This window comes from Columba livia, chromosome 24 (assembly GCF_036013475.1).
Source record: "Columba livia isolate bColLiv1 breed racing homer chromosome 24, bColLiv1.pat.W.v2, whole genome shotgun sequence".
NCBI classification, from domain to species: Eukaryota; Metazoa; Chordata; class Aves; order Columbiformes; family Columbidae; genus Columba; species Columba livia.
Window position 1 is genome coordinate 3,452,612 of NC_088625.1, and position 1,145,522 is coordinate 4,598,133.

At 48.9% G+C, this 1,145,522-nt stretch overlaps 13 protein-coding genes and 4 long non-coding RNA genes across 107 annotated transcripts; 7 read left to right on the forward strand and 10 right to left on the reverse strand.

Annotated features, from left to right (window-relative positions):
• Window positions 1-226: 226 nt before the first annotated feature.
• SNX19 (sorting nexin 19) lies at window positions 227-112,896 on the reverse strand. 28 transcript variants are annotated; one of them, XM_065040461.1, is made up of 21 exons: window positions 110,949-112,896; window positions 110,440-110,578; window positions 109,681-109,781; window positions 109,401-109,520; window positions 109,015-109,145; window positions 107,787-107,883; window positions 107,333-107,510; window positions 105,233-105,362; window positions 94,721-94,905; window positions 93,910-93,997; window positions 80,838-80,930; window positions 77,924-78,023; window positions 53,028-57,094; window positions 27,663-27,776; window positions 26,509-26,534; window positions 23,765-26,461; window positions 17,820-18,011; window positions 14,763-14,924; window positions 13,881-14,018; window positions 9,639-9,777; window positions 227-5,144 (listed from the first exon to the last, which is right to left on the reverse strand). In XM_065040461.1, the coding sequence occupies exons 1-12, from the start codon at window positions 112,467-112,469 to the stop codon at window positions 78,011-78,013; spliced, it is 2,796 nt and encodes a 931-aa protein (XP_064896533.1). In that variant the 5' UTR covers window positions 112,470-112,896; the 3' UTR covers window positions 227-5,144; window positions 9,639-9,777; window positions 13,881-14,018; window positions 14,763-14,924; window positions 17,820-18,011; window positions 23,765-26,461; window positions 26,509-26,534; window positions 27,663-27,776; window positions 53,028-57,094; window positions 77,924-78,010. The 28 variants fall into 28 exon arrangements, with proteins under 28 accessions (XP_064896533.1, XP_064896536.1, XP_064896526.1 ...); XM_065040464.1 differs by lacking the exons at window positions 26,509-26,534; window positions 53,028-57,094 and adding an exon at window positions 6,419-7,808 and having other exon boundaries at window positions 23,765-23,831; XM_065040454.1 differs by lacking the exon at window positions 53,028-57,094.
• An 82,739-nt stretch (window positions 112,897-195,635) lies between these two features.
• On the forward strand, window positions 195,636-477,636 carry LOC102087654 (protein CEPU-1). Of its 5 annotated transcripts, none has more exons than XM_065040473.1 (9): window positions 195,636-195,867; window positions 365,394-365,478; window positions 436,100-436,332; window positions 455,863-455,988; window positions 471,635-471,769; window positions 472,388-472,508; window positions 472,841-472,992; window positions 474,683-474,715; window positions 476,032-477,636. In XM_065040473.1, exons 1-9 carry the CDS (start codon window positions 195,792-195,794, stop codon window positions 476,130-476,132), a joined length of 1,062 nt encoding a protein of 353 aa, XP_064896545.1. In that variant the 5' UTR covers window positions 195,636-195,791; the 3' UTR covers window positions 476,133-477,636. The 5 variants fall into 5 exon arrangements, with proteins under 5 accessions (XP_064896545.1, XP_064896546.1, XP_064896549.1 ...); XM_065040477.1 differs by lacking the exon at window positions 195,636-195,867 and adding an exon at window positions 364,354-364,391; XM_065040478.1 differs by lacking the exon at window positions 195,636-195,867 and adding an exon at window positions 364,914-365,198.
• Window positions 477,637-479,974: 2,338 nt separating this feature from the next.
• On the reverse strand, window positions 479,975-771,742 carry OPCML (opioid binding protein/cell adhesion molecule like). Of its 7 annotated transcripts, none has more exons than XM_065040482.1 (9): window positions 771,682-771,742; window positions 724,817-725,007; window positions 561,347-561,431; window positions 493,223-493,455; window positions 491,502-491,627; window positions 491,126-491,260; window positions 490,924-491,044; window positions 490,323-490,474; window positions 479,975-482,724 (listed from the first exon to the last, which is right to left on the reverse strand). In XM_065040482.1, the coding sequence occupies exons 2-9, from the start codon at window positions 724,875-724,877 to the stop codon at window positions 482,624-482,626; spliced, it is 1,014 nt and encodes a 337-aa protein (XP_064896554.1). In that variant the 5' UTR covers window positions 724,878-725,007; window positions 771,682-771,742; the 3' UTR covers window positions 479,975-482,623. The 7 variants fall into 7 exon arrangements, with proteins under 7 accessions (XP_064896554.1, XP_064896553.1, XP_064896552.1 ...); XM_065040481.1 differs by lacking the exon at window positions 771,682-771,742 and adding an exon at window positions 725,268-725,410; XM_065040480.1 differs by lacking the exon at window positions 771,682-771,742 and having other exon boundaries at window positions 724,817-725,102.
• A 21,269-nt stretch (window positions 771,743-793,011) lies between these two features.
• On the reverse strand, window positions 793,012-837,181 carry IGSF9B (immunoglobulin superfamily member 9B). Of its 9 annotated transcripts, none has more exons than XR_010467910.1 (22): window positions 834,761-834,995; window positions 829,460-829,657; window positions 828,582-828,728; window positions 827,118-827,269; window positions 825,951-826,068; window positions 825,041-825,182; window positions 824,796-824,941; window positions 822,438-822,580; window positions 821,497-821,637; window positions 820,594-820,710; window positions 819,028-819,120; window positions 818,778-818,928; window positions 818,364-818,487; window positions 816,071-816,246; window positions 815,571-815,797; window positions 815,326-815,410; window positions 813,826-813,987; window positions 813,091-813,136; window positions 810,404-812,029; window positions 808,836-808,881; window positions 802,470-802,591; window positions 802,060-802,136 (listed from the first exon to the last, which is right to left on the reverse strand). XR_010467910.1 is itself a non-coding variant. In XM_065040490.1 (21 exons), the coding sequence occupies exons 1-21, from the start codon at window positions 836,980-836,982 to the stop codon at window positions 801,913-801,915; spliced, it is 4,404 nt and encodes a 1,467-aa protein (XP_064896562.1). In that variant the 5' UTR covers window positions 836,983-837,181; the 3' UTR covers window positions 793,012-801,912. The 9 variants fall into 9 exon arrangements, 7 of the variants coding, with proteins under 7 accessions (XP_064896562.1, XP_064896559.1, XP_064896558.1 ...); XR_010467911.1 differs by lacking the exon at window positions 802,060-802,136 and adding an exon at window positions 809,692-810,014 and having other exon boundaries at window positions 802,498-802,591; XM_065040490.1 differs by lacking the exons at window positions 808,836-808,881; window positions 834,761-834,995 and adding an exon at window positions 836,919-837,181 and having other exon boundaries at window positions 793,012-802,136.
• Window positions 837,182-858,144: 20,963 nt separating this feature from the next.
• On the reverse strand, window positions 858,145-864,107 carry LOC135576291 (uncharacterized). The gene is made up of 2 exons (XR_010467912.1): window positions 862,113-864,107; window positions 858,145-861,298 (listed from the first exon to the last, which is right to left on the reverse strand). It is a non-coding gene; the product is annotated as an uncharacterized LOC135576291 (long non-coding RNA).
• Window positions 864,108-867,652: 3,545 nt separating this feature from the next.
• JAM3 (junctional adhesion molecule 3) lies at window positions 867,653-896,346 on the forward strand. The gene is made up of 9 exons (XM_065040521.1): window positions 867,653-867,802; window positions 889,433-889,498; window positions 890,331-890,444; window positions 890,849-891,001; window positions 891,214-891,416; window positions 891,665-891,764; window positions 892,092-892,221; window positions 893,249-893,303; window positions 893,826-896,346. The coding sequence occupies exons 1-9, from the start codon at window positions 867,751-867,753 to the stop codon at window positions 893,859-893,861; spliced, it is 909 nt and encodes a 302-aa protein (XP_064896593.1). The 5' UTR covers window positions 867,653-867,750; the 3' UTR covers window positions 893,862-896,346.
• LOC110363752 (uncharacterized) lies at window positions 868,619-885,564 on the reverse strand. Of its 15 annotated transcripts, XR_010467925.1 has the most exons (6): window positions 884,104-885,564; window positions 883,631-883,765; window positions 879,777-881,122; window positions 879,572-879,688; window positions 873,819-873,877; window positions 868,619-873,663 (listed from the first exon to the last, which is right to left on the reverse strand). It is a non-coding gene; the product is annotated as an uncharacterized LOC110363752 (long non-coding RNA). The 15 variants fall into 15 exon arrangements; XR_010467919.1 differs by having other exon boundaries at window positions 868,619-873,877; XR_010467924.1 differs by having other exon boundaries at window positions 874,380-881,122.
• A 1,022-nt stretch (window positions 896,347-897,368) lies between the features above and the next one.
• Window positions 897,369-922,581, reverse strand: NCAPD3 (non-SMC condensin II complex subunit D3). 4 transcript variants are annotated; one of them, XM_065040497.1, is made up of 35 exons: window positions 922,436-922,581; window positions 922,101-922,255; window positions 921,058-921,220; window positions 920,427-920,605; window positions 919,782-919,961; window positions 919,569-919,630; window positions 919,211-919,298; window positions 918,095-918,228; window positions 917,713-917,785; window positions 917,004-917,129; window positions 916,568-916,820; window positions 915,991-916,053; window positions 915,732-915,815; window positions 913,727-913,800; window positions 912,754-912,888; window positions 911,756-911,976; window positions 910,421-910,612; window positions 909,986-910,083; window positions 909,753-909,868; window positions 908,246-908,353; window positions 907,613-907,724; window positions 907,410-907,517; window positions 906,157-906,395; window positions 905,348-905,427; window positions 904,078-904,215; window positions 903,617-903,750; window positions 903,261-903,466; window positions 902,549-902,659; window positions 901,977-902,135; window positions 901,233-901,405; window positions 900,928-901,049; window positions 900,724-900,801; window positions 898,348-898,422; window positions 898,188-898,248; window positions 897,369-898,095 (listed from the first exon to the last, which is right to left on the reverse strand). In XM_065040497.1, the coding sequence occupies exons 1-35, from the start codon at window positions 922,491-922,493 to the stop codon at window positions 897,972-897,974; spliced, it is 4,482 nt and encodes a 1,493-aa protein (XP_064896569.1). In that variant the 5' UTR covers window positions 922,494-922,581; the 3' UTR covers window positions 897,369-897,971. The 4 variants fall into 4 exon arrangements, with proteins under 4 accessions (XP_064896569.1, XP_064896567.1, XP_021152575.2 ...); XM_065040495.1 differs by having other exon boundaries at window positions 915,970-916,053; XM_021296900.2 differs by having other exon boundaries at window positions 915,970-916,053; window positions 922,368-922,477.
• Window positions 922,582-922,610: 29 nt separating this feature from the next.
• VPS26B (VPS26 retromer complex component B) lies at window positions 922,611-932,093 on the forward strand. Its single transcript, XM_005509169.3, has 6 exons — window positions 922,611-923,081; window positions 925,774-925,930; window positions 926,751-926,915; window positions 927,447-927,622; window positions 928,298-928,440; window positions 928,995-932,093. Exons 1-6 carry the CDS (start codon window positions 922,859-922,861, stop codon window positions 929,139-929,141), a joined length of 1,011 nt encoding a protein of 336 aa, XP_005509226.1. The 5' UTR covers window positions 922,611-922,858; the 3' UTR covers window positions 929,142-932,093.
• A 261-nt stretch (window positions 932,094-932,354) lies between these two features.
• On the reverse strand, window positions 932,355-960,410 carry THYN1 (thymocyte nuclear protein 1). Of its 4 annotated transcripts, XM_065040524.1 has the most exons (10): window positions 960,168-960,410; window positions 952,648-952,761; window positions 942,510-942,672; window positions 936,715-936,798; window positions 935,549-935,778; window positions 935,025-935,093; window positions 934,241-934,333; window positions 933,475-933,570; window positions 932,689-932,839; window positions 932,355-932,587 (listed from the first exon to the last, which is right to left on the reverse strand). In XM_065040524.1, the coding sequence occupies exons 4-10, from the start codon at window positions 936,755-936,757 to the stop codon at window positions 932,541-932,543; spliced, it is 729 nt and encodes a 242-aa protein (XP_064896596.1). In that variant the 5' UTR covers window positions 936,758-936,798; window positions 942,510-942,672; window positions 952,648-952,761; window positions 960,168-960,410; the 3' UTR covers window positions 932,355-932,540. The 4 variants fall into 4 exon arrangements, with proteins under 4 accessions (XP_064896596.1, XP_064896595.1, XP_005509225.1 ...); XM_065040523.1 differs by lacking the exons at window positions 952,648-952,761; window positions 960,168-960,410 and adding an exon at window positions 943,926-944,126; XM_005509168.3 differs by lacking the exons at window positions 942,510-942,672; window positions 952,648-952,761; window positions 960,168-960,410 and adding an exon at window positions 937,365-937,537.
• Window positions 937,465-943,930, forward strand: ACAD8 (acyl-CoA dehydrogenase family member 8). The gene is made up of 11 exons (XM_065040501.1): window positions 937,465-937,671; window positions 938,755-938,855; window positions 939,213-939,382; window positions 939,808-939,917; window positions 940,114-940,190; window positions 940,448-940,585; window positions 940,956-941,091; window positions 941,194-941,291; window positions 941,489-941,641; window positions 942,577-942,679; window positions 943,129-943,930. Exons 1-11 carry the CDS (start codon window positions 937,596-937,598, stop codon window positions 943,179-943,181), a joined length of 1,215 nt encoding a protein of 404 aa, XP_064896573.1. The 5' UTR covers window positions 937,465-937,595; the 3' UTR covers window positions 943,182-943,930.
• GLB1L2 (galactosidase beta 1 like 2) lies at window positions 944,275-965,185 on the forward strand. 3 transcript variants are annotated; one of them, XM_065040498.1, is made up of 20 exons: window positions 944,294-944,434; window positions 947,297-947,356; window positions 948,455-948,652; window positions 949,213-949,281; window positions 949,590-949,685; window positions 950,941-951,049; window positions 951,183-951,275; window positions 953,080-953,161; window positions 955,945-956,009; window positions 957,780-957,864; window positions 958,565-958,702; window positions 959,356-959,436; window positions 959,922-960,028; window positions 960,397-960,543; window positions 960,673-960,744; window positions 961,445-961,523; window positions 962,510-962,597; window positions 962,846-962,960; window positions 963,875-963,991; window positions 964,477-965,185. In XM_065040498.1, exons 1-20 carry the CDS (start codon window positions 944,352-944,354, stop codon window positions 964,561-964,563), a joined length of 1,971 nt encoding a protein of 656 aa, XP_064896570.1. In that variant the 5' UTR covers window positions 944,294-944,351; the 3' UTR covers window positions 964,564-965,185. The 3 variants fall into 3 exon arrangements, with proteins under 3 accessions (XP_064896571.1, XP_064896570.1, XP_064896572.1); XM_065040499.1 differs by lacking the exon at window positions 947,297-947,356 and having other exon boundaries at window positions 944,275-944,434; XM_065040500.1 differs by lacking the exons at window positions 944,294-944,434; window positions 947,297-947,356 and adding an exon at window positions 947,408-947,874.
• Window positions 965,186-966,174: 989 nt separating this feature from the next.
• On the reverse strand, window positions 966,175-1,062,405 carry B3GAT1 (beta-1,3-glucuronyltransferase 1). 23 transcript variants are annotated; one of them, XM_065040507.1, is made up of 15 exons: window positions 1,062,183-1,062,405; window positions 1,053,624-1,053,766; window positions 1,050,777-1,050,838; window positions 1,027,110-1,027,163; window positions 1,025,865-1,026,003; window positions 1,019,740-1,019,841; window positions 1,012,228-1,012,306; window positions 1,007,728-1,007,878; window positions 1,006,348-1,006,541; window positions 978,602-978,720; window positions 978,302-978,448; window positions 975,223-975,731; window positions 973,336-973,632; window positions 969,001-969,118; window positions 966,175-968,024 (listed from the first exon to the last, which is right to left on the reverse strand). In XM_065040507.1, exons 10-14 carry the CDS (start codon window positions 978,603-978,605, stop codon window positions 969,032-969,034), a joined length of 1,044 nt encoding a protein of 347 aa, XP_064896579.1. In that variant the 5' UTR covers window positions 978,606-978,720; window positions 1,006,348-1,006,541; window positions 1,007,728-1,007,878; window positions 1,012,228-1,012,306; window positions 1,019,740-1,019,841; window positions 1,025,865-1,026,003; window positions 1,027,110-1,027,163; window positions 1,050,777-1,050,838; window positions 1,053,624-1,053,766; window positions 1,062,183-1,062,405; the 3' UTR covers window positions 966,175-968,024; window positions 969,001-969,031. The 23 variants fall into 23 exon arrangements, with proteins under 23 accessions (XP_064896579.1, XP_064896576.1, XP_064896582.1 ...); XM_065040504.1 differs by lacking the exon at window positions 1,050,777-1,050,838 and having other exon boundaries at window positions 1,006,348-1,006,489; XM_065040510.1 differs by lacking the exon at window positions 1,050,777-1,050,838 and having other exon boundaries at window positions 975,223-975,695.
• On the forward strand, window positions 1,043,349-1,053,032 carry LOC135576292 (uncharacterized). 2 transcript variants are annotated; one of them, XR_010467929.1, is made up of 3 exons: window positions 1,043,349-1,043,511; window positions 1,050,769-1,050,911; window positions 1,051,443-1,053,032. It is a non-coding gene; the product is annotated as an uncharacterized LOC135576292 (long non-coding RNA). The 2 variants fall into 2 exon arrangements; XR_010467928.1 differs by lacking the exon at window positions 1,043,349-1,043,511 and adding an exon at window positions 1,047,476-1,048,033.
• A 39,056-nt stretch (window positions 1,062,406-1,101,461) lies between the features above and the next one.
• On the reverse strand, window positions 1,101,462-1,103,767 carry LOC106145860 (uncharacterized). The gene is made up of 2 exons (XM_021296877.2): window positions 1,103,735-1,103,767; window positions 1,101,462-1,103,016 (listed from the first exon to the last, which is right to left on the reverse strand). The coding sequence occupies exon 2, from the start codon at window positions 1,102,886-1,102,888 to the stop codon at window positions 1,101,929-1,101,931; it is 960 nt and encodes a 319-aa protein (XP_021152552.2). The 5' UTR covers window positions 1,102,889-1,103,016; window positions 1,103,735-1,103,767; the 3' UTR covers window positions 1,101,462-1,101,928.
• Window positions 1,103,768-1,106,157: 2,390 nt separating this feature from the next.
• Window positions 1,106,158-1,110,060, reverse strand: LOC110363766 (uncharacterized). The gene is made up of 2 exons (XM_021296879.2): window positions 1,109,895-1,110,060; window positions 1,106,158-1,108,629 (listed from the first exon to the last, which is right to left on the reverse strand). Exon 2 carries the CDS (start codon window positions 1,108,614-1,108,616, stop codon window positions 1,107,270-1,107,272), a length of 1,347 nt encoding a protein of 448 aa, XP_021152554.2. The 5' UTR covers window positions 1,108,617-1,108,629; window positions 1,109,895-1,110,060; the 3' UTR covers window positions 1,106,158-1,107,269.
• Window positions 1,110,061-1,129,249: 19,189 nt separating this feature from the next.
• Window positions 1,129,250-1,133,993, forward strand: LOC135576261 (uncharacterized). Its single transcript, XR_010467844.1, has 3 exons — window positions 1,129,250-1,129,378; window positions 1,131,304-1,131,343; window positions 1,132,733-1,133,993. It is a non-coding gene; the product is annotated as an uncharacterized LOC135576261 (long non-coding RNA).
• The last annotated feature ends 11,529 nt before the right edge of the window (window positions 1,133,994-1,145,522 follow it).

Here is a 1,145,522-nt window from a genome sequence, read left to right on the forward strand (position 1 = left end):
GAGACTAAAGGCCACATCTTCATCCATCTTTAGGTACGTCTGGTATTTAAGGGGAGGCAAAAATCTGGGCTTAGGGGTCGTACAGGATCAGCGCTGCCTTGATCACAGGATTCCCCAGGTGCCCATTGACCCCCTGGCTCCAGCACTTACTTTGGAGATGAGGAGATATTGGGCGGAAAAACAAACAGGGAGGAAAATGGGCACTGAAAGACAAGGAGAACCTGGCCTGCCTTTTATTTTTATTCGATTTTTTTTCAATCCCAAAGGCAGCAGAAAAAGGAGCGAGCGGAGAGAGAAGGAAACAAGGAGAAAGAAGCAAAACAAGGGAAACCTCAAGAGATATTTGTTAATGCAAAGCAGCTGTTACCCCACCTGAATCCTGGGTTTTCTGGCTTTTCCGCCACAGGTTTTTTTTTTGTGTAAAACCGTTTGAAATGTGTGTCTTTTTGAAAGAGAAAATCTTTGGCTCCTTCGCTTTTAAACTTATTTTTTCTTGCATTTAGGGAGGAGAATGGGAAGCAAAAAGACAACACGGATCCTCCTTACAGTCCTTAGGCCCAACAACATCTCGTGTTGCAGAGCGTAGGGGCTGAAAATGTCAATAAAGCAAAGGACACGGTGGGACAGATGGGGGATGCAATTCAAGCCCTGGGAAAAGGCCCTAAATTCTCCTTACAAATCCACATTTTGGAAGGATAAATCCTTTCCACAGTAGCCATGAGATGTTTCAGTGCCGCTGTTTGCTGGTGTTAAGGTGAAGCTCCTCTCTTGAGCCTTTAGCCTGTTGTTTTACCTCTTTTCCCGAGATTATCTTCAATTTCTGTGGGTGCCTCCTAAAAACAAAGTAAGTCCTGATGTACAAAAAAATATCATTCTCTTTTTCCTAAATGGAAAAATAAATCCAGTTTTGGTGCATCCCGAGACGCTGTGAAACTCTCACAGTCCTGCGGCGCCACATCTTCCCAACCAGGTCCTGGTTGTGCCTATGGAAACACTGCTGCTTTATGTTATATATACAAAGATATTGTGCTTCTCCAAGGAGAAATATTTGTGGTTGGCTCAAAATATTGTGAAAAACAAGGCAAAGAATGTGGCAAAATGAGGGAAAGGGAGGAGCGGGGCTGTCACAGGTGGGGAGATGCTCCTTTCTCTGCCTTCTGCTGGATTTTCTTTGCTAAAGCAACACGGGCAGCTGCTCACAGCCCACATCTGTCGCGAGTTTGGGCTCCCTGAGCCCACATCTGGATGCAGCACTTATTTCTAAGGCATTTACACATCTCGCCGATGAGATATCCCGTATTTTTGCTTCCCGGAGCAGTGGATTTGTGTGCTTTTCCCCCCTAATCTCTCATCTCTGAACTCTCGGGAGCCGATAATTAAAAACTTCCCTCTCTTTTCCAGATTAAGAAGCGCTCCTCGAGGAAGCCGACAGCCGCAACGAAACCATTCACTAAGATAACATTATTTCAGGGTTGTGGCTTCTTTCCTACACGCTCCTTCCTCAGGGATGCTCCAGGCTGCAGCGCTGCCTCCTGCATCCTTCGCCTTTCCTTCCTCGCCTGCTGCGGATTGAAACCTCTTCCTTTTCACCCTCTTGGCACATCCCTGCCGGCTAAACACGAACATCTGCTGGGATTAAACGGGTTAGCCGGGAGTGTTTGCGATCTGCGCTTCCATGTTTACTCATATCGGGCTTGTTTAAAGCCCATTTGACAGGAAAATGGATGCGCGCGGTTTGGTGATGACTCAGGGCGATCTGGCTTCTCCTCTCCCCCGTTGTCCTGTTTCAGGACAGCAAACCTGTCCATAAATCCTCCTGGATGCCACTGTTCCCCTAAAAAGGTGAAAACGAGGGTGTGGGAGAGAAGCAGGAGGGAAAGAAATACTCACAGAGACCCGCTGGATGTGCAACCACAAATTGGGACACTTTGAGCTTTCAGCAACTGCTAAAGGATTAGGGGAGCACAATAGATGCGCCTTATCCCAAATTGTGCAAATCACATCCCAACAAGCCCTACAAATGCCAAGGAAACACGACCTGCTTTCTTCGGAAATCCAAATATAACAAACAGCCTGAGAAAGGGGCCACTCGGCAGATGGGATTTGGACCTTTTTGGGAAGCTTTCTGTTTCAGCCACTGGGAATCCAGGCTGGGAAGCTGATCCCTGCGGCTGCAAAGCTGCAAACCCAGGAGGTTTGGGTAGCTTGGGAAACACAGAGTTACGCCTTGCCCGGGACCTTGGACGTGAGCCCAGCTCTCATCTCCCTTCATTTAAGCCGTGCCACTAAGTGCCTTCCCCAGCTTGTGCCTTTAGACCTTGCCCTGCTAAGCCCAGCTCTGCGAGGCCAACCCAAGTCACACAGATGGGAGCTGGACAGATTAAACAGCCCCAGCCATACAGAAAAAGGCACTTTCTGTCCCAAAGCCACGTCCTTTGGGCCTTTGCTCCTCCAAAGGACTCTTGCATCCAAGCCATTGTCATATCTTCTCTCATCAAAAGCTTTTCCTGGCACTCGGTGGCTTCCTCCGGCCTTTTCTGGATGTCCCCGCTCCTGGGGACATCTTGCACTCATCAGCACAACCCCCGCCCTCCCATCGTTGCACAACGTGGGTCGAACGGCAGGACCTGGGAACGGGACGGCATTTTGGGCCGATCTGTTCCGAATAATCCTCCCGGGCAACGTGTTTATCTCCTTTATGGTCCCTTGTGTAATTTCTATAAAACCAGGGCAGCAAAGTGCAGAGAAATGCTGTGGCTGCTCGGATTTCCCCAAATGTCAACATCTTGACTAGGGGCAAAAAGAAAAGGGTGAGACTTCCACCAATTTTAGGGAAATTTGGTGAAGACGGCAGAGATCTGCGATCAAAACTGGGTGGGATGGATTTTGGGCGGTGACAGCAGGAAGGCTGATGGGGAGGGGTGATGCTGAATCAAAGATCTCTGCTGGGGCTTCAAACCACAGAATTTATACGTCTTTATTTATTTTCCCCCTTCTGCTGTCTAAACCGACAGACCAGGTTGAAGGAGGGAAGCAGGGGTTGCATTGAGCGTCTAGTGGGTCCCAAACTCCCGCTGCGGGGTTGGATTGAGGTGCTAAAATAAAGGTGTAATTTTTGGTTGTGCTTTAAGCGTCTCTGGATGAGAGGAACGCGGGTCGCCCCTGTGGCAGTACCTTCCCAGGGCTTTGCTTTTCACTCTCGAGCACTTAATGGCTTGTGTTTATGAGAGCTAAAAATATTTACTCGGGGAAGAAGGGGCAGGGGAGAGGGGACATCGCTAGAAGACTCTCCAGGCCCTGTTTGGAAAGAGGCTTCTTTAAAAATAATGTGGTATTAATGATCAAAATAAAGCGCAACCAAACAACGACCCAGCGCTGAGCGGAACGAAATCTCTGCACAACCCTGAGCTGGGTGATGGAGACCAGGTCCTTGGAGTCCTTGCCCATGTTTCATGGTCTATGTTGTTATTTGAGCTTTCCACAGTGGTTCACCCAGCCTTTTACAAGCTCTGGTTTGGGTTTTTTTTACAAGCTTGCAGGTTTTACCCAGAGCATCTTCTGGGTGGAGGGAGATTTGGGGTGATCCCAGTGCAGCCAATGCTGGTAACTCTCCAGAGAAAAGGGCTCGGACCAAACCCAACTGGGGCTGCTGGAGAATAGCAGGAGGGATTTCGGCACGGTCTGGCTGCCGGCTGGCTGGGTTCTTGCTCCCGACTTGCACATTAGAAATATGAAGTGCTAATTCTCCTCTCCTTGGGGTTATCTGCATGGGCAGGGCACCCTACAGAAAAGGGGGGAGACCGAAAGCATGGCCAGTTCAGCTCTTATTGCTTTATTTTTAAAGGGCATTTTGTTTCCAGCAAGAAAAGGGACCAAACCAATGACGTCCATCGCCCTGTGAAAGGAACGCCTGTACCCCACTACCATAAGACCCTTTTTGTGTGTCTGAGCATCAGCGACATTGTATGGGTGCCACAATGTGCTGACGTACACAATCTGTGCATTGTGCGAGGCATTTCCAAGGGCGGGTCGGGGCCCGGTGGCAGCGCGACCCTCTCCGTTGGCATCAGCTCCTCGGCGTGATCAATGGGGTATTGTCTGCCGGGAGCACCAGGCAACATATAGCAGCTCGGAGAGACGACGGAGAGGTCAAGAATGTAAAGATGACCTACAAGTCATTCACTTGTGCTTTTTTACATTGTGTGTTTTGCTTCAAGTCCAGTACACCTCGCATTTAGGAGCTGCTAAGCAGCAATATTCAACACCAAAACCTGACAGGATGTAATGAAGGAGCTCAGCGTGCAAGAGATGGCAACAAGGACAGAGAGATGCCCCATTTTTTACAGCCAGAACCAGGAGAAATCGCTCCTGAAGTCCCACCTGAAAGCCAAACCTGTGACATGCCAAATGACTCCCTAAATGCCAGTGTTCATTCCCCAGTGATGCTGGGATTTGCTGTCGCGTGTTCACAGGCGAACAGATGTAAGAAGAGGTCCTTGCACAGGGTACAGTGGTGTTCGGGGGTGACAGGCTCCCTGGTGCCAGCAGGTTTCAGGGTAAGCGGTGACAGCAGCTGCATTTGTTGAATCTGGAGGTGTTTTGCAAGCCAGGAGCACTGCACACTCACCGGGAACCTCCCGCGAGGTTTAACGGGGACGGGGTTGGGTCCGGAAGGAATCTAAACGCCCACAGACCCTGTGAACATCTGGATGCAGACCTGAACTCCTCCCTGGTCCTCGGCCATGGCTGTGATCACATATTCTGGGAGAAATAAGCCTCAGATATCCTCGTGGCAGCTGAGGAACGGGCAGCTGGCACCTCCCATTGCATCTGGTCATGTGGGGAGGTAACGGCACCACCGAAGAGTACAACTTGATGCTTTTCTTGGCCTCCAAAAGAAGAAAACCTGGGTTGCTGAGGTTGATGAGATCCCCAGGACACTTACCATTGAGTCTGGGGGGAGTCTGATCAAAGGACGGGGTTTTCAGTAGATAACCAGGAGAAGAAGGAGGCAGCGTGGGTGCGGAGCGGCTCTCTGCTCCAATTCCTGCTTCGTCCACCCGGTGTGGTTTTCCCCCGCTTGAATTCCTCACATCTATTCGAGCCACATCTGACTTCTATCCCCGGCACATCTGGACGACTGGCTAGAGAAAACAAAAGTTGGGAGGACGGAGATAAGGTTTGTGATGTTGGAAATCTGCTTATCCCCTCAGTCCTGGGGGCTACCTGCAGCACAGAAGAAAACATCCATGAAAAATCACCGATTTCTCCAATATGCCCAGGAAAACCCTGCTTTCCTGCCTATCTCACAGCACACCGATGTTTGCAGACAAAATTTCCCTCCGTGCCCAGCACGGCCGATTGTTTTTGTGCGTCTCGGGCGGTGAAACCCTGCCATAAACAATGAGTCAGCTAATCCAAACCACACGGCCGTAAAACGCCCGAGGTCAACCCAGTGCACGGTCCCGATCTTGAAAAGCAGGATTGCATCTCGAGCAAAACCAAGAATAATCAGACACGAGCGGTCTCCGCTCCTTTGCCACTCTATCCTTCTTCCTTTGGGGGTTATTTCTCTCGTCATTTCACCAGGCTCCCATTTCTTTTGTTTCCCTATTCCTCACCTTTCTCCCTTCGAAAGATCTGGCTGGGATGTGCTTGCACGGATTAAAAACCCAAGCTCAGCCCGCTGCCAGCTCTGCCTTTGGCCTTATTGCTCTGGTTTCATGTTTGACTCGAATCCCACAATTTATCCGGCCAAACCGAATGGCTCAGCAACCTGCCAGAAACCTCAGCTTTTCCTAAGCCCTATTAAAGCGTTTCCTGCCTCCATCCCTGCACCTGCTGCCCATGGGGATGCTGGTCCCTCCAGGGGGGGACGGGATGTCCCCGGGGTGTCCCATGCCACCCTATCCCCAGGTTTAAGTTTAAAGGAGAAGGACTTATTATTAACAGTCTCTTCCTGCAACACCTGAGAGTTGTGAGATGCTCGCTCGAGGTTTAGTGATTCCAGTGGAACACCCAAGGCAGAAAAAGCAAATTATATGATGAGTTTTATCTTCCTGGGGTACTGAGAAATGTTATTTCCCCCACCCTGTATATTTTCTGAATAAACAAAACCCCAGGGATGCAAACAAGCAGCAAGATCAGGGTCTGAGGTGCTTGTGCCTCACTGCAATAAAAAGCTGCTTTCTTCATTAATGCCGCGATGTGTTTGAAATGAAGTTACCACGACGCAATAAACTGTGCCTCAGCTTGCTCTACTTGCAGTAGTACTTTTATTATTATTATTATTTAAAAATCCTCTTTCTGAAGAGCCTTTTGCAGGGGATGGACCACTTCATCCCTGCGAGGATGCTGCAAATTATTGAGCACCATCTGCTGGCACCTTATTTATTAACTCACTCATTTATTAACTCACCAATTCCGTGTATGCGACACGGGATGTCCTTTTCCTAATCAACTCAGCTCTACTTTGGGGAATTCAGAGCCTAAATTCATTAAATCGGTGGTGTCCTTCCCGAGCACAAGATGAAAACCAAGAGAGATTCTGCAGGATTCAGGACCCCAGTGGAAAAGGACATGAAGCCATTTCCTCCTGTATAAATCACGTCAATATTTTAGCTCGCTCTGAGGCCTAAACCGATGATTTCAGACTCAGATCTGCTGCTTGGTAATTCCTCCTGGCAACTGGCTCCATCAATCTCCGGCACAGGCACGTAACTCAAGCCTCTGACAAGTGCTGATTTACGGCTCGGGGTAGTAAATCAGCAGAAAATCATCACAGTATTTGCTTATTTTTTTCCAAGCGGAGCCTGGAAAGGTCCTGGGAGCCAGCGCAACAGTGTTCATGCTTATTTTGGGAGACAAAACGTGGAACGGGTATAAGGGAGGTGATGGGAGCACAGAGTGGACATATACAGTAATACTATAGGGATTTACGCATGGGGTCTGTGGTCATGGCTCCCTCAAATCCGGGAGCTGGTTCTCCAGAGGACGTGTAAACCCACGTGAGATCCAGCTCTTATTGCAGAGGAAGCGGAGGGCAACGATGCCCTTCAGATGAATTAATTGTATAATGTCTAATGATGATGCTGGAGCAGCGTCAATGAGCCAGGGTCTGCGTTTCCCAGCATGTATGTCTGTCCCGCGCACTGTTCTGCTGGCAGGAAGGGAATGTGACATTTTCATGACATCAAAGCCCCTCTTCCCAGCCTGGGCTGTGTGATCTGAGCCGAAGCGCAGCCTTAATCCATCATCCAAAAAAAGGGATGTTTGTATATTTGTGTAAAATGACAGACTGGAGAGACCCGAGGCTGGAAACCAGATGCTTTCCCAAGAAATTCAAAGGTCTAAAGGTTTAGAAACACAGGAACGCAAGAAAGACCCTGTGAAGAAAACATCATTGCGGCCACTGTCTTTAAAAACATTGCTCCTTGGCTTTCTGTGGGGCTGCTGGGCTGCGAATGGCAGCGTCTCCCTGAGCACCTTTGCGGAGGAGACATGGGGAGATGAGATGACATGACCAAGGTCACACAGTAAGTCAGTGTCGGAGTGGGAAGCAGCAGCTTGTGGCCCCTCTGGACTAAAGGACGTTCTTCCTTTTCAGTTCCCAACTGTTTCACTGTAAATAAGTCCTTAACGCAGCCAGTTAAAGCAGCGAGTCCAAAGAAAGTGCAGAAATCAACATCCGCCACCACTGAGAGCCCATTTGCTTTCCAAACAAAGATCCGTCAGGAAGGGGAGACATCGGAGGAAAAGGTTTGTTCCTGTAAACAGCCTCTTCATCGCACTGTCCCACCGGTTCCTCCCTGGGTGAAAGTAAAAGGCAAAGGCTCAAGGGCTGAAACCCATCCCAAAGCCCTATCAAGCTACAAAAGCACACGGTGATTTCGTTCCTGGCTTGGATTTGTGTATTTTTTAAAATTTAATTGTTTAGATTTGCTTATAAGCAGGAAAAGCTGATCTCACTATAGCTGAAAATTCCCCCGGGAGACCCGGAGCCATGAATCTGATGTCCAAAAAGATGGGCAGAGTCTGCGGTCCTCCCGCATGCCGCGGGCACGAGCCAAAGGCCTTCGCACCCTCTGCTAAAAATCACCCGAGGTGGATTAAAATCCATCTGTGTGTTCCTGCAGGGCCTTAAGAGACCTCAAAGAGCCCCTGGGAGGAGAGGGGTGTCCCCATTTCCATCCCCGATTTCCATCCAAAGCCCACGCAAAGAATCCTGTTTCATTGATTACACCGTGATTAGCCACGTGTACAACGGGGTTGACCACTGGTATGTGTGGCAGTGCCAGAAGTAAATGAAACTCTTCCCTTAGTGGGGGAAAAAAGGGTCAGTTGCTTTTGGCTGCAAAATTTGCCAATTTTTCATGATTTTTTTGCTTTTTTCCTTGGAAAACGCCCCCGCGTTTTGATTCAAAGAAAAATTAAGCCCACGCTTTTTGATTGTGCAAGGAGAAAAGAATACATTAAAAAATCATTTATATTTTTGAAAGCCGCATAATTTTAGCCAAAGATGGGGAACGGAATTTGAACAGGATCCACGGCCATTGGAAAGCCTTGAGAGGATTTCGAAGAGTCTGCTGACAAGGGAGTATTCGGCTGTTGACACCTTGGAGATGCAACAAGTTGAGCTCACAGCTCCAACATGAATAAGCAGCGGGGAGGACGACAGGCAGCGATAGGTGCTGGAAAAGCACAGATCCAGAACATAATCCTGGTGTGCTGGGATCTGGGGGGTTTCTGCCTTATCCTGAGCTTGCAGGCTGCTGAAAATAAAGGTTGGAAGGGGTGGTGGCGGAAAAAGAGCATAGAAGATAAAAGGATAGAAAGAAACACTGTTTTTTACAATTTAATTTCCTTCTTTGAGTAGGAGCTGCTCTAATAATATGCACAAGGAGTGAATAATACTTTCAAATATTCCCAGAGAATGAATAATATGTAATAATATTCACAGAGCATTTATTTGACTAATTTCCCCCAGTGTTTTTGGACCAAGATCTAACAGCCTTGGGTCTTGAAGGGGAGATTTTCCTTTGACTTCCTTGGGTTTGGATCAGGCCCCAAAACCCAATGAACCCGTGTTCAAGGCGGCATCACCAAAGGGTCACCCAATATACCTCCTGTAAACGCTTGGGTCGCTTTTCCCTGCCGATCCGCAAATCAATTATCTGCCAATAAACTCAAACAGAAGCGGTTTGGCCAGATGTTCCACAAGGGCCTCAGGGAGTTGTGGCGCAAAAAGGGTAAATGGGGGGGGGGAAGGGAAAAAATAAAGTATATTAACATCCCAACCTTGTTTGCCTATGTCAGGCTCCACTCAGTGGCCACAGCAGCTGTGCCCGTGTTACAGAGCGAGGTGCAACGCCAGAAGCGGGATATGGGAAAAGACTGTTTGCAAACACAGCTGGATTAAACCTTTATTCCTTTTAAAATTACATTTTAATGCGTTGGCTGCTCTGGAAATATCAGCAGGATGCGCTGGGGCTGAACAGGTTTGGGGTGAGTGTCCCCAGGGCACCTTGTCAACCCTGTCCAGAGTGGCCAGGATGACCTTGGGATATCTCTGTCCTCCCCAGCCCACCCGTCCCCATCCCCCTGTTATTTCCAAGCCACTTTTGGCAGCACCCAGTTACCTCTGACTGCTGCAGCTCCCCATTCCGGTGCTGTTGGGGGTCACCAAAGGGTTTGCTCCTCTTCCAAAAACATGCAGCCACCTCTCGGAGCGTTTGGTGTCCTCGGGGCTTCCCCAGTTGAAGAATCGCCGTGGATTAACTATAAATTAAAAGATTTGGTTACTTTGACAGCATAAATTAGGGTGAAATGCGTGCGATTCACGCTGCCACCACAGAGTCAGGAGGTGACACATTGGTCCAAGATGCCACCCAGACCCACAAACCTCAGCGTGTGTCTCAGAGGGGACACAGGTAAACCCGGAGAAAGTGGAGATTTACAGATAAAGCAGAAGGACCTTTTGTTTAGTTTTGTTTTCTCAGCTGGAAAGAGAAAGAGAAGAGAACGTTCCTGCAGAGGAAACACCGTATTTACTTCTTTTCTGTTGTTTTTCCTTTTTTATTGTGGTTGAGCTGAACTGCACCGAGTCACTTGGGCTCTCTCGAACGCAGGATTTTCTCACTTTCCGGTAAACTGCGGTTACCATGGAGAGCGCTGGGACAAGCCAAATGCAAAACATTGGAAACTACACCCAAACTCACCGCAGCCATATCAAACAGTTAATTAGAAAGACCGTCCATGTGTTTCCCATTCCCTGGAATGGTTTGAATCAATCGCCCCATGATTTATCACCTGTTTTCTGTGCGAATGGTTCAGCTCTGCTCTCGTGCATGTGTTGGGAAGGGGATTTGTGCTGTGCGGTGAAGGAGGGATGGGAGATATTAAGGACTTTTGTTTAAAAAAAACCCAACGTAATCATCAAATAACCAATTCTGCCCCTTCCCCCAGTATAAATCTCCCACTGGAATGATATGCTTTGGATCTTAAGATTTCTCGCCCTTGGCAAGCGGGGGAAAAGGAGAGATGGCTTTTGCCTTGCTTTGAGTTTGGAGAGTGGCGGATCACAGCGTGCCTGGCCCTTCCCGGGCCGTGTCCGATGGAAACTCAGCCCAGTGCGTTTCCCCATGGCTTTGTCCTTTCCCATGTGAAGTCGGGAGGGTCGGTGGGAAACAAGGAAAGGAGGAGAGAGGGAGAAGAAGAAGAAATCCAAACTGCCCACGAGCTTTCCTCTTGCTGTGTGAGGTTGTCCCTCCCCTAAGTGATAACACAGCGTCGGTGACACATTTTGTGGCTGGAAAGTCGCTTGGAGCTGGTCCTGGCTTCTAGGTGAGGGGCAAAGTCTGTTTGTCTGTCCAGAGACACGGCTCTTCTCCAGCTGATGGCTTTGAATCCTCCTCCACAGGTTTGCATCTCCTCTGAGTGATGCCCCTTTGCTGGCTGGGTGTCCCATCGCCACCATGGCAAGTGGGTGAGAGCAACAGGTTGATGGGAAAACACCTGGAAAATTCATTCCTGAGCTTGCTGCTTTCGCTAAAATACATCACACCTCACTCTCGGTGCTGCAAAGCTGGGCTGGTTCCATCCAAAAACCGCCCAAGATGTCTTTTGGAGGCGATCTTTCTGTGTTCTTGCTCTTTCCTAAGCAAACCGAGCTGGTTTTATCTCTGCCATCTCCTGAGCTGCCAAGAGGCGCCTTCGCGGTGGATCCGCGAGCCGGGATCATCCCAGATGGACACGGCATTATCAGAGTCGACTCTTCTCCCGCACCCGCGCTCCGGTGGAGCCTCCTGGCCAGGGTGTGTGGGGCCGATTGGAAATCCTGCACATTTATCTAACCCATCCCCCGAAGCAGCTGTTGGCCTGAAAGGTGGCTGCTCCTCGCACGAGCCGCATTCCACCTTTCCTGCCAAGACCAGGGAGGGGAAAAGAAAAAGGGAATAAAAAGTTGCTTTCCTATCATTAGCAGATGATTGAAAAACCTTGCGGCTCCCTCAGCCAAGTGGGAGAGAGACCAGCACCTTCTTGAGAGACCCAAAAGGGTTTGCCTGGGGGGCTCGGGTCGCACCTAATGGGGCTGGGATTGATTTGTGGGGGATTTTACAGAGGAGAATGAGAGAAAGAAAATCTCCATTCGAGGGGAAACTGAGGCAGTGACAAGCAAACAGAAAGAGAGCAGAAGTGCATCAAAATTGTTGTTTATCCACACCGTTCCCACACTGAACATATAATGCGTGTACTGGCTCAGCCTGAACTAAATTTACCTCCTAATTGCTCCTGTTGCAGCCAAGTCTCACTTCTGCCCTGACCTTGGCCATGTAAATGCTGCGAAATCCCTGTCTGGCACACAGGGGTGTTTGCCCCATCTCTTCAGATCCTGCAGAATTCTTGAGGTTGTCTTCTTTGAAACAAAAGGGCAGGTCTGTGCCTCAGTTTCCCCACAAAGGAAATAGCTGGTGGCAGGGGATGCGCGGAAGGTGTGAAGCAACGACCCCCGTACCATGAAAAGGCTGAAAGACCTGGAGGGACAGTTGCTGGCAAGTTGCTGTTTTTATCGCAATCTGCAGGAAGGAAACTGGCGTCAAGCTGTAGGAAAATAAGACAAATTTCCCAGGGATTTCCCCAGCGTGACAGCCCCGCATCGGGGCTGAGATCCTGCTTGCAGACGGGATGGTTTTGGTACAAACCTGCTGGATTTCGCTAATACTTCTTGAGCTGGAGGTACTTCTTGACGCCCCGCTCCCGGCTTTGCTCTCCCTGGGAAGCTTTTTGTGCTGGATTTTGTCTCAGCTTTGAAGCAGCGACCCTGCGAAACCGCAAAGAAACCACCGACGCCTCATTTTGGGGCTGTGGGATGCTCCCCCCAGCCTCAGGCTGTCAGCAAGAGCCAGCTCCACTCTCCTTACAATGAAAATGTACCTGGTTTTTACAGCTGCTCGTGGGAAGTTTCTCAGCAAAGCTGAGCAAAGAGCAGGTGGTTCCATCGGGGAAAAGGAGGAGAGGGGCTCTGCTGAAGGGCCCAAAACCTCCCAGCAGGAGGGAAGAAAAGGTTTGCAAGGCGAGAAGGGAACGAAGCTTAAAAAGTGGAGTGACCTCTGCAAAGCGCCCCGAGGAGAAGCAGCTTGGAAAGGAGGATCCGCAGCTACAGATGTGTGAGTGGCGGCTCCAGGAGAACTCAGCTGGGATCCGGAGCAAATGGGCGGCTTTTCATCGGCGCATATGCTCCCCTTCCACGACAGCTCCTCTTCAAACGCTCTGCTCGGACAGATTAAAAACCATCCCTCCTCTCTTTTGTTTTCCAAACCCAGAATCACCGTTTGGGTCGTTTTCCCTTCAAAAACGTGGCCGCGAAGCACTTCAACATTTAGAGGACTCTTTCCCCAAACTGGGGAGGGATGAAATTTTGCATCAGGCTGCATTAAATTCCTTTGGTCTTACCCATTTCAGTGAGCAGGTCTCGTAGGACTCTGCCAGCGCCACATAAATCAAAGACAAATTGGAGCTGCCAAAACGAGAAGCCTACACACATCCCAGGGGCTTGCAGGGGTTGGGAACGGGGTGTTTGTCACCCCTGCAACCTGCATGAAATAATGAATATAGAGGAGTAGAGCCAGAATTTGCTTTGCATTATACAAGGGCAAAAAATCCCCTTGTTTAGAAACCTTCTGGCCTAAACCAGCTTGATGTGCAGGTCCCGGTGTGACACACGGATGCTCTGCACAGATATGAGGGATGGCAGTGGGTGTTACTGCCCAAAATGTGTGTGCTGGGAGATCCTTGTGGTCTCAGGCTCTGAAATAAGGATAACAATCTGAAACAAGGATAATCAGCCAGGTAAGTGCAGGGCAGACGACATCCCTGCACAATCTGGCCCTTGGCGAAAAGCAGGATGCAAATTTCTGTGTCCAGAGTCTCGCTTAAACTGCCTTTTCATTTATCAGGGAGACACTGTGGTTTTTGCATTTTATTATATTTAATGGGGTATTATTTTTTGCCTCGCTGGCTGTTTGTTTGAGAAATTTCTCCCTGGGGAGTTTCTTTTGATCGCTCGGTTGCCAGACAGAATGACATCAGACAGACGCTCCGAGGAATGATAAAAAGGCAGAGCCTTATTTCTTCATAACAGTCTCTGGCAAAACACAGAGCGAAGTTAAACACGCTGGAGAGCACCAGGCCCTGATTTTACTGATTTTACAGCAGCCACTGGGACCGACCCTCCCAAAATGGTACCGGTTTAAGAAGATCTGAGCCGCTATTTACAGAGGGGAAATCCTGTGCCTTGAGCATCCTTCAGCCTCATTTTTCCAGCCTGGTTCACGCCAGCGTATGAGTCTGTATTGAGGTATAACACACAAGACACTGCTTACCTGTTTATTTTGAATACTTCTTTTCTCTGGAGACGTGCCCGCAGGTCTCTGCGCTGCTTGGGGTGTCTCGTACCTCCCGAGTCCAGGATTTCACAGCATTTCTGTCAATTCCTGCCATTCTCTTCCTCATACCAGCATCTGAAAACAAGAGTTTAATGAAATGGTCAGATACTCCCTTTTGGAGATGGGCAGAAGACCAGGAAATAAGTGATTAAAAGTTCACTGTTGTCTGAATACCCAATTACAGACGTTGCAAAAATCTTGAGGTTCCCAGTTAGAGCCCCTGCAAAATTTGAAACTAAACTAAAAGCCATCTAAAGCTGTAGTTACATCTGGCTTTCAGTTTCTTCTCACTGCTTTCTCTTTTCAAGTTGCTCATAAATTCTTTGGATAAAATTCCTTTTGGGCTAAAGTTTCTATGTTTGGACATTCCTCAAAAGTACATTGCAAAAAAAAAAAGAAAAAGAGAGAAAAAGGGGTCTGGCAATTCACATATTTTGTCATGCACAAATCCTGTCCTCCTAATTTTCCCAAATCCCACTGCGCTGGCCTGGGGATGTGGATGAGAACTCGAATCTCCTCCATCCCAGCCCCTTCCCCCTGGCACTTTTGCAGAGAAACAGGCCAGATTATTTTCTTTGCAGCTCCTCTCCCACGGTCGTTCCCCGCTCTGCTGCTCCTCGGGCTGCACCGCAGGGCCAGGCAGACACGGGGCTGCAGGGGCCAGAGCCTGCAACAGTTTTGTGAGAGCAACAGCTGGGAAAAAACCTCAACCTGAACTCCCGTAATCATACATAGTCCCTAACAAACATGTATTCCCCAATTAATACCCCGCTTATTGACAACATGCAAAAGATGGCACGTGAAAATGCTAAAACTCACTGTCCGCTATGCGTTGAGGAGGGATTTGTGCTCTCACCACGTAAGACGAGGCTGAGATGGTTTCAGGTAAAGATGAGTCTTGTGCGAGCATCACCTGGGTACATCACAGATCTTCCCCACCTCTTTGCTTCCTTGCTGTGCTCTTATCGACATGGGGGACTCCTGAAAATAACCAGAAAATAATTAACTCAGATATACACAGTGGGGTTCGTGGGACTCTTCTGTTTTCTGCTTTTATTTGTGTTGATGCGTTTCTCCAGGCTGAATTCCCACTTTTCTAGTCAAGCCTGCAGAACATGGACACCCCAGCTTTATGTCTAACACACAAATACAGAACTTGAATAAGAAAATCTACCAAAAACTTAGTCCTTGTGGATTTATTTGATCAAATTGATCTTGCAGTTTCTTCGAGGGCACCTGTTAGAACTCAAGACCAGTGATATGAATCAGGATTTCTGCAGCTGACAGCAAGTTTGGGAAGGGTTTTGCTTCACTTCAATGGCTTTTCCTCACCTGCAGACGCCTTAAAGAAGCTTAAAAATTGCGGGTTTGTCTCCAAGCTTTGGAGACAGGGCAGGAACCGCTTTAACCCTCCAAAGATGCTCTCAGAGGAGGGACCCACATCCAGAACTGTCCTTAATACAGCACTTGTCTGGCTTGGCCCCTTCCAAGCCTTTCAAATTGAACACAAACACAGTTTTAACGCCACCCACGAGCACATGAAGATGTCTTGACCCTGCAGGGTTAATAAATCTGACCAAAAACACACAAAGGGGAGAAAAAAACCACAAGGGCACCTCAGTCCCAATGCCCAGTATCACATCCCCTGCTGCTCAAAACCATCCGGCTCCAGCAGAGATGGACCCTGATCTAGAGGCAACTGTGAAACAGATGATCTGGAGAGATCCTGGAAAAGCTGGTGGGGTTGGAGATGTCCCTGGAAGAAGTGGTTTGGGGTGGGGAAGGGCAGAGGGAGGGTGGGATGGCAAAGGCTCCTTCCAGGGAAGAGCCAGATGAGATTATGACATGTAGCTCGTTGTAATTTCCGAAGAAAAGGGGCCTGTGGAGGCCGGGTGAGAAACGGACCTTGCTGGATGGCTGTAATCCAGACAACACATGGACACTCTCCTTGCCTGTGCGAACACCCTCTGCTTTCTCCCCTCCTGCTCCTGGTTTTCCAAAAAGGTGGAAAATACCCAGCTCTGCCTGCTCTGGTGCTCGACACCTCGTGAGAATGGAGTCACTGGCCATCAGCTGGAAGAAACAGCCTCCCGAGAGCCGACCTTGCATCCCCCAGCCCCAAAGAGCCGGGCGAGCAAACACGTGCCCCTGAAATCCTCGATTCCTGGAGCCGGCGTTGCCCGGAAACATTGCCCAAGAGTTTGGCTATTAATAACTGCAGCAATAATGCTTAACACATGGACGGTGCCTTTTGCCGTCCAGCTGCCTTTCCTGCATTAACCACCTAATCAACTGATAAGGGAAGAAAGCGGGGAACAGCTTTTCCAGTCGAAGCCACAAAGCCAGACAAAGGACGCAGGATCCGTTTCCCCAAAACTTCACACTGGCTCTTTTTCCTCTTGCCAAAACAAGCAAACAAACAAAAAACATTTGAAAGTTCAGCGTGGCTTTTTTGTGGGACTAGAAGCCATGGGGATGATGCTAATTTTACAAGCCAACTGTGGGATCGCTTTGCTGGAGCGTTGGCTCTGACAGAGAACCACTGGGGACAACACGGGTGACAGGACACAGAACAATGGCCCGGGACGGAGCTCCAGGGTTTTGATAGCGGCTGAAATCGGGAATCAGCAACGCTCTTTCCCCCAGAGGTTACTGTGGCACAAATTAAAGGAGGACTAAAGTTCGCAGAAAATAATGAGCCAGCATTGCACAATGCTGGCAAAAGGTCTCCTTTCGTGGAGAACGCTTTGAGGACGTGTTTTAAGTTATATTTTCCTCCTGCTGTGCCACCCTGATGGCCTCCAGCAGGCCCAGGTGGATCTGCTGACCGTCCCAACAGCAGCCCTGCGGTTTGTAACTGCGAAGGGACAAGGCTTTGCTTCTCCAACAGCTCTCGCTGTCATAACCTGCCCTGGGAACATGCACTCATGGACCTAATGACCCATGAGCGCTTGGCACTGAGTCCCCATCCTGGACTCATGCCACTTCTCCAAAGACCATGGTACCTATTTGTTGAGCCAAAACCATCTCAAATCCATCCTGTTGCTGCTAAGGAGGATTTAGGCTTCAGCTACCAGAGAGACCACTGAGCATCCTCTGAGCTGCTGGTGCCTTCCAGCCCCTTGCGGGGGGATGTAGAGCCGGTGTTTCCACACTGAGAACCTCCTGATTTGTGGTGGGTCACTAGACCGTGCAAAACAAAGCCCTGAGAGAGCACTGGGCCCTGGGTGGCTTCGAAGAAGAAGGACCTGGGCTTTACAGTTTTTTCTCCTTTACAGTTTCTTCTCTATCCTGCCCTCAAATCTGTGCAGGCCCCCAAAACCATCCCACACCGCCACATGTGCAGCTGGGAGCTGCTGGCTCCACGTGAGATGTGCAACCACGACTGGACGGAGTGGCAGATGCTTGTGTCTGGGCATTGCACGCGATCCAAGCTGCAATGCTGAAGCGCTCGGCATAGCTGGAATTAAGAAATCTCCTTTTTTTCCCCACAGACACAAGCCTCTGACATGCCAGACCGCTTGCTTGTGCCTGCAGTTTCACCACGGCCAGATGAAATCTAGGAGATAGGGGAGGAAAGCGGAGGCCTGGCTTTGATGTGCAACCACCGCCCGTCTCTGTTATTCCTCCTCCCTCATGCCAAGCCGCTATAATAGATGCTTCCCCTCTGCCCCCATGATTCGGGGGTCCCTGTGCGGATGAATTCATCACTCAGATAGCTCTCCAGCAGCCACGAGGTGGGGAAAGCCAAGGTAAACAGGCATCCATCCATCAGCAGATGTGTGACGAAGCTCTCCCCCTCGTCCAGGGATTCACCCTGGGAGTTCAATCGTGAAGCGATGGCTGTAGAGAGGTGGAGTGGAAGCCAAAACTCACCCATTGGATCAGCCCTGCAAATCCCGCTGAGCCACAGAAAATGCTGGAGCGTTCAGGATTCATCGGGGAGGAGCACAACCCACCTCTGAGGTGGTTCTGGCCAAACCGATTTTCTGCCAAAGCCGAGGGGAAGGTGTTGGTGCATGTGCTGGTACCTTTGGTAAGGAGGCAGCAAGGACACGGCCATCAGCTCTGTAGAAAAACATAAATGTGATTTAAAATATCCCTCCAAAAGGAAAATGAGACAAATTCCCACGAAGACAGCAAAGCCCGGAGCGTGCCTTCACCGTGTCTTCCCGTCTCGCCTTCCCACGGCGGCACGGATGGACCTTGGCTCATCTCCAGAGCCCAGCTGGGCAAAATTTCCAAGGGAACAAAGTGGCCGATCTGTGTGACACGGGGAGCTGCCCCGAGCAGAGGGGCATGGAGCAACATGTTCCCTCCCTGCTGCGAAGGACCAGGAATTCGTGGCCTGCTGGGCCAAAGCCAGATAAAAGATGTGCCGGGACCATCCGGCACCAAGGGGCTTCTCCAGGGGATGCTGAGATGGAAGGGGTGGGGGTTTTCTTTGGCTAAAGCTGGGAGGATGAGTCAGATTGGGGTGGAGGAAGCTGGGCTGCCCAGTACCAGGTGTTAACTGAGGGGGAGCGGGGCTGGTAACCACAACCTCATGCCTGTGTCTCCCCACTGCTCACATCAGGACTACATTTAATCTTGATAAATCCATTTGTCAGCGCATGACGTGCCTCAGGGAGGGCTCCCCCGCCTCCCAGCTCACACCAGTAAAACCCCCAGAGAGCTGCTCTACCTAGAGCTGGGTTGGTCACTCTTCTGGTGACCAACACCAAGCGCTTCGTTGGTCTTCGGTGGGTTAATTCTACGGGGACACAACTTTGAGACTTTTGTCTCTGTAAGATGTGATGGGAGCTGGTCTGGGCTCTGAGGAGGAGGAGGAAGGTTGAGCAGACACAGCCATGGGAGCAGTTGGCCAAAGTCAACAGCGATACTGGGAGAATGAGGATCAGACCGTGATGGATCTGAAAGCGTCATTGTGTTTGCCTGGAGCCGTCAAGGAAAAGTAATTTATGTGCTGACAGGGTGGGGGTAAAGAAGAACAAGAGAAAGAAACAACAAGAGGGTGTAGCAGGTTCTCTCCATGCTTTGGTCCACCCTTGGGTGGATTTGGGTCTCTTTGGACGGAACAAGAGTAGAAATTTGGAGTGAAGTCAGGATCAAAGCCTTAAGAAGTTGTTTGCACTGATACAGCATAAGAAATAGGCGCCTACTACAACATTTTCCTGCCACTGGAGTCCGTTTTCCCCTTACCCTGTGCACGTAACTGAGAACTCTGCCCTGTGATCCTGTTGAGTTGGCTCCGATAATAAACCTAATTTATATCTGGTGGGAGCCCTGACTCTTCCCTCCCAGCAACTCTGTGAAATAGCCTGTAAATGCTGATATAAGGGAAACGCGCTGCTCACAGGGAGCACTCGATGCTGCTCCTATTGGCATGTGATATATCATGATTAACAGTCTCTCCTTCACTATATTACCAGCCCCAACTCGTGATCCTGGGAAGAATTCAAAGTCCGGCTTATCAGCAAAAAAATAAGCTAGTTAAACTTAAAACAGCAAGACTCAGCTCAGGCTAGAGGATGATTTATTAAGAATCATGGACTTTGGAGACGGAGAGAGGGAAAGGAAGCCACAAACCCCACATACAGCCTGTAAAAGTTCCAGTTTATAATCTAACACGAGTGACTGTGCAGCCCAGGCTGAGGAATCATCTGGGATCCATCACAAGGGAGAGACAAGCAGCTGCAATGGGTTCACGGATGGGAATGTTGCTCCTGTGGGCATGATGCAGAATCCAGATCCCTCCTGCCCAGATATGGGGATCCAAGGGGGACATGTCGAACACCCAAGGGTGCTCACCCAGTTCGGCTCTAATAGAAGTTCACAGAATCATCCGTTTTGGTTACAAGCAGCTGCAGTGCCCTGTTTGGGCAGCATCCTATCGTTCCCCCTTACCTTGCAGAAGCATTTCCTTTCAGGATCTAATAATTTGTTAAAAGTAGGAATCTCTACTATAAATACGCATCTAAAACTAAAATCTCACCTAAACCAAGGCAAACGACCTGCAACAATACTCTACACCAGCAGGAGTTTTACAAAAGCAAAACAAAGTGAAAGGAAGGTATGAGAAACAAGGTGTCACTTTTGCAAAGCCTTTTGATTTCCACTGGGAAGCTGTTGCATCCCAAACCTTTGGCAATGATCACTAAAAATCTTGAGGACCAAAGCATCCAAGCTGACACCTTTTCTGCAAAAGGATTACATTCATTCATAAAACAGGAAAAGAATTGGCAATCTGATATCATCAGCTGGGATAAAAGTCATTCCGGAAACAGAGCAGCGAGGCTGGATTTCTTAGCTTCAGCTGTATTGTTCTCATTAAGGCCTTACATTTTAATGTAGTCCCTGAAAAGAGGTAAAAACCTGAGGTTCTCTCAAGGTCAAAATCCCAGCTTGGCTTTCCGATGGGTCCCGGTGAGAAGGGGACAGGTTAAAACGTATTAATCACGCCACAAATTATTACGGGAGCATTGATCAGGGGGAAATTTTCCCTTCCAACTGCCTGAAAGGCGTTTCGCTGTAAAGCAGGTCACAGGGATACGTGAGCAGTTATGTGCGGATGGGAATGTGCTCGGTGGGGTTGTTAAAGGCAGGGTTTTAATTCCTACCGGGGCCAAAAGCCGGGGAGAACAGCTGAGCACGGCTGCTGGCATTTAACCCCCATCATCTGTGTCCTTACCGCACGGGGCCCACTGCTGTGGGACGGAGGCGGATGCGGGTGGCAGCGGGTCCCACCAAAAAACCTCCCGCGTGTTGCTCTTGGAGGAGGCAGCTGCTTTTTGCATGGGGCTCCCGGGACTTGTTGCACTACTTTTTGGCAGCCGAGCGCCGATCTGGGGGGGGTTCTTCTGTGCTCTGCAACCCAAAGCTTGGAAAGCAGATATTGTAGATGTTCTACCTGTGGGATAACCCAAACCTGAGCTTAACAGGGATAGGGAGCACATTGCACATTTGGAGGAAGGGGTCAAGATGGGGGGCTGTTGCCCAGGAAGGGAACAGGGACATTTAGACAAATTCCTCTCTCCTCCTCCTTAGGGGACAGTGACAGCATCTCGTGTCCGCCTTGTGCCTCAGTTTCCCCATCTCTGAAGTAGCGATGGAGCAAACCCTCCTGCCAAAGGGCTGCTGAGGTTTGACCTCAAAAACCTGCAAGGGTTGCTCCCCTCCACCCCCCCCAACCTTCACACAAGCCTGTGTTTGGGCATTCTTGTTTTATAGGGAGGTAAAACCCCAGTAAATATAAACTGAGCGAGTAGGGGAGGTACTGAGCTGCTCCCAGGCATTGCTGCCCGTAAAAACGGAGCTGGGAAAGGCAGAGTTAGCCCAGGGCAAAGGAATTCACCACCCAGGGCCACTGCACTGAGCTCAAGGGATGCCAGACCCAGAGTCTGGTCCCTGAAGGTCTAAGGTCTAAGGTGAGCCCTAGGCAGCTGCCAGCCCCACCGAGAGTTTCATTTCCAAATTATCCCCCACGGTTTGTGTAATTTCACTTCGTGTGAAGTGGATCTGCTTCCTTCGCCCCCAAGGAAGAGAAAAACAGCGAGGACTAGGCAGCCGCTGAGCAGCACACGGCCAAACCCAGCTTAAACCCAGCCTAAGTCCCCAGGAACTTGTCCTAAACCCCACGACCTCTTTGGACATTTAGGACAGCCCTAGGTTTTAGTCCAAGTCCTCATCTACCTTCAAGAAACACGTTTGCATGGCTCTGATCCAGCCGCGCTCCGGTGTAGACAAGTAAATAACTGACCAAAGCTAAGTAAACCTGCTGAACAGGAGTTCAGCAAACAGAGACCAAAACCAAATTCTTTTTTTGCCTTCTACTGTTTTAAAACTGGTCAGAGGACGTTGGCAAATGCTCTCACCGTGGCCTAAGAGCCGGATGACGTTTCTCTGGGACTTTCCTAAGAGGAAGCAGAGAACAGGCTCCACTCCCTGTCACCGGGTACTTTAACTCAAGTGGTTTGCACGAGAAATCACTTACACCCAAGAGAAAATATTCCAACATCAGCCTTGACAGATCCTGAGCCGCAACCTGACCTGAGGACGTTAGTCCCCGCTCTTGGAATGACTCAGATCTGAAAGAGATCAGCATGGTAATGAGAAATGGAAAAAAAATGTATTGATTCCCACTAATCCCAGCTGATGTTGCTCTTCTTGTTCTTATCAGGTCAGGAAATCCAAGCTGAGCTTGATAAAATTCTAGATAAATAAGAAAGAGCATCCCTGGGTTTTTACCTTATGACTCAGCGACAAGCAAAATATGCTCCCTCCTTAGAGCTGGGCCTCTTCCATCCCAAAACAGTGATCTGGGATCCCTCCTCACCCCCTTCAATACTATTTTTTGGTTTTTTTGGTGATTATTCATCTCATGTTCATAAAACACGCGCCTGGGCTCACGCAGGATTTGCATTTGTCGGGGAGGGATTCAGGTCAGCTGAAAGCACTGAGAAACAGAACAAAAAAGGCCACCCAGCCCCAAAATGTCTTGCTTTTTCCTTCCCAAATCCAGGAGACCACCAAGGCCAGGGGCTCAGGAGAGGGCAGAGCCCCTGGTCCCCACGTCCCGCACGGAGCTGACATCAGTTCCTCTCGGTTTTATTGACATGGTCCCAACTCTGCCCTGATTTGTTTTAATTGCCTCGTAATTCCTGCAGCACTTAAAGTCTTTACAAGCCTCCTGCTCTCCCCGAGCTCAAGAACGAGTGCCCCCAGCTCCCCCATTTTCTTAATCACCAAAATAGCGAGCGAGCAGTAAAAGAGGAACGTGGATGCCATTTCCGTGCTCCGATGGGGTACGCGTGCTGTGCGGGGCTCTGAGGTTTAAAGAGGAAAAATTACTCATAATTTAAGTAGCTTTGTGGCCTTTCTTGCCCCCTCCATCTCCTGCTGCCAGGAGGTACCCAGAAAGGTGGAGAAGATGCTAGAAAATGACAGGCATCCTACATGCTCAAGTTTCCCACTTTGGGGAGGTTTTTAAGCATTATTGTATCAGACGCTTTGGAAATGTCTTACAGGAGAAAGCAACAATAAGAGGTGAGTTTAAACCTGCACAGTTCCCCGGGAGAAGGGGCCTGGTGGGTGGTAGGACACAGGTGGGCTTTTGGCTTGCTGTAGGGCAATTAGGAGCGGATCGAAGCTATACGAGACTCTCTTAAGCGCGGTCTAAGGGCTGGTTTGAGTCGCAGCCAGGCGGAGTTTTCTAGGGGAAGGTTTTTCATTAAAACAGCCACCATATAACAGACCTGAGAACGGCCAGTATTGATGGAAACAATCCCATCTCACGCTGGTGATGTTCACATCACACATGAAGCAGCAAAAGTCTCTACTCTGTTATCTGGCCAAAACATAAGATATTTTCCTCCCCAAACAACCAGGAGAATCCTCGGGGGCTGGAGCCACCCCCTGCTCAGGGCACAGAAATTCCTCTCCAGCAGGCAGCAGCCCCAGGGCGCGCATTTGTGAACAGCAGAGATGATATAAAATATGTGAGCGGGTCACCGGGTCCTGTTTGGGTTGGCTGGGCGATGCGGAGCTCGCACACATACCAGGATCGCCCGGCTCGGCCACGCTCCACAGCCCCTGGAAAAGCCGCGTCCTCCCTCCAGAGCCACAGGTTTATCTGCTGCAAGCAGCAAGAAGCTATTTTGTCTATTTTGCAACGCAAAGATGACACATACCACATTGCATCCCCCACCTGAGGCTGTACAGAACAGCTCCCATAGGCAGGATGCGAGCTGGTTTTTGGTGGCACATAGAAAAGAGCTAAAAGTGGCAGTGTTTGGAGAGAAGAATACATCAGAGGTTCTTACCTGGTGGGAGCTCGGTGGGGTGTAGCTGGCTCTGCAAGACACCGTCCATCAGCAGTCAAAACATGAGCTTGAAAAGAGATAGACATGGATTAATCCGACATGAAGCCAACATAGCAAACCGCTGCAAATGGGTGTAAAAAGCAAAGAAAGCTTGTGCTGGTTGCAGCATTTTCACTCCAGCCCTGATGTGTCACCTCCTCCTGCTTTGAGCTCCTGTTCTCCCACCATCTGGGTAAATATAACCCCTCTTGAAGATACCTGCCCTGTCTCAGAGGCAAGAAGGGCAATGCTCGAGGGTGCCTGGAGGGAGGACGAGCATCCTCAGCCTTGAAAATGCGCAGTGTGGAATCTCACAGCCTTCAGCGCACCGCTGGACCCCCCTCTAATGATCCCCCTATTCTCACCCATCACCGTGGTACCCGAGGCCATGAGGAGTTGGACTCGATGCTCCTTGCGGGTCCCTTGCGACTCGGGAGGTTCTCCGAGATCGCACATGCACAAACAGGCACGGGCAGGGGGTAGTTTGGAGGTCCGAGCCTGTTTGGAGCCTGTTGAAGTCTGCTCTTCCCGTGAGAAAGTCAGTCTGGAGCTTCCAAGGCGCCCAGTTCTGTTCCGAAATACCTCTTCATCCCTTGGCGAGCTGTCTGGTGACACTGGAAAGGGACAGGGCTTTCTCCTGACCCCTGCTTTCCCTGGCTACCAGGATGAACAGAAATAGCACAGGAGACAGGGACAGGAGCAGAAAGGTCCCAAATGACAACCCCTTTGTCCCCAGACAGGAGGCAGGGAGCTGATTCCCTGCATGTGACTATCTCCATCCTTTTACATCCCCATCACAGAGCTGATAAATTCAAATATATGCTTGATTTCATATGCTAGGGCTGAATAATTCCATTAGCCTCTTAAGAGTCAAACAGAAAGAAAACACGTTTCCAGCTCTGAGACTCACTGAGCAGCTCAGACATACCCAAGAGTGAATCAAGCTGCAGAAGGAACAAAAATGGAATTAAAAAGAAAGTCCTTTATGGTTTTTTCAGCCAGTCCCTGATGCTAGAGAGGCAAATCATGATTTGTGGACGCCTAGAGATGGAGAAGTAGAGACCATCTGAAATGGGAGTGAATAAATAAAGACTTTGTATGAGGTCTAGAGAGATAACTTGAAGGGAGAGTGAGCTAGACAGTGTTTTTCCAGCTGAATAGAATTTTGCCAGACAGCATTTTGCAGGCATGTTTCAATTTGATGAAAACACCTATTCAGGAGTATGAAAGCGTCGCGTTTCGGGAGGTTTAGTGCCTTGTGTTGCACCCTAATTCCTCTCTCATATTCAGAATTATTTGTAGAGACAAAGGGAAATATTCTTGCGACTATTTCTTTTTAGGTGAAATTCCAAACTTCTAAATTTAAAGATGAGAGAGACCGACGGTGGGAAATTTTTGGATTTCTGACAGGATGGAAATTCCTTCTTTCATTAAAACCCTTCTGCTGTCGGGCAGCCCTTGAGGAAGCCGAAAGGGTCACGGCGCATGGGCTCTGGGACCGTCCTGCCTCAGTTTCCCCACACACAAAGCAAGGATGATGCTACACGTTGGGAAGGGGAAAACTCATCTCTGGCACATGTGTTGCATTGGGGCTGCTGAGACGGGGATCCAGACGGAGCCTCGGGCTGCTCGCTCCTGGCCGCGCGATACTGGCCAGAGGCTCAACGGAGCAGAGAGGGTCGGTGGAGAGATTCTTCCTCCCCTCGGCGCCCGCAGACGGGCTCTTCCTTCCCACCAGACGTCTTGGCTGACGCCTTGACGCTTCGCTGGTGGGAGAAGCGCCAGCTTTGTCTCCTGGCACATGCCGGAGACGGTGATGGAGGCCGAGAGACACAGCAATGGGAGAAGGGAAGCTCAGCCTCCCTTAAGTGCGTCTCCAGCACGTGGCCGCCTGTGCCGACAGCTTTATAGCCGCTGCGGGCTGGGAGAGGTCCGGGGGGTGAACCTGCGCCGTCCCTGCTCCAACAGGGAGAAGAGTTTTGGAGAAATAGGGAAGAAATCCCCTGGAAAGCAGCTGTGGAACATGGGCTGCCCTCCGGGAAGTTTTTGCTCAGCCTTCCTGTAGAGCAGAGGAAGGCTGGCAGGAAAAACGGCCCAGATGAGCTTTTTGCAACAGGAAAGAAGGAAAAAGAATAAAGGCAGAGGTTACCCAGGACCTCCCACAGAAGGGAGCCTGCCCCCTCCCCCACAGCAGAGCCCAGCACTAGCCCAAAGGCAGCTTTTGGTAGCCCCAGGGAACTGGAGGGCCATTAACCCCCCAGCCTGGAGCTACCAGCACAGCCCTGCTCAGCTCCCCTCTTCCCCCAGACCTTGCTCCTTCTAGGATTTCAGCCAAGCAAAATGCACATTTTCATTTATTTTTTTAAAAGCAAAGATAACATGTCACAAGGGAAAAGGTCCACGCAATCCCTCACTGGCCTTAGCCAAAGCTCTGAGTTTTTTCCCCTCTTTTCTTTCCATGTTGCCCATAGCACCTCTTGAGCATCCTCACTCCTTCCTGCATCCTCCCCAAGCTCCTGGTACCCACCGTACTCTGTGGAGCATTTCAGAGCCCATCACCTTGCAGCAAATACATAAAACAACGCAGGGAAAGACCTCAACGAAACGGAGAGTTGAAGTGATGGCATCGCAGGAAGATGGGATGGAGGTGGCAGATCTCTCCAGCCCCACGAGCATCCCACCCACACACCAACATCTGCCATCACGGGGAGCTCAGACACCAAAACAGCACCTGGAGATGAAAATATTTGGCCGTGCTGGCAGCGCAGGTAGCTGCTGGGTGCGATGGGAGCCGGGGCTGGGGAAGTTTACAAGGTGGGCTGCGGAAAACTCGCCGTCGGCTCTGCAGACAAAGCCCGTCTGCTTCCAAAACAAACAGCGAGCGCTCCAAGCACCAGCACACGGGGCCGGGGAGCTCCCGGCTTCCGCAGGCTGTGAGGAGGACACTGCAAACAGAGCTGGAAACAGCCCTGTCCTTAACCCCGGCTGCTTCTGGGCTTGCTGTGCTGCTGGAGAAGGGGACAGTGGGATGTTTCATTCGCCCTGTCCCCCTGTAGAAACATGGAAATGAACCACGTTTAGGAAAATGTGTTAAAATCTTCATATCAGATGCGGGTTGTGCTCAAGCGCGGAGCCCAGGACCCTCTGCAGACCTGGGGCCACCTCCCTGAGCGCTGACCCCATCTCTCTATCCTCCCCCTGTTCACAATTTGCTCATGGTGCCCAATGCACCCCGTCCCAGTAAATGCCAGCGCCCAGACGTGACCGAGGTGTGGAGGACGGTGGTGGCCAAGGGCCATCGTTATGAGATCCCCCGCTGTTCTCTGCAAAGAAAAGCCCCTTGTCCAATGGGGCTGGGGGCAGCGGGGCAGCGTGGTGACGGGGACAAAAAGCGTTAGTTTGGAGACACAAAAAGCCACAAAAGGGGGTCATGGAGCAGCCTGGATGGGAGCGAGTCCTCCCGCTCCACAGCAGCATCTCCTGTGAAGCAGGGGAGGCAGCAGGGTTTATTTTTCCAGCTAAAATAATGCAATTTAGTGGAAACTTTTCCCCTTCTCAACCTGTCTTCTCCTGGGGAACAGCTGGTCAGCTGGATGGCACGTCAAGTCAGAAAGCACCTGAAATGCCAGCCCAAGTTATATCATTTATTTTCCGAGTGAGGGGAGCTGGGGGGTGCTTGTTTTCTTCTCGCTGCCAGAGAGGCCCAAAATGTCATTGCTGATGGCATTTACTGTTCCTGATGTCATAGGGACACAGAGGAGGAGTGTGAGCTGTGCTACGAGCTATGAAAGATGCACCAAATAACACTAAAAATAAGGAGGTAATAGGTCTATGGCCAGAGGAAAAAACCCAAACTCACCTGTCAGGGTGTCAGCAAACCCCTCTCCTGGTGAAGGTCCTCGTACAATATCTCATGTTGAACCATTCACTTGTGGTGTTGGTAATATCTCCTCAGCACCAGAAGTTAATGAGCCTATAGGAAAAAAAACCATATATAGTTTGCAATTCTTTATACAAAGGTTGCTAGCTATACATTACATTTAATAGGACAGTTATCATATGTTAAATACTGGTATGATTAAAAACATATTTATAAAAGATTAACAGCTCTGTAATGGCTACATGTCTGCTCCGAGGCTGTGAAATCTCCCAGAATATGTTTCTAATCATCTTACAATAACCATCTTAATAAATCAGAATTAAAGGCATATTTGAGCGAGCAGGGATTCCAGACTGCACCTGGTGGCTTTTCGCAGAGGGGAAGCAGGGAAAAAAACCCCCCGGCAGGCATAAGAGGTTTGAAGAAAAAACAAGTGCTGTTTGTGGAAACGCAGCAGTGTGTGAACATGGAGAGCACTGATGGATTAAACTGAACCTGCAAGTGCCATGTCCCTGGATCACCACTGACCGCAGGTTCGTGGGACAAGGCGAGGAGAAGCATCTGCCTGCAAACCCATCCATGCTGCCCAATTACCCACTAAACAACCAAGAAACCCTTGAGGTTGGAGCTGACGCATAAAAGCACCCAGGGCAGACTCCGACATTTTTGGGGGGTTGGATTTGGGGTGAGCACATCCCCCCGCCAGCAGAATGCCCAGGCACTGCGAAGGCATTTAGCAAAAATAAACGCCATGGCAGAGCTTGAAATGTTTATTTTCCAAGTCCAGGCCATTCATCCAGCGACACCGCTCTGTTCCAGCAAGTCTCCCTCTGTTTATATCGGATGATTAATGAGACACAGATTGTCTTCAGCACTGACGGATGCTGCAGTCACCAGGGGTAAGTACGAATTTGGGCTTGATCTCCCCTCTTCTCCTCCCACCACGCCATCCTGATTGGCCTGGATAACAGATTTGCTTCCCTTTTCATGCAATTAAACCCAAGATTTTATGACTTTGGGTTTTTCTTATGGCACCTCCATCTACCCCTCTGCTATCAGCTCTCTCAACCAACATCTTTCCTATGCAGCACCCATTAATGCATCTCCCATTTTCCTACAGAGGAAAGATTTATAAAACAGCTCAACTTTTCCCCTGTCACGAAACTCCCGTAAAACATCCCCAAGAGTTTATTTCTAATGGGGGAGACTGGTGACCTATGGCTGAAGCCAGGGGTGCGGTGGCTAATTAGCCCCACTAATCAAACATCACAGGGGAATAGAGACAGAGAAGCCGTATAAAAGCCCAGAACAGAAATTAATGAGCCCAATTAATAACAATAATAGGAAATACATCTTTGCAAGGGCTAAATGGATTGAAACCAGCTTGGACGTGTCACTGCAACAATGCTTTCGCATCCCCCCAGAATATGGCCCGGGGCAGGAGCACTTGACACATTTCGCCAGCACTCGAAGCTCAAATTGAAAAGCTGCCATTAACATTAAAAGGAAAAAATAGCTTTTTAAAAACTCCATACGCTTCTATTTCTTTTCCCCGCCTTCCTTTCCTTCTTTCTGATTCACCCTTCTGATATTTTACTTGGACTCCAATCCTAATGCATTTGTCCTTCTTAGCACATTTTTGGGCTGCTTCCACCATTGTTCTTGGAAATAATGTTCTTTTTTTTAAGGACATATATTTAGATATACAACCTGGTCTCCCATGTTAGAGAAAAAACTCCTACCTCGAGTTGGAAAGGGAAGAGCATCTAGAGAAAGGGAATCAGGCCCCAGGCTGGTGCATGCGGCAGGAGGATGGTGATGCAGGGCTGGGCGAGATGTGCACACAGAGGGACACGAGCACATCCTTAAATCGTGCAAAACACTCAAATGAACAGGCAGCAAGCTTTTGGGGAATGGTTAAGGGCTGCAGATGCCCCACACTGGTCCCCGGTTGCTGCCATTGTCACCCTTTGCCAATGGAGCTGGAAGGGTGGGTTTGGACAGGCTGGTTTTAATAAGCCCGCACCCAAACATCCCATTTTGAAAAAGGCAGGTTGGAGTCCAAGAAGCACTCGTAGGCTTTTCATAAACACACTTTAATAATCTTCATCAAGAATTTTAATACAGAGCGAGCTGCGTGCCAGGAAATGCATTTACACTGTCAGCTGCCGAGAGAAATGGGCCCGCACCGCTGCTCAGTACCAGAAACACCCTCCATCCCTCCCTCCCAGCCTTTCCTCTCTTCCCCTTCATATGAAATGTGGTCCTTAAGAAAGTAAAGGGGCTAAAAACCCTGGTGAGGAGCCGGGCAGCTCCAGGGAGCGTCCCCCGAATCGGGGTGCAGCCCCTTGGCTCTGATCCCCGTGTGCCCCAAGTCATCCCGCTCCCGTCTCTTGCCAGGCTGGACCTCACACTTCACCCCATTTTTTATTTTTGGGGGGGTTTAAAGGCTGCAGAGAGCATCTTCCCTTCTGCCCCATTAACCTATTGCAGGCTCTGTACACGGCCATGGCTAGAGAAAGGCTGCATATTTATTTATGGGAAAAAAACAGGGGAATTTGCTCGCTATGGATACAGTTACAGAAGTTTTTCTTTCACTGCGAAGATTAACGGGATCAGAAGACATTTCCTTGCTGGCTGTGGTATTAAACAATTACAGGGATTAGTTCAGGGCTTTACCATCCTCCGGCGCATCAGGTTTTGGTTTCTGCCAGCGGCAAAATACCCAATTTGATGTACTCCGAACCCAACGGCTGCTTATGGTGGGAATCGCGTTTTACAGCCTTTTTCCCAACAGCTGAAAACGCTCCGGCTGTAACCGCCCTCCATATGCTGCTCCGAGACACACACACACCCAGCTGAGCTGGGGTATGGGGATGTCACCCCCTGTGTCCCCACAAAAACCACCCCAAAGCAAAGTGTCACCTGCGTGGAGGAGCTCAGAGACTGGAGGGGGGACAGGGAGGAGTTGGAGAGATACCCTGGGGTGACTACAGCATCAGCAACTCCTTGCACACGCTTCTTATCTAACGTTATATTTCTTGCGGGGAGGGTTTTCAAACACCAATTATTGTTCCCAAGTGACCGGCAAAAAGAAAGAATAAAAAAACCCCACCCGATGCAGTGAAATAAAACGATGAGATCAGAAATACACGTACCAGATGGCCCCTCTGAACCTCATTTAGCAGAGGTGAGGAATGCCAGCTTTCCAACAGGAACAGCACCGCCACCTCCGCCACTTTTCCTTGTCCTTGTGAAGTTCTTGCCTTATTTATTTGCTTGAGATCAGACAATCTGAGGGCAGCCGCTCGGCACAAATACCAACCTTCTGCCAAGCGTTTGGAAGTTTCGGCACAAATCGCCTTTTACAGGCAAGGGCATGGGAGGGAAAAAGTACAGAGAAGGTAATTTGGCCTTGAGGAAATGCCCAAAAATTCTTTGGAGAGCTGAAGGGGCCTTTTCATGGCACGCTGGATGGGTTTGGGGAAGCGGCGTTGGGAAGGATGGGTGGGAGGAAAGTGCCTGTGTGATTATGGTTCTGTTAGTGCCAGGGCAATACAGCCAGTAAGACACCTTAGTAATAAATAAACCTTAAAAATCAGTAAGAAGTTAAAAGACGCTGTGGCCAAAAACCTCTCCAGAGCAGATAGGAATGCCCTGTTGACTTGCCGAGCCTGCAACCAGGGCAGTGTTTGTTTGCCGAGCGCATCCTTGCAGTGATTTCTCCCATCCTAAAAAACCAAGCCCTGGAGCAAAGCACAAGCCACAACAATGCACTGAGTGGCCACAGAGAAAATCCAGGTATCCCGGTGCCTCCCATGGAGCTGGAAGCAGTGGCTGCACGGCCACGGAGCCGCTGCTCCCCGGGGAATCCGCTTTCCACCGGCCGGGAGAGCAAGATGTTGTACCTTGTTTGTGTTTCTATGGTACTACCCGGCCTGCTGGCTCCCATCCTGCAGCCCCCACTGGCTACGTCGCCGCGAGGTTAATTTCTAACATGAAAAACGGCCTCCCAAGAGCAACTGCGGTCGATTTAAAATAATAAAAATGGAAATCTCAGATTTGATGACTAATCCCAGGAGAGCGGCTTAAATTAGTGCTCACCAGTCGGTCGCACAAGACCAGAGGAAAATTCCTGCTGGACTCCTCTCCTCGGTCCACTCCCTGGCTTCATTTTCCATCCCCAGATCCTTCCAGGCTGCAAACATATACAGTGTTGCCCCGGCAACTCGCAGACGAGATATATGTACATGAAAAAATGAGACAATCTCTTTCCTCGGTGATTGCCTGGAAGGTGGAAAATGTAAACCTGTTCTAGTCTTATAGCAATGTCAGCTTGTGCCAGACACACACCCCAAATGTGTGAACAGACATAACCATCCCCACACGGGCACCCGTTCCCAAACCCACCTGCTCTCTCATCCCAAGGGAGGATGCTCAGGACACGCAGACTCACCAAAACACTTTGCCAAAGGCCTTTTCACTCTTGCACACACACAAACCAGCTTATTCCTTCATCTTCCGTGACATTGTGAGCTCCAATTTAAGAAGTAAACCTTGGTCTTTGAAAAGTTCCTGTGCCTCAGGGCTTGTGTGTGTGTGTGAAAAATAATCAGGCAACTGCACTGTCACAGGTTATTCCCCCTTCGCCTTGTGCCAAATGAATCCCGATACTGGAATTTTCATCTGCATTATCAGCATTTTTTCCTCTCCAGCCCCATACCCTAAGGGACCTGCCTGACCTGCAAGCAATTAAAACACCGCGTCTCGTGAACTCCCCGCGATGTCTTGGCTGCAAAAGGACACGATGAAAAGACCAATTCCCCCCGCTCCGCCTCGGCCTCCGCTTCCCCCTGAGTTTTGCTGTGAACGATCGGAACGTTCCTGACTCAGACGTTTCCCATCTGGAGTCAATCGCTCCATGGGTCCCCTCAGCCAGACAGAATCCTGGGGCATGTGCCTGATTGATTAAAACATGAAAAACTGATTACAAATAACAGGAGGGCTCCAAACCCAAGGGAAATAGCTGGGCAAAGAGGGATGCTTGAGCATGTCATGGGCACAAGCGCCTGCCCACCATTTACAGCATCCTTCCCCAGGTCTGGGTCCATGCAGAGCTATTTATTTTCTGCACAGCCATCCAGCACTTGTACCGGTGTAATTCAGCAACAGTGGTAGTTTTGGTGATGCTCCAGCTGCAAAATAGTTCATGAGTTGGTACCCAGGAGAAATCCTTCCACAGGGGTATGAGGAGGATGGGAAACACCTTTATCTTGCAAGTGAGAAGCAAGAGGAATATGAATTCAGGAGCTGCCATCATGATGGGGCAATAAAGATAAAATGCCCTTCAGTACCCTACGTGAGCATGAGTTGAGCTGGAGGCTTTTATGGAACCATTGCTTCGGCTCAGACACTAAGTCCTATGCCCACAGTGCTGGGAAAAGCTTTAAAATGAAATTCTGGCTTTCTCAAAAGCAGCACAGGCTTTGCCAGAGGTCTCAGCAGAGCCCAGAACTCACCCCTTGCTTCCAGACCCACCACCTTTTCCAATCAAGTTCCTCTTCTGACATTTGCCCCATCAAACAAAGGTTAAAACCCACCAAGCCCTGTGTCAGGGACAAAACCAGATCCCCAGCTGCTCCATCATGGCACAACCTGATATCAAATAATCTCATCTCACATGGAGATTGCCATTTGCAAAGCTGGGGCGGCAGCATCACCACCCGCTGCTCGAGTTTCCTTTGGGGGTGACTTTGAAATGCAAAACAGGGATAGCGGAGGATGGCACATCGTTACTCATAGAGACAAGGCAACATATGCTTTGCCAAAGTGTGAAAGTATTTATATCCAAACAAAGTGTCTCTCAAACCCGCAGTTCCCCGCACGCCCAGGAACCCGAGCTGGGTTTGTGGACTGGGCTGCGAGGGGAAGCTGATCTCTGCCGTTCAAATGGGGCAGTGCTGGGGTGCAGAGAAGATGAAGTGGGAAAAAAAAGGGTGGGAAAATGTGATTTGATCTGCTTTTTAAAGCACTAACAGCTTCACTGAAAAGCCTCACAAACTGTAATGTGTAGGGTGGAGTGGGATTAAGATCATAAATAACTCCCAAAGAAGAAAAATGATGTCTTTTCACATGCTGGTAATGTGTTATCTTTAAAGCCGAGGAAAGATAAAATAACTGTCTTCAAATATCACCACCTTTCATCCAGAAGGACTGTTTTTAACTTTGTTTTACAGGGATTGCACTTTTTCTATGGCAGCAGCATGGTCACCTCTAGGTGGGAACACAGCAGCGGCTTCGGCACCCAGGAGCGGATGGATATTCACCCCATTAAAATGATGAGCTGGCGTTGCAGCAAAATTTGATAACTAAATGTCCTGGGTTTCCACCGCAGGACCGAATCAGCCACATCGCTAAAGCCCGAGCTGTTTTCTCACCCGAAGCACTGATGAAGGGCGGAGGTTTTGTTCAGGCCTGGTTGGGAAGCCAGACCTAGCACCGATTCAAAATGCAGGTGGAATTTTAGGTAGTTGGGATGCGTTTCCTTAAATTGGAATTTAGGCAGGAGTCCAAGACTAACACCCCCTCCACCTCCCTTCTTGCAAACAGTGCTGAGGGCTCTTTAACAACCACAAGTGGTCTAGGCCCGGGTTAATGTCTTATCCATAAGTTATTCAGTATTTCCTTTTAAAGACAAAAATACTTGGAATACCTCTCTTTCCCTCTTCAAATTGCAGTGGTGGCGGCTGCAAAAACGCAGCCTCTGCACTATTTCCAGATGCGGCAGCGACACTGGGAAGCGGCCGGTCCATGGGAGTCCCACCTCTTGAATTTTTATGGGAACTCCAGCGTTATTGAGTTCATAGCGGCACTAATACCCGCAGAGATAAAAGCAGCCTCCTTGTCAGCATCAGAGCTTGGCAGGGCTGGGAAACGAGGCTCCCCGGACCGATGGTCACGTTTTGGTGTATTCCGGGGTGGTTTTCAGGGTACATGCGTCTCCTGGTCCTTCCACCGAGGTGACATCAATGGGATGATGTCCAGGGACTAGATCCTGGTCCTGAACACCTTGGAGAACCGGGTAAGAGTAACCAGAAGTCTGGATCCATCCAGCATATCCAGCCTGCACAGGAAATTATGACCAAGTTTGATTAACGCTTTTTCCCCTCCCTTCAAGTTTTTCAGACCTTTGGTGAAAAAAACCAAAAACACGACACAGGAAAGCCAAAAACATTTGTTTTCTGGCACCAGAACTCCTCTTGGGGGCTAATTTCTATATAACGGATCCCATTGTGGGGAAATGCAGCTTTAGGTACAGACAAATGGAACAGGCAATGCCCTGTGCTGCTCAGAGCAGTCGGGGTTTGGCCGGGATGATGATGATGATGATGAAGGGAATCCTTTGCTAAAGTTGAGGACGAAGCCTCAAGTCATGGCTCTTTTTGGCTCCCAAAGGGTAACATTCTCCCAAATACCAAAGAGCCTTTAATCCTTATGGGATTTAGGGCTTAAGTTTCTTAAGCAATTTGGAAGCGCGTGCCGGGAATGATTCCCACATCACTGCAAGGCTTCGTACACAGACCCCTGTGGGTTTATTGAACACCACTGACCGTTTCCTTCTCTCTTGCAAGAGTTATTTCACAGGTAATGGGGCTTGGATCTTGATTTAGATGGTCCCAGTGCTCCAGGGTCCCCCTCTTTGATACGAGCTGCTAACAGCTACTGTAATGTTACAGCAGCTACTGAGGAGCTGGAAAGGCCATTGACAGGAGAAGCTTTCCATCCATCCCGAGCACAGACACCAGCCACATTTTTGGAATAGCTCGAGCAATTGGGACTCCAGAGATATATCATTAGGAGGGGGAATAAATGACATGGGGTTTGATGTCCTGCGCTGCACTCAATGCTATAAAACTTATATATATCCATACATGTGCGTACACATATATATATACATATACATGTCAAATGCTTAAGATTCCATACTCCTGGAAAAAGTGCCCAGTAAGCTCAGTTCCCCTTTAAGCACTTGGTAAAAACATTAGGGACAAGGGCAGGGAAATCAAATGAGACTTCACAGAAATTCCTGACAGCGGCTTTTCCCCACAGCGCCCAAAAAGGACCCATTTTCTGGTCTTTCTGAGGAAAAAGGCATCTAAAAGCAACAATGCTCAAGTCACTGCAAAAATCTTCACCACCACAAGCCCTGTCGTTTTAGCTGGCAAATACACTCAGGATGGGGGATGCCAAATAGCTCTTTGAAAGCACCAGCATTAAAAACATGCACAAGAAGGTATTTTCCCTGCCCTGTTTTCACATTTCTGGACAGGAACAGCAGCAGCTGCGGTGAAATTGGAAAGGAAAGGCCTGGCCTAGAGCTCTTTGATATGTTGGGAAGTTCTCCTAAGCGCCCGTTGGCATTTGGATCGAGGATCTGGGGCACTTCAGTGCCTGTCAAGAAATATATTTTGGTTTTGTGAAAAAAATGTTTCCTTTGATATTTCTCTTTAAAAGGTTTCCGGTTTCCTTTGAAAAGAATATGCCAGAACCTTGCAAGAGGAGAAATACCCAGTTTGGACATGTCTAACAGGAAGCTTGTATTTGAAAATAATATTTCCCCCCACCCCCTAACCTTATTTTAGCAAGTACAATGAATAATAATTGCTGTTATTGGTACCTAACAACAACATATCAGTGTATAATAACTTCTGTAACTATCACGATGCCTCTAGAGCTTGGATCACAGAATCCCAGAATGTCAGGGGTTGGAAGGGCCCTGGAAAGCTCATCCAGTGCAATCCCCCCATGGAGCAGGAACACCCAGATGAGGTTACACAGGAAGGTGTCCAGGCGGGTTGGAATGTCTGCACAGAAGGAGACTCCACAACCCCCCTGGGCAGCCTGGGCCAGGCTCTGCCACCCTCACCCCAACAAGTTGCTTCTCAAATTTAAGTGGAACCTTTTGTGTTCCAGTTTGAACCCATTGCCCCTTGTCCTACCATTGGTTGTCACCAGAAGAGCCTGGCTCCATCCTCCTGACACTCCCCCTTTCCATATTGATCCCCAGGAATGAGTCCCCCCTCAGTCTCCTCTTGTCCAGCTCCAGAGCCCCAGCTCCCTCAGCCTTTCCTCCCACGGGAGATGCTCCACTCCCTTCAGCATCTTGGTGGCTGCGCTGGACTCTCTCCAGCAGTTCCCTGTCCTGCTGGAACTGATGGGATGCTTAAAACCAAAGCAAGATGTGGCCCAATTTACCCACATCCCAGCTGCTCCAGCAGTCGAGTGGAGAGGATGGAGGTAAAGGAGAGGATGGAGACAAAGGAGAAGGACCAGGGGACAGGGGCTGCTTCCCAACTGTGTCACCTCTCCTTGTCCCCAGGTGAATGGGACCATTGAGACGCCCGTTACTAAATACTTCTCAGGCTCCAAATCGCTCCACAAATGATTTTTTTTGGATGCCTCGAGCAGCCAGTAAAAGTTTCCCTTGTTTTCATCGTCCCAGCCACAGCAGAACGCTCCTCTCCTGCCAGGCTGGCCAGAAAAACAGGAAAGGGCAGAAAAGTGGCCCAAAACATAAGCGTCGCGTTGCACACACCCAGCACCCACTGGTTATCCTGCAGGCAAATTGCTGATATTTGGCGACTGAAAAAGAGAAATAAAGGCAGGGGAAAGGCTGGAATTACCATTTTAGGGACACCTGTATGTCCTTTTTTTCCCTGAAATCTTTTCAGAGATCTGCAAATAGCACGGCGCACCATGAGTTCACGCTGGTTTTGCAAAGCGTTCCGAAAGGAAACAATTTTGGGAGTAAAAATAGTCCCCCTGGGCTTTTTCAGACAACCCAGGCGCGGGTTTGGTTCCTCTCACGCCTGTGATTTTCTGATTCAAAGGAGGCTGCGGCTTCTAAATTTTCACCTTTTAAATTTAGTTGGAAGCATCATAGTGGAAATCAAAAATTCCCTACAGAGCAAAGCAAGTGTTGGTTCGATAAGAGACACTTCAGGGTTTTTAATAGCTGAGAAAAATCAACAGAATTATTTGGGCTGAGCCACAAGCATTTTCTTAATTATTAAGCTTTTAGGAACTGCTCGTAAACCACAAAACCCATTATTCACACAGGTCAAGCTTTGTATACCTGACCCGGGAAACCTCGCAGGAGGAAGAATTTAAGACTTCCTGAAAATTATGTCAAGTTGAGCTTTTCGGATGAGTCTTCGCGGTCACCAGGCACTTGGGAAAAAGCTTTAACCTCGGCTTAAAATGCTGCAGCCGCCACGAGGGGGTTTGGTCTGGGATTTGGTTGATGTTTAATGAGATGCCAGCATTAGCTCAAGTTCATAAGGCAGTTTTTTCAGCTGTTTTCACGTCAAGTTTGCAAATTCGGAAAGAACTGGGCTGGGGACAGGGGTTGGGTCATCCTTGCAATGAGTGTTTGGATGCGGGCGATGAGATCCAAGCCCCAGGGGGTGGGAATTTGGCAGCTCCCGAGGTCGAGAGGGGAAATGTGGGCTGACATCAGCCCCGCTTAGGTGGGTTGGGGATGACTGAAAGCAGGCGTGGGCCTGGGTGCTGAGCCGGTGGGCTGCTGCCTAGAAAAACCCACCCGAAACTACACTCGGGGGGCTCGGCACCGAAATATCACAGCAGCCTCCAAAACAGCCAAAAAAGGCTCTTCCCCAAATACTCAAGGAAAAATCTGCCACTCCAATAACTTAAAGTAGAGCCCGTAAGTAGAAGTTATTCTTCATAATAATAATGATATTTTTTAAGGGTTAATGCCCTCAACGTGGGTTTGCCCGACCAGAAAAGAAGCAAAACCACGTGGGTGTGAGCAAACTGGCTTCTCATGGAGAAATACAAGAGCAAACGCAGAGCCTATCATTCCAAGGCGGCTTTTTTGCTGAACATAATGGGTTTGTGGCCTCGGTGGTTAAAATAAGGGAAGGATTAAAAAGATATAAAGCAGGAGAAACATGTAGTTTGGGTCAACAGTATCTGATTCTTCAGAGAGTTTTCAGAAAAAAAGCCAAATAAAAAGCAAATAAATGCTTTGGGTCAACGTGGTATTTTTCTGATTTAAAACAGTACTTAGTTTCATGTTGCTTCCTTCTTTTAATTTAATGGTTTATTCTTTGAGTTGAGTCAAACATTTTATTCTCTTAGTTTGGTGAATTCTTTAACATCCCCTATGCAGAAAAAAGGGGCAAAAGGGTTTATTGAGAAAAATGTCAAAGCAAAACATTTCTACATCAAAAAAAATGAGCCCTTTCTGGCCAAAACGCCCTTGCTAAATGAGACTGGTATTTGTGAGTCATTTCTCCGCCACATTTTTTAGTGAATTTACTATTTATCACAAATAGTTAACCTTAAGTCTAATGAGAGCACATATACATTGGGTTCACATAAACATCCTCGGGGAAGAAAACATATTGGAAAGATCTCCCGCTTACTTTGCAGTTGTTTGGGCATCTGTCCCTGCACAAATTGGGTGTAAAATAGACGCTCGGAGATAAAATAAGACACAAACACCCCCCTGCCTCCCTTCCCGGACATAGTTATCCAGCAAAGAGCAGGGAACCACACACCAGCCCCATGGAACAAAGAACACGGGTGAAATAGTGCAGCAAAGATGCTTTTTAGGGTTATTTAAACTTCTATAGTGGGGTACGGTGAATGGGATTTTGTTCAGGAGGAAAAACCACGGGTGGAGAAACTGAAGGTCAAAGCAACAATAGGGGTCCACTTAACGGCACTAAAAATCATTACAAATCAAAGCATCTCAAGCTTCCAGACTTAATAAACAGCAACTTTGCACACTTGTCATCTCCAAATGAGGGTGAGCTCACCAAAGTGACACCCAGGGAAGGTGTTAAATGCAAAAGTTGTAATTACAGCCTCTGATAACGTCCCACTGTCCTGAAGTCCCCAAGATCCTTGTTTCTTCTATGGAGTTTCCTCTCTTCAGGATAAACTACAGAAATGCCTGCTTGAAAAATGGCCATTGAATCATTTTTCACCCCAAGGGAGGATTGTGCTTTCGTTTAGATAGAGAAAAGCTCACAGAAAGCATCTGATTTCCTTGAAAGCGTTTGACTTGTTTTATGGAAAGAAAATCCAGAAATGCCATAGAAAATTAGCAAGCTTTGGTCACTGATATATTATACCTTTAAATTCAGCTATTCTGAGAACAAATTTCCATCTCCCCCACCCCTGAAGCTCCCTCAGCACTTTGGTCCCCCCTGAATAATTAATGTCGTATCCTAAGGTGGTTGTTTTTCTTCTTTCCACCAAGGCAGCCCATGAATACACCTGCTTGCTCTTCATTTTGTTCATGAATAATCCTGAATTACCCACAAAATGCTAAATGGCACCGTGACCTCATCGGGCATTAACCACACACGAGACGAGCTTAGCAACCAAACACAGCGCCCAAGCTGGAGACCACGTCACGTAAAGACGGACTTGGTGAGGATTTAGCCAGGCAGGAAAGAAAAATGTCTTTGTTGGTGATAAGGACATCAGCACCAGCATGTGTAGCACATGGGGATTTCCCTCCCACCCTGAGAACCTTCAGAATTGGTTAAATCCCATTCTTCCCTTCCCTTCCCTTCCCTTCCCTTCCCTTCCCTTCCCTTCCCTTCCCTTCCCTTTTCTCCTCTCCTCTCCCCTTCCCTTCTTCTCCTCTCTCTTCCTCTCCCTTACTCTCCTCTATCTCCTTCTCCTTTCCTTCCCATCTTCCCCATTTCTGGCCTGTCTACTGCAGGAAAAGCATCTGCAGGGCAAAACTAACATACTCAGTCAAATCTTTTCCATGCAACGTGCTCGTTGCCACAATTTCATGTACATTTCAAACTACTCTTTGCACTGATGCACCGCAGCAGCGGGGAAACTGAGGCACCGATGAGCCGAGTCTCACCCAAGGCCAGAAGCAAGCCCTGCAGCAGGGTCAGGCGCTTCAGCCTCAATAATCTGAGGCTTCGTTTAATCACAAAACCATTTCTCCCCTCGGCCCCAGGAGCCTGCTGCGCTTCGTTCCCATTCCCATCAAAGCCCGCGCGAGCTGTAAAATAAGGATGGGTTTACAGTTATCTAATCATCAGCTTCTCAGTCCCTAGACACGCTGGAGCCAAAGGTTTCAGTCCCACCAGGCTGCACAACACTGTTTTTCCTTCTGGTGAGAGCTTTAAACTCCAGCTCTGTACCAGGGAGATGTTTCAGAGGGAAAAGACGAGCAGGTAATTGCAACCCAGCCCCAAACTGTGTCTTTTTCTGCTCTGTTTTAAGCTCTGTGATCTCCATCCTCTGCCCAGACATCTCTACGCGCCAGGTCCAGACTCTGCGAAGCACTTTGGCACGTTGACACGGGAAGAGGCCGCTAATTTCATATTTAAACAGGCCACAATACCCCGATATCCCATGCCCCGCGTGCTGACCCAAGGGCTTGCACAACACTCCTTCATCTGGAGGAAACGGTGATTAATGCAAAGCAAAACACTTCTGCGAGCTGCCATGAGAAAGCGATTGTGTGAAGGGCTCAGCTAGGAACTTATAAAGCTCAGCCTTACTCAAATTAACCCCGCTCTACCAGTAAATCTGGGAACACAAGCTGCTCTTGCTAGGCTAGGCTAGCAAAGCTCAAGCACAAAGCTGGAGCGGCTCGTCCTACAAGCATGCACGTGGGTGCACAAAAAGACATATTGGCAACCCAAATATCATCCTCTTTACATTATTTGGGTGCCTGAGCTTATTGAGATACCTAAAGATGGGCTCTGGGAGTGTTTTGAGACCCCAGGACTGTGTCACAAGGCATCTCTGGTGACATCCTCCCCAGCCCCTGCAACTCTCTGCACAGACCCAAGACTAAAACAGGATTTCCAGACTTGGGATGGAATGAGAAAGTGATTGTAAAAGACTCTTTTTCTCTTACTTTCCCTCTCTTCAGTGCAGGGAGAAGGGTTTTATTGTATTTGCACAGGCGGCTTTGATCTCTTTGAAGCCTCCAGCTGATATTTTAGAGCCTCATTGATCAAGAAAACAATCGGAAGGAAGAAAAAAAAACCCAAACCACAAACCACCCCAGCTCTCAGGATGTTGTTTTACAAAATATTTTGTTATCCCGTTGCTTTTCTGTTGAACTCAGAAGAGCAGGAGCGAGATCAGAGCCTAATGCCAGGTCTACTTAGCAAAGCCGTCCTGCTTGCTATTTCGAGATGCCATTCCACGCTTCGGCTTTTCTGCCGGAGCCAAATATTTATCGTGTCTGGAATAATTACCTTGTAAAATACAGAGGGGGGGAGTTTGTTTTGCTTGTGGAATAGGCTTTGAAGCAAAGGGCATTCGCCTGCGTTGCGTGCAGGGGTCTAGAAGTCGGTGAGAGGTGTCGGTGCGTACAGCAGGATCTAAAAACATCCACATTTTAGCCGGTGCTGAGGAGGGAAATGTACAGCCCCAACGCTTCTGAGACTACAGCAAAGCTTAGGCTCAGGTTCAAGCACAGGAACTCGTGCAAATAAACTCTAACTCGTTATAACTCTACGAATATCCTCAAAGTCCAGCCCAAAGGAGCAATAGAAATCGCGTCAGCCAAAAATCATGTTTTCTTTGTTGTTGTTTTCAGCCCCCTCCCAAATCAAAAAACCCCACAGCTGATTGTTTTTTCCGTTGAACACTGAAATGATCTGCAGAAACATCTCACATTTTCCAGCCAATTCAGAGCACCACTTGGTGCTAAAACATACACAACCCATTTCACCATAAAGCGGAATATTCAGGGAGCCAATTCTGCAAAGCGCTTATTGCTGGATCCTCTTCGTCCCTGGCAAGAAGCCGATGAATTCTGGGAGGAATCTGGTTCATCTTGTCCAGTTCAATACAGACGTCAGCAGGCACAGCCACTTCCAGCCCAATTCTCATCTCACAGCATCATCTCACTGATTTCAAAGTGTCCTCTGAGATCGCAGAGAAACGGGAATTAGATCTGTGCTTGTACATGTTTGTGTGCCACACGTTGGGATGACTTAGCTCAAGACATTACTTGAAAATTACATTTTTAATTGTATTTTTAAGTACAATCTGTATTTAAAACACCGCAAGGACAATAGGTACAATCCAGATACCTACTTATGGGCTGGGTATTCCCAGGAAGGACTGGAGCTGATCCTTAGAGGCTGGAAAGCCAGTTTGCAAGAGCAAACTGTGTCAGGAGCACAACGTAAAGTGGAAAATAAACTATTTAAGAAAGTGAATTGCAGAGCTGGGAAACCAGGAGGATGCAAGGGTGGTAAGCCAGCAGTGGGACAGGTTATATTAGTATATAGTTATATTAGTAATTAGGATTTTGTTGTAGGTTGTCCTGAGATTCTTCCAGCCCAAGCTATGTGTTTAATGTACTCTGGATAATTGTGCCCATTTGTTATTGTTATTTTACCATGGTTTTATCATTGTTTAATAAAGAGTGGGGTTCCTTTTTGGCATCCTTTGGCCTGCTCGCCTGAGTCCCAAAGCGACGTGTCCCCAACTCGCTCTATTCTGCTTACTGAAAACAAGGATAACCGAGAGGAACTTGACACCACAGCCTCTCCCTTCTCCCAAATTACTATCGCAAGCAAGTTTTGGACAATACTGCAGCCACCTCAGCCAGTTTTCTTCCTTACCCCACACCAGCTATCCTCACCGTGAAACAGTGGCTGCGCTCCCACTGTATCCCTCCTCCCAAGGATGCTCGAGCACTCCAGCCCTGAAATCGGCTTCAAACACAAGCAGACCCCAGGTAGGATCAGACCTTCAGCGAATGCATCTTTACCCCCACACAGCTTGCAAACATTGGCTTGCAAGAAGTCTTAAAAAATAAATAAAGCTGAATTCCAGTATATTCCATTACACCATACACTCTCAGATTAAGGTTCCCACGCATGCCTTTAATTTACGCTCTATAAAGCTGTTATTGTCCACTCATTAATGACTGCTTATTAAAAACATATTTATTGCGTAGGGTGCTGAGAGATCTCACAGAGAGAGCCCGAGGCAACGATCCTTACCTCCACCCCACAGCATTTAATGAGAGATACATGTGTATGGGGCCATTAATTCACGGCAACATGGTTCTAATAAGCACAGGTACCTGTATGTGCACCAACACAAGATGCAAACAAAATGTAGCTTTAGGAACCGCGTTTTGACAGCATTAGTTGCTTTGGGATGGGATGGAAACACGTTACAGTGCCACACCTCGCAAAAGTCAGGGTTTGCCCCAAGTTAATAACGCTGCCTCCTCCCTGCTGCCCAGCATTGTCCCCTAATTAGACACCGGGATCACACGCCTGATAATGAATTTTATCCCAAGACTCTCTGAGATCCAGAGATAGTATCAATATCAGGAAAAGGCCCTGTGCAAACACCAGGCCTTTTGCTTTGTGTTGACCAAGGATACGAAATAATCTGATATCAACGTAAGGCAAGCTGGCATCGCTGGATTTCATGGATAGGACTTGCAGAAAACAAAAGCCTTCTGCATCCCAGAAATTGCATTTTCAATTCCACATCTATCAAGACACAGAGACTGCTGATTTTGGTACAATAATCTCAATTATTCAAATATCAAGATCCGTAGCCACACAGCAGATAAAAGGACATGAAGATAGGGGTGAGGTCACAAGCAATGTGCTGGGAATGGCACCTCAACTCAGCACCCACCCCCTGCTCCGTGTGCCCAAAATACCACAGAAAACACAGAGGGAAACCAGTCCACAGGGAGAACTGCTTGGGATGGGGGTTTACAGGGAATTTCTGGGTGCTCTGTGCCCCAGGGGCTGCTGAACACCTTGGGATCTGCCACCCAGGCTGACCACCAGCTTATTTTGCAAGGGGAATATTTATGCACCTTTGGGACCATGTGCATACCAAATAATGATGTATCAGATGCAGAGACATCGACCCGCATCTGCCCCACTTCACCCACCTCCCCAGAGCCACCCAGCCCACTTGCCCGGGTTTATTTGCTCAGCAAAATGAGCCCTGCTCTGTCTGTCAATGGTGTTTTCTTTTTTCCTTGAGGGCTGATTTTCTGAGCATTCAAAACCACTCTCCCCCCTCTTTTTCCCCCTCTGTTTTCCCTCGAAGCAGCTCAGCCAGAGGTTGGGGGTAGGAGGGGAAACGCTGCCAGAAAAGCTCCTAACAACCCTCTTTGGAGACGGGGTTTATACACTCAGCTGTCCCTTGTAAACTAAGCCCTGGATGAGATTTTTTTTCCCCTCAAACCTTTCAAATCCCAGCCCCCCTTCCCTGCCCTCACCCATCCTGCTTTGCTCACGCTGCAAATATGCAGAAAAAAATAGTTTGGTACAAGAATGTCCTTTTGTGCTGCAGGAGAGAGGGGGCAAGAGGAAAAATAAAACAACTGGGGTTGCAAAGAGGTGGGGGGAACATCAATATTGCCTCAGCCAAAACCCTAGAGGCTTTTGCTGGACAGAAAAAGGTCCCTCTTCCAGACTCAGGTCCTTCAGACCACAACGTGGCCGAAAACACTGTTGGTCACCACCGCAGCAACGTCACCACCATGGGCTGTAAGTGGAAGTGACAGCACTGGTGGGTTCTGCTGGGATCGTTTTCTTGCAGCCTGTGCACTGGGGGGGTCAAATAACACCCGAGCATGGCCAAGGTCAAGGTCTACAAAAGGAGCAGTGCTTGGGGGGCAACACTCATCCTGAGATGGAGCAGGAAAGGGAATTTGGGGAAGAATGGGGAGATGTTGCTTCCCCCTGGAAGCAGGGATGCTTCGTTAGCGTTAATTGGCGGGGTCTCACTTATTTTAGCTACAGAGGAGATCTGTCCCACTTGTATCCCTCTCCAAGGCTCTTGGTGCACATGAAGACAAGTCAGTCACCATCCCCACAGGACTCGACGTGGCCCAAATCCCTTGGGGAAAACAAAAAAGAGAAACACTAGGCATTTTCTGGCTTGGAGCGGGATAAAGAAACAGCAGAATTTGCTCTGTTGTGGCCAGAGCGGATGTGTCAGCACAGCAAGTCTCCAGGGCGAAGGATTTCTGGCTCCGTCTGGGACAGACTCACGGCGCAGAGAAAGAGGGTCCCGGAAACATGTGTCCCTGCTGAGCAGATGTGTGCTGTCCGCACGCCTGGGGGAAGAAATTCCAGCTGACTCGGCTGAGCTGGGGAGCTGCTGTCACCTCCCAGCCCTGGGGACAAAAGCCCAGGGGACCACAGGGCTGTGCCGGGATGCTGGCAGCACCGACCATCACCCAGAGCATCCTTAGCACGACCCATGTCCCTCTGCCCCACCATGAGCTCAGGAAAAGCTCAGGACCAGGTGATGCTGTCCCAGGAGCCGTCACATCACGCCAAGGCCACTACCAAAGCAGGTGCGAGTCTCCACGCTGGGGTCACGCTGACATGCGGGTGATAGACGAGCTGAATTACTCCAGCTCCGCTGTTGCTCCAGCATGGCCTGGGCCCCGAGCCTGAGAGTTTCACTCCCTGAGTTAATGGAAATATTATACACATGGAGCTGGCCCCTGCCCAAAGACACTCCTGCCTCGCAGAGGGCTCTCTGCTCCGCAGATGGAGGCATCAGAGGGAAGAAGGAGCCACGAGCCATTTGAAAAGCAGCAGGACAAGGTGAGGAGCACTTTTCCATCCTCCTCAGTGCAGGTTGTGCCTGGAAAACAGGGCAGGAAAACAACCGGCCACATCCTGCATCCCAGGAAGGGTTTTCCCAACTCCCAGGGCTCACCCATCACTTCAGGTGTGAGGTGCAAAAGGAGCAGGACTCATCCCTTCCAAGCTGTCCTGTGCCAACCGAGGGAGGTAAATCCACTGAACATCCCACTAGTCCGAGCTTTATGTGGTACATGAGAGGTCAGAAAGAGATTTCTGCCATCAGAGCATCCCCGACAGCTCCGGGATGCCCTGTGGCTGTTGTTTAAACACGTGTGATGCACCAGCCATCCATCCCAGCTACGAAGGCCAAACCTGAGGAGGGTCTTGTTTTTATTAATATGTTTTACATCTCTTGCAACCTCCCTGCCAGCTGGACAGCCGCACTCTCCAGGCAATTATCCGCATCATCTAAAATGAAAGGGCTTCGTTTAATTAGGTTATTCAGATGACACATTCGATGGAAAAAGCCAAGCAGACTTAATAGGATATTTAACACTCACGTTAGTTCGCATGCACACGGAATATTGTCTGAAAGCCTCGGAAATGAACGGCAAAACCTCTGTTGGCTTTGGAGGCTGGGGACCAGATGTTGGCAAAGAAACTATCAGAGGGGTGACACAGGGAGCTGCCACCACATGGGAGGTGACCAAAGGGGAATCTTCACTTTGGTCAGAAGTCTGCGGTTTTCCTCCCATACAGAAATAGCGCCGCCACTGTTTTTTCCTCCTGCTTTTCTCTCCATTTCCTCTATGCGGAAAAGAAATCCGAAAGATGTTTTAAAGAGGGAAAGTTCCTTCCCCCCAGCGCGCCTGTTGTTGAAAAATCCGGTATTTGTACCAAAACAAACAGAGGTGTAGGTCCAATTCTTTCAGCTCCTTACTCCCAAATTTGAAACGCCTAAACCAAAGTGCAGATTTCGAGCTTATTTTAGAAGCGTGACAGAAAACACTCCCAATTTCATTGCCCTCTAGAAACGCAGGTGCAAAACGACGAAGACGTGCAGGGCATCCACAGATGGGAAGGTACAATCTCAGGCATCACATCAACAAGCAAAGCTTTAAAAAACAAAACAAAACCCACTTTGCACAGATAAGCCGCGTTTAACCTTTTTGGATGGTATTATATCCATCCTGCTGGAATACAGCTTGCCAAAACAGCTTCTTTCTGCATATGCAAATGTAATCAGTGCTAAAAGCCAATTCCTATGTGCCATCTTCAATATTTTCCCCACTAAAACACAGAACAGCAACTGCAACAGAGAAACAAAGAGTACAAACATAAAATTGCCCTCGAGAAACAGATAGGAAAGACACATCTGTAATGCTTAAATGGGAAATTCCTGGGAAATTTTCAGATTTCACTAACTGCACAAAGTGTTTTGAAACATCCTTTTTTTTTATATTAATCTTTTTCCCTAGTGGATACTGTTTCTAACCATTCCCAGGTTCTCATAGAGGATGAGAAATGAATCTGTCATCTTTTTCCTAGACACAACCTGAAGTTGTCACCATCGGGAAAGCAGCACCTAGAAGTTGTAGAACTGGACCAAGACCAGGCAGGGCATCCCCCGTGATGTGATGCTCCTGCATCCCCTCGGACCAGGGCATTGACCTCCACACTATGAGCAGCTCCTTTGCTTTTCCCTCGGCCCCTTCCAGCCCAGGAGGGCAGCCAAAAAGCATCAGCAAGTGAGTCACCGGCAATGGAAAGACTTGTGCCGCTAAGCCCAGCTCCTGGCCCTGCTTCTTGCAAGTGACACCATCATTCTGGCGCCTGGCCCTTGCTCTCTCTTTAATCTATAGATCTATAGCCCCCGTTGCTTTGCTCCGGAGGTCTCATAATGTCATATACACAGACAGACACTCCTTGGTTCCCTCCTCTCCCCAGCGTTGTAGGATAAAATCACCTATGGGGCAAAAGGAAGAAAAACAGAGGTGCCTCTTGAAGCTGCAGGAGCTGGTCTTAAATCTTGACGCTTTTTGGACATGAAAAGGTTTGTGGGGAAGAAGCGAGCTAAGGAAAGCACTAAAAGCTCGTCGGGAAGGTGATGCCAGCCTAGAGCTGTGGGACTGCCCTTTAAAATAGGGACAGAAAGCAGTTTGCTGGAGGCAGCCGAGAGCAAGTGAAATGGGAAATATTTCCCACTCGTCGTTAGCAAGTGATCTGTGCAGACACGTTTTCCTGCAGTTTATAACCCCTCCCCGTTGGGACAACTATTCCCAAACTCTGGTTGTGCTGGCTTTAGCTTCCAGAACTTGCTCTTCCTAGTCTATCTGGTCAAAGCTCAGCCTAATCTGTAAGGCTGAGGTTTAAGCAAGGGGAAAGCATTTCCAGCAGATTCGGGGGAGTTCAACGCGCCATTTTTAAACCCAGCAGAATCCCAGGAAAAAAATCTGCCTGTGGCATTTCAGGAGCTCTGTGGGGAGGAAAACAGCCCTGGAAAAAAGAAAAGGCTGAGAAATTTACTGAGCTTGGCTTGGTACACGGTTCTGCATCAGAGCCGGGTAAATGAAGATCTCAGGAAAAAGGTCGATTTGGCTCAAGCCAAACCAAACTTTTTCCAAAACTGAATAAAGAAACTGAAAGCCAGATACACGAATGGCCTCAGTCCCTCCCCTGCTGCTTCCAAAACTCCACTTCTTTTGGTGAATTAGCTTCTTGGACCTCCTACAAGGAAAGAGCCACTGCCCAATCCGAACAGAACACATTCAAACAAACACTCTCCTTATGTGTATTTGAATCTTTCATCATGTACTAAGTTTCTGGGTAGGACTTTTATTTGTATTTGTAAACTTTGAGATAAAGGCACTCAGAGTTTACTTCTTTGGAACAAAACACATCTAAATAACCAGGGAGCACAAATCCCATACAGACCTGTTTACCTATTCCCCATATTTCTCTTCCTTCACGTCCTCCAGCCCAAAACCAACGACAACGCATCAAATTAAGGAAATGAACACAACCAACCTTGTTAGCGTGAGGCTGGTCCAGCCACAAACACCAGAAATTACTGTGGGATTTGCAGCAACAAGAGATTTATCATTTTTAATGATACTGTATTCCCCCCGCAAATTAATTTAGGTCCTCACAAACCATTTGATTTCAAAATGGGTGAAGAAAACTGGCAGCAAGTTCCACCACAAAAATGGGGTTGCTGGGTTCAATGTAAGCCCATGTCCTCGAGTGTTAAATCACCGTTTCCTCCCATGGTACAAAACACACTGGCAGCCTAACGGGACGTGGTTTTGGGAGAGAAGAAACCCCAAATAATCACCAAATAGAGAAGAGATAAGGGAAAGTGTCTGTCTGTCTTTGGTCTGTAAAATGCAGACTCAGAGGAGACAATCTGGAGATGCACTAAGAAGAAAGCACATCAATGGTTCCCAGTTTTTCAGTCCAGTATCCCCTGAAAATGCAGATTTCACCAAAAGCATCCCAAGAATTGTACCCAGTTATAATTTCACCTGTCAGCCGCAAAACAGAGCACTTGTATTTATTGTCTTGACAAACACTTAGTGTAGGGAAAGCCTGACAACTGGCCCAAAATGCAGGATATGTGCGGACAAAAGCGTTTCTCACCAGGGCAAAGTGATTTCGACTATTTACACCTCACCCACGCTCCTATCAGGTTTTATTTAGGGGTAACCTATGGGGTGCAGGCAATGTGCAGCCACCCGGAGCAAAGGGAATGCCGAAGCTCCTCCTGCGATCGGCTCCTCCTCTGTTTAATAATAGAACAAGCAAAAAGAACACAGGAAAAAATAATAACTGCATTCCTTCAAAAAACTCCTCAAAGAGTTTCCTTGGGAATTATACGCACAGAAAATCATTTGTGTGGGCTCTCGTTTTATCAAAACCATCCCACTTCCTATGTCAATAAAGGGCCATTACCGGTTACATGATATTTCTGGCTTGTAACTTGATGTCTTGCCCATATTTCTTTGCGCTGGAATCAAAAATGTCTTGTCTGTAAAGCACAGGTCAAATAATCTGGGTTTCACAGTTGCTGGCAGCTCAGGGTTTGTCTTTTTTTCTTTCCCTTCACAGTTGCTCACTTTCTTAAACCAGTCAACATCTCTGCCCTCAGTTGTCTCTTCTCTCCAGCAAAATGAACCCCCTTTATAAAACCCCAACATTACACATCACTCACCCAGGACAAGTGTCCATTGAATGCAGCAGGAGCCCCATGCATGGAAACCCAGCCAGCCCTAAGAACTTGAAGGTATTTGGGGGATTGTCACCAAGGAATATAATCAGGGATGTAGCAGGTTCCAAGTGGTTTGCAAACACCTCCTATTGGGTCGAATCCAGGGTCTGATCCTTCCTGGATACACAAATTGAGAGCAATTTCCCCCAAACTGATGGTGTTACACTAGTGTGGGACCAAAGGAGAAGGGGATGTGATGCCCTGGCTGCATCCCTGGCTCTGGGATTAATCTTCGGACCCCTTCAGCTTTGCGATAACTTCATCTCCTGGATGGCAGCTCTGCAACAGCCGTCACGTTTTATTAATTGCACTATAACCACCTCCGCATTGATGTTTCTCTTTCCAGTGATTGCTTGGTCTCTAGGAGCTGCTGATATCACGTCCCTCCTCTCGGGCTATTTGATATCATAATATATCTGATTTTGCTCAGCGCCTTCCCTGCTGATTGCCGTCCCTCCCATCGCCTCTATAATTCTTTATCTCCGTGCATCAGCAGCACAGAAGCGTCCTCTGGCTTTCAACTCCAGCCAGAATTGTCCTTGTCCAGCTGGGTCTGCCATTAGTTTTATTTCAGTTTCACGTCCGTCTCGATGAGGGGGACAAGGCAGATGCTTTGCCTTGGGGCAGCAGGCAGGCTCCTCTCCTTACCTTAAGAAGAGAGAGTAGCTGGGATCCCAGCTTTGCTGCATCAGTCTGCAGTTTAAGGGAGAAATAAGGGCCCTTGGTTTGATTTCACAGCTCCCCAGGGCTCTTCCAACGCTACATTAAATGAAAACAGATGAGCTGAGTACACCAACATTTGTCTCTCTTGGGGACACTGTCTCCAAACCTCTTGGAAGTCAACGTCCTTGAAGGAGCATCCTATTCCCCGAGAGATGAGGTTATTCCTAAGGAACCTCTCCAGGCAAGCAAGAAAACAGAGGTGGAATTCTTGCACATGCAACTGAAACAAATCCTGGAGATGACTTTTGGCTGAGCTGCCCTAATAAATAAGGTCTAATTTCTGAGAGCATAACTCATGCTGGTGGGAGATAAGGAAGGAATGCAGGATCCCTCCAAGATCGGCCTAGGAGAGTTATCCTCTGAGATCAGAGCAGAAATCATCGAGGCAGCAGCCGAGGTCAGTCACCAAGAATAAATACAACCTCGGCGGCGCACACCCCGAATCAGCCGAGCGAGGCACCAGTGAAGCAGGACAGATGCCAAACTCTTGTCCCGGAGCAAGAATTTGGTGTTTGCAACACAAGCTCCATTTAAACAGCAAGCTGTTTATCTTGGTCACGATGCTGATGTACAATCTGTGCTCCCCCCATCACTCTGTTGTTCAGAAACCCTGGATAATGTGAATTAATCTTCTTGCCCTTCCCTTCATGCTCTGGTTGCCTAAATCTTCCCCTCCAACCTTCACCAGAAGGTTTTCACTACTACTTGTCTTAAATGATACCACAGTTGTGGCCTGCATGGCTAGTTTGTCTTATGGTATATATTTATAACAAGGTGATTTTCAAATATTTGGGCTAAAACATGTCCTGACTTTCTTGCTCCACACAAAGTATTTTTCTCAATTAAGATCCTAATAAGGGCTCGTTGACACAGGACGCTAATGAACGGTCATCTGAAATATTTGTTTGCTGCACCTGCTCTGTATTTATAATCACTCCAGTAGGAAAAATAAGAAAAATCAAGGCAATGGGACTGTGGAGAAAACAGGGTGGGAAAATCAGATGTCAGCTACACAGCACTGCATTTTTCTATGGGAATATTAACTAATACCTTCTATATTAAACCAAAGGCACATTGTTGGAATCCTAAGGGGCTAACACAGCTTCCTACCCAATCCTGCATCTCTCCAGTGCATCTCAGACATGTGCTCTAATAAACAGAAGAAAAACAACAACAAAAATCACAGCAATTCTTTAGCTCACATGGCTTAAAAACTATAAAAGAAAGCTTCCTTGACAGGGAGATATTTGGGGTTTGCTATGGCCTTTTACACACCCAAACCCATGCTGTTGTAAGACAGTTACCTAGCACATTGTCAAATTGGTGAAGACAAGCGATTCTGCCATGGTGGACACTGTGAATTCTGTTTCTGGAATAGGGATGCACATATTGATTCAAGTCACAGCACCTACGAGGCTAACAAACTGAGTTTCAGCATTGGTTTCCCTGTTTACTAGCAACCACGTACCCTCTGCTCAACACACAGTGATTGCTATTGGTTCCATAATGATACATCTCAGTACAATTTCCAATTTCAGAGCAGTTGGGTCTTCTGGGGAGCTCAGCTCCCACAGTGACTCTGTCCAGACCTCACCAGGCAGCAGCCAGCACATCCCAAATGACAGGAAAACCACCTGCATCTTGTACTGAGACAGACGAGTCTCTCAATAAGACAAAATAAGAACAATAACTCCATGCCGGAAGGGAAGGAGGACTTTTTGGGGTACACATCAAGCATACCTTGGGCTGAATGAACTGTCTTCCCAGTTTCAAATCCACCTTCTTAATTCCAGGGGGACCGTGCCAATGCGACTGAGGACACAACTCGGGCCGTTACCTGGACTCCAATGCCTCCAAAGTCACTTTTTCCAAAGCCCGTTTTCCCCATTCACCACCCTGCCATAAAAAAACCTCCAAACCTGCAAACACCCAACATTAACAACCTGCTGGGAACGCACTGGGATTTACAGCAGCAAACACCGGCCAATGTGACAGAGACATCACCAAATAACTATGCAAAGAGCTCTATTTTTAAACCTTCGCCTTGGCTACCAATTAACTCCTTTTCACCGGGGACGAGGCGCAGAGATTCCTTTAAGTTTGCAGAACGCAACAGCCTCAATTCCTGCCTTTTAACCTTTATGATTTGTTTGCATCTCCAGGAGGGAGAACTGCACCCCCAGGACTCGGTTTGGAGACCCGGCTGTGTTAGTTTTGGACGGGCCCCGAGCCGTTTCATACTTTGCACTGGCACAAATTTGTTATGCCAGCTGCTTAATAACAACACACCTGTACGCAAGCTGGGGCTGGGGGCTGCAGAGGAACCAGGCGGCTGTCTTAATTATCGTGGGGTGACACGGTGATGTCGGCATGACCTCATGGTTTACTTTAGCCGGATGATCTGACGCGATGAAGAGCACGTGTTTTCTCAGCTGTCCATGGGCTCACCAAGAGACTGGGCTGACCTGGGGGCTGAACCTCTGGTCTGGAGGTGGGCACCTGTACGGAGGCAATTCACCCATCCCTAATGAAGTTCTATCTCTTCCCTGTTGATGTACCATCAATTTTCCTCTTAGAAAGATTTATTGGAAGTGGTTTTGGGTTTGGTTTGGCTTTCCGAACTGATGAAAAGACTCTAATTCTCTCTTTTGGAAATCTGTGCCTTGCTACGGCCGCCTACAACAGGCCAGGAAGCTACAAACCCAATGGCATCCACATAAAGACTGGGAAAACATCTCTGCGGCGAGCTGAAGGCTTGTGCAGGAAAATATGAGACACATTGACGTAATAATTATAACTCACACTTGCACAGAACCTTTCAGCAGGGGATTAAAAAGCACTTTGCAAACATTATCGACCACAACTCTTCTATGAGGTAGGTACGACTCCCCTCTTCTCTGCAGGAGAAGCCAAGGCAGAGAGAGGTGTTTTTCCAGCCCATATTTTCAGAAAGCTGCCTGCACGTTTGGAGGCTCAAAAATGAAATCACAGGAGGCTCGACCTCCCCCCTGGATTCAGTGCCTGCGCTTCATAGAAGTGGCAGCTCAGGTTGTGATGATGAACCAGCTCAGAGACGTTTTGAGATGGCAACGAAGCGGGGGTTATTGCACCAAAAAGCAGTGGTCGCTTTTACAAATAAGAACCTTTAAAATTAATGCTAGAGTCCTGGAGTTGTAATTACTAAAGCTCGGGTATAAACGCATTATTACAGCATCGTTATTGTGCTAGCTAGGAGAAAAACTTCTCAAAAGGTCCAATAGGGCTATTTGCAGACTGCTCATGGAAACCATGAATGGCCATGGGAAGTCTGACATCTGGATGTGTCACAAGCAAGAGGAAAGGTGGCCAAGAGCTGGCTGCAAGGGTTAATCCACCAGCCCTGCTCCTAATACAAACACATACAGACCTCAATTATACTACCCACGTTTTAAGAGGGCTGTAAAATGTATATTGCATTGGCGAGATGGTCAAAAGCACCCCTGGGACTTGTGCTCTGAACTCCTTAAAGAGGTTTGGCTTGATTTCATTTTTTATTTTTAGCTTGGTTTGCGGTTTTGGTTTGTTGTTTTGGTTTGTTTTTACACTTCTCCAATACATCTGCAACATTGCGAGGTATGTGCATAAGAACTCCTATCTGTAAGTCCTCTGCCTATATAAATAGATCACACTGGACCAGAGATATCATTTTTAAAATAGCCCGGTATCTATCATCTACCGCCCACCGAGTGCCAGCACAGCATGTGCTGCCCCAAATCCCCAAAGCCGAGCTTAAATCTAAGTGTGGGCTCCCAATTCACCCGGTGCTTTTCAAACTTTGCTCTAGACCACTCCGGCCTCCGAGTTTTCCCCCAATTTCAGCACAAGCACTCCTCAGGCATGCAAAGTAGCCTGAAAACGCGGCCGCGTTCAGAAAAGTAACTGCATAAAAATGACACCTCGTTACCGCAAACATCTGCCCCGCGTGTTTCTGGTGAGTCAGATCTGCTCCGTTTACAGAGCAGAAACACAAACACATGGTTTTGCTCCTCGGACCGAGCCGGTGCCAGCGCAAGGCGGGAAAAGCCCACGAGGGTCCTCGCTGCGTTGTCATCACAAACCAGCCGGGTCCACGGTCCACATGGTAACAAAACAGCCTCTTTCCCCACACAACAGCCCTCGCTCTAACAAAGGCTCTTATTTCTTTGACAGGGAGGGGGACAGAGGCACTTGGGGTCCAAAAGGATTTTCTGAAGATTATGCAAGAGCTTTTTGTAATATTCAAATGGCCACATCTGCAGCAATAGGGGTTGCAAAACACCAGGTACATGTAACCATCCCTTCGTTAATTTGCAACCTCAAGGCAGCGCTGCTCTAGGCTTAAGAGTGTGTAATTGCATTAGGCAAAGCATGAAAAATACACAATGAGATCTGCTGATTAGCTTGGGGAGCAGCTATTAGTATTGGCATCTACTGAGTGGGGAAACTGAGGCACACTGATGAGCATAGGCTTACAAGTTCAGAGCTCAGTGCATAGAAGTGTTAAGTCATGTTAAAGTACAGAATTAAACATGTACACAGGTTTTTCTGCTTGAGCAGAACATTTGACCTTTTCTATTGAGGTGAAATAGAAATGCAAGGAGTTTTATAATCCAAGCTGCCTGACTAAACCATGTTTTCCTGCACTGTGACACCATCAAACAAGTTCTGACGCTTTCCCAAACTGTTAATCTGTTAATAGAACATTAAAAAATCCCCCCCAATCCCCCCAAACACTCCAGTGCAAGTCCAGCCTTCCAGCCGCAATCACAGCTTCACCAAAGGGCCAGTCAGAGCCAGGAAAAAGCAAATTTCAAGCTGAAAAGGACTCTAGTTGAAACCTCAGAGGTTCTTCAGACCTGCACTTCATCACACAGGTCTCATTTTGACCCTTCCTGATTTTGTACCCTCCCTGCTCTGGCTGTGGAGGGTGGTAACACAGCCTCTGAGCTTTGATGGTGTCCAGAGCCCATGCAAAATCACCATTTGGCATCTACGTACAGGCGATTCCAGCCAAAAATGGCACATGGGGCACAAGCTCTGATGGGGAAAAGCTGTTTCACAATGAAATGCTATTGCAGGACAACTGGTGGGTTTTGCCAGGAAGAGTTTCCTTTTTTTTTTTATTCCTTCAACAAAACTAAAGCAGAAAAAAATGTGTGATTTTTATTGTTGGTGAAAGGTGCTGGATTTGGACTCACAAAGGAAGCACGGGATGGTGAAATGAGCTGGGGAGAGCTGATTTCCCTATCTGATCAAGTTCTGCAGCATCCTGAATTTCTTCACTTCCACATCACAGGGACAAAAACCTCAATTACCTCTGTTTTGTTAAGGATTTTACATTAGCTTTGGCACCAAAGTTATCAGCTTCTGACTGTAAATCACAATATCCAACTTAAGAATTGTGAAAATAAAAGAATAAGGAAGGCAACTTCTGCTTATAAGAAGTAAAAGAAAGACATTTCTGCACAGATAGTGCTGGTGAGGACTTAAAGATGTGGTAAAGAACCCAACTCCCCTTTAGCATCACTGACTTCAGCCTCAGAATCTGCAAGAGCAGCTTCAGGCGACAGCTCTAAAATCATAGTACACACAGATTTTAACCTGCTCATCCATTAATGGGGCAAAAGAGCATAAAAGCAAATTCTGTTCTATGGGAAAGAACACAAGAAATGCTCTGCTGGGCTTCCAACACAAGCTCTGCAAGTCAGGGAAGTGTCTCCATCGCAGGTTCTCCGACACCCATTGTGCGGGTCAACACGTGAGCACAGAGCGAGCGCTGGGATCTGCAGCTGCAAAGCAAACACACAAAGCTGGAGTTGCTTTACACCATCAAACAATGTTCTCTCCATCGTTTGTCTTGGCCGGTGAAGAACTTGCACTCTCGACTGATTTTGTTTAGGGGAGCAGCAGTGAGTTCCAGGCCAGGCGGATGGGAACCATCCTTGCTGAGCACGCAAGCGCTGCTAAAAACTCTTCTTCGGAGTCCCCCCGAACTGCTGAACCTTCCCAGGGCACAGCAGGTTCCACCAGAGCTCCAGCATCACCCAACAATCCCGTGCTGCAAAGAATAGGGCTGGGAAAGAGTTTAGGTGGTGCCAGGATCCCATAGTTCCAAAGAACTCAGAAACCACAACATAACTTCTCCAGTCATGTAGAAAAACAATCATTTTGGAAGAGCCTCCTGTGAGTACATATACTCATTTACACTCTGTTGTTATTATTATACATGTTATTCTCCATTGGTGATGAAATCCATATGTCTGCTTGTCCCCTCGTTCTTTCTACATTACTATCTGAGGCTTTGATTTATTTCCTGGCCTTCTAAATTGATTATTCAGAGCCATATAGGAGGGAAAACATGATACTAGAGACAAAGTCATAAGCAAAAACAAAGGGAAAGAGAAAAAAGCCCCAGTGCCAAGTAACACACATTTGTAGTGACAGAGGTGGGGGAAAAACATCGAGCCGGTCTCTGAAATGCAACAGACAGGGATTTATTGCAAAAATGACGGTAAACTAAACTTACTGGGCAAGGGTTAAGAAACTACAGACCCGATCTTATTAACACTAAAGCACATACTTAACTTGATTTTGACATCAAAGGCCACTCACGTGAGTGAAGTTATTGAGCATGTGTTTGCAGGGCAGGAGGGGTTAGCGTCACAGTCATAAAAGCCTGAAAAGGCTGGGATAGAGAGCGCAAATAAGCAAGGATTAAAAATAACCAAAATAGAGAAAGCTGGCAAGGAAGTCTTGGCAGCTAAAATAATAATAGTAAAAACCCCACATAAATTAAAACATTGCTAACATTGTATATGCAAGGGATCCTCAATCCATTTGTTTGCCAGACTGAGCAATGAGACGGCCTTGCCGTTGGGACTTTTGTTCTTTATCATCCCTCTTCCTGCACGTCTAATATTGGAGCCTTGTACATGAGAAAACAGCTTTATTTGCTTAAAACTTCTCACCCAAAGACGACGGCCTGCAGAGCAGGAGCAGCACTCATGGTTCAATCTTCCCAGTACGACCTTCTCTTCCTTGACGTTTTGTTTCTGTCTGATGACAGTATGTAGATGGAGCGAAAGCTAAAGAAAATAGCTAAAGATGACTTATCTACATGGCAAAAACCAAGCTGACCACCGATTTTGCTGATTTTGCATTGCTGGTAGAGCACCGGCAAGTTCTCATTGTAGATGAGGACCACACATCAGCCCAGTAACATCAGCCTCACTGTAATAATAACTGTACTGATGTAACTGAGCAAGCTGAGAACGTCCCTGCAGGTACAACAACAGCCACCTTACCCTTTGAGAGACAGATTCTCCTCTTAGGGAAAACCTCAGAAAAAGGGTACGTTGCAGAAAGTGTATTAGGGTTCTAAAAAAATGCACTTTCAAATGGTGGATTCCTGCCTCTCTCCATCCACCGCTGCCCTTGTCCAGCTCCTGCCAGCTCAGAATAAGAGTAACGCTTCAAAACGCCGAGCGTGAGCTGGAAAAAGAGACAGCAACAAAGTGAGGAAAAACCCACTTACCCACATCTTGCAAGTTTCCTGTGGGAAAATGAGCATTTCTTTTGTGGAAGGCTGTCAAAAAAGGGATTTTTCCCATAACTTACTTTCTTTCAGGGGAAATGCTGGACTTGCAGCCAGCTCTATTCTAAAGCTCTTCGGTTTCCAGTATTAGGCTGGGAATATAATAAAAATAAGCTTCTTTGGAAGAGTGCTGGTATTTCCAGCTCCTAACAGAGCTGATTTTAGGACCAGCATGAAGAGTGATTAGTTTTTAGAAAACTGTCAATAGAGCAGCACAGATGAAAAATGTCACGAGGTGCTTTGGAGGACAATTTAGCTCCCGTTCCTTTCTCCAAGCTGCTTCCTCTACTGTATTTCTCAGCCGTGCAGAGACAAGTTATTATGCTCAAAGAGATGAGAAAGCTTGTGTAGGTGTCTGTCTGCTGTATAACGTCAGCTTAAAGCATGGTCTATCCAAATTGGGCCAAGGAGCTTGATCCATTTGCTTCTTCAGCCACCTATTCCTCCTCATTGCTGCCTTTGCTTGGCTATAAACACCTACCCCAAAACACTCAGCAGCCAGATGTCCAAAAAGACAATCCCAACATACAAGGCTCCCACCAAAGACAAGCAGCACACCGGAATAGGGGTTAAGAGATCCCCGTTTCTTATATTTTAAGGAAAGTCACATCACTGTTCTAGGAATTTAATAGAGGAACTTGTTTAGAGGTTCTTTCCCACATTGATTCACTGAAAAAAGATAACGAAAAATAAGTGGAAGAAAGCAAAGCTGGCCACAAAAAGAAATTAGGGTTTGTTCAAGGCAAAACCTTGCATTCCACAATAGCTGAGATGACAATTCCATAGCTACACACTCCAAGGCACGTTTGCTAGCGCGGTCCATCTCCGACAGCCCGTATCTAGTGACTAGATCAGCACAAACTACATGCAACAAGGAACGTGGTGCATTTTTATCCCCTGCTTCTTCCAGAAACCATTAACTTCCTTCCTCTGCTCTTGAACCGTCTGAGTTTTCAGCATTTGGTACCATATCCCATAGCCAGAATTGGCAGGGAGATTAAAGAAGTCTGCAGCTCTTGTCTTCACAAAGCATTGCAAAGGGATCGTGTCATGGCTAATCCCTCCCCCACCACCTATCACTTATTATTACAAGAAAACTAAATTGCCTTGGAACCAGGAAAAGTCCTTGTTTTTCATCTTAAGATTGTCTCCACTTACAATCTACGGTGTAACGTTAAACCTCTCTCCGGTAACTTTAACCTCGCTGGGCGTCTGATCTCACCAGTCAAGAACCATCCCACCCGAACCACGGAAACGCCAGCAGACAGAAATCCAGGATCCGTGGGACACGGAGACTACCTTGTGCTCTGATAAGACACAGCAGAAGGAAGAAAGAGCCTCTGGGGACTTTGCAGGAGTCGGTGAAGCCTCACAGCTGGATGAGAGCGAGCACAAGGCTCGGTAGAAGAGATATTGCAAAAGAATACATCCCTTTGCCTCAGAGATACCATCTGGGCCAATAACCAGTAACCCGAGAGGGGCTGTGGTTGCTGGACTATGGTAGATAACACCCTGTACTGTCACCAAGGCCCAGACCCACCCTTCTCCAGTCACTTTCCCGGAAGTCTAACCTTTTTCTGAGCATTATTTTAATTGCAGCACTTGCCATTGCCCTGCAGGCATTTTGTTGCAGTACACTTTGGTACCCACACCGGTGAGGGCATCCTCTCTGCTCCTTAATTAGCCACAGTCATTTGCAGACATCCTTAATGCCCTGTAGCATCCCCAGGCTTCTTCTCCCAAGTAGCAAGTGCTAGGACAAGAGGAAACGGCCTCAAGATGTGCCGGGGGAGGTTTAGATTGGATATTAGGAAAAAAACTCTTAATGGAAAGGGTTGTCAGGCATTGGAACAGGTTGCCCAGGTCAGTGGTGGAGTCACCAGCCCTGGAGGGGTTTAAAAGGCATTTAGATGATGTTCTTAGGGACATGGTTTAGTGCTAGAGTTCGGTTTGGTTATAGCTGGACTCTATGTTCCTGAGGGTCTCTTCCAACTGGAATGATTCTATGATTCTCTAGCTACTATGGGTATAAAGCAGATGGTACTAGCAGCGTTCAAGTTCAACACTTCCCAAAGGAAGAATCGTGATTAGATACAAGTTTGGGATAAAGAGTGAAGATATTCCCCTCCCCGACCCCACTTCAACGCAGACACCAGAGGACCCAACAACTGGGAACACCGGTAATTTTGCCTGTTTCATGGCTTCTTGCCACAAATAAAAAGCAATCATGCTTCAGGGGCTGCGCTCTCCTCTTCCCATCGTCGAGCTGCCTCTGCACATTCCCAAACAAAGCATTACGCTATGTGAAAAGCAGGCGCGAGCCCTGCAAAGCCCATCCCGCTGGCTATGGCAGGAAATATCTCCCATCATCTTGGCTAATCCTCCACCGATACAATGAGAAACGACGTCCAATGGCCGCCAAAAGATTATTAAGAACAAAAAAAAAATATACTGCACCGCCCATTGCGACGGAGCCAAAGGCAATAAAAGGGGGAATACAAAGTGCAGGCAATGGCTGGAAGGAGGAGGGGGGGTGAGGAGGAGCAGCAAAGAGCAGGCGATGCCTTCAGCAAAGCCCTTGTGTTGGATACAGGTGGTTCAAGGACAGAACAGCTCAACCCCAGCTCCCCAGGAGGCCACATCATCCTTTTCGCTGGAAATGCAGGAAAACAGGCTTATATTCCTGAGATCTTGACAAATAGATGGGAGAGGGCAAGAAGACCAGTGCACTGATGTTAAAACGGGAGCAGACTCGAGCATGCTGAGCTGCCTGATACAAGCCCGGTAAGCAGAAAGGCCTCTCTGGCCACATGAGCTCAGGTAACACCACATTCCACAGCTTGTCCTTGCATTTTCTGTACACCCAACAGCTTTTTCCCCCATAGGTTTGGCTATAAAGAAAGGACACAGGGCATGGCTTGAGTCTACGGTACATCCCAAGACGTGTCTCCAGCTAACACAGAGCTTCTAGCAACAGGAGAGACCTCCAGCAGGGTCCTGCCACAGAAACACCATTTCCCCCCTTTTTCTCAGCACATTCAACCCATACCATTACCTTTAGCTGCAAAGATGCAACTAGAAGAGCCATTTGCAAGTACTTTGCTACCTGCATTCAGCAAGGTGATGCTGCTCATGTATTTCAGCACCAGGATATTAAGAGCTCAGGCTAGCCGGGCTGATGATGCTCAGCATTACACCACCAGCTGCTTTTGGGGGCATAGCATTTGGATGCTCAGGGCAAAATTCTTGCAATGTCTCCCTCCTCCTCTTCCTGGTGATCCAGAAAGCCTGTGAAATTAAACACAGCATTTGGACAGACGGCACCGAGGGAAACTTGGCGTCTGCTTCAATACCAGCCTCCAAAAAGCATCTCCCAGTTTGAATAACTTGTTTTTAAAGGCAGCATGCCTCCAGATCTTTGTTTGTTTTCTAACAAGTGCATTTAGGGCTAACAGGTTTAACTCTTGCAGAAGCAGCGTAGAGAAGCCCCCTTCCTTTTGCTCCCTCTTGGGGAAAATCTTCCACTTGTAGCGTTTTCACAGAGTTCACACAGGCAGTCTCATCACAGGCAATCTTACTTTGGGGAATTTACCAGGAAAAAGTTATTCCAAAGAACTTCAGACTTGATTTTTTTTTTTTCCATGTGACAAGGAAAATAAACATCTAAGTTTATGCTTTAATTAACATCTGCACTGAAAAGCAGTGTTTTGAAGTTTCATGTTTTATCTTGGTAAAACACACATATATTGTAAAGCTCACGCTGACCATTCACATCTTCCATTTGACCTTCTCAACATACCCAAACCCTCCTCCCACCCCAAACCCTCCCCAGCACCCACTGCTGTGCCATCCCCACACCACAGACACTCATTGTGGGACAATGCCAAGAAACGCCGGATCACAAGGCTGCTAAGATCTAAGTGACAGAGCATAGCAAAACCCCTTTTTTTCCCCACCTACAGCTTGCAGACACCCTTGCACACCTAATACTGCATTAGCTCTTCTGTATCTATGCTGGTTGACACTTCTGTCCCTTCAGCTGGCAATTCCTCCACCGCCACGGAGCAGAGTTGGGCTGCTGAGCTGAGCTCTGCAGTGATTTGTGGTGACAGAGCAGTGCCTTTGCCAGCCCCCAACAGCTGAAGCCAGACTTAATCCCCCGTATAGACAAAGGCCTGGGAAACAAACATCAACGCTTTTAATTTGTTGTTTGCTTACATTTTTGATAATGAACACTGAGATCTTGGCACCCTGCAGTGCACAAGCTCTCCTCGGTGAGGTTTTCATTGCTGTCTCTCATTTCCATGCAGCGATATTCACTGATCCCCTCGCTTCAGGGAAACATTGCTTTCCTGTGCTTTAGAGCACGCTGCACAACACCACCAAGCACTCCTGTTCCTCCAAAACATTCGGAAACACCTATGGATAAGTTGGGACTCAGATGCAGCACAAGATAGCATTGAGATATCAAGACTGATGGAGTTGTCATAAACCCCCCACACCAGCCCTAAAGTAACACTGAGATCTCAACTGACTCCCCAGGCAACTTTAACCCGTTCAGATTTGAAGGCAAACAAGCCCACGACATTCAGTTTCGCAGTCAGATGCTTGCAGAAGAATTTGGGGAGACCCAGGGAGCAACTGGCTTGGAGCACCATGAACACCTGGGTCTCATTTTCAGCAAGGCTGAGCTCCCACTGCTTCTGCTGAGAGATCCACATTTACTGAAAATTAGGCTGTTTCATTGCAGTTCAGCAAAATACATTAAAATGTGATAAAGTCTGCGACCAGGCCCCCCCGGTGGCACCACAATTATGCTAATAATGATAATAAAAAGAAGGATGTTCCCTCCCAGAAAGTTTTTAGTCTGAAGACAGCGCCAGACAAGACCGGAGCGAAGAATTATCATTATCACTGGTTGCTGTGACTCAGAGGGGCTTACCCAGAAGTCACACACAGAGGACAACAGTGCTGGGAAGGAGCTTAGGATCCTAATTCCCACATGCCATGGTCAGCAGCCCTTCTCCCTCCACCTTCCCCACCAGTGGGACCATCCAGGTTTGGAGCCTAAAACTCTAATAGAGAGGAAAAAGTCCTGCTGCTACCCAAGTTATTATAAAATCCTCCAGTTTAATAAGTACCTTAGACACTGACATCAAAATCTGATTTATGACAACTCCCATCACCAGCATCTTAATTTTTGCACACAGGATGCTGCAAATTGTTCACTAACACATCATTAAAATCCTATGGGAAACATTAAAGTGATTACACAACAACTGAAACACCCAACACCTTCCAGGAAATCTTAAAAGGTGTTTTCCTTAAACATACTCAACAAATCCTTTGCAACAGAGAATGATCTATTCCAGTGTTTGGGTATTCTATTCCCACTGTGGACCCATGGCCAAATTTTCCACATGAGTAATACTGAGTAGGTGGCACGGAAGGAAGGCACATCCTCACTTCTCATCAGGCTCAAGATCTGCTCCAAACTGGCATCCTTGAAGTTATGTGCTCTCCAACAAGGTGCTGAGCAGACTGTGTGCTGGTCCTCATGCTTTGGGTGCTACTGGGTGACTCCACTGCTTGGGATGGGTCTGAATTCAAACCCTACATAACTCCATCCTCACCCAAAAACTGCTGTTACTGTTAAGCAGGATCATTTTCTCCTGGCGGTCTTAAAAAGAGGGTGGTTTCCAGCTGTGGTTGCTCCTATTAAACTGTCAGAGTGGTTCCAGGGCTCGCAGCAGTGAAACTGAGTTTGTTACATGGGGATGGCTTCTATTCAAAAGCCTGATGACTGGACTCCTCGTGCAGAAGCTTCACCAGCTCAAAGCTCCCAGAGTCAATGGAGAAAGGTAAGGTGCCACCAGTGTCACCTTCGATATTCTCCATTGGTCCAGAAGGTGCTTTCAAGTCTAGAGAGAGCCCAAGATGCACATATTCCTGACTTCAACACCTAAAAGTGTGTTTACATGTGGCACACAAAGATAACCCCCCCACCACTGGCAGCTCCTCCAAGTGAGAGTTGACAGCACACTAACACATAAGGCTTGCAAGAGCCCTGCTTATCCATCCCAGCACAATACTTGTTTTATTTGCAATACAAAACCACAAGTGACCCAAGTCCAAGTCCACTCCAAACCCTCCCAGGCAGAGCTGTTTGCTGGCCGGTCTTTCTTCCTCCTCTATTTATGCACCTGGTAATTTACGTGCAAACCTCGTCCATGACAAATTATATCCAGGCCTTGTTCCCCACCCAGAAGGGAGGGTGTTTCTCTCCTCAAATGCTAATCTCATCCTGGGGCAGGCTTGCAGCACCTCCCTGACTGGCAGCACTGACACACGTATTCCCTCTTCCATCATCCAGAACCTTGGGGATTATGAAACACTTTGGGTTTGAGTGATATTTTTTTTTTGTTTAGGTTTTTTTTCAGGCCTGGCAAAGTCTCACTTAATAAAGCTTGCTGTTTTGGCAGCGAACCATTAACAACTGTTCCGTGTCTGGTTTTCTCCTGCTTACATCTACCTTTTCGCAGCAGCCTCCAGCCCATGTTTCCCAAGGTACAGAAAGGTCCACGACGTAGTGCCAACAGCCTTCAAGTTGAAGATATAGGAGTTTACTCTTCCCTGTCCTCATATCTGGTTACCCACCAGGAAAAGCAATTAAATCACCTGGTTGAGAATAAATCACCATTATATAGGCATTATTGCTTGACATTTACTTGTTTTCTTCTATGTGACAGCAAGTACTTCAATAAGTATCAGGCAAACAACTACATAACTCGAGTGTTTGATTTCAAAAGAGTTTCTGGAGGCATCATGAATAACACAGGTCACAGGGGTAGAGTTTCAGTGCATTGATCCTGCCACACGTTGAGTTGAAATCTGCTCTGTGACCACGTTGATGTGAAATGGGCATTATGTTGTACTTGCCCCAGATTTCTAACTCTGGATCTAACAAAGGGGTTAAACCTTGAGGCAGCAGGTATTCAATTAATGTGCAATCAGAAAAGCCAACAGAAGCATGCACAGAAGCTCTGGGTGTTGTTCTTTATTCCCAAAGCCAAGCAGCTCACCTGTTGCTTTATAAAGCTGGTTCTCTCTGCAGGAACATGCAAGTGATTGGCACACAAGCAACTTTTCATTATGGGAACTTAGAATCCACCTCTGCTTATTACCGAGCAGTTATCGAGCTCCCATTCTGCACAGAGTTGCTTTTCACCTACCAAGACTGGCAAAAATGATCTCCCACATAGGACAGAGTAATCTACTTCAAGAGTTTCAGAAAATAACTGTGATAAAGCATAAGAAGCAGTAACAGAAGTGATCCAGCTGATATTTCTTTATTATGCTCTTCTAAAACAATGTTTGTCCTTGAAACAACCACCTAACACTAAGCACAGAGTCACCCTTCTCACCAGTTTGGCCGCACAGACAGCATTGCACACCAGTTAATATCCTACTTCCCATCTCATGCAAGAATCACTGAAGTTTTCCATGACTAAAGACCTAAACACCCACATCTCAGAGGCTTCCTGAGCCTGGAAATTAAATGCATCCTCCCACTATGCACCATTCTTCACTGCAGATCAGCTTTCTTGTCCCTCTTGCTTTTCCCCTCTGCTCCTGGCTGGATGCTCTGGGATACACACAGTGGCTCAACTCGTGGTGATGATTTCCCTGCCTGGAAACAAGGAAAATTTCTGCATCATTCTCTTTGAGACAGATACATTGAGTAACTCAAAAGGAACAAACCTCCCTAACAACAGCATTGACCCAAAGCAATAAGTACAACCACAATTAGCCAAGCAGGAAAAGAGGCGTATCCACAGCTCCAAGGTATTGTAACTGTGTGAGCAACCATCCTGTATTTGACAGAAAGCCACAGGAATTATTTGTATCATGCAATGATGAAATAGCTTCTAATCCAACAGTAACTAAGGAGGATGTTAAGCCACAGCTAGTAAATGAGGTATTTTGAAATCGGCAAGCCCAGAGAACTTGTATTAGAGATTTAAGAGGGACCTGGTCAAAGAGTGCTGGGGATCATTAATGTTGACTTTTAATAAGGCTTTGGAACAGCGAGGGCTGGAAGAAAGATTATGTTGTGCCAGAGTTTTAAGAGGATAGAAACAGGATGACCCACGGAATTATCCACCTGTGACCCTGACTCCTGCCCCAGGTGAAATAATGGAACAGCTGTAAAAGAACTTCATTAATAAAGCATTAAAGGAGGGTAACAGCAAATGCCAACAGCTTGGGTTTATAGGAAGCAGATTTGTCACTAAGTTGAGAAATTTTTTTGGAGTTGAATATGTTCCTTAAACTTGCAGGCTGGATGTAAAATGAGTACAAAGTTCATACAGTTTAAAGCCAACTGAGGCCTTACAAAAACCTCAGCCTTCCTATCCCCATAGAAGGGCTACCAAAACAGCCACAGAAACCCCAATGCAAGCCAGGAAATTGTGGGGCAAGATGGGCAAGCGATCCTTGAGTCACCATTGCATGAGCAAAGGGAAAGGAGCTGCCACCACAGGGATTTCCCCAGTTGAAACCAAACCTATAAAATGAAGCACAAGTATGAATACCAGAGATGCTTCCCGGTATGCACCAAAAGATGTGAATCCGATGCTCCAAAACTGCAGAGAGAGCCAGAAAAGAACAACATCCTGCTGGTAAGGGACCAGTAAAGTCATGACACATCATAATGGCTTTGGGTCCTTGCCCGAGGGTAAGAAATGTGAGGGGGGCAGAGAAAATAAAAATTAAAATGAAATTAAAAATTGCTGTTCATGTCATCTTCCTGTATGAAGCAACAGGTGATGAGCAGCCAAAGCACCTAGCGCTTTTGCACCTGATGTTACACAAAGGATGCGCTTCAGCTCCAACATCCCTGCCCGTCCTCCCTTCCTGGGAGCTCAGCTACAGAGGCACCTTAGCAAAAAAGCCAGTTTTCCAACCCCGAGTCCAAAAAAAAACCAAAACCCCACCAGAATTCAAAAAAATCTTGAGCCACAACTCTGTCATCTTCCCCTTGATTTATTGTGCATGGGAGTCCCTGCCAGTTCCAGGTGGAGCAGCGGTAAGTTGGGTAGAAAAGTCATTTTTTTGCTCTAAAATCATTAGCACACAACTATTTACATTGGGTATCACCCCTGCTGGGCTGCTCTGGGCATCTCAGGGATAGACACGGGGTCTGCGAACAATTTCCAAATCCCCCTGATGGTCATTGCTGAGCCCACATGACTTCATCACTGTTACCGTTACGGTTTTTGAGAGTCAAGAACAACATCAATTTTCCATATTTTGTGGTTTTTGGAGGGTGTGAACAAATTCTCTTGTTGTGAGTTATTTAGGTATCAGTAAACCCAGCCCAGCCGTGGTGAAGCCATTGAGCAACACAGACGGCCCACGGTGGAGATGTGGCAGGCAAAGACTCGGAGTGACACATCATGAGGTCCTAAATGTCAAGTCAGAACCTTCAGGAATTGCAGATACTCCCTACGGTCGTGATAGGTCTACTCTGAATGGTTACCTACCTTCAAAACTTGTGCAAAATGAATTTATCTTCCTTTTTATGGCTGGTTTCATACCTTACACACATGCACGAAGACACAATGCCAAAAGAGAGACCCACATCACTTCAGATCACCAGCAATCAAGTTAAACCCCAAAATCCTTCAGTAAAACCAGCTTGTTGGCACATCAAGAAGCGAAGCTAAAGGCCAGTACTACCTGTTGAGGTTGTGTCAGAGGACACAAAACATCCCCTGGAGAGCCAAAATAATCAAAGCTGGTTTGGGTCTCAGGTTTCATTCAGCTCAGATCCATGGTGGTCAGCACTATTTCCATCTCCACCTCCGAGTTCTCCTTCCTTCAAAACCATCTATTTTTTGAAGCGTGCTACACAGCACACAAAAACACACCAAAAGCTTTCATTTTACTTAATAGGGATTGGAAGGGACCTCAAAATCTAACATTCTGTGATCGTGTGAATGCAGCTCAAGAGGAACAAGCCTCCTACACGAACAAGTGCAGGAAGAACAGGAGGAGGAGGAGAGACCTCATTTAAAACCATACAACGGGATATTGCAAAAAATTACCTAAACCTTTAGGAACATATTTATATTTTGATTTCATGTAATATTACTTCCTGGTTTCCAGCACGTATTCCCTGGGCGTCCCCTATCAAATATCAGGCAGTATTAAATCACTGATCCCTGATCCCCGTAGCTCTCAGAAAAACATCTGTACTAATTTGTTGGTTTTCCTTAACACGCGGGCCAGATGAACTCCTCCAGGGCTCAGCCAAGCGAGATCGCTGACAGATGCAGAATAGAAGTGCAAAGATTTTATTTTTCCCCTTTATTAAAAATAAGGCTCCGCACTCCAAGCCCTGAGCTCGCCGTTGGCCGGAGTGATGAAATGACACGCGGCAACCTTGATCCAACACTGTTGTGGATACAAAAACAGCCTTCTTTTTAACCTAACACCGCTCCACTGGTGAATGATTTCTGACAGCTCATCCAAATTGGCACAGGCCAACAAGGTGAGGGGTCTGGCAACTGGATACAGCCTTCTTTTTACTAGGGGTCTCTGAAATGTCTCAAAGGCTTACAGTTATTTCTGCTCACTGACTGCAAATGCAGCAAATCTGGCACCTCGCTCACCACTTTCAGGGCTGCATCTCCATTTCTGATCAACTTTGCTGCAGCGGTTCAACGTTTGCTCCTGTTGCATTCACCGTGTTGTTTTGCATCAGCCTCATACACCCCAGCGAGGTGTTTGCACAGGCTTTATTAATTACCACGCAGATGTTCATCGCAGCTCCTTCAGTTTTAAACCATCACAATAAGCACATCTAACCACACTATTTTGCAGATGAAGCTGCGATCCTCTTCTACTCTTGCCCTGGCTTGAGGAAGGCACTGAACTCCTAAAAAAATGCAACTCATCTTTCCCTTGAAATGAACAGTAATTTTCATAGAAAACCTCCCAAGTTCAGAAAAGTCCCAAAGGAAGGTGCTGTCTGCACACAACAGAATGAGACCTTAGTTTTCTCCCTATCTGGGGGGCTTTGTGATACAGATGATGCTCTTTTTATACTTGCAGAATTTACACTCTTCATACAGGTTGTTGAAGGGGTATCAGGCTGGCTTTGCACTAACAGAAGTATTAATTTAAGCCTTAACTAGCTGCCAGAGAAAGACCCACATGTACATATAATCTCAGGCCTGTGTTCAGCCCCGAACTCACCACAAAACTCGTCGGCACCAAGAATCTCCGCACAGGAATGATGGACAGCCCTGTGCCAACCTGGTTCAGGGTGGGCACTCCCCCGCAGGAAATCCTCCCTGGCGATGGATGGATGACCCAGTGAAAACACAGGAAAACCCCACAAAAAACACATCTCTCCACCAGAAGCCCGAGGCCGCATCCCAGCCAGGGGCATTGGTCAGCCCACTGACAGGCTGGATCTGGTTTCAATAAACTTTTATAGCCTGTCAATGCGCTGAATCCTACGCAATAAAATCTGTGCCATAAAAAAAAAAAAGAAAGGTCTCGCAGTGCCAGTGTGTCTTTTTTTCCTCTTTTTGATTCGAGGACAGCTAGGAGGGACTGATTCAGGGGCCAAGTTCATGAGATGTTTTTCTGAAAAAATAAAAATCACTTAAAATTACAATGGGAATTTTCAGAGCCTCCTTCTGGGGAGAGCAGCCATTTTCAAAAGTGACTTCATTTCCAGAGCTGGCTTACCTCCCAGTATTTGAACAAGCAAGGAAAGAAGTTCAGAAAGTAGATAGGTTTCAACTTTGGCTTGGTTGGTTTCAAGTTTAACAGTAATAAACCAGCCTTTATAGTTCCAGGTGAATTCTAGGATGGTTCTGCTTATCAGGCCGCACAGCTTTGCCCTCTCCATGTACAAACCTGGCACAAACAAGGAACCCGAAAACCCTCCGCTGGCCAATCTGTAGGTTTAACCCTGCCCGGCTTTTGCATGGACTTGCACAAGGGGCCAAGGGCTGAAACCCTCGGTTTGCATCCCTGCCCTTGGATGTGCTTTGGTGCCAGTTGTTAAGGGCCATATTTAACCAGCTTAAATCCCTTCCAAGTCCCTACACCCAATGAAACAGGGAGAAAGGGATATTTAAGAGCAATTCAGAGACTCCGTTAAAGCACCAACTGGAGACAGGGGGACCAAGGAGACTTTAGGGCAGCTAACAGTCATTTTAATCCCTACCTTTAAGATGCAGATAACATTGTTTTCTTAACAAGCATGTTAAGAAGATAAATATGCTGCCAGTGGGAACAGGCTCCATGGCTCTCAGCTCAATTCCCAGTCCCGTTGATGGCTGTTTGGGGCAGTTTTCACTCCAGCTGATGGTTGTTTGCAATGCCTGGTTATCAGGCAGAGCTTTCCCTGGGAGGAGCAGTGCTTTGATAAAGCTGTGAGTAAGCAGGAGGAATTTTCCCTGCGCTCATTGTTTGGGCTGTCAGTCACCCCTGGCTTTGCGAAGGGTAATCCATGAGTCTGGGAGCTGGAAATACTGTGTCCCAGCATGTGGCTGAGGGAGGGGGACTCACCATGTAGGGTGCAAACAGCTGGAGCTACAGACAGATGTTCTCCACTGCCGCACGGTGACTGATGGGGTCTCTCGCCGAGACGTCAGCTTTCACTAGTGTTTTAGGGAAGATAAGTCACTAATGACAGCTGTTTAAATGATTCTTGGCAGGAAAAAAAACACAGAGGTCCTTTATGAAGAGCTGCTCTTTATCTGTCAGAATAACAGCACCACTTTTTTGTTTCCATGCTATATGTTGTCTCTGGGGGATGCACACGGGGGAAGAATTGCTTTCCAAGTCTTCTAGACTAGATGTTAATGTCTAAGACATGACGGACTGCCTGCTGGAGTCCCACAGCTCTATCTCTTAATATCACCTCCTCAATTTTTAGGCCCTTTTGTTTCTGGTGAAAGGTGGGGGATTGACAGGAATCAGTTTGAACAGCCACAGGAGAGGCGAGGAAAGCTGCTCTGCTCTGCCCCGACACGGAGGGACCAGCTCGGGCTGACAACACTTGGCCATCCACCCCAGAAGGGTGATTTATACTGGTGGGTCAGACTGGTTTCCCACAGCAGCTCTTTGGAGAGTTCTGCTCAGTCCTGGGCTGGCCAGAAAGCAAATTAAGTAACATCATCAACGCCTGTCTTCCAGGTGGCATCGCACAAAGCAGCCGCCAAGACAACAAGCCGTACCCTGATGACAAATCTTACTCCAAACGACTTCAGAAGTCACTCTGTTTTGCTTTCTTATTTACGCTGTAGGTCTCCTACCTCTTTGGACTCCAGCCTCCACAGAGCATGAGCTTTTGCATGGCAGCAAACCCCAGTTGTGTGCCTCTTGATCCAAAATAAGCATATGTAAAACAGCATTTGCCAGCATAAAGAGCAGGGGAGGTTCCTATGAGGCCAGTGGCATAGTAGTCACAAAAAGGGCACCATGTAACTGCAACAGGGAGAAGCTGGGTCTAATCCCCTCCTGTGTAACCTCAAGGGGGTCATGCTTCTCCTTCTCAGTCTTCCCAACTGCATGGGGATAGACAGCCAGACTGTCCTACCAAGCGGTGAGAATTCACTAGTGCCTGCAAAGCACGTTGAGAGACTCAGATGACAGGTACTATACAACCACAAACTCTCTTCTATCATCCCACCCGCCCTTCTGCCAAAAATCTGCCTTTGCGGAAAAGATCCAGACACCAAATACATTATTAAGTGAAGATGTCTGACAGTAGTTCAGCTACATGGGGATGTTAAATAGTAATAATAATGAAACAATACTCGGCGTTTGAGGATGCTGTACATCTTCAAAGCACTTCACCAAAACATTAACTGATTATTCCCAAAATAAATCGCTCGCAGCTGTTAGAGATCCATAAGGCATTTGAAAGAAATGGATGGAACATCATCCATCCTGGATTATACAGGGGATGCATGTGCTGTAGCGTAATCAAGAGCTCAAAGGAAACAACTTAAGGGGAGTTCAAATTTTAGTGCTCGTCTGCTGTGCACCTCAAAGCGTGGTTTATTATTAGAAAAAGCAGCACAGAGGCCGAAGCTACCTCCTCTCGACCACAGAAGAAAGTTGTGACAGAGCCAAAGCCTTATTCAAAGTTCAATGTCATACCATTAAAACTCTTATTTTAACTTAATCTTTGCAGAAATAGCTGCATGCCAGACAGCTTAAGGCATCTGCAGTGTTTATAGCCACAACCTGGAGAAAATAGATCTGGTCCTCTTGTAGTAAACACAGCAAGCTCATCCAACAACCCCTTTTGCATTCATCTGTCTTAATTTAAGCGTGGATCTCACTACCGCAGTTCCACATTATGTTGAAGAATTAAGACCAGCCAGTTCACATCCATGGCTTATAAAAGCATCAGGTCCCTCTCTCCTACCTCCAAATCAAGCAGCTGGGAAAAACCAGTGTCAGGTACATAACAAAAAATCTTGTTGCTGTAACTGCGTGGGAGCACACATGCACTCAAAAGAGCACCGGGGCACTCTCACGTAAATAAACCCAGGAGAAGTATTTCCACATACAATTATTGGCCGGCTTTCCAAGGCCGGAGCTGGTTCCTGGCCTCTCCCTTGCCAGAGCACAGCATCTGCCCCACAAGACATGAGCGGGGACCTGGCATCCGCAATAACCATTAAGGTATAAAAGGCTGTTTGCGTGCAGAGTTGCAGAATTGCTCATTTACAGCACCATGGCCCCATGTTTGCCACTGCCCCGCTCTGTGGTTTGACAACATCCACTCATGGTCCTGAAGGACTGAGCTCAGTAGAAAACGAGCCCTGAGAAGCCCCAAACCAACCACCAATTTAACATCACTTTAACACGGCATTAAGCTTGGCTTGTTTAAGTCCATCCCTTCCAAAAGCACAGACACCTGATCTCATCTCACATCAGGGCAGATGTGCTGGAGCACAGGGGTAGGGTGGAGGTCCAAAGGCTGGAGCGCATAGAGAACATGACCCCTGGTAAAACTGCACCAACCAGCACAAAACAACACAGAGGTCCAAAGCAGCTCTGTTTTGGGGGATGAGGCTAGCAAAGGACAGAAGAGAAATGTTACTATGGAAAGAACAGGTAAAATGCAAGTTGGGATTAACAAACCCCACAGAGGTCCAAGGCAGGAGCTTTCCAGATGCCAATGGCTCAGATGAGGGCAGAGCAGCCAATCTTGCAACTACACAGGATTGCAGCACAATAAAAGGAGCTTGAATCAAAAATCAGAGATATCAAAGCCTGCTAGAAAAGGGGAACACCAAGACCCAGGGACACAGCCCACATCTAGAGGAAAGAAGAGCAAACCCCCATTTTCTTGAGCATTAAATCTCATGCAGTCTCACAGGAGTTTTTGTTACAGCCTTGTCTACTGTTTGCATGCCCTGTACTGGAGATTGTCCTGACACACATCATCAACATTTCCAACGAATCCCAAGGTGACTGCATTGAAAATGAAACTTCCAGTGCCCTTCGGGAAAACCAACATGCCCTCGATAGTGGAGACAGTCATCTATTTAAAGACGAGCTATTCAAAACAGCAGCCTGGGGTACTCTGCCAAACTCTTTGCACTTTAGGACAAAGCCATAACACAATTCTCCACTGTGTTCACAACTCTGAAGCAGCAGGGGGGTTTGTTTTGTAAACAACATTCTAGTGGGGGTCACAAAGTCTATTGGGTGCTTTAGGTCCTCCAAGACACAAGTCACATCCTTACACTGAAGTCTATATAGATTATTTTAAGAAAACTGTTTTAATGCACGCCATATGCTACATCAGCTTGCGATACACACTTGAGGACACAAGCATGGAATAGGGGCTGAAAAGCTCTCCTCTAAGCTGTACACAGTAGAAAATTATCCTCATAAGATCACACATCACACCAGCTCAAGATATCAGCTATGGTCTGATATCAAGGTGCAGCGCTGTGCTGGACAGAAGGATGCTGCAAGAGGGGCTGCGGATCTCAGACAACAGAAACATCTTTAGATGCAGCTCTGTCTTTTAGGTAGCATAAAACATAAGGCAGGCTGCCAGCAGGTGGCATTGCTAAGTCTGAAAGAGATAATTATATATATATCAGTGCAAGGCATCAGAGCAGAAAGAGCCAAGACCTGCTGCAAATCAGCCCTGGAGATGGAGCTGTGCCCAGAGCCAAATACTGCAGCAACGGGTCAGATTGAGACATGTCTTGTGACCGTCCCTCACCTCGAATGCTGCAGGAGGTCAAGGGCGAAGAAATACAAAAGGGCAAAGCACACACAGCACCTGCTCGGGCTGTGCCTGGATCCAGTCAGTGCTGTCAGCCTCTCACTTGAGGAAAAAAACCCATTGCAAATACAGTTTCTCCCATCCAAGCCTCTCTCCTTCCCGCTCTGAGCTCATTCGTGGCTCAGGCTCTGGGACAGCTGCCGGGTTGCCAAGTCCCCTCAGCTCACTGAGCAACACGATCGGGATGATAGCTGGGCCAGCTGTTAGAAATCACTGCAGGACTCAAAACAACGGCAGAAAAGACCAAGCGGGGGGAAAAGAAAAAAATAAACCAACTGAAAGCCCTTCACTCCTTTCCCTCCGCCTGGACATCGTGGTCTCATCATTACCACCATCCTTAAATCACCATGTGAGCCCCGGCCAACATGACAGCTCATTAAGGATATTTAAAATGTACACTAGGTGGGGACTAAGTAGCCCAGGGACCAGGCAGTGGATTTTTCACACCTAAGTGATTGGTTTTGAATGCAGGTCAATATAAGCGACCTTGATCTTGACTGGGACCAGCGCCAGTGGACTCGGGTGTGAAAACTGCACCGGCAGTCACACTGAAGTTCTGTGGGAAGACGAGCTGTGTGCTGCAGGAACCGCTGCTACCCGGGGGCTCCTATACATTCTATAGAGGCTCTGCTTGTAGGACTCACCCAGCTCAGCAACCTGCAAGCCCAAATTAAAGCCAAAATCCCCTCTCTACAAAAAAAACCACAACAAACACACCACCCATACCCCTTTCTAACTACAGGGAGTTAGTGTTTCCTGCAGGAAAATAATTCAAAAACACCATTTTGTTTAAATTAGAGGACATTAGAACAGACAAAAATGCCCTTGTCTATGTTTGTGGGAAGCAGATTGTCTTCCCATGGTGACTTGCACAGTAGTGCAAACATCCTCAACTGACACTAAACATCAGCAAAGGGACATAGAGGATGGAGAAGAGCAGGATGTCTTCTCCTGAAGGAGACCACCATCACAAGGTACATCCTGAGCACCAGGATTATCAGGGAATGTCTCCAGACCTCCTGCATGCTGTGCTAGCTCAGTAGAAACAGCAGAGCCCCAATCTGTCAGCTCTGTTTAGCTTTGCTGAAAGCACATCTGATGAAGCAAAGCCAGAGGTTACGCTCCCCATTAGAAAGCTGGAAATAAGGTTGCAAGGAAAAAAAAAACACACACAAAACACAGAGCAGACACAGTTCTAGGCTGTGCCTGTCATCAAGACGCCTTCTGAGCTGTTCCCACCATCACCTCCCTAATGCAGAGCAGTGTTTTAATACAAAGCATTTCTCCTGCAGTGAAGCCTCCTCATCTTTACCCTCCTCTTCAGATCAGCACCTCGACCCTGGTGTGTGGTCACCCAAAACCCCAGGGCTGTAAGTTCAGTACCATGTTTCACAGGGGAGAGGAAAGGGACTTCACCTCCGCTGTTGAAGAGACTCTTGGCTCTTCAGAAGGCGCAATCACTGCACGCGTACATCACAGCAAACCCATGGGCTCCCACGTCCTCTCAGCACGTTAAGAAACAGCTGACTCGTTAGTTATTAGAGACTCTGGTCCAGATGAACTCCTCCCTTCCTGTGCTCTGCCTTCCAGAAAGCTGGGGAGAATTCTCTCACCTACAGCAAAGGCTCTGGTTAGAGAGCCTGAGGGTTTGTCCTTTTTGGTGAGAACAGGAGCAACAACAACCCCTCTCCTGCAGTTGCTTTTCTTCAGCAAGCCTCCAGCAGAAGCATCCGACAGCTTGTTTCAGCCCCAGCTCCCTGCACTGCTTCTTCCCATCCCACAAGCTCGACACCACTGTTTCCAGGTGCACAAAACAAGCATTTTTATGTCTAAATGCTACTCCTGGACAACTGGCTTCTTCCTCGTCCATTCCTTTATCCTCCGAGGCTTTGCTACGTGCACAGAAGACAGGGCAGATGTATGCACTGCTGCAGGCCGGGGTGCCCTGTGGGACAGTAATTGCAGGATGAGGTAAGGCAGAAGGAAGTGGGTGCTCCAAGGCTGAAGGGGAGGACAGCTGTGGCTGTTCCCAGGATCTGGAGGGAGTTAATTAACAAATACCAGAGTTGGACCTGCAGGAAAGCTGGGCACGCACAGCCAAGAAAGCCGAACTGCTCTGGAACAAGCCCGGGCCTTTGTTGCACAATCTCTATGCGAGGCACTCGCTGTACTCTGAGAGCAAGAGGCAAGCTAGGGATAAGCAAATTAGGGATAAGCAAATGCACACCCCCCCACTCAGTCTTGCCCAGCCCAAAACACAGCTCTGCACAAGCCTCCAGCTTCCCATCTACCAAAAAGCACAGCCTCCAAAAGCCGGTGCTGCAGCTTATCCTGGGCAGCTGCCCCTAGGGAATCCTGCAAGACTTCAGCCACCCTCAGGGCTCAGAAAAGTCAAAGGCACACACCAACCTGTACAGCCAGTTTCTGTAACTCTCAGTGCTTTATAGACTTTGAAACCCCAGATAAGAGTCAACAACAAGAACCTCAGGTACCATTTCCAAAACAACATTAAATATACAACAAATTGCTAGGTAAATAAAAAATGCAAACCCTTTTGTTTGAAGCTTCACAAGATTCAGCAACACATCCTTCTGCTTCTCTGGACACTTGCAGTTGACAATTCATTAAAAACACCCTCTGGTTGGTCCCCACCATCCCTTAAGTTCACCCAAGTCCTACCTTATCATACAAGCAAAGACTCAGATCCAGACACGACTTTCTCTGCTGCGCTGAACTGCCACATGGTAGCTCAGGATGATCCGACTGTTACAGTAAAGACCTGGAAATAAGAAGAAGAGTGTAAGTCTCAGAAAAATCTGGGCATAACACACATCTTCCTTGCTGCTCCTGAAATCTTTCATCTTATAGGTCACTGCAAACTTCTTACCACAAAAAAAGACATCAAACATACCAGGAAAGCTGCTGCTTCTATCTCTTCCCTGAGAAGCTCCACCTCAGCTGAGCTTGATTTATATGAACTCCTTGCCCTCACCCCCTGCAGGGACAGGTTAATTGGAGCCACAAGGTTGATCTCTTTCTTTTCTGCAGGTGGGACAGTTTACTTTGCAAGCTCTCTGCCTCCTTGTTTCCCAAACACTTGTATTATAGATGCCCCAGAGAACTGCTTTTTAGATGCACTTTAAAGCTTCTGTGAGTAACTGATACTGGGAGACTTGGGAAGCCCTGTATTTTTCTGTTTTATGTAAAAAGCACATAGATTGCTGTGCAAGAGATCTTATCTGAGTCACAGTCATGCACCTGCAAGCACACACCAAAAACACCTGTACAACACATGGGCATGAGCTTTCCCATCTTGTGTGTGCCAACACATCCACAAAATGACACATGAATTTCAAACAAAAATCACTGCTGTGCACTTCCAGCCGTAGCAGCGGGACATAAACAAAGCCTGCGTGTATATGCACACACATATGTACGCACACACGCACAAAATACACGTGCACACCCCATTATGTGCAAATTATCTGTCTTCCGCTTTTATTTGGCTTGGCTGCACAGCCTGCTCTCCATGGGCTCGGCCAGGAGATATCCAGGCTCAGATAAACACCAGACAGCTGCTGGGAGCCAGAGATATTTTGGTGATTAACAGCTGTACAACAGAGACCCCCCCGACCCCCACCATCCCTCCAGAACACGCTGTTTCATTTCAGATTTCTGTTTGTCAGGCGGAGGCTGGAAGAGATCAGAGGAGATTCTCTGCAAAAGGCGCAGGTGGGAAACCCGGCGAGGAGGAACCGTTGCCCAAAATCCCATCCCTTCAGCAGCACTTGCACCCACAACTGCAAAAATGCGATTGTTTGGTTCGAGGTTTCTTGAATCCATGAAGAAACAGTAAAAACCTGACAGTGAAGCCTGTTCTCATGGTATTTATGTTTTAGCACAGCTGAATACTTCAGGAAAAGGTCTTGCAAGTGTCTCTTTGATGGGCTCTTCTCGTCTAGTATGCACCAAGTGGTGGTCTTGTATTGGAGAATTTGGAAAAGGAGACAGACCTTTGCAATAAGAATGGGGCCAATACACATGGAAGACAAAAGAAATATTATTACCGCTTCTTATAAAGAGGGAATGGGATGCAGAATGACTATAGCTGATCCTTTCCAAAGAGCAGAAGGAAATTCCCGGTCCGACTTTCCCAGTTAGAAAGGGGAGCGGGAATGCCGAGTGGAAATCCATCCCGAGCAGCAGCAGCCGAGGATGTCTCACAAATGTCTCACAAACTGCGGAGCCAGAGGCGTTTTGATGGAGGAAAGGGGCGAAAAGTGGGAAGTTGCTCACAACGCGACTATAAAAACAAAGTCTGGGGATTAGTTAATAATGTGTGGTCTGAGAAAACAAACACATCTCCCCATAAAGACCCTAGTTCAAATAAACTGGTGCTGTTGTCATTAAACCCCACCATCTGCGTGTCTGTTCTCCACTGGGTCTAGTGTGAAATTTAAAGGGACCACTGCGTGCAGAAATAGTCCCCCAACGTCATCCTTTGGGGCACTTCAAAATCCAGATGTGGCTCAAAGACACCATGACTTGGACTCATCCCTGCAGAGCATGTGCATTGAAACTTAATGGATAGAGCCGCAAGCCCTTAAGCTTTCACACAGGAAGCCTCAGTTGAAGGCAATGGCTTCTTGTCTTGAAAATGATGAAGCCTGCAAACCCTAAAAAGGCGGAAAACGCAGGTATGTGGAAGGATGGCTGTGTTTAAGGTGATTGCATGCCCCGTAGAGCTCTCCTCCTCCTCCTGTCCCTCTCTGCTCCCAGTTCCCTCCCTGCAGTGCAATAAGTAAAGCCTATTGGTAAAACCAGGTCTAGTCCTAAAGTCCCCCAAGCTCGGCATGGGAGCAGAGACCTCCCTGGCTCTGCTCAGGTCACACTTTCATGCCTGATTGCAGCTCATCAAGGCCCAAAGTCTAATAATGAAACAACCAAGGCTGAGAGCTCCCTCTGACAGCTTAACTGATGGTTGTAATTAGGGACTGGCCCACACAGCTTTTCATTAGTGTGCCGTGCAGCACAAGACTTATTATGAGTGTTGCAGAGAAACGGTGCTTGATGGCCGGGAAAAAGGCATCGACCTTCAGGAGAAAGGGGAGCAGAAGGGCTGGGTGCAAAGAGGGAGCTCTCTGTGCCCTTACGGATTCCTAAGTGGCCATCAGAGACGTGAGGCAGGCACATCATCACCGTTACGGTGATACATGAGCTCTTGCGGGGGACATACAGAGTGTGTAGATGGATGTATACACACCCAGGATGCAGTATTCTGTGCATTCAGATAGGGAGGGCTACATGCGCCTCATAGGCCAACCCGCGTGTGCTTTTCAGCATGCATTTTCAGCGCAGAACTTGGAGTTTGCATTCTGGGTACACCCAGGTACATTTTCATTTCATTGCACATGGCATATTCACAATTTTTTAAACTTCTGTGGCACCCTGATTATCCCCCAGGTGTTGGTGACTGCAGGCAGCCCCTGAGTTTCTCCTTCGTTCTCTCCAGACAATCCACGTATCCCTGGATGAGCCTGACCACCTCTTTCCTCAGTCCACGGGTCACTGGTTTTGGCTGTGATCCACTTACCAGCCTTGTCGGAGTGCTGTCCCAGATCTCCCGCTGCACTTGTGGTGACGCTGGGTAGCTCGGGTGTCTAAATCACTTCCTCTGTTTTGCTCCCTGAAAAATATTTTCTTACATAGCAAAAGACCAACCTTACTAAGAAACACGCTAATTTTCTAAGTGACAGGTAGAAGAGAGTCCTCTGGCGTCCCTACTTTCTTCTGCCTTTCCAAGTAGAACCCGCTTTTCTCTTCTACACGGCAAACAAGATTTGGGTGGGTTTTTTTTTCAGTTTGATTTTGCAGCTTCGAGTTTTCTTGTTCCTGGGCAATGTCTGCTCTTCTCATAGCTGTTTTATAGAAGAACTTGTGATGGTAAACGGCAAAGTGAAGGAAAAGGAAGTAAACTGGCTATTATGCCAGAATCACTCCTGGCACTCCTCCTATTTCTATTTTCTCTTACATTATAAAGCTGGAATAAATCAGAAGTGAGCAGTACACTGGCGAACTGATGAAAGGGGAGCAGAATCAGCACTCGGGTCTCTCGCACTGGTATAAAAGGGTGTAGTCCCGTGCAGGCAACAGTTATCATGAATTACAAGTGGTGGGGAAGGAGAATAGACTCAGAGTGTTTATTAGCAGTCATAACCTTAATCAAATAACACTCAAGGATACGTAAAGAAATCTGTTCCACTGCAGCCTCCCAAGCCAAATAAAGGAGTAAATGGGACTTCTATCAAAAAATCCCTTTTAAAACTCATGCATGTTGGGTTCTAAAAAAATATAAAATCTCAGTTAACTGGGGAACAGCCAAAGCTCTAGAAGAGCTGCCCCAGATTAAACCTCCTGCTAGAACCAGCTCCAGGGCCCCAGGCTGAACCTGGCAGCTGGGGACACCGTGTCCATGAGTGGAGGGATGAGGATGCTCTGCCCAAAGCATCATCCCTCCAGGCAGCTCCCAGCTCAGAAATCTCCATCTACCCATTTCAATTTGCACAGCAGGAGCCTCACTCGCTCCCTCTTCCCCCATCCGTGGGACTGCTTTAGTCAACTTTTACATATTATGTAGAATTTCATGGGGAAAAAAGAAAAAAAGAAAAGAAACAGGCTCTGTGTAATAGAGGTGCATGTAAATAATCACCGGCCTAATCCCCTTTGACAATAAAAGATATGCAACCAAAAAATGTTCACGACTGTAACTCAACCTGAAATTTAAGCACGAGGAAGTAGTGTCAAAAGGGGACTCGGGTTCCCATAAAAGCCTCTCTACTTCCAGACCCTGGGCCCCCTCGCCAGAAAAACAGAGCAAACTTCCAGACATAACATCTGAGAAGCTCAGGCCTCACAAAGGGACTTGCTAACCCCTGCCAGAGAGACAACCACCAGGAAAACATGCAGAGCGAGGGAAGCCTGCGAGCCCAGATGAAGAACCTGCCATGGAGGAGAAGCACGTTGTCCATCAGAGGCACCATCCCATGAGGGCTGGTGTCAGGAGTCCTTTGAAACCAGGCCGGACAAAGCCCTGAAGATTTGTGGCTGGTCTGTTCTCAGCTCTTGTGCAACAACCCTGAAGCTGATGCAGGACAGAAGAATCCAGCTCGGTGTATGATGAGGAGCCCCTGGGCAGAAAGAGGCAAATTAAATTACCTAATTGTGCTTTGAAGTCTTATGCTTGATCACTTCTACCCCACTAAAGATACACAAGGTGTGAGACCCACCAGCATCGCATGGACAGGACTGAATATCTTCCTGAAAGCATCACACACATTGGCAGGTCTGAAGGAGCGGGTCCTCACCTCCATGCCAGGATGACTGAGGTTAACGCCACCTTTGCAGGCAGCGAGGATATTAAAGAAGAAAAGCAGTAAAAGCCACATTTTGGGCTACTTTTAAGAATAGAAGACCTGGCTTCTGTTTTTTCACCAAGGAAGAGAACCCCTAAGATGGCACCGTCTTTTCTAGGGGTAGCAGCTTGTCTCCTTTAGCTCAAGACCCCCACCACAGGCAGGGTGAACGACTGGAGCATCAGTTTGTGCTCCCACACCCCTAAAAAGTTCATCTTTTGGTCTGCAACACTTGCACACTGCACCCTCTGCCTGCACAGAGAGCACTGACACCCTGATGAAAGAGAAATATTAGAAGCGTTGGGAAAATGGGCAGCGAAGCTGCTCGACTGCAGGACTTCACGGTTTCCCCCCTTGCCATGAGCGGTGCTGGCTGCATTTTATTTCTCTTTACCCAGACACAAGACTCCACTGGTATTAAATTCCCCGTGTGTGTGACGGTATTCCTCCCGATACACTGGGGAGTTTCTCTTTGCTGGTTGGGAATTTTCCGACGACATGGTTTCTCATCGGAAAATGCCGATACACTGAAATCAAAGCCCTTTGTGGGAACGTACCAGTTTCAGGGAATCTTGCATGGGAAAATTTTCTCCAAAGCCCAGGATGGAGCTTTCCGCTCAAGAGGTGTGAGCAAGGGCATCCAACATCCCCATCACCCGGCAGAGCTGGTGTCCCCTCGGGATGGGGACACCAACACCCATCTCTGTATTTTCTTATCCACATTTTCTTATCCTGGGACCTTGCACCATGAGATTCCTGTCTCTGCAGATTATTTTACCCCTTATCAATGCTGTAACCCTCAGAGATGCAGACCCTTCAGCCAGGGGGACAGGTATCTCAGCCCACAAGGCTGATGTGCTTCTGGATCTGGATGTGGATGTGCTTCTTCTTGTCCACCAGCTTTTCCTGAGAAAAAACAGGTAGAGCTTTGGAATCATCCTAAAGCAGGGCTGGAAATGGGCTGAAATCTGGGAAAAACTGCCATCTGAAAGCTGGGCCGTGTCCTGTAGAGAGCTCCAGCTTGTGGGGCAGGGTGGTGCCTTGGTGGGGTTCACCAGTGTCCCCCTGCCCAGGGTGGCTTTGCTGTGTCCTTCACAGGCTCTGCGATGGCTGAGACAACAGCACCATCTTCTGCCTCAGCTTGGCCTGGGGAAAAAATTAAGAGACAGCCCCGAAGCTCCCTCTCGCGGCTCCTGCACCGAGCAGGTCACTCCAGCCAGGAGAAGACAGAACCATAGAATCACAGAACCCAGCCTGGAAGGGACCACAAGGATCATCTGGTCCAACTGCTGCTGCAGTGCTGGGGCCCCTAAGCACTAAATTTACAGGCAGTATAGCTTAAACTGTCAACTTCTTTGGCAATTCAAGGTTATTTCAGGAGGGTGCTCGCCGCAAACACGCTGTCGCAACATTGACGGTGGCTGCAAGGCTTTCAACACCTGCGGTTTCAAAGCTGGCACTTTTAAGCGATTCGGGGCAGAGCTGGGGGGGATTTGCTCAGATGAAATTGTCCCTGTTCTTTACCAAGTGATTCCTTTCCCCTGCTGCAACCACCTTCTAATTTCGCACCGTGATGAAATTGGGTCCCTCTGAAGTTTTCCCCTGGAATGATCCAGAGGGCTGAGAGATTGCAAAACCTCTTAGCGCCGTCTTATCTGCCAGTGCTTGTGCCGCACTCCAGGCTAAATACAGCTGCTGCCAAGCAGAAAAGATCAACTTTTTCTTAAGGACAACACAATCTACAGACCAAGCTTTTAAAAGGGTATTAGTAGCTTTAGATGCAGCTTTAGGTCCCTCTTTGCCACCTGAGAAAAGTAATGACAGTTGTACCATTCCCTCATGCTAATCTCATACCTGGATGGTTCGGGGTACCTGACCTGCATTCCTCTCTCTAGCCCACACAATTTTCCTCTCAAGCCATAGAGAAAAGCAGTTCTCAGTCCCATTCCCCTTCTCTCCTCCACGCAATCTCACTTTTTCATTCCTAACCATCGCACTGCCGAACCATCCTCAGCGCTTCTGCATCCTCTGATTCCCACAAGCATGGGGATGCTCCTCCGACTCGACGGAGATGCTTGGCCGGGGCGGCCAGCCAGGATCTTACCACGCTCGACTAGCGCGAGCTTAGCATTGCCAGTTAAGCCTGCCTTCCCCTGTCCCTCGCCACGCACGCTCAACTTTCCAGGGAATATCGCGCCTGACGGCGTGCCAGCCTTGTTGTTCACTATCGATGAGATAACGTCTCTTAAATCTGGATCGCTGACACGAGTGCGTCCAAACCTCCTTTTCCCTGCGGCTTCGTTCCAATTTCAGGACAGAAATGACCAGGAGAAATATGAGAGGTTAGTGACATTCTTGGCTTGGAAATCGTCAGCCTGTCGTGGAAAGGAATGTGATCAAAAGAGACATTGCTGGTGTTTACTTTCAAGCCCTTGATGTGCGGTGCACTTTAATACACGCTGTCCTAATGCAGCTTTTGGGCTTCAGGTGAACCTTGCCGAACGGGGTGGAACAGGTTATTTTTGTTGGTGGATCACATTGGGTCAAGAACAGCCCATAAAAAGGATTGCGGTGCATCCTGCCTATTTATACCCTGGATGCTGTTTTCCTCAAGAGAGGAGAGCCAAGGGAAGGAGCCCTGCATCCCGCTTTGCCATGCAGGTGGTGGCAGGAATGTCGCCAAATGCCATTTTGAGCACCTGCCTTGAGGGATGGAGGGATTTTTCAGACGGTCCATAAACACTGCAAGGATGTGTTTGTGCTGGAAATGACAGCCACTAGCCAGTTTATTAGAATTTGCTTGCACGGACAAAAGCAAAAGCTTAATAGAGCTTGATGGAGCCCAGAGCAGACTCATTCAATAAAAGCACACTGCTTTTTGAGATCGTGATGAAGCACAGTGCTGGGAAGGCTCTTTACCAGTCGGTCGCACTGGGAAAGCTCCAGTCGCTTTGTCTTCATCACTTTGTCACAAAAGGAGCAACAAGAAGCAATCAGAGTCATTCAATTGTGCCAGCAACCCTTTTCCTAGAGGGGCAACTTCCTCTCCCAAGGGGCGCGGGAGGTAACCCGGGTGAGAAATGAAGCGCTATGTTGGTGTGCCGGTGTGTGCAGCACCTGTGTGATGGAGGTGAGGGAGGAATTAAAGGATTTTTATTACCTTAATGAGACAAAAATGTTGACGAGATCTGTACTGGTGCAGGAGCAGGCTCCTGTCGTACAAATGAATTCCTCCCGTGGCCCCGACTGTACAGGCAGCAGATAGTATCAGAGTGTTTATCGAGGAGATTACGGAGTGTTAATGCTTTAAAAGGCCTCGGTTCCTGCTGCAAACATGAGCAAACTCGAGAATATGTTGCAGATGAACCCTCCAGCAGCATTTTTGCAATAAACAAGTCACAAGCGCTTTCGGATGGAGGGAAAGGATGAGCCGCCAACCTGATTTTAAGTAACACGAGCTCAGCTCACATGGCTCTTGGTCACCATCCTAGATTGCGATAGCTCCCGAGGCACCCAGAAATGGCATCATTTCTCCGAGGGACACGGCTCATAGCTGCCCTTACAGTGCTGGGCACATTGCTGCCTCGCAGCCATCAAGTGGAGCTATTAAATATCAAGTACTTCCCATGAAGTTGACATTTCTAATCCCTGCGCTGCCTTCCCTTTTCACACACTGGTGACTGGGGCTTTTTCCCCCCTCCTGAACCATTTCTCCAGCCCTTATTGCTCCCTCCCACTCACAGCTGAGAATTAAAAGACATAATAAAAAGCCCTTGAACTGGAGGGGGAGGGAAAAAAATAGAAAGCAGGTTGCTTGTTTGAGCCCAAGATTCATCTGCTTCTCCCCGCGGAGATAAAGAGGCCCTTTCACCCCAGCAACCAGAAGGTTGAAGCTGGATATGTGCTCACCAGCGCGGCCGAGGCTGGGAGCTGCCAGCCTGGGGTCTGACGCCGGCGACATTTCTCCCTCAGATTAGACGGCACGGCGCAAAAAAAGAACGCATTAAGAGTTGCTGGGGGATACTGTCCCTTCATAAGGCCGCACGCTTGGGAGCGAGCTGCTTGTAGCTATGAGACGGGTCCCGGCGTGGCTTCGGCCCTTTGCTGCAGATTAAGGTCAATCAGAGCCTCCCCAGCCCGCCGTGCCCACCGCCGGGTCCCAGCGGAGAGCAGACCGGCCGGAGCTGGGAGCCCAGCGCCTCTAATATCCCCACCCGGGAGCGCGCTGTGCCCTGCTTTTGTTCTGCGCTTCTGCCCGGTGATTTTCATTACAAATATCCTCTTATCATGCGTGCACGGGGGGAGAGAAGCAGTGGGACTGGGCCCACACAAAGAGAAAGAAAAGGCTGCTTGCTAGAAAACCAGTAATTACCAGGCTTGGGCTTTCCTCGGCGAGGATTCATATGGATTCGACATGGCAGAGTTTCACACGTACGGCCCCTCTGGGGGTGAGCTCCTGTTTCCATTTCATTATGGGCAAGCTGGGCTGCCAGGGGGAACTTTTGCCCCCAAACGAGTTCGCAAAAGGGGACAGTTGCACTTCTTTTATTATTTGCTTCGAAAGCAATTTCGCCGCTGCCCCCCAGAAGCCTCCGTGTTCGCTCGGTCGCGCGATGGGAAAGCGCAAATGCCGTGGGTTATGGCCAGTAAGTATGGGAAATCTTCCTCTATATGGTTACCACCTATTTTAGCGAAATCTGAAGGCATCGAACCAAACATCTCCCAACCCCACACATGACTTGTGGACGTTGGGGTCTCTTGGTGCTTATAAAGCTAAGGAAATTCTCTGTTCGTCCTTTCACAAGGGAGGTAAAACATAACCTATGTCTAAACAGATGCAAGTAAAGCCTTGTGGGTTAAAACCTCAGCCTTCTGTGCTCATTTTCCATCAGTATCGCATGATTTTCTTTAGTTCAAGCTGGATGGGACAGCACAAGATGCAGTTAGGATGTTTGCACAGCTCTAGGTCAGGATATCTACCTGATTTTACACCTGGGTGAAACGATGGCTCAGAACAATCTGGCCACGTCCAAGTAAGCCAAACTGCATCCTCCCTGCTGAAAAAGCATGTCAGCAACAGACACCTCTCCTACTTGCTAATGCATGCTTGTATTTTGTACACAAACCTGAAACGGTGTCTGTTTTGGGGTAATTTTACACCATTCTCTAGGGAATGTTTCTTGGGGCCGGTTTTTCACCTTCCTTGGTGCTTTGCCAGAAACTCCGGGACGTTTGTAGGACACCTCGCAGTGGCAGGACTGATGACGAGAGCCAGAAAACTCTGCAGGAAAGATGTTTCTGCCATTAACGTGTGCGCTTTTAGGCAAGCGACCCTGATTCTTTGTGTTTTTATGATGTGTACAAGACAAGGAGCAGCACGTCGACCCGCTGTGCAATCTCAGAGGTGAGGTACAATCATTGGATGGCAAACACTAAGAAATCCCCTGTTGTGGACAGAGTCCTGTAGAACTACAAGTCACTCCTGTCTCCGAAAGCTCACAAACTCAACATCTACTTGTGTGCTTCTGGGTGCCTGGATCCGTTGTTCTTGGGCCAAATGCGAAGTGCAGACTTGGACTGGAGCTTAGGTTTCAGGTAACCCCGATCTGCTACTAAAACCAGCCCCAGGCTTTTGTGCTCCTCATAAAAACAGGAGCATTGGCAAAACTCAGACCCGACCCCTGCGTTCGGTTTCCAAACAGGCTGAATTTTGCTTCAGTTGTGGCTCTTAATTCCCACCGTCTTTTCTTTGTCTCCTTATTTACTTGTTCATTTCCATGGGGCTTAATTTCCTGCACCCCGAGCCCCGCTGAGCTCCGGCTCTGCCGACATGGGATTGCGGGCTGCAGCCCTTCGCTCTCGAGGGAAAGGTCAGGAGCGGAGGTTTAGTGCACCGAGAAGAAAGGCAGCAGCAGCAGACAGACAGAGAGCACTCATAAAGATCTGGCTGTGAGCCTCTCTGAGAAAATGTCAGGTTGGGGAGGCTATAATAGCTTTAATCTGCAGTACAAGGGGATTAAAAGACTCGTTTCTCACAGGACAAAAAAGAAAGGAGTGGAGCGGAAGGAGCGGAACAAGGGGAGAATGAAGGCTGCGAGGGGAGGAAGGGAGAAAGTTAAAGAGCTCAACTATAAAGAGCATCGGGATTTAAAGAGCTCCGTCTTCCAGCGTAATAAATGTGAAGTGGCCTGCAAGGAAAAGGGGCTTTAGCCAGTGGCTTTGCTTTTGCTTTTTCACACTAAGCACACCCACTTCAGCCTTCTTCAATCAAGGCAACTTGTTATGTTTGGCTTTGTTGATTTTCAAGGGCAAAGGAGTAGGAGGGGGAAACAGAAGGTTAATGAGGCTCTGCCAGATGTGGTACTCCAGAGAAGCGGTGGGCATTATATTTTCTAAACAGTGGTTTACAGCCTTTGATCCTCACCCCTGCTGTCCCTCCTCCAGCACGTCCCTCACCCCCCTCCTTGTCCTCAAGGGCGGTGGAGGAGCGGAGGGGCCTGGGAACAGGAAGGATGTGCGCCGAATTGCGGGACATTCTGCTCAAGTACCGCTTGGGCAACCTTTTCAGGCGCTCAGCGAGGCCAGGAGATGAAGAGAGCGTAACTGAAAGGGGAAGGAAAGAAGGCGACTTTAAATACCTTTCAAAAGGAAAAAGAAAAACCAACAACCCAATGCATCAATTGCAGGAGATGTAAAGGCCAACGAGCCACCAAAACACGGACAAGCAAAAGGGAAACCGGGTACTCAAAGCCAGCTTTTAGCATTGCTCAGGTACTGCAGGAAAGAGGGTTTAACCCTCTGAGAAAAGAAAAACAGGTTTCTAGCAGGCCACCGTGTTCAAGAGGATTGCCACAGTCGTTCTGATCTTGTTTGTCATCCACCTTCCCAGCTCCGCAGGGCAGGAGATGCTCCAGGACACCAGCCGGCACAGCCGAATGTCTAAGGCAGGATCTCTCGAGTATTTGGCAGCTCGGCACAGTGCTGGGGCTGGTTAGTGCTCTGGGCGCCAGTCGTACTCAGAGGGAAAAAAAATTACAAAAAAAAAAGACTTTGTAACATAATAAGCAAGTTCCAGACAGGAATTAGAGTATAGCATATCCAGTGGAGACAGGGGGCTGGAGTGGCATTAAGGTAGGAAGAATATAATTACCTGAGCTGGACTGCAGCCAGGATAATGGTATTAATTTATTTCAAGCAAGCCAGAAGTGCCAAAACCTGGATTTTACATTTAAATCCAGAAGATGGCAAATTGCAGCATCCCCATTCCATTCTTGCAGCGCTTGGCTGGAAGGAAAGGTCTCCCAATGGGTTCACACCCCTAATACCTACTGTGGCTGCGACGGGAGAGCCCGATGCCATCCCAGCGCAAAGTTCCGCAGCTACCGATGCTCTGCTACGAGCAACGTATCGCCAAGGCAATGACTGAACCGTGTGGCACAGATAAAACCTCAACCCGCAGGCAATAAAGCCACACTCGGTCACAAACACAGTCACTAGTTCGATCTGGTATTAATTATCCCCTGTTCTGCAGAGATAAATGCTTAATCCTCCGGCTGTTGACACTGGAAAGGGACCAATCTACCCTAGGGTGGATATTAGACGGGGGAACTTGGCTTGGGCTGTGAGCCCCACATCATGTGCTGTACAAATGTTCACTGGCTTGGAGGTAATGGATTTCATAGGGTGGACGGGATCTTTCCGTGGCAGAACTAATCCAGAATAATACATGACCCAAGCAGTCATTGTATCAGGTTTTTCTTCCTCCCTCTATTTTTTTTTTTTTTACTTCGATGTAATATTTCATATTTCATGTGGAATTTTGCATTTTCAGACATTCTATTTCCTTACAGCTTACCAGCTTTCCTCCTCCAGGCCTGATACTCAGGTGAACTTCCTAAGCAGCAGTGCCCGAGGGACATGGAGATGGGTCTGCACAACCTGCATCTCCGGGTGTCTTTCCACTTGCTCCTCTGGTCTCACACCCACTGGAAAGCCTAAATCATGAAGTTTGCTTGTCAGGAAGAAAGAAGCAATGCTGATGCTACTGGAGATGGGAAAACTGCCTATTTCCAACCAAAGAAGTTGCACTGATGCCACTGTGTGCCAGGAGGACAAACCACTGTCCCAGCCCCATTGTCACCAGCCCCCAGGTGTGTTGGGACGCTTGGGGAGACGCTGTTGTACACACAGTTTCTTGGTAAAGGCGAATTTTAAAAGCAAACGCAGAAACAAGTTTAAAACAGAGTATTATTGCACACAGAGCCCGAACATAAGTCACAGGTACTTGGGAGCAGCGGTTTGCTCCCCATTTACCAACAGAACAGGTTCTCAGGACAGTGCTTTTCTACACAGACTTAACGGCTGCAGCCACCAAAAGCTGATACAAAGGTTTGAATACAGGAAATAAAACAGAGAGGTCAGCACATGGTGGCACTCCTTTTTTCCCCAAAACACATTCAAAAAAGAAACTCTAGCTCAACACAACAACTACCATTTAGCTTATGGTGGCTCCATGAAGCTCTGGAGCTTTTTCTGAAGATGCAATCTGGCTGCTCTCACCACTTTTTATTTAGTAAGAGGTGGCTGAAGCCTTCCCCACAGATTCCTGCAGAAAAAGGGAGCTTTTGCTGGGAGTATCCCATACACAGAACGAGTTTAAAGGCTTTTTTGTTAGCTTTAGTTGTTTTACCAAAGCAGAACTTCTATCCTAGTCCAATGGAAATAGACTTTCAGTCCACCTGAATGCAAAAGTTGGCCTTTGCCACCGTCATGCTCAATTTAATGTGAAAATTAATAGTGAGGCAAAGAATCGGCATTCGAAAAAAACAAAAGACTTTTTAATTAGATTTTGCATTCCCTAACAAGAAGATAGAGAGAGGGGCTACTCGTTCCTATGCTGCTCCTGGGCAGCTTCACCTCGGCTTTGAGAACAGACTAAGATCTCTGAAGGAGAGAAGAGGAGTCTGAAGTTCAGCCAGCAAGAACATGAGACAGGGCTCAGCAACCCTGGTTTCTGTTTTCCTCGCTCTAAGAAAGTGGGTTCTGGAGATGAAAACAAAGATTCTTGCAATCCAGACTCATGGGGTCTGCTCCCGACTCTGCTGCCGATTCAAGAGTGCATCAAATAAACCTACTTCAGATCGTCCCTGGCTGATGGCTCCTCCTTCTACTCCTCAAGACAGGCGATGTTGTAAATGGAAGTCGTAGGAAATGGAAGGGAAATAGAGCCTGGCAGCGAAGGAGAGAGTGAAATGGTTGCTCCAAGCAGATATTGTGCTTAAGGATATACAGGAGTCCTGCTGCTTGGCCATTTGGGATTATCCCACATGGAGTGTTCTCCAACACTCGGCCTCATCTAAAAATACACTTGCTGGCAGCAAGTTAATCCCTCCCTGTATTTTCACACAACACACACACACACACACACACACACATATAACACGAACATGAAGCGGACATTGTCCTGTGCCCGTTATTGACCAGCTGGCTCTGGAAAGAGCGGAATTTGCTTCCAGTAGTACGCACATCAGAGTTACATCACCTTCTTCTCTCCAAACACATCACAGAGCATCCAGCTCCAAGAAACAGCTTTCTCAGATGAGCTGGAAACGCGGCTGTCAGAGGGACATGTCATTCTGTGCTTTTGGGACTGAAATGTGACTCAGCAGGCAAAATACAAGGTAATCCTAAAGTCCAGCTAAGCCACCATTCCTCTTTAGCCTGGTGACAGTTGTCTTTGCTGGGATCACAGTCTAACCTACTTGCATTGTACTGCTCAGGCAGCAAAAGACACCAGAACAAGAGCACGTCAGAGCAGGGGCAGCAGGAGGCAGCTTATCTTTGTCCCTAAGGCAGGACAGCAGCTTTGATTTCTCAGTTATCTGGGGAGTGGGGATGTGTCCCTGATGATGACTTCACAGCTGTCACCACATCTCCGTGCTCCATTCTCTCCCCATTTTCCTTCTGGTAAAATGGATGGTACTTAGAGATCAGGGAAAGCATTTGGTCCTCCCTTCACCTGTCCTGGAGAAACATCTATCGATCAGATACCATCACATCAAGTCTCTGCATGCCAGTGCCAGCTGGAGCCTCAGGTCACAAAAACCTTTAGATGTTAGAGATGTTCAGAAATGTGGGGCAAGACAACAGGGTTTGTGGCCATCCTGCATTTCCTTCTCAGACCGTCCAGCTCAGCAGAGGTCAGGCACCTTTATTCCAGGCTCTCCATCAGGTCAGCAATGGAAGAGACGCTACACGACAGAAAAGCATCTTCAGCCCCTGGCGCTGGGTTCAATCCATCACCCAGCTGAAAAAGAGAAGCCTGGAGGCAGCCTTGTTCAGCACTGGCTGGAAAAACTCTTTACAAGAAGCTCCCAGACATGTTCAGTAAACACTGAAAATCAAATCATGCCATGCCTGTGGCTGCTTCTCCACTGCCGGCTACTCCAGCCTTGGTTAATGTGCTGAAACGCCTGTTCTGTCCAGGCCACGAGAGGCAGATGGCACCACAGCTGCGGTCTCGAGCTCAGGGCTGGAGCCCTTCAGCACCAAGAACTCCAGCAGAATGTCCAAGAGGCAGAAAACCAGGTGCCTGAAACGGAGAGAAGACAAAGCTTAGGCTGGTCAGGGCACAGCGGAGCCGGGAGATCAGCTCCAGACACACAGAAGCCAAAGCTCGTGCAAGGAAGAAGTGTTCTGACTGCCATCAGGGGAAAGACAAGAGATCTTGCATCCTAGAAGAAATGTTCTAAGGGATGATTTAGGGTTTTTTTTCCACCCCCTAAAAGCCAGCGGGTGTTTGAAGCTGCTGAGTGGCACAGAAAACACAAACGCATCTCGCAGAGTGAGGTGGCACATGCATTTCTCTGCAGTTAATCACAAAAACATTGCTTTCCAAATGCACAGTGACGGGTATATGAAAAACACTGTCTACACAGAGATGTAGCTCCCTACATTGTTCTAAAAACAGCAAACTAAACCACAATTTGGTTTTAATTCATCTGACATTCACAAACTAAGCAGGCCCAACAACATAATTAACAAGACTGGCTCAATCATCTCCAGCCAGACCAAGCTCCTAGACATGCGCCTTCCTAATAAACAAGCCAGATGCCTTTTGATAGTGTAACACTAGGAAAATTAGCCATATATGTTCTGTGCCAACAAGGCGGCAGCGTGAATCTCCTGGCAAAGCCCTGAGCTACAGGCCCCATGGCAATGGTTATCAGGGCAAAGAGATGATAATCCAGGTACCTGTTTATCGCTGGATGGCCCAGGGACTCCAGCACCAGGTTCCAGCTCATCTGACACTGGCTGGTTCCCAGGATTTCTTGGATCACATCTGTCAACAGCAGAGACAAAGCATTAGGAACTGCAGTAAAACAGTCAGTCTTCTGCTGGTGGGTACTAAATCAAAGTTTGTGATGGTGCTCTGAGCCTGAGGCATGTCACACCCAAAATTACCACGACAGAAAACAACCAGGGACTGGACCAAACATCAGAAAAGCGTTCCAGCTTGGGAGGGCATATACTGGTAGCACTTTTTTATCCCCAGGGGACAATAAGGGCCCCTTACACTGCAGCAAGGAGTTAAAAGTTCAGACTGGACTCACAGGGATTAGGCAGCAGCTGCTTTAATGCCAAAGGTCCCCACATCAGACTTCAAGAGAGGGAAATCCAGTGCAGCTGGGCTCAGGAGTCCAGCCCAGGGGAAAAGCCATTCTTTAGGCTTCAGCTTATGACTCTTCTCAGCAACGGTACCTTTTGGCAGCAGGTGGGAGCACAGAGTGGCACTGGCACTAAGCACAAATATGTGGCCAGTCTGCATCTGGGAATCACCAAGACACGTGTCCTTTCTCTCTGAGCTGTGCTGCTCATGCAAACTCATCTAGAAGTGGGAAACTGTGGGGTTTGCTTGCAGGAAACCATTGAAACTTCAAAGTTCATGAATGTTTCCCACTGCCCTGGCACGAACAGGCTGCACCGCTGTTTGCAACCGCGTTTTGAGAGATGCCAATGCACTGCAAAGTTCTTCAATCTCCCCACGTTCACGGGGCACACTTACTAGGCAAGATCCCCATCAGGCTCTGCAGGGCCTGCTCTGCTGTTGCTTTCTTCTGTTCCTCTGTCCTGGCTGGTTTAGGCGCTGCTGGTAAAACTCCTCCTGGCCAGATGGATTCCTGCAGCAACTGGAGGTACTGGACCCAGCGCTGGGTGCAGGTCAGGTTAACCACCTGGACTTCCAGCCACCTGGGAGAGAGAGAAAGGTCAGGAGAAGTCAGGCTGGGTACCAACTCAGGAGCTTTCTGCCAATCAGAGGCCCTGGAGGGGAAGATCAGCTTGCTGGGTAAATCATTACACAGTTTCCAAGTCCATAGCTTAAATATTTTCAATTAGCTGACTTTCCCCATGCAGCAGAAATATGTATATGTTCCCTATCTTATAGACTAAAACATACGTGTAAAGCCACAGGGGAAAAGCAAAAGTCATGAAAAGTCCCATTGCCCTGCTGCGCGCAGGAAACCAAAGGAGTTCAGGACCCTAAAAGGAGTGCAGCTAAGGGATAACATCAGCCTCAACTTCCTAAGTTATGTCCACGCACAAGCTGAAATAGAGCTGGAAGAATTACCAAAACTGATGTTTTAAAACAACCCCCAAGACTGACTGGAAGGACAAGAGCATGTCCTGGCAATCCCTGCTCCTCTCATCAGTCCCTCTGCTGTCAAGAGAGGCAAAGGTATCTTGCCTGGAGACCAAAAAACACACTTCAAGGATGGAAAGGCATGAAAATCCTGCTTCTATGCGCTCCTATCGCTCCCCCTGCTTCCCAGCCCCGCTCCGTCCACCGGTGACGGGCAGTGATATCATCGCCGCTCCCATCCAAAACCCCGCGCTGCACGTCTATTAAAAGGAAAGTTAGGTACCTGCCAACAAAACTGCTGGTCAGCCCTCCCACTGGGTCACGGCTGTGCCCTTTATACGGTAACAACCTGCAAATCCCGAGGCCGCAGGAATGCTGCTCCTGCACGGGGGAGATGTGTCCGCACCACCCCAGCGCTGGCCGGGGAAAGTTTCTACATCAATCATGCAGACCTGCTTTCCCAGACGTGAAATCACTTGCCCGTGTAACAGCAAAGCCGCGGCTGTCAGTCAAAACTCGTCTAAAATCTCTCCCTTCCTCAGAATAAGGAGAAGCCAGCGGATGAATTCCTGATGCCACAGGGGCCAACAGGAGGGTCCCCGTTGATTTGGGAAGTGCGGGACTCGGTGCAGCAGGACAGCGATGGCCTGATGCCGCCGTCCTCATCAGCGGGAGGCTCCGGAGGAGCTCGGGGCAGGGAGAAAGCTTGTGATTTTGCCAGTACTTCAAGAGTCCCCGAGGAGAAGAGACCGCAAGCAGGGCCATGAGACCCGTTCCTCTTGGCAGCCGGTGCTCGTGCTTGCAATTCCGTCACCACTACGCCCCGGCAGCTCACAGTACATCCAAGAGCACGGGCCCTGCCAAGGCAAACTTTATTTAACCTGCGCTCTGCCAGACTGTCTGCATTCTTCTCAGGCGAGGCATTCGCGCCAAGGGCGTCTTTCCCTGCACAACCAGGACAAGGCGAGCAGAGAATCAGGAACAGCAACACCTAAAGGTAACCAGGGGCAGAGGAATGGCAGGAAACCATCATCGGGGCCAGGACTGCGTGATGCTCCCTTCTTCAGCACAAAACGAGGTGCCTTGAAGGTTGCGCACCTAGGAAATGCCAACTGCAAAAGCAAAGGCCATTGAAAAACTGGAAATGAGCTGCGGTGCAGTGGTAAGGCCTGCGATATCGCAGAGACAGGTCTTACTGGAGCAGGGGGAATGCTCCCAGTGATCCCAGTAACAGCACTGGAAGTGGGCAGACACGGCCTTCACGCTCAGCCTCACCAGGGACTCCGAGTACTGATGTTGCTACAAAACAGTTCCAGAAATCTAAAGTGTAGTTTCTACCTAACTTAGAGGACAAAATGTCACAGCACAGCCTTGCCTGGGAAAAGGCCTGTTTGAAATCCATTTGCTTAAAAGGGTTTTTATCTCCAGTCATCAGCAGAGATTAACACCCTGGATCATGTTGAACCCTCCAGCCATCCCCAACCAAATTAAAGCGTTAAGCTGTGGCTGCTCTAGGGGCAGGAGCTTTCATTAACATGGTTTTTCATTAACATGTTTTCTTATTACAACCTGCTTTCCTAACAGTGAAAACATTTGATGAACAACAGAAGTTCAGAGGCTTGGGGACAGAGCTGCCAGCAGCACAGCCCTGCACCCAGGGAGATCAGATTGAACGTCAACTTGAAACTCATCTCAGCAATAGTCGCTTACCATCCTTTTAAAGGTTGTAGAAAGCAAAGAACAAGCTTTCTTTTTCTTATGAATGTTCCTAAAACAACAACAACAATGAAGCAAATAGTGGGCAGAGTGAAAGCTCAACTGGGAGAACACAGCACATGTTTCCTGACAGCTCAAGAGCAGCCCGAGAACTGACAAATGCTGGAAGGCCCGGAACAAACAACCTCTCATTTCTAGCTCATTTATTTCCAGAAAGCCACCAGAACTAGGTAACGAGGCCCAGAAGCAACACCTATAAATCTGATTGCATGTGCACGCACTGCGATTATTCAAGTGCTTACCGGTCTTGATTCCCACAGTTGCTAAACACAGTTGAGGGATTTTTCTTTTTACTTAATCTGGCCGCTCACCGCGTTCTGCTTTGGGAAGCAAAGGGCAGGATCTGAGAAGGGTTTTGCTCCACCTGCGCTGGTGTTTCCTACAGCTCCATGAGAAAAGCCAACGTGCTTCATCGCATGGTGCTCAGACATGAGGAAAGGGGGAAAAGGCACGCAAAGCCACAGAGCATAAAAAAAACAGAAGAAACTAAACAAGAAAGAAGAAAGAACCCAAAGCTGGGTGCAAATGGAAGGAAGACTAATCCCATGGTGCTCTGGGTTGCATTTTGCTGGTCTATCAGCATGTGGAGCCATCACAAAAGCACTGGGGAGAGAGGAACTGTCAAGACCGGTCCATCTGCCCCAGCATCCTCCCTGGGTGAGCAGCTGATGCTCTCAGACGCTTCAAAAGAGATCTCAAAACAGAATAACCTGCCATGAAGACTAAGAGCTCACACTTCTCACACAGGAACTCCAGATATGTGCTGGTCCAAAGCTGACCTTTGCCAGCAGATCACAGATGATTTTTTGTACTATTAAAGGACGAAGCATTTGAGATCCGTGCACCACATCAAAAGCACACACGCGCCTTCTTCCAGGTAGAAATAAATCCAGCAAGAAACACAAATAGACCTATATTTTTTTTTGAATGGCTGATGAGTTACTATTTCCATTCTGCTATTTCATGAAGAAATAGCCTTAATAAGAAAGAAAAACAAACCCATCACTGAACCATCTCCTTACACTTTCAGCTGAGACCAGAAATAGAGAGCAAGTGACCTCCTGGGCTCAGACGTTCAAATGCTTCGATAATGCCCAATGCAAAGAGACAGACCGCAAGGGCCTGGATGTTAGTCTGGAGGTGCATAACTTGCCCATGCTGTAAGGGTCCTCTGTTCGAAATAGCTGCTGATGGAGGAATGAAATGGCTGCTAAAAAAGAGCCCATTTAATGCCATGGCTTAAGCTGGAACTCCAAGGTCAGCTGAAGGGCCCCATTAAGATGGGAACGGCAGAAATGCCCTAGAAATGAGAAACAAGGCCTGGGGGGTACATACCTTGGCTCTGCTCCTGCACCTAGAAGCAAGAAGGGCTGCAAAGACAGAGCAGCCTATGGTAAAGACAGGTTGAGAGTCAGGAACAGGCAAAACATGGTGTATGGACTTGGTTTTACCTGTGTATGGACTCGGTTTTACTTGGTCCTATGAGCTTGATGTGATCACTTCAGGAGACTACCCAGAGAGTTCATTTGTAGACAAAAACAGCTCAGCGAGAAAAGGCTGCATGGGTTGGATTTGCTTAGTCTGGAAAATAAAGATGGCCCAGGAATGGACAAAAAGGTGTGGAACTACCCTTAAATTTACAAAAGGCTCCTAGAAGCTGGTAAATCTCTGCTTTTCTCGTCCATCAAAGTTAGAACTGCTGAGTTCACTTGAGCTGAGGAATGGTTGAGATTAGTATGCTGACTGCCATTAGAATCTGAGGCCACAGCAATGGTGATTCCCTCAAAACGGGGGATTTTAAAGATTGAGACAAACACAAACTGGAGGCCGTGTTAGGAAGAAGAGACAAGAAAGTCTCTCCTGGTCTGCTTTAGCTTTATAAATACAAATAGCTCCATAAATATACATGAACTGTACATAACAGTAGCAAGTTCAGCTCAACATCTACTTTCAACCCCAGAACACGGCCTCTATTTCCCCGAGGTCAGTTAATACAGCGTGGCTAACCAGAAGCTCAAAAAAGGCCCGTGAGACCGAGGTAGTCAAAAAGATTTAAGAAAAAGGCAACATCTGGAAACACACAAGGCATTCGAGCATCTGATTCTTATGAAATCAAGAAAGGCTGGTACTTAAATCACCAGCCCATCCCTCCCTCTACAGTACTTGTCCCCCAAATTGTGCCTCAAACCACAAGAATCTCCTCGACTCAAGGGCTCAGAAAGAGCAACATTTCAAGGCTTTGACTGTAAAACATTTTTGAGCAAAGCTTGTAAAACCAAAGAAACAGCTGCAGCGGGCACTGTTAGAAGAATGGAAAAAACACAAGTGGAGAGTTTGTGCCCCCAGGCTGGGCTTTTAGCACCTGCTACTTGAGCCCACGTCCACTTTGCAGCAGAAACATGTGCACCCTCAGCTCAAACGCCTTCCGAGCAAACCCACACTTGTCCAGGCCATCAGTAAACCCTCTGCACAGGAAGGAAACAGGAAAGAAAGGAAAAAAAACCCACAAACCCTCCATAAATCAAAGAATATAAAGCATCCTGAGTCCTTTTAAACTTCTGGCCAAAGACACACACGCAAAAAGTAAACTATCCTTCTTGCCTTACTGGAAATGTTCCTCTCCTGCTGCCCTATAAAACATTTACAATTGTATACGCCGTGAACAATACGTCCTGTGCCCCGGCCTCAGCACACGGTAATGAAGTGTTTGAGCAGTGAGGCAGCGGCCCCGTGGCCGAGTGCCCCCCCCTCAAACATCGCATCTTGCCAGGCTTGCACCTCCCGATCACATCAAGGGCACCCGCACCAAAGGGAGACAGAAAAGAGATCAAGCTGCAAGTTCCTGTTGGTTGGATTTGCATCCGCTGGGCTTTGATTAGACTTACTCCAAAACGAAATATTGTAAACCACAAAGCTCGAACCTTTTCCCACCCCGGGGAATTAATCGAGCTGCTCTGCTGTGGTTTCTGCTTTTCTCAAGTTATATCTCCCTGCGATGCCACGGGGTTTAGAAAAGTGGGAGAAAGCTATGGGATTAAAAGAAACTAACCCCAAGCCCCCTTGATTTTTAACAAAGCGTCCCGGCTTTCGATAACGTCTTCATCAAGTATTTATTGAGCCAATTAAGCTCTCAGTGGTGCCCCAGGGAGACGCTAGGCTGGCTCAGCCAGGCCCTGCTCACAGCACATTGCTTCATTAGCCCACTTTGGAATCAAAATACATAAATACACCATTAACCCTTCACAAGCCAGAAAAAGCTAAAACCAACAAGGAGACATTATCCTCTCTGAATACTTCTCGTCTTTGTCTCCTCTATTTGAAATAGGAAGTTGTTGTGGGTTTTTTTTTAAATCTAGTAAAAAAGTTGGCATGTATCTAATTGCTGAAATGGAGTCAAAAGAGGAAAAAAAAAGAGATGCAGTTAAAATAATGTTGCAATTGTTATCAAAGCACAGAGTGCTTGCTTCGTTCTAGCGGCTGTTTTTGGAAGAATGCTGCTTCTAGAAGAGGAAAAAAAAATTGTTTGGGACAGAGATTCAAAGCCAGATCCAAAATTTCCAGGTGCTTGGAGACAACTGAATCGAGGCCCATTTCCAAGCTGATTTTTATTTACTTTACATACACACACAAAGACACACACAGTCCTGCAGATCGCTTTGCTGACATACCACAGGCTTGCGATTTCTCCTGCTCTGTGCAGCTACAATACAAACAGCCAAACCTCGAGATGAGGAGGAAGATGCCATAAGGTTGGCTCCCCTGCATACATACTCAGCGCTGGTTTTTAGGCTGGGGTTCACATTTCCATCACCACGGAGAGACAAAACCTTTGCTGCCGCATACCTGGGTCTGCCAGCGCAGCCCCTCGACGCATGGTTGCAAAGTCCTTACTAAACGTGCCCTAATCAACTCCTGAGGTAACGAGCCAGAAAAGTAAATGGATTTAGTTGCTCCAGCTGCACTGAGATTGCAGTTTTGGCAGCTCATTTCTGCCAGAACTCAGAGGTGCTGCCCAAGCCCGGAGCGTTAAGCTACCTGCCAGCTATGAAGCCAAAGGAACGTGGGACCAGTCGTGCTGGGAACAGCATAAACCTTCTTGGCTTCTCCTGGTGCCTGAAGAGCATGAGCCGACCCTTGGTTTTAATATATTTTTCAAGAGATAATGCAGAGGTGGAACAGGGAGCCTCTGCAGTGAACAGCCACGTCCCACCCCAGGATACCTCCGACGCCAGGTGATACAGGGACAGCACAGCTTTGTGCCAAGCCCTGGTGCAAGCTGGGCTCTGGCTCAGCCTCTCGGCTCTCAGACACAGCCAGGGCTGGGCAGAACCGCTCACCCACGGGCAGAACATTCTCAGCACCGCTTCCAGCAGGCAGGTTTGCTCAGGGACATTGAAGAGGGTCAGGCGACACCACGTGCTGATGGCACTTTCAAGTCAAGAGGAACAAGGAGGCTGCCAAGGGTTTTTGTTTTCATAACTTCTGTTGGCACGGAGATCAAGGAAGAAAGAAGAGAAAAAACAGAAAAAATAATACCCAGCAAGCAACTCCCTGAAGCTCCTTGACTCACACCAGCGCTTGCACAAGTGACACCTGGGCTGACATTGTCAATTCGGCCACCCTTTAGAGCGGCATAGATGTCGGACTGCTAAGGGACCCCAAAAACTGCAGGAACCCTTTGCGGCCCCATCAATTGACAACCCAGGAGCTTTGTCAATCACAGGCCATGGATATCAGCCTGAAGTTTTCACTTGGTGGGGCTGACCCCCACCGACTGAACCCCTGGCCAAAATTTAGGCTGAGACAAGAATTTGGATGCTCCAGGCCTACTGCTGATAGGATGAAGGCTACGATGTCACCGTGGCCTTGCCCAGCTCTTCACCCCCAGCAATGCTTGGCGCAATCTAGCACCTCAAATCAAAGACAACCCCCTGCTGCTACAGCTTTCCTAGGACCATTCAGTCCTATTTTAGTGCACATATCCAAAACCTGTTCCGTGTACTGTCCAAGCTCAGGCAGACTTTCCTTTCCCATGGTAATTCAGCAATGGCTGAAACCTTGGGAGAATCAGCTCAAGAGAGGAAACCCTACAAGTAAAATAAGTCCAAGCTAGCCAGACTCGAAAGGAACCAGAGCTAGAAGAATTTGCAAGAAACTGCCCTCCAAAAAGCCCAATGGTCAGCTGTGATCAGTCTCAAGACATCTCTAGCTCTCCCTCTACATTTCAGATGAAAATATCACTTCCCCAAACCCACCTGCTTTGCTGCGGAATGACAGGACAGGGGACAAAGGCTGGAGGAACACCCGAGTGATCCAAAGCAAACAGCAAGCAAAGCCATGCTGAGCTCTTGGGTGAGGCAGAGATGCTTTGTATTTTTTTTAACTTGTGCTTGGTGGAACAGGACACCATCAAAGCTGCCTGCATAGGACCACACGCTCCCTTATTCACACAGAGCTGCTTCTGAGCCCTGTGCTTGGGTTATAGGGTGCAGAGAGCCAGCATGTGCCGAGACATCTTCCCTCTGCTCTGTGGTTTGCATCGCCACAGCTTTCTGTTGGGGTGCAGGGGAAGGAGCTGGGAGAAGCATACAGACTTAGATTTGCATCTAAAATCCTCCCAGGTCCGCTCTGCTGGGGCTCCTCTGCGGAACAGGACGTAGATGTGGTCCTGGTAGTGCCCCGGTACGAGGAGCTGGTACCGGCGGCTGCCCCTGGCTCATCGCAGCACTGGCAGAGCCCTGACCTAGTGACCACCGTGCCGTCGAGGACAGAGCGAGGGCAGGCGACGGGGTCACAGCCAAGGCGTGCTTCGCGTGCTTGACGTGTATTTTTAACTCCACTTTGACTCACACGGCTCTAAAAAGCGCACGGATTCTCCAAATGCTTTTTAGCTCTTCCACCAAATGCCTCCAGGGCTCAGAATAGCCCCAGCTACTCCCCTTTGCAAACAGGTTGCAGCCTCCCCACCAAAGAGAGGAGAAAACTGAACTGTAATTCTGTACATTTCCAGCCCGTGGGAGGGAAGCAGGAGCCGGACAGAGGAGGGTGTGGAGCCGGAGCGGGGCCGTGGGTTTGTTTACAGGCACAGACCCAGCTCGCAGAGGCTGCTGGAAGCTCTACGCAGCCCCCGGGGTCGTCCCCACTTCCCAACGAGCCTCCCGGCGCCTCCGCCTCTCCTTTCGGCTCCAAAAAAGGATCACTTCCCTGTTACATAATGGCATGAGTGCTGCAGGGATGCGGGTTTGCGCACCCTTTTACTTAACAATACCTTTTTCGGTCATACAGCCTTCCTCTCCTCGGTTGCCATCAAACTGACAGGCAGGGGAGACGCAGAGCACCCGACTCCAGCTATTCCAGCTATGGACAAGAGGGGAAAGGGGAGCATGGTGGGATGCTCCACACAGAGAATGGGAACAGAGCAGGGTAGGGAGGTCCCGTAATCAGCAGAGTGGTCACTCCTCACCAAATCCAAGCTGGCAGGGGAAAATTCAGCAGTAACCCCCTTCCTAACACCTAAAACACTGCTAGGATATCTCCTTTCCACTACCCACCATCTAACCCAGCTGCTGACAGGAACAGAAGAATCTCATTCTGTGGAGGGATGATTCCTACTTGTACTGTGTGAGCAGTAACAGAGATAGGATACGTGCCCACATGCTGCCCAGTGTTTGAACAATGATGCTTTGAACACCACATGCCCCCAGAAACAGCTTCTGATATGTTCTCCACCTGTAAAGGGCAGTCAGACACAATGGCAACTCCTTTTCTGTCCCCTCCACACCAGACTCCAGGACTCCCAAAAGTCCCAGAACAAGAGCAGAGCCAGGGTCAACGCGGGGATTTCAGCACAGACACATGCAGGAATGCAGGGTTAATTCACAAGGCTGTATTTACACTCTGTCGTGGTCATGACACCAAGGAAACACGGGATTTCCCACCATCACACGTGGGTTCACCCAGACCTGTTGAAGCTACAGGCATTTTTCACGCTCACGCTGCTCCGCTCGCACAATTTGTGGAGCTCCTCCGCCTTCCCGGGCCAGACGTGCTGTGTGTGTGACAGCTTCTCTAGTGGAAAATACCAAGGCCACGTGTCGGTGCCGCAGGCTCCTCGGGTGACCTGGACGCAGCATATTAGGAGGTGATGACGTGCCTATTCAAGCTCTCATACCTCCAGCTTACACACGAGGATTAGGTTCCAGCTCATTCCCCAAGAGACCAGAGCCCATTTTGGAGAAATGGGAGCAACACCCACCTCTTCCCACCCAAGGAAGCAGACTCAGGAGCGATGGCGAGCAGCCCCTGACCTCAAAACACTTCAGCAACCTCTGCTCAGGGCAGCTTAAATTACCAGCTCGGTTATAACATGCTGCCCTGCACACTGTGACACCAGCTTTGAATGCCTGTGGGAGAAGAAACGGCACAGGAGTGGGATAAGCACTGCTCCGAGGCTCCCCCTAGCCAAAGTCCTTCTGGGAAGGCTTTTCTTTTGCTCTAAAGGACCATCTCCTCAGCTGGCGATAGTCACCGACCCATACAAGCAAACAGAAATGCTCTCTGTTTGTGTGTCTTGGCCTAGTGCCTCGCTAACGCAGAGGCACTGGCCCTAGCAAAGCTTGGCAAGTACATACCAGCTGGAAAGGAAGTTTTTCCTCGTACATCTCGGGGTCATTGCCCAAAACACAGGCACTCCTGGCCCACCACAGAGCAGAGAGGGGTCCCTCAGCGACAGCCGTGCTCTGAGCTGTTACTGTACAAGTCGCTGTTCCCTCTGCCTGTTCTCCTTTTTGTAGAAAGAACAAGCTGAGCCCTTGGGCAGTGAGAGAACAGGAGGCCAGCAGCAGCCAGTCTCTCACGGGAGGTCCAAGGAGCATTTTTGCCCCTTCAGGAGGCGAGAAGCCTCCTGTTCCCATGGCTGGATCCTTCCTTTCCCGTGTTGATCAAGGACAGGAGGCTGCCTGCTGGAGTAACATTGCTGCACACAGGGAAAACAAGCCCTAGGGCAAATCTCCAAGATGTTGACTCTATACACACGACATATTTACAGAACCTTGTTGTATGATGCGACAGAAACCATTTACAAACAAGAGCTGTTTTAGACTCTAACTCCAAAGGCAATGGCACCTCACAGAGCTGCGAGGTTGGTCGCTGAGGTCTTACCTTTGAATGAGGGTCCCAAAGAGCAGGTGAAAGATCTTCTGGATGTTCTCCGTGCACAGCCAGCCCCAGTGGTCCATCAGCAACAGGCGAAGCACGTCCAGGGCCAAGTCAGCCAAGGCTGTCTCGGAGTCTGCAGGAGGAAGAGGATGGTCAGATGAAGAAGCCAGCTCAGTGCCTAGGTAAACCTGGTACAAAGCACCAGCTGAAACTCACTCTTCTTCCCCACAGCCTGCTTGATGCTCTTCTCCCAGCTTAGCACCTTGTGCCACACTCAGATGACCTGCCTGTCCCCCCAGGCTCCTGCCCCCATCACTCTCTGTCATTTCTACTTTCATCTGCGTGGCTCCAACCTCTCTACCAAAGAGTCCACCAGACCAGAACGCGGCTGCTCCGAGTGCTCAGTTCCTTCTCAGCTAAACTGAGGGATTATCAAATCCCAGTCCACACACGGGGATGGCAAAAAGCTCAAAGCAGGTGAGAAAGAAGGCAGGGACTGTAGCCAGGAGAAAGGTGCATTGCTGAAGATTATTTTCCTAGTTTTCACCAACACTTTCCCCTCTTTCAACGTGCAGTTTTCCAGGCGCAAGACTCCAATCAGTGTCTTCAGGCTGCCATCGTGTGGCAGGTCCAAGTTTCAGCAGGAAGATGGATGAACCACATCTGGATAAATCAGATGGATCAGTTAAAACAAAAACCCACACACATGCCCACATCTCCCTGGTGACATAGACTTGGGAGAGCACAACCTCTCTGTGATGCTCAGGAGGATCTTAAGGCCTACAGCATAAACACATTCCACTTGCTAGGGAATTACTTTTATGCTTATTAATGTACCACAAACCTGCCCGACACAACCACTCCTAAGCCAGTGCCCCAACCTGGAGCTACTCGTGGGATCTGTGGGCAGAGTGAGCTCCCGTACAGCAGCTTCTGATCTTTCAACCACTCTCTGCCCACAGAGAGACAACCAGTCTGTTCACACACTATTTAGATAAAGGGGAATGGGATCCTGGACCCCAGTAGGTCTCCTTTCCTCCTCTTCCTCTCTCTGCTGCTGAGTTGGGCTAATTAACTCCAGGCCGTGTCACTTGGCCAAGACAGGGCATTTGTGTGTTTGACACCTTGTGCTCTGGGCCATGCCCAAGTTACTCCTCGCTCGCTTTGCCCTTTGGAACTTGACTTCTCTGTGCAAAAACTGGAACAGGCAGTTCAGCTTCACCATAACCCCGTACAAAAAGCATCAGCAGCAAGCTCTGTTTATTCCTGTAGCATCCAGATCCCCTTCGTCTGTGAGATACCGGCCAACCTCTTCTGAGAAGTCACCCAGTGAGCAGATGCGGACACTGGTTGGCTTTGTAGCCAGCTGCTCCCCAGACATCCATTCCCCTCGCCCTGCCAGACCAGCCCGCCCTGTCTCGGCGCTGAAGCATCACAGACCTGCAGGCATTTGACATCATTTATATTAAATTTCCTTCAGAGTTCAGCTAACTTGGCCTGCCTGTATCTCTCGTGTTCTGCGCAGAGCACTGGCCTCAAATTCCTGTCCTGCTCCCTGGCAGCCCCAAAACAACTGCGGGCGCGTGTTCAATGATAGGCAAAGCTGGTAGCACAGGCGAAGCTTTAGAAAACCAGACCTATCCTGTCACAAGCACATGCTTTCAGTCAGAGCTTGCCAAACTTGAACCACTGGAGTGAAATTTTTGGAAAGTTCCAGCTTGATACAGCTCAGCTTTTCCAAGAAAAAGATTAGAGAACATATTTTTGCTCATGTTCAGGATAATCTTGTAGCCACTATGAGAGGCTGTAGCAGCCCTGTGCTTCAGAGAGATTGATAACCAGAAAGGGAACATCATTCCTTGAACTGGGATTACGTGTTTTGTACTCCTATCAAATCTATCCAAACTTAACTGAAGCTCAAAGGGTCCTTTTATAGTGCATGGACATATCAAGGCTAACTTCAGACTACCAAGAAACCATAATTTGGCCATTTTTCAGTTTCTAAGAGCTTGATTTTACAATCATTGGCAGTTTAAGCAGTGTGTCCTTAAGAAACTTACTTGTGCAGTAACTGTACTGCACTAACAGAGAGGCTGAGCTCACCAGAGTCTGTGTCCGGATGCATTTCCTGCTCCGACGTGTCCAGCCCGTCCATATCCTCCTGCATGGAGCTGTCTCTGCTTCCCCCACCCTCGGGAGCTTTGCTGGTGAGCGATTCCAGCAGCTTCTCCTGTTTCTGGATGAAGGACTCCATAGCGGCCAGTGACAGGGTGCCAGACACCTGGAAAAGCACCAGTGAGTTAGTGCCACAGCAGAGAGCTGCAAACAGCTAGAACTGAACAAAAATACAAGGTCTCCACTGCCCAGACAGCCTGCCACCACCTAGTTTGCACCTTCGTCTACCCAACAGCACAACTTGTGCTGCTTATTTCCTTTCTGCAAAAACCTGGCATGTGGGAACAAGCCAAGACCCTCGTGTACACGGATTATTCCAAGCCAGCACACAAACAGGGCAATGACGAGGATTGTGAAAAGATTGTGATGGATCTGAACTTACGGCGCTGCTCTCTCTGATGGAGTAGACGATCTTGTCATGCGCTTCGCTCACACTCAGCACTGGAGCGATTTTGCTGGATGAGAACCTCAGCCTGGACCTGAAGAGCAGAGACACATCACAGTCAGGGTTTTCTCTGTGAGCTGTAAGCGATGAGTTTGTCAGCCTCAGCCAAGAACCTGGACCTTTGTCCAGCATCACACCCAAGCTAAGTCATCTGATTAAACCTAAAGTGGTTCAATAAAGCATCTGTCCCAAGAGATAACTGAGCAGTGGCAGTGAAACCATGCAACAAAAGCATTAAAGCGTTTTTCCCCAACTCCATGTGGGCCTAGCCAAGGCTTTCCAACACCCATCGTACATGTACACCTTGCTCGACAGGTACGTTAGATAAAAGCTCACATGTATTTCTGTTCAGAAAGGTGTGAGCATTGCAGCGTACACAGGAGAGTGTTCAGAAAAGCTTCCGAGATGGAACATATTCAGCAGGATTGTGAAATCCGATTATAAACACACACACACAGAAGGCAGGATAGGAAAGGGCATTTGAGATTGGGGGATAAACTGTAAAATAGCCTGTTTATCATTAAGGAATGTACTTTTCAGCCAAGATGCTTCAAAACTTGTACTTTTTTGGTTTGCCTTTTTGTCCAAAGCAGCTTTTTCTAACAAAACTTCTCTTTTCCAGGAAAAAAAGGCCATACTTGCGCAGAAACCTTCCCTTCTTCTGTACGGGAAGACTCACTGATGAGCACAACGGGGCTCATGACTGCCAGCAACACCAAATAAACACTTAGTGAGCAACTTACAACCTTGAACACTGCTCCTAAATAAATATTTGCTGGGCAAGGTGCCATGCCACTGTGTGAAACCTTCAGGTAGACAACTTACAGCTGTATTTTGCAGTGACTCACTACACATATAGGCTGTGCACATGTTTAAGGGTAAAAAGCGGTTCTCCAGGAGCATCAATATCTTTGCTGGCAAATGCCACCACCTGAGGAGGAAATGCATCTTCAGTGAAAACCTGAGCACTCCTGGAAAATCCTTGATCCAAAGAGAACTCAAATACCTGCACTCAGCGTGTGAAAAGCAATTCAGCTACAATATGATAGCCCGTATTATCCACAACAGGTAAAGAACCAAGTCAGTATTTTCCCACAAGGGAGTTTGTTTCTGTATGAAATCTGCGTTCTGCATAAAGCACAGGGGAAGCTTAAAGAGCCCTTACTTGTTGGACCTCTTCCCATCTGTCTGAGGTTTCCCATCCACTTCAGACTCGCTGAGATCCTCCGTGGGGCTCTGGGGCTCTGATCTGGGAAATGCCGTCTTCAGGGTGTCCACGATAGCATTGACAACGATCTGCAAAAGCCAAAAGTGCTGTCAGTTATTGAATATATTCCTTGAAAATGCATTAAGAGCTTTCACATTTGTGCTCTGTCTTCTATTAAAAACCCCAAGTTCTTTGAGACAGGTTCTGACTCGTCCTCGCTTAATGAATGGCTTTTTGGGCAAGGTGAGCCCAGCTACGCAGAGAGCGAATGAGTTTTTTGGCTGCTACGACACGTTTAGGTGCAGTTGTCACTGGTTCAGATAAATAGATTCCCACTTGTCTACCTTGTCTATCCTGGACACAATGAAGGGCTTCTTGACGAACGCGATCCTGGCGTCAGTGTTCAGGGCGAGGAACTCCTGCATCTCCTCACTGTTTGCAATCTCGGGGACCGCACACAATTGCTACAAGGGAAGATGGAGCTTTAGGTCTTTTTTTGAGTGAAATTCCCAACTCCATGATGCAAAGTGCAGGTGGAACAGATGTGATGTGTTCCACCGTGGGTACAGAGCTGCCCTGAGTGCTGTTTTCTATCTCACAGGGACATCCATGCGAGTATCTCACCTTCAAGAAAGATTCCAGCAGACTTTTTCTGGCTTCCACTTTATCGCTGTCCATGTTTCCAAACGGGAGGTCAGGGAACAGTTTCTTTGGGCCTTTGATATCTACAAAGGAAACGTTTAGCAAGCTTGAGAAAATCGCAACAGTTGTATTAAAATCTTCATGCTTTCATGCATCTCCATACACACTGCCCAGCATCAGCCCAAGACGATAACACCCCTCAAACCAGGGTGGCCGAATTGGACCTTAAATCCACACAGAACTTGCGGTCAGCTGGATTTCCTATCATCCCTGCATTTAATGTTAAAGAAGCAAGAATACCAGTTTTGCACAGGAGCTCTAAACCACTCCAAGAGCCCACAAATTCTCACAACCAAAGAATTATGGACGAACATGATAAATTCAATGAAGTTTTACACATAAGTAGCATTAAAATAAATAGTGTTTTCTTCATTAAAAAAGCTTAAGTACAAGACATATTACTCTACTTTTTTGCATGCAAGCAAGATGCTTGCAGATACCAGTGTTTCTTTTCACTGTTAAGGTGCAAAACTACAAAAATCAAGCTTTGTGATCTGAAAAAGAACAAGTATGTTTTGAAACACTGGAATCCGCTGCCAAAATAAAACAACTTCTCCTCTAGGCAGCTCTGCACAGAACAAGGACATGGGCGTCACAAAAAGCCCAGCATCCAGAGCAGAGGAACGGAGACCAGGGTAAGGGGGAGAAGCGTTTTCTCAGAAAACTAACGCAGACACTGACTTTTCAGGAACTTGCGGAGCTCCGGTTTCTCCTCCAGCCTGGTCTGGAGGTTGAGGAACTCCCGGTAGCGGCGGTTCACAGTGTGGTAAGCCATTTGCTGAAGGCTGCCCGCGCTCTCACTCTCCAGGGCCGTCTCGTACTGGGGACAAAAACAATAGTTGATAATCCTTCCAGACCTCAAAACAACCCCCAGCGCCTCCAGACATTCCTCAGATTGTCCTTTCCCTCAAGAACAGCAGCTACACAGCACGTGAACCCCTCACAATGAAGGGAATGGTGAAAACAGGATACAAAAGCCTCAAAACAGCCCCACAAGATGCTTGGTCAAGAGTGGGAACCCCATCCTGCACCCAAACAGCCACTGGAAAAGCCAGTGTGCCCGATGTTCTCCTACCACCAGGCAAAATTTGTTGTCCAACCACACACAGCACAAATTCTCATTTCCAAACACCACGCGTGCTCCCCTGGCAGGATCTTAGAAAAGGGATGAGTGCCGGGGAAGCCTTTACCTTGACGGTGTATAGAGTGTAGGGGTGGAAGCCGGTCCCGCTGTGCTCTCGAGCAGTGATGGTCCCAGTTATCCGCAGGTTCTGGATGACGACTGGCCCGTCAGGGCTGCTGAGGGGCTCAAAGCTGAAGGTACTGATGGAAGCCGTCGGGGAAGATGAGAGCAGAGTCTGCCCCTGGTCTGGGGGGCTTTGTGGGGGACCCTCTGCTGTCCCCAGATCTTTCCCCAAACTGGAGGGCCTCTGCGAAGAGGATTTTTTGGGGAGAGTCGGGCTTTCCTCTTCCTTCTCCACTGCTGGGTCGATCTGGATGTCAGGGCAGGAGCTCAGCACCGATGTGGGAAGCAGGCCAGTGTCCGAGCTGGCGGCAGTGTCCTCCTCCAGGTCTCCTGCACCGTCCTCCGAGGCAGCTGGTCTCTCCAGCGCAGCAGAGGTGTCCTGGAGGGGTTCATCAAGGAACTCCCCTGCAGGCGATGGTGCCAGCAGATCCGTGTCCTGGCCCACATCAGGCATGGGGGACTCCAGCTCCAAACCTTCACAGGGGAATAGGGAGCCCAGGGCTTGTGGGTGGATAACGGGCTCCTCTATGCGGCATGGTCCGCTTGCTAGCTCCTTTCCTCCCTCACCAGAAGATGCTGCCTCTCGCCCAGACACGTCCGCAGCCCTCGGGGAGAGGGGCAGCCCAGCAGGGCTGGCATCTGTTTGCACCAAGGGCAAGAAATCAGGCACTGGGCTCACAGAGGGTGGCTCCTCCTCCCAGGGCTTTTTGGAGAAAGCCCCAATGAGCAAGAGATTGATCCAGTCAGGATCGGCCATCTTCCTGATGGCTGGCAGCAACACGTTGCAGGTGACCAGCTCTACCACCACGAAACGGCCCGTCCGCGTCTCCAGGTGGGGCCAGGGCACCAGCGCCTGCAGCAGCTCCTCCACAGCGGCCCGGGCATAGCTCACCTCTGCTGTGGGGCTGTGCAGCGCAGGGTGCGGCCCCGTCAGCCGGCTGTACTCCTGCCACAGAGTCTGGCTGCCGTTCGGGTCGGTCCCCAGGGCCTCACGGGCCTGCAGGTAGCTCTGCAAATGATGGCCGCAGAGGAGGAGGAGGCGACGGGCCAGAGCTTGGCGGTCCACCTGCCCCATACGCCGCCTCAGCTCGGTGGCCAGGCCCATCATCGCCTTCTCCACCTCGGCCTCGAACGCCGGCTCGCTGCTGACCGTGCGGTACCAAGAGGCGACGAAGTCCCGCACCACTTTGCGGACAGTGCTGGTGATCTCCCTCTCCAGCCGCCCCTCAGCCCCTGGGCAGGGAGGCGGGGGGTGCAGGGAGCTGACAAAATGCTCCAGCCTCAGCCGCCGGCCGTGGGGGCTGAGAGCCCGGGGGCCCAGCCAGCCCCCCAGCACCGCCAGCGTCCCAAAGAGCAGCCCCAGCGCCCGCAGATCAAGCAGCAGCTGCAGGGCCAGCAGCCAGGCCAGCGCGGCCACCAGCGCCAGCAGAGCCCGGCGGAGCCCTGAGGGCCCCTGGGCGGGCATGGCGGGGCTGGGCAGGGGGCTACCCTGGGGAAGGGTGTCAAGGCTCAACCGAACAAGCTCCTCCTCACCGGACACCGAGGCTTGTCAGGGCTCAACCGACCAGGGGCACCAGAGCGCAACACACCGGGCTCCTCAGCAGGCGCTGGGGCTCGTCAGGGCCCAACAAACCGGGCCCCTTCACCGGGGCCCAACCGACCAGGCCCCTCACTGGGCACTGACGCTCGTCAAGGTCCAACCAACCACGGTCCCGCACCGGGGCCAGCCCGACCGCAGCAGGGCGCCTCTACAGCCCCCAAACCTCACGCTGCCGCGGGACACCGGGGCCATAAGCAGCCGGTACCGTTACAACGAGACCCGCCCGAGCGGACTCACCGCTGCGGCCGAGCCGCCATACCACCGGCCATCATTTCCGGCACCACTTCCTGTCCTCCCCCTCCCCTCCCCCGCCCGGGCAGAGCGCCCGTCCCTCCCCACAGCGCCCCCTCGCGGTCGGGAGGGCTCGCGCCGCGCGCGCGGAGTTGCCGTTGGGGATTCAAAGATCCGGAGAGTTCGGAGCCGCGCAATTCCCGCTCCCGCCTTTTTTGCTACTTGCGTTCATTACCCCATAAGCGCAGGGCGACGCACAATTTCATTATTTTTTTTACATGCATTAGAAAGTAAAAAGCGGTGGCTTAATTTTGCACGCGTTAAAAGTGATAAAAAGTTTTGCAGCTCTGCACAATTCCCAATAAAAAGCGCCGGGCGGTGCTGCAAACGGGTTGCCCTGCTGCGTTCCAGGTGCCCTGGAAAACAGCTGAGCTAAATTAGACGAAAAAGAAAAGAAAACTAAGGAAAAAAAAGTGCCCTGGGGTTAAATGAGTGTTGATTGCCCAACGCTGGTAGTTAATTAGGCGAGGTGATGCTGCTTGGCTGCAGTGGAGCTGAAGGTGCTGGGGGAGCAGCGTCTTTGTGGTGTCTCCTTATGGTTCTGAGGGTTCTTCTCACAGGAGGATTTTTGGACTGAAATCTTTTGTGGATCAAATGACAAAGCACACCTGGATTTCCCCCTGGTGCGATTGAGGAGGTGCAGAACCCTCAGGACCCTGGTTTATTTGGACGAGGACCTTCGTGGATCCACTCGCATGTGAGACGTGAGGTGACGGTAGGAGCGAGCCCACGCCGCGCTAAGAAGCTCAGGTTTTACAATTTTAAAGTTAATTTTAAAAGTTCTTTGGAAGCCGTGTTGGGATGGGGGTGCAGGGGCTTGGGGGGGGGGTGGGGGGGGTGGGGTGTCCCTGCTTTGTTGTTTTGGAGCCTCCTCAGGGGGTTTTGTTGCGAGATTTGTTTGTGGTGATGCTTGCGTTATAAATTGCATAACTAAAGTAAATTTACTAATCAAACCAGGAATATGTTAGTGGTTAACGATTTACTGAGTTATGTAGATGTTAAACCGCCATAGTTTGTCACATTCTATTGTTGCGAGTTTTGGCGGGAAAACGTTGCAAGTTTTGGCGGGAAAGGTGTTGTGTGCTCATGGGGAGGGGGATGTGCTTTGCTGTGTGAGGACAGCATAGCAACCCAGCTAACCGATCAGGAAGAAGATCGGGGGTGTGTACTTACAGGCGGTATAAAACCACTTTTTCTTCTGTAACCAATTTGCGTGCCTTGGGTGGAACAGTGACTCCCCGGCGGCCCAGCGCTCTTCTGCTCATTTATCTGTAATAAAAGTTATTCTAAATTTCCTGAGTCATATTTGACTATAACACTTGTGTGCTGTGGTTAAACACTTGGGGGTGTTTGGGGAGACTCCCCGTCTACAATTTACAAAACCGGTTGGGGTTTTGCTGCTTTTCCTTTGTTTGCGGTTCTTGGGCTCTTGTGAAGAGCAAAAATGTAGCCAGGAGGCAGAGGATGCGTTTTGGGACTTGGAGCTGGGTGGGATTTGGGTGCTGAGGATCGGTTGAATGGGTGAAATCCATTGTTTGTGGATGGAGGATCTTCTAATATTGTATTTTTAAAAGTTTTGAGAAGATTTTTTGGCTATTTCTCGTGTAAATATCCCAAAACCGTGAGCTTTTTTGCTAGGAATGGTACCTCTGATGTGCGTGGTTGATTTAGCAGGGAGAAAAAGGGGGTGAAAGACACATGAATCCTGTGTTGGGGAGCTGGGAAGGGACAGGATGAAGGGTGCTTGTGTATGATCCAGCCTTTAAAGGGTTTCTGATTGAGGTTTGGTTTGATGAGAATGGGTCACCATCGTACCCAAGTGTGTCTGCTGGACCACGGCTTGGAAGGACCAAAATCTACGTTATTTATCCCTTAAACCCTCCATCCCAATTGAACCCCGTGCTCGTGTTCATGAACATACTCCCGGCTCATAAATCTAAGAAAGTGGATTTGGGGAAGAACTTCACTCCCTCTGGTAAAACTTGCCTTTAAATTATTTAACAAGCTTCTTAAGCATCTCAGCTGTTATTTTGCATGGAATTTGTCAAGGCTCCATCAGCTCCACACTGCGCAATGTGACAGCCATACTTTTATTACGAGCGGCGTATTAATCTTGGAATAGTGCTATTTGTTTTCCTCTCTTGCTTTTATGGTGCTTAAAAGCATGTATCTTCTCCTGAAAATCAATAACTAAAGCTATGAATAATAAAAAACACTGCAGCGAATGGCTCATAGCGATCCTATGGCTGTAAGTTGGCAGCGGTAATGACTCTGTTTGCTATCCATTAAGTATGTGAACTCAGAAGAATTATGCAGATTATAATAGCTGTATCAACATAAGTATGTTTTGCTGATAGACTTTCCTGATTGGATCTGCGGGATATAAAGCCTGCTAATCCCCTGTGCAGAGGACCTGATTATATTAGAGTGCTCTGCAGATAGAAAGTTAAGAAACAATTAAAAAAAGAGCCAAAAACACTGGCCAGTTTGTGGGGTTTCTCAAAAGCGTTTGGATTGTGGCTGTATTTGCAATCTTCTTGATGCAGATGTGCGTTTTCTCTTTATCTTTGGTGGATGGCAAGAGCCCAACAACTCCAAGCCCTTGATGAAAATGCAGACGTGGACGGTTTATGTAGAATAAGTGAAATTTGCCCCGCGCTGAGCCTTAAATGTCAGAGCAGCTTCGTGCGCAGCCTGAGGCCTGAGCAGCGATTTGGTGCTGGGAGGGAACCTCAATCAGTGTATATGAGCTGGAGCTTTGGTAATTGCTCATCTAAGGGGCCTACTACTGCTAATTGCACACGGGTATTCCCTGCGTGCCCGTGGACCCTTTTTCACCCCCCTCCTCACCTGCACTTTCCAGTGATTTGTTGGCTGAAGCCAATGATGGAGCTGCAACAGAAACCAAAAAAGAACCCCGACTACCATGTAATTAAAATCAGCTCGCTGTGCACTTGACGCAAGGTTGAACGTCATGCAATTTTGTATGTAAAATTTTGTGCGTAAGAAATGCTTATTAATGCCACCGTGTGTGTCACCTCAGTAGATGACACTGTGCTCTACAAATTCTGCTATGCTTTTTAATTCTTTATAATGCTTCAACTTTCTTAGAGTTGGGGAAACTGAGGCTGTGCCGCAGGGAAACGATGTGTCCTGCTCATCCTTCTCAGCTATGATGCTTCCCCGGTGCTATATAATTATCTAAACCAACAAATATTTCCGTGGTGTAACAGATATAATATATAACGTGTCTAAATCCCCCGTCCACGCGTCCCTGAAGTCTCTGTGGTCCTGTCATTTGTGCTGTTGTGGGTTGTTTGCTTGCAAGCTCCTGGTGCTTGATAAGCACATTGGTTCCCCTCTGCATTTTGCAGCGATGTTTGGAGAGACCCTGGAAGCTGCTGAAAGGAGGTTGCTATGTATAAAGAATCAGCAGAAGAAGATCCCCCCAGCCAGTAGTGGCGCATACGAAATTTGAAGCATGCTTTGTAATGTTTTTTGTTGGTTTTTTTGAGGAAAGATGAAAGCGTGTTTCCAGCAAAATATCTCCCAAGGTCTCCACGCTGAGCTTTCTGTGGGAGATCGTGGAGAGCAGCATCACGGGCTGGTTTGCTTTGTGAACTGAATGTTTGCGGTCCAACTCCTTTGGTTTTTGGGTGAAATCAGACCTGGGATGGACAGTTTCAGCCATCCCTTAGTGTGGGTGATGCTTGCAGATAGCACAAGTAATAACTGGAGGGAGATTTTTGTCCTTGCCACTGTCTCCTGGCCAGCACTTGGCTTGAAATTGTTCCTAAAATATGGCCAGAAAAGGAGGTTTAGGGCTCGACGGTGTCTCAGAATCCATAGGACAAACATTTATAGCTTGAAATCCCATCTGGGATGCGAATGCGCTTCATTTTGGTTTGCAGGCTGTTGGAGGAACTGCAGTAAAGATATTGCATCTATATTATAATATCAGCCATAGTGTTGGCCTCAGCTTCCCCATCTAGAGGAACTGGAAGGGCTAGGCAATGGTTTGGGTTAGCATGAGGAATTTATCATTAATGCTGGTTATTCTGGGCTGGGGAACCCATGTCCAGACCACAAAACCGTCGCCTTGTGCAGCCCCTGCCTACCCTATACCCAGTAGCATCCCATTAGCAAATAAAATTGTTATTTTCGGGATAATGCTGCTGGTTAATGTGATGTGTGCATCACGAAACTCCAAATGTGCCGCACGCGGAATGGGGCGAGTTGCAGTGATGAATGTCATGCAAAACTCCAAGGCACTAATTGAAGGTGGTTTCAACAGAATATTCAATTAATGCTCTCTGCGTCGCAGACAGTCTGGAAAAGGCGCTGTTTTCTCCCGAGGATCTGTGTTACTGTGCAACAAACAGATGAAAATGAACCATTTTACGGCCTTCTAATTGAAAGTCGATGCACTGGTTTTATTAAAATTTTCATGGTGGGGGGAACCGAATGCCTCAAGGGCCCAGTAATGGGATGAATAAGCTCCCTCTTCTCCGCTTCCTCACATCCAGCCCCAGGCAGGAACGCCTGAAAAGAAAAGCCTGAGCCATCCCTGGTGGGATCTGTGTCCTTGGCATCGCCACTTGTGTGCACAAATCCATTTTATCTGCGTCCACGGCGCCTTCAGCACACCCTCGAGGAGCGAGCGTCCCCGGGAAGAATTGCTTTTATGGAACCGAGTGGGGGTCTGTTGGGTGGGGAGAGTAGAAATGGTTTTTCCCCATCCCTTTTTGTGGGCAGAAGGTTAGATTTCTTCTGGCTTTGAGGGTTTGTTGACCTCTTTCTTGGTGCCATCATGCCATGCACTGGAAAGCTAAAGCTTATTAATAGGATAGAGCCGACGGAGCTTCTCTGTTTTGCCTCGTCACCTCTCCAGGGCAGGTTGTCCCTTAGAAATAATTAAATGAATTTTTTTTATCATTATTTTTTTCCCTTGTCTGGCCTCCTGTCATCCTGCAGCAAACGCTGCTTCTCTGCTTTTTCCAGCCAAGGTATCTGCATCTCTTCCCCATTGTGACTGGCAGTGATTTGTTTCCTCCCTCCATCCTTTCACCAGCTCCTCTGGTGCCTGATCTATCAATTCCCAAAGGTTATTGGCATTACGTTTATATATTATATATGTAAAGCAGAATGCCCAGACTGACGCAGTGGTTGTTTCTAGTGCTGTCTGGGTGCCAGGAAGCAGCCAACGGAAGATGCTTTCCATGGAAAAATCTGTATATTTTCTGGCTGATGCACCGAAGCTGTTAGTTGAAGCTTTCCGTGGCGTTGCACATGGGTACTAATTTATGCTCTTGCATCCAGTGATGATTTAGCTATTTTAAAGCATTATTTATGATGAGTTCCCATCCCCACTCTGCCATGGCGATAGTGTTGCGATGATGAGGATTTACAGTTCTTTCCGACAAGAGACCGTAAACCAACCGGCTGGATATTTTTTTGTATTCCTCCAGGCCTAATTTGTAACATAAAGCACTTAATAATTGTTATTAATGAACCTGCTGTGGTCGGTCTATAGACCCAGCTGGAAATCACATCTGCTATCGGGTTTGCAGCAAACTCGTGCGAGTGGAGTGAGCTTCAGCTGCCCCAAAGAAATGCCCGTGGATCAATGGGAGTGGTGCACTTTTTGGGGAGGATCATGGAAATCTTCAGTTCTGAACGGCTGCTGATAGAGGCAGGAGCATCTTAATAAAGAGGGGAAAAAGAAGAAACTGCTGGTTTCTTAGGGACAGGGTATTTGGGCCAATTAAATGCATGTTGATAAACAATTGCCAGGGACTTTAGTAAACATCCTTAGGGATTTTCAGTCACATTCCTCATTTTAAAGGGCAAGCAGCCAAGGTTTTTACAGCCAGTGAGTGAGTTCTGACGGGTTCCAGTTTCGGATATCCAGCCTGGGATGGAAAGATAACAAATGCTTCTCATTTTTCCCCACCTCTCCCACCGGGTTGTGTGTGACCTTGAGGAAGGTGTTTAATCTTCCCGTGCTTCGGTTCTGGGCTGAAATAATCTTGTAGTCCTCTGGGTTGCAGCCAAAATGGTGTAAAAAAATAAGTACAGGCGGCGCAAGCCTTATTGGCAATATCTTTTATTAAACCTTGCAAATCTTGCTCTAGGTAGTCCCTCCTGTTTATTTAGTTTTCGGGATATTCACCGACTCGGGTGACAGGGCTTGGATCTGGGTGGAGGTGTCTTCATTACCAGCCTAGACGCGACAAATTAGAATATGTTATTTTTTTGGAAGGTGTACAGATGCTTTCAAGCCATGATGCCAGTAATTAGATGACTTCAGAGGGTTTAATCATGCGAGCATCCCCCAGCTGAAGGCCTCATCTCCCGATTCCCAGCCCAGTACATCGTCCAGGGCTGGCTGAAATGAGGTAATGCTTTCAACTATCAGCAGCGCATCTTTGCAAGGAGGATATTTTGCATAATTGGTTTCTGACAAGGCCTAAAATACTATTTAGAGTTACACGGCTGAGCGTTAATTTATGCCCGTACTCCTAAGCGTAACTTCGTTACATGAAAGCGTTATTTATGATGCGAGCTCGGATCTATTGTGTGTTGGTGATAGTGCTGTGATAATGGAGATATATGGCTCGTTGTGGCAAGAAGCTATAAAAGAAATGGGGAGATGTTTCTCTGCAGTTATGGACTTAATTTTTTAATGTGAGATATGGTAGCGATTGTAAGTGATGTGATCTGATAGTCAATAAGAAGCAGGATGGTAAAGGGTTGTTTGTTTTGGGGTTTTTTTTGAGAAATAACTTTCTTATGGAAGATGCTTTTTAGCTCCTGCTGAGTCTGGTCGCTCCTACCAGCATTTAAAGTGGCTTGAAATCAAAATAGTGGGTAGCGACTTGTCTCTTCCCTTTGTTTCTCTTAAATATAATTCTCACATTTAATTAAAACTTAAATCATATAAAAGATTAATCCTGCATATTTAATATGCTAAAACGTAGCCTGGGAGAGGTGAAAAAAAACCTGTGTTTTGCTGTAGTTGTTTTGATGCTTGATGCTATTTTTGAGCATTTCGAGTCATTTTGAAGCTATTTCAGGCTTTTCCACTTGGTATAAAGGGTGACTCTCTATCCTCAGCCAAGGTGTGAATTTTGAAATACACAGATATTTTTAATGTCCTTGTGCCAACAAAATTCTGTCTTCAGCTGTGAATTTTGGTGGCGGTGGGTTTGTTTTGAAGGGGAGCGCAATGCCACGTTTCCAAACTCCTTCAGAACATTACAGGCAGAAACAGATCTTGTTTTTGCCTGAGCTTATCTGTGTCTTACTTGACAAAGCACAACAGGGAAACAATTGAGGGAAAACAACTCTCAGGTTAAAGTTGTTTCACAACAAAGAATGCAAATACCAGATTTTGAAGAGTATCAAAGCCGTATGATTCAAAGTCGTCAGATGTTATTTCCCCCTTCTTCCATGAAATGAATTTTCTGCAGAAAAAGACCTGACTCCGCAGAGTTACTTCACTTCCAACAAATCTCATTTCTCTTGATGGAAAGCTGTTCCATCCCAGCTCTTTTTCCAGCCAGACCTGCAACTTACCCTTTCCTAGGCTGGGTTTATTCCTTCACTCGACATGTTTCCTTGTCATCGAGACGGCCCCAAAGCTCAGGGAAAGGAATCAAAACAGCACCGGGCGCTTCAAAGGGCGGAAGCCGTTCTGGCGCATCGCGTTAGATGTCTGGTGACAACTAATCCAGCATGTGATGTGACCCCTTTCCAGGTGTCCCTGCCTCTCTCAAAGACCTTGAAAAGAGCCCCTGATAGACTGAAACTCGACTTCGGCTTAAATCACCCGTCTGCGAGGCTTTCCCTGTGAAAATGCAGGGGACCGGGGAATATTAAAGACACGCGAGATGAAATGAGGAGCGAGGGGAAAGCGAGCAACACGCACGGGCAGGCAAGGTGTTAGCGAGATGGAAAGAGTAAAAGGCTTTACTGCAAAACAGTAAAAGCCAATATGGAGCTATCAGGCTGGACATAAAGCTCACGATTTACCAACAGCCCCGCGGCCGTAAATCACGGTTGAGCTCCGTATGAATATAAGGAGCGCTGATCTGTGGGCTGCATAGGGGATGGAGGAGGAAGGTGTTTGCATGAGCACAAAGGTCTGTGTGCTGTGAGAGGTGGGAATACAGGCTAAAAATATTCAAAATTGAGGCTCCTCTCGGCTGGGTCTGTAAAAGGCTTCATGGGACAGCTTGGCGAATGCAGCGGAACTGCTGCTTCTTGGCTTCCCCACAGGCTTTCCTGCAAATTCATAATTTCTTGGGAGTTACTCATGGGAGTCAAACTACCTCTGAGCCTCGGTGTGTTGAGGATTGGAGTAATGCCCATAAGAAATGGAAGAAATCTATTGTTTAGTCTTGAGATCTTATCCCCAAGTGATGCAGAGGATGCTCGTTAATAGTCTCTCTGAAGGCCGTTCGTGATGATTCTTCACTTTGTCGCATTTGAAAAAAGTCTTTAAACTGCTATCACTTAAAATCTTCTTAGCAATTATGGTTGTTTTAAAAAAAAACTTAAAGAAAATCCCCAAGGTCAAAGCAGTCTCATCTTTATATGGATAGCAATAAATTACTTCGAGCCTATTCATAGCATAGGGAAGACCTTTTTATGTAGAAAGGATCATTATAGAGTTGCCAGGTCGTTAATTACATTGGGTTCTTCCACTTGCTACGTGAGTCATTTCCATGGAGCAGCCAAGATCATGGTGAGAGATAATGCAGTAAAAAGTGCATTAAAACGCTTCAGATGTCCTTTTGCTCATATCTGTGCATCGGTCTGAGCGACAACTGATTCAGAAAGGGCACTGCCAATTTAAATCAATAAATTTTTACCGGTGTGGCTGTAGCCTCGATGGATATTTCGAGGTGAGGCAGGGGGCTGGTGGTTGATGCTCAGAAGTATTAAAGTTTAATAGACTCTCTGGTCCCATTCTGGCTGGCTGTCACGTTGGTGCAAATCCAGAGTCACTCCATCACAATCGATGGAGGAATGCAGGTGTGGGAGCAGAATCCGGCCCTTTCTGCCTTATTTACCGCTCCAGCCACCTGCTTTCGGAGATAAAGCAGCTGCTATCTTCCTGGCTTCAAATGTGACATTCAGCCAGTTATACGCCTGGTCCCCTCATCACTTTAGATGCTTGTTGATTTTTTTCTTAAATGTCAGAAGAGTTTTTAAACTGCATTTGAATTCGGCTGCCAAGCTCCAGTGGCAGAGCTGTCACCTCCCGTGCAGCTCTCCAACGAGGTTTGTCTGCCGGACGCTTGTCTATTAAATAAATATTGAGGTGTGGGGGGAAATTACCTTCAGGGGGAGATTTTTTGCTGCAATTTATCTCCTGTAACGCTATTGCTTTTTGTAAGCGTTGGTGTGGGGCTGGGGATGGGCAGTTTTCACTCCTTTTGTTCCAGAGAGGGGACCAGTAGACAAGTGCATCTTGGCTTTTTCTTAAATTGATTGCAAAAGACTATTTAATTCTGGTTGGTATGAGAGAGAACCAGCAGCCTGTCCCAGCAGATCCAAAGGGCAGCGTTGGACCATGGGGGTTGCAAGATGAGTCCGTTCTGGGTTTGGCCCCCATGGGAAGGGTTTGTGAGGTGGATTCACCCCAAGCCAGGCAGATCTTCTGCCCCCAGCAACCCTCAGTGAGGTGCGTTGTGGCTGGAAAGGCAACTTGTCCCAAGGTCTCTAAACCCCATTGTCTTGCCCAGTGCTCATTAGTGGCCCAGTGAACCTAGAGGAGAAGTCTCCTCTGCATGGAAAGGACCATCATCATCATCATCAACGTGGTGCTCTAGAATTACCCGAGATTATTGAGATCTTCAAAACATGGAGCTGAACAGCAGCTCTGATCATTGCTTTGTGGGCTTAAGGCTTTCTGTCAGCTGGAGATCACCTCAGAGCTGGAAAATGGTGTTTTTTTTAGGGCTGTGATGACATACGTGTGGCTTGTGAGTAAAGGGAGGAGGAAGAGGAGCAGCATGTGGCCACAGCGTGCTGCGCTTGTGCAGGTCGAGCAGCATTTGCAGCAGCACCCAAGTGCCTGAGTCGAGCTTTACTGAGCCCCACTTGCTGTTCTGCAAAGGGGCAGGGTGGCCGTGGGGCAGGCACAAACGTGCCATGTCTCATCACGAGCTCAAAGCCTTCGCTGCCAAACCTTCAGCTCTTCACAGTCTAATTACGACTTGCCTGCTGCATTGGTTACGATGAGCAATGAAGATATAATCACTGCTGTTATTTGTCCTTCCTGGCTCCAGCTGTTAAAACAATTCCTCCTTCATAGCCCAGCCAATTTCATGGCTTTAATGTGTCCCCACCACTCCCGAATCCCGTGAGCAAGGAGCAATGCACCAGAATCTCCATGAAAAGCAGCCTATTTCCTGCGTGAAGCCCGTGAAATTGGGGAAGATAATATTTTCAGAGCTGCTGGTACCCTGATTGCATGTTTGTTTGAAATGACAGTTTATGTTGTCTCTCTCTTTCATTAGGGAGGTTCAGCGATCGCGATGTTATTAACTAACAACAGCACTCGCTGCATATAAACATGATTCCGCAGAGACACTCCAAGGAGCACTTGAAGGCAGAGGGGAGGGAGATGGAGAAGGAAGAGCGATGCAATGTTTCTTGCCTCTTTTTAATTCTTGTTTCCAGAAGAGGGAAGGTTTGCAAGAGATTTTTAACTAGATTAGAAGCTCAGAAGAGTGTCGTGTTGCACCGAATCCCCTGAGAGCAAACAGGAAGCCATGTTCTGTAGGATGTCTTTAGGATGGGTCTGGCATAAAACCTGACCTTGAATGCTGAGTTGCTGGAGTTTTCTTGGCCAGAGGCTTCTACATCTGAAGTACCCCACTCACAATATTAATACCAGCGAAGTCTGGGAGCTGTGGCTTTTTGGTGTGCCTGAAAGGCTCCTTTCCCCCCAGCTCTTGCTGTCCAACCTAGAGGCAATTGTGCTGCAAGAAGAGCATCTTTGCAGGGTCTGCTGGCACTGTGGGTTCTGTGCTAATAAATATCAGTGTTCTGGGACTGGATAGTGAGGATGAAATAAAGGTATTCAGCTCTGGCAATCACCTTGGCAAATACCCAAAAGGCAGCCCTAACAGTGGTGGCAGCGTGTGCTACATCCCTTGCTGGGGTTGTTGAGAAAATCAAGGAGGTGCCTCTGCTGTCAGGACTGGGGCTTGTTGGAGGGTTCTGCCCTTCTACCGCTCCTGTCTGAGTGATGGAGGAATCAGATGAATCGGGTTGGCGTGTGTGTCAGCACCCAACCTGCGTTGCAGATGTGCTGCTGATTTCCCGTGCTGCTGATTTCCTGTGCAGCCTCTTATTAAACACAAATAGCTGTGAAATGGGCTGCAGGGAGGGTTATCTATCTCGAAATGTGGAGCTTGCTTTAAATGGAGTCAGCAAAGTTGCTTATAGCCAAGACTGCCCATTATAAGATCCTGTTTGCAGCAAGTTAACTCACTGCCAAGCGATAATTGTTCAGGCTAAAAATTTCTGTGCTGTAAGTTTGCCTCGGGCTATATGAGATTGGGGGAGAGGGGGTGGGTTTTTTTTGATCTGGTTTAAAAAAAAATAAAAGTAAATTCACAACGGAGCTGAAGAGATCCAGTCTCTCCATGAGATGGAGGCAGAGACTTGGAGTTTGGCAGGGGGATGCGCAGGCTGTGCAGAAGCTGAGATTCGGCAGTGGCAGCAGCAGGGAGAGGAGCGATGGGTCTAACGAGAGATAACTGTCTATTTTCATTACTACCAGCTCGTAAACACGAGACTCTGCTGTGGCTCTAATAGCTACCGCCTTGTTCATCCCCGTTTGGGCCGGTTGGTTAATGTGGTTCTCTTGGCTAGATGGAGAAAATGTGCACGATAGAGATTGTTAAAGGAGCTTGATTAAAGGTATAGCAATTTAGGAAATAGCAGAAGGCTTCTCGTTCAGCCTTAATTTGGCCATTTGCATGGGTTTGTTCACCGTGATTGTTTTGAATGATGTAATTGGGTGTTATTTTCTCTGTGGGAGCACTTTATCTGTTGCGAGGAAGTGCTAGCTATAGCGCAAACATCCCTCCCTGGGTTCTGGTTTGTCTCCGTCCTGCCTGCAGGAACAACCATCGACAACAAAAAGACAAGAGAGGCTGGAGACATCCTCAGATGCTGGTTTCCAGCAATCTGCAGGTTAGAGACTCCCTGAGCTAGATGTGAGATTCAGCTCCTGTTCCAAACCCATTTCCTCCCTGTATTTGATCTCTTACTGACCTTGCCCACACTTGTGCCTTTCCCAGCACCTTGTTAGATCAAGTTTGACGAGCTAATTGTGTCCGTGTGTGCAGAGAGAACTCTCGCTTCAGTTTTGCACTGAAGCCTGCAAAAAACGGTGTCTGAACTTCAGACCTGAAGAGATGGTGGGAGAGCCAGTGAGCTGCATCCCTTCCCCGCTCCCCCGCAGGGATGCTGGGCCGCGGTGGTATTCGAGACCCCCTCCCCAAAGAGAGGCGATGGGCTGGAACCGCTGCAGCGGTGTGAATGCCTCCCTGCATGTGCCAGCTGATTAGAAAGCAGAAGAATGGCGAGAGAAAATGAAAATGGGAAGGAGCTTGACAGCCCATGGAGAGGTATTTCAGCTGCAACACAAAACATTTGGTGGTAATTATAGAATAACCTTCATTTAAATGCAAATAAGCCTGTAATTAAGATAAGGGCTCTGTCATTTGCCAGTATTCCTCCTTCCCTCCCTTGCCAGCCATGGTTTTTGAGATGCTCCCCATCTCACCGTGGTGCTGCCTGTTGGTCTGAGGGCTCCTACAACCAGGGACTGTGAGATGAGCAATAAAGAAAACAACTTTTGCTGCACTTTGAGCCCATCCCATCCAAACAGCAGAGTCTGAGATGGGACCGCATGTCCTGCTTGGACCCTGTGGCTGACAGCTTCAGCTTAAACCTTTCCTCCAAGGCTTAAAAGCTGGATTTGGGCTGTGCTTGGGTGTTGCTGAGATGCAGATCTTCTCCCCGGGCCATGCTGGAGGCTGCACTGGCGCTGTGATGCTCGGCTGTGGGAGCAGAGCTCCTCTGCCATGTCCTGTGTTCAGGAAGAGCTTGGGGGATGAGCTTGGAGCCTGGTTTAAATCAAGGCCAGGATGGTCCAACAGTTCCCATAGCAAAGTTGCAGATGATGGCTTGTAATGCTTAGGAAGATCAGTATAGAGAGGCAGCATTGTGCGATTGCTTGTTGGAAGCATTTTCGTGGGCAGCAGCTGGGTTTACACCCAGTTTTCTTGCTGGGGAGGGAAACAGGAGTGCTGGAAACAGCCGTTGCTGGAAAGGTTAGCTAGCAACCTTTGCTTAAACTGTCTCAATCTGTATGAAATGTTATCTCTCTGCCTGACTAAAGATATGTGAGCCGAGGGAGCGAAGATGCTCCCAGATTGTATTTATCTAGCCCTTTGAAAGGGCATTTGAGGAATTAACTCGGCAGCTTAGGAGAACTTTAATGTTCCGATAAGTGGCTGGTGCCACGGCGTGACATCTGCGATGGAGCATCTCGGTAGCAGATGTGGCCTGGTTAAGAGGAGGCAAACTCCTTATCCCAGTTGTGCAAAAGCTGAACTGGTGCCACTGGTGCTCCGGGATCTCCCCAACCCATCCGTCAGAGCTGGGAGCGGGTGGTGCTTTGGCCAAACCAGCTTCCCCGAGCCCCTCTGCATTGCAGATTCCCAGAAAAGTGATGTTTGCTATATCTATGTATTTCCTTTCTTCTTCTCCAGAGGCTTCTGTAGGTGTCGGGGGAGGAGGAAAAGCAGGTTTGACCCCATTGTGGTGGAAGTGGAGGTGACTCCAGGCTGCTCCAGGATATGGGGCTTTCTGATGGGATGATGCTGGGTTCTGGGCATTACGGAGCGGAGATCTTGCAGCAGCAGCGAGGTCCTGTTCAGAGGCAGAAAGGGAGGCAACCAGAAGCATTTGGAATAGATGGTGGTGTAGATGTTTTCCTCTGCACTTCTCCAGTAACATATATGTATATACATAGGGGAGAGCAGAGGACCTTGTAATCTCTAAGATGCAATGCTAAAAAGGCCACGTTTCTCTTAAATCCTGTGGGATTTGCTCCTGAGGCTGCTGAGGTGAGCAAGGGAGGCAGGAGAGGCTGGAGCATGCGTTTTAATGGCTGGAGAGGACCAGAAATGTAGAGTCTTCTGGCCTGGATCATTTCTGTGCTCCCAGCAAGGTCCAACCAGCTTCCATCCAGCAAGAGAGTGTGGAGGAGTGTAAAGGTGCAATTAAACAGTAAGACTTTATCAGCAGGCCCTCGGGCTGCTCAGGAAACCGTCCAAAGGAGAGAAAAGCAAAGAGCAATTTACCAGTGAAAGTGTTCTTGAATATACAAAGAATATGTCAGTATAACTCTGCTTTTAATATTTGATACCGTCCTATGAATAGTTCACCTAAATGTACAGCTGACGTGGTGACTCTGGAGTGATGCTGCGTGCGCTGGGGGAGCAGAGAGCACGTGGACTTGGGATTAAATGCTTTGTCATGGGGAAAGGGGACAGCGAAGCCCTGGGGGTGGTGGTGCTGACACCTCACCTTGGTCCAAGATGCCTGACCTGCAAAAAACTCAGCACTCGGGCTCTTTTAGCACACCCCAAGTCTTGTGTTGCTGTCACATCTCAAAAGGTGTGAGACTCTGGAGAAGTTCAACGCTTTGGTCCCTTGTAGATGGGAGGGAAGGGATGGGATTTCTTCTAGACATGCTGCTTGTCGAGGCTTGGGGTTCTTGCAGAGACAGAAAGGACCCTCCACTGGTATATTTTCTGGAAGATGGAGCTAATGCTCACTGTAGGCTGACAAATGGACCTGCTCACGGGTGCTAACGGGGAGCCTTTACATGGTGATGGACATGGGAGGGGAGCCCTGTTCCCCTGGGGATGTCCTGCCAGTGATGCCAGGGGTTTTCCCATCATTAGCCATCTAATTGCACTCCCAGGCTGGGCAGAGGTCTCGCTGTCGGGCTCCTGATGCTTTATTGATTAACACCACTTGTAACGCTTCATTTTCTCCATTTCCCCCAAATCCCGGCAGCTGCTGACAGATTTCTTCTTCCCCCCTTCTCCTGTCCCCTCTGGAATCACTCTGAAGGTTTATTTGTGATTTTCTATGCGTTAAATCTGTATTGAAGTTGGAAGAGAGAGCCACGGAAGGACTCAACCTGGTACCTGCCTGCAGAGGGGGGTTTCGCAGCTGCCTCCCTGGGGGTGGGTTAGTGCTTCCTGTTACTGCATCAGGGATGCAACCCCATCCCCACCTCTGTTATCCATCCCAAAATTAGCAGAGGAGGCCACTGTCTGCAGCACAGCAGATGGCAGCAATCCCCTGCTAAGCCAGCTCATCCCTGTGTGCCCCCCCCACATTGCCCCTATTGCTACGATGGTTCATGAGCTACGAACAGTCCCAATTACGGTATTGATCTCCTGCACGCTGGGAGCTGATGGTTGGTCCCTCCCCAGCCGGCTGGGTAAACAGAGCTCTCCATCAACAGGCACTTCATGAATGTCACAGAGCAACTTTCTCATCATCCCCCCGCGGCCGTGCAGGCTGAGTGTTGTAAGGAGGAGTAAAACCATGTTGTGAGGAGCAGGAAGAAACTGGGCCACCTTTTCCCCACCTGCCAGGCATTTTCTGTCACCCTAAAACTGGATTTGTTTGCTAGAAGAATGCTACAGGCAGCAGGTGGATGAACATGTCCCATTGGTGACTTGGTGGTGGTACTTTGTGGGGCTTCCTGTTTTCCATGGGTTACTTAAATGTGTTGCTAAGAAAAGTAAGTGCTGCCTGCCAGATAAACCCTTCCCAGAGAGGTAGGACAGCTCATCATTGCTCTGGTTTAGGGGGAAACATGCTCAGGTTGTCCTGTAATGTGGTCAGCATAGGTTGCTGAGGGTGGTCCATGGTCCAAGTTGGGAGATCCAGCTTCTTTTTGCCTCAGATCACGCACCCAAAAATGAAAGTACTTGTTCTGGCCTGAAAGGGTTTAGTTGCCATGAAACTCATGTTTGGTTTTGTTTTGGTGAGGAAGGGGAGATGCTGAAAGTTGGTTTGGTGTATGCAGCCTTTATTGCTTTAATAGCTGAGCCAAAATAATCCATGACTTGGGAAGCCCTGGCTGCAGGCAGGTCTTTGAGGATGGGGAGTTGAATTATCCCTTCTGGAGTGCTCCAAGTTGGGAGTAGATGTGACAAGTGTGATGGATAATGATGGGTCATGAGTGGATGAGACCTGCAATCTTTTTTTTTTCCTAGCTGGTAATGCAATGAACTGCATAGAACACCTTTACTATGCAGAATCCCTGCAGTGTATGGAGCATATTAATTTGCCAAGCCTCTAACTGTTCATGTCTGATGGGTAATGAGCTCCTGCTTGAGCTGCTTTGGGGCACGAGGGTGCTGGCAGTTTTACTTAAAACATGTAATTTGCCACCTACCATGGGGTGCAGAAGACTGCTCTGGCTTTGTAGGCTTCTTGAGTAACAATAATAAGAGCTAGCCAATGGGCCATTGCTTTGTGGGCAAATTTGCCAGGAAGGCTAGTGAGCAAGATGGATTTAAACCACAATTTGTATTCGTCCAGCGTTGCAATTCGCAGCCAAATCGTGAGAGTTGGGTGCCGAGAGAAATCCGTAGTTGCCATAACAACCAACAAACTATAATTAGTCAAAGAGTTGAGGAGAAGGGGCCCAAAGAACAAATGGAAAAAGGAGCTGCTCTTTGAGGGGTGCCGATAGGGATCAGAAATCCTGGGCGCAAGCGTATTACGGGAGAACTAATCTCTCCAGAAGCTGCTCAGTCTTCAGGCCCCCAGTGGAGTTGTTTGAAGCTGTATAAACTCTGGATTTTCTGATATTTCTCACTTCTCAAGGACAGAAGGATTAGAAACATCCCATGCGTTGAGGCTGTTGCTTTTGAGGTGTGATTGGGTTGTGCTGGCGGAGCCATGGACGCTGATAAAGGGATTGCTGAGGTTTTTCTTGACCTGGAGAGCTGGGGTGTAGGATTTGAGAGAGAACAGAGCTTGAGGAACGGGGCTGAGCTGCAGAAAGGACTCCTTTGGCTTGGCAGACAGATGAAGAGCGAAGGTTTGACCCTGCTTGGCGCTCAGCTTTGGTGTTACCTGCTCGGAGACTCCATTTGGTCCTCCTGCTGTGATCGGGTTTATCTGAGGATGCAACTGGGGTCTGGCAGGGCTGGCACTACAGCCTCCCAGAGCCTAAAATAGGTGCTTTTTTCCCCTAAAAACTGCTGCTTCTCTTCAGCCGTGCTCATTTCAGACTTTGCTGTTGTGAAGTCTGAAAATTGTTACCAAAGTTACGCGGAGAAGCAGCAGAAATTGCTCTTAGCAGCAGAAAACAATCCCGTGGCAATTTAGGTCAGGATTAGCAGAAAAGTCCTTTCACGGGCCCTCGGACAGAAATCCCTGGTTGCTTTTATTTATTTTAAATTTGTTATATTATAGGTCTTTTTGCAGCCTGGCCTGGTACAAGCCACTGTGCTGTTTGGTGTCCCAGTTCTGCAAAGGGAGAGCTGGCAATAAAGTCACGAATAGTGTGGGGAAAGGTGATTAGTTCAGTGAGGGCCCCGAGCAGGTCCCTGCCCTCTTACCCCTTCGCTTGCTGGCTTGAGGAGCCGGTTCACATGCACACAGGGGCAAGAGCAAGGCAGACAGCATCCACGTGGAAAAAGTCATGCTAGCATGAAAAAATACCCCTGGAACACCTGACAGACAATATAGAACAAAAAAAAAGAAAAAGAAAAAAATTATAATATGTCTAGAATACAATAGAAGCAAAATCTCCTGGCAGCAAACATTCATGCACTTGACTGCCAAGAAAAAAGGACCTTACAGAAGATGAGACATGAAAGGGATCCCTGCACAAAAACTAAAAGTCGGAACACAATAGTATATATTTCAGGCATATGAAGAGGAAGTGCGACAGTAATACTAAGGAGACAAGATACTCTAACAGAACCAGGAGCTGAGGAGAGGAGAAACTCAATCAGCAGTGACACAGGAGGCTTGGAGAAGGCAGCTCTTTGAATAGATCCAAGTCCTTTTCTTATTTTTATTTAAAAAAATAAAAGGCAATCCTACTTATTTATTTTTTTCTTTTCCCTGGGAATTAATCTTTCTCCATTTTTCTCAGCTTGTACAGGAAAAGGGGAGCACATGAATAATACATTGCCAAGACCAAAGAGATACATGTGGCTGCGTGCATGGGGACTCACGGCATCCATCACAATATTGCAGTGTACGAGGATGGTGCTGCTGGCGTTGGGCCCTGGCAAGGGCTGTGCAGGAGGATTTTTTGTTGCTGTGCATATATTTAACAAAAGAAATTATTTCGGTCCTGCTAGATCGACTTGAGCTGGTGCTTCAAGGGGAAGGACCTACCACTGAGCTAAAGCTGCAGGAGTTGTCAATGCTTTGACTCTCCAAGTCAAACGAGTTGGTACAAGAGCTGATTTTATAAAAATTTAAATATTCTAATATGGTGGAAGGGCTTAAGCCTGGCATTTTTCTGTCCTTGAAAGGTACAAGAGTCTGGAGGCAGAGAGCGGGGCTTTCCAGTGGTTTGATGGCTCTATATGAGAAGCTAGATTCCTCTTTAATAGGTTGTTCTCTCTATCCAAGATCAGAGAGCTCGCCTCTCCCCTCGCTTGTCCCCAGCAAGGCCCTGCTGACTGTGGTTCGAGCATGCACATTATTTTTAATGATGTCCTGTAACAAGAAGCCTCCTGCAATCATCCCATTTAGATCTGGAGCCTCGCTAAACAATGGCTCGGAAAACCTAAAGTGCCAAAGCGCCTTGGGAAGAAACAAAAACCTCTGTCAAGCATTTCCACGCTATGGTAGGGCCCTGGGATCGCAGCCCTGATGCCACAGCTGAAGGCTGGATGGGGGCATCAATTCAATTACCCCTGATTGCCCAGTCATGCATCACTTTGAAGCCTGTAGGGTGGCAAGGGAAACTTTTGGTCTGGCCCAGCACGTCTCTGCTGATGCCGCTTGCCCTAAAGCAGGCATTTGGCTGCGGTCTTGTAGGCTGACTGGCCTTCAGAAACAAAATACTCACTTTAGGGTAGCCTTTGATTATTTTTTGCTTGCTTTGCAAGGAGCGAGTTTTCAAAAAGAAAACCCAGGTGTCATTTTAATCAAATTTACCCCACAGGGCAGGAGGGGAGGATAGGTTAAACATGAAAGGATCCCATTCCTGGGCCAGAAATTCCCGATATCTAGAGCTGAATTCAGCTTGTCTGTCCAGCGAGGGGCTGACTGAGGTATAATCTTACGCGGCTCATGCTGAAGATGAGTCTGCAGAAATGTGAGAGGCCGGTGGAGGCGAGCGCAGCTTTGTACGAGCATCCCGAGCATCCCCGTGTGCCAGCTGGTACCCAGCTCTTCCCAGCCGGAGGGGCCGGGACCTTGCAGATTTCCCTGCCTTGTTATTTTGTTTACCTGTCCTTATGCTTTTTATGGGGCTGCCATAAAAAAAACCTACACACGCTGCTCATTAGACAGTGTTGATTTTCATTAATGTTGATTCACCAAAAGCTTAATCAATCTTCTGTGACCAACGACCCCGTTCCCGAGGGAGAACAAAGCTGTTGAACAAATTAGCCTCACAGATTGGAGGCAGAGCTTGCAGATGCGACAACCTGGGTACCAAAGCGGGCGGTGTGTGGATTCGTGTAACATGCCCAGGAACAATGGCACTTGGCTGCCTTATTTTTGTTGTTTTTCCTCTCTCTTTTTTTTTTTTTATTCCTTTTTTCCTATTTACACCTTGACTGAAGCGTGCTGGCACAGTGGCTCTTCCCTTCTCTTGTTTCACCTTCCCAGCCATATGCAGGCATAAGAGGACGGAGCAAGGAGGAGAGTTGTTAATGGACTTGGCTGAAATGCAGATGTTCTCTGTTTGCTACTCAGCTCTGCCACGAAGTCCCTGGTCCCTCGGTGTCTTGCCCTTAATGATGAGTGAGATGCTTTTTCCACCTCCCTGGGGATTGTGAGGTTCTAACATCAGTCAGAGGGGTTGGTTTTGCAGCGAGAGGCTGTTAAAAACAGGCGGCATCTAAATGCGCTCTTATTCTCTGCTAGACCAAACTCATGGGGAGAGGAGCATAAATGCTTTGGGTGTTTTCTGCAAACAGGAGGGGAAGTTGACAAGCTGTATCCAGGGATGCTGCTAAGGAGGAGGACTGATCTGGACCCCATGCTCGGGAACTGAGGGTCTGCAGCATCCCTCTTGGCACAAGGTGATGGGACTTGGTAGTGGAGAGCTGGAGATGCTCTGTCTCTCTCCCTTTGACTTGGTGACACCAAAGTGGTGCTGTTTGTAGCCTCTGTGACCTGTTCCTCGTGTTCCTCGGGGCTTGCAGACCCACCGACTCATTTCATACTGGCTGCTGCCTGGCTGTCAGGCTGGTAATGACTTTCCTTCTCCCTCCTGGGCTGGGATTTGAATGGCTGGTCCAGAGGTGAAAGGCCCCCGTTCCCATTACCGATCCAATTTCCTGGACTTTTACCGGGTAGATAGGAATTGCCAGAGCGGAACAGCCTGATGGCCCATCGAGCCCGCTGTCTCCTCTCTGACAGTAGCTTGTGTTTGGTGTGTAATTAAAAGCCTTTGTACTATTTGACTTGTAATTTAATATTATGGTGCTGTGTACGTATCTCATTCAAGAAAGAATAGGCTCTGATGTTTGCAAAGATGGAGACAAGCCCTTTTCCTTGTGTGCTGCATCCGCGGGGTCAGCTCCGCATCCATGTGCATCACTTGATGTGCAGGAGCAAGGACTCTGCCCTGAGCGGGTGTTTCAGGTGTGGTTCAGCACTCTAGTGGGGATGGAGGAAAAATGTGGGAAGAGTGGAGTTTGCAGGGAGCAGAGTCGTGGCTGCTGATGGGGAAGTTGCTCTGTGATTTATGGGGTTCTGCTGCAAATGCCGAGATTAAGGGAAGCGCATTAAATGGTCCTTAAAAGCTGGCTTTGGTAGGAGAGATGAGCCCATATGATTACACCCTGTCTGCCTCGGCACGGGCTCTCTTGGGTCCTTCTGGGCTGGCATTGCTGCCTGCCTTTGCGCTGGAGCAGATAAGGAGGGTGCAGAGCCCTGTCCATCAGCTCAGAGGGTTTGCAGGCACGTGAATCCTTGAGCGTTAACAAAGGGCTTGGGGTTCTCTGCCCTGCAGTGATAACCATGTGGGAGGTTGCAATCTGCTACTCCCGTGGTTGCTTCTCCCTGTCCTGGGTAATACAAAGCAATGATGCTCCATATGCATGTGCTTTGCATAGTGTTTGTCCTCCCTGGAGGTGCACATACAGAAATACACAGGGTTATGGGCAGAGGAGGGACCACTTGAGTCAGAATGAGACAACTTGGGTGCAGAGGGATGGATGCAAAAGCCTTGCAGGTCTTGAATCACTCTGCTTATGATCAGAAGCAGCAAGAACTTCTGAAACTCAGTTGCAGTGCGACTGAGACGATGCTGCCGATGTTACGCTGGCCTTTTTTTTGCAAGGGTAAAGCTCAGCTCAGTGGGGTTGGGAACAGCACCAGGGCTTTCCAAGCCCCTCTCTGTAGGGGGCTCTACTTAAGACTGATTAATTTGCCCACCTGAGTGCTCTTCCCTCTAATTGACTGAAGCTACAAGAAAACAAAACCTGGGCTGATCAATAGAGAAATAATTTTGCAAATTGTGAGCATAAATCATTCCCGATTGGCGTGTGCTCACATTTGTTAATGAACGCACCAAACTAAATCAATTTTCTTTATTAAAACGCAATTGTTTCATCTATTATTACTTTAAGCAGTATGTGAGAAGAAGGGAACGGTGGCTGCCCACATCCCTTCTTGGCCTGTGAGTTTTGGTGGTGATAGAGCTCTGTCCTTGGGCTTTTCCCATCATCATACAGTAGTGATTTCCCCCATAAAGCACTTTCAAGTCCATAGGGGCTCTGATCTGCATCTGGGCACCCAAACCACTGCCCTATTCAGAGGTGAAAAGCAATTTTCTATTCCCTCAAGGGCAGGAGAAGGATCAGGGCTGCTTTGTGTCCTGATTTACAGCCTTTCTGGCCAGGAGAGTTGCTCCAGGTCGTTTGCCTCCTTCTATACCTGATAACTGCCTTGGAGAGACGTGAGTGCCCTAAGTTTAGGGAGCCCCATCTTTTCATTGGTTTTTGAGTAGTACAAATGAACAAATAACAGTGCAAACAGTAAAAATGAGGATAAATAATCTAGTATTTGGCATGCTCAGCTGAACGGGGCTGAGCGAAATGCAGCGCAGGCACACGCTCAGAGAAGGTCAAGTTTTTAAATCTAAACTGGAGCTAAGTAAAATATTGGCTAACTAGCTGGATTCCAAAGCTCATAAAATGTTGATAGTGCTGAATGTCGGCTGGAATAAATCTTCTCATCTTTTTGACATGGAGATGGTGCTTTCCTTGATCTTCCCTCCCCAGGGAAATGTTCCTTGGGAGCAGAAAGGAGCCTGTCAAGTGGCTTGTTTTCCTCTGTGTTGGCAGGGCAGAGCTGGAAAGGTCACTCAGGTTAAGAGCAGCAGCGAAAGCTAAGCTCCAAGTGATGCTTCAAGCTGCCGTGCTTTGTTTTCTTAAGCCAAGCCCTGGGCTGGGATGGTTGTGGAGGATGCTTGGGAGAGGAGCTCTGGACTCAGGATCTGGCTGATGCAGGACAGCATCTTTGTAGTTCACGTCTCAGACTTTGTCTGGCTTGGACTTAACCTGAGGATGGATGTTGTTCCAGATCAGATCTTCACTATATCACTTATAATAGCTTAATAAATCTGAGGGTTCAGGTTGATGAAGAAATTACTTGTGCGGCCCCTTTACTACCCTGACAGAGCCCACCAGCTCCTGGGCCAGGACAGGTTGGTACCCAGGGAGCTGCTGAAGCAGCATTGGATGCGGAAGCTTCATACCTCAGAGCCTGCAAAGCTTCAGGCCGGGACCTGAACCGCACTGCTCCTGCGGCACAGAAAATAATAGTCTCTACCACAAAGAGGTGTTGGGAAGACAAGTCAGTTAATGTTCGTGCAATGCTTTGAAAAGGGGAGGCTTTTGAAGTCGGGATTCGGTTCTTTGCTTTTCTTTCTTCCTTTGTTCCCTTCAGTGCTCTGGAAGGAGTGTGGCTCAGTGTGTGCCGGCATCGAGGTTTGATGGCCTCTTGCTCCCCGGGAGAATTACGTTCTCCCTCGATGGCTTCACTTCAAGGTGGCGTGTTCAATTGGTATTCTCTGTATGGTATTTGCTCTTGCACATAGTGCATTTTTATTCAAATAACTGTATCGATTGTTGAAAATGTAATGGAGAAAATAAATGAAAACAAATAAACACAGAAGATTTGTACTAAACTTTTTCAAGGTCTGGTTCTGAAAGTCAAGGAACCCGTCTGTGTCCTCCATAGGAGCAGAGACTGATGTGGTTGGTATCTCCATCATTAGTATGTGGTTCCAGGATGCCTATGGCAGCAAAAGGGATATAAATATGACAATGGTTGCACCTACTTGTAAATACTGATCACAGCCACATGTGGTCTACCCCCTTATGGAAATCTCCTGGCAAAAATATCTGGATAATAGTGTATTGCACCAGCTTAGCCTTTGGGAGAGGAGATGGAACGCTGCATCTCCTTGCCAGGGTACTTGGCTGGGCCAGGCTTTTAGCTTGCAAGAGCCTTGAAAGATCTAGGCTTATGTTCTGGGTCATGGTCTATCTTCTGTCATTTATTGACAGCATAACAGCCTTGCTTTTACTTGTGATGCCAGAAATATCATCAATAGTTGGAAGCATCATACCCATCTCGTACCACTCGAATAAGATGACTTGAGCATAGAGCAAAACTACAGCTTCAAAAATTACTCTTTCCTCTCTAGAACAAACATTTCACTGATATTTCTTGCTCCTTTGAGTGTTTTGTGGCGGGGAGAGGCTCTCGTTTTTTGTTAGAAATACTTCCAGGCCTTGTGGTTGATATGAAGGCAAAAGGCATTGTCTGAAACAGTTGGCAGGACTGTAATTTAAAACTTGCTTGTGGTTTTGGTGTGTTTTGTGTCGGGTTTGTTTTTTTTGTTTGTTTTTCAGAGTAGCTCATGGTAGGGAGGGTTTTTACAGGTGCGTTGCTTCAGCAATACTATATTTTTGCACCCAAATAATAGGGCTTCCATTTTCATTTGTATCGGACTAAATATTTCTAGATAAAAATGCAACCAAAAAAATAAAAGCACCGTCTCAAAAGAACCAGCTGGGCTTAGGGATGGTCTTTTTTAACTTGGTGCAGAGATGGGACAGCACGGCCAGCGAGGAGCAAATGCCCCAAAACTGTGCTCCAGCCCTTCCTCTGACCTGTTCCCCAGCCACAGGGGTCTGTCCTCTCCCAGGTCAAACGTGTCCTTCGTGTGGGTATTTTTTACCTGGGTTTTGTGCGTGGGTTTGCATGGCAGCATCAAGTGATGGAGCGTGCCAGGGAAGCTGCCCGGCTCCAGCTGACAAGATAATGGACTGCCAAATCACAGGAGAAAGGGAAATCCATGATAAATCCAGCTCTTGGGAACTGCAGAGGAGACGGATAAACTCCCCTTCTCCTCCTGACAGCGGGATTTTTCTTTCCCATGCCGCGGCGAGGATGCTGCTCTTGTGCTTGACCAGTGACAATTAATTTTGAGGCCATCGGACTGTTGTTTCTCTTTTTTGGGGTGAGAGGGTCCTTTTCCCATTCCCTCTCTATGTGGTGGCTGAAGCTGCTTCTCCAGTCACATGCAAATCTAATCCCAGCTCCTGAATCCAGACTCTGCTGCTCCTCCTTCTTCTGTCACTCTCTTCATGGGGATGTGATGTACTCTTAAATTCGCTCCTGGCTCTCCTTGGCTTTGCCTAGCAGCTCGGCAGAGGGTCAGCCTCTTTATTTCCAGCATACTTGCTCTCCCAAGTCCATTTTCCATGTCTGATTAATAAATCATGAAGCTTGCCCAAGACTCCCTCTGTCTCCACCCAAATACAAACATTCCCCATCACCGCCACCTTGCAACTAGCAAAGCTGCTCCCTCTGACAATCAATTACCCTCCGGAGATGAAATTATTGTTTAATGGCTTTTGGAACAGGCTCCTGCTCTGACATTCATCACAATCAATAATGCATCAGCGGGGACAAAAGAAATTACCTGCCTCCTGCTAAGTGAACGGGTCTATTTGTATTCTGCGTGGCCCCTTTGCGCCCACTGAGCCGGCAGCCGCGGAGGGATCGTGCCAGCAGCACCCAGGGCGGCTGGTTCCCGGCTCAGCTCCAGAAAAACTTCACTAAAACTTCATTATCAGTGCTTATATTAGCAGAGCCAGGTGTGAGAGCCAGGATTTAGGTGACAGAGGATGCGTTAGGGATTTGGGTGGAGGTGAGGGGATGGTTTGGGAGAGGCTTTCCTTTAGGATGAGATGAAGATTTAGGCTGTGGCTTGCTGAGAATACAGCAGGGATGAAAAGCTTCATGAGAGCATTCATGGTGCAGAGTTAATGGGTGCTGGGACCATGGTAGGGAGCTGAGGAAGCAGCAGGTATCCCTGAGCACATCTGAAGCAATCTTAAGCCTGGCTTAGTTTGCTTTGCAAGGCTCACTGCTCTCCCTGGATCCGGCCTGGTCCTTATCTCCAATAAGTCTGGGAGCTGCTTTGGCTTTTGCTCAAATCCGAGAGGGCGAAGCGTCCTCCGAGGGTGAGCTCTGATGTGTCTCACTCACCTCCCGAGATGTGGTATGATATCAGCGTGTCCCTGCGAAAGGGATCGGCGTGATCGATGCATCTGCAATGTGAGCAGCTTGGCTCTTAATGTGTCTGCAACACGGTGTGTCTGCAACACAGTGTGTCTGCAGCCGGGTTATTCAAGGTCCTCGGCGGGGGAACCGCCGGGTCCAGCGTGTGTTGCTGCGGCATCAGGGAGCAGCGCTGCATCCCAATAATCCCAAAGAAACTGGTTGTTAACAGCAGGCTGGGTGTCTGCAGGGAGAATTTTAGCTTTTCTACCTTTAAATCCTGAGATAAAAAGCCAAAACACTCAATAGAGGGTGATCTAGGTGCTGCTTCCTTTAATGTGACTTTTAAGGTACCAGGTCTCCGGCAGCACCACTTTTGGCGTATGCCACAGTCCCTGGCCCGTGCCTTGGAGGGTCTCATGGTGATTAAGTAACATTATTTTATTTTAAGCAGCCGCCCCAATTAGTGATCAAGTGGGGAGCCTCAAACACCCCCTGCATTACAGACGCTTGTTTACTGGTCTGTTTTCCCACCTTGGCTGTGTTACCCTGATATTAACTGAGGAAACCCGGATCAAGGTGGTGATGGATCAGGTGGGACCAAGTGCTCCCCATTTTTGTGGTGCTCTGAGCAAGGCGAGTCCCTGCTGTTGGAGTCTGGAGGGGGGAAAAGCCTCAAATTCCCTAATTCTTTCTTTTATTGCTTGAAAAAGGACAAAAGAGTTTGGGAATTTGGCAGCTTGTAGCATGCAATCTGGCTCCCGTTGGGAAACGGTGTATGACCAAAAGCACTTAAATTCTCCGTTTCCCCACCCTGGCACTTGTGTTGGATCATTGTGGGGCTCTTTACTGCTGGTTTCAGCATCTTTTCTTGTAGTAAGCCCTGAAAATCCCCCTGTGCAGCATCAGTGCTGCATGGTCCTCAGTAACACCACACCTCTGCAAAGGGAGCATCGCACAGCAAATTGGGCTAAAGAGAAGCCTTTGTTGGTTGTGGTTTTTTTTTTTTGGCACCTAGAAGTGTTTTCTTGCTAGGGGTGGGTTGATCAAAGCGGTTTCCTTCCCTATTCAGCTCCAAATGTGTTGCTTTGGGGGATTGGACTAGCTGATCTTCTGAGGTCCCTTCCAATCCCAAACACATTGTGATACTGTATCTCATGGTTTTGGTGCTTGCTGGTGAACAGTGATTGCACTGAGCTTCCCGGGTAGCAGCAAAATGATGTCAAGAGAGGCAAACAGCATTCGCACTGGCGCCGTGTTTAGCTGTAATCTAACATGACTTTCCCCTCTGTCGGCGAAGGGGCGCACATGATGTTAACATTCATTATCATGTCATATTCGATTGACTGCCAGAACGCATTACGCTCGCTCCCGTGACGCACCGAACCGCTGACAAACCCCCGTTCGCTCGCCACGCAAAGGTTTGCGTGCTGGGGAGGCAAAGGCCATCAGTACGGACATAATGAGGGTTGTACCCGGGTGCAAGGCTCTTCCGTGCTGCTGCAGCTGCACGGGATGGCTCTTTTGCAAAAAGAAATTCATAATAATAAAAATAATATCATTTTTTGCCACTATTAATTAATATGATTATAATAATATATATATTATTAATAATACTACTAATGATAATAAAATATAATAGATAAGCAGGGTGCAGCAGGAGAGATAAAGCTTTGGGGATGCGCATGCGTGAGTGTGGAGTGAAGCAGGAGGGTGATGCAGCGGTTTGGATCCCCAAGCTCAGGAATGGGGGATGTCAAGGCTGTAAGATGCTGCCTGCGATCCCAGAGGAGACCCTGCATTTCAGAGCACTGTGCTCCTGTGTTGTTGCTTCTCTGTCCAGAGGGGACAACAGGCGCACGCAAAGGGAGGAAGAAATCCCGTTTGCTCCCTGTGCAACTGGCAGTGAAAGCCCTTTTCTTCCCCCAAGTCAAATTCAAACCCAGCAAAGGGGAGCATGTCCCCGGAGTTTACAGCAGAAATGTTATCACCAGCTTTTTAATGTGGATATACACATTTGTGTGTGACTTGTTCCACAGCCTGATGCTTTTCCCACCGCTTCTTCCTTCAACCCGTGGCACCTCCAGACTTGGGTTTGGTCTCCAGATGGTCCATGCAGTGGATATTCAGAAAGCTAAAACCTCCAAAATCCTCTCTGCTGTCCCCCCAGGTGCATCCCTGTGAAATAAAACACCTTCGCCCTGTTTCCCGCCGGGCTGGGCTTTCTGCGACTCCACAAGCTTTGCCCAAACTCCTATTGATTGAGTGGGTGATGAAGCTGTTGAAGCAGCGCTGCCATATTTGTAGTGTCGACCTGTCATTTTTCTCCCAAGATCTTAAAAGGATTTTTAACTGTCAGCTATATCCTGCATATTTGCTCATAATAATCAATATTGATTTTCGCGTAATGCCGTCCATCTAGATGCCATGCCTTATTTGTTGGAAGATTAGAATCTCGATGAGCTTATAAAATAAAGCACATATTTTCCTCATGCATCTGCATGCGTGCGTATGCAGAAATACCCTATAAAGATAATTATTTTGCTTGTGCTGAAAAAAAACATTGAGTCATGATATGCAGCTGCAAAAAAATATCCAGCTTTGGCCACTTGGACATTGAATCCTGCTGGGAATTAGTGTCTCTAAGTGTGGGTTTTTTGACATTGTTTTGGGTTCTTTTTTGCAATGGGCACTGGTATGTCGTTGTTAGAAATCACAAAATTGGGTTTACTGGTTGTGTTTAATCCCCCAGATCCTGGGGACTGGCCAAGAATCCAACTGTTCTGCTGAGCAACGAATACAAGACATAAAGGCTGTCCTAAATATGCGACTAATATGTTCCGCATGGCATTACCTGCCTAAGCAATACATTGTATTCTTATGTTGGGTGGGTGTTTTGTTCAGGAATTTTAAAGCCTATTAGTGGTTTTGGTCAGAATATGGTAGGATTTGGCTGGAAACAAACTCCCCTTTCCTAAGCAGGAAAAGATGTTTCTATAAAGAAATAACACTTAGAACAAAAGGTGATTGAATGTGACTAAATATGTGCCTAAGAAAATACAGGGGTTTACTCAAACTGTTGGAAGAAAAAGTCGATTTTTCCCAATTTTTTTACAGAGGACAGCCAGATAAGATGCTTCAAATCGGCTTATTGAATTATAAAACGCCGACATTTCGAAGCAGAACTCTCTGCTTTGAAGTGAAATGCTGAGATTTTTCATTCTGACATTTCCCGATTGATATTTTTTCCGTAACTTTCTGCACACCTGGTAAAAGTGAGACTAAGGGGAAGAAATGTAAGGCATTAAAATAACCGAACTGCTGAGCGGGTAAAAAATGCCATTTTCTAGATAATTCTCATTAAAACCAAGCTGTTCGGTTTTTGCTTCCTCTCTCCATCACTGTTCATAATCATGGTCCAAAGTTCCTGTCGGCCTGATATATGTATATGTATATTTTTAACCAAGTGTGGCAAGGAGTTTTGCATCTCTGAACCATTGGAGGGACTTTCTTGAATATGAAGATTTTATTTTCTTTTTCTACTTAAAAATTTCTGATGATCAAACTTCTGGGGGCAGGTGGGGAATCTCTTCTGCTTTGCACTGGTTTCATATTCCAGTTTTTCAGTTGGTATAAAAATATTTGCCTCCCTTTGGCTTTGCTGTAAGGGGGATTTCTTGGCAAATACTCGAGAAATTATTCTCTATTCTGCACAATTTAGTGTTAAGCAGGATAATAAAGTTGCTGCTCTTGCCAGAAATAGCTGCTGCAGATGGGACGGGGTTGAATTGCTTTGGTTCAGTTTGGGTTTTTCCAGTTCTCTGATGTTCATCCAGGATGGAGGGAGCACAAAATGGGGGTCACCACAGAGCCTGGGGAGTATTTTGGGGAGGAGAACAGATTGGAGATCTCTGATTCCACCAAACAGTCCATTTGTGTGTGGTGGTTTCAAAATCTCTTTTGGGAGAGGTTGTGCAGCTGTTTCCCATCGGGCATGGTTGGACTTGGGCTTTCCCTGATGTTTGCTCATCATCATCATCCTCCTCTCTATGGGCTCTCGGCCATGGGATGGGCTTGTCTCCTCCCTTTCTGAAACAGGGATGGTTTTTGTAGCAACTTAGAGGATAATGTTCATAGAGAGAAGGCTGAAGGGTTGTAAAATGCACCAAAAAGTGTCTTTTAAGAGGGAAGAAAAAGAGATAGGGATGCTGAACATCTCCCAAGCCCGGTGCCTGCAGGGAGAGGACGCGTGTTTGGGTTAGTTTTGGGTAAAGCTTCAGCTTAGCGGCGTGTGCTCAATAAAGCTTTTAGTTCAATACCTCTTAACACTAAGCCTGAGTGTATTAACTCCAGACTTCCCCACGGTCGGGGCATAAACATACATGAGCTCTTATTGCAAAGAAAACATTAGCTGCTTCTCTCACTATAAGGAGATATCTTCTCCTCTCCTGTATGTTGTCATATAGTTGAAGCTGCCCATTAGCTCTGACTCATCTGGACCATCTTTTGGTCCCCATAGGACCAGCATCATCCTGGGTGATAAGGAGGGGGATATCCCCGTGTCCTCGGGGTCTGTTGGCAGATGCTGAGCCAGGCGCTCGGATCCGCGTGACAAATATCTCAGGCAAGTGTTGCTCTCGCCTCGTGTACATTTGCAAAGGAGCAATTTATCAGAGCGATTTTTATCCTCATTAAGGCAAATTAAGCCCACAAAGCTGGCAACGGACGGGGAGAGGAAAAGAACGAAAAAAAATCGGTGTTCATGAAATATTTATTAAAAACAGCCATTGTAATAAATATTTGAAACCCGGTTATTAACGTTAAATCATATCGATGTCAAGTGCGTGTTTCACATGGTCTCTCCTGCTAATTGGGTGCAGGGGTCGGCAGCCCCGTTGTGCCGCGGGGTCGGCTGGCTCTGGGTGCCTGGTGTCGATGGCGATGCTTTGCTTTTGGAGGGTGAAACCTAAAACGCAGTAAATTATGGAAATAAGTGGAAGGAGAGCGAGCCCGAGGGCTTGCCGCAAGCAGCGGGCTCTTCTGCGTCCGCGTCCCCATGTACGCGCCCCGATCGTAACCCAAACGCCTCCACGAAGAGCTGATAATTATTTTCTGATATGGCATAAGCACCGCAACTCGTCAGTGGGGTGAGATGATTATCCCTAGGAGGCGTAAAAAAAAGGGTTTGTGCCGCAAACCACCCGTCTGCACGCGATGCGAAATGAGAGAGTAAATCTCCAAACTGGGATAATAACCCAGGCAGTGAAATCAATATTGATTATTATTAGAAGGGGGCAGGAGGCAGTGGAACAAGGTGAGGTGATGAGCTGTGTAGGGCATGAGGGACTTTCCTGGGGGACATGTGTGAGGTTTGGCTCTTTATTGGGGCCCTTGTCTTGATGCAGGAGCCTGTGAAGGATGCTGGGCTGGGAGAAGGGGCTTGTGTGTGTCCCAGGAGCCCCACGGGGGGCTTTGGGGTGTTCCCCCCCTCAGATGGGCCTGGCAGGAACCTGGGGAGACTGGTCAGAGGGAGCCCTGCAGAGGGGAAACCCCAAATATTAGTCCATTCTGCATGTTTTTCCCCAAGCTTTCCCTGTCTAGGAAAAAGTAATTTAAAAAACCGCATAGAAGTGTCAATTACTAACAGAAGCAGTCAACTGATCTTTCATTTGAAACATCCTTTATATTTATTAGCAAACCCAAAAGCAGTAAAAGCAAAACACTTGGTTAAATCCCAAACCTGATTCCTGTTTTTCATGGTTTTTTCCCCTTTCTTCCAATAGCTGCTGGAGATTGAGGTGCCCCTAACGGATAGGGCAGAGCCAAGGGCATCCTTTGGTATTCTTGCAAACTTGCCTTTGGCAAGTAACGCCTCTCCGTGCCTCAGTTTCCCTGCCTTGGACGTAGCTATTTAATGCCTAATAATTCAGAGACTGGTGGTAGTGATTTAATTCATGATTATTCAGTGATTAGTGAGAGCATAAAGCATTCTAGGCAGCTTGGTGAGCACCCAGGAGCTGCGGGTGTGAGGTTCCCGACTCCACATCAGCTCATTTCTGCACGTCCCTCTTGGGTACCAGCTCAAGGAATAAAGATTCTGCTGCTGTATCATCTCCCTCAGGCTCTTCCCAGCGCAGATGGACCCGTGGTTGCTCTGCTCCATCCAGGCCCCTTTGCAAAACACATTTTTAGCGATGCCAGCCCTCCAATCTTGAGCAGTAGTGGGTATTTTTAAAAAATATTTGAAGCGAGCAAATAAATAAATGGTAATTTAGTCGTGGACCCAACCCAGCTTCCCATAAAAGCTGATGTAGACCAGATTTACAGCGCCGTGCTGAGATGCTTTTATGTGAAACAGAGCTTCAGAGGGGAAGCCATCTATCAGAAGAGGAGCCGGAGTGGATGAGATTTAAAAGGCAGCCTCCTTTTGTTCCCTAATAGGTTGGATGCTTTGGTGTGAAAGTAGGGGTGGCGGGAAGGGGGAAATCAGAAGGTGTTAGGGATGACATTTATAACGGCAACACCGCGCACCTGTTTTGGTAATAGGCTTTAAACATTTAAGAAGGTGAATCCTCTTATTTCCTGTGTTTGTTTTCTCCGTCGCTGTAAATTTATCCATCGGGGTCGACTCTGCTGTGAGCTGTGAGGAGCCTGATGCAAAACCAGAGACCTTGAGTCCTCGGTAGTGTGGGGAAGCCTGTAATTTCCCAGGCTGTGAATCTCCCGTGTTAATCTGAGTTTGCGTTTTTAAACTTAAGTGCTGGGTGCTGGTGGCCGTGGGCGGCTTGTCACCTCTGCATCGTCCCTGCTGTCCCCTCGGGATTTGCCAGGGGTTGGGGGATGCAGTCCCTTGGCACCTTGCAGCACCGCTGATGCTCTCGCTGTCTCTATATCTGGCTGGTGGCCACCTCCCTTGCCTCTCTGGTAGCCAACCTTGAGCTGAAAGCCCTGTACTGGTGAGCTGAGGCTGGGCTGGACGTTCCCCAACCCCCAGATTTACCAGTAAAGCTCCTTCTCTTGCCTTTACCTGGAAATTAGGGACTTATAGCCTCGTTTACCCAAAAACCTAACTTTCCCTGGGAAAAAACAGGCTGTTGCCCTGTTTTGTTTTGGACTGAGGTCTGGACAATGCTTAGTTTTAATCTTTGTCAAGGGAATAGCTGGTGGGGGAACAAAGAAATGGGGAAAGCAGAAAATCAAGGGCAAGGCCATGAGGAAGAGGATGGAGGGCTGAGGGGTGCGGGAGCCCCCCAGGAGCTCTCTTCTTGGGGAGCTCAATGCCACGTCCTCACCGAGTCCAACTCTGGCTCCTTCTCCCCTGTCTGCCCACATGTGTCCCCTCCTGGGTGGCTCGGTGATGAGGACAGCATCCCACTCCTCTTCCTTGCCCATGGGCAGCCCTTGCTCCACGTCCCCCCTGGCTCCTTCCCAGCACCGACAGGATCCAAATCCGGCGGTCACGGGCATCACCGGTGACTCAGACCTGTTATAAAGCTGTCCGTGGGCTGTAATTCTCTAAAAAGCCTGGGCTTAAGCTGAGGCTATTTATCTTTCATCCCGTGGTAGAGCCAGAGGTTGGGGAGTTAAAAAAGGAGCAGGAGTTGCGGGAAACTGGGATCCTGCAGAAATGGGAGGTTGCAGCTGTTGCTGATGGGGTTTTGTGTGTTTTCCCAGCAGTGATACGCTGCAAATGGAGCATTTTGCTTTGCTGTTGGCTCTTGGGATGTCTTAACAGAGCCAGGTTCCTCCAGTCCTTCCATCCATAGATGCTTAAGCACGAGCATCATCTCTTTGTGCTTCTCTCCAGGGAAGGGATGGGAAAACTCACATTTCTATGGGCGGTTGTTCAACGTCTCGGGCACGGCCGGAAGGTGCTCAGTGCTTCAGGGGTAAGGATGTTACATGGGACTCGATCGAGGGGAAAGGTGTACAAGATCTGCTGGGAAAATAAGTTGTCCCCACAGTGCGATATCCAGGTGATTCAGATTGACACAAATCAGCCCCCTGAATGAGAAAACACTTTCTAAAAAAAAAGAGACAAAATGCATTGGCTTTTTAATTTAGGTTTGAAACGGCTCGGCGGCGCAGGTGGCTGGTTCTTCCGTGCTGGTGAATGGATAAAACAAAAAGGAGGTGGAAATGCAGTGTTTTGGAGCAATGAGAGGCTGGTCCCTGCTGCCCTTTGCTTTCCTCTTTCTCCCTGCTTGAACACAGGCCAGAACATGTTATTTTTGCAGGAGTTGTTTGGTTTGGGACATCTCTGCCCTGGGATCAGGGTTTCTGGGGAAGCAATTCCCCATTCAGCTCAGACGTACAGGCCGGAGCAATGTCTGGAACCAGCACTGGCTGAACATTTATAGGATATGATTTCAACTATTATTATAACTATCCTGTATTGCATCGTCTAATAAAGACATCAATTTAAACCCCTTACAAGTGGCAATTACCTAATAAAATGCAGTAAGGATCTTCCAACTTGGCAGTAAAATTAGCATTACCGGGTTTTAATTAATAGCCCAAGCCTGAATGGCTCTTCTATGTCCTGCGCAAGAGGAGCGGCTGCATGATTGTGCATGCAGAAGGGACAAGATTAGGCAAAAGGAGTCAATTAGCCCCGAAACGGCTCCGTGCCTGGCAGACAGATGGGGGCTGAGGTTGTGGGCCGGGCAGCAGCATCCGCGGCATCGCATGAGGAACCCATGTGAGAACCCCAAAATTCCGTACAGCTGAGCCAGGGGCTCAGGGCTCTTTGCAAAACGCTTGTTTGAAGAGCCACAGGACTTTGCCATCACACTCTAAGACCGGTGATGTGCTTTTCCCAGTTATTTTCCCCAGATGTGCCCGCTATTGTGCAGTTGTGTGCCGGCTGCCAGCAGGGTCCCTTCCCTGAGCGACGCCATCCCCGGGGAGCCGGGCGAGCTCTCCCTTGCCGTTACAGCAGCGACAACATCTGATCCAGCGCAAAACGGGGCTGCTACAAAGTCAACCTGTCAAGAAACCGCTGAACAGATTTGAAATGGCAGGGTGACTTTATACCTCGCCGGTGCTTTGCATCGTATAACCGCAGCATTTTTTTCTTTTTTGATGTGCTACAAGAAGCCCTAGAGCTAGTCTGACTTATGCTGTCAAACCACCATCCTCCCCATTCTTTTTCCTCCCTCCCTGTCCTGTTTTCCTCTACAAATCGGTAGCCGGTGGCTAAGCTGGCGAGCTGCCCGGGGGAATAAATGGTGTGGGACGCCGTGCTGATGGAGGGAAGGACCCCCCGTGCGTTTTGCAGGAGGGTGGCTCCATCAGACGGAGAAATCGCGATGCTCCGGCAAGATTGCTTTTGTGGGGTGTGGGGAGAGGGAACGTGCGATCTGCCTGCAAATGTGCACGTTGGAAAAGGGGAAGAAAAATCAAAGTGCTGTGTTTTAACAAAGCAAATTTCCTCTCGGACTGGGAGGCAGCGGGGCGAGGGAAGCAGTAGCTTGGGTTGGTGCTTCCTGAGCTAATTATATTGACAAAATAATGGAAGTATTTGTATGCACTTATTCTTGTTTGTATATAAACTGTAGCAAATAGGAATCCACAGGATTGTGGTTTTTTTGGTATTGCTATTCTCAGGCAATTTAGAACCGGGAAATGATGGGGATTCACTGCACTGGGGGTCAGCAAGAGCGTTTATCTCCCACCCCTGTGCCCAGGGATGAGGTTTAGTCCCGGCTGTGCCACCGACGCTCCTTGTGGCCCTGCAAAAATCACACACCATCTGTTATCTCCCCCGATGCTCCTTAATTTCAAGGGTGGCCTTTGATTAAGGAGCAGGAGTTGGGTTGATGCGTTGGCTTCCGAGCCCTCTGGATCTCTGCGAGTGTAGGGCTGGTTTTTAGCAGACCTGAACCAAATGCCATCCCAAAACACAAGGTTCTTGTGCCCACAGCAGCTGTGAATTGATTCTTTTTTGGGGCAAATCTGCTCCTTTAGCCTGTTTCTAGTACCATGTGGGAATCCCTTTGGCTTTCCCTGTTTTATGGGGTGGTTTGTCACATGCTTGTGCATGAGTGTGATGTGTTACTGGAGTTGCAGGCTTGGTGTCTTCTGCTTACTTAGGGCTGTGGACCTCAGACCTGACACTTTTTGGGGTGCTGTTGTGAGATAGAGGAGGGATCTGCTCCTGGAAAGCCTTGGAGCTGCTTGAACAAAGGGGTCACTGTGAGCACCTCTGCTTTGCATATATAGGGATGCAGAATAGGAGCTAAATGACCTGTGCTGCTCCTCTCCAGGTACCTTTATGGTCTTTTTTTTGCAAGTTTTCAGCTCCCTCGTCCTCTGCCAGCGCTGTGCAGGAGGGATCTGTGCTGCTCAACAGCCCTTGGGGCACTCCCAGCCGCCCTCCCTGCCTGGCTTATCCAGGGCAGTGCTGGCACAGGAGGGACCCATAACTTTGGAGCCCTTCATAAAGTGTCACTGATGTGGAAATACAGGATCAAATGAGTAGCAATTCGTGTGTCACCGCATGACAGAACAAAACCCCTCTGCCGAGGAATTAAAGCCATAAATATCCTACTGGGCCCCTTCCTGCTAACATGTTCCTGACATCTGGAGTGGCAGCCCACTGGAACCTATCTGCTGTCAAAGAGCTCTTGCAATTAAGCCGTGAATGCAGAGGGGAGAAGGGGGGAAAACAATTTTTTAAATGACTTGGCAGGTGATGGAAAACCAAAATACCCTTTTCCATTAACGTGAGCAAATTTACCTTAAAAGGAACTGGCTTAGAGACTAAGGAAGTTAATTGCCGGAGTCATTCAGTCAGTTGTCGGGCTCCTTGGGGCCGGTGCGGGAGCGATGGAGGGTCCATGATTGGGTTCCCACCTGGGTCTGCGCTGCCGCAATATTTAACGCTTGCCACCCCGCAGAGCATCACAAATGCAATCTACTGCCAGGCTGTCCAGCCTGTCCGTCTGTCCTCGCTGCAGCAATGGTGTCTGCAAAGCCTCATTGGAATTCCGTGCGGCTGCCGGGTGCCATCCGCTCCCTCGCCGTTCGGTGGGACTGCGCTCGATGCCATTTGCATTTCTGGAGTTTACAGGAGGTGTCAGGGAGCAGATATACTGGCAAGCTGTGTCTCGCAGAGAATTTATTTCCTTGGGGTTTCGCTCCCTCCTTTCCAATCTGGCAGGCTTGGTTTCGATTAAAGCATGTCGGTGCTCAGCTAGATTGTAAGACACCAAACCCAACAACAGGCTTTGTGTCAGGTTCCTTTATTCCCCCTTTAGTTCGTCCCACCATTTGGCTCATCTCCAAAGGGCCAGCCGTTGTGAGACTGCCTGATGTGTCTGCAGCAGAAATTCTTCTCGCTGGCCATCTAAATATCAGGCAGCAGAAGTTGGATGACCAGGCTGAACTCAGAAATAACGAATCGCAGTTAATCAGAAGCTCAAAAGTGGCTTTTCCCTCTTCATCTTATTTAAGGTACCTGTGAATGGACCCAGTTTTCAGAAGGCACGTGCCCAGCCCTGTCTGAACGTTGGTCCTTTTAAGGTACCGAAAAAGCTGTTTGAAAATTGCCGATTGCTTTTGTCTGCCATTTGCTAAACGTGGAATCTTTCCACCCACAGCTCCGTCTCGATCAAACTGTTTTCTGTTATATTTTCCTCCCATAATTTGCATGAGTAGAGGCGGAGAAAGAAAACCTAAGCTGAATAACCTGCGGCAAACTGTCCAAGCTATTCTTCACCACATGCACCTGACTGCAGGGTCCGATTTTTAGCTCAAAACACCCACCAAAATCAGGCAGGTCGCTGCTTCTCCTTCCATCCTCACCTTGCAGAGCCTGGGCTGGAGCATCACCCAGATTGCCCAGGCTGCACGGCCATCCTCTTGTATTATTTCAGGTAAATAATATGTATTTTCCCCCACTCCGAGTCCATGTGGTGATTTCGGGCCAGCTCGCGGTGTCTGCGAGTGAGAAGTCTCCAATTTGGCCTGCGGCAGCGCTGGGCAAATTGCAGCAACTAGTTTATTCACCCCCAAATGTGGTTTTTCTGCTGACCCAAGCGGTCTACTCAGCACATGTTTGCAGCCAGGAGAAAAGAAATTAAACAAAAAAAAAAGAGGCAAATTGTTTCCAAATGCTGTTTTCTGTCAAGCCAGCTATACAGCATTTTTTTAAAGGGGTGGTGAAGGAAAGAAGCCATCTGAAAGTAGTGTATTTCAGCTGGTTCAACTGTTCCGGTCATGTTTTCAGCCCTAGAAACACATGTACATGTTTTTAATTGACCGGTTATGTATGTGACTTGTTCTTTTGAGTTTTATCAGGAGGCCAAACATCCTGTGTGGGGAAAATCGGGGGGAAAGTGCTAATGGGAACCATCTCATTTTGCACGTGCTATCAGAGATTTATAGAGATTTCACATGTAGACCAGGATGACACAGGGTCCCTAAGCATCACCGTGATGCTTTTTATTTCCAAGTGAAGAACCACTGGATTTTAAGGAACGGTTCAACCTTTTCCTTCAGCCCCAAAGACTGGGATCTGTCCTATGCCAAGGCATCCAAAATACATACTGAAAGCATACTGGGCATTGTTTTCCATCCTAGGGCTGTGATTTGGCTTTAAACACTGTGAATTTATCTATGGGAGCCTGAGCCTCGGGGCTGCCTGAGCACCATTTGCATCTGCTCCCAAAATTTTATGGGTGTCTTATAGCAAATGGGCTCCCCGGGGAGAGGCGGCTGCACAAATGAGGCAATTAGTTTGAAATGAGTGACAGCAACAACAGTTCTGATTAAAAAAAGGAGAGCGTTGTTGATGGTTTTGTCTTATTTAATGCTGACATCCCGAGGTCAACCCGTTCCTCTCCGAGGAAAGCGCAGCAACATTAGTCAAACACAGAAATCTCTTGCTCTGTAGTTTTGCTGCATGATTTATAAGCCACGGGGGTAAGAAGTTTTTGCTCTGAAAATACAAGGGAGTGTTTCAATCCTTTAGTTTTCTGGTTGCGTTCCCTTCCTCATTTCAACTTGAGTTTTACGACGTGGAAGCGCCGGAGTTCAGCTCTCCCGGTACCCGTTTGCAGGATGCGGTATCCGGCTGCCAATCGTACAACAGAAATACACACACGGGCACCATCCTGCATCCCCCTAGGTTTCTTTAAATGAGCACCTCCTGTTCAAAATAGATGGTAAAATACTACTGATGTATATAATGTGTTGTGTCGTCTGGCACAGGAGCACGAAATCCATCTTTGAGCCACTCGGTAATGAGTGGCATGAGCTTTTCGGTGCTCAGAGCGTGAGTAGCTGAAATCCAGCATCAGGACAGAGGATTAATTTTCCAGTCCTGAACCCCTCCGTGTTATTAAGGTAATGCCAGGTTTCCCTTGCCCTCAATATGATGTTTAAGGGACTGGGTGGTTATTGCCGCTCTCAATTAGCCCTTGTGTTTTGGCTCGGAGTTCCAGGCGGCACCGCGTGAACTGCTGCTCAGGTCAAAAAGTAAAACTCCCTTTTAGTGAAGGTTTCAAAATGCTGAAGGGCTTTGTTTCACTTCGCATTTGCAACTCTAATGTATTCTTCCCCTGCGCTCCCACCCACTCCTCACACTCAACCCCAGACTTTCTACTCACATGGCTATCAGTGTCACTTCTGAAACATGTCTTTCCTTGAAAACCCAGCTTTTCATCAATTAAACATTTTTTTTGACAGCTTTTCTGAAACAAATTCTCTTTTTAAAGAAGTACTCTTTGCTTTCCTACAAATTTTTAGTGGTTTTACCTTGAAAGACTCCGGACTATTGCAAAGGGGGCTGGGTGATCCCCACTTGGACAGCAAGATTTTGGGGCAGGTTTGGGCTGCTCCCATGGGTTCCCTGACTGCTTTTTGCAGTGATTTCCAAGCACAGACAGATAAAACACGATAATATCATTTATAGAGGGGCACATTTCTGGACCCGTGCTCCCAAGGCACGAGCCCTGTGCAGTGTGAGGTTTGCACGACGTGTTCCCTGCCTTGGCTCTCGGCAGCCGCTGAGCTGTTTTTCTTGGAAGAGTAGCTAAACCTCTTGCTTACTTCATCACTTTTATCCTCTTCTGCTGCCTGACTGGAGTCCTTCAATGTGACAAAGGAGTTTATGATGGGAAATCAGTCTCTCTTAAGTACATCCCCTCCGCTGGTTCCCCTTCTCGCTAATATTTGCAGCATCCTCTATAATATTTAGGGATCAGGGGGAGAATATTGCAACCTAAACATGCCAAGTGCCTTATAAACCTTATACAACAATTGCATCCTTTTGGTAAAAAGCAGAAAAGCCAGCAAGAGATTTGCAAATCTAACCCCTGCGGCCAGCTTTACCCAGATCTTGCCCTTTTTGCCTCAGAATAGGTCCCGTAGGTTATATCTGCTCTAAATGCAGTCTACTCCCTTTCCTGAAAACACTTGTATTTTTCATACATCCATCTCCTTTCTGAATCAGATTTAATTTTCTTGCCTAGTGGCACTTTGAAGCCCCTAATGAACAGAAGGTCCCATCCCTTAGTGCCAGTCATACAAAATTGGTTTTGTGAGCACATAAATGCTTAAATGATAAGACTAAACTGGCAGGACATGATGGCTTCGCAATGACTTGCAGACTCCTTTAATTAAGGTAAACATGTTTAGCTGGAAAAAAAAGCAGAGTCCATGAACGTATGCTAAGCATGTTGATTTAATTGGCAATTACTGAATTTAAAGCGAGCACTCAAGTGTAGCCAAACCCTTCGGAAGACAAAGTCTCAGCCCAGAGTCCTCTGAGGTGAGCGCCAAGAGAAGGGGGCAGAGAAGGATGAAACGTCTTGTCCAAGGTGATGGAAAGAGGTGGGAACCGAGCTGGTTTTTGTGGAGCAGTCCTCTGTCTGTCCATCCTCTGCAGCATCGCTTGTGTCTGGGAATATTCCTCCTCCCCCCATCAAACCCTACGGCATCATACAGCCAAGGAGGCTTTGTTAACATAATCTTCTAAGTTGGCTTAAGTGACTTGGTGTTATTCCCTTCCCCTTTTTCTGGTGGCATTGGGAACACCATTGAGCAGCTGGTGTGAGGCTTGTGGTCAGTCTGAATCTTTTTTTTGTGATACTGGCCCAAAATGATAATCCTGGCCCTCTTAACCTTAGAGGAGCTTGGAGATAGATATTTTTTGTTTTTCTATCGTCAGCATGTGTGCAGAATTCTAATTACGCTCACTAGGGATGTTGATGCTCCCCTCTATTTTTGAGCGTCCTTCTGCATCAGCCATCCCTCACAAAGCGGGCTTGGGGAGCTGGCCATCACTTCCATTCCCTGTAACATAATAATCTGCCGTAGATGCGATGTCATGCAAAGGCAGAAACTCCCTCCTGCAACAGGTGCCCTTTATTCCTAACCACAGCGATGCTTTCTGGGGATGCCTTAATGCTTTTGCTAAAGTAGATGCAAAGCTTTGCCAAGGTACTGAGGTGCGGATCCTCGTGCATTTTTGCACTTCTGACCTTCCCCACCGAACTTCCATTGAGAAAACACAGAAAAATCAATTAAATCCAGCACTGGACCTATCCAAACAGCAATAAGTCACAGCACAGCTGGGGAAAGCTTTTTGCATTTTATTTTTTAAGCTTTGCATCCTGTATCTGGACAGAGTTAGAGTTGCAGATAGTAGAAAGCAATGTGTGTATGTATATATTTATATGTGTGTTGCAGAGGTGGACCAGGCTTATGCAGGGGCAGAGATGATGGAAAAGGCTGTTACTTCTGCAGCTGGGTACTCGGGACCTAAAGGAGTGGGGGATTTCTGTACAAAGTTCTAACCTATATCTGGCTGGAAACCGGGCGGGCGTGCGAGGAGGGACAAGGGCTTTGGGCAGAGACGGGGGCACTTCCAGCCTGGCCAAGGAGCTGTGCCAGGGAACGGGGCCAGCAATCCAGGGAACGGGGCCAGCGCAGGGTTATTATAATTCCTCGGAGGATGGATTTGCCAGCTACTAAAGCAGAAAGAAAGCAGCGCCCTGAAATGGAGACGAGCTATTTTGCAGCAATTAGCTGTCGCTGCCGGCTGCTGCTTTTGGAGGGGAGCCGAGGGGCGGGGGGGGGGGTGGGGGGAGTGCCTGTGATATTTTGGGGTGGGCTGCACATACCCCTTGCCGACACCTTGGCATCCATCAGACGTAGATGTGTATATCATTTGGAGGAAAGGGAGTTGTTGCTGTCCTCTGAAGAGCGTCGTGGCCGGGAGCTGCCCTGGGGATGCTGGATGACATGATGTTTAGGTCTACAGAGGTACAATAGTTATGGGGGTTCTGAAATTAATAACTCAGGCCCTGGGCATCATGATGCGGGAAGGGATGCTGCTCCCTGCAAGGTCTCAGCCCTCTCCAAAGCCCCTAAAAAGAGAAGCTCCAGCAAGCGAGGGGTTAAATGGACACAAGCATTGCTATAAGCACCTGTACCACTACATGCCGTATTTATATATGTGCCTTTTATGTTTTTACGTGACGTCTGTGCGTGCATCGTATGCAGGAAGGTGTATGCGCTGTGCAAGTACCTGCCGGGATGCTGCGGGAGAGGGAGCTGATGGGGGCAGGAGGATGATGGCAGGAGCCTCTTCTTTTTACAGAAAGTGAAAAATCAATCCTTGACCTTTAAAGGAGTTTATGAATTCCTGGCTTAGGGATCGATGCGCATCGATTTTTGCGCGTCTGCGTGGGCTCGCCGTGTGCGCTCGCAGGTGATGGAAGCTGAGTTTTGCTGAGTCTGGAGTGGGCAGATGCAGGTGCTGTCTCCTCCGAGCTGCCAGGAGTGAAAACATTATTTCTCCTCTTTCCTCCCTGCCTTTTCTCCATGGCAGCTATGAGTCCTGGGGTCGGGTCACTTTGGAGAATACTGCATTTGGTATTTCGGTGACGTAACGTGGAGCCTCGCCATCACCCTGCAGAGCACCCAAGAAGATGCTCCTGCCACCTCCTGTGTCCCAAGGATGTTGCAGGTTGTTTCACCTCATTATTTAAAGGATCTGCAAAAGGAGAAGCTGCTGGCTTATCTTGGGGGGCAGCACCACTGATCCCCCCACATCATTCAGGATGGGGCTGTGTCTTCTCGCTCAGGGGGTGGGGATTTTTGGCAGCATGTGGGCAAAATGTATTGTGGTGGAGGAGTGGAGAGGAAGCTGGTCCTGTGGGTGCATCAACATTGCAGACACCTAGTGGCGTTTCAGGTCATCACCTTGAATCAAGCCCTGCTGGTGGGAACCCAAATTCTGGTACTGACCACCTGGGCGTAGCAGCGAGCGAGGCTTTCCCGTTCCTACCCCATAAAATAGCAGTTTTCTCCCAGACTGCAGACTCAGCCAAGCACTGAAGTTAGCTTAATGAATTAAATCTCGGCTTGGCTCAACCTCGGAGGTGTGACGTTCCTCCTTGTGAATGAGGATTTAAGGGAGGAGATGTGCTGGCAACCCGCTTCTCGACCTGCTCCCACGAGACGTGCGAGCAGAAGCAAAGCCCTCCTGTGCACGTTTCTATATATATTTAGTGTATATTCACGTCCGCCCACTGATCTCCCGAGATGAAGCCCTGCGAGCTGACAGCTGCAAGAGGAGCCGAGAGGTGCTGGGGGTGGGATGGGAACAGACGGCTCCGAAGCCTGTTCAGCTGCTCCGGGCTGGGGAAAGGAGCAAGGAAAACAGCAAGGCTGACGTGTCTCAACTCACAAATGTTGAAGAAACTGCGTGGCATGAAATATTGGCACCCAACAGCACGGGCTTGAGTCGAGTCTCCGGCGTAGTGTAAGGATAATCGCTGTTTTCTGTAGCAAGTCCCTGTTCTTTATGGGCTGAAAGCACCGGGTGATATTTGAAGGGACTGTAGTTGGGCACAGATGGGTTTGAAGAGCTGTTTCTCCATCCCGTAAAGTGTGGGAAAACACGGTAATGAGGAATGTACTGGGGAAACTGAGGCATGCAGACAGATGTAACCCAGGGAGTCTGCAGCAGAGCCAGGAAGCAAATCCAGGCCCAGCTCAAGGCATTTTTCAGAATATTCATCTTTTCCCCTTACATCATCTCCCTCAGGGTATTTTCCAAATCTTAGATCCACAGTGATATTTGGTAGGAAGTGTCCTCACCTCTGCCGTTGTAAAATCTACTTCTATTAATTAGTAGCATAAGAGGGTGCCAGAAATGTCCGGAAATGTTGCGGCGTTGCTCATTTTTAGCCATCTTTGATACCTGTGGTGGATCCGCGGTGAAATGCAGAGGTTCCCCAGCCTCATCTCGGACCATTGTGTGTGTAACAAGAGCATCCCGTGTTCTGGTGGTTTTTCTCACCGCATCCGCTGATCCTGGCTAATTCAAGCTCTGGGACTTGTTAGGCAGGGTTTTGGGGTCTGCAGGGTGGGAGCTGCGAGGAGAAAATAACCCGCCTGGGTCGGTGGAGATTCTACCGCTGCTTTTATTTAATCCGACAATTTCTCCAGCCTCTCCTACTGTCTCTTCTAATGTATTCGTATTTGTTTGATCTCCTACAAACTTCCCCTCTCTGATCTTCTGATGAAATAATAAATCCGGGGCCCTTGAAGACACTTCGCGGCAGGAGAGTCTAAACGAAAACCCTTTTTAAGCATTTAGAGGTTTTTAATGTGACAATCCCCTCCTGCAAGGGTGCTGTGTACACTGGATTGCTCGTGGCTGCTCCTGGCGAAATACAGGGCCATAAAACCTTATTTCCAAGGCTGGATCGTCTTCCCTGTTGGTGGAATCACCACAATGCGGAATATCCTTCTGCCACATGGCGTAAGAGCTGATGAGCAGATGCAGAGGATACTTGTACTTTTGGAAAGATGCTCGTTTGTATCCAGGGTGTGACAGGTACAAGGCAGACTCACTGTACATACATGATGTGCAGGAAAGAGGAGTTTGAGGGAAGGTATTGCTTATGTTTTGTTCTTTCAACTGCTTTAAAAGATTTTTAAAAAATGGATAAGAATAGCTTTTCTGATACCTGGCTGGCAAATGAAAGGAATAGGGTTAATTATGGGGAGCTCTACTCATTATAAATAGTGATAACCTTTGTACAAGCCGTGGTCTGACCTGTTTGCAATCCTTGTGACTCCCGTTATAAGGCAGGAATTGATTAAAACCAAAGGCCTGGGAACTGCAGACAACTTGGATTCGGGTCCTGAGTTTTACTGAGACTTCTTAATGATGTAAAAGCTCTCGAAGTACCCAAAGGTGACACCAAAGCCTCCTTTTATTTGAGTTGGGAGATAAGAAAATTGCAAAGCCTGCAGTGATTTTGGGGTCTCTGCCACTTTCCTGCAAAACCTGAGCTTTTCCTTCCAGCTTTTAGAGGCACAGCCTTGGAACAGCTGCCTTTTGGTTCAGTATTAGTTTTTTGGGAGCGTTGTGCTTTGTTGCCCTTGTGGTTTCCTCCTCATAGAGAAGCCAAGCAGCTATTGCGAAGGTAAATGCCGTGTTGGGTCTTGCAGGGAAGAACGCAGTGCCATCCTGTGGCTTCGCTCCCGTGGCAGAGGCTTTGTGTCCCCACACAGCTCTGCAGAGCTGGCCCCGGGATGTTATTGTGGTCTTAGTCCTTTACGGTGTGTAATAACGTTTTGGCCGGTTAGCGGTGTCGGCTGCTGCTTTTCATTGCGTTGAATCCCTCAGTCTGCAGCGTCTGATCACATCAGCGTCCAGGAGCCCCCTAATCGCGTTTGCTGGCTTGTGTGGAGGAGGAGGGCAGGTTTGGGGAAACCAATCCGAAAAAGAAACCATCATCTAGAGCTGGGAAATGAAGCAGCTCTGATCTGGGTTGTGGGTTTTTTGGGTAGAGCCACACTTAGGGAGTCTCTGGAGTAGGAAACTGCGTGCAATGGGAGGTCCTGGATCTGTGATGCTCCAGGGTTTTGAGCTGCTGGTAGACTTTCAGAGCACATCCTAGCTCTGAAATAGTAATTTTGCCATGTATGGAGCGGGTAATGTTGGGTAACTGACCCGCCAGCTCTGCACCTAGAAGCCATGCCTCAAATCATCTTCAGTGAAATAAAACCGGTGTGATGACTTGTGGGGTGATAACGTGATGCAAAAGCATCCCTAAAGCTGCAGGGAGGTGTTCTGCTCTCCTCTCTGCTGTGAAGGGAGGGGAGCAGCTCTGTCTGTCCCAGTGACGTGGTCATGCAGAAGCCAAATGCAAAGCCACCAAATGGCTTTGGGAAATCTGTCGTGTGCCAGCTCCAAACCGTGAGCCACGCTGGGCCCATGCGAACCTCTCCAAGCCCCTGTGAGGGGCCATCCTCTTGCTGGAAGGTGGTACAGACCACATCCATCATTTCTAGCCAAGGGGAGGTACCTTTTTCTCCTCCTGCCTTGGGACGGAGATGATAATTCCCTTTCCCCTGCGCTAATGGATGCCACTAAGTGCTCTGCGAAAGCACGCGTGGCTGCGGAAGCGCTGAGCGCTGTCATTATTCGCGTCCCAGTGGCATTGCAAAACTTGGGTCAAGAGCAAGACCAGCGCTTTGTGCCACGTTTGGCACATGGGCTGGGCTGCAGCTCTGCATAGAGAAAAAGGGGGAGGCAACAGAGATGGAGAAAATTCCTCATCCAAGGTCACTAAAGGAGAGAACAGTCCAGGTATTTTATTTTCAGAACCAATAGCCTTTCCTCGTGCTTCTTTTTATCATCGTGGTTCTCCTTTTTCTTCCTTTTCCAGTGCTGGCACCTGCTGTTTCGATCCCATCCGTTGTGTTTGTGCAGTCAGACACCTCGACTGGCTAAACATCCTTAAGTGATTTTTAAAACGAGGGGAAAAAACACGAGCTAGGAAGAAAATAATGAAGTCGGTGGCTCTGAATCTTAAGTAGTAGCTTTGGTCGGGGCTGCGCGGTGCACACGGATGAACTCACCCCTTTGCAAAGCTCACCAGCCAATTGGCGGTTCCCTCAAGCCAAGCTGCTTTATAATTAAGTGATAATTGTTTTTGCTGGGGAAGCACACAAGAAAGATAAACAGCTTGAGGAATCAATAAGCATCAAGGTCATAGGCTGAGTTATTTACTGAATCATCTGCAATTTATCTCCCAACTTTTCTGTACAAAAGAAAGCGGTGACTGTTCCACAGAGGGTTTAGAAGTGCTTTGGTGAGTGCTGTTACTTTAAAACAAAAGAAAAAATTTGCAAATGTGGTGGCTTTATTTGAAATACCTTCAGAATTAACCAGGGAAGGTTTGGGAACAAACTGCCGAGGCGCAATAGAGTTATCAGTGCACATGCATACACACGTCCACATGTGCACTTGCTCTCTTGCGTTGGTTTAACCAAATCGATGTAAATCCCTGCCTCGACACTTACTTCTCATTAGCTTAAATTTCTCCTTAATTGACACAGACCGAACCGCGTTGAGCTCAGTTTAAGCCGAGCTGTGAGCAGCCCCTCAATTATGGAGCACTTTCCACTGATGGACCTCAAACCTGGTTTACTTAGGAGCAAGCAGGGAGGACCCAACAGGGGATTTAAGCTGCTCGGGGTTATTTACTGAGCCAGGAGTAGGGCGGGGATGCCAGGTCCCAGCCTGGAACGTTATCCATGGGGTACCATCCCCTTGCACTGTGGTTTAAAAGGGTTGTTCCATTTATACAGCCTCAAGTGAAGCACAGGGAAGACTTTTCCCTGGGTAGCAACATGCATTATCCTCATTACCTTACATGAAATCCAAATAACAGCGAGCCACAGGACTGATAAATGAATAAATAGCCCAGGTGCAGGACCCGCATTTCCACCTCTCCAGTGCCTGGAGTGGTCGGGGTGGGAGAACATCTCTATTTAAAATATTTCCCTTTTGTTGAGGGTTCGGAGGAAGGTGTCGCATGCTGCTTCACCTGCAGCATCACTGCGCTGCCAGCTGACCCCAGAACAGATTAATTAGATCAAAATCAACCTGGCAGCTCGCTTGCTGGCGCGGGAGGGCTTTTGCCAGTGCCGTGGCTGTGAGCATCCCTCCTGCCGCGGTAATCTCTTCGTGCCGGGTTCCACCTCCCTGTATTGATTAAGTAATGTCAGTACTGGCCTTGTTTTAGATAAAGTAGCTTTGTGGACAGCAAAGGATGCAGGTGCATAAAAACATCCCTCCCCTTTACTGCTCTCCTGCTTTGTAACGCCCTGATGATCTCCGTCGCTTTGCTCTCCCTCCAACCTGCCGAAGCATCCTCCTGTTTTTCTGTCCTGTTTTTCTGTGAGGAAAAGCACCGGAGCAGGTACTCTCAGCCTGCCGTGCTTGTGGCACTGGAGCTGAATTTTAACCAGGGCTGGGCGAGCTACCCCATCCCCGGCGCTCACAGATGGAAGTGGCAGGAGCTGGCACGTCACCAGGGGTGACACAGCCCGTAGCCGTGTCACTGCTCACTGTCCGGTCCCCCGCATCAAACCCGGGCAGCGCAGCAGACTTCTGGCATCAATTTTTGATGTCTCTACTAGCTGCCTCGTGTAGCGGCGTTTCTGACAACTCCTGCTGTCCCCTTGGATTTAAGGGAATGATATTTCATTTTTCCCATGGTCGGTGTTTCAAGATGCTCCCCGTGTTACGGAGTTCACGGGTTCAAGTAGCCATCAGAATTATGTTATGCGGCTATCTCTGATGGGAAAAAGTCAGGCTGCTTGACCCAGAGGTCCCTTCCACTCCCCCATACAACTCCCTTTTGTTCAGCTCTTTAACGCAAACCCAGCGAGCCCCAGCCCCCTTTCCTGTGCATCTGCACCTTGTGCCACCAGATGCTTCCTAAATGCCACTCCCGTTATCTCGGGTCCCTTCATCTAATGAATTTATCACATCGAAGAAGCAATTTGCACATCTCCTTTGCTCCCAGCAAAGACGGCAGTGCATTACCGGTCATGCTAGCATCCAAAATTACAACTTGGCGTAGATCAATCCCGGCTTTTGAAACCCATTTAAATGGATGTAGCGATCTCCAGCGAGTGTGGCTGGAGAGAAGAGATGCTGTGTTAATCTGTAATGAAACAAGAACTAACCCTGGAGGGAAAGACAAGCGAGGGTGAATGGGGCTCTTGTTGGAATGCGCATTTCCCGTGATGTTCTCATTCTCTTTCCATTTTTGCTATATACCCTCTATTTTCTCCATCCTTTCTCTCTATGCGTTGCTTTTTTCCTTTGGAGATGCTCTATATAATGATCCCATCACTCGAGTTTTCCCGAACAGAAACGAGCTCTTTCTTTTATTTCATTTGCTCACGACCCTAAGAAATTTTAAATGGAGATGGTGTTAGCGAAATATAAGCTGTAAGCGTTGAGATGACAACCTTATATTATATTTATAAAGTCTGCCTTTAGATGAGTTTGAATATACTTTCTGTACTTCGGGAAAGAAACTTTTGAAATTACTCTCCCACATGATGATTAATTTAATTCCTTAAAGTTTAAGTGTTTGCAAAGTCAAAAAGTGCTTCCATTTGCTGTATCTCTGTCATAAACTTCTCTGCTTTACAACAGAAATTGAGTTGTTTTGAAGCTCGAGACTGAAATTTTCAAAAATGCCTAAAGCGCTTTGATTAGAGCTGGTTGAAAAAATTTCCTAATGAATCGGTTTTCAAAATGAAAATGTGGATTCACCGAAATCAAATCATTTTGTGAGGCCATCACCTTTTTCTCATTTGAAATTTCATCAAAATGTTTTAATTTCAATGAAGCCAAATCCCCTTGGTTCAGCGGGTTGTTTCGCACCTGGGCTATATTGCAGTTTGTAGTAGGAAATGGCATTATAAGAGGAAAACAAGCCTTTGAGTTTGTGATATTGCTGAGGTCAACTGTTTCTTTTAAAAATAATTGTTTTGGGGAAGTGGAGAAACTTGTTTTTTCTGGTTAATGAAGAAAACAAGGTGGGAGTTTCCCAGGGACAAAAACGTGGTGGTCCGGGCGCTGATTCCTGTTGAGGTTTCTCCCAATAGCAGTTCCATCCACCCAGTGCTTTCCCACCTCCCGTGTCAGAGGAGCTCAGCTGCCGCCACAACTCATCAATCAAAGTTTTGTCTGCTGTGTGATTGCTTTGAGAATTAATTCCTTTTGAAAGATTAGGGCTGAGGGCAAGACGGGGACCTTTCTCACCCCTTGAAATGGCAGCGGTGATGTGAAATGTCTCGAGGTCTGAAGGAAATGGCAGGGCTGGGGGTTGCGGACATGGTTGTGGTTGGAGGGGGCCTGGAGTGATGGGGTGGTAGGTCACCATAGCCGTGTATGTGCATCTCCAGCATCCTGGGCTCCATTTGCTCTTGGGGACCATGTTTCCACTGGAAATTTGGGAAGTGCATCCTGGAGGCCGTGGTTCTCCAAATCCTATCCCAGTACTGAGCCATGGGGTCTTGCTCTTCTCAACCTGGTCATGCACATCCCGGTGGTGCTTCTCCAAGTCTTCATCATGCCGTGGTTGAAGTCCATAAATGTGGTGCCATTGTGCACCACAGTCTCTCCACATGCAGTGCCAATCTCTGATTCTTTTTAAACAGGGAATATTATCTCTTGGGGTATGGTCTGTATGATAGAACTCCATCTGAGGCCAAGCCCTCCTGTACTAGTTGTTGAAAAAATGAAGGAATCCTCCACGTCTTGAGGAGTTTCTTGTCTAAAAGGGAAAATGGAAAGCGTTGCAATCCCATATCATACAGCACAAAACTTCAGAGCTCAGCCTTGCTGCCAAGCTCCCAGTTCTCATACATCCCTTATGCCTGTGCAGTGGATATTTACTAGTTTTCCCCATTTTTTTGCATGATACAGAGGTAGAAGAGTTGAGGTGAAAGCCCCATCACTAAGGTCCTTTTCTGGTACTGCTTCCAGTGCATTTTTCCACCGCTGTGCTGCAAAATCCCCTGAGCATGCCGGGCTTTTCCATTTCCCGGTGCTGGCAGGTGTAGCACAAGGGTTGCGATTTAGGGCTTGGCCCGACCATTTCTCCTGCCTGCTCACCAATTAATACCCTGCCAAATAAATACGTTCCCTGTGCTTTGTCATCCCGCAAAGTCTCTTAAAGACAAACAGAAAAGCAAGAAGGAAACAAAAAAAGCCACCCGCCAATAAATTAAATGCACCAAGGAAAACACAGAAAAGACCAAGCAGCCCCTTCCTCTGAGTTAATTAATTGGAGCCCTGTTTGAGGACAAGCACCCTCTTAAATCCCCCAGTGCTGAATGCAATTTTCTCAGCACAATCGCTCAGTGTCCCTGATGGACAGGAGCCCAATCGCTTCTCAACAGAAGGTGAACACTGCTGCGGCGCCCCAGGGAAAATAATAGATTTTTAACATGACTGCGAGGCTTGTAAAGGCCAAAGGAGAAGCAATTCCCCCACTGATCACCTCTGAGGAGGCCACCACTGCCAGGAGATGTTGCTGGGCTTCAGCTGGTTTTTCCTACAACAGGAGACAAGGTGGTAGTTGACTTCTCCCACCGGTGTTAGCGATGGGTGTGGGAACCTGCAAACATGTAGATTTAGAAGGAGAAAGCCTGGACGGGAGCGGTGGATGTGCAAGTAGATGGCTGGGGTAAAACTCAGGCTGCATTTTGCATTGTTCCGAGCAGCTTTTAGCTGTTAAATTGCCAGTTGCGTCCTTGACGATGAACCGGCCGTGAAGACGCTGGTGGCTGGATGTGTGGCCAGCGTGGGTTGCGGAGGTCAGTGCTATTGAAGGCCTAATTCTTGGGCACAAGGCTAACGACTTAACTATGTTGATAATATCAGTGAGAACCCATGTCAAATCCATTGTTGCGTGATGTGACCAATTCCATTACTGCTCACATGGAAATCAATTACTGCACATTAGGGAACATTTAACACTTGAGCTTTTGCCGCCGTGTTGTTTGCACGGCGTGGACCGGAGGAATCGTTATCTGCAACTCTGGAAATGGATTTTCTTTTGTTTTTTTAAACGTCTGTGACATGCGTACAGGTATGAAGCAAAAGATAAGTGCAGAAGTGCTTGGGTAATGGTGAGGGACTAAATCAGAGCTGATGCGGAATGGGGGCGATGGGTGATGCACAAGCCAATGGCTTTTACCCCAACTGAGTAGGAATAAATGTTTTCCTCTCCCATGTTCACACATATCTGATGTTTCTGTCTCTCCCACGTAGCCAGCAGACGTCCCCACATTCCTTGGCCCACGCTTCACAAACCTGCAGATGAAACAAGAAGAGGGTGTGCTGCGGTGTGTTTTGGTGGCAGTAGGAGCTGCTGCAAGGGGACAGTGTGAGGATGGCTGGACCAGCAAGGGCTTGTCCCCGTGGCCACACTGGTGCTCAGGGAGCTTTGGCTTAACCCCCCTCCTTAAACCCCCTCACTTCCTGATGTTTGCAAGGGCTGAGGAGGGATTTGAGGACAAGGATAGGCAAAAGCAACGCACTATAGTGGGAAAGGGCAATCCCCGTCCTGCGTAACGCGATAGACCGGAGCTCCTTCCCACACTAGAGCATCCCTTCCCATCTCAGGGGGACCTGATGCATCTCTCCTTTTGCAACACCCGTCTCCTTGCGTCCTCTCCCAAATCCTCAGCCCCAAATCAGGTTTCTCCCTCCTCTACCCGCTGGCACATCCCACCTTTCCCCCGGCGCTAATGCGCTCACTTAGCGGCCGCTCACCACCTTCCTTCTCCCTCGCACAGCGATGAAGGAAATGGATGAAGGTTAATTTTTTTGATCCCTCTCATAATGACTCATCCATAACGGTTTCTATTGGTTATATTTCCTTGTGTGACAGAAACAATTTACTGCATTCCTGCAAAGCCTATTTTCTCTGCATGATCTGCTTGTGTGGAGGCTTGGGGAAGTAATTTACAGATATTTTGCCTCAAAATAGCTTACAAAGACAAAAGGGTCCTGTTGACACCAAGGTGCGCTCCTCGTGAGCTAGGAAAAGGGAATAAAACAGCTTAAAAATAAAAACACTTTATTATAGTCACTCAAAGTCAAATCCTACATTGCATACCACTGTCAAAAGCTCCTTTTGCCGGTGGGGACTCGGGGGGATGTGGAGCTTCTCTGAGGATCGTTTGGGCTTGGGTTGTAGGAGGGTTCTCAGTGACATAAATCAGCAGGAGCATCAGGGTGCTCCCTATGGATCTAGCCCTATATGTTCTGCTATAGGGGATGGCTGCCCAAGCTCGTGTGAGCAGCGCAGTTTTGCTGGGTACAATTTTGGTGTAGGATCAGGAGGCAGGGAGGACGCAGGGGGTTGTGAAACGGTGCGTTTTGGCAGACCCCAGGATTTCCTTGCTGTGTTTGTGCCTCCCAGCCCTGCCGTAGCCTGCCTGGCCAGGCTGCTGCCGCTCTCTCCTCGCTCCACGAGCAGCGAGCTCGGAGATAATGACTATTCAAGGTAATTTGCTCAGGCAAACGCTTCTGCTAATGCGCTCGATGCTTTGTGATGGATAACTCCCTTATTTCTTGGGTGTCCACTACTCCAGGACCAAATCCCCCCTCCCTGCTTGTTTCCATCACCCCATCAGCTCAGCATCACTTGTGGCCGATTGAAACAGAAGCAGCAGGAGGGAATTTCACGTTTCCTTCTCCATCTGCTCCTGCTCCTGGCCTCGAATTTAGTGAGTGGGCACGGTGGCAGAGAGGTGAGCGTTGCCATCAGCTCGAAAAGCAGCCAGGGTTGTGCCTTCTCCCAATGTGGATAACGACCCCCAAAGGCTGGGAGCAAAGGCCACTGTCACACCAGAAGCTGCACAGAGGTGGATGTGCCAGGATAAATTAGAGAGGGGAAAAGGTTTGTGTGCCGCAGAGCTGGGACGCGCTGACAGTCGCGGCTGCAATCAAAAGGATGTGGTGGCGCACAAGATGCGTTTGGAACCTGGGAACAGGAGTGAGAGCATTTGGTGTGAGCCTGTGCTGGTTTAGCTGGAGACAGGAGAACAAAAAGGTACCAACTAACCTAAAAAAACGTGCCTTGCACCCCAGACTGAATCCGATGCGGGTGCCGCAGTGATACCTGCCTCCTAATTGTTAGGGATTTACTGGCAACTCTTCACTGCCTTTTTGCTTTCCCTTATTTCCATGCTCTGTTGGTTTTCTGGGGAAAGAAAAGGCTCCTTTTGTGACTTGGTGCTATGAAACCTAAACAGACTGGAAATTTCTTAGCGCACGCTGCTTTAACACATGATGCTCTTAGGAGAACTGCAAGCTAATTGCAGGTGTCAGGGTCAGGATGGAGCACTGGCCGTGTCTCTACATGCCGCTTTAAAATGATCTGCCACTCTGCAGCCTAACCTAAGGGTGAATTTTGGAGGCAGAAGGATGAAGGGGCTGGGTGTCAGCAAGGCGGTGGGGGCTGGCACAGCATCCCACTGAACCCCGCAGGGCTTCCCCATCAAATACTGCGTTTGGATGTGGATGAAAATAAAAGTTTGGCTCCTGCTTGGACCTGCCCTGTGTTTTTGCATGAGCTGTTAGTGTTGTACTCCAAAAATAAGGGATGAAAGTGAGTGGGCAGAGCTGTGATGCTGCAGGGAAGCGCTTGTGCTGCTGCTGCACCCCCTGCACCCCCGTGAGCCTGAGTTGGGGGCTTGTGCACGGTGCAGGCGCCCGAGTGTCCCTCGCTGTCTCCTCGCAGGGGGTCAGGACAGTCTCGGATCCCTGCGTGGGGGAGAGGCAGGCACTCGGTGACAGGCTGGGGTCAGGCGGTGACGCCGGCAGCAGCAAACACAGGCTCTTTATCCGCCTCCCACCCTGCAAACACAAGCCCCGTTGTTGCTGCGCGTTGCGCCCGAGGAGCGGGCTGGAGAGCGGCTGCGGGCTCGGGCCAAAGGCTATTGCTTGCCGAGCCGTCAACAGGCCCTTTGTGCGGGGGAGCAGAGCCAGATGCCCGCGGTGCAAAGCCCCTTTGCATGCTGTGGGTGACCAGATATGATATGGCTTGGTCACATCGGTCCCTGGCTCAGTGCGAGGTCTGCAGGGACTTGGTGCCTGCAGCCCTGTTTGTGTTCGGTGCTGAGCAGAGCCAGGAAAAGCAAGCAGCAGCATCCTTATTCTCCATCTCTCCCCAACCCCACGTTTCTTCTCCTTTTCTTGCTTGCACGGTCGCGGGAAGGTACTTGGAGTGCTCTGCTGCTCAGGAGCACCCGTGGCTGTTGTTCTGCCTGCCTGAGGGCTGCAGAGCTGGGTTTGAGCATCTCCAAGATCCTTCTGGAGGTGGGGAAAGGTGGTGCTGCTCCTCCTGAGCGCTATGGAGGAGACTGCATCAAGGTTCTGATCCCTCCTTGGCGAAAGGCATGTTAATGGACAAACACCAGTCCATGCAAGTGGCAACAGGAGAGGGTGCCTGATGCAGCCTTCCTCCCCTAAAATGTCACAAATTCTAGAAAGTCATTTATCAGAGCTATTTAGACCCAAATTTCCTTGTGAAATATCAGGAGGTGATTGCCCACAACTTCACAGATTGAGAGTATTTGGACCACCCGTCCAGCACCAATGCAGAATTCTTACCTGAGATTTTAAGCTGTGGAAAATTCCCCTTTTGAAAATGCGAAGCAAGTTCCCTGGGTGCAAATGAGGTTCAAGCACATTTTTATTCAGGGCCCTTTTAAAAAAAAACCCAAACAAACACACATGAATCTGGAGGATCTCTTCCTCAATCCGTCCTGACCCAATGTGAATATTCAGTTTAGTCCCAAATGACACGAGACTTGCAGCAGGTATAAACTTCACCTCTGCACGTAGATTTTCTCTTGTGCTCATTCTCTTGAAGCCTTTGGGGAAGGATTTAAGGGATCTACGCACCTTTTGCGGGTTTGTTGGCAAAAGGCTGAATTTCTCCCCAATTTCGGCAGCTTTAACGGTGTTCAAGGAGCTGCATTAATCTCCTTCTTTACCCTGTGCCCGTTTCACCAGGGCAAAGCCTCCACCCACCGGTGTGCAGAGCAGGTAGCGGGATCTTGCATAACTGAGCCCCAAAAGAGCATCCTCGGCTGGCGAGGCTTCTTTCTGTGCTAATTTGAAATGAGGTGAGCGATGGCAAATTGAGTTTCAAGGGCAGCAGAGACAACTTGTCAATTTAGCCTCGGCTCCTCTCTGCCGGTGCGATCCTTAGGAGCTGGATCTGAAGCTTGTTTACGGCACTGGATGTAATAGCTGCAATCCCCCAGGTAGATTAAGCAATTTCTTCATTTAGGACTCTCAAAACTCTATGACATTTTGAGGGATTTTTCTTGACCTTGCGAAGGGCGAGCGCTGCTTTCCCCCACCGCCCTCCTGGCTTTTTCTAATGATTCCAGGGGGAGAAATAGAGCTTGTGAGGGTGGAAATTGCCATGGGATTGTGTTTATTGGGGTCGTGTGGGTCTGAGCTGTGATGGGAAGCGTTCCCATCACCATCTCTGTTGGGTTTTAGTTGTTGTAACTCCATGTGGGGATGAATGTTGTTTTTTGGGTGAGCAAGCCCTGTCCTCTGTGTGTACCTCAGTTTCCCTGTCTGAAACCACCCTTTGTTTAAAAACAAAACGGAAATAAAACCATGTAGAGATTTACTGGCAACATATGTTGGGCAAAAGAAAGGAAAGATTATTTATTCCCACAGTAGCATCTGAAATCAAACATGTGCTTTGTGAATACAAGAGTAGCCCCCGTCTTAGCGGCGAAGCACTTAAAATAAAACATCAGACGATGAAGCACCAGGGGAGGAATCGAGGCAGCGGTGGGAAGAAAAGGCGTGAGCTGCAAAAGAACATTTTCCCCAGGTGCGTTTTGGAAAGCACTCAACCTGTGACTTGAGTCTAAAGCCTGAGCTTGTACTTGTTGAGCGAGGTCTTACCTGGCCCCCCGGTGCTAAAGCCTGGTCCATAGGGGTGGATAAGCAGCTAAAGCTGGACGCATCTGCTCATAGACTTATTTCTTACAAGGTCTACGTGCTGTCGAGGGCTGGAGCATGGTTGCAATGTGAACCGTGAATGGTGCTGTCTGGGCGAAGAGGCAGCTGAGAGCTGCGGTGGGGTTTTGCAATACAGAAATCTCAGCAATGTTTGAACGGGAGGGATCATTGGGGAACAGGCACCTCTGGTTTGTGCCGCGCAAGAATCCCACCAATCTGCAGATCTGGAGCTCAGGGTAAGGGGTGAATCACCATGGGCATTAGTGGGGTAAACAGGCAATGACGAGTCTCTGCTTGGATGCTGAAACTCCTCGAGCAGAAAAAAAGCAAATAGAACTTACAAACTGCAAGAAAAACAATGAAAAAATAGCAACCTGAAAGGTTTGAAGGCAGGGGAGCGGTTGTGACATCCCTGCTTACCTCCCCGCTCCACTTGCGGCTGATCCGCTGTCTGATTAAGTCTGGCTGGCGTGAATGTTCACAGCTGCATGTAGGACATGGGAAGTAGCTAATGACTGCTGGAGCTGGCGTAATTCCTAAGCAGGGATGGCATGTGGCTGCTCTGTAAAGGATTTCGGGACTGACAGTCTGTGAAAAGTGATAGAGAAGAGAAACGCCAGCGCGGGGAATTAAACACATGCACAGATTAAATGAACTCGGTACTGACAAAGCGAGGCTGCTCTGGGATTGCCTGAGCCAGGCTTAGGCCTGGGTAGCTGTGAGTGTTTAGGGGTGAAAGCAGGTGAGGGAGGGGGTGTGCAGAGTGACTTCTGGGTCCACCTAATCTTCATTTTTTCATGGTCCTTCCTGAGGTTTCTTGGATGCTCTGAACATTTTAACATGGAACAGGGACCCACCACTTGGCTTTCTCCAGCTTTCTGAGCCCATATTTAGGGCAGAAGGGTTCAGGATCCATCCCTCAGGGCTGTCTTGCTGTACAAACTCTTCTTTCATGGGAATTGTGCCTTATAAATCCCCTTCCCAGCCCATCTTCGCCTCTGCCGTCGCACCAGCCCTGCCTCCCTTCCACACGCACATCCTCTCCCCGGCTTTTCGTTATGATAATTAGGGAATTAAAAGAATTTTCAATATTTTCAGACCAAATGATGAACTTACGGGCTGCTTTCACTACTGCCGTATTGCTAAGTGTCTTAATAGGCCTATTTCCTATTTAAATACGCTAAATATGTCAGTGCTCAGATGGTCAATGTGCAACAGCCCCTATAACCGTTCCTAGTTATACAGTGAGAGTAAGTGACCACTTTGTGGAAGCCTAATAAAAGAAATCATCAGCATTTTGGAAGAGAAATAAATACCTGGCAAGGGCCACGTAGCTTAGGAGGACAGTATACAGATGTGGTGTTATTTTAACACTAGGATCAATAGTCCAGGGAAGAAAAAAAGACCCAAAAAGAAGTCAAAGTATCACAATAAAGTGTAAAGTGTTGGAATAAATATTATTAGAGCATCTTCGGCAGCAATAAAAAGATTAATTTGCTATTGCAGGAGAGAGAAAAAAACCCACAATGTGTTTATGCTAGAAATTACTGCCAAGAATTGCTTTTCATCTAGTGCATTCTGTTTTATTGGGCTTTTGCCTTTGTGCCCTCCCCTCTTTCCCCCTTCTCTCCGAGTTATCTGTGTTGCTGTCAGTGATTGCGAAGGGCTGATCTATTGGTAGGATATCCCTCAAACGTCTCGCACTCATCTCCCCAGGGCTCTGCGACTCGGGATTTTACCGTTTGCCTTTTTTTCCCCCCCTTTTTTTTCTCTTTCCCTCGATCCTGAAGAAACTGATTTGCCGCCGGCTGCTCGAAGAGGGTTATGCAGACCAGACTGGCAACATCTGATGTATGGCCACATTTGGAGCCACAAGACTACACCAGCCTTAATAACATTCTTCTTTACAAAGTGCTTACTGTTAAATATTTATGAGGCGATGCAAGAACAGCCGCTGCCATCGTCCACGAGCATCCCTCCTCCCTGCGCTTTGATGGGCCCGTGTTTTGGAAGACGAGTGCGCAGCCTGCCCTTTGTTATTCCTCTATAGCCTTGACCTGCCCTTACTTAATCAGGTTTTTGGTTGAAGTGAGATGAGGTCTTGTCACAAGATGCCTTTTCCTCCTCCCCTTTTTAATATATATTCTCAACTTAGTGTCAAACTCTTACCTTAGCCCCCACCAGCCCCGGGAGGTCTTTTTATCCTTTTACACCTCAAATTTGGCTCTTGTCCCACTCATAAAGCTCTGAGTACCAGTTAGGTGCTGCCAAAGAGTGGCTGAAGGGACAGAGGTGGCTCTTTTCCACCCACGGGGAGGATAAAAGCTCCTCTGCCGCTGGCTCCTTTCCTTTGGTTTAGGAGGGTTTATTTTGACAGTCGCAGCTCCCAGCTTTGTTCTCTGCGGTGGGAATGTATCACTGCTGGCAATTCTAGCGTTACTTACACACGGCATCATTAAAGAATGTATTCTATCCCAAGGGAAGGTGATCTAAACTCAACATTTCCAATTGTTTTAAAGTTATCTGATTTTATCCGAGCGATAACGATCTACAAATTGCACTAGTCATCTCCAAAAGCGGGCTTTCCTGTAATGTCCTCTTTGCCTCGGCTGCTGGGGAATTGCTTTAATAAGCATAACTGGCTCTTATTAGCATTTCCACCCGGAGGTTTGGAGTTGTTTCTTTAACGGAGGAGGTGGCATCACCCATGGCCTTGCAAAGAGGGAAGGGAGGTAGAGCTGGGGCAGCCCATGGTCCAGGATGTTCTTGGAGCATTGGGATGCCCTGGGTGCATCGGGATGCTATTGGAGCATCAGGATGCTTACTGGAGCATCGGGATGCCTCCAGGCGCTTTGGCACTTCTGCTGGAGGTGCTAGCCGAGCTCCCGAAAACCCACACCAGCCGGTGAAAATGCACAGAGAGCGGCTTTAACTCCTTCAAACGTCGCCTGTTTAATTTTGTAGCCTCGGGAAGGGGGTTTTGCTTCAGCGCCAGGCTGGGTTTCCAGTTGGCGCTGCTGGCTTTTGTATTTATTTATTTTATTTATTATCTGAATGCTGAGGGGATAGCAAACATGTTTGTAGCCTCCAATTCAGCATAAAGCGATAACGCAGAAATGCTCTTGACTCCAGTAACTTCCACTTGACGATAGGAAGGAGCTCTAAACCTGGTCACGGCGGCAGAGCGGTGTTTCTGTGCAGCCTGGCACTGCAAGCAGGGGCGCCTTTATTAATAAATGAGTTTACGGGAAGGAGGCTTTTAGGGCAGACAAATTGGGGCAATTCTCGAGCTTGCTGCTCGCTGTGTGTTTATTCAGGCAATGGGCTGGGTCATAACAATTCGCAGGGATGCTGGATGTGCGTATCTCTCCCTGGTGGCGAGCAGAAGTGGTCCCTTAGGATTGCCCTGTGCTCGGAGAAAGTGCACAAATACAGTCAGGGCTGTGCAGTCCCAGCTCCTGGACTATTTAATGTGAAATCATGGCTTTAATCTTCCCAGAGGAAGTTTTTTTTTAACCCTTATAAGAGAGAATAAGGCAGCTGCTGTCACAGAAGTACCGTGTGTTTATGTACAGTCATGATTTTTATGGTACCTGAAGACATTTGGGATGTGAAAGACCTAATGCATATATATTTATTTCTTTCCTTGGTGTATCTGTCTGGGTGGCACATACACATGTACATGATATGTAGAAAACTCAGTGTCACGGGGTTTATTGTGCTAGAAGCCTCCTTCGCCTTCCAATATTTATATCACTGTACCGGGGCACAGTGAGAGACAACCAGGGGACATCTGGGTGGGTGAAGAGGGGGAAAGGGATGAAGGCCAAGCCCTGAGCTTGAATGGTTTGGCAGGACACTGGTGCTGGAAATGTCATCTGGTTTGAAGCCATCCCAGCCATTAGATTGCTTGTTGCTGCCGGGTGAGCCCCCAGGACGTGTGCGTTGAGCTGCAAATGGGACACATAATATTACTAATAATTTCACAGACAGCTCTGTTCATTTCTGAAGTGAGAGGAGACACTTGTGTTATTCCGCCTGGCTCTCTTTATGGTATAATCTCCCATTGAGATTCAAGGCACAGCTCCGCTAATTAAAATGATGAATGCCGGAGGAAGGCTTTGGGTTTGGGTCTGGATTATTTTTTAGTTCTATTTCTTTTTTCCTTCATCTGGTAGGTCTAGCTGGTATCTGCACACACAGAGACCGCTTCAGGCAGAGGATATTTGCTTGCTGGCTGAGTACCCAGGACAGATAGAAACGCTCCTGTACCCACACACAAATACCGGCTGCGAGACGCCGAAGCCCCGCGGAAAGCTCGGGCGAGCTCGTGTTTTGTGTCGGTGCACACGGCATCTTTCCGAGCCAGCCTTGTGTGACCTGATTGCTGCCATCCTGCAGCCACAACCTGCCAGGAAAGTGCTGAGATTTGGGGCTTTGTGGGTTGGAGCATCCTTCCCGGGGCGGGATGCAGCTCTTTTGGGGACACTGGCGGGGTTTGGGGACATTGCTGAGCTGTAGGGCTGCTGGCAGAGATGGGGACACCTGCTCCCTACTGGTAGCCACATATTTATTATATGACTTTTCTTTTTTGTTGTTGTCATTGCAAATAAAACTAGAGCTATAACTTGCCTCATCCCAACCTCTGGGGCGGAAATCAAGGAACATGAGCAGCAGTTGCTTGTGCACCACTTAACTTCCCAAAGTGCCACTGGGGGCTTCACTTTCAGTTGCCCACCAGCACTTTTCTACTTTAAATGTCTTGTGTTTTAATTAATAAAACGACAAGCTAAATTAAGTGATCTGATCGGCTCTCTTATGCTGTAATTAACGTGTTTTTTTGAAGTACAGGCATGGAGGCACTCAAGAACGGATTTTCCACGTGGTGGGAAGGTCTGGGAGCAGATGTGTTCTCCGGCGGCTTGTGAGCGAAGGGAATGAATGAGCAGGAAAGCATTGGGATGGGGGAATGAAATATCTGTGTCACGTGCTGTCACTAAAGAAGAGCTTTAAATAGGAGCTTTCTCTAAGGTGCTTGCGTAACCGGTGTGCTCACATAGCTCCTGCGCGGGGCAGGGAGGCTATATGGGGGAGAGGTGCTAATCCAGAGAAAGCAGGATTATTTTTCTTGGGGTGGGGGGGATATTCATTCCCTTCTTACATCCTCCTTTCCCTCCCTGCATTTGTGAACCAGAGGATGGAAGTGATGTGCTGGTTCTGAGCCGGAGCATCCTGTATCCCAGCCCTGAAGGATGGACCGAGGTTTGCATTCAGCTCCTCGCTTCCCCAGGGCTCTAAGTGTTTACTGGTTTAAGAGTAAAGAGCAAAAAAAGAACCCCAAAAAACAACCCACACCTGAGCCAAGATCCTAAGTGACTTGAGCAATGCATCCGAGCAGGTACGAACTCTGCATATGCTTTTCTGCTTGGCTCCTCTTTAAATTCTGCAAAACCCTGGAAACAGCGAACGGTGGGTCCTCGGTGTGCTGTCCCCTCGGGGCGCAGCTCAGCGGGGTGAGATCTCATCCCTGCGCGCTTGGGAAGGTGCAAGCAGATAGTTCTCCAGCTCATGTCTCATTTCCATCAATCTTTGGCTGGCAGTTTTGCAGCTAGCTCCTGCAGCTCCGATCCAAACAGCTGTGCTCGTGGGGACATGGGAAGGCAGGAAAATCTTCAGGCAGATGCTCTAACTCCAACTGCTCTTTAATTCGGATGATTTAAATGGAAATCATGAGTGCTTACTGCAGGACGAGTCCAGCCGCTCCGCAGCAGTTGAGCGTCGTGCGTTTTACGATCTGAGCTTTCGCAGGGACCGGATTAGTTTGTTTTCATTTCTCCTCTTGCCTGCTGATCGTCCAACTGTCTCAGCGCTTGGGTGAGATGCAAAGATGCTTAGAAATACCAATAATAATTAAAAATAACAGGCGGCGGAACCAAAACTGCAGCCTGCAGTTTGGCTGGTGGCTGTTGGGAACAACTCGGTCCTGAGGCACGTGAAAACCCATGTCCTGGAGGCTCTGGGGGATAGCACGGGGGGGTTTGATGGAAAGCAGCCCCCAACCCCTTCTCTAACTCTTCTCAGTGTGTTTTAAGACGTGCAAGATGTATTTTCTATCTACGTCGAGTCGCTCAACTTGAGTGTCCCACCCTCCGAATCCATCTGGCTTTCTGCCCACAAGATTATGTTTTATAAACCAGCCCTAAATGCAGTGTCTGGGAAAAGTGCCTTTATGTTTTAATTTCCAAATAGGCAGGCAAAATTGAGTGCTCTGATTGGCATCTGCAATCAGAGCCCCATTCAGTGGGAGCTGTGAAAGGAGCTGATTGCAACGAGGGCTGCAATGACCTTCTGGGGCCTCGGCTGCTGCCTGTGCTTCATTAACAGGATAAATATTTTTCCAGAAACAACATTTCCGAGCTGCCAGAAGTCATGACTGGGATGGGGACTATGCTGTGGCACGGTCTGCATGGAGGCAGCACTCTCGTGTATTCTACGGCTTAAGATTTGGGGGATAAACAGGTGTTTTTAGCAGGCTGGTGATGCTGCCGGGGACATGGCTGGGGACACCTGGGCTCTATTCTCGCAGTGCCACCGAGTGGCACAGCGTGGTGATCCTCCCTCCTTCCACATTTTCCTTTCCTCAGCAGCTTTCCTTTTTATTTTTCCACTGATCTTATGAGCGATGCAGAGCAAGGACCCTGTTTTGGGATGTTTTGTCTAATGGAGCCCCTGTGCCTTGGGATAATGTCAATTAGCAGCAATTACAGTAATGGGAGAGTAAAGAGCAACTGGAGATGAGTGTCCCAGGAGCACATTGGGGGTGTGGATGGTGACCCTTAACCCTGTGTTGTGCCCGTGCTGCAGTGCCCACGTGTCGCTACAGCATCCAACACCCGAGCCGGGTACCGGGATAACCGCATCTGCGGCATCAGCTGAGCCCCTCCAGTGAGTTACAGCCCGCTCTCCGCTCCAGGGGCCTCTTAGCATCCTGCAGCCGGTAATAGATGTTTTTAATTCTCAGGGAATTATCGAACAAACATCAGGGAAATATGTTTTACAGCCCAGAGTTGGCTCTGAGCATCGTTAACATTGTTATTGGAGACGAGGCGGATGATTTAAGCGGGGGACCTTCTGACAAAGACACACACCTGTCCATGAATAAAAGGCTGCAATTCAATACCCGCGCTGTTAATTAAGTAGAGAATGAGGGTCAAGCGTAGGGCCTGTTTCAAAGGTCTCTCGAGCCTGGCAAGCAAGGTGATGGGGCTAATGCCTCCTCCACCGCTTCTTGATATCGGCTGTGATGGGAGGTCTCGTAAGGGCACGCGAGTGTCAGGCACCTTGTGTTGGCTGTGATCTGCTCCTACATAATCTCAGTGCCGAGCCAGGCGTCGTGGCGATGGAAACGAGCAGATGCTGCCAGTTTAAAGAGCTGGGAGCGTGTCCGTCTCTAATCAGAGCAGAGCACACTGTGCTCCCGGCCGGGCGCTGACAGCCGGCAGCATTGCAGCTGCAGCGGCCCCTGCATCCCTTCATTGCATGCCAGCGGCCGTAAGAGTACAGAGATTTGCTCCCCCGTGGTCAGGATTCATCGATGAATCCCGTCTGGTTTTTGTTTTCAAGGTTGACCATCAGGAAACCTATGTATTTTGTTTAAAATTGGTACAGTTGAGGCTTGAGACAAAAAAATAACAGATCCCTTGTTAGTGTCATTTGAAGGTTCTTAGGGACATGGTTTAGTGGTGGGCTTGGCAGTGTTGGGTTAGCAGTTGGACTTGTTGATCTTAAAGGTCTTTTCCACCCAAAACAATTCTATTAATTCAAGTGCAAATGCATCCAGCTCTGACTCAGGCACTCATGTCTCCATGCAGAGATCCTAAACCTCAGTGGCTGCATCTCTATAGGCAATGCAGCATGATGCACCAGTGCTCAGGCTTGCTGCATCTTCGGGCTGTTAAGATGATGCTATTTATTTTAATGGTGGCACTGCATGGTTGCGCATCACTGCTCCTTGCTCTGGAGCTGGTCAGGGCTTTGCTAGATATGGTCCCACTTGTCCCTAGACCTCCCGAGTTAGCATCTCTGCTGGCAACTGGAAATGTTGATTAAAAAGCCCGTGCTAGAAACACGATAATCCTAGGAGGGAAATCTTGTGTTTTGGCTGTCAGGGAGCTCCAGAACTGCTGGTAAACACTGATTTGCTTCATTGGGATGCAGAGATGAGCCTATGGGAGGTTTTGGGGAAGCAGAGCTTGTTTGCATGCGTGTTTGGGCGCGCAGGCGGTGGCGTACACGTGTTGGCATACAGTCGGGTTCACTTCACTTGCATCCCGCGTAGGCAGCCATGCAAGGAAATTACTTCTGCATCAGTTGTGTTCCTCTGTTCTAATAAAGGACCGGCAGCTGGTGAGCTCCTACCGCTCCTTGTCTGCCTCCCCTCGGACCAAACAACGTCTTTTCTCCGGTGTAACTCATCTCTTCTCCACCTACACATCTCGAATCATTTGCTGTGTCCTACTCCACAGCTTTCCCACTGCCTGTGGCTCTCAGGAGAGAAGGAGGGTGATGCAAAGGCTTTGTCCACCGTGGTGGAATGCTGGTTTTTGATTAGGAGGTCTCTGTCCTGCTGCCTGCAACATCTGCCTTCCCTTTTCTGCGATCGGCATGAGTGCCCATCTTGCAGATAGCAGTGCAGGTTGGGAAGTCTCTGGCAAGCTCTTTACAGCTGGATTTCTGGGGAAGCAGCTCCCGTGGGGCTCTGCATGAGGCTTGTGATATTTCGGAGCCTTTTCCAACCAAATTGCACCCAAAGGCGGTGGGTTTGGTGTAGGCGGCTCGGTGGGGAGGGGAGAAACCGCCCGGTGGAAGCTGCCAAGGGAGGAGAGGCAGCAGCATGAGCTCATCCTTTCTTGGAGGATCCCCACATGAGTGCATTGTTATTAATTCCCCGGTGGTGGGGAAAAAACTTTGATCAGAGCTTGCACCTCATTAGACATCAGAGAATTGAGCCGTGAGACACCGATCCATAGGCAGCCAGGCCTCATTAGTTGTGCCGCTCATGGGACTGGCTGTTTAAGGAACACGTAGATGCTACAAAATTGACTTTTGTTTTTAATTATTTTTATGAGCGCTTGGTCCCCCCCATGTTATTTTGCTCAGGGGGACTCTAGCGAGATGTTTGCAGCAGGCTTTGGGCAGCTGAAATGGGTATGTTCTGTTTAATCAAAGCAAGCCTAAAGTTTTCTTTTAGTTGAATATCAGTGTGTGTATCCATCTGCCCTGCCCAAGGGATCATATTTGGGATCATGGGCCCCACGGGCCAGGTTTCCAGCTCAGGTTCCTCATCCCCTTCCACACGTCCATGCTTCTTTTGATGCTGCACTGCAGAAGCTGAATCCTGACCTGATCGAGCCCAAAAAGCCCAAGTTAAACATCACAGTTCAAGAACACCAGGCAGCAAAAGCATCAAAAAAGAAACATTTTGACATTTCCCAACCGAACCTTTTCAGAAATAAAAGAGATGAAGGCAGAGGGACTTGTCAGCTATTGTTTGGTGGCAAGCAGGGAGATTTCAGAGCATGGAAATCTGGGCTGGCTTTAGCCATAAGGCTCCAGTTTAGGGCTGGGTTTGGAGAGCTTCGTGTGCTGGTGTTGCACAAACTGAGCTGTCGGTTTTCCAGGCGCAGATCTATCTGTGAATTTGGGGGAGCATCCGCCTGAGCATCCCTTCCCGCAACACATCCGTAAGCGTAATTCCTGTAAAACTCCTCGGCTGAAAGATGCAGAGAGCAATAAATGGGGCTCTGAAAAGCCCGATTTGAGCCATTCTCCTTCTCAGCTGTGCTCCGAGAAGAGAAGCAGCAAAACACAGAAGCCCCACGTGCTACAGACGGACCCCACAGCTGAAGGAAAGGAATTACTCACTCATGGACCGCGTTCCAGTCGAGATCACAGCTCGACGAGAAAATAGAAGCAGACAAGGTAGTCCTGCTATTGCCTCCAACCTACTTGGTACAGAAATGGAGAAGAAAAGCCGAGTGCAGAGCAGATGAGAGAGACATTTGCCTCCTCGTGTGCAGGCTGACAAGAACCGGGGATGGACGAATTCATCGCAGGTTCTCTGCAGAGTGGATGGGGGGGAATAGGAAGCCATCCAAGCTGATTAGTGAGAGGTCTCTCAAAGAGACAGCCTGGCTGGATTTAATTCCCTAGTCAGCATTCCCGGTACATTGATCTCCTCCTAAGTAGGAGAGAGGGGGAGCGGAGAGAGAGGGATGGTGGGGAGGGGGAGAGGAGAGAAAAATAGGTTAGGAGGTGGTGAGAGAAAGAAGGCAGAGGGAGAAAAATGGAGAGGAAGAGGGAGACAAGCGGGGATGCGGAGGTGGCAGGATGCAGGAGCAGCTGTCGTGATGCTCTGGCTGCGCCATCAGCCAGCACCAGTTCTGCCACGTGTGGTGGAGGCTTTAATGGTGTAAAACGAGGGAATCCAGCGTGGTTGTCCTCTGCTAGGTCCTCTGTGCCCGTGGCAGGGATGGAGCAGCCCTCCATCACACTGCCAGCTGGGACCGTGGAGAAAACACAGGTATCTTCATCATCTGATACCTCCTGCAACACCAGGGCTGGAGATGGGAGACATTAAGCCTTTGCAAGACAGGATCCCCCACTTGCAATGAGGACGAAGCTTTAATTTCTAGCCCCAGCTGGTTGTGAGATATTGGGCATTAAAAGCACATTATTCTGATTACTGTCTTACTTCTTTTTCCACTTTTATTCCTCACTTGGATTCCAGCTTGATTTTAGTGCGTACTCCCTCCAGATCCACCAGTGCCAGAAGTCGGTGCCGTATACCATTGGAAAGCTCAGCCTCCCAGCTTTCAGCTGGTATAATTAAAGCATTAATCTCTTACTCCAGCAGTCTGTAAGACAGCAGCTGTTAAAATAGCGTGGTAGAACTGCTACAAAAAGATGCTTTGCTTCCCAGATCACTGCAACAACTTTTGGGGTTAGCAAAGATCCTCTTGGACTTGGGAGGGTCCAGGGGCAAGAACAGTTCTGGCCTTTGAAACTAGAGGCTGCTGTTGAGTCTCTAATCTGCTCCTCCCTAAGCATTTGCAACCTGGAATAGGGGAAAATGTATTTGAATCTCTTCGTGCTTTGAGCTTGGGTTTGGCTGGTGGCTTCTCGAGTCCCAACCTGCTTTGTTGTACTTGAAAGAACTTTGGGAAATGCGAATTTGGGCTTGGTGCTGCTGGGAGAGAGCACGATGTGCAAGGTGATGATCCGTGGCGATGCTGTTGGGTGCAGTCTCAAAAGTTGTTGGGCTTTTTCTTGATGAGAGAACATTGATTATTATACCTGTAAGGCTAGGGGAGTTTGCTGCCACTTGACAGAAGGGTGATAGTGAGTGTTTAGCCTTGATTAAACACAGCATATTGGCTTCAGAACTTCCTCACTCCCACAAGATCCCCAAGGGAGCCTGAATCCCTTCTCTCATGTCCCTTCGGCATCCAGTTGTACAGGATAAAACATCTGCAGGGTTCAGGGCGAGGTTTGGAATCTCAACTCACATTTGCGAAGGTCCAAGTGGGGTTTCTCTTCATGAAGGCATGAGCTGCCAGTCGTTTTCATAGCTTGATTAACGCTCTTCAAGCTGAGCAGAAGATGATGGATGTTTTCCATTACTTGATGGAACGACTGCAGCAGCCTAATGAAACCTTTACAACCAAAGGTTGCAGAGAGCCCACAAACACTGATCAATAGCCAAGCTGAACCGCAGATTAGTGGGGTCATACTGCAGGAGACCCGTGGGGAGACATGGCAGATGGAGTTGGGAGCACTGGAGCAGGGAAGGGATGGGGAAGGAGTGATGCTTTGAGAATGAGATGGGATATGCAAGGAGGGGAGGTGGAACTTAGCGTTTTTTGTTGCTCCCACAACTCTAGCCCCGACTCAGGCTGCTCCATGGCTTGGATGAGCTATTTCACCGGTCTCCTCTATGTACTGATACTGCCAAGTGAAAAATCATCGCAGCGCAGCCGGTTTTAATTGTCTGGCCTGCTGGTAGATGGACAACAGCCCTGGGAAAGTGATCTAAGGGTACGCTTAGGGCCATCTCTGCATGCATGGCTGCAACGCGATGCTGGAAACCTGCTTTATAGACCTGGACTTGATTACACGGAGAGCAGGGCAGTGTGTTTCCAGCCGAAGAGAGGTTAGTGTGTAATTTTCAGGTGAGCGAGCAGGGCGGGCAGGGTGTCAGCAAGAGAGCATCTGTGTTAAGCAGGAGATGGCCCCGGCTTTTGCTTGTTGCAGAAAACAACTTGTTTGGGCTCCCACCTCCTCCCACCTGCAGAAGTATTGGGAGTATGGGGATGTGGTACCTCTAGCATCGCCCAGTGCAGGCAGGGATGGGATCCACCTGCCAGCACGTAGCACTGGAGAAATAAAAAATGCTCCATTGTGCCTCTGCAATAGCTGTAATTCACAAAAACTGAGCTGGATTCATCTCACAGAAGCCGTGGGAGGCAGCTCGGGATGTACCCACATGCAGACCATGGGCATTGTTGCTTAACACCAGCCAAGGCTGTGGATGCAGATGTGGCACAGCTGGAGCCAGGCAGGGCCTTTTCCTCCTGGGCAGCGGTGCTGATGTCAGGCAGAGCCCCTGGGGCTGTTCCCAGGAACGCTGCAGGATATATATGTATTTCGTAGGGACACAGCAGTAGATTATGGCTCCGGACCTGTGTTTTATTCATGACTCAGCCGTTTCCCTGTCTAGAAAATGAGGATAATGATACATTCTTCCTTTAGAAAGAGCTTGTCGTCTCCAAGTGTGTTAAAAACTCTGGCAACAATGCACGTTAATTGAACATTTTAACTTTTTCGAGTTCCGAGAGAAAGTTTTCGGAGAGGATAATTCTTATTTTTATCTGTATTTAATACTGTGAGGTGTGTGGCAGAGCAAAGACAGCCACGTCCAAGGCAGGAGGAGAAGGGAAGAGGAGAAAGGACTCTGTGGGTCCACTCTCCATTGTGCATTGGGGCTCTATTTGCTGAGCAAGCACTTGTAAATCAAGCCAGCACCAATTAAAGGCCTCAGTAATGGGTTAGATTAATCTGCTCTGACTCCCATGTCTAAAAATTAGATGTCAACTTTGGGGTTGGTCGCCTCGGGCTCTCTCCTAGTCAGTGGAGAGAAATGGGCATCTCCAGAGGCCGTTTATCTCCTTCCGGACAGGCTGGTGGGATGAATCGTCCTCTGGAGGTGCTGGTCTCTCTCCGTTGACAAAGGGAGCTCTGGGTATGTCTGAGATATTCATATTAAAAATATATAGGGTTGGGATGAAGGTGAATCCCACCTGTTGGGATTAAAAGAGACAGGAGCACGGGGGGTTGGGTGCGGAGCTGCAGGGATGCTCTCAGGAGCTGCTGCAAGGCTGTACCTAAAGCCAGGGATAACCAGATTCTTAGGAATTCCTCCCTTCTGTGCCTTTTGCATCCCAAGGAGAGTTTCCCCACTGAGTCTCCCAACCGAAGATGGAGTTTCCTTTGGCATAACAGTCCCACAAACTTCATGGTTTGGTTTAAAAACCAAGCAGATGACCTGCAAACATTTGCTGTGTAGCCGGACCCTTAAACTACTGACCTTCATGAATACCAGCAAGCAAATAACACAGACGCAACTGGCAAAGACTTGCATGGAGACACCAGAGCGATAGACAACACTATAAAATCATAAAATTGAGGAAATGGAAATACTGGGTTCCTAACTACTAAACCCTGTGGTAGCTCCATGCATTTTTCTGTCTTCCTAAAAACTATTCCAGAGATGTCAGAAACAAACTGTGTGCTTCCACAGCCCCTCGTGTCCTCCTTCTGGGTTTCAAATGAATAATAGATAAAGGAATCGTTTTATTTAAATAGAATGAGTTGAATGGAGTTTGCTTTAAAAAAAAAAATCCACAGAAAAAAGCGCCGTGGCACTTGTCCCTGATTGCTGTTAGGAAAGAAAACTTCCCTTTTTTCTTTTATTATTGAAGTAAATTAGGTTGATTGTCAGAAACTTGCGTGTCGGGTAAAAACGTTGCCAACGTGAGTTGCGGTGAGATGAATGCATTTAATTTACCCCTTTACGGTGCGTTCAGCAGGCGGCCGGCGAGCGGCTCCCCTGCCAGCTCTGACTTTCCTCGGGGGTTTTGGTGGGGGGATTTTTGTTCCTTTGCAGGGGCATCTCATCCCCTGCCCTACGGCTGGGAAGGGAAAAAGAGGATGAGAACATGTATTGGGTTTTTTGCTTTCTGACTTTGCGTTTCCCTCTGACTATGCTGGAGAAGCCAAGTCCTCCCCTGTTTGTTTGGGTTTTTGTTGTTTTGGAGCCAGAAAATTGCCTGAAAGCCGCTCAAAACAGGCAGGAGTCAGGTGTTGCTTCCAGATTGCCTTGGCCTGCGGTTTGCTCCATCGGAGCTGCTGCTGGTGGGGAACCAAGGCTGCATCCCTGGGCAAAGGACAAGTCGGCAGCCCAAGGAGGATGCTGGTTTTGGAGGCTTGCTGAGGCTTTACCGGGTACTGCGGGTGCATAACAGTGTCACATCCAAAAAAGACAAGTATTTTGGTGCCACTGCGGGCAGCCTGTGACTTCGTTGGGAGTCCAAAAGCACTGTTTCTGATCGCGCTCCGATCAGAGGGGATGCTGCTGACTTCAGGCCCGCATCCAGCTCTGCCGCGGGTAAACGCAGCCCCCTCCGAGCTCGCCATGGAGAAGACATCACTCCCTTTGTCCTCCGGTGCTGCCAAGAACAAGCAGAGGGAGTATTTGCTTCTTGGAATTGAGAGCGGTGGGATCCTATTAAATGTGCTGCCCGAGCACAGGGGGTGTGAGCGGAGCTTTGGGCAGGGGCAGCGCGAGGAGAAATGCACCCAAGGCAGGGAAAGGTGTTCGTCAGGGCTAATAGGACTGGTGGAAAGATGCTGCTGTTGAGATTTCAGCCCCGGTGCGTGGTGAAGGAGCTGTTGAATTACAGGTTATTGCTCGTTTGCTGCTCACACGGTGCAGACCAGCCAGGCAAAGGCTCTATCTCCGCGTTTCCACTCGCTGGGAAATCCTTTGCTGGAAAACAAATGAACCCAGAGCAAATGAAGGGCAACATCTTGGAGCTGAAAGGGAGAGAGCTGGGGGGGTTTGCAACCAGGTCCGCACTAGAAATACTGATATAAAAGAGCAGCAATGAGAAATATTAAAAGGAGAGTGATGCAGTCACTTAATGTGCAGGTAAGAACCACACACCATTCCTGCACATTTGTGCTTAATTTGAGGGTTTGAAACCCGCATCTCCCAGTGCAATGTGTCCTGGGCACCATCTTCCACCCCATAGTCATGTTTATAGCTGGTGCAAGAGCCCTGGGTGTTTCTTCAGACGGTGCACAGCAACCACGAGGTGAAATGCTCAAAGCTCCAGTGCCTTTTGGTAATCACAGAGTGTGATTGCTCAGGGCAAGAGCAAGTGAAGGACATCATCTTGGAGAGGAAAAGGCAGAGAGAAGGAGCCACAGCAGCCCTAGGCACTCAAAATGTTTGCCGCTACGATATTGCTGGCTGGGAGCATGATTTCTCCCTCTATGTACACAAAACTTCCACCGCGGTTGCAATTATGCCGCTCTAAAGTGTTTTTGTCGTTGCCTGTGCTGCCCAAGGAGCAGGACAACCTGTCCTGGTGACCCATCCACACTGTAGAGCGCAGATCTGCTCGTGTACAAACAGAATTTGGGTGCTTGGCAAAGCCAGAACAGCCGCTTGGGTCGATTTGTTTCTTGGCTGGAACTGCAAAATTGGAGCCAGAAGCGACTTGTTGAGAACAATCTCTCCAACTGCCTGTTTTGTGCTTTATTCTCACCAAAAGTTGACTGCAAACAGGCAGGAGAAGGGAGAAAGGGAGATGGTTTGGTTGAAACTTGCCCCCATTTCGTCGTGTTTGGTTTAGCTTGAATTTTGGGCAGGAGATCGCGATAGCAGAAACACAGCGAGCAGCTTCGATGACAGACTTTGGGGTTTGATTCAGGGTTGGCTGTGCAGGATTGTGCTTCCCAAGATCAATTGAGGATCAGCTGCAGCAGCGCAATGAATTTAGGGCCAGAAGGGACTTTTAGATCATGTAAACAGGCCCCAGAAAGTCATTAGATACCTCTTCTCTGAGCCCAGGATTTTGTGTTTGTCAAACATAAATCTTCCAAAAAGGTGTTCAGGGTTGATTTAAGGATCTCGGGAGATGCTGAATCCAAGGACTGCCATTGGTAGTGGATTTTAAAGGTTAATCACCTTTGCTGCTAAACATTTAGGCTGTATTTAATTTGTCTGTCTTTAACTTTTGGCGGTTGGTTATTGCTGTGTCTTTCCCCTGTTAGGAGAAATCACCTGGCATTTTCTCCTTTGATCAAACTTCACTTTACTCCAAGACTAAAGAGTTTCTCAGTGTCCCTTGGCTGAGCTGGTTTTTATCACTCAATCCATCCTTGTGACTTTTCCCTTCCCGTTTTCTCCAACTACCCTTTTTAAAAGTTACTTTTTAACATGAGTATTAGAATAAAAATTTAAAAGACCTCAGCAAAACTGAGATAATTAAAAAGCCAACAGGACTAAGGGGATGGGGAAAGGAAGGGTCTGTGGTGAGCTTTTCCACAGCAGAAATAGCCCCACTAAGCACAGGGAGAGCCTGGCTACTGCTGGGCTTGGGCCAGAAATGGGGCGGTGGGAAAGCTTTGTGTGTTAAAAACTATAATAGATTTTAAATTGCGTTTCCTTTAATGAATGAGTCACCCAATTACCACGGCCCAAACACCTGTGCCCGCAATCTGAGGTCCCCAGGGAGACTTTCACTTTTCACAATATTTATTACGATGAGCGTTATCGCATTAGAGGGAACCGGCGGAGGAGGCGGCTGCGGTCCTGGGCAGCGGTGGGTTTTCCTCCCCACAGATGCTCCTACATGATGCCATCGCCACGTGTGACATGAATTTCCAAGTGTGCATCCCCCGCGATGTCCCCAAAGTGCTTGTCCATCTCTTAAAGGAGGAGAGGAGCACGATTTGCCCAAAACTCTGCATTTTGTGGGTGGGCTGATTCCCCAGGTGGGAAGAATTTGCAGTAAGCTTCTACCTGGAGACACAAAGGTCTCTTTTTATTATTATTACTATTATTATTTTCTGTCTTAACAAGTGGGGATAACTTAAGGAGCAGCCGCCACGCAGCTCCAGCTGGTGTAATGCCTGCAAAGTTGTGCAGTCACCAGGGAAAGAAGCTGAAGGCACCTGTATCTGCAGCAGAAACGCAGAGAAAACAGGGGCTTGTCTGCTTGGCAGCCGGAGCTGCTGCTCCCTCCTTGCTGGAAAAGAAAGCCTGTGGAGTTTATCAATAACCACAAACCACCTGAGCGCGACGTGGCTCCTTGTGCCGGGAGCTGCGATGCCCGGGATGCTGCTCAGAGGCTTGGCTGTGCCATTTGGGGGGAAAATGGCATAAATCTGGCACACGGGAAGAAAAACTGCATTCCTGATGTGTTTGCTACTGTTGTTTGCAATCTGCACACCGTGCAGGCGAACCTTCCCCGGAGAAAATTAATATTGCATCCCTTAAGAGAGCAGGAAAGGGGTTACGATGGTGCCGTACCACCCTCTCCCCTGTGATCCCCCCCAACCTTAGACAGCAAAATGAATCAAAGACCAGTCCCAGCTGGAAATATTGGCTGTTTTCTTGCTTAGATATAAAACTTCTGGGGGTGCCGGTAGGCAAAGATGTGTTTTTGCAGCAGCCGGGTTAGAAAACCCACACCTGGGAGGTTTGACCCCTCTTGCCAGCCAGCGGATAATTGGAGAAGGGAATTAGATTGCGTGTTGCCCGGTAGTTTTGCGTCCACCGGGTCGGGGCCAAAAGCCCATTGCGTGGGGCCGGGCGAGCTGCAGCAGAACATAACCCGGCCGTGGGCTGTGGTTTACCAGAGGTATAATTATCCCCGCTCCTGTCGCTTTTTTGTGCGCTGCCAACGCTTCCGCAGGCCAGAGGGGCCGAGCTGATGTATTTATGCACCTTCTCCTGTCTGTGTTTAAACAGCACCTTGGAAAACGCAGTAAAAGAAGCCACAGCTCATCTCAGTGTCCTCTAGGGGTTTTAATTTATTTTTATTGTGCTGGATGCTTGCTTCATTGTGGGGTTTTTCTTTTTAGTTCTTTTTTTTTCAATGCTGGAAGTTGGCTTTGCTGCAGAGCAGAGGTGGTACAAAGAAAGAGGCCGCTGAATAGCAGAGTGTTAATAGGGATAAGTCAATTTAGCATGGAGGGTTGTAGCAGAGCTGTCAAGAAACTGCGTGTGACTTCAGCTCCATGTTTAATAGCGAGTCTGTGTTTTCCCCCATAGCTTTTATGGGTTTGTGTCCCTGTTTTCAGTGGGGCAGAGCCTGAATTCCCTGCTCTGTTAGTTTGCACAGCCCAGCACATCTCCTGCATCCTTGCCCACAGATCCCGGTGCGGGCTGAGGATGCTCGGTGTTCGAAGACCGTGTTTTCCCCAGAAATAATCGACCCAAAACATCGCTGTGTTCTTCTTTGCATTTTCCAGCCTGGGTTGTGCGATGGGGAAGGTTTCTGTGCATCTCCTTAGGCCGTTTCATTATGCTCATAAAACATTGCTAGAAATTGCTGGATTTTCTACCCCCAGTAACTAAACCAGCAAGAAACAGTTGAATTCTCTGCGTCTGGACTGAGTGAGCATCCTCTTCTCATTGCAGGACTGGCTTGCGGATGCATTGATTCACTGATGGCTGCATCATCTCGAGGAGAAGACATCTCTGAGGTAGGGTAGACTCTTTTTGTTGTTCGGTTGATTTTTTCCTTCTGATTACAAGATTATTTGTGTCTGAACGTTGTACATCTGTTTCCAAAGCACTGAAGGTGGTTTATTCTGTGTCTGAGACACAAAGTTGCCTGCACGGTTTTTGGGAGCGTGCTTTCATCCGTCTGGCCTTAGGTAACGCGGCTCAATCTGGAACTGGAAGCTTTTTGAAAGCGATTTTGCAAACTTGGAGATGTTTCAAGCTTACGAGGCTCCTGACCTGTCTCATTTGTGCTCACCTCTTGCGTCGTGAAGGGAGAAGCTTAGAAACGTGAATTATGTGAAATACAGTCTGGAAATCTTTTGAGATATCTAAATCGTGTGCATATACACATCTCCTTAAAACTTCATCTCTCCTTCCTCTGGTTACATTATGTTCCGGCACAGCGGGTCGGAGCAGGTGAAGAATACGGGGATTTACATTCACCATCCTGTATTCTGCCCCCTTTTTCCACTTTTTTCTCCACATTCCACCATGATCCAAATCCAAATCTTCCAGACCCTGACTCAAATATGAGGACGTTGGGAACAATCTCTGGCTGTACATTTCTGAGGATTATAGGGGTTTTTTGCTCATTTTTTTTTAATGTCCTATTTTGCAAAGCTGAGAACCGTGTCAGAAAATGTCTATTAGGCTGAGAGATTAATACTTATTCCGAAACACAATCTACCTGTTTTTCAAATATGGTTTGTGTGCTCTTCCAGACTTCAAAACTTTGGCAAGTCGCAGCTGATAGAGGGTGACCCCCTAGTCACTGGCTCTCCAAGTCCCAGCCCAAATCAGGGTCTATAATCCCAACTGGCATCCCCAGGGTCAGTGGTGTGGTGGTGAGATCTGAGGGCTGACACCGTTTTTCTTCCTCCTGTGGCATCAGAATTACGTGAGAGCCCCTTCCCGAGGCTGCCACAGCTGGAAGGGAATGGATGGAGGAAGAAAACAGCCAGGAAAAGCAGAAAAAAGGGGAAAAAAAATGGGGGGAATGAGCAAGGCGGCTTGAACAACCGCAGTGATACCAGGCTTTTCCAATCGCGTTGTGTATTTGCCACCTAATTTCATCCCAAACACCCTAAACTGAAAATAAAGCGCTGTTTAATAAACAGCAGTAGGCATTTCATTTCCTTGAATGTTCTGGTAGCAACTGCTAATTATTCCAATGATTCCTCCCCACTGTAATTATTCGGAACTGACTATTCAGAGATTCCTCCATTGACTTATGTATCTGTACATGCGCGTGCTGAAACACGTATATATTTTGGTGTCCTATTGAAAATTCAATAGGATCCAATTTCAATCGCTATTGCCTTCCCCCCCCGCGCCTCCCCTCTCCAATCTACCGATGCTACAGCTGCACGATGGAGAAGAAAGGACTCAGCGTCTAGCGCGGACATAAACACCAACGTCCAACTGAAACGGGGAGAGAAAAATTACTTCCTTGTACTACCACACTCCTGACAAGAGCTGGCTCCTTTTCTTTCTTTTTCTACTATGTTCAATTTTCTGACTTGGCTGGGCAGGTTACAGAACTAATCTTAAATGTGCTTTGAGCCTACTGTATAACACCACGAGCTTTAACAGGCTGGGGTGGGGGGAGAAGGAAAAGGAGCATGCGGGGAATGCAATGAGGTTGGGGCAGGAGGATGAGCAGGAGAGGCTAAAATTGCAAATTTGGGTTAAAATAAATCTTGTTCCTCTCAGGGCTGGCTTACCTGGGCTTCTTTTTTGGAGAGTGGGAGACATGAGTTAGATGGAAAATATCCTTAGACAGTCTGCAGGGTCTCAAATGGCACTTCCATCACAGAGGGTGTTTTGTAACATGCAAAACTCCAGAGTATAAAGGCTCTCGTGTTTGATCCTGCCAAGGATCGACTGGTATTAATAATTAGAGGTTGGGCTGGATTCGGAGGTGTCACAAGGGCTCTTGAAAGTCAAATAGTTTGACCACTGCAGAAAAGGCATTACCTCTGCTGCAATGAGGATGGTTCTTCCAGAATTAAGAATATTGGTCAATAAAGAGCATCTGGTGGCTTCCCATGTGTTCCCAGCTCCTGGTGAGTTTGCTCGAGGTGGGCAGGTGTTTTAATACTGGTGTGTCTTGCAACACCATCCACACCAGACCCGGGCAGCTGGCTGAGGCTTTGTCTTCACTCTCCAAGTCCCGGAGAGGGTGGGAGGAGAGAGCTTGATGAGTTAAACAAAATGAAAATAAACATGGGGATGTGCCAGGGCTGTGTCACCCTCAAGCCCAGAAGCACGCACAAGGTGGTAAACATCCTCTATCTCCTCGAGCCATCTGTTTGCTGAGTCTTTGCCCGTGCAATGGTGCCTCTTCCCTGGGGGGACTTGTTGCCTCCTTGTAATCCGTAGGCAAATAGACATTTAATCAACTGTAGTGCAGGGGAGCGGAGGCGGCGAGCCGCGATAAGAGCCCGGTTGGGACAGGGACGCACCGCAGCGTGTGGGTGCTGGAAAACATCCCTGCAAAGTCTTCGGAATAAGGAGGAATCTGTTTTATTTGGGTAAATGTATAAATTAAGGGGGATAGTGAGATGAAGCAGATTGTGGTCATTGAGCATCTCTCCAGAGGCTCTTACCACCTTGCCTGGTCAAACCCTGCTGTTTCACCTGTGTTGCAACGTGCTTGAAATGAGGAATATTTTGTTTTCTAGGCAATGCAGATGGATGGGTCCTTGTGCGCTGGGCGAGGACGTGGTTTCCAAGCACGGCACTGTGTGAATCCCATCCCCGCCGGGATGCTGGTCACCGTGCAGCTTTGGGGAGGAGTTCAGGGAATTTGGGGCTCACGGGATGCCTCTTACTTGGGCAGGGGTTTTGCGAGCCTGAGACAGCCCTTTCTTTATCCACCATTTTTTTAGTGCTGCTTCTACTATGAAGATCACATTCCCTTTTTGGGAGTGGGTGTTACGGGGTGTTCGGAGCCAGGGTGGTGATCCAGCGCCCTTTAGTTCGCGGCATTACCCTGTTTAATGTACTCGGCGCTAATCTTTCTCTAAACAGAAGCGATCTTGCTGAGTTCAGCACTGGAGGAGCAATAACCAATGAAGGAGATGAGATTAAGAAAACTCACAAGAATCAAATGTGCTAGGAAGGGCTGGGGAAGTGCCAGGGGCACTGCGGTAAATGACCTCCCTGGGAATCGAGGACAAATAAAATCCGCGCCCTGTCTCCCTCCTCCCGGGCGCCTCACGCCGATGCCTTCGCCCTCCCCTCCCTGGTGTGACCGTAGATGTTGCTTTCGGGGTTATTTTTGCACTGGAGTACAACAAATCCTCTGTGCCGTGGGGCCGAGACGAAGATCCGTGTCGTTGCATTCAGCAAAACTAACCTCTCGAGCTCAAGGAGAGCCGCTTCAGTTGGCAGTAGCATTAGGTGCTTTATTCTGTCTGGAACAGCCTTGAGAGGGCAAACAAAACCTCTGTGCTGTGGCTCTTGTTTCCAAAGGCTCTCTGCAGGCAGGGCTGCTGGCGATTGTGGCTTTTCTTATTTTTCTGCAAGCCAGAAACAGGGCCCAAAATTTGCCCCCAAATGCCATGGGGTTGGGGTGAAAACGGGGTGCAGTGACCCAAGGGAATGGGCAGTCCTGGTCTGGGCTCAGTGGGGATGTAGGCAAGGCTTGTGCTAAAAAGGGATGGGGGCTTTCATCCAAAATGATGTGGAGGTGACGTGGTAAGGTTTGATTTTTGTCACCTGGAAGCGTGGGGTGTGAGTGACTCGGTGATGCAGGATGGAGGCTCTTCCCCCAGCGCCTCTGCATCCCCAGGGCAGCGTGAGGATTGTCCTTCACGGAGCCTGGGCACCCCCAAACGTCTGGGGAGCGGCCGCTGCCTCGCATCCCTACCCCAGCGCCGTGCGCCATGACTTGGCAGTGATGTATTTACTACAATTACCATCTCTCTTCCCAGAGGAGGAGAAAATAGATGAATAATATGTTTTGAAGGTGTCATGGAGTGAAAGCAAGAGAGGAGCTTGAGCCTGAACTTATGAATAACTTATAGGCTTCCTCCCTTCATGAAGTCACTGCACTTGGGCTTATCTTTCTCGCCCGTAGGAGGTGTAATTAAAGGAGCAAAGCCTGTGGGCACTCGTCTGTCTGGCTCCGTGTGTCCTGTGCACGCAAGGGCACGGGAGTTCTGAGATGCTTTTGTGCGCAGACGTGGGCTGGGGCATCGAGCTCAAGCTTGGCAAATTCCCCCTTCCCTCATTAAGAAAAAGGGTATTTTGCACAGAAATGATTTTTGATAATTCGATAAAGCTGGTAGAAGCGTTCACTTAACTCTTCCCTCGCACTGGTGGAACTCGGAGCAGAAGTAACATAGGAGGGGGAAACACTGCGAGAGGGAGCAGGCAGGTCCTGCAGCCCTTCAGATTTGGGACGTTTTTGTGCAGAAATTCCCTCCCTGACCTCATGCAATGACTGAACCTTTCTAAGTCTTATTTTTTTCCTAGCCATAAAATGAGAAGTAATTTGCTCTTGTCTCAACACCTTCTTTTTTTTTCTCTGTTTTGACTTCAAGAGCTCAAGGGAGGGACTGTTTTGTACCGGGTGTACATACAGAGTCTAACAGAATGGCACCAGGATCTTATCAAAGGCTCATGAATCCTATTGTAATGCATTTAGTAATTATAGGGGTGTGTGTATATATAGGGATGATGAAAAAAAATCCAATGAAACATGGCATTTCCCTCTGGAAAAATGTTAGTGGAATAAAACCACGCCTGGGAGTATGTCAGTTCCAGCAGAAAGCGTCTATTAAAAATTATGCAGTGCTGTTCAGCAAGGTCACAACGCTTCCTTTAGAGCCAGTTAGAGGTTTCGTTTCAAAGCATCATGTCACCTTTTTTTTTTAGTTTCCCCCGCAGACTTCTAGCTAAGGTGTTGTATTATGTTCTATTCAGATATGGGGCGGGGGGAACATATATTTTAAGTTTTTTGCAGAAATTTCTGCCAAAAATGGCCTTCCGCAACTCGACGTGCATTGAGACATGGTGTCCCTGTTTCACACCGTAGATATGTGCGATTTCCAATGAATAACTTCTTCCCCCCGTCCCCTATCTCGGGAGCACAGCCCTGCTATCTGCGTGTTCACATCAGCCCGGCACACAGATATGTACGAGCGTAATGGATATTAGGCATTTATTGCAAAGTATTTTGTTGAACATCACCTGCTGTTCAACATGAAAAGTTGATGTTCCACAAAGCCACGAGCCAAAGGCTCCTTAAGAGCTGTTCTGGTGCATCGGGTAAATATACGTGCTCAGAACAAGCGCTGTGTGAATTAATAATGCATAGAGCAAATCCGTAGGAAAAGCAGCTACTGCATAAGGCCTCCTTGCAAACTGTTCTCTCTGCTTAGGCAAATAGACAGGGAAGTTGTGTTTTTTGAAGCATAATGGGTGGGCAATAAACCAAACTAACCTAATCAACCACTTGCAGCTGCTCCAAGGGCGGTAGCCAGCTCAGCAGCCGGGGTCAAACTCAGAAGTGTTGTGGAAGGTGGGAAAAATCGCTACGTGGCATCTCACGCCGTCCTGAGCCCCTTGTGTTGATGGGGATGCAGCGGAGAGGATGAGGTGATGCGATGCTGGTAGGAATCCAGACCCTTTTCCAAGGGTTCCTCCATCCAAAATGCATCAGCTGGAGGTCGCTGGGGCAGTGATGTGTTTGAGCATCACCAGGCCCATCAGTGGGACTTTGGGTGGGGGACGGGTGCGTGTGGTTTGTCAGCTCTCCTCAGCAGAACGGGTGGCCCGGATCTGAGAGTCTCTCTGGGCGGCAGCGACAGAGAGAGAAACGCAGCTGGATTTTCCGAGGGTTTGCAGCCAAATCTTCCTCTGAATTACAAAGTGAACAGCACAGATTTTGGAAGCCTCTGAGGAGGAATATATACAAAAAGCCAAGATATCTTTTTTTATTTTGCTTTGTCATTTTTCTGCCTATAATGTTGTTTTAAAGGGCTGTGAGTCACCTCAAGTAACATAATGAGATATACTCACCACTAATGAAAATAATGAATATTTAACAAGATATTATTTATTTAGGTTGTGTCAAATAGGAGTCTCGGGGTTCAGTGCCTCTAATATTCTCTGTGTCGGACAAAGGCTGAAAAAAATGTTAAGGTTTTATTCTAGAGGACCTTTTCTGTGTGGGCATGTTGGTGTCATGCTCTTGATGTTGGTTTGCGCTATGGACAGATGTGGTGGTTTTAGGTATCCTGGGTTGGAAGAAAGCTCTGTCTTGCTTTGGTTGTTGTGAAATAGCACCAGAAATTGGCACGTGGGAAGAAGTTTAATTAATGGGAGAATGTACATATCTAAGCAGGGTGCAAAGGTTTCTGCTACAAATTGAAGAATTATTTGCTATTAAATCTACTTTTAGAATAATTCCCATATGGGAATTAGCCCAGTAGGAGGATGATATTTGTTTGGACAGCACTGGGGTGCTCTCCCCACAGACACCAGCCCCCCCAAAAGCAGGGGATAGGGGTGCACCCCTTCATTTCAGTGGGCGATACGGGGAGGGGGAGTGTCCCTCCCATCATCGCGCAGGTGGTGAAACTGAGTCATGGCACTGCTGCGGTCACCCCGGGGAGGGCGGGGGTCACCTCGGGGAGCAGTGTCACCCCATTTCCCTGGTGAGGAAGGGCAGTGCTGAGGGGATGCCGGGGGGGGGTTGATTAGGATCCTAGGGGTTTTGTGATGCTGAGAGGGTGTTGGGATGCTGGGGGTGTTGGGATGCCAAGGGTGTCAGGATGCCGGGGGGGTGTTGGGGTGGTGAAGGGGGGTCGGTATGCCGGGGAGGGTCGGGATGCTGGGGGTGTTGGGTAGCGGGTCGGGATGCCGAGTAGGGCTCGGGATGCTGAGTAGCGGCCGGGATGCCGAGTAGGGCTCGGGATGGCGGGGGTGTCGGGCTGCCGGGGGGGGGGGGGTGATGCCGGGGGGGACACCCCCGCAGCCAATGAGCGGTTGCGGGGGAGGGCTGCGCTGCCTGCGCGGCCGGCGGCGTGTTGCAGCCGGGCGGCGTGTGCGGGCCGGAGCGGCGGGCACGGCAGCGCCTGTCCCTCGCACCTTGCAACCCCTTCCGACCCCCCTTTCCCCCCCTTCCCCCCTTTTTTTTTTTATTTTTGGGTTTTTTTTCCCCTCCCCCACCCTGCGGTACATTTTTTTTTTTTTTCCTTCCTTTTCCTCCCCCCCCCTCTCCCTTCTTCCTGCGCTTTGCTCCGGGAAACGCTGGATTTTAAAGCTCTCCCCGCCAGGCAGTGAGCGGGGAAGGAGGGGGAGAGAGAGAAACGCAGCCCGCGGTAGAAACATGGCCCAGGCGAAAATGCAGCACCCCGTCTCTTGGGCGATCTTCGCCGGGATGGCCGCTCTCCTCCTCTTCCAAGGTAGGGGATGCTGCGGGGGATGCAACCGGGGCGTGCGGGGGGTGCTCGGCCCCACGGCATCACCCTCCAGGGGGTGGTTCAGGGGATGCGGAGCACCCCCAGAACGGGAGCAGCGCTGGGAGAGGGTCCCCAGCCCATTGCGAAGTTGCGGGGGTGCGGGTGTGGGTACCAGACGGCGGCATCTCCCGATTCGTGCTCCCTCCCCCGGGGCACCGCGTTGGGGAGGGGAACTTCTCCCGTGGCGCAGCACCCATTGTGGTGATTGTTTTTTTGGGGAGGGGAACCGGTGCCGAACGACTCTGTCATGTCAACTTAGTTCCCGCAGGAGCGATGCATCCAACAGGCTGGGGGGTTGAGGTCCCTTTTTGCATTTGCCGGACCCGTCTGCAAGGTCGTCCCAAAAACTCGGTGCATCCCCGGCTCCTGCCCGCCCCCGCCGGGCTGGGGAGTTGGGAAGTCCTTGTCCCGGGCGAGCATGGGGGGTGGTGCTTCTGGAGGGGGGGAGTTGTACAAGAAAATTAGAAAAATAGAGCAAAAAGCAAGGGGAAAAAGGGGAGGAAAGGAGGAGGCAGGAGCCAGCCCCATCTGGCCGGGAGCGCTGAGCCTGTCAGGTCGCGTTAGTCTCCTCGCAGCCATCTGGAGGGGCTGTGGGAGCGGGGTTACCTCTTGGGAGGGGGACATGGGGCCGCATCCTGCGCCGGGCTGGGCAGGGAAGATGCGCCCGGGGGCTGCATTGCGCCGTTCCCGGGATGCGCCCAGTGCCGGTGGTACCCGGGGCTTGGCGGGGAATGCAGGCACCCCTGGGGGGGTGGATGCACCCCCGTTCTGGTGAATGGGAGAGCAGCCAGCAGCTGCAGCCAGCTACCTCTGCACTGCCCCGGTGCCCACCGAGGGTTGGGGACAGCGTTTGGGGGACGCAAACCAGCCCTGCCTGGTCCCCTCTCCAGCTGAGATGCTCTGCAGCAGGGCTCGGGGGGGTGCGGGACCCCTGTTTGTGTGGGGCAGGGGTCTGCTGAGCCAGGTGAGGGGGGTGCTGTGCACCGATGGAGTGGGGCGAGATGTCCCGGCCGCCGTTGCCCCTCAAACTTCGTTCTCCTGAGCAGACTGGGCCCCCGCTTTTGCAGAGAGCCACCCTTGCCATATCGACCGGCGCGGGCTGCTTAGCATGCACATCACACGCCAAGGCATCGCTCCTCTTCGCCTTCCTCCCGCCCGCCTTCTCCCTGGGTCGCTGCTTCCCGCTCACGCTGCTCGGGATGGAGCATCCCTGCATCCCTGCATCCCGCGGGGTGTCCTGGGGGTGGGAGCCCCAGCCCCCTTGGCTGCTGCCTCTGTGGGGTGTTGGAGGGCTGGGGATCCCCAGGAGGGGGGCACAGCTGCCCTTGCTTTTCTCATTTCTCCCGCCTAGAATTTGTGCTTTATTAAAAATTATTAATTGTTTTATTTAACGCTTGCTTTTGGCTCCTGACTTGGCTTCCTTGCAGTCTTATTCCCTGCCTCTGGTCTTCTGTCATACTTCCTCTCCCTGCTCCCATCAAAGCTTACACATCAGAAAACAGTTTTTTTATTGTTATTTTAGTATATTTTAAATTCTCCTTGGTAGCAGAGCGGTGGGGAAGGATGTGCTGCTTCCCCAAGCCAGAATCCCCTCACCCCAATGCCTTTTTAAAGACCGATGTGGGTGTCAGAAGTCCCTGAGTCACCGCTTGGGGAGGGGGGAGCAGGGAGCTACATTGCACCCTCATCTGGGGCACCAGGGCAGAGCCATGGGCTGCTGGGCAAAGTATTGCACAGGGCAGCATTCAGCACCAGAAACTTTGGGCTTTTTGGGGGGGCTGGGAGATATTTACTATACTGGGTTTTTGGAGGGAACAATTCCCCCCGGGAGGGTTTTTTTGCATAATTGTATTTAAAAGAGTCATTAAAAATACATTGAAAAAAAACCCAAACCACACAGCAAAAATAATCTTGCTTTTCAGCAAAAACTTTCTAAGAGGGTTTTGAGAAATTTGGGGTCATTCAGCCCCAAAGGTAATATATAGGTTTTCATGCATTGCAAATACGAAGCAGTAGCACCACACTGCTGATAAACCCTTTTGATACTCACAGTATTTTTCTGTAATTTTGAACTTTTCTCCCTCACTTGATGTACAAATGTGGAGCTGGCTCGTGTTTGAAAACGCGAGAATTATTGTCATGCAGGAAAACTGTGTTTTGCACAAATCTACTACAAATGGCTCAAGAGATCTGTGCTGCCCTCTGCAGCAGTTTATCAATACTCCAGGTCATTTACCTATTTACAGCCAAACAAACAATAAGAAAAAGTGGTTTGTGAGGATGCTCGAGAGTAAAGTGGAGCGTGAAGTGGGATAATTCGTAAGTGCTTGACCATCTGCATTTGTGCAAACATCCATAGGTCCTCCACGTCCTGCGGATTCGCTGTTGGGTTTTTTGGGAATGTGGCCCCGAAATGGGAGCTGTTGGGTGTCGTGTCCATGGGGAAGGAGCCCTCTGAGCCCCGAAATGTCCATCGTGGTTTTGTGCACGGTGATGCTGCCGTTCCCCAGGCTCCTGGGTGTTGGTACTAGAGAGCAAGGTCGGGGCATTTGCTTGGATGCTTGTGTTTGCTCTATCTCTTCTGTATGATATTTTTTATAAATAGCAGCATATTTAAGCACCCAGCAATATTTTCTCTTCCCTCTCTCCATGTTTCAAAGTCTTGGCGTGTGCTTGGTCTCATTGACTCGCACCCCCCTGGATTTATGGAGGAAGAGGAGGAACTTGGGCAAAAATCCCACCCCAGCACTTGGGAGTGGGAGAGAGAAGAAGACACTTCACTCAGCCATGTGTGAAGGGATTAACCAGGCTAAAAGGTCATAGAAGATTTAGCTGGGCCTTTAGCATCAGTAAGCCAAGAATTATGGGAATTTGATTTACAAATTAGCATAAAGACCTTATTCTAATAAGCACACAAGCTGAAATAGGTATGTAAAATAATAGCATGTGTCAACATCATACGCGGGAGCGTTCCTCATCGGAATTATTCACTCAGTCGATGTGGCTGGCTTGAAAATAAATCCTAAACATGGGCTATGTGCTCGTGTGTGATGAAAAGGCTGGATCTGGCCTCGGAGACACATCGATAGGGAGGAGCGACCGGCTCCTTCCCATCAGGAAAGGCAGAATTTGGGAACAGGGGTCGGGGTTGTGCATCCCAGGAGGACTTTTCCTCAGCCGAGGTGGGAGGGAAACCTTCTGGCAGTTCCTGCAAGAAGGTAATTGCGCTAATGAATGTGTATAAGTAAAATTATGTGTATCGACGTCTTTCTGTGAATACCCAGATTTATTGTTCCCTGGGGGAAATATTAGACGTGGCTTCGTGGTGGTTAATAGTTACTGTGCAGGTCAATAAAATGTGATATTCACCCCAACAGCAGAAAATAGCTATTTAATAGGTAATAACAGTAATAATCAATACCTACATGATTAGATAACCCAGTTATATGTAGTACATAAAAGGAGGGGAATGCGCTCTGGTTACTCAATGGCCTGATTTGCAGCGTTGCTGAACATCTGTCATTCTTGTTGATTTTAAGCGAAGCTGTAAGCAGGTACCCAGCACCTCTGGAGAAATCAGGCCACCGCCTGGGATTAATTGGCACATTTTTAAGACTCAGCAGAGCAAACAGGAGCCCGAGTGGACCTTTGCCACCAGCAAGATGCTTTTGGAAGCATTGTGCAAAACTGTGGGCCGGCACCTGAAATGCTGGGTTGGGATGGTGGTTTGGTGGGTGGCTTTGCTGCAGGTGCTCTGTGCAGCATTGCACGTGGGGTTCTTTGTGCGTGGGGTGTTGCTGCTTCATCGGGAGTGTGTTTTAAGGCATGCATCTGCTTACTGTCCTTAAAATGCAGGAATTAAGCAGGTGGCTGTGGTTATCTGCAGTGGGATGCTTGAGGAGGCAGCAGAGCCGACCTGGGCTGCATGGCCAAGGGCTCATCCCTGCATTTGGGATGGGACTCGTTGGTTGGCCAAGAGGAGACAAACGTGAGTGTGACAAGTAGAGCTCAGGTGGCAGCTGTGAGCTTGGCAAAATACTATTCTGGTTCAACTAGATTTCTGAAGCATCATAGGGACCATCTCTGTTTATATGACTTGGTGGTGCTGGGTGCTCTGGAGGCTGCAGTCAGTTTGGGGATGTCCTAGTGCTCAGCAAAAACTAGTTTTTCCTTACCCATGTAGGCATTTTGGCCATCATAGTAACCCTGGTTTATGGTTTTTCTGTCTTCCTCTTGTGCCAGCCCCAACTTGTGCTTTGAGACAATATTGGAAATGTCTGCTTGATGTATTTTTCTTGCTGCTTTTGCTTAAAAATATCCATATTTGTGATTCCCTACCCCATTTTATTTTACCTCTATGGGGAAAAGAATTGATCAGTTGACAGATCTGGGTTAAGTTAACAAGCAGGGCTTGCTGTTTGCTGTGATAAACCATGGTGGAGGTGGAGGGGAGAGCTCCCCAGGCAATCGCAGTCAGACAGTGGAGGTGGGCGCCAAGCGCCACGTGGGGAATATCTTTCTGGACACGGGGATGAGAAAAAACCCCTCTTTTGCATCTGTCTTTCCTTCCCCAACTTCAGTAGTGGCAGGAAAAGACAACATTTTCTTAGCTTGTTCCCTACTCGAAGGGATGCCTTATTAAAGCAAAGCTTTAAAGGGGTCCATGTGATGTTTTTGTCAGTGTTGCTGGTTGTGCTCCTTTGATGCGCGGTGGCAAATCTCCCATTAGACTCAGCGGGACCCAAACATGACCAATCTCAGATGTTCACAGCAAAGGCTTGGAGCTGCAGCTTGGACATGGACTGGAGCTCTTGGTTCCGAACAGGAGCCAAAATGCGCAAAGCGCCAGGTTTTTGGGATTCTGTAGTGGAAATCCAAGCCGTACTGCTGCCTCCCATCTTCAGCCAGCATCCCACACCTCTGCACGTGGGTCTTTCCATGCCTTTAGTAGCTTTTGTAGGCAGAATGAAAAATTTGCAGAGGATGAGCTCTCTGTCACTGCATCCCCTGGGCTCTGGAGCCCTTTTGTAGGTGCTGCCGCACCTCCCAGTGCGTTTGGAGGCACCAAACACCTTCCTCCTTCCCTAAGCACATACCTTGCTCTCGGTTAATAATAAATCAGAGGTGCCACCTTCGCCGTGCTCCTTTATCTCCCGCCAAGGAGGATATCATGGATTTTTTATGCTCTCACAGTTAATATGTCCAATGCTGCAAGCGGTTGTAAATTAATTGGCCCTTTGACCCCCTTGTCCCGTTGACTGTTCCAACTAAAGGCAACGTTGGGTTCTTGGCATCCTCTCCTCTGCCTTTTTTTCCTTCCTCCTCCTCCCGCGTGCTTCGCTTACTGATCAGGGGCAGCAAAAAGAGATCCCAGGAACCCAACCTGTGTATATTGCTGGTGGTTGGATTTACTCCCTGAGCTCACGTCCTTTGCTCATCCTCCAGCCTCGTTGTGTGGTCCTTGCCATTCCTGGCTTGGCCACACGCTCCGTAAGGACACCGGCCGTGTTTCTTCTTGTGTCTGGTCTATCTAACCTGGGTTTGCCTTGGAAATGGGGTCTTGCTATGGAATTGTACATCGCCGAGCGTGGGGAAACCCTGATGTTAGGAGCTGGTAACACTACAAATGCTCAGCCCACGTGGCCGCTTCGCTTCCTCCCCTGACTCGCGGTGGGAGACAACAGCTGCTCAGAAATAAGAAATGCCACAGGAAATTGTGTAATATTAGAAATGAAGCAGAGTGGGGTTTTTATTTTTTCATTTATTCCGAAGTGGAATAGAACAGAACAGTCTCAAATTCCCAGGGAAAGTAAATTCTGAGAAAAACAGGGATTGATTTTTTGGAAACATTTTCGTTGCGATTCTGAGCTTGCAGAAGCTTTATGTACAAAGTTGTGAAGCGATTTCAAACAAAAAGAAAGAAATCCGAAGGCTGCATTCCAGCGGTATCAAAAGAGCCTGGAGTCTCGAGCCTTGTTACATTTTTTACTGTTATTTCTTCAAACCAGATCCTCTGCTAATGTTTTGATTTTGCCAGAAACAGCATTCTTGATTTAAAGAACTGGTTTGAAAGCCAAATCTGACCCGCCTCGTTGGAAGCGTGACAAGCACTTGAAGCGAAGCAAGGTTCATTAATACTGTAATATTCTCTCGCCATTTAGGTTTTTTCTTTTCCATTGTCTGGTAGGAGTTCTGTGGTGAATAGCACTAAGTTCCTGGGTTGGTTCGGTTGTTTTATAGCTTTATTCCATTTTTGCAGGACAGATGGTATTTATAGATCAGAGAGTGCCTGCATTAGGCTTTTTTGTGTTGTAAAGTCAATTCCTAAAGGCAGCACCGGGGTTTTTGATAGCGGGCCAAGGCTCGGGAGAGCGGCCGGGCTGGTTGGCAAGAGGTGAGTTTGGATTTAGCGTGAGTGACATCTCTCTTAATGAAGCCCTTTCTGGACCAAGGCTGGCGAGGAGCAAGATCCATTGGAGAGCGGGGTGGTGGCGAAGCCAAAACCGCCTTGTCATTGAAGACAAACATTTAAACATTTGTATTATTTATTGTTTACCTTCCATACTGCTTTTCTGCACATCAACATTTGCTATTGTGCATTTGGGGCTTCAAAACCTGACATCACATTAGCGACCGGCTCCAAAGCTCCCAAATAATGCATAAACTATGATTATTCCTTCTGATCCACTTGTGTTTATGTAAATGGCTAGAAAAGCGGTTTTCAGCTTATTTCAGAAGCTTAAGGGATTCATACCAAGCCTATTATTGAAAAAATCAGAAAGTGCAAAGCAACTTCTGAGACAAGGAATTAGCAACTCAATGGCAGCGCGCGTTGCCATACGGGATCCGGCTGTTTTACAGACGGGAATTCCCTCAGGATTTAAAATATATATATATAAAACACATGGCAACAGGTTGTCGGGCTCTGTGGGGAAGGATGGGGTGACTCAAGGGAGGTTTGTAATGAATCTGGAGGGCCGAGGGTCTGGGCTGGGAGGGTTTTGGCTGGTGATGCTCAGGAGCACCCACATGTCCCCAGCGCCACCGTCCCCACCACGTGCAAGTGTTTGCCTGGGAGAGACGGGGATGCGAGTGGCCTCGGGACACCCCAGCCAGCCCTGCAGCCTCTCAGCCCTCTACTCCTGCTGCAATTCTATTTCTTTTTGGTTTTTTTCCCCTCAATTCGGTCCCTTTTTCCCCCCTTCCTTATGTTAATTTCCCACCTGAGCACCAAGTACTTTATAAATAGCAAATCTGAAATGAATTTCCTAGCAGCAATCATTATCTCCCTCGACAGCCATTAAACATTCACACAAGCAGAGCAAAATGACAAAGGGGATTGATTTTTACAGTATGTTGGGGGGATGTAGGAGAAAGGAAATATGTTGACAAGGCGCTTTTTTCTTATTATTCTTCCCCCCATCTCCACGCTCCCCTCCCTTCCAGATCCTGTCTCGAGGAATTTAAAATCACCCGACGACTCCTATTTGAGATCAGGTTGGGAGAGCCAAGTTAGAGATAAATACAAATACCTTTTAAATAATAAAAGAAGCCCCATTCCCTCCTCCCTCAGCCCCTGCAAGCCGCTCTCCCATTGCGTGCGCCTGCTGAACATGAAGTTACTTCTGCGGCCGTTGAGATGAATATGTCAGAGTTAATGCCTCCGAAGATGGAGGGGTGGGCTGGAGGGGGTGGGGGGGCCCAATCTCCGCAGCCTTCTCAGCACAATAAATGTGTTGATGCAATAGTTGGGAGCCGGCGAGCTGCTGCCGTATGAGGCACTGTAGCTGAAAATTTAACTTTGATTTCAATTTTCATATTTGTCAGCAATAATTAGATTCAAGAAATGTTTTCGCCGCTGTTCTAAAATACTAATAAGTAGGAGCCTTTGTACTATGCCTAATGGAGTCTTTTTTTTCCTAGTGGGCTAGAAAAATTCCATTAAAGGGAGAAGTCATACTGTATTACCGTGCTTCGATATGCATTGACTTTGCTGCCACAGGAATATCGGTGCTGGGAGACGGCGGTTCTTGCTTTGAACTGTGGGGACGATGGCCGGGAATGGGGCTGGTGTCCCAGAGTTGTCACCTCACGAGGCTTCCCGGGGACAGGGGGGGCTGGAAGGGACCCCCCTGTGCTTGGTTTGGGGGGCAATTAAGCTTTTTGGGGAGTCTGGAGGCTTTCAAAGCACTCGTGAGATGATATTGCAGTGCAGCCTGGCTCTCGTCCAGCCTGCTGCTTTGGCGCTTGGTTTTTTTGATATTGCATGTTCACCGGGGGTTTAAAGCCTCAAATTAATCCAGAGCCCCCCCTTGCTGGCCCTGCCGAAGGCAAAAAGCCCCTTTTCCCCCTCCCCACCCCGTTGCGTGGATTTCCCCGATGGCTTGCGCCAGGTTTGATCCCGGAGCAGTGCCAGAAAGGAAAGTGCTGTTAAATCCGCTGTCGATGTGCACAGCAAATCGGGGAAGCTCTAAGTTGTGTCATTCTCAAGTTACTTCAGCCTATTAAGCAAACAAAAGCACTTGTGGAGTGAGAAATGGAAATGGCCAACGTGGCCCGATTAATCCTGGATGTACAATTCCATTAATAAGCCAGCTTTTAATAGGTGGCTTTTTCCAGGAGCTGCTGGGAGTAAGAATTGATGTATTCACTGTAATTGTATTGCAGCTAATAGGATATGAAGAAAATTGCGTGGAGAACCTGTTCCTTCTCCACCTTTTTCCAATCAGTTGAAATAATGCTTCCCCCTGGAAGAGCCCAGCGAGGTCATGTAAATAGAAACAGGAATACTTTTAATTTGGGCGGAGGTGATTTTAGCCCGTGCTTTTGCTTCCCCATCGAGCGGGCAGAAGCCGAACCAGCAGTTTGCAGAAGCACCGGAGGAAATTTGGATCCCGATCGCAATGGAAATGCACTGTAGCTGGATACTGGGACTTTGTGGCTGCAGCTCTGGGTCCCTGTGCTTTTCAGAGCAAGATTTGGGCTTTTATCCACTAGTACATCCCCAAGGGCTCTTACGGGAGCAGCACTTGGATGCTGCAAAGCCCAGGCTGGCTGGCTGGATCAGCACATCTGAGGTAATGCAGAGCAGCGCCCCGGGATGCAGATCTCCATCATATCAACGCAAATGTGGAATAATGCACATTAAAGCAAGGAAAACATTAGCGCTAAGAGCTGACTGATTCAAAATCCAGGCGGCCCCTGATTATTGCAGCTATTTCTTTGCTAAGGGGCTGGGGAATTCGCAGAAGTTTGCAGCCACTTCTTTTCTGTTCGTCACCGCTGGCCACTGGTTCGGGGTTGTTTGTTTTTCAGTCCTTCTCCCTATTTGTATGCATGCTCTGACCCTTCTTTGGTAGCAGGCGAGAGAGTAAATATAAAGGGAAGGGAAAAAAAAGGGAAAAGAAAAAAAAAGCCAAGGCACAGTTCAGCTCAAATCCCCAAGGAAACAGATGTGATTGCCTTACAGAAATGGCCCCAATAAGGCAAGAAAGGAATATTGCTTTTATAGCTTTTGGGATATAAAACATTTAGAAAATGTGATTGACTGGCAGGGCCTAATTCATCATTTACCCATTTCTTGCTCTTTCTCCATCCTTCTATCCACCCAAACGCAGAAGCGTGCTCAGACAAGGCTCATTTGCACTTTTTTCTTTGCGTTCTGTCTCTTTTCTGCACGTAACACCCGTGCAAAGCCGTATTTCCTTGCAAGCTGAGCCGTGTGCGTGCACACGCAGGCACGTGTTCCCCTCTGCTCCTGACTCCTTGTCCCCCCGCCTGTGTCATGGATTTATCATCATTCTGCTAAGCACTCGAACTCCTGTGGCTATTTATAATTAATGCTCAGAAACCTGCCAATCCATTTAATGACACTAGGAGGTCATGGCCTCCCTTATAGCTTCCCATTAATCATCATTAGAACAGTTCTGGGTTTTTTACATTCTTTTAAAATGTTAATTCACCTTTATAATGCTCCTTTCAGCTCCGACTGTAAAGGGAGACTCTGTAGTGACTCCAGACTGTCTTGCAAGTGTGTGCAGGTGAAAGGCGCAGTGGGACAATTGCGCTCGATAAAGTCTCTTGGATGTCTCCCGCTGGAATGAATTAGGCTCACAAAGTCTCTGAGATGGGATTTCTTCACTGCCCTCTGCTGCCTGCTCCTCGCAGTGATGCCGGCACAATTCCCTCCCTCCCGGCTCCATCTCTTGGGTAGGAACCGCGCAGCAACAGTTCCCGGAGGCGAATAAGCCCATGGATGCTGGTGCGGAGCTCAAGAGGGCCGTGCGTGCTCTGCCAGGTTGTGTTTGGCGTGTCCGTGTTGGGCACATTTGCTTTGGCTCATGCGTAGCTCAGTTTTATGGGGTTGTGGTTGTGGCATCCCCTCAGCATCTTGCTTTGGATGGAGCATCAGACTCATCCCTGGTGAATGTTAACAAAAATCTCCGTTCCCAGAGAGTGGGGCTGCTCATGGGGTGAGTCCATCTCTTTCTCCTTCCTGCTGCAGCCTCTGCCCTGTGTCCCAAACCTCCAACCTTTTCCCTGTGTCCCAAAGCATCCGTTGTCACTGTCACAGCCCCAGACCCTCGGGGGCCTATGCAATGGTAGAGGGGACTTAGCAGAGATGTCGGGTGGCAGCTTGGGGGAAGGAAAGCTCTGGGTGCCATCTGGTAGCTTTTGGCAACCAACAGCTCTTCTTAAATAGCCTTTTGGCTTTTGTCGGGAGCAGTTGTCCCCTTTCTCAAGTCAATCTGTGCTTGCCATTAATAGTAACATGTCCAAAGTGATGTGTATCCCATGCAGATTCTGATTTTTTGATCATTTTCGGAGGGGTGCGCAGCTTTGCAGAAGTTTGCTGCAGTGCACGGAGCTTCTGGAGACTTTCCACAGCCCTGGGGAATAAACCTGTAGAACATCCCGTGATTCTTGCCTCATGGTCATGAATTGCTCAGCAAGACGGGGTGAGGCAGCCCCAGCATCCGATGCCTTCCATTGGAGACACCCGCAGCCCCCATGGGTTTGGGGTGGGCGCAGGTTCATGCCGATCTCTCTGGTTTTGCATGAAACAGGTTCACTTCTGCTCCTTTGGGGAGTTCTGGCCTTGGTGAGAGCCGAGCCCAGCCCCGTTTTTCTGAGTAAATACGCCAGCAGCATTTGGCTTAATGAACTGTGGCTTTTAATAAATGGCTCTTATCTTGCTGAAGTGCTGCTAAATTGTCAGGATTTAAAATTAGCCTAATAGATTTGCGGGCGATGTTTTATTCACTGGTTAGTTGGAAAGAGACAGAGAGGGGGAGAGATGGCTCCACCCAGTTCTCCCTAAATTATACAAGAGTTATTTATTTGTTTGGGCCGAAGGGGAAATGCTCTGGATTAATGTGCGATGCCTCAGCACCTGACTTAATGAGAATTTAGAGACCTATCCCAAACTGATAGTCTCCAATTAATCACTCAGTGGCCCCTTTGCTTTGCTGTCCCTGGAATATATTTTTCAAAGTGCTGGTTGGGTTGTGGGAGCAGGGGGGTCAGGGATGGACTGAGGAAGTTTTTGGGTGCTGTGGTGGCTTATAGGACCACTCCTTGAGGCTTTGGTCTACATTGGTGTTGAAGCAGAACCCATATATCTCTACTTATACCATATACATACCTGTGCAACTTGTATTCTTGAGCACAAAGTCGAGCAGGTCCTTGCTCAGCTTCTGATACATCCCCTGAATCTTGCATGAGCCACTTGTGCCTTTATTCCTTTTGGCAGCACGGAGCCAGTTATGATCCTGTTGACAGTTTGGAGACATATGGAGAATCAAGGCAGAACAGTGTTTTATAATAGAGTAATACGGGACCTGGTTGGGATGGAAGATGCCAGAGAAGTGTCAATCACTGTCATTACCCTAACAAACTGCTGTACCTGCAGAGATAATAATAATATTTAGCACTTATGTAGCACCTAACAAGCTCAAACAGCACAGACGGTAGCTAATTAAACCTCCCAAGACCTCCTTTGGGTGGGTGTTTTCCTAAAAGCAAGGACCAACTTCTGCCCGGGGTGTTTTGTGGGAAGTTAAATGTGTTTGTCCCCCATTTCCCAGGTAAGGAAAGGTAGCGATCCTGCTGAAAATCCTCCCTGAGGGTGAGCCTGAGCTCAGGATCAGGCTTACAGTGAGCGTGGTGGGCAGTCTTGGTGTTGCCTTGTGCTGTTGGCTCCGTTTGTGAGTGTCGTGTGGCCTTGACTCGGTGACGCAGATGCCCAGAGGTGCTTGGATGCTCCATGCATCGGTGTGCTTGCTGCTTGTCCTTTCTGAAGTTGGAGAGTTTGGGTGCTGAGCACCCAAATGAGGACCCTGCCGGCACCCCTCAGTGAGGCAGAGATGGTGATACAGATGGTTTGCATGGCTGGATGAGCAGTAGTGTGGTTTTCTCCCTTGTCTTTCTGGTTGGCTTTGCTGCTGCTGTTTTCCCCGCTTGGTTCATCCTTCCCCTGCCGAGCCTGCATCCCTCTTGACTGAGCAGCATCCTGAAGAAGTGAGGCTGATACTACTCAAGCAACATCCCAGGCTTGGCCAGGGCATCCAAGATCACAGCGATTGAAAGCCAGGCTTTCAACTTGTCCCCATTTGGCTTCTTCTCACCTTGCCCTTTCTGGAAAGCAGCAGGGGACACAATATGTGGGATCCAGCCATGATCTTCTACCCCTGCCCAGCGGTGTCACCGCTCCAGCCTGTGACTTTGTGAAGGTTAGTGTTTGCGTCGGGGAGTAGCAATGCATGATGCACAGTGTCAGCCATAAAGGAAATATTGTATATAAAAGATAAGTTTTTTTCCCTTTCTTGTGGCAGGGGAACAAGGCACCGGGTTCATTTAGCATTCATAAAGTCTTGCTTTGGAAACGCCTTTAAGTACTGCTGAGGGAGACTTGAAGGAGCGTGTTTGAGAGTCAAATGCACATCTCCTTGGGCTCTCCTTTCATCTGCTTTAAAAAAACACAATCTTTTTTTCTTAATCTTTTTTTCCCCCTCTGTAAAAATACTAATCTTCTCCAACAGCAGCAGACACCCAGGGTGCAGGCGCTCAGCAATTAGTTCAGTGAACAGAATAAGTGAGGAGCAGAGGGAAGGGGAGACTCAGCCAAATACTGGGAGGATGGCAAAATGCATGTTGCTAATTAGGAGGCAGCTCAGCACAGTGCGGGGGGACGGCACCTGGTTAATTCGGGTGCAAAGTCACAATACGTGTCGTCTGCCCGGCTGGCAATGCTCTTTTTGGGATGCCCGAGTCCTTGGGGATGCTTGACATGAGGAGCACCCAGCAGGGAATTTGGGTCTTGGTCTGGATCTGAAAGCAAGTGCTGAAAGAGCCGAGGGAGGATGGGGTGGGGATGAAGCACGAGGTTTGGCGAGATGTACAACCAAGCACACGTATTCGCGACTTGAAGCTGGCTGCGGGTCTCTTTTGGGAGAACACCGTGGAGATTTTGGCTTGAGTCCTCTCTGGACTCTTGGCCGATGTGGGGAAGGAGTGGCCATCCTCCAGGGGCTGGGCTTTCCTGGCAGGGACTCACTTTGGACTCCGCATTGGTGTGGAAATTCAACGCGTGATTCCAATTACCATCACAGGAGCCGAGGCAGAGGGAGCAAAGTGTGGAGAGAGAGAAGAAAGCAACAAGTGTGGTCGTCATCCAACCTTCTTCAGATTGTCAAGAGCCAACTTCTTGGAGTGTCAGATGGGCAGGAGTTCAGCTCAGCCCCTTCTTTTGGCTGAAACTTTTCTTGTCCTTGAAATCTCTCTCCTCCACTCTTCACTTGAGGGAAGGGAATTTATTGCAATGAAGTATGTTTGTCTTGTGGCTTTTTATGAAAACAGCACATGTCACTGCCCCGATTTCCTGGAGCCAAAGGATGTGGCTGGATTTCAAAAAGAAAAAAGACTGGATGATTTCATTATTGCTAACAACTGTTCCCACCAAGATAAGGACAGTCTAATCACATTCCCCGTGCAGAAGTACCAAGGGATCCAAAAGGGAACGTTTCCTTTTGATTTTTCTGCATTGTCTTCTGTGTTTTGGTCGTGTTCGGTGCTGTGCAGTGCCAGAAGCAGGCTGTGAGGCTGAATGGGCTTGGGGGGAATGTCATGGTTATCAGGGCACTGGTGTCCCAGGTTGGAGATGCTCTGCCAGCAGCAGCCTCCATCCAACCTGATGCGTGGATTTATTTCCATTGACCGCCTGCAGTCAGGACTTGAGCTCCGCTGTCCCAGACTCCTTCAGCCTGAACCAATGAGCCCATTCAGCTCATAACACCCTGCCCAAGAGGAGGTGAGGACTGGGGGACAGTGGAGCCAAGGGCTGGACAACTTTTTGGCTGTGCCCTCTAACATGCTCTTCTTCTGGCTCTATGGAGTCAAACTGCCGCGCGTCCCCGTTAAAAAGCTTCATGTCACAAGGAAGGAACTCTCTAGACTTTGATTTGCCTTGTAGCAAGAGATAACATTATCATCTCGTCCTTTAATGATTTGAGGACGGAATATTTTTTTCACATCAATTTATCTATGTGGGTAGCCCCGATTCTGCTCTCACGCTGCTGGCGGGTGGATGGTGTAAAAGTTGGTGCAAGCAAAGGGGATGAAGTAACTCAGCCTTCCTCCTCGCCCTCTCCCTGTTTGCATGCCCTTGGCACTTAGGAGCTCCGTAAAGGCACTAATTGATCGGTCTCGTTAGCACAGAGTTGTCATTTGGCAAGCAAAGTGAGGTGCTCTCTTCTGGAGCACAGGGTCACCGATTCAGGTCCCAGCAGCGACCACCCAAAGAGAAAAGATGACTTATAATTACATTCATAATTGAAAGTGATTAATGGTAGTAAAAGAACTTGGAGCGATTTCTTGTAATTAAATACTAATTTTAATTCCTTTGCAGTGCCGAGCACCATATTTGCTTTACTGGTGATATTTATGGCTGCGCCTTAGCACAGTTTAATATCTTAAAAATACATACTAAGTGATTAACATTTTTTTTGTAAATGGGTAAACAAGTAAATATCAATTCATTTGTTTACTTTGCCTCTGTAATGAGCCATTATTATTTCATATTTGTGAGGATCTGTGGCTTTGAATGGAAGCAGAGGGAACCTTGATTGCTCCCAAGCCGGGGGAGTCCTGGTTTCTTCTCCAGGCTGCCCTAGCTGCAGGAAAACGTTAAAAAATAACTTTAAAAAGCCAGGAGAAGGAGGCAGGGATCACATCTGCAATGGTTTAGACTCAGAGGACATGGTGGGCGAGTTTTGAGGCTGCTGACAGCAGCGAAGCCTCTTGCGAGGGCTTGGTGCAAGAGAACGGGAGTCATCTGCGCGCGGCAGATGCTCGCTGGCTGCTGCTCGGTCTTGGAGAACAGAAGTGTCACGAAATGAGCCGCTTCTGCCAGGTTTTGGCTGTCTGGAAGTGACACCTTTCAAACCCAGCTGCCGCTCGCCATGCTGCGCGTCGGGGGCTGCTCGGGGCGCCCCTCCCCGCGGTCCAGCACCAGCGTCATCCCCTCCCCACCGCTCCTTGGAGAAGGCATCACCCCTGCCTTCACCCTTGGGCTTTTGGGGATGTATTTCCAGAATTTAATACTTCATCCTTCATACTATCATCATATTGATTTGGTTTTTTAATCTTGACATATCATGCCAGCGTGGTTTGGGTTGTGGCTGTGGACAGCTTGCTGATGGATATAGCACTGTAGGATGAGTGTTGTGTGCCTGGATGTGCTCGTGTCCTTCCTGTGCCTTGACAAAGTTGTTTTCGGATTAGCCAGGCTGGGAATCTGTTTCCTGAAAACTTGGTCCCGCTCACATAGCAACACACCGGGCCAGAAAGCACTTGATGGAAATCATGTCTCTTCCTCACCAGTTCCTTGATTCCTTGCTAATGCTTTTCATTCCCTCTTGCTGCTTGAGAGAGCTGATCGTCTGATTAAATTAAGACAGACACAAAAGCAGCTGGCCTGCCAAAGCCTGGGATTTTATTAAAAATAATATTGTTTACAGAGTTCTCTCCTTTTATGGCACATATAAAACAGTGTGTTCCACCCGAGCAGCCGGCAGGCTCGCTGCAATTTACCCGGGAAGAGGGAAGAGATGGGAAGACATTAAACCTTGTCTTGATGGGGAGTAGGGAGGGCATGGAGGAGAGGGAGGTTGGGGATAAGAGACAGAGCGTGGCTGTGAGAGCGAATGAGAGAGAAGGAAACGCGAGGAATAAAACGGAAAAAAAGGAAGGATAGTTCCCTGTTCCCCACCTCCCCTTCTCCCCTCGCATACCTGTGCTGAAATGAAGCGTTGAAAAAGGAGAGACATGGTGGAAAAGAGATAAATTAGGCCAAAGAGCTTCAGCTGGGGACCCAGAGCTGCTTGCCCTCCTTGCAATATTCAGGAGCCTTTCCCGGGCTGTCCGTGCACTGGAAAGGCTCCTCCGCTCTGTTCTTGGCTGAGATCTTGCAGTTGCTTTTTGTGGGGCAAGTCAGTGCTGGGAGCTCTGCCTCCTGTCCACCCAAATGCCCCCAGCCTACCAAGACCTCACCCAAGAGCCCTCACAGTTGGTAACTGATTCATATGGAGTTCATTCGAGCTTCAGGGGTCAGCTGGGAGCAAAGGGAGGATGCGCTGGGCACGGTGCGTGGCCATGGGTCGTGGCGTGAGGGGCTGGCAGTGAAGCGAGGAGGGACAAAGAGGTTTCGCCAAGGTCACAGAAGCAGCTTGAGATAATATCCAAGCTTAAACCAGGGCCCCCACCTCCAGCACACCCCTGTGCTGGCTTAAATGGGTTCGTGGCTTGTTTTGGGAGGCACAGAGGAGCTTTGCTAATGCCCTCCCTCTGCTTTGCTTTCTCTCTTCTTTCTGTGTCGTCTTCTGTTTGTTTGTTTGATTTGGTTCCAAATAATTAATTGTAAAAACCCATGCCTAATGGTTTGAATGAAGGACGGATGGGTACTTTAATTAACTTGTGAAAGGATTATACACTTATGTTTTCAGTCTCCCTGACCCCAGCTGAAGTAACAAGGCTTGAGCATCCTTGTGTTCTGAGGGAGCCAAGTGATGCCTGAACATGAAAGAGCGATGGGGAGGCGGGGGATCAGCTGGAGATCCCCCAGGAAAAACCATTCAGTCTGAGCTGGAAAAACGCAATTGGGATCCTGGCTGTTGTTAGCACGGGGGGGTCATTCTTCTCCCCTTTGTAGATGGGACCCTGGGGGAAACACCTCCCACCCATCTCCTTGGACCGCCGAGCCCCGGTGTGCTGGTCATGGTGAGAGCCTCATGGATGTTCACACGCTGGTTTTGACACCTTAAAGGGGTTTGGTGATGGATGCATCCCATGAGTTGTACAGAGACTTGAGGGACTGCATGGTGCTGAGCCATACTTTGACCTTATACATATGAAATTTGGACCGAACATAAGCCATCTACCCTTTCTTTATAAGATGGTTATCATGCAAGCTTCCAAGGTCTAGCACGAGAAGAGATGCTATCTTACTTTCTACCTTAAACCAGGCGAAATTCAGTCGTAGTTCAGAGAGTTTGGGGACCAGGCTGGGTCAAATAATTTTCTGAATGAGTCAAAAGCACTTTGAATATCTGTGAGGGATGGGGCTGTCGCTCCCATCGTGCTACTGAGTCACCGGGCAATTTCCCGTCCTTCCCTGTGCAAAACACTACAGGTGGGAGCTTCAGCATTTCTGCTTAAAACAAGGCTGATTGGGCTTGTTCTCTCATGGAAAATGCATGAGGAAAAAAAAATGCATTTCCATGCTGTATTTTGGATCAGAAGTCGTTTTTTACACCAAACAAGGCCTTTCTGGCCTTCTTTCAGTAGTGGTATCCGTCCCTGGAATCCTCTGCACTTATCTGGCCCCCGGCAAGCCGTTCTGTTTGATTGCTAATCTGCCTTATTATGTTTTTTAAATGCACTTTAATATTTTAGTTTTAGTGATTTATTTTTTTTCTTCTTTTTTATTTTTGGAGGCCGAATCGCAGCTTCTGAAGCGCGTACCTCTCTTTTACTTCAATGCCAACCTTTCACGTTTGTCCCAAGGCATAACATGATCCTTACACCGTTTGAAATTAGATACACTGATTAGAGCATCTCTCAGCCCCTGCTGCTGTTCTGCACCTCAAAGGACGGCTCAGAGAAGAGGCTGGAGGTTGGAGCTGGGAGTATTTATGCACTCAGCATGTGATTTCTTGGGACTTTACGCTTGTTTTAACTCTCTTTTCAAGTGACCTGAAAATCAAGTGTCTACTTGTAGGTCACGAAATGCCTTGGTGGTGGTGTTGATGTGTTTGGTAGGTGTTCTGTGATGTGCATGGGTCGTGTCTGTGAGGATGCGTGTGGTTAAGCCAGAGAGGCGAAATAGACACGCAGGGTCAATTGCACTTGGTGCTTTTGCCTTATTTATTTTTAAGAACAATGCTGAAATACTGAAGAAGCCGCTAAAAACTGTTGCATCTGGTGTTTTATACTGAGAGTGCTTCTGGCTTGGGTGTTTAGTATTCTCAGTTCTTATTGAAGAGAGCAGCAACCTAAAATCTGCCGTGTGTGCTCGGAGGTGCCCAGCACCCCTTGCAATAGGGTGCAAACCTCACAGAGTGCGGTCTGACAGCCCAAAATGTGCACCTGGAGTGCTGTCTGGAGCCTGGTTAGGTTGCTGCTCTGCTTGTAATCGCTCCCTGGAGACCCCTCCCTTTGCCTAACAAGAGTTAAAGCATTTCTTTAAGGGAATTCGTTTGTTTTGAGAGGTTTTTTTACCTTTCTTTTCCCCTTTCACCTTGGTGTGGTCTTGGGGAAATTGCATATTCCGTAGGGAGGAGGTGTGATGGAGAGGACAGATGTTGCAGATGTGGGTTTGAGCTGATGATGATGGAACCTGGAGGTGCCAGATCCTCGCGGGGCTTGGCAGAGGAGCAAGAGCAACTTCTGGCAATGACGTGTTTTGCTCTTAGAAAAGCTTTTCCTTCTCTGAACGCTTTCTTGAATATGTCAGTGCTTCTAATAGGGAGGCTGAGCTCCCCAGGGGAAGGAGAATGTGTTTCATGGATCTGGTTGGCTTCAGGAACAATTTATCCTGTTCGTCTTGGGTGATGGGGGCTTGTCTGGGAGGTGGGACTGTGTCCAGAGCTCTGACCCGGGGTCTCGCTCACCTTGGGGCAAATGGTGTGATCTAAGTCAGCTTGGAGACAGGTACTTACCCACCACAATAACCTTTCGGCCTTCAAATCTTTGCAAAACAGATAAAAGTCCATCTGCGCTCCAAGGCGCAGCCTTGGAAATGAGGTTGGTTGAAACACCGTGGTGCTGGGAGGTATGGAAATATTAATATGTTGGATTTCTCTGTTGAATTCAAGCCAGCAGCCACCCTGCTCTTAATGACTGGCCGTTGCTGTCTCTCCAGGTAGGAGTGATGTTTGTCTGAATTGGTTTAGCTTCAGTTTCTAAAGATGGCCAGAAAACCTGGTCTAATTGAGTTGCCTCGGGAAATTCTCAGTGCTTCTGTCAGTCGGTGTGAGACTGAGCTGTCATTTTTGGCTGAGCCTTTTCAGTCCTCCCCTTGTTAAAACCCTTGAGTGGTGCGAGAGAGGGGACAAACCAGTAGCAGGATGGTCACTGTTGATGGGCTGAGATGGATGGGATGCCTTTCCAATCAAAGCCATGACTTTTTTTTTACATGAGCTGCGGTAGTACCGTGTCCAAATACCATGTAAAGGGGAACAGGAGCTGGGGGTGAGCAGAGAGGAGAGACTGTGATAACTCTATCCAGCGAAGCGAGTTGTCCCTGGAAATAGAACATGAATAAGTAATCTGGATAAATAATGGAGCTGTCTGAACTGCGACAATAAAGAATAAAAGTGCTGAGTGTGGTTTGCTGTGATTTGTGGGGTCACACCGTCTCGGACAGTGGAGCCCTTGTTCCCACTGGTGAGCAGGTGCTCGCAGACGGATCTCATTGACGTTGCAGAGATTACTTGTACAGAGGTCATTTAACAGCGATTTTGTGGTCTGGGCTGTTGTTACGCTGCTGCGACATGTTTGTGAAACCTGAAAGCTCACTGTGTCTTAGTCTGCTGCTGAATAACCTCGGCAGGATTACGAAACAGCAGAAATGGGTGGGATCCCGACTCATGTAGCCTTGGAATGGAGTTGGGCACACATGGGGCATCCTTCATGGGTAGCCGAGCTGCTCAGTGGTGGTGGACGTGGCATAGTGACCTTCTGCGAGGGTTTAATGAGCCTGAGTGGAGCTTATTCCAAGTACCAAGAAAGGGTGGACCAGATGACCCTTGTGGTCTCATCCAACTTGGTATTCTGTGATACCAAACCAAAATTTTCCCTGCAGCTAATTAGGCTGTTTTCTTCTCCCTCTTGGAAGGGATGTGACAAATAATTATTCACCACTTCCTTCATATGGTATTTATGTATGGGAAGAGTGCTGTCATGTCTTTTCTTTTAGTGACAAAGTAAACCCCAGCATCTTTCATCTTTCTCTAGAGTTGTCTGCATCTCTCACCAATTTCATTGCTCTTCCATGGACTCACCTGCCCTTGTCCATGGCTTGGATGTGCAATTAATTGCATCGCATCAGTTAGGGAGGTGTGTCCCACACTGTGGCAAGTGCCATTCAGATTGATCTGAAAAGAAAGGGAACCTCCAGCTGCAGGTTGGCTGGAGCCAGATGTGCTGTGGAGGAAAGTGATGGGGTTAGCACAGGTCAGCGGGTCAGTCCTAACATGTTAAGCAACAGTGATTTAAGCAACAACGACTTAAGCTTTACCTTTCTGAAAGCGTGATGCCCAGATTAGGATGAAGTACTGCAGCTGAGACCTTGAATTAAACCAAGTGGAGCAAAATAATTCTCCTTTTTCCTTCTTAAAATGCTCATGTTAACTCACGTTTTGTAGCCTGGTAGGTTCCTTCGTAGTTTGTGGTCTACTCTAACACCCAGTCCTCTTCCGAGTGCGGTTCCCTAATTGTTTTTCCTCCTTTTTATACATGCATTTGATTTTTTTTTGCCTCTCTAAGTGTATCACATCATGCTTGTTCATATTGGATTTCCTATGGCTGGGTTCCAGAGGCCATTTGAGATTCTGGTCCTACCCTCGGAACCCGTCCAGCCCCTCTCCTCCTAGCTGGCCATCTTCTCCAAATTCTAATAAGCGTCCTGCTGGATCCATCGTGCAAGCTGTGAAATGTAAATGTTGGAGAGAGCGTGGCTGGGGACAGGCCCCGGAGGAATCCCGCCGTAGGCTGCCCTCCTAGCCCAGTCCTAAATAATAGATGAGTGCTCTTTGAGAGCGCTTTGTCAACAGGCTGTTATCCCTCCTCCCCTCTGCCCCAGCGATTACAGCCAGACCCTGTTTCCGCAACTTTCCTCGGAGGTGCCGCGTGGGACCCGCATCAGAAAGCCTTATTAAAGTCAAGGTATATCATGTCTACAGCTTTCCTCTTATCCACCGAGCCTAGTTATCCTGTCAAGGCGGAAATTAGGTTGGTTTGACATGATCTGTTCTTGACAAACTCATGTTGGTGGTGGTTGTGGGGTGGGTGTTTTTTTTTTCCTCACTTTATTAAATTCCCGGGACTTACAAGCTGTGATAGTTTCATCGTTTGTTTTAGTATCTTCCCGGTGATTGAAGTTGAACTGATTGCCTACAGCTCCTGGCTGTTTTTTTCTTAAAGATATGAAGATTTCTTGCCCTATCTGCTGGCCTCCACGAGCTCCCGAGGAGCAGCGCTGGTGGCTCAGGGATGATTCTGCTCGGATTTTCAGCACTCTCAGGAGACCTTTCTTCAGTCTCTGCCAGTTTATATATTTTTTTTAACCCTCTTTCCTCCCATCTCCACGTTAACATGTATTTTGGAGCTGTCTGCTCGCCATATACCTGCCTTTATACAGATACAATCAAGATTTCTGCCACACGCTTTCCTCTCGTGCTTGGTGATGGACATAACCTTCCTTTTCCCCTTCCCTTGAATGTATCCAAGAGCCTTTTTGTCCTCTTTTCATGTCCCTCGCTAATTGAAACTTGTTTTGCATGTTAGTGCTGCTGACTTTATCCCTGTATGCTATTGCCATTCTGTTAAACCCATCCCTAATTATGAGCCCTTGCTTCCCTATTTTTTTCTCTATGGTTCCATCTTTATTTCTAGGTCATTGAATGGCTCCTGATTCAGCCATAGCAGCCTCTTACTACACTTCCTATCTTCCCTTTGCAGGGGATAGCCCGCTATTATGCATGTAATTCAGTCTCTTTCAGTAACTGCCAGCTCTCCCCTTCTTTGTACCTTCCATTATTTTCCCCGGAGACCCCATCTACCAGCTCCCTGAATTTGTTCAAATCTGGCTATTGAAGTCCGTTATCCTTATTCCGCGGCTTTCTTACCATCAGATTGTGAATTCTATCATTTCATCGTCACTCTCGCCCAAATTACCTTCCCCCTTAAAGCCTGCAGTCTATCTTTACTAGGCAGATCCCAGTCTCGGGCTTTTTCCTGCACCTTCCCAAGCTCTGAACTTTAAGGCAGCAGACTTGGGAGAAGAGAAACCCATCCTCCGTAATAAAGATATGTGGGGCTGGGTTGGCCAAGACCTTTAAATGTCAATAAAGCAAATCTGCACAGCCCACAGATTTTGGTGGGGAGCTGACAGGGACCAAAGTGACTTTGGAACAATGGGTCTGTCTTGGAGCAGCTTCGGGCAGAGATGAGACCTGCAAAACAGACGTGATTTCAAACCAAGGGGTTGCATCAGGGTGTGCTGGTGGTTGCTGGAGCAGATCCGTCTGCTCCAGTGGTTTCAGTGGAGATAGCGGGATGGAGCCCTCTTCCCCTTGGGTTTTGTGGTAGCTTCTTTAAAGCAGGCAGCGCCAGGCTGTGGCAGCTCAAGCGTGGTTCGTGCGGGGCTTGGGTGCACACAGGGAGACGGTGCAGGGTGGCTGTAAGGTGTCAAGAGACACACAGCAAACTGTGGCATTCAGATCCTGGTCTGGAATATTTTAGGAAAACAGCTCTACTGCCTTCAAGTCTAGGGTGAGAGCTAGGGTGGGATTTGCCCTGCCGGCAGTGCCTGAGAAATCACAACCACGGATGTTTTGCTTGTGCAAAATGCTGACACCAACCAGGCAGAGTTAAACCCTGCAGCAACCTCCAGCTGGCTCGTGCCTTGGGTTGGTGTTAAAAATGGGGATTTGGGGGCTGAGCCTCCCCCCAGCTGCTCCGTGTCCAGGTGGAGCCCGGGAGGCGAACACCCGCGTGCCCACACACAAAAGATGCGATTTGGCACCTCTGGAGGCGGCGGCGGGGCCGTGCGTGCCGCAGCGGTGTGCCGACACGGTGCCTGAGGTCTCCTTGACAGACGTCTTCCCAAAACAGGCTGTTGTGTCCTCGGGGACGTGTCACCGGCGCCCGGCTGCTGTCAGCTGGATGTGCCACTGCAGAGGAGGCGCAAACAGAGAGACCTGGAGCTGCGCTGTGGTGCAAAATGCATCTCCTGCGTGCACAAAAGCTCGGACAGATGTGCCGCGGGGTGGGTTGGTGGTGCTGGGACCTCCTTCCTCCATGCACAGGGTTGAGAGATGTGGTCCTTCTCAGCAGCCCACAAGGATATTGAATTTAATGTGTTGATGTCCAGAGATTATCATATTTGGGAAACACTCATTAATCTCTGTCTGCCTCCCTGGGTTTTATTGTCTTCCCTTCTTCCAACCCCTCCTCTGCCGCGACTCTTGCTCTCAATTCATGTCATATTCTTTCCACCCGAGCTTTGTCTCCCACCCCTTCTCCAGCTCTGTACCCAGGAAAGCTTTTTGCAAACTCTGTGTCCCAGAGCACATCAACTGCAAACTGAGAGGCAGCAGGAGACCTTTTTAAATACATCTCGATTTTATTTGTGGTGCCTTTATTGCATTGTCAGGTTGCAAAAGCAGGAGAGATGGTTGATAGCTTGCTGGTTCTGGTGATGGACATGGAGCTGCTGAGCACCTCTACCCTGATCCCCAGCATTACCTGCTATTTTTTGGTGTGGGGATGCTCTTCCACACCACTGTGCACCACTAATGGCACCTTGTCCCCAATCTAAATGACAGGGACGTGTCCCTCCTTGATGCTGCTGCTCAGTTGCTAAACCTGCAGCCCTTCACTGCAACGGCGCTGGCCGCATCCCTTCCCTGGAAGTTTCCTGGCTGCTAAGCGCTCTGATTTGTAGAAGTCAAGCGAAATAGGCTTCTTAACTTAATGAGTAAACTAATTTGTCAGGCGGGCGCTGTTCGGTTTCCCTCCGCAGTGCAGGTCCTCTCTGCCAGCACCGCACATCTTGACGCGCCGGTTACGGTCAGGTTGGGAATAGCTTGGCCCCAGCAGCAGGGCTGTGGTTTGGCACCGAGGCTCTTTCCACATGAAGATTTTGTTGTTGTTGTTGTTTAATAAAGCATAAGACTGAACAGTTTGCTCTTACTCGTAGGTTCTGAAATATGCATTTAATTTAGGCTTAATGAGGAAATTATCGTATATAAAATGAAATGCCTTTGCGATGGCTCTGCAGGACGGAGCTGAGAGCTGTTCAGCTTGGAAGATCTTGGGGATGCTGAGGGCTAAACCTGGAGTGATGGGGCTGGACATGCAAGGCAGGAGGGAAAGATGCTTGTGATGAAACCCTGGGATGGGAGCGACTGCAGCAAAGGGGACCAAAGAGCTGTGTAGACAAATTACTTGAATTTTCCAAGTGCTTTGGCACCCAGACAAGTGAATGAGCCTCATCATCAGTGGAGCTATTGCACGAGCATGGGTCTCCCTAGAATGGATGGTCTGTGGGTTGCAGAGGTGAAGGTCTGAACTGAGCTACATTGGAGAAGCTCTGATGGTGTTTAGATATGCAGAACTGGGATAGAGAGTCCACGCAGGGCTGTGTGGTGCGGGACGGAAACGTCTGTTTTCAGGTGTGCACGGGACAAATAGCAGGCAAAGAATTAGGAGATGTTCAGCTGACGGTGAGCGTGGTGTTCTGTACCTCAACTTTATACCTTTGGAAAGGCACACGAGATCTCACGGCTGCTTGTGATTCTAAACAGGACCAGATTATTTCAACTATTTTAAGTATTACTTTAGATAATTCAGCAAATACGGCAAAACGTGCAGGGTTGCAATGGTCTGCATGGAAAGGCTCTGCCTAGTTGAGGAATAGCTTTCAATGAAAGGGCCTAAAGATGCCAGCTCCATCCATCCCCTCCCGTGACACATTTGGAGCAGTGGGGACGAGTTCAAAGCCACTGCACAAATAAACTCTAATAGCTTTCCTCTTGCATTTATGTTATTAGGGGGTTCGTTTGACTGGCATTATGATGATAAATGAAAAATGCTTTGCACCATTACGTTGGGCGCTAATGCGTAGTGGGAAGAATTTCTGCTCGTTTAAAAAAAAAAAGGTGGTGGCGGCAGAGGGGAATGTGATGGGTTTGTACAGCGGCACCGAGCTGTTTGCTGGTGGAAAGAACCTTGTGTGTGTGTGTCCCTTGCTCTTGCCTGCGTTGGGGCAAGCAGGGGCTGCAATCCTCTGAAGGGTTGCTACCAGCTTGTAGTGATTAAATAGATATATCCACACCCCAGGGCTCCTCTTGGGTAGGTTGAACCCCCTTTTGCACCACATCCCACCTCACCTCATCCGTGCTGGGTTTGGGATGCCACCTCCATCCCCAGGCCTGACCCCATAGCAAGAGGGCGCCGGGCGCCCCAAAAGCTCGTGCTGGAGGTTGCAGCCGCCCTCAGAAGCCAAAGGAGGAGTTTGACAGTCCAAAGGCTTCCCTTGGTTTTAAAGCTGTGGAGCAAATTGAGTTCAGAGGGTCACTGTTACTCCCAGCTGCCGCGACAGAAATCCCTAATGCACCGTATGCCAGCTTTCTCCAAAGCTGCGGCTGCTTTTTTATGAGGCACTGTCACTCTATTATCTGTCTCTGAGTTGGTCTTTAGCTCTTTAACCTCATGAGAAGGGAGGGAAAAGGAACCTTGAAAAGCGGAAGAAAAAAAAGAAAGAGAGAGAGAGAAAACAGGGATGCTCTTGAGAGCGGCTTTTCATCCTTGGCCACGGAGCCGTAATTGGGTGTTTGGCGAGAGACTGGCTTGAAATGGTCCCAATGTGGGGGATGCAGGGGCTCAATGTGCCCTTTTTGGGAGTGGGAGGTGGATGCAGGGGGCTGAGCTGATCAGAGGCACCCGCATCGAATGGGGACCGGCTGCTCTTGGTGGCAACACATTGGTGTCCCCCCCATTGTGGCCTTGGAGGGACAAGGTGGGGACCCTGGGGGCAGGTGAGGCTGGGAGGGGATGAGCCCCAGTTTGGGGAGAGCTCAAGGCTGGACTGGGGGCTGTGGCAGGGCCAGGATGTGTCACCCATGGGTGCTGTTGCTGTCGTTAGGGGTTGTGGGTCCTGTACACAAGCCAGCAGAAGCTGCTAACAGGCAGGAAAGGATGGAGCAAAGAGATGGGCACCCTGATGCTCCTGCTTGGAGTTTTGGGGTTGTGGCAAATGAGACGGTGGGATCCCAGCATCGCGCTGCCGCTTTGCAGAGGGAAACTGAGGCAGAGAGCTTAGGCGCCAAAGCAAAGCCCGGCTTTGCAGAAGGAGGGAAGAACAGGGGGAGCAGCAACAGGGCTACAAATCCACCCGCCCTCCTGCTCCTTCCAGCAGTGTTTTGCTGCTCCTGGCCATGCACCGTGGCACGAGACGGGGCTTTTGCTCGGCGCTCTCTCCTGCATGCTAAACACGCTGGCTCCCTGCAGGATCCTGCAGCCTTCTGCACCGCGCTGCTGCAGAGGGGGTGGGGAACCGGCTTTTCGGCTCCCAGACCGCGGCGGGGAGGCGGGAAAGCAGCGGGATGGAGCCTTGCTCCTTCGGACACGTTACCGGGGCTCTGTTCTCCCCCGAAAACAACCCCAGCTCGTGCACAGCGAGAGTTGCTGCGTGCACGTGAGCTGCTGCAGTGTGTTAGCAGCAGCTGCTTTGCCTCTTGTAGGGATGTGCAAGCCCAGGCATCATTTTCTGCCCACCCCATGGCTTTCTGTCTGCCTTTATTTCTCCTCCCTGTCTGTGAGCGATGTTGTCCTGGGTTGGGGTTTACAGATGCCGGTTCCTTGCTTGACCTAGAGCAGCAAATTCTGGGCAATGAGGTGGTGCTGCTGTTGCATCCTGGGCAAGGTGCTGAGGCCACTGGTGGCATCTCACCATGGGTCTGTGGGGTCTTCTCTGCACCCCCAATATGCAAGTTGGTCCTACATCCATACAGAGACTTTGCAGATGTTTGGAACGACACAAAGTCGCTCCTGCATTCCTTCAGGGGCACGTTTTTATTAATTAAGTTGGGTGAGATCTTCTGCTGAGCTTGTTGGGAATCCATTGAGTTTGGCATCATGTCTGGAGGTCTGTGGGCACCCTTGGGCCATGGGGCAGGCTGGTGTCCCCTCGGGAGGATCTGTGCATCCCCAGATAAACTCCCACAGCACAGCCATTGCCTCCGTGTAGGTTATCAGCAAAGGCAGCATCGCACAGGGGTTTGCAGGGCAGAGCACACGAGGCACCTTGGGGTCTTCAGAATAGTCCCAGCTATTTCCAAAATGCTCCATCTTTTTAAGCAAGATCCAGAAAATGTGTAATTGTACCTTTTTTTCCCCTCATTTCTAATAATTCCTCCTTTTCAGAGCTAAAATAAAGCGCTGAAAGAGAGGGTGAGAACACCAAAAATGGAATTTTTTTTTGGAAAAGTTTTTATTCGTGCCTAACAAAGAAACCACAAAACCACAAAAATATGTGTCTTTATTTTTTTGGGAAAAAAAGACATTTTGAATGGGGTGAGGGTAGAGAAGGAAAGAGAGATCACATTGAAAACTTCTACCAGCTCCAGTGATGAGATTAAGGGAGCTGCCAGATGAAACCATCTGCCTAATCTTTTACCCAGAGCCGCTCTGTTCCCAGTTTCCATCCAGGGATGGGACCAGAGCCACCGTCTGCCATGGACTGGCCTGGCGGAGGATGCTGTGGTAGCGGGGAGGAGCTGCTGTCCCTGGACACACAGCTCGTCGCTGGGCATCCCCGGAGCGGGGAAAGAAGAGGGGGAAAAAAAAGGAGGGGAAAAAAAAAAAAGGCACTCATAAAAAAGACAGTTTGACATTTTCTTGACTGTTTTGAAATTTTCCTAGCACAACAAGCTGTTTATCCGCCACTCCAGCTCTTATTGAATTAAAGTGTGGAGGGGGTGTTAGGAAGAAATCAATTCGTGCTCCATATGCTGCTCTGCCGAGGAACGCGGCTCTCTGCACACTATGGAATATGTAGGGAAGGGTGGGGGAAGGAGAGATAAATCCATCAGCTAACAAGATAAGTGCCTTGTTCCTCCATCTGTTACTGCTGTGTCCTTATCTGGGATTGCAGCGTGGCAGCAGCGATACATCTTGTGTCAGGTATTATATTCCAAATTCATATGAATGAATTTTCATGCTCACAACAATCCATGATCCAGCCTCGAGCCCTGGTGGCGACGGGTTTGCTGCCGAGCGCCCGTGTCCTGCAGGCTCGTCCTCGTTTGCCGGTGTCATTTGTGACTTGAGAAGGGATCAAAGAGGCTCAACATGGGCTCAGTGGGGGGATGGAGCAGCCGGAGGCAGGACCTGGAGGTGGTCCAGTTTTGGGATGCTGACAGCATAGCCATGCGCTCTACAGACGGGAAAATCAACCTGGGGATCAAGTGCATGGGTAGTGGTGGCAGGAGGAATGAGAACTTTGCAGGTCTTTGCTTTCCAAGTCTCTTCATTTAGGTGGAGTATCATAATTAGCTGCAGGAGCTCTGGGGCATGGAGGCTGCGGTCCAGCCCGGGGTGGTTAGCAGTGCCAAAATTTAGTTTATATCATCCTTAAATAGGTGGTTTTTGTTTTTTTAGAAGCATCAACCTTTGCTCCTGCTGGAGGAGCCACATTTCTGCGCTGTGCCAGACAGCCGAATTTTTGGGAGCTGGATGAGATGAATCCTCATCTTGCTGAGCAACCTTGGGGAGCTCATTTGTCTGCACACGCTGAACTCCTGATGGAAGAAAACAACCAAACCAGCTCCAAATGCAGCTGGCTGTGAAAGCACCCAGTTTCTAGATGGTGCCTGTGTTTAAAATCAATTTAGGTCTGGACTGGCCTCAAGACCTGCACTGGATTCAGTGGCTCAATACGCGATGAGCCAGGCTCTTCAGAGCTGCTCTCAAAGCCTGGTCTTAAGGCTAATCCAAAGCTGTCCTTGCCGGATCGCTGGCGCACTCGTAATTGAGTGTACAAACGAAAGCTACGGCGGAATTTTATGGGCGGTCTTCAAAACTCTGGTCTCCGTATAACCAGATCACCGCCTGAAATCTTGGTGGTTACAACCGTCGAGTCAGCTCGGTGTCTGCAAAGCTTTCTGCAGCTTGAGGGGATAAATCAAAGTCTGGCCGGGATGCAGGGAGGCTTGTAAAACCCACAGCATCACCGCGCAGCGATGCAGCCGGGGCGAACAGCGGTGTCGGTGTTTGCTGCTTTGTCTTTCTAAATGCACTTGTGTTTGCTGCTGTGCCAGCTTTTCCCGGAGACGGCACTGTGGAGGTGCCGAAAATTTAGGCGAGGAATAGGAATATGTCTAAGTCATCTCTAACCGGCCATACTCCGCTGAGTCTCTCTTGACCTGCAGCCCCTTGGGTTGCCCTGCAGGACCTGCCGCTGCCGAGCAGATGAATTAAGTCTGCACAGGCTTGCAGAGGGTTTTCCCTTTGCCTCTCAGCTCTGGAAATGTGATTTGATTTCCTGGCTGGGCTTTTTGCACAGCTTGGCCATGGACAGAGGAGGCTGGCGGTGGGGGAAGCTTGGTGAGATTGGCAAAGGTCAGAGCCAAATCCCAACCATGACTTGGGACCAGGAGTGTTTGGAGCTGTCTGGTTGATTTTTAGGCTGTTTTTAGTCTAGGTTCATATTTGCTAACGGAAGGCACAGATTGTGGTACTGTTCCAAAGCCAAGAATTAAGAAACCTGTTTTTAGAAGCAAAGTCTAATTTGGAATTAAAGCACAGCAATTGCTAATAGGCTCATGGGACTAAACTGTGGCTGGATCCCGTTTTCTGCTTCTTGTGTGTGTGAGACTCCCTTGAGTAACATCCATGGAAAGGGACCACTCGAGGTGACGCTTAGAGCTGGGAGAGAGAAGGTAAGAGGAGTCAGTTCATCACCGAGACCTTTGGAAAGAGAGAAAGTTGAGATGCTGCCATTAAGTCCTTGGCTCCAAAGCATCTCTTGTGCCTGGGACCGCGATTTAGGAAGAATTCAGCCCTTCTGAGGCCATTTCTCAAATACGCTGAGCTCCAGGGTTGCTGGTTGGGGGCAACCTGAAGATGAAGTTGTGTTTCTGCCGCTTAGGATGTCGGTCCCAGGGCGCAGGGGGGTTGAAACAGCAATAAAAGCAGGAGTTGTGCCTTTTTTCTGGTGCTCAGTCCCTCACCTTCTGTGCCCACATGCCTCGGCTGTCGAATAAAAGGAATAAAAGCAAAGGCACTTATCTTTGCTGGTGTGAGCATCAGGGTAAAGAGCACGTTTCACTTGTGGAGCGGTAAAAACTCTGAGGAAAGGGACCAGGACCCCGAGCTCAGCTCACCCCGGGTTTCATCGGGGCACGGTTTGATCTCGAAATATCCTTTTCGAACCCGCACCGGAGCTCAAAGGCGGAGAGATGCCTGCATGAGGAGCGGGCGCCGGGACAAAACCCAGCCTCAAAAATAAAAGAGAGAGAAAACCAGGTGTGCCAAAGCCAGAGAGGATCTTTTTTTTTCCTCATTGCTCACCTTCTTGTTCCCGAATAAAGATGCTATTTTTATTTTCCCTTTTGTTTAGCCCCGATGGGCTTAACCCGTCTCTGCAGAGGCGCAGAAATCCCAGCTCTAATTTCAATTAAGAGCGCTCCTTTTGATTGCAGCCCAGGCTGGGGTTTGGGATCTATTCCTAATCCCTATATTAGCACTGATTCATCTCTTCCATGAGTATTATCATCAGCGGCCCTTAGGGAAGGGAGGGGAGGGATCTTTCGGGAGGATAAATACCATTTGTTTGTGTTTGTATTAGCTTCCACGCCGCATCCTGATTACATCCCGCATTTTGACACAACAATTATTATTAATTTCCCAGCGTCTGCGTTTGGATTCTCACCGACACAAAGGGAAGATGACGGATAATGTCAGGCTTGGTAATTGGGTGGGGGAGGGATGGAGAAGGGGGGGTGCACATGGGATATTATTAGGTTGCAGTTCTCAGTGTGGAGCAAGGGAAAGGTATTTCTCAACACTTGTCGGCACTGGCTATTTATCCGCACATTCGTGTTGTCGGAGCGATCGTCTGGAACACACTCGGCTCTCTCACCCCTGCCCCTTTCTGCCTCTTTCCACATTGAAATCCCATCAGCTTTTTATGGTTGGAATTGGCTTTTCTGGAGAGCCCCGCTCAGGCGCTGCCGTCTTTGCAAAATTAACTTTGCAGGGGTGAGCCCTGGCAGGGGAATAAGTGGGTTGTGATGCTGCAGGAGGGTTTTCTTGGCAGTTTTGGGGAAGGTCCTACGTGGTCTGTGTCCCTTTGATGCACAGGAGCTCCTGTGACTTGCCCAAAGTCACTGCGGGCAGAGCCAGGACGGGAACCTCTCAAAGATGTGGTCCTTGACCCGAAGCGTCGGATGCTTGGCTGGGGCAAAGGCAGCAGTTTAATGCATGGAAAGGTTGATGGAGAGACATCTCCGGTGAAGAAATCAGAGCAGGACACGTGCCCCGGTGCCCCTCTGTCCTTGCTGCCGGGGATTTTTTGATAACCGCCTGCTTTTTTCCTTTAACCTGTCATCACAGGAGACGTACAGCAGTGCCGGTGCATCGGGCGCAGCCCGAGAGGTGCACAAACTGGAAAAAATAGCCAAGAAATACCCTGTTCAACAGAGGCCCCCTTCTCCCATATCTCGTATCCATCGCCTGATTGCTCACCCAAAGCAACATGTCAAGGTCTCCTGTCCTTGACATGTCCTGACGTTGTCCCACCCTCCCTGCAGGTGTTTTGCCTGTGAAACGCTGGGTGGTTCTTCCCCCGCTCTCCCTGGGTGGAAGGAGGTTTGGAGTTCAAGCTGGGAAAATAATAAATAAACCAAAGGAACTAACTGTGATTCAGCGAGCATTGATTTCTGAGGTTGCTCGTGAAACACGGAGAGATGCTCACGGTGGAGGAGAGGAGGAACGGACGGGTCTTTGAACCTTCAGGGGCCCTTCCTCCTCTTCATTATAAATCTGTGCAGGGTGTGTGATGAGCTGGAATATCTTTTCCTCCTCAGCGCAGGTACCGAAGGTGGTGATGCTCTGGTGGCTCGTGCGTGGGGTTGGGAGGGCGGAGGGCAGGAGTGATGCTCTTCTTTTTGGATTTGTGGTCCTTTTGCTAACTCCTTGGAGAGAGATTGCAGAGGGAGACCCTGGTCCTGGCTCCGAGTTGGAGTCCTGTCCATAGAAAGGCACTTTTGAAAGCTCTTTATTGAAATGGAGCAGTTTTCCCCTCCACGTGGCAGCTGCTCTGGCCGACGCACAAAGCTGGGCTTGCCAGAGCCGCCGGCGTTGTCTCCACCAGCGATGCAGAAGGTGCTTTGTGATGAGCCGAGCAGCTGGGCTTGGCTTGCAGAGGCAGGACAAAGCTGTGCCTGGAAAAAGAGGTAGGAGATTTTGGTTGGGTTTTGCCCCCTCTGGCAGCTTGTGAAAGGGGCTGGAAGCATCTCTTGGGAGCATTACTAAGTCATCTTCTGGGGGTTGGAATGGGCTTGGTGTGACATTGCCAGAGAAAGTGATCAGTTTGATGCTTTGCTTTGAAACTGGGCCAAATATCAATATCTAGAACTAGCTGTTGAAATTAAAGAACACGTATACGTAATTATATTTAGTCTTTTTGGAAGCTTGGTAAGCTGGAAGGGCAAGAAACCCATTCTTGTTTTCCCTCTCTAACTTTTGATCTTTTTTCTTCAGCCTTAAAGCGCTTCCAGCTGTGGATTTGTATGTTCAATACCCAGTACAACTCCTGTGGTGTTGCGAGAGGGTAGCATAATGGCAATAGTAACGGGGGGAATTATCAGAGACGTTATCAGCGCAGTCAAACCCTAAACTTTGCAGCTTTTTCCATTCACCCCTAAAGGAAAACCAACTTTCTGTGCGGTGTAACCTGTAGGTGCAGGAGCCAGGCCATCGGGTCACCTCACCTAATAGCAAATCCTTTGTCCTTAGAACAATCAATCCTGGTGTTTCATTCCCCCTCTTGCATCTTTTTATGTCCATTTGCACATTGAAATCTCTTCAGCTGACTCCTGCCAGTCTTTACAAAAAGCTTTTGCTGCTTCAGATGTTTCAAAGATTGAAAGGTTGCCCATCAACCGGAGAGCTTTCCTTGTAAGCAGCAATGGCTCTGCACAAGGCAGTGGGAGGGAGCTGAACGTATTTGGAAGAAATGGGGAATGGAGGCAAAAAGAGAAGGGGTTTTGTAGCCTGTTCTCTTGGGAGAAGCATTTTTTTATCTCTAAATCTGTGTAATTGATGCCTAGATACTCTGGTGATGAGTGCCTTAGAAATGCATCTGCAGTAATAATCTAATATCCGTTTGTTAGGGCTCCAAGGAAATCTAATAATACTGATGCTTTGCCTAATAGAGCTCCTTTCATCCCAGGATAAAATGCACAAAGTTTGAGATGGAAAAGACCAATTTTAGGTCATGCGGTTCATCTCCCTTCCAATGCAGAGTCTCGAGGTATTTTAGAGACATCAAATAATTAAAGAGCAGTTGTGGTCAGGGAAGCAACACGGAGAAGAAAGCAGCAGCTGGTGAGCTGGGAGCTCACGGGGATGGCACATTCAGTCCTGCTCCCACAGCGAGGTGGGAGCACTGGGTTATACTGGGACAGCTTGGTGGGTATAGAAGCGACATCTAATTGCCCATGTGAACGCGTGGGATGTGGTCCATGGGGCTCCCCTTGTCCTGGGGGGACAATCTGGAGGAGACGGGGGCTGTGGGGACTCCTGTGGGGCTGTGGCTGCTGTCAAGTTTAGCACATTTGTTTCCATCTTCCCCAGGACAAGGGGTGGCAGGAGGGTGGGATTTGGGGATTTGCAGAATTAATGATATCTGCAGCGAGGTATCCGGCTCCTGCGCTCCGTGCCGGCAGCGAGGGGAAATCGCCTGTGACCGGTTCCTCGGATCTGCCCTCCTGTAAATAACCGTAGATTGCAAATGTCAAACCCAGAGCTCCTAAAGGAGGGGATAAGCAGAGGGAAATGTGCGTGTCGGCGTGGGAGGGCGAGAGAGTTATGGAAGGAGACGGTCTGTGCGTGATGGAGATGCAAACCCTGGGTAGGGAGGGCTGGAGATGACCTCATCTGCTGGCATCGGGCTGGGAGAGATCAGAGAAAGATGCCAGTGGTCCCAGGGAAAGATGCTGGTGGTCCCAGGGAAAGATGCGGTTGGTCCCAGGAAGATGCTTGTGCGGTACCTCTTCCTGAGGATGCTCTCCCTGGGGCTGTGGTCCCAGCCTCAGACCAGCTCCTGCTCCCAAAAATTGGTCTCAGGGAGGGGATTTTCAGAATTAAACGTGCAGATGTTCCCTTTAACCCACGCAAAAACACACAGTGTGGAGGGACGGCTGCTCTTCCTCCCCCGACCATGGCTTTGCTGCCTCCTCTGAAAAGATAGCCTCCTCCTGGTCCTTTCCTTCTCTGCCGAGAGTGCTAATTAGAGGGCCAATTAGTGTTCAAGGTCAATTTGATTTGCACACCGGCTCCGGTAGGAATTGGAGGGAGCCTGTTCTCCTCATTTTGCGGAGCAGACGCTGGGGTGACTGGGGGTCACTGGAGCAGGGGAGCTGGAGGCGAGAGAAAGGCTGCTCCCTCTCCCTCGCCAGCTGCGCACATCTGGGCTGCTGCTGCGCACATCTGTGTGGCGCTGGGGTGGCTGATGGGAAGCGGCAGGTAATGAAGTGCTGCGAGGGGCAAGGGGAGAACCTCAGCCGGGTTCATCGTCCTTGTCCTCGGTTCCCCATGCTAATCCTCCTCCAGCTCTCCGGACAGGAGCGCTTTGCGTTGTCCGGGTTTGTGGTGGCACTCGGGAGGGATGCAGCGGCCCCCCCAGCAATTCCTGTGTGTAGAAATAGACCGTGTAGCACAGCTGGGTGTTGGGTCCTTTGCACTGTCCTAGCTGGCTTGGAAATTTGGTAAATTTGGCTTGCCCGGGTATGGGATGATAGAGATGCTTTCTGTGGCTGCCCCAAGTGCAAGGGCATAGCAAAGGCATCACAAAACAGCTCAATGGGGTTTTTTAATTTCCCTGGACTCGAGTTTTCTGACTGGGTTCAATAGCAGATAAGGTGCGTTAGACACCGATCTCAGTGCATGGATGGGGTTTGGTGTCCCCCTGCACAGCCTGTGTGCCCTGGCCCTGCCGTCAGCATTTCTGGGCACAGAACAAGGAGCAGACGGAGCAGGAACCTGCACAGCAGCCGCTGGCAGCACCCAGCCTGCCCAGCTGCCCCATCACACCCCCAAAACCTCCTGGGTGCAGAAATACCCGTCCGGGGTTCAGAAATACCCATCTGGGGTGCAGGTAGGCCTGGGGACGTGGCCCAAAAGCTGCAGGCACGTCTGCCGTCCCCTCCAGCAGCTCCTGCCTTCCCCGCAGCCCAGGCTGGTGGCGTGAAATCTGCGCTGGGGGCATCCGCTTGATGCCAGCTCCAGTCCAAAGCCGATGAGAAATGCAGAGACTGGCGGTGCCGGACTGCATACTAATGGCGTGAGAGCTCGCAGGGAGCAGGGAAGAGAAAGGGAAGGAGCCAGACTGCAGCTCCTGGCTACCCGCGATTGATTTATTACCAGGTTCGCTGATGAATGTGTGAGAAACGCTATTGGTGATAAAGCAGAAAGACCGTAATTAAAGTAACAGCTTTCAGTTTTTAAGCACCGCTTGTGTGTTTTCTCTCCTCTCTGGAAAATTTTGTGTCTCGGTGCCGCTCATTAACATCATCCCCCCTCCCCACCACCATCCTGTGCTGAGGCTGCTGGTTGGGAAGAGGCAGGTTATGGCATTAAGAAGGGTTTCGGTGGCTGCTTTGGGGAGAGAATGTGGGATTTTGGAGATTTGACACAGCCCTGCAAAGAGGTGGGCAGGATGCTCAGGTGGCACTGATGCTCTTCCCCTGCATGAGGATCAGGATTTGACTTGAAATCCTTGCTGCGCACTGGCAGAAGATGCTCAGCACCTCGGTTACAAGTGGTTGTCTGTGTTTTACATGGATTGCTTTTGCCCAGATCAGGTGCTTTTTCCTTTCTCCAGCCTGTGCGTGTCCCCTCCAGAGCTACCAGGGCACGGGAGAAGGGGACCCATTGCTCGATAGGGTACGGATCTGGTGCTCCACGGCAAAATATCTGGTGTCTTCAGGCAGTAAATGGAGCAGAGAGGCAAACCCCAGCCCCTGCGAGCGAGCGGCTGTGATGGATGGGCCGGCAGATAGAAGGATACGAGCGGTGAGGGATAAGGGTTTGGAAGGGGAGAGGAGGTGTGAACACTCTGCTGATGACGGATAGACAGACGGGGAGATGTGTCTGTAGATATATATGTGTATATATATGAAGGTAGGTAGGGAAAGGGTCTCTCTGATGAGAGATAGATTGGGAGAGATGGATGGATGGGATATTTATAGTGATGGCTGGGTAGATAGAGCTGGATGTGTGTTGATGAATAGGTGGATGATGGATAGAGGGCAGGGATTGTGAGAGCTGGCAAGCTAAAGGGTATATACGGTGCTAGATAGATAAGATAGAAGGATATATGTGATGATAGTGAGATAGTATAAGCAGCAGCCTCTGCATCCCCAGCAATGCTGCTGCTCTTAGCTACTCCGTGCTCCGGTGTAATCACATTTTGCCCCAGTAAATTCCTTATCAACGCAGCTTTTTTTAATTTAAAATTAAATCCACTTAAAAGAAATGAAGAAAAAACAAAAAGGAAAAGAATGAACAGATCACAGCCAGCAGTGCTCCCCGACTCCCCCGCCAACAGCCGCTGACCCGGGCTGCCCGTTTCCATGATGACAAATTAACTGATGCTCCAAGTTTCTCCCGGGTGCCGGCAGGGACACGCGGTCCCTCGGCTGTCACCTCCCTCCCCGCTCTCAGGGAAGCCCTTTCTGTCCTCGAGCAACCTCACCGCGTGTCCCCACGCTGTCATAGGCACCTAAGGCACCGGTGTGTGATGGCTTCGGCGCCGGCTTGTGCAGAATGTGGGTTCCTCCACGGCACTCGCATATTTTGGCAAGCGGCGGCGCGATTCCCAGTATTGGCTCCGTTCCCTCTCCCTGTCTCCTCCTGCAAAAACAGCTGAGGAGCCCCGGGGACAGATTGTGCACAGAGGAGACCGAACTTCCAGCCTGCAGGATTTGGGGCTGCATGCCGGTGGTTTTTCCTCCTCCCCGAGCAGGCAGACACACTCGGCAGACGCGCAAGAAGTCTGTCGTTCCCCCGCGCCGACAGCAATTAAGATGTGCTGACGGGTTCAGACGAGCCCCTGAAAAATATGGATGTTGTGCTCAAGCCTTCTGGAAGCTTTCGCTCATCTGCAAACATTCCTGCTGGTGGGAAACGAAGGGTTTCTGTGGCAAGTCCTAGCACAAATCACGCCTTTTGCGGCGGCATCTGGAGTGACCTTCATCCCATGGCAGGTCAGGGAGCCCTTGAGATGTTTTCTGAGCATCCACATGCAGTTTTGACCTCTCCTCGTCTCTGAGGGCTGTTGGATGCTGTTTTACCCGTCACTCTGTGTCTGTGTTGGGTTTTCTGCTGGACAAGGACACGGGAGAGAGACAGGAGTCCTTCTATTCCTCTCTGTGAGAGTTCAGTGTTATTGATGGGCAGCTGGGCTGTGTAGCATCACCCGCAGCCCCTTGCTGGGCTGTTACTGGTTTTGGGTGCTCCGTGCAGGGGTTTTGGGCTGGAATGGAGGTTTCTGCACAAAGACTTGCTGGTAGCCAAAGAAATTAATCCAAACTCACTGTGCCTTGATTGAAATGGTTTTGGGGGTGCTGGCCCAAGTCCAGCCCCTCTCCCAGTGGAGCGGGTGAGGCTCATCCATGTGCCTTCATCCTCACATATGGTGATGATGCTCGAAAGGCAATGCCAAGGAGGTGGGATTGGGTGGGAATATGGATCCAACCAGCCCAGAGCTCCATTGATTGACCACGGCAGGCTTGAAGAACTCGATGGGAGGCAAGTCTCAGGTGGAAAGAGGCAGGATTGTTGGGGAGGAGAGACTTTCTGCGCTGGCGGGTGGGTGCCATGACGTCCTTTGTGCTAAGTTTTCAGCCCCTGGCAGTAAACACTTAGCTAACCTTATTATTATTTTTACATGCCTATAGTTTGCTTCAGTGATCTGAAACAAAGCTGTGGTTTTCTACTTGATGGGATCTGTTTGAATTTCTTTGAATTTTTTTCCCCCTTCTGCTTTGCAAAATGTTAATGCTCCTTATTGAGGTGTGGGCTCTGCTCCAGGCAGCCCCCTCCATGGATGCTGTCTGCATCCCTGCATCCTTGCCGGCATCTCTGCATCCCTGCCCGCATCCCAGCATCCCTGCCCGCATCCCTGCTTGCATCTCTACATCCCTGACCGCATCCCTGCATCCCAGCCTGCATCCCTGCCCTCATCCTAGCATCCCTACCTGCATCCCAGCCCGCATCCCTGCCTGCATCTCTACATCCCTGCCTGCATCCCCTGCCTGCATCCCCTGCCTGCATCCCTGCCTGCATCCCTGCATCCCTGCCCACATCTCAGCATCCCAGCATCCCTGCCCGCCACAGCATGTCCCTTTCCGACCAGCTCCTTCCTTCCTTTTGATTGATTGATCGGCGTGGCAGCCTAATAAGCGATAACAGCACATATGACAAACTAAACAACCGTCTAATGAATTGATTGACATCCGAAGGATTTGACTTGATGCACAACCCCAGTCACAGATAAGGTTAATGAGGGAGAAATTAAAATGTAGCTCAATGGGTAATGAATACAGCATGTGCCTTGTTGTAACACATGCCAGATCCATCACTCTGAATCAAGCGATGGTAGCAATTTCTAAATTATTTATTGCACCCCTCATCCTCCTGTCTCAAGGGAAGAGGCACTCGGACTGGCTTTTGTATTTTTTTCTATATATATATAGCTGTATCTATCTCTCTGTGCATTGTGAGGATCCATAGCCAAAGAAAATTGCTTTGAATTTTGCAATTTTCATGTTGCCTTTTTTGTAAATTCAATAGCAAAAAATACAACAATCCAGAACCTGTCATGCCATTTGAATCATAATAGCTACAAATTCACTCCCCTGAATAAATGGAGAGGCTTATTTATCAAATATATACAAGATGTCTGTCTAGTTGTTAACACACAGAGGTATGAGTAGGCAGAGGAAATCGAGAAAGTTTACATATTCACTGCTATCTCCAGGGACCTTTCCTTTCCTCCTACTTCTTATTCCCTCTCCCCTCCCCAGTCTCATCTCCAACTTGCTTTGCCTTGCTCCGCTTTTCTTATTTTATTTTATTTTTTTTCCTTTAAATGCGTCTGGCTGACAAAACTTGGGCTGTCAGAAATGATCAAGAGATGAAGTTGCCAAGGAAGGGGAGAGAGATTTGCACGGCGCTGGCGTCTCGCTGCCTGCATGGGGAGGGTGTCTCCGCCAGCCAGGACGGGCACGGGGACCGTCATTCTGCTCCCGATTATCGCCTGCGTTTGTTTCCACTTTAGGAAGGAGGAAGCCAGATTCACCAGAAATGGCTCTGTATGGTCTTCAAGGGTCGTCCTCAGGGCCAGATGGAGAGAGGAGAAGCCAACGAGCATCCTATGGGCTCCCTATATTATATTGTTTGGAGCCAGGACTAGGTGATGTGCTGCCCCCAAGGGGGTTGAGGAGTAGACAGGGGCTGGGCAAATGCTTGTTTGGGTTTGTGCTCTCTTGAGAAGCTGCTGTCGGTGGTCGCAGGTTTGCTGCCCAAGTTGGCGGCGTTGGGAAATGATCCCCGCTGTGCCGTGATCCGGGTGAGATGCAAAATCCTTGGCACTAAGCTGAGCCTGGCAAAGCCTGACCTGCTCCAGGAGGACAAAGCCACTTCTCCTCCTGCTTTGTGCCCCGGCAGCAGCTAATGAGTTCATTTTCAACCTCATAATCCTTTCCCTAACAGCGAGGCAGGGGCAGAAAGAACTGGGGTGGCCTGACTCCATCACAGATGGAGCGAGAGGGGCGGAAAAAATAATATTGATCTCTGCTTGTAGAGTGTAGCTGGGTCTGAAACCATTCAGAGAGTACAGCCGTGGATCCCCATCATGCTGTTCTTCAAAACTAGAGCCATTCTCCTCCAAGCACTCATCCAGGATTCATTTGAAACCCCCCATTGTGCCCCAGTGTCTGTTTGGTTTGGAGCACAGGAGTCAGTGGTTATTCACAGGTCTGCTCCTCCCACTGGTGGCATTTGGGGACAGTGACACTGTGACGATGCAGCAGGTAGACGACACCACCCGGTGTCGGGGATGCCAGGAGATGCAATCTTAGCACCGGTGTTTCAATTAACCAGCCAACATTTCAGCATGTGGACATCTCTCTCCCTAGCAGGATGTATTGTATTATAAATAACAATAAGCAGGCCCAGTCAAAGGCTGTAATTGAATCTCTTCATTTTGCTGACTTGAGTGAAAAAGCCCCTTTGAGTGAATTACAGTGTGTGCGTGTATAATTTGGACGATGCATAAAGGTAACGCGCTGGCTGTAATTAAATCGAGCATCCCTCCCGGTCCGTCTCGCTGCCCTCGGGGTGCCCAGGGGCTGCTTTGATGGGGAGAACCCGCTGCAGGAGTGGGGAGCATCACTTTCCTTTCCCCTGGTCATTGAGCTTTAGATACCTGTTGAAGAGGAAAAGCACATTCCTCCTCCTTTTTGCAGCCTGGTGCCCATCACATGCACCCCAGCTGCAAGCACGGCGTTAAGTGAGGTTTATGGATTTAGGCGGATACTAGAGTCCTTTTGCAGCTGAAATCAAGTCGTGTAGATGATGTTGCTGTACAGGAATGAGCAGTTCAGTCATCCTTCGCTTTGAGTAGCAGCCAAGGATGTCTTTGGGCTAATAAAGGGAGCCAGAAGTTGATACCTTCCAGATTTTTTCAGTTCCCTTCTATCTCTTGAGCCCAAATGCAACTCAGCCTCCTCCTCTCGGCCCTCCAATCCAGACATCCCCTGAAGGACAGCACATTTTTCAGCCCAAATTTTGCACTGACACAATATATTACAGCTGCATTCAGGCAGAATATCAAGCGAAGAGGAGCTGGGAGGGGGTGCAGGAAAATCAGGTTTGCTCTGCGACAAGAAAGGGTTAAACCGGCAGCTGTAGCCTGTGGTTGTTGATCCCAGCTCGCTCCCTCTGTGCTGTTTTAGATTTTCTTGGAGGTTCATGTTGAGAACATACTCCACGTCCCCCCCACCCGGCCCCTGGAATCCACTTTGTATGTCACTTTCTTTTTTTTTTTTTTTTTTTTTTTTTATTATTATTATCTTAAACATCCATTATTTAGAAACTGCTGGAGCCTGGAAAGCAATTTCCGTGCTTATTTCAAAGAGTTTGCAGCATTTAGGCGGTTATGTACAGGCTATTACATGAACTGACCATGGGCAAACAGCGCCTGGCAGTGGCGGGTGCCCCGTGGGGAGGGGGTGACAGAGCCCAGTGTGCAGACGTGGGGGTAAATACGGGATAGTTCCTGCCTGATGGACACCAGTACCTTGGGCTAACTGGAGGGTGAAAATCAATATTGCCTTTAGTAGAGGGTCCTGTGCCTCGGGGAAGGATGTGAGCCCTAAAAATGGGGTTTATGATGGGCAGCGATGCCTCTGGGCATCTTCACTCATGGGGTGTGGGTGCAGCGAGTGTCCTTGGCTGTTCTTGGCTTTGCAGGGCTCAGCGTGTAAAGCAGAGGATCCCTGAGGATGCTTTAAGCTACTCAAGGGATTAGGCAGGGCTTTGAGCAAGCCCAGGACGCAGGAAATGTCGAGGCGGCTTGTAGCCAACCTCCCCGTCTTCCCTGGCCAAATGCAGGAGTGGAGGGATCTTTTCCTCTTGGTTTTGCCATTTGTGGGTGGGTGGATGGGTGGCTGAGGAAGTTCTGGGTGCACAAGGACTCTGTCTTCCCACCAAACCAAAGCTTCGTCATATTTTAGGGCCAGGGGAGGTGGTGGGAGGGAAATCCAGGATTGAGGGATTGAGTTCATCCCTCTTGTAAGCCCGTCAAAGTCAGCGCAGTCGAGGCAAGAGCAGGGCTGGCCCGAGAGCAATCCCTAAATGCTCTTGACTTGGTGTAACCCTCTGCCGAGCTGGCTGGCGGTCACTCCGAGTCACAAACACCTGCACGGGCCTGGGACCCCTTGGGTGACTTTGGTACCCTGGTTGGGACATCCCCATGGGATGCCAGGTGGGCATCCCCACCCCAAATTTGATGAGCGGCTCGATGTGAGAGTGTGGGGTCGGTTTGGCTTTGCAGGGCATGTGCTGCAGCCCCAAACCTTGGAGGCTCTTGGAGCTGCTGCCATCCTCATCCTCACAAAATTAAGTAGAAGCTGTAATCTGAACCTTGCTATCAATGGGTGCTGCTGGTGAGAGGCAGGCGGCAGCGGCATTGGAATTTTCCCTGTGTCGCGGCGAGTTAATTCATTCCAGTAAATCATCCAAAATAATTTACAGCGAATATCAATTTTCTGTGTGAACTTCTCGCTGGCTGCACAGAAGTATCTTCTGCCGAGGCAGCTCCCTAATTCTGCTGATCTGAGACAACAAAGCAGCTGGGGAATAAACAGGAGTCAAGCTGAAGTCCCCGGGGCTGCTGGCATGATAGAGGAGCCGGGGCTGAAACGCGCTCGCAGATAAAACCCGCCGAACTCGGGCGATGATTAAAGGCTAATTTGCTGTCTGTGTAGTGTTAAGTGCCCCCCTTTCCTAATGAGCAGAAGGCACGGCCAGGCTCATTCTCGTTTGCCGCCTCACTTTTATTTACTTTTTAAATTATTTTAATGTTTTTCCGGTCTTCGATAACGAGTGCATCTCATGCGCTGGGGCTGCCGAGCTCACCTCTGTGCCGGGCCGGTGGCAGAGGATATGTTTTCTGTGCTAGGAAGGACTTTTAACGGGCAGCAAATGTCTCAAAAAGAAAAAAGCCCAGCCTGCTCCACCTGTCGGGCGATGGATTTGAGCCGGCGCTGGCTGTCGCCTGCTCGACCTTGTCTCCCCACCAGCTGGTGGAGCAGAGCTGTCCCCGAGCCAAAGGCATGGCGGAGCGGGAGCCGTGTCACCCCGGGGGGACGGCTGTGGGGCGAGGGAGACCACCCGCCAGCATCCGAACCACCATCTGCCCCTCTGAAAAATCTTAGAGAAGAGTTTTGCGTTGGTTTGGTTGTTTTTAAGGATGATATTTCATGGGGCATGCTGAAACAGAGGGGTTTGTTGTCATTGAATTGGGAGCGGGCTTGCGGAGAGCTGGGGTGCAGGAGCCCCTTCTCCCATCTGTTATCACAGAGAGGATTTGCCAGGTGGGGCTTTACCAAGAGGAGCTGGAAAGGTGAGAAAGGAGGAGTCGTTTCCCCATTCTAGCAGGGTCTAATGCAACTTATCTCCATGATACATATTGCAAATGTCTTCGGCATCACTCTCCAGCCCGGGTTTATCTGCTTGAGGACACATGTGCCTTCACCTGCAGAAACCAGCAGAATTGCAGTTTCCATCCCAGGGGGAAGGAAAATCGCTCCATGTTGATGCTCCTCCTGGATCAGGCTGCTGGAGCATCCTCTCCCACCCCAACCCAGGGACCATGTGCTGCAGTGATGGGGACCTGCCCTCCAGGGAGCTCTTCCCCCCAGCACAGCCCTAAAATAGATCTGGGACACCCATTTGCAACCAGTGTGAGGATTGCACATGGGCTCCCGCTGGGGGAAGCGGCCCTGATTAAAAGAACTATTTATAAAGAACCTGGATGTGGGAGAGGAAGAGGTGATAATTAGCTGCAAACTGGGGCTGGGGATGGATACCTGCACACAGGCAGAGCCGAATTCCCGGGATGGGGAGAGGAATAACTCCCTTCTCCTTCGCCTCTCTCCGAGAAGCTCTTCTGATTAATGCTCTTACTTTATTATCGCTGGTTTATTTTAATAGTTGTATTATCCGCTCTTCATTCCCAGCAGTGGGGGCAGTGAGGGCTGGTGGAAATGGTGTCTGTGTGGTGAGGAGGATTCATCAGCAATGGTGATGTTTTCCACCAAGAAAAGGTTTATTTGTTTGCTTATTTTCTCTTCAGATGGCTGTGAGACAGAATGAATTTTTCATGCAGAAAAAATTCAGCAGTGTTTTATTGCTTGAAAAATTGGCTTTAAGTACATATGTGCATATAGAGGGGAAAAAAAAGTGGAGCTCCTCAGTCATCTCCACTTACTTATTTGTTTGATGCATTGTGCAGATTTATTTAATTGATGGCAGCCCCTAGAGTGTGTGAAGCACTTCCTAAGCTCTCCCAAAGGCCGGGCTTTGGGTTTGCTTCAGCGATGCGCGGCCTAAGGACAGACAGACGCGGTGGTAGAGGTCAGCAGATGGGGAAGAGCCGCAGACAGTTTATATACAAGCTAAATCTCTTCCCTCTGAGCCACCAAGAGCCAATACCTGCAGCCTCTCGGGGGGCTGGATTAGCTCCCCGTCACCTCCCCAGAGTGGATTTGGTTGATATGTATGTGTGTTGTATATTTCATTTGGCTGGGATAAAAATTGCTGAGTCAAAGATTCATTTTCTTACCGAGCCCCTTGGAAGGCAGATAAAGGGGGAACAGCGGCGCTAGGCAGGGCCATAAATAATGCATAGAGCACAGGAGCAGCCCTCTGCTTACAAATAGAGGATTTCTCAATAACATATCACCCTGTCCTCATCCCCAGTACCGACACTTCTTCGCTCACCTGAGGCTAACACCTACAGCTTATCAAAATAAATTAATAAATGAGTCTAATGAAGCCTATAGTTAACACTGGTCCTGCCCGATCCTGTCGTTGCAGCCCTCGTAACGCCCTGCTTGGCAGAGCATCCCGGGTTGAATGCTTGTGAAAGTCACTGTGCTCAAGGTGATGTGAGGATGGGGGGAACACAGGCCTGGTTATCCTTCTGTCTGCCCTCCAAGGCTCGAAACGATGCCTTCCCACCATCTCCCTTTGCGTTAAGTCCATCTAAATACAAAATATTCCCCTGTGCATGTGCAAATGGCCAAGCGGGATTGCCAAATCTTGGGTAATTGAGGACATGGAGGAGGTTAAGATAGAGCTGAAGTTGGGTCTTCACCCACAAGAGTTGTGAATGCACAGAAATGCATCTTAGGATTCACTCTTGCTCTGTGTCATTAATCAAATTCCTTCCAACCGCTCATTTCAGGGTCCAGCTGCTGGTGCCCCGAGCTGCTCTGATGTTGGAGATGGAGTTGGACTTGATCCTTGTGGGTCCTTTCCAACATTTCTAAGATGACTTTGAAAGGCTGGTTGGTGGGGAGACTGGAAGCCCAAGGCTTCTCGGTGGCTCAGCATAGCTCAGTCTTGGCTGCTCTACATGAAGCACTCACTTGCTCGGGGTTGTAACTGGCTCCAGCAACCCCATGGAGCAGCAAGGTTGTGTAGGTTGAGTCCCGTACTCTCGGCGATGCTCCACAGAGGTGCGAGCGAGCCCCGGCACAAAGGGAATGAGGGTGTTCTCAACCTGCTGAGGGCTCACGGGGGCTTTTTGATGCAGTCCCAAGCTGCAGGGGGGGCTTCAAAGGGCCTTTCCCTTCCCTTTGAGCCGCTCGTTCAAACGAGCCACGGCTCTCAAAGTGAAACGCCGAGCAAAACTGTCGCGTTTCATCCGATTCCCATCGAGTCCCAGTGCAGAAACATAAATCGGTCCCAGCTTGGCACAGGGAGAAAACACAGGGCCGCTGGTCCCCCCATCTCCTGGTGATGATGCTTCCAAGCAAAACCAAAAAGCAGCAAATGTCAAACCAATGAAAGAAAAGGTTTTTTTCCCCTTTTTTCTGCCCTCTCACAAAATGTGCTGTTACTCCTTTTTGCTTTTTCCTTTTTTTTCCTTGGTCTTTGGCCTCAAATCCATTGTCGTGAGCCAAGCATAGAGGGGATGACATACTTCATGGCCAACCTGGGCAACCTTGGAGGATCTCGGAATCCTCCTGACTTGGGGTGCTGGGCAGCGTCTGGTCAGGGAGGGTCAGGGAGGGAGGTTGGCTTGGGAAGGGCAGCCCATGAGTGCCATCTTCAGGACTGTCCTTTCCTTCTTGCTGAAGTTACGATTAGCCGGTTGGGTGCTGCTACCGCAGGCCAAATTCTCTGTGTTTTACCCCAGCTCTTGCTGTGGCCGCGTGTCCTCTGGGCGACATCTCTTCGGTGACTTTTCTTTGGGTGGCTTTGCCCCGGATTGCCTGATTCGACGTTTTCAAGGGTATTTGGAGGAAATGTGGATGGTTCATTGACTGGTGTTTGAAGGAAGCGGAGGATTTAATTAAAAAACATGAGGGAAAATTAGTAGTATAGGAGGCTGATTGCAGAGCTTGAGCTAGGGAGGATTTGGGTACAGTAATCCGGCTGGTGCAGGCAGAGGGATGGGGAAGTGCTGGTTCCCTGCTCCATCCCGCTCCTCTGCCCTTGGGGAAAGGAATAACAAGGGGAAGCAGAGATGAAAAAAAGAAAAGATAGCTGTTTTTTATTGTTGTTTGCGATTTTTACATAAATTTTGCAGATTGCACAGCCTGTTATTCTTTTTTTTCCCCCTTCCTTCCCTTGTCTGCTCTGTTTAATGCAAACGGCACCTTCCTGCTGATTGCAATCACACACTGATTGAGAGAGGCTCTGCCTGGGCTGGGGAGGGAAGGAAGGAGCCTTAACCCTTCTTGCTTCACCTCCCCTCCTCCCTTTTCGCTCTGCGACTCCAAACCCCGCTCCCAAAAGGCCGCCTGCTTATATATGTGCAAGGCAGCCCGCAGCTCCAATAGTGAATTTATTTTAATAAGCAGAGGCTTTGAAATAGATACAAACCCGCTCCAGGGCATGGGCCCGGCGCTTGCTAATGTGATTAGGAGGAAACTTTACTTGCCGAGGAATTGTCGCGTATCTGGCTGCTGCAGCCGGGCACACGGAGCAGCGGTCACCGCGGGACGTGGATGCGGCTGCTCGGTGCATCGTTGTCTATTCTGCCCCGGTTCTTGTAGCCTCCTCATCAGCTCGGCACGGTGGTTCTGTCCTGTGGTGCATTAAACAACACACACACTGTGCGGTTTCCTCGCTCCTACGCTCGCGGGTGAATTAGTGGGCGCTGCGGGATGGTGCCTTGTAACTAATGCAAGTGCAACCTTAATGCTTGGGGACCAGGACTGGATCCAGAAACTGGGGTTATACATATAAAGAGCATCATGGAGAGCAGCTGTTGTGGCGGTGGCTTTGCACAGCTGCTGCTGGAACCATCCTGGCTTGTCACAAAGTACAAGAATTTGTAAAGGCTCTTAAACCTCCTTAATCCTTAATGCAGAATTTAATGCAGGACACACGGGGTTTGATGAGTACAGTTGCTGCTTGCTTGGATTTATGCTCATCAACTGTGTGGTTTCAGGTCTAGATCCCACGTGTTGCTTTTGGGGCTTGCAATGCAACACATTGAGATCTGAAAGGCACCCAGTGCTATGAATCTCCTCCAAAAAACCCCCAAACACCACTCCCCTGGAGAACAGGGACGTGGTGATTGCTGGTTTTGCTGCAGATTGCTTGTGCTTTTGGGTGGGAGAGCTGGGTAGCTGTGAGGACACATCGCGTGGGCCTGATGACTGCACTTCTTAAGGGTTAACAGCTTCACACCAAGCAATGTTGCCTGGTTTCCATGCATCATGCAAAAATATAAGCCAAAGCGGTCCTGGTCCCCCGTGCAGGCAGCTGGGGCTGTGATGCCGCTCGGCAGCAGCTCAGCGAGGCCAAGCACGTGCATCCCAAAATTCAGCTGTGCCAGTTCCCCCCACCTCTTTCTCGGTGATAAAGGTGCTGGAGGAGATAGGGAGACGAGCGCTTTGCAGGCGCAGCGATGTCTGCACCGAGGTCGTGAGCAAATGTGGTCCAGGGGCTGATAAGTTACCTGGGAAGGCAATGACTTTCGGGGATTGGATTGCGTTGCCCAACTCGGTTACGTCTAGATAACATCGTGGTTTAAGACATCGATCATTTCAAAGGAACCTGCAGAGGGATTTTAATGCCTCGCAAATTGCTTTTTCCTTCTATTCAATTTACATTCACAATTGCACAGAGCATATTTAGGAGCTTTCCAAACTGCCACAAACAATGACAAATCTCCCCTGAAACATTCTCCTGTTGCAGTAAATTTGACCTGACAAAAGAAAGGGAGAAACTTGAGCCTTTTTTTGCGGTGTAAGGGTCTCTTCACCCCGCAGCGAGCTGGCGTTCGGGCTCACCGGCTCCATAACGAGCACAGGGAAATGCTTTGCGATGCTCCAGCATCCCCAGACTGTGTTAGGATGCACGTGAGAAAAATCGCTGATTCCTGAAACCCCACTGCCTGGATGGGATTCTGTTTAATTGAAATGTAATCAATACAGCGGTGATTGGTTTATTGTCGTTTGGTTCTTATCTACTGGTTACCAGGGGCTTTGCGAGCCGGTGCAGAGATGTGATGGGTTTGCTCCCAAACTCTCATTGGGTTTTTCCGGGAGTATTTGTTACTCCAAGGGACATCTGCAACCCACGTGGCTCCTGCTTGCTCAGATGCACCTGGGTGACCCCACAAAGCACCCCGAAGCTTCTGCAATTAGTTTCCCAAATGGAAATCAAAGGATTGCAGAGTGGCCATCTGAGCTCCTTGTTTGTCATGGCCAAGACACCCGAGCGAAGCTTCTCGCTGTGTCACAGTGTCCTCCAATTTGCTATCTGGCAGAGCCAGAGCATCGCCTGCTCTGATAGAGCCAGAGGTGTCAACGGGGAAATGTCAGCTGGCCTCGGATGGATTAAGCCCAAGAGTTTTGGCGTCGTTCCTGGCACCTTTTTATCTCCTTCCTCCATGAGGCTGTGATCCTGGGAATGACCATGCTCGAGGGGAAAGAAGCAATCAAATGCAGTAGGGGACTGTTCTTGATTTAATCCTGGCTTTTGTGTTGCAGTCTGAAAATCCTCATGGCTGTTAGGACACGTCACGTTATGGATCTAGAGACACGTGTTCAAACCTTGCTCTGGGCTCGTGCTGACGGAAAACCATGGATCTCTGAAGCTCCCCTTTCCCAAATGATTGGGATATCTAGGGAAAATGAAGAGGTTTTGTTCTCGCATCCTCTCCCAAGTGCTGCACTTAGGCCAGGAGGTAAATTTGAGGCTCTAGAGGAACATGACCCATGGGCATGGGAGCACCAGGCTCCGCACATCTTTGATCTGCTCCTCATGCTTCCAGCTTTTCAGAGGCTCAATCCCTTTCCCTTGGGTAGCCCTAAAGGGCGCACAGGAATTCTGATTTTTCAGTCTCTGCTGCCCTGTTTTACTGCTTCAAACATCCAAATCCAAGTTGGCACCGTGGAAAATATCACAATTATATTCCCTTCCCCTGCCTTGCCCTTTCAGAGCCAGCCCTCTCATTGAATTAGCGGATGCACCGCGACTGATCATTAATCTTCTGTGGTTCTTTAGCGCTGCTGGTAAATCTGCTGGGGCGAAGCTGTGGAGTCACCTCTGCAAAGGGCTCCAGAGGGTCCCCGCGGTGTCACCGGGCTGGTGGTGGCAGTGTCACAGCGTGGCTGTGCTGGCTGGCAGGAACAGCAGGCTCTCTCCATCCCTCCCCTCTCTTCTTGCCAGTTCACGTCGCATAGGAGCAAACGGGGAAAGTCGTAAATCAATCTGGAGTGTTTCTCTTCTCTTTAGGGGAAAAATAATAACCCCAAACAAAACAAGCTTGCAGTCGGGAGAAAGGAATTCCTAATGACAAACTTACTTTCAGCCAGGACACCAGGGGCTTCAGCAATATGAGATTAAACCTGCTGTGCTGAGACTCTATTACTCCATATATTACTGTGTGCTGCTGGACTGATGGTTCTCACAGGCGGAAATATAACCCTTTGAAATGTCAAGGCACATAATAAAGAGACCTAGCAGGGGAGGCTGGATGGCTCCGGGGATTGATAAAGCCTTTGCAGAGCTGGCTCTGCTGCCGGGAGGGGTGGGTGCTCACACGCTTTGCTGGCCCGTCTGTTGGATGGCTGGAAGGGGGACGTGGCACGGGTGAAATGCTCCTGGAACAACCAAGTTTGCTTTGGAAAATAAAGCAGGCATCTCAAAATGAAAGCTTGGATGGGTAGTCAACTCCTTCCAGCTGCGTTTGTCCCTGGGGTGGCTGTCATCCTTATATCTCTTAATTAACTCTTAATACCTCCCATGTCCTCTTCGTGTTGCAAACCTCTTGTGGCTGGACCGTTTCCCTGGGAGCTGGGTCTCCTGAGTTTGTATAAGATGATACTGTAAATCTCCTGAGAAGGGTCTTCCTAAGGGCCTGGTGGATAAAGCCATTTCAAGGTGAAGGCAGGCAGCAAATGGGATCGGGGTCAAGGACCTCTTTGCAAATCCTTAAGGGTTAGGAAAAGCATTTGCTCGTGGGCTGGTGGATCTATAATTCCTGCTGGGTGAGCCGCATGGTCTGTGTCCCGCTCTCCCCTGCTGTGCGTCCCCCTCGAAAAACCCCTCTCGGTGGCTGTAAACTACGAACCTTCCCGTCTCTCCATGGCTGCTGTGGGCTCGTTAAGGCGAGAAGAGGGGAATAAATCTCCTGGAACTCATGAACTATTTACAGCGGTGCTGAGCAAGCAGTCTGCGATTATTTATTTATTCTCCCCAGCCGAGACGAGCTGGGAATGCTGCCCGGGCTGCCCATGGCCAGCCCCACGCTGTCCCCGTGGCCTTGGGGACTCACAGGGGCAGGGACATCCCCAGAGACCCCAAAGTGTGCCCTAGGAGCATCCGTGTTGTGTTAGCTCCTGTTTGTGTATTGGGAAGGAAAATAAACAACCCTTCCTTGTGCTGAGTGCTTGTTCAGCCTTGCTCTGGCTGGGCTTCCTTGTGCCCAAGGCCACAAGAAATAGCAAGAATGATTTGGCAGAAGCAGGAGAGGGGGTTTTTTTGCATGGTGAGATGTGTTGGAGGAGCCTGTTGCATGTGAAGTGTGTGCGCAGCTGGTTTGGGGTACAAGGGAGGGTGCTGGTGTGAGCGAACACAAGCACGCTCAAGGCGTTCTGTTCAGGCGCATGGATAAGGGCTGGAAATCAAATTATTTCAGCTTGCAGGGTAGTTCTTTCCCCCTCTTTGTGCTCCGCATCCCTGTCTGTAAAACAGGCACATGAGCATTTTACAGGAGAATGTGTGGTGAGTGAAGGCAATGAAGGTTTGTGGGATGCCCTCTCCGTGAGCTCCTGCTTGCTCCTGCAGATGATGGAGACGTGAAGTGTCTCTAGGGTACGGACTCACTTCTTTAGCTTGAAAATCAACGTTTGATGTTCAATCCCTGCTCTGAGCCTTTTGGGTGGGGATTGCACATCAGTGCTGCTCTCTCTCCTTATTTTTATTAAATATATAAATGCAGCATCCCCAGACAATCAATAGGTATTTATGAGTGATCATTCTAATAACTATGTCTCTTTTCCTGATCTGTGAAAACTGGTCTTTGTGCTACATCAGCCCTTCATCTTCACCCCTAAAATTTGGGCTGAAGGAGAGGATGCGGCGAGGAAGCAGAAATGGCCCCTGGCAGTGCTGGTGCCTGTTTACCGGCACTCGTTTCGCTTCAAAGGTGTTTTTTTTGTCGTTTTGTTTTAAATTGTGGGGCTTATGGGCCAAGGACACTTCTCGCCTGCAGCTTTATATCTGTCAGTTTGATCAGCAAATGGGGGAGAGGGCCATAAAACTGCAGAGGCTGAGTCCTGGTCCTTTTAATCCCGCCAGGAGGGCCGGCGTTATTTCTCCACCGGGAGCGCTAATAGGATTCTAATACGCTGGCAAATGGAATTTTTTACAACTGTCATTCCGTGGTTACTGAGACGCTGTGTCACCGGGACAGCCCGATAAATTCTTCTGGTGGCCTGGGGAGGGGACACTGTGCCCACCACCACCCGCGGGCAATACGTTGCTGGTGGTTGGGTCGATGGGACACAGGGGTGGTTTGGCTGTTTCTAGGAGGGTTGTGGGGTTGGGATTTGGCACCATGGACTTGTCCTCCTTGATCCCTCTGTGCTCTCCTTGCAGATGTGTCTGCCCTGACCGAGCATCTCTGGGATGCTCCCAGCAAGCCAAGCAATCGGTTGGGTGCCTGATGGGCTCCATATGGCCTTCAAAGAATTAATAAGCCCTGATAAACATTGGGGAGGCTTTGGCAGGACCCTTTTGTCCCTCCCGTCCATCACTAGCCCCTGGATGTGTCTTCTCTGTCACTGTGCATTGCAGGGTGACAGGGCACAGAGCACCCGTCCTGGGCAGGGAAATTCAGTGTATAGCAAGGGGCCTATTCCTTCCCTTGCTTTCATGCATATGGAAATACCAATGAAGTTATAGGACTCGTTACATTTATGGTGATGCATTTATGGCCTTGCTATAAATCCCCCAGCTCACACAGAGACGGCAAAGCGGGTGGTACCCAGGGGCGCAAATGAATCCGACTCCGTTTGAGCATCACCTGGGTACCCACGGGACACGCAAGCAACTGCTCTTCATCCCCTCCTCAGCGCCTGGCTGGAGTGCCCAAGCCATAAATATTGTATTACTGTATCCAATCTCAGCTCCGGATTGATTTTTCTCTAGCCCTGATGGTGGAAAGCTGGGAAGATGGGATTATTTTCCAGGGCAATCACAGGTTGATGGGTCCTTGCAGCTGCTTCCACACTTTTTGACATGAGTAAATAAGCAGCTCCCCACACTCTTCTCCAAATAACACCTATTTCCCTGGGACGTCTGCTGGGGTTTTGTCCCACTTAGCTGCAAATTGGTACAGGAGACTGGCCCAACCCTTCTTGTCTTATAGCAGTAGAGGCATGTAGGCTTTATCTTATCTATTATCACCTCTGCCCGATAGCTAACAAGGTCCCATCTACCTCTCCTGCAAATCTTATTTGTCATCGCGTTTCTACATGCACCCAAAAGCCCCAGCCTGACATCGGGCATCCTTTGCTGGGTGCTGTACGAGCAGATTGCGAGAGACAGACCTGCCCCACAGATAATAAAGCATCTATCGTTATTCCCGTTCTACAGACAGCTGAGCTGAGGGGAAATGAGTGGTCCAAGTTAATAAAAGCTCGTGGAATAATCCCCCATGATTTATCCAAGGGTATAAAGGAAGTCTGAGGTTTGAAAGGAGATCTCAGGAGCGCTAAACAGGAATTTGCCGATCTGTAAACAGCTCGCTCCAGGTTTTTAAATTGCTGCTTTAGGAATGCTACCGAAGTAACAGAGTTTCTTCTCCAATTAAAACAAACCAAATTGAAGAGGAGTTCTGCGTGTGAGTCGGCACCAGAGAAACGAGATCATGTTGTGCAATAAATAGGTGAAGGCAGGAAAATGTCACATTTTATTGAGGCAAAATTTGTGACAAGAGAGAATATCTTATCTCAGACTAACTGATCTGTTTTCGGAAAAATAAAATAAGAGCGAAGCAGCTTTTGCACAGAGCCGCAGCTGCAAGAGGAGGTGGGGAGGGAGGAGGTGGGCGTCCAAGTTCTCCCCAGTTCTGGAAATCCCAAGCTCTTCTCTGCTTGGACCAGCGGCTCCCAAAGCACTGGAGCTGGGCTTGGATTGATGCAAAATATCACAGATGTTGATGGGGACGGGTGGGATGTCCCCTCCTGGACCAACGGGCTCTTCAGAGCCGCTTCCCTGGCTGCATCTCCCCCTGCTCCCTCCTTCCCAGCCAAGCCAGTGCAGATATTGTCCTATGGGCAAATTAATCCCATCCTGTCACTGGTTTTTATTTTTAGTCTTCGGGGTGAGGCTTTCTAGGAAATCACCTGGTATTGTGGCTCTTGGCTTCCTGATTCTCATCAGCGCAACGCCACCCTTTCCCGAGGCGCCGAATTAAAGCAAAAATAAATAAATTAAACCCAGAAATCAATGCTTGCGCTACACCGGCAGCTCGGTGTAAACAACTTGGCACCTACTGAATTAATAGCGCGGAGGAAAAGAGATGCTGGGGGCTTCGTGCAGCCGCCCCGTGAGCCCCTCGCTGGTTTTTGGACCACCCGCCCTGGTGAGTGCGAGATGTTGGGATGCTCAGGTTGGATTTTGGGTCACAGGGTCCTGCTTGGGGAGAGATGTGGCTTCTGTCATCATAAAAATTAAATTGTAATATCATACGGGAGGAGAAGAAGCAAGGAGGAAAGGGAAAACATAGACCTGCCTATGCTCTCTTAGAGCCCCAACATGTTTTTCATTAAATAATTTTATATTCAATAATTTTTTATTAATTTTTAATATATTTTTTTAATGCATGATAGTTGAGCTCGGAAGAGTCTGAAGCTTTGTACCCCGTACCAAGGATATGATGGGTATGAAAGCCATGCAAGGCTGAACCTTGTTAGGAGCTGAACGCCGTCTATTTGACGGGAAACAGAGAATAAGATGAATAGGTCGATTTTCATTGCAGCAAAGGCATAACAGCAGAGGGCTTCAAATTTCCTCTGGGGTCTAATGTTGTTTAACTTATTTCTTAATGGTCTGAAACACGGGGTGACGGGGGCTGTGGCCTTTGACTGCAAGAGAAATATGAAGTTGCCCTAATAATGGAGCGCTGGGAGTTATGAGAAGGAACTGGATAAATTAAATTGCGGTCTTGTGTGTGGCAATGGCCGTGTCCTCCTGGAGAGGTAAATATCATTATTAAATAAGGGAAAGGGAAAAAAACCAAACCCAACGACAAACACCAGGGCAATTTTGCTCTGCATGGAGAATTTATTCTAGGGAGAGAAATGGTGGGATGGGCGATGCTCGGTCCGTGTGTTCACACTGGAGCGGAATGGTGGCATTTCAGGGTGGGCTGTAGAGGGGCAGCTCCGAAATGCATCACTGGCACAAACCAGGCAGGTGTCTGGGCTCAGCAGAGATGTGAGGAAATTAAAAGGCCGAGGAGACGGGTTCTGTGTGTGATTTTATGGCAAGGAAAAGCTCTCGCTTAGGGACCGGCAGGAAATAGCGAATATCTGCCTTGCTAACAAATGGTGCTGATGTCCTTAGTCACGCTGGCTGGAAGTGACCTGGTGCGAAATTAACTTTATTTATTATAGATTTCTTGTGCTGCTGGACATATGGCTAGACTGGTATTTAACGCTTTTATAGTCTGTGGGCTGCAGCTGTAAATGGAAGGCAATGATAATATAAAGATGTTTCTGAAGATTGCCCACCATTTCCAAGAAAATAAACATGTTAAAAAAAAAAGAATAAAGACTTTTGCAATGCAACATTATATAAAAGAACCCAAACAGAATTCAGGTGCTTAACAGGGATAACTTTTTGGACTTAAAGGTGACTTTTTTCTCCATACAATTGTTCAATGAAGCCAGGAGAGGCTCAACCAGACCCATTGGGGCATTTCTTGGTGCCCAGCCCTGCTTCACCCTGCCCAAGGCTTGCAAAATAAATGTGTTGCTGCTCTGAATTCTCACCTTGCTCCATGGGTTGACTCTGCCGAAAGGAGCAGTAGTTGGGGAACGTGATTTATGATCCCTGCAGCAAGTGCTGGGGACAGCATCCTCCTTGATCTGGGTGATTTGTGACATTTCACCCATCACTTAAGCTGCTGAAGTTGTTGCACTTGAGCAGAGCAAACGTGAATGAGTGGTGAAGAGGGTAGAAATGAATTAAATCCAGTAGGTTCATGTTTTTCTTTGCCCGTCTACAGCTTGTTGAATATTCCCCTTCCTGGTTGGGAAGTGGGAATAGAGTTCACGGCGTCAGGAGCATAATCGAGCAAACGGCCTTTGCACTTATCAAGTGCCTCTGTTCTGCTTGGGCATTTAATCACCCGCAAAAGCCATTTATTGCCTCGTATACTCCTCTTCTATGAACATTAGCCCTTAAATACCTGGCATAATTAAAGGTGAAGCTGCGGCGCCGCGCTCCGTCTCCTGCCCGGGGAAGGGTAACAGATGAGGTGGGAGTTCTGGCGGAGTTCAAGGTGAGAGCCGTAAAGCCCATTTTCTGCATGTGTCAGGGACATTATTTTCGGAATGTCTAATTCTGCTGGTGAAAATTGAGGCTGGCTCGAATAATAATTCACGCTTAATGAACTTAGAGTTATAGCCCCGGCTCTGCGATTCCCTCCGTGCCTGGCGCAGTCGATTGGCCTTGTCAGATGTTTAAAAGATGGAGAAGAAATGACAAAAAGGGATTTGATGGAATTAGGCAGAATTCCCCCCAAAAAACCAATTTCTTTGTGTTCAGATCCCAGTCTGGGAAGAAAGAGAGGAATTGGCCCCAGCTTTGGCTGTAATCCAGTCGGCTCCTTGATCGGGACTTTCCAGGGCTTTAACCTTGTGCGTTCTTCCCGCGGCTCAGCTCTTCAAAAGGCTCGTGCCCTTTCTTTATGCGAGAGGAAAACAAACGTAAAGTATTGATGAAGGGTTAATTCCCAGCGCCGTGTTTAGGTAGCACATTCAAGGGCCTGTCCGTCACGTTCCTTGACACATCCTTGGCTACCCAACAATCAGATGTTCAAAGGCTTGATCATTAATGCAGTTATCCTCGGAACACCCCTTTGATAGTGAATTAATGGGCTGTGGTATGTAGAACATCAGACTATCGCTGCTGCTGGGTTTATACATGAACAAGCTATATCACAGGGAAATATTCACCCTCTGAGGTTGGGGAATGGATCGACCCCAAGCCACACAGCAGATTATTGCAGGGAGGGAGCTAAATGTGAGTCTACCCCATGCTCAAACTATTAATGGTTCCTGGTTAAATACCGACCAGCTGACCTTCTTGCTTCATGCACAAGAGGTTGAGGCATCATCTGCTGGTGGCAGAGTTGTGTCCACACGTGTTGTCCCATGGTGGGTGAAACTTTGGCACTAAGATAACCAAACATCTCCTTGGCAAAGTGCTAACGCAGATAATGTGGTATTTCACGCAAAGTAAAGAAAACATGGGGTTTTTTTGTGGTGTGTGTGGGGTTTTTTTTGCTTTCTTCAGAGTTTGGGTGAAGTAGGGGTTCATATAAGGCTGGGCGAGTGGGGGTCATCAAAACCCCCTAATTCACAACCCTATTATCCACCCTTCTGCTTCCCAAACACGCCTCTAGCTCAGGATTGCTGAGCCCCGCGTCGCTTCCTAGAAGAACAGGGATTTTTCTTGCTGTTGGAAACACTAGACATCTGTATAAACAATTGTATTAAGCTGCTGTTGTAGTAATTGTGTTTGTACAGTGAAGCAAAAAGGCTCAGTTTACCCCTCTGCTGTCTGGAAATGATTCCTCCAGGTTATGTGCGAAGCGTTTTTGCAGTGTACTGATTTCATTCAGGGGGAATAAGAAAAAAAAAGACACTATTACAATGACATATTCTTCCCCGATGGTAACTTTATCCCTTCTTCCGGCTCAGCGCAGATTCATAACTCATTTTGTCAGAAGGATAGCAAATAAATAATAAGAATAAATTGAGCAGATTATCTCATCTTTAAGCCATGCCCAGCATTCATCAAATCCATGCCAAGAAGCAAGACTTATCTGCAGTCCAATTGATCCTACCAGAACACCCACCTGAAGCTCCATTAGTGCACCTGGAGCCGCTCGCCCATCTCCCCGCTCCTCCGGCGCTTAAAACCACGAGTCATTAAAACGACACACGTTCCCAAAGCGTCTTTTATAGAAAAGGTCTGGTAAAAACGTATACGTTGCTATTTCTCGCCATTGATTTTTACTGAAAGGACCAAAACGCACAAAGGCTGGATTCGACTGGGTAGAACTTTGCTACTTGCGCTGCAGATGCAAAACCATCCATTTCTTTTCTCACTTCAATGAAGTTTTAATAACAGATGCTGCGGGGAGTTTCTGCAGGACGAAGGTCTCATTACTCTTAGAGGAGATGCTACTGTACATTTACCAGGGTGCTGCAAAGCGTTATAAATAATTAACGTGGAACTACAATGAATAAACCTACTGCAGTCCTACTAATTGGTAAACAGGCATGTATTTCCCTGGGAGTGTATGAGAAGTATTAGCGCTTTCGGTGGGATGATTCACTTGTATAAATTTAAGCTTATGAATAATGGTTTAAAGGGTTGAGGCTTGCTTTTATTTATTTCACAGAGCTCAAAAAATGGTAGGTGCATCATATGAACAAAGGTGAGGTTTGTTGCCCCAGAAAATATTGACTCTAAAGGCTCATCTAAGCTAAAACTGGAATGGAAGGAGCTAACTTCGTTAGCGAGCAACAATTATTTCACTGGAAGCCTGAAATAATGTTCACTGAACCTGCTCTAAGCCCCCTCCCAAGTTATCACAAAGCAGCACATACTGAAATGCAAAAGAAGGTTGTTAATTTGCAGTCGGGCTCTCAAGGTGTGCGTAACGAAGGTCTTGCCGGCAGCACGAGTCTTGTCTCCTCGTACGGTTTTAATATGGATTTGACCTGATATATTTAAGCTGCAAAACATGCAAGGGTTGAATGGCTCCACTTCGGCTCGACTTGATTTGGAACGTATTTAAGATTAAGCTGGAACAAGCCCTTATGAACTGAAATAGGTTCATGCTCACAAGTGTTTGCCCCCGTTTAGGTGTGTTAGTTTAATAACTGGCTTTTATGGAAAGGCGCAGGCTCTTGCTGAGCTCTGCACCCTCTGTTATTCCCTTGGGGTGGATGCCAGGAGCAATTTTCCGCAGGTTTGGAGTTACCCTTGCGCAAAGGTGAGCGCAAAGTGGACTTGAAACCATTACTGGGTTGGGGGTAAACGTGCTGGCGTGGGTTCTATGAGACAGAAGGGACGAGGTGAAAGAGAACGTGGCAGCGATGCCAAAGTGGGAAACGTTATCTAGATGGACTTTGCAGCGCGTACAGCCCAAAGTTACGCCGTGACTCAAAGAGGCAAGCTGCCAGCATGGTGGCACGCAACATTTCAAGACTATATATAAATATCTGACCTATTTCTTATGGATAGCACAATAAGGACTCGATCAAAACCCCATTGAATTCTGCAGGAGCCTTTCCATTGACTTCAATGGCTTTTGGATTGGCCCCTATAAATGGCTCTTGAGGAGAGGATAGTGGTGCATTTGCCTGCCTATTTTTATAATGTGTTTGATCACTCACTCGGTGATTTTTCAAACTTCAGCCGTTCGCAATGGGGAGCTAGTGCAAATTACAATGCTGGATGTCCAAAGAAATGTCTCTTAAAATTGAACTGAGACTCATAAAACAGATAAATGTGTTGGCATCCCATGGCCGCTGCAATGAAAGGAGAGCATTAACACTCATTAAAAGGGACAAGTCGGTGCCACGCTTCCAGTGACCCTGGCACGGAACCAGGAGGGTTTTGTCACTTTATTTTTCAGTTCTCCCAGCTTTCGGATTAGCGTAGGGCTTCTAGGATCAGTGGGGCCAGCTTGTCCACGTCTTCTTTCTCAAAAAAGGGAGTTTGGGGAAGGTCCAGGCTTCCCAGAGTGTGGCTGCAGAGTAACATGGAGAGTTTAATTCCTACCCTGAAGCACAAGGGCTTGTTTTATTCTGCCACGGAGCTACCCAAGTTCTCACTGCTCGCCTAAGTCCTCCAGCCTTTCGGGTTCCCTTTTGAGCTCTTCTTTTTAACGCTACCGGTGCCAAGGAGGTTAATTGTGCCTTGTAGAAAAAGAGACTCATCTCACACCTTTGCGCGGTGTTACCTGTTGGATTTCGGGGGGGCTCCTCTGTTTCTCCTCTTTGACAACTGGGAAGTACTCAGCAGGTTTGTGGCTTTTCCATCACCAGTTACAGCGAAATCAAAAGATCTTGGGGAAGTCACTTTTGCGGCGCGTTGCCAATGGGTATCGTTGTCACAGGCTGGAGCATTATGTTGCAGACTTATCTTTTTGTCTTACTTTATATAATAAAAAAACCGTCGGAATCAAAATGAAAGTGTTCAGTGAGGTCAAAAGACCGTTCCTGGGAATATTCTGTGATGTGTGGGGAATTCAGTGTTTCAGAGTTTTGCCCCAGGTATCGCCCCAGATTTCAAAGCCTCAGAATTCCTTATAAAAGAGAATTTACATGTTTTGACTTTGGTTTCTTTTTTTTTCTCCCCGGGGAATGAAGATGTCTGGTTTTACTCCTATTGTATCACGCTCATCTAGACAGTAATGTTCAATCTTTGTCAGACCTAGAAATTTTCAACTGGAGGCACAGAGCATTTGAGAAATATTATGTGCATAGATTGCTTTATATGATAATAATGGAGTCTTTTTATTTTTTTAAAGCCTTTTGTGCCCGTCTTTAGGAGCAGGCAGTGGATTAGGTGTGGAAAGCTGGCTTGAGGGTTCCTCATCACGTCTCAATCGACTTGCTGGGTTTTGCAAGGACGCCTGCTTGGTCGGTTGTATCTCAACATTTGGTCCAGCAGTCGGTTTCAAGGAATAGACGATAAGTTTTTGTTGGAATAAGGGGATCTGAGGCTCCTCCACAACCTGCAGCGGGATGTCACCTTCTCAATGTCACCACCCATCCCAGGGCTCATCATTTACTATCTGCCAGAGTTAATCCCCCTTTGATATGCAGGAGGGGTGAGTCCGGGACAGCCGTGTCCCCCGTGCCCGCTGCGCTGGAGGTGACCAAGGAATGTATTTAATATCTCCTCCGTGTCCTTCCGCTCTAATTGCTCCCCAGCAGACCAGCTCCGTCACAAAGTTTCCTGCCGTCGGTATTCAGGGATGTTCAGTTCAGGAGCTGGTTTGGGGAGGCTGTGGTGGGATGGGACAATTCCCTTCCAAATACACTGTTTTTCCCAGGTCACGTTGTCCTTCTCTGCTATTTAACCTGATTTTTCTCAACAAATCCAGCCTTTCTGTTGCTTAAGCCAAGCAGGGAAAACTTCTCCATCAGACCTATGTGAGTTTGTGTCTATATTTGCCTCCTACAAAGAAAAACCCCATTGATGGACCCAAAAAGCAGTGCCTGGCCCAAGGAGCAGGTCTGGTTAAAACTCTCCTATCTTTTTTGCATCCCAGTGGTGTTTCTAGATCTCGTGAAAGGCTGAGATTATTTTGACCATGAGGAATTTTAGCAGCTGTGCTTATGTATTTAATGCAGAGGATGCTCTTTGGAACGCTTTTCTCCTTTCAGGCATTCAATATTGCTGGGTCGATGCTGGAATGGGCAGTTAGACTAACCAAAGACTTTAAAAATATATATATATAATAACTAAGTGATTAAGAATGATATACTTAACTCAGTTTGGACAGACGGCAATTTCTCAAAGATCTGCTCAATAGAGCTGAATGGGGAATCAAACTGTTTTTATACCCTTTTTAAAACAGTTGAGAGAATTATGTCCTGCGCTTAACTTTTAAGTCCCTCCGACCTGCTCACGTGCGGGATCTCGTATTTCTGTGTGATGGGCTTGTCTGTCGGTGCTGGCTTGGGGACCATAAAGTGCTGCTGAGCCTGGTCCTTGTGTCCCCATCTGTCCCCATCTGTCCCCCGGTCCCTCTGCACCAGGTCTCAGGGTCCGCTCTGCTGCGGCTCCTCCTCCATTAGCCACAGCGGGACTCTTGTCATGATTGAAACGCGCTGTTTTTCGCCTAAAGGAGAGCTGAAAATTAAGCGAACTGATCTGTTTAAACCTTTATAAATACGTGTTTAATATCTGCTTAATGTGAGAGGGAATTTATGAGCCGTTAAGTGATGCTAGATCGTTTTTATAAGAATAGAGAAGTCTAGTGGGAAAACTTCCTCCTGGGACATAATCTCATGTTATTATTTTTTTAAGAGACAGACAGAGATTTAATATGTTATAGTTGACGTTTTCGGTGACATTGGAGTATTTCCTATGCGGGAGCTTTCACAAGTGCTTTTTAAATCTTTAATGGTTTAAGTTAATGAAATCCTTATGCCAGCGGTAAGGATTCCACCTCCTGTGCAGATGGGTAAACTGAGGCACAGATACAGAGACAGGCATGGCCAGGAGCAGGACCCACGAGTCCTGCTCTTGGTTTATGGTCATCCAGCCACTTCATGGCTTTCCTCCAAAATGATGAGACAACTCCATGCTTTGCATCTCATCGGCAGCCTCCTGCTCCCGCTTTATTCCCATCAGGTTTTTTCCTCCTTATTTTCTCTTACTTATTTTCCCCTTTCCCCCCTCTTTTCTTCTTTACCTTCGGTGTGAACACCACCAGTGAAATCCCTGTTGCTCTTACAGTTTGCTTCTAACGTTTTGAGTATTTCCGAAAGAGACCCAAATGTCTTTGATCCGAAACGTCATTATTTTCTCTTCTTTCCTAAACCTGCATTTTGAGGAGAATACAGATTGATGGGTGGGGGATGGATGGGCAGTTTCCATCTGGTCAGCTCCTTCCCATCAGAAGAACTAACTGGATGCTGAGTTATTTTTCCAGCTCCGTCCCCATTTTCCCCCATTCCCAGGACCTGGGGGTACCAGGGGGTCGCAGCATCCCAGTGGGATGCTTGTGCCAACACCCGTCCCATGTGGAGCAGCAAAATACTGAAACTCCATGGCAGAGCAGGGCTATCTCGGACTATCGGCAGCCGATTGTTGGGTTTCTTATGAATAATTAAAAAGAAAAAGGGAGGAAATAGGCAGAGAGAGCTGAAGAAATAATCTTTTTACATTTTAATCTGAGCAGTTTTCAAGCGGTTTGATAAGGCGGGTTGTAGAAATGTCAGCTTCCCCTTATCTCTAATTGACTTAAAGTAGAAGCAGCCTTTAATCCTTGCATGCAGAGGAGCTTCTGATGGGGAGATGAGGGCAATTGATTTCTGCCTTTTTAATTAACAGTCTGGCTGCTTTTAAAAACAATAGGGAGGAGGGAAGGGGCAAGGCACATGGTGACATTTGGAGCTGGTGGCGTGGGCCGGGTGATGGCCATTGAGAGAGCTTGAGATCCTGTCCAGTTTCCAGAGAGTTAGGCTGGACTGGTCCGAGTTTAGGAAGGGAATCTGGGGATTCCCGCAGGGCTGTGGCATTAAGCAGGCGGTGAGGATTAAGGTTATTGGCCCGGCTGTGCCACGCTTCCCTGAGCTGGGGATTAGGCTGGGCTTAGGCTGCGGGGAGAGGATGGAGAGTGCCAGGCTGTCGTGGGTCACATCCCTCCCCACTGCATGGGGACAAACCTGGGGTGGGGGTTTGGAGAAGGGTCTGTGCTACCCCCATCATCTGCATCCTTGCAGAGAAACCCCTTGTGCAAATAAACCTCCTCCTGGAGCTGCTGGGATGAGCAGGAGCCTGGTTTTGGTAAGGATGGGGCAAAACGGACCCCTTGGATGTCTTTGCTTTGCAAAGCTTTCCTCTTGCCTCCTGACCTTGCCGTAGCACCTCCAATGCATGCACATACGTGTGGGATACACTCTTAACTAGGGTGCAGGAATATATGCCAAATGCTTTGTGCACGAGCAGCCAAGGAAACAAGAGGTTTGCTTGACATCCCGGATCCCCAGCATCACATCAGCGAGCTCCACGGAGTCAACAGCCTCCTGCAAACCCCAGATTTTGCTTGACAGGACGCGGGCAGCGCCGGAGGGTGGGAGATTTCTGCTGATGCGGCTCTTCCAGCTGGTTTCTGGGTGGGCGAGCAGCACAGATGTGCCGCCGACAATGGCTTTGGCAGCGGGGGGAGCTGGGCTGCTGTGACTTTTATGGCTCCATTTGCTGTCCTGCTGCAAATACACTCACTCTTGTCCGCTTAAGTGTCAGCCACGCAGCAGAAAGGGTTGTTTATGCAGCACTTAGTAACATCTACGGGGTAATGGGCTGTGCAGAAGACCCTGAGATAATTGGTAAAATGTCTGGAAGTGGATTAGCTGCATGTCTGGGCGGCGGATATTTGGAAATACATACATACGTTCAATCTTTAAATACATATTAGGCTGAACTCCCATTTCTCCCAGGGATTGCGGAGGTGGGGTTAATGTTGTATGAATGAAATGGGTTAAAATCTCATATCGGCTTTGCTCAGGCTCTTTGTAGAGTAGGTCAGGCCATTATCTGCAGTGCCCCAGCTCCCTTGGGCTTCATCCTGCTCTCTTGTATCCCTTGGCCTTCTTTTTACTATTATTTTCTTCCAAGCAACCTGCTCTGCACCAGCGGGAGGAAAAGCAATGAGTAAACGTGCCTGCCCAGGGCTGCGAGCTGCTCTGTACCACCCAGAACAGGAGATGGAAGCTTCCACATGTGGGTTTTGGGGCCATATCGAGCACCCCAGCTCTGCACAGACCCCCAGGGATGTACAACCAAACCCTCCCGCTGCTCATTATATTCCAGGAGCTTTCAGTAAATTGTTTAATGAGCTTCCTGGGAGGCTGAGCGGAGTTTGGAGAGGAGCTGTAGAAATGGGGAAAGCTTTTGATTTCTGAAGAACCGTCATGAGCAGAAGGTGATTCGGGGCCAGAGCATCACTCTTGATGCTTTGCCGTGGAAACTGGGCTTAAAAATTGAGACCGGCCCCGCTCTCAATGGGGATTTAGCCCAGGACGCAGCTTTGCAGGACCTGCATTGTAGCACTGTGCAAAGGCGTCGCGAATCGCAAAGCGTTGGCCGTCTAGTCCTAGCAATGTGTTTTCCCAGTGGTTTACAGGTATCAATTTTTCCACTTTTAAAGCTCCCTAATAATTTGTCATTTCTTAATACCGTGTGCTGTGTCTCTCCTTCTGACAAATCAATTTGTTACGGGTTATATCTGCTGCTGAACCGTGATGGGGAGGAGAGGAAGAGCTTTTCACATTCCCTTTCATAACCTAAGGGTTATCGAGTCAGCCACCAAAATGCCACAACCTACCGTGACGGGTATTTGGAGAAAAAAAAACCCCAACAACAGAGTAATTGAGTAGCAGAAACTCTAAAACACATCTGAAATGATGAAGTGAAGTGCAAGTCCTGCTTCCCCACGTAACAGAAAAGCTTTATCCTTGTGTGAGCCGCTAACGTGTCCTGGTGGCAAGAGCCCACAAATTGATATATATTGTGCAGTTCTAAGTAAATATTAAAATGCTGCCAAATCTGCCCAGAGAAATCTTCACCAGCTTCATCCTCATCACCTGCCAGGAGAAATGAAAGGGGGAACAAGCATAAGGGTGGGAATTGCACAGAAAAATGGGAATTAGACTTCCAAAATCATCTAGATCCTTTGGGAAGTGTTCTCGTGATGCTGTAGATGGGCACGGGGTTCCCATGCCCAAATCTCAGTGTGGGTGTAAATTGATGGAGCTTCAGTGGCTTCATTGATTTCACGTCAGGATCCGGCCCGAGGGGCTTTTTTCTTCAGCCAGCCTGAGATTTTCTTGCAGCTTTGTGGTTCGGTATAATTAACATCGGGGAGGAATTAAAGGGGTCTTGGGGGAGAAAAAGCGAGATCTGAAGTTTAAATAACAATTTAGTTTCAGCACAATTAAAAATAAGCTGCTTTGTGATTACTGGGGGTGGCTGCTTACATGGAGAGGAGGTTCGGGGTGTGTTTAATGGTGTAAATGGGAGCTCTGGGAGGAGGAGATGAAGGTAGAGATGAGCAAGGAAAGGGCAGGAGGCTGAGTGAGGACTAAACCTGACCCTGGGCTTCAGGGAATAAATCCGGGTTGGATGAATAAGACAAGTAGTTTCACGTAGAACTCAGCAATTCAGGTGCTTGCTGGCTCCGAGCATCCTTGTCATCCTTTGTATGCAAATTGGGACACATCCAGGCTCCAACTCCTTAAAAATAAAACCCCCAAACCACTCCAGAAAATCAAATATTGTGCAGGTTGGGTGCTGAGACCCTCTTGAAGCTGATTGGTATCAATGGCCGTCTGTGAATCCCCCGCGATTTCTTTAATTGCTTTATTTTCACTGCTCTGATTGCATCTCGCAATATAGCGTTTGAAGGCAGGGAAAACTGAAGCAAACAGAGATTGTTCTGCACAAAGTAAATGCTCCAGTTGCCCAGCAGCGAAGCATTTGGGGGAACCTCAAACCGCTTCAGGTCTCATTTTGAAGTACAGCCAAATTTTTACAAATTTGCGGCAAATCAAGGGGGTTTTTCCTGTCTTTGGATGGGGTGAGTCTTCATATGCACCAAAAATAGCCCTGAAATAGCTTTTTTGGGGGGTTTCGCCCATCTCCGCTCTGGCAGAAAGGAGTGATAGAGTTCTTAGGGAAATGGCAAAGTGAGAAATGTATGAGTGATGAAAGGAAAGCTCATTGTAACCAGGGTTTAGCTGAACTGTGGAAGTTCACTGGTGGAAAATATCATCGGCAACAGTTGAATGAGGGAGTGAATGAAGCTCATTGCTTAGAAACTCGTGACAGGGTGGGTTTGGGGGGGTGAAGATGCTTTGCCGCATCCCTCCCGAGCACCCCCTGACACCTCCTCCCCGCCAGTGAGGGACCAGCAATAACACGAAACCGCAATGAATTCATCAAAGCTCAGCCAAGGAATAAAACCTGCTTATTTCCCTGCGCTTTGGTGGTGGGAGCAGCGGAGTCCCCGTTTTCACTGGCTTTATGGATTTCCATATTTATTACTTGTTTTGTGCCGCAGGGGGGGAGAACGTTTTGCAATTGGGAGGATGCGAGAGGTTTGGAGCTGCTGCTCCCGCATCTTTAGGGTGGTAGCAGCGTTTGTCACTGGGTAATGAGATAGAATCTGTTCAGGTGTTGTTTCAGGTTTTGATGTGTGTGATTGCGTGTTCTCTGTGGTTTTACGTGATGCTTTTATTTAGGTCCCTGCTTGGGGATAAAACCCTGAAGCACAAATGCAGCTTCTGCTTTGTTTTGGGGGGCTGCACACATGGGAATAGGGTGGTTTGGGAATTTTTAGGTTCCGAATGGTGAGTGGTAAGCAGACATCGAGAGAAGTTGAGTGCAAAGTGACCCTAGACTTCCTTTCTTCAATTCCCAAGGGTTCTCATAAATATCATTAAATGCTGTGAGCTCTGTGCAGGTCTGTGCAAACTCCTGCTGCTGCTTCCATTCCTGAGTTGATGGGGACCTTTGCATGAAAATAAACATGTGAGGGTCATGGGAAGCTTGAAAATCTTAGTTTTAGAGACCAGAAGGCAAGCGGAGAATGAAGCAGGAGAGATCTCTAGGCTGTAGGCTCTCCAGACTTATATGAGAACTGGAACTCCCTTTCTCTCCTAATATTTTTCCCTATTTAAGGAGAATTTGATCCAAATAATCTCCACATGAGTAGTTAGTTTGTACAGTTTGCGTCTTCAACGCACACTCAGTAGAAATGTTTCCAGCTTCTATTTATCACCAACTTGTGTTTCATAGGGGAATGAGTAGCTCAGTTGTCTTTTGATTTCTCAGAGCTCACTTAGGGGTTGATTTTGGACCCGGAGTTATTGCAGTGGTCGTTTCCACCGCCGTTTTTACACGATATAGTTGGTGGTCCATCTGGCAAGGAATTTGGCAATGGTGGTAATTCTGTTCCTTGCACAGAGTTTTGCATCCAAAGCTGAGATTGAGCCTTCTGGGCATTGCAGTTGCCCAAATAATGAATAATCTTAGCAAAAGTCAAGAGTACCCGATAATTAGGCAGTGACATACTTTGCGTTGGAAATTCTGGTGCTGCCCAATAGACTTGTTCCTTTCCTTTATTGACCCTTGATTAAATTTTTGTAACAATTACGAACCGATAATAGGCAGCTATTGATTTCTGTGGAGGGTGAGTATCAAGATTTAGTGATGTGAGAGTGGAAGTTATTGACTCCGAGGAGAATAATAGCGGGGATTGAGTGGGGGGTTGCCCACCGAGGCGTGATGATTTGCATGCCCGATTGGGCTGATTTGATGTCTCTCCAGCCCTCGGGATGGACAGAATATAGAAATACAGCGCCTTGGTGCGTGGACCCGCCTGGCGACAGCTATTTCCTCCTGCTGTGTCATCGAATGTGTTTCAAGACTAGAAATCGAATGTATATCTAAATTAGAACTGCTTTTGTAGGAATCGAACCTTTTATTGGCAAAATCCTGTTTTGGTGAGTTGCCAAATTGGTGGAGAAGTTGAGACCAGCCAAAACAAAATCCCTGAAAATGGTTCCTTTTGGAGTTTTTGCAATTAAACTCTTGTGTTGAATTCAGCTTTTCCGTTTTGGAAAGTGGTTTGTGCTTTTCTTCAAGGTCTTTCCCTTTCTGTTTCTTTTGGGGAGGAAAAAGTGTTTGTGAAGTCGCTTTTCATCTCAAAAACTCGTCTAAGATCCCACTCTCGTGCCTGTTGCCTTTTCAATTTGAGGCTGCGTGTGTCGTCCTGGGCGCTTGAAATTAAAAGGTGCTTTGAAATAGCACCTGTAACGCCATCGGAGGGATAATAGAGGACTGGAAATAGGCTGCTGCTTCTCCAAAGTGACAAGAACTTGCAGATGTGGATGGATCTGCAGGTGATTTGTCTCCTCCATCGCCCGGGTGGACGTGCCAATAGGTGGCAATCTCTCCACGCACATATATTCCTTTATTTGCAGGGGCTGATGTGGGAATTTTACCTGCATTGATGTGGTGGGACTCAAAGGCAAGGAAAAAGGGATTTAATCCTTTATTCATTGTTACTTTAGGACTTCTTGTCAAGTTTGGTGGCTTTGCAGGGAGGGTGCGATGGAGAAGGGGGGGACAAACCAACTTCCCTGTCCCTTTAAGAGCCTTCATTGGCGTAATGGGATCCTTGATCTTGCGGCTGCATAAATCACAGGCAGCCAGTTCAAGTCAATTCATATTTTTGCAGTTCGTTAGCAGCTCGGGAGGAAATTGCATTTATTATAATTGCCTCTAATTGCACCAGATTAGTGATTACAATTATTGATGGTGGCTGATTATTCATTAGGCTTCAAATCAATTCCCCTGCTTCATCATGTCCCAAAACTGTAACTCTGATGAAAAGAGAGAGAGGTCTGGAGGAGTCCACATCCCCACTCCTGCCTCCACAAGTCGTGTGAAATCAGCCCTCGGAGCTAATTAGTGCCTTGACGAGATGGAAAAGGTCACTAGCCAGGACTTTGGGATGCTTTTGGTGGCCAGGAGCTGATTCAAGTCCGCATGGTTGGGGCTTTGTCCTATCTCGGGTGGTTTCGACTCTTTTGCACCGTGTCTGAGGTTCCTAGAAAACAGTTGCAGTAAGTCGTGCAGGATTTGTGGTCCTGACACCACCCCCCGAGGCAGGAGGGCAGTTGGAACAGTGAAGCGAGGGGAGCGGCTCCCCCAGCGCAGCCCCCGGTTTCCCACGCTGGCAGCCCCAGGTGCAGGCAGCCACCTGCCTCACCTCCCTGAGATGCTTAATTGTCACCGATGCTGCCTGACTCGCATAACAACCGGCGCTTCGGGTCGAAAACGTCCCCGAGCAGCAACGCGCCAGCCTGCTCGGATATTCAGCTGAGACGCTGCGTGATGCGCAAGTCCGGGTTTGCGAGATTATTGCTGCCTCCTTCCTTCTGCCCATCCTTCAAGAAGGTGCCCAGGGTGGAGGTTCCTTCAAAACCCCAATCTGTCCCAGTGCCAACTGGCTCCTCTGCAAATCTTAATTATATTTATATTGCACTGATGGGGTGATGACACTAGAGATGGTGTTGAAGAGCTTGAACTTGTTCCCAGGAGCGATGGGTGGGTCGGGAGCCACCCTGGGGCTAATGTGTCGAATGTGTGCGATACCCTTACGCAGCACTTTGCGATTGTCTGTAGCATTTTGGTAATGCTGTGGAGAGGTCTCCTCTTCCACCAAGGTGAGATATAGCTCAAAACCATTGACCTGAAGTCATTTTTAAGGCCGGAAGGGTGTTAGCAAAGGGAAAAGACACCCTGATATTTACAAGTCTTCTAATTTTTGAGGACTAGACCTGCTGAAGGTGTCAACAATACGGTGAGTTCCTTCTACAGGTTTGCATGGGATTGGTTGCCGATAACACAGATTTGCAGAAAGTGAGTTTTGAGCACGTCTCTTTGAAAACTTGAACTTGCAAAAGTTAAAGAAAAAAATAAGGTACCGGTAGGGAATAAAAATGGCATCATCAGAACCTTTCTAGTAAAGTAACACAGCTTGAACTTCACTAATGAGCCCGAGAGTTTAAATATAGATATAGATAGATATATATAACCTTTGTAACTTCGAAGTGTTGGCAGCTGGATGTCTTTGGGTTTTGGATGGTCTACAAACGCACACCATTTGGTGCGATGTTTGATGTCCACTATTTACTCCAAATTTTCTCCATCTCGCTACTTACAGCTTCATTGTCAGAAGCTCCTGTTCACCTTCCGACACTGTCCCGTGCTCAGAAGTGACGTGGAGTAGGTGCCCAGTTTACAGAGCCAGCTGACCCTCATCTCTTCCAATTTTCCCCGGTTTTTCCCCAATATCCCCACTCCCAACCACCCCAGGGCCACTGTTGGTTTTCTGATGGTCTTTGTGTTGCTTGAATTCATAGCAGGTGATTCCCCCACCCCAAATGTGGAAGTATCCATTTTAAATTGTATGTGAGGTAGAAATGCTCTGCAGGAGGAAAATTGAAACGAAACACTTAGAGTTTATTGAAGAGATGGGAATTGACAATTCTTTTGTTTTATTTTTTGTGCCATCGCTTGGGTTTGGAAAGCAGTGCTGTTTAATCGCATGAGCCGTTTCGGTGCATGTGATTGCGTTGAGTTTTGGGCTGTGTTTTCCAGTTTGGGAGGAGCGAAGGGGGTTTTGAGGATGCTTCTGCACTGGCTTTGCGTGGGGTAAAAAGGGAGGATCTGCTGATGCTTATTCCTGGCTGTGCCGCTGATCTCATGGGAGCGTCAGGGAAGTGCTCCGTGCCTCAGTTTCCCCTTTCAACACAGTTTCTCCTTAGCATTAACACCGCCCGAGCGTGCGGGATGTGACTGGGGCACAGCCCAAGAGGGGAAGGAGCAATTTGGAGGAGGGAAGAGTCTGGAAATAACTTTTGCTCAGTGCCCAAATCTCTGATAACAACCACAAGCGCTTCGGAAAGGTCCCAGATGCTCAGGGGCTGCCCAGCCGAGCGGGACGGAGAGACGCGTGATACAGCGATGCGGTGCTGGGGAACGACAGCCTTGTCACGCTGACTTATGATGGATGAGGATAAAACCTATTTCTCATCGGCGGTGGGAGGATGTGAAGTGTAAAGAAGGATGCACCGGGAGTCTCCGGGCGATTCGTCTTGTGTCGGGCACATTTCTGGAGCTGGTGGAGTTGGCACCAGCGAAACCAAAAGGCACAAAAAAAAAAGGAGGAGGGGATGGGGAGAAAATTCATTATGTGAAGGATAATCTCGCTGGGACATATCAAAATGTCAGCCGCACCCCAGATAGGGTTAGAGGAAGGAAATTAAGTGGGGGCTTTTGTCAGCGGTTAAAGCAGGCGTGGATCAGAGCGGCGCGGGATGGGGGATGTGGGCTGCATTTTGCACTTGATTTATTTTTTTAGGGATGGGAAAAAAAATCTGACACCCCTACTCCCCAGGAGCTACTTTTCACCCCTCGGGAATTGCTGTAAATCTCAGGGTTGGGTTTTTATTTTTAATTGCAAAAGATGGTGCGCCTCTGCTGGCAGAGCAAGGGTTGATGAGCTCCCTGTTTGGCTGCTGCTTCTGGCCCCATTCAAGCAGTTTGGAGCCCCATTAGCCAAGGGGGTGAGCGGGCTGCGAGATCCTTGCTGTTATTTGCACAACTGGAAACAGCTGGGGCAAGGGCCTCATTGCATCCCTGGCACAGAGGGGGCCAATTTCCCGCAAAAGGCCTCTGCTCCCATCTGCTCTGCAATAACTGTTTGAAAGCAAGTGGAGACGAGCCCTGCCAAATAGGAGAACCTTGAATATTCTTCCTAGCCAAGATACTTCGGGGGTTTTAGTGTTTTATCTCATCCTAGAGTGCATTTCTGTGGTCGGAGAGCAGCACCAAGCTGCCCTCAGCATCCCCGCGGGAGCCGGGGAAGGGTCCGCGCTCAGGGCGCTTCCCGGTGCCTTGTTTTCCATTTGGTAAATCTGAAAAAGCCGTTTTGCTTGGAGAAATCTCCTGGGTCAGGTGGCAGCAGTAAATAGCCGGGGCGTTTAGGAATGATTGAGCCATTATTTCCGAGTGTCACCAAGGCTGCTGCCCCGGCAGCGCATCTGGCAGCACTTGCCGCTCGCTACGCGCATGGCGCAGAGAGGAAGTTTAATAGCTGCGGTCCCAGGGCACGGTATTTGGTGTAGCAGTTGGGGCTTGACACCAAATAAAAATCCCCTATTAAAGAAATCAGGTTAATTTACTGTGTGAAATGAACCAACTTAAACTGCTCCCAAACAGACAATATATTGTACTTTTGCAGTGGGAGTGGGAAAAGGATGGGAAGGCTCTGCAGCAGGTTCTCGGTGTCCTCGTATTGTTCCTGGGGCTGTGAGGGCTCCTCTCTGCCTTCCCGTGCCCATCCGTGGGGTAAAACCCTTCCCAGAGAAAGCTGGAGGACCAGCTCTGACAGCTGATGGATCCCTGGGATCTCAGCTCTGCTCTCCTGCATCCCCAGGATATCGATCCACACCACAGGTGTAAGTGCCGCTATTTTCTCCACTGCCCTGTTAAGCGAGGCTTATTTTTGCCGAATCCTTCAACAAAAAGACGGTTTCCTCTACAACCAGAGACACCCTTCTCCTCCCAGGAAACCGTGGTGCAACTTGGAACCGATTAATAATACACAAAGGGACGATGCAGTTGGACAAAGTGCAGCGGTTTCCTCGGCTAGCTTGCGTTACGCTTTTATTAAGCGAAGGAGCAGGAGTGATTTTTATAGCCTGCAGCGTCTTGTTTGCAGATTATTTTCCAAAGATGCTCGGTAGAATATCAATTTGCCAGCACCGAGAAATCCCGGCAGGTGCTGCCTGGAACAGAGGAGGGTGCGCAGGTCGTCGCGGTTCCTCCTGGCATCGGTGCGGGCAGGATTGGGGCTGCTGTCATGGGATGGAGATGGACCTTGGGGCTGGGGAGAGGCCGTCGGGGTGGGCATAGGGCTGGGGAGGTTGGGGGACTGAGGCAAAGCCCCCCGCTTGTGCTGTTCCATTGCCTGCAGCCCCCTAAATCCAGATGTTTTAGCAGAAGCACAGATGTTCAGCGCTGCGCATCCAGGTTTCAATGGCATCGCGGGGAGCGATGGATGCTGCAGCGGCTGCGGTTTGGCTGGGGAACAAGGAGAACAGCCCGTGTGTCAGATGGCAGAGAAGGGCGAAAGGGGAATAAAGAAGGGGGAACCAGAGCAGCGGGATGACTTGCCCAAAGTCAAACTGCAGCGTGTGGGGAGGGAGCCAGGCAACCCCGACCTGTCTGCTGCATGGGGCTGCTCCAAGTAAAAGCATCTTTTCCTCTCCCTCCGCCATCCTTTTGAGCCCCCAGTCGATGGAGGGTGCAGACAGACTCCACTATCAAGCAGAAGCTCTCCGAGAGCCACAAGGCTCAATCAGCAGGAGAGGAACAATCCAGGCGCTGGCGGTCTCGGAGCTCTTGTGCTGATGAAGAAGAGCAGGGTCCGGACAAATCTGGAATAAGAAATCAGCTACCGGGGAGGAACACCTAGTGACCTAGCTGAGGAAAGAGGCAAAAAGTTCTCCTCTATTACTGCTGTGTCTTTTCAGAGCATCTTTAATCATATCCCGCATCATCTTCATCAGAGGGCAGGCGCTAATCAAGGCAGCTGGCTGGGGATGCTGCTGCTGCTCTGTGCTGCTGAGGCTGGTTTTTCTGGGGTAGTCATGAGAGTAGCTCTGGAGCGCAGGGAATGTGGTTTGGATGGATTTGCCTTTTTTTTTGTAGCCACTTAGGAGTTGGCTCATATTGTGCTAAGGACAGGATTGAGATGCTCTTGCGCAGGGAGCCAACAAAAGACAAATGCAATGTAGTCTCTTATTTATTTTTTCTCTCCTGCCTTCTTTCTTTCTAGTGGTAAAATGATAGAATTTCATGCAGTCAATTGAGGCTATTGAGTTGTTTTGCCACTAAAGTGCTGGAGCATTGACTGTATAGATTCACCGTGTCCCTTCGGAATAACATCCCTTTTAACAATGTGCCATCAAGGGAGAGCTGTGCCGGCTTTAAAAGGTTTTCCAGGGTTGTATTTCTCTCTCTCTCCCCCTTTATTTCCACTCGATGCACTGAAATCAGACCTGAAGCAAGTTTCGAGGGGAGCAGGAGGCTGGGAGGGAATCGGTTGTGCCCGTGCTCGGCTTTATGGCAAGACACCAAATCAGAGATTTGCTCTGGGTTGGAGCCCTGTTGGGATGCTCGTGTCTTTCCTTCTGCTCCACCACATCACACGATTAACACGAGCTTTTTCTCAGAAGAGTAGCTTTGCTGTGTGTCACCTGGTGCGATGTACATCACCTGTACGTCACCTGGTGCGATGTACATCACCTGTATGTCACTTGAGGTGAAGTACATCACCTGTACATCACCTGGGACTGTCCCTGCTCTTGGACACCGGGTATCTCCCCGCCGTGTCCCCCACCATCCCATCCATGATGCAGATCTCTCCGTGTGTCCTTGCAGTGAGATTTATCAAGCCCAGCTTTCCAAATCCCAGCTTGTTTTAACCTTCAGTCCTTGCTTTCCTGGCTCTTCGGTGTGTGTGCTTTTAATAACTGTAACCCATCTGATAATGTTGTTATAAATTAATGATCTGTTTACAACCTTAACTCTGTTTTAATGAAGACTTTTTTTTTGTTGAGGAAAATAAAAGCTGCTGTAATTATACCTTGTAACTGCAGGGTTTTATAGCCGGTGAACTCATCCAACAAGCAATTTCGATTAGTTTATCCAGGCAAATATTCTAGTGTTGATTTCATATGTATAAAAACCACACAGCTACTTCCGTAAGCAGCAGAAATAATTATTCCTGGATCCCTGTGTGTCTGTGTCTCGAGAGCAAACTCATGCTGGATTTTCTGATGTCTAAGGAAAGTTGAATTCACGGTCCTGCCTTTCTCTTGGTAAGAGCATTAATAGTATCTTCCATCTGACTAGCATCCTATTTTCCCCAAACTTGTGTCTTGGAGATAAATGTGTCCTTCTGTCAGATGTTATTGAAAATGGGTTATGAGGTTTAGAAATCACTAGAGATGGGGAAAGGAAAGAGCCGGGCAGGCGCTGCCGGTGTGTGAGCCTCATTTCCTCAGGAAACCAGGCTGAAAATACTTTGGGTGCCATTAAAAAGTTGGAGCTGCCGGTGGCTGTTGTTTGAGGGCAAAGCCTCAGAGATGCTCAGAAGCTGTTTCCAAAGTGCTTTGGTTCAGCCTGTGTTTTCCAGAGTGCTCAGCTTGGACACTTGGACAAACTCCTGCCTTTCCAAGGAATTTCTTGAATGCATTGGAAAATTGTAGCTGTTTCTTTAGGTACCTACATGGAACCAGATCCACCAGCTCCTTCTGAAGATGTTGACCATCACAGACCTTGGTACCTTCATTTCATTTTGCATGCATGCACGCGGGAGCGTGTGTTGCCAGATGTCCAGAAACATCTGTTGGACTGGGAAAACTGGGTTATTCTTCCATGTTGATGCTGCTACAGAGGAGCAGACAGGGATGGTGACCCATCCCAAGGACGGTGATCCATCCCTCCTTCACCCACCGTTGGCCATGGAGCTCCTCAGCTTTCTGCTCATGTTAGACTTGCAAGTTTAAAAGTAACCAGTGCTGGGCATGAAATATGAATTCTACCTAATGAGGGCATTGGGGATTCACTGCCACTGTCCCTCTATTTCACACCTGGCATAAAATACACGAGGTTTGTGCCTTGACAGTCCTGGGGTTGCCACCTACCTGGTGTTTCTTTTGGAACCTCCTCATCTCCAGGGTACAGAAAGAAATGAGTTTCCTGGAGATTTTGCTTATTTTGTTTGGGCTTTTTTCTGTGCGGTAGGACCTGGCTCTTCCTTGTGGATTCTCCATGTTACCACGAGATCAGTAACAATAGTAGGGGAATTATATAATAATAATAATAAGTAGTAGTAGTAATATTAGTAGTATTTCTTGGCAGACTGTACAGCGGGGACGTTCTCTCCCGGCTGGCACGCTGGCCCGGGCGCATTGAGCCGCTTTCCTTGCTCCACAATCAATTCCTCCAACTCCAGCCCCCTGTTGCAACAACAAAAAGTTGTGCAAAAGCGTTTCCCACCCCTGAAAATCCATTACAGTCCCTGTCACTGTCCTTTTCTCATGGTTGCCTGTTTCTTTTTTCCCTGAGTTCAGGGAGGCTGTTCTCCCATACTGATTATATTTTGCCAAGTGTCAGCCCGCAGGACTGAGGGTTATTATCAGTATTTGAACAGCTATGAAATAGGCTCCTGGCCATGACTGGGGCAACGTCCTTCCTTTTGTATCCTTGTGATGGGCAGGAGAGATCATCTAATTAAAATACTAAGCACGCATGGAGAAATTGGGGTTCGGATCGGAGTTTACCCAGCCCTTGGTGGCTCTGCCCAAGAGCTCAATTCTCTATGTGTGGGATGAGGTCCCCCTATGCTGAACCAGGACCACAGGGACAGTGTCATTGTCAAAGCTTCTTTTAGATCCATCATCACATCTTTAAATTCCTTCTAAGTGCAGAGCTTCAGGTGGTGTTTTCCTATCATTTAATTTTACTTATTTATACTTGTTTGAATTCCCAAATGGTGCTGGTATCTGAACCTTGGGGACAGGAGTGGGAACGTCATGAGAAATCTGTGCCTTAATTTTCTATCTCTTTCTTCTTCTTCTTGTCTCCGCCAAGAATCCGCATAAAGCGGCTCCACTACGTATCATTTATTCATACAGATTTTAGCAAGAGAAGCTCTGCCTTGCAATGGAGATGTCATTTGCAAAATAATAAGGTCCCGCTTGCTGCAATAAGAGCACCCCCGCTCTTCCCCCAAGAGGTCATTGCCTCTAAATTACAAATCTTTTTAACCCTTTACCTTGTGGGTATACATGAGCACAGCACTTCGATTAATTCCAGATCTTCCTCCTTGTTTTCTCCTTTGCCTTTTTATTTAAAAGTACACATAAACCATTCAGCTCTCTTGAATGTCGGATCTGTATTCCTAATTGGTTTGCATCAAAGGATCTCTTTGCCTTCAGCTGCCGAGGTCTCTGCATTGTGAAGGGACGTTAAATCGGAGATATCATCGTATAATTAAGCCAGCATTAGGTGTTGGGAAGCGGTTCTTCCCTTTTTGATCCCTTTCCATGCTGTACACGGCATTGCAAACACTCAGCAAAGCCCCAGCGCATGTGGAGGGAGGAGATGGAGGCATCAGTGCTGAAAAAGGACATGAATTTACTTTACATCGGCTTACACTGATGGCAAATCTCTCCCTGTATCTACGTTGCATTGGGAAAAGATGCTTTTATGGGCCATCTCCCTTGAGCCCACCCTATTTACCCTTTTCTCGCCCCCTAAACTTTGGACTTTGTTCCCTGCATCTGCCCTAAAAACCACCTGAGGCTGCGCCAACTGCATCCCTGGGGCTGCTCACGTGGCTGCTCTTACGGAGGGGAAATTATTAATAACCCATGGTGTAATTATATATGTCTTAAGCCTGGCTCAGGCTCCGCTGACATCTTTCTAGAGGAGGGAGGAGGGGTTTCAGGGAGACACCTTGCTGTTTAATAAATAAAAGAAGAGATTCATAAAGTGTCTGGCAAGCACATTCCTCACATAGAAATGTTACGGAATAACACAGGATGAATAATAGAAAAGGTTATTGAAAAATTCATAATTTCCAAGCGCCAGTGAAGGCCAGGCTTCCATACCATTTATTTGCCTGTAGAAAAGTGATTAAAATATATATTATTGTCCTGTCTATAGGAAAATGTATTATTAAGTGGATACTAGCATGACATTTGAAAAAACCATTTCATTTCATTTGGTGGTGGGAGGGGAAGGGGGGGGTCTCTATGCCGCTTTTGTGGGGAAGGTTTTAGAGGCGTTTTAGTCAGGCCTTCAGAAAAACAGTCAAAAAATGTAAAGGGGAAGGGTTTAATTACAGCCTCTTGCCTCTCAGTGCCGTTCATTCTCCGTTCCTATGCCTTTTGCATTAAAAATGAAATGATATTCCTTCACCTTTATTTATTACTTTAATTGCTAAGGAGGGGAACCAAGGACGGACGATGGGTTTTTCTGGGTGGGGGGACAGGGGTTTTTCTCTGTAGACCACACATTTGCCTTTGTGCTAAATATTCAGGTGCCTTTTAAGAGGGTTTTGTCGTCTCGCTGGACATCAGCTCAGCCTGGGAGGCACATGGGACTTTCCTGCTCATGGGTTGTGCAGATGGAGCTGGTGGCATTTGGGTGGTCACCTTGGGCTCGTCCCTTTTGGTTTTGGGTGCTTTGCAATAGTTTTATGAACAGACCATGCTTGGAAGACCTGGCCTAAGCCTTGGCTTGGAGAACTTGGGGATTTTGGGGAATGCCGGGTCCATTTCCTGGGCTTGACCCCTCTCCTAACCCCTCCAGGCAGCCCTGTTGTGCAAAGCTGGGTCTGAAATAGTGCTGAGGAGTTTTCTTGACAGAAAACAACCCCGTATTTCCATAGGTGAAAGATATGGGTCATCCAGTAGATTAGTTCGGAATATTTGGGCTTTTTATCCAAGAAGGAGCCCATTAACGGGCGCTTTGGGCAGGAAGGTTGTGCCATGTGTAACCAGAAGCCCCCAACCCCTAGGGAGTATATTTTATATATACTGCCTGTATACACTGAATTTATCTGGGGGTTAAAAGGGAAGAACCGGACCCTCTTCTCTGTTAATATCATTTAACTTCACCCTGTATCCATCCCTGAGAAGAGAGGTAGAAGCTTTTCTTCCCCCCACCTCCACGTCTTAGATCTTGAGCAGAGTCTATATTTGCTGCGTTAATGACTCGGAGCCTATCTGCAGCTCCTCTTGAGTTTTATTCATAGATCCCATCTGGGAGCGTCGGAAATAGAAAGGCAAAAACCTGCAGAAGAAGCCATGTGGCAGGAGAGGACATGAGGCAAATAGCTGCTTCTAGAAAGAAAACAAGGCTTGGGACTGACTTAAGCTATTCGTCAGTCTGGAAGGATTTGCTACATATCTTCATTTAAAACAACTTGAAAGCCAGGACCTTTTTTTGGGGGGGGGGTTTAATGAAATGTTTTGGTTTTAACGGAGTGTCTAAAATTCAGTAGGGCCTCCAGCATCTCCAAAAAGCAGCTCACAAGGGGCTGATGTTCATCTCTGGAGGTACCTCCGTCCATCCCTTGCGTGGAGATCCTCGGACCCTGCCTCTCCAATTAGATAACCTGAAAGCACGAATACCTCAAACCCGTGTCGCAGCAGCGGCCTGTCTGACGTGTAGCGGCGTTTCATTGTGTTAGAGCTCTTTAAATCTGCATGGAAAATCAGGTGGGGAGGATGGGAATATAAAGATCTCGCTGCACAGGAGAACTTAATGTACCCAGAAGCCGCTGATAAACTGTCTGATCCCCAGTAGTCGCAGCCGGATGGGCAACATCGTCCTCTCCTGCCTAGAAATCACATCTCTGAGCAGGAAAAGGTGGCTCTGCCCAGGAGAAATGGAAATGTTTGGTGGCGAGGGGCTGCTGCTTTGTGTTCACCCCAGGGTTGTGAAGGTTGGGGACATCAGGTTGGGGAAGGAGCGTGGCAGGCGTGCGAGGCTGCGTGGTCAGCATGGGAAATTGCTGGACGCAACTTTCACCATCTTTTCTCCCCCCCACCCCTTTACAATCCGGAGCTAAGCTGGTCTCCTTCTCTAGCTCTCCCTCCCCAGCCCTGCTACCCATCTCAGACCATCTAAATTAAAATCTGTTATCGTTTCCCGGATAATCCCCTTTGATGCCCTGAATGCAGCAGAATCTGTCCTGCTCCAACCTTGCATGTAAGTGCTGATAGCTTTTGAACAGCTAAATGGCTTTATATATCTCATACAAATGTCTGTCTCATCCAGGAGCTGGCAAGCGCGGCGCAGTCGGCTGGGGAAGCTTTATGAGTTACAAGTGGAATTACTTCGGAGAGATGCTAAGGAGGCCAAACCTTTCAGTACACGTTCCCTTGGCATCTCCTTGTCTGGCAGGGACGGGGCTCGCGTTGTCTTAACCTCTCAGAGCAGTTAATTGGCGTCGCGGTGCTGATGCGATTTGTCACGGGGGGGTTTCCTTGTCTGCGACCCATTGTGCCAGCCCAAATCTCCCGCTCGGTGCTTGCCCAGGGTACCAGCTCGCCCCAAACCAAGCTCCCCGTGAGCTTTGTGTTGAGGAGAGCTCGTGTCTGAACTTGGATCGTGCGCTTTTGTGCAGAGATGGGGTTGAAATGAATATTTGAGCATCTCGGTGCATCTCTACCTGAGCCGGTTCCTGGTGCAGTCGATGTCCTGGTGCTTTTTCTCCCAATGAGCTGATGTTTGTGCTCATCTCCAGCATGTTTGGAGGTGTCACTTGTCCCTTTCCATGCTGGCTTTTCCCCTTTGAAACAGGGTTGCAATGGGAGGGCATCGCGAGCTGGGAGGCGAGCAGGCGGCCAGCACATGCCGGGTCTGCGGGCCTGCCCGTCACCCGCTGCAAAACGCAAAGTGCAGCACAAAAGCTCATAATTGCCTGTCTAAAATACAAGCCTCTCTGTCTGGGAGAGAGTTCTGAGGAGCAACCGAGAATCGCTGTAGCTGGTGATGTCTTCAGGCCCTCTCTGAGGACATAGTGAGATATGTTGGGAAAGCAGGGTGGGGGGGAAAATCTATGAGAATGCTGGTAATAGTTTAACAATGGCCCAGGGACTTGAGCTGATGTGATGGGACACGGCTGTGTCCACAAAGCATCTTTACAGCTCTTTAGCCCCAGGTTACAGGTTATGAAAACACAGCCCCCTGTGCAGGGAGCTGTGCTGGGCAGAAAGGCCAGAGGAGAGGAGATAAATGGGCCAGGAGCCAAAGAGAGGCAGGGCTTTATTTTTAAAAGAACGACAACAAAAACATCAAAACCAACCCCCTTTTTATTTGCAATCACTTCTGCAGTAGAATGGGTTTGCATCTCTTGGTTAAATTGCAGGAGCATCCGTGGTGGGTGCCGGGTCGGGGAGCTGCCGAGGGGGGAGATTTGGCGGTGTTGTGGATTTAAGGTGTGTTTCTGCAGGTGGACAGGCTGGTTTTTCTCTCGGGGGGAGAGGATGGGGCGCAGGGACCAGCCCACGCCAGCTGCATCCATCTCACAGCTGCCCGCGGTGCGGGAGCTCGTCTGCCACAGCACCCGGAGAACCTGCAAAGAGCAGCTGCGTGGACTTAACCTCCCACCTCCGCTTCTGCTTCCTCCACAGAAAAATAAAGAAACAACCTCCAAACAAAGTGATTTTGCTGAGCAGGGGATTTACCTGAGCTAAGGGCTTGGGGAAGCAGGCAGCTGGGAGCAGAGCTGCTCCCTGCTGTGATGGTTGGGGGGATGAAGCGCATTGCCTTGCTTGGGGTGCAAAGATGCTGGAGGCAGAGGTTGAAGCTCGGACCCCAAAACAGCACAAATCCTGATGCTGCTGCATTTCGGGGGCTGATGCCAATGGGTTGGGTTGGACACTGGTGCGCTGAGCTGCTTCTGCCCCCTGTGTCCTGTGCCTTCGCACTGCTGGAGCAGATTTGCTCCCTTTTCCCTGTGCGGAATCCAGAATAAAAGAAAAAGTACTTATGTCCCCCCCCCTTAATGAACTCGGCATTAATCGCTTGTGTCAAATCCTTGTGCTAACAAGCTAACGAAATCAAACAGGCCTCCCTGGGGACAGCTGGGGAGTCAACGCTCATCCATTAAAATGGTAATTTTGTATTTTTCACCCAGGCATTTGTCGCCTCTTACCCTTGTGCACTCGTTAGTGCTTTGGCCTTTATATTTATATATATTTATTTTAACCCCAAACCACAAAACTAACCTTTTTCAACCTTCTCCCCTTCTTCGTCCTCATTCTGGGAGATGCTGAGTTGCACGTAGGGAAGCGCATCTGCATCTGGGCCATTATTTTGGCTTCAGGAACAGAAAGCAGGCGCCTGTTGCTTCAGAGCCGACTGCTTTTCTCCCGGGGGGGCTGGAAAACTGATCCTACCCCCTCCAAAGAAAAAATAAAAGTGACTCGTGAGCATTTTGCTTGAATCCAAGTGATAATTTCAGGTTACACGTTATTCGTGGGCTCGTAATAGCTTCTTGCTCATGAGGTTCCTGCGGTCCGCTGGGAAATCAGAGACATGTTTGCAAATCCCCGGGGTTTTTGCGAACGCCGTGTGCCTTGTGCTGAATGCAGGATTTTGGGGCTGTTTGCTGCCCCCCTGTTTGAAGAAGTAAGTTAGTGTGGTGAAGGAGCGAGGTTTTATTAGGCCAGAGAAGGGGGACAAATGCAGCATCCCTTCATCAGGGCTCAGTCACATCCAGCTTTTTGGCATAAAAGTGGTTTATTTCCCCCCCTGCCTCAGCTGCTCTAATGAAAGACATCGCCTCTCCCCCCAAACCTTGCTGCTTCATCACCGCTGCGGCGGGAAGGCTGTTAAAATTACCGTGTGTGCAGCAGAAACAAGGAGTTATTGAAATGCAGCATCTCCCCAGCAGCCCAGGAGAGGAACCAAAGCGCTGCCGCCCGGCCGGGCATTGCACGGGTTGGGGAAAGCCAGTTTGCAACCCGCCTGCCTCAGTTTCCCCATTGGTAAAATAAGAGCAAGAAAATCTCCTTCACAGTGCAAAGTGCATGTGGGAAATGCCACAGGAGGGCTGCAGATTGCTGCGGTGTCAGCGATTCTGAAAAGAGACGTGGTTTTAAATCAAGATAACGCTTGTTCACTGTGAAATCCGTACAAGCACAAGGTGGGACGTGGGTTTGGTACGGCGGTATCGTTTGCCGTTTCCAGCCCGTGTAGCTGTTAAGTAACTGGTTCCCTGCAAACTGCAGTCTCTGGGTGCCCGGGGAGGGCGGTGTGTTGAACGTGGAGCTCTTTTGAGGCGGGGGCTCTCTCATCTTTCAATAGCGAGCGCAATTAAATACACCCTAACGACGTGTCAGGCGGCGCGGGGACGTGAGCGCGACGGCAGCGATCCCTGCGGAGCCCGCCGTGGAGCACGCGATGAATAATCATGCCCGTCCTCCTCTCCCCACACGGTAACACGCCGATAAATAAATAAAATAAATGACATTTTTTCATTTCATTAAATTTTTCCTCTTTTTTTTTTTTTTTTTTCCTTCCCCCCTTCTCCTCCTTTTTATTTTTCATCAAAGCTCTCCCTCTGCTGAGCAATTTCCAGGCAGCGTGGCACTTGGCATCTCAGAGGAGAGGATCTGCTGTAGTTTATACGTTTCTCATCTTCTCATTGTCCCATTTTCAGGGACAAAGGGGAATGGTAACTCTCCTCCCCAAACTGGTTCCTTCTTGCCGTGGGTACCACTCGTACCTACAGCCTGGCCAATAGGGAGGGAAGGAACCCATGCGTGCTCAGGAAGGGCTGGATTTTACTCATTTGGGGTTAAAAATGGGGCCAAGCAGCGATTATGGGTGCAGGGGGTTGTGTGTGTGCGCAGGGCTGTGGAATCAGGATTGATGGCTCCAGCATCCTTCAAGCAAACTGTATCTGTGAGCGCTTTCTAGAGTTAAATGACACAAGACGCTGGGTAATATATGGTGTAAATCGCAAGAAAACAGCGGCGCAAAGGTATGGCAGGGGGAATAAATTAAAGCCTTCCGTCAGAAAGCCAATAACGGGGAAAAGGGGGAGTGGAGAGGTGGAAACAAGAGGATATTTATTCTCGGATGAGGTATGAAAGCAGTGGAGAATCAATGACTGGAACACAGAGCATCTCATGCGTATCACCAATATATACACAGCCTTTGCTGCTGAACCCGGCTGGGTGCTGAGGGGCTATGGGTGCCCAGTTTCTTCAGCCACCCTTAAAAATGATGCAGCGTATGCCTGGCTCATGGTACCAGGCTCCTGTGCTGAGGTTTCTCCCCTTGCAGGTGATTTTCTTTATTTTTTTTTAATTATTATTTTTCCAGAGGCGCTGAGAGCTTTTGAAATAGGTCTCCTTAAGGTGTCTCAACTAGAGTCCATCATCCCAGCTCTTAGTTGGTCCTTCAAGGCCTGGTCTTGCCTGGTCTCATCCAGCAGATGCTCTGAACGTCATGTAGAAAACTGGGTTTAGCCTCGCACCTTCCCCAAACCTCCTGACGGAGGAGAGTGTGGTGCATCAGGCTAGTAATGGGATGCTAAAGGTGAAGTTTTACAACATAACTGAGATAGCAGCATAGTTGCATCGACTTATGGAGCCTAAATCACTTGGGAAAGCAAAGCATGAACACCCCGCTCCCTGCAAGGATGTTGGCAGATTTATTTTATATGATTTATACGAGGTCATATAGAGCGGGATGAGTTTGGGGCGAGGAAGCAGCATCTTTTCCAGGGAGGGGGCGAGAGGCAGAGGAAGGGGAGGAAGATCCCTTGTGCCCCTTGTAGGACAAGTTTGCAAAGCAGAGAGGAGGTTTGTGGGCGTCCTCACGTCTGTTTGCTGCTCCCCGGCTCCCCGCTCGCCCCCTCTGATAGAAAGTAATGAGATGCAGGTCTTTGGTGTGTTTGACAAGCTGCTGTCCTACAGCGCGAGAGCCGAGAGTGCTCAGAGGCTGGGAGAGGAGATTAATTAATGCTAAAAGACACAGTTTGATGTGGCAATGAAATTTCGATTATAATAATCTCTAATTATCTTGTAGCACAAGTGCCTCGGCTCTCCCAGGTGTCTTCCCCCAGTTGGAAATTGTTATTTGTCGGCATCAAAGAGAAAGAGGAGCTGGCACGGAGGGTGCGCGTGCGGTCCCTTGGCATGGGGGGGCCCATTTTTGCCAGGACTGTCCCTTAGTGGGGACGTTTGTCTGCTCCTGTGCACCCTGTTTGTGCCCACTGTCCCAAATCAGGGCAAAAGGGAAGATTTTGGGTCTTCGACGTGCTTTCCATAGGGTGTAATTTTCATAGCATAGGGTCTGTGCAGCTGTTCTGTGGCGCTCCCACTTTGCCGTTCCAAAGCGTGTCATTCAAACGCCTGGTCCCCAGTGCTATTTTTTTCTGTTTCCTGATGGTTTTTACTCAAAATCAAACTCGTTCCCAGGGAGAAGTTCGGTCTTGACAAAATGACACTTTACCCAGGAAAGCCATTTCCCTCAGCAGGTTTCTAGATGCTTTATTGCCTGTCCTCCAGGCTCAGCGAGCTTTCAAGTCCTCCTCCTCCTCTCCCGTCAGCCTGAGCCCTTCAATCCCAACGTCTTCACGGTGAAATTGTGACCTGTCCCTTCCCGGAGGGACCCGCTGGCCTTTTGTAGAAGGGCTGGACGGTCGTGCTCTGTGAGCTGAATAGCAGATGGGCACGTTAGCATCTCTAGGAGCAGGAATAATTGGCTATTTTGCTCAGTGAGGGTCGTAAAGGGGGGTCTGTGCTGCTCCAAATCAAATTTATCTACTTAAAATTGTCTTGGGATGGGAAGCATCTTGTTTTTGAAGTCGCTGCCCCCGTGGCGTGCTCACCATACAGACACTCAACCCACAGCATCCCAACCAGTGCTTCTGCATCCGTGGAGAAAGACGGAGGAAAAGCTACACAAACCACCAAAAAAAAATCCCTGCCTGTGTTGTTTTGAGTTGCAGATCTGTTTGCAAATGAGCTTGGGGGGTAAAAAAAAAAGGGGGGTGGAGGGATGCTTCATAAATCCTATTTCACTTCACCAATGAGCTGAGAAACTCTCGGATAATGGGTTATGAGTTGTAGATCTGTTTGATTGCATTGTTGCAAAGTGGGAATTGTTTTGCAACATAGATTCTTAATCACTGAGGCATCTATGATTGAATGCGTCGAAAATTGGTTGAAATTGAAAGTTAACTATACTGCAGACGGCTTATTCTTGTGTATAATTGAAAATAAATTCTAATAACTCTTCTTGAAAAGGGCTGCCAGGAGGAAATTTCCAGCCTTGTCCTCTCCTCAGCCCCCTCCTCCAAACCCACGAATCCCTTCCCCTTCCCTCGGATCCTTTTCTTCTCCATCCTATGGAGCTGGGAAATCAAGTCCAATCCCTGCATGTCACTCCCTGCATTCATCAGCTGTAAAATACATAACTTGCAACTAGTTCTTGTTGTAACACCCAGGGACGGGAGCGATAGAAGGAGCTAGAGGAGGCGGTTGGTTGTGCAATGTATAATTGTGCTGTGGGGCGAGGTGCAAGAATAAAACATCAGCAAAGGGAGCACCAAACCTTCTGCCGTCTCTTGCATCGGCAACTGTGGATTTGCAGGAGCTGAGGGCATCACCACTCAAAGCATTAAATTATTTCCATTGTTTTGCAACCACCCGCAGAAGTACCTGACCACGTGTTCCTCTGTTTGCCCACGGGGGCGATGGAGACATCAGAGTCTTGTTTGTCAAATACTTTGGTTATTTTCCGGAGCGTTCTTGAGTGTCCATGGGATGCTTAGTGGTGGAGAGGAGGTCAGCTGCAACTCCCACTTGCTCTCTCATAATTCAAGATCCAAGGGCTGTCCTGTGGAATTGAAAATTAACAAAATTAAGCCTGATTCAGGGGAATTTTATGTCCGTAATAAAATTTTAGTAGGGATGCAGTCGCCCTGAGAGACCTCCTGCCCCAAGTTATTACAGAGGCTGAGAGTATCTCAGGAAGAATTGACTGTTCTGGAGTAAAATGTCATCTGGTGTGGTACAAAGTGCGAGATAAATGTTGGGCAAGGTGGTTCCTGCAATACTCAGGGGATAGCAATGGGTAATGCAGGTCTCGGTGCACTATTTGGCTTTTGGAGATGTTTTCTTGCATTGACACCTCTACTACCCCAGTTCTAGGTGACGCCTCCATCCTCATCCCACCCGCATCCATCCTGCCCTGAAGGACCGTACCACAACCCCTTGGCTTGTTGTTTCCTCCCTGGGCTCTTCATCCTCTGGGATTTTTGGGGGTTAGAGATGCTGATGCACACAAAAGGTCCTGCCTCACCGTTTTCTGCAGACCACAGAGGTGAAAATCAAATGGTACCCTGCTTTTTGCAAGCTTGCGGCAGTCTGCTGGGGGGTTATTCTTTGTGGGAGGAGAGGTCAGGTTTGCTGGACAAAGAGAAGGGACTTGCTTTTTTCCTCTTGCAGTGCTTTGCAGTGTGTTTGAGCTATTTTTGTTCCTTTTTCCACCCTCGCGGTGGGATGAGGCCGTCAATAGGGTGCTTTCATGGCCTCGTTTCAGAGAGGGCTTTGCAGGAGTTGAAGAGATGGGTTATTATTAAGTCCTTGTCATGCTCAAGATGCTTTGAAGCCACACCTGGACCTGCTCGCTGAGCATGGGCCACCAAAGAAGAGAGAGCAGGGCACTACCCAGCGATGGGAACAAAGAAACCCAACGTTTCTTGTGCATTGACGTACCTTTGGTTTCTTGAGAAAAGCAGGTTGGACTCTTCTGTGTGCGGCCCAGAGAACTCTGGGCAATGCTACCTCCTTTTGGAAGAGTACCATCACTTTTTTAGGGCATAATATCTGTTTAAAGCTGGATTAACTATGGAGTCCTTCAGCGTTCCTTAAAGTTATCATGCAAATTGGGCATTTGACGTCTTTTGGGGAAATGCCAGTGATGAAATAAAGCAAGCAGTGGACCGGAACTCAACCTGAGCTTAGCGACGTCTTTGCTTGTATTAGAAAAGTTGCGCAAAATCAAGTAAATTGATTTTAAATCCATTTATTTAAAATGGTGCAAACTCCTAATACAGACAGAACTAGTTTAACCTTTGCTTAAATTGATTCTGCCTGCAAAAGTAAATTACTGAGTGAGACCGAACTGATTTAATGGAGGGTTAAGCCTGTTTAAGTGTGTCCATTTTGGGGGTTTTCATTGGTTTGGAGACTGAAGATGCTCCAGTCATTGGGAGCTCATGGGGGGCTCGGGAAACCTGATTTTTCTTTCTTGCTCTGCTACTGGGGATGGACCAGCTTAGGCTGGTCCAAGGCTCATTGGTGCTGAGCCTTGGTGGAGAGATTAAGGTTAAGGTGGTTTTCCCGTATGCCAGAGCAGCTCAGATCTGGGTCTTTGGGAGCGGAGGAGCCTCCGTCCACCTGAACAAGTGTTTTCCAGTGGATAGTAAATTTGCCATGTTACTTGTCTGGGAGTGATGTGATTTGAATTAATCAAAACGCTCAACTGCAAGAGGGGGGGGGGAAATATAGGGTCTAGATTGACAGAAGAAATGGAGTGGTGATAACTGTGTTTTAATCCAGTAGCTGAGGGCTTCGAGCAGCCAACTGGGAATCAATCCTCATTTATGCTGCGGGAATTTGAACCGCCGAAGGACGCCGGTGGGTGAGAGATGCTGGGCTGCCCTCCTGCTTTGTGTACCAATAGCTGTTTATTAATTAGGAATCTGAGTGGCTCCCTCGTTCAGAGGTTAGGCTACTCGCTAGGGAAGGCTCCCGTCCCTCTTCTCATTAAGGTTTAATTATACAAAGTAAAATATCATCAACAGGAGGGAGCAAGCCCCACTGAATGCTGTGTGTGGCTGGCTGGGAGGTGGACGTGGCTTTGTGTCCCTAAGGATGGGCACAGCTGGACCGCTCACATCTGGGGCAGAGCTGTAAATTTGGGGTGTAGGACAGTCCATGGAGGTCATTTGGTGTCTGAGCAAAACCAGGTATTGCCATGGAATGAATGGCAGAGGATCTGAGACCGCTGTTGACTTCAATACCCATCTGCGTGCGTCTGGGGAGCCTATACATTTCCAGGGATAATTAGTAGCCGCCGTACAGACAGCAACAGGGCACTAACCATTAAAATTAGAGTTTCAGAGCATCTTCTGCCCAGGCAGTGGAGTGATGGGGAGGAAGGTTGGTGGTGTCCTCCTCGGACCCACCAGAGGGTCCAACACCAGCACATCCGCTTGCACGGGGGAATTTGTCCTTGGCGGAGGGATTTAGAGGATGGGAGGGATTTGGGGAATGGTGTGTGCATGGACAGCTTCGTTTTGATTTGGAGAAATGATGCTTGGAGTGTGAAAGCATCATGACCGTAGTCACCTCAAGCTCTTGCTGCCTACGGCCCATGTCTCTGCCGCATCTCCAGGTCTTGATCCCGGTTTTCACAACGTGGAAAGCAAGGTGAGGAGCTAGGCAGTGGTGTTACTGCTAGACAAGTTGCTTAATTTCTCACTGCTCCGGTCACCAGACAGCAGGTTTCATTCCGGGGGTGGCCATGGGGTCGAATGGGCACCGCAGCTTGAAGGAGTTTGTGTTTTGGAAGTGCTCTCGACTCTTCAGGTGCGAGTTGCTCTCCAGGAGAAGTGCAAAGAGCGCTGATTTGCATTCTTATTGCCGGCAATATCCATAGGGAGAGAATGTCAGAACAGCTGTTATGTCAAATTACCTTCCTCCAGTAACAGGGGATTTTATCTGTCATCTCGCGGAGGGCAGAGGCACTCGCACCCCTTGGGGGAAGCCTGGTTTTGCATATTTTTTGCATCTAGAGCTCTGTGAAATGACTTGGATTAATTTAGGAGCGGAGCAAGGCCCTGGGGGCAGCGCCGGTGCTGCTCCCCCCATCACTCGCCCAGGACGATGCCCAAATCCTTCCCCACCTTGGGCTATCATAGCAGCTCAGTGTGTCCTGCATCGCAAAGCCTTTATTACAAGCTTTTGATAGAACCACTTCTTAATTAACTCAAGCGATGGCTTCATTTCTTGGAGCCCATTTCCGAAGGCTTAGTTTTATTTCTACACAAAATTAATATTTTACGTTTGTGGGGTTTTTTTCCTGCTCAGAACAGTGTCCGCACGAGCAGGGAGGGGAGGGAGCTGAGCCAGCGCCGCCTCCTCGCCCCCAAATATTGCTGCTGCCAACTGTGTTTTCTCGAGCAGTCGCCGAGTTCCGGTGATCATTTGCAGGGAGGAAAAGAAATAATAATACAAATAAAACCAAGCGTGGATCAAGATCTTTAAAAGGCTCCGTCTGGACTGAATTAAGGACGGGCAACGGCAGCAGGACTTGGCCCTGCGTGCCCTCTGCTGTGCCGGGGGACAGCCAGCCGGGCTATTTTTACATCTAGGCAAATGTCCCGCTAATTTTACATTTAAGCAAATGTCCTGCTAATTGGAAAACAGCTCAGACTGGTTTTGTGCATGGTGTAAAGCTCCAGGCTGGGAGCTGGAGGTTCAGTCCCACCAGTGATGTGTCGTGCCTCAGTTTCCCCCTCCATGAAGTTGTGCTGATGCCTTTTCTTGAGGCGCTTTGAAGCATTTTTGGGACCCATAGAAGAGCAAGGCGCTGCTGTTGTCCTCGTGAATGGCTCCAGCTCATCCCTGCCTTGTGCTCAGACAGCAGCTTGGAGCAGCTCTGAGCCAAGTCACATCCGATGAGAATCTGTGCGTTCCCTGCCGCTAATCCTGTGTGTGCAGCCCAGGCCTAAGCTGCTCAGTGGCATTAGGTTTCTAAATAAGCTTCAGATGGGACAGGGCACCCCAGGGAGAGGGTGTCCCCAGCCAGGTGAGCCCCAAAATAGCAACAGGACGGGTTGGATGAACCAGTTGTCCACTGCTTCTGTTTCGAGCGCTTTGGGATTAAATCAACTTCTTTTGGCCAAGCCCAGGAGCTGGGACTCAGTCCTTCAAAGGGACCCTGGGGGCAGGACAGCCAGGCTCAGCTCCCCATCCGCTCATGGGCATCGCCTGCACCCCTGCTGGTGGTACCCCAGGGATGTGACCGTGCCCTGCACCCCCAGGTCAGGCCGTGTTCAATGTTACGTGTTATTAATTGTGATGGCTGGATCGCACTCACTAGCTTTGATTCATAATTCCATCGCTGTGCTATCGTTCCCATGCTCCAAACATAAAGAGTCTAGAGCGAGTGTGGCAGAGGGACACTGGGAGATATTAAATCTCTGTAGTCTTTCAGAGGCTCCATAATTCATAATCCTGAAACGCACAGCCTGATAATTGCCCTAATCACTGGAGAAACATGGCCAAAATGTACTGAAATAAGCCATAAAACTCATTACAAGATAACAAGATTCTATCTATTCTCAGAGGTCGCGTTAAAGCTCGGCAGGTCAGGGAGTTAATCACCTCCTGCAGCAGCAGCGATGCCGAGGAGCGACGGTGCGAGGTGCCCACCCGCCAGGGTCTCACCGGCCCCTCATCTTGCGCTGCCCACCCTGGTTTGGAGAGGGATGCGACAGGGATGGGCTGCAGGTGGGTGCTGGCATTTGGTTCAGCAGGGAAGAAGTATTTCCCCGGGGTTTTTCCTTCTCATCCAGAGAAAGCAACAGCTTTTCCAGCACGGTGATGCTGCCCTCGCTTTCTGCTGCAGCTCCTGTAGGACCCGTCTCGTGTTTCTGCCGCTTTGCACAACTTGATAAAATGCAGTTTCAGGGAGGGATCCCTCCACGCAGTTTTTGGCTGGGTGTGATGCCGCGTGCCCTGTTTTTCAGGGGATTGCTAATTGGGATGCTTTCCTCTCTCCTCCATCACTCCTGGTGCGTACCGCCTTTGCTCCAGCCCAGCTCCGTGCTGCGTTATATCTTCAGAGGGGACTTCAAGTGCCTTGAATCAATGCCTGGGGGCTCCCATTTGGGAAATGTCCCTGGCTGGGGTCTGTCCGAGCAGGGGACGGACTCGGTGTCCGTTGCTGGATGTCCCCGCCGTGCCAGGGGACAGCCATGTGCTGGCACCGCCGGCAGCCGCCTCCCCGCAGGGTTCGTGGTGATGAATACCGGGCATGTGGCTAATCCATAATCCTCGGTAAATGCTGCTGATGAGTCAGTGCTCATTTAACATGAAATAGCCCTCCTGTGAAATCCATCTCCTTGGATTTAGCAGAGCTGCTTGTTGACTAAATATTAATTGGGTATTAAAGGTATCGGTGAGGGGGAAGAAATCAGTAGTTTCACCTTTCTGCCTCCCATGCACGTGCCCTTTCCTGCCCCCTTGTTCGCAGGAACCCCGTTCCTTCCGTACCAGAGTCCTCCTTGCTTGGATTTATCATCTTATTTTTGTCACCCTCAGCCTTGAAGAAACTGCAGAGAAGGGACCCAAGGTCCCCTGGTATTGGTACTGGCACATCCCTCCTCCTCTGACCCAATCCTCCTTCCTTTTTTCCTATTCTTTCATGAACTTTGAAAAAGAAATGATTAATATTTCTTGTTCTTTCATGAACTTTGAAAAAAATGATTAGTTTTTCCTTCTCTCCTGCCTCAGGGGAGAAAATGCAACAAGGGCCAAGGATTGGTACATGGGATACTGGGCAGCAAGAGGGGCTGGGAGGAGGAATGGTGGGATAGTAAGTGCATTTGTTTCGCTGGAGTTGGAATGGAGCATTTTAAGCATAGAAGGAGGAGAAATATGTCCACCCAATGTGAACTGTGTGTTTAGGTAGGAGGGGGGGTCAGTGCATCTGGCCCTGAGCAGACCCACCCCAGCATCCCAGGGTGATTTGCAGTGATTTTTCTTGTCGACAAGCTGTAGGGCAGGATTTTAAACAGGAAAACCACGTTGGTTAGAAAAAACCCCGAACAACACATCTTTTTTTTTTCCAGTGAGAAACGAATAAAAGAAATGCTTTTTGTGTGCTTGCGTGGACCCGAGTCCTGCTGGGTGACAGGAGCAACAGCTTAAAGCTGTCGTGCGTTTTCCTGTCCCCTAATCCTCCCTCCTGCTTCATGAGGGATGGCAGGGAGCCCCGTGGGTCCTGCAAATGAAGATCCCCACAGGAGCAGAACGTGTTGCTTCGCCCAGTGTGAAAAATCAATAAATATGCTTGCTGCAGAAAAAATAACCCACAATACACAGGAAAACTTGCTACAAAGCGGGGAGGAGGGAGAGCAAGAGCTCCTCTCAAAGGAGTAGTTGTCTGAGAGGGAGATGTTAAACTATAAGAAAACAAAGCGCTTGGCTGGGGAAGGAGAATAGGATCAAACTGGGGATGCTGGGGGCACCAGGTGACAGGGCATACGCCTGCTGAAAAGGTTTTGACTCCCACCCTGGGTATGCCAGAAGGGATTTTCTCACATTCCCACTTGAGCTGTGCAGCTCTGAGTGGAAACAGTCCATGAAAAGGGGCTGCGGTCCCTCTCTGCATCCCTGGAGCATCCTTGCGGGGATGCTGGGCATGGTCCCCCGGTTTCGGTGGGACTCTGTCCCCATCTAGTGCTGGCTTTGCTGTGGCTGGCGCTGCCGCAGCCTCCGCTAGCGCAGAAAGGCTGCGTGGCTTCTTGCTTGTTTGTTCCCCTGCCATGGGAAGATGCTGAACTTGACCTCTGCCCGCTCGGGGCTGCCTTCCCCAAACCCCCCCAGGGCAACGGCGGGGGAGGAGAGTGAAACCCACCCCAGCAACTTCTGCTGGTGACACCAAAAATCAGAGAAACTGCATGATTTGAAAGGGCTGAGGAGCAGCCAGGCTGTCACCGCTCCTGGTTTTATTGTGGTGGTAGAAATAGAAACTGGTAATTCATTAGAGTGGGCTTCGTTTGCCTTGCTGGGGATGCGGAGCATCCTCCAAGCAGGTAGCAACCTCAGGTCTGTGCAGGAAAGAGCGGCAGAGGGCTATGAGACATAAATGCCTCATAGGCACCCAAAAGAGAGGTGTGGGGCCAGCAGGCAGGGTTGGGGGTCAGGTATTTGTGGGTCTGGCGAGGGGAGGAGGAAGGTGAGGACCGCAGGGGGTGGAGGTGATGGAGCCTCCTGGGGAGCGCTGGACCATCTCAGTCTATTTGCAATAAAACCTCACTGCCCGTCACAACAAATCGAGCCGGTCTTAAGCAGAAGGACATTGTTGTGTGTGTGTGTGTGTGCTGCTCTGGGTAGCAACCTCGAACAAATAACCCCATCGTCTTCAGCAGGTCTTAAATACACCCCCACAGCCTTCCCCTTTGGGCAACACACGTGGCTGCGGATGCTTTGCAAGAGAACGAGACCAAATTTCTCCCCTCTCCTAGTGAAAGCAACCGAAACCGTACATAGCATTTTTACCTATTTAAGGTTTTCTATACATGCCTCATATACCAGCAACGAGCGAGTTGTAACGCTGGGCAGGTGGATGGATGGAGGTGATAAAACTTATCTTTAATAATAAAAATCTCTTTTGCCGCTAAGCTTTGCTTGGCGTTAGGGCCTGGTAGGCTGCAGACAGCATTGTAAAAGATGAGATAGGAGCTTTTTCTTAAATTGTTTAGGAATAAACTGAATAAAGCGCTGTGTGGGTCAATCCTGAGCCACAGGAGGAGCAGGGGGGCTTCTCTCGATTTCCCATCCCTTAAATGGGGACAATCTGGGAAAATCAATTGGGAAGTGCTGAAGCATTGAGGTGAACTCCTCCCTGCCATCTCCCCACCACCGTTTCTCCCCCTTTATTTGTTATGTTGCTGTTCTCCAGCTCTTCCCTTTGCTCCCTCAGAGGAGTTGGCACTGCCGCAGCAAACCTGTACCAGAGGGAAAACCGGACTAAGAAACTCTTTGAAAGTTGGGAGTTCTTTAAAAGAGGGGGTGAAAACAAGAGAAAGGGAAGCGGGAGGAAAATACCTTTCAATTCTTGCCATTTCAAAGCTTTAAGCTGACCTGATTTCAAAGAGTGCGTGTGTAATACTTTCCCTCTTTCTTCTCTCTCCTTTTTTTTCCCCTAATAGGTAAGTGACATTTTATTCTACTCATCCTTAAGGCAAAGTTGGGGTTTATATATTTATATTCTTTTAAGCGGGGGGGATAAGCCATGCAGTGAAAGCCACGCAGGCACAGATGCACAGGAGAGGGACCAGAAAGCCACGCGGGTAGGTGGCTCCTGCTGATGGGGACGCGGGGCTTGCTCCCTGTTTTTCGGTAGGCGCCGTGGTTTGGTGGGCTGGACGTGCCGATGGTCGAGTGTATGGATGCGGTGGCTCGCTGACTTTTTGCAGCCTGATAGTCGCTCATACCTTTTATTAATGATGTGGGGTGCAGCAATGCTTTCGGCGCTTTGGCGTAAGGGAGAAACGTGATAGATAAGGAAATTAATCCAGTTAGGACATGGAAATACTACTTTAGCTCCTGGATCATGTCTTGCAATGCCACTAGACATCTCCAATGCATCCTCCTCATCCTTCTCTCTCCTTGGATGGGGAGAACCTTAATCCTGCATTTCTGAGTGGGTATTGGCACATGGTGTGAATGCCTGGAACGGTTTAGCAGGAGCTGGGGTTGCTGCTGGTTTTGTGGTAGGAATGAGGTAATTCCTCCGGAGCCTTTCCAGCCTGATCTGCTGCTAGTGTGCTGACTTGTGAAAACTCAGCCTGGCAAGGCAAACCTAAATTAACAGCTGCGAATACCCTTGGGCACCGTCCGGGAACGGCTGGGAAAGAATTATTGCGTCCTGCCCTGTTTTGCTCTGCGGCAAGATATCTTATATCTTAACTTTATATAAGATATCTTGATATATAGGGTATCGCCAAGTGGGTATGTGGCTGCAGGGAAGTCTAGCAAGAGGAAAAAGTAGCTGTAAACAAGAGCAAAATGAAAAAAGAAACCACCTAAGCAAACAGCAGCATGTCCTTTCTCTCCTGGCATCCCCGTGGAGCCCAGGCCGGTGTGGAACAGCGTGTTGTAACCCTTCTGTCAGCTTTTGCTTTATTTTTTCGCATCTCTCTTTCTCCTCCTCAACCCCCGAGTTGAGCACCACGTTGTGATCCCTCCCTGCTTGTGCCGATGCTCCAAGCAACCAGCTGAGCAGGGGAAACCTGCATTTTTTGACTTAGAATTGAAGGCTGGACTGGGGAAGAGGCTGGTAGAGACTCAGTCCGGGCCGTGGACACCTCAAGTCTATAAGATGTTGTTCTGGTGTCCGTGCAATCCCTCCCCAGGTCTGCAGGGATGTGCAGCTCCCCAGGACCCTCCGAGATACCCGCTCAGCATCAGCAGCTTGTCCTTGTTTCTCAGCTGCCTATTTTCTTCACCGAAAACAAGCATTAAACCCTTTTCTAAGAGTGTTTTGCTGCTCTTACACTGGGAGTGTTAACAGGAGCAGAGAAGATGTTGGAGGAGACAAGGTGTGTGTGTGTGGGTTGAAGCACGTTCCTGCAAACACATGATTAATTTGGATTAAAGGTACAAATGGAGCCTTTGGGGGGCGGTTTGAAGAAAGTCAGAAGAAAGGTTTGCAAAAAGTCAGTGTTTCAATTTCCATTTTCAACTTTAGTGTTCGTTTTCCCCCCTGCCCAGATTCACAGAATGAAAGAGAAAACAGAAAGTAAATGACTTTAAAAACCTACTTTGCCCCAAGAAGATAATTTTCTCTTCGCTTTGATGTTTTGTTTCAAGGAGTGGGGAGGGAGCCGATGTGTAGGTTGGAGGTTTGTTTTATCGGGCGATGCTTGAGATCCCATCCCCGCGCTCCCCAGCATCTCTGGCAGGAGTGGTACCCGGGCTGCAGCGCTGGCCTGGGGGACCCGAGATAGATGGGAAATTCGGAGCGAAACACCCCCGAGGGGAGCCCAGCCGAGAGGCAAAACACAAAGTGTGTTTGAGGCAAATATTTGGACAATCTCAAAGCTTTGTTTAAACGAAGCGTCAACTGTTAATAGCTGATCCCGCAGGGAAAAGTGCATCCTCCTGCCGTGTGCAGATTAGAGCATCGCTGGTGCGGGGGGGAACCGCAAAGTCAAAGCGGTCCCAAGATGTTGAGTTTCTGCTTGAACCCCGCTTGGAAAAGCAACAAACTAAGCCATTTCTTCCCCAAAAGGGTGAGTTTGTGCGTCGCCTTGCTGTGGTTTGCCATCGGGAATATAACTTGCCCTGTAGCGCTGGGGCATGGGCTGTGAGGATGGGTTTGGTTTGGTGTTGGATGAAGGGGTTTTTAATGTGGTTTAACAAGCGAGATGGATGAGATTGTGGGAATAGACGGGCTGGGAGGCTGAGACTGTTCCCTCGCCCCTCCAGCCCCGTTATCAGACTTCACAGGAATTAGGAAGCAGCGCTACATAGATTTTAATAATTTTTCCTTTGATCTTGCTTGTCCTCATGCTTCTCCCGTTCACACCCCCGGTTTAGATCTCTCTTGTAAAGTGTTTACATCCCACAGTTACTGTAATTACCTATAGGAAGCCTGGGAATACGCTGCCAAAACTGTGTAAATCAAAGGGGTTTTAACCCTTTCTGTGCTGAGGCTGCTCCCCATCGTCTTGTCCTGGCCTTGCTGTATTAAATGTGTTAAATACTGCAGGTGTAAACGCATTGCTCAGGTTTTCATGCATGAGAAGAGGGACTAAAATAGCTTGTTCTCCTTCTTTTCCCCTAATTCCCCCTACACCTCCACCTTTCAGCAAAAGCAGTTCCCCCCCAGCCAGTGCTTGGGGCTGTAGAAATGGTGGGACTGGGGTCCAGGATCTGCGTCTCAATCCCATCGGTTCCCATCAGCCTTGACTGGAAAATGTTATCTTTCCTCATTTGGGATTGATTTTCCCGTTTTGGCCATGCATTTGTTTATTTGCCGCTCCAAGCCATCTTATTGTGGCTTTTTGGGGATGTCCAGCTGGAAATGCCACCGGGAGCAAGACAGCGAGTGACGGCAGAAACACCAAAATGAAAGGTGTTGGTGGGAAGCCTCGTGCTCACAAGCCAACATTGCCCAAGCCATGAAGAGAATAAAGCTTTAAGGCCAAATCCAGCAGATGAGCCGTCCTGTGCGTGTCTGGAGGATGTGATGGGCTGAATTGATGCTCGATGCGAAGCGCGGGGGAAGCACCGAGCATGGCAACAGGTTGTTATTTCCTCCCTCGCCTTTTAATCCCTGATTTCGGACAAACACCCAGCCAGCAAAGGGAGAGGAGAGGAATTAAATTAACGAACACAATTTCTCCCTGTCATTGAACTCTGACTAATGAGTCTATTTCTGGGTAATAAGAAGGAGCAGGAAGTGACAAGGCACTGTAATGAATTAGTGGCCCAGAACCTCGTTAGTCAGAATAATCTTGCCATGAAAGATAAACGATGCAAACATTAATTATGAAGCTGCTGTGGGAAGTGCGTTTTGTTTTTTGGCATCCCAAGACGTCTCTCCAAGTTATTGCTGGAGTAAGGTGCTTTAGGAAAAAAGAAACATATATATACATATACATATATATGTATGTAATGGGGCTGGAAGGGTTTTGGTGAGCTCGCTCTGTCCATAGCTTGGTTGTTGCTGCTTTCTGAAATAAAGTGGCTTAAAACTGGGGCAGGTACATCCCTAAAAGCCACAATCCCACCTCATGTTGTCCCACAGGTAATGACACAGCAGCAGCTGAGACCAGGCTGGATTTTAAGCTGAGGGAAAGAAGCAGGAACATCTTTTTAACAAACAATATGTATCTGTATGTCATATAGATATATTAATATGTATATCTATATATCTCATGAGGGAATAGGGAAAATCATTCCACCCCCACTCTCAGGCTGCTCCCACCTCCGCTGTATTAGTGCAGCGTGTCCCAATTTTCTTCTTTGTTGTTTTTATTCCTGATATATTCCGGCTCTTCCTGCACATTTCAAAGAGGCGGCGCCTGGTGTTTGGTGGCAGCGGCGGCTCTGCCTTCCGGGTGCAATTACTTTGCAACACAACTTTATTTTGCACGGTGTCTTTTGTACCCAGCAGCTGGGGAAAATGCTCTGTGGGGCTGGGGAGAAGGCAAGTGGTACCCAGGGGAGCGATGGGATGGAGGGACATGTCCGTGCCATCAGTACCTGCATCCCATTTTAATTCGGCAGCCCTAGCAATGACACCTTGTCACCCCCCGATGCAGATGGGTGGGATGAATCTGGTGGGCGCAATGTTCTCCTGGGACCGTGATTCCCTCTGATGCTCTTCTTGGAGAACCTTGAGTCTGTGAGGTTTAATTTGGATGCCCTGGGCAGGTTTTATCCGTGTAACAAGTCAGGTACTTGCACAGATGCTTTGCAAATCCTGCTGAGCATTTCCCAGGATTATGCAAAGCATTATTTTGCAAACCCTTCTCTTCGCCTCCCTGGATCGGAGATCGCTGTCTGTTAATGGGAAGTAATAGTGGTACATTGCCTCTGCAGAGGGTTGCGAGGATACAGGCATCTGTAATTACAAGGTGCTCAGAAAGTGCCATAATGGGGCCAGCTATGTATTGTGGCAATGCAAATACTTCATAATAATATCTGTGCTGCTTCTTAGAGTCTGTCTCCGAACCCATTCGTACCGCTCCAGCTGCATTGCTCTGCGATGGGCCTCGTTACCGCAATACAAATCTAATAGCCCGTGTGTAGCTGTGCTGTCAGAGGGTATTTCTGGGTCTGGGTGAGAGTCAGTCACCCCAGTTTAAGGCTTTTTTGGTGAGGTTTCTACCCTGCTCAGAAGGACATAAAGGGAGAGTGATGAGGGGCAGGAGGGATGGGGATGCTGTGACATCCGCCCCAGTGCTGGGTAACCCTATGGGAGGGATGTTGGTGTCTCTGGGAGTGATGCTCTCCATACCTAATACATGCTCCACCTTTCTGCCCTGTCCTGGCACCTCCTTGTCCACAAGAGGCCAAGGGAAGGGAGGAAAAAAGGACCAATGTGTGATCCAGGCTCAAGGTGAGCCCTCATCACAGCATGAAATTCCCAGTAATCATCCCCATAATCCATGCTGTTGTCTCAAGAAGGGGAGAGAGGAAAGAAATAACCCTGACCTTGTCTTTTTAAAATGTTGTTATTGTTTTCTGTCAATTGTTAGCTAGTTGTGCTGGTATTTGAGTTAAGGGAAGAGAGAAACAAGCTGGAAATATGCTGAGAAATAGCTGTGCTAAACCATTTCCACCCAGAGCTAAAGGACCCTGGATAATTAAAGAGCCCAGCAAGCCCCCTCCGCACCGGGTTATTGTGTTGCTGCCTCAGGTGCTCTTCTGCATTTTCAAAGTGCACAGGAACGGATCAAACAGGATTTACTCCTTTCTGCAAGGGCTTCCTGACAAGCCGGGATTATGCTCTGTGAAAGCATCTGATGAGGAATGAAATGAGACGTTGCAAGAAGCGGTCTTTAGAAAATCAGTGGGAAGGAAAGCAGCAAACGGGGACATCGACCTGGCTTGGGTGGTATGGGGACGGTGACCCCTGTTCCCACCCGTTAGGGCTGGCTGGGATGCTGCACGAAGGAATATTGAGGGTTTGGTTGCCCTTGATTTTGAGCGAGGGCTTAAACCTGAATTCCCAGAAGGGGTTCTAACCTGCTGGGTGGCCTCGTGTCTCCTGTCACATTCCTGCTCTGACTTTCTGCCGCCTTCGGACCTTCTCCAAAGCCCTCGGAGTCCAATAAAGCAATATTCTGGTGGCTTGAGCCCATAGAAAAAGGGGAGCCCTTATCTTAACAAAATGTGCTGCACCCCGGGGGATGTCACAACAGCCTTGTCCCCTTCTAGCAAAGGGCATAACCACGACACCCTGGGGAAGCTTCTGTCCCATTTCTCCCCTCCTGCTGCTTTCCAAAGGGTGACAATTTAATTTTTGGTGAGATGCAATGTGGGAGCTCCATCCCTCCCAGCTGGGCTTTCCACGCCAGCGCGGGCTCTCGCGTGCTGCCGATCGTCTTTTGCAAGCGACTGTCATTTCGGAGGCTTGACATCTCCTTCAGGGGATTGGTTTTTTCCCCCCTTCTCATCTCTCTTTCATCTCCCACCCTTGTTTCTGGCCCCCCCGATGCCAGCCGGCTGCTGTGCCGCGGGCGTACGTGCGCGGGGGAGCACAGCCTCCGGGAGATAATTGACTTCGGAAGCGCTTCGTATGAGATCTGGGAAGAAAACAAGTGAAAATATGTTATTTTACAACCTTGATACTCCTGACCTCATTGGAAATAAATACACACATAACAGCCTGCAGAAATCAGATGCTGCATTTAATGGAGAGGCAGGGACAGGAGCGCGGGGCTGTGGTGGCCTCGTACGGCTCCATCGAGTACTACAAGGCTGCGCTGCCGAGTAGAGAACACGGAGACGATGTGTAGGGTGCTGGGTTATCCAAACAGGAGCATCCCTGTGCGCCCATGTCCCTCCCAGCTGCTGCTGGGGCTCCGGTGCGATGCTGGGCAGGTGTTGCTGTTATTGAACCCCCAGAACATGAAGCTTTGGCGCTGACACCCCAATTCCCAGGCCCAGGTGGGTGCGGGGGGTGCTGGGGGGTGATGCTGTGCCCCCCACAGCCTCCCGGGGGGCCAGGGCACCTTGGCTGCCCCTGCTGTCCCCAGGTCCCTCTCTGCCATCTGCGCCAGCGTCGTTAAAGGTGTGAATTAGTGCTTGTCGTGCGGCGATACTTAAAGGTAATGAAGTTTACTTGGCTGGGTAAATTACCAGCTCTCTTTAAATGGCCCTTTTTTCCCTTCATTACTATGCAGATGTATGCTAATGCCGTGGTCTCCAAACACAACTTTGATGACCTTCTAATTTTTATTTATTTATTTACTTGACGAAGCAGTTTCGGCTGGAAGTGTAATTTAATTAGCATCTGCATTTCGGAGCAGGCGGGGAAGAGGAGCTGGGGTGCCTCGGGGAAGGAGATGAGGGGTCCACAAGCTGGGGGTCTGGCAGGTTTGGACCACCCAGGGATGTGTTTGGGGAGCAACTGTGCACCAGTGGGGACCGTGAATAAAGCGGTGTCACCTCCTCTTGTAAAGTGCTGCCGACATCTCTGGTGATATATCCGGAGTTTCACTCCTACAAGGGAACATGTGGCACTGCAGTAATCAGGGGCTGGCTTGGGAAATCGGGTGCTTGGACACACAGGCGGTGACTGAGTGCCTGTCAATAGGTTTGAAAAAGGGCAGCTTGCACCTCCAATTCTCCTTCTCCTGCCAGATATCCCCTATTTTTCCCCTATCGGTCCTTTGCTCTTGGGATGCTTTGCCCCTTCCTGTTCCCAAAATCCCCGTATCCCTCTCCCAGCCGCAGAGCATCCCTCCTCCACCCCTCCGTCCCCGTGCCGGTGTTGTGCGGGGGCTCCCGGGCAGCCAGCTCCAGCTGCTGCTGGTTAGCTATAAGCATTTACATTTGTTTATCGCAAAGACACCCCTGAGGTTTCCTGGCTCATCTGCAAACGGGGCTGGAGAGCTTAGCAGGGAAACCTGTCTGCAAAATGCCCCCAGAAGCAGCACCTGACTGTATCCTGTGCTCATGGGGGCTGCAGGAGATGCTGGGACCTCCTGGCTGGGACCAGGTGGGTCCTTGTCCCCTGTCCATGCTTTTTGGGTGGCTTTGGAGCAGGACCAGGTGTTGCCACCCATCCTCAATCCCCCAGCCCCATGGTTTGCTTGAGGTGCTTGTCTTGCATATGTCAGTCCTTGGGCCTGGTATAGGGAGAATAATAATAATATTAATAACAGCAATAACATGCTGGCAGCGGGACTGAAGCTTCTCCTGCCCGTTCGTTCCACCTGGTTAGAGACTGATGTGGAACCCAGGGGAGGAGACTGAAGTTCTCCGGCTCCAAAGAGGACGAGGTACATAAGCCCCTCTTGCTGGATGCTCTTCAAACCCTCCATCCTCTGCCCAGCAAATGCGAGCAGCTTAGTACCAGGAGGGTGGTGAGCACTGGAGAGGAGGCTGCACAGCTCTCCCTGTCCCCTCATATCCCCATTTTGTCCTCAGCCAGGAGCTGAGGAGCACAAAAGCATTTTGGCGACCGTCTGGTCCTCCTCCAGCCCAGGGCTGGGCCAGAGCCGGGGTGCTGGCAGCAGGGATGTAGTTCAAACTTTTATTGGCGTATTCATGTCCTCCGATTGACTGATAAACTGGCTCCTCATTATGTTTTTGTGTTCTGCTCCTCTTTTTAATTAGCCTAAGGGCCTCATTAGCAGTAGCAGCAATGACTCTGTGATCAGCCTTGCCTAGCATCCAACCTGCGCCGTGTTGCACAGGCTCCGTGCATTGGGGTGACCTGCGAAAGGGGCAGAGACGCTGCCAAAAGCCGCCCTCCTCCTCCCTGGACCGCTGTCCCCAGGGAGGGGACACAGGGACAGTCCTGGATGTGGAGGGGGAGCGGTGATGTTGGCTTCATGGCGTGATGCTGCCATAAGAGGGGGTGCAAGTGCCAAAATGCTCCTCAAGAGCTTTTGGGTCCTGTGCTTTGCTGTTGGCTGTTTTATGCCTCAGTTTCCCTGCCGTCATATTGAGCCCCTTCTGCCCTCAGATAAGAGGAGCCTGAGGGTTCCTCTGGCAGGACGGTGAAAGCCTGCAAACTGTCCCTGTCTCCAGGAATTGGGGACCTCGATTCTACACCCGGCTTGGCTGGAAGAAGCCAAAACCTCCAGCACAGCGCTCCGGCAGCCAGCTGGTGCCCCCTCGCTCTGCCCGTGCCATCAGGCAGCCAATTAGCAAGAAATTAATATTGCGATTAACAAACACGATGATTTTTTTTTTTTCCTATCTGAATCTGCAATAAGCTGATTATTCGCTGTGTGAGTAGATGCCGCTGCCTTTCCCCCGCCGCGCCGGGCCAGGGCAGCATCCCAGGTCTCGTGCTGCCCGCAGGGATGCAGGCAGCCGCTGCGGGCAGGACAGCGCAGGCAGGGCTTGCTGCAGGAGCGTGCAGGGCTGCGGCTTGTCAGCAGATGGCAATGCCCTCCCGCAGCATGCCAGGCAGCCCAGTGACACTTTGGGGACCGCAGGGTCTTGTAAGGGACCACCCAACGTCCCGCAGCGCTTCGTTCTGGAGCAAAATACGCTCAGCGGTGCATTATTTTCTGGTTACGTGCTTTCTGCTGCAGCTCTGCGTGAGGCTGGGGTTGCTTTGCGGGGGTGGTTTCTACTCATTTTGGAGCATCCACGGTGCTCCTCCCCACAAGGGGTTTCAGGAAGGACCCACTTTTTCTTACATACCAATTAAACTGCTTTATCATTTTTGAGTGAGCGAATGTCCAGGCTGGTGGATGGCAAATTCTGCTTTTTCCCTTGCACAATTTGTTGGGGAGGAGTGTGCATCGTGGGTCCAATGGAAAGCATGGCGTTCAGGTATTTCATCCTTCAAGAAGGCATTGGCAGACTTTCCTCCCTTAAGATTCCCAGCATACCGATGAGGTGTGAAAATAGGTGATTTTCTCTGCGTTGTTCAAGTGAGAAGTTCTGGTTGGGGAAACTGAGGCACTCGCAGGGATTGCTGAAAGCCAAGGACAAGGGGTGGCATGGTGGGTAGGGGCAGTACGAGCAAGAAATGGATTTTTGTGTCCTGAAAACAGCGTGTCCTCCCCAAACCTTTCCCGTGCCCATCAGGGGCTGCTCGGTTGTGTTTTCTGCGTCCACGTGCAAAAAATACTCCTTAAAAATGGCTCAACCCTGAGTGTTTATGACCATCTCCTGCTCTGGGGCTTCAGGTGCACAGGGACCAGGTCTGAACCACCTCAGGGTCTGGTGGCCATCCCAGGCAGTTGTGTACATGAGAAATACTCCATATTTTGGGCTGTTTCTCACTGGAAGCAGGTGCGGGATCTGTTCAGCTGGCTTCGCTAGATGGCGAAAACGAGCTGTGGAAAAGCCTCACCCTGGCATCTCCCGCTCTCACCGTCATCTTTGCTCAAGACTTGGGAAAAAGGAGAAAAAGAAAGAGATAAGTTGGGGGAACAAAATATCTCCAAGCGTGGCTGCAGCTCTTCCCGACCTTGAGCATCTTCAGGTCGGGGACATGATGCCCGTGCAGGTGGTTCAGCTTGGCCACCCTGTCATCTCCTCTCTCCTTTGAGATGCCACCAGAAGCGGTGGCTTGCGGCCAAGCCCCAGTGTCCCTGGTCACGCAGGTGACAGTGCAGGGCGCGGAGACCAGACACAACTCATTGCTGCGGTGGGAAGCGCAAAGGGAGAGCAGGAGCTGGTTCGAGAAGGCGTTGGGGGGATTTTCTCCCCTGCTCAGAAAATTTAGTGCTCAAACACCACACGACAGACGCAAAGCTTGGCTGGGGGAGCAGGAGAAGGTCAGCCATTTGTTTGCTTTCCTGCCATCCGGCTCTACCAAGCTGAAATGACTTCTCATCCGAGCAGCTTTGGCCGTGCAGGCGTTTAGACCTGCGCCTAAGGCATGTTCCCTCCCGCCGAGACTTGGCCGGGGCTCTCGCAGCTGCTTTATCCTCCCGATGCCAAGTCTGTAAGGAGTTTGTTGCGTGCTAAACCGCGCTGATCCATCCCAGCGGGGAGCAGAGGCAGAAGCGCTGGCATAGGGAGGGTTGTATGGCCTTTTTCTTAAAAGAAAAACATAAATTGCTTAGAGATTTTAGGGAAAAATCTTGAAAGTAAGGATCTAAACTTCCTCGAAGGCCCAGCAGTTTTTTTAAATGCATTAAACCCCTTTTCTGGCCTGTTGCAGGGCAAGTGACTGTGGAGCTGGTGATGCAGGAGTGACACCGAGCAGCCAGGCAAACAAAAGGCAACACGATGGGGACGTGGGGACTCTGATCTGGGCTGAGTTAGAGACACCAGCTCTGTAATCACTGGTAAAAAGGAGATTAAGAAGGGGCTTCGTTGAGGGCTTACATGTTTCTAAAGGGAATTGAGCGGATTGATGCCACGAGGCTCTTTGAGCTGGTGTCAGATTAGAGGAACAAGTGGGCATCAATTTAAGCCAAGACACTGCAAAGCAGGACACTAAAGGAATTTAGGTGAATATACGTATATTTTAAGTATTTTCCCATGTGCTGGGATTAGTTAATCTAAAGTCATTGACTACCCAAGGCAGCAGTCGGAGTAATCAGTGCAAATGACTTGAAAATGAAGCCAAGCTGGTAATTAGGGATAACAAATGTCATGTCAGGAAAGCGGTGGCTTGGCTCAGTGGTGCTGGAGCTTTGCAAAGGTTGTGCAGACCCCGTGTCCACCTGGGGAGCTGAGAGGAAGAGTAGGAGATAATGGGAGCCTGCTTGTTGCTGTGGGATTAATGCTCTCTGAGCACCCTTTTGGGGCTGGTTTGTGGGTGGTGAGGGTCCTTTACTTGGAGAAGAAGCAGAAGGCTGCGCACAGCCAAAGCATAGCTGAGCAAGTCAACCGAAACACTAAGATGACTTTTAGGTCGCCATCAGTATGCTTCAGAGTTAACATCTGCTGGTGCGAATTCCTGATAAGACATCTGACACGTCTGCAGTGCTCAGAGCCAAATCTCCGCTGCCCGTGCTGTATTTCTGAGCGAGTGCAGACTTTTTCTGAAGGGAGGGACTATTTCAGCGTGTTTGTGAAGTGCACAGCGGGGCCCTGATTTGAGCTGTTATCTCTGGGGCTCAGCGGAACAATAACAACATCTGAAAGCGTGGAGTTGTGTAATGACTATTTTTACAAAGTCTTTTCTAGTTGCATTTTGAATTTATTTATTTCTTTTTAAGTTTGCCTGTGAATAAATTTAACGCAGACAAAAAGAATGAAAAACCCATCGCCAGCCCCCCTGGAAAGTGTCACCTTCACAGTGACGCCGACCGTGGCACTGACAAAACCGCCTGTCGGGGTGAGGCGCTGGCAGATGGCAAGATCCGCTGGGACGGAGCAAACGAGCCACTAGAAATCCTGCAAAGGAACAGCCAAAATACCCCCCGGTTTACCCAGTAATGAGCACAAGGGCTGTGTCTGCTGGGAGAAGTGGGCACGGGACACGGAGGGGGATCTGGGTGTAACAGGTTTCATTGTACCCCCCATCTGAATGTCCACTAAACCCAACAACCTTCTGGGCAAAGTCAAAGCTAAAAGTAGCGTTGGAGTATTTATTCTTCCTTTTTTTCCCCTTATTTTGCCTTTTTTTCCCTCTGCTCTTTCCTTGCCCACGACTCCAGCAGCCATCTGCCTAATGAATTTGCAAGGCATTTATACCGGCCAAAGTGAAATGTATGAGACCGATCGCCTTCATCTTATTACCGCTAATGGGAGCCTGTGTAGATAAATCCTCCTGGATCCTGATGGAAACTTACCTTGAAATATCTGGCGTTGGGGCTGAAATATGGTAATGCTGCGTCCAGGGGGAGGGGGAGACACGCAAACCCCAGATCTGATTTACTCCTGGGGAGATTTTAAGACCGTTCCTGGTGAGGTGTATTTGTAGAGGAGGAGATGGCAGCTCCAGGCTTGGTTTTTGGGAGCTGGAGGGTTTGGTGGGTGCCTTGGTGGGCAATCAGGGCTTGGTGTCCCCACATGGGGCTTGGTCACAGGCTTTTCAGCTCCTAGGATGTCAGAGCTACAGTCCTGTTGGTATTTATCCCCCCCCGCCCCCAATAAGCCCTGAATTCTCTGGCTAATTAAATAGCAAGTGGCTATTAAGCTCATACCTAGGACTAAGGCTTAATAAGGCAGTAATGGGTACTGTGCATTTTTACATGTGTACCCAGCCTTAGGTGGTAAACCTCAACCCAGGTGCTCTTTAAATAATCAATAGTTGGTTATTAAACACGGAGCAGCTATCCAGCTAAATTTAAATTAAAGGCCTAGCTGGGAGATGAGCTTGGATTTAAAGTATTAGAGAGTTAGTGGGTCTAGCACAGCATGCACTGGAATCCTAAAAGCGCTTTTCTTCACCTGCCTCCATCCCTGCGCACATTCCCAAACCTTGCTGGGGTGTCACGGGGCTGGAGGATGGAGACACCCATCCCCGTGGCCTCTGGGCTCCTTGGGGACATTTTGGTGCCTCTGTCTCTGGGGCACTGAGCAGTTGTTGGGGGAATAGCAGAGGGAAACAAAATGCTGGCATTTGAGTGCGCTCCCTGTTTGCTCTGTAAATAGCGTCGCAGGTTCATGTTTTTAGAAGTTTGGGGCCGGTGTATTTCCCTCTGCTGGCAGTTTGGGTGTGAAAAAGCCCAAATTCGGGCTTGCTGGCACACCCTGGGGTGTATAAGCCGCATGATGAGCCCTCTTAGTTCTTCGGATTTGGCCAAATGGGTGATGCCCAACAGCAGCGGTGGGGCAAAACACCCCAATTTGGGCAGCAAGTCGCATCCGTGGGGTGGGCGACAAATGCTCAGAGCACGCAACGTTGGTATAAACTTAATGCAACTCTCAGCGTCCCCTTCCCTGCCTTGCCTTCGCTTCCCAACCTTAGCGATATTCACTTATATTATGATTTTTCTGCGAAGGGGGTGCGATGGGTCTGTCCTGCCAGTACTTGAACCAGATGTTTTCTGGCATCTGGGGACTTGCAGACCCCCCCGTGGAGCAGCTCTCCTCTGCGTTTTGTCTTCACCCCATGCACCGTGAGATGGTTCCCGGCACGTTGTGCCTAGAACCTGCTCTCTGTGTGTCAGTAGCTCTGCTGCAATTGCTTCAGCGTTCTTCTAGGAAAAAGAAATAAAAAAGAGGGGGGGAAAAAAATGAAAGAAAAGGACCTTAACTGCTGCTGTTTATCCCGCGTATTTTCGGTTCATTTTATGCAGTTTCAAACGCAGCCAACACTCGCCCAGGTCCATTAATGGAAAATAAAGGTCAGGGCTGGAGGCACGGAGCGCTGCCGTCCCCGGCTCCCGTGCTGTGTGTGGCAGGCGTGCGAGGGACGCGAGCTTTTCAATTTTCTCTCTTTCTGGAAGCAATTCGGGGCTGAATCGGCCCCGAGCAGCGTTCCCGCTGTCAGAGCACCCGGTGCAGCAGCGGGCAGGATGGTCCCTTGTCACCTCCTTGTCACCCCCTGGTCCAGGCTGCGTGTTTGGTGCGTGTTTTGGCATCTCCTTGTCTTCCTGAGAAACGTTTCCAGTTCATAGGTTTGGCTGATTTTTGGATGATGTTGAGCAAGCTGCTGCCCCAAAGTATCGCTTGTCCTGAAATGATGCTGCTAACCCCCTCCTTATGGAAGATTTACTAATGTTAAATTATAAAATCCCCTTACCCTTTGGGATTTGCCCAGCCTGTGCAGTTATTTCTATTGCCTTATTCTTTAATTTTTATGATTTTCACCCTGAAATGCGCTGCTGGGCTCTTTGCAGTGCAGCCACCGCAGAAACGGCTCTGTTTTCCTATGGAGCGGCCTGGGGGCTGCGTGCACCCCCACACTGCTCCCGTACCTCACACAGCTCTTTGCTTGAGTGCCTTCGACATGTGTAAACTTGACCAAAGAGCAGAACCCGAATAAAAAAGTCCCCAGCAACAGGTTGGCGGGAGCGGGATGACAGCAGATAGCAGAGCTGGGGCTTTGCGCTGCCACCAGCGCTGGATAACTCACTCAAGGCAGCCAAAAGCGGTGGGGTTTTTTTAATCTTGTGCCTTTTTCTCCTGGTTTTAGCAACGTGTGGAGACAGCTCTTGCCTTTTCCTCACGCACAGTCGCCGTGTGATGTCTCTATCGGGCAGCGGCTTGTGCTGAGCATCCTTCCCCAGCACGGCCGCGCTCCCCCCGCTCCGAGCGCTCTGTCACTTCGTGACGTTGCTACGTGACCGAGTCCTGCTGGCCACTGCCCTCGGGCTCTGTGACAGCTGTGGCAGAGGGCTGGGGGGACGGGGAGCTTCGTTTTGGGGTCAGATTTGAACTCCGTCGCGTTTTATTCCTTCTCCGGCGCCCACCCACCGAGGTTTCCTTGCGGTCGCGTTGTTTCTGCTTCCTTGCACCTCCCTGTCGTGTTATCTCATCCAGCAGCCGTGATGACCGCCCAGCTCCAAGGAGCATCTCCAGGAGCTCCCGGTGGGCAGCCGGAACGTGCTTGAGGACCAGCACATCCTCCTGTTTGTATTTCAGAAGCACCGGCGGAGCGGGACTGGGATTTTTGCCAGAGTCTTGCTAGAGGGAAAGTTTTCTCTGGCTCAGTTCACACGACGAAGGGATTTCTTTTCCCCCTTCTGCTTTATTCCGATACCTTTTTAACAGGATCAGCTAAATAAGCAGATAGAATAAACCAGTTTGCAGGCCCTAGAGGTGAAAAGCCACTGCAGATTAAAATGTTTTTTTGTGATCTCCAAAGCAGCTGTATTTTACATGCTGACCCTGTTTAGCTGATCCTATTAAGGGCTATCGTGAGACCTAGAACCTCATGGCTATATGTCTTTGGCTTTCTGTAAGGGGGATTTTTTTGCTCGTTTCATTTTGGTGATTCTCGTGCCTTGCCTAAGTCTCTGACTAACCAGACATGAGGTCTCTCTGTGGGCTGGAAGGGGGTTTCTATTAACCCAGGACTGAATTCCTGAGAGGTCCTTTGAGAAATGTCACCCCCCACATCTTGAAGGTCACTCTCTGCTCTTCTGGGGTGGCCGATGGTCTGTTTGGATGGAGGGGGCTGTGACAATTCAAGGGCCAGGCTGGCAATTCCTTTTTTGTTAACCCCTTTATGGGATCCAAGATGCTGTGGGCAAGGTAAGGGGGAATATGTCTTCACCACTATACCCGTTCTCCCATTTTGGGGGGAGATGTAGCTTCATTACACCCAACCAATGACCCCCCAGTGCATCACTGCTCCTCCCAGCGCATCTCCATCCCTCCTCTGTTGCCATCGCACCCCTTGGCCCAGGGAGTGCGCAGCGATTTTTGGGAGTCACCATGACCCAGTGATGAGAGTCATGGATTTCCTTCCTCCCCCTGTTCTTGCAGCACTGCTGCAAAACCCACCTGCTGATCTGAATATTTAAAACCAGCCCCAGACCTAAGCCCCCCCGAGCTACCCATCAGATCTGAAGGAGCCCATCCAGGGACCCCCTCTCGTGCTAATGAAGAAGGACAGTAATTAATGATCATCATTATTTGTGTTGAGGACTCTGAGTGCTGTCACTGCAATTACAAAGGCTTTGTGCCGGTCAGCAGGAGAGGAGGAGGAGTGATGGTGATGTTTGGGGCCAGAACGCCCAAAAATGCCCTCGGCATCGCTTTGCCAAGCACGGGAGCATCAGGTTCCCGTGGTGCTCCAGCCACCTCCTCCTCCTCCTGGTATCAATCAGCCTGCTTCCCCAGATGGGTCTCACTTTCTGTTCCATCTCATTTGACACTTCATCAGCTAGAGACGGCAGAGAGACATGTCAGCTCCCGAGATCCATCCCCTTTACCTGCCAAAAGGCTTGTGCTCCTTGGCAAGAAATGTGATTAGGCTGGTTCGCAGCAGAGATTTCTCTCGGCGCTATCTTGCAGGTGTTTGCAGCCCCCATCCCATTTCCTTCCCCAGCCCAGCAAAGGCCCGTTGCTTATTCTGTCCCCATGTAGAGGTGACACAGAGCTCTGGGTGTTTGCTGAAGGGCGGGTTTGTGCATACACGTTGGGATGGTGGTGCTGTTCCTATACAGAAAGGATGTGTCTCTGGTGCAGGATGCAGAAACTAAGGGCTGCGCTCCTTGTTCGCTGGGTTAAGCACAATCCACTACTTGCTGTGCAAAAACACCAGCAGCATGTGTTAGCCCGTGCTCAAAAGAGGGGAAAAACCCTTTTCATCCTCTATGAAAGCCCACTGAGCATGGAAATATCCTCTGGAATGTTTGATGTCTGCTCGCTGAGATGCAGCTGTACCATGCCAGCATCCTCCTGCCTTCCCATTTCATCCTTCCATGTTCTCTAGCAGCCAGGAGGATGCTGAACCACCCCCAAAACTCCCCTGAGATCCTGCTGGTCCTCAGCCCATGTCCTTGCCACTGTCTGGGTGGCACCACAGGTGGGAAGGACTCTCTGTATGTCTCTGCGTTTCCAAGGTTTTCTGCGTGTGTGTCCCATAAAGAGTAATGATGGGCATTACATTTTGAGGCTGTTTGAAGGGAGAACATAAAACCTAATAGGTGAAAATATACTTCTCCATGCAAGTTCCTTAGGAAATCAAACACAGCCCAGCTTTAAATGTGGGTTTTGTGAGTCCTCTTTCTGTGGGGCTCAGTTTTCCCCCATCGAGCTGGGGTGCGATTCCTCAGCCCTGCTGCAATCAGCTCAAACCAAGGGAAAGGTATTTTGTGTGAGTCTGTGTCATTCTGTGTTGTCTCTGGAGTCGTTGGCAGGTGGAGAAGCTAAAGGAGGTGAGGATTTAAGAGCCTCGATTCCTCCCGTTGCGCGCCGGGGCTGTGACTTGTGATAATGCCCCTAGGCACCGACTGTAATGCACGTAATAAATTAAAACCAAAAATGTGATTACTTTGTCGCTTGGAAGACAAATGCGTGTGCCTGGGGAGTAACAAAGCATGTTTGATTTGTTGTTGTTTTTACTATGTTTACTATTATTATAACTTATTCCAAATTATTCCGGTCTGAAAGGGAGAGGAGGCTGTAGCTTGCAAAGCTCCTTGGAGAAGTGGGTTTGGGGAAGGGACTTGAAAGAGGCAAATCCTATAAAGGCGAGTGATGTGACACGGAAAGGTCTTATTTCTGGATGCTGGTGGAGGAATTGGGGAGGTCTGGCTAACGACAGAGCTGGTGGACATCAGCTGGATTACTTACACTAGCCTGGTGTGGAGACAAAGGCACAATACGGGCCAATGCTTTACAATCAAAATAGGTCAGATAGATTCATTACCCCGCTTTTTGGGGGGCAGAAAGCTGGGGTGGAGCCTTTCTGGATGCTCACTCACCCTGGGTAACCTTCAGCGCAGGATAAGTCCTTGACTTTGGGTCCAGCTTGGTTCTCCATTCCTCCCGAGACCCTACAAGGCGCCCACGGGGATGACCAAAGGAGGATCTGCTCTTCTTTTCTCCCCCGTAGGAGCAGGAATCTCCAAAGAAAGCTCCATCTCCCGTCATTCCTGACTAGGGAAAAAAGAGAAATGGAGCTTCTAATGCCCGTCTCCACAGGAGCCTCTAATGCTAAAGAGCTTAGAGGGAGAACTCGTGACTTTGAGGAGAGTAAAAAGCTCCCTTGTCCCCTAAGCGGTGTCCGGCTCAGTGAGCCAGTGCGCTCTGATAACATGGCAGATGGGTATTTCTAGCATTTGTTTTGATGATGAAAGTGTACATTGTGCTCAAAGATGCCCCCAGGACACATTGTTCTCTGGGTAAAGTGGTGAAAATTAAAAACTAAGTTTCCTAGGTCAAAAGGACGCTCGTTAAACCGTTCAGGCCTTAGAGGAAAAAGAGGGGGGGTGAAAAAAACAGCTAACAAAACCTCATCCTTTCCTTAAAGAATAACGCCTCTGGGGGAGCCGTGTGGGACCTGGTGGTTATTTGCCTGTGCTAAAAAAAGCTGGTTTTGGATGATCTCAGTGCATCCAGTACAATGCGCATGGTCCCCTGTTGTGGAGCAGGTTTGCGGTTGGGGTGCTGGAGGGGCAGAAAGTTTGGGGGTAACTCATGTTTTAGGGTTGTATTCAGCGCGCTGGTGCCAGCCAGGAAAAGGCAAAGCCTAGTTTAGTCCAGGGAGAATAAGTCAGGATGTGGTTTCCTGCATCAACGGGGGAGCTGGGACTGGGCCGGTTGGTAGATCTGATGGTGGGAGAAGTTACTGCCAGGAACGGGATCAAAACCCATCCCGCTATAATGGTGCAGCACACGTTCTGCTCTGCTTTGCCAAAAAAAAACACAATAAAAGAAAGGCAAACAAACAAAAAAGGCGAACAGGAAGAAAACACAGATTTCACGTAGGTTTGGGTCCAAGTGGGGCTTTTATCCTCCGCTTTCCAACCCCCTCGCTGCTCCACAACAAGCCGGGAAGCCCTAAAGAGCCGCGTTTCCCTCGGTGAATGGCGAAACACCACGTTGCAGAGATGGAAATGCCAATCAGGGGAAGAGAAGAGCAGCGTGTGGCCTCTGCAAATTGCAGGAAAAGTGACAAGAGTTTATTCAGAGCCGCTCGGGGAGGGAGTTGGGTTGAGTGGTTAGATGGGAAAAGTGGTCTCGGGTTCCTTTTATAACTGCGTTATTGCGACAGCGCAGGCAAATTGTTTCCCATCCTTGTTGTCCCAGTTTCTCCAGTTACTCAAAACAAGACCGATTTACCTGCTGCCTCACAGGGGGGTGAGCAAAGCTCCGTTTGTTCTGGCCGAGCGCTTGGGCACCCCCAAAAAAGCGATGCCACGGAAAGGCAGGGCACTTTTTGTACCAGATAGCAGAGCACCAGACACTTGATCTATTGTATTTAGCTTTTATACAGTTGTTACTCCATTTGAGAATATGCAGAAGCCAGCCAGGCCACTCATCAAATAATCAGATCTCTTTATTCACAGCGTTTAAGAGATGAATTAAGAAGAAAACGGGCATTTTGGAAGTGACCTCTCCCTTCCCTCCCTCCCTCCCCGAAACGACCCCAAACCACCAATCCCGATGCTGATTTTTCTGTGTGTCTATTTTGATGCCTTAGAAGCCGCGCTGTATCTCTCTGACTGCTTTTCCCCTTATTTGTTATTTGATTTGCCCTCCAGAGATCAGTAAAGAGCATCAAACGTCATTTTAGCTCTACCCTCTAGATCAAGGGAGAAGATTAATAGATGAAGGCTTTTATTGTGCGTGTGTGTGCCGGGTGTAGAGCTCTCTCCTCCTTATATATTCACTGCCTGGACTCCAATTTGGGATTCTGTGCCACCAAATTCCTCCCCAAAAACCCATCAGAAATATTAATCCCATCATTGGCGAGAAACCCCCTGGGACCGTCGGGTTTTTCTCCATGCTCCACCAACCCCCCTATTTGTATTTTTTGTCATTAAACGGTCTCCTTTGGACCTGGGAGTTAATTTCCAGGTCATTTCTGCAGTGCAGAATCGTGCTCGGGGTGCGAGCGTCCGCGAGCGGGGACAGTTTGGTGGCACCATCTGTAACTGTGCTCCGGATCAAGGCGACTTCTGCTGCACCCCTGAACCGTAGCGAGCGCCAAATGCAGCAGGTGTCTGTAGGATTGAGCTGTTTATGGGAAAATATATCTATGAATGTGTGTATGTATATATATATACATATATATAGTGTTTTCTGTTTCTCCCCTTGTTCTTTGCAAGCTTTTCCCCAAGCTGCTTTTCCTGGTGTCCCAGCCGATAGGCAGTCCCGGTGTAATACCAGTTTTCCTATTTGCTTTGAAATAAGTCGCTATTCAGGTTGGCCGAGCACAAAAGGCAAATGCTGAGGGCTTAAAAACTGGGCAAAAAGAGAGGAAAAGAATAGAAAAAAGGCTGTGAGTGCATCTTCTTTTTAATCCTTTTGTATTTTAAGGGCTGTGCTCATCTAATGAGAAACGCCTTGGGGCACGACAGCCCTTGTGAGACGTGTGTGATGGGAAGAGGTGGGAACTCATTAATGCTCATTAAGTGAGTTCCTTAATGACAGCTTGTGCCTCAGTTTCCCTTTTCTCTGGGCGCCAGGTCCGGGGACCAATGTGTCATTGATACTGCGGGTACAACCTGAATCCAGACCTAACAGGTGCTTAAATAATCCTCTCCGCTTGACTTCAAAGTGGATTTATTTGTAATTCATTCCCTTATATGTACTATTAAGGATTTGGGCTCTCAGAGCTTTTGCCTTTGGATGTTTTTAAGACAAATTACTTTTTTCTTAAGGCACCACGTGAGGGGAAAAAACAGCCAAGTTCACCTTTAAGGATTTATTATCGTTTCTCAGGTATTTACTGAGGGTATTTCGCTGAGGAAGTGACTGTCAATTATAAAAAATAAAATAAAAGAATAGGAAAAAACCCCTATTTCCTGAAGGCAGTAACCTTGTGGAGTGATGGATGGTCCTGCTCAAAGTGCAGTTGGGGAGAAATGGAGAAGGAGGGGAAGAAACGGAGATACCGGAGTATACTCCAGGGGGTTGGGAAAGGGATATGAATTATTAAGTAAAATTAATAATTGAAATAATTAACAGCTGTAAGAGATTTTTGTCCATCCTCCACATAATAGGGTAGCAATGTTTAGTATCAAGCTGCAGTAACCACTAGTAATTTGATGTTAATTAATTTGTTGGCTCAGCATTCCAAGCGTTTATGGGCGTTTTCTTTCCTTATAAATATATTAATAAGTTTAAGTAATTCTACAAAGTAATTTCGGAAAAAAAAAAAAGTGGTAGTAAATGGCAAGTCGTTTGGTTTTGATCAGTGATTCAAATGGCTTTTCTCCCTGCCATGCGTGTACATCAGAGGGAAACGGCTTTGTTCCGAGGAGCTTCTCATTTTTATTCTTCTCTCTCTGATACGAATCGATAGCGTTTGCTGTTTGGGGCCAGACCGCCCGGCTCTCACCATTGTGATACTTTCTGTTTCATTTTATTGGGGCTTTTGGTTGGGAGGCGCAGGATGCAGAGGGATGCGGGGATGCTGAAAGCACCTTTGGTAGGACCAGAACCCCAAATGCCCGTTTTGAATGTGTCAGACCATTGCGATATTAGGCTTGTTCCCCTGGACTGGGCTGAAGTAGCCGGACACGATGCAAAAAGTGGGAAATACTTTGTTTCTTATTTGTTTTTCATGCCAAATGCGGTTCCTGGTGACACAAACCAGCTCTGCTGCTGCCCCGGGGGCCAAGGACCATTACAAGTTTGGGGTTAAACTGATGGGGCTCAGCTATAGCAGCAGACTCCGGTGCGTTTGTGCACTCAGGGATTTGCCCTATATTTAATTTGTTTCCCTGACTGCTTTAGCGACTCTGTAAACGTTGCGGAGTTTTTGTGTATTTTTTCTTCCCCCTTCCTGCTAGATGAAGTGGGTTTAGTTTTTATTGAATCAGTTTCCTCCGAGGATAGAGGTTGCGAGTGGATAAAACCTCTTTCAATCCCATAAAAATGCCGTCAGGGGATTCACTTAAATTTATTTAATCCTGTGCACTTTATCGCGGTCACTTCATCATGGCAGGTAAGTGGATGCTAATGGATCCCTCCTTTTTATGGCCTGTAGCCTCCTGGAATTAGATCCCCCAGCTGCAAATCTCTCGGTTGTGGTTGGCATTTTATCTTCTTTCTATTTATTTGATTAGTGGAGGGGGGAGCGAGAGGCAGGGAACCCGTTTGGGGGTATTAAGGCCAGGAGAGCTCGTTGCTCTAATGTATTTCTGGTGTATTCTGGGTAGCACCAGCCAAAATTTCACCTGGGGAGATGCTGTGCGGATGTCAGGACATGAAACCTCCTCCCCATCCCTCCCAGTGCGCTGGGATCTCTCGGTCCACGGTTGTGTTGCCAAAAAATACATGACGTTTTGCTCTTTTCCGCCTCGGCGGTGACTCAGGGTTGGTGTGAATATGCCCCTTCTGATGGCCTGATTCACTTCCCAACAAACCTGGCAGGCCCTTTTCGTTGAAACGTTGAAATTCATTGTCACTACACCATTTTCCTTTATAAAGTTGAAGTGTTTGGATGCTTCCAGGTGAAGGTTGCTGAATTGCCTACTCCATTAATGCTTTTAAAACCAGCGGATTTTTTCCTTTGCTGTCACAATTCTGCTTTTTTCTTTCCCGTGACCTGCCTCAGTGTTTCGTTTCAGCTGCTGCATCTAAAGCATTGTCCTGTCCAACCGCTGAACTTCAGCCTTGGCTTAGACAAGGGGACCCGCGTGGGCTGCTCCTCGTGACGCTCCCCACTCCTTTCCCACCAGGAAAAGGGTTTTGCGTCACATTATTGGTGGCACGCAGAGCTCGGATGGATGAATTTCCAACTTGGGCTGCAGGCTTTGTGCGTTGGGGCATCACCATGTTGTCCCCAAGAGCAGCAAAAGGCACTTGCGCCCTTTACAAATCCACCCCAAAGCGTTGAAATCCAACCTCGGGCAGCAGCCGAATGTCGTGCAAGGTCTTATCTCTAGCAAAGCCTTTTCTGGGGGTTGTAATTGAGGGTTTCCTGAGAGCAAATTGTCCATTTATGGTACCAGGCACCAAAATTGGTCCGAACTCAATACTACAAAAGGCAAAGCGAAGCCTGGTGTAGGGAATATTCACCTGGCAAGATGCTGGTTGTTGGTAGCATGGGAGGAGCGGTGTGTGCTGATCCCCAAAGGGATTTATTACCTTTTGGAAGGGATCTCCCTCAATGCGGAGCATCCCTTGGCGCACAGTCCCCTCCCAGAGCCTGGTGTCGGAGCATTAATGAAAAAACTAAATAACACTTGAAATGCAAAGCCATCGGTTGAGAAAACAGAGGCTGAATGTGAATTATTAAGGAGCCCCTATCGTCGCTGGCTGCTGAGAGAGAAGGGAAGGGATGGGATATTGGTGTTTGGGAAGTCCAATTATTCCTGAGCTGCAGACAGTCTTATTAACTTGGGCAGAAAATTAATTAGTCTAATTAGAAAACCTCATTGGAGTTTGGTGAGGAGATGATAGTGGTGGGGGGGAGTTTGGGGAGTGACAACAGCCATGGGAGGGGGAGGACTGAAGGAAGTGCGAGCGATGGGGGAGCTGGTCAGATTAATGGGAGCAAAGGAAGCCCGGGAAGGGATGGGAGAGAGGCAGGAAGATATATTTTAGACCTGTTGGTCTAAATTGGGCATATTTTTTTTTAAACATGAGTATTCCTATATGTACACACTCATATATATGCATACATATCTATATATAACATATATATAGAATATAACATGGAGGAGATTCATCAGAAGGTTTCTGTGGGCGGTTGTGTTTATTTCTGGTCCGCCGGTCCGTCAGCATGGGGGTTTGTTAGAAAGTGCTGGGTGGGTGGATTTTTTATCTTCACGGATGTATGGAGTCCTCAAAACATCTGTTCCGTCCTGATTCCGCAGTCCTTCAGCAGCTCGGGGAGGGAGATGTTCCTCGGTGGAGCCGTCTGCCTGTGGTTGGGATGGAGATGTATTTGTTGCGTGTTGTTAATAACAGAAGTGATGCAAAAAGGGGGATGAAAGCAGAATCGCTCCTCAGGAGGGATGGGGTGAAGAAAATTAATCCTGATGGTCCAGGCTTGATGCTGGTGGGGCGAGAGATGCTGCAGCGTGGGGGGAGAACATCAAGATTTGGAATTGGGGGTTTTTTTGCACGAGTCTCATAGGAGTTCAGTAAGAAATCATCTTCTTACTCCTTTCCTCCTATGGGGTTACAAAAGCGAGCGTAGCTTTCACATAGGCTGGAGGTAAAGTCTTGATTCTTGACCTTTTTGACTCAAGACTATGAAGGCCAGCAATGGGCAAAGACCAGGATCTAGTAGGCAGTCTCACAAAAGCCAGCAGCCAACCTTCTAGTATTAAAAGAGCTCCAGAAAAAATAAGGGGAAGCACATATTTGGATGAACCTGAGTGCTGCGGTGTTCAGGATCTTGGTCTGATGCCTGTAGGTGACATTGGGGGTTCGCAGGCTTGCACAGCCCCAGGTTTTCCCCAGTGCCTTTGCTCTGATGGCTTTTCTGCCTGTTACTGAAATAACCTGTCAAGCTCAAGCTAATAATGAGCCATAAGTCAGATTCTCTCTGGTAGGTTGCCCTGGGTGTCTATCACAATCTTTAGGGGTGACCCAATTATGATAATTGGCCAATCTTGCTGCTGGTGCTTGAAAAGAATCGCCAAACAAAGGAGGAGAAAGAAAAGCTCCCTGGAAATTCACGGAAAACCCAAATATAGCTTTCTCAGGGTCCCTTTTTGGCGTGAGATACCTTGAATATTAACCTGCTCAATCTGCCCTGCTGCGATACCTGCGGAGAGCAGTGAAATAACCCCCAGAAGCAGCGGATCACAGGGGTGATGCTCCACGTGCATCCCCAGCATCACTAGCGACCCAGAGATCCAGCCCTCGGCTCAGCTTTGTGCCCAAAACTATGTGTTTAGAGCAACAGTTTCACTCCGCTTGGCCATACGTTTTTATTTTGATATTTCAGATTATTCAGGTCTCAGGGAGCCCCAAGGGGAGAGGGAAGAGGAGTCGTTTCTTTTCCATCCAGCTGCGTACACGTCCAGTCAGGGCAAGATAAAAGGAACAAAGACAATTTTAACCCAGTTCTTGCTCCTTTCCATTCCCCACCTTCTCTTTCCCCGCACACCGGCCTTGTGTAGTGCACCGGTATTATTTCTGCATCAGAATAATAATAATACAGAGAGAACATACTGTTACGACTGCTGCGACCTCCTGCCCAGCGCGCGCGGCCGGAACGCTGCTGGAATTGCAACTTGGCTCCGATCTTTTTCAGCGCAGGGTTGCTCCTGGCTAATCTATAATTTACAAAACACACTCAGATTCATTTTTTATGAGCTATTTTGATATGATGCCATTTAAAAATCCGAACGAAACGATGCACCTTTTAAAAGGTCGGTCCTGATTCCTCTCGCTCTTTTTGCGGAGGGAGGGAATGGTGGTTTTGTTGATTTTTACCACAGGACCAGAGAAAGGGGATTTCTTACTGTCGCAGTTTTCTGGATGTATCACACCTGCATCCTTCAGCATCCAAGCTGTGCTCGCTGCAACCCTCTGGATATCCCTGTTGACTTCCCCCGCCCCATCTCTTGGCTTGTGATATGCATTTAGAAGCAGGAAAATGATGCATTTATTTTACCTTTTGCTCAGCAAGGGAAGGAGAGGAGGGACCCCCGTGACACCCCCCTTGGACTTTCCAGCTGTATCATCTTCTGCAGCCTCTTAAATCTGGAGCACCAAAAGTCCTTATTGAGCCGGGGATATAAAACTCCTGATATATCAAGCGTAACAGAGTTTCTACCAGTAGTGGGGTGGCTCTGCACAGAGGGACAGAGCTTTTTTTGGGGGGTACCAAGGCTTTTTTCTCGGGTGGCAGCGCTTCTCCCAGGTGTTTTATTGCTTCGACTCTCCCGTGCGCCGTTTTATGGTGCCCCTTTCTGACTAATGCGAATCCCATCCGGCATATATTAGCGGGAAGGGCATCGTTAGCAGGAAGAGCAGCGCTGTACGAAACCAACCATGAATCTTCTCGGGCTCGCAGGGCTCCGCGAATAGCACAGGAGGGATTAAATATGTTCATCTTGCCAGCCCGAAGGGAAGGGAAGAGGTTTCTCATCAGGCCCCGGCTGCAGCGTGTCCGCGCTGTGATGATGGAGCCGTAATTAACCTCCTCCCCGATGGAGACCGAGCTGCTTTTCAATCACTTGTGAGTTTGCCCGGTGTGGGGAGGCAGTGTCTTGAGCAGGAAAAAGCTTCATATCTGTTGATAAATAGAGGCCACGATCTTCAGCAGCCAGGTACTTGAATGCAGGGAGCGTCGGCAGCCCTTGTGCTCATTTATTTCGGCGCGCAGGCTGGAGGAGGTGGTGTTTTATGCCTTCCTTCAGCCATGCAAATGGGCACCGCCAGCCCTTTTCTGGAGATATATGGGAAATAGCTTCAGTTCTCTGACATTTCCATGCAGTCCTGAAGAGTTTAGCTGTTATTTTATTAAAATCTGGAGGGTAGAGGTGGAGAAAACTGCTTCCTCCAAATATTCGTTAATGCAGCTGGGTGGATGGGGTTGCAGGGAGGTGTTGATGGGGAGGCGAGCAAAGCTTTGCAGCTCAACAGAGGGTTCACATATTGATGACAACTCCACCTACGGTGGGACAGATGGATGTAGCGGGGTGTTGGTGCTAAAAAACGGGGTGAGCTGCCCCAAACGCCTTGGGAAGGTGGATTTTGGAGCAAGAAGGTGCCTTGGGTATGTCTGGAAAGCAGGACAGAGTGACATGGTGGCAGGATGGACACTGGGCTCCGTGTCCTTGGGGATGCCGTGGTCCCAGCTACTGGATGAAGAGACGTGAAACTCAGCGCGATGTGCGAGGAGGAGGAAACCAGGCTCTGGGGAGGAGCACGTGAGCGAGGAGCGTTAACAGAACAAAACTGATAATGAATGCTGCTGTTACAGCACCTGTCACAACTGCTCAGGAGTTTAATACTGTGCAATTTCAGAAGAGAGAAACATCTCTCTGTGATGATTTCTTTTCTTTTTTTTTCTTTAAAGAGGAAGAATATTCCATCCTCTCAATGCTTATCTTCCATTTTAGCCTTTTTTTGTTCCCCTTTTATAAAGGCAGGGAAACCGAGGCAGGGTAAGAGCTGGGCTGGGGTTACCGCAGCATCGCTCCATCTCCTACCCCGTGTGCCTGTAAATCCTCAGGAAGGAGCTGTGTAATCTTATTTTAAGAAGCCCACATCGCCACGACTCGCCGTGCAGTTAATATTTAGGTCAGCAGAATCTAATTCCTTTTAAAATCATAATATTATCATTGTAATTGCAAATGTTTTCATTAGGCGCTGGCACTTGGGAGCCTGGCACATGCCTACAAAGCATTTTTGGGGTTTTGCTCGGCTGTCCCGCCCACTGAGCAATAGCAAGAAGTAGTTGTTCCTCCTTTACTCCCCTTAGAACCCAACTGCTCTTCCCAAACAGCTATTTGGCATCATCTGGAGAGCTCCTACAACCTCGTGTGATGCCCGGGAGCTATGGAGGCGTCTAAGCGCCTTGCTAAAAATAATCTGGGTTTATTTTGGTGGGGTTTGGGTTTATTTTGGTGGGTTTTGGGGTGTTTTTTGGTGGTTTGCAGCAGCTGAGCAAGCACTTGGGGAGTTGGGGATTTATTGGCCGCCGTCCCCTGTGAGCATCCGAGCACGGGCGAGGAGATGCGAGAGGTGTTGCCAGGCTGTCATTTTTCTGTCCCCTTTCTGCCACGTTTTAAATTCACCGGCAGAGAGAATTAGCTCGCCTTAAGTGAGTTATTGTGTCTCGAAGCCAGGGCTCTGCTTCCCCTAGAGTAAAACAAAACTCTCTGGAGACCTGGTCTTAATACCACCTGCCTGGAAGTCCTGATAGGGGACTTAATGCCGAAATGAATATTCATCCTTTGCGGTGGGGATTCTGATCCCGCTCCCCATCTCGTGCGGGATGACAGCCCATTCCCAAAGGGACAGCAAGGTGACAACTTGGTTTGGGATGGGGAGCAAAGAAGGGACCGTCTATCCCCAAATATCCCTGTCCCAGGGCTGTAATGCAACCAGCTGCAGCCGTGATCTTCAGGCAGGGCTGGCGAGATGCTGACTTAAGTTAGGACAGAAAAAGCGATGCCACTTTCCCCACGTGCTTCTTGCATGTCTAAAGACCCAGGACTGAAGGATAACGCCGTGCTGCTGCTTGTAGCCGTCCGTCTGTCTGTCTGCGGTGCCTTTCTGAGCATCCTGTGTGCGTTGTACCTTCGCACCCACCACAATTCCCATGCTGCGCAGGCATCGATCCTCCAGCTGGAAACGGGTAGCGAGAAAACCGCAGGAAGCAGATCCCAGGTTGCAAAGCTCCTCGCAGCTCCATCGCCCCTCGCTGGGGCTGGAGGCAGCTCTGCCAACCCCTGCGCTTGGATATGCCTTGTTTAAACAACACTTTCTGTTTTTTACAGCGACTAATCTCTCCAATTCCCCCCAACACGTTGCCGCTCGGCGGTATTCACCGGGGATAACTGGGACGGTGCCGGGATGCGGGACATCTCCCACCACTCGCCAGCACCGGAGGATTTTGAGTGCAATTCTTGTTTCTCGCCCATCAAGCGGCAGTTGTTCCTCGCCAAAATCACAACCTGTGCAAACTCCGGCCTAATCAAATCTATCAAGTCCCAATTTAGGAGCCTAGCTGCTGTCTGTTTATCAGGGAAATGGACTCAAAATTGGCCCCTTTAATGGAAACGCAGCTCTCGCACAAGTGTTTGAATTAATGGCAGTGCCTGCTGCGAGCCGGCAAGTTGGGCATTTGATTCCAGTTACAGGAAATTGCTATAATTTCTGCTCTACACTCCTCTCAAGTGACACTAAGCATCTATCTCTTTTTTGTGTGTGTCCCTTATTTATTTATTTTGGGAGAGGAGGATGACATTGTACGTGGGTGCTTTTTCCCACCCCAAGCAGCCGAGGGGTTGTCTCGTTATCATGGCAACCCTTTGCTTAGCAGCAGACCTTTTGTGTGCTGAAAAAAGGAGAGAGAAGGGAGGTCTGGAGGAAGAAAAGGATGGTTTGGTGGAAGAAAAGGATGCAAATAAGCTCTTAAGGACTGGTTTCAGAAGCAGAGCCGTCACCGCGTGGCTGGGTGCTGCCAGCAGCTGCTGTGGTTCTCCTGGTGGGGTTATAGCGAGGAGATGTCTGAGGAGCGGGGTGGTTCTTGGGGTACCAGTCCCACCGAGCATCCTTTCTCCTGGTCCCTTGGCTCCCTTTGCAAAGCAGAGCAGACGGGCATCTCCTTGGGTGACCTCCTGGAGCAGCATCTCTCTCGCACGCCTCTTTGCCGAGGGAGACCAGCTTCTTAATTTAGATTGCCTGAATGCGAGTATGTAAATATCCCACCCCACGCTTCAGATGCTGTGGGTCTGAGCTGCTTATTCTATCCGCGCTGAAGGTCACCCTCATCCCCCTGGATGCTCAGTTGGGTTTGATGCTCTTTTTTTTAAATTTCTATTTTCTTTGTCTCCCCATTCCTTCTTTCCTGATGGAAACGTTTCCTTGGGGGTCTGTAAAACAGGGAAAATATTGAAACTGTGAGGGAAGGTCACAAAGATGAATATGCGGATGTTTGCGAAACATTTAACGCTGTCATGAGAAGCGCCACAAAAAAGGCTGAGGAGGTGGTGAATAATTTTATCTTGAGAATTGGTTTGAACAGCATAAAATAAATAAGACTTGGAGCCACTTGAGTAATGAGGACCCGTATGGAGCCTTTGGGATGGGGATGAGCCAAGAGCTGTAATTAATGCTTGTCCTAATGATCAAGCGCTTGACTCCTCGACCCTCGTGCTGGTCGCTCAGCATGTCCTGGGGCTTCTCTATAATAATACGAAGCAGAGGGTTGAGCAGGAATCTGTGGGATGTGGCTTTGGGTGTTGAACGCCAGCGATGCTGGAAGATGCAGGATGCTACATCTCCTAGCGTGGTGGGAGCAGGGCTGCCGGCTTCTTCCTTTCTGCCTTGGGTTTCTCTCTCTCTGCAGCAGGTTTTATTTCTAAAACCCAAACAGGAGAAGCGAGTTTCTTTCTCCAACCTTTAAAAATTATTTATCTAGCTTCTTTCTTTTTTATTTATTTTTTTTCCTGGGGTTTGGCATGGCGCAGGATGACTTACATCTCCTCAAGTTAGAATCTTCTTATTTTTAACCAGACCTGGCCTTAAGTCATGCGATGCCCCTCGACAGAGCTGTAAATTTAGAGAGGCAGCCTGGCAGCCGGCACATTGGGTTTAGACACCGGGAGAAATGAGTTTTCGGGTGTACGGGGGGGATGAGGAGCTGTCAGCGTCCTCTTCCAGGGAGGGGAGGGATGCAGGCGAGCGTGGCGCTGGCACCAAGATCCAAAAGCACTCGCTTGGGCTGTTTGTGTAGGAGAATTGGATGAGGTTGGTTCTCCTTTCCTCCCTGGAGGAATATTGCTTGAAGAAATGATGGCAGTATAGGACAGCAAGTAAAATGCGGAGGAGTGTAGCCTACAGGTGTGTGTTGTAAAACCTGTAAATAAGACTAAAAAAAAAATAAAGAAAGAAAAAAGCGTGACGTGCAGCTGTGAAGTTCCCAAAGGGCGAAGGCGGTGGCACATCAGTTGCCAGCGGCAGCGGCTCAGATCTGCAGAGCTGGCTCGGGATGGAGCAAATTGGGACCTGCTCCCATTCTCCCCATGGCTGGTGCTTCAGGAGTTGGGGAAGAGCTGCTTTGGGGTGTCTGCTTTGATTCCCTGTCGGTGTGTAAGTGCATGCAGACATCCCTTTTTGCTGGAGTAACGTGCCTCCTCCTTGCTCTGGGGCAGCGATTCTGCGTGAGGTCCTCGCCCCTTTGCACCACTAAACCCCGTTTTTAAGCAGCAATCGGCACTGGGGCTGGAGGCTGCGGTGATTTTGGGAGGAGAAGCCCAAGGGTATGGTTAATGGCTCAGCTTCCAGCAACCTAATTCGGGCCGTGCTCCCGGGGGAAAGTTGTCGCTATCTCTTTCTGGCCCCCCCTTCACCAGCCAGCGCTGTCCTATGATCCCGACTGACCTTCTTAAAAGGGATCAACTGCATAAAATGAGGAGATGAAGAGTAAAGGGAGGAGCTGGGGAGGGGGGAGGAGGAGGAATGAAATTAGAAGCAGATATTAATAACCATGTTAAATATTTATCTGACCTCCTTTCACATGATCCTTTTTAATGGTGACCCAAAAAGCCGATGTGCTAATATTCGCTCTGGCTCTCTCATTCTGCCTCCCTGTCAAAGGCTTCGGGTTTGAGCAGGGGGGAAAAGTTCTTTCTCTCGCACCCTGGGAGGAGATGTTGGGTTGTGGAGAGATGGGGGTCCCAAAGGAGCATCGACTGACAGTGACACCGCAGCTGACGGGGATTGTGATGGGAGCAAATGTCATTTGTGGAAAGACAAAACTAAAAAAGAAATGGGTGATGGATCAAAGGGGTGAGGGGCAAAAAAGTGATAATATCTCTGGCAATCGCAGCGGATTTGTCTGGCAGAGGCACCAGCACTGTTGCCACGTCGTTCTGCTCCATCCTTAATATTGCTCGTTCTGACTGAAGGATGTGGGGTTTTAAAATTCGATTAATTTGTTTTTCAAGCGGTCCCGTTCTGGATGGCTCCGGGCGTTCTGAGCTACTGCTCGGGGAAACGTTTTCACCTTTCAAACTCAAGCTCGGACCTCGGGGGCCAAGGAATCCGTAGCAGCTCAGTGAATGAGGGGTGATGTACCAGTCATTAGTGAAGGGCTGAGGACTCCTCACCCGTGTGCCTGAGTGCATCTTGTGTTTGAGGCCAGAAACAAGAGCCGATGTGAAATATCCTCTCCTATTATAGCATTTGTCTTTTTAAAGGAAAGCGAATTCATTAGAAGCAGGACTGAGATGTTTTTCTCATCTCCTCACCATCAGCCCCCGGGATGGCACCTTTGCAGTTGCCTGAGATGGAATTTGTGTTTGCAATTTAAGCATCAATTAAGCAGAAGCTTTGCCTCAGTTTCCCCTTTGCAGGATGCAGGATCTAAACCCAATGAGTCTTTCCCTTGCTCCAACAGCCTGCAGGCTGCTGAATTAACAAGCATTTTAGTAGGACACCACTTTTGGGGGGTTAAATTAATGGAATTAGGGCTAAAAAGTGGCATTTGAGTCCAGTGTCAGAATATAGTGTAGCGTAAGACTGTATTTTTCCGGCAGGATGGCTGTTTCCAGGACATGCTACAGGAATATACCTTTTAAAATTAAACGCATTTATTTTTAGGGGAATAAAAACCCTCTATTTTCTTACATTCCTGGGCTTGTCCTGGATGGAAAGTGCTGCTGAGAGTCTTTTCAAAGTCCCTATCGCCAGCGCCGCCAGCAAAACAGCAACGTGTTTAATCTTACTAAATGTAATCTTGTTGTAGAACAGGAAATTCTCCGCTGGTCAGAGAGGATATTAAGATGCCTGCGCTGAAAAGTGTTTGAAATTATCGTCATTAATCTGGAAATGATTATTGCTTAGTTCAAGCTGAGCAACGTGAAAAATAAAGTTAACCTGAAGTGTATATGGTGAAAAGTAAATTGGATTTTTAAAAAGCTCTCGTTTTCCTAATGGAAGATAAGATTAATAGCACGGCTCGAGAATTGATAAAAAAAAAAAAGCCTGCAGATTTCCAAAATCTAAAAGCACCGCGTTTTAGCTTAAATTCGGTGTCAGAGGGGACCTGATGGGCTAAGCCAAGTTGCCCAGGTCTGTAATGCAGAGTAGCTGGGAATCCCCATCCCTGGGGCTTCCTCCAGAACCTCTCTCTGAAGGTTTCTGGCATTGGTACAACCTCCCTCGCCATCGTCTTAGGCCGGGCTTGAATTAGTTCAGCTCATGGATGTGTCTGAGCTAGAGCTGCACTGTTGTCCTTGCGATGGGAGCTGCTGTTGACTTGGATTCCCAAGCTGAGCGGATGGAGAAAGCCCCATGATGAAATGGGCTCGGGGAAGAAGTTCTTTTCGTTGTGTTCTGAGCAGAGAGGTCTGAGATGATCTCTGATATCCTCCCTTGCTGTCAATCCCATCTCAGGTTTGTTGCTGTGAACTCTTCCTGGTTTATTTTCTGAGCTTTCTCTCCGATGTGAAACCGAGAGGACGATCTCCTGCTGACACACGCCAAGCTCTGATAGCACCACCGTAATAAATCCTGCCTTTCTTTTGCCTCCTTGATCCCCGTTGATGCTTCTGTCTTGCGTGGACCTGATACCCATGTCCACGGGTAAATTCTGGTGCCCACACGTGCCCCAAAGCCGTGTTTGCGCTGGCAGAAGGTTAACGCCGATGGGGTTTCACAACTTTTTTGATTTATTGTCTTTCGGCATTCATCACTCTTTTCTTTAAATTAAAACTCCCTCCAGATGGGGTCTCTGACACAGATTTATTGATCTGCAATAAAACCTCCCTCATAACCTGTACAGCTGCCCATTCATCTTGCAGTGAAGGAGGGATCATTTCTCTGTGGATGTCCCAAGAATGAAAGCGAGCTGCTAACTTTTTCCCTTTGCTGCCTGTCTGCTTTCCTCCACGATTTCCACACCTCGTCTCAGGTCGTTTAAAAAGCCCTGGATGGAAATAACATCATCTCTGAGCCTCGCGCCCCTTCTATTTTCAGGTGCCCAGAAGGTGACATGGTGACAGAAAGGCTACCTGGCGAGGTCCCCAGTGATGCTACAAGCCATAGGAGCCTTATTTTAGACATTTCAAGTCCTAATGAGAATTCTGTTCCTGACTCTCACAGGGATATGCGGAGGGAGGGCATAATGGCAATAAGTTGTGGCTTCTCTGGTGCAAGAAACAGCTGTAATTAGGTGCTTAAAGAAATTCTAGCGAGATGAGTTGGCTGGAAGCTGTAATGATCTCCTTGTTTAAGACTTCTTGCATTCACTCGTGGGTTTGGTTGGTTGTTTTTTGCTCAAACTGCTCCATTTCCTAACCTCGGAGGAACCCATCTGAAAATGTTCTCTTTGGTGTTGATGCGATTTTGCTCAAGTCTGGGTTTTTTTAGCGATGTGATCGCACCTTCCAAAATGGTTTCAATCTTGGGCCAGACTCACTAGCAGGATCTGTTGTTTTGAGAAGCGTCATTTTCCAATGACAAAAAAACAAGTGTGTGTGCGTGATACAAAATATGATGTGGAAATATTGAGTTTCTGCAGTTTCAGGCAGATTGACAAAAAATAAATCCCCAGAACAGACACCAGAGTCTGGGCTTGCCCAACTAAACTCTTCTTCCTGAGTTTCCCACCGTAGAAAGATTAAAATTAAGCAGAAGGCCAAAATTCCAATAGCCTGAAGCCAACCCCTCTAACTTGCATTCACAGTTTGAAGCCTGGTCCCTGGCTTGGTAGACCTGATAATTAATATCATCAGGAATGATGCCGTGCTAGTCATTTTTCGGGAAGCAAATGGGATTAGGAAAGGATCAGACGTTCTGACAATTCAGACAAGGTTTTTTAGGTGCCTCGAAGCGCGATGCTGCGTGAAGCAGGATTATGGTATGTCTGACCAAGGTCACTTGGCATAATGTACATGAAGATGACTCCATGTGTAAGTCAGATGTTGGCTGTTGACCCACCTATACCCATCCAGGTCACAGTCACTCCCCAGAATATCTCTTCTGATGCTTTAATTAAGCTCCAAAGATGGTTAAAGCTGCACCAACAGCTGCTTTGAAGGACATGGGGGCAGGTGGAGCTGCAGGAGAAATGCACTTGCAGAGAGGTGAATAAATGGATGAGGTGGCCCAGAAATGGTAGACAGGAAAGAGCCGGTTGGTCCATGGAGGCAATGAGCACTGGCCACGGAAAATTCGGGGTGGGGGCGATTGGGGGAGGACGGGTGTTGAGTCAGAAGGGAAGGCATCCTCATTTATCACCATAATCAGGAAACTGGGCTGAGAAGGTTTTAATCACTGCGCACGGAGGTGGAATGCAGAGCAAGTTTATGGTTTACAGTGAGCGGACTGACACAGCTGATTGATGTCAAATATGTCATGATGTATATTGTAAAACCGGGAGATTTAATGGTGTAACTCCATGGTAGTCTTGGAAGTGAGGCGCTGCAGAGCAGGGAGTGATGGATGGGCTCATTTACATGTAAAATTGCCGATGGCATTGACAGCGCTGGTATGCAGAGGGAAGATAAGAGCGAAGACAGTGAGATTCACTCTGACCCTGGTATTGAAATATTAAAATACAGCTGTAGGATCATCTGGACTTTGCAAATTGAATGTACGTCTGTGTGTATTTGAGCGTATATATACACTTGTGCTTATGGTTATAATTATGTGCACAGCATGCCTTTGCGAGGCAGACAGCTCCATGTTGTATTATCGACTCTTGGCTCAAGCAAAAACAGTTTGTGCTTCTCCTGCATCCTTGGGGAGGTGAACTCCTGGTGAATCCGGGTATTGCTCGGCTTTGGAGGAGCCTTGGAACCGATGCTTTAGGGTTGCGGAGCAGAAGCAGCTGGGTCTGTGCTGGTCGCCTGGGGCTCAGCATGTCCCATGGAACGAGGCTGGGTTTCCAGCTCTAACGCAGCATTAACCCAGATTTCAGTGTACTCCCATCATCGGCACTGCGTGTCAGGAGCAGAACTGGTGTCAGAAGTTGCCTTTGTAGCTCAGGATCTCCCTTCTAATTTGAGTTGACTTGAGGGGAGGGTGGGGTGAAAACAAAAAAAATATTAAAGAAAGAAAATATAAAGGAAAATTTTGGCTGCTGAGGTGATACAAACGGAATGTGGCAGAGCAGAGCCTGGCGTAAATAAACTGTCAAAGGATGTTTTGTTTTCATTACGCCTGCTGCAAGCCCTTCAAATTCCCGGTTGCGCTCTGCCGGGCCGTCCTCGCCTCACTTCTGCGGGATAACGTCACTGAGGTTTGGCGAGCGCCGTGTCAGGAGCCTGGGGACGGTCATTAGGAGGAGCAGGTCCTTTGCTTCTGGGTGCTGCTGGGTGCAGGAGTCCGAGAAGTTCAAGACGCATGATTTTGGATGGTTTTATCATGATTTAACTCTCCAGCTAAAAGCCTATCTGCTGTCCCCCAGCCCAGGCAGGACTGTGGTGCAAATGCCTCTGTTGGAGCTGATGGACTCACTGCCGGGATAAACCATCCCGGTTATCTCGTGCAGGAACTTTTGAGGGCTGAGAAGCGAGGGAAGGAGCTGCTTGGGGAAGGATCCGGGAGCAGCCGAGTGAGGGGGTGGGTGAGAAAGAGACGGTTCTAAAAGGCACTTGCACCCTAATGAGGGTTATTTACATGGCATTTACCTTCATCCACTTGTTGCCCGTCGCCTTTGATCCCATCCCTCATTTCAACCTACTTGACAGTCAGCAGAAGGGCCTAAATTGGGATGTTATTTGGAGGCAGGTTGACTAAGCACTGAGCTGACCCTGATATAAACACTTAAGAGGCTTTGCAGGGGATTAAGTGACTGTATTTTTAAGCTTGCCATCTTCACGGGGACGTGTCGCGCTCTGCCTGGGTTCACTGTCCCTCCCTGTCCCCAGCTGCTGATGCTCCTGGGACAGATGGACAGACTGCAGCAGGCAAAGGGACAATATTTCCAGGAATTAACTTGAATTGCTCTTTCCTTAAATGAAAAACTGAATACTAAAGCCATCCTTGCAAAGGACTTTTTTCTTAAATTTATGAGCTGCTCTGTCATCTTTGGAGACAATGTGTAAATTATAGAATAGCCATACATCTGAGCCAGCCTTGGGTGCTCTGTTAGGCTCTGTTAGCAGTCATGGGGGTGAGGGGAAGAGGATTTAAACTTTTTTAAACTTCCTGAGCTCATTTTGCTTCTGATCCCAAATCCTTGGAAGACGGTGTGAATCCCATTTTCCATTAACTCTCACAGAGGAGAGCTCCCTTTTCTGAACAGAAACAGGGATTGCAATACCAGATCAGTGCCGTGTCCTATCTCCAAAAGCTGCCAGTGGCAGATGCTCAGGAAAAAAAGTAATAGAGAGTTACGCTGGAGTAATAAATTTTATCTGGGAAGCTGTGATGGGGGCTGCACAAACAATTATGCCAAACTTGTCCTTGCTCAGATGGGTTCCTGCGATAAAATAGAGGGTCACCAGTATTTGAAATGTCGTCTCCTGTGGGAGAATCAGGAGGGTCATCTCTGTCCCCGTGTAGCCCCAAATGTTAAGAAATGACAGAATAGGGAAGTGTTGATGATGGTTTATTGTTTTATTGTGATTCCCATGCGTGGCTCTTTGAATCTGTCTGGGGTGCAAGAGCGTTGCCAAAATCACTGGAAGCGCCTTGTACAGCATCAGTCCTGAAAAACTGAGATTTTTGTGGACTTGGGGCCTGCTGAGGGGGTTTCTCAAGCTTGAAGGGGCTCTGTAGCCATCCCCTCCCTCCCTTCTTTACATTTCTCCGGTGTTTCAAGTGGTATAAAACACTTGGATGCGCTCGGGGCTGCCCAAACCCCAATGGATGCTCGGGGATTGCAGCTACAATTTGCTCATTTTTAGAGGCTCTAATTGTGTCAAAGCCACTTTGGGTCTATCTGCCCCACATGACAAATGCACAATTAGAGCTACACCCCCCTGAAGTTTGTCCTGGAGAGCCACGAGTCCCCCCTCTGCATCCCGTACCCCAGCATTAAAGATACTGTGATTTAACCACTCTTCATTGACACATTTGGCAAGAGGGAAGGGTACAGCAAACCCTCCACCACATCTCCCCTAGGAAATGTCTGATACCCCCAGCTTCACCCTGCTCCCCCTTTGCCCCCACCATCCCTTACCCACGAAACCGAGGCTACTTTTTGTTTGTTTATTTTAATTATCATCTTTCTCCCTGGCTCGGCGCTTCCCGCAAGGGAGACGGCATCTGTGTTAATGGGATTATGCGTGCTGTTTGCTGATGCGGACGTGTTCGCCACTTCCTCTCCCTTTGAATTTCGCCCAGATAATTGATTTCTGTCTCTTCCTTGGCACTTGCTTTCGCGGCGCGGGGTGTTATTAGTCCCCTTTTGTTTCATTGCTGAGAGACGAGGCCTTTACAAGGCAGCCCGAGCGAAAACAATTGTTGAATCTCTCGCTTTTCTTATTAACTAACAAGGGATTGCGGGTGGTTTGAAGCCCTCGGAGAGACATAATGATAATAATAATGATTTGGGAGCAATGTGGCTCCTTCCCACCGCAAGAGGTTGGGTGGATTATCCAGGTCTCCATTGCTGGTCGTCTACCTAAGTTGACTCTGGCCATCATCTCCTGTCTGTCCATTTATCCAAAAATAATGGGAGCTGAGGGACCAAATCCTTCCCCATTTTGCACGTGGGGAATAGAGGGTGGGCTGAGATTCATGGCATGGACGCATCTTCTGCCATGGTTGGCCAGAAGGTGATGGTGGAAGGTGGTTGGTCCTTCTTAAGCTGGGACTTGCTGGTTTATGGAGACTGGGCTTTCCAGGAGAACAGGCCAGTTTCAGAGGTGTGCTTGGGCAGAACTAACAAACACAGGGACAATTAAAGCATTTTACAAGATTTAAAAATATAATAGATTTCTTTTTTAAGGGGAAAAATGTTTTTTCTGGCTCAAAATGAAAAATGGAGGCGTAGCTGAATTTTCCTCTTAGTTAATAAGCAAAAATGATTGAAACTTAAAGATCATGTTGATTTTGGCCCAACTTTTCCTTGAGTTTAAATAATGTGAGAAGTTGAGTTGGTGAATTTTTAAGGCTTCTTCCCTTCGCTAGAAAGGGCAAAACTTTTATAGAGCGGGAACAGTTATTTTCTGCCCAGCTTTTTTCAGCCTGCGGGGGTTTCCAGAAGAACATCCTGTCTAATGTCACACAAGCACTCTGAGCACGGAGAAGGAATTTAGTTTTTGGGTTGAAGAGTAGCTTAAATCCATGGAAAATAAATACAAATGAGTCTTAATTAGCTCAGTTCCTCTTTGCTTCAACATCTGGGCAATAGTAGGATGTGCTTCCCCAAAACTCAGGGACCTGGTTCCCCTCTCTGCCCTTCTGGTTGTTGGTTTTGTTTTCTTCTATTTGCATGATTTCTCACCTTATTTTCTCTTCCTATTGTCTTTTCTCTTTACTTTTCATTTATTTTCTCTTCTCTCACTGCCTGTTTTCTGGTTGATTTCTACTTGTTTCTTCCCTCGTGAGCCTAGAATGTGGCTGGTGTGAATGAGTGATTTCTACAAGGAGTAAAATTGTTTAAGGAGGAAAAAAAGCAGCAACATTTTCTGTGCATCACTGTGTAAAATGTACAATAATAAAGCAGAACCACACCAAATGAATTATGGTAAAAAACCCAAATTACCAACATGTCAAATACTATTAGCACTCAGATTTGTAGAAAGAATGTGTTCCATGCTCCCTTTGTGAAGCAAATGCCAGCCACTCATAACAGCTGGTTTCGGTGCCTCGAATGAATAACTGATAAAAAGAAGAAAGGCAAAACACGTTCCCCAGAACCATTTTTCACTGTGTCAGGGTATCAAGGTAACGTGTTACTTGTTGCAGGAACTTCAGATGTGTTCCTATATATGAGCAGAAGTCTCATTTCTTTTGACGGGATTAATGATCGCTTGGTGCACCGGAGAAGGGAGATGGAAGAGAATCAAAACTAAGAGGGCCAAGACAAAGAAATTCTGTCTAGGAATTGATTTGCTGGCATGGAGTGGCAAGTGGAGGAAGGACCGCTTTAATAACAGGGATTCCTAAGGGACCGGTTATCTTTTAGCATCCTCAGGGACTGTCCTTATTGCTGGTGGAGTTGGCAATTATTTGGGTGGCCCTGAGTATCATTGGAGGAGGACGCCATGGTTGGTCATCTTTGCTAGTCCCAAAAACATAGTTAGAGCACCTTAGGGTATTTTATTAGATAGGATATTTTATTAATAGTATTTCTCTTGTGATTATTATGGTTATTTTTACAGTTATTTTTACTTGTACAGTGGAGTTTGGAAGGACGAGTTCAGCCAAGAGATGAAATTGTTTTGGGTTTGGCCAACACATGTCCACGTTGTCAATATTTGCTCCTGGGTGAGTTCTCTGAAGAGCAGAAGGACAGAGCATGACTCTGTCTCTCTTCCGAAGCTGCTCTATTTCACATGAATAAATATTTGTTGGGCCAGCAGAGATTTTATAGCCCATCAGCTGGGGCACTCAGCCGGGCTGGAGGAGATGTGTGTTCAGGTCCCTGTTCCAATGCGTGTTTAATTATTTATCTGCAGCAGAATGGCTCGGAGAGGAGACTGAGAGAAAGAGCCAGAGGCCAAGTCTGTAGCCTGATAGCTGAGAGGTTTAGTTGCCAAGAGAGGCTGTGTAGTGGTTTTTTATTATTATTACTGCAGATAACTGGCTTGTTTTGAGGTTCAAGTGGGTTTTCTGCTCTAGGTCTGAGCAGGAAGGATATACTTGATTTTAGAGATTGCTCTTGATAAATTGGGCAGGGGGGTGTTTGTATTTCTCTATATGGAAATTTTCTGAGGTCTAGGATAGGTGGTGGTTCTCTGAACCATCCACCTTTTTCCAGGGTGGGATGACTCTTTCCCTTTGCATGTTATCTATTGGACCTCCATCCTCTCTTGCTCCCCAGAGGTTTTCCACCAGTTCCCCTTCTCAAATAACAAGTTGCACAAGCCGTACTATGTCTGCCCAGGCTAAAATACACCCTTGTCTCCCAACCACCACCGCAGAAGAGGACAAGCTCAGTGCAGGACCATTCCTTTGAAGGCTTTTCCTCCTCCTCAGCCCCAAAGTTCAGCTGAGGTAGCTGCCAAGCCATATGTGTCCTGAACCAAAGGTCTGCAAAGAGTTCACTTTACTGTAGATATAGGCATTTAGCTTAAAGTGAGTTAATTAGTAGCTGCATTAAAATGAAAGGAGAAGTTCTAGGCTAATAGACCCATGACTTGCAGAGGTTTCTTCCACCCGTGCTTTCCCAGAAGGACTTTTGGAGATGTGATGTAGCTTATAATGAAGACTCGCTCTGAAGTCTACATGCTTCCAGCAGTCAGGCTCTCAGCCTTTGCTATGAAATGGGGAAAAAAAAGGTCACCCTGTCTGCCCTTCCACCAGGCAGGTCTTACACCAAAGGAAAGCTGAAGCTCCTTGACAGACAGGCTGTGAAGCAAATTAAACGATGTGAAGTGTTTGTCGTTCCTTTGAGGCTCATTCATTACCGATTTGTGAAATTATGCTACTCCTTCCTGCCCCCCCGACCCAAATATGTGGAATACTTCTAAATAATTATCCAAATCAAAACAATTGACTCAACTAGAAGATGTTTTAGCAAAGACATTAGTGAGGCATCTTCTTATTAAACAGTGGTTAATAAGAAATAATGCGGTAATTATGCAGTTAGTACTGGTAGGTTCCAGCCTTCCCAAGCCCCTGAGTGGATCCAGTATGTGAATGAAAATAGCTTCAAGGTTTAGGCTTAACCTAAATTTGGAGGAAGTTTAGGCTCAACTTGAGGTTGAAACCTACGCCTGCTTAGAGCGGGGGACAATATCAAGCGATCTCCAGAGGGCTCTTCTGATCTAAATGATGCTCCTGTCCAAGATGTTCTTTGAGTCCATGTCGTGTTGCTTGGGTTTTTAATTCAGAGTCAGTGGAAGGAAGTCTCCGAGCGGCTGTGCAAAGTTGATCTTTATTAATTACCATGCATTGGTTTCCTCTCTTGAAGTGCTGGACTCCTGAGAAGTGCCAGAATGAAAGAACTGAGGTGGTCCATGAGAAATAGAGAAGCATCCTCCGCATGGATGCTGCTTGCCAATGACAACGTCCTTGATGGCTGGGCAGCCCCAGAGGTGACGGTGACTTTATCCAGTGACCTTTCCCTTGTCATAGCAGCCACCCCAATGCACGACCGCGTGTTCCCGCTGGGCTGCAGCGTGAGGAAGGCCATGTGTGTAGTGCCGCGGTTTATATTAAACAAAAATAAATTCCCTCCAACGTGAGGTTTTTCAGACAGGTTGTCCTAATATATTAACTTCTGTCTGTGTTTTGAATAGTCAATTTCACGGTGAAATGAGTTCTTAATAATATATTTACCACCTGGGAGAAATCTCCCAGCCATCTGGAAAGGAGTGGGGATTTAGTGCCTCCAAATGGAGATTGGTTTTTTATTTATTTATTTTGCCCACATTTCCTCCCCAGAAGGATGCTTGGGCCCGAGCGGACCATTGCGGCAGCTTTTGGGGTCTTTTGCTGCATCTCTTACTGGTGTCAAGAAGCCGGTGTTGGTTCTCCGCAGCTTAGGCTGGAGACTGGTGTTAAGGCAACATGGGGACATGTCCCCTTTGCCAAGCCCAGCCTGGGACAGCTTCTGTCCTGGACACCGAGGGGTGGTTTGGGATGAAGATGAGTTTTTCTTGTAGGTGCTGGCACAGCCTTACTCTTTTGATGGAGATGTCAGTGATGCATGACCTAAATCCAGGCTGGTTTGTGTAATACACGGTCTGAACTCCAGTAAAATGGAAGCCAGATGCAAACGGAGCTATCCCTTGATTATGTGGGGAAAACGGTGAATTCATCATCGCTTGAAGTCTTTTAAGCAAGACTGATTGCCCCGTTAAAACCTATCCATTGCATCAGCAAGAAGTTCTCGGGTTTGATAGTGTTTGCGTGAGCGCAGGGGAATAATCCTTCTGTTTGCTACAGGGCTTACAGGGTGAAACTGTGAAATTGTGTGGTGTGGCATCTTCGGGCTGTCAGATTTGATTGTCTCTTCTGGCCTCTGACATTGTGGATTGATGGAAACTCATCATGGCCTTTCTCTTTTGTCCTTACATAGCTTCCCCATGTGCTAAAACCTCATCTTTTATATCGCTGGGATATGAAATTCCCCCATGGTTCAGTGTTCACCCAACGCAGGTCCCTGTAGGAGAGGAATCCGGTGTCTCCGGGCCTTGAAAAGCTTTAATTTTGTTTGCAGAAGTGATAGCATTAGCATATGCAGATCCTCTGCTCTAATGCCCCACGCAGGTCACTCATGTGACATTAAATGGAACTTTGCAGTGGGGTTTTGTGCAACCCGTGTGTGGTGCTATCCCATCCACAGAATTGCTCAGGACACATTTGCGTGTGTCATTTCGGGGGAAAACTCAGCAGCCCTGCTGCCTGAATAATGTCTTTGCTGTCTAAATAATCTGTGCTTTGGAAATGTGTGTAATCTGGGGAATTTTAGCTGCTCGAATCTAATCGGGAATGGTGGGAAAGCCCAGAATAAAAGGCTCTAAAGTGCTGGGGCAGCAGGGTTAGCACTCACGCATCTCTCCGTAGTACTTGCTCCCGTAGTCTCTAACCCCGTTGTATGTGCAAGCTGATGTGATGTAGGTTGCCCTCCCCGAAGAGGTGACATTAATCTCCTTTGCATTTTCCCTGGGCTGAATGAGGACGGAGAGGAACACAGGTCTCAACCTGCCGTTTGCTGCTGCTCCACTCACCCCTTTGCAGGCTGTAGGAGATGGAAGGGAAGGGTTGAACGTTCCCTTTGACTGAGGCTGAAAGCAATAAGGTTTCATTGGTTTGTACCGTTTATCCCATCTATTTCATCCATACGTGGCAGGGGATGCATCAAGCAATGCACTTTTTGCACTCTGCAGGGTCTAATTCGGTGCAGACACCTGGCTGCTCCCAAAATACATACTGGGGGAAAACAGGGACCTCTGTTAGGAGCTGCATTTTACACCAGCTTGCACCAAATCCCTGGATTCAGCTCTCCTTGAACTTGAAGTTGGCAATAATTGAAGACCAGATTTTGCAGCTGCTGTTCTGACATGATATTGCTGCCGGGTGTTATGAAAACCACTAGAGCCAGAAACCGGCGCTATATACTTTTTCTTGGAGTTTTAGCTTTCAAACATGTGAAACATCAATCTCTAGCTAGCGGCTCACGAGCTATCAGCTCCCACAATCAAGTGGAAAAGAGTCTTTCAAAAGTGCTTAGTTACTGGAACAGTACAGATGCTTTCTGGACCAGTAAATGCTTCCGTGTATTGGTCCCAGACCATGATTAGGAAGATAAAAATCTGGTCTCTGAGAAAATACACTGTCTGGCTGCTCCTGTTGCAGAAATGTCAAAACAAACAGGAGCTGAGGAAGGATGCAGGGCTGCCGGGATCATTCCGCTCATCCCATGGGGCTGTTTCCAGGTGGGTTGGGGCATGGTGGGTTTATTTTCTTGCTCCTAGTGCCAAATAAGCAATTTTCTCTCTTAATTTTTTAATACAAAATATTTATTATTGAGTCTGTGAATAGGCTGATTCATAGTCCTCATCATAAGGTTTTATTTTGAAGGCTTAGGGTCGTTCTCGATACACCTGAAATTTGTAGAGGCATTGATGACCTTTGGGATAGGTGGGGGGACATACTCTCGGGTCTAGCTAGGAAAAGTAGAACCCCATTGTATTGCATTGCTGGATATTTGGGAGCTGTGCTATTTCCTTGTGTAACCATAGTGTTGAAGGGCAAAAAAACTTGTAGTCCTTTGCTTTTTAAAGTTTGGTGGCTACAACTTGGGCCAAGAGTCTTTGTTCATGGGTGAACAGTGGTTTAGGGCTGGATTTGGTGGAAGAAGCAACAGAAACTCTGCTGGGGACTTGTTGGAATCCACAGCAAGATTGTCCCAACCTTGCCCCCAAAACAACCCCCGAGTCACCGGCACCATTGAATTTCCACGTGTGACGTCACTGTGCATTAGCTTGATTTATATTGAAATGATGGAAAAGGGTCTCGGTGTTTTAAATTGAAACCATCTCCATTGACAGCCCATTTTCCATAAGCCCTTTTACTGGTGATGTGACATGATATCAATAACAATGAGGTTTCTCGCTGCCTGCTATAGTTGTTTATGGAAAGGAGTTTCAGAAAACATATTATTATAGAGAATAATGGATGGGCTGTAGGGAGACAAGGAAATAATTGCATTGAGGGGGCTTGAAAACATCATAAAGCCAAGAATGGAGTTTGGTTGGACTCTCATGTCGTAAGGTCCCTGGGTCTAAACTAATTCTCCATAAATCTGTGCAGCCCACTCAGGCTTACAGGTTTTCTTTTCTTCCCCACTGGATTCCCCACCACCACCTTTTCTTTTGAATAAAGACCACAGAGGAGACGGAAGTGACTATAAACCACCCAGTCCACAATTATGGTGATTAATTATCCATTTGTGTTTTGTTAGCACCTCTGGATTCTCTGTCAGGGGGCTGAGAATCATCTACGTGCGGAATAGAGAAACATTCATCCTTTTCCTAAGTATTTTGAGGCTTTGTTTAAAAAAGAAGAATAAATAAATATTAACAAATAAAAACAACTAAAGAATTAGAAAAGAAAGAAAAGGAGCTGGAGCATAGTTGGCATCCAGATGGGAAATGATGCCAGCACTCTGGCTGCGAAAACCACCCGCCTTTTGCTCTGATTTGAATTTTTGCCACTGTTGGGAAGAACCAAATGTATTCAATTATTGGAGCGGGTTGTAAAAATAAGTCTCTTCTTCTCATGTGCTGGGGTCAGAGGACGATGAGAGGGCAGGAGGAGATGCTCAGTGTTGGTGCCTTTAGGGAACTTTGAGACCCAACCATGAGTGGAAGGAGTTGGGCATCTTGGTCCTTCCCCGGGCTGCAAATTCCAAATTGATATATCACAAAAGACCCATTGACTGGCGGTTTCACGGAGAAATTTTCCCTCTGTTTTCCAGTCAATCATTCTTCCCGGCCCTGTAATTTTTATTTGCATTACATCAGCTTGGAGGGGGGCGGAACATTGAGAAAAATCCAGACGTTGACCAGTTCTTTCAGAAGATGATGAAAGGGCATTTTCTGCCTCGGGGAGCTGGGGGGTGTTCGTTCAGGTTTTCAGGGTCAGAGGGTAGAAAAACCCCAGCCTAGAATGTTATAATTATCATGGGATTGAATCAGTGGGCTTAAATTCCATGGGCTTCCTGGGATCTGGGGTGTAAGTTGGGATGGATGGCACAATTTATATTCCCTGCCCATGCTGTTTGCATCATGTTTCAGCCCCATTTTTCCACGTTTGTGGGGTTTAGCACCTTCCATTAGTGCAACAAGGGCTTGTGCTGGTTTTGCTCTGTTGTAGCTGTTGAAACCTGTGATGATTTTTTGGGGGGGTCTGCACCCCCGCCAGTGGGAATCGCCCCACACACTCATCTGACCTCAGCGGTGCAATGCGCTAATATTGGGTGAATAATGGCTTTCTCAATTATTTTTCACAGCTTGGTCGGTGGCCAGAGCAAAGAAATAACATTGACTTGGGGTCACCTCGGAGGAAAGGAGGGAGGTTTTTGTTTTTCCAGTGGCGTAAAAGCGGTGTTTCTGTCAAATCGTAATGAAACAGTTTATGCAAACCTGAGAATAAAGCCATATGCTTCGCTTACATAGCCTTTTTTTAACCTTTATATAAAAGTCAATTTTTTGGAATGACAATGACATTTCAAGTGAGGGATTGAAATGTAACACAGAAGAAACATCACCGCGAGATGTTTTGACTTCTCTTCAGCTCCCTCCTCTCCCCGTTCTATTTATTTGCTGCAAAAGCCGTTCGCTAAACCTGACTTGAATCCGCAGATAGTTTCGGTTCCCGAAAATGACATTTTCTGGCAAACATGCTGTCAGTCGAAAACAAAGAATCATATAAATCCTACAGGCCTTGCTCACCTGTTGGTGCCAGCCCAAGACCCACAGTTTTCAGCATGTCTTATTGCTTAGAAGCATTTGGGCTGGAAAAATCCAGCCCAAGGGACACGAGGGTCTTGAGACCCCTCTCTGGCATGCGGACTTGTTGCTTTTCCCTCTTCGCAGCCTGTGCGTTTTGCATTTTTGAGCAAACACTGTGATTCAGTACCTCTCCGCAAGGTTTGGATGATGTTTTGGGGGCTTGTGGCCACCCTAGCCGATGCAATGCATCGAGCGGGCTCCTTTGCAAGCAAAAGCAGGATGCCATGAGTCGGCGGCGGGAGCGAGATGTGGGTTCTGAGTCAGGACAGCGACGAGCTGCAAACCTGGAGCGCTTCATCACTCAGGCTGCCGCTTCCCAGCTGCCTGACACATCAGTCCGTGCCCACGTGCTTTCCTGAGTCACTAAGAGGGGGGAAAAAAGGCGTCTCAGTCCAAAGTGTCCCCCTTCACCCTCCTTTTTCCTCTGCTGCCGCCGGTGTTGTGAAATAAAAGCGTTGCTTGGGTTTCAGTGGGTTGAAGGAGGAGACAAATCGAGTCATGGCAGCGCTGCCTTGCTTCTCTTTAACCCCAAATAGCACGTGGTTTTCCTGCCAAACCGGGGAACTCGCTGCTGGGGGAGCAGGGGTGTCCCTGTCCCTGCTGCCACATGGGTTGGTGACACTCGCTGAGTCCAGCGACCGCTCACCCTTATTTACAGCAGGAGAAAATTAATGGGAGTCAGCTTTCGAAGGCGGATTATTTCATTATCACCATAATTGGTACTTATAATTACTTGTTACTCTGGCGTGTGATGTGCCCTGAGCACTGTGGCCACAAAGTGCAGGAGCAAAAAAAAGGAAAGGCTATTTTCTTATTAATTATGACTGCTGTTTATTTTGTTGGGTATTTATTGCACTTGCTGTTTCAATCAGGTAACCTGAGCTTGTTTTGCTTTGCGGTAGGCAGATGGTCGGGCTTTGCCCGACCTGGCTCTGGTTCAGGTTTGGCTCTGCCTTTCGGTCAGTCGTGCCTCCATTCGCCCATGAGCAAATTGGGGATACCTCTGCCTTCCTTGCTCTGTTCTTCATTGCAGGAAAATGCACTGATGTTGCTATTAAATTGCTGCAAAGCCTTAGGCGGGGGTTCAGAGATGCTTGTCCCGGGGGGATAGGTGATGGGGGACCCTGGCACTCCTGAGCCCGGGCATCTCGCTGCAGGACAGAAGCCTCTTGTCAGAGCCAAATCACCCTGGAAAACCCCCAGATATTAAGGCCCTTCTTTGTGGTGCGTCAGCCTTTGCACTGCTGAAACAATAAATGGCCTTATCCTCGTTAGCTGACGCAGCCTAACAAAGCACCATTGATTTCTGGTAGGTGCTTCGTGGGTGACAGAGACGCGAGGGATGGGGTTTATGACCCCACCAGCTTTTCCAGGCGTTCACGTATACGCAGTTCGGTTTTAATGAGCGCTTTGGGTCACAAAGTGGGTCAGTGCTTTCATCTGCTCTGGTTTGGCCCCCCCCAGCTCCCTCCCACTACAGAGACCTGAGGAATTCGCCACATGATGGCATGAGATGCTGTGTCCCTGTGGTCCTGGCTGCATCCCTGTGGTCCCGTCTGTACCCCCGTGGTCCTGGCTGCATCCCCGGGCTGGTCCCGTCTGTATCCCTGTGGTCCCAGCTACATCCCCGGGCTTGTCCCGGCTGTATCCCTGTGGTCCCAGCTGCATCCCTGGGCTTGTCCCGGCTATATCCCCGTGGTCCCACCTGCATCCCCGGGCTTGTCCCGTCTGTATCTCCATGGTCCCATCTGTATCCCCGTGGTCCCGTCTGTGTGCCCGTGGTCCCAGCTGCATCCCCGGGCTTGTCCCGGCTGTATCCCTGTGGTCCCACCTGCATCCCCGGGCTTGTCCCGTCTGTATCTCCACGGTCCCATCTGTATCCCCGTGGTCCCGTCTGTGTGCCCGTGGTCCCAGCTGCATCCCTGGGCTTGTCCCGGCTGTATCCCCGTGGTCCCAGCTGCATCCCCGGGCTGATCCTTGCTGCAGATGGACGGGAAGGTGACTGTGCCGGGGGGGTGTTCTGTTGGGATGAGGGGCTGTCACCCGCTGATGTGGCTCCCCACAGATCCGTGAGCTTTGTGCAAACGGCAGCCGTGATGCGCTTTGAAGCCCGGAACCTTGAGGACTTCAAACAGGCAGAGGACAGGCAGATGATGTATGGGAAATTAATATCTAACAGGGCTAAAAATGGTTCTCAATGTCGCCCTAACTCCCCTGCCCAGCTGAGCTCTATTTACTTTCATCCCATCCAGAGCATTTAACACAAAGAGACCCCTTACACCCTTAATTTTCTAAAACACAAAGCCTTCCATTTCACTTCATCCAGCTGAAACGTTCCCCTTTTCTCTCTCATTTTCCAGTTCTCTTTTGAAACTCTCCCTTGACACAGCCTCCCAGGGGAGGGACAGAAACCAGCAAAGTTTGGAAAGGAGAAGCAGGTCGATAACCCTTTTGTGGCCAGTTTGATGCAGGGAGAGCAGCAAGAGACATCCTACACCCCAGCTTGTGCATCAGCATTTGCGTGAGCAACGACCTGCCGGCACAACGGGCACGTTTAGCATCAGTTGGTGCACGGTGGAGGATTTGTAACTGGAAATCGGGATGCTTGAAATCTCATTTATGTCGCAGTAGGGGGAAAGCAGGCGAGAGCTGCATCTCCGCCAGGGCTGTAGTGCTGGGGAGGGAGGATGGTTTCAGCATCACATCACCCAGGGGTAGCCGGGTTCAGCCCTGGGATGTCAGTATCACATTGCTCACCCATCCCTGGGGTTTGCAGCCTGTTTTGGGGAGGGTGGGTTCAGGGAGGATTGCTGCACGCGGGGTGGGAACAGTGTGGGCTGGAGCGAGCCTGGTGTTTCATACCCCACCCTTGCTAGGACAAGGTGTTCCTGACTTTATCAGGTTGCGGGGGGGAAGAGAAAACAAGAGATGTTGCAAAATACCACCAAGCAGATTTTCCCAGGCTGATCTGGCAGTGCCTGTGGGTCCTAAACGTGCTCTGAGAGCACAAGACCAGGGCTGTGCAGGACACGGCTTTGTCGGGTGGTGCTGATTTGTGCTGCTGTTCCTGTGCATCGGAGTGAAATTCAGAATCTTTCACCTTTTTGCTGCTGCTCAGCAGCCCTTGGAGAACCCCTGTTAGCAATTCTGGAGGTCTGATGCCCTCTTGGATATGAGCTGGGATGTGCTGCAGACCTGCCTCCCCCAATCTCTGTAGGCTCAGCTTATCTCTGACCCAAAAGGGTGTCTTTAAGCTGGGCTCACATCCCTGGCTGTGTCATCCAGAGCAAGGCAGCAGCGAGCCTGGCATCTGCCAGCCTTTGCAGCTCCCGATTTCCCCGTGTGACAGCAGGAACCAGCCGTTCCTGCAAAGCTGGGATGTCTTCCATTGCTGGAGGGCCTGATCCTCAGCTGGTGTAAGCTGGCACCGTGTCACCGATCAAACGGCCCAGCTGCCTGATCCGTGGATGCTGATGCCCGCCCCAAGCTGCACCGCTCTCCTTTCTCTCCCTCCTACTCTTTTCCTCACTTCTCCCCTTTAATTCTCTCCCCATCCATCCCTATCTCCTTCCATTCATCCCTCTCTGTTCTCCAGCCATCCTTTTTCTCCATGGGGAGGAAAGGAGAAAAGCGATCCAGCTCCATAGGTTTTTCCCATAACCTTCCCTAAAATCTCACCAGGTTGTATTATGCTCTTAATAGACTTTCGGCCAATCTGCCTAATGCCACTGCAAAGGTCAATTAAATTCACCCTAAAAAAATGTACTCCTGGCTCATTATACATTTGGAAAATGAATTAGAAGCACAAGCTGCCCCAGAGGTTTCTGATATTTTGCTAATGAACGTGGCTTTTAATGGAAGAAAAGGAAAGAACACCATCACCACCAAGAAAAAACAACCTTTAAAGGAATGTTTTGCTGGTTCATTGGAGAGAGAGGTGTAGAGCTGAGCACCTCGTGATGGTGAAGATAAGGAAGGATGGGTGATGCAATGTCTCAGCCAGGTCATTTACACCCAGCAGAGGAATTTGCTAAGCCAGACTCTTGCCCAAGCACTTTGGGCAAGAGTTTTGACCTTGTGTCCGTGCCGTCCATCCCATCCAGGCAGCGTGGACATGGATGATTTGCTCTTTGGTTTCTTGGGCTGGTTGCGATGGCATCGCTCCGACTCGCCGTGCTCGCAGCCCACCCGCCGAGTAATTACACCGTGCCTGTGGGGACTCGCAGGCTGCACGCCGGCAGAAAAGGAGGCAAAATTAATCAAGTGAATGATTAATTGCAAATTGTGACCCAGGTTGCTCTAAGTGACAAGTTTTGAGGGATTTTCAGGCTGAAGATGCTCAATGCGAAATGCCTTTAAGGAGCCCAGGAGGTTTTTATTTGGGGTTTTTCTTGAGAGAGTGGTTGAGAGGGCTCTTTAAACCCCTGTACCTTGGAGTACTCGGAGTCATTTACTGCTCATCAGATTTTCATCCTTTTCCCTAACGTGTGGATGCAGCCAGGTGCAGGACAGAAACCAATGCAAGCATGCTCACTGCTCCTTTGAGCACCATGAGAATCTGCTATCAATAGCGCTTCAGATTTTGAATCAATGTCAATATTTGTGTTACTTTTGAATTGAATTTTGAATTTTGAATTGGATTTTCCTGCCTTGGAAATGGGGTTTCGCTGTGGGGAGCAGGAGGGGGGCAGCTGGTCCTGTTTGCGACGTATCTGTCCAAAAGGCTTGCTAGATGAGAATAGAAACCACTAAGAACCAGCAAAGGTGCCTGGAAAGGAAAAGAGGTGAATCATGGTCAGTAGAAGCACAAGTGCAGTTTTGTCAAAATTGGCTTGTTCCCGTGGGAAGTTTTAAATTTCAACAAAACAGCATTTCTGACCAAACATCCCACATCCCTCCCATTTGCGCAGGGGTTAAAAGACCTGGGATGGTCAGCTGAACACCTTTTAGGGTTGAATATTCAACTTCCACTGGTGTAAAGGTGCCATTACTGGTGACAACATAGGCTGGGTTGACCACATCCAGGCTCAGTCGCTTAACTTGTAGGTGTCAGGTCTAACTTGGTGACCCATGCTCCTGCCAGAGAGGAGTTCATGCCCTCCTGACGCTGTTGCTAAAGGATTTGGGATACCTGGGCAGCATTTCTCTCCTCTTGGCTGGATGAGAAGCTTCATCTAACTACTGTAATCCAAACTAGGTTGCAATTCCAGTCTGAGCTGCTGCTTTTTTTTCTTTTCCAAGAAGCTGCTGGGAGTTTTCTCGCAGAGATATTCTGTTGGCACAGGGAAAAGCTTCAGGGGAAACTCAGAGACTGGGCAGAACTCCCTTCAGTTTGTCTTTAATTACAGCGAGGGAAGAGGTGGTAATTACAACACACCCTTCCCTTGCAAAGATCCCCAGGTGAAATCAGTGCTGGGAAATATGCATACTAATGGGGAAAGGGTTTCTTTGCCAGAGTTGCTGTTGTGTTGGTTGGGATGGTGCAGAGCGAGGCTGCCCAGATGGCGAGTGGGCTCGTGTCTGGCAGAGGAGGCTTTGCAGAGCGGCGAGGACGGGGAAAGCTGTTCTCTCCCTCTTGCCACGGGTATTAGGCAGGAGCTGGGGACAGCGGTATGGTGCTCGCAATGTCAATTATTAGCGTGTTTAGTAAATTACCTAGTAAATTGGCTCTTAAAATTTCCGACTGCGTGTCCTCTCTTGCACTCGGGGCCTGCAGCTGAGTTGTTTACACTCTTTTCGGCGAGGAAGATGGATCGGCTCTGTCTCAGCTCCTGGATGTCTTGCAGAGAGGAGCCTGAGCTGATCCCGCATGCCGCTGCTGGGCTGGGAGATGGAGGGAGGGTCGTGCCAAGGAACCCTCACTCCGGCCCAAATTAAAGCCAAAAATTCCATGATGGGGAAGGGTGGACACCAGGAGCCTGTGTGTCTTTGCCATACACACGTGTCTGTGGGATCCCCACGGGTTTTGCTGCTGTTTTGGGTGTGCAAGAGCATCTCCTGCGGTTTGCCTGATTGCCTTCCCCCTGCGTTGCTTTTTCCTCGGCTGGAGCTGTGACTCATGTGGCAAAGCACAAACCAACACACAAGCTGCTGGCGTGGGGAGGGGATGCGCTTGTCCTCCTTGTTTCATAACAGCAGGCTGGGGGAGCGGGTGGTGAAGCAGAAGGGCAGGTGTCCGTGTGATGGGGAGAGAGAAGGATGCTCCGTGTGCTGCGTGAGATGGGCCAAGGAGTGCTGGAGAGGCTTGGCCATGATCTGCTGGCCATGATCTGCTCTGTAAGCTGGCCTGGGGAATTCACCTCCATCAATATCTCTGCCTGTGGCTGATTAAATCACGGAGATGTTGTTGCAAACAAGCCTTAAGGGCGCTTCTCAGTGAGGGCAACCCTTCTGATGGGGCTTGATGCTTTGCCCCTTGCTAGATTTGAAAGCTCTGGAGGAGTGCAGTGAGGGTGACAGTGGGGCTGCTCGGCAGAAAACCTGGTCCCATGGGCTTTTGGGCTAAAGGCACTCAGGGACATCCCCTTGGAGGTGAGAAGGGCATTGAAATGAAGATTTGGGTTTGGTAGGGGACTCATCCCAGGCCAAAGACCCCTCCTCACCCATCTCCCTGGTTCTGCCAGCTAGGATGTGCACAGTCTGTTTTCCATTGCAAGGCGTATTTTTCTGTTCTGCACGTTTCCAGCTCTCCTTTTTGCCTTTCCGTGTGTACTGTAAAGGTCAGCCCGTATCTGCAACACGCTTTAAATTTGCACACAGAGCAGGGGGCAGGAGGACGGGGAGGGCAGCGCTGCAGCTCCAGCCCTTGCACAGGGAGGTTTGCTGCTTTTCTTTTGCTCCTTCAATGGCAGTATCCTCTGTCCCCGGGGGGGACGCTCACCTCCGCCAGCCTGCTGCTGTCAGCCCAACCGAGCGCCCTCTCCTCCCCCGTGCCGCGCAGCATGTACCTGACCCGCAGCATCCTGCATCCCTGGCACTTTTCCCAGGAGCGCAGCTTGGCAGGACCAGCCCCCTGCCCCTTTCCTGTCTGCACGTCAGGCCCTTACCTCTCCTGTCAGCCGCTGCCTCCTCTCGCCGGGACATAACGCTGCTTCGTTTCTGTTTTAATTTTGCTGCGGTTTCACGACAGCCACTGCTGGGTCGGGAGTTACGGAAAGGTTACCGGTGAGTGATGGGTATTGACATCCCTAACAGTGCCCTGGCCCCATCAGTCTCGCTCTGTTCTTCTTTTTCCTTACAACTTGCCCTGTTTTTTTTTTGTTGTTTGGTTGGTTGGGTTTTTTTTAATTGCCCTTTTTCTTGCATAAAACTTGCTTCATGGAATTTTTACCCAAAGCCGTGGCTGGCGAAGCAGGGAGCGAAGCACCGATTTGCCCTGGCTGACTATAGGCACCAAGGGAGGTTTTCGTCTTCTGATTATTTTCTTACCCCAGAAACCCTCCATGCTACTTTTTCTCCCCTCATTTCTCTGATCTACCAGCCCATTTTTCCCAAACGCCCACCTGGATTGTTTTGCCAATCGTTTTGCCCTCCCAGATAAGCAGCTCCCACGGTGCAGGGGTCAGGCTGTTTGCTGGGGGCTCAGCACCAGGAATAAGCTCATCCCAGCATCAGGAATAAGCTCATCCCTGCTCATGCCTCTGCAAACAGCTGCTCTGTGAGGCGGAGAGCTCACCCGGCGCTGTGCAATGGGCTGGAAAGTGCAGTACAGGTGCAATATGTGATGTTTGGGAGGGAGGAGGCAGCATTTATACCCAGTAACTAAAAAACAATCCTAATTTACTAGGTATTGATGATATTTCCCGGTGGTTTTCCCCCAGTTTGCTGGGGTCACCTCATAAACCCCAACCACATCAGCACCAGGGCTGCTCCCTGACGAGCAGATAAATCCAGAGCAGCAGCTCCTGGGCCTGGCAGCTCATCATCGCTTCATCTGGAAGGATATAAACCTTCGCACAGGCTATTTGGAAATATGGCAAAGCTCATTTTAAGCGTGTCTTATCTTCCCGTTGAGAAGCTGCTGTGGCTTAGCAAGGCTGGGTTTGCCTCCCTCCCACGGCTCTGCTCCCCATCCCACCCCTCTCCTTCCCCGCATCCCGCAATAAGCTGCCGTGACGTTATCAGATGCTTCGGCACTAAAACTCTCGACGCGCAAACTTTTCTTCTGCTTTATTGTTGCATCCATAAAACCGGCTGGGAAAACTGCTGAAGCAGTAACCCTGCTCGGTTTTAAAGGCAGCTGCAAATCAGCCCCACTCTCTGGTGCGGTACTGAGCTGGTTTTATGAGCCCTAATTAAACAGGATCTGCCCTGTGGTCTCCCTTCCACCCAGCCGATCTGAGAAATGGGGTTTAACTGCCAGGATTATGGTTCTGCGTCCGTGGGCTTTTGGTCCCTGTGCAAATGAAATGCAATAGGATGGCGAATGGATTAATGTGAGCGGAAATAGCCCATGTGAAGCTGTACATCACACGCATATCTGCCAGGTTTTCAGCTGAAAAATACAGTTTGGGGACCAAGTTGACCAGTTTTAGGGTTGGAGGAGGAAAATCTAACGCTGTTTCATGATGCTGAAAAGTGGGAATGGGCATTCAATATAGGAAATACTAATTCTGAAGTGACCACCTTCGTCAAGGAGCATCACTGTCCTGCTGAGGCGGCCATGGTGACCACTGGTGAATGATACTTGAGAATTTATTTGAACCTTCAAGTCTTTCCAAGAAAGCCATTTCTTTGCCATTTCACTTGGTATTTGAAGGGGGAATGAACAGTAGTGTTTACATGTATGCTCGTCAGTTTTGTCCTTCCCTTCCCCAAAGTGATGCCGACTTCTCGCTCTGCAAAAGCCAGATGCATCTCGCATGTTTGCACGGGCAGGAGCACCTGTAGTTGTGTCTGGAAGGATGCTGAGGGGTCCCAGGCATCTCTGTGCACCCAACACTGGGCTCCCACAGGCGTGACATCCACAAGCAACAGTGAAATATCAGCAGCATCATGGCTGAGCTTAAATCTTTACTGAGCCTCCATTTTTCTTTCTTTAAACGCTCACAGAATAAATGGAATTTATAATCAGAAACCATAAAATCTCTGATTTATGGTTCGTCTTGATGACAATATTTAATAACTCGTGTATATTTTATTACATCTTTTTAATGCCCTGTTGTGGAATTTTACTTAGGCATTTTGCCCTCTATATCAACCTGTCGCGGCACAGATGGGATGACTTTTCTCATTTTTGCTTTGGGCTGATGATGGAGCCAAGCGCGCTCTGGGCTGCCATCAGTCTGTCCAAGCGGGCTCCGAAAGCGGGGCTGGACATCCAGCCGCGATCCGGCCTTTTCCAAGAGCTGCTCCCCAGATTGCAGATCCGATGCTTTTCCTTGCCCGGGCAGCTCCTTTCCAACATTCCCCTGCCAAGTTTCTCTGCAGGTGGGGAGAGAAACTCAACTGTAGGGCCTCTCTTTCCCTCCTCAATGACTTTTTGCTTGGAAACGCGTGTCTATTTAGGTTATTGCTCAAGTGCATTCTTCTCTGGAGAGCACTCCTCGCCTTTCTGGGACCATTAGTGCAAATTAGCTGATGCATCCTATCAGCCCCCAGCCTGCTGCACCCGGGTACCAACCCTCTGCTCAGCACTCGCACGGGGAGGGGAAGCTCATAAGTGATATAGCTGCGTTTTGGCTTTGTCGACAATCAGCAGCTCCCTCCATCCCTCCCTCCCAGCTGGCTTTTCGAACCGGCTGCTGGAAACGGAGAGAGGGCAGGTGGAGGCTGGAGGGGATGAGCAGCAGCTCGGGGTGGATGTGTCTGGAGAGTTTGGATGGGAGAATGGGTCGTGTGCTGCTTGTTTTGCACATACAGCCCCTGCCAGCATGGCTATCAATCTGCACTGGGCTAGCTCTAGCTAAACCCTGGTTTGAGCCTGGCAAGCGAGCCAGGAGCGTGCGGTAACATCCATATTCCTCCTACTGAGAGCGGTCCAGTGGTTTGATTTCCTTGCTCCTTGCAAAGGCTGGTGCAACAGCATGATGCTTGCTGCTCGAGCACGCCAAGGGCGAGGGGATGGGGTAGGAGGAATAGCCGGGAGCACATGGGGTCCAGAGCTGGCAGGCGCCCTAGGAACTTGTCCGGCGTGTCTGTGCAATGCTGGCTCTGCTGACAGTTGCTGCCCATCCATCCGATTCTCCTCCCGCTCCCCTCGCCTCGCTGCTCTTGGCAGGAGCCGGGCCGGCGGAGCAGCCAGGTGGAGAGGAGGAAACGGGGCGAGACGGCTGGTTGCTGCAGGGATGGAGACGGCAAAGCCTCCCCCAGCCTCCCTGCAGCCATCTGCACCGCCGGGCAGCGGGGTCGGGCGGTGGGGACCGGGGGGACCTGGGCACAGCAGGAGAGGCAGCAGTCGGGAGTGTGTAAGGGAAGGGGGAGAGGGTGGAAAGCAGCCAGGCAGGGAGGAGAAAGCAGCGCGGCATCAAGCTCATCGTATTTGGATGCAGGAGGGTTCAATGCAGCAGCATCAGGTGCTTTTTGGGTGCAGTGGGGTTGGATGCTTCATGTTAGGGCTGTGGGTGAGGACAGGCTGTCCCCCTTTGAGCACTGTCCCCGCCTTTCTGGAACAAGCAATCTCAAGACAAGCCAACCCCAGGTGAGGGCAAATTCTTCCAGACTCCCCAAAAAATTAATGGCTGGAGAGAAGATGGTCATTAACCAAGTGATGTGGCTGGACCGGACTGAATTGCACCCTTGGGCTTTCTCTTCTGGATGCAACGGGCTCAGTAGGGTTGTGACCATCTATTAAGAGAAGGAGCATCTGCAGAGTGATGCCACTAACAGGGATGTTGTTCCCTGTGCAAGACAGGTGACACCGTGCTGTCCCTTGAGCAAAGAGCGCTGGGCAGCAGCAACCACTTGGATATTGCGTGGAGAACACAGAAAAACCGACTGCCTGGTTTACACGCACAGTCTGCTGGGCAGGCGGGTGCTGATGGCATCTTTTTAAACAACCAGAAAATTTCAGCTTCCTTCACAATGTTTTGACAGTTTTTGGGTTGCTTTTTTGTTCGGTTTTTGTGGGGCTCGTGCTGTTTTGCAGAGAACTCGCAGGGCTGGATGAAATGTTTGCGCTGGGAAATCAGCCACCTTCCAAAGGGCTCTGGTTCCCTTGCAAAACATTTGCAGAGTTTTTCATCTGTGCGTTTTGGCTCCTCTGATACGAGGCAGGAATCGTCCTGGGAATTGTCATCCCGGTGGTTATTCTGCTGTCTCTGCCTCGCCTCTGCTAGGAAACACAAAAAGGCAGAAATGAGAATAAGTCCAACCAACTGCCACCAAGAAAACATCCAGGTCTTGCTGGGCTTGGTTGGTTAAACAAGGTCATTGATCCCAAACAAAAACCTGCCTGATGTTAGTTCAATAGATGAAGTCTCAGATCACAGGGGTTGGGAGGAATTTTTGCCATCCCTGACTGCAAAGCCATTGCCCCAAATTTCCCATGCTGGCTGCATGTGATTTTTTATTTTTAAATCTATTTGCTTATTTAAGATCATGAACCTTAAATCTGTGTTGCTGCCTGGGAGGAGCAGAATGATTCCTACACAAATCTAAGGCAAAAAACCATAATTGTCAGGATGAAATTCCTTCCCTGGTGAAGCTGGGGAGGTGGCTTCCCCGGACATGCGCATCGCAAGGCTGGGCCGTGCCCGACTCTGGTGCTAAATCATAGTCTAGCAAAGGAGAGGCCTCCTGAGGAGGTGGGAGGTGATCACAGCCTATAAATACCTTCCAGGCAGTGCTGGCAATAAGGAAAGGGAATTATTCATGGTCTCCAAAGGTGGTAGGACAAGGAGCAGTGGCCTCGGAGCTAAGGAAGGGAAAGTTTTTCTGCCTGGCTTTTAAGAAAGTGCCTGATGAAGGGGGAGAGTCCCCCGGGAGGGAGCGCAGGCGCCGGCTGGCAGGGCGGGAGATGAGATGTTAATGGGGATGATGAAGGGAAGGATCTTTAGACAATGCGAGAGGTCAAACCGTTGACCCAAACCGGCTCTCTCCTGGCCCCACGGTCTGTGCGGTGCCATGATAAATTCCACTCTACCCTACTTTACTGCCAGCACTTTATAGCTCAGCTTAATGGCTGGGAAATCTCTTCGTTTGACTGCTCCCCTTAAGACGAGAAGCTGTCTGTGATCCTTGGGTCTAAGCAACAATTCACTGTCTGCGAAGGGATGATGCTTTTTTATTAGCTTCCCTCTCGCAGCCTGGACTCTGGAGGTCCTGGCTCCTCTTTGCCTCTGATTTTTTCCCTTTCTGACCTCTCTTGTGGATTTGCACGAGCTGCCTTTGGGCGTCTTTGGGGTCTGTGTGCTCCAAGGGCTGATTTGGCGATGGTGTTGTTAAAGCTGAGAACAGCGGGTGGCTTGGGGCTGCCTGATAGTGCCGTGACCCCTTTTGATACCAGCTTGGAGAGCAGGAAGGTGTGGAGGACATTGCTGGCAGCAGATGATGCGCACAGTGCTACCAGCCCTCCTGTTTTTACTGCAGGTCTCGTAGGTCTCATCAGACTCGATGCTTTTCTTAATGTTACTGGCACCATGCAATTGCACAGGAATCCGGGCTCTTGTTGAGCAGCAGCTTTGAGATGCAGAAAAAAAGACAGAAATACGATGGGAACTTGCAGGCTAATAAAACCAGCCTGTCTTCATTACGACCGTTGTTATTTTAGATGTCAAAATGAAGGTTTGGGGTGTCTACCTTGAGTATTGGAGGTATGGAGGTGCTCCCAGGGAGGGTTTCTAAGGGGGTTGGGTTGTAGTGATGGGAAGGAGAGTCCTGGAGCACAGGTTTAGAAGGGAGCTGGGGAGGTGCAAGGAGCTGCAACTCATCCCTTTTTTTATTTAGGAGAATCAGTGATAGACAAAGGCAAGATGGCATTTAAAGCACTGCCGAGGCTGGATGGTTGTGTCCCCATGCTGGTGGGCTGGGATGAGCGGGATGTCCCATGGTGGGGACAAGAGGATGCTGGCAGCATCCTTCCAGCTTGCGCAAGGAGCATCTTCCTTTCCATGGACCAAGGGGTGCAGAAATGCCAAAGGAACGTGTGTTCCTTTTCAGAGGCCGTTACAGGGAATCATTAGCAGGTGACGGTGCAGCAGAGGAGCCGTCGCCATCGGCGGCTTTGGGTTAATCTGATCTGAAGGGTCCCCTTGTGAATCCATCTGGAGCTGCCCCACGCTCCCTGTGAATGCAAATTGCAGCGTGCAAGCTCCCGGTGCTTTTGGCACGTTGAAGGTAGATTAAAGATGCTGGTGCATGAGAGATTTTTGTGTCTCCACCCACACAGTGTGCTCCTCACTTGTCATTTTGCCCCCGTTTACCCACTGCCAAATGCACATCAGGGTACGGCAAGTAAGGATGGAGAAAGCCACCTTTGAAGCTCTTCCATTGAAGCAAGTTTAACCCCCAAAAAGCACCTTTAGTGTGAAAACCACATGGTTTCTTGGGACAGCATCCATTTTTCCAGATAATTTGATTTTTTCCATTGGAAACATCTAAATCTAGACGGTGGCTGGGTTGCCTCCACCTGGGAGGCAACTTACCGTGTTGTGTCCCACCTAAAGGGAGTCTGTCAACCCCATGGGATGCTTCCAGGGGCTGGGAGCTAGCTGAAATGTCTGTCTTGCATTAGCTGAAATGGTGCTTCCAAGGAAAAATAATCCATTCCATGGAAATTTTAATTTTGGGGAATTTTTGCTGAGATGGGGAAGTTATGAGAGTTTCTTTTTTTTCATTTAAAAATATATATATATATGTTTGAGTTTCAGTGGAATTCCATTTACTATCCAGCTCTCTGCGAGATACCATTTCTGCAGGCAGCGTATGACTTTCTTTTTCCCCCCTCAGGAAATTTTCTAATATCAATTTAATTTTGACTCTCACAACCGCATCTATTCCGCGGGGAACCTGCTCCACGGCCTCGCTGAGAAACTGTTTCCTCTTAGCTGCGAGTTCATTTTCCACTTTAAAAACAGCGTTCAGTCATTCCTAATGAAAGATACAATCAACTTTCAGGCTTCATGGCTTATCCAAGCCCCTAATGGGGCTGGGGAAGTCATTCCTGCGATAGCTCAGCTCTTATTTCCCATGGTAGGAGCGCTTGCACCTTGCAAAAGATGGATTTCACTGGGTGAAACTGCACCCAGAGGGACTAGAGCCGGTCCACGTGGATAAAAATACAGTATTTGCTCCTTGGGGATGTCATCTTGCATCCCACAGGAATTTTCCCTCCTCCGTAATTGCAGTGATGCTTTGTTCCACAAATTCTGCACGGCTTCTGCAGGAGCAGATTGTAAAGAATTTGGCCCTGCTAGACTTAAAACAAAGAAAGGGGGAAAAAATAAGAGCAAAAGCACAGTTTGTGTCCCATCTGATTGTATTTTCACGCCCACGCGTCTCCTCTGCATAAATGTTTTTGGAGCGCCGGGGGAATAGTCTGTCATTGCGGCGACGTGCTGTGCGAGAGAAAGGGTTTGGGTTATTGGGAGCCCTTGCTGAATTACGCGGCGGATGCGGTACCTCGCGTCCCCTCCTGTGCCCGCGTCTTCCCATTCGCGAATGCAAACAGCACCAGGAGAATAAGATCAGGTGGAGATTCGGAGCAGCGGGGGACCTGTAAGTCACATTGGATCTGCCTGCCCGGCTGGGACTGGGCTGCTTGGGTAACCCGAGTTAATTTTAAATAAGCTCCCACAGCACCGGGGATCCAAATGGGACCTAATGGAGCTGGGTGGGAGTTAATCAGCTGGGTATTTACCCAGCCTTGTGGCCTGTCCCCTGTTTGGGGTGGCCTCCTATGTTCCAGATGGCTTGTCCTTCCATCGCTGCGTCAGAGGAGGAAAGGATGGTGGTGCTGAGAAGAATGCCTTTGGGACCACAGTGTGCTCAGACGTGACCCAGGGCAGGGGCTGTAGGGCTGAATTTGTCCCTTTGGCGGGCACTGGATGTTCTCTCTGCAATGGGCTTTTAAGTTTCCTCCCCCCCAGCCTGTCCAGTCCTGAAGAATCAACATTTCAAGAGGCTGAGAAATAAACAAAAGCTCCAAATCAACTTCTTCCCCCCAACCACCAAAAAAAAAAAGGATTAAAAAGGATGAGCCAACAGGAAATTTTAATTTAAATGTTTGCGTACAAATTACCTGACAACCTAAACAGAGAGGCTTTTTGAACCAGCACTTGAGCTTTTCGTTAAGGAAAGATTGAAGCATCTCGACCTGACAGTTTCAGAACTCAGCCCATAAAGCTTCTGAAGTGAAAAATTAATCCGAAGTAACCTCTTTTTCTGCTTCTCAAAAGCAGATTGGCTTTTGATGAATGCTTATACTTCCTCGATAGATCCCAGGCAACCGAGCCCAGCTCTTGGGTGGTCATGATCCCCAGGACATCGGGGGCTGGTTTGCATGGGGGATGTCCTGGACATGTGTGATGTCTCTGCATCCTCCTCTCCTTTTGCTGCCCATATCAGTCCATGTCCATCCTTCCTTCTCGCAAGTGTCTTTTTCTGCTGCCTTTTATCCCTCGGAATCTGCCTTATGGGATTAGGCACGAAATGGAGGGTTGCAGTATATAATAGCAGGGCTGTAATTACCTGACGAACACAGTGTAATTACACCGTGGTAAGGCTTTTGAATAACCCCACCACCACCCACTAGTTCCCTATAAGTGGAATTTCTCTGTATTTCAGCTCTAAAGTTACCTACATCTCCACAATTGTGGCTTTGGCTTCCTGGTCACCGCGGCTGTGCGCTTTTTAGCATTTGGCGACACTACCGATACTGCATTTACACTCTAATTAATTTGCCGCCGTGGAGCTAAGCCTCGGAAGTCGTCTGAGTGCGGTGGAAATTGCAGGTGTGGAAAGCGGAGCCGCCGTGCAATCATCCCGCGATCGCTGCGTAATTGCACCTCTCGTGCTGGTAACGTAGAACCACGGTCAAGTTTTTTGGGACCTCCCCTGGGTCTCTTGGCACGGGTTGGGTTAGGCTGAGTTTTAGCAGATCCCTCCAGCCAGGCACAAACCTCCTTGGATTAAAGGCGTGGAAGCCGCAGTTTCCTCTATCCATCCTTTATGCAGCTTTGAGCCCATCAGCCCAGCTTGGTGGCACTGCTCAGCAAAGTTTGGGTCCGGCTTGACGAGCGACCCAAAGCTAATTGCTGACCCCCTCGTGCATCTCCATTAAAATGAGCATAGCCATTTTCCTGCCTTTTTGGAGCTCTTTGAGATACACAGATGACGAGCGCTGTAACATAATGGATTTTTATTATTATTAAGCTCCCAGTGACTCTTTCCCTGTCAGCGTAATAGGGCTAATGAAATGTCCCCACCGCTCCTGGGAGCTGGGAGGACAATTTGGTCCGGTTCTCCGCAGCATTTGCAAGAGGCGCAACGCTGGGTTTTTGTTATTTATTATGGATCTGGTTTACTTAGCGCTGTGTTTATTGAGTGTGTCTCCCACTCGCAAATGCCGAAATACGGTTCCCAGCACCATTCCCAGTGCCAGGGAACCTTCTTGCCACCACCGAGCTGCCAGCTGGACTTGTTGTGGACTCCAGCTCGGGACAGTGGGCCAGGTTCCTCCCTGGTGTAACATCATTGACTTTAATTAAGCTACGCCAGGGAGAAATTTGGCCCGGCTTCGTTTGCTAGCTGCGCGCCGATGCCAGTCGAAAGTCACGGCGGGTGCCAGCAAGGGCTTTAACAGCCCAATTTCAGTGTGGGACAAAAGTCTTACAATCTTCGTTTGGTGTGGGGCACCCATGTCTGCTGATGGGGAGAGAAGGGGGAATTAAATGTGCTTGTTATAGGGTTTCACATCTTGTGTTCCAGGTTTCATCTCCCTGTTCTCTTCCCCAACTGCCTGGAGGTATACAGGAAAAAAAAAGGCAAGGAGGGAAAAAATGGCCAGCGGATCCTTAAATAATATGAACACTGTCTCAAAGCTGAAGAGCTGCTGCTCTCAGGCCCTCTGGATCAGACCCAGTTTGCTTGTTATGTGGTTGTAATTACCATCAGGGCTGTGTTTGGAGCAAAAAGGTGGCAAAGTCCAGGTGGCGATGGGCACCGGGCTCACCACTGCATCCCGATGCAGGGCAAAACTTTGGGAGAGCTCCCTCCATTCTTAACTCAGGGTCCTGAGTACGGTGGCCCCCAGTGACAGCATCACCTCGGCCACCACCCTCCATGATCCGCCGCAGCGGGGGACCAGCCTGCGCGTCCCCCGCGCTGCCCGGGGTGGCCGCTTCCCAGGGAGATGATTCAGTCGCGGGGTTCAAAGCAAAGTTCAGGTTTCCGTGCTGGCGGGTCTGGGGCAGGGGTTCAGAGCGGCTGCATTTTCTCCCGTTGCCGTCTGAAGTGAGACACATCCAAGGCTTGCAGCCCTTGGCTTTCATCCGCCTCACCGCAGGCGTTTGTGAGCTGAATCAGCTCTCCCATTTTAATTTTTCCAGGGCTGTTTTATGTACTGGTTTTACTCTGTAAATGCAGGTCCTTTTTTTTTTTTTTTCTTTTTAAATATATATAATTAAGTCTAAACGCAACAAAATTGCGGGTTTTAGGGCATCCCCCCTTCTTGGTCTGCTGGGGAGGTGGGTGCTGTGATAGGGTCCCCTCCCCAGCATCTCCAAGGTCCTTTTGTACGTCTCGGGTTATCTGAGGACACGGGGTGCAGAGAGCAGCAGGTTTGACGACAGCAGGGACACGTATGGAAAGAAGCTGCGGTGCAAATAGTTGGAAACTGCAAACTTGCAGTGATGACTTTGCCAAGAGGGGGGAAAAAAAAAAAGCGCACAAAACCATGTAAGTTCGCTTTGTTTTGATATTCAAATACTCCTTTGCGTGCGCTGTGTGTGCTAATGCGTACACGGCTGTTGTGGCATTATCGGAACAAAATATTCAGCTGATTCCTAACAGAATTTGTGTTTCACAAGCTACTTGGAGATGTTTGCTTGGAAACAGAAGCGTAGCGTTCGGAGCCTGTTTCTCCTTTGGGGGGTAATAGCTGGCCCCAAACTGCTCTGCAGGTTTTGAGATGTGGGATTCAGGGAACATCTCCCAGCAGGCAGGAACAGGGCTCCCAAAATCCCTGCTAGAAAAGGAGTACAGCGCTAATTCCCCTCCTTAGCTCCCTACAGAAAGCTCAGGAGGAGCCTTCAGCCCCGGGTCCCTCTATCACACGTACCAAACGGCTGCGGAGAAGACACTAAGGGATGTGCAAGGCTGTTTTGTGATGGCTGCTCAGCTTCAGCATCCCAGCCCGTCTCTCTCCCACCACCACGGGCTCCACGCCTTGGTTCCGCGGCTGAAGCTGGGTTGGGCTCTTAGGCCTTCGTTCCCACCGAAATGAGCAGCAAATCAATGCGGCTCTAATACAAGATGATTGGAAATTGCTAATAGGAGCGTGGGAGGGCAGCCCTGCCTCCTGGAGCCAAGATGAGTATGGATTTTCTGGTGCCAGGGACTGTAAACACTTCTGAATTCCCGAGAGAGCTCAGCCTCTCCCTTTGCCCTCATCGTTCTCCTCCAGCCTTCAAAGAGGAGCCTGGTAAAGGCAATTAACTGGATTAATTAGCTGGCGGTGGCAGGGAGGGCTCAGCCTGCCTGCTGGGGTGTGGAGGAGTGAGCTGGGGGGGCGAGAACTAAGCATGAAAGGTTTTGCAGCCCTGGCCAGAGTTGGGTCCCCATCCCACAGTACGTGCGGAGGGCCGGGAAGGGGATAAATTATGATAGGGAGTTGGGCCACAGACCGGAAAGTTCTCAGTGCCTTGGTGCTGGGCTTAAATTTTTGCTCCTGATAGCTGCTTGCACTAGGCGCGGCTTATTTATGGACTCGAATCGCCTTCACTCCTCTTCCTCCGACAGCATCGCGGTCCCAGCGCCCCACAGCATCCCGATCGCCGATAGATCACGGCCGATAAACACCGGCAGCCGAACCCCCTCCCGCCCTTCGTGGTGGTGGTGCCGGGGAGTGATTTATGGAATCTAAGGCGGTTTGATTCATACGAGCTGCGTTCACCATGCAGAACGGGCTGTCACCAAAACATAATAAACCTCCTTGTTTTAGTGGCCCGGAGTGGCTGTTGGGCAGGAGGCAGGACGGGTTTAGATCCTTTTCCAAGGGAAGAGGAGTGTTTTGAGGAAGACTGATTGCGAGTGCAAACAGTAAATAATAATTAAAGCCGTGTCTGAAGGCTGTGGCGGGGAGCAGGATCCCGTCACGCTACGCGTGGCACCGATGCCCTGCAAGGGATGGTCCCTGACCCACGGTCCGTAAGGTGTAGAAGGATGTTGCAAAGAGCAGGGGTTGCCAGCAAGCTGTGAAGCGACTGTCCCTTGTCACCAAGGAGGAAAGGTGGCACGGTCCTAGATGCTCTGCAAGGATGCTGAGCAGGATGACTGCTCTTCATCATTATTTATGTCCAAGGGAGCTTCACCAGGAGAGGCAAAACCCTCCTGGGCGGCTGCTCGCCCCTTGGTGTATATGACCCATTGCTTGGACTTGGAATTTTTGTCCTGCCACAGCCCTTGCTTGGATTCCAACCAGCTTGCAGGAGGGGTTTTCTTTGGAGTAAACGCATCAGCGCAGGGTGTATGGTGATGAGTTGCTGTAGTCTCGTCTCTCTGGTTTTTAGGCAGCAGCTCGGGTTGTGATGCCCATCTCTGCTTGGCGTGAGACCCTTGGGATGCTCTGCCACCTCCTGCTTCAGGGTGCGATACCCAAGTTCCCGTCCTCCTCCATGCCCTGCAGCAGCTCACACATGTGCTGCACGGTGCCGAGGCAAAAATGTATGAATGGGGGGGAAGAGTTAACCACGTTTATTGAACTGCGAAAAAGGTTGTTTTTATATCCCTTTATTGGAATATAAAGGCAGCTTTTATAACCTTTTAAAGGGGCATAAAAGCAGCTTGGAGAGTAGAGAGCTCGCTCGGGTTGAAGGCACGGAGAAAGAGAGAGGGAAGGGAGGAGAGCAAACATCTGCTGCGTTCGGGGGTCAGAAGGAACAGGGGGTGGTGGATGGGGCTGCTGGGACCCCAGGTCCGAGTCAGTTGTGGTGTCATCTGTCTGGGGAGGTTTGGAGCCCTTGCTGCTGCTCACATCCCTGGCTCTGGGCTTGGACATGTGTTCCTCCTCTCAGCGCCTGCAAAGAACTCTCTTGGGAGGGGTACGCGTTGTCCTTAATGAGCTAACCTCTTTTATTTCATTTCTCTCCCCGGTCCTCTGTGAATAAATACTGCTTTGGCTTCGTTCCTCCTGGAACGAGGGAGGAGAGCGGCTGCAAAGGTCTCGCTTGGAGGCTGGAGGCAAAGTTTGCTCTACAGACTGGTCCAGCCTCTCCCACGACACCCAACCTCTCCAGCAGGACCAGCTCAAAAACTCGGTGGCCTGGGCGGTGTCGGTTAATTTGCAACGCATTTGCATCTGGGGATGCCTGCAGCATTTTGGGGCAAGTACAGGGGTGGTTGGGATGCTGCTGAAAAGAGCATCTCCAAATGCAGGAGGAAGCTCCTTCCACCTCCTCCAGGGCTCCTGGGCAGTGATGCAAAAGCATGTGGTGTTGCCGGTGGTTACAGCCTCGTGCTGGCACGCTCCTCCTAAGACAGAAATGGGTTTTCTTCATCCGATGGGAGAGATATTCCTTTTTCTTGTTCACGCAGCGGTCGGTCTGACGCGACATTAAAAGAAGAGAGTGACCTTTACACCGGTCTGCAGCTCAGGGGAGGGAGAGCTGAGCCCCCGTCTGCAGCAAGGCACATTTTGAATATGGATAGGTCGTGAGCCTCGGTTACCCCCGTGCCATCTCCCAAATAATAAGCTTCTAGAACTAATGCTCTGGGGCTGTAAAGAGGACGGGAATGGGAGCAGCTGCTTCTAATTTCACTTCATGGGGAGGGAGGTGATGCTGAGAGCACCCCGCATTCTCCGCACATATTTTTCATCATTATAGGCAGAAATGCCAGAGCGGTGACAGATATTAATGCAGTTCACGCCGGGAGAAAATCTTCTTTCCATCAGACTCAATGTGCAGCAAGAGGGCAGTGCCATTTGCAGCCCTAGGGAGGATGTGTTTGAAAGGTGATGTGTTTTTTGCCCAGGAAGTTTTATTCCAAGATGAAGTTGGGTTTGGAGAAAGGGCACCTGAAACTGAGACACGGGATCGCTCCATGTCCGCGCTGCGGAACCGAGCAAGGGTGCATTTGCACAGCGCTGGGAATTAATTAGGATTTTGGTGCCCACCGCAGAGCCCTCCACTGGCATTAGCAGCAGCTGTGTGTCGCCATGGGGGTGGGCATTGTCCTGGCTGCCACATTTTGTGACCCAGGGTCCTATTCTGCCCTCAGCCCTGACCCCCAACGATGCCATGAGGTTTGCAGAGTTACTCTACGCTTCCTTGCGCCCCTCAGCCTTCTTTTATTTGCTTATCCCACTAAATATTCATCAGTAACATTTAAGACAAAGGAAAGAGATAATTACAAGGGGAGAGTTTTTTTGCAGTATTAAAGGTTAACAGAATTCTTGGCATTTGTGCCTTGTCGATCTCCATGTAATTATGCTCATTTCCCAGAATTCAGAGGCGACTGTGCCTGTTAACGCTCAAAGATGGTACCCCGGGAATTAAATTTATGAGATCGTTTCTCAAAATCTTCAGATTCAAACCAAGCATCTTGCTTAATGGCATGACTATTATTAATATTATTCTTGGATGCATAGCGCCGCGGGGGTCAGAGGACCAGTGGCAAAACTAAAATGGATCCAGGCAGGCAGCAGCGCACCCGGCTTTTGTTCCCGAGGAGCAACTGAGCAGTTTGGCTTGGGAAATAAGACTTAAGGTTGGCAAAAGATGGTCCCTGCAAAGGTGCAGGTGTTCAGGTTTGAGGTACATCTGGAAAAGCCGCTTTTTTGGCTGATTGGGAGTCTGAAAGCAAAGCTTTTTGTATCTCAGCACCCTGGTTTTGAAGGTGACAGATCCAGGTCCAAAGGCACCTGCAGGCAAAAGGCAAATTAGCGTCTCCAGGTGGGTCCAGTTTTCAAAGATGCTGAACACCTGGCAGTGGGCTGGGGTTTCACTGAGAGCTCCTGAGCGTGCTCAGTGGGTTGGAAAGAGGGTTTTCTGGGGTTTTGCTCTTAAAAACTGCCTTTTGTTTAACGCCCTGGTCTGTATCAAGATATCTACTCCAGTCCTGGTGCCTGGTTTGCCTGGACCAAGCGGTTTCTGGTAGGAAAGGGCTTGGTTGGGGGTTGGGGAAGGGATGTGGATGTGGTGGTGGGGCAGCGTCAGCCAGGGACATGGACCTTCTTTCTTCTCCTTTTCAGCCTATTCAGCTGTTTCGCTCTTTCCGTGCGCACTTACTCCTGTTAAAACGCAGAGTGGATTGAGTTGTAGAGCGCGGGGTTAATGTCATGCGCTTATAAAATGCTGTTAGATGGCTAATGGCAGGGTTTTATCCCATGTCGTCAGCTGGCGCCTGATACATGCCGATCAAACACTGCTGTGGATGTGGAGCATAAAGGCTGCTTTTTAGGGTGTTAGTATGGCAACGTAACCTCGCAACAATGCAACAAGGAACAGATTTATATAAAACCAATAGTGATTTGTGCCAAGCCTCAGTCTCAGCTCATAACTTTTGCTGTGCCAGCGTGGCTTAGTATCTCCTTAGTAATTTTTATTTAACTCCTTGTATAGATGTTTAATATTAAGGCTGCGCATATGAAGGTGTCACTTCATAAATACGCATGTTGTGTTTGCTGGGCTGTTGTGGAAGGCTCAAAATGCTGAGAACCATGGGAGAAAGGAGGAATCCCAAAGGAAAAGCCAGGCCTTGGGGACTGCTGTGCGTCCCTCCCCGAGCCTCGTGTCTCAGTTGCAGCGTCTGTAACGCGCATCAGAGCATCCTCAAGGATGCTGCGGTGCATCTCTGCGTAGACGAGGGGTGGCGGTGCTGTATGGAGTGGCTTGGCCTTTCTTTCTCCTCAGGTGGTGCGTCCTGGGTTACCCTTTGAGATGCTGCAGGGAGATAAATCCTTTGCTGGGTTTGGCTTTGAAGCAGCAGCTTAGGACAGGGTTTTTTTGCAGGGCGGCTGGTCCTCCAGCCCCTCGGCGGCAGCGAGCAGGAGGCAGCGCAGCTCATCCTGCAAAGGGTTAACCGGTGCTTGAAAGTCCCCTGAGCACCCAGCGACAAACCCAAGCCCAGCAGTTTTTTAAAGGGCAAAGAAAACGTTCCTTTATTTTTTTTACGGCGAGGTGCAAAGGCAGCAGCGCGGAGGATCTCGACGTGGCTTTAGGGGAAGGCTCCCAAAAGCACACTTCATTCCGATTTAATAGGATGGTTACTGTAGGTTTATATAAAAGCCAGTTAAATATTAATAGCATCTTTAGCAGGGATTAATGGGGTCTCGCGTGTTGTTTTTAAGCCCTGCGAAGAGGGTGCCGGTAGTCACCGCCTGTTTTTAGGGACTGAGTGCCAGTGAGGATGCTGCTCGCATTCTGAAAACTGGCCTAGAAACAGCCCCAAATGGGCAATTTCTCCAGCTCTGCTCAGAAACGCCTTTGGGCTCAAAATGGTTTCAGCCAAGTAAGGCTGGCAATCATTGTTTTTTAATTGGGGCCACCGTTAACGAGGGGATGACGGCCTTTGTGTCTGCGGTGAATGGCTGTGGACGTTGGGGACTCAGTAGTTATTCAGAAAAAGTTCCCCCGGACTCTTGTGTCGTTCACCTGACTAATACCAACAAAATTAAGCGCTTTTTTTTGCAACTCTGGGCTTATTGGGGAATAATGCGGTATGCGATAGGACGAATGGGGTTACGAAATCATGTTTTCCGTTTGGAAAGAACGAGAACGGCTCGGGCATAAATTATGTTTCTGATCATATTTGGCAATTTCAGATTAAAAATAAATTTCCACTTTGGGGTTATAGATTGCCATCTATCAGCTTTGTGAAAAGGGAAAAAGAATTAAAAGAAGGATCTGGCTGTACAAATTGCCTGGCCATGACCTACTTATTGAAAGTAATTTTGACTTCTTTTTCAATAATGAAATCTTTCAGTGCAGGGAGGTGTAGTGTTGTACGTATATAGGTTTGCAGGCAGGTCTATAGGCAGGGGTTGCATGGGAGGATATATCAGCAGTCCCTGCGAGCCGCTATAAGCAAAATAGATGGTAAAATTGCATTAGCGATTTCTGAGAACACAGGAAAAAAGTGTGGTAATCATGTTGGTTTACTTGCTAGAGGAACCTCGACTGCAGTTTTGCATCTGGTTATCAGCCTTGGGGACCACTCAAATGCGCGGATTAGATGCTTAGGCTCGGTTTTGCTCCACAAGCCCGGTTTGCTGGAAGGCTCCCCGGCCTTGCAGAAGGAACTGGGGTCCCTTGGGAAACACTGGCTGGGGCCAAACGCCACCGTTCTTCCCCGGGGATATGTTTTGGGGACCAGTTAGCTTAAAATGAAAGCCTCAGTTGTCTGGTCCATGCGAGCAAAGGACAGACAGATGTTTCGGGAGTCTCTGTGAACTGGCGCTGCCGCCTTTCACCCCATCCAATCTTTGTTTTTAGTAGAAAATGGAGTAAATATCAGCTGAAAAGGGTTTGGCCTGGCTGACAACCCGCCTCTATCCCCACCGCTGCTTCCCTTCCCCAGCGGTGCCAGCCCTCGCTTTGCTTCTGCTGCCCTGTTTGTGGTCTCTGCCAGGAGAGGGGGCCTGTAGCCTTGCTAGAAAGCAGGAGATGGATACCGAGATAAATATTATACATAGCCGTGCGTCTGCTTTGCTCTTTCTGTTTGTCTCCTGCCTGTTGCTCCCAACAGAAAGGAAAAAAATAAAAAGCAATACTTTTATGTAAGTAGGAAGAAAGAGAAGAAGCTGAAAGCATGAGGTTGTGTTTCATGCTCGGATAGGTCTGGCTTTGCAAGCCGTGTTCAGCAGACTCTTCTTCTGCTGTGGTCAAAAACCAAGGAAGGAAAAAAAGGCTCTCTCATCCCTGGAGGAGGCTACAAAGCTCTCTTTCTCTTGCTGCTGAACCTTCACAGCTGGACTCAGTTGCTGGCTCCTCTGCTGCTGGAGCAACTGAATTATTTAAAGGAATCTTGATTTCGTTTTCTCTTTGCTGTTTTCATGCATTGTGTTTATTGTCTATAGATATTTTTATAGTCTGAAGCAATTACAGCTGTCAGAAAAGAGACGAGTTGTGACAGGCTGATTTATATGTGCGTCGTATGTGTGTGAAAGAGGGAGAGCCGGAGATGGGGAGATAGACCAGGGATTCTGCTGGGCTTTAGTATGCAGGAGTCGGCGATATTGGATTTAAATTCCTTGGGATTTTCAGGCAACGCTGATGGCCTCCTAACAGTGGGCCAAATTCAGCCCTTGCAAGGGCTGAAGCTGCTCAGCAGGTCACGTTCCGACCCAACCTCACACATTTTCAGCGTAGGCAGGTGCTTTCTCTCATGATTTAAGATGCTCCCGGCAATCTGGGCTGTGTTAAAAGGTTAACTGGCTGTGGTGATTGGAATCCCTTTGGTTTTGCTGACACAGGAGATGGTCTCTGCCCATCCAAATGAGCAGCCTCGCCAACAGAGAGCTCTTGCATGATGAGCGTGGTGATGTCCTGCGGGGTCCCCATCCTGTCTTAGGTTTCTGAGCCCCCTCCCATGTAATTTGCGGGCCCAAGGCCGCCGTTCACCTCTCCTCTGCCTGAGTGGAGCAGATTGAGCTGCAGAGATGAAACTCCTCCTGCCAAGAGCTGGGGAAAGCTCCTGTCTCCTCTGCGGAAACACAGGACTTGAGGCAGCACGTCCCACCAGGGCTCAATTCAAGGAGCGGAGCCTTCAGAAGAGTAAGAAGTAGAGTGACTTGCAAAGCAATCCCCTTCTCATATGACCTATCAGCGCGCACAATAATAATAAAGCTTTATTTGATTGAGTGTTTCCTCTGCCCGGCACAGCTCATAATGTTTTAGAGATTAAATAGCACAGTTAGTGAATTAAGCAGTAGTTTACAGGGGATTCGGAGGCTCCAGGGATTAGTAACGGGCTATGGATCCTTTCACATCTAGGTCACCAGTTTGAATCCAGCTCAGGTTGGCAGCGATTTCAGGGGAGAAAAAAATCAAAAAGAATGGTGGTGCCGTGTAATAGCTGCAGAGCACGCGGTGGGAAATGGAGGGAGGACTTTTGGATAAGGTCCTGCGTTGCGGAGAAGTCACTGGGGACAGTGGGCGGGAGAGGCCCTGTTTCCCCTAATGCCGGGCTGCTGCAGCTCGGGGGGGCTTCCAGGGGTGCAGCACCCCAAAAGCTGCATCTCAGCTGCTCGTTCTGTACTTGCTTGGTGGCTCCAGGACTTTGCGCTCTGAGGATGGCTCCCCGGCACCTCTCACCAGCATGGAACTGTGCCTGGAAATATTAATGTGTTTAGCCGCTAGCGGAGAGAAGGAGGAATTGCGAGGCATAAGCAAATGCGATATTTGTTAAATTATGAGCTGATAAAAAGTACGCGGGGACCGCGATCACGGCTGGGGAGGAATTCGCCACTCGAGCTCGTGCTATGTGTCTGCGAGGTGCAGAGGACCAGGAGGGGCACGCTCCTGCCTCTCCTCCTCACCACCCGCCTCACTTGGATGGGGAGGGGGGGAAGAAAAAAAATCGCCCCGTGCCTCAGTTTCCCCTCATGCATAATAGCTTTGCTGCTCGGAGAGGGGATGGCACGGAGGTAGAGGAGGGCATATGTTAGAGGTGCTGGGTGCAGGTAAGCACGCTGGGGAAGCGAGGGGGGGTCCTGACATCTCGTCCCCCGAGGAGCGCGGCGCGGCAGGGGTTAAGGCTGGCGTGGGCAGCCTGCGCATCGCTCCGCTCCCCTCCGCGGGTGTGCGGGGCTCGGGGCGTGCGGGAGCCCGAGTGCCGGTCAGGGATGGAGCCGCTGCCATGACAACCCCGGGCACTCAGCCTGCGCCCCGCCCGGGGATGCTGCCGGCCGGCGGGGCTGGGATGCTGCCGCCGCCGCCTCGCCCGCTCCCCCGCGCCCCCTGCTCCCCGCTTTGCGGCTGAACGGGCAGCTCGGGGGCTCCAGCACCCCCACATCCCGGCAGATATCCCCCCCCCCCGCATCCTTCATCCCGCCTGGACCAACCCGCCTTTGGGACGCGACAACGGGGCTGCTGGAGAAGAAACTGCCGGGCGCCTCGGAGGCCTTTGCCCGCTGTGCCTTTTTGCGTCTGGACTCGTGTGCCGGGGGTGTTTTGTTGTTGTTGGGTTTTTACTGGTTTTTTGGACTGCGCTGCGAAGTCGGGAGAAGCGGGGGGGGCGCAGCCGGGCGGCTCCCCCGGCGCCTCCTCGGACTCTGCTGCCCGGGAAGAACCGGCTCGTCCAGCGTCCGGCACCTTTGCCACTTCTCCTCCTCCTCCTCTTCCTCCTCCTCCCCCCGGCCCTCCCGTCCTCCTCCCTCACCCGAGGATCCTGGGGACTCCCTCGGATGCCGCTCGGCAGGCTCAGAGCTCGCAGCCTGCCTTGCCGGGGGCTCTCCTGATCTCCGTGGAGCTCCGCATCGCTCGCCCCGGTGGTTTTGCTCCCCCCCGTCCCCACACACACGCACCCCCTCCCTCCTTTCCCCCCCCTTTCCCCCTTTTCGGGTGTGTTTTTTGCCTGTCGGAAAAGTCCCTGCTGCCCAGGATGGGGGTCGGTGGGTGCTTAGCCCTGCCCTGGAGGTGCCTGGTCGTCCTCTGTCTCAGGCTGCTCTTCCTTGTGCCCGCAGGAGTGCCCGTGCGCAGCGGAGATGCCACCTTCCCCAAAGCTATGGACAACGTGACAGTGCGGCAAGGGGAGAGTGCCACGCTCAGGTAGGAGCAGCCGGATTTTTGCCTTTTGGGGCATGGGGGGCGACCTGCTGGACGGGGAGGGCGGCCGGTGTCTTCTGGGACGTGCCTCAGTTTCCCCGCGGGGGACGCATCCTGTGGATCGGCGGTGCGGAGCGGGCGCCGGGCAGCAAGCCGAGAGGCAGATTTGGGTGCCGGGGGACTGGGCTTTGGCTCAGCTCCCCTGTTTGTCTCCAGGATGATAAAAAGGAGAGCGCGATTCCCTCTTGGCCCCCTGCCCTACCCCGGTGCGAGGCTCCTGTTGTCGGTAGTCATGGCTCGGGTACATTGGTTGCGTTCGTTGGGGGTAAACATCACTGTGCTCCTGGGGTGCAGCGCCCGGGGTGCATTTATGTGTGTAAACCAGCCCAGCCTGGTGACAAGAGGGAGTTATTGACCCTCGCGTTGGGTTTTGTGCCGTCTCCCCTGCCCAGACCTGCTGGGATGGGGCTGGCTCCAGGCAGGGGGTTGCTGCTCCTTGGCAGCTTTAACTCTTTGAGGTGGGGGGCAATGTGGGGCTGGGCGTTGCAACGGGGTCCTGTCACCTGCAGCAGCAACCTGAGAGGTGCAGGGGCTGCCGGGGAAACTGGAATTTTGATCGGCGTAACTTCTGGGACGTCTTGTGCCCAAATACTCGTCCCTCTCCTCGCAGCAGATGGACGCAGTCATCCCAGAGGATGTTCGATAGGGACATGAAAAATAATAAAGCCAGGTTTTAATTGCGGCGCTGGGAAGCGGCGCTTGCAACTCCAGCATGCTCGGGAGTGACTTTGCTCTGCCGGCGCGTTGCATTAGGTGACACCAACATCTGCGGGGCCAGCTGGGTGTGTGCGGCGAGATCTGCGCTCCTGCTTTACGCCAGCGAGTGGAGCAGGGCCAAGCCAGGGCAAGAAAAACCTGAGGAGGAATTTCAGCCAGGGCTCTTTTTAAGCGGCGGGAGGACTTAAATCACAGGCTGGGTTTAGCCCCTGGGAATGTGAATCCCCTCCCTGTGTATTTCCTGCAACTCAGTTGTTTGCATCTGAGCTTCTACCCCCCAAGCCCTTGCATGTTCCCAGGGGGGAGCTGTGTCGTGGCCATTCCCCTAGATTTCTCTTGCATCATGGCACGACTGGGAACAGTGGCTTGGAAATGGGTGGCCGAGGGTGGAGGACGGTGTCTGGCTTAGGAATTTGCCCCACTGAGCATAGCTAAAAAAGAAATAAAATAAAAGAGTAGCTTGTGCAAACTTGGTGGAAGGAGGTGAATTGTTCGTGCTCTGGTGGGGGCCTGCAAAGGGCTTCTGGCACAGGGTTTCCAGCACAGGTAATGCTGGTGCTCTGCCCCCCTGCACTGGGTGCTGGGTGGAGAACAAAGGAAAACCGGGGTGAGTCAGCAGGAGGGATGTTTTCCTTCTGTCTGTCAGGCCTGGTGGGAAGGGGGACACATCCTGTGCCTGGGAGGTGGCCCTGGAGAGGGACAGCAGCTGTTTGTCACCTCCCCGGGGCTGTCGGATGCACATCCCACCCAGTTCAGCTGGGGAGCCGGTCTGGTGGCGAGGGACGTGTGTCCTTACACAGACGCTTCGTCAGTCGGAATGTGCCCCAGGAGACGGGCTCGTGGGCTTTGGCGTGTGCAAACCGCACGGATGATGTTCCCACTGTGCGGGTGATATTCCTGCTGTCCTGCCCCTAGAGCGGGCGTTGCTCTGGGAGATCAATGTGTTGCTGCTGCTGCCGGCTCTGTGCACTGGTTTGGTGGCTGGAGAGGTGGAGGATTGTGTTTTGCACTGGCATTTTGGGGCATTTTCCTTCTGGTTTGGGGTGGGAGCGGTTAGTCTGTGGTACAGACACACAGGGAGGTCCTGGTCCCTGCAGCTGTGCTGTGGCAGGAACCTAGAGGACAAGGCATGAAAACCACACGTTTCCAGAGAAAGAAACTGAGGAAGCCTGAATCTTCCTGTCCCCTCCCAGCCCAGTGCAACCATCGATTCATTGTGGAGGAATTAACTTGTTCAGAATAGCAATGTTCTGCAGAAAGGCTTTGGCGGGCCCCAGCAGCCTCGCAAGGGTGCACGGGAAGGGTAAAATAGGTAAAAAAAACAGGATCTCCACTTTTCCCACTCATTTCTATGTGGGGTAGGTGGGTTGCAGCCAAGGATTTGGAAGGAAAGAGATGTTTCTAGAGGTCGCTTCTTGGTTTTTCACGGGTGACAAGGAAGAGAGTAAGCCGAAAAGTTTGCAGCAGAACTTGCCACTTGTCTGAAGTGCTCAGAAAGTCCCATTGCCCGCAGAGAAAAAGGGCTCTGCTGTTGGAAATAGGTGGTTTTATCTGGGGTGGTGGGATGCCGAGGGCTCAAAACTCCTGGCCGAGGAGGCTCTTCTTGTCTCCGTTCCCTCCGAGCAGAGCTGATTCGGTGCCGGGGAAAGGAGACGGATTGACGGCTGTCAGGAGACTCCCCGGTTGGAAAGGGCACAGACTTTGCTCTGTGCAAATCCGGCTGCTGTAAATCTACCATTAGGAGTCAGTTTAGGACCAGTCACCAGAGGCGTTCAGATATTTCCTTCTGTCTCGGGAGGGTACAGGCGTGTGCCTTGCTTTGGTACCAGCACTTTAGATCGCTGTGTTAAGTTTAAGCCTAGGTTAGGACTGTGGGATAGGGCTACCATCTGGGATAGGAGGGGCAGGATTTATTCTTGGTGGTTCAAGCTGGAAAAGACCCATCTTGAACTTTGATCCAGCGCTTGAACCGAGTCCAGGCATTGCCGAGACCTTCAGAGCAATTCTCTCCGCATAAAAACAAATGGCTTGATTATGATTTCACTTTAATTGGCATCAGTCAGCGCTTTCCACAGCGAGGCTCTGACGATCCCAGCAGCGTGCACAGGCTTGTGCCTGACATCCCCCAAATTTGCTGGTGCCCCAACTAGATGTCGAGCCAATCTGCCTATAGGGCAAGGACCACTTCTTTCACAGGCTCCTTTCTACATCTCCTCTGGTTTTCTTGGCAGAGTGACGCAATTCCTCGACTTGTTCCCCCTTTGATTCTAAGGCTAAAAGTCAAATCTTGAGTTTAACGTGAGTCAAAGCGTTTTTAACGCTGATGTTTCCTGCGGTTTCCCCTTGGGCTTTGAAAGGGGCCGTGCACTTTGCCACCAAGATCTGCCACGGTTTACTTAAGCCTGTTTTGCAAATTTATTTTGCTCCCGTTGTGCTCTTGAAATAATTTTGGAGAAATGATAACTTGGCCGCGAAACAAAACAAAATCAAGCATGTTTTGTTTGATGGATGCAAACAGCAAGCGCTTGTTTGCTAAGCAGAAGAGAATATTTATGGGAAATGGGTCTGTTTTCTGTGATTCTTTGCTTGCCCTGTATTTCCCCTTTTATCTATGGGAATTTGCCTTTTTGTATTTGTATTAATGTGAAAACCAGGGCTGGTTTCTGGTGGCTGGCAGGGGGTGTGTTCCAGCTGGGGTCCCAGGGAGGCTGTGTGCCCCCCATCCCCGGGCAGGGCTTGAGCAATGCTGATTCTTCACTGAGGTTTTGGGCAGCTGCCTTTGTGGTTTGCAGTCGATGAGTGTGGAAAGGCTGCCAGGGCACAGGGGAACCCCTCTGGGCTCTCTGTCCCCAAGAAAGTGACATTTGCCATCCTCGTGACCTCAGCACTGAGCGATGTGGGGTGGGCGCTTGGCACCGCGCTGTACTCTCGGTGCAAATAATAATGAAATCAAAACAAGGCAGAGGTTGTTCATGAATTTTTTTTGTCCTGCTATGATTATTTATTTCGGTGTCTCACCCAGCAGACACCGAAGGTCCTGGTTGCTTCCCTGCCCTCTTCCCAACCCCGACCAGGGGATTGTAGCTCAGGTTTGCAGGATGCAGAAGCCAAGGTGTAATTACTTTGCTTTTTATCGTTACTGAGCAGTGAAGGGATTCTGAGCGCTTGGGCTCGGGTGGGACCAGCCCCAGCGGTCCTGTGAGGATGGAGCTGAGCTGCTGACTCATATTATCAACCAGAGTTTATTCTCTCACCTCCTTCAGCACCCAGCACGCTCACCTTCTTCAAACATCTCTCTTTCTTCTTCCTGAAGGTTAAGGGATAAAATTAGGGATGTGATGACCCCTCCTATATTAAGGTGAAGATGCTGGGTCCTCCTTTCTGGCCAGGGCTTTGTTGCCGTGTTCCTGGAGATGCTCCAGCGGAGGGGCCGCAGGACCCCCGAGCAGTGCCCACGTGCGGCTGCTCGGAGCTCGCGAGTCGATTTGCTTTGCTTGCGACGGCATGTTTTTGAAAGGGGAGTTTATTGCTAAAGTGACATGTCAGCAAATCTTCGCCACCTCTCTCCCATCTCAGAGATGGAATCAGCTTAAAGTGGGGAAAAAAAGCTGTCATATGCATGGATTTTTTTTATTTTTTTTATTCATGAGTGCAATTTCCATCTGAGATGAGACAAGCTCCTGATTGCTGTGCCAGAGGAGGGTTTCCCTTTATAGCTCTCCTGGTAGAGCTGCTGCTTCTGGTTCACTGGAGTTGGGCTGAGGTCTCCTGGGGGACAAACCTGCTTCTCTGGAGCTGTTGTCTTCACCACAGGGTTAAGCATCTTTGGTCTGGAAAGATTTAAGTCAAACAAACTTGGACCCTGCTCCTCTGGGGTGCAGAGGAAGGGAGGTGAGAGCAGCTTTGCAGGTGGCAGAGCTGGCCTGTTGCTGGGGTGGCACTTCTAATTGTCAAGCCAGGGTTATTAAATGGAGGTTCAGTTCTTTCTCCACTCCTTATGTGACATTCGGCACCCTCCTAGGACCTGTAAATGTATATATTCGTCTGTGGCAATTGCAGCTCTTCCTTTCTCTGGCTCTGTGACTCATCTGCTTGCGTCGCAGGCTTTTTGTGGCAGGATGCATCCCTCTGTATGGAAAACGCTCAGAGCATCCTACTGGAGGGCACCTCAGATGTCCACGGGTCTCCTGCCCTTGCTTGGAGTCTGGGGGAGCATTTTTCAGCTGGAGGTGGCAGGAATTGTATGTGGTGTATGGTTGTGGTCCTGCAGAGCTGCTTGGGGATGGGGTTTTGTTGGCTTTGCTGGGGTTACTCCAGCTTCTGCTGTTGGAAAAATCCTCCTCTTGATCTAGCAGAGTTGTTCTTGCCTCTTCCCAGACCCGCCTAAACCTGCCAGTTTGAGCTTAGATACCCTTATTTTCCTTCAGGAGGAAAGGAGAAAATCAGGAAGGCACTAATCTATGACCACATCAGTGGGAGAACGGGCTAATAGAAACTGTAATGAGAACACAGAGCCAAACAAACAAGCAAATGGGAAAATGCAATCCCACCAGTGCAATCGAGAGATTTATGGCGACAAAGGGGCTGATCCAGTGCTCATTAATGTCACCACAAGTCTTTATCTTAACTGTAATGGACTGGGGATCGGGTTGGAAGACAGCATTATTTTAGTCTTGCTACAATATGTAAACTGTTAAGGGGTTGTGGGTGGAATAGCAATGCAGAAAACCCTCTCCTAACAGAGTTCGTTGCGTGCGGCACCTTTGCAAAGCAAATGGGAAATACCTCGTTGCTGTCCTTAGGCTTGGTTTTTAGAGGTGCAGGGCTGCAAAGGAGCACGTCTGAGACTCGGGCTTAGCCGTCTGCATGCCGCAGCATCTACTGAAATGCCAAACATGTCTTAATCATTAGTATATTAAAAACGTTGCTTTAAATAAGGATTCTTCAGCTGGCGGTGAGTGGGGTTGGCTCTCACCACTAACAGTTGTTAGTTGATGTGCAAAGTGAGGAGGCAGAAGAGCAGATACAGAAAGGCTGGACTTGACTTGAGAGCTGGATTTCCCCCTGGAAAAGCCGGTGTCGGTGGGATGGAGACAGGGTCTGGGAGCTGGGCCTGGTCTGGGCGTGGGGACACCTTTGGGGACAGAGCTGGGTAGGAAAGGACACCAAGGGTCAAGCGGGAGACGTGCGAGTCCAGCTCTGCATGTCAATGAGCACAGAGTAAATAAGGAATCAAACCACCTTCCAACATGAGCAGCTGGTGAAATATCACAGTTGTTTTTCATTTTTTTTTATTATTATTATTATTATTATTTTATTTTCCTCGCAGAGATGGGAGATTTTGCCCAGCTCTGCGTCTGCAACCGCGAACGGCTCCGGCACCTGCGTCTGTGCTATCAGACACACGCAGAGCCCCGGACATGATCCAAACATTACTTTAGGGTTTTTTGGTCTCTTTTTTTCCTGATGGGATCATTATTTTCCCCAGCTTCACATCCTCCGCTCAGCAGAACCGATGTGTTTTTCCGACTCGGGTTTCTTACACTTCTTTAATAAGAAGGATGATAGAGAGCTGTGAAGAAAAGCAAATTCTCAAAGGTACGAAAGAAGAACAGATTCAGAGCCGCTGCCAAATCTCAAGGTGGTTTGGACCTCCAGATAGACACAGCACTAATATTAAAGCCATATTTGGATTCTTACACTTAAATCCTCCAAATTCAGAGGCGTAGGGCTTTATTCCAGGATAATCTATATTATCTTTCATCCCCGTTCTTCTCCTGGACTCGAGTACAAAGCTCTTGGTGAGTTCAAAGAAGAGTGACCTAGGTGAAAATTTCAGCAAGTATTTTCCAAGTCTCTAAAGGTTTGATGCTCCTCTTGCATCGCAATTCAGTGGGAGCTGGGCAAGCACCTACATCTTGTACTTTTATTACAAATTTTAGGCTTGTACAGTTTGTGACATGAGAAATTACACATTCTTATGTCTGAAACAGACCTGTTTACTAAATAATCTGTTCCTTTCTTGTGTAGCTTGACTGCAAAAATATTTAGTTTAGCGTTGCCCAGTTGGGAAAAGGGCAGATATGGGTTTGTTTGGAAAAACAGTATTTATTTCTTTTAATTTGAGCTTATAAGTTCATTGAAGCATCTTGTCAAATATTACAGGAAACTAATTAAGCTGAGCCAAGATTTGGGGGTTTAAAGTGTCTGATAGGAAATAGTGTGATTTGGATTTCATTCGGTCTCAGAAGGGAAGGATTTCTGGATACACAGAGCTTCCCTTTAGCTGGAAAAAAGTCTCTTCCTTCTCACCTCTGAATGGCTCCACATTTTGGAGTCAGTTTTTCCATCTTTCCTATTGCCATCTTCTAGTTGGAGAAGCTCTTCTGCTTTGAATCAGGCCAAATTACTGTTGAAAAGCTGTTTTCCAAGGCTAAATTTTAGGCTGGCCAATGCACATTGTGACCCTGTTTGCTCAGCGAACTTGGTGATGAGAGAGTCGGGGCAAAATGGGGCAGGGTTGAGAGGGAGCGGTTTGGAGGTGATGTTGGGTGATGTGATTTAGTGCTCTACAAACACGAGGAGCAAAAGGCGTCTTGTCTGCTTGTGAAATCAAAGAAAACCTCTCTTCTTTCTAGATACTTGTACTCTCGGGCAGGGTGGGACATGGGCAGAAGGTCAACATCCCGTCTTGGGTTGTTATTGCTTGGTCATGGAGGTGGTTGGTTGAGGGAGATGCTTTCACTGGTGCACGTCAGTTGTGTCTCCTAAATTTCCCAGCTTGTCCTTGGCTCATGGAGGGCAGCAGCTGCAATTTCCTTGCTGGTTTAAAGCCAGCAGCATGTTGATGTTGTATTGTGAGACATGCGGCCTTCACCTCGGACACCTTTGTAAGTCTGAAACCAGTGCGACGGACGTTTTTGGCCGTTCTGAGGCCCACTTGGTGACCTCCATCCATTCAGTTGGCCCTGCCCTAAGTCATCTCCGCTGCTGTCCAAGGTCTGAAGAGACCACAGAGTGATAAATATCTAGAAATCTTCTAGAAAAGGCCGAAGGCTTGATGACAACGCATTGCGATGGGAGAAGCTTCACCCACCTTGCTGTAACTGACCCTCCAGGATCGGTGGGAGCTGCAGCACGAACCCCTCGTGGGTTGGGTGGGAAGGGAAGGTGCAGAGCAACATCCTGAGCACAAAGAGAGGCTGAAACCTCCCGGCGCGAGAGCACGATGGGGACACGTCAGCTCTTCCTCTCAGCTTCCCTTTGCAGCGCCAACTGTCAGTAATTTAACTAACGTTGTGTAAATAAATGTGGCATTCGGACAGCTGTCACCACGCCTGTTATAAACACTCCTTTTGTCACTAAAAGCTGGCAGCACCGCTCCGTTTCCCCTGCAAACGCAGCTCCCACTGCCAGTTAGCTCCTGAAGCCAGGGCTGTCAAGGAATAGCCTGCCGACCGGGAGACCGCGGCTTTGCGCTGGGCATTGCCAGTGCCTGGTGTGAAGGCAGCTTTTCCATCTCAAAAATAAATGAATAGCCCGATCGGCGAGCAAGAAAACCCATCTGAATGCAGCTGTGGTGCTGGTGGGTTCCCAACCAGGATCCTGGGCGGTCCAGGTTGCGATGCTGGTGGTGGCACTGGTTCTTCTGCCACCTTGTCCCAGCAGGTGGAATGGGATGGGGAGCCCAGGTAGGATGGGATGAGGAGCCCAGGTAGGAAGAGATGGTGAGCCCAGCCAGACCTGGGCTTTGCTAAGCCAAAGGAGCCATTTGACACTGGCACCGCAAATGCTTTCTGCGTTGGAACGTGAGCTCCTCACACATCAGGCTCCGATTTCGGTAAATTTGGTCTCTTTGGGACCTATTTGGATTTGAGCAGTGAGATCTGTCCCTTGCTCAGTGTGCTTGTTTTATTAGGAACTTATTCCAAATCTTCAGGCACTCTGGATGCTTCTCCTCCTAACAAACCTGACTGGAGCGGGGATGCTGTTGTGTTTCTCCTTGCTGGGAAGTCTCGATCCTGTGCTGCTTTTCTCATCTTCCAGGGACCCTTGCAACTCCAAATCAGCCCTCCCTTGGTCTACGGTGTGTCTGTCCCGGTCTCAGGGGTATGATTTTCAGCAGTCAGCACCTATAGCCTTGCCGTGCTGCATTGATGTGTGATGCAGGCAGCACAGACATCAGCACATGACATCTCTCTCTCTAAAGCTGCTGTAAAATTAGCTTCATCTCAAGTGGCAGAAAATGATCATATCCTCGCTTGAGGGCGATGAAGAATATTCCTGAGTCACTGCTAGTGATGAAACAGGCAGAAAATCCAGCGTGATACACAACTGCCCACTCAGTTTTAATCGCCGAGGCCATTTGCTGCTGCAGAGCCTTAAGACACAGCTTCGTCCTCCTCCTCCTCTCCCTCCCTTTCATCCATCACTCCCAGGCTGCAGATCCCAGCAGGGACAGAGCAATTTCTTGTCCCACCGGCGATGCTGCAGGCGATGAGCATCTCGTGCTTCTTCACCGCTCCCCTGAGAGGAGAGGAGGGGGACAAAGCTTCCTTAAAGCAATCGGAGGAAAAAGCTGGAGCCTGCCCTCCTCAGTTCTCCTTCCAGGCTGCCATCCTGCAGCTTGGGGAAGAACTCTCCTCCACCTCACCCTCATCTCCACTGATTTCTCCTGCTGCCTCTGAAGCAGCTGCCGTGCCCACGAGGACGTTTCCTTTTGCATTTCACCCCCCGTCAGCTTTAGTTCAAAGCCATCTCCTTGGATTTTTGTGTCTTGGATAAAGCCACCTTCTTCCCTACAACTGCCAGCTCAGCGCTTGGGAAGCCTCTTGCCAAATTTGCTGGTGATTAAGGCCAAGAAAACCCTTCAAAACACTGATGATCAGAAGCAAAGTGCTGTAATGCTTCCCTTCCCTTGCATATGCTCCCTGGCAGCATGTTAGCACGAAGGACTCCTTGGAGGAGGCTCCAGCAAGTCCTGCCCTGCCAGATTTTCCCCCAAATTCAGGTGGAAGCTCCTCGTGCTCCGGGTGCAGGTTGGAGGGTCTGTAAAACGCTGGCAACGTTCGCACGAATCCTTCACCTTGGGTATCGCCTCTTTCTTCCGCTCTTCCATGCGACTCAATTGCCACCGAGCTGGTTCAGCATCATTTTGGGGGAAAACCGTAGCGATTCTCCAGTTTGCGCAGGCGTTTGAACGCACGCTTTCTCTTCTCCAGTCAGGGCTTGTCGGTATTTATCCCTTAACCTGATTTGGAGATGTTTTCTATCCTGCAGATTTGCCGGGATATGCTATTCACACAAAACTCTCCTGGTGTCAGACTTCTGCTAGGATCGCTTAATAGCTCCTACCAGCCTGCGAGGGGAAGGAGCGGGACTGGCAACGGTACAGATGTGCAGGCGTAAATGTGTCAAAGCAGGGGTTTTGCCAGCTTAAAAAGATATATTACCGGAGCTCACTCCCCCCGCCGATGGAGATCGCTGTACCAGCAAAAGTTTTCCGCACCGGTTGGCCAAATCTGAGCAAATTTCCATGAATCCCGCTCTCTCTTTGGTACTCCCCGACAGCTTTGTGTTTATTTGTCAGTGCAAGCAGGTGCAGAGCTGCAGGACATGGGCTGAGCATCTTGCTTTGGTGCTTATTCCAGCTTTATTCACACCATCAACACTCCTCCATTTAATTTCCTTCTTCCCCCTCATCCTTTCCCCAAAAAAGCAGAGTCTGGATGCTGCGTTTTGGGCGAGGTTCAACAAGAACCCAGGAGATGAGTGTGGAAATGAATAGATGGGTGGTAATTTGGGTTTTTTTTTGAGTGTTGTAACTAACCACCCCCAAGCACACTCGCATTCTGCACGCACCAGCCACCGTCGCACACAGAGACTGAATTTGTGTGTGTATATGTATTTATATACCTAATGAACAGGCACAGATACAGTACAGGTGGAGGGTAATTCCTGCAGATACCTGTTGGGAGATGCAGGAGATGGGGATAAAGCACAGATGGTGAGCACGGATACTGGGGATGGTTTTGGGGAGCGGTGGGGAGACAAACCCCTTAGCAAGCTCACTAAACCTTTCTCCAGGTGGTGCCAACTGCTGCTTGTTTCTCCTGAGTTTGAAACAGCCCCACTAACCTCTGGCAAAACAGGGAGTATAAGCAGGGAGGGAAGGCTGACTTTGTTTGTGGTATTTATTTATATATATTTTTTTCTCTTGGCTCAAGAAGGAAGAAATAAAGTTGGATTTCAAGTGTGGTTGTTGCCATAATGGAGGGAAATGAGAAATGCTCTTCAGCTGCCTTCTCCTTCCTCGCGTCCCCATAAATAAGCCCTCACGCTCGGAGGCGGCTCTTGGAGGAGACAGCGGGGTTTGGGTTGTTATTTATTCTTTCTGCTGCAGCTGAAGGGCCCTTCACCTTTCTTGGCTGCAATGCACCTTGTCGGAGCCTGCACCCTGGTTTCCCTTCTGATGTAAGCTCTGGTTTTTGGGGACCCCCCCAATCTTCCTTAAGTCAAATGCCAACGACGAATGAAGCGTGAGCCTTTGGGGGGATGGACAGCAGGTGACTGGTCATGGGAAAATAGCCAAAATCTGCTTAAAATGCCCATGATACTCCCCAATCCTTCCATGTCGACCCTCTTAGTACAACCAGCTCCAACCACACAATAGCTTTATCCAGCAGTGACGCCTTGTCCTTCTGTGGGCAGAGCCCACCAACTGCATCAGGGGACCAAGGGACAGAAAGTGATGCTGTGGAGACATTTTTTCATATCTGTGGGATCTTCCTCTGAGGATTTTTGGGCAGGTTTTGCATGCGGGTTACTCACCTTTTCTCTGCGTCGCTTGTGTAGAATTTGTTCAGATCTTCGTTATTGAAATAATGGCAGGATGAGCTCAACTCTTGTACGAGACACCCGAGAACCCGCATGGGCATTGCCCGTATGCAAGACTCAAAGGGAAGAGGGAGCTCCAGCCTGAGCTCGCATCATTTAAGACTAAAATGTGTAGGAAACCACGCATTTTCCATGGTATATGTGGAGCTGCTCATTAAATGCAGCAAGGGATCCAGGTGGGGAGGGGTTGAGCGCTCCAGATTGCGTGTAAGGAAAACCGTGAAGATGCTGTTGTGTTGATGGAGACAAGCTGCCAGTCCCGGTGTCAAGGAGAGGAGACGAAAGCTCGGGGTTTCGTTCGTAAAGCGGCTGATATCAAACAGGGGATGCTGCACTTTGCTCGCCTGAATCGACAGGCTGCAACAGCTGTGGCATTGCTGAAACCGGCTGGCTCACCCTTCCCTTCGGTAAAACGCAACAAAATAAAGGCAAAAAAAGCAGCACAAAAGCAATGAGGAAAAAAAAGAAGCCAGTAACTCGCTTTCCAGAAGTTCCTAATGCTGCAACAGGCAAAGCGCTGGGGATAAAAGGAATAAAAAAGCAGGGGAGAGAGGGAGAAAATGCATTTATAGCTCTCAAACTAACAGCATGCAACTCTCATATTATTTTTCCTCCTTAGCCTTTGAAACAGAACAACGGCCCCGAGCCTTCTCGGCAGATGGACAATGTGCGTGCCTTAACCACTTAACAGCCATTAGCCTAATTTCACGTACTGGAGCCAAATTAAATAATAAGTAAGAGGCTATGAAAAGCTGGTTTGGAGGCTGCGTTACTGCCTTTCACTTGATAACCTTCTCATAAACAGATGCTCTCTCTCTACCCTATTAACCTTGTCGGAGAGCGGGGAGGGGGGATTTGGTGCAGCAAACAAGCCAGACCTTGGTGGGGATGAGAGCGGGGGGGGTCCTTCTGTATTTTTGAGGCTCCTCGTGTGTTTTTTCCCCCCAATGCCCCAGCCGTGGAGGAGTCGCTGAGCAAAAGAAAAAAAACCCCATTCTGCCGTTGCGTCCAGGTCGTCTGAACGTGCCAAATGATTCATCTTGATCAGCGAGTCCATCTGTACCTGCTGGGTGAGGCTGCACCACCCGCAGCTGGTTTTGTGGACAAATCTGTTTGACTCGGAGGAAAGGGGAGATGATGCTGATAGACACAAAAGGTGGAGGTTGCACCATGGCTGGGTGCATCGTCACTCCCTGGTTTTGGTTTGGGCAGGGAATGGGGGGCTGTCGCATCCTCCGTCCTGTTTGTTCCGAATTACTTCAGATGAAATAATTTCACTGCTCTTTGCCTCTTTCCCCCCGTGTTGAAATAAGAACAATAGTACTTGCCTAAGCATTGGGAATTTGTGAGTATTAGTCAGTCTGCAAAATGCTTTTGATGTTATTTTGGCGATGGGAGGATGAGGCGTTTGCAGGTGTGTGCAGGAGGGGTTGTGTGTAAAAGATTTGGGGGTGGCTGTGCTGTTTCATCACTGTCCCCCCACCATTAACTATTCCTCTGTGCTTTGCATCTTGACTTTGGACCTTTTTAAGTTTCCAGGTGATTATAGATGACCGTGCAGCTATTTTTGGTGAAGGGTTTTATTTATTAAAAAGCCGTTTTCCTTCATTAGAAAGGTACATTGACAGGGAATAGATGAGCAGCTCTATTAGTGGCGTGTAGCGTGCTATGCAAGCCCGGTGCCGCCGAGACGATGTGCTGCATGTCCTCCCTTGATGTAAGAAATATCTCTCCACGCAGCCACCCAAAATGTGCTGCATGAGCCATCCCCTTGTCCTGACTGCAGGGTCTAATGCCTGGGGATAAATGTGAGAAGGTTTGCGACTTTTCCAGCAATTAATTTCTTGGTGCCAGCAGCAACTCGACTTTCTTTCCTTGTTGGTTTTCCGCCTTCGTCTAAGTTGTCACGCAGGCTCTGCTTTCATATGCAAAAACCCATCCTCTGACAGGCAGGGAAACGGATGAAGCCAGGTTTCTTACAAGTTTGCTTCATTTGGGTCCAAGGAGGAGTAAATGACTTGCCGCCTGCGGCGGGGACGTTTGGAAAGGCTTTGTGCCGTGTGGGTTCTCTGAGGTTCAGATGAGGATGAATCTCATTTTTATGTGGCCTTTCCCTCCACGGGGCACTCGCGGAGTCCCTCTCCTGTACCTGGCTGCCTATCTGTGCTAGACTTGCAGGTACTTAATGTCTTTGAGCCATCTGTTCCTCTGTCAAATTTAGTTTAAATTGGCCAAAGGCTTCACAAATTATTGGGGAGATTGTTAGACAGAGGCACACAGGCAAAGAGGATGATTGCAAAAGCTCATTCTAGTAGGAATTGGGATTTGTTTTTAAAAAATGAAGTTTTAAAACCAAGGTGTACCCAGTCAGATCAGTCTCAGCTTTGGGCATCTAAAAATCAGGTGCCTGATCTAAGCAGGTCTTGGAAAGAGAGAGGGGACCACTACATCTCCCAGACACGTGTCATTGTCATCGGCTACAGGGGGACATAGACAACCAGCACGGGCTAAGGTGAGATGAAATGTTAGAAAAAGAGAATAAAAAGCAAAACCCACCTCAAAGACTGGGTTGCTCTGGATCCATTGGAATTTCTGTAGGAGCCCAGAGAAGCCGGAGCAATCTGGGGTACTCGCTCCTGTAGCTGCAGGTGTCTGGGATGATGGATGTCTGCATCCAAGCGTGTTGTCTCGTCCCCCTTTGCAGTCGCTGGAGAGCAATGGGATTGTTTTAGGGTGCAATTCATCCCGGTCTAAGGCAGATGTCTAAAATAGGTCAGACAGATTGCGTCCTAGCGGTGCCTTTTTCTCTCCATTTGCTATAAAAACGGGGTCCAAATGGCCAGCCTGTGTGTCGAGGTGATACATCCCAACCCAAGCGTTTGAGGGAAGCCGTAGGATCAAAATGTGAAATAATTAACGTTGATCAGGGCATCGTGTTAGAGCCCAGTTTGCGTGTTAAGCAGCAGGAATGAGCTGATACTTCACCAAGCAGAAATGGTTTTTTTTAGTGATTCCTTTTTTGGATGCCGAGTCCATTTGCGTCTCATTCCTCTGACTTCCAGGAGACTCGGCTAAGCAATTCCACGTGTGCCTTGTCATTAGGTACCTCACCCAGCAACCTGCAAGTTCATTAGTATTCATTTTAGCGCTAACGAAATGTCCGAGCTGCATCTTTTCTGCATGAAGAGGCTGAAATGCTTTAGCAGTAAGGGAAAAATCAGACTCGGGCGCTATGGAGCGGGTCCCTTCTGCCAGCAAAGCGCTGTTTGTGTCAGGATGGCAAAACCATAGGAAAAAGAAACATAAAAAGGTGGTCAGAAGATAATTTTATCTTTATATTGCATCTGCCAATGTGGCAGTTTGAGCTGAGGATCTTCCAGCACAGCTGCAGGAATCCGTAGGACTGAGGGTTGAGGGTTAGGTCAAGGATGCTCTGCTCTCTCCCGCCCCTATAGTGACCTATAGGGCTGCTTGGCTCTGCTTTGTGTGTTGGTAACATGGGTACAAACTCCTTTTTTCTAGCTGGGGTGGTGGTTGCCAAAAAGACGAGGCAGCACTGGGCCGTGGCTGTGCCCTGCCTGCCTAAGAGGCTTTCATTGATTTTTATTTTCTTCAATGGAAACAGAACTGACATCCATTAACCAGCCTCCTGGCCTCTCCAGAGCAAGGGATGGAGGCAGCAAAGGCTTTATTGCTATTTCTTTTTCTCCTCTTAGGCTTCTGTGTTTCTCTCCCGTTGCTCTTTGCTAATGCTCAGCATCTCGTGCTGCAGCCTGGGAGGCGCAGAGGGGTCTGAGGTGGAAACGGAACTCCCTTTATCTGACTTATCTCCAGTGTGTATCTGTGTTTTGGGAGGTCCCCTATTTATTTAACCAGCTTCGATGTCCACAGATAGGTCTGTGAAATAGCCATGACAGTCAAAAGGGGTTTAAGAGAGGGTGGAGGTGAGCGATGAGAGGGGCTTGAGGCTGGGGGGCAGCAAACAGCAGGAGTTTGTTGCTTCGGGATGCTGGTGGCTTTGTCACCAGCTTTGTCTGCATCCTTCCCATCCTTGGGAATGATCCCAAAGCTCTGCACGGTTCTTCAGCTAAAGAAACTTTTCCCTTTCTTGGGATCTGCGGCAGGTAGAAGAGAGAAAAAGAGCATTTGTGGTTGAAAACGGACTTTTAAAATCAAAGTTTTGTAAAGTAAATAATATATTTAAGGCTGTATATCTATATATAAAGTGGATTTATGGAGCTCATGTATATTTTATGTATATACATTTGATGTGAGTTGTTGAATGTCTCCTGAATTCTCAGCAGAATACCTTGCTCGGTGTTTTGTTTATGTACTACTTTCCCCCCTTACTTTTGGTTTCTTGTTTCTCACCACTCGCTGTCGCTGGGCAGCTCTTCAATAACTGTGCTTTGTGTTCGCTTGCAGAGTTTTCTTTGGGGGGTTGGTTTTTAATATGCTGTTTATGAAAAAGCCCGATTTTGGGAATGGTGTATGTTTGCAGCAAAAGGGAAGAGATACAAAGGGAGCACACAAACAAAGGGTAAAAAAAGGACAATTATTGGGCCTTTTTTGGACAGTGAATACTGCAGAAATACCTTTGACATTTTCCTGGAATTGTTAGACAGGTCTGGGGCTGACTCTGGTACCCAGTTTCCAAATGTCTCAGCCTGGACTGACCGCAGCTGCAAAACAAAAAGCTGATTTAATGGCAAACGTTGTTGCTGGCCCCGCCATGCTGCACCGTTCCCTGCTGGAAAAGCAGCCGAGGCCCTGGGTTTTAATGAAGGAAGTTTTAAAGCTGTGGCGGGTGTAAAAGCTCTTGCTTTTAATAGGGAAGAGCAAGAGCTTCCTCACTCCCTCGCCCATCCCCACGTGCTAGGATGATGCTCAGAGTCCCCGGGTGCATTGTGCATCGATCCCGCTCCGGTTCTGGATGCTGATGTAGTACAGTTAATTAATCAAAGCATCTTTCCTGTAGATCAGGACCCTTCTCAAGATGCGGCATCCTTGGCTGTCTGGGTGGTGGGGTTTGTTGTTCATCGCAGCCGCTCCAGGAACTTGGTGGGACGTGATGATGTAGCCAGGATGGGAGCTGGGAAAAATTCGTGTGCTGGAAATGGGAGCAGTGGGACCTGTGGGCTTCATACGTGATTGCTTTCCTGGGTGGTACTTAAAAAATAATAATAAATATATATATTTATAATGCATTAAAGAAAGAATGTTTGATTTAAAGAGTGTCTGGATGTCGACACCATTTCTGTTTGTTTTCCTTCCTTCAGCAGAAACCTTGTAAAATTTTTATGAAGCATTAATGGATCAGAGATCTTTTTCTTCTTCAAGCAAATTTTATGCGTTGAGGGGTAACCCCCCCTCCCAGACCCACCCCCTGTTGAGCTCTCTTGAGAAACGTAGGACATATGGAGTGGTTTGGGGTGGTTCCCTGAGCCCTGCCTTGTGGGGAGGGAGGGAAGAGCTTGTTCCCATTCCCGTGTATGTGGTGACATTGTGGTGGGTGGCCCTGGCTGGGGAGAAGATGCTGGGAGGAGGAGCAGGAGATGCAGGATGTGTTGAAGAAGTGGAGGGATGCAAAGGTGGATGTTCAGCTCAGTATCATAAGCTAGCCCTGAACTTGAGAACAACCCTGTTTTGCCTCTTAGTTGATGGCGAAGGACGTTTGAAGGTTAGTGGAGGTGAAGAAGAAATGGTATCCCAGCCATTCACATGTTAGCGATGTGCTTGCAGGCAATAATATGATGGATAAGAGGTTTATTTGATTTATTTTTTAAAATTTTGTTTAAATCTGCTGCGGTGAACGTGGTCATCCTCCTCTGGAGGAGGAAGGCTCACCTGGCATTAGAGCACGAACCTGGAGGTTGTGGTTTCCCTGCCTGGCTCTGCCAAGGGTTTCCAGGCAGGGCTGAGTGCAGAGAGCTTATTTTACAACAGTGCCTCCAGCCATATCCCTTCCAGAGTTAGCTGGGGAAGGGGAGCAAACAAGCCCTGGCAGCAGCTCTGCAGAAAAGCATGGAAAACATCCAGCTCCGAGGAGCTTAATGGGAAGTTATTAGCCTGAATATCCTCCTTATTGTGGAGGCCGGGCTGCCTTATCATCCTGACAGTTCCGGGTAATTGATGACCCTTTGGAAAGAAGCGGAGCTGAGGGGTTTGTGGTTGGGTGGGAGACTTTGCCGTGCTCGACCTCACCATTGAGGAGCTGCTGGGCATTGTCACAGGATGGATACAGCTGGGGATGGGGCTGGGAGGGACCATAGTGGATGGACAGAGGGCAACTGAGGACACCGATGGCCTGTGGTGGCATTCAGAGTTGGCATTACCATTCGGTCTTCTCTCAAAGCCTGTTTCCTAGTCCCGTGCGGGGTGAATTTTGGCAACTTTTGAAACTTAGAGCCTGGCCAAGGATGAGTCGCTTACGGGTTAAAGAAATCTGCGGTTACCCTGGGTAATGGGATATAAACCTGCTGCCGCTACCGTGATGCTGAGAACACCTGTAGGGAGCTGTTTCAGCTGCTTCTTAGGACTTTTCTTTTCCCAAAGAAACTTTCATGGGCTGCTACAGAAACAGTCAAGATTTATGCCTGTGGTTCTAGAAGGGCTTTGGTATGCTTAAGGCTTATTTTGGTGGCAGGAATGAAAAATAAATCAAACCCCTCAAATGTTAACTCTTTCTACTCTCCATATGGCTCCTTGTTTGACTACACCGTCTCATGTATTATTTTCTGAACTTTCTTGAAATATGCAGCAGCAATCAAGGCAATTAACTATAATTGCAGAGAGACTACCTTGCGAAGGCAGGACGCAGAAATAGGCAGGTAATTACAATGAGTTATAAGTGGATGGTTATTTCCATCAGGAGTGATGCACAGGGATTTAGTTATCGGAAGCATGAACTGGTGGTTGCAGCAGAGGACGGTTGTCTGGGGTCATTCCTTGGATGCCAAAGCACTTGTCTGGTGCTCACGTTCCTTCTCTAACACAGGGAACATGTACTCACCGTCTCGGGATCATTAACAAGCTGTTAGGGTCTTTAAGAGCGCTCTCCTATTGTCAAATACACCTTTTAGGTCTTCTCTTGGGGAATTTGTGGGACAGAAAGATATAAACTACCTCTCCATTGCTGTGTCTGATCTAGGCAGATCTAAGTTGTGCTGTGCTTTTCTAGGCCTGACAAGCTTCAGGAACCTTGAGTTACCCATCGCCACTTCTCTCTGGAGGAGCACCGTGTAGACATCACACTCTTCTCCGAAATGATATATATGTATTTTTAAACTAGATTTGAAAACGCTGTTATGAATAAAGGAGGGCGCCTTTCCCGTAGTAGCGACAAGCATCCTGAGAGCACAGCCATTAAGGCAAGCAGCTCGGAGGAGCGGCGTGGTTGGTTTTGTTTGAGGAGACAAGGTACTTTGGTGGCAGGACATCTTGTGAGTTGTGCAGATTTCCTGGCCCCGCTTTCCCCGGAGAGGCTTAAAACTTTTAGTGCCCTCTTGCTTGGATGTACTTAGCAACAAAGAGATTTCAATTATTTAAAGATACAGGAAGACATGAAAGCTATTAGGAAGGGATCTGGTGCCCCTCAGAGATATTGCAGTTTTCTCCTAGACAGCTTGGAGGACTCGCTGCGAACAGGGGATGTAACGAAGCACAGATGATAATTAACTTGGCCTCAAGTCAGAGTTGGTTTTCAAGTGGCCCCGAAGTTTTGCATTGGGTGCAATGAGGGGCTGTTTGCAGCTTGATGTGGACTCCAAAAAAGAAAAGGCAAATTGCAAAGCTTGTGCAAGGTGGGGTGATACCAAAAGACACCAAACAGCAGGATGCAGAGGGTCAAGATGTGGCACATCAATAAATGGAATCTCAACCTTTTAGATCCCGTGGGGTTTGTATAGGCAGAGGCAGAGCTGTGATGTGCTCAGAAATGGCTCGTACTCTGTCTTCCGCATAGAAGTCCATTTTAACAATACAGACAGAGAGTTAGGACCATGTCAGCCCTTCCTGTTGCGTTTCCAGCTCTCGTGGGGTTGGTTTCTGTTCCTGCAGCTCCTCGTTGTGATCGGGAAGGGCTGCAGCCCAGGCTGGCGTACGTTCCCCTCCGATTGCTGGTGATTCACGCTCAAGAAATGAGATTTAAACCCAGCACCCTCTTACTCAGCAGGTCCTGCTGACAAAAAGGGCTCCGTCGCCTGTGACACAGCTCCATCTGTGATAGTTGTCACCATTTTGCATTTTACTGTGATTAAAGCCAGCCGGGGAGATTTCAACTAAATGGCTTCTTTTTATTCTCTTACGAGGGAGGGCTGGCTTTAAAGGAAGGGCTTTTAGGAAGCTGTTTCATGTACAGATGGGAATTTCTGGTCGGAGAGCGGTCTTGGTGGTTTATGTTGAGATTAATCTCACCTACTTCAGCCCTATAAAACTTAGTCATGTAATCAGCCTCTGCAGGGATTGAAGAGGAGCAAGCAGCTCGTCTTTTGAAGGGTATCTGTGGCAGTTTAGAGATGTCCTCCTTGGACAGTAAAGCAAAAGTAGGCGGATAGCTTGGGTAGAAATAACTCAGTACCTAGGACTAGGTGAGATGGGAGTCCTTCCCATGGTTTAGTGCGGGTTTAAGGGTGATCCGGGCTCAAGAAAAGTCTAACAATAAGCCCCGTCGTTTAGACAAGACTAAACCCAAAGTTTTTTGACTGCTTACCGTGTTCCAGATAGTTGTGTTTTATTTCTTCTGGCGAAGGCAGTGCTTTTAGTGTCTTCCAGATGTCACCGTTGTTCTTTTCCACATTCTTCCTTCGTGTCTTTCTGTTGGCTGTCCTAAATTACCATTCAGGTGGCATCAGGTTATTACATACTGAGACTTTCACCCCAGAAGTGACTGCGTTTCACTGATGGCCGAAGCAGCTCCCTGGTTTATTAGCTTGTGTTGTTGGATCCGTCATGATGGAGGGTGCTGCACAAATAGCAAATGGGTTTAATTACAGTTTTAACTGAAAATCAGGTAATGTGGTCTAATTACAGGGCTGAGGACCTGTGAAATGGGTACAGTGGGTGACCAGCAGGTCTTCTCCATTTGCAGATTCTCTTCTTCACGCAGAGCAAGTACATTTGATTTATTACAACTGCGACTGAAAACAGTGCCGGAGCAGTCGGAGAATTAAAAACATGCGTGGCATGTATATGATACAGAATAACTAATCTTTCCTGACATTTACTGTCAATCACGGGTAAGGAGAAGATAACTAACTCTGCCTCTCATGTTCTGTGGTCTACAGTCTTCAGTCATGAAGATAAATGTCAGGCATCAGCTGTCCTTTAGTACAACCACATTCTGGCAGGCAGCAGCGTCTCGGCAGATTCTTACGCTGGAAGGTGAATCTTTGTGGAGCCCGGATAACGCAGCCAAAATCCTGGGGACTTTGTGTACAAAAGGGTTTGGTTTCCAAAGAGATGGACCCAAAGTGTCCCCTGCACCTAGAGCTGCCGTGGTGGCCTTGGTGCTGTCCCCATGAGCCACGTGGGGCTTGGAAGAAGCTCTTGTGCTGCTCTAATTTCTGTAAAGTGTTTATGTCCTACATAAAACTGCCTTTGTCGTCTCTTAGACGTGGGACACGTCTTCTTGCGGCAGCCGGATAGGATCCCACACCCATTTTTATTGAAGAAGTAATAATGGTGTTTTAGGGCATCTGAAGTCATTTCCCACTCGTGCCAGAGCTCTCGAGTTATTTGAGGGAAGGGGAAAGCATGGAAAATTAAGACAAAAATGGCCTTTTTTATTGTCGAGTGCGTTATTTTAAATGAGGAGGGACAAATACACGCAGTTCTTCTCGTTTTAAATTGAACTGCTTGACTTTGAGTTATTCTGGAAATGAAGGAGATAAGAGTTCAGTCACCAACTGGTTTGGGGCTAGTCTGAAGAGTTTAGTTTTACTTCATGGGGGGCACAGAAGTAGGGATGTGTCCCCATTTAATGGCACAGGGAAGGAACACGGCGGCTTTAGACGCCTCGGCGTTTTGGGAAACTGCTTATTGACATTTCCAGACACTATTTCCCTCCTAGAGGTGCCTGCAAGGGCAGAGTTAGCATTACTGTTATTAATAATAAATAACAGTGGTACAGTATAATGTGTACTTATATATTCTGTGTTGCTCAGTGCATCTCCCCGTGCTTTACAGAGGAAAAATAGTAAGCGCGTGTGAGAAGGGTAAATATGAGTCAGGGACTCATAGGGAGACGAGATGAAGATCAGGAGGTTCATCTTTTTCCTTCTGTTGTACTTTTCCTTCTTGACTTTTCTATCATAATTATATAATTCTCAGTTAACCAGGATCCGGACGCTATTTAGGGCTCACCGAACAAGTCCAGGGCCAGTGAAAAATTGGAGGAAAAGGTCGTGCAACGTTCCCGTCATACAAAATCTGCTGGCGAGGGGGAAGAGAGCGGGGATATCGCATTGCGAGCTACAAATAGAGCCGTTAGCGTGCCATCAGATAGCTGCCAGACATCGATAGCGCTTTATCAACGGGATAAAGATAAATGTGAAGATAAGAGAGTCGGTTTTGCCTGGAAATCCACTTGCGGTTACCAAAAGGGTTTGTCTTCATGTTGATTTCTTCATCCCGCTCCTGTGGTAAATGCCAAGTCTTGAAATCTTATTTATGGTGAAGCTAATGAAAAAATGTCCAGCAGAGCCAGCGCTTCACCCAAAGGATATGAAGATCTTCTGTGCTGTCTTAATTAAGTGAGGTAACGGGGAAACTTCTGAAGCCACCTGACAGCATTGAATTAGAAATTAGGAACATTTAATAAGCGGGGTTAGGTGCCCCCCGAGTTACGTTTTTCAGCAAGATGCACTTAAGCTCAGTCTTTTTTTGCATGTTTGTGCAAGTCTGACTCATATTTCCCAGCACTTCTCGGCAGCTGCGAGGGCACGAAACTTTTGGAGATGGGAGATAAGATTCTTGTCGTAATCGCGTGATTCAGGGAGCTGGCGCTTTAAGGGAAAGGGGGCTAAAAATAACTAGAATTGGTGACAAGATAGTAGCAATTTTGGCTTTTTGTACTGTGAAGGGCTGGTTGCCAGCCCTACGGAAAGGACTCAAGGGCTTCATTCTGCAGCGTGGCTCCAAAATGTCATTACACCCGTGATAATTTGGGGGGGGAAAAAAGGGGTAAGGGAGGAGAAAAGATGGAATGCAAGTAAGGGAAAATAAGGAGAAGAATGGGAAAATGTGAATGTTGCATAATAAAGAAAAGGGGCAAGGGAAGCAGGGCACAGCAGGTCTTGGGCTAGTGCCGCATGGGCAAGGATGGTGTTAGAAAAAGACAAAAGAGGCGAGACAAAGCAAGAAGCACAATGACTTTAATTTGTAGGCAGAGACTGGTAAGAGAGGAGAAAAAATGAAAAGAGGTGATTTGGGTTCCTTTATTCATTACCAACCGTAAAAGGCCCAGACTGTGTTGCCAGTGGCTTTAAAATCCAGGACCCTATTAAACCTTCCTTGGTAGTAACTCAGGTCTTGGAGATAAAAGAAGGAGTGAGTGTGTGCGGGGGTAAGGGAGGAGGGACGGGGGACCCTGCTGAATCGAGGGGGGATTTAGGGTGAAAAATCTCACTTTTGGCATTGCTTTTGGGGGATCAAGTGGCTCAGGCTGCTGCTTTGCCTGGAGCATCCCGATGGGACCAGCAGCATCCCAAAGGGACCAGCAACATCCCAAAGGGACCAGCTGCATCCCATGGCCCTTGCAAAGGCATTGCCCCAGCGGCTGCTCCCCAGAAAAGGGCGCTGCCCCCCATTCCCAGGTATTAAATCGGGATTTACGCCTGCTGCTCAGAAACCAGCTGCAGCTCGGGGGAATGCTGCGCTGCATGCACGATGAGATGGGAGAGATCAGCAGATAAACGCGATGGATAAAGCCGACGGCAAAAGGTTCTTTGGATTAAGTCCTTTGATGATAAATAGCAGGCGTGTTGCTGTCTAGTTTGAGGTTGGCGCCGGGGTAAGGGGAGGCACTGGTTGCACTGGCCGGCTGCTTTGCAGCAAAGCAAGATGAGATCTGGATGGGACTGGGAGAGCACTGGGGGGAGATGTCCCCCTTTTCTCCCTCCCCTTTGCATCCCCAGGGATGTTCTTCCCCGTGAGCTGCTGCGGGAGCTCATTGCCAGCCTGCACACCCTGCCCTGCGTCCAGCTTGGGGGAGAGTTGTAATTAAAAGAGCTGTTCCCCAAGACTCAACGACTTATCGATTTTGTGTGTGTCTGTCTGTGCGGGTGCGTGCTCCTTTCTCCTCGGGGGAAATAGAAGAAACCATTCATTTTTAAGGCAGACTGGGACGTGCTGTGGCCACATCCTTTTGCTGCCTTTGACACGTGCAGCAGGGCGAGGAAATAGCTCCCTCGGGAGATGCTCGCTGTGTAGCTGAGGGCGATCTCGGCCCCCCAAGGATTTCCCTTCCCTGCTGGGTTTTGGTTCAGAAAGGCGGTGGTTGAAATACAGAGATACCTGCTTGACACCTTGGATTAGTACCTAGGATCTCTGGGCAGGGAGCTGCGGGTTTGGGGACCTTCTGTGTTCATAATAGAGATGTTGTTTGGCTGAAAAAGGGGGAGAAGATAACAGGGGTGATCTCTCTGTGTTTGAGCATCTCTCCTCTGAGCCGATCCGGGGAGAACTGAGGGGTACAGGGAGCTGCCGCGGTTTGCTCCGGTTCGTGAAGTGGGTAATCAGCCCTTTTTTATGAAGTCCGACTCCAGGCTCTTTGAATTTCACCCCGCGTTCTCCCCGTTGTGGAATAGAAATGGGCTGATGAAGGGTCTTATCTGGTTGCTGCCGGAGGAACGTGGCTGTGACCAAAGCCTCGCTGGGTATGCGGCGATGCCGAGTGTGGCTGCGGGATGAGATGAGCAGGGACAGATCACGAGGGGACAACCGGAGAGGCCAAAAGGGATGTTGCAAAGAAATACCTTTTAGGCTCGAGCTGCTTTCCGCACGGAGTTAGAGAATTCCCTCCTGTACACGCACACCTTGGACTTTTCCAGAAGGATGCGGTCTGTTTACAGGTTGGTTCTTGGTTTGCTTTGAAAGAAAGATGACAAAATACAAGATGAACCCAAAGAAATATGTGCTCCTGTCGTTGCTTTCCCTTCCTAATGCAAATATGGAGGATCCTGCATGATAACTAATCTGGTGGAGGAGTAAGATGGTTAATGTGGCAAAAATACTCATCTTGGTGACTTGTTTGGCAGAGACTAGACACATTGATGCTTGGTTGTGGGTTTGAGAAGTGGAAGGAGATACTGGCAACTTTGCCATTTCTGTGATGGGGAGAGCATCAGGGTGGGTAGATTTGAGCATTTAGATCCTAAAACACCCCCCGTGTAGCAGAATAAAGAGATCCTCAGGACTTCTCCCTGCTTATAATTGTAAGGAGAACCAAAAAAAAAAAGAATAATGTTCCAGTCTACAAGGTCTCACCCTAAATCAAACATTTCTGGAGGGGCTGAAAGGAGAGGAAGGAATCTCATTAGCCACTCTTTGAAAGCTTAATTTCAGGCGAGGCTGCCAAAGCGCCGGTCGCCCCTCGGATAGGAAATGTTAGACGCTCCGACAGCAGCTTTCCGTGTCCAGAGCCGAACAGCCTCGGAGAATATCTTTTAAGTATTATTTGAGGATTTGGCCTGCTGGAACCGGGCAAGCTACAAAAACCCAGATATTGTTGTACTTGGCAAGAGCATCGCGCTCCTCGCAGAGGGGGGAAGGCTTTGCCCTTTGCTAAAGCCTCAACAAACTTCCATTAAGAATGAAGCGGAGCCCTGTGCGTTCCAGCGGTCCCTCGCAGTAATCCCGCACGGCTCCCTTCGCCTTCGCCCGGACATCTGCAAAGCATCCGTTTTCCTAGAAAGCTTTGCATCCATCTGCTCTATCGACTTTGGTAATGGAGTTAAGACCCCCCTACTTCCCAAGGCAGGGCGCGGGGATTATCGCTCTGATATAATTCAAGGAAACCCCTCGGCTCCCAGCTGGCTCGGGCAGAGAATTCACTCCAGAAACACAAAACCGGTCAATGTGGCTTGAGATGTAGCGCCCGCAGTTGGCAGATGAATCTGCAACAGCGGTTTAAAGGGCCACACTGAAGTTTTCCTCATTTTCTCTCGATTTTGAGGCTGAATGAGCTTTTTTTCATTGAGAATAGCGGTGTTTTGCAGAGAGGTTTGGGGAGGCGAAGTGTATTTCTCCAGTTCACCGCATTGGTTCTCCAACTGGCCCAATGTGTAGGGGCTCTCTGCACCACAAAACCATCTCTGCTTTTCCATCCTGTAGTTGTAAACGTTGTAGGGAAACTCCATGTATTGAGAATTGAAGATGCGAGTGGGAGCATCCGTCCCCTTTCCAAAGCGCGTCCTGCAGCTCCAAGCGATGCTGCCGGGGAGCTTCCCCTCCTGGGTTTGGCAGAGAAAATTTTCCATGACAGCATCTTTCATTTGTTCTTTTTCCTAAAGGGCAAATTTTGCTCTGTAAAAACTGCCCTCATAAAAACAAAACTAAACAAAAGAAAGAAATACAAAACCGTGGAGACAAAAGAAAATATTGATTTTTAGTTTGGATCCTTCCAGAGAGGAGACTATGCAATCAAGCAGTCTCTGTCTGTCTGCCTCACCAGCTCCTTCCCCTCTGTACTTTTTGAGCCCTTTGGCCAATTTCTACCCAATTTGACAGAAGGAAAAGAGGTCTCAGAGATATTAAATTTCTATAAATTTCATTAAAATAGGTGGCTGGGTAGAAGGGACCAGCTATTACAGCAGCCCCATGAGACTGGGGCTCCGGCATATGCAGAACCTTTTGTTCAACATCAAACAGTGTCTGAGGAGAAAGACTTTCTGTATAAGCAATTTCGGGAGGGGGGGGAATAGATATATATATAGATATCTATATATCTATATATAGATATAGATATCTATCTATCTTTGACCAGTCCTTGCACCGTAACAGCCGCCAGGGAACGTGGCCGTAGAGCCCTTGAAGGTTGTGTTACATTTGTTCCACTGACTCCGGATGGCTTGTTCATTCAGAAATGAACTTGTAAGCCCTCGAAATAGGTCACGAGCGGGATGGGAAGCAGCGTCCGGGCCTTGTTCAGCCGTCCCTGCGTCAGAATGAATCTCAGCCGCTTCCTCCCCTCCGCTCTTTTTGCTCGGCTGAAAAAATATGCTGATCCCCAAATTGGGAATTGGTTGCGAGTGCGCCCCGCGGGGAGAGGGATGCGGAGGGCGGGAGGAGGCAGCCGGGAAGGCCAACCAAAAGCTCTGTATTATTAAGATTTTGAGATATACAGTTTTGATAAAAGCTTGCAAGTAGCAAATTTGCTATCAAGCCTAATGTAGCATGGCAGATTTTGTCTGAGCTAGCAAAGGATCACATTTGCAGCTCCTCTGAGGCGGGGAAGTGGGCTCAATAGGCTATTTTCCACATCCATGCTCTGTTCCTAAAAAGGGGAGGGGGGAAGAGGGGAGAAGGAAGGGAAAATGAAGACAATTTCTCTTTTTTCTCTTTACCCTGATTTTGCATGTGTTGGCTCTGAATGTTAATAGCCAATAACTTGCATGCTAAATGCAGGCGCTGCCGCGGGATTTGGGTTTTGCTGGGTGTGCAAAGCTGCTCGGGAGCACTTTGAGGCGGATTGCGGCATTTTGGCAAGTCCGGCATGTTACCGATCTGTTGGCATTTTTGTTTTTGACCCTCGTTTAGTGGGATTAATACCTCGCTGCATCTTTCTGCACCACGCTAATGCCGCAAAGCTGCTGAAACAGTGGGGGGAGGAAGCAGCAGCAGGTTCTGAAACATCCTTCTGAAGTTGGTTTTGTTCTCTGTTGGTGATATTATATTAATAGGGAACTGATTTCTGCCATCTCAGCTCGCACTGAAAAACTATTGATTCCAAAAGTCAAGTTTTGGGAGAGAGATGTTTAACATAGCAGTCACACCGCTGGCTCCACCGCCACCCCATAAAGGTATTTTTGCTGAAGTCCCATGAAAACATGCCCTCTGGATTGCAAAGTCACCCACTTTCGGCTCTGTGGGTTTCGGCAGGTTGCCTGCACCTTGGTCATAGTTTTCCTAACCCCATCTTGTGTTCGGTCGGTCTTGCTAACGGGTCGTTTTTGGTTTGCGGACGCTCTCCAAGGCCCGGGCGCCAGCTCGGGCTGTGCCTTGTGAATTAGTGGCCCTGCCAGGGCTGGGTTTCCTCACTCACCTCCTCAGCAATCAGATATTTAGACGTGGCGTGTAGGAGACTGCAAGTTCTCCTGTGCCGATGCACAAGCAACTCTTCTTATTTTAGGAGACTGTGGCGTGTTTTCTTGCTCAGGAAAGCACAGGGACATGGCTTATTTTTTGATGGGATCAGGCATGGGTTTTGTTAACACCCTCTACAATGTGCTACCGGTTTATTTGCGCCATTTGCTGTAATTCTTTGGCTTAGTGACCCAATGTGCTTCTGCCTGGGCTCACAGCACTGAACCCGAGCATCCTGCAACCTCTGGCTGTGTCCCTGGATCTTGTATTATCCTTTTTTTTGATCTTTATTCCTTTCCCCTATTTCTGTTTGGTGTTTTGTACTTTGTACAGTTTATTAATGCTCCTTTGTCACTGCCTGCCTGATAGGTTTTCTTTCTGCTTTCCCGCAGCATCCCTAATCTTACAGTCTTGGCTTCATTTAAGGCAGGGAAACAAAACCCTGCTGCTTCTGCTAAATCAAGTGGTGTTTGTGTTGGGAAATGAGAGAGTGATGCCATCAAACTCACTTATTCTGGAGGTTGGCTTAGGTTTGCATCCCGGCTGCTCGCAAATCGCATTTTGTGGAGCCAGGGAGCTCATTGCTCAGCAGAACGTCTCTTGTGGCCCTCACCCTGCCCCTGATGGGAGGGCAGCTGCTTATTTGTTCTCGATATTTTAGGAGAACGGTGGGTTTTGTCTTTTTGGGGGAGGCGATGAGCTTTTGCTGAGCCGGGATGACATCCCGCAGGGCTTCCCCGCATTGTACCAACAGGTCTTGTAAACGTACAGGACCATTTAGGCTTTTTAAGACATCTGAGGCCGCTTTTCATCGCAGGCTAGGCTGCCGCACAGTTTTACAGGGTCATAAAAGCCCTGACAGGAGTCATAAAAGCCTCCAATTGCACCGCACAAACCCGTGGAGTATATTTTAAGGGCCCCTGAGTTTTCATTTTGCTGCGTTTATGGGAACTCATAAAAGCCTCGACGAGCGCAGCCCCTGATTGGCTCCTCAGCGCGGAGGTAGTTAAAATTACAGCCACCGACAAATTGTTCCAGTCTAAATAAATCAGGGCTTTGCATGCAGCACGAGAGAGGAGCCCCCGCTCCCCCTCGCAAACCGGGCTGCGTACACGCGGCTGCAAAGTCCCCCCCCATCCCCGGTGACCTGGGTGCTTTGCCACATCCCCATTGTGCTACTGCAAGACACGATGCATCTTGCAGAGCTTTCTGGGCTGCATCAGTGTCCCCCGGGCACGGTTTTGTGCTGCATCACTCGTGTTGCGTTATGTGCACACGTTTACACTGTCCGTGCTCCCACCAAACGCACCCAGTCGCTCCAGCACCATCCCGTAGCTCTTCAGCATCGCTCATGTCCCCCAGCTGAAGCCCCAGTGGCATTTACAGGGCTGTCCTTGCTTTCTGTGCCCAAATAGATGCTAGACTGGCTGTCACCGAGGCAGGGAATGGTAGCGGTTGCAAGGAGAGCTGCTGGGGTTTGACAGGGTTTTCCGGCTAAATTGCGTTTCCATTGAGCAACGTCAGTTTGTCAAAAGGGGAATATTTCATAGAAATAGCTTGTTGCGGCTAGACTAAAATAAATAAGAGCGGTTGAAATTCAAATGTGGTGTTTGGAAACGCAAACGTCCTCTTCTCCAGTGGAAAGGAAAACTCAATCCCAGTGGCTTCTTCCTTGCTACAACCCCCTTCTTTCCCCTTCCTACGTGCCCAGCGCATCGCCCATCGTACCAGCCCACTGCTTGGTGGCATCTCCAGGAGCTGTGGTGGCTTCCAAGGGACAAAGCCGAGGTGCCAGACTCCAGTCCCATGTCCCCATGGAGAGGGACCGGCAAAATCTCAGCTGCGTGACCTTCCGGAGCCTGTTCGTCACCACTCCAAAAAGAAAGCAAGCGATCAGAAAGGTTCTCTTCGCAAAGATAAATGTATCTTATTTCTGTCTTCCCAGAGCTTTATATAGTAATTATATCAACTACAGCTGATCAAAGCATTTGTTAAAGAGAAAACTATCTCTCCTTTGCTTTTGTTACTGTTTGCAGCCAATTTGACAGGCTTTATATCTCCGACTACATTTTACTTTATTTTCCACGCTTGATTTGTCTCTTTCTCTTCCTTCCCCCTTGTTGGCACCTGGCACATAGAAGTATCTCCCCCCTCCTCCTTTTCCCCTTCCTCCTCTCTCCATCTGGCTTAATACAAATGGGTTTTAAGCCATCCCAGGGACTCGGAGCAAATAGCAGCAGTGGTGCGGGCGATGGATGTACCTGTGCCTGGTGCTTTGGCCGGGCAGGGAGGTGTGTGCTCTCCTCCCCCGCTTTTCTATTTTCCGCTGTTATTGTTTCTTTGGGTGTTTAGAAGGGTTTAACCTCTCACCTCGGAGCGCTTTTCAAGAGCCTGGCACAAATGGGCAGCCCTTTTGCTGGAGCCGCATCCACAAATCCCAAAAAGCACATCCTTGTTGCCTCTTTAATACTGTGGGGGGTTTTTTAAGGATTCCTTTTTATTCCTGTTGACTTTCCATTTTTCTTTAATCCCATTTGAAAAAACCCTCTCGCTCCTCCAATGCCTGCGCTTCTCTCTCTCTCTCTCTGTTATTTGCTTTATGGCCAAATGCTTTAATTTATTTGCCATACAATATCTCTTTACCACCATTCTGGGGATACAAATTGTTTGAAAGACGTTACAATAATATCAATGCCTTGGCACATCTGTTTGTCAGTGTGTTCCCAGCTCAGCCGCTCGGGGACGGGTGGTACCTGCCTCTGCTTGAGCATCTGGAGAGATGCTGTAATTACCTGGGCTCCAGCTTAGCTGGGATTTGGGGTTTGGAAGACAAAACATCCTGGGTTGCCCCTTCTTTCTCAGCATCAGCACTGTGGTATTTGCATCAATCACGCTCTGGTGCTGGTTAGCGGGTTTATCGAAGTGGATTTATCTCTGGAAATGCCTTATAGCGGAGACAAACCAGGTGCCCTGGGTTAGGCCAGGGCTGAGCCACCAGCTCGCCTTGGGCTAGGCTGGGTCTAGCGCTGTTAGAATCAGCTCTGCCAGCCAGCAGTCGCCTCCCTCGTGGTGTTTTTAGCTTCCCTTATCAATGCGCTTCATAACTTCTAATGTACATTGATTGCTGTCTATTTCTCCTTTTATTTTTGCGTTATGCTTGATTGCTGCTTTAGCAATAAGAATAGGGCTTTTAGCCAAAATTGTCTTTTTTGGATTGTGGAGCCCTGACTTTTTGGCTCTCTAATAAGTTTTGTGTTATGAGCCCACATCTCTCTGTTGACATTTTTCCTTCCAGCCAATTTCTCCCATAATTTTCCCCAGTGTTGGAAATGAGTCCTTTTGAAGCACTGAGTATATATATTACTGATTGGGGCAAGCCTTTATTATCCATTGTGAATGTAATCAGGTCCTCATCACTAGTTTCTTGATAATCACTGAGCACCAGTTCAGTCATTAATTTTGTCTTTATCCATCATGTCTTCTTGCCACGTTATTTGCTAAATAGGTTGGACGTGATTGCGACACTCAGCATCTGAGCTTGTAACTCTTTTGCTTCCTTAATGTGTTTACATTGTCAGTGTAATGCTGTCCCCGGTACTCGGGTCTGCGGTATTTTACGATGAAGGATGCTCAGCCAAGTACAGTGAGTCTGCACGGAGGAGATGAATACTCCTTTGTTAGACGATCACCGCGGACGGTCTTTAGACGCGGCTGTTTCAATACTGCCTGCCTGCGAGCTCTGATTTATTATCTCCCCAAATCAAGCTCCTCAGGACTCGGCTGTTTGTCTTTCCTCTTGTTTCTAGCGTGATGCTCGTGTAGAAATCCATGCTGGTCCGTAGTTTCTCGTGGTGGTCTGTGCCTGCTTGGACCGGCACCGCTCCTGTCTGCACCAATCCATTCGTATCCAAGGGGTCTAAGAGATCAACAGCTCTAAAACTAAACGAATTATAGCAAAGACTTTGATAGACCACGTCATTCAGATCACTCAGTATGCAAATAATATCACCTCAAAGAGATTTTCCCAGTTTCTGCTGCCTCTCAGGAGGTCCCACAGCACGGATGGATGGAGAGGCAGCGGGTAAATGTCTCCTTGGGGCGGTATTTGCCGAGGAGGGCGGCGTTTGCTCACCAACAGCCTTGGACTTTGTGCCCTGCTTGCATAATTTTAAGCTTCCCCTTGCATCGGGAGCATAACGCTGTTCCGAGCTGCTCAGACCTGTGATATCTTATATTATGGAAGGTGTTTGCAGGGTCACAAGGCAGCGGTGGGGTCTTGGCTCGGTCACCTCACCTGGGTTGGGCACTTCGGTTTTGTGCTGTGACTCGATGTGGGGGGATTAGGCACTTAATATAGGGAATGGGACTATCCGCAATTACATTAGGATTATAAAATTATGTTTTTAAAAAGGCAGAATGGCTGTGAAATGCATTCCAAGTCACAATCAATCTAGAAAGTCCTTGAGTCCCATCAGGGATGAGCAGAGAAATCTCCAAGAGGCAGCTCATCCCAACCTATGTCAGGTGTTTAAGAGAATCAGTAGGACTTGTGCTATGGGAGAAGCTGAGATGGCTGTTGTCAATGTAAATAACATGCTGTTAGAAATCTGGCTTGGAAAGACAAATCCCACCTTTTTTAGGAGGCAGTGTTGCTGGCGGTGGTTGCAGGACAGGTGAAAAGCCCCATGCCCTGCCTGCTAAAGCAGCAGGTTGGCGTGTGGTCAGTCTATCCAAAAAACAACCAACTGATCTCCAAATGCATTTGAAAACTCTTGGCCGTGTCCATCTCTCTTTTAATGCACGTCTCGCCCGGCAGTCATCTCTCCTCCTTCTCCCTCATAGTTTCAACTTTATTTTCTCCAGAGGCGTCAGCCCCTCTGGATAATGTGCCCTGACAGCTCCTCTTACCGGAGCTTTCAGCATCGGTGTGCAGGGCTCTGTGGAAATGGAAGAAAATCCACCTTGTAAGTGCTTTTATGGGCTGAAAACAAACTGCGGTGAAAAGACAAGCCCTGGCACCTTCTGCCATCCCCAATGTCGAGCAAAACCTTGAGAGGCTGAAAAACGTACGGTGGCTGAGCTTTGGGATTTCTCTTTTTCCTCCTCCTCTTTTCCCCCACAGTTGTGAAAAACAAGGGTCCTTTCTTCTGTCCAAGCCTTGGGAGCTTCTTTTGGTTTTAATTAAGAGTGAGCGAAGGCAACAAAGTGATTTGTAAGGGGCAGCATCCCGCGGTGGGATGCTGGGGCAGGGATGTGCAGCTGGTGCCGCTGGGGAAGGAGTTGGGTATGTTCCATTTCTTTTTATGCTTTATAATTTCATCTGTTGTTTTAGGCTAATATAATTTACTTTGTTTTTTAATACAAGGGCCCCATAAGCTACCATCTGTAATATTTTGTGGACCCTGACATAAATTTCCATTACGGTGCTTATTAAAAACTCCCTTTATTGCCCTGAACATCCACGGCGCTCTGCAAATTTGAGTTGTTGTTTATTTTCCCCCCACTGCCTTGTGAAATCACTGGATCTATGCGTGCCAGGAGTCTTTTGGAGGGTAATGCTTGGAGGCGTGGAGCATCTCTTTTATCTTGGCCTGTACAGGGAGCTCATGTCCCTCATAGGGACACCTGGGTCACCTCAGTTTGAGGGCAGCAAATCCTGCCGTGAAATATTCCAGGATTAAAAGCTGGAAAAGCTTTTATGAAATATGTGCGTCTGCATCTCTCCTTACCCTGCCCCTAAAATCCAAATATTTCCCGCAAGTGCTGTTGTTTTATCAGAATAGGGCTTTTCCTAGAAGGGACCTTTTTATGCTGCTCAGTGCTTGCACAGTGCCAAGATCCCCTTCTCCATGTGTGCGTAGGCATCCTTCTAATAACCATGATTAATAATGAATGACAACCATTAAATCACTTTAAATATCTACGAGCAGCGCGGTGGAGACTCGTTGCTTCCCGGCAGTGGCGATGCCATCCAGATGCGCATCAGCACATTGCAAGAGGGGAGACCCTATAGAGGACCGGGGCGATTTGTCTGGTTGTCGCTTTATGTAGCAGTAATGCCTGGAAATGTGGGGTGTGAGTCAGGGTTCCTGTGTCGGCTCTATGGGCCGGGGGTGCATTAGTTCATCCTGGTGCCGTCAGGGATTATGTGAGACAACAGCTGTTCTGCCTTGAGGCTTCAGGCGAGTAAATCTCACTTTGTGGCAGCTTTAAACCCAGAGAACGGGTTTCCTGCCAGCAGAAATAATCCAGATTATAGGAACCTGCTGGGCTTGTGTAAGATGGTGAACCGCTGTCCAGGGAAGCCTCTGTGCCCGTGAACTTGGTATCCGATTAGGGGCTGTGCTATATCAGGGCTAGAATATGGCCCTTGCTATAGCCTCCATCTCCTGCTCTGAGGATGGACCGTCTCTCTGTGGTGGGATCCAGATGATGCTTGAGCCTGTATCACCTCTGCCTTTGCTCCAGCAAAGCTGGGTGATATATTCTGCCTTTATCCCATATCCCTCAAAGGTTAAAGAAGCCGAGGGGGACACATGTCCTCTTTCTTCTCACGCAGGGTGGTGGCACAAGGTGCCTCCCAACCCTCTCCAAGCTCTCTGCACCCATCTTGAAAGCCAAATTAAGCAGACCAGCCTTGCATTAGCAAAGCGCAAGCAAGAGGAGAATTTGTTTGTGCCAGTTCTGCACGCTCGTGTGGATTTTCCACCGCCCTGCACCTTGTCTCTCTCACTCCCGTCATCATGCTCGTTCGGTCTCAGCATCCCGCTGAAGTTCACAAGAGGCTTTTGAAGGGGGGGCACAAAATGATGCCCAGATGCTTAACTCGCGGTGGCTTTCGGAGGTGTCTCCATGCCACGTTTGCCCGGGGGAACAGCGGAATGTCTGCGTGGGGCTGGAGACGGTAAAAATAAGCTTTTGTTTCTTGATGCTCAGCGGAGTAGAAGGAGATGAAAAGCCTGTCCCGCTGTGATGAATTCCCCTGGTCATCTTCTCTGACCGCGAGCGGTAGCTGAAGTGGGGCAGAAGGAGAAATGCTGAAGCATACTTAGGTAATGGTGAGTGAAGGGCAGGAGTATGGAAGAGGAGTGGATTAATTATTTAAGGTACAATCATTAGAGCAACGGGGGGTGGGGAAAGCAAATATTTTTCGCTTTGTTTGCAGTATTGAAAATGGGGGGAAAAAATCATTTTGGATCAAGCTCGAATGAAACCTTAATAATTGACAGCTGAAGGAAAATAAGAGAATTGATGCTGGGCTGACTGTTCCTCATTCAGTAAGACCTGGGAAAAGCTTCGCTCGATCATTTTTGTAGCAAAGTCCTTAGAGATGGTGCCTGTGACGCTACTTTGGACTGGAAAACCAGGGAGGAAATAAAACCAAACTCCTCTTTGGGTGGCACCATGGTGGGACACTTCCTAGTGACAATTGTCCCCCGTTTTCTGGACTTGTCTCTTAAGGGATGAAGTTGCCGGCGTCTCCTGGCAAGCACGTGATGCTGCTTGCCATGCCGCAGCAAAGGTGACGCTGCAGGCTCTGGACAAGTGCTTTTATGGTCTTTTTAAGATTTCCAAAGCCACTCTTGGAGGGCCGTTAAGACCTTCGGCTGGTGATAATTGGATTTGTAAGACGGTGCAACATGTGATAAAGTGCTCTTGTTGGACAGGATCCCAGTTTTCTTCTATCATTCCTATTAATGTGATAAATGTCGCTGTCTCAGCTGATAGGGCCGTGTTGGATAATAAGATTGGAATCAGCTTTGATTTCTCCGGCTCAGTTCTGCATCAGGGCTCAGCAAGAGCAGGCGGGGACAGACCTGGCAGAGGTGTCCGTGGATGGGGCAGGGGGTTATTTGCCTTCACACTGTGCAATTCTCAGCTTGCAGGGCAGGAGAAGAGGAGATGGGTCCAAGGCAGCGGCTTCAAGCTCTCAGCGTGGAGTGAGTGAGGAAAGTGGCCTTGGAGGAGCTGGAGCAAGAGGGTTGGATGTGTCAGGCCATGAAACTTCTCCTAATGAAAGGCGATAGCGAAGGAAGACGGGAGTCCAAATGCAGCTGGGAAGCACGAGTCCAATTTGGAACTGGGCAGCTGTGAAATTGGACCCGTCGGCCACAGCTGGGGCTGGAGGGGGAGAGATGGGAGTGTGGCTGGGCCAGGGGGGACAGCAGGCCTGGGAGGGGTCGTCACAGCTACAGGTGTCATTAGTGCTTCCCGTGTGATGTACCATAGTGCGGAGAAGGTCCTGCTTAGTAGCAAACCAAGCCCTGGACTAAGGATGAGCAGAGGGAGCAGTGGCACTTGGGCATGCTCCATCTCCTCTGCAAAAGTCAGGGTTGCCAAATTGGACAAATGTTTTCCTGACACATGGGCTGTGCTCCAAGGCATCGTGCTGAGGCAGAAAAAGAGGGACAGGGTAGTTTAATGTTATTTATTTTTCCCCACATCAAACCTCCAATCTGAGAATTAATGCTCTTTATCTTTGTGTGAATATGCAAGAGATTTCTGCTTAAAATCAGTCTCGTAGCTGGCGATGTTCATGTTCCCTGTCCTCCGTGCGTCTCTTTCCTTCATTCTCCTGAAGATGTGTTGTGCTTTACTGTGGCTATTCCTTGGGGATGGGACGTGTGTATTGGGGAGGATGCTTAATAATGCCGCAGTCGCAGTCCAGCGGGCATCCTGCTGTGGGTGAGCAGTAAATAGTTATGACATTCTGCTGATGTTGGGTTGTGGGTTTTTTTGTAAGACCCGTGCTTTTTCTTGCCAAACAAATGCCAAATCAAGCCTCCTTCCTCTACAAGGGTGGTTTGATGAGGCAGCTGGAGCCACCGGCCTTTGAAATTAGGTGACAAACTGAGCCACTGTCCATTTTCTGCTTCGTATTTCGCACGCTATCAGGGCAGCGGGAGGAGATTGCGGTGTCCAGCCTGCCCCTTGCTGAGGGGTTAGCCCTGCTGCAGGTCCTTAAAACCAATGGGTTTTGGTGTGGAGCTTGCTAGCAGAGGCAAATAGTCAAACACCCCCCCGTGCACCGAGTCAGCCATATGGATTTTGCCAGGCAGGCAAGCAGAAATCCCGATGGAAGCGCAGGGAGGCTGCCGCAGTGATCAGCGCCGGCGTTATTATCCTCAGGTACCCTTACTTAGAGACCAGCTGTTTGCTGCACTCAAAGGGAAAGAGGAGCACACACTGTTCAAACAGGCAGGCAAAGTACCCTGGGCCTGCTGAGTCCCAGTTCTGTAAATGTTATTTCCAATCTTCATTGACTTCCCGGCGTGTCCTTTCCACTAGCTCTGATTGCCCCTGCGCCTCCCGCTTTGGGAAGCTGGGGTTTTGTCCTCATCATTGATTGCTCTGATCTAAGCAAAAAAAAAAAAAATAGGGGAGGCTAGCAGGCAGCAACAAACAAAATCAAAATTATAAATAATAATAAATTTAAAAATAAAAAATCCCAAGCCCTCAATGATCTGCTTGTACCATCCGCAGCTGGGAAGTGATGCACTTGAGCACTTGAGCTGAGCGGGCTTGGGGAGGGTTGCAAAGAGCAAGGATTGCAGCAAACTGCTCCTGTTTCTGGTCTTTTGGAGGTGAATTCTGGCTTGTGGGTTTGCTTTAGTGCTGGGGGAAACCTGGAGAGTCTTGCAAAGGCTGGGAACTTTGGGGTTTGACAGCGTCAGCGTGGCCTGATGTGTATTCTGAGAGGAGGAAGAGGCAAGGCTTGTCGAAGGAGCATCCTTAGATACACATCTGCTCGTGGATTGGTGTTAGTGATCCTGTGCCATCACAACAGGGCAGCCAGAAGGATTTGGAGCTGGGTTGCATTTGAGTTTTGCTCGGTTGTGTTTGCAGGGTGACAGCATCACCCCAGGGACAGCCTTGTGCTGCAGCCGAGCAGAACCGACCCCGGGTCCCTTATCGCTGCAGGGACTTATCTCTTGCTCGTTCCTCACTGTCAGCCCTGGCAGATTTTACTTGGCGAACGAGCGTCAAATATACCCCAGAAATGTGTTCGGCAAGGACAAGAGATCCCAGAGCGGGATGGAAAAGCAGCTGCTTCCTTATTACACCTGGCCTTGCACCCGGCGAGTCCATCATCGCCTTGTCGGGGCTCTGACACCTCGTGTCGCGCAGAAATGCTGCCGGGTATAATGAGTGTGTGCCGAGCGGAGGGATGCTGCCCTGCTCTGCCTGGAGATGCTATCAGCACAGATATCGCAGGGCAGTGATTTCCAGCGGCTCGATAAGGGCCGGGCAGGGGAGAGATGCTTTGGAGCTGCAGAACCCCAAAGGAGCATTGCTCCCACCCATCATTATTTGCAGCGACTTCCACTCACCCCCTGCATCGTCTTGCAAGGCTGAAAATGTCCCGTGTCCTCTTGAGGAGCTGCATTTCCCCATGTGGTGCGCACCAACCCGCAGTCATGCTCTGTTTCGGGTTTTCTGGGGTCTGGTGTGTTTTACTGCAAGCAAAGGAGTGTTCCTTCATGTGGCACTTTATGCGCCACAGTGCAGTCTTTTTTATTATTATTAAACATAGGATTTTGAATCTTGAGAGAACGGATATTTATAATTTACCACCTAGGGCTTGGTAATTAATATTTGTGTAGAGCACTCAGCGATGCCTTGGATGGGAAGTGTATTGTATAAATAAAGACCGTCTTGCAAAGCAGCAGGGGAAGAGGGGAATTTATTGAAAAAAGAATGGTCTGTGCAATGTTTATGTGTATAGGTGAAGCTGTGAAGTGATTACAAGTGGCCGGCACCCAAAGGAAAAGCCGTCGGGATGCTGTGAGTGTCGGTCAGCGGCTCCCATCGCTCTGGGAGGCTTTCCAGTCTGGAGGCTGTTGGCCGCACGCGAAATGAATTTGTGTTCTTACACCAGTTCCTAGCGGACCAGAAAATGCGATGCATTCGCCAGGGTCTTTGGCTGCTTGTGTGGAGAGAGACGGGTGATTCCGTGGGCCGTGGAGGCTGAGCTGTGTTGGAGGTGCTGCAGCGAGGGGACTGTCACCGCTGGGATGCTCGGGGGGTTCATGGGTCCCTTGTCCCCATCCCAGTGTCCCTGGGAGCTGTGGAGAGATAGGGCTGATGGCCAAAACCTGTCCTGCCCATTCCCTATGGGATAGGGGGTGCCATGGGAGGACGAAGCGGGAGAGCATCCTTCAAAGGTGGTCCCTACACGTTTCAGGAGGTTAAGGATGCGAATCCTGTCATCTTTACCAAATTTCTGTGGTTTTGGGGTCAAACCGTTCTGGTGGCACCAGGAATGAGAATGAGACGGCCCCTTGAGGTCATCAGCACCAGGTGGCTTTAGTGGGGCATTAGGGATGTCCAGATGTGGTTGAAATACTTCCCAGCAAAAATGTGTCTGCGCAGCATGTGACGTTAAAGGAACCCCATGAAAATACCTTCAAGAATATGGGAAATAGTGGCAAACCCCACCCTGGTACCCTGTGTGTGTCTTTGTACTCACAGGGGTGGTTAAAAACTTCCATCCAATCGATCCCATTATAGGTTTTAATGCCAATATTCACTTCCCTGGAAAGGGGAGTTCTGGGGCGACTGGCAGTATTGCTGAACTAAGCTCAGACCAACACCTTTGCATTGGGGAAAAAGGGAAAGAAAACGTCTAGAAAATCTGCTTCCATTTTCCTGAAAAACATTTGGATTTTGGTGTTTCAATCTCCTTTTTAATTCTGCCTAAAATAATAGAACTAACTGTTGTTGTTCAGGTTAAACAAACAAGCCAACTAAAAAGAGAGAACCTGACAACGAAACAAACCCTTTATTTTCTGGTTGAACAAAATATTTAATTTGACCCAAACAATTTTTCACCTGATTTTTCACTTCTGTCATAAAATCGATTTCCCGAGTAGCTCAGTTCTCCCACGCTGCCGTGTGATGGGGTCGGGGAATCCTTCTCGCTTTCCTTTGTGTTATATTTCCTTTCCCTTCCTTCTTTCTTTTCTCCTTTTCCCCTTTGTCTGTTTTTTCCCCCCCCATTCTCTTTTCCTTTTCTCTTTGAACCTCTTTGAACCGCGCTAATTATAACGCAGCTCTTATGTAACTAATATGTGCAGGTAATATTGTGATTATATATAGAGAGCCATATGGTCCTGTGCAGTCACTTTCAGTGCTGTTAAACCGCTGAAGCGGATAAACTCCATGTCCGCGCACAAAGTAATTGCACAAAACTAATTTGTGTTTGCAAACAGAACTGAAATTAAGTATGTAAATAAGCAGAGCTGCAGACTAAATATTATAGGAGGGAGGGAGGGGGTTGGGGAGGATAAAGTGGAAACAACTTCATAACTGCAAAGTACAATCGGCGCGTGAGATGGAGATGGTTGAGTGTTGATAACGTGCGGGGAGCTGATGCTGCAAACAACTGTAAGAGGTTTCAGGCTGTAAATCCTGTGTCTCTCGTTCCCCAGCGCCGGCTCCATCGTTTGGGGTGGAATATAGATATAATTTAATGTTTTTCGCTGGGAAATGGACATAGTTTAACCCCGTGTCATTTGTTTAGACTTATTTGCCCGTGCATAATGCAGCAAAGCAGAGTATTTGCAGCAGAAGGCACTTTGTACTGTCTCAGAATACATCGGGGTGCCCAAGTGGGTCCCACGCCATCCAAAACTGGGAGAAACGACGCTGGGTGCTGCAGAGAAGCTCTGCTGGGTCCCTCAGCATCCCAGCCAGCAATGGGAAGGTTCCCTCTGCTGGCAAACACCAGGCTCTGGCCCCTGAAAAGCTTTAGTGTAATTATAACGAGCCGGTGTAAAGCCAGAGGAAAGGTTTAATTGCGCAAGCGCTTGGGAAAATGTCGCTGAGTGTGCACACGTGTGGTAGATCCTGTATTTACCAGGAGTAAAGGTGCTGGCAATCCTGTTTATAACCCCTGCCTTGGGACTGGAGGAAGAGCTCGGCTTCTCTCTGCAAGTTTTTGCATCTTCTAAAATAAGCGTTGTGTTTGTCTCTTTCAGATGGGGGGTTGCAGGTGACTGTAAAATGGGTTGAAATCTGCCAGCGGAGGCACGCTGTGTCATTATTACTGCTCTCATCATTAATGGTGATGTCCTCATCATCAAATTGGTGGGTTTCAGCTCCGTTAGAAGCCAGAGAGCTTTAAAATAAAAGCTAGCAAGAAAATAAAGCAGAATGGCTGTTTACCAGATGGATAAGGGGCAGAATTGCTTGAGGGATATTATGACTCCTTGTTTTCAAGATGGTGCAAAAGCACAAGGTAAAATAGATACATTAATTGATAAATAAATAAATACTCCTCGAAAACAGATGGGTCCCCTTGCGCCCAAAGCTATCTCTCTTTGTTTCTTTTCCAAGCTCGTACTTCAGAACGGCGTGCGAGTTGTGCACGATGGGTGTACATGCTCTGCTCTGCCGCAGTGTGTTGTCACCAGATTTCTCTTGTGTCACATAGGGGAAAATACCCCTGTTCTCTGATGGGGGTGCTCTCGTGGAAACCAGAGGGTCTGCTCCTTGTTGAAACATATGGAGCATCCTTAGATGGAGCTGCTAAACAGGGGCTCTTGTGCAAGGAAGGCAAAGCTAACACCCGCCCTTTGGTGTCACTCGGAATTGCTGCACGTCACCCAGGTTGAAATTTGGCTTCGATTGGGCTGAATTTGGGGGATTTGCTGCCGATTTGGCACCATCAGATGGGTATGGCGCTCCTCACCTTGACCTGAGTTGAACCCCAGCCTGCTTTGGGTTCACTAAATGGGAAGGTGCAATTTCCAGAGCTGCTGAGAGAGGCTGCTGCGCGGCTGATTTCTCCCCTTAGCCGTGATCATTTTGTTCTGTTGTTGTGCAAATGTTTTAAAAATAACTAGGGAGAAAAAAAACCTGCAAGTGCAGGGGGAGAGCACTGATAAACACAGCCTGAAATGCTGTTACAGGCAGACTTTAGAGCCTGAAATCACCTCAAATGTATTCTGAATTACCTTGAGCATATTTAGACAGATCTATTTTTCATTGCAGGACATTAATGTACTGACTTGGGGGATTTTTTATTTTCATTTTTTTTTTCCTCTGCACAAACATTTCTGTCGCATGCTGTGAGGAAGGAGTAATAACCCTTCTTAGCACCAGGACAAGAAGAAAGACTTGGCGAGGGAATGGCTGGGGAGCTATTTGGGGCCGCGGTTACAAGTTTGGACTCTGGGGGATTATATTTTGCAGTGCAAAACAAGGCAAGCTGGAGCTTCGGAGCTGACTTGGGCTCCGGAGCCTTCTCCGATGAGACCGAGAGTCGATTTTCTTACTTATCTTGTACAGTTTGTGAAGCTGTCATGCTCTGTGCAATATTTGTATCCCCGAAGGTTTGTGAATTCCTGCGATCTCCTTCCCACGGGTTAGGATTGGAGGCGCAGATTGTACGAATTAATATAAATGGTGGCAAATTAGCTTTTTCTCCCGGGCTCTGTGCTATTAGGGCGTCCTCTCTTTGTCACGCAGGGTCTTTATGCAGATGAATTAAATAGGAGCTTGAGCATCGTGTCTCCTACATCCTGGTTTTGCAGCTGAATAAGCAGGTTAAGGGTGCAGCCTGTCCAGCTGTTGCTATGTCGGGACGTGGGGACAGAGATGTTCCGTAGGGTTGGATGGAGGAGGTTGCTGGAAAAATAACAGTGCAGCTGGCCAGCCTTTCCTCAGATACAGGACCTGGGCTTATCCTTGGGTAATGTCCTTGGAAACCCAGCGACATACCCCTCTGGATGGCTGGGAGTTAGATGTTGCCCTTTCTATGGAGGGTTTATTAACAGCTGTGAAATCAGAGCACCTCCTGCGGATGCCCCCAGGCCAGAGGGTGTATTTGAGGGTAATGCCATGGGACACAGCTTGGTGCATCCCTGGTGTCACCAAGCAGATGACTTTACAGTGGCGATGGTGAAACGGGGCAGAAGAAACGGGAAATCTCTCCTGGTTTTCCCTCTTCCACTGTTGGTACTCCCTCTCCTGTTCCTGAGGCCGTACTGCATTTCCTTGCTCCCTCGCCTATGCTGTGGCTGTCGTGTAAATGCTTCGTTTCTGTCTGTGGAGAGTTAAGAGGAATAGTAAAAGTGGTAAAAGTGTCAGACTTTCCCCTCATCTAGATGCTTTCCCAATTAAAAAGGAAGGTGGTGATGTAGAGCGATAGGTGGGTTGAGTATTCTGCTAACAAAACTCCTTAATGTGGAGTTAAGCAGAATTTAAAGAATGAATGGCAAGTAAAAGTTTTTCCCCATTTTCTAATCAGTTGTGCTGTTCATTGGCCGAAAGGTGGGTGGCTGGTTGGTTCCAGTCCAAACCAAGGTTTTTGTCGGCCTCGCATTGCCCTTAACTCCAGCACTGAAGGCTGAGCTCTGTCCGATTGTCATCTCCTGCATCCACCGCAGGCCCAACAGGGTCCTCTGTTGGATGAGGATCCACCTCCCTGGCTTTGAGACCCCTAGTTTGAAACCAGCCTGCAAATAAGTTTGCGGATGCACCCAAAATGATTAAAAAAATAGAGGTTTGGCTTGTTGGTTTTTTTTAAAGTCAATAAAGCTCGGTTGTCAGAGAGGAGCGTGCCCTTAAGCTGGTGACCTTGGCGGTTATCAGCGCTGTCGGAGATCTTTATTGCTTCCATCACGCTTGCCGGGGATGAAGTTTTACTCGTGTTGGTGGCGTGGCTGCTCGCGACGTGACTCGTCTGGGTGCTGGGGGGGTGACAACCCAAGCAGTGGTTTTGCAGCGATTTTTGCGCATCCCGGTGCTTCAGCGGCATCCTTGCCGCATCCCTCAGCCCCTTGGTCCTCTGTGCAACCCCCGGGGATGGCTCATACACCCTCTTCTCTTCACCCATGGTGGAATGGGACAAAATGAGGTCAACCAGGACAAAATGAGGTCAGCTGGTCCAAAAGGGTGTGTAGACCGCTCTGTCTACTCTGAGGGGTCCAGCTTGCCTGGGGTAGAAGGGTTGAAAGCTCAAAGGTGGAAAGAGACTGATGGGGAAGGAACTTGTCTCAACCACATGTTTTCCCCAGCCCTCCCCCCTGGTTTTCCCCTTGTGGGAACTGGCCGCTGGTTGTTCCTGCCTAAAGAAGGCACTGATTTGTGAAATAAAAGGCGAAGAAAGCAGCAGTGTCAGGAAAACAAAGAGGAACATTAAAAACCAACCAGCTCCTCCAGAAGAAAGCAGTGTGGTCTAAAGAAGGATCCTTGAAAAAAATATAAGGCGTGAGTCCGAAGGAAGGAAAAGGGAACATGCCAAATTCCCCTCTAATCCCCTCGACAACAGCCAGATAGAACAGGTTGCCAGACTTGCCCCTGAGCTTGTTTTGCTTTGGTCCGGAGATTTTTTTTGGCAAACTCTGGCATGCTGGGAATTTTAATCAGGGCCAGGGCCTTGTTCGTGGTGGTGTTTATAAATCCGAGTGGAGGAGAAGGTCCAGATTTTGCCCAAACACCCGAAAAATAAAGCAAACCAGGGGGAAAAAAAGGCGCTGCTCCAGAGGGGAAGCTCACAAGCTGTTCCCATCCTCATTCTGTCCCGGCTGATGGAAAATCACCAGCGCTTGCCTCATGTAAATGGCACTTTATCCACTGGAAATGTGAGCGCTGTCACCAGTGCCCAGGTCTGTCAAGCTTATCGGCTGAGCTAGTGAGACGGAGAGATGCACCCGGTCCTGTTCACGCAAGGAGAGTGATAGATAATAACATTTTGAGGGGAGAAAAGGCAGCGAGGCTGACGGACGGGAATTAAGGCGCCCTGTGGAAGTCCATCGCTTATTCACTCCTGGTTTCATATTCAGGGGAAATGGCGTTTGCTTTCCGGTTATTCTTTCTTCCTTTTATGCTTTGAGAAGTCATCCCGGCAGAATTAATTCCCTTCTCCCCTCGCTCCCATCTCTGCGTGTGTCACTCCTCATTTGCACCTGGCTCTGGTGGATTTTACATTTGGGGCTTTGGGTGCTCAGAAAAATCGAGGGATTTTAGGGTTTTTTTGCAGACAAAGCGAGTAGCAGCGTTGGGAGCAAGGGATGCCCAAGGCATCTGCAATGGGCGGCGTGAATCCTCCTCCAGAAGCGCTGCTGGGGCGGAGGTGTTTGTGCTTGAAGATGTGATCTTATGGTTTTATGATTCTGTATCTGGGGATGAGGGGTTCTGGAAGCCAGAATCTGGTGATGGAGCTGCCGCCGAGGGCTTTGAAGGCAACACCATGCAAGTGGGATGGAAAGAGGCTTTGGAGGGGCTTAAGGAGATGTTTTCCCATTCCTAAAAGAGGGTTTTGGTCTCTTTTCCCAAGTAGGATGGACGAAAATGCCCTGAAGTTGTGCTGGGAGAGGTTTAGATATTGGATATTAGGAACAATTCCTTTCTGGAGAGGGTTGTAAGGCATTGGAACAGGCTGCCCAGGGCAGTGATGGAGTCACCATTCCTGAAGGGTTTAAAAGACGTGGAGATGAGGTTCTTAAGGACGTGGTTTAGTGGTGGACTTGGCAGCGTGAGGCAACGGCTGGACTTGATGATCTTGAAGGTTTTTTTCAACTAAAACAATTCTATAATTCTATGTATACAGGAGGAAAATGAGCCTGGACGTGGCTTGTTGCAAAAGAGAGCAGCTGGGCAACAAAACCCAGAAAAAGAGAGGTGCCCAAGTTGGTTTTGTGGGGTCTAATCATTAACACGGTGTCAATGCGTGGACAGAAGGGTTTCCAGTCTGCTGGGGAAAGGACCACCAGGAGGAAGGAGAGATCCCAGTGCCGTGCCCCAGCCCTCTGAGGGAGTATTAATGCACATCAGGGCTGTTTTCCATATGTATGATCCTGAAATATCTTCTTCCAGAGTGAACCTTAAGCGCGAGCGCCATAATGTAATGAGTTAAACTGCTTGTTCGCAGTTCCACTAAAAGCAAATGGACTGGGAATTTGTTTTAAAAAACTGGACAGAGCTTTATCGGCCAATTAATCAGTATGTATAATGGATAAATTAAAGGGCAGAGTCGAGCAAGGCTGCCAAATAAAAACCAATAAAGCGCAATCTGCAAATGGACATGACATTATGGGATGCCGCGCAAGAGAGGCAGAGAGGGGAAAACAGCACACGGCCTCGGGCATGATGTGCATGTTGGATCTCCAGGTCCCTTTGGCTTCCCAGGGGAAGGGCAGCCCATCTTGTGTGGCTCTTTTTTGTTCAAGCACAAGAAGTATTGTTGCTTGAGGGGTATCATGGTTCTCCTTGTAGACTGGAACAAGCCACCAGCTGGTCCAAGGCTGCTGGAGATTCGGATGCCTTTGCAGACATTCAGGTTAATGTAAGACCAGGCGCCTTTGCGAGCAGCTCCACAGGTCCAACGGGTTAATTTTGAAGTGCCCTTTTTTTGGGGCTTTTTTTAATTTTGAGTGGTGGAAATAGCAACATTTGGGCTCCCCGGACGTGACAACGACTACTCCGCTTTTATGGGCAAAGCTGGTTCTTCCAAGGAGCTCAGGCAGGGGGCTAAAAGGAAGAGCTGGCAACCGTAGAAACGAGTTGGAAGAGCTCATTTCCTCCCAAGCTGTGCAAACCCTCCGCAGTTGATCAGATGCTCCGAGGACCGTGCCGAGCTGCTCCCGGGGTGGCACTGACCCCTCCGGCTGCCACCAGCCCCGGGGATGCGTCTGGCGCATTCACCATCCTCCTCCCTACACGCCTGCACGGATGGGGGATTTTTCTCCCCAGTAAATAAACCCAAGCAGTAAATTGGTTTTGCAGGTGGGGCGGGGCACTCAGCTGGTGGATGGGGGATGCTTTTCTTCCAGGCTGAGCTCAAAGAGCTTAAAAACCATCCCGCTTCCTTGGGGTTTGTGTTGTCCTAGTCGTAAAACGGGGCTGCCAGCGCTGGCTGGGTGCTTCTCCTCCAGGTGAATGCGGCTCCAAGGTGCTTCCCGGGGAAAAATGAGGCTGCAGCTGCTTGTGATGCGTGGGGTATCGTCTGGCAGCGCCAGCTGGGGCCGATTCCAGGTCGCTTGGCACATCGCAAGTGTCTGATGCATCCTCGGAAGGGACAACAAAGGTGTGAACCTGTCAGGGAGCAGAAATACAAATAACCAGAAATAGATTTTTTTAGTTGATTTTTATTTTTAAGTGTAAAAGAAATCCCCACAAAGGCACTTAGTTTGGGCCCTCGCTTGCTCAATACCAACAGGGTAGTAGCAGCATCAGGGCACTGTGGGCAAGGAGGGAAAAATATTGGGATGATTTGAAGGAATATTTAGTTTACTGAGAGACGGATGCTATGGAGAGGAGGTGACTGGAGCACTGGCCATGCCTTTTCTTTGGACGCCAGACGGATCCCGCCGCGCGTGTTCCGTGGCGTTGCTCCCCGCGGAGAAACTTCCATAAGGAAACCTCCGAGTTGAGAGATGGGGCCAAGTCCTGATGAGCATATTGTTTGTGAGCAAACACCAGCAGCGAGCTCCTCCGCTGCCGGGGATGCCACAGCCATGTGGTGACTTCACCGAGCTGTCAGCTCTGAACGTGCTGCTCCTGAGCCGGTGCTGCGTCCGTGTGGTGCTGATGGAGCTGAGGGTCGGATCGACGAAGACTTTCCCTAGTCCCTTAAGTCTCTTTTGAAAATCCCCCCATGGGCGCCTGTCTGCTTCTCCAGGGCCTTAAATACTTTAGCGAACAAACCCTCCTTTCTCTGTCTTGCCCCCAAAGCCACAGGGAGTCTGAGCTAAGCGGGGATTTCAATGTGCATTTGTTTATCCCTGCCTCCTTATTTCCCTGGTCGGGGATCGGGCACTGAGTGTTGTCTCAGGGTGAGGTCTGGTGGGTGTTTTGTCCATCTGAGTGCAGAAGATGAGTCGCGGTCCCTTTGCACCCCGGTTCTAGCCATCCCTGTAATCCATGTTGCTAATGCAAACAGCGAGGTCGTGGTGTCGGGGTTTTTATGGGGAGGTTGGAGTGTGAGCGGGGAGCTGGGCTGTCTTTGGGATTGTGGCAATAAGTGGGGCTGCTGACATCCATCCCACAAAAGCACAAGGTGCTGGTCTCCTGTTTGCATGTGCACAGAGAGGCAGCACTTTGTGCTCCTTTTTCCTGCCATGGGCTGCAAAGAGGTTCTTAAGTTGCATTAAAAAGCATCTCCCAGCTCTCCTGGGGGTGCTCAGAGAGTGGGGCGAAGTTGTGCACTACATCCTGATGGGTGCTGAGCACCCGCATCTCCTTGAGCATCATCCCCCATAGGCAGCTTCAGTGCTGAATAGGGGCTGTCAGGATTAGTCTCCTCAACCGGCTCCGCTTCCAGAGGCTCAGAATCAAAGAGGATTTGCCCAGCGATAGAGCGAATCTTAAGCAGCACATTTGTTTACTTGCGAATCACGACCGTCTCTGCGCGCCCAGGCCAAGCTTAGCGTCACATTTGCAGGCAGCAGAAACTACAGGAACTTTGATCAGCAAGGAAACAGCCCCTGTCGGGTGTAAATATCCCTCCTCATTAAGCACGGGGAGAAACAAAGTGCAGAAAGGTGTTGGGTGTTGTTGGCGTCTTCCACGGCTCGCAGCGGAAGATGCTCTTTGCAGGAGATGCTCTTTGCAAGAGATGCTCTTTGCCCATCTGCATCCATCTGCTGATGGAGGAAGCTCCTCGCTTGCTCCGGAGGAGTTTTCCTCTATGTGGGCTCTTACTGGTGCCCCTGCCATGGGGTGGGCGAAGCGACGGCTGCAGCGGCAGGGAGAGCAGCGTGGGAGAGGGTTGGAGCCGAGCAAATCTGGGCATGTTTTCTTCTTTTTGGACAAATAGCTTATTCTCCGAGAATTCACTTGTGGGTCGGCCAGCGCCATCTGTGAAGTTCTTGCCAAATCTGGTGAAGAGTTTCAGCCAAGAAAGGGAGAAAGAAAAGGAGAAATTAAAAAGCCTGGAAAACGTCCATTTTCAAAACCACTTTTCAAAACAAACATTTCAGGTCTTTCTTTCCAAATTGCATTTTCTGTTGACATTTGCCTGTTTAATAATATATCTTATTAAAGGCCTTGGAGAAGGTGACCTCAAGTATTTAGGTTATTTGACTTGTTGCTTGTTGGAAATATTTTTGCTGTGCGAAAAGCAGACCCCGTCTGCTCAAGGACCCACTTGGTGTGTGCACAGGGACTATCACAACCCGGTTACAGGTTCAACACGCTGCCACCGACTCCGTGTCGTGTCAGTGGAAAAGCTTAAGGATTGATTTTACTGGGGAAAGGAGACAGTTTTGGGGTGCAAATGGTCCAGTGTCTTAAGCTGAAGATTAAAATTGGGAGCTACAGGTTGCAAAAGTTGCAAAATGGAAGTTATGGTTTTCATGACCGTAAGTGGACAGAATAACGTAATAGAGACTTCTTGGATATCATTGTTGTGGAAGTTGTGTCTGTAGCACCGGCGTTAGTTTGCCTCATGCTTTTGAGCCTGCTCTACCTACAAACCACAGGGTATTTCAGAAAAATCAGCCTCCAGACCAGTAAAAACAAGGCGGCCTTGGAGTCATCAGCTTGCTGGAGCGGTTTATTTGGCTAAATACGCCATTGATTTGTTTGGGCTGCGTTCCGACTGTGTGGGCTTTGTAAGTCAATACAACTCCAGTCCTGCTCTCTCCGCTCGGTAATTGCGAGGTAGTAGATTATATTTAGAAAGCGCGATGCTGAGGGTGTGCGAACACCAGGCGATGGGAGCGTCGGTGCCAGGAGGAGAGCGGGGTCGAGGGGTTTCTTGGGGTATTGGAGAGCAGCGGGAGGAGGACTGAATACTTATTAAGTGACTATACTAATCCTGCAGTAAAATGTTATGGGTAGCAAAGGGGTTAAATAGCAGCCTGCTGGAACCAAGGGCATGGTCAAGTGATTGGCTTTTTATTTTCCCTTTCTCTTAAGAAAACATCTCTGAAAGCAGACAGTAGTAAATACTCAATCTTTTCCCCCCATAGAAATGCAGGGTTTTCATCAGACACCTGCAAGTCCTCACCAACACAATGCAGAGCTCCCCAAACCTGTCCAAACGTGAGACACAAGTATTCAAGAGGTCTGTTTCTCAGCGAGAAATTGAATATTGCTTCAGTAGTCATTCTTTGTCCCGCTCAGATGCTGATTTACTGCATCCACACGTCTTATTTTATATGCTGGTACTTATTAGCTGCCTTCCGTCTAGTGTCACTGTCACTTCCACATCCATCACCGATTGCCAGGGAATAAAACACAATTAAAAAATGAAATGAATCAGCATCTCCCAAGGATGGAGGGAGGAAAAAGCAGCGCCTGTGCTGCTTCTCCCCGCCTCGCTGGGCATCACTACATCCCTTCGCCATCTGAATTTATTCCCCCAGCAGCTTTGAGTCTTTCTTTGCTGGTGCCGGAGCACAAATAAAGTATGTAACAAGAGTCTTTCAGGTCCATTAGAAGCACAGAGGGAAGCAGTCAATGTTAGCCAAAGGATGAAACCGTCGGGGGTGAAGAAAGGCCATTTCCAGGCAGGGAGGAGGTGCTAATTAAATGAAAATCTGAGATTTCTGCTGCTCGTTCGAGAGCAAAACTGAAAACTTTAAAAATTAAAATAGTTTAAAAAAACCAAACCCATCCCAACCAAAAAGCAGGTGGGGAAGGGGGTTTGCTGAATAATTATTACTGCCGTTATCCACCCATTTAGCGTGTGTGTTTCTGCATCTACCGGAGCCCTTCGGAGATGCCTCCCCTTTGATGCTGTGATTGATTCCCCCAGGGACAGGCACACGCTACCTGGGGAAGCAATTTATGGTTATTTTTAGCTTTGGCAGCACCAAGGGGGATTCCACAGGCAGGGCTGAGCCTTAACCCCTCGCAGCCCACCCCGGCACCGCCACGTTGTTTAGGAAAACAGGGAGTTGAGGTTGGAAGTGGTGCTCGCGATCATTCGGGTTCAGCTTGCAAGCAAAACATCTCAAAATGTCACCGGAGTTAAAAGCCAGAAAAATATTCTGACCGGATTTCACTCTTTTTCATCGACAAAATCAAAATAGTCGTCTGTTTGCTTTTGAGCTTTCAGACTTACAGCTGATATAAAATAAACGTATAGGAAAGGTTGCAGCGAAAGGCTGTTTTAAACACCGGAGTTTTGAATTAAAAATCAGAACGAAACGGCGGGCGAATTGGCGTGTTCATGGAAATCCGTCGGTGCTTCTCCATTTGCAAAATGGTGATTGACTAGCCAAAATACCGCTTTCTGCAGAGAATCTCATCCATCCCTAATGGTGAGATGGGGAGAGAGGCAGCCAGAGCTCCTGGGTCCTTTTCCAAACGCTGGGGACAAAGCTTGGGCTTGGGCCAGAGCTTTAGGCTGGGCTTTAGAGCTCTGGGTAGCCATGATTCCCCATCACCTGGCTGGGGAATTCTGGGGGTTTAGTAGGAGCGAGGAATAATAGAAAACGTCATTGCGGATGTGACATGGGGACGGGATGCAGATTTTCAGTATTGCTGGCACAGGAAGACTTGGGGATGGATTAGAAACGTGGCTGTGGTGCTGGGGGACGGAGTTTTGCAGCCTTGGCAGGGGGAGAAACCCCAAATTTCCTCCCACCAAGAGCAAAAAAACCCTTCAATTAATCCCCAGAGCGGCAGGAATGAGCCACCCTGATGGTTTTAATCCAGGCCGCCTAATTTCAGTAGTCCTGAGCAAGGTAGCCCTGAAGGAGGTCGCTCTCTGTAATTGATGATATGTTTTTGTCAAACAGGACAAGTTTTTCCCTTCCCCAACTGAAACAACAATATTGATCTTCTTGGTCAGTTACATAAAGACCATCTGCATTAATCTGATTTAATGGGGATTTAGCTGGCACGGGAGTGAACCTGTTACTGTTCTAATCTCATTTCAGCAACACGCCGCTGCTTTTTTTTAATACTGTTTTCCTTTCCCCCCATCTCTGCTATCTCAGTGTATTTAGGTGCAGCTTTTCCTGGCTGTTTCTTTACTTGGTTTTGCAACTTTTTTCTGGTCATTTTTTTCCATTTTGGGTGTGCTCAGCCATCCGAACAACCCTCAGCACTCCCAGCAGCCCCCAAACTCCTTTCCTTTTGGGCTTCCATCCCCAAATTCTGACCATATCCACCTATTTCTTCATGATTTCCACCAGGTCTGGTGGCATCCCTGGGTGCTGCCGCACAAAGAGGAGATGCTGCCAACTTCTCCTGCCCTCAACCCTTTCCCAGAAGCTGCTGGACCACACGTTGGGGTCCACAAATGGAACCTCTTGTGCATCTCTGGAGATGGGGTGAGGTGGGAGAGCCGGGGCTCGCACCGTGGCTGCGACACCAAATTGCCTGATTATCGGTGCTGCCACAGGGCCGGGAGGCGTGATGGGTTTTTCGCACCTCCAGATGGTGAATTCTATGAGAAGTACACGAGTATCAGGGGAGGGAAGATCAAACACCATATTTTTGGCGCTTCTGGCGGAGGCTGGGGAGTTGCTAGGACCGAGCAGCAAGAGGCAAATTAAAACCTTGCATTAATTCCATTAGCTGTGATCATCATCTCACCAGGGATGAATTTAACCGCTCACCATGAGTATGATTATAGACAAAAAGTTGCGTCAAGATGCCCATGCAACATTAACTCGACCCCGTAGTGGAGACGCGTCGTGATCCCCCCCGCGTGTGTCCTCTTGGTCCTTCCTCGTGTTGCTGTGGTGAACCCACAGACCTTCCATCCCTTTATCCGCCGCCTCCCCGGGTGGGCGAGCGAGGAAGGTGCGAAAAGGCGACACAAGGCGCGGGTTTAATCTGCCGAGCGACCGGCTCTGCCATCAGCGCGGCGCCAGCTGTGCCATTAGTGCCTGCACAGCTGGACCGCTGTGCGGTGACAGGCAGGGCTGCTCGCCTTGAACTTGCTGTCAAACCAAGCGCAAATGCATCATAAACACCCCGTTGTGGTTTGTGGCTCAAACTTCGTTTCGAAGCTGGCGACAGGGGGAGTGTTGGGGGGTTTGGGGTGTGCTGGAACCTACTTTTTGCTCTGTTCTTAGCTCCACCTTCAGTCCTTTTTCTCTGGAGAGGTGTGCAAGGCTATTGCTCATTTTAAAATTGATCTGTAAGGCTTTTCCCAGCTCTCAAAGACCCCAGAGGGTGCAGAGGTCCCCAGGTGTGCCACATAGCATGAGACCTTCTCAGAGCCAGGAGGTACCATGCGGTTGGGGTTTCTGACCCCCCAGGACCATTCCTTGCTCAGAACATCATGCGATGCTCTACCTGATGCTCAGCATTTGTCTGAGCTGCCGTGGCGAGTCTTTGGATGGGAGCAGATCCCTCTGCTCGGCCGGGAGGTGGTAGATTTGGGATCATCTTCTTCTTGGGGTCGGTTTTGTTTTAATCCGTGTTTGCCCCGTTGCAGAGGAGAGTGATGGGAGGAGGGAGGGCCGGGTGACCTGGGGATTCCTGTGCATCTCGTGCTGCACCGTGGGGACATCTCGGAGGGTTGTCCCCACCACCAGTGATGGAGCTGGGACACCTGAGCAGGAGGTCATTTGCAACTTTTAGCAATCATGGAGCCTCTGTGGGGATGGTTGATGGGTAGAGAAGCATCCAGAGAGGTGCAAAATCAACCGGACGAGTGCCAGCGAAGGAGAAATGGCTCAAGGAGGAGCTTTCTCCTGGTTTTACTGTGGGGAAGCCATGTTGTTCTGGTTGAACCAGCAGAAGTCGCTGCCTTTATTTCCCTCTTGTCCCCTCCAATATCCTCCTTGTCCATCCACCTTGCCTGTGTGTGCAACAGGGGCTTTTCTTGGGTTCCCATCTCTCTTTGTCGGTGGCTGGTGGAGCAGGTTTATGGTCCATCCCGTCCCTCTTTAAATCCACCTGGGGTCTTTCGTGTCCCCTCTGGGGCGTCTCAGCATCGTCACCACTTGCTGCACAATAAGTCGGGGCTGGCAGTGCAAAGATCAGCAGCTTTTTTCGCTCCGTTCCCCATGGCTTTGGGGTCAGAGGGATCTTGTCACCACCGGCCAAGTCAGCTCTTTGCAGCGGGGGGTGCGTAACTTGTCGGGGAGCGCGGGCGAGTTACAAGTCTGCAGCGGGTAATTTTTCTTTCTCTTTTTGCCTGGATTACACTTGTTCTCTGCTTGGCCTTTTCAGCAGGGAGAGCAGTTTGGATACACATTACCCGCACAGTAAAGTGTGCTCTAATTGGCCAAGAATTGGTCCCAAAATGTCAGGGAAAGATTTATTTCCCAGCGCAGCCTCTCCAGGTACTAATTTTTCTATGGGCCGCCAGATAATGGCTCCGGTGCACAATAGCTCAGAGTCCCCTAATCAGGATACAGAGCTGTAATTGGGTTGAAGGGATTTGAAATCATTAAAGCCGCATTCAAGGGGAATAAAAAAAGGAACCCCCACCTTTTTCCTCCCCCCCACCACCCTCCAAGACATAGTGACTGTGTTTAATGAGCGGCTCCCGGCGTATCACTTATGATATTCTGGTAATTGTGTCGGCAGCAGAGCAGCCCGAGAGGAGGTTACTGAGCATCCACAAGTGTGAAAGTCTCAGATCGTGACATTTTAGTCATTTTTCTGGCCTTGCCCCCACCCCTGCATCGTGAGTCCGGCTCATCGTGTCTCCAGGTCCCAGTTTGTGCTGGATCTGGACATCCTTGGCTTGGCAGTAGTTCCTCTTGAGTGCAGAAGTGTTGTCAAGGGTTTTGTCCCCATTTTATGGCTGGTTCCAGGTCCACACCGGCGTTTTGGTGCCATCCCATTGGTGAATTTGGTGAGAACTGGTAAAATTGAGTGGTTCTGCGGCGAGCGGCAGGTCGGGAGCTGAGCAAAGGTCTCTCATGCTGGGCAGAACAAGATTATTTGCTTTCTTTTCCTCCTTCCATTTGTTCATCTGCCAAAACCATATTATTGACTCACGGCTACTGGAAAAGCAATGGCTTTTGTGTTTTTTTAAGCAGTACAGCCGTTGAATTAACACCGTTATCTGGCGTACTACAACTTCAGGTATTAATTTCTCCTAAGCCGCGGGGTACATTGCTTCACCCTCGACTCCTCTGGAAGGATCATGGGGAAGGTGACGTCAAGAGACTCACTGACAGTGGGAAAAATATGATGTCCAGGTTTAATTGGCAATGATTGTTTTGTCTCCCGTACAAAAGCAGCAAATCCCCAGAAGCTGGTCAGGAGCACAGCTGTTTATGGCGAACAGAAGCTGCTGCTTATCTCCTTGTAGCAACCTGTCTCCAGGAGATCACGGCTTAATTAACTCGCGTGTTATCGAGAGCGAAATTGTACAGACATTGTTTAAAAAAAAAATTCAAAAATAAAAAATAAGAAGAGATAAGGTGGGAAGGGAGGAGGTGACCTGGGAGCCAAGCGGAGTGAACTCTAGAGAGAGCAAAGGCACGTGGCTGCTGGGTGAATTTGCACGGGATGGATGAGCCGGAGTGCTCGGTGTGTGTAGAGCGAGAGCCGAGTCCTTCCCAAAGGTGCTCTGTGCCGGGCAAAGCTGAGTCCTGGCTCTTAGACCCAGAGCTGGGTTTAAAGTCTGGGTCAAACAGCTTTAACCCTGGCTTTAGCAAGCTTTCCGTCCCAAGCGCGGGGACAGTTTGCTGTGAAGGTGCCTGCTCTTTGTCCCAAGTGCTTCACCCCAAAACTGGCCTTGCACCCTGGGGCAGGCAGGAGAGGAGCTTAGCCTTAAGCCTGGCTTAAGGCTGTTTGCACACAGCAGAGGATGCCCATGCAATCCAGCCAGGAGCATCCCTGGGGAGCAAACCCCGGTGCCGCGGCTGTGCCGTACAGATGTGATGTGCAGATGTTCCCAGGGGTGTCAGGAGAGACGATACTGAAGAAAATTGGAAAGTGGCATTTTGGGAGGGGTGCGAAGTCACTTAGGGGGCATGCGGAGGGAAATTTGACAACCTTTCCCATTCACCACTCCGAGTGCTCCGCAGATCAAAGCCAGGGAGACAATAATGCATTTGGAACTAAGAACATTAATTTGTATCCAGAGCATTTTAATAAATAATTTTTAAAAAATCAAGCTAAGCCCTGTCATCTCAAGCCAATTCCATTTAATATCCAGCCCTTCAACTGACAGATTTTTAACACCGTAATTAGCATGTGTGGCTCTTAAAAGCCTTCGCCGGTAGCTCAGACCTCCTTTGCATTACAGCATCCTCTCTCCCCTCCTCTCGGCCCCCTTTTTTCAATACTGTTATTCCATTTGTAGTTGTTTATTGTGCCTGCTGAGACAGATTAAAGCCAGGAAGGAGCCCGAGAGTTGTTCTTGGGGTGGCGCGGAGCTAAAAACGGCGGAGCTGACAGATGCGAAACCCAGAGCCTTGCTCTTACAACCATGTGTCTGTAGAGTGGAGGTGGTTTCTGAAGCGTTTCATTGGGATGTTTTTGTTCGATTTGGGGTTTTTTTCGATGGGTTGTGCGTTTTTTTGGGTTTGTTTTGTGGCGGTGTTTGGTTTGTTTTTTGGGGGGGAAGGGGAAGAGGGAGGAGCGCAAAGGGTTTATTTTTGCATATTGAAAGGCAATGTTCTTGTATAACCACACACAACTGAGAGCTGGGGCTTAGAAGGAAAATAAGAGAGGTTATGAAATACCCGCTTCATATTGTAAGGTTTGGCAGCGCCGAGAAATATCCCCGCGTGTTATTGTGTAGAACAAAGCTTCGTGTCCTCCATCCGAGGATGAAAGCAGGTCCAGCAGAAGGCAAATGCAGCACGGTCTCCTTATTTTCTCTTCTAAGTCTTTAAGTGGGATGTAAGTTGTATATACTGCTGGCGTGCTCAGATCTGAGCCTCCTTCCTTCAGCAAAAAATTGTCGGTGAGTGGCGGCGACGTTTGCCAGTTCCCGTTTGTGCTCCTGATCTGATAGGCAGAAGGAGCACGATTTTGTTTTCCTAAGCCACCCGAGTGTGAGCGAGGGGGAACCAGACCTTATCCAGAGAAAACAGAGACGCCAAATGCTTTCTTGGAGTGATTTTGTTCCACTTCACTGTTGGCTAAGGCTGGGCCCAGAGCAAAATCCCAGCTCTGAGCGCAAGCCTGAAAGCTGAACCCGCTCCCAGCTTGCGGCTGCTGCTTATCTCGGCCGCGATAGGGATCAAACCTGGAGACGTGCGTCTCTCCTGTCGCAGCCCCTGACCTTTGGAGCGTAATTGCAGAGGTGTAAGCCTCGGGGGCACCCGTCCATCTCGAAAATCTGTGAGCATTTCTGTGCTGGAAGAATAATGCTTAATGCTTCGCAGCGAGCACTGCATAACTAAGCATCTTGCCAGGTACCTGCGAGCTAGGCAGGCGTTATCCTTTCCATTTTGCCAGAGGATGAAAATCCAACCAAGGTGCCTGGCTCTCAGGCAAAGCCACACCGAGCCCTCTCTTGCCATTCGAGACACGCTCGTGCAGACCTGCATGATGTGCGTGGGGATGGTGTTGAGGATTCAGGATGCTCAGATGTCCACATGGTCAGGGATGCTCAGGCTCCCAAAAACCCTGTTAGGTGCCCAGTCCTTCCAGGTACAGGTGCATTAAAGCACCGGCTTCTTGCCGCTCCTAAGCACAGTGGAGACAACCCCGGCTCCAAAGACCTGCAGCCCATCGCTTCTGCAATGCAAATTTGCAGAAAACCGGAGCAAAACGCTTGCTCCCCCTCATTATTCCTACCTCGATGGCAGATGCTTTGCAGGGGGACGCTGCGTGGCCATGGTCACCCACCCCAACGTACCGCAGCATCCCTGCCAGCTGATGGCTTTGACAGGATGATGGGCTTTGGCATCTTCCCTTCGCCAGCTCAGAGCTGGCTCCACAGGGGCTTGCAATAAAGTTTAGGGCTTGCGGTTGGCTTATCATTGGCACTTTTTGCTTCTTCTCGCCGCTCCGGCGGTATTTCTTGTCTCTGGCTCGTGGCTGGTTTGCAGCTGCCGCGTGTAACCTTCACCCTGATGGGGATAATTATCCCGCGAGCCCCAGAAGTTGGTGGAGAGTTAAAGCCGCGCTGCAATTTGCTTGCAGAGCCAGGCTGAAATCCTGCCCTCCTCTCTCTGCTTGTCATGCTGTAAGGTTGTGTTTAGTTGCCGGGTTTGGTGCTTGCTTTGCAGGAGGCAGCTGCGGTTCCTCATAGGCCTTTGTTTTCAGATTGCGTTTTTGGAGATAAATACTAACACCCACCCAGGAACGATGGGTGAGCTTGTCTTTGTAAAGCCTGGCTTCTCTTTCTTTCTGGATTCCCTGCAGAATGTCAAGCGCTCTTTCCCTGTGTCCTAAGTGCACCCACTTGCCCAGGTTCCTGGTATTTTGGGGAGTAAATCCATTTATTCCCTTAGGCTGAGAAAAGGCTGGATGCCTGTTTCTCACTGTTGGCTCAGTGCTGGTCTGGAGCACTTGGAAAACCGGACTCTTAGACCTGCAAGGTGTTATCCATGATGGCAGGTTGCCAAAACATGGTGATTTTTGACGCCATAACCCAACAACTAGTTGTGAAAGTTGAGCAGGACAAGGCAAGTTCAGGCTGCTTTGTAATGTCAAGGTGAGCAAGGTGATGGCATTTAGGCTGGAGATATCCGGGACTTGGGATCTGGGATTAGTGTCAGCTCTCATGTGGCAAGCTAAATTAGGAATGCAGAGCCTGTCTCTGTTTATGATACGGGGTTGTTAGGCGCTTCAGGTACTGTCATTCTTATTTAAGGATATATTTAAGGATTAACAGTAAGAAGTCCAGCATTAGTGGGAGAGAAATGAATGTTAGCGAGCTTAGGCTTGGAGGGCTTATTTTTGATCATCATCATGTGAGCTGCTTTAAGAGAGATGAGCTCCAAGATGAGGGGGGGAGATTCTTGTATTTTTGAAGGAAAAGAAAACCTTTTGCAAGTTTAAATAGAGATCAGAACTTAGCAACAATGACGGCTGCATGAGTAAAGCCGCGTAACTCCCCGGAGCCGGTGCCTTTGCCAGGCTGAGGATCTGGCTCACAACATCCAGCCTATTTTTAGCCTCTTTTTCTTCTTTTTTTCTTCTTGCAGAATATGCACAATCAAACAATGTCCACAGATTTCTTTGTTCTTTGAAATCATTCAGTGGTTTTAATTGGCAACCTTTCTGTTTCGCCTTGATCGCAGTTGACTTGCAAGTAGGTTACATTTATTTTGTGCTGTCTCAGAGAAGTTCTCCTAGTGCTGCTTCTTTCTTCTGGGTTCGGGCATGAAGATTTTCTTGCTGCCAAACCTTTTCTTACACGTAAACTCCACGTTTCGCTTTGATATCTGCTGCCCACAAGCCCTGGCACCGGTGAAAAGCTGTTGAAGATTCACAGCTCTTCACATCCCAGGATTAGAAAGGCTCCTCTTAGAAACAGGAGCAAAACAGTGGTATTTTTGTGCGATGATGTTAGTTGGTTCTGATGGCTGAGGGGCAGAAAGGGGGAGGTCTCACCCTCCTTTCACCTCTGGTTTAAGGAGTAGCTTAACACGTGCATCCTGCTCTCTTGCCTTCACAATTATTTGCCTGTTTGAATTTATTTTTTTCATCAGTATTATTTTAAACTATTGGAATGATCAGGTCCGGCTTGTCCTTCGGGGTGAGTTTGGGTGTGTTGTGGGGTGCGTTTCAGCCCCTCTTTTGCAAAACCCTTGCTGGTTGCTGGACCGGGGACCCCGCGGCTCTGATCCAGCACTCCTGGGGTGGCAGAGAACAGGGTGGCAGGGGACAGGAGCCAAAAAGGTGACAAATTTTGTGTTAAGAGCCGGTACCGGAGCTCACAACCTGCCGGGTGGATGTGGCCGCTGCTCAGCCAAGCTGGACAACTACTCTCTATTACTTCTGTGCCTCCTGAAGCTGAAACAATTGCTATTATCCCACATCATATTGCATGACCTACATTTTTACTTGAAAGCCTCCAGCTAATAATTAGTTTGAATTTTGATGCATAAATAAACACATTCATATTCTAGTTTTTCAAACGGGAAGAGGGCAAGTCCCTTGATAGATGAAATCCCTGCCGGTCTCTACTTTTCCCCTTTTTCCTCCGACTTTTGGGCTGGACAGGGAGGAAGGAGCAGTGAAGGAGGAAGGTTTGGATGTAATGAGACCGCTGGGCATTTTCCCTGGAAAACTGCAGGAGCCTCAGTGCTCGGGAGGTTCGGGCCATCTGGATAAAGAGGGTCGAGCTCCGCGTTGGCAGCGATGATGCGGAGCAGCTTGGTCTGGCCAGAGGAGCCGCGGGAGCAGCAGATCGGTGCACAAAACCCTGAGCAGAAGGCAAAACAAGAGAAAATAATTACAGAAAACCCAAACCCTAGTCTTCTGCTTGGTCAAAAATCCCCTTTCACACCTACGTGTAGAGTTTGGCACGGCATGGGCACTTGTCGTTCCGCGCCGAGCTGATGATGTGCGTAAGACAATCTCTTTGCCTTTGTAATTGCCTTTATGGCCAAAAAACCCCAAATATCTAGTCAAACCTAATAGGGATGAGACCAATGGAGTTCTGTGGAAATCAGTGTGAAATCCTATAGAACAGAGTGGACAATGAGGCATCCTTGGTGGGATCCCACGGGCGAGTTTTCTTTCTCCGGTGGCTTGGGTAGCGCTCGTCCATAAGGTGTTATCCCAAGTAATACCACTTCAGGTGCTATTTTTATTCAGGAAAATATCAAATTCTTTCTCAGGACTTAGTGACTTGTTGTCTTGGTAATTTCTTGCAGAAACCAGGTCTATAAAAATCCCCAGTTTTCTTGGCACTGGGCTTTTCTTGTCTATTTTGGATGTAAATATTTTTTAGAATTGGAAAAAAAGTAAGTGAGAGCCAATTTAATGAGACACAAGCGGTGTAGTTTTTCCCCCCATAATGGATATTGTGGAGCTCTTCAAGGCACAGATCTAAGTGGGGATGTATCTGTGTATACTTACATTTATGATACTGACCCAGTGTCCTTTGAATAAGAGTCTTTTTATGCCGAGATCGTATCTGGCCTCATTCTTTCCTCATGTGGTGTTTCCTAATGTGAAGCCCAGCTCTGGGAGCTGGAAATCCAGATGTTCATTTTGAAATTCGGGTGGTGATGGGGGGGAACTTAAAACCTACACTGCTTTTTATTTTTTCCATGAAATTTCCAGTGAAGTTGACAGCTTTAGCAACAAATAATCCCTTTGGGAATAGCTCATTTCCAAACCTGAGCCATTGCAAATGGTTTGCGAATGAAAAAGTGGGTGGATCTACCTTGTCCTAGTGGGTTTGGCAGCTCCAGGAGGTCATGGTGGTGGCTTTTGGTGGTGATGGAGAGGAAGAACAGAGCCACACTCTTGCGGTGACATCTTCTTGGTGTTGACATCAGCATCGGTGTGTTGGGTCTCCACGCAAGGTGCAAGAGAAGCAGGTGCTCTGAGGAAGGCAGGACCCATTTTGGGGGGTGTTTTTGCCATAATCCAATCTCCCAGGCTCTAATTAATTTTCAGCAGGGTTCAGGGCCCGTACTGGTCCTTCCTGGGAGAGAAAAGGTGATGAGCAGCATCTCTCCGATCGCAACAAGATCCCTGGAGTCCAAAAGGAGCAAAGCTCGGGCACGAAAGCCAGAGCCGCCCTAATAAAACATTTACCGGGGTTTGGAGACCTCTTTGCTCCGACACGGTGCATACATATTAAATGATCAAAGTTTCCATGCCTCGGGAAGAGCCGGCTGCTAATCTAATGCGACCCTTGGGCTTTGCTCACCATCGACTCTACAGGAAAGCAAACGGCCGCTCTGTTTTCTGATTTTAAAGTATTTCCGAGCTAAGCTGGGTGGGTCACAGTTTGGGAGGCATTAGGACCTGGCCTCTGAAAGGCTTTGACATGGAAGGGCTTGGGAAGGTGCATTAGGGGTTGAGGATGGGTTGGTCTCCATCTCGCAAGCCCAACTGTCCCATCATCTGCTTTTGCAGAGCGAATGCTTCACCAACAGATTCTCACCACTCCACTTCATTGCAGCATCTTTTCTGCTTCTCGAGCATCTCCCGTGTCTTTCATGTAATTCCTTAACTAGTTTCCATTTTCCGGCGGTCTCTTTTCTTTCAAGGTACTTGAATCTGTTTGATCAGCAACAAATTTCTCTTTCTGTTCCTCTGATAAAGAATCAAATCTGGGTGCTTTTTGAAGGCTTCCTCCCCACCTCCCTTTCTCTTTCACCTTCTGCGCTCGGTGGAGAATCAGCTCTTTTCTAGGAAAACAGAATAATTAAAAATCAGAGTTCAAAGTGTGACATCTCTTATAAAGGGAAAGAAAAATCTCCTCTTGTCTTTATGGGTGTTTGTTGGAAAGCTTGTGCTTCTGAGCTGCTCATCCAAATGCCTTTTGCCCAATGTGTCTCTGCTGGACACCAGCGCTTGGTGGGTGGCACGGAGAGGGAGATGGTTTGCAGATGATGGAGGGTGGGTTTGCACCTAAAGTCTTTGGGGCTGGTTGTCTCCCCGTGAATCCCCCCTGTGCTCTGTCTACCTCTGGATTAATTACAGTACAATGCAATATACCTTTTTTGTGGCATCTGCACCAGTGTCTCGGGGCCCTTTGCAATCTGAAAAAAATCTAATTAAGGTGCACATTCCAACACAAATGCTTATCGCCAGGATGCGTACGGCGAGACGGCTCAACCAGGAGCTGAATCCGCATTCTGCTGGTGTTATTAATTACTCCAAGCTTGGTGTCCGGGACAGCAATCGATACTGTGGGCTTGACTAGATAAGAAGCTTTAAGTGAGCGTGTGGGAGAAGATAACCATCAGCTAGAAACCTGGTGGAGGCTGTTCTTGGCCTGGGAGGAGGAGGAGTCGCTTTGCAGAGACATGTGCAATAGCAGCACATGTTTACCAGCCACTTTGACGCTGGAAGGTTGTTTGCTCGATGGTGAAAGGCATCAGCAATATTACATTTTGGCCTGGGGTAGCTCCTGTCTTGGGGGCGCAGGCTGGCGATGGGCGCAGCATCGTTCCGCAAAACTTACTTGGCTTTTTTTAGTTGGTCTCACAAGTGGTACCAGCTGTTGGGAACGCTGGGAAGGGAGGGAGGGAGCAGCACAAGTGCGCCGAAAAGCGTAAATAACCGGGGGAAAAGGGAAAGGGAATGTGAAGTGGCCCTTTAAATATGAGCCTCCAGAGCCCGGAGCCCAACTAGCGTTCCCTCAAGTATTCAAATGAGATTGCAGCATCAGATTGGTATGCATTAGGCTGGTCTCAATGAAAATTAACATGTAATTGCTTCAAATGAAGTAAGTGAGGAGGTAATCTGTTCTTAAATTGGATTCGCAGGATTTTGTGGTACCATAATGCAGCTGTGAAATGAAATATATTTTAAGGATGATGTCCTCAAGGGGAGAGGGGAGGGAAGGGGGGGTCTGTGCTGGGAAGGGTCCTTTCCCTCCCTCCCTTGCTTGTTTTCAGTCTCATTAGTGCCATTTTATAAATGGGGAGAGGGTATTGGTGTATGGCTGGAGAAGGTCCCGTTGCTTTTGGCTCTGTTGTATTTCCATCCTTGACGTCCCTTCTGTCCATCCTCTCCCCTTACTTGGTTCCCCACATCCCTTGTGTCACCAGCATCCCCTCCAGCACCTTCTCTCATAGACACATCCCATCCCGTCATGATGGGAGGTCACGAGACAAGGTGGTTCATGTTATGGTCATGTGGCAAATGACCTTCTGGTGATGATCTGGCTGTGTGGTGGGTTTGGAATGTCTGTAAGAAGGTTCTTGCTAGGGAGCTGGCTTCTGTGAGGAGATGTCTGAGCAACACGCACAGGTGAGCTTCTTGTCTGGGTCTTTGTGACCTTGCATGGGGAAGCTTCTTCTGCCCAAGGGAAGGGTCCTCTCCCCATCACCTGGTGGCACTGCAAGGCTTGGGGACTCATTCTGCTCCTCCCATGCAGGCTTGTATTGCCCGGACCACCTCTCAGTCTTTATTTTAAGCGTTTTCTCATCGTCCTCTTTCTGTCCATCTGCCAGCAGGAGCGATATGAGCTTGGGTGTTGCGGTGAAGTTGCAATTAGGAGCGTGAGGGAGAAGCGGTGTTGGGAGGTGATGTGATGACCTGCATTTATTCTCATTATGTAGATAGCGTGTAGTAAGAACAGATTTGCTACAGGTAAACCTGATTGGGCAGCTACGTGCAGTACCAGTGTGAATTCCCCCCATCTCCCCATTGCAGCCATGTTGGGCTACTGGAGAGCTCTGCCAGCATTCTAAAAACCCGATACCCCATCTCCTGCTCTTCCCTGGGTTCATTTCCCCGTGTTGTCCCCATCCCTGTTTGCAGCACTTTTTGCTCCCTTATGCCCTTTATTCCTCCTGTCCTGCTTCCTCTTGACCCGCAGCATCATTTAGCATCCAGCTCCTGCTCCCTCCGCTCCGCAGTCCTGGCAGAGAGCCCTCACCCCTTGCCGCTTCGTTTTGTGCCTCAACTTCTGAGAAAAAGCCACTTTAGTGATAATTTCCCACTTGTAATAAGTTAAGTGCATCGCTTCCTCGCGAATACATTTTCAGTGCAGTCAAGCCCAGCGGTCCCTTGCCTGTGTGCAGAGTTAAACGCGCTCCTTTGCAGACCGTCGGGGTAGATGGCATCGCTTTATTCCCGGGCCATTAGTGTCAATTGTGCAAAGCAGAACTGGGATTTATTTGGGATGGGGGACACAGCTTGTGTTTGAGCTGGGATTCAGCCTGGAGGAGCATCAGCGCTGGGCTGGAGGAGGAGGGGGGGATGCTGGGAAGGATGGAGAGTTGGGGTGTCTTGAATGGCTCAATCTGCGGGCTTGCAGGTGGCAAAGGAGCATTCTTTTAGACAACAGGTTATAGCAGGGAGAGATCTCAGAGTAGACAACCCTTTAGGAGGCAGCTCTGGAAGAGCGCTGGGCAAGGGGTGACTTTCACCGAGCCTGTTTCCCTGCTGGCATCCAGGAGCCCCCAGAGCCATTTTTTGGGTGAAAAAGGAGAAAACCAGGAGGAACACAACATCCCTCGAGCTCAGCGCAGCGTCCCGGCGGGGTGGCATTTCATTAGTAAACTGGCCATGTCCCCGCACAGCTGTTGACGGGCAGTTGGGTGCCGGCGTCACCCCCTTTTTCCCGGGGACATTAGCGCTTTTGGAGGGCGCCCAAGCAGATGGGCCAGCAGCAACATGCCACGGGGTGGGAACCCGCCTTGGGGACACGTTCCCTCACCGTGCGGCCTGGGAGCCGCTGCCCTCATTGGTGTTTTGTGGCACGCTCCGAGATGCCGGGCTGGTAGATGCTATAGATGTGCAGAGAGCCCCCGTTGTTAGCAGAGACAATAGGAGGATAAATAGAAAGGCTGGATGAGGCGAGCAGGGGACTTGGAAAGGTGCTGGCGCGCTGCTGCATTGCAGAGAGAGAGAGACTTTTCCAGACAAGCCGTCCCTGCAGCATCGCAACCTGCCTGCTTTGCACCAGTCCTGGCTGTCGGGGGTGCTGACGGGGGATTTCCCAGGACCACAGGGGTGCTGGGCACTTGTAGAGATGCTCATTCATCTCTTGACTCCCCTGTACCCGCTTTGCACCAGGTCAGCAGGCTGCAAAGTGGGAGCTCTGTCTCTTTTTGCAGCCTATCCTTCCTCCCCAGTCCGGTTTCCGTGGTATTTGCCAATAAGCTCATCTAAGGCATCATACTGGGAGTTGTTTGCAGCTCTGCAAATCCCGGGCAATGAACCAAGGTGGATATTTTCGAGCCCGGGATATTATTATTAATGTAATTAGTGCGAATCATTTGCATGTATAAACTTTCAATTGCAGAGATCAGGTGCTTTACAAACATGTGTTATCTCACCTTTCCCAGCAAGGAGGTGCCAGAATCTTTAAAGCCTTGCAGAGGGCAGAAATGAAGGGCAGGGATTTGCAGGGTTTTGCTGCAGCTTGCAGCGTGAAGCCATTGGGAAAGGCAGGACCTCCCAGTCCAGAGCCCCAACTCCTCCTGCAAGAACCGAGATGAAACTCCGAGCAGGGAAGAGAAGCCAGGGGGGAAGAAGCACAAAAGGATTTCTATTTTCCACTTCTGAGCGCTGCTTTTGACCAGCTCAGCATGATTTTTGAAGAGGCTCCGGGGCAGCAGCTGATCTGAGGGCACCTCCTCGCCCCCGCAGCCTTTGGAGATGCTCCGGCTGCTGCTGCGGTGGGACGGGAGATAGATTCCAGCCCCAGCGGGGTCCCCCCTTTGCTGCCCGACCCCGCTGCCAAGTTAATCATTGGGTTGGCTCCTACCTGGGCAGGCAGCAGGTTCCCCATGCAGGGAAGCGGCTTTTTGCTCCCGTGGTGTGAAAAAGCCCTCGGGGCCGCGTCTTTGGTGGTGTCACATCAGCGGGAGCTCAGGGGTGCCCTTCAGCTTATGTTAGAGCTGAGGGTTAGGACGATCGGGATGGAGGAAGCGCGACATTCGCCACACATGTGTCACATGCACAAAAAACCTGGGAAAAAAAGCTTTTTCTGTCATTTTAGCACGTAGGGTAGCGCTGCATGTCAGCGTGGATGCGAGCATACAGCGCCGCAGCGAGCGTACGCAGTCTATATGTGCACGGAAAGGGAGCAGATGCTATAAATCCTGCCGAAGAAGGGCTGGACTGGTGGAAATTGCTGGTGCGTGAATTAACCCAATACAGCAAAGGAGAGGGAAACCAGGCTGGGCTGTGGCAGTGAAGGTTTTGGCTTAATATTTTTTAGTAAAAAGGCTTCCAGACCACTTTTTCTATGATAACAATGGCATCGTGGTCAATACGTGTCGCCAGAAGCGTGGGACAATCCAACCCTGGGTGTCCCTTTGCTCAGGAGTTAACAGCCAAATTCCTGTTGCATGAACATCATAGGAAAGTCTATGAGAGTGATGGGACTGTGCCTGAACGGGATTGAGTTGTTCACAGCCCAGCCTTTAATTAATCCTAATAAATAACAATAAAACGCGATAATCACAGAAATAAATCTGAGCTGCAGAGCTCCAGCCTCCGGCGAGGGTCTGGTTTGGTTGATCATTTATCGCCTGGCTGATGGTGCGGAGGCTGGAAGGTGCTGCCTGGGATGGGAGATGCTGGGAACAAAACAGGGTTTTTCTAGGGTAAGATGCGGTAAAAATTAGGTGGTAGTAGAAGAAGTGAGCCTGGGAATGCTCAGCTTGGTCACAGCCCCAGTTTGGGCCACCAAGTTTGCTGGGTTGAGCCAAGCGTAGCCCCGTCCCCACCTCCCCGGGATGGAGCTTGTGCCCTGATAATTGCAACAAAAGCGACAGTCAGGTTGATAATTTCGCGGAGCTCTTTTCAGTTCTAATTAACATTATTCATTTCTTGTGTGTCCTGCTGCGTTGAGGCAATCTGTGCTCTCCAGCCCAGCCCTCTGGAACACGGGTGATCTGCATAAGAGGCAACAAAAAAAAGAAGAAATGTTGCGTGCCAATTACTACACTTCAATAATTAAAAACCTCCTTCCCCCCTGCTGCCGGGCCACCTCCTCTCCTGTCATGTTTTGTGTGCAAACTCGTGAAAGCAAAGAGAGAATTTTGGGAAGGTATGTCATTGCTGGCGTGTGCCTTCTGTGTTCACGCCAAAAATTCAGGAAGGTACCGGGCACTCGGCTTTGGGACCCTTGCTGCTTATTTATTCCTGAGATTTGATTGCGGGGGCTGCGGTTTGGTCGTGCCCAGGGGGAGCGGGACAAGGGCACGAGCAGGCAGGTCGGGATGAGTATGGAAGATGTAAAGATGCACACAGGCGGCTTTTGCCTTTGGTGCATCAGCTGTTAAAATGCCCAAACTGGGGCGCTCGTGGTGGTGTTGAGGTGCCCCCAGCAGGGAGCGGAGGGTCTGGTGCAGCGTGGGGAGCTGCATCTCTCTGCAGACAGCGCTGCCCACCCTGCCATGGTGCAGCGCTGGTGAGCGAGCAGCTCTCCCACCTCCAGGAGCAGAAACCCCGAGGCTTGGGACTCAGATGGAGACAGGCAGGGAGCAGCAGCATCCCCTCCTCATGCTGACAGGCAGCAGTTTTTCATCTCCCTGGATGAGCAGGCCTTGCTTTCCGAGCAGGAACATAACAAGGATTAAGGATCTTGAGTGAGAAAATTACCTCATCTGCGCTTCATTATTTTTTACATTGTCTTTTTGGAGGCAAAGCGCTGTTTTCCATCACCTTGGGGACCTGTCTCTCCCCTCCCTGCCTGGCACATCACAACGAAAGGTGGTGGGGGCATCTCGGGGGGTAAGAAGGAGGATGCTGAAGGCTCAGGGGTGGCTTTGCTCTCCACCTGTGTTCAGAGCCTGGTTTCCTGACCGAAGCCAAAGTTTTTCCACTCGGCTGCTTGCGTGGGGGAAAGCAGAGCATCCCATCCCCGCGCCGGGCTGCTGGAGGAGGGAACGGGAGCAGATGGAGGGGCTGGAAAAGCCGTGGCCACCAGGACCCCGACCAGTGCTTGTGTGAGGGTTTAACACAGGGGAGGTGGAAGGAGCTCGGGTAGGAGCATGACCTGCCGTCCCCTAAATAGCACATCGTATCCAAAAGGTAAAGAGCGTCTTTCCCGGGAGCTGTTTTTGCACTTTATTACATATACATATATATAAGCCTGGGAGCTTATAGAGGTAGGGAAGAAAATAAAATAACAACTTGAAGCTTTCCGATCCCAGGGACAGAGAAGCATGTCTATGCAATAAGAAGAGATTGTGACCGGGTGCTGTGAAGGGCGAAAGCACTTATTTCACTGTTGCCTCATGCGTTACCTGAACCCCGCTGCTTTTCAAAAGCACTTAAATGCCCATGTGATAGATGGAATGCTTGGATTACACACTGTCTGGCTCCATTATTATCCAGGGATCTCCAAGCTGATGCATTTCACAAAAAAAAACTGGCATGGAAGAGAGAGGAAATCTATACTTTTCGTTCAGCCTGCTTACAGGTCCTTAGCAATAATCTCTGTGGAAGGGGCCAGTCCAGGAAATTCAAGCCACATCTGGTTTTTCGTTGCCGCATCCTTTTTGGTAATATAGTTTTGGAGGGTGGACACCCCCTGTGCTTGTGCAGACGTGCTGCTCGCTGCAACCGCAGGAGCATATTTCATGGCATTGCGCCAAATATCCTCCTGTAATTTCAGCTGAGCTCCAGAGTACAATATCCCAAACCTGTCCTTTGGGAAGGAATCTCAAGTTTTGTTCAACTTGAAGCAACTAAACTCTCAGTTTTAGCTCAAGTTGTAATGCAGCTGAGAGCAAGAGCCGGGTTCTTGGTGTTCAGCCCAGACTGAATCTATTGCTTTTTTTAATGTAGATAATAAAAATGTGCTCACATTTAATTTATTATTATCGTAATATCATTACGGAACAGCAGTAAAATTGTTTAATTTATCGGATGTTTTTCACACCAGAGAGGGAGGATGGTGCGGTAACTTGGGTGCTTGCCTAGCAAATCACAGCACCCATCTTTGCCTTAGACAAAGTCACCCTATGGGGATCCACCATCCCTAACCTCCAAATGTTGCGTTCTGAGGCTGAGTGGGTTATCAAGGCTTTTTCTCTAATCACTGTGGCCAAAGAGATACCTCCACAAAGATTCTAGATGAGACAAGACAGCTTGTCCCCAGATGGGTGCCTGTGTCTTTGCTGGCATCAGTAGTGGACACAGTGGATAAGTCTGCATCCCACAGATACATCCATCCTTGGTGTTAACTCCCCTGCCACCACAGTCTGGCATGTGTAGCCCATTAAACCCCTTGCATTCATTGATGTTACCGTGCGAGACCTCCCAGAGGCTGCCCTGCTCTTTTTTTAGGTGCTTCCAAAGTTAATTTGCATCCCAGCCACTGCACAAGTAATGGAGTAGATTGGGGAGAATATAAACGGTTGATCTGAGGCCGAGAGTGCTTTTATTGCAGGGACATTATCCTCCATCACCGGCATCCAGCAAAGTGCAGCCAAGTCCTAACAGCTCTGTAATCCTTTGGTGGGAGCAAGACTGACCCCTGCTAATGCAGACAGGAAAATTATCCCCTTCAGGAGCAAAGTCTTTTCTAGTTTTGTGCTGTGTTGTCTTCTGGGGAGGGCTCAGTTCCCTAATGAGGCTGGAAATAGAAGATCTCTGCCTCCCAAATGTCACTTGATGGGTGAAATGCTTGGCTGGGGTGAGTGAGGGAGAAGCAACAATGCAGATGACGGGTAGGGAAGGAAGAGCTGACGGAAGGGACAAATGGTGGGAAGCTCAAGGTTTCTCTCTTAGAGCCGGCTTTCTCCCGAGATAAACTTTCCTTGCTCCCTTGTGAAGCAGAGTGAGCTGCTTTCCCAGCTTTGCATTTCTTTGTCTGGCTGCAGGGTTACGAAGGTGTATGGAGAGAATGACAAGCGATGGGTTTGGGCAAGAGGCAGCAACCTCCATCCCACCAAAAAAGTGTGGTTTGGACTCAGGATGGTGATCTTTGCTCGGCTCTGATTGTCTCTGATTTTGCAAAGGATGAATGGGAGGGGTGAAAGGTCCTTTGGTGGCTGGTGCTGAGTGGCTCTGACCTCTCTACATCTGAACTCACAGTGAAGCTCTGGGGCAAATCCCTGGAGCCAGCAGTTTAGATGGATGTCGGTGCCCTGAGCACTGAAAGCACTTGGTCTCTGAAACCGGCAGCAAAGCTAAAAGCAGTGCCAAGAGGAGCAGGAGAGGCTGGGGAAGGGAGGACACTGTTCTGATGGGTCACCTCTCTGCTTCTCCCCAGGTGCTCCGTGGATAACCGAGTCACCCGGGTGGCCTGGCTGAACCGCAGCAGCATCCTCTATGCTGGCAATGACAAGTGGTGCTTGGACCCTCGGGTGGTGCTCTTGGCCAACACCAAGACCCAGTACAGCATCCAGATCCAAGACGTGGATGTGTATGATGAGGGCCCCTACACCTGCTCCGTGCAGACAGACAATCACCCCAAGACATCGCGTGTCCATCTCATCGTGCAAGGTAAGAAGAAGGGGATTTGTAGAGGGGTTGGGCGTGGGGCTTTGATTTCTGTTCATGCCTTTTGCTAAGGTGTCTTCTCCTCCCATTGTTCCTATGTTGAGCTGCATATATGTTAGACAACTTGGTGCAAATGTAGAGGGTTATCAACAGGCTTGGAGAGTCCAAATGAAGTTGGGCAGCGCCCAGACATTTGCAATCGCATTTATCCAGCTTTCCTGGAGTAGTCACGGGGCTCTGAATCAGGCAGCTCCACCTCCCGAAGTAGTCACTGGCAAACCCACGTCGCTGTTTGTTGTTGTTGTTGCTCCTGTATTTTGATGGGATTATTTTGTTTTCCATGCTGGAGGCAATGCTTGAAGTAAAACTTGCGTTGGGTAGAAAAGAGAGAGCTGGCAGATTTGTGTACTTTGCGGGGGTGTGTGTATGCCTAGCAACAATATGTGTTTGTGTGTTGAAACTCTGTCCCCCTGCGAGGAGGAAGAGGAGGAGGGAGGCTGGCATGGGGCGGTGGAGTGGGTGCATAGTTTTCGGCAAGCTCTCAAGAGCTCCTGGGCTTTCAAGAGGTGATGTACAAGCATGACCAGACGTATATCCATCTGCTTGACCACCACAAGCATGACCAGATGTGATGGTGGAGCAGATGGATGTCCACGCAAGATAACTCTTGTGTCCTTGCTGTGGGAGGCGATGGGGACGTGTGCTGGGCAAGGGGGAGCCTGCGTGGTGGGACATAGGGGACCCACTGTGCTCTAAGGGAGGCAGCCTCGGGGAAGATTAATGGAAGATTTCTAATCCCTTCCTAGCAACCCTTTTTCCTCCTCCTGCTGTGATTTGGCCAGGAGCCCTCTTAGCATGACACACCAGCTCGAGTATTGGAATCTCGTCTCGGGCTAATTTTCGAATGCTGATGGGTGTATTGATTTGGAAACAAGCTGGGTTAAAAAGGCATTGGTCTTGTACACAGAGTCAGGTTGAGCTAATCCGCCGTCGATATGCCAGGCCTGAGCGTTATTGACAGCCTAATGAATAGTAGGGGGAAAAAAACCCAAACCCAGGACCTTTATTTTCTCCGCTTCCTCCCCTTCTGTTTTCTCTTTCCTCTTCGAGCAATCAAGCAAACTAAACAGAGCCGGACTTTCTCCATCTCCATTAACCGCAGAGAGAAAGCGGCTGTGTCGCCAACCCGGCTCCTTGCTGTTTATCTTGCAATCTGTTATTACCTGCCTGAGTTTCTTAAGCCAAAGTCGATCACCCGCAAGTTCTGAAGTCGCTATCAGGCACCGGCGCGGTGCAGGACAATTTCTGTCTCTTCTCTTCTGATTCCCGTTTCCTGACCTAAATTTTCCGTATCATCAACATCCAGGTTCATCCCTCCTGTGTCTTGCTGTATCATTAGGAAGAGATGTTTGGGTAGTGGAGGAAAATACCATGTCTTAACTCCTTGCGGCAGTACAGTTAAGTGCTGGGGGATTTAGTGATGGGCTCAGTCCTGTAACTGCTGAATATCTTTGCTGCTACCAACAAAAAATACCAGTTTTCAGGAGCAGGTCCCCTAATTTTGAGAGCTATTGCTTGGCTCACCCATCCTGTTCTCAGGTGGAAGGTGACAAGAGCATCATGTGCAGGAACGTGCTGGAGCAGGACATGAAAGTGAATATCATGTCCAGTTAATGAGAAGCCTGCCTTAACGACCCTGATTTAAATTTGGCTGTCAGGATTAACTCTCCTGCCTTGGAAAATGGGCCTATTAAATACATAATCTGGTCTAATCCTGTCGTAAAAGGCGTTCAGTGGGAAGCGGCACTTAGCTCTCCCTCCCAGGAAAGCAGGGTGTCCTGGCGCTGGGTTTTGGGGATGTGCCGAGTTAAGCACATGGTAGGAAAGGAGAAGAAGTGATGAGAGGAGATGGGAAAGGAGATCTCCCCTTTAAAACAAACCCTCACCCCATGCCATGAATCCCTCTTTCCCTTCCCAAATTTGAAGAAAGAAATAGCCAAGGGTGGAGGGAGCGAGGAGCTGGCGGATTCTGGTGTCCAGCAAGTGGTGCTGTGCAGGAAAAGAGCAAAAGTCAGGAGAATAAGAGTGGGAGAAGGAGCTTGTTTTAGTGTGTGAGGGTTGGGGATGGTCGCCCTAAGCAGCAGGAGAAAATCAGCTAGAATCCTCCAGGAACCAAGGATGTCCACGCTGCAGTGAGGGAAGAGCTGCTCATTTATTTCAAGGTTGGCTGTATTGATGGCTGAGATCCCAAAATAGGTGGGTAGAAGGCACCTCAAGAGCTAATTTAGCCTGCCCCCCTGCAACGAGGCACGGGCATTGCTGGCAAACACGTGTGCAAGCTATTCTTGAAAATCTTTAACAAAGCAGGTTCTTCAGGCTCCCTGGACAATCTATTCTATCGCTTCGCTGGCTTTATAATTAGAAAACGTATAGCTAATATCTAACTTAAACCTTCTTTGTTGCAAATGAAGTGGAGTTTTTCTCAGCTTATTCCCAACGGACGTGGGGAACAATTGATCAATGTCCTCTTTGGAACAACCTTTAGCTTTTGGGAAGGTTGTTATCGTGTTGCCTCTTAGCCACTTTCTTTCTGAAATGATGCCAGCCCCGTTTCTCCCACCTTTTCTTGTCGGTCAGGCTTTCAGAAACACTTGTCAGTCTTGAAATCCCGTTACAAAAGGTGATTTTGCCGATCTAGGAATAGAAGGTCGGTGCATCTCTCCTTCCTTCTGTGCTGAGGTGGGACAAATGAGCCCAGGAATGAGACAACAGACCCTTGGCATTCAGTGCTTCAAATCTCAGATCTGCTGTTCTTGGGGAAAGCTCTAAATGGGGTCAAGCCATGCCAGGTCGATGTCAGCCAACAACAGAGCTGCGAAAGGCACAAAGAGGTTCTTTGCACCTGCATCTCCCCAGGGAAGCAGCTCCCAGATGACAGCTGGACCTAAATCAAACACCTTAGGGGAGCGCCCGTGTCATCTGCAGCATCTGGAAAGTTGTCCCTGCCCTTGTTTTTCCTTAGGAACAATTGCCGTAAGACCAGACAAAACCCAGGGAAGCCCTATTTGCAATAGGCCAGCTCTGAATTTGGAGGGAGGCAGAAACCCAGGTCCCATTGACCTCCAAGGAGTGATGCTGTCCCTTCCTCTCCTGTACCCCGCTCTGCTTTCCTTAGCAAGTCCCACTGCAGCAGCATCTCCCCCATCTCCCTGCTCCGCCACTTCAGCTATTTAAGCTGTTCTTTGGGTTCCTGGGTTTAAAAAAGAGAAGGGAAGGAGGAAGACGGTGTCTGCAAAGCTCTTATTTGTATTGATAATAAGCCGCCTGCGAAACACTCCCACTGCCTTGTAAGATGCATTAAGGGAAGTTCGCCCTTATCTTGGCGTGGGAAATGGACTTGGGGAAGGAGGCAGGGTGCCTGCCGGAGTTTAATCTCACTTAGGCACACAAATTTGCATGATAGAAAATGGTGGAATTTTAGCGCTTAGAAAGAAAGAAAGAAGTTTAAAAAAAAAAAAATAGAAAGGCAGGCAACTGGGGGATATTAGGCTTTCTCGCTTCTTTATCAGTTTCCCTGGCCCTATCTGGCTCTTTCTGTTGTCATTGGAGCAACTAATCACCCCTCCCCTTTTGTTTGGTGTAAATGAGTTTTTTCCCACTCTTTCCCAGGCCCCGGGTTAATCTGCAAATCCCTGCCTTTGTCAGGGAGTTAATTACCTGCCCGCCGGAGTCGGGGGGCTGTCCCGGTGGTGGGGGGCACACGTGCGGTGCCGGTGGCACCTCGCCACACACCGGGGACCATCACCGCCAAGGTGTGTGCTGGCGAGATAAAGCCACCGGTGGGGCTGTGACGCCCGAGCCGGCTTTGTTTCAAGCGCCGAACTCTGCGCAATTAATTTTCCTTTGATGCCATAAGCCCCTTGGAGTCGTGGGAGGATAAGGATAACTTCTTTGCCGTTGCTTTTGTGCGTGGGTGGAAGGAGAGCAGTTCACGCGGCTGGAGGAAGGATCCGTCCCCGCCGTCATCATCACTTTAGTCCAAAGGTATCGAGGTGGCTCATAGGGAAAACAGTAGATGGGAATGCATTGCTTGTGCCTCGTTTTATTTTTGTTATGGAGATGCTCAGAGCCTTCCTGACCACCCACCATCTGTGAGCTTTGGGGACCTGTGGGGCTGAGCCTGTCCCATGCCACCTCCAAAGCCACTGGTGCTGAGGTGAGGAGGGGCAGATGGGTTTCCCGAGGGCTCTTTGGTAACTTGGTGGCCATAATGTTGTGTAGATGTTGGCCATGTATGAAGTCATGGGCTGGATTATCACACTGGGCATCAAGATTCTTCCCAGCAGAAACCCCCTGACCCCATTCTGCTGTGGGTTTTTTGGAGTGTCCGCACCTTTTCCCCTATGACAGCAGCTGTCTTTTCCAGAAGCAAAAGCAGGTTTAGATAATACCTTCTAAAAAATACGCAGAGAGCTGGGGGAGCCTCCCCAGACCGGCGGAGGGGAGGGAACCAGCGGCACGCAATCGAAATCCTCCCTCGCTTCGCCCGCGCTCTCGGCTCCTTTGACTGATGCGTTCCTTCCCCGGCTCTCTTTTGTTGCTAATCGCCGTCCGTCCGTCAAAGCGTCTTTTCCTTTTGTATCCGGGCTGTTGTGGAGGACTGAAGGTCTCCCACGCGCTGTCCTAGTTGTTGGCTTTGCATCCCCGTTTTGTTCTGCCAGCTGGGAGCATCCCCTCCTCCCGCATCCATCGGTTCTCTCCATCTCCCTCCCATCGTTTCCAACCCTCGATTCTCCACGCGGACCCATCACCTCCTCGGTGCTCCCTCACAGTGTGACCAAGTACCGGGCAGCCTCCCCCAAGTCACTTGACCTCTTTGCAAAATCAATTTAACATCTGCAAGGCAGAGATAATAATTGTCACCTACTTCACAGGGGGGGTTGACGAGGATTAATTCGTTAATGTCGACAGAGGTCTTTGAAGATGGAACACACTATCTGAGAGCTAAACGTTATTATTAATTAGCAATTATATCATGGGACGGGAGGGGAGGAAAGCAGAGATTGCAGATCCCGTACAGGAAGCGTTTGCTCCCGGCTGCCCCATTTATGTGCCCGTTCCGCTGGAGGAGCGAGCCAGGTCGCTGCATCCCACTGGGATGTGGATGCAGCGCATCCTCCTTCCTGGGGGAGCAAAGAGCAGGAGGGATGGGGAGATGAGCAGTTCTTAAGTGAATTAATCGCTCATTAGACGGAGGGAAACTTGGTCATGGAGAAGTGATGGTGAAGGGAAGGAATCCTCCGTGCCGTGATTTGAGCAGGCCGGGCACCGCCACATCCATGTTTGCTGTTCCCAAGGAGAAATAATATTTGGCAAGGGAACTGAGCAAGGGGAAGGAAGAACCAGTGATTCATAGGACATACAGACCGTTTTCATTCCCTTCATGTTTTTCTTCCTGCGTACCCCAACGCTGTGGCGAATTTCACTGTTTTTCTCCCCCGGTGAACCGCTAATGCTTTAATCCCGTGTGTGGTGGGGTTCCCATAAGCAGCACCAACACGAACCCTTTGCTTTCCCCGCCGGCAGCGCGGTGCCCTGGTGCTGGGACCATTTCCACTTCCGACACCCCCGCGGCCCCGCGATTCCACCTCCCCGGCCGCAGCCGCGTGTGCTTTTGTTGGCAGCGAGGCGAGCGCAGCGCGTCTCTCTTTGCTGCTCCCCGGGAGATGCGCAAAGGTTGCCCTCCGATCACCTCTCTTTTTAGCAAACAAGAGCGTTCTCTTCTTTGAGCCTTTCTAAGCCGGCGAGCTCCCGGCAGCCCCGTTCACCCATCCTCTCCAAAGACTTTCAGGGAGAGGTCGACTGCCTCACCCCGAGACATTCACCAGCGGCTCTGTTAATTCCTTTCTGTGGTGCCCACGGCTCTCCAAGCCAGGCTAGAGAAGAACTTGAGGTGTCTGCAGGTCTCCTGTTCACCCCCTGCATGGCAAATCCCCCCAAAGAGCAGCACAGCAGCATCCACACCTTGAGGATGCTCTTTGGGCATCTCCCTGCCACCATGCAGGGTTTCCGAACCATTGTGCGTGATAAATCCGGTGGTGGTTTAATGAGGTCACTGCAGTTTAATGTTACTGCAGTAATCTCTTTTGTTTTACTACATTAAAATATTTGTGGCGGAACGGCTGGACCACTGTAATGCGATAGCGCTACCTTAATGTTATTGTTACCATGGCGACGCTAATGGCGGCTCAATAACATTATTGCAATTTAATCTGGCGACAATAAAATTAAGGGGAGAACGGTGAGACCTCACCAATGTAATGTTACTACAGTAACAGCATTGTTATCGTAATCGCGGGAGCAGAGTCAACTCGTTGTAGTGTAATATTGGTACCAGGGTTTTATTGTTACTATAGTAACATGGAGCATCCGCCAAAAGTCGCGGCAGGAGATGAATGGGAGGAGATGTCACTGGCGTTGCCGGTACTACAGCTACCCCAGGGTTGTCAGTACAGGAAGGTCACGCCGGTATAAACTCACCCTAATTCCACGATTGTGGTGTTTTTATTGGGGTCTTGCTTGATCTCCCTCTGTTGCCGGAGCTCTGGAGAGCGGGTCTGTTGTTTTAGCGTCGGTAACTCTGCAGGGAAGGATTTAAAGCGCTGCCTCCATCTAGTTCCAGATCCTTCTGCCCGGCATTTTATAGCATGTGGCTGTTACGGAGCGATAACGTTTTATAGTTATATGTCATCTTTCATCATGAAGGATCCCGGCACCAGCTACAAATTATTGCCACGCTGCAAAGGGCCAGGCAGGCAACCCGACACACGCTGCGTGTGAGGAGGGGGTTTCAAACATCCAAGGGCACCGGAGCTCACTGTGCTGCCCTGGAGAGATCTGAGCACCGATGCCAACGCAAGTGAGAGTCCGTTTCATTTTTAGGACCTATCTGTAGTCCCCAAACTTAGTGAGATGGGGCAGGGGTGCAACCCCAGGCAGCACCCACCATCAGCTAGGTGGGAAAAGGGAAAATTCTTCCCTTTTCAGCATAGCAGCTTGTATCAGGGCTGGAAAAGTTTAGTGCAGGCGGTGGGGAAGGGAAATGGGGAGGGGTGGCTGCTGCAATAGGCATTTATTATTGCAGTGCTTGTTGCATGGTTTGCTCTGCATCAGGCGTCAGTGTTTTGTGGCAGAGGTGTGGTGGGTACGGCTCAAGCAAGCGGTGTCCTGGGGCTGCAGGATTGTATGTCTCAGAGCATCTGCTCCTCAGGCTCGCTCCTTCATCTTGTTTTCATGGGGCTCACCCCAAATGTGACAGCTCCTAGGCGCCGGCAGAGCCTGGCTGCTGGAGTGGCTGTCGGTTCGCACAAGGCGCAGGTGACATCTGTGTCGTGTCGCTGCAGTTTGCTCCAGGCTCCAGGGGAGGGAGGCAGAGCTGCCGATCCATCCCCAGCATCGCAGCTGCATCCCTGCAGCATCCCTCGTCCCGCCGATGCAGCTGCATCCCTGCAGCATCCCTTGTCCTGCCCAGGGATGCGCGCTCGCTGTGCCAGCCGGGTTTGATGCCCCTGTTGCTCTTTTGCACCCTTAAACCACCTACACCGCCTCATCTTCTGCTTGGCAGACAGGGATTTATTGTCTGCTTTGAGCCCCTGTGCTCCCTCACGGCTTGTCAGGAAATCCCCATCCCTCAATAGGTCTTCTCGGTGCATTTGGAACCTGAATTTGGGTGTGCTGTCCATGTTTTACAAGCCCAGCCTCCAGCCCTAGCTCAAATCTGGGCCCGTTTAGCGAGGCAGCTGCTCGGTTCCCTTTGTGCATCGGCATTTGATCTCTCTCCATGGGTATTTGGACTCCGACCACTGCAGTAATTCCTTGTTTGTCCTTTAATAAAAGACCCGTGAGCCCCCTTGACACCAGAGCTGGAATCAGTGGGACCTGGGTTGTCCTGTGTGCCAGCTCTTCGTGACAATCTGGTCCTGTGTCCATCCTGCCAAACCGGCTCCTCTGAGACCTACATGTTTGAAAACATGAACAGCAGCTCATCTCCCATTCAGTGTTTTTCTCCATCATTTGCCTTATTAAATATTGATTTTCTGTTGCATTATTAAACCTTAAGTCCCGAGCATAAATTCAGAGTTGATACTTTAATCTCGCTCTTCTTTTTTGGCCTTTAGAGCTGATTTTTCTGGCCAGTCCCGCCGGAGGTGAGTCCAGAAGCCAAGGCCTCTTTTAGGGGCTCGGGGAGGCAGGAGCAGGGGGCTCTTCCCAAGGGAATTTGGTCTGTTTGGTGCAACCTTTGCCATCGAAGGTGACATGTGTGGGCATCCCAGCTTGCGATTCTGTAAAGACCGTGGGTGGAAGGGGACTGGGGAGGCATCAGTCAGGCTTTCCTGGGAAGTTTTTATGTTACTGCCTGGGGGAAGGATATAGCCCTGTCTTTGATAGTGTGATTGTTTGATAGGATTGTGATCTGAAAGGGGATTTTTTTCTGGAAGCACTGTGCGGTTAGTCGAACATCATCCCTCCACGTACCCTTCTGTGTTTGCTCCCCGGGGTTTTTGCTGCCGTGTTATACCAAAATTGCCATGCCCAGGAGCAGTGCTCTCTGCTGGGGAAGGAAAAAGCCACAGATGGTGATGTCTTGTCCTAAATGCATCTCTGGGCAATGCTGTACAAAGCTGCGCTTTTCTGCCATACAAATCCCCAGCGAAACCAGGGGTTGGCCACAGCCAAAACCCTCGGCAAAGCCAGAGGGATGTGGGTGGTGGGATTGATGCCAGTGCCAGGCTCCATAAAGCCACTGGCCACATGGGAGCAAGTGGCCACCGGCACATCCCGGTAGCCAAGGTGGGTGACGATGACACCGGCTGCATCCCGCTCGCCTCTCCTTCGCTATCACAGAGCTGCATGCAGCCCTGCGCTGCCAGCAACCAGGTGTCTGAACACGTATCCAGAGCCAAGATAACTCCACGGCCAAAAGGGAGGAGGGGAAAACAGTGTGGCAGCGCTGGCAGGTTCAGGAGGATTACAAAAAAATAAGGCAAAAATAAAAAAAAAAGGCAAGGGGGGAGGCTTGCAAATGGCTTTTGGATCCCCATCCAAACGGGACATGCTGGGCGGCACGAAACGCGCGCCTGGCAGCGGTGGAGCTGAGCAGTGATTTAAAACCAGGCAGAGGGGGGAACAGATGTGAACACAATGCTGGAGATAAAGGGGAGGCCAAGGGAACAGCTGCCGAAGAGCCGGCCTGGCCGCTTCCCGAGCGCTAGAAAAACTCCAGCAAATATCCACGGACTTAAGGACGGGCTGGAGGGGACGCTTGAGCCTGTGGGACAGTGGACGGGGGAAACTTTGTGTTTTCTGCAGTGGTTTTGCTTTGGTCTCAAGGGAGAAGTTGCAGCATGGAGAAGGGGAGTTGCATGGAAACATTTGGGAGAGTTGTGATCTTGTTGTATTGTTTTTTCTGTTGGTATCATGGAGAGGAAAGAGAATTTGGCGAAGGAGAAAGTGGAGGAGAAGTGGGAAGCGGAGAACAGAAAAGTAAGGACCTTCAGGAAAGCTGTGGAAATGCGAACCTTTAGAAAATACGTGTGGCAATATGGTCTTGAAATATTTCTGGTTTGGGTTTTCTGGCTCTGGTGGGCTGTCTGCCTGCACAGCTGGTTAACGGTTGGACTTGGTGGTCTTCAAGGTCTTTTCAAACCCCCCCGTAGATTTCAGCTCTGGGTTCCTCTCCTTTCTCTTGGTAGCATCGTGTGTCAGGCTGGGACGAGGCACTGAAGGTCACAGAGCCCATGCTGGCTCGTTGTCGTACAAGAGATGAGATGAACAAGTCTCAATCCCCCCCGCTTGCTGCCAAAGCCCATTTCCGAACCCCCATTTGTACCCAGGGCCGTCCTTGCCCGGTCCAGCCTCATCACAGGGGCCAACAGAGTTGTCTTCTCCATGGTTTGCCCTTCCTCGTAATCCCTCCTCCCCGCAGCCAGCCCAAGAGCTTCAGCCTTTGATCCTCCTCCTCTTTTGCAAACACTTCTCTCCGCTCGCAGAATTAAATCTCTCTCGCAGTGTTTTCCTTCCCTATCTTTTCTTTTTGGCTGAGTCTGCCTGATTTATTTTTCCCCCACTCCTTCAGCAGCAGGGCTATATAATTGATGGCCTCGCCAAGCTTTCCGAGCTGAACATTAAACCCTTCCTGCCTCGGCTCCGACCGGAGTTCATTACTCTCTGCAAAGCTCCGATGTCTGTTTGTGCTCACATGATGGTTGTTGGGGATGGGAGGACGTTGTCAGCGGTGAGAGAGACCTGGCCAGGGCTGCTTTGTAATCAAACCCCGCTCTCTGTCTTTTTAGCATATTTTCAAGTGGAAAAGGCCTCTTGGCCTCTTCATACCCGGGGTTCTCAGTGAACCTGTTGTGAATCTCCCTGCCCAACATTTGCATCCCACCAACCCCATGGAATGCTGGCAGGGTCCCTCTTGCACCGTAATAACCTTATTCCGGTGCTGGGGTCACCGACCAGGTGCGTTTTTGCGTGATGCAAGTGCCTTTTTGCATTTTTCGGCATTTTCTGGCAAGATGAAGCAGAAACGCTTTCTCTGGTTTGCCCTATGCCAATTCTTCTTCTGGCTCCCCGTTTACCTCCACGGTTTTCCAGCACTTAAAACACAGCAAGGCGGAGGTGATTACAAGGATTGGAGATGCAGTGACACTTCCCTGCCAACAAGTAATTGATTTATTAAAGACATTACAATACATTCATGGTTGAGCGTAAGAGTTTCCTTTGAACTCGCTCGAAAATCCAAAGGGATTGTGCCTGTTTGCAAGTACCGCGGGCAGAATAAATCTGCGCTCCCCCATCGCCTTCCCTCCCGCACCGCCGCAATTTCATTTCCCTTTGACTGGCGCGAGTAAATATCACAGCTCGACAACTCCAGTCCAGTGACCGGTGTGATCCAATTTAATAGCATTTAAAAATTCAAAGTGATTGTTAGCCAAATGGAAATGTAAGATTTCATACCCAGCCTGCCTTGGGGAGGGAATGGAAGAATGAGGGAGGGTGCGGGGGATGTAGACAAATGGACTAGATAAAAAATAATGGAAAGTAACTTAATTAAAGAGGCTCGAGCCAAGTTAAAAACAGTAATGATTTTGAATCGGAGAACCGCAGGTTTTCAAAATGAAAGGGGAAAAGAAAGGGAAGGAAACTGTGGATAAAGAGCCTCCAAAATGATTAAATGGGAGGAGAAGGAGGCAGAGGAAGGAAGGGCAGAAATATCTTTTCTGTGAAAAGCAGGAGCACATGGGAGTAGATGGTGCCGCCGATGGGTCCGGGCATTAGGAAGACAAATAGGCAAATTAAAGGATGCTCTGGGGGGAAGAGAAGTCCCCGCAGTTTTTCTGGCATTCTCAGAGGTGCAAGGGTGGCCAAGGAGAAGGCTGGAGGGCTTCGTTTAGGAGAAATCCTAATGGAAAAGGAGAACAGCCTCAACATGCTCTGGGCACGCTGTATCCCTGCCCTGCGGTAGCATCGCTCCCTCCTTTCCCTTTGCTCTTAACCCCCTCAAACGTTGCCTATTCGGGTTGAAATTCGGTAGTGAAATTTTAATTGCCCCTCTGTGTGTGCAGGTATCCTGCTGTGCTCTCTACAGCCTGATGACTAACTTTTAACTGCGTTGGAAATACCTGTCCTGGTGCCTTTTCTGTGGCTTCCCAAGCACAGGTGCTGATGGAGCATCGATCCAAGTGGCCACTTTTGGGCCATTTGCTCTTTGGGTCTCATTTCTCCATCCACATAGCGAGGATAATAACGCTCCTTTATCTCACCGGGATTTTTTTTTATGAACTTTGAAAGCTAAACCTTGCAATGCTAATGCCACTCTCTTATGGGCATTTTAAGGCATGGGAAGGATGGTGTGCATCATGGCATGGACTTTTGGTCTTTTGATGTTTGTTGTTCTGCTTGTTTCTGGCAGCTTTTGGCCAAACCTTGAGTGGATCCGCTGGGCTTGGGGCAGTTGATGTGTCAGGTTGGGGTGGATGCTAACAAGGTGCAGGACCAGAAGTTGTGGTCTGGGCATAAGTAGCAGCAGAGGCAGGCTCCACCACCTAATCGGAGAATAATAAGACCGTGCTCCCTGCCTGATCCTTTAATTTTTCCCTGGAGACAAAGGCAATTATGGGAAGAAGCCTGAACAGAAGTAAAGGCTCTGGCTGGGGGATGGAGGAACATGCAAGGGCTGGAGCTCAGTGTGCAGAGGATTTGGGGAAGAAAGGGGCTTTTTGGGGACAAGCAGTGATGGCAACAGCACCTGGATGCCGGCCCAGTGCCTAAAGGTAGTTTGCCAGCGTTGATGTCTGGGAGGGTTCTCTAGCCATCCTTTCTGTGTATTCAAGAGCCCCATGGAGCAAATTGTCTACTTTTGTGTCTCGTTGGTGTAGCACCTACTCCAGGGGGTCTGATGAGGGTATCAAAGAGGTTTAGGGGAGCTTGGGAGGGCAGGATGGATGGAAATACCTTGCTACGTAGAGGCAAAAGGAATACAGATAGACCCAGAAGACACAAACAGACTTGTAATTCAGTCAAAACTCGGGGCTCTCGCTCAGTTCCACATTAACGCCACGAATCTCGACGGTTTTTGAAGCAGAACCGTCGGCCGCAGTGTTTTGGGAAGCGACGCTCATCCTCCCGCGAGGGCGGGCGAGCCGCCGCGCCTTCCCCGGGCATGGGCTCCTCGAATTAGATTAGTGTCAGTGTGGAAAGCGTAATCATAAACACTTACTTTGTGCTTGAGTCGGGGGAGAGGGAGCACGAGTGCCAGAGCGCGGAGATAAGAACAAATATGCAAGAGTGCAGTGTGTTTTTAATGGAAAGGAGATTTATTTCTCGCTGTGTCTTTTTAAGCCTCTAGATAGATCATAGAAAAACCCAGCCCAACCCACACACAACCTGTCTGCCTGAAATAGCCGAAATGCAATTTAAAGAGCATCATTTTAACTAATGCTTCACTTCAGAGACACCTGCCCTATATTCATTGGAGATGCAGGCTGCATTAGAGCATCTGATTTATCATTAGGAAAGATGTTGTAGCTCCTTTGTTCCTGTCGGGTCCCTTTTGATGAGCAAAGTGGCACAGGGCTGGTTTAGTGTGCTCGGTCCCTGTGGTCAGAGAGCTGGGGGGGCACAGGGGGAGCCCCCCCATTCTCCAGAAGCAGATGTAGGACATGGCTCCTTCTCCTCTTGGCATTTTTGGGGTGAGGAGCTGAGGTTTCACGCTTAGTTTAGCAGGACAAAGTGTGCTGATTCACCAGATGAGCGATACCGTGTAAACTTGCTGCTTGTGGGTTTGGGAGGCTCCAGATTGACTAGGCATTGCTCTTTGCAGTCACATACACTCAAGATGCATCTTTTCAACCAAATCTGTGCATCTCGGCTTGTGTGAGCCCTGGCTATGGATAGGACGTTCCTAACAGGACTGTTCCCATGCAGAAATGTCCCCACCTTTGGTTCCTATGACCGTAGGCTCTGGGTATCTTATCTTACGTGCCGCTGCCTTTGTAATAAGCCTGCAAGGAAGAGACACACTTGTCACCGCAGTGACAGAGAGATGAAGCGAAGTATTTTGCCCAGGACGACTCTGGCAGTGCAGGCATCAAGCCATCCTTGTCTGCAGCTCGCTGACCCGCAGCAAGGAGGCTCTTCTAACCTTATTAAAAATAGAGGAAATTCCACAAATCATGGTTTTCTCCTGGAACGTGACGCAGCAGAGGATCCAGCGTTGTCCTGCATCCCTGGGGAGATGACAGCCCCGAGGTCCCCGGGCGGTTTGCTTCTGCTGGGGGACAGCTATCGAGGATGAGAGAACACGGGGACAAATGGGAGGAAAGATGGGGAGAGCAGAGCTGTTGTCAAATCCCTATCTCGCCCTTTCTGCTCTCAAGTTCACTTGTAATATTTTTCTCGACTCGGGTTGCTAATGCGTTTTGTTCTCCAGGGTGCGCGGGGCCCGACTTCCCGCGCAGCCTTTAATTAGTTTCTGGATGATGACATCTCCGTTGAGAATCGTCTCTTCGTGTCCCCTCCAATCTCGGGGGGAGATAAAGGAATCTAATAAAGACATCCAGCATTTCTAGGTGATGGGTTTGACAAGCTTTGTATTAGCAAGAAGTCGTGTTGGAACTTCTTCGGGTGCCCTGGGCACATTGCGGCTTGTCCCCACGTGGGGACATTTCCCGGGGGGTCTGATGGATCCTGATGGACGAGAGGGGCAGAGCTGGGTACCCTGTGGCCCCGAGGAGGGCGAGACACAGTCGCTGTCGGTGGTCACCATGGAGGTAATTGTGAGACAGGCTGTCGTGGCTTGAGCGAAGGTGTCAATAGTGCGGGAAAGATGATGCAGGTGTCTTTAAGGTTTCAAGATCCTTCAATTTTCTGCTTTTTCTGAGGCGTTGCTTGGCTTGCAGGGGGGAATCCCAGGTGGCTCGGGGTGCAAAAACTGGAAACAAGATTCTGGGTCTGAAAATGAGATCTGTCTAGACGGGGAGCTGAACCACCGAACAGTCCTTGTTTGGCTGCGTTTCTCCAGGGGTAACAATGCAAAAAACTTGACTTTTTCATCTTCCTTCTTTTTCTCTTTTCACTCATCATCATTAGACTCATTTTAGAGAAGGCAACAAAGTCCAGAGCAGTTCCACAAATTCCTTGGGGCATCGTAACATGAAAGCAGAACCCAGGTCTCCCAAACCTGAGTGATGTATTCTGCCTGCTCTATAAAGCTACTTATTAATAGCCGTGCTAAGCAGACTCTTGTTTGTTCCCTCAAAGGTGTGGAGTTTGGTGGCAGGTGTTTGTTTCTTTACGTGGTAGGAAGGAAGATGTGGACCCCTTCAGAGCCTTGAAAGCAGGGGAGCAAATCCAGCCGGGCAGCACCCCAGTCTGAATCCAGGCTGGTGACACAGACCCATCCAAAAGTCAGGAAAAAGTCCTTGCGCTGGAGACCAGACTCTCCTTTTGCGTCATGTTTATTGTGGCGTATCCCTCGTTGACTGCGGTAGGAGCGTTGCTGATTTATGCTGTCGTAAGTGGAATCAGATTGGGCTCCCTTTTGGCACTTAGCTATAAAGTTTGTCTGCAGAAACCCTGCTGCTTATGCGGTGAATTATACCCGCGTTCACAAATACTTTACTAATGAATGATTGGAAACGTCTTGTTTCCCCCTCTCCGCCTCTGAATTATTACGATGCCATGCCGTATAGCCTGCCGCAGAGACGGGCGTAAAGAATTTTGCGTCCTCCAAGCTCGGGAGGGCTTTGCCGCAACAGGAGCCGTCGCCTACTTGGGAAATCATTTAGGCACATCTCAGCGTCGTATGACACATCTCATTACGCCTTGCTTTAAAACGAGTAATTGCCATTAGTTATTTATTAATTGCTTATTAAGGTTGTTACGTACGTCCTCTTCATTTCCAGGCTGCTTTCTTCACGTCTTTGGCTGCTGCCGGGTTTGCACAGAGGGAACTCAGTCCCTTGGCGAAGCTGAACCGAACCCAGCAAGCTGGTGGGGAAGGGGGTGACGCTGCAAACCTGGGGCAGCCCCGAGGGTTTTTATTCCAGCCTACATGATGGAGCAAAGTAGCTGGAAAGCTGACTCTCAAGCTGTATTTTCCCTTCCCCGCATCCCATGAACTTGTTCAATGCAGCTCCTGAGCTGCGTTGACAGGACACAGGGATGAAGCCCTCTCTGCATTTCTCTTAATTATGGTTGGGTTAGAGTGGCATGAACTGATTTAAAAGCCCATTATAATACACCTGTAATTGAAGGTACACATCTTTCAATTTGCTGTCTGCCTTCCTTAAAAAGCAGAAAGGTTTCAGACACAAAAGAGAGAGAAGGAGTGATGAAGGTGCTGGAGCCTTGGACCTTCTCCTGACCCAGCCAGAGGAGAGACAAGCTTCTCCCCTGTGACCCGGAGGAGAGGACAGGCAGCCAAATATCGGGGTTCCTGCCCTGTACCTGGTCCTGGATGTCTTTGGGGGACCCCTCCATTGCTGGCACGGGACCGTGGGCTCGGTCTGGCTGCAAGAGAGGCTGGGGGCACCCAGGGATCCCACTCGCCATGTTTCAGAGGCAGGACCGTGGCAGCAGCGCCCTGTACAACACGGGGAAGCCTGTGGGTGACAGCGGTAAGAGGCTGTTATGAAAAGCAGGAGCCGCGGCAGCCCGATGCTCGGGAAGCTGCTGGCGCACATCACAGATCGCCTGCAGAACGCCAGCCTGAACCTCCCTCTTTTTCATTCCTCAAGATGCTTTTATGGTTGTTCTTTGTTGTTGCCTTTGATCTGGAGCAGATGTTGCTCCTGCTGGAAGATGGAGGTTGGCATGTTTTACGAGGGGGAAGCAAGGCAGCGCTTGGCTGCCGGGGCGAGAAGGGATGTGCAGCTCTGGGAAGGCGACACGTGTGTTTCTGCACTGCTTGCTTGGCTCCCAAAACTCTGTAGAAAGGATTTGCTCCTTGCAGGCACCCAACATGTTGAGGCTCATTTCAGTCGGGGAGAGGGAAGCAAAGGCAGCAGCGCGGTCATTGCACACAAGGGCGATGGATGGGGAAGGAATGGTGACAAGAGATGGCATGGCCAAGGGGTACCTGCATGGGATGCGTGAGATTTTGCACCTGCGTTGGCTGTGGGACGGGTGTTTGGAGGTGAAAGCATAGTGGTGATATAGCCCGTGCCAGTGGCAGGAGGCTGTCTGCGCCAGGGAATGTATCTGTGTAGGCAAACGCATATGCTCGGATCCGTAAAGACATCTATCACCTGCCTGAACACCCTGGGACGTGTAACATGCCATATGGTTTGGTTAAATATTTAAGCAAGCTGTTTTCTGTCCTGGGGACTCGGCGTGTGTGAGCGGGCACCAAGTCTGGGCAAACTGGGGCCATGCCCTGGGTACCTGCAGAGAGAGACCTTTCCCATCATCGGGGCAAGGATAGGGGGAAGAGAATAGTCAGACTGATGAAACTCCAGCATGTCTTGGGGGAAATCTGCGCCATGTCACTGGAGCAGCTTGGCCAACGCTGCCATGTTTAATCACCCCCGAGCAAGAGAGACGCTGAATGCAAAAGGGCTGCCCGCAAGGAGAGGGCTCCCGCCTGGGAAGCCCGCAGTTATTTAGCTTTATTTATTTATTCACTAGTTCCCACAGGGGCACAGCTCCATCTGCATCCCACATGCGGCACAGGAAGTCTTTCCCCTGCCCCCTTGCAATGCCAGCTGACGGAGAAAGTGTAATGCAGAGGGAATGGGAGCTCCGGTGACCGTTAAATAACATTAAATATATACTTGTGATACCCTATTTATTAAGGTTTCCTTCCCTAGCATGGTAAAAGCCTTACAACATGCTTGCTCGGTCTCCAGAAAGGCATTTTAAATAGTTCATGCGGTTAATTATTCAAACGTTTAATTAGCATACAATAACTGTCGTGTTAAATCCTACTACTGCGCATTTAATTTAAGGGTTAGCTAACGACTTCGCTGACGTCACTCTGGTTTCCTTTCCAGCCGTTCCTGCCTCATCTCATCCCAGGTGGGCTTTTTCTGAGCTGCTTTTTCGGTTTTTATAGAGAGTTGCCAGGTCTCCCATTGCTTGGCCAAGCAGCAATGCAACCACCTTTCTTCCCCTTGCCTGATCTGAGCAGCATTTCAATCTCCCGCTGTGTTGCTGAGAAGGAGGATGTAACCTTCATATTTGGGGAAATCCAAGTTTGATGTGTTTTAATTACATTTTAGAATCTGGTCAGTTGATTTGATTCCAGATTTTTGCCTGTCGCCCGGTTGGGTACAAACCTGTGTGTGCGATGCCAGAGTCACAGTGCAAAGTCTGACCTGATTTGTTGGGGTTTTTTTAATGTTTCGGTGAGCTCTGCAAAACAAGCTGAGTTGGCCTGGTGTGGATTCAGTAGTTAGAAAGGTTCCTGTGGGGTTTAGCGAGCATCGCATCGAAGATGATAGATAACACTCTATTTTTTTGGGGACTTCGGGCTGGAAGCTAATGCTTCTTTTGAGGTGATGGAGGGCATGTGCTTGGCTCTTTCCGCCTCTCTGAAATGGCAGTGGTAGTACCTCCTTAGCCTATTTTCAGTGTCGAGACCCTAAACTGGGTGTTTTTAAATCGCACACGGGTTTCCTGACTAGCGGTCCCAGCGTCAGTAATGATAGCACCGTGGTAATTAATTGCATCTCCCCAATGGACTCCTTGGCTATTGGCGGAGCATCTCCCAGCTCCGTGTGGGTGGGTTGTCCCAGGGGCACGTGCTGTCCCCTCACACTGGGCTTAATGACACTGTAGCATATTAGTATTTATTTTGGTGTCGTGTTCATGGCCTCCGCTGTCCTGCCCCAGAGTCCGCACTGTTCAGGGAGCGTCTGGTCCGTCGTTGTCCTCCGCTGCTTGATTAGCAGATTAGCCGTCGTGCCCAGAGCAGCAAAAAAATGAACTCCCAGAAGCCCTTCAAAACAGAGAATAATTCATTACCCACCTTGATTTCCACTTAAAATGTACTTTAACTACACTTCCAACTACAAACCCTAAATCACCCTCATGTTCACAAAAAATCCATCATTTTTTATTTTATTGCGCGGCACTGGCATGACATAATCCCTTCCAGAGCGTCTCGGAGTGCTTTACGGATCAATAAATTACTTACCTGCACAGCAGAGGCGATGCGTGCAAGGCCATTGCAGTCATTCCACCTCGGCAGAAGGTGCGGGAGATGGGGAGAGGGAATTGGGGTGCTCAGGAGTGGGGTTCGGATCGGGAATTGGGGTTTGCAGCGGTCTGGGATGCAGCTTCACGCGGGTTGAGGAACGGGGCTCGCTCGGGGAGGGTGGAAGGAGCAGGGATGCTTGACGAGTGATTTGTGGCTCTCCTGCAAAGCGCCGCAGCGGGCTGCCAATCCGCCACCAGCTCCGGAGAATGGCCTGGAAAATAAATATATAAACCCAGGCAGGTGATGGTCTTTATTATGTTCTGCAGGTGCAGGCTGATAACAGCAGCCGATCGTTTTTCTTGTAGAGCTCGTCAGAACCCCGGTGGCTGCATCGTGTTCTGTTTGCTCCTGTTAGCTCCCTGTTTGCTCCTCATCCCTTCTCGTTCTAACCCCCTTTTTCGTCACCCCCAAACCTGACCGTCCATCCTCTATTTTGTCTCTGGGCCTCTTGTTTTTGTTCTGCTCCCAATTATTCTCGGTAGCAGTGCCAATGCAGTGGGACGGCTCGCATCCCGTTGCGTTTCCCTTCCTTTGTGCGGTGGTTGACCTTCGAGCCTCCTTGGTAGACTTGTCGCCTCCATGCCCAGCTCTTGGTGCTCAGCCCTCTTTCCCCTGTGTGATCCTGTCAAGCCCGATGAGACCGATGGGATGCCGCAGAGCTTGTCGAGGTGGAGGAAGGAAGGAAATTCAGCCTCCTTCACCCACCTTACGGCATTTGAGCCGGAGCGGAACTCGGCTGCATTTTCATCTACCTCTCTGTGTCATTGCAGTGTCCCCGAAAATCACCGAGATCTCTCCTGACATCTCCATCAATGAAGGCGGCAATGTCAGCCTCACCTGCATAGCCACGGGCAGGCCAGACCCGACAATCACCTGGAGACACATCTCGCCCAAAGGTAAGAGCCGAACGCTTCTAGAAATCCTCCGGGAAGGGCACAGAGCCATTTGCGAGCGGCTGGAGAGGTGTCGTCGTCCGGTTCATCTTGCAATTGCCAAAAAAAAAGTGTTCTGTACTGAAGAGATGTGACTTAATGCAGGATTCGTTGACTTTGGTGGAAAAACATCCATCTTGGTGATCTGAGAGAGGAGCTTATAATGTAGCGCATGTGTTGAACTGGCAGTAGGTGCCAGGTTGCAGTTGTCATGCTTAGCAATTGCATATGCTTGTCTGGCTCTATTTTGAAAAGATTTTGGGGAATTTTCATGTGTTGCTTCAAAGGAGGCCTATAAGTAGTGCAAATGAGTAGGAAAACACAGGAAGCATTAATTGGTGGCCTTGTTAATTGGTAAGCGAAACCTGAGCAGAACCCGTGGGTGTGACTGCTGGGAAGTGCCCGTTAGGGAGCATATTATCTAAAAACCCTTTTCCAGGTGGTTTTTGGCATTTGTTTTGCGTTTTGCTGCCCTGTTATTCCCATGTGGCTGCAAGGTTCTCACCGGTGAGATGTGGGGGCTTTGGCTGGGACGACCCATCCGGCCAAGGAGCAGTGCCAGGTTCTGATCCTGTCTAAGCGCTTCAGTTCAGCCTCAGCCATGAGTCCACTGAGATTTTACCAACATGGGCCGTTGTCCCAGACAGCGGCCCCGAGTTCTCCATCGTGGTCTCCCTGGCCGGGCGAAGGAGACGGTGCCATGATGGATGGCGCCATGTCTGCTCCCTCTGTTCAGCTGCCTGACCATGGCTGCAGCATCTCCATTGATTTTTTAAGTTTCTTTTTCTTTTCCTGTGTCTGCACTGTAGCAAACTGTTGGTCTAGATCCATCACCCTCCATAGCCCAGGCAGAGAGCGAGCTGAGTTGGCAGCATCTCAGCCTGTTCCTTTGAGAGCAGCCTCTGTAAAAACCATTCCCAGGTGCATACATTGGCTTATCCACCTTAGGTCATGTCTCCCAGAGGGTGGCCCTCGGTGAGGGTCTGTGTTGCAATGCAGACGTGGATCCTTGTGCTCCTCTGCAGTCCTGAGCATCTCTCTGTAGCATCAAAGTTGCTGTCGCTTGAATCTGTCACCATCAGGAAGCGTTTATGGTTGTGACAGTCCAAGTGCTCCCATCTCGAACCCTTTTCTTCTTTCTCCTCTTCCCCTTGTCCACCCTGACAATGTGGTTTTGTCTCGCTCAGCCTCCTTACCGTCTTTCACGTGCATCTTGGTTTTCCTGCCTCCCCTCCCACTCCCCCAGGACACCCCCGTGCCCCTCACCACCTTCTCCCACACACCATCCATCCTGTCCTAACCGGCCTTACAATGCCTCCCTTTTTTGTGAGGGCTATTTTCCATGTTTGCTGCCATCCGGCAGGTTTCTTTCCCCCAGGGAATCTTTACCTGCGCTTGAACCAGATGTTTCCATTTTACTTAGGACTTAGCTGCTATGGAAACTGAGGATGCACCAGGAGAGGAAGAGTGAGCTAATCAGAAATTACCTGTGGCGCCGTGTAATTTGCAGCAGCAGCTCTTAGCTGATTTCTGGCCGTGATTAGGCATTCTGCTTTCAAAACTCAAAGGGAACAAGTGATCACGGAGATTTTCCAGAGCCCGGCCACCTGCCAACAGAGGGTGCTGAGCCCAGGGGTGGTCCCAGACAACTTCGGTGGCTGCTCGTCTCCGTAGGCAGCTCTTCCCTTTCTCTCTCTGGCTCTGCCAAGCCACCAACAGGGACCTCAACTTCTCCATTCTGCATTCAGCACACGTAGCAGAGACAAGGTTTTTAACATGGGTACCAAAACAAGAGCCAGGGCAGGTGCCCAGAGGTGCTATAGCAGATGCCGAGACAATAACACTTTCCATAGTAGGATATACTCTTCATTTGGAGAGACAGGAGTAAGCAGGGACCCAAAGCTCTCTGGGTTGTAGGTCCGCCTCGCTGCTCATCCTCAGCTCTTGCTGGGAAATGCAGCAAATAAGAGCGTGTGGTTGGGTCCTTTAGGGTTTTTACACCAAGAGCAGCCCAGCTCCTCGTGACTGATGTTCCTCAAGACCCTTTTCCAGCTCCCTTGCCCACCTGGCTGTTTTCTCCCTGTGCGTTGCTCTGTCTGGTGCAATATGTTTTTAGCAGCTTGATGTGGTTACCTCTGCTGAAATTTTTGCATTTGTGGTTGTTGCAATGTTATGGGAGCTGTTAAGCCTGTTTTGAGGCTCTGTTTGGTTTGGGGGCTGGAAGAGTTCCCTGCAAAACTAATCTGAGATTTTTGCTGTAGAGCTCGGGAGCTGAGTGAACCCAAGCAAGATTTCCCTGCCGATGCCTCCATTGATGTCTTGCGTGGTGGCTGGCTCTACCCATGCCCATCCTCATGCCATGAGCAAGAGGAGGATGCCGGCTCTGGAGAAGGGTTAATGCAGCTAAACAGGTTGAGGTGGAACAAGAAGGGGAGCTGGCGTAGTCACAGGTTTTTCTGCCTTGCCAGAGGAGGCTTATCAGTTTTGGGGCTCTGCCCTGGGCATCTCACCAAAAACAAGCTCTGGCATCCTATGGGGTGGCTCCATCCACCCTTGGCACCCCCGAGGTGCCTGAAAAATCAGGATGGCAGTGGAGAGAGGCACCCTTGGCAGGGCGAAGGGAGGCAAAGAGGGAGAGGAGGATGTAGAATAACCATAGTCATGATATAACATCCATCATGGAGGCAGCAGCATCTTCCCAGAGAAGAGGTAGGTTGTGCAGGGGGCTTGGACGCTGGGGTCTGAAAGGCGGCGTCATATGTGCCCACGCACATCTGTGTTTGCACCCACAGCTGGCGAGCTTTGCTTTTGTTTGGAAGGTTTCAGCTGCCTTACGGTCCCCAGACTCGCAGAGCTGATGCCATCTGTAAACCGCAGAGAGATCTTCTAGTTAATAGTCTGCTTTTGGTCACTCAGGTGTTTCCATAGTTACTGGGCTTTCTTATTTATTATTTTGGGTGGCTCTGATGTTGTCATGGCAATTGCCATCTTGTCAGTGGACCAAGGCTGGAAGTTCTTGGCTAGGAAAAAGCACGAGGTGACGCTGAAGCGCAAGGAGTCGCTCGCTGGCAGAGTCGAGCTGTCCGGGGGATATTTATCCATGCTGCAGACAGGAGACATGTCGTGCATCATGTAAAGCTGGGGAGATGTGCTGAGGAACCACAGCGAGGGCTCTCCCAGGAGGGACGAAGGCTCAGCAGCCTCTGTCCCAGGAGGAGCAGGCATGGCTTAGTAATGATAGCGAGGGTTTGGTGGTCAGACCACAAGCATGGTTATCCTGCCGTGACGGGGCCAGGGACACAAGGAAAGGGTGTAAAACCGAGGTGTGTGCACACAGGTACCTTCAGTGGCACCGGTCTGCCACGGACAGACATCTTGAGCCAGAGGCTGCGTCCAACCCGTCATCCTTAACGACCCTTGATGGACTTTGCTGCCACGGTTTTGTCTAATTGCCTTTTGATTATTGCTGTAATATGATGGATTCAGGTGTAAGGCTTTAGCCAGCGGCTGCCAGGGTAAGAAAATGTTACGATTTGACTCGATCATGTATTTACTCATGAGAAGACTGATCAAAAGGGCTTTATAGTGGGAATCCCTCATTAATCTCAGGATTAGGCTGGGTGCTGAAAGCTCAATGCATGTGCTGCCCAGGTACTTGGCCAAGCAGAGGTAGGAGACACAGGGGGATGCTCAGAGGGCCCCGAGGTCACTACATCCCAAATATCCTCCCTGATGAGCCAATTTAACCTCCATGGCCCTCAGCATCCTCCCTGGAGGAGGTACACCAGCTGTCCCTTGTCTCACAGGAGCAACGGGAGGAGAAATACATCCAGGACGTGAGGCGCTCAGACGCAGCAGTAATCAGCGCTCACATATGCACTTAAGAAAGACGAGACAAGGCAGCCCAGCGTGGCAGAGGTCTCGTGAGATGGTCTGTCCATACAGCAGCAGTGAAGGGACTCTGGGAGAAGTCTGGTATATTGGGATATACTGATATATTGGCTCTGGGCGAGGCTTAAAACAAGAGGACAAATCCAGGTTGAAGAGTTGCTCGTTCCTGGGATGTTTGTGGGGTAGATGTCAGGTTTGGAGCCCAGCTGGAAGGCACCGTGAGACGGGGCATCCACTTGGGTGGGAAAATTCCTTCTATTCCATGCTGGCAGCGCTGAGCTCGGCATCCCATGGAATCCCTCCCTTTAACCCTGCCTCAAGTAATCTAATTAACTTTAAGCCCAGAGAGCCATGCTTTCTGCTGGTCCTTTTTAATGGCAAAATTGGCTCTCGGAGAGAGAAGATGGTTTGCGTACAGCTGGTTGTGCGTTCATCCCAGATCCTATGTTTCTGTCTTTTCTCTCCCAGTGAGGGTTCTAGGGGGTTTGGAGAAGGTCAAGCACCTGCCTGCCATCTCTCCTTGGTGTTGAGGTGCCAGGGAGGGTTTGTCTGCGTCACCTCGGGCCAAACGTGTTCCAAAGAGCCAACCCAAGCTCGTAGCACCTTGTAGGAAGGAGAAATTTGATCCCCTTTTGAGGAAGAAGGGTTGAGGGAGATGCTGTGTGAGATGTGATGTCTCAAAGAAGGGACATGAGTTCTGCTGCGCTGCATGATGGAGCTCAGAGCCAGCCCTGAGCTGCAGTGGTGGGTTGGGTTGGCCACCGTGCCATAAGTGATGTCCCACCTCACCTCGTGGCACATGTCCTCAAGTCTCAAGGTGGCCGGGTGTCTCACGGAGGCTTGTCCCACCCATTGGGTGGCCAAGCACCTCATCCTCCTTCCAGGAGGAGATTTCAGACCTGGGCTTCGGCTAAATGAACTGAAGCACTTCAACCGGCTCCAATCCTGTCGGCAGCTCAACCATCCCCTTGTTTACTGTTGAAATAATTACTGCTTTGCCATAATATTAGCTCTGAGCCGTGACTCCATTACCATTATCGCCGGAATATTACCCATTTATTATCTCCCAGCAACCCTGGAAGATGAACACTAGGCTTCAGAGACCAATTGTTTTACAACAGACAGGATCTTGGTGTGCATTGTTTAATGAGGTAAACTACATTATAGCCGGCATTAATTTGGCCACGGTGCACTCCACTAAATCATCGTTAACCTGTAAATCTGCCACCGGTTTTGATCCACGCTTAAGCGGTGCATACGGGACAGATCGGCCGGGAAAAGGGTTACCGGCCACCCGGCTCTGTTAGCATTGCGTGGGGTGCAAAGAAATAGATTGTGCTGCTCTTGGAGGAGCAGAACTTGGAAATGGACACTGGTTTTGTGCGTGGTGGCGGTGAAGGAGAAACTGGCATTGCCAGGCGTTGCTTAGAGAGTGTGTGCATGTGTGTAGAGACCAGCAAAGGGATTTTAGCTTCCTGAGTGGCAGCAGCTCCCATGGAGCAGGATTTGGCTCAGCAGAGCCAGGACCAGCAGCATCGCATCGCCGGCTGTGGGGTTTGCTGTCCTCAGCATCATCAAGCCCCGCGCTAAGTTATGGGCTGTGAGTAGCTCCTTTTAGCATTTCCCTTCCACTGATGTGCCCTGGCTCCTCCCTCTCTTTGGAAGCAACAGGAGATAATGTACTTGTACATGTATATTTATAAAAGTAATATTTTTGATTCCCCACATGGCGGAAATGAACTCTGTGAGCTGATTTGTTAGCATATTTGGCATAGCCGCCTTCAAAATGTGCATCTTGGTACAAGGATAACAAGACCCTTAGCAATGAATGAGGCGATGTCTTTCTCTTAAGAAAAGGAGGGAAAAAAACTCTCTGGGCTTCAGCCTATTCCTTGACGAAGGAGCTGGTGCCCCGTGCAAAGTGATATTGATAACATTATTGGAGAGTGATTTTTCTTGTTCATGAGCTGATCTGTTTGCAGCGGTGGGATTGGGTTGGGGCAGCCGGGAAGTTTGTCGTTAGTCCCATTGCCTGTGCTCCCGTTCTGTGCAGAGGTGGCGACTTTAACACGAGCATCACTCGCACTGACGTCCCTTCTCAGTACCTTGATGAACTATGGCAAGAATTTTAGTTATTTTCTTTGGCGTGGTGGGACAAAGCAGCCAAAAGCCAACACTCTGGTGGTGTTATCTGTCTCTTTAGTGACGAGCTCGGTTCCCTCCTCCCCAGGTCAATGTGCAGCTTTGTGTCATCAGCCTGCCCAGGACTTGCCTTTTTATTCAGCTGGCGTGGGGAAGAGCAAGGGACGGGGGCGTCTGAGATGTGAGAGATCTCCACACAAATTAAAACCTTTTATCAGCCCCTAATAGCTGTGCAAACTAATTATATTTGGGGCCAAACTTTGCCGGCGACTCCCCCGAGGTATTATTATAAAAATCCAAGCTGTGGAAGCGCGTCCCCATTCTGTCAACACCGGGTCGCTTCAGCCGGAGAGAACTCGGCTCCGGCTCGTTTCTTACTCCCATGATGGGCTTTGCATAAGCCACCGCAGTTGTTTTTGGGGAGGAGAGAGCCCGGATGGGTCGTCTGACATGTGGCCCAGGTTTGCCGAGCCAAAGACACGGCTGACTGTGAGGAAATAGCACCCAAATTTTGTTGCCCAAACCCCGCTGTCCTCACACTCTTTCCCAGCACAGATTGCCAACTAATGGGGTGGAGCTAGCGCGAGCGCTCTCTATAAATGGAGCAGAATATAAACAGAATAAAGCCTTCATTTCCCGGGCTGTGATTTCATTATTAATATACTTTACAGTTCACAGGTTGTTCATTTGCTTCCATGTTTTCTCAGCTGGTGTAATCTGCGGGCACGGAGTGAGAAGAGTCATAAAATTTCCATTTCCAGTTGAATGTGCGTCCAATTCGCCGTGAAATGTTTCTCTCTGTCGTGAATATTAAGCACCCGAGGAATCGGTCGCCGCAGGATTAGGCAGGGCAGGTTGCCAGCCCCCTGCTCCGTGTCCCGGGGATGCGGGTGCAGAGGAGGAAAGGTGACAAGGTGACATCTGGAGGCCAAGGGAAGGGCAAGGTGATGGAGAGAGGAAGAGGGAAAGGAGGAGGAGAGAGAATTTGTGCGAAAGATGCTGGAGGGAAAGGGAGAAATGGTAGAAAGTGGCGAAGGGACATGGAAGGTGAAGGATGCTCCCATGGAGCATCACCTTGCTACTTGCAGGGAGGATGTTGCACCGGCATCTGCTCTGGTTTATAAATCAGTTGTCTGTGTCTGTGCCATTTCCACAGGCTGAACATGGGTAAAAAGAGACTTTTCTTGTGTCGGGCGAGGCTGAGAAATGCTGCCACACTCATATGGACGTGGAGCTGAGACATGCTGGCAAAAAATAAAACCATGTTGTGCTCACAGTGATGCGTCCAGCAGAAAAAATGTGGAGATTTGTCACATATTTAGTGTAGTCTTTAGTGTCTTTAGGGCAGCACAGCAGAATTTGGGTTGGTGGGGCAGATGTTGCTGCCCTGAGGTGCCGCAGCTGCGGTGCCACCAGCAGCGGGCACATCTGGCAGCACAGCTGGAGGCAGTGAGGGATGCCTGTCCCGGTCCCCCCTGCCCCTGCCCATCGCCCTGGTGCACGATGTGCTGACACCACTGGGGGTAAAGGGACAAAACACCAAATCCCGCCAGCATGCCCAGGCCGCGGAGGGGAACTCGGGCACAGTTTCCTCGCGATTCGTTGCTGAAATGACTTGTGCCGCGGCACTGCTTGCTGCAGGGGAAAAGAATGCCTCTTCCTTTCCCATCTTCTCTTGGTCGAGTCAAGATAATAATAGTCTTTTTCTGATCTCCTGAACTTTCCCATCTGCTTGGTAAAACAATGGCAATTCTTTTTCCTCCTGGTCTCTCTCTCTGTCTTCCTCTCTTTTATTGTTATCCTCCTACAGTATAGTTTAAAGCCAGAGCAATGCCGTAGCCTGTGGGTTTTTCCCATTCCTCTGGTACACCGCTGTTACTTAAAATGGCTTTTTCCTGGCAAAGCGATGCCTCTCGCTGCCCTCCCTGTGCCCATAGTGGAGCCGATACCTTCACAGAGAGGGGACAATGGGCTCAAGCAATGGCGCTCTGGTCCCAATGTTCCCAGTCTCTCCCAGTGCCCCAAAACCAGGATCCCCCATCCCTGCATCCCCCCGTGCCCATCGTCTCACCCCTGACGCGTTTCCCCAGCCTCTCCGAATAAACCACAATGTGGCGAGCGATCCTCCAGAAATGGAGACATCAGCATCATAAAACACAAGGGACAGAGCAAGGCCACTGGGCTGGAAAATAGCGTGTCTGGAAAAATAAAGACAGGCTAAAGATGATGGAGAGGAGACTGCAAGCTTCACCCTACCAGGGATTCATATGGTTTTGGGGGGTCCCGGGGGAAGAGGAGGGAAGGAAAATACCCCCCGTCTATAGAGACCTGTGGCAGGAATGATGTTTGGGCTCGGCAACCGTATGCAGGGAGAAAGTAAGTTTCCCAGATCCCCGTGACTTCTCGCCAGCACCGGGAATGGATTTAGCCAGCACTCGATGCTTCTTTTTTCCCTTTAATGCCATTATGCCACTTGCTTCCCATCCTAGGGATATTTTTCTTAATGCCGCTGAAATGCGGCTTAGCGGAGGTTACAGCCATTTAACGCTTTGGATTGCGCTCGCTTCTTAAGAGCTTGTCCTGCGGAGAAAGCCTTTGGGTATGAATTTGCAGCCGGAGGGACCCCGCAGGCCCAGCCGCCCGCAGCTGTTTTTCAGACAAATCGGAGGAAAACGGGGCGCCTCGAGTTGGGCAGGGGACGAGGATGCCAGTTGCACATGGGGGGCACATTATACAAGGATGTGGTGGATCTCACCACCAGTATCCCACCCAGGTGTTTTTATTGGGGGGGTGCTTAGCAAAAGTCCTGCAAAAAGCAGGCAGGAGCGCTAGGTTTCTTGGCATTATCTCTCCTTGTCAAGCCTCACGCGCCACAGGTTTTTGTAGAGACGTCGAGAAAGCTGCCAAAAAACGGGCCAGGCTCCAGGAAAAGCCAAGTTGCGACAGGGTTTAATCGTGGAGCGAGCGCTCCCGTAAACAGGATGCGCGCGTTCGCCGGGGCGATTTGTCTCCGGCAGCATCTGTCACTCTTCGACATCTTGGTATCATCGCAGCAAATGATTTAAACACTACCCACCGTCCCCCATCTGTCGGGCAGCCCCTCCACATGGACGGGGCTCTACCTCCAAAGGAACCCAGCGGCACGGGGCCGCGAGCCAAACAACGGGACAAATTAAATCAAAAGCACGCCTTTTGGCACCTGGGGGGAAAACGCACATCAGCTTTGACTTATTGCACAGCACACACTTACAAGAGAGAAGCAGTGGCTTTTGCCACTGCAAGGGGCCATGAAAAATGAATTAGGGCTGGCACCGGGAGAGGGCACGCCGGAGAATCTTTCATTCCGGTGACACCGTCCTCTCTCACCTTGTGAGCAGCAACAGGGACAAAAACTGGGGGGAGGAGGAAAGAATAAGGGATGAAAGGAGAGAGGAGTTGTCATTGGGGTCTGGTCTGGGACCACGGAGCCGCCGGGAGACGCCGTCTTGTCAGTAACTTTCCGTAGAGGTTTCGGCTCCACGGGAGCCTCGATATTTGGGTTTTGTGTGCCCCGTGCATGTGTTCCCGCAAGGAGGCGGAAAAGCCATGTGGGAAGCGGTGCCGAAGCTTTTATTTAGGAGCATCCCTCCCTCCTGGTCCCACCGCTTCGTCCTCCGAGCAAGCAGACCCCGAGGGCTAAGGAGGATGATATCTAGCGAATAATGCATGAGTATCATTAAGAAAATCAGCCCTGTAATGAGCCCTATACCCATTTTTGCTACAGATCCATCACCTCTTAGGCACTTTGTGAACCGCAGCAGTTGTTAATTTACTAAAACGGGGTGACAAATGTTGTTTGGACCTTTTCATTGGTCTCCCTGGGAGGAGAGAGGGCTGGGAGAGGCCAAGGATGGTCACTCAGTTCCATTGGATAAGCTCTGAGCCAGCCCAGCTCTCCCTTACGCTGAAATCAGAGGGCTCATTCTTTATTCGACTCATTTGCTCCTGAGTTAGAGCCTCGTTCAAGGGTGGTTGGTCCCTGAGTTGTGTTGTTTTGTCGCTTTAAATATTAATTTCCATAATCCTGTTATTTCCCAAGGAACTACTTCTCGCAAACAAAAGGTTTAATGCTCCTCTTTTATTCCCGGTAACAAATAAGTTTGCCGAGGCGTGCAAAGATCCCGGTAGCAGCGAGCCGTGCGACGCCTGGCGATGAGGATTTAAGTTTAAGTAGGAATTGCGATGCTCAGGGGAGAAGCATCCCCCAGGGATCCTGGGTACCACAGCAGGATCTCTGAGGGAGGGCAGGGAGCCTGGACGGCACCCCTGTGCATCCCTGCATCCCGTTATTTTTGCGTTGGAGGCATCTCCGATGTGCCTTTTAGAGAGGGAAGATGGGAGAGCCGAAGGCTGGGAAGCACAATAGAAGATAGACTGCTTGTACCTCATTGTCTGGAGAATAGATGGGCCGCGGGCTCCCGGAGAATAGGAGCTGCCACTCAGGCAGCTTTAATAGAACAGGCGGCAGGTAGATTTCAATAAAAGAAATGAGTATAAATATTGTTAGCGGGGACGAGAGGGAAAGTGGGAAGATCTCGTTTGACAAGGCACAGAGGGGAAACTTTCAAGGACTTTTAAGCTGAAAAATCTTCACGATGGCACTATAGTGGGCAGACAGACGGACTCAAGCGCGTGTCATGGCGAGGCGAGCGGGCCAGCATCCATGGTGTGGATGGCCAATAGAGGCTATGGGCTGAGAATAGAGGCTATCGACTGAGAATAGAAGTTATAGGCTGCGAGTATGGGCTCTAGGTGGTGAATACAAGTTGAGGGACCAGGGGTAGCAATGTGATGGCATCTGCAGGCTCTCGGCACCTTGCATTTCACAGTGACTGAAGAGATGTGTTGCACGTGCCCACTAAATTGTTAAATATTTGAGTTATCGTTATTTGAGCCTCAACTGTGGTCTCGGGCTGGACTGCGGGTGCGCCAAGCAAATGCGATCACAGCAATGGGTCTCGGTGACAAGTGGTGATGGTCAGCAGCCCTGGGACGTGAGGATGAGGAGGGTCCCCAGGCTGTGGCAGCAGAGGGAGTTGCTGCAAAGCCTCAAGCACCAAACAGAAGTGCGGCAGTGAGAACAAGGTCCCCTGGGGCTTCGCGCAACATCAGGCCACAGAAACATGCTAATTAACATGGAAAAACATGTTAGAGGGGAGATTCTTTCCTTGTAGTCGGGAAACTTCAAAGGGAGAGGGCAGCTTGGCCCCGTGCGAGCACAACGCAGTCTTTGATATGGGGTTGCGGTTCTTCATCTGAAGGCTTGTAAAAATGCAGAAGAGGAGGTTTTTACCCTATATTTCCTATATGTTGCTAGTGTAGATGTGCTTTCTAAAGAGCTCGCACCTCTAAGGATGGTGATGGGTGGAAACGGGCCGGACCCTGAGATACGGGTTGCAACATTAGCGAGAGGGGGAGAGGAGCACGCTGCGCTCGCCCGGGTCGATAGGGTAATCTTGAAAGAAATCATTTTTGTAATGATCGCTCTGGATAGTTTCCAGCAGGTTAATTACCCCCAATCTTTCTCCACCGGAGCGTGGCGGCGCTAAGAGGGGGCACATGGGGGGGAAGCCGCGTAACCGGAGTGGTTCGCCCAATCTAAAGAAAAAGCAAATGTTAGAACTACCTGAACTTCTTTCTGTCTGTGTTAATTGAGCGGTCAGGAGCGGGTAATACTGATTAATAGGAGGTGAAGCAGCTGCTTACCAATTTTGATGGGGGATCGCGGTGGAGGCATCCTTAGCTCTTCTTTACCCCCATCTCCAGGGATGTCCAACCCACTTTGGGAGCCCCCATTGGGGGAGAATCCTTCCCCCATCCCCTTTCCGGCACATGGGAAGCCAAATCACCCCCATGATGCCACAAAATCACCTGCCCCCCACTTTTCCATCTGCTGCAGAGGTGAAGCGGGTCTGGGGCACCGGCAATTCACTCTTATTTCCTTTGTGCGTTTTATTTATTTACTCTAAACTGTTATAGGAAGGCCATCGCTATCGCATCCGAGCGACGTTTGAAATAGATGGGTCTGGGTTTTAGCGCGTCACTGGGAGCCGGGAGTCTGTGCGATGTTAATTTTTATTGCCAGAAGTAGCCATAAATTGATAGTAGTGAATCGCTGTAGGGGCTGTAATTAACTAGTTACTATTTCACCTCCAAAAGGAGCAATGTTTCACGCTCTTACTTTTACTTATCTGGAATCAGCCGCTGTCAACATCCGCCGAAGCCCGTATAAAGATTTATAGACCTTGGAGGTAAATATTGACTAATGGGCAGCTCGGCTTAATGTTCACCTTGAAGGACAATAAATTGCGCTATTGATTGAAGCCAGATGTCAATATCTGCATTGTTGTAAACATTTTAATAAAATTATCTCCATAAAATATTCTCCCTCTCTGGCCGATCCCGGTGAGTCGGATCGGCACCCGACAAACACGGCGGTGTAGTGTGTAGGGTAGCACCGGGATTTTGGGCATCCGGAGCCCACGGGGACACCCAGCTCATTGCAGGATGATTGTTGAGGTCGAGCCTTAGAGGTCAAAAGACCGCAGCCCAGACTAGCTGTTCTTTGTAGACCCTTCGCACTTGGTATTTTGTGATTATGTCTGTTTTCCCATGCATAGATTTCCTTGCATAGATTGGGGCAACGTGGCTCTTGTCCCTTTGAGGCTGTTTCTTATCAGAGCTGTGTCCATGTCTGGTGCTCGTGTTGTCTGCAGACAGCACGTAGAGCAGCTGAAACTTCATTAGGGCGGTGATCTGTAGGATCTTTAGGATCCTCTGCCTGGCGCACAGAAGCAATAGTGGCAGTGACATGTCCCAGAGACCCAAATACAACCACAACGGTGACCTGGGGGACAGCGGTACCTAATTAATTTGGGAACGCGTGTTGGCTTTCTGGTGAGTTATTATGTTGTCAGGTGCTTGAGGGAAGCAAATGGGTAGGAGAGAGCAGAAGGGAGACGAGTTGGGCTGGGAAAACAAGGACAAGCAAGAGAAGGATAAAAGAGAGGAGGGAGGAATGCGGATGCACGAGGCATCTGCCCGCACCTCATCGCACCCTCACCGCTCCAAAACGTCACAGCAAACGCCGCCGAGCTCCCCGGTTAGTCCATCACCCTGGCTGATGAGGAAAGATTATACCTTTGCCAAGTGTGTGGCTGTTCCATTTCTGGCCTGTATTTTATTATTAGTATTATTAATAATAATAATAATTCTGTGTGCTGGCTGCACTGCTTTTCCAGCTCCCGAGGAGACGTGAGAGCTCTCCCATTAATTCCTGCAATATTTCAGCTCCTAATTGCGCTCAGGCACAGACAGCCTCGAGAAGTTCCCACCATCCATTCTAGTGGAGCAGGACCGGTTCCTCTGGGGGAGCTCCCGGAGCCGGGGGGCCCCGGTCCAGCCACATCCCGAGCATCCCGGAGCTCCAGGAGCTTTCGGGGACAGGGACTGTGGCAGTCGGGTGCTCAGTGCATCGCTTTAGCTCCAGCTTGGAGTGGAAGGATTGCAGAACAATCCCAAACAGGATTGTTCTTATGCTCAGGGAACTCGGAGCTTCACCCAAAGCAACTTCTATGTCCCCGTGCAACCCAACGAGCAGATAAATGTCTGTCCTGCACCCCGTGAGCCCCAAGGGAGCGCAGCAGTCTCGGTGACCCTGCTGCTGTCTATAAAGCAAGGTCTGAGCTTACAGATTGTGTTTATTTAACCCCGGCCCCGCTCCCTGGGTCCCATCTATTTGTTTTTCCATTCCCGGCAGTCAGTAATGAATGAGATTTGTCCAGCAATCATCAGGCTTCCCATTATAAATAGGCAAAAATGCAGAGGCCAGGGAGCGAAGCGGTCGGGCAATTACTCTTGGTCACGTCTTCACCCCTTGGCCAACGTGGGCAACAGCAAAGCAGCTTCAGGGACCCGGTTTTCCGGCAAAGCCACTTGTGCGGGGGGATGACAGGGGACACGGGGGTGTCCCCATTGCCCGGCATCACCCGCTTCGCCAGCATCAAGTGATACTCTCGTGGCAGGCATCCCTCATGGTAGCTTATTTCTGGAGATGTAAGGAAGCAGGATCTGGCCAGAGCCTCTAGCAGGGCTGGTGTTTTTAATACTGTCATCATCGTTATCCAAGCATGAATAATTCCCAGATGGCTCAGGGCAAAAGCAGACATCAACTCCGGCGCCCAGCATCCCATTCTGTGCCAACCCAAAGGGAACCAGGCCCCAAAACCCCAAACGCTTTGCTCTCTGCCTCGTCCGATTCCCGTGCACGTATCTGAGACCTCAGCCCTGCGCCGGCACAGACGCCTTAATCTCTCAATTTCCCGAGCTTCTGCAGGCGGAAAGCTGACCCTCGCAGTTCCTTTAATGAAGTCTTGTGCCGGGTAATGAAATGCACTCCAGCTAATTCGCTCCCAGATCAAATCAGGGCCGTACAGCGAATTTTCGCCGTGTGCGAGCCGGCTGCGGCACGCTCGGGGAAGGGCCCTCTGTTACTTTAGCAGCAGAGCGTTATCTGAGACTGCACAAACCGAGCCAGATCTCCGCGCAGAGCATCCGAAGGCCACCGGCTGTGTCGGTATTTTATCAGCAGGCAGCGCTGTGCTACAGAGCAGCCGATTCTAGGTCAGCCATGAAAGGAAAGGATGCTTTTCCTTGCAACGCATAGTGCTGCAGACCCGCCGGATGTAACGCTGCAATTTGCGCGTGTCCAAAGGATGTCGACTGGGGGGTGACACCTTCACATCTCGCCCTTCTGTCGCATTAAATACCGATGAACTCAGCGGTTTCATCCCCGAGCCGCTCGAGCGGGAATTTTGGCATTTTGCACGCATTTGTTAGGAGCAAGACATGTGCAGTCGACAGGTCAAGCGTGACGAGCCGTGACCCATCGGGTCTCGCTGGTGGTAGCCGAGAAGGAATCGAGGGGAGCCCAGGATCATCGGGCTCCATCGGGCTCGCTCCCTGGGGACCACGGACCCGCGCTCGGCCTCTCCACCATCAGCACTCGCTCCCCGAAACAGCTGTCCGGAGCTAATTTATTTCCTAATGCTGCAGCCATGTTAATTTATAAATTACACTGGTAATTCGGGCTGTTATTAATTTCAGATGGCGTAGGGCAAGCCTAATTAAAATATGACTCCAATTGCCACACATATGTACCAAGGACTACCGTTTAAAATTTATAGGAATATTAAGTGTGACACTGGTCTCAGAGATGCTTCGCACGGTAATTACGGCATCTCGGCAACGGGAGATGTAAATGTAAAGGAGGGAGAAGTTGTCCTTGTTTGGTGGCCACTGAAAATCTGCTCTTGCCATTAGTTTGGTGGCAAGCGGCTTTTCTCCAGGGTGTGTTGCACAGGGCGCAATATTGGTGAGCATCACTTCACCCATCCTGCGCATGATGGGGACATTGTCTCCAGCAAGTGATGCTTTCAGCAGGCCTGGGAGCACTGCAGAGGTGCCGGTGCTTTTTGGCAAGGGTTTTTTTGGGGCATGTCTCCCCATCCCTCACAGCCCTTTCCATCTTTTCCCGCAGCCGTGGGCTTCATCAGCGAGGACGAGTACCTGGAGATCACGGGCATCACGCGGGAGCAGTCGGGCGAGTACGAGTGCAGCGCGTCCAACGACGTGGCGGCGCCCGTGGTCCAGCGAGTCAAAGTCACCGTCAACTGTGAGTAGCTTGGGGACAGATATGGGGAATGGCATTTTGGTGGAGGGGAGCAAGGGGAAAAGAGCCTTCATCCCCCAGAGCCGACAGAAGGGACAGTTTCGCAAGCAGGTGGTGGTTTGCCCTTTGTTTTTACCCCTGCTTTTCGAGTTCCACTTTGTTCCACCATCTCCTCTTCAGCTATCGCCATCAACGTGGGTTTTCTGCTCCTGGTGAGATGCAGTGCCGGTGACCTCCGGGGAGAGAAGTGAGCAGTAAATAGGAAATATTTGTCTTGAGAAAAAATGAGAGAGGAAAAGCAAGAGAGCAAGGAAGAAAACAGCATGTTTTTGTGCTCAGATAGGGGTCAAGACCCTCCTGAACTCCTCTCTGGCCATTCTTTTTGCTACTCGGGGTTAGCTCCAGTGCCAGGAGGACCCTCCAATGGGATGTGGCATCAGGTCCCCCATAAACCCCGGACAGCAGCACCAGAGCATCCAGAGCTCTGGGTGGGCTCAGAGCTGCTTTTGGCTCCTTTCCTAAGCACAGGGAAAGAAAAGGGAGCCGGAGGAGTCCAGGGGAGGGGGCAGGATGCCGTAGGGAAACCAAGTGTTGATTCCAGGTTTCTCCTCCTCTCCGCAGACCCCCCATACATCTCGGACGCCAAGAGCACCGGGGTGCCGGTGGGGCAGAAGGGCATCCTGCTGTGCGAAGCCTCCGCCGTCCCCTCCGCCGACTTCCAGTGGTACAAAGACGACAAGCGGTAAGAGTCCAGCAGCTTTGGCATCGGGGTCGTGGCGCTCGGTCAAATCGCCGATAGCCCTCGGCACAAGCAGCAATAGGATTCCGAGGCGCAGTGCAAAATAGATGAGGACTTTTGGAAGGAAGATTATTTTTTTTCTCAGAAGCTTTTGTAAGATGGGTTTTGGCATTGATCTGGGCAGAATCCGCGATTCTACAATTCATGCGTGATCGCCGCCCCAGCTCAGTGTCCCAGGTGTCCAGCAGGACAAGGGGGATAGAAGGTCATGAAAAACGGGGCCCTTCTTCCATCACCATCCCCATGACCTTATCCCCTTCTCCGTTCTCTCCCAGGCTGGCTGAAGGACAGAAAGGCCTGAAAGTGGAGAACAAAGCTTTCTTCTCCAGGCTGACTTTCTTCAACGTCTCGGAGCAGGACTATGGCAACTACACCTGCGTCGCCTCCAACCTGCTAGGGAACACCAACGCCAGCATGATCCTCTATGGTGAGTAGTGCTGCAGTAACCGGCCGGGAATGGGACACAGCTTAACGGTGAGATCGCCGACATGGGGCACACAGAAAGGTCTTCCTCGTCTTCTGCGTTAGATGTGCATTTGCTGTTGAGCCTTGGTGTTTCTGGTGTGGATCAGAGACTGTGGCAAGCTCAGGGAAAGCATGAAAGCCTCAGAACATATCTCCAGTGCCAGGCCCCACGTGTGCCACAGTTCAGAGGCGTTCAGCACTGTGCAGTTGGTGCAAAGTTAGGACTTGGCTCCAGGTTTCCATCCTTCCGCTATGGCAGCTACCAAGGAGACCCTCTGGTGGAAGGCGTCTGTTTGTATTGAACAGAGGAGAGATGGAGCTCCGGCTCATCACGGGAAACCCGTGGGCTGGCATTAATCCCCATTACGAGCGTTTGAGGGAAAGCTCTGTTTTCCTACACCCTTCTTGTATTGCAAACTCTTCCGTAGCGCGTACAAAGGATGTAACTAAAGCCACCCAGAGGGGACAGAGGACCCCGCCTTCCCTGGGAGAGATGGGGCATGGCAGGGTCCCAAGGCAGGGGCTTGGTCAGTTTGTAGGTTTGAGGGGTCGCAAGAAATGGAAGCAAAACCCAGTCGCGGGAAGGAAGCATTGTGGGGTAGGAGGAAGGGCATCCTTAGAAATCCGCTCTATTTGCTGCCGTCTTCCCATGTGAAATATTTGCAGAAGGCCATGCCTGTCGCGTGTCTTCATTCTGTCATTGTTCATGTGTGTAGAAACCTTTTTGGTTCAGCAGGAGCCACTTAGATGGTGCGTGTCACCCTTTGCAATGGCCACAAAGCATCCCTCCCCACACCAGTGTACCCTTTTTCTTTCCCAGTTAGTTTTGTTCTCCCCGGACGGGGACAATGCATCGGCAAACCACCACCATCATGCCAGGCCCCGATGCAGCACAGTGAGACCCTCGGTGGTGTCATTTACATGAGAAGTGAGGTTTTTGGGGACAATTTTATGAACATCCCTCTTTTTTGGGAAGCTGAGGGCACATTTTATTGTATTTCCCCTGCAAATGGAGGTTTAATCCCCATGGGTATCGTGACAGGAGCCTTTCCGGGGCCGTGCAACGGAGGCTAATGTAGCGTGTGTCTCATAATCCTTATTTTAATCTATTTTTTGAGGGAGGTCAACCGGTGCTTTATTTAACATGTAGCACTCGTTATTAGAAGCCCGTCACCTCATTCGGCAGCTCATTGGGCGACGTGATGGAGCGCTCATTGAAACCACATCATTTTGAGGTTCAGGGGGAGAAAGCAGCTCTCAGCTTCTCTCCATCACAAGATCCCGGTCCCTTCTCAGGAGCTGCTGTCGGGCAGTAAATTCATTTGGGATTTTGCGGGTTTTTGAGAGGGCTGTGTGCCAGAGGAGGAGTGCAGGGCTGAGCCGAGCCCCCAGGTTCCCCCAAATCTCAGCCCTGCTAAGGGCGCAAAGGAGGACTTAACCAGGGCTCCCCTCTGGGTCTGGGGTCCCGCAGGCTGTTTGTCTCTTTGACCCTGAGGAGCAGGACACAGTGTCAGCATCAGCATCCCTCTCGCTCCCCCGTCCGCTAGTTTTTCCCATCCCCGGGTCAGGGCAGGCCGAGTGCGGCGCCCCGAGCCCGTGCTTTCCCTTGCCTTTTTGCCCTAACTTACCCTTTTTTTTGTTTTAATTTTTAGAAGAGACAACTACTGCTTTGACACCCTGGAAAGGTCAGTAATTTGGGGAACTTTCACACTATCAGATTCCCACCCTGTTTTCCCACGGGTCCCTCTGGCTCTCAGCTCAAATAACCCCTTCAGGAGCCACGTCCCCTGCCGCTCCCATCTCCCACCCCACCACTCTGCGGGTTTAGGGATGAATTAGTGCTTTTTTGCCAGTGTCCACCCTCCCATCCCATGTCTGTGCATTGATGGTCCGTGCTCTGTGCACGCCTCGTCTCTCCGCGCTCCCTCCCCATCCCCAGTGCGCAGGCAGGGACATCTCCATTCCTTTTTTTCATGTCACGGTATGAATGGGTCTTGCAGCGTTTCCTCCCCTGGGATGCTGTTTATGTCTGTTTTTGGGAGAGTATTAGGCTGGAGAGGTGTATAGTTTGCTTCTTGACATTTCTCACAGCCTAGGGATGACTTGTAGATGTCAGGAAGGCCGTGGAAGGTAGGACAGGGACCATCATGTCTCCAGGTCCCCTCACTCTCGGCTTCCTGGCCACGCCGGGATTTGGGGCTAAGCGGGAAGAGGCGCGAGGCATTGGGGGAGCGTGTTGGCAGAGCACTATAGGCAGGAGAACAACTGGGTTTTGAAGCGAGGAGATGTGTTCTGGGTCAGCAACAGAGAGGATCGATCTGTCCTCAAGGGCAGCGCTGCTGTTTGCAGCAGCCCAGACACCTTCTCGAGATCTTTGTCCAGCGTAGTGTTCCCCTGCACCAACTATTTGGTGCATTTTTGTGCAAGCCACCAGCTCAGGCCACCTCCCCACTCTTTCTAATGGAGACCTATTTGCTCCTCACCTCCTGCAGCCCCCAAGGTGTGGATAAGCTTGGCTCTTCTTGTCCACGCTCCTAGTCCCATCTCCTTCTTATTGAGCTCGTCTGGGCCCAGGGGCAGGTGCAAAACACCAATTCCCAAGCGTAGCGGTGCCAGATGGTGGTTTTTCCAACCCCCTCAAGGAAGACAAGTGGGAACAACAGGGCGGTCACCCCTGTGGTGGCTTGTTAGTGCCGATAAGAGCATGGGCAGTGTCGGGCAAAATTGTCGTTTATGGAGCAAGTGAGTTTGGGTCAATTTTAAAGGAAGAGCACAGGGAGTCGGAGGAGGTCGGTCAGTAGTGATGAGCAGGGGACAGGGAGTTGGGGCCAAAGAGGGTTAAATCCTTAAGAATGGGGTTGTCAGGGACAGGTGATAGCGGATGGTGGCACCTCTTGGAATCTCTCAGGTGGCCCGGATTGCGTATGTATGTTGTTTTTGTGTATTGAACGGTTGGATCCGGGCCGGCGTCTCACCGTGCGGGCACTTCTCTCCCCCGCAGGCCCCGGCGCGGTGCACGACGGCAACAGCGGCGCGTGGCGGCGAAGCGGCTGCCCCTGGCTGCTGGCCCTGCCACTAGCCCAGCTCGCCCGCCAGTTTTGACCCCCGGAGCCGGCCCGCGGAGCGGCGACGGCGTCCAGGACCACGGCCAGCGAGCGCCGAGGAGAGGAGGAGGAGGAGGAGGAGGAGGAGGAAGAAGAAGTGTTCACCGTTTCCGAAAATAATCATAAGAATTGAGAGAGTATCCGGCCAGGCCACCTCGGGGAGGGGGAGAGAGGAAAACATGCAACAAAAAACCCAACGCAACGGGAATTTGGAGAGAGGAAAAAAAGAGAAATAATCCAAGGCTTCCTGCTGAAGATGCAACACGACTGAGTCTTTTAATTTTTTCCTTTTTGTTTGTTCTTTTTTTTGTGTCCCGCACCCCTTTTCCCACCCTGGTCCCCTTCCCCCGCGGGGACCCCTCCAGCCGGCCGCACCGGTTTTCTCCTTTGCCGAGATATCCCCATCTTCTCATGGACTGTGCCGCCATTTGTGTTCCAGGAAAAATATATATATATATATATATATATATCTTCACGTTCACATATATATATATATGTATGTATAGTATATAGATCTTCAACAGTTAGCACACCGCTCCAAAGGGAAAGGGAGGACGGAGACCGGCGTCGAGCCGCACGTCCATCGCACCACCTGCGGACATCGCCGACGATAACGGGATTCCACGATTCATTTTATTAATTATATTTTCTGATATGAGCCTAGAACTCTTAGTTCCTAAAAAAACAGAGATGCAAAAAAAAAGAGGGGAGAGAAAATGAGGAAAAAAAAAAAAGTAAATTAAAAAAAAGGAACCGGAGAGGGGAGCAAGCGGAGAGGAGCCGTCGTTTCGGATGCAGAGGAGCCGCCCCGCGCTGAAATCCCCGGAAACCGGCCCAAACAAGCGGTCGTCCGAACAGTTCCCGCCGAGGGCGCGGGCGACTCGTGTCGAGGCGGAGATGCCGAATCTTTTTACGGGATATATATATACAGTATATATAAATATACATATATATATATATAATTTTTCTTTTTTTTTTTTTGGTTAGCGTTCTAGCCACGGTTCCCTGCAGGGTCCTTCCGCTGCCATTACTGCATGCTGTACACGGAGTTAGGTGTGTATCGGTCCTCATCTTGGTCCCCGCGTCCCCTCCTTTCCCACCCTTGGGTCACCAGGGACGAAGGGACGCGAGGTCCGGGGGCCGCCCCTCGTCCCCAGCCCCTTTGCGGTGGACTAAAGCAATCCGAGGGACCGAGGGAGATCTATAGAGCTCAGTTTTATAATTTTTATATATATATATATATATATATATATGTATGTATATGTGTGCGCGTGTGTGTGTGTATATATATATATATATAAAAAACCAAATTAAATTAGGAAGCAAGGGAGCCGTCAGCTGGAGCGCGGGCCCGGCTGCCCCACGGCGCATCTCGGCGGGGGCCTCTCCTCGGTTTTCCTCCTCGGGTTCCGTTCCCTTCTCCGCGGCCGGGGACACGCGGGGTCCGGGCGGGCGGCGAGGGGGCTCTCTCTGCCTATCCATTAAAACGATTGTTCCATGTGGCCGCTCCGTCTGGTCGTGGTGCTCATTGCCGCATCGCCGGGGACCGGGAGGGACACGGGGGGAGGGACCCCGGGCGGGAGCACCAAATAATCATGAAGGCTCCCGATAGCATCAGAGAGACGTTCCCAGGACAACATCGGTGACCCCAGCGCGGACGCCGCGACAAGGTAAGGCTTTGAGGAGGAGACAAGGAGGACGCAGCACAGAGTTCCACCCTAATCCTCCAGTGCAGGATCCAGCTGAAACGAGTCCTGGGAGAAGGGGAGATCCAGCGACACAAGGTGGGTGTTGCAAAGTGGGCACCCCTGTGCAAAGGCACGCAGGGGGCAAAGGATGGTGAAACGTAGCCCCATGTTTGTGTGTATGCTAAACCAAACCGCCCTCGGGGGGCCAGGGAGCATTGGGGCAGCTCTGGGCCATCTTCTTGGTGTTAGGATGTTTGTGTAAGGTTTCTCGGTGTATTTGGTCCTCAGCCTCGATTGTGGTCTCCAGGTCACCTTTCTCAAGGCGCTCTGGATGGTTTTGTAGGATCACAAGCCGGTCGTTGATACTGATTTATCTTGGTTTTGTCTTGTTGACCTTGCCATGAGTTTGTGCCGCTAAAGAAATGGAAACGGAGAGAGATGTAAAGGGATGCTGAGGGATGTCATGTTGTAGTTGTGAGATGCGGGCACTGGGGAAGGGGAGAGCCACGTCCTCAAGGCTTACGGCACATCCCAAGCGAGGGACATGGGCAGCTTTCCCTATTCCAGGATCGCCATGGCACAGGAGGCAGCCCAGCCCCGCAGGGGTCAGGCTCCTGGCCCCCCTCGTTTACAGGCAAGTTTGTTGTGGACAGTTTTTTTTGTAGCAGAAATGCCTGTGCCTGGGGAAAAGAAGGCGAGGGTCTTTGTGCGTATTTCAGGAGTCCCAGGGTGTCTGTCGTCGGGCCCGCTCAGTAGGAAAGGCAGCGCCCAGACGCTGCGGGATGCAGGGAGGGATCTAATGCGGTACCCACGGAGGCGTCCGGAGGTGTGGGGCTGTTTGCCTCACATTCTCCCTGCAATGTAATATGTGTTGGTAGTTTAGGTATAGCTGGGGCAAGGACGTGAAAGGGAACGTATAGGTTCGGAGGCGGCCGGTTCTGCCCAAGGTCCGCAGGCTTTGCACCGGGGTGGCCATCCTTTCGGGACCCCTTTACTGTGCAGGTTTTGGGAAGGACTTACCTGTGAGCCAGAGTCAGTGGGGTGGACATTGGCAGCGTCTGCAATGTATGGAGCTGCAGTAGCCTGTAGCAGTTCTGTTTGTGCAGCCACCTGCAGCACTTCAGAGATGGTACTCGGAGGCAGGAAGGTTTGCCACAGGGTCAGGGGAAAACCTCTCGGGACCAGGCTCTGGAGTGTGTGTTGTGCAGGGTGAAGAGAGCCCTGCGGCTTCAGAGGGGATCACACAAAGGAAGGAACCCCTGGAGGGCTCCAGTATCATCTCACAGCCCCCACTCCCCCCCACTTCCCGCGCTCACCCCAGGATCGGCGGGACGTGAGCTGCACCAGCAGCCGGTAGCAACGAGAGGACAGGACATCCAGAGGCAATGGGGCAACAGCCACGTCCTGGCTCGTGCCCAAGCCCATCATAGCAGCCTGTGTCCCAAAGTATTGCAGCAGTCTGATCTATATTAGGTGAGCTTGGGGAATGATTTCTCTCATGGGTGAATTAGGTTCGGTGTCCCAAAGAAGCGGGAGGAGCAGTCGGCTGCCCCAGCCCCTCGTTCATAGTGTGACCCAGAAGTGGTGTTGGGAAGATGCAGAGGGTCTCAGCAACTCATCCTCGTGGTCCTTGCAGTCTGTGTCCTTTGCTGAAATCATCGTGGTACCATCAGCTGATGAGAAGCACAAACGAGCCTTAGTAGCATGCGGGGTAGGTTCAGTCGTTTGGAGCAGGAACGGTTGCCAGAAGATGGAGAAGATGCCGGGAAGGTCTCAGTCGCCGCACAGAGGCTCCTGAGAGCGCCGCTTCTACCCATTTCAGGTGAGAGATCAGAGCAAAGCCGGTCCTGATGCTGCAGGGGCAACATAACAGGTACGTGGTTACACACCCAGGGGACCCACACAGGTGGGATCTGGGATGCATCAGGTTACTTGGAGAAGGGGGAGCAGCCCAAAGGGCCGTGGGTTCCCGGTCCAGGGGCTCTGAGCTTCAGTGTTGCAGAAGGCGACAGAAATAGGCTTCAACTGAGTGTGAGGCGAAGTCACAGGAGCGAGGGAGGTCTCAGGCGTCGGGGACACTTTGCTGCTCAATGGGGTGGGCTCCATGTCCCTCCCTGGGGGGCGCGGGGTCTCCAAAGCAAAGCCCCGAGGGTACAAAGTTCGTCAAACTTTATTGGTACACTGCACAATCACAACCATCTCTTATTCTCGCCGAATTAGAAAAGGTTACAACTACAATGTAACATGCACAAATCTCAGGTAGTACAGCCACCCTCGGAACACAACGATCGACGGAAACTCAAGACCGGCCGTCAGCGGGAGAGACCGGGGCGCCACGCACCCCCCAGCCCGGCCGCCCCCCGAGCGTCCAAACGCAGGGCCGGCCCCCAACAGCCAACACGTTCCTCACAACGGCACGTTACACGTCACGAGAAAGTCCAACGCCGTCCTGGCGTAAGCACAGGGGAGCCGATCCAGCCCGGGGAGAGAAATGGGGGGTGCGAGGTGTTGGGACACAGCCCTGGGTTTGCCGGCCTTCACGAGCATCACGCAGTGTCCTCCTTATGGTCTTTGTTCTACACACCATGGCCTCTGGTCTGTGCGGCTCGGGCTAGTTAAGCATTTCTGCCACCAGCAGGGAGTAATTTGCAGTTGTGGAGGCCGCCAGGGGGAGGCACAGACTGGTCGGGTATCAGCGCCCGCCAGTTTCTGAGCCCCAAGGGTCCTGTAGGACTCGGCACCCACAAAAGGACCCGTGTGCCACCACAGCGGCCAAAGACAGCAGGGTCTGCGCTCTGCAAAGGCGCCCAGGGCCGGGGGTAGGACCACAATCGCCGCGAGCGCTGCCTTTGTGAGACACACACGGACAAGCAGAGCAGCACAACAGGGACGCAGGACACGGAGTCGCCGGATCAGGACCCACCAGGTACGTCCGCATGTCGGGTCCGCGCCAGAGCCGTCCCCGCTTCGGGATACTTTGTTTTTTGCCATTCAGCCGTGGTACATGTTGAACATCCAGAGTGCGAGGCAGGAGCATCCTTTGAGATGTTGTAGCTGGTTGTAGTATTGGTATTTTGGGTATTTTGGTGCCACCACAGGTCCCAAGGAGAGGCAAGGACGAGGAAAGGGTATGCCCACATCGAGGCCGGGGTGGTGGCCCACAGTTGTTTGCGGTGATGGGTTTTTCCTTGTAATAGTGCCAAAGGCAGCCCCAGCTTCCTCGCGGGCACGGAAAGCGGGGCAGCAGGGTAAGGAGGTTTCAGTCGTGTCAGAGTTTGCAACAGAAAGACAGCTTGTGTGTGTCCATCGCTCTACAGCCCCGCAGCTCGCGGAGGGAGGAGAAAGCAGCAAGGCATGGCGAGGACTTGGGGCAGGACCGGAGCACATTTTGTACGCTCGTGCAGTGTGTTGTTGTATAGGTGAGTCTCTCTCTGTTGCCAGCCTAGGATTCTGTGCCAAACATGACTTGTAAGGAATCGGACAGGAGGGTCCGTTGTAGGACCAAGATTCCAAAGCGTTCCCAGGTGGTCACAGAGCACCAGAAAGGCTCATGGTCACCGCCACGTACCAGGAGGATGTGGCAGCGGGCACCACTGGGTGCACCATTCTGTAGGCAGGGAGGCCAGGTAGCAGGGACAAGGGACAAAGCTCTCTCAGCGGCTGGAGGAAGCAGAAAATGGAGTGTGGATGAATCCAGTTTGTTGCTGAATGCATATTGTAGCAGGGAAGATGGGCAGGCAGCTAGTTAGGGGCACAGGAGCCAGTTTTGTCTCCGCCACATCGGTGCAGCAAACGGACAGAGCCAGAGCCTCTGCTGGCGGGTCAAACACCTCGATGTCTCATCAGGCAGGGGGGAGCGGTGGACGTGAGTAGCAGCAGAGCAGGAGGGTTGCAGATTAGGGGTCCTCCCACATGGCGTCGTGACTCGGAGAGCCAAAGGGTACGGGGAGGACATGCTGGGAGACAGACCAGGGAGACGCGGAGCGGCCAACAGAGGCAGAGACTGCTCGGTCCCGTCCTCCGTGGGCCGTGCGGACAGGTGGGAGCGTCAGAGCTGCAGGAAAATGGGTATTTTGTTTTCTGGCATTTAGCCGTGTGTTGCTGTGCCTCTGGCCAGAGATGGCTGTGCTTTTGAGACGCCCACCACGGGGAGCCAGGGCGCTTCTCTCTGGGGCTCCTGTTTTCAGGAGAGCAGGTCTGTGTCCTCAGGATGGCGAAGGGGGTACATACAATGGTAGATGGGTGAAAGAACAGCCCGAGGTGTAACCCCGGGCAGAGAAATGGCCATCATGGGCGTCCCCCTAGTAACAGGCAGCCAAAAGCCACACTTGGGCCATCCCTCGAGCTGGTGCTGTGGCCTCAGGGAGCGGGAAGGGGCCGGCGACGTCGGGGGCACTCAGGGGAGCAGCTTTGGTGCTGACAATCGACTTAGACGACCGAGAGGGCAGAAGGCTGAGCCGAGGGCTTCATCCTCAGGGTCCTTATGGGCATAGACGGCTTAGCAAGACGATGACATGGACATTCTGGGCGACGGCTCCGGGCGGCTCACGTCCCGTCAGCTCTCCGCTCCCCACGTCGGGGAGGAGGAGGCGGCCGCAGGGAGGCTCAGTCCCGGCTGGATCGCGTCCCCGGAGCGAGGGCGGCAGGCGTACGCCATAACCGGCGGCGAGCACGATCCAGAGACGCGGCCGCCCCGCACCGTGGCCAGTCCGACAACGAGAAGTCCCCGGACGGCACGGCGGGCCGGCCCCGCGGTGGGGGGGAGGCGTGGGGGGACCTCCCGGGACCCTCCGCTCCCTTATCAAAAGTCGAGGAGGAGGCGAGCGAGGAGGGCGGCCCAGAGGCAGAGGCCGGCGGCTGCCCGGGACGCTGCGTTGCCGCCGTCGTGCACTGCTCCGGGCCCTGCAGAGGGGAGAGAAAAAGGGGAAGACGGGTCAGAGTCAAGGCTAGAGCTGAGGGGAAATGTTTGAGCAAAGGGACATGACTTACACAGCATCCCCCCAGCTCCCTTCCACCTCCCACCCCTCCTGCCAGTCACCCCCTAGGCCAGCATGGTCGTGAAATTCCCTCTCAGGGGTCGGAGATTTATCTGTTTTAAGGAGAGCATTGCAGGCGTTGTTGTTGGCACGTGGCGGAGGCGTTGTCGAGGAGGAGAGGAGAAGGAAGGATTTTTGGAGGAGGTGAAGTTGTTGTTAGGGGAGGTAGTTTTAACAGGGAGGCAGCAGCCGGCACTACTCCACTTGGAGGAGGTCATTCTTGGTTTTGGATCCCAGTTGCCTGCAAGTCGGGGGGGGCACCGTAGGTACCTCACGCCTCAAGGTTTGTTTGGGGCAGAGGAGTTAGTTGAATAAGTATTTTAGTTGCACGGTGTGTGTCGCAGATCAGTCATCGGTAGAGGAAGGGAAGTGTCGTGAGGGAGAGAGCGTCATGGAGACTCATTGTCTGACTCTGCCGAGAGAGGTGGGAGACAAGCGTGTCCCAAGGCTAGACATAATGATTGCATAATGTTTACAATGAGGGTGGGAAAATACTGGTAGAGGACGCTCTGAGAGGTGGTGAGCGCTCCATCTCTGCAAGCAGTAAAGGCTGGGCCCTGAGCAACAAGAAGTAGTTAAAGATGTCCCCGCTTACAGCAGGGGCGTTGCACTAGATGAGCTAGGAAGGTTCCTTAGGACACAAGATATTTTGTGAAAATATGAATCAATGATAGGTGGGTCCTAATCCAGGGCTGCTTTGTGTGTCACAGACATTTAGGTTGGCCATAGCAGTGGTGAAGCGGCAAAGCAGGACATTTTTTACAGGGCAAAAGGCGAGGAAAGCGGCCAGGACGCACGTCACGGGAGGCAGCTGGTGCGCAGGCTGGTGTTCTTAGGGTCGGTGATGAGGAGTGAGTGACAGAGCCATCCACCAGCCGTGAAACAGCACAGAGCAGCAGAGATGCATCAGATAGCTACCAAGATACATCACAGAGCAATGGAGACGTGTCATAGAGCAACAGACACATGGCACAGAGCAACACAGACGCATCACAGGCAGAGGTTGGGTGCGCATGCTGGTGGTGGGTCACAGTGCATGGGTGTGGGTGTCACAAGGGCACAACTATGCATGGAGAGGCCAGGAGTGGAGCGAGAGAACCACCAGGACCAGAGGGGATGTGAGACCTCGGTGCTCGGGAGCAGCAGGAACGGCCCACGGCACTCCAGGCTCTCCAATGAGGGAGACGGCATCACAGGAACATGAGGAGCCCGAGGTACGCAGGGCCATGTCGGGGTTGCACTGGGCGAGGGGGAGGATGGGGACGTGTGGCCGTTGGGGTACATGTGCGGAGGTTTGTCACATTTTGTCAGGCAAAGGCTGTTTATGTGCAAAGGTGAGGGTAGCTGGGAGAATAAGGGTGCCTGTCGGAATAGGATGCGGAGGCCCCTTGAGTGAGGTATCAGAGGTGAGAGTGGGCAGGAGTCAGCCCCCAGTCACAGAATCCCAGAATGTTATGGATTGGAAGGGACCTTGAAAGCTCATCCAGTCCAACTCCCCTGCTGGAGCAGGAACAGAAAGAGAACATTCCTGGACAGAGGTCATGTTTGGTGAGTTGTTGTTGTAGCGGAGCTACAAGTGCTTCCAAGCTCTTCCATCACGGGAGCCAGACAGTGAAAAAGTCAGGCCTAGTCGGGGGGGGGATCTTGTGTGAGATGCAGACCGATCAATGGTATAGTGCTATGATGTTAGTGTTAAATGTCACAGGTAAGGGCAGTCAGGATTTAAAGTGCAGGAGAAAGACGACAGATAGAGGTGGAGGCACGTTTGCCGTCGTGAGTAGTTTAGGCCTTGTAATTATGGGGTGGGGGCAGTAAAGATCCAGAATTTGCCATGCAGGAGACTTAAAGCAGGTCTGCAGGCCTTTCCAACTGGGTTTTTGTTTGATCTGAGCGTGAGCGGCCATGGGGGAGCAGGTCCCCACCTCAGCGGGTCTGGCCCCTGGGAACGTTAAGAGTTTCTGTGGCATTGCATTGAGGAGGTGTTTATTTGTATGGCATGTTTGTGATATTTGTTGCACTAGTGGTGCGGGGTCAGGTCTTTATTATTAAGGGTTGTAATAGCATTGAGCATATGTATCTCAATCCAGGAGAGGAGTTTTGTGTGGTTATTGTATTTCTCTGCCAGTCTGCGTTGGGGGAAGTGAAAGGGCAGTCTCCAGGGTCCCAAACGATGAGCTTAGCCTCCTTAGCGAGACATTGTCCTGTGTGTCAGTTGTATTTCCATGTGTTGTTTTGGAGGGAAGAGGGGCTGACGAGGGGGTGCAAGGCTCGGTGCATCTGGGCATCCACAGGGGAGGAAGAGTGTGGATCTGAGCTCGGACACGCAGCGGGGAAGGGTCGGCGCACTGGACGCAGTGTATGGATGCTCCAGGTTGGGTAGCCTCGCATCTCTGAAGCTGTATAGGTTGGTTTTTGATGGGAGAGGTAGGCGGGGAGATGGAATCACCGTGAGATGGAGCGTAGGGCATGGCCGGCATCCTTTGCAAGCAGAGAGCCAGCTGACATGATGGATGTGAATGTAGGGGCACCTGTGAAAGCTGTCAGGCAGCACAAGGGGAAGAGCCTCGTAGGCAGGCGGCCAAAGCACATGGGATGAGCGAGCTGGGACACTGCAAGACATGGGGGCTGTAAAGCGGGACACGTAAGCACTCAGTCCAGGTACTAAGATATCAGAAGGGGGCCGTTTAGTTTAGAGGTAGAACTGCCATTACTTGGAGCATTACAAAGGTCCAACAGGTTTTTGTTGGGGAGGCAGTTTAGCAAGAGCGGTATGTAAAGCAAAGGAGTGGGTAAATCTAGAGTTATTAATTGTGTGAAATGAAAGTAAATATTTTTGACTCTGTGTTTGTTCACACTATTTTGTTTGTAGTTTTGGGTCTGGGTGTCTCATGGTCTGTCTCAGTTGGTGTCGCGTTGCGTTCTTTGTGTAGAAGACTAAGTAGTGAGTCACAGAGCAACACTGGTTGCTTTGCCCTGTAATCCCTGCCATGTAGTCACGTCTGGCTCGGCGCTGCTCCGCCTTGCCTTAAGTCAGGATTGCGTGTTAGGGACAGCCCTTTTGGTGGAGCGCGTCAGTGCCCCGTCCAGGAGGCCTTTTAGTCGGTGTCTGTGTCATGAGGTAGGCTGTGGTTTTGTATAGGTTTGTGCTTGCCTAGTTCTTGTGTCAGAAATCTGCTTGTCTAGTGGTGTGGTGTTTCTTTAGCTTGGTGTCTGCATAGAGGTTTTCCAGAATATAGGTTGTAGAGCATGGTCTCTGTGGTTTTAGTTCTGTTTCGCCGGGTTCCATCTCTGAGGGTAGCATTAGCGACAGCAGCATGCTTGGTCTCCAAGGCACACGTCCTGGCTCCCCTGCAGTTAGACCTGCACCTCCAAAGACTCAACAAGTACAGTCAGCTAACTACAATGGTTAACTCTTACCTTGGCTGCTCCTCTTCTGTGGAGCTGTCTAGGGCCCCAGGTAGTAGGTGTAGCCCAGAAGGGTGGAGAGAGCTGGGACAGAGCCCTGGGCCCTGCTAAGTGCAGCAGCCTCCAACAATGAAGAACAGCATTGGCTCTAGCTGCTGTCACTCACAGAGGGGGTCCCAAGGCCCCCCAAACCCCAAAAATGCACCCCTACTGCTCCCAGACGACACCAGTCTGACTTTCCTCTCACTCCACACCGAGACTCCAGGCCATGTAACGGTCAATCTCTGCCCACTGACGTACAAAGACACCCCACAATATCGCTACACACCTCGGGAGCGTGACCTCCACGTCATTAATGCTGCCCCAGTAGCATCCCAGCCTTCCTAGATGGAATGACTGTGGACTACACTTGACAGTGACAAAGGCCGACCTTCAAGATTCATACAACTACCACCCCCTGTACTGCCCAATGACACCCTACCTCTGAAAAAAGACAACCTGCCTTCAAGATACTCCACGCAAAGCCCTGGCCACCTCACCCTCCATCCTACGTGGCCCTATGACAGCAAAACCAACAACTTATTATGCCTCACCAGCACACACTTTCCTGACGATGGAGGCCACACGCAGCAACAAGTCTGTCCATAAGTGACTAACTTCCCAAACAGTTTCTTAGATTCACACCCTCACTCCATTCCACACATAACTCGGCCACTAGCACAAAGTCAACCCTCACTGAGACAACACCCAGACGTGTGCCTAATCACATAATGCTCTGACTCCCGATTGTCCACGACGACACTACAAACCCTACCAGGCACATCAACGCTGCATCTTGACTAACATGATATGCCATCTCAGGCGCTGACCCCTGCACACTGCGCTAAGTGCCCGTGTGACCCCAGCTATGTAAAGCCTACCCTGACCCCCTCCCAAACCCCTACACAGAGTACAACAGAAACAAACACCTATCCTCTCACACAAAGCAGAAGTATGACCGCAATAATACCCTTCCGCCGCACGTGTAGCGACCTCCTAGCCCACCCAAGCTCCCTAAGACCCTCTGACTTGCCTTGATGGCATACATGTATACATCCTGGATGGCAGGACAAGGGGTAACAGGTTCAAATTGGAACACAAGAGGTTCCACTTAAATTTGAGAAGAAACTTCTTTTCAGTAAGGGTAAGAGAACACTGGCCCAGGCTGCCCAGGGGGGTGGTGGAGTCTCCTTCTCTGCAGACATTCCAACCCGCCTGGACATGTTCCTGCACTGGATGATCTCTTGAGATCCCTTCCAACCCCTAAGATTCTGTGATCCTCGCCCACCTTGTAATGCCCATAACAAACCTCAGGACACACGGGAAAAATGCTCACCCCTAGACCACACATGACTACCCCCCTCTAACATTGCCAAAACCTACAGAACCCACTCCACAGAACCAACAGGTACATGCTCTCCCCGGTGAGCAGCAAACCACTAACAGAACTCTACGCCACCGAGTGCCAGATGTGATGCTCCTGGGACCTCCTCTCCACCCAAACAGAACTAAGCAACTCTCAGCTATTAGCCACGCTTCCTGACTCGCCTGCCACAATCCCCTGCTGCCCCCACACTAACGCATCGGTCACGTTTGCCCTCCCCCGATGAGTTCGCCTTGGTGCTGGCAAGTAAGTTCCTACCATTTCACCACACGACCCTGAAACAAGCTGGTACATAATAATAAACATGACAGGCTACATACTGCCACCACACGGGCAGTGACCACACAATGCGCTCTCTGCCTTGCTACCCTGCCTGCTCCCAAGGACAAGACACAGAACGCAGGCACGGCAGACAAAGGACACCCCAAGACATGGCACGTCATGAGCCACTGTGGCTCTCAAACACTGACAACCCCATCACGCACTTAACACACGTCTCTAGACCGCTACCTCTCACATTACATATGTTCACCTCCTACAAAACAACACATCCATACTACCCTGACCTGCCACCGGGACTGCGTGAACCGCTGACTCTCGCCTGCATTGCTGAGACACGCCGGAATGGAAATGCACACGTCCTGTATGGCTACTGCTCCCTTGACACACCTGCCCAGACCCTATACGCAACCTTTCAGACTATGAAAAACCCCACTACAAAAACCACAACTGTTGCAAACACAGAAGCTTCACACCACTTGCTTACAACAACCCCCACACTTGACACACAAGGGACACAACTCCTTGGCCCACTTCTTAAGGGTAGAACTAGCCCTTGGACACAATGGCACACTAAAAGACCACACCTACCTGTATTAACCATGACCTGCCAGAGCACAGCCTTTATAGCAGAGGCTGGCTGTAAAAGCATGCTGTCCAACACACGCAACCAGCGCATCATCCCACGGGACAGACTGCAGAGGAGTACTCTGCCACCCTTCACTTCCCACAACACGAGACCTACGGAATACAACCTATCTAGGCACACAAAAACTAAGTCCACACATTCACAGAATGTCAGAGATTGGAAGGAGCCTCAAAAGCTCATCCAGTGCAATCCCCCCATGGAGCAGGAACACCCAGATGAGGTTACACAGGAAGGTGTCCAGGCGGGTTGGAATGTCTGCACAGAAGGAGACTCCACAACCCCCCTGGGCAGCCTGGGCCAGGCTCTGCCACCCTCACCGGGAAGAAGTTTCTTCTCATATTTCAGTGGAACCTCCTGTGTTCCAGTTTGCACTCATCATAAGGATATTGGCCAAAACCAGTTTATCCAGCCACAGGAGATGATACATTCAGTATAGGCTGGATTGTTATTTATGTATTGACAACTAGCTAATGAGCCACAGACCAGGCTGGCTGGCCTATAAGGGACATGGGGGATGTGCTGGAGGGCACAGGGCTCCTCCTTCTGATTTGCCTGGCCTGGCTCAAAGGGAAAAGCTGAGACTCTGCAATGTGGCCTGAGACTTGCCAATCTTTCACATTCACCCCTTCCCCCGAGACTTGCCCCTGCACAGCAACTGCCCTTCTGCACAGATGCTGTCTTGTGACTACGCTACCATTCACAGTTCCCCAAAGGCGCTTCTTCACGGGGTACATGGATACCAGCAGCTGCGTTGGGTCCCGCTTCCCTATCGGCATCGCATGCTTACATTTAAGATCCTTACAACAGCCCCTATGTGGGAGACAGGGCCCCACTGCAAGACTATGCTTTGCACGTGCTGTACACCCTCCCAAATGCTAAGGTGATGACAGCACAGATGCGCTGATTGTGCTAACAACCTCCCCTGGTTTCCGGGTCCATTCCCTCCTCTCCCTCGGGCCAGTCCCCCACCTGAGGACGGTTCACTCCTACTGGCCACTCTTGGTCCGAGAAGGCCCAATTTGCCTTGCCCTAATGCCAAGAGGCTCATGCTAGAAACATGCCACTGCTACACACCATCTGCAAAAAACCCCAGCACGATACACCGGCCCTTCCACATCTTCCCGCCCGCGCCGACTCACCGCCGCAGATGCCCAACACGTATTGCCCCCGCGCTGACCTTTGACGACTACACAGCATGTCCTGCCACTGCAAAAACACCACAACAACTGCTGCTAATCCTGCCAATACAACACCGACGACTAAAACCCACGCCACGTGGCCAAAACGCGTGCTTACCTGGACCGGGCCCCCTCCTCAGCCCTGGACTCCAGCGACGCCGCGGCTCGCCGGGAGCTTTGTCTGGGAAATGCCGACCGTCGCCCAACACCGCTGCAGAACCCCAACTCCCGTGGTATGACACACCCTGCCCGACACCCATTTCTGAGCGCCCACTCAGGGCGATGCTGATATCTTCATCTGATGTGTCCTCTCCCTGGGATGTCACCACTGGCAGCTCCTGATGTTCCACAGCTGTACAGGCTGTGCTCAGATGCTCTATCTCTAACCGCCCGTGCGCCTGGCTGCTGCCTTCTCTTCTTCCTCCACCTCTTCCTTTTCCTCCTCCTTCTCCTCCTCATCTTCGCCTCCGTCATCTTCACCCTGCTCATCCTCTTTGAACTTTGCTGCAAAAAAAAAAGGGCGCACCTACCGTACAGGATGATGCTGGCGTTGGTGTTGCCCAGCTTGTTCGTGGCCACGCATGTGTAGTTGCCGTAGTCCTTCTCCGAGACGTTGAAGAAGGTCAGTGTCGACAGGCGGCCCTTGCTCTCGATCCGCACGCCCTCCAGCCCGTTTGCTAACCTGCAGGGAAACGCCAAGGATGATGCTCTGTGTGCCACGCTGTCACGCTGTGACGTTTTGTCTTACCTCCCCAAATGACCTCCCCATGCTGTTGGCCGTCGCTTCATGTTCCCCATCTGACTCCCTGTGTCGCGCCAAAACTGAGCCCTTTGTGCTACTCCGCTACAAAACAGCAACCTGCACTCTCAATCCCAAAACCCGTCCCGCGGCCGGAGCGACATGGCTTTCAGAACCGCCTGCCCCTAAAGTTGCCGTTGCCATCCCCTGGAGCAATGACCCTGGGGAAGCTTTGGCCCTTAACCCAGTTCTCACCCCCACTAAAACGACAGGATCCCGACCTGCCTGAGCGTTATGTGCCTGGCCGCCTCCCCACCTCATTCTCTGACATCAACAGTCCCACAGTTGCCCTAAGCCTCCCGCACCCCTCTCCAACCCCCGCAGCCCCTCACCTGGTGTCCTCCTTGAACCACTGGAACTCCGCCACCGGCACAGCCGAGGCCTCGCACTGCAGGATGCCCTTCTGGCCCACCGAGGCGCCCGTGTTCTTGGCGTTGGAGATGTACGGCGGGTCTGCAGGGATGCCGCACCCCGTCAGGCCGGGCTCTGCGCCCGCCGGCCCTGCCATCCCCCTCCCCGCTCCCCGGCACTCACAGTTGACGGTCACTTTGACTTTCCGCACATCTGGGACAGCCACGTCGTTGACGGCGCTGCACTCATACTCCCCAGACTGCTCCCGCGTGATGCCCGTGATCTCCAGGTACTCGTCCTCGCTTGCGAAACCCTGTCCTGCAAAACGTCCCAAAAACATGGCGCTGACGCCCTATCCGATGGGAATCTTGTGCTGACACCTACAAAGCATCCTCACCCTCCCACCGAGGACAAAACAAAGGAATGGTAACTCCTCTGTCTGTCTCAGACACCAGCCGCCTCTGTGACACGCTAACCCCCTCGTTAGGGAATACCGTATGTTCCATGAGGACCAGGTGAGACCCTTCCTCAGACCCGGATGGCCCCGCCGGGCTCTCACCTTTCCCGGACAGGTGCCGCCACGTGACGGTGGGCTCCGGTCTCCCGAACGCCAGGCACATGAGGGTGACGCTGCTGCCCTCGTTCACTGTGATGTCCGAGGAGATGTTGACAATCTGGGGGGGAACTGTAAGACACAAAGGAGACAAAAACCAAATGTCAGCACGTGGGCTCACCTGCCCACCTCACCGCTGCGAAGTCCCTGGCTTGAAACCTGCCCTGTTGATGGGTGACGCCGTCCTCCCCCTCGCCCTGTCTGTTTCTCCCACCCCTCAATTCCTGACCTTGTGGACCTAAGGAGTCCTCTTGAAGCCCTGACCGCCAGCTCTCCTTATGGTCCACAACAAGGCTCGTGTTTGAGCATCTCTAATAAAGCTACTTAAATTCAAGAGTGTCTGCTTCCTGCAATACTGGCTACAGTACTTTACTCCATCCCCAAATACTCCATCTCAGAAATAACCTAGCCATCCTGACAGCCATCCATATCCCTTGCCTACGACCTTGGATGCTTTTACTCTTCATCATCTCATCCGAAATGACCTTAAGAGCTGGCGTGGACATGGAGAGCGCGGGGACCCCACCGGATGCCTCCGTACCCTGCCACGATGGTGATCGTTGCCTATCAGGTTACCAGGACTTGCAGAGGAACATCTAACAACCTTCAGTACATTTCTATAGATTACATTGGGCAGGCTGACCGGGATGGTGGCTCGAGGGTGCCTGGATGCTTTACGAGTGAAGTGTCCTGACGGCGTTGGGTGGAAAAGCCCCTGGGATGGGTGGCGGGGATCGAACCATGCCCTGTCCGCGTGAGAAGGATGCGTAACTACCTACACATCCACGTCAGGGGCTTCTCAGAGATGTGTTGGGGCCGAGAAATTTTACAGATTTCCTCATTGCAAAATCAATACCCATCAGCTGTTTGAAATTAAAGGAGAGATTAGGTCCTGGTTTTATACACGCTTTATTGTATTCTGAGAGCTTTCTACTCGGCCAGATAAATCTTCTTTAAGAGGATTAGGAAACTTTCATTATCTTTATCTAACCTGAACTAACACTTCCTCTGAAAAATTAATCTAGAGACCGGACAAAAGCCGGTAGCCAGCGCGTAACTGAGAGGATCCAAAAGCGGGGTTCGCCTCTGACCTGGATCTCCCCGTCAAGAGCGGCCTGGGGAATGCTGCTTTGAAACCCAGCGGCGTTGGCTATACCTACAACTTCACCTACTAAGCCCCGTGCCAAAATCACAGATTCATTGAATCATTCCAGTTGGAAGAGACCCTCAGGATCATCCAGTCCAACCATAACCTAACTACACCGTGTACCTAAGACATACTGACATTCAGTTGTGTGACCAAGGACATGGCTAACGACGCCTTGAGATGACAAACTGAGCAACATGAGTGCCCGGCAGCAGGGATGGGTCATGTCCATGGTGGAAATAGCCGAGCGAGGACGAGGTGCGGGATGCCCGCTCCGATTCCGGTTCTCTGCCACACGTGATGACCGTATGAGGTGGCAAAACTGAGACAACGCAAGGACGTCTCCTCCCTGGCACTGTGGACGCTGGTCTGCGCCCCTGTCCCTGTGCCACTCATGCCTCGAGGCCAGTACTGTTCATCTGATCCCTACATCTACATTGCCACAAGGTCCTCTAAACTCTGCCCGAATCCAGGCACCCATCCCTATCAGTCACCTTGGCGAGAGTACAATGAGACCTACCTTGCACGATGAGATGGACCCGCGAGGTCTTGGGGTGATTGTCTGTCTGCACGGAGCACGTGTAGGGGCCCTCATCGTAGATGTCCACGTTGTGGATCTTGATGCTGTACTGGGTCTTGGTGTTGGAGAGGATGACCACGCGGTTGTCTATCGACCACTTGTCATTGCCGGCGTACAGGATGGTGCTGCGGTTCAACCAGGCCACACGCGTCACCCTGTCGTCCACAGTACACCTGCCAGGGAAGAGACGGACGGTTGGATGTGCGGGCCTCCGTCACCCAAGATTTTATACAAACAGAAAGTTCCACAAGATCCACAGCAAATAAAACCGTTACCTTTGCCCTCCCTGAGCCGCACGGACTTTGCATGCCTCCCCGCGCTCGCCCGCCTCTGCCATCCCCCCCCCTTGCCCTTGCTGCACACAGAGAATTTCAAATGAAGCTGTCAAATTTGCTGACAAGTTCGGCTTGACGACATGGCCCTCAAGTCGTCCTTGGGGGGACGGATGCGCCCGCCCCCGAGACCCAGGAGCCGCAGTGCCAGCATGGGGACAAGGGAAGAGGAAAAATGGCTGGACATGGTTTTGCTGGCATACAGGGAATAGAAGACGACGTTCGGATAAGTGGCTGTAAATCCTACGAGTGCCTAGGAAATGCGACGTGGCCGTTCCCCTTATTTATTTCCTTCCTGGCTTGCTCCCTCCTGCTCTAGACGCTCCGGTCCACGGCGCTGACTTACACTCCGCAAAGAATAGACGGGGGGAGGGAATTAAAATGTTCTTTGAGAACACGGCTTCTCCATTCAATATGATAGATTTTTCTCAACCTGTTTACTTCTGGCCTTCTCTACCACCACCACAGTGCCCGCGGATGAACCACCCGGCGCTTGGTTAAATTAAGAGCCCTGGGTCTCTCGGGAGCTTTGCCTTTCCTGCCTGAGGAGCACGGGAGAAGATTCTTCTCTCGGTGTTACAGCACAACAAAATGACCAAGCTAGGTGCGAGCTTGTGCCGGCAGCCGCTGCGCTCCGTGGCTGCCTGTCTTAGAGAAAAGACAGCTACAGTCAATCAAAACACCTGTGCGAGTCCCTCTTCGCATGCCTGTAAATTCAAAGAGGGCCTGCGGGGCTGTCCCTGTCCTCATCCCCTGCATCGCGCCTCTCCTGCGGAGGATTTGGGAGCGTGCTATTTCTCCCTTGCTGGCGCTGCATGGCCTCACCTCGCTCGAGATTATTAATCGGGTGGAGGGATGGAGCGATGCTCGGCGCGTCTCAGGCTCCCCCCGGGCACACGGGTCGGGGAATGAGCCGTACATCCTCCCGCTAACTAGAGATTTTCCCTTGCAGGCACCGTACATCTCTGCCGGGTGCGTCGGCAAAGACGGATGGTCCCTGCGCCCGCCACGGTGACGCCACCATGCCAGGAGCCCGACGTGCCCTGGTACCCCCGGCGACGCCGCCTCGGCTCCGCCGGACCGCAGCGGCCTCGTGCCGACCGACAGCGGCGTCCTCGTCGGGAAGCCAAGCCCTCCCTTTGCTCGAATTAACTGGGGGAGAGCCGAGTGCGGCCGAGTGGAGTCGGGCCCTGGGGGATTCCGGTCTAGTGGACTATTACTGCTGTCTCACTTCATTATAATGAATAATAAAGAGATACTTACACGCGCCTTCTGTAAATTATTCATTGCGTGCGCTGAGAAATCAGGGCAGCAATATGTAAAACAGACAACTTGCATGTCTGCGCTCGTATAAATATCTAGACTACGGCCCCGCGAGGTACTCTCGGGTCTCCTCATTAGGGCTGAAGACTGAGGACGAGGGTTGGAAGTGACGGGGACGAGGAGCTCGTGCTGCCACTGCCCAGATTTGGCTGCTGTGTGCTGGCTACATGTCCCGGGGAGATTTGGGGTCGGTCTGGGACCCCTGAGAGCCGGAGCGGCTCGTTCTGAGTTTACAGCTGAGATTTATGGCTCTAAGCCGCGGCTGTGCCTGTGTACGTGCATGCCCGTAACATCAGTGGACATTTACACACAACAAAGAGTGAGGAGCACGTCGTGCCCCCTTGCCCATAGCACCTGGTTCCACCCTCAAAACCGGTCAGAGCAAATGGTTAAAAGCAACATTGAGAATCATCTACTGAGACCTCTCTGCTACCTGTTTCCACTGCACCAAGATTATGATAATGTCTCCAGTAAGCAAACAGGTAAAGACACTTCTGCAAAATGTTTAGATAAAGCCGACAAGGTCTGACAAAGCTGGATAACAAAGCGGGCTGGGAGGTTGTCCCTCGAAGGGATCTAATTAAGAACAAAGACAAACCCCCATTAACAGTCTCCTGAAGGCACCGTATCCATGTCTAGAATAAACCCTGCCTTGCGAGTCCAGAAGGGACGAAAGCAAATAAAGTGCCTGTCGGATGGGAGGGAAATCGACTCCTCCTGGCTCCGCAGTTCACTAGGGAAAAAACCCATCGGGAAGGTGGAGGAATTGGCCCGAACCCCCGTTGTCTAGTCCCCATGATGCTCACAATGAAACACGGGCTCTCCAAAAGCCACCATCTCCAGAGACCCCTATCGATCCCCTGGCTCTGCTGGAGCGCAGGGCAATGAACCCGAACGTGGCGATGAGAGAAGACGTGGGAGGGAGGGAGCCGGCGGTGCTGTGACGCTTCCCCTCTAATTGCCCCGATCCCTCATCCTTAAATGCTAATTTTCAGCTTTCCAAGGGATTTTTTCCACTTAGTGTCAACAATACAGATAACTCCACCGACGCGCTCTTTGTGTTCAGTGGCGCAAAGTTACCATCTCCCTCCTCTCGGACCTATTAGCAGACACCCCCGCGTCGCTGCCACAGCGGGGTCCTGGCTGGCCCCATCAATGACACTGTCAACGCGTCTCCTGCATGTGAGATGTCACCTCATCCCCCGCCTCTCCTGGTCCATGTTGTGGACCTTTCCTGTGCTACTGACCCATCCGACTCGAGGGCCACATGCAGGGTATGATGCTGAGGTTGCCCTAGATGTCTGCCCCATGGTGAGGGGAAAATGTGCATGGGGTCAGCATGACTTTTTTATGACTCTATTTTGGAGGGATAAAGCAACACTTGCAAACCCCTCTCTGTGGGTGCCAAGTGTGGGATGCTCAGGACCCCGAAACAACGATGCGTGTCCCGAGCGGTCCGGGCGACCGCTGCTCCCTGGCTGAGCATCTCAGGGGAGATGCTCCTCTTTGGATCGACTCCACACCATCCCGTTTCCTTATTCAACCAAACACACTCTGCTTTTAGATACTTGTACAGCCCTTCAAGCCCAAATCACTCTCCTTGCCTATAGGCAATGTGTCTCATCACAATGACGAACAGAGATGCCGACAGCAGTCACAAACTGGCTGCCGACCTGCTTTTTGGTGGCCAAAATGATGAGGCGAGTCCCTCGATGGCAACGGGGTGCCGCTTCGCCCTGGGAAATTTCCAACCCAAACTAGCTGTCTTGAGGGCGTTACAAACACTCGACGCCCTTCTATTTCAAAAACAATTGTTAATGACATCTGCCCAGCACTTCTAATGGAATTCTCCTTTGCTTTTGGTACTCGCCCCAGCTACGGAATGAACGGGCTCCGAACGCCTTTCTTTCCGGGCAGCTGGAGCAAAAGCAGAGGAGATTTATTTGTAATCATCGGCAATAAACACCCTTCCTCACAAGTCAACACAAAAGAACAGAACCTGGCTGGGCTCCCGCTTCGTTAAAGATGCAAATTACAAGCAGGCCGTGACGACGCGGCTCCTCTAATCCTCTCCCGACAATGTAAACCACCACTTTAGCCGTGGGTACGATGGCATCCACGGGTACAATGGCATCTGCAGGTACAGGGATGCGGGATGCGCAGCCCCGTGGGGTACCCGCCCCGTCCCAGAGCCTTGAGGATGGAGGGGACCCGAGATGTGGTGTTGGGCATCTTAACCTCCTCAGAGGGCTATGGGACCTTCCTGCCCTCCCCGCAGCCTCGGGGCTACTCAGGGTGGGTTTCTACCCGTCCGTTCCCTTATGGAGCGAGTTTACCCACCCGCTACCCAGCACCAGAATAGCAACTGCTCCCTGTGAAAAATCAAACCCCGAAGTGATACATTTGAGGCTGCTAAATATAAAATCTCCATCTGCATGGATAATAAGCCTGCGAGGGCAGGGGCTGTCGAGTTGCTCCATTACAGATAGTTTAATGGTGTTTTGGTCCGTGACTGCGGCTCCCAGACACGAGACTAATGACGAGATGATGAGGAAGGCGGGAGCTGTCGGCGCGAGGCATCGCCGGGTGCGACTTCGCGCTCGCCCTGCAGCCCCCGAGGCGCCTGAATCGCCCCCAGTGCTTACACCCGGCATTTGTGGGGCTTTTGGTGGCCTCTGCAACACCCCACGGGATGCAAAGCTCAAGCTGGGGGGTTAGAAACAGGTCCTGGGTTGCACAGGGAAGGGACAAGCGGCCAGGCTGTTGCTCGGCCACTGCAGCTTCTCCCCAGAGCCGTTCTCAGGATTTTCTGAATTAATGCCCCGCATCGAACACATCCAGAAAATGCAGTCGGCTCTGATAAAGCGAGCTAGGCTTTCCCTCACCTTCCTCAAGCCCTTCTATTGCTCCTCATCACTTTTCCATCCAGCTTGCGGAGACAGACACTGCCTCATCAGCTGGGAAAGGGTGCAGAGACGACACTCTGCTCCACTTGCTATTCCCACCGGGATTCCCTTGTTTCTGACACTACACATCGTCTCCTGATTGTCGGGGTCCGCTCGGAAATCCTCACGGCGGCCCAAAAGGTTGGAAGGCGTTGGCCTTCACGCCTGCAGCTCTTATTAGCTTAAGAGAAATCATCATAAGGAAATAGGAGGCAGCAGTAAAAAGAACAGAGCGAGAAGCCTGTGAATAGAGCAAATCAATGGGGATGTTTATGGCGCAGGTGGTGCTGAAACGCTCACGTCAGAGCCGGTCGATGCTGCCGGCCGCACCTGCTCTGCCGCAGAGGGATGAAGGCGGCAGGAGGGGGCGGCCGGACCAGCAAAACCGCAACCGGGGGAAGAAGTGCTGCGAAGCATCTTTACTTGGCCCGGACGGTGCCTAAGGGATTGCGCGCTTTCCCCAAAATCAGATCCCTGACACAGCCAGATAACAATTTCCACCTTGCTCGTGGCCGTCCTGCAGTTAGGGGAAGGCTGGGACATCTGTCCAGCTCCTCTCCAAAGAAACCACCAACTGTTGGCATCGCCACCCATCCTAGGTCACATCAACAGACCCACCTTCTCCCCTCTAACCTGGACCAAGGCTCTGCTCAATGTCCCTTCAGGGAACAAGACCCAATGACAGACGCCACCTCCACCGTCCGAGGGACATGATTCTGCATAAACCCCCATTCGTGGCACACCGGCACAGCCCCCCCGCCTCAATCAGCGCCCGCGTACGAACTCAATCAGTGCCCGTCTCTAACAATGCGGCACCTGCGCCGCGGCTGATTTCTAGTGTGCTTCAATCAACAGGAGCAGACGAAACGTGGGGTTTACGGCTGGCGGCGAGAATGGACCCCAAGCGCACGGGGCGCTTTGGGTAGAAACGCAGCCGGATCTCCATCACGCACGGTCCTCACGCTCTGGGTCTGTCTGTCCAGCCGCAACGCCCTCCCCAATAAGAGCTGGGGGAGGCGAAGCTCTTTTCCTGACCCCCCGTTAAATCCCACCAAAAATATATTTGTCGTGAGACGCCTGCTCCTCTCCCTGCGGCTCTCCAGGGTAATGGAGAGGTTTCAGTCTTGGGAGGATAAGTCTCTTGGCTGCGTGCCCGGGAGGATTATTTTACATCAGGTTGAGTTCTGTAGTAATTATCTTCAAAACAGCTGGACTGCTGGATAAACTTGCTGTATCTTAATGCACAATACAAGAGCAAATACGGGGAATTAAACTGCAATTTCAGACGGGCCTGACAGATAGGCGGAAAAAAACGCTCGCCGGCGTTTTGGGAGCCGGGGCTCGAGGCTCCTCGTGCGTCGGGGTGGCGAGGCATTTTCTCACTTGACATCAATTCAAACTACCCCTGAGACCCGGCCGAGTGGGAAAGAGATTGCAGAGAAAGATATTTCACCCCCAAGCTCACGGTGGACAAAAAAAACCCACTCAACACCGTTTTCCTCACCCTCACGGCTGCAAAATGAAGCGGGGTTGGATCCTGGCTGGAGAGCTGAGTGATTCGCGTGGCCTCGAGCCTTCGAAACGAGCTCAAACTTCTCCAGTCTTACAAAGGAATGGTTGACGGACAAACCTACTCCCCAACGACTGGCCTGGAGAGGCACCCTCTCCCCAGTCACCAGGGGGAAATAACAGGCAAATATTTGGCTTCCTTCAGGATGGTGTGGCCACAAGATATAGCATGAGAAATCCCCCTAGGTAGGACTAATAACCTCTCAAATAAGAGAAACTTAGCCAATGGAGAAGCAGCTAACGCCACGAGCTCTCCTTGGCAAATCCGTGAACCACCTAGGTCAGTCATCAGCTCCAGAATCCAACGGCCCATCTGCAGAAATTTCACCAACAATTAGACAAAATCTAATAACCCATAGGAGGAAATCTGCTTTCCACCTGCCGTTTTGCCCTTGTGTCAAAGCTGGATGCTCCATGCAACAGACACCGAGGGGCCTGGTGGTGGCCCCACCATGTGAAGACGTCATCACCGGCACAAAGTGACCGTCACCCTCTCCCGCCCGATCCCCACAACCCCTCAGGCCCGACGACTCGTTTGCGATTAGGCCGTTTATTTGTTTGAGTTGTACGTGAATATCCCAAATTACATTATCAGATCGTCGCCCCGCTTCTGATTTATTCCTTCTTTGTTCTTCAACTCTTCGTACATCTAAGCAATTAACCTCTCAAAGAGCCGGGGAACACATAATTATCCTCATTTGTCTAAACGTCACCAAGATGGCTGCCTTTCAATTAACCTTCTGGGAACGGAGGGAAGTTGGAGTGATACAGTGATCATTTCCAACTTCAGCCCGGGCTCCTTATTTTTTTTTTCCACCCTTAAAGTAATTTAATTGAAATATTCAGATGATAAAATATCGCCAGACAACTGTGACTGCAGGTAACGGGATCAAGAGGGGGCTCGCTATCGAAAAAAAGAAGTCAAATGAGGTGCAGGAATATTATATCAATACGTGGCACTTCCATCTAAAAATAACCGAGCGCTCTGCGCTTATTAATGAAAGGAGCTTTTTGCGCTTCCCGGCCGGGCGGCAAAAGACTTACGTCGCTTCTATATGTCACTGCTACCGATGGGGAAACTGAGGCAGGGGATGTGTCTCCACTGCAGCCGGTTCCCCTCCTGCTTTTTGCTTTGGTTTGGTTTCATAATAACCCCCGTTTTGCTGAGATAGCGTCTGCCACGGCAACAGAGCGAGGGACCCGTTCCCACCCATCGCATCGATCATAAATATGCATCGGCTTCCAGCCGAAAGCGCCGGGTCGAACTTTGCACCCGCGTCGAGCGAGACGCCGGTGTCGTCTGGCGCACGCCTGTAATATTTATACGCGCCCCCGCGTGCCAATATTGACAGAAAATAAACACGCTGACTCCCAAGTTCATCGCATCTCCTCCCTGACAAGTGGGGCTCCTTGGTTCCTCGCCGCACTGGCTTGAAATCGAGCCTTCCAAAACCCGGTTTTCTCCCTCCCTCCAAAATGGGTGCAATGGGAGAAGCTGAGCCGGAGCTCCGGCGTGAAGGGAAACTGAGGCACCGAGACGTGGGGATGCACTGGACTCGTTCCCTGCATCCTTCCCTCCCGGCCTCATGTGCTGGTTGTTACTTCAGCCCTGGGGACCAGAGGGTCCCTCTTAGGGACTCTGTAAACCCACACCTCTCCCGAAGCATCCACCTGGAGAGATGGAGCGAGGAGAACATGAAGCCACCGAGTTCCTTCTCAGGCTGGCAGCGACACGATTAAAATGCAAGCCGGAGTCAAGGTACCTATCGATAAATCCTCACTTCTGGCTCTGAGGCTTGACACAAAGCCTATACCTGGCGTGGGGCGTTCAGACTCAGAGGGAGGTGCAGAGAAAGGCTTGGCTTTATGGACAGCCATTTTACTGTTTCCTTTGAGTAATGGGCCTTGCAAATTAGCGCCCCGCCGGCCTGAAATACATATTTTTTTCCAAGGACACGCAGGCTCCCTGTCCGACGGGGGATGCGGGCGGACGGTCCCCGAGGGGAGCCGTGATCTCGGCTCGTATTTTATCCCGGGTGGGATGATGAAGAAGAAAGCGAAGAGCTCTAGGGGAGGATATACAGGCTGGGGGAGGAAATGGAGCAGAAAACGAGCCTGTGCGGGCCCGGCGAGGGGCTGATGAGCAGCATCCAAGGGAACCCATCTCAGCCTCTGCCCCTTGAGAGCCCCGCAGCCCCCCAGGTGTGGTCAGGGCATGTCTATGGCACATGCCTCTCCTCGCACGCTCAAAACTATGGGTTTCTGGCTCTCGCTGGAGCTCGTCTGAGCACCTGGCTCAGGAATGATTATTGGGAAAGGACAGAGGTGCCTCCAACGCTGCACTTTCCCTGGGGAGGAGGACAGATGCCTCGGACGAGGGGAAAAGCGAGCCTGCGGCTCCCCAGGTGCAAATACGGCAGGAAAGATCCTGGCATTAACTCGGAGAGGAGCAACGGAGATATATGGAAATATGTGTGGCTGAACACGAGGGGGAGCTCAGGCCGGAGCTGAAAGCGGACCCGCTCACCCTCTCTCCCCCGACCCTCCCTTTCTGCCCGCATCTGTCTCCCTCCTCGCCTTGCTTTTCCCTTTCCTTCCCCTCTGCCCTCCCCACAACGCCATGCACATAATCCACCCTCCAATCACCTGCGCACACCAAAACGGGCTGTGCTGCATCTCCACCAAACTATCCAGAGGGAGAAGATGCTCGAGTACCAGGAGGATGCGTTTGAGCATCCCCCCAGACATACATAACTCTGTACAACATCCCCCCTCCTCAAACTGAAGCCGTAGCACAGAGATGCAAGTGTGACTGAGTGTGGATTCACTGCAGAGCTGCACATTTGCTGCCAAATTGTCCTAATAACGAGCGAGACACCTACAATTCTCCTCCTCGTTGTCCCCACAGCCTCCTGCAAGAGGCATGGGGTGACACCTATCACTGGACGTGCATCCCACTGCCCTGCCCCTGTTAAAACCATTAACACGTGGAGATGAGCATGGCCTTTTTGAAGCCAAAATGCAAGAGGTTCGATGCACAGGAACCTACAGGTCACCAGGGACCTGCTGCCACTTCCCTATCCCTGACCTGTCACCTTCGGGACATTATCAGGACTGTAAGCAATGGGCAGGCAAGCTCCAGAATTAGCTCAGAGTAAGTTTGGACCCTCATTCCCACCTCTCAGGGCTCTTAGCTCAAGTCTAAAGAGTCCAAATGGAGTTTGGAAGCTGCTGGGATCTCGCCTGGACCCAAGCCCTGTCAGAGCCCCCCGTGTAGCATCACAGCACGTCTCAGGACAAGGAGACGGACTCCTGCTCTGGGCGGATCACAAACCAGAGCCCTGACCCATCCTGTGCCCTTGGCATGACTTGTCGCATCCCCCGGACGACTTCGCGGTGGGGAAGTCGTACTTCGGGAGCTCCCTTTGCCGCTCCCGCTCACCCTGCCAGGCTTCAACCATCCAGGAGGTGATGCGGAGAGACAGCTATGAACTCGCTACAAGAAGCAGGAGTTTCGGCGCGGTCTACAGAGCGCTCCCGAGGCGCTCGGGAGGCTCGGCGGAAACCCTGCGTGCCAGCCACCGGTTTTTGCTTCAGCGCTCAGCCAGACACTTCGGGGCAAAGGGGAAGGAGCGGCCTTTGGGAGGTACCACGTGTGCGCCTCTGCCGGCGCCGAGATGCTGCTATTGGGTACGTGAGCATCTCTCCATGGCCCCATGAAGTTTGACCGTGGCGCGACAGCTTCCACCTTTCTCAGGATGGGATCTTGGCTACCCGGAGGAACCGCACGTCATTTAGAGCTACCCAAAACCTACACGGAGTGGCTGAAGCCTCGACGCTTAATCCTGTTGCCACCCTAAGGACCTGAGGACGGGAGGCTAAGAGATGTTCTGGGAAATTCCCGCAGTTTTCTACCCGTAATGCCAAAAAAAGGGGGATGGTGATGCCAACTATTTCTGCCCGGCCGGGGCACGTGGATATAGTTTTCTCCTGGCAAAGCCCCCAGCTCAAGGAGAAACATAAAACCCTCACAGAAGGGCTTGTCTGGTTTATTATAACATCGGCTTTAATTTATGCGCCTGCCTTTTATGATTGTTCCCTATCACTGTTCCTGGGGCTTATTTATAGAGGGCCATTAGCACCGAGAGCAAGCGCTGATGAGGGAGCGTTTGCGGCGGCTGCCAGGGGACCGGGGATATAAAGCGCGAGGAGGAGGAGGAGGAGGCATCGAGTCCTCTCCCCGAAAGCCGAGAAGGATAATTTGATCTCGTTGCACGATATGGCTTCGTTTCACGTGGCTCGCTTCGGGCAGGCTGCAGCCTCCTTCACACGCGCTGTGCTGAATTCCCCAGCCTCAACGGGCGAGGGATGCGGGGAAAAAGCCTCTTGATTATGCAAGAGAAGAGCTGCCGGGGCGAGGAGGAGGAAGGACACCTCGACTGCGTGTTGTCCAGGCAGAGCATTGCTGACAACATCCTCGCCTGCATCCTTGCCCGAGCATCCCTTGTCCCCTGATACCTAAAAGCAAAACGCGTCGAGGGCTGCACTGACACCCCACAAAACGCAGGAAATGGGTGGATACCGGCAACCTCACGCCACTCATTTATCCCTATTTACAGCCTCCAGTGCAACCCGGACAGGGGTTTAAAACCGCACCCACTTAAGTGACAGGTTAATTATTGGCACGGACAGGGTCCGGCCCACCCCTGCAAAAATACTCTAATTAAAAGCGCAGCTAAGCGGGGAGGTGGGTCTGTTGGCACTTAGGGGCGATGTAAAATGAATTTGTACCATCAAAGCCTTCCCATACAGCTCGCCGGTAATTCGTGACGAGAACAAAAGCTTTACATCCAACCACTGAATTATTCACTATGAATTGTCCTCTCGCCTCCCGCGCTCGTGTCCTTCAAGCCGTTCCAGCGGCGGCGATGTCCCCTCGGCGCTCGGGGAAGCAGCCGCGGGAGAGACGGAGCCACCAATCCGACACCGGCGGTTTGATTTACAGAGAGAAGCGAGGAGAGGAGACAGTCGCCCTCAGGAAAAACCCAACTTCAAGCTCCAACCATCCCATCAAGTGGGTTTCAGAAGTCTTTATACTTTTTTCTTTCTTTCTTTCTTTTCCCACAACAAGCTCCCACTGCAGGCAGAACAGATGATGCTAAATTATGCTGGAATATGCTGAGAATGCCCTGCCTGCCCAACTGAAGCCTCATCCATCATTTCTCCTTCGCCACCTCCTTCCCCATCCTTGCTCTCCCTGCTCCACTTCACTGACACATCCCAACTTGCCAGCACTTGTTGCTCTGCTGCCCTTCCCCCGGAATCCCTTGCACCATGACCCAAATCACACTTTTCCCTAAAACACTCCCAAAGCTGAGATACCACAGTAAAAGGCAGACACCCCTCTGGCCAGGAGTGACGGCGAGAAAAGCGCTTTAGAGCCCGAAGCTCCACGCTGCAGAGGCACCATCGTGTTCCGATACCCAGAGTGACATTTTGCCAGTCCCTCATGCTCAGCGGTGACACTGACAATGTCATAATAGGGACACGAGCGCCGCGTTGGCCCGGCACCCGTCACTCGGCCATGATGGATGGACAGCCGGCTCGGCACGCCACTGACAATGAGGATCGGTGAGCAGCTCTATTTGCAGCACCGAGCAAAGACTACAGCCCGCTCCTTCCCCGCCTTGGCAAAAGAAAGGCAGGTTGCTGCCTTCCACGGCCGCGAGCTGGCCCGGGAGGTCTCAACCAGGAATTTTAAGGTGTCAGGATGAGGGTAAAGTCCTCTGCGGTTGTTGCGGAGCCCTGTCATCCATCCGTGCTCCGAGGTGATGGATGGCACAGGGCTTGGGGCACAAGGGGGTGCCGTTGGGTCCCCCGGCCCGCAGCATTGCACCCTCTGCACCTTCACGCCCACAAGTCGCGTTTTGCTTGCTTTTTAAAATCAATACCCCAGGAAGCCGCTAAAAATAACCAAAAAAACAATAAAAGCCTCAACAGCCACCCTTGCCTCTCCAGAGCACGAGCTTTACGACACTGTAGCTATTTATCGCTTGCTGTGTTTTGCAAATACCAGATGTGACACTCATCCTGAACAGCCCAGTTTAAGGCCCCTTGGTTATTCCATAGACGGAGCTGCTATTTTAGACAAGACAGACGCGAAAGGAAAACAAAACCTACAGTGGAAGGGGGGAAACAACCCTCTGAGCGCTGCAACGGCGACAAAAATCCATAGCTGGTCATTCATCTTTGGATTTTAACCCAAAGGGGGCTGGACGGGAGCTTCGATTCCCATAATTTCCATCGGGATCTCTGCCGGTGACAAACTCCCTTCGAGCCAGACCGGCGGGTCCGGCGGGGCCTGACAGACCCAATATTTCATTCCCTGTGTCCCGCAAGGGCTGAGGAACGTGCGGCCGCGCTCCATAAACCCACCATTAGAGATCCCCTGATGGAGATGGATTCTAATTTGCAAATGATTAAAACACAATTAAACGGCGGTAGGGAGGGACTTGAGGCTCCGCGCCGGAGCTGTGCAAATGAGGAGTTATCGGGACCTTCGGTGTCCTAAGCACCTGTCAATTCTGGGTTGAAACAAGTGCATTAGCCTCGTCCAATATCCATCTAACCTTTCCACTCTCCCTTGCTCTGTTTCCTTGGCAACCATTTAAAAGCACTGGGAAAAGGCACAGCTGCTTTCAGTAAAAAAAGACAAGGAAAAGGAAAAATAAAGGCGATATGTTCTTTTAAGGCACGCGGGTGCTTGTTCCCTCTTTCCCACCCCTTCTCTTGGACTCTCCTTTCAGTGCCCATCTTTTCAAAGGGCTCCGCAGGACCTGTCGCACATGGGGACGATGAGTGGGGTGGGGATGGCTGGATGCACCACAAGCCATGGCTAAAAACAACTCTGGACTACACAGAGACCAAGGGGAGCAAACCCCGGAGCCAGCTTGAGCATAGGATGCTGCTCAAGAGCGAGATGCTGCCCCAAAACAGCAGCATGTCACATCGGAGCCCTGCATGACCTGCATGGTACGAGCACAAAACTCGGTATTTTACGGTGCTCCCTGTCACTCTCCGAGCAAAACAGCAGTTAACAAAGGTCACAACTCGAGGCTGTCACTACAGAGGGTTATTTTTCCTCCCCACTTTGCTTTTTCTCCCCGCTACCGCCTGCCTGGACATCATCTCCCGGCACATCCCCGCCGATCCAAGTGGCATTTGTCCTGACACCTTGGGGAGCTCGGCTCCAAAGGGTAGGAGGAAAACAGCATTGAGAGCTGCTGTCAACAGAGCTGGAGATGGGGGACAGCTCCCCGAGCCTGTCACTGCTCTCCCGTCTCCACGAGCAAATGTCAGAGTGGGGCTGGAAAAGCATCTTCTGCACCAGGACACCCTGAGTGTCACACTTTGGGAGAGGAAGATGGGGGAAAGAGGGAGAAATTATTTGTCCCCGTATCCCCTGAGCATCGTGGCGTGTCCCTTCCCAGCATCGCGTGTGCCTTGACTGCTCTGTTCCATTGATTAATTTGAAGCGCGCCACTGCTACTTCGCACTCGCAAAGGGAGAGGGGAACAAATAACCCATTACACAACACACACAGGGCAAAAATCCCAAAACAACACAAAAAACCATCCTGCTCTAATGTTCCACCAACACTGAGCACCCAAACAGTTGATCTTTGTCAAGAACCTCCATTTCCAAGAACCACTTACAGGCTTTCATCAGCACATTATAATATTAATCAAGACTCATAATGCAGAGTGATTTGCATGCCAACAAATATATTTACACTGTAAATTGTTTGTTGAGAAGCCTCCGAGAAATATGCAATTCGCCGCTATTGAACTTGGGTAGCGGGGGAAAAAAACAAGAATTAGAAAGTACCAACTCCCTGTAGAGTTGGCTCCTTCTGGTTTTGGCAGCGCTGCTCGTTAGCGCGCGTTCGCATTTCCACGTGGGATTCTGCTCGCAGCCATTTAGCTGGATCACAGCAGTCGGACATGGAAAGGTTTATTAAGGTCTCCGTAGCTAAATTCAAGCTGCTGTCTTCTCAGCAGAGGAGAGACTGCCTCTGGTAAACCTGTCCTGCTCCGGCCAAGGAGCCAAAGCGTGATGCCCATCACCCTTGGGAGACTCTGTCCAACCTGCGTCCTCCACATCTCCCCGCCAAGGGGGACGAGCGGTTCAGCCCAGACCCCAGGATTTGGGGGTTTGTCCCACACCCATGAGTCCTGACAGCCCCCAGGGCCGGGAGGAGCATCTACCGCCCCTGTTATCACATATTCATAACATGACCTGTTATCTCCAACCTCTCCCCTCACCAGGGACTCCAGGGCTGCAAAGGATGATTAGCAAAGGTGTTAGAGGAGAATTAAACTGAGTATTCTGTGGTGTCTCTCTAAGCTGCTGAAGAGCCGATTAGCGGGAGGCATTGATCTCCTGGTTCAGAGATCTTCTAAAGAGTGAGGTGGAAAAAAATAATGGGAGGGAGGAAGGGGGAGAAGGCTAATTAATGCTTCCAGGCTAGCGAGCTCTCCGCATGGAGCTGATATTAATAGACGAGATAGAAGGTGTCCTGGTCGGCAGGGTGAGCGGTGTCTGTTCACCCAGTGGGCGTCCCAGTGTGGTAAAAATCACGGAGCTGGGGGACGGGGACGGCACCCAGGGACAGGAGATGACAGACACCCTGTCACCGCTGTAACCACCGGGTCGGGACCAGACCGCAATAACATAGATTCATTTTGGCTGTAACAACCTTTCGGATCATCGAGTCCAAATGTTAACCTGACCATGGCACAGGCTGACACTCTAAGATCAAAACCCCAAAGAGAAGCAGGGAGCTGAGGATGCATTCCTGCATCCCGGTCAGTTTCCCCTGTCCCCCAGCTAGCGGCTGCTTTGGGATGACACTGATGTCACCTTGGATCGCACACACACACCAGCAAAGCGCTGAACATCACGGGAATAAATGTGCACGGTCCACCAGGTAGTTGGATCTGTTTACATTTAATACTCCATCTCCCCACACGTACGAAGCGCGAGGCCCTAATCCCTGCTCAGTAATTACCAACATTAGAGGACCGGAGCAGAGTTTCAGCCACTCGTGTGAGCTAATGCATACATAACCACGTCCCCAGCCCTCTTCGTGCCACAGAATTAAGGACGGGCAGATGCCTTCAAGCTCTCTGTGGGCGATGATTGCCCTACAAAAACATCGGGGAAGGAGAAAGAGGTTGGTTGGGGGCAAGGGGGCATTTTATTTGATAAAATCATAAAGAGCAGTGCATCCTGCAGAGGAAGAATCTCCGAGACATAAATGTCAGGTTTATGAACAATTGAGCTGCTCTCTGCTTGCCCGAAATTGCTCTTTAAGGTCAGCGCTGTAAGTGTTCCCTCGGGCGAATGGACTGCAGGACGAGTGCCGAGCGGAGAACGGGGGCGATCCCACCCCCAAAGCAGGGCCGAGACACAGCACGGGGTGAGGAGCCACGGCTTTTTGGGGGAAAAACATGGGAAGAGAAACAGCACCTCTGCCTCCAGCCCACTGTCTGCTGGTGCTTTGGGAAAGTCTGAACTCTGCAGAAATACAAATTCATCCAGGCAACCACAGCACTCGAGTGAGTTGTGTCAAGATGCTCCACCTCACCTTGGTCTCAAAGAGCACGGGATGCAGACGTAGCCCTCTTCCCACCGAGGGCTGGGGTTCCTCGTTTCCCTGAGACCAGGGAAATGAGTCTTATTTTGGCGGCTGATACCCCTATCAGAACTGGGTAAAGGAGGGCTGGGAGCCCATGGGTGAGCCCCAGACTATTTGGAGGGGACAACGGGCTGAGCGCGCTCCAGGGCACAGAAATCTCCAAGTAAAACCAGCCACATTTAGCTTATCTAGTTTAGCACATGAGGGAACCCATAGGGCGCTGGAAAGCAACTCGGGCCATATATCAGAGCGAAGAGGAGACGGGGAACTGATCTCACAAAGGTTACAGCAAACAGCCTTGCTAGGAAGCGCCAAGGATGATTGCTAACGCAAGTTGTTTTATATTCCTCCGGGTTATAACGATGGGGCCGTGATGGGCCATATGGTCTCGTCTTGACCCTTAAATCATCCTCTGCCCTTCCAACAGCAGCAATCGCTGTTGCTGGCTTCCATTCCTTGTTATTCTTGGCACTGGGAGGCCGGGACTGCGCGGCGGCTCAACCCTGTAATGAGATGCATCAGATGGAGACCATCTGGAAGAAGCATCCAACTTTAACCTTGAGGGCTACTTGGAAAAGGACCTTCCACCGGCAAAAGCCGCCTTCCTGCCGACAAACAGCTCTATCTGAAACACTCCCTGCGACACGGCGGGCTCTGGGGAGCCCATCAGGTCCCAAAAGCTCAGCGCTGAGCCTCCTGTGCTTGGTGTCTACAACATGGGTTGTCCATCTGCTGCGAGCTGAGCCATTGTGTTCTCATGTGGTGGGAAAGCGGTCGAGCGGGGACAGGAAAGCGACCACGGGTGCTCAGGGGAAGCGGGGCGGCACACGGGTCGGGCGGCACGGCCGGAATAAATCAATTATCCGGCATTTCTCATCTGGAAACTCAGAGGAAGATCCGGTTCCGAGCGGGAAGCTGCAGGGAACGGCTCTGAGCTCCCAATTTCCACTCGCTTAATAGCCAACCCTGTACATTTCCATATTCCCATCTATTTAAGGGCTGTCCACGCATCTGACAGACATTACTGACGAACCTTGCCCGGCCACACCTCAAAGAAAATAAACTTTGCCATTAGCGGAAAACTCGTTTTCCAAACTACTTCTGTCTTTGTTACCATCCCGTTTAGGAAAGCAACCCCTAAGAATGGAAAAACTACACGCCACAAGTTTCCGACACAAGAACCTGCTATGGGAGAGTCAAAACATTTCCCATCAACTTGGTCTCACTTCTGGGGGTGACAAGGCTGCGGGGATTTGCACCGCTAGCCTCAGGACCCCAGTTTCACAGAGAAAAGCCCCGAAGCGCCTCTAAGCCTGCGAAAATCTGTTACTTCAACCGTTTGCTTAAGTGCTTTGCTCAATTGCGCCTTTGTTCTTTCCATTTTTTAATTAAGACCGAAAAGGCCGAGGCTGTAAAAAGAGGTGTTGGAAAGCTGCAGAGGGAAGTTCATTTGAATGGAAATCGAGAAGCCAAATCCTCAGAAAGACTTTCAAAAGCCCACCTTAAACGATTCTCTTTGCTGTCCTGTGGGTTAAACACCTCATCGTGGCCGGGATATCTGTCCTGAAATGCCTCTGTAGATCTCCCCAAAGCCCGTTCCTCATAATATGAGTGCACATGGGTTTCTTTGTCAGCAAAGAGCTTGTGCCGGGGCTGAACACAAGTGGGATGCAGGAAAAAAGCCTAAAGATGAGATGAACTTGGCACCAGTGCCTTTGCTGCCTCTCAACAAGGTAGAAACCCTAACCAGCCTCAGTACATCCCCGCGGCCTGACCCCACACGCTGTTTGCAATTATTCGGGAAGGATCAGACACATCGTTTCACATCAAACATCCCCCTGAGACCCACTGGGAAAAAAGATTCATTAAGGAAATAAATAAAAAATACAAAGAGCACTTAGGCACAGAGAGGCGGTGATGAGACAGCGACCCGGAAGGGCGAGCATCTCCTCCCACTGAGGGAACCAGAGCTCTGCCGGTCACAAATGTCCCGGCCACCATGGATCATCCACGCACCCCATCTTATTTTAGGATCAGATGCCAATGGGTGCTCAGGACCAGTATTGCCGTCTGCATCAGATCTCAAAGAGAAACCCCGTAAACTCAGAGAAGGTCCTGAGGGTCAACAAGTCCCCGATCCTTCGCTAAACATATACAAACCCTTGACTTCCCCAGCCAGGGCTGGACAGCAAATAAGATAAGGGTCCTGTAAAATGACTTTGCTCCCACTCCCAGGGCTCACTGAATTAGAATTTCCTCTTTTGCCCTATTTAAATCTATTAGACGCTATGCGATGGCTCCTCGGGGAAGAAAAAGCCCCTCCCTGTACAACTGTCCACCTCTTATTTGTCTACCAAAGATTTAAACCTTTCTTCGGAGCACCTAGTGTTGGTCAAGAACTGAAAAGCAGACAGGATATCATGGACATATAAGGGTGAAGCAATTTTAGGGAGAAGGGCTGACTACACTTGCTAAGAAAAACAGACATTCAGAAGGGGAGACAGGACAGGGACAAAAGCCGCCGCTTCAGAGCAAAACCCAGATTTCCCACCGCACAAAGTCACGCTCCTCAGGCCAAAAACTGGGGTGAGAGCAACTGAAAAGCTCTTTACACCCCTTCTCTGGCCCCAAAAAGGCTCAGGGGGGTTGCAAAGGGTTTGGGACTTGGCAACCTTGGCTGCTCGTGTTTCCCTTCCCGCTGGAGCATCCCCGTCCTGCACAGGATGAAGGTGCCGATGACTCCGGGGAGCCCGCCAGCCACCCCGCTACTTTATTAATAGGTGAACTCTGCCGCCGCCCTCCCGCGCTGCCTGCCGATCCTTCTACCATATTGCATAATTAATCTGTCAACATTCCACGACGACGTATAAATATTAATAATACGATCACACGCGGTCGGCTGTTCCTTTTAGAACCCGAAGATAAATCGCGCACTTAATCTTGGCAAGCTTTGAAGGCAGTATTAAAAAGGGAGTTAAAAAAAAAAATTAAGAAAAGGTGGATACACTTGATTTCAAAACAAGATTGCCTGCCTTTACCTGGATTCCCCTTCCTTTAGCTCACGCTCTGTACACACAAACCTCCCCTAAGCCTCTGCTGGAGCAACTTTGCTCTTCTGGGCAGTGAGACCTCAACAAGCTCCCTGCCCCAGTCACACCATCCAAAGAGCTCTGCTCCGTACTACTTGCCATGTGTTATTCCTCTCTTTGCCTCTTCCTGAGCTTTTTCTGCTCCTAGAGACCAAAAACATGCTTTCTACCCGTGATGTACATAACAACTCGGGAGCCGCGGGGGGGTCCTTTCCTCTCCGTGCTCGTTTCGTCCCGGCTCAGGCGCTCTAACTCACCCAGCTTTGGTTTGATACAGAAAGAGAACAGGGAGCAAAAATATACTAGAACCCGCCCGCCTATGCAGTACAAACGAGGCATAACGATGGCAAACTCTTCCCTCTACACTCAGTCACTTTGTTTTACAGAGTACTGAAATGAAAGGGATACTTTAGATTAAAAGATTTGCTTAATGGTCTGATTAATTCATCCCAAACAGACAGAGACTGTTCTGAGGATCTCTGTTAGCTCTTAACCTTTCCAGCTTGGTGTTTTTTTTGTGTATCAGCGAGGATGTGTTTTAATTTAATATTCAGCGCCTGCTGCGCTCTCCCTGGGTTGGATCACATGGCTTTTTTTCTTCACACGGAGAGGGACCAAATGCTTCTTAAAATAAACACAGAGAGGCTGGTAAACAAGGAGGGCGAGAGCGGGAGGGCTCACCTGGCAGCCCACACGCGCCACGGGCAATTACCCCATTCACCCCGGTTCAGTTCACAAAATTAATTAGCGCCGAACGCTGCTGGTCCATATTATTTATGAGCTAATGAGCAGGAGAAGCTGCAACTCCAATGGCAAAGGTCCCAGGTGGGCTGAGGCGCTTTTCCAACCCCTGGGAAGGGAGAAGACCCTGACGCCGCAATCCCAACGAGATGCTTCGCTGAGCCGGGAGCAGGGCTGGAATTTTGGGCGCAAAGGTTTCGGGGAGGAGAAACCACCCATGGGGATGGCAAGGCATGCTGAGAAGCTGAGACATTGCTCCTAGACTTTGGGAGGCTTAGGTTGGGAAGCAAGGGGTCTGCTGGCTGCTCCATGCCCGATCTTTATGGCCTCAACGCCTGCAACCCACAGGACACACGGTCCTCAGGTTACCACATCTCCCTTTGCCTGTGCAAGGATGCTATAATTCCTATAAGAAATAAGGTCCTGCTGCCCTCAGCTGCACTAATACCCCTCGTACTTTGCGCTCCTCCAAGGAGACCTGAGGACCTAACCACACCATGCTGGGGTGACCACCCCGCGGTACCCGCAGAGCAGCATCACCCCAAGGAATCGCCACAGGGAGGTGATCCCCGGGCACCGCTCAACAAGAGGCTTTTAATTTCCGCCTGACATGCCATCACTTAGGCGAGATCACAGCTTCTGCGCTGGCTTCCCCTGCACTAGGACTGTGGGGAGAAAGAATATATCACCACTGGCTTCAAATGAGGCAGAAAGTTCAGCCGCGGCATCTGCTAAGAGCTCTCCGCGTCTGGTGCTCATCTGGTCCATGAGCCTCTAACCATGGGCTCACTGCTCCAGAATGATGGGTTCATGCCTGGGGACGGCGAGCGAGGGGTAATTAGAGGCTTCGTTAATGCCAAGGGGGCTGATTTGGGGGTGTGGGTTGGGGTTGCGGATGCTCAGCTCGGCGATGCCACCTCTGTCAGCCCAAGCGTTTGCTCCGAGCTCCCTTGGCTGCAGTGTCATTGCCACGTCCAGCCTTCTACAGGCACCACAATTAATTCTGCCTAATTGCTCTAGCTTTGCCTGTTTTACTGACGAAACACCAGCCCAGACGCTACGTTATCCCCCCCATACCCATTCTGACAGCCACAAATGCAACAAAAGCCAAAAAAATCAGCTGCCCAGCCAGAAAATCATTTCACTTTATTCCTGTTTATTATTTTCACCCCATACGCTCACAATCTTTTTTTTTTTCCCATTTTAACAAGCAGGGGGGAGGGGGAAATCACATTCTAGAGGTTTTTGCTTCTACATGCCTTTTTTTCCCCCCCCTTTTTTTAGCACAGAACAGATGTTTCACACGTCAGTGTCTCTCTTGACAAAGGCGGCCTTTTTCTGTCGGGGAAAAGATGCTCCGAAGGGAAAACATTTCCTTCCGAGCTCTAGTCCTGCATTTCTTCACAGCTTGTCCTGTGCCTCCAGCTAGAGCACAGGTGAGTGTGTCCTCAGTCTATCCCAACCGCCATCTGTCTGTCTGTCTGTCCCATCACCCAGCCTTGGCCATTGCCTTCGTTGGCCGCTTCTACCAAAACGGCACGATAACAGAAATTCGTCACGAGGGAATAACCTGCATTCGCTTCAACCACCTCGCGCATCTAAGGTAAAAGGAGACCATGATTAAAGATGTAATGCGGCATTAGAGCTATAGGAGGATGTAACTCCACTAAAACTTGGACAAAACCACATTTAGACTCCACGGAAGGCACTAACCCAAGTATCTGCCCCTTAAAGCCTTGAGATGGAGCAAAGAGAAAGGAGATCCCTTCAGCTATCGCTTCAAAGAGTCATCGCTGTCACAACGGTACCAGCCCAGGACGTCTGGTTATTTTTTGGCTTGCCGTATCTCAAAACAAACGTATTGTTTTCTCCCCGTGCCTCAGTCGATTCGCGTGAAAAATGGGGATGAAAGCAGGCAGCTAACAGTGGCAACCTTTGAAATATTAGCTCTGCTACAACAGGTGAGCTGGCTCAGCTTACAGAAGAGACTCCGCTAGCATTGCCAGAAACTGATTCCTTTTTTTGGGGGGGGTCCTTAAAGATAAATCACCAGCGCATCTCTGCTCTGTGACAGGGAATCAGGGCAGCGGTCAAGTAGCTGTGCTTTAGGAAATCCCTCCGTAAACAGGAATTACTGAATATTACAGGACTGGGAGAGGGAATGGAGGGCTGGGGCTTGCTCTGCCTCTTCCTCCGCCTTCCCTACAAGAGGAAGACCATAATCTTGAAGAGAAAAGCAAATGAACCTACAGATAAAGTCCAAAGAAGCACATCTTGTGTTCATGAGGGGGATTCAAAACTCCTGAGTCTGTTCTTTCTCGAGCCAGTGGCACTAACTGGTTTCACAAGCATGAAAAAATGGCTAAGACTACATGTTTGGCCAAGCGATCCAGGCACCAAACCCTAGGAGCATTTTCCTGTCCCCCAGCACATCCCAGCCTCACTCCGTGCCCAAAACCCAACACTCCAGAGTTGCATCTCCCCCCGGAGCAGCCGTCATCGGAGCTGGCACCGACCCCTTCCGCAGGACGAGATAATGTGCATTATTTGCTGGAATAAGCCTGACATTAATTAGCAGAGATCTTGCTGGCACGGCCTCACACCGCGCAGCAGATGTGCTGGGGGCTCACGGCTCCTTCCCTCCCTGCCGGGTGGATTTTTTTTTTTGGGGGGGAAGAACCGGAGACGATGAGTTTTGTGAAAGGCAGCCAGGAAAACTGCGTCAGGAGGGACTGTCACCGCCGGTGCCAAGCCCAGACGCCCTCCCAGCAGCAGGTTGGATGTGTTTTTAAAAGAGACAGGCTGGGAAAGAGACAGATGTCACCCGTGATAGACAAGGCGGCTGGCACCGGGGTTCTGCGCTCCCCCCGGGAAATGTCGGCTCGGGACACGGTCATTTGCCTTCCTCCAGAAAGCGGGCAGCGAGAGATCGAAGCGCTCATCTGAAAGCTCTTGTTCTCTCCAGAACATCAGCTTCAGATTCAAGCCGGGCAGCTCCATCCCTCATCCTCTGTGCTCAATAAACCCTGGTCCATAAAATTTATTGCATGCTTCTGGATGACAACCGCAGGACGAAACATAAAAACACACCCCAATGCTGGAGTCGCGTCTCGTGTAGAACGCCTTTACGCCTTTACAGATGGTGTTGCCACGGCTGATTTACATGGGACAAGGCAGGCCAGACCTGAGCACTGTGAGAAATCCTATACCTGGGTGTGACGAAACCCCTTCTTCTCCTTGGCCCCATCTTTTGTGACAAGTGCCCCACGCCACAGGTCAGCTACAGCATCCCGAGGACAAACTATAGCACGTCCAGGGGCCTCAGAGACCCAGAGCTCGCTCGCAGCCACAGCATCAGGCTATATACATCGCTATATAACCCACGTCCTTAAGTGTGAATTGTACATAAGAGACACGGCACAGGGCAGCTGCAGGACGACGATGGCAGGAAACCTCTCTCTGAGCCCTGGACCTGCTGCTATCTTTCCTATATTGACCATGACAAAGAGATGGGTCCTCCTGCATTACACACCAAGAAGATGGTCAGCCCTGGGGAAAGCGTATGGTCTCTCCATGTCCAAGGAAGGGGGGTAAGAGAGATGCTGCTGATGGCACGAGATAATAAAACCGAGCAGGCACTGACCCTGAGAAAAGGCCAAGGGATAACAGGGATATCTGCAGCGCAGGACGAGGCACTGACAGGTTGAGAGAGCCCGGGGGAGCGAAGAGCAAAACCATACAGGCTGAGGAAGGTTGGCACGGAAGGATGCAGGACCGATGTACCGGAAGACGCGGTCCTTCCCTCGCATCCTCGCCAAACTCATCACGGCCACCAAAGCGAGGGCTGCGCGAGCATCTCTGCCATGCTCCGTCCTCTCCTGAAAGCTTAGGAACTTAACAACAGGGGAGAAACGCTGCGACAGCAAAGTTCAAAGCAGATAAGGACCCAAATCACACAGCATCCCCATGTTAGGGGGATTTGGGGTGATGGAGACCTCCAGATTCCATCCTCACCCTTTTCTTCTCCACAGCCTCAGGGCTGCGAGAGCGGGTATGCAGAAGGAGAGGGGGAAATAAAAGGAAAAAAAACCCAGAACACAGCACACCATGGTGAATGGAGTGGAAAGATCTCTGACGGAGCTGTGTTTGTCACATTAAAGTGAGTGAGAGGCAGGCGCGGGCGCTTCCCTGCCTGTCAAGTGCGTTTGTCTCCAGCCCTCGGAATTTTCATTACTCATTATTCACCCGGCGTGGACAGCAACAGGAGCGCCAGGCTCTGTCTAATCCCCGCCTGATAATGTGTTTCTGATAAGCATGACGGAGCCGAATGCTACCGGCCAGCTTCACATTTCCAGCGGATAAAGTGCCACTTACGGGAGGCGAGCTCCGCGAATTTCGATCCGGGGGGGATAAGGGGAAGCGCAGGGTGACGGGTCCCAAGGGCGCAAGGGACGAGCAGCCACGTGGGGACAGAGGTGACATCCACGCTGTCGCCTTGCCACCCCGGCGAGGATGCACCCGTGTAATTAAAGTCACGCACAGCACAACTGGAGGATGTATCAGTGGCAAAGACACAGGCGGAGTCTTGGGTTGACTCTTGTCTCACCCAACCCTGCTCTACTATCTACAGGACAGAGTTCAAAACAGCAGAAGCCAAAAAAATCACTTGTGGGACACAATTCAGAGCTCCAAAAGTGAACTGCACCCAGAGAGAGAGCTAATTCGGCAGCTGCCTAAGGCCCGTGTCCACCAGCAATTATCGCGCCTTGGATCAACCTCATTGACTCCAATACTACCGCGGAACGAAGCTACAGCAATGGGCCATTAATATTTATCAGGCTTCATACAAGGAAAAATGGCTCGTATGATGTGTTCTGTGTAATTTATGTCATGTATTTTAACAGTGGGTCATGGCAGGAGCAAGATAACAATAACCTTGTCAACTAGCAGGATTTATAGCCTGGTTAAGACACATAGAAAGGTAGGATATTATTGCAACCCATAAGCATTTCCAGTGTGAAAACTCTACAGAAGAGGTATAGGTGCCGGAGGGCTAAGACTATGGCTATTTGAGAGAGAGGAAGAATTTAGGTCGAGTATAAATACAGACAAAGTTCTTGATGCTGAGATCTACACAGCTGCGCAACCGTCTCCCGGGAAGAAGGAGGAGATGCTCCATTGTTTTCGACACTTCAAACTAGACTGGACAGAGAAGTAAATATTACATATGGTGGAGAGGAGCTTACATGCTAGCAAGGGGATAGACTGAAATACAGCCCCACTACGAGAAGTGGCAAGAGGAAGATGACACAGCCTTTCCATCCTGTTACATGGAGCGGCTCCCCATAGGTATTCGGAGGTGGACCTGCTGATTTTGGGTGACACAGACAAGTCTGTAATGCTTTCTGCTCCCATCAGCCCTGCTGAGCCAATGCAGTTGGGATGGAAGGAGCTGGAGCCTCCCCTGACTGTCAAATAATGAACGATGAAATTATAATACCATTCGGAGCATCAGCTCTACAACTCCACAAGAGACAAGGATGCTGAGTGGGTATGGACGAGGACAGTATTTCAGCTGGAAGAGTCCAGCTTGACTTTTAGACCCCAGCTCAGTAGAAAATGTTTTGTTTTCCAGATAAAGAGCTGAAATGCAAACCCGCTAAGGCTCTGAGAAGGCAGCGTGAGAATACTGGACTCGCTCTTGCTGCAGATGGGGAACATGCCCAAAGAGCCCAGGATTCGGCTGCTGACAACGTCTGTCATTACAACAACACGCGTCAGCACGTCGGGTCTCAGCCTGAAGCCAAAAGATGAACACGGATTGACCCACACCAGCCTTTCTGCACCTAATGACCTTTTTGGACCCGGAATCTCTGTGCAAATGCCAAGGTCCTCCAGAAAAAAGGGAGATGAAGATCAGCTGGTCCCAAAAGTCAAGAGCATCCCTGCTGTCTCGCACAGTACAATAACTCCCTCCACGCAGCGATCGTAACTTCGCACCGGCAGCTCTTTTACAGCTGCCCTCGCTAACAAGCTGTTCTTGTTTTCGTGTTTGGGAATGGCTTAATCCTGTATATGATAACATCCCCAACAAGCAGGTGCATTAAACTGTGACAGCTTTTCACTGACCTAAGCAATTGCATTGCGAAAATGCCATTAACGTCTTTCTCTTCTTCATCTCATCCCCCCATCCCCTCCCTCCACATTTTCCCGGGCCAGTAAGAGCTATGCTCGATACCACTATTAAATTACCCTTAGAAATAACGCTCCTCCAAGAAAATCAATGCACATGTGTTTTAACACTTGTCACAAATAGATCAACTGGGCAATCAAACATATATTATCCCATCCGAGGTTTAAATAAATAAAAGGGCCACGTGTCGATGGCGTTGCTCCCACGGCTGGCGCGACTCCCGCCTGCCGCCGTGCCCGATGCCGCTGTCTGCTCCATCTACATCTGCTCTTGTTTTCCAAACCCTTCTCTCTGTTCCCTTCCTGACGTTATTAGTTACCGCTCTGGGTACCAGTGGGACAGTTTTCCCTGAGAACACGTCTCGGCATCTCAGACGCTGGCAGTTTGCGTGGGGAACATGCACACAGGGCTAAAGTGCCTGATAAATACATCGTGAGCCTTGAAATCTATTCCTACTGTGCAGACGTTGACTGTGACTATTTTTACTTCAACATCATTTTCTCTCTACTTTTCTTTCCTTCTTTCCCCCCTTTCCTCTTTTTTCTTCAGCCAAATCAGGGCAGAGAGGGATTTCTCGCCGACTAATTAAAGCCCCACATGTTAATGAACTCCCAACACTTTACTGCCTCGCAGTGTCCGCAGCCCCACAGGAAATTAGTACAAGCTTTAATCACAAACAGACTTGAAAGGTCAGCGCCTGCTATGGGTCTCCAAACACAGGAGGCAACAGAATCATATCATATTTTAAAAACACCCCACTGAGAAGCCACAGGGCTGAGGCCGGACACCAAATTACAGGCAGAAAATGAGAGGTGCGGCTGCCGTCACGGGGCCGGGCAGCTTGAATTGTATGCTCTGCCTCTGTCTTCTATTTATTCTGCCCTACCTTTGGGGGTTCTTTTTTCTCACCAGTGCAAGGCCAGATTACACATCATCGACCTGCTCAGGAGTCACCCTTTGCCCGCCCACCCCACGGCTCCTCTCCTGACCCTCCTCTCCATCTCTGGGCTAAATGAGCTCTCCCCAGTTTTCCCATCCCGGCTATTTGCGTGCTTCTTCCTAAAGCTCCTTTCGAGATATTAAGAGGTACGTGGATAAATTGATATTGTTAGCAGATGCTCCAGATGGACCAATTACGGAATTAATCCATAAAACCTACCTGGCTACAGTAGCTAGTTATTTACAGCAGACACCAAAGCACAGGCATCATCTATTCATACCTCGGCGCGGCATCAAAGCACAGCTCTACCAGCTATTTTTATCCCAGCCTGCATGAAACTCCAGTGCTTGAAGGACTTCAGCTCCACAAGCATCTCCAAGCAGAGGCACAACCCCCAGCCCATCACGGGTTTTATTATCCCCGCCAACAGGAGCACCTCTAGGTCCAAAAAACCCCCTCTCCAGGTCATAGCTATGAATCCAGACCTGGTCTGGACACCACAAGTTGTCCACAGGACAGATGACAGACTGATGTTCATCACAAGTCAGGAAAGCCTCAACCTTCCCAACCAAACAGCCAAACTTGGCCCATTGTTTGACTACCCTCAAAGAGGACAGGCAGGAGGAAAATACAGGGCATTTCAAAAATATTCAAAGACATTTCAAATTGGGCCCATCTTTTCGAAACAGCCTGTATTATTTCGTGCCTGAGCTTCGCATCCGCAGGCAGCTCCTCTCCCCAATTCCTCTGACCTCTGAACTTCCCAATGATGTGATTTCCTCCCTGATTGATTGTAAAAGCTTCAGCTACTCTAATCACAGATCAATGGCCCGCGCCGTGGAGAGAAAATCATCCTTGGTGGTGTTTATCATCCCTGCACGTTCCTGCCGTCCCCCTCTCCCTTTTTAACCCCTTTGCTGCCTGCAGTCTCCAATTGCTCTTGAATCGGCTGCTCCTTGGGATGGGCTGAGAAGGGAAATAATTTCGCCAGGATGTTCAACTACTCCCAGCACCCTCACCGGCACCTATTCTCCGTAAATCTCTAGTCCTGCCTTCAACAGAAGCCTCTTGCCCCTCATCTCCCCCAAACTTCACAAAAGCGGGTCGCAATGCCAACACCAAGAAGAAATGAGGTCAGAAATGAATCCGAGCAGAAACCAAACTTGCCTGCAAGTTGGAAAGAGTTGCTGGAAGAGCAGGAAATTTGGCCACCCAAAGAATCATTTTGGTTCACAAAGACCTTTAGGATCATCAAGTCCAACTGTCAACCAACCCTAAGAGCTGAGTCTGGCTCAGCCATGGGCCAAAGCGAGCTCCTGCAAGGCTCAAACCCCAAAGTGAGGGATCAGCCCTAACACATCGCTGCTCCAGCCCAACTCCAGAGCACATTCAAAGAGTTGAACACTCCAGAGGCCTTTCCACCTTCAGGTTTACAAGCTAAATCCCGTGAGGGAAGGAGCCCCCAGCTCCAAGAAAGCCTTGGCAATGCAGAGCCCAGGAGAAAACCTGGCGTTGCGACGGCATCAGACTCGCACTTCAGACACCCTCCCGCTCCTTCCCTCCAGTTCAAAGAGTTTTCCCTTTGGGCAGGTTATAATTGAGCATCATGATTTTACCGGCACCAGCCGTTCTCGGAGACTCGGCGCCGGACGAGACCCATCATCGCTCCGATTTCTCTCCGGCAATTCTTCGGCCTCGTTTTGACTTGCGATTCCTCATCCCCCCCCCTCTCATGGGATTTGGCCCCATCTACAGAGATAATTGGAAACACACCCTCTGCATCCCTCTGCTGTCAGAAGCCAGCTGTCTGATGCTTTAAAGGCAATTTCCCTCTTTTCCTCCTCTCCCTGCTCCCCCCGAAAGCCTCTGCTGAGATCCTGAGACAGGCACCATGGGGAGGAGGCAGCCCACTCCCAAATAACTCATCCTCTGCAGGCCAGCCTCACTTTCCCCTTTAATTTCCAGCCAGATTTCATCTGACAGCACTTTAGAAAGCAGTTCGAGAAATCACTATCGGAGCAATAATAAGATTACAGTCCCTCAATGGCCATCGCTGAGGATGCAATAACCGCACCCATCGCTCACCTCTGGCTTTGCTCTGGCCACAACCCATTCTCCTCCGAGCGACCCCCATCCCAAATCTTTTTGTTATATTTTACTCTATGTCGGCTGCACCATGAGAGGGAAGGAGCATCCAAACCCATGGGAGGTGCAGGGAGCAAAACTCTGCGGTCCTCCTGCAGCAAGCATCCCTCCCACCCTGCGACAGGGGATGTCATCAGCCCCCTGAAGAACTGAGATATATATATAAAAAAATATATTTATATATATATACACACACAGACACAGATACATATATATACATAAAAAGAAGAACGACCCGCTTAATGAGCTCTGATACCCTCCCTTGTAAAGAGTGGGAAATTATCTGCGGGTCTAGGAATATCTTCATTAAAAATGCATTTAGCTGTGGAGCGCTCCGAAAAGAGAGACCTGTAATACATGAAAGATTAAGCCCCAGATTGCTGATTGGGCTCTTTCACATCGTTATGGTAATTAGGCTCGCACAGGCTGTTGTGCTGACTCCGACACTTCGCCCGGCTCGCCTTTTGTCTGGGATTTAAGGTGGATTTTCATCCCCCCGCTTCTCACCCCACCGATTCCTCCCTTTCTGCCCGTCATCAACATGCAAAACGTTGTGATCCGATTCACCCGCCGCTCCCCGGCCGCCTCTGCCAACCCCGGCCCTGCCCCGCACGCAGGAAAGAGGAGAAATTAATGGTAATTATGAGGCGTGAGTGGATATTGCAAGCTCTCAATCTGATTGCCACTGAAACCCAAATAAAAATGCAGCTTAATCGGCCGATTATTCAAGCGGGGAATAAACACATTCCAGCTGGGTTGTACCTCTGGTAGACAAGCTTTGCTATGGTCTGGTTGGGTTTGGGGATGTTTTTAGCCCCCTCTATATCACTGGAAAGGGAAATGGAGCTGGAGCAAGGCAAGCATATATCGGACGAGGTGTGAGGGGAAAAGGAAAACGCTGCCAAGGTTTCCAGGGAGGACCAGGGCTCCTGATTGCGGTTTTCAACAAGTCTCAGGGCTCAGCCCTTGTTGTGAACCATCACTCCAGCTTCCCGGAGCTCCTGCACATAGCACGGGGCTGCAAACCTCCTCTGAACGGCAGCAGAAACGCTGCGGCTGCTTGTTTAACCTCGACAAGGAGAAAGGGCCGTTCTGGTGCACGGAACCTGCCGTATCGCTGCTCGGGCACCGCGGCATCTTATTCCCCTGAGGTGCCGCAACAGCGAGACAGCCGCTCCTCGCGGTCTTAACTCAGCATCTGCACGCAACAAAGTCCTTCAACGCTCCCCAGCTCCTGAGACTCAACCCAGACCTTTCATTTTAAAAGACCCAAAGCAGCTCCTGGGCAGCAGAGGTTCTCTGATGACCCCGAGTTGCTGCCAGCCCATATCATCGCTCGCTAAACCCGGCCACCGAGCCCTCCAACCCCGCTGCTCGCTCTCTTAACTCTCTCTCCCCTTTCTACACCCTTAGATTTCAGCTGGTGTTTGCCTAATCCCAGCTCCCAGCTTTGGGGATCTCGGCAGAGCCACCAGCCTTGTCTTAACCTTATGGGTTTGGAGTCTTTCCAGCTGTGATCTGAGCCTCTGATTCAAAATAATAATAGACAGGAGCGATCATAAACTAATCTTCTCATCCATCTCTCCCTCATACATGTATTGATGTGTTTCTATAGCTCCACCGCATCCTCCCTCTGCTCTATTCATTCGTTTATCCTCCGGCATGTCCTTTAATTACCTATCCATTAGGTTTCCTCTTTCCTGGCTCTGCGTTTTATCCCCTCTCTGACTGCAGTAGGGAATACGCTTTAACCCTGCAATGGACCATGGAGGAAGAGTTCGGGCAAGTGTCCAAGCACAGCTCCACACTCCCCAGGGAGCTCTACAGAAATTCCCTCTTGGAGGCAAAACAAAAGCTTCTGATTAAGCTGAAGAGCTGCTGTCACAGCTCTAAGTTGAACATCAACCTTTGGAGACACTCTTGGGTTGGCCATCTGCTCCAAACCACCACCAGGAAGGGGAAAAAGCCAAGCCACAGCTTGGAAAAGCCACCCTGTCCCCTTCAAATCCCTTCTGCAAAGCCCACGTCTTCTCCGAGGCCTTGCAAATAAGGCGCAAAGACTGAGGAAGCTGTAAATAGAGATTTCTGGTTTGGATGGGTAGTGGGCTTGCAGAAAGGAGCCAGGTTGTGCAAGCCCTGCAAGGTTTCAGGAAACCATGGTGGGTGCTGACACAGCCTCTGCCTGAGGAGAAGATGAAACTTCCCCCAGATCCCAACCCCCGGAGCCAGCGTTCCTGTCCAAAAAAGCACAGGCAGAGGCTCCCTGTGAACAACACCACCGCCACAAATAAACCCAAGCACCAGCGGGATGACAGCTGTAATGAACCAGTGCATACGTCCCACTCGGAGGTTTCGGAGAGGCTGTTTGCCTGCCGATGACTGATGGCATTTGGATTTCAGCGAGACAGTTTTCGCAGGGAATCTGCAGAGCAGCCAGTTTGAAGACACCCCCTCCGCTTCCCCTAGTAATTGCTTAATAAGCAGCGTATCACGGCAGCATCCTTTGCTGTGCGCTCATCTTGCAGCGAGGGACTGCACCACACCTGAAAGCACCTCACGAAACCACCTGTCCCAAACTCCAACCATGGAATCAGCACCGGCTGTACCCATCCCATCCCCAACAGCTATTTGCCCACATTGCTCCTAAAATCCCCCATTAGCGAGAAAAGTCGATCTCCCTCGCTATCCTCTCCCAGAACCTTCCGACGCTTGCTACCAGACAGATTGCTGTTCCCAAATATCTAACCTTGATCTTCCCCTACTGCAAATTAATCCGATTCCTTCCTGTTCTGTCTCGCGATGGACACAGAGAGCGATCGATCGGCCTCTTTTTCTCTAACGACTTCTGACATATTGGGAAAAAATTCGAGTTGCCATCTTCCTCTTCTGCCTTCGGGTCCTGCTGAGGGCACCTGAGGGTTTGCCGGGCGCTGTTGTGGCCCTGGACTAAATGTCCAGCAGAGAGAGAAGCTGGTCTGCAGATCCCCCTCCCTCCCTCCCTGCTCTGAGAGTTATTTGGGGGCCTGAGGTCCCTGAGTCTGAAGGGTAGAGGATGGAAACTAATATCCAGCAGACCAGATGGTCATTCCTAGCTCGGGCAATAGAAAGAATTCAAAAAGCTGCTCCCTGTACGCACGCACAGCTGCATCTCCTTCCACCTTTGCATTTCTCCCACCCAACACCCCACAAGCGGGTGTCCCAGCCCGGTCTCTGTGCCGTGACAGAGACGAGGATGTTAAAACACGAGCGAGTGAGTCCATCAGGAGCGCTGCTATTTATACCCCCAGGGACTGATGAGCAGCAAGGGAGAGCACAATGGCAGGCGCTTGATTACCGATGGGTATTTTTAGAGCGTGCGGGGCGTGCGTGTGAATCCTCTCCTCCTCTGGCAGAGGGTTTTCATGCCCCCGCTTCCCAAAATCCCAATGGCAGCGCTGGCTGTGGACACACCGATGATGCTCCAGCATTAGACCCCTGCCTGACACCTCACTTGTGCTTAATGGGCAAATTGCTGCCATTACACCCAAAAAGCCCCTCTGTGCACATACCCACACCCCGTTGAACAAAGGGATGGGTGGTAATGGGAACAAACAGTTCATGGTACCTGGAGCTGGCAGAGCTGCAGTCAAACCTATGGCACTGGCGGGTGCTGCTCCTTGAGCTGGAGCTAAAAACCACCCCCAGTCAAAGGGAAGGCATCGGCTTTTATATAAACCCAGAGGTGACAGGCCGGCCTTCCATCACAGCTTTATGACGGGCAGACAGGAGCTGCTATTTGCAGGCACATTAACACAGCTGTGTCAACCTTCCAGGTGAATCAGCTTTGCTTCATCAGACACATCAACAGACTCAGCACTGCCATCTCCTCTCCTGCTCGGCTCTATTTTAATTGCAAGCCGCAAATAGCATTCTCTCTCCTTTTCCTACCCACATCCATCTGGAAATATCTTTCAGATCTTCTCGTCTTGTGTTCTCAACTTCTTTCGCACCCCCTCTCCTGTTTCCCACCTCGCCCTGTTCCGGATCCAGGCTCAGCTTTGCAGAGGGGCCAGTGACTGGGAAATGAGAAGGGTCTGGGTTGCAGCAGCCAGTTTCTCCAAGACCAAAACATGTAAAAGCTGGGCCCTTTCTGACCGAGACCTCAAAAATTGCTCCTCTAAAGATGTCCAAGCTTCATCCTGCCTGTCTCATGTGCCATAATAAGTGTCAGCATCCGTGGAGTTTCAGGTCCCACCTCATCCCCCCCGAAACATCTCAGGTCCTACCTCATCCCTCCCCGAACATCTCAGCCCCACATTAAAGATGCTGGACACTCAATAGTTTCTATTTGTATGGAAAAACACCAGACCAGCATCTCTGAAAACCAGGCTGTGTTTTCAGGGACCTAAGGTGGGTACAGGCACGAAGGAGCTAAGGAGGGGACCAACTTCACAGCTACCCAGGTACAACCAGCCATGTCAAAACCTTCCCAAAGGGGTTCGTGTTTCTCAAGCCACTCTTACAAAGGTGTTTGCCGGCTCTCAGCTCCCCTCAAATCCACCAGCTCTTCCCAGCTCCCCTTGGATGCGCAAGAGACGTGTCCTTGGACACCTCTTATACGCAGCAAATTAATACAGGCAATCAATCATTAACCAGGGGAGGGGGGTTGAAGCCGGCCAGGCTCTGCTCCCGTTTATGTCAGACAAATGCGAGCCCGTGGAGCAGCTCCAGATCTACACGGCGCAACAGACAGCAAAGCGGGGCCGGGCTCTCCATCACCCAGCCGGCATCTGGGAGAGATCCGCCTGGCTCCAGCCAGAACGCTATTGAGGAGAAAACAGAAGAAAAACTCCACCGGCGGTTAGTCGCCTGCCCGGCCTGGCTAAGAGAATGTAATCTTTAGATACGGCTTTTCCCATTATAGTTCGTTAATGACTTGCCATTGTCCTCCAAACATGCAAGGAGGGGAGCGCGGAGGACAGAATGTCTCAGGCTGATTGCGGAGGTGTCCTGGACTCGCCACGCAAAACCCTCCGTCGTAATTAAAAGCTGCCATTTCCCATTTCTTACAAAGGCAGGTTGGCAGTTAGATCTGCTCTGTCAAAAAATTGCATTTTCCCTTATTTATTATATATATGCAACACATACATAGATACGCAATTATTTGCAAAATAAGAAACGGCCTCACTCTGCAGGCATTTCAAAAGGGCTGCCATCATTCCAGAGTGTATAAATATATATTTTTTAATGTCCTTAATGCAGATACCCAGACTGCTGCAGGGCTATTTCTCCCATGCTCGAAGCCAGGGCTGGACTGACACCCCTGCCCACCCTGAATTACGGGAGCTGTAATACACGCGCCCAACCGAGGCTACTAACCTGCTTATTTTAATTATCTGTGACACCAGCTATAGAGATGTACTGTGAAACTCATGATCCTGCGGTTCCGAGCAGCTCTCTCCGGGGACCGCGCGCCGCGTTACTGCCACAGACAACAGACCCGCTCATAAACCGCTCTGCCTGCATGTTCTGAGGGGATTGCATTGGCTTTTATAGGCTATGCTGCCTCCCAACTATTTGTAGCTACTGTAAAAACCATGCGGCAGCCACCTAGAAATGGGCAGAAGAGCAATTTGGGGCAGTATCTTGGATCTCCTAGAAGGATGCGACCTGCTGGGGAATGCAGGAGGAATCTGCTCCGTCCGGGGAGCAAACGCAAGGCAGGTGATGCACAAACCCAGCACTCAGTTATAGTATCACAGTATCACAGTATGTTTGGGATTGGAAGGGACCTCAAAAGATCATCTAGTCCAATCCCCCTGCTGGAGCAGGAACGCCTAGGTGAGGTCGCACAGGAACATGTCCAGGTGGGTTTTGAATGTCTCCAGAGAAGGAGACTCCACAACCTCCCTGGGCAGCCTGGGCCAGGCTCTGCCACCCTCACTGGAAAGAAGTTTTTTCTCAAATTTAAGTGGAACCTCTTGTGTTCCAGCTTGATCCCATTACCCCTTGTCCTATCATTGTTTGCCACCGAGAAGAGCCTGGCTCCATCCTCATGGCACTCACCCTTTATATATTTATAAACATTAATGAGGTCCCCCCTTAGTCTCCTCTTCTCCAAACTAAAGAGCCCCAGCTCCCTCAGCCTTTCTTCATAAGGGAGATGCTCCACTCCCTTAATCATCTTTGTTGCCCTACGCTGGACCCTCTCCAGCAGTTCCCTGTCCTGCTGGAACTGAGGGGCCACAACTGGACACAAGATTCTAGATGTGGTCTCACCAGGGCAGAGCAGAGGGGCAGGAGAACCTCTCTCGATCTACTAACCACCCCCCTTGTCATACACCCCAACCTCGCACATCTCCACCAAACTGCAAGGCTTTTTGCCCGTTTTTGCTTGGTTTTGCCCGGTTTTCCCCTCTGGCAGCACCGACACGTTGTTCCTCAGCACGCCCCGGTCCCCGCAGACTCCCGTGGCCGCCTTTAATAACGTCGCAATCAGGTTTAAATTACCACTGCGAAAGGTTTATAAAAGTTTGTGTTGCCTGCTAATTAAATCCATACAAACACCAGCTCGGCATTAATTTACTGTAAAATTAGTGCGAGGCTACAGTGGGTTATTCACAAGAAACTTCCCCACTACCAGCAAGGAGCAGCTGACCTTGGGAATTATCTCCCCAAACCCTCCCTGCCACGGATCAGACGCTGCTGTTCTTTGAGGCGCCACATGCAAATATTGTTGCTTTTCAATTATTTGGCGACTGATCCAACAGCTCGGAGACAGCAGCTAATTAAAAGCTAATTGAAATCAAACCATTTCTAGTTCTGCCTCTTGGAGCAAAGGTTCCTTGTCTCGCGGACCGGCTGTCTTCAGTCCTGTTTGGTTTTTTAGCGCTTAAAAACAGCCCACGTGCATCCTGGCCAGAGCAGATCAATTCTACAAGGCTCAGCCAAGGGACCTGGGGTGGGTGAGGAGCAAACCAGCTGCAAAAACCGCCTCTGTTTCACCCTTGAAAGCAAGGAATAAAAATCATCTGCATAATTCAAGCAGAGGTGGCAGAAATGGCTTCCCAATATAGCTTCGCCTCAGCCACCAAATATAGAACCGGACACACTGTATAAAACCCAATTACGACTGTGAAAACCTCTCTCAGACATACACACTTGAGACTGTATTAACGCCAGCAACACAGTATATCTTGTCATGCCAGTAAAGTTCCTGACACCGAAATTGAGAGGAGGGAGAGCATCTCTACGTACATGGGGACTGGGGATAGAAAGCCACGCAAAGCCAGGGATATGAGAGAACCAGCTGATTATAACAAGCCAGTTTAATTTGCCTGACACATCTGGCCTAATATTTTTTTCTCTTTTCTTCCTCAACAACTTTACGGCTCAGCGGGAGTGATCATAATAATAAGAAAGAAAAAAAACAAAAGCCAACCAGAGTTATAAATAAAACGAGAGACAAAGACAGAAAGAGGCACACGCGGTGTTTAGAGGCAGCTAAGCTGCCATGACAAGGTCTTTGGAGAAAAGTCCTCCCGCTCCACCCTGCATTTATCCCTCTGTGGCCAGATCGGATGCTCTATCACAGCATCACGGCCACGAGCCACCAGTGGAATGAGAGGGTCCCACAGCAAAGCCCAAAAGCGTGGGGACCTTTGGGGGTGCAGAGGTGATGAAGAGGTTCAGGGGACGCTGCAACCCTTTGTTCAAGTGGAAGGAAAGCTGCCAACGTGCCTTCATCCCTCCCCTTGGGTCCCTGCATCTGCTGCATCCTCCCCGTCCTCGGGCAGCATCCCAGGGCACATCTCCCCAGAGATGCCACCCACAAAAGTCCCTTTCTCTGCTTGCAGGGGACTCCCACCTCAAGCACTCGACTAACAAAGACATCTGCTCCTTGGAGTTTCACTCCTGCTGAAGTATTCTTTGCTATTAATCCTCGCAAGACGTTGCAGGGATCACATTGATCTGATGATATCTGCATTAGCAGGAACACGGCGGAGCTGTCACTCCATTACATGGCTCTTCCACCCTCTCAATATTCACAGTTGCTTCAGGGCTAAACAAACTTGAGGAAGGGAGAGTGGAAAACCTTTTGCCTCCACCAGTCGATCAACAGCGGGGCCATGGGAAATGGCATCGATGGCTGGGGAAGCCGCGTGGGGACAAGGAGGTGACAGCAGTTCCCAGCCCCCCCCGGCACCCTCTCAGACCCAGCCCTATAGCTAAATACATGAAATAAACCCTTCAGCTTTTGTCTCATTCATTCCCACACAGTCATTTCTTCTAGCACCCATCAACATGCCACAATTTGGGGATGGCCAAAGCGTGGGTCCCCTCGCCTTCCCGAGGTGACATGGTGTTGTGGACTGATCAACGGGGGTTACTCCTTGTGCAAATTGGTCCACGACTGGGGGGAACAAAGGGAAAGGAAAGAGAAGGATGGTGCCTGGCTGCACTTCTGCAGCGAGTTTGATTTAAAACAAACAAAGAAATAAAACGTGGGGGATATAAGGATTCGCACCAAGATGAGAAGAGGTCCCCATGTGCCCCTCGGAACGTCAGCAAAATCCTTCCCATCCCCTCGTGCTCTTGGGGGAAGATGATGGTTCTTCATATTAATGGTAAGTGTCAGTGTATCAATTTTAGACTCTCCGAGAGTTGAGATGAAACATGTGCCAAGGTCAGGGCTGGAAGGCTTAAGTGTATCTATTGTCATCCGCATAATGGCATACGGATTCATTTCTATCATTTTTATCTCTCTTCCTTTTTTAATAATCCTATAGCGAGGATATAATTCTCTATTAATACATTATAGAAGAAGCCTAATGGAAAAAAGCGGGGTGCTGCCTTTTTTTTCCTGACTTACAAGCGGCGCATTCAGAGAGCTTGGGTTTGAGGTTGCCCGTTCTCTATTATTCTAACTGAACCGATAGTTGACTTGCCTCTTCTTTTTCACATTACCTCAGACAAAACAGGAATACAGAGCTCTGTCTCCTAGGGAGACTCATTAGAGGACCCCAAAAATGGGATGTTTTCTGAGCCTTTATTTCACGGTGCAGGGTTTAACAAGGATCTCTCTCTCTCACGAGGTTTTCTCCAAAAAACAATCATTAAAAAAGAAGGTGACAAGAAAATCCACCCCCAAAAGCAGGGTTTCAAACAGCCAGCTACCCCTCGTCCTCCAAAGAAATCACGTCTCAAACAACAAAACCCTAACAAGTTCTCCAGATGTCCTCTGAGCCTTCCAGAAAACAGAAGACAGACAGATCTTGAATTTTTTATGTGAAAAACAGTCAGAAAAGTAAGAAAGCAAACAAACAGGAACAAAAACAAACAATAATGAAGCTTTTCAGTCCTTCTATAAATGTAAATCTCATCTCCTGTAGATACCAGCCACCGTTTTTTCCTAATCTTTTTAAATCTCAGCGTAGATACTGTACGAGAAACTATGGTTGACGGTGGTCAACAAGGAGCCTCCAGCCAAAGCACACTGGTCTTAGCGCATCCTGAGATGGAACTGCAGCAACATGGAGGAGAAAGCAAGGGGTGCAACTGCTAGACAGCGATTATAATACAAATTATTATAATAAAAAGCACTGAACGACATCAGCAATGCCGCTCATTGCTCCCAGGAGCAGCCCACACACACGGGGGGGCTGGACCTGTCACCTCTAATTGGGAGCCCACCAGTCACCGCCACCCAGGAGCCTGTCACCTGCCAGTCCCACCGCACACAGCCCTACAATAAATACCGTGTTGTTTTCACCAAGCGTGGGCAGATGGAAATGCCTCCTGGAGAAGAAGCGGTGGGAAGGAGAAGATGCAGCAATAAGGGACCGTGACAGCGACTTGTAGCATCCTTGCATTGGTGCCAAGTCTGACACAGGGGACTGTTGTCCCCCATCACTGTGTCACTAAGCATTTCTTACACACTCATATGGAGACAGCTGGGACACCAACATCCCCCCCTATGAAGACCCCGTTCCACAACCACTTCTCCTACAACTTGTAGTTACTCCAGTGGAAAAGCCTTGCAATCTTCCCTTTACTCCAGCCCTATCTCCTCTCACTTAAAATACAGCTTTCAGGGTAAACGGCTTCCAGTCCACTGACATCCAAAGCCCAGAGCAAGGAGATAAACGTTAAACACTTCCAGAAAACTGTAACGATGGAGAAATTATGGCCAGCTCCTCTGCGGCTCCAAAGAGCTGCCTGAATTCATTCTGGGGTCTCCTGCTATTCCCAGCAGAGCACGAGGCAAGAGCTGGATGAGGTCCAGAGGTCCACGCTCTCACCCCATTTAATAAGAAGCTGAGGATAGCCAGAAAACCAATATTTTAAGCATGGTTAAAAAAAAAAAATAAGAAAGATAAGCCACCCTTCTATTCATAGCACAGCTCAAGAGGATACAAGTTGTAATGCTGAGTGAAAGCATCCTTGGATGACAGCCCCTGGATCCCCGCTGTGCACAGCAGGGCTGAGGCTCAGAGAAACAGGATTCAAAACCTCAGCCCGAACCAGGCGCTGAATCCAAATGCTGAAACATCCCGGGGTTCACAAGCAGGGGTACGGCCAACATGGGCTCATCTAAAATGCTTTTTAATCTTTGCTCCCGGAAGAGCAGCCTCCTCCTGTGGGATTTCGATGGGAAAAGAAAGAGCTGCAGGTACGCACCGGGGGAAAGGGAAGGATGAAAAAGCATATCTTTCCATCCTAAAGAAACAAAGATTTTTGGGAAAAGTCTGCCCCGCCAACACTTGCTGACCAAGTTTCTTTGCCATGACCGGGTGTGCTCGGCAGCGACGTTGATCTCACCGTTGCATTAAACGCCGTACAAACGTTCACCGTGTTGAATTAGTGCCGGTAGATTTGTCTGACTAGAACACGTTCGAAATCACGGCTGGGTTACAAGAATCAATTAGGGCCAGACGGGGGTGCGGGGAAGTTAAACAATTTGCCTTATTGTAGGATTCGGCGCTACGGAGAAGGGTTCTTTACATTTTCATTTAGATTTAAAAATCACTCGAGTGCACCCTCTGTATAATTCAATCGGGGAACGGAAGGGAAACTACCAAGCGAGTAAGAGATATATTGTTCTTCGCTGGAAGATAAAAGTGGGAAAAAAAGAGAGGATTAGAGCGCAGATCCTCAGCAGGGGGAATCTGCATAGGGGCACCATCAGTTTACAGCACCATCATGCAAAGAGCAGGTCGTCTCCCTCAACACTGCTTCTGTTCGGTGGCAATTCAAGCTAGATAGGACAGGTCTTAGGGACCGATGTTGAGTCACCACCCCATCCCCAGGCAGGATGAGAAGTCTGTCACCTTCCCATCGACGGGACAATTCCCAGCAGAGCCGGGAACTGGGAATGAGACCTAGCCAAGGTTAGCCAGGGGAAAGAAATACTCGCTAATATGCAGCGCACCTCCACCGCTGCAATAAAGACGAGATTGAATTGCAGAACGTGGCTGCGGGTCTTGTTTCTATACGTTTCAATGTTGTGCTCCAACAGGTCGGAATATTGTTAGCAATTCCGTCTGCAGAGGAGACATTGCTGAGCTGGGTAAAACATGTGGCAAATCTCTTTCTGCGCTCGTCTTGGATCAGGTGAAGGCGTTTGATTATATAGGCTCAGGGGTTATTTGCATTATGGGATTCCCAACACTCCTCCTGAAATGGTTAGGAGCATTATGTAAATCAGCCAGAGGGGAAGCTTTCGACACACGTCTCAGCTGATGGAACAACTTTAATCTCAAACCCAGCTACTTTTCCAATTACCTTGTACATCTTTTGCCACCGACTGCTTCGTAAGGGAAATCCAGCCTTTATGGGGGATCCCCGACTTGTTCCATTAGAAGGAAAAGGGCAAAGATCCTCTTCAAATTTCTACCTGTGTGCACCGGCCAGTGTGATGTGCTCTCTTCAGACAGGAGGAAAGGTTAAACGGAACCCTTGTCAGGGAGGAAAGCCCGAAGGCTTCAAGCCGAGATCTGCAAAGGATCCTGAAAGCGCGGCACACAAAGCCCATTGAAAGCCAAAGGAACGACCAACACCTAAGCCCACAAGGCTGCTCTGAACTGTCTAAATGGCAATTTGCGTGGTCCAAAAGAGCACTGGGAGCCAACCTGCTTCTCTGCCCTTCCCCTGGGGGCAAGGCCAGGCTGGCAGGGATGTGCAGAATAGCAGCATCCGAGGGTAGGAAAAGGATGAAAAAGGGGCAGAGGACGGCAGCTCCGTGCCTCAAACAGCTCCCCCCTTTTCTAGAGCCTGGCTCGAATCTACAGCATCACCTGAGACACTCAACCCCATTCACATTATCCTTTCCACCTTTCCTCACCTTTTCCATGCACCAAACGAGACTGGGACGATGAAACATCACGGCTTCTCCAAGAGAAGTCCCTTTCCTGGTCATGGACAACATCGTCCCTTTCCTGGTCATGGACAACTCTTCTGGGAAGCAGCAGATCATTTAACAGGCCATCTCAGAACAAAAGACACAGTTTAAAGGAAGAACAATATCTACAGATTCCTCTCCACCTGGTTTTTAGAACAAACTTCATTTCTGTTGCTTGTTGACAGTTGCCGAGCTGCTCCTGAACTCCCTGCATTGGAATGTCCATATCTCCCTTCAGATACTCCTTGATTTCTTTTTCTTCATTTATTATTTAAGCCCAGCACCTTCGTGTAATATTGAAGACCCACCTCATTCCTTTTTATTAAGCCCCACCAAGCACCCTAGGAGGCTCTGCGAACTCCTCAGCCTTCAATCTGCCAGAAGAGGACAAACTCATCTCAATCCCTGGGTAAAGAGGAGGGATTGCGGGAGGGATGCTGTCAGCATCCTGCTCCCTCTTCCCTCAGCTGCCGCGCTGCCTCGCCACAGAAGACACTCCTAAAGGCTAATTCACTCCCCAGCACCGGTACGGCTCATTTGCTGCTCTCCCCCTCTGTCTTCCCGCAGCTGGCATTGAAGTCGGCCGGCTCCCAGTAATCCCCGTTTGTGGATATAAATGGAGCGAGGCCGTGAGCTGAGACTATGGCCAATTAGCCACTGGTCACAGACAGTTCTGCCCACAGGGACCAAGCCTAAAGATAACATGGGGAACGCAATGGAGACAAAGTCTCTCCTTTCAGATGTTTTCAGGGTGGCGATGGAGCATCACGTGGGTATTTTTTCCCCCAGTTGGCTCCCATCATTTTCAGCCTGACCTTGCATTTCTTTTACATCACTCATTGCAGAGCCAGAGGTAGAAACAGCCTATTTAAGCCTAGCCTGGGGAAGCTGGAGACGAGAAGCCTATGGCTTCGCACCAACCCAACTCCAAACTGCTTTTTGGGATGCAGAGGGACCGCAGTCAGTGGTCACTCCTATATCTAAGGAGAGCTTGTCATCCCAAGCTTCTCATTCCTGGCACCGGTACGCGCCAGCTTAAAAGCCAGATGATCAAACCGTGCCTGGCGGTGGGCTAGGCTTAGGAGGAATTTACATCTGAATTTCACAGCTTGGGTCCAACTCTGCAACAGGCTGGATGGAAACAGAAAATACAGTGAATGCATCCCTCCTTTGAGCGTGGATCTACACCCCGAGATGAAACTCCGTGGCTAGAATTCATCCCGACTTCAAAGGCATCAGCACAACTCAAAGGCAATAAACCCGGGAAGGGGAACAGAATGAAAATATTTCTATGGCAAAAGACAAGGCCTCGCATTTCTATGGCTCCAGACTAGTTGGAAATGTAACAGAGCACACAGTCAACTACAGATCACAAGAAAAGTCAACTTCACATCTCAAAATCCATCTCAACCGATGGAAAGGGAATTTCGGAGAGATAAAACCCTACCGCTTGAGGTCGCATTTATGCAAAACCCCAGGCAAGCACCTTGCGTTGGACACTCGGAGCAGCGTTGAGCTCCACTAACTCATTCAAAGCTCCCACCGTAGCTGATGAAAAGTGATGGCCAACCCCTATCACAGAACAGTTTTGGTTGGAAGGCGCCTTTAAAGCACGCTTAAAATGAGCACCCTTGCTTCAGGTGACTTTTTAGGGTGAAACGAATCACCCTCCCGAAAATCCCAATGACCACCAAGAGATTCAACAGCTCCCACTAGACTTTCAGCCAATAAAGAGAAGCCGACCCTGCCTGCCCGTGGTTTGGGGAGGGGAGTCTTGTTGCTGGACTCCAACCTTGCTGACAACGAGTTCACACCAAATCCAACAAGAAACAAATGACACATTTGTAAATATCAAAGTCAAGTTGTTTTGCGAGAAGTTCAGCATCTGGGGTTTGAGTTTTCTTTTTCTTCCCCCCCCCGCCCGCCTCCTTTTTAAGCTTTGTCAATACCAACTGTGCTTTCCTTCCTGGAAACTGTATAATGATGAGAGAAACTGTTTATTTTTCTCTTTAAAGGGATGAAGTATTTTTCACCGATATTTTACATGTCAGTACAAACGATTTATGGGATTGAGTGGACGGGTCGCACGATGCCCTTTGCCTGCTTAAGGGAAGGGGGGAAAAAAGGTCACTCCAGAGTGAGATTTCAAGAGCTTCTTTGCTTCTCAAAGGCTTTTATGTGAAATACCATTCCCCTGCGATTTTGGCAGGGGAAAAAAAGAGTGGGACTCTAAGCACTAGTCAGCATGGGCTCATCTCAGGGAAAAAAGATGGTGCTAGAAAAATGTAATTGCTTTGTGAAGGGACTAAGGCAGGCAGGCAGAGGATGTGGTTTGCTTCGGTGTCAGCTAATCCTTCGCAATGGGGGACGTGGGTAGGGCAGCAGAATGTGGCACCAAATACGCAACAACTCAAACCCAATGGAGATAACAAGCCACACACGCACCCCCAGTACAAGCCTGATCCGATCTCACAACAAGTATCAAGTACGGTGGTTTTTCCACCCTCTGATAGGAAGGGCAGCTCTAGAGAGCGCCCGAAGAAAGCAAAGAGCATTGTGATAGGGCTGGAAGGATGGAAGGTACCCATGTCAGGGTCCACCACCAACCCCCAGCATCTCTGGACCATCTGCCTCCACCACCTTCTGCTCCAGCAGAACCCACCGCATCCGAGCCGGCTGGAAGGAATAGATTTCCTCCCTTCTTTTACGCTCTCTTTTTTTTTTTGGATTTGCGACAGAGAGCTGCAAACCAAGAGCCTCTATTCCTGGAAGCCCTGCGGCTGGCAGATGCACGAGGCAATTAACCCCTGCGCAGGCAGAGAGGGAAGGAGAGGGGCTGCCTGCAAAACACATCCCCTGCTCGCTACCACGGGGCTCTCTTCCCCAAGAGGCAGCACCACACGAGCTGGGGCTTGGAACCTCCAAAGTATTTAGGCAGTCAAATATCTGGCAGGTCCTGAGCCCCGATTCTGCCTGAATCCCGTGCCACGGCGCAAACCCCAACCCCACAGCACCCAGCAAGATCACGCGCTAATTAAACCATTCCCTCGACAGCTTGCAAGTTAGTTATGGCTCATTATCCTCACTTAACCGACTGGAGAAACTGAGGAAGGAGAGAGATTAAAGGATTTGCTAAATCTCCGGCAGCACTCAGTGGCAGAGGCAAACCCGGAGCTCGTAAACATTATAAATCCCCCACCTCAGGGCTGCCAGCCCCTCCACTCGCCCTTTTTACTACTCGCTGTTGCTTGGTAAGTGCTGAGGGCGCATGAGGAGCAAAGCCTGGAGAGCATCTTGCTCCAGAGCTCATGTCTGGAGGGCAGGTATAAAAGGGAAAGGATGCTGTAAGCCAAGAGACCACAATAAAAGCTGCCTCTCCACCCCAAACTACCGCACTTGACCGCGACGCTTAAAACGGACCTGCTGCCCTTTTAGTGCCCCTCTGGCAGCACCTTGGAGAAGCTGAAAATGGCCCCGAGTTTCTCCAACCGAGCCAATAAATCAGCCGCGGGAAGGGCTGGAGAAGCGAAGGGCCCCGGGGAAAGGCTGTGAAACCCAGCGAGGATGCTGAGAGAGGAGGAGGAGGAGGAGGGCTTGGGAGAGAGAAGCGGTGACGAATTTAAAGGGAATAAAGGAGACGGGAGAGCAGAGGAAGGAAAGAGAGCTTTAGAAAAGAGGGAGAGATTGACAGAGCGAAACAAAGATGGAGGGAAGGCACAGAGACAAGAAAGAGGGAGACGAAAAATAAAGGAGAAAAGCAGAAGGAGGAGGTAGCGGGGAGAGAGAGAAGGTGACGAGCCGGGGAGAATTAAAACAGTGACAGCAATTTAGCGGCAGAGTTTTATCTTCGAGTTTAACGGGGGAAACCAACCCTCTGCCTAAAGAAGGTGTTTTTCTCTCTCCAGTTCTTTCTGCATCACGGTCGCCGAAGAAGGAAACAGCGGAATCGGGTCCGTCCCCCCCTACCAGCAGTGTTACTGTTCATTACAGACAGGATATCGCCTGCTCCCCCCTCCTTGTTCCTCTGCTGCACTGGATTATATCCTCATTACCCCCTCAACGACAGTTTGCCAGTCATCACTTGGTTGTTATTATTACTCTTGATGACAAACTCTGGCAGCTCCTGCTCCCTCAACAGAAAATCCCTGCCTCCCATATCCTGCCCCGACACAGGGAAGGATCTTTTATCCCCAAAGGGGAAAAAAACCCACCAAACACACATTTCAAGTGCAGCTTTTTTAAAAACAGTGCTTATCCGTTTCCTTGGGATCTGTTTGTTATTTCGCCACAGATGGGCTTCGTTGAGAAACAAACAGGATTTGCTGTGACGCCAGAAACTTCCACCTCCCAAGGAAAACCCAAAACCCAGCAGAGCAGGTGGGATGTGCATGGAAAGACAAGCTAGTACCAATAAAAAATAAAAGGGATAAAAAATAAACACCCAAAACCAAAATAGAATCAATATCTCCCAAAAGAAGCTTCCTTGTACAAGCCCAAAACCCCACGGCCATCCCCAAAGCAGCATCTCAACACCAATTCCAGGGCAGACGGAGTGTCTTTCACCACTTGACCTCCCCGTATCGTGGCAAAGCTGCTGAACAAACCCAACAAAACAGATCCCTCCGGAGACGGGAAATGGGGGGCATCCAGTTTAGTCTCCATAACGGTATCGGGCAGGGCTGGCGCTGGAAGCGCCGCTCCTCAGAGCTTCACCTTGCAAATAAATAGCTCTGAATTGCAGCCAGCAGCAACGGGATCTTTCAAAGACATTATCTGGAAGCAGTCAGTAGAATGTACCTAAAGTCTCATTAATCATCCCGCCGCTTACAGTACTTCTTAATGGCTTTTATGGTTTATCCTTTGAATGCCAACAAAGAGTGTGATTTCTCCCGGCTTATTCTATTAAACAGAAATCAATATCTAATACAAATGTGCCGACGGTGGGATATTTGGAGAGGCCAAGGAGGCACCTGTCGGGCCGTTTCTCCTCTTTGATGTGGGCAGCACAAGGCGCAGGCTCTCCGAAGAGCAGGGATCTGCTAATCGCAGCTCCTCGCTTTGCAAAGCCAGGCCTAAGCAGAAGAGAGGCCATGGGCTGCAATGCCCCTGGGAGGGCTGAGAGCTCGCACAGGGGCTCTGAATTCACATACTATGACAACATCTTTTTTCTCCCGGTGCTTAAAACCAAGTGCTGCAAGTGTGCGGGAGAGAGAAAATAGAAAAGAAAGAGGAGCAGAAGCAGTGTAGGGCGGTTTTCATCTCTCCTTTCTACAAGGGCTCTTGTGAATTGGAGTGATGGTTGCAAGGCAGCTGAATCAACACTAAGCAGAGGTATAAATAAGCTTCTAGGAGGATGGTCTCAGGAGCCAAAGCTTGTTATTAATTTTTGCAGCTCGAGAGGCAGGCGAGGTGGAGGAGGCTTCAGGTGTTTCGCTCCCTCTTGGCCCCCTGGAACTGAGACAAGAGGGTGGAAAAGGAGAGGGGCAAGAATGGGGTTGCTTTGCACAACTAGCTGGGAAATGCATGTGGCTTTAGAACAGGAATCATCCTTTTTAACCCACACCTAACGGGGTCCCCAACCCACCGCCCCAAAGGTGCCACCGCGGCAGCCACTGAACAGCATCAGCTTTGGGGTCTAGCCTGGGGTTTAGGGACAGGTCCTGCACTTGAAGGGACAGGCCCCAAAACAGCGACAAAGAGTGGCATTCACCACCCCAGAAAGCAATTCCGAGATCTTAATAGAAAATGAAATTTGTATTTGTTAAAAACCACTCAAGAAGGTTCGGAGCTTGCTTTTTATACCTCTCTCGGAAACACGCTGTTAAGTAATTCACAATTTGCCAGGTTGGAACAGTTAAGAAAATCCTTCCTGAAAACAACCAGAGGCAAAAATCACGTCACTCCAGAGACGAGCTCCTTGATCCAGACTCTCCAATGGTACCAACCACCTCCCTGTGTCAGGGAAGGAAAGAGGCTCAGCCCACCCAGCACCACTTTAACGCACACCCAATATCCCAGAGCAAATGGGACTCACAGAGAGTATATATATGTGCTTTTGGGTCCTGCTGCTGACATCCAGTGCTCTCCACCCTTCCACATCCCAACCTGGATCCATCTGTCCCCCACCAGAGCAAGGGGACTCAAGAGCATCTCAGAGGCACCAAGATGCACTGGCTGCCTTCCCCAGGGTCCACCGAGACCCCAAACGCTTCCATGCTCAAAAAGACCAGCAAAAGGGTCCAGAGATCAGAGATGGAGGAGGTAAAAGATGAGCGAACAGTCAGCACGTGCTTCCATCAGCCCCTCACACATCGGTCCTGGTGGCACCCTCCTGCAGCACCCCATGGTATTATTGAGTACAGCTGATCATGCTTCGCTTCCTTATTCCCCTTCAGAAACTTTAAAATAAAAAAGGAGCTGAATAGTTAGGGATGCTCGAGGCACTTAGCTACACTTAGCAACCCCAGCCTGCCAGAAACGTCCTCACACAAGTGACACTTCCAGAATTAACTCCCAGCTCTCGGAGAAGAAGAAAAAGGAGAGAAGCGTAAATGGCAGCACTTGGTTCTGCTTCAGCATGGGTCACGCTTGGTTTGGTTACCCGAAATGAGGCGGTAACCCAACGCCGAACGCTTCCTACCTGCCGGGCATCACCTTTGCAACCGAAAGCAGCCAGAATTTTGGCTGGTACCTCATCCCAGGGGAATCGCACCATGGTGCCTCCAAACAAACACAGCGAGGCCATGAAGGATGTGGCATTCCTCTCGCAATACAACAAACAGTCTCTTCCCCCGCTGCCTCTTTCTCCAGTTTAAATAATGAAAGCTGTCAGGATTGTTCTTGTGCCTATCTGGATCTTTTTATTTATTTATTTCCTCGGCTCCCGCTCTGCCAGCCCATCCATCACCACAAGCCTATCTACAGCATCACAGTCTTCCCGAAAACACTCTTGCTTCTGCCACCCCAACTATGAGGCAGCCAAAGCAAACACCCGCAACGTCCCTCCTCCCAAACCAAATGTAATTTTAATAACTCAAAATTTTAACAGGTCCTTTTGGTTGAGCGGTAAATTATTCAGAAATGGCACAACGGCAACATCGCCGCTCACCTGCGCGCACGTGGAGCGGGCGCATCTGCGCACAGACGCTCTTTACAACTTCTGGGGTGCTAAATCACGTCAAAGGGAAGGGATGAAAGACAGAGGGAGGATGCCAGGCACGAAACCCACGTCCTCCACTATATCTCTCGAATAGATAAACACTCCAGGGGAGTTTCACGGGGCTGTACGGCGACAGGAGACATTTTTGTGGCACGCAGGTGTGAAAAAGGGAGACAGGAGGGAGAATAAAACCTGATGGCACTTCACTCAGGCAGCAGCAGCAACGGCAGGTACTTTGTTATTTTATAATCCCCAGCTGCACGGAGGCGAGAGGAGCAGAAGGGAACTGCGGAGCGGGCTCAGATCCCAGCCAGGATTGCACCTGATAATGTGCAAAATCCTCCAGCAGCCCCGTTCTCCACCAGACAGGTATTGCATGGGCTCATCGCTTGCGCTTCAAAACCTGGGTGCGTGATGCCTGGCTTCTGCTGACAGTCTGTGATTTACAGAAAACCTGAAAGCAGGAGATGGTCGGGGAACTTAAGGGATGTGTTTGCTTGCTGTCAGAAACGTGGAAAAAAAGACCATCTGCCAAAGAAGGTGCTGTCTGATAATCCAAGGGCAAAACTCGCCCCCTTTAACCAGCCTAAATAAAACCAGAGCAGCGCAGTACAGCGGGGAGTAACCCCAAACAACATGAAAATCACAGAATCACAGAATGTCAGGGGTTGAAGGGACCTGGAAAGCTCATCCAGTGCAATCCCCCCATGGAGCAGGAACACCCAGATGAGGTTACACAGGAAGGTGTCCAGGCGGGTTGGAATGTCTGCACAGAAGGAGACTCCACAACCCCCTGGGCAGCCTGGGCCAGGCTCTGCCACCCTCACCCCCAACAAGTTGCTTCTCCTCTTTCACTGGAACCTCCTGTGTTCCAGTTTGCACCCATTGATTGCCCCTTGTCCTGTCACTGGTTGTCACCCAGAAGAGCCTGGCTCCATCCTCCTGACACTCCCCCTTTCCATCTTGATCCCCAGCAATGAGTCCCCCCTCAGTCTCCTCTTGTCCAGCTCCAGAGCCCCAGCTCCCTCAGCCTTTCCTCACACGGGAGATGCTCCACTCCCTCCAGCATCTTGGTGGCTGCGCTGGACTCTCTCCAGCAGTTCCCTGTCCTGCTGGAACTGAGGGGCCACAACTGCACACAAGATTCCAGGTGTGGTCTCCCCAGGGCAGAGTAGAGGGGCAGGAGAACCTCTCTCGAGGGATTATTAACTCTAAGATCAGGAGTTATGACTTTGTAGCTTCTCTGATAAATCCAGGGTTGGGTTTGGTTTGGCTGCTTATTGTTTTTTCCCCTTGCTCGATGCTTGTGAAGGATTTATTGCAAGCTTGCCAAGGGGCTCTCACACACCTTCTCCAGCATTTTGTTCCCTGCAAAGAAAAGCCAGTCCCAAACTCAGCCCAGCACAGAGGTTTTGCCTCCTGCCTGGGCTTGCGAGGGACATGGCCCTTCTGAAAACTCTGCTTATTTATTTGGCTAAAGCTTTTGTTGGGATAAACACTTTGCTCTCGCCTCGGCCCCAAGGTCATGGGAGTTAATGAGGGGAGGGGAAAGGCCAAGTGAATGGGATTTGTCCTTTGCAACCCCATGCGTTAGTGCGGGAGAGGTGAAATGAGTGGACTGGACTCTTTCTTCTCTGCTTTTCCCTTGAAAAAAAAGCCAAAACCAGCAACACACAGCCACAAAACAAGTCTCTCTTTCTCTCCCTTACTCTTTTCTCTTGTTCTCATTACTTTCCTCATTGCTCACCTCAGCTAACAGCATCACCTCCATACTCCAACCCAGTGAGGAAAGGAGGCTCCTGTCCATGCATGAAACACCCTCAAGGAAGCACCGTCCTGCCTCATCCAAGGACCCCAGACCCTTTTACAGACCCTGACACCGAGGTTCACAACTGCCCTTGGAGCGAAGGGCTGGAGGGGAATCCGCCTCCGCCCCCCTGCTCCGACGCAGCCATTTTGGTGCAGAGATCTGCAAGAGGAATATTAAGCTTGGTCTGAATGCAGCAGCCTCGGCTCAAGATTTATGAAGGATGAAGGAAGGAAGATTCTGAGGCAAAGCATCATCTCAAAAATAACTGCCGAGTCCTAGCGGGTATAAAAGATCTGTCCGTAAACCAGTTTGTCATCGCCAGTCAATAAAAACGCAAGCGACGGGAGGAGGAGGTGACAGCCAGTGTCCCTCGCTCTCCACAGCGCATCCGAGCGGTCCAGCTGGACCATCCACACAGAGATGTGCAAAGGCATCTCCAGCCTTGCTCTGAGTACACATCCCCTGCCCCAAAGTCTCAAGGCGAGCATAATTACACCTGTTTCAATGTGCAGAGCACCAGTCTAGGAGCTACAGAGCAGACCAGGGTGTTTCGGGGAGAAATATGGAGTCACGGCCAGAAAAACCTGGAGTGTGGGGTCAGCACCAAACCAATGTGCTGGCACCTATCAGATGTCCAGGAGGACCTTGTTTTTCTCTGCCATGTACCACTAACGCTTCTGGGACATGGAGAAGAGGAGGATCTGGTGCTACACAGGGTGAAACACCCTTGGGACCCTCCCAGCCATGGGAACCATTGAACCAGAGCATCATTTCAGTTGGAAGAGACCCTACAGATCACTGAGTCCAAGAGCATCTTTGATGAGATGCACCAAGCTGAGGGCAAGCTGAGAAGCAGATCAGTACGCTGCTGTGATAAAGTCTGTCTTTAAAGGAGGTTGGTGGCTTTTCTTTCTTTTCTGCCTTTTTTTTAAGGCTGCCTGATACAAAGGAAAACACCCCGGTTGGTAGAAGATGAAGGAAACTTCTCTCATCGTCTTTCCTACTCATAGCAACTTCTACCCGCCAGCCCTGCGAAACCATCACATTGATTTAGAGCCACTAAGAAACACATCCAACAAAGCGCATCACCCGCACGCTTGATTCTTGTTCTCCCTCTCTTATTTTATTTTATATTTTATTTTATTTTATTTTTCCCCCTTAACCTTCTGCCTGAAAAAGGCCTCGCCATCCCTTCTCATTACTAATCATTCACATCAGCCTCCCAGGAAGCACTCTGGGGCCACTTGACTATTAACAGGGCACTAACTGCAAGGCGGAGGAGGATGTATTAATATCTAATAAGAGTGATAGATGATGTGAACCGCTCCGGCACTCCAACTCAGGTACTCATGTCAGGTACTGGAGCTAATTTAAAATAATAATAATAACAACAATAATAACAACAACAGCAGCAGCTGCCTTCATTTTCCAAGTCAATTGATTCCTCAGCAGGAATGCCATCTTGACAGATTTATTTTGATCGAATTGTCTAATTGAATACAGTTCTTGTTTCCCTTCACTTTGTGACCTTTCACGCCTGTGAAATAAATGCAATTTGGAGAATTATTCCCCAGCAGCAAACTCAGCTCCTCCAGGGCTGGGGTGGCTGCTTTGCCTCTCTAACTCACTAACAAAACACTATCACAAGTGGTACCCGCTCCTGGGTGCTCTGCCACTATTTCTTTTCCACCTCCACATTAAAAAACGTCGAATAAAGACAAAAAAATTGGAGGTTTACAAGACGCGCAACAAAATGTATTTGCTGTTGGGCAGATTTTTACCTTCTGACTATTCAGGTTCATGCGCTGAGGCTTGTTCCAGTTTAATGGAAGAAGTTTTGCTCCCGGTTCTGTGATGCCACTGGAATAAGATGTACCCAATCTCCTTCCCTCCAAGCACCACCAGCTTCACCCCCATCCCAAGGCTCCTGCTTGAGATGGCGACGCTGCCCATAAATTACACAAGAACCAGTCTCCAGGATTAAAAATAACTAAGCCATGTCCCTTGCCGGCAAACGCCAGGAGAGGTCCTGGCAAGAAGAGTCCGCGGCTGAATCTTTTATAATAACATCAATCAATATTAAAAATGTATGGCCTGCTCAATTTTTAAAGCGTCTTAAATTAATCTTTAAACACAACTATTTTGCTTAAACCAAAGGCTTTTGGTAGCTCGAGAATGGTATTTCCATCTGTTCCCGCGGGTTCATGGCAGGTATCTAGAAGAGGTCTAATAAGTAAGTAAATAATATACATCCAGCACAATTCCCTAGAACCACAAAAGAGGGGGAAAAGCAGAATTTACTACTAAATTCATTATTGACTTAGCAGCAAAAAAAGGTCTTTATCTGTGTAGTATGATAGGTTCTATCAACAATATTAAAATAGCTGAATCTGCTGGGTTTAGGCTGGATAACAAATTCAGCTTGAGATGGGGATGGAATAGAACAGAGGGATGGGGCAAAGTCGGCCTGAACCCATCCTGTCCTCTCCAACACATCTCCAGGGGGTTCTAAACCAACACAACAAGATTTGGGCAACATCCCCATGCTCAATTTGGGCAACTTCCCCCAATCAGAGCTTCCTGGGAATGGGAAACACCACTTGGCCAAGCTTCCCGATGACAGCGTCACTAATATATTCAAGGGAACATGGCATTTCTGACGGCGAGACTTCTGCCTCACTTGCCGTTTAATGTTAAGAGGCTTGTACAGTCAGCAGCGTTAAAAGAGTAATGACTGTTTTCATGGTAAATGCTCTGTTAAATAACCCAGGATTATTGTGTTGTGTTATTGCATATATAAAATGGCATTTCAAAAAATAATAATTGTTTTAGAGCTAATTGATGTTTTTAACCGGCTCTGCGCGTGGAATTTTTATTTGGTGGAGGGATGGGCTGCTTGTCAGGAAGACAAAAATAAAAGCAGGGAGGCTTCGACCTGGCAAATTCACTCACAGGGTCTTGCCTGGGTTTTGTCTGGTTCAGATGGACTAAGTGCAAACCATCTGCTCTAAAAGCCAAAAAGGAGGGACCCTCTCAACCTGCCCCGTTTTGGCCGGTTCTCCTCGCGGTGGCACTTCAGAGCCACCAAAAAACCCCTCCTAGGGGAAGACACGTCCCCCTTCCTGGTCCCCAAGTGCTATTTTGGCAGAGAACCGCCCTAGTGCGAGCAGCAAAGGGCTGATGAGTCACGGGTGAGCAATCCTGCTGCGGGAGTTTAACCAGCATCATTCCAGAAGGGATTTGGAGGGCTCAGCTCCTTCCCTTCACCTACCTCCTTGCCATGTCCCGCAGACACATCCTCAAATCCAGCCAGAGCCACCACCGGCAGCTCCGAGAACCTCCTGCTCACCACACTTATTTTGGAGCATCAGCACCAAAATTTAGCAGCTGCAAGGCTGCCGAGAGCCCAAACTCCCTGTTTACGCCCCGTGGGGACCACGAGCGCTGCAGTTAGTGATCAAAGAACAGAGAAGGACTCTTGGCTTTCAAACCTGGAGCCTTTGAGCTCCTCAGACAGCAGCCGCCTCGCTGACCCTTGGTTGGAGCAGTCAGAAGCGCCGGCGCGGTCCTGAAGCTTTACAGAGCCAGTGACTTTTGGGATGTGGAGTTAATCACATGAGCAAGCGTCTCAAAATTGCCCGGAGGGAGAGTGGGACCATCAGAGACCGCAGTTAAAAGTCTTAAGCATCTCCTATGATCTCAGCGTCCAGACATGAGCCCGGTGCCAGCGGGGGCTCTTATACACCTCCCAAAAGGGACCCACCAGGTCACCGGGGCTCATCCCTCGCACTCAGACAGCCCATTAATCCAAAAGGATCCGCCGGCATCTCTGCTCCGCATACCAGCGCACCGCAAACCACCTCGCAATGGCTTATAAGAAACCGGAGACCTGTAGTGCAAGAGGCCAAAAGCCACCAAGCTCTGAAATGATCACAAAGAAAGGAGAGGAGATGAAAGCTCGGACCCTTGCAGCAGCAGGGAATCAGTAAAAGGAAAGTATTTAAGTGATGTGTGCGATGGGGTCTGCAGATGGGCAGGGAGGAAAGCTCCCCGCTCCTCCAGCACGGGAAGGACGGCACAGAAATAATTGGGCTGTGAAATCTAAGGCAATATTGCTGGACCAGGAGAGTTCAAGACCACAAGGCTGCTGGTTTGGAGTTGCTCCTCACCCCTAAAAGTCACACTTCACAGCTATTTTTGCCAAGACAAATGCCTTGCGGTCTGTCCCAGACCTGGCAGCTTCAGAACTGGCCAAACCCACTCATTGCCGCCCTGAAAAATAATTGTCACCTTCTGCTGCAGCTTTTCCCAGCCCCCAAAGACCAATTTGATCCCAGAGACGGATGCACAGAGAGGTGACAAAAGTCACCTCCTTCCTTAGCATCACCCCATGCACATCCCATGATGTTCCAGCAGCCACACAGCCCACAAGATGATGGCTGAATCCAGCTCTACCAGCATGAGCAATACCGCTGCCTGCACACACACACACACAGACTCTATAAAACAATATACAGAAGCGAGATACTGGGCTCAAAACCTTCTCACCCTCGTTTTCTCCCCATCCCATCCTCTGTAAAAGCCTGAGCAACCTGTCCCAAGCAAATCTCAGGGACGGGGCAACTCTCCAGTTTGTTATTCCCCACTTCAGGAACCTGTTGCAGATCCTGAGGCTCCATCTCAACCCTCTGCCTTCCTCAGAGGCACCTGGATCCCAGGAGGACACTGCCCTAATGGGTTACATCTCATTACCGCAACCGCAATGTCAAACCTCGGCGCTCATCTATCCCTTCGGCATCTGGCTCCGCTGTATCTGAGTGCCTCGGATGACTCGAAAAGTCCCTTTGTGTGCATCCCGACCCCTGGCTGTACAAGAACCATTTAATCAAGCTCAGTAATGAAGCCAGAAAAGCGACAGAACTGACTGAGCGGCCACGGGCAGGATCAGCGCAGCCTTTGAACGAGACATGGGGGCTGATCCCGCTGCCCACAGGTGACAAAGGGGACAGGACCAGCAACCTCTGCGATGCTCCCAAAGGTCCTGGCAGCCTCAAAGCTCCCCAAGAGCCCACGGGCACATCAGCTATAACGTATTTACATCCCAAAGCTCTCCCATACACACCAATGGCACGGGGTATTTATTTCTCCAAGGTTAAACCCATCATGGCTTTACCCTCTCCCCCCAAAATCTGCAAGTCCCGGAGACATCATTATATGAAGATCTCATCTTGTGAAGAGCTAATGTGCATGCATATAGCTGTAGGAGCATCAGTAAAAGTTCGCAAGCATGTCCCAAGATCATCTAAATAAAACCACAAGGCAAATAAAAGGCACCTCAAAGCCAAAATTCAACTAAACTAGTCAAAATACACGACCTTTGTTCACCACCTCCCAGTCTGGGGCTTCACCCTCCTCATCTGAGCGGGTAACCATTACTCTTATTAGTAGGGAATTACTATTACTATTACACATCTGCAGCCAAGCTGCTGCTTGCAGCCCATGCAAACGACCTTTATTTGGTAGAAAAGTGTGCTCAGGAGCCTGCTGCAGAATATAAAAACCACTGTGCGCCCTCCTGGGCAGGGACCACCTCTTTGCTATACGCTTGCAAAGTGCCCGTCCCAGCCCCCGGGCCCTACTATAGTATAAATAATCATAACACCTCACTCAGCAACACAATGAAACACTTGCTCGGTACTAAAAATTATTTAAAATTCATACCTACGTTGGGAAATTATTCAGTAAACTCTAATTACTTATCAAAAGCAACGACGATATTTTTAAGGAGAGGGAATGCCCAGAAATACAGAGCCATAAATAACCTGCTACTCAGTAGCACGAATTAATTTGTATTTAATTGCTAGAAATTGCTATCAATTACTAAACATTCCTTGCAGAATAGGCAGATTCTTTAACGAACAATTTCAATTGCTAATTGGAAGACTTTTTTTTTTAACTTCTTTCTTTGCCATCCCAGCTCCTGTTGAATGAAGGAGACAACCATCCACCCATCCCGCCCGGTGGGGCTCCGCACTTTGCAGGGGGCACAGAAAAGACCCATAAGGAACCAAAGAGCTGCTGAGGCTTCAAGAGGTTTCACCATTTTTTGTAAAACCCTGAAGGAGGCAGGAAAACCAACAGTGAGAAACCTCCCCTGACAGAGCAAGGAGAGCGATTCCTTGCAAAGGACTGAAAGGAGGGAGCTGGGAGTTACAGATCCATCGCACAACCAGGGAGAGAAATACTTCCCAGGGACCATCCATCTCCCCTGCACGCTACGGCAAAGCCACATCAGAGCCTGCCCACAGCTTCCCTGCACCGCATCGCTCCTTTTTGGAGCAGGGACCCTACCTGGGTCGGGGCAAGGGATGCTGCAGTATCGCTCCAGCATCACAACCTGCTGCCGCTTCCCTGCATCTCCACGCTATCGCTTCTGACTCATTTTCTGGTGTTTTCTGCTTTGCTGTTGGCATAACATCCTATCAGCACAGTTAATTACATCACGCTGAGTGTGAAGGACAGGCTGATTCTCACAAAGAGCCCCGGGGCCCTGCAATCCATCCCGCTGCTCTTGCGAAACAGCTTCCACTGTGTGCTGACAAACTGCAGCAAAGCGCTTCCCCCACATAAGACGGCAGCAACCCCAGCACCTCATGGACCATTGGGGCTGCTCTCATCCCCGCATCCCTCCTATCTTCACCGCGCATCCCTCCCATCTTCACCCTGCATCTCTCCCATCTTCACTGCGCATCCCTCCCAACCTCACCGTGTATCCCTCCAAACTTCACCCCGCATCCATTCCATCTTCACCCCACATCCCTCCCATCTTCACCCCACATCCCTCCCATCTTCACCACGCATCCCTCCCATCTTCACCCTGCACCCCTCCCATCTTCACCACGCATCCCTCCCAACTTCACCCCGCATCCCTCCCATCTTCACCCCGCATCCCTCCCATCTTCACCCCGCATCCCTCCCATCTTCACCCCGCATCCCTCATGCAATGACAGACTGATGACTGCAAACATCTCCTTGCTCAAATGGAGACCCCCCCAAAAAATGCAGTGGGTGCTGCGAAGAGCTGCTTGTGTCCACAACTTGAGTAAAAGCAGTCCCTGGGACTGTTGATCCAACATCCAGCCATCGCTCCATCACCGGTCCCCCCCGTCGCATGTGCCAGCCACGACAAGCAAAGCGAACGACACGCACATCTGCTTACAATAACAGCCCTTCCGTGTCAAATCCATCATATTCGATGCAGATCTCTTACCCTGAAGTGTTGTCAATGAGGATTTAATTTCGTGCTAATTAGACAAATATTGCATGTTAAACACCCATTGATTATTAAGAGACAGTCGGCGCGGTTTAGCTCTGCAGTGTGCACGGACACGCTGTATTATATCTGGGATGAGGCTGGTAAATGTCTTGCTGTTTCTAATCATCAGTTAGTAATTAATGTCCAATAACTTGTAACTTGGTTTATCATTATAGATTTAGGAAGGCAGTAATAGTCCTGTATGCTAATTAAATATCAATTGATTATTTAAGGCGTATACAGATTTAGCAACTAGGTAATAGATATACACAGTTGCTAAACTTTCATAACCATCACACAGCATCCTCTTGTGCTATTAAGTTAGCATTTAATGACAAAAAGTGTTGCTCCTGAAGATAACTTTTGGATGGGATTTTCAAAAGTGCTGAGCAGTGTGCGAGCCCCTACCCAAGGATCAGATTCCTCCAGTTACAGGGAACAGGAAAAGTCAGGAAATTCAGAGCCACTGCTTTTTAATTGAGGCAGTCAACTGAGTTAAGTGAGGTGCACAAGGCCATAGCAAGTGGCAGTGGCAGAGCCCAAGGCGCCCCTGAACTTCCCAACTGGCATTTTGCACCCCAGCTTCCCTCTCGTTCCACACAAAACCCTGAGAAATGGAGACAAATTGCCAATTCCCTGCCAGAAAAAATGCTTTCAAACCCCAGCCCGGCACCTGCTGGCATCCCACCCGCCCGCAGGGCGGACTCATCTGAAAACCTGATCAGAAAAGACACGCATGAGACGCTGAAGTCCGGAGCAATCTCCATCTAAATAATAACTGGGAAGGAATCGATAGCTGTCAAGCGGCATCGCAGGAGCCCACCGAGCCCTGCCAGCCCCTCTGCACGTCCCCATGCTCCTCAGATGGGTCTGACCCCTGCCCGGCGCTGCTGATTTGGGAGGATTGGGAGGAGCAGGCTCCTTCCCGTGTGGGAGGGAAAGAAAGACAAGAGACCGAAGCCCTGCGTCTGAAAGGGAAGAAGATAAATGGCTTCTGAAGGGAAATAACCTGCTGGACTCGGCGGGTTTGGCAGCACCCTGCTAAGTGCAGCATCAGTCTTAAGAACCAGCTGCACGCTCAGCAATCGCAGGACTAAGCCCAGCACTGAGCGGACATCAGAGCTGCTTCTCGGGGCATCACCAGCCGGTTCTGAATGCAAGCAGCTGGCTGGAAAACTGGCGAAAAGGCGAATACACACCAAGCACCCTCCCAGTTCATGCACAGGATACGGCCAACGGGCAGAGCAACTTTTAGTGAGGGAGCTGCTTTGCACAGATGGGCTGATCCCATCGCTGGTCTACCGGGCAACAAATGCAAAATCAAGGAAAATGCTCTAAGTGCACCTTTGAGAGTCTGCAGCCTCGGTTCCAGAGCCTGGGCAGGTCCCACCTGGTTCTTCAAACCTTCTCTGGTCCATAACGGGGCTGCACGGTGAGTGGGGAAGGGGTCGACGCTGCCACTGTATGGAAGGAGAACCAACTCAACCTTATGGACCAGCTAATACGCTCCGCTCTGGCTCTTCTTACATTGGGTGTACAACTAGACATCCTAACCGCACATTTCTACTTCAGAAACCTACAAAGTCCTTGGTGGCATCCCAAAACATCGGCTCAGCAGCACAATGATGATACAGACACGCTCACACACCAGAAATCCTCTTCAGGGAGGTTCAGGACATGGAGATGGTCCTCAAGCCCTCCATGCGAATCCAACAGGACACTACCAACCAGCCACAGCCTGAAACTACTGCAAAGATGTTTTTTCCTATGGGTTGGGCAAAGAATTCGTATTGCAATGGGTCTCAAAAGCAAGGAAGCAACTTAAAGCAGCCAGTCTGTTTCCCTACAACCTGCTCCAGGCAGTGGTTCCCACCTTAGGCTTCCCACCAGCTCTTAGGACAGAAGCCACAGCATTGCCTGGTCACCATCAGAGGCATCTCCTGCTTCCGCCCCCCCCACCTGGCTCTTTACACTGTTGTACGGAGGATATTAGATTAGTCTGACACAATTTCTCCTTGACAAATCTCCGCTGGCTGCGGCACGGCTTCTTGTCCTTTCCTAGCCAATGACAGGAGTTTTTCCTTGATGTCTCTCCAGAGCTTTCTCAGGACGGAGGGCGAGCGATCTCCCAGGACAGCTTCTATTCCCTTTTGCACAGCAGACACCACATTTTCCCTTCCCCGCTGGTCTGGAGCATCCCCTGCCCTCTGGGATGAGCAGCATCCCCAGTCAGTTCCCTGCAGAGCCCGGCAAGAACAGCATTGTCCCTGGCAATTTATACAGGAACATCTGCAAAAGCAAAGAGCAGACCAGAGGAGGAGCAGAGAGAAAGAGAAAACTCCTCTTAAATAGTTGTGCGGCGGAGTTTACCCGTGCTGCAGCAGGCAACAAAGCGAAACGTCAAGAGCAATGAGACAAAGCAGGGGAGGCGTCGCCGCAGATCAAGGATTCTTCAGGTATGAGACAAGACCGGCTTTGGAAACCTCGCAGAAGTGAGTTTAAAGTCTCCGGAGGATATCAATTGAGAGGCTGTCACTTGGTGTCAGGATAACTTTCCGGACAGCTCTCGGAGCTTGTTAAGCTCTCGCTTGGGCTGCGTTTGAGCTCCGGTGGCAGTGCTGGAAAGGGAGATAAAAAAGACCTGCCGAGTCCACACGGCTTCTCCATTATCCCCTGCCACGACCCGCAACACCCCCAGCGGCCATGGGTCCAGGGAGGGGATGTGTCTAAACAGACACCCAAAATGGGCTCCTCTTGCCCCAAAACAGGGGCTGTTGCTTTTTGCGGGTGCAGGACGGGGAACGCGGGATGAGATGCGTAATGGTCAAACCAAACGGTCGTAACAGTGTCTGGGCATCGCAATCTGTGACCCTGGGAAGAAAGGAGCTGCTTCCCCACAGCAATCATTTCATCAAACCTCCCGCTGTTCCCGCCAGCCCTCAATCCCTAACTTTAATTAAGTCCAAACAGCCTTTTCGCAAGAACGAGGGAGGAGAGGGTGACTCAGACAGCGATGGGACCAGCCGGCATAATTACCATACAGTTCAGAATATTAATTAAAAACAGCACCCTCCCTCATTAAAAAAAAAAAAAGACAAACTAATCGATTCCACTTAAAGGAATATGTGGGGATAAGGAGCAAGAGCAGGGAGCGTGATGGAGAGTGAGATGGGATGCAATGTGCATGCCAACAGCCTCCCAGCTTCCACCAGTTACTTCCAGTCTCCGTGGAAATAGGCTCAAATCTGCTCCTCTACCTGCTGCGGCGTCAGAGCAACTCCTGTGATGGCAACAAAGGGCTTTAAATCTCGGCTCTAACTGCCTTGATTGAATTAAACGCGACAAGACGGTAAAGCAGGCTCTTCATTTAAGGTCTAAGCGCGGAGGCTTTCTGCGGCGCTCTCCCTCTTTCTGAAATGATGAGTTGCTCATGGGTTATGCTCTTTAAGAAAGCTCAAGAAAAAAATAAAAGTCATCTGATAAAGTGGGTTATAAAACCAGTGGTGGTAATAAACGGAGAGGAAGGAGCCTGATGCGAAGGCAGCAGAGGAGGCAGAAACTGCTGCAGGGACGCAATATCTGAACCGTGATTAATCTGCGGCCGTGGAGGGAGCAGCGCGGGGTGGCACTCGCTGTGCTGGACCCGCCGTGCAGGGGACACCGAGGGGACAGTAGCGATGAAGGATGACGAGCGGCTGGCTCCCAAGTGTCAATGCCAAATGGGGAGAGGCCCCTGGTACTCGCGACTCCGACCCACAGCCTTAACTACCCAAAAAACCTCCGGGCACATCACTCCAAGTGATGACCAGTGCAATCACAGGCTCAGCGCGAGCTCAGCTCCCATCTTTCCTTCCAAATAAGAACCCCCACGCTCATCCTCCCTCCTTCGGAATTTCTCTGCAAAACAGGGATAACAGCTGCGTGCTCCCGTGGTTCTTACAAGTCGCAACACACAGAGGGATGTGTTACAAGAAGGCACCCTCAGAGCACAAACCATTTCTTTTTATCAGCCTCCATTATCATCACATTAACGTCATCCCCGCTCAGGTGCCCAGGGACACTCGGGGCTCTGTCCTGTCCCTCCACTGGACCAGGACACCACGCCGGGACATGCCCGCCAGAATTACAACCGGGTTCCCGGGCACAGACACGGCTATCGGTTCCTTTTTATGAGCCTTCATTGTTATTACCACCTATTTCTTTTTACATTCCTGCCAAAACACCAAACATTAATCTCCCCAGCTCCCTGCAGGCAAAACATGGGTAATTGGATTTATATGGGTAAGAAATTTGTTAGATTTTTTTTTTTTTTTTTAGAGATATATATATTATATACACACACACACAGAGAAAATACAAAGAAATAGGAGGTGAGGGGATGCTCTTTCCCCATGTCTGGTCCAGCGGCCCATGCTGACTGCTGGGCTCTGATTTAGGAACTCATCCCACAGCACTGAACTTCATGCAATGGGAGTTTTTCCCTTTGATCATTCCCTTCTTGCACTGGCCATTTGCTTTTTCCCTCCCAGCTTCTCCCCTCTCTCCTTCCACTTTCTCCCTCCTGCCCTCCCATTCCTCTTCTCTCCAGCTCCAGCCCGGAGGTGACACCACATAGAAATCTTGGTACACCAAGAGAAGACAAACCAAGATGCCCTGTGCTGTGGTTCCTTGGGTCTGAACCCCACCTGCACACAGCGCCTTAGTGGAGTCAGCACAATTTAGAGGGGACTCATCTGATCCTACGCCACAACGGTTGTTATTCTCATTATCCCCCCGCTCTACGGAGGAGCAGACTTGGAGACCCATTTGTATCCCAAGGAACAAGTCCATCAAGCGAGTATAGTCATGGAAACAACTCATTTTAAGCCAATCTTGGGAAATATTCATAGCAAAACAGTACAATGTGCGAGTATTTTGCACTGAAGATCCGGCCTTGAAGGGTTTCTGTCTGTCAGGGAAGACAAGACCTACGCATCACATCAAACCTGCAGTAAACAACCCATTACAGGCTAAGATTGTTGGCAAGGGGCTGTGGGGGAATTACTTCCTTCATTTAAAGAAAAAGAAGAAGAAAAACCAGAACAGCCTAACCCTCAAAGACTGCTCGCAAGGACAGAAGAACAAGTGATAGTCACTGAATCAGATATTCCTTATGAACTGTCTGCTCGGCTGCAGTATCTGAAGATTATCACTTAAAACAATATGTCCAGCTGCTGTAAAAAGCATCCGCGGTCTCAGGCTGAGAAACGCGAGGAGGAGGCAAACTGTGAGAGCAGCCTAGGGAAGAGAGAAACTCTTTGGAAAGCAGGAATGTGAAAGGACAGCCACTGTGCCCCGGTTTCGTTTTTGCAGCGTTAACACCTAATCCTGCTCTAGAAACAAAGAGCCGAGCTCCTGGAACAGCGTGCGGGATCTGGGGAAGGACGGCGATTACCGCTCGCAGTCCTGAGGAGTTTATTATGCCTGCAAAAAGACCTCAGGTACCCTGTAGAGAAAGGATTACTAACAGTTCAGTCTCATCCCCTGGAGTTGAATAGCTCCGCTTGTAACTATTTCTGGCTTGTAGAGCTCAAAAACTTCACATGGGGGCTGGTTTTTTGCTCAGCAACGGGACATTCCCAGGACTCGCATCGGAGGGGTGACAGTGACTCCTCCTCCCGCTGCGGAGCTGGACCAGCTCTGCGCTCTCAAAACCAGTCTTTTCGGAAGCAAAACCCCAGTGCTTTGGTTACAATCTTCATGTCAGCAAGGCTTTAGCTCTCTGCTGCTCAAATCTGGTCCTAGACTACAGGCAAAGCCTCTCTCGCCTTATGGGCTCTGCCTTGGCACAAGCCGCAGCAAAAACCCTGCGGGGTGAAGGTGGACTCCCCAAAGCCAGCTCCAAATCTCTCCATCACACAGCAGGACGCTGCTCCTGAGCTGGCACAACCAACCTTCTCCCCGTGCAAGCCAAACAGGCACCCCAACAAACCAGTCACCCCCATCCCGACCCGCGATGGAGACTGAGATTCATCCCAAAGCCAGGATGGAAGGCCCTGAAACTCCTTCCTCCCCTGATGCCACCCAGGATAATGGCTCAGCGGGGGCTGCTCCAACCCCACCAAGGTGAGAAAAAGCCTCGATGGGGCTGGGATGGAGGGATGGAGCCCTCCTGCAACCCCCTGACCTTTCTCCAACCACCCATCCGAACGGCTGCAACATTACAGTAAAATTAGCGGGCACTGTAATTATAACTATCAGGAGCAGATAAGACAAGTTAAATACCAGCTACCTAGGGAGAAATTATTATGCCAGCCAGGAGGATCCAAATGCCAGAAACCGTGGCTGTAATTGCACTGAGTCGCCAATTACAGCTCCGCCACGCAGCGAGCTCTACCTTGGAAACGGCAGGTATATATTTAGCTGCTCCAGAAAACTTTTTGGGTAGGAAGGGGGAGGGAAGGGGCAGCGATGGAGCAAGTCCTCGCTAATCTGCTCTTGGCTAATCCCCGCGCTTTTAGCATCTGCACACAAAAAGCAGCGGCTCTCTTCCCCGCTTCCCAGCAAGGATTTAACAGCAGAGATGTGGCTGCATTAGCGCTTCTTTTCTCTGTCGGGTGTCGCGCTTTGCAGGGCGGCAGGTGAGTGTCACAACCCCCATTAGCAATTAGGTAAACTGAGGGCGGGCGGTTTGACCCTGAAAGAGGCCAAAAAAATATCACATCTCCCAACTTTGCAGACCTATGGCCAGAGAATGCGGTCCTGCTGCTTGTGTTTTACCGAGGCCTCGTCCAGCGCTGGGAAATAGACTGCGGTAGATTATTACACACACACGCACAGGAAAAAAAAAAAGAGCTGCGTTGTCAGAAATAATTAAAACTATAATTGCAAAAATAAATGGAAGAACGGCGTCTCATGGTGTTTTATTCCGGCTTTTTATTTTTAATTGGAACTGTTTGCAGAGCCGCTAATTGACACAATACAACCGGGCGATGTGAATGAGCAAAGCTACCCTGGTCCTTTGGACAAGTAACAGGGGACCACGGGCTCGCAAGAAGCAAATAGGAAGGTGGAGGGGGATGTAACTTAAAAAGCTACCTTTAAATACGGAGAAACAGCATCTCTATATTATTTAGTTTAGAGAAAAAACTAGTTATACATGCCTAACGTTTCTGGTACAATCCCAGCAGCATCTATGAACACTCACTTGTACTCATCACTGAGAAACAACTGCTGTTGGCTCCATTTTACAGATGGGGAAACTGAGGCAGAGAGCAACAGAGGGGGCTCCTTGAGCCCTTGGCAACAGCCAAGGAAAACCCAGCACATCCAACCTCCCAGCTACGCCCTCCCTGCCGAAACACACTCTTTTTACCTTAAAAAACAAACAAATAAAGGCGCCAAGCTTTCTTAAATACAGATAAAACCATAAAGCCTTGAAATTTGGAGCAGCTGTTGTTTTATGCCTTTATGAACTGTACTGATGCCTGTTATAAAAGGTCGGTTTGCTGGCGGCACAAGCAATACGATCCCGTTTACTACCCAGGCCCTGTTTTAAACACTGCTTGAATATTCGCCACAAACCCGCAGTTCGGTCCCTTCCTGTGGCCCCGTGTCATCTAAACACCCACTTCACGGCACAAGGTTTTCTATTTCAGAGGCAGTTTGATGTTATTTTTAATGGCACGCAGAGATTTTGCAAACTGCCTTGAGTTCCCCCAAGAGGAGAGGTGTAGGGCTGTTACGGGAATTGTTTGTTCTTACAGTAAAAAGTAGTGAATTATCAACAAGCTGCTTAAAACAGGGGGATCATTTGCTGCTGATTTAAGATGACCTAGAAGCTGCCTGCAGATGGAGCCTCAGTTTCTGCAAGAATTATGCCGAAAAAATAGGGTGGAGAGCTGGAAAAGGGAGTACCCAAAATCCAATACAGGAAAACCACAACCACCTGAAAGCCTCCGGGTTTCCTCCACCGCTCGCATGCGGTTCTGCTCTCTCACAGCTCCTTTCTGCAATGCAACCTGTGGGCAAAGAGCTGGTCTTGGGAAGTAAAGAGCTTCCCACCAGCCCCAATGAAGCTGGGGGAGTCGCAGGCTCAGCCCAGCTCATCCCCATGCCAAGCAGGGTGGGAGAGGATCTGGCCCCTGAAAAACCTGGCAGGATTGTGGCTCATTCTGCAAGTGCGACAAGCTGGAATTACAGGTCTCGGCTTTTCAAGTCCCAGCTCCTTCTCTGTCTTCAGTTGGAACCCCCAGAAAAGTGCCATTTTGCAGGGAGGACAGCGGGAGACACCACATCTGCTCCTGCTGTGTGTGCACAGACTATTTGTAGGGGAAAAAAACCCATTGGTGCCACCTACCACAAGTATCACACCCAGGGTAATTTCCCATTCCTGGCTCTCCACAGGGTATTGCAGCCTGCAAATCAATGCCAGCCACATCCCCAAAACACTCCGCAGTGTGTGGAACCCACTGCCGATGCTACCCCTTGGGGGTGCTGAGTGCAATGTCTTGCCCATCTCCAGACCCAAGGGAAGACAAAGAATTGCTCGCTATTCAGGGCAGCAGCAGGAAAACAGGACTGGGAGCAAACAGGGGAAATGTTGGGAAACAGCATTGCAAGGAGAGGTGGGGAGAACCGAGGGTAAATGGGGGCTGGATGCCAAAAACCTGACTGCAGCAGGGAAAAGTTCAACCTGAGAAGTCAAAAAGGAGATGAGAGCATGGAAAAGAAGCACTGGAGAGCCTGGGCAGGAGCAGACGCTGAGGAGGAAATGGGGAGAGAACAAGTGCTTTTGGGGTAGGGGGTTCCTCTAAGCATCACACCAGGGGATGCAGAATTCTCACAGCAAAGCTAAAATACCCCCCACCGCTCCAGGGCTGGCTGCTTCACAAACATCCCCCTCTGTAAACAGCACAGAAAAGAGGCCAGAAGCTTTAAAAAAAATAAAAAAAGAAAGATCCAAGTCAGCCCTCTGCTGGCAGCAGGTTCGGCTGGAGCCCTGGGGCTCAGACCCCAAAAATCTCATCCATCCCGCTCTGACCTCCACGAGCGCCCCAAACCCCACGTTTCACCGGGGAGACACATTCAGACAGCGAGGAACAGAGCACCGAGGCCAAAGGCATCTCTCAGGGGGATTGTCTTCCCTTCTTTAAACTGCCTTGCTCGCTCCAGCACAGGTTAATCATCGTTTGCAGCCCAATTACGAAAAGCACGGGGAAACGTGCCCTTTGCAACCCAGTTACACGGGGTGATGACAAGCATGTCCCAGCAGGTCCCTGGCACAGGTGACATCCCCAAGTCTGGCAGGCAGGCAGATAAGCAACGAACACCTCTCTCAGCACCTCAAATCGGAGCCCATTTCCCCACCACCACGTTACGCACCGAATGTTTTCCTCTGCTCAGACCCTACACCAGCCACGGAAAGCCTGTCTGACCCCCCCCGCCCTGCCATGCAAGCTCCTCATCCCTGCAACAGCTTGGCTGCTCACGGAGAGCGTGACACGCTTGGCTTGCTTATGCCAAGCCTTACGCCTGGCTTTGCGAAGAGCAGCTGCTCACTGCTGCAGCCCCGCGACTCAGTCGGAGCTGGGGAGCAGCACACGCTGCTCGTTCTTGTGGAGAAAGCAGCAGAGCAACTCCTCCAGACTCACGTCCCACCATCCCCGCGCTCCTTCCTCCAGTCCCGGGGTTGCTTGCCCAGCTGGATTAACTGGCTCAGCTCCAAGCCGGGCTGTCTGAAGCACGCACGGCACAACCCAAAGCCCCAGATGCGAGCTGACTCCCCATCGTCCTCCAAAAACCAGAAGCTGGGCTGCTCTCTGCTCATCTGGTCACGCTGCTGCGATGACTATAGAGAGCTGCTATCCCACACGGGTAATGCACCATGTACACCTGTAACTCATTCAGGGAATCAAAAGGGACGCTCTGCTGTATTGTGCAGCACAGAAGTAGCCCATCTGCATATAAGCCGCCTGCCTTTCTCCCACAGCAAACAGTGTAAGGTAAAGTATCCATCAGAATTCATAAGATGCACCCCTGGAGTAAACGATTGATTTGATATTAACGGATTCGTGCAGAGACTATAAAGCGATCAAGGCGAAACGCTGACACCTCGGCGGCATCGCAGCCCTGGAAAGCCGCTGGCAGCGCAGGCTGGCACGGGCGCAGGCAGCGCGGACCCCCCTCCCCTCCCACACAGACACAACTTCGGGAGCGCCAGCTCACTGTCTGTCACCTGAGCCCCTTTGTCAGCTCGTCTGGCACCCGCAACCCCCCAAAACTGTGTCCCCTGCCACGACGGGGACGAGCCCCTGGGACGCATGCAAAGTCTCCAGCCGGTCCCAGCATCCTCTGGCAGCCCCACTCGGCGCACAGCACCCCTCAGATAACACAGCCAAGACCCCCTCCATACCCCCAAAAGGCAAAAATCCGGCTGCTCCTACCTGAGCGTGGCACTCTCCCCTTGCCGCACTGTCACGTTGTCCATAGCTTTGGGGAAGGTGGCATCTCCGCTGCGCACGGGCACTCCTGCGGGCACAAGGAAGAGCAGCCTGAGACAGAGGACGACCAGGCACCTCCAGGGCAGGGCTAAGCACCCACCGACCCCCATCCTGGGCAGCAGGGACTTTTCCGACAGGCAAAAAACACACCCGAAAAGGGGGAAAGGGGGGGGAAAGGAGGGAGGGGGTGCGTGTGTGTGGGGACGGGGGGGAGCAAAACCACCGGGGCGAGCGATGCGGAGCTCCACGGAGATCAGGAGAGCCCCCGGCAAGGCAGGCTGCGAGCTCTGAGCCTGCCGAGCGGCATCCGAGGGAGTCCCCAGGATCCTCGGGTGAGGGAGGAGGACGGGAGGAGGAGGAAGAGGAGGAGAGAAGGTGCGGAGCAAGAGATGAAGGTCACAGATGTGCGTGTGTCTGCTCGAGACGCTACTTTAAGATTCAGTTGGGTACGCGCTGCGGAGGATCTGGCATCAAAAGTTTATAACCCAAGGAGGAAGCATAAGTGTCGCTGGCAGGGAGGGGAGGGCGGCCATAAAAAACAGGCCGGGGGAGCAAAACGCGCTCCGAGTTGGGGTGATTGCCGCCTGTCGCTCTTTTGTTTCGGTAACACACGGAAAAGGAAAAGGATAAACGCTCCCCAAAAACGCCGATTCTGTCGCAAGAACGAAACTTCCCCGCGGAGCTGCAGGCGCCGTCCCCACCGCCCGGACTCCTCCGCTCCTCTAAGGGGGTCTCCGAACCCACCCCCCCGCGCTGCCCGTTCAGCCGCAAAGCGGGGAGCAGGGGGTGCGGGGGAGCATCCCAGCCCCGCCGGCCGGGGTTGTCATGGCAGCGGCTCCATCCCTGACCGGCACTCGGGCTCCCGCAAGCCCCGAGCCCCGCACACCCGCGGAGGGGAGCGGAGCGATGCGCAGGCTGCCCACGCCAGCCTTAACCCCTGCCGCGCCGCGCTGCCGCCTGCGGAGGGAGCCGGGCTCACACCAACCCCCACACACACACTTTAACCATTTCAACCCCGGCTGCAGAAGGGACTTTGCTGGCCGCATGGCCCCCGAGAAGCTGCAGGGGGCTGGCTCCATCACCCCCCTTCGCTGCATCTTTCTCTGCATCCACTTGTTGATGCATCTCCCACCCCCACTGGGATCGTTTTGTCCCCTGTGCCTGCGAGAAAGTGTCCTGCCGTCAAGCTTTTTCCCCGCAAGATTGTATAAGGCTATAAGGGAGCTCCACAGGATCTCTCTACCCCATCCTCGCTCCCTGACACAGAGGCCGTGGTGCTAGGAAGCCCAAGGGCTTCCCACCCCGCTGGTCACAACCATTGGAGACACCTAGAGATCACCATTCACCTCCCCAAAGGGCAGCAAGACCTCGGTGACGCATCTGTCTCTGTGCTTACAAAAGAAAACCAACCTCACGCTGCCATCTCCCCACAACGTGCTCTGTGGTTCCTCCTGCCCAAGCCAGGGCAGGCTGGACCTCAGCTGGACTCCTTCCTCCCAAGCACATCTGCGCTCTTCCACTGAATATATCGTGGGGAACATGTCCCCTTGCAGGGGCTAGAGGAGAAGCACAACAACCAGCGATGGAGTTTGAGCTATTTTGGGACCCTGACCTCATTCAGAGACCCAAACACGGCTGCTAAAACTGATAAGGAGATTTTGCAAGGGTTTTTCAGCGATCCCAAGCCCAATTATCAGCATAGCAGGTCTGCTGGATGTGGCAGTGGGATGCAGCAGCCCTAAATACCCTGCTAGCCACCGGCTAGCACTGCAAAGATGCGTGCTGGCTCCCGGCACCAGCGATGGCTGCGGGCACCAGAGGGATGCTCACTGCAGCTTGGATAAATAGGACAACCCCGGAGCTGAGAGAAGCACCGAGAAAAGCAGGGCTGAGTTCTCCATCAGAAAAGCTCTTTCAGCTGCTGAAAAGTTGGCTTAACCCTCAACATGCACGTCGGCTGTTTCAGTGCCAGAGCTGGTGTGATTCAGGAGATTTAAAGGGGTGGAAAGCCTGTCTGCCTCAGAAAGAGCCTCTGAGGAGGCTGGAGAGACATGGCTACATGAACAGATGCAAAGGCAGGGCATAAATGGATAGACAGATAGCTAAACTGGCTGCTAAGGACAGCTGGCCACAGGTGAGCATATATGGGGCATCAGGGAGGGGAAAGAGGGGGCTGGAAAGGTAATTTTATACACATTTACATAACAGAATCCTGCCTAACCAGGTAGGGACCCAACAGTCTGGAAGAGCTATGCAGGAGACTGCAGGCAATGCATCTCAACCACACTCTGCTTAGAGGCCACTTTGGGCATCCGACAGCAGGTACAGGCAGCCAGAGCGGCCTCTCCTGCCCCCATCTTTGGGACCTCCCCACCAAAAACACCTCCCAGTCCCACTGCTCTGGTTAGTGCCACCTCCCGTATGAGCACGCTGGCATCAAATGAAGGGAGCAAGGTGAGACACGGGGGAGAAAAGGTGCAAGGGAAAATGAACTTGAAATCCAGGAGGCTATAAAACCTGGATGCAAACACAGAATCAAGCAGAGCCACTTTTTTTTACTTAGTTTGCAGACCTGGGGTTGTACGGGGGACTCATGCGGGTGGCTTCAGCTCTAAAAATATCGCCTAGTTGAGACGGACTCGGAGGCTGGCACAGGCCCTGGGGGCATCAGGCATATGGCAGTGGCAGATCCTGCTCCTCACGGTGACGTTAACAAGCCCTGACCTTCTCTCATCATCCCAGAGGCTCAGCAAGAAACCAAGACTGCAAGGACGAGTCCCTGCACCTCCCCGCCTCTCGCCTCCCAGCCGATTGTCAATCTCGGCTTTTATTAGTGGTGCAGTTTGGCCTCCATCTCCCTCAGAGATTTCTCCTCCGTTGCTCTAATCAGGAGCTTGCAAATGTCAAGAGTACAGGCCTGGAAGTAATTAGTGAGGGACCGGGGGCCCTGGAGCAGCTCAGCAGCAGCACCGTGCTGGGGAGCAGCCGTCGCAACCCACGGATGGCCACCCTGGATTTTATTCTTTGGCCTCACTGGATTATTTTCCCCTTCTTCACACAGCTCAGGGTGTGCCGAGCTGCTCTCTGTGCACTAGGGAGCAGCTGCAGCTCCCTTGAGATCAGCTGCATAAAGGGATGGGGAGAGTGCAATGATAACGGGACCCTATGCGCTTGGCCAGCAAATGCCACCCTTTGGGACCCTGCCTCTTCCAAAAGAGCTCCAAAGAATGTTTATAACTCATTTTAAACGAGACACAGATATTCATAGCCTATGGCCTTCCCACGAGCATCCTGCCTGTGTAGGGGAATGCTATGAAGCACAGACACAACAAAGCACCATGTCCTTGTCACAGTCCTCAGCAGGCAAAGAGAACTAAAACTTAAAGCAAAAATCATAGGAAAGAGCTTTTTTTTTTCCCCCCTCTTCCTTCTTTCTCCCAGATGAACTTTGTTGTCTCTCAGACATTCAGCCTTGCTCACAACTGAAGGGGTTAATTCTTTACCCAGGAAAGGAAAAACCCAGCAGAGCTGTAGGGGAGAGAAATCCTTGGAGGACCTGGGCTTGTTTAATCAAAGAGCTACTCCTCGCTCCCAGGGATTCACCCTCCAGCGCTGGTGGAAGTGGAAGTTCTCCAGATCTCCCTCTGGAAGCCCCAGACAAGCTTTCTCAAAGCCGCCGGCTCCTCTGCGGTCCCTGGTTTGCAGACAGCTGCTCAGCGCTTCCCGAAAACGGGGCTCTTGCAAGGCGCCTCCCTCATGGGGCACGTCAAATTGCTCCTCCTGAGCATCTTGGCCACACGGTCTGGCCAAGATGTACGTGACACCTCCGTGGCAAATATAGAGAGCAGCGTCTTGTTGCTATCCTACTACGTGCAGATGGCGTCTGGGCTCGGGGCTATAAGATTTTTAACTAATATCTTTCTGCACTATTATCCCCTCCTCCCCTTTTCTCCCACCTCCTCTTTCTCTCCCTCCTTCTCTCCATCTGTCCCTACCCCCTCTTTTCTCCACCTTTTCTCTTGCACACTTGCAGCTGCTAATTTTTACCCGGCATATTTGGCAACCCATCCCGACACCTCTTCCCCACACCCCCGCCGCCCTGCTTCTTGCTTTTCCCATTTGCTGCTGAATACTCTTATTTCTTCACCCAAAAGTGAGCACCGAGAGCACCGCGGAGCACGCGCACCCCATGCAAAGTAGGAGAATCACATCTCAGTCCATGCAAAGTAGGAGAATTACATCTCGGTCTTGGGATACAGCTGAGCATCCCCCAGGGCATGAGAGGGGGGTGACAGCAAAGCATCACCCCCTTTCCAGCATGAAAACCTTAGAAAAACTGTTCCCAGATGCACTGAGCGCTGCCCATTCGATGGCACACACGTAGTTCTCCCCCTCTGTCACCCCTGCCTCTCTCCGGCGGGATTTATTTATCCCACTTAATTTTTCCACTTGTTTTATCTTGTTTTATCTTCACACTAAATCAGGCTCCCTCCGCAAACCGAACTTTTATTTTCCGTGCTGTTACATTTAATGCATTTTATCGCATGAATTTAGCAACAAAAAAAAAACAACAACCAAACCTGCTGAGGTATTTGTGAAAAAAAACACAGCCTACTCTTCAAATTGATCGTGGTGCTTGAGCTCGCCTGGGCAGAAAATGCAAACTCAAGACTTGTGCTCCTTCCTAACACCAGGATTGGTTTAGCAGGTGATGGCCAGGTAGCCCTTCCAACACCATCCTCGTGCCCTAAACCCTCCCCATTTCCATCAAATCCTTGCGAGAACATGCCAACCCAGGTCACACAGGTTGTGGTTCAGAAGGACTCGCGACGGCTGTGGATTTTATCAGGATTATTTTACACTTAATGCTCAGCGCGCAGCTCAAACCCCCGGCCGAACCGGAGACATATGGTGCGCTGGAACCGCGCGTCAACCTGACAACTGAAACTCAAAAAGGAGGCAGCTCTGAAAATACCCACCTTGCCGAGTTAAAAGCAGCCTCCCCCACCACACCAAGTATTAAAACAAAACAACCACGCAACGAAAAGAACAACTCTGTGAACACCCTGCTCAAGCAAATCCCAAAGGGGCCAGAACGCCCGAGTACGGCAGAACCACACACAGCATCACAGCATTGCCCAAAGTCTCAAAACCTGAGGATTTCATTTTCCAGCAGCGTTTCTGACGACAATTCAGTATTTCTTTTTAAATACTGAAGCAAAATGTTAAGATTTTCTTTGCAATGCCAAGATATTTTCGTTGCCGTTCCTGTTGGTATTTAGTGCCTTTGGGCAGGTTTTCAACTCCCATACAGTCCTTCCCTTAAAACCCGACCCTCAAGGGAAGGGGCAGGGGGATGATTACAGGCCTGCGACATTTTGCTTCACTGCCAAAACATTTCCATATGAAAACACGCCAAAGTTCAAGCCTGCTTCATGAAGGACATTGCCTCGCACAAAATAGAACTGCCAAAGAGCACAACCAAAACCTAACCGCACCGCCCCTGCCAGCATCCCTCAAAGAGATGCTTCCCAAAGTGCCATTGCCAGCCTTAAGAAAGCCAAGGGCCACCCATGTCCTGTGGTCCCCACCACTCATGAGCATCTCAGGTTCACCCCAAACTCTACGGATGAGCCCAACTCAGCGCCGGGAGGTGGAGGTTTGAGTTTGGTTCAGGTATCACAAGCTGAACATGAACCACAGTTGAAGAGATGAAGCATCCAGGAGACACTGGCCACCCCTGGGTCCTTGGACAGGCCTGAAGGCATCTTTGAGATGGAGGAGTTGAAGGAAGATGCACAGATGTGAATATACTCTCACAGCATAGATACCAGGCTGAGTTTGAGATGATTTCGCCATCATTAGCATCATATTCATGTACCACCTAATGACTTACCACTGGTGTGGAAGCACAATCATGTTCTCCAATTAGTCCAGGAGCAAGACAAACACCAGGAAAGAAGATCTGGACCACAAATGGCTCCTCATTGCTAAGCCTGGGCATGGAATGTGATTTTGGGTCTTACCAGCCATTAGAGACTAGAAATGGAAGACGGGACCTGGGATTTACTCCTGAATCTACCAGTCTCACCCTATCACGACCTCTCAGAGCTGCTGAGCGGACCAGGATCATTCCTTCCCTCTCTTGGCAGCATTACAAGGCTCATTTCATAGGCGCTCGCAAAGTGTTTTGTGAGCTCTCAGCTGAAAGAATAAAAGAGCAAATAAGCAGATAGCGCATAGCCTTGTTTATCCTCTTTCTAAATACGGAGCCATCGCACAAGCCTCTGGGCTTATTCACAAATTAGGGAGATGCAGAAATGATCGGAGCGCAGTTGTGCCACCCGCGCTGGATGCTGGAAGAGGGAAACTCCATGTCTGGGCTGTCCTGGGAGGACACAACAGAGGGGAGCGGAGCAGGCGGGGAAGAGTTCACCCCCAATTCCCTCTCCTTTCCCCCTCATGAGTCCTGTTAAGCAGGGAAAAGGCCAAACACTTATTCCCTGCCTGAACTCCCTGGGCTTTGCGGGCTGCAAGTCCCATGAGCAATAAAAATTCTCAGTGTTTTCAGTCTTTCCCCTCTGTGGCCAGTGCAGATGATGGGTTTTTGTTTTTCAACTTTGAAATTCTCACTTCTAAGGGCTGAAGCGAGGGAGAAAAAAACCATTATAGGCGAAGGAAGGATCTCGGTTCCTCCAAGCTTTGGAAAACTTCCCCGGGAGTTTGATTTGAGCTGTGGGCAAACGCCAGAGCAGATCCCCCACTTTCTGAACCACCGTGTCTCCGTGTGCATCTCGCTGCTGATTTATTCCCAGCGGTATCAGGCACAAGGAAATCAATATGCAAGTTGCAAAGCCAGGGTGCGGATGTGAACATCTCCATCTTCCCGGGTCGGTTTTAATTCATCTTTTAAGAGTCAGCCTGGCCTGAGCCATTCGCTTCTGACTCCAACCCAATTCTCTTCAAAGGCCGGGTCTGTCTGGATCCTGGGATTAAAAATCTAGGTTTGCAGCAAACCAAACTAGGTGTTCTTTATGAGCAAGAATAACCCTGGGGGAGGGTTTGACTGCAGTTTCAAAGGCTGAGCGAGGCTTCTGTGCACAGCTCTGACTCAGTTCTGCTCGCTGTCAGCAATCCCTGCTATCTCCAGCCTGCTGACAACCCGACAATCTCCCATACCGCAGGAAGGAAAAACAAGCTGCAAAGCCTGTTATCCCATTTTGCAGAGAGAATAAGGAGGTAGGAGAGGACAAAGGAACACAAATACCTTCGGAGAAGTAAGAGACCTGCCCAAAGGCCACCCTGCAAGCCCAAAGTGCACCATTCCCATGGACACATGGCCTTGGAGCATCTTAGGTTGCCTCAGGAGTTGGCTTTTCCACCAACAAACAGCCCTGATGTTCCTTCTACCACATTCAGGGCAAAGCCCCTTTTACCCCATCATTTCAAACAAGGACACGTGGCTGCAAAACCACGACCGTTAACAAAACAGCAGGTGCCAGCTCCAAAATGACGTCCCAAAGCTTGGCGTGGTTCGTACAGGACACCAGGATGACCCTGCCCAGGGCTGTTTGTCGCCAGGTAAGAGCATCGGAGAGCACAAAGAGCCAGAAATCCCCATCCCTCCCTGCCCAGCCTCCATCTCCTCTGGTACGTTGCTATTAAAACCAGCATTTGTCATGCTAAGCAGCTGTTGCAACATAAAGCAAAACCGTCAAGAAAAATATGAGCATTGCAGATGGGCGGCATTTTCTTCCTAACTGCTTTATTTTTATTTATTTGTGGCTTTCTTTCCTCTCATCTCCTTCACCCTTTAAACCCACCCCTGCTATCACGGCCGGCTCTGCAAGTCACCATCCTGATAAGCAGCCGCTTGCTCACTTCTTCTGGCCCTCACAGCCTCTCCTATTCATTGTTGTTTTCTCTGTCGCTACAAATTGGCACTTCTAAAGAGATTTCCAGGCCAAGTATTAACCCCCTCCGGAGCCCAGCCACATAAACACACACGTTATTTGTCAAACGAGAGAGAAGAGCAGTCAAGCTGTAGGGAAATTTAAGTGACTTGTCTGGAACAGCACCGAGGAGCTGAGACAGACGTCCCTAAGAGCCACAGGACCCTCTTCTCTCAGCCTTCCAGCCCCGTCTGCAGCCAAAAACCCCAAAATTCTCCATTTGCCCGATAAATCATCAAGCGCAGGTTCCCTTTCAGAGCTAGAAATAGGACCCGGGAGCCCTGACATCGCACGGACCATATTTAAGAGCAAAACGAGGTTTCTTCTCGTTGCGAATTCCCCTCCAAACTCCTTTTAGAAAAAGGTTTATGGAGGTTTTATTTATTGTCAGCTCCCGGATGATAAAATGAGGCCGCTACCAGTCCTATTTATTTCCCACCCTCGCAAGAATCGGAGGGGCTGAGATGTGAAACAAATGAAGGGCTCCAGCGCTGACCCTGGGCTTCATGCTGGTTTGCAGACCGCTGGGTGATTATTTTATAATAGCTTATAGCATCTGTGATTTAATGCAGCTGTTAGAAATTAGCCAGGACTCCATCGAAAGCGTCCCAGTCACTCACGATAACAGGCTAATAAATCATTCCCCCGGTGCTCCCTGGCATTTATGGTTCTATTTTAGAGATGCAAAGCATAGATCCGGCTGCTCTCCTGGATTTATTTTTATTTATACTTTTAATAATGCAATTAAATAAATAAATTTAGGGATGTTGTGACTCTGTTGCCAAAAACAGCACTGACGAGAACTTCCCCTGCGTGACTTCCCTTCGTTATTTTCTCCCCACTAGCCAATTAAAGGGAAAACAAATGGCTCTGAGGCTCCTCCGAGATATTGTTTCCAACGCATGGGGTGAAAATTTCACACCACTGAAGTCCAGCAAAGGCAGGAAGGGAATATATGGGAATGTCTGGGTGTTTTTCACTCTCAACCTGTATTTCCACCAATCTCACCACAATCCTAAATACCTCGGTACTGACAAGCACAGACCATTCTTGGACCTTTCAGTGTTGGGTTCACCTCTGGTGGGGTCGTTATCACTTGGAGACCTGACCCATCCTGGATCAAGGTGGGGAGCAAACACCTCGGTGTCTCACCTCAAACACACCAACCTCCTCGCTCCACTGCATTGCAGCCCACCAAAATGTATTACAAAATATGACTATTGGTTTTCCTTCATTTAATTTTCGGCTAATAAGAAGAAGGAACCAATTTATCTCTCAGCCATGCACTGAACGCTGGTGTTAGGCTTAGACTCAGCCAACACCCAATAAACCCTGTACAGACTTCACTGGGGCTGAATCAGATCTCTGCCAGGTTCATTTAAAACGCCCTAAGCATTTTCATCATATCCTTACTTCTAAATAGAGTTACAGTCAGAAAAATTACTCTGCATACACGATCTCAGAGGTTTCATATTTCTTCCCCCACAGTGACACTTCCCCGACCAGACCCACTTAATTTACAAGTTGGGAGATAGGGTTGCTTCCCCCCCGACTCCCTTAAAAGCGCCAGCCCTGCAAATTCCTCTGGAATGGAAGTATTCCTGTCCCCGGCTCTGCCACCTCAGCGCAGCATGGGGAAAACCCATCGGGCTCCCGATGCGGCGACACAGAAGCGGGGAGAACGTGAGCATCCCCAGCGATAAGATGGAGATCACACATAAAGCCACCACGACTAGCTGTGTGGTCTTCTTTTAATTATAGAAAGCGATTTTTTTATTTGCAATTACTGCTTAATATAATGGAATCTATCATTAAAGCAACGAGTTCAACCGCTCTGATCTTTTCCCATTTAAATACAGGCGGATGGAGGAGGCTCTGGGAATTGGCACCACCCACCAGACCGGCATCACTAATGCAATAAGGTTGGCCAGGAGAATGTTCACATCTCCCCATGGAGCCAAAACCAAAAGAGCTGCTCCCCACTGCCCTGAGCAGGGAGATTCCACGTGTGATATCCTCAAAGAACCAAGTCTGGCCAGGTATTGCCATAGACACATCCAAGATGCAAACCAAAAGTCCCATCACCCTCTATAGAAATCGTTTGGTACCAATTATTCCCCTCCTAACTCCAAATCCTCCTCTTAGCAAGAAACCGACAAAAAAAAGCCTTGATGTCAAAAGAAAGTGGAGGGCTTCAGTAAGCACTTTTGGCAGTATTTTAATAATAAAAATTCTAATTAAATTTGTATACGTTTAAAGACGTTTGTCGTGTATTTTCATTAATAACATTCTGCGCCGCCTTTAATGCGATAACCTCCTCGCCCTCTGCAAATAACCTCCTCCTAAGACTGCAGCGTATCTATCAGACCAGAAGCACACAGAGCAGCACATGGGTGGCCATGGTCGACACGAGGGGGAACGGGAAACACAACCAAGAGGACAACCTGGAAATGGACCTTCATTGTGGACCCAGGAGCCCACGTTACACCAAGCACTTGGCAAACGGGGATGCGGGAATATTTTCCTTGCCAGGACAACTACAGACAAAGCAGGTGAAGAAGAAGGGGGCCAACAGGCAGCAGAAAACATCCTGGTTTCAAGACTAAAGACACACTAAACTCAACTTTCCAATGCTTATGGACCTCCCCTAACGGGAAAAAGTGAGAAACAAGAAATGACCCCTGAATATGCCTCAATCCACTCTAATTTTTCTGATACCATCTTTAGAGAGGGCAAAAAACCCATCTCTGAGAACTAATTCAAGCTACTGGTTGATCACCGCCCGGAGCAGACTGGTATTTAGTAGCTGAGCACAGCGCTTCTGCAGTTTTGTATTTATTTTATTAATATTATTATTATTTTTAACCATGGAATCATTTTATTAATATTAATAAACCCACAGAAAGTGCTAATTTCCTCCATCATTCTCCTAATTACCTCTATTGAATTGTGAGAATCATCTGCATGAATAATGACTCCCCATGCATGTTCTGCCTCTGTTCAGCAAAATAATCATCGAAAGCTGGATGCTGCGCCTGCAGATGGGAGGGAAGGATCTTCCCAACCACCACCAGATGTCTCCTACATCAGCAGCAGTAACTAACGGACCTTCCCCCAGCCCCAAAAGCCTGGCAGGGGTCACTGGATTTATTCTGCATTACTACAAGAGATGGAACGGGTCTCCTAAGGGGAAGGCAACTCCCCTGCACAAAGCCTCTCTCTGCTCCTCCAGAGCTCCAAGGCACTCACAAGCGCTTTCCAAATGAAGACGGCACGGACAGATCGCTGCGTGGTGTCCAGACCTCCTCGGCAGTTTGGTCAAGGCAGAATCTCCCCCCGGATTTCAGTCCCAAGAGCAAGGAGCTGACAGCATCACCAAGGGACATGTCCCTTAGCCACACACCGACTGGGACCAGAAGGTTGTAGATCGGGTGGACAAGACAGTCTTCCCAGAAAAGACCGAGAACACCAGCGCCTTTTATTTATCTCTTTTTGTGTTGCTGATCCCAATATGTTTTTCCTTCCTAAGTCATCTCTAAGGTCCTGAAGCCGTATAGCACAGGAACGCTTCCCAGCTCCACAAACACACCGAGCATCGGTGTTCGGCACAAAACCAAGAAAGACCCATCAATGTCACCTCCACAGCTCCTTCATATGAGTGTCCCCGCTGCGCTGGAGGAGAAGGGACCCCGGTGTGTCCCTACAGCGTGTGACTCCAGTAACAGCTGCACAACAGCCTGGGGCTTGCTTGGGGACCAGAAGTCTTTAAAAGATGTATGATGTTCTTGGACGGCATCCATTCCCCTGCAGCTACACACGCCAGCAAGGCTGGCAGGGAGGTGAGGTCTGCCAGCACATGCAGCTGCATCTCAGTGATGGACCTTTTGCAGGACCTGGCATCCTCTGCCACTGCTGCAGGACATCTAGCTAGGGAGAAAACTCAACGCAGTGAGATCTCCGTACCCATTGCTGCTCTTCTCACGTAACCAGCACCCAGACTTGATGCCCTTCAAACACAACCCTGAGCTGCACGGTGGCCACGGGCTGCCATTCTACCTCCAAAAAGTCCATTTCTGGCAAGGGGATAGGACACACACGGGTGTTTTTTCCATCGGCAGGGAGAGGGACAGTAGGTTAGCAAGGCTCTCATTTCACAGAAGAGGCTGCCTGGACCATATTTGTATTCATTTTCATGAACTCCCCATAAAAGTCACTAATAGAACACAATCTGCTAATTAAATTTCACTCAGGAAGGCATTTTCACCTTACATTAGCAGTGTCCTTGCACATTTTTTGCTACTAATGTACTAATAACATCTTATTTATCTTATAAATGAATTCTGTTAGACTTATCATTAAATTTGAGATATCATCGCACCCAAATGAACCCAATGTGAATGGGGGGGGTGAATAATTCCAAAGGGATAGAAACCACATGTCCGTTTTCCTTCCTTTTTACTGCTAGGAAGGAAAGGCAGAGGGCAGACAGCTGGGGGAGCACTGTCCTGCCTTTGCTGCGGAGGTGCAAGAAGGGACAAGGAGCCTTCAGCAGCCCCCTGGTCTCGCTAACAGGGACCTGCTACCCAAGCAAAGCGCATTCTCTTTGTGGGAGGTCTACATCAAGTGGTTTCACACCATAAAGCACATAGGAGAGGACTGAGACACATCTCACCCTATCCTTGCTCATCCCAAACCCAAAACTCAGGCCTCCCCGTTTCCCAAGGGCTTGTTCCCCTCTCAGAGATGCCCCATCTGCATGCAAACAGGCTGGAGAAGGCAGCTGCTTGCACCTGCTTCCCAACCCGGGGCCTGGACTTAAAATATTTGTCCAAGGGAAGGAGGAGGTGGGGGAGAGGAGTTCTTGATCATGAATCTTGGCAGAATGCAGCTGCTGCCTGTGCTTCCCCACGACCGGCTACAAGATGGATAACAGAGAGGAGGCCAAGCCGCAGCGTTTAAATCCACATCTGCTATTTTTTTTTGCAGAGAACCCTCCCCGTGTAGAGCTGCATTTTCTGACTACACATCCTCAAACCTTCCTTGTGCTCAGCTCCACAGGAGATGCATCACCGTCCTCCTGAACATCACGTTAGGGCCCGATGCCAACCATCAACAACTCAGCACGCACCGAGCTGCACCTGGAAGAAGGGGATACATTTTCCTACCCTGCTTTTCATTCTGCTGAGGCTTTTTGTCCCAAAATCAGGGTTTAGTCTTCATGCAGACTGGATCAAATCCCACCCTGGCTGAGCAGAACAAGAGCAATGACTGTTTCCTCCTTGGTACCTTCATACGTGGCCCTACGGTTCTTAACAGCCAACTTTGCAAAAGAAAACAACATCCAACCTCTTTCTATTCCAACAGCCGCATTTTTCTCCCCCTTTCTGAAGATCCAGGACTTTCCCACTCGTAATTGGATGAGGCAACATTGACATCCAGTGGCCGATTAGATTAATCGCAGTGGAGCCGGAGGATTTTCTCTGGGGACGGAGCAAGGCTGCAAGTCCAAGGAAAAGACACCAACATCCCATCACTGCATCTCCCTGCCAAGGTCACCACCACAAACCAAGGGAACAGGCATTTCAGGGCTGTGACATTCCCTGCGAGCTGCTCTGCTGTATTTTACCCCCAGACGCTGGTTCTGAGTCTGTTACAAAACCAACAGCCAAAACCTCCCAGGTCAGGAGCTTTTCTGCTACCTCAAGCTCGACCTGGATCTACCTGCCCATCCATGTGCAGCACACACCTTCTGCCCGTGGAATCCTTACGGCTGGAAAAGACCTTTAGGATCATCAAGTCAAATCGTTAACCCAGCACCCTCAAGCCCACCCCTAAACCTAAGAACCTCACCTACGTGTCTTTTAAACATTGCCCAGTCCCACCAGTTGTCTTTTAGCCGCCCAGCACCGTGGCACAGAGCTGGTTATGGGGTACTTCACTTCTCCTCATCCCCAAAAACGCTTTCCAGATGTGAACTATAGCCGGACATCCGGGAGCTCCAGGCAAAGTTCTGAAATTCCCTGTCTACACACAACAAACTGAGGCACCGGGAGAGGAGGAAGACGGTGGTGGAAGGGGAAAGGCTGTAAATCCATGTCGACAAAGCCTGCGTTCACACCATTTTGCCAACTACAGAACAATTTGCATGTCTACAGGGGCAGTCAGATGTTGTTCCCTCCCCAGACAGCTGTAAAAAACGAGGCTCCCCCTCCCGAAATCTGCACTAAAGGTTCCCCAGTTTCTGCCGGGCTCTAATTTTATTTTAAAAAATACTAAGACAGATTACATGCTATGCAATTAAATATTGATTGGGAATTCTCCCCAAGTATGTTTCCCCTCCATCTCTCTGCCTCCACGGGGAGATGTCAAGTTCTGTTTCCTAAGCTGTCCCCATTCAGTGATTACGTTCATTAGGACACCAGCCTTGTGGTTAAAACTACTTTCTTTGCTGCTGTACGTTTAATTAGACAACTCTTTCCCAGAAATTATTTATAGCCAAGCTTGGGAGCTATTGTTAGTCCGAATGTAAATAAGATTCAAAAGGGAAATCCCAGGGCACCCCTGTGGCTGGTGAGCCGCTCACTTCAATCCATTAGCACCGGTCCCAGCGCCCCTGCTTAGCACAAGCTTCCAGGGGCTTTATGGCTGCAACTTGTGCTATTTAGCAAAATAATAAAGCAAGCCAGGCTAGGCATGGGTTTCCAGATCAACTTTGGACGCACTAAGAATATTTTCCCTCCTATCCATGTGGGGAGGTGGGAAACACCCCCAGGGTGTGGAAAGCAAGGGATGCGGCTGGAGGAGGGAAAAAGCAGGTTTTGCATTCAGTGGGGGAAAAAATCAACCTTTCTAAGAGCAATGGACATCTTTGCGAAGCCACCTGACAACACCTGAGCAGGGTTATGCGTTGGTTTAAAGGGGCTGGGTCTGGAATCGTGCCTAGGAGGGACACAGACTGAACCCAGTGGGCTCAAAGCCCTTTGCAGTGAGGCCATGGCAAGCTACAGCACTGTAGTTTCTAGAGGAAAAGCACTCACATCGGTCTGATCCTCACCAGAACAACCAGACCTGCTCATAAACACAATTGCCAGCAACCGGTGAGATGCTCCCCAAAGTTCCAGTCCTCCTCCTGAGCCCCTTTGGCAAGCAGCAGCATCAAAAGACCAAATATGCCTATTTTCAACCTATTTAAGTACTGGACTAGACGTGCACGCTCTTCCCGTCACCCTGCAAGAGCTTTACTGGGAGCATTTCCCAACCAATGTGCAGCAACAAGGCGCTCAAGTCTCGTAAACCAACCGCGCATCATTTGATGGATGATTCACGGGGTTAATCTTGCATTTTCACACCTTTGCCTGTCCTGATATTTGCGGGGGGGGGGGAACCCGCGCTCAAGCGGCGTTATTTAGCAGAACAGCACTCAGCAGCTCGGAAATTGCTGCTTGACACAGGGAGCGGCAACAAGGCCACGCGCGCAAAGCGGCCGATAATGCAAGAAAAATGGTAAATCTCTCAAATCTACAAACAGCGACAAAGGGCGGGCTGGAGGTCACGGCACGGTAGCATCCATGGTTCTCCTAGGACTGGGAGGAAAAGCCAAATGAAATGCCAAAAAGCTCTCAAACGCTGCAAAACAGCCGGCACAAGGTGTCCCAGCCCCGGCAGTGACGGTGCCAACAAGGCTGCCGTCACCACCGCCAAGCCCGTCACCGTTCTGGAGGGGAACACCGTGGGGAAGTCTATTATTTTAAACATATAATTGATTCTAATTCATCACTTATCGCGCAGTGACAGATTTTTATATAGTTTATTATCTCCGGCGCAGCACGGGGGCCCGGGGGGGTTGGCTCCTATTGTTCGGTGTTTCCTGCTCCTGCCTCATCTCTCGCTGCTCCCGTTATCTGTCTGATTAAGTTAAGGATTCTGGTATCTCGGGGTCCCCAGGTAACTGTCAGCTCTCATATCCTCCCCTGGCAGGATTCAAGCAGCCTTTATGCACCTCTCCTTCCTTGACCCCGCTGTCACACGCCGCTCTCCGTGCTTAGGTGACAATTTGGGGACCGCGGGGATGGCCCCGGCTTCCCGATGCTCGGCAGCAACATCAGGCAAGTCTCCAAGGACCAGGGGACCGCAAACCCGAATCCTGCCACCTCCATCCCTTTACAATGGCACCCACCACCCTCCACCCCACAATGGGAAAAGTGCCCAAAAATAAGCGAAGGTGCCCAAAAGAGCTCAGTTCAGCACGGGGATGCGGAAACACCGCATCATTCCCGACCTCATCCGAAAAGAATTCAGGCCAGAATTCAGGTGCAGGGGCTGGGCACCTCCTCCCCAGCTAAAATGGGTCGTTTGGGAGAATTTCCATTTCACAAGGCGCTTTTAACTTTAACTTCTCTCCACGCTTTGTTTTCGTTCGCTTTCGGAACAAAATAACCCGCACGCTTTTCCTCCTGATGAGCTCAGCAACTCCAAAAATGCCAGAGAGTTTTCTTTTGACGCTTTAAAAGAGTCGCTTTGTGATTCCAGTATTTCATTTCAGCCTTTTAGATTATTTTGAATTATTTCTGCAACATTTCACAATGCTAAATGCATCACACAGCACAGCTACAAGGATGTCATTACGTGACATAACATAATGACTGAGATATTTTACAATTTGATCCTATTTTAAAATCATTAAGGGCTGCTGCTTCTTCATTCGGATTGAAACATCTTGGGGTTTTTTTTCCCTAGATCAAAGCGTGTCTTGTTCAAAAATGTAAGGAAACAGTTTGACATTGTTCAAAAATGGCGTCAAAACCAGTTTTTACAACACAAACAGCAGAGACTTTCATCTCGATGTCAAACAGCTTCATTACAACAACAAACACGAGGCACTTATCTGAAAACGAGGATGTTGGAGTTGACTTTAAGTAGCAGCTGCCCTTAATTATTTTAAAAACAAAAGGAAACATCGCAGGGATTAATCTGCTTTGGCAATGTGTCATACAAGTGTATACATAATAAAAACAAACATGTGAAACCAGTCACATTCAAAGAAAACTTTACAAGAGCGGGTCTTCCCCTGGCAAACCCATCTGGGAGGCTTGGGAAGGGCTTATTTCTGCTGGGAGGGAACGAAAAGGTGATTTCTGGCTTGGACTTGTTGTCCCAGGTGACGCCATCCCCAAAAACATAGGCAACAACAGCTAAGGAGTGAGTAACATCACCCAGACAGACCTTGGCAGGCTTACACTTGATAAGAAATACAGGAAAAATCTGACTTAGGCCCAGCTTGGCAAGCTGAGGTTAGGAAACTCCGCTTTCTGGACTATGCACCCTATCGCTCTCCTATTTTGAGGGCAAAATAGCCACAAGAGGTATTTTCCCTTGTGTGGCGCTCTGTCGGAGGGGACAGCTGTCCCACCACCAAGGGGACACTTGTTCTGCAGCTTTGGAACCATCGGATCTCGTTTCACGCAGCAAGTAGAGCCAAGGGAGCCGAATCGGTTCACCGCTTGAAACTGCAGGAAGTAAACTAATAGAAACAATAACTATATATGTGACTTAGACGAAATAAAATTACATTTTCCAAACACATGTGCCCGCGCGTCCTCACGGAGAGGGGATGCTGCAGTTTGCCTGGGCCGTATCAGAGTGTGCTCATTCAGATGGGAGTGGAGAGGACCTCTCCGAAACGGAGCTGCCCCACCACGTAATTCCCATTAGCAACACTGTCTTGGGGAAAAAGGACTTTCTCCCACGTTTTGAGCGCCCATTGCCGCGATGCTGGTGTTCCCACACGAGCCCTGCATCCACGCTGCATCCCTGGAAACCAAACCCTTCCGCTCATCCAAGCGCAGAAAAGGCCCTTGGGATGCTTTTGGCTACTCCCCAAGCTCCGGATTGCAAAAAAGGGGCCTCGTTTTCCCCGCCAGCTATTGCCTTTGCTGCTGACATTTTGCTCAGTGCATGATGAGCTTCCTCCCCCACTTCCCCTAGGAATGACACTGCTGTTATCTCCGCTGCATCTAAAGCACACACAGATTCGGTTTAGGGACAGTTAATTTCCAATTCTTTCCAGATGGGTTGGAATAATATCCCCAGGTGGTAAATACATTATTAAGAAGGCAGTTTGGTGTGAAATTGGCTATTAAAATATAGATAAAGTTTAATATATTGAGCTCCTTGTCAGAAAAATCACTTTAGAGGGAGCTTATTATTTGTTTGATATTAAAAGAGTCACAGCTCCGCTCCAAGTGACAAATGGGGAGGGGGAGGAAATGCCACCAGTAATGAACAAAAGCTTTTTAACATTTAAATTTAGGTTTTCTCTCCACACCCCATGATGTTCTGGGCATGCCCGTGCAGCAGATCCATCATGGATCCAATGGATCCACCGCGGATCCTCAACCACCAGCGGCCGAGGATGCTGCATCCCGCTCCCATCCCAAACCATGGCCACGATGCTGGGACAGGGTGGGATGCTCAAGCTTCTCCTCTCACCGGAGCTCAGAAAACCAAAAGAATTGAAGCAAAACCAGACTAAAACTTTGGGATCTGCTTCCCATCCAATCAACACGTGCGGAGCATCAGCTTCCCCACCTGGGTGGGATCCACACAGAATAATTACGCCGAATGTCACTGGTCTGATACAGCACTAACCAGAAGGCTCTAGTTAGGTCTCCTATTACTAAGACTTCATTAGTTTTACAAAATATACTACAGAACATTTACTGGCGGGCTGAGAAGAATCATAAATAATTAAAATTAAATTACACTTGTCAAGGAAATGAACGAAGCACTTCTCTGCGATGCATTATCCCCCCACACACACTTATTTATCTCTTTTTTAATTTCTTGCTTATGTATTTCGCAGGCTTTTCTAGACAGGGGTTAGAACACTATGCTCTTTGGACACAAAAATACCACCGACCTGATTTTTACCCCATTTAGCCACAAAGCAGAAACAGATTACCATTTAAATCAGTGGTGCTGCAGCACATGTACCCACATTCAAAACCAACAGTGGCGTTAAAAGCATTATTAATCAGCATTATTATTATTATCTGGCAATTAGCAAACTTCAATAATTGGCACTTATTAGATCTTCCACTTGATGACAATTTACTGTCAGAAGCCTTTGAGGGGAGGCACAATAACAGTGGAAAACATCTTAACTAATTAATTAAGCCTCCCAACAGCCCCAGAACTCTTACGAACATTCAAAAAATTATACTAGAAAAAGGCAGTTTGTTACTACCAGAGTTGGTGTTAAGGTTCCTTACCCCAATTTAAGATATTGCAGATGGCACCTTCGCACCATCGTCCCGTGCAGAAATAGGGCCCCGCACCTACGTCCTTGAGACTTCTATTTGTACCTATTTATTCGAAAAGTGAACATCCCCCCCGGGGCAGAAGCATCTCCCCGGGGAACCGGGGAGCAGAAGCAGCCAATCGCCTTTTATCTCCCATTTCTGTTCGCTCCTCAGATTCTAATGGTTTTGATGTTTTATTAACAGCCCCGCTCTGTTCGAGGCAGCTGGAAACCTCCTGTCATTTGGGATTGACAGCAGAAGAGCAGGGAGGGAGGCAGAGGAGCGGGCAGAGCCCACGACCGCTGCCTCAGTTTACCCATTTTCATGTCAAATCACCCCGCTCTCAAGCTTCATTAAGATCTGTAATGGGATTGGAGGTTCTGGGATGAACGGTGGGATAGGAGTGCATGGTATTAATTAGTTAGTCAATGGTTAATTCCTTCAGCACTCGCAAAAACAAACAAGTGCAAACCAAATAAAACAACATTCACAGTTTACCCAGGCGGGTTTTACACACACAGATTTACATCCCCAGGGTTGCACACGCCGCTCCTGGTGCTCCGGCGCAACAGATGTTGCTTTTATTTGGGGGCTTTTCTCACCTTTCTCCTATAACACAAGGAAATGGCCCAGCAAAAGATGCAAGAAGCACATTAAATGAATACAGCAGGCAGCATATTGTGGGTGTACAAGGGGAAAGCCGATCACACCGCACGCTGCCCCTTGGAGAAATAGTGGTTACATCTATTTAACTTGCACACCAGGATGGCAGCGAGATGCCAAAGAGCATCAAAACCCCTCAAAACCAGCAGCAGGGCTTGGACAACCCGGTGGCGATGACACAATGGGGTTCACCACCCTTTTCCATCCCAAGGATGCTGCAAGAGGGGAGACGCTGGTGTCCTCCACACCATTCAGCCTCTCCAAAGGAAACGCCGTCTCCTCCTCGTTCCTCCTCCCAGCAGCCAGACACTTGGCAATTATCCGCCCAGCGCAGCTCCGGAGAAGTTTGCGGCTCTTCTAGTGGGGAAGGAGGATCAAGGTTGCTGATGCTCCTTTCAAAGGAGACCTGGAGAGGTTTGGAGGAGAGGCGGGGCTGCCGGCAGGCTTCCCCAGAACATCTTATTAGAGTCACTTTCACACATCACTTGAAAGCTGCCTGACAATGTCCTTTTCTTTAACAAAGCAAATATTGTATAAATTAATAGCCCTTCAGGGAAAAGACAGAGGCAAGTGCTTCCCATCACTGCCCCGGCCGCCAACTTTCCACAACTCGCTCGTGCAGCCTACCCAGAGCTAAGTGCTGGCGGGCTGGGGAGGTGACACGAGGACAAACCCTCGAACTTTGTCATGACACGCAAGCAGAGGTCCCTGGACACCCGATGCACCCAAAAACCTCCATGGAGGAGGCTGCAGACAGCAGAACAAGCACTGAATCCCGATCGCTCTCCACTGCTGCATTCCTGAGGCAAGCTCAAGGATCTCTCTTACATCGCCATCAATATTTCAGCGTGCACGTTTGTAATTTATGAGGGTAAAATGACGTTTCTGCGAAAGCCGTCACGTATGCGGCTCTCCAGCGTGCAAAACAAGGGCTGCTCCTCTTTGCAGCAAGTCGCAGAGCCGGCGGAGAGGAGACAGGCTACGGGCTTTGTTCAAAAAGACCAGGAGACACCAGGTTTTGAAAGGGATGGGAAGCTCTACCCAACCCAGCTGCCACTCATCCCTGTTGTGTTTCTCCCCAGGGTACAGCGGGGAGGATGCTGGGCTGCGATGTGAGGCAGATGAGATGCTAAGCACAGCCAGGGTGCTTTGGTTCCTACCCTTCCAGTCCGATTTGTGTAAAGAAGGACCTTGAAATGCTGGTCAAGAGGCTCGCACCTGGCTCTGCATGCACTTTGGGTGGTGGGGCCACTGCCAAAGCCTTGGCTTTGCTGCACCAGCCCGGGAACCTGCGCACAGCCCAGCCAGCCTCTTCCCTGCAGGACCCCTAGGAAATACATCCCCAGTCTCTCATCAAGAGGACAGGAGTCTGGAAAGAGCTTTCTGCTTTTTCCAAGCCACCCCCAAAAGGCCTGAGAGCCTGCAGAGCTCCCTACAGCCTTCCCAGCCACTTTTTAACCGCCTAAACCTGCAGCCCTTGGGGGCTTTGCACAGCGCTCCTAAAAACATTCACGGACCTGGCCTTTCCTTCCCTCGCTTTGCTGCCTATTTTTTTAATCATGTTTAAAAGCCCTGAGCTCCCTCCTCCACCCATCCATCCATCCCCCTCTGTGTGTGCCCTCACCAGAGCCCCGCAGTTGATTTAACCTCTGTTATCTCCGCGATTAGCCCCACCACGGAGCAGATAGTTGGCTCTTATCAGCCCATTAAAGAGCCAAAGAATGCTGTTACCAGTTTTTTATCTGCAAAACGCACACAAAGCCCCGCTGATTATTCTATTAATTTGTTAATGAACCTGTCTTGCCAGACAGACTCTCAGCGCCTTTGTAAAGTAGGGGTAGGGAATTTTAATCTTCCTAGGGGTTCAGGCCCTGGGCTCGCAAGGTTTTCCAGCTCCAAACTTCTGTAGGATCTGAAACAAAAAGTTCAACCACATCGGCAGATGCCAAGCACAGAAGCGAGGGTTCCAGAAACTGCTCCAGCTGCTAAATACGGTCAAAAGCAGCCCTGAAAGCCTGCACCAAGGCACGGTTTGCTGCATGGGTCCCTTGCACAAGCAGCACCGGGTCCACAGAGCTCTGCAGCCACCCACCGCATTGCTGAGTTGAAAAACAGCGAGTTGGTTTGAGACGCTGGCGGGTACCAGCACCTTGAGCCCTGTGGGTCAGGCTTTGGGGAGTGCCAAGCACCCAGCCTAACTCAAAATCCTAAACTACCCAAGTCAAGACTGCCAGAGAGAGTCAGCACTGCCAGCACCACAATGTTGGATCCACCTCAGGCTGGAGATGCTCCTATGGGTCCTGCTCTTGATCAACCCCGCACCAACAAGGGACCGAAGTCAAAGTTGCTGCCTTGGACCTGACAAGGCTGGTGTCTGTCCCTGCCAAGGTCAGCTCCAAATCTTCTGACTGGCTCAGAAATAACGGGATATTAAAAAGAAAAAATGTGAGGCTGTATTCGCCAACCCTCCGAGCCACCGAGATTTGCAAGTGCACGCTCTCTTGCTATGCAGGAGCCTTGCCACAGTACCTTAATACCTCCCTATCTTTAATATATTTACTCTTACAACACCCCTGTGCAGAAGCGGTATTATTACGAGTGTGGAGAGGTGCAGAGAGTCTGGGATGACAGAGAAAGACAGCAGCAAAATGAGCAATTCAGCCCAAATCTTCTATATCCACGGCTGGTGCTGTAACCACCAGTCAACTCAGGAATTCCTCTCCCTTGTATTCACTCGTGGCCAGAGCTGCTTATAACCGGGGAAGACATGAAGAAAGACCAATGTAACTAGAAAAGCATGGTTGACCTGTCAGATTTTGTACTGCATTCCTGGCTTGGAGAATACGTTTGTCTCCTTGGCCCGTGTCTCTTCCTTCCCCTCATCTTGAAAAATAAATAAACCCCCCCACACACTTGCTTTTCAGTTATTTTTAGGCAAGGATAGCTGGCTGCTTAAGTACTTTTAAAGCTGCCAATTGCACAACAAATTAAATGCATAACCCTGGAGCACTCAGAGGATGAATACATTACGGACAAAAGAAACATGTCATCACACCCACACACAGCTTTGTTTACTTTGCATTCATACACGAGCCTGTTGTCACCTCCATCCCTGACTCCTAATGATAAAAGACAAAAGGCAGCGAATTCCTGCCCAAACCCCCAAAGTCTCCATCTGATATGCACAAATGCAATTTGTCTCAGAGCCTCCCGAGGCCTCGGATGGAGGGAGATGAATACAGAAAGAGCTGCAGGTGGGACCTGAGTCACTGCAGGGAATGTGGCACCGAGTCTGGAGCAGGAGCTGAGCCCGAGCATCGCTGCATCTCATCGCATCCCCAGCCAAAAATGTGGGACCAGGCTTCCTTGATGCTCAGGCATTCACATATCTGCAGGTAAATGATTTGTTATGGACAACCAAGAGCTGCCACTGTTGTTATAGGGACCCTTTCTATTTACCGTGCCAAGCAACACATTTGTGTTCACGCCTCTGTTTTTCAGTCATACTCTCCAAATCAGCCATCCTGCTTTAACGCTGAACTGGGTTTGATGTGAACACCAGAAGTGATATTACACAAGAGTTTCAAACCACCTTGCCTTCATTAGATCAACCACTCAAAGCCTCATCATCATCCTTGTCTCCTCTGAAACAAGGAACCTCAGTTATAGTTTACATTTTGACGTCTCACCCCAAGTTTCCTCTGACACATCCTCAGTTCCAGGGCGGACTCGGAAGTGTCCTTAAACCAAAGCTTTTAACACCAAAGCAAGCCCAGCACCTGGCAGGGCAAGGACCAGCTGGCCTGCAGGTCTACTCCATCTGCTGCTGGCAACAGCGTTCCAGGTCTAAGCACGTTTTCATTGCACAGAGCAGACACAACTCCCGCTGTAAGGAGGCCAGAGCATCTCTGCACTGAAGATTACGAGCACCAAAGTCCATGGCTGAAAGGAAAAAATGATGTATGGGAGACAGATGTGTCTTCAAAGAGACAAAAATACGCATTTTGCACCCAAGCATGAGTTCCCACAGGTCCTCAGGGAAACAGCCTGGGCAAGTCTGGATGATACTGTGGGAAGAACAAGCTCCACAAAGCCCAATGTCAGGACATTTATTCTTGACTCTCTCAGACCCTCATACCCAAGAATGTATTTTGAACCCTTTTCTAAGGGAAAAGCCCCAGGAAACCCTGCTTGCAACACGCCCTTGGTTCAATTCTGGAGCCCGATTTAACAGGAGACACACCGGGATGCAAACAATGGTCAATGCCTGAGCAAGGCAACCCTGCAAACATCTCAGCACGGACCTCCACGAGCCTCGCACACCGCTGGAAAAACAGGCACCCTCCAAATGACAGCTTTTTACTAGCGGCGAGTCCATTTATAGCACTCCTTGCCAGACATTTTGTCATTCTTTACTTTTTTTCCCCACCACTACAAGGTAACGCTCACAGCACGAAGACAAACCCACTGGTGCACAGTTTGTCAGCTCGATGGCTTCCTACAGCACGGAGCACAACTTGGCGTCAGCTCCTGACTACGGTCCTAAGCACGACAACAGCAATAAATATCAGTAACAGCGCAAGAAATGGAGCTGAGCTGGAACACTCTGGAGGGAAAAAACAAGTCTGGAAAGAGGTTATCATGCCTTCTGCAGTCTGGCAAACACAAAACAAACCTCTAGCCCCCAAGCTTCATGTTATCGGGTAGCCTGTTCTTCCCCAGAGCATCATCCAGGCATCCTCACCCCAAAGGACTTTTTACAGCCCGGGATCCTCCCAACAGGCGCTGTCTTCTTCTTCCCTGCCTACACCTTTCTGTCTACCCAGCGCTTGGTATTTGAGTCTAAAGGTTAATTAAGTGTGGCTGCAAGAATGAAAGGCCACAATCAATTACCATGCCAGCTTGTCCATTTGAGTCAATTTTTAATCATGGTGATTTGGTATTTTGGGAGGCATGGGGTGAGGAGAAGGGTGAAATTCTCTTTCTTCCTCTCGTTTTGAAAAGGTATTTATTCGAGCTGGATAATTCCCCTGTCTCCAGGCAGATAGCACGCCTTCCCTTGGCACCTGCCACCTTTGCTCGCCTTCCCTTTGTTTCTGTGCAGAAGAAGGGAGCCAGCAGAGACAGGGAACACAAGAAAAACTGCCTTCAATATATTCCCACTGCAGCTTTCCAGACCTGTTGCCGGCCCCAAGTTATCCGGGTTTTGCCTGACCTGAAGCTGGAGGCGCTGGAACAACCCCTGGACACCCAAGAAGAGCAGCACACAGATGTGTCCTCATCTCCAGCAGCTCTTGGAATCCCTGCCCACAACTTGTTCACTCCAAAATAAGCATCTCCAAACCCCCTGAAAGGCATGGGGCTCACCACACAGCTAAAAGCCCTCCCGGTGCTCTCCCAATAGCATCCCCAGTGCTCTGAACATGACCCATCCATATCGTCCCCCCAAAACACTCACTGCACCCACACCGACTCTTATTCCTTAACGCACACCTGCCACCCTGAAGCCAACGTGTTCGCCCACCCCCCAACAAGCTTTCCTTTGCCTGTTGCAATAATTAACTATTTAAAATTCAACCAGTGCTAATCGCAGCCGTCCGGGCCGTGTTCTCATTACCCGGGATCAATTCCTGTTTAATATTCACCTCCAGGGGCGGATGTGGCTGGAATGAGTTGCTGATCTCTCTCTCCTTACGCCAAAGCTAATGAGTGGCTCCTGCTATTGTAGTGCAGTCACTCGCCTGTAATCAGTCAAAATAACAAGCAACAGCACCTTCCAGGGATGCAAAGTCTTCTACATAAATATACATAGACCGTCAGCCACGCCAATGGACCTCACATCTCAATGAGCTCCGGCCAAGGCGCAGCCTTTCCCCAAGACAAGCCACGGCCCCAGAATTAGCTCTTGTCTTTACGGGGTGTCACAGCCATTTATTAGAACTTGTCCACATCTGGAAGCTCCTCTGGATTCAAAGCATGGACATGCACACACATCTAGATGCTCCTTGTCCCTTGCTCACTCCAACAGATGCACTGGCCCACCGTAAGAACGATCTGCAACGTTATTCCCAAAGAACTCCACACGTGCCATGCAGGAAATCACAGCCCTGAGATTCAACCTTCCCTTCAAACCTCTCTCCATGGAAGAACGCAGAACTCTTGCAAAATCATAACAGGGAAAAACCACCCTGCCTGCTCCCTCTGAGGCTTTTTGCTAACAGATGTTGCACAGGACGTGATTCATTTCCATCTCCCTCCCCTCCCGCCCGAGGGAAAAGTGGCGATGCCTTCTTTTCCCTTGGCTTTTGTAAGCGCTGGGGGAAACTAAAACCCGTTGCTCTGGGGAAAGCAACATGACACATCGAGCGGGTGGGACCATCATCAAACAACAGCACAAGTAGGGTAAGTGGCCTCTCTCATGGGGATGTGCAACTCAATTAGCACGAAAAAAGTCCTCCTAAGGCTGGAGGAAGAGAGTGGGTCTTCTTAGCAGGGCTCGAAACCTGTCACCCCCATGGAGATGGCAGTGGCACATCATCCTGGGACACACAGGAAGAATCCAACGTCACTTCTCATCAGTTTTGGTCACTCCCCAATGGGAGCTGGCAGGAAACTTCATCAAACCAGCCTGGTTTTGTTCCTGAGTGGCAGTTAAGGGCAGAAAATTAAACTAGTGTCTTCGCAGCAGTTAATTGCCACCTCGGTGGGTGGCAGCAAAGTGGTTAATGGTAAGGAGATGGCCAGCACCATGGGGACAGGAGTGACCCTGACCTTGGGGAGACCTCCAAAGGGAGATGGAGAAAAGCCCATGATGGCACTATTGATGGAGCAAAGGGAAACCTGCTGCATGTCCCTCACCTCCAAACAGCCCACGGCGGAGGAGGAAAAACCAGAGATGCCTCAAGGCAGTTTGCTCGCCGAAAATCAATAACCAGTATTAAAAAATGGATCCGGTTCCCATTGGAACAGACTGCTCAGGGCTCTGCCATAATTCTGCAGCACGGTCAATATTTACTGTAAGTGTCTCAAATAAAGATTGAGCTTCGATTTAGTAGGATCGTTATTGTGCGTTAATAATATGCCAATTGATTATTAAACATATTTACCACGGGTATGAAAAATAGGCTGGGAGATGAAAGGGCATCTGACGCAGGAACATGATGTTAACTAGGGAACCTAATTGCACAGAGCTGCATTAACCAAATTATCTTTCTGTCATTAGGAAACGTTTTACAAAGGCATTAAAATGCTGCAGATAGAAGAGCGATATATGAACATTTGAAGGAGTTGGGCAAGAGGACAAATTGCATCCCAGCGATGTGTTGTCTGGGTCCGCTTCTCCCTCTGCATACTGGTGGCACTGGGGGACACACCACTTCATACTGGTGCTCTGCCTTCCCCAAATCTAGAGGTGGAAGACTGGGAGTAGCCAAAAATATAAACCAACACCATCTTTATGGATAACCTCAGTGCTATGTAACCCTGGACCCCGCGGTGCGGTTCTGCTGTCGGAGCATCGCGGGGTTGGGAGTGACATTTGGTTGGATGCGGAACGAGGTTTTGTGCCGTCTGAGGATTTTCACAACGCGTCCCCAAATGTCACCTCGAGTAACACTGGTGGCTCAGCAGTCAATTCTCACTTTGAAAATACAGGGAGACGTCAATTGCTGCATGTTTTCCTCCTAGTCTAAATCGTACTCCTCTTGCTGAAAAACCAGCATAACCGACAGATGATTTTTTTTCCCCTTGTCCTTTTTCCGCAAGTTCTTGATGAAATGTAAATGATTTTCAACTTTGATCTTTATGCTTCCTGGCTCTTTCTGACTATGTTTCTTCCTTAACAACCTGACTCCGAGCTTGCTCCCGAAATAAGGCTGCGTCCTCCCACCTGCACCGCACAAATTACCGAGCAGTCCGGCGCAATAGCTCAGAACAGGCCACTCTCTTCTCTAGCAATACAAATTATTTCCATTTGGAGGAATATATCCCCTCGCTCCTGCTCGATGGATTGCTGCTCACCAGGCATTCAAATTTTCCTCATTTTTTGCCGCAGGGCAATTTTGAATGCGCCAAAGCCCAGGCTGCTTGGCCATGGGATGCTGCTCAGGTTTGTGTTAGAAACAGGGGCCTTTCAAGCAAAAGGAGGACGGGGATATTTGGTCTCCTATCTCCCGTGGAGCCTGTGGAGGTTTAGGTGGAAAGGCTGCTTTTGGAGCTACCCAAGACGTAGTGCAGAGATATAAAGCATTACTACATTACCAAAAAAAATTAAGGAAAGGGGGAATTGAGATTAAATTCAGACCCAAAGCACATCATGGGTTCCAAGGGGGTTTTGTGCCCGCATGCCCCACACCCTGCAATACCACATCCCCGTCTACCCAGCAAACTCCACGCCGGGGTTTGATCCCAGTCTCCCAGCGGCCCAGGCTGGATAATTCATGCGTTCGCAGAGAAGAAAGGTATAACTTGCCTTCAGGCTTCCCGCCCCTCCTCCTGAGATGCTGGTGCAAGAACGTCTACTTTCTGCTCTAAAAAATGAGCTTTTTTCACATGTCCTTTGCATGGAGCATCTCGCAGGGACCACCCCAAGCCCCGGAGCAGGATGCAATGCACTGTCACAGCTGATAAATCCCCCTCCTCAGCCCCCAGTGCCTTCCCACCAGTTGTTCGCTTTATCTATTTATCTAAATCCGGGAATCCTAAAAAATCCCCGTTGCTCCATCAGCATCTTTCATCGGCGGATTTCAGAGCATTTTCCAGACATGAGCAGAACAAGCCGCCCCATTCCCCTAGGAGGAGGGTAAATAAGATTAAGATTAATCCCAGTTTAGGAAACTAAGGCTAAAAAAATAGAAAGGCAATGCAAGAAATCACTCTGGGTCCCCAGTGCCTTTGATTTACCTTCCTCTGGTTGAACTACCATGCCCAGACCTTGAGACACAGCCCTGAACAGAGACCTCAACCCTGACTCCACTCCCTCGAGATCATGGTTATCATCCCCTCCAGCATCTTATCTTCCCATTCAGGGAGTTTGGAGAGACGCAGCCATAACAACCTCTCCTGAGATCCATGGACCCCTTTGCAGAATATGACTTTTTTTTGTGGCGTTTGATAGAGAGGGAAAGTTCCCCTTGAAGAGCCGACTTTGCAGCCGCTGCCGGAGAGAAGGAGACGGATGGGGTGGCCGATAGCACTCCGTTTACCTCTCCTGTCCACCTGCCTCGCCGCTGGAATGAAGATAATCTATGAGCAGCGGCGTGCATCGGCACCGCTCTCCCCCCCCAGGATAAATCAGGAGGGCGCAGCCGTATCGAAGGCAGCGCTCCTCGAGCCTTCCTCCCGCCTGCCCGCAGCGTCATCCATCTGGTGCTGAAGGTCACAGGAGCCTCCGAGGACAGGATAATCACTACCGAGGAGAGGGCTGCACTCCATCACTCGCAGGGTGGAGACAACAAGAGCCACGGAGAGATATCCCACCTTGCTGCAGCTGGGGAACAAAGCTACTTCTGCCCAGGAAAGAGGAGGAATGAGGCGTAAGGAGAAAGAGTTTCCATAGCGCGAAGCATTGCTACTGATGTCCCTCTAGGACCGCTGTCTCCACACCCTTGGAGCTGGGCAAAGAGGATGAAACCCAACCCAATCAAGTTTATCCTGGGATGCGGGGCTTGCAGGCTGTGATTTATCAGCCCTGTTGGCACAGTCAATAACATCACCTCTTTTTGACATGGAAGAGGAGGCTGGAGGGGGTCCAAGAGGCCATGAGGTGGGAGAAGAGTCTCTTTTTGACATGGAAGAGGAGGTTGGAGGGTGTTCAAGAGGCTGTGAGGTGAGAGAAGAGCCCAGCAGCCCCTACCCCTGTCTGCACCCCAACACAAGCCTGGCTTATCCACCAAAAAGCTCCTTCCTCCATCCTTCCTAGGAACTTGGCAATGGCCTTAATTTATCTGCTGCACAACTTAATTAAAGCCAGTGCCAGAAGCAAGCTGATCGAATAATCCAATCTGCCCTGGATCCTTCTCTCCTCACTCCAACTGCTGCCAAAGCACCCCAGCTCCTTCACCAGGGTCTCCTTTGCTCTGTGTTCTTCCTAGACAAGAGCAAATTGATCCTTCTCTGTTTCCCTCCATGACATTTCGCAAGCCAAGGCAAAGAGCTGCTCCTACACGACCGGCAGAGGGGTACATGCAAAAAGCAGCCCCATCTCCCCTTCCTGGACACAATTTCTTTCTTGAAGGCACTCAAAGGGACACTCGATTTAGCACATTGGCTTTGCAACCCTATCACGAGGAGAAGCAGGATGGCCTGAGGAAATCCAGGGCTTGGTACTTCTGGCATTTGTCTCTGCCAGTCAAAAGCCATAATTGGTCCCTGGCTTCAGGGAGGAAAAAGAAATAACCTACCTCCAAAAGCACCTCTCCAATCAATAAGCATTTGTCCTTTGCATCTGTGGCACGGTGGCTGGGGGCTCCCTGGGGCTGCTGCCAGCTTATTTTTCTTCTGCTTCCTCTGGCCCATCGCTTAAGCTAGGTGCTGAGCTTCACCTCTGGACCCTCTCTCTCCCCCAAGCCGATCAATAACTAACCCTCTGCTAATGACCTTTCCATCCCTCTGGAGGAGCAGATCCGTCAGAGAGCAGGGACGAGCCAGGAGCTTGCTCATCCCTTCTCGGACAGTGACTAATTGCTGCCATTAGATGCAGAATTACAGACAAAGAATGAAGGCAGGGAAATGACTGACCCGATGTTTAATGCAACCGATGTCCGAGTGTCCATCGCTGCTGCAATGCTGGGGGAATTATAATGCAGCGGGGAGGAGAAAGTCCTCTCCGGCTGCTGCCCAAACTGGGAGACTTGTTGCTTACTGGAGAGAAAGATGCTGCAGGTAGCAGCAAAGTTTTCCCCTCGCAAAACGTGCCCTCTCTTATTGGGACTGAATATCTAGGGTAGTTAAAAATCTGCAAAGCAACAGAGTGCATTCCTCTCCTCCTTAAGTGCGTTTTGAACGTCTCCAAGCACAATCCAGAGCATGACTGACGCTCTCCCCTTGTAGTCGCCCAGACGCGCGTTGCAGGGAATTAGGAGACAGGCATGAAATCACCATTCTGCACCAAAAGAAAATAAATTAAAATACCCACAGCTGCTTCAGCCCATTTCCACAATGTATCTGCTCTCTGGGCACCTCCAAGCCCAAATACATCCCCAGCCCAGGTGTCACACCAGCTTCACCAAGGGCAAACAGGCAGATGGTTTCAACTTGTAAATGGAGAAAACTGGCTCGGAAAGTCACTGGAAGAGAATAAACAAGCAGTTCCTACCAGTGTGGAAAGCAGAGGGAGCTTTTTGTTGCCGCTGTCGTCATTACGGTTGTTTTCCTCCCTGCAAACCCCAGGCCAGACCATCCCTTTTTCTAAAGCATCTCTCTGATATGGAAAATTTCAGCAGCTTTCTGTGCACAGCTGAAGCAACATATTCCCATCTCAGCTTTGCCTGCCTGTCTTTATGCATCTGATTGAGCCTGAAGATCTGCAGCTTTGCTTTGGACTCCAAGTCAAGTTTCTATACGCAAGTCTCTTTTGTATGGGGGATTTTGAAGCCCTGAACTGTCAGGCACAGAGTGAAACAGTCACAGCAATTATTCTGCGCTGGATCAAGCCCAGCCGAAAAGCAGCAGGCACCTCTCCACCCGCTCCTGTTGGTTATAGACCATGAATTTACTCAGGAATCAGTGCAAATTGTACAGCTGAGCATCAGGATCCTATTTAGCTCAAAGGGGTTGGGGAACAGGCAGCCCTGGCTTGTCTCTATACTTTGGTTATCACAGCGGGAGCAGAAGTGGCCAGACTGATGATGCTTCTCACAACCCCTCGCTCCTGCAAAATCCCTCTGGGCTTATCAGGCTCAGCCCCCATGGGATTGTGACCCCCAGACCAGTCACCGCAATGTCCCAACACCACCAGTTCGGGTCGGTGATGGAGCGAGAAGAGGAGCTACTCCTGGGATTTGCTTTGTAATCAAAGACCAGGCGCCTATCACGTCTTTGTTGGGAGAAGAAATGACTGGTCATCAGAGACACAGCAATTAAGAAGAGCGATTACCATAAAGCGCCGCATCCTTCTCCCCTGCCTGCTGTCTGCCCTCATTTCGCAGCTCCAAGGGAAAATCGCACGAAGCTTTTAACCCCACGGAGCTTTTTGCCCCAGTTTTTTGCCCCTGGCAGCCACACATTAACTGCGGCACAACACGATTTACTAATTTAAAAGGAAAGAAAAAGGTCCTTAGCATTGAAATCTTTTCTCCAGGCGTGGTTAATACACAAGTGCATCACCGTGCGCGGCTCCGCAGCGTCACTCCTGCCTAGGGCCCTGTTCTCATCAGGCAGAAGCAAGAGAGTGAAGGGCCATAGTTTTTTTGGGTTTTTTTTTCCCCCCCAAAGCCATTTCAAGTGTCCCTGTGGGAGAAGAATGCAGGAGACATTTTCTAAATATACACACCCGTATCTTTCTCAGGAGTGATATCATCGGCTGCAGACAGAGACAGGAGGTACAATTGCCCAGACAAAGAGAGATTAGACAGACCGACCGACCGAGAGCAGGAGAAAAATGTGAATTTAAAGCGTAATTCATCTCGGAAAAAAACTTCCAAGTGCCTTGTGAATAGAGCAAAACTTTGCAGCATCATGCTCTGAAGTGCACCCACTCCACGCTCATGTTTATCAGTGCTCCTGGCAGAATACTAAACCCAACTAAAAAGCCGAGTTAAAATTATCTTGGGTAGAGGAAAGCAAAGCACCAGAACTCCTGTCAGTCATCTGCCTTGCACCAGCAGCTAAACAGCCCCAAACAACAGGACCATTCCCTGCATTCAACACGTCCCATTCGTGCTGGGAATGGGACGAGCATCCTCATCCTGCATCCTCTGTGATGGATCACCCGGCTCAGGAGCTGTCTTCCCAGAAACGGAGCAAATCCGCCCAGAAAACCCAGCTCCTGGGGGCTTTTTTCCCCCCTGGCCTGAGCTGTAGCCACAGCTCCATGGGTATAAACCAGAAATTTGATGCAGAGAGGTGGATGGAAACGTGCCCGTCAGTAGCGCTGGTCTCTGCCCTGAATCGCCTTCTGTGGGGTGATAACGGAGCTGAAGATCCACGAGACGCTGAAGGATACTGAAGCAAAACAGTTTTTGCCTATCCCGGGAAGCCTGAGCTGCTCCTCTCCTACCACCCTGTTGCTATTCACCGACAGATCACGCAGAGTGAGGTTTATTCTCTGCCTGATTGGCACTCACTTAATTAATGTTAATGGAGCGCTTGCATCGCGATCAAGGAGAGACTCTGAACCCCGAAGTATACTAAATCTAAAGAATTACAGCAGAATTCATGGCCTAATTACAGCGCATTGTTGAAATACCACTTAAATATAGTGATTATTAAAAGCATATTATTGATTGAGGTTTAACTGCTATGTAAATAAATCCAGTCGACGCAAACTGAGCTACAAATTCATTACCCAGCCGTAAATCCTCTATAAATATTTTTTTCATGAATCGGTTGTTGTTTATTATACAATAAATGTCTTATTAAGTCAAAATTAATTGCGTGTTGGGGGAAACTTCATCGGAGGCTCCCTCCCTTTGCCACCACATGAGTTTTTTGGTAGATATTCTTTTAATATCCACCCCTTCTCCCCATGCCCCCCGGGACTAGTGGGGAGCAGGTGCTGCAAGTGCCTCGTGCCAAAGCAAATCCAACCCGGCGCCTGGGACTCCACTGCCTGCAAACCTTGGCAATTAGCAAAGTTCATCAGCTGCCTCCTCCTCCTCCATCCCCCCGGTTCCCACGGGGGATCCCCCACCTTTTCCCATCCTGGCAAAGCCAAACCCATTGGGTCATTGGGAGCCAGAAAACATCCCCCAGCAGAGATGGTCAAACAAACACTTTAAGCCAGGAATGATGAAATTTTAATGAATTTTCCCATTTCTCACACAACCACAAGCATTCAGGGTGATTTCCATAGGCCCCAGCAGCTAAGAAAGGAAGAATATGAATTCCTCTTTGGGCATGAACTATCATGATGAATAATAAATAAAATAAAAAGCAGCAATACTTTGCATCTACCAAGAGCTTTTCATCTGTAGAGCTCAAAATGATTTACAACAAAAAGTAAGTGTTAGAGGTGTTAGGAAAGCAGAATTTCTTTCCTCTGGGAAATCTCAGTAGTTCAACATTTGTTTTCATCTTGAGATAGGGTGAGAAGTTGAAAGGTTTTCTCTGGAATCATCAGTTCCACAACGCTGAAATTCAGAAACAGGCACTTTTTTTCTTGGTTTCATCAAACCAGTGCATTGTACCAAACCGCATTTGCAAGGTTTTGATGTGCCAGTTTCAAACAAAATGTCTTAGTTTGGATTTTCCCCAGGAAAGAAGATCCTCCTGTTTCCAGTCCCTTCCCACCATCACAAATGCAAATCTCACTGCAACCCAGATTGCTGGCAGAAAACACTTTTGCTCAACAAAATCCACCCAGCTGCAGGATCCCTGAAGTCCATTTTACAGATGAGGAAACCGGAGGGTCAGCACCAAACTCCCATAGTACATTAAATATAATGGTTCCATCCCCTCCTGGCCTGTCCATCGCGGGAGGTAAGAGGAGGAATTGCTGCCCGCACGGGGTTTTGTCCTGAGCAACAAGGGCAGGTGGAAAACTGAGCTGGGTTTATACACAGCAACGCCAAGACAGGGAAAGCTGAATCCATCTACCGGTGGAAAACTAATGCTCTCATTAGAAAACTTAATTATTAACATCAGCCTCCAGTTATTTTCCCTGACGCTTGTTCCGACTCCAGCGCGATCACTCTGTGCGAAACTTCGCATGCTCCCCATGTCTGCGGCCAAATCCAAATCGGTGACTCTATTGCATGAATTCTCTCTCCCCCATTCCTCTTGCCCCAGGGGAATCGATATCCCCTCCTTCCTAACACTCAAATGAACGACAAATCCCCGTTTCTACCCCCTGGAGGTGTTTGCCAAAGGTGGGTGCGGCGCAGAGGAAATGAGATGGGGGCCAGGACAATATATATTTTCCTTGACGTACCATTTATCGGAAACACATCAGTAGCCTTTCCCGAGCTCCTGATGGAGAATTGATCGCCAGGGTCATAAAACTAAATCGCAGGACTCGTATGAAGAGTAAACATGGGAGCTGGGGGAGGGAAATTGCAGCGGGGGTTTCTGGCTGACTCAATATCTGCTCACGGTCCCCAGGGATTTGGGAATCAATGGGATAAATTGGATCGATGCTGAGCTTCCCATGAGGTCCTATAAATCCCTCAAAAACCAAGTGCGTGGTCCTTTCTTGACACCAAGACATCTCCCAAAGGTGCCCATCACGTTGAGGACCTGGATGGGTGAAACCATCACCCCTTCTCAGCAGCAGAGCCAAAAACATGAAAGTTGAGGAAGGAAACCCCTTCTTCGCCTCCACTTTCCTGCATGCCCAAGGGGTTGTGCACATTGTGCCCTATCCTCCCCGAGACGCGCGGCCCAATTACACAGCAATCAATTTTGGGAGCGCTGAGGAGATAATGGAGTGATAAGAAACAGCCACTGCGGGTTTGTCAATAGCAAATCATGTCAAGCCAACTTAATTTCCTTTTTTGACGGCGTAATTGGTCTCATGGATCGCAGGAGGGGAGGCAGCAGACGCCATATACTTTGACTTCATTAAAGCGCTCGACATCGTCCCGCGTTACATCCCCTATGAGTGGAGTTGGGAAAAAAAGGGGGTGGAAATGTCATAGGCTGAACCGAGGTGACCATAGCTACTGAGCCTTTCCCCATCACCAGGGAGGGCATTTCAAATGGGTTCCCCTCGTCTGCCCTGGGCTGGAGTCTATTCGCTTGATATTTCAGCAGTGATGGGGATAATAAAGCAGAAAACGTCTGAGATCTGGCAGAGAGGAGCCTGGACTGGGAGGAGCTGGGCACGCTCCAGAAGCGAGGCTCAGAATTCAAAATACTCCCGATAAATTAGACAAACAGCCAAAAAAAAGTCAGCGAGATGAAATCCAATAAAGACGGCTGAAAAGTAATACAGCGAGGATGAAGAAATCAAAAGCCTGCAGCACCATGGTACAAGGTGTGCAAACAGACAGACGATCACTAGGGAAATACACGGCGACCACGCTTGCAGGTTTTGAGAAGAAACTAAAAACACTCCTGACCCTCCATTAGCAAGATGGTGGTGGATCCCTTGGTCTTTGGCAAAAACAAGAGGCGTTTTTCTCTCCTGCCTTACAGCAGGTCTGAAACCACGACAAAGCTGTTCTCCCTTTAACAAGGTCTCTATAAATCCATCACGGCAGCCGGTTAGGAAGCACCCGCATGTTTAAAAGCCACTTTTATTGCTAATTGCCATCAAAGCATTGTTACAAGAACTGAGGGTTAGACAAAGTTTGGGCTGATATTTTCAAAGTCAGCTGTGAGACAGATGTCCTGGTCTTATTAAAATTAATGGGAACTGAGCATCCCCATCTCCCAGGTGACTTTGAAACTCACATCCTCCTTTCCCGTTTGCTGCCCAGCTCCTACGCTGACGCCTCCCTCCCTCCACCCCAGGGCCGCCGAGAGAAACAGGGTTACAAAAAACAACATTTGCACTGGAATAAATTAATATTTTTATAGTTTGAGGGTTATTTTTAAGTCTCGCACTCATCTCCCTCTTTCCTGCTCCCTCTATAATTTACATGCATGTAACTAATTGCACATTAGGAAACAAGGAAGGGGAGGAGCACTGAGAGCTCGGATGTGGTGGAACTGGGAGCACGCTCAGGTAGGATGGGGCATCCAACCTCTCCTGCCATCCGCAGAACAAATAACTCTGCTAAGGGCATTTCATCCTCCGCTTGCAAAGCAAATCACACTTGCCGGCCCTGACAGCCCCAGCCCTGGGGAACTGCGTTAAGTGCGAGCCTGGGGAATGCGCACAGATTGAAGCCAGTGTTGTTCACGAGTAAGTTAGATCCTCACCAGCCAGACCGGCTAATATACCGGGGAAAAATGCAGGAAGTGGGGAGCGATTTCTGACGCAGCTCTTCATAACCAGGAGGAGAGTGCATTAAGATAAAGGAGAGTAAAAAAGATACACTTCTGAAAGGACTAAAATATCTTCCACCTTGGCTAAGATGGACACTAAGAGCCTCCTCGTCCAGCTGCTGTGGGTGCTCAGGGCTCCACATAGGGCTGTGGGGTGATGCCAGGGGATGGGTATGTGCACAATCTGGAGGAAACATTCAGGTAAACCCTCTGCCTAAAGATATCTGCCGCTGGTGCTGTGCGTCTAGCCATTAACATTGTGCACCCGCTGCAAATAAAAGTGTATTTAATGCACCCAGCGGGACTGCAGAGCTCAGCATCTGCTGCGTGTGGAGGAGAACAGGCAGGTCCCTGTGGGTCACCTACCCGAAAACGCTGCCCTCCCTGTCCCCATCATGTCGGGGATGCTGGAGGACGCTGAGCGACCGCTCTCGCACACCCTCCTGCTCCCCAGCCCTCTATGGGGCAATATTCATCTACCTGCAGACTGGCAAACGGAGCGCACTGGTGATCTGCTCAAGACGTGTGAAGCTCCCAGGAGAGCTGAGAGCAGGAGTAAATCTGTCCCATCCACTGATCACAGCGATTCTGGGTGCTGGCTTGGTTCTGAAAGCGGCGGGACGGAGCGGAGGGACTGATGGACTGAACACCAGAGATTTCTGTCCTCTGCATCCTCATCTCTCCCAACCTGGGGGAGAGACAACACCATGCTCGGGTCTCTAAGAACCAGAAATTCTGCCAAAAGCCGATGATTTCCTCCTCTTCCCAACCACCTTGAGATCGCGGTGAGAGGGAGGGAATGAATGAGGACGTTGGGAGCGAGCCCGTGTGTCACCCGCAGAAGAAACAGCCTTGTGGGACTAAATTGCATTCAGTATCATAAACTATCATCTCGAAACGAGTGCTCCAATTGAGTTTTGATGTAAACACTAATATTTTCTCTACTCTGCTATTCTCTTCCACGGAGATCTCATGTATATTTTACCATGTGTCCTACCTACTATTGCTCTCATACATCAAAGGGTTCGAGGACAAGGAGCCTGATTTTGAAAACATTATTCTTTTAAAGATTTATTTGCTCGTCTTGACCACCTCCTCTGCTGAAAGGGAGAGCTCTCCATGAATTATTTTAGCACCCTATGTAAAACATGCCCGTGCACGCCACCCTCGGCTTAGGAAACTTTGCAAACAGAGAGACCCTCCGGCCCTTCTGCCTCCTGGTTCGTGCTCTTCTGAGACCCTTCTCTCCATCCCAGATTATCCCAATGCCATCCCATTGTGATCCCAAACAGCAAGAAGGAGAAGCACGGGTGTGCTAAGTGACTTGCCCAAGGCCATACGGAGAACATGTGGCAGAGATGCTGTCCCACCTTGCACAGTCCTGGGGCTCAGCCTAACCTAGGCAGGGCTCAAACACCTCTAAACACTGCTCTAAACACAGCAGCGTGCACCAGAGCCCATAGACCCATCCTGAAAAGTGTCAGCTCTAACCAGTCCAGACAGACATATGTCAGGAGAGATGAAGTATTCAAATCCTCGTTTTGTAGCCACAGTGCCTGACTGGCACGGGGTCACAAAGGACAGCCGCAAGAAACATTAAGAACTTTCCAAAGGCCGAATAATACATGGCTCTTTAAAGAACAGCACATGCAAAATTAACCACGCGTTCCCTCTGCCCCCTTCCGCGGCAGATGCTGGGAGGCACTCAAAGAAAGCCACGTTTATTTAAAATTAAATAAAAGCAGCTAATTTTAGCATGCGAGAGCTAACGTACCTGGGGGACTCCTGGCTTCAGGGCACTGCCAACAGAAGAGGAGTAACAAAGTTAAGAAAGCAATTAAGAAACTGCTGCAGACATTTGGTGGGTGGCTGGCTCTTGAGTGTACGTGTGTATGAGAGATTTCACCCTGGATTCTCTAACCCCACCTTGTCTCCACGGCTTGGAGAGCAACTGGTGCAATGGGAGCAGGATGTCCGTGGGGTCTCCAGACCCTGCAGCAATCAGAGCTACAATCTAACCCATCCAACCTTCTCTTTACTGCATCCCTGGGATCAAATTTAATACAGTCATGGGCGCACTGACAGCTTTTTGTCACATTGGGGATGGGGGAAACTACAGCAGGGTGATGGGGACAACGTGCACCTGTGGAAAGGACTGATGATCTAGAGGCTTCTCCATCTGCCATGGAGTTTTGTCAGCACCGTGTGGAAGAACTGCAGCATTGCACACTGCTCCCGGCTGCTCACCACACAGCACGACCCGCACACGTCCCCACGCTCCCCAGGTCCGGCATCTCGCTACCACACACCCTTTGGTCCCTGCTTGGTGTCAAGCAACACTAGGTATCCCCTTCACGGTGCCAAGCAACACTTGGCATCCCCTTCATGGTGCCAGGATGCTTGAGGATGCACAAGGTGCATGGGGATGTGAGGATGCACAAGGTGCATGAGGATGCAGAAGGATGCACAAGGTACATGAGGATGCAGAAAGATGCACAAGGTGCACGAGGATGTGAGGATGCGCAAGGTGCATGGGGATGTGAGGATGCACAAGGTGCATGGGGATGCAGAAGGATGCACAAGGTGTACGAGGATGCAGAAGGATGCACAATGTGCACGGGGATGTGAGGATGCACAAGGTGCACGAGGATGCAAAAGGATGCACAAGGTACATGAGGATGCAGAAAGATGCACAAAGTGCACGAGGATGTGAGGATGCACAAGGTGCATGAAGATGCAGAAGGATTTACAAGGATGCACGTCTGCCTACAAAGTGCAGATGTGAAGCAGGGGCACAGCTGAGGGGCTGCGTGGGGACCACACAAAGCAAATTAAGGGCTGGGAATACTGCCCAGCCCTCAAGGCTACTCTGCCTTAAATCACTCACCACAGGCTGCATGCAGCGTTTTGGCTCTGCATCCCTTTGCTCCTCAGTGACTCATGGACATTTTGAGGCTGGAAGGGATGATTCTGACAACTTTAGTGTGCAGCAAAACACTGACTCAGAGCAAAGCCAGCAAGCATCCCTCTGCGTGCCTGGTCCACGCAGGGAGACCACGGCGGGGCTGCAGAGCATCTCCATGTCCCTTTCAAAAGTCTCTCCCTCTCTCCTCAGCCCGGCTGGTTTCTGCTGGTGCAGAAGCCGGAATGCAAATGGAAGCAAAGTAAAAATGTTCAAAGGCTTCCAAAACCTCTGTGTTTGATTTGGACAGGCCCGGAGGCACTTGCGCGCTTGCTTGAGGTCTCACCCCAAAGCAGCATCCCTGGTCCATCGTGCTATTTTAACATGGGCGCATGGCCTGAATCCCAGATGGGAGCAAACCCGGGGAGGGAAATGCATCAGACACAAGCATTGCACAGCCTATACATAATGCACATACAACAGTTTGGAGAGCCCAAGCTGAGCTCACTCACCAAATAATCACTCCTTCCCCAAATAATCACCCCCAAAGCAGGGAGTATTTCCCCAAAAGCCAGTTCTCAAGGCATTGTCAATTTGTCCATCCTTAAACAAAGGATTTGGATAATATTCTCACGCTTCGGGAGCTGTTCTCTTTTGCAGCAAGGTAAAAAGAAGATGAAAACACACCTCAGAGTAAGCAGAAAGCCAGGACCAGCCAGATCTGAGCCCACACCAGGCTTAAACCCACTGGGATGCAACTTTGTCCTTTAGCTTTCCCTCTGCTCAGCCAGAGGAGAGCAATACCCTGAAACGGCCCCTCTGACAAGATTTTCCTAGGGAAAACTACAAAAGATACAAAATCAGAAACCACAAACTCACAAAAATCGGAAGTAATACCAATTGTTTGGGTTTTCCAGGTTTGGTTTGGTTTGGGTTTTGTCTGTTTGTTTGTTTTTGCAGGGATGGGTTTGCTTTTCCTTCCCTGCCAGGCAACCTCAAGTCAGGATTTTCTCATCACCAGTTCACGGTTCCAGCAAGAAACCTGCGCTTACATTTGTGACACACGGGACGCTGAGGAACAGAAGGGTATTGCTGGCTCAGAAGCGGCCCAGCGGTAGCCGAAATGTCAAGCACAGCTGACTTGCATGATTTTCCATTGATTAAGATGACAAAGTTGGGCCAAAATCTTACAGAGACAGATTACAGAGGGCTGATGCCATCTAATCTAAGCCTCAGTTCACTAGCTTTAGGCCTAAATCCTAGCTTAGGCTGGAAATGATCCGTGCTTCCTTGGTTATCTCTACCAAACTCAGGGAATAAGCAATCATGTAAAACCACCCACTGAAAGATGTTACGGAATTAATGAATAAAAAAAAATACCAGATGCTCTCCCCACTTTGGAGCTGCTCCTTGGGATAGAAAAAGGCGATGGATGGGGGATGCTGGGTCCAGAGGGGGATGCTGCTTGCCAAAAACTACCCAGGATTTACCTCCAGCAAGGCACTGCTGCAAAAAAGCAGCGAGATGGTCCCTGCCCTGTGCTCAGCCAGCTCAGAGGAGACCGAAGCCACAAGTTCTTTGAAATAAGAGTTACAAAAATCCCCTTTTGGAAATGGATGTGAGAGAAGGCTGGAGGGATACAAACCATCCCAATGTCCTCCAAGCATCCCAGGAAGGATGCAAAGGATCCCAACACCCTGCGAGCATCCCAGGAAGGATGCACAGCATCCCAATGTCCTCCGAACATCCTGGGAGGGATACAAAGCATCCCAATGTCCTCCAAGCATGCCAACAGCCTGCGAGCATCCCAGGAAGGATGCACAGCATCCCAGCACCCTCTGAGCATCCTGGGAGGGATGCAAAGCATCCCAACACCCTGTGAGCATCCCAGGAGGGATGCAAAGCATTCCAATGGCCTCTGAGCATCCTGGGAGGGATGCAAAGCATCCCAACACCCTGCGAGCATCCCAGGAAGGATGCAAAGCATCTCAATGCCCTCCGAGCATCCCAGGAGCTTGCAACAGCTGATGCCAGGCAGGTAAAACTGCCCAGTGAGCCCCTCGGCATGATGGCAGTGCCAGAGGGAGCTGTTTAGCTGAGGGTCCCACCCCTGTATCAACAATAAATACAACCGCAATAAATATGCAAAGTTGTAACTGATTTGCATTGACATTTGGACTGGGGGGTGGGGGGAGAGCTGAGGGGAGAGAGAAATAAAGTCCATTATAGCGCAGAGTAATTTAGGATATTACCACTGGCATCTGAATTACAAATCTACCTCTCATTACTGGTATGTTAACCGGGAAAGGCAGCTTCTCAACAACATGCAAGGCAGAGTTTATTAGCATGAATTTGCATAATAATTAGCTCTGCAGCAAGCAAAGGCTGTTGTGCCTTTCAAAAAGCCAACTTTCAATGTCAATATCCAGCCCCAATTTGGCTCCCGCCCTAGAGCCCTCCGGCAGCGAAACGCTGCCGCAGGCACTGGGCAGCACGCTGCCACCTCCCCGCTGCTGTCACTGCTTTGGGGACCCCTGCCTGGTCCGTCAAGCGGGTCTTGGGTGCTGGGAGGCACAGGAGAGCTCCTGGGGAGGGTCTTTGGCAAGAAAACTGCACTGTACAGAGAGTTTCTGCATTGCACGGAGAGTTTCTGCACTGTACAGAGACTTTCTGCAAATACAAATATGAAACTGGACTGTGCTGATCAAGGCTCACCTGGCATTTTCCAGGTAGCCTCGTGCCAATAGCAGACTCCTTACTAGCCAGAATGGAAAAAGAAAGGCAAAAGCATGGGGTTATTTTATGCTCTTTGCTGAAACTACAAGTTTCATCTTCTAGGGCTCTATCTGTAAATGGATCATATAGATATTTGCAGGTGCACTTCAAATGCAGCCACCTCAATTTGAACACGACAAACAAAACCACACACTTGCTGGTGGGAACGAGGTTGTAGTGTTTTGTTTCTCCAAATGTTCCTTTTTCTTTTTCCTCTTTTTTTTTTTGCAAAAGACTTTCCAGCGAAAAGTCTTGCCTGGAAACACTCACTGTCTCCAATCCCCTGGGATCCCAGAGATGGGGCACAAAGTTTTCCAACAAACCCACCTGAGCTGCTTCACCAGCTGCTATAACTGCTGTTTTAAAGATGACGTACCTCATTTTCCCCTAAGAGGATATCATTCCCAAGCAGGGACCAAGCTGTTCTTTTCCAAAGAGCGGCATTTCAGTGTTGGCTTGAAATCGGCTGATTCCAACACAGGAAAAACCTTACACATCCCTAAAAAGAAATGCATTACCCAGCTGAGTCTCAGCCCTGCCATCTCCAGGCATTCAGCTGTAAGTTCCACTCTTGGCAGCTTCTCCCCATCACGACACATGCAGATCCTGACCAGCAAGAGGTACTACACACTGGCTTTTTCTTTCAGCATCTCACAGCGCCAGAAATACTCTGATCAAAACCAGCTTCTTTGGACCTTATGCTATTGACAGTCCTGGTTTCATGAGAAACCCTTTAAACCCACCATCTCCAGGGGCAGCAGCCTCATAAAGGACAAAACTCCTTTAAGGGATGTGCTCAGTCTTTGTTGTAAAGTCTCAAAAACCCTACCTCAAAAGGAACAGGCCTCCTAGTTATATTATATGCAGTTATTATTTCAGACAAGTATAAAATAGACTGGTATAAAAGGAGTCTGAGCAACAGCAAACAATCCTCAGCACCTCTGCATCTCCTGAACCAGACCCACACCTACATCCCTGGGAAAGAAGATGCACTTTTGAACCATTCAGCATCATCTCTGTTAGCAGAAGGCTTCAGAGGTTGCTGCCCTTGAAAAACAGGAGGGGGGAAAAAAGGAGGAAAGTGTGGTGCAGGTCCTGAGAGGGCAGGACGGGGAAAGGGCTGGCGCTGGGGACACTGGGGACTGCCAGTATTCTCCTGAGCTCCCCGGGAGATGCAACATGTGCAGGTACCAGCTGTGCCAGCTCCAGACCGACACGAGATGGTGCTGCTTCCTCAGGCACCGGCAGGGATGCTCTGGGTAGGGATGCTCTGGGTAGGGATGCTGCTGGACAGGGATGCTCTGGGCAGGGATACAGCCGGACAGGGATGCTCTGGGCAGAGATACAGCCGGACAGGGATGCTCTAGACAGGGATGCTCTGGGCAGGGATGCAGCCGGACAGGGACGCAGCCAAACAGGGATGCTCTGGGCAGGGATGAAGCTGGGTAGGGATGAAGCTGGATAGGAATGCAGCCAGACAGGGATGCTCTGGGCAAGAATGCTCTGGGCAGGGATGCAGCCGGACAGGGATGCTCTGGATAGGGATGCTGCCAGACAGGGATGCAGCCGGACAGGGATGCTCTGGGCAGGGATGCAGCTGGACAGGGATGCTCTGGATAGGGATGCTGCCAGACAGGGATGCAGCCGGACAGGGATGCTCTGGGCAGGGATGCTCCAGGACCACGCTCCTTGCTGTCCCCTCTTGTGCTGCAGAAAGCGAGAGGCAGATGCGGGGAACGCAGAGGGCTGGGAAGGGGTGACACAGGCAAGGGGCTGGCACAAGGGCACCTCCTGGTTTTTAGCTCATTTAAAGTCTGCACATAGGGTAAAAAAGTCTATTCCAAAGCACTCTCTACTTTGGGCTTTTGAAGAAAAGTTAGAGAAGCTTTTCCTAATTTTCTGATTAAATTCTATTTTAAAAGCTATTTCCATGCACTTCCCGTGCATATTTTTACTTTGGGAAAAACAGAGGGCTGAGGATCCTGCAGAGCTTGTCAGCAACCTGGAACCTGTGGGTGCCACCCTGTGATAACAAACCCAGGCAGGGACATGGGGGAGAAGGGGGGAAGAAGCATTTGGAAGAAGCCAATTCTGCAGTGAATTTAAAAGGAGCTATCAGCTGCTGCTGGGTAAATCAACCTGGCTAAGATAAGAACCAGAACAAATATTTATTCCAAATTTACACTGACCTAAACCTGACCGCTTGAGGGTTGAATAATTTCAGTGAACTATATATTTTTTGTCAAATCATTTCCTGGGCTTCTTGCATGGGTTGAAAGAGATTTAGCTGGGAAGGATAAATCCTGGCTGCTCATACACTGTTGTCAAAAGGATGGGATGGAAACACAGATAGAAACACTGATAGATGGCAACAAAAATGATCTTTATAGTGTTTCGGTCTGTGCTGTTTCATGATGGCAGAACCAGACCAAGATTTCTCCAAGTGATTTTGAAGGCTGCCATGTTCAAAAGGCTCATCTGGCAAAAAAGGGGTCCCAAATTTGCAGAAAGCTCTTCACGACCCTGCTCAAGCACCCCAAATCACTCCCCCCTATCAATATCAGGTCACACATGAAATTTGCCTGAGTTTTGTACCACACAGGCTAATCTGGAGGTGCTTAAAGACATTCCTCAGCCCCTTCCTGCCCTGCCTAAAGAAAGAATCAGCCTTGTCGCCTGCACATCTGGCTAAGCAGGGTCCACATCTGTACCTGCAAGCTGCAGGCTGTGCTATTCAGCCCTAAGGCTCCAGCTGCTGATGTCCTTGTCATCGCAGACACCGATTTGCAAGACCCTTTTTCACCAGGAAGTTTTACCCGCTCTCTCCGCCGCTCTGTCCTCACGGGAATAGAGCTGAGTTTACACAAACAGCGGAGAGTGCGGCGCAAAGGTTATTTGTGCCTGCGGGCTGCTTTGGGACCCTGTGAAACACGGAGGTCTGGGGCTGACTCACACCAAACAGAACTTCCTGCAGCACTAAAAACTGCAGATTTTTAAGTCCCTGAGCAGCGCAGGGACTCAAAGTGATACTGAAAACAAGCACAAGGAGCTAGAGCTGGTAACGCAATGTTATTCAGCATCTCCCATCCCTTCCTTGCCCCAGGTAACAGCCCGATCGCAACTTCAAGCAAACATCCACCCACTTTGCTGAGATTTCTTGTCACGCTAAACACTGGGCAGAAGTGGGTAAAGGCACAAGAAGTGGCATTAACACCACGTTTTGCACTTCAGGTTCTTTATAAGCACTAATTCAAACAACACTGTAAAGAGTTATCCACTTTTTACTGCTCGGGAAGGCAGAGAAAACAGGAAAGCCAGGATTAGAGCTAAGGACACAGCAGAGATGTCCCCATCCCACCCCCATGATAACAGCAGGAAACCTGCTGGTCTCCACATCACAAAGCACAAATAACACAGAAACAGGAAAACCTCACAGGGATGAAGTAAAGCAGTGAAGGGTCCGGTTTGTGGGACAGGAGAACAAGAGGATAAACGGGACTGGGACCCGTGAGGAGCAGGTTCAACTCAGCTCCACCACCATCTCCTCCCGGTGACCTTCATCCCTCTGCAGAAGGATGGGGAGAAACATCTCCCCTTCCATAATTTTCTTTAGTTTCACGTCTCTTAGAGGCAGAAACCACCTCTATCATTTGCTCATGAACCACCCAGATCAATTAAGCAATCCTGGAAGCTACCAGAATACACTACAACTGAAACCAACACTGCAACTTATTTACAATTTCAATCCACCTCTAGATTTCGGGGAGGAATTAACAATGTTCCTTCAATAGCAGGAGGTCTTACTGAAGGGAAAGCAATTGAGAGGGGATGACTTATAATGGATGGCACAAAGCAGCAGCCAGAGTACACGTTTGCATGTATAGATTAATAAATACATCTCTCCCGGTGTGTAAACACACCTATGGACTGTTCCCATTTGTTGGCAACAGAACCCGCACCCTCCAAAACGCACAGCGTTTGAGAATGTCACCTACACCTGGGTAATTTTTAATTTTCTTTCTTTTCCCTATACTGTTAAATTACCTCCAAGCTTATTTGTCTGGCTAGAGGTTAATGAAACACTAATGATGTTAATGAGCCTTTCATGCTGCAAGTTTTTTCAAGAAAGAGATATAATAGCTGTTTTCCTTCCCTTTTAATCTTTCCCATCATTCGGGAGTTGTGGGGCCAAAGCAATTAGCGGCTCACGCGGTTCCGTCTCCCCTCCCGGTCACAGCCCAGTGGGGCAAAAAGAGGAGAAAAACCCCTATTAAAGCCCCTTCACACGTTCACAGGTGAGGAGCTGGCAGGTTGATGCCACCACGCTGCTTTAGCCAGAAGGCAAAACACTATTCGTGGGGGGAAAGAGAGGGAATTAACCATCTGGAGCTGTCAGGAATGTCAGAGAAGGTGATAAGATGGAATGCAGGCGCCGGCAGGTGCATTTCAGAAGGTCAGAGGAGGTTTGGGTCGGGCTCCAGCAGCCGAAGGGTCGCTGGACACCTTCCCCTTATTGTGGTTTTCACCCTGGTGAGCTCTGATTTTGGGTGCGTGACATCCCAGCCAAAAGTAGATCCTTCCTTCCCAGCTCTTTTTGTTTAAATATGAAAAGCGGGGGGGGGAGGGGGGGGAAACACACATTAAAACTAAAGGATGCACTGAAGCGGGCTGCTCTCCACCCTGCTCATCTCCACCCTGCCGCCTCTCATACCAGAAAGCATTTCTTTATCATTCCCTAATCCCCTCAAACACGTCCACATGGCAAAAACCCACCGGCCCGAGCCCATTTTACAGGTGGCAATGGCGGGAGTCCCCATGGCCACCACCACTGGGGTTCCTGGCGTGCCGGGAGGTGCCGCTCTTGACGGATGCGCCGGTGCCAAAGGGCGCGCAACTAAATTACGAGCTGGCACTTACAAGGAGCGAGGGCTCCGGCTTGTGCTTCCATTAGAGGGTATCTATCTGCATTTAAAGCTGTGGCGCTCTGATAAGGAGAAGGGAGGAAGCGAGAGAGACCTCAAAAAATTGCCTGGCCGAACTCCGAGATAAGACTTTTCAGACAGACAAAAAAGCCTGTCCTGATTTATAGAGCTTCGTCCGTCCTTGACAGTACCTCTGGAGCTCCTGATCTCGGCTGTAAAAAGGAAAGTTCCATCAGAAATGTATGTTCTGCCCCCAAAGTATTTATCCAGACAACCTGTCAACCCACCACAGCCAGATCCTCTCTTGACACGGACAAGGCAGCAACACAATTGGCTGCCTTTTATTTTTACCCTCTCCTCTCCCCTGTTCTTGCTAATCACAGATGCTTTGTCCGCTCAATAATAAAGACCCTGGCTGCCTCAGTTTCCATTTTTCGGTTATCGTGCCTTTCAGCCGGCATGTTTATTTATGACCGCTACAAAGCACTTTCACAGAAAGATGCCGTTAGGCTGGAATGATGCTCCCTCGACACTGAGATCAGAATCTGCACAGACACCACGCAACAACTCATCTTTACAGTTAACTACTTGTCTTAATGCCTTTTCTATTATTATTATTATTACTATTTCCATCGCAAGGGCTGCCAGGGAGGGAGAGGCAAAGGGGCAATTGCGGCACAAAGATGAGAAGCAGCTCCGACCAAGGCCACAGATGGTAAGGGCTGGCTTGGCTAATTCTGCCCTTTTTCGGGGCAGCTCTTGGCAGGCTGGCTCCTAACAATTAAGAGAACAGGACCTCAGACTGACAAGGGCACAGTAATGGATTTATTCCCACTCATGACATGTAGACAGCTGTCCCGCACATTACAGTGCAAAGCAGAGGCAGAAACCTGAGGAAAAACTGATTTTTTTGGGGCACAAGGTGCCCGCTTGTTCCCCCAAGGACTAAGACCTCAAATGCAGCAAAGCCCACACAGATGCTGTGCTCAGCCTGTGCTGATGGTTTCGCCAGGTCTCTCCGCTTACAAAGCCTGATGTGACACTGGAAAAGAGCAGTAGCCACTCATTGTGATATCATTCGGGTGACAGCCACATGATGGCGACTTTATCGCCCTCTCCAGAGCCCCTATGGCCCTGGCAAGCCCTTCTCCTTCTCCATTCCCCTGGAAACCCCTCGCTGACCTCATCCATGAGCAAACGACAAGGCATAGCTCTCCAAAGCCATGCAGACATCGATCAGGTCTTTCTCAATCTGCTTAGAAGATAATAAAGGGGTAAAAAACCCAGCCAACCCCCTGACTTCCCAGCCCTTAGCCAGGCTGGAAGGTGGGACAGGGGACACGTCCCCTTTCCAGCACCATCCCCCCAAAAAGACCATGTGTCCTGCCCGCCATGCTCACGCAAGACGCTGGGCCAGACAAAGGGAGGTTTTTGTATGATCTGGCATCTCTTGCAGCCGTGAGCCAAGGCGCGTCCTTCCCGGGCATCGGCTCTCTAATTAGTTCTATTGGTTTCAACAGTTCGGCGGGCTCGGTGAATGTAATATTTAACACCCCGGAGGGAAGCCTTTCACGCCAATGCCTCTTTCATCATCTCTGCCCATCTGGTGCTCACTTTAAGCTCACGAAGCACCACCTGCTTGGAAAACAATGAACCTGGGTGGTTCTGCGGCTCCTCCGGACCAGCCGGACCCTCCGGGAAAGGCACATGGGAGCAAATCTCCCCACGGCAACAAGTCTTGACACCCAGCGTGCGTGTCGTGCTATTCCAAAAAGCAATTATTATTGCGTGTTTATACCACTAACCCATCAAGGATGCTGATTCAAAGGGAGCAACGCAATTTTTCCCTCTATGACTTGCTCCAGAAGAGCTCGCTGCGTCCGCAGGGATGGGAAAGCGGGTGAGCAGACGCTCTTGTGCTCCCCGTCTTTCTCAATGGCTACAGCCTCACCATCACCATTTATCTTGGATTAATCAAGGATGAAGGACGGAAAACCAGGTAAGGGCAAAGGATAGAATCATAGATTCATTTCGGTTGGAAGAGACCCTCAGGAGCAAGTTCAACCATAACCTCACTCAACAGCAAGCGGTAGCAGGTGTTGTACACGTGTGTTGGTGACACCCAGAAACAGGGCGATGCGATGTGGCCATGGAAATCTGCACCGTTACAGCCTCTCGAACGGGTCTGAGCAGAAATGGGAATCAAGCCCGTGAAAACCATTTGCTTTCTGTGAGCCACGGCTGATGTTCGGAGACATCGCCACGTCTGGAAATGATTAGATTCCTTCCAGTGACTGACACCTGCTAATAACCTGGAAGATGGCTAGAGGATACTCACATTGTCATCTCCAGCTATCTACAACTTCATTTTCCATCATCTTTGTCACTCAAGGACAGCAGCAAAGGATATTATTGCTGCTGGTATTGTTATTGTTATTATTTAAGCCACGCAGCCACAAATCTGCAGGTACCTGGGCTGGGAGGACGCATTACACCAGCAGATTCTCCTTCAGATCAGAGGGAAATTTATTGCAAGGATTATGTATAATGTATTTTTCTATTAAATTAAAATAAGCTTCCCTTTACAAAGTTCAGCATGTTAACCAGCAGCTGGAAAGATGGTGGTTTTAACCTCGTGCTCAGCCACAGAGTCGGTCGCGCAGGGAAGATGGATGGGTGGATGGAGGGAGGGATGGAGGGAGGGATGGATGGAGGGAGGGATGGAGGGAGGGATGGAGGGAGGGAGGGATGGAGGAATGGAGGGATGGAGGGAGGAATGGAGGGATGGAGGGAGGGATGGAGGGAGTGATGGAGGGAGGGAGGGATGGAGGAATGGATGGAGCGAGGGATGGAGGGAGGGATGGAGCGAGGGATGGAGCGAGGGATGGAGCGAGGGATGGAGGGAGGGATGGAGCGAGGGATGGAGCGAGGGATGGAGCGAGGGATGGATGGATGCTCACTCCCAGGGAAATACAACAATCTCTGCTCGCAATGCTGAGCTGTATTTCTGGGCCTCCTGCCTCTCCACATAAAGCCTATTACCCACTCATGAGTGCTAAAAAAACTAATAAATAAATACGCCAGCACACAACAGTGCCAAGGGCAGGGAAGTTAAAGGACATTATAACTCCTTAATTACATCAATCTTGGAAAGAAAAGAGCTGTCATTCCCTCCTTCTTCCCTCCAGGGAACACTTGGTATCTACCTTGGCCAGAACCCCCTTCGGAAAGTTGTTGGAACATATGTCTTCCTCATGCTTCATGCCAGGGATGGGTTTAGTCCTGTATTAATAATCCCCACCCACTATTTACTGTGCTTGCATACACACGCAGATAGACACAAACATGCCTTTCATCTCCTGCCTTGAAAGGAGAAGGGGGGAAAAAACCACCTTAGTTAAGTTTTCAAGATAAGAGAGTCATGTGCAAGTCACTGGCTTTAGGTTGCAGCAAGGATTTTCTTCTGGGAATGCTTAAAGGAGGGTTGTGATTACAAAAAAACAGCCCCTCGAGGGGCTGAGGACCCTGCCCTGGGGACAATCACGCTAAATATTAACCACACAGTCACCACACCACGCACAGCCCATCGTGAGATGCCCAGGATGGATGCAAGGAGCCATCAAAGAGCATCCCGAGAGCTCAGAGTGTTATTTTTTCAAATAAGCCTGTTTTTTAAATACATTTCACCCTGACAAAAATGTCCTTTGTAGAAATGAAAACGGTTGTCAAAAACCCATCGCCCACCTCCTAAAGGATCCCATTACGTTTCTCTATTGAACTTCTTTTTTCATCAAGAAAGTTATTGAAATAGTGATGGAAACAGCCAATAGCGCTTTCGATTAAAAATGTATCACAGCGTTTTGTGATTTAAAAGCAAACAAACAAGAAAGGCAACATGAAATGTTAATGCGCACGTGAGCGGGTTTGATTTCTCTTTGCTGTTTGTTTGTCAAACATTTTTGCCTATCAATTAATTATCAAAACAAGGCCAGAAAGCTGGAGGCCGATCCGTGATGCCGATCGGGGCAGGTTCACACGAGCATCACTGTTCCCAAGAGAAGGATGCACAATTCGGGTTGCAATCACAATTTCCAGCTATGGGATGGTTTCCCATCCTTCCCTTCTGCATTTTCCAAAGCCCTTGCAACATCAATATTTACTCCAAAAGAGAGCAGAAGAAACAAAAGAAGAAAATAAACCATACGAGCTGAGGCGGGTGAGTAAGGAGATATGGCAGAGTCAGGAGGCGATGGCCCAGGGGACCCATTAACAAGATTCCTCCCACACAACCTCCAGCAGCCCAGACCATCAATAAAAGCCACTCTCCTCCCCAGCCAGCCTTGCGTGGCTCCCAACTTCCCAGCTACAGATTGGATTCTTCCGTCACCACCATAAAACCAGATGAATTGTCCACGGCTGAGGGACCTGCGATAAGCCCAGACCCTTTAGGCAAGGCAGCACACTTCATAAAACCGGGGCTGCCTCTCAGCAAGCGCTGGTCCCACACAAACTCCCCCATACACACGCTTTTCACACCGGAAAAAAAGAGGGGCTGGAGATCACCTGCCCTCTTGCAACCCAGCAGCTCGACATCAATGGAAAACGCAATCCCAAAAGTCTTGGAAAAGCAGCAAAAAGCCAGAGCAGACAGAGCCCGGGCTCTGCAATGAAAGCATTTTCCCCTGTTTTGTTTTGCTTTGCGTTCTCGCTGCCAGGTTCATTATCAGGGCCCTTATTCCTGCACACGCTTCCCATTTTTCTCCCTCCTATCTCTCAGTGTCCGACACAGCCGCCTGTATTAGTTTATGTTAACAAGCTGTGGCAGCAGCAATCCTGGCCTCACTAGGCTCTTGTTTTGCTGACCAGGCACACAGTTTGTCTCTTCTCCCACCCAAGGAGCGATTCCTGGTCCCTCGAGCATCCCTATGGGAATTACACCAGGACACATCCTCTGCCAAACACTGTGACCACGCTGATTGCTGATGGAGTGCAAGCCGCTAGAAACATCTTATCTGCCCTGCTGCCGCCTCTGCAGAGCGCTGAATGAACGGCAAAAGCTTGTTTTCTCCCCAAAATAGAGAGTTTTTCCTTCTCGGCTGCTGTGCTGCGGAAACAAGCGTCACCCCCGTGGCCCCGGCGTGATGGGGTAGGACAACTCGCTGCCCTCTCCTTCCCACCCCACCCCTGCGATTTGACAGCCTCGCATTTGTCTTTTGAGCTGCGACTCCATCCTCGGCCCAGGCTGACAGCAAACGACGCTTGGAAAAAGAAGACGAGGAGAGGCAGGGGGAAAAGAGAGGAACAAAGAGAGATTTCAATCTCTGGTTTGTTTCATGGCACTGGACCCGCTTTGCATCCCCTTGCTTCCCAAGAATGAGCAATCAGATGGACCGAGGCAATAAAAGAAACCTCCAACCCACAAAACCTCGTGCCACCGCACCAAGACACTACACAGAGCCCCGCTGTGCTAATGGCGAGCCTGGTTTTAGCGCATTTAACGTGTGCTGCTGATTAAGTGTGGCTCTCCGAGGCCAAAGAAGCAAAGAAATTCAGCGTAAGATTGCAAACAATTACTCCTTTTAGATAATCACTGTTTTACAGTCCAGACGCACGCATAAATATTGCATAATGCCGGGGCTCAGCACGTAATTGTCAGATATTATTCAAACCGAGTCGCTACTTCATTGGCAAGAGCTGTGAGCTTGTCACATCTCAGGGTCAGCGACTGGAGGGCTGAAGGATTTTCAGGGAAAGCTCAGGTAACGCAAGCAGCAGATCGGCCCTTCCCTAAACCGCTCAGCACCGACCTTTGCAAAACAATTCCAAATTCACAAGCCCGAGGAGGCACGAGCAGCATTTTTGGGTGCACACCAGGGCCAAGAAGCACAAAGCCACATCTCTGGGGCAATATTTGCAACCAAAAACCCTCACAGCGCAATCGTGAGACAGTTTGCAGGGGCACAAACACACGCAAGAGCCGCAGAGCGTACAGACGTACAACCGCACATCATGGGGAAGATGCTCCTGCAAAGGGCTCTGCTTTCATGATGCCGCACGCCGCTTTGGACAGGTCTGCTTCCCTTTCCTCGGCCGGAGCTGGTTTTGTTTGCAAACCATCTGCTTGGCGCCCCGCCGCGCTGAGGGGGCCCAGATGGACAGGTTCTTTGATAATTCTTTAAAAACGAAGCACCCAAGCACAACGGCACCATATGCCGAAGGGCCGGCCAGCTCGGAGAGCTGTCGCACGACCCTCCCTCCTTGGCTCGGTCCTGCCCGGACCCCAGCACGATCCCTCACCTGCCGAGAGCTTGCAAACATTTCCAGGACCTTGCAAACAGTTCCAGGAGCTCCTTTGTCTCTGCTGAAGGCGACTGAAGCTCCTGGGCAGTGTCCAGCGTGCACACCTTGCACACCAGGTCCCCACCTCCTCCAGTTTTCCAAGACAGAATTATGGGCTAAAGAGCGGAGGGTGGAGAGATAAGGCTGCTGCCTTTGCAGAGTTACTTTTCTGGCCCCGGTTCACGCTTAGTTTAAATGCAGACACCTATACAATTATTCTTCAAAACAACCGGGGCTGGACTTGGCTCAGAGCATCTCACGGACAAGCTCGGTGGCACAGGAGCTGCTTATGGGCAATAAACCCCTGCGTGGAAATGCAGCTTCTTCCCACTATGAAAGTTCTGCTTCCTTTCCAAAGGTTCTCATCTCCTGGTTCTGCTCTGGCACTCCAAGAATCTTTCTCAGTAGAAGGAGAAGGCAACCTGAAATTCCAGCACCGCCACAGGAACTGGAGCTTTAAGGAATAAAAAACATCCTGCAAACCCATGCCACAATCAGATTAATTTTGATACAAGCCACAGTGACGGATGGCTCCGTGGGATTTCAGTTAAATAAAGGCACAAAGGCCGGTGACACTGGACTGACACCTTTTCAGGCTATGCTTTCCTGCTCCTACGCCTTGAATATCAAATCCTCCCTGCCACCAGCAGCCCTGAACCCCGAAGAGCTCCCAAAGCCTTTGCTGTTTATAGAGGGGGGATGCCAGAGCTAGAGAAACACCTTCCCAAGCAATCTGCATTATCAAGGATCTTTGCTGACGACAGCATGGGATGAGCGAGAGATTTGGGGGGGTTCAGAGCATCCTTCCTCAGCCTTCAACCCTCTGAAAGGGGCCAGAGATGGAGCATGGGGGGATGAGGAGAGGACCCCCCATGCCAACACCTCCTGAATTCCTCTTCTCAAGACACCAGACTCCCATCTCACCTGGTGCATGGTAGACGAGCGCTTTTGTGAACACAAACCACAGGTGCTGCCTCCAACAAAGCCCCAAACCCACAAAGTAACTGTGAACACTGATAACTCCATCATCCGACCCATCCAGACGCATGCGAAACGTCTATCTTTTGCTAACGATGCGCTGCAGAGGTTCTGAGCTGAGGCGGGACAAAGTGCCCGGCCCGCTGGTAACAAAGAACAATAAACAGCACACAAAACCAGCCCCGAGTTCCTTTCAGCAGCCCTTGATCAAGCAGCACCCCGCCAAATAATGAAAATCTTGCTCTATTGTATCCATGCAAATCACACGTGCCGCTTGAAAGCGCGAGCATTAATAACTTATCTGTTGGGCCAATAAGAAATAAAAGTATCGCATTATCTTGCTCACTTAACCACCAGAGCAGCTCTGAAGTGCATCCATTCACCTCCCACGATGCTCACAGCTTCCAGCTCTGCTCCCAAGTGCCACCATCCCTGATGTCTGCTCTGCCGGACAGACGGACACAGGACCCATCCCAGAGCCAAGCAGCGAGCGAACAAGAACAGGACGGGGTGTGAAGCCTTTAGGGATAATTACCATGACTTCAGGGAGCTCTGAGCATCACAAAACCCACGTTTACACCCCAAAACGCAGAGAGGTCCAGCAGCCTGTGTTCCTTTAAGGCCAGCCAGCGCAGGATAACGTTATCCAGCCGGAATGGCCCAGGGGGAATTCAGGTAAGCAGATTGTAATTAACCGAGCTGGCACGCTGCCGCATCCGACAGATGCAGAAACGCACCTTGGGAGGAGGAAATGAGGAGGGAGAGGAGAGCAGGGGAGCGATGGGTACCCAGGGCACTGCTGCTCCATGCATGCCAAGGGATGCGGGGAGGGAGCATCTGACAGCGCAGCAGTGCCCTCCTCCTCCTCGTCTTCCTCCCAGCTGGTGGGAAGGGGCAAAACCCCGAGGAAATGCAGGCAGAGAGTTGCAAAAGCACGCTGAGAGTGGGTAGGAGCTGCAGTTTGGTCGCCCAGCATCCTCGGGCACTTGAAATGGGAAACGGGGAACTCCACGCTCCTCAGCTCAGGAGGCTCAAGCCACAGCTTTGCTGCCGGGGCATCGTGTCCAGCTTTCGGTAAGCAACCAGAAAGCAGGATTTGCATGGCTGACCCGGAACCAAGCAGCAGTAATCTCCTTCCAGCCCAACTAACTCCCACATCAGCCCCACTCTTACAGAAACAGCTTGTAAGGAATTCGCCCAGGCAAATGCCCACAAATGCGCGTCCTTGATTTGTTCCGCTCTGGCCTGTCTCACCCCGTCACCCACGCTCCCAAATCCTGTAGAGATGAACCTCTTCATCCCACCACGGCCAAGGTGACAGACCTTTAATGCTGAGCCTTGGACAACATCCCTGGAGCACGGGAAGGATGGAAGAGCATCCCTGCCTCCCATCCTGCCCCGGCATGCATCCCGACCTCAAACAGCACGGCACGACTTTTTCCCTTCTTTTTTTTTGCTTTGTTCAATAATTTTGACTTTTCCCTGCTCTGCCTTGTAGTCAGATTGGCAATGAATTACAGCAAGGGTGTTTCAGATGTCAGAGCCTGCGGTAATTGCGGCGCCCACTGAAATTTATGTCAAGCAAGGGGAGGAAGCCTTTGTAGGGAAGAGAGCTCACCCTGCCAGCGCCTTCGCTCATCATCTCTGGGGTCTTGCTCCTGCCTTCCCACCAGGCACACAAGCCCAGCAAACTCCCCCTGGATGGGGAATAAAACGGTCCAAGGGTTTCCCCAGTAGGTCACATCCCCATTGTCACCCTCCCACTTCAAGAAGAGTGACATGGAGGGGCACAAGGTGCCGGAGGAGGATGAAAAGCGTTCTTAGCATCCCAGCCATGCAAGAGGTTTTGCCTCTAGCACATGGGAAAGATGCAACCACCTAATTCCAGCTGGAAAGGTGGATGGAGGAGCAGAAAGCTCATAGGTCAGGCAGTTTCCAGCCACTCGAGTTGTCACATTTCTATTGTACTGTCTCCCCCTGGCTTCTCCAGAGAGCCCCCATCTGCATTGCAAACGGGCAGCTGCTTCTGAGAACAACACAGGTTGAAAAAAAAGAAGTCAAACCCCACAATGCCACAAACAAACATTGCAAAAGACAGAACGCATCAAATATTAAAGGAATCAAACTCCTCCTGTCAGCAAGGAGGACACAGGAACCGTTCCCAGATGTGGCAGGGCTGTCACCTTCTCTGATCAACTCGGCTTCAAACAGCTTGTCAGAGGGATGTTGGCTCTTTCGGGGTCCCTCACCCCCACCCCTCTTCCACCCCCGGCTCCCCGAGAGGGCCAGATCCTCTGCTGGTGTAAATCAGCAAACTCCGCTGCACACCCCAAAAAACAACCCTTGTTCTGCAAGGAGGAGGGAAAACATGAGCTGCCTGGGACCACTCCAAGCAGCAGGACCATTTCTCCAAGCATCTAATCTCGCTTTCCCAGGGCAAATATTAAATATCACTGTCCCAGCTGCCTGGAAATGGGCACTTTTACATTGAGTACTCTTCTACCGGGACATAAAACAGCAGAGCCCCATATGCACGCTGCCCTTGTCTCCCAGGGATGCTAATTCTGCATCTCAGGGTGATCTCCAGCTACACATAATCATATTGACAGTCTGGTATTTTACATCACTGCCTGAGATTCAGCCTCTGAATCTGGGCTTTCTGAGCCTATGAACTTCATCTTCGCTCATGTTTGATGCCAGGAATACTTAAAAAAATAAAGAAAAAACGAAAGAAACAACCAAACCACAACAGGCTTTGCAAGGTGGCCACATGCCAGGTTCATCTGTTCCCAAACATACTCAAAGTTTTCCAAAGTCCCTTCCTCTCCCTGCAGCAACACAATCTGCATTCACTTCCCAACCAGACCTCACCAAAGGCATTTCTGACCTTCCTTCTCCACAAAGCTGCCCAGGGATGGAAAATAAAGCGGTATCGGGTTGAACCATCCTCGGCAGAGCATCATCTGTGGCCTCTGCCCATGCCGCAACCTTTGATTTCAGCATCCCTCCCTCCCCATACACCCCCTCCTTGAACTTTTTCCAGAGCACAGCGCGATCCGCTCTCTAATCAAGGGAGCTCTAATGTGGTAATGCCAGTAAATTGTAATTAATTTTCCCCCTAATTGATGCGTGGGAATATCCGGGACCCTCATTCTCCTGCCTTCAATTCCTTTATAAATATATGATTTGACAGGTTAATTTGAAAGTAAAAGTTCGGTTCTTTACAGCAATCCAAGCAGAAGCCCCAGAACACAGCCTGCTGTCTCGCTATGTGAGGCGGAATGAAAAGGCTTGAAGTTAGGTTACAGTCGTCATCATCATCATCTTTTTAATTTCACTAATTTAATTTCTGTGTCCCCCACCCCCCCTTCTTTTCACAAGATAATAAAAACTTCATTTCACAGTCCAGGAAACTTAGCAGCAAAAGGTAATCGACAGCGAAGGAAAGATGGGAAAGATGTATAAAGAAGGGGGTGCTTGCTCCGAAGTGAAACCACGGCGCTCAGCAACATGGAGAAGGGCAGTGCAGGGTGAGCAGGACACGGCACCGTTGAGAAACATCTTTCCCAAGGTGGCAAAATGAAATCAAGCAACGCTAATGATGGTGCAAAAAGCACCTTGCACCGGCTGCCGATCACGCTGACATCCATCCCAATCTGCTGCACAACTGCTCGCTCACCTTGCAGGAGATTTAAAGAGTTTGTGAGTGCTGTCTTGCTAATGTTAAGCAATTTTTTGGGGGTGAAACTCATCAAGTCTAAGGATATTTTATCTACTGGCCGCTCGCAGAGCTCCAGGGTCCTTGCACACAAATACGAACTGCTCCTGAGTCGACGGGGAAACATCTCAAATGCCATCACATGAAAGATCTCAAAACCTTCCTCGACTTCACAGAATCACGCAGAATCCCAGAATGTCAGGGGCTGGAAGGGCCCTGGAAAGCTCATGCAGTGCAATCCCCCCATGGAGCAGGAACACCCAGATGAGGTTACACAGGAAGGTGTCCAGGCGGGTTGGAATGTCTGCACAGAAGGAGACTCCACAACCCCCTGGGCAGCCTGGGCCAGGCTCTGCCACCCTCACCCCCAACAAGTTGCTTCTCCTCTTTCACTGGAACCTCCTGTGTTCCAGTTTGCACCCATTGCCCCTTGTCCTATGCCTTGCTCCTAATTAGAAAGGGAGCACCAAACCTAACCCTTTTAATAAAAAATAAACAACCCCGTTACGATAAAACCCCAAGGAGCTGGGGAAAGGACGGGCTAAAATCACCCCCACGCATTCACTGGGGGAATTGCAAGGGATAAAACAAACACGAGTCTTAGACGAGGATGACTGGCAGGGAGTCGAACTTCAATCCCGGCTGCCGAGGATATTTATTGGAAACAGATCTGGACTAAGCAAAGCATATGGGAATTCTGCGCCTCCAGAATCAACACCAGCGCTGGCTCTCGCCAAGCTGCCTTTTGGGGCTTAGGGGGCTTTATTTTTTTTGGTGGAAATCTGCAGTGAAATGTGATGGGGAATGTAAGAAACATGCCTGGATTTATGTCTCTGTGCCAAAAGGATGTTCGAGCAGTACAAATTTACAAAATCCCTGCTCCCGTTTGCTGTTTTCTAACTGTCTCTCTCCCTCCTGGTCACAAACTGCCCTTTTCATCCAGCAGCAAATAACAAACAAAATCACCCACCAGCAAAGGCAGGCAGAGAGAAAGAAAGGCCTTTCTTGTCCTTTTTGGAATAATTCAGAGATTTGGTGGAGTTCCAGGAAACGAGACAAAAATACCAATTTTCAGTTCCAAGGGCAGCTTGATCTGGTCCCTGTCCGTGCCTAACCCCTAAAAATACTTGTACAAATCAGTGCCCATTGCCTAAAAATTGGGGGTGGAGAGACTGCTCAGTCCCATTGCACCGGTGAAGTTTTCGGAACCCCAGAGGGATGCGTTAGGGAGCTGGTTTTCCCATCGCCCGCATCTCCCTCTGCCTCCTGCCGCCTCTCATAAACGGCAGAGATGTCAACTGACAATTTCTGAGCGAGTTAAAAAAAAAAAAGAGAAGGAAAAGAGAGTTTGTATCTACTTTAGGTTATATTTTTATTGCTAGCCGTCACCATAGCATTTGCTCTGATTACCAGATTAATCACCAGACTGCAAAGCCCATTAAATAAAATCAAGTCGGACAGTTGAGGTGTTCCAAGAGCCGTGTCTCTCGGTGCATGTCCCAGTCTGCTTCTCCCTTGCCCTTCATCTCCCTGTCACTCAGCTGGAGAGGAGAAAAGACTCTTCCTCAGCCAGGATAGAAGGGGAAATACAACATCTCCCCTTTTCCTGCTGACATGACCCATTGGGAAATACCAATGCAGCTGTATTGCAGCCTCCCCAGCATCGTCCCCGTCCAAGCTCTATTTCCCAACCCCACACATCATCAATTTAGGCTGATGGACAGCACAAACAGGTAAAGATATGTTTTGCAACCCTTGGCTCGGGTCTGCAAATGAGCGCTGTAGATCTCGCCTTCTCCTAATGTCACCTGTCAAAGCCTCCACTCTTGCCGGGAACAGGATCCCGCATCAAAGCACAGCTAAATGGGGTGTAAATGCCTCTTTCATGCACAGAAAATGGGCTGGTTGGCAGTAATAGGGGGAACTGTAAATGCTGTCAGTGGCTACATTTTGTTTATTGATTTACGCCGTGTAATGGGATGACTTGAGTTGAATCATATACGCAGGTGTCACGTCCCATTCATCGCCATCGGATTTAATAAGAGGAGCATCACTGAGCTCGGCTGTGTGGTGGGGCACGGAAACTCCCGAGGGCTCACATGGATCCTGAACACACAATCTGCCTTCAGATGGTGATTTTAGAGGTTGGCGTCCTGGGGCTGGAGCCACCCCACACGTACAGCCCTCGGGATGCTTGCTGTGGCACAAGAGGAGTTTTTGTGCTCATTTTAATTCTGGGATTTGCAAACCTTTGCTAAGCATGCCTGGATTAACCCATGTGCCCTGATACACCTCCCAGAATGACCCATCTCTGCTGGTACAATCCAAACTGGCCTCTCCAGCCCTTTGCCTACCCCAAAGCACCAAAGGATGGAAAGGATGAAGCTGCCTCGTGCCTGCATCACCCAAATCCCAGGCTGAGCCTGTCCTAACATGGAAAACCCATGGGGTTTCTTGCTTCTGCATTGCCTGTCTCTCAAAACGACCCAGAGGAATTAAATTCCAACACTTAATTCTGCGGTATCCGCCAGGCTTCCCCACCCCCCAAAAAGAAGGAATCCAATCAAGACCCTCTGAGCGTATCACCCCAGTGGTCACGACGCCAATTAGGAGAGAGCCAACCATTCAAACGGCCAAGCAAAACAAGGCAAACAACAAGTAATTTAAACCCTGCTGGGCACTCTCCGACCAAAGGCAGGCTGCCGCGCTGCAGCACTCGCTAATTAGTAACCGCTCCAAAACCAGCAAATAGCCTCAAAATCACGGTCCAGGTACAGCGGTGCAAGACGCACAGCAAGAGGGCGTTGGGTTTATCCCAGCTCCTGTCACCTCAGGGTCCCCGAGCCACCTACAATGGGGACACAGAGGCACGACGAGCTGACACGTCCCATGCAAACGTGCGGCGGGGACATGGATAAGAACATCGCGCGTCCCGGGACTGCGGACATCCCTTCCCATTCCCAAACCTCCAAAGCAAGCCAGAGCTGGCTCTGTGGAAGGAGCAGGGTCGCTCTCAAGCACAGCGGTGACATGACTTGGCACCCTGGTCCCAAGTCCAATTCATTTCACCACTCCCTTCCTTGCCAAGTGAGCCGAGACAGGCCAGGATGGCATCGTCTCCGTTTTTTTCAGGTCACGCTTCCCCTTGAAATACCATCACTCGGAGCAATGAAGCTGTCACTTTTTGTATTTTTAGTTTTTCAAACCTTATATTTCATTCCACCGCCAGCTGCTGAAAAGGATGAGCAAAAGGCCGGAGCAGGGAGCAAAAAATCAATACACTGCAGGAAGACAGAAGATCTGTTTCTATTCTTCATCTCTGATGCCGGGTACCCAGGGAACATCACTGCAAACAAGGCTGTGGGCTCCTGCTGAAGCCAAGTCCTCCCGTCCCCACCCCAACCACCGCACAGAGAGACACTCACTGCCAGGGCTGGCTGTTTGGAAAACACTTTTCCTATGTGGAATTAAAGAAGGTGAACGAATTCTATATGGATGGTAAGCAAACAATACAGCCCTCGGGTAGGCAGCACCTTCCACATTCTCTCCAAAGCTCTCTCCTCACTTGCTCCATGGGCATTTGTCATCTCTAACTCATCCCACACAAACTACACATTTCTATTATCCACACCATCCACAGCCCTTCCCTTCTCTACTCACCTACGTCCTGCACTGAGCTTGCCCATTGCAAAATCACTCCATTTTCACCTAATCCCCTTATCTCCTCTTGCTCCCTCCACATGGGGTCCCCATAAATATCTCCAGAGCTGCTGTGGCATCACTCTGCTTCAAGCTGCCCTGTCTCCTCGGGGAATGCGAAGGGATGAGGAGTTGCTCGTGCTCAGCCCACTTCATGCTCGGATGACCTGCTGTCTGGTACAGCATGCAAACGTATTGGACACGTCCAGACAAATCACGCTCTCCTCTGCAGGCATAAGGAAACCAGGAGCTCTCAGAGTGAAACAGAAATGAAGGGATTTGCATCCCGGAGAGTAGAGGAACATCTATTTGGAAGAGAAACCAGATTCTCTCACAAAGCAGCCCAATCTGAAGGGGTCGGAAAGACCTTTCTGCAGCAGCCTGGGGGGTGCTGGTCAGGCTGAGTTGGTGATACTGAGCCAGAGAATAGGAAAGATGCAGGACTAAAGGCTCTCTCCTGTTCTAGGCATCACTCTTTCAAGAGCTACGCAATGCATCTAAAATGCCTAGAAATTGAGCTTATACAGCAGTTGAATATGCGAAGTCCTGAGGAACAACATGATGTGATGGCTGGTATTAGCCCAGCTGGTAACACCATCCATCCATCCGTCCATTCTTTCCGTAGGGGCCCCTTCTCAGCAGGAGCCTCCCCATAAATCAGGGGGTGAGGAATACGTACGGAGCATAGGAACCGCAGAAGCAGCAGGGCTGCAGTCATAAATCAGGACCTAATTCAATCTTGCGAGATGCCTCGTTTGATTAATTTATGGCAGCGTTTTCCATTCCATCAGCGGCTGCCGTCCCTCCCTGCATCGCCCCTGCCTCCCCGTCTCCTCCGCAGCCCCACACTGGACATGATCCATGCAGGAGCCATCCCATCCCATCCCATCCCATCCCATCCCATCCCATCCGGGATGCAGCCAGGCTCTGCTGTCTCCGAGGGACCTGACCAAGTCTGACCTCTTCTCCTTGTCTGAAGCCCTCAGGGCCACCACCTTCCTCGGGAGATGGACCAGTTTCATAGACAGAACTTTGTCTAATACCTTCAAAAGATGTCTAATACCTTCAAAAGATGGCAGAGGCTGCCTCTGTGATCTTGGCCTTTTCCCATGGATCGCCCTCACTGACAGCACCACTATAACAAAGAAAACCTGTTCTTTAAAATGTTGTTGTTTTTCACAGCTGGAAAACCGAGTGCCTGTTGCAACCGTACAATCAAGATGGACCTCATTGAAAACCCAGATACTGCATCTGAGCCCGAGATTCCTGAGGGAAAGAAATTACCGAACTAAATGAACACAGAGCAGGGAAAAAAAATAAAACCCATGCTAGCTGTCCCTGCTGAATCTCCCAATAATGAGAGTCTGATCAAGAGCGGCATATATTAAACTGGTATCTCATGACAAGAGGGTCTAAGAGTAACATCCACGCTGACCCCAGCAGCCTTGCCTGGAAAGTGCACACCCTGAGAGTGCATTATACATCCCAAATTTCTCTCTGCAATGCTCATTCATTTAGTAAGGAGGTAAGAGACAGGGAGATTGGTACTTGGGCCATCTGTTTGAGCTCTCCCTCCTCCCTCCTTGCACAAAATTAGCAAGAGCCTGCAAGAAGCAATAGCACATGTTTAATTCAGCCCTGCAGATTGCTGGAGCCATCTTTTGAGCTTGGCTTAAGGAGACCCAAACTCTGTAACGAGGGTTTAAACAAATCACTGGGTCAGAGGTGCAGACAGCCCAGGCAGTGATGCATGGGCACTGCGTCCTTTTCAGGCAAGCGATGGACACTGCTCTTGCTCTCCACGAGCATTTCCCTCTGCCAAAACCCGGGGCCAAGAGTTAACACAGGCACTCAGATAGCTTAACCCAGCACGGCTTGCTTAGCATCAAAGGGAGCTCAGATAAAGCTGCCCATGAGACGCAACGCCTTGTTGCAGAGCAGCCAAAACCTGGCAAAGATCAGTGCCAGGTGCTGGGTTGGAGGACTCGGGCTTAGCGCTCCCCCGGGGGCTGGCAGGAGTTTGCTGGGACACTGAAAGATCAAGCTGCCCTGACACCATGGCAGCAGAAAGCAGATTGTTAAAAACATGCCTGTTGAACCCGAGGAGCTCTGGGCATCTCTGCCCAAGCTCCAGAAGGCTGCAAACCAGCGGGGGCTGCAGGCTGACATGCTGCCCAAGCAGCTCCTCGCTGGCACCTCATGTGATGGAGAAGGTGGTGAGATGGCTTGGTGGCCCAGGGACAGCTGTGCCTGCTGGGTCTTTGTGGTTAGGAAAGAAAAGTGGTTTCGCCCACCTGCTCCATCCCTCAGCACAGCAACGGAGAGGCCCAGCTGGGGACGCTGTGTCGGGCTGCTATGCTTTGCTGTCCGCCCAAAAGCCAAAACATGCTCACAGACCGTCACTAAAGAGGCACCGATGTGATGGAGATATCCTTACATCTCTCCTCCTCTGCTCCCAAGGAACCAGTGCTGCAGGACGCCCAGCTAAACGCTGGCTCTATATTCAACTTTCAGCTTGGGGACAGGGCTGTCTGAGCACATAGCTGACAAAAATGCAGCTGTACCACCCCATCTGCCTTCCTCAGCCTGCTCCAGAAGGTGTGGGTTATAAGGAGGGATGCAATCCTAGGAGGGAAACACCACCTGTCTCAAGACACCCAGCTCAAGACAAACCACCTCACTTTTGCTGCTTTGGTCCCATGCCCTCCTGCTTCAACCCCTTTCCAGCTCACTTCCCTTCCACCAGCTTTCGCCCTCTCTCCTCCCGGCACATCGCCTCGGGACTCGACTCCCCATGATGAGCCACCTCCATCGCCCTTGGGCAGGCAGCGGGGGAGCTCCCCGCCGGCTCATCTCCAGCTCCAAACTCCACTCGAGCCATTTGTATTCATAGCAGCAACAACTTACAAGGTTTGGAGCAATTTCAGAACATCTTCACTGGCAATTTTCTCAAAGGCTGGTCTTCAAACGGCAACAAACCTGCCTTGATCTCCTCCGCTGAGCAGCAGGAGACGGACTGAGCCTGTCCTCTTAATTGGTGTTACTCTCCCATTATTTCCCGGCTGGTAGCAATCCTGCAGACTCCCTTTCTGGCTGGTGGGCAGAACAGGATTTCCTTGGGACTTAGCGGAGAGCAGTACTCTGAGTCAGTGATATCTCCGAACATACCTCCCCGGGGAAGGAACCCGCAGCCAAAGGCTTACAGACACTGTCATTTCACGCCTGCCTTGAAGCACGGCAGAGATTCTCTCTGCGGCGAGCAAAAAGTACACGGCTGTCTTCATCAGCCTCCCTCGTACAGATTGGGAATGCCACCCAATATTCAGGGTCAGGGCTTGCTCTCAGACTAAGGTAATTGCTCAGAAACTCAACTGACTTTCATATATGTTATTCAAATGTCAGTCTTGGCTAAAAGCTGAGTTTCCAAGGCAGATAACTGTGCATGCTGCAGATCACAGCCAGAACATCCCTATCGGAAAAGGAAAAGCCTCCAAGTTTGAGCAAAATTGAGGGCAAGGAAAATCCTTTCTGTTCCCAAACCACTGGCGTTCAGCTAGAGTTATGTCTGCACGGGCAGCACGGACAAAATGGAAGAGGGTGTCCAAAGGAAGCACTATTTGTACCGAAAGCTCAGCCAAGTTTGAGACAGAGCTCCTCATTTTAAATCAGCATAATATTTATGACAGATCACAAAAGATTATGGGCCAGAACCTCAGCGAGTGTAAATCAGCGCAGCTCTATGCACTTGCGCTTGACCCAGCTGAGGACTCAGTTCTGGCTGTCAGCTTTTAAAAGTCTATTTTTCTTCAGCAATGGTGTATGCTACAAAGCTTTTGCCAGGCAGAAAAAATCCAGATATGAGGAGAGACAGAGACCTATTCCCCTGGTCCAGGCTCTAGGAAAGTCTCCGTAAGTGAGGAGGAGGAGGATTTGAGCAGCTCTCGCCTGGAAGGGTCTGGGGGCACATGAACTGGCCAAAAACAAGGTAAATTTGCAAAAGTAGTTGATATAACAGACCAAGGAATGGTTCACAATGGGGGAGTGGGAGTTCAGCTCCACTTGACTCCCTATTTCTGGTGGAGCCTGAGCACAAAAGCCATCGCACTTTAAAGCAGCCTTGATTTCAGAACTACGCGTCACGTCTGCGCAGACACTGCCCACAGGCAACAGGAAAACACAGCACCTGTTTAGTTTTACTTATTTTTCGAGATGCCAAGGATTTGGCAGCGCTGCGCCCCATCTGACCCCTCCAGATGTAGGAGGAGAACTGCAAGACAGAGTTCACCAATCTTGGCCTCAACAGTCTCTCAGAGCTGTTTGTGTTGTTCCTGTGTCTCCTGTCGCCTTCGCGCCCTTGAGAGGAGGAATTTTGATGAGGTCCACACCCCATCATCCTCACGCAACCCTAAGTGTCGCTAATCAAATACACGGTGAAGAGCAATTAGAGCAGGATGCTTCGCCTCAACGGGCCTGTTACTGTGTGTTACCCAGCAGCTCCCTACAAAAAGACAACGTGATGGATATCAACTACATATTACTTATTAAACACCTAATACAGCTTTAACGGTTCTGTTTACTGAAGAGTGTTAATCTTAATGAAAACAATATTTGAGGCAGACTGGCAGGATAATTCTCTACCCTTTTATCCAGGGATCTCAGAATACAGAAACAGTAATTGATCCTTGCAGCATCTCTGCGGGTATTACACCTTTTTAAAAGGGTAAACAGAGGCACAGAGAGGTTAAACGGTTTGTACAAAGTGCATTTGCTTCTCGGAGAGGGTTGGCGGTGCAGTCCCCGAGCCCTCAGGAAACCCACGGAAGCGTGTCTCTAACAAGAAAGGTCTGTGGCTTTTTATCCCGCCTGCCTCTGACAAGCCTGGTTTGGGCTCTGCGATGACGGAGGAGCAGAAACAGCGCTGCACAGAAATTAGAGATGGAGAAGACCCATAAGGAAAGCTCATCGTTACATTAGAGGAGATAAAAACCCGTCGGGGATCTAAAACCTTACGCTTTGGCACAGAAGTCAGTCACTAACTGACTGAGGTTTGCAGAGAAAATCCTTCTCAGGCAAATGATGAAATTACGCTCTGTGCAACTTTCTCTGAGGTATCTGGTACTGGGAGCCATTGGGTACACCCAAGTGGACCAGTATCCCTGATCTCAGGGGCTGACAGAGCATCTCAGGCACTCAGGTACCCCAGAGCATCAGCATCACTCATGGTACCCAGACCAAAGACATGGGGAGAGATGATGGGGATGGGAGGAAGGAGGGCTGGACTCCCTTACCCCAGAGAAATCATTTCTCTCCTTTACAGACAGCGTTTTCAGCCCTGCCAAGCCAGGAGAGGGTATAAAAGAGGAGACACAACAGAGTGTAGGAAACACTACCCTGTGGGTTATTCTCCAAGTAATTCTCCACCACTAAGGCTTCACAGGCTGCCCTCCAGAGCGAGAGAGATGTCAAGGTTCATAATATATTCCTATTCTTTAAGAGAAATACTTTCTACCATCCCAGAGACTTCATTATCACTGCTTGGGTCCCTCATAAAATTCATAAATCTTCCCCAAAACGTCCTCCAGCCAGAAAAGCACAGCTTAGTCTAAATTCCAAGCAATGCACAGACCCTTACTGACAAGCTCTCGACAAGAAAGGCACTCGGGTGTCAATCTAGCAACCCACAGACTGGCAAAAAACACTTCAAGAATAGGCAAGGAGACCCACAGAGTCAGAGCAGAATCACCAGTTTCACCGGGATAATCACGGTCCAGACGCATTTGCGTTTGCAGAAGATGATTTGATTTCCCCCAGCACTAAAATGACTTTTGTTATACACCAACAGCACCATATTACAGCCTTGGATCGCCAGTGAAAGCCATCTAAATTAACACTGCTCTTGACTTCAAGCTGCTTGCACCACGTCACCAACAAGACGCCTATATAATCTATGCCTATATCTATATACCAGTATACATGCACACATACATTTATGCACGTACATGCATACACCTGGTTCTTCAGCAGGGGTTTAATTTCACCCAGGTATTCTCCCAACCTTGGAAGGATTTATTCTTTTTAATCACACTGTAATGCCTTTGCAGGCGCTCGTGCATCTGCAGAGCAAACCTGCGCATTTCAAAGCGCTTTATCTGCTTTAGTGGAACTCTTGTCCCTGAGGCCACATGCAAAACAACGACAAAAAAAACAACCCCAAACCAGCATTTGAAGTGGGTGCACAGACAGCGAGTCTGGCAAATCTGGACGTTTCCAACATCAGTATCTCTGGAGATGGAGACTGAAACAAATTGTTCTTACCCTGGGGTAATTTCACAAGATTTTATCCATACAGCAAAGTCACTTTTCCACCGCTGAAAATGATTTTCTGCCATGCCTGCAGATATCACCAGAGCGCTCTCTCAGCTACTGCAAGTCTTGCAACTTAAGAGGGGAATTGTGGACATGCAAGTCACGTCCAGCTGGATTTAGCTCCCCCAGCCTGGGAAACACATCCTCTTGCAGCCAGAGAGCTGACAACCTGTTAGCATCACCTATTAGCCTGGACCCGAGCGGGCTGCAATCCAACCTGCTGCAGCTCGAGGGTCTATCAGCCAGGGGAAAGCAGAGATGGGGATTGACACACAGCAGGTACAAGCAAAAGCAAGCAGCAGAGTATTTACATGTGCACAGCCTTGTTAATGGCCTTGCAGCTCACACTTAGCTGCTCCAGGTCTGGAGGCACAGACCACAATCACCAAGAAATTAATTCACATCCCTTCACTAATGCAGTAGGGAAGTCTAAATAAGTGCTTTCCATGCACTTTGGACTTGTCTACGCGCAGCTCCCATGCTGGCTGTACTGGCTCAGCAAGAATCAGCGCAGCCCAGTCCAATGGATATAGTTATTCCGCCGTAAATGGAGAGCTTGTTTGCACATGCAGAGAGGAACACGCCAGGCAGCCCTGCCCGCCTGCGGGCAGCAGCCGGGGCCATCCATCATTAAAAAAATAGGGATGAACCTGCACAGGCTCCAGCAGGAGAAGGGCAGGGACCCATCGCCAAGGTTTGCAGCCCCCAGGGATGCTCGGAAAACGGTGCAGTCCCAGGGATGAACCCTGCTTTTTCTCACCTCTTACTGCAACACAAAGCTCCCAGTGCCTTCCCGGTATGACGCTGGTACCCGCAGCCCTCTCCCAAAGCTCCCAGCACTAAGGTGCATCTCTCCCCTTACCTCCATGCTCGCTCCTCCGTCACTCAGCCCGCAGCATCCCTCCCGCTGGATGTATTTTGCTGGGGAACTTGTAGGGCTTGTCTGGCTAATGAAAAGCTGCTTTGGATTCCCCTTTGGGCTTTTCAGAAAGGATTAGCGAGGTTTCTCCAAAGCAGACACGGCAAGACAAGTGTGTTTCTCTAAACACGTCAGGGACTTCTCCGGCGCTTGGCTTTGGCAGGGGCTAAGCGCGGTTGTCTCGCAAGTTGTCTCCTTGCTTGGGTATACAAATCGGAAGGTGCTGTCAGGTATCGATACGGGGCTGCGAGGGCTCTCCCTCCCTAGGGTGCCTGCACAAATCCAGCCCAGGCTAATAGCAAGTGAAAGCTGCTACATGCTGACAGCTCTGCCGAGCTCCAGCCATCACAGTCCAAAATACGCGGGCTGCGGAGAAGCTTCCCTGCAGAAGATTCTGACCCTTGCATGGCTGACACCCCCAAATAACCCCTTGCACCCCACAGAGCCACCATCTCACGCTCGCAAGACTTAGAAGGGCCACCTATCTCTAATGGCTTGGGAGCAGAAATGTTGGCTTTACCTGCCAGCATCCATGGCTGTTTGCTCAAACGCTGCCACAAAATGAAGCGACTCGCCCATGGTCAAGCAGCAAAGCCGTGGCAGAGATGGAGACAAGGCTGATGTCCTGCTACGTGACCTCCGAGAGACACCAGGTCTCTTGGGGACCACTGCAGAGTCCTAAACCTGGTGCTGATCCCACTGATGCTCTCAGCCCCAGGTGGCTTGCAGCTGATTGTACATCTCATCTGGAGTAACTGGGGCAAATCTCAACAGCCCGTCTGGGACGCTGCTGTTGGCAGGGGTAATTGAATGTTATCCCAGTAAAACAAGGGGAACAAGATGTGATAGCTGTATCATCTCAAAATAGGCTACACACAGGCCATTCATCCTTCCCTCCGGGGGCCTGGCTTTGTTTGAGCAAGATTATGAAGTCCCCTTCAGAAGAGCTTCATCATTTCCACATATTTCCCATTGGCCATGGGCAGGCAGGATCAATAAAGACATAATCCGAGAGACAGCTGCAAACACAAAAGTTCCTAATGAATTGCCAGCCGGCCAGCCAGCCCAAACACGCGTCCCATCAGCTGGGAATTTGTGCAAAGCCATCACTCCAACACGCGAAAAATGTCCCGGTGGAGTGCAGGACCAGAGGCAGGATAGTGTCAGATGGCTCCCAGTCCATCTCGGAGCCTGACATTATCCTCAGAGCAATTATTCCACCAGACATCCTCAGCCCTGGCCAAGGGAGGCAGAGAAATGTGTATTTGAAGAAAGGGCTATGGAAACAACCTGGAAGCTCTTGGGGAGGAAGGAAAGTTCCAGTGTGTTTAATAAGGATGAGTCAGTAGCCCAGATTGTTTCCTCCAGCAAAGCTAATTCACAGCCTGTATTGCTAGTACCCTTTCTTCTTTTTCTTCTCCTAACTCCTCCTTCTGAATCCAGTTTATTTTCGCTAAAAGTACATATTGTCCCACCATCTAAAGAGTTTTAATAGTCAGGTGGAGCAAGAAAAAAAACACACATGGATTTATGTGTTCTTAAATGGTACTGGACAAACTGACGTCTCTATTGCAAGCAAAAGTTGCGCTGAAGGCAGAGCTAGAGCTTTATTTCACCATTGCAACTTCTGTCAAGCCACAACCTCCCATAGCTGCTAATAAGTTAAAAGCCAGTCGGCCAAAATTCACTGTTATTTTGGCAAAACACATTTACTGGTGGTTCTCCAGCTTTTTGTAAAATGGGTTTTTTTTTTGGAAAACAGATATCACAACTTCCTAAGCCATTTGGCGGAACCCGGGTATTAAATTCCCATTCAAATGAAGCACGCACCCACAGCTCCTGGGTGGGTTTGTAAATCCCAGTTAAACTGTCCTGACTTTGCATTAAGCCCGTTGCTCCCCCAGAGTATCCAGTGGATCTACTGCCACTATTTAGCTGAGAAACTCCTCCGAGCGATAGAGATCTGTTGTTTTCAAAAGCTAAAGGAACAAGATGCTTATCCCGGCTGCCCAGAAGTTGTTTTTGTGCACATGCAGAACGTTTCCATCTATGAAGAGCCTCAAATGCATCCCTCACCTACATCCACAACAGCCAAAGAGGGGAAACCCTCCCCTGAAGGGGCAGTGGTGCCACATCTGGGTAAAGAAATATGCCGAATGGACTGCCAAATAGCAGCTTTATTCAATCAAATGGCCCACTCGGTAGCAGATTGATACACAATATACATGCATAAATATATATAGAGAGACACAGTACAATTACAGGGCCCTGCCAGGAGCAAGAATAAGCACAGGGGAATCTGAGTGAGGCCCTGCAGCTCTAGGTCCAAAGATGTTTAATTTTACTTATCGTGAGCACAAGAAAGCACCTCCAGACAGCGTTAGGTCAAAGTAGAAATGGAAGACATCTCACATTTTCCCATGTAACGCAGAGGTATGTGCGTGGCCTCCAGCCCCACGGCAAACCCACGTTTGCAGCTCTTTGTATCCACTCGCTGCTCGCCAGACCCTTCCTAACCAGCCAGCAAAGCCCGGACTCAAGTCTTAGCAGAGCGAATACTCCACTTGGTAAAGGTAATTTGAATGCCCAAGCGGCTCGGATCATACAGCAGGCTCTGCTACCGCTCCCGCTTCCCCAAAACTTTACAAATGATGGCAATGGCTCACCGGAATCAATAAGCGCTCTGCCGCAGTTTGTATTGAGCTAATAAAAGCACTCAGCACACGGCGCCAGCCCTGCCGGCAAACACTTGGCTCCGATTGACTTGGTTAAATGGTGCAAGGACGAGGGAAGCGGGAGGTCAAGGTCCTGAGGTTGGTGTGGCAGCTTCTAACCAAAGGGCCAGGGGGAAGATTGACTCTAAAATAGCACAAATTATCTGCTGCTTCCTAACACCATCCCTCGCAGGCTCCCTGCAAACTTCATTAACACTTATTTGCTGAGGCGGGAGGAGGATTTCCCAGCTCTGGCCAGTGAGCATCACTCCTCCCGGCAGTAAGGAAACGGAGCTGTTCAGAGATCTGCCACAAGTCCTTTACAGGTAAGAGATGGGAAATATTCAGGACCCTTTGAAATCAAACACCTTCTCTTCTATTATAGGTGTTGCTGTGGCTTTTTTGAATGGCCACAGCGCACCTGCAGTGCGAGCTCATGTATCTATAGCAGTACTCAATTTAGCTGTATGAATAGGATTAATTACCGAGCGATTAAATGACTTGCTCCAAGTCAAAACGAATCAGTGGCAGTGCCAGAAAAATAGCCCAGCAGTCCTGGCTCGCGGTCCTTCACACCTGACATCAGATCACACCACTCCAGTCGCCCGCTTGCTTGATATTTATGGATTTAATTGCACATGACTATTGGTCTCCCTGCCCTGGGTCGCGAGACTCCAGCAAAGAGGATCACTGAGGATCCAAAGCAAAAAGGAGAATTTACCTGGCTAAAAAGGCGGCTTTGTCCTTCGCTCCTCTCCAACATTAGCTGTCAAGAGCATCTGGGCGTTTGGCTGGATCGCTCCTTGATATACGAGGAGCATGTTGAACATGTGCTGCCTGCAGTTGGTACAAGGTTCTTTGTCAACCCAAGCATTGCCTAAGTGCCCATAATAGGGAACAGGTTGCCCAACAGTTCCTCCTCCCCAATATTGATTACAGGGATATAATACTCCGCAGAGCAGCAGCAGCTGTCTTTCACCGGCTGGATATTATGCATAATAAAGCACTGCAAGTTCCTTCTCTTGTGCAGTTATTACTCGATGTGCCACAACGACTCCCGCAAACAAGCTGTGTTGGCTCAGACTTGCCACAGGCAACTCCAACTTCAAACAAGCATGTCAAGCCCAGTATCCTGCATAATCCCTCTGGATTTGGAGGAATATTCGGGAAGCTGTATAAAAGAGTCAATGCATCCAGAAAGGCAAAGGGAATGGGCAAAATACTTCACTTATCCTCATTGTAATTATGGTAACAACATATACAGTGAACTCTGCAGTCACCAGCATCACAGCAATCCAACCGACTCCCGTGTTACACGAGACTGGCACCCCTTCCACTCCCCATCGGTTTTGAAATTCTTAACACCCATATACACTTGGATTTAACTTAAGTTCTCAGTTTTACTCTTACGAACACAGGATGCCGTGTGTGCGCACGCAGAACGAAAAGCAAGCGGAGGCATCCAGCGCGGGTTCCCTCCTGCCTTATTCCAGCACGCTCCTCTTCCTTACAAAGCGCGCGACACGAATCACAGCAACAGCTGGAACGAGAGGCTTTTGTGCAAAGTTCAATGCACACACAGAGGAGCGAAATCTTTTACCAAACCTGCCTGCAATCAGAGAAGAAGAGCGAGCGAAATGACGCGCTGCTGGGGAAGAGAGGAGCAGACGGCAAAACGATTTGCTGAAGGTCACGCAGCCGGGGCTGCGGCAGAGCGGGGATGAGCCCTGCATCCCAGGCCAATTCCTTAGCCACACCGCTTTCTAGATCACATATATAGATATATTGTGCTTTTTACATCTTTTTGCACTCCTTCCTGCAGGCCCTCTCAAACCTGTCACTCACCGCGTGGTTCATTACAGGGAAATGAACTCTGTTCCCAAGCGTCCGAGGGACAGAGAGTAATTGGGTTCTGTGCAGCCTTTTCACTTAATTTACTCAAGTTGTATTTATTTCTTACAGAATTAGGTTTTAGCGGCTGACAGACAAGACATCAGAAAAAGACAGAAGCAAATTGATAGGATAATAAACTCGGATAGAGAAAAATGACGCCTCTCCATCTATCCTTTCTTCTTTCCCTCACTGTCTCAGCCATCTCTGCCGCTCTTTCATCCTTTTACTAAGGAACATGAAGGGTTGTTGCTAAAAAGCTCTACTTCATCACCATGTGGCTTTGTGAAAGGTAACCTTATTATCTAAGTTCATCCCAATATGGAAAAAAGGATATTCAGTGCGGGTTCAAACATGTCAGCAGAACAATCTGCTGGATTTAATGAAATCAAAACATTTGCAAGAACCTATTGATTGTGTTGACATTTTCGGGGAAAAATTATCAAAATGTTACTTTTGATAAGGTTGAAGTACTTCATTTCAACCTATTATAATTACATCTGATATCCTTATGGAGAGAAATTCTGAATATAATGGAAAAGTCAGAAGAAACTGCTTCAACTCGCCAAAATGAACCATGCTAACTAACATCGGGACCCCAGAAGCCTTTCTCACAGTGGCACCTGGGGCAAAGCAAGACCATAAAACCACCCGTGTGTGTGATCCTGCGATGTTAAATCCCTTCTCTGAGTTAATACAGTATATAAAGAGCAGCCACCACTGAACCTGGTGCCACCACCTCCTTGGTTTGCTCAGTGAAAGGGCACGGGATGGCACAGGGGACAAGTGGCAGAGGAAGAGCAGACACGGCTTCGCCTCACCCTGTGGCACCATAAATTATGCAGCTGCCTTCATCCATTATTCAGCATAATTTATTTTGAACATTTAGATCAGCAGTTTGTGTGAGAGAGAGGGAGAAAAAAATTAGAAGCAGAGGGGAAAGGGGGAAGAAAAAAATAAGAATTAAGTGAAGGAGAGAGGGAAGCGCTGGAACGGACGGTCCGGTCATTAATCAAAGACGGGCAGTGAGATGACAGGATGAGAAGGAGCAGCTGGAAAACCTCTTAAATAATAGCAGAAGCTCCAATTCCCCCGGCCTTTGAGGAGCAGAGGGTGAACAAAAAGCCCTGCGCACACACTGTTTTAAGGTTATAAACAGCTTTAGCTCCTCTCCCTCCCAAAGCCCGGCAAAAGCAGGTTGATCAGCTCCTTCTCTTGGTTTGCAACACCTCCAGCACCCACCTTGGTAAATAAAGCCTGTAGATGTCCAGCATGCATCCATCCAAAGGATGCTTTCCCCAAAAAACTCCGGGCAGCCCTACCGGTATAGAGGACACCAGCCAGCCCAGCCTTCTGAACTACAAACGCTTCCTAATATATAAGTTTCAATGTCTATTAGCATATTACTCCACAATTAATAAGTGGAAGGAAACAGCAACTTGCCCAGCAGACATACCCCGAGACTGGCGAATTCAATGAATAAATTGCTTACATGAATTATTTGCTCGAATCTAACACGGCCAGCACCGCTCCAGAGCAGCTGCCCCAAAGCCACAGTGTTACCAGCAGCTCCGAGGTACTCGGGGGCAAGAGGGAAAAATCGTGAGCATGATAAGCCAGGCTCAGTTATCGCCACAAAATACCATTTGCTGCAAAGAAGAGGGGCCCTTGGTTTGCAAAAGTCTCGCTCTACCAAAGAACTGGTGCATTCTCTTGCGGGCACCTTCATCTGCATCTCAAGATGTTTCTCAGACTCATTTGGAGAGCAAGGAGTTACCAAAGCCTGGTGCTGCAAGACTGAGGGGTGAACTCGGGTTAGGGGTGTTTGAAAACAATCACAGGGGGTTGCGGGAGCGTTTATGGAGGAAACGCAAGCTATTCTCTGGAAGAAATCAATAAAAGTTTTGTTTCATGCCTTTCAGCTCCGCAGGGGACCGTCAGATCCGGCGAGGAAGAGCGAGTTTTGTTTGCAGCTGAAAGGAAAATGTTTCTATTGTCGAATTATCACGACACCTGAGGCACTCGCTAAGAACTAAAATAGCCACGAGTTCCTTTCCCATCATCGCACGTGTCGGGGACGCACCAAAAAGCAGATGATTCGCACCATAACCACTCGCATCCCAGGGGACCGTGTTCCGACCAAAGACACCGGGACTGTCACCAAAGCTCAGTGTGAGCCAGGCCAACTGGTAAAGCCATCAGTGCTCTCGAGCAGAAAGTGATTCAGTCCACCCACACCCCTCTGCTCCTGCTTTTCTGGGCCAAAACACTGGAATTTATCAGTCCTGCTTCATCCCCACACCTCACCTACTCCTGCTCCTCTTCTCAGGCCCTGGGAAACTCAACACAACCTAAGATAACTTCCAAACCTTTAATGGGACCAGATGGCTCCATAAAATATAAACGCAGCGATAAAAATACCTGCACACCTCCCAGTAATTAACTTTGGATCCACCCTGGGCAGGAAGGATTCAACTGAGCCTCATTGACCTGGCAAGTTTGCTGCCCTCCTCCTGCAGATGGGTCCATAAACTCTCTCAGTGCCTTCATCTGCCTCCAGAGTGATGCCCAAGCTCTCTCCACCTTTTTATGGTCCTCCAGCCCCTTCTGAAGGTCTAGTCTGCCAACCTGCCATCCAGTTCCTCCTCCAAGAGGTGTTACAAAGGGAAAAAGCTCCACCAAGTTTCTCATAAACGCCGCATTACCAAACGGTTTCATTTGCCGCAGTAGAAAATTTTGGGTAACGCAGAGCGAAGCAGATCCTTTCATGTCATTTAAAATACCAAGAAACTTTCATAGATTGAAAACTAAATTAAGACTAAAATTACCGCACAATTTCACTTGGTAATTTTTGCTGGCATGGAAATGATCTCTCCTTGCTTTGGTAGCGAACGAATTATTCCAGACTTCAAAGGCTTACTTCAGCATTAAGTAAACTTGTTAAATTAGTGGTTTGAAAGTTGTAATAAAACTACCTAGATGTGAATGTGACATGGCAAACAGCATGGCTTTTGGGAAATAAAGTCATACCTCTCTCATCTATTAGAGTTCTTTGAGGAAGGCAACAATACCTTTAAGAAAAGCAGGTATAATTTATTTGGCCTTCAAAAATGTCTTAATTAATAATAACCAAGAAGCGACGCCACCTCCTGCCATTGCAAAAACAGCCCCCGAGGCTGCACAGCGAGGGCAGCGGAGCAGCAAATGGACAGAGATGGAGAAAGAAAGAAATCACTGAAAATAAACCACGAGAAGTTGATCGCAGATTAAATCAGCCAAGCTGAGGTGAAGTTTTAAATGGCACGGGGGAAAAAGGTGTCAAGTTTGAAGCATTTGTGATACAAATGCGATTCATTATAGTCAGGAGGACTGTGGGAAATTCTACATTATCTAACACAGGCAATTAAGAAAACAATGACAGCTGAAATTTAATACAGACAAGTATAGGGTAATGCCTATCAAAAGCAACATTTCCAACAACTCACGCACATTGATGGATTCTAACTTAATTGTAACCACTCAGGGAAAGGAAAATAACTCCACATCACTCTGGACAACTTAACAAAAACATCCGATCAACAGACAATAGTGGCCAAGACAGCAAAACACAGTGAGAAAGGGAGCAAGAACAATAACTGAAAATATTGTGATGCTATCATGGAAGAAAACAACATTCTCAGCTTGCAACATCTTCTTCAGCACTGGAAAACCAGATGTATGTAAAATGGACAGGAAGAAACAACGTAAAATCTGATCCTAAGGACAATCTCCATACCAAATGAAAAAACTGGGGGTGTATCATTCAAGAGGAAGGCAAGAAATGCAAACATCAGATTGCAGAACAAAAAAACCCAAGGTTAAGTGGTGCTTTTTATTCATCCCCCCGTAATGAAAAGTGCATATTCACTGACACTGAACGCCAACAAATTTGGAAGCAATAAGTGACATTTCAGCAGAAACGTCGCTCTGGAATCCTTTGCCACAAGCAACCAGCGATGCACAGATTATCAGGTTTTGCATGAGACGCTCTTACAAACACAGAAGTCCAAAAAACTGCTTGTAGGGTAAAAATCTATTGGGATCTACGCGGAGGCCAAAGCGAAACCCCTGGGAGTCTTTCCCACTTGCGGTTTTGGGCAGCCTGGTTATTTATTTAGCAACGACTCCTTGTAAGGGTCTGAGGCTGATTACCAACAACCTGGAGTTAGGAAAGACAATTTTCTCTTAGTTGCCTCTTGGCAGGACTTTTCCCCTTTGCACGGGGGATTTACTTGGGAAAGGGTGTAAATCAGAGCAAACAACGGGGGATTTTGCAGGGAACCAGGCTCAGATTAACAAGGTCAGTACCACAGCTGAGCCATCCAAAGAGTCAACGGGAGGATGAGGGGGACCCATGGGAAGAGGACGTTTACAGAAAGCCTTCCGTCCGCCCTGCTCGCACACAACAAAAGGGGGAAAAAGGCATTTTGTTTTCTCAGTAGGACATGTTATTAATTCCTAAAGTGTTGACAAGCTGAGGCGGGAGGCGGGAAGGAGGCGCGTGTTTGCGGGGACCCGCGATGCGCAGCCACGCTCTGCCACTGCTCATAACCGAGGCTGCATGTGAAGGGCGATCCGAGCGCATTTGCAAACAGATTTAATAATAAGGGGCTGTCTGCCTCGATGTGTCAAGCTATCCGCAAGTACTGCAAAAGAATATCATCGAGAGTGACATAATGCAAAGCAGGATAAGGTCATTTGCTTTGCTTTCCTCTGTTTTAAAGCACCAGAAGAATTCTTTTCAAAATACGGCTTTCACAGAAACATGACCGGCTGCTGGAGGAACGGCTCGAGATCAAGCGTTTTGATATTCAAAATTAATCCCAGGAGGATGAGGCACGATACGTTCCCTTTCCCTTCATCCATTTCCAGGCTGAAGATATCTCTCTTCCATTAACACAGCTCTCCCTCTTCATCCTGCAATCAGGTTTTCTTCACAAGCTCAGAGTTCATACATATATATATTATTTTAAATGAACCACTGATCTAAATGAGGGGTCTGATCGCACACTCCTCATTCAACAGGGATTTTAAGCTGAGTGAAACCTTCATGAGTGAAATCTTAGATTTTACCATCTCTGCGAAGCCAAACGCCACAAGTTTGCAGCCAAAACCACTCAAGGTGAAATTAAAACAACTAGGGACTCCTGCAGCTTTCACCTTCAGGAAGAAACAGAAACGAACCCAAGAAGTGGGCCTTTAATGACAACTCCAAGTTATTTAACTCAGATATATTTAGAATTTAAACTGGGATCGCTGCAACACATGCAAGCAAAAACCTTGCATGCGGGGAATGTTTCAAAACACGTCTTGCTGGGTTATTTTACTCACCGCAGTGACTTTCCACTGCCCGTTGTGCCCAGCGCTGTCACTACAGATGTGCCTCTCCATGGGGCACATCTGGGGGAGAAACCATTAGAGGGGATGGGAGCCCCATAATGTCCCTCCCTCTGACACTCCCCAGTGCTAAACCACCACACAGGTGTCCAAAGTAGAGTTGCTGAGCGTGGCTGGATGCTCCCAGCACAGCTGGATGCTCCCAACACAGCTGGATGCTCCTCATGAATCCCAGTGCCCCACCATGGGAACACACGAGTACACACAAGGCCCCGGGGAAGAGGCGAATTTAGGGAGGGGAGTTAACTTTGCAAAATACAAATGCTCCTCAGGAAATGAGGCATAAGAAATGGAGCCCTGGTGACCGAGTCTCAAGATGTGTAAACATCTGGTGATGGTTATTGCCGGAGACACCCAGTAACTCACCCGGCGCCGACGGCAGCGGAGATGCTCCGGGAAGTGTCGAGGATGGGGTGATGCATAGCTAAGAGGCAAGGCTGCCTACCAGTTGCAGAAGAGGGCATGGGGAGTCATGACATATAAATCCAAGCTTTCTCACCACCCCAGCAACACGTTGGGGTCTCGTGCAGGCAGAGATGCACAAAGCACCCGAGCAAGGTGATATTCCCAGTATAAAAGCCCAGTTCCTTCTCCTCCCAAGACATCAGCAACGCTGCTGAGCTTTTGGTTGAAATCTGCCTGCGGTGACTGGCTTGAAAAGCTAAAGAAATGCCCTAAGACTTCAGCACAGTGCTTGGTCAGGCTCCGGAGCCTGCAAATACCTGCAGTCCCCCCCATACACCACAATCCACCCCACAATGGGGCTTCCCAAAGGTTCTGCAGCATCACAGCTGCCCCAGCTGGTGTCTGGGGTCTGCTTAGCTCTACAGCGGAAACCTCTCCTTTTTAACAAGCGTGTTAACATAACACACAAAACCCTCCAGCTCTCCAATTTCTCAGGAGCCCCAGAGGAGTACAGGAAATTCTTCTTAATTACAATGTGCGTGTTAAATAAGGACACCAGCAAGCAGCGTTTTAAAATACCTGGGAAAGGTTGAAAAGGCATCATCACTGCTTCTGGTTGGGTTTAAATGGTGGCTACCACATCCAAGGGCTGGGCAATCCCCGGGGATTCAAAGGGACTGATCTTACAGCAAAGCCACCAAGGGTCCCATCTGAGGTGGCTTCACGCAGTGGGAAATCTGAAGCCTTGGCTGGAGATGCGTGATGCTGCGGATAAAGCATCCCCCGACGTAAAGTTTTAACTAAGTAATTACAAGCAAGCCACTATTTAACAATAGATGGAGCCCTTGAAAAACCAACCACGGCTCATTTGTCATCTGGTGAGTAATCGCTCACCATCAGTGGGGTTTAACCCTGTCACAGGAGACAGCAGCTCTGTGTGAGGATGGGGATGTGCAGATCCACACCTAATTCCTGCAAAAGTGGCTTTTTCCAGAAGGAAAAAAGGGGGGGACTGTGCCAAGAAAGCCCCATTTCAGCTTCACAGTCATGAATGCTCAGGCCAGGAGTGCAGCTTAATGTTGCATTCACCCAAGCTGCCCAGGACTCTGTGGCAGCAGAACCAGTATATTACACATCATCCATTTTATCAGGTCATTTTATGGCTGTGAAGAAGCCCCTACTCCCAAGCAACGACCTATGAACAAGCTACAGATCAAGTCTCACCAGCAAAAATGAGCCAGCTACAGCAAGCGGGCTCTGAAGAAGCTCAAGATCCATCCATCAGTGGAATTAAAACAAGCAGGGAAGGTGAATTATTTGTACAGATGATCACCCAGCCCTTCTCATGTTCTCCACCACCCATACCCACGTACAGCTAACACGCACGCAAACAAGCGCAATTCAGATATAACGCTCAAGCCGACACTAAATATGCTTGTTCCTCAGACACTTCTTTTCATCCCCAGGATGTCTCAACAACTGAGCAAGCTAATTCCCTAGCGATTAACTTCTTTATTTATTTAAAAAGAGTAGAGAGGTTTTCGCAAGCGTGACTGTCGCTCGGCGTCTCTCACCGATAGCAAACGATACAGGGATGACGTGTGACAAACGTCCCCTCCAAAAGGATGTGCCCACTGTCTGGGGGGGTCTTGCAAGTACAGGCTGCAGAAACAGCTCCCACTTAAATAGAACTCAGTGCTCGGGCTCTTCCCCTCCCTCCAAATACACCCCCAAAAATGCAAGAGCGTTAGACAAAGTGCATTAGATGCAGCCCACGTGCAAATCTCAATGCAATGGTAAAGCTCCGCAGCTGGTTTCCCTGCCTTCCCAGAGGGTGGCCAGGGCTTCTCCTAGAGAAAAAGAGGAGAAATGAGAAACGCTTCGGCTTAAAATGAATAAAATATGTCACTCCTGATCTTGTAGCTATTAAATCACTGGCTATACAATTACTTAATTATGTAGTAGCAAAAGAAGGGGTGTGGGGGGGGGAAGATGGTATTTTTCCTCCTGAAAACTTCAATTTGCTACCTCGAGAAAATAATTACTCGATTCAAACATTAAATAATTGAGACATTCATTAGGACTCCTATTGTATGATTAGCACAAGGAAGGTACCATTTAAAGACTGGGAAATTGATTCACCAGGGAAAACAAACGCCAGCCTTAATGGGCTCAATAAGAGCTGGGTTTGGAGGGCTGGCTGGTTACCTCTGCCAGCCCCTGCCTAAGTTGCGTGGGTCTTTTCTCCAAAAAAGCCCTGACCTCCCCTCAGACAAGGCATTTACCACCTCCATTCACTGCCCTGAGAAAGAAAAAGCCACTGGTTCCAGCAACTCAGACCTGAGCTCCACCTCAACATGAACCTTGTGCGGATCCACCGCTGCTGCAATGACCCGCTGCCAAATAATGGGATGCGGGAGATGGGGAGCGGGAATCCTCTATCCCTCTAGATACAATCAAGTAATTTACAGTGTCTGAAAAAATATTCAAAAATAAAAAAACCTGTTGCAAACGTGCTCCTGCTCAGCACAAGGTGGGGAGAAAGCCAAGCAGGGGGACAGGGCAGCAGCTCCACAAGGGAGAGAGGGCAAAGGCAGCACGGAAGGGAAAGCAATTACAAGCAATTATTGGCAGAGGCTGCCATGTGGAAAACACTCTCATTGTTTAAAATTTGACCTGCTGCGAATATCTTTCTTAAAATGGTTATCGCCTCATCCTCTCAGATCTAAATAGCGCTCTCCACGCTCGGATGCTCCAAGGCAGAGCAGCTCGGGAGCGCGGAGGAGTTTCGCTCCATCCCCGTTTCCCTCCTGGGGTCCCCAAGGCTCATCGGGGGCACATCACTGCTTGACACCCCCGAGAAAACATTCCTGCTCCATCCCACCCACGCCCTGAGCGGGTTTGGGTTCTTCCCAACAAAACCTAAGGCAGCTCAGAGGCTTTCGAGGTGGAGCACGAGCTGCTGCGGCTGCCTTAGCAACGCTCCCCAAAGCGGCATCGGTGTCACCTCCAAGAGGTGCCACCAGCGCCAGAGCAGCGAGATCTCAGCACAACGAGGAGCCGTGTTGAACCGAAACGGTCGCGGAACAAAAGTGGGCTGTGTTAATCTCATCTCCATTAAAAAATAATAATGGATCAAAGTTTGCCAAATAGAAAAGGAAAAAATCAGCAGAGAATTACTTTAATTATTACCTTCAAGCTTGCAAAAAAAAAAAAAAGGGTATTACAACCGAGAGCCCGCACTAAAGAAAAACCATAAAGGAAGTACTTGACAGTGCCCCTTTAATTAAACCGCTCTGAATATCATTACCAATGGACCTTTGGAATTTAAAGCCAATTACAGTCTAAATACAAAAGTTACTTGCTCGCCAAGAAGCTTATGCAACATCTTTCAGAAGTGGGTTGGTGCGCAGGGAAGAGCTTTCCCTCTGCAAAGCAGATTTTGCAAACTGGGCACCTCAGCACAGAGAGATCCAAAAGACAGAGGAGCGAGAGGATCCCCTGCTGGGTTGCAACTACAAATGTGAATAAGCCCACCATACCCTGCGAGCCACAGCCGAGAGATGCCGGCCCTTTAACCCAAGCCGGTGGAGCTTTGGACTTGCAAGAAAGTCATATGGGACTCCCGAAGAGTTAAATATTTGGATTATAGAGGCCAGCATCTTGGTGCCTCTGCCATAGGGTTTGGGTGGAAAGAGTAAAACAGATGGCACGTGGAATAATTCGCCCCAAAAGCCAGACCACAACAGGGCCAAAACCACACCTTGATAATCTGTGATGTGCATGGGGCTCATGACAGCCCTGAAAATGAGAAAGAAGACCCCAAAATTCATGTATTTGGGATCAAGGAGACAAAGACTTAGTTCTTCAGTACCCAAGGCCTCTTATCATTACAGCAAAACAATAATTAAGGATCAACAATCATTCTTCTTCTCTCTCACGCCTCTCACCTTGATGGAAAAATCCGACAAACATATCGTAGACCGCGCGAGTGTTTGACTTTCAAAGCAAAACGGGGAAACATCTCCCTGTCAGAGCATTTGGTGGGACAGCGGCAACGAACCCAACAGAAATATTCATTGCCATATGTTCCAGGAACGATCTGCACAGACGTTCATTAGTATCGTCGCCATAAAACTCTACAGGACTTTCCTGCAAGGGAAGTGGCAGTTGCTAATTAAACTGCAGACGTCACCCTGAGCGAGGAAGATGAGGCTCGATACCTCATGATACTGCAGATACCCAGCTCTTCTTACCCTCTTGAAAAACAGGCTTTTAAAGGGAGAAAATACATTTCTACAAGCTCCACATACATATGATTTTTGGTAAACAAACCAGAGCGCAGAGCCACTTTCTTGCATTCTTTGCTCATGCAAAGTTACTCAAATAAAACTCAAACAGCAAACAACCACCCAAACACCTCAACGAACCAAAGCACTAACCCTATAATTAAAATGAAAATACCCTGCAGTTTGGGTTGCCAAGGCTGTTTCCTTCCTCATGGTATTTGATATTATTTCCAGTTGATTTATTAGCTAATTGCAGGGCAGCTGAACGTCCGGAGGGGTTTGTGTGTAGCATCGCTCCTCTCTTAGCACCTGGTTTCTGCTTCTCCTCAGCTCTGGTCTCCAGCAGATGAAGATGCTGCTGACCAGGAGCTGCTCTGGGGAAGCGACAAGATGGCAAAGCCAGCAAACAGTGGGAAACCTCACGTCTCAATGCTTGAGAAACCTTCTCCACACAACCTGAAGAAGAAACCAAGCCCAAACCTGGGAGACGGCTGGACCCAGAGGGGCCACAAGAGCCTTTGGAGCTGCAAGAACCGATCCATGCTGGAAAATGGAATTATCATTCCAAAGCTGCAGGCTTAATACAAACTCTCAGAGCACGAAACAACAATTCTGAAGGGAATTAGAAGTCGGCTGATGCTTCTTCTTCTGTCCTTCGCCAGACTCCCAGAGGGGCGGCACAGAGCAGAGAAACGTAGCAGGAGGAGGAGGAGGATGGAGCCAACTTCACTGCTTAGACATGACGACTGACTCTGTCATCTCGCAGCTTCCAGCCTCCCTCCAGGGCCCACCATACGCCTCCTCCAACACACACTTTGTTCTTCGCAGCCCTTGAAAGGAACACGAGCCCCGGATGGGAGAACCGCTGGGCTCCATCTCCAAATTGCTCCTGACTCACTGCACAACTTCGGGCTTTGCCTTCCTTTCCCCATTGTATAAAAAAGACCTCAGCAAATTACTCCCAGACCCCCAGGAGGAAAGCCCATCACAAACACCCCTTTTAATAATGTAATCCACGCTGTCCTGCAGCTCTCCTACTCCGGGATCTCCCCACGGAGCCAGCCGAGCACATGTGCAAGACGAGTGCAGAACAGGGTTATTTTGAGAAGACGGATAGACAGGCAAAAAGACAGGGCTTGACAGCAAGCAGAACATTTCAAAGAATCTCAGCTGTTCTGTAGTCATCCATCATCCGCTGCAAACACCAGCAAGCCAGGGCTGTATAATCACAAGGAAGTATTTAACATCTGTGTTCACCTGTGGCGAGTCCTAAATCGCATTTCTTGGGCTGAGGCCCCAGATCTGGCTCATTGTCACAGTAATGTCACCAAGGACATCAATCCGAACACAGAGAGAAGGAAACGATGTTATTCTCTAATACACGTATATGTACCTATTGTGCAGTTCTATAAACATATTCATCCCTAGGTACAAAAAAAGTGCTGGGATGAACACAGCAGGTTTTTTGATGGGGAAACTGAGGCAGGTGAAGAATAAAGTGTCCTGAGACTGAAAACCCACAGCTTATATCCACAGCCCAGCCACCTAGTCAGTACATCACATCGCTTTGCTTCCCCTCTGACCCCAGCCAGGAAAGTAATTTCATTTTTCCAAACACGGGCTGAGCAGACACATTTCTTGGTGGACCCCAGTGATTAAGTGTTGCAAAGCCCCGCGATGCTGATGAGCAGACACAGACCTGGTTTTTGTTCTCTCCCTCCACCTCACAAAACGCAGGATCACTCAAGGATGTTCATCGGTTTTAATCAATACAGAAAGAAAATGGTCATGTCTGTTCCCTTCCAAGAGAGAAAAACAAGCCCTTTCTGCTCAAAGGAGCGAGTTGGAGAGAAAACTCCTCGAGGGAAGAACGATGCTTCCAAATTGCTGCGTCCATCTCCAAAATAAAGGGGAAAGTAATAAAAATACTGCCATTCCAAGCAGCAGTTTTACCTCCAGTGCTCCAACAGACTCACCAGCCCCGCTAATCCATGACACCCCCAGCTCCTGCACACTCCAAAAACCCCCTGATTTCAATACCAGTCGTCCCTTGCTGGCCAAGGAGGGAAGGGAGGGGAAGGGAATGGGCATCTGGAAGGAACGATGGACAGCGAGGAGACCTGCGTCTCATTTATAGAGGATGATTCTGCATCTCTAACAGATGGGACCGTGAGCCTACAAAAGAAGACAGGGGTGGAAGCTGGTAAACACACATACAGCAAAACCTTGGCTTTTGCTCTTTTTCCCGCTGCAAGAAACTTAGAACAAATACTAGATGCGCTGATTTTCTAAATGCTTTTCCCAGGAGTTAAACGCAGGGGAGGCTGGAGGAATTCAGAGCAATTTTCTGCAGGGAAGCCACTGTCGAGGCACCAAACATCACGCTTAAAATGGGCAACCCTGCTGGAATGTACTGTCTGCAGAGACAGCACAATTACCTGGCTCTGTCTTCCTCCTCCACTGCAGAGAGGAGGAGGAGGAGGAAGGTGAAGGCACCAGCTCCTCCGGATGTCTCTGAGGTGGGATCTCCTCGAGATGCTGAGAAAAAGGCTGCTTTAGCCTGAACACATCGGCATACATGAGCCCGGCAGCACTGGAAGCTTTCCATCAATCCAAACCCCATATTTTTTAGGGGCACTATTAAATTAGCAAAAGCCATTGCCTCCCTGCGTGCCTCACACATACAGAAATGTTCCAGCTTCACCCCAACGTCACAATGAAAAGCCCAAGTGCTGTTTAGCAGCTCAAGAGGAGGTTGGCAGAGGGCTCCAAGACGTACAGAGCGACTCGAGTTGCTCCTTCCCTTTCCCATCAGTGCAACCACACGACAAACTGTACAAAGCCAAGCTGCCTTCATCCAATATCAGGGCTCAGGGCAGCTCTTGGTACCCACCCCAGCAGGTTTAACCCACCCAAAGGACACGTTCTGCACTCCACAGGGGTCCGCTGCTACTAAAAGAGAAGATGCCTTGAACCAGGTGACAGCAATAACTCAGCCAAGGCTTAAAAGTGAGTCTGGTAACAGAGCTGGGGCTGGAAAGGCAGTTTCTCCTCCCAGCCCACCAACCTAGCAAAACACAACACGTACTTTGTACTTTGAAAGGAGGAGGTGACAGCAGAGCCCAGACTTAAGAGGGGAAAGCCCCACGGTGCAATCCAGCATTTAAAACGTGGTAATTAAGCGAGCACCTTTTGAAGATGCCCGAGCGGGGTGCTGCCCAACACACGGAGGTTAGGGAGCTATTAGAAGTGGTTTTGTTTTCCCTGAGAGATGGGCCTGTTAAGCTGCTGGTGTCTCCTCTATGGAAAAGATAACTGATCTTCTCAGATCACAGTATATTCAAGTTCACAATTAATTTAGATAACTCCAGACAAGATGGGTTATTACGAAAAAAAAGAATAAATTAAGAGAAATCTGGAGATTAAGACTTATAAATCTGCAGGCATTAGGGAGAATTGAATTCTTTCTTATACGGATGTAAAATCAAGTCTTTTTTATATGATTCAATTACAGATTGATGGGAAGGCTCAGAAACATGGATTAATGATCTTTTCTTAAAGGAAAAATTATATAAGAGAAAATAAAATGAGAGCCATATAACAGAAAGAATTACTACTCCCCAAACCATGATTAAGGTTTAGTAGGTTACGTTCGGAACAGCGTAAAAGGGAATTTGTGGATTCCCAACCACATTAAGTGAGCATAAACGGAGATAAAGGAAGCAGCACGGTACAGTAAATTATCAGCCCTGCAATGTGGCAAAGGTGGGGGAAGCAAATCTCCAGGTGCACAGGACTGACAGAGAGATGGGTCAGACGAGCCCGGGATTTCACATCAGTAAGGAGAACATGGTTTAGGAGACCCTGGAGTCTTCTGGAACATCTCGGAGAGTTTCACAGACATGGGGCAGCTGCACTGATGGAAACGGAGCTGGAGTCCGTCCGTTTGGGGACATGAGCTTTTCCTAGCAAAGGGAAAATTATTTGGACAGGGTCTAAATGTTAGAGGCACGGCACAAAATAGTCCTGACATTAACACCCCACGGCATCGCGCCTTCATCCTTCATGCCAGCATTACTATCAGAAAATAAATGCAACTCTCCTCTTATCAAAAGCACCACCCAGCCCTTGTGCCCAGAGCTTTCCTCGTGCTCCTGATACTTCAGTCCCCAGCCTTTAAAAAAATAAAATGGTTAACACAAAAATAAGCATCTTCAAAAGCTGCAAGGCGCTCAGATACTATGGTAATAGGGGGCATCCGCGTACCTTAAATAAGCCGGCTCCAAGTGACTATTTCTCCAACGCTAAACCCAAGCCCTACTCAGCATGAATTAGCAGGCAAGCGCATTGTTAGCGAAGCTATTGTTTATTGCTTTGTCCGAAAAGAAAGCGCTATCTAGGTCACTCATTACAGGGGAGAGCTGTGTATGAGAATGCAGCCCAGGTGCCATTACGTGCCATGGAAATGAAGGCAATAAATGCGAGAAGAATAGCGGCGAAGGAGGCGAGATGCGCTAGCGAGCGGCTCGGGAAGGATTGCATTGGAGGGGGACGGCGGCGTAGCCGGAGCTCCTGCGCCGCGACACCGAAATCTAATTCACACCTCTTTGCTGAACTGCCCTTTCGGTTCGCAAGCGCGGGGGGAGAAAAACACAGAGGACACCGGGGTTTATTTTTACAGCTCGCCTCTGAGGGTGAAAAAAACACCATCCTCAGGAGGGAAGTGGGATTTTGCAAGAAAATAGGTATAGTTAAATAAATAAAAGGCTTGTGGCTGGTTCTCACGTTTGGCGTGGGGCTGCGGCTCCGCGCAAAGCAATTAAAAGGCAAATGCAATCCAGCGGGAAAAAGAACAACTTCCCCCTCTTCGGAAAGATGTCTTTCTGATGAGACAAAACCTTTACAGCACTCAGTACAGAGCAGAGCTAAAGGCCAAGGAAGTATTTAAGCTTGCAATTAACTTCCAGTCATTTTGGAAGCCTGTGATCAGTTGCCATTCCAAAGGCAGCGATTTAACAAGACATGTGCCTTGAGGACCAGACGGTGACAGAGGTGGCACCTGGGGACCCAGAGTTCAGGCCAGACTGAACGGAGAAGAGCCACAAAACCCACGTCTGCAGGCTTGGGAGGTAATTCACAAAGGTTTTCTACTTTTCTGGAGTTTTTTTCCCTTTCTATACATTGCTAATGGCAACTCCTTTGTCTTTAATCCCAGGGAGTTTGCTCTGGCGCTTTCCCCCGCAAACGCCCATGTGGCCACCCCGACTTCCATTAATTGATTTATACGGATCCTCCTGTCAAAGGAAATTGCCTGAGAAGCCCAAACCCTGAAGACAGTTCACAAACATTAGAAGCCAAAGATTCTGTGAAACGGTAACAGCCAGTGGGAGTCAGGAAACATTATTGCTTCGCCTCCTTGTTTGAAAATTAAGGGTCTTGGGTTAAATCAAAGTTTCTCTCTCCCTCTAATAAGATGACAGCCCAGACCATTCGACTGACTGCTGAGACACCGACTCCTCACTGGCTTTAGATTACTCAAGTGCTCAAAATTTAATCTCAAATGGCTGTTATTGGATTTTCGCTTGGACTATCTGGCCGACAGGCGCAGGAAGAGAAACCAGCCCCCGTGCACCCATGCATCCTCCCAGCTTCGGGAGCTTGAAAACCTGCTGCTACGCCATGGTTTTGCAGCAGCTTTTGCTCCAGGAAGGAACAAGCGTGGCTCAGGAGGAAAGAAAACACCGGTTCTAATTTGTTTAAGACAGGGCTGCTTCTCTGCGCACTGCTTCTCCCGCACAAAGGTATTAATTGTAAGCAACAGCAAGGAACTGTGCAAGAAGTGATCCCTCCAGATGTGTTTAAGCTCACGGCAAGGCAAGGCAATTCTCCAATGTACACACGGATCTCAGAAGGGTAAATGTTTCCCAGCTTCTGCCGGCGTCTTCATGTCATTTACACAGCGCCGTCAATCACTGCTCTCCCAAGAAGGTGAGCAGTGTAAACTCATGTTTAATGCCAGATTTACACACATTTCTATTCTCCAGTAAATGAGACCGTTACATATGTTGTGTCAATTGATTTTTATAGTCTTTGCCTTGCGCACGTTTGCACAGGGGAAGTGCAAGGGAATGCAGGCACTCAAAATAGGACCTGGCTCCTGGTCTCTGCTCATCACCCCATCAAGAGGCACATCCTGACCTTTACCTTGTGGCATTACGTTCCTCCCGGCCACGCACCTTCTCAACTTTACCCACTGATCCCATCTCTGCTGCGCAAACCTGTCTCTGACCTGTTCCCCACCACAGCCAGAGGCACATCTGTGTCCTGCACTTCACGTACAGAACCTGCCCCAAACTCTTCCTATGTGCATCCTGGGCGTAACCCTCACTCAGGCACATTTTTAGGCCATGTCAGGACAGAACTCAGACCTTCACCAGCCCTTAACACAAGGCTGGTGGCACTTTGCTGAGGGCAGATGCACAACCACGCTGCAGGATGCTGCGTCCCCCCCGGGCAATGGCACCAACGCCACTGGCATTCAGCTGACAAGTTGATTCGCCATCCTTTTAAGAAAGTCCTCCTTGCTGCGGCTTGCCAAAATAACCTTCCTCGCTGAAATTATTCCTTTGTAAATACCCCCCGAGGAGTTAGCAATTCCTTTCTCCAAGATGACTCATCCTCCTACACAAGGGACCATGAAAAGAGCAATCACGCTGGCCTGTCAGTCTGCTGCGGAGACGGGAGGTGGTGATGGGCATAGCTCTACCTGCTCCACACAGCATCACCCACCCACCCCCAGTGCCCGTGTCCCCAACTTGGAGAAAGTCCCCTCCCAAAACTGCATCTTTGTACAGCATGGGGCTCAAGCGCTGCCCTGAGATGCCACCCGGACACAGTAGATCATCCACAAGAAGCGTTTTGCTGGTGTTTCCTATGACTTGGGCGCTTTGCCTTCATCAAAATGTGCCTTGCAAGCTGGAGAAAGGGAAGATGAGCCTTTCAGGGGTGGCTTTTCACACCCGTCCTAGCCAAGTGGAGCCTTCTCTCCATAATTAACATGTTGGCCGAGCTCTGCCAGCAACAAGGGGAAGGCAATGACCTCCAAAAGCAAAACCCTGGATTTGGGCAGCACCAACACTCCGCACCACACCATGAAACAGCCAGCAGGGCCATTCAAACCCAGTTTAACAGTGCCGGAGCTTCAATCCAACATTAATTTGCAGCATCCCGGGCTAAGCGCTTCAGATAAGCGGCGCCGGAGCTGGGGAGATGACAGAGAAAGGCTCGTGGCCGTGGCACATCGGGACGTGCTTGCAACCCCCTGCCTGCAGATGCTGTATAACGACCTGTATAACATCACAGCAGCACGTCAAGGTGTCTTCACAGGTCTCCCCTTCTCCAAATCCCCACCAAAATATATTATTGTATTTTTTCCCCCCCTCCCTGCAGGGCTTAAAGCCTCATCCTGCTCCAGTTATTCTGAAAGGGAATTTAGTGCCTTGCCATAAATTATATGAGCGCTGGACATCAGCATCGTTTATGCACGAATAACTGTTCCCTAGAACAAAGCGAGTATCAGCCTCCTGACAAAACACTTTTTAGTAGGATTGGCAAACGAATAAAACCTCCCGATGAATGCTGATGTACTGATGAAAAAGTCCTACTGTTTTTAATAGAAAATGATCATTTTCCTATAGGATTTTTGGAACCATCTTGTTGAATTTAATGGAGTTTTTCTATTCTGGTCCACAATTACACAAGAGTTAAAATACCTCCAGAGACGAGGAGATTATCTATTACATTCTATAGGATTGCAGAGTAATTTCCATAGAATCCTGTTATGTTTCTATAGAGCCTGACAAATTTAATCCCTATTGAACTTTGCACGGACTTTTCCATAAGGGACAAATAGACAGTGACATCTGTTAGCTGCAAAATGAGTAATACTCAGAAAATAAGAGGCCTTACACACCACTGCTGTACTCAAAATGGTCGAAAGATGTCTTGAACAAGCAGCTTAATGGGGAAAATGCATTAAATTGGTGTCACATGGCTGCATTAGTACGGCTGTGTTGCAACATTTCTTTTATACACAATGTCATTTATACAACCAACGCTTTACAAATTGCATTTGCTACCAATGTGCACTTGATCTCATCATCCCATGCTGGGACTTTCCCTGTATCAGCGCGGAAAGAGCAAGAGCAATCTAAATCGAGGGGAAAAAAAAGCCAGTTGAAAGGCTGAAGCTGGCGACGTATCTGTGCATATTCCTCTGCCCTCATGTTACTAATAAACGCATCGACTCCAAATCTCTCTCTGATTGAACTCCACTGTGGAGCTGGGAGAAGGGCTGCACTTCGCTTTCATGCGCAGCACTAAGGAAAGAAACACATTCAGCTGAGCTATCTGAAGACTCTAAAGTCTTTTAGATTTAAGCACAAGGTAGTTAGAACAAGGAACAAAACAAGCAGGGACAGCCTAAGGTTTCCTACGCCAACACGTCAATTTGTGCTAGACTGGTTCAGGGAACAAATTAAAAGACACAACAGCCCCCATGGGTCTATTCCCACTTTTCCTTGGTGTCAAACGCGATGTATGCTTGCAATATAGCTGGATCCATATCAGTTATTTCTCAAGAGCCCAAGACTTGTTTCAAGAGGTGCATCATGATTTTGGATGTCTCACCTCTGCAGACTGGCTCTGATTCCTGCCTAGCCATACCCTGCACACCCCAAATCCTTTTTTGGGGGGTCATGGGTGCTTTGAGCTCACCCTAGATAAAACAGAGCCCGAGTGCACCTAAGCCAGGCTGAAAGTCCCGCTTTGTGGCAAAGATGTACCTAAATGAGTATCAATCACTGCAGTGATTGTAATAAGCCCTTATAATAACATTGTGGCGATAGTGGTAGTGCACTAATAGCCAAATTAACCTTCAAATTATACAGCTGACAGGGAAAAATATCCTAAAGCAGTATAAGAGGCCTCTTAGCGAGGCAGGGCACCAGCAATACGGACCTAACAGCCCTGGTGAGCAATGGGACCAAGACAAAATGTCTGAGGACACTGCAGACATACCCATGGCAACAAGAAGAACAAGCACCTCCATCTGTCTCCCCAACCGCATTTCCTTTCCAAAGAAAAGGACAATGTGAGCACAGCAGTAAAAAAATATGGCTTTAATATTTTATCATTTGCCAAATGCTAGCGGGGTGCGGATAGTGGGTGCAGGGAGGCTGTGGGCTGGTTTTGCTTTTTTTCCTTCCTCCGAGCTAACTGCAGAAGAATTAAGTCCTTACTGATGACAGGACAAGTGTTTCTTTTGCTAGTTAATGCCTGGAGACCCCTCCAAAGCAAGCACAGACAATGAAGGGGATGCATAGCAAAAATCAATATATATGCGTGTCTGGGTACATCTCACACCCACGCCGCTGCCCTTTGCTCTTCGCACATGCACTTTAATCAACCCCTGTGCTTCTAGAAACCAAACCCAGCTTCAACACACACAGACTAATAAAGATGTTCCTTTTAGGATCCCGTTACAGAGTATGTCAGCATCCACAAAGAAAAAGCCTCACTGACTCTTCAAATCCTACGTGTTATTATATTGTAAAGTGGGAGAAATGAGGGAGGCTTGTATTTCTAATAGCCGAAAGGAAGGAACGTGATATGGCCTTTGATCCCTGCAGGCAGCTGTGGGTTTTCACACACACACACAGCTCATGGGGAGAAGTAAAAAGGCAGTTGTGAAGAACCAAGAGAAAGCCAAGCGGGTACCGGAACTCAGCACTTGAAAGGCAACTCTTTAAACAAGTGTTTAGGAGTTAAACAACTCGGTGGGACGGTCAGAAGGGTCTCAGTTTGGGTCTAAGCCCATGGGTACAAAAAAGCTCATGTCTCAGAAAGGTGGGGAATATCTCCTGGGACATGAGCCACCCAAGGTCAAGAGCAACAGATGGTTGCACAAAAGGACGTATTTATTCCCTGCTATCCCTGACAGAAAGCCAGGGTTAGCCCACTGACCTGCTTCGAGCCTCCTGAGCTCCTTCCAGCCATGCATAAACTTAGGCAGCCGTGCCTAAAATTTCATGGTATAAAACTCCTTGCAATATTTCATCCCACACAAAATAGAGTGCGGAGACTTTGCAGCAGAGGGTGAGGGATATCTTGCCCTTAGCATCACACTTCAGGTACCCATCGCTCAGTGCAACTTCATCCCAAGGGTTGGGAAGGTCCAGGCAAGAGACAAGAAGCTGTCAGCCACAATTTGGCTTTGTTAATAATATCGTGACACTGAAGTGATAGCTCTAGGTAGCCTAAAGAAAAGCTTTCCAAACCCAAAGCCGAGCTGGCCACCCCACAACCTGCTGCTGGGGCAAAATGTCACCGTAAGTGAAATTTTGAGGCAAGTTTCAGCAAGAAAATGCTTTGCTTGGCTTTAATTCCTCTCTCGTCATGGTGTGTCCCGGGCCGTGCTGGTACGGATGCTCAGCATCACCGGGGCAGCGATTTGCAGTCTGCTCAGACGCAGCTGTACATCACTGGGGAGAATGAACCTACGGTTTTATAAACTATTTATTAGCCCTGTCCTGTAGCGCTACATCAATATGGCCATCGGTGAAGCAAGGCAGGAGCTATAAAAATACCATCTATCCAAAATAAGCTTCATAAAATCAAACAGAGGCCGGTACAGCCTAGGATAGGATTGTGGCTTGACATATAAAGGGCCTCTCAATCTTTGAGATAGACCATTAAAATCCTCAAGCCCTTTTGGTTCACAGAAGTCTAAAACAAAAGGGGAAAAATAATGACACCTTTTCAGGCGGAGCAGGAGAAAGCATCGCGGTAGTCGCATAGTATCATTTGTTTCCCCAGAAGTTGTATTACTCCCTTCTCCCAGCAAGACAACTACCAGGTCCAGGGCAAAAAAATAAAAGTAAATAAAATTAAAAATAAGTTTTAAAAAAAGGTGCTTTTCTTCTAGTTTCCTCACCCACAAGCTGAAGTTTCTCCTCCCTCTGCTATGTGTTGTATTCTGCTCGGCACACAGAGGCGACGGAGGGGAACGGAGGGGCTGGAACACACCGATATCCCCCGGCTCCCCGAGGCAGTGGGGTACGGCAGAAGGCAGGTCAATACATCATTGGAGAGGATGATTAACATTGCCAGCCAGTGCTCCCTCAAACTGCCTCCAAACCACGTCTTAATAAACCGCATTGCAAATAGCCTTGTCTTTCTCCACCTGGCTGCATCTGCAGGGGTGAGATAATACACCGACCTGAGCAAAAGCGACATGTTGGGAATGAGCCGCCTGGAGTTATACGACAAGGAGAAAACCTTGCTCAGCATGGTGCTTCCAGGATGCCAGAGTTTTGCCCAGGTTCTGTATGGAACAAGGGGTGTGCTTCGAGCAAAGGAAATATCAGCTCGCCTGGGGTCTGGGGCTAAAAGGGCTTGAGGGAGAAAACCACCCTGAACTGCTATTGACTGTGAAAATCAGCGTACAACGGAAATATTTCAAAGCTACGCACATGGTGGTTGTTTTTGCAGAGGCAGGCATCGTGCTTTTAAAGGTCACAGGGAGGTGAGAGCAAGTTTAAGCATCATTTTCACAGAAACAGAGCTCTGAAGCTTTGCACAACTTCACTGAGCGCCTCCCCGTGGGAACGTGCCCAGCCCAGCGCAATCGCACCCAGCCCGGCTTCGGTGTGGACAAACCCCTCCGCATTTATACAACAGCAACGGGCTCCACGGCACTTTGCATTGCTGAAAAACGCGGCTGGATCAAGCACAGCACATCTCAGTATCACCTTTCCAGGGCATTTTGCACCAAGACTTTCCCGCACCGCGATGCTCAACCCCGCATGGAAGACGGACGGTGCTTCCAATCCAAATTCCAACTCAGCTCCTCAAAGCTGTGAACTGCAAACGAAGCTCGTGCGCCTTCACACCCTTCTCCTGCAGTACCAACCCACTTTGGTAACCAAAGAGAGAAAATAGGTTGGGTTGGACACGGCGGGGGGAAAGAAATATAAAGATTTGGGTTTACCTGCCAAGGAACCTCAACTGGGTAAGGATGTTTTACATCCCCCACTCTGCACCTTCAAGTACTTCAACATTAAGCAAATGCCACTTACCTAGGAGGAAAAAGAAGAAATAAAAATAAAGGTTAAAGTTCACCAAGTATTATAACGCTATGCATTTTAAAAGCAATGGAATTTGTAATTCACTTGTAGTGTGGAGGAAACACAAAGGGAAAAACTTGAGTTTGAAATACACTTTGGTAAAGGTCAGCTTGAATGGCACATGTTACAGAGGGCATCTTGCAGGCTGTTTATTTTCTTATTTATTTCTCATATACTCATTTAGCTGCTTTTTCCATCCCTGACAAAAGAGGAGGATGAAGATGCAGAGGCATGAGCCACCTCTTCCCAGCCCCAAACTTAAATCCACACAGGGAGGCGCTTTCTGCTATTTCTTATACCGTTTTTTTCCTAACAGCAATATCACACACCCTAGGCCAAGGTCTAAAATGATGCTCCAGCCCACCAGCCAAGACCACAACCATGGGCCAAAAGCAACAACTTTGCTTGCAGAACCAGTTTGACCTTCTCTAAGACAAGGACACATTCCACCCTTGATAATCCCCATCAAAATATTAGATATTAAGATATTCCAAATATTATAATAGGATATATAGATCTAAAAAATAAGATACTGTGGATAATTTGCTCCATTTTTTCCCCAGGCATCTGGAAACACGGAAAACCAAGCAAGACCTGTAATTGGTGTTGAAACAATGGAATAAGAATAAATGTGCCCATCCAGCTGTTGCAGGAATCGAGGATGACGTGACGGGGCATGTCTCGCTAATGCACAACTGTGTGTACTCTCAATTACTTAAAGGGTGCCTGGGGCTACGGACAGATGCTGCTAAAACATACAATTGAATAAATAAATGGAAGGTAGCAGAATGGGGAGGGAGGGACGCACGGGGAGAGCGATTGGCAGAGTTCTGTGCCAAGGTGTTAAAAAAACTCCCACCGAGCTGCCTGAACCTCTTCTGAGACTCCGCTGCCACGTGTTTCAGATGCTGAGAAGATTGAACTAATAAAAAAGAAATGAGAGAACTGTCACTGCAGATTACATGGTATTTATTCCAAAATCTGCTCATTATAGAAATTTGCAAGACAAATGGGTTTTTAGCAGGAAATGGCAGCTTTTCCTTAAGTGCATAACAAGGAGCAGAATTGGTCGGGAGCTGAATCTTTCTCCCCATTTTTAGCTCCAAGTCTTCCCAGCCAACCGAGAAATACTCGTGAGGCTAAGAAAAACCAACTTCTTTTTTTTAACATTCTCCACCAGCCTCTTCATAATCCTATAAGAAACTACGATTAAGAAATATTTGAAGCAAGAAAAGCTCATTTGGCCTAGAGAGTTTCTCGGCGGCGAGAGCTTCTCTTGCTCCTCACCAGCACGCAAGTGTTATTGCTAAATTCTCCGGATCTTTCCTTCCTCGCAGGGAAAACCCTTCACCAAGAAGAGTATTTGTGGTCAGGCTTTAATCCCCCATGCCTTGATAAATATTTAATTCCCGGTCCTGCCTTCGTATCTGAATATAGACTGGAGGTGGTTTGCATTCAGCCGTATCCGAGTGCTTCTAATGACATTTTGGCTTCTTTCCCAGTTAATTCCAAGTGCCTGAAACTCAAGCGTCTTCCTTCCCCACCACGGATGCACATGTGGATATCTGACTGATAATACACAAAGCCGTAATACGCGGTTTTAAAACAAGTCTCTGCAGTGGAGACTCAAGAAGGAAGAAGAAGAAGAAGGGGCAAAATATGCCTTGAAATATTACAGAGCAGGAGCTGTCAAGTTGAAAAAGCTCCTACAAGGTTTTCAATGCTGCAACTGTGTTATTTAGCTGGGGATGAGGATTTTCAGACACACATCAACAGGAAAAAAGGGGTTTCGGGAAGGGAAGGCAAAAAAAAAAAGAGATGGCCTGTCTTATTTGCAGCTCTCCTTTGTTGGAAAGCAATTACAGCCTTACTCAATTTATGACCCAGAATGCACCCTAATCTACTTGTAAATGCGTCTTATTCACCACACAGCACTTTCAGATACAGCCAGGGTAAATAAACGGGAGATTGTTCCTACCTACGTTGCAGCACAACTGTTAATTGTAACGCCCCATGAAACTTAATTATGCAAAGCAGAGTGGCGACACTGCAGCCATTAATGAGATGTTTGATTCAAGAATAATTTGTTGTTTGGAGCCTCGGACTTGTTTTGCCTGTCCCTTCCACTGTGCTGCACTAATTCTCAATTTGTGCTCCTTTAATAGGGTGGCAGCGGGGCACAAAATGCCTCAGCTGGGGTCCCATTTTGCAAGGTCCCACCAGATGGGTTTTTTGCACCGTGACGGTCCCGAGTTCAGCCCATTTTCCCCTGAAAAACAGGGGAAAGCCAATGATGGGACATCAAACGTCCAGCTGGGGATGCTACTGAGCACTTTTAGACACAGGAGTGTCTAAAATGAGAAAGATGTGGCTCTTTCTAGAGTCCAGAAGCTCCTATAGCCACCCTGGGATGCACAAAGTCATGGATCCCATTCCTTCTGTACATGTTTTGCTTCTTTGCAATGATTGAATCTGAGCAGCGGTTTGGGCTGAGCCATCCGGTTGCCTGCTTGTAAGTAGCATTGTAGAAACTGCAAATTAAAGCACAGAAGAGGATGAAGAGACAAAGAAAAAGATGATGACTCGGTACAAGAACTTGTCGTACGCCCACTGATAAGGTGCGTGATAGATAGAGCCACAAGCTGTTGTGTGGAGACTTTCCCCGCTGCTCTGAGAGACTTTCTCCCTAAATGGGGAAAGGAGATTGGTAGTCAAACCAAAGTCTATTATTTATACCTCTGGTTATTGATAGAAACATGCTATCTTTTTAAATTTACAAGGAAGCAAGCAATTCAATTTCACCCATTTACAACAGCACAAGATGTTCGCTCCTATCTGCCATGGAGATACCAGAGCCTTTCTCATCTCCGCTCTGACGGCAGAAATCCCCTCCTGCCAACATCATCTCGGAGCTTTCCACCCATTTTTCTTTCGGGTGACACTCGCTCCCTGTAACCCCATCTCTGACCCACTTCTGCAGCTGGCTCCGTTAATACCTGTGATCAGTAGGCTTCAGAGACAACGGCCACCCCCAGCCCATGAATCAAGAGAATTTCTTCCCTTGTACAGGGAGGGAGAAAAGCTACTTTATCTCTGACGTTGACAGGAAAGACATTGTTGGTCTACTGTCTATTATTTTTCCCCCCCCTTATAAATGCGACTCTTAAAATAGCAAGTCACGAAGATGGTTTTAGACATTCTCAAGGCCCTTGGGAAAAGCGCGTGATATTGATGGCCACCGAGATGAAGAGCAAGTCGCCAACGCCTCTAATAAGAGCAGGACAGATGATGAGGTGCTCAACTGTGCCCCGGCAAGGTCGTTACACAGCGTTAATAAAGGAGCCTGATTACGAATGTATCACTCAGCAATACTGCATTTCCCACCTTCACCGTCAAGAAAAGCCCCTCGCGGCCCAGACCTGTGGGGTTTGGGTTTTACCACCCAAGGTGAAGACAACCAGGGGAATCGTGCCGCCTCGTGCCAAACCCCAGCGGCAAGCCAGCCTTTCTCAGCAATGCTCATCTTCTTTAAAAGCCGTGACCAACCCTGTGCATCTCATTCATGTACAGCAACTCAAACAGACTTCTAAAAGTCTCCTTGACCCCCTTACGGCTTTTTTTCTCCCCAGAACACCGCTCCCCCCAAAGCCGCGCACAGCCCCGCTCTCCTCGCCACAGCAGCCAGCACCTCTGATCTCTCTCTTTTCATCCTGCACAGAGGAGAAGCTCCTGGTTTGTTTGATCCTCCATCCATGCCCCTTTTTCCAATGTATTTTGGAGTCCACAGCAGTAAGAACTGGAGCCACCAGACATTTGCACCTGGCTCAGCTGAAGCTCTGGGCGAATTTATGCCAGTTGCACTGAATGTTTTTTGGCTTCCAGGAAAATAAAGATCACGCCTGGAGAAGGGCACGATATTTTTCAAAAGATTTTGCGTTGTTTTTTTTTTTTTTTTTTTTTCCCCACTGTCTGATATTTCATTTTGGCTGTTACTTTGATTTTATAGAAAAAATCAAAAACAATCTGACCCCAATTGTTCAGAAGTGCTGCGAAAAAAAATCTCTGATATTCACAGAGCTCTGGTCGTGTTGCCCTAATTCTCACCTTCTCTTATTCTGTAATTTCCTTCTTCGTACCACGGTGACTAGAGCTCTGTACAGTGTCTCAGACGTGCACTCAGCAAGGTCTGCGATATTATTGTTGATTTATACGGGCTGGCTCTGCTTAGGGAGCGGTGATTTACTTTGCTGTGTTTTCACAACGCCGCTATCTCTTTGGAGACAGATATCGCCCTCATCTTGCCCGTCTCCAAGCGCCGGGTGCTAAGCACTCGGTCGCAGATTGCTGAGACACTTCCACATCTTTCCTTTTCTCTCAAGCTTTGTTTCAAGGAAGGTCATTACCACGTTTTTACTCCCAAACGCTTTAACAGCCCAATTAGGAGCCACAGCAGCACTTCAGTAGGTGCTGGCCAGAGCATGCCCTTCTCCCTGGAAAGCAATTCCCCCTCAGACTTAAATACGGACTCAATTTTATACCTCACTTATCTCCGCAGTGCAACAGGTCAGGAATTTTCCCTCTCAGCCTTATCATGTATTGCAGCTCTGTCTTTTCTTGGTCCCTTTCTCTTGATGCTGCAGACAAGCTCTGGTCTCAGACAAACCGTTAGTGAGAAACCCCGTGCCCAAAATCCAGCTGAATGATCAGGCCAAGATCATTGATCCCAGGCTGGTTTTGCAAGGACAGCTTGCTTGGAAAACCCTGTCTGTAAAACGTTCCTCGGAGCCAGAAAGAGGAACGGGAACAACGACGCAGCAGAACCCAACCATAAATACCTCCTAAAGGGACCTGTTATGGCTTTGCCTTCTGCAGTAGTTTGATATATACATATATCAATAAATACTTTAATAGAGCGAGTTTTCTGCGCGATGCCTTTTCCCCACTATTTCACAAGCGCAGTTACATCAATCAGGCTTTAAAAATGCTCAGGAAAAGTCGCTTGCTGGTCAAAGGCTGGTTGCCAGCAGCTGGAGAACAACAGAGCGGGTTACGGATGCCACTTTCCCAACCGGGAACAAAGCCATCTCCACCCAGCTCCCACCGCAGCACCCACATAAGCACTCATCAGACTAACATTTTGTAGCAAGTCTCCAAAAGAGCGGAATCGGGATGCTTTCCAAACCAGAGCTATGGAGCACGTCTCCCAAGGACCACTCAGATGCAGAAATTGGAGGATATTCACTTCATTTTGCACCTCCCTTTGCCCCTCGAACACCAGCTCCCTAACAGAGATATTGAGAAACTTAACAACTGAGCAGCGTTTGAAGAGCCTTTGAACGCGCCGTGTTGTGTCAGTACAAAGGTTCACATGGAACAATAACACGTTCCTGCCCGTGGTGCCGGCTCCCACGATGACTGTCCTCAGCACAACTGTCACCTCGACTCCCGTTTAAGGATCTTTATTATTAGTGAAGAGCTAAGACACAGGGGGAATGCAGCTTCATTTTGCAGCTCCAGCAGTTAGGGAAAAGAATAAATCTCATAAACCCGTAATTGATGTTGAAACCATGGAGTAAGAATAAATGCGGAATCCCATCGGGTGAAATCTCGCTTTAAAAATCCGTGTTTTCCCTTGCTGCTCCCTACATTTCTCCAGGCTAGACACGAGCTTGCCTCCTCTCCTCTCCCACAGCCTTTAGTCTATAATTTGTACCACTTATATCCCCGACCAACTTCCTACACACTTTGTAAACTCTAAAACACTCTTAAGGAGCTTTATGCTGTTCCTCTCTGATGCTCATAAGTATGAAATCTTCCAGTGACGGTCACAAAAGGCGAGATCAAATGACAGGTTGATTTAGTGTAGCTCTTACTAACAGCTTGCAGGAATTAGAAGTAAATAGGAGGTCAAACAGCTCACGAGCGATTTGACATTGGCAAATATGGCTTAGTTAGGCTCCTCCGGTAATAAAGAACAACTGCGTCTTTCCTTCACCTGAGTGCTCGGCAGAATTAGAAAGGTCATTACCAGCTAAAGATACCCCGAGAATAACACTTTAAGCCTTTATTATTTTTAACGAGACACTGGTATTTTAAATAGCGCCTATGCAATAAACCAGCAGCATGCTACAGTGACTGGAAATGGCTCAAAATAATAAAAACACAAACCTGAAAATGGAAACACAATCTGTAACCATCCACGGTTCTTAAAGCTATGTCAGTCAGTTAAGCAAAAACTATGGTTGGGCATAAGTGAGCATGAAATTCAATATAAACATCCCTGCTCATTCCAGACAGCAGTGGTAGAGAAACAGACGAAATACATACAAAATGCTGAAGTAAAATATACAATCAGCTTTGTATAAATAAACAATAAAGAAACAAGGAGATTAAAAGAAAAAGCTGTCCTCATGATATAGCATTGCTGAGAATGAACCCATTCCGCAATTGTCTGATTTCAGATACTTTGGGGATGTTGATTACGCCTTAATTCTCTTTCATCAAAACCAGAGGTAATTAGGGACAAAATAATTCCAGTAAATGTCAACTGCCTAAGAATCAAGAGGCAAAGCCAGACATGAATGTTTTGAAGTGAATCATAAATGAATTATGGGCTCCACACCATTATTTTTTAAAGCATCCCTAATGTAAACCAACCAGATGCCCTGGGTGGAGAGGGTGAGAAATTGCCTTGACAGGCCACAAATGCCCCAAGTGCAGATCCCTTCTGTGACACAGGGATTATCAAGATACAGAAATAAACAACTGAAAGTAAATGCAAGAGGCACAACAACCAAAAAATCCACAGAAAGCCATTGCTATTATTACAAACGAGTGCAAATATTTCTGAAGCAGTTGCTGTTTGAACAACAGTACGTATTTGAGATGGGAAAAGCATAGCCCTGGATTTTAAGACCCCACTCACAGCTCACTGCAAAGCACCCAGCTCTCCCAAGCTCTTCATTTCGAGCTGCAGTTTCCACCCAGGGTCCACATGCCCTATATATATATATATATATATATATATGTATATTTTTATTTTTTTTAATATATATATAAATATATATATATATATATAATCCTGTGTAACCTCATCTAAGTGTTCCTGCTGCGGCAGGGGGACTGGACTAGATGATCTTTTGAGGTCCCTTCCAATCTCTAACATTCTGTGATAAATATATATATATATATATAAATATATATATACACAGTGACAGTATCGCTAAGCCCAAGTCAGTCCCCGAGTTCTCGGCACCTCAGTTTCCCACCCGTCTAATGGGACTAATAACACCGACCCATTTCATCACGACACGAGCGTTGCAGAAGCACTTTGATGCTATGGAAACGGGTGACATTACACCCACCCACACTTGCTCCCTTATTCAGCAGAAACGCAGACAGACCCACCCGCTGCCCGGGTTTTTCTCCCCAGGCAAACTCCCTGGTCCATGCCATCCCATCAGGATGTGTCACCAAACACCATACATGGCCTTTCCTCCATGTCCTCCCTTCTGCTGGGACCCAAAAGTCCTGCACACAGGTGCAAGGGAACACATCCCCAAGCTGCAAAGGACTCCCACAGCACCCACGTTGCACACAGACACCCCAGACACAAGCAAGATTACCCAAATGGCTGAGTTCAAGCCCAGCGTGGGCTTCTCAATGCCCCTTCTGCTCTCTTCTACCTCCACAAGGGGTCGACCATCACACTTTCACTAAGTTGCAAGCAACTCATCATCACGCCAACAAAGCAATTTCCCAAATGCATCCCAACCAGCCACGCCACAGATAATTAGAGCCCACAGTCATCAATGATTCAGAAGGGTGGGTGGCAAGGCACGGCACGGGTCCAGACATGTCCTGGGAAATGATGGGACCACGGGGGTCACACCAGCTCATCTCCGGATAAATGGCTTTAATCAAAGGTAGGACTGCGAACACAGCAGAAATTTTCACTAGAGACCGGGCCACACAGGCCAGCTTGGTAGGAGATCCAGAAACCCAGCAATGTCAGTGCAAGGTCTAGACAGTCACAAGCTGTCCAGACAATTCTACAGCAGAGTTTTTCCCTGGTGCAGACCCCAAAGCAATGCTAAACAGAGGTGTCTGAACACTTAAAGACCTTGACAATGCAGAAGAAAAGCAGCGAGGGACATCCCTACACCGACCTCCAGGTAGGATGGAGGAAGACGGTCACCAAAGAGCCAGAGGCAACCACAGACAGGCAGAAATACCTCCCTGGCTAAGCAAAGGACGCAGCTCCACGTCGCTTTTATTCTTCATCATCGGGCACTGTCAGACCAGCTCCTTGGTCACAGCAGAAGACCAGGGCCGTGGAGAGCAATTCTGAGCCATCTCTGCCAGCAACTCGTATTTGTAGCTCCCTTGAGCAGCTGCCGCAGACAGGCTTTGCTGTATTTTACACCTGACATTACACAGCAGGCAGTGAAAGCTGGATACTCATTAACTTCGCCGAGACGGGAGCAGCTCCTATAAAAGGTACCGAAGCCGTTCCAGCGTTCGGCATGTGTCATTTAGCAAGACACAGGGCTGTGCTGTGTCCCTCGCGCTGTTCGGCTTTTCCCTGTCCGTTCGGTTTCATTTTAACACCGTGACGTTTGGAAGAGAAAGCTGTTGAAAGGGGCAATGTTGGATGCTTGATTCTTTCCTGCTTCCTCGCTGTCACTTAGCAAAAACACATCCAGAAATTTAATATTTGATCTCACTCCATCCTCCTCCTTCCCCTTGATCACCTCCTTTTTGTGCCTCTATCACTCTTAGGACACAGATGCTTAATAAACGGGAAAGATGGGCCGCGGAGGGAGCTCTGAGCAGGATCCAAGGCAAAGGCATGAATCAGATTTACAAATTACTTGCTACCCAAGATTTTGGCAGAGATGTTGAGAGATTCGTGTACTTTGTGTTATTTCAGGCCAAACTTCCCGGAGAGAGACTCTTGGCTGGTTAAGAGGGAGTTAAACAAGGTGTAATAGAGGCAAATAGTTAAAAGTTAATGGATTGCTGAATACTCGGCCAATGAGTCAGTGCTCAGCTGATACCCGTGGCGTGTAGCCACCAGTAGCATCATCTACGGATGGATTTATACCAATCTACGACTAATATCTGCAATATGTTTCTAACATCTGCTAGCCACTTATTAACTCTATACAGCCTCCTAAAGAGCTATCAATAAATGTAACTTTAATAAGAAGGGTGACCCCGTTGCTATCATCAGAACAGAAGCAGAAGTCTCATTCCATCCACTTTTCTAGCTGGGCTGCTTCTTTCTGCCAGAAATCTCATGAGAGCAGCACATTCAAGGTCAGAGAGTCCCTAACCAGCCTTGATTTTGGGACTGCAAAGCCCCTGCCCCAAACTTCAAGGCCGTAACATGCATTAGGCTGTATATTCCTCTCATCTCCTCTGTGCCCGCTACACAGTTGATATTCCACTTCCAACCATTTAAAAAAAAGGAAAAAAGGGTTCATAACGAGATCAAGCGCAGTGACCTCATTCTGCATGCAGCAGCTTCATGTGCTAGAGCAGATATTTTACCCTTCCTAGATGAGAGGTGAAAAGCGTGTATTTAGGGGAGGCACCACAGCCAGAGCCGTCGGGAAGGACGGCACAGCACTCAGATTTCTTTTCACAGAAGGAATTCACCCTTCTTCTCCACAACCTGCTCACCTGCTCGGGGAGGACGAAACGGGGCAGAACCTGCTGCCTTCTCTCCTTGATCCTGCTGATGGTCTCACCCTGGATGTCACAGTGTCCTGACATCCCGTGTCACCACATGCCAGCATCACACATCACAATGTGCCGGCATCCCGTGTCACAGAGCGCCGGCATCACACGTGGCTCCCCTTGCAAGCTGCGTAGATGGGGAAAGTGAGGCAGACTGGTTCACAGCGGCTGAGTTTCCAGCACCTTTGGTCGCTGTGCTCTGTTTCCAGCTCAGCTCTCAAGGTCAGACTGTGTGCGTCAGCAGCACTCGCGCATTCTGCAGGGATGGAGCCAAAGCCCCAACTCCTTCACCCTCTGCAGCTCCACCAACTTGAGTCACGCGCAATCTGCCAGGTGATGGATTTGGGTTCAAGCAGAAGTTTGAGTCCCAGACTAACACAGGTCCAGAAGGGACGCTGTGCCAGCTTACCAAGAGCAGACAGTCCATTTGCCCATCGCTACTCTTTCCAAAATAAATAGCTTTATCATCATGCAGTTGCTCAATCGGTCCAAGACGCGCTGCTCTTATGGAAAAATACAACCTGCACCGTGGCCAGTGCCACCGTCCCACACTCCACAGCAAGACTGTGGGGCTGTCGCTGTTTCAAGAGTTGCTTCTTTTGCATGCCAGCCGTTCAAGGATGACTCTGCCAACCTCCACCACCTGTTCTGCTTTGGCCCCCGCCGCTATGGCCCTTGATAGTGAAAAAACACCGTGGCGTGGCACGGATCCTTCCAGCGAGCGCTGGGGTTTCCAGGTGCCGCCGCGGCACCATCGGGCACGGCTGGCTGCGGCGCTAATGCCTCGCCATACCGCCGCGTGGAGTAATGGACATTGCGGCACAAAATTAACGGTGCATCTGCTCCTCGCTGCAGACGCCGGAGAGAGAGTGGGCTGTAATTTCGTCTCCGATCCCCCAAATAATGTTTGTTGTCGCGCTGTAATCTTGGCAATCAATGTAACAGCTGAACAGATCGTTTCGGCTGAAATATTTGCTAAACATGCTAAGACCTTGAAACCACACCTCAGCGTGTGCGTATTGTGTATGGAATTACACGCTGAACTAAATAAGGACTGGATGGGGGGAGAAATGCTGAGAGTTGCCAGCCAATTAAAATGCAAAAACAGCAAGGAAAGAAAAAAACCTGCCGTGTTTATCTCCAGCACCTTTTACCAGCAACATCTTATTGCCTCCAAACGCGAAAAAACAAAGCTTTGAGCACTGTTTGGAGCACACCGCCATCCAAGACCTATCAACTAAAATGTGTATGCAAGGCTTTTAGAAGTGGAATTTAATGGTCACAGAAATCAATTGGCCAAAGCAGCTGTACACATATTAACCTCCCTGCATCCTCCTGAGTGAGTGCTGCCTTCACTCATCTGCCTATAAATAGGCTGCATCACAAAATGGTTTTATTTGGGGAATTTAGCGAGAGTTGCTTTTGGATTTCTATTCTCAACCTGCTTGAAATGCCAGCCTGGGAAATAAAAGCAGTGGATCTAGCAAAGGCAAAGCCACGGGCAACCAGGTTATACTCATGGCCACGCTACGGAGCAGCTGCACAGCCTTCTGCAAGCCACGGCACGCTCGGATTTCCCTTCCTCCCCTCCAGGAGCTGCATTTATTCCGAAATAAGCTTCCAAGAGTGCCACCGAAATAACACAAGGTCTTTGCGGATGGGAGGGAAAAGTTGGGCCTTTTTGGTCAAACTCCTGCGCTTCTAAGGTTTTGATTTCTTTGAGCGCTGCAAAGCATTTGTATAAATTAGCACAGACATCTGATATACATCAAATTTGACAGGCTCGGGCTAAGTTCAAACTTCTGATCACAACATCCATCACAGCACTGAGCTATTCATCAGCAATTGATTGAAACAAAGAGGGAGAACAAAACCTTTCACTTCTGTAATTGATACCTGAGGACTTACAAGATCAGGCCCACCAGCATCCATCCCCACCTCCTAAAGACTGCGGATTGCACAGCTCACCCCCAAGACTCACCCTGTTAAAGCATCTTGCTAAATACACATCTTCAGAAGACCTGACACCAAAGAAAGAGTAAAACCATCTCACAGACCTGCTCAAGGAATGACCCTTTTTCTCCCATAACACTCTCATGTAAAACCTTTGTTCACTTTAATATGGAATCACAGAATCACGTAACAGGTAAATGGGTGGAGGTGGAACATCAGAGGTGTTACTGATAGACGTGGGGTCTGGAAGACCTTGAGCACATCACACAGCCTCCTTGCTCTCAGCTCCCAACGGGGTCAGGATCTCCTTCAGGGCTGCACATTTGCAAGTCTGGGGTGCCAAGATATGACAGCAAAAGGGGCAAAATCCTTTCAGTGAGACCCAAGCAGCCTTTTAATCCCGCCAGCCCTGCCAGATCACAGCTGCTGAATCACAGCACTCTTGACTTGGACTCAAAAGAGATAGAGTTTGGGGTCACTGGGCACCTCCGCAGCGACCTGCCAGGCTTGATTCCTTGGCTCTAACATCCCTTCCACTTCTAAACATCTCATTCAACGGGGTTTCAACCATCTGCACTGCGCAGGGACTCGTTTCTCACCCAGGCTGCAAATTTGGCTTGGATAAAACCAGCGGTAGCCAAGCAGAGAAGCCAAGGGGGCACAGCTTGAAGCCAGGAGAGCCACGGCAGCACAACCACCACCTCCACTGCGTTATTGCGGCACCCGCGAGAACGCGTGATCCCCCCCGAAGGGAGACGAGGGAACCGCTCCGCACGTCTTCATCGCGCCGCAGGCTCTAATCCGGCAGCGGGAGCCAACGTGGCTTGCCCAGATCCATCCTTGCCAGCCTTGGCAATTCTCCCAAGGTGGAGAAGTTATGGGCTTTCCCCGGAGACACAGGGCGGACAAAGGAAGCACCACGATTCCTAACAGACATACATGGGTGTCCCCAACAAGTCCTCATATCCACGCACGACTCCAAGGAAGCCGGTAAATGACCTCATAGCCGAAACAGAAGCCACGTGTGCCAAATGTGGGAAGAAAAAATGATTGCTTTCCTTACTTTTTTTTAATAAAAAAAAAGTCATTTTCCGCACATTTGCTAATTAGTCAACAGCTTTTCTAATGAAGGTGCCGTGCTGGGCATGGGGAGACCAAGGGAGTTTCTGCTACAATCAAACACTGAGTAAGTGCTGTGTTTACCAAGGGATAGGCAGCTTCAAAGCTTTCCCTTCCACTTAGATTCTAAGCACTTCTACAAAAGAGCATTGATTTGGGGTTAAATTGAGTGATTTTATTCATAGCTGGTTCATATAGTGTATTCAAAAGACAAATTGTACAAGACTGCAAGCTATGGATCAGCTCTGATAATTCAGAGTCCTCTTTCCTCTCTTTTTTTTTTCCTCTCTTTTTTTTGTTCTAAATATTTTCCATGCTTATAATTTGCTATTATTTGGCCCCCGCCTGGACAGAAAAGGCATTTTCACAGTATGGGAGCCTCTCTTTGAAGGAAGAGTATTATATTTTAATGCCAATTACAACAAAAGTAAGAATCACACAACCCTGCAACTCTTTAGAGCTCCTGCATAGGAAATAGCCTATTTGGGGAGGGGATGTGTGTTTTGTTCGTATACATTATATTTATGCAGATAGTATATTGACTCCAATTTAGTTGAAATATATAATAAACACATATCAAGCACTAAACACTTGTGACAAATATCAGCTCTGTTCCCTCAGGTGCACCACTGTAGCTGTTAAGAGAAAGGCTATATGAATGCTCTTTAAATATATATCATAATATGCCAGGAATGTTTGACGCTATCGCACATCAGGCACAAGGCAGAGAGTCCTGGAGAGCTGGTGATGCTGCCACCCCAGCACAGGTCACCAGAAAGGTCCCAAAACGTGCTCCTGGGGTGACTTCGGCACATCCCCTCCCCTGCCACAGCTGGCCAGCTGCAAACAGCTGGATGTGAACCAAAGCACAGACACGACACCTGAAAAAGGGGGATGTTAAAAGCCACCAGGGAGAGGAATTAAAGGGGGAATTGTTTGCAAAATGCATCCGAGGTGTTAAGGCATCAGCTGCTAAATCAACATCTGCATCATCGCTCATAACCCCATCAACTCTGGTTACATCAGACATTTCCTTGCAGCAACAGTGGAAACCTAAAATGGCAGCATCCCTCAATGCCACATCACAAAAGGCTGCAAGACCCAGGTTTTTCTTAACGAGGTGGAAAAGAAACCTAAACTATCAAACTTCTTTCTTAAAAAAACCCAGAGGTTTGGTGACCCCAAAACATTTCCCGCGTTGAACCCACCGGACGGTTTCAAGGAAGGGGAAAAAATGAACAACTTCAAAAGATGCTGAAGCACGAAAACATGCAGAGCATTCGGTTCAAAGGCCCATCACAGAGTTTCCTTCTGTTTTATTTAAACCTTTTGGGAATATATTTAAATAAATGAAATCAAAACAAAACAGTAGGGTTTGCAGGGGGAGGGGATGGGCTTTCTCCATCCCCCTTTTTATTTTAAAGGAATTTTGCTATCCAGCAAATGAGCAGAAAAATACATTATTCACCCAGCTCTGCCCAACGTGCAGAATAATAATAATAACAAATAAGTAAATAAAAGGAGAAACAGTGCATGGATCTGAACAAATAATGAGAGCAATGGGCTGAGGGGGATGCAGGACAAACAACCACTAAGAACTGGTGTGGGGAAGAGGACCCACAGGCATCGAGGAACTGGGAAAAGCTCAATCCCGATGAGCATTTCCAATTAACGCATTCAAGTCACACCCCAAACACAGAGGCTCAAAAAGATATGGAGAAGGACACAGACTGCAGAGCGCCAGGTCAGGAATGATGCTCCTTTAGCTCAATTTTGTACTGATTTGATATTACAGAAGTAGACACGTTAAAAAAGAATTGAAAGCATGCCAAGCCTCTCAGCACCCCAAGTATAATTAAATTCTCAGCAGCCAACCACTATAACTAGCCACCTCACTCAAGACCTAAGATACTTGAACAGGAGATGGGATTTGGACCAAGCCAGCAGCATCTATGTTTTCTTTTCCCCACGAAGCCAAACTCTCGAGTGTCTCCTCTTCCCCGCCAGCCCAAATCCCACAGCCGCTCCGACACATCCCGGCGCCTGCTGCCGCGGTTTGCAGACAGATGCCAGGCACGTCTCGAAAGCAAGCTCTTCTGTTATCATCTCGGGGCATCCGATGCTACTAATTGATACACGCTAATACTCTCATTTACTCAGGCGCAAGCTGAAGCGTTGATAATTGATGGATTGGTTTGCCTTTGATGATCTGCAAAATTAAAAGCCCCAACCCTGCCAGATACTGAGTACCCCACATGCGAGCCTGCAGACTCTCAAGCAGATAGGAAAGGCACTCGGGACCGAGCAGGATTGGACCTTAATTCAACAGCCCCCATGACTGTGTGTAAACGCATCTATTAATGCGGCTTTAATTGTGGGTTTATATTTTATTATTGTCAAATGAAATGAAATTAGGAGGGAGAAGTTGCTGGTCCTCCAGGGAGCATCTGCATTTCCAGCCCTAGAGGGTTTTTACTTCTGGGAGAGGGCAAATAGACAACAACAATTTAATAAGACATCCCCGCTCCTTTTTAATAAGAAGTTCTGCTGCAAAAAAACCCCCAAAGCAGAGGGGTCTGCATTGTGCTGTTGCCGGTCTTTGCAACGCCTCTTCCTCTCCTCCTCAGTTCCACTGCACTTTTCTGAGACGAGATGCTTTATTCCAGCCCAGCCTTCCTGGGACGCAGCTTGGAGAACATCAAGAGAAGCAAACACAAAGCTGTCTCGCAAGCCAAGTCACCGAGTATTTATCTCCCAGCAAAGTTACAGAGACGGGGAGAATATCCAGCTACGCCAACATTAATCAAGACAGGATTCTCTTATGGTTTTTACACATTTCTGATCCCAAAGGTGCCCACACGCCAGCAACATGAGATTCACGAGGTCAAGGAGACGTATGCTTGAAGGATGACAGTTGTACGGCTCCTCTCAGACTTGCACTGTCAGTCAATCCTCACTTTCTCTCCATATATTATTGCTTCTGCAGAAATGACTCCCCCATTTGCAAGCGACGATTAGCACTCTAATCTTGGCATAATTACTCCTGCCTCTCAATTTACGAGAAAAAAAAATAATAAAGAAAGAGAAAGGGAAGAGCAATAAGGAGTCGATTCGATATCCCACCGTCACGCCAGCGCTTTGGAGCCAGTGCCTACGAGACAAGCCATGACGGCAATTCTGTCCAACTGCTTGTGAACAATGTCACGAGGAGCTGGAGAGGACGCTGCCACCTGCATATATTCACCTCATTACTGTCTCACCACCTCAAGTCACCGTGGCTTATCGGGTTTTAAGACACGGCAAGGTCATCGCTACCGAAGTTCTCCTGTTCACGTCCCGGCATTTGTTCTAGCTTATTTCTATCTAGATTTTCACATTATTGCTGTTAAATTATGATAATGCAAGCATCCTGCATTCTGGGCAAAGCAGACAGAGATAGGCAGTCAGGATGCCTGCCAGAAATATGGGCTGGCTGAACCTTCCAAGTGTCTCTTAATTATCTCTTTCTCTTTCTAATGGGGAGAGGTCTGAGCTCAGGTGAGTGCCCCCTGGTCTCTTCTATTTGATTCAATTCTACGGCTCATGAAATATGCTCCCGGTTCTTTCAAAGGACAAATGAAACTAAACAGCCTCTTGGAAGGAGACAAACGGAGGGTAGGGGCAAAGACACAATTCAAGAGACTTCTTGAAAGGCACCAAGGAGCAGAGGGACACCACATTGTTAAGGACGGGTTGGAATTTGCCGTGCATACGGGGAGGAGGATGTGGAACTGGAACGGCACCGAGGTGATGGGCACAAGCCACCAGGATCATCCCTTCTCCTTTTGGGGAGCCTCCACTTTGGGTATGAAGAGAGGTACCTCGGGTGGTGGGAACTTCTGGAAGATCACCATTGAGGGGAGGAAAAAGCAACATCTGGGCTCAATGTTGACCAACGCTTGTCCCTAGAGACCTCATGAGACACCAGCCCCTCCAAGAGACCAGAAACTGGCCATGTCCACCAGCACAGAGGAGCAGCCCTTGCCAAACATCTTAGTGGCAACCACTTTACCCTTTGTTTGTTCTTCGAGGTTATCCACGGCCCCAGCGGGGACCACGGAGGACGTCGAGCTAAAGCACCGCCTGAAGCCGGAGGTAATTAAATACGAGGGGCCTCCCATTGTCAGCCTTGCGACTCTGTTTTGGCAGCCAGCTCCAGCAGAGCAGAAGAGGGAAGATTTGATTTTAATCACACAGATTTCAGGTTTTATTTTGCTCATTAAAATTTCTGATAAGGATTTAGTCTGACATTATGCAGCATTTTGGAAGAGGATGCGTGGCGGTGGGGGGGATGGAGAGGACTGCGTTTCCTCATGATGAGAAGATCTTTCTGCCTCCCCGTGACAGACACAAGGATATGAGCAGGTGTTATTTCTAAAGGAAAGGATTTGGGGGAAAGAGGGGAGCAGGAGGGAATCATCTACACCAAATCAAGGATCTAAGCCTCGGATTATGGAGAAAACAAGATCCAAAGCCTGAGATTATGTACCCCATTTCAGAGCCACCTCCCAGAAGTCGCAGAGGGGAGGGAAGGGAGCGTTTTACCTGGCAGAACAAAACTGGGGATTTCCAGAGCTCCCCAATCTCCCCATGTCCCCTAAGGAACGGTTCTGGAGAGGGGCGGCACACACCGCTCCACTGTCTCCTGGCGAGGGGGAAAGCGATGGAGTGGGAAATGAAACCCTCACGATTCCACTCCCCTCTGGAGCATCCTCAGATACTTTGGTGAAGAGGAAGGGCAAGAGCTTGGAGAAGGGAGGGAGCGATTCCCAAGAGCTCCTCGTTTGCTTGTTGATTAGGAACCCGCAAATGTACGCAATTTCCCTGCTATACCTTCAGCTAGCTTTACACAAATACACCTTTAACACCAAGTAAGCGTTATTCATCAAGAACAAGAAGCCTGCATGAACCCACCTGAGCAAGAGAATAAATTAGCAAACTTCGCTTGGGCTAGCTATTTGAATTCGTACCCATAAACATGGAAGCATTTTGAAACAAGACGGATTTCTCCGTCCCTAGGGGATGCGTTCGTTTTTTAAAAAGCTTTAAAAACAACCAAGTTCTGCGCTGCGAATTGAGCAGGAGATGAGATGAGCTTTTAACTGCAGCTCCCTGTGCGCTCTCAGTCTGTGTACCCACCATCTAGAAGCCCAGCAGGAGATTTGGGGAAAGGAGCTGAAATCTGTGAAACAGATTGAAACAAAATTCGATGAAATACCCACTATTCCCACCAAACCAAGGGCAGCCAGAACAACAACAGCAAGAGGTACTCAGCCAGACATTTCAAGTATATTTGAAGGGCTTGTGCCAGCAAAAGATCACGAAGGTTCCTGGTGCGCTTACAGCAGCACCCAGAGCAAGAAAATTCTACTGCAAAAGAGGTTTCACAGGTTCGGCACTGCCAACCACCCCACAGACACAACATTTTGCAACCAGTCCCTGCTTGGAGGTCCCCTGGAGAGTGACTGTGCCACAGTTCTGTGCAAGGCACTGCAAATTACCCTGCTCAGAAGACAAAGAAAAGAATGCAAGGGAAGTCATTCACGTATTTTTAACTACTTCTAATGGCAGTCGGTAGCTGGGAATGAGCAGGAGCACGTGTACTGAGTGCAGGCAACTCTCAGAGGCCCAGCAAAAAATCCATCCTGGGCGCCAGGACAGGAGCTGCTTCATTTAATACACAAGCTATCAAGTCCAAATGCCCAGTGATGGATCCATCCTTCCCACCGCGCATCACGCTCCTGGCAGTGGGTCCCCAAATCCCACCCCAACAGTGGCCACAATGCCCCAAGCAACAGCAACGATCATCATTCTTCACAGCCCCATCCATCAGGTGGCCCATGGGGGGCTCAAGGACCCCCAGATACCCATTAATGGGGTCAGTTCCTAATGAAAAATCAATGACAAGGCTTGGGCTGAGATTCCACTTCTCCCACAGGGACAGTGTGGCCGGAGGGGGACACAGATACAGGAGGGAAAAAAGCAATTTGCATCACATTCACGGAGTCCTGAGCAGGACCCTGGAGCAGCGAGGGAACCTGCTCTCGGGTGTTGTAACTCATTTATTAGATCTCTCTTTTTTCCCCACCTTCCACCGTCTTTATTATCTTTTTTTTTTTCAACCAAAGGGAAAAGAAAGAAAAGGAAATCTCTCCACCACAATAGCATGTCAGGCTCCTATCATTTTCAAACCCTCCTCTCCCCTCCCTTTCAACTCTCCTTACTTAGCGGAGAATTTTCCTTCATTAAAATTAAGCCTCATTTCAGGCTCATCTTCTTTTCTCTCTCTCCTTTTCTCCAAATTGAATGGAACGTGATCTCCATCAACCTGGCCTCCCATTCCCTCCCCTCTCGCTTTCATAACCAAACCTTCCTCACTGCCGTCCTCCCCATCCTCTCCTCTCGCAAACCAGCCCCAGCGAAGGCGACAGGAGCCAGCACAGTTCTCCCTTCCCTCTCCCCCTACACCTGCCACTTTCAGCTCATTCTCTTTAATTGGGAGGTATTTTTTCCCTGCATAATGGAATGAGACCTTCTCCCTTTCCTTATTTTCTCGCTACCGTTCTTTACCTGCCTTAACACAATGGCTTTCTCTCCTGGAAAGGAGCAGGAGTGGACCTGGGGGGACCCCTCCCATTAACTCCCACCCTGCGACAGTCACCAAAAGCCTTGGCACATGCAAACCTTGGCGTCCACTTGTAGGAAAAGCAACCAGATGGTGTTACCAGGGCCAACTTCTCCCTCCACATTCCCCAAAATGCCTAGATGGTAAACAACTGCTTGCAAATGCCTTCATCTGGAGAGGATGCACAACATCATGTCAATGTCCAGCCTGGACAGACAGACAGACAGACTGTCCCTTGGCCCCGCGGGGACAACCCCATCCCACTTGCCGACTTCTCCTGCTTTTGCTCTCCCTCCCTCTTCCTTCCCAAGGCAGCTTTCTCATCCTCACTTCAGCTTTTTCTCCACCAAAACCCATATTTAACATCCTCTGATGCTCAAGGCCAGCCGGCTCGTTAGCTCTGCTACACCTGGATCAGGATCTGGAGACAAATTGCTGCTTCATTATAGGAGCTGAGGCTCTAATCCTTTTCTTTTTCTTTTTTATTTTCAGGCTGTTTAACTTGTAAGGACAACAGATGGATACAGGGCTGCATAATGCAGGCTCCTTAAGATCCATCACGCAGCCTTGGAAGTGCAAAAACACAAGGCTGAGGAATGCTAAACTAGAGCAGATCTTACAGCGGTCACCTCAAATTAGGCACAAAGCAGAAAAATGTGCCAAGACTAGAACTGGACCGAAACTGCCAACTTGTTTTGCTGAAGATCAGAGGAAAACCAAACTTCTTTCCTCCACATCACACAGAGCCATTCAAGTTTGGTTTGCTTCTCTCTCTTCAGCAAAAAGAACAAGCCAGAAGTCCAGTAAAGAATTGGCTAAGAAATGAAGGTAATTCTCCGCTGACTCCACCAAGCCAACCGCTCACCACCCCAGCGCCCTGGAGGTGATTGTACCAGTGCTTCAATTCACCAGAAGTGCCCATAGATACCTATAGGGTGAGTACAGTACCTATAGAGAGTGATGCACCCTTACCAAAACCCAGCACCCCCCAGATAAGCCAGAACCCAGCAGCTCACACTGTGAACACCCTCTCCTTACAAGACTGGGGAAAGGTGCCATGTAGGTTGACTGAATTCTGACTCATCAGCTGTCGAGAGGCGTTTTCACTCCTCCATCAGCTTAACCGCTACCTCCCGGCAGCAGAAGGTGGCTGCCGGCGGCACGAGAGCGCTCGTTTTCCCCCACGGAACGCGATTGTTTAGATGACAAGCCTGCGAATGCTGCAATTTCTCAGCTCTTCAACCACTTAATTCATCGCGGAGGTGATACCGAAACGGCCAGGCTGGCATTTACCTTGGTATCACTGGCTCCTCCTGAAAGAGCTTTTGCTCCAACCAACCCAAAGCAAATCGATGGCTGGCTGGCAAGTGCGTTCCTCCCGCTGGAGCACACGCTGGGGACATATGCACCCTCTGGGGACATTTACACCTTCAGGGGACAGATCCTGGAGCACCATCAGGCTGCAGAAAGAATGCTGCTCACGCAGGGACATGCAATCTCCCTTCCCAACCCCAACCTTTGCAGAGAAAACCTGGGATGCCTGCCCCAACACACTGGTCGCTGGTTTAGGGCTTTAGCAGCTCCTACTCGGGGGCAGGCGGATCAACAGGCACAAGACTCGCTATTTAACACACACAATAAAGCATCCCGGCTGCCGGCATGTACGTTCCCTCGGCATTTGTTCACGTTTCTCCGCTTCTTGGACTCTCTCCTGGTCCCTCTCACAGCTTGGAGGCAATAACTCGCCTTCTTATCTGACCCAGAAGGACAGCCAGCTGTCAGCACACAAACACGGCCTTTGTTTATCCTTAAATGAAAGCTCAGTTAATTAAAACCAGAAATCACTTTCTCTTATCTGCATGCCTCTGGCCTATGTGTGGCTCCCCGACCACACTCACCCCCCCGGGCTGCAGACAACAGCCCCAACACATGCTGTCCCCGAGCATCCTTCTCCGGGATGTCATCCTGGGAGGAGGGAATTTGCAGGGCAGCCAAGAGCATCTCTGTGTTCCCACCGCTCGACCGCAGAGCTGCAGAGCCTTTGGCTTACATGCAATGGGTTTAACAGTCTCAGGGCTTTGCGTTTGCAATCCTGGGGTGATAAAGCTGATACCAGGAGAGCGCGCTGGCACAGATGCACCCTCATAGCAAAGATATCGCCCTCTTCGTCCTCACCCTCACATCCACCGGAGCTGGTTATCACCCTGGCAGGCAGCAAACAGGCAGGAGCCCCCATCGCAGAGGCAGGGGGGCATCCAGCCCCCCTTGTCGTCACGGCTCCGCATGTGCTGGAAGCCCTCGCCAGCAGCAATCACGGTTATGCAAGGCAACAGCTTGATAGAGTGCAGGTTCTGCATGCTGAAAATTGAAAGTGATCGACTTCCACCTCGCGCGTAAGGCAGAGAAAATCACATTCAACTCATTGAGAGGCTTCAACAGCAGAAAGATTGATCAACTTGATGAGAAGTGACTCTCTCTCTCTGCCACCCTCCTTCTCCCCCCGCTCTCCTCTCCTGTTGATACCCATTTTGGTGCAAACAAGGCAGCCCAGGGCCAGGATGGAGCCCAGTTTTTGCTAACTGGGGATGCAGGGCTGAGATGCTGTTGGTACCCGGTTCCCTGGGGACAACACTTCTCCCAGGTCCACTGCGAGCATCTTCCAGAGTCTCAGCAAAGCCTCTCTGATGGTGGGACACTGTTTCGGGCAACGCACACCTCTGGCCTTAGTGGCACAATGAACTCAAAAAGCAGGGGTCCAAATGGATCTGCCTCCCACTGCATGCACAAATGGTACCAAACCAACCATTCCTTAAACCAGCAGAGTTATTCCCATCCCTAACCCACAGTGACCCTCAACGCCATCACTCATCAGCCCTGCCAATGTCACCACAGCGGTTCAGTAAAGCAGCAGAAAACTGTATTACCCACCCCAGGGTCAAATCTCTGCCAGACAAGGAGGGTGCGACAGTTGAACCATGTCAAAGCTGCGCTGAATGGCAAAGCCTGTTTGGTGACTGGCACTGACGGACCTGGGTACCACAGAGGATGGAGCAAGAGCTGCATCTCGATCTGGGAGAGCAGGAGGATGCCCAGGGTGGGGGACATGACGCTCCCTCCCTTCCCTCTCACCTCACCCGGCACTCGTCACTTTGCCATTTACACGTGTCACACCAAAATCTTTCTCATTAAGTGGAAATTGAATTTCGTTAATTAAAGTGAAAGAAATCAATTAACCTTATCAGCAAACAGGAGCCATTTGAAATGGAATAAGGAAAAGGCTTCTCTCCCTCTCACCCTGGACGCTCACAGGCGCACACACCGGGGACCGCAAACAAGTGAGATGGGGGACTGCATGGAAACTGGGGAACCGCTGGCGAGAGAAACCGGAGAGGAAAAGGATTTCAAAGCAATTAACACCCCCAAGATTTACCATCAGGTTGACAAGCTCTCAGAGTAGCCATCACTCAAACCTAAGGATTCAATTAATTTTCTTTTATTTTTTCCCCCTCTCTTCCCAATTCCCCCGGTAGCTTTGCGCTGAGCAGCAGAATGACTCCACTGGGGAAGGAAGATTTAAAATCAAACAGAGCAGCGTTATTTTAAAGGAGATAAAAGCAGAGTTTCTGTGTGTCCACCAACCACCAGCGTTTGGTTTTTCTGCCTTTGCTGCCCAGCTCAGAAACGTGGCCATTTTCTAACTACCCCTGGATATTTGTAAGTGCTCATTTTCTTTTACATCTCACAGAACCTGCATCCCAGACTCGCTAGTCTGTGATTCTTAATCCCTGCTAATGGATGGAGGAGCCATAGCAAAGGAACCAGCGCTGACCCTGCCAGAAGCAGGAGTAGATGTGGTGATGTGAGATGGGAACCTAGGACAACTGTCTTGAGGACACTGATTAAGGACATTAGTCGACATATTCGTACATTTGGTTTTTTTCCAGCCACGTGGGACAGGCTTTATCTACAGCTCTGCCACCCCGAGTTGAGTCTGTGCGACCTTGTGCTTTACACCATCACCCCCTGCAAAGGGCTGTGGGTGGGAACCAGGGGAGCTTCTCGCTGCTTCCCATGGGCGAGGATGCTCCAGAGAGGAGCTGACATTCAGCCTGCCGGTGGAAATCTGCAGTCTGAGCATGAGTCTTCTCTCTTCCAACCCAGGCAGATGATCTCAGCTCTTTGCCGCTTCACGTTGTCTCTTGGGGTGGATGTTTCCACCCAAAGCTGTTCTGGCCAATCATCCCTACCTCTAAAAGCCTAAGCTGAAGGAGTCCTTTAATATGTCTGTCTCTCGATGCAATAAAAACATCACAATAATAATAGCTCCTGCTGAGCACCCTTAATCTGTAGGGATCCAGGCACTTTAGAAAGGACTAAAGCAATTATATCGAGGGGACAGACAGGGACATGAGAAAATACAGGGATTTGCACAAGGAAATCAGCAACCCAGGCAGCATCTCTCAAACCTCCCCCCAAAGCTGAGCTTACAGCCTGGAAAGGAATGGAACAGCACCCACAAATCCAACCTCCTCCTGGCACCATCAGAGAAACCTTGCAACCATTCTGTGGTCCCCCCCCAAGCATCAGTACCCCAATACCCCAGTATCTGGCTGCACAGACCTTCAGATACCTGGGCAGTGGGTTACAAAGATCTACCATTGAGGTAATGAGCCAGAAAACCCTCACGTTGTCAAAAAATTGCCTTATTGCAGAAATTTCCACACTGCCACCTGCCCCATTAAATACCCCGGGCAGCCAGTTCTCAAACCACAGCCCAAATTAGTTGCAAACAACTAAATACACACAGCTGGGTTAGCACTACCAAGGAGGTCAGTCATGGCAAGGTAAATACTGTCTTTCTCCCAGATGGAGGAATAATATCCCCTTGTGCTTTCATTCAGACCATTCCCATTCCCCATGGACAGCAAACTCTAGAAAACCTCTGGCTAATCTATCAGGTTTGTTCATGCAAACTATGAGCCCAAGGATGAATAGATGGGGATCTCCTTGGGTGATTCGGGTTTTTTCCGCACATCGGGATGCTCAGATCTACCAGGCGAGATGCTCCTCTTGGGTTGAGCAGGACCAGGAAAGCCCAGAAGATAGGAGAGGTTTTCCTCTGGACATCTCATCACTATCAGGAACACTACTTACAGCGCAGGGCCAAAAGTAGGGGGAAAAAAAGGATGCAAATATCCCAGGAATGTGCCCGGCAGCCTTTTGTGTGAGCACATTAGAATACAATACAAATGTGACTAAAAAAGACTCAACAGAATAAATACTGCACTTATAATAGGCCTCGGAGAGAGAAAGAGATTTAATGGCAACATATTAAATGTAAATCAACACAAAAGGTAACTGGGAAGAGATATACCAGCTTAGGGATTATAGCACAAAGCTGTAATATTTACTCACGAGATTAAGGCACTTATAGGAAATGAAATATTGTCCTTTTGTAATAATTCAATCCCTCGCCTTTATCCAGGAGGATTGGACATTTCAGGCTATTTTAGAGATGCAAACATAAATTCACACCTATTATTAGCAGAGGGATGCAGCCCCGACGCCTGCATCTCTCATGGTTGCTCCACAAAACTCCGTGGTTTCCAGGGGAAACTCATTTTAGAGCATCCCAACACTTGGGAGCTGCAACAGCCGCCGCCTACACATCCAACAGCACCCGAGCTGGCACGACCAGAGACTCTGGACTGCTTGGACAAACCAGAAAAAAGACTCCTGACCACTTTGGTGGCATCTTCCCTCCCTATCACCTCCAATTCTCAGTGCCTCAGTTTCCCCATTGGCAGCTTGGGCATGTTTCCCTGCTGCAGAAGATTTACCCAAAACATGCCCGAGGAATGCAATATATCATCACCACACACACATTAGCTCCCAGTTTACTTTTTCCCAGGCAAAAATATACTTGAACAACTCAATTTGATTTCCAGGTGCCAAGAAGAGCTGGCAGGCAATAAAAAAAGAGACAATCTTCTGATTTCCCAACCGCAAACCTTTTCTGAAACTAGATACCTCAGCTACTTGCATGGCCCCAATCAGCAAAGCATCTTTAGCACCTCACAATCTTTAATAGACTTGTCCTCCGCAAACCCTTAGTGAGGTAGGAAAGTGCTATTATCTCCTTTATACAGGCAGGGAACAAGGGCTAGAAATAGTCATTGTCTCGCTGCGTTGGAGACTTGCCCAAAAATACCTTAAATTAAGCTGGGCAACGCCAAGCAGTTAGCCGAAATGCTCCTCGCCTGCTTTTTGCAGCCTGCGGGGAGCTTGGTGCTGCCAAACCAGCCTTCCCCATGGCTGAAATGGCCATTTGAAAGCTAAAATACATATATATATATACATATATATATATATATATATATATATATAATTAAGCCAGAAACCTCCCTGCAATGTTGAAGAGCCTGGTCAGCACAGCTCACACCTTGCAGCAATGTCCCTTTTCCTACGTTACATTTTTTAATAACCAGCTCCTGGTGGAGAAAAGTCAATTGGCACGAAAGTGCTGCTGCATGCTCGGGGGAGCGAGCCCAGCCGGGGGAGCGGGAGCATTGCTGGTACAGCAACGCCGCACGCATTAAAATCAGCCTCCGGTTCAAAGCTCCCCCGGTTAATTCTGGCTGGCGATCAACACGCCACCGCAACGGCCCTTTCAGATGCCACGTCTGCGGGTGTCGCCTCCCCCCGGTGCCGCTAACCCAGAGCATCACACAGCCCTCGAGTGGTTAATGCCATTTCGAGTGTACAGGGAAGGCGATAGAAACAGTCCCACTCCGCTCTTTATTTAATAATAATTATCCGGATAGTAAACGCGACCCTGCTGTTTTGCTCACTTAAAATTTTTTTGTTTCCCCAGCTATGGCAGTGTCACTTCTCCCGAGGCAGCCTCCCCCACTTGGCAGAATTAAATTGCATTCTGATTCTATTAAATGGTACTAAATGTCTTCGAAATCAAAGAGCAAATATAATTTAAGTGCCATTTGGGTCTTCCCACAGGTTCTCAGCTGTTCGCTCAGCAACCAACCTGTAGAAAGCTGCCTGGTGACAGGGGTATAGTTTAAAAGGAAGCACGCAGCCGGTATATACAATACAATTCCCTTCCACAACACGTCCTTTATGAAAACTCACAATGCGCTGTGGTTAGAGCTTAAAACAATGTGAGTGCTATAATAAGAAGAGAGGAGGAGGAGGAGGAAGGGAGAGCTAAGACAGCCAGGGCAGGAGGGCTGGTCACAGCAGCATCATGCCATTGGAATGAGGCTTAAAAAAGAGCAGAAACTCCGCAAATCTCACCTGGATCCAGATCCCAGCATGATACTGAAGATGCTGCAGCGCCCAAAGCCTCCGGAGCCCCTAGACCTGAGTGCACCCCACTGGCATAAAAACAGCACCCCGCTTTTACAGCTGAGAGGTGGGAAGGTTTCAGCAGGGATGGGATGCTCACAGCCCTTCTGGGGAGAACCCAACCAGAAAGTTAAGATGATAAAGAAACCTTAATCTGTCGGTCATGTCCTGCCATTTCAAGGCCTGTTGTTAAGGGCAGGCGCTCAACAGAAGCACAAAGCGCTTAATTAAGTTTCTCAGAAACACCACTTGACTTGGGGGACTTTCCTACTCCAGCAACTCACAACAAGGCATGTTTGAAGGCGAAGTGGGTGCAGAGAGAGGAACGCTCCTTTAACACACCTGACACTGGGTACCAAATGGGAAAAACCTCATCCAAGCAAGTCGTTGGCGCGGTGCATCACTCCGCTGGCTCCAGCCGAGCCAGAGCTCACCTACAAATGAGCGAAGCTGACACCAGCACGGCTCTGCGAAGCAAGGAGGCAGCTTGCCAGCCGACAAAGTTGCTCCTTCGCTCCCGCCAAGGAGAGAAACGGTCCTGGGCGCAGAGCTGGAAACGGCACCGAGGGCAGGGCTGAGCCCAAACCGTCGCGTCCCCACCGCTTGGAGGGAAGGGAAGAAATATGACAGCGTACGGCATTTCTCTGGTCTAGCAAACAACAAAACAACAGCCCCTCCGAGCTGGATTCTGGCAAGGGGATTCCCTCTCACCGCTTCACCACTGTTGCTATATCACTGATGGACCCCATTGGCTCCATCTTCTGCCTCCACTGCCTCACCCAACACCCAGGGCATGATTGTGAATGTAAAGGCGCTAAAAAGGTGGATGAATTGTTCAGAGCACAATTTGAGCACCAGCAAGAAAAGCCACCAAGAAGCAAAGCTCATCTGGAGCTGTGCAGACCAGGGTGCAGGAGGACTCGCTCTTCAGCTTCCTTGATGTGAAGCCACAAATAGTTCAGGCCCTTTCTCTCCCTTGTGCTGGTGGAAGTGACTAATTGTATTTTGAGAGAGAAGCAAATCATCACTCGCATCATCTGCACCGACTCCAATAATAGCTGATCTTCCCGCAACAATCTGCCAGGCAGCTCTAAGCCTCATTAGGCAGCAAGTGTTGTGCAAAGATGCTGTAAGGTCAGAGTCCAAGGTTGTGCCCTGCCAAGCCACAGCTCCCTCCTCGAGCCACGTAAGCATCCCCCAAAACCACCCCGAGCTGCCAGCGAACGGCATCTATTTGCAGCAAGAAAAGCGCTTACGCAGAGAAGGCATTAGACAAACATCTCGGCAGCTCAAATGCCATTTGGTGCGTACAGGAGCAGGCAGATAACAGCTCTCCAAAAACACTCCTTGCTGCTGAAGAGGCTAGAAATGAAGTTTTTCACCGTGGCTCTAAGAACATGGCATCAGCTGCCAGACACTCCCCCCACGAGCTTTCTGCTCCGGGATTTTGGGAGAGGCATTGACCAAGCAGCACAAGCTCCAGCAAAACAACCACCACCCAGTGAGCATCACCAGCGCTCTAAGGACCGCAATTCCCAACCCTCAGGTTGTTTTTTTTCCAAGCCTTTATTCTCACACTTGGAGATACTCAGGTGCCAGCTTGAGAAGCAGGCAGGGCTTTCCTGAGGAAATCAAAGGGTCAGCAGCGATGGATGCAGCCCCAGGGCTGCTGCTCCAGCCTGAGGCGCCGCTCCAAGAACAGCACGGGAATAACCTTTAGCTATTAGGCTGCTAACTGGCACCCAAGGCATTTAGCAGGTGTCATCATCCTCCCCCCGCTTCCCCGATACACAACCCAGCCTCGGGAGGAACTGTGGACCCGTTTTCAAGCCTATGTCGCTCCCCCTTAGCGAGAGCAGCCGAGGGTTTTTAAACATTCAACACCACCTGGCCAGACTGGGCTGCACCACAGAGCTGCTCAGATCAAAAGATCCTCAGCTCAGAAGATTAAAAGGCTCTGGGGATGGGTAATAGGATGCAGAGTTTTTTCACCTCTAGGTGTCTGGCCTGATTTTTTAGGTCAGGAACAAGCAAAAACCCCATTTGTGCCACAGCGGAGGAAGCTGTCAGCTTCGCTTCAGCTCCCGGCTGTCAGCTGTCCCCTTTTGCAGGAGAAACAGCCAAATCCTGGCCAGGCTGGATTAACGGGACCATTTAAATGGGATCTGAGATGGGCTGAGGCCACGGGTCCCACCGCATGGTCAAAGAGGAGAGAGTATTTGCAAAACAGGGGATATTTGTGAGGGGAAGCACACACTGGGGGCAAAAATGGGCATCCTCTGTGTGGCGCAGGAGGATTTGCTTATCAAGGGATGCTCCAGCCCTCTCCATGCAACACATGCCTCTGGGGCGGAAAAAAGAGCTGAATTCACACCTCAGCTCACAAGCCCGAAATTCTTGGCCGGGCTGGCAATCTGGCACTTTCTGATGGTGCTGACTGCACGTTTGGGGAACGACGTATAAAAATATCCCGCGTGCCCGCACCCTCGCCATCAGAGACTCCCACGGGCGCGCTTTCGGCTGTGCCCCCATGGCTCTGCCCACGGCGGGGAGCGGTGCCGCGATGCAGGCGGTCGCCCCTCCGCCTCATTTGCAAGGAGAGGTGGGCAGCAGATAGAAGGAGCTCTTCATCTCTTTCTCCATTTTTAACCCCGCTGCACGCGGCTGGGGAGCCGGTGTTGAGGATGAAGGTGGCGCTTGCAAGGAACCCGCCTTCAAAGCATCATTGCGGTGCTCGGGGATGTCTTTAACACATGAAACAGAGGGGAAAAGACTGTGTTTGTGGGCTGGATCTAACAGGCTGAGCTCAACGGTGTGGATGAGAGAAGGTTTTTAAGAATTATGGGGAGTCTCTCATCATCTTGGGGACGAGCCATCTGTTGTGGCAAGGATGATATCATAGTTACTATCTCCTGTACCAAATGTTTGTCTCGCACTGAGGTTAAGCCATCATCTCCATTCCCTAGAGCTCACCAAGGATGGGACAATTCCTCAAGAGCTAATTAAATGCCAGGAGCAAAGTTGAAGAGGAGAAGCCCCAGGAGAGCTGCCAGTTGGTTCCTCCATTCAGATTTTGCTCAAATAGGAAGAAGATCCCCTCCCAGTTCCCCACCTCACCCAGCTTTTGCCTTCTAAATGTTAAGGGTTCAGTCAAGCAAACCCTCCAGGTTCCCTCTAGGGATGCAAAAAGTGAGCAGTGACTCTTGGGTCAGCCATGTCCCTCTAGTGACTATGGAGGAACCTGGGTACCTACCACCAACTGGCTAAAACAAGGTGCCACGAAGCCAACCTTAAGTCCCTAGAGGACCCACATTTACAAAGAGGGCCTCAAAAACTATAAGTTTATAACCAATATGATGACATCAGCCTGAATTTGCAAGTAACGATTTATGAGGCGGGGGGGCAATAAATAGTTTGACTGGGCTAAAGCCTGCTGAGCTGCAGCAGATGGCTTGCTGCAAGAGTGGGGAAGGAGGAGAGAGATCTCTACGCAGTTACGAAAGGTTGCCTCCTCTTCTTAGTCTGCTCCTTCCCCACCTCCTTCCCCACACTCCTCCTCTCTGAGACGGAGAGAAATATGCAGGAAAGATGCCGGTGAAATCCCACACAAGGCGCTACTTGACTGACTTCTCCAAGTTACTTCACTCCCATCCAATTTATCCAAACTTTGCAAGCAAACCGTGGCCCACCGAGAGCAAACTTGGCTGGCTCGTCAGCGTTGAAATCACGTAATTCTTGCCCTGTTGCTTCTCGGCAAGAGCTCACCAAGTTCTTCGAGGAGACCTCAGCAGCGCAAGGTGAAACCAAGTGCCTACAAAGCAGCATGGATCAAACCCAACCAAAATATTTGTGCTGAGCTCCGCGAAGTGCAACCGCCAAGCTTCTCACGGCTTTAATTACGACTGGCAACCTTCCACGGCGTTAATAAAACGCGTGTTTCTATGGCACCTTTCATCCCGCAGGTCCCTGAAGTCAAAGCCCTTTGCAGATGTGGCGGGATGCAGGAACCTGCAGAGCACGGGGCTCCACGCTCTATGTCAGAAAGCATCACCAGATGGGCTCCAACCTCCTCCCACATCACAGGGACACATGACAGGACCGGCTCCGCTATCACTGGCCCAACACATGCAGTATTAAACCTCCTTCATCTAGCTCGAGGCAGAAGGTAACGCTTGAAATTGGAATAAGAACGTCAGCCTCCAAATCTGATCTCCTGACTTGGGTCTTCCTGCTGACTTATTTCTCATGTGGTTTATCTTCTCATTTAAATACATACCACATTTCAATTTTTCTTTTTTCAAGTCTCCGAGCTTCATCCTTTTTGGGGAAAAACCTGCCCCCGCTGCCCTGTCCGCTGATGGGAAGCAAAATATATGCAGGGCAACAAATTTGGGGGTTCGATAACCCACATATCTGCCTTCTCCCCCCTGCTCTGAAGCTCTTCCCAGTCACAAAAAGGTGATCGTGAAAAACTATAAGGAAGCCATCACCCAGCACACCCATCCGTGCCTTTTCTCAAGGTCAACTACAGTCATTTGACATATTTTCTCCAGTCGACTCAGTGGCAGCCAAAACCTCGTTTAAGCAACAGAGCGGCCCTTCCAGGAAGGAAACAATTTCCTCGACGGCGAAGGAACAGAATTTATCCATTTGGAAAAACGGCGCCTCGTCAAGCTTGACACATACAACAAAGGCAGCCATCCTCCGAGACTGACGGCGGCACAGCCAGCGAGACGAGCGGAATCCCACAAAACATCGTTTGGAGGTATAAAATATTCACCATAAATTGCAACGCCGCTCGGGGCTCGGAATTCAAAGAGCGGAGAAGAAAGCGGAGCCTCAGCAATGACATTCGGCTCCCGAGCTCAACCTTCCCCCAAACCCCCGAGGAGGGACGGGAGGCCGGACGCAACGCTCCAGCAGCAATGATCTCCCTCCCATCCCGAGCTTTTAATCAGCATCTCCCTCAGTATTTTGCTGAGAATACTAATATCTTTAACCCCGTTTTACTAGGCAGAGAGGATGAGAAATAAAAGATGTTTCAGAGAACAGCTGCCGCTCAGACATCCAGGTCTCTACCCATTAGGCAACACTTTCAAGGGATGAGGATAAAGCATTGGACAAGGAGGCAGAATTCCACAAAGTCCCAAAGGAAAGAAGCAACAAAACATCCTCTTATAGGTGGGGAAATGGCCACGTATTTAACTCAAGATGAAGTCGCTTTAATGGGGAGATCAGATATCAGGGGTGGAACCAGCGACTTGCATCCCTTGAGCATGGGTTGAATGACCAACCACCCAGTTACCCACGAGTTACCCTTCCAGTTTCTATTTACCCAGCACTAGCAATATGGAGAGACTTCACCCACCACTCAGCATTTAAATTCCTCAACTGCTTTCTGACTTTTTTTGCCTTTTTACCTCTTTGTCTCCTGCCAGATGCCCAAATTTCCCGCAGAAGGCGAATGCTTCCCATGGAAATTTCACTTTTGATGAAAACCCAAGTTGCTGTCAAAAAAGCCTCTCCCCCTGTAAAATTTTCCACCAACTCTAATAAGTAACAATAACACTTGGATGTGAACCACCCCTGGCTTGGTTTTGTTGTTTGCAAACCCTGCTGGAGGCTTTGCCCACCTGTAGTTATTATTTCATTGCTTTGTTCCTGGCTGTCAAACTTAATCTCTTTTTTTTTTTCTTCTTTAACCTTAACGCCATATGTTTCCTAATGAAAAACGTCTCCATATTCACACCTGAAATGAGAGTCTTGTGCGAGTGCTCTTTCACAGAGCCCTTATGGAATTTCATTGCAAGGCTCAAGGAAAAAGAAAAGGCGAGAGAGGGGCCTTAAAGAAGAGACAAGGGACCTTTTTCTTCTCATCTCCCTGTGACTGTTCAGCAGAAGCTTCACCAGCGGTCCGGGGTTAGCCTTATGTAAAATGCAAATGATAAAAAGGGGAGAAGAAAAGGGCTTGGGCACCACCGCCTCAGCTTTTCCCCTCCGAGAGCAGGTGGGGAAGGCCGGCAAGGCTGCCTGTTCTAAGCCAATGAACTCTTTAGTTGTTAAAAGGTGCCCAAGAGCCTCTTCATCTTGCTTCTTTCCAGAGGTGACCTTGCTCTGTGAGAAGATCCCCCTGCAATATTTGATTGACTGACTTCCCCCTGGTCCTTCCAAAGGGCTGAAAGGCAGATACCACCACACAGCCCAGGTAAACCTCTTGCTCTGGGGATGATGTCCCAGTAGGCAGCTCTACCTGAGGACATCTTGGTGGTGGGTACCACAAGTAGCATCTCTGCAGCAAGCACCGAAAACCTCTCTGAGCAACACAATACAGACAGGGCAACACTGCAGCTTGCTGGCAACATCATCCACACCACTGGGGATTCGCACCTAGGACGGGAAGTTTCTGAAGTTTCCAAGGAAATCTAGCATGCCTTTGCAGGAGAACTTTGCAAAGCAGACAGCATACTGCTTGCAATCAGGCTTTAAAGACCCTGCGTGCACGCACATGGGTGTAAAATGGATGTTTATTTTATTTCTTGTCTGTAATATGGGACAGCCAAGGGGCTGCAGATGCCTCTGCATCCCTGCTCAGCATCATCACGCTGTGCTCAGCCATGAGGCATCTCCTCGGCCCCTGTTCCTGCCAGCGACGCTGATGGGGCTGTCAGCAAGGCTTTCTCTTTACTCTGAGCAACCACTTAATGAGCCAGCACATTGTGTGTTTAATTAAATCGTGCTTTGCATATTTGTCAACTCTTGAGCCTCAGGAAACTGAGCAGAGCGGGAAGGGGCCGGTGTGACACCTGTGGGCACCCAGCGATCCCTGACAGATCCCAAGCACCCAAATTGTTTGCAGCACCTCATTGTGGCCCCAGAAATACTTTGCAAAGGGCAAGGGGAACTCCCTTATCCTACGCCAGCAGTGGGACCTGTTTCTGGAAGATGCAATCCCAGCGTTTGACAGAAAACACCATCAAGGCAATCAGGATTGCATCCTCCCATTGCCTCAAAACCAGCGGGCAGTAATGAGAAAGAGATGCCGAGAAGGATGAAAAGCAGCTTGACAGCAGAGCTTCTGATGTAAAACAGAAAAGCGAGTTGCTGCAGAGGAATTTCGGGAGGTATTTAAGTCCTGCAAGAAAGCGCTTCTGTTTTGACAAGGAGGACGTGCAAGGTGGGAGGCTATTATGTTTTTATCACACGGATTTCAAAGCCTCGAGCACAGGCCAGCAAGCGGCGCCCGGAGCGATTCCCGCACCCCGGGGGGCACAGGGACCCTTCACTCCCCACCACCACGTTTCCACCACCAGCCCACGAGGACTTCTCGCAAAAACTGCCGCTGCGATGTCAAGGATAGAGAAAGAACAGGTTGAAAATGCATTTTGCTTATGTGTGGGCAGCGAGACTAGGGAAAAGATTTATTTAAGACTCTAGGAGACGTTTGGAGCCCCCTTTCCCCTCCTCCATCCACTTAGCAGCAATCAGGCATTTTCCTTCCCAGCTTATCCTTTGACAAGAAGTCAGATTGCTATTTTGCCTCCCACTCAACACCTAAAAACTTGAAACCCAGGGTGGGGAGACCCAGGTGAAAGACCATGGCACCCTCAGTTTGGGTGCAGGGCTTCCCAGCCCTGCTGAGGCTGCTCCTATCACACTAGCAAAAAAAAAGGACAGAGCAAGAAGAAAGGACTGAAAATTGGATCCATTTATTTTACTTCAACCTTCACCAACAGCTGCTGGTTATTTACCATTATCTCTCCTTGTAGCGCCGGTGTTGAGCCGGACTACCCTCTGCACGCCGCTAACAGCCCGTGATTACCAAGCAGCACAGAACTTGCTGCAAAAGCAGCCGTGCAATGTACTGAGATCACGCCAGGTGCACAGAGGGATGAATTCTCCTCCCAGGGACCCAGCAAAGGTTGGCCAGCAAGGATACATATATGCCAACCAGCTCCTATGTTTTATTTGCCCTGAGTAGTACTCGTTTGGCCGGGGCAGGAGGAGGGACACGTGGCATCTTCTATTTTATAAGAATATATTGCCCTTTGGGAAGAGCTTTAACTAGTTTGTACCATCAACCGTGGATGAGGGAGCACTCGAAATGACCCGCTGCACTGCATTTCACAATTAATCTACAATCTCCTAGTCGGCTTTCAACAGCAGGGTGTTGCACTTTGCTATTAACCCCAAGCTTCCAGAGCCAGGTAGGATGTTTGCAAACCCACTCCCATGAAAACACCCCTGGAAAGAAATGAGAGCAAGCTCGGACTGGTCCCCCTGCAGAAATGCGCCCATCACTTCCACCCGTCTACACCAAAGGCAAGGCAGTGCTGTTCACAAATACATTAGACCCAGACTAACGCGTCTGCTGCAAGATCAGGCACTGCAAAAGCAAATCTGAGCAGATGAGTGAAGAGGGAGCAAGGACAAGGGGCTGCTGTTGAGGTCTGCCTTGGCTTGGGCTCGTTTCTCAATCCCTGGCCTCTGCCTCCAAATTGGCATAACACTCCTAAAGCCAGGCTCTGCCCCTGGTGAGCAGCCAGCTGGGGACGTCCTGTATCTTAAACCAGATGCAAAACACACGTGCTGCACCCCTTCATTGGTGCAAACCCATTTGTGCAGCCTCACGCTGGCTGCCCCAGCACCAACCCATGGTCCTCCCATCTGTCCGTGCTCTGTCACCCTTCCCACCCATCCCCACAAAGCAGGGAGCTGCGGAGGGACCTGTGGGTGTCTGCCAAGATTTATGGCCTCTTCATTTATTTATATTGATTTTTAAAGAACTCTTTCTAAATAAAATAAAAAAAAAAACACAAAGCACGACGACTCTCCCGATCCCTGGGGGCCTGGCAGTGATTAGTGCTGAACGCATCCGCTATTTTTCTGTCCACCTGGGGACCCTCAAGCATCGTGGTGACATCCAAACTGGGGTGAACCCCCCATCCTGAGCAAACTCCATCTTTCTGAATGTGAACACCATCCCCACCCCCACGGATGCCACATCCTGCAGCCAGCCGGTCCTGCACAAGCTCCTGACTTTCCTTGTAGCTCCCAAAAGCCCCTCAAAAACCTTAAGCGTAAAGCGTAGCGGTTACGGCAGCCCTGCTCTGGTTCAGAGTAAGTCGTTGCAATGATTAATTACCTTCTCTTCAAAAATTGGACGCTGTTTCTATTGTAAATGAGTCCAGCTTCACCTTCCAACACCAGATCCCAATACACTCTTTGCTGCTGGATTATAGACCTGTCTGTTTTCAGCAACTTCTACCCCACGGAAAAATACATAGACCACAACCAAATCACCTCTTAACCTCCTTTTGATAAATTAACCAGGCAGAGACACTTCCCTCGCACTCCAAGGCGAGACTTACGTGCCTCAGTTTACCTACATGTTTTGTTTTAAACTGTGGTTTGGTTGGTTTTTTTTTTCATCCCATCCTCCTTTGAAAAATGGTCTCTGTAAAGAACTTGCTCACATACACAACATCAACTCCAAATGCTGATTATTCCTCACGTGTTCCCAGAGACACTTCTTGCCCAAAGCAGTTCATCTTTATATTGAAAGAGCGATGCAGGCGGAGAGAAAATAAGGATTATTATTCCTGTGGTCTAGATGAAGAAACCGAAGCTCAGAGATGAAGCGACTTGCCTAAGGTCATGTGGAGTTTGAGGAGCTGCCTCTGCTCATCCATGCCAATAGTCACTTAGCAATAAGAGTATTGACAGATGGCAAAGAAGAACTGAGTTCAGCTCCTGCATCTTGCCGCTCTGGTGTTACCAGAGGCAGGGGTACCTTTGCAGACCAAAACCCTTTGAAAAGCAGCTTCTGATTCCTCCTGCACTCTTCGAAGTCGAGACAGTCCTATTTCCCTCCCTGGGTTTGCAAAGCTCATGACATGACTTTGGATGGAAAATCCTCCCTGTCTCCAACAGAAACGCCCATGTTTTGTTTTGCCACCTTCCTGGTGACACTGTGAAGCTTGAGAAAGGCTCTTCAAATTCCTACCCCAACATCTGCCTCCTCCCCAAAGCTTCCAGTGGCCACACAAGACGATGGCAGCATCCCCCAGCTGGCTGCTGAATCAGCAGTTCCACCTTCATCTCTCAGCAGGAGGCTCCCGATAGCCTCGGAGATTAACACAGCCATTCTAAGCGATATTTTTTCATCCTGCCAAGTACCCATGGCCAATATGGTTCTCCTCACTTCCTTTGACACAGTCCCTCTTCATTCCCCTAAGCTGCCGATTAGGCAGCCAAAGGAGATGAAGAGAGATCCCAAGAAGCGGCATCGCTTTGCTTACTCCTCCCTGGCAGGCTGACATGAAGAGATCCTGCTTGCTAAACAGTTAAAAAGAAAACGGTCCAGCACAGCACATCAAAACTGCACTTTAATTAACTTTGGATTGTTTCTTCTCTTTCTCTCGTCTTTTCTTTTTTTCCCTTCTCTTTCTTCTCTCCCAGCATCAAGAACCAAATTGAGATGCAGGTGAATTCATTTTCATAAACTATCAGTTCCCATCAAATCTATCTAATCCATCTCTCTCTACAAAATCCCTTAAGCAGAAGATCTCGCTCCCACTCTGCCTTCCCCAGCTGTGCTAGCAGAAATACCGAGCGTGGGTGGCACTCCGAGTTCCCAGCTCTCTCTAGATGTGAATATCACTGAGCTTACACGTCCCCGCCGTTCCATCTAGAACATATGGCTTTAATGTATCATCAGTCACTTCCCATCAAGATCAAAGTTTAAATATATCCGCGGACAGGAACAGCAGGTGCTGCTCATGGGGCTGGACCCAGGGACCCGGCTCAGCAGCGTGAGGGGGTTGAGCTGGGATGGAGAGATGCTCCACAGCTGGAGCACAGCTGCAGGGAGAAGGGATGGACAGAAGGACTGGGGTTTGGGAGAGGGGATGAGCCAGCACCCCTCAGTCCTCATCCCTCCACAGATACAGCACAACACCCTAAAGATGTCTACGTCCAACAGGGAGCATCCAAACCAGCACAGAGAGCTGATGTAGGCAACACCCCACCACAAAACTCCAGACCACTCCGCTGAGCAGGGCAGAAAGTCTCCCAGCCAAGCCTGGCTTTTCTACAAGCCCCAGTTTGCACCAGTTCAACCAAAGGACTCAGCCTGCCAGGTGAGGTGTCGGCAGCGAGCAGGATTCGGGCTGGGGAGGGAGGTCAGGAGGGAGGAGGAGTCGCATTGGTTATGAAAGCATCACCCAAATTTATTTATCAGGACCACACACAAAGGTATTGGTTGCAGACTGAACGCGTTTCGTGGCAAGTGTTTCCCAAGGCCGCTGGGAGCTGGAGGGCTCATCAGAGAATCTTAATTGGTTTCCTCTTAAAAAACCCCAAATGCATAAATTACAGCAAAATAATAAACTTCTGCCTGATGTTTTTCATTATTAATAATATTAACACAGCAAGACAACACTGCGAAGCGACTTTCTGCAAATCCTCTCCCCAAGGATGGAGCAGTCAGGTGTGGGGGAGCTGTGGGAGCTCCCCCATCCCAGGCCTGGGACCAGTGGGGCAAAGAGGGACCCGGGGCAAAGCTGGACATACAGGAGGATAAAACTGGGTCTGCTACAACCTCCATGTTGTTGGTGTTCACAGTTTGCTCCTCCCAGACTGGCTTCCTTGGGCTTATCTTTCATCTCCCCCTTCTCCTTTGATTATCTCCTCCCCAGGACGGGCGCACGCTTGCTGTCAGTAACTTGCTTTCTCTCCACTTTGTGGAGCTCTGCCCTTTCATCACGGCCTCCAGAGGCTCAAGCAAACATCAGAGCCTTGTCCATGGCTACCCCGGACAAGGCAATGCCGGCAAGGCGAACATCAAAGCAAGGAGATGATGCTCTGATGCCCATCTCAAGCCACAGCCCGAGGTGTCCCCTCGGTGGGTGACGACCCTCGGTGGGATAAACCAGGCTGAAGGTGGTCAATGGACCTCTCACTCTTGTCATCCAACTGATGCCAAAACCACAACAGCAAGCCCAGTTTCCCAACTGTAAATGAAGTTTCTCCAGCTCCGTTAAGTATTAAAGTTTCAGCTCGACAATCTTACCAAAGTCTCCAGTGAATTTAATCTCTTTTTAAGAGCTCAGTGACACTATTTTCTAAGTTACACAGCAAGAATCCAATGGGTGAACTGAGAATAGGAGCCAGTCCCAGCATCTGCCCGTATAGCGAGATTTAATAAAGAAAACACAAACCAAAACAGACCTCACTCCTTTTGCTCTTGGTTTTTCTTCTCCCTCTCCAAAGCTAGATTATTTATATTTTAATTAAAGTGAGCACAATGTAACTCCGCAAGCGAGTTTGGCCATGCGGCGTTGTCTCAGCTTGGGTTGGAAGATAAACAAGCTCAAATACTCTCCGTGTGGCCCTTCTCAGAGAAACGCCGGGATCACGCTCACAATTCATCTTAAACTGTCGCAAGATGATGCCCATTAGAGGGGAGAGAACTGGTGTTAATGAGATGAAGTGTGAGAATGGGGGGAAAATGAATAAAAGCAACAGCATGAATAGCACAAGAGAGGCAAATGAAATAATTACTCTGCTCACCATTGTTACAACAACGCAATAAATTTAATGTAATTCCTAAAGGCCAACCAGTTTTCCTTCTTACTTGCTGTTTCTTTCTTTCTCCCCTTTTTTAAGTTCCTTTTTACAGTTTCAGAATTATGCTTTAATTAGCATAACATTTAAATTAGCGAATGGAATCTTAATTAGCTGAGGAAATAGACTTTTGTTGGAGTGGTTGCTAAAACAAATAAATCCTCTTCCTCTTTCAAGAGCCATTTGCTTATGGCACATTTAATAGCCTAGTGTACCATAAACAATTTGAGACAAGGATAAGTAATTAAATTAGAAAACATGCCAGCAGAAGTACCCCGGTCTGGCCTTCTCGGAGCTACAAGAGGATAACACAAACCCTCCCTCATAGGGGAAAAGGGTCCACTCCGGGGCTGTTCAGTTATGGTTTGCAGAATTTCTGTTGCTCAACGCTTTGGTTTTAATATTGGAGCCCCAGGAGTGATCGATCCCTGACCCAACGCACTCAGGCTTGAAGGACCCCAAGGAAAAGGTTGCAGAAAGTTCAGCCAAAAAAAAGAAGAAATCCAGAAAAGTTGTTTTCTCTTGTAGAAGTGCCTTGCTGGAGAGAAAACCCACGTTGATGAAGGTCTGGGGGTTGTGGGGAAGAGTGGGACCAGAGCCACAGGTTGCAATGCCAAGAGAAATTCCTACCAGAAACTGCATTGGAGAGACAGTAGCCAAGACACAAGAGACGCAGGTCAGGGACCACCTTCTTGGTTTAGCTGAGCTCTGCTCCCAGCTTGGTCCCTCTCTCCTGGGGAGGAAACATCTTCAGCCACATCCAAGCTGGGCATCTAACCTCAGCACTGCTGGAGAGGGACCAGCACCTGACCAAGGCACTCCTCTCCCCTATCCTAGAAACCTATTTTGTGATGAGAAAAACGCCCTCACCGGGAGACATGAGCCAAGAGAACGTCAAGTCAGGTAGCTCAGCTGACAGCATCCATGGCTTTGCCTTCCCCACACTATAAAATGCAATGAACTTTTCCCACCCTCGAAAAGGTCGTCTCCTTTTGTTCATATTTAAGCACGAGGGTTGTGGATGAAGGAGATAAGACAGATGGCACCATGCAACAGCCCCACACGAACCCCAAGCAGGACATCCTTTGGAGGACACGCTCCAAGGTCCTCACTGGCATGGGCAAGACATGTAGCACAAGTCAGCTACTTCATAAGCTAGAGAGCCCAGGGATGCAACAAGAATAATACTCCTAGATCTCCCACATTCCCAGCTTTTAAAGATAAGCCGTGATATACTCAATCAACAGAGGTGGGAAACAGCAAGACCTCAGGGACGACGCGCTCCTATGTCTTCCTCGGCCTTGCAGAGGACTGGAAGACCACCCAAAGCATCATAGAGCTGGTGAGCAAAGCCCTGGGTGGCCCTGAACGTGGGACTGTGTCTCCCCGGTGTCCCTCTTCTCCAACACAGCCAAGACTGAGCGTTTCCAGCAGCAGGGCTGCTCCATCCCGCTCCGGCCAGGCAACTGCAGAGAGCAATAAAAGTTTAATGGCTCCCAGTGGGTCGATTCAGAAAGAATGAAAATGCTATAAATCCAGCACAGTGCTTATGTGGAGCTTAAAAACAAACTGCTCCAATCACACTTAGCGAAGTCGTCCAGTCTTCACAGAAGACGGGGATGAAAAGGAAAGATTTAACCTCAGCCGTGCCTTGGGCAGCACTCAGGTTGGGCAGAAATAAAAGCTTGGGCTCTCTGGGAAGATTTTCTTGGCTTTGCTTCTATTTACTGCGATGTAAACGCGTGTATGTGCATCCCTCACACAAGGGCATCACCAGGACTCACCAAACAAGTCCGCTGCGTGAAACAAAATCACCAGGGATCGGGTAAAACACGCCCCCTTGCTTTCTAGGTACATTTTCCATGCTCGGAAGCCCCTATTAAAAGCTTTCCTACATTAAAGTTTCCCCATGCAAACCTATGCCATGCCCACTGCCTCATTTCTCCTCGTGGTGCATTACAATAGCCAAGGATTTTCAGTAACAGCCTTTTTCAAGGAAGCTGCTCTATTACAGGTCTAACTCATTCCCAGACACCGCTTTCTCTCCATCTCATCTCTCTTTCTTCCCTGCTTCACTACACAGCCGCAGACTACAGCATGAGCTTCCAGGGAGGAAGGAAAAAGCAAAACTCCATGTATAATTACCATCTCTCACAGCAAAAACACCTTCAGAGCCTCCAAACGAGGCGATGGTGCGCCACAGACCTATCCATCTTGTGTCCACTTGCTCTTTTGTGCTAATAAAGCATGGGATGTAGATGGTTGCAAACAACAATTAGCCTCTGCTCTCCAGTGGGGTATCTTCACTGCACCTCAACCAGGTCCTCCAAAAAAAAACATGCCACCCATCCCGAGTCAATGGAATCCTTCACTATGAATAAATCAGCCAGGGAATTCAGGCTCTTTCCCATTTGGTCATAACCTAATCTCCGTTTTCCCTTTTCTATGTGTCCATCATCAGCATTCACAGCAAAGTCCAGCCAAACCATCCCACACAGCCAGCTCCCATGAAATATTTGCTCTACCTGCAGTGGGGGGTTGATCAGTGATTTTTGTTTCTAACCTTCAAGGGGATATTTTAAATATAAAGAGCGTGCTTTGGTACCGCAGGGATAAGAACACTAAGGGCAGGCTGCCCTCCAGCATCTCCCATCCACAGCTTCTCTTTGGGGATCAAAAGACTCACAGACCAATAACGCTTCATTTTTTATAGAAAACACTGATTAATATTTTGACTCATTGCTTCTAAAGCCCAAAAAGCTCCTGAGATACATGGCTGCAGCCTCGCACCACACAAATATCCCACCTCTGCCAGAAAGCAGCACTCTTGCCCCAGAGATTAATGGTTCATATATGGCAGTGACTCTAATTACCAAAATAGTGTCTACGCTGCAGTCGCAGAAGCTGAGCTGGCTTAAAACAAGCTATGCCCTCATCCCAAATAACACATTTCATAGATACATACACAGAAAAAAAGCTCCAACAAAACCAACCAAACAACGAGAAACCATACTCCCTTCTGGTTTAAATACCAGATTACACATTGGAACCACTAAATATTTCTCCTTAGGATACTCCCAGCCCTCTCCTGCTTTGTTGGGCACAAGGGATGCTCAGGACGCAAGTCAAGATGCAGAAGACAAGAGCAAAACCGTCCCCAGCACCTTCACTCCTTTCACAGCATTGAACCAATTCAGTTACTTATTAATTCTTTTTTAATTATGTTTCAGCCCCCCTGGAGCTCAGACACCCCAAAAACGACCCAGCTTCACCCTCTAAGCCACTACTTCAGCAATAGTTATAGCTTACCAAGAACAAACAAACCCATCACGCTGAAGCCTGAGCATTAATGGCACAGCCTCGGGATAGATGACTTTGGGGAAATCACTGCGGCAAGCGCTGAATGATGATGGATGGCGGAGGAAAGAGGGGGAAAGGCAAGAAAAACCAGCCATCTGCAGAAACAGGGGGACAATTTGCCAACTTGAGTAGAGTCACACCTCCTTGCTCCAGTGACAAATTTGCTCCATTAGGCCCATAAACCAGACTTTGCCACCACCGCGCCGTGAAGTACAGGCTCGCGCTCGGTAATGGGCCTCTCAAGGCAAACGCTTGCCCAAAACAAACACTTTCCAAAATGCCTAATAACTTTTTTCTTTCCCCCACAGCTTGTATAAAATACCCGGCTGCAGTAAAACCTGAACTCAGACCTCTGTGTTTCTTCTACCCACTGCAAACATCCAGAAAAAAAAAGACTGATAAAACACTCTGTCAGGATGTCTCTCTGACCACCCATCTTCAGATAAGTGATTTTCCCCCTTCTGCCTAATTTCCCCCAGCTGCAGCCCGAAGGTGCGAACCGTGCTGTGCACTGATGGAAAGATGCTGCGGGCAAGGGAAAAGCATGATTCCCTCGGACACAAACCCTTGACGTCCTATCTTAATCCTCAGCTGCAACAGGAGCGTTACCTTCGGGTCTCACCCCGTGTTATTAAAGCACTACAGATGGTTTTGATGGGGAAGAGACATTCATTGCGGTACCCCAGACGCCGAGCTGACATCTCAGCGGCTGCGGGAACATCACAGAGAAAATCAGTTCCCCACCAGAGTGTTTGTGCAGCAAGGGGGAACTCGTGAACTGAAGCAGAAAATCCTCCACGACTGCTCTAGACTAATAATTGCCCAAACACCGGGTGGTAGCAAAAAAACCCATAAAAAAACACAAAGCGATGCCTGGCTTTGAAACCCTCCCTGCTCCGAGCTATGGGACGTGGTGTCCACCAATAAATTAAATGCCAACAGAGCCGTCTCGCTCAGCCCCGGCACCCCACGGGCAAGCGAGATGAGCTCACTCTGGCTCTCCGGTGCTTGCTCCTCTGCAGTCCCCCCCCTTGCATCCATTCTCACCGCCTCTCATCCCATCCCTACCACCCTTTCCTTCGCCTCCAGGCTCTTCAATCTCTCCGTTCCCACCGGTTTTGCCGCCCTCTCCTCCCCTTGCAGCAGTTGCACAGAAGGACGGAGTCCATACTTATTTCTAGGTGCTTCTCGCTCTCTCTGCAGCTGGGTATCAGCACACAGAGGCAGCGAAGCCATCCTGAGCCTGCCTCGGACTAGAAAGCCAAGCAGGTTGCTCATGTCACCGAGATGCCTTTGCACCGGTCAGAGGCAAAGAGAAAAGGGTGAGAAAAGCAAAACATGCAGCCTCAACGGAGATGCTACGGGATGCTCCTACCCCTTGGCGGGATGCTCCTACCCCCCGGCAGGATGCTGGGCAGCACCCCAGTTCAGATGGGAAAAAGAGGCTGCCACTCCAAATCCACATTCCCTGCAGCTGCAGGAAAAGGGATGTCACCACAGTGGACCGGGTGACATCGCACCACGAGTGATCAGAGAGCCCAGCAGTGAGGAAGGGACATAGGGGAAGCTCCCGGCAGGGAGCAGACGAAGGGGAAAGCCGAGCGGCGGCGCGGTCACAGATCCTAAACTTCGATCACTGCAAGGCAGCGGCGCTTGGCTGCGAGCAAAATAAAACAGCGATCACTGCAGCCTTTTAAAGAGCAATATAATCTCCCGTTATTACCATACAGAGCGGCACGCGGAGAGGCTCGGCACAGCGGGAGGGTTATGAGGAGTTTGGCTGCTGCGGCAAGAGGAGGCCGGTGCTTTCTGAACCGTGCTGGCAGAGCATCCGTCCATGGCATTGCCACCCGGTGTCTGTGCCCTCACCCACCACCCACCCTCTCCGGGCACGGGCAGCCCTTAGTAGCAAGGAAGGGCTTTCCATAGGTGAAGCTAATGAGGCAGATCATCCACTGATGCTCCTTGGCAAAACGCTGCGGAGTTTTTGCTGATTTACACCACCAGAGAGTCTTACCCTGGACACCAATTATCATTCTGGGTTTTGGGCACACTCGATGACTTTGGTTTTCCCTCCTCCACACGCTGGACGGTTTCCCCCTCCGCATCGGCCGGGCTGGAGCTGGTCCCTCCTGCCAGCTCCTGCCAGCACAGATGATGCCACAAACGCTGCAAAGGGAGGAAAATAATAACCGGGACAGAACGACTCGGCAGAGCGGTGCCAGAGCCACGTTCTCTCTCTCTCCTTCACACAGGAAATGAAGAAGGACTTTTTAAAGGGTCATTAGAATGTGGGACAGATAGATGCTTTACTAGCTATGAAAACCTGTGCATAGTGCTGCAGATGGAGCAGGGAAGCAAGGACATCGCTTGAAAAGGCATCTAAGGGTCAGAAGGCACTATTTGGGTTAAACAAAGCTCGTCTCCAGCCAAGAGCTTACCTTTGAGCCAAGCTCTCCCGAGGTGTCCACCTGCTGTGAAACCTTCTCAGCCACTTGTTTCTGGCCACACCGAAGGCCATCAAAAACAACACTAACTTGTGATGCATTTCCCAGCTACAATAATGCCAAGTCACAATGCTTCTGGAAAATTTTTGCCCTTGTTCCCATGAGACATGTCCCCCTTCAAGAAGACCTCGGAGGAGGACTCCATGCTCCAATGTACAGCTCTGAACACCATAGTCCCTTTGGGCGAGGGACCATCCCACTGCCTGGCAATCATATAACCAGCATCAAAGAGGCCAAACTTTCATTTTTGGGGTTCTCTACCTTCCACTGCAGCACAAATGAAGACTAATGATGATGGTCCCACCCCTCCAGAGCATCTTCTCCTTGAAAGGACAAGAGAGGGCAATACCATTTAAAACTCAGCTTCTTCTGCAAGTCAAGGCCACGTCTGACCCAGCGGAGAGAAAACAGCTCAAACGATGATAAGGAAAACAGCAGACCAGGCAAATTTAGGCAGACTGGATTATGGGAGACCTGCACTCCCCAGGTTCTCCGTACAAGAAGTATAGTCAGGAGTCTGCAGTGAGCTGTTCCAATGAGAGGCAATAATTGAATTTGTTTTCATTTAATTTGAAGGGCCTTTAATTAAAAGCCAAGCCTGTGTGTGCAGAGAGATAAAGCTGAGCACGTGGAGACCGGGGGTAATTTGGGTGCTGAATGCAATAATTAATTGTAAACGTGGAGGTCAGGAGCCGGGCTCTATCTCCCTGCAATCAGCACGCCGGGCTGGCCGGCCGAACGGAATGGGCTCGCGAGTGCCGGAAACGCTTAAGTGATTTTTGAAGCCTTAATAGCAATTATAGAGCAGCGTGGAGGTTAATTTGCAGAGTTCATTAATCAGAGGAATAAACACGTCAGCGATCGCCACGGAGAGGGGAAGCAGAGGAGCCTGCCTCTGAGATGGAGACGGCCGACCCCGGCACCAGCGCCAACCAGGGGACCGGTGACAGCACTTTGTGTCCCCAGCTCTGGGTGACCCCCGGCTTTTCACACCCAGCCACTGGCTGTAAAACCCTCGGCCGCTTGCCCTGGGGCTCCCACCAACCACGGCTAAATATTCCCCAACTCCATGAGGTTGTTGACTGGATAACAAAACCACATCACTCTCCAGCTGCTAACCCTGGTCCTCTCAGTCCTCCTATTGCTCTGCAATCTCAGCTTCTCATTTCTTATATCCTATAATTATTGTTATTATTGTTACTAAGAAGCTCCTCAGCTTCTCAATAACACTGGCCACCAGCCCTCAACTTACAGCTATCACCCCCAAATTGAGAACTCACCCCACAGCCAGTGACACAGGAGTCCTCAAAGCCCAGCTCTCCCAGGAGCACCCCTTCCCCAAAGATTGAAAGAAACGTGCTTGAGCTTTGACATGGCACCTTCTATGACAAAATAAGCGAGGACACAGTGTCTATTAAGGGACAACACTTAGAAATAAAGAAAATGGTAGAATCCTATTAGGTATTAATGAAGTTAACGGGCATGGGGCCTCCTGGCCACACATGGTGAGAAAGAGAGGTGCTTTGTGGTGGAAATATCTCGAGCCCCAACCCACAGCAGCACAAAAAGGGGCAGAGGGATATCACTGCCGCTTCACACGGTTTCGACCCTGTCGAGTTTTGCAGCAGGAGGAGAAACACTGCGAGGTGTCCCCAGGCTGGGGACAGGGACACATACACACATAGAAAGTCGTTTAAGGGAGAGGAGCACTAATAGCTTTTTCTCGGGCTGGTAATTGCTCCCTGGAGAAAGGCTGTACATTGCACTGATTTGCTATTTTTTTTAATCCCCTTCCTTCCTTCCCCACAATCTATTTCAGGAACTGGTTTCCGACGCTTTTTTTAAAGTTGTGGATGTACTTGCATGAAGACCTGTGCTTCTGAAGGCAATAGACAAAAAGAGTCTGAACGCAGCACAGACAGGTCCTGTCTTGCTGATCTTCTCTTTGTCGTAGTACAATTAACAGTAGCTAATTAGTCCAGCCATTGCCCTGGCTCTTCTGCAACTTTAGGCACTGTTGACCCTGGGATTTCTACTATGAGTTCTACAAACCTCAACACACTTCAGGGTTTTGTTTCCACGGGAGCAGTAGATGCTCTTCAAAATATTGAAGAGCATCTATGACATTAAGCAAGGAAAAGTGCCAAAAGGGACAGAATAATCCCAGGTGCTGGGAAGGGATTAGTTGAGCAGAAGGACCTGGGGGTTGCAATGCAGCTCAGGCTGAAGAAGACGAGCGATGGAAAATGGAAAGGACCAGCCTATGATGGCAGGAGATCCAAAGAAACCACCATTCCCCTCTAAGTGGCACTGGAGAGGAATCAATAACCAGCACACACACGTGTCACCGTGACCGCGGTTGTCTCCTGCCCTTCCTGCTCGAGAGCTCTCTAATGATAACGCATCGTTATCGTCATCCTCCCTGCCCACCTCCTCCTCCTCCACCAACTCCAAGTCTGGAGACTCAGCCAGGATCGGCGTTAACTTTTCTGCCCACAAGAACTGTGCTTAATTAAACATTTTAATTAAAATCCACAAGAGTGATTGCCCCTGTCATCCTCGGAAGGGAAGGCTAATAGCGTCCCTTTTCTCCAGCCCAAGGACGTGCCGCTGGGCAGCAGTCGTGGGTGGAAGCTGGAGAAACCATCTGTGGGGAACCAGGTCCTGACCCACACCCGAGCAGCAAAAGCCAGAGCAGAGACACAAAACCTGGACACTTGGAAGCTTGGGCGTGTAGACAAGAGGATGCAAAAACACCCGGTAAGGCAGCGTCGCATTTCTTCAAGGGATTTCAGACCTCAGGACTTGGGGAAAGACCTTCAAGAAACTGCTTCCTCACCACAAGCATCCTCATGGCTGGAGGTCCACGGCAAGCCCACCTTGCAGCAGTTCCATCCATCATCCCTGGCCCTTTCCCTGCTCCCCATCCAAATGCCGGTGGCTCAGAGCATCCCCGGAGTGCTCACCCCGATCGCATGTGAAGTGTTTGAGCACGATTTCAAAAGTTCTCTCCCTTGGTGCCCGTCAAAGAACAAACAAAGTGCTTGTTGTTGGCGGAGTGAAAAATTCATCAAAAAATAAAATGAAATAAAATCAGGAGCAGAAATGCACACATCTACATTTGAGTAAGTGGGGAGAGAACATGCTCGGAAACTTTTTGATCAGACCACAGAGTCTCAAATCCTGACAGAGAAAATGTATTCATAATTTATTAAAAAATAATTTATAATTTATTTTCAAATTCAGCAGGCTCCTTTTTTTTTTTTTCCCCTCTTTTTCCTCCCTTCTGACAAACAAGTTTCTCTGTAATTCCTGAGAAGAGCAACCGACGGAACAATATTGCTGAAGGCTCCTCTCTGCTTTCAGAGGTTGGGAACCTCTGAAAGACACAGCAGCCGTGCCACAGACACCCCCTGCTGCCCTAAACCCTCCCAGGGATGCTCCTGCATCCCAGAGCCCCAATCCCCTCCATGGGGTGGGTACCACCATCCTGCACTGAACCTCTAAGAGGCAAACACATAGAGAATTCAGGGCAAAAAGCTGCAGCTCTGAACCCTCCCGCTGTACTCTTTATCTGGGAAGATTATGAGGTTTACTGCTGCTGCTCCATTATCCTAAATAAAGCAGCCTTTTCAAAATTGTTTCAGACATATTAGATCATGTACTTTTTACACTTCCAGAGACACTGGTTATAATATCTTTTTAACAACACTGGGCAGAATCTATTTTCTTCTTCCACTGAGCTGAAAAATACTGTTTTCTCAAGGAAGAAGAAAAAGGAGGAGGGAAAAAAAACCACCAAGTATTGATTTTGTTTAGGGTCAGAATAAAATATCATTGGAGTGGGTGTTGAAATCCTCAGCCACGAATTATTTCCAAAGTGACAGTTTGGGCTCTGAAGATTTTTCTTGTGAAATAAAACAAAACAAAACGAAACACCGTGTTGTTCTTCTACAGGTAGAAGGCTGGAGGTTACCACTGGCTCCAGCTGGGTATATTTAGCATTTTGATCTATTCCCTTCCCATCCCTGCTGGCCAGGGCTGAACCCCAATGCCCATCCAGCAAAGCAAAAAGCTACAGGTGGGATCCAGAGGCACAAATCTCAAAAAAAACCCACAAATATAACAAAAGTTGGCCTCTCTGATGCTTAAGGGATGCTGTCAGCTCTCCACTTCTGCAGAGTCAGACAATTAACTCCTATTTATATGCACAACCCACTTCCCTCTAATCTATCCACCTATCTCTGCTCTTCTGCTGGTACAAGAGATGAGTATTGGCTTTAAATACAATCATTTCTTTATAAATAAAGAACAGGCAACACTTTTGAAAGGGAAACCAGATGTCTACCTCCCTCTTCTGTGCTTTCCGCTCCTCGGCATTGTGTGCGGGAGATGGAAACACGCCACTAGAATGAGGAGAGCCGCAGGTCCCTGCCGTCCTCTCTCCGCTTTATTTTATTTATTTAGATTTATGCAAATGCCAAAAGAGGTCGCCTATCCACCTGCTCTCGAATGCCCTTGATGTAACTTCAAAATGCATCATAAAAACGTCCTGCGCACCACAGTACGATTCAGTACCACGCTCCACCAGGTAACAGAAAAGCCAAAAGCCTCCCCTGCTGCAAACAGATCCGCTCCCTCCCCTGGCAAGCACCCGTGCACACACATTTTAGCTTCCATCAGCTCCTTCCCTTCCCCATCACCTTCTGTTTGGGGAAGCCACGGCCTTTTTCCCCGCACATCTGCTGCTCTGTTCAACATCTGTCCCCTCCTGGCCACTCCGTGTCCCCTGCCTGTGGCTTTGGGCAAAGCACCATCCAGGAGCTGCTCCTGCCACCACCTGCCAGAGGGACAGTCCAAACCCAACCATCGCATGGGGATCCCTGGCTCTTCCCTGTGCCGCTGAGCACGGACATGGCGGGCTTACAAACCTCTTGGCTTCATGGAGCCAGCACCAGGAAGAAATAACAGAAGTGCAGCAAAAGCATCAAAAAATTCACCCCAAAGTCTGACCCCAGGGGGCTGCCAAACTGCTCTCACGGGGTGACCACGCTCAAGGCATTTTGAAGTGTCCCTGAGCACACAGAGGCTGTTGTGACATCAGGGGATGGTCTGGACCAAGCTTGGGACACCGCACCCACCAACGCAGCCACACTTGGGCCACCAGTGAGCCCTGAATCCAGCAGGAAAGCCCTGTCTGTGATTCAAAAATGTGAATTTTTAAGTTCTGAACCTCCTGGAGCCAAGGAGCAGAGCTCCCTGCTGCCAGCGCCCACCTTCAAGACAGCACAGGACTTCTCTGCAAGCATCTCTTCACGGTTCCCGGCCATCGCTCCCTTGGGAACGGCATGCAGAGTGAACTAATGAGTCTATTAGGCTTAATTAAGCTAATGTGAAATTATTTACTTAATCTGAGATCTTATGATGGCAAGAAATCCCCGCGGAAGCAAAAAAAAAGCGTATGGCTGCCTCGCGAAAAGCTCGCGAGCAACCGGTTGCTGAGATGCTCAACTGCACGGCGGCACGGACCAGGGGCTCAGCTGAGTCCTTCCTGCCGTGGGTTTGGACCAAACCACCGGCTCCAGGCATCTGGCTCTTCCAAACACGCCGACATGGCCAGGAAAACCGGCCAGGAAGCTCAGGCCGCGTTTCGCCTTCGTTTTCCAAATCTATGCCCGGCCAGCAAATCCATCCAAGTCTGGCACATGGGTAGGGAAAGTTTTGGGTAGGGAAAGTTTTGGGAAGCGGTTGGTCGCTCTCATTCCCGCGGATGATGAGCATCCCTCATGCCCCAGCACACAGAGCAAAGAGGATTTTGCCTTGTGCACTTTGCTCACCTTTTTTTGCTTAACGTAAAAAAGCTTAACGCTTGGCTTTGAATTCTTAATACGACGGAGTTCTTTTTGCCACTTATTTTGTTTTGTCACGCACTACATACAATTACACATCTCTAATCCGCAAATCCTCCCCCGACGCCAGAACACGTGCCAAGCTTTTGCTTTCTGCAGCCATCGCGTTAAAGGCCTTTTGAGATTAGCTCGCATCATGGGATGCCCTCGCATCGCCCACAGCCGCGATGCTCCAGAGCTGGAAGCTCCTCATCCCCATGGACCAGCACTCGCAAGGGTGATGCTCCAGTCCTGAAGAAGGAGCATCCCCATCCACCCCAGCTGCAAGGAGCTCAGCTCAGCATCTCTCAGACGGAAATCGCAATTTTGCAAATCCCCCACAGTGAATCAACTCGCTAGTCAGATATTAGCTCAGCAAAAAACTGGCAGGCAAATGATCTAATTAATAATCAGCACTATCAGGAGTTTCTGCTTCTTGCAGGCAGCCAAATAGGCAAGAGATTCTCTGCAAAAGGGAGGGAACAAAGTGCAATTATAGCCCCAAGAGGCAGCACTGGACCAAGGTCCTTCTTGGACCCCATGGCTGCTGTCCCCATGGCAATGGGGACAAAAGAGCAGTTTTTATAGAAATATAAATGGCCAGGGAGGGTGCAAGCAAAGGGAAGAGTTTCCCCTGATGCAAAAGGCTTCACCGCAGCCTCGGAGCCGACCCCGCTTGGGAAAATCAGAAGGAAATAAGAGAGACATCAATTTCCAGAGCTCAGCGCCCAAATCCGGCCTTCGCCTTTTGAAAGTGTAATTTATTCAAGCTGCTTTATTATTGCAGAGCCCGGCGTAGACGGGGGATTACGGAGAGGTCACAGCTGGAGCAATAACAATAATAATAAAACACAGTTAAGTCGGGAGAGTATCTTGAGCGAGTTTTAAAGCAAAGCGAAGAACATCCCGCCCCACCACCAATTTAACGCTAAAGTGGCATCAAACCAACTTTTGGGGGAGCGATGGGGATGGGACCTTGACACCCCCTTGTTTGTGAACCCAATTAGGCATATGCTGAGGAAAGGGTGTATGTATATTAGATTTTAATTAAGCAGTGTTAATTATAATCTATGAGATGTGCTTACTGCTTATCTGATAATTATGAGAAAGCCAATTTGGCTGCTGGCTTGTGACTAATTAAGTGGAATTAGTAATGATAATTATAGATTTAATTTTTGTTTGCCTTTATTGGCATTGGGGGGAAAGCGGCTCCGAGGGCCGGGTGGGGCGGCCGGGGAAGGAATGGGAACAATCACGGGAAAAGTTCATCATGCCAGGGATTTGGCCAAAAGGCTGAGGGGATTCCCAGCCAAAGTGGATTTTCAGTGGTAAAAAGAACTATTTAGGGTTAAAAAATGAAAGTTTTGCAGAAAGTAGTTGATGCAAACAAACGGCAGCAGTTTTGGGGAGAGACTGGGCTTGAAATATGCATTTTTGTCCATTTTCAAATATGCACCGTGGTCACCAGCTGGTGAAGCGGCTTTTGGAAGGGACAAAGAATAAAAACACAGGAAAGTGGGGATGGGGGGAATAATAAATTATATTGCAGCTGGATTTTTAAAAGGCCAAGATAAACTCGCAGCTGCACGACGCCACGTGGAGCTCTGCAAGCTCAGCTAATGATAATTAAATCTCCTGCTGCAGAGGTGAACGGCAATTTCGCGCTAGGTCTGCTGCCCGGGATGATGGTTATTGGGGGGAAATATACAGAACAAGTGCGGGGAGGGTCGGAGCATGGAGCTGCTCCAGGTAAAACCAGGTGAGCATCAGGGTTGAGGATGCTCTGCCCATCTCCTTCCCAAAAACTGCTTTTCTCATCTCCAGCACCAAATTAAATAATATATGACAATCTCAGGTATAAAATCCCAGCGGTGATAACAATCTCAGGTGTAAACCACAGAATCCCAGAATGTCAGGGGTTGAAGGGCCCTGGAAAGCTCATCCAGTGCAATCCCCCCATGGAGCAGGAACACCCAGATGAGGTTACACAGGAAGGTGTCCAGGCGGGTTGGAATGTCTGCACAGAAGGAGACTCCACAACCCCCCTGGGCAGCCTGGGCCAGGCTCTGCCACCCTCACCCCCAACAAGTTGCTTCTCCTCTTTCACTGGAACCTCCTGTGTTCCAGTTTGCACCCATTGCCCCTTGTCCTGTCACTGGTTGTCACCCACAAGAGCCTGGCTCCATCCTCCTGACACTCCCCCTTTCCATCTTGATCCCCAGCAATGAGTCCCCCCTCAGTCTCCTCTTGTCCAGCTCCAGAGCCCCAGCTCCCTCAGCCTTTCCTCACACGGGAGATGCTCCACTCCCTTCAGCATCTTGGTGGCTGCGCTGGACTCTCTCCAGCAGTTCCCTGTCCTGCTGGAACTGAGGGGCCACAACTGGACACAAGATTCCAGGTGTGGTCTCACCCCACTGTAATACTGGGGTCCCTTTCACGGACCAAAATACACATTTCACCCAGCTACTGCACAGCTGAATTTGGTCCCCAGAGCCCAAAATATTAATAAATTAACGCAGGACAAGGGCAGATCTCATGTCACATCAGAAAACCTTCACCACAACACGCAGGGACACAGCCCTCTCCCGAGGAAGAGGATGGTACAGCGGTGATGCTGCTGGAGGAAGCAAACGTGAGATAAAACCCAAGTCCCAGCCACTTACAAGCATTAAAGATTATTTGTCAGACCGCCCAGCGCACCGAGCTCTGGTTATTAGGAGCAGTACGAGAGATTAAATGACAGCAAACTCATTATTTTTTTCTCCTTTTTTTTCATTTCAGCACTAACTTGAAAACAGGCCTGCTTATAAAGGGAAAAATTCCCCATGAGTCACACAGTTTTCAGACAAAAAAAATAGCCTCCATCAGCCTAAAGTCACCAAAACGCACGCTCGGATGGACAAAATTTGACTTTGTTCCTAATGATGCTGGGGGTTCGTGCAGCCACACGCGCCCCTACAAACTCCCCACGGAGTTTCCACTTGAAGCTGCGATCAGCAGCGATCGGGATCCATCAGAACAGAGCATCACATTCCCCTGCATTTGCTGAATCATTCATTCAGGTTCCCGCACTTAATTTCTGCCCGATACATTTAATACCTTCGCCTCCTGCCCTAAAGAGCTGTGGGATTCACTAGGAGGGGAGTGCAAACGGCTTCGGCTCTGACCTGATGCTCAGCTTTGCAAGGAAAGGGTTAATTTAGATTTCCCCGATGAGCATCAAGGTAAGAGAGGTCAGTGTTCAGCTATTGAGAGATAAATAGTAGTTTAGAGGTGAGCCAGCTCCACATCGGGATCTCTTGTTCAACACTTTTACCCATGGCTGCCAAAGGATGAGTTGCTGTGTGCTCACCTACCCCTCTGAAAAGAGGAGAAACGGGGTTTTAAGAGAATAACGTTTCATAATACTAGGTTTGCTGTTGGCTAAGAAAAAAGACAAGGCAGAAGCCAGCAGCTGGTAAAAGCTACAGCTTGTAATTTCATCGCACCTTCTCCACTCAATAAATGGGTTTCAGCCAGAGCATCTCTTCCATCCAACCCAAAAAGGACCTGACGGGGAGGCTGATTGCATCGATCGCGCACGCATTTTCCCAGCAGGGAGATCAGCCTGCTCCCTCGCTGCTCCTGTCCAAAGAACTTCACTGACTTATTACGGGAATATCGCCAGGGAGCGAGATGCAGGCAAGAAACTCCTCCTCCATCCTACCTAGAAACCTACACCCAGCTCAGGCATCCAGACCCTGAGCCAAACCGCCTCCTTTGCTGCTCCAAGGGTTCCTGCTGCTGCAGAGTCTCCTGGTACCCATCTTTGTCCCTAAAAACCTGCCAGAGTCAGGGAAGATGATAAATCGTTGTGGGAAGCACTGCTGGACTTGGTACGAAACACGAACTGGTCTGGGTAACGTCAGCACTGCCTAAAGCAGCCACAGCACGGGGTTGGCTGCAAAAACGATGGTTCTGAGCTCAAATTCAACACAACAACCCCCAAAATGTGAGTGAAAAGGTCTGCATCCAGCTGTCATGCCATTCACCTTCAGGCACCCAGTCGTGTCCCCTCCCCAGGAATGGCACATGTGTCCAGGGGGCGGGAAGGGATGGGGACATCCTGGACCAGTCTCGCTGCTCCCGTGCATCTCTGGAGGCTGCAATGACAGGCAGGGGACAGGGCTGTCCGGGGAGCCAGGGTCGGGGTACCAGGCTCTGCTAATTGACCCCCGAGGAAATCACAGCAGCGTGTTCCTTTAAACGAGCCTCCTCCGCCTCTCCCTGCAAGAGCCTGAGCCTTGCCGTAGCATCTTCGAAGGAGAAGGCTATCAGCTCAAAACAGGCGAGACCTTTAGCTCAAATCCATTAATCCTCTTTATTAAACTCGGGTCACCTCTGAGTCCTGGCAAATTAACCAGCATCTCCCCACTGCAAGTACATCAAGAGGAAACGCGCTGTACAGCGCCTGTAATTTTCATGGACCAGGGCTCCAGGGTCAGAGGGCTTCCCGGGCTCCATTCTCTGCCTTTGTCAATTTAAAAGAGAACATTGCCTTGCTCTTGTATAAATTACGAGAGAGGCAGAGCAAGGGCCCGGGGCGGTCACAGGGCGCTCTGCCAGACGCAGCCGCACCGGTGGCTCCTCTCCTGCCCGAGGATGGGAGCAGGGGACAGCAAGACCACAAGCACCGAGTGTCCCCAGGGGGGAAAACCAGGGTTGGGGACATCCTCTGAGACCCTCCAAACAGCTGGGGTACCCGCGCTTGGCATCTTCCAAGGGCTACCTTGGCCACGTGCCTTCTCGCTGCTTCTAATAAATGGCACATCCCCGGTGCCAGCCCAGCTGGGAAGCAAGAGAAAGAAGAGACTGGAAGGGCTTCGCTCCAGCTCAGAAGTGGGTGGAAAATTGTTCCCTTGTTGCCTGAAATTTCACCTATTCGAAATGCCTCCCCCGCATTTCTGCGCTCTCCTGTTGGAGCCACTCTCCTCTGAACGCTCCCCAAGCCAGCGCCGCTCTATTTCTGAAGAGCCAAGGACATTTTGCTAGGCTGGGGAAGACCTGGGGCCAAATCCTTTAAAAACACTAATTATACACCCAGGAAAAGAGCTTCCAAAGAGAAAGGCAGCCCAGCCTGGCCTGGGGAAGCGAGATGCTGTGAGGGCTGAGGGATGAGGGCAGAGCAGGGACTGGAGGTCACAGCACTCCCATCCTGGAACAGGTCCCCTCCTGCTCCTAGAAACAGCATCCTCAAGCCAAGCAAACTTTCCAGAGCCAAGCGAAGAGCGCTCATACATTCTGTGGCTGAAGAAATAGTCATTTTTCAAGAGAAAAAAAAAATAGTGGGAACATTTCCAAGCAGCTCTGTCAGAGTTATAAGCATCGCATCTATTCCCCTAAGACAACTTCACACCGTGGCACTTCCCAGCACACTCTCCAGCCACAGCTCCACCACAAGGCTATAAATCCACTGGCTTTGGCTGAAACTGCTCCGGTTTTACACCAACTTAAGTCAGCAGAGACCATGACCCAGACGCCAGGATGCTCACCCTTAACTCAATCCGACAGCTCTAGGGTTTTTCCGCCTGTGTTTGAGTTACTGGTAGGATTAAGTGCACGGCATCTTAAATCTAGTCATCAGCTTGCATCGCAGCTTTAGGTTTTTTTATTAAAAACATCCTTTCTTGCTGTATTTAATCACTGCAAGGTCATTTCAGTGACAGTTGTCAGCATCCTAGCCAAGGAACCCGAGGCGCAGAGCCCTGTCCCGCTGCCCGGATAAAAGGAGGAGACGCTGGGTTTCATTTCCCTGTTTTCAATCGAGAAGTGCCCACGTCGGTGTGCGGATTGCGGTGTGGGTGGGCCGGTGTCAGCCCCCCACGGGCCGAGATGGGAACCTGCCACTCGCTCTGCTCATCAGGAGCCCCGAGGAGAGAAATTGCACAGTTCTCCCCGCGGCCCTCTGCCCACCTCGAACCAATTTCTGCTCCTTTTAATTCAATTCAGCTCCTCCTGACCTTGGCTGGCTGGAGTTGCAGAGTTTCTCTCAACAGATAGCACCAATTACAGAGGTGCGAAAATGGAAGGCTTTCAATTCGGAGAACAAACCCGAGAAGCTGGGACTTTATTGAACCGAGAAGCAGGGGGTGGGAAAGGAGGAGCAGACCTCGGGTTCAGAAATATTGCCTGTGCTCATTCTAGACACCAAATGCTTTGGTTGCTCCCCCATGGGGGAAGGTGAAAGTTTTGCCGGGATGGTGAATGACGTGAGCTGCAGGTTCGGGTGCATGGAGATCTGAGGACCAGGGGGATGCAAACCCATCCCCGGCATCACGCCTCGCTCGTTAGCATCTGCAAGCCGGCGCTTTCGCATTCATTCTCCGACGGGCTGATTTCAGAGCCCCAAAATCAGATCTGACACAAACCGAGTTTGCTTCCCCGCGGTGGATTCCGGCGGGATGGGAACTGCAGCGTCTGCAGCCCGATCTGTGCCGCCAGGCACAGCGGCACCTCCGTCCCCACCACCTCTTTAGGGTAACGCTGCATTTGTCCACCCACAAAGCTACCGCCAGCCAAACCTCTGGAAACTCGCGCCCCGAGAGCCACTGTGAGCCTGGTTAGATGCAGGTAGGAGGCTCTGGCAGCATCTCTTAGCTGACTGCCTCAGCAGAGAGATCAGCACACTGAGAGTCTATAAAAACTGCCTTCCTACTGCACTGTACAACCTGTGATGATCAGAGAGTCCCCAGACAAAAGCAGGAGATGTTCAGTTCACGGGAAGGAGGCAGAGACGAGCACCTCCCCAGGCTGAGCTCACTGAAGCTCTTTGCTCAACACGTCCTGGATGTCTGGGATAGAAAACCAAAAAGCAGCAGTGGCTCATTTGGGCTTCTGTCTCAAGAGTTGCCACAACTTGGCAGGACTCTCAGCAGCTCAGATATGTGGTTTGAAAGCCGGAGCACAGCACATCCCGTATCTCCAGCCAAGCTGCGACCGCAGCTGCCCCCAACGTCTGCCCATAAATCCTCCAGCCCGGTAAACACTGGAATTACGGCTCCTCGCCATTGCTTAGCTGCTTTTGACACTAATTGCTCTGCGGAGTGTGTGCAACTGGCAACACCTTATTAAAAGTGAAATATATTGCACTGTCCACTTATTGCTACTTTATAAAGATAAAGCATCCCGAGGATACGGAAAGGCTGGCGAAGGCATGGGAGCAGCGCGCAAAGCAGAGGCACCGTGGGGACAAACACGCGCTCTCCGCTGAATCGCAAAGAGCGTTTCCATTTTGAGCCCAAGAGTTGAGTGAAGAGCGTGCTTGAGAATTTCTTCTCTGCTCTCCTCTGGGTTTCACCTCAGAGATCATCACTCTCAGACCTTGGGAGATGAGACATGAAAGGGTGGGGGGATCAAGCACACGCTGCCCTCTCACCAATTCAAGAGCAGTGGAAAGTGCTCCTTGACTAACTAAGTCTCTTGTTAATCCTAAATTTGTTTGTCTCCCTCCAGACAGGGCTGTCTGAAGTGGGGCACAGCCCCTCCTGCCAGTGACATTAACCAGGACATCACTTGCTCTGACGGTCACATAAGTGCAAGCCCAGGAGCCCAGTGATGCTCTAGCTCCGTGTCAGCCCAGCACAAGGATTTTATGACCCAAGGTCTTAATCTCACAGTTTTTCTCCTGCGTTTCGCAAAGGAGGAAGCCGAAACTCACTGTTTCACAAGGAAAAACGTGCAGAAACCTCCACTTCAGATTTGGAGCTACAGCAACGACACGTCTTTTAACACATGTCTCTGCACATGCCTCGGGCAAGTTATTTCCCCTCTTTATTCCTTGGCTTCTCTGTCTGCAAAAACAGGGACAATGCAATTTCTCTTCTCCGTAAAGTGCTTTAAGATCCACTAGAAACAACCACTACGCAAGAGCGAGACCTGATACCACTGAGTTTCAGTAATAAACGTTTCGATCCGGTCCCTCAGGCCCCATCGCAGCAGGTAATTTGGGGAGAATTTTTGTTTTCATTTTGAATTGACAGGCTATTTCTGGTCAGGAACACGACAGGCAGCAGAAGTCAGAAGCACAGAAAACCACCAGCTTCTGGGGACTCATTTTGAGTAAAATGGAGATATTCCTCACGTACATCACAGAAGTCATTACATCTACATCCCTCCTGTACTGTGGAGGGTATAGATGCTATTATTTATCACTTCTTGGACATTTCCCATGTGACAGAGACAACAGACCCACCTCTCATCAGCCCCAAGGACCAGGGGGAGCAGAAACACAGCTTTGATTCCTAAAGGAAATGGCATGTCCTGAGCTACAGATTTGAAATATCCAGACTCTTTGGTTCAACAAGTTCAAATCCAAGCAGGATCAATACCTTCTCACTCCTGAGGTATCAGCAGGTAATTGGGTATCATGCGGTGATGAGCAACCTAGTTTGCTCAGAAGCTGCAAACTTTAATCTTCATCCATTCCTGGTACATAGAATGGAGAGGGAGGGAGAGATCAAAGGAGAACAGATCAAATTCAGCTGCATTTGGGCCCAGATTGCAGAAAAAAGGCCTCATTCTTAAGCAAAACGGCTCAGGCTTCTAAGGTTCAACATCCCTGAGAGGACTTGAGTACAACACAACGGAGTCCCCATACAGGAGACCAGCATGGCAAGGAGTGGTGGTAAAGGATGGGCAGAGAGGGACAGGAAAGTGCCACAATGACCTGTTTGACAGATTTCCCTGCAGATCAGGGCTAACTTTGCTCAGAGTTTTTTGCCATCTGATTAATTATGTCACGCCAGCTCACCTCGAAATGCTGCGTATCCAGCAGCCCTCGCCTTTCGCCCTCGCAGCGTTTGGCAGCCGGTGCCAGCAGAGGAGGGAACAGAGGGATGGTGGCTTTGCCAAACGTCCCACTCCATCCCTGGAAGGCAGGAGATAAGCAGGGGACAGAGCCCCTTTGTCTACGGTGCCTTTTGTCATGGGCAGATAGGAGGTGGCTGCCTGGCGCTGACATTTCGGTGACCAGATTAAAATGCGCCGCTGTGGAGACTAAATGTCATTAGCCTCATTAGAAGCGATCGCATTAAAATAAACCAAAAAAAAAAAAAAGAAGTGGAAATTAGCCAGTGTTATTAAATAGAATAAATAAACGGGGACCGTGCAGCCAATGCCAACAGCGATAGTCTGTACCGCCGGGTCAGGAAGGGGCACGGAGGGAGCAGCCGAGGTCTCCATGGGCTCACGCCAACACAGGTCCTCGTGTGATGTGACCCCAAATGCAGCTGCCTGTTTGAGATAAGTCTACAGGGACTTTAGGGCTTCATTTCCAGGCAGTCTGAGGATGCTCTGCACAAAGCTGGCTGTTAGGACCTTAATGCTGGCGTCCCCGGGGGCTGGCAGTCTCTGACAGCAGCCGCACCACCAAGGATGCACCCGTGCGATCTAACAGGGATCGGGGTTTTTTTAGCACCATCCAGGTTTCTCTCGGGTGCTTCCCATTCAGTTACTGGCCAACACCACCCATGTCTCCCTTATGCACTGTGACAGGACCGCCACACAAGGTGGAAGGCTTGGGGAGAGAAGCGCTGCTTTGTCCTTGTGAAGAGAGGAATTTTTCCTCTAACCCCTCTTGCTATGCAAACGCCATTTCCTTCGGGGCGGGAGAAGTCATCAGAAAGGCCCTTGCAAGATCCTGCTTATGACAGAGCAGATTTGAAAGCCCAGAGATCTCCTTCCCCCCCCCCACCTCGCCTTCCCTTCTGTCAAAAATTATAATCATCATTTTCCAGCCTGCTGAACAATCAAAGTGTGGCCTATATTCGCTGGAGCTCCTTCCACACGCCGCATGCATAGCAACAAGTCCAGGAAACAAAAGGCAGAAGTAAACAGTTGGGAGAGAGGAGGCGATGGGCTGGGGGGTGGGCAGCAGAGGAACGCTGCTCGGAGGGGACACGGTGGGGACAGGCAGGTTTCCCCCACTTTCACCAGTTCAGAGCAGCTCTGAGGGCATGTGAAAACCTTTTTTTCCATGCTCTGCAAGGAGCACGGGAAAAAACATGCCTGGGCAGTTTGGTTAGTGGAAATGGCAACGGTCCTGCTGCAGCAGAAGGAAGCCCATGGTCCTCATGAAGCTGCAGAGCTCACCACAGGGTGAGCCATGAAGGATGAAGCCACATGAAGCACAGGTAACCTCAGCTTGTCCCCAGGAAGCTCATATCCTCTGCATAAAATCCCAACCTGCATACAGCCCTGGTCAACACAACAAGTACCCCACATGATTTTGCTGTCCAGACAGTCTGAGCCAATGAGGTCCGGTCCCAACATCCCATCCTGAGGCACGGAGCTCACAGGGGGTTCTGCTGGGTCACCCCTTCCCTGTGATTTGCAGCCCACTTCAGTCTCCAGAGCTGTCAATCCAGCATTTTTTGCCAGCGCTGATTTCACAGAAAAGTAAAACTAAAAATAACTCTTCTCTTTTCCACCCTTCCTTGCCTCATCTCGCACGTGTTCAACGCGCACATGACTCTGCCGCACACACAACAGGTCCAGCTCCCCCAAAATGGCTCCTCCCAGGAAAGATGCTCTCGATGCTGACACATCAATGGGTCCCTGCAGCTTCATGGTGCCCAGGGCTGGTGTGTCCACCTGGGAAACTCAGCCCATGGAGGACATGAGATCCATGGAAAAGCACCAAGACCCTTTTCCAGAAATCCCCTGAAACCACAGTCCCTGCTTGTTGTGACCGTGCAACCACTCCCTGCTTCAGATGATCTCAAAGAGACTCCTCTGCAGAACACTCCTCCCCTTGTCCCTCCTAGGAGTAGCCCAGCACCTCCACACAACTCAAAACAACACCCCAAAACAGTGTCCTCTGTCACCCCATGCTCTCTAAGCCTAAGCCAGGACTAGAGTGAGAACCCAGCAGCTCCAAGGTCCTACTCAGCTGGATCCCACAACATCTGGGCTCCATCAGTTCACAAGGGCGATGCATCCCCTGCCATTCCTACCTCCCTAGACTGAGCAAACCACCGCGCTTGGTCACCCTTCAAGGGCGATAATGCAGTCCCACAGCTCTTGAGAAGCAAGCAGGAAAATGTTTCTTTCCTCCAAGTGTGAAACGAAGAGGAGTTCCCTGGAAAAACCCACCCACTGAGCAGCAAGTGTCAAAGGCGTCTCTCTGTGTGCTGTTGCTGCATTGGTAATTATAAGTACTGTGCCTTCGTTAGGGCGAGATAACTGAGATTTGCAGCAAAGCTGTTATTATTTTTGAGTTTAAACAAAAAGAAGCAGTGTGACAGCTGAGATCATTCCCCATCGTGCACACGGCAGGAGGTGAGAGCATCTCAGGGGATGCTCAGGCCAGAAGGTAAGAAGAGATGGGGACCAGTGTCCAGCTTTGCCTAACTGGGACGGGAAAAAGATACAGCTGCAAAGCCTAGGCTGACCACAGGGTTGTGGAGGAGGTTACAGAAAGAAACCCCACAAGTTGTCCTCTATCCCTGCCTCATTGCAGCAACAGGACCCTCCTGGGTATGCTGCTCCTCCTGCGAACACACGTCGGGTTTCATCGCAGCGTCCCGGTGGTTTCCTTCCTCTCTCCTCACCCAGCAACTTTAGTTTCTAACCAAACTGAGCACCAACTTCAAACTGCATATTCAAGCATAAAATACAAAGACAGCTGTTTATGCAGCTCAAAATTCACCATAACCAAATATTCAAGCCTTTGGGGAAGATTTTTTTCAAAGGCAGCGGTTAAGGTACCCAGCTCCCATCGGCACCTTTGAAACATTTCTTCTTTCTCAGTTTTTCCCAGGGATTCGCACCAGCAAAAGCTCCTTCACCCGGCCGTCTGCGACTAGTGAACGCACAAAGGAGCCAATGTCAGAGAAGCTGCTGGAAAACACAAGGTTCGCCACTTTGGGGCACCCTGGAAGCCAAGAGCCACCAGCCCCGCAACCTGCAGCCCCCAGAGCAAATTGTTCTTGAAAACTTGTGCTGTGGGGATTTGTACAAAGTAAAATCTGTGTGTGCCCGTCCTCCCGTCACTTGGAAACGAGAGCAAGCACTGCTCCTCCCCAGCAGAATGAAAACACCTTCCAAAAGGATGACACCAGCTTTCTCCTTGTCCTGGGAGCCAGGAGATGGAGGAACAGACCTTTGACAGGGAAAACACAGCCCAAGAGTCAAGCAGAAGAAGAGCAGGTAGTGGTTTTGGGCTGACGATGCTGCGATCTCCTTCCCCAGCATCTCCGACTGATGGAGGATTTACGGCTCTGCTGCCTTATCCGCTACTATCCCCGGCCTTTGGGAGAGCACAGAAAATCCCTTGAAGTCCCTCTCGCTCATATTGAAATGACACTAAAGCAGAACTAATGTGCTCCAGGTACTTATTCTTCGGGCTCAGTCGCAGGGATCAGCAGCCCTTTGCCAGTCCGGCATCCCCCGCCAGAAAGGGGTGATGGCCACATCACAGGCGTTTTTAATTCCTGTAACACCTGTTTCTTAACTTCAGACTGGATTTACAACCACCAATAAGGTGATGCTGCCCAAGCAAGGATGAGATGGGGGAGGTGAGAGGATGCACAGCCTGAGTCTCAGTTTGGGGATGCAGAAAGCAGCAATGAAAAACCAGGATTGTCCATCTCACCCTGCACCGCCTGAATTCTGGCCTCTGAAAGGAGCCGCTGCCATGACAAGTTGTTTCACCGCCCAGCACAGGCAGCAATATAAATGTCTGAAGAAGCTGATGCGCATTGATTTTTGCCACCTGTAGAGCCATGATGTCACATCGTAACTGCACACTGGCCAAATGTACTCCCCACTGCCCCAAATTCATCCTCCTGCGCATCACAGCCCCCCTTGGTTCCCCTCAAAACAACAGCACCCAAAATGCCCAGCAGTTCAAAGCATTTGCCAATGGCCTGACAATTAAATCACCCGTTCCACCCCTCCATCCTGCAGCGCTGGACTCATTAAAAATCCTCAGCATCATTCCCATCAGGAAGAACCCAACCCAGAGAGCAACTGATGGCCAGGAACCCACCTCCCCCAAGGCAACAGCATTAAGTCTTTGAAATTATTTTGGATGGAAACTTGTCTTACAAAGAAATAAGAAGCTGCAGAGTAAGACGCTATCTATGACCAGAGGGGTCAGGGTTTCATTATTGCATTAACCTTTCATGTCTTTAGATTCCACAAGAGTAAATTGGTAACGAGACGACGTGAGCCCCGATGGGAAAAATGCATCTTTCCTAACAAAAGTAAGAGGGAGGGGGAAGAACAGGGGTGGGAGCAAGAGAAAGAGAAAAAAACTGGCAAATAAGCTATTACAGCTAATAATAACTTTTGCGATGCTATTTTCTGCAGGAGCCTTCAAGTTGTGATGTTTCCCTTCACTCTAATTACACCTTCTAAAAGCAGGTTCCCTTCTCACTTTAACCACCCCGTGCGAACTCCTGCAGGATTCGGATAAAAACAGAAAGAGTTGGCGCTTCACAAGCAGCCTCTGCGTACCCCGGGGGAGCATCACCTGCATCACACACGTGGGACTACTCCTACAAAATCATAAACAGCCCCCCAAAAAACACTCTGGGAAGGTGCAGGGACCATTCGCCTTCCCTCTGCACCGGCTGCCATTGAGGGAGACTTTGCCAACATGACTTGTGTTAGAACCGTGAAAACAAAAAGGAGAGGAGGTATCAAAATCCGGTGCTTCGAGGCAGAAAGTGATCGGTGTAGGGGCAAGGAGGCAAAACGCAAGAGTGCACGGGAATATCTTCCGTGCTCTAATGCAGACGGCAGGTTTCAGCTTGATGGATTAAGGGCTGAACCCAACTGGGCAAAGTCCTGGGCTGGTTTGGCTCAGGGGACATTCCCAGCCAAAGCAGATATTGCTGCTTAATAGAAATAAGAAGGGAAAGCTACAACCACGTAAGAGCAGATCAAGAAACCTCTCCCAAGCTACTAGGGGCTTAAATGCATGGGCCTTTTCCTTCTCTGGCACAAAGAGATACCAGAGCTAGCCCAGGCCTGAGGAAACTGCAGCAGGGCACCAGCAAACCACAAATGCTCCATCAAGCCCCTGCCAGCTGCCACAGCTTGAGGACACCTTGACGACAGCCCATCGAGTGTCACACGTCCTCCCACTTGACCTGCACGGCTGCCTTGCATCCATTTCTTTGCAATTTTGATTCAGAGGAACCCCATCTAGCAGGAAAGTGAAAGAGCCAACATTCTGCTCACTACAGCCAGGTGAGGCAAAGCTGCCCCCATGCCAGGTTCAAGATAATATTTTCAACTAAAAAACCCCTTGCATTTGGCAAAGTCGGGCAGCTCACGCAGCCGCTTCTCACGCTCACGTGCTAAATTACAGGTGCACCATTTTGGTTCAAGGCTTTGCTGAATTGGAGGCATTGCCATCAGAGTCTCTCCAACCAGCCAACAAACCCCAGGGGACACAGGGCACGTCCCTGGGAGGCCAACACGTCACCTCCCCCTGCAATTCCACAGAGCATCACTGGTACCCAGGCTCTGGTACCTGCTGCCAGCAACACTTTGCCATAGGACACCAGGATCTGGATGGTTCCAAAAGCAAGTTCCAGCCCGAGTCCCCTCGTGTTCGTCGCAGCTGTGGAATGAGCTGTTTTCCAGCTGTGACACAGCTAACCTCTCCCCCGCCAGCCTCATCCTCTTCCCACACACGCCAGCCTGCACAGCAAAGCGCTGTAACTAAACCACGGAAAGAAAGCTGCTGAAATTATAGCTGTGCCTCTTCCCTGCCTTCCTGGGTCCAACATAATTCCCGCTGACATTCATGAAAAATACACATTGGGGTTAAGATCGCATCTGAGCCTCAACACCGGGCCCCCATCTGACTTGCACAGGGACCGTGATCTTTTCAGCTGCTAAAAGTGCACATCATCGCCCAAAAAAAACCAAAGAGCCAGCGACTTCTTCCCCCCCGCAGCGTGCAGCTCTGCTGTCCGCCCCCATCGCTCCTCCGCACGGATGCAGCGCAGGGCTGCGCTTGCTGCCCCACCGAGCATCAGCACGGAGCCAGCGTCGGATCCAAACCCCAGCATCTCCCCCCGCAGGGCAAGCCATGGGGACGAGGCGAACCCATATTTTGGGAACCACCTGCTCGGCTTACAGAGGCTGTGGCACCCTTCCCACAGCCCGATGCATTCCCCCCGCCGGGTGTTCAGATTGGGGGGTTCGTTTTCACTTTGCAAAAGGGAGCGAGGGGTGGGCACTGAGTTTGCGTTGTGTGGAATCGGGGGTGAGGGGGAGTACAGGGACAGCGTGACAGCACAGGAGGGCACAGGAGGTGCCCAACTTTGAAGGTGAAAAAGCTCTGTGACCCCACCATTTACACCAAAGGTTGCTGGAGGGGACAGACTCCGGCCTGCCCCACCGCAGATACCAGAACTGTTTGGGTGCATGTGGTTCGCTGCTCGCCCCGGGGGGCCAGCCCTGCCACGGGGGACAGGGATGGCTGTTTGAACCCCGTTTCTTTGGAAGCACTTGGCGATTCCCTGCTGCAGAGCGACTTGCTGCCTGCCTGCTTGTGTGCGTTCGTGCGCAATGTGCATGAAGTCCGGGTCCCCCGCGCCGCTCGGCTTTCCACATTCCCCTCCCCAGCCCCTGGAGAAAAAGCGTTTTGCCCTACCTGGGATGAAGAGCAGGGCAGTTGTGGCCGTGAAGACGATCCAGCAGGCAGGATGGTACATCTTGGAGCTGCGGTAGACTAGCGGCTGATTTGCTTGCTGCTTGCTGCTGCTGCCGCTGCTTTCGTCTGCACTGAATTCTGAGCAGGTTTAAATCCAATGTTTGCAGAGGGAGGGAGACTGAGTTAGCGAGCTGGAGAGAGGGAGAGAGACGGGAGCAGGCAGTCAGTGTCTCTGATTTTTCCTTGCACACGCATGCACACACACGCACACAAGTCGCAGAAGGAGCCCCAGGCTGGGTGCGAGCACCGAGGAAAGCAGACCTCCTACCAGGCACCCATTGGTTCGAGATGCTGACTGACACACGCACACTTGCTCCTTCTGCGGGTCTCACTCCGCAATCGGGGAGCTAAACGTGGGCATCGACCCCCTGAGCATCCCTCCCCGCGGTACCCGGGATGGAGGAGCAGCCCGGCACAGGGACGGGCACCGTCCCACCGACTCCTCCTGCACCGGCTGCTTGCAGCGGGGCTCAGAAATCTTTCGCAGCCCCTCGGCGGGCTCTGCTCCCCTCCCGAGGAAGCTGCCGGCAGCTCTGCTTGCTGCCAAGAGAGGCAAACCGGCGAGCAAACCCAGCTTTTTAGCATGAGTAGGTGTTTGGGGTTTTTTTTGCACAAAATCTCAGAAACCGAGAAGCTATCTTCTCTGTGCATCCCAAGCAGAGAGGGATCTTTTCCCTTCAGCACCAAAAAGACACTGAGCCCAGGGTCTCCAGCTCCTGCAGCCCCCCTACCCAACCCCATCCCCTTTCTCAGGCTTTCTAACGCAATTGCTCCCCTTCCAGGTCACCACAGCTTGCCCCCAGCACATCCTCACACCCTTGCCAAGCTCCGAGCATCCCCAGCACTGGGCATTGGACCTGGCTGCCCCTAAAGGCTAAAGCATTTGCCAGATAGCAGATGTGTTAAAAATAAAATGCAAGCATTTTTTTCATGGTTAAAGACAAGCTAAAATGTTCAGTTTTGCTCAGAACAATCCCATTTCTCATTAACTCAGGGCTATAGGTCTCTTTTTGCGTTCCAGGCCAGGCCAAGCTTACTATTAAGCCAATATTTTGGCTCTTGACCCACCAGTGGTCACAAACTCCTGCAGCCCCAAATCTCCCGTCCCAGGGTTTCATCCTTTTCATCTGCCTGAGCATCCCCTGGTCCCCCAGGACAGATCAGTTCCCTGAACTCTTCTCCCTCAAGACTCTCTGTTTTTTGCATTAAACTCATTATCTCAGAGAGTTACTGGAAAAAAGACCGTCCACATCACGATTCCTGGAAGGACGACGCATCCACAAACACCCAGCTGCAAATATTAATTCCCCCAAACTGCCACAGAGCTGCTGGAGCTCCTGCCACCATCGCCAAACCCAGATGCAGAACCCCAGCAAGTCCCCCCACTTGCTGTCTTTCTTCCCCAGGTTTATCCCACCCACTTGTTGCAGCTTGACGCAGACTAATCACAGAGACAGCAACCGCATCCCCCTCCATGCACACACGTCTTATCTCACATTATTTTCATGTAAAGCAGCACCAGGAGGAGCAGAAATGGTGCTTTCGGTGCTCAAAGCCGCATCCATCACGCTCTCAGAATGGTACCCTCACCCTGCAAGGGATGGGAGCCGAGCACGTACCGCCAGGACAAACTTTCTCTGCTTTTAGCCATTAATCTGTATTCATTTTCCACTTTGCATGAATAAGCCACAAGTTTTTAAAAGCTTTTAACTCAACCGTACTCCCACATCACCTGCTGAAGGCATCCCATCTCCCGCGTCTTCAGGAACACGCCGAAGGAAATGTGCCCAGGGGCTTTTTTCTTTAAATAAGAGTAAAATTATGTTGTTCGTTATAACCTTGACCTCTTGTCCTACATGGCCAGTCCAGGACAGGGACATCTGTCCCCAAAGGGGACCATGCTGAGCCCTCCAGCTGCGACTCGCTCTCCAAAACCCTCATCCTGAGCTCTGAAGCCGCCCAAGGCAAAAAGAAGTATTGTTATCCTCCAGGAACTAAAGGAAACGAACAAAGAAATCATTTCTAATTAACAGAAATGTTTGATGGGCTCACAACAAACACGTTGCTCCGCTTTCAAATCCGGAGTTGAAAAGCTATATTTGGGCAAATTTCAAAACAACACATTTCTTACTTTTTTTCCTCCCACCGCCTTTCTCCCGTGTGTTTTGGGTTTTTCACCTGGCAATAGCTGTTACCCAAATCCAACACACTCAGCTGCTCTCTTTGCATCTATTTTGGCCAATTAGGCACAGCTCTGAGCGTGACCTTGGACCAGACCTTTAGCACATCCACACCTTTGCTTTCCCATCTGCAAAATCGGAACAAATGTGCTCTGCTCAGGCAGCCGAATCCATCGCTGCCCAGGACCGAACAGGGCACCGGCCTGTTTCATTTGTCTGATTTACAAGACACAAGATAAAGATGTATAAATATGTATTTAGCTGGTGGAGCATTTCTGGGATATTTGGGCTTGTTTGTCTTTTTGATATCAAGTCGAGAATCTAAAATGCATATTTAAATTTGACAGACAGCACCCAATCTGAGGAGAGACATTATGGTCCGCTGGGCACATTTAAACATGATTTTTGTGCATATTTTCAGGGCTTTTTTTCCCCCCAAGCTGCCTCAATGCATATTCACATCTGGGACCACGCTGGTCTCTGGGGTAAATAACGCTTATGTTTTCAATAAAGCAGAGATTCCCGCACCCTCTCCTTGCACAGCGGGGAAGGGAGCAGAGGATGCTTCCCAATGGAGAGCTCTCCATCCCAACCACAGCATCCCAACCACCCTTCCCAGTACCATCCCAGGGAATTCCCAGTTCCTCCCATCTCCCCCCCTTCCTTCCTGTGCCCTCCCCGCCTCCGTTTGTGGCTCTGCCTGAATGAAAGGCTACCCTTTTCTCCTTGACATCTTGTTAGAATGTGAATACAACATCTATTGATTTGCATTTCATGCAAGGAAAGGAAAAAAATAAAAGTAGTGCTGTTTCTTTTTTATTAAAAAAAGAGCCTCTCTGAACTCAAAGCTGCTATAGGAATAAACAGAAAAGACGCAGGCGAACACAAGCTGAGCTCTTCAAGCCTCAGTCACCCCAGCCACAGGGAGCACAAGGACCTGCCCTATTATCTCGCAGACCACACAAGGACCTGCCCCATCATCTCGCAGACCAGAGGAACTTCATTTGTTCCTGGGGGACGTGTCCTCATCAGGGTCACAATCCATCCCTGTAGCAATTGCCAAGGACAAACACAGTGAGTTACCTCAGGCCCCATGGTGAAGGCAAACCAGGAGCAATTAAGCTGGGCAAGGAGATTAAATTAGCAGCCAAAGCCAAGGGAGGAGCAGGTTGGTGCTCGGGAGATATATCAAGCAGCACCACTCACGTCCTGAAGCTCCAAACCAGGACGAGCAAACCGGGATGCTCTGGGGAGCACAGGATTCGGGTACCCATGTGAGCAGCTCTGCCTCACCTACTGCAGCGGGTGCTGGGAGGATTAATTAGTGTTTGCAAAGCACTTTGAAGATGAAGGTGGCCATGGGAGAGCTCACAACCAGGAGCGAGATGGAGATTGAGGAACCCGGTTATGCCGAGGTTTCTTATCCGCTGTGCGAACGCCAGGTGGGTTCAGATGAAAGGTAGAATGGGAAAATTTCCACAGCATTAAAAAAAAAAGGAAAGAAAAACCAAGCTTAGGAAAAATGAGTGAGAGATTAAAAAAAAAGTCTCTAAATGCTGGAGAGACCTGCTATTGATTCTGGCTTGGGAAGACGGGGCCTGAACGAGAGCTGGTGTGTTGTTAAGTGCACTTATCTCCTCTTGTCAGGTGGGAGAACGGGGCCAGATGGACAGGCTACTAACTCCCATCACGAATCATTACCAGCCATGTGCTGGATGAGGTGCCTCCAAAGACGTGCTACGAGCAGTGTCACCGTGGGGCTGGGAACCCCACAACAGCCCTGGGCAATACTCTCCAACGCTTGGGCATCCTCACCATTGGAAAGCTTTTTCTTACGTTTAACTATAATTTCTTGTACTTCCATTCGTGCCTGTGGCCTCTCACCCTCTCTGGGCACCTGTGTTTTCCCAGCCGCCCCTCCAAAAACACCCAGAGCACCCCATTTCCTGGGAGAAACCTTCCTGGGAAAAGCCAGCAATGGAGTTTGCTCCCCTTCTCAGCTGTCAGAAGGATGGGCCCACTCCAGAGAGCAAGGAAACACAAGGTACCCTCACACAGATCTTTGATCATAGTAATTATCCCTTGTTGTCATGTACAAAACATTATCTCCATGCAGACACAAAGCTCCTGCTGTCCCACCCCCCTTTCTCTGCACACCCCACCATCCCATCAGCTCCGAACACACGCGGACAGGATTCCCTTTGCCCACCGATGGGTCGAGAAAGGAGACTTTCGTTTGCCTGCCTTTGATCAAAATGACTCAACATCAGGGAAAGAGCAGGGAGAAAGAAAAGAAAACAGGGCAGAAACGACGCATCCTGATCCCTAAGCAGGAGAAGGGTTCAAGGATAATTCAGGCGTCACTCACTGGCTGTGTGCTTCTGGGGGTTGGGTTTTCTATTCCTTTTTTTTTAGAGAATGAGAAAGAAAACATATTTTTCGTTAAGCTTTGCTCCCTTTCATTTTTCTCTGAGTTCAGTGGCTTTCCTCGTCAAGCCTCTGTAGCTCAGGTAAGAACAGAGGGCTCCAGATTAAAGAGAAACACGGCAGCAAGCAGAAAGCCGTCGAGATAACAGAGAGGACAAAGTCAGGAAAGACAAAGAAGAGGAGTCTGCTTTCTGCGAGATTCCCACTTCTGGCTTTTATGTGGATTATTCCAGAAATGGGGACCAGGCTGCACATTTCAGACTCCGATTCCAACTCTCTCGGTGTGGACGTGGAGATACAGGAGTGCATCAGGAACATCTCAGCGTGTCCGGGGCTCTCACAGACATTCAATACACCATGGATTTTTATAGATATCTAGGTGGGTGGACAGACAGACAGCACGCTAGACTGACAGCTCTAAATACCTCTCTGCATGAGCGTGGGTAGCAACCCAGCATCGTGCCTCCTGCCAGAGCATCTCGCGTGCCGGCGAAAAACACAACTGTGCAGCTCATCCCAGCCCTCGCTCCTCTATCAAGGCACGCAGTGAGACACGCTTTGGGGAGAACGTGGTTCCATCACTCCCCATCCCAGCAAGAGCCCCCCAAACCAAAGAGGTCCCTGCAGCCACCAGGAGACGCAGAGCAAGGCCACAAGGTGCCCAACCCCAATGCTTCTGCAACATCAGCCTGCAAATGAGATGGGGATTCGCCTGGAGCCAACACCACCATTGCAAAGCCAGGTACCCCGAGGGCTCAGCAGGGTCCACTTCGCCTTTGCAAACGACTTTGCAATGACAAACTCCCGGGGTCCCGTCAGGCTCTCTGTTAGGAAACCTTCCCCGCTGCCTTATTTACAGATCTATTCTTAGCTCAACTTTTTGACTCACTGCAGAAACAGCAAGGAGCCTTTCATCCCCTGACCCCAAAGCACCTCAAAGAATATGAGCTGAGCCTCACGGAGAGGAAATATTGTCCTCTCTGTTAGACAGAAGGGTCAACCAATGTATGAGGCCAGGAAGACAGGCAGCAGGCCAGCGAGCAGAGCAGGGAATGGGCTTTAGATGTGCACGAGGCAAAAAGGCAGCCTGTGGAGAGCAAGACGAGTGCATGAGAAATTGGACGAACCGGGGGGCTCAAAGGGCACAAAGTCCAGCTGGAGACTCACCGCTTGTGCTGCAGCACAGGGGATGAGGGAGGAGGTCCTTGTCCCCAACGGGGAACCTTCTCTGGGAGCATTCGGGTGGTCTGTCTGCTCCAGGTTGCACCCACTGCCCTCTGCTGAAGGCGCTGGCAGGTGAGAAACAAGTGATTAAGACCCCTTTTTCAACCAGAAGCAGCAGAGAGGAGGCTGAGTGGTCCTCCTCTCTCTGCAAATAGCCCCAATCCTTGGGATGCTCCCAGCAAAATGACCTCCTGGAAGCTGTGAAGCAGACACCAAACCATCACGTTCTCACTGCTCCTGTTTGAAAACCACTTTGTTTCCTTTTTTTTTAAGTAAAATTCATGCTGAAACAGCACTGGCCAGGGTGGCACAAAGGCCCAGCTGCACCCTGCCCCAGGACAATGACAAGGACGTCTCCATTAACAACGGGAGATGCTCATCGCCGCATCGCACCCCAAACTGGGGAGGGAGAGCAGGTGCTGGGAGAGGGGGCACCGCACCCTCGTGCAGCACAGAAAGTATTTTCCATATGCTGCCTGATCACTTATACGTTTCTTAAAATGCTATTGCACAGATATTTCAGAGGCATCATGTAGTACCATCTGTTATGTTATATATTGCACTGAGCCCGGCCAATTTTGAGATACTGTAATTTTATCTCCTCCATTTCATATGCGGCACAGGAATTCTACAAGGCAACTTGACGGGGAACAGGGATTTGCAGAGGGATGGGGCGCACGTAAATCAAAAGGCAAGGCCCAAAAACGAGTGGTGACGGCAGCTCCTACCCATCCCGGACACCAGAGAGGAGTTTTGGGGCCGCACCTGGACATTTTGGGTCAACCACCTTGAGCTAACGCCTGCAGAGCCGCTCTCCATCTCTCTCCCGCTGCATCCCCGCCTCCGACAGCATTGCTGCGGGGTGAAGAGACGCCTCCGGCATCTCGCAGATGTCCTTTTTCTGCCTCCCCCAGCTTTTCCAGGCAGCACCGTGGTCCCCCCCTCCCTCATGGCACCGATGAGCCACATTGGGGCACAACATCTTGTGCAAACCCAACGTCCCCTCGGTAAGAGATGCTGCCTCAGGGCAGCTCCACGCTGAGGTTATTCCCTCTGTTATCAGCTTTTTCCAGGGAGCAGTGGCAGCAAGAGGAGCTGTCAGTGGAGCAAATTATTCTGCACCTCAGTCCCATTCAAGAACCCATCAGCAAAACCCACCTCTGCCTCACTGCCTTGCCCTGACAAGCATCATTAAGGTGAAACTCTCCGCCTGGGTTATCCACATGGATAACTCGGTGCTGCGAGAGCAGGGGAAAGACCGGAGGCAAAAAGAAAAACCAACTGAGGTTACTGCAAAAAATTGACTGAAGTACATGGGCAGAGCAGAGGTAGAGCCCTGTCCTCTCAGATAAAACACTGCAAACTTATTATTTTTCAAGTGAGTGCTCCCAGACGCCAACTCCACTTCTACCAACTCTTTCTGAAGTGCCAGCAAAGTTTGGTGCCGCTTGGCTCCATTTATTCTGATTTCATTAGGAAAAGAGACATTAAAAAAGTGGAAACCTTCAGATTTCCTGTGTTTTGCTGGCTCCCTCCTCTGGCACTTGGAAATATTTTTATTTTGTAATGGGTTTGGCCATGAAGTAAATGGAAAGACGTCCGGCATCTCCTTGGACCTGCTCTTCAAGACAAGCAAGCCTTGCTCTGAGTCACCCTACGCTGCCACTGAATCCATTTGTAAAAGCTTTTTTATATATCCTTGCCACAATAATTAAAAGGAAAAGGACAATTCACCAAAAATATCACCCTTGCTACTGTTTAATATTAAAAAAGCAGTCAAATACACTTTAAGAAAGGCAACAGTAAGCAGAATTAGCAGCAGCAGAGCACATCCACGGCATGTTGCTTCCAAAAACCAAAGAGGATGATGCAAGAAACCTACACCCAACTCTTGGGGTGTCTCCTACCCAGACTGAGTTTCTCCCTGAGCACCATTAAAAAGACATCGCCGTAGGTCTGGAAGCCCCAGGGCTTATTCTTCCCAAAACCCACCAAGCACAAGAGGCTGCGGTACCATTTCCCCCATCCCTCCAATGCAGCAAACAGAGGAGTTTGGAGCGGGATTAGATTCTGTGACTTCTCTTTTGGTTTTTAAACAAACTCACGGCCATCTCCTGTGGATGTCTGGCACTGTCTTCACAAAGGTTTGGAGCCACACTTAAATTTCTGCTTTCAATTGCATTTTGGTTTTGGTTTTCTTTTTCTTAGTTCATTAATAAGCATTAATACCTCAGGTTTGCGCGCATTTAATATTCTTCCCAGCACTTCACTTTTTCGTTTGAAAAGGACACTTCAAGGGCTTTTGAAACATTATTTCGCTATTGTTCACGAAACACTTCTGATGGAAAACAGCATTTCCATTCTGTTTTAAAACTTGTAAACAACCTTTCCCCTTTATAAAGAAATATAATATGTTTATCCATTACCAAATACTAGCAAGCAGAGAGCTACAGGGAGCCTGTTAACTCCGGGAGCTCGGGGTGGTAGGTGTTCAGAGATAATAAATAATAATGCTTGCTTCTCCATCTTTCCTCTAAAGTTTCAAGGACTCTTGACGCCACCACCCAACTCGAGCATGCAAAAACCAGCCAGCCAGCCTCAAAACACCGTGCTAAGCCTGCTGGGTTTCTTTCGCAGTCAGCTAAGCCCAAAAGACTTTAGACCCGGCATGCTTCACCCCGGTTTTCCTCCTTACACCAGGAAAAGCTGCTTGGGTGAAGCAGCACAGCTGGGAGCAATGGGAAGGACCCTATTTTCATAAATTTCCATGCAATGCCAGGGGAAAGATGCACACTTTGCAAAAGAGAGCTGGAAAATCCGAGGCAACCATGCAAAACCAGGTTCTTTATTAAAGAAGGAGGTGCATCCCTGTTGCGCGAGCGTGCAGCACGCTGTGCTCAATCCACGCCACCGAGGGCTCTCTCGATGGAAGGCGATTGCGTATTAAGAGCAAAAGCAAGCTCTGGTCTCATTGCAAGCATTTCCTCCCCCTTCTTCCCCAGAGGAAAATCCACGCCAGCCTTCCGGAATGGGGCTGGATGGGGGAAAGGAGGAGTGTTCCAAGGGAAGGGGAGGGAAACCATCACTCCAAGGCACTGCAAAATCACTCGACCCCCCTCAAGTGCTGCTCCCTCCTCCCCCAGGCGCACGGCACTTCACATCTGGAGAGTCACTTCTGCATGTCACTCATCAACCCTCGCTCATCTAGAACACCCAGCCAGCCACAAGCTACATAAATATTGACGGGGCACGTTATTGAATAAATAGATTTGCTCAAGCGTTCAATATTGACCACTTCAAGAAGGTAAAACAACAAGGCCTGGGGGACGCGGGGTTTCATCCAGCCCCAAATTGGATAAGCAGGGATGAAACATGCGCTGGATGTAGCCTCTTTGCTGCCCTGAACACCAGCTGGGAGACGAGGAAGGAAAGGAAAGCCCTGGAGAGACAAGGAGGCAAAATCCTTGCGCAGAAATGATGCCTCAACAAGACATTTGTTTTTCTGGTTCTGTTCCCTTCTGGTCAAGTAACTTGAAAATTCAATAGTGCGCATGGAGAATTGGGGCAAGGGAGGAGCGGAAAGGCAATGTATTCCCCTGGGGACGATCAATCAGAGAAGGCAGGCTGCCAAATCACCCTCGAGCTGCCCAAATGTGTTAATGGAGGAGATTAGAGAGCTCCTTCTGGGGATCAAAGGAAAGCTCTCCCCCAGGAGCCGCTGCCTTCCGCTCCCCAAGTCCCACAGGACTCCTTTGGCAGCAGCTCCCGCCAATATTTTCTTTTTGGGGGGGTCACTATCCCCTGAGTCTTATTAAGGATCTTGAAAGAAAACAAAACTTCATTTGAGGGAACCACACTTCATCCCGTTTCGAGTCAAAATTACACACAGATGGCAACACTGCGTTATTTCAACGGGTCTCAATTTCTAACCTCCCCCCTTGCCAAAAGTTTTACACTGGTGCATCACCACCATTCTTGTGCTGTAATTAAACTGGAAATTATCATTCAGGGTTTCAGTTTTGTGCCACTGATAGCATTCATCTCTCTGATATCAACCCATAAAACAATGATAACTAGAACTGGAGCTTTACGAGTCGTCTGGTTTGGATCACAAGAGATCAAAACCAAGAGTGGCATCAGCCTTGCAGCTCATGGCCCTCGGTAATAGGATCTTGCCTATTTCTTGAACTCGGGAAGCAATCCAAAGGAGAATCATTCTTTATAATTGTTTTTCAACTTCTCCTCCAGCTGGAGGAATAATGACTGCACAATTCTCCTAACAACATGATCATAATCTATCAGTTCTATGAACTATAGAATGAACCCAAAGAGATAATTGGTGCAGGCACTGAATGATAAACATGTCAAGATTATGATTTCTTTGCTTAAAAACGAAACGAAGATATGATTTGAAATGCCATGCTTGGGGAGTATGAGCAATATTCCCATGCTCCATCATCTAAATTAGTTTATAATTTGCATGCACTTGTATTTTTAGGCATTGTTCGAAGGCAGGGGAGCTGTAAAACACCAAGATTCAAACACCATCAGAGTTTGTCCTTCAACAGCACCTTCCCAGTAAAGATCTCGACGTGCGTCAGAAAGTCCCATTAGCCCCACTGTGCAGATGTGGAGCTGCCGGGGCATCACAGGAGGGTTTTTCGCCTCCTTTCCGTAGGTTTTACAACCCCAGAGATTTGCTCTAAGTGTGCGGTTTGTACACACGCTCAGCAGGCAATGAATTTTAGCGCTGCACCTTTCCGCCTGCCGTTTCCCGACGCTCCCAAAAGGACGACAAACCCGGGCTGACATGCGACTCGCAACAAAACCCAAACCACAGCAAAATTCACCTCATTTCCAGTTTTGTTACAAGCGCTGGTTTTCGCAGCCCTCTGAGCTTAGCAGACCGCGGTGCTTCGCTGGGTTAAACATGAGACGAAAATACCAACAAACCCAAGCCGTATTCACATGCTGAAGCAGTCTGCTTCAGCTGCACCCTCCTTCATTTCCAAGCAGCAATACAAATGAAAAAGGGAGGCGGGGAGGCAGGGGGAAAGGCAGAAATAACCCACTGCCCAAAACCTGCTGCAAAAACTCAGCGTGTGTTTTTTTCTCCTGGTACCTGCGGGGAATATTTGGGAAGATCCAGGGGCTCCAGGACGCACTTGGGGGCAACGCTTCACCCAGGCAGCTTGTGCTATGGGCAGAGCAAAGAGGATGGGGATAAAGGAGACAGGACCAAGGTCCTGCACCCCAAAACACAGGGGTGGGCTTTGCTGCAGCCCCTCCAGTGGGTCCTTCCAAGAGCTTTCCAAATCGCTGTGCGGGGAGCGGAGTCTTGCCCAAAAAACGGGGTGCAGCAGCATGTGCAGGGACAAGCAATGGGGACACCAAGACGGGAGCCATGGAAAGGGACATTTCTGCTCTCGGATGGACTCTGCAGGAGATAGAGCTAAAGCAGAAAACCAGTAAGGGCAACTAGAAAGATGGAAGCACCAATCCCATCCTTTCTCTGCTAAAATACAAAGTTCCTTAAAGCAAGTTTACTGAATTAAAGAGGAAACCCTAGAGAGCCTCCATGCTCATGAAAAAATTCAATTTGCCATCTCATTTTGAACTTATAGAAGTCAAAGCTCTCTAAACAAGAGGCAAAGCCTGGCAGCCTGCCTTCAGCCGCCCAGAGACCAGTCCACTATTGGGCATCAGGCTGCGGGAACGAGCCGAGTACTTGTTCCCATCTCATAGCGCCGGCGACCCATGTCACAGGAGTCGCTTGCCAAGCACACAGCCAGGACCGGGAGGGAATCTTCATTAAGTCTTCCTACAGCAGTATTTTTTATTGCTTGTTGTTTCCCCACTCTTTGTTTCATGATATCTAACCTAATCCAGCATCGCAGAGATGCAGCCACTCTGAGCAGGTCAGCACCGCTCCATCACCCAACAAAACAAATCTACCTTTGAAATAAAAACAAATTAAAAGCCACTTTGAGCAGAGACACTGAATTGAAGCTTCCCAGCACCTCTGCTTTCCATAGGAGATGCCAACCACCACCAGCACCACTTTTATGGGAGCCTGTGGGCACGGACAATTAAAGCGCAGGGGAAATGAGCTCCAGAGCATCCCAGGCACCACGGGATGCTTGCTGAACCTCATCCTGCATCCCCCCTGCCCTTGCTCGTCCTGCTCTTTCAGTTCACACTGGGAGTAGGCGAAGAGCAAATCCAGACCGACGCTTATCTGGTTCTGCAGATCCCACCAAGCCGAGTCCCTGTAGACCCCGAGCAGAAGGGACAACCCTTGGGCAGGTGAGACCAAACCGATCTGATCGCATCTCCCCCCCTACCAAGGCATCATCACTCAACCGCAGGAGTGGAATTAAAGGCTCCATGATTTTTACCACATTTTAATGCCTGTTGGGCAGGCTGGCAACCCAGCCCTGCCTCAGTGCTTGGGAGCCAGCACTGAAGCACGCTAGAAACTCAAGCCAATTGAATTATGTGCTGCAAGTAATTTGTTCAAGAAACACTGACATTCTTGTCAAACTATTCACAATTCCTTTCTTTTCTCCTTTTTTAAAAAATTTCTGACTAGCTCTCTAGATCATTGGATAACGTTCAGGCAATGATCGGGATGATTTTCTTCTCTTTCCCCATCATCGCCATCAAATGAAGTTATTTGTGAATACATCTGTTGGATACCAAACCAAACCAAACATGACAAGTCTATTTTCACCGTCGGCGAGGCGAGGTTGGAGGCGCCGAGGTATGTACAGCCCCGTACATCGTGCCTGCGTTAACACCAGCAAAGCGCTTGCAAGGGGCAACTGCAAGAGGAGCTGGGGTGGGTTTTTACACAGTAATACTCTGATACAGAACGCTATGCCTTCCCATCGCAGGAAAAGCTGTAATACATAGGGAAGAGGCCACTTTGATAAGATATAGGGGGTTGGAGTTGCATTACCCAGTGCAACTACTGCTAAGTCATTAGCAGCCAAGTAATATTCCAGTAGCGAACAATTTGACTAATATTCCTCTGTGGCAAAGGCAAAAGGCACCGCACGAGCCGGCAATTTGTCCTGATGATGAACTCCTGAATCAGAGACAACTGTGGGAAGCATCTCCTTCCCGGGAACCACAGGAGCTCCTGCAATCCACCTGCTCCTTGGCAGCAACCATTTATATCTGCATTGCAAACCTCCATGGGTTATGAAAGACGGAATTCCTCGTTAAGCACATCCCAGAGCCCACAAGCAGCCTCGACTGCTGTGTCCCAGCCCTGAAGCAACAGTCCTTCCCTCTCCTAGCCGTGGCTGCAGAGCTGGTCCAAAAGGCTCCTGGATTTCAAACTTACCAGCCAAAGCCTGTTTTGCAGGGGAAAATGCAAATCCAGAGCAAGGTACACAGGCTAGGATGGGAAATAGGAGCCAAAAGCTCCAGCTCGTGCAGCCACCGTGCTCATCACGGCCCTTTCTGGATTTAAAATCTTGATGCTTATGAAATCTCTTCCCAAGACGACGCCTGGAATAAATTGTCATCTGATAATAGTTACCAGGTGGCGAGGGAAGAAAAAAGCAGACATGCACAGAATGTTTTGACTTCAAACTCATGTGGATTGTCAGAGCGGGAGTGTATTTTGTGTCCCTGCCTCCCCCTCACCATTTTCACCCCTTCGTGGATTTAAAAAAAAAAAATAAATATATATATATTATTTTTTTCTTTCTTCAAGTGGAAGGCAAACTGCTTGGGTTAGTGGCTGAGGGCCAGAGACAGAGCCCAGAGCAAATCTCCACCACCCTTCAAAGGGCCATGGGTGGCCAATTACGGGTCAGCTCCTCATCTCTCTAATTAAGCGAGCAGATGAAGAAAGCCTCCACAGACATCCCTGCTCCTCTCGCCTCCTCCCATCACAACCACCCCCGTTCTTGTTCCGCTGCCCCTTCTCGCCCCAGTCCTCACTCCCCATCGCACCTGTAACCTTTCCCATTAACACCAGCCCAGGCAGGGAAAACCCTTCCTGAGCTCAAAGCATCTGCTTTTAATCAATTTGCCACGGAGCCTGGGGCGAGGAGCAGGCACAGAACTCCCTCCTGGTCCAGGATGACATTTCCAGGGCAGGGTAGCAAAGGGCATCCTCCTCAGGAGCTTCAGAGCATGGCAAAAGGCAACACCATTCCCCCCGTGTGCATTTGGGGAATGCACAGCCCCTTCTTCCTATGCCAGGAGCTCTACACTTGCTCTGCACAAGCCTGCAAACACACACACACAGATTACATCTTGTTCTTCACAGGAAGGGATATTGACTTGGAAAATACCAAAACCGCCTCTGAGCTCACAGCAACTCTTCTCCCAAAACCGAAAAAAAGAATTAATACAGAGGTTGAAGCAAAGAAGAGAAGACGTTTTACTACACAGACAATCTGAAGAAATTAGATCCTGGAATAAGGAGGCCAGCATGGAGAGCAAGAAGACATTTTTAAATGGCATTTTGAAATTTTCAAGGATTTTGCTGCAATGCATGTGTCCCAGGAGGGACCGCGGTGGAGAAGCAGAGCAGAGGGGACTTGCAGCTGAAGGTCCATTTCTGGTTGGTGCTGGTGGACCGGGTCAGGATGGCTTTTTTGGGTGCCCAAAGGTGGGTATTGCATTCCTCTCTGCTCCCATTGCCCTGGGCAGGTCATTACTGCTGGGCACATGCAGCATCCCAGAGCCAGCTCTGCCTCCATCCTTCAATTCCTGCGAAAAAGAAACTGCCCACAGGCAAGTACTAATGATGACTGCCAATATAATGACACATATAATACAGTCAGCTCCATTGCAAGTGTAATTGCAATCATAATGTAATCAATACCGATGGAAACACCATATTTATACAGGGCCTTTCATCACTCACATGTAATGCAGTCAGTGCCAGTGCAAATATGCCAGCATCTGAAATAAAATATTTGCCGTACATCTTATGTACGTGCAGACCAAACACTGCATTCGGGAGAATCCTGCGATGCTGAGGGCTTTGGGAGCTCTCTGGGCATCCTACAAACTCATCAAAAAAAAAAAAAAATAACAATCACAAGTCTGGTTATGCTCTGGAAAATAATAAATCTACATTCACATTGAATTCTCCTTAGCGTAAGTCACAATTTCCACATTGCTTTCCCTGTCAGTTCTGTGCCCCAGCATATTGCGGTGGTCAGGCAGTCATTAACCTCCTGATGGGCAGAAAACGGGGAGAAACGCTCCCGTCTGCCTGCTGGGGAGGCTTCCAAGTTCTCCACCCGAGACCTGCAGACCTGCTTCTTCCAGCAACGGGACCGAGCATCACCACGAGCTGCCAGCATCCCCACAGACACCAGCTGACTGGTCCCATTAAGGTGACAATGGCCGTGTGGCAGTGGCCCCTGGCTGCGGCGCTGAAGGACTTTGCCCTTACATTTAGGATAACACGGCGTTCCCAAGGCTCGTACGCTGGGAAGAAAACCTTCCTGCCCTCGCTCGCCATCCCATCTGCCCTCTGAATCTGATCCAGACAGTCCATCACGGGTCTTGACACATTTAATGTCTCAGTAAAGAAAAACACGATGTGTTGATGCTCCTGTAAAGCTCTGACAACTGACAGCCTAATGGCTCCTTATTTTTTCCCAGCTGCAGTTTAGAAAATGAAATAAATTTAGCTCCTTAAGCAGGCTGGATGCTCCGTGAGTAACACGTTTGCTGGGCTGTAGGACCAAGGATCTGCCAAGGGGAAGGGCAGCACGAGGGGTGGCAGTGGACTGAGGAGTTGTTGGGTACCAATTTACCCATCCAAATTCACCCGGTGTGACGCACGCTTTCCTCCCCCTTTGCTGGACCTGAGAGCCAGGACACAAAACTCCGGGTACAAGTGATGCCGCTGCCCTACCCTGGAAGGGGTAGATGGGGAAATGGGACCGTTCTCCAGTGACATCCACACCAGGAGGACCTCGGCACATCAGACACCTCTGATAAAAGCCGGGAGGCACGGGCAAAGCTCAGAAGTTCTCTTCTGAGGGTGGCTGCAGTATATTAAGCAACACTCCTGTAATTAGGCTAAAGCGCCGTGTGGCCACGGGGCTGGGAAAACATGATTGAAAGCCTTTTCAGGAGGAACCGGCTGGGTCCTTGTGGAGCACACACCAGCCATTACTCACCAGCGGCTCAGCCAGACGAGTTAGCGAGCCTCGAGCCAGCAGACTGGAAACCCTTTCTCCGAAATATTTCTAAGGCCATGGGCGATGAAGGATGGGCAGGGCTGGAAATGAGGTTCTTATCTCACCATGAAGCCTGCTGCCTCTCACCCCCCACCCATGACAGCCAGTGTGGGACACGACATCGTCTCCAAAGCATCACACTGATGGCAACCCCGAGGAGCTGCATCCTTTTGGGGACCTCTGCAGCACTCAGCATCATTTAGAGGGCACTGCAGAGGTAAAAGCCTCCTCGATCTTAATAAAGCAGTGCTTTCAGGTTCAGCTAAAAGCCTCTTTTCTTTTTGCCCCCAAAAATGAACTGCCATTAGGCAGTTTTCCCCCCTGCCCATGAAGTCTCACCACCATCGCTGCTGGGTGGTGGTCGCAGGTGCTGCTAGACCCCTCCAGATGATACCAGTGAACAGCCCGTGGGTTGCAGGGTCATCACCAGACCCCGCTGCCTGGACACTCAGGAGGCTCTTTCTTAAAATCACAGCTCCCTATGGGACGGGAATGCCAAGCAAAGAGACAGGGCAGTTGCAAAGCCAAATGAAGACAGATGGGAGGGTATGGTGACAAAAGCACCACCAGCTCATAAACAAACTCATCTACATGAGCACGGGCACAAACAGCCCCTCAGATAAATGCACAGGATGGGCCCAACCCTGCAAAAATACTCCCCTGCATCAGCACCGGCAACCAGAGCATCTCCTGCCACCAGCCCAGCTCCGCTGCATCCCCACACAGGGTGGGGGCTGCAGCCCTTTGGTACCCCCACCAAAATCCTCACACACCCACAAAATCCTCGTGGCGAGAGGAAAAGCTTGCACATATCTGCTCTGAGCAGCCTCCCTGTGCTCACACCCCAGCTGGAGCTGGGGGGGCCCAGCCCACCCGCACTTCCCCCGCACACAGCCCTCCCCGGCACACAGACTGTTCCTTTCAGCACTTTTCTCACCCCATATTCCCTGCTCTCTCCCTCCCTCACTGCCAGAGGCTATTTTTCCTCCCGATCCAGGCCAGCTTCAAAACCAGGGCTACCACAGCACCTCCTTGCAGGTGGCATCTCCATCTATCCAGAGGAGTTACATGCATTCCTGTCCCTGCTCAGGATGACCCTGTTTCCTTTTGGAACCATCCAGAAATGGGATGAAAAGGGAAAATATTATGCAGGTCACTCTAAGGCAAAAGACACCGGGATTTTTCAAAGAGCACAATGAATGTAGGAACGAAGAGCGAGCGCTAACTGCAGGAAGACTGGTGATGGGCAAATGGAGCGAAGGGATGGGACGCAGCAGAGCAGAAATGAGAGGAGCATCAGGAACATCAGGACAAGGGCACAAGCAACCTCATTTCCGTGGTTCTGCCACAGATGAGCTCATCTCAGCTTGAAAACGTTGTTTCATCTCACTGCACCTCCCTTTCCCCCCAAAAAAAACCCCACCTATTGCTGCAAAAAAGGCACATTCAGGAAAGCAAGAGGGGATGGGGAGCAGAGAGAGAAGAGCAGAGCAGTGAAGTGATGCTCGATAGCTGCCGAGAGCCAGAGACGGGGCTCGTCCCCTCAGAGCACGGCAAGACACATGGAGTGATGAACCCGCCAAGAAGTTGTAATCAGGACTAATAGTTTGAGGTTCTTAATATTCCTGCAACCCAATAAATCAATGGCGCTAAATACGAGCGCGGGAAGGCGAGCACCGGATTGACAGAAGAAATGAAGCTGGGCTGCAGGGAGAGATTCCTCAAGCAGTTTGTTCCGTCTGAGCTCACCGTGAGCTCATAAACAAGGCAGATGGGGAGGGTGCAGCAAAAGACGTCCCTTGGGTGGGCCCTGTCTCCTCGCTGGGCATCATCCAGCCTGCTGGCTGGGTCCCAGGTCCCTTCCATGCTCTGGGAGGCAACAGCAGCCCCATCACTCCCCCTTGGCACTCCAGATGTTGCCCCAATATTAACTAGTTGTTCACTTTGCTGCCCCCAGGGCTCTGGGAGGATTAGCTCGGTGTTTATGCTATTGCATTTAAACCACGAGTCAAGCACCGGGAATTGTTTTTAGAAATACCAAAGCACTGGGATTTACAATAGGATTTGTGCCCTAAAACACTGCTGCTACCCAGAGTGAAGGCACTGACTCCTCCTCTGATCCTCCTGAGTATCCTGAGAAATGCTATTGTATTCTAGAGGAAAACGTGGATGCGTAATATTCAGAATAGGAGAAAAAGAATAAGGCAGCCTGCCTCTTCCAAACCCTCTGGAAGACGCCTTGCAATTACAGGAGATCTAGATCAGATCTTAAACAAATGCTACAGTGAAGTTCCGAATCATGCCTATGGAGTAAATAACCCAAACACGTTCAGCATCCACATCTGTGCTCAGGACCCACAATGCCATACAGACAGCTCCTTCCAAATTTATCTTATTCCACACTTAACGCAGCCCAGAAATGTGTCAGCAGCATAAAAAATGGGGTGGACAGATGTCCAGGCACCTGTCCCTGTGTTAGCCAGCAGGACATCTGCAGAGAAACTGCCTTACTCAGTCCACTCATCTCCATCTTCTGCTCTATCCTTCAGGTAATTAAATGACCAGACTAAATATACCAGTGTCTATATCCCTTGTCATATGGAACTTTTCCAGGTCCTTTAAATCATTCTTGTCTCCATATGACAAGGGATTGGAAGGGCTGAGATTATTTGTCTTAAAAAGGAGACAAATAGGAAGCTTTATGATAAATGTACATGAATTAATGAATGAGAGAGACAAAGTACATCTGGTATTTCTATCCTCCCTGCCTTGCAACACAAGAAGTCCCCTTTGATTCCACCGAAATAGTGACAAATTCAGAACTGATGAAAAGAAACACTTTCCCCAACAAGCCTATGAAATCTGTTGAAGCCAAGAGCTCGGAAGGTTTCAGAGACATTTATATCAATAACACAGCTATTCGGAGTTAATGGTTAACGCTAATGAAAAGGAGATAATGAGTTTAAGCCCCTCTCTAATGACTGTATTGGGCTGAATATAAGTCGTGGAGTTTAGCCAGCAATCCCAACCTGAAAAAGCTCTAATTCACACGATATTTGCAGGTTAGGCTCGGCATGGATTTACTGGGGGAGATGGGGCTCTCCCTGTAAATCCATGCCTGTGATTCAAGGCCCACCTGACAACCTAAGCCAAGCCTAGGCTGAGCTCTGCTGCAAGCACCGTCCCTGTGAATTCATGCGCATCTTCCTAGGAAATGTTTGCATTTCCCTTCCTCCCAAGAAAAAGAGCATGGGGAGGTCTGGAATGCTTGTTTCATCATATAACAGTGATTAGCCCACACCAAGACTGCACTTTGAAGCTCTCTAGTTCTTATTATTCCTTGTTAAAACTCATCTATATTCCTTACCCCTGAAATACCAATACAGGAGAGCACCACTGCTCTGTTTTTCCTGGGAATCATTCCTTAGCTTTTGGTCTCTCGCTACCATGATTGTTATTGATATCAAAAGCAGTGCTCAGAAAGTACAAATGAGAGGCAAACCTCGATTAAGGACACGTTGTAAGAGAAAACAGTGCCCTAGAAAGCACAGTCTAAGCAGACTGCACAGATAGAAAAGAAAGATTTAAAAACATCCCCAAGGTCACAGAAGGAGCCTGCGGCACAACCAGAGGAAAAAAACAACAGTGCTGAGACATCCCTGTCCATCAGCCTTGCCTGATTTTCTTATTTTCATGCCACCCACAGCTGAAAACGTAGTGTCCTGGTTCTGCATGTGCTGTGACGGCAACTAAGCCTGGCCCACATCTCCCTTAAAACTCAGGGTCTGGCCATGCATGTTGCAAGGACCTCAGCTCCTACTTTACTGCATCACAGCAACATCCTCCTCCCTTCTTTTTCCATCACAGTCTTCACGGCTGGCAAGGACCTTTGCATGTGGCAGCATCTCTGTTTGACCAAGACATTAAGCCCATAATGTGAAGCCCATAGTATGAAGGGCAGATCTCCAGGACGTTCTGTTTACAGGATGTGGGGGGTCAATAGACCAAGAGAGGGCCAGACCCCTCCCAAGGATAGCTCACAGCACTGAAGGACAGAGCCAACCCTTCTCCACCTGGGACATTTTAGATAACTCAATTCGGATGGTGTGAAAATCCTCCAGCACCTCAAAAACTCCAAATCACAAACCAAAACCTACTTGAGCAGAATTGGGTTTCCCTACACAAATACGTTGCAAAACTCCCTGTACATCTGTCCTGGACATCAACTGTTGCAATGATCACCTTAAAAGCTTTGAACATAGCAGAATGTTCTTTACTCAAGAGTGTAACCTGCTGGTTACTAAGTGCTACATAATGCCAAGCTCCTGCTGTAAAAGGCTCTTCAGAAATGACAACATAAAGAATAATGGTCTCCAAAAAAGGACGCGGGTAAAACTTGACAGTTAAAGCCAGGAGAATTTTATATCGAAATCCTGCGAGTTTCACAGGAACACAACACAAAGCCATAAATCACATTGGCTTTGCTTACAAGGTTGGTGGAACTCAGGAAATATAAAACCCCAAAACTTTTGATGAGCATCTCAAGTCCCGAGCTTGTTACATGGTTCTATGTAACTGTTTTTCAAACCCTGTTTACCAACACATCCTCAAATAATTCACTGACTCCTGCTGGGTACAAGGTTAAATATTACCCAAAATAATAGAGATACACGCAAAGAATACACACATTTTGATGGCACAAAGAGGATACAATGTCAAAGGAATGAGTTCTCTGACTGTTGTATGAGTCCAACATTGCAGCATCTGAGCTCAGGTGAGACAACTCCCACGCTCAACTGCTGTGCCCCAAATTTCTCTGCCCAAAGCAGGGACAGAACCATTCCTCACAACCACCTTACGGGCTTCAGCGTGAAAATGATGAGCAAGTGCTCAACTACTCAACAAAAGCCATTAAAAAAACATCCAAAAAAAGAATAGGATCACTGCAAGCACTCAGAGAGACTATTGTCCAACAAACCACCAGCACTTTCCACGTTCTCCAGTTAATGGATCTGGAGAACTTGGCCCTTCATGGCCAGCCCTTGCTAGATGTTTTATGGGAACATGTACATCAGCAAACAAAACCAAACGCAAAAACAAAGTCGGAGAGGAGTTGTAGTGGTTTATTTAGGCCGTGTTGCTTCCATTGGCCATGGGTTATCGATCTCTGCGGAGAAGAGTCAGCAGCCATCGCTGACGTGCCGTCCCTCAGCCAGGGGTAATATATGACCCTGTTGGGAACCACAGTTAACTGATGAACCCATCTGGCAGGGCAGCCGGAGAAGTGATTGATTCACTCTCCATCCTGGTACTTAGACTTTTCACCCTCAACAGGCCACGAAGCCTCGTTCATCATCTTCATCAATCAAATGGGTAAATATCATTAAATCTGCGGGCCACAGGCAGCATCATTTATATTTTTTTTGCTTTTTCTTATTTTCTTTCAAAAGTTTGCAACCTCCTCTTCCTGTGTCACTTACTGAAAAACACAAAAAGATGCTTCCACCTGCCAGGGATTCAGTGAGAAGCCAAACCCTGATAAGATAGGATGGTGCTGGGTTTTGGGCTCCTCACCTCTCCCAGGTCACTGGGATTCCCAAGGACTCCAGAGATATCTGTGCTGTTCACCTGGCCCATAACTTCCCAAAGACAACACTCTACTGTATGGGAACATCCAGTTTATCACAGCTGTTCATTTAAGCACCGACTTGTCCCTTAATGCGCTTTTCAAAGCACAGGGCCCGTTTAACACCATGCATCAACACCACCAACCAGGAAGGGGCCACGAAAGCTACTAAAAAGCACGGGCGAGTTTGAGGCCATCCTGCGGCAAGCTGACATTTCATCTTACATCATTTCATCTTGACAGGCTCCCCCCCATCCCAGAGCTGTGCAAGCCCACCCTCTGCTTCGCCAAGCGCTCTGACAAGACCGCTGTCAAGGATGGATGGATGGATGGACAACTGCCAATGAGTTCACCGCCTCTTCTCCCAGCAAGATGCTCCATTAGAAAAGTTTTTTGAAAAAAAGGCAAAAAATGCCAGACAAAATTGTCTGACTCAGGGAAATTTCAGGCGAGTTCAGAAAAGCCTGGAGTGAAAATCCCTCTCTCAACGTGACTGAAAGAGCCAAGCAAAGGAACAGATCCAGCAGCCAGCCCGCAAATTAAATCACCGAAGAAAGGTTGGAAGAGGCAAATGAAATCTCCACCTGCCATTACTTCCGAGGCAGAGAAAGGGCTGGGCATGCCGAAGGAGGGCGATGGATAGGCAGACGAATCACTTTATTAGCCTTAATTGCCATCTCAATACCGTCCCCATGTCTCCACATAAGCCTTCATTTTGTGCAAAGTTGTCAGTTCATGTCCTGAATGGGCCAGGCTTGTTATCAGCAAGCCGTTTACAGCCCCTGGGCTGCGCATTAATTAAAAAGGCTTTGTGCTGAGGCTCATTCATTAGCACACTGCTCCTTTAATCACTGCCTCTTCAGCCACCAGGACAATCTATAAATCTCCTCAAATATGAAATAATGAAGTGGAATGGTTCAATTTATTACAATGTAATAAGTCAGGATAATGTGGGGGTGGACAGGGTGGCACTGGTGCTGTCTCCTTGCCCAGTCTTCCCATCTCATTACTGACAGCGACCATGAATGACAGGAGCAGAAAGGATGCAGGCGAGGAGGTGAATACACGGGACAGGGATCTTCCCATCTCCTGACGTCCCACCCACCCAAAACCCGGTTTGCCACAGGTGACTGAGGATGATGCTGAAATCCTGTTGCACCCCCATTTTCTTATCTGCATCCCCATTTCCCCACTTGTCCTTCCCTAGACCTTTTTCCGTCATTCCTGGAAAGACGCAGGTTGAGATGCACGGGCAGGCGCCAAGGAGCAGATGCTCCCGGGGAACAGCAACAAGCTACAAAATCCACATATTAACTCAACACAAAGCTTCTGTTTCCCCTCTCATGGCTCATCTCCCAGCAGCTGGGCTTTCAAGTCGAGCTGCCAAATAAAATATGACTGTGCATATTGGGTTAATTAACAAAGGGAGAAGGGCAAAAACTGGCCTGGCTTTGCATTTCCTAAACGAATGCATCAGGGTTGGCTAACTAGCGAGGCGAGGCCAAACACAAGTATTTTGCTTCGCGAAAATTTGGGACTAAAGACACCGAGGGAAGAAACAAAACTTGCAGCTATTTCAGAAAAGGAGCCACGGCTTCCAAAGAAAGTGTAAAACGAAAACTGCCCATACAAAAGTTAACAAAAGCTAATTACACTCTTGCATAAAAGAGAAGCATTGAGAGAAAAGCAAGATTTGTGAAGAACATTGTGGTGTCTCTTGAAAAAAGACTTTTTTTCCTGTCAAAAGATACCTACTAAGCAATAACCAGTCCACGCTATAACAGCTTTACAATTTGCTACTTTATTTTCAATGTTCTCCCTATTCAGCCTTAGAAAGTCTTAAATTATTATGCGCTGTCACATAATTAATGTGTCTATTAATATAATTAATACTATATGTTGATTTATCCAAGTCGAAAAATATTCACAGGCAAGTCAGTTGTGAGAAATTGCATCACCAAAATACCCCATTTCAACACTTTGTTTAAAACTGAAATCTGTCTTAAAGTCTTTCTTCTTTTCCAAATCTAGGTTAGCATCGTTTGGGTTTTTTTCAGATGGAATATTCAATCTCTAAACACACATCATTTTAATAGACCCAGCTTAACTTTACTGGGAGGGCATGCCCTGGCCCATGAAAACATCAAGGTTTTGATGTTTTGTTCCCATTCATTATCAGAAGTGCCTTCAAAATGGCATTACAGGATGGGAAAAGGATTTCTTCCCCTGTGTTAGAAAGGACTGAAGGTACACACTGTTCAAACCCACAGATCTTTAATACTAGCAATCTGCTAAGTGCTAATTTGTCAACACGCTACCTTTCATCTCCAAGGTTCCCAAAACACTTCATTTGCTTGAGAGTCACTTGTCCCACCACAATGAGGTTTCAGATCATCCAGCCGGCGCCTCAAGCAGAAGCTTTGGGTTCCGGGAGATGGGCGACTAATTACTACTCAAGTCAACAAATTAACCCTGTCCCCGGACACTCCATGGGTTTCAAGGTGCATTTTAGAGCGAACAGCGTGCCGGGGTTCTCACCATCAGAAAATTCTATTATGCGGATCTCCAAAAAAGCTCATTACTACAAAGCTATGAGCATTCAATCCCATTAATAAAACACATCAGTATATAATTATAATATTAGGCACTTAAATTGCAGTTTTTATCTGCAGCTCTCAAAGTGTTTTACCATAGTAAATTAAGTCCCCTCCTAATTTGGGCTGGTCAGAGTTTTCCATTTGAAGCTTTTTCCTCAAGAAGAATATGATTTGAAAAGAAAATCGCAAAATGGATCTGTGCTTCCTTAAAATGACCATTTCCTCTGGGGAGATACATAGAGAGGAAAACTCACCCAAAATCTGTAAAAATGCTATGGGGATGAAGAGTCACAGAAGAACGGCCATGAATCTATAAACTTATTTGTTGCAGCAAAATGGTTTTTACTGCAAGCTGCTCGGGATGTGTTTGCACATCCCCCCTTGCTGCGCTGGGGGTCTCTGGCTCGCAATGTAATACCGGGGATAAGCAAGACAAAAATGCCACATTCCATTAACAAAACCAGCCCAAGACACATTCTTCTTCTCCAAAGGACTCCCCAAGCCCTTCTATCACCAGCTTTTCGGGGGGTGTCAAGCTGGCATCTCCTTCCTAAGATCTGCACCCCAGTTTTGGACCAACAGGGACAAAGTGATGCTTATTGCAAGATGACAGTGGCATCAGGGCACGGCTGCCCTTGACTAGATGGAAGATGACAGCTGCTCCTCCGGAGCCACGTCCTGGCCCATGCTGGAACAAATATGCTTCCAGCAGGCAACGAAGCTGAGTAAATCAGAGATGACAATAAAAGCATCGAGGAAATTCTCCGTCTGGGAGACAGAGAGCACCCGGCACACAAGGTTCAACTTTAATTTGCGAGGAGACGCCGCGCGCGCGAGAGGTGATGGCGTGAACACCGGTGTAAATGATATCACCATGGGCACCAAACAGGCGGCTCGCTCGCAAACCTATCAGGTGGTAAACACCAATCTGCGGTAATTCCAGCTATTAAAAACAGCTTAAAGAGAAATCAGATCTCATTTTGCAGAGAGCGCAGGGGTCTTGATAACTATTTTTAAAGTTTGCCCGCGTTTGAGTTAACAGTCTATGACTTTTATACGTTCAGCTGCTGTGCTGCTTCCAGGTTTATTAAATTTACAACCAGAGAGACAAATGGCTTGTTATTTTTCCCAAAGACCCCCTAGAAGGAAGGCAAAGCTTCTCGGGCATCGCTCCAAGCTGCAAGCTGGGAAACCATGGGGGTCCAGAAGACCCCTTCCCCAAGACCACACAGCAAACCAGACAGTGCTCCAAGCACATATTAATTTCAATTTCAATACATTTATTATATACATGGTACCCCCGCAAGCACGCGCATCTGTAGACACAAACGTCTCTCCAGGCGCATTGACAACAGTGAACAGATTAAATAATTAAATGCAATATTCCAGTGCAGTGGGGAAGAGTTAACCTATCCGCTCATAAGGGATAAGTATCATATCAGCATCCGCTTTTGGACACTAGCAAATATCTCTGGCACTTGCACCCCATTCCATGCCCAAAGCCCTCTTATTCACCAGCTATTTGTTCCCATGAAGAAGGGGCTTGGCTTTCACATCTCGGAGGCGCAGGCTGGAAAGATTGCTGAAAACACAACAGAAAATACAGATATATTTTCCCCTTTTGATGACCAAAAGTTCTTTTTCACCAAAACTGCTTTTCAATCACCTCTCATTAAAATTAAAACCATTTTATTGGACCTGGAGAGTTTTTACAGCCCATTCTCACGCGTGTTTGATGACCAGGCGGCTCAGGGGACAAGGGCATCTCCAGGTTTCTCTCTGTGCTTATATGTTATGTGTGAAGGGAGAGTCGAGTCTCCCCATCACAGGTAAGAGGATTTAACGGTGCTCCCTGCGATGTCTGGGTGAAACTTCATTAAATCCATCCCTTTTTTTACGAGGCATGAGAAAGGAGAAGAAAGGACACGGCCAGGCACAAACCACCACCATCTACTGTGCATCACGATAAGAGACTAAGCTACGGGGAGATTTTTCTTTTGGCACTTATTGTCTTCTAAACTCCGCAATCTATACAATATCTATGTTTGTAATCACTCGAAAATTTTCAATTAAATGTAAAAAACCAGAAACAAGTAAATCTATTCTCTCTTTTGACTGTTTTATTGATTAAAATGGATGCCTGAGCTGCGGCCACTGAACCATGAAAAGCAATCTGTCTTGGGTGGGTAAGAGATCGTTAGGAAATCGTTGCGCTGAGGCAAGAATAACTGTGCATGTACACACGCTCACACACGTGCACACATGCACATGCTACCGTGGAATAAGCCATCTGCAATGAAAAAATACAATTTTATCTCTATATATTTTTTTAATATCAAGTTGGAAGCAATCTGAGGTGTTAGCCTGTCACAAGACCTCATTTTTCTAAGTTTCATCATTTTGCTCAGCGGTAAAACTTCATCATCTCCGTTGCTGTGGAGCGAACAAGAAAATGACGAGGTGGGAGAAGACAAACCTCGGGGAAGGTTTGTCATTTCTTACAAGCTCCAAGAGCAAGTCAAGCACTTCTTGGGTCATTAGGAGATTTTCAGGATGATGACAAAGAGTTTCCCCAGGTGATGCTTCACCTTCTCCTTTGGCCCTTTCAGGGAGAAGGGGAGGATGTTAAATGAGTACCAGACATCACTAGGGTTTAGTTTTGCAAAGCCTGGTTGGTTTGGGCATGAGATAACCCCCAGGAAGGGAAAAGAGAGAAGAAACTTCCCACGTGAAGCTTTTTCCACGAGCACTCACTTAAGGATTCCTAGACTGCAGTGGAGGTATCTAATATCGGCTCCTAACGGCTACAGGAACAGATGGAGAACGCTTTGGTCTCCGCCGATAATTCTCTTATTTTTAAGCAAGACTATCCTGGTATCAACTCTATTTTATCTGAGCACCTCAAGCTGAAGCTTAAATTAACTGAACATTGTTTTTTTGTTGTAACCCATCACCATCCCACACACTAAAAGCCTCGGGGAGTTCAGCTCTGCGAGTTCTCAGCTTCTGCAAGAAACAAGATCTTATTTGCTGCAGCCAGCCCATAGCTGGCTCATCTCTAGGTATCCTGGATACACTTGTCCACCCAAGGGAAGGGCTCAAGAGATGGGTCAGGTTTGGCAAGGACTTCTGCAAAGTGCAGCTTTGACGAAACCTCGGCTAATAACGTTCATCAGAGCAGCGTTATTAATGAATTTAGCACTGAAAGCAGCTGTCATTGAGCAGCGAGGGGAAACCCACCCCCTCACACACCCATGGGTGATACTTGTCTGCACCTGTACCAGGTGCCTCTTTTTTTCCCCATCTCTCCTTAAAAGTGCAAACGCCACATACGAGCGGAACCAAATGGGAAGAGATGTTTGGGAAATGCCATTTCTGTTCTATTTATTTGGGTGTGGTGCAAACCATAAGACTATGGCTATGTCTAAAGCTGCCTGGGGTCTGGACGGGGATGCTCGCAGATGCTGGTGCTTTAGGAAGAGCCCTTTAGTAATAAAAGAAATACCATCACTTTGATTTAAACAAACAAATTTGGAAGAGAATAAAGTTTCAAATCCTCAAACAGACTGAGCCAAGAAAGGCATTGCCAGGTTTTACAGGGCAGAGAAGTTCTGCCATCGCCACGGCCGCTGTCACCACGAAGTACCAAATAAAATCAACAGCAAACGCAAGCAAATTGGATGTGACTGCTATAGCGGGAGAACAATACAGACATGCACCCAAGAGAAGGCACTGAACGGGTTAGCATCTCTCACATCCTTTAATATATTTTCCCTAATTAAGCTGTTCAATTCGCCAGCTTAAATAGCTGCCAATAGCTGCAACAAATTGATTTATCTTTTGATGAAGGTAAAATTTGCTGAAAAAAAAAAAAAGAGAGAGAGAGGCGAGCAACGTATGGGTTTTGGCGGATTAAATTACTTTGTCTTGTGTTAAGATTCAAACATATTCTGGAGGCAGGATGAGTCTTTTACAAGTAAATTGTTTTTATACTATACATCCATTTCTGTGTAAACAGAAGGATATTAATTTACACATCCACCTACAATACCTGCTAGATAACAGAAGTATATACTTAAAAGCCAGATGAGATCCCGAGCTCTCCGTGGGCACGCACGCACATAAATAAGAAGCAATCATCCTGCAACCCGCCCAGGGGAGGAAAGAAAGATAAAAAAGCCTTCTGGAAACAGAGGCGATCCATCCATAATAGATATGGCCTAAAGCAGTCGCTACGTGAAGGGTCACGAACGACTCACACAGCGGAGGTCAAGTCTCAAAAACCGCATTTCAATTCCCAAACCATCACCGCCTGTGAGCCCCAGTCCCCTTGCACGGCACGAGCTACGAGTTTACCACCTCCACTTCATTATTTTGCAGGGTTTTTTACTCATCAGTACGAAATACAAGGTGAAGAGGAATAAATATTAAGTCACTGCCAGCCTGACAAGACTGAGAAATAGCAGCAGCCAGCCCAGGATAATTTGCTTGATCTCAAATGAGAAGTTTCCCCAGCGGGACGGGACATTATAACCCCGCTAAGTAAAAGGAGCGAGACAAGGAGTTGGCCTCTGCAGCTCCAATATTGCAACGAATGGGGTTAGGAGCACTGATGTCCCTGCAAATACAGATCCTTCTCCTTCTCCCTGCTATATCCACGCTCGTCTCACCTCTGCTGCAGCAATGAAATTTGTCTTATGCATTTGCTCACTCCAAACCAGCTTCTTCACTGCAGATCATCTCCAGTATCGGTTTCTCCAAAGAGGGAGTTCGGAGCGAGGGATGCAGCAATAGCCATGGGGGGGTTGTATTTATCAGCTGTTATTCTCTGCATCCACTTTATCTGCTATTTTGGACACACGCATTTTCTATACAAGCACATGCCAGACATCCGAGAGCGGATAATTTGCCCAGACAGGCAGTAAATACATCCCATCTCATGCTTCCTCCTAGAATAATGTGCTTTCCCGTGTCACCTGCCATGTAAATCATCACCTCGCAATTTATCCAAAGCTGCATTTCAACCTGTTCTGGACCTACCAGCAAAAAAAGAAAGAAATAAACCAGCAGAAGGTCTGGTAACCCCTTCTGCCACAGCTCAACATGGATGCTCCTTCCTTGGCCAATATTTTGACTTGATCGCAGAAAAGATGTACTGAATTTATGGCTTCCCAGCCGAATTTCTGACTCTCAGATTTAGAAGAGTCCTAGATCTTCTCCGAGCTACACAAAAGGCATTTACATAAGTTTACAACATGCAAAGCTCATTCCTTCAGTCTATTTCTTGCCCTATGAGCATCCAACAACTACCCACCCCATGGTTACTGCAGCTCAACAACTCATAGGTAGACCAGAAAAACCTCAGAAATTGCATCAGAAATTACATGCCAGCATCCTTCTTCCCCCACCAGTATTTTTTATTTAAATCTTGCCACAAAACCAGAGTCATGTACATAAATGGGATTGATAGCACTGCCTGGGCTGCAGCCTTCTAAAGGAACAGGAGAAAAATCAACGTGTTCTTTCCAAAACGCGAGCAAGAAGGAGAGAGAAAAACCTTTCCACCAGGAAAACAAGACATTTTCCCCAGACCTTCTTGGAAAAAAATGCTTATTTCTAACAGAAATCAGCTGGGCTTGTCAAAAAAAGTCATATTTAAGCAGGTATTTAGGCATCCTATTTAGACATCTGTATGTCCAGGTTCCAGTATAAGTTGGGGAATGACCTATTAGAGAGCAGCGTAGGGGAAAGGGACCTGGGGGTCCTGGGGACAGCAGGGTGACCATGAGCCAGCACTGGGCCCTTGTGGCCAGGAAGCCAATGGGACCTGGGGTGGGTTAGAAGGGGGTGGTCAGTGGGTCAGAGAGGTTCTCCTGCCCCTCTGCTCTGCCCTGGGGAGACCACACCTGGAATCTTGTGTCCAGCTGTGGCCCCTCAGTTCCAGCAGGACAGGGAACTGCTGCAGAGAGTCCAGCGCAGCCACCAAGATGCTGAAGGGAGTGGAGCATCTCCCGTGTGAGGAAAGGCTGAGGGAGCTGGGGCTCTGGAGCTGGACAAGAGGAGACTGAGGGGGGACTCATTCCTGGGGATCAAGATGGAAAGGGGGAGTGTCAGGAGGATGGAGCCAGGCTCTTCTGGTGACAACCGGTGACAGGACAAGGGGCAATGGGTACAAACTGGAACACAAGAGGTTCTACTCAAATTTGAGAAGAAACTTGTTGGGGGTGAGGGTGGCAGAGCCTGGCCCAGGCTGCCCAGGGGGGTTGTGGAGTCTCCTTCTCTGCAGACATTCCAACCTGCCTGGACACCTTCCTGTGTAACCTCATCTGGGTGTTCCTGCTCCATGGGGGGATTGCACTGCATGAGCTTTCCAGGGCCCTTCCAACCCTGACATTCTGGGATTCTGTCATCCTGAGCAAGTTGGGGGGGGCACAGTGCTGGGGGGACCCCTCTAATCCGTCCTCTCTGGTTGCAGAGAGAAAAAGCCTCCTGGGCATCTCTGTCATCTCAATTTTGTGTTCCAAACACTCGAGAATCTCTCTTTTGTTCCTTGACTGTCTCCCTTAATCCTTTCCTCAGTCATTATTCAATATTTGGTTTTGTGACTACATTATTTAACTTGGCGGAGCGTTTTGGGACACAGCTTGCATAAAAGGCTCTATTTTTAAGGAGCGGAGGGGACCGTCGCGGGAGCGGGGAGGAGACGGCACTGACAACAAAGAGGAGACCAAAGCTTCACCCATCAAGAAATCAACTCTCCGGGGAAAGTAGGCTGGCAGTCAAAAAGTCGTCATCCGAGAGAATAAATCACCAAAGCCAACTCCGATGGCGGTAATTTTGTGACGCAGAAAATTGATTCGTACTTTACAATCAAGGAGCGCCTTCCTCGATAATGTATGCTCGGCATTTTAACATAATTATTTGCGCGACGGTTTTAACATTTGCAGCCTTCTCCGCCTGACAACCTGGAAGTAGCGAAAAGAAATAAAATAAAATTTCAAAATACTCTTTTCCAAAGACAGGATTAAAGGAAAAAAGGAAAAAAAAAAAATCAATCTCCGATCAACCTCCTTTGTATTTTGTTGTGACAAGCCTGAATTTAAACAGCCTGTGAAGTCAAAACAACAGGAGAAATATCAATACACATTAATTTAATCAAGAAACATTATTCTGCCGTGCCAGGCCAAAATCAGCTTTATTTCCGCCGCGGTTTCCGCGGGAGCTGCTGACGCCCCGCTGCCCGCCCAAGCCACCCGCGGTGGCCGGGGATCTTCTCAAAGCCTCCGAGTCCCATTTACATGCCTTCCCAACCCCGATCAAAATTCCTGGTGCTGCAGAACCCCGCTATCACATCTCCATCTCTCCCCCCCCCCCAAAAAAAAAGGCTCATTTTGCTGGCAAACACGCCCGGTCTGGCCACCCCGCTGCATCCTTATTGTCCACTGGGGAGCTTTCAAAGGACAGGCAGATAAAAGGGTAAACATGTTAACAAAAAACTATCTCCACTGCACTTGGCTTCCTCAAATCCTGGGCGAGACACTTTGAAACAAGAATCTCATTAAGAAAGGGAGAGTTGAAAGGATAAGCCCCGGCATACCAAACGCAGAAATCAGATGTACTTGACCTTTCAAATGAATGTACATTTTTTGACTGGCTGTTCATGTCAGAGTAATTCAAACAGACACCTGATAATCCTCTTAAAAGACTAAAATTTGGATACAGGATTGAGCACAATGAAGCATGATCTGCGGGTGGTCTCATCTCTTTGCTCGGTCCTGCCCTTGCCCCCAATTTCCAGAGGCACCTTGAAGTCTTCTCCCCTCCCTGGGCTTTCATGTCCCCCCAAACACACAGAAGACGTTTCAGTCCCAGATTCATTAAAAAGGCACCATTTTCTGTGCTGGCACAGCTGGAAACCAAAGCCCAATGCTCCTTAACACAAATTAAGCACTTTGGAAGGAAAATATATGCCCCAATAGCAAGGTATGAGAGTGAGACCCCTCCAGCTCCGTCCAGACGGGCTCCAGCTACGTTGACCCCATGTCAAAGGACCATGAACCCCACTTGTGTTTTGCATCTTGTATATCAACATGTGGCATCTACACAAGCTTCCTGAGAAAGAGAAGCCCTACAATTAAGCCATAAGGATCTCCAGAAAACCCAAAGGCTTCACAGAGAGACATTCACATGGTGAAGGGCTGCAAATGGAGAGGTTCGACAAGCTCAGGCGGTACCAATCACTCCCCAAAGGTGATGGTAAATGAACACAGAGAGCAACTACAGGATTTCTCCATGTTTCTTTTGAGAACTGACAGCTTAGTATTTCCAGTGGAAACCAGTGGTGTTTTCTAACTGGTAAAGAAGCTGGAAATACACCATCTGCTCACATCCTCACACGCGCTGCTGGCTCCTGCTCGCGGCCATTGCCATGCAGGACAGGTACCGCGTGGCTTTGCATCCTCTGGCGAGGCCTCCCCTTTCCTCCTCCCTCTGAGCTCCCCGGCATGTAATATTAATCGGCTAATATTTGTTTAGATCGTTCTGACACTTTGCCTTCCGATCCCTGCTGCGGCGCATCAGCAGCTCCGGTGCGGGTTGCTGGAGGAGCGTTGCCTTCGCTGGGGGGATGGAGGACACAGTGACCAGCCAGGAAACAGGGTGGGATCGGGGATCTGCACTGCTCCCAAGTCAGCTCCCAAACCCACAGGAGAGGCTGCAAAGAAACCTCTTGGAAAAGCCAAATGCAAGGGGATAAACCAGCTCATTTCACAAGGCGACAGGCTCAATCACACTGCGGTGACTGCTTGGGGCAGCTGCATCTCGCTGTCCCAGCCCTCCTGAGCTCCAAGGAATGGAGCACACTGTGTTGAAAGCCTCAAAAAAACACAAATTCCTATTCTGAGCCAGTCCCAGGGCTCCCCAGCAGGCTGAGCACCCATCACCGCAGCATCAGGGCTCCATTCCTGCCCAGATTACCCCATGGCTCTCTGACAGTGACCCAAGAAGAGCACAGGGCTCTGCAGCCCTTCCAGCCCAGCAAGCATGTCAAGACGCGGTTGGTGTCATCAGGAGGGGTGAGCATCTCTCCTCTGGTGGGGACCTGTCCCTCTGTCCCCCTGCACCGGGATCTCAGGTGCTCACCCCATCTCAGCCCCACACCATCCCCAAAGCTGTCCGCCCAGTTCAGGTTTGTACCCACACCAGCACGTGCCAGCAGCATCCCCAGCGTGTTGTTCTCACCCGTTCCGCGCCCCCCGCAACACATCCTAACAGCTCATGAATTTTATAAACTGAACTCATTGTAACTAAACCATGAAATTGCAAATTTAACTCTGTCAACAAACAAAGCCTTTGCAGGGAGCTGGCACTGCTGGAGGCAGGGCTGTCATGCTGCCCAGCCACCCGGCGAGGGGGACCCCTTCTGAGGGACACTGCACCCCGCTCGGTCCCCCTGGCCATGGGGCAGTGACACAGACTGGGTTGGGAAGGATGCTGGACCATCACAACCTGCACAACATCTCAACACCATTGCCAACACCAGCTGTTCCCATCATCCCTCCCCTTCACAGCCACACCCAGCAGGGACCCAAGGGGGTACAAAGCCTCGCCAGACCCAAGACCCCTGGGTAAAGCCCCCCCTGCCTGGCTGCAAGGGCCCTATCACAGCCCCCCCGGTCCAGTCAAGCCTCAGCTGGCAGCACTGCACACTGTGTCCATGGCCAGGGCAGCAGGGAGAGCCCTCATTAAGTTAATGGAGTGCTAATTTGCTGGCAGATCGTGGGGAGTGATGAGAGGCGCTGCCTCATTTGCTCAGTGGAAGTGGACCATTAAAAGGAAAGGGTGAGGGGTTTCAGGATGGAGAGGCCACCACACTGTAGGAGGGATGGAGACGGGTCTCCCTGGGTACATCTGGGGCTACTATGCAAACCATTTTAACAGTGTGAAGCAGCCTTCGGCACAGAGAGAGTGGGAACAAACCGCATCGTTGGAACAAACTCCATCATCGGAACAAAACACATCATTGGAACAAACTGCCTCATTGCTGCCTGCACCAAGAATGGCAGAACACCACCAACAGCGACCTTCTCCCCATCGCCTTCGCCATTCAGCTGTTGCAACCCCACCAATAGCTGCCCAAGCCAACCCTCCTTCCCGCGTGCACGATGCTCAGTGACCAAAGCCAAGTGCAACAGGTCAGAAAAATGCAGCAACACCGGGTAACTCATGGCATGTCCACACCAGGCTCCTGCCAACACACAAATGCCACCTCCCTCCAAATAAGCACATTGCCACAGGGTGTTTCTATGGCAACAAGCATCACTGATACAACCAGCGCCGTGGCACCGAGACTCCAGCACCGCTCTGCTGACACCGAGGCCACAGTCCCACCAGTTATCCTTGCCCCACAGCTCCAAGCTGCACTCCCAGGACAGAGTTGAGCCATCAAAAGGCTTCAAAACCAACTTACTGCTCCTCTCCTGGGGTTGTCACACTGGGTATCCTGCAGTCTCCAGACAAGAGCATGTGTGGGAAGGTCACAGCATCCCTCCTGGGCACATCCTGCAGCACTGCAGCCAGCACCGCCAGCCCTGCAAACTCCCACCCCCGAGAGCAGCAGCAGAGCTGGGGTCATCCGTCACGGAGCCACGCTATAGGCAGCCTTAAATCCCAGGCCTACCTTCCCATCGATCTCCTCAGCTCCGTGAAATTAAGAAAAATGCAAGACAAACACAAGCAAACGTCCCCGAGCAGGCTACGAGGCAACCGAACGGGACCGATTCCCCCGAGCGGGGCTGGGGAAGCTGGCAGAAAAGAAATAAAACCCAATTCCAGACAGAATGCCAATTTTAGATGAAACATCACCCTCGGATCCCCACGTTGGGGGGCCCGCAGCACCCGGCATTGTTGGCATCCACCACCATCCTCAGCTGCTACGGTGGAGGCTGCAGCAAAGGCGATGGGACTCGCAAAGACCTACACCATTTCTACACGGAGTAGATTTGATCTTAAAGGTGGTGAGAAACAACACAGAAGGCTTGAAAGGTCTCCCTCCCCCGCAAAAAATCACTTCGCAGAGCAAACCTGCGGTTTAAGGATTAAATGTGTCCGGACAACTCAACACAACATTATTAATGTCTATTTTTGACAAGTGTCTCCATTCCATCCATCCTTCTCTCTCTCTCTCTGTTTTAACCATCACTTTAAAGTATTTCCTGTCCAATCATGCAATACGAAAGAACCTCTTTTAAAAAAAAAAAAATAAAAAGGAATTTAAAAGCTTTATATCCAGTTCTCCGGTCTCCAACCCCCTGAAGATTCCTGCACAGCAAATAAAGTGCTTAGCTGCCCTCCTTAAAAAGATTTAATCTACCATATTTCCACAGCTTGTATGATGAAATGCTACCTCTAATTCTGTTTTCAGAGTCATGGCTGAATCTCTGTTTAAAGAAAAGCAGCATCAGTGCCTCTCCTGTCCCCCTTATGTGCAGGGGAGTGGAGATGCGTCCAGGACAATGTGGGGGAAGAACTGGGTGCTGGAAGAAGTTGCTACCGGACCCTGGTGAATTAATTACATGCTAATCACTCATTTACCCTCAGCTATAAATTATCGACCATTTATACCAGGCTGTGTCCTACAGGAGAGAGTGACAACCCTCCCTGCCCTGAGCACCTTCATCCCAGGTCAAGAGGAGATGGAGCAACAGGACTTGGAAATCAACCCCTCACTGTTGGCAACCAAAAGTGGCTTCAGAGAGGGGGAATCTCCCTGCATGGAGTTCATTAAGAACCTGCACTAATAAGGTGGAATGTTCATTGAAAGTCTGGGAGGAATCAACTTCCCCATAAGACACAGTGCAAGGACCTTCACCTGCTAATAATCCGGAGGGAGCTCAAGGCCAGATCTCCAACACACCCGACAAACATGTCCCAGGGAGAGACGGAGACAAATCTCCAAGGACCAAAACACTGCAGAAGCCCAGAAGATCATTAACGCAGGAGTGTTGTAGCTCTCAGGAGATCTGGGCTTGGGTTTGCTGGGAAAACATCCCCCGACACTTGTGCTGGGGAACTTGTGCTGAAATTCCACAGGCAAACTACACCAAATCAAGTTTCAAACCTTCCCCATCCCCTTGTTCGACAGAGGCTTTGACGCTGCCAAAACCTCTTTATTTCTTGCAAATCTCTATGAGCTACTGCTCATGAATAGAAATGCTTTTATCAAAAACCGTCGGCATTTTTCACTGAAAATTTTAAAACAAGTATTTTCAGGGGGAGGCAGGTTGCCTTCTGTGCAAAAAACACATATAACGCCCCTTCGGAGTATTTTCGCTTAGAGAAAAAAACAAAAGAAAATGTATTTTAGGAACGTCAGGCTATGAGATGGGAACAAGAAGCCAATGCCAACGTTTCCCAGCTTGGTTTCAGATGAGTTTACTGCCAACACCCCCCTTGGACCAGCCACCTCTCCCAGGGAACCAGGTGTGTGCCCACAGTGGGACCCCCAAGCTCCCCATGGCCTTAATGTATATGTCACTTTGCTTTGGAAATCACTGCATCTGTTATATTTGGATTGCTCAGAAAGAAAAACAAAACAATCTACTCCCTAACACAAATCAATTTATTGTCTCCTCACCCCTGGTAAACATTTCCACGCAGAAGAGAAAAAGCATCTCCGGTCCCTACCAGCAGAGATCCAAAGGGCAATGATATGTCTGGATAAATGAACAGGTAGATGTACTTTCATTAAAATCACCACATTTAAATTACTCACAGATGAGATTGAAGACATGAGGTTAAAAACTTAATTGACTAAATCAACTGAGACGCCGAGGGCTGATTATATCATTTAAAATAAACGTAATATCGGCCATCAAAAAGTGCACAATATATTATTACATATCAAAAGCCATTATTCAAGAAGCACAAACAATATCCTCCCAAAGCCCCAGCGGATTTAAGAGCATCGCCCTCCCCGGTTTTCTTTGATTGTTTTTCTTCTGCAAACTGGGCTAGAAGAGAAAAGCAGACTCCTCAAAACCCCACATCCAAATAAAACTCTTACTCATCACGGACCGTACCCCCATGGGTAAAAAACAAGTTTTAAGGCTCAATGGGGCCAGGTAGAGTCACCCTGCCCAATCTTACATGTGCAATTTGGGCTGTAACCTCTGTATTGAACCACTAACCGTGCTTTTCACCCAGATTTTTCCTAGGAAAACTTTAACACCAGCACTCGGAGTGGTGGAACGCCCTCTCCTCTCACCCTAAATCATCCTTTCAAAACCCTTTGGGCTATTTGGGCTCTCTCCACACTTAAGCTTTGTTTCTGTAAGCCACCAGCAGTGCCAGCGCTGCCACCAGCCTTGTGCCCATGCCAAGGGACAGGAGCTTGGTCCCTGTTTTGGCACCCTGGGGATGAGATGGCACGTGGTATCTGCTTGCCACTTGCTAAAACTCATCCCCACCATCCACCTGGAGCTATGCTACCCTCTGCCTTACTCCCTCATGCTCTGAATACGAGCCGAAAGCCTGAAAACCCTTCCGAGAACAAGCCTGTTCCATGGAAATCCAGACCAGCTTGCAAATGATTTCCTAGCCCAGACTGGGACCTCATTACAGCCAGGGTGTTATCAATTATGGATGGCTCCGGTGGCCCTCAAACCCAGGCTGTGGTGCCACATGGAGCTGTTTGCTCGTCTGCAAACCTCGTCTCCCTCATCTCCTCCTGCTCCCCGACCCCTGGACCAAACCCCGGCCACCAGCAGCATCGCTACACCCCACACAAACCCAGGCAGGGGGATAACCCCCCAAATCTCAATACGACATTAAGAAAATGCAAATCAGCCCCTGGGCTCTCAATTACACCGATTACATTATAATTACAAGCAGTGCCATCCAGGGTTTCTCAAAACCCACGTCTGTTCTTAAAGGATCTGCCAGGGAAAGGCTCCTCTACTGCAGGAGGAGTGAATTAGTATGCATCGTGCACATGGAGGAGCCAGCGGGTTCCTGGTGCACACAGCCCAGCAAAAAGCCGAGCTTTACTGGGGCTTACAGATAGTTCCTTGCCACCCTTCCCACATCCCCCTGCCCAAAGAACTGGGTGTGGAATCCCATCGGTCATCCCCACTGGAACAGGGATAGGTGGGCTGCATCAGTTGGGCTCTTGCCCAGAGATCCTGGGGATCCCGAGGGATCACTCCTGATGACACGGAGCACGGGGATGTGTCATTGCAAGAAAGCTCCTCGCCACACGTGCTCCCCAAAAGCAAATCTGTGTTAATCAAAGCCAGAACATGGTTCCCCCTTTCCCAAACCCACGGCAAGGGCCCCAACATGATGCTGTGAGCTCCGGCGCAGCTGCAGCCCCTGAATTTCTCCCAACGCAGCCAGCGAAGCATCCGACCAGCTTTTAGGATATGAAGCACATTGCCTGCCCCACACAGTGTGCCCTGCAGGGGGGCTGCATTACAACGCCATTTACTGAAAATAAAAAAGCCAAAAGACCCAACCGAATGCACGGTAATTGCAGGGTTTTCAGGCGTGAGGCTCTCTGACTCTACAAACGAGTGCTGTGATAAACCAGGCTTCAGGAACCATCGCCAAAAACAGCCCTGTGCACTGCCTGAAACACCTTCCGAACACACACACATGGCTTCTGATATCCTACCTGCTCCTCTCCTTTTCCAAAGGAGGGAGGCTGGTGGCCACAGGCAGTGGGAGGGACACCAGCCCAGCTTGGATGCTGCACATCTGGCAACCTCAGCCCACCGGGACCAGTCCTCTCCCTGTGTTTGGGGGCAAAATGGGCAGGACACGGGGGATTTTAAGCTGCTGGGTGCTTTACAAAGAGCAGGCAGGGCTGGGCATGGGTAGGAGAGGTGTTAAGATTCCCGGCACGACCCAGGAGGAGCCATCCCCAGCATCCCGCTGCAGAGCGAGCTAATCCTGCCAGGTTAATTCTCTTCCTCAGTTCATTCCAGCTTATTAAAGCCAGCAGGCATCCTACAAAGGATTCATTACCTGTGTCACTTGAAGGCAAGGCTGGGCCTTAATGAGCCGAGAAATGGGGAAGCAATGCTCCCACCACCCCCCCAGATGTCTGGGTCCGTCCTGGACATGCAGAAACCCACAGCCCCATTCCCATGGGCAGCGCTACAATAAACAAGAGGAACACGCATGACTTTTGCAAGGCCCAAAGCTTCATCCAGACATAATCCCGCTCCTGTTTCCTCATATACGTCTTGCTCTCACCCAGCACCCCAGCCCGGTTGCACACCATGCCCCAGCGTTCGCTTTGCTTCTGTTTACTGGGAATTACTGGCAGAGGGCAAAAGGAGATGAATTTTGAGCTAGGTGAGTGAGCACATTACCAGCCAGAGAGATGGCAGCTGCTGCAGTACATCTTCATCCCTTTAAATAGTTCCCAGCCTTCCCCCCGCAGAGCCAGGCTGGCTGTGTAAAAGAGATCTCTCCTAATTAATCTAGTCCTCTCCATAGCCGGTGAAACAGAGCCGGAGCTGGCAGGTAAAATATTGCGGGAGCTAACAGAGGATGGCAGGCTTGGGTTAGCGAGGCAGAAAGCAAGTGCTGGACTTCAGCTGAAAGGGCACAATTATTTTACCACCATGCTATGCCTGTACTCCCAGACCTGTCTGGCATCTTCCAGGGCCAGCCTGCCTTTTACATCTGGGTTTTAACCCCTCCACCCCCCTTTCCATTTTTCACTCCAATCCCTTTTTTCTCACCGGGTGGCTATTTAATTTGTTGTATTCCATGCTTTCCCTTTCATGAGCAAAAATCCTGCATCTGGGCTTTCTTTTTTTCTTTTCTCTCTCTCTCGCTTCATTTCCAAAAATCTTGCTTTTTATGGAAAAAAAGATTACAAAAACCTAAATGGGAGGGAGAATGCTAAAGGAGCCAGGAGATGAAAGCGGCTTTACATACTGTCATGAGAGGAAGGATGCAGAGAGAAGAGGAGAGAGCATCGATGCCACTCGCACCATGATTTTGGCCATACAGGGGTGAGACGAGGGGCTGCAGCGGAGCAAAAACCTGCCCAAAAGCTCAGTGCCACGGAAAAGGGCTGGGAGAAAACCCCACTGGGGATGCTGGGAATAACTCCACCTCCTTACCTCCCCAAACTGTCCCCGTGAACCCCCTCTTGCTTTCAGGAGGAGCATTTTGGGCCCTTCACACCTTCATAATGGAGCAGCTCAGCAAACTCTGTCCCCCACAACATTTTGCCTATTTAAGCCTAAGCAGGACCACTCAAGGAGGAATATTATCTGGAAGAAACAGGATGTCTAAAAAAATCATCTTTGCTGGTGATCAGATAACCTGAGACAACAAACAGAGCACAGGAGGGATGCAATCCCTCGTTTTAAACCTAAGCAAGGAATCTGGGCTCTGCTGATGAGAGTATTTAAAAACCAGCGTGTAGGTTTGCAATGCACACAGGGCTAAATTTACCCCTGGGCAAGTGCCCTGGCTGCTTGGGGGGTCACGCCTCATTTGGCTGTAGCAAAGGAGGGGGCACAGAGAACAGTACCAGGGCCTGACTCAGATCAAGGGATAAAAACCGAACTGTACATGACCAAATGCACCGAAAGCACATGCAGCCATCCTCACCGGTGCTGTGGGCAGGGCATGCTGGCTTCCCCGGCCTCCGAAAGGCTAAAAATGCCATCAGGAAACAAAAATAGATGATAACTGGGTGTCAGCATCCTCCCACCTTGGAGCACCCAGAGGCTGCATGCCTGCCAGCGTGCCCAAGGCAAACCTGCTCACTACCAAATGCTACGCTAACCTTGCTGGCTGGCCTTCATCCCCGAGCTCTTTTACCTTCTCTCTTCCCCCATCAGGCTTTAAAGAGCATCCTGCAGCTCCAGTGATAGCTCTCGATTACTGCAGGGCCAGGAGATGTTTGCTTTTAATAAGTTTTGCTAAAGAGCCGAGCGGCCGTGTTTAAAGAGAGATGGATGTCACAGCTCTGCCAGGCTGGGACAAGCCAGCGTTGGCTCCCACCATCACACCAGGGCCTGTGCACGGTCCCTCTGCTCCTGCACATCTCCTGGATGGCTCGGACACCTTTTCCTGCTCGCTCCCTTTGCTTTCTAGCCTGGGGCTCCCTCTGCCTGTCACCGCACTCTGTTTGCTGTCCCCTGTCCCCAGGGCTGAGCCTCTCCAAACAGCGCTGGGCTCTTGTTTGCTGTTGGCAAGAGCTGTGTCTCAGCCACGCACCGTTCATGCTGTGGCAGAAGGAGATCGGGAGAAGGTTTTTTCCCCCAGCCAACCTCAGGAGCCTCCTCCTGCCTTCTCATTGCCTGCACCATATCTGCAGGCAGCGTGAGCATCAGCAAAGCACCGGGCACAGATCTCCCACTCCAGAGGCTCCCACCACTACAGGAATTTGTTGCCAGCCTAAGTTTTAAAAATACTGATGGCTGTGTTATACGCACCATATGGAAAAAAAAAATAACACAACGGTAATAACTATCAGTGCTTAAGTACAAGCTAATTGCAACCACCAAGAGCTTCCAGCAGAAACGACGACACAAGCAGACATGTCAGCACCGCCGAGCACAGGGAAACTACAGCATCCACATTACCACGGCTCTGGAGGCTTTACAGGCTTCCCCACAGCCACGGTGAAAATAAAACCCCAAACCTTTCTGAGATCAGATATACCTTCAGCGTGGAGTTTGTATTGGCAAGCCAGGATATGCCATTTAACAGCATTTTTTCCCAAGGAGAGCACGCACATTTCAGCAATAGGGGCCAGCCAGGCTTCCAAGTTGCAAAGATGAGAGCCCTGGCATTGCAATGCATATGTTCCCCCTGCCGCATGCTGCCAGAACCCAGCAGAGATGGGGAGACCTGGGAAACCTCCTCTGCTTTACCCTTGGAAAGCCTGTGGAGGATGACAGATCCTCTGCGTGCTTCAGGCTGGGACGGCAGCGGCATTGCCCGTGAGCTTTGACTCCAGAGTTACATTAAACATTTGGCAGAGCAGGATGCAACCGTACAGCTGCACAGCACAAAACCGGCACAAAAGTGCCAAAAGTCTTTCTGCAAAGCTTTGGCAATGCTATGCCACCCCATAACACCTCCCCTACATCAAGCCATGGGAAAGGCATGTTTCACTTTTCTACAGGTCTTGTGCTTCCCACCTCAGCTGCACCTGCATCCCTCTTGCCTCAGGGGAAGAGAACCCAAGAGCTGGGCAACGCCACCAGCGTTTGCTTTCCCAGCCCGTGCCTGCAGCAGGAACAGCCATCTGGTCCCGTCGGAGCGGGGCAGGAGCCAGCCCTGCCATCTGCATCCCTCTTTAGCAACACTCGGCTCCACGTCAGCTCCCCAGTCCCAAAGCAGCTCCGCGCTGCAGGCAGCAAACCGAGGATGCTGCCGTGCCCCTCGACTGGTCCCTGGGCAGGGGAAGTGTTGGCAGACCCAGCGCTGAAGACCCTGTCGTAATTAGTAATTAGTTTGCAATCGCTGTTCGCCTAGTGTCGTCACTTCCCCGTGCCCAGACGGCTGCAGCGTTATCTCTGCTGCCACTGCGCTGGCAGCTGCCCCTCAGGAGGTGGTTTGGAGGATTTTGTAACCCCCACCATCACATTCCAGGTCCTCTCCCTCCTCTGGTTGCAAAAAGAGGCACAGTGTTTTGGGTCCCCCCTCTCCCCGTTCAGAGTCGGAGCATCCCCCGCCCAGCTCCCTGTCACACCTCGGCAAGATAAAGATGGGACAGGAATTTAAAACTGCCTATCAGCTGGATCTGAAGTCCTCCGAAAGGGAGAGCATGATAAATTCACCCAGAGAATCACAGGCACAGAGTGCAGGGTGACAACTTATCCTTCACCATACATACAGATTTATTAAAAATTTAAAATTGCTACATAGATCTAAAGGGCCGGGTTATTTATTTTTGCAAGGGCTGATCAATCATAGGCGTCCCCAAAGGATGCCAGACCTTTAACTACTCATCTGATTATGCCTGCTGTACCTGTGCTGCTCCAGCCCCAGTGCTTAATATTTTATCCACACGACTCCCGGGCAAAGCCGGAGTGGAGTCTGATCTCCTGGCAGAGCATCGTCCTGCCTTGGGCTTTTTATCAGCTCCTACTCAAGAGCAGAGGTGGAAGGAAAGAAATAACTTTTCTTTTGCCTTCCGCCCTTCCCCTTCAAAGCAATAAATTCACTTTCAGACATCACCATCCTAAAAACAGAGGGTTTTATGGTCACAAACGCCAAAGCTGCCACAGTGTAGAGGGATGGAAAGGCTGCCATGGTTGGGGATTGGCCACGCTTTGGTCTCAGGACCGGCACGTGTGCTCAGCAACTGGCACCTGCCTCCCCCATAAACCACATTTTAACAGCAGAATCTAAGCTTCTGGCGGTGAAGGGGGGAAAGCGTTGGCAAGGCGGGTTTTTGTAGTCTATAAACTGCAAGGAAAATCTCACGCCGCCTCCCCAAGCCGGCTCCAGCCATGTGTTTCATCTCACCTCCATCTCCAGCAACCCACCCGCAAATGCCGCAAAGGCAGGAGGAAAACGGGATTGGGATGGGGCAAGACTGTGACAGGGCTGGGTCCCTCCCCATGCCTGAGCACCCTGCATCCCTCCCCATGCCTGAGAATCCTGCATCCCTCCCCACACCTGAGCATCCTGCATCCCTCCCCACACCTGAGCATCCTTCCTGGTGCATCCAAAGAGCTGAGGATGCAGCAGCAAGGAGCCAGGACTCCTCCAGCTCTGACACTGCTGCTGCAGGGGGGATGATTTGTCCCCTGGGAGGATGAAGATGCTCAAAACCACCCTGGATTTTGCAGAAGACACAAGATCAGGTACTCAGCTAAGCAAAACTGAAGTGCCTGCTGGGAAGCCAGCATCACTAAACACCCAAATCCCCGCTGTTGCACCTCTCGCTGCACTCAAACCAGACCCAACCTCCTGGACCCGGTCCCCATCGCTATCCCAATGGATCCAAGCAGAGGAAAAGCTTCAAGGGCCACCATGTGCCGTGCAGCTGGGAAAGCACCAGGGCTCCCCATGGGACTGAGCCCCTTTTCATCTAAAGGCCGTATTATTCCAGCACATCTCTTTTGCATGCCGGGGCTAATTGAATGGCGATGGCGGTACTAAGCAGCCCTCGCGATCCGAGACCAGAGTCAGCTGAATGTCTGAAATCGTGTAATTTTTTGCATGACTGAGTGTGCAGATGTAATAAAATAAAATTAAAAAAAAAAAAAAAAAAGAAAAGTAAGAAGGGGGCGAATCAGGTCCTTAAATGAAGCCGTGATTGACGGTGATTGAGGAAGCTGAGTTACAAAGTGGTCAGTGGGGAATTATCCCCCTCCAAGCATGCAGGGGGCCAGCAGCATCCCCTGATTAAAGCTGTGCCCCCCTTGGAGCAGAGGTTCTCTGCTGGATCTGCTTTGCCAAGAAGCAATAGGCTCATTAGCAGAGCCAGAGCTCATTAAGGAAACGCAGAGATGGCAATTACCCCTCCAGCCACGCTATGCCAAGCGTGGCTGTGGTCTGGCCAGGGGGGGAAATGATGGGAAAGCAACTGGGAGAGAGAAAAGCCGAACCCGGGTGAGATCCTCCTCCATCCATACCACAAGAAAAACCTTCCTGAGCTGTTACAGACCACGACACCTCGTCTGCCAACCGGAGGAATACACGCGAGCCCTGCTCCCTCTCTTCTGTACCACTGACCATTTCTCCTTGCAACTCCTTCCCAGGGCTCCCAGTATGGCCACAGCCACCGCTTTCAGCTCCGAGATGCCCCTTTGTCCCTCTGCCTCTCACGCCGAGCAGGGGTGACAGTTCCCCCAACCTAGGAGAAGGATGGATTCGGGCATCCCCTGCTTCATTTCTGCATGGGAATGAATAACCCGAGCAGAAATTTGCCCCCACGGCACAGGTCACCCAGCCAAAACCAGACACTTAAATCTGCTGCCCAGGCTTCATCCGCCTGCGGGTGCAAAGCAAAGCACGCAGGCGTCGCAAGGGCAGGTCTAGGTAAGATTAATAAAGCCTGTGAATGACTGACAAGGAAGAGGGCGAAGGGGAATCGCTGGTCATTATTATTCCAGGCACACCAGGTGCCCACATTGCCCACATCAGGAGGAACAAAAAGAGTTTTCAGAAGAATCACGGCCAGTTAGCTAAAGATTTATGAATTTTATTCTTAGCGCGCTTTAATTGCACCTATAAATTAAAAATGAACTTATTCTGTGCTGTGTAAAAAAAAAAAGATGGCACTTGAGCTTCTAATTCCACTTGAATTGCGCACACACGCAAAGGCAGCGCCGTGTGGCAACCTCAGATGAGGCGCTCTGGAAATCACCGTCGCGATTCCATTCCTTTCCATTCCACCTCGGCTGCGCACATACATTTTTTAAAAGTTACTGCTGTGCTGTACAGAGCGACATTAATTGAGTGTTAACGAGCTGTCTGATCAGCTTCCCACTGTCCCTATTACTGGACGTCAGGGTCTCTGCAATGTCCCAATTAAACAGAATCAAAGAATACTTAATGCATGGTAAACTGGTTCCCAGCCACTCGAACTGATTAAGCAGCTGTTCCCTTTATTTGGGTCCCGGTTAAGCGATGCTGCACAGTCTATACTGCCCAAGCAGCTCCTATATTCTGGGAAGGAGCAGGGTTTAAATGCAGATTTCTAGGAGAGGTCAAGGGAAGTGCATTGGTTTTAGGACAGCAGACTCAGCGCCTCAACATTTCATCCCAAAACAGGACGGTACAGAGATAGAATCAGGCATAATTCAAACTTTGCGCCTAGAGTCAATTTGCACGTCCTGTTTTATTCAACCAGCTCCAGTGATAAAGACATAAAGGGAGGAAATCACTTGGATCACTGAAGAAGAAATCCTCCCGTCTTAACACCAACATCTTAATAGCTCCCATCTTAATACCAACAGAAATAAAAGTTCTGCAAAAATCCATCGGCAAAGACATCAGCTCAAAACGTGAGGAAGGAGCAGCAAAACCTCCCTGTGAGTTTACTCGGAGTTGGCAAGCTGCTCTGGCATAAATAAAATGCCTTCTGGTTTTGCATTCACCTTAGCTGGGGTGGAAAGCACACATGCCAGAGACTCCCAAAGGACAAGCAAGCCAGGACCTGACCAGACATGGAAAAACCCAGGGATGTACCAGGTCTCCTGGTTTCAAGAGCAACTCCTGAACAGCAATATTAATCCAGCCAGGCCGAGCAACAGCCCCACATCCCACGCAAAAGCCAAGGATGGGGACAGAGCAGGGAGTCCCCATGTGCATTTTCCAGTTGCAGGAGGAGCGATGCTGCAGCCGTCTGCCGGCTTGGCGGCTGCACCGGTTGAGATAAAGAAGAATTTAAGGTGCAAAGGAGAACTAAGCAGATCCTTGTAGATTGGAGCCGAACAAGATAAGGGAGCAATGATGAATATAGACGCATTACGCTAGGACAATTCAAAGCACACGCAATTTTGGCGGATGCGAAAAAGTGATAGCGCGATGTACTCACCGTCCCCGAGCGATTTGCGAAGCCGGCGGCCGAGGTTTCCTCGCGTCAGCCTCAACCAGGCTCGGGCAGCCACGTCCTAGGGGGCAAAGAAAACAGACTTTTAAAAATCACCAGCATCTAATCACGCGAGAGAAAGCCTACGCTTTACCAACGAGGGCATTCCTCAAAGCCTGGGCAATAACAGTTTTACTCGCTGCTTATTTTACAAGACATTGATGGAGCGCACAGCGCAATTATCAAAGCCTTCAGCTCCCCCCAGTCCCAAATGGAACAGTCAAGGAAAATAGTCTAATTTGACAATTTTCAGTCAGTTGAAATGATACGTGGAAGAGACATGGAAGAAGGAAAGCATATTATTCACTATTTGATAAATTATCCCCATTATACAGAAGGCAAATCTGAGCCCAGGGGATGTGCGGGGCTGTTTTCAGCAGCCACCAAAGGGCATCACCACCACGGCACCATGTAGAGAAACCCTCCATCTCTGCTCAGTATTTTGCCACGAGGCCACAGGATAAAGCCAAAGGAATATGGGGCAAATGGTTGGCAGAGTCGGGTCCAAAATTTGCCACCCTCCCCACCACCTCTGGGTACCCCACTGCTGCTGGGAGCAGCCTCATCTTGACCGCACTTTTCCCTTTTCCTCCTATTTCCCAGTCGCCCATCAGTTCTCATCCCGGTGTGTTGTCACCACACACGCACTGGTCCAGGTAGGGATGCCCTGCGCCCCTCAGCCCCAAGTGACGCTGCAGATGGGCAGGGGATGACACAAAGGGATGGCACAAGGGGACACCCGTGCCACCATCCTCCCAGAGAAGGGGTCCAGGAGCCATATGAACACAGACACCCCCTCACTGCAGCCTTGCACCCCAAACTGCCATTCCCATCACTCCCCATCCACACAAATATATTCACAAATTCATTCCGAAAGTTCTCCCTGTGCTCGAGCGGGTGCTGCTTGTAATTGCTGGCGGCCAAAATCTGTTCTGTTTTTTCTGGCTGAGGTACCAGGCAATCATCAGCTGTAATTATTTCGAGTCTTGTTACAGATGGATCTCCGAGCTTTCAGTCTTAAACAGAATTCATTATTCAAATGCCGGCTCCAGCCTTCTGCGGTGGGGTGGGCATGGTTGCTGCCGGCCCCCTGCAGCCCCCGCCAGCGACAAATGGCTGCGGGGAAGGCGAGGACGGTGGTGGGATCTGCTTGTCAAAGCCGCCCCGCTGCAGTTTCCCCACCATTCCCACCCGGCATGAGTTCTGGATCAGGTTCAGCCCTGGGGGAGCCATGGGAACCCAAAGGGATTGGGGTTTTGGGGGTGCGGGGAGTCCGGGCGCGGGTTGGGGGTGCGCTCAGCATCATCTGCACCAGGGACAGAAAAACCTCCAAACACCAGCTCTACCTATTTCCAAGCTCACTTTGGATACATGACAGCATAAGAGAGGAGCCCCAAGGGCTCAGGAGTGACACGAAGCACCAGGACAAGGTGTTACCCAACCAAATGGCCAAAGTGAAGTTGAAAAGCAAACAGGTCTGAGCTTTTTCTCAGCCGAACCATCCATTTCATCATTGCCCTCAACAACAGCTTACTTTACAACGACTTTCTGCTTTCAAAACAGGAGTCATCTGTTATTTTAAAATGTAGTAAAACACGGCTCCCTGCCAGCACTGCTCAGGTACAAGCTACCAGGGGGACCTGGCACCGAAAAGCCCCGCGGTGGCACTCAAGGAATCACCATTTACAGCCCTGTTTGGTGCGATTTCAGCCCAGCACACAGGGTTCCCCTGCTTTTTAGGGCATCATCTTGACAAACCCACAGCTCATCCCTTGGCTACAGCATGGAGCACCACAGAGCCCTGACTCAGGGCTGTTGTCGGCCAGCGTGGGGGCACAATTCCACATGCAAACGTATATAAGCTTGCAAATCTCTGATTGCATGGGTATTTTTGTGCATGCAAGCAAAAGGTGACATGCAGTGGGTTTGTTTGCAGGCACCGAGCCCCCATTGCTGCAGGAACCGCTCAGCAAAACTGCTGCAAGACAGAGGAAAGGGGAGAAGAACAAATCCCAACACAAGGACCATGCAATGGAAAGCCATGGGTCTGCAGTTCCCCTTGCACCCCTCACGCATGTAATTCCCTTTTCCATCCCTCCCTGGGCATCAGGTTTATGGAAACATCAAGATTTGCACGGAAAGCATCTAATTTCCTTTTGAATTTTCAATTATTTGTGTGGGAAAAGTAAAACGGGTTGTTTCCCGATTGCCTTCCAGACTAGAGCTGGGGTAGCTTCCAGTTTAAAAAGACAGTATTTTCTGTAGGAAATTTACATTATTGTTATTTCCCCCCAAAAAAGATTGGGTTTTGTCAAAGTTTTCCATGGGCAGGGGGAGAGGGACACTCAGAGCAGGCAACAAAGTGTTGCTAATCTTATGCACATACAAAATGGCAACACCGCTTCCTGGTGGGATTTCTGGTATTTTGTTTTTATAAAAATTTTAATCTCTGTATCCCTCCTGCTACTGTTTGTATTTTTTCGTGTGTCTATTTGAAAAGCAAACACTATTGCCTGCTCCTGTGGTGCTCTGGGCTTGGTTTTGCTTTACACTTATTTATTTTGCTCAGCAGTTTAAATGATTAGTCCCTGACCCTGCAAATATCTTATTGCACGTGGATCTTTGCGCACGCTTTGTGTCCCAGGTTTGCTTGCAAGCAGAGCCCCCAACCCCTGTGCAGCTAAATGCATTTTAACCCAAAAATAAACTGACCTGGTGATACCCCCCCAGCAAAAAGGTGAAATTCAGCTTGATTTGCACCATCCCCAAAGGTATAAACTCCACTTGAGTTGGGTGGACAGGCTGGAAATGGGATGGTGAAGGTTTGGGAGCAGCTTCAACACCTGTGGGAGAAGCCGGGGGCTGGTTTTGTGTCCTGGGGGTGCAGGGATGGGAAAGACAAGGGGATGCTGATGCCACGGAAAAACCCCCCATCCCACCCCAACGGCTTTTGCTGGCTCAGGGGCCTGACACAGAGAAAATGGGGAAAAGAGCTGGTTTGCATCAAGCTGAAACACTACAACAAAAAGTGTCTCATTTTCTTCCCAGAAATGAAAACCTAACTAAAAGAAGTCATTCCAGGAACGCTGGAGCTAATGGACCCTGCTTCTTTCTAAATGTGTGCCTCATGGTTGAACGACTCTGGTGCCGCAGGGGGAGCGGAGCCCATGGGATGGGGGGGCAGCTTCCGCCGGGGGTACCCCAAACCTTCTCATTTCTCCTCTTTAACCCCGGGGTCGGAAGCACCATGCGCATGTCACCCTGTTCCCTCCTCCACCTGCAGTCTGGGGGTGCGCAGGCAATGGGGGAGAACACAGCTCTACAGGCCCCACCCCTGGCTCCCGCAAACAAAGGAGCCAATTCTCCTCCATTAGAGTCATTAGCAGCTTCAGAGCCACAACCGGGGGGTGGATGGATCCCCCCAAGCCAAATCCTGCTCGCAGCAAACTCAGACACTTATTTTTCTGGAAATTTCACATTAACTTGTCTTTTCTTGCAGCCCCCAGGCTGAGATGCACGGGGAGCTCGGCAATGGACGGGGGGGACATTTAGTGACACTAAACACAAGCCCTACGCTTGCAGTTTATGGGGGGGTGGGGGTGGGGGCGATTTTTGGGAACACTTTCTGGTAACCCTAAATCCTGGCCAGCTCATTTTTCACACGGGGTGTTGAGCCACAGGGTGAGTGAAAAGTTGGTTTTATTTCGCTGAAGCTTTGCAGTCGCTCTTGGGCCCCCCCTCTCAACACTTTTAGGGAGTGATTTGCAAAATGCAAAGGAGAGAAACCACCAAAATCCTCTTTACGGAAACAGCCCAGTCGAGATGAGGCTACTACCCACACCACCTGCATTTACCTATTAAAAACAACCCCTTTCTGCTGCAGCTAAGAGATTAAACCCCAAAAGAAAGTAAAACACTACTCACCCCAGCCTCCTCCACACCCTCCCGTCTCCTGCTCTGCAATGCACACTCCCAAAGGCTCAGCGCCCCCCCCAGGCTCCTGGGAGCGCCCCCAGCACACCTGCAGCACTCACCCAGCTGTGGAGAGTTGAACCGATCAGGACGGGGAGAATCAGCCCAAACTATAGGCAGCTGTGCGCCCTCTGCTAGCAAAAACAATAGGTTGTGGGGGAAAAAAGCCTCAAAATACCATCCCAAAAACCCCGTTAGAGCTGAAAATGCAAAGAGTTTACCCTCGAGTTTATCATGTTAGTGGGATGCTCAGTATTTTCACAAGCGAAGAGGTGGGGTTGGGGAGAGATGAACTGGTCAGGACGGGGAGAATCAGCCCAAACTCCCTGCAGCTGTGCACCATCTGCTAGCAAGTGAAAAAGGTGTTGTTTTAAAAAAATGCTATGGAAATATAACCCAAAACCCCCTGTTTGGGTTGAAAGTGCAAAGGGTTTGCCCTCGAGTTTATCATGCATTTGTGAGATGCTCAGTGTTTCACAAGCAAAGATACAGGGTTGGGGAGGGGGCGCATAGGGCCTGCACCCCCTGCTACAAAGTAAAATATTGCATTACAGTTAAAAACATGGGAGTATCACCCCAAAAACGCTGGGAGGGCTGGAAATGCAAAGAGTTTACCCTCGAGTTTATTATGCATTTGCTAGTGAGAGGCTTAGCTTTTCGCAAATAGGGCTGGGGGGCACACAGGGCTTCTAATGTTCCCCGAGAATGGGCTGCCCCCCTGCTAACCGGTACAAAATGTATTGTGGAAAAAAGAGCATGGAAATATCACCCCAAAAACCCTGTTAGTGCTCAGAATGCAGAGCTTACCCTAAAGTTTATCGTGCATTTGTTAGTGAGAAGCTCGGTTTTTCACAAGCAAGGAGATGGGGGGGGGGGGGGCACACAGGGCCTGCAGCCCTTCCAGAAAGTAAAATATTGCATTAGAGTTAAAAACATGGGAATATCACTCAAAAGGAAGCCCAGAAACCCTGTTAGGGCTGAAAATGCAGAGCTTACCCTCGATTTTACCACACGTGTTAGTGAGAGGCTCACTTTTCACAAGGAAAGTGCTGGGAGTTATGGGGGGTGCAGAGGGCCTGCAATTTTCCCTGAAAATGGCCACCCCCCTGCTAGCAAGTAAAAAATGCATTGTGGAAAAAAAGGCATGGAAATATCACCCCAAAAAAACCTGTTAGGGCTCAAAATGCAGAGCTTACCCTCAAGTTTATTATGCATTTGTTAGTGAGAGGCTCAGTTTTTCACAAGGAAAGTGCGGGGGTTGTGGGGGGCACACAGGGCCTGCATTGTCCCCGAAAATGAGCTGCCCCACTGCTAGCAAGTACAAAACATACTGTGGAGAAGCAAGCATGGAAATATCACCTCAAAAACTCTCTTACAGCTGAAAATGCCGAGCTTGCCCTCAAGTTTATCATGCATTTGGTAGTGAGATGCTCACTTTTTCACAAGGGAAGTTCTGGGGCTGTGGGGGGCACACAGGGCCTGCAATTTTGCCTGACAATGGGCTGCCCCCCCTGCTAGCAAGTAAAAATTGTATTGTGGAAAAAGAGCACGGAGATATCACCCCGAAAACCCTGTTAAGGCTCAAAATACTCAAAATACAGAGCTTACCCTCAAGTTTATAATGCATTTGTTACTGAGCAGCTCACTTTTTCACAAGGGAAGTGCGGGGGTTGTGGGGGGCACACAGGGCCTGCATTGTCCCCGACAATGGGCTGTCCCCTCGCTAGCAAGGACAAATTGTATTGTGGAAAAAGCATGGAAATATCACCCCAAACCCCCTGATAGGGCTGAAAATGCAGAGCTTACCCTCGATTTTCCACACATTTGCTAGTGATAGGCTCACTTTTTCACAAGCAAAGTGTTGGGGTTGTGGGGGACCCACAGGGCCTGCAATTTTGCCTGAACCTGGGCTGCCTCCCCCGGCTCCCCATGCCAGCAATGAAAAATTGCATTACAGTAAAAAGCACAGAAGTGTCACCCCAAAGGCGCCTGGAGAGCTGAAAATGCAAAGAGCTCACCCCCGAATTTATGATGTATTTTTGTTAGTGAGAGGCTCCATTTTCCACAAAGTGATAGGGCTGGGGAAGGGGGACAAAGGGGTTGCAATTTTGCCTGAAACTGGGCTGCCCCCCCCGCACCTCTTTCCAGCAAGTAATAATATATATTGTGGGGAAAAAAAGCATGGAAATATTGCCACAAACCCGCTGTGAGGGCTGAAAATGCAAAGAGCTTACCCTCAAGTTTCTCGTGCATTTGTTAAGAGGGACAGTTTTTCGCAAGCAAAGAGATTGGGTTGGGGAGGGGGGTACATAGGGGTTGTAGTTGTCCCTGAAACTTGGCCTCCCCCCTTGTACTCCCTGCTAGCAAGAAAAACTTACATTAAAATAAAAAGCATGACAGTATCACCCAAAGAAACCTCCCAAACCCTGTTAGGGCTGAAAATGCAAAGAGCTTACCGTCGATTTTACCAGATATTCGCTCGGTTTTCACATGCAAAGTGATCAGATTGGGGGGGGGACAAAGGGTTTGCAATGTTCCCTGCAACTGGGCTGCCCTCCCCCCGCTAGCAAGTAAAAAATGTATTGTGGAGAAAAGCATGGAAATATCACCCCAAAATCCTTGTTAGGGCTCAAAATGCAGAGACTTTGCCCCCGAGTTTATAATGTATGTTTTCATGAGAGGTTCGGTTTTTCACAAACAAAGTGATAGAGCTTGGGAAGGGGGAAAAGGGGTTGCATATTCCCCTGAAATTTGGCTGCCCCTCCCCCGCACCCTCTGTTAGCAAGTACTAAATGTATTGTGGAAAAAAAGCATGGAAATATCACCCCAAAAAAACCCTGTTAGGGCTGAAAATGCAGAGAGCTCACCTTCAAGTTTATAATGTATTTGTTACTGAAAAGCTCGGTTTTTTACAATAAAATAGTTTGGGGAGGCGGGGGTTCACCCTATCCTGCAGCCCATGAAAGTTGCAAACCCCCTGTTCTTCCCAAACCTGGATCTTTGGGGTGCTGGGGGGATCCCAAAGCCACGGGCTCAGCTATAGTAAAAATACTGTAAAACTACAAGAGGAACACAGAGAAATGGGGGAGTCCCTACAACCGAAAGCCCTTGGGGAGGGAAGGGGGCTGGGGAGCAAAACTGACCCCCTTGTACCGTGGGTACCGGGACCGGGGAACACATGCAGGACCCCCCAAACCCCCCTGCTCCGAAGCTCACCAAACCACACCGGCCAGCGTATTTTTTTTGGCCAGTTTACAACACAGCCTTTGTGTCTCTCAATAAAAAAAAAAAAAAAAAGCCCCGAAGAAACGCAATTAAAATATTATAATTATTGGTGGTGGAGTATTTGCTTTTATCGGCTGCTACTTAAAACGATGCAAATAGAGGGGATTTTAGCATTCCAGTCAGCCCGGCTCCCTCCTACAGGGATGGAAATATTTGTTTTAGTCAACTTTGTTGTGTTGATTTTCTTATCTCCCTCTTCTTTTCCTCCCCCCTTTTGTTTTACATCAATACACTGACGCTCTTTCCTTCCCCGACCGCCGAACCCCCTTCGCTTGCTGCATCTTCTCCCCGTGCTCCCCCCGAGCAAAACCCCGGACCGGAGAGTTGGGGGGTGTTGGGGGGTCCCTGGGAAAGGGGAATGGGGGGATATGGGGGAGGTTTGGAGTTGAAACAAGGCACAGTCCGACGAGGGGCAATTCTGATCCGAGAGCACCCTCCTGTGGCCAAAGCAGCAGGGTGCTCCGCAGCCCCTGCGTGAATTCCTGAGACCCCCCCCCGACCAGAGCCGAGCACCCCGCACCCCTCGGGACAGGGCACTCCAGTGCTGTGTACGGCTGCGGGATGCAATATGCAATATTCAATGTGCAATAGACAATGTGCAATATGCAATGTGCAATAGACAATGTGCAATATGCAATATTCAATATTCCATGTGCAATATGTAATATGCAATGTGCAATATACAATATTAAATGTGCAATGTGCAATATGCAATGTGCAATATACAATGTGCAATATGTAAGATTCAGCGTGCAATAGACAATATGCAATGTGCAATGTACAATGTGCAATATGCAATGTGCAATATTCAATAATGTGCAATATACAATGTGCAATATGTAAGATTCAATGTGCAATAGACAATATGCAATGTGCAATATACAGTGTGCAATATGCAATATTAAATGTGCAATGTGTAATATGCAATGTGCAATATGCAATATGCAATCTGCAATATTCAATGTGCAATATACAGTGTGCAATAGAGAATATTCAATGTGCAATATACAATGTGCTATATGTAATATTCAATGTGCAATATACAATATGCAGTGTGCAATATACAATGTGCAATATGCAATCTGCAATATTCAGTGTGCAATATACAGTGTGCAATATACAGTGTGCAATATGCAATATACCTGTGTGCAATATACAACATGCAATGTGCAATATTCACTGTGCAATATACAATGTGCAGGATGCTGTGTACAGGGTGCTGGATGCTGTGCACAGTGTGCTCTGTGCAGTGCGCAATGCTGGGCTTGCACCTACTGGGCATCCTCCTGCTTCTTTGCTTTTAACGATTAAAATGTTGGAAATTACAAAGTAGGTGACCCAAGCAGCTCACATCCCTCACCTGAACTGGGGGACAGTGGGGTGGCCCGTTGCTGTTATTGCCATGTCTTTCAAAAGTGAAATTATTGTGCTTTGTGGAAGGACTCTTGTGTTACATAGGCTCAGGGGGGAAATGTATGTGCTTGTTTTTTTCACTGTTGGGGTTTGCTGTAGAGTCAAAACTTGCCGAAAACCCGGGTAATTGCCTTAGAAATGTTCTTTTCCTTGCAGGGAGCTCTGTTCTCCCTGCACCTCCTGGCCCAGGTGGGACGAGTTGACCCCCACCCTGCAGGAATGCAGACCCGCCCTATCAGCACCACCCTTGTTAACAAAGCAAAGTTCTGCAAAATCCTGCTGTTTGGAGCTCAACAAGAAAAATCAGAATAAAATAAAACCCAGCATCAGCAAAAAGAAAGGTCTTTGTCCTTTATTACACTCACAAAGCAGCTTCATCCCATGTCCAACCATCCCCTCACAATGCGGTACATAGCTACTGAGGGTAATTAACTCTCTAATTAAAGATTAGAGCACTGTTGTTGTTTTTTTTTCCCCCACAGGGAGAGACTTAAATGCAATCGCAGTATTATACAAATTTGTGAGGTGGCTTTGGCCGCTGCTTTGGGGGTTGGAAAGGGCATTGCAAGATGCAGAGCTGGGCAGGACTCACTGCTCTCAATTCTTCACCGTCTGCACTCATTTTGGGCAAGAAGAGAGGAAAAGAAAGGCAAAAAGGCAGGCAGAATAGTTGTGTGGGTCGATGGGGCTACACCCTGGCTGCGTCTTCCCACCCTGGTGATGCTGAGGCAGGACAGCTGGCTGAGGAGAGCCCAGGGGGCTAAAACCCTACAGAAAAGCAAGGGGGGCAAAAGGAGAAGCACAACATAACTCCAGCCACCCACCCCAGCTCCCGGGGGTCCCGGCAGCCTCCCCTGTGCCCCCCAAGTGCCCCCCAGCCCCTTTCTCCTTGCTGTCACTCCCCGCATAACCCCAGGGCAGTGCTGACTAAGGCTCTTGTCCCACGTTATTAAGTTTACCTTGACCATAAAACCCACAAGATTATAAAAATGCAAAAAAGGCCATTTGCACTTCACCTCCTTCGTCCTTTATTTTGCACTTTCGATCAGGCTCCAAAGCAGCTGATTCATTTTCCCTGTTTCTAACCCATTTTGCTGCCTGGCTTTCATGCCAGAAGGGCTCCCCCAGGAGGGGAATCTCTGCAGGAGCAGCCAAACTGGGGAGCCCACCCAAACCCCACTTTTCACCTCACACTCACCCCTATATTGGGCCAGAAATACCATCTTGAGGATGTTTTCCCAGCAGAATCAGCCCAGAACAGTCATCCTAAGCCTCAAAGCAACAGGCTGATATAAATTCATCATATCCAAGTCTTTCTTCTTTTTATTTCTCTATTGTTTGCCCTTGTTGTGGAGAAATCTATATTTTAACCCTAATTGCCTCCCGGCGGTAATGATTAAGGCATGGCTGGGTGATTTGCATTACAAATGCCAACGGGGTTTTGGTCCAGCCCTGATGAATCGCGGGTGCCGTGTCCAAAACCCATTAACATGCTCTTGTTTTTGCCATGGTTTTTGAACACCCCACTGGAGAAGAAAGCTTGTGTCGCCCCCCAGTGGTCACCAGTTCACATTCCCCATCAAACTAGCACCAAAAAGAGGTTTATTTTTCTCTTGGGGCAATGCAATCAGCCGGGAGCTCCTTTCCTATGTTCTCCTCTCATTGATGCAGCACAAACCCCTGGTGTTGGAAAAGGTGATGATGGCTCAGACCACCCTCACTATGGCTTTGGTCATAGTTTCAAGTATTTTGGGGCCCTGTTTTCCCCATTATTTTTCTCACTGGTCCCCAAAACCATCATCCATCCCCATCATGCAGGAGATACTTAAAAAGCCTCTTAGCATCATCTCTTCTCACCTCCAGCTTCCCACATACAGTCGTGGTTAACACAGCCTCCCCAGGAGGGGAAAACCTGAAATAGATTATTTCTCTGGGGAATTTAAAAGTTATATTTGGGATTAAACACAATAGAACTAGGTAATTACATAGGCAAAATACCTACATATAAAATATTTCCTATGAAATTTGCATGTTAAAAGAATTCCCATGAGAAAGCACACAAAGCAGCGAAAATTTGAGAGTGGAAACAAGTTTGTAAATAATGAATATGTATTAGAAAAAATGAAATATATTCACTTAGAAAGTAGAGTAGTTGCTAGGCTGGTAAATATCAGTCTATAAAGAGCAAATTGCAGTGGAGCCTTGGTTTATTTAGTCATATATGAGGTTTTGTGAAGGCTCAGTCCAACCCACTCAGCAGCTCCATAAATGGAGTTTTCCATTATTGTTTTGCAGATTAAAAAACATAGGCTGATAGTTAAGGAAGGACATTAACCTTGTTTTTTTATTACTTTTTATAAAACGATATAACTGGTTTTATTATATTTTCAAACCTCAAGGAAATGAGCAGTTTTTCTGGGATTTACACGTTCCCTTACAGTGTGTGAAACTTCGCAGTGTTGTTACAGGTTATGAGACTCCAGCACTGAAAACAACAGTCGAAGCAGCAAGCGTAGCTCAGATCTTTATTCATATTTGTCAAACACCACAAAAACAGCCACATGAGAAGGGTGGAAAACCGGCACACACATACAAGAAAACATGTCTTGTAAGTTAGAATAAATTAAAGGGGGTGATGCAAATCCAGCTAGAAACCACCATTTGGAAAAGTAAAGATGTCTCTTGACATTAAGAACTGAAAACACATCCCCACCTCAAATTAATTTTGGATCCATTGCCTTCCCACCATTCAGAGCTGTTTAAAGCCCGTACCCCTGAGCTGCCCCGACACTCCCGTCCCACAGCCACCCTCTGCAAACCCAACTTTCCCCAAAAACACCCAGTCTCACCCCATTTGCAGGAAGAAATACCTCCAGCATACAACTCAAGCAAGCCTTCAGTTTTGCTAAAATCAAGAAGGAAAAACAAATACATATATATATTTTAAATTATTTGAGTTTTGGTCTATTTTTTCATGCCGACAGAGCCAGCACAGGACATAGTGCATCCCTCCTACCCTCCCAGCATCTTGAACTGAGCCCAGCCCAGCCAAAAAACTCCTTCCTGGCCCAAAATGAGCCAAATGGCTGCAGATCCAAGCAGCAAGAAACAGAACCCCCCATGTACAGCCATAGCTGAGAGCATCCTTCTGAGCATGCCTAATAAAAGCAAGGAGGAATGAATGTCCCCCCGTGTTCCCCATCCAAGCTGATTAGTGTGAACCACTAACGAGCCTCTGCCAGCAACTGAACTGGGTCCCCGCCTTCTGCTGCAATGGGAATGTCACTGATTCAGGCCTCCCCAAAGTCCTAGTTGGCGAGAGGATGGTAAAAAACAGAACATCACCCCAAAAGCTGGATTTGTGGCGATTTGCCCCCTTTCGTCTGCTCACTGCACCTCCCACACTGCAAAGTTCACCCAAACCCTAATTGCACTCTATTTCAGCCCAAAATACAGAGCCTTTGGGGCCAGAGAAAATAAAGGGATGTGGCCTGGGACAGCCCCGCATTTGCTGGGGGGATTTGGAGCCAAAAGCCTTCCTGGCTCCAGGGCTTCAAAACGGTCCAGCGCTCGGTTTAATCAAAGCAAAGAGGTCTGAGCATCCAGAGCAACGAAACAAGGAGGGGATGGGGGGGAAGAGGACTTAATGAGGCTGGCACGTGTTTATGGATTGCATTTGAAATAAAATATTGCAGTTAGCATGGAAATGAACTTCAGTCCCGTCTGAGCCCATGGAGAGGGGCCGGTTCCTCCTGCTGCCGGCAACGCAGTGAAGTGACAGCTCTGTGTATGAGCAGCCGCGCAAACACGGGCACATCTGGAAATTCAGCGTCGGTGGAGAAAGCGGGAGGATGAGCCAAGCCCGTCTCGCACCGCGGCGCTAGCAAACAGCCCGTCCTCGCTACCTCTGCGCTGCTGCACTGTTGCTGTTGGTGGAACGTAAGGGCAGATCTGATATCCATAAATCAACATATTACTCATTTTCGAGCATTGCAGTCTGACAGCTGTTACATGAGCACATTGTTAGGAGCTGTCAGGCAGTGATACATAGTGCCTTTTACAACATATGTTGACTTTTATCTAATGTTGTTCCGTAATTAGCCCCAGGGAGCAGGAATCTGGGCAGCCGGCTGGCTGTGTGATCTCGGCTACCCTTTCCTGTGGGGGGAAGAAGGGCAGAGCTGGGAGGGCTGAGATCCAGGGATGCTTTGACGGATGCAGGAGGAGGCAGAGGAAGTGTGGATGTGAGTGGTACCCGCAGCCAGGGGATGGAGAGCGTCCTGTTCCCTTCCCAGGTGCCAGAGCACTTCAGAACCATCAGAAGAGGCAAAATAAAGCCCCAGAGGACTTGAGAGCTTCCCTTCTGGATGGAGCCCTGAATTTCAAGCTCAAAACAGAGTCATGGCCTTGGGGGTCTGGTCTGAGGAGGGGACCTGGGGGAACTTCACCCATGCGTAGAGAGAGGGGGAAGGCACAGGCAGGGGGTGATTTACTCATGGGGATAGTAGATAAATGGAGGAGCAGATGGTGGAGTTAATGAGCGGAAAGGGTAGATGGATGGACAAAGAGACAACGGAGAAAGTGTGATAATGGATGGTTGCGCTCCTGCTCGGATGAGGATGCACGTGCTGGTGTCTCCTCCCAGCCTGGCTCCTGCTTAGGAGCCCTAAACACCACGGTGTGATGAGCCTGCGTGAGGCTGGAGAACAGGGCAGAGCCCACCAAGCTCCTCGAACCATTTGCAGATGCTGCTTCTGCATCCCGGGGTCGTGTTGCTCTCATGCGCATGAAGAGCACATGGTCACCATCCCACTCACCCACCACGGTCCAGGCCACCCTTCACCCTTTGCTGTCACCAAAAATGACCACCGCTTCTCTTTGAAACATTCCCAGGCTCCTGCTCCACCAAAACAAGCATCAGAATACTCAGAAGATGTTGGTCTCTACAAAGCAAGACTTGGCTTCGTGGTTTCATCCCACAAATGGGGCTGGTGGGACACACAATGTCCCACTGCAGCCACTCCCCCAGCCACTCGGCTCAGTTTCCCTTCCTCACTGCAGCTGCCCAAGCTTGAAAAACGGGAGAGGAAAATAAATCAACAAGACACAAAGATAAATATGCTTTTCAGCGCTCGCATGTTGCAGCCGGTTCCTCCGGACGTGCCGTGGTGGCTGCATAATTCATAAACTCGCCAGTAATATGCAAATGGTGCAGCTCCCGCCAGGCTGGTCCAGACAAGCCCGGCTCCCTCCTCACCCGCAGCCACCACGAACGAACACAGCAAACGTGGTTGTGCCAAAACAGTGAGCAGCACCAACCCGTGTCATGCTGGTGGGGACATGTCCAGTGTGATGCTGCCCCAGCTGCAAAAATCTTCCTTTTGGGTCTGAAACATGGACCCTTGGACACCACCAGAGAGTGACCCAGGAGCAGCCCAAGGTCTGGAAGATGCTGGAGGCTGAGGCACAGCTCAGCCCACAAATGCCCTCAAGTTTTTGCATTGTCCTCGTCACCCTGGGCAAATGGAAGGTTGATGAATGAGCCGTTAAAAGATCTTAGTGGGTGCTGCATGCTTGTGAAATCAGGGAGATTTGTGCCACCACACGAGAGACAAGACACCCCCATTAGACATCAAAGCCATCCCATGTCCTCCCTGTAACCGCCACTGATGGGTTTGATCTGACAACCCGTGTTTTTCAAAAAGGAGGATTTCAGAGGCATTTCCTTCCAGTCTTTCAGACAAACACAGCAGTGAAGGTGAGTGCTGGGCTAAGACCTTGATGCAGCAGAAAAGCAAAAAAACCCTACATGCTTTTATGAGAGATTAGAGCAAACTTAGTTGCATCTTAAGCTACTAAAGACTTATAAAAGCCTCAAAGAATACGCTGCATGCCTCAGAAAAACCTCCCAGGGCTTCTCTAAGAAAAGTCAATTTAAAGTTAGAGTGCAGCCTGCCTAGTGGAAGAGCCACGCTCTGCAAACAGCAACCTGGCCTGCCCAGAGAGGAGAGGTTTTTTGGGGAAAAAAAGGGGCCTGAGTGCCCCACACAGGGCAGCACCAAGCTGTGGTCCAGCTGTGGTCATCCAGGAGGAAACACCATCCTTGGTTAAAGCTGGGAATGATGGCTGTTAGTACAAAGTGACACCAGCTTCTCAGATGGAAAAGTACTTTATTAGTCAGCTCAGCATCATTGAGGACTTGTTTCAGGCAGCCTATGGAAGCCAGGGAGCCAGTCTGGGGTCAGCAAGGATGCTGAGGATGGTACCCAGATAGGGATGCTGAGGATGGTACCCAGATAGGGATGCCGAGGATGGTACCCAGATAAGGATGCTGAGGATGGTAGCCAGATAGGGATGCTGAGGATGGTACCCAGATAGGGATGCCGAGGATGGTACCCAGATAAGGATGCTGAGGATGGTACCCGCCTCGCTCAGCCCTGAGGCTGCTCCCAGCCAAGAATTTCCCCCTCCCAGGGGCTGCCACCAGCTTTCCCTCGTCCCTGCCTTCCCCACTTTGCTGCCATGCCTGTTCCTCCTTCATCCTGACAGCAGTGCTTGCCACGAGTGGCTGCTTTTCCCAGATAAATAGCTTAATTAGCTTTCTATTGACTCAGGCAAACACACTCACTCCTCAGGCAGCAGCTGGGAGAGGAGAAGCAATAAAGCCCCAGGGAGTGGGTCCTGCACCCCAGCGTCACCATGGGAAGGGATGCAACCTGCCATGGTGGGGGGGCTTCAAAAGGTCTTTGCCCCATCTTGCCCCATGGAATCACAGTTTGGACCAAAAAGGGCAGATCCAGCCCCAGGAGGGAGTTCAAGTCCCCACATGAGCATCCCTTGAGCTAATTTAGTCCTGAATTTCCTAGGAGAAGAAGAGAGAGGATGAGACCGTGGCAGGAGGAGAAATGCAGGGTTGGGGAAATAAAAAACCAATAACAACAATATTAAAAACAAAAAAACCAACAAGCTTCTGCTGGACAGCAAAGCTGGAAGTCAAAGCATGAACACCAAATATGTTTGCTAGACATAGGGAACGTTTTTAATCTCGAGAATTGGCAAAAGATTTGAGATAGCTGGAGAACAATCAGCGCTTCCCTTCATGCCTGGAGGAACCAACAAACTTTGCATAAACAATTTTCCTTCCCTCTGATCTGGAAACGCTGCCACCGAGCAGCACGAGGGGCCAGTGCTGGTCCCCAGTGCCCTGCCCAGCAGCTGACTGGGAGAAAGCCAAACCCAGCAGGAACCCTCCAGAAATGACATTAATGGCCTGAGAGCAGCAGGAAGGGGACAATGTGATGGGAGACGGTTCAGCAGCATCTGCCCCCAGCTCAGCTTCTGATTTCTGGTCCGGGGACCCCGGGTTGCTTCTTAATCAGCAGCCCTCAGCCTGGCCACCCTAAACCCCAGGGGCAAACGTATTTCCCTGCCAGGTTAAATGCCATCCACACAAAACAGGGTGGGGGGCTTAAATATAATTTCCCATAGGCAAGCCCCCCCAAACTGCGCTGCCCTGCGATGTGCACCGGCCCCGCACAGCACCAGCATATTAATTTGACGGAGGATGCCGTCCACCTCGGCCAGGCACCATCTCCAGCACGGGTGAGATACCAGGAGCTCAATTTGTGTTTGCCTGAGCCAAGGAGAAAATCTAATTAAACATGGCGTCGGGGCTTGGAGGAGCTGGGGATGGGGCTGGAATATAAAGCGCGGCTGCTTCCTGCAGATCAGAGGGCAATATTAATAAACCCACGGAGGGGGAACCGGAGGATCAGCTGGTAATATTGATAAATGTAAAGCAAAGACAAAGCAGCTGGGGAATATTGGATGGTAATGCTGATAAAAACGCGATGGGGACAGCCTTGACAGCGGGATGCAGGCAGCACTGATGGCCTGCCAGGGCGAGCACCACGGCCACCCGCCTGCTTCCCCGGCAGGGGATAGCATGGGGTGCCCCAGAGAGCCCTGTAGCTTGGCACAGGGTGGATTTTGGCCTGACAGGCTGCTACCCCCATTGCTGTGTCCTCAAACCTGCAGCCCCAGAGCAGCAGTGGCTGCCCTGGATGTCCCAGAGCCAGAGAGGAGCCATCAAGGCACAGGATGTAGCATTGAGCCTGGGGATGCAGAGGGGACAGGGACGACCAGGGGGTGTTTGGGTGGGCAAAGTGGGGCTGTAGCTCTGGTGACAAAGACAGCCATCCTGGCTGGCATCTTGCACATCTTCTAGAGGAGCAAGAGGGAGCTGGTATTATAGCAGAGGCACAGCTGGAGCCCCTCTTGCAGGGACCAAGCTCCCACAGCCATGCACCCACTGCTCGCCCTCCCCAGCCCTCAGCACACCCAAGCCGGGGATCACAGAGACCCACCGACTACATTCTAAATAAAAGAAAGCATCTTTCAGAGCTATTGGAGCGATGATTTAAACATGAAGCCAAAGCCAGTAATAGTGCTGTCAGAGCCGCAGCAGTAACTCCAATCAATAATTCACTGATCAGCAGTAACGCCGCTTGCAGACAGACCTGCCTGCGGTGGGCATGGTGCTTCCCCGGGGTGGGGGTACATCCCCGCAATGCTGCAACCTCCGTTCTCCCCACTAGCATCACCCCCCTGGCTGCACAGGTTTGGCTGGGAAAGAACCAGGGGCCAGAGGAGGGTGCTGCCTGGCTCTGGGGAAACCAGTTTGTTACCTGGGGATGTTAAAAATGCTGAAAATGCCTTGTTTTGTTGGTGATTGCAGCTCAGCTCTTCCTCCCAGCTTCCGTGCCCTTGGAGAGAGCCCTGACCACTCCCAGGAAGCCCCAGCTCTCCCTGGGGGGTTTTAAAGCACTACCTGTGTGACCCCAGCCCCATCAACACAGCAGGACTGCCCCCTTATGCCCTGAGGGCACTGGGGTTCACTGCTCCTGTGCACAGGGATGCTTTTCTCCTCTGCCCCGGTGAGCATCCCTCATTCCCGCAACGCCCTGTCCCCACTGGGCTCCTGCAGCATCATTTAGCTGCACAAAACACTCAGTCACAGCCCAACAACCTCATATTTTCCCCACTCATTTTCTTACAACACAGCATTAATCAGTTCCCCCTGTAACATAGGATTGAGCCCGGGTTGGGGGGGGACTGGGCCCCAACTTAATACCCGTGGCAACGCAAAAGGGATCCCAGCACCAGCAGGGCAGCAGGGATGGCTCAAGGGAATGGGGGCAGATGGATGGACAGACAGACAAGCAGCCCTTTCATCCCAGTCGCCCAGGGGGGATACCCAGTGGGTAGAGATGCTGGAGGTGGCTGAGCATCATCTCCCTGCCTCCTTGTCACCTCACCAGCGCTGGGAGCTGCCGAAACGGCACTGCCACCTCGTGGCACAGCGACCAGCGAGGCTGAGGACAGTGCGGCACCACACATCGTACATCACACATCATACATTTCACGTCATACATCTCGCATCATACATTTCACATCATACATCGCACATCATACATTTCACATCATACATCGCACGTCATACACCACACGTCATACATCTCACATCACACAGGGCGCATCCATGGACAATTCACACGCTTCAACGCTGTACACAGACTTTATTAGCAGGGGAGCTGCCTCCAGGTGAATCGGTGCCAAAAAGGTGACAAAAATCTTCAAAGGCGGCCAGGGAAGGGGAGCAGAGAGCAGGTCAGCCTGGATAAAAGAGTGGGGTGAGGAAGGAAAGCAGATGGGGTGGGATCCCCGGCCCCAGAGGAGGCAGCAAGGGACCTGGTTTGCTGCTCCATCAGGTGGGTCAGGGCTCTCTTACCTCCTAGTTGTTGCTCGGAAGCGGGGCCTGGGCATCGGTGTCCGGCTCAGCGTCCAGCTCAGCGTCCGGCTCAGCTTGGGGCAGCGTCTCGTCCATGCTGCAGCAAGTCAATGTTAAGGGGGTGCCCGGGACCCCCCCTGGGCAGGCGGTGAAAGGGCTGGGTTCTCCCCACTGTCAACCAGCCCCTTCTCCTCGCAGGGCATGGAGGTTTTATTCCCAGAAGCCCCAAGAAACATGCCAGCCCCCCAAAAAAAGCTGTGCTGGGGGGAACTCACGTGTTTTCAACTTGCTCCAGCCTTTCTTGTGGTGCTTGTTTCCCCAGTGTCAGCAGCCCACAGCAGGAGACCTCGGCTTGGCTGGCAGAACTGCACCCATCCCATCAGGAACTGCAGCTGCCACCGCCGAGCCCCCCAGCACATCCCACCCCACCCGCAGCTGGTCCCGTGGGGCACCGTGGGGCTTTACCTCTGCCTCGAGAGCTGGTTTGCAGCCTTGTCCTCCTCCGTGTTGTTGAATGGCTGTGCAACATCATCCTGTCAAAAGCAGAGGGGGACGAGGTGTTCAGGGCTTTGGCACAGAGGGGCATGGGGTGGACAGACCCTGCTCGTGGTACAGACACAGGGTAGCTGGAGCCGGGTGCCTCCGAGGGTGCAAATGAGAGGGTTTCTCATCCACGGCCACACTCAGCCGGTGGATCCCAACCTGTGGGTCCGGCTTGCTCGGTGCCGGACACGCCGCAGGAGCTGATGCTGACACTGCCCGCTTCTCCACCACGACAGCCTGCATCCACCTGATGAAGCTGGAGGCCCCGTCTCCGATCTGCAAAGGCAGCAAAGCCGCCATCAACTGCAGGCAGCCCCGGGTTGGGGGGAAGGACCACGCATCACATCCCGCCCCCCCAACCCTGCCTCAGCGTGAAATCCTGGGCAAACCTCCCTGGATTTGAATCCCGGGGCTGCCCAGGGTTGGCATCGGCATTTGTGTGCCTCAGCCTCACCTCAAGCAGACTCTTCTCCATCATCGGGACTTTTCTCACCTCCACGGATACCCTGGAAGAGAGGCAGCCGCTGAGCCCCCCCACCCCAGCCAGCACCCTGGGTGGGGGGAACCTACCGCAAAGCCCCTTCCCCACCGCTTACCGGGGCACCGGCGAGGATTTTACGTGCCACAAAATACACCAGCCACGTGGCAACGATCATCCTGGGCCCCTGCACCGGCACTGGCAACACCCAGCACGTTGTTGGGCCAGCGATGGAACTGGCGCCACGGTACCCGCGTCACAGCTCCCCTGGCAACGGGGACAAGGGCAGGGCCGGGGGGAACAAATCCCAGCTCAGGGCACCCCCCTTGCATCCCATGGGATGCTCCAGGCAAAGAAAACCCAAGCGTCCTTCCACATCCCACGGGATAAGCGTCCTCTCCACAAACATTTCCAGGGCAGCCCACCTCCTGCCCCTCAAACCCAAAAAGTCAAAGACATCCACAAAGCCTTCTTTTTTTTTATTATTATTTTATTTTTTCTTTTTTAGCAAATGTTTATTTATATCAAAATACAAAACATTTCTGAAGCAGGGTAATGTTACATGAGGAGCAAGTTAATCGATTCCAAAACCCATCGTTCTCCTATAGCATAGCTAGTTGTACGTAACATTGCAACACTGCCAGAATTTTGTATAGTGGGTACATTAAAATTAAACAACAACAAAAAAAAACCCCAAACAAACCAACCAACCAAAAAGCCAATCTATGAACATGCAATGTTACCAGCGATAAATTGTTAAGTACTCAGCAGGCCTTAAAATCCCAACAGGCAGAGACCGAGGGACCAGGTACTCCCAGTAAGGCAGGGCTTCAAAGTCTCATTTCCTCCAATTTTTCTTGGCTTATGAGCATTTTACTCATTAACTGACAACAGTCCAAGAGCCAAAAGGGACCCAAACTTTCTTGGCAGAGTGGGGATTATTGCTTAGAGCTATCCAAGCAGACCCAGCTCCCGGCGCCCCCGGGGAGGATGAGGAAGGGCAGGGAGGGCTGAGCTGGAAGATGTCAAACCCCCAGCAGAGGGGGCTCAGGGGGTCATTATCCCCTTGGAGAGAAGCTCTGAGTTTGGCCGGGGACCTGGACCCCCGGCGAGGTCTCGGTTACCTGCCCTGGGCAGGTTAGCACCCAGTGGGAAGGAGAGTTTTGGGGTGAGGGACCCCCCAATTTGTACCCCTCATCGCACACTTGGGGAGCGATGCTGACATTTGGCGGCTTCTCCCCGCAGTCCCGGGGATGCCGGTGCTGAGCATCCCGGCCCTGGTCCCTCCTGCTGGCATTTCTACCGGCCTTGGCGAGCACGGAGGCCAAGAGCAACAATACAGATACAGAGAGATTATACAGAGCGCAGAATAAGTTTCGTATAAGGCTTTGGTACAGCACCATTATGTCAGATTTGTAAATTGTTTACAGAAAAAAAAAAAGCTTACTGAAAAAATAGTGGTTTAGTTTCTCTTATTTTTTTTTAATTATTTTTATTTTTATTTTCTTCTTTTGAGGAACATACCTGAAGTTCAAAAATTAACCCTCTAGTTGCCATCTGGGCTCCCACCAAATGCTATTTTTGCTGTGTGCAATTTAAGAACTAAGTGACTCGAACCCAAATCCCAACTGACCTGTTAACACAGCCCACCCAGCCAGGCAGCGGCCAACGCTTCGCAGCACACAGGTCAGTCAAATCAACACCACAGAGATTCGGCAGCTGATCGCTACTCACTTTTTAGTAAAAATTAAAAAAAAAATAAAGAAAAATAAAGAAAAATTCACAACAACAAACATTACGGAACCAGCGGTACTAAAGTTTCCTTTATTGTTATTGTTATTAAAAAAAGTCAGTTCCACTGGTTACCATTGAAACAGCACCAAAGAGCACCCTAACGTGTGTTATACATCGTAATACTCGACATTCAAGAAATGGAAACGAGGTTGGATGGTTTAGTCTTTATATCCATAGGCAAGAAATTCTTCTTAAAAAGAGGAAAAAGTTGTCGCACGCAACCAGAAACCTGTTGGGTCGGGAAGAAAATCCTGCCTTAGGGGAAAACACTATGGAGTTAGGAGGGAATATTAAATCAAGAGCTACTTGTGGAGGTTTCTACCAGGGTTCAGAGACTCTACAAACCTACCAAAAGGGATTAAAAAGTCTGGGCTCCCCGGGAGAGCCGGGGATGCTCCCTGGGGGATCCAGGGATGCTCCCCTGGGAGCTGGCACGCAGGTAAAAGCTCCGAATACCCAAAGGATGGGACTCGAGGAACCTACGGCAACGCAGGTGTTTGCAGGACGATTTCTATCAGGCTTTCCCACGCGGGAATCGCAAAGGGAGCGGAGCCCGCACAGCCGTGCGGAATGTCCTGCATCCCCGGGGCTGCGGGAGCATCCCTGCCTGCCCCAAAGAGCAAAATACAAATAGGAGTTTGGCCTTAAAGTGCATGTGGGAGGGCAGGGAGCGGGCACCGGCATATCCCACTGAGCCAAAGCCTCCCCGAGTGCTTTCCCACCGCTCCCAGCAGCCAAGCGGGAAGATCCCGGGATGGGGCAGGAAGCAAATACCACCCCCCCCAAAAAGCAAGCTCCTGCTAGATGCACATGGATGGAGAAAGCGAGGTTGTGTGCACCAAACAAAAGAAATTAAATAAAGCCAAGGGAAGCGGGACGGTGCGGCCGCCCCTTGGGCCCACGGTGCCCGGGGAGGAGCGGCTCTTTATGTGTCTGTTTGGCATCCAGAGGGTTAACGGTACTGTGGAAAGTGTGCTTTGTAAACATTTCTATTGGTTTATGTCCTGTTTTCTTTTCTGTAAGTGATTCCGGGGGAGATGGGGAAAGGAGAAAGCTGCTCGCCCCCCAGCAACACCCCAAAGCCCCACCAGCTGGGCTGGGGGAGGCAATACAGCCCCCCAGCCGTGACACCAACGGGCGAGAAATCTCATCCCTTCTTTTTCTCCTCACATCCTTTTCTCTTTAAACATATAAAATACTCACTTATGTATTTACCGCTAATAATGCAAGTTAGTCCCATCAAACATGCTTTGCTTCAATATCAAGAATTGGTGCTGAACAACTCTTGGCTTGATATTAGAAACATCTCTCCCCAAACCCCCCCTCCTCCCCCCCGCCCCAACAAAGAAGACAGAAATATAATGGAAAATACAGGTGACACCTACGGAGGACACGGTGCCGCTGCGAGGGTCCAGCTCCCAGGTATTACATTCGTGCCTCGGCCCGTCAGGGACACGACGTGACAATGGCAAGGGACCTCTGCCTGGCCCCGGCAGGATGGGAGCACCCGGGGTCTGCACCATTGTCCCCTGCCTCGCTGCAGGGACATCTGAGCCCCAAAACAACGAGCAACTGGGCCCCCCATGGGGCCAAGGACCATGGGACCCATCCCAAGGGGAGCAGAAGGTCCCCTAAGCGTTGCCCAAAGGGGATGCTTTGCCGCTCCCTGGCATCGCTCGGTCCCCAAACTGGCTCTTCTTACCCCAATTCACAAGGGGAAAGGGGGCCGGCGGGTCCATATTGCTTTGCAGGGAAAGCCCTGAGCATCCCCAGCACCTTTTCCCCACCATGCCTATAGAGAACGTGCCCCCTCCAGCCAGACGTGGGGACCCCCCCCACAGCCACCCAGATACTCTCCAAACCATATGAGGGCTCCAGAAACCCGAAGGATTTATGAGGACGGGTGGCTGACAACATCCAGCAAGGTAGCGGCGCGGGGAGCTCGTCCCTGCGGTGTCCCCCCCATCCCATGCCACTGGGTTGCCACCAGCCCCGTCCTTCCCGCTGGAAATAGCACCCTTGGAGTTGAGATTTGTCTGATTGCTCTGAAAGGAAAACCCAAAAGCAACACGCAGCCCCCACCGTGGAGCTGGCAGCAAACGGGGCGCCTGGGCTCCCCCCTCTTCCATGGGCTTTTTCCCTTTTAACTTTATTTTTCCCTATGGAAACAGCAACGCGACAGCAACGCCGGGTCAGCAGTGGGACTGAAGCCACCGATCCCCCTCGGAGCCCCTCGCCCAGCCCTCCTCTTCCTCGCCACCGTATTGCTCAAACAGCACTAGGCATGGATACAAAAATAAAACAGCTATGTGATTTAGATATATATAATTAATTTTTTTTTAATATATATATTTGTATATATATTTTTTTGTCTATTTATAGGTGGATGGAGAAGCAGAGAAGCCAAAGCGCAATATAATGTAAAAATACTCGCTCTGCTCCTGCTGTTCGGACTCTCCCCACCTCTGACAGCCTCTCTCATGCTGCACAGAAGTTTCTGACACCTATTACTAAGGAATTAGTTTAAATATTTATTCTTCCCCCCCTTCTAAAATAGAAAGTAAATATATATTTGTTTAATTTTATATACAATGCAGGTTTAATACACCAATATCATTTCTTTAGATAGAGATACTGGGGCTCATTTCTCAAGTCTTTTTTTTTTGTTTGTTTGTTTTATTTTTAATAAGTGCTGGGGGGGAGAGGGTGGAAATCAGAGGGGCTTTCAGACCAAGGACTGCATGTCCCAAGAAGATGGGCACCCTCATTGCAGCCCTCTTGGTCCCCTGCAATCTCAGGAGAACAAAAAGAAAAGCCCCCCCGGTTAGGAGAGAAATCGTCATTTCGATGGTAAAGCAAATATCTGGGTAAACTCTCCTCCCTTGGGGGATGCCAGCCCCTCCATACCGCCTGTCCCACCCCACTACAACCAGTATAAAACCCCTTGCTACCACTACAGCGCATGCTTTCGACATCCAAACCCCCTCAGCCCGGACCAGCCCCTCTCCCCGCATTGTTCTCACCCACTCCCTCCCTCCGTCCATGCACGTATCAAAAGCCAGCCAGATTTTTGGGGATTGGGGATGCTCGTCGGTACATGTCCTGAGGTCACCCAGCAAGACACCCACTGCCACACAAATGACGAGGAACAGACAAACCTGCTGGGCTAAAACACCTAGAAATGGGGAAAACTGGAAAACATGGCGCCCAGGGACGGGGACTCTTTCCAAAACCAGCACCTCCGCACCCGTCCTCACCACATGGGGATGTACAGACCCATGAAAATTAAGCTTAACACTATATTTCTTCTTTTGCTGGCATAGGCGTAGCCAAATCAGAGGTACCATCAGTGCTTCCCCAGCCTCCAGTACTGGCTTCAACAGATTTCAGCAGTCACCTCTAATAGGAACAAATTGCACTTCCCAGCCTCCCCTCCCCGGCAAACACAAGCCAAGAGGAGTAAAAATATTCAGCAAAAGGAAAAAACAAACCAAACCAGACAACTAAACTGAAATGGGAGTAAATATCCTGTTTTCTTTCAGGGTTACCCCAGGCAGCACGGGGATGGGCTCCCGGGGAGCGATGGGCATCCAGCCTCAATCTGGCCACCCCCATACCCAAGTCATTGGACATTTTGCCAATACTGGCTCTGGCATCACTGGTGAATGAGTTACCTCTGTGCTTCAGATCCTAAAAGTCCCGTTAATGAGGTTTAAAAGAAAAGAAAAAGAAAAGACACTGTGCAGAACATCTTGTCCTGCCCAGCAGCCACCACTGGGACTGGCTGGCACGGCCGGCGCCGTGTTCCTCAGCCCAAGGGACAAATTTAGCTGTACCCTTCTCATCCCTTCTGACTCATGCTTTCCTGGGAAGAACAGAAGCAAAGCAAAATGCTTTCACATGAGTAACCGGAGAGCAGCATCTAGAGGGACTTCAGAGAAGGGCTTCTGCGTGGTGATGCTTTTTCTTTAAGCGACTGCACCAGAGATGAGGCAACGTGACGTCTCTGGCCCATGTCACGCCCTGCGTGTGTTGGTCACGCAGAGGAGAGGACCTGTCCCTCCTGCTTCTCAGCATCACAGCCCTGAGGTGAGTCATATACAATGAACAAAGCACAAAAATGGTGGGGAATAATAATAATAATAATAATAAAACAACACCATCTGATTGTGTGCAGCAGGGATGCAGGTCATGCACAGGGATGCTGTGCCTGTCTGTTCCTAAATCCCCGGCTCTGGCTGCTCCCAACCCAGCTTTACCCATCCCAATCCATCCCCTCCACTGTGGCTCTGAACGCTCTCCCTTACAGACAAACATATCCCCGACATGCAAATCTACTGGACTTCTGCATACCTATCTACCCTTGTCCTATGCTTCCCTATGTATTTATTATATCTCATATTTACAGTGTGTTTTACTCCGGTTCCTTCCATAAAAAGCAGCAGCTCTGCCAGCCTGGGGCCACAGTGAGCCCACGCAGGACACATGGAAATCGCTCAAGGCAGTCGGTCCAGCCTCGCCAGAAATACCCCCAGCCAAGAACTGCAGCTGAAACCAGCCCAAAACTCCAGAGAAATCCCAAATCTACATCACTGCCTGCAGCAGGAGGAGAAAGCAAAATGCCAAGCAGATTTTGTCCTAATGCAAGCTGCGAGATACCAGCAGCGATAAGTCTCGAATGCCTGTGTCGTGCCCAGATGCCATGAGACACGACTGAGCACAAACCCTGAGCCCTCAACAGCCCTGGAGTAAGGTACAGCAAAGTTGTTATTCCCTTTATATTTATCCAACCAAACACCAGCACCTCCAGCCTTCCCCCAAAGCAGGGGGCGCTGAACCAGCTATAAAGGGAGACGAACATCAGATCAACAGCCTGGGGTCCACCAGCAACCACAAACCAGCCCCCAAGTCAGGGGTGACAGACCCTCCAGCTCCCCCATCCTACAAACCCATCGCTCCAAGTGCCTGCGGATGCAGTAAACAGCAGGCACCGAAACGGGACCCTGCAAACAAGCCCCAAACGCTCCTTTCTCTCCCCACTTACTAACCTGCATTTTCTTTCACATCAACATTGCTAAACCAAGCTTCTGTGGGAAAAATGACCTTAAAAATACACGGCTGATATCTCAGCGGCTCCCGCTGGACAAGCAGGCAAAGCCTTTTCCCTGCCCCACCGCCTGCCACGGGTGTGATGGGGAGGGTGCGGGGGCACCCCCCAGCACCCCCTCTTTCCAAGGGGTCTCGGCGACACTCCCGTACCTACCTCTCCACATCATTCCCCCACTTTGGGGCTGCCAAATCCTGCAAAACCCCACAGCGGTGCAAAAACGGTGCTGGAGCATCCCCTCCTCGCAGCAAGTACCTCCCAAGGCCCGGCTGGTGCCCAGGGACAAATATTCTTGTGATTCAGAGGTGTTTTTTCCACCATGGCCCAGGATTTTCCAAGGGACCTAATGGAACACACCGCGCTTGCACGGTGCAGGGAGGAATTGTACGCTTAGTGGTGAAGCAAGAGCCTTCTACCTCAGACAAGCTTACAAAATAAGAGAGTTTGGCCCAGGAAGATAAAAATCAACATATATTTTGCAGCATGAAAGGAAAAATAAAACTAAAAAAAAATGGAGCAGCAGCAGCAGCTGTGTTTGCAAACCACCAAAGCGAAACGGAGTTCAAACAGGGATGAAATGGGGGAAGTGTTTGGCATCGTCTGACACGGCTTCGACGTCCCAGGTCCGCGGGAGGAGAGATGGAGCGAGAAGGGCATGGAAACCAGAGGGCTGGGAGAAGCGAGGAGGTTGCCAAAGCAAGAGGTGAGCCCGTCTGCCAAAGCACAGCCTGAGTCTATCGGAAGGTAACTCGGTCTAGCAGGGAAAGGAGTTAAGGATGGTTTTTTAGGGAAGAGCCGCTTCCACGAGGTGCCCGGGCGGGACTCCCCACTCCAGCAGCGTGGCAGGTACACGGCTGAAAGAGAGAGCTCCAGCCTCTAAAGGTCGAGGACCATGAAAAGCAGGGGGGGCCCGGCGGCTCAAAACACCTGCAAAAGGAAAACAACTCTCAAAAGACTGACCCCAGCAAGCCGGCGCGCTCCGTCAAACCTTCCCTGCGCTCCAAAGTCCTCTAGAGCTCCTTCAGACAGGACGGGGGCACGGTCCCGAGGTAGCGACCTCAGGAGCCTGAAGACACGGCCTTGCCCGTACAAACGGGCATCATAAATAGTTTGGAAAGCACTCAAATGAAAAAGCAACCCCTGGTTAGAGAGGTTGAGGCAACGAGAGCGAAAGGAAGAGCGAGTGAACCGTGGCACGGGCAGCGCGAAGCCTCCATGCCTCCCCCCAGCAGGGCTGTCCCCTGTCCCCGATTGTCACCTGTCCATCGGGAGCATCCCGGCCCGTCACCACATCGCTCACCGTACCACGCCGGCTCGCCGCACTGCTGAAGTTACCAGCGAGCTGAAGTTAACCAGGCAGAGGTTTTGGTTATTATTCCCCCCGCTGCCAAGCGGGCAAATGGCATTAAATCAATTCAGATCCGAGCGGATTCTAGGGGGAATCCCTAAAACACACTCAAATAAAAGAAATTTGCAGTCATACTGTTAGCGACGTTGAATTCACATTCTGATGGTTGAGGGTCTTACATTAGGTCACTCATCACGTACTTGATATAAAGCCCTGGTGCAAGGCTGGAAAGAGAGGGGCGTTTCTACGAGGCCCTCCCTCCTTCACGAGACAAACCTACTCACGGTTTGAAGACCATCTACACAAAGTTGTTAAAGCTCAGAAATATCTCATTATCGATTTAGCAGATTCATTGTCAAGTGGTTCAAACCTACGTCAGGGCTTCGAGGTTGGAAAAGACACGGCGCTCTGCTTTCTGTGGCTACGGGTTTCCAAGCATCCTGCTGGGAAATGAAGCACAGCCTCCAAAACCAGATATTTGGAGGCAGAATGATAAACAGGCTCCAACCTAAAAGCTCCCGGGGAGCGTGGCGTGGTTGGAGTGCTGTATCCCGGCTGCCTGGCCAAAAGCATCACGTCTTTCTCCAAACATCTAAGCCCCTCGAGGTTCAACCAGCAGCAAGAGCAATAACCAAGGCAAAGTAGAATTAAAGGCGAGATTGCGGAGAATCTCTTGGCAATTCTACCTGGGAATAAACAAATGTTTTGTATGCAAATGGAGGGCCTGGGGCAAAAAACATGCCTGCAGGCTCTTCAATTCTCCTGACTGCCTGAATCCACTCAAAGCAAGAATATCCGCATGAAACACTTGGTATTTTATTCCCAGGCAGGCTGGAGGGTTTAGCACTTTACTGCAGAGGAAGAAGTGTGCAAACCTGGATGTAGCGGCTGATTTTACCACTTCAAAAAAACCCCAAACAAACCTATAAATATTTTAAAGGTAGGGATCACTTGGTGTTAGCACTCGGCATTTACAGAGCACTTGCAGTCTGCAGGCGACCCAGTGCTTGTCCGAAGTGCTCAACTATGACTTATCCCCATTTTACAGATGGGAGAACTGAGGCACAGAGAGGTTGAGTGACTTGCCCAAGGCCACGCAGTCAGAGAGTGGAGGCAGAGCAGGAAAGCGAGCCCGGCTGTTCTTGGGGAGGGCTACACCTTTCCTGCTAAAACAAATAAAATATAAAGGCCTATGCAATCCAGAAAACCACCGGCCGACAAACCTACCCTAAGTATTTTGAAGAGGAAATACATTCCGGTGAAGAGTTAGAACAGCATTACCGAGAGGGGAACAGCGGCTCTCCTCGGATGGGACAAAGGGAGGGGACACAACCCCGGCGGGTGTCACAGCCAACACGGCCGGGCTGGAGTAGGAGAAAGAAGGGGAAAAACAGCGAAACCAGCAGCAAGGTGCTTTAAGCTGACGCGAAACGCTGAGCTTAGCTTTGCGCGGTCGCTCCGAGGAGCCATCCGTCTCCATCCGCAGAGCTGGGGGTTTCCAGCCACGCTCGCCGGGGCTCAGCATCTGCCAATGGAGGCTTTTTGGGACCAAATCCCATTTGATTGGGACATCTCCCCATTTTGCAGTTATGAATCAAGATTACAAATGTTACCGTAGTCAGAAATCACACTACACAGCACTGAAGAACATTTGCCAGCGATACACGGAGCATCAGGAAGAATTAATGAAAACCACCCCCATCAGAGCTGACACGCACCGTACTTCGGGGGAAAACACCCTTGGATGGGAACAGTCCCATACCTGCACGCCCGCAGTGGTAAGTACACGTTAACAAGGTTCAAATGCATTTGCACAGACAAATGGTGATTTCTCACATCTCAGACAGATTCGAAGGCTCGGGGTCTTTCTGGTTTTCCCTTTCAGAGCTAGGTAAGGAAAGATGTCACGAATGGTTTTGTTGCTCTTCACATAAAAGGAGGCTGGGAAGGGGGAGGCAGGGAGATTTTCACAATTACAGCTTTCCTGGGATTATTTGGTCGTGTTTTTATGGTAATCAGATTCATGGGATTACCAGTTCCCGTCTGGGTTCTTAGTTTCTTGTCAATTAATTACACCCCATGTCATTTAATTTCTTCCGGCGATTGAGGGCCAGCTGCTCGATCCCACACTTTCTCCCTAAACGCGCGCTGCAGAAGCAGACGTCAAAAGCTCTGTCTACACCTTTTAACCCTAGAGATCTTTCCCAAACTGAGATGCAACGCCCCCTGTCCCCCCCGCAGCTTCTCACCCCACTGCAGCCATCTGGGTTGGGGGGAGAAGCAGATCCGAGGAGCCCCCATGCCCCAAGCATCCTCCCCGTCCCCTCAAGCTTGTCCCCACCACAAACCCCGTGGCACAGTGTACGGGCTTCCCCCCATCTCTCCGTCCCCCCCATGGCGTGATGTCGGCTCCCTCCACCCCCTGTTTAACCTTCTGGGGCCGAGGTTTAAAGCAAGGTGGCGTGGCCGGCGGTGTCCTCGTGGTCCACGCTGTTGAGGATGGCTGTCTGGTCCTCGGGGAGCTGGCGGTGGCAGAGGTCGTCCTTGAGCGCCGAGAGGCGGGCGAAGGGGTCCTGACGAGGGTGTCTCTTCTTCTTGCGGAGGCAGACAGCTTCGTCAGGCCACAGTACCTGAGAGCTGGGAAGGTGCTGAACCTGGGAGGCAGAGCCGTCTGTGGAAGAGAGAGAAGGCGGATGGGACCGGAGACGGCAGCGGTAGGCTTTGCGTGCCCTAAGGGGGAGGTTACGGCAAGCCTGGACCCAAACTCGGCTGCTTGGTAAGGAAGGAACACATTGGGCACCGGGGAAAATTAAATTAATGCACAGAAATAAAATCCAAAGCAAAAATCACTCGAGATGGGAGATGCGTGGAAGGGGTTTGGAGACAGGGGGAGAGCAGGGGAGGGACAGTGTGTGGGTGAGCAGCCTGAGGAGCCACCACTTTTTTGGGGCTTGGAGACCGCTCCTGGGGATGCTGTTGGGGACCACGGGGCCCTTGCACTCACTGGATTGTTTTCTGGATTTCGAGGAGCCCTTGGATGACTTTTTGGGCTTCTTTATCCGCTGGTATTTCAGAGCTTCGAGCCTCTCAGGTGCAGCAGCGTCCCCGGACGGAGATGGACGTTTTCTAGGAAGGAAAAGCAGACAGGCACCGTCAGCGGCTCTCGGCCACGCTCGCAGCCTCTGGATGTCCCCGGCGGGGGATCGGTCGGCCCCAGCCAGCTCTGCGGTGGAAAAAGAAATGGTGAGAACCCCAGGCCGAGGGAGCTGGGCCAGCCAGATGTGCTGGAGTGAGGCACCCGAGCGTGTCCCCTGCTGTCCCCTTACATCTCCTACGCATCGCCAAGTGGTGCCGCAAGCCTGGCCAGACCCACCGGCACCATCCAACGCCTGAGAGAGCTGCCGGCACCCCAGCTCACCTGCCTGCCATGCCCAGCACCGCTAAACGGAAAAAAAAAATGAAATCAAATAAAAAAAGGACGGGGCAGATCCTATGTCCGATAAGGCATTTCTGGGGAAGCAGTGGGAAACCCCTTGGGATGGAGAGAGAGGAAGAGACAGGCAGACGCGGCACGGCAGCACCAGGACGGGCACCACAAGCCACCCAGGGCAGACAACAGCGGGGAGGGCCTGGCCCCGCTCCCATTACCAAAATATACCAACCGGGGGCCACACACAGACAGGGATACAGAGGGCACACGCCGACACAGCCAGGAGCGGTACCTCGTTCCCAGGTCCCTGCTATGAGCAACAAGAGACGCAACAGCACGGGAGTATCTACTCCTTAACGCTTGCAGGCTGGGAGCTGGGGTTTCTTGCCCTGCAGGACAGGACACTGAAGTGATGACACTGACAAGGTCTTATAGACAGGGACAGGGAGGTAATTTGCAACGGGGTGTTTCCTGCAGGAGAGACAGCAGTTTTGAGGGATAGTTTTCCAGCCTTAGCACCGGAATAACTCTTCTACAGGAACCAGCTCAAGGCTAAGTCATCTCCCCTTTGCAAAAAGGTTGTTTGTTTTTTTTTTACTCTACTTTCTTCATTGTACCTGCTTTTCCAATCCAAGGGCCGGACAGTATGACTGCTGTGGAGAGCAGGGCAGTGGGAGAAAACCTCCTTAGGAGAGCATTGGTCCAGCTCTCATCTATAACGCATCACAGCATCCCCCCCTCTTGCTGCTTTCCCTTTTGTTTCCCCCTCTCCATTTCGTTCCCACGTCCCTCCAAGGTGCACCAACACCTAATGCCACAGAAGGAGCAACAGACGCCACTGGTAGCAACCTGGGATCAGCCTGAATCACCACAGAGGTTGCAACACAAGGTGCTCAGAGATGACAGGGGAAGCATCCACAAAGCACCTTTAATTGCAATAAAGCCAAAGCTCAAAGCCAGGCTCTGGAGAGCAAAGCCTGGAGATTTAAACCAGCGTGCCTCTAACAAGCCTGTCCTACCCTTCAAAGGAAGAAAAGACACTTTTCTGCTCTCATAACTCGGTCACTGGAGGTCAGTGACCAAACCTTTTCAAAACAGCCACGCAGAGGACAGCGCTGATGGCAACTCCTGCATCTTCAGTTGTCTGTGAGCAGGGCAGGGATCAGCAAAACCCTGGCTTGGGTGGGCAGGTAGAAGAGTCACCTCAGCTGACTGCAAGGAGGCAGCATCAGTTCATTCAGACTCCTGCTTTGTCACCAAAAAGACATGGACAAACTAATCCGTCTCGTTCCTGCTCTGTTAGTAAGGTGGGACCCATCCGGCGCTGCAGAAACACTGGTTTTTGCAGAGCCTGGCACACCTGGGCTGCGGTACAGGAGCACGTCCACCCACATGAGCCTGCAGCTCCTCATCTCCCTTGGGCTCCACGTCTGAGATCCCCAGCGGCTGACGAGTGGCGATACTTCAGCTGGAGTGGCACACGCAAATAGTTCCCAAGAGATGTTTTTTCCCCTCGGGGAGTAGTTGTTTTTGGTGATGTGTGTGATCGCAAAGCATCTCAGTTCTGCTAGCAGCGTCGCAGAGCGTCAAGAGAAGCGCGATGTGAATTGATGAAGCAGCTGGGGCACAGCAGATGCAACAGAAACCCAAACGCTGGGTATTGAAAAGCCCCTTTTCATGTTTCCCATCACAACAGAGACATCAATGCACAGATGCTCCTGGAGAGCATCCGTTCCAGCTCTCGGCAGAGCAGCACATCAGCTGAAGATGAAGCAACTCATCGGACAAGCTGGTGATCCTGCTGGCTGGATCCAATTGAGAGCTTTCCCTCGTTGGAAAGACGAGGTTTACAAGCCCGTACAGTTGCGGTGCTCAAATGTCTTCTTCCCAAGAGAGATGCTGCCAGCAGTGCCTCCGAGCTTGGTTTGGGCACCACCTGCTGAGCTGCACCCCTGGCACATGCTTTTCCCATTTATACCCCCAATTCGATGATTCTATGAGCTTGGCAATCCTGTCACCATCCCACCCATCAGCATCTGCCTTCCACTGCCTGTTCCTACCACCCAGACAACTTTGCTCATGTTATTGAAGCTCAACTTGTACAAGGCTCTTGCTCTTTCCATTCTTTTTTTCCTTCTAAGAAGATGCTGCTGTGGCACGTTGACAAAATTAGACAGATTTACGCAAGGGATTACGAGGAAATTGCCTGAAGCTCATTTCCACTAGCTCTCCATAATTGGACTTGTATTTATACACACAAATACAAACAGCGAGCGCACTGAACCCACGTGTCACTATAAATACTGTCTGACCTCTGGCAAGGAAGAGATACAGAGGAGGACAAAATTATGCTACTCACCAGCCAAATTTTATCTGCTCTACCCACCCTTTATTTCTTCAAAGGACTCCAATTCTTTCCAATTAGTTTTCATTTTAAGCTCAGCCAAAAGCCTCTTCCTGCCCTCAGAGGTAACATTTTGGGCAGCTGCCCATGAACGAGAGATATCTTGAACACCAACAGATGAGAGGTTCAGAGAGGAGGGTGAACTTTGAGTCTTCAGTGTGGAGCCAAGCACAGGAGCTTCAAGAAGCACATGTGAATTCCTGATGTGAGCCTCTGGAGATGCCACAAACACCCGGAGCAGCGGTTTTCCTCGAGTACTCAAAGGACAACCCTTCTGAATGAGCAAGAGTCTGAAGTGCATGGACAGACAGGCACTGGAGAGGCCACAAAGGTACCGAGGGACCCCGAGAGCTCCAGGACAAAGGACGTAGCTAGAGGAGAAGAGCCATTCAACTCATCACACATCTCAGCTGTTCTTCTTCAAATGACTTTCCACATCCAAAGCAAAGATGCAAGGGAGAAGGCCCATGAAAGAATCACTAAAGCTCTTTCCACCCAAAAGGAGGTACCCATGTAAAATAAGGCTCTAGGAGATTCAAGGGCGTAATATATGTATTTATTCTTGTGGAGGTCTCAAGAGATATTCCCTGTCTCCTCCTCTCCTTGAGACAGTGACATCCAGGAATGATTTGGACAGGTCAGAGCACCCACTTGGACCAGTTAGAGCATCCACTCGGACCAGAGCCCACCGTGTCTCAGCCACTGCATCCTTCAAGCCTTCATCCTCCTCAGACAAAGAGCTCGATTCTCCTGCGTAAGGCTTCACCTCAAGTGTGATCCCATGAGATGTCCTGTTGGCTGGAATTCCCCCTTTGCCTCCATCCCAAGATGCCAAAACGCATCGTTTGAGATCCTCCATCCTGAGAGGTGCTAGAGAAACACGGCGGCGACGGCCCCTCGCCCCAGAGCTGCTGCTGCCAAGGCACCACAATGAGGGAGGAAGGGGCTGGTCGCAGTGGGGAGCACACCAGAGAAAGGGGGGGTCCCTTCTCCAGGTCTGCAGGCACCACAACTCACCTACACGAGGCGAGGGACTTCACCATGCTGAGGGGAGAGGAACGAGGAGGAGAGAGGGCAAGGGAAAAGGGGCCGGACTGGAGAGGAAGAGGGAGATACAGTCAACAGGGGAGGGAGGAGAGAGGAAGATAAATGAAAAACAGGAGTGAGAAAAATATATAAGTAAATTAAAGAGACTGAAAAGAAAAAAAGAAATCATAATAATTAAAGAAGAAGAGAAAAACGCACTCAGACAAGCAGACTCACAACTTCTCCAAGCGGAAGGAGGCATGAAACACATGCAGAGGATAAGCACATGGACAGTCTTTAAAGGGGAACCTGTTTTCTTTCAAGCGGGAGCGAGAGGTGCTCGTCCTCCTGCACGCCCGGCACCCACGTCCCTTTGTCACTCACCACGACCAAGCCCCCGGCACCGGGACAGGCTGCGGTGACCAGGGGCGCAGGGGCTCAGTGCCTCGTCTGTGGTTTTTGGGTTTCCCTCTGCAGGGAGAAGACAGCCGCCTCTTCCCCATTAGAACCATAGTATTTGGTTGGAAAAGACCCTAAAGATCATCAAGTCCAACCGTTAACCCAGCACTGCCAGGAGATGCGTCACCACGCGCCACATCCAAAGAGAAGATGGGAAAACCGCTCGTGCCGACTCACTACCAGCGTTATTTATCTCTGCCAGTCAGCAAAAACTACCCAGCCTTCACCCAGCAAAAGCCACTGTGCCACAGCTACCACCGAGCCCGCAAACTGCCTCTCCCTCTCCTCCTCTCAGCTTTTATTACTGCAGTACAGAAATCTGGCTGGTCTGGTATAAAAATCCCTGCGCTCTGCATGCACTGACAATTTTATGACCCCAAATCATCAAGAAATTACTTGGCTGGGCTCTTTACAGGATTCCTTGCTTATTAAATAGAGATTTATTCTACTGGCTTCCCCTTTTTTTAGGGATAATGGCTCTGGAGTCGCTCCTGTAACTCCCGTCCCCAGCAGCATCTTGGAGTAGGACGCAGGGCTGCTCCTCAGCAGATGGCCTGCTTGGTGATGTGACCATGCTCCTGAAACCCCATCAACCCACAGCACCTGTCACCAGCGACAGGAGCCACACCGAACTCAGACGTGAGCCTGGACTCACCTCTGCTGCGCCAAAGCCACATTTGCTCATGTCCCTAATGCTGCCAGGGCAGGGAAACACCATGGAAAAAGAGGGGAGGAAACAGCCGCGTCCTCACCGAGGGCTTCCCCATTGCTCAACAAGTCTGGCACAGTCCAGATCTCACCAAGCTTTGTTCTTCATGGGACACCCTGTTCTGGGATCAGCAGGGGAGAACACTAGAAGAAGGTGGTCAAGTGCTTCAGAGCTTTGAAGGCTGCAAGGCTCAAATGGGCTCAGGCTGTTAGGAGAAGACTGGCCAGGACCTTAACTGTTCCCATCCACACCAGCAAAGCTTCAGTTTTCTGGAAGACATGTCCTAAGGAAGTCTGGGCATGGCCAGGCCGTGGAAACAGTCCAACCTGCAATCCCACCTCTCCTTCTATAACCAGCCTGGTGACAGCCAAATGGCTCAGCATTCCCACTTCTTGGCATCAGGAATTACTATTATCTCACCTGGCTCTAGCAGTTTCAGTGACATTCTCTGCTTGTAAGGTCTGAAAACCATCTCCCGATTACTCTATCCCAGTTCCAGGGATGCCCACGGGCACCTAAGAAACCAGCCCCACAAAGGCAACCCAAGAGGTATATTCTTGGGAGAGCCTTTCTTGCTTAGGGCTGTTCAATTACAGCTGGGGCAGAGGAAGTCTTAAAGCTTTCTAAGAGGTGTATTTTGGAGAGGAGGGGGTTTTAATGTGACTATGAGAACAACAAACCACCTCACCAGCAGTCTGAAACTGTAGTTACGCTGCTGCCAATCATCTTGAAAAATAGACTTCTATTTTCTGTGATTGAGAAGACTTGGGAAGAAAAACACGGATCCAGGTACTGATGGGAACGAAATTTTCCGTTTCCTAGACTGGAATTGGAGACTGATTTTGGAGCCCAATTCTCAGAGCTCTGTCTGCAGCTGGTTGCTGCAGAGGTGGTTGTTTTAACAGGCTCCAGGGGGTGGCCAGGAGCTCCTCCTGGTTTGGACCTACTCCACCTCCACAGGCACCTTCCTAACACCACACAACCCTCGTGCTGGGGCTGAGGGTGCCACGTGTCGCTGTCCTTCAAGGAACGGCACCCATGGGGAGACGGCACCTTGACGCATCCCAAAGCCCAACACCAAGACACGGTGGCCACCCCTGGGCTCTCCAGCCTCGCCGCCCCCCTGAAGGCAGGGGTGCAGCAGCATGCTGCTGGGAGGGGAAACCCAAAAGCCACAGAGACTCTGCGTCCAGAGGTGTTTCCTAGTGTTTTCCGATTCCTTATTCCCCTTTAAAGGAAGAGATGGTATTGGAAAAGCCCCTTCCGTGTCCCCTCTCATGCCCCGCTCCCGGCCACCCTCCACAGCACCCACACCATCCTTTCGGACATGGATCACCCTTACCTATTGAGCTGAGGAGAAGCTTGTCTCGACAACACTGCCCAGATAGCTGAGATTAATCAAAAACAAAGCAGTTATCAACACCCGCAAGGAGCCGAGCTCCGCAACACATCAGCACGTCAACAACTCCAAAGGAAAAAGGAGGGAAAGAAACCAAACTGAAACACAAACCAAACGAGGCTGGAGAAGAAAGGGGGAAAGAAACAGAAGAGAAAGGAAAAAAGAAGAAAAGAAAACAATAATCAACAAAGCGAATGGATACACTGCGTAAAAGCACGGACAACAGTGCTGCTCTAACACGGATCTCTTCTGGAGCTGGGTCTCCTCGGGGTGCCCTGGCTGGGAGACATGGACCTACATCTACATGCTTAATTGCATCACTCCATAGCTGTGTTTTCCAGAGGCACCAAGAAGTTGTTTCAGGCTCATTCAGCTCCTCTCCCTCCCCATCCTCTGCCCTGAGCCCTCCTGCCTTCCCCCTGCGCACCCCAGCCGTGCCGGAGGGGTTTTCTAAGGCCATAACGCTTCCAGGTACCAGAGGGTGGGAGTGAAATGCGGAGGGCGCTGCGGGGTGAAACGCTGCCTCCCCCCTCCCCAAAACACACGTCTCTTCTCCATACACCTCCAACGACACCGGCTCCACGGGGCTGGGCGCCCCAGCCCCCCAAGTCCTCTCTGCCACAAGCCAGAGGGGGCTTTGACCCCACCAGACAACAAGCCAAAATGAAGCGAGACGAAAAGATGGGACGAAAGCACGGCTACGGGGTCTAAGGTGCTGCAAAAGATGGAGGGAAAGAGGAAGAAATACAGAGAGAAAGAGAAAGAGAGAGACGCTTTTTGCCTGGAGCAACCCTGGTACCTGGAAAACCAGCCGCTACTGTCTAGTGCAGCCACATCCCTCTTTAGGGCAGGATCTGAGTGTGCCGGCAGCCTCCCGATCTCCGCTGGGGTTATTTTATTGTTTATTTTTTTCCTCCTCTCCTGACATGCTGCTGGTGTGGCTAAGTCCTTGATCTCTCCCTGCCCGCGTCCTGGGGCTGCAGCATCCCTTTTGCAGGTGGGGCGGCGACCGTGATAGCTGTTTCTGTTCATGCATTAAAGCTCTCTAGACTCCGCGGGAAGGAAGAGGAGGAAGAAGAGGCGCAGCGGCCCTAACGTTCGAAGAAAGCCAAGAGCCAGTAGCTAGAAGAAGGAAACAACCGCCAGTGACACCAGGACACTTACCTACACGAGCCAGGTTTTTGCGTGCCTGGCAGACGGCCCGTAACCCAAGTCACGGTGCCCCCGGGTTCCCCAGGGGAGAAGGCAAGCACGGTGCCGGCACCGGGAGGCTCGTCTGCCTAAAACCCGGCTCCTCCAGGCAGCGGCCATACAACCCACGGCACCGGCCTCTTCCTAGCAAAGCCCGCGGGGTCGCCATCTCCAAAAGGGATGCTGCAGCGTGCCCAGAGAGACCCTAAGAGTTGGGATGGCGATGGCAGGGAGGGAGTTGGAGGGAGCAGGTGAGGCGGGGCGAGGGAAGCCGGGAAGGGGCCGGGGATGGGGGGGCACCACGGGGGTCACACACTTACCCCGTGGCGGCTACTGTGGTGGATGTCGGCTCCGGTTGGAGAATCTCCTCGCCGGCCCTCCTGGGAGAGGGGATGTCTCCGAAAACATCCATGGTGTCCACAGGCAGGGAGGAGCCCTGGGAGCCGGAGTAGCCGGTGGCCACGGGGGTGAAGGCGGTGGCAGGTCGGTAGCTGGGGCTGTCCCCCCGGCTGCTGGGCGCGGGGGATCCCGTCGATGGCGTGGACTTGCGGGAGAAGCTGACGGCGGCCGGGGGCTGCAGGGTGATCTCCGACACCTCCGTCTGCTGGATGAGGCCCGGCCGGGGCCGGGCACGGGCAGTCAGCTCCGGGGAGCTGTTGCGGGAGCTGAGGGGGCTTTGGGTCAGAGGAGAAAGCCTCGAAGGTTGTAGCACCACCTGATGTAAACTGGGCTCAGCCCTCCTGACCTGCCGAGGACTGGGCCGAGGTCGGGGTTGGGGCTCGTACCACCTGGTGTCCAGGCTGAATGTGCTTGTGCCGCTGGGGCCGACGGGCTCGGACGGTTCGTGGTAAGGCAACACGGGTATGCCCATACCTTGGCTGGTATGTCTTAGCTGCCCTTGACATCCCATGGGTTGCATAGGTTTGTCCTGCCACTTGGTGGTGGTGGCCACCGAGGCTTGTCCCCTGCCAGGCGACTTGCCGGTCCAGCTCTTTGGTGCCTCCAAGGGCAGGATGCCCGGGTAGGACGCGGGGACCACCTGGAGGGAGGAAGGAGGTGGCCCCCGAGGAAGGCAGCCGCTGGGCTGGGTGCCCTCACCCGCCTCGCAGGGCTGGAGCTGGTGGGGGAACGGCGCGGGAGCTGGCTCCAGGCTGCCAAAGGGGAACTCGGCCCTGCCCCATGGCTCGGGGGACCGGCCCCCCGTGGGGGTCTGCGCCAGGGGCAGCGTGCTGTTGGAGGCGTTCTCCCCGTTCTCCTCGGGGATGGTGGGGTGTCCAAAGGGCCCCTCGGTGGGCAACGGTGGGGAGGACATGACCGAGCTCAGCGGGCTGACTTCTGGCATGTAGAAGGGTGGCGGGTCCACCTCCCCAGGGCTGCTGCTGCTGAGGTAACCGTAAAACTGGTGGTGGAAAGCCCGGGGGGCTGGCGGGCGGGCCTGGCCGGTGGCCTGCAGGGCGCCGGGACCCTCCAGCGCCCGGTGGAACCGGGGGCTGTATGCTGGTGGCTGAAGGTAGGACTCCTGGCTGGAGGAGAGAGGGGTGAGCTGGGCTTTCAGAGCCGTGACGGAGGCGGGGACGATGGGGTCGTCGTTCTCCTCGTCCGACTGCCGGAACTCGGGGTACATGTCCGTCTCCTCCACAAAGGGAAAGCCCTCGATGCGCCGCGTCTTCAGGGAGGGCTCCATCTCTGCCGGGTCCATGACGAAGCGGCCGTCCGGTCCGCGGCTGATGAGCTCGATGGGGGTGGTGGCCTCGGCTTCGGCCTCCGCCTTGGAGACGCTGTACTTCTTGCTGCTGATGGCTCGCTTGGTCTTCTTGTAAAGGGAGAGCTCCTTCTCCTTGGTGGGGCTCAGCATCCGCTTGGCTTGGGGGCCCTGGTCGTCCGAGGACTCCGAGGGGGGACGGAGCGTGCGGATGCTCTCAGGACTCACCTTGCCGGAAGACAACCTGGACCACAGAAGAGAAAAACCAAGAAGGGTCGGTCACCTGACGGGGAGAGGAGAGGTCTTCTTGCCCACCAGACACATCTGGAAAACCAAGTGCTACCAGCCTGCAAAAGAAGAACCACTAGGAGAAATTTGGGGGGGTAACCAGGGCCAGAGGGGGAGTGGAGCTCAGCAGGCTCGGTATCCCCTCCCCGGCAGGCAAGTCACACCAACACCGCTCAAGAAGCTCCATGGCCCCAGCAGGATGAAAGATCCAGAGCCCGCTCCCAAATCCTTCAGAAGCTTCCTGAGCCATTCACACCAAAGAAAGCAACCGAGAGGAAGGACATCAGGCCAATGTCCCCTCCCGCGGAACGCAGCATCTCACTTGGAGATGCCAGCAGACCATGGCAGACCAACTTTTTCCCCCTGTTCTCAACACTCAAGAGCCTCAAAAGGCAGCAAGCATCAGATTAGTTTGCTCATCCCTATCCAGAAAACCTCGGACATATGATAGTAGAACCAACAGAGATGGTGCATGCACCATTATTTCAGCACAGAGGATGAAACAAAAAAAGCAAGATGAAGATCAACCAGCACCGGGACATTTTGCAACAGTTCAGGAGCCAAAGCATGAGGCATCCACATCTCGGACTCTCGAGCTCGCACTGGGGAGATGCTCCCACTGTTTAGCAGCTAGACATGCTTTTGATGGGCTGTGTAAGCACCACAATCCACCAACTTCAGACACATCTGGCAAGAGGCTTCAGTGGGGCACTCTTCATGGGAAGAGAAATGATACGCATGTAACGTTGCCTGAATTTCCCAAGAAAAAACAGAGCCAACAGAGAATGACTCAACAACTACACCAAGCTTGCTGCACTCGTCCCTGCTGCTTTCTGCTCCAAAGCCCATTTGTCTTTTGTGAACTGTTGTGTTCCCACAAGGTCAGGGAACACCAAAAACCACTCGTCAGCAGCAACCAAACAAGGTCAGACATTTCCATTTGAGCCTTGCAACAGCTGTAGGAAGGAGACAGCACCTTGAGGACCCACAGCCTTGTGCCGCATCTAAGATACTTACGGGGACTCCAAACTCTTCCTGCAGTGGGTTATCGAGAGAGGAGGGTCTGGAAGAGAATAAAAAGGGGAAAGAAGAGAGAACACTAAGGAGGCGCAACAATGACAACAAGAAGACAAACTCAACACCAAGACAACAAAAGACACTCAATAAGAGGCCAAGGTTTCATTGCTCCAGTGTTTTAATGGTTGCTGACAACAAACAGCTCCCGACACCGGGTCCTGCCCGTCCTGTCACCGCAGTCCCGCAGGCTAGAGGAGAAGGAGCCCCATTTCCCTGGCCCCTATGGCTCCCCAAACACCCTTTTCCCTGCCAGTCGCTCCTGCAAGGTGGTGGCAGCCCCAGTTTTCATGAAGAGGAGCAGCAGGGTCTCCTTTGCTGTTGGACACCCCCTGCTGCTGGTGGAGCTGGAAAGCCCGGCTCCCGGGAGCGATCCCCCCATCTCTGACCCAGAGGATGCCCCAAGCCCTAAGCCCCCAGCTCTAGGAGTTATCACCACGTGAGAGCGCTCCCTCGGAAATCCCCAGCTAGTTTCTCTGTCGCCTCGTCACCCACCCTGCCTCTCCCGCTCCCGACCACAGACGCTTTCAGGCACAGCCAGGGGATGAATTCAGGGCTTCACCTGAAGACGCACACGGATGGAAGAAGAGACAGACATGGACAACATTACCACCACAACACAAACAGGGAGGAGGAATGAGGAGGAGGAGGAAGGAATCACAGCGGGGACGGGCTCACCTTTCTTGCGCTTGAGCTTGCGTTTGCGTTGCTTGTTGACGAAGCAGGCGGCAAGTGTGCTGAAGAGGATGGCGGCAGCCAGGAAGCAGATGGTGGCAACGATGCCGGCCAGCACTGGGCGGGCTAGACCTTCGTCCGTCAGGTCAGGCTGAGGGAATACGTCTGGGGGAATAAAAACCAACCGTCAGGTGTCTGCTGCCTTCCCCACGGACCTACCCCAGCATGAAGGGCAAAGCTCATTCCTGGTGCGGGGAATGATAATCTCAAAAACAGCCCCTGCTTCCAACCCGCATGGGGAGAGCAGTCAGCACTGCTGCAGGCCGGTGCTGAGGGATTCACCAGCCTTGCACCACGTAAACCTTTTTGTGGACCCTCAGCGAAGAAGCCTCCGCGCCACACAAATACGCATTTATGTATAAGTGCACACAACTGCACCAAACCTGCAGTTACAACTTGCTGCAGCTCAGACTGCAGCAGCACAAGGTGTTTTCTCCTTTCTCAACATTCTTCGGCTCTTTAATTGAAAACTGGCCTCCAAACCCCCATCGCACCCCTTCGCTAACCACAAGCACACCCGAAGCACCAGCAGAGCTTCAGCTGCGGCCATTTGCGGATGCAAATGCTGCACACAGCAGCTCTCCTGCCGTGCGCTCACACGCAGGGTCAAGCACACGTTCTCCTGCTGGGAGCATCGTCCTTCAGCCTGGCTGAGCAGCTGCCGGGGGCCGGGGCACATGCACACCCCGTGGGAGCTGCCAAACCTCATCAGGAAAACCTTGCGAGAGAAGCAAGGGCAAGCGAGCGGCAGCTTGCAGCAGGCAGCTCCCCGCACAGTGCCGGCACCACTTGGGGGCAGAGACAGACCGTGCAGAGAGCTGGGTGGCTCCTTGGCTTTTCCAGAGCCATAAAAGCGGGGTTTGCCGCATCCCCCCTCCTCCTTCCCCCCTTGCCTTCCCCATTGCAATCACACGTTCTCGTGTATCCCTTGCTCAAGGAGCATCCTCCGAGTTGCACAGAGGCACAGGGTATCTGTGCATGCTGCAGCGTGTTGCAGTCTCCTGTTGCAAAGGTTTTTTTTCCCCTCTCCTTGGACTCTGCACTGCAGTGTTATGCTTCCCTCTCTGCACTTTTCATTCCATTTCCAGGCTGTGCAGAGCTTTGTTCTCCAGGTACCCTGCAGGGCTGAGATGTGCTGCCCCTCTGCACCAGTGGACGCCTGACAACACTGCGCTCCATGGGAAGGACTAATCGGGGCAGTTTGTCCTCACCTGCTCTGAGTGCCCCTGGTCTGTTTGCACGGGGCCATCAGCGTGCCCAGGACACCGATTCTAAACGTGTCCCCATCAGCCCAGCTCACAGTCCGAGCATCTCAGGCAAAAAACACAAAAACTGCCGTAAATAAGTACTGATGCATGACTTGAGCGCTAGAAGCAAAGATGCTCCCACAGCTGGAGGTAGAAGAAGGTAGAAGGCACGAGAGGGCACAAGTCACCCCCTTACCTGTACTGGACACACCAGCAACGTTGCTGGGTTCGCTGATGAGATCCTGCATGACCGCCAGGACCCGGAACTCGTACCAGGTGTCCTGCAACACCAAGCACACCCATCAGGTCCCAACCACAGCCTCCAACACTGCCCAGCTGCTTGAAGACCCCAGCAGGGGGATCAAGCCACCCCAAAAGCTTTCCCAGAGCTGCAGCAGATGGTGTGACACCAGAGATACAGTGTGGGCATCCCCTGCTTACCTGGGACAAGTCCTTGGCAAAAAACTCGCTCTCGGTCCCCGGGATGCCGTCATCCAAGATCTCCCACCTCTCCGCGACGCGGAACTCCATGATGTAGCGGTCGATGGGGAAGGTGTGGTTAGCGGGAGGAAGCCATGACAAGAGGACGCCTTGCTGTGTCCGGTTGGCTGTTAGGCACCTCGGTGGGGTAACCAACACCAGAGGCTCTGGAGTTGTTACAGGGAATGCTGGGGACAGAGCAGATGGGACAGGGACACCTATGAGATGGGGTGAGGGGAAGCGCAGAGGATGCTCTTCTATGTGCGTCGTCCCATTGGCGGCCAATGGACCACAGTAGCAGTTCCCGCTTTCTGCGAGTTTAGGGCACACCTCTGCTACGTTCTTATTTCAGATACGCAAAAGTGGCAGATAGGACACAAGGACCAAGACAAAGGGACACTCCTCCCTGGTGGCCTCCTAAACCCCTTTCCCCTCCTCCCATGTGCCCATGGAGGACCTACCTAGAGTGTTCACAGTGACCACCTCACTGAAGGAGCTGGTGCCCAGCTTGTTTTGAGCCAAGACACTGAACTGGTATGCAGTCTCTGGTTCCAAGGTATCCACCAGTAGCCAACTGGAACCAGCTGGCACAGGGAGAGACAGCCAGTCGTGGGGGCCAAACTGGGCTCGCTTCACCCTGCCGAGAGAAAAGGGAGCATCCTCAGGGACGGCGCCTTCGACAGGGAGGACAAAGAGGCAGCATTAACTTCTCGAGCGAAAATGGAGCTTTCCTGAGCAATGGTTTGGTTTGACGGCAGCGATGGGTATGGACATGGAGCCAGCACAGCTCCAGAGCTGGCTCAGGGATGGCGCACACAGGGATGCCAAGGCACAGGGCACCGTCCCTTTGTGCCACACCAGCATCCCCCAGCTCGTGGGGACACGGCCACCAGCCCTCCCCTCTGCACCCTCTGAGCAGGCCCAGGGACAAAAGCAGAGCCACCAGCTCCACTCTGAGTTATCTCCATCAGATCCCATGGGCTAAAGGGGAAGCTGGTGCATTTTTGCTCCGGCGAGTGCCGCAAAGGGGACGGCTGGAGCAGGAGATGGGCCCTGTTCCCATTTATACATCAACAGCTCCTGAGCCAGAGCCAAGTTGTCCCTCAGCTGCAGCCCTGTGCATGCAATTCCACAAAAGACATTTAACTAAACCATCATTTTTGCCATATTTGCACAAGTCGGGGGCTGCCAACACCACCCAGGGCATAACACAGAGAAGCCCCATGGTGAAACAGCCCCATGTCCCAACACAGCATCACTGCGCTGCAAAGATATTGCAAGTATTGGTTCCCACGTTATAGAAACGCTCCAGGGAGTCCCAGCCCTCAGCTGCATGATTCAGTGGTGTCTGCAGAGGATCTGAGAAGGCCTGTTCTGCATAGATCAGTGGGCACACCTATAGCCACCGGCACACAGCCAGGTAAATCCACCGAGTGGGATGTAAGAGACAGAGCGAAGACAAATAACATCGCTGTGAAGGGAGCAAAAGGTGAGGTGGGAGAAGCGGTAGCAAGCTGTAGAAAGAAGCAATTTGGTGGAGAGCCATGCACGTGCAGCTTGCCTCCACCAAACTGGCAGCAAAACCTCCGCACCACCACGGCCCCAGCTGGGACCATGGCTGCCAGGATCCCCCGTGGCACAGATGGGGTTTCCCGGCGGCATTTCACCCCACCACCTTCGCATCCTCTCTCCCTGGTGCTGCCATGGGCCAGCAAGCAATGGTGAGGGGTGAGGATGGGTAAATGCCAGGCCCTGGGTGATGGAGAGCACTGGGGACGCTGCGGTGGCCCTGGAGAGCAGGGCTGGCATTTCCAACACAACCAACCACAGAAGCAAGAGGAGAATGTGGCCTCCCAGGTCCCTACAGCACACTGTGAATTTCCTAAAGCAAGCCTGGTGCAAACACCTTTCCCGAGGACGTTTTCATCAGAGCACCACATGCTGCCTCATTTTTCTCCTCAGCTCACTTAATTTCTTCTTCTTTGTCTCCCGACTGCCCAGTCCCACCCCACAAGTACCAGCCTCGGGCTGGAGCAAGGCAGAAATCATCATGGGCAGCATCTACCCTATCTCCACTCTATCAGCAGCCTCTGTCACAGCAAATTAAAGCAAGGAAGGAAAGGGAGAGCGAGAAGAAAGGCTGAGGAATGCCAGCCCCAGAATTGGGAAGGCGCCATCCTCTCCACGTTTGCAAGGACAGCTTTTTAGAAAGAGACGACCCCACTGCGGGCAGGAGGGACGTACCCACTGGTTTTGGGTACCAGGTGGCACTGGTTGGCATGAGAGCGATGGGAGCAAAGCCCCGCGAGGCTCAGACCTGGCCGGCATCTCACAGCAGCTGGTCATGAACTCAGCTGAGATTTAATCACCTCCAGGGAGCCACAGAGCAAGGAGAGATCATTTCTGCTTAGTCACAGCTCTTCCAGGACGCACTCTATAAAGGTTGCATTTTCCATCCTCTCCCTGGCTGTTAAGCTTCATAAACAGTTTATCTTGAAATTAGATGCTAGGGGCAAAGTTACAGGAGCGCAAAGCATCTCCCTTGCACCATAAGCTGAATAAAACCCGCTGGGGCAGACGGAGCTCCTGGCTAGCACTGAAGGGAGAGGAAACACGGGAACTGCACGATCCCACCATCACCCCCCACCTCTCCAAGGCACCGAATAGGAGCTCAGCCCTCCCCACCCTCCCTTGAAGCTCGGGTCGGCTAGGAAGGAAAAGAAGCAGAGAGCAAAGCATGCCAGGATGACTCACAGAGGGCCGTACCAAACTGAGAAAGTCTGCTCGTATCCACCGTCGTAGCCGGGCTCCCAGGAGACGTTGGCTGAGGTCATGGCGGCCACGACGTGCACGCTGGTTGGGGCATGAGGGCTTGTGCCTGTCGAGAGAGAAGGAAGGGTTGAAGGGGAGCAAAACTACATGTTATCTGGCAAAGGATCTACTCCCAGCCATGATTCAAGGGGATTCCACTTGCACCAAGCACAAAACACCTGGAATTTCTGCTAGAAATAGCAGCGGGACAGCTGTGCCCACAGGTGGCCGCAATAAGAGCAGAAAAAAAAGCAGTGATAAATAAGATTTAAAGACACAGTTCTTTACAGGAAGCACCCTCATCTCCTGCCTTGCTGACACGCTACCTTGAGGACCTGTCCCCAACCCTGCCCGTACCTACGACGGTGAGGTGGGTGCTGGCAGTAATGCTTGCGACGACGTTGGTGGCGACGCACTCCCACTCGCCATGGTCGTCCTTGCCGAGGGCGCGGATCTGCAGGGTGCCGCCGGGCAGCGTGTTGTGCTTGCTCCTGCTGGGCTTCCCTACCTTGGGCAAGGAGCCGGGCGAAGAGAGAGAACAAAACAAAACACGACTCAGAAGGGGGTCGCGGGGCAGGGCGAGGCGGCAGCGGGGACACTAAGCTACCTGCGCGGCCCAGGGGACACCGCCGGCCACCGGGAAGGGATCTGGTCTCTCCGGTCGCGGCAAGGCAGCCGGTTCCCCCGTTTTCGAGAGGACCTGGCGGGGCAACGCGAGAGGCATGCGTCAGGGAGGCTGATGCTCGGCACTCGCGCACAAGCGGAAAACCCAACGGCACTCGCGCGGACACCGAGCCCTGCGCCGGGGCTCAACCTCCAGCATCCAAAGCTGAAACCGCTGCCGGGAAGGTGCACCGGCCACCCCCGGCAAACACCCTCCGGGGTGAGGAAGGCACCGCCAGGAGATGCTCAAAATGCCAGCAAGGGCCCCATGGGGACATGGGAGGTTGGTGTGCGTGGAGGTGTCCGGGAGCTCTCCAGCCGAGCGGAAAGATGGATCTTGTAACAACTCATGTCTACGCCCATCAGCTGAGCAAATCCCACGTTGTCTTGAGTCCTCTTGAGCTGTTCTTCACACCTCTACCGATCAACACCAGGACCCAGAGCTTGAAGCCAGGCAGGATGAGCAGAGGGGCATGTGGAATTCATGGTCTTTGTGAGTCCTTCAAGGGACTGGTCAGTGCTGGTGATGGGGAGCGAGGGAGCTTGTTTCTGGCACCTGTACACTCAGCACAGGCCAAGCCAGCCCCAAATGGATTTGAGAAGGAATGATGACATGAGGAGGAGGGCCAGAAGAGGGGCAAAGCTAACATAAGATGGAGAAAAAGACTAAAGGGCCAACAAGTTTTAAGTAGGTCACTTGCAATCTGTGCAAGTTGTGGTCCTCATCATGCTGGTAAAAGGAACTCAACGAGATCCAGCACCTTGCACTGCAAGGGCTGAGGATGGTGCCCACTGGGGTGACTCGGGGACCCTGCTTACTCTCAGGAGCCCTAAGAAGGGGATGGGAGGCTTGGAGAGAAGATCTTGATGGCAACAAAGAGGTCAGAAGGTGCCCTGCGTGGTGGTTTTCCTCCAGGAGCAGTGAAGGTGGGAAGCAAAGGACTGGCTGGAAAGCCCTGGTTGCTCCCAGGCTGTGCCACCACATTGGCTCCTACCCTGCCCTACAGAAAGGGACACCTTGAAATCATTATGTCCAGTCCAGCATCATTAAAACATCTTCTTCTCGGGGTTTTCAAAGTCACAGGGCAGCAAAGCAGCTGCCAACCAGTCCAGCCCCTTGCGAAAACACAGCCAAGGGACTCTCGGACAGGCTCTGATGACATGGGAGAACGGCATCGCCGGAGCCGCCGCGTCCTGCTGGTGACCACCTTGCGGGCAGGCGAAGAGGGTGTCCTGGGGTACGCGCCGGCGAGGAAGAGGAGGGGCTGGGGCAGGGGCAGCGCTCAGCTTTGCAGATGCCACCGTGATGGTTTCCCGGGGTCACGGCACTCAGTGGCCACAAGCCGGGCTTTTCCCCCACCCACCTGCGGGACAGGACGGCAGTGGCTCAGCCCAAAGCGAAGCAGCTGTACCTGCAGTTTTGTTCTTACCGGGACAGAGTGTGGCTTCTCTGTCTGCAATATTCACCAAAAGCCAAAGGCACTGCAGATTTGTCTGGCAGGCCGGGTACCTTTCTCCAGGCGATGATGGGAAAGGGGTCTCCGGCAGCAGCGCAAGGAATCAACAGCTCCCTCCCTGCCTCCTGTCTGTACTCCCAGCCTGGTAGCACCGTGAAATAGGGGGGGTCCTGCAGCCAAGGGAAAAGGCAACGAGTGTCACCTCCCACCATCAAAACCAGCCCTTTTCCAAAACAAATGAATCACCGGTTTAGGTAAGGTTGAGGCATCGCAAAGCTGCAGCGGGAAGAGCGCGCTAAAGCACACCAAATTACACACCCCGAGGGAAGCTTTCTCCAAAGAACCGCTGCACTCGAGCACTTTAAGGTATAAGGAGGTAAACAGGAAAAAAAAATAATACAAAACCCACCCACATCACATCAGACATCAACCTGATTCCATTGACTCCGCAGCCGCCTCGGCGGATGTGTGTGTCTGCGAGGCACAAAGCGTTATCACGTGAAGCGCGGTGAATCACCGCCGCTCAAAGCACAGGAGGTTTTGTTCGGGGAAGGCAGAGGCAGCAGCTCCCACCCCAGCCCTGACGGGAACCCAGTGCGCCCGGAGCTCCGCACGCAGCCAGAGCACGCGGAGTGTCCCCAGAGCTCAAATCATCCATTTAACTAAAACCCTCCGTGAACTCAAGCCCAGGTCAGCAGGGCTAAGTGTTTTGCTGGCAAGAAGGCCATCCCAGGGGCACATTTCCTCCAACTACTCTGGTCCAGCGCAACCAAAGCAAAGTAAAACTTGAATTTCTGCACAGAATTACCAACCAAGTAAGTGGCATGGAAAAAAAAAGCAACAGCTCATCATCCCTGCAGCACCCTGCACAACACTGGGAGCATTTTTTTGCACAGGAGGACACAGCCCACAGCAAATCTGCTGGCTGCGGAGCAAGGATTTAACAGGGAAGTTACCTTCAGTACCAGTCGGGCAGGGGGAGACTGGCCCATCGTACCCAGGGCGTTATAAGGCACACAGGTGTAAGTGCCGAGAGCGTCTTCAGTTGCCTCCTCTATCCGAATCGACCCGTCTTCCAGCAGGTTCCAGCCAGAATACTGCAACGGTGAGAAACAGAGAGCTGATTTACCCTGCACGGCTCATCATTTTCCCTTCAGCCAAGCCCAGGGTGGCTGTCACGTCCCCGGGAGACACTCAGTTCCATTCCCAGCATCCGAGGCATCTTCTCAGCTGCAGAGAAACGTGGGCGAGATCAGCCCATCCAAGCACAGCCCTCCAGGAAGGGCTGCCCTGCTCTGTACGCACCCAAAGACACGTGGGTTTATCTCACTGCTGCTGCCCTACACACAGCCAGGCTTCTTCCAACAGCCCAAAAGATTTAACATCACCATCTATCACATCCTGAGTAAAACTCCTTTTATCCTGGTGGCACCAAGGAGACAACTCCACCCGAGAAGCTGAGGACACCAAGGACCAGGAACCCGCAGCAGCAACAGGTTTAAACCGAATTAAAACCTCGGATCATTAATATTTAGGCAAAGAAGTATAAATACTGAGCACTTTCATTAAATATTTTATGGCTAGTATGTTTGCTCAGACTATCAAACCGTGATTATAAGAAGACAGAGACTTGTTAAAAGGGTCTCTTTTAACCACCAGCGGCCTTTGGGGAAATAAAAGGCCATCGGGTCACTTTGGTGGGTCTAGGGGACAGACAGCACGTCTACAGGCACCTGGGCTCCACACAAGAAACCCCATTAACTCTGCCCACAGCTGACAAGGAAAAGCAGCATCATCCCACTCACAGGGCTGCTTCTTCCCACCAGGTGCCCGGTGATGCTCACAGGCGCTTGCAGGGGACATGAGGGTCCCCAAACCCAACCTGGGGCTTCGTTACCTTCTCAATTCGCAGGGGACGTCCGTCTTTGTTCCACTTGACCAGCGTGACCGGCGGCTCTGCCTCGACCGGGCAGCGGATGTATCCGTGGATCCCGATGGGAACGTAGATGACGGGGGGCATGTTCACCACGCGGGCAGGATCTGGGGGAGCGGGAGCAGCAGCACCGCATTAGCAAGGGGTAAGAGCCCATCTCTCCCCCACCGCTGGGCTTCAGAGCATCTCCATTGCTTTTACAATCAATTCCGAACACAAATACCACCTTGGCTCCCGCAGGCTGTTATCTCCAGGCTTGCTACAGCACAAATCCACCGTAATACCTGGCATTTCTGGGAGGCTTTACTCACGCCCAAAGTGGTCCTACCTGGGGCTCATTAAAAGTTGCATTTAAGAAGAAAACATTAGATATGCCCACTCCACACGTTGCACTCAGCCTGGTGCACACCCGCCACGCCTGGTTTTGCACTATTTCAACTATTTCAGCAACTCCTGAGCCTTAAAACACAGTAACCGAGATAGGAAAAGGGATTTGCGGCCGGGCCACCGTGAGCCCTTCACCTCCTCTCTGTTTGTACTCACAGCTCGTGCCTCATTGAGGCTGGGTCACGCTGAGCACCAGCCACCTCCACCCCTTCCGATGGGATGCAAAAAGCTTAAAATACACAACCGAACCCCCCCACGCTGCACCACCCACGCAGCGAGGCGTCTCGCAATCCTCCAAGTCTAGGATGTGTCATTAACAGCGCTTCTAAGAGCTTTTTAATTAAGTGCGAGTGGGTTGGAGAGAACCTAGACTTCCTTTAATAAGAAGCTTCTATTTTTTTTAAAAAAAAAAAGTTACTTTTAATAGGAAGAGCGAGTATTTCTACAATCTTGTCTAGACACCAGCAGCGCGAGGTTACGGGAAAATCCTGCCAGGGCTTACGCTGCTTTAAGGGATGAAAGCGCTTTTTTGGGGTGCAGCATCCTTGCGCTGCTGATGCAAAAACACAGATTTGGGGGTAAAGGTAAGGTGTTTGGGGGAAGGGATGGCGGACAGCAAACAGCACTGTAACCCAGACTGCCAAGCACTGCATATGGAGTGGGCTTTATCCCCCTTCTCCGCTTGACTCCACCTCTTAGGAAATGTAATCAAGGGCTCCGGCAGCAGGGGAGAGGGTAATGGGATCCAGCCTTTCACTACTGGGTCACTGGCCATGGGCCAACCCAGCTCACTAATGCCCCAGAGCTGTGTCCCCATCCCAAAGCCACTCCGGGGGTGGGAAGCCTCCCTCTCCATGCATCGGCCCCAGTACAGATGGCAAGGTTTCCTCTAGAGCAAAAGGGGCTCGCAGCGCAAAAAGCCAAGCGCAGGGGCCATCTGAACAGCAGATTGTCCAAACGCCGTTTTTCCTGCCATTAGAGCTATTTTTAACAAGCTATCAGCCTTGACGAGTGTTCCTGGATTAGCGGGCAGGGCAGATTTAATGGCCTGAAGCCACACGCTTTCCCAAGAGCTGCACCAGCCGGGCGCATCCGAGCCCCGAATCGCAACTGTGGCTCCGGCTGCACCATCCCCTTGCCCCTTCGACCATCCCCAAAGGGAAACCATCGCACTCACCAGCCCTTCTCATAGTGGCAAGCGTGGGGTTTCCTGCTAACCAGTGGCAGATCTACAGGCAGCCCTCAAAACCTGAGTCGCAAGCCTGTCTTTCATTATAAAATAAAAACCGCCATAGTCTTTTATAGCAGAGCAATATTGCAATTGCGAGCGACAGCAATTGAGGCCATTAATGTCGAATGGCACAGGACGCTGGCGGCACACTACCCATTACCGCCCGGGGAGCCCCAGAGAACAAGCGTGGGAAGCAACGCTCCTGCTACAGCCCCTTCTCCTCCGCTCCTTTAGATCAGTTACCGCCTGGAAAATATGACACGCAGAAGCTACCACGCTCACAAAATAATAAAAAGCCACACCGCGGAAGCAAGCCCCTATAATAAATACAGAAAAATACTAGCAGGTTGTTGAGACTGATGGCCCTGACGTGGTGTTTCCCTGCCCGGTGCTGTGCAGCCGGTGAGAACAACATGACGGCAGCAGTGGTGGGAAGATGGGCACTGAGTCAGAAGCTGCTGGTACCCAAGGTGGACACTGGTCCCAGCTGAGCAGTGATGATGCTCAGACTATTTGCTTTCTTGCTGCCCATCTCCTACGAGCACATGTGGGATGCTCTAAGCCTTTTGCTAAGGATGGCTGCGTGCCCATCCAAAGGCTGCTGTCACATCAACCCGAGTTTCCCAGTATCATACTGGGATGATGGGGCTGCCTCAAAGCTGAGTATTATCAATCTCAGCCCCATCCCCGCTGCCCGCACTCACACTGCACCGTCAGGTAGGCAGAGGCTGATGGCGAGCGGCCCAGGCTGTTGCTGGGGATGCAGGTGTATTTTCCGGCATCCTCTGGCTTGACACGGAAGATGATCAGTGTCCCGTCGATCAGGATCCGCACCCGCAACTTCAGGTCGCTGCGAGAGAAGGAGGGAGGAGGATTGCGGGGTGACCCAGGGGCAATGCGGGATCCGGGAGAGAGACAAGGAAGACACGCCACCCCGCCAGGTACACACTTTTTGAAGTAGACGTTCTCCTCCTCCCAGTACCACAGGTAGGTGAGGTTCCCGGGGTACGCCTCGGCCTGGCAGGTGAAGAGCGCATCCTGGGAGATGTTGACCGTGATGTTCTCCGGAGGGGAAACGATGAAGGGAGGTCCTGGAAGGTGGGAAGGGAGAGAAAAGTGTCACCCCCACCCTTACAAGTGTCCCCACAAAGGTTGCTCAGGCTCAGCTCCATCACCAGGAGCTGCTGGGGGGCTCTGGGGCAGAGCTGACTCCAATCTCGTGGGATCCCTCAAGGAAAACAGTGGCTTTATTTTTCCCAACTCTTCCCCTAATCTCTGTAGTTTTGGGGAAGGGGCCTCGCCCCCGTCACGCACGGCTCTGCTTCTCCCAGGGCACACAAGCTCACACCTCCCTTCATCCTGAGCACTTATCCAGGATGGCATCACCCGCTGGAAAAACCCAGGGGGACAAAGTGCTGGGAGCCGGCAGTAAGCGGCCATGGCTCACCAACACGGCGAAAGCAGAGCAGAGGACACCCCGCGCTCCTCTCTCCGCTGGTAGCTGTTGACCTAATTAAAGATTTATTTAATAAAAGAGGGAGCCAGGAGCAGGAGGCCTGCCATGCATCACCGCTATCTGACGAGGCGCTTTGTGGCAGTCTCAATCTTTTCCCTGCTTCCCGAACAAAACTGAGCTGCCATGGGGGCCCAGCTGTTCATGGGCACGGCCACCGCTGTGCCCCAATTAAGCGGATTCCTCCATCCTACAAAAGGGATGCAGAGCCAGGGGGATGCTGAGCCCGCAAGGCTGGTGGGTGGCTTTGGGGTGGTGCTGCAGCCCACAGAATTCCCCCCACTGAGCCCCACCGGGACACCGGTGGGCAAGGAGAAGCCAAAGGGGTTGGGGTGGGAGATCTGACCTTGCACGAGCAGGCGCGTGGTGTGCACAGCCTCCCCCTGGATGCTGTACGCCCGGCAGGTGTAGGCACCCCTGTCCTCCCGGCTGATGGAGAGCACCGTCAGGCTCCCGTCGCTCACCTGGGGACAACAAGGGACAATCCTGGTGCACAGAAAGGGACAGAGCCCAGCCCAGCAGCCTCCGTCCCCCATCGCCACAGCAGAGTAGCTGCGGGTGCTTTTAGTGTCAGATGAGAAATGGGTTTTCCCCGCTCTGCAAGACTTCGGATATTAATAAACCAGCACACGCGTTTCTGCTCGACGCCAAGGGGAAGGAAAGAAAGGAAGGAAAAGAAAATAATAATGAAATAAATAAATAACCCTCACAACATATTCATCTCCCGCAGAAGTGACTGGCAGGTGGCAGATGCCAAACTGCTCCTGCCAAGCACCTCGGCTCCGTCGGCATTTCACTAGGATGCCCAGCTGGAGCATCCCCTGTTCCCAAGGGAGCCGCTTCACCCCTGGAGTGGGGTACAATGGGGACACCCCAGCCCAGCCGCTATCCTCCCCATGGGACAACCTCGAAGCTGCAAGAGGAGTGGTCACTTTCCTCCTTGGGGACACAGACGAGCAAGGGACGGTCACCCCCAGGGTAGCAGCACCCCCTTGCACAGGGAGCCCTGCTCCCAGCCAGGCTTCCCCCCAACACCGCCTCGTTCTGCCTCATCCTTCTATTTCAATTAGTAACAAATGATTCCTAATTACTCTCATTAGTGCCTGTGCTGATTCCAATGCCTGATTTACCAATTACAGCTCAGGGGGGAATCTCTGCTTGGGAGCCTCCGGGATGTAAAAAGGGTCCTGGGAGAGGGGAGCAAAGTCCTCCCTGTCCAAATTCCCCCCTGCATGGGGACACCCCAGGACCTGGCACAGCAACCAGCCCCCCAGGATGATTCCCCGGGGAGCAGCAGGGAATGGGGCTGTCCCAAACAACAGGGGGGTCTCCAGCCTGTACCCAAGGGCAGGCAGCGGTGGGGGCTGCTGTCAGCAGAGATGGAGGGGGGTGGAAAATGGGCATCTAGGCAAGAAGTGCTGAGAAAGCATGTCTGGCTCCAGGCACGGCGGAGCTGCCACCACCGTGGTCCCGTCGATACTGCCCCCAGGAGCACCCCCATCCACCCACCTACCTGGTACTTGCTGTTGGCACCCAAAAGGTCCCCCTCCCTCAGCCAGGTGACGATGGGCTTGGGGTTCCCGAACGCCATGCAGGTCAGGGTGACACTGCTGCCTTCCTTGGCCTCCACGTACTGCGGCGGTGTCTCCGTGAAGGTGGGGGGAGCTGCAGGGCAGGGGAGACCACCGTGACCCCCTCATTCCACCCATGATGGCTTTGGGGGCACAGGGACAGAGGGGAGGCTGCTGCCTGCAAACAGGGGTCACACTGCACATCCCAGCGCTGGGACCACCCCAAAAGTGAACAAGGCGATGGGGACAACAGCGGCTGTCACAGTCCCCAGGGACACCGGCCAAGAGCGTCCCCTCCACACCACACCGCACCCCAGCCCTGTCCTCCCCACCAGCTCCAGGGCACAGCACCACGTCCCACCCCCCGCTGCACATTAACTTGCTATTGTCAAAACATGGGAAAACACCGCAGTGCAGATCGAAAAGGCTCCTTCCTGATTAAAGAGGCTGGCAGGATTACAGCCCGCCCCTAATTACCAGCAGTTGTTAAAGCCCACTTTGGAGGAAGACAGGTTGGCAATTTAATCTGCTCCGTGGCAAAAAAAAAAAAAAGGAATTATATTTTGTTTCCCCCCAAATTATTTTTATTTTCCCCTAAGAAAATTAAGCATTGTAATGCCCTGGGGGAAAGCCATAGCCTCCCCCCCTGAAAGCAATTCCTCAGGCCGGGAGGATTATGGTTATTATTCTGTTTTTAAGCCCCTGTGTGCCCTATGCTGCATAAAACCCCAAAAGTGCCCCATTTTGCCCCATTTGCAAAGCCCGGGGTGGGACAAGGAAAAGGCAGCAAGCAGGGAGAGGGCTGGTGTGCTGCACAGCCCTGCGTGCAAAGCTGCTGCTCGCTAATTGGGCTCAATTAGGTGGCTCTGCTCCGTGCCACAGCCCAGCTGTCCCCCCAAAAGGTTAAATTAATTGCTCAAGGTCAGGCGAGTCCAGCGAGGAGCTGCCGGTGTCCACATCTCTCCAGCCGCCCCACTGCAGCGGGAGAGGCACAGCCCTGCTGCTGCCCGGCTAAAAATAAAGACCTGATGTGGAGACTGACGATTTGCTAATTAGCTTAATATGCAGCCTTAATAAAACGAGAAAGTAATTTGAGTAAATCTGAATTTCAAGAAAACAAAGATTTGATTTTCTTGACCTGTTTGTTAAAGAGAAGATTCATTCCCAGCCCTATTTCTTGATGTCTCTCCTTTAAACGAGCTCGGTGTAATTAAACTGCAGGATCCCTAATAGAAGTTTGTCCCTTTTTTTAAGTCTCACCCCGGCTGGAGCAGCCAGCCTGGATGGCTTCGGGCTCGCTTGTCTGCAAGATGCAGACACCATCGAGGTCCAGCCGAAATCAAAGGGAACCCCATCCTGGCACTGTGTGCTGCCCCCCGGCGATGCCGCGTCCCCCCCCGGCTCACCATTGACCGTGAGGTGGACCCAGCTGCCGTTGTGGAAGGTGTCGTACTGCTGGTCCAGCATGAGGACTTTGCACTCGTACCAGCCCTGGTCCTCGGAGCGGACCTGCTCAATGCGCAGGGAGGCTTTGTCATGCAGGCTGGCCCGCCCTGCGGGGAAAACAGCTGTCGGCACCATGGCCTCCCCATCGCCAAAACAGCCCCACACCACCAAAGCCTTTCCCAGGCTTGGGAGTCTCCCAAAAAGCAGCAGGGTGGCTGCACAGCCCCAAACTCCCCCCTGGTGCAGTAGCCAGTGGGCTCTGGCATCACTCACTCATGAACTGAGCTGGGTAGGGCTCAGCCCAGGTGCCGCTGCATTTTGGGTGGAGGAAGCCCCCCAGAGCCTGGAAGCACGGTAAGACCCATGGAAAGGGCCATTGTAATGGGTCTGCCCCACCACACCAACACCCTCGGGGCTGGTCCCCAGCCCAGACACCCCACCAGAAGCCACCGGCCATGCGGCACGTTGGCAAGGGGCCATGTGGGCTCTGTGGCTCCAAACCGTCACCACTGCCCAACACGTGGCCCTGGCTGCATCCCCACTGTCCCCCCAGCATCCTGGCATCACCCCCCCGGCTCACAGCTGCTCCGGGGCACAGCAGCAGCCGTCACAGCCACCACGCGTCACCCTGGGTTTCTCTGCCTCGCTTGCTCCTGTCCCACGCAGCCCAGCTGGCTTCCTAGCACTGCTGCTTAATTAAAACCAACTGGGTGGAAAGCGAGCGACGAGAGGCAGAGCCCGCGCGGTTTCCGACAGAGGAGTGGATGGAGCGGAGCCGTATATCCCCCAGCCGGGACCTGGCATGTCCCCTTTCTACCCTCACATCCCCAGGACTCACCGGCATACTCCGGGTCGACATGGGGAGGGTAAAACCCAAACTTGATGAAGATGGGGATGGGGACGCCAAACTTGAACCACTCCACGACATAGGGAGGGGGCTGCCCCGTCAGCGGGTGGATCACGTCGCATCCCAGGATCACGCTCTCGCCAGCGCGAGCGGTCACGAATTCGGGCTCCTCCCTCGAGCCGAGGGCACCTGCGAGGGGGTGAAGGAAGAAATTGTGGCTGGTTCCACTGCTGGTCCCCAGCATCAGTGACAGACAGAGAACCAGGACCCCCCAGAAAACCACAGCAGAGACTGTGTCCACCCCCAGCCGTGGGGCACCACCCCAAGATAGGTCTCCCCTACTCTAAAACCAATGGGGGTCCTCAAGCCCTTCCACCCAGCCCCAGGGCCACCCCAAGCCACCACAGTACTCAGGACAGTGACCATCAAGTACTTGATGCTCTGGGATCACTTCCCACCCTCTGCACCAGGGCAAGGGTGGTACCCAGCAACCCTGCAGGGGTTTTGGGGATGCCTTGCTGCAGGAAAGGGGGTGCATGGAGCACACCTAGCACTGCTCCCCATCCAGCAGCACATCTTTGTGGCAGGGAAAAGGCTGCTTTTGCAGCCTCATTTGTGCCCCTGCATCCTCTGGTGAGCAAGGGCACCGACCCACAGCCCTGTGTGCCAGCCCAGGGATGTGGCTTTCCCGCAGAAGCAGCGATGCTCCAGCAAACCTGCCCGTTCTCAGGCATCCCCGAGAGCCCCAGGCCCAAAACCCGGCTGCGACCTGTGCATCCAGTCTGGTTCCCTGCTCCTCCCACCCGGGATAATTAAGCAGGGCTTTGGTCTCAGGCTCAGACAGAAGCACCGCTCCACCCCAGCTCAGCTGCAGCCTGTCGTCATCCTGCTCTCACCAGCAGCAGCAACGCTGCATCCTCAGCGCGGCTTTGAGAAAGGGAGAGGGAAACCCAGGGCTGGGGAGAGCCAAGGGGGAGCTCCCCAAAACTGCAGGCACGGGGTTCAGCCCCACATCTCCATTCCCAGCAAGGAAGGCTCCCCCATATTTCCTGGCACAGGCGGCTGTTGCCCGCTCCGGGGGGATGCTCGGGGAGGGATGCTCGGGGAAGCACGTTCCCACTCCTCCGCGCTGCTCCTCGGGGCTGCCGGTGATTGGCGGCGAGTGACATCACCGCTTCCCCGCCACGGGAACCGAGCATCACCGGCTATTTTTGGCTCCAGCACAAGCACGTACCGGCAAGAGGCCCATACCATGCCACCCCATGAGTGTCCCCGTGGGAAGGGGAGCCAGGCAGGTGGCGGGCAGCAAGGTCCCCATCGCAAGGTGCAAGCCAGGCAACCAGGACTGGATGGTGGTTGTTTAACTGGGAGGGCTGGCTGGTGGCAGCAGGGAGAGTGATGTCAGGGTGCAAAGATGTCAACCATCTGCAAGGAGCAGACGCTGCATTGCACACCCGCTGCAGGCACCTGGCTCCGCTACGGGGGTCCCGAATTGCCGCCTACCTGCCTAGACCCCATCCATGGGAGCGGGGGATCGCAGAGCACAGACGTGCAAGATGCATGTGCACCTGCAAAATGCACGCATGCTTGTACAGTATGCATGCACACCTGCAAAATGTACGCACGCTTGTACAATATGCATGCACACCTGCAAAACGCACACACATATGCGCAATATGCACACACGCACCTGCAATATGCATGCACGCACACCCCCCAGCTCCCGCCCCCCACTTTGCACCACTCTGACAACACTCTTGCACCTCTCCATCCCTCGTTTTCGCTGCATCGCCAATGAGCTCAGGCGTTCGCACCCTGTCAGCAGGGACAAGCGTCACCCTCCCCTGCCACCCTGGCAAAGAGCTGCAAGGACCCGGCTCTGACCCGCTGCACCCATGCAGGGGGCTGCGCTGCGGGGCTGGGAACCCCCCTCCCTGCGCGGATCAGGGACAGCAGCTGTCACGTGCTGCTCAAGAGCATCCAAGGACGCGCGCCTCCCCGGCCGCCTCGCCCGAGCCAGCAGGTCCCCAGCATCTCACCACCTTCCAAGGGACGGTCCTGCTTTCCACCAGTTGCAGAGGATGGGGGGGCTGCAGCCCCTGAGCCCCCAGCCTACCAACTCCTGGGTATCAAGGTGGTTTCCAGCTGCTGAACACCCACCGCAGCCTGGGATGCTGATGCTCACCCAGCTGGAGAACCACTCTGCCCAAGAGGTCACCCAGGCACCGCAGGGATGGCCATGCTCAACCCAATGCTGGGAACCCCAGAGCAGCTCCCCAGCGAACCGGTGGGTGATGTCCCCTCTCCCAGCAGCTCCACCAGACCCACGCCCGGCCAGGGTGGCCCGGGCAGAGGAAAATAGGTCAGGCCTGGCAGCTCGCAGCGCCGGTGTCTGATCGCAAGGCCGGTGGGGAATTGCACGCACGGCTGAGCATCACCTCCCCACGCGCGCGGCCGGCTGGCAGCCATGGCGGCTGACCGGCCCCCGGCTCTCCCCAGCTGCCATCCACCCCAAACAGCCCCCGTGCCCTGTCCCTGCTTCTACAGCCCTGTTCTGCAGTCTTCCCCTTGGTTCCTGCAAATTCCCAACCTACTAACCCTGAACTCCCATCTCAGACCAAGTTTTCCTTCCAAGTCCCGGCTGCTGAAGGCACGTGAGCTATGGGAGACTGCAGCTCTCCATTAAAAGAAGTGTTTCTCACCCCCACATTTGTGGGGAAACGCTTGAAAACAACCCGCAGATGCCAGAAGAAACAGAGCACAAACAGACAGGGTAATTTTAAACCCACTCGATTTTCCCAGCCAAGTTCAAGGGGGTTTCAAGGCTCAACCTGTGGTTTGGAAATAGGGTCAACATCAGGGAGCCACAGTGGGAATGCGAACCCCGAATCCCCCCCTCGGTGCAGGAGCTCACGTGAAGCTGAGGGATGCCTCGCAAAGGAAAAAACAACCAGTAATCAACAGGCTTCATCATCCAGGAAAAATAAAAGCACGGCGCGTGCCAGGAGGCGAGAATACAAGATGCGGAGGTGGAGTTGAACAGCATCCCAAAGGGAGAGGAGGGAAAGCTGCTGCCGCGTAGAGACGGTGCCACCGCAGGGCTCCCCAGGATGGCGATGCCGAGGATGGGGAGACCCTCGCCCGGCTCTGGGCAGCCAGTTCCTCCCATCCCGAGAGCAGAGACGTAAGGTGACGTGGGTCTTGGTGAAGCTGGAGGTATCCAGCATCTGAGGTGAGCTCGCCGAAGCAGGACCCTTCCTGCTGGTGTTTACAAGAAGGACACGGCTGTGGCAGAGCAGGTTTCCAGATAAGAATGCTGCACCTCAACTCGCAGAGAGGATAAACACCACTCCCACAGCCAAGGGACAATGGCAGAGAGCCCGGGAAGGCTGCCCATGCCCTGAGGTCACAGAGGGGATCGCATCCCATCCCTGTCCCCCCGTGGGGACAGTCAATGGAGCAGGCGCGAGGCCCCAAGCCCGTGGACCTCTCATCCTTTCCAAGCAGAGACGAGATCTGCTCTGACACATCGATGGAGGCAGGATATGGCGGGGATCTCTGAGGACAAGGCCACCGGCGTGGCATATGGATGCCAGCAGAGAAGGAGAGCAGGCGGCCAGCACCATGAACAAACCGGGCAATGACTGCGGGTCAGGGGACAGGGACCACCCGCTCCAGGGACCCCAGCCACCAAGACCTGCATGGGATGGGGGGCAGAGCCACCTGCCCCCCATCTCTGCCCCCCTATTGGGGGCTGGATCCCCCACCGCAAGCTCGGTCACCTCCTGCCTGCCCAGGGGTATCCCCAGCCCCCAAAAGCATCTCTCCGTCCCCTGGCCAGGGGTGTTGTGAGCACAGCCCTCACCCCCTCCCCCAGCTGGAAAGCAGCATCTGGGCTTTTTCAGCACGATTCCTGCGTTTTAAACCCGATTTTCCAGATGGATGGAGGGCGACGGCGCAGGTCAAGTGACGTGCTCAAGGTCACGCGGGGCCGGCGGAGGAGCGGGATTAGCTGCGAGGGGTGGCTCGGTGCCCCATTTGCTGCAAAATAGTGACTTCAAAAACACAAGGGGTGTCCCCAGGGGAGGGTGCATGTCACCCCGTGGCAGCCCCCAGCCCAGCATGGTGGGTCCCCGCTCCACGGGATGACACCGATGGGATGGTGCCCAGCTGGCTGGCAGCTCAGCAAGGTCAGTGCTCAGATGGAGCGTGCAAGAATATGACTTCCCCACAGTCACCCCAGTGTCCCCACTCCAACCTGGGGGTCCTCAACATCCCCTGCCTCTGCACCACAGGGCAGAGCATCCCCACAAAGCAGCCACCTCACCAGAGCCATCATCTCCCAGTAACAACCAGCAGCTACCTATGTGCTCCCCGTACACGGTGCAGGGCTGAGGCTGGAGCTGAAACTGCTTCCTGGGGAGACCCATAAAGCTCCGTGCCCCCCAACCCATCCCAGCGCATCCACATCACACCGGTACCCGCACCGCCCTCCCCATGGAGCAGCGTGTGCCGCCTCGATGTCTTCACTCCGGCTGGTTAACCGGGCTGCAGGCAGCGCCAGCAGCTCCTGAATCACACTGTTCCTGGCTCAGGCAGCCCTCCCACCAACGCCAGCCTCTCCATCGGGAAGCGGGAGGAAAAGAGCTGTTTTTCCAAAGGCCAGCTGGTCTCTCAGGGCTCCCAGCTCGGGAAGTGCCTACCGCAGGGGAAGGGAGAGGGAAGGACTCCTCCATTGGCACTGGACCCGTTGCTCGCCTGTCTGCAGGGCTTCTCTTCCAGCCTGAAGCCACGACCTCCAAAACAGGGGACTGGGTATGAATGGGAGATGACCCATCCCTGCAGGAACGAGCAGGGTCCACCCATCACCAGCAAAGCTGCATCTTCCAAGTCAAAAGGCAACCAAAACAGGAAAGCATCACTGCAAAAAACCATCCGGCAAGCCAAGTCAACTACCAAGACACGCACATCCCTTCCTGCTCCGCGCTCCAATCCAACAGGTCCGGAGGAGCAGAAATCCTCCAGGGAAGGGTGGAAATGGGAGCTGGGCCAACCCCCTTGGCCGATCCTGGTGCCAAACCATCCCCTTGCCAGCGCAGAGCGGGGCCAAAGCCACATGTGCCGAATCCAGCGGCTGCCGCTCCAAACCCCTCTATGGCCGAAGAGGCACCAGCCCTCACGTGCAACATGTCCCAACAGCAGCTCCGCACCCAGAGCAATGCAGGAGATGCAGCGCCAGCACCGCCACAGCGATCTGCGCTGACCGGCCAAGGTCATTGCCGCAAGCATCACCTGCCGCGGTGTCCAGAGGGAACCTCTTCAACAGGAGCCCTCGCCCAGGGCTGGCGAAGCCAAATCCTCCCTCCGCAAACTGCGCTTGCCGGATCCGCGAGCATCCCTGCGCCACGTCACGCCCGTGGGAGAGGGAGGAAAAGCCCCTCGGCGTCACGGCGCTGCCAGGAATGCCAGGAGGCCGGATCCCTCCTCCGACACCCACTCCCGGCGCGGTCATGTCCTGGCTCTCCTCCCCCACGCCGTAAGAAGGGATAATGCACCCTCCTTCCCTCTCTGAGCCGATTAACGCCTGGAAAGCCCTCGGAGAGCCAGGCCAGGCAAGAGAGCTGCCCAGGGTGAGCATCACTGCATCACAGCCTGGCTCTGTGAGGAGAAGGAGATGGCGTGGGGAGGAAGGCCAGGGGAAAAGCCCCGGTGCGTGGCAAGCCCCATCCCTCCTCCAGAGCTGTGCCCTCAAGCGATGCGGGGTGACAACCCCCCACGAGGAGGGGAGGACACTGGGGTGAGTCCCACGGGCTCCCCGTCCCCACGCATCCCTCCCTCGCCCGGCGCCCACCCACGCGTTACTCACAGCGCGCTCATTCATCACGTACGCTCCGCTCCGTACGCGCAGCACCCCCGGCACCCACCCACCCTGGCACCAGCTCAGGAGCCCCATCCGAGCGGCTCCAGGGTATTTCCAAGTTCCCGGCTGCTGAACTGGCCACTCTGCTTCTCTCGCAGGCGGAGGATCCCTTTACAAACCGCTGCTGCAAACCACCGCCTCTCCACGCTGCAGGATGCAGTTCAGGCAGGCGGCAGCCAGCACAGCTCGGCAGCAAGAGCATCCCCATCCCCCTAAAAAAAGGGCAGCCCCATCCTGACCCCCCTCCAGCCTCCAAGGTGGGAATGTCAAGGGACAGTGGCAAGGTGCATATGTGACTCAAGGAGCACTGTGATTGCAGGTGGGGGGTGGGCTGCAGCACCCCAGCACGTGCAGAGGCGCCCCCTCCCAAACCACCCGCGCCTACTGAGCCGGTGTTCCCCCACCCCATGGGGAGGGGAGCGGCGGTGGCTCTCAGCCAAGCATCGCTTGCTGCTGGCGGTCACTGCAGCCCCACGGGCAGGGCTCGGTGACACCGAGGGTGCAGCTCCCACCCCATGTAGGGACCCCAGGAGTGCAGGGATGGCCCCGTGCTTGGAGAGGTACTGGCAGCAGAGATGGGAGATGCTGCTGCATCAGTGGCAGGCAGCTCCCCTTCTACCTGCAGGGATGGCTGGGGGCGAGGGAGAGGGCTGGCAGCTGAAGGAAAATAAGCTGGAGCAGGAAAATCAGGGTTATTCCCTGCTGCTGTCTCCCTCCTGACCTTGGACAACCCTGTGCCTCAGTTTACCCCAGTGCAGCAGCCACCCTGCAGTAAGGGGTGGAAGGAGGGCAGGCTCCCCTGGGCAGCAGGAAGCAAAGTCACCCCCAAACCCGCAGCCAGGGGCACAGCTCGAATGCTGCAGGGGGAAGGCACTGACTCCCTTTTGCATTTCTCCTTGCCCAGCCGGGCTACCCTTGCAGGGAAGGACAAACGCTGCCTGCTGGGAGAAAAAATGGGAGAGCAAGAAACATTCGCCCATGCCCTGCCTGTGCTCTGGCCGGGGGCCACGCTGCCCACCTCTCCTCCCGCACCCAGCCAGCTGTGCCCCCCACAAGGACTCGCACCCGCTCGCCTTCTCCCACAGGCAATTTCCAAGCCCCCCTGAGCGGAGACCCAGGCAGAACCAGCTCCTGCCTCCTAAAACTTCCCGACTTGCAGCCGCTGCCCTCTGGGAGGTCACCGCAAAAAAAAAAAAACGCCGGGGGAAGATGCGCCGGGCGCTGCCCCCCCCCGGCAGCGGGGAACGAAGCGCTGGGCAGCGCCTCGCTGCAGCGGCAGCGCCCGGGGACACGGGCAGCGCTCAGCTCCCCCGCCGGAGCCGCAGCGCGCCGCACCCCCGGGACGTGCTCCCCCCGACCCCCTCCCGCTGCAAGCCCCAGGACGTGCGGACCCCCGGTGCATGATGCCCGCTCCCGGCGCATGCACATCCTCCCCCCGCAGCCGGCACAGGGAGGAGGGGGACATACAGACGCGGCCCCGAAGAACCCGCCGGACCCCCTCCCGGAGAACACCCTCGCAGCCCCACTCACCTTGCACGGGCAGCCCGCGGGCACCGAGAACACTTGCTACCAAAGCGGCCACATACCAAATCATAGTACTACCGGCCCCCGGTGCGCAGCATCTTCCGCCCGCCGGGCGGCCCGGCCGGGGCGGGGCAGGGCTGGCCGGGCCGGGGCAGGGCTCCCGGGGCCGCCGCGGGGCTGGCCGGGCCGGAGGGGCGGCTCAGGGCCGGCCGGCGGCCGCCGCCGCTGCGCCCATGCCCGCGCCCATGCCCGCCGCGCTGCACCTGCCCTCCGCCGCACGGCGCAGCCTAGCCTGCGCCCTTTAGCGGCTCGGTGCCGCCTCCGCCCGCCGCCCATTGGCGGAGAGCCGGCGGAGTGGGCGGTGATTGGCCGGCGGGACGGCCCGGGCCCGTTTCAAGGTGGGTTGGCGCGCACGGGGCCCCGGCGCCGCAGTATCATGCGCACTGCCGGGAGCGGCGGGCGGCGCGGAACGGAGCGGCGCGGAGCGGGGTCACCTCCGCCGGACGGTCACCTCCCCGGGACGGTCACCTCCCCGCCGGCTCCGACACCCGCCCCGGAGCGGCGTGGCCTCCCGGTCCCCAAATGTGCCCCCGTTCCCAGCGGCTCGGTGTCATCGCCCTGTCCCCCGGTAGGTACCCCGCACTGGCGGTGTCACCTTCCTGTTTCCAGATGTGTCCGCTGCACCGGCACAGTGTCACCTTCCTGCCTTCAAGACGTGCACCGGTTAACTATCACCTTCCTGTCTCCAGATGTGCCCCCTGAACTGACACAGCATCTTATTCAGGTCTCCAGATGTGCCCCCTGAACTGACACAGCATCACATTTAGGTCTCCAGATGTATGCCCCTGCACTAGCATGGCATCACTTGCTTGTTTCCAGATGTGCCCCCTGCATTGCCACAGCATCACTTGCTTGTCTCCAGATGTATGCACCTGCATTTGCACAGCATTGCTTGCTTGTCTCCAGATGTGCCCCCTTGCACTGGCATGGCATCACCTTCCTGCTCCCACTTGTGCCCTCTGCACTGGCACATCATCATCCCCCTGTCTCCAGATGTGTCCTTCGCCCTGGTGCAGCATCATCTCCCTGTCTCCAGATGTGCCCTCCCTGCCCTGACACAGTGTCCCCTCCCTGTCTCCAGCTCTGCCACCTGCCCCTGCTGCCATACACCACCTCACTGACACCCCAGTGCCACTTGGCACCCACGCAGGGTCACCTCCCCACCGCGCGCTGAGCCACCTGCCTCTTGCACCAGCTCTAAGTCACACTGACCAACATCAGCTGTGCCATCTGTCCCTACCACCCTGTGCCACTTTGGGGTCACGTCCCTGCCACCTGCTTGGTGCCACCACAACTTTGTACCCTGCATCAGCTCAGGGTAACATAAGTGCCACCACCTGTGCCCCCAGCAGAGGTTCAAGGTCCAATTAAATGGAAAACAGGTAGAAAATAGCAAGTCCCCTTGTGCTTTCCTGCCTCAGCCCACCTCTCCTCCCTGCAAAGACCTCTGGTGATGCCAGATGGGCAAACAGCCGGGCTCACTCCCTGAGGAGCATGGCAGCAAGAGAAACGGGCCACTGAGCTTCCCCTGAGATGACAGGCAGCACGGGAGAGGACAGGCTTGCACGGAAAGGGGAGCATGCTGCTTTGTTCCCAGCACTCACCGTCTTTCCCCTGCCCACATCACTGGGAGAGTATCTGGGGAGAGGTCTGAGCATCTGCTGATCTTCCCACCTCTTCTTCCCATGCATGTCCTGGAAAGGAGGAAAAAAAAAAACCCCAATTTAAAAAAAAATCAAGCCTTGTAGAGGATGCAGCATTTGAGGAGCACAAAGAGCATCCCACACCTCCTGCCCACAATTATGCTCATGGAGGGTCGGGTATCGGCATGGCCCTGGGCAGGAGGTGAGAGCATCCCCCAGCCCGCCCAGCCCCAGCTCACGCGAGCTCCGGGCACTTTGCTTCTCCAGCAAAATCCGAGACCTCATAAAAGTCTGACTCAGCTCTTAGTCCTCAGGTCTGAACTGAAAGCTTGCAAATCTGCAAGGTGGGTTGGCATGCTTGGTGGGCTCGGGAGCAAGCAGGCAGCGCCTCCCTCTCCCAACCTCTGCTCCTTGAGGCTGGGGCAGTTGGCAGAGCAGAGGATGACCCTCAAATTGAGGCAGTTTTAGTCTCTAATGAGTTCTCTGGATTGCACACCGAGCCAGGTCAGTGCAGTCTGGCCCCTGAACATCACGTTTGCAGCAGCTCAGGAGCTCCATCAGCCACCAATGGCATCGAACTGCCCCTTGGCCAGCACCCGCCCTGCTCCGCTCTGGTCCTGCTGGCTTCAAAGCACCCAAAAAATCCCAGCCAACGCCCCCTGCCCATGAGAGAGCAAGCCCAAGGCTGGCTGAGCTCCATCCACCCTCGCCCAGACGGCGAGACTCAATGTATTCCGGTCCAGCTGGAGTCCATGTTACCAGCCGGATCATCTCCATGTCTTTAGCTGGGTTTTACCACAATTTCAAAGAGAAAAAATAATAATGAAGGGCAGCGATGACACCTACATTAACACAGCCCAAGCTTGGAGGCTTCAGAAGCCCATGGTGGCTGGGGAGGACCCGGCCCTGCTCCCACTGTGTGCCTGAGCAGGGGCCCCACCAGCATCCCTCAAAAAACTGGAAATATGGGCTTGGGTTGGAACGCGGCTGCCGGTTCACACCCTTGTTTCTCCAGACTAATTTGCTGGTTTTATGAAATCCATTCCCCACTGTTTTCACACTTCTCTCCCTCTCTATTTATAGCTGGGTTTATTTACATGAACAGGGCACTCCATGTACTCGCACGTCAGCCTGTGGTGGCAGAACCAGCAGTGGGTGAAGGCAGCAAGGCAAGGAGCACCCAGGTCCTCGGCCATGGCCACCTCCTGCCCCCCATGTGGCACCTGCCACCCCCCTGCAGGTGAACCCCTTCTCTTTCCATGGGGAACCAGCTCTGGCAGCAGTATTTCACCAGTCTGAACCATGTCTATCTTTTGTGCCACTGCCCTGGGGATGCCCATGGCCTCTCCAGCTCGAAAGCTGATGGAAAGGGGGAAAAAAGTCATTTCAGACCAAGATTCAGTAAGATCGCCCTTTTTGTCTGCCCCACGCACAGCTGAGTCACTTAACAATTGCCCAACGATAAATTTACCACTTTGCCTAACAAGAGGGATAAAAAAGTCGTGGTTTTGGGTTTGTTTGGTTTTTTTTGGCAAACTCTGACAGATGAGGTGGGAGTCCTCCAGCTGTCACAAGGGCAAAAGACGTGGGGGCTGCAGCTCTCCCCATCGCATGAGGGATCATCTGGGAGAGATGCACCCCCAGACAAGTCCTGCTGCCAGCTCCTGGGGACTTGGCTTTTGGGATCAGGGACAGAGGTTTAGATTTGGGTATCAGCACAAGAAAAGCAGGAACAAGCTGCAAGTCCAGGCTGGAAATTCAGAGATTTCCAGCCCCTGGCCGCGGGATGCTCCATCCCACGCGGGACTGAGTCTCCCTTGCACAAGTACATGATTATTCACAGCCTCCCGCACTTGCATGGCAGAGTCACGAGTCTCACAACACCTGATTCTCCCGGGAGAGCTGCCTCCTGCACTTCGGGAGGCAACGGCCCACATTCAGAAAGTGGGACTCGGTGTCTCACAGCATCCCACATCGCCCAGCTGTCACCTCCTCCCTGCTCCGCACGGGGACCGGGAGAAGGGAGCCTGCCCCATCCCTGCCACCGCGGTGAGGAAAAGGGGTTCAGGACAGGGACATGCGGGCACCCTGAAAACACAGGAGCTGAGTGTGGAAATGCTGAGCCAGCCTGCAGCATCTCTGCGTGCACAGCGAGCCTGCCATGGGAAAGACCAAAAAAGCTCTGCGACGGAGTCGCCGAAGGACGAGCAGGCAGATGGGCTCGGCTCATGCCAAGCTGGGGTTAGGCTCGTTCCCTCCCTGTCCCCTCTCCCGTCACCGGTGGCTCATCAGCGGCGCGTGACTCCAGCTGGCAAGCAAGGAGGAATATTCTGCCATGCCTTCCCGGCTCCACATCCAAGTCGTGGAATAATCCACCTGTGGTATTTCAGAAAAGGCACACTAACTTCTGTGGAGAGGGGTCAGTTGAGTCACGTTAACAACTTTTTCCTCCTGTTAGCAGGTCTCCAACGTAGCTGATTACTCATCAGCCCACTAATAGACTCACTCACTCAGCACTCTCTGGATCAAGCAGCAGCGATTGTCTGTCTTGTTTTATTAACCTCAAAGAAGGATCCAACTGTGGTAACACAATACCCCATCCTTATCTTGTCACCTGCTTCTCCAGCCAAAATACATCTCTCTGCCATGCAGGGCATCCCCATCCCAACACCAGCCAGATGAACACTGTTGGGCTCAGCATCGTGATGCTGCTCCACAGGACCGGGGCTGGGGCAGGTTGTGGGGGAGACCCCAGACTCACGGCAGCCACCTCCAGGCACGCTGGGTTGGGCTTTGCTCCCCCAAAGCCAGGGACAGAAAAGCATCACTAACCTCCCTGGGGACCCATGGGCACTGTTCCCATGGTGGTGCTGTACTCTCCCTACATTGGGGCAGGTCCCCCCCCTCACCATACAAGGATGCCGGAGCGTGCTCTGCTTGGTGCCACTGACTGCAGCCCCCCAAGCCTGGCAGTGCCCCCCCGCCGCCCACCCCATTACTCACTGGGCCTCTCTGGCACTGGGAACACACCTCCCTGCATGGGGAGCATGGGCACAGCACGTGCTCCCGGGGGCTGGGGGGGGACTTGTCATCGGCTCTGTCATCGCCATGAGTAACGACACTTTGTCTTGGCTTCCCCTAGCACGTCCCTAAAAAATCCCGGGAGCGTGTGTTTCTCCTTGCTGCTCAGCCTCCCCTGCACCGTGGGGGAAACTGAGGCACAGGGCTTCGGCAGCACGCCCGCCCAGCAGGGGAGCTGAGCTCCCGGGGGTGAGGGACAGGCTGGGCCACTTCAAACAAAGGCGATGGCAGGCTGGGGAGGAGAGGTGACTCACTGAAGGTCGGGCGGTGAGGCTGGCTCAGCGCTGCTGTCCCGGTGCTCCAACCTCTCGCCCTGGCATCCTTTCCAGCCCCTGCACATGCGGCGTGTCATCGGCTGTGACACACTCTGCTGACGTCCCCGAATCATGTGGCATCATCCTTGCCGGTAATTATGGGCGGCAGGAGCTGCTCTCCCTTTTCCCTGCTCCTTGCTGCAGCCAGGCATGCTGGGCTCCCAGTGCCCCCCAGCAGGAGCCCACCCCAGCCCTGCATTGCAGCAGGCACCCCAGCCTGGGAGGGGGTTGTTGGTACCCCAATCCAACCCCCCCCCAGAACCTCCCCAGGACCCTTGGTGGGGAGCACTGGGCTGTAGGACCCTCTCCCTTGCAAGCATCTCCCCCCAAATTCCCAGCAGCGAGGGCACATGGTGGCCCAGCCACAGGAGGGGACAACCCTGCTGGGGTCCCCTCCACAGCTGGACCCCGCAGCCCCCCGGGCAGGGCTGGCAGAGGGCAGCAAGAGGGTTGCAGCCCCCCTGGGAGGGGTGGAACCAGGCTTAGGAAGAGCTTTTTCTGCTGGAGAGAAGGGCTCTCTTGTACGGTGCCAAGAGGCAGGGGAGGCTCAGAGCCGCCTTTGTTCGGAGGGGAGCAGACGGCGGCTGCGGGGCGCTGGAGACACGCACCTCCCTGCCCAAGCTCGCAGCGCTTCTCCCCCAAAGCCAGCACCCCTGAGGGGGCTCAACGGGGTCTCAGGGCAGCCCCCGAGGACCGAATAGCTGCAGAGCATCTCCTGTGGGATCGCTTTTCCCACAGCCATACCAAGCAGCCCCAAAAAGCCAAGCTGCAGTGAGCAAACCAGGGGAAGGCAGGCAGAGCTGTGACCCTCCAGCCCTCTGACACTGCTCCCTGCCCCACCACGGGTGGGCAAATCCTCACCTACAAACAACAGCCACAGGAGCAGAGATCTACCTTTACAGGATTACCAGAGGCCACAGCCCTTCAAGCTGTCTGCTCTCACACACGCACGTGAGCCCAGATACACTGCAAAGAAGCTGTGGCGCTTCCATGTGTGCCCTCCCGCCGCAGCCCAAACGCCACAATGATGGGCTCAAGAAAACACACGCGCCCATTATCCACTCTGCCCCAGCATATCGATGGCTCAATCCTGTTGGAGGTTCCCAGCTCAGCGCCCTGTGTCCCCAAAGCTCAGGACATCACAACAACCACCCAAAACATCCCCAGGGTCAGGAGAGACCCAAAGGTTAAGGGCTCACCAGGTCACCCCTTTACAGCACTGCCACAACATTCCAAGGGGACATGAGGCTGCCAGGCATCACAGGGAGTGGTGACAGCCCCCCAGGGCTCTGCTGGGTGTGTGGGGGTCCCACACCACCGGGACACAGAGCTCTCAATACTGAGACCAACACAAACTAGAGAGACGAGTTGGCCAGTCCTCAGCTCGCCACTGAAGCCACCCCAGCGAGCCAGTGTGACAGCTGCCAGCGTCGCTTCCCGCAGCTGGGCTCGGCCCTGAGTCGGCTTCCCCCCCATCACTCCCTCCTCGCCAGGCAGCAATCAGCCCTGCATTCAGAGCAAAGATGATTAGGCAGCGAGTCAGACCACTTTGGGGAAAAAATAAGTGCAATCAGCTCCGGGGAGCACGCCTTGTTCCCCCCGGATCAATGGCACAGCCCCTGGGGAATGCCCCAAAGTGAGGCAGGAGCATGGGCAGCACTGTGCTTCGCTTTACTGACTCGCCCCCATCCCTAAAAGCAAATGCTCGCCCACTCCTGCATCACCCTTCTGACCCATGAGCTCCCAGCTTGGGCAGGAGGCCCATGGAAAGCACCCCCATCTACTCCTCTTTGCTGATGAATGGTCCCAGGAGCAGAGCAGCTGGAAGTCCTTGGCTCCAGCCTGTTTTACCCCATTGGACAGCAGGAGGACAGTTTTCAGGACCCTGAGAGCCTGGACCACAGGGCACCTAGTGACTTACGTGAGCCCAGCAGCAATAGCATTCCCAGAAACAACCCCGGCAACGTGACACCCACGCTTTGACCCACCAAATTCAGAGGGAGTCCCCCCCACTGCTGTCCTGACCTCGATTCCTGTGGATTTGACCCCCCAGATAACAACCATCCGCACCGTTTCCCTCTCCATCTCAGGTGCTGGTGTGTCGCTACTGCCACACACTGACATTTCTTTCTCTGGATGCTGCTTATTTATAGCACGCCTGACCTTTTCCCCAAGTTTACATCCTCCTTTCCCTTCCCTTCCACCCACTCAGCACCAAAAACCACCCCCAGCTTTCTCCCAAGCCCGGCTGCATGCAGACATCCCTCAAGTCCCACCTGGGATGCGGTTCCCCTGCATCCCCATGGACAGCACAGGAGGACAAAGCTGGGGGTGTCCGCTGGGCACAAGCCCCCTCCTTCCTCCAGCAAGGAACAGTTTCAATTAAACCAGCTTCCCGGCTGCTCTTAGAAATCCAGATGGCCCTGTAATTCTTGCTGGGGAAGAGCAGAAAGGCCATTTCCCTGCAGCCCCCTGTGAAGGCAGAGCTGGGGAGCAGCAGGCTCGCTCCGTGTGGGTGGGATCCGCAGGGGGGCTGGAAAGGGCAAGGGAGAGCTGGGAAAGCTTCGGTGCACAAGCTTTGCAGCCCAGCTCTGGGATTTTTTGGGCTACGGGAAAATTGTTCCCATTTTCCCCCCACCAGACCTGGCTCCCTCCAGATCCCCGTATCACTTGCTCCCTTGGGAGTGTGGGGGGTCCCTGAGGTCACCCCTATTCCAAGCACCTCAGCTGCTGTCTGGTTTGGGGAAAAATTGCTTCCTGGGGGTGGAGATGCTGCTCGGAGAGGCAGGGGAAGTGCACTAGGAAAATACCCAGTTTTGGGAGCCAGACCTTAGCAGTGTAAACCCCTTCTTCCCAACAGCCTGAGGGGGTTTTGGGTGCCCAAGTGGGGGGAGCAGGAGCAGACAATGGGCTCCAGCAGCCGCCCCAGCGCCCCGACCTCGCAGCAGCCAGCCCCGCGCCGTCTCTGCTGCTCTAATTACTCCTCTTGCACCCGGCGCCGGGCCCTCCGACCAAATTCCGATCAATACTCTGCTCCAGCCCAATCGATATCATTGACTGAGGCATCAGAAAGACAAATCGGGGCTCCCCCCCCTCCATGGGAGGACGGCAGCCTCGGGGGGATGCCACTGCACGGGATGCCTTCGCTTGATGCTCTCCATCCCTAGAGCCATGTGGACAGGGCAAATGCCTGCAAGGACCTGAAAGCATCAGCTCACTTGCTCTCTGGCCGCTGGTTAAAAGACAAATTGCAGGAGGGATCCAGCTCCCGGACCACACAGCCCCGACCGGCCAGAAATCCCCAGCACCAAAGGACTTTCCTCCCAAAACATCATCCCCTCTGCGCAGCTCCTGCTTCTATCAGTGAGGGACAGGATTTTTCTCTTAACTTGCTGAATTAGCAAATCCAACCCGTAACCAGGGCTGCATCCCAGCCACCTGAATTAAGGAGCAATGATATTTAATAGCCCAGACAGCTGATGAACCGGCTAACCTGAGAAGAGGGAGGGCAGTCAGCCCTGCATGGGATGGGGACACCACGGTCCTCCTCGTCCTTCTGTCTGTCCTCCTCCATCACACCACACGAGGAGCCAAACCCCAGCCCGTGGTTGTGCCCCCCGGTAGCCAGCGGCAAGGCTGAAGTGGGGAATAATTGAATCAGAGACCTGACAAGGGATTGCTGGTTAAACCATCCCCTGGTCCAGTGTTACACAGATGGGGAATGCAGGGGGACTGCCCCTGCAACCCCTTCCTCCCAGGACCAGATAATAGACCCCGTGTGAGGAAATTACAAGGAATTTGCAGCCGTGCCACCTAATCCACAGGGAAGACATCTGAATCCTACAAGGAACATTTGGCTTCTGGGTACAGAAGAGCTTAGAGACATGCAGAGGCATTAAAAACACACATGGGGATTAAGTCAGCAACTGGGAAGGGAGAGCACAGCTGGAGACCATGGGTGACTGTGGGAGAAGATGCTTGGGGCTACCTGTGGGTAAACAGGCTTTGGGTGATGTCTGAACGTCCCAGTGCCCTTATCCTGTCCCAGAGCCCAAGGTGGTGGGTTTGGAGATGAGAACCCATGGGATGCTGCAGGACAGGTGGGATCTGACCACGGCATGCAGAAGTGAGGTGCCACAGGGTTTTGGGCTCCGATGCTCAAGCAGGCATGAAACACCATGGCAACGTGCCCAAATCTGCACGCAGGCGCAAGCACCTGGCCCCAGGGCAGGGCAGAGCAAGCCCCGAGCATCCCCCACAACCGGGTCCTTGCAAGTGGGGTCTTCCAAGGATAGGCTTTGGCAACATCCCTCATCATTTGGGATTTATTCTGATCATCTCTAATCCTCCGCCTTGATTGCTGAGGCTCCCAATCTCATTAGCTGGGCTACGCTGGGTCATTATTTATGTTGAGGGGGTGTGTAAAATTGATATTAATCCCATCCCGATAATCTGGCATTTATTGATTTTTATTTTTAACCTCTCATTTTATTAAGATGAGCCAAGGCAGCTCCCTGATGGCAGGGGCAGCCCCAGCCCTGCACCCCCAGCAAACCCTCAGAGGTGCGACACGCGATGCCTTGGTGATACCAAACGCTCCTAAAAAGCTGTTGGACCCCAGTCCATGAAGGAGATGCTACTTCTGGCCTTTGCAGGCTGTGAGCATCACCGGGGGCACGCGAGCTGCCAACGCACCCAGTGGCACCTTTAAACCCCTTATTATTATGTTTCTTAATTATCACAGAAACAAGCAGCTTCCGCTCGGCGCGTTTGGGGACATACACGCTCGCAATTGCCTGATGAGAAAGAAGCCATTAGCAGCCCCGTCAAAACAGCTTCTCAAAAACCAGCTTTGACAAAATTGTCACAGGAGAGGCAGGGGGAGCGAGGGAGCCCAGCGCAATTGTACATCATTTTGACAGCTCGTATTAAGGCAACTTCAGGCACCTCTGGGAAATTACCTCCCCAGCACACGGAGCTCGCAGTGAGCACAGTGGTCTGGCTCCCCGAACAAAGCCACCACCGAGCAGAATTTGGCCCTTTCTGGGGCAAACCAGAGCAGGAGGACGGTCCTCAGGGTGTGCGATGCATCAAAACTCAGGCCCCGTGCCTCAGTTTCTCCAAGTGCAATGTCCTCTTGGCTCCAAGCTCAAACGCAGCAGTGACAGCTGCTGATGTTGCTGCAAACTGGATGCTCAGAAGGTGACACCCTCCAGCCCCACGCTCCCCTCTTCTAACTCACAAGAACAAGCCGCCTCTTTGCCACAGCCCGGAGTTAATGGCTGTTTACCCGCCTCCTCTCTAGACCCTTGGCAAAAATCAAAATGCCAACAACTTCGGGAACAGCTCGTGTTTAGCTTGGCAGGACGGCTATTGTTCCTGTATTGCAAATGCATGTATCACACCAAAATGTTTTGAGTGAAAGCAAACTGCTCCCCCCAGTCCCACTACAGCAACCGTGAGCGCTGTCTTGTAGCTGGAGGCACATCCAGATGGGCTTTTCAGGGCAAAGCCACCTCCAAGTGCTCCCCAAATTATGGGGTGGGAGAAAACCAGATGTAGCACCCCAGCCCCATAGCAAACCCATCCATCCATCCCAGTCCAGCTGCTCAGGGCGCATTTGAGCCTGAATCCTGCAAGTTTTTTGCATGAGGTCGGAGAAAACTCGATGGAGCAAAGCCAGGGAGTCAAGGACCAGAATTGCACCGGCTCCATCAAGCACATTGAGATGCTCATGAGGAGAAAATAGAGGCAGAAACAGGGGTCCAAGGCGGAGTTGTGGGGATGGGGTGGGCAGCGCGGTGGCCTTGCTGTATTTTTAGCTCCCGGTTTTATTCAAGAGCCAATGGTTTAATAAGGAGGTTGTTTTAATTGGAACTCAAGTCACTAAGGAAAACACAAGCAAGGGGAGTAAATATATAAAAATAGCCATGTTTCTAAAGGTTCTGTGGTACCTGCCTAATTAAGTGGAGTGTTTTAATTACAAATCAAAGTTAGTGCCATTTTAAAAGAAAAACACAACCCACAGGCATTTTTCTTGATTCGAAGAGCAGCTGACACCAAGTAGGGAAAACAAGCTTGGACTCACTCGTTTGCAATGGCAACAAAGCAGATGCGGAGAGACCTTGGGATGGACTGCAGAGTAGGAACTGGGGGAGACCCCAGCATCCTTCATGTGTTGTTCCTACCAGGGAAACCCACCGCTGGAGGTCCTGATTGTCACCAGGGCACAAAGCAGGAGGATGTTGTCCCCGAGTCCGGGGGTGAAAGAAGCTGGTGGTGCCCATAAGATGCTCCTCAAAGCCAGACACAACTGAGGATCTGGGGAACAGCTAAGCAGCAGTCAGCAAAATACCAGAGAACTACAGACAGTGAGATGTGCATCAAGATGCCGACCATCCGGGCACATACAATGAGCAAAAAGCCACTTTAGTGTGTTGTTCCAGACATCCAAGCTCCTGCAATGCCCATATCAAGCATCACCTCTCCAACCACCAGGTCCCTGGGGCTGGATCCTTTTTGGTTCTAGAGGCACTCAAGGGCTTTTCATCCTTTCTCCCCCCATACCTGAGTGACGCACAGCTGTCACCAGCAGCTGTGTGACTGACAGCTCCCTGCCTTGCGCCTCAAAACGGCTCCCCAGCAATTACCTCCTCAAAAAGTTATTAAGAAACGTCTTTGTCTGGAAGGCACTCATTACAAAAAAAAAAAAACTTGGCATGAAGAACTATGTATATTGCAAAACAAAATGTGTCGCTTTTTAATATGTTTTTATAACCCAAACAAATTTGTTTCTCACACTCCCGGGCTGGAAAAAGGAGCCGTCCGACAGTTTAAGATTGCAGTTTGCAGTCAGCTCCGCCAAAGAATCTGTTGCAAAGCTGCCGCAGCAAATAAACGCCGTTCCCCTGCTGTGCTGCAGCTCCGCCGGCGCTCTGGTCACTGCGCCGCGGCAACCGCGGCTCCGGCATCGCTGCAGGGAAGGCGAGCGGGAGCTCCGCGGCACCGGGAAAACAGCCGGGGAGCAGCAGACGCAGGTACCTGCGTCACCCCCGGCTGACAAGGACACAGTGGCCTTGCAGAAGGTTCTGTGCAGCCTCTGCAGGGGCATCGCTCCATCCCTGGGCCCTCCCGCTCTTGCTATGCCAAATGCACCGAGCAAAACCTGCAGCAGCATCTTCAAAGTGGCCAGGGGCTGCTTGTGATTCCCCCATCCCCATGTGCTTGTTCCTCCACCAGCATTTGCATTTCCCTCTCGCCACATGGGCCTGACTCCTTGTCAGCAAAAAAGTGGGGGAAATCACAGCAGATGATTTTATTTATTGTTTTAAATGGAAACAAATGCACAACCCCAGCTTCTTGAACCCGTGCAGAGATGCAAAGGCATTTGAATATACAAATGTCTCCCTGTCGGTGCTGTAAAGCCAGAGGGGGATGCAGCACCAGGGATGGACAAAGCAGCCCTAAAACCTAAAGCTGGGCTGCAAGAAAACACCTGTGGGGACCCACCAGCACCTTCCTGATTCCCAGAGCAAGGCAAGGAAATGACCCCCATATCCCCAGTCAGCTGGGGAAAGCCTCCAGACCTGAGCATCCTTTGGATACAGGGGAAGGCAGAGCAACCCCTAGAACTGGTCTATGCACCCCAAAAAGTCCCTGGGTGTTCCCTGAATTTTACTAATATCACCCGAGCAGCACAACAGGGCATGAGGTGCTTCTCCCAAATTACCTGCAAATGCATCACAGCCAGAAGACCTAGAGATTGTTGCCTAGGGGGCTTTGAATAAATTAGCCCCCCCCCAAGAAAACCAGCCTGTGACAGGCAGGGAGCCAGCCCAGCCAGCCCCCCGGGGAGCTCGCTTCGCTTTGTGCTCAGAGAATGGCTGATTCATGCTTTTTTCCAGGCATCCTTCGCAAAACCTTGGATGAGGACACAACTCAAAGCTGAGCGAGTGTCTTCCACGGCGCGCCACGCTGGGCTTCCCTTTGGGAGGGATGCTGCGAGCCAAAACTGTGTATTTGTTTTTTATAAAAACACAAGAGAAGGGCTTACAACTTAATTAAGGAGGGCTGAGCATCCCCACAATAAATCAACCCAGCCCCAGGCACCTGCTGCTCCAACCCTCAGAGCCTGCTTATTTTTAGGCAGCACCAAAAAAGTCAAGTCTATTTTAACAGTATATTTTCACACTTAATTTGGAAGTCCTTAAACAATAGCAAGCGCTGGATCAGGAGTGGTGCAGACTCAGAAAAGGAGCAGAAATCCCTCACCAATCCCTCAAAGACAGAGAAAACAGAATAAAGGCCTTGGGGAAGCCTCCCTGCAGACACCCTGTAAATGCAGATCAGCTTCAGGGACAGCCCATGCTCTTTGCTCCATGAACCCCATTTCATTTTGGGGTGGCACAGCCCCCTCCCATCACCCCCACAACCCTTCCTATCGCTCAGGCCCCCTCAAATGTTCTTTGGTTCCTCTTGAAGCCACACAGAGTTAAACCATAGCATCGACACTTTATTAATTTGCAAGGATAGAGGCAATTAACAGCACTCCGCTTCGAAAAACCCTAATTGCTTTTCTGCCGAATTTCCTACGGACACAGGTCTGTGCTCGGGTAACTCTTCGCACGAGCGGCACCGTGAGGGGATTAGAGCAGCGGGATGCAGAGATGCCAGCGGATATTTACAACGGCAGCAAGATAAATAGCAAGGTGATGCGGGTGACACTTATCCCCCAGCAGCGCTCCATCACGGCAGCCTCTCCGCACCGAGGGCACAATGATGGCTCCCAAATGTTTGGCGTGATGGATGATGCGCTGGAGTGACAGTTGCTGGGGCAACCAGCTGCAGAGGGACCTGGCCATCCCCTCGGATGGGCTCCAAAACAAACAGGGTGTCCCCATGCCAGGTGGGGACAAGCTTGTCAATGAGAGCAGCAGCTGCAGTTTTAATTGCTTCATAGAGGATTATGGTTGCAATAATGGGAGCAATATTAGGGATGTGACAAGGGAAGAGAGTAATGACTCCCCCTTGGTGCTGGGACCCACGTCACCCAAATCCACCGCTTATTCTCAGCAAAAGCGTCTCCCCAGCCATGGCTCTGCAGCCCTAGTGCCACGACCTGCCATGGGGCATCTGAGAACACACCACTGCTGGTGTTATCTCTGGAGAAGGGGGTTTCCCTCCCTAAGAGGAGGAAACACAGCACAAATACCTTCCTTAAGCCCTGCAAAGCCATGTGGAGAGGCTGCAAGGGCACCAAACACACCCTGCAAGGAGGAACGAGCTGCAATGCCAAACAAGCCAGAGAAGGTCTGGTCCAGCCCAAAATTACCCTTCACATTGCACACGGAGCAACACAAGCACATTTTGCTGCTCATAATCAATGCCACGAACAAACCAGAGTCACCAAACGGACCTGAGCAGCCTCTCTGTGCCCAGAGGCCCCTGAGCCACATGCCCTGGAGCTCAGGGCAGAATCCCCCCACACACACCAAAAAAGCCACCAATTTCACCCAATTTCAGAAGCCCACAAACACAGCCCAGCTGTACCTGGCCAGAAGAACCACAGGGTCATGAAGCTGGGCAGGAAATGAGGCAGAACAGCCAAAAGGAGAGGGGTGGTCCCACCCCTCTATTTGAAGGGTCATGATCCACAGCTGTGTGTGGCCTCTCTGGGTTTGGGAGGCTCCAGGTGTTCCTCATCAGGGCTGTTGTGGCTCCTGCATCCCATTCCTGCTAATGGGCATCCCCCAGGAATGCCGTCCCCCTTCATCCTCCCAACACAGTGGTGTGCTCCCCCACTTAAAATCCCCGTCCACACTTGAACACACACTGATTATTTTCCTGCATTAAGAAGCAGTGTCTATGGCTGCAAATCTGCCAGCAGCTCATCCCTCGTAGCCCCCGTGTCCCCTTTCCAGCGCCTGTCCATTAGTCGATCCATCCCTGCATCAGCACTGCCAAGAGCTCCCTCTAAGATCTCTGAGCCAGGAACAAACCTGGTGGGGGGGAAACACATTCACCTGGCCCGCGGGAAAATCCTGCACCAGTGTAATGCCAGCATCCTCAGGCACATCGCAGGGATGGGGGCTTGGGGACATCCCCCGGGGATACCCAGGCCAGGGGAGAGGATGACACTCACTGTCCCCACCCAGTGCTGTGGAGCAGTGGGCCATGACCCACAGCCACATGAGCCCCCCCACTGCAACCTGGTCCCCCTGCATCTCCCCCTTGCATTTATCATCTCCAATTAGCCCCGGCAGACAGCAAACTGAATGTGCCAGATGACCTGTGCCCCAATATCCCCCCTGGCTGGTGTCCCCCGAGCATGGCAGCGACGCAGGGGGACAGAGGAGGGGAACAGAGCGGGGAGGTGGGCTGTCACTGCTCGATGGGAAAAATGAGCCCCCCATTCCCTCCTCCTCCTCCTCCCCAGTCCCCCCAGGTTGACACGGGAAGAATAGACCCGTTTGCTGACGGGGCTGAGTAATGCGCTGAGCCGCTCCTCCCCGGCAGTGAGTAATCGTGCCTTTGTCCCCCTCGCCAGCGTGGTGTGAGCAGGGGACACAGTGTTCCCGTTATAACCCCACGGCCACCTCAGCCCCCCACCCCACGTGGGACCCAGGGCAGCATCCCAGAGGTGACAGTTCCACACCACAGCAAGTTGTGCCCATGCAGGGACATCTGTGTGACATCTGGGCAGCATCCTCCCTCCAGCTGCGGGCCGGTGTGCTTGCTGTGTTGGGGCACCCGGGGCTCCCCTCGCCACGCTGCCGGACCCCACGAAGCACCAGGTCCGTGGAGAGGCACCTCCCTGCTGGGCACCATGGAAACGCAGCTCCTGTGGAAGAAAAAAACATCAATAAATCTCCTGTTTTACCTGGTCTTTTTCCTGTTTCCCGAGGAAACACCGGAGATGTGAAGGGTTTGACCCCAGCGCCATGGGTTGCCAGCAGCTCTTGCCCACAGCTGCCCAGGGTTGAGTTTCTCCCCCATTGGTCCCCCCCAGGACACATCTCAGGGTGCACAAGGCCAAGGACTGAGGGATCCCAGAGCATCCCTCCCTCCCCGGTGCTGAGTCACTCAGTGCCAGCGGTACCCAGGCACCAGCACCCACACGGCAGATGGCAAGCCTCTCCCCTTGTGATTTGATTTGGTTTTTGTTAATTTTTGGCTGTTATTTCGGTCCACAGCCCCCTCTCCCTCCCTTCCCCCTGCCATGTCCCTCCGCCACCTTCTCCCAGGAGGAGAGGGCAGATGTGGTGAGCATCAGGTTTTTGCATTTCAGTGCCTCCCTGCAGCCCTTGATGGCTTCCCTGGAGGACATCACAGGCTGGTAATGTCCCACATGGGGCAGCACTGGCTGCTGCACTGGGGTCCAGCCACCTCGGAGCTTCTCATGGCATGCACACCTCTACCAGCCGGGGCAGGTCATGCCAATGTCCCCCAGCTGAGTTCGACACTCTCCTCTTCTGCACATGCGATTTCTCCTCCGCTCCTTCACCATGGCTGCGTGTCAGCAAGCCGAGGGAGAAGCCTCTCTGCCGCTTTACGAGTTCAGCAGCTCAGCTGTGCCGGGGAACGGAAAAGAAAGAAAGGAAAAAAAACACCCAGCGCGAGCAAGACAGACTATAAATAAAAGCTGGAGAAGTGGGAGGCAGCAGCCACAAGGGCTTTCTGAAGCAGCGAGAGAAGCAGGTGCATTGGCTCCGGCACTCAATGCCATCGTGTTTCCTGAAGAAGCCCGGGCATCCCTAATCGCCGGGTGGGAGCACCGCAGAGCCGGGCTTCCCTCCGTGAGCTAGGGAGCCACAAACCTCCGAAAAGCAAATACTGCATGGAAGGGATGGGAGCATCACTGAGTCCGGGGAGCAGAGGCAGCTGAGGAAGAGAGGGAATGGAAGGCTCCAGCACTAATGTGACCCCAACAGCTCCAGGTTTAACGGGAGATGGGGGATGCTCCAGCCAAAAATTTCTACTGGAGTTAATGGTGGATGGAGGAAATTGCCAGAGCTCAAAGCATCTCAGCCTCGGGTGCATCCAAACCAGGATCTCCCCAAAAAGTGTCCCAGCTGTGCGGGAGCAGGATGTGAAGTGTCACCTGGAGCTGCTGGGGACAGGGACCATGCGCCCTGCAGGTGCCTGTCAGTGTGCAAGGAGGGGAAAGAAAGGAGGAAGAAAAGGAGACAGATGGGCGGCGATGGAAACATAAGTTAACTCGAAGGAAGCGGAAAAACAGCAGGCAGGGAGCAGATCCCAGCACATATGCTGTGCTGCAGCCAGCCAAGCTCAGGGGGTTCCTTTTTGTCCCTGTTCCCTGTCCCCACGGGGGGGCTCGAGCCACATGGGGAGGGTGGCAGCAGGAGAGGGGGAAAAGGCTTGAGGTTTGGGGCAGAAAAGTGGGCATGCAGCCCTGAGTGGCTGAGACAAGAGCTCAGGGGCAGCTCATGGCCACGGAGCATTGTGGAAGCCAAAAGCAAAATGTGGGCAAATCCACAGAAGAAACATCAGTCAGATGGACAGTACTCGAGCCTGGGAATCACAAACCGATTCCCTACGGCAGCTGGGGTGGCTTTGACCGGGAGACATGGGAATAAAACCAAACCGAAGCCAAAGCAGGGAAGCTGAGACCCTCAAAAGTCCTTGAGCCCTGCGGCACCACTGCTCACCAGGTACCCCAGCGCTGACCCAGCATCACTGGTGGGTCCGGCCACCCCACCACAGCAAGAGGGGGACCCCGGCCACCCCGCATCGCCCCCACTGCTCACAGCAATGCGGTGGGGGCCTCCCGCTGCCGCAGCCCCCGACTCGCCCGGAATAACAAGCAGGCAGAGACGTAGGGCTGCCGGGAGCATCTCTCTGGCGACGTTCAGCCGGGTGCTAATGAGCGCCGGGCTCTCCGATCCGCTTGGCGAATGTCACGACCCGGATTAATTGCTCAAAAAAAAGACACCCAAAGGCTGCTAATAAAAGAAAAAAAATGGAGAAATTGAAAAAAAACCAACACAAACCTACAACAAGTCCCCCACAGTAGGCAGCACATCCCCCTTTGCATCCCAGCCCGGAAAGCCCGGCCCGCGGCAGGAATGCGTGTCGGGGCGGCGGGCCAGCCCGCGCCGTGGGCGCACACAGCCACCCTTGTTCCCCGCTCCCCGGCGGAGGGTCAGCACCGCCGGCCGGCCCCGCCGCACAAGGGGAAGCCTGTTTGGAGGCAGCCGCGCTCCCCGGCGGGATGCAAACGCCTTCCCGGTGGCTGCCAGCGTGGCCGGATGCTGCTGCGGGACCCCATGGCCTGGCACAGCCCCCCCAGTGCCTCTCACTGCCCGCAGGGGAAACTGAGGCAGCAGGGGGGGCCAAGCGCTTCAAAGGGCGCAGCGGCTTCACTGAGAGCTTTCTTAATGTCATCCAGAGCCCTCGCTGGCATGGGGCATTGTGAGCAGGTGGCCTTCCTCCCGTGAGCACCCTTTCTCCTCCGAGCCTGCAGACACAAGCATCCTCCAAGCCTTTGGTTTCCAGGCCCTCCAGCAGCATGCGGCTGGTCCTCAGGTGCTCTTGGAGCTGTTGCTCAGCCACTCTCCACCTTCATGCCTATTCAGCATCCCCCACGCAGCTCCTGGTGCTTTGTTCGCAGCATCTTCCTGCTTGCCATGTCCTCCACAGGCCACTGCCACCACTGTCTTGTCCCACTGGGTGCCCCCAGTGCCGCATCGGTGCTGGGGTCAGGAACCTGCACCCAAGGGATGCTCATGCCAGGACAGGCTCCCCTTGGCTACAGCCTTCCTGCGTCAACATCCCCATCTGGCCGGGCCATAATCCATTTATTGCGTGAAAATATCCCCCGGTGTGGAAAGCAGGTCCTGAGCATCCCATGGACACAGTGGCTCCTGCCTCTGTGCAGCCCCAAGGAGGAGGAGGAGGACAGAGGGTCCCCCTGCCCCACCAGCCAGAAAGGCAAGAGGACAAGGAGGGAAGGGAGTGAAAGCAGATGGGAGATGACTGGCCTGCTGCTCTCTGGTCTCTGGGACTCCTGACCTAGTTATTAGCTGGGGAGGTAAAGCACGAAGCAGAGATGGATGGAGGAAGAGCCCACTCCCAGAGATGCAGAAATAAATGGGTGATAGACGAGTTAACCCAGCGCCAGGGAGCTTCCGAAACGGTCCTTGAGACAGACCCTGGCTCTGAGCCACTGCAGCTCGTCCTGCCGCCCGTCACACCGAAGAGCCATGGCAATATTTCATGAACCTTCTGACAAGAGACTTAAACTGTTGCACCCACACAACTGAGCAGAGATGTGGGGGCTGCGATACCCCTGGGACAGCGCTGCCCGCTGCCAGCACCTCCGTCTGCGGGGAAAAGCAGCTCAAGGAGCAATGGCTGGGAGACAAAACCAGGCAAGCTTGAATTAGAATTAATAAGGCACAAATTGTTAGCGGCAAGAAGGATTAACGCTGGGAAGAGGCTGCCAAGGGGCACAGAGAGAGAGCGGTACGTCCTCTCATTTCTGCTCAGCTCAGGGCTGCACATCCCATCCCAGCAGCAACATGTGAGCCCTGGTTTATCCCTGCACCTTCAGAACAGAAACCTCTGCAGCATCCCCGGGGGGAACAGCTGTGCTCTGGACCTGCTGCAGCCTGGACATGCCAAACCCAGGATCCGCACCACGCCAACGTGTGCTTAGCAATGCCAGCAGCCACATCCTGACCTGTTTGGGGAGCAGCTCGCTCACAGCGAGCAGCCCAGCTCCATCCCCTGTACAGAGCTTGGCAAGCAGCTCGCAGCCTCGCCTGGCACGCTGAAGCCTGATTCCCAGCCCAAGAGCATCACTGCGAGACAAGCACCGCAGCTCCGTATACCCAGGGATCTCTCCTTGCCCGGCAGGAGCAGCCGCAATCCCATCTGTCCGTCTGGGCATCCAGCAGCACATTGGGAAGATGCTCTGCAGTGCTGCCCGCCCGTGATGCCCCCACCCCGAATCACCGGGCCACCTTTGGAGACCAAGAGGTTGCACACAGGAACTCACTGGCCTCCCTGGGCTTCTGGGAGCCCCCAGCCGGTACCAGCCCCTGCGCGGTGCCGGCGGCTGCGGGCGGCTGTGGCTGCGGCGGAGGTGGGAGCGATGACTCAGGAGATAATGAGGCAGATGAGAAGGAGGAGAGGAGCGGGTGAGCGGACGTGGAGGGGAGGCAGCTGCGTCCTTCGGGCCTCCACCCGCTCCCCCCTTACGCAGCACCGCAGCTGGGCTGCGGGCACACGCACCCCCGGCCGCTCTGACTCACCCGGGGGGCACAGCAGCACCGGGGCGGGGGGATAATTTTAACCCCCTCTCTGGGTTAATCCCTCCTCCTGCCAGGGATACGGGTCCCCAGGCAAGGAGGAGAGAGGGAAGTGGGGCTGCATTTGGGGCACCATTGGGATTATGATTCTGGGGTTCATCCGGCCCCCACCCATCACCCACCGCTTCGGCTCTCACTGCTGTGCCTCCCCACAGGGAGCCCATGGACCGGCCGCCCGGGCTTTGAGCAGTTCCTTTCATCCTCAGGGCTCCTACTGCTGCCAAACCTGCCGGTTCCACAGCTCCTGACAGGTAAACAGCTTGGGGAAACTGAGGCAGGGAGACACCAGACTTGCCCAAGGCTGCTGTTGGCGACAGAGCTGGAGACAGAAGCCAGGAGTCCTGGCTCCTGTGTTCATCTTCGTTCCAAGCTCATTTAAAAGTCATTTTTCCCTGCAGAGCAGTGTGAGTAACCCACAGAGTGGCCAACGCCACTGGATCACCCTTTGCTGGCCCAGCCTGTTGGTGGCTTCACCCCCACCCAGCACCAAAACGCACCTTCGGCAGCTGAGAGCCATCCCCGCCATGCCGCACATTCCCAGGCATGGCACGTCGCGCTTCCCAGCCTCAGTTTCCCTTCCCGTCCCAGGGCACCCACCTGCCACACAGGCAGATGTGCCACTGTTGGCTGCCTCAGTTTCCCCAGTGCTGGAGTTCAGCTTTTGGCCACCTCACCCCTGGTAGTGCCGGGAACACCAGGGACCCTCCTCTGGCTCACAGCATCGCTCTTCCCTGGGAGCTGAGCCTTGGCAAGGGGAAGGAGCTGCTTATGCAGAACAAATGGAATCAATCAAAACAAAAGGCACCGGGCCTGCTTCTATTTATTACCCATCCAAGGTTTTAAAATGTATCTACAGACATCCACAGCCATATGGAGAAGGGGAATCCACCGGGGCCACCCCAGTGGACAGGGAAACGCAGGGTCAGCTGTGGGTCTCCACGGGGTCTCCTCCAAGTTTCTCGCAGCTTTTCAGCCCTCTGTATCGCACACCCAGAACATTCTGCACCGGTCCCCAGCTGCCTGCCAGTTAGGGACAATGCCACCAAGCAGCTGGGGCACATGGAGCAAAGGGGGGATGAGGAAAAGGGCAACAACTTCTCCCCAAACCAGCCAGTGCTGGGTGCAGCAAAGGCTCCTGCAGCACCCCCTCCATGGACACTGCAGGCACTCGGGATCCACGGTGGAGGATCCAGCAGCAGGATCCAGCCCACGCTGCCGAGTCAATTGAATATGTGCCTGCTTTTTTCAGGGCTGCCGCTCCTGCTAACAGACTCCCTGAGCTCCAAGCAGTTTCTTGCCTCTCCCTCGGCCTTATCAGCTCGTGGAAGAGGTGATGCTGGAGGTTCCTCTCCACTCCCTTCCCAGCTGGGGCAGCAGTAGCGCTCTGGCATTAAAACAGAAGTCAACAGTGGCAAGGAAGGCCGATCAGAGATGGCTTATTAATGTGGTGATGAGGCAGGAGATGGGCAGTGACACGTCAGGGCTGGAGGGACAAGCTGGCACCTTTGTGGCCAGGGGCTGCTGCAAAACACCGCGGACTCTCGCCCCGCGTGGTGGACGCGAGACCAACTCACAGCGAACAGCAGACCTGGGCGCTGTTTCCCAAAGGTCCTGCTCCTCGGGTAGGCACCTATGGGCGAGCTGTGCTGGCGTGCAACCTGCTCTTCACCCCTGTGCACGCACTGGGATGTGCCTCAGTTTCCTCATGCTGTCAGACATTGCCTACCCTGTTCTAGGAGCCAGCCCGATGGCAGCAGGACCTGCTGAGCCTGACCTACCAGCAAACCCTGGGACCTGTTCTCTGCAGAGATGGTGGGGGGCCCAGCTCCTGTGGGTCTTGGCCCCAGCTCACAACCCCCCATGAGTGTGCTGAGCCCCAGCCCGGTGTCCGGCCAGGCTGCGCATCGAGAGCGAAGTGACAAAGTGACAAAGCGATGCCAGGCTGCTGCTGGCTGCCAGCACGTGCGGTGCGGCCATGTGCTGCCCAGCCGCTACCCAGGCAATTATAGGAGATGCCAGCTGGGTTTGTGGCTATCAGAGAACAAACCAGGCCAGGCCACCTACCTGAGCTCCCCGTGGCATCCTTCTCACTGCTGGACCTGCCATGTCAGTTGTGTCTCTGGGCTGACACGGGATCCAGCACAAAACGGGGGGCCAGGGGCAGGGTGGGACTCACATCACGTTGGGGTCACCGAAGGCTCAACGTGATCCCATGGCCGGGAACCCCCACGGAAACCCGGCAGCGCTGGGCAGGGACATCCCACTGCTCCAACCTGCACCCCAGAGCCTGTATCCCAACCCGGGGGGGCGGCGGGGACCGCCGATCCGAGGGGAACGATGCTGGGAGGGGGGATGCGAAGGATGCAGCTGACGGGGGGGGATGCAAAGGATGCAGCTGGGGGGGGATGCAGCTCCCGGCCGCGAGCGCCCCCTGGCGGCCCCTCCCCTCCCGGAGCCCCCCCCGGCCCGGGCAGGGATGGGCCCACCCCCGCAGCATCCCCGTGATCCGGACAAGGATGGGATGGGATGGGATGGGATGGGATGGGATGGGATGGGATGGGATGGGATGGGATGGGATGGGATGGGATTCCTTCCTGCAGTATCCCCCCCACCAGCCTCCCCTCTCCGTGCTGCCCAGAGCACCGGGGGTGGGGGGCGCAGCCCGGTAGCACCACCGCCCCCGCCCCATCTTCATCGGTTTGAGCAGATTAAAATTACATGTCAAAGATGTAATTAGGTTTTTTTTTGCACCTGGGCGCTACCCAGCACCCCAAGAGACCCGATGCACCAGGAGCAGCTGGGCCCCCCATTTGCTGTGCCCCATGTCAGTGTGTGCTCCCCAGTGTGAAGCCGCCACGGCCAACAGCCTCCCACACTGCAACACTGCTGCAGCAACATCTACAGCCCTCGAATTCACCGCCTTCCCCTGCAGACACCCCCACTCAGCACCAACCTGCCGGAGGGGCATGGCCAGTTCGCAAAGATTTTTGCCTTCAGAAGACTAAATCCAATAAGAATGGGGGGAGAGGCAGGAGAGGGGGCAGAAGAGTTACTGTTTTCTTTTCCCAATTTGATCTTATTAAAACTTCATTCAAAGAAATAGACTTTTCATCTCAAATCTCATGCAAGTTTCATGGCACTGCAGATGGTAGAGTGAGAAAATGCCCGTCAGAGAGTTTAATAACAGGATCCAGCCCTTAAACAGGTTCCTTGCTGGGGAGGGTTGTGCTGGCTGGTGGCCCCACCAGCACTTTAATTGCCGTCTCCCCACTCCCACCCTCTAATCGCCTTGCTCACGTTCCTCCTAGTTAAATCTGCAGCACTCTCGCATTAATAAATCCCCCCGATGCGCCAGATGCAGGCAGCAAGGGCAGCCCAGCATCGCCAGCCGTTGGGAGATCAGCGTGGCCGGGTCGTGTCCTGCTGTCACCCCTCACCGCACACCGTGCCTCAGTTTCCCCCATCTCTCAAGCAGGAATCGCCCTGTTGCTCTGCTGGGAGGGGACGCAGCTGGTGATGTGCTTGGTGTGTGCTTGGTGAGGGAGCAATGGTGGCATCTCCAAGGCCTCTCGTGGGACCTGGCTACCGTGTGCTAAGTGGTGCAGATGCTTCAGATATCCCCCAAGGACGGTGGAGGATCCTCCCACCCCACAACAAGAGGGCCAGCTGCCTCTCAAGGCTCCGTGGGAGCGGTGACTAAACAGCATCCCCAATACAGTCATTAATAAACATCGATGCCGCCCGGGTGCCGCTCGCCTCCGCGCTGTACAGAGCCCAGCTCAGCATTGCAGTGAGGTGCTGATTCATCACAGCTCGCAGGGAACCAGCTCTGCTCAGCTCCGGCCTCTCCAAGAGGCTGTGCAGCCCCCCAACACGGCTCACTGGGGTCTCCTCTTCATGCCTGGGTGTCACAGCAGCCACAAGCATCACTAGGCAGCAGCAAAGCATCTGGTTTCCTACATAAGAGGAAAGCCCAGTCTGTTCCCCAGCTCCCGGCCCAGAGGGGGTATGGAGGAGCCAGGGTCTCAGCTCTCAGGGCCTGGTTCTGCTCTGCAGCCCCCCCATCATGGTTGTGAATATTGGGACTACCCACCATAAACCGCCCCCGCGCCCCCACCAGGCTCAGCCGTGATGCGGGGCAGCTCTGTGCCACAGCATCCCTGCACAGACACAAAGATGGGGGACGTGGGGTGTTCAGACGGAGACTCCCCACGGGGATGGGGCACAGGGGTACCCAGAGCCCGGCATCCAGAGCTGGATCATCACTGGCTGCGAGGCTGGGGAGACGCAGAGCTCCGAGCAATGCTGAGCCCAGCCAGCCTGGAGAACAAACCCAGAGCTCAGAGCAGGAAAACTGCACCCCCATACCTGCTGCATTAATGCTGAGGACCCCCCGGACCCCTGCCCCAGCACCCAGGGATGCTGCAGCTCTGCAGCCGTGCAGCTCTGCCTGCCCTCCCCAGCGCCCGGGGGAGCGGGGGGCTCAGCCCACCCCGAGCCCCTCCCCGGGCTCCCCCGACACCCCCCATGCTCGGTGGGGCTCGGGGACCATCTCCGCGACCGCCTGCCAGGAGCATCTTGCCACAAGAGGGAACCCCTGGGCCGGAGAAATCCGCCCGGCATCCATTGACGGCTTCGCACCCCTGTTTGCAGAGGGATTTGGAGCCAGAACAGGATGTTCTCCTCTCGCTCAGCTCGCTAGCAAGGGGCCTCGGACCCTTCTCTTGCCCCAAACTGCCTGCATGCACCTTCCGTCGTTCCAAAACTCACCCTGTCCCAGGCGAGGTGCAGCCCCATGATTCCCGCTCTGACCCGGATTTTGGCTCATGGGATTCCTGTTTCTGCCCTCCCTTCCCCAGCTGATCTGATCCGAGGGATGAGGGGCATGCAGGACACACCACTGACAGTGGGGGAACGCTGAGCTGAAGGAGGGAGCTGATCAGGGCAAGATTACTTAGGCATCCCATAGTGCCACAAGAAAAAGCCACATACTCTGTGTGGGCAGCTTGGTCAGGCGAGGACAGCTGGGACGCTTGTTTCACCACAATGAAGGAAAGCCAACAGGAATTCCAGGAAAAATATAGGTGGCCCAGCATCTGGTTGCAGCACTCAGGAGGGACACCAGGGTCCCCCAGGAGCCACCAGAGCTGAGCATTCCTTGGAAGACAAACTCACAATGATGTGCTGGGAGAAGGGTGGGGGATGCTGGGGATTTCATCTGCCCCACAAGGCCAGACACACAAGTACCAGGAGCAAGGGAGAGAAAGGCAAAGCGGGGAAAGGGGAAGAAAGATGCCAGGAGGATGGAGAACCAGCATGGGCCAGCAGGATTAGCAATGATAAACTCACAGCTAAACTGGGTTTATGTCAGCATGTATTACCCAAGAGTGACAGGAATGATGGGCTTGCTCATCTGCCATTTATAAGTGGCAAATTCTCCCTCCATCCTGCTTACTATGAATTAGCTGGCATATGTCTAATCGTCTTTGCAAGTGCAACTCAACTGGCAGAGATTAAGGCCCTGCTCCTCCTCCAAAGCCAGCGCTGCACTCCGCTGCAGGGCAGGAGCAGAGTGCTCTGCACCTGGCTGCTCGGGGACAGCGGGGAGGGAGGGCACGAAGGATGGCACTCAGCTACACAGAGCAAGTCCTCACAGGCCCCCCGAAACGCCAAGCCCTAAGGCAGCCAGGCCCCAGACCAAGAAATCCCCATTTCTACCACCCACCAAGGCAGCTCACGTCATGAGACAAGCCCTCCTCTCTGACTGCTTCAGATCTCAAGGCATGGGATGCCTGTCACCTGGTTAGCCCATCAGGTAGATGGGGACAAAGAAATAGCACTAACAGGTACCTGAGGGATCAAGAAGAACCAAATTCCTGACTCCTTCCCAAGCAACCTACTGCACTTGAGCGCAGCTTCCCATCCACAGCAGCACTGATTTCCATGGGAGTCACAAACAGCCATTAAAACCAGATTTAGCTGGGGAGCCGGCTCTGTCTGTGAGCGAGACACATGGAGAAGAGCCGGGATGACGAAACCCAAGGCACTTATTAAACAATAAAGTGGTGCAAGAGGCGTGTGCGTGCGTGGGGGTGTTTGCATGGCTAGCTGCTCGCCCCAGGGCACGTGTTGCTTGGCGAGCAAAGGTACTGCTTGGGTGGTGGGAGACCCTTGGCTGACACATCGGCTGCAAGTCAAGCATGTCAAAACAATCTTGGAGATTGTGGAAAAACTCAGCTCTCAGACAAGACTGCTCCACCGCATCAGCATGAGCCCTTGGAGCCAGAATAAACAGCGACTCAGGAGGGGAACGAGCAGAGGTGATTGGGGAGAGACAGGTTTGCTGGGAGGCAGTGAGAGGCGCTGCAAAAGGCAGGATTTGGAGACCTGACTGCCCTCCTGCTATGATGCTGAAGAAGCAGAGCAGCTCCCTCAGCCTCGGGGTATCGGTGGGCTGAGTGTAAGATCCCCGAGCTTTGCAGGGTGTTCTCATTCTCCTTAAGCAAATGTCATTCCCTCTTTATCCCTTGTCTTCTTTCAGGAAAAGAGATAAATTCAACAGTTTCAGCTCTAAACGTTATGATGCTTGTGAACCAGTGTGTAGGTGGGATCAGGATGGAGAGGAAGCATCCCCTTCCCGCTGACAGCCAAACCTCGCTTCCACACCCCAGGCAGAGGAAAAGGGAGTTATATCCATCTCCTCCACACAGCCCCGGCCCAGGGAAAGCTGCACTTGCTATTGCCAGCGACACGTTCAAGACCTGAGCTGGGTCACCAGCCTGATGGCCCAACCTGCTGCTCTGCCAGTCGGTGCCACCTCCCGGGCTGGCCTTGGCAAGGCGAGAGAGCAGTGTAACGTGATAATGACCAGCTGGCCTTGGAATCTGCCGCTCCAGTTTGCTGAGAGACGGGGCAGGAGAGCGAGGACTTGGCTGTGAAGAGAGCGAAGGGAAATCCACAGCACGACACGGGCAGCCCGAGGGGCGCTCGCTGCCGGATGGGTCGGCCAGATGCTGTTTGTTCGTCGAGGGGAGAAAAGGGCCGCACGCACCAGCCATATGCGACAGCTCCCCCGTGCCGCTGTGCTGGGGTTGCAGGGGGGATTGCAGTTTCCTCCCATCCTATGAGTTGGGAGGATGCTGAGAGCCAGGTGGAGAGCGATGCTTGGGCAGCACGGTGCTGGAAATCCAGGGAGAGCAGGTTGGGGAACCTTGTTTGAGGTCGTCTCTAATTAAGCATCGCTCTCTTCTCCATCTCTGGACCTGCAGAGGGTAAGTGAGCTTGACTCAGGGATCCCCAGGGACACAGACAGCTCCAGGCCATCAGCGCTAACCATATAACTTGGAGACAGCTGCAGGGAGCTCTGAGCAGCCTCAGGCGCGGGGCTGTGGGACGAAAAGGCAGCTGTGTCCGCCTCTCGGGGGGTAGCCGGCTCCTCTATATCGCTGTTACCCCACCAGGCTGCTGCAGACAGACCCCTGAGGAATGCAAGCCTCTGGAAACACGCTGCTGGGAGGTGAAGGGCAGTGTATTTATTTAGTAGGAAGGTTTCTATACACGGCCGGCTTGCTGCCTGCCCTGCTGACCACAGACATGAGAGCCCTTGTGCACAAAACATCCAGAGAAAACTACCTCTAATTAGAGGGTGGGGTTAAAAATATCCATAGTCCATAAACAGAGGCAGGCAGACAGGGAAAAGGCACATGCCAGCGTGACGGACGCCCCGGGAGTGAGATGAGATTAGGAGCGACTCAGCCTCACACATACAAATGATTCAAAATAGACGAGCATATGCCTGAGCATTGAACCAGGGCGAAATGATGGGACTGGTGTGGGAGTGGGGTCGTGCTCGGTGACACCAGGGAATCAACACCTTGTCTAGACTACTGCAGACAAGAAAAGAGATGCTGTCTTAGGAGCGAGAGGCAGAAAGCTGCCCTGGCAGCAGAAGCAGCGTGGAAAAGAGAGGGACGCAGGCCAGGTACCCGTATCTATTCCCAGAGCCGCGCACCAGCGGAGGTGTCTGCCAGGACCTCCTTCCTTGCAGGACAGCAGACCAGCCTGCCACAATCACGGCTTCGGAGTTAAGGAGGTCTGGAGCAAACCTGCTGGCTGGGGCACAATCCAGATGGACAGCCCCGAGGACTCAGACAGGCTGCTCCTCCGCACACGAGCCGTGGCACAGCTCGCTGGCAGAGCCCTCGGAGCCCCGGTGCCTCGGATAATAAGATTCCTGTCTGCCGTGTGTATTGCTATTGAAAACGCATCGTGACAGGCACAGCCTGTCATTACAGGTTTGAGCAGCTTCTTCCCAGCAGGGCTTGAACCTCAGTTTGGGCCTCCAGGCACTACAAGCATCAGAAGGATAACCATTTGCTCTGAGTTGCCTTCAGCTGCTTTCAGATCCCAAATAACTCCATGTACAACACGCTCCCTGCAACCTTTAGAAATCCCAAAGGTGCTTCTGTTCCAGTTTAGTCCTCGGTCGCCTTCCCCCCGTTCTTCCAAGCGCCAGGAGTGAGGTCCCGCTGCCACCACCACTTCTGGCCCTTTCTGCTCCATCAAATCCCTCTTCTTGCTTTGAGCAGGGATGGGAAACTCTTCATAGAACAAAGGAACCATAGGAGGAGGCAGGTTTCTGCTGCCCCTCATCACGCCTGAATACATCCCCGCACTACACAGGGCTGCTCTTAGTGCATATTTTATTCTAGTTACTTGTTTCAACATTAAATAATGAAATGGGAGCTCCATTTGTGTGTGAAAATCAATGTTTTACACTGCAGCACTTTGCCATCCCGGCTTGATGGGCGCTAGAGTTCTTGTATAATATTTATCGTGACTCCTTTTGCTTGTTGAGTTTCACATTTCAAACGGCTCCTCAGTGGTGATGGCAGATTAAAAGGCAGAACCTCGCTGCAATAAAACCACGGAGGCAGCATAAAGAGCTGGCGCTGGTCCTATCCGTAGAGAAAAAGTGCATGAGAAACCCTCCCGTCCTCTCTTTTTTCCTCTTTCACAGCTCCACTCTCCCCTGATGAAGCTGCTATGGGAAGTTAAAGAGGAAACTGACACCTCGGTGATTACATTTTATTGCTGATTATACTCTGTGTCATCATCTTTTACATCTCCTGTCATTTCAGTCAAAATGGACCGTGTTAAAATGACTCCTTACCCAACAGGGACCTAACACAAAGGTTGGTGGAGTCAGGTTTTAAGCCCTATAGTCTTATTAGGCGATTCCTTCCCCTTCATCCTCGGTGAAATGTCCCATCTGGCCATTAGAATTGATGAGAACCTCTGTATTAATTTGACCAGGCTCAGATCAGCCCTTTAAATCTACTCATTAGCGTCTTGAGTTAGATCTGCTACATTATCAAGTTAAATACATTTTTACATCCCTTAATTTCCAGCAGCTCTGCCGAGCTGGTTTACAGAAGAGAGAAGAGCTCGGCTTTCATTCCAGCTGCTTGATCTTCAACAGCATCTTAATTACATCCCCATCACACGCTACTGACAGTCGGTGACGCATGAAGCAGCATTAACCCCGCTGAATCGCTGCATTGGGGGCTGATAACTTTTGTGTCTTTCTGTTAATCAAAGGAAAAGGTTCTGGGACACTTTTGAGGACCACGCAGCAGCTCGGGATGCTCTCTGTGCAAAGGTGCTTTTCAGGGAAGAATCGCTAAGTTAAGCCCATGGCTGTGTCAGAATCAACTCGGTACAGCACAAGGGATCGGGGAAACTCCTCCAGAGAAGTGCTCTGTCCCCAGCTTGTTTGCACTTCTCACTTCCTTTAAGTTGGTCAAAAGTTTATACTGAAATGCACAGTTCTATAGAATCATTTTAGTTGAAAGAGACCCTTAAGATGATTGAGTCCAGCCACAACCCAAATCTAGCACTAAACCTAAGAGCCCCATCTGTAAGTCTTTTAAACAGCTCCAGAGGTGTAGCTTTTTAGGGAAAAGTTTCACAAAGACTCTTTTTAAGGGTTCTTATTAAACACAGGGAGAAAACCCCCACTCTAAAGCAAACCTTGAATGGGTTTTGATAAGCAAAACGTTGCTTTCAAGCTGATTTCCAGCTTTTGCCGGCTCAAAAAAAGCACTTCAAGTCTTCCTATCGGTGAATTTCGGTTCACAAACGGAAAGGGTTCCGGAGGGTCAAGTTTTCCCGGGAAGCAGCCGCAGGACCGGGGGGATGCTCCGGGTTTGGGGGCTGCGATTCGCTCCATCCCCATCCCTGCCCACTCCCCCAGTCCCCCCCGCGGTACCAGGCGCCGGGATCCGCGCCCCCCCCCCGCCTGGTTTCCGCGGTAACGGCAGCGCGGTCCCCCCGCCCCCGGGGCGCCGCCGCCCCCGCCCGGGCAGTGAGTGCGCAGGCTCAGCGGGTCCGCTCCGCACACCCCATCATGGCGTTCCGGCGGCCGGAGCTCCTCCTGATCCTCCTCCTGCCGCTGCTCGGTGAGTTCCCGGCCACCGGAGCCCGTCCGGCGACAAGCGGCAGCGGAGTCGCCTCGTCCCGCCGCGGGGAAGCGGGGGATGCGCTGCCCGCGGTCCCCGCGTCGGGCCGGGAGAAGGGGGGATGCGCTGCCCCGATCTCCATCGCGGGCCGGGGAAGGGGGAGATGTGCTGAGCCGGGCACGGATGCGCTGAGCCGGTGGCGATTTCGGGGAAGGAGGGGGATGCGCTGCCCCGGCTCCGTAACGGGGTGAGCGCCGGGGAGGATGCACTGCCCCGACCCTTGTCCCGCGGAGCCGAGGGGGGATGCGGAGACGCTGCCCGGGGTGGGATGTGGGTCCCGGGCCAGCCTGGTGCTGTAGGGAGGGGGGGTTGACAAAAGATGGGTAGCAGACTCAAGATGGGGGGGATACCAGCCCAAAACCCCAGCTCAGCAAGGAGCAGGTCCAGGGATGAGGGTGCCAGGAATGTGCAGCCTCGGCAGGCAGGCAGGGCAGACACTGGTGTCTATTCAAGACCAGGCACAGGCGTCTATTGTTCCGGGGGCCCAGCATGAATGTTTGCAGTTTTAATTGCGAAAAACATTTGCTAATTCCGCTCAGGAATGAATTTGGGGTCATTTGTTGTCTGGCTATTAATAGCAAGGGGAGTGGGGAGGGGGACAGCAGCCGGTGGGCTTGTATTGCCCTCCCCCAATCTGCCCAGACAGCAGAAGGAGAAAATGTGATGGAGCGGGGTTAGGGTGACAACCAGCAGCTGATTACTAAAATACCCAGTGCTGCAGACGCATACATATGTGTACAGACACACAACCAGCTGTTCTGGGTCAACTCAAGACTGAAGTGTATTGAAATATTTCAAACAGTTTATCTCAGGACAAAACAATGTTCCAAATAACTTGCAAGAGCCTCTTGGGCCTCATATAAAGTGAGATTTGGGCACTAGTTATCAAAAGAGCGAGCAGAGGCGTGAGAAGATGATTCTGACACGCCTGCCATGGGGAGAGGGTTATCACGCGCTGCAGGGTCTGTTGTTCACTTGCTTCTCCATGGTTTGTAGCAGAAACACTTCAAGCAGAAGTTGTGCCTAATCCCGGAGCATCTTCAGGTGCTCACTCTGGGTTTGGGTGCTCCCTTTGAATGAGAAAAGTAACAGATTTAACACAACTTTTCCTTACAGTTGGGCTGCAAGGTAGAGAAGCACCCCCTTTCCCTCCTCTGTTAGGTGAGCGGTGCTTTGGTGTCTTGTTGAACCTGGCCTTAAGATAGCAAGACTGGAAATGAACTATAGATGCTTCCACATTTCTTTAAACAGGCAAAAGTTGCTAAACACGGGCAAATACCACTCGTTTGACACCTCTGCCTGAGTAGTTTAGCTAGTGAATAAACCAAGTGGTACCAGGGTTTGTTCTCTGTTTAAATACAACAGGTTCTGGTCGAGTCGGAGTGCCTGATCCTGATTTCCAGCTGGTTTAAAATTTGGGGTCATAAGCCCAAAAGAGCAGGCAGAAGTGAGGCTGAGAATAAATAGGTTTGCTCCACTACACTTGACTTCAAATACAGAGGGGCATCGCACCAAGTTAAGGTTACACTGTGTAAAATTAAACACATACTGACGTCTGCAGGGTCGGTGCTGGATAGTGAGACAGGAGTGAGATCACAAGGATGCGTTTGATACCAGCTGACTACTTGGGGGAAAAAAAGGCACAAAAGGAAGCTGATAAAGCCAACAAGATGCTGAGATCCCAAGCTGCAAAACTTTGACCTGTAAGCTTTAGACTAGAAGGTGCTGCTTAGACTAAAGTGCTGTGGAGCAGGGATTGCCTCCTCCTACAATATCCTTGCCACCACGGACCCTGTTCTTCACGGCCTTAAAACATTGCCAGGAAACAGGAGCCAGTGAAGCATGGAGTGTTCAGTGCATACACAGCTCGAGGCACTAAAAGCATCTAAAGATTCTGCTCATCAGGGAAATGCCATGGTCATAATTATATTAGTGGAAGCTACTGGCATCAGGGATGGCAAGTGGGGCTTGACATCAAGGTTATGTCCTACCTCGAGGTCTCTGTTGCAAGTTTCCCTGTGGAAACAAACATTTGGATCCTGAGGATTTCACATGGTGGACAAAGGGCAAAGCTGTGGACCCTTCCCAAAACTCTCAGGTATTTCCTGTTGAAAACCAAACATGGTGATACCTTATAGCCCTTGATGGGGAGATCCAGCAGGTACCTGGCACCATCAGTTTAAATGCTCAATGTACTCAAATCTCACTTTTGATTTAATTCTGAGGTTTTGGTAATACATTGGATTTTGCAAAAGGCTTTTCCAAATCTACAGCGTAGAAGTTCTCATTTCCCTATTTTTTTTCAATGTATGAAGTCCATCTGTCCCAGCCACCAACAACTGTTCCGAGTCAGCTGTCAGTGCCAAAAACCACTCGGTGGAAACGTCGTTAGCTCTGCTGCAGTTATGATAAGTTGCTTGTCGGTATTTTCTGATGGGAAGTATTTGCAGTATTGCTTTCTTTTTCAACAAACAGCTTTGAGAGCCGTGCCAAAAATCAAACGCTTAATAACATCTTCAAAAAAATTCTTAGGAAGGGCTTGGTGTTCCTATTTGGGTAAAGCAATATCTGGCACCACCACCAAAGAGTGGTTGGGTGCACATCTACTTTACAGCTGTTGACAAAGAACGTGACACCAGCACATTCCCTCTTGCTCTGAATACTTCTGAGAATTATTGGGTTACTGAAGCACAAGTAGATTAAAGCAGTAAAATGTGTAGATTAAAAGAGTAAGATGTGTTTTACTTAGCGAGGAGAAAGCTATGGGCTGAGATGTTGCTCTGATCGTGAACTTAGGTTCTTCTACTGACCTGTTTATTTTCCTTGTACAAGTTGAATTCTGGGTCTCTTGGCTCGCTGCAGCTGTTTTTCAATTATCTGTCCACGCACTGAGGATTTGCACCAGGAACATGTGTTGACTTGCCAAAAATCACCTAAACAAGTAAATAAATCAGAACGAGCTTTGCGTTTAGCTTCATAAATAAGGACAAAAGCTGGTTGCTGAACCTCCTGCCAGTTTGCCCCTAACTTGAGCCATCTCCAAAAGGTAAAACATGGCTTAGCCCCCACTTACTCCGGCTTATTTGGATTGTTATTTAAGTTTTCCTTGCAAATTGCATTCGGTGCTTTATCATCCTTGGCGATGAGCTTTAGTTTGTTGAAGCAGAACTGGCCTCCCAGTTGTATATTTAGAGCTAATGCTTCACAGTTGATCGCACCGAGCCCTGATGATCCGGAGAAGGTTCATGAACTCCTTGGTCTGAAGTGGTGGGAGGGAGTCAGCAACAGGAAAATGAACATTGTGCAGACCAGGAGGATCCTGAGTCCTCAAGAGCCCCTCTCTGCAGAACAAGAGCGTGTATTGCTAACATGCCCCTCAACAAGATAAAACAGCCGCTCCGTGCGTAAAAACTGGTGGCCTGCTTTGAAACTGTTTATATTAGAAGAGATGAATTCAAGATATAAAATTAATTAGGATAATTACATTCTCAATCTGGCTTCTCTATCAACTGGAATATGAACTGCACCATCTTCCCCCAGTTGATAAGGGCTGTTTGCCTTCCCTCTGAACCCCTAGGGAGTATCATATTTTTATGAGACACGGGATCAAAACCAAATTTGACCATGCAGGGGAGGAGTAACAAAACCCATCCCTTCACTGAGTCAGGACGTGGCCTAAGAACCAGTTAATGGCTTTAATTGCACTAATGAATGTTCTGGACACAGTCTTAATTGTCACCCAAAAGGGCTGGATTGCTGGTTGGGTCCAGTTCTGTCAACAGCTGTGCCTGGGGCAGAGGAAATACCTGCTGGGTTGTAGTTCTCAGACTCCCATGCTGCAAATGAGGCTTTTCAGTTTCAGAAAAACAAACAATAACATAACGACTGGACTTTTTTTGGCCTGAAAGCTCAGGTCTCTGGTTATGACTCTTCCAAGTGCTAACACCCTCAGTATTAACTTGAGATTAGAGGTATTGTTGGGAGAGTTTTGTTCTTTTTTAGGGACTTACCACATCTGTGGGGAACAAGAGAGCAAGGTGCTGCATGGACTTCACCAGTCCCCCGGATAACAAACTCCTGCTTCTCATTTGAGATAAGTGGAGGTCAGGGAGGCTTCCCTTGGGAAGAAGGGTGGAGGGAGGTATATAAAGATGTTTTCTGCCCAAGAATGGGGTTCTGAGGTTCTGTTATCGCTTCTTCTTTGGCGGTCGCCAGCTTTGAGTGCCTGGCCGCGTTGGGTGCTGTAAGAAAGCTTTGTGTGAGTCCTGTGCACACGTTCAGCTGTCTCACACACGGCTTGGGAGCGCAAACCCAAGACAGCTGCGTGACTGAGCTGGTGGGCAGTTCGTGTCAGAGCAGCATCCTAAGCCAGGCCTTCCAAGCCCTTAGAAAAAGCACTAATATGCAAGGAACGAGGTCTAGAAGGGCTGTTCTTGAAGGTCTTGCCAAAGCTTTTTCTCTGCAGTGTTGGGTGTTGAAGGTGCTTTTGGTGCGTGTTCCCAACCAGGCAACTAGTAGAGATAAAACCAGCAGATTCAGAAGCAAAAATTTATAAATGGGAGTCAGCAAAAAAACCCCACAAACCCACATCTGCAATGTCCCTGGCTCCTGAGAGCACGGTTGGGCAGGATTCCCATGAACCCAGACTGCCGAGAGCCATCAGATGGGAGTCCGGTCAGCATTAACTAATTAAAAAGAACAACCAGCCACGTACATGCTGCAACCTGACAGCCCACAGGTACTTGAGATAAGCTCAAAACATAAATGGGAATTGTTCTGTCATGCAAGAATCACTTGTCAGTATAAATAATATAATGTATTGGGTTATGTAGTGTCCCTCGTGGGATGGAGCACAGGGCTTAAGCAGAGTCAGTTACAAGGGGAAATGAAGGTTTCAGTGCAGCGATAGATAAAGTAGATGAAATTAAATTGTGTTCAGATAATGCTCAAGGTTTTCTTTCCCTTTCGTTTTGTTCTAAAGTCATAAATCCCAGGGATTCCAGAGTTATAAAGCCAGAACACACACTCTAACCTACTCCCGTCAATGTACCTGATTATTACAATGCAAATGTAAGATCAGCGGGTTTTTAAGGGTCCTCTTAATTCATTTGGGCACAGCTGGCTTGTTGGAAGACACTGAGCTTTGAAACTGCAACATGCCAAGGAATTGCTGTGTCTTTGGCAGTGGCTAGAAGGCAGCAGTTGAGAGTGTTCAATATTGCAGGATTTTTAATCGCACTATTAAAAATAGATTTTGGTGGCCTGGGTAAGATTTTCTGCTGAGCTGGAGAAATCCACTGAAATCTAAGGGGATTTGTGCCCATTACTAGGCTGTTTCTAATGCCCCAGGGCGTCTTCTGAAAATCGCCGCCTTAATAAAGTTCGGGGCGATTCCTTATCTAAGTGGCCAGCGTTTTACAGGCGGGATGTAAATTGAGACACTTTGTTTTAGACTATTTTGGAGGGTGGAATTATAATACTTGTGAGAACTGAGGTCCATTGAAAGCATCCGACTTCCCTGTGCCCCTAATTCACTCACCATTTTGGAGTCTTGTCCAGTGTGTCTCAAGATGTTTAACCACCTGAAGGAGCCCATAATATTCTACATATCCAAAGCAAGTCAGAATTTTTGTTTCGTTAGCAATAAGAATAAGACTGACAAACAACGGCATGAGGGAGAGCTGTTCAGAGAAAGCAGCCTCACCTTTTAACAGTGCTCTGCACAACAGTCCTGCTTTTAATTCCCCATGGAAAGGTTCCTGCCACTTCCCATCTCTCTGGGGTGGCCGCTGCTCTCAGACCTGCTCGAATGGAATCAGCTTAATGATTTAGTCTGCACATTTAATACAAGGTTCTGCTTGGTCTAGGCCAATATCAGCCATGGAGACAATATTTTTGTTTTGCTAGGATGCTATCCTTGGAAAGCAGAAGCCTTGATAGATGTTACTGCTTTTACCTGCATGATGTAGCACGTGCGGCTTCTGTTCATGGATCAGTGTCTGTCTTTGCCAGGTGCTGCCAAAAAGAAACAGAGTAAGAAACAACTCGCTATACCCATTTGTGTCCTCACTCAATGAAAGCTACCCAAAAGGCTAATTCACCGCGCTACTGGGTTGCCATAAAGATGCGGAGCGTTCCTTAGAGTATTGGATGATAATGGCTGCGTGAGCGGCCCTTGAATCACAGCAGTGGAAAGAACCGAGTGTCCAGAGGCCAGGCAGCGTCTACCACGCACCCCGAGGATCCATTAAGGAGATTGCTGCCTGCTCATGGAATTCCTCCCGGGGCCTCTGGCTGCCAACACTCTCTTGAATGATTTCCGGGAGCTCACACAGTTAACGGCAGGGAAGGTGTTGCAAAGTCCTGCAGCTCTTGCTGCTTCTGTAAAACAGCTTTTATCCTCTCAAAGGATGTTATCAACAGCTATTTTTAATACACACTTCAATCTTTGCTTTAATCTTTTTCTCCTGCATTGATCTCTGCAAAAGCCCAAAGAGAAATATTTCTTTGTACCCACCTTGTTGTTTACAGTTAGTTATTTTTAGAGCCTGGAAAACATCTGCTCTGTAGTAGCAAGGTCCTGAGCATCAGTAATATATCTTTGAAGGGGAAATCCCTGCGATTGCCTCTGGATCAGCCCTGACTTGGCAGCTGGTGGCAGCCCCCTGTCCTTGAAGAGCGGGTGGTTGTTGTCAAGGTGTTTAGATCCCGACAATTGAGGTGGAAGGAGTAATACACAACCCCCAGTGACATGCAGGCAGGACTGGGTGCACTTGCCTTCAACCACCACAGGTCTCTTTGCTGATCCAGGAGCTCCTGCAGCAGAGGAGGTGCTGGTTTGTGTTCCTCTTTGGGCTTGGCTGCTCTGCTGAGATGGCACGTGGTGGACATCGATGGGGCTGGTGTGATTTCTCAGGGAGCGAGGAGGGAATGGTTTATCTCCTTGTGCATGAGCAAGCAGCTATTACTTGGCTACAGCTTGGTCAGTGCTGATGGAGTTGGCTTTGAAGTGGAGATGAAAGGCAGAGCACCTTGTAATCGCCTCATGGGCTCTCCTTCAAGCACAACTGGCTATTTGAGTTGGTGAGCATCCCGATATATCTGGTGTTTTCCCTTTGTTTTGGCCAGTTTTCAACGTCCTGCAGATAACAGGGCAGTGCGGAGCCCTGCCTGCCAAAGCTGCCTTGTGCGTGCCGGAGGGGAGGTTAAACCAGGTACTAACTCCTTTCTTCTTCCATCAAAAACCCTCTGGTGGGCCTGGCCAACACACAGCTGTCCTCACCCACAGGCTCTCCCACACAACGGGGCGAGATAAACCCTTTGAAGTCTGCGTTTGGACTGGCAGCAGCTTCTAAGGCAGTCGGGTGCCCCCCTCTCCCATTTGCCAGCCATGCCTCGGGTTCCCCAAGTCAACAGCTGAGCTGCGATCAGGGCTGATAAATCCACAGCGCTGGATCGCTGGGGCTTTGCCAGGGGACAGAGGGGACTTCAGAATCCAGTTCTTTCAGGGTGCTGGGTGAGCATGAGAGGATTCGGGTTTTTTTTCTTGACACCCACCATCACCCCACTGTTGGTCAACAACTGATTGTTCTCCTCGCCTGGGGAGGCTCCTGCTGTTCTGCTGCAGGCTCCTTGATCCTCCTCCTCTTTCTGCAAATATTTGGACGAGATCCTGTTTGGCTGTTTTGACAGTTTGACTCAGCTATTAAATGACAAAGGCAAGCTGGACCCAGGTTCAGCGTGGTAACAAGCAGCTCTGTGAAGGGGGGAGACTGGGAGAAGAGGCAGCAGCTCTGTGGGAGACATTCTGGACAGGAGGCAAAGCCTTTCTTTGCCACAACGCCCTCCCTCTTTTCTCCATCCCTGGTTTCCTTTTCGTATCTGTGTTCCTCATTGAGAAGCAGTAGCTCCTTCAAAGAAATGTGAGGGAACCCATTTGCAGAATTTACAGCTGCTTCTCCAGCCTTGAGTGGTCTCCTCTTTAGCAGCAAGCTGTTAAGCATGTTCTTAAGTGGGAAGATAAGTGGTGTTACGATCCTTTCATCTTCTGGCTCAGAGCAGGCTGGAGATAACTGATAAGGGGATGACAGCAAGGAAGATGCATAGACACCTTTGGATTTAATTCCTGCTTTGTAAGGCAGTCTTTAAAGCACATCTCTGGTGGGAACACAGGCTGGTAAAATAAAGCTGGTCCTTCCTTTCCCAGCATATGTCTTTTCCTCATGTCTCCGAGGCAGATCCTCTGTCTGTGCCAGCAGAGCTGGTGCAGAGTGAGCTTCGTTCTCCATTTCAGAGCTCTCCTTCTGGTGCTGACATTCGAGGGACTTGGCTTGAGCTGCCTCTAGACACTGTTTCGGCTGGTGATTTCATTTCCACATTTCTTTTTTTTTACAGCAGCCCTTTGCAGATTTGAGCTGTGCTCTAAACAGGACTGCATTTGCACTAGGGGAGTAACGGTCTTGCACCTGATGGGCAAAGATGCATTCCTCCGCCAAGATCTGTAAGAGCACACATCAGCGACAGCTTCACGTGGGTGCGAGTCTTCAGACCGCTCTTGAACAGACTCTGCATTCAGTTCCAGAATTCCTGGTTTAGTCCCTCACCTGCTGGCTGGAACAGGTGGCGAGCACATGCCTGTGAGGGTCTTTACTGGGGGGTGGGCTTCAAGGTCAGCTGTACGCAGCCCGCATTCCAACTGAGTCCCTGTGCCTCATGTTCTGGCCTCGCTGGCTCTGAGGTATCCAGAGGTTCTTAACCACGCTACACACGCTGCTGGTTGAAAATAAACCACTTGAAAGTAGCGTGTCTGTGTCCTGAGCCTGCGCTGAGCGGCGAGGGCTTGTGCGTCGCAGCCCAAAGCGCGAGCGGAGGCTGCAGCCTCAAATCAGCCCCCGGTGCCTCCGCACCTCGCTGTTACTCAGCACTTTCCACTGACAGGGAATTAAGTAGGATTTCTAGGTCATTGTGGGCTTGTCAGGAGGAATCCATCTCCTGCAGACCTCATTACCGAGGCTCACTCTGCCATGCCAGACTTCAGAACAATTGCAGCCTGGTTCCCTAAACACCGACTAATGAGACAGAGCTGTTAGCAGCAGTTTGCTAAATAAAGGCTGTTTCTGCCTGAGACAGAACAAAGCCAGACTGGATTTTCTTAGCTGTCTCTCACACAGAAGGTATTTCAAAGGACCCTTATTAAAATAATGAGCTAGATGTTGCTCTTGTGGTGGCTGCATAGGGCCAGTGCTTGATGCTAGTGCCAGGCGCTTCCCCAAAGCAATGACATCAAGTGACTTGGGCTCAAGTGACCTAAAAACCTCTCCAGCTCCTTTCATGCTGCTGCCCCCTTGGTGTAGAGGTACCTTGAGCATTTACCTGAGCTCCTGTGACTTTGTCCTGCTCTGATAGTGACTTGCTGCCTCATGGTGGACAAGCTGCTCTCGGTGGCCTTGATTTCCTTGGGTGCCATAAGATGTTCTTTGAGCTCTGGGTGGTAGCAAAACTTGCTCAGGATTCATGTGTATGGCTTTGGAAAGGTGAGAGATCCAGCGTCTGAGCACACGGGACAAATGGGGCTGCTTTTGAAAGGAGCTGGATATTTGCAGATTACAAATGGGAGGCGATTTAAGATTTCTGCTTGTACCTGCATGCCGAGCAGAAAAGACATAGCCCTCAGTTGAGTAGCCTGAGGCCAGGTAACTTCTGTTGATGTTCCTGTAATGAGAGTTTTCATCCCATCTCTCTCCCTGTTGTCAGAAGGGCCAGGATTAAAGATGAACTCTGAAGCATGGTGGGATGGGGCTGGCTGCCTCTGGCTGGAGCAGGCACAGGAGAGCTGGAGATTGTTCCTTGGCCAGTTTGCAGGTTTGTTTGAAGTGGCACTTTGACGTGGCAACAGGAGTCGATGGAAGGTAAAAACGGTGTCTAGACAGGTTTTTCTCACTCTCTGTTGTTGTCTCTAAAGCAGCAGAAACAGTGCCAAGCAGGCTGGATGGCTCCAGGATGCGAGGAACAGAGCTATTTCTAGAAAGAAGGAACAATGGTTCTTCAGGAGCACCCCAGCCAGCTCTCACTGAACCCTTACCGAACCTCTTGCGGGTGGAACTCGTCCTCTGTGTGCACTGCCTGGATAAATAAATGGCAGACTGATGCTGTTGAGAGTGAGCAAGGGGAGGTCTGAGAGGTGACCAGGGTGTTTCCAGGTGAGCTGGTGTGGCAGAGTGGTACAGAGAGGTCCAGTGACTGGTGGCAGGGTCAGGAACCCAGGAGGTCAGTTGATTTTGGCAGCATTTGGAGAGGGATCAGGCTGGCTCCAGTGGTGTGCTGAGAAAAGACTTCCTCGGTTTGGCTGGCTGGATGCTGCCAGGATTTGCCCAGCAGAGCTGGCCTGTGTGCCCAGTAACAACTGCAGCCAGTGGTTCAGCGATACTGGGAGGGAAAGGATGGGATCTAGAGAGACTTGTTGCTGGCTGGCAAGCTGCTGTCTTGGCTCTGATGTGCCATCTCCCCCAGGCTGTTTGGGAGGGGAAGCGGAGACTGCGTTCAAATGCCGATTGTCTGTCCTTCAGCTGGGAGCAGAGCCAGAGAGAGAGGCTCTGGCAGCATCTGATGCAGGGGGCAGATGTTAGGGGAAACATACTCATCTGTAAAACGCTGTCGCTGGGATTTTCACAGGAGCCTCAAAGGTTAAGTGCCCCTGTGTTGGAATGAAGGTTCAAGAGAGAAATCCTGGGCTCCTGGGATTTCTGCTGGGCTCGGGGAAGCTTTTGGAAGGCAGCTCTTGCTGCTGGGATGAGCTCGGTGCAGCATCTGTGGGTTGTCCAGGTGACTGCTGTTCTCAGCCCCATTTATTGAAGCGTAGCTGGGGAGAACGGCAAAGCCACACAGTGCCAGGTTTAATCTCTCGTGGGGGCTTCAGAGGTGCGCAGTTCAGTTCCGTCTGGCTCCTCTCCCCTTAGCCAGCTGCCAACTTCTGCAAGCACGAGCTGAAAGCAGAGTAATTCCTGACCCTGCCTGTGCTCTCCCTTCACCCCTGCCACAGCAGGGCTCGGCCGCAGGTTCCAAGCAGAGCTGGAAACTTGGCACCGAGGCAAGGAGCAGAAAGGAGCCCAGCTTGCTCTTCTGTGCCTGGGTTGGCTTCTGTACTGCTGTGGGGAGTACAAATATGTTCCCAATCTGTTTGCTCCACTGACGTGACTCCAAGACATACAAGCAACAGATACACTGACCAAGAAGGGGCCATTGTTAGAGGGACCTTCTTGACTGTGGCTCTGCTGTGACCAAGCAAACGCTGCTGCTCGATGCTCCCCAGCGCTGGATCCAGGACACTCAATCCTCCCGTGTCCCCCAGCTTTAACTGCACATCAGCACAGACGAGCCAGGAGTTCATTCCTATTTTACTCCATTTGTCCATCTATGTGCCCTCATCTGGCCTTTGATTTACATGCCCATCTCTGGCAGACAGGCATTAAATCAAGCTGTAGATAAAAGAAGTTCCGAGCATCGCTTCCCTCTGAACCGCCCCAGACGTTCGCTGACACATCGCTAATTGCACACGGGCAGACAGCCTGAGCAGGCAGATAGATCATCCTGCGCTGGAGGCTGAGCAGCGAGGAGCCAGGGGAAGGGAGGGATGGACTGATGGACAGGTGAGCGTTTTGGCTAAGGAGTAATAGGGGCGCCAAGAAAACCAGAGAAGAGGAAGGGAGTTACCTCATTAGTTTCCAGCAGGGTTGTCCTCTGAGAGGTATTTCCTTGAGCTTTATCCAGTCTGATTTTAGTTGCAACTTTAACGAACAATAAAGGCTTCCACGGTTTCCCTTGGAGGAACTGGAATGAATCCAAATAGATTTTAGTGCTGAGAAGCAGATCCTGTTATTAATGTCAGCCTAATCATTTCTTTCTATCTCCTTCCCACCTTTTTTGCCATTCATGCTTTCTGAGAAGCCTGCAGACGGTTATCAAAGTCCAGTCCACCCTCTTCCTCAGCTGCTTCTGAAATTGCAGACCAGATTGCAGCCTCCTCTGGGTTTGTGGTCTGCGAGAGCACCTGTGCCACACTGGTGTGGGGACTGACAATGAAACTGAGCTGGAGCTGAACTGGGGCCCAGCACATGGGCAGGAATGATCCCCCATGCTGAGCAGGAACCCTCCTGCTGCTGGGCCCGTGTCTCTCTGGGAAAAGAGCCTCTGACCAGGACTGAACTGGGAGCATTCGCCTGAGAAAATTCTCTGCTAAAAATAGCAGCAGTGAGATGTTTAAGGAGAAAAACAAGTCAGGGTCTGGGAGAAGTTAGTTCCCAGATATGTGGCTAATTCAGCTCTCCCAGGACAAGTAATCTTTTAACCCCTCCATGCCAAGATGTTTCTGCTCTAATTAAACAAGCTGGGACAAGCCAAAATGGCCTTTGTCCTTCCTCTTTGCTCTGACGTGGCATTACTTTCCTCCCTCTTCCCCTCCTCATCTATTCCAGCACATTCCTAATAGTGCTCTTTGTCAAGCTTCTCATCTTTATCTGTCTGTGACTTCACTTGGGCTCCCTTTAATTCCCGATGTACTCCCTAAGAAAATAAGCTCTACTGCACCCTGCGGCGCAACTCCCTCCGCAGGTTTGCAGCCTACGCTCAGGCTGATGTTAACAAGGTGAGTCTTTTCAGATCTGTTTGCGTGATTCAGGGCTGCCCCTAGAACATTATTCCCCCGACTCGCACGTCTTCAGGCCTGCACGTGGCTCCCACAGCTTTCTACCCGATGCCTTTTCCCCTTGTAGATCTGTGTCCTTTGTTCTGACGGATTCACTGCAAAGCTTCAAAGCTGCCTTACAGAAGACGGCCCCACCTCTGTGGAATGACGGCAGTGGTTCCACAGGCTCCTGGTCGCACGCTCATAGGCAGATGTGAACGTTCCCTCTGTGCTTGCAGTCAGTCTCTTGCCATGTTCATTTGTACATGTTTTGTACAACGCATTAGCCAGACAATTGTGCTTTATACCCGAGGCCAGAATTATACACGCAAAAAAAGACAAAAATGATAGTGTGAAATTGGAAAAAACCCTCTTAAAAAGAGAGATGTTTTCAGTCTTGTCATAAGTAATTTCTCTGTGTGCTTGCTCACGCTCTCTCCCGTTCCCTTCTCCAGCCTTGTTCTCAGTCTTGGCTCTGATAACGACTGCTCTTCCCAACTCCCATTTTCCACAGGAAGATGACATGGATGGTCTCTGATAAGCAGAACTTCAGATCTGTGTTTTGCTGGTCAAGCTATAGGCTGGAGGAGAATGGAGGATCAAGAGATTAGAGTCACAGACAGAGGAATAGAGGATTATAGGCTAAAACCCTGCGAGTCTCTGTATTGATGGTTGGGACACAGCCAGACACTAAAGAGTATTGCAAAGCCTGGTGCTGATAGCATATCCGCTTATTTCCTCTCTTTGCATTTCAGGCAGCTTTTGATATATGTGTCCTCGTCAGAAGCCAGGGTCGGGCAGGTACCGAGCATCCTCGCTCCTGCCTGAGCCCAGTACCTGTGGAGATCAAGCCTGTGCGTTACCTGGCACTCAGCCTGGAAAACGTCACTTTGGCTTATGAGATTCTCAGCAATCCTCGAGTCAAATTCCCACACAAGACAAAAATAAAGGAACTTGCCCCTTTTCCCCATCGCAGCTCCTTCTGTCTCCCTGATCCTGGCCATAGATCCTGCCATGTCTCACTGTCCTGGCTCTGCCCTGGAGACTTCCCTTCACATCTCCCTGCGGGAGGAAGGGAGAGGACGGGAGGAAGACCATTGCCCCTGGTTCTTATCACAGTTATCTGCTGGTTCCCTCCCACTTTGCACTAATTCGGTATCAGCATCTGCCACTTTTGGGAGGAAAGGGACTTGCTGAAGTGAGAAATAACGTAGGATGTGGCTGTGTGGCAATTCTTGGGGCTGGCTAGGAAAACAATGGCAGGCAAGTGGGAATAGGCAGGAAGGGTTGGTTTTAGATCTGCCTGGTGCAAATATTCCCACTTCAGTGCTCACCATTTTTGTTTCTGGCCTTTGCTTTTGCTGCTGCAAGACACTCTCATCCGGTAAACATATCACAGAATGGTGTATCCACTGCTGGCTGAGATAGTGTGATCCTTACCCTTCCTGTGCCTGCCCATTCCTCAGTTTTTCCCTCCGTCCTGTACATCCTTACTGAATTGCAGGGGCCACTTAATTTGAAGAGACTGAGTCTTAACTGATAAACGTAAAGCATTAACACATTAAAATGATGGTGGGTAAAGACTGTGAGAACCTCAGCAGACATCCAGGGACCCAGCCAGTTGTACTCCTTGGGTTTTCATGTCCTAAAGCAGAGGTGGGGATGAGCATGACCTCCCGAGATCCCCTTGTGTCTCATTTTCTGTGAATGCACTCATTTTCACGGTCCGCATCGGCTGTGAGCCAGACGTAATTGAAGATGTAATTACGCTGTCCATTTGTTAATGAAAATGGCAAGAGCAGCGCTCAGTACAACGTGACCATTTCGATGCGTTCCCAGCCAAGCGATCTGTAATTGTTTTCTCGTTGCCTTATTTCTCTTCTGGCTTTTGCCAAAGACTTGGTGCAGCCATAATGAGAAGCTCCCTGGCCTAATGGCCTTCCCTCAGAGCCACGCAGCAGGGACACCTGCCCCTGGTTTCCTCCTGGGGAGTCAGCATAACACTGCAAGCCCAAAGCATCTGTGCAAGGGGCTTGACCTCAGAGGCCAATAGCAAGGCAATATAAATTATCTGGACAGGGCTTAATCCCCTGGTTAGTGGTATCTAATGCAATGCAGAAGCTTCGTGCTCTATTCCCTGTTGCTTAACCCAAGAAAAATGCAACTTTTGGTTCAGCCTCGCATTTCTTTCTTGGGGAGAGGCAACTCAGGAATGCCAGGGGTGGTAATAACAGCCTTTTCTATGCACAGCTTTCCTATTCATGTTTCCTTCCTGTTCCCTCTCCATTACACTTCATCCTAGATTTTGAGGGGCAAATTCTAACTCTTTCTGTCTTTTCTTTGAGCTGAAGATGGCCCAAAACTATACTACAGAAAGAGATGCAATCTGACATACTGGAAACTCACTAGCCCTTGCTGCTTCCATCTTAATCTCTTTTAAGTATTAGTCATCCACCTAAGTATTGCTTCCTTCCCGTCTTGCACGTACATTCAGTCCTTGCCAGAAGAGCCAGAAACCGGGATACGAGCTTGGGAAAACAGGTGAGAGAGGACCAGATCATGCACAGATTAAGATGTTGGGCAAGGCACATACAGCCAGATCTGCAGAGGATTAAATGCCCGTCTCCCCCTTGATGTCAACAGCATTTAGATACCTTTGCGAAGCTGGCACTTGGTCTGACGGGTGGAAAGGTATTTCAATAAAATGGGCTAAATCTGTTAGACCCTTTGACTGGGGAGCTTTCTCCCAAGGTTGCCAGCTCTCTCCTAAAGCATCTGTGTTCCCTTTGGGAGAGCAGAGCATAAGAACCTTCTGGTGGGCTCAGGCCAAGCTCCACGTGTCCAGCCAAGAGCTCAGACTTATGCTAAGACTGTGAGTAAGCTTGAACCGTTCCTGTTCAGACAGCTCATGATGCCTCCTCCGAGCACGGGCCTACGGATTTGCACAGTGGGTGGCGTGCAGATCTGATCTTGAGAACAGGCTGCCTCATTTTCGTGAAAGTGCAGATAGGCAGCGCCTCGATATCTCGCCTCTAAACACGTTGCAGTGCCATGAGCAAAACGGCAACCAAAGATTGTGAAATCCTTACCTCCAGAAGCCCTTGTCAGATGGATATTTGAGGCAGCGTGTCTGCAGCTGCACCGCAACATGACGAAACCAAACTTTGGGAAAGCATCAGAAAGCACGGTGTGGTCTTCACCAGGCAACACCTACGGTTCCCTACCTGCATAGGAGAGAGCAGGAATGTTTGTCCGCAGGAGGAGGCTGCATTGCAGAGGCTTTTGTCTTAAGGGGGCTCCATACCTCCGTGACAACAACCTGCTTTGCTACTGAGTGCGGGTGTGTGGGCTGTGTGTATACCAGCGGCTTTGCTGTCTGATTAGGAGGTAGAACAGTAAATCCTCCTGTCTAAAAGGGGGGAAAAAGAAAAAAACGCAACAAAGGACTGTGTGCGTGGTCTGGATGCTAATGGGCCTTCTCTGCAGCAGTCAGGGCATTAAGGTCCCAGTTTAAATCAGGAGGTCTAAACAGGTTAAGATTTCTTTACAGAACTGTACGTACTCTGTTCGCAGACATCTCCTTGTGTTCTCTAGTGGTGAGCAGGAAGAGAGTGAATTAAGAGCAAAATCCGAAATTCTCTCATCTTCAGATGAACGCAAATAGTCCCTGATCTTCTACACAACTTTATCCTGGGGGTCCTGGTCCTGCTGAGAGCACCAGAGGCTCCCGTGTGATCAGCATTTCAGAAGAGGCGATGCCATCAGCCAGTTACCTAAGAGAGGAGAAATGCAAAAGCCAGAACTGTGGGGAACGCCAGACACTGCTCTGTAATGTTCCATTTGCCTTCTCTAGGTTAATTATGCTTCATGTTCCCTGCCCGGGCGGGCACATCTCCTCTGTTTGTAGGTGTCTATCAGAGAGCTGGCACCCTTTTAACTGAGCGGTGCAAGCCATGCATCTAAAATAAGTCATGCTGTTTCATGATAGCTGGAAAAAATAAAGCTTTACTAGCACAAGCAGCTATAACGGCACAGAGGATTTATGACTGAGTGGGTTTTTTCCAGGGTGGGCTGGCCACAGTCTGGTGATGGCCTTTTTATAACCGTTATCAGCTCCCACACAGACCAGGTCCATCTGTTACTTAATTTGAACGGAGACACTCCTAAGCTTTTGTTCGCTAATCTCTTGCCGCACGTCTACATTGTTCTGTAGCGGGGCAGCCCACCCGTGAGTCAGGCTTGGCTTGCTGACCTCGGGGGACACGCTGGAAAATCAGAATAAGAGAAAAACACGCAGCAATGTCTGGTCATTTGACCAGCATGTTCTGCTTGCCTGTCCCCCATAGCAGTTCCAAGGGGTTTTTAACCTGCCAGAGCAAACATAGACCCAGCTCCTTGGGCTGAAAGTTAAGACTGAGTACCACAAAGCAAAATCCTCCTGACTGTATCTAATGGCATAGGCTGGGGTTTGCAAACGGACTTATACGAACTGTCACTTAGAAAGGTAATGAGACGCCTGAAAATGTAAATGAGGATCAATAGGATGCTTAATTCCCACTGAAATTCAATAAGAACAAGGTATGCCATTCATTCCCTGCCCACACATTTATGCACCCTTTATAAATCTGGTCTTTATATATCACAAGTGCATTTAAGTCCCTTAAGCTATGCCCAAAACCCCAGCCAAGGGACAGCTGGACAAAAAAACCCCACAAAACTCACCAGAGCCAGAGTCAGGCATTTTTTGCTATCACATTCCTACACCGTGCTGTGTTACCTATTCTACACCACCTCGCCTACACTGGCACAAGTTGCATTGCAGAATCGCAGCGGGATGCACTGGGGAACGTTTCTCCGCCGGTTTCTCGCACATTTGACAGTCGGCTTCCTCCCTGCCGCACACACGCAACACTTGTAAGGCAAGGACAGAGCTGGGGTCAGCCCTGAACCGCACCGCTTGTCTCCCACCTGCTGCTCTGATCAGCTCTGTTCTTGTCACCATCTCTTTCCCTGCAGCTGAGGACAGATGCTCTGGGGGGCATCTCCACACTGGCAGTTGTAAATGTGCTGACGTGCAGAGGGTTCAGCTAACGTGTTTCTAACACCTAACAATATATCACTGGGTAGCAGTCCTGCTGCACAGGGTAACCAGCCAGAAAGCAAAGATGCTTAACAAGGCATGTGGTTTATAGCAGCGTTCCCACATGGCTCTGATGCATTTTGAATTGCAAATCAAGTGACGGCTTAGTGATGATGGACACCTCCAGCAAGGCATATTTTTGTTGCTTTAGTGGGCAGGTGTTTAAATACAGCTGCATGTTTTTGTACGGCTTGTGCCTGACAGCGCATTAACTAAAATTACCGGATCAGATAACTGTAATATTGGCAAAGAAGCACTGAACAATACTGCAGTGTAGACTGTTGGCAGCAACTTACTTGAACTGTTTCCTGGTCATCCTTTTTACCTTGCCTATAATACTTTAATAATTCTTCAGCTTCTCTTTGAATTTCTGCCTTGAGTTTTTAAACAGAGGAAGAGATTGGGGTGGAAGGTCTTTAACCTGGTACAGAGAGAGGAGACTTAACACAGTGTGGTTGTCTATAAAGCTTCTAGTTTCAGCTGTAGCATTTTAAAGTGATTCAGATAACATGAGTCACTGTAACAAGCACAGGCCGGATCTCTCTAGCTGAAAGAAGTGCCATAAGAATATGCTATAGACTTTACTGCCTTGTCCTGGATTCTATTCTGGAGAACTGATGACATTTGGGACTCAACCATATGTCTGGCTGAGTGTGCAGCACATTCAGATCTGGTGGGTATTTGGTGATGCAGCACATCCAGATCTGGTGGGTATTTGGTGATGCAGCACATCCAGATCTGGTGGGTATTTGGTGACGCATGGCTGCGCCCGGCTGTTCTCCAAACCCTGGGTGCTGAGGCCTTTGAAGTCGGATTTACGTAACACAAAACCTTGGCTGCTTATTTGCAGCTGGGCTGAGAGAGGCCTAAAGGAGCATCTTCAGAACACTGTTTTTAAAAGGTGGCAGTCGCCACTAATGATGATTTAACACACAAAACCAAGCGACCCGTAAGTGCGGTCACCACAGAGGCAGCAGCTGCTGAGCGCAGGGAAATGTGACATAGCACAGATACCCCGTGTGACAGCTGGGAGATTCCTCCAGCCCCGGGGAGACTGGAGAACAAGGGATACCCCAAAGTAACGCTAAAAAGAGCTGGAAAGGTGTTCTCCTGCTTTGCAATCTACAAGGTACCTTGGGATTTTCGTTTCGGTTTGCCCCCCTGCATAGCTGTAGCCTTTTTGCTATTTAGAACGTGCTGCTTGCAGTTCTTCTGCCACACGCAGAATAAATGTCTTAGCAGTGATTTAAGCAGCCAAATCGATCTCTGCCCACAGTCAACACACGTAATAATGTCAGAGCCTCTCACAGTCTCCAAGGACTCAGCTTCTGTCTGAAATTTGTTGTCATCCTGCTTTGTGCTCGAGGGACAGACCTAAATCCCTTGTGTTTAGTGGGTGGGAAAAAGCCTGCTGTGAACAATTTCCAAGAAACGAGATGGGGCCAGAGTTTGATGGAGTCCTACTGCCTCAGAGTAAAAAATTCTAGAGCCATAACTCCTTCAGAGTAACACAACACTGTGGTATTACCATCTCCACCTTCAGCTGAACTCACATTGTAGATACAACAGATGTACTTCAGTAGAACTGTTACCATGCTATCTACTTGATAGGACACAATTTTTCTCAAAAAAGGTCTTGTATGAGCAAGAATGTATAACAAAAAACAAATTGGTAGATCAAGTTTCCTTTAAAGAACAAGGGACCTTTTCCTTCCCCATCTTTCTCTAGCTTTTCCAAAAGGAAGATTTAAAGGGTAGTACAGACCAAGTAGATGCTGTGCAAGCTGTGTTCTGTGGTCCTTCGGATGCGCTGCAACTCCATAGTCGTCTGCTGCTTCAGAAGTGGTTCTGTAACACAGCTCCTCTCTGAAAAAAACAGAACCTCCAACTTCCCCCCTTTTAAAAACTGAGCCAAACGCATTATCAGAGCCACTTGTCCCAAGTAAGAAGCCAACCAGGATCTCCACAGTTAAGCCGAGTGCTCAGGAAAAGCCCTCTTGGTTCCTGCAGCAGGAATCTCACAGCAGAATCAACCCAATGCTTTGTTTCTAGGTAGTGCCCTACACTATTGTTGAAAACATGTCCAAAGATTGCAGCAGGTTGTTTCTTGTCTTCTGGTGACGAGCCACCTCTACTGCTCTGGGGTTTTGCTGGGATCAGTGAGATCTGTTTATGCTGGTGGGGGTGCAAAGCAAGGATCGCAACCCAGGCAGAACATCTGAAAGCACCAGAGGATGAACAGAGGGAAGGGAATGTGGCAGCGTCTTGTGCTGTAATTACCTTTTTTTTCAAGGGGTAGGTCTGGAAGCACCAGACCTGATGAAAATGGACTCTGCTTCCTAGCAGACTTGAACAAATTACTCGCGGTTGCTTAGACCACATCCAGACTGAAGCAACCTAAGACCCGCTGAGAACCACCTCTGCGAACGGCGTTCTCTTGGCTCCACAAAATAAAAGCATAAGCAGACAGAAAGCAAAGCTCTCATGGCACTGCCCTGTTACTTGATTCAGCTCTAATACACAAGCCAAACAGCTACGTTATAGTCCAGAGCACTGTCATCTTGGTTCAGGATTGGATTTCTCCCAAGTGCTGCGTGAATGTCTCAAGTACAGCAGGGGGAAGGGTGGAAAGGTCCTGCTAAGAGCAGTTCTGGCTGGGCCAACTATTAGTTTGCATCAGCGGGTGGCTTTTATGTGAGTAACAATTGTTTTGTACACAAAGGCAGCTCCTCACTCTTGCCAAACTCCAGCTCTACCCAGAGGTCTTGGGGGTTGAAGCACTGAGAGCCAAGGCACAGAGGAAAGCGTCAGCATTTAACACTGAGGGATAAGAATCAGCAGGGAACGTTTCACATTTCCAGCTGTCCTGTTGCTGAAGCTCCTTTCTTTCTCCACATCCACCTTCAGCTTTCTATTCAGGTTTGTTTTACTCTGAGCAAGACAGTCTTAACCTTTAGATACATCTTTTCTTGTGTCACCGAAGCACTGATTTCCATCACCTTTAACCGGCTTTTTGCTCGAATGCCTAGTGAAGTCAGTGGGCATCCTCCCCGAGATTTCAACAAACTCCTGACTAGGTTTGTAGCAGCAAATTTGCACATGGGGCCATGCATTAATCGGAAACATTTTGGTGTTCAGAGCAAGAAGTACAGTAAAGGGAAACAGCCTGTGGTATAAGGAAGCCTTGCAGCACTGCGCCATTGAGCTTTTGTCCTGGTGCCAGTCAGGGACCCAAGGAGCTGAACTCTGTTTTCTCCTGAATTGCAGCCCTGTCATGATTTACGGCCTTGCATTTTACATTAGCACACTGAGTCTTAAAATACTCGAAAATAAAATCAGCATGTTAGAGGCCTGGAACATTTCATCTTCTTGGTTGGTCTGCATCCTGTGTTTTCCTGATCATTGCATTAATTTGCAAAATAATACTTTTGTGTTATCAGAGTAAGAGTTCCTTTACCATCTGAATAAGCATAAGGCACAGGGAAATGGCTTGTGCTGGCACTGGAGTTGTGCCATTATGTTAATCCTCCTCTTTAATTGCTACTTCTAACAATTGTATTTTCCTGTATTTACACCACAACTCCTAAATAAACTTAGGCGTGCTGGACCAGAATGACTAGCCAGAATAGGTTTTATCTAGGGAAGTTAGTCCTTGTAGCTGGCTGAGAAGATTTCTCAGCAGGCAGCGTGTTTCTAGCTGGGTGACTTATGAGCTGTGCTATTTCTTATTACCTTGGATTTGTTTTTCCAGGCGGCAGACTCTTGGCTGTGGAGCTGACATCCAGCAACACCAAGCCCGTGGTGCAGGAATTCCAGAGTGAGTGCTCCGGGGCCCGCTGGCTGCCCAAACAATTGAGAAAAATTTTGCTTATTGCTCATGGTATCTGGTTTCTTGGGGTAGGCAGGACTAACGAGAGCTCGAGATTCAGAAAAGCACTTAAGAATATGTCTGTGTCTTTCCCTGTTTAGCAAAGCACTTGATTGAAATGGTTTATTGAAGCCCCCTGCAAGCCATTGGTGTCTGCTTAAGTGCTTTTTTGAACTGGATCCCAAAAGGAGGAAAGGCGGTCGCCTTGCAATTAATAAACTGAAAAGGGGTTGGGGAAATTTGTATTTTATCCTGGCCCTGCTACAGACGTGCAAGGCGATGCCGGGTAAAGCCACCTCTCAACCCTGCTGCGCTGCTGCCTTCTGTAGAGGAGGTGGAGGTGACAACGCCTGCTTCCAAAGGGAGTGGGTTTGCTGAATTTATCCCCAGGCATCACGGTCCTCAGTACATTACCAGACACCACCCAGGGAGATTCTGCATCCCTGACTCACTTTGTGGGCTCTGATTAGCAGCAAGACAGTGCTGTGGACTCACCGTGTCAGAAGGTCTTGTTTGCCCTAAGTCAGAGCCTGTAGAGAACAGTGTGTTCACTTCTCTCCATAGTTGATATCTTTTCGGCTATTATTTTTGCTGGCCAAAATCCATCTTCCCCAATAGCTCCCTGGGACCCAGCAGTGTTTCTGTTTGCGAGGCAGATGAAAGGGAAGGCTTGGCTTTGTGGGCAGCATCTCCTAATAAAACACTGCGCAAGGCTGCTTAAAGCGGAGCAAAAATACAGCTGCTTCCTGTTAATCTGTGTTTCTTTTATTTCTCCTGCTAGGTGTTGAGCTGTCCTGCATCATTAAATCCACCGTAACGCCAGATCCCAGAATCGAGTGGAAGAAAATCCGAGATGGTGAAACCTCCTACGTATTTTTCGACAATAAAATGCAGGGTATGAAGATCCATTGTTCTTAGCCTTGACGGTGAAACTCAGACACAGGACTGCCTGTAGGGCTTGATTCCATCTGGAATTACTCCAACACTTTAGGTGGGACCAACAGCCACATGCAAATGAATCTTCCAAAGGAGACGAGGCCTGAAGCTCCCTTGGAAGTGCAATTTTGCCACAGTTCTTGACATTTGCAGTGGTGCTTTCCAGTTCACCCTCCTACATGGTTAGCAGCGTTGGTTTATTTGTGGTCACTGGTGAAAGGAAGGCTCTTAACTTTCACACATCCTTTTAGGTGGTTCTCTTGACTCCAGAAAGAGTCCAAGATCAACCACTTAATTCAGACAACTAAAATTAGCCTGTGTGACTACTGTTCATTTTTTTCCCCTCTCTTTCTTCTGTATCAGGAGACTTCGCGACTCGTGCAGAAATTCTGAGCCGGACGTCGCTGGTGATTAAAAACACCACCCGGATGGACACTGCCACGTACCGCTGCGAAGTGGCAGCGCCTTCTGATACTAAAACCATAGATGAGATTAATATCCAGCTCACAGTCCAAGGTATTACTTTAAACCCAGATAAATACATCTCCAAGTGCTGTGCATCTCCAGAGCTGAAACAGCGGCACCCAACAGACTCTGCGAGTTTTTTAAAACCAGCTGGGAATTGCAGGTTTTGATACCTTTGTAGCACAGCCACGTTAGAAATTATGTCAGAAATGATTTAGTTCTGCTCAGCAGCGCCATTCACATGGTTTGTGTCTTTCCCACAGTGAAGCCTATGACTCCTAGATGCACCGTGCCTAAAGCTGTACCCGTGGGCAAGACGGCCTCTCTGCACTGCCACGAGAACGAAGGTTACCCCAAGTCCACTTACAGCTGGTACCGCAACAGCGAACCTTTATCACCAGACGCAAAATCAAACGCCAAATTCCAGAATTCCTCCTACACCTTGAACCCCACCACTGGCACTCTGGTAATGCCCATACAGATGTAATCCACACTTGTTTCGCTGGACAGGTTATTTTTAAGGTCACTTGTAAGAAAATAAGCCATTGCATGGCTTTCAAGGAAGGTGTAATTTGAAGGTTAGGTGTTCTAGGGTCTGGGTGACTTGGGAAAGGGAAGGAAGATGTTTCAGAGCCCACCGTGAAGCCTGGGCAAGGGAGGGTTGTTGTACCTTCTGTGTCCGACGTCGTGCTCCTCTTCTTTCCTCTTCACCAGGTTTTCCATGCGGTGCACAAAGGCGACACAGGCCGGTACTCCTGCATAGCAACCAACGATGCTGGCTTTGCCAAGTGTGAGGAGCAGGAGATGGAAGTCTGTGAGTGGATCTACCTACTTGATTAATATGGCACCATAAATACATTGGCATCACCATCGGGGAAGAAGGGGAACATCCTACAGCATTAAGTCTTTCCTCCTTTCTCATAACCAGAAGCACGGGAAGATAAAAAAAAATCTAAAAATTAAGGGAAATGTTAAAACACTGTTCAGATTCATGAACAGTTTTATTCTTGGAATCAGGGCCTTACTAGTTCCCTATGAATTATTGGCGTTTGCTTAAAATATTTGAAAAATGTCATTTCGGTGCATGTAAAGCTAGAATATTGGTAGTACCTTAAAGAAATACGGCTTCTCTCTTCGCCAGATGACCTCAATATCGGTGGGATAATTGGTGGAGTCCTGGTGGTGCTGGCGGTTTTGGTGCTCATCACGCTCGGTATCTGCTGCGCCTACAGAAGGGGTTACTTTGCAAACAGCAAAGAGAGCGGGGAGAGGTAAGATGGGGTTCAAAGGGTTCTTATACAAGTCCCTGTGCTCACAGCTGGCGTGATGCGCCAGAAATTGGTGCCTAAAATATATTTCAGTGCCTCATACTTTGCACGGGAAGAGGGGACCAACACAATTAAATGCCTGCAGGTGTTCGTCCAATAGGTCGTGTGCTGTTGGCATAATGAGATCTACGATTTACTGAACAGAGCTCACTGCACGATTAGTTTAAAGCACCAGGACACCCATAGGAAATGTATGCAGAAGAGTAGGCTCTCTGCAGGAAATCTCACTAGTTGTGAGAACCTAAATTTGGGATTAAAAACAACCATTTTAGCATGCACATTAAAATGTTAAAAACAACAGTATTAGCATGAGAAACAAGCCTTGATGTCCTTACAGAATCTGTAGAAGAGCTAATATATGTAAAATCAAGATTCTCACTACATAGATTTGTTCCATGTTAAATGTTGCTTTTCAGAACTTCTTTTTTTTTTTTTTCCTTTGGTTTGGTTCGTTTTTCAGAAAAAGCTCCAAATATCCTATTTAAATGCAGCTGAGGGTTGGCATACACTGCACTTGACAGTCGTATATACATTCTGAATTCCTCTGGGACTGCAAACATGGGATTGCTTCCTTAGAATTAAGGAAAATGCTGAAGGCATCTGGCAGTGAAGGTATAAAATGAAGTTTATAATTGCCCCAGGAAACAATGCAGGAGACACAGAGAAAGGTAGTGAGCAGGGACCAGAGCAGGGCAGCCCAGAAGAGAATCAGTTAATCTCTTTGCAGAGTTAGTCTTGCAGAAACATACGGCAATTTTTTTACCCTGTGCTGAAGGGGAATTTAGAAAAGAATCCCAGTCATGCTGAATGACGGAATAAGCGCAGATCTGTCATTTGAACAATGAGCTCAGTTTCTCGCTGCTTTCTGTTCATTCGGCTGCTCTTCCTCATTTTCATATTTTTCGGCAACCCCCCTCCAAAATCCTGCTGCCTCCTTGTCCCAGAAATCACACCTTTTCCTTTATTGCAGCTACAAGACTCCAGCAAAACCTGATGGCGTTAACTATATCCGGACAGATGATGAGGTAACAAATGATTTGCATTTAACATCTCTCTGTTTCGGAGAGGAGGAGGGTGGGCAGAGGACTACCAGCTTTTTTAGGGCCTACAGACTTGCTCAGAGTGGGCACCACTCAGAAGCAAAGATGTAGAACAGAGAGAGAACAGAAGGGCGAGGGCTGAGTCATTTCCTTAGAAATGATGAACAGTTTAAGTTGCCTTCAGTGACTGATGCCAAGAGCTATCAAAAGCAGCTCTGCTCTGCCTCGGTTATCTTACGGCTTGACCCCCTTAGGATGAGTTTCATTGGATTAAGTGGGCAGGCCATGATGCTTTTGTAAGAGAATTTGCATTTTGGGATTTGAATAGATCACTAAGCTTGAGATCAGAAAAAGCCTCTCCCTATTAGCATAGATACTAAAGAGAGGCTGAGCAAGTGCTACACTAGAAGTTATACAGGTTGGATCTACCTTTCACGAGCAGCAGGAACAAAGAGGTGCCTGGAAAGCTGCTCGATCCTTCCTACATCCAGAACTGTTCTGTTGCAGGGTGACTTCAGGCACAAGTCTTCGTTTGTCATCTAAGACGCCGAAAGAATATTGCAAACCAGCAAAAGCAAGTGTGAAAATACCTCCTCCAGGAACTCAAAGCAAGAGCAAAAGATGAATTAAGTGCGCTTGGAAGAGTTTGGAACACACAAGAACTTGATAGCTAGCTATCTGTATATCTTTTTTTTCTTTGCCAAAGTTTAAAGTAACTCCTCACTGCCCAACTTGCATCTCCCCTGCCTCCGGAGATACCAACAGGATCCTGTCCTTGGACTGAGGAAGCGTTTTAATACTTCCCAAGAGACTGGGCTGTGGAAGTTTGTGGAATTGCCTTCTATTTGTGCTGCAGGGACACAGCCACAATGTGCAAACCAACCAGGGGAACAGCGTTCGGTAAATGTGTAGTAGCCATTACTAGTACAAATTACTAGTAGACAAAAAAGGTGCTGATATAGCAATAGACGGACTTTTAAAAAAAGAGTAAGGTTTATCTGTGCAAGGGGAGTCTTCCCCTTCCTTGTTGCCCAGGCCTGGCTGGTGACTTTTTACACATCTGTGATTGTCTTGTGCTTTTGACTCTGACTGCTCAGGTGCGGAACGGGGTATCTGAACAGCCTACAGCGACAGGTACCGATACAGTCGATGCAACTAACGTTCTCAGCCCCTTCGTAAACTCTCGTTGCTCCATTAACACGAACCATGGGCAGCAGCAGGCCGGAAGGATCGCTTCTGCTCGCTGCTTTAGAGAAAACTCGTTGCACGCAGGTAACCCCTCCTTCTAATCTGTGCAAAGCAGGATTGCCTCTTGCGTCTTTTGGTGTTTTAAAGAGGCTTAGAGTGGAGGCAGAGAACTTAGTGCTGAGACATCCCTTTCAGGAAAATTAAAGCCAAATACTTTCATAGGCTGAGATTGCCATAAAAGGTACTGAGCTTTTTTACCTTCTCCATTTATTTTGTAAAATCCCGCATTCTAAATTTTTTGCAAAGATATATTTTGATTACTTCAGAAAAGGTAACATTTCTATTTAAAGTGTAAATACGTGATGCCAGCGGTGTTTAAGTAATGTAGCTATTTTTTTACTTCTTAAGCTACAGAGAGGAGCTCAAATGTTGCTCTAGTGTGGCACTGTCAGAGCATATCAGCATTATTGCAAAGTGTAACAAAAAGCTGCAGGTGGAACAGCATCTCTTTCCTCTTAAGCTAGCTTCAGCAATATCCTTGTCACAAGAAGTCTTACCAGACACAGAACAGAGTCACTCAGGGATAGTTTTTGTAAATTTATGGCAGGAGCTATCAACTTTTTTATATATAAAACTTACTTTTCTTGCCAGTGACCAACACTTCGTCTTTGTTGTTGCAAGAAATAGCCAGGGATGGCTTTTGGATTCAGTTCCAACAAGGTGACAGAGTGACTTCAATGTTTGCTACCCCTCTGCAAGTTCCCTAAAGCACTAACACGGTGTGATAGCTACGGCAATTTACAGGTTAAAACCGCATAGCCAAGGCAACTGTTTCTGGAGCTGGGAAAGCAAAAGCTCAACACAAAAGCACTTTTGTAGTGTCAGTTGCAACTTTCCTCTAGATGGTAAAAGAAGAAAGAAATCTAAGTTCTTTTGGCTTTAGAGAGAATAATTGGAAACACGTGTTTCCCAGAAACATACATGTCGATAGTGTTGAACAGCATTGGGTAATATAAGGCTGCAAGATGTGGATGCAACACTAGAACTGTGCTGTGGTTTAAGAGTTTTTTAAAATGTAGCATAATTTTGTGTTCTTGTATTTCCAATATGAATTGAGTTGTCTTAACTTTTCCTGTATACAGTATTTTGGATACTTGACGATTTGGACTGTCAGTGTTATTTTTTAGTGCCCTGCATTAATCTGCTTTGTTTCCCAGGGGCCTCGCTGGACATGCCATTGCTGCATTTGTTTTGCCTAAACAAAGTGTTACCACTTCTCCTTTTGCTAATGAAAGTAAAAATAAGGATGGGGCAGCAATAACCGTATGTTCTCTGTGTAACCTGGACATGAGCGCTGCTGTTTTGTGGCTACATGATGGTTACCTTCTTAAGACGTGCTCTTCAACCAAGGCAGTGCTGTTTGCTGGCTGCACGGCTGCCCCGATCGCTGTGACAGTTGTGAGCGTAACATTCCTTTGCACCTTCTGTACATCCACTGCTTCCTTTTCTATGCTGCTTTTAGGATACCTGTAATAAGGGAGAGAAAGAAAAGGGTTGGATCAGGGTAGCTCTGGGCCCCATGGGAGCACGATCTACAGTCTCACCATGCTCCAAAGGCAGCCTTGGTGTGAAAAGCTAAGAATCAAGACTCATTTTTCAGTTCTAAAATGTGACAGTGGCATTTCTAACGAGAGAAGGGGAGATTGATGCCCCTGATACAGCTCATGACATCTGATTGATGGAATTCATTGTATCGTTGTGAATAATATTCAGGTTTGTACTAATGTATTATGTTTAACTTTGCCAAGAATGTTTTACATAAATATCAAGCTATAAAGCATTCTTGTAGGGTTTTTTGGTTGGTTTTGGGTTTTAAACAGCCGTGTTATTGGAGCCTTCTGTTTTCAATTCAGTGAAATACGGGAAAGCCTCTTCTGTCAGAGCTCTCATTTACTACTATTGGGCTGAAGGTTACAGAAAGTCCAAGCTATGTTGCTGCTGATCAGTTTATTCTTGGACACTTGTCTATCTCTGGTTCTTCTCTAGAGTAAAGACAGGTCAGTGCTCACAGGGCTCATCTCAGTGCTGCACGAGGACAGAACAACAACTAGAAGAGCACAAATTAGGAAATACACTATTGCAATCTACCATTCAGAGTGGTTAAACAATAATCGAAGGCAGGAGAGAAGGTACAAAATAAATGGATGTGGCCATAAACCACCACTGCTTAAGCCATTGCACATGTCCCCTGTTCCCAGGAGAATAAAGTTTAACCTTACTTGAAGGTTCCTCTGATCTTCAAAGCAGAACAGGGGAAGTGATGGCGAATTGAGATTCCAGTGCAGGAGGTAAGTGCCTCTAGAGGGGCTGTGGCAAAAGCACACTCAGCCTCCTTGTTTCCACTTGTGCAGAAAAGCCTACTCCGTTTCTTTTGCTCTTGTCTGAGTAAGACAAACCAGCATGAATAAAACAGATTCCATTTTCAAGTTCCAACGAAATCTAGGACAAGAGCTCTGTAATAGAAGTTAATGACAGAAAAAAACTTCAATCAGGTTCACATGGCATCAGAGAGACTCCGGAATGGTCAGATTCCACCATTTGCACAGCGCATTTATGATAAACAAGTTATCTGTGCAGAGCACAAAGCTCTATGCATATGACTTACCAACCTTGATTTTAGCGAGTTACTCATATCCTGCTTGCAGTCAAATAAGAGTCTATATTTAAAAGCTGCTGGGTCCAACGTTAATTGAACCGAGTGCGTAAGATACCAGCAATGTAGTAGAAGAGACTTAGAGGCTGTAGAAATCTATAGAAAAAATAATTTCTCTGTCAGATCAAGAAGAAGGGAGAAAATGTGGGTGGAATTTATTCCATAACCATTTATTTTCATAAAATGTTAATAGTTAGAAATAACACAGTTCAAGAATGGAAATATTCCATATAAAAGAACATTAAGGCTGTTCATACACACAGGAGTTTGCACAACAAATCAGAGGTGATGTAGCATGCAATTACCAGATTTAGGGGTGTGGCAGTGACAAGCTGTTTTACCTTTGTTCAAATTAAAGCTACTCTAGTATATAACCCAGAGGGACAATGAGGGATGGAGTGAATAAGCTGAGCCACTCGCTTCCCTGCAAGCTGTGATGAATGCATTTATTGCTAAGCTTGCGGCAACATTATGCTCTTACGTTTCCAAATGGACAAATTATACATCCTCTGAGTGAAGAGCAAGCCTCTCTTTATACCACAGCTTTCTAGCACTCCAGAGAGCTTTGTCAACAGCAGCAGCTTATAATATATACATGTGCTAAAGCAGGCTTTGTGTGCCCATATTCTACACAGTTTCACTTCAAACCCAAGTAAGAATAGATAAGGAAGGAAAGACATGTCCCCGCAGTGATTTATAATTACAGAGGAAAAGGACAGATCTCAGGTAACATGATGATTCTGTACAAAAGTTCAATGAACGGATCCGTTGTCTGGTTTCAGTGGAGTTCGCCGCTGGGACCGTCTCAGAGGGACATGCTGGCTGCTTTTCTGCCTTATTGGGGATTCTACTTTCCACATCTGCGGCACGGAGGGGCTAGAAGGAGGAAGCAGAATGACCATTTATTTTAAAGCACTTTACCAATTTTTCTCACTGTGATCGCTGTTGCAGACCTATGTTGAACTTACGGTTCCTCTAGTGATGTCAAGCAGATAACATCTTTTGGCTCATCCTCAGCCTCGTTCTTCTCTGCAAATAATGCATATATTTTAATATTTTAAAAAATGCCACAGATTTGATCATTTAGGTGTTTTCCCCCCTCAAGTTAGAATCACAAAGTTGACTTGCCTGGAGCTGAACCAGGTGTGTCCGCTGAGCTGATGTCGCTAACCCCAGCACCAAAAGTCAAGTCATGAATGGTCTCTGAAAAAAAAACCCTCCACATATTAGCAGTCAGCTTGTGACACAGCCGGAGGGCAAGGCATGCTGTGGTAGAACACTTCAGTGTCACAAACTGTATCCAGTTAATTGCAAGCACATTCAGATATCTTTTCCAGGCCAGCAGATCTCAGTGTCTCCCATTCAGCCTCAAAACTACATTCTGAGTCTGATGGGCCATCTGCGCACATCAGCTTCATACTCCAGCCTTACAGCCTTCCTTGTGTGCAGAGGACGTTCATTTAAATATGGGACCTCGGTCATGCACCACATTGTCCTGCCTAGCAGGGGGAGCCACACCTTCCACCAAAGCTTTGCCATTTTTCACAATAAAACAGATTCAGAGCAGTTGCCTGGTTGAGGCAGAACACGGGGCCCCTGATGCCTGACAAAGCACCTGAACAGCCCTTCTGGGACAAACTGCCTGCAGCCGGACAAGAAGAACCACTTGACAAGGAACCCAGGTAGAGTTTAGCTTGCCTGAACAGGCCATGGTTGTCAGCTGTCTCTTTCCTGTCATTTATCTCAGGAGAGATGTCACAATATTCAGATTTTACTCTGCTCAACGCTCTGTTTTATGCTCATGTTTCCCAGAACCTTTCACAAGGAATTAATGTAGAAACTGCTTTATAGGGCAGGAGTTGGAAACTCTCTTAGAAGGACTTCTCTCTGCACACTAACTGGGTTTGCTCTTCAACTGCTTCCCTGTCCTGGAAGGGAAACACTGGAGCTTGTAATGGAAATCCAACTTGATCAATCTGCCTTAGTTGGCCTCTGCATCCCTCAAGACCAGCCTGCAAGCATCCTGACTTTGTGCAGCGTGTGCCTTAACAAGTTACCTTGGCTAATGAGAAATGTATGTGAAAGGAAGGAAGGGAGGGAGGAAACGGTTGAGAACTGTCATAAAGTAGGGCTTCCCATGCAGCCTAAGGTGGTAGCTTCACAACATGCACCACAGCGAGCAATCTGCACTTGCCCAGACCCACTGAGACATTCTCAACACGCAGGAGTTGAGGAAGAGACTCAAACACAGCAGGGCAGACAGTGACAGCCAGAACAGACCAAGGAGATAAAGAGAGACAGCTGTTCTTAACTTCTCAAGTACAAACTGCTTTACAAAGAGCTGCATCTCCAATAGTTTCAGAATGATATACCAGGGAAATCAAAACATTTTGTTTTGATTGTCTATCAGCCTGCCAGACCCAGCGCCACCATGCAGATGGCTCAACACACGCCAGCTGAAGTGACGATGCTGCTCTGTACAGTTTGTCTCCCCACTGAAGGACACATGCTGCCTCGAAGCCAAGCAGGAATTCAGCCCTAGTACCACTGCAGATTAACGCTCTTCCTCCTTTTCCACCATATGGCGCTTAAGAGAAACAGCCATGCAAGCTTCCAGACAGAGATAAGGCACTTAAAGATTTCTGCTTTCTAAAAACATCCCCCCAATTTTTTTTTTTTTGTACAAATACCACTGCTTGTTGCTCAGGCAAAGAGAAACATCAAGGCAGACAAATCTAGCCAAACAGTGGGGCATACAGGGAAGAGGAGGGTCAGATTTTCCAGTGGATGCACATCGCTGCCGCCGGTTTGCTCCTGCCCGCTCGCGGATGTCAGGTATTTGCAGCCTGCGTCACAGCTGGCTGCCTCGCTGGCTGCGTGTCGGGTGCGCGTGCGGGTCGGGGGGTGCACAGAGAGGCAGAGTGCAGTCAGACAGCTGTGCTTCTGGAACATCACCCCTCCCCGTAACAATTCCCAGCCGCCGTCAGGCACTCACCTTCCTCACACTCGCAAATCGCACTACGTGGAGATGCCCTCGAGGAGTTTCAGCAGTTAATTGACATGAAGGAAGAGAATCTACTGCTGGAACTCAGCTCTGCTTGTGTTTTGCTAGAACTGCTGCAGAATGCTGCGGGGCTGTCAGAAAGCATCCCAATAAAACCCAACTTTTGAAGGTCACATTTTGTGAGACGGCAGTTGTGCTGCAAAGGATGTAAGCACTGCAGACTCACAATTTGTGTATTAGAGATCCCTCTCTGTGTTCTTACTTAAATTTCCACAGCAGAGTGGAATGCTCATTTCAGTCCTTTTCTGTGTACATCATTCATCTAAGACCTTCAATTTCAGAGCAGTTCTTATTTACTACAACTATTTGGATAAATACAGAGTCTACAGCTATCAATGACTGATTTTCTCTGCTCATTATGGGAGCAATGCATTCCTACCTCTCTCAGAGAAATGAGTGCTCAGCCCAATTTGGAAAGGGTTCCTCTGGGTTATACTTACGTTCTGGTGTGCTGATTGCACGCCCCACCACAGCGACATTTTCTGCAGTAGACTGTTGATTCAAGCTTCGAAAGGACGCTAGAAATAACAAGGAAATAGTTAAGGATAGAAATGCGTTCACTCAGAGACCTCAAGGGTCTAAAAAGCAGACTGTGTCAACTAGATCTAGTCCAACGCCAGATCGGTTTGCAGCAAGCTCCCCACCTTGCTTGCTGCCAGCTAATGGAAGTGATACAGCCGATAACCTTCCTCCAACGCTTTTGCTTCTGGCTTCTGCTGCTTTCCTGGCAGAGTTGAGGATGGCAAATGTGCTCAGGGATGCTGGCCTACAGGGCAAAAACCACGACAGAACAGTGATTTCCTCCTGCAAGCCCGGATTCGATGCATGTAATGTCCTCCCAATCCCTTAAACACCAAATGTAACAGAGAAGATGATGCTGCAGGTAAGGAGTGGATAAACAATGGACCTGCAGAATGTCATAACTGGCAATATAAAAAGAAAACCATACCTGCGACCAAGTAAGGGCTGTCTCGGAACATCAGCTCTAGGTGTAGCAAACTCCAGAGGCACAGAGGAATGACTTGATCTGGGTGGTGGTGGGGACTGTCTCCCACTTACAGGAGACGGAGCATTGTTATTGCAGCCACCAGAAGGTACAGGTCTCTCCAGAGCTGGAGGTTGCTACAGAAAACAGGAGAAAATATCATATGTCTAATAAGGGATACACGTGTAGACACCCCTAGATACAAGAGAGGGAAAGGTACTTCCAGGGTAAAAGTTATCTCATTTTAAAGTAGGTATTTAAAAGAGTTCAGGACAGTTGACCCAAGCACATACTTATTTCATTACATTGACTTTAAAAGAGGATCTGCACGACTACAATATTGGTAAGTTCCTACTCTGTATACACCTAAAGTCAGACACAATGAACCCTTTTTAACCTGGGAACAGAGAACAATACAACACGTAAGCACAGCCAGTGGCAAATTAGACTTGGTTTTCATTTAAATCGCATTTTTACATTAATTATTTGCTGCTCCTCTTTGGCTAGCACGTGTTGTTTGTTGTTACTCTGAGCATCTTAAATGACTCTGAAACCAAAGCTTCTGTTGGCAAATGCGAAGAGGTATGAGAACATTACATAATCATTCTGTTAAAGGTGCTGGAATGAGGTGCATGGAGAGTCTGGGTGTTAAGCGTACGCCAGCTTTAGCAGAAGAGACAGCACGTGGACACAGTTAATGGCACCCACCACCTCTGCCTGCGCTGCCGGGACCTGCTCTTGCTCTGACTCCTTCTCCCTGGCCAGCTGCTCTTCGTATTTCCTCATATCGTACTCCAGCTCGGCCGCCAGCTGCTTGTCCACAGCAAAGAAGTCTTGGATTTCATTTCGGTAATCTTGCATCATTTCCTGGAGCAACAAGGAATGTTTAAACTCTTTCAGAAATCTCTCCCGACTACTGATTCATGTCTCCATTCAGATCACAGCTGCTTGAGTGCTAAAGGAAATACCAGTTGGTAGAGCAGAGGTGTTTTTAACAGACTAAGAGTTTCGATTCCAATCTGTACTTCAGAACATGGAAGAGCTTTCCAGCACTCAAGTTTTCTGCCTACGTTCCACTGAGGAGGCTCACACGTAACACACTGTGAGATCCTTATCTAAAATCCCTCCACCTCCTACATTATTTAACACAGCGGCAGTGTCACAACATCATATGCCTTCTAAATTTCCTTCTAAGAAGGCTGTTCGCTCCATTACTGGTTGCACATCTAACACATTAACTCAAGAGAGGGAAAAAACCCCAACAAAACACTTCTGCTTACCCGCAGGTAGTTCATAAGGTCCCTAAGAGCTGGCATCCTCTCCTGCTCCATCAGAGACTTCAGTGACGTGATTATTGGGATGATGTTTTCTATGAAGTTCTTCTTTTGAACCTTTGTTTGAACAAGGCATGAACAGTTACACGATGCAATAAAGGAGAAGCCACTCTGTGGTTAGATGAATGGCCTAAGTGAGAAGAGTTATCACTTCGTGGCAAGGGAATTACTGCAATTAAGCCTGCTCTTATGCCCCACGCATGTACACAGGCTTTTAACCTAAGTGGAGTCTTTTAAGATGCATCACTAATTCAGTCAATTCTCACACTGAAGGCAAATTGCCAAAAGGTGCACCAAAAAACACTGTTATGCTCAAATGTTTTACCAATAAGACATCTGTGGAACAAATAGAGCCTGGCATAGCTTCACTGACTTCAGAGGAAATGCATTTCTGATCACGCCAACCAACCCATTGAGTACAAGCATCCTTCCCAAATTTAGCTGTAACGTTTTGTTATTACAACACGCAGTGCTTCCACAGGTGCCCTCAGACCAGACTGTGCCTACAGACAGAGCCTGACTAACAGCCCAAGAGCACAGTGCGTCATCACTGTGTTATTTGGACAATTTTTGCACAAGTTTCTCCGTCACAAAGAGGTAAAATTCCTCCCAGTACACTGGCCAGCCCTCTTCCCACACCAGATCGAGTCCCATTTACCTGCGAGATGAGCTTTTTTTGTGCTGCCTGCATGACAGCATTGGCCATTGCCATTTCACCTTCATCTTCATCAGGCTCAATGTCTTCACCGGGTTTTGATCTCATCATCGTTAGCTTGATTTCTTTGCAGCTAAGGACTGCAAATGTATCCGAGAGCAGCTCATTGGCTTCCAGGTCCAATGGAAGGACCTTATCTACAAAGCATGCTGGAACACACAGGGAAGAAATAAGAGGTGTTTCACTGGGAACAGCAGTGCCAGTGAAGATAGGAAGATAACACCGCTGGATTGAGAGCCTAACGGCTTTATATAGACTCTAATTCTTTGTCTACCAGATTTCTAAAGACAGACCCTTACTTAGGATGCTGTGGCTGATCTTTGTTGTAATGCTGAACCTCTGCTCATCTGTAAAGTGGTCTAGCAGGAACTTGTAGATACGCATCCTTTTTTCTTTATTGTCTTTTCCCTTCAGAGAGAAGAGATTCTTCGCCCTGTGGCAGAGCAAGAGATTTTACAAGGGCCAAGTCACATTATGCGAACTCACGCAGAAACGGTAAGACTTTCAATCAGCAAGGAATATTGGAATGTCACTTTCAAGACCCATAAACCTGTTAGGATCCCACACGCTCCCACAAATTACATGCCAAAGTCCTCGCAGCAGTGTCACAGGGAAGGCAGGACACTCTTAATTTAACGCTGTTTCCCTCTGATCGCACACATAATTATGAAGCACCACAAGCGCTTTGCTGCAACCAAAAGCCGCACAGCCAGACCACCCAACATTTAGCAATAAAGAGATATAAATGTGCTCGACGGACCGCACGCTCTGGGGGAACCTGTTGTACTTCTCGTGTTTCTCGTAGCTATTGAAATGGAAGATGCACTCAATGAAGTGCTGGGAGAACATGACTGGATTCCTCTTCAGCAAGAGATGCACCAAGCAGAACTCTCCAAGGCTGGAAAAGAGGAAAAGAACGATCTTATCATCAGGCAGCTTCTAAAAGCCACCCCTGAAACACTGTGTAGGCTCACAAGATGTAAAGCAGGAGAACGGTTTTTCCTCTGCCAAGTCTCCCTCAATTTCACGTTTAATTCTTGCCCAGCTCCATCTATGCTTGAACGAGGATATCAACTTATTGACTTTAAGTCTTTTTTCATCCAGAAGGAGACTGACGTTTTCAGCATCCATAATATTACTTCATTTTTTTTTTTGCCATTAAAGTAAACGGAGACAGAAATAAATTTGAATTTGAAACCATGCACAACACTTGTATTATTAAAATAACTGAAGTTCCACTGCGGCCAAGACATTTACAGTACTTTGCAAAAAGTTAATCACCAAAAGTCCTGCAAGAGCTGCAAGTCAAGTCAATCCCAGACATGAAGAACATGTTTTTGTCTGGACACAGCTACTGAATGCAGCTGCAAAGAAAAAGGGTCCCAAAGAGCTTTTAGCTAAAGCTCTAGGAACATGATGCTGCAATGTCACCATCTACTGGAAAGACATTTTTATATATTAAAAACTCACTGAAGAAAAAAGAGAGTGTGAATATGTACTATTAAGTGAGGATAGGTTGACAGCCCTGGAAACACCGATCTTCAGATTGATTATTCCAGGTAGAAACAGGTAGCAAGGTGTCCAAGTCTCCTCTGCATCCAGCAGCCCCGCACGATCTACCAGCCTTGGAGAAACCAGCCCCGCTCTCATTTCTCACCTGAGCAGCTTAAGAACTCAAAACCTACAAAAACTTGATAAACATGCACTTAAAGGCAGCGTGCATAACGCCTCTTACACGTCTAAGTATTGCCAAATGTAGCAGAAGGTTTAAAAAGACGAGGCGTGCCATTTAAGAAAAAAGATAATATTTAACCCTGTTCTCCAAACAAAACCAGTACTCTAGATCCTTTGCTACCCTTGCAGACCCTGAAGTGTGAACAACTGTATGAATGAAGAGCTTAATGAGCAAATCATCTGCTCTCTCCCAGGATTTTCTCTCTGCATGCTGAAGGTGCAGGACTGAGACTCCTTTGAATACATCTCTGAGTCTCTGATCTTCAACTCCTTTATTTTACATATGAGTGTTTTACCTGGCAATATCTGGATTTGGATCCACCAAGACACTGACGAAACGGAAGAAGAGACTGTCTTTCCATTTCACAAACTCCTCCTGTAAGAAATCAGCAGACAATAAATTATCACCCGGAATCAGGAGCAACCTAGTGTAGTCAGGACAACATCTGATGGAGCCGAGCAGAATAAGCAAGCTATACAACTTCAGCTAAAGGCACACAAAATAAACCCCAAGAAGACAATGTTTCGGAGGATGCTTTAGACAGCATAAATGCCACGCTGGCAAGCATCTAGCTTTACCACAGGTATCAATAACAAAGTAGAAACATGAAAAATCTGTTATCCCATCCCAAGGCACACACGCTCTTCAACACTGTTCTCAGAACCAAATGCACTCCAAATGTCTCTTGGTTGGCTTCATATGAACATTGGGAGGGTAAACACCTTGAGCCTCTCAACATTTATATCTTTAGAACAATAAGCAGAGACAGTAGGAGAAAAAGGTGCTGTGATATTTGTTATATTCATTCATATAGGAGTGAAGTTGAAGAGAATTCAAAGAAACTAGGAGAAGACAAGAAGATGGAGCCATTGCCTAAAAATAATCTCATTATCCAACTGCCTTAAGTGTCCTCAATATGATCTCTGCCTAGGTAGCAATTAAAATATAAAAAGCAGTAACAAAATACCTAGTTTAAAGTCTTCTTGATTAAATGCAGATTAATCAAGGTACAAGCAATGCACGCACTGGTTGGGTTGCCAGTATTCAGCACGGCAGAGGTACCTGAAGCGGGTTATTGGATACGTGCTGGGGGCCTCTCTTTACCTGCAGAAGGTTGGTAAGCAGGATCAGCGTCTGCTTACGGATTAGGGGACTTGGGTCCTTCAGACACAACGAAATGTTGGGAATGTATCTGTCCACCATGGATGTGTAGCGGATACATAGATCACACATAACGATGACAACGTTATTGCGAACGGGCACGTCACCCGACACCTCCAGTTCTCGAGCTAGAGCTGCAATGCTTTTCTTTGCCAGCTCCTCGTGCTGTAAACACAATTTACCTGTGAAACAGAGACGAAACTGTCAGTGCTGTGAATATATTCTTCTTCCTAAGCACCCCAGCCCAGCTTACTGCCTCCTTTGAGACCAATATAAGCCAAGAAAGGAATCAGGAAGTAAACAGGGGAATAAACAAGAAACACATGCTGAAACTTGATGAGCAATCTGCACGATCTCTCCAAGAAATGATACTTCAAGGAGTTCTTCCAAACTCCTCTTAGACCTATAGAGTGGGTCTCTATGCCAAATTCCCTCCTTCGGAGAGAACTATTTCTGTGTACAGGGTATTATTCAAAGCAGCTAAAAAGAACAGCCCAGCTGTCATAGGCATAGCAGGGAGACACCCACCTCTAAGAGCATCACTAAAGCAACTTAATATAAAATAGCCTGCCTTCTAACATTACTGCTCCCTAACTGTTTCTAAGCTCTGTACAAAACTATTAAGCTTTCCAAAGCAGTTAAGGAAAGAATAATACTATCTGTAAGAGACGAGACTTGTTCCTAACCACAGAAGTACTACAAAACCACAACTTTCACTTTAGTATTTTCCATAATCTTGGAGATGTAGATTTGATTGGGCTTCTATCACAAAGCAGCTCTTGGTTCATGCTGAGAAGAACAAGGAACTATGTGCAGACATTCTGCTCTAAACTGCACCAAAAGCACCGAGTTTTCTTCAACAACTGTTGAGTCCCTTACTATATATATTATGATCCTTCAGCCAGACAGCAACTAACTCTGAGTACAAAGACAGCACAATTCTGAAGGCCGCTGCTAATTATTCATCACTATTAATGAATTAACCACCTTGAGAAGCAGTTGTGTAGATGGCAGCGTTTTTATGGCTTGTGCAACTCGTTACCATGGATATTTGCCTCGCTCCAAGCCCTGAGCTGAGGCAATGCAACCAGTGTGGCTCTCTGGTACAGCTGACACAGCTTTGGAGCAGCACCTGAACCAGCCAGGGTGGGAATCGGATACACAAGGGCACATTGCTCCTGCAGGACGGCACTTACCGAGGGTAATGACTGCGTGAGCTCTGACCACAGGAGGCATGGCTGATACTCCGAACTGGGACAGCGGCTGAGACGTTGGAATTTCCTCACTATCCGCAGAAGCAAACACTAGGAAAGAACAGGTCAGGAATGAAAATGTGCTTTTCTGGTAAACGGTGTTATCTGTAAATGCAAAATAAAAGGCAGTAAGGAGAGAGCCTCACATTGGTCCTCGTCGACAGCGGCCAGAATGGATTGGATCAAAAGAAAGATGTGTTTCTCCACTTTGGCCGGACACTGCTGAGCAGCGTCCCCCAACATGAAGAGGTGTCTCACCTAGAGAGGAAAAGCAACACTGCAGTCAAAAGGCAACGGCTGAGCTGCAAATGAAGTTAGCAGCAGTCGGTATGGTACTTCTCCAAAACCAACATAATATTCCATCAGAGAGTGGCTAGAGAACAGAAGGTGAAGCTTCGAAATAGAAATGGGGTGTGTATGAGTTCAATATGCTACAACATCCCCATCTACTAATAATATTGAAATACCCCTCATTCTACCCTGTTTACAGACTTATCTCCCAAACAGCTCATCTAAGAAACACGAGTGGAAAAGCAAAGAAAAACCATGTCATTTTATTAAAAATACATGGGCTATCATATCCTTAAAGCAACTGCTGATGTATCAAACTCTTGTGTGCTCCCAGGCGCACAAATACCAGATTTGATTACGAGTTTTCACACAAGATGTGTACATCAGTATTTGCCTGTGTAACACAGTTATTGGCGTGAACTTTACACAACACTGATTTCAAGTACACCTACACGCTTTGACCATCTGTGAAGGGGAACCAAACCTACCAGGAGATCTTCTTGCAGCTTCTCTGCTCCATCCTTTTTGAGGACTATATTTGAAATGTAGCTTTCACAGGTGGACACTAAATCACCACACACCTGGTCGAGCAGCTCCTGTTCCATAATTGAACAAAATTAATTTGGTACATTATTAATTAACCAAAATGTAGCTGTAATATCTGTTCACACATGAATCCCTAATCTGAAAGTCCTTATATGCTTTTAATAACCTAGGTTCTATTGAAATAAATCAAACAGTGCCTTAGAGCTTGGAAATTCTTCCTGCGCATCAAAGGACGTGTGCAAGTGTCAAAACACCTTGGAGAATCTGGCTTTTAATGATCCCCAGGCCTAAGTTTACTTCATTATAGAAATCACACAGATTTAAACAAGAAGGATTTAGGTGACTGTTTCATGTCTATCCAACACATTTGTCTGTCTGAATTTTTAAATGCGGTTTGGAAAAATGCAGTGCCATTCAAATGAAAACAATGCTAATTCTGAGGGGTGGAGGGAAAACAAAAGAAGCTAACCATCTGCCAGACTGTGATGAAAATGAAGCATCATTTCTCTTTTTCTGTCATCTAAAACTGGTGACATAAGAAACCAAATGCATATATTTATGGCAGCTAAGCTGCTGGAAGTGCTCAAGTGACCAGCGCACAGGAACATGTGCATTTGGTTGTAAGCCAACATACACAGGAAGATTTTCTGACTGTCAATTAATAAAAAAAGAAACCATCGATCCACCTTGGCTTCTAAAGCACAGAGTGTGCAGTTTCGCATACTATTTACTAAACTTTATTGGTGTGCCTATTATAAAATAGCTGTCATCAATATTGAAAGAGAAACAGAACATATATACAAAAAGAAAACGTTAGCAAGAGAGATCTGCATCAGTTTTCGCATCTTTGCGACTGTGCTCAGGCTAAGATCTCTATTTTACCAGCAAAGAATAACCCACCTTCTCACGACAGAAGCGGAACAAAGCTATGGCATAAAACAAACGCGGGCAGAAAAGAGGAACATGCAAATGATGTGTTATTAACATGTGTTTGATGTGTTTGGCCCCATGAAAGGTCTAGAAAATATGTGTATCTACAGCAGCTCTGATATAGAATAATCAGAGCTTATAGTATCAACCTCCAGGCTCGCGCTGGACCAAGCCTGAGAAATAGTTGATATCATAAAGGCACAGCAACAGGTCTCCTTGAGGAATTCCCTAAACTTTGACAGAAGGCAAATGCAAGGGTTTCAGGTAAAGGGGTGAGAAGGAATCCTTCTGAAGAAAGATCTTTTACAAGTCCATCCTTAGCTACAAGATGTTCTCCCCCAGAACTGCGGTGAGGAAAGCACGAGAGCTGAGCAGAACAGACTCAAGTTGCTGTTGGAGTCAGATCCTCTTTGTTTAAGGAGCTCATCAACCGACAGACCGGAGACTGATGCTGCCTTCAAGAGACAGCCCTCCTAAGTGTGAGACAAGCTATTTTAAAAGATGTATTTGAAGTCACACCTGCGCCTCCTCCAGCACATCTGCACACGCGTGGCAGAGCTTCTGCAGAGTTTCCACAGCTGTGCTAATCACCACCAGGGGACACTGAGACTCCTTCAGCCAGCACTTGATATTATCTGAAAATGAGATCATATGCATAAAATGAGCATTTTCTAAGCTTATCAACTGCTTATAGAGAAGAAATAACAGTTAAGATGGAAGGTATGAGCGTGCGGTTTCTCAGGGCCACTCACCAATCAGCCTCTCACAAGTGCTTTTAGGCAGGTGCTTTGCAACATGACCGATGACACACAGTACGTGTCCTGCAGTATCAGTGCTCGTGTTCTGCTGCCTGAAAAACAGCAGAGCCAACAAACTAACATTAACACTAAGGAACAACACCAAATCACAGTAGAAGAATCCTTTCATCTGGGATACACATTATCAAGGCAGACCTGTCAAAGCAAATGAAAACTCAAAAAGCTTAACCTAAGAGTTGCTTACTGCACAAATCTGTGGGCCGTTGCTTGCTTCCCAGCTACAGAACCGGTTGTCTGAATAAAGAACTGTGATCTAAGCAGCTAAAGAGCAATCTGGAAGGGCAGAAAGTGCTCTCTTGCTTTGTTCCTCCTCTTCGCCCCCTCCTCTTTCCTGCAGAAGGGAGGATGGAGTTCAAAGCACACACATACCTGCTGACATCGTCCCACGAGTCAATGATCTTGGAATAATTCAGCTTGGGTGAAGAACGTGCCACCTTAGCAAGCAACATCCAAGCTGGTGCAGCATGCTCTGTTTCCACATGAGACATGACATTGTTGATGAAAGTGGAGGTGAACTTATTCTGTCTGGACCACATATGGAAAGCTTTGTTCAAGTAACGGCTACAAGGAAGGAAGAAAAGTAAGAAAAGGCAATTTCAGCAACCTGTAACGAAGACTTTCTAGTAGTTGTTGTTTAATACCCATAATGGGACAGGACACAGTGACGTTAAGGCACTGTAATTTGCTCATTTTTCTATTTAACCCTCGTGGCCTACTTCACATTGAAAGAGTTCTGAGATTTCTCAAGCTGCAAGGTACTCTAAGGTCATGAAGAAGAAGGTGCCATGAGTCTGCAAACCATGTTATAAAATAGCCTAAATTAGAACAGTTTCACAGGTTGGCAAGGCAGCACAACCAGTATCTCATTTGCTATTTCTGAGCAATTATGCCCTGTTGACTAATAAACATACAGCTGTCTTTAATCAATGTTGTGTCCTTGTCATGCTGTGTGTCATCTCGTTTCTGCTGCTTCTTCCCACAGCATTCTGCAAAAGGCAGAATAACTCTATTTGTCATGAGACAAGTAACATATTGTACATCAGAATTAATAAAAGGCGATGTTCTCCTTTCTTTATATATTCTCTCTTACTTTTGTCATCAGAACACCTCCACTGGACTTAAATATTCATGCTGCTAACCACACATTGAGAACAGTATGTAACGCTCCTGCGTATGAACCCTGGAGTTCAGGGAGAGAGCACAAGTAATGAGAGCTGCAAATGAAAATCTTCCACACAAAGGAAAACCACTTTTCAGCAGCTCTTCTGGCCCAGAACTAACAGAGCGACACAAGCCCCTCGCAATATGAATTTCCATCTCTAGCACTAATATGCACTTCTACTAGTTCAAGTAGGGAGTTCAAACAGCTTAAAGAAAAAACCCCAATAAATTGAGTTTTCTATTCTTGCACGTGCAGTTAAACAATATGTAAACTATGACACCTAATGGTCTGTGGCCACACAGTGAATGAGACTGCTGAGAGTATAAACTCATACTCTTATCTTAGTCCTCCAGTCAATAGGCAATTTCCTTCTGCAAAGGAAGAGTTGAGTATTCTAACAGGATTAGAAGTCCAAAAAAAAAAAGTGGATTTTGCCCCTGAATTCTAAAGTCGTTATTGCAATGAAAACATGCGACACATTGGACAAAGGGCTGTTATGGAAAAGCCATCAGAACCCACAACGAAGGGACAAATGCACTTACTTCAGCTCCTGGTTTTCGGAGCTCAAGAGGGTCAGGAGGTCCCATGCGAGAGCCTGCTCTTCATCTTCACTCCTGAACTTACTATAGCTTTTGATATGTTGCAACAAGAGCTGATCAAGGCAATCCAAGGCCTTTTCTTGGACAGAACTTTCAGTGTCCATCACAACAGGCACCACTCCGTTTAACCAGGCCTTCTGCACCAGAACGTTGTTGTGCTGACACTGAGAGAGACACGCATTGTATCAGAAACATTTTCAATTGTTGTAGGATCCTACATGCATGGGTAAGATCAGCAAAGGCCTAGAAACCTCCAGATTCAGCTACAACTTTCAAAATAATTTTTAATAAGCCTCAGTATCCTGCTCAACCAACACGCAACATGGCAGCATATGGGATGAGGGAATTTTTCCCTCCTTGGCACCGCAAGGTATTTGATCATATCAATGATCAAGCTACCTGGTGCTTCTGCTAAAGTATCGTAATACTTTGTTTTGAAACCCTATAAATAATTGTAACATTATGGCAATAAAGCTGTACAGCAGATGATTGAACACTAAAAAGAATACTTAAAAAAAGAGCTTTGCTTAATATAAACCCTGTATCTCCAAGCCTAAGTTACTAACCCTTTGTGAATAAATAGAAGGAGAAATATTGCAGCGCTATCATGTACACATTACATCTCAGTGAAGTGATTCAGGGGTTTTTTAACTCGAGAAGGCCAGCAGCATAAACATTTTCTCCATGACACATAAATCAACAATCAGGAACATAAATGCTTCCAACAGTTGGAAGCATCCTACATAAATCACAACTATGTATAAGAATGAGTCATGACTTACACGTCAAAAGGTAATAAAAAAAAATTAAACCAGTGTCATAAAATGAAATCCAGCGAATGAACAAATGACGTGAACCAGATTTGCCTGTTTCCCCCGTCTTTTAACCCACGGTTTGCCCGTCTGAGGTCTGTGTAAGAACTGCTGGGACGTTTCTCTCACCAGAAGGAGCTCGGTGATGGACTGCAGGGCTTGTTTCCGCACTGAAACCGCCGGGTCCCGGCACCGCTCCTGGAGGGGGGTCAAGTCTTCTGCAGTACAAGCGATCACGTTGTGCTTCAGGATGTTCGTAATAACCTGCAAGTCAAAATAGCAGCTCAGCTTCATTGGGAACACAGGCCACGCGCATTAAGTAGCAAATCAGAAATACAATCTACCCCCCACCAACTTTAACTAGAGATTAATTTATCTCGGCGAGAGCGAAACATCGCATTAACAATTTATGAATACGAGGCACAATCAGAGATGTGGGTTGAAATAAGAAAGCATCTTTTCAGTTATTTCAATTGTATAACAGCATTTCGGTAGAGTAAATGTCACAATTTCCCCTTGAAAATAATGTGTCTCTTGTATCAACCATGTTTTTTAACAATCATAAAGCCTTAACTTGAGTAGCTCGGATCAGTGTGTGAGCTGAAAGGCAGTGAACAGCAGACGCGTATTTTTTAAACCATGAAATTTTCATTGAAGCATATCCCTTTAAAAGCTAATGACTTCATTAAAAAAAATGAGCACCAAGCAAAGCAATGAATACTTCGAGAAGAGGCTGGAAATAACCTAATCTCTTTGTTAACAAGGTCAAAACAAACTAAGCAGCTAATATGCTTCAGTTTATGAGGAAGTCGCTTAATTGAAATGCCTATTGACATTTGAAAAGAGCCTCTCTTTCTAAATGACGGAATAAGAGAATGGCAGCGAGAGTACTAGAAAAATTTTCCATCATCACGCTTGCATTATTTACTTATCAGGAACTAGTAAACAAGACCTTTTTCAGGCCCCCAGGCACTCTGAAGGAATAGCAAGAAGTTACAGGTGGGTAAAAGCACATCCAGTTCCCTACAGTACTATGGCCTCGTTATTTAGCATAGCAGCATTCTGGGTAGTCACTGGGAAGCACATGAAAAACCCACCGTACCTGGAGAGCAGATTTCCTCACGTTGGTTTTCTCGTCCCCGGCTCTCTGTCTCAGTATGGCCATGACTTCCTTTCCTAGCCAAAAATGTGATAAAAAGAAATCACCCACGCCACCATTTAGCTTATGAAATGACACCACTGGATACACAGAGCCACAATCAATTATTTCTCACCTTTTGAATCATTCAAACGGGCTACTGACAAGCTGGCATTACTGATTTCAAGCGTTTTACCATTGCTTTTAAGGTTTCTGTTTAGTGCTGTTTGTTAGATTTCTCACAGAATTAAGTAAGATTTACCAAATATATGCCAAATTTGGAGATCTGTTACTTAGAGAGATTCATGTGGAGATCCCCGCTGTTGCCTTTACGAAAAAGGATTAGTCACAGGGAACTAATCAAAAGTAGTTTGAAAACAATTCTTTACCAAAGGGTGCAAAGGGGCTTTGGTCTGTGCTTTCTTAATGGGCAGCTAAATGTAATAGCATCTTCCTCCTGAGAACAGCTTGACAGAAACAGCACACAACCTTTTTATTGCAAGATTTTGCCGTTAAAACAGTCCAGCTCTTGTGAAGGTGACCCAATCTGCTAAAATAATCGCACTTTGCCAACTGACATTGATTGTACAAAAGAGAAACAAACACACGTGACAAACCACCAACCAAACAAAAAACCTGAGTTCTAAATGGCAAAGAACTATCGAGGGAACGTAATGTTTATGTACTGTTGGGCAGGGGTAACTCGGCTGTGCATACTTCACCCTGCAGATTCTCTCTACCCTTCTTATCTTTGCCCTCGTGCATTGAGCACGTTCCGACTATCCTTGCTAAGATTTATTTCGCTTCAAAAACACGAGCTGTTTGGCCTTCACAAAAGTGCAAAATTAGCAGCGGCGTAAGCCAAACCGCGGCGTGTGCCAGACAGCTTTGCTAATGCACCTTGACTGACTCGCAAAGCCCCGTATTCCAGTTATCCTCCTGAGCTCCACACAGCCCTTTTTCATCCAATGCTCTTCTTAATTCTATTTGCCGAGTGCCAAGTGTATGCTCAGCTGGGTATCAGATACAAAACCAGGCATCCGCTGCCACGAGGAGTCTGGGACTAAACAGGGAATACACAATACCTTAGGTGGCCTGGAGGACTTTTCTATCTGAAAGAGCAGATTAATGAAATTTATCAGTGAAATGTTTTAAAAGAAGGCTTTCAATGGAGAAGATTGGAGCCTGGCTCATGGAGATAGGGAGAGAGATCCCATGTGAAGAGCAGCGTGAGACGTGTAACAAAGACACAAACGCAGGATGTGAACTAAGCAGCAAATTGAATTGTCAGCGGTTCAAGAGAGGTGAACAGCAAGAACGCAGAGCAAAGATACCGGCAGAGGCCGAAAGGTTGGGAAGAAAAGCTTTCACACAGAAAGGAAAAGAAAGGAGATTCAAAGAAGGGACATCATGGCCACAAAAGCCAACTTACATGCTGATTTCGTGCTGTCAACAGATCAGAATTAGCTGCTTGCGCCAGTTCATTTAACCTCATACTTTGCTTACAACTCCAGACAATACCTGATGCTGCAGAGAAGTGAATTCTTCCCTACATTACAGTGCCAGCCAAAGGTGCTGTGGTTTATGTAGCAAATCCCTATTAGTTCTTTGTGCACTGGAGCAAGAGATTTAATTACCCTTAAATGAATGGAGTTACAAGTATTATATCCCACATCAACTACCATCTTTTTTGGAAAGAATAAATTACCTGCATTTCAACAAGTGTTGCCACCACACTACTGCAAACTAATGTCAATATGGCAAGATTAAATGTATTTTTCAGCCTAGAGTGGAAATAGTATTTCTTTCTGGCTGGCACTTCCACCCCCTTCATCACCCATAAGTGTTTTTTAACAGCTCTACAGAAAGCACTCTCCACTTCCTTTGAAAAATGGACAAGGAATACATTTCACAACGTCCAATTAAGGTTTTGAAAAGTTATCTGAAGAGGCTAATATAACTGACATACCGTCTAGCGCACCAGTGCCGCTGCTGTCTGACAACTCAATAGTTTTGAAAGTCGGTAAGGCCGTCCTTGGATGGTCAGACATAGCTGAAAGAAAAGTTAAGAGTTGAAGAATAAAAAAAGGCATATGTTCACTCAGCAAGCTGGTTCACTGTTAAACAGAGAGCCTCATGCATGCCCTAGGTTTTACAGATACACGTATTTTTAGAAAATGTCACGCTAAGAAAAGCTTGAGACTTACTATAAGAGAATGACTCTATACCTTCTGCACTGACTGTCATACACGCAGTGTTTGTGCTTGATTCCAAGACTGTATGGTCAGAGGCTGCCAAAAAGAAATAAAAAAAGAAATTAAATGAAGTATTTGAGTTCTGGATATTCTGTCATTCCCATTTTTTTTCAGGCAAGTAATCTAACCGTAGGATGCTACGTGCACACTTCTGAATGGTGCCATCTGGCCTTCACCACACCTGAGGGAGTTCAGAATGCCAGTCACGAGCAAAACAACTTAGCAGAAGCAAAAGGCAACTCGAGATTTAATCAACTGTCAGGCAAGAATGAGCTTTTTTATTTTTTTCAATGAGCAATTTCAGTCGTCTGTAAATACCCTTCAAAGGTATCTCATGGAGGAATCTATTTAGTACCCACATAAATCCCTTCCAAATATAAGGTTTCATGAGTAACGAGACTCATGTCTTTCTTCTCATTATGACACAATACACAAGGACATTATGTGCAGATTTTTAAGTTCCTGACAACTTGTTCTCCTCTCTCCCAGTAATTATTCCCCAGAACGTTCAAGAAATATTTTCATTATCTAACTTACCCATAATACTTACAGCTTTGTAATAAGTCCTGTATGCTCTCCAAGGTAGCAGCCACTTTCATTTCGAGACAGTGGGCAAAGCAGCTTAAAGCTTTGCTGCGGACCACGGGCGATTTGTCCGAACACCGGCCAAACACCATGACCTGCACTAAAAACTTATGCTTGAGAAACTTCTGAAGATCTGGGGACAAGGAGCTGTCTGAGTTCCTCTCGGGCACGTCCAACAAAGCCAACGCTACATCCAGGGCAAACACTCTGTAGGCGGTCTGGAAGTGAAGGCACACGAGGTGCTCGGTTAGTGTGGACAAAGACATGGGCATCGCCTGCTCCGTTTTAACCGTTTTTAGACACCAGCAATAACAACAATGCTATTCAGTACTGATATCGAACCCTTCACCTTCAAAATGCTCCTGTATCTGAACCCTGCAACATAAAAGAGATGTACTTACTTTCGTGTTGAGTGAGTATTTATAAAGCCAAGCGATGAAGTCAGCAAACTCTTTACAAGGGAGTTTATTCAGCAAATTCACCACGGCCTGTGCAGCATACGTGCGATAATCAGCCTTATCTGGGACCTAAAAAACAAGGGCAGTTGCATGGTATGATATTTTGATGCTCTGCGCTAGAAGCCAGAATGGCCTTTCAGGGCTTAGGATAGGTATTTTTTTATTTAATGACATTATATTCAACAAGGACTGGAAGAACAATCACAGCTTCGTTGGTCACTACTTCAGCATCACCGAACAACCACACAGCAAATTCCCCGAGGCAAAGGCGGAGATTAGGTTAAACCCAGAGTAGGTGGTTAGTTCTGATACTTAGCTAGGCGAAGAACTCTCATAACCCTCACTTTCCTCTTCCAAAACAGCAGTAAAAGCAACAGCAAATTTTGGAAAGGTCATGAGTAGGGTATAACCAATTGTATATGAGTGTTCAGCCTCAGTATTCTCCCAGGGTGTGACATTACTTTTAAGACACCTGAAAACTCTGATAAAGATAAAACCAAAACACAATCAGGCTGTCAAGAAATTTGCCAATGATGAAAATCCTTTAATTCCTTGCAAAACACTGTGAAAATGGATTTCCAAACTGTTACAGATACTGCAATGTATCCACACATAAGTTCTTCAGCTCAAGATGCAACAAAGCTTAGCATACCTTGGCACAGATATGCTGCAGTAATATTCGAAGAACAGGAAAAACGACTTCTTTCAGCTCATCTACTACAGAACTGCACAGAAGAAAAAAAAGTGCGAATTTTAATAACAGAGCAAAAATTAACGACCTGAAAAACTGACACAAAGCAAAATATAGAAGGTAGGTCCCTTCCACTCACTGCCACTTGTCTATCAAGCAGCATCTTCTTTCCCCTCCGCCAGCAAGTTCAGTAAATTCTCATTACAGACATTTTAATTAAACCTCATTTGCACAAACAGCTTCAAAGTCAGTGTCAGTTTGTCTCATCGCTTTATCAACTAAGCAGTTAAGCGAAGGCGTGCCAGAAGAAAGGGAAGGGTAGTGCCAGAGCCCTGTACTTCACCTGATGAATTTTATAGCCCGATTCCTGGCACCGGTCACGGCCGATGTGATTGCAAGGACTGAGCATCTGGAATTCGCACCCCTCTCCACCATGAGAATGACATTGAGATTTCGCTGGAAGACACAACGAAGGATCTGGAAAGAAAAGGTTATTCTCAGGTTCACTTCAGTAGCAACTGGAGCCCAGAGATAAGCATTCTGGCCAGGTTTATGACAGAAATCTGAACAAAACAAACTTAGATCCAAATAAGAGGACCTGTCAAAACGTGAGTCCAGGCAGAATAATTCAAAGAGGTCCCATTAATACACACAAGACCCTTCCTCACCGGGATGCTCTCATACAAGTCCAGTAGAGCCTAAGAAGGGTTTCCTGGCAATATCAACAGATCCCCCCAAAGCAGTGGGCTGCAATTCACCAGACATTTGGAACTTGAGGAAATTCATTGCTTTTTGCACAGAAGACATCTTAAACTAAATGCACAGTTTTATCACCAGGCACGCTCGAACTTTTGGAGCTTTCTTGCCGCACTTCTGGCACACGGGTAAGCGGGAGATGATAAACTGTGCTTGACAATTTAACAAAATAAAAATGCAAAGCTGCAGACGCATTTCTGGTAGAACTGGCTGTTCCATCACGACAAATATTCTGTGAAGGAGAAGCAGCCCTGCTTACCATCATCTGCGCATAACCCTTCCCCATCATGCTTCTCTGCTGCAACCCAGTGCCACAGCACGCAGCAAGCGGTGCTGCAGCTCCACCTAGCATGAAACAAGAAAATTCCAGGCAAACGCAGCAACCTGGAATTCTTTTTAAGATACAAAGATCTAATGCCACTGTAGCTATCCTCTGTTTTCGATTTGTTTGCCGCAAGAGTCACAAGAGTGCAGAATTCAACACACACAAGATGCATCGTCATACAAGCCACAGGAAATAAGGACTGGGATGGAAAACAGTGTTATGCATCTGACCCACCAAACTCGTGCACACACACAAAACGTAGAACTGATGTAAAAAGTATTAAATGCCCAAACAAAAATTACACGCAGAGAAGGAAAGAAACAACTACTCCTTTCCAGTACTGCGGTGAGGATTTTAAAGATTTTGTCCAGCTTTTACCTTATCTTCTGAACCGTGTAGAGGGGAACACAGCAATCGCAGTCCATGATAGGCCAGCTCAGGTATGTACTTGGCTTCATTAACATTCCTAAGCAAAAGGAGGCAAAGAGGTGTCTTCATCTCTCATCAGAGAAACATTTACTACAACTATGACAATTAAACATGCTCATTGACTAGAGAACACTCAATATTCACTAAATGCTTTCTTTACTGTTAGCTAGGTGGAACATGTTCTAATTATCTTTCACAAAAATAAATCGCTGCTTTCATTTTCATATCAGCAGGGTAATAACAACACAAGCACTGAGTGCTTTACTTGCCCAAAGCACCGTATAAACATTGAGAATGACTCGCTCACATTGCTGCTGAAAACTCCAACTCGTGTACCGCTGGCTCAAAGCTTGTCATTTCAACAAAGATCTGCGGGGAAACAAAACCAAGCTTAGTTAATCCACGTGAGGGCAAGACGTGCTGGTCTGCTTGGATGCTTGGGGGTCAGACCATAGAGAACTAGAGAACACCACCAGTTTGTGTCAGGGGACAGAAGTTTCCTTGAGCTGAATTTTATTACCTCCAGGCAGTTCTGCACACACTGAGGTTTTTCTCTGAGGGAGAATTTCGGTAGGAGTCTTAAGAAGTTTTTCAGAAGAAGGAAGACTGAGTTGCGAATTTGAAGCAGCTCGTCATTTGAAAAGTAAATGTCTTCACACTCTTCTTCCTCCTCCTCCTCCTCTTCCAATATCTCTTCCATCTACATTGGTAGAAAAGAGAAACAGCACCGTCCTGTCCCACAGCACTGCCTGATCTCTTTTGCAGCTTTTGCTGCTTCATAGAGTTCTCAGGCTAGGTCCTACATGATTTCACATCCAAAATTCTAAATATTTCCTTTCAGATTAGTTAATGCACTTCACAGTAAAAAAAAGCCTCCATCTGCTGCTGAGCTTTCTAACAATATGCCGCAGACAAATAAGCTGTATTTTTTCTATTAGTCAGCAACCAGGAAACTGCAGCTAACGTTGAATCATCAGACGCCTGAAATTCCTAATAACAGGTAGAGGATCAAGAACACAGCTGAACTGCTGAATACAAGGTTAAGAATTAAAACAGGGGTAAAAAAAGAGGAAGGGTATCACACTGACCTAGAAATGAAACAGCTTGCCAACAGTTTGCTTATTAATAGAGATTTGTATCTGAAGAGATTAAACAAACATCTTACATTGCCATTCCTGTGTGGTTTTCCTTTCTTTCTGTTCCTTCTTGCCTTGGTCTGAGAGCTTTGAGAGTGCATCTTCTTTCTTTTCTTCATCAGATCTGGTTCTTGAGGCCAACATTTTGTCAGGGTATGAAGGCATTTATCAAACATCACTTGATGGTACAGCTGGTTAATTATGCTGCCTGTCCAGAAAACACAACATCAGCCATCTCCCAGACAAAATACATTGAGCATCAAATCACCTGGCCATTTGCTTTGACAGCCAAATAGATGTTCAGGACAAAGAGAGTTGAGTAGAAGAAGAAAGAATTGTTTGAACAAAGGCAAACTGCATCAGGATGACATGTCATCAGTGGTGACATTGTCTGGTAGGATCTGATTGACCCCTTCTAGCTGGTAACCTACCGCACAGCAGCAAAATGTGTTAACCTTGAATACCGAAGGATAATGCTGTGAATGAACCTGCTGGAAAACTGCAGCTGCTGGTTATTTTAAAGAAATATTTCTGTTTCCACAAATGAACCTGTTGAAAAGCTGCCACTTGTTCCACCCGGAATTCTCATAAATGGCAGAAAGCTGATTTTGCCTGGGCGATGTTTTATCCACCCATAAAGAGGCACATCCCTTGGCTCACCTGGGATTTCCAGCAGCAAGAAGTACAACCCGGCCGCGTGAAGAGCGTAAACCCGCTGCTGTGCGTTAGCTCTTTGATGCTGGCCCGCGTGGACAAAGTGATGCAGCACCGCCACGAGCGCGCTGGGAGGGAAGTTGTTTTCGGCAAACAAGATCCAGATATTCTGCAGCAAGATACACATGTAATAGTGAGAAATCCTGCAATAACATCACTCTCTACAAGCAGCAACTATTCACATTGTAACAGTTGCCACTGCAAGGGTCCAATGGGGAGCAAAGGACCTGATGGTGAAATTGGACTGAATCATGGTGTGAACGGTCTGTAATGATATAACAGTTTGTAGTTTTCTATGCTTGGGCGGACCTCTGCGCAGGTGCCCAGCCTGAGCCAGCCCTTCTGCTATTCTACTCCATTACATTTTTTATTTTCTAAGAATTTTTGTCTCCTGCAAGCCTGCTCTGCATACAGTTATCAGGCCTGATAAGTTTGCTTATATACCCCTGTATATAATACATATGAAAATATGTATTAATAGCTATATAAAAAATGCATTAAAATATTTGTAATAATTATGTTATAGGGTATATAATATTGTATTATATTATGAAGATATCTTTTAAATTTGGAAAGAGCTTCTGGCAACCAATGGTAGGACAAGGGGCAATGGGTGCAAACTGGAACACAAAAGGTTCCACTTAAATTTGAGAAGCAACTTGTTTGGGGTGAGGGTGGCAGAGCCTGGCCCAGGCTGCCCAGGGGGGTTGTGGAGTCTCCTTCTGTGCAGACATTCCAACCCGCCTGGACACCTTCCTGTGTAACCTCATCTGGGTGTTCCTGCTCCATGGGGGGATTGCACTGGATGAGCCTTCCAGGGCCCTCCAACCCCTGACATTCTGGGATTTCCACTGGAGCATTCTGACACATATGACAAGAAACGTTTGGGACGGTTTTAGACTATTTTGCGAATTTCAGGACAGGACAGACTCTAATGGTGGAAAAGCCCAGGGCCTGTGAGTTTATGAAGCAGAGTTTATGAAGCTCACCTCTCTGTTTTCCTGGTCCTCCCCAGCAAAGGGCGACAGGGCCCGGTAGAGGCGGGTGAAAGCATCGAGCCCGTCGCCCGTGATCTCCTCGGCGATGAGGGGATCCAGCGGCTCGACGTCGATGAAGTCCAGATCCCACACCGTGTTTGCCCAGACTGGCGGGAAAAAGGTGCATCAGACACCAAAATAAACACGGGATAACCCGAACACAAGCAGGTCCCGGGGGACAACGGTTTGGGACGCGAGTGCCGCCCGTCGTTACCGGACCTGTGTGCGTCCCGGCCGCCCGCACCCCCGCATCGGGGCGCACCCGCGGCCGCCCCCCCAGCCCGCACCTGCGCCCGCGTCCCGCAGCCTCCAGGCCGCCAGCGCTGCCGGCACCGCCATCCCCATCCCGCCGCCGTTCGAACCGGCCAATCGCGCCGATCGGCCAAACCCCCGGAAGCGGCGGAGCCTCCGCGCTCAGCGCGCCTGCTCGGCGGCGCCCGGGGCGGGGAACGCGGCGCGGCCCCGGCTCCGCATGCGCGCTGCGGGACGGCCCCGGCGGCTCGCTCGGTGAGGCGGGGGCAGCGGCGCCGCGGGGTCCCTGCAGCGGAGGAGCCGCCGGGTCCCCCCCGCCGCCGCCTCCCCGGCGTCCGTGCCGCATTGCGGGGCCGCTGTCACCGCGCTGCCGCTCCCCGCCCGGCGCCGCAGCCCCGTGGGCGCGGGGGCCGAGCTCTGTCCGTGGTCCCGGCGGGGCCGCAGCCCCTCTCGCTGCCATGAGCTTCTTCGGGTTCGGGCAGAGCGCGGAGCTGGAGCTGGTGCTGAGCGATGCCGAGAGCCGGCGGCGGGTGGAGCACAAGACGGAGGAAGGCAAGAAGGAGAAATATTTCCTCTTCTACGACGGGGAGACCGTCTCCGGGCGGGTGGTCCTCACCCTCAAGCACCCCAACAAGCGGCTGGAGCACCAGGGCATCAAAGTGGAGTTCATCGGGCAGATCGGTGAGCGGGCACGGGGTTGCGTTGCGCCGAGGCCGGCGCATCCCTCTCGCCTTGGTCGCGCTGCCGGTTTGCACGCACGCTGGCGTGAGGGCTGGGAACATCCCTACGCCCTACGGTATGGAAATCCCAACTAGGTTACGCTGGCTCTCGAGCAGTTTGCTGTGCGGAGAATTCCCGTGCAATTATTCCGCCCTCCGCTCGAGCTGGGCGACTCCGGTCTGTTCTCCAGGCGAGCTCCAGTCCTTTTCCAGGTCATTGTTCTCTTGTCCTATTTTATGGCTCCTGCTTGGTCACCGATTTCAGCTCTAAAATGCATATGCTTGGCAGTAGGGTAGAATTCAGTTTCTGTCCTGAGCCTGGACACCCTGGCCACACCAACTCTCAGGTGCTGTGCTCCAGGCTGTCTTGATTCACAGCTCTATGAGCTGTTTGTGTTTCTTGTGTGCCTATGAATTTGGTGCAGCGGGAGGCAATGGCTGTGCCAAAGACAGTAAATCGGGTGGGCTTTGTCCATATATCTCAAACCACCAACTGCACCTTCCCAGCCCCTACCCCACAATTAGCATTCCTGAGGCCCACGGGCTCAGCCCATCTGATTCCAGCTTTTATTCTCTGAGCGGGTGACCATGCATCCTTTCACGGTTAGTTGGGTGACTTCGAGTTGTTCAAAACTTGTGGTTACCTGTGCGTGTAACCAATTGAGATTTAATATTTCCTGCTTTCTTGGAGGAAAGGCAGCTGCCACACCCGCTCCTCCGTCGGAGTGGCGATGCCCATGTTTCGTGGACATGCCTGAGACCCACACGCCAAAACAAGTCCAAGATGTTCCCAGTGATGCGATGGTGCTTTTGCCTCAGGTCTGCGGCGCTTTGTACTCGAGTATAACCCTCAAAATCACTGCGCCTGCCACCTTTGCATTGCAAATTGTGTGGTGCAGGAAAGTGAAACAGAGGTTTCCCCACTCAGCCCCGATACTGCTGGCGCTTAGTATTTTTGATGTGCACAACGCTGCCTTTGGAAAGAAAGGGGAGGATAGGCAGGTAGATCTCGTATATGACGGAGTTCATCAGGAGCTTGCTCATGACCTCCTGCTATCTGATTATGATCGTCAGTGGAAGTTAAGCGTGAACTTTGCTTCCTGCTCCGGTCTGTCTCCCCTGTGCTGCTTCTGATTCCCCACTTTAGAAGACTTTTGAGCCACATGTATTTAGACTAACTGCTCTGAATTCACGTTATTGCCCAAGGAGGGTGTGCTGGGAGCTGCTGGCGCTACACATTAGTCCTTGCTTTCTGCCCATCTGTTAAAGCGCTGAAGTTTGTCCTGCTGATGGCACTTCCATAATGCTTTCCATCTCCAGACAGCTTGTCTTATGTTCTGACTTGTCGCTGCTGTGAGGTCAGTATCTATATGAGACAATTTAGCAGGTAGAGAGGCTGTGACATCAAGGAGTGATGTGTCGCAGGAGACATGGCTTGTCCAGACTCCAAACACCGTGTCCTGCATGGTGAGCACAGAACCCACATAAGATTTTGGTTCACCTGTGTCCTGAGCATGCCACCAAATACATTGGCAGGTTATATTTTTCATCTGGAAACCTTATAGCTCTGAAAACCTAAAATGACAGCTTATACCTGTTTGAAACACTAATGTCTTCTGAAGCGTGGGAAAGATCGATTCTTCCTCTTCTTAAGGCTGCGAATTGCAAATCTGTGCCCTTCTGAGGCAGCCAAGAACTTAGTACGCTGACATTTGCCTCCCCTTGCTTTAAATTCGATCATTGCCTTCTGCATCGTGTGGGCAGATGATATATTCCGCTTTTTATGTGGCATGTGGCTTCTCCCCGTCACATCAACAAGCACTTTCAATGGACACGTTCTCAATGCAGAGAGAGTTGGTTTATTTATGTCACCTGCCTGCCCAGCCTAAAGGGCTTGATGGCACTGGCTGCTCTGCTAAGTGAGGGGTGTTCCAGTGCCAATATTTCCATTACAGAGATAAGGTGAGCAGAGGGGTGTGCGAAGCAGACATTGCTTAAAAGCCGAAATCTCATTTTGCATCTCAAGGAGCGGAGAGTCAAGGAGCTGAGTCTCACTGCAGTTCCTGAACGTTACTAATACCTCTGCGAAGCCTCCTCTGCACGGTTTAGTGCTGACACTGAACTTGTGTGTCTATGACTGCCCGATGACTGAGGTTTTTGTTTCCTCATCTAACCGTATCAGATTGGCTCAGGCTTTACCTGCTAGAAGGACTGTGTGGGTGTCTTGTAGTCGCGCAGCTCACACGCAGGGTTGGGGAGGGCAGGTTTCATTGATGGTTATGTGTGGTACAGAGCTGTTAACGCCCGGAATATTGTGGAGAGTATTACTGGAAGGGATTGCGTGAGCTGCTGGCTCCTCTTCTCAAATGATCTGAGCATAATTAATATTGATAATAGGTGACCCATGTCACCCTAAGGCAAGCTGAGTTCCTGATTCACTGTAGTGGACCTTTTCTTTCGTGTTTTGGGGAGGAAAGTTCTGGCCTGCATGTTGCTCTGATGAAGAGCATTGTGGCCACAGGCTCCCCTGTAGGTTCTGTGAAGAGTAGTGAAGGAAGCCGTGATCTGGAGAAAAGAGTTGCTCTCAGCTGGACATCTGCCTTTCCTCGCTGTGCCACAGAGAATTAAGCATGACTGGACTTTTGTCTTCCCAGAACTCTACTATGACCGAGGAAACCACCACGAGTTCGTGTCCCTCGTGAAAGACCTGGCCCGTCCTGGCGAATTCACTCAATCACAGACATTTGACTTTGAATTCACACACGTGGAGAAACCTTATGAGTCCTACACGGGGCAGAATGTGAAACTACGGTGAGTCTCCTCCCCTCGGTGACCGCAGCTCTTGCATTGATATCATACTGGAGCACAGTGTCTGTTCCCAGACATCCTTGCAAGCTTATAATGTAACTAACTCCAAATGAATTTTGGTGGGCTGAGTTGCAAAAGGCTGTCTTTGAGGGCTCTACTTTTATAAGCATGCATCAGGCTTTATGGAACTTGTTTTGCAGCATTTAAGTGATAAGTAAATCCATCCCTTCTGAATCAACCAAATACTTTTTGCTTTATTTGGTAATTCAAAAACCAAAATAAATTGTTTGCTTGAGTCTCCAACAAGGACATTTTTGCTGCCTTGTAATCAGTCTTGTCAGCTTTAATTGTGCTCTGTAAGCAAACAGATGCCCAGTTTGCATCTTGTTCTTATGTTGCAAACTGTATTTCACATCTAGGCAGTCCAGTTGACTTGAAATCCAGTCACTGGCTTCGAAGCAGGGGCTGGAAAATTCCGAAGTCTGCAGAAAGAAGTGTGCCTGTGGAGACCGGTGTGATCTAACCTCTTGCAAAAGGGCAGTGGTTTTGACACGTGCAGGCTGTTACTCACATCCCCAAAGTGGTGCTTGGGCAACTCAGGCCCACAAACACAGGAGAGGGTAGACAAGTCGTAGAGTCTGCTTTTCCATTTGAAAATTCCTTTCTGTCTTTTCCAACATGGGACGTTGGCTGCTCCAGAAGCCAGGGTGGTAGCAGGACTGCCTGGCTAGCCCAGTGCAGTCCTTTCAGCCCCATGTTTTGTTTCAGTTTTGTCTCTGGTGCTACCTGTGCAACCCTAACAGGATGGGGACTCTCCCTGCAGGTATTTTCTCCGAGCGACCGTCAGCCGCAGACTGAACGACGTGGTGAAGGAGATGGACATAGTTGTGCACACCCTGAGCACCTACCCAGAGCTCAACTCCTCCATTAAGATGGAGGTGGGGATTGAGGATTGCCTGCACATTGAGTTCGAGTATAACAAGTCCAAGTAAGTGTCTCCGGAGCAGCTGGTGGCTGTGGGGAACCATCTGCTGGAGGGCACAGCTCGGTGTGGAAGCCCGAGGCATGTGTCTTGCATGTGATCCTCAAAAATACAGCTAAAGTGGGACCTTAATTCAGGCACAGAATTGGGAAACAACTCTTTTATAAACTACTTTTAATGCATCTTGCCCAGCTGATGCTAGCAAATCTCCCTGCAGTGTCGCATTTGGATTAGTTTTAATTGACCTAAAAAATTGGTTTGGGAGGCTTTGCTGTCGCAGGGGTTTCTTGCAGATATTCAGCTTGAAATTTTGGTTTTAATTTATCTGATCGTGCGACGCGTTCTTGTTGATTTCTAAACGACCAAAGGGTGAAAGATGCAGTACTGTTTGCAGCAGCATAGCGGAGGTGGTTGATACGCCATCCGAAATCGGCAGCTGGGCTGTGGATAAGAGCAAAGTGCCTGACAAGCAAGTTCTCGCTCTTCAGTCCGAGTCCTGGTGTTTTTATTTGGCGCTTTTCTTCCTTTATGTCCTAGGTACCATTTAAAAGACGTGATTGTCGGGAAGATCTACTTCCTGCTGGTGCGAATCAAGATCAAACACATGGAGATAGATATAATTAAGAGAGAAACAACGGGGACCGGACCCAATGTCTATCATGAGAACGACACAATAGCTAAATATGAGATCATGGATGGGGCGCCTGTGAGAGGTAAGAATGCAAATGAACCCTTCAAAATGCCTCTTCTCAAGTCTTTTTGGGTGGGAATACAAGTCCTGCAGTATATTCAGCTGAGTCTGTGTGCTCAGTAGTAGTTTGCAACCTATTTCACTGGTGGGCTCGTGGCAGTTGAAATAGGTGATTAAGTATGATCCCCTTCCTTCTCTGGTATGATGAAGAAGAATTGAGGCACAATAAGTTGCAATGACTTAATTCTTTTGATGAAGCAGTGGCAGAACCAGGAATAGATGTAAGTTCACTGTTGGCATGGGCCACCAGCTGGCATTGCTGCATCTCGGAGCAGAAAGATGGTGTTTCAGCTCTGTGCCAATCTCTTGTGCCACTTCTTTTCCAGTTGCATTGCCCAGCAGAGTCACTTGCCAAAGAAAATGTCACCTTCCTCATTTATTCCTGCAGTGCTGTCTTGATGCAGGTCACAAATGAGTCCTGTGCTGTTAAAGTGGAGATGGAATAGCTGTCAGCAAGGCTGACATCCTGGCTATGGACCACACGTGCTGATTTTTGAAGAGAGTTGAAGTCTTTTAGCTCGTGCTACTCCACTTGTGGAAACGGTCATAAAGGTTGTGGCCCAGTGAGATTTTGTTTTGCTTTCCTAGTTCGTATCCATGCGTTCTGTCTGTGCTGAAGGTTCTGTTCACTTTGTAGGGGAATCCATTCCCATCAGACTCTTTCTGGCTGGCTACGAGCTGACTCCAACGATGAGGGACATCAATAAGAAGTTCTCAGTGCGTTATTACCTCAATCTGGTGCTGATTGATGAGGAAGAGAGACGCTACTTCAAACAGCAGGTGAGAAACAGAGCTGTTAGTTCTTCCTGGACCTGCAGACTGTCACACGGGATGCTATGTTATAAAGACCTTCTGGGAATTTGGCATTCCCACAGGAGAGAATCATGTTCTTGGCTGAATATCTGTAAGGACTAGACTAGTCTGCAGAGAAGGAATAGTCCACGCAGGTCAGATGTATGTGGTGATAGGGATACATGTGGAAGGTGCCCACCTGGGACTTCTTTTCCTCTCTGTTGCCCTGTGGTGGAGCTTCTGTGCTTCACCTTATCAGTTCTGATGTGGCAGCCGATGGCAGCAGGACAGAGGTGCTCCAAACATCCAGTGGGTCACCGAGGAGAAGCGCTTTACCCAAATTTTCCAGGAAGGCTGCGTTGCGAGGCCTCTCCTTGCCACTGCAAGTGGCCTCATATGTGTGGGCGCAGGTGGAAAGTGCCAGCACTGGCTGAGTTCTTGCTGGGTGCTGCCCAAGCTGCTTGGTTCAGCCTCGGGGTCCGGGTGGGGCTGGGAGAAGGTCTCACAAGCCCTGACAAGCCCCGCTGGCTGTGTTACTGCAGGAGGTGGTGCTTTGGCGGAAAGGAGACATAGTGAGGAAGAGCATGTCCCACCAAGCAGCCATCGCATCCCAGCGGTTTGAGGGGACGTCCTCGCACGCTGAGGCCAAGACCCCCGGCCAGCCCGCAGAGAACAACGGCCGGCAGTGAGAGGCCACGTGGAGGAAAGCTGCTGTGGAGCCGGTGGGGACAGCAGCACGGAGGACGAAAAAAACCACTTCAGAGACTTCACGAAAATAAATATCCGTTTTTGACTTAATTCCTTTCTTCGAAGGACTCGTAGGGTGGGAAGGGATGGGAGGGCGAGGCGAGCGGGAGCGCTGGTGGTGCGGAGCTGAAGGTACATCAGTGCTTCCCAATCAACTACATTCCTCTGGGGTCGGCTGCTTTGAGGTGCAGAGGCTGCGGAGCTGCCTGATCTCCTCTTTGCCCCGAGAGTCTTCAGCTTGGCAGTGGGGAGGGAGAGAGCAAGTGAAGGCCAGATCTGCTGCTTCTTCCCAGCGGTGTGGAGGTTGCTTTGGGTGGTGTAGGATGGATGATTTTTCTTGCCTTTCTGAAATGACACAGTGAGCAGTTGGAAGGTAGAGGAGGGAGAAGGAGACTGAGGTGCGGCCTGCTTGAAAATGCTGAGTGTTATCCCCTTGCTGCCTCCCCTTCCTCTTCATGCTGGCGTTGGATTCCTTGTCACAAACAGTTGTATAACGTAGTTGAGTCAGCCCTGGGGCTGCCAGGGCAGCGGGCGGGCTGTCGTGTCCTTGCTGCGGAGCTCCTGACGGCCGCGTCGCGTCGAGCGGGAGCTGCGGCTGGTAGGAGGGAGTGAGGCGTGCGAATGTTGTAGGAGGTGGCACAGGTTGGGCAGACCAGTGAAGGTCCCAGTGCTGCTGGGTGGGCAAGTAGCAGGGACAGAAAGGCTCCTGGCCAGGGGCAGTGCCTTCCTAGTCATGTCCCGGCAGCTGCCCGAGTGCCCCTGAGATTCAGTCTCTCTGGCTGCTGCACTCATACAGGTCCCGGCTGCTGCAGAGCAGGGGCAGACCAGCTCTGAGGGGTCTAGAGGATAGTTTTGGAATGTGCAAAATAAACAGGGGCTCTCTTGGGAGCGTGCACATGCTACCCTGCTCATGTCTGTGTCCTCGTGGCAGGGCAGGCTTTGTAGTAGGCACAGGCGGCAGCATAGAAACACGTGTGTGTTGTTTTGCTTGCTCCCTTGTGCCTGTGGGATGAGGATTAGTAATTCCAGAAGGTGGATGCAGTTGTTTGAAGAAGCTCATGTGTGTGTGCTGCTATGTGAAGCCAAGCGGCAATTGGAAGGCCAGAAGAGTTCTCTGATTCCAGAGACATGTTCCTGAGGCCTGAGCTGAAGTCACCAGTGAGGTCTGAGGGTATGAACTGAGAACCTGAATGCAGGTTTCTTTTCTTTTCTAAAATAAGCTTCTTTTAGTCTCCAGCTAAGTAGAATCACGAGAACATTCCCAGAAGGGAGTCACTCCATTCAAAATTAGATGTGGCTTTGTAGACTTGACTGAGTCTGGAGAACATCCACACCGTTTAGATGCCCTCCAAGGAAGCAGGTGGTCAGACCTCCTACCAGACAGAGAGACAAGCCTGCGCTAAATCCTGGGACATGAGCTGTATGAAGTGGGATTTATCTGGATTTCCCTGAGAGTTTGTGGCTCACTAGGGTTTTGTCCAGCTTGCTTTTGACCCTGGAATCAATGTCCTCTGCCTCTGTTCTACAGCTCAGTGTAGAACAATTATTTGCAGCTGGGAAATGGAAGTGTCTTCTGCTTTGTTTAGTGGAACAGTGCTGGTGGGGGGAATGGGGCCTGGGTGGGAAGGGAAGCTTTTATGTAATAAGACAGCTACTGTATTTCAGTGATAAATGTGTGTTTCTGCTTGCCAAAGTAAGTTATCTTTCACTCACCACATGTAAGGATGTGTTTTTTAGTAGAGCTGGACAGTCTCACTCTGTTGTAGAGGACACTAATGATCTCATCTCTGCTGAATGCTCATGTCGCGTCATGTTTCTGCTCTGTATAGTGAAGACGTGGCTTGCTTTTCTTTACATGAGAAGTCTGTGCCATGGGCTGGAGCCGTGTCTTCCTAAGACTGAAGCAAAAGCTTACTTTAGACACCCACCTTGCTATGCCAGGGTGGTACCCGGCTGCAGGCCTCTCATGGCAAAGGAATCTGGATGTTACTTTTGACACTTACTCTACTCCCTGCTCCGTGTAGGGGGAACCACCTGTGCTGTGGCAATACACAATCATCTGGAGACAAGCGCAGCTCCCACTGGGAGCCCCTGGGGATACCAGACTATCTTTCGGCACCCTGACCACCCTTTAGCTTTCCCCCAACTCCCATCCCACCTTGAATTTTTTTTTCCTTGCTTATTCCTCTTGATTGTAGGCCATGTGGTGTTAAAGAAACCCCATGGATGGAGATGTCGCTGCATTCCAAGAGTGTTTGTTTACTGGCTGAACACCCTCAGTACTGGGTGTAAGAGAATTGTCTGACAGGACAATGGACTGTAAGGAGATTTCTGTTAAACATCTCTTCCTCACTTCTGGAGGGATTACTTGGAAAAGGTGCATGAGCCTATACATGGGGTTGGTTTGGGTTTTTTTCCTACTTTGTGCCCCCTTCCCTCACATCCCTACTTGTGGAACCACAACTTAGAAACGATCCCCATTTTTACTTACTCTAAACGGATCATTCAACCTGTTACCCACCAGGCCCTCTGTTTTTCTGGGGTGGAGCAGATGTGCTGAGCATCTTTAGAGAGAAGTTGAAGCATAAGGTCACTCCAGGAGGAAGTACTACAGAAAAGCATTTCAATAGTATGATGAGGGACGGATGCTTTGCGCGGTCATGTCCCCGAGCTGGGTGGTTCTGTTCAGTACTCGGGTCATTCCCTCTCTCCCCGGCCAAGGCAGGCAGGGGCGAGCATACAAGTACTAAACCAAGCAGTGAAACCTGTAATTAAGCCTCTGCTGTGTTTACATGTTTCTTAATTCGTTGTCTTTTCAATGGCTGTATTTTAAAACTCGGGTTTTTTGTCTCTCCAATTAAAAAGAGCCAGTCCTGGCTGTCAAATGCTGTGCATGAGTTTGTCTGATATGGTTTATATTGCCTGGACCGGGTGGGTGTTTTTGTTGTTGTCGCGGCAATCAGGCTGGATGTGTATATAAAGTTTCTTGTTCTAAACAGAAGCTTAGTGATACCTTTCTGAAGAAAGATGTTCCTCTGCAGTACATAGAACTGCACTGGATCCTGTAGTAAACATCCTCAAGGAGGATGTACCTGTTTTGTCCTTCAAGAGATAAATTGCAGATTTTTCCACTATTAAAAAGGGAGTAGCTGCAATTCATTCTAAAAGGCTTTATTTAAAAATAAGCAAAAATAACAGTGTGTCAGAATAAGGGACGTAGAGCTGCAAATCATGTGCGGGCAGGTTCTTGTTGCTGTGATTGAGCAAGTAAACTTAAGAATGACGCTGGTTTCGGAGGAGGCATCAGCAGGCTGGGCAGAAGCTGTGCTGCTCTTGGTTTCTTAATGTGGCTTTTCCTCCTCCAGGCCCAAGACAAAATCAAATTCCTCTGTGTTGAAAAGGTAAGGAAGAAAAAGCCATCACTGGAACTTCCAGGTTCTCTGAGCGAGGGCTGCCTCACAGCAGCAGGAGTCCGGAGAAGGTCCTTACCTTGTGTCAGTGGTTGGATGGAAAGACGTTGCCTTGTGAAGAGCATCATGTTCTTTAGGGGCCCCCCATCTGCTTTGTGTGCCAGGTGGTGAGCCTTGATTTCAGAGAGGGGGATGAAACGTTTTGTCATCCGCACAAACTGGACATCCACCTGGGAAGTGATGGGCAGCAAAGGGGCACGGTTGGAGAAGGATATAGCCTCCAGATGGCACATAGATCTTTGTGGGGATAAAGATGTTAAAATGAAGCAAATGACCGATGCATATAATGGTATGGGAGCTTCTCTTTGGCCAGGGCTAAAAGAACCTGCAGATACTTCTGGCAGGTGATCATTTACATGAATCTTAGCACTGTGCACTAGCAACATACATTCTTGTTGTCATGGACAATACAAAATTAAGATGTGGGATGTAGGCAGCCTGTGAACAGCAACTGCCCTCTAATTTAGTGTGCCTCAGAACTACAGGTTTGTTTGCTGTAGACTGAGAATGGTATTTAAAGATGTTCAGTCTCTTTCCTAACCCAGAATTCTGCCATGCATGGAGGTCAGTTTTGCATCCATATAAGGTTTGAAAGCTCAGGGAGATACATTTTGGCAGCTTTCTGGAAGAGATGGGGGAAAAGGTAGAGAAAACAATCAGAATTGGGTTTTCTCTTGAGAGAGAAAAAGGTAGCTAAGCCAGGACAGAAGCTTAAGAAGACATGCAATATGATGCATAAAAGCTTCTACCTTCACTTGGCTTCCCCACAGAGCTTGAAAGAGCTGTATTTAGTTTACTACATTACCATGGACCATTTAGGGTTCTCTTTTCTGCTGGTGGAATCATAATGAGGATCCTTCTGATCAAACTGTGTATGATCAGGGTATGCCTCCTTTACGATCTGAAGCAGAACAGAAGAATGTGAGACAAGTTCCCATCAGTTAAAAACTGCTGTCAGCAAAGGGTATGAAGTGCCCTTGGGAAAGCTGTGGCTAAATATAAGGAATAATCCTGATGCAAAAATCAGCCTTGCTGAACTCTCTTCTGATAAATTTCCTTCCTTTACATTTCTTTGGTTGAAGCACTGCAGAACAGTGTGGCTGTTAAAGAAGCATTGTCACCTCTTCAGAGAACGATGTGGAAGGAGCACATGCAACAGAGGAAAACTGGGTTGATGATGATACTCTTTGTGACCAGTTCTCCTCTTAAAGTAAAAGCTTCTCTGCATGCTAGGTTTTATATTACTGCCTTGCAGGCTCAGCTGGCTAGAATTTAGTGAATCAGATTTTAATCACAGTGTGGAGCAACACTGGACTTGGCTGGAAGCACCATGAAATGTCAGCGGCACAGCAGCAGTTTGGTTCCATTTCTCTGGGGAAAGACGCCTGAGCGAGCCCTGCTGTGATCTGCACTGTTGAGCCAGGACACCCTGGGCTCATTCACCGCTCTGATTAGACTTTCGCACTCCTTAGACACCGAGGCATAAGTAGGACTAATGAGATGTTCAATAACCCACCAATTTCTGCCTTTTCCACCCCCTTTGAAACACAGAACGGGAAAGATGCACTCACCTTGACGATGCCAACAACACCGGGCTCTTTACAGTTGCTGTGGTAGAAGAAGGCCTGCTGCCCAAGCTTCATGGCTCTCAGGAAATTCCTCGCCTGTTGGATGTAAACAAGAGACTTGGAGCAATTTGTATCAAGCTCTCCGGGTTTCATTACAAACAGCTCGGAGCAAGAACTAACTGGAGAGGTGTATGTGCTTCAGAGCTACTCAGATAAGGTTTCCTGCAGTAGTTGTACAGATGTTTTATGCTGCAAGGAAATGAAGCAAAAACAAGGCTAAAGAGCAAGATGCCGTTTGTTGGAAAGTATGTGGGAATTTAACAGCTCAGCCACCCTCGTTCAGGGATAGCTGAAGACTCAAGTTAATTGTCAGCAGCAGAGCATATCATATATGAGAAGGAAGCATATATAGGAAAGGGATCCTACATTGTAGGGGAAGCACATGTGGATTTCCTTTGCAGAGAGGCCTGGAATAGAAAGCTGTACACTGCCAAGCCACAGTATTTGGGTAAGTACAGACTTGCTAAAAGGTGTCAAGGGAAATAAAGGTTGGTCTAAGCTAAAGACAAACTGGATTATCTGACAGAATATTACACAGCCTGAATGCCCCTTTGACCTAGAGGCAATTAAGCAGGAGTTTTGACTCCTGACAAAATGCACTTATAAAAAACAGGCAGAGTGCCTCACAGGGAAATCCCTCAGGCAAAGGGAGCAAGTTACCTGTGGGGAGAGCCACCTTTTTTCTAGTGCTGTTTCATTGACTCCACCTTTGACACGTGCTCCTTACCTGGTAGTTTCTTACTCCATCCCAATGGGTTGTCTGGTTGGGCTGAGCTTTCAAGTCATCAATGCTGAACTGCCAAATGGAATGAAAATACAGATTGAGCTCAGGTCATTGTCTACATTGTGCCTAAACATTAGTTCCCAGGAGCTCCTTCAATTGTAGTACAAACTTGACACGATTTTTTTGGTTCCCACAGGGGCTAAAGAAAAGCTTTCACAAAGGAGGAACACTGCAGCAGTGGAAAGTCTGAAATAGATGCTGCCCCTGCTACCAACAGCTAAGCATCCTGAGGGCCTGATTTCCTCTTGCATTACATTATCAAACCCCAAGTTTGTGACCCTGTAAAAGAATAACATTAACTTTCTCTTTTAAGGAAGACAGGTGGGTTTTGAGAAGGCACAATAGTGTTAATATTGCAAACAATCTGAATTGTTTGGTCCTGTAACTAGGCGTTCAGGCACTAATGCTCTGGATAGTAGTGAAACTACTTCTGAACTTCGCTGAGTAAGGATGGTGTCAGTGCTTACTTTCACATCCACTCCCTTCTCGAGCCTGCTCTCTGGTTCTGATTTCAGAAGCCAGTGACAATACGTTATCTTGCTTTCCTCCCCACCGGAGTCAGATTCTTTTGTCTTCTTCCAGTTCTTCCATCCAGACTTGGAACTCCCAGCTGGAGGTTTTGTGGACTTCTCCTCTTCCTCCTTATCTGGAGTCTCCTCCTCGGTTTTGGCAATTTTAGCGTCAGGCTCCTTTTTATCTTCAAAGAAACAACATCAAAAAAGGAGCATTTAGACAAAAACGGTTTTGTTTCTGAGAGGGATTGGTGCTGAAACATATTTAGTCATCCAGGCTAGTTTCACATACTGGTATTTGACTGCAGCAGAAGTTTGGTGCACCCCACATGCTATGTGTAAGGTAGTAGCGTTACGCACCAGCATATCTGTATATTTCTAGTTTGCACCTGAAATAAGGATATATTTTTGTGTGTGTCATGTGCACAGGCATAGCTTAATAGTCACACTTGATCATTAAAAAGCCAGGACAGGCCATGTTGCTCACATGAAGTGTAGTTTCACTTTTTTTAATTGATGACTGAGAAATCAACTGCAGGTAACCAAGTTGATTTAGGTGAGTCTAGTGAATAAGAGGAGAGTTCAGCAGCAAAGCAAGATATTTTAATTGCTGCAGTAGCTGGAAACCTTAGATTAAGCTTCCACTGTGCTACCTGTTCAGAGGGGGTGGCTATCTCTGTTTGTCCAGGACCCAGACAGCAAACCATAATTATTAAATGACTAAAGGGTAAGAAGATGGTTGTCAGCTGGAGCTGATTAAGCAGATGAGTGGCACATGTGAGCCCACTGTGCAATTTGTTCATCCTACACCTGAAACACCATATGATGTTGCTTCAAGTGCAAGGTTTTTGCCTTGTTTTTTAATGTTGATGTGGGGGTTTTTTGTATTTTTTTGTATGTGTATATATATATATATTTTTAATATATATTTTTTTTTCAGATGGTACTATATCAGCTTCCTGCCACTTGTCTCAGTCACACATGGATGCTCAGCACCTTTTTACAGAGGAAATGCTGTCTGTAAGACGTGGCTTTGAGAGACAGACAGTTAAGATGACTGTAGTTTCGATATAGCTTGGAACCTTAAGCAAGAGATGCTAAATTAGGATGTCAGCACAGACCTGCTACTGCTCCTTTGTCCCTCTTTCTGCTCGGCCAAGGCATCTCTGGTCTCTTTGAATTATCTTCTATTCACTGAGAAGCACCTGAATGAGAGAAGAAGGAGGAATTACTAGATATTCAGGCAGGCTGAAAAAAAACAAAGATATCTGAGACTGTAAAAGCTGTACAGTAAGTGGAAAGTAAATAAATGTTCTTCCTTGGGCTCGGCCGTTTCCTCTATGAGTGCGAACGCTGGCACTGGTTGAGAGCCGCACCCTTGGCGTGGGGGCAGGCGCTCTGATGGACACCAGCAGGAGGGGGGCTGCTTTTTGGTGCAGCTGTTGGAGAACAGTCCCGAAGGCGCTCGGGGCTTTAGCCGAGCTGCGCAAGAGGAAGCTGAGCTTTTGGGAAGGGGAGAGCAGCTTGTCCCCAGAGCTCAGCCCAGCCTCCCACCGGGGGTGTGCGGCTCGGCTTGTTGCTCGCAGAGATTCTGCGTGCAAAGGCCCTTGGGGAAGGCGGCAAGCTGGCTGCTCACCCCCCGGCCCCTCCTGTCAGCAGCCCGTTGGATTTTTATTTGGCTCTGAGCTGGCCAGGGCGGCTGGCATCAACTTTTCCACCCTCTGTGCCAAGCTCCCCCCGTCCCTCCCACCCACGCCAAACCCCCGCTCACCGGCTGTGGCCTCCGCAGCCCCTTCGCCTCGGGCAGGGGACAAGGATGCTCTGGGCTCGGCACACGACGAGCGGAGCAGTCGGAAGCGTGTGACCGTTATGCAAAAACTCCAGCCCGGCCCGCGGACTCGCCTCCTTCCCCGCAGCCACCGCGCGAACGGGAGGTACCGGGGGCAGGACTACAGCTCCCAGCGGCCTCGGGAACCGGGAACGGCTCCGGGCCGGCCCCGCCATGGCGTGGAGAGCGGCCCGGCTGCTGCGGCGGGGGAGCCCGGCGGGCCGGCGGGGGATCGCCGCCTGCATCGACCGTAAGGAGCCGCACGGCGGGGAGCGGGGCCCGCGGGGATCCCCGCGGGGAGGCGGGTGCAGCCCGTCGGGGACATGGGGCCTCCTGACCCCACATCGCAGAATGTCAGGGGTTGGAAGGGACCTCGGAAGATCATCCGATCCAATCCCCCCATGGAGCAGGAACACCCAGATGAGGTTACACAGGAAGGTGTCCAGGCGGGTTGGAATGTCTGCACAGAAGGAGACTCCACAACCCCCCTGGGCAGCCTGGGCCAGGCTCTGCCACCCTCACCCCCAACAAGTCTCTTCTCCTCTTTCAGTGGAACCTCCTGTGTTCCAGTTTGCACCCATTGCCCCTTGTCCTGTCACTGGTTGTCACCAGAAGAGCCTGGCTCCATCCTCCTGACACTCCCCCTTTCCATCTTGATCCCCAGGAATGAGTCCCCCCTCAGTCTCCTCTTGTCCAGCTCCAGAGCCCCAGCTCCCTCAGCCTTTCCTCACACGGGAGATGTTCCACTCCCTTCAGCATCTTGGTGGCTGCGCTGGACTCTCTCCAGCAGTTCCCTGTCCTGCTGGAACTGAGGGGCCCAGAACTGGACTCAATATTCCATGTCCCCGTTCCCTGTACCTTTGCTAGAGCTTCCCAGCTTTTCAGCTGGAATATCCCAAAAAGACTCGGTGGAGCACTCAATGGGGGACAGACCAGGCTGGCTGTACCTGTTTCTAAGCGGGTTATTCTGCAATGGAAGTATCTCCTGATCGAAGCCAGCTCCTGATGTCTCTGGTGACCGGAACAGTTGTGTCCCAGCCAAACCCCTCCCATGGGATTCCCCAGTGCTGCCCAGCTGAATTGCTTCCACGGTTAATTGTAACCACATTTCAGACAACAGCAGCATCCCTACGAATTTTAGGAGAGGAACTAACAAAACACTGTTGGATCTACGCGCAAATGATCGTGGTGGCCCTGAGAAACAGAGAAATGGTCTCTGCTGCAGAGACCCTGTGAGTTACGGGCCACCTTGTAATTGTTTGGATACAGGAGGGGTGGTAGCGCTTGCCTTCTTGCAACAGATGCACATTCTGATCTCTTCCTGCTTTTCCAGCATCCGTTGGCCTGACTGAGGAGCAGAAGGAATTCCAGAAAGTTGCCCTTGATTTTGCTGCCAAAGAGATGGCTCCTCACATGGCAGAGTGGGACGAAAAGGTACGGCAGCCTCACAAGGGGTCTCATCCCAGGGGTTCCTGCAATAGCTCCTTGGTGCTGTAATGCCATCTGTAGAGATTCTGTTTGAAGCTGTTGCTGTAGCTGGGGTGGAAAGCCATCAGAAATTCCTTGAAGTTCTCCTAGCCAGGCAATTCAGCCATCTGACACCTGAATTTACTCCTGAAGATGGCATGTATCTGTCTAGGTAGCCACCTCTTCTTTAACCCACCTGATTAACTTAAGCTCTGCAGCAGTTTGGGACTGGACTCAGTAGCTCACGTGTACCAAAAGAGTTTGAATATTGGGATTGAATTGACTGTGAATATTCATTTGTGCTGTCTCCGCCCATCCCAATAGGAAATATTCCCCATGGAAACAATGCGGAAGGCAGCCCAGCTGGGATTCGGTGGGATCTATGTGAAACCAGACGTCGGTGGCTCTGGATTGTCACGACTTGATACCTCCATAATCTTTGAAGCTTTATCGACAGGATGCACCAGCACCACTGCTTATATGAGCATCCACAAGTGAGTGTGTGCGGAGGGGCGGATGGTGTCAGCTGGGCTGGAAAACACTGTTGTTCTGTGGGCTCTAAACCCAGCTGGAGACAGATCTTCTGGTGCTGTTTATTATTTACAGTAGGGACCTCACGTGACACGTCCCTGTGAGATCTTTTGATGGCAGTAAACAAAGAGGCTACAAACACTGAGATGCCACAAGAAGTAATTTTAGCCTTGTGGCATGCAAGGTGGGATTAAGGCCTGGATTTTGTTGCCTGCTTTTCCACTTTAGCTGCCTATAGACAGTAACCTGCTGGGAGCAATATGCTTTCACACCTTGGTGTTTTTGGAGCTTTGCTCCTCTGTTCAGCCAGGGATGTTCTCATAGGACCTGCCTTCCTCCCAGGGCTGTGTTCACCTCCTGTAATGCTGCTCCTTCTCTCCTGCTCCAGCATGTGTGTTTGGATGATCGACACCTTTGGCAATGAGGAACAGAGGCGCAGGTTTTGCCCATCGCTCTGTAGCATGGAAAAATTTGCTTCTTACTGCCTGACTGAGCCAGGTGAGCATCCTCAACCAAGAAATCTTCTCCCTTCCATCACTCCTAACAAAGTTTAACTGGATGGGAATGTGGCACTGAGCTGGAGGTTAAAAGTTTCCATGTTCTTTTGTGTAATCACTGGGGATTTTGGAAGGGGTGTGAGGTTTTGTAGGCTCTGGACCTGCTGTTTCACTGGCTGCTTCCTTCCCTCCTGCAGGAAGTGGAAGTGATGCAGCTTCCCTGCTCACCTCAGCTCAGCGGACAGGGGACACCTACGTCCTGAACGGCTCCAAGGTACCTCTTTGCTCCTCCTAGAGCAGCTGGACAGCACTGCATGCACAAGGGGGCCTGGGTCTCACTGTCCTTTCAATTTCCTACTGTTTCCTCATCTCTGTGTGTTCTCCCAAGGTAGGACCGGCTCTGCAGAGCGTTCACCAGAGTTTAGAACAGTTTGGGTCCCTAAATACCTCCTGGCTTTGTACCCCAGCTGCTGCTGCAGGCCCATGGTTAGCCTACAGAAACCATCCCTTTCTTCTTGTGCCCTTCTGCAGGCCTTCATCAGTGGCGGAGGTGACACCGATGTGTACGTGGTCATGTGTCGCACAGGAGGTCCTGGCCCCAAGGGCATCTCCTGCCTGGTGCTGGAGAAGGGGACACCGGGGCTCAGCTTTGGCAAGAAAGAGAGGAAGGTAAGAGACTTGCTTTTCACTTGCTGTGTGCTCGAGGGAAGCGCAGGACAGAGACAAGCTAGTCTGTGTAAAGCATTAGGGATCTCTTCTTGGATGGGACTGGAGTCCCAGCTTTGGTGAAGTTTGCTTAATACCTGTCCCTTTGGTAAGTGAAGGATTTTAATCTCAGGAACATCGAGGTTCATTGGATCTGTGCCTCTTCTCAAAAACACGCATTGCAGTTTCCAGCTCAGCACACTAAGCCAAACCACGTAGACCACAAGCGCTCTGTGGCAGTTTAGCAGTGAGAGCGAGGGGTTGAGAGCAGGCTGGGCGGCTCTCTGCTGTGCTGCTCCTCAGGCGGTCTGGAACGTGCTCCGTTTTTCCCCAGGTAGGCTGGAATTCCCAGCCAACTCGGGCTGTGATCTTCGAGGACTGCACCGTCCCTGTTGGCAACCGGCTGGGAGCTGAAGGGCAGGGCTTCAGCATTGCCATGAAGGGACTGAATGGAGGCAGGATAAACATTGGTAAGAAAGACGGCTGAGAGCAAAGGGAGGAGAGCAGGATCATCTTGTCGCCCGTCTGCATTTGCTTCATATTCATTCTGTGTCCTTGGCTTCTCCCACCAGCTTCTTGTTCATTAGGAGCTGCTCATGCCTGCGTTCTTCTGGCTCAGGAACATCTCACTGTCCGCAAACAGTTTGGGGAACCCCTGGCAAACAACCAGGTAACCTCTCCCTTGGATCTGTGCTCTTTCTGATCCTGGCCAGCAGTCCCATCACTCACTCCACAGGGGAGAAGTCAGGAACGTGCTTCTCCTGAGAAGGAAAGCGTGTCAGGCCTGACACCTGCCCGAGGGTGGTGGCAATGTGGTGCAGGACCATCCAAAGACGCTGGCTTAATTTTCTCCTCTCCTGCTGGCAGTACCTGCAGTTTGGGCTGGCGGAGATGGCGACGCGCCTGGTGGCAGCGCGGCTCATGGTTCGCAACGCGGCGCGGGCGCTGCAGGAGGGACGGGAGGACGCGGCCGTGCTGTGCTCCATGGCCAAGCTCTTTGCCACCGATGAGTGCTTTGCGGTACGTTACTCAGACTTCAGTTCGGAACTACTCGCTGGGAGACCACTCTTGGTACCCAGAATGTCATTAAAAAGTTTGGCACCGTAGGGAGCCGGACCCAAGCACATCCATTGAACCAGAAGACTCATTTTAGGACCAGGATGTTTTCCAGGAAAGGATTCTGCACCCTGTGGAGGCTGCAGGATTAGCCTCTCCACAGTGTGGGCCTCCTGGCCTCCAGTGCTTTCTACACTGTTTTTCAGGGGACCAAGTAGGGAGACAGGACAGAGAGTACAGCACTTTTATTTTCAAAGGATAATATGTTGGAGGCAGATTGCTCCTAGGTAGCCAGTGATCTTTCCTAGACCATTGAAAAATAAAATGGTATCACAAAATATCCCTAAAAAGAGAAAGCAAGAAGGGAGGAAAAGAAAAGAAAAGGAAATTTGCACCTTGACGCTTCCTAGATCAGTGTCATTTAGACACTAGCGTATTTTCTTAGCACTCCGCATTTTTGCTATTTATTATGTTTTATGTCCCAAGTTGACAGATAGTGACACATGGAGTCATGTTTCAGTTGAAACCAGAGCCCTGAGCAGATTCCTTGGCTGACTGACCACTAGATGGTGATCTGCCGTTCTGCTTTTTGCATCAGCAGCACCGTGGAAATGCAGCAAAAATTGCCTTAGATAAGCAAAGTGTTTCCTGGGTATTTCTATGCTATCATGTTCAGGTAAACACGCCATTAATGTGAAACAGCACTTAGGTAACGTGATAGCGTTGAGAGCAGCGCTGATGGGGTCTGAGAGCACCTTGATGTCTCGCCACACTTTATTAAGAGATTAGGTGATCAGAAAAAAAAATGAGCCCGGGGTTCCTGGGTTCTTACCGATTCCTGTCACTGACTTGTCCTCGACACCACGCGAGTCACTTCACCAGCGATGTTGTCTTCTTAGATCTGTAACCAGGCTCTGCAGATGCACGGGGGCTACGGCTACCTGAAGGACTATGCCGTGCAGCAGTTTGTGCGAGATGTCAGAGTCCACCAGATCCTGGAAGGTAAAGGACACTTTTATTACCAGCGACTTGGCAGGGAAGCCAGGAGAGAGCAGGCTCTGAAATCCCTTCATCTACCAAAAGGGTACCTGATAAGGGACATACTCTTTCCAATACCAGACGGGTCTAGCGTCTTTCTGCGTGTTAAATAGAAAAGCAGAGAACTCAGATGTTGGTATATATCCAGTTCTGCTTGATGCCTGGTGCCCACATGCTCTCGATGCCCAAACAAAAAGCAGGGCCAGCATCTAGCACTCTGAAGCCTTTTCCAAGCAATGTGTTGGCACTCAGCAGTTGTATTTTGGCCCAGCGCCTCCCAAATGCCGCCTCAGTTGGTAGGAAAAGCTTTTCTGTGCTGGAGACTGCAGATCAGGGACAGAGTCTCATTGCTTTCACTGGGGGAAGAATTGGACCATCTCCTAATTGTCTTTTGCACCCTCGTCCTGCTGCAGGTACCAATGAGGTGATGAGGATGATTGTGGCCAGGAACCTGCTCCAGGGCTGAATCCGGGAGTTAATCTCCAGCCTTAAAATCCCTTCGTCTGTTACAGCTCGATCTGTTTCCCTCCCCTGTTCACCAGCTCTCTCCCCAGGAGCGGAGAGGGGGACACCCCGGTGTAAAACAATCTTTCTGCCTTGGGATGGCAGCTGGATGTCACCCACATGCTGCCACAGCTGCGCCCTGTGCCTGGCAGAGCTGCCTGTATTGTGTAGCCTGAAGACATAAATCACAGTTGCAAATAACAAGCCTCTGTCTCCAAATCTCGATGGCGGGCTGCTCAGCACCCACCCTTCCCTGAAACACCAGCGCTGTTGGTCATCCCTGCTGAGTCAGGACGGACATGGGGACTTTAAGCAGCCTCATCCTGGAGGTCTCATCCTCTGTCAGTGAAATCTTTACGTCGATGGAACTAGTCTCTGTTTGAAACTCATCCTGGGCTCTACTTGCACCCCTGGGACACACAGCCCCTTGCAGAGCGCAGTGGGTTTTACCCGAGGAGCAGGATGCCTGGGTTTATCCAGCAGCTCCCCTCTGTTCCCGCCACACCTTTGCTAATGTACTGACTGTTGTTCTCCCTGTTCCCACCTGATCTCAAACCGTACAGAGGTATAAATAAAACACTAAGGTCCTGCGCAGAAACATTTAACCCTGCTGCCTCACATCACTGCTCCCCGCCCAGTAAAATGACCAAGCGCACCGGTAAATTCAGCTAATTTGGAATCAATAAAGCCCCGACGGCGACTTTACCGAGAGCGGCGGGAGTTGTGATAATTTTCCTCTGTGGTATTTCGGTATCTAACCAGCGGCCCTGAGGGGACAGGCCCTGGCGGCCGCTGCTGCCGCGCTGCCAGCCGTTCCCTCAGCGAGGCGGCGGTAATGGCCTCCCGGCGAGGGGTCTCGGCGCTGTCCCCACCCGGGCACCGATCGTGGGGTCCCCCCTGGGGTCCCCGCCGTGGGGAGGCCGGGCCGGCCCCGCTGCCTCATGACGGGCACCGCCAGCGGCCAATGGGAGGCGCCAGCGATGTGGAGAGGGCGGGGGGCGGCGGCGGGCAGCCAATGGGAAGCGCCGGCGGTGGGGAGAGGGCCAATGGCGGGCGGGCGGCGGGCGGAGCGGCGCAAGGCGGCGGGGGGCACGGCGGCGGTACCGGGGCCGGGGCCGGGGCCGCGGCCGCCATGTGGCCGTGCGGCGGGCGGCGGCAGCGGCGCCTCGGGGGTTTTGGGCTCCTCGTCTTCGTGCTGTGGCTGCTGCTGCGCAGGTGAGAACCGGCACGGCCGCGGGGGCACAGCGGGGCGGCGGGGGCAGGTCGGGCTGTCAGCCGTGCCGCCGTCCCGCCTGCGGCCGGGCTGAGCGCGACTGCGCTTGCATGGGAATCGGGGGGTACTGCGGGAAAACGATTCATTAAGTCGGTGCTTCCCTCTCGCTACCTGGAAAAATTAATTTGCGGCGAGTCAGGCTCGATAGAATCAAAACATGTTTTCTTACGGGGATGCGCAGGGCTGCACATCAGTCACTGACGGGAGCATCGCTCCAGCGTGGGAAGGAACGGGACAGCAACGCTACCCCCTGCAGAACCAGCTTTACATAAATGTACACGTAATACACACAACTTCTTGTCTATCATGGAAAGTAATGGATAAGACCAATTGCCAGCGCTATAAATTAGATCCTACATTAGGCTAATGCCATCCCTGCCGCCCTTGGCTGGCGTCGGGCTTTACATCACCGCGGCTCTGATGGATGATGTTCGTTTGCAAATCAATCGCTCTGGCAGATCTAACCCATCCCTGAGCCCGTCACGGGTGTCTCGACGTGCTCACCCCAGAGCCGTGTTTCCCTCTCGCTCCAGCCTGCTCTGGGTCTGGTTCTTCATGTCCCCGTGTTGGCATCATGGGCTGAGCAGCATGGTACCCGCAGACCTGGGGGTGTCACCTCCTTTCAGAACCATGCTAAGTTTCTTCTTCTGACCCTGTTTGTATGCTCCAGGCCAATGTTTGTTCCTCTACAGCCCACCTGTAATACCAAGAAGTTATTCAAGGTTCTAGCTTAAACCCTGGGTGGTTTAGATCACGCTCAGTTTAGGGGTGACGCTCGTTCCTGGTGTATGTGTGCACAGCAGCTTCTCCGTGCCAAGTGACAGCAGCTCTTCAGTCCCTGACAGCACAGGGCTGGGGATCATTTTCAGGCAAGGGAAGATGTTATTTATTGCCACTCAGATCCTTTTTATATCTCTGATATTTTATAATGTGTTCTTAAATTCATAGCAGGAAGTTACTTGATCCTCAAAGCTTTGATAAATCTTTGCTTAATTGGAAGCAGAATTCTTTTATAGCTGGTCTTGGGTTTGTGCCACATATGTTCTTAGCAGAGGGTTGTTGCAAACTGATACCTGATAAAAGCATAGAGTTCCGTCCCTGTAAAGTATATCTATAAAACGCTGTGTCCATTGGTACCCGGTGTTTTCCTCCATGGCCCAAGTCACCCGAGAATAAACTGCATTAGAAAATGGAGAGATGATTATCTGTGTGTGCACCTGGGGCTCGTCCGACCGACACAGACAGCGAGTCGTGAGTGAAGGCAACTCAAAGCTTTCACTTTCCAATGGCCAGAGGAAGCCCAGAATAAACAGCAAAGCCCTCTGAGGTCTAAGCAGGGCTTAGGGATTAACTCTAAAGTCGCTTGTCCTCTGAAGCGCGTCCTTTGGTATTGGCAAAGCAAGCAAATGATCTCTGCACCTCTTCCCCTTTTGGCTTTATTTTTCTCTACCGTTAGCTTCTTCTCCCAACCGTTCTGGGTATGTGGTGGACCAATACCAACACTAAAGCTCTTATCTCATGCGGAGAGGACTCGAGCCAGGCTTTTGTTTGACAGGCACGAATGCTTTAGTGTAGCTGTCTGGCTCACCTGCGACTTTCTTATTCTGCTTGTAGTGTTTTGCGCTTCAGCTCACGTCTTACAGAGACAGATCATTTTGTTAACGACCAACTTGTCCAGCTCAAGTTTGAAGCTCCTGTGCTGGACGAACTTGGTAATATAATGTTATTTTTTTGCAAAAAAAGAGACTTCCCTGAAGCAGGGAGGAAGTGGCTACTGAGGGACAAAGGAGGCCAATAAGCTTTAGCAAAGACAATCTTTGCGATCTGTGCTGTCATAGAAATGAGGAAAAAGTATCTGCTGGGAGCTCTACATTGTTCTCAAGAGGAAGCACAGGGCCCAGGTGGGCTTTGAGCTGTGGAAATCCAGCTCAGGGTAACAGGATGAAGCTCTGCTGAGTCACAGAAGATTGTTTTCAGAAGTCACTTGACAGATGTGGGTTTCAGGATAATATGTTGAAAATATTGGGAGGCTGGGAGTTCCCTTCCAGGCATTCGTGGTGAGAAAAAACCCTGGAGCCGGGAAGTTTTAAGGTAGGAAACTTGATGGAAACTTGCCAACCGAGTTATGCCTGGATTAAGAAGATGAGCTTAAGTGATTTGTTTATTTTTATCTGGCTATGTATGCTTCCTGAGCACAGCCTTGGTGCCGGCACCAGTGCCAGTTTGCAGTACTGTTGTGCGCAGGGGTGATTTAGGGCTTTACCTACCTCAGAAACAGATTGGAAACTTAGGTGTTGTCCAGTCTAAAATTGGAGTTTCGCGTCTCCTTTGAGCTTTCCACCTCAGGCTTCGCACCAAGAAACAGAAGTAGGTATAGCTGCAGTTTCAGGATCTGATGTGCAGAAGTTGCAGTCTGTTTAAGATGTAGTTCTAGCAGCACAGAGGGACAGCAGCCATACGATATCGTGTGTGTGGACTGAGAACCACTTCCCACACTGGTAAAATTCACAGTAATTCCTTGGGAGCAATGCTGCCATCATTCTCTGGCTTTACCTCGTCTCTTGTATAGATGAGTATTTTTGGTCCTGTTCCTATTCAGGCAGTCACCCTTGGAGTTAGGTGTTTTGTGCTTATTTCTCCTAGTGTGAGCTGCGCTACCTTGATAAGAGCTCTGCTATTACTGAACGGCATACTTTACTATCTCCTTGCTCAGCACTATTTTTCGTAAATGGTTTGACAATAAATGCACGCGAGCGCTCGTTGATGGCAGGCAGTGAGTATCTAATCTAGGCTTCCTTTTCCAGGTATTACCCGTGCCTGCTGCCGGCTGTTTCAGAGCCCTGTGAGGATGCTGTGCTATACAGGTACCCTCTGAGCTCCTCAGCCAGCCCGTGCAGTAGCCTGGAACTCTTAGATTTAGCTCCCTTGTAGTCTCCCTGTCTCGTGTCTGAGGACAGGCAATCGCTGCCGGCTCCTGCTTCACAATCCCTGTGAGCCGCGAGTTCTGACAAGTCCTCACCCTCTGCTCATACCCGCTCTACGCCAAGCTGGAGGATTAGGTATTTCCCTCTTCTCCGAGTGCAACATTCCTCCCAAATGGAATGTCGCTCTTGCTTTCTTGAGGCGGGAATTCATCCCTCGCATCTGGCTGTGATAACGTCTCAGCGGAACAAGCTGCTACTGTCTCATTCCTTTGTGTATTCAGCGTTGTGGGACGGGGATGCTCTGACGGAGGCAGTGTCCCTGCTGTGGGTCTGGACTGGCTGGTAACATGTTCTCTCGGTTCAGCCAAAATGAATTGGGGAGCTGTGTAAAGCAATAGCAAGTAGTTTCTTGCACGCAGGAGCTGACCCCAATGGAGCTGTATTGAGTATAGAAGCTGGTAAGTGCTTCAGAACCTCCTTTGCAAGCTGGTATCTCCTTTGCTCCAGTTCGTGTGGCGAATGACATATGAAGGAACTAATCTAAGCAGTAACGCTGGCAGAGGTAAGTTTGTGATGACAGCAGACCTCGTCTGTGCTAAGTGATGAATGATCTGGAAATCAGCCAGCGTATGCCATCCTACTGCAAAACACGGAGATCACACGTTTCATAAGTTACCAAGCGTTTGCTACTATTGAGTGAAAGCTTTCCCATCTTTTATTTTCGGCCAGTTAGTTTCATGATCTGAGCCTGAGCAGTGCTACATTTTGGTTGTAAAGTACAGGAGAGTGGGTTGGGGCATTCGGGATAGACGCTGGTAATGAAATGAATATTAAATACACACCTTGGGCGGATCTTCCACCTGTTTGATAGCTTTCTGAAAAGCCTATATGCTCAGTATGACAAAGAGCATGGAAGGTCAGAGCTGATCCTGCCAAGTAGGGTGAAATGAGCATTTCTCAGGGGACAGATTTCTTTATGATAAGCACGGATTTCTCTACTAGACACTGGGTGCTCATGTGTCCCTCCTTCTCTTCCAGGTTTAACTGGAGTGAGCTGATCCCACTGCGGTTATGGGGGAGGACCCTGGGCTTGCAGACAGCAAACTCGCAGTTCCTCCTGGAAGGGATGCCCTTCCGCATATTTGGAGGGTCCATGCACTATTTCCGAGTCCCCAGGGAATACTGGGAGGACCGCATGCTCAAGATGAAAGCGTGTGGCTTAAACACCCTCACGACGTAAGTGTCCTCGCTCCCCAGGCTCTGGCACCTTGCAGCCTGTCCCCTCTTCCACAGCAGTTGGTGCAACTGTCATTAATTCCAGTGAGCGATAACAATCTCTTTTTGTACTTGCTATTGTGAGAAAAGGCACCAAAAAAAAGTAGTGGGGATTCAGGTTTTCTTTAGTCAACACACACTGCAGTATCATCAGATAGCGACTGGAACTGAGGTCTGTCAGATGTACTGGAAAAGTGTCTTCTTAATGTTGGCCCGATGAGGAAGGTTTGGGATCTGAAAGGGCTGTTTAGCACAGCTGTGATTTAAAAATCCCTCTGTTCTGGAGAATGAAAGATATACCTAGAGACAGACCACAGTGGATGGTCTTGAGAAACTCGGATATTGCAGAGTACAGGAAAAGAGTGCAAGTAAGGACTTGTCAGGAAAATGAAAGGCACAAATAACATGTAAATAGACACTTGTAATGTGGACATGCGGTAATCTCTGGGTCTTTTACTGGCTAACACAGCGAGAGCAGAGTTTTCTCATGTGCCCTTTTCAGCCCTAACTCTGCATTTCAGGTACGTGCCGTGGAACCTTCACGAACAAGAAAGAGGGAAGTTTGACTTCAGTCGAAACCTGGATCTAGAGTATGTGGTACAGACAGCTCTGTTATTAAATAGTCCTGTTTTGAGGGGAGGGTGTGTGTGTTGGTTCTGGATGAAGATGTCATTTCCAGGTTCTGATGGAAAGCCTGTGCCTTGATCAGGCAATGGAGACTCTTCCCCTGCTTGCTTAAGTCCTGAACTTACAGGTTTAGTACCAAGCCAGTATAGTTGCTTCATCAAGCAATTCTCTTTGGGTTCTGGTACCTAAATTTCATGCTGAGGGGTGTACTAGGAGTGCAAGGAGTTGGGATTCTGCTGTCAGACGATAATTGTGCTGTCTCAATCTCCAGGGCCTTCCTTTCACTGGCAGCTAAAAATGGACTGTGGGTGATACTGCGTCCTGGACCTTATATCTGCTCTGAATGGGACCTTGGTGGTCTGCCCAGGTAAGTGTGTAAATAGTTCAGCTGAGAAAACTGTTTGGGACTGTGGAAAAAACAAACAAAACCACAACCCCCCATATCATACAGCTGAGCCCCTTTCAAAGATGTAGGATGGCTGGCTGTTAGATGGGAATATTTATTTCTGTGTCCCCAAAGCAGGTGAAGACCTATTATGTTATTGAGCTTTCTTAAGCAGTACAGATAGTGAGTCTGGATCCAGAATCTGTTTTGAGCAGTTATTCTTTAAAACAATAATTGTGTTATGGCAGAACTGGGGAAACCCATATTCTATTGCTGTTGCAACTTGACTGTCCGTAGAATACGAACAGTGGTATTTGCAGCTTGATGTAAGGATGTCTCAGGTCCATTTTAAAGTCCTACTAGCACACAGGCACTACACGGCAGCAGCAGCGAGGACCCATCGCTTCTCCAGCCTCCGGCTGTATTTTCTCCCAAAGCACACAGCTTGTTGGTGAGAGGCTTTGGAGCTGAGGTGAATACATCAGCATTGAGACTTGTTACTAGATCCCAGTGGAACCAGCGCTGGGTTACGTACCGCTTGTTTTCCTCACCTTCACAGAGCTTAAGCCTCAGTGTGTCTCCATTTTGTCTTGACAACATCTGGGGATTATATATCTGATAAAGAGCAAAAGTACTGTTCTCATTTTGCAGATAAAGAGGTGATTATTTTGTAAGCCCAGCAGCTGCATGTAGCGTACTGGAGTTGAGTATTTCAGACCGCTACTAGTTAATGCCGCCTTTTTGCAGAGACAAGGAGGGTACAAGCTCACTCTGCTTAAATTGTTATAGCGCTACATTGTTCTGCTCGCAAACAAATTGCCCTTTGGTGTGTTAACCCCAAGCCAGTGAACTAAGTCTTGTAAATCAGCAGTAGAAACCATGGGAACAATTACCAGAGGCTTTGTTTTGAGCGATGATTGGGGTTTTATGAGGGCGCACTTGGTTGTGGAGTGCCCTTGGGGATACAGGGAATTCCAGAGTAACCTTCAGAGTGGCAAGTTTAGTGCTTGAAATCTTATTGGGAAAGCTAATGAAATGAGCTTAGGCCCAATATACAGAACAAGAAGAAGGGGAAGAGCTTGGCCATTGCAGTCTGTACCATTTAAAAGTGTGAGTGGTAGCCAGCCACACTTGGTGTCTCTCCATAACTTGTGGAGTTGTCCATACCTGACGAAGAAAGGTCAGTGATTCCTGGCCAGGAGACTCTAACAGATTCTGTTTGCTGCTTTTCTCATAGCTGGCTGCTGCAAGACCCAGAGATGCAACTGAGGACAACATACAAGGGCTTCACAGAAGCTGTAGATGCTTATTTTGATCATCTAATGCCTATCGTGGTCCCTCTCCAGGCAAGTACAATCCATCACAATCCTTTGGGAGGACGAGAGCATGGAGCTGAGGCTCGTGCATCTTTCCTGCAAGCCAGTGCCGCTGGGATTTCAGAAATCCTGGTGAACAACGTCTCCCTTCTTTTCCCAACAGTACAAGAAAGGAGGTCCCATCATTGCTGTGCAAGTGGAGAATGAATATGGCTCCTACGCCAAGGACCCAAACTACATGACCTATGTTAAAATGGTAATGTCGGCACATTTACTTTTGTGGTGAATCTTATAAACCGTCCTCCTTAGAACATTTTCTTTCTACTGGATAAGTTTTAAGCGTAGTTCTGTGCTTGCTTTTCCATAGCTTAGTGATGAAGGAGCTTGCGATGTTTCACAAACTTGTCAGAACAGATAAAGTCTCCTTGCCAGGACCGTGGGTGTATTTCTGCAGTGCTGTTTCATCATATTCTGGTATTGTGTGCAACATACATCTGAGGAAGTATATTATCGTGGTTAAAGATGAAAATGTGGGAGAGCAGGATTTGCAGGGCTTCCTTTTTGGCTGGAGTGGGATCTAATGTGAGGTGGAGCTCCTGGTCTTTGTTCTGCTTTGGGCCTTGAGCTTTGAATGTAGCAATGTTGATTAATTCACATTTGCATCTAGCATGTATGACAGCGTTGCAATATTACTGGAATTAATATACCCATTCGAACAACCCCACGAGTCACACAAAACCTGAAATCCCTGTCCTTATCTAACTCTTTTGGGTGCAGCGCCTTTGCCTTCCAAATCATCTGGGCCATGAAAGGGTGTGTGGGCCTGTCTCCGCACACAGTACCTGAGCTGGGATTAGCTGAGCACACACCTGTGTCTGCCTCAGACGCTGCTTCTATTCCTGGGTTCTCTGCTGCACCCTGAAATCCTGCAACGCATTTCAATGTGTGGCAGCTCGCTGCTGTTTCTCCATTTTGTATCATGTACAAGGAGAGGAAGAAACTGAGTATTGATGCAGCGCTCAAAGAATTATCATAATAAAATTTGTTAGAAACTCCGGTGTCTTCAGTAGCTGAATTTTGTCAGATGCCAGCATCTGTTCAGGTTATCGATTTAGTGATGGTAGGTTGCTAAACTAACTCAGAATTGGGTTTGTCTTTAAACTTGGTGCTGTAATGCTTCTCTTATGCAGACTGTGTGCGATGCCCAGGTCTAGTCTGTGTGCATAGGGTTTAAATGCAAAGGATTTAAACACAACAGACATCAGCTACTTGGTGCACATGACACAGGGAACTCCTGTGTGAGCTGATGTGTCTTTATTACCATTTTACAGTTAGTAATTTAGAATCAAGAGACTGAAGGCTTGTTTTCCAAGCTCCCTGGAGCTGAAGGGGTACCTGTTCAGGTACAATGAAAAGAGGGGTTAATTTGCAACTGGGATTTCCTAACCTCTCCTTCAGACTTCAGCCCCTGTTCTGTAAAACAACAACTGTAAGGGCACAATCCTAATGGGGAGAACCTTGTGTGTGCATATGCATTTTAAAAACCTCAGAGCGCGATTTCGTACAGTGCTGCGATATTGAAGAACCAGTGAATTCATTCGGACTTGACTATTCAAGAAGTTGGGTACCTGAGCTGTCCTGTGGTGGCGTTCACCGGCAAACCAGCTATTTTCTCCTTCAAGCTTCCATTGTTAGGCAGGCAGGACGGGCGAGCTGCTTTTCTTGTTCTTCTACATGAGGCCCTGTTTTGATGGAAAGCAGTGAAGCTCTTTATTAAACTGACCTCAGAAGAAGATAAAATCCTGAAGTTTGATGCATCACTGAGAAATAGGTCCAGCTTTCTAAAACAAAATAAGATTTTTCAGTTGTCTTTAAGCTGGAGAAAGTAGGCAGGGAAGCTTCAGGAGGAATGGGAGATGTCACAGGAATATTTCTTACCAAACCACTACCAGTTTCAAGCTCTCCCCAGAGAATGTGATAATGTACTGTAATGCTTTAATATCCTGACAAATACCAAACTCAGGCTGTTAACACAAGGGCTTTTCCTCTCTTTGATTCAGGCCCTGTTAAAGAGGGGGATTGTGGAACTGTTGATGACCTCAGACAACAAGAACGGGCTGTCGTTCGGCTTAGTGGAAGGAGGTACGTGCTTGTGGGAGAGCAAGCACTGTGCTCGCTCCATGAGCCAGCACTGTGCCCTTGTGGCTAGGAAGGCCAATGGTACCTGGGGTGTATGACAAGGGGGTGGCTAGTAGATCGAGAGAGGTTCTCCTTCCCCTCTACTCCGCCCTGGTGAGACCACATCTGGAATATTGTGTCCAGTTCTGGGCCCCTCAGTTCAAGAAGGACAGGGAACTGCTGGAGAGGGTCCAGCGTAGGGCAACAAAGATGATTAAGGGAGTGGAGCATCTCCCTTATGAAGAAAGGCTGAGGGAGCTGGGGCTCTGTAGTTTGGAGAAGAGGAGACTGAGGGGGGACCTCATTAATGTTTATAAATATATAAAGGGTGAGTGCCATGAGGATGGAGCCAGGCTCTTCTCGGTGGCCAACAATGACAGGACAAGGGGTAATGGGATCAAGCTGGAACACAAGAGGTTCCGCTTAAATTTGAGAAAAAACTTCTTCTCAGTAAGGGTGACAGAGCACTGGCCCAGGCTGCCCAGGGAGGTTGTGGAGTCTCCTTCTCTGCAGACATTCAAAACCCACCTGGACATGTTCCTGTGCGACCTCACCTAGGCGTTGCTGCTCCAGCAGGGGGATTGGACTGGATGATCTTTTGAGGTCCCTTCCAATCCCAAACATACTGTGATACTGTGATACTGTGAAGGCAGGACTGTGCTCTTTGCTGGGGTGGCTGCGGAAATGTCACCTCTGAATGGGAACATGTGCCCCTCCGCTTCCAGTCAGCGTGTGCAGAGAAATTCTCGGCTGCCTTCTGCCCAGCATTGGGCATTTGTGCTCCCAACGAGCTGCGGCAGGAGATGGCAGCACCCAGCCCTTCTCGGTGCTGTTTCCAACAGATTAAAAGGCTAAAAATACAACTTATTGCTGCGAGTGTATATTCGTCAAGTACCTCAGCAGTTATTAATAGTAGTGACTTAAGATAACTGCTTTGCAATTAAAAAGAGAAGCAAAAAGCCCATCAGAATCTGGAATCTAACATTCTGTAAGTTAAGCCGTACTTTGCAGGGCAGCCCTGTCTTCTCAGTGACCTTGCTCTGGGGCGTGCAGGCAGGGAAAGGAGGGTGTCAGATACGTGTAATGCAAAAACACGTCCATTTTCCCTTTCCCTCAAAAAAGTGTAATTCTATTAAGTGCTTAAAAATGCTGCATAGCACCTCTTCTGCTTTTCGCTGTGAAGAAGCCAAGGTACAGATGTTTGAGTTTCATGCTCTAAATCTGACTGTTTGGGGTGTAGTGTGATCCTGATTTTCCCAGTTCCCTTATTTTTTTTCCTCCCGTTACTTCTATTTGAAAGAACGAGAGGGACAAATTCTATAGCTCTCAAGTCCACAGGCCTCCCCCAGTACTGTGGTCTTTTCAGTTGTATTTTTGTTGGCGTGCAGCAGTTTTTGGCCATGACCACACAGAGTCACTGTCTCCCTGATGGAGAGCTGCTGTGCTGGTGTGGAAATCCCTGCAGCCCTCCCCATCTTCTGCGGGAATGTTTGCTGCCTCGGAGCTCCTTCTTGTTCGGGGTTGTCTCTTCCAGCGTTTCGCATGCTGAGAGCTCTCTGTTACCAATTTGCCTCTTAGATGTCATAACAATCCGCTCATTAGAGCCAACACGTCAAGTAATCAGTTGTGTGGAATAACGAGCGGTAGAGCAGCAAGGTGGTTATGAAAGCGCTAAGGGAGAGAGGACAAAATCCACCGTGTGAAGAAAATAGAAGACTCCATACTGGAGTTGAAAACCAATGCAGTGATTCTGTGGTTTTGTTTGTTCTGTTCATCAGCGGCAAATTGCCAGCTAATGTATTACATCCATGCTACATCCCTGTTTCGTTTTGTTCTCCCACCACGTCTGCCCGCGCCACATTCTTCAGCCCAGCACACTACATAGGTCAGCCCATTAAAATCAAGGTATAAATAGTGAGCTTGTGCTTCTGTAAACATTCTGTTTGAAGTGCTCTGTCTGACACAACTGGGGCTGGGTTTGATAGCAGCTCTCTTATAAGACACCAGTGTTTAATACAGTATCATACCATTGCTCCTGCGTTTTCAAAGTTTCTTGGGAGAGACATCACCAGTGTGACCAAGGGCTAGAAAGGTATGGAAATGGTTCCAACGTGTACCAGGGGCTGGGACAATGGTACCAGATTAGTGTCTTCTAATCCATCGGCATCTGCAGACAGATTTTCCCACTCTGGGGGTTGAAGATGGAGCAGTGACTGTCACAACACACACAACAGAAGCACAGATAAGTCTTCCCGTTACAATTTCTGTGTGGTTCACTCGTGCTGGGGTTTCTCTCGCCCACCCCCACGGACATGACATGTAAGATATCGCTTGGGTAGCGATTCCTGCAGCTACAGCCTGAGAGATCAGTGTGGCATCCAGATATGGCTTTCTAATAATGTTTGCTTTTATGTGGTGCCTTTTATCTGAGGATCTCCAAGTGCTTTACAGCCTCTAATTAGAGCTTCTGACACCCCACGAGCTGCTCTGATGCTTCCTCTTTCTAGTATCTCTGAACGCTGGAGCTGAAACGATGGCCTGCAAGTGTTCCACTGTGTGCTGCTGTCCAGTTAGATTCTGCACACTGAGTGAAAACTTTGATGGGAAATTGCTGAGGAGGTTGTATTGATGGTTCAGAGGATGTTCCAGCTCCCTCTGAGCTTGTGCTGGGCTGATGCCTGTGGAGATGCTCCCCAAGCTATTTTGTGTGCGTCTAAATTAATAAACCATTTTCATTTCCTTAATAGCGCTGGCCACTGTTAACTTTCAGAAACTGGAACCGGGGCTCCTGAAATATCTGGACACAGTACAGGTACGATGCAGCAAACTCTTTTACCTTGATGCTGTGGGTGCCGTCAAGAGCACATTTGAAAACTATAGTTTTCAATGCTGGGTGCTGATCTGCAGCAGTTCTTTCAGGGTACACTGCAATGGGTGTTCCAGGCATCTCCAATACCTCATATTCAGTGTAGATATGTAATATTGTATTAATGGCATGCTGGGCAGAAAAGATTATTGGTCCTGTTTCTGCTGGGACCTGCAGCAGCACCGGTCAGAGGGACACGTGGATTTCAGATACGCTTCCCAAAACACCTTCCACGCAGTGCAGTTTTAGCAGCCAGAAAACATTCAAATTCAATGTGTCGCTTGAGCATCTTCAACCCCCTGTGCTGCCGAGATGTGAATCAGGGGCAGCGAAGTGCCTAATGAACACTTGATGCAAAAAGTGTCTTGATTGCGTGATGAGGGAGCAGTGAGGGAATAACCAGTTTTGGTGCTGAGTGACAGGTTCTCTCTCTTTGCATCCTCTGTCCTCCTCTTTCCCTGTAGCTCTGCTTGCTCCAAATGTCGACCTGGAAAGATGTGAACAACTGATATCTGCCCCTGGCCATGATCGATTCTTTTCTGATCTTTTCCATTGGCTTTTGCCTGGACTATAAACGAAACCTTGCTGCTGGCTTGCTGAACACTGAACCCCACCACTTTTATTTGCTTTCTTTTCTTGTACAGGCAAAAGAGGCTCTGCTGCATGTGCTTTCACCTTCTTTAGGTCGTACAAAATTCCCCAAACCCTGCAAATGAACAGGAGGCATCTTCCCCACCAACCGAATGCAACATGACCTAATAAAAGCAGCTCCTCTTTTGCCACGCTTACTAATTTCCAGATAGGCAGCCTGTCATTCATATTTCTAAGGATTATGAAGCTATGTTATCTTTCCCTGTTATGGTCTTTTATTCCAGAGGGTGGTAAAACTCCTTCTTTGACCAGTTCACTGGGGATGGATTGATTAAACACATTTCCAAGAGCTGGTCTGAACCTGGAACAATTAGATTGTTACAGGCACCTGCAGTTGTTTTCTCCTAATGAAACACGTGTTTTTTCAATGCCGCTTACCTCGGCCATTTCATGTGCCATCAGATAAAAGCCCTTATCAAATCAAGGGCAAAATTGCCTTGACTAGAAATAAACACCATGAGGAGGGAGTGCCAGCCCGGCTGAGCACGTTGTCCTGTCCGGTGTGATGGGGCCGGGTGGAATTCTACAGGAGCTAAGTGGGAAGCGATGGCTCCATGTGCAGAGCCTTTTTAATGAAGACCTAATTCCTGCAAAGGCTAATTCTTTGCTGCCAGCACCATATGCGGCATTAAAAAGGCATTAAGCCGCTAAGGTCCACTGTTCCTACCTTGGCAAGCGCTGGCTGCCGTGCACCTGCAAACCCTCAGCTGGCAGCGGCGTAGCTGATAAGCAGACATTTATAAATGTGTATATCCAGCAGAAGCTAAACAGTGACAGTTGGTTTGTCTTTTTGCTACAGCTTTACCAAACAATATCCAGAGCTGTGTGGTATCACCTGTGTGCCATGGTTTTTGCTTTGTGCCTGTTCCGGGCATTCCTGGCCCACAGCGTCTTGTTCCTCACTTGTTCAGAGCTCCTTAGCTGCTTCTTTTTATGCCAACTGGGGAAGAAAACACTCTTGTAAACCAGGTCGCCAAACTGCGTTTGAACAATGCTCTAGAACATAGGGCTAAGTGCAAGACTGCCCTGTCTGCATTTTAACTCTTTGGTTTTGTTTTGATGCAGAGAGATCAGCCCAAGATGGTGATGGAGTACTGGACCGGCTGGTTTGATAACTGGGGGGGCCCTCACTACGTCTTTGATGCAGATGGTGAGCACCATACACTGTTCTTGTAGATCGGGGTGTTTATTGCTTGGCAAACAGTCACGGAAAAATGACACGTAACTTTTCCAGATTTTCTGTCCTGCTGTAACCTTTGCTCTGTGTAATTATAAATTAACTGCTTAACTGTAAATGAATAATCCCTCAGTGAGTGGGTCCCATTGCTGTGCCTTGGATTTTCTTTAGCGGTGTTAGGAAACGGTAGCTCTTCTTTAAAGCAATATATATTTTTCTTTTTATTCTTAGAAGGACTCTATGGGGTGTGCAGAAAGCCAAACATCTTAAGATATTAGTGTCAATGTGTCCTAAGGCCTTGTGCTACTCTCTGTTGATGTTAAAAATGCAGCCCAGGGGTTTAGATCGTCTCTTTCACCTCCTGAGATCATCTAAATCCTCTGAAGACTGTTTGTATTTGGTAGAAACCTCACAGGTTTTGTGACACCTCCATCATAACAACATTACTTGTCCAGAGAATAATCACTCCTCAAGAGAGGATTATTTTACCTTTTGTGGCAATATGGTGAACTTGAGCCTTTTGCTGCCCTTACTGAGGGCAGAACACAAATCCCTGTAATTAGACGGGTGTGACTGACTGTCAAGGACCAGCACGCGTGTGCTTTGCGTTACTGAAGCATATTAACCCACCTTCTCGCTCTCTGGCCTTCCTGGCACTGCCCTTCCTTTCCAGAAATGGTGAATACTGTAGCAAGCGTCCTCAAATTAGGAGCGTCCATCAACCTCTACATGTTTCACGGAGGCACCAACTTCGGCTTCATGAACGGTGCTCTGGAGGCTGATGAATACAAGTCAGATGTCACCAGTTACGGTGAGTTTCCTTTCACTGCCTTGCCCGTGCACCTGTTGTGAGAGAGCAGCTCGGACGATGCTTTGGGCTAGATAAAGCTGGCAGGAGCATTGAGAAATGGCCAGTATAACCACTTGGTCATGAAGAAATGAGCTGGAACATAGCTCAGAAGCAAATGCCGATCTAAATGGGGGCTTAAATTAATGTTTCCTATTTCCAGACCCATTCCAGGATATGGAGGATCCCCTGGTTCTGAACTGGGAATAGAAATGGCAGATGATGACTTTATGTTATGTCCATGCTGGCTCTTCCTTCTAGGGAAAGAGGGTGATCCAGGATACAGTTCTGGCTTTTACTTTTACCAAATCAAATTGTACCGTAAAGCTCTTTTCATCCCAACAGCTGTTTGTCAGAATCATTAACTGTTGACTTTATCCTGTGCAAAATTATGGATGTGTGCAAATTAGATCCCCAAAAGTCTGTTACTCCTCAGTGAGTGGCTCTTCTCCAAATTAACCAACTCTATGCTTGTCTAGCTACATTCACACAGAAGTGCACAGGTTTCCATGCCAAGAAAATTGTGTCTTGGGATTTACTTCTTCGATGGCAGTGTACAGGAAGGCTGTCCCAGAGCTGCTCTATGTCTTTTAAAACATATGTGGTTCTTTTTTCAGATTACGATGCTGTCCTGACTGAGGCTGGAGACTATACATCCAAATTTTTCAAGCTCCGACAGCTCTTCAGCATGATCATTGGTAATTATACATCCAAGAACCAAAGTACTGTTCTACTTACAGCATTAAATCGGATAATTGTTTAAACTGGTCCTTCTGCTGGGGCCTGGGACTTCAGTTGGTTGACTGGTTGGGTGCGTTCTCCAAAAGATAGGAGGGAGGACGAGGGACATAAATCTTGTCTGTCAGCAGGCAGGTAATAGCATTTAAGCAGCTTCTTTCTATGCCAGGAAGTGTATGTTGGAAATAAATGCACATCTGAAGGAAACACCATTGGTTATATTTTATCTTGTTTGTTGTATCTTATTGCTAATCTGTTCTAGGGTCAGATAGGTGGCTGTGGCTGCAGAATAACTCATTCTCACTCAGCCCTCACGCTTGCCTCAGGTCTTTTTGTAATTGAATGGAAAGACTGACCAAAGGAGGTCTGGAGGGGCCTTAAATCTGTGTTGGCTTTTTGCATCTGAAATAGTTGTTCCATCTTTCTCTTTCTTTTTGCATCACAGGCCAGCCCCTTCCTCTCCCTCCTATGATTGAAAGCAAGGCCTCGTATGGTGCAATCCTCTTGCATCAATATATCTCCCTCTGGGATGTGCTACCATCTCTTTTACAGGTACTACCAATTTTAATGCATCTCGGTACTAAAAGGCATCACCCTTTAGGTGGGAGAGGCAATTAGTGCACTGGCTTGTTATCCCATGAGGATAAGGTTGGGGAATGTTTTTGTCAAGGATGCAAATCTTTTATATCACCTTTTTTACTGCTACTTGTCCTGGAATTCCAGTTTTGCAAGTCCTTGGCTCCCTTTTCTGGTACCTTGTCTTCATTGCTGTAGCTTTCATAGAGTCACGAGGTAATTCAGGGTGGAACAGTAAATGTAAACGTAAGCTGTGGCAGAGCGGAACACCTGTCTTAAATGAATTGCCTCTGTGTCAATGCTGAGAGGCCGCGTCCACTGTTAAATCTGTTTCTCCTTTGCAGCCCATTAAGTCAGAGTTTCCTGTTAACATGGAGAATCTGCATGTAAATGACAGCAGCGGGCAGTCATACGGATATGTGCTCTACGAGACTGTCATATTTGGTGGTGGACACCTGCATTCACGGGACCACGTCCGTGACCGAGCACAGGTAAGGAGCAGAGCACAACCGAGGCTAACTTCAGTCAGATGGAAACGCAAATACAACTTCAGTGACCTGTGCAACACATGATTAGAGTGTGATTGATGAGACGTCGCTCTCCTGTGCTCTGTTTTGCAGGTGTTTGTTAACACCATGTATGTTGGCGAGCTGGACTACAACGCAGTGGAGCTCTCCCTCCCCGAGGGACAGGTAACAACCGCACATTGCTCCCAGCGATAGCATGTGGGTAACAACCAGGACCGCAGGGAGAAAATAAGTTGCCACAAACCATAGGCACCGAGTACCAACACCCTGTTTATGCAATTACATCCATGTAGGCTTCACCTTCCTTAGCACAGAGGAGGTTTTAAGGGGATTTGGGGGCTTTTGCACCTTTTGGGTCTCCAAAGGAACAAGGGGGGATGTCTCTCTGTAGCTCTTAGCTTGGCAAAGTTGGCAATAGGACTAATGTATTGATGGAACGCATGTTGGCAGAGCTGTGCGTGGCTCCCAGGAGTGGGTGCGTGGGTGGATATACTAGTTGTTCTTATGACTTGTGGGAGAGCTGTATGACATAAGCCTGTACTATGTCAAACTCCATTTCTGGCTCTGTGGGTGCTAGCAAAATGGTACTTAAAATTCAACAGAAAAAAAAAGAAAACATTTATGAAAAGGCTGAGCGTTTGTCAGTCGTGTAACTATTTGCAGTAGCTGAAAGATACTGGGACACTGTTCTGTCACATAATCCAGAACTTTTAAGTAAACAGATCAATTGCAACTGCCAAAGGTGTTGGTGCCACCTCCCCTCTCAAGCACCTCTACTGACCTCTGTTAACCAAGCACTGTGGCTGATGCAGCACATGCTGCGCAGCGGTCCAGCTGATGCTCTTCCTTTTGTGCTTTTTTACAGGGATTCAGGCAGCTAAGGCTCTTGGTAGAGAACCGTGGTCGCGTCAATTATGGCCTGGCATTGAATGAACAGAGGAAAGGTCAGTTAAGTCCTTTGTTCCCAAACTGTCCTGGATAGTTCTCTGAGTTTAAACACGGTAGAATGTCTTTTTCTTGTGTGCTTTACGCAGAACCAAACTGCAGACCCAGTACAGCACTAGCCACCCGTTCCTGTGCTCTGTCGCATGTTCCTTCACTGGGAAAGAAGGAAAATATCTTTTAAAATCTCTGTTTTCACCTGGGGGGGTTTGATATTGGAAGATCACGGCATTTAAAAACACAGGCAGCATCAGGAGGAATGAACTGCATCCTGTTGAGCAGACTTCAACATTTTAGTAGATTCTATCACATACATTTATGGAGCTGGAAGAGCTTGAAACCCCAGGATTCTATTTTAGTGGGGAACGGTATGCAAAAACTACACAAACTAGACTAATGGAGTTAGGCACGTGACTGTACTAATTTTATTTTACTGCAGAAGAGGTGTATAAATCCTCTGCGCTGCTTACGCAGTCACAGCTGCAGTTCTGTCATTAGGAAGCTGGATTAGCACCCAGGCTTTGCCTGCGATGTGAAGAATGACTTTATCTAACAAGAGAGTGCTCAAGGTAAATTACTTACTAAGATGTCTTAAGATCCTTGGATAAAAAGCACTGGATCAGCACTGGACATTAGTGCTTGTCTGTGTTATATTTTGCTGCGCCTATTAGAGAAGTAACTGATTTACTGCTTTAAAAAAATCTGTATGTGGACAGCTAACTAAAACTCAACAATAACAACAAAACCCCATCTGCTGCGTGTGCCAATGATGTTTTCTGCTCGGTGAGTTGAAGCGAAGGGGAGAGTGGAGAGGCCAAGGTGCAGTAATGTTCCCCACTCAATCTGGATGAGCAATGGGACCATATGGACTCTAATTCCACTGCCAAATGTGGCTGCTTTCCATCTCCTGCTGTTCCTCACTTTCAAATAGGAAAACCTATCAGCTTTAGCTAGTTTTCAACTCTTCATTACCCCATTGCTCTTGCAGGCTTAATTGGTGACATCTTCTTGAATAAAACCCCCTTGAGGAACTTCAAGATTTACAGTTTGGAGATGAAACCTGGCTTCATGAAAAGGTTTGTGGGGTTCAAACTATTTTTCTTCCTATTTGAAACCAACCGTTTCCCAGCAGCGCAAAATCTAATAGGCAGCAGTTAAATGTATCGGAAAGGCAACACGAGGTAAAAATAGGTAGATGGATTTTTGCACTGATACCTTTGCCCAAAATAGTGCAGAAAACGGTGCCACTTTATCCATCCGCCATCGTAAGCGGCGCTTTGGAATGATCTCGAGACCAGTGTTGTGTTCGGTCCTTCCCTTACAGCCTGCGACACGTTGCCGGCTGGAGCGCGGTCCCAGATTACTTTGTCGGCCCGGCTTTTTTTCGTGGAAGGCTGTGGATAGAGCATCAGCCACAGGACACTTTCTTGAAGCTACAGGCAAGTCCCTTTTTGTATTCACCCCATTTTTTCTTGATCAAGAGTTTTAAAACACTGGTTAGAGAGACACTTGTGTAACAGCTCTGACTGAGCTCTATCTTGCAGTCCATAGTCTTCTTTTGATCTTGGAGAAAGCGAATTATTTTGAGGGTGTAGAAGTTTTCTCAAGCTGGCAGGTAATTCTGTTCAGTCTGTAGCGGTTCTGATGAGAAAACATGCGCAATACTGACCCCGCAGAGCTGCCGATGAACAGTTCGTCTTTTTGTTGATGCACAAATGCTATTTCGTTTTTAGTTTCAGAGGGGCAATGGGCACAAAAAGTAAAGGAGGCACTAGTCGTATCTCCACCTTCTCAGCGTGATACGGAAAGAGTCACCACTTTGTAGCCATGGCATGAGAGCTGGCATTCACATCTTCTTCTGTGGAAGATTGCTGCTCTTGCACAGAACTGCAGATGTGAAGTGTTATTAAACTTTCTCCCCTGATTTCACTCCCCTAGAGCCAAGGTTCATGCCACTGATTATTGTACTGCTCGCTTTTTCATTTATGCTTTGTTGCAAATTATGCTATTCAGTACCAAGACTATTTCTGTCACCTGGGAAATAGGTGAGGGGAGATATTCTCTGCTTGAGAAGAAATAAAGATATCCCTGTTCAAAAGGATGAAGTTTCCTAGACAAGCACGGATCATGAATTGCGTATTTTCGAAAGCTTTATCCTTTTAATTAGCACATGAAGGATAACTCCTGTTCAACGGGGCTTATTTAAATGTTCACGGCTTCAGGGAGTTGCACAGGGAAAGCAAGCAGAAAACCTGCAGAAAGTGGCCTGGAATAATGCAAGTGTGCGAGTAACTTAGTCTCCTGGAGGGCAGCACAGTCGCATCAGTAATTCTGTGTGCTGTCCTGATTCCAGGGCTGGGAGAAAGGAGTTGTGTTTGTCAATGGTCAGAACCTGGGCCGCTACTGGAAGATTGGACCTCAGGAAACACTCTACCTTCCCGGCCCCTGGTTACGGAAAGGGAGCAATGAGGTGAGAGGATTTGGTGGGTTTTCTTTTTGCTTGTTTGTATTATTAAAGATGCTGCTCTGAGTCAAGTCCCAAAGAGCGAGACACGTACAGTGTGTGAATTACCTACCTCTAGCTGAAAACCAGCACAACAGAGAGGAAGGACACTCATTTCTCCTAAGATCTGTGACAATTAGGGAAGGTGCTGCTCTAAAGCTGACAGTATGGTTCTGAAAACCATTAAGACATGATGAGAACGGCAGCTAAACTTCAAAGCACTGCATCAAGCTCAAAATCAAGACAAACCTGATTTGATGCTCGTTCATTTTCTGCATCATGTGGTGCCGGAGAAGAATCACAGATACTGTTCAGGCTCATATTGATTGATCTCTTTAAATGATGTGATCTCTTCCTTCCCCTGCTGTGATTGTATGCCTTTTCCTCCTAAAAATACTTAAAGTAGCTCAGCCTTTGTATGAAGGAACTTTATATATCCCTTTCTTCTGCAGATTGTCATTTTTGAAGAACGCACTGCCGGACGGATAATACAGTCTGTTGACATACCTTATTTAGGAAGGACCCAGTACGTGGACTGATGAGAGCTGCTTTCCCATGTTTGGTTCATCTCGAATACTCCTGGTTGCATGTCTGGGGACACGACGGCCCAGGCCCTTGGGCATGTTCCATTTCCACTAGAGCCAGGTCAAGGATTTGCTCTTTGGCAAAAAGTTCGGAAGAGAGAATGGGCCCAGAAGGAACCAGAGTCCACTGTTTCATCGATGGATGCAGAAGCTCATCTCCCTGCACTAGCGAGGAGCCACAGCTTGGGTGGCTGCGCCTGGTGTCATGGACCGTCTGGTGAATGTGGGGAGTGAAAAGGCGCTTGGAGGCAGGAGAAGAGAGAGACAAAGAACTGAAACCATCTGAACTGAAAGCTCAGCTCTCCAGTGACTCTAAAAACGTGTTATTACTGGCCTCCTCGTTTTTATAATTAGATAGGGAGAAAATAGTTGGTGAACATGTGAGTAACGAGGTGTGGAAAAGCATTTTGTTGTGCTTCCAGGCAGAATTCAGCAACCCACTCTGCCATTACTTGTTCACTTGTTGGAAGCTAAGTTGGTTGTCAAATGACTTGAATTTGGGCCTTTTTTCCACTGAGTTTTGCTATGGAGGTTGTCTCTCTCAAAAAGGAAATTAAAAAGGTTTTAAAAAGTGAAATGTGTTTTGTCCTCTGTCAGATGTGTCATTATGTTTCAGGCCAGGCAGGAAGGAGAACTTGCAGGGAGGAGGAGGAGAAGAGGACAAGATTGTCTTCAAGTCATCCCTCCACCCCGCTCTCCCTGTGAAGCACCTAAAGATGAAATTCCCCCTTATAAAATGAACGGGGAGCAGATTTTGGTTGGGACGGAAGTAAAGGGGTTACATACCTAGTTGCAAATGTGAGGGCACATCTGTACTTCCTAGTTAAACCTGCTGTGAAATCTTGGGATCTTGGGTCCCGTTCTCTTTTTTCTTTTTGCCCCTCAAAACAGAAACACAGGATTTAGGAAAACGTGATGTATTTTTTCAACTCACCAGCTCCACAGTCCCTGAGGAGCTGCCATCTCTTTAGGAAGAGATCAAATTCAAACTGCGAATCTGTTCAGAATCTCCGAGAAGTCACTCGGCCCTTGCTTTCTGTTCCAGGAACCAGAGGATTCAGGCTATGAGAGAAACACCAAACGTGCACTGTCTCTGATAATGGAGTTCTGGGGTATTCTGGCTCTTAGAAACCATGACTTTATTTAACAAATTTAAATACAGTTTGTTTAAAACTGAGAACAGTGCAGCTGTACTACACTCCATCCTGGCCAGGGCTGGTCTTTCTGAACATCAAACCTCTGCTCCTGAGCATCCTCTGTGTGATGTGGAATGGCCCAGGTCTGCATGAACAACGCTGAGGAGCGTGGAGCGTATGTGCAGGGCCGTGTTCAGGACGCCATCCTTTGCATTTTTCTGAGTTATTTCCTTCTGAGGAGGGAAAGTTACAACCCAGTCGAGACTGGAATTGAGATCAGTGCAACAAAACATGCAGCTAGGAAAGCTGGAAACTATTTAAATGGTTTGAAAACTTCGTAGTCCTTTAAAAATGTCTCTTTCCACTCTAAGGTTTGCGGACTGAAGTGAACTTGGGAGGCTAGAACAGTAACAGAATAAATCTGCTTGAGTGCAGAGAGATACTGTTTTAATACGAGATAACAATACCCGTTCCCACAGAGCAGCCAGTAGCATCAAATGCTTTCTATCCAAGAAACGCCTCAGCCAATGCATCTAAAGGAGCTTTTTTGTAAAGGCTACATAGCAAGGCTTCTGTGACTGGGAACTAAAGAATGCACTTTTCCCCAATGGTTTTGATATACAGTGGCAGAAAATAACTTACAAAAAATATTAAAAAAAAAATATTAGGAATACACAATGTCATTAGTCCAAGGGGAGACTTCTGCACTGTGAAGCTAACAATCAAATCTAGAGCATTTTAATAGTTCTATGTGTTAGGGCTAAAAATAACCAAGTCTATTTCCAGGATTACATTTTCCCTCAATTCCAAGGTAAAATTGTGCTTCAGACTTTGTTGAAGGAATTGGGACAGCGGGGGTTGATCAAAGGTTTGCCAACAACTATGAACAGGGAGGTAAGTTGTTTTTTGTAAAGAGAGAGGTGGGGAGGAGGGGTATGTTGTACCTCAATTTCTTCCTCAGCAAGTTTGTCAATCTCAAATACAGAGTCTACCAAGGTAGTAGCACCCACGTTCCTCTTCTGCACTGCTCAGTCTTGTGTCTCACTGAGACGCAAAACACAGTTTCATCAGAGAACACCCTTTCATCAGTGCGATGCTTTGCTCCTTTGATGTTATAGAACAGGGGAGAGGCGACTAATGTTCTACATCGATAGTTTTTCAACCTACCTCAAGCCTGGTGCTGAAGAAGCAGAGCACTAAGCCCAGGATCCCCTTTACAAGGGTGCTGCTCTATCCGAAGTTAACTCTCCAACTGCTCTGCGGGAGTTTAGCATGGCCCTGGAAAAGGGGCTGGGGCTGAAGGATATATTCCAGCAGAATGGTAAATGCACCAAAATCAGCTTTTATCATTCAATCCCTAGTTTTAAGCAGCTAACTTTATTTTTTAAGACTGGAAATTTGTCTTTGTGTTGGAGCGCCCTTCAGAGAATCCCACAGCTAATGCTCATGTGAACCAAATTAGAGTGAAACAGAACCAAGATCTGAGCCTGGATGAAGTATTACGGTGTATTGCCACGACAATCTCATTAAAATCCACTTCCAGTTATTTTAGCATGGATGAATAGAGAACCACATGCTGTAAACATAACTCCATCCAGGAACACAGAGGTATGTCAGTGCCCTCCAAACCATGAAGCTAAAGAAGGAAGAGGGAACACAAAGAGAACAGAGATACTTAATGGGTTTGTTCTAACTTGCCTTGCTTTTCACCCTCCCCAAAAACCTTCCTGTCTTGTGCAGCGTAATAAACACTGATTAAAGTAGGTTTAAAATTAAGGGCTAAGGTGCCATCTCAGAAGGCAGCTGTCCCCTCCGTGAACAGAGAGCTGCTTAGGCTGTCGCACACATAGCCACAAGGTACGTGTGTCTCAGGAAAAACAAGTCACCGGGGGCCAACCCACTCCTGTGGGCGTTCTCACCCTCGCTTTCAGGTCCTGTAAAACAGCCCCCTCAGTCTAGACCGCCGTTCCAGCTGGGCCGTGTCTTCAGTGCATCGTGCCCTGCATGCGCTTCTCCCAAACCGAGCATGTCGCGAGGCAGCTGGTCTTGTACTGATTGATGTCAGTCCTGTGTTTTCTGTGCTTTTTCTCCACCTCCAGAGAGTCTGGTCCTGCTCAGAGTCCAGGAGGAAGGGCAGGGGAATCTGAGTAGTTTATGTATGCAGTGTTGCTTGTTTTCAGTACTCTAAAACTCTTGGAAGTCAGCAGAGGTCCTGGCTACTGCATGTCTGGCTGGTTGTATGCTGTGGAGAGGAACTTTGCAGGCTGTGCACAAAGAAATCTGCAACAGAGACACAAGCGGCATGTTTATTACCCTCCTGCCTCGCTGCAGTTAGCTGCCACCCCTTGGAACTATCCCAAAACCCATCTCGGATTGCGGATCTGTGAGCACGGCTGCTAGGCAACTGCGTGTTGGTGAAAAGCAGTTGTGACAGCGCTCAAGAGCTACGGCCTCTCTGCAAAGCCGCTATATATAGTGCTGATAATGTATATCGCAGGCTTTTCCTCTGCTGTCCTGCCAGCGGGCAGTGAAGAGAGGCCACTGCAGCACGCAGGGCTGCATCAGCCAGCCCAAGGGAACATGCTACAACAGAGCTGTTAAAAATACACCACTGCTGAGCAAATCTACACCTTTCCTTTGCTGCTCTTGCTTCTCCATATTCGAGAGGAAAAGAGAATAAGCAGCAACCTCCTCTCCCCTCCAGGCCTGGTTCTACACTCCAGATAAAGGGAGTCATGCATTTTTTAACCTGTAATGATGAAGAGCAGCAGTGTAGTCTGGATGCAGACACAAGTGAATAGCTCACCCTCCGCTCTAGCAAACCAACTGCACAGTGCACCCTGCAAACACAGAAGACTAAATACACAAGGAACCTCAGGTAATGAAAGGTGGGAAGCCAGGGCATGAACAAATGAGCAGGAAGACAGCCATCAATGTGGATGTTCTTTTCTTCTGCCTGGAAGAAGACGCTATGTGCTAAGGAGCTAAAAAACCCCTCATGTGGGGTTTAATCTACACCCTCCCTTGTCACTGACTGTGTGTGGCTTTGATGTGGATATAAATTAAACTCTTCCCTCAGCGAAAGCTTCTGCCTCACTTTAAAATGCTTTCGCTGATACTGCCTTAGCTTTCCTCAGGTGTTTGCAGGTGGATGAGTCCACATCCTTCACCCTTGTGTCTTAGTTTCCCGTCGTTGTCTGCTATTTTCCTTTTTTACCATTGCTTCTCATTGCTGTTCAAAAATGTGAGCTGTTACCTGGTGTTGGTCTCCGCTCAGCCATGAACAGTCAGATTTCCACGTTGGGATCTGTGAATCCTTTCTTCCCCTCATTCACCAGCACAGGCTTTTCCGTCCTTGTATGCCAGACTAAAATCTGAAGAAGCCAACAGAAGTCATTAGCTGCACCTCTTCTCTGCACTAACAAATATTCTTGCACATTAAATCAATAGTGCAATTTAACCATCTACCCTGGAGCCTAATGGCGCATTCACAGCTGAAAGGAGGTTTGCATAAAATTTCATTTAGGCAGGCCTACTGCTATCCAAACTGCACAGAAATTACCCATTTTACAGTGTACTGTCTTGGGACATTAACCTGCTCCTTCCATGTAGTTATCAACCATCTTCCTCAAAAGGCTCATCAACCTTTTCAATGATGTAGGGCAGTTCTTTCATAACCGGGGAATCACGTGCATGTTCCCCCACAGAGCAAGTTCCTAACTCTGATTCTTGGTTATCACGTTACTGCATCCTTGGCTGGGATGGAATTATTTGCGATGCTCAGGGTGGAAACGCAAATTCTGGCCACTTCAGGGCACTTTGCAGCTCATGTATTAGGGGGAATAGTGGGTTATACTGAGTAGACCAGCTGCACCAGTCGGCACCACTGCCTTTGGTTGTGTGATATATTAAAAAGCACTTTTCAGTGCTTCTCTGAAAATCCATTATTGGAGAATAGCCATCCGCTATTCCATACCAGTTACAATACTTTGCGTCACTTTAAAGCCCCTCTCCAACTTGCTTGAAACAGAACTGAGGCGCCCACTAAAAGCTTCCCTCAGTCCTGGCAGCAAAGTTTAATATAGATCAACATCTGTGGAGGAGTACTGGAAAAAATACAAATTGAAGAGGTGGTCTAACAGTTTTGGAGGCAGGGAGTAGTATTATAGGTAAACATTTTCTACTGGCTGTGCTCGGCTGCTGGCACAGATGGTTCTGGAAGCTGTTTGAAATACCTTCCCCTCACCAGACTCAATTATATTTACTGCTTTGCTCCAAGAACCTGGATTGCTGGGAGCAGCTTTATCCCTTCTGAGCTCCAGTTTCCCGCTTCCCTTCACCTGTTCACATTGACATTTCCTACCTTGTGGGGGTTTCCCTCTTGTTGCTATGACAATATTCTGCACATTTAATCCAAGTATCTGTGAACTATTTCATACCCAGTCTGCGCTTTTCTGAAAAAACGAGAGCACGTTCTGTTTCTAAAGGATGAACAAAGCGCTTTTCAAACCCTCCTGGTTAAACAGCAGCACCCCCACCTCCCAAGGAGCTGTTTGACCAAATGTGTCTCTGATGTGAGCAGCCACCTCCTGTGCGGGGCTTAAATCTCGCCTGCTAACACTAAGGCAGGAGAGAACAACTACTGCCTGGAGTGGGTCCAAAGAACCATTTCATCGCTCCCCCACAACCACTTCAGAGCCCGCTCACCACAGTTGGCCTTTATTACAGTCCTGCTCACCCGCTGCAGCAATGCTGCTGCCATCGCCGCGTTCCTTTCCTGTGAAAAGCCAAAACCAAACAGGTCTGTACAAGTGGCTCTCAGCCACAGGCTCCTCATCCAACAAACAGAACGTACAAACCTTAACGTGGCCCAGGTGCTAGAAAAATCTTGCAGCGGATTCTCCTTTCCAGCTCTTTCCACTTCTGACACACAAACACTCAACCCTGCTGGTGGCTCAGACAACTCCAACCACGTACTCCATGAACAAAAGACCACAACTACACGTTATTAGCTTTTCTTTAAACCAGGTACCACTTTTGCATTGTTAAAGCTAAGTGCCAAAAACCCCAGTTATATTAAATCACCTAAAATCATCTCAGATCTGACTCAGCCAAGAGATAAGGAGAGGGGAGGAATGAACTACATTTAGCCATCGCTTCGATCCCAGTGCATTGATACCGAGGTTGTTTCCTCTGGTGTTAATAGAAAATGGGGAGCAGAATATGTCCCAGTTACATCTACCTTATGGAAACACGGGATTTCAGACCTCTGTCCTCTGTCAATGGATTGAAGAGGGTGAGGTTCACTTTGGGGGTGCATGGGGTGAAATAGAGAAGCGGCAGAACGCAGAAATACATAACACGTTTGCAAAACCTTGTTTCTTTACAGCTCCAGTATAAACCAACCCTTTTTTCCTGATAAGGAGGGATAACTCTTCTTTCTCCTTGGCAATTAATACTGACTTCTTTAATTTCCTCCTTCATTTTGCACAGTTTCCAAACTAAAGAAAATAAGCAGTATATATGTGTTCGGCCAAAGCGTAAGCTTTTTGCAGGAGTGTGCACTTGTGGGCTGAGTTCTGATAAATATTACAAGTCGCACCACTGCACACAGGGAAGGCAGCATTTTTGGAGAGCAGAGGTCTATGCTTATCTTGCGCACTTCTCTGATCCCTCCTTAACGGCTCTATCTGAGCACACCATAATTTTTAATGTAAATCTCACTGCAAAGCAGGAGTATGGTTATGGTTGCGCTTAACAGAAGCAAACCATGACAACTGCTGGGGGCACTCGCAGAAAGAGACAGGAGTCTGTGCTTTGATTTCGGGGCAAAAGGACCCCACAGCTTACTTTTGTCTTTCTCCGAAGCCTCCTCCTCATCAAACGGGTGAGCAAAACAGCAATTGGGAAATGGAGGCTGCTGGCACCAGCTAGAAGCAGAAAGGCAAAGCTCAACCTGCAAAGCTGCACTCAGAGTTTGCCAGGAGCAGAAAGCATTCAGTTCACAACAAGGACCCTTGTTAAGATCCCCACAGCCCAGCTAAAAAAAAGCAACGCAGCCTGCTTCAAATCCCGGCCAGCGATTCCTGCTTCCTCTCCATCTCTGACCCACAGCTCTTGTGTGACAGCACTGACACCACAGCCCATCCAACAGCATCGTTTTATTCCTCCTGCCTGGGAACAACCTTTTCCTTCCCCTCCTTCCTCCACAACCAGCCTCATCTTCCGCACATCAGACTAAAAGCAACCTGTGCATCTCCCTTGGCCTGTTGGCAACACACTTATTTCCAGCCAGTGCTTTCTGGTTAGCTAGTAGGGCACACAGTGCCTAAGAACAGAGATCTAATTATAATCCAATCTCCTTTCCCAGCCTTGGGAGACCATCTGTGTTATTTATCCCAGTGCTGGACAGCCATAACCACAGGCATGTAGATGTAAAAAATGAGGCATAGCAGGTATCAGACACTAAATAAAGTTGCTCCCTCCCCTCAGCTCCTCTTCCTTATTCCTGGACTCCTTGACCAAGTGCTGCTGAATGTTGAGATCCTGGTGGCTGTGGAGCAGCGCAGGTGGAAAGCAGAGACAAAGAGTATTATTCAAACTTCTTTTCTATCCCAAAAAGGAATGGAGACATGGATCTAACCCTGAGTCTGTTGGCACTAACAGCTTATTTGCAAAAAAAAGAATAATCCTCGTGGGATAATCAAGCAGTAAAGACTCCTTAAATGAGACTGGCTGGTGCCTGTTACAGACAAAGGTGTGAGAGTGCTACACGGGGGTCTGTGATCCCAGGGGGGCCCCTCCACACCTGCTGTGCCCCAGGGACCCACTCACAAAGCTTTCAAAAGCACTTGACAGCACCTCCGTTGCTGATGTGCTATGAGTGATGCGTGTCACACTAACCAGCATTGTCCCATTGTATCTTGCACTCTCCCTTGTCATTCCAGATAGATACCCATCTCTTGTCTCTCATCCTAAACCAGGAAGTCTTTAGGGCAAGAACTATCATTGTGTTCTGAGTTTCTAGGTTATTTAGCACTTAGGGGATGTTGTATAGATGTCAAGAGGTAGAAGGCGACTTTGCAATAAGGCAGTGGTGGTGTGAACAGTCCTTCTCTGCAGCTTTCTCCGTGGCTGCTCCTCCTGGGCTACAGTTCAGGTGGGTTCCAGAGGGCCAGACCTCATGTGATGCCAGCTTAGCACAAGAGTACCGGTACTCCAAACCTTCCCCCAGGAACTCACGTGAAGCAACCAACAGGACATTTCACCTCTGGAATTCCCTGCTCCAGGGGATCAGCAAGGCCACAGATCTTGAAAATAATGAGGATATTTTCTAGATGTAATATATGAAAGAGGAACAGTTACAGGGGAGAGGAGACTCCATATTTCAAGGCCTATGGCAACTGCTAGCAGCTTGCAGCCAAAAAACTTCCCTCCACACATTTTAATACATAATTGCCCATTCCCAGCTCTCTTGCAATGCAGGTGTGCTCATTTCAAACCCAGAGGACAAGTGACTAATTGATGGGGCTGAACAGGATTTTTCCTACCTCTGGATCCTTACAAGCCATGTCTGAGGAAAAGGCCATACCTTAGTGCAATTGGCAGCTTTCGGCTCAAGGTCATTCAAAGTCACTAGTTCCCGGAGCAGGCTGCTCTCCTGGTAGCCTCCTTTCACTCCTCGCAGTTTGAAGTAAGCCTGAGATCGCTGGAGAATCAGCCTGAGGTTCACAGCAAACCCTGCCATGTCTATAGCGAAGGGGCGATGGGGGTCGAACACCGTTTTCCAGCCGTAGACCTTCCCCGCAGCGTTCACCTTGGGGGACTCGTAGCGCAAGCCGCCGACAAAGGCTACTGGCCACACCGACACCTTCCTGGTGCTGCGCATCTGGAGGCAAGGAAAGAGAAGGGTCTGGTGGGTGCATAAAGGATTTGCTTCTTGTGACCTCCAACACACAAACCAGCACCCAGCAGAACGACTTCACCTCACTCACTGTCCTGCGGGAGACGAACACCCCGAGCTTCAGCACAAAAACCTAAAGTGAAGAGACTGCACGATGTCCCTGCGGCTGGGACCGAGCTGCAGAGCTCATGACTCACCTGTACGAGGATGGAGGAGAAAAGTGCTTTGGGAAGTGGCAACCAACCATAGCAATAGTAATGGATAGTCATAGAACCAATGAGTTCAGCACTAAGAAACAAAGCTGCTAGTGATAAACGTAAGTGAAATTTAAGAGTGTTTGTTTGTCCAAAGGTCTTCAGGGCTGTGGGGTGTCAGTCCTCCACGTGGACAGCTGGGGAAATCAGGGAAGCACCTTGAACACGGTCACCTGGAAATGCAAGAATGGCTTTCTCTGAAAGCTAAGGAGCTGTAATCTCAGCCTACGAGCCCCAGTAAGGCTAAAAGCATTTTCAGTGAGGCACGCACAGCAGCTGTAGCCCACGACCTCAGGGACAGCCAAGAAGTTTGTCCAGAAACACCCAGCATGCAGGATGGTGCTTTGTAGCTGCTCCTGCTGCTCAGCAGAACAACGCTGGATGCTTCTGCTCCCTGTTGAGTCAACAGAAATAGACAGGAGCCATCGGGGACACTTCAGGTGCCTGCACTTGCCAACACGGATGATTTGAATGCCAGTCTGCCCGCTCGCCCGCAGCGCCCTGTCCCGCTCCGCTGGCTGGCTTGGCCTCGCGTTCCGCTCTCAGCCCAGTCTCTTAGATCAGGGATCTCCCAGAGCTAATCTCATCACCGCTAATTACCGCAAACGAGACCAGAAGAGCTCTGGCACTTGCCCTTCTGCATTATACACGTGCTAACGGCAGCCCCTGTCCGCGGGGAACAATAGTGCGTGTCTTCTGCATTTCACAGCACATTTCATTGGCTCCATGTGACCTTAACTGCAGCTACATATCAGAGAGGAGAAGCCTCTGTGAGCAAAGCACAGGGGTGAAGGAAGGAACCCTTTCTGCTTTATTAATGTGCAGCGTCTGTCTCAGGATGCTGCCAGAGCCAGCCTCAAAGGGACTGTGGAAGAAAGACATTCAGTCTGAATTTGCTTTCAGCTTTTTAAATTGCTGTAGCTATCCAAGCTCAAGTGAAAGCCACCAGGGAAGGGAAAGGGGGCATGTATGGAGCAAATACATAGGAGATCCCTGGCGTGAAAACTGGCAACTGGTAAGGAAGGAGGCAATCCTCCTTTCTCATCCCTTGCTGCAAGAGCTCGGCCTCAGGAGAGCAAGAGAACAAGTAATTTCTGAGCTGGAAACCTGGTGAGTTACAGTGTACCTGGCACTCTAAGACCATTGCAGATAGGGAAAGGCACAGGAGTTCTTTTAGAGGACTGGCACAAACAGCGGAAGCGGGAAAGCACGTGGGAATCTGCCCCTGCTCAAGCCCGACAAGACTGTCAGCATCTTTTACACCAACCCACATGCTGATCTGCTGCGTTCAGCCAGTTAGGACCCCCCGGCAGGCTCTTACCTCCTCGAACAGCTCCAGGCTGTAGGTGTTATCATCATCGGCAAAGTAAACAATCCCAGGCTGGCTGTTATTTTTGTTAAAGGTCTCTCTCAGCCACCTCAGGGCCAGGTTCCTCTGCATGGTCCCCCGGGGGATGCGTGGATCCCTCATATCTCCCCGCAGCTTGTAGTTGCGGGGCGTCTCCACGTTGAGGTGGGTGTAGTTGAGCCCCGTGTCCCGCAGCAGGCGGGTGATGAGCGGCGTGCGCCGCTGCGAGTCCTCCACCAGGATCCAGTGCAGGTTGGGCACGTGCAGGAGGGTGTTGGCCAAGCGCGTCAGCTCTGCCTTCTGCACCGGCCGACTGTAGGTGGGTGTAATGACGTGGATGGTGGGGAGGGTGTCTGACCACGGGGGTGGGCGGGTATAAACGTATTCTGTCCTCACCACCTCCACAATGTCCCGGTCCGACAAGCAGTATTCCTTGGAGTCGAAGCCTGCAGCGAGATCACGCCGGGAGTCACCACCATCATCTGAGCAAGGGTGTGAGAGAGAAGAAAAAGCCGCATGGACTCGGGCCTCTAACACCCCCCGACTGAGCCGGCAGGCTGCTTGCTAATAGCAGGTCACCCTCGTGGTCTCAGAGGAAAGGAAACAAGCTTGGAGGGAGGCTTTAATAAATAAGTACACAAATAGAGGAATGAGGGACAAACACACATGAGAAAAGAAGTTCCTGCTGTTAGAAATCCAGCACCAAAGAAGGCCTGAGAGCCCAGGACAGTGCTGTCGTATAGACACACTTCAAATCCAGAAATGGAGAGCAGTTAAAGCCTGTAATTGTAGGTTTTTTCCCGCAGAGAGTTTCACTTGCCTCTGACTAACCTCTCCTCAAAAAGACCCTGCCAATCTCTGAACGTAACAGCCCATCCAGTAAGCGCGGATGTGAACAATGAACAGCACATATATAGGATACACTGATCCAAACACATCAAATCCTTGCAGAGACTTGCTCACGATCAGCTCATGTTAAAAAAACCCAAGTTTATGCATCTGTCACTTTTCCAGAGTGTGACTTTCCCACTTTGGTACCACTGCAGACAGCAGGAACACCACACTCTACAGCTGGGAAGTGGCAGAGATAAGGGGCACATCCCTTCAGGGTGTAAGCCAGCTGCTCTCTTGTGGGCACATTACACTTTGAGCCACAGATTTTGCAAAACCAGCTACTACCAGGAACTTCAGATGAGAAGGAACAGGAACAGACAGACATTAGAACTGGCCCAGCGGGGTACTACCTGTGTGTTTTTCAGAGCATGTTACTATTCCAGCAGCAGAGACTCTGACACCAGCCCTGAACGGAATGAAGGGCTCACACTCCATGGCATTGACAGAGCCAGGGTGTATATTTGGGGGCTGGACACAGGGACAAGGTGTCCTTGCAAATGTTGGTATCAGGCCTTATATAAGGCAAAACACATCAGCACCACATAGCAGAACTTTCTGAAAGCAGAGAACGCTGGAATCAATTCAAAAATAAATCTGCAAAATGCATTGGACACAGCCACAAATGTAATTAGCCCGGGCGGTACTTGAGACAGTTTGCAACTCCCCGCAGGTCAAACCCTCAGCTGTAAATCCTGGCACGTGCGAGCGCTGCCGCTCTGCGCTTGCTGTCGGAGAGATGCACGTCTCTTCCTCAGCACCTGCTACCAAAGGATCTCAGAAGCGCGTTACAAGAACAAAACGATTTCTCCCGAGAGCTTTCAGGTTGGTGTCTATCACCACTCGTTCTCCCCTGGGGGCTCAGAGGAGCAGAGGCACAGGAAGCATCGTACCAAGGGCACCGGTAAGTTCAGGATGGAGTCAGAGCACAGCGGTCTCTGTGCTCTAAGCTCAGTGTCCGTGGCCATCCGCAAAAAATAGCTCCCAGTTTTTACGGTATTGAACCAAACTGGTAAACAGTGTATTCTCAGTAGTCTTTCAAGTCCTGTTTTAAAGCCCAGTAGATCCCCCATCCTCCGAAACACTTTTCAGAGGGGATCACAGTCATTTTTCCCTTAAGAGCTGCCCAAAGCCCCACAGGTGGCTGTCAGTCCTCCGCGGGGAAAGGTTAAACTGCTCAGGACAGACTCTGAACTTCTGACAATGCAAACTGCACATTGGACTGTTCAGCAAAAGGATACGCAACTGTGGAGGATGGGTGGGAACATTAGAATGAAAAGGGGAGAATCTCCCAGAGAAAGGGAGCAGAGAGGGAAAATGAGCTGGCCTTCCACACCGACAAGCCTCCCCGAGCTGATCCACCTGCCCTGGTGCTCAGCAGAAGGGCAGGACCAAGAATGAAGACTGCAGTAGGCAGGACCAAGAAAGAGCACTGTGGCTTCTTCCAGCCCCCAAGAGCTCTCACAGCCCCTCGATATTGCTGCTATGCCAAGAACAGGATAAAAACTAGGATGTTTCTGACCAGAGAGGATCCCCTAGAACTTCCTGCATTCATCCGATTTGGGGCCAGAGCTCTACTGAATGCTTTGTGTGACAGGTAACGTGGAAACTGGCTTTCTCATGGTGGTGTAACTCCACCAAACAATCAGGTGAGATGCTGGCTCTTGCCTTCTACTTCAAGTGCAAGAGCACTAGTTTGCTGCTTTCCTGAAGACACTTGAAAAATGCTCATTGCCCCATATCTCCCACAGCAGCTGTCTCAAGTGGCAGCTTTGTTTCCTCTGCTCTCTTTTTTAGCAGCTGTCCTGTTGGATTAACTTGTGTGCAGAATGCTGCAAGGGCCAGCAGGAAGGGACTCCTCTCATGCATCATCAGGAAACACAGAAAAGCATCTTCATTCAGTACTCTGACTGATTCTGGACTTAGGCCACGAAGGGCTCTCCAAGTGCAGTAAGTATATCCCATGGCTTGGAGTTTGATGCTTCTGAAGAAGCCCTACGAGCACTGAGCCGTTCCTACAGCAGAAGTGGGGAGGCTTCTGCATGAGCATGGACTGGGAGTTGAGATGAGCATGGCTGCCATGGAGGAATGAAATGAGAGAGGAGATGAGGACGAGGGAGGGATGCACAGACTTGGCATGGGCTGGTTTGATTTCTCTCACCCTTGTGCACTGCAAGCAGTGGAGCAATGGTGCTCTGGTGCCAGACGGTGATTAGTAGCGTCCAGGGCAGAACTATCAGCACGATAGCCAGGATGTCTCGTCTCTTCGGCATCTCCAAGACTGACTGGACCCACAGCTCCTCATTACCTGACAGTGAAAACCCCAGAGACAGAACAGCAGAGCACACGAAGAACAGAAATAAATGGGCAAGAAAGAACAAGGACAGAGAGAGAACGCGAGAGAGGGAGAGAGCAGCGAAGGCGACACGACTCATAGGTCTTACCAGTGCTTACAACCCACCCATTGCAGAAGCAGGTTTGGAGGGGCCTCGGCTGCTGGGACCAGAAGCAGGATGGCAATTCCACAGGACACCAGTGGAGCTGCTGGCAGGAACCTCAGGGACTCATTTGGAAGGAAACCTGCAACACAGAGCAAAGGTGAGTAGGCAGAAGTACTAGGGAGCTGCTACACAAAGTTCACATCTCAAACTGGAGCAGAGAACAGCAAAAATGCATCCCACCCCTCCTGGGTGCCCAGAACCATGCTTTCCTTTGCACCCCCATGTCAAGCAAGGCTCCAGCCAAGCACAAGTTGTCTGAACCATGTCCCTGCAGAAAAGGACCCTCCATCCACAACCACCTGCTCGACCCAAGCCCCGAGGAAGAAGCAGGGACCACACTGCACCACTGCAGTCCCCTCAGCTCAGACCATCCCGCTGGCGTGTTTGACGCAACCAGTTTTAACTCAGGGCCTGCTCAGGTTCATTTCTTCCATCTCGGAGGTGTTGCGACTGGAGCGTATTAAACTGCCACAACGGCTTAGTTTGATTCAATACGAGCACATACAAGATTTAAGACGACCGTATTTTATCGCAGTTATCTTGGCAAGCAAAGTACATCGCTTAGCAGGGATGTGCGCGGTGGACAGTTTGCAAACACGGGTAGCAGTTTAGTACCAGGGCTCCCATGTGGGGGAATGCATTAGCCCGCTGCTACAAGGGCTGCGCTGCAGACAAGGGAGAGCCCAGAGAACGCTGCAGTTGAAGGGAAGGAGCAGTTTGCTCGGGGAAAAGCACTGATCTCCTGCTGGCCGGCTGGTCAGTCCCCGCCACTGCGGTGCCATGGGAAATATCAGACCCTCTCCTGAAATCAGACGGGAGCTCCTCAAGCCTGGGCTGCAGATATGATGCTACTTCACAAATGTTTTTCCCCCGAGACCCTTGAAACTTGGCTTTTTCTTGGTTGCATGGGGCAGCCATGGAGAGATCCAGGTTCAGATCCCTGATGAGCCCAGTTTGCACTGATCTGAATTTCCCTTGGCCGTGCCTTGGCCGCTGGGCTGTACCGTCAGCCTCTGGCACCGCGCCCACTGGAAGTGAAACGGCTCCAAGAACTGATGGGTTGTTCTTTTAAAGTGCAAGCAAACAATATTCCATTTGCTGGGCAGAATCTGGTTCTTCCAAATTAGCACTTCAATCATAGAGATATTAATTTACCTGGGAAAACACAGGTTGGCTTTTATCCTGTAAGTGTCCCTTAACAAAAGTTGCAGCTAAAAACCAACAAACCTCTATGTCAATCACCAAATACAACTTGTTCTATGGAAAACAAGGTTTTCTGTAGGCAAGTACAGGGAACTGGTAGGAAAAAGCTCTTCACAGCCCAAGGATGTGCTCTGTGCGGCCAGACACCCTGCAGACTTGCAAGAAAGCATCTCCCAACAACATCCCTGTTTTTTTCAGACCCCAGGAAAGCAGCCTCATCCAGACAAAACAAACCAGAGAGGAAGAGGAGGAATTATTCCAGCAAACATCAGCCTTCTGCTGCATCCCTGTCCAGCTCTCAGAGCCAGAGAAATCCTGCTGGGCTAGCACTGCCAAAGCACTCAGTGCCCTCAGGAAAGAGCATCTGGCCTCGTCCTTGCTGTCCCTGCAGATGCTGTCAGTGCCCGAACAGAGAGCACTGAGCACCAGCATCCTTTGAATCCTCTAATAAAGCCAGAACATGTCCCTCGAGCATCCCCGCAGGGCAGAGCCGTAAGGGGCAGCTCTGAAAAGACCCAACACCTTGCCTAAGTAAAGTGCCTTCGCTGCAAATGCACCAAGGAAAAGAACTCTGCAAATACAGAGGGGCTGGGAGGAAATGACACGCTAAAAGAGCCACACGGAGTCACTTCAGAGTGGCTGGCAAGCTGCCATGGTGGGCTGGCGTGTAGCAAATGCCCCGCTTGTCACGGGCAGATTCCTCCGAATACAGTGCTCTTACCTTAAAGATGCCTTTTCCCTGCCTCCTGCCAATCCAGAATCAGATTGTCAGCATCCTCCCACAGGACAGGCTGACCCTGCGCTTCGTACGATGGAGAACGGGCACCGTTGGGCTGGAGTGCTACTCCGATTTCCACCCCTCCAACCCGGGGGAAAATGAGCAGAGGCTCCAACGATTTGTGCATCCGTCTCTCGAGGATCGATTCCTTTTAATTCGCAACAGAGCATTTGGCAGCTCTCTGCTCAATCATTCTGTCACTTTGGTGCTCCAGCTGCCAAGGGCCAACACACAGCCCACATTCTGACCCACAGCCCACGTTCTGACCCACAGCCCACGTTCTGACCCGCGCTTCTGCACCCCAAGCTGCCCATCGGCACCCAACGTGCACCACGCACTCTGCCCTGCGGCAAAGACATCTGCTCACTGTTAATTCCTGAAGCGATTTGATTTTATTGATGATCCCGAGAAGCCCGACTGAAGGACACGGTAAGAATTCACTTGGGGCTGCTGTGAGCACTGTGAAATCTGGACCCAGGCGAAGTATTTCAAGCGTGTTCCCTCCCAATGCGTTAATGCAACTGATGGCGGTGGTGCGGGGTGACGCCAGTTGTCGGTGTGACAAAGCCACGCTCCAACCTCACCATTACATGCTAAAGCTGCAAAAGGTGAAATCCGTTTTCTCCTGTGAACAACATCAGCTGGCAAACACACGGTCGCCTGCGATTTTACACCGCTGGTGAGAGAAGTCACAGCTTCACAGCCCAAGACCGAGCACTCGCCCTGCATCCAAAAATCCCTTGCTACCAAAGCTGAGCGATGCTTTTTGTTGCTGCTCACGGCACAAGGGAGGCTAGCCAAAAAATAGCCTGGGGAAGACTGTGATCCTCTTCAAGGCAATCGCTCTGCCCCTGCCCCAGCATGATACCTCTCTCCTTTTCCCACTGAGAACATTCAAAACAAAACCCGGTTTTGTTCAGATTGTCAGTTTTAGGCTTCTGTTATCTCCGCCTCCACAGGGAAAAGAAGGAGGGGGAACAAATTTAAACACGAATTCGTTAAAAAGATCTAAGTAAAGAAAGTACACTTTCTTTTTTTAAAATTTTGAAAAATCAGCTCAAATGTAAGCGATTTTGGGGTTAAACCACTTCCAAAACAAAGGTGTTTTGCATAGTTTGGAGAGACTTTCCTTGGCAGAAATCTGTTTTGACAGGCTGCAAGCAGAAGGGCTATGCCACATGGTGAAAGAGATTTCACATCCCCCGGCAGAGGGCAATGGTGTCAAGGCAAGACAATATTAAAAGGGCGCTCATCTAATAAAAGAGCTTTAATAAATCCTGGAGCCATGTGTCAGTAACATGCTGGATTATTAAACGCTGAAGGTTCTTTTTTTAAATCAAGTTAATTGGCATCGGCTCTGACACTTACCATAGGAAACACTGATTTGATGTGCGATCTGGTTTACAGTCAGCGTTACCTTCTTTCTTCCTTCGGGGCTGATCAGCCCCAGCGTCATTACTCCATGTTTTCCCCACATTGAACAGACGTGATTTAGAACATATTAAACTAAAGAATTGCTCGAGTTGAGTTTGTATATATACATAAGTCACTGGAGTAAAAATATTGTCTAGAGGTAAGAGCAACACACACAAAAAAGCCCCAAACAAACATAGCAAACACTACTTGTATTACAAAACAGCCAAGGAAATAACAAACACAGCCAAATCCTACAACAAAGGCTTTATGAAGAAAATAAACACACGCACTTCAGGGTACTAAGTATATTCTCTCTAATAGCTTTTCCCTGGGGCAAAGCATCCCCTAAATGTGGGAAACTGAGGCCCAGGGATGGGGAAACTGAGGCACGGGACAGCGGCTGTCCCTTGTGATCAGACAGCACAGCAGCCCCTGGGGACAAGGGCTCTGTCGAAGATTTTGGTGTTTGGCAGAAGAGGTTTGTGAGCACAGGCTAAAAATAAAGGTAGTAATAAAAGCTTCTTGCTCATTAATTACTCCGTAAGCCATTACTGCCTAAAAACCCCATAACTTTAATGGGGGCTATTATAAGTGTAGTAGCAAAACTGTGGAGCTAATTACTGTTTAGTTATTAAGCTGAACACGGCCAGAACTGAGTAATGAGCGTGCAGAACTGCTTGTTCTTCGAGGATTTAATCAGGGGCGCTAACTTCAACCTCACATTCTCCGGACTTGGGGAGGAAAGGCAGACGCTTTGCAGCCCAGCGCTGCAAGGCGCGACGCACGATCCGCGAGCTGGAGCTGGTTTGCACAACACGAAGCGCGAATTGCAAGTCAAGAAAGAGGGTGAGAGTGATTCCGAAATGCCTCCAAACCCCATTTCTGTCACTACATTTGCCTTGGCTACATACACAAGGGCCACTCCTCGTGTTTCCCAAGCTGTCAGAGAAACTGAGGCACAGAGAATGCAGAATTTCCTCCACCTTGCGACAGTCGAAGCAAAAGCTGCCCTGCTCTCCCCTTCCAGTCCCGAGTCCCTGAGCCCTGTTGCAACAAATGGGATCAAGAACACAGATTAGCTCGCAGAAAAAAATATTAACCAAGCTTCTCAGAACAACACTTAAAATTTAAAGCAAGCATGAGCAAAGTGGATCAAGGGAGCTCAACACAAGCACAATTAGCTTCTGTATCTCATTGCCACAGGATACTAAGAAGAACAAGAACTTAACAGGATTTGAAAAACGATTAGTTGTGTATGTGAATAAACTGCATATCCAGAATTAGAATGGACCACCCACTAGTTTGCAAAACATAGAAACCCTTTGAGTTTCAGAGCTTCAGACAAATTTTAAGCAGCATCAGAAACTTTCTCTTCTCCAGATTACTCTTCCCCCCACACTGCTCCAGCTATGTAGGTGTCACTAGAGGTGGCCAGAGCTAGACAGGGGACAGGAGACATGGTGGCACTGCTGTTATGCTGACTACACTGCCAAGATTTCACTGCTTCCAACAGCAAGGCGGATCTGTTACATCCTTAGAAGACTTAATGCATTGTCCTAAACGTGTTTGCTTCCTTGCACAGGTTCTCACACTGCTATCAGCACCACAGCGGGCAAGTGCTGGCCACGATGTCCTGCAGATCCTCAGCTACAGTCACCAGACCCCCTTTCCAAAGACATGTTGGTGAATGCCGTGGAAGACGCAGGTATCCTTGTATTGCAGTGCTTTGGAAGAGGGTTGAACCTGGGCTTTGCAATCTTCTGGTGATAAGCCAAGGAAGAAGCAAAAGACGTGTCACGCAGCAGAAAGTGGCAAGGCTGGTGCGGATCCTCGGTGGAATGGAAGAGTCTCATCAGTCCTGGCCTGGCCGCAGAGCGAATCCTGTTTGCCCACACCGCTTTCAGAGGATGCACCGGCCTGTCAGTTCTGCCAACGCTTGGTCCAGGCTCTCTCTTAAGCCAGGAAAGCTGTGGGTTGACTCAGGTCTCAGATGAGAACTTCTTGATAAACGGCTGCACTTCACACATGGTTTTTAAAAAGCATCCCTATCAAGACGAAAAGCTGTTTGACTTGCAGCCCACTTCCAAAATAGAAAGACAACTGGGAGTTGTTTTCTTAGGGGAAATGCTGATGACAACCACATAAAGTTGTTTGACTTTCTTTAAGGTTGCTTGCGGGTGAACGCTGGGAAAAGTGTGTTCCAACCATTAGCTCATTTAAGGGCTCCTCCATCAAGTCTTCTCAAACTGGTGACACAACAATACCTTGAGTTATCCCCTTTGCTCATCTAAGACGTCAGCATTGTCAGAGACAGATCTATTTCCAGACTCTATTCCCACCCCTGTGGTCTGCATTGCACTGAATATTTTGTGCACCGCTTCCATAGATTTCAAAAAGTCACATTAACAAAGGATGACCCAATTTCAACATGATTGGACTAAATTGCACAGTTCCATAATAGGCTTTGCATAGGCTTTGTCCAAAGCGTTTGAAGACGCCCATTTCCGTGCGATACCTCATGTAAGAGAGAACGTAATGACCAAGCCTCACCTTTCCACCCAGCAGGACGGCAAAGACCACTGCCTCAGGATCTGCAAGACTGAATCATTGAACCAAATGTGCTCAGATAACACCAGGTTCCCTGTGGACCTACCCAGGGAAGCCTAACAATGCCCAACATAGCCGGCTGATGAAAGAATGGACCGTGATCTTTCAGAAGAAAGACCACGATGCTCGTTAATGCTGTAGTAAGGATTATCTCACCACCACGCAGTCCACAGCCTCTGTTGTTAGTGGCTGAGAGAAGCAGCACCTGGCACACACCTTCCAGCATCAGGCGGGGGGCAGCTCAGCAGCTCCATACCCAAGACCTGGCTTCACAGCCGTCAGCGCTTCTAATTATTGAGTTCTCCACTACCCCTGAAAAAAAAAATCCTGTTCTGTTTAAAAAGAGATATTAATAACCTGATTCGAATGCATTAAGGGGAAAAAAAGAAACCTTGCAGAGCTAGTGAGCAAGTTAGCCCTTTCCCACTGCAGCAAGCAACCACTGTGCGCCCTGAACACCTTAAAAAGGGATTTAGTTTTCAAAAGCATAATTTTTCTTCTTTTCAGTAGCAAACATCAGGTATCTTAGCTTTATATTCCAGAAGCACTAAGAGCAGCCATGCAGGTAATTCGAGCTGAAGAGCTATAAATTCCTGTATAAACTCCTGCCTTACTGCAAACTGCCTTTCCACCGCAGGGCCGGGGTTCCCAGGTTGCACCCAGCTCAAGCAGCCTGATCCAGAGCCCTTGCTCACTGCTGCCCGAGCATCACAGCACACCTCGACGCTGCAGAAACATGTTTATGTCCTGCAGTGCTTCTGAGCCCCAGAACTGCGGGACAGACCTAGCAAAGATGCAGCATGGCATTCGGAGCCTTCTTGGCTCCCTGGTTAGCAGTTGGTCAAAAAATCACAGCCAAAAACGTTACACCAACCTACAGAGAAAATCCCCAGCTCCCATCCCCGTTAGATATCTTCTTTAAAGAGATGAGGCTCAAATCCTAAGCCCTGCTTAGTGCTGGGTGGTCAAACAAGGCACAGAGAGTCCGACAGCCTGTGATCTCTGCAAAAGTCACTAATGGGACTGAGGGATTAACATTGATTCTTTCATGCTAAAGCATGGAAAGGGAAGGGGGGTGGATCTGGGATGATAAAGCAAATGCCCAACTATAATTCAGCAGCTTTGCAACACAATCAATCGCCGCTTGCAGTTCTGCAGTCCATTAGTACGGCCACAAACCTACACAACCTTCTCCTTGGAAACAGGAAGGTCATTTAAAAATTGTTCTCCCTTCAATTTCTGGTCTCTGCCGAAATTCGGCAGGGTCTCCAAACCCTACTGTGCCTGCTGGAAGCACCCAGTGATGTGCTCCTCCTTCTTCTCTCATTTACTTTCTCCACAGTGAACACAGAGGCTTTTGCCTGCCTGGAAACCTCTGACATGTCAGAATAACATGGCCCATCTTCCACTTGAGAGGCATTTGGAAGGAAATGTCTTCTTTAATAGCATAAAAACCTCATGTGCCAATCCAATAAACCCAGAGCCATTCCAGCATTGCCCAGGGAGGTGGGATTTGGCTCTTAGTTGGTCTCTCAGTGGGAAAGGCAAAGGGTAACTCTCCCAGTCTGTTCAGCTTCCAGCCTACGCCTGGTTCTGACTCTGGCTTCCCCTGTGGCTTTGTTATTTTGGCTCACCTGCACCTCAGCTTGCTCTGGAGGTGAGATGGAAATAGCTGCCTACTTTTGGACAGGAATCACACGGCTCAAGTAGCTCACAGGCTAAATACAGCACGGCACAGGCACCGATCCCCGAGGTGCTGGCAAAGCGCAGCTCCCGCCGATCCACCGGGCTGGTGTGCCTGCCTGGGGAAGGTCATTCTCCTCATTTTAGAATCACCCAAGGGCAAAACCCAGCCCAGAGCTTCTCCATGTGAATGAGAAATGGGAGAAGCCAAACAAGAGCTGGAGACAGAATTAAGCCAAGAGTTTCACAGCCCAACTCAACAAAAGCAGTGAACAAGCAGCCCTTATAGGAATCAGACATGCAGGTGTAATCTAACACAAAGGCAGATGCAGACACAGCTGACGGACAGACAGACTCCCTCGCAGGGTTTTACTTGCAAAGTGAGGAGTGAGACGAGCCCTCGGGGAGCTCTGAGAAACTGGAGGGCTTTGTGATGGCTGCTCTAAGAATATTGTAATCATGGAGTAATTATGGAGCATCTCCAATCAACCAGGCAAATTACATCGTTATTATTACAACTGTCACCAATGTCACAGGGCAGGGACAGAGGCAGGTCACCCCTTGCCCGGGGAGGGGACAGGGTTTGGAGAGCACCAGCAGAACACAGAGCCACTGCACTCCATCACGCTGTATCTCAAGGTACAACACTTAATTAGTCAGCTTGATTTTACCTTTTTTTAATTAAACAAATATCTTCAAGCACAAGAGCAGCCCTTGTCATTTGATTGGAACGTCAGTGTACTAAATGTCATTCCTACAGATGACTAATCTTTAAAAGCGAGTTGCTAAACTCTTTGGCTCAGCTGATAATGAGCCAGAGCAGTAGCGGTGGTTGAAGCTGCCTGGACTCGGAGGGGCTCAGTGCTGCACGTGGCCCTAAGACCTTTTAGCGGCTCAAGGAATTGGGGCTTCCTGACAAACACAGAACGCAGGCTACGGAAACAGGGGATGTGGCATGTCTGTGAGCACATCTCGGCACACTTGCTCCTCTGAGTCGCTGTCATGTTGATAATGAAGAGAAGAATTTCCTCTTTCAGTCTCTCTGGATGTGTTGGTTTTCTCGGTGCAGAGTGAAAACCTCATTTCACTCCGCCTCCTCCATGGGCTCGCTTTTGAACAGGCTTCCCTGGGCTCCCTGATCCTCCATTTTCCCACATGTAACGAAGCTTTGGGAAGCACCCGAAGATTTACGAGCCAAAAGTGCAGCACAGTGTCAGCAGCAGGGGAGCCCATGTGTTGATCCCAATCTGAATGCAAACACTCACCGGCTCTACAACCCATTTTTCCCCACAGACCGGGGTCTCAGCCCTGGATTGCTGCACAGTTCACAATTTCATCTGTAACAAGAATGACTCAGGCTGTCAAATAAGTTATTAACTTCAGCGGCCAGAGTCTCTTCCCATTAGAGCGTTATGGTACGAGATGCCTGCGTGAGACAAGAAGGACCGCCAGGCAGAGCACAGAGCACACGAGACAGCGATGAGAAATTATGTTGGCAACATCATTAAAAGATAAATTGGAGGAAGAAAGGAGGTGTATGTGTGTGGTGACAGCTTCAGAGGGTTGTAACAAACCCTTTGCCACCAGGGCCTTCACAGCTGTCAGATTTCCCAAAGCCAGGGGATGGGGCAGTGGCAGGGTCCCCGTGCTCCACAGGGCGACAATAATCCCAATATCCTCACAATGCCATGGACAGTGACTCCTCCACAAAGGGCAGAAATTGGCAGCTCCCCCTCCTACTTTCCTTCGGGCTTTATTTATAGAAAGGTACCTTTTATTGCCATTTTTGCTTCTTCCTGAGGCTACTCTGCCAGGCTCGAGGCAGAGATAGTATCTAGACCTCCAGGATACAGACAGCTCCACCTTGATGCCAAGGGATTCATCTTCAGAGTAGTTTTATTGGCACTTATGCCTGCCAGGCCCCCTTCTCAGGACTCTTGGCTGAACACTGGCTGCTTGCACTTGGGGAATTTCAGAGCTGAAGTAACTAATAACTTGGACTAACTAACTCTGTCTAAGGTGCCTTCAAACTCAGCCACCCCAGAGGGAGTTGAACGCTCATCGCATCACCTGACGGTCTCTTTTAACAATCCCCATCCATGCCTGAATCTCACTGCTCAGGCCAAGCTTGCACGGGTAGATCCATCAGCATCCCTGCCACGGTACACACACCCACACCCACGTGGGTACAGATGTTCTGGCCCTTACCACTCAGATTCCACCCAGTTTTTTAAATGCTCCCAATTTTAGCGCCTGCAACGTTTTCCTGGTGAAAGCCATGCCAGAAATGACGCTCATCTAACCGACAGACGGACACAAATACTTCCAAATCCTTGAAGAAGGTCATTCCAGGAGCTGCATGCGCTCTGAAAATGAATATGCTAAAGTCACGCCTCGTGGATGTGCCATTATTGTGAGAAAGACACTGGAAGAATTATTCATTAAGTAGTGACTTCTGTAGCTCTAATCTCCATACCCAGCTGCCACTGAGCCCAGCGGATCACAGCCCGTCTGAACAAACCTTTGAATGCCCACACAACCCCACAGCCCAAATCAGCCTCTCCTGGGGCATCGCATCCCTGCAGCTCCTGGGAGAGGGATGGGAAGGACGGAATATTGCTGTATCTCAGCGAGGCTGCAGGGAGCACGCAGACGGAGAGTGCCATAAACTGGCTGGCGGCTGTTCAAGGGTGGCAGGCTTGTGCCAGATTACACTTCTCTCTCCCAAATTAGAAGCAAAACGTGCCACTAGAAAGTCAGGTGAAAGCTGTCTCTCAAGGAAGCAAGAGGCTGCCTCTCAGCACCACTGCGTGAGGCAGCATCTTAAAGCATCCTGCTCATCTGAACACAGCCATTGCTTCCCAAAAAAAGCAACCGCCAGGGTCCAGCTCTGCTTTGTGCTGTCCCAAATCTGCCTGCTTGCCCTGGCAGACGCACATCACGGGTTGCTGACCCACACCAGAAACTGTGCTAGGATTTAGTCACGGCACCATTCCCCTCCCATTGACACATCCACATCAAGCCCCTCATGGAGGCAGATTAATAGTTTCTTTACAAGTATTTGTCTTAGCCCCAGAGCCTGAGCTGAGCATGGTACATACTGACCGTAGGAGACATGAAAAGCCCAACCAGGCACCCTCTCTGCCTCAGTCACGCAGGTTTACCATCCCCGCTAGGCTTCCAGCATCTCCCAGTTGAGAGCAGGACTGCAGCTCACTCCGAATGTCTCACTCCCTCCTTCGGAGACCCAGCCCACTCACAGATCTGCTTCTCAGCAACCGTCATGTGCATCTATTATTCAGGAGAAATATCAACTTATTCATGAGCCAAAATAGGTTCCAGGTACCGCACCCAGGCTCTAACAAAATTCCTCCTGCAAAGCTGCTCTTTTCTCAACCTGGGCTAAGGCGAGAAGAGTGCAGTGCTGCTCTCGCTTTGATCCCTCCGGATGGTTTTACAGCTTTGTTACGGTGAAGGACAGGAGTTAACAACCCTGTCAGGCCGCTCCCTCATCATCTGGTTAATGTACCTCGTTAATGGCTACAGCACAATATCGCTCACCTCCTGTACACTCCACAAACTCCAACCTTTCCCTTGGGCTTGCAGTTACAGCTCCCCACACGGACAGAGGGTTGGCAGGGCAAGGAGGGCACTGGAAGCAACGCGGTGCCCGCAGGAGGACAGTGACTTATCTGGCACGTTGTCACGGGCCCCCGTGGAGTTATTCACATATCAGGGAGGCATTTAGCTACAGCAGGCACGCAGGGGCTCGCACAAAATAGCAAAGTTATGCTTCCCTTGCATCAAGTCTGAGTGTGAACACGGCAGTGCTGGGCTGCTCAGGACAGTGTAATTGCTGCCTCGGATTGAATGATGGATCCTACACCCAATGAGGCAGTATGAATGATTTCTTTCAGCGTTGTTGCTCGTCTGCACATACAGAAAATCCTTCCAGAAGTGCTGATGAGAGGCAAGGCTGGCTGGGCAGGCACGGAGAGGAGGCAGCAGGAAACATGCAAGCGCAGTGCATCTCTTGTTGCGCTTTGAGCATCCACGGCCATTCTAAAATTGAGCAGAGCACAAAGACCACAAAAAGGGCCCAAAATCCTGCTCTGGAGCACCCAAAAATGGTACAGCATGATGACGTGTTTCAACTGTGTAGTGATGGGCCTTGGGACAGTGGTTCCCAGAACACTAATTCCTACCGTAGGACTGCTGCATCAGTACAAGAGTGGCACTATGTTTTGTGGCTGGATGGGGAAGACACAAGCCAAAGCTGGAAAAAGCTCACGTGCATTTACCAGCCATAAGCACTGCAGGGCCACTGGTGTCTCTGCACAGCTCCAGGTTTACAGAGTCGCTGGGATTCGGAGAGAACGATCACAGCAGATCATCTAGTCTGGTCCCGTGTGGTCAGAGTAATGTCATTCCCCAGCACTTGCTGGCTTTGGCTCGTTCCCCAAGAAGCTGGACTTGCAGCCTCTGATAAGTATAGTTCTAACCCTCACAGGGCCACCTGAGTTAAGAGGAATGCGTTGGTACACATTTCTTCTCTAGCTTTAGAAGCTGCTAAACAGATGGGGGAAAAAAAAAGAAAGGAGTTTAGGCAGAAGCCTTCAGCACCCAGGTGGTATTTATAGACAAGCCCAGGGGGAGGTAACCCAGCACCCACTCCACCGTCACACCAAATTTCTCTGCAAGAGGCCACGGTGCGCTGCTCCCAGGCAGCGTTACTTGTGCAGCTCGCTCAGCACCCACACACATATGCAACCAGGCCCACTCAATCACAGCAGCACACAAAAGCATCTTGGCCGTCGCTTTGTGCCGCCGGGACAAGAGAAGAGTACGGGCTATTCAAAAGTACAACTTATCAAAAGTGGGATTCCTCTCCTGCAGATGGTGGTGGGAGTTATGCTTTTTATTCGCTAAGAGCCAAAGCGGGCCCTGAATCACGCTGGCATTATGTTATGATAATGCTGGAGGTATTATAAATGCTTTGCGTGCCAGACAAATCCTGGAGCAGGCTTCCAAATCCCCTCAAAATCCCCACTTGCATCTCTACGTTCATCCATTCATGAAATCCAGAGCAGAGCCTCGGCATCCATCCTTTTCCTCCTGGTCTCTTTCCAGCTGAATGGAAGGTGAGGCAGAGTTAAGGTATTTCTTCTGGATTAGTTGCCTTTTGTCTTTCAGGAGCTGAATCTGAGGGAAAAACTGCGCTAGGGAATTTAAGAATGTCATCCAGCAAGGCAGCTGAGACTAATCCCATGGCCCTTTCTCCTTTCTGGGTTGTGTGCAGACTTCGTTTGCTGAGCTATAGCCTTCAATCCCCATCCACTGGGCTTTGACAGGGCTCCCAGATGGCAGACAGTGCAGAAAAGCAAATTTTTCCTGACAACCCAGCCCACCGGTGTAGAGTGCACAAGGCAGGAATGGAAGGAGAGAGTCTGAACTCTACTTTCCGTGTTGCATTGGCAGGACACCAGCTGTCGTGATTTCTGAGATGGTACTGCGAAGGAACTCGGGGATCAGCAGACACCTCTCTTCGGTGGGCTCTGCATCGCACACACATCTCTGCAACAGCCCGGAGCTGAACAGAGAGAATTCTCAATCATGATGTGAAGATGTAAATCCCTTCCCCAGAGGTCACAGAGATGGGGTTTTCTAATCCCTTTCCGCAGATTGTCCCATTCTAACTGTCGGAATTTCTTCTCTTGGTTCCCATATCTTTGCCAGGGGGCTCCCTATGTGATCACAGGCCAGTCAGCTTTCCCATGTCAGCACTTGGCTGCCCTTCCATCAAAACCACGCACGCAGTATTTTCTCTGTCCACCCTCTTCACTCACATGTTACGCTCCAGTGCAGAGACTGGATGTTCACAGCACCAGGGACTCTGGACCATCAAACCACATCTCAGAAACCAACAGTAAATAGCATTCCAGGGCAGATTCCTGGCTGGAGCTGGGTCAGCAGTGGCTAAGGCAGTAACACACCACTGGAGAGCTAATACATCACCTGCTCCTAAAGAACAGCACAAGAAGAGCATGAAGCCTTGTACAGACGCTTAGCTCTCGTCCCATCTTTAGGAAAACAGCTCAGATCCAAGCAGGAGGGGGATCTTGAGCATTTCCTATTTATTGGGCTATCATATCCACAGGCAGAGACGGTGAGGAACAGCAGGAGGACTAAACCAGCTAAATTTGTGGGCCGAAGCCATGAGCATTGCAGGAAACCGGGATCTGCTCTCTAGCACCACCAATTTTTATTTCCTCCATCTCTCAGCGCCTCAGTTCCCTGGAGGCATAGGGTTCCCATTAAAAAATGTAGGAGGATATATTCAATAGTGACTAATACACTGTCATATTTAGAGCACTTGGGGGTGGTCCAAGTGCCTAGATCAGGATATGAAGATTAATTGTGGGCCACACCCTGTGATCTCCACTCAGCGAAGCCCTTATGAGCTTCTGAAGGTGAATCCAGCCCTGATGCCAACTTGCCAACCCAAACACAAACAGTCGGGGCTCACAGGAGAGAGTCTATCCTCACTCTTCAGACCTTGTGCTGCTGCCTCCCCAGAATTCAGGGATCTCGCTGGAAAGCCCAATATGAAAAGCAGCCTTGGAAGCCAGGCAGCCTCTGGCACTGCTCAACCCTGCAAGACAAAATGCGCAGTGATGCAAGAAAGAACCATATCCTCCCTTCCTATGGATTCGAATCTGCCCACTGGGTTTTGTTTGAAGAAGAAAAAGCTGCTTTTGCACAACTTTTTATTTTTGAGCTGGTAGAAACAGAACAAGGGCAAACGAGAGCAAAGGCTTTGCAAAAGACAAGCCTCCCATAAAGACTAAAAAATGAACTGCAACATTTGCTTCAGTGTCCCATAAAAGACAGATCTCTTCATTTGCCAAGGCTTCTGCTGTTGCAGCACAAGGTGCCAGTCCCTTCCTAGGGCCCGCTGCATCACTCTCCACTACGAGCCACCTCGGTGGGTCAGGAAACTTCGGGCTGCCAACAAGTGGGAAGCTCTTCCCCTCTCCTTGCCCTCGCACTTTGCTGTCCTAGTGAACCAAAATGATTCTTTTTCACTGTATAATCATTCAATTCCTTCGCCAGAACATCTGCCATATTCCTCAATGCTTTGGAGCTGACACAGAAAACGGGTGCTACATACAGAAAAAAGATCTTTTACCCTCTTTTCTCAAGTGCCTCCATTTTCCCACACCTTTTCCATCCCGATTCTGTCAGGTAACCCAAGCAATCCCAATCATTGTAACCTCCTAGCCGAACCTTGGTCAATTAATTCACATTGGAGATCTGTGTACAGAAAAGGACTAATTATATCAACGAGACAAGCAAGATGTATTTTGGCTGAGTTAGGAGAGTTTTCTCATATGACCAGGAATTACTCCCAAAACAAAAGAATGGCTTGGAGCTCCACTGCACATTTGCACAGCCCTTCTTCCATATTTACATGCAGGCACAAACACCCAACCTCCCTCATTCGCACACACTGGTAACACCTCGCTGTAGATGTTCAGGGACACTAACAATTTAGACAAGTCCATACAGATCTGTGCGACAGCCCGCACGGTCTCTTCCAGTCCATAACACATCATCTCCTCAGACGCGTACACAAGCCCTTATATCAACTGACAGTATGCTGGGGCTCGTGACTTTCTGCACTGTGTGCACATGTAGGGACTTCTGTGACACCTCGTTATCTAAGTAACCAAAGCAAATGACTCTTAATCCCATGCCAAGACCCATCAAGAAGCCCCTGAAGGCAAAGGCAGGAGGGGGTATCTGACAGACAGTGCGGAACAAATGGATATTGCAGCAGCAAGAGCCTGCCAAAGATAGTGAGGGACACTCACCCAAGACCTCTGCTTACTGGGATTAACTGGATATGGGCTCTGCAGCTGCAAACATCAGGTTCTCCTCAGTGTTTTCCCAAACATCTGGGCTAAGGCACCTCCCAATACTATTTGAAGTTGCGCCTTCTGGTCTGGCTGGCAGAAATTAGGACTTTGAGGGTCAGAGACCCAGGAATCGAGTCAGAGAGAGGCCCATCAGAGAAAAGGAAAGCATCGTTTGTGGACAGCTTCATTGATCACCATGGACTTTCTCCCCCACAGTCACTGTTTTTCATCCCCATCCACTCCCACAACATATGTCACAGGGATCACTCCTCAGATGGCAAAGCTTCGCTCGGCCATCTCCTATTCCTCCAAAAGACAGCACTCAGAAAGCTTTTCCCTTCCAGCAGCCTCAAAGTTGGCTCTCGCCACGGCTGGCACGAATGAAAGGGATTTCAGTTCCCCCCCCTCCTAAATCCCATCCCTTTCTGTTGCAAAGAAAGGCAGAGGATGACCAAGGGAAGGGAAAAGCAACTCCCTCCATCGCCTGTCACCTCTCACCTCCCTCCTGTGTGTGTTTCCGCACGGGTGGGCTGGAAGGGCACATTGTAGCCCCCACGCAGCTTCATGGGGAGGAGCCCAGGAGGGGAGCCCCAGAGCAGGTGTGGGGCTGGGAGGGCAATGCTGGCCGCACCGCGCTCCCGGAGCCGACACACCGGCGTATTTCCCATTAACCAGCCAGCCCTCCCCAGGCAAAGCAGCTTGGCGTCCCCAGGCACCCAGCCGGAGAAAGGAGGGCCAAGTGATCTCCAGCACGGCAGCCCCCGGGACCCATTCTGCATTCTTTAAATACACTGGAAGGGGTAGAAAAATCATCTTGAGTCTTCCCTGCTTCCTCCCCGCTGCATACACACATCCATACACACACCCAGCGCTGTGCATAAAGCATCTCTGTCCTGCTCAGCCCAGCCATGCAATGCCTGCAAGAGGCAAGAGTTACCTTATTCCCACAGCCTGAACCGTCTTCTCTCTCCATCGTGGCTGGGAAGCTGCTCCCATTCATGCTTTAATCCCTGAGAACAGAGGCACGATTCAAAGCGGCTGTTCACCCACCAGAGTGGGCTCCCCCCGGCAACCTCCTCCTCCTTCTCTTCTCCCTTTTTCCTTGTTTGTTGGGTCCAGATTTTTTTTAATTTTTAATGTATTCTTTCTTAATCCAGGCAGCAACCAAGACACTCCTTCATTGCCTCTGTGTTTCACTCACAAAGCAGCAGCATTGGAGAGCTCCTTCCTCCTCCACTGCCTCTGTGGAGCTCCAGTTCCCCAGGTCTGCGTTTCTGCAGCGTGGCGTTAAGGGAAAGAAAGAGAGTGAAAGAGGGAGGGAGGGAGCGTGCAAACAGGGAGGAGGAGGAGGAGGAGGAAGCCAAGGGGGTGCGGGAGGAAGAAGCCAGAGCGTGGCTGACTGCTTTGTATCCAGAGCAGCGCCGACAGCCCCTTCCCTCCCCCCCAACAGTGGAGAACCTGCGCTGCTAATGGTCTGTACCAATTTATTCCACTTAGGCAGGGGCACTTCTCCCTGCGACAGGAGGAGAAGCCAAGGAAGGCTCTGAGAAGGCCCCTTAAGGAATTGGTTCCTGCTCTCCTCACTCCACGGCATCACCCACAAGAGTTTGCAGCCACAGGCTGGGGGAGACGCTCTCCCAGCTCGGCAGGCAAATGCAAAGTGTGATGCTGGGCAGGGCTGGGTGTGAGGGAAGGGTCTTGCGGGCGAGGAGGCTCAGCACCTCTCTGAGCAAAAGCAGTGACCATATGCTGGGTGGAAAGCAAGGTTCCCCTCCAGTCGCTTGGGAGCTCGGCTCCACTTTCTGCACGCACGCTTTAGTGGAAGCACCTCCACTCGCCATGCATGCCCAGACTGGTGGCTCCCCGGCTGAGGCCACTGGGTAACGCTCATTAGATCTCATGCAACTCCCCGTCCATGTCTTTGCACGGCCCCGCTCAGCCATCCCCACCCAAAAAGCAAGGGAACCCCATGTCCGCTCTGGCAGTCGACTGAGAGCATCAGCATTGGGCCAAGGACAGCAGGAGCATGCTTCCCCCATGGGAGGGATGTTCTGGATGTGACTGGGGCTGCCCTTGATCTGGGGACAATTGCACTAAGCCCAGTGGGCAGACAGGACACTTCTGTGACCTCTAACAATGCAGCAGGACCCCAGGGATACTCGCCTTCCTCATGGGGACCAGCTGGAGGACGCAGGACTCAAAGGGGCTGGGGAGCAGAGCGAGGATCTTATCTCCTGATACTGCCCTTTAATGGTTAACCCAGGCAGGGCTGACTCATGCTCAGCAGCAGATTTCTCCGAGATGGCTGAACACCACAGTACGTACGTCTCTGAATGCCTCGCTCACAGCTGGACCGTTTAACGTGAGCCAAAAGTCAGCCTCGAGGTTGGAGTCACCTTTCACATGTCCTGCTCGCCTGATTCCCAGCAGATCAACCCCCTCCACGTGCCACCATCCCCTCCTGGTTACGTGTCCCACAGTGGACATGCACAGACCCACAGCCACAGCTACTCCCTGTTACTCCCTCTCTTCCAGATCTGGTAAGGTTACAGTGCCATGGTAACCTGGAGGTACAGACAGATCCACTTTACCAAAAAAGGAACAACAAAATAAGAACCACAGCCTTCCAGTTACTGTGAAAAGTTTCAGTACTCAGGGAGCTGTGGCCCATATATCGTGGAGCAAACCTCACCACTTTCATCAGGCTTTTCATTTTGAACCCATAGCATCCAGACCCCAGTTTTAATCTGTGGGTCTCGAGGGATACCTGGGAGCAGAGATGTCTGTTATGTAGTTTGGAAGTGAAAACACTACCCACAAATTAACAAGCGTTAAGACACACTAGCTTCTGCTCAGCCACCTCCTCTGCAAAACAAGGCAGTTCTTGCAATCAAAGGGAACGTGGCCTTTTTTGTCCTTGGTCTCATTTTCCGCAAGGTACCTAGGGAGAGATCAGCTCTGAAGACTACTTGCCTGGGAATTTTGTGCCAATTCAGCTACTACTAAGGATTTTACTGAACTCTATGTCTATTAAAAATGCATAATGTCCGCTTATATCAAAAGGGCGGCTTCAGACCCATTGCTTTTCCAGCATGTCCCAGGCTACCTGCTGTTATGGCATTCAAGAGATAGATGGGAAGGAACTGTCCCTAGAGGCCCATATCAAGGGATAAGAAAGGGCACATCCACTGACTATTTCAGAGCTGGGTAAGAGAGGAGAAAACAAGGGAGAAGAGCTGTAAAAACGCTCCTGCCACAAAACCTAGACACATAAAAAATCAGGGAGGAGGGAAAGGAGATGTGCTACACCTGAGATTTATAAAAATTATGGGTGAGCAGTAACATTTCAGGCTCAGCCCTGCATCAGCATCTCCAAAGACTCGCAAAGGTGAAAGACATTGGGAGAAGTGTCAAAAAAGCTCAGGAGGGATATAGACACATGCAGAGAGGCATCGCCGTGTCCCTCCCCTGCCGCCCCAACTGAAAATTACAGCCTGACGCGCTCAGAGCTGCTTTCTGTGATCAGAGCAGCAGAACAACAGTGCAGAGGCGCTGCTCTGACATTTCCAAGGTTGCCCCTTTGAACCTTAGCATATCGACTCACTTGTGTGCTGGGTACAGTGTGCCCCATTCGCCAGAGCCGAATTCCAGGAGAGGGCAGGCTCACCAGGCACAGAATACGGGAGGAGAGGCTCAGGCGACCCTCCCAAAGGATTTTGGGATAAAAGGGGGAGAGGTGTTGTTTGCCTGGAATCCAGGGTGCTTCACAGAGGATGTGAATCTGAAACACGCAGCATCGCTGTTGACAGCAGTGTATATAAACAGAGCAGTATTTTCCCACTCCCTCCCCTTTCTTATTATAGCACAAAACACCCCGAGTAAAATATACACACACACACCAATCCACTATAAAAGGAAAACAAAGCCCCAAGTGTGCACGCGCATGCACACATAGATATTCTTCTGGAGTATGGAGCATACATCCAATACCTTAAATGTCATTTTTTAAATATTAATGCTGTGCTTCTGGCTAGGTTTATGTAAGGTTTGTTACCACAGGACTGGAACACAAGAAAACCTAAACTAGACACTCTCTGCTCGCCCCAGCCATGCAGGGGTTCACTCTTTGACCATCTCCCCCTCCCCGACTCCAGACGCGGGCAGCGGCAGAGCTGGGGCAGACACACACCCCCCAGGATTTTTCTAGGAGGGGGGAGAGCTGCGGCTTCTTTTCCCCCTGTTCCCGCAGCTTGCAGCTCGCCATCTGTCCCCGTCAGGAGGATCTCTGCTTGGAACCACTCTGCAGGCAGGCACGAGCACGAGCGATGCCTCTCTGACTAAACAACCTCATTAGCCGAGGTAGCGCAGGGCAAAGGGAAGAGCGCGAGGGCAAATATTCAGCAAATAGCAGGGTATGTTTCAGCCGTGCACACACACGCACAGTGCACAGACACAGCGGATCAGCTGGAGCAACCCAAGGGCTGATGTGGTCCACGAGTCCCATCTAACTTGGCTGGCAGTGTTGGTTGACATGTGCACACTGGGCAAAAAGCCCCTCCAGCAAGCACCCGCTAGGCCAGTTATTATTCTCCAAGGGCCAAACAGAGGCCAACAGGTTTTCCAGCAGAGCAAAAGCTTCTTATGGAGTGGAGCAACACATTCTGCTATTTGCACGGCGCGTCTCCAGCACATGCTGCTATTGCCCTTGTTGCTGTGCTACAGAGAGCAATTACCAGCCTTTTAGTCTGTTGGGCTTCAGTGGGGGGGAAACTGGCGGATAATCCTGTGACAAAGCTACTCTGAAGCCAAGGTTTCTTTTTCTTCTAGCAAAGGTACAGTAAGCAACAATAAAAGCTGTCTTCCCATCCAAAATGTCCTGATGTTCTACTCAAAAAGTCTATCTCACGGGTTTCATCTACGCAGGCTATCGGAGATGGTTCCTCATCACCCAGCTCAACCCTGTGACCATCCTGGATTCAATGTGCCCTCAAGCTGCTTCACAGATACCCGCAAAACACAGGAGTGGGTCAGAGCAAGCGCTGGGGAGATGGAGATCAAAAGAAAAGCCATGGTGATGTATCAGCAGGTGGTGCTCTCCCCTTCCAATCAGGGAACAAGTTAAACCCCAGGCTGGCGTTTTACCACTGGGATTTCACGTCAGCCTAACGTCAAACCCTTCTTCTCTGCTGCAGTTCTGAGCCCACGCCAGGACAGTCACGCTCTGCATGGAGCTCCCCTTGGACAGTGGCGCTTCTTAACATCTTGGAAGAAACTCTTCATGGGCTAAAGACCCATCATAGGCAAAACTAACTCAGGAGAATACCTAAAAGAAAATGGTTTAACACATTGCTGGGAGTTGGCAGGAGTGATTCAATAACTCCTAGACTCTTTGTCCAGCTACAGCCTTTCTCTGATCATTATCCTGGCCAGAATCCAAGGCAGAGATTGTTCAGAGACTAGAGCAACCCAGACAGTGCTAAATCACATACATCCAAACTGTTCTCAAAGGGATTTTAATTTATTGGGAAGGATCCTCTTAGCAAACAAACATAAACAGCGATCCAGCTCTCTCCACATTGCTTTGTAATTAAGCTCTGTTTCTAAACCCTCCACACACGCATCATACAGGTCGGAAGCTCTTGTCTTTGCTCTGGGTGCCACAGCTTGAGGTCAGGAAGCAAGAACATACACGCACGACTGGAATTATTGCTGGGTCTCCCGGTGTGTTGGATTTACAGATCACAGAAGTCACAGGCTGCTTTTTCGTTTATTTTTTAGTGTTCAGGAGACTTACCAGCAAGCCCAAGCCAAAAGCTGGTGTTTCTCTCTGCCTTAATACTTCAGCTGTGCTGTAGGCACGTGCTCTGACATCCCCTCATTTTCTACCACTGCATTGCCAGGCAGTTCTGGATCTTACTGGGAAAGAACCTCCGTTAAGAGCCGCTTGTGACACTCTGGGATTGCAACACAATGAACTGCTAGAGCGAGACATAGAAGCGCATAAATAATCATAATATCTCGCACGTCCCAAGATCACACAAGCAATTTAGACTCTTTTTTCCGTGTCCCGTTTATAAATATTCATTTCAGAGCTCTTTTAAACCAGCAGAGCCTGATGCAGAGTTGCTCCAAAAGCTCTGCAGGTGAACTGCACCTTTTTGCTCATCCTGCCAGGGTGTGCATGGCCCCGCTGCCTCTTACCTGCAAATATTCACAGACCACAACAGCACAGAAACAGCAGCAAATATCTCAGCATCTCCTGTCCCTGCCATATGCCGATTCCCTGCTATTAACCTCTGTCTCCAAACTATTACATGACCACATGGGAATCACATCACCCTGTCTGGGTTTACCCAGCTGCCACTCAATGGGATCACTTGGATCTATAAAAAACTGTTGTGTTCATGCCTGGAAAAGAAAACTTAGTATGCAAACACAGAGATAAATCCTCTGATGTGCACATTTATGTTTTTATCATGTAGTTAATCAGGAAAGAGTATGTTCAGTTTAGATACAGCTCCACACTTTGCCTCTATAATCCGAATCCCAGAAGGGCCTTATAAAACCATAATCTGCAATGCAAAATCGCAAAGCATATGGGAGTGTCTATAGATTTTCCAAATCACCTGTGCCCTAATTTAATATGAATAACAATTAGTTTACTCTTATCAGTTAATTGTGCCCCTTGTGGATTCAGCAACACTGCATCTCGTCGCCAAACGCCTTTGTCTGAGCAAACTTTAATTACACTTCCTCCCTCGGCCCAGCCCTTCTTGCAGCTTTGGCAACAAAGGCGAAATTGCTGTTAAACAAAACGTCCCACCGCCACCGACAACAAAAAGGGAGCAAAGCGCATTGCTTCCTGATGGAATCAGAGAACTAAAGGAAAGCAGTCTGGGGTTAATAGCAGAGCGTTATTCCAGTCTCCCCAACTCAGCAAGAGCAGCCAACATCCCCACAGCACCTTGGACGAGCGGCAGGAGGAGCTTCTGCAGCCCCAGATAGCACTGACACCCCTCCATCCCTCTCTCTGCTCCAGGAGACGTGACTCCCAGCTTGGGGCACCAGCAGGAGCTTGGAGAAGTCTTTCATTTCACCTCCAGTGCTGTGATTAGCAGAGGACTGAGAACCAGGGTCCTGTTTCCAGCTCTGCCACCAACTCCAAACATGCCAGGTACGTCACTCTGAGCCCACTGCCTCACCCGTTTCAACAGCAACAACACTGTCATTGATAAAGCTGATGGGATGTGCACACACACTCACCCAATGCTTTGCTATCCATCCTGAACTGAAAATACTGTGGATGCACCACTAAGTGCTGCAACATTTACCTATTGGCATGGGATACGCGTTTTCTTCTCAAGGCCCAGAAGTGAATCATGCAAAAAACAGATTGAAGATGACTGTGTTTCTACTTGCATTTCGAACACCACAGGGTTTTGCACACACACACAGGCCTTAAATTTCAGTTATACCACCACCTTGGCAGCAGAATGTTGCCTTTGCGTAGCAGAGGGTAGCAGAGATGAAGGAACAAGTCTGAAAAGTGGTCAATAAAGCCTCTGCTGTTCGGAATGTTCCCAACCCAGTAGAACCAGCCCAGCAATGGAGAGGCATTGCAGCAGCAGAATGAGATGTCAAAGCCATGGAGTGACTGAACAGAGACGAAAAGGACACTCACCCTGCTAAAGTCAGGGAGTCCATCACCTGCCACATCAAATACAATCATCATCTTCCTATAGCATGACTTCTGCTCCCGTCTAAAATGGGATTATCTTCACCCTTACAAAGGAATAAGCTACTGTGAATATTTAATTGCTTTTACTACTCTCCTGTAATCGTTATCGTGACCTTTCCATGCACTATTTTGGTGTGCCTCTCACCAGGTCATCATTTCTAAGCCATAGGCTCCAGTGGAACAGCAACATTAATCTACAGACAGCAGATGCCAAGGTCTTGGTGTTTGGTCTCTCCTGGTAAAAAATGATGCCACGAGTTAGATCAGGTTGAGCTCTGGCATTCTGGCAATGCCAGGAAAGATCTCTGATGTAGTGGATCCTTCCACCTCTCTCTTTGATCACCTCATTAGCTTAGCAAGCAGTGAAGAAAAGCATCAGTCAGGACTGGCTGGCAGGCGAGAGCAGGGACAGTCTTTTGACCGTCTGATACTCCTCAGAACAAAGCTTGTGGCTCAAGCAGGGCTGCAGGAAGAAGCTAGAAATACAAACCAAACAAGAGCCTATTCTGCAGAGCTGCCAGGTTGGGCAGTGTTCACGCAGGTCTGACAGCCTCACCCTGTAAATGAATTGTTTCTTCTGAAAGCAGAGGAGAGATCTCATCCATCTCAGATACTGCAAATCCACGTACAGAACAGAATTGAACTGGTCTTTCTGAGTGAATGTATTTTATTAAGAATGCTGTTTAAATGGCTACCAACTTATCAAAAAGCCTTTTCATAATCAGATATCTAACACTTGCTCATTATTCATGCTCCTTTCCTCTTCCCTCCCTTGTCTCCCAGCTATTTGTTCCCATCTAGAAAGAGAGCAACAAATCTCCCAAAGCAGACCTGCCAAAACTGAGCTCAAGTCTTCCTCCATCCGTGCATACACTGCACTCCAGGTGAGGGACTGGCCAAGTCCTTCCAAGAAGAAAATAGCTCAAGTCCTAACTGAAACCTAAAGGGAGACAGAAACCTAAATTGTGTGTGCTTGCAGGATCACTGAGACTCAGAGCAATCTCATTCAGAGCGTACACTGATGACATACACACGGGCAGGAAAAGGAACGGCATTTGGACTCGAGGACAGACGAGCAAACGTGTGGCCTTCCTGCAGGAATACAGATCTGAGCTTTGCAAGTTGGGCCGTGTCTGGCACACGGAGCACTGATGTCCGCGGTGCCTGCGGACGTGCGGGATTCAGATCCAGCGGCATCCTCTGCCAAGGCGCCGAGCCCATCGTTTCAAAGGAACGCACTATTATGAAAACGACAAACATCTCACTTCTAAATAACCACTTTGTTGCTGAATCTCAAAGCCCTTTAGCACAGCTGCTGCAACAAGCGTAATGGCAGAGACAGGAACGGGAGTCGGACTCTTCCTTGGGCCACAGGGCTCCACTTGCACAGAAGATGTTTTCAAACCGGCCCAAAGTGTCCCTGGAACTAAATAAACTTGGGACTGCATGCACTCAGTTTAACACTGTGTTTGATGCTGCCCAGTTTCTCCTCCCATCTCTATTCCAATAAATGCAGCTGTTAAATACCTGCCTAAGACAAAGAATCAAAACGGCAGGACTCGGAGGCTTGGTTGGTCACGATGCTTCGCTTCAGCCCTGCAACCTGGAGCACCGAGACACCATGCTATGTTTTTATTACTTGTGACAGTTCAGCAGTCCATGTCCTCTCCTCTCCTCTCCTCTCCTCTCCTCTCCTCTCCTCTCCTCTCCTCTCCTCTCCTCTCCTCTCCTCTCCTCTCCTCTCCTCTCCTCTCCTCTCCTCTCCTCTCCTCTCCTCTCCTCTCCTCTCCTCTCCTCTCCTCTCCTCTCCTCTCCTCTCCTCTCCTCTCCTCTCCTCTCCTCTCCTCTCCTCTCCTCTCCCTTCTGGTCCCTCAGCCTGGAGAGACAGCATTTTCTGGTTTAGAACAGGGCCTGAGTGTTTTGCAAAAAATTCATTTCATCAGCCAGACCTAACTCTGTAAAGCAAAGTGAGAGATGTGAGGTTTAAATTTGCAGTGTGCTCAAGTTCCCAGGGCAGGCTGGTAACGAAACCCAAGCCTCCCGGTTGCCAGGCACTGCTCTAACCTGTTTTTCTGAGACTTGCACAGCTCTGGACAAAGGACATACACATATTTCAGTCTTGCGGCTCAAAAAGCCTTCCTGTGCTCCTTTTCCAAAACAACAGGGGTAATCTCATCACCCCCAAGCCACGCACACAGAGGAGAGGTTGAGTTTTGGAGATACCAAGTCCACACTTAGAGCAAGACATCTAACATCTGAATAAAGGAAAAGTCTGTAGCAGCTCCATGTTTGCACAGACACTTGCACTTAAAGCAGACTAAAATCCCTCTGCTTCACACTTCCCCAATTGAATCCGGCATCCAGACTCAGTACAATAACTCCACCAGCAGCAAAGTGTCCCATGCAACAGAAGTAAAATATTAACTTGTATTTGTAGACAGTTTATTTTTAAATGCCGATGAAACACTACTCCATTGTTCCGCATCTTTTAAAAACAAGCCAGTCACACACACTATGTCAGCCCAGGCCACATCTGAGGAAACAGAAATAAGCACAAAAGAAGTTTTTTCTCCTGTTCTTTCTTTCTAAGACACGAACAGCTCAGGACACTGCTAAAAGTCTGCATGGCCAACTCAGCTTATATGGAAAGAGGAAGGACCAAGTGCTACGCTATTTGCCCCAAGACAGTCTCCTCAAGCACCCTGAAGTCCAGCCGCTATTTCATGTGCATCTCTTCCTCCTCTGCTGATTTTCCAGTCCAGGGCGTCTCTGTTTACAGGCCCTGGGTTGTACCCTGGTGTCAGAGCTGTCAGGCGCTTGCAGCAACTGACAGGCAGCAGTTCCGTTCAGCACAGTCGGGTGAACAGCCCCTTCCAGCACATTTTGTTATTCACAGGCTCCGCCTGCTAATTGCTTTGTGAAATGGGGAAAAAACAGATGACGAGCAGAATGCAGCTCCTGACAAATTCCCCAGCACTGTAAATACGACTCACCTTGCTGTAAACAAGGAAATGCTAAGTGGCGGCGCTGGCTTGTGCGTAAGTTAGAAAACAGGAAAACACACAGTGCAGCAAAAACCCCCTCAAGCTCCAATGCCACAAGACATCTTGCCCAAGGGTGAGAACCCCAATCTATTTTGTGTTTCGCTCTGAAGATACCTGTGAGCCTCTGGAGGGCTCGTGCTAATGCCAGCACAACTACAAACCATTTAGCCAGCGCTGATGAGTGCTCAGCAACCTCTTCATCTGGCTGAAGATACTCAGAATCAGGCTCCCACAGGCAAGCTCTGCCCTCAGAACTACACCTGCCAAAGAACGAGGGCAAGGAAAGACTTGACAAAACAAAGAACTTTATTGCATTCAGACTCTAAGCATCTCTGTATCAGTCATGCTAGGTGAGCAGAGGCCTCTGCAATTTACAGTGCACAGTTCCGCTACAGAGCCAAGGATCTACGGGCTCTTTGCAGGTATTTCGTCTCTGCTACTTTAAGGGAAACATAATTTGCTCTTAAAAATAATGAGATTTAAAATTAATAAGCTTGGGGCTTTCAGCTTTCTGGACTCTGAATCTGTAGGCTACACTTTCAATATACTTTCAGATTTCTCCTCCATAGCCACAAGGCCTAGAAGCTTATTTAAAAACAAAAGCTCGAGCTTCCTATGGTTTCAGGAACCGGGACCCTACAGAGAAACATCAAATACCGCAAGATCCACAATCACATCGCAAAAATTGACAGCGCTAGTATATAAGCACACAGTACTGCTACTTACTTGCTGATCTAAACTATTGTGCGGTGATACGGTTCAACAGCGTGAGTCATTCCACCCCAGAGGCAATTGCATTTCAATACTAAATGCAGAAGCAACACAAAACCCAGGTGCACGCTCACAGCTGTCAGTCTTTGGAGACAGAAGGTGCTGGAAGCACTAAGACTATATAGGGCTGCAAACAATGGGAAACTCCAAGAGCAAGAGATAAGTAAATGCTTTCTGCAGATACCTTGCAACTCCTTGTAGAAAGACGCAAGTAGAAGAAAACGTCCACGTGTGGTAAGTGAACTATGGTACTGTTTGGGACACAAGGACATCAGCTCTAATAGAAGATACCAAATAAAGTCAAGAAGATTAGGGAAAATGGCCATGGAAATTTTAATTCACAGGATCCTTTTTCTGCAGACAGATGGTCATTTCAGCTTTCTATCCTCTAATCCCTTGTTCTGCAAAGCAAACATCCTAAATCCCAGATAATGTAGGTTTTACCATCTCATACATTTCCCACCGCATTAAGGCTGCCCCGGCGATACGATACATATGCTTAAACATCTGCACGCCTCAGTAATTCACAGGCACAAGAATCTCCCACCTGGATGAGCAGAGAGGTGATCCCTGCATCCTGGGCTCCAGCCTCAGAAGCCAGCACGGGCTGGAGCATCATGGGGATTAAATGGAACCTTCTCCTGGAAATGGCTTTTCTCTGGCACAGCCAAAACTCCTCATCCGTGTCTCTAAAGAGGAGGAAGGTTGCCTGTCATTTGACTTTGGCAAATGAACCAGTTCCTGGTGGAAGAGAGAGAGGAGCAAGAAGGCTCAGCGCACAGAAATTAATTACCAGTTTCTCAGTTTCCCTTTTCATTAGCTCAACTCGTTCACAAGGAGCAGTAAGCATCTCAGCCTCACAGAGAGCGTTCACCATTAAACAGATATTGAAATGAATTTCATGAAATATGCATATTGTTTGCTTCCGAAAAAGCTGTTTAGATCAGACTATGAAAAGACCAGAAATTAAGGATTAGATCAACAGTCACTCTCCATTTACCCTCTAATGAGCCCTGGATGGATGCAGAACAAAGGGACAGTCTGTAAGGGCTCTAAAAGAGGTAGGAGCACCGGACACCCTCTCAGCTGATGTGCAGGTATTGAGAAACAGTTCCTAGCTCTTGGAAATGGCTGAAGATCCAGTCTGTCTTCCACACAGGGCAACATCTTGAAACGTTCAAATGTCGCACATCGCATCTTGGGATTGTTGTTTCTGACAGACTCTCTCATCTCGCATGGCTAATAGCTCATTGTTTGTATTCATGCACGAGGAGTAAATTCTTCATTATTGGAGAGATCTGACATGTACAAACAATTGGAGTAAATTGATTGTATTTTCCAAATCATCACACAGACTCTAATTCTATCTGTGAGGCGCACTAATTTGCACTAGAATTACCTTCTAAATTAGGAATTAGAGCTTTTGACAGGGAAGAGCAATGACTGTCCTTGTGTTGCAAGGCTGGTGGGGGGAAGGGTGCAGGTCCCTTCCCAACTCACACTGCAAGAGGCCTTTTGTCTGCCCTCAGAGTTCACTGAAGTGCGGTGAAGGAGAGACCTGATTAAACAAGGCTCCAGCATTTTTCAGAGAGGTTTAGATGCACATTTGAAAGAAACAGAGTATTTAAATGGAATTGTTTTATACCCTTTTCTCACACAGGAAACTGGGACACTCCTGATCCCTTGAAAACTGGACATCTGAGGCTCTGTGCATCTTTTTCTTAAAGGAAGATGCTCGGTACAGAGCACCACTGAAAATCAAACCTCCAAACATCCAGAAAGTGCATTGTTCTTGCTGGAAGCGGCGAACAGGGTGCACTGTGCTCTTCCAGACATGAGGTCATCGTGCTGCTCCCAGAGGGTGCGCTGTACCAGCTCATTTAGATGTGGAAGACACTAAATCATTAAGTTAACTCGAATCACGCACCCAAGAAGCATCTCTGTCTCCAGGAAGGGAAGGGAGCAGAGCGTTCAGCGCTTTCCAAAATGCCAGACACGGGTTGTGTTTCTTGGACATCACCTTCTCTAGCTGAAACACAGCGGCATCTATACCACTTCCAGTCTTCAGATGCTCCTTTCTTGGGGCAGGAGAAAACAATTAATGTAATAGATACCAGTGATATTGTTTCAACAGTCAAAACAAAACCATATAAAGATAAAAGCTAAATGTATACGCTTATTAACACTCAGGTCACTGTGTGAGCAATGGAACCAGAGAATGCTGAATTTCCTAGGGAAATGGATTGAGGTTTAGGCGCTGTTGCTTAGTGAGATGCACATTCACAAAGCAGCTTTCCCTGTTCTTGGGACATCTGCAACATGTCCCACATAGAACCTGGTTTCTAATAAGGGTGGCTTTACAGTGCAGCCCCCAGTAGTGAGACTAAGAGTCTCTGGCCACCTATGTTTGTAAAGCCTATAGAACTATAGGATTCTGCCAGTCCCTCTGGGTAATAAAAATAATTCCTCCTTGAGACTGACACACTCTGGAGAAATTTGTTTGAAATCTGCAAATGGTTCAAAAGCTATCAGAGGGGCAAAGACGCAGATCTCACAGGCCCTGTCGTGTTTGCAAGCCCAATGAAAACCATCTCTGAGGGATAAATATAATTATCACCACAGCCCAGAGAATGCTCATAACTTAAAGCTGGACCTGACACAAAGGAATAGACAAATAATGGACAGAGAAGGGGGAAGGAAACACCGCTTCTCTTAGATATGCAAAAAAATCCAGCTAAACCCCAGGGAGTCGCAAAACTGACTTTGTAAAGGCATGATTAAAGACAAAACAAACACTAGGAGGTTTTTTCCTCTGCCTTTCAACTCCAGCAATTATAGAAACTTAACCTGAAGCACGCTCTATCTGTAACCAGTTGATCTATGTAACTATTTATGTTTTTAATTTGAATGGAAAGCTGAAATACTCATATACTTGTGCAGTGCTAGAAAATTAAGATCTGTGAAGGGAAAAAAGATACTTCACGACTCCTGCAATGTTTGATGAAACAATAAGACGCTGAGGCGGGGAGAAGTACCAGCGATCCGACTGCAGCAACAACACACAGCAGTTTAGATCAAAGACATCGTGGATAGGCAGCAGTTATTTCCTTGGGTGCCGGAGTGTCTTTCGCTTCCTGCTACGTGGAGTGTATTGTTGGATGACAATGTGACAGGACTGGTGGCTTCTGTCTTTGCTCCATAACACGAATTTCCTGGGATGAATAACAGAACCATGGAACACCTGAGGTTGGCCATAGGACTGGTGAAGTGTTTCCCCTCTAGGACATACACCAAGTCGCTACGTACTCTGAGAAATGCCAAGATCCTACTTTGGAAAAGGAGGAATTTCACCTCTGAAAGCAAAGTTTAAATCTGTCTTTGGTCCTGTGCCATTCACCGTGTGTCTTCAAGTTCATTCTGAGCAAGCATGGATCTGCGTCACAGTTCTGTACGACAGCAACGTAGTTATTTCTATACTCATAACTTCATCCAACAAAGTGCACTTGAAAGAAACAGTTTCCCAGCATTTTACTTCTTTTTGACCTTTGCAGTGTGCATTCCCAAGGTTTTCCCTCTGCCCACAACCATGAAGATGTGACACTCGCTACGGGGGACAAGGGGTGCGGGAGAGAAAGAAGCACGCTGGGATTCTGGGAAAATAATGTAATTCCAGGAACAAATGAGAAAACCAACCACACAGGTGATGCAGATGAGAACCCAATATTATGAATCATAGTTCAGCAAGCTGGTCTGAAGTGACAGTGATGTAGCTGGGAACAGTGGAGTGCTCTCAGGCAAGAGGAGACAGGAGAGGAGTAGCGTACGTTCCCCTGACTTTCATTTCAACAGCTCAAAACCCATTACTCAAAGAATGCACAAATGCATTATACTCAACCCAAAATATTTCCAGAAGCAGTGCACTTGTGCAAATATAAAGGTACCGTTATGGGGTGAGCGTGTTGGTGCCCTGGCTTTATTGCCTGTTAGCGGTTTGCCTCGGTTAGGATCCTGAATTCTTCTGATTATGCAGATATAATTTATCATATTGTTCCAGAAATTCGGTTAGAGCTGTGCTTGGAGAGACAGCTGCAGCTGCAGCACGCTCGCAGAGACACCCATCATTGCTCTCTTTTATGAGAAGGAAAATTGGCTGTTGCTCCTCCCGCAAAAAGCAGCTGTTATTTGTTGTTTTCAGGGTGGCTGTTGGTTTTGAGCTTCTTATTTTGAGCTATTATGATGAGTTTGCCTTCTCTTCCCACTTAACCGAATTACGCAGTGTTTATGTTTCCAGTCCTCTGGTGGAGACGCACGAAGCTGCTGCTGCTTCCCTCTCTTCCCACACAATCCCACCTTCGGCAGGAGGGATGAGCTGGAACTTGCACCCTTAGCCACCCACCTGAGCTGCACGGACCACCTGCTGCGCAGCGCACTCCTTCTGTGCAACAGCAAGAATAGCAAATTAACATGTCTGAATTAAGCGCAAAGCCCTTTGCTACTAGAACCAAGCCCCGGCAATGGTGACAGAGTGAATTCCAGCGAGGGGTGCACCCTGGATGTGGTGGCGATACATTTGCTCCCCTCCTTACTCCAGAGTACTGCATACCTGCCATCACAGCAATTCCTGCACAGCAGAGGAGAATTTATAATCCTAAATGCAAACTTTGCCTAAGCACAGTTTTCCACAAGGTCAGTCTACATGTGGGGCAAAGAAACACCTTGCCTTTGTCAACAGCTACTACTATACCCTTCGTGTAAAGCATTTGTATGTGCAGAGCCTAAACTGTGTCTGGAGAAAACCCAAAAGATCAGAGCCCAGCCCCTGCTTTTCAAAAGAGGGAGTGAGGGAAAAACACAGATCTGCATGATACAGTGGGACAGAAACACAGTCAGAGTTCTCCCTCCCCAATGGCCTTTTTTAATAAAACCACCTCATCCATTTCATAAAAGCAACTCATTTAAAAATAGCACTACTTTTACATTAGAAATGTTTCCTCTTCATAAAACATCATTGCTACATTTTTAATATAATAGCATTTCATACTGTCTAGAAATATGCTCTAGCTTGTAGTTAAAGGGATCTTAAAAATGTTTCCAAGACACAGTTGCTATTCAAAGGCATCCTTTCTCTTTTCCTCCCCACATATAGGATAAAAAGCTTTAAAAAAAAACCCCACAAAAGCTAACAAAGGATGCTTTCCTTTTAATTCAGAACTGTTTCCCACTTTTCAATCAGGATTACACAAGTCATCTGTGTCTAACCCATAGAAGATGGAGACGTGGAGTCCAAGCTATAGAAAGTTTGATTCCCTCTCTGTGTGTTCCTGGTTCAGTTCCTGGTATGTCCACTCCGATTAATGACGGTAATCGACACTTTCACATCTTGATAAAAGGCCAACAAGCAAGCCCTAAATTAGGATTCCAAATGACACATGAAAATGACAAATGACAAGTCTCAGGTCCTGATCCTGCAACCAGCTTCCTGTGCCCAGATCCATGCACAAACTTTTATGGGGTTTTATGCTGACAGGCACTGGCAAACACACACACATTTGGCTGGAAATCATGGTCTATTCTTTTCTTTCCTAAGCAGCAGGATGTTTCATTAACTAAAAAGCAAGTCATTAAGAAAAAAAATAAAAAAAAAAAAAAGAAGAAATGGGAAATCCAAAATAATTTTGTTCATTTTCAAACAGTGCTGCAATCACTCAGATGCACCGCAAAACACTGGCACAAAATAAATGGTAAAATAAGAGACTTACCCTCTGCTGCCAGCTGGCTGCAAACCCCAGGTCTGCTGACAGCAATGTCAGAAGCTGGTTGTATCGGCGCTTGGTGATGGTCAACCCACGTGTCCAAGACAATTGTAGCTATTGTCGCAGAGCTGCTGTTCCTATGAGCCTTAGGCTTTTCAACACAATATTTCTCATTCGCATATCAGGTGCTTCACCTCTTCCAGCCTTCTATGTGATGGCCCCTTTGCATTTGTCTTATATGTACTTTCTACTTGTGAAAGCTCCTTTCCCTTGAACTAAATCCTGTTATTGTCCCCAGCCCACACACCTCTACAGGCATTCTCGGTTTTGACTCACATTTCTGCACAACCTGCCCCAAACCTCAAACTCCATTTCTAGTAATACCATTTTAGCCAGCCCCCAACATTTTAGCTCAGATTTTTCGTTAGGCAAAGTCCACCCAAACCTTTTCTGAAGCCACTGCAGAACTGAATGCTCAAGGCCCAGAGAAGGGCAGATCTCTGCACAAAGATCTGGGACACTAAGGAGGAGAAGCAGCACGTGTTATCAGCAGAGCCACTCTGCTGCGTGTCTGTAGGTGGAACTGTTGTAAACACACGGCAGCAAGGTAAATCCAGCCAATTTGCACCTGTAGTAGCAAACCCATAAATCCTCTTGTCCAGAAGCTCACTAACCTTGCTCATGTCCCTCTTCCTCTCTGGGGAGCTGGCACAATCGGGTCCCACCTCATGGCTCACTTGCTGGGGTGTCTCTCTGCAAAAGAGGGGAATCAACAGTTAGAATGTCCCTCATCCTGCCATGGACAGGAGGGCAGATAGAGATCCCTGTCACACAACTAAATGCTTCTTCCCAGATCTTCTATTCTGTTTTTGAAAGGAGTGGGACAGAGCTGGACATACTGATAAATATTGTCCCTATGGGTATAACATGAAGCAGAAAGAGGTGAAGTGATTTGCCTAAGGCAGCAGATCAAGTCAGGAGCAAAATAAAAAAACTGCATGTGAGACCCTTGTTCTGACAATTAGCCCAGCTGACCATGCGCATTTATATTCCAACATCATTAGTTTGTTGATTTTAGGCAGGCTGGATTTACACAGCAGCGGAAAAAGGAAAATATTTAGAGAAAGGGATGAAGCATTTGCTATGTGGGGATTCTGTATTAACTAGGCAGGGATATGGAATTTATCAGGCACAGATAAGCATTCAAGGAACTAGAGAAGAAGTATTCATTCGCTGGCGATACGTATTCCCATGCAGCAGAAATGTTTTCCTACCGATCAGCACATCACACCGTTTGCAGCAGGATTAGTTGATGCCTTTAATGATAATGTAAGAAGATTATATTTTCCCATTCTCTTCACAATTCAAACCTCTTAAATACAGAGCACCAGCTTTCTTGAAATATCACTGGAATTACTACTCTCCTCACATAAAAAGCTGGAGAGGCCATCAGAGTGGAGCAAGGGTATTTTGCCTTTAACATATTCTCACAACAGCTCAGCAAGAGAAAGCAGCGGCAGCAGCTCAACGCTTCAGATCCCACCTCGCCGCGGGGCTGCCAATTGCCGTGTGTCCTGATCCGGTGACAGCGCTCAGGAGATTAACAGATGCTCTTGGCTTTCTGATGGAGACCTGAGATATGATTCCAGCCAAAATCTAAGCAGGGCTGCCCTCCTGGGTGCTCCGGGGCCACCTGAGCTGTAGCCAAGGCTGAGGAAAATGGCCATTGATCATGGGAATTGGCAAGCAGGGGAAAACTATTCTGCATTACACAAGCTCTGTCCCAGCAGCTTCTTCCTGGGAAAGGATTTGTAGCTTTAAGCTCTGGTATCCAGGGGATATTTACATTGGAAAATGCAAATTAACAAACATTTCTCTAACACAGAAAACTCTAATTAGCAAATAGTCCACCCAGGCCCCATTAACCATTTAGGTTGATTTGATAGAGCTGAGGAGGTCTTGGAAATGGAGCTGCAGCACTTTTTCATAGCAGGAGGGCTACCCGCTCAAGGTTTAGATACAGAGGTGTTGCAAGTGAGCCAAAGTGGGGAAACAAGAATCCAAAGGTATAAAAAAAATTGGCAGGGGGTGGGAGGAGGAAGCTTTCTGTGAATTAAATGATTCACTTCAATCACTCCGGTCCTGTTAGGCTCCCAGGCAGCACACTTCCATTAGTTTGGGCATCCATGATTAGGGATTCCTAATCCATCTCTATTGCTAATTTATCACCCACCTTGCCAGGGTGGCACAAAGAGTGAGTGTTCTCGTTAGGCAGGCATCCTTAATGAAAACCTTTCTGGAGCGACAAAGGGCTGATTCCAGGAAGCTTTCACGGGACTTCTTTCTTAGGAAGCGCCTCAAACACAAAGTGGCGGTGGGGCTGTTTATAGCTCATGAAACCTCCAGACAATTCCATCACAGGGTGGTAAGTACATCAAAAATACCAAGAAGACAGCTGCTTGTGGGAAGCTTAAGAGAGAGAGAGACTATTCTTCTCTACATTTTGAACCTACTTTTACAACCCTTTACACAAGACATTATTCTCTCTGTCTAGTGGATGATTTACAGGTATAGAAAGGACCTAATCTCTATAGAACTACACAGTTTTTGAGTTATCGCTAAAGAACTCTTTAATTCTAAAGAATTCCTCTGGTTTCACCCTTCTGAAATTCCACAAGCCTCTCTGCAGACATCAGTACGGATTTGTGAGGCAGACAAACAGCATTATTTTAAAAGCAGTAGGACAGAAACAGAGCTCAGTACTGGTACAGCGACTGCTGTTGTTTCCCTACTGAGCAACAGTGATGCTGTTTCCACCTTGCACTCCATCCCCTGAGCCCAAGGGGGGCTGACGAGCAGCATTGCTGCTTTTGTACCTGTACTGCTCCACAATTCAGGGGAATCCGGTAAAGGGAACCTGAGAAACGGTTTTCCTGGGTAGAAAGCACACAGACACGCTGGAAAAGCAAGGCTGCATATGTTTGGATGCTTGCTGTTTGCATACTGCCCACAGTGCCCAAAGTGCTTTGCAGGCATGCACGAAGACAGTGCTGCAGACTGTGGCAAACCAGACGTGAAGCAGCAAAGGGCCGCGTTTCTTCTTCCACTGACACCTGTGTCAGTCCGAGGGCTTTGATTTCCTTGCCTCCCTGGACACCGGGATTTCAGAGATGTCACTGTGTGTTTTAACTGATGGATGTAAGGAACTGCTCATCTCGGAGTTTCCTTGGAGCACAGGCTGGCTCAGCAAACTGACCGTGGGTTGTGTATAAATTGAAGAAGAAGCTACAGGTAAAAAAACAAAAAAGAATTGTTTCGACCAGAGCATCTGGAATAAACCCAAGTTCAACAAAGAGATAACATTTCTGGGAAGCCAGACTGCCTTATTTGTCTTCATATCATTCATCTTCCTCATTGCTGTACCTGCACCCATGTGTTTCTGCTGCTCCCTGAGCCAATGGAAAGAACAAAAATCCCAGGCTGAGCCTTTATTAGCGTGTGTAATGCAAGTCAAGCTGCTTTGAACGTCCTCTTGTTGGGTATTAATGCAGCATGCCATTTGTTACACAAGTATTTTGCTGTGGCAGACAGAAAGTGACATTTATGGGTCTATCATGAGAATGAATTTCACCATCCATTAAAATGATGTACAGGTAAACACTCCATTCATTTTAAATCTACGAGCTTTGGTTCTTTCTCTGCTCTGGTAGATGGGTCTATCAATACAGCTACTATTAGGCAAACTATTTGCTGGGAAGTGAGAACTACTGAAAAATGTTACAGGCTTATAATTAAAGGGATTGTAGCTTGATAGGAGAATGCAGAAATTCAAGTCATTAGTGAACTCTCCTCTTGTAGATCTGCATGTGATCCATCTCCAGAGCTCCGCTGCTGGAAAGGTGACACCACTCCTGGCACAATCATCTAGAACCGAACACAGCACCAGGATCTACAAAATACATATATACCATTCAGAGTCAAAAAAAAGGACAAGGACAATGTCTAGAAAAGCTATAAATCTGACGGCACAATGGATTTCAATATCTCTATGGGGTACAGACAATAAACCAGCAGAGTGTAAGCTATTGAAGCTGGTTCCCCAGCTCCTACTGGAGTTGTTGCCTAGTGCGGTGGGTTGGTGTTAATCAGGCACTATGTCCCACCAGGAGGAGGCCACAGCTAAGGGTAAGTTCTCAACACAGCGTGTTACGATGCTTCAGAATCCTCTCCTACCGCGGATTTACATTGTGTATGTTTTCTAGAGAACTGCCGTGAAAAATGTGCCAGGTAGAAAGAAAACATGCTCTAAATGTAAAGCCCGTCACTTGGAAAATGAAGTACCGTTGTTTATCCACTGTAATTGTAGAAATTAAGGTAATAACAATTACAGTTAAGTGACTCATATGTACTACTGTGCAATTAATTTAGGCTTAGAGGCACTGTTACTGTGTATTAAATAAAAGGCAAATGATGATATATCAGGTTGTCTCCGTGATTCAGCCGGTCGCATTGCTCATCTGGACCCAGAATCAGACCATTTGCCATTGCAACGTGATGTTCGAGGAACCTGTGGAAGAGGTCACGCTTCCTTCGATGCAGCTTTAAACCGCGTCTCTCACGATCTTTGATGCTTTTTGCAAAGTAACGTTGTTCATCCGCTCTCCTGGGCAAACGCCAGCCTAAGTGAGTTGTAGTTGATCTACCCGAGCTTCAGTCATATTCGTTTGCCATTCCCGTTCTTTTGGAGCGTGTGCCTAATCTCGGTTTTTAACAGTTTCAAGCAAAATGTTGGTGCTACGCTGGACTTCCTACATACGAGCCAAATCTGGAGGTCCTTTTGCATGGTATATTACACAGTGTTATTTAACAGACCCCTCAGGGTGGAATTTTGCAAGGATCTGGTCCCGCATGAGCAGAACATGAAGCCAGGAGCCCTCTATAAGGTCCCAGTCACGCAAAGTTCCCCCTCTACCCCCAGACAGACAGAAATGATGCAGAAGCTTTCAAAGAAGAGCTGGTTATCTCAGCTGTTTACTGCCAGGGAAACATCACAGCGACAATCACAGGAGCTATATTCTCGATAGAAATTGCCAGAGTTCCACACACACTTGTTGCATTTACATGAGCACTTTTCCTGCAGGGAAGCCACAATGAGATTTTGTGAATATTTTGAGCTGCTCAATCTCTAATCCTCTCTGTCAGTTTTTAACTATCAACCTGCTGGCACTCACAACAAAAATATGGTTGTTCATAGTGGAATGTGTGTCTAACCCCACAAATCAAAAGGGAAGAAAACGTTAATATGTCTCTTCCTAAATTGAAATTGCTACGTTTCCACGGTCTAAATATTTCTAACATGAGTTTATGATTTGTCACCTGCCATCTCCTCCTCATCCCCTAAGAAGCAGAGAAGTTATGGCAGGAGAACTCTTAAGAAAGAACTATTTTGCTTTTCATTGTAACCTTATTAAAATAAGAGAAAAAAGAGTACAGAAAAATCAATGCAAAAAATTATTTCTAAGTAGGATGTGTTATAAACTACTCCTAGAGGCATCAGCAAGTATACTATCCCAATAAATATGTTGTCCATAATCAGCCGCTATTTAATTAACACCTAGAAACTGCCTGACAGAATCTAAATGGAATCTTTAAGACACGTCACTTTAAAAGTGTGGCTGAAATGTACTGGAAGTGGCTCTTCTGGCCCAGCCGTCCCGTTGTTTCTCTCCCACAGATGCAAGAGCTTTATCTCATTGGCAGCTTGTATGAGTTTGGGAAACCTGAAAAGCTACAATTAGCTTTCAAAATGGTTCTATTTAATTCATTCTCTCTTTTCTTTCAATTACAGCCCCTTCCCTGAGGAAAGGAAAGCAAAGAGAACTTGTTAGCTGTGGCTGAAACAAGGAACCAGAAAGCGAGGAGGTATAAAGGGTATTTCCTAAAAACTGCTTTAGGAATAATTAATAAAACCGCGCAGCTCTTGTTATATCGGGCATATGAAATATTTTCAGAGCAGTCCTCACTCTCCTTGATAATTTCTGTTCCTATTCATTTTGACACGTATGTCTTCAGCGGCCTTTGTATCAACTAAGCTGCTTCTTTGATCTCTTTGGTAGCAGGGGTCCTTGGGAATGTATTTTTATTAAAAAACATGCCCTGGAAAATGTTTTGTTGTAACGTGAGTCCCGGTGTGGCAATCACCGCCTCACAGTTTCCTGAGCAAGGGCTGACTTCTGGTGAAGGCTGTGAGAGACGTACCAGCATTTTCAGCGGAAGAAGGAGAAGGGTTCCTCACCAAATCCCACTGAAAATCCCCCTCGCCAAAGACACTGTCTCTCAGAATGGGTAAAACCAGGCGTGAAGGAAAAAGCGTAACCAGAGGGTAAGCATTGCTCACCCCAACACAATCTTACAGCCTCCAGGGATGGGCGTTTTAAAGATTTTTGCTTCACAGGTGGCATCTTTGTCTTTCACAGGCCATGAAGGTGTTTTTTTCCTTTTTTCCCATTAATTTGTGCTGGCATACCTGTGTGTTTTGTCATTTGCCAGTAGGTACAAGTGACCTAGAGAAATCTTGAGTTTCTTCCTGGATTCTCACTGTCTCTTCCACGTTTTGACCCGAGACAGACAATTCAGACAACTCAGCCCCTTCTCCAGTACTTTGTGATTTCGACTGCTGCGGGCAGCTCTCATTTCCCATGGGAAAGGAGAAGGGAGGAGATGTAACAGAAATGATGAACACTGGAGAAATGCAGCTCCTGTTTCCATGCAGCACAGTTAGCAAAGGAAATAGAATTGCCAGCTGACGTGCATGCAGGACGGTCCCTAAATAGACGGCGTTTTGGAGCTCCCCCCCAGGCTGTGACACAGCACACATTCTCAGCACTAGAAAATACTCCTGCTCTGGTGGACATTTGAAATTCCCGGTGCTCTTCATGTTGAAACTTCGGCTTTTTTCTTTGGCTGACTTCCCATCTCATCTTCAATTCCCATCGCACACAACCTGTGTATGGAAGTGCATCTGCAGCTCCAAACCAGATGAGCTACCAAGAGAGAACAACGTGGCCTCAACAGATCTCCAGAACACGTTTACGTCTTTGGTAAAGCTCCAGAGTAGCTCCTAAAGGTGCCTGAGCTTTTATGCACCGTTTCAATGTAGAGGGTATTCTCCTCACATCAAACTGTCCGGATCTGCCACGGCACCTTTGCAGATGTCATCTCTTGGAAAGGCAGGCATTGCAAAAGCTGCAGCTGTTTCTAGGCAGCTGTGCTCAGCCTATTGTTTTGTTGCAGACAAGGGATGTTTGCAAATGTGTTTGAATTTCCCCAGCCACAGTGGATATTTCTGTGCTAGATTTTCAACTCATTGTAGTGGACATGATAATTTACACATTATAAAGGTTGGTCTGCAGTGCAGAATCATTGTTGCTAGCCTTTGGAGTAAGGGTTTGAGAAACAGCCATTTCTTCTTTTGTGAAACAGAGGCATTCAATCCCATTCAGAAAATGACTACAAAGAAGAAGAAGCCAGTGGCAGCTGAAAGAAAATTATCTCAGGGAAACTCACACTGGCCTTGTGCGCTTTTTCACTTGTTTTGGCAGCAGGATACAAGACGCACCGCTCCAAGCTCAGAGCATCTCGCTGCCACTGGAAGCGAAGTGAAGCCTGATCGCAGCCTGGGGGCTCAGGTTGTCTGCAGTTCTCATTCACGCACTCAGTAAAGCGTAACAAAACACAGGCTAAACGTCCAAAGCAAGGTGTTCACAAGGAAACTGTCATACTTAGGGACAGAAGGGGAAAGTACCCGCACAGAAGCATTTAGATCAAGGATACAGAGGTGATATGGCAATCCTAAATACTGGGCATTTACTGTTACTGTGGGGGATTGGACTAGATGATCTTTTGAGGTCCCTTCCAATCCCAAACATACTGTGATACTGTGATACTGTGATACTGTGATACTGTGATACTGTGATACTGTGATACTGTGAGCTTCAACTCTTTCCAGTCCACTTTCTCAGCAGCCTTGCGTCACCTAAACAGAGGGACATGAGCAGAAACCACGTCCTCACTGTGCTCTAGGTATTCACAGAAAGAAGACATTTCTTTGCAGTGAAAAAACCCAGAAAAATGGCTCAGAAAGTGTCCCCAGAAAGATTCTGCAAGGCAAGGGTCAGTGCACTCACGCTGAGACGAGAACGTGGCCAAGGCCGTGAAAGGGTCCGCAAGTTCCTGCGTCACTCGGTGATGAAGTTCCCGAGCATCTGCCAGGGGTGGGTCCAAATACCCTGATTAAAGGACAAACAACAAGCTGTAGTCCCAAAGGTGCCAAGATCACACTTGCATGGTAGAAAATGCAACTTCATCATTAATTAATTCAGTTCTGCAGAGCACTCAAAGATTCTTACATAAAAGGTACCAAATAAATCCAAAGCACTATTAACAAAATGCTCAGTCTTTTTTACAAATTAATTAATTTGTGATATTTCCTTAATGAGAAATATTATCTAATGAAACTAACACACTACATCAAACAGAAGTATATTATTCAACAGCTAATCCAACAGGAGAAAGTGATAGGAAAATGTCTTTAGGGTTTAACAGGGGAATAATAAACAAACAGGCAATCACATATGTTTCATTTCGTTTAATATCTGGTATCTGTGTGTGAATAAACATTTCATATCACACCTTTTGATGGCTGCCACAACAATATTTCAAAGAGATGCCTCCTTCTTCACAAGAAAGTGCAAGTTGCTCTTCTGTGAGAAAAGAGAGATGAAATACAGCTCTGCGATGCAGTTCCAGCACAGCCCCAGACCTTTTGAACCATTAGGATTTATATGTCATTAAATAATTAACTCAATGATGCATGAGAGAAAGTAATGTGACTCTCTGTAAAAGACCTCAATTAATTGCTTTCATTTCAGCAGACACGGAGTTTTCATGATGAGATATAAGCGAGGTGAACTTTATTTCAGAGATTGCCTAATAAATGCACTCATAAAAAAGGTGAAAAATGACTTGTTCAGATAAGACTTTTGTTTGCTGGAATGTTTTTCATGTTGCAGTGTCTTTGGCTTAAATTAACTGACATAATCAGATGCCAAAAAAATAAACGCTAGGAGCCTTGTACTTGTGCTACTCCATTCGCTTTGTACTCTTCTCTCTCCTCACGAATTCCAGGGACAGTAAGGGGCACATCAAGGCATGTCTGAACCATAGATTTTTAATTCATTTATCTGCTGCCTTTTATCTTCCAGAATTCACAAGCTGGTATAAGCAATTTGGTTTACACTGTCTGCAACATTCTGTCACCTCTCTTGGGATTATCCTGTAGTCTAATAGGATATAATTCCTGACAGTGTAAACCTCTCTGTGCTTTATTTAATCCCACTAGTTCTATTCAGAATTTGCTGCATCACCCTTAAGCCCCTTCCCATCTTGGTACCCACAGCCTTTCACAGGCTGGTCCTGCAGAGACTGGGAGGAGGAACTGGAAGGCTCAAGTCTTAAACTCAGTCCTTAGGGTACCCCACTATAATATATTAAGTAGCTGAACATGCCATTGAGTAGAAACAGAGAACAGTTCACAACCTGCTCTCTCACCCAACCTCTTACAAGCCCAGGACCAGCTCCAAGGTTGGCAAATGTGATCCCAGCTAAATTCAGAGTAAGGCTCTTTCTTGTTCTTTAGGCTTGTTGCAAATTTGGTAAAAAAAATGGTAAAAAAAACAGGCAGCAGTGGAATATCCACTAGTTTAGGTTTCTGGTCAAGTGCCTTCAGCTAGAAGGGAGCACTTCTAATCCTGGATTTAACATGTGTGGAAATGAAGTCACTTAACGAATTGATTTCCAGACGTGCAATTTGTGTGCCAGCGACCATGCGCTTACCTCAGCCCATGGTGAGATAACCTGTGCTTAACCCTGAGGAAGATTAGGATTATATGATCCAGATGGGGTTATTTTAACCAGATTGCTGCTTCATTATTTAAAAGGTTACAAAAAAAAGGAAGGGAAAAAAAAAAAAAGGGCTAATCTGGTGCCATCTGCTCAGGATGAGGTGAGAATAATTCTGCCAGCATCTTCTGTTCACCTCTGTCCGCTGGGTTCACAGGGGTATCCGTTCCCACCTCATTACACGCTGACACATTTGCTGCTGTTGCCTTCGAACTCGCACCTGAAGGTTGGAGAGTGGCTGGAGAGAAACGCTCTTCTCTCTTCAGCAGATGGCACAGCCTGGGCCAGCGGGAGACGAGTGGTGCTGAGGGCTGGACCAACGCTCTCTGCCCTGTTTCCAGCAGCTCCCTGCCGAGAGGATCAGGCTGGCTGGGAAGCTGGAGCTCCCAGCGCTGGGAAGACTGTTCTCCAGTACGATCTCGAAACAAATAGCTTCCCAGTTTGTGTGAGGAAGCGCAGCAGGCCGCTCCGAGGTCCGCAGTGTTTCTGCTGGAGATGGTGCAGTAGGGAGAGAGGTAGACAAGACGAATGCAACGTCTGTTCCTCTGAGCTCAGACTTTTCAGCCACCCCCAACTCCACAAAAGTAGGCAGGTCCTGACCTCCTAGGAAGCACATATTGCCAAGCATAGTTTATTCTCTCACCTTGGCCACTTTACTAGTGGCTCTGCTAGTTGGCAGCTCTGTCAGGTCAGGAATAATAGAGTCGTGCTGTGACTATTAGATAGTCATCGTTCACTTTCCACAGTCTGTTTCTGCGGTAAAGCTAGCTACTTGCAACCACAAAAATCACCTTGATCATGACAGTGAAAGAAAAGGGTGCGTCTAATGGGTTCTTAATTGGGTAGGATTGACAGGCAGTTGAGGTTCTCCCTGCTTGAGGCTTTGGAAAGCAAAAGGAACAGACTCTCCATGCAGCCAGTGACATCAGCTGTGGTCTTCATGTGGGCTGCCTGGAATGAGCTTCATTAATGTTTTCCTTGGTATAATCCATCATCCCTTCAACAATGCATTTCTGACAGTTAATTAGACTCCACAGAGTGGAATAAGTAGTGTCGTGTTTGGAATTATAATCCATTACTGAAAAACAGATCGTATGAGGCGTATCACCAGCCAGAGCTCTTGGACATCTTAAGTAGTTTTTATTCCAAAAGCTTGATAAACTGTGTTTAGTAAACAATTCTGCAGCATATTTGCAAATGGCTTCATTACAAAGAGGAGTCAGGAATCAGAGGCCACCTGGTCAATACAAAAACCCCAAGTAAATAAACAAACACATCAAGAAATTCAGCCCCTCTGTAACGAAGATGAAACCCAAGTGCGATTAACTTCCTTGGATCACACTCAGTACATTAGAGATGAAATCCTGTCCAGCTGATGCCTGTGGCAAAGTTCCTGCTGATTTCAGCAGGCCCAGGACTTGACAGGGGAAGTCAGGTACGCAGACTAGACTACAAGAAAGATGCAAAAAGCTGCAGTGGTGACTTGCTTCATCTGAATTATGTGCCACATTTGGATTTTGGAAAGGTGCTCCTATTTACTGGGTGTGCAGAACACCAGGAATTTGGGAGTGGCTTCTAAGCATAACCGTGATAAAAACGATCGCACCGAATAACACTAAACTAATCAGTTTGGATTTGTAATGTTAGTAACTTGGGGAGGGCAGGAGATCCTAAGCCAGGAGAAGTCCTGTGGATGCACAGCAAGGGAAGCAATGTTAGAAGGAAGGACAGAGCTGGCTCTATGATGAATGGTTTGAGCAGAAGAGATGTTCTTGGAGTTCTTGTACTTTGCCTGCAAGTGCTCAGGTGTCCGCTTGCTTCAGACATGCAACAGTGCTGCTACCTTGAGGCCCCTGAGCACAAGCACACTGTTTGTACAGCCAGCAATGAGATGAAGTGCGACAGGCAGGGCATCAAGTTTAAACGGACCTAGTCCACCGCTTTCAACACCTGGCATCCCTTCCCTCTGCCTTCTCATTCGTAACTGGTTCTTAATTTATTGCTTACCTAGGCAGCATTTGAAAGATGTCCCAGACCTCTCTGTATGCAAATAATCTGTTGAACGTGAACATCAGACTTCTACTTGGAAAGCTCATAGAGCCATCTGGAAGTAACCTCATCTCCAGATGTTAAAAGGAGAGCCAATGCCTTCACCTTCTTGTCCAGCTGGTCTCTTACAGCTCTGCTCGCATATCATTCATGCTGAACAGAAAACACAGGGGAGGCTGCCAGGGCTATGGCTTAGCACCCCTGCTTTCACCAAACCACAGGTAAGCCTCTGCTGAGTAGTTACAGCAGCCACCAAGGGCACATCTACTTCCAGCGTTGAATTTAAGTTGTCACGAGACGTTGGGCAAGTCACTTAGAAGAACAAGGGTTCCCAAAGATCAGTAACATGAAGATGAGATGACTGATCCTTACGTCTTTTTGTGGGCCAAGCCTAAAACGATTTTAAGCTATTGCTGTTTTCTTCTTCAAAGGTATCTGTTCCCTGAGGCAGAGATGCTCCACCTGTGCATGCAGACCATATATCACAAAGAGACAATTTTCTGGGCAAAAAAGCCTGCTTCTGATGTCCCTCTTTCTAAATGGTCCCTCAGGTGTCAGAGTAAATGAACTGTCACGGTGAAGCACAATCCTCCCTCCTGCTGCATAATGAGCGAGTGTTTGTTAAGACGAGCAAGCAGGAGCAGCCACCCCCAGCAGCCTTTTTTTTCTTGCAAAGTGCTCCTTGAATCCCACCAGGGAGCAGGACCGAGGCTTTCTGACTGCACACGGACAGTTTAGCTGCACACACTGAGAGACCCTGGCACTGCTGGGATACATCAAACCCTCTCTGTGTGCACAGATCGTGTATACTGCTTACGCAGCTATGGAGAGCTTTGGTGTGCGTTCCTCTCCTGCCGGTAAAAGACGATCTTAGAGCTGACCAGCCAGTTGCCCACTGAGCAATTTGCTGATGAACTGTAGAGAGTTGGCAGAAGGCTAAAAAACATTGTTAAAGAAAAACCAGCAAGGCAAAAAAGGGCACAATTGAGTATTATAATTTGTTTGCTGCAACAGATTCAGTAACTAACTGTCATTTCTTCTTAATCTGAATTGTTATCACCAGAAAGTCACAAAGAACCTGGGTTCTGCATTTATACTTACCTTATTCTTTTATGCATTAAAATAAATACTTTTTAATAACTGCATGGGCCACAGAAGCTGACACCAAGTGCCGGCATTAGCTGAGCTATTCTGGAAACCTGAAATGAGACTGCACCTTTAACTTTGAATCCCTTTTTAAAAGTTTATTTGATTTTATTATGCTCAACTTCTAGATATTTTTATAACAATGCTGTAGTGCAAGCAGGAGAGAAAATAGTCATCAGAATTGGAGCAGAAGATTAGATATACAGCTCTCAATGCTCCTGACAGCTATTAATTGATTACTTTGGGTGTAAATTGTATTGATTATGGTAATGCGAAAGCCCAGCGACAAGTGACAAGCTCAGTGACAGGGAAGCTTCCTAGGCCTGCATTTGTGTGTCCGAATGCTATTTGCAAAGCACCGCTGGAATTGACATGATTATGAACTGGTGTGGTTTCAGTCCCTGAATATCCCAGTGCATCTGGACCACTAATGAGAATGCTTAATCAGACAGAGCTGTGCATTTCACACACGGAAAAACTGAGGCAGAGGAAGACGCGCTTTGTCCAAGAACATACACCAAGGACGTCTCTGGCAGAGCCAACACTGAACTCAGATCTTACAAAAGATTTTACAAACTGGACTCAGATGTTACAACTTCCTAGCCAAGGCCTGTTGCAAAAAGAGCATCTTTCATCAATACTGACCGCCTCCAACCGCATTGTTTTTGTGCTGGGGGAAACCAATTTTCCAGTGTAACTTTCGTCAACAGTGAATTGATGAGGGGCTGATATTGGAAAAGTTATGAACTACTACTTAGGCCAATCTCTATTGTGACTCCTGGGAAAATAGGGCAGCAATTTTTCATAGGGACGTTCTGAGGACAGATACATGAAAGATTATAAGATGCTCAGATACAAACGTATGAGACAGCAAATGGAAGCCAAAGTGTAATAGGAATTCCACAGCAAATATTACCAGTATTGTATTTCTTGTGTATTTTGCTGCTGCAACCAAGGATACCTGATATTTCTCCTGCAGCCCTAGTTCTTGCACTCATGTCAGTAAGTATGAGTTTCAGTTTTCAACTTCTAACCACCAACATATTAGAAAGAAAGGGGTTTTAGCATCTAGTATCATGTTTTAAGCACAAGAGAAGAAAGACCTGTAGCTTTGTTTTTACAATGCTGGTAAATACTTCGTGCCTGTTCTACTTACCAGAAGTTACACAACACCCGTGCAGAATGAAAACATCATGCCAGGCAGAGACAACTGTGGCTTCTGCACTAATTCTTTCAAGACTGTAAATATAGATCTTCCCCCATAATTGCAACACAATCTCGATCTGCCTGTGGTGCTAAAGGAAAAAAATAAAAGCTGTTTAATTTAATTAGAGTCCATTTGAAAACCTAGTAGCATGAAATAATTTGATATACAGAAATAACCCTCACCAGCTACAGACACCATTTCATTGTGTCTTATCTTGGTATAACAGTAACATTTACATTTCAGGCCTTAAACTGTATAAACCGTGTGAGTAGAGATAGCCCTAAGAACATTTAAAATGACGTCAGAGTATCACTTATTCAGCTCCCCGTTCTCTCTCAGGCAAAGATGCTAAAAATGCTGCTAGAGTAACATTCACCCTTGAGGAAATTTATAGCTAATTCATGTCCAGCCACTCAGCTGCAATATCTTCCCTCCCAGTGTAAGCATCTCCCATTAAAGGCTCTTGTGGGTAAAACCCACCGCAGTGCTATATAAAGAATGCCCTAAAATGATTTGTGAGGTATACCATTAAGAAACTGTTGATTCGTACTACAGCAGGTCATTACTAGAAGTACAAAAAATGTAGGACTGAGCCAAAAGTCTCAGGACAAGCTGGTAAAAAAAAAATGGTCATTATTTTTTTGACAAAAACCTTGAGGGGATACTGCCCCCTAAATTTCTTTTGAATACTTTTTCTGCTTGTTTGCTTACTGCTTTGCTTGTTTTGATCTAATGAATTTAGAGCCCTGCATGGCAGACGTACGTTGACGAGCACCCTGGCAAGGGACTGATTTTCACCTTTTGCAAAGGTTTCATGATCTAAGGTCTGTTCTCACACCCATAACTGCCTTTCTAAATGTGCACAAGGAACCCCTTTCCTCCAAACAGCCGGACTCTCCCCGTGTATCAGCCAACAGCGAATAAAAAGGGGCACAAACAAGGCTGAACCAAACATCTGCACTGGGTCTGAACAAAAGCTTGCAAATGCTGTTTATGAAATACCGAGCCATCTCCTGCCACTGCCTGCCAACGTGGATGGCACCGACCAAGGGAGACTTTCAGACAGCTACTCAGACATTATTATTAATGATTAGTATGTACACTGTGATTAGCATCCAGCAGTCTTAGCCAGGGAAGAGAGATGCCACTGTGCCATCTCCTGCTACAGGTGTGTTTATACCAGTCACAACATACCTGGGGTAAGGCTCTGAAACATGCACCCGTTGTCTTGCTGGATTTTGCTGAGTTCTGGTTTAAAAAGAAACAAAAAAGCCATCAGACTCATACACTAGATTCTAATGGTAAAGAAAAAAAACAAAAAACCAACTAAACAGAAATCGTATTAATATCTGCAGACCAGGCTGGGGCTGACAGGACTGGGTGATCCTACAGTTCTTCTTCTGCCCTTGGTGCGCAGTGATTCAAACCCTCTCCCAAGGAGACAGTTCAGAAGAAGGTTCATGTCAGTACCCAGATGAAGATGCAGCACAGAGCAAAATGGTGCTATTTATTATTTCTGTTTTAGAAGAGCCGTAGTCAGCACCAACACAACCAGATCATGACCTAGGAGAGCGGAAATGCTTTGGAGAGGTGATGTGGCACCAGGTACGGCACAAGGGCTGGAGCTGGATACCCGGTCCAGGTCACTGACGGTGCTTGTCCACCCTCTCCTTTCCCATTCTCACGGACCCTTCGCACCACAGGTTCCAGTGCGATTGCGATGCCTCCCCACACACTCTGGCTTAGCCCTCCCCGCCTCCTGCCAAGTTGCATAAACCTGCATTTGTCTCTGACGATAGCCCAGTTTTCTCTCTTTATTTATCTACCTGTCGACTCATTTTACAATCCCTCTCTGGACAGCCACGGAGCTAGAGACAGAACCAGATGCTGTGGCACGCAGTGAATGCCAACAAGATTGCTGGAGTGTGCAAGCATCCTCACGCAGAGGAAAGGTCCTTTCGTAAACATGCCCTGTGATCAAAGGGCTGACGCTCGCTGATATTTTCAATACTAATAATCTCCCAGCTGCCTCACTCCATTCTCCACCTCCCTGTTCCCCCATCCTTCACAGTTCGTGGAGAGGCAGAGCTGGGTGGAAATGGCGACATTTCCAGCCTCGTGGTGGCATTTCCAGCCTCGTGGTGGCATTTCCAACCTCGTGGTGCCACTTCCAACCTTCTGGCAACGTTTCCACTGAGCTCTGCCTCTCTGCAAACTGTGGATGGGGAAACAGGGAGTCAGAGAATGAAGCAAGGCAGCTGATATTACTACTAATGAAAATATCAGCAACGTATAAAATGAAGCACATAAACAATACGTGCAACATGCATATAATTTTATATAATTTTATTACATTCTGGAGACAAAATGTGGCCTACTGCACAGGTACCTGCTTGGGGAGTCAAAGCTATTAGAAATAAGGTCCATTTTTGATCCATTAGAGCCTGACAATGTCACAAAACCAGGACTAATACTGACTTGCCTCAGGGGTGAAAATTTATCACTACAAATATTTTGCTTTCCTTCTTTCTGGTACTTAAGGGCTTTCTAAACAAAAAGGTCAGAGAGAAACTGCTGAGAGGAATCACAATCAGAGAAAATGTTTCCAAAGGGGGAGAATGTGTAGTGAACACATGCCCAGACTGGCCAAGCCCAGGGCTTCACATCATCCCAGGACCTTGCCATGTGCTAGCTACAAAAACGCTCTCCATTTGCAGATCCCATTTTAGTAGCTACATTTCCTACTGTAATCCACTGAGAATGCCTGTTGTATCACCACATCCCTAATATATGCAAAGCACAGTGATTTTATCTGTTTCTAGAATATTGTGTTGTATGGCCAGAATTGCACTTTAGAAGCCTGCTTCTATAAGTTAGGATTTCAATTCCTTCCCCGCCCAAATAAATATCAGTATTTAAATGCGGTAGGTGTTATTTCAGGACATTAGGACCAGGATTTTAATTCCTGATACATAAGAATGTGGGTGTTTCAGAAAGGAAACCAAAAGCTGCTTCCTCTTGGCCTCAGACTGACCACAGACCAGCAGGCACCAGGACTGTGATTCACACCATCAGTCCCTCAACACTGGAGGCCACATGCTGACAGTTTTTCCACAAAACTGGCAAAGTTCTGGTCAGTGGCCCTTGATCTGCCCCCTCTGCTAAAGACAACGCCGGAGCAACTCAGAATTGTCTTGCCCAAGCAAGAAATCCCTGCGGCTCGCCAGCATCCTGCCCTCAGCCCCAGCACACGACCATCAGCCGCCCCCGGGATTCGCAGAGCATTTTTTCAGAGGCTGGTCATTAAGAATCCCCATTGCACTCATCGGTGAAAAATCCGCTTCCAGGACGGGCAGCTGGAGAGAGAGGAGGTGCAGTGCGAAACGCAAACATCTGCTCGCCGTTCTTCACCATGCTGTGCTCACTTCAGATGAGTTTAGTCCTGGTGAAAGGCCTCTGACTAACAGCCCAGGGTCTGAAATGTGAGAAATCTGCAGAATTGTGCTGAAAAGGCAGAGCTAGTATGTCCCTGGCCCTCCCAGAGCTCCCTCTGCAGGTGAAAGAGAAGCCAAGCTCCTTTTGTATCCCATTTTTCACATACAAAAAATGCTGCATAAATCCCCAGTGGCCAAGTGCACAGAGACACAAACACCAGGAAGAAGAAGGAAGAGCAAAGGAAGCTGCAGCCCTGTGCACACTCCTCTTTCCCCCTGCCCACACACAGCAGGCACCAAAGAGAACCCTCCTAACACATCCATGCAACAGCATCTTGTGATGAAGATGTGCAAACTTGTGAATACACAAAATAAAGTAGCGGGGTAGGGGGGTGAGGAAGGGGCATCCATCAGACCATTGCACAGAACTAGTATCAGTAAATAAGACTCTGTCATTCTTGGGTGACTAAAATATGTCCTGAAATAGCTAGAGTCTCACAGCTATGGCTCATAGCCATCAAGAATGCCTGTCAGGGTTAAATCCCTCTTTCTTTTCAATTATTTTTCCATAAATTAAAACCCAAATGACACTAAATCGTGCTATAAAACTTAAAATGTCATTTGCTTTTAACAGAACTAAAATGACGCTATACAAATATTGAAGATATAACAAAGGAGAAGGAAAGAGCAAGAAAAGGACGGTAACTAACTTTTCTTATATTTTGGTGTAGCTGAGGTGAGTTATGAGGTCTGCAAATGGAACTGGGTCACAGGATTTTTTCAGACTTAATGTTCTGGTCTAGACAATTACAAAGAAGCTCAAGCTGAGACTCTTTAGCAGAGGCCAAGTCTGACTGAGAGCAGCTCTCAAGACGTTCTCTGAATCAGCTCAGCACCCTGGAAAAAAGGCACGACAAAGTGGCCTCTCAAAGCTTCCAGTTCTCCTGCAAGGAACTTTGCATATGGTATTTCAGAATCTGCTTGCATTCAGGCAATTGATAGAATTTATTGCAACAATAAAAACTGAATTTAAAAGACTGAACTTTTTATTCCTTCCTTCCTCTCTTCCAATTGAAGTGTGACGCCTGTCTCTGACCTTTTCACACCATTCCCGCTCTGTCTTGCGGCAAAGCTGAAGCTGCCTGCGTGCATTTGGGTACATGTGTACATCAAACGTTGACAACCGAACTGCACATCTTCTTCTGCATAAAAACTTCAGATGAGTCAGACCATAATGACCATGAATTTCTGGGCTCGAAGGCCAAAAGTAGCCAAAGATACGACTGCTGATTAACTCCAACAAGAGCTAAAGCATCAAATAGTCCTGAGCTGCTTGAATTCCCTGCCTGGCTCTGCTCCGTATGGTAATATTGGCAGAAAAAAATATGAAAACATAATGGGAAAGCAATGAAATATGACCAAAATCTTGTAATGATGAAATATAATGACTTGTAATGAAGAAGAAGCAGAGGGGAAAAGAGTAATCAATTCTTGTGAAACAAAAACAAGCAAGAAGAGTAAGAGAAAGAAGGAGAGAGTGAAGGAGAAGAGAAAGGAAGCAACAGCTGGAAATGACTTTTAACTTTGCACTTCACATTTTAAAACCAAACAGCAATTACAGCCAGGCTGGCATCGCCTTTCTGCACATTAATTCCCTATTATGAATAAAATTAATGATTTTAACAAACTCCTTGTCCTTGTCAAGTTGTCCTCTTCGTTATTGGTGTTAATAATCCGCCCGGGACTCTGACTCCAAAGCTCAGTATCACGTCCTGATTTTTTCAAGTTTAAAAAAAGAAAACAGAGATAAGGTGGGGAAGAAGATTTCAAGAAACAGAAAGTGATAATGGGACTTGACCCAGGCTGACGCACTGCAGAGAGATGTCATTCCTTATTCCATGGCCTACGTAGTCAAATAGCAGCATGACCCAATGAGGAGTCTTCCACCTTTGACCAAGCAGGAACCACACAAGAACCCAGGCTAGACCACGTGCTTGAAAGCACACAGATCTTGCTGTTTCATCTCTGCCTTTCATTTGGAAACAAAGATATCAGGGAGGGGACACATACATAATTTAAATGGCAAACAGGTGGCAGTGGAGAGAAACCTCCTGCAGCTATACGGAAGCCTACGAGGCTTTGCACAGCGGCAGATGGTGCCGATTGCTCACTATTGCCAGGCGGGATCTCTGTCTTGCAATGAGAGATTCAGAGCTGCTTGATTCTACAGCCTGAGAGCTGAAGCTCACCGGGCAGAGCGCAGCGTCCCATGTGGCAGCAGGGACGGAGAGAAGCTGCCGAGGAAAGAATGCCGGTTACTGAGGATGCTGAACTAGAGATGCACCACTGTAAAGCCATGGGATTTCTTCCCAAAAGGCCAGATGGCTGGAATAAGGAAATTCTGCAATGCCAAGTAAAAACCCCTCACCTGTGTACCTGAATTCACTGGGGAAACCTGGCTGAGGTGGCAGCAATTCACAAAACAACACCTGCAAAACTTGCTATGAGATTTATACCGATACGACACTGGGATTGCCCCGCGTTTGCAGAGGGACCTCAGCTAGCAGGCTGGCATCCGTGCCAGAACACCTTTTCCAAAAGACGGCCCTTCCACAGAGCAGCTGGAGAAGTTTAAGCTGTCTCTCCACCGCACTGAACCGCTCTTGCCCTGCTGTCAGAAGCCACCGTCCCCGCAGCTCGGCAGCCAGATTGCTTTTTGAGAGCGTTCCTCCATCCACTTCAGCCATAATCGGTCAGCTTAGCTCAAATGGCATAAATGATATGTTTGCAGTAACCCGAGTCGGATGGAAGCCGCTCGCAGAGCACTCATGCGAAACATTCCTCCCACAGACAGTAATCTTTGGTAGAGATACGGGTTACAAATAGGGGCATGGCTGCAGCATTCAGACCTACAGAGCTCTGCACAATGAACAGCGTGAGGCCCTTTGCATCAGACATCTGAGGAACAACTAAGAACTGTAGGGTCCTACGGTACCTGCGTTTTAACTTGCAGCCTCCTGTCCAAAACTTAGGCGGGATGCAGATCTGACCAGTCCAGGCTGATGTAGCTGTGTACACTAAATACTGTATTTTCTAAACATCCTCAGCCAAATTTACAAGGGTTTAAAGCCAGTTTTAATGCTAGCATGGCATTGTTCTTACATTTTCTGTCCTCAACATGCAGGTGTTTACCTCTGTCAAGTGAACAAACATAGCACAGATCCTTCACGGATCAGAGCACAGAAACACATTTTCTTTTCAAAGCCTCCTGGGCAGAGGCCTCCCTATATAAAACGCCAGAGTTCACCAGCCAGTGGCAGGTTTAAGTCACCTACTTTGTCCTCTCTGCACATTAGAATTTAAAACCTACAATAAAAAGGCTGAAAGGGGAACTTTAATAAAAACATTTTAAAATGTTTGAGGCTTCAATTGATTCAGCCTCCTGCCCAGCAGCTAATGTTTATACTGCACTTTCTGCACAGATTTAAGCACCATCGATGTCCTCACACACTTTTCTTCTTTTAGACAAACTGTCTTCTTTCCTCAGCTTTCTTATTTCCTAATGGGATGAAAATTTCACAGCTCTCTCTGTTAGCAAACGATCAGGGCTCTCCTGAAGCCGAGGGTCTTTGCCAGGGGGTGTGTGTAAGAGACATTAGAATTAAATTCAGACGCCAGACTCTCAATGTCACCTGCTCCAGAGATAACCAGGTCCCAGTCCTGCGTCAATCCAGACTGGCACTGACTGGAGGTGGTTGGGTAGGACATGAACTGAGTTTGGCAAGGCCAAATCCCACCATGACAAGTCTCTATACCAAGAAGCCCCCGCTTCAGGTGGCGCCAACTCGGCCACATCGGAGCGGATGGTGAAGCAGACCCGGCATCTTTCACTGGCTGCATTTCAAACCTGCCGCAAAGAACTGGATTCCACATGGTTTCCTCTAAAATTTCTTTGGAGACCTGATTCTCTTTTGCCCTGTAGCTTCTTTACACTTAAGGGGGCTGAGATTTGGTCTAACTGTAATTTACTGCAATTTTAAACCCGATTACCCCCTCAGCATGGTGCTGTATAAATGCAATGCAGGGCCTTTAATTTTCTAGACAAAGGTATTATTTGAGTTCCTTTCATAGCCTAATTATTACTTAGCAAATATCATGTTGTGGTGAGTATTTATGGATAATTGTCAGATAATACCTAATTATATGGTTAATACTGATAATGAGAGGAAAGCCTCAACTATTCAAGAGTCCAGATTTTTTTAGACTATCCCAGAGCCCCAGATATTTCCAAGCACTTGTAAACTGAGCTGGGCTTTATGGGGTTTTTAGTATGTCTAGCATGTAGCTCTTGCTACAATACCTCAGACTACCCACTGAAATTTGGTTTCACAGATAGGTATGGACTGCTCTGAACTTCTGAGTGACCTGACATAGCTTTAAACCTGATTAAGTCACCAGATAGCCCGAGTCAGGGGATAACGTATATGACTGAACAGGCAGACCTTTCAGGGAATATCCTCTTAGGGAATAATGGTCCATGGTAAATGGAGAAAAAGGTTTGATTCAAAATTTCTGATTTTCAAAACCACATGATAGAGCATGGAGAAAGGGTTGCGGGGGAGAAGTTGGGTCCATTTTTCTCAACTCTTGTGAATTTATAACTGTTCTTTGCTGCAAGTGCTTCCCTGCACTGCTGTGATGCGCAGTAGAGCGAATTGCTGCACACAGAATAAGACAATCAGACACGCAAACCGTGTTTTCCGTGCACGCGTGAAGAGCTAAGCTCCGACCTTCATAGTTCATGAAGTTAGCTCATTAAACCACCCGTGACACCTTGAGCAGCCCCAAATGAAGTTTAGTCTTACCAGGTAACAAACAAGCTCTTGGCCTCTTGGACTTGAATCTATGAGTCAATACCTTTCCCGGCTGAGACTGTAGACATAATGATTAATTCACTGCTGGCTGCCTGGGCAAATAGCTACATAAATACAGGAGAAATGGTGCCTAGATGATCAGATACTGCAATCTGGAAAAACACAGAAATGCAGAGATACATGGAGAAAGGGAGACAGACAGGCATAAGATTGTAAGAACTGTTTTCAAGGGTCATAGTAAAAGCCTTGCTGGATCACAGCCGTGACAAAGACCAGTAGCAAATGATTAAGGAAGAACAGAATATGTTCAGAGCAGTCCCTTAAAATTCTGGCAACCACAGGCAGACTGCAGCTAGATCACTGTATTTTATCATTATTAGGGAACCTTATTTTTTGAACCATCTTGTGAAGACCAAGAAATGGACAAGGCCAAAGCTTTGGCAGCTGTTTTTAGCACCTTCTGGCGTTGCCTTGTGTGTCGGGGGGATGCCATTGTCCAGCTGGGGCACCGCGGGGAAGATGGGAGAGTGTGAGAACCTCACTTGTGGGGTGGTTGTGATGTGATTTGCAGCTGGGAAGCCTGGGTTCCACTGGCAGCACCACATTAGAGTCAAGCAAGTCGCTTCGTATCTCTTAGCCTTGATTTACCCCTGTAAAATGAGCTTAACAGACTACTTCATGGAGTAGTCTCAATTAATTAGCATTTGTAAAACTGCTCTGAGATTCCCAGATGAAAGGCTGGCCTGGAATGGCAAATTGCTAATGATAATTAATAGTTATTCATGATCTCTTTACAGAATTCCAAATTATTTTCTGAGGGGAAGGAAATAGGGATAGAGGCTCTCAAGACAGAGATCACTAAAAAACCCCACGACAGCTATACCTCCCTGCCTGCCGCCTCCTTCCCCAGCATTTATAGGAAGAAATGACACCTCTTATGAGCAGAGGAAATGGAAGGTAATAAAGACCCCAGGTGCTCCTGCATTCACCGCACGTTCTTCTTCTGGCATGCAACGTAGCTGGGGAAGGGTGGGAAGGGGGAGCGAAACAGCAGGAGTGGATGAACAGGGGTGTTACATTTCTCTCTCAAATGGATGCAAAGGCAGCCCTAATTAAACAGATGTTCTTAATAATACTCTGACAACTGTCCCTGCTTTAATTTGCTTCCGAGTAAAGATTAATATAACAATGCAACAACACTTTACAAGGGGAGAAAAGGGAGCTGAGCTAATAAAAGGCAGTAGCTTACACGGTATATTATTGCTTTTCTTTCTGCTTGTCTAGCGAATATTTACCTCCTCTGGGAGCAGTTTTCAAATTTATTTGATTGCTCCTCCAAGCCTAAGCTGACTTTGTGGTACACTGCAAAAGGATTAATGCCAGGGCCAAGAGGTGTGCGGGTGCACGGCCGCATCAGGGGTCTCCATGGTGATTCTCCAGCCGCAGGAAGGATCCCAGCCGCTGAAGTTAGCAGCATTATTAACCACATGCTGCGGCAGCAGCGCGTGAATTCCAGCTCATGGAACAGGAAGCTTCTGAAGCAGTGGCAGGCAAAACACAGAAGGTAGGAGGTTGCTTTTGGGCTGATCCTCCAACTAAGGGAGGAGTTTCTCTACGCTGCATGGTTTCAGTGTCACAGGTCGTCATGGAAAGAGCCGAAACAGAGAGCCCAGGCAAGCGGGCCACAGAGAAGACTGTTCCTGAACTCCTGGGAAGGGGTCAGGACTTGGGTGCCGCCACTCTCAGCTCACATATCTACCATGGATTAATTTAAAATGAGAATGGCTGGACTTCTGCACCTATTTTCCCTTATGCAGGAGGCCAAGAGACACAAGATAAGACTGTCACGTCACCGCTTCTGATCGATCATCCTGAGTATAAACTCCTACCCTGGTGTGTACAGAGTAACCAAGTCTCCAACATCACATCTTAGCCTTGAGACACAGTGTGACATAACCCTGGAGCATGATATTAAACATATACTCCCAAGTTGCTCTTCCCTTTGATCATAACTCTGGGTAGGCTTGTTAAATAATAAAACAATCCTTGGCTCAGCAATATTCACTGCCCAGTTTGAATTTCACAGAATTTAGCAGCAAGAAAGGAATGAAGCTCTGTCTCCAGTATCCACAGGTGAGCCTGTATCTTTTTTTAGTTCACGGCATTCAAAAAGGGACCTTTCCAAAAACAGGAACGGATTACAAATCTTTGCTTCTGAAAATAAATTCATGCCTGAATATGATGCTTCATATCTAACAATACAGAGGAACTGTGGTTTTGCTATCTGTGCCTGAACCGAAATAGCCTGCAGAAATGATTTGGCACCTCTGCAAATAATGTCTGTCACTGCTGCGTGTGCCCTCCGATGTCAGCTGCTTTCTCAGGCTGTTTTCCTCTGTCTGAACGGCGCCCCGCTTGCCGATCTCCTCCTGGCAGCTTTAAGCTGGGCATAACTTGGGGTGGGGCTTAGCTTGAGTTTAGCTGTAACCCCAGGTTACAGCTCTGCATCTCCCCAATCACCCATGAGCAAAAGCACGTGGAGGGCTGCGTGTGTCACAACGCTCGACTCTGACGTTCTGTCCCTCAGTTTGCCAAGCGGATGTACAAATTACCTCGTTCCAGCAAGAAACAAACACAAATGGGTAACAGCTGGCTTATGGATCACCTCATTAGATTTTCCACCCCAAATCTCTTCCTTCCCAACAGCTAGGAGAATAACTGTGCTGAACACTGGAGGCATTGGGAACATACACGTGCTGTCTGGCACAGTGAGAAGCTGAGAGAGATGGAGAGAGACAGAGAGGGGCAGAAGCAGAGAGCAAGGAAGACATCAAGGGAACAGGGACATGAGCTGAAGTGGGAGAAAGAGAAAAGGGGGGATCTATGGCAATGGGAAGAAGGAAGGAAGAAAAAGACTCCCCCCATGGAATATGAGTTACCTATCATTTGACTATTCTTAAAATATTTTAAAGCTCTGTTTGTTATGCAATTTGTGAAGCTGTTTATGATAATGAAGTCCTTAGACAGTACGGGGGAAGCTAAAGAAAAAAGCAGAAGCTGGCAGCTACGTACATTGCCCTTTGTTGGAACTAATGAGGCTTGTTTACTTTCTGGCTTTTTACAGCCTTCTGAAATGTCAGATGCTACCCAGACTACCTTGGCAAAAGCACATCATCAACCTCCCCCCAATCCGCCCTTATGCATGGGTGTCTTCAGCCCTCTCCTGACCTTTCACTCCAAACCCGTATCCACTGATGGACCTTTCAACGTAGACTCAAAACATTGTTCCCACTGAGGACTGTAATTCTGATGAATGGACTGGTTATCAGTGGTAACGCATCATTATGGCTATAGCATTCCTGGAGTTGTTACACTTGATGGAGTTGGCAGCACACAAACAATCACCATAGCTGGAATGATTGCGTGCAGGAGAAAGCTCTTCAGACCTTTGCAGCTAAGAGGTCCCCTTGGTCTCTGCTCTCAAGCAGGGACAAAGCTGTGCATGTCTGCTGGAATTACCATGGCTAAACTCAAACATGCTCCGGGCTTGGACTGACCTGGTCTCGTTCTTGGCAATTATGCTGCATTGCTCTGGGCTCCCCATTAATCCAAGAACTATTCCCAACACTCCCCACCGGCAGCATCTTTCTGCTGCCGCTCCAGTTGCCTCTTTCATATCCTTCTGTCTCAGCTCAGTGTCCCGTGCACAGTGAGGAAGGGCAGCTTGTCAAGCAATCATCCTAAGCCCACTTGCCCCAGGCTCACCTCGGGCCTGGTGGCTGAACAAGAATTAACCCAGCATTGCAGGGGCAGGCTGAATGACTTAGTTGGCTGGAGGGTCTCTGCACAGCACCAACACTGGCCATTGCTCATTATTCTTCTCCTTGCTAGGGCTGCCAAAAAGGGTCTTAAAGGTTAATGACAGAAAGTCAATGCCCCTTCCCATTCACAGCTGCTTTGTTTTCTGCTTCCAGCCATCCCTCTCTGTCGCTGCAGCCAGGCTGATTCAATGCTTGCAGAAACGCAGGCGCTGGAGACGGCTGAATCACGGTGCTCTAATTCTGCTAAAGTCTGCTCTGCTCTACGGCAGATCTGCCCCTGACAATGATGGTTGACTGGCAATGAATAGTGGTGTCTCTAGGTTATTCAAGGGCCTCACGGAGTTTTAGGGAGATAAATAAATCCAGTTCCTATAATTCCAGAAAGATCTCGCCCGATACACACTGCTGTACCGAGCTGTTTCTCTTCTATTTTCTGTGCTGTCCATATGCACGTCCCTTCCAGCACCTCCACGTGTGGGATCACATGGAGAATGTGAAATTCACTCAACGACTTTAAATTGTATTGAGTTACTGCAGGGTCTAACAGATTTCTGCGAAGCACTGGTTCTAACTCAACATTATTCAGTTTTTCCTGACTACCATCTGGGTCATTGTTGTCAGGGTTACAGCTGGTTCAGTATTCACCCATAGATCATATCTGAAAATACGCTTGATGATATTAAAAAATAACAGACCTTCAATGTAATGTGATTTCAAAACATTCCCACCGCTGCTTTACTGATCCCAGAGTAATGTTCAGTTCATTAATTATGTCCACCTCAAGTAAAGTAAAAATAAAAACATGTTTTCACGTGGTCTCTGCACTGACGATGGATGTGCGGTGCAGAGCTGGGTGACCCGGATAACTTTACCTGCAATACAATGTGAGAGTTATGCACTGGTGTTCACACAAATCTCAAGATTTCAAGGGATTGTGTCTGCTTGTGCAAGACAGACAGCGTTTGAGGGCTTCTGAGGCTTTAATTGTGGAAATATGAGACCCAGAGCACATACGGATGAAAATGACTGTGTTTGTGCTATGGCTGTGTGTAAACACAGTATGAATATTTGTACTGTGAATGTTACTCCTTGTGAACTTGGGATTGTGTGTCTGGCTGCACATACAAGCAAGAAAGCATGTGCCCACAACAGCCTGTGTGTTGGAGAGGTTTAACCTGCATTATTCTGTTTGTAAGAATGCAAAAATGCATGTAAATGCAAAGAGACGGGACAGCGGAGACAGTGAACTGGCTCATGTGAATTTGGGATTGTGCGACTGCATCCCGAGGTGCCACAGGGTGTGTGTGACTGTGCATTTGCTAGGCAGCAGCTAAAGGAGGTCAGTTTGGGACAAGCCAGTTGCAAAAATAGGATCATCAGGAGGCCAGAGCCTCAAGCGACAAGAGCGCTGACATCACTTGCAGTTCAAGCCTAAATAAGCCCATGTCATAGAAGTACAAAGGGTTTGCAGCTGAGTCCCGCCTTACATTGCTCTCCAGCCTGTGGTCACGGAGAGTGCGCGCAGCAGTCGTGTGAGCGCTGATTGTGTTACACTGCAGAGAGGGAGTCAACTTCCAGACAAGTCGTTTGTTTTCAGAAAAGGCTAAATCCTCATTTCTGCAGAGATTTACCACTGGCCTGAGGTTCCCAAGGTCTCAGCGAAACCATCAGTCACAGTCAGTGCGGCCTGGACCGCAGGAAAGTGGCAGTTTGTATCTTTCAGAGATAAGTGGGTACATAGGGATGAACTGCTGACCTGGTAGAAAGCAATGGCTCTAAACAAATGCATAATGGAAAGACGTAAACTGGCCCCTATTTCACTTTCAAGGAGAGGACAAGCCAGGTATTTACTGCCTGAAGAGAGAACCTCCTTCTTCACTGCCTGTGGATGCACGAGCCAAAGACCATAACTGGAGATACAGCAGGAATGATAAATGCAAATTAGGTGTCATATTCAGTGTGCCTGGCTGCGTTTTGGAAATAATTTACTATAGAGCAGAACTGGACAAACACAGAGCATGCGTGAATTATCCCCAGATGAAACTGGTCCTGTGCATTTAATGTATGTGGTCAAGAGAAAATTCCAACTGATGTGAAATTCCAACTTTTGCATTGTGACTGGTGCCACTGGGTACCGGTCCATGGCATAAATGAGAACAACCCAGAGGCTCAGCAGTGGTCAGTAACAATTTGAGAAGGAATCTCAAGGATGTGCTCCTGCAGGGCTGTGGATGGGGTGACACAGAAAGCTATGTCCACTTCTAGGAACTGGTCTGCAGAGGGATAATCCTGTTTCCCAAGTGCTTTGTGCCATAGAAGGAGCACAAATTGCTAGGGCATGGCCCAGAGCTTAGCCCAGTTTCCATGCGATCTCTCTCCTACACGAAAACTGGAATCACTTCATCCACCACTGAAATGCAGCAAATTCCACCTTGGGTGGAATATGACAGCTATTTAAGGATGATGCTACACAGCCTGAGATAGGAAGTGAAAGAACTGTAACTCGTGCAAATCCACAGGGAACAGAGATAGGAAGAATATTAGTCTGCAAATGGGAAGGCGTCCCAGATCACTAGTACTCAGACATTCAGTTTTATATCCAAGCACATGGCAGTGACTGATACCACCCTCTGTGACCATACTCCTTTGCCAAGGACATGATTAGAGGTACTTAATACACTGATGTTCTTGTTGAACAACACCCTTTCTAGCAGTACAGCGGCATTTTTTTGGACAAGTCCCACCCTAAATACTGATCAAACTCAACCTGCTTAGCTCGATAACAGCAGCTCCATTAAAAATGTGTCTCATGCACTGATTTTGCCTTTTTCTATCCCCTGCCATGAGCTCATCAGTAAACAGCTAAGCAGAAACTTGATTTAAAATGTGGAAAAGGAGGGTTTTTTCCCCTAGAGTAAGATTTAATGCAGAGCTGTTTTAAGCTCCTTCCCACCACAGGTTTTCACAACTTGTTGCTTGAAATCGCTCAACATGAAAGGCTGTCTATCTAAATGCACGCTGCGCTGCCCAGTCCAATTTCTGTTTTCCTCACTAATACATCAACTTATCTCAGCATTCCAGCATCTTTCCAATGGTTTTAACACCCGGCAAAGACCTATGCAGAGGTGACTCACGATCAAATATCAACAAGCAATTTACAAGCAACATTTCAAAGAGGTTCTCGGAGGAGGCAGAGACTGTTTGATTATTACCCTCTTGACACAGCCCGTTAAAAGCAAAGGACAATTACCAGATGTAGAATGAAAGCGGAGTAGCTGAAGAGCACCTGGAATCAGCAAAAATCTACTGGTCACAAAAATCTGTACTAACGCAGAGCTAGAGAACTAATTGCTCTCTATGCACACAAACATCCTCTGAGTGGGACACCTAATGCATTTAGTTTGGTTTTTTCCACTGCCAAAGCCTCTTCACTGTTCTGACCATGTATGACTAACACACGGCATCTTTAGGAGCCTTCAGGACTCTATTAGATCCCTGTACCAAACATGCTCTACCTGACCACTGAGTTTAATGAAAGTTGCTGGAATGAAATATTTCTGAGATCAGCATTCTAAGGGCTGACAGCATCCTGATAATGATAAAAGAAATCATGTACGTACTGGCTTTTCGCTTCTCCTTTGAAATGTAATCCTGGGGCTGTGTGTAAAGGAGTCATTGTATTTGAAAAAGAGAAATGGGACCGTGTAAAGTCAAGCTTTGAGAAGCTCTTGGCACAGGCAGGGAAGATTTGAATTGGAGTCCAATGCATCTCTGCTTCCACTGAAAAGTGTTTCTCTCTCCTCCCCTCCATTCAATCCATCACAAGCTACATTTAGAGCTGGACGCAACGAAATTCCAGTTCCTTGGTACATAAATAATAACTTCTTTTCATCCAATCTCAGGATTATTAATTTCAGAAGGTGGCAAGTAAATTTAACAATTTTTTAATAAATGCTGGGGTTTTAAAATAAATGGATGGGGTGCAACAAGTCTTTATTAAAATACAAAGAGATTAGCAAGGTCTCATTCCCTTCAATTATTAACAATGTACTTGTTCTCCAGAAAAGTATCCATGAAAATTTAAAACAGATGAAAATGGTTGTTCACTTAAAACTGCTCAGTTAATCTGTGAGAAATGTTTTATTCAAAGGCACTAAATGAATACTGCAAGGTTTGATATGCGACAATCCATCATTCATGTGGCACAAACATGGAGATCGATAAAACGCTGTGTCAAGAGGAGAGGTGAACATGGCATCTTCGAGGATTTCTGCACAGAAGGCTTATTTCAATTCATGGGATGTCCAAAATCAATATTAAGTTATAGATTTAACAAACTGGATGCCTTTTTGTTTTTCATTTCTAACTTCACAGTCTCAGCTCACATTTGGAGGTGGAAACAGCACGAGTCGGAAGGAGAAAACTCTCTCAAAAGCTTTGGTATAAATTTTCACTAAAGACAAGGAGTTTGGGAATGGCCAAATCAATGGGGTTTTTGGATAACCACTCCAAAGTCAGCCCAGAAGGAAATCTGCATGTGGATTACATGTCATGTTGGATTTCTCTCCAAAAACAAGCTACAACTAGTGTTAGCAGAATGGTGCAGCTCACCCAACCTGCTTTAGAGATCCAACTCTACCCTGAACAACCTTGGGTTTATTGTTTGCATGGTGTGTATTAGAGCAGGGTCCTAAGGCAGCCATCTGACACCAAGGCCATCGGCGCATATGGATCTTGCTTTTGTTCTGAGAATAAAACAAACAAAGGAAGGCCAAAACAGGGGAAAGAGAGGAAATCTACTATGAAAGGGAAAGTGTTTTGCACATGGTGCCCATTGTACCAGTTTGTACTTCGAGTACAAGGGTTTTTTTTACCCAGCGTGATTATTGAGGACACGCATAAGGTTTTTTCCTGGTTTTATGTGAACAATAGAATTATTGTGAAAGACTTTTTCCTTATTATGCACAGTGTAAATGCACAATACTCAGAAAAAAACATGGCTAGGAAGCAGTGCAAGCCCATAGGCTCAGAGGGTAGAACTAGTGGAATATATTCACTGGGTTTCTCACCCCCTTTTTCTTCACTTCTTTTCTATGTTGCTGCAATTACTGTGCTTTCCAAGGTGAGATTAGGCAAGAACAAGGCTGCTGATCTAAGCACACAGATTAGTCTTATCTCTTAAGGATAAGGCTACTCAGCTCATGATAGTCTGTTATCTGTATTCATAATGAGCAGAGATGTAATGGAGAATCACCAGACTGCAGTGAGTAGCCAAAGTGAATTGTAAGCAGCGTCTGTGTCTCTTTGTTCAGCTTGCTCTGTGGTCTGATAACACCAGACTGGGCAGAGAGACGCCAAGTAACTCCCATTATGGCAAGGACACAAAGCCACACATCTGAGCCGCGGCAGCCGGGACGGATGCAGTTGGCCTCAGCTAGTCTAAGCCTAGGAAAAGAAGAACGGAACGGTGAGGAGACAGTCATTTTTTATCTAAATAACACGTGTGGTAACAAAGAGTACTGAAATTTGAACAAGCTACCACAAGGTAAGATGCAATAAAAGACTCTGTTTGTACCTTTACTGAGCTAATGATGGAAACAACAACTGCTTGAAGGCAGAGGGAATCACGAAAGAAGAATCAAGCATTACACAGCTCTCTATACATCAGCTAATGGAATAATTCCTTCCTGGTGCTTAACAGCCCAGATATATGGTTTAAGTGCAAAAGGAGGAGAATTATTTGTAGGCAAGAAGCAGATCCTTTTGCAGTTTCTCTGATCCAGTATTGAAACTGCTACCATGGCTCAAAATTGTTCTATGCTGGTGTGGAGAGACTGAACTGCCTGCTCTACAAACCTGGGCAGAGCAGCAACGGGGAGAAAAGAACAGCTAGAAGTGCACAGGGCTCTTAAGTGCCTGTAACAGCATTTTTGGTTGATTAAAGGAGTGTTCACGATAATCATATCTTGTGCTTAATGAACTAAGACAAATTGCATCAAGCAGTGACTCTTTTATGCAATATGCTTACCCATTATACAAAGCTCTGCAAGAAAAATAAGGCAAAACAAGGATATGAGGCAACCCCTTCCTACACTTAACAGATCTTGGAAGGTTAAAATTAACACTGTTTCAAAGCTACCAGTTAAATACTTACTACAGAAAACAACACACCTTCTTCTGATGAGGGGACACAAACATATAGACTAGGAAATTCGAGAAAAGTATAGAAAGGAACAGTGTAAGCAATGTAAGAATACCCACTTTATCAGCTTTTCTTCATGCATCCAGTGACTCCCAGCTCTAGCGAGTCTCACCTTGCAAAGAGGCAGCTTCATCTACCTAGAGAGTCCTGTGTTTTGTCCCGACCTTTCATCGTTTCTCATATGTTCATTGCTGGTCTATTCCTGGCTCCATTTCTGACTCACAGCATGAATTTGGATACGTTTATTTCATTTTCTATATGCCTCGGCTTCCTTTTTGGTAACATTTAACAAGCTGAAATCACTGATACGTGTGGAGCACTTTGAAATTCTTGGATAAAAGAAAGAGACTACCTTCTGCTATAAAAGATGACCAAATTTGTGAATGAATAAACCTAGGGTCAGATAACATATTGGAAAGATATTTCTAAGAGATAATGGAGCATTTATTAATAGACCCATCAGAAGGCCAGACCTGGTCTGCTTGTAAATGGAAGCAACAGTCCATTTCTTCGGGCTCTGGGCCAGTTTATACAAAGGCTGACACATTATTAAAACCAGAAAAGGTCTATTTTCCATTTCTCAGGGCATGCTTTTTCATTGCCATATGCTTCTGCTTCTCTATCTAGCTTCTTTTTTCCAATGATCTGATGTGGTTCTGCAACCTCTTGCTGTGTCCTTCAGCTGAAGAATCTGATCCTAAAAGAATCAGGGAGAATTTCTCATGCTTCTTGTTGCCTTTACACAGGTGTTTCTTGGCAATTCTCACCCTAGCACCTTGGACACTGGTGGCACACCAGGTTTGCTTATTTCTTTTTCCTGTGATAAGGAACCATCTCATTTTCTGAGACCCGAACAACTGGTTCCCTTTTAAACCCGGTTTAGCGAAACGTAAGGATCTGCAACCTGCGAGGTCTGACCAGTCGGCCTTATCATTCCAAGTGAATGCTCAGTGTTTAGGGTAGCTAAGAATCCTAATTTCTCAGCATGCTGCTGTGGATCTGCCTAACAGCAACTGCTTAAGGACATTCTGGCTCTCATGTTTGTCTCAGGATCAGTGGATAGTGGACAAGGATGATCAATAAACACCAAGCTGCAGTGCTCTGTTAGCTATGTCGTTATCAATTTTTGTCTATTTTTGTGGATGAAATTGCATTGGTAGGTAGCAATAAGGTTGTATTTGCTTAGTGACGGAGCGCCATGCCTAACTTGCTCCTGGATCTTCTGCAGTTTTGCTGAAGTCCTCCTAATTTGCCCAGGCACCTCTGCTGCAGTGCAGCTATTTCAGCCTGGTCAATGGCTAAAAACCAGCCTGATGGCAACACACTGAGGCCCTTTTGTTTGTTTCCAGGAGGATTTTTTCCTCTTTATATTCTTATTGAAAAAGAATGAAATGCACAATATTCCTTATTGAGGGAATCTGTCTGCTAATTCACTTCAGCCTAAGCCAATCCAACCTACCCACCCAATTGCAGAAATATTCCGGAAACCACTTGAGAGCTGGAAAGTGCAAAAGTAATGATTTTCTGACCTGCAAAGATGTTGCTGTGAACAAGGTTAACAGAAAGAATTCATCTCCAGCGAACAATGTTTTACTCATGGGGTTTTCAAGGTTGGGCACTGGGCTGCCTGAGCACTGTATCATTTTTATCACGGCACTTCTTCATTTTTCGTTTTACTGTTAGCACTTGCCTCCTTCCCCTCCCTCTCTGTTAATTTTCAACCTTTTTGTAAATGGTGCTGATTTATTTGACCTCAGCATACCGCTCTCCCTCCCCTCCTCTCCATTTAACTCTCCATAGGAAGGATGAATTTAGCTTGTGCAGTCAAAGCTTGTTCATGGTTCACAAGAGCCCAGACACTATGGTAACAAAGGCCACAGAGGTACACACAGATGTGATAGCGTCATTTTCTTTCCATTCCCCATTCCATTCATGTCCTTCACCAAAGGCTGCCTTTTAATTTTGACTTCAAGAAACCCCAATTTTAAGTGCACATGGTTTGATGTTACAGGGGGGCGGGTGGGTGTTTGGTTGTTACTGTAAGATTGTACATCCAAATTACCAGGCATTGAAAACGCCATAATGTTTAGTTTTCTTCTAAGCAAGCAAAACTGACAATCTGACAAATTTCACTGATTTCCACCTGATGTTCTTCAAAATGCAATCTAATGGGTAAATTCCGTGTAGCCTGGGATTCCACGGGGAGCTCACTGCGCAGCTACTGTGTGCAGGAACGCCTTTCATTGCATGAAAAGCACTCGCAGACTCTAAATGCTTCTCCTGCTTCTCATGCGCACAGGAAGATTATAAGAATGTCTGTGAAGAAACTAAAACTTGACTAAAGAGGAGAGCAGATGATACACAAACTATTTTTTCTGACCCCTTGGCTGATTAGCAAGTTTGAACATTTAACCCCTTCCAGTTTCATTACCTCCTCAACCAAAAAAGATGCTCTGCATCTGTAATGACTTACAGTATTGCCAATACTATTTTCTATTCCTAGTGCATGTCTGACTGCTCCAAGTGCTCAAAGAGCATTTTGTTGAGCTATCTAATAACAAACTGAGTTTTTAAAGTTCAGTTAAATTTCACAGAAGTTTGCAAGTAGAAGAATTACATTTTCTAAAACAACTTACCATGAATTTCTCAACAAGCAAATTAATCTGCTTACTCAACAAACTTTGCTGGGGACACTCCCTCAGTTTCCATCAGCCTTCACTTTTGAAAAGCCTTTTCATATCAGCTTTGACAATACTCTCCTCCTCTAGAAGCTGGATAGCTTTAGAAGCTCTATAGCACCTCAGCTGAAGTCAAATCTCACTCTCAAAATGCTCCCCAGCCTCTGCAATGGATTAACCAAGCTCAATATAAATCCCCAGCACCCTGTGCTAAGCCTCCTTCTACGTATTTTGGACAAGAGGAAGTTAAAAAAAAATATAGAGCTGAAATTCCAGTCTTGCATGTCTGCCATTGGAACAGATTCACTGCTTGGGATAATTCCTCTGAATGGAACAGCACTAACCCAGGGATGAACCCAGCCTACTAGCCATATGATGCCATGCACTGTAAATCCCCCTTCTTATTTCTTGTTCTGGCTCCACACTATTTATTGTCTGCGCTAGCGAAGCAAGGAGCAGCGTCACATGCTCACAACACAAATATGCTGTCAGGGAGCCTTATGTCCCATGGCCTGGTTGACTAGAATGGAGACTCAAATATTAGCAGCTTTCATCTAAAAGGGGAGGGAAAGCTCCATTTCCAGGATAGAAGGCATAATATTGAAATGATCCATCACAGTTGATGTACCCAGATGGCTTTACGAAAGAGAGACAGGGAATGGATTGCCCAGTTCACTGCATTTAAAGCAACAAAGCTGAGAAGTAAATCCTCATGCTATTGGATCCAGTTTCCTGTACAGGAGATACACTGGATCTACTGCTTAAAAAAAAAAAAAAGAAGTAAAATAAAAATTGAGGGTTGTACAAAAGACTTCTGCATATTATATAGTACAGTACACCTCCAATGAACAGGACAAAGACCAGGTGTGTAGATGGACAAAGAAAGAAAGAGTTAATCTTTAGTGCCTGAACTAAAACGGAAACTGAACTGACCTTGGCAGAGAGCAAGCACTGGTCAAGCACACTGGTACCCAGGTTACACGTTCACGCATTCTCCTTTTCATCAAGTGAAATGGTGACATGCTCTGGGATCCCTCCGGATGAAAGCTGCTACGGAACCCTGGAAAAACTGTCACTACTGCCTTGTCATGCTTCATGTGCTTCTTCAGGTAATTTCCTGCTACGATTCTGGTGTTAAACAAAATTACACTAAGCGCTATCACAAGGTCACTCTATATATTTAATTCTTCACATTAAAATTCCCCATCTGCCATGTCTGTTGATTGGTTTGTCTGTTTAATTAGTTACAATGGCTGAATGAGTTGGGATTCTGTTGTCTGTCAGCATGACAAATTAGCATATCCATAATGCAAATGACAACCTCTTGTCTTTTAGGACACCCATCACATATAAATGTTAAGTGACAGACCCCATAATTACACAGCAATTGCTGTCTCCCTACTCCTGGGCTCCTGCTCTACATCCTTCTCTCTTGAACCATCTCAAAGCCGTGTCTACAAATTGATGTCAGATTTAAATCTACTCTAGCTGACACAACTACAGAAAATTTTCAACTGCCTCTCAGGTTTCATTAAAGTTCAGTGCACCGGAGGTCACAACCAGGCTATGAATGTGAGCGCTGCCGTACTAACTAGAGCGTGCCTATCCACCTCGAATCTTCTTACTGGCAATGGCCAGGATTCGGAAGCAAATACAAGAGAATAATAACAGGAAATTACTGAATAATCAGACCATAGGATAAGCATCTTCCTCAGCCCTGCCATTCGGATGCTGGCTGATAACCTGAGGCGCAATGCTGCTGCGGTGACAATAGGCTCTGAAAGAAGTCCTATTCTCTCCACGGGGAGCAACGAACCGTCTGCCAGGACTCTGGTGTGATACGGCTGGAACTGTAGGCTATGTCGATAATATCTGAAAATCGCTATTGGCTAACTCTCAGAAAGAGATGCTCTCTAGTGTAACTTGGAATTGTTAAGCTTGGTATTATTGTCATCATTTATCTAGGAAGGGAAAAGAATTACTCTGTTGTATGGAGGCCTACCACAGTGTTCTCTTCTGGCTTTAAATCACACACATTTAATAGCTACACCTCCTTTTGGTTTGGGACCTCATGCTTCGGGCTTCAGATGGTGAGCTGGGAATTGTGAGATCTATTAAAGGAACCCTGCTTTACCTTTGCATCTCTCTGTGTAAAAATGAGGACAACGCTTATTTTGGTCACAGGATGTTGATAAGGGCCCTTAGCTAAATAATTAGGACTAGGTCTTCTCCTCTTGTAGCACAGAAAGGTAAGTCTTAGGTTATTATTTCCATCACTTGAGATCATAAGCACTCTGGGACAAAACATCTTGTGCTAATTGCGGTAAGGTCAGAGGAGTTACGATGCTGATGGTCTGGCTCTGATGTTAAGCAGTGCCAGGTCTCTACGTGCGCTGCCCACAAACCACCCAGGTGCTTATGTGGTGAGGTCCTGTACAAAGCATTTGTTCCCCCTGCATTTGCCTTCAGTGACCCACTATTCCTGCTCACCTGGCATGCCCTCCTGGCTGGCTGCTCCCTGAGCCTTTTCTACTTTTCTACTTTCTACAGAGCAAGCATTAAAGGAAAGAGAGATTTGCAAATCTTCCATGTTTTCCGAGTTGCCCGAACTCCCCCAGCACTAAGGTGTATGTGTGCAGATGCCTGTGTTTCCCCAGCGTTCCCTTCACTGACTACGCTCCGCGCTTTTCTAGCGCAAAGCCAAGGATTATTCTAGTGGAATTACAAGAGATGAGGCAACTCCGTCTCTGCAGAGAAAACAATTTCACAGAAGACTACACTAGGTTAGGATGGGAAGCAGGGACACAAAGGCGGTGAAAAATAAGCTGATGTGTCTCTGGCTTGCCAGAATGAAGAGCCAATTAGGGTAAACTGGCATCCAGAGTATTTTTTTTAAAGGATAGAAAGGCATGGAAGCGTGAGGTGATTTGATCCCACGTAACTTTCTTTGCCAGCTTAATTACCATTTTATCTCCATCCATCCCCTTCCTGGGCACTTTATTCTTCATGTAGCTTTTCACTGGTCCCACAAAAAGCTTATTCTACTTAGATGATGAAGGAATGAGATGTGATTCTAAGAGCATGGTGCACAGGTACCTAGGGAAGGAGGAGCTGTGAACCCTGTGAACCTCAGCTACTAATTCCACACCTGATTTTGGACATGCCCATAGCTCTATATCATCATGCAAAGCCTATACCCTAGCTCCAAGATGTCTATCATTTGTGCTTTGCAAATGTAGGCAGGTGCTTAGCTGCAGACTTTGTTCATTCTCCAGAAAGTTCCTGAAGCAAAACTCACATCTAGCACAACATTCAGTTCAGCTCCACACAACCGGGTTGCATCAGCCTGGCCAGGGACAGTCGCAGACCCCAGCATGGCGATGCTGCAGATGGGAAATGTGTGCTTCACAATTCTCAACCTTCTTAAGCCTGAGAAGGAGCCACATTTCAACTGGCTGTGCAGTCTTAGCCTGATTTCTTCAAGAAGTTAATGCAGACAACTAGAAACACTCAAGAGATTACGTTCTCAGCATCTAAGAATGACTCAAAGAAACCCCAAGTGAATAAACTCTCTCAGTGCTGGAAGGTGAATCAACAGTGTTACAGGGTGTACGAAAGAAAGACACACCCTGTTCTTTGTCTCCCTTGCAGACATTATCAGCATGATTTACACAAATACACTTTGTATGAATGGGTGGAAAACTAGACCCAGGAGACTAAGCTTTTCCTTTCCATGTACCTTAGGAATAACTCAAGTCAAATCAATAAAGCGCCAAACATATGTACAAAATAAATTGGTATTTTTGTATTTTGTTTTCCTTTTTCTTTCCTTGATCATATGAAGTGAAATACCTTTAAAGAAGCATCCCACTTCTCTGGGGGTTCCCACTGGTTCACGGTGCAATGATGTGAAGCTGCAACACAATAAAGTTTTGAGAAACAAAACCACACGGCAACTGATGACCACCAAAATCACAGAGAGCTCAGGTAATGGAAAGAGCGCAGAGACCTTTGGGAAATCTGTTTTCTTCCTGTATTGCTTGTACTGTACCCTGCCCAGTGAGACCCTGATCTCAGATACACTCTCCTTATAAAGGGAAGGAAATACAACCTGGGGGACAGAATGCTGTTCTACATGTCAAACAAACTGAGCTCTTATCTCACCTCTGTCTGGGGCCTGCTTGCCTTGTGCAAGTCAAACCTTCCTCAGTTTCCCCATTTGGAAAAACAAAGATCACGATCCTGACCTTTATAAAGGTGTTCACAGTAGGTGGACAGAATGTGTAACCTAAGAGCTTGGTAGTACTGCTGTAATACAAATAATGGTAGTAACAGCAAGACACGTTGTCGTTTTCCTCCCTTCCTGACCTTCCTCCCACTCACCATTCATGCCAGACTCGGCGCTCTCGGCTCATGCAGCTTATCGGTTTCTAGCCAGAGACACTGACAACACGAATAAAGCATTTTAACACATGCAATCGCTCTCTCTTCTTCCCTCCCACCATCCTTTCACTGCAGGAGAGAATGATCGATATTTGAAACGTACATCTCCACCTCCTTCTCTGAGCTGCGATGCTCGCTAGCAACGGAAAGGCTGTGATGAGGCTCTGGCGTCATTGCTCAGAGATGTGATTGATGATGACTGTGCTGGAGACTGGGAGAAGATTGGTTTCTGGGGCTGATTGATAAAGTCTATCATGCAGCGTGAAACAGCTGGGAAGAAAAATAATGGGCCATCTGATTCTTTCTAACAGTGAATATTTACTGAGGGATTTTCCTGATTAATTCGTAATTATATAATCTTGCTTTTCGAGATGAATATCACTAGGTCTTCCCTTTGTTAACCGAGATGGTCTGACCAGTTAATTAAGGCCAAGGTATGTTTATGGGATATCACTGGAAGCCACAAACGTTTCTTTTGGCTGGAGTGATGAGCTGAGCTGTTCAGGCAGTCTTGCTTAGCACGAGAAAGACCCAGTCAAAGAACCCATTTAAGGGGTTCACCTTCCCTGGTAGCAAAGAAACATGAATTAATGATTGGATAGGAGACAGATAATGGTGGGGTTGAGGTTTCAGTGCATTTTCATGTATATTTCATAGACTTGTTTGCTTTTTGATGTTTAAAGCTCGTTGATTATTCTTTTTAATCCTTTTTTCTAGATTTTCTTAAGTGGCAGTTGCAGATTCTGACACAGAGGCTGGAGCAGGTGAGCTGCTCCTCCACAGCTAACAATGACACGACAGATGATCTCTAGACACTGTCTACATTTGTGACAGGAGCACATAAGGTTCTTTGATGTGGCAGGGGAGTCCCCTCAGTGGTATGCTGGAAGGGACTGGTCACTTTTCATAGCTGAGAAATGCAAACTACCACTGAGGAAAAGTGCAAATGTTGTTGTGTGGTTTAAATTTACATTCATAATGTAAAATTCTGCAGAAAAATCCTAACTGTACACACAAATACAATTAATATTCCCTGTGTAGCGGTACAAGCGATTGCTCACCTAACAATGCCACCCAAAACGTCTCCAATTGCTTTACTAATACTCAGTTTGCAGGAGCTGCTTACCACTCAGACATGAACTTGGCAATTAGAAATGGAAACAAAATTTCCATTTCGCCCCTGGATAGGGTGAACTCTGAGCAAACAGAGACTCAGTAGCTGTGTTGTACTCAGCTTTAGAGATGCAAAAGCAGGAGGAATTACCAAAATCAACAAGAAACTAATCTCTTTAATCCTGGAAATTTTTTAAACAAGTTTAAATAATTGATACACTGTCAGAAGCAGCCTGGATCCATGGAAGGGAGATTAATATTAAATGAGAATGCTTCTCCCTCTCTGTATGGGAAAGTATGGCAAAATCATGAGTCCTTTGCACACTACAATTGGCATAAGGTAAGCAAAGAGCTGGTGAAATTGCTCCGTTTCCTTCTTCGCTCCAGATTTCAGACACAATCTGACCAGCAGGGTTGAGAGGAGAGTCTTTGTCCTTACAGGAGATAGGAGCCAAGAAATATTGGAAACAAAAGGGAAGAGGAAAAAAACTATCTGAATGTCTATGTTAATAGTGTCCCTCTGCAACCTTGAGGTTTATGTGTATTAAGGCTTGGCAGCATCCCGCTTGCTCTCTCTCCTACGCTGTCCTGCTTACAGTTGACAATTTTTGGCTTCCCTGCTCTCTTCAGCCTTTCACCATGTGTTGGGCTGAGACGCCTGCCACACTGACATCACCGTGCTGCAAATCTGTTGATGGTGGCGTCTAGCCAACCACTGAGAGACAATCGAAGCCGAGGGCTCCAGATTGCCAAGCGATGATCCCTCACCAAGATATGGTTCGGCTCTCTGAAGCCAGGCAGATCACAGGAAACACAATTCATTAACCTTGCCTGGGGCAAGGCTGGCAACGTGAGCAACCCCTAATACAAAATGGCAGTTACAGTGGAAAGCAGAGACACAAGCGCAGACAGCTTGTTCCACTGTGCTAAAGCTTCATTTTTCAGTCATGTTAATGCAGATTAAATGAGGCATTTATGTCCATATCTACAAAGGTATTTAGAGGCTCAAGCGCTGCTGAATTCAGCATCACTTTGTCACCTTCGTGAGTCTGGGTCTTAAGCCTTATTCCTGCAACATAATGCAGCTTAATGCCGAGAAGGTCACTGTTCATATCAAAGTTGCTCCATTGCTCACTCTCTTACCAGTCATGACACTGTTCTGTCTTCCTACACAGTCCGCATCGAAGTAGGATCTGAAGCTTTTCATGCAAGTTAAAAGCCAGCAGCTCTGTCTTGGTCTCTCTCTTATCTCCCATTCAGAAGCAGGATCATTATCTTCAATATACCTATAAAAATAACTACTGTGAGATTACTCAGGAAAAAAGGAGCCTCTCTCTGTGACAGGTAGCAATGGTAGGTCAGCTAGCAGTTACCAAATGCAGCAGAAGAAAAAGAAAGGAAACCTATATCACTGCAGAATCCCAGCCTGACACGCAGGAGATGTGCTAGAATAGCACCTTGCAGCCTTGCGCCAAACAAACGGATTGTGCTAGGACAGTGAGTGAGATTGTACCCCTTCGTATTTAAAGTAAATAGAGTTTTATTAACCTGCTCCCTGAGGTACCTAATAGGGCTCACGTCAGAGGGGAGAAGCAATCAGGAAATGAATAACAACTTACTCTATTATATATGCATGACGATAATCAATACTACTTAGCAGAAAAATCGTGGTTGGCATCCAAAAATCTCAAAAAATTTGCAGTAAGAGTTCACTCATCAACGACCTAGTCTTTAGAGGCACTTCATTCAGTATCACTACACACTTTGTTCAGCTGAAGGACATTTTGGGCTGCAGGGAAAGACAAGACTTGCCCAAAGACACAGCTCAGAGTTGACAGGGTTGTGAAAAATAGCCCAAGCTCCTGCGTTCAAAATCTTATCGTGATTAATGCCCAGTGGAGGCCATTACGTTCACACCACTTAACAAAGGCCATCAGCTTTAAGTCTGCGATTTCTAGATCAAGTCCAGTAATCGTGCTTTCTTTAGTGCCGGTCTCTTGAAGAACTAAAGATGAATTAGATGGCAGAACAAGCCATGTGTTAGGTCTAATGGTTGTGAACAATCACGCTGAAAAGCATCCCTCAAAATAGGATTTCTCTTGGGTTGGGAGGCAATAGTGTATATTGGCTTAAATTCACAAAAGGCAAGCGGCACAGACAATCAGACAGTGACAGCATGGAGCAAGATCTGAGCAAATGGCAAGTGATACCCAGTGGCAATTTACCAGCACAGGCAGCCACTCCGGTATATCTGATTTAACAGAACACTGATACTGTTGACCCTCCTCCATCACACATGGCAATTGCTGGGAGACTCTGCAACCACGAGGTGCTTGCTGGTTGCCATCAATCTCTACCCGAGGATGCTCACAGCACACGCACAAGATCCTTGTGCCAATGGAGAAATCAGACAGGAAACAACACCGAAGTCGCTGTAGGTAACAGAGGCTGACGTCACTGGGAAAGTCACCAAACTGACACTGAAAAATTGGTCTTAAATCCTCAAGCAACAGCTGAGCAACTGTGCTTTCAGTGTAGCTGTGTGCTTCCCCAAGGGTTTCTGAGAGCCCATCTCACACACATCCATTAAATGCGCTGTGATTACAGATGGCAGAGAGACGGAGGGTACTTGGCCCTGGGTTGAGCACGTTATTATTTCCTGATCATTAATACATTGAGTGGCCTCCTACAGCTGAAATATTGCAGAAGAATGTGAAATGCATAAGGAAGAGGGTGCAAGTTCACTGTAAAAAATTTTTCACCCAGGGACTTATGCCAGGCCATGTGGTTTATGGGATGTCTTAAAGATACAATGACCTGTTCTGTAGACATGTTATCTGCCCAAGTCTCTCTCCTACACACTGACACCAGGGCACACTTCATACTGGAGGTCAGCTGAAGTGCTGAAATACCTTGTCTGGGACATAGTTTTTGACTGCAGAGTTTCCAGTGCTTACGGATGTACTGTCTCTGGCAATATTTGGTGCTTTTTCTAAAATGCCTCAGCTCACAGAGTCATTAGATTACCCAAGAAGCTCAGCTTTCTGGTAGAATAGCTTACAGACACGAACTCCAATGATTTAGATCTCTGCAGGTAAATATCAAAGCCCTGGCTGCTTCCTCATCTTCCTTTTTTAATTTTAGGATTAGTAGGATCAGATAAAAAGCCTGACTCATGATTTTCAGCGCTTCAAGTTAGCAGCTCCAAAGGTCCTTCTCACAGAGACTGGAACGTGCTTCTTAAATGCATCAATTAATTGCAGCTCATGGGTGTCACGCAGGGAAAGACATGGGCTTTGATGCAACCATAGCTCATTTTCAGCCAAAAACGGATGCCCGCCTGTCCTGAAGTAGCACTGAAATCATACACACTGAAAGTCCTGCGACTCTGATAGGAGAATAATTATCTGCTCTCTCAGTACTAATATATTTTTGGTTTCTGGTTGGCTGCATTTGCATCTGGTTTTGCAGTCTGCCTTCCCCTGAAGCGTCATCATCGGATTTGCTCGGGCTCATGACTTACTGCACTTTTTTTAAACTAAGTTCTAAGAAAATGAAAATAAACCCCAGGATGGCTCAGTCTGCTGGAGCAAACCAAGGTACAGACAGGAGTATGGGGTGGGTGTGACATGAAGAGCCTGGAATACAGTCCAGGTTGAAAGAAACGTCACTGAAAATGTTGGAGCTGCTCTTCCCTTCCCTGGAGACCAGCAACTAAGCCTTGAACACAGCCAAAGCCCACGGCACAAACACTATAAATAACATTAATGGGGCCACTGCTGGTGACATCAGAGCTGAAATTAGTGAGACTGGCAACTGCAAACCAGCAGCAAACTGAAATATTTCAACCCTGAGTGCTTTCTGGAAATGATCTTTTATCTCAGAGGCTGAGTCAGAGGCAAGTAAGGGGGCAGAAGAGTTGCCTGCTAGTGTGGGACTGTCACTTCTGTCTCACCGCAGGGCAGAAGGAATTCCTGGGAGCCATTTCTGTTCCTACACCTCAGATTACAGGACAACGTACACATTCAGATGGCACAGGAAAAGTTGGTCCTGTAGGTACTTTTCGCTACACTGTGATTCATACTGTGGGGTGGGAAGGAAATGGTGCCAGGTCTTTAATCACAGTGTCATGACGCTCCCTGCAGTTGCTCTCCCGTGAAGGGATTGGCCTCATTGTCGCTCGGTGCTGGTCTAACTTTCAGACACCCTATCCTGCATCGTCTTGTGTCAACTGGAGCCAGAGTAGCCTGTTTATAGGACCTCTCTTCCTTTCTCGGCAAACACATCCAACAACATGTTATTGGCAAAACTGTTTTACTGTCAAGGTGTCATTCTGCTGGGATTAAAACTGCTCCTAGCCTTTGGTTGGGTCCTCCTGAATAATAAAGCCTGTGTAATAAAAGAGTCTGTTAATTTTACAGCTAGAGTATAGGTATGAATTGTGTAAGAAGCTCTTGGAAGCAAATCAGACTGCAATGAAGTGGCCATGAGTGTCTTCAGCATAGCCATGAAATAGCCAGAAAGCAAAGAAGGTGCAAAGAATGCCCCAAAATAGAGGACATGCTTCAGGACCTCCACAAAACAACAGCAACATGGGGTTGCTTAACGTTGGTAAACTGAAGTGCACAGAAGCTGAGGACAATAGCACTGCAGGTAGCAGCTGATTTTCCAGGGTCTCAGGCAGGTTTGTGCTGACTGCACTGAGAGCTGTGCTACCACACTTTTGATTTTTTGGTGCCCAAGCCCTCTAGCACAAAGACAGCTTGAGTACATCCAGATGTGCCACACGCACAGACCTCAGCTGCGATATCGGCATGGCTTTTAATAGCCCTCTGTGGAAGACAGAAGTGCTGACATGTAACTCCCTCAGTCATCTGAGCCTCTCTAGGTGAGGGTGACTCGCATCTCCAGAGCCTGACAAGACACTTTGTAGAAATAAATGGCAAAGGGATAATCAGAGCGCTGGCCATGAATTGAAACAGCCATCAAACCTTTCCCCGGAAAGAGTTCTCATTGTTCTGATAGACAGCCTCAGGCTTTTGCAAAGTCTGGCCACAGTTCCAAAACCCAAATTCTCCTCTCTGTTGGGCAAACTGACATTGTTTGTGTTGCTCGTTCCCAACTCTTCTTTCCCCTGGCTCTTTCTGCTGCATTTCACGTCGCTTGGCCAAACCCTGGCAGTGCAGGAGAGGAAATGTTCATTGGTGGCAGAGGAGGGCTGGCTCTGACCTTTCCTCTTGGCTGTTTACAACAGCTGTCGAGCTGTTTGTTGAAGTGCCTGACAAGCTGTCTTGCCCTTTTCTACAGTCTGAGATTGGGTCATCAGGGATGAAGCTCCTGTCTGCGGATGAAAGCTTGTTATGTTATGTTCGGAGACAGAAGGCGACAGCATGCAGCGCAACAGATAGCATCAGCAGAGTCTGATACTCTCTCTAGTGAAGGGCTGTAAGGTGTCAGGGCATGCCTGACGGCAAAGAAACCAAGGTCCAAGACTTGATAGCACTGAGACATCACAAAAAGATGGCAAGGAAGGAGAGCAGTGAGATTCATGTGTTAGCGGTAATAAATCAGGAAGCACCAATTAAAAGTTATCACCTTGCCATCTTATGCTTTTAATATACTGCCTGGCACGTTTGGATTAGTATTTACACAATGACAGGGACTCTACTTTGGGAGTTGCTCCAGCCTACCTTTGTAAGAAACTCCCATCCCACAAAACTAGGTAGGTAATACTGGAAAAGGGGAGAGGTACACAGGAAAGTAAACGATTTTCCAACAGGTCAAGAACAAAAACCTGCTTGCACATCCCCCAGATCACTACTGTCTTCATACTTCTCTGGCATGTCACTAGGCACTGAGAAGAGCAACAGGTTATTCTTCTTTCAGATGGATTCTAATTTTTTTCAGGCTAAGGTAAAGAGAAAACACACAGACAGATTCTCATTTCTTAGGCAAGTTCAGACATGGATTTGGATCCAAATGCTGCCTTACAAATTCACATGGTCCAAAGCATTTGTTGCACTTCTCAGGGTAGATGACATAGGTTCTGCACCAAGTACAAGGTCTCTGTTCACAAGTTAAATAGACTAGCTTTATTTTTTTCCGTAGTTTTATCTGCCTGCTGCTGTCCTTAATGCAGGATAAATAGATGCAATGCTTTGTGGTCAGTTTATGTAAATTGCTGGCAGCAACCAACTGCACTTTGTTGCAATGAAATGCGGTTTGTAGTGAAATCTATTATAGTTCAAATATAAATTAATTATAATCCCTCCTGCTGTAGTGAAACTTCACATATAATTAACATCTGAATGTATCAATGTCAGTAACAATTTCCACTTCCTGCATGTCTCTCACAGGAAGGTATGTTGCAGTTTACCTGTCCCCCTACACAGCGCAAGTCACAACTGTCTTGAGCTGGAATCAAAAGATGCTGCTGTAGCGTGAAGAAAACACGAGCAATTTCAGACCACGCTGTGTTCTGGTCTCTGGGAAACTGGGAAAGCGGCTCTTCCTACATCTGCAAGGAGCTCTGCAGACAACTGCACTCCAACGCTCTTGAACAAAATATTTCTACTGGAGCTGAGTTTGCTCAACACGGCAAAATTCACTGCTTGAACACTGTAATGATGGCACTGTGATTTACAGGCGCTTCATTCAGCCTGGATCATGCGCTTCTAGCAGAACTGGTTACTGACTGCTTAAGGACACCTAAAACCAGACTGAAGGAAGGTGAGAACAGCTCTTGTGAGAATGGGAAAGAAATGTTGATGGCTCAGTGTCTGAACTTGTTCAGGGCATAGGTCAGCATAAACACTGGGAACTAAGGCTGGTAAATGAAAATTTGGAGGATCCTTCTTCCTTTCAACAAAGCCTCCTGCTCCAAATCTCTAATGAGAGCCAATTGCTGCTGATAAATTTTACATAATAGCTTTTTGCTTGTTCTGCAAATTAAGCAGAAAAATTGCCTATTAAAAGGAAAACTGGGGCAAATCTTAAAACTTAGTGTAACCTATTTAGCTGCTTAGGTCAGATGCAGGGCGGAATCCAAAGTCTCCTTATTAACTTTCTGCAGGGAGCAGCAGTTTGCAATGTCTTGCTTCAGAGACCCAGCGCGAGCTGATTTCAGAACCACATCAAAGCTGGTGGGTACCAGAGGGGCTGGATTAGTTCCTCTGCTGATGTAATGAACCGTTCAGGTAATGAACCGTCCTTCAGTGCAGCACCCCGCTCTCTTCAAACCATTTTCCTGCTGGCTGACTGGTCACCCACACAATATGTATTTGTTTAAACCAGCAATAAGAACGGAAAATGCCAGGCTTGAGTCTTAGAGCCTCTTTTTAGCCAGGACCTGTCACAGCAGCTCTTTGCTTTCCAGTGCCTTTCTGACCCAATCCTGCCCTCCAGCAGTCATCTCCATAGTGACACAGACTTCATCAGCCTTACTGAGCCCTGAAGCAGAAACCCACAACGCCCAGCAGAACTGATCTTTTGGGGGACATGAGCACCACCTCCTGATTCATTTCACTCCGGGGCACAGGATGGCACCAACTTTTACTGGGCTTGGCTGCAGTCAGCAAGTGAAAGAACCAGGCTCAGCTCCAGCATGCACAGATATTCAGGCCTTGTTAGAATATCCCCCCAAAGTGCTATTACAAATCACAGTTGTATATTCACTTTCCATATCACTGTCTTCCCAAATGTTGATTTTCATTCTCTGTACACCAACCCTGTACAACGCCCTAGCTGCGTTAAAGAATTACACCGAGATTTGCTCAACCACAAGGTGCCTCCAACATAGAACCAATGCAAAAACAAAAGAGGAGCGGGCAGGGGAGAGGAAATAAAGAAGGAAAAAATATCAGAAGGTCACCAGATCTAACCTTGGTCTGCTTCAAATGCTACTTGTCTTTCAAGAGCAGTATCCCGAAAGCATAAAAACTAAGTGGTATCTGGAGCTGCATCACAACATAACAGAGTCCCCTTCAGCATCAGGAACGATACAGTCACTGTTAGCTCCAGCAACTATCAGGTCTCGCAGGGATAAACACAGTGGGGACAGGTATTGTTTATCTCTCTTCATTCTGGCTGAGTATTTCCCAGAATGAAATGCTGGAGCCTCTTCACTTTGTATACACACAGAAATTAACTCAATAACCTCTGCTGGCATTAAATAACCACTACCCCTTGGAGAAAACAGACAAGGGAAGCTGGTTCTAGTAAAGACTATTTATTGATAGATGTATGCAGAGGGACTAATGTGACAAATTCATAAATTAGTTCAACCAAAGAAAACAAATCAGAAAAAAACCCAAGACGTATCTTCAGTATTTTCCTTTTTTAAACTAACTCTTTTCTTACATCACCAAACTATTTTATTTTGAAAATATGCCAAATTGTAACAGAATGGATAACCTCCCTCCCCCTTCCTCCAAAACATATCGATGTTTCATTCAACCTGAAACACATAGTTCCTTCTTCATTTTCCCTCCTTTCACTTTCCCTGAGAAAGTAACAAATGCTTCTTTCCCCAAAAGTGAGTTTTCTGCTTTTCAGCACATTGCTGTATAAAAACACTGATTATTTACACAGCTCCACTTATTACTTTTTTTTTGCTAGGGAAACCAATGCTCTAGTGGCAGCTTTCCCTGTACCAAGCCAGCGCTCTCCCACACACCCTATAGCCGCTTGCCACAAAATACATTCTTGTTTGGAAGCTCATTTGTGGCTCATTTGCAGGGCCCTGGGAGCACAGGGTGAAACTGCTCAGCATCCTCAGGGCACAAGCTAAATAAGCTGAGCTTTCACAATGGAAAACGGTTACCTATGGTTTGCCGAGGTTAGAGCTAAAACCAGAGTATTTTTGCTCTGATATTTCCGCCTCTGGCTAAGCAGAGAAGGAAGACTTGCTTCCTTCCCCTCCTGCCCCATTCCTCAGTTTTTCTACCTCCTGAGCTGTACCGATGGATCGATGCCCTCCTGATCCTAGGGCAGAGATCTGGCAAAGCATTTCTGATGCTCTCCTCGCCCCACAAAACCTGAGCACATTCCTGTGCAATCAGGTAATCATAATCCCACCATTCATGTTACATTTATGACTAACCCGCATGTTTGCACTAACACTGGATGTTACCAGAAGCAGCCTCATATTTGTATCACTCTATGAATTAACTTTATCTGCATCACATCCACAGACAAAAACCAGCATCACACAGTGGGAAGCAGAGCTTTGGAACCATCTACAAGAATGAGACAACTACTTCACCCTGAGTTTTAATTAAAGTGGGTTTAGCCGCCTTTTTTTTTTTCCACAGTCATCTTCCATTTTCTTCCTATATGCAATCTACCCTTACTTTGCAGTGCCACTGCAGGTTCAGTGACCAAAGCACAGAAATAAAAATCATATGACTGAATTACTGCATTTTCCAAGTACTTAGCATTTTATAGCTAGTAGCTAACCGCATTCAGAGAACATCTGCTTTCTGTTCGTAGTGCAGTCTCCAGCTCAGGCTGCTGCTATAGCTGTTCCTAAGGAGCCCAAAGAGACAGGCCATAGCGTTAAAGACTGACCTACTTCCATCAAAGAGTTGTTATTGCTTCTTTTTCCTTTTCTTTCCTTCCGTTCACTTTGCTGCCTCCAGCCTTCCCTTCCCAAACTGTTTTCGGTTTCCAGCAGAAGCTGCCACCACAAAGACCTACACTTACCTAAGGAGGAGAAACTGAAGGCTGGAGGGAATGGATTCTTGCAGGAACTTCACACCATGAAGCCACAAGTTCAAATCTACATGTGTATAATTCAGTCCTTCTCTCTTCTGAACTCATTGAAATCACCTCCTCAGAAGTTCCAGAGAAGCCCTTAAGAACACAGGGCTAACTCTCTCCCTGTCGTCACACTGTGGATAGACTCCCAAAATGCTCACAGCTTTCACTAGAAAGAAATAAGCTGCACAACGTATCCTAGAGTCTCCAGCCAAAACTGCCCCGTTATCATTTTCTGAATGGACTGGATAGCTGTGTGGGGAAAGCAAAACACCTCTCAGGGCTGGAAAAGCATTCCAGCTATTCCCTTTTTCTCATTCTGCATTCTAAACTCCAACACTAACTAGCCAACTGGCAGCCACCTTCACAGAGAACAGCAAAGCCTGTTTATTTAAGGTTGTGAATGCAGAAAACAGAACAGCATTTCAGTATAGGACTCCTGACATAATGAGAGAACTGGCAGTAAATAAAAGACAAGACAAGAATTAATAGCTTGTGAAAGAGAAAAGGAACATCAAAGGAAATGCAGGAATACAGAGAGGGAAAAGGTACAAAAAAAACCCCACTTTTTTCTTACAGAAACTAAATTTGTAAGGGTTTGGGCTTAATCCAAGGCAGAGCTGTCGCCAATTTCACCACCCTTTGGATCAGGCCTTCTGTTGTTTTTTTTTTAAATTCAAACTTCCTGCCCATATTTGTAAAATAATACACACGATATCTTTGGAAAGGAACAACAGGAAATCCTCACAACTCGTCGGCAGGGCATAACCAGGCTGAACAGGCTCAGCTGTACCGAGAGAGTCCCTAAAGCAGCAGTTCACACATCTCAGCTTGGGGTTCCCTCCCGATACTGACAACCTGTAGCACGGAGCAGGGTCTCTTCTTCACAGTTCAGTGGTAATTGCAATTAAATGGAAGGTTTGCAATGAAAGCAAACACGGTAATGGAGTTAATTTTAGCAAACCACTAATGAGCAATACAACAGTCTCCTTTTTTACCCTTACGGCCAACCTCCTAATGTGCCTTCTCTTGCTTTATTGAAATCATTAACAACTAACCCGCTGTCCTCCTTTTGGAAAACACATTTCTTCCAGATTCTGCTCCACAGGGATCTGAAAGAGCTTTTCCAATCAACAATTCATTGAATGAAGTCTCCAGAAATCTGTTGTTGTCCTTTCCATCCTGAGCTGACCTTGAGCTATTTAAGCCTAGATGGATTTCAACTCCATAGTCCCACCAGCCTACAGATTCTCCTTCTCACCCTCCGCCCGGGATAAGAGAGGCTTTTCAGAACATGTTAGAGGAGGGCTGCTCAATGATGCATTGAAAAGAGCCAGAGGGAAAAACAACTTTATCATCTTGTGGCTTGAGCAGAAGGGGATGGGGTTCCTCAGTGCTTTAAAAGATAATGAAAATATAAAAAAACCCAGGCAGAGAGTAACGCAAAAGGGAGAATTAATACTTTTTGAAGGATGAATAAAAATGGGTTCAACAGAGAGCAGGGTCCCAGGAGAATCCTAAGTACTGTGTGTTCAAATAAATGCAAATTCCATTCTGGTACAGCTCTCCTTGGAAAGGAAAACACATGTCATCATGTACATGTCATCATTTGGTCTGAACACCAGTGAGCGACTTCCACAAACACCATGGCATTGCCCCCGAACTCCTGCCTCTGCCAAAACAATGCTAGCAGAGCAATTCATCCGCAGATCGCCAACATTAGAAACGCACAAAGGAGAAAAAAAAGTGCAAAACAGGACAAAACTTCCCAGCAGCATCTTCCTCCCCTGCTGAGCAGTTATCCTTTCCGCCCTTGGAAACATGCGGCTACATCACTTAAAAAGACTTGGGTAAGCATGACCCATTGGGCAAGCCTTCTTAGTTCAGACATTGCTCAAGCACTCATTTATTCAGATCTTTGCCCTGCTGGAATAACAAGTAGCAGAAGAACAGATTCCGCTCCTCTGCCACCCTGTGCCTGGAGCTATTCAGTTGCTTAGGAAATCTCAGGAATTAAATGCAAATATGCAAGAAATCCCAAGATAATGTGGCACCTCACCTCCATTCCTCCCCCAAGAGATGCTGATTTCCATTGTTCTGGGTCAATACGCTTTTGTATTTGATGAATATTTATATAGCATCGTATTAAAAGCCAAAGGTAATAAGTGTGCAAGAAAGAGGTTACACAGGAAGGTGTCCAGGCGGGTTGGAATGTCTGCACAGAAGGAGACTCCACAACCCCCTGGGCAGCCTGGGCCAGGCTCTGCCACCCTCACCCCAACAAGTTGCTTCTCCTCTTTCACTGGAACCTCCTGTGTTCCAGTTTGCACCCATTGCCCCTTGTCCTGTCACTGGTTGTCACCCACAAGAGCCTGGCTCCATCCTCCTGACACTCCCCCTTTCCATCTTGATCCCCAGGAATGAGTCCCCCCTCAGTCTCCTCTTCTCCAAGCTGATTATATTTCCAAGGTAATTGTTTCCTACACCCCCGATCCCCCAAACAAAATATCCCTCAGGCATCCCTCAAATCTCAACACCCTCACCGGGGTCCCCTGTCACACCTCCATAGGAAAACACCTCCTTGCTTCTCTCCTCAGGGGCGACGGCTTCTGACAAGAGAAAAAGCCCGGGGCGGGGCTGATCCGCGCTGCGTAGAAAACACTCCAAAACTGAGGGGATTTTTTCCATTTTGCCTTTTTTTTTTTTTCCAAAGGCATCGCCTCGCCCTTCGCACGCTACTGCGGAACGGGTGCCCTGAGGGCGGCAGGCACAGCGGCAGCCCCTGGGAGGAGCCGTTTTCAGGCGAGCGGTGCCCGGGGCCGGGCAGACCACCCGCCTCCACACACACACACGCTTCACGGCCGCCAGCGACACGCGCTTCCGCCACGCGCTTCCCGCCCTCCCACGCGCCGCTCGCCCCGCCCACTGGCTTCCGGCGCCCCGCCCGCCATTTTCAGAGCGGCCTGAGGAGTAGGGAGTTGTGGGTCTTTGAGTTCTGAGTGGCCAAAACACGATCGGGAGGCGGAGGAATGCGCGCGGATGGTGGAAGGAGTGTATGGGCCGTCGTGGGAAGGCGCGTGTATGGTGGTAAAGCGAGTTTTTTTACTCAGCGGGGTGATCCCGGTCCTTTTTGGCCCTGCGGCCTATCGGGCGCCTTTGTCTGTCTCTGGAATGTCTCCTGGCTTGGGGCACCTCATCCTTGTGAAGCTGTGTAAGTCATAGAACCACAGAATGTGAGGGGTTGAAGGGCCCTGGAAAGCTCATCCAGTGCAATCCCCCCATGGAGCAGGAACACCCAGATGAGGTTACACAGGAAGGTGTCCAGGCGGGTTGGAATGTCTGCACAGAAGGAGACTCCACAACCCCCCTGGGCAGCCTGGGCCAGGCTCTGCCACCCTCACCCCAACAAGTTGCTTCTCCTCTTTCACTGGAACCTCCTGTGTTCCAGTTTGTACCCATTGCCCCTTGTCCTATCGTTGGTTGGTATCGATGGGGATGCCTCATGGAGGTGGCGTGACAGAAGCCGGGCTGGATGGAGCCATCAGTCCTGTTGGAGTTTCTAATCATCTGCACCCTGGCTGGTGAACAAATGGCATCTCATTTGCAAACCTTTTGCTCTGTTTTCTCATTAGCATAAGTATTGTTTTCCATTATCTGTGATGATTCACTTTAAACTAATGCAAATTTATCCGTCATCTGAAAATATCAGAGTAAAGGGCAACTGTGAATTCAATTAGTGGCTACTTGTCCCTCTCCTACTTGGCAACTGAAGGTGCACAGTTTCCTGTGGAGGCTGCGTGTTGGTTTGGTTTGAGTCCCGACTGCAGTGGAACCAAACTTGTGTCTGTTTGCTGCATCAACTCGGAACTTGTAAATATCGATACTGATAGCATTAGTAATTCTGGCTTCTGCAGTAACTTGGGTTTTTATTGCGACTCTTTGGCTTATGATAAATGGTGTCTTTTATCCTTACCCTGATTAAATCATTTTAATATCCACAGTTTGTCCGCTGGCTTGAAATTCATGGCTATTTATGGTTAGCGTGGATGATTAGAAGGGAAGATAGTAGTCTTAGGTGTACATTGAATATGAGAAAAGAAGTAGCTGTGAGCTGAGTGCTGTCTTTCACATGCTGAACGGACATCCAGCTGCACGTAGTATTTTTGTAACTGCACGAATGTAGTTCTGGAAGAAAACCGTCCATTTGGGGTTATGCCATTGCACAAAATTCCCCTCAGTTTTACATTATAATTCTTTGTGCTTTACTCAGGACAGTTAAGTTTGCTGTTAAGTTGTTATCGTGGTCCTCTCAGACCTGTTGGCCTGCAGGTGTTGCAGAACAGACCCATTCTTCCCCCAGAAAGGCGAATTTTAATGCTGGCGGATCCTCCCAGACAATAACTGCTGCAGAAATCCATTGTCAGGTGTTTCTGTGCTTTGGGGAGCAGGTTACAATGCTGGAGTTGCCTGATGCTTCACTCTTTGGATGCTCTGAACTGCATGGAGTAGGGGCTGTGAGGACAAACAAAAGAGTCAACAAAGAACTTGCCTTCCCCACAACCACCCAGGGTATAATTCTCCAGGGTGCACACTCTATAAATTCCCTTTCACTGCTGGCATGTTAATGGCACTTGGGGAGATGTCACTTCAAAACTAAAATGAGCAATGACACACCAAGCAGCAGAAGGTAAATGGCTTTTAACTGGATAACGTGTCAGTTAAAGGCTAAATTATTTCCCTGCTGTCACTTCCCTTTGCTTTGCTGGCTTGTGTTACTGGCCGCTCCTGACAGTGGCTGAGAGGAGTGAAGCCCTTGGCCCCGGGGACGTGCTGATTACCTATGTACTATCTGTTTACGGTGGAATAACAGGCAGATGGAGCTGGAATCAACTTCCATTCTTTTCTCTAGGAGACATGGAAGTGACATGCACAGCGAAATATTCACCACTTAGGCAGCGATACCTTTCACCAGCGATCATATGCTTGTGGTGCCTCCCAGATTTGCCGGGAAATGAAGATTTCCTCAGTGCGGTAAGTGCTTCTGGTCCATGGCATTGTTTGGGCCTTCTAGCCCAAGAAACATATAGGTCTAAATGCAAATCTGCATAGGTGTAGTGCTTCTGTAGTGCTTCAGGGCAAAGATATAGCTCCAGATATTCCTGTAGGACTTCAGAATGGGAAAGGGACCCTCAACTTCTGGAGACTGGGTGTTGGGGCTTATAGATGACGGTAATTGGAATCCATTGTATTAAGATATCTGACTTGAAGGTAAATGCTGCTGCCTCTAAATTTAAAACTGGAAGGTTGAGGGGAAATTCATGTGTGCAAGTCTCAGTGAATTATGTGGGTAAGTCATTACATGAAATTAAGCGCTAAAAGCAGCATTTGGTGCTATAAAGCTGATCGAAACCAGAATGTTCAAGAAATTCTGAAAATTAATGTATTATTTATACAATGGTCTTAGTATTGAACAAGCTCTGCTTTCTCAGCACACTAATTATTGTTAAGTAGCAGCAGAGTGGAAGGATTGATCTCTGGGTTGCAAAGCAGCAAAACCAGAACTTTGTGCTGTTACTGCATGGGTCTGATTTGAAAGCTGCCCCTGCAGAAGTGGCCCTGTGGTTCTATTTGCATCAGCGCTACCAGGTGGACACAGCTCGTAGGAGATGTTTTTCTCATTTCCAGATGTTTAGAGATGTGCAAATCAGACCAGGTGTTTTCTGTGTCATTGTCCTCAGGACAAAAGGTTCTGCAGGGCAAATTTGGGGTTTATCTACACTGGCAAAGTTTTGTTAAGGTTTTGGAGATTGCCTGCTGCTCTCCTGTATTTGAGCAAACTCCAAAGTGGCAGTAAGTTAAAGGCAGTAAAATCAGTTAGTATTTTCTTCAGGCTTTAGTGAATCTTATTTGAGTTAGACTAGATAATGGTAACTCTGTTCCGACCCAGATTAGGACCTGAGTCTTTTGTCCTTTCTTTTAAATGCCTTTCTTGGAGATTGTTGAGGAAAAACCCAGTGAATTAGTATTGTTTTGTAGTGAAGCCACTTAAAATGCTTTGAGTGTGTTTCTTATGCTCCATGAGAACCAAAGATTCGTGGGCATCAGAGTCCAGCTTAGGAACCTGGATCAAACAGGAGGTTTTCAGAGTTATTTCAAACACTTGGAATGCATTGGGAGTCCTTTAAGTTCACTAGCAAACGCTAGGAAAACCAGATGGTTTCTTTGTGACAGGACCCTGAACATAACAGAAAAATAGGATAGGTTCACCTGCCTCTTGTAGCTGGAAAATAGAATCTTATAAATGCCTTGCATGTGTGCTAAATAACTAAATTTTAAAACGAACCTTCTGGCCAATCACAGTTTAGCTACCCTGCAATTAAACAAATCCACAAACTGGCAACCCATTTACATCTCATTAAGGAGAGGCAAATGCAGCAACTGCATGAAAATTTAGAAATTAGACACAATTACCATGTTGGCTGGAGGCAGGGGCGGAAGCATTATTGAGGGAGGTTTTTAAGAGAAGTTTGATGGTTCCTTAATTGGCTGCTGCCTCCCCAGTCCTACCCAGCTCTGCTGTTTAAATGAAATTTTTCAAAAAAGCCAAGGATGATTGATGCTCTGCCTATCTCTGCAGCGCAGCAGCCCTGAGGAGTTAATGAAGCGAGACCTGTAGAGGTTTGCCGGGGAGCCGCAGAGCTCTGGGGTGCTACCCTGGCATGGCACCGAGGGACAAGCCTCAGCTGGCACTTGTCCTGGGCTTTGGGGCAGCATGGCACAGACATGCTGATGCTTTCGCTCTTTCTGTGCTCTGTGGCTGCATCCGTTCACATCATCTGCTGTTTCCAAGGGATAATAGATGTAAAACTGTACTGCAGCATTCACCCAAGGTAGAGGGTGCCTCTGCTTTCACTTTGGGTGGAGTATTTGGCTGACCCTAGCGGTGATGTCTCTTAGCACAGAGGGATTTATTTGCTTTCCTCCTTCCTTGTCTCTAGCAGTTGCCTAGTTCTGCTGTGTGTCTCTTAAGAGGTGCCAAGTTCCATCCTCCTGAGGTGGCTGTAGTTCTTAGGAACTGATATAATGTGGTGGTGGTTTCTGGAATAGGTGCAAATATTAATAACATAAAGAACAAATGCTAAGTTGTAATTATGCACAGGAACTCAGGATAAGGGCCATCTCAGGCATCACTTCTGGGAGTAGGAGCCAGGCTTTCCAGGGGAGTGTCTAGAGCACTGGGTTCAGGAGCCTTTCCACAATAATACTAATTAGTTGCAAGACTGGTGGCAGGAACGGCCACCGGAAAGTAGAAACTTGTTAGAAATGAAAGCCAGAAGGATTTTCAAAAGGAGCAGTGAGACAGAAACAGTGTTTTTCTGCTGTGTATTTGGTTTTTTTACTCTCTTGCACTGAGGCAGAGATGGGTCTGTCCATGGGTGCTATTCTACCCTGCACCTGTTATTTCTGCAAGACTCAAAAAGCACCAGCGAAGGTGTTCCACTTCAGCACAAATGAAAAGTTGCTGTAAATAAGTTCAGCCCCCTCAGGGGAATCGCTAAGGGGTGAGGAATGAAAAGGCTGTTACTGCCTATCACCAAGTCCACTTTATCCGTGTGTTTCATAGTCCTGTTAAATACAGCAAGTGTAAATCTTACAAATTGCCTTGAGAAGGATTCAGCTGCAACCAATGCAGGGCTGCTTTTTGGATATGTGACTTGTGATTCAGATCCATAAATAAGAAGTTAATATGTCTTGAAGTTACAGGTAAATGCTACTTAGTTTTTTCTTTTCTGTATTTTTAGAAGATGTGGGGACTGTGCCTTTCCTTTCTGAAACATGCAGGCCCTTAGCACAGTTTTCTATGTGGCTTCGACAGCAAAATCCAAGTTGGTAGAACTGAAACAAGTTAATCGGGGAGTGAATAGGAAGTCCTCCAGGTTGTCTCCTACCCCACATACCAATTGATACAGTTGGTCTGGTGCAGGTGAAGACAAAGAAAGAAAGAAAGGCTTTTTCATGTGTCCTCAGTTGGTCTCTTGAAACAGTGGAAGCAATGCAAATGTAAAAATACTAGTTAAAAATCCTTTGTAACTTTTTTTAAATGGGAAGCTTTTAAAAATATGGCCTGTGAGGTTCAAGTGACTTTAAGCAACTGAAAGTTTGTGTTATCAACATCAATATGCAACCTGAGCTATAGTTTTGTACTCTCTGTATTTCCTTGGGCATCTTGTTTGTTTATTTGTTTCCCTTGAAATTACATTGAAATGTGCAAGCTCTGTGAAAGCTCAGGTATCTCTGATCCCTTACATCTGTCATTTTTCTGGGCACTGTGACACTGAGAAGAAGCTTTATCATTAACATAAGGATTGATGAACAGTGTTGAACTGGAGAATTGGTAAGGAATTAATGATATTGTGTCGAGGCACTATAGGTGGAGGGTGTAGGAGTCTATAGGGAATTAATAGGTTCTGCTGTAGATGAGAGGCTGTTGTCAGTAATTCAGGGGACTGTATGTGCAACAGTGAATGAGTTTGGAGTTGAAGACAGGTCCCATGGCATTAATCATCAAACTGTCACTGGGTTCAGCAGTATTTTATTCCTGAAGTATGCATACTTGATATGAATAACTAATGTAGGTGAGGTGTGTGGTTAAAATTACGCTTTGTCTGAAATGCAGGTGCCACTTAGGGGCTATAAAAGCTCTCTGAAACCCACCTTTTACTGTTTCTGCCAGATGACTCTCTGGCTCTTTTTCGAGCATCACACATTGCAGGAGGAAGACATACAAAGATGTCCTAGTGCCTTTCTGCCTTCTGTGTAAAAACAGCACATTGCTTATTCATAACCCGACTGTCTAGGAAGGGTTAATACAGATGATACTTCAGAATGGGGCTTTTCCTTTTGGCTGATGATATGGTTTGTTTTATTTTGGTTTTTGTTATGAAGATATCTTGCTTAGGCAATGAGAAGTGGGCTCCAGCTGTTCCCGTCTTGCGAATTCATACATCTCTTCCTTGCACATGGATCACCAGGATCTCAGGAATAATTCATACATATGTCTCCTAGCTTAGCCAAGAGAAGCAATTTCAGCTGGAACAGGATATAATCCATTTCACCCTGGCATTGAGTAAAGGGAAGACTACCTGCTATTACTCTGTTTGGGTTTTTTTTCTTCTTTGCAAATACTCAGACACTGTGGTGATATGTGGAAAGATGAAATCTAAAGATAGATATAAAGGGTATAAATCAAAGCCTCAGGTATAGTCACATGTAGGCTCCATGGAAACTGTGCTTGCAGTTGTCATTTCTTAATGGGGCAAACCAAGGGTTTCAGAAAAGTAAATTTGGGCAACTGTAGGAATGAGATCAAGTTTTAATATGTTCTTTCAAGCGTCACAGTACAACTGCATTATATACCCTGAATTATTGGGCAGCAGTGGGTGTTGGTGAAGGTAGTGTATGTCTAAACAAGTTGGAACGTGAGAGTTTTCTTAGCCTTTTCCTGAGCGCGCCAGTGCCTTGCTCTTGGGAAGAAAGCAGCATTTGCCTCCTTACCACCTTATTTTTTGTGTAGTGAAACAAATGGTATCAAGTGGATCCAAGTGGTTTGAATTTTCTTGTGGATTCTCTCTTTTACTTATTTGCAATAATTGCCTGACTATGCCAGCATTAGATCTGGAAAACCTTGGTTGAGATAAATTCCTGCTCTGCCGGGTGCAGTTTTATGAAGAGTGGGGGAGGAAATGTGAGAACAACAAATTAAAACTAATCTCATCTCCTAAAATATTTGATTATACAAACTCAATTTATTATGAAGAGCTGCCCTTTTGAACACGTGTAAACTGGATTGTACAAGAAGAATAAACAGAATAAAACAACAACCCAGGATTTGTTCTACAAGACAACAACCACCTTCTGTAATCTACAGTAGTAATAGGTTGGAAGACTGCCCTGACCCTGCTGTCAGTCTGTGTGCTTAGTGCACTCGGGGGAAAGAATTCTCTTCTAAATTGGGGTCCGTGCCGTGTGTTCTGTGCTGTCTTGTGAGCCAGGAATCTGAAGTTACCTTGGATTGAGTAGCAGGTTGCCAAAGTGTTTGTACTGGAGTTGAGATGCCTTCCCACAGCAAGTAACCAAGAGCCTGTACTGCTGGAGTGGAGGAGTTTTTCTTTTGCTTGTTTGTGAAATTTATGTATTAATACTTAAAGAACATAGACATTTTGTGCACTTTGTGTTTATCTGCCACTTGTTCACCCAAACCTCTGACTTGTATGTCTCAGGATGAGAGAGATATTTGGAAGCATTTCTACTGTAAAACTTCTCATTGCCATATCCCTTGTTGTTTTAATTGATCTTGGAGCTCTGCTGCCTTGGGTAACCCAAAAGCAAAGATTTGCTGAAGACTGTGATTCCTTTCCCTCCCAAACATTGCTTTATTGTGTGAGGAAACGAGATTTCTCCTAAGATGGTTTCAAATTAGTAGAGGTTATTTATGTTTCCTTTTATCTCCCTCCTGGTTTGAGCAGAGGTGAGAGGTTCTGTTTGGTAAGCTGTCTGGAAGCTGCCGTGGAACAATGGCGAAATAAATTCCATGCTGGAATTCAGCAGCCCCTCTAATCAATGTACTTTCCAATTAATTTCTCTGTATAAGCAGGACTTGTGAAAACGATGTGCTACTGTTGGCTCTGGCTTTAATTTATTTTGAAATAATGTGTAATTATCAAGCTGTGAGCAAATTGTCATTCCTTTCACCTGGCTTCTTTCAGACCTCATTTGCATTCAGAGGAGCCATTGATTAATACGCAGAGCAGCAGAGGACAGGGATGGTCCAACGCAGCCACAGCGTATGAGCTGCATATGGCAGAAGTAACGCTTCAGGAGAAGGTTTGATATGCCCTGTGTTGCAAGTCACCAGATGAAGAAATGCTGCCCCTCGCTGTGGTAAAAGACAAGAATCGGTTCTTGGGAGATGAACTTCTTGCCCATTCCCACTTTTAGGTGGGGAATGAGCCAAAGCAAGGCCTGCTTCTTATACCTTGCCCTTGTGTTTGTGCTTAGCTGCTCTAGTGCATGATCAAATACAAATGACAACCCCATGTTAAATTCCTTTTTTCTTAAGGGAGAAAAACATTAAACCTCAACACTTCTTACAGTCAAAGAGAATTTGGTGCTTTGTACAATGCAGCAGTGTGTGGGATAGTTGTAGCTTCCTCATTCAGAAGGACCAAAGGTTTCTTTCTCAAGTGAGTTTCTGTAGAGCCCTTTTTAATGTCCCCTTTTGCCTTGCCAATGCCTTTCCTGCACTCATGGGACAAAGAAGAGCTGGCGGGTAGCCTTGTATTTTGATATGTATAAGGATGTTCTACGCCTTTCTAGGTGACATAGATGTACCTGTAAAGCTCATTCCTGCTTCTCGAGGGTTTTTTGCGGCCGTTGTGCAGCTTCCTTTGATCTCATAAAGGAAGGTTCAGAGGCAGCTGCGCAAGGGACACTGAGCTGATGGATTTTGTTTCTCTTCAGTATGAAAATTATGCATCTTTCACTTCCACTAAATTTTCAGTGACTCTCTCAATCTTTTCTTCCTGCTTCTATCCTTGACCTTATCAGAATGACAATCAGAATGCTATTGGGTGTCATCCGCACATCAGCTGGTTGATGTGAATTTGCAGGAGTTGAGATGAACAGAAGTGTTTCTTCTGGAGTGCAGGTTAGTGTCACTTAAACATTGATACAAGGGACCGATTGAGTACCAGCAACAGCTATGTGACATCCCTTCTGCCTTGTCCTCTTCAACCTTGATCATCTCGGGTGTCACTCACTGTACGTTTGCAGAGACCCTTTTCTAGCAAATAGAAGTTTGGATCTGTGTATTTTTCCGCTGCCATGTGCCCTCTCCGAAGGAGAGTTAGTTGTGATGGTGATTTGATGCGATATGAAAACAACTACCTGCTGAAAGACAGACAGTCTTCAAATGTTACTTTGAGAGCTCACTGAACAGCTATCTGTTACTGGTACATTGAGAGCACTATTAAGCCAGGCTGGACTGAAATTGTTTGAGCGGGGGGGAGTCATCTCTAGTCCCCCATGCCATATTTTTCCATTGTTTTGGGTTTCTTGGGGTTGTTCATTTGTTTAGGAGGAGAGCAGATGGGTTTTGTTTATATTTTTTTAAACTTCTTTGGGCTGAACTGCAGAAGCACTGGGAGTACAAAGCTTTTGGTGAGCCTTTGCCAGAATTCAGGGCTTTGCAGGATTTAACTGTGATCCCTCTTACTTGTTGAAGACTTTATAGCTTCCTGTTTCTGCAAGAGTTAAGAACTGTGTGTTAATATAATCAGGTTCTGACTTATTAGCCCTCTAGGCCGAGCAAGCTATAAGCTGATACCATGAGAAGTAGGATATCAGCTCCAAAAAAGGGAGGAATGCTTATTCTGTTGAGTTTGCAGTGAAGGAGGAAAAAACCTAGCATCTGAGACCAGTGGTTTCTTAGAACCCTGCTACAATCCATTTAACAAATTGTTTCTCCTCTATCTTCACCCTAGTTGTTCTTACTATTATGCCTGTTATCTGATGGTTATTTAATCTATATTTTGTAATTACTTCCCTCTGTCTTTCACTCCAACATACATTCATTTTCTTGTTGCACTAACGCAGTGACCTACATTATCCAAGCTGTAAAAGTCAATTATGCTGCCTGTGATTTTTCAAATGGCGTTTAGCAAATGGGTTTCTGTATTTTCCACCCGTTACCTGGTTCCTGTCAGGAGGCAGTTTTTCTCAGGCACCTCTTAAAAGCATCTCTGGAAATACAACTCTTCTTCCAGATTTGGATGCAGATTGCACTGCTACAGTGCTGAGGAGGATGACAGAATGTCGTACCCATTCATATGGACAATAACAAACATGCATTATGCTTTGGAAATGAAGCATTGCAGCAGTTGTTTGCTTCTCACTATGAGTTGGGAATATATTGTTCCAACCTACTGTATCACGTTCTGTGCAGGTTTCACACTGTACTTGAGTGTGTGGATTTTGCATCTCTGACATTTAATATGAGGCTTCAACTTAAAACCACGTTTGATATTTGGTAGGTGAGGGTTATCACTGTTACCAGACAGGTTGCAAAATCATCTGTACCCAACAAACGAACGGTTCCCAAGGGATGGGTGGGTGGGTAAGACTGGTTTTTAATCAAGCCTCACTCATTAATGCCTGAAGCTTCTCTACATATAGATCTTCACCCTCCACGTCTCTCCCTGGCTTCCTGTTACGATATTGAGATGTGAGCACATTACAGATGAAGTTTAGAGCCCATGCTAATAAGCTTTCCAGGCCCCTGCTAATTTTATAGTAGAAGAAAAGGAGGTATCAGAGGGAATTTGTTCGATAGAGGTGCAATCATTCTAAAACTCCTGGTTCTTCTGTAGTACGAAGGCTGATTGCTTTATTACTTCAAATCATGAGACAGCTTAAAGCTGTAGCCATGTAGCGTTGCTTTTCGAAAGACCCACCAGCCATGTGACACACTCATGTGCACATGTATCCTGATGGACATATGCAGGAAATGTGTGTGCCTGTCACATACATGTGCTCAGACATGCACATCTAGGCATATGTTCTCATGCAGGAAATGTGGCACTTTTTTCCTCATGTGTTTGGTTAGGGAGCTAGTTGTCAGTATGCCACTGCCGTCTCCAGTACCATGTTTGAGTACAGTCTAAGTACCAACTGATTCAGCTTCCCTGTTTTCCCTCCTTACAATTCCTTCTGTTAAAAGCAGCTGTTATTTCTTCATTTAAAATAAAGAATTAAGACAGAGAAAAATGAAATGACTTGCCTGAGCTCACTTGCAGAACTAGAAACTGAATGGAGGTCTTGCAAGTCTAAGCTTGGTCCCTTAATTGCAAGCTCGAACATAAAGGTTAATGCTTGCATGTGGTTTTTTTGGGGGGTTGGGAGTAAAGTAATATCTGAGGTTCTTGAGGGTACATTCCAGGTGGTGGGTTTGAGCCAGTTTGCTTCTCTTTATACAGTTCGTATACCTGGGTTTTTCATTATAGCAGTTTCCAGAGTGGTTTGGAAACATGATTATTTTAGGAAGTTACAAATGAGTATAAGAATAAGCAGAAAGCCTTCATGAAATCACAAGTATAGCTAGGGAGTAAAAATAAATAAGTACACTTCAGCATCATTTTTGGGCTTGTGTTCTCCTTTGTAACCCTGTCAGTGTGTGAACGTGTGCCTGGGGCTGGCTCGCTGCAGACAGGGAAGAGGGTTTAATAGCTTGGCTGTAAATGTGAGAGCATCTTGTCACTGGGTTTCCACAGACTGGTTTGGATGATTGCAAATGTCTGAATTCCAATATGTGCTCATTGGAAAGTGTTTAGCAATCGGTATCCTCGGTGCTGCAAGCCCAGCTGGGAAGACAGACCTGCACAGGAGCTAATGCTGCAGAAAAAAAGATGTCTCTTTCAAGAACCATAACAGCAAATTTGATTTCCACCAGCCTAGTGTTTATAGACTGGTATTCTCTCCTCTACAGGAAGCCAATCTGAGCTTTCATGGGGCTCCTGCTGGAAGAAATCAAATAGCAAATTCATGCAAGGTTTGCAGTAGCAGAAGGGCAGGTAAGGATGTAACTGGTTGTGCTAGTGGGAGGTGAGAGAAATAAGAGAGATGGAAGAATGGCTCAGCAGGGAAGGAGGAACAAGTTGCTATCAGCCTCACTGCACTTTTAAGAACCCTCGGAAAATGCTGCGATCTGCTCCGAGTCTCCTTACCTAAACCGGGTGGTCTTTGTTCGATGGAGAGTGGGCTTTATGTCCGCTGCATGGGGAAGGTGCCTCGTGTTCCTTTTCTCCTTGCTCATTCACTGGAGTTCACAGCCAAAGGAAACCAGGACATGCAGGATGATAGGCAGCCAAGTCTTAGCAATGGCAAATGGGTTGCTTTCTGGAAAAATAGCGATGTCGTACCAGGAAAAAGATGTATGCTTATGGCAGACGAGAGTTGTACTTTACAGAAAGTGGCCCTTTGACACAGCTTTGTGAAAGTGAAGGCTTTGACTGCAAATCTCTGTGCTTTTTTGTTCTGAGATTGCAACCCTGAAAAAATTTAATCAAAACTTGCTGATTGGGTGAAAGGAAAAGGGAGGAAAGAAAAAGAAAATCAAGGGAAAAAATTAAGTACTTTGTGCTGGGCAAGGGCAGAAGAGTGAATGGATTGCAGTTCCCGTAGGAGTTACTGAATAAATAAATCATTAGGAGTACTAAGATGATTTCCTCAGAACTACCAAACCTTTACTAGTGTGTCTTGGTGCTGTTACTGGTGCCAGAGGGAGCAGTTTGCCTTGGTGCAAAGCCGTTTGGTGACGGGGTGACTGAGCACTGGGCACATGAACTCTGCTCTCTCTGGATAGGCTTGTGTTTATACTTTATGTGTGTTGTTAACATTAGTATTATATATATAATAGCTGTTAGTAACTGATGTGTTGTAATAAGCGCTATACAGAAAGCATAGCAGATGTTGGACCAAGGCCTGGGAAGATTAAACACAATGTCTCTCTCTATACTGTTCCTTGAAAAATCCATCATTTTACCCATCTGTCTTGAGACTGGGGCAGGTGCTTAACGGCAAGACCATCTTCTTTATGTAGTATTGTATCAATACTATATGTTATTGTTGTATTTGTCTACTTCTTTGAGCTATAAATTACACTGGCCATCTTCCCTCCTTTCCGAGACTGGTGTTCTCTGTTTTCTCATGTATTAATCTTATCAGTGTGAAAAGCAGCATCCTTAGCTGGCATTTGTGTAACTGAAAGCTGAAAAGAAAGCTCCTGGTATTCTGTGTATATTAATGATACCAGTCATTCATTTGTTGAAAAGTTTAACCAGAGTTCTTTGGCCAGTTATTATTGTGCTGGTACATTTTCATGTAGTTTGAAAGAAGAGTTACTTTCAGTAAGGTCGTCTGTGGAAGAAGTAATGAGCAAATAACATTTAGCAATAAGCTGTTATGAGACATCAAATCTTCTTCCTAACTGCCTGTTCCATCTGCACACAAAAAAGGGCTAACAATGAACTTCCACAATGGGTATTAATGCTACTCCTAGGTTTTCCAGAGGTAAAGGTTGGCTCCTTCAGGGCATTCTCTCTCTTTTATAAGCAGCTACTCTTCTGCAGACTCTCAAGAGTCTGGATGGTAAGTCAAGCTGATATAAGATGTGATGAATTTGGCTTTTAATTGATGTTCTGGAGTAGCCCCTGAGCTTTTGCACTGGACGGGGGAGGAATTTCACATTGCTAAAGGGGATTTGTTCTTGTGTAGCCTGTAGTAAAACAACAACTCACTTCTGATTATTTGGATTCTGTTTGGCAAGAGTGAGTTGGGTGTATTTACACAAAAGGTGCCTTCGCAACATTGTTACCATTCAAAATCAATAGACTTTGGGCCTTGTTTTTTATTTAAGAATAAAAAGAGAATAATTACATGGGCCTTTATTTTAAATAAAAAACCAAAAACGAAACGAAAAAGCTTTCATTATGAAAGCTAAATGAGACAACCCCTGACAGAGCAAGAAGGTGATCTCACAAAATTGAATCCAGTCAATTTTAACATTCACAGCACTAGAAGCAATTTTGGAGTGTAAACGTAATGGAAAAGACATATTCCTGAAGCTGACTTACAGAACTCTGTATTTGGGCCCTTAATGATGATAAATCAATGATCTAGAAAATAAAATCCCTTTCCTATTAACCAGATGGGCTCACAGATTCTTCTCAGACTTTGAGACGTAAGCACCCAAAATTTTCAATTAGCTTTTCACATCCCGCTACCTTATAATTATAAGTAATTAAACTGGAACACAGTGCAGACGGACGTAGATAAACTGTCTTTCTGTTGCTTTCTCTCTCTGTAAAATAATGTCTGCTGATTGATACAGTTCTTTAACTCAGCTGAGAGATGCTCTGCTAGCATCATAAGAGATGCGCTGAAGCAGAACTCTGAAATTGAATTACAACCTTTGTATTGAGTCAAAAACAAAGTTGTGATTATGGGGTTCTGCCTGTGCTGTTTCTTCCCTCTGAGCTCAACTTCCCCAGGTTTTTATTGTGCCGTGCGGAGGCTCCTGAGCTCCAGTGCCATGGGGTGCAGGTGTCCTGTGCTCTACCTGCCTTCACCTCTTGGTAATTTCCGAACGGCTGCGCCCAGAGCAGTAAAGGGGGCAGAGAAGACTTGGGGGATTAATGGGATTTTTAAATGAAAAGCAATATTGTAATTAGTCAATGTTACAGATTCAAACTTCTGCCAGTTTGTGTAGGTTCACAGATTGCAGAGTTGTCATCCCAGCTGCATCACCTAAGGGATGTTGCTCTGCTGAAGGCACAGACAGAAGTCAATTTTCATGAAAACCTGAGCGTTTTGCAAGTTGTTTTTGATTTACATGGCATCTCATCATAGTTTACCTCAAGTGCAGCAGTTACCGCTCGGGTGGTTCACTACTGCTGTGCGTAATGCAGCAGGCAAGACAGAACCAGACAACAGGACATGCAGAGGAGGCACAGCGTCAGAAATCATGGCTCCAGTGAGCTGGAATTCTTGAGATCTCAGTTTAAACCTTAAAGGGACAATAGCAGGGGAAATGGAAACTTGAGATGATTGAAAAATGTCAACATGTTCTGGAAACAAGAGGGGTGGCACTGTCTCATAGACATTCCTCTCTTTTCAGCTTTATAGTACATTTAAGCTTCCACCTGTTGGATCATGTGAATTACTGAAGTAAGGTATAAAGTCGCCTTTTATAGTAGTGACTGTCATAACAGTTGCCTGTGTGTAATGACAGTGGAATTACATTTCAGTTTTGTTTCCAAATATGTAAATAATGCTTATCCTTATGCCTAGAAGGTGACTTCATGACAGCATAACAGCCTTGGATATTATTCGTAATGAAGAGCTATTAAACTCTAGATATTTAACTACATCATATTTATGTTGTAATTTTTCCTACTTGTGTGGTACATTTCCAGTTACATAATTTAGTGGTAATTTCAAAAGTGTTCAAACAAATGCATTGTGTACTGTAATTGTTGGGTAATTACAGAGTGATTATATGGTTATGAAATGTGGTCCAGTATTACATTTCTCTTGTTTTTGTCTTTTTTGGTTGATTTGTTTTCAATTCCACACAAGGTTCCTGTATAGACTTCACAACCATGCCTTACACCTCAAGGCAGAGGGCCTTTGAATACCACATGTATTGAATTATGGCTTCCTATGGATTAATCATTATGGTTAATTGACTTCAGCACCCAAGAAACCATAGAATAGATGATGGTTTGTGTTGTGTGTTGGTTTTTTTTTAACATAAAACCAAGTGCTCTGAAACCTTCTTTACGATAAACAGAAGAAAGAAGGGCTGTGTAAGACAGAATGTTCCCTTTTGTACAGCAATCAGAACCTGCCGAAAACTATTTCTGTGCATCTTGCAGATCTTAACTGCTGTGAATATGGAAGGAACTCCCTGTGCACCTCCCAGGTGTCCTAACTTAAGGACAGACCTCACTTTATTCTGAAAGCCTGTCCTTGGTAGGCATGGGGGTTGGGGCTGTGCTGGTGTTTAAGTCCAGAAGATCATGTAGGGCACATGCAGCATTGGAAGAACTGAGTCTTTAAGATGGTCCTGTAACCTATTGTGGCTGTAACCGTGAAGATAAGCCTTAATCACCATTGTCTGGTTAATCAAAGAACTTGCTAGTAGAATTAGTTTGGGTTTTTTTTAATCAAATTTAGCCAGGAATAGCCCTCTAAAAACCTGACTATGGCTGTCAGTCCAAGCTCTGTTGTTATAATTCTGCATATATAGAATCCTGGGGAAAAAAATACTACTTTAGAAGCAGTCAGGTATGACAGGCAAAAGGTTGTTGTATCTGAGCTAGCAAAAGAGACCTAACACATCAAGCTGATAGTTCAGGGTGTTAACTTCTGATACTGTACACAGAAACACATCTTGCATTCCTATTCCCCAATATGTTTTTCGCATGTGGTTGTAGTTAACATGACGTTTTTGAAAATGCCTTCTACACTTTTACAGATTGGTTCTGTTTTTTTCTTAGTGTCCTTTGACAAGCAAGCACCGAGATTTCTTCTGATGCACTTGGGAATGGGCAGGGTAATAAAATAATCCTGTTCTGTATTGATTGAGTCATAGTTCATTTATCCCGGACTCTGACTGGAGTAAATCCAGCAGAAACATTTCCCTCAAAGCCTTATTAATTACTAACCCTCGCTATGTTAGCAGACACAAATAAATTAATAAACCACGTTGTTCTGATGACCAGCTGGCCAGTTCCTGCAGCAGTGAGGTGTGGCCTCTTCCAGCCAACAGCTCAAGCATCCACGGTGCAAATGAAAAAGCCTTTCTACTGACACAATTTGATCCTGAATTTCTATTCCTGCAACTTTGATGAAATAAGAGCAAAAGCGGAAGCTTCAAAGCCAGTTTTGGCAAAGGCAAGAAGATTCCCACTCCATCTATAATTCCAAACATGATTGCTGAAGCAGCAATTAAAGGTATTTTTACAATAAAATTTCCCTATCTTGTAGATGTCCAGATGGGCAGGCTTATTTTTCCTCATGTTTAATTTAAATTAGAGTAGGGAAGTGATAAGCAAGGCTCCTGAGTTCCATTACCAACTTTACCACTTATTCCCTGCGTGACCTATGAGTAACACAGTTATTTGAGTTTACATTTTGTTTGTTAAATTGAGATAATTACATTTTTCCTCAGGGGAGCAGGGAAAGCTGTGCTGAGGAGTTGATCAGACAGTTGAAAACAGGGCAGGAGAAACTTGCCCAAATTCTGGATGCTCCCCTAGCCATTTCTAATCTATTTATAAATCTAAAGGTTTAATCATGCGAAGATTTAGGCATTTAGTGGGTGAACACATAGTTAATGTTGAGCTTGGTTCTAAGCCTTTGCAGGATGGAGTGTGAAGCACCACAGAGGATAAGGATGGTTTATAAAGCATGGTTAGGGTAATAATGCACATGTGCCTGGCGAGTTTCACTTGCAAGGTTTGTGCGCTTGTTTGTTTCTGTTAGGGAAGACAGAAACAAAATTGCAGCTGTTTATAAATGTTCATAAAACTGCAAGTGTTTATACTGTGGTTTGAGAAGACACATACAAAAGTGCAACTGTCCAAACGTATCCCACATTTTAATAAACTGGAGCATGTAGAGTAGGAATCTGGTGCCTTGAGCTTTCTCTGACATTAGTAGAGATGTTCAGAGCACAATTCATCACATCTGAAGTCCCTACTTTTGTTATGGAAGGAGCGTGGAATAATTTAAGATGCTAATGTGGTCACCTCAGGGAACTGCTGAAACTAAGGAGTGATAAATCCAAGGCTATATATAAAATAGCAGATTTATTTATTTTTTTAATCACTTTGGTAAAGGCAAGCAACTACCAGAAGCCAATGGATAATGCCGAGGAAGAGAATTTGTGGGTGAGGTAGGAAACAGGCACACGCTGTTGATGGAAGGGTCACATCGTATGCAGAGACACAAGCTGCCGTTCCCCTCCTTGTCACAGCGAGAAAATATTGGAGGAAGATCTTCAGTGGCACAATGGCAGTTACAAGCAATTTGTTTTGCAAGGCTGTGAGAGCTGAGCGGTAGCTGACCTGTGCTTGGGTTTCTGAAAGTCCCCATTACTCCTTCAATTAGAAACAACAAGAAAACCCTTAGAGATGTGTGCACACGTGCACACACCTTCCACCAGCATCGAAAGACACCTTTTACTGAATGAGTCTTTTAGAATGTGCCTGTGCTTCGTGATTTCCTTGGCCTCATGGGGGTAGAAGCCACAAGAGATGTTTCATCATTCATGTGCTGTGAATAAAACAGTTGTGGAAGTGGATTTTTTTGTCCAAAAAAGCATTTGTTTAATAGCATTCTGCACAGAAGCTAAGCTGGACAAACTGTAAAACAGGGGAATTAGGAGTATAGCACTAGGACAAAGTTGCTATAAAGGTATGTGGTAGAGCCCCCAGCTGCTCCTCACTCTACCTGACCAATTTGCTCTTCAAAGAAAATAAAGCTTTGAAAATCCCTTCCTACAAAACTCACGGGTCAGAGGGAGGTCCCTTGTGAGCTTTTTTCTCACCACTCATACTCTCATATTTTAAATTTGATAAATTCAGCCTCGGTGTGTGTGTTTATACAGTCAGTGTATAAATATCCCTTGACTTCCATACAACCTCTCTTTATCTTCGGAGATTTAAGCCCCTTAAAAAAAATATTATTCTTTGCCAGTGGCACATAAGCATCAATTTACAGAATTTGTCATAAATAGAGCCTTCCCGTGGGCTGCGTTATTGATTTCCTTTTGACCTAGTACTGCACTGGCGTCATGATCAGAAAAGGCTACTCTCAAATTGGGAAGTTCTGCTTTCCCTTTAACTTCATTATGGAAACATTCACTCTTTCCGAGGTCTGTAATAAAGCAGCCAGAGATAAATTTTGTTCATGATGTGAGTTGTGTCTCTGATAATTGAGACCTGAGTGCCAGAAAGTCATAAAAAGTTCCCTCTGGTCATGAAGTTCCCTCTAGTTTGTTTTTCTTGCGCTAATAATCTTCTCTTTCCCACTTTTTTCTTCCTTTTACCCACAGCACATTGAATTATCCAGTCCCTGCAAGAAGCTCTAACAGTCCTGTATCTTAGGAGTTGTTAGGACTGCATTTCATTAACCGCAATAAACCAACATGCAGTGTTTACCGGAATAACAATGCATTGTACAGGCGGAGATAAGCTCCTGTCAGGAAGTATCTATAAAGCACAAGCAATTCCAGTGCTTGTTCTTTATGTTTCTGACATTGTTGGTGGAATTTCAATTTTGTACGCTGCAAACGTGAGCGGTGCTTGTGATAGTTTTGTGCTACTGAGATAGCACCCGGGGATGTGTGAGTGGAGCCCCATCCTTCTTTGTGTTCCCTTGTCTGTAAGAGCAGCAGGCAGGGAGAACAGCACTGTACCAAATAATGCAGTGCCACACAGAACCCGGAGTTCAAAAAAGCTACAGCAAGGTGTGATGGTGGAATAACCAAAAAGAAAGGAATAGCTTGGAGAAGGGGCTGGAACAGCTAAAACCAATGGCAGTGAGTGGTGAAAAACTCATGCTCTGTAGTGAGGGTAATTCATCTTTTTCAGCAGCGATTCATCCCGCAACGAGCACAAAATTGCTTTTGAGATTTAGAAATAGGAAAAGCGTTCGGCAGCACTTCAATTCAGGGGCAACATTCTCTGTGCGTGAGTATTGAAAGTGAGTTGTACAAATTGAATGTAGAGTCACACAAGTTACAGCGTGTTTCTGTTTCGGTTCACTTTGGGTGAAGAGGAGTCTAATCCTGCTAGATTATCGTCTGGAATAAGTTTCCCTTCAACTGGGGGTTCTCATTACTTACTGTGCCAGTCGCTGGGCAAAAAGAGAATGAGAACGTAATTGTTGCCTCAAAGTGTTTTTATGTCACTTCTCCTGTAGTCCTCTCTCAAAACATAGATATTTAAGCTGGGTCATGGGGCCATTTGATAATTTAGCACAACTTCTTCAAATCTCAGAAATACCTGCTATCAAATTAACATGTTACTACTGCTCCCATGACTCAGAATCTGTTACTCTCTCTTCTTTTAGATTAGCATATGGGTAGGGAGGATATTAATTAATTCCTTTATTTGCCACAGAAACAATGAAGCAAGTCTTACATTTTCCTTGGAGCCTGGAAAATTTTATGAGGTTTAGGGGTTCTTCAGCAGATGATCGAGACAGATGATGCCTTTTCACCCACTGTTGTGGAACTGGAGTTTTCTGGGTGCTTGTCCACTCCCTCTGGTCTGTCTCAAATGTCTCATGAATCACTGGTGGAAAGCACATGGCAGACCAGGACTAGTTGACACTTTGCGTAAGACAAAGACACTTCTATCAAGGGGATGAAAATATAAAATGTCTATGAGATTCGCTGTTGTCCTCTCCTGACTTGCTTTTCCTTTTTTCATATTCCAACTGTGTAATCAGCTGGAGTTCTGCTTCAAAGGAGAAAACTACGCAAGTATCAGCTGGTTTCTTTGCTGCCAGCCCCTCTCTATCAGGATATTTTATGCTGTTTGCCAGCATGGTTTCTGAACACCGGTGGCCTTAGGCTTTGAAGGAGTCCAGCTCCTCCTAAAATCGCTCGTGCTTCTTGTGGTATAGTTTGCATAATTTGTGCAGTGGGCATTTCCTTTGGAGAGTCATAGGTGATTCAAATGGAAGGGGACTTCCAGTTTTAACCTCTCCTTTCTTCATCAGCATGCCATTTATAGAGGCAAACATCTCTCCATCAGTCTACCTTGTAGCTCCCCCTTGCTTTGCTCTTTGGACCATACCCTGGGGCATAAAATAGTGTGGAGTTACATATTTTGTGTGCTAATAAGCAGAAGGGAAACTGAAAAAATCAGAACCAACCTGTGCAGTGATTTGTTCCAGCGTGTGCTGCAACATTATTAGCTGATTCCTTTGGAAAATTACCACCAGTACAGCTTTGCTGACTTGCACATGTATAATGTATAAATGGAGCCATCAAAGTTTAATGCACCCTTAGCAATGTGCTTCCTTACTCTGCCTGTGACACAGGTTTCATTTTTTTGTCTCAACAGTTTATCACACTCCGTGTGACACCAGAGCTGTATAATGAAGTGCAACTCAGCTATGCCGTCCACAGAGGTAATTTCTTCCCTTTTGTTCACTTTTCCACTATGACATGCAATACTCATCGATGGGTGTTTTTACAGCCTTCTGTGCTCAGGTGGCCTCTCTGGATTTATCCTTCGTACTCCAGTAGAGCCCACAAGGTCCAGGTTTCTTCTCTCCTAAGCCTTCATAATTACGTACACACACATGGTGTGGTCTTGGCCCTAAGGAAGTTGTAATTCAAACAGACTGAACTAAGGAATGCAAAGATGAAGTTATTATACACAGCAGCAATAGGTGAACAAAACAAAGCCTAGATATGATATTACTGGAGTCTTCTGTGACCACTAGATCACAATTTGTCCAAATTTGTTTAGTATAAAAATAAGAGAGAATGAATCTGAATTGATAATATGTGGGGAGGAGGAAGAGATTAACAGCAAAATTGCAAGTCACCTGGGTGAGGGAAATACAAGGCTGAGCTGTCTTACTGAAACACAATGTATGTGTTAACTCATACTGTTGGGTCAATATTTTCTTATTTTTAGGCTAACATATCCAATGGGAAATCCAGGCACTGTGATATTTCTATTGAGATTTTGAGCCATGTATTTTTGGACTGAACTAGTCACTGACCTCATCCATTTCCTTATTTTCTTCCCTCTTGCAAAGAACTACATTCTGCTGCAGCTCAAAAGCTGTTTCCGTGATGTCAAGCTCTCTGTTGATCAGGAGATGTTAAGAGAGGAAAAGAGGACAAAATTCTTCCCTTTTGTAAGCAGATCCACCAGTAGGCCTGAATCTGGTTTGGAGGCCACCACCCAAGGGGAGGCAGCTCTGTAGGCTGCAGAAGTGCTAGAGGCGCAAGGAAACAGCAGCACGTCCGTGCTGTGTGAGTTCAGAGAAAGGCGAGCTGGAAAAACCTTCCTTTCTCCTCTTCCCCGCTACCCATTATTCATTTTAAACATTAACCTTTTAGGGAAGTAGAAAACAATCACATCTACTGGAAAGAAAAATTGCTTTGGTCTTTTCTGTAATGGCTTTCTCAGCTCCAAGAAAACATAAAAGTTAATTTTTAAAACAAAGCCAGAACAAAGAAAGGCTGAGACTTCAGAGGAGCACACAGCGGGTTTTTTTCTTTCCTTTAACACTTACTGGGCTACAGAAGGATCAGAAAGATCAGCTCAAACTAAGAAGCACAAAGCGCTTGATAACTGTGGGAAGCAGAGTAAACTTTTCCCTGTGGGAAGGAGAGTAAACTAAACCAATAAGGTGACAGAAAACAGTTACTTCATTTTCAGGTTCCTTTTTATTGAGGTAAGGAATGGATATACTCTTTTCTCTTGGTGTTGTCTCCACTCATCTCTTGCATATTTAGTGGCAGAAAGGAGAAGAAGAAAGAGGTGAAATGTATAGAACATGCCATTAATTACTGCTTACCCTTCTGTTTTGATGCCAGCAAGTGATGTATTTCTAATAGGCGTCCACCACAGGCACGATAAACAGGCAACAAGCCTGAAACAGCCTCAGTGCCGGCACAAAAATTGTCAGCTAAACAAAACCTCAACAAACCTGTCAGAAGAAGTTTTATCAGAAGTCAAATAAATTCAGTTTATGACCTTTGTTTATGTCTTTGTCCAGTTTCATTGATACAGATTCTAGTTTAGTCAGGGGAAGCTGTGGTGTTCATGGCTTGGGAGATGCAGAGCACAAGCTGTAGCTGAGTAATGCCTGGTAAATACCACTAGAGAAGTGATTAAGGAGAGAAAGAAAAATAGAGGCAATCAAAATCTGTACCATATGTCTTTCAAGAGATAGAAACTTAAATTTAAAATGGGTGGCGTGGTTTGTAAAGAAATGCTGAGCGCCTAGCAATGCTCCTTGAGGTTATGGAGCAGAAATCAGGGCGCTTATTTAGATTGAACCGCAGTGATTGGTGCTTGTTTTTGAAAGCCTGGGCTTTGAGGTGCTGTCAGAGGAGACCCAGTGTCACGGGACAGAGCCAGGTCAGTGCAATGTAGACATAGAATAAGTGCATTTTCCTCAAAAAGCTCTTAAATGCTTCAGGTACCCAACACTACCATTCTTGGAAGCAATTTAAGCACTTGAGAGTTAGTCACGTGTTTTCAGAATGCTATTTGAGTGATTTACACAGCAGACCAGTAAACCTAAAAGAGGTTCCATATTTGCATTTTGTTTACGTATCCTACACTGTTATAAATTTGAGCTGACAACATCCAGGTGCTCCTTCAGAGGAAAACCAGGCCGGCTTCTTCAGGGATTTTCTCTCTCCCAGAAATCCATGAAGAGCAATCCTACTGTGATACACTCAAGCGTTTGGAAGGCTAATAAATGGAATGGGTGGGTATGGGAGGCGAGCTCTGTTTCGCTCATCAAAACTCATTTATTTATAGTGTCGCCTGTGAGAAGTACCTCTGTTCGTCATGGATCTTCCTGCTACAAGGCTCTCTGCAGTGTAAGTATTAATATTTTGTTATCTTGGGAGTCAGATAGAGGAGATCCTCTACAAAGAGATGCTCATTTGCTGTTTGATACACAGGTAGAAGTTACCCTGGCGCTCTTTTGACATCTCACGGCGTGTTTCACAGGTACACACATTTCAGGAGGTGGGTAGGAACATTGTTCTACCAGGAAAGCTGAAAGAGTGCAAGAAGGCAAGGTTTGTACCTTTTCGTTTTTGAAACTTTTCACCAGACGTTTTCAGTTCTGACAGGTAGAGAGAGTTTCTCATTTAGAGTGATGAGCAGCTTTTTCCTTTTGGGGCCAGCTCAGGTTCTGGAATTAGGAAAGGAAGAAGAGAGTTTTAAGTCACACATTCAGCCAACAGTATAATTAAGCCAGTAAGACTTAAATGAATAACTAAGTTGATGGGTATGACTAAGTGTCAAAAGATTTTTTGTATTCTAGGCACTCGACATTATTTGCCTCAGCTTTTCAGTGTCCTATCCCCTGTAAAAGGTATAACTGGTAACTCTTTGTCTTGGAAATACACAGGAGGGTTCTTCATCACCCTCTTTTGAAGGAGGAATTTGTTGCGTGTTCTCACGAGTCAAGGAGAATTGGATGAACTAGAGTTGCTTATGGCACAAGTGATGGCAGCAGCAGTGGCTCGATAGCCTGTGTAACACTAAATACACATGAGAGGGGGGTGATTGGCTTAGGCTCAGCTCTAGGATCTGGGTTAAGCTCCAGGTATTACTGCCACAGCAGCAGGTGCTCAGCGCCCCAGCTCCCCACAGATTCACTAAGTGCTGGCGATAAATACCTTCCTTGCCAAGTGTAGCTGACTTGAGATCATCCTGTCCATTGTGACAGCACAGTCGGCACCACTTCTCCAAGGCAGCTTGCAGCTATTACAAGCAAGTAATACCAGTACAGCGCCTTCGCAGGGCCTGGTTTCACTGGGATCTTTGGCAGAAGAAGATAAGCGTGTTGGTGTGTTGCTGTTAATTGTGTGCAACTTGTAATTGACAGGTTCCTCATTGTCTAGATGAGCATTTCCGCTACCACTTGTTCATGTTTTATGAATGTTGTTAAGTATTTAGTAGAGATACCACATCCTTTTACATACATTCTCTAATTATACTTTTACTTCAATTATGCACCAGGAGGTGGTGCAGTGTCATACAGCTGGAGTCACACAGAAATGTAGAGCAAGGCTTCTTTTAGATGAGACACTTGATTAGTTCCTGTTGTTCTTTTCTCCTGAATCCCACAAGGACCGACGCCTGCAAGCACAAGAAGCTGTTTTGCCAGCACCAGCACCATCGCAGCAGAGCAAATCTTTGCTTAGGAAGTTTGCCTGTTCTGTTTGCAGTCACGAGTCACAAGGGCTGCAGTGAGAACTCGATGGTTGTTTTATTGATTAAGAAGCACAACAGAAGCCAAGTCTTGCCAGAAGCATAGTGAGGAGCTTAATGACCCCTCTTGTCTGCCTATGTGCTTAATATTAAGCGCCTCACATAGCTGCAGAGTTTGTGATTTATCTGTGAGCATTCAGTGTCTGGGCTATTGCTGCAGACACACACAGACGTGGCCAGTTACTAAGCTTCCTCTAGAGTGACTTGTTAATGTTAAACCAGAAGAGCAGTGCAAGCCACTTTACCAGTAATATTCAGATAGGGCCACAGCCTGAAAGCAGAATTTCTTATAACGGCAAAGGGAATCAATTAAAATTCATATTTCAGGCATCATAAGAAGATGCTTATTGATGGGTGAGTGCCAGAGAGTTTATTCACTGAGCTGGTAGTGCAGAGTTCCAGTTTCTGCACTTCATTCTTAGCTTATTCTCGCATTGTATAAAATCTAGTATCACTCGTGCACTCTCACAGACCAGTTTATAAAGCCTGTGTTGTGCCTGGCTGGCCGTGCCAAAGGTCCCTGATGGACCAGGACCTTGAGCAGAGCCAGGCACAGACTATAAGCATGAGAAGCTAGGTGAAATAAATGGCCTTTTGTGTTTCCCTGCAGGTTTTCTCCTTGCCAAATTGTAGACCCATGCAGCAAGTTACTTTGTGTAGTTGGCTGGTGTAGCTATGAAAATCTGTTAGAGAACGGAAGCGTGTGTTTTGCGTAGTGCTTTAGAAACTCCACATTAGCTGTACTTTGGGATAAGCTTCACTGCTTTTTCATAATATAAAACTGTCTTTTGCCTAGCAGTTAGCTTTTAGGAGACTTATTATGTTAGTTTTCTGTGGAGTTCTGGGTTTGAGCAGCATCCTGTGCCAGATCTTTCTGGCCGTTGCTGTCTGTGCTCAGGCAGACTAAAATTGCCTGGGCTTTTCCCTCTCGCTTCTTGGCCCATCATTTCTCACATTCTTGGTTCTGTGCCCTCTGCAACGGGCTCCCTGTTTTATTATTTCTCTTCAGTGGTGGCTCCAGCCCCCTGCCCTTTAGGTTTCTCAGTAATGCTGATTCCTTTCTTCTTGCAAGGATTTCCTTCCATCTTTTGGTTCTATCAGAAGAAAGACACGAAAATCCCGGTGCTTATTCTTTCAAGTGCCAGAATATGCCGGCTAATTGAAAGAGAAAAAAAAAAAGCAGCACTTTGCAACCACGCTACAGCGGATCTCAGTTAAACAGATATGCGGTGTTCATAACTATTAGCTTTTTACAGTCACCATCGTGCTGATTTACTGCATTTCTAAAACATTTCTGGTTTAAGCAGGCAGCAGCAGTAATTGGATTTTTTAAGAAGTCTTTTCTCAGAGATCCTGTTCACCAAGCAACAAGATGGTATCTTGTGCTACAAGCTCACACAGAAGAAAAGTGTCGCGCTGGGTCCTCTTTCTGTCGGACTATTTCCATACAGTTAGGCAGGTGAATGTTGAAAAGTTTAATACCTTTCTTCAGCGGTTAGGCAGGACAAATGCACCCAGGCTGCTAAGGTGGCTCTTGCGCCGTAAATGCGGTTTCTGTATTACTAACAAGCTGAAGGGGTGGTGCCTGTTCACAGGAATGGGGTCCTGTGGAACAGCTCTTCAGCCTCCAGCAGCTTGGGATTAACATGTATTATATTTTCTGCAGCTATACAGTGGCTTTACTTTTCTTCTACTCTGCTAATGCTAAAAAGAAAATAAATGCTGATGTGTATTTTGACCCAGATTGTAACAAAGAGTCTCCTTCAACACAACTGGGTTTTTTTATTGTCCGCATGAAGGTGCGGGTGAATGCAAGAGGTTCAAACACATGCAAGAGAGTACTCACATTGTTAGCTTCAGGTCATTTGAGGTGTCAACACACAGAGAACAAATCTATGTGAGGTTATTTGCCCTACACTAACAGGCTAAAACATTTGCCTCAGACCTACTTGCAGTGCTATGATATTTGCTAGTGAATTGATTAAAGCTTATTTGCTCTGATTTCCCAAGGAAAGAAGTAATAACATTATCTTTCTATAAGCTGAAACATGTGGCAGATAACAGATTTTAAATTGATTTACCAAAGCCTTAAGTTTTAGGTTTTCACTGGTGTTCTGGAATCAAAGCTTTTCCCTATTGCCAGGGAGCTAAAACAGAGAGTGCCCCCATTTATAACCCTCCTTTTCCAAATGGATCTCTACAGGAAGCACTAAGCACTGCAGCAAATACCTGTGTTCTAATGCACTCCCTTAAAAGTAAAGAATCAACCTATACTTGAAGAACTGACAAAGAAACAAATTACAGGAAATGCCCTACTCATAAAGGAAGAAGCACAAATGTTTTCATAACAGCAAAGAGGGAAAGCTGTTTAACACTCCTCAATTCTGCCTAAAAGCCTTTGCAACGTCAGGCTGTTCTCAAACAGAGCTTGTGATCCACCCTGAGCAGCTTTGCCACCTCCTCACAGTGAGTTCCACCTAATAATTTTTTCTCTATACACTATTTAACGTATCCAGAGCTGCAGCACTGAACTGCTGCGTTGAATTGTGCAGTGAGATTGCTTGTGAAGACTTTCAGTTTAAAGCCACATTTTCAAAAGTACCCCGGTGCAGGGAAATGTAACATCCTAGTGAAGCAGAGCAATAATCCTGCCACAGACTGTTCCACTCTGTGTGTAATTTTATATATGAGATTATTGCATTCTACTACCTGCTGAATTCAGAGCTGCTTATACTGAGCACATCCCGTTACTGTGAGCAGGGTACAGTGTAGATGGGCAGATTATTCAAAAGCCAGGAAGGAAACAGAAAATGAGTTTGACTCGGGCTCACAGTGCAGATCAGTGGCAGGAGAACAAACAGGACCGTGTCCCATATCCAGTTCACACCATCACTGGCTGTTGCTGCCAAATTGTGATAGTGAAATAGTACATGGCACTTCAGAAGGTAAAAACCTCTCAAGGTTTTGTCTTAAAATGAAATCCTAGGGTAACCTGTTAACTGGATTTAAACAGAGTTCCTTACTTGATATTGGGGGCAATCACAGGTTGTTATGTGATCTCCTTTGCTAAGGTACATGTTGAATATTGAAGCATGTTTGCCAAATGAAAACCAGGGTTCCTCCTAATGGATGAACACCGAGGGTTATCAGTTGTGCTCGAGAGTGGCACAAAGAAGTGGGATGAAAGTTGCTCTGCAAGGAGAATCCTCTGCTTGACAGCAGCAAGTCCAGCTCAGAAATAAGAGCTCAGCACTTCATCTCTTTCCACACACAGAAAACATGAGCAGGTTTATTTCCCTGACTCTCAAATTCCTTGTGGTTCAGTGCTCCCTTGTTCAGGGACCAAACAACCAAAAAACCACACAGAACCAAATTAATCACTGTATGGAACGGAATCAATAACATGTGGCACCCACCCACCTTTAATAAAACCACACAAAGTAATATATGGAACCTGCATTTAAAGAAAAATAAAGTTACCTGTGTGCTGAAATGGGGGAAAATCACTTGGGGGGGTGTGATTTTGTGATTTCTGCTCCCCAGAAACCGTGGTGTCGGGCTGTGGTGTCACCGTGAGCATCGTTCCTGCGGGTGACAGTGACACCGTGTCCAGGTGTCCCCGTGGGACAGGGATCAGAGCATGTTTGGGGACGTCGGTGTGTCCATCCCAATCCCAGCCCCACTGCCCAGTTCAGCACTCATCAGGATGCTTGTGAATAATCTGACACCTACAGTAATAAATATGCTCATCTTTTGGGGTGCCTGAGCTTTAAAAGCTCCCTGTGATGTTTTTTGGGGGACCTGGAGGTTGCATGAAGCAAATGTCGTCCTCCTAGGCCATCAGCAGCCCAGGGATTCCTTTTGCATGAGAAGAGGCAGCGCAGCAGATGGTGCTTCTGAGCACACGCTGGAAACCAGCTGCTCTCCTGCTTATTTATTTCTTCGCTTGCACAGCCAACCACTTTTGATTAAGGTAGAGGTGTAGAAAGATGCTGTAACTCATCTTTTTCTTGTTTAATTCTGCTGCAAGGGAAGCACTAAGGTGCACCCCAAGCTTATTTAACGTGGTGTTGGACAATACTAAAGCTTGTTGCTGCCCCAACCACCTTCCACAAGCTGGGGATACACTATCCAGATAAGAAACATCAGGCAGAATGCTAAACTGGGGCTTCAGTACAGCTGGAGAAACAGGACTGGAGAATTCCCTCCTTCTAGTCATTATGAGCTGGCTAGAAAGGGGTGAAACCTCCCGAGGGCCCCAAAGCAGAGCTTCCTATCGGCAGCGAGGGGCAGGTTGTGGTTGGGAGCTGCAGAGCTACCGTGGGCAGCTCGGAGGAGCCGCCAGCGAGTTTCCCAGCGCAGGCTGTCAGCTCATTAGCTTTCCTGGCAGATCCGCTCACCCTCCCAGCTTCTCCAAGCAGGCTGGGACTCTCTAATAAACTGGGATGCCTCTCAGCCCACACCTTGGCTTTGCCTACAAGTCAGCTCCCCGTCTTTTTCAGCTCCCAGAAGAGTTTTGGTTCTGGGCTGGTTCCTTTAGTAGGTTCAGCACTCTGAAGCACCTTTCCCCTTCATTAGCGCATGTGCTTAGGTCAGTTCCAAGACATCAATAGGAGCCACGTAGCTACAGTAATCAAATTAAAGACCTTTCTACAGCTTCGGTTACTTATCTTTATACTTCATTTCCCTCTCTCTTCTGCTGGGAGCCCCCCAAGTTCTCAGTAGCTTTCTCTGCAGCTCCAGTAGGTAGTGGCAGCCTATTCCCCTCCCTCCCTCATCCCCCTTGCAGCTGTACTCAACGCTTCATTTGAGGCAATGAAACTAACTTTTATTGACTTACAAATACAAAAATATACACAAAGCAATTAATTTGAATAACAAAACAAGAGCCCCTTGTTTACCAGCCTTCCCACACAACACCCACTATTACCATTATGCATTTATAAACATCTAGTGTTTTTATAATGTGTTTATTTAGTTTGATAATAGTAATGCACTTATCTTGGGCCATCAGGCAGAGCAAGTTATTAAAAGCAGGGGAAAGGAAGTCAAACAACAGTAGGAAGCACTAGGAAGAGGCAAATTTCTACACAGCACCTTTGCAGAGTTTCAAAAGGGAAACTGTTACAGGCAAACCCCCAATGGGCAGCAGAAAAAGACAAGCCAAATATGCACCTCACAAGTTGCTTGCTAAGGGAACAGAGACATTTAACCTCCCCTTTCCCCCACTTCCAGAGAGAATACCCTCTGTACTCCAGCCGGGACTGTAAGCCAGAACTATATAGTAGACATACCGTTTAAAGATGACAAAAAATAGTTCTTTTACTATACACAAGTCATACTTATCAGTCTTTTTTTGAGGGTACAGAACAGGGCACTACAGTCCTTTTGCAGTCCACAGGAAGCCTCATTCTTTGCTAGTATTTGCCTTGGGCTTGATTTGAGCTTTTTCTGCAGGGGACCTGAGTTTCTTCAGCCACCTGCAGACAGGGCTCGGCTTGCACCTTGTTCTCCTGCGTGCCACCGAGGTGATTTCTGCTGCCGCCTGCTCAGTCACCGCATCTTCTGCGTCTCCAGCTCCTCTTGGGGTCTGCAGAGGCAAGTCAGTTATTGTCAGTCCTGTGGCTCCTTCGGCTTGCTGAGCTGCTGCAGGGCTTTCCTGAGCCGGAACACAAGTCTGTGTGTCCGGACTCAGTGTAACAGGCTTGTTTTCGGTCTCGTCTGGCTGTTCTGCAGAAGGCTGGCTCTGACCAAGGTCTTGTAGCTCTGTAGTTCTCACCATGATCTGTGCCACGGGCAGAGAGGATGAGCCTATTTCATTTTCTCTTCCTACATCTTCATTCTGCGTCCCTGTAGCAGTGTCTTGTGATTTCTCCTCTGGGGGGTGATTCTCACTGCTCCACAACACAGCCCCTGGGGCTGCCCGGGCAGTAGGGGGATCAGCCGCTGGAGTTCTTTGCTCAGTTGTCAGCCTTTCAAACTTGCCAGTCTCTCCGCAGCAATACCTCTCGTGACTGATTTCATTCCCCATGCTCAAGAGGTACAGCAATAATCCTGCTGGCAGCCTTCTCCAGGGAACCTTGAGGCTTTGGGACAGTGAATGACTCCAGCACAAACAGAGCCTTTACTTATAAGCAGCCATGGAGCCACATTTCATCCTTGTTACTGAGCTGATAGACAACACCTGTGCCAGTCATCACACCTGCAAGAAACTCATTAGGACTAACACCCTGGCCCTGTTTTAGAGCAGATTTGCTGCTCTAGCCCCGTTTTAGGCAGAGCATATGGATTTTTAAAAAATAGTTTAATATGTAATGCGAACATTTCTTTCAGTTTTCCGAGACTGTTAGGAAGCTTCAAAATGTGGATTAATTGTTATTTATATCTGGAGCAAGAACAGGAATGTGACTTTGGGTCCTCCTGTATCTAAGCACTATTACCATCTTATTTTTATTTTGACCAGAAAAGTGTCCCCATAAAATGAAGATCAGATTCCCATTTCATTTCAGAGGGGGCTGGACATAAGTTGCAGGGTGTATTGGTTTTCAGTCAGTCTTGGTTCAAGGGACAGGCTTTTCCAGTCTTTTGCTATCACTAAGAGCATTGAGGACATCAGTTACTCACCATGACTCTCAGCCAATACTGCACTTTGCAGTTATTAGTTTATATTACCAAAGCAAATGCGTTTAGGTCTCCTCTTATTTCCTAGACCATTTATTAATTGTAGAAAGAAGTTCACATTTAGCACAGACCTGGTAGGATGTGGGAGGAGGAGAAAGGAAAGGCAAATTGTCTGCTCTTTAGGAGATGAGAAATGTGTGGCTTCAGGCCCTTAGGTCATGATTTTACTTAGTTTTTAGAAACCACAGCAATGCCATCACTTCAAACTCAAATAATACTAAGAGTCAGTATATTTCGAATGCAGAGAAAATTTTACCTCACGTTATGTGTATAGAGTGCCATTTTAAAACTACAGCATTTTAGGAAACAGGTTAAGTACTTTGCAGAGAAAGAGGAGAAAACTGTGTCGAAAAGGGAGAGACCCACATACAGATCTGTTCATTTATTTTGCAGTCTGTGTCAGGCAGATGAACTGTCATTGCTAGAAAGAGGCAAACACAAGTTAAACTCATGATTAAATAGCAACAGAAGAGCCCTGTGTCTGGAAGAGAAACTCCAAAGTAAGTGTTACTTAAACCATTGCCAGCATCACGACTTCTCAGCCTTTATTTCCCATGCAGGGTGATAAGGCATCGCTCTCAAGCAGGGCAGCCAGTGACACCAAACCATTTCCCCGCAAGTCCCAGATCATTAGTTCCCTTGAATTGCTGCTCCTCTACAAATCTTGTGCCACTTTTTATAGCTAAATATTTAAAGTAAAATAGAACTGCCACACAACATGATACGGTTATGGATGGCTCTGCAGAAACCTTCGCCAGCATAGCGTAGAATGAGAGGAACGACAGAAAAACAGATCTATAATTTAGGGATTACAGTTTTTAAAGTGAAGCTAATGGATCCAGAGCAGTTTTGCTGCGCTGTTTGAGCTGCTTTTATGGGTAGAATCTGTAAAATGTGTGATTCCATGCTGGTTAGACACTCGCTTACAGGACTGCATGAACTTAATCACTTAAAACTACATAGTTGGATGTAGTTGTAAGGATGGAAAAGCAGGAAAAACTAACCCAGCCACCTCTGCTGTGGGAGAAAAACCACAATATGAAGGGCTAGAGAAAGATGCTCTTTGATACTAAAGCTAGCAAGAAGATATAGCTTACAAATAAATGAATGTTTTGTCAGGTTGACTTTTCAGACTAAGCAATTGCAGTATCAACAGCACTGATTTTGTGTAGATGAGTATAGCATGTGGTTGTGGTAGGGCAGCGTAGTGCTAGGAGAGGGAAATAACAGTTTATTCTCTGGTATATTTACATTTGTTACAGGTTGTCATCAGTACAGAAGTGGTTCAAAATATGACAATTGACAGAGTCTACTGCTGTTGTCTGAGATGAGGTTTTATTTCTAGAGCTAGGGATAAATTACCCTAAGTACAACTACACCAGTTATTTTTCATGTGTAGGAAAATAGTTTCTCCTTATTCATTTCATACTGTGAAATACAAACATCTAATAGGGAGAGAATCATGGAAGAAAGCAAGGAAGGTATTTTGTTTCTGAAAGCTGGGAAGGGATGCATCATCTAAAGTGTATCCAAACTGGCGTGGTCAGCAGGACAAGGGCAGTGATCCTTCCCCTGTGCTCTGCATTGGGGAGGCCACACCTGCAGTGTTGTGTTCAGTTCTGGGCCCCTCAGCTCAGGAAAGAGATTGAAGTGCTGGAGCGGGTCCAGAGAAGAGCAACAAGACTGGGGAAGGGACTTGAACACAAGCCCTATGGGGAGAGGCTGAGGGAGCTGGGCTTGTTTAGTCTGGAGAAGAGGAGGCTTAGAGCTGAGCTCAGCACTCTCTAGAACTACCTGAAGGGCAGTTCTAGCCAGGTGGGGATTGGGCTCTTCTCCCAGGCATCAGCAATAGGACAAGGGGCCATGGGCTTCAACTCTGCCAGGGGAAATTGAGGCTGGAGATGAGAAAGCAATTCTTTGCAGAGAGAGTGGTCAGGCATTGGAATGGCTGCCCAGGGAGGTGCTGGACTCACCGGCCCTGGAGGTTTGTAAACTGAGACTGGACATGGCACTTAGTGCCATGATCTAGTGAATGGACTGGAGTTGGACCAAGGGTTGGACTGGATGATCTCTGAGGGCTTTTCCAACCCAGTCCATGCTGTGATTCTGTGAAATGTTTTGTGTTTTATTGAACAACAGTTGCAGCCTTGGATAAGGGAAGTGTTTATTTTTTGTCCAGATGTTTTCAGAACTTTTTATTAAGTTTTGTAAGTGGTTTAAACAGTTCAGGAGAAACAGACTTAGTGACTAAGATAACGATGACTTTTTACAAAGGTGCTTCAACAGGAAGAGAAACATATACCAGACTTGCTTATAGCACAAGCAGATAAATTCTAAAGAATTCCTGGGTTTTTACTTTCTCAGGTGTGGTCAGGTTGTGGTTTCCTGCTGAAAGACAGAAAACCTTATTTACAACAGTTAAATGCAAAGATTCCCAGCGTCAGGAGCTAAGATGTTCAAAAAGCCAAAAATTACATTACAATCTACACCATCTGCAAGACAGTTAAGTGAATTGGGAACGTTACTTTATGCTTATTTGCAGTGATTCATAGACAATTTACTAGTCAAAGACGTTGCTGCTTATCATCTTAAGAGGGCAGCCTAGAGCCTGGGAACAGAGCTGAGTTATATTCACACCGCTGCATTATTAATAAATTCTCCAATTAGAACTTGCCTAAAAAGACAAGACAAACAGCAGTAAAAGGTATTAAAGCATTAAAGTGCTTTCATAACTTAAATCCCGTTCGTCTCACAGGAGTCACATTGGAAAGTTTCGCCTTGTATCTTGATTTTCAGCAGAGTTTGAATACAGTGAGCGCAGATAGTGTGAACAGGGTTGCAAAGAAGTAATCAGGAGACAAGTAGCTTTCATTCTGAGACAACAGTATCAATATTCTGCATTTTACCCAAATGCTTTACAAGATGAAAAGGACAAATACATTAGTTTTGACAGCGTGAATATCAAAAATGAGGTAGAGTCTCTTCTGGCAATGAAAGCCATTAGAATTGCCAAAGCAAAATCTTCCCTGAGTGTAATTTTGGGTAGGGAAAACCAGATCAATGCAAACCAGGGCATCTGGAGAGTAAAACTGGGCTTTGCAGAACCTGGGGCACATCTAAAAAAACCAGAAGATTACAATGAAGGAAACAATCAGAACTGGAATTGATACATTACAAGAAGAACTGCAGCTGTTGTTCTCATTTACCAAGAAGCATCTTACACCGCAAACACTCAGGGCACGGCAATAACTTTCGTCCCCGATTTCCTGCAGTGTTACAGCTGATTATTCCCTTCAGAGATTATTCCCTTCTGCCACGCTTTTTCCCAGATTTGCTAATTGGAGTTAAATACTGAAATTCAAGTAAAACTGAAGTGCGACACCGTGCCACAGTTGTTCGTACAAAGTGATCACTTAGCAGCACGTGATTTTGACTGACGCACTAAGAGCTGTACAGCAGTCGCTCTGAACTGCGTTTGGCTTTAGGGATGATGATTGTGAAACTACAGCCTGCAGTGTTATTCTGCATAATACCATTTGGGGTGAAAACTGATCCCTGTCACCCATTTGTTTGAGTGACAGCAACAGTGTCACATAATTATACATTTTATTGGGACTTTAGACTGATACCTTTTTACCTTAGTCTGGCCCTTTTAACTCCTTCCCTTCTGGCACTTAGCACTTCCCCAGCATAAGCACAGCGTGTGTCCCTTTCTCTCCCCTTTGGCTGTGATTCTCTTCTTGAATATTTCATTCTTTCTGCCACCTCATCAAACCACCATTGGTTTTCCCAGGAACTGCAAAACAGAGAGCAGAGGACAGCACCAACCTTTTGAAAGTACTTGGCAATTAGTTACAGCTGCCGATCTGAATATCTGAGGGAGAATGATGCACAGAAACTTTAGTTGCTCTTTAGCAGTGGTGTTTATTTTCTGCTGTTTCCTCAGGCCTCCTAGCTCTCCTGGCATTGGTAAGGAGGAGACCACCCACCCGCTAATTGGAAAAGGGAAAGTCTGTGTAAGGAGGCCATAGATATTCTGCCAGGCTTTGCTAGAGGCAACCAAGCTCAGGACAGCTTGTCAACATCATCAACTGATGGAGGTGCCTTTTGGATTTGGAGTAAGAGCCAAGGGGAAGGAACATGTTCTCTGAGTGATAGGGGACAAGACATTTCTATGATCAGGGTCTCCATTCAGATTTGGTTGTAAGGGAAAATATATTAAGGAATCCCAGCCTAAGTCAATAGGCTTGCAGCGTGGCAGCCTGGTTCTTTGATTCAAAGGAAATCATTTGGAGGGTACACCATCTTCCTGATGTGATTAAGCACATCAGGACGGTAAAACCAATCATCCTTTAAATAGATACATAACTATCAAAATCCTCATATCCTGACTTGCCTTTAACTATATTTTTGCCTCCTATGAATGCTGTTATTATAGGAAGCATGCAAAAACACAAGAGATGGAAATTGTTTCCTTAGGGAGGATCTTACTCTCCTTTGCATTGTAGTTTTCCAGCTGTCTAGTGCAAGTCATTATTTCACTTCTAAATCCCCATGAGCTATAGCAGAATAATTTGGTGTTAAACCTTTCTTGGGTTGAAACACAGGGAAAAGAATTAGGCTATGTTATTTTCCACGTTCCCTTCAGCATCATGTCATTTAGAAATTCAGTGACAGTTGCTCAACTAGTCAGGTTTGACAGGAACACCCCCACTCTAAGCTGTGTAAGTAGAGACCAGCATTGCACGTGTAGCAGCCTGAAACTTATTTATTACTTGCAGCAAATCAACCACCAGAAGTTTCTCTTGTTGGTTCGAGTCTGGGGACAGCTCTTCCCATAGGTCTCCTGTCTGAGCTGGTTCACCTCTGTTAAAGAAGCACAAACCATAAGGCAGATGGACATTAATAAAACAACGTTTCATAGTAACAAGTGTTAAAATGCACCCATTTATTGATTCCAGTTACAACAGACTCCACTGTGCACCGAGCATTTCAACGTGGTTGGTTTCAAATAGTAGTGACAGTCAGAGTGGGGTGTACAGACAAGTGTAATTAATATATCTGGCTCGTTTGTCAGAGAAAGCTTAACCCTGTGCAGTCACACGTAAGGAGATAATACTGAAGTGCATAGCCCTAGCCAGGGTACATGTGCATGTGGGGGAATAAAGATTAGTCATCCACAAAAATATACTTTTTGTACTGAGATAGACTTAGTTCATGTCCATACCCCCTCCCCCAGGACAGAAGGAAGGAAGTTGGTGTCACTTGCAGAAGACAATATACCAGCTTTATGTTTAGTATCACTTTTTAAAGCAGGCTTTACTGGCACCATGCTTTGTGGTCCTTTAGAGTACAGGCACCATTGGCATCTTAGTCCCTTGCAGGATGAAGGCAGCAGATTCATTTTGATTCTTTTGATGTCTGCCCATCATCACAAACCTCAGCCAGTGCTTCAGCTTGCTCTGGTTCAAAAGCATTTCCTTCCATATCTTCAGTAATAGGAGCCTCTGTATCCGGTTCCAGCTGGAGATCAGGTGGGGCTTTAGCAGCACAGCATACTTGCTCTTCTGCAGATCTCTGCACGCTCGTGGTGTCCTCTCTTGTCTCTGTAGCCCTTAAAGGCACCTCCGAGTCCTCCACGGCACACGAAGCAGCTGGGGAGTCAGCTGCCTTCTGCACAGACACTTCCCGATGAGCATTCCCAACACGAGCTTCCTCTGCAGCAGACACAACTCCAGCCTCTTGCTCTGCACCAGCCGGCAGCTCAGACTCAGCTGTATCACAGTGAACCTTGCCAGGCCCACCTTGGACGTCCGCAGACACGTGCACTTCAGCCTTTACTGTGGTCTGTGTAAGGAGTGTCACCTGATGATTCTCAGAGCCCAGTTGCTCGCTGGGTGCCCAGCTGCCTGGAGGATGCAGGAGAGCTTCACTCTGCCTGCCCTCCTGGCCTTCTGGTGTCCTCCGTTCCGTGAGCTCCTGCTGCTGCTCCATGTCCACAGTAGGTTTGGCTTCAAGCTCCTCCGACACATCAATGTTTTGTGCGTCTCCAGCGGTCACGGCGAGCGGGGCCTTGGTTTGTTGTACATGCAGAGATGCAGCCTGCTTTCCTCTCTCCCTTTCAGCCTGGGCAGCAGATTCACTTTCAGGAGCATCCAACACCAGTTTTACAGCAGAAGGTTCAGGGGCTTTTGGAGTCCTTCCGATACGTGCTGAATGAATATGGTTCTCCCCAGTCCACGTTGAGGCATCGCAGAACATACGCACGGTCCCCGAAGTCTTCTTTCCTTTAGCCTTATAAAGAGCGACTCTCTTTGGAAACACACTGAGCCGCTTGTTCTTGCCAAATATACCTCCCATTGCCAGAGATGAAAGGAGCAAGTCAACCAACTGCCTTCTTCTGGAGAGGCTGCCGCCCTGCTAGGAGCTGCACGCTGCTTGAAGAGGAGTAGGGAGCTCTGTCTCTTAATGAAGAAGCGGCTTCAGGCCTGCAAGACATGGATATTTATTAGCCCATATCTATTTGGGGGAGTTAGGTGTTCAATTTTCACATAGTAGTAGCTGTAGAGCATTGTCGGAGATCACAGAAATGAACTATAATGTAGGTGGAATTGCACATGGGTACAGAGAGACCTTTTAAGAAATAGTAGTCTGAGGCAGAGGGAGAAAAAGAGACTACCTATCACACCAGGCCACTCTGGCAAACAGTTACAGCTTTTAAGAGCCAAACCGCCACTGCCATTCACTGTCTTCCAGCAGGATGGCTGCAGTGCCAATGAGATTTTATTACACTACAGACTTGGGTAGCAAAGCTGCCAAGTTTGTTCAACTCTAGCCATTCCAGTTAGTGTTTAGACTACTGCTAACAGCTAAATGCAGGAGGGAAGAGAAGCAAGGCAGGCTGGAAAAAGTTACACATGAGTTCAAAATTCATAAGACGCAGAATGGTTTATTCCTTGATAAGACCATTAAGAAAAGCCTGAAAGCAAACCAAAAAGAACATCTCCCAGCACACAATGACTCTTCAAAACCAAGTAGCAAGGTCTGCCTTAAACACACAAGTTAACAAGAAAAATCACTTGTACTCCGAGACAGCCAGGGTCTAAAACCCCACACCATAAACATCAAACAGTGATACAGCTGATAGACCCACAGACCACACAAAACCACACCATTATCACCCAGAGACCCATAGCCCACTCTTACCAGCACAGCTCCACAATCCCCAGTGAACACCAGACACCTGTGGGACAAAGCCCCTGGTCTGGGGTTAAATAGCAGGAGGGCGTCACACGCAATCTCTTCCCCCTTTGACTCCCAACCTTAGTTCCAGCAGGTTGTGAAGTTCCCTCACACTCTATTTCCTATTTTTCCCAGCCATTTCATAGCCATTGGAAACAGCGCATGGCTATACTTCCTAAATGCAGTTGATACATGATTAGCTCCATTGTGGTCGTTTGATAGTTGGCAGTGACTACGTAAAATAAAGGTAAAGACTAATGTGGTGCAGTCATGGACAAAGAAAACTGACCACTATTTGTAACTCACAATGGCAAGCAGCAGAATAACAGCCGTGCTGCAGGTGATGTATGAGCAGTCCTTTAATTTACAAATGACATGACCAAAGTGATAGTCTATTGTATTATTTTCTGTTGAGCAGTTAGGGGTGAAAAATTATATCCCCCTTTTCCACTCGTGTGCTGTCTGCAACTGGTTGAGTCGTGCAGTTTGCTGTTGTACAGTGCTGGCAGATTATTTTAAGGTTCCCAGCCACAGCTGATCACCCTCTGTAGGCATTAACATTCCCTGGTTATGGTTACTGGCTGGAAGCGAGCTGTGATGTTAAATAGGTCATATGGGCAAAACACAAAAGCAAATATCCATTAAAAACACACTAATCCCAGAGTCATCAGCGTAAAGGCATATCTGAAATATCCACTGCCAAGAGCAATGGATCTGAATAAGACTAAAAGGATCAAAATAGCTGGATTCCAGCCTTCTCTTTTTTCTTGCATAAAACTCCCTCAAACCTACATTTTTTGATGCCAATTGTGGTTCTGAATCCTATACTTTGCCTAGCTGCTATGATTCCCTAATGCAGGCAACGCAGGAGTGTTTGGCGACCAGAACACGACAGCATCCGCATCTTGCCTTTTATGATGTGGTCCAACATCTGTTCTGGGTGATAATAAACGGGTCTGTGCATCTCGGTGCCTGCGCCCATCGCGTATTTACAGTGGCTGGAAGGGTTTCCCTTCACGTCTGGGGTTTTTTTACAAGAGCTTTTCAAAACCTCTTTTGTGTACCTCTTATTGGGCTTCATTGGAACTGAAATGCAGAGGCAGTTCATGATTTCTCTGACTGTTGGGAACTTGTTTGAAGTTCATCCATGATCTTGGTGACAATATGTAGAGACTATCAGAGCAGCTGAAAAACTCTGGTGGCTTTAGGGACGTGAGTGCTTTGCAAAACAATATAACTGGAAGGAAATGGTGCATCCATAGCTCGCCACTCACTTGTGCGAGATTTTTGAGACCCGACCTATGTTAAAAGCGCACACCTTAGTTTTGAAAATGCTACAAGAACTTCTAAGTTAATCTGTTGATAAGTGGGGACAGAAATCACTATTGCAAATCTGGTAGATATTTATTTCAGTGGTGAGTACAATGGGAAGATGTGTAGTCATCATCAGCTCATCACTGGGTGCTTGGAATATTTCTGGGCTTCAGAGTGTAAAATTTCTTACCCTCATTTAATTGTGAATAATTGAGACATTCTAATAATGAAGTCCAACTTAAACCCATTTTAAACAATCTGGAAAACCTCTTGCACATGAGACACTACAAAAGATGAGAATGTGACGCAGAGAAGTGAAGGAAGGAAAATCTTACTGCCAGAGCAATCACATCTTCTCTCTTGACTGGGTTTAGTATTTGTTACAGAAGCATTTTCTGGTCTCTGCTGCTTTGATGTATTTAAAAGCACCATTCTAAAAAACCCATACACTTTATTTTTTCACAAAAGTAAGAAAACCCCATAGACCTTACAAAGGGCTTGGCCGAGCTGTCAGCTCAGAACTGTGTTGCGTGATTGAATGCTGTACAACAGGACCATTACGAAGCCATTTAGATGGCACCATTGCTTGTAAGGAGCACGTTGCAGTCACTTCAGAACATCAGTCTTTGTATTTTTCTTTTATCGCCCAGAGTTCGAGCTGCTCCCTCTTACCAGAGCTGTCGCTTCCTGTTCACAGGGCAGGGCCTCTCGGAACATGGAATGTGGCACCTGGATACACGGGATGAGCTGCCCAGGGGCTGCTCTGGTTCGTCACCCAGCAGACCCTGCAAGAGAACGACAGGCTGCGCTCGAAACCTCTCCTCTTCAGAGAACCAGAAGGGCTTTCTGACACCGAGCTCTGCAGCACAGCTTGGATGCCAACACTTAGCTTTTCCAGATGGTACACAACATGAACTTTAAAGTTTTTACCTTCTTCCCCTTGTTTCCAGGCTAAGGAACCACCCGCCAACAACTTCAAATGGTTAAGAAAAATCTTCTGTAGCGCTCTTCCTTCTTTTAAGTTTGTTTAATAGAATTACCTTATCAGCACATAGGCAGGCAACGTGATCGAGTCTGATTTCTCTTAGGGCTGCCTACTGAAGCCTCTCGCCTGCCTGCAGTGACGTTTTGTTACTGGGGAGACTGGGAGAAAGAAAAGCAGTTAGCTCGCCCAGTTCCCTGCAAGGCAGCCTTGCACACAGCATTAACAGAGAGGGCTGTGTGACTTTTGGCAGAACAAATCAAGCCAGCCGAGCAAGTTTAATAAGATGAGTCCTCAGTAAGCTTTGCAGAAATGTTTTTATTTAACAGCTTCCCCTCTTCTTTCAGGCCCAAGAAACCCATTGTTTAATATCAGCATTTCTCCTTCGACATGAATAGGCACAGCATAGTTTCAGTCATGTTCTATGCTCTCGTTAACACTCCACAATTAAAACATCTTCAGAACATGGGGTTTGCCATGATCTTAAAATATTTTATTGGTAGTACAAAGTTAGGAACATTAAAAGTCAGTAGATTTAAGCTACAATACACTGACTTATGCATTCTGATCAAGATTACATTTCTTTAACTTCTGCATAAGCAGTACAGATTACATGAATGCTTCCACCGTTACAAGAGATACAAAGAACAGACCACAATTAGTATTTCATCACCTTCCTGTGAAAATATTTGTTCAATAGTAATAATAAACCAGGGACTACCACATGTACAGGAGAAGTATGCAGGGAGGTAGTTCAAACACTTGATTGTTTTGAGGTAGCAAGAGAAGTGGCTGTAACCTCACAGAAAACACCTGGCTGTGGTAGCTTAGAGGAGCATTTGTCTGCTCCATTCCCATACTCTTAGGACTAAGAGATGAAACCTCACATCACCGTACCACACCAGGGAAGACAGAGCCCAACCTTAGTTCAGTGAAATCACTGTTAAAGTCAATCAAAAAAACAGGTACTGAAAATAAGAAACAGAACTATGACTGAAGTATAAGTCAGGAGAATATCTGGAAAGGTCTACTGCATACGTCACATCTCTGTTTAGCAAGACTGCTCGCTGAAGTCCAGGACACGCTTTGAAAAATCCCAAGTTAAACAGCTTGAGTTCATAGCTTCCTGTAGCTGAAATTCCTAAAAGCAGGTACATTGACCTCGCCACTGAAACCAGCATTAGACACCAAGCCATTTGATCCTCAGGTCTCTCGAGCTTCAGCATCTTCAGCCTCTATTTCTCCGCTACTCCAAAGCACTTCAGCTAGCAAGGGTGCCAGATCTAGGAACTCGGCTTCTTGCTTCACAGCTACGCCAACACAAGCTGGTGGTTCCTCTGGAGGCTTTGCTGTTTGTTCCATGATCCCGGGCTGCAGCTTTGACTCACTTGCTGCAGTTTCTGCCTCACTTGCTGCAGTTTCTGCCTCACTTTCCCTGCTCTCCTCCTGCTCCAGTTCACGGGGGCCTCCATCGCTTGGCTGGTATAGAACCGCACTGGGTTCCGCAGGCTCTGCACAGCGCCCGCTCTCCATCTCCTGCGCAGCTGGCACACCAGACTGGGTCTCTTGCTCTAAGAAGTCAAGCAGCAGGTTTGCTGGCTCTAGAGATTCCCCTTCTGGATAGAAGGAATCCCAGGGCATTGCACCAGTAGAGTACGCCTCAGCCATACCATTTGCTGTGCCTTCCGAAGGATCCGCTGTCTTGCTGGCCTTCTGTGCGGCCTGCACACCCAGTAGGAATGCTGTCTCAGCCAGAGATGTAAGCTCAGCACTCTTAGCAAGTTGAGGGCTTATTTCAGCAAGATCAGCCCTGCCCATCTCCACATGCTCAGCAGAAAGGGAGGTCTCGGTCTCCTCTGGCATCTGCAGAGAACATAGTGGCAAGTTCCTTCCTGCAAGACTCTCTCGGGTCTCTGCAGGAGGCTCGATCTCACAGTCTTGGCCAGCTGCAGTTTCACTCACGATTTCTATGAAGCTGAGAATATGTCTTTCTTGGAGAGTAATTCCAGCACAGGCGCTGCCCTCACTGCCAGCCGCTGCCTGGTCATCACGCTGCCCTTTGTCTGCACAAAGCGTAGCACCCCGAGCTGCGTGTGCAGCAGGCTGGGCCTCAGACACAGCCGTTGTTTTCTCTTCCGCGTTACCCATGTTCTCTTTCTCTTGCTGGTTGTCTACTTGAGTTAAAGCCTTAACTTCTCCTTTGTTCTCACCATCTGCAGGGGTCACCAACGAGTCTGTGCAGTCCCAGGCTGCCGCCCATCCCTCAGTCGTTCCCATGGGACCTGCAGCAGAGCAAGTCTCCATGTTCACCTCCTCAGCGTCAGCCAATGGCCATCGGTCCTGGCTCAGCGACTGCACCTCTTCAAAGCCTTGTTTAGAGGCTTCCAGGGCTGGTTTGGAAGGCTGCTTATCGATGCACATCGGCATTTCCCCCAAGGTCTGCAAAATTGGCTTGGTCTCACTGATCTCTTCATTTGCTTCCTCCGCCGCCTCTTTATTACATGTCCCACAAGTCACGCAGCAGATGCCCTTGCTGAAATCGCTCCCCATGTTGCCACTCAACCTGCAAGAAAGAACCATTTATTATAACTTGCACGGTAATGTTTCTTTGTACACCAGAGGTTGGTTGGCTTTGCTCCTACAGAGCAACGTGCGCCTGCAGACACACCGCAGGGTCCTGCACAAGAGAACAAGCCACCCCTTAAATCAGAAGCTGCGCTGAGTTTCATCCACCAGAGAATACGTTCCTACCACATCTCGGGTGACTGTTGTTAAGGTAGAAGTGACAAAAGAAACTCTATACAATCAAGCAGATTAACAGTAGATTTGCAGCACTAAAGCAGTTCAGTGTTCTGAACTCCACACTTAATCACAGATTCACGTGTCACCCAGGTATGTTTATTAATTAGCAAGGTGGCTATTAACACCAAGGAGTAGCTGGTGTTAATTGTATCGTGTAACACAGTTGAGGTGCAGCATGTTTACAAGGGCAGCTCCTTCAACTTGAAGAGGAAATCAAATTTTCACTTTTAGCTAGAGTCCCTAGAAAATAATGACAAAACCAACCAAGCAAAGAGTCTTTGTTAATTAGGATGAAAGACTTCAACTGCCCACAGTTGTTCTCTACAGAGGAAAAATATTCCCTTTGAGTTGAAGCCACATGGGCTTGTTTCCTTTCCACAAGAAGTTTGTTTCAGACTATGGGCTAATCAAGACAAACCCAGCCACGCTATAATCCATTAATTATACCATGCACCCAGGGCCAAGTATTTTGGAGCACTGTGTTTTCTAGCTTAAAAACAAGCACTCAGCCTGTCCACCAGGAGCATTATATTTATGAAAGCTGTTAGAAACACAGAAAGCTTGAGACATTAAGTTAAGCGAAGTGCCCCTAAGTACTAAAATATTTCAGAAGTTTAAGCTTGTTTTCTGCCTTGCTATTGAACCACAACAGACCACTTTGTAGAAGAACCAGCATTCCCACTACTTAGTTTCCTCCAAGTTTCCATGTTTGCACTTTAAAAGAGACAAGAGAAAGCAGACCATATAGCTCTCTTAACATACAATACTTAACAGAAATTCAAACCCATAGGCATACTTTTATTAGAAGAAACATCATGTTTGAATGACACTACTGGCATTTGGAAAGAAAGCCCCACATGCTACAATTTTAGGACCAAAAGAGAGCTAAAAACCACACAAAATGATCCCAACCTCTTCAAATTTATACATGCTCCCAATACACTTATTTTAACAAGAAAAACCATAATTAACTTACTGAAAACTAGAGCGCTGGATTGAAGATCTTAAATTGGAATAGCTACTTACCAGCCTATGGCAAATAAAAACACCAGAACACAACAAAAACCTCCCAGATACTTCTTGGACCTCAAGCTCAACTTAAATAGTACTGGGGGCAACAGGAAAACACATCCCCCAGCTCCTTGAACATCAGTTCCCTGAATCTTTAGTTCCTCCCATTCCCTTCTGGGAACAGCTGTTACGGGTTACATCCTTTGTTTTACAGGCTTAGGTGCTTTTATTGGCCATTTCATGTTGCTTTTTATCAGAGAGCAAAGTAAAAATAAAATGCAGCTTCTGTTTATTGCAAATGAGTGATCACTAGCAATATAAACACGCTGTTGTAAAGCAAGACAGGCAGAGGCACATGCCAGAGAGCGTTTTTTTGAGGCTGTGTTGGGCACTTTGGAATTTTCTTCCGTTCCATCTGCAGAGGGAGCGAATTCTGAGGTGTTGGTGGCTTTGTGACAGTGGAAACGGGGTTGAACTGCCTGTAGCACCCATCTCACATTGTTAGTAGGCTCTGAAATACTAGGATGAGGCTCATGCATGTATGAACTGAAGAGCCAACACTTGTGCAGCAGGTACAGACACAGGAGCAGTGACAGCCCTCCCTGTACCCAAGGCCCAGCGGCTGATGCAGGAAGAACAAACAAAGTTTTCCTCCTGGACATCTGTATTTTCAAAACAGGTCCCTGCACTTTGTGGATCTCCGCGCTGTGACTGCAAATATACATCTTTTGAGGGCTTCTCTTCACCTCAGCGCTCAGGTTGAAATCGAGGTTACGGCTGCATTTCCAGCCCACGTGGAATTTTTCCTCTGTAACATCTCTCGCCTGCCAAGCAAAGACCAGATCTGCGTCCTCAGAGTTAGTCCTGTCCTGGGAGATCTCACCTGAAGAACACATCCTTAAGAGGGCACCCTGGAGGCTCTTATATAACTGCACTTTTGAGCATTTTCATGGTTCTTTTGCTTAGTGAAGAACGTGGACGCACCCAGAGTGACCCCGACCGGGCTTTGCAATGTGCTGAGTTGATCCTCCCTCCCCTCTTGTTCTTCACACGTTTGTCAGACCGCAGCTCTTAAACTGTCAGAGATGTCTTCCAGGTGGGCAGAAATTCTGCATCTTCTCATAATGGACTATTTTTACCTCCACAGGGTGATACTTTTCTGGAAGAGCAGGTGGTATTTGGTTCAAAGCCAGCACAGGGCACACAGCAGCACCAGCAATACACACATTGCTGGTGCCTGTGAAGTCAGGGTGTTGATACATTAACACTGAACAGATCCATTCCATTAATGCTAAACAATAGTGCTAAGATAATAGACAGAAAAAAAAATGGCTTGTTATTTATTGCTCACCCTCAATCATGGTTAATAGGGAAAGGTGTTCAGTGGGGCAACATCCATCTCCCTCCAAATAAAACCTCTGCTTACTGCACATCTCCCAACATTGAGCAGCGATGCTGCGTGTCGGGTGTAGGGATAATTCTGCATATCTAAGTAAACAGAAAACAGACACACCACACTTGTTTTAATATCAGAGTTGCAGCTGAAGTGTGACAATGATGTAATTATGTTGTATAAATAAACAGTAAGAAAACTTTATTACAGGATTGGAAAAAAAAACTTCTCCTTTGGGAACAAGAATTGATACACAATTAAGAGTTCCTTGCCTTCAAGGAGACAGAGCACACAAACCACCTAGAACCAAGGGCAAATGAACTCAGTTTGTGAACAGAAGCATCCACAGAACATACACGCTGTATATGCAACACAGCCAAGCATATTTAAATACAAAACACGGTTACATATTTATTAACCTGGAAATAATCACATCCTACAACTGCACATCCAAGGAGGCAGAGCTGCAGTGTCACCCCATGGGAGAATCTAGGTGTAGTTACAGTTTTATTACAACCATTTCATTTTATTGTTGACTGCTGAAATCCATGACATTTTGCACATCTACCTGTACTCCAACCACTTATTTCTACAGCACAAGGGACCCTTTTTTATGACAGTCCGCCAAATTTTATGCTGCTATAATGCAGGTTGAGGGTCAAGGCTCTCACTGATCACACTGGAGTGCTTCCCAGCACTCTCTTCACTCCGGCTGCACACCATCATTCTCTTCCTCAGACAGGAGGGTCACTGCAAAAGCTCCTGTCATATTTTCACATTTCTTTGTGTCTCCCTGCAGCATCCCAGACTCCTGGAATCTCCTCTTTGCTCTCCATCTCAAGCTCTGCTTCACAACTTTTAACTCAGTGTAGTCTCAGCTTCCCAGGGGAGCCCTGTTTATTGCAAGTAAACAATACAGCAGTTTTACAAATGTCTGATTTCTGAGAGAACAGTAAAAATCTTCCTTGCACTGTATTTGTTGCCCAGTTTCAGTATGGGAGCAGCAACACACCTGAACCTTCAATCAGCTATAAAAGTATCTTAACTGCACTCAACATAGAAGAGAGGGGTCTCAGCTGGAGCAGAGCAGCTTCTGGTGACCAGAGCAAGAATTATTCCTCATCCAGACGAGCTGCAAACCCCACACCATAAGCTCAGCCCGCTACTTCTCATGTGTCTGAACACGTGCTCAATGCCATTTAAAAGTGTTTTTACATTTATGTGCTTGTGAGTCATATTTAAATATTGTAACTGCTTTATGAGTTTTGACATGTTAAAATCCTGTGAAAAATGCAGTTGTGATTCGTGCTAAGGTGTTTAATGTTTCCAGATATAACCAAACGAGGCACGGGCTCTGAACCTGGAAAAAGGTGGTTAAGTTCTATGTAAAAAGTTACGAAACTTGCTTATGAAGTTATATTGACAGAGGCAACTAACATTTTAAGGGTTAACTAAACTTATAATGGGTGCCTACTAACGAGCTAACACTTTAAGGCTTAGCCACACAATAAATGCTTAGTTTAGAGCTTTATGTTAAGAAGAACAGAACCCCATTGAATGCCAAGATAAGAAGTTTTATTGCACCTAGCTGTGAACTTGAAGAGACAAGATAACGAAGATTTACAGCAAAAGGGGGCACCAGGCTGGTTTCATTCAACTCGGCAGTTTGGGTCCCAGTCAATTCAACATAATGAGCCAAAGGTAAAGAGTTCACTGTGATGAAGCTGAAGGAGCTTCATCCAAAGACCCCTCCTTAAATTCACCAAGTGGCACTGCGCAGGCGCAACAGGGGAGGGTCTATGGAAATGGGTATCTGAGACTCATTTTAATAATAAGCAGGAAAGGTTATGAATATGTACAGGCGTTCCTGGGCTCATTATGAATATGTAACACCTTACTGTATTTCAGCACACCTCTTATTGTTTAAAGGTGTGCATGTTGGGCGGAGCAAATCCCCCTCGCACCCAGTGCTGCTTTGCTTACGCTCTAATGAACACGTGTTTAAGGAATACACGGAATTGGATTAAATGTTGTTTATCCATAGAAAAAGCGTAAGTTATTTATTTCAATACTAAAATAAACAGTCATTTTATGCCTTTCCTTAGCCTTTATGCATACTTTTGCATTTGTAGCACTGGAGAAGGAAACACTCTGCCTGGTAGAGGCTAAAGCTCTTGTTTGCATATACTCACATAGAAAATAAATGCATATTAAAAAACCCTGTTTTTCCCAAGTATTTCACTTATGACAATAAAATACACATTAGTTCTAGACATGTATGGAATGTAAACATACTGAACAAATATATAATTAAAGCAACTAAAAAAAAGAAAATATCTTACATAGCATCTGGAGAAGCATAAAAATATGGCACTACAAAGCATTATTAGCATATAGCACAGAGCCAGACCACAAACGTAACTACAATGGTGTTAACTTCGGGAAAAGGCACCATTATAACCTTCTTAAGCAAATATATCTTCTGTTGCCGACCACCAAGACCCATAGCCATCAAAACAGCCCACAAACATTAAAAAAAGCATATTTTTTAGGCCAAAATGCAAGACAATCCGGGTCACGGTTCTCTCAGGGACGCCCGCAGCCGCCATCTTGCCCGGCAGTACTCCCAACCCGAGAACCCGCGAAACAAAGCCAGCCAATCCCCGGCCGTATTTGTAGGCGCGCGGGGCCCGGGGAGGGAGGGGCCACATCCGAGAGCCCCCGGAACCGTCTGGTAGGTGGGCGGGGCGGCGCACGCGTGTCGCGCGGCGCTGTGACGGGAGCGGCGCGAGCGCTGGGCGGGAAACTATTAAATGTGTTTATAGTCTGCTTCAAAATTGAGGGTTTTTTTTTTTTTTCCCCCCTTTTGAAGATTCGTTTTAAGCGCGCGTCTTTTTTGTTACGTTTTCCTTTCCGTTTTACGTTTCTTGCTCTTCGTTTGAGGGGCTTTAGGTAATGGAAAAGAAGGTAACGAGTTGTTAGGAGGTGGCTGGGAGCACCTGGGAGGGTGGTGGGACCTGTGGTGAAATTTGGTCCAGCTGGGCTCATTTTGCTACAGAGTGGAGCAAAGAGAAGCTCATTTAAATTCCAAAGGTAATAAACTATGCTTGTTTGTGAAAAATACTTCTGCACATTGTATGGGTGATTCTGTTTCTATTATTTTAATTTTTTTTGGTTTTATCTGGTGTTTTTATCTTGCAGTTATTAGATAGGGATCCTTTCTTCTATATTGAAGAAGTTTCTGGTTTAGAGGCAGCTCAGTCTTGCATGTTAATCAACTGAGCAAGCAGGTAGATAAGGAAATTACTTGTATATGAAACTGGTGCTATTTATTTAGTCACTGTAAATGTGTAACGGTGGCTTTTTATTTAGTTGAAATTTGTACTCATAGGTGGGTGTATGTATAATAACTGAAGCAGTTCTGATGGGGAGAAAAAGGTATGTTTGAAGGTTAGTTGAAGCCAATATAGGGAAGAAGAAGAATATAGGTGTTGATGTTAATCATTACGCACTGGGGTTTGCTGATGATGTTAAGAACGCAGAGTCAGGCAGAAGAGTTAAGAGACATAATATTTATTGTTTAGGAAATGAAACAAGCAATATGTTACTGGTTTAGCTGCATCAGATGAAAGCTGGGTTATGTTCATTGTCCTTACAGGTGGTTTTCCTTCATTTCAGTTCAACTTCGGGAAGAAGAGCAGTCTGAACTTGGCATAAATGCAGAGAGAGGATGTAACAGTGAAAAAGAATACTTAATTCTTTTACTTCTAGAACTGCTGGAGATGGATTTAAAACCTGGGAGAGGGAGTTGGAGAGAGTGCAAGTTCAGTAAGAAGAAATCTCCTTGGAGTAAGGAAGTTGAGTGACTGTCTCTCTTATTTAGAAGCTGATAAATTGGATGGTAGGCATGAGAGCACTGTCCAAAGACTGGAAACTGGTTTATAACTAACCTTATCTGAAACATCAGGTGGGATACTAAAGTTGGCAAATGCCAGGATACGGGTGGTGGTCTTCCAAGAATTCCTAGGGATGGCAGCTGTTCTGATCTTGTTCAGTGCACTTCTGTGAGCTTAATAAGCTTGGTTCATGCCTGTTGAAGCCTGGCTTTATCTTCTACTTCTGTTAAGGAGTAGAATTTGTAAGATGACTTAATTTATTTTGGTTTTTCAAGTCACAAGGTTATGGAGTCTTTTTGTGGAATAGCTTATGGAGTGGAATTTTTGTGTGTGCTTTTAAGATGTAATTAGGCAGTTAGGCCTGGAACTGAGATCAAAGGGTTTGCCATGACAGTATCTCTCCCTGCTCTCTATATAGGCAATAATTGAGGCTTAGGTGGTGAAAGTTGAAAGTCTCTTTTGTTCTGATTTTGAAACATGCATTAAAATAAATTATGTATACATGTCGGAAACTTAATGCTTGTATAAGCCCCGTGTACTTGGGCAAAGCAACTGGCCTGTGTACAGACTAACAGAGCATTATGCCCTGTAAACAGTTCTTCTGTTGGATTAGAGGCCACTCACATCCTCAAAATGGACCTTGCATTTAATTAACATATGCTAGTCGAGCCATACATCAAGTTGTGAAATCAATACAGCTTGTAGGACAAAAAGTGAGTGCTTTTTGAGCCAGCAAGGAAAATCAAGTTTCATCTTTAAGAGTTGCTTATTGCATGTAATTAACTTAATGTAAATAAATCTGCAGAATATTGCTTGTTTTTTTAGCCAGAAACTCCTTTAACTGGAAGGTATGCTGTCAGCTGTAGGCTTTGAGAGGCGCACTAAACCAACAGGCTTGAACAGATAAATCTCTTGTGTTACTGAGAGATCATTTTCTGCTAAATAAATGAGTTCTATGCTCATTTGTCCCCCTTCTTTTTGCAGCTGTCACTGCAGGGTGTGAGGTTTGTTGGAAATTTTGTCCCCTGGCTTCTTGGGCTGCTTTTCATCTGTCCTGAGATGCTGCTTTTAGAGCTGCAAGGGGAGCGAGTGTCAAAGAACTTCAGTCTCTTGCAATGAGGTATGATAAATGCTGGGGATGGTGAGGGATGGGTAAGAAATGGGGCATGAGGTGCTCTGCAGGTTGTTTTATTAGCAGTGAATTGTTAACCAGCTAAATGCTAAGGGTATGCTACAATGTATGCGTATGCATGTAAATACATATACAAGAAACATTGCAGTCTTGTCAGAAGTTTTATCTCATGTGTACAGAGTTGATGGAGGTGAAGGAAGCATTAAGTCCTGAGCCAACTATTCAGTGAAAGTCTAGTCAAAAATAGTGAGGCTGTTCTTGTAGCTTTCCAGACTACCTGCCTTGTTTTCAGAAGTTATAAATTGGGAGATTTCCAAATGCTTGACTTAACAATGTATACTTGTGTGTGATAAGCTTATGTCCTTGTTCTGTGTTTTGCGGTTTGAATACAGATTAGTCAGTTTTGCAGAGCTTTTAATTGAGCTTTTTAATGAAGTCCTGGTCCTGTGGAGAACTTGAGGCATTCTGCATGTAATTTTCTGCTCCCTGTGTGACTGAAACTGCAACAAATACATCAAGGTCTTTACAGAGATTCAGGAAACAAGCTGGAATGGCCAATAGAATGGCCTTTTCCTTTAGACTGCCTTGATGCAGTGAGGGAATTCAGGTTTTGTCACAAAAAATGGGTGTAGTGCTTGCTATGTCTGTGGTTCTTGCTTGAGAGTTGAGTCCCTTTCCAGGACACAGCTGTTATGCGTTGCTTTTTGTGCTGCACACTGTGGAACAACGATTGAATGCTAAAACTTGCTGTTAGTTCAATGTTCTTAAATGCATGAATGGACAACATTGTGTCTCTAGTACCAAATATTTGGGGGCCAGGTAAAGTATTGTGCAAATGATTTTATATTTATCTTGCTACACATGATCATTTAATAGGGCAGTTACTGGGAAAAGTGTACACTGGAGAGCAGCTGCAACTATCTAGAAGCCTTTTCTTAATACATACCCTATTCATTTATGCTTGTGGAGACGAGAACCAGTCTGCTGTTAAACTTTGTAATGTAATGCAAGCCAAAGTGCTAGAGATGTTGAGCTCTTTGCAGCTCATGACAATGTTTATCTCCATGTTAGGAGCTTTAGTTATGAATATCATACAGTGTTGGAAGATAGGCAACAGTGAAACATGAGAAATACTGGCTATGGTAATAAAAGACTGTTAAGTTCAAGTTGATGATTTATTTTCTCATACAGACTGTGTACTTGGAGGTGTAGGGCTTGCTGCTTTTCCCTTTTTACTGGTTTGAAGCAGAGTGGTCTCTTAGGGTTTTTCTAGTAGGGTGATGATGTTTTTCTGTTAATAGATTAAGACGTAGGCTGGAATGGAGGTTTTCAAAAGCAGGATGTAAATGGTACATGGAAGACATGCAGTTGATAGCTCAGAATCATCTGTCATGCTGAAAGCATTAACATTCTGTGCACATGCAACTGTGGAAGCTCTTGCTGGGAAGGCAAGCCCTCAGAGGATACCTTCAGAAGGCTCCACACTAAAGACTTCAGTTTTTTTCTTGACCTTTCAGATGCCCCTTAGGAGCCAGAATTTAAGTGCTTGATTTAAGAAACCAAAATTTGATTAAAGTACTTTAAGCAATGGTAAAGAACAGTGTGTTCATATTGCAGAATAGTGGCTATGAATGAAACTACTTCATTGAGATGAATGTTCCGTACAAGTGTGGCATTTATTGACAAACTTTAATTTGCTTTTGAAGGACACGATTATAGGTGTTGACCTACATTTTCTCCTTCAAGGCACTTCATAAGTAAATGCACATAACTGCAAAGGCTCTATACCTCAAGCAGCCATAGTTTCAGTAAGTACACTATATATTTTGTTCATCTGTGAATAGTAATTGAGTCCTGGACTGCATTTATAGTGCTGAGAGAGTAATACAACTACCATGATGTATAATAATGCTTAAGAGCTCCGGGGAGGCTCATTTACATGATAGTGAGGGAAATGGTCTTGCCAGGAATAAGAATTAAGAGACTGATATTGTGTGAATTACAAAATGATTTTCAGGTGGGCAAAGTCTGAGTGAGCTGAAGTTATGGAAAAAAGTGGTATAAAAAGGCATTTAAAATGCTTATGAGAAAGATGGGTTGGCTTCTGTTTCTTCTGTGACTTAAAATAAGGAGGCTCTCTTCCTCTGTAGCTGCTTGGAAGAGACATTAAATTAGCCTTAGGATAACTGGGTGCTGCTTTCATTTCTGAAGATCTTGACCAGCTGCTTTTACTCAAGAGAAACCCAGGTGCACGACTCCACTGGAAAATGCAGAGTCTTTTCAAGACTTGATGTGGGAAGGAGGAATTTTTGTGTAGAGAGTTTGCATTTGGTAGGCACAACTTGGTTTTTACTTATCCACCATCAGTTGTATGTCTGATTTCTTCTGTTTTGCTTTGATCATCTCAGTTTGTCTTGTCCAAGTTCAGACTTGTTGATAAAGGACTTGAGAGTCTTCATATGTTTGAATTGGAGTGGCAGTGGCTCCTTCTCAAGCAGGAATGATACCTTGTGGAATGAGGAACAGCATCAAGATGGCTACATCAGTTTCTCTGGAAATGAGGGTGTTTCTTTCTGGTGATTTCATGGGTGTATTACAAAATGAATTTAATGAGTCTGGGCATTAGCCTACTGACCAGGCCATGATGTTCCTGACCCTGCCATTGAGATACTTTAAACTTAAAACCTCTTGTTACTTAAAATGTTGATGTAAGTGCAGGAGGTGAGAGCTGTTTTTTTTTCCAAGTACTCCCAAGCTTCCTTTAAAATTGGAAATCTAAGGGTGGGTGTTTACAAATGCCAGTTTTCCAAGGCTCCCTGTGTAGTTGGTGACAAGCTCCTATAGGAAATGATTTGCAGCAGTCCTGGCTTAGCTTCAGTCTCTGACTGCAGAGTTCGCAACAATTGGCTTCCTTAGCTGAAGTTGGCCTCTGTGAATGCTCCCAGGGGGGTGCTGAGCAGCTCTGGGTGTCTGGTCCATCATATTCATAAAGCATACTGAGATTTTGTGTAAAAGATGCTACTGGAAAGCTAAGTATTACTATTGTCATAAAATTGATGTTAGTACATCTGTGTGTCCTTGGGGAATGCACCGTGTGAGCATAAAGTGACTTGGTGGTTTTCCCACCCTTAAAATATTGCAGCTTTTACAGCTGCTCCATCCTTGTTTATAAAATATATTGATCCAGCAACATCATAATCTTGAGATATTACTTGTCTCATTAGCTACAAGTAGAAGTTGCTGTAGCAATCTAGTAAATTAGTGTGGGTACAGACAGAGGCAAGAGTTGCTATTTGGCCTGGCAAGTGGCTGATTCAAAGGTTTATGTGGATGTGTCATGATAGGATACTGGGTGCTTTAATCAGGGCTTCTTGTGCATGCGTGTTTAAACTTTCATGTGTTTTGAGCATGTTTTATCTGGAAGAACCACCAAATTTTTCATTCTCAGTATGTATTTGCTGCTGAAGGGCATCGATTTTAGGAAAGAGCTGTTACTTAAAGTGTCTTGCAAATGAAAGACCATTAGGAAAAGGAGGCTCGAGTTGACAAGTTGTGAGGCAAAGCAGTAACTGAGAAATACTAGGTAGATATTTAAAGCCTTCACAGAATGTTGCTGAGCTTTTTGATGCTTCTTTCATGCTGCACTTCCACAGTGAGACCTTGGCTGTGTGGGGGCTTCCAATATCATCTGCCATTTAGTTCCTTGCTCTTGTCTGGCCCTTGAGACTGTTCCAAGAGATAAATTGTTATTTTGTGTTGTGCAGTTTGGATGCTTAAAGTGAGAGGTCACTTTCTAATGCATGTTGTCACAAAACTATTTGCTGTTGCTCTCCCCCAATTGCAAGGGGGAAAGAGAGCAGGCTTAGGCTCCCAGCTTGCCAAGGTCTTGCAGCAGCTCTAAGCTTGTTTGGGAGCATCATGTTTTCATGTGCTTTAATATTGCCAAAATCACATGGAACTTGGGGTTTTCATCTCATCTGCATGTCTACAAGAGCACTATGCCAATCAAAGCAGAAAGGTTTCTGGTGTGAATTAGTTTTGTCATTTAAAAAAGTGTCCTACCTAGAGCTGTCAACAGTGCCGAAGTCAACACAGGTCAAAAGCTAACAGGATTGCACAGAGTACTTCTGCAGTCTGTACGCTGCATGAACAGCATTAATGGCTGCTTGCCAGCTGTGACACCCTGCCAGGCATCTTGCATTTCTGGTCCTGGTATGTGCTATGACATACTAATGCCTTTAATGTTGCCTACAAAGGGCAGCAAGCGGGGTAAAGGAGGTGGGAACATGGACGGTCTGCCAGGCAGAAGGCACTGCTGACAGCTCTGAATTGACTATTGAGGTGAATGAAACAACCCAGGTAATGTAATGCAGAAATGGCTGGTCTTGAGTTTAACTTGGGTTGCTGTGTCGGTAGAGGGACACAGGTTAAAATGATGTGGTTTCTGTGTCAGCTTTGTGCTGCTGTGAGTTTGGATGCAAATTTTAAGATGGAGTAGAAATGATGCTAGATGCCTTACAGAAAAAGCTCAACTATTGCATCTTAATACCTTTCTGGCAGAGAGGCTGCTGGCCTGTAGGTTTCTTCTTGGGATTTATGGCACATTGTGAAGTTGGCTGGAAGACCTAGTGCTGCTGTGGCAGCCGGTGGCTGAAGCAGGGTTCTGGTGTCAGGCTGGCACGGTGCCTGTGCTAGATGGGGGTGCTAAAATGAAATATCTCCTAGCTGACAAGTGCCTGAATAAGCCGATCACTTGACCAGTGAACAGCAGAGTCATCAACTTTGCCTTGCTACTGTACTTTGCTAATTAGATTGTGCAAACAACCCATAATTCGCAAGGTCTGGTTTTTTTACTTGAGTTCTTTGACTTACAGCTCCCTTCTGTGTTTTGCTTTTGTGGAGCTATAATATGCTGTGCTAATAGAGATCTCTTGTTTTGACCTGTTCTCATAATGGCTATCTTATGACAAGGATTTGCATAACATAAAACTAGAAATTATATCTTTCTATATTAACATGGCCATTTCTCAATTGTAACTAATTCATGGTTAAGGCTACAAGAGAATAACAATTTTCTGGTAATATTAAGGGGTAGACAGCTTTGTATGAGCATATCCTGCAGTTATTTATGAGCATCATAAAAGGTTTTGCACACTTAACATGGGGTTGAGAAGTAACACCTAACTGTGTAGTCTTTTTGAATTTTTTTAATTGCACTGATACTTTCGTGTGGAAAAATTGCCTGTTTAAAATAGAGGTGTTTGTGGAAGTATGGTGGAAGTTCGGCAAAATGGTGGTTTCTTCTTAGAGCACTTTGTTCAACACTGAGAATCTACTATGGGACAATAGACCTGTTGCAAAAACAGTGACAAGACTTACTGGGATCTAAGCAGCCTGTGCCAGATGGTACAGTTTATCTTTGCCTGCTGGCAGCCTAGAGGACTGTTGCATGAGACATAGGTGAGTTTTACAGCTGTGTGAGTGGTGCCTCTACCTTGTCTTGATTGGTTTTGTTAACCAAATCCATTCTTTGTGGAAGTCTGATTCTGGATTTTATTGATGTCATGGCGTGGTTTGCTTTACTGCAGTTGTGTGTATCACAGCACAGTCCAGACACTGTTTGGATTATTGTTGTTGGTTTAACGTTTAAGTCCTCCAAAATAGATTGCTAGAGTAAAGTTTTCTGTACATTGTGTATCATCTTAATATTTGTATGGTGATCTTCACTGCCTTTGGAGGATCACAACAGCAAAAGGGAGTAAAAAAGGTGAGGGCTTTCCTGGTTTTGAGGAAGTGTTCATTGCCTGCTGTGCTGGAGCAGAAGTGACTTACACTAAAGGTTCTTTTGGGAACATTGTATCTACTACTCTTATATGTGTATGAATTCAGGAACTACTTGCTGGGAGTAGGGAGTGGTCTTGCAGCAAATAATCAGCATTGCGCTGTGTGCTGAAACACTTTTTCTCAAAATGTTATGAGAAGAAAATATGCCGGTGTCCTTGTTAGCTAGGTCAAGTGATCACAAGTAGTTTCTAGACATAAATGGGAAACTGCAGATGCTACACCTTGATTATTATTCACAGAAACCTGTCTTTCCTTCTGCTTGACACTTACTGGTCCAGTAAGCAGGACAGTAGCGTCCTAGAAAGAAGATAGTGTCATGCCAGCCTTCCATTCTTCATGCTCTGGTGAAGAGTTTCTATTAATAGACAGGCCAAGGGCTCCTGTCCCAGGCGCTGGCTCTCTCATTAGCATGCTTTTAGTTGTTCAACAGAGCTGGCTGACATGCTCATTGGACCTTGAAGGATTTGTGCCATGTCAAATGCAAGATGTGAGTATAAACACAGGATGTGCCTTAAACTTACAGAACTGGTATCACAGGGATGATGGTGAAAAACAGTTAAGATTTGTTGTTGTTTCTGCCTTGCATACTGGAGGGATAGCCGGCTGAGGAACCAAATACAATATTATAATCTTAGGTCTGCAGAGAGAAGTACTGATGATATTGCTGGCTTTGAAGTGAGTCTAAGGACTAGCTGGCTATGTAAGAGTAATCTGGTCTTGTGTAATACTTGCCTTGTGGTTGCTATTGGTCAAAGCATTTAAGCACTTAGGAGAAAAAGCAGTCTTAGATAAGGGCTAGCAGGTCCCTTAATATTTGTAAGGTTCTGTTTGGGAACAGCATTTGTTTGCAGTGATTGGTTAAAACAGATGGATAATTGAGATAAAAGGAGTAACTGCAGCAGAGCTAGCTTTTATTTAGACTATAGAAAGGAAAGTTTATCAGGGAAACTAGTGACTTCCTATGTGGACCACACTTTCAGGTTACAGCAGACCTTAAAAGAACTGTTTCTGGTCCAGAGCTGCCAAATGGAGTGATGTGTTCTTGACTATAATATGGATATATCAAGACTTTGCATAATACTTGATTCTACAAACAACCTTCTTGAAACTGTTGTGATAAGCCACAGATGAAAGCTCTGCTCTTCAGCAATCCTGCTTCTTTGGGAAGGTTTTGTGACAAAGTGTGAGTTGTGGGATGAGCAGACAAAATACATACGAAGCTGGTCTATTTTCCCACTGCTTTGTATGTCTTATAATAGCCTTTAGAAAGTTAGAGCCAGTTCAAACACTTCTGCTGGCCTTGTTGCTCATTGTCCAGTTGTTGCACTTAACAAATTAAAAAGACACCTCATTTTATTGCTGGGCCTTTTTGTTTGCACCTGGAAGTGAAACAGCTGGAGGAAGCTCAGTCTAAGCTTTTTTGGCAGTGTTTCCATGGAAACTGCTGGCTTTCCAGCAGGTTTTGCAAAGGGCACAAGCTGTGGGTGCTTCTGAGTAATTGTTATGTTCACATGATTCTGAACCATATCCCTGGACACCAGCAGATCTCCAAAATGGTTTCCTAGGTGACTGTGTTTTCCATGCTGGGGTCAGTAATAGTCATGGTAGTGAGGCTGCCAAACAGTGCTTTCTGCACCTCTGCTGTTCGTGGAGTATCTACTGAAATCTTGTAGCCACAGGTCCCTGTTGGGGGTTTGGAAGTTTTGGATGTCTGCAGAATTCCTTTGGAGGATGCATTTATTCAAAAAGTTCTCGTTATGAGTGAGGACTTAAACTCAAGAATTAGGTGCTTATTGGCTTTTTACTAAATGTTTTGAGCATGTTTGAAAGTGACACCACTTCCTTGCTATACAACATCCGCTATTTTACTGCTGTTAGTGTTTGGTTATGGCCTGAGAGGGTACAAAGCATGTCAGCTGCTGAACTGGCAAACAGTTTCTTTACAGGTTTGCCAACAACATGTACAAAAGCAGCCGAATGCATTTATTTAGAGATATCCCCACATGACAGAATTCCCATGACTTCCCTAAGAGGTTACTGAGTGTTTGGAGATAGGAGGGAGAGAAACAAAAGCTGCAATTGGGGAGAACGAAGACAGCATGTCTTGTTACTTCATGAAAGACTCAGGCTTTTGTCCAGGCAGCCTCAGGAGGTCTGTAGTAACTCATGCAAGCCTTGTCTTTTATCTGGTTGAAGGGCCCGAGGGCAGTTTGATCAGAATGATGTTTCCTTCCCTCCAAAGAGCACCAGAGGGTTCCAGTCTGTCATTTCTGTTTGCAAGGGCATGCTGAAATGCTGCATGTGCATGGTCTGGTGCTGAACAGAGCAGTTTCCTGGCGAGATGAATCTGACAACAAAAATAGAAATGGCTATAACATATGTTGCAGGATTGCCAAACGTCTGTGGGCAGCCTGTATAGACCCTGTATTCAGGAATACTTCTCCCACTGCTGCTGCAGTGAAATGTGCAAACTATGGCACTGTAAGCGAAGTGGTGTACTGCTCCAGTAATTATTTCTCTTTTTTAAAATTATTGATCTAATTGGACTTGAGTTAGACTTATGAGATTATGGTGCTTTGGAGTGGGAGTTGTAGGAGGTTGGGATGCTTTTAAAAAGGTAGTTATGGAAAAGGCTGAATTCATTTCTGAAAAATTAGGTACAGAATTAGGTAGAAATGCAAGTTTCCTAAATTAAATGGATGAGCTTTAAAATGGATCACAGTTTTATTAACAGACATTGTTTTATATCAATCAGTGTGCAGTCCTATTGAATTATCTTTTGGCTTCTTGTCTAGGGATCGGTGGGGAGCTTTTGATAGAAGATGTAAGGTGACAAAATTGCATGTTCCTTGTAGCTTCTGTATGGAATTGTGGTGAAGAGAGCCTTTGGACAAGTACTTAAATGCTAGGAGTGGAGGTTATTCACCAGCTAGTAGAAAATGCTGTTTGGCCCAGCCCCTTAGTAGCTATAAGTATTTATTGTATGAGTCACATACGTGGTATTACTAGTGTTAATAAGTAAGGGTGCATACTTCTCAGCTGAGAGGTCATGTAGCTTTACAGCTACTGTGGATTGGACTGGGGTATGGGTTTGTAACTTCGGTGAATTTACAGAGGCTACCTCAGTGCCAAACAGCCTTTTTTCTACTCTATATTGAAGAAAAAATGAATTATCTGTGGGACCCAAGAGGCAGCTTCTCTATTTTATGCTAACTGGCAGCCTGTAGGAATTGTCTCATCAAATTCTTCCTGATGGCAAAATCTCCCTCCTGTTCTCCCCTGCTGAGGGCCAGGTGGCAGAATATGTTTGGGTAGTGGCTGTGAATACCAAGTGCCCAAATCATGAGCCTCTTGCTCATGGTGTGCTTGTGCAGGGAAAGAAAGTTAACCTTTTCAAAAGTGATCATCTTCAAGTTCGAAAATTCTTTTGGAATGCCCTGCTGCTGCTTATGCTATTCCACCCTTAACCAATAATTGCTAGGACAGAACAGTCTGAGGAATATATTTGAGGGTATTGTGAATATGGGCCTTTCTTCAAAACCTCATTGGGGGCCAACTCAAAGTGTGGTTTTAAGATAGCTGGCTTTCTGATGCTCATTAAGAGCTGCAGGAGATATTGAAAGGGCTCCTGTTCTGCACTGAAGGACTTTGTCAGCAGTGTTAGACAAGGTGCTTAACCTTGTCGTATCTTACCTCAGAGCTCTCAGAAGAGGTGCCTGTGAAGTGGTTCTGTAACTAGACACTTCTCCCTTGGATGCGGTTGTTAATGATGACCCTTACTGACAAATGGGAAAAATCAGACTCTGATGCTGAGTTTATTCCTATAGAGTTCCACAAGACTTGTATTAATCCAACCATGCTTGCCCCTTGCATCCCTTGATGTCATTGTGCAGTTCTTTCTTTGCACGGGTAAAATGAACATGTGAGTGCACTGCAGCAAGGAGTTGCTGGTTAAACCTAGGACAGGGAAGGGTATGTTTGTTGGTTTTGTATATGCGGGACTGTCGTGTGGAGGGTGGACTGTCCTTCTGCTATTTCCTAGCTCTGAGAAAGCTTAGTACTGGCAGGGCCCATTAATTTTTAATTTGGTCTTCTCTATGCTGCACTGCTATTGTGTTTTATGAGGACATTATCCTGAAATGAAGGCCTGTAAAACAGAATTTTAAAGCTTGAGTCACTATACATAATATGCATACTGAAGTAGAAATGGGTGGGTATTTATATTACAGCTGATATAATTGTTATTGTGATGTCATCCTTACAGGTCAACTGAAAAGATACAATGGAAGCCTGGAATCCCCAGACATTAATGTTATTATGAAATGTTAACACATTCTTAACTTTTACTGCTGGTTTTGTGTTTAAAATAGTTTCTTGTATTGCATTGTTGATATAGTTTTATATATTGTTGTAAGGAAGAATATCATTCAGTACCGCTACCATGTACTTTGCCAAAGTTGGAGCTAGGAGGCCCAGCTCTGTCAAAATGAATAATCTACTAGAAAATAACTTTTTTAGCAGCATGGCTGTCAGTCCATGAAGTTACTCTGGGTTTGTGCAGGTACCTATGAAAAACTGCTAGTAGTTGGTGCCCTTTCCCTGCCCTAGACTGTGCCATAAGCTGGCAGGGCTTTGGGGAAGGCAAGGGAGGTGAGTGGCAGCCTCTGCGGTTTGGGGGCAGAAGTAATTCTGGGCTGTAAATACTGTATTAGATTAGGTAGCTCAGATTCAGGCCTGTGGCTTAAATTGTGCTGTACCACAGGGAGAAGTGAAATGGATTTTGATCTAAAGCATAGCTAGGCTGTGGGAAGCATGGGAGCAAACTACTTCTTGGAGTCTTGCTTGAGATAATATGATGCCTTTGAGCTATTCTGATCCTGTACAGATGAAATTGCGAAAGCTTTTCTGAAGTGTCTGTGAGCTGGGTGAAAGGAAGCAGTGGTGTGGGGGGGAAAAAGCTTTAGTATTTTTACTTGGTGAGAATGTGGTGTTTAAACTTGATTGGATTAGGGTTGTAGTAGCGTAATTCAGGCTGGAAGGGACCCTCAGGAAGTCTGTGGTCTAAGCTCTTCCTTAAAGCTTTGTAGAGACTTCAGGGTTTACTTTAAATGTTGGTGGAGAAACCTTGAACAGGAATTGACTGAGAAACTGCTTTGAGACTTCCCATCATGCTGCGTATTCTTTGTCAAGGTTCTTGACAACATCACAATCTTCCTGTTGTCTTCTAATCTTCATATAGCACAAATATTTGAAAGGTATATGTGATTCCCCCTGCTTCATTAACAACTGAGGGGAAACTGATAGGTGAGTACTTGCTCAGATTCTATGAAGCTTTGGGGAAGAAAGCTTTAAGATCAGGAGAAAAACTCCAGTCCTTGGAGCGGTTTTGTACCTGTCATGAACCTGCTTCCTGTAGCATGCATGAGATGGGGACTTCTGCCTTAGCAGACATGTCCCAATGAATTAATATAATAGGATATACAAATTGATCTAAAATTCTGATATTACCCTACAATGGGCCCCCTCAGATGCCTCTGCTGTGCACAGTGAAACAATACAGGCCAGGAGTATTTGCCTGGAACAGACAGTTACTTGCTTGTTGCAACTTTTCTTGCTCTAGATGTTTCACCTAGAGCTATGTTTGAGCTGTTTGCATGGAAATAGAGGCTTGACTGTTTCTTAAATGACCAGGTAATAACTATGCTTTGATTTGCTCAGGAGAAGAGCTAATGGATTAAATTTTTCTAATTATCTGTACTTTGTGAACTTAGAAACTCACAAGGTATGATTCTGATGGATTTGGAGCTGGTGAGCAACAGTTTGTATTGAAACTTAGTACTGAGCAACTCCATTCTCTTAATCTGATACAAACTCAAGATCTTCAGATGAAGCACAAGGTTGGGGTTTGTTTTCTCTGCTTCAAAATGAGAAAATATTTGTGTGGAAATAAGGAGCATGGGGAACAATGCTTTAGAGCTGGCTTGTGTGTTTGTAGGCAGACTAAAAACAAGTAAATAACATAAATTGTAGCAAGGCTTGGTCTGTCCTGTTCACTACCTGAACAGCTCAGCATTAGAACCAGCTCTAGCTGATTTGCTCTTGTTTTTGAAAATGTTGCAGCCAGAGAGATGGCTGATTTGGAAGGATCCTGCAGCCTGAAAACTGCAGCATCTTAAATCCCTGAAGCTTCTATTCCTCAAAACCACAGAAAGATAATGAAAAGTTGATGAAGCACAGGAGGAAGTTTCTAGTCAGCAGACTGCAGTGGTGGTGAAACGGTTTTTCACAGCTCACTAACCTCTTAAGTGTCTAGTAAATCCAAGAGATCCATTCCAAGGATAAGGTGGCCCTGGTATCTAACCAGACAAGCTCTACCTGCTGTCATCTTTCTTAAAACTGACCCTGCACAGCAGGACCAATTACCCAGCTAACAAAGTGGAGACAAGTGTCTGCCTTTGTGCCATTCTGTCAGCTGAGCTAAAGGTATCATGGTTGCCGTGGAGATATTGCTTCAGATGCTGATAGCAGGAGTGGCTGTGATTAAGTGACTGAAGTGGGTAAGTTTTTCTCCTCCTTTTTGTATAGATTTTCTTGGTTAATCATGTGACCTTGCACGGATGGACTGAGGAACAGGCTTCTCTAAGCAGTCTCAGATGCTGTGATTACTTGCTCTATTAAATTGGCAAGTTCAAAATGTAGTAGATTCTAAAGACACGTTGGAAGATAAATTGCTGTGCTGAATGAGACAGCTGAAGCAAAACCCCCTCTCTTCCAGGCTGCAGTGCAGGGGACGAACATTGGGTTTTCCTATAAGATTGCTGTTAAAGCTGTTGTACTGCCTCTGTGCAGGTGACACTATTGTTCTGTGTTCAGTGTAATGACTTAGGCATTTAGCTCCCTCAGCTGCTCTGTATGCAATTGCTACAGGCCACAAGGCTGTAGATCTAGGCAAATGGAGAGTTACAAAGCTTGAGATCCTTGCCAGGAAAAGGGTAACTGGGGAGCTGATACAATCAGACAGCTCATGTCCTAATCAGCCATCTGGTGGCAGGAGGCCAAGTTGGCACCTCAGAAGTGATCTTGAGGTTGAACTACTTGTTTTCCAGTGTGGAGACTCCCTGTGGAGCGTGTGAGTCCCTGCGGAGTGTTTGTGTGCTTTGTTTTTGGAGAAGCTGTCTGCTTGGCCCTTTGGCTGGTGCCCTGTGTTTAGAGATCCGAGTCCTGCTTCAGCTTGGTAAGTAAAACATATTGGACTAAAGTTACCCAGCTGTCTACGTACAACTGTGGAAAGTCTGTAAACTTACTTTCTGTGAAGTTGGCTTGCATATGTGGACAATTCAGTAGAATTTGAGATGAGTGGAAACAGCTTAGAAGTGAAGCCTTGATGCAGGAGCTAACAGCCAACCAGCTTTATTGATGCTAACTTGTTTAGGGATGTTGAGAAGATGGTGTTCCAGCTATTTGCCTTGGTTTGCTGATTCGGTATTAAAAATGCTGACCTTGAATCACCTCAGTCTTTTTGATATGTTACAAGTTAGGGAGGATTAAAAATACTGTGTGTTTTTCTAATTGTCCTGATGTCACATATAATTAGTTTGTCCTAAAAAGAGATTGTTTCCTCTCTGCAGAACAGGTGTCTTTTCTGTAGTTTGTTCTTTGCCCTGTCAGAGCAGTGATGAATGCCCATCACTGTTGAAGCCTGTTTCCTGTGGCTCAGCAGTCATGGCAGTAGTTATGGATCAGAACTAAGTTATCTGAGCTCCCATGTTCTGGCCAAGCTCCAGCTGAATTCTGAAAACAGGCTCTAGTTCTGTAAGACTGGATCCAAAGCGATATATTAAGCTCTGTAGGAAATGGCATTTCTGCCCTTCAGAGGTGTGGAATGTAGCTCAGCATAGCTGTGTGAGGGCATGCACCTTGAATGACAGCTGCACAATACTGATTTGCACACAGAAGGCAAAAGCCTTTACCAGTGCAGATAATGCACTTTGTAAAACAGTTACAATAACATTCACTGCAGCCATGAAAACAATTTTACAGCAGATTAAACACGCTTAGAAAAAGTGAAAAGATGAGCAAGAAAGCAATACCAACACTAAATTAGGGTTTAGTCAGCAGCAGAAAGAGAACATAAGCAAAATGTTCCAACTGTCCTACTGCTTAGCTTTTTTCCAGGCCAGTTCTATTCCGCTTTAATGTGTTTTGTTGGGCTGCTGTTGGAATTGAGAAGCTTTACTGCTTTCCAAGATCATGCCTGTTACTGAAAAATGCTAGAACTGAGATGAGCATTAATCTAAATAGTGCTTAGAAGCCAAGTCAGTTGTGTTGTTCTTAGACAAATAGTTGTTCAGTGGATTAGGTATCTGTTCTTGTGTCAGATAACCTGTGAGTACCTGAGAGTCTTGGAGTCTGTTGAGCAAATTGTCCCGTTCAGACACATTCCAGTGGATCACTTAGACTATCAGTGGTAGTGGAGCAACTGCCCAGGTGCTGACGGCCTATGCTTTGCTGAAGGCTTTGAGCTTGGTTATATATCAGTGCTGCCAAAAATCCTGAAGTGAGGCTGGGATATGGGAGACAACCTGTGGAAAATCCTATGTTGGAGTCTTGCTTGTGTGACTTTCAGTGCCAAAGGACAGAAGGTAGAAGGTTCTGAGATGCAAGAAAGTGCATCCCTTTATGTGTAGAGATGTGCTCCCTGTTGTAACCACATTGGCTGGTAACTGCACAGAGTAGGACATGTCAGTATTAATCATTCTTCTGTGGTAAGACTGTTCCTGTCTTCATATTTGTGTGCATTTATTTGAATGTGTCTCTGATGGAGCACTGCAAAAGTTTTAACTCATGAAGGATGAGAGGAGGTTAAATGAAAGTCAAGAAGTTGATTCTATCAGGATCTACTGGGATTTTCCAGCCTGGCAGATTCATTACTTTCAGAAATGATAACTGATTGTATCTGAAGAGCTGAGGGGAAGAGTGATTTAGATCATGTCTGTTACCTGTCAGCAAATAATGCTGCAGACAGCTGTGAGGAGTGACGTGAGTGCATCTCACACTATTGGTAGCTCTCCTATTTGACTTCTCAATGAGAGCTACTACTTGAGCTTATTTTTTGCATGTGTGCTTTAGGAAAATTTCAATTATCTTGTCTCTTGGTAGGGAGAGGAAATGCAAACAGTGAGTGCTCATGGATAGGAAGGTAAGTAGACCAATTTGTTACACATAGTGAATGTTAGTGCAAACACCTATTTCTGCAGTCATTGAAAAAACTGCCATATTCTGATATGCTAATCACATTTCTATATGGCAATCATCTGAATTCTAGCTCAAAGCAAATAGATATGTATTTGAAAAGACTCACATTGGAGCTGGTATATTCTCTTTTGTCTGAAAGTTGCAGCTCCTGTGTATGTATTGTGCCTCCCTACTGTTGAAAGTCAGATTTCTGTGCTGGTGCTGTGAAACTGATTAATAAGTAGGGCTTGAAGTATTTTCAAGACTTTATGGGGGTAGCTCCCAGCAATAGAGAGAAATAGATTGTACTTTGGTTGATTTCCTTATAAAATAAAATGCATACTGTCTTGTGCTCAGTATTTTGAGGGTGTAAAACTTGATTAGAATGTGTAGAGCTTGTTATGCTGCATGTGCAGTTCTACTTTAGCAGTATTTATGGAGTGAATATTAATGGAGATGTAGATTGGAGTAGTTAGATGGCATAGTACAAAACACTGTCAGGTTTTGGAGGGGTATGCATGCAACAACTCTCTTCCAGAGGCCAAAAATAAGACGTCTTAGAGGGTTCTTGATTTGATCAGCCTAGTAAAATATTCAAAATTTAGGGTAGAAACTACTTCAGTGTGGTTCAGCAGAAGATTTCGTCTTTACTCTTAGTATACCATGAAATGCACCTCCTAGCAAAATACACCTTCCACTGGGTTTTGAAATACCTGAAATCTGTTCATTTAAATGTGATTGCTGGGAACTTGACACTTGCGTAGCAAATTGGAGGTCCAAGCTAAGAGTTGCAGATTTGAATCTGCATTGTAGAACTCTAACAATGTAAAATTACAGACAGGGCAGTAATGAGTGAGACACTCGTGATGGGCCGCCAACTGGATTTGGGTTAAAATAATACTAAGGATGAAATTTTGGGGTCGTGGACACAGAACAAGATGGTCTGTGCTGTTGGCTTGTTCCAGCATGGCGGTAAAATCATACTCCGATCATGTATAGCTGCAAAGTAGCTTTCTCTTCTCTTGAATATAGTACAGCTGCTTCGTAGTTAGCCTGAGATGTTTGGCAGAGCTGAGGGGGATTTATTTACATGCAATTTTATTTTCAGATGACTTTTTACTGTTTTGACACCTCTTGGCAATTTTCCTAAGTGCTTAAACTGCACATTACTGTGAAGAATGTTTTTAAGAAGCTACATGCTTAAATTGGGTAACACTTATTTGCTGTTTGACTTCTGGCTCTGACAGCACTTATTTCTCTAAACGATTTCTGCTAAATGAGTTATTTTTCAGTTAGATTGACCTGGTTCCCACACTTGCATCTTTTCCATTTGTATTTTCTTACCTTTCTACAGGTGTCAATCATGTCCTCCCTAGGTGAAGGATGCTTGTGGAAGTCAAATGTTGCTCGACACAGAGTATCCAATAGAAGGGGCAAAACCCAAAGGCAGCTGAGGAGAACCTAGCAGCTTTTAGCTATTGGCTGACACAGGCAGCTGAATGAGAACTGGAGTTTGGTTTACCCTTTGTTTTCTAATGGGTAGAATGTATTGATAGAGCAGAGGAGAGAGGCATGGGCCCGAATAATGCTATTTCTAGGCTGCTGTAATAGCTCTAATGCGGTGGGGTTTGACATACCTGATATCCTTACTGCACATCAACAGTGTCCGTAGAAAAATGAGTCAAAGGTGCTTAGACTGGATTTGTAGCAGTGTTCTGGGAAGCTGAGCTTTGTTTGGGGCATGCAAATTGCAGCAAAACACTTGAAGAGATGGGTTTGCTTATAGCCTGGCTTATTTAACAGTATATTTTTTTTAAGAAAAGCTGTTGCATTGGTTTAATGTTATTTCTCTCCAGTGTGCGGTGAGGACTTAATATCTGTGCTAACCTTTCTGTATATGTTGAACTGAATTCCTCTAGTCCTGATTCAGTAAGATGTGTGTTACTTTCTTAGCTCAGGCAGAAATGTACACTTAGTAAGTTATATTTGCTAAACAGATGAAATTTAAAACAAACTTGAGTTCTTAGTACAGTGTGAGACTTGGCTAGTAAATTGTTTTCTGCTTTGTCCTGGTTTTGTTAAAAACAAGTTTCTCTTTCAGTGAATTTTGCCTGTCAGCTAAAGCTTCATATTAACTGCATTTTCCTGGAGAACCAGACACATGTTTTAGTAAACCTAGCAATGGAATGCAAACTTATTGATAAGCACGGATGGACATCTCGCAAGAGGGGCGACGAGAAACAAGTGACCAAGAAACTGACCAACTGTGTATAGTATTCCATTCACGTGAATACTTCATATAAAAGTGGGAGATCACGAGGATCTCGTCTCTTTTGCTCCCTTTTCCCTTTTTCCTTATGGCTGACATTAGGAGAGGACCTTGCAAGTCGTCCCTGCAAACTGAGGCCTAGTGACAGACTGAATCCAGCTCCGGTTGGCTGCAGAGTCCAGTCCAGGACTTTGGTTGCCGGCTCTGCAGTTGGGGAGACTTTCACGATTGGTTTTGTATAATTTGTATTATTTTCTCTATTCTTGTTGGTAGCATTAGTGAAACATTGTTAATTTTTCCAACTCTCTTCTCTCTGTCCTTCTTTCCCTCCCGATCACCTGTCCTGAGTGGGAAGGGGGGAGAGGGAGGGGCAAAAAGGGGGAAGTGGGGGGGAGAGGGGGTTAACAATACATCTGCCAGGGTTTTATTGTCACCCTGCAATCTAAACCCTCGACAGCTTACATACAATTATTTCCAAATAAGTGAAAACCACTACATGTCTAACAATGGAGCACTGTCTCAACCTCAGTAAGAAAGAGGCAGAGTTAGCTGTTGCTGTTAAAGGCTTTACTGTATTGCTCTCTAGTTTTTATATCTGTCTCCTAAAGGCTTAAAATATTTTTGTAAGCCTATGAATTTCTACCACAGAAGAGCAGTGATGATGCATATAATTGGGATCTTCTTGCTATGCTAATGAAGCTACAACTGTAGGCTTTGGTTGTCTTTGCCAAAGCTGTCCATCTTGATTTATATTTGTATCTGTCAGTTGAGATCTACTTGTAAAGATAGGGGATCTATGGCCTGTTCTATCTATTAGGGCTGCAATTGTGCCTGTATTAAAAGGAGTGCTGCCTCTTTAAGACTTATGTGCTTAGAAGAAAAATATTCAGAATCAAGTTTTGAGCTTGGAGAGCTGTGCTCCTTTGGTAATTGGAAGTTTGCTTCCAAACAATCAATAACAAATGTCATAAAGTACCAATCTATTCAGAGAATTAATTGGAGATACTTAGGAGGAAATTAATAATGAATGTTGAAGTGATAGTTCCTTTTTAACTTCACAAGAATATTAAGACAAAGTACACATCAGAGGAATTATAGTAAAGCAGACAAACTGTGGGGAAAAATTAGGTATGCAAACTAGAGAACTGCATAAATCTGCATGTTATTAATTGGGGAAGAGTTCCTGAAATTATCGTATGGGCTGAATATTAAGTATGATAAACACAGAAATGAAATGAAGAGGTGCTATGTGGGGGAAAATGGTAGTGTGTGGGAGGAACTATTGCAGGTGTCCTTCAAAGGATTGCAGTGTTTCAGGGTGGTTGATAATATACCTGATGTATGTAATAGTTTAAATGTATACTGTTTGCTGTTTATGAGAGAAGAAATGTTCAAAGTTAGGTAGGGGTTAAACTTGTCCTGGATATTCAACAGGAGTGCCCAGAAGTCTTTCTTCCCCTGAGATGCTGGGGAGGCTGGGAGATGGCCATTTAAAATAATGGTTTGTACCACGATCTTTCATGTGTCTGAGGTCAAAAGTTGTGTCCTACGGGTGCTCATAGTGTTGCGGTGCTGAGCCCTCTTGTGTCTTTCTAGCTCACTGTTACACTGTTCTGGATGACTGGCATAATCTCCTTTCCCTGATGTTAGTTTATTACTGTGTTACATGGTTTGCCTGTCTCACTGTTCAGCCTGTAACTGTCACAATGAATGCAGTGCAAGCGAAAAGCTATTGCAGGCACTACAGTGCAGCAAGTACATGACAAATGCCTGGCTTCTGTGGCCATTCAGATCTGGTATTAAATCTTCCCATACTGTGTGTTTTTTTTCCAATTAACTTTGAAGTATCACTTTCATTCTTCTCAAGCATGTATCTAAAAGCTAAACTAGCCAAATATATGGCTTGACTGAACTGTTTAGGGAAATCTTTTTGGCTTTCTGCATTTCCCTGGAAAAATTGCTTTTGTGAGAAGTACTATAATTGATTAAACAGGAAATTAATGTGTAGATGTGTTATAGTAAGTGTGAAGAGATGAAATTTCTGCTGTCTCACATTTCATTATGAGCTCGAAATGTGACAGTTTTAAGATATTAAGGAAAGAGACATCAGGATTCATGAACAGGCGTCAGGGAGGGTGGCGAATAGAGATGGGCAAGAATCCAAAGGGGACCCATCTTATTAGCATTGTTCAGTTGTGTATTTGCTCTCCTCTTTTCCCTTCAGCACTATCTGGCTGCTTATATCCATATTCAGTGATGGACAACTTATGCTGCTTTCCTTTGACACAGACCCTCGCTTTCTCCGCTTGCAATGAGGGAAAAGGCAAATAACTCAGTAGTTTATTGGCTAGATTTCAATACTTGTTTTGCATTTGGAAATTGACAATGTTATAACATTGTTAGATTTATTGCTGCCTTGGTAGCTCAGAATGGATATCCTGCCTATTGCTTCACCTACTCATGGGAGTCAAACAGCTTTGGAGTGGCATGTTAAAAGCAGTGGCATTTTAAGTTTGGGTTTAAAGGGATGATTATTTATGCAGGGAGAGGTTTCTAATTGGACACCTTGTTGGACAGTGACCCCTCTTTCCATTAGTAGTCCCCAGCAGTTTCTTTCAAGAAGTTGGAATATGTTTATTAAAAAAATCCCATTTGAAACAAAGCATCTCTGGTAGTAACAGACTTGTCTTTCCTGGAAAAGCAGCTTTTAATGTACATCCAGTAGGATGAGCAGCACCAGCTGAGGTAAGTCATGTTTCTGCAGGCTTGAGAGCTACCTGACATCTAAGACCCAGCCTTATTTTGGCTTTATGTGTAGTACCAAATGGCATGGGCTGTGTTAATACGCTTTTGTACTGAAGTTTGAGTGCTTCAGTGTCACTTGTAACATGCATGCAAAAATGAGGACAGGCATATCCAGGTGCAGGGAGAAAGACAATAAGTGTATGGAAGGGCTGAAGCAGTACTGGAACAAAGGTGACCAGCTGACAGTGCTGTCATATCATCTGTGTATCAGGTATTTAGTTTCTGGTTGGTTGTGATGGACCAAAATAACATCCCTCTCCAAGGGACTGTGCATCACTAGAGGCACCTGGCAGCTGGTGTTGTATGACCAAGACAAAAATAATGGCAAACTGTAAGTTCAGAATGATCTATAAAATCTAGCTGCTAAGATGACTGCTTGTCATCTCCAGTGATTCATTTTGCTTTCTGAATTCCAGGCATTAAAAATAATGTGGTAGTGTCACAGCAGGAGTTGAGCTATCATCATGCTGGCAACACAGCTTTGAGAAAACAACTCCTGTTCTTCCCTCAGATGCCACAGACCTGGAAGCTGATTGTACATGGTGTCCTGGGTGCGTGAAGGAATACTGCTGCAGCACAGAAACTTCTGGAAGAGTTGAAATAGGAGGTAAAACATGTCATGTAACAGCCTGCACTGTGGATTTGTGAACTGAATCACAGAATGTTAGAGACTGGAAGGGACCTCGAAAGATCATCTAGTCCAATCCCCCCCGACCGGAGCAGGAACACCTAGATGAGGTTACACAGGAAGGCATCCAGGTGTGTTTTGAATGTCTCCAGAGTAGGAAGCTCAAGTATTCTCTGCCCTAATTTTTGACCAGTAGCAGGAAGATAAGTTGGGTGGGATTCTTCAGGAGTATGATGCTTTTCTACAGTTCTAACAACTGGTTAGTTACTTAAAAACCAGGAATCACAATATCTCAGAAATATGACTTTTTTAAAAAGTGAGGCTTTAAAGTAGTTGCATTTCCTTTTTTTTTTTTTTTTTTTTTTTGTTTAGAAGTCTGTTTTGTATTAATGAACACTAAAGCTTCCAGATTTTAAAGAGCAATGCTTTTCCAAAGCCCCTGAGCAGATATTCACTGTTAGCCCAATGTGAGCTTGATATCAGGGCTTCACATGCCAGGTAAACCTGCTGAAGGAAAGTTGCCCTAATGAAAGTTGCATTTCTTCATGTGAGTAACTGCAGCTTCAGATGGATATGTGGACTGAGATAAGTGTAAAGACAACACACGTAAGCATCATCTTGAGAAGTGACTGAAATCCACGGCGGTTTAGGTAAAACTGCTCGTAGCTTGACTGGGCCAGTGATCTGTTTGCTCAGCAGTGGAGAGATGCAATATAAAGGAGATAATAATGCTTGTGTGCATCTTTCCTGATGCTCTGCAGTTGGTGGCATTGGATTGCCCCTATAGAAAAAAGGTGACTCAGCAGTAGTAGTTCTGCAAAATGTTTCAGAGCCTCTTTCTTAATGTCGTTTTCCAAATGTTGTTGCTGAAATGCTGTGTAATCCATATGTAGGCAGTCTTGCTAGAGGTGGAACAAGGAAACAAAGCTTTTTAACAGTTGAGTGTGCTGCCTCTGTTCCCCTGTGACCCTACTGTAGCACCTAATGTGTTTGTAAAGGGAGAGCAGACCTGGTGCTTGTTAATTAGTGTCCCTGCTTGATCTGAGTGGCTGGCCTTCTGCTTGTCAGGTCAGATAGGCTGTAAAATGAGGCAGAAAGTGCTGCCTTTCTAATAAACTGTTTTAAATAAGTACCAATTAAAGCATTAAACAAGTTCTACTCTTGAACCAGACAGACATATTTTTGGTGGTGGTTATTAAATAACATGTTGCAACAGAAGAGCCATCAGCAGGGACCACTTGTTAGCATACTCGTGTTGCTTTTGGTTTGCATTAACAGAAATGGGCAGGAGGAGAAGTAATGCGTTGTAGAACCATGTAGAAACGGCATGATTTCACATTTTGTAAGGCTTAATATTAGCTGGACTTGAGTTTAAAACAAACTTAGTCACAGGTGGGTTTTTGCTTGGTTTTAGAGTTGGGTTTGGAAAATGCACTTGAAAGGAAACATGTGGCAGTGTTTGCCTACTGGAAACTCTGAATGGAAGCAGATATTTAGCTTGTGAGCTAAATTTACCTCGGATGGTGACCAAAATGCTGTCCATTGATGCTGAAATTGGCTCAGCAGCCCAGGATCAGAGAGTACTTTTCGGTGATGAAAACTCCCTAGTTTTGAGCCTTTCTACTGTCTTTATTGATCGTGTAGGTAGCTGGTGATGTCCTGTGTTCGTCTGTAGTAAATAGCCACAGAAGCAAGAACAACAGCTAATTGTCGTTCGTCCTTAGATAATGCAACCTCCTCACAGGAGCTGTTTTTCTGGCAAGGTTTTATTGAGTTGTTATCCTTGGAGCAAGCTGTAATAATAGAACATAGATGTGTTTCTCTGAGGCCACTTGGCTTAGATACTGGGCTACTTTGGTTATTTCCAGCTGGATTAATAGTTCTGAGGGAGTGATGGGCAGTGAGGAAGGGAAGATGCTTGATGTTTGTTTCAGTTAGATTGGACTCAGAATTCTGTGCTATATAAAATAAAGTGAAAAGCTAATGTAAATTATATACTCCCAGCTCTTCTAGGCACTGCGCATAAATCGTGGTGCATGGTGTGTATGGTTTATTGCTATGCCTCCATGCAGGTGTTAATATGACTCCCCTAAATACTACCATGTTCTAGTGTCTGAAACAGTATGAAGAAGAAATTTTCTGGAACGTGGTTGTGCCACCTTGGAGGATTAGGTACTTGGGACGATAATATAGACTGTCATCACAAAATGCTATGGAAAATATGCTTGTAGTTAAATCAAATTCAGTGATGTGAGTGTGAAGCTGTTCTGTTGTCTGGTAATTGAGGAGGAATTCCTGTTTGCAGGGAAACAACTCATGAATGATCTTGTTTGGGAAGGCTTAGCAGGGGCAGGAGTTGTCATAGAGGTAAACAGGCTGTTTTGTTTCCCTTTCAGCTTGATCATTTGGAATATATTACTTGTTGTGAGATTACCTCATTACTTTTATTCTGTAGCTGCCTCTACCCCAGTGGTTGGAGAAAACCTGACAACTTACGAATATGCATCTGCACAGAGGAAGTATTTGGAGATAAAAAACAGGACTGAGTTTCCTTTGACACACTATCCATAAAATAATGGACTGAGTAAATGCTACTGGAGCAGAATGCTTAGCTCAGGCCTTTAGTACTAAAGGAATCAATTACTGTAATGTTTTGTTCTTGGGATTGCTCAGTAATTTGCTAATGCTGCTCCAGATGCAACAGTGTATCTGAGAGCAACAAGGAAATACCATGGCATTCTGCTTCCTTTAGTCTCTCTTCACTGGTTACCAGTTCATTTGCAGTTGATTTTGACAGTTCTTTTAATTTAAATTTTACTCCTGGTGCTTGTGTTCTCATTTATCAGTTCTTATATTATTGTTGTACAAGCCCATACATTCATCAGCAAATGACTTTGCTGTTCTGTTCTAGCAGTGGTGAGAAGCAAGAGCCTCCTTCGGGATGGGTGCTTTGCTGCCATTTCCTTTGACTTCTGTGAGCTGTCTGGAGACTTTCTGGAGTCATTCAGACTTGCTCAAACTACCCATTGAGAGCAAGGGTTTATTCTGTGTTTTATGTGAGACCCTGGAGATGAGACAAGCTGAAGCTCGTTAGGATGGGCATGTAATTTTAAGTATATTTTCATTCTTTGTCCCTCAGTGTCCTGGGCTTTGGCCTTGGTGTGAGTGCAGTAAGTGAAACTGTGCAGGTGTCCAAGTGCTAGCGGTGTACCCCTGTGCAGAGTTACCTGCTGGGATCCTCCCTGCACTGCTCCTTTCATACAGAGGGAGTACAAGAATACATCAATAGCTTTACTGTTCCCCTAAAGAAATGCAATGCTTAGGTTTCCTGAGCTTTCACTGCTACATGATTTCATGTATTTTATTCTACTATGGGTAGCTTGTTCTCTATTAGCTAGAATGCAGAGCACTTTCCAAAAGTAGCAAAGAGACTTTTTAAATTCTCTTTGGACCCCTAGCTGCTATTCTCTCCCCAACCACTGTGTTCTTTTGGTGAGTAATTGTTCTTGTTGCCTTAAAAAAAGATGGCTTTCCCTACCTGCTGTGACGTTCAGAAAATATAGCATCTTTCTTCTGAACTTGTATTGCTCCTGTTGTGGTGGGAGTTTGGACTGTAATTTTCCTGTTCTAATGTATTTGATACTGAAAGGGCTCTGGGCTGGTGGTGCACATCTTGGTGTTCAAAAGTAGAGACTGAAGAACAAAATAACCCCCTGCTTTGAAAATAATTCTCTGGTACTTACTGTTGAATCCAATTTATTTTCTCAGTGTTCTTTCCTTGTGAACATCTCATGTAGCCAGCTCTCAAACCTATGTTTTCCTGCATCTGTCTCAATGCAGAACTTTCTGAGTCATCAATTAGGCTGCAGTTTCATTTCATGAAGGGTCTCAGTTCTTGACCTTGCAATGATTGCAATGTGAGAAGGGAGTTAGAATATGAAAAGAGGCAATTGAAAACATGAATCACCATGGCAGCCTAGCCATCCAGAATTAAGGCTTTGATGCAAACTGGTGCTAGGAGAAAAAGAAACACTTGATGTTTCTTTAAGCATTGGTCCTCTTAACATATATCTACTTAAGATTTTCTGGGAATCTATGGCATAGCTAATACAGCTTTTGAGAAAATAACCAGTACTTGTGAAGTACCTGCAAAATCAGGTTGTTTTTCTGCTTATCTTATACTTCCTTGACTCTTTTGGCATCTTTTTCCTCAAATACCAACTGCCTGACAACTTTTCCAAGTTGGTGCCTTTAAAGGAAGGGAATGATTTTGTATCTGTACAATTTTATGCTTCCCTCTGAACTTTGAGTTTGGGAAGGGTATCTGAACTCTGCAGTGAGCAGAGCAGGCATGTCAAACCATCCTGGATGTCAGCAAGATCAGTCCCAGGCCTGGATTTCAGGTTTTACTTGCTTGATACCTGGGTGGGAACTCCTATGGAGCAGGCAGAGGAAAGAACCCATGAGCCTTATCTCTCAGCCAGCTGCTCGGCTGGCAAGCTGCAGATGTCCCCTAAGAGGGATGCTCTTGGAAGTTTCATGTGCAAACAATAATTAAAGCAATAAATGTTCCGAATACAAATTCTGTTTAGAGCTGGTTTTGGAATTTTTTCTTCCTGCTGAAAGGGGGATGGGTAGAGGAGAACAATGAAAATAAAACCCCTACAAAAAATCCTTTGTTTTAACTGGAATTGACACTAGTTTTTCAAATGTAAACAAAATGAGTCAATAGCGAGAAAAAACAAGGATGTTTCAATTCTTTTTTCCCTACTATATGTGTTTTGTGCAGTGAAATTTCCCAGAGTAGTTTTTTTCTTACTTGAAGCTCCAGTGGGAGAATCCAGCATATGATTGGTATTATTCTTGGCAGTTGGCGAGTCTCCCATGGTGAGCTGGGTGACCTGCAGTGAGTCCAGCTATTAGTCAGACAACCTCCCGGGATCTTTGCTGATGGTTCAACTTAGCAAAATGAGAACAAACTGACGGTGGCTGGATGGAGCAAGGATCACAGCCAAAACAGCCTCAGGAGGAAAGTGGTGAGACAGGGATGGCAATGCTCTAATGGGAAGGGGCTAAATGAAGATAAATGAGTTCACACGAAAAGAGAAAAGAAGAGTGTGAGGGGAAACTTAGGAATTTGAATCAGACTATAACAGCAAGGCAACTAATCTGGCTTGGGGGTTAAACGCTGTCACAACACTGAAAGGTACAAAAATAAACACAACTCCACTCTATTCAAAAAAATATATTTAGCTCACTTTAAGTGAGACAGATTATTCTGAAAAGGTCTATTTGCTTTGTTTTGAGGAAAATACAGCTCAAAAGTGAAAAATACAGACTAGGGAAAAGCAGTTCCCTTGCGTTTTACAGTAAGCATGGAATTATGAAGAAATTAGAACTCCTTTGCAATAAAATATTTACTTTGTAAAAGATTCTCTCAAATATTCAAGAGCTGACAAATCATTATTTCAAGTTCAATGCCTCTCTGTCTCTTACTACCTCAAAAATCCACAGGAACTGGGGACAGACACTGACAGGAGATGCTGAAGGCTTTGTTTGACACAGCTGTTGTAACGCTGCTCATAACAGGGAAGTTATGGTTTACTGTAGTCTTCTCAAACAGCATATTACCCAACAAGTGGGGAAGTTGCAGCAGAATTAATTGCTACCTGGAAAACAATTTCATGCTAGGCTAAGCAGTGATTAAAAAAAATTCCATGGTCTGGTTCACAACCCAATCTTTGGTTTTAGAAAGAAAAGGGGAGGAAAAAAAATACAGTTACTTGAAGGTGTGACTACAAATCTGTTCTATAAATAAGACAGAGTTTGGGGAGGTGTGAACTTAGTGAAGATCTGTGGGACAGTTGGCTACTGATAATAAATTCAAGTACTTAGCTTCCTGCAGTAGTTTCCTACTATATTAGTGCCTTGCAGATAAGGATGTAACACAAGGTCCAAATGTGTACACAGGTATTTAAAACAAGTTAACTTATCTACTTGTTCTCTGAAAGGCCGCGTGGAGTGTTTTAGCCTGTGAATTAATGTTCCTTTATAAAATGTGCTCTGGCTCTTAAAGGAGCACACAGAGGAAAGTCCTTTTAAAATGCAGCACTTCTGTGGATTAAATGGTCACTGATAGTGTCCACTTCGGGGCTATATTGTTGCTTGCTGAATGGAAGTGGCTTTTTCAAAGGGCTTAATAGGGTAATATGTGCTTGAATCTGTGTCATGCGTTGAATCAGGTAGTGTAGTGAAACAGCAGAGAGGAGCGATGATTTTCAGCAGTGTTTTGTTAGTGTTGAACAGGAGGAGGTCCTGAAGCTGTGAAGTTGTGAGACTCGGGTGAGTTCAGTTCCTGCTGTGCTGTATGTTCTTTGTCATCTTGGGCATGGCACTAAAAGGCAGATCTGTGGAAGCTGTTAGTGTTGAATCCCATGGAGCTGCCGCTTCTGGAAGGTAACTGGTCATCTAATGGAGAGGAAGCTACTTGACTCCAGGTAGCTTTGGCCTGCAATTGAAGGCAAATCTCTTAAATTTTTTAGTGAAAAACTTGTCAAATTGCAGTAGTGTGCTGTAAATATCTGAAGGGCTGGGTGTGTACCTTGGTTAGCACAATAGGACCCCAAAAGTTATTCCTTTGTTTACATCAAGTGTCTCAGCATCCCAGGTGTAAAATACACTTGCTGCCCTGACTCACAAGGACTTTGGTACCTACTGCAGGATGAGGTATGATTGTATTAAGAATGTAGGCAAAACGAAAGTGGGAGGGGGGCACTTTGAAGTAAAACTGCAAGTTTATACAAATCAGCAGCTGGTGGTGCTGTTCTGCTTGTAGTAGCAATATTTTTTCAATAAAATGTGTTGATAGGGTCTCAAAGATGATCCGGTGCTGTTAGGAGCCTTTGAACTTACCCTTTCTGGACTGCATTGCCACTTCATGCATGCACAGAAGTGGAACGTTTGGGTTATCTGGACTCCTGGTTTTTGTTCTTGTGTGGTTTGCATGTGCTATTAAATTAAAGCTGCATTTTCTTATTTACGGGCCTTCAGAATATCCCATTATGAACCCTCTTGTACTCATGGGTGGAGCAAAGTGAGGGAGAAACAACACTCCCAGCTGGCATGCACAACTGACCGTGTTTGTTTCATCTCCACTTGTTTCTTGGATGCTCACATTATGTGACTGCAGTTGCTCTATATTTTGTTCTCCCGTACCAGATTACTAATATTATTGTGTAAAGAAGGGAACTATACATAATACCTACATGGTGTTTCCAGATGTACTTCAAGTACAACACACTGTAACCAGGCTCCACTATTACAGAAGAATCTCTGAGGTAAAATTCCTTCCCAATAACTGAACTATTCTTTCACCAGTGCCTAGAAGCTCACATATTTCTGGGTATCTGATGTACATGGATACTACACATCTATCTTTGTAACACCCTAACTACTATATTACCTATATTTGTTTTACCCATCGTACCCCATCCATGGGTTGAATCTACATGTGGAGTGTGTTATTCACATCTCACCTCTCATGGAACTAAAATGAAAAGTGTTTGGGTCTAGTTTTGTTCATTCTCCTGAATGGATCTCAGTCTGAAAAACTTACCAAAGGATGGTTCGCTTACTCTTCTGCTACAGTTTTCCATATCACTCTCCACAGAGTTTTTTAAGTTACTATTTTTTAAAAACAAAAACCAAGCCAAAATTATTCCTGTATTTCATGCTACAGTTCTGCACCAGGTTTTAAGGGATTTTTTTGTCACAGGACTGGGAGATGTTGTGTTATTCAAAATGAGTGAGCATTCACTGGTAAGGACTACAGGTGGTGTGGGTTGTCATTTGTTTTATCACCAGCATCAATAAATGAAGATCTGTTGTTGCACTATGAACACAAAATGAGAAGGTTCTCCAAGGACAAACACATAAGCACCACTTGAATAGCACCAAGTGTTTTGTTATTGCAGTCTGATACCAGCGGAGATGAAATTAATCCCTATGCCTGAAATTCACACCTCATACTTGTGCCCTTTTCTGATCAGAACCTGTCCCAGCTGCTGCCATCATTGTCAACACTGTTCATTTTGCTTTGCTTCCTGTGATTGTGTCAACTGCTGCACACCACTGTCCATTTGTCAGAACTATGTGTGTGGGCAAGGAATTTCTGGTTACTGTTCTTGACTTAGACTGGAGACAGCAAAGGATTTGGACCATTGAAGTTTGTCTGGGGACAAGCCAAACAACCGTGCTTGACCACACAGTCTAAGCAAAGTAATTTATGCACTTCATAGTGAAGCTACAGCTTCCCCAGGTTACTGTTCCAAAATGTTTTCTGTATCACTGGTGTCATTGCAGCCTGGGGTTGCCCTAGCACACAGTGGAACTGCAGCCCACCCTGTGTATTGTTCTGTATACTCAAAAAATGCCTCTTGGTTT

What these genes read in the sequence shown, in the direction of transcription:
- LOC102087654 (XM_065040473.1), top strand. Translation starts at nt 195,792, where the DNA reads ATGGCCCAGGCGAAAATGCAGCACCCCGTCTCTTGGGCGATCTTCGCC. An exon ending in GAGACACATCTCGCCCAAAG is followed by an intron (nt 455,989 to 471,634) that starts GTAAGAGCCGAA and finishes CTTTTCCCGCAG; the next exon opens with CCGTGGGCTTCATCAGCGAG. An exon ending in TGCTTTGACACCCTGGAAAG is followed by an intron (nt 474,716 to 476,031) that starts GTCAGTAATTTG and finishes TCTCCCCCGCAG; the next exon opens with GCCCCGGCGCGGTGCACGAC.
- GLB1L2 (XM_065040498.1), top strand. Translation starts at nt 944,352, where the DNA reads ATGTGGCCGTGCGGCGGGCGGCGGCAGCGGCGCCTCGGGGGTTTTGGG. An exon ending in CTGTGGCTGCTGCTGCGCAG is followed by an intron (nt 944,435 to 947,296) that starts GTGAGAACCGGC and finishes TTCCTTTTCCAG; the next exon opens with GTATTACCCGTGCCTGCTGC. An exon ending in ACGTCCGTGACCGAGCACAG is followed by an intron (nt 960,544 to 960,672) that starts GTAAGGAGCAGA and finishes TCTGTTTTGCAG; the next exon opens with GTGTTTGTTAACACCATGTA.
- LOC110363766 (XM_021296879.2), bottom strand. Translation starts at nt 1,108,616, where the DNA reads ATGGGGAGCGATTTCAGCAAGGGCATCTGCTGCGTGACTTGTGGGACA.
- SNX19 (XM_065040444.1), bottom strand. Translation starts at nt 112,469, where the DNA reads ATGCCCGCCCAGGGGCCCTCAGGGCTCCGCCGGGCTCTGCTGGCGCTG. An exon ending in ACACTCTATACACCGTCAAG is followed by an intron (nt 110,579 to 110,948) that starts GTAAAGGCTTCC and finishes TTTTGTCCCCAG; the next exon opens with TACGAGACGGCCCTGGAGAG. An exon ending in TTTGGGACCCTCATTCAAAG is followed by an intron (nt 94,906 to 105,232) that starts GTAAGACCTCAG and finishes TCTCTCTCCCAG; the next exon opens with GTGGCTGGAAGTCCAGGTGG.
- VPS26B (XM_005509169.3), top strand. Translation starts at nt 922,859, where the DNA reads ATGAGCTTCTTCGGGTTCGGGCAGAGCGCGGAGCTGGAGCTGGTGCTG. An exon ending in GGAGTTCATCGGGCAGATCG is followed by an intron (nt 923,082 to 925,773) that starts GTGAGCGGGCAC and finishes TTGTCTTCCCAG; the next exon opens with AACTCTACTATGACCGAGGA. An exon ending in GGGCAGAATGTGAAACTACG is followed by an intron (nt 925,931 to 926,750) that starts GTGAGTCTCCTC and finishes CTCTCCCTGCAG; the next exon opens with GTATTTTCTCCGAGCGACCG.
- IGSF9B (XM_065040488.1), bottom strand. Translation starts at nt 834,403, where the DNA reads ATGGTTTTTTGCAGTGATGCTTTCCTGTTTTGGTTGCCTTTTGACTTG. An exon ending in TGCCTACCTGACGGTGCAGT is followed by an intron (nt 822,581 to 824,795) that starts GTGAGTGCGGGC and finishes CCGCTCCCCCAG; the next exon opens with ATCCTGCCCGCGTGGTGAAC. An exon ending in TGCTGGTGTGTCCAGTACAG is followed by an intron (nt 813,988 to 815,325) that starts GTAAGGGGGTGA and finishes TTATTCCCCCAG; the next exon opens with ACGTATTCCCTCAGCCTGAC.
- THYN1 (XM_065040524.1), bottom strand. Translation starts at nt 936,757, where the DNA reads ATGCCTTGGCCGAGCAGAAAGAGGGACAAAGGAGCAGTAGCAG. An exon ending in GGACAAAGGAGCAGTAGCAG is followed by an intron (nt 935,779 to 936,714) that starts GTCTGTGCTGAC and finishes GTTTCTTTGAAG; the next exon opens with ATAAAAAGGAGCCTGACGCT. An exon ending in AGAAGGGAGTGGATGTGAAA is followed by an intron (nt 935,094 to 935,548) that starts GTAAGCACTGAC and finishes TCCATTTGGCAG; the next exon opens with TTCAGCATTGATGACTTGAA.
- LOC106145860 (XM_021296877.2), bottom strand. Translation starts at nt 1,102,888, where the DNA reads ATGGGAGGTATATTTGGCAAGAACAAGCGGCTCAGTGTGTTTCCAAAG.
- B3GAT1 (XM_065040508.1), bottom strand. An exon ending in ACTGCTTGCAGTGCACAAGG is followed by an intron (nt 975,732 to 978,301) that starts GTGAGAGAAATC and finishes ACCCTTGCTCAG; the next exon opens with ATGATGGTGGTGACTCCCGG. An exon ending in GCCTGGAGCTGTTCGAGGAG is followed by an intron (nt 973,633 to 975,222) that starts GTAAGAGCCTGC and finishes CCTTGCCTCCAG; the next exon opens with ATGCGCAGCACCAGGAAGGT.
- OPCML (XM_065040479.1), bottom strand. Translation starts at nt 561,513, where the DNA reads ATGGGGGTCGGTGGGTGCTTAGCCCTGCCCTGGAGGTGCCTGGTCGTC. An exon ending in GCGGCACCTGTCCGGGAAAG is followed by an intron (nt 491,261 to 491,501) that starts GTGAGAGCCCGG and finishes GACGTTTTGCAG; the next exon opens with GACAGGGTTTCGCAAGCGAG. An exon ending in AGTCAAAGTGACCGTCAACT is followed by an intron (nt 491,045 to 491,125) that starts GTGAGTGCCGGG and finishes GCATCCCTGCAG; the next exon opens with ACCCGCCGTACATCTCCAAC.
- ACAD8 (XM_065040501.1), top strand. Translation starts at nt 937,596, where the DNA reads ATGGCGTGGAGAGCGGCCCGGCTGCTGCGGCGGGGGAGCCCGGCGGGC. An exon ending in TGGCAGAGTGGGACGAAAAG is followed by an intron (nt 938,856 to 939,212) that starts GTACGGCAGCCT and finishes CCATCCCAATAG; the next exon opens with GAAATATTCCCCATGGAAAC. An exon ending in AGTCCACCAGATCCTGGAAG is followed by an intron (nt 942,680 to 943,128) that starts GTAAAGGACACT and finishes GTCCTGCTGCAG; the next exon opens with GTACCAATGAGGTGATGAGG.
- JAM3 (XM_065040521.1), top strand. Translation starts at nt 867,751, where the DNA reads ATGGCGTTCCGGCGGCCGGAGCTCCTCCTGATCCTCCTCCTGCCGCTG. An exon ending in CGTGGTGCAGGAATTCCAGA is followed by an intron (nt 889,499 to 890,330) that starts GTGAGTGCTCCG and finishes TTCTCCTGCTAG; the next exon opens with GTGTTGAGCTGTCCTGCATC. An exon ending in ATATCCGGACAGATGATGAG is followed by an intron (nt 893,304 to 893,825) that starts GTAACAAATGAT and finishes GTTCTGTTGCAG; the next exon opens with GGTGACTTCAGGCACAAGTC.
- NCAPD3 (XM_065040495.1), bottom strand. Translation starts at nt 922,493, where the DNA reads ATGGGGATGGCGGTGCCGGCAGCGCTGGCGGCCTGGAGGCTGCGGGAC. An exon ending in GTGTGCAGAACTGCCTGGAG is followed by an intron (nt 919,631 to 919,781) that starts GTAATAAAATTC and finishes GTTTCCCCGCAG; the next exon opens with ATCTTTGTTGAAATGACAAG. An exon ending in TGCAGCATATCTGTGCCAAG is followed by an intron (nt 917,130 to 917,712) that starts GTATGCTAAGCT and finishes CTTGTTTTTTAG; the next exon opens with GTCCCAGATAAGGCTGATTA.